The sequence below is a fragment of the Microtus pennsylvanicus genome, chromosome 1 (assembly GCF_037038515.1).
Source record: "Microtus pennsylvanicus isolate mMicPen1 chromosome 1, mMicPen1.hap1, whole genome shotgun sequence".
NCBI lineage: Eukaryota > Metazoa > Chordata > Mammalia > Rodentia > Cricetidae > Microtus > Microtus pennsylvanicus.
Genome location: NC_134579.1, coordinates 185,347,030 through 186,369,132, shown reverse-complemented (window position 1 = coordinate 186,369,132; position 1,022,103 = coordinate 185,347,030). Strand labels below are relative to the sequence as shown.

The 1,022,103-nt window shown below is 38.0% G+C and overlaps 1 protein-coding gene, 1 non-coding gene and 3 pseudogenes across 4 annotated transcripts; 2 read left to right on the top strand and 3 right to left on the bottom strand.

Annotated features, from left to right (window-relative positions):
- Window positions 1–74,410: 74,410 nt before the first annotated feature.
- Window positions 74,411–654,380, bottom strand: Lama2 (laminin subunit alpha 2). Of its 3 annotated transcripts, XM_075946853.1 has the most exons (65): window positions 654,204–654,380; window positions 514,014–514,184; window positions 504,223–504,335; window positions 466,777–467,019; window positions 421,189–421,368; window positions 418,401–418,490; window positions 416,950–417,067; window positions 410,651–410,829; window positions 403,762–403,861; window positions 399,808–399,968; window positions 384,042–384,182; window positions 380,646–380,819; window positions 325,454–325,555; window positions 323,894–324,105; window positions 308,526–308,637; window positions 303,019–303,072; window positions 302,718–302,831; window positions 298,475–298,602; window positions 289,341–289,427; window positions 280,614–280,825; window positions 277,028–277,134; window positions 272,259–272,439; window positions 266,267–266,403; window positions 258,706–258,942; window positions 257,368–257,511; window positions 256,505–256,684; window positions 256,203–256,391; window positions 255,980–256,113; window positions 252,045–252,162; window positions 244,158–244,292; window positions 233,939–234,063; window positions 227,831–227,917; window positions 224,866–225,059; window positions 207,056–207,198; window positions 203,010–203,108; window positions 195,072–195,183; window positions 189,376–189,538; window positions 187,932–188,142; window positions 179,031–179,147; window positions 178,193–178,356; window positions 176,372–176,510; window positions 157,742–157,844; window positions 147,174–147,290; window positions 145,148–145,330; window positions 140,717–140,871; window positions 135,815–135,958; window positions 134,866–134,999; window positions 133,200–133,359; window positions 127,596–127,720; window positions 121,865–122,027; window positions 121,061–121,205; window positions 115,834–115,972; window positions 113,737–113,748; window positions 110,750–110,870; window positions 106,948–107,124; window positions 99,072–99,220; window positions 93,694–93,870; window positions 93,313–93,478; window positions 85,566–85,678; window positions 85,065–85,254; window positions 82,857–83,012; window positions 81,282–81,435; window positions 78,297–78,427; window positions 75,829–76,051; window positions 74,411–74,780 (listed from the first exon to the last, which is right to left on the bottom strand). In XM_075946853.1, exons 1-65 carry the CDS (start codon window positions 654,310–654,312, stop codon window positions 74,623–74,625), a joined length of 9,411 nt encoding a protein of 3,136 aa, XP_075802968.1. In that variant the 5' UTR covers window positions 654,313–654,380; the 3' UTR covers window positions 74,411–74,622. The 3 variants fall into 3 exon arrangements, with proteins under 3 accessions (XP_075802968.1, XP_075802979.1, XP_075802986.1); XM_075946864.1 differs by lacking the exon at window positions 303,019–303,072; XM_075946871.1 differs by lacking the exons at window positions 113,737–113,748; window positions 303,019–303,072 and having other exon boundaries at window positions 74,484–74,780.
- LOC142842879 (U2 spliceosomal RNA) lies at window positions 369,027–369,218 on the bottom strand. The gene has a single exon (XR_012909527.1). It is a non-coding gene; the product is annotated as a U2 spliceosomal RNA (small nuclear RNA).
- Window positions 522,103–522,502, top strand: LOC142842539 (large ribosomal subunit protein uL29 pseudogene; annotated as a pseudogene).
- Window positions 654,381–781,389: 127,009 nt separating the features above from the next.
- Window positions 781,390–781,488, top strand: LOC142842794 (U6 spliceosomal RNA; annotated as a pseudogene).
- A 225,013-nt stretch (window positions 781,489–1,006,501) lies between these two features.
- On the bottom strand, window positions 1,006,502–1,007,369 carry LOC142831839 (small ribosomal subunit protein uS2 pseudogene; annotated as a pseudogene).
- Between the last annotated feature and the right edge of the window lie 14,734 nt (window positions 1,007,370–1,022,103).

Below are 1,022,103 nucleotides of genomic sequence, written 5' to 3'. Positions count from 1 at the left end.
ACAATAAAGCATAAATACAGTTTCTAATGAAAACATCAATCATGTGGTTAGGGATCTACCAATGGAATTAATGAAGAAAAACAATTTTCTATGTGGAGAAATGTAATAAATATTCAAAGGTATATATTTAATGAGTTAATAGAAAAACTGAATAATAGACCTAGCTCTGGAGGTACAGCTCGTCTATCACTTTCCCTTGTGAGTTCCCAAGCCCACTTCACCATCTCCACACTCCCAGGCCTGCCTTTGGAGGAGTAGCTTCCCATGGTATTCCCTGAGAAGTCTATCAACCCCATTCTCACACTTCCAGACTTAGCTCCAGAGGCACAGATTATCAACAGTTATGGCTGGTGAATCTCTCAAGCCTGCCAGTGTAGTAGTATCAAAGAGTTGCACAATAACCTGGAATGGAGTATAACCCAGTTTTATTTATTTGAGGATAAACTCACTGTAAGGGAAGTGATCTGCAGTCCTCTGCATGTGCTGGGAACTGGAACCAAATCCAGCAGCAAAGAAGGCCATACATGTGCTTCATCTACACTTATAGTGCATGAGACCATGTCCCCAAGTGGGCTGCTATCTTAAAGGCTATTGGCTAAAGGAGTTCCTACAACACCTCCCTCTTTTGTCTAAATAAGAGTGTTCTAAGTATAATTAAAAAAATACTATATACAATAAGAACAACTATCAAGTATTATCCAGGGAAAAGAAGAAGCAAAAACAAACATAAAAATTAGAGTTACAACTGGCACAAACAACATCAAACAAGAAATATATGCTAAATGTTTCAATAGTTATTCTATCCTAAGGAGTCTAAGTCTTATATTAAAAATGGCTTGGCTAAGTCATGAGAGAAAAGTTACTAAGACTATCTAGAGTTCAACCCCACAAAAGACCTGAGAAGGGTAATAAAATTACCCCAGTAAAGAGGAAGTGCATTTAGGCAACTTCCTAAAGGTGCAAGAAGTGACAGAGACAACTGGCTACCTGGGCAATTATTCAAAGTCTTATTTGCAATGTTGGGATGACCAATTAAGGCCTAGAGTATTTGACAGACCATTTTGAAAGACAGGAAAGTTAGAAAAACTGTGTTACCTTGTCTTGGCAAGGTCTGGAAGTCATTTTCCTTGTATCCTGCCTTTCAAAAGTTTGGACATCATGCATTTTTTTTTCAATATTCAAGGCAGGGGCAATTCTTTGCCCAAAGACCAGTTTTGCCAAGAAGAAAACAAGCTCCAAGTGGAGTGTCTTCCCAACATTCTGTCAGGAATAGATCAGTGCTGCAGAAACAATTGTGTCTCATGTCAACAGAATCCTAAGTTATTTAAATGCCATATTTTACAGTTCTTTGAAGTGTTTGATGATTACCCATCTAAATACAGAATACAATCTCTATGCATCTAAAGAATCTGACTAGTCTAACTATGAAAATATAGGTGACTATTGGCCTGTAATTCTTAATAGTATATAACATAAAGACTAAGACTTCTTATTAAAAAATTAAACAATCTTTAAACAGATGTTCAGCAACCTCAAAATATAGACAATATATATTATATATTTCTTGATTAGAGGTAGAAATGTATAGTGCAATATGATAAATAAATCTAAAATTACATCAATGTACAAAATATTTTAAACAGAAACATGCATGCATACAATATAACAAAATAATGTTGCATAGGTATTTGATGGGGAAGAGTCTTCTGGCTTGTGTTAATTTCATTGGTTAAATAAAGAGACTGCCTTGGCCCTTTAATAGGACATAAAATTAGGTAGGCGGAGTAAACAGAACAGAATGCTGGGAGAAAGAAGCTGAGTCGAGTAGTCGCCATGATTCTCATTCCCGACACAGATGCAGGTTAAGATCTTCCCTGGTAAGCCACCTCGTGGGCTACACAGATTATTAGAAATGGATTAGGTCAATATGTAAGAGCTAGCCAATAAGAGGCTAGAACTAATGGGCCAGACAGTGTTTAAAAAAATACAGTTTCCGTGTAATTATTTCAGGGCATAAGCTAGCCGGGTGGCGAGATGCAGCCCAGCCCGCCAATCATATTACAACAGGTATTTAAATATTATAAACAGATATTGGATCTTATTCAATATAAGTATAATTTGAATTTGTATCAATATATAAGAATCCATACCAATGTAAATTGTCTATATAAATAATAGCTTACAAGTAATAATCTACCTATTATCCCATTCCATCCACCACCACCCCTTTTTTCCAAAAAGGATTCTTGAACCTACTTCATATCCACTGCAACTCTATAGCACTTATAATCAACCCTTAACAGATATTCCTAACACTGAGGCCAAACTTTGTTGGGAGAGGGGATATCATTTTCTAGAATTACTTCTTGCTATCGTGGGGGTGATGTTATTTCTATGGAATCCTGTAATAACTAAAATTATAGTTAAGTTTCAAGATTACTATCTGGTACAACTGCAGGTAGTCTTTGAGTAGTCTGTAAGGTTTTTCTGAAATTTTAGTTTGAAGTTCTGTCCAGAATGTTGTAAGAAGTTGCACCATCTCAGCTAACCAAGTTGCAATTATCTTGAGTAGTTTGTAACCCCAAACCAATCTTAAAGTGGTGCTATCAGCATAATGGCATCACACCAACCAGGTGGAATTGTTGTGGGCCTCATCTTTTTTCTGGAGACTTCAAAGATTTCTGCAGGAAAATTTATTGTTCATTGTGGAAAACTTAAACATTATTCATATCAGAATGAAAAAATTAAATTTTTATAGACATATTCAATAAAAGATATCATAGAGACAAAAATAAGTGTGGGGAGAAGTAAAATTTTTGAAAGCAGAGTTTTGATAATAGTAGTCTTTAGATTTAATTTCCTTCTGTCCCACACCAGGTGGACCCTGATATGAGACAGAAACTCTGGATTTTTTCTATTAACAACATGCTTGAATTTAGATAAAGATAGTCGCCCTTCAACTCCAAAGCCAGCTCTGAATTTTAATAATTGGCCACTACCATTATATATATACAAATAAGATCTTAACCTGCAGAAGATATTGCTTTAATTAATCAGATTCCTTTTTCCTTGGTGATTCTTTTTGGATAACTATCTTTTCTTCTTTAAGCATACAGCCAATTAATTTTTGACCAATGTACTGAGAACATACATGGCAGTAATGGCAGTATCTTCAAATGGTGCGGAGAAACTGTATATACACATGCAAAAAGCAAATCGTATCAATTAAATTAAAACAGGATCAGAGAACTATATGTAAGACCATAAATGCTTTCCTAGAGAATGGAACAACCAACAAGTATCTAAAAACATTCAGCATCTCCCAGTTATCAGGGAATACAAGTTAAAATGTTGAGGCACTACTGCATGGGGAAAGAATAGAAGAAAACTTTTGCCCCATTGCAGACATGCACAGCCAAAGGGGCTGAGAGAAATTCTGTGCCTGTCTCTGGAACATGTGTGACAGCTAAATGAGCTGAAAGAAAAACCCCACCTCCAGCAGCTGCTACATTCCCAGTCTTGAATCAGGATCAGAGCAGTAGAGAGGAACACTCGGGTACCTGCTGCCACCCCACCTCTATTCTGTGTGACTCAGGGCTTCTCCAAAGCTGGGTGTGAGGGACAGAGCAGGGATCATAGTTCCACCCTCACTTCTTTTCCTTCAGTGTGTGGGCCTGTACTGCTGGTAAGTGGAAAATGTGTGTTTCAGTCCCTTCGTTGCTGCTGCAGATGACAGACCAGAGGCCCTAAGAAGTAATAGGGCTAGCGTCATTAACATCTAAGGAACTCTCCATCATCTCATGGGGCCACTACTCCCAATTAAGTGCAGAGTGGGCACTCCTCATGCAATGTCTGCTCCATACCTGCCTGAACTGCTAGTGTTTTCTCTTTTGCATGGCCCATAGAGACAGAGGTTTCTCAGACTCTGCCGCAGTAGTCAGTGTGCCTAAGGTCATTGATGACAGCCAAACAACTTGTAGGGAGACTCTCTTATTATGCCTAAGAAAAAAATGAAGCCAACATTTCACACCTGTAGGAAAAACTTGCCTAATGCCATCCCATGAAAGGGAAAATGCTAACTGATTTAATAGATGGGCAAATTTGAACCTGACAAGAAAGTGTGAAAACACAGGTAACAGGATGCCTCCAAAGGATACAGCAATGCTCTAGCAACCGATCTTGAAGAAATCAGTGTGAGCCAAATGGCTGGGAAAACGTGTAGAAAGTTCAGCATTGGTGCTGTTGCTGGGCCAGCAGGTAGCTGTGCTTGTCTATGAGTCTGACTGAGTTTAACCCTCAAATCCCTAAAGGTGGCAAGAGAGAGCAAACCTAAAATGTGTGCCATAGCATGTGTGTGCTCTCTCACACACAAATGAATATAAAAGAAACCTCAGTGAGATCCCATAGTATGCAAGCAGACAGTTGAATAAAACTTGAAAGACTATGTATGATAGGAATAAATTATTCAACAAAGACATAGAGATCTAAAAAACAACCCCAGAATACAAATCTTGGAAATGAAAAGTGTTCAGATCAATTCTGTTGAACGCTATGGCAGATGGACCAAGTGAGGAGAAGACTATCTGAGCCTGAGAAGCCTTTTTTTCCCCCTTTGCTTTGCTAAGGAGAACATTTGGTGTAGGAAGTCATTCTGTCTTTGGGCTACTTTCATTCGTTAATAAAGAACCTGCTTTGGGACTGTGGTAGGTCAGAACTTGGGTAGGCAGGGAAGACAGAACTGAACACTGGGAGAAAGAAGGGCAAAGCAGAGAGACTCCATGGATCCGTCGGAGACAGACACTGGGAATTTCACCCGGTAAGCCATGCCACGTGGCAATACACAGATTAATAGAAATGGGTTAAATTAATATTTAAGAAGTTAGAGCTAATGGTCCAAGCTTTTTATTTATAATTTATTTATAAATTTATAATTTATTTAATATATTTATAATTTATTTAATTTATAATTTATTTAATAAATACAGTTTCTGCGTGATTATTTCAGGTGTAAGCTAGTTGGTTGGTCAGGAAGAACAAGCATGCTCTCTCCTTGTAACAAGCATATCTAATTTTTGAAACAATTGAATAAATATTCAGGTTTCTGAAATGCTCAACCAAAAAAAAAAAAAAGAAGTATGGTAGAGTATAGAAAACAGTCAGTGAAATAATAAGAGAATATGAGCCTAATATTGGAAATGACATTAACATCTCTGGCCATTCATGTATAAGACCCTAAATGGTCCTAACTGGGAAAGATTTGCAATCGCATATTATATTTAAGTATCTGAGATGAACTCTACAACAGGAGGGCAACACATTACATGTGAAGACATGCCTTGACCACCCCCAACAGATTTGTCATAAGCAAACTTTCCAGTTAGTAGGGAAAGTAATTATGTGTTCCAATTTCTGAAAAAATAAATTACAACCAGAAATACTATACTCAAAGGCATTATTCAGAAAAGAAGCCAGAATATAGACCTCCAAGACAAACAAAAGTGAGAATTTACGATACAAACCTGCCTTACAAAATATGCTTATTAAGGGAGTCCGACATTCAAGGGTGAGGCAGACAATCAATGAGATGACAGCATGGGGTAATGCCAATCTTACAAGAAGAGCAGATGTACCAAAGAAGAAAAAAATCAAAAACTCCAATACACTACACCATCAAACACAGATAAGACAAAACATATTAAAAACAGCTAAGAAGGAGTAAGTTCTTATGATCAGTAAGAGTCTTGACTACAAAAGGACACTCTCCATTTAAAAAAATAAAAACTTCCAAACTAGGGTTGAGAAAACATCTGCGTTGGTAATATGCTTATTATGCATACATGAGGACCCAGGTTCAGATTCCCAGGACCCACATAAGACAGCACAATGGTGCATCTGTATCCCCAGCAGGGAGTGAGATATGAGTGAGGCAGAGCCAGGAGGATTTTTGGAGTGCGCTGGTTAGCCAGCCCAGCTGAAAAGATGAGCTCCAAGTTCAGCGAAAGAGGAAGACACCTACCGACTTCAAGTTGGGATCTTCACAATGCACATATGTAAGGGTACATATGTATACATATACATAGATACTCACATATGCATATTAAACATGCATACACATAGAGAAAATATAGATTGACTGAATGGATTAAAAACAACACACCCGTGGGGGCATCTTTATGTTGGGCCAGGAGATGGAGGGCAATCCTGAGGAAAGAACAAGGAAAGTGTGGTGGTTTGAATGAAAACTGCCTCCCATAGAATCATAGGGAGTGACCTTGTTAGAGTAGGTATGGCCTTGCTGGAGGAAGTGTATCACTAGGGGTTGGGCTTTGGGGTTTCAAATGCATAAGCCAGGCTCAGTGTCACTCTCTCTTCAACTTTCTTCCGATCAATATTTAGAATCTTTGGCTCCTCTCCAGCACCATGTCTGCCTACATGCCTCCATGGTTCTGACCATGAAAATAGTAGACTAAACCTCTAAACCTGTAAGCCAGCCTCAAGTAAATGCTTTCTGTTATAAGAGTAACCAATGTAATTAATGTGTAAAGTATCAAATTTCTCAAAAACACATGAAAAATGGAAACAAAACTATTAGAGATTTAGGAGACAACAAGTGCAATGGTACCAAAAGGGATGTTTTATATACATAAATAAATAACATAAAAGTAACAATAAAGACACTTAAGGTCATGCTCAACTTCCTTAGTGATCAGGGAAATGCAAATCAAGACAACTTTAAGATACCATCTTACACCTGTCAGAATGGCTAAAATAAAAAACACCAATGATAGCCTTTGCTGGAGACGTTGTGGAGAAAGGGGTACACTCATCCATTGCTGGTGAGAATGCAAACTTGTGCAACCACTTTGGAAAGCAGTGTGGCGGTTTCTCAGGAAATTCGGGATCAACCTACCCTAGACCCAGCAATACCACTCTTGGGAATATACCCAAAAGAGGCCCTATCATACAACAAAAGTATATGCTCAACTATGTTCATAGCAGCATTGTTTGTAATAGCCAGAACCTGGAAACAACCTAGATGCCCTTCAATGGAAGAATGGATGAAGAAAGTATGGAATATATACATATTAGAGTATACATATCAGCAGTAAAAAACAATGACTTCTTGAATTTTGCATGCAAATGGATGGAAATAGAAAACACTATCCTGAGTGAGGTAAGCCAGACCCAAAAATAAGAACATGGGATGTACTCACTCATAATTGGTTTCTAGCCATAAATAAAGGACATTGAGCCTATAATTCGTGATCCTAGAGAAGCTAAATAAGAAGGTGAACCCAAAGAAAAACATATAGTCATCCTCCTGGATATTAACCTTCATCACGCGATGAAAGGAGACAGAGACAGAGTCCCATATTGGAGCACCAGAATGAAATCCCAAGGTCCAAATCAGGAGCAGAAGGAGAGAGAGCACGAGCAAGGAACTCAGGACCGTGAGGGGTGCACCCACACACTGACACAATGGGGATGTTCTATCGGGAACTCACCAAGGCCAGCTGGACTGGGTCTGAAAAAGCATGGGATAAAACCAGACTCACTGAACATAGCAGACAATGAGGACTGCTGAGAAGTCACGAACAATGGCACTGGGTTTTGATCCTACTGCATGAACTGGCTTTGTGGTAGCCTAGCCTGTTTGGATGCTCACCTTACTAGACCTGGATGGATGTGGGTGGTCCTTGGACTTCCTACAGGGTCAGGAACCCTGACTGCTCTTTGGGCTGACAAGGGAGGGGGACTTGATTGGGGGAGGGGGAGGAAAATAGGAGGCGGTGATGGGGAGGAGGCAGAAATCTTTAATAAATAAATAAATAAAAAACAAACAAACAAACAAAACAAAACAAAAAAGTAACAATAAATGCTACATAAAAATATGTTTTCAAATAAACAAGCAATTTATGTCAAGGATTTAGAAGACAAAGCAAACCCAAGTTAGTAGAGGGGAAAAAATAACAAAGATTAGAACAGAAATATATGAAGCAGAATGTAAATATTACAAAGGACATTCAAACAGTGTGTTGATTCTTTTGAGAATTTAAAAAAAAATTGATAGTCTTTTAGCTGGATTCACCAACAAAGAAAGAACAGAGTCAAGTAAATAAGATTAGAGATTTTAATAAAGAGAAAAAGGCAAGAGAAAGAAGCAAAAGGGATAAAAACAAGCAGGAAGAAAGCTAATTATCCCTGGCTGTCCATGACATTGTCCTATAGTTAAAATACCCTAATGACTCCACCAGAAGATTCTAAGAGCTAATTACCAATTTTAGTAAAGAAACATGATTAAAAATAGCATAGAAAACAAACCACAGAGGTTTGTAGGACCAGAAACTCTAAAACTGAAGCAGATAACACGGGAGTACTATTGGAGACATTGGCACTATCTAGGACTCTAAAAGCATAGAAAACAATATAGAAATTGACAAACGAGATGATATTAACTGAAATGGCTCTGGAAAGCATTAAGACTATCAGGGGAAATGACTTACAGAATGTGAGAAAATTTTTATTAAGCATTTATTTGACAAACTTAATCTTTACAATAAAAGAAAAAAACCTTAAAAACCAAAAACAGTAAGCAATATAATTAAATTGGAAAATTATCTGAGTAGACATTTTTAAAGAAAGAATACCAATACTCTATCAACATGAAAAAATGTTCAATGTCATTAGTCATCATGGAAATACAAATAGAAAATTTCATTAGTTATCATTTAATATCAGAATCGCCTTCATCAACCTTCCTCACAATTACGAATGCTGAAGAGAGCAGGTAGAAAAAAAAAAGAAATAATACATATTAGGAAGTAATTGAGTACAACCAACTTGACATATACTGACCATTCTTCAAACACTGCCAGCTGAGCATGGTGGCACATGCTTTTAGTTCCAGTTCTTGGAATCAGAGGCAGGAAAATCTTTCTGAATTTGAGCCCAACTTGGTCTATATAGCTAGTGCCAGGCCAGCCAGAGCTATATAGGTTGACCCTATCTCAAAATAATGAAACAACAACAGAACTACTTGCCTAGTGTGCACTAGGGTTAATCTGAGGGATATCCTTTCTCTCTGTGTATTCTGATTTACTCAAGATGCTCCAGTTCAAGGCCATCTTTAGTTCCAGGACTCCGATCCATACAAGGCTCTGTGGAATCCCCTATTCTGGCTTCAGGTTCATCTCTTTCTCATTCTTCTATTTTCCAAAGTGTTTTGTAGTGCTTCAAATATTCCCCAAGTCTTTAGCCTCCAGAGCTAATGAATGAAGTCAACAAAAAAAAAATGCTGTCAAAAGCCAGGTGTGGCAGTGCATGCCTTTAATCCTGATCCAGGCGGAGGCCAAGGTGGAGACGCTATCAGGGATACATGATGAGACTCTGTCTCAAAAGAGAAAAAAAAACCCAAAACTCAAAAACCCAAGGATATAGGGGATGTATAAAATAAGCCTGCATTTCTAAATAAGACTCAGTACAGTGTCTGTGCAGACTTCAGAGGGTATGCCAATGACAACTTCTCAATGAGTTAATTGCAGACAGAAAACCAATAGCTCTATACCTTTTAGAGCTTGTGTGAAAAACAGAACCTTGCCATGTGTTTCTGCCATTTGGTAAAAGTTCATTGGTTATGTTATATCTTATGCTTAGATATTAATTCTTTAGGGAGACACGTATTTTTCAAGCTCAGATTAAAAGTCTCATATCTGGAAGGATAACTAGGGCAAATATATTTCTGCCTGGACTGAGAAGATAAAAACCTGTAGAAGGTTTTTCATATCAAAGAGAGGGTTGTATTGATCATTAAAAATTCCATCCTTAACTGTGGGCTTCTATCCAAAACACTGGAAAGAGTCTCCTCAAGCCTTTCTTTTATTTATAATCACCACAGAAATCAGTTTGTCACCCTGTGGTTATGGATAGAAGATTATATAATGAATACTGATTATCTATGTGCCAACCAGAGGTTTTTCACTGTCAAAACCAGGTTGCTCTGGCTCCATTACCGTCCAGTGCAATCGAGAAACTCCTGACTGACCTTCACATTGAAAACACATATATTCTGCTTCTTAGCATGATTTCAGGGACTTCCACTAACTTGGCAATTTAGAACTGTGATTGATTAAGACTCCTGGCCAAGTAACTATTATGAAATAGTAAATTGAGATTTTTTTTTTAAAAAAAATAAAGGTCGAAGTGTAGGTGTACCTTAGAGTATTTTGTGTAGAAATCTGAGAGACTCCTATTATTTGTCCCTTACATGAAAAGGTGTGGAATGTGGGGAGGGATGATCTTGGCATGATGGAGATAGGCGCTTTGGTCGAGCAGGTGTCCAGTGGGAGCAAGCTGATGATCATATGTAGTTAGCATGTAATGGTGTTTAGAAGATGAGTGAGGGGGGGCAGACATTATCAGAGGCAAAGCAATGCTTCTACATGTGAAGAACTTATCTCTTCTCTTGTTTGAGTGATTATTATTTATGGTCTAGCATAAGGCAGAAAATAAATCAAGGAGTAAGTAACTCATTGATAGAACAATTTTTGTGCTGCACATGGGAGACCTGACCCCAAAAACCACAAAAGAAAAACTGAGTAAAAAAAGTTAAATATAAATGACCATCAAAGCTTGTTGGCTTTCATCTGTAATCCTGAAATTGGGAGACCGAATCAGGATTGCTTCCATTTATGAGGCCAGCCTGGGCTACAGAATGTGATACCACTTAAAAAAAAAAAACAGTGCTATGAACAGATGTTAAAAATGAGGCCTTGGCTATCTATAATAAGCCCACAGGATGCTGACACATCCTGACATAGTCCTGGAGCAAACATCACCATTGAGCTAGAGATGAAGCCCCTAGGAAAAGGCTGTGCTCACCTTGGAGAGCACTGCTGTGTGCACAGGGATGCCGAGTTTGTTGTGATGCTATTCTGGGGAGATTCAAGGGAAGTCTGTCTTCTGGCATCCCGGGAGAAGGTTGACATCAATTGCTATGCCACAGGACCCCGCATGGCTGTGAGAAGCTGGGGAAGCAGGGCAGGAACCAGAGTCACACAGCTGAGAAGACTCTTGGGGCTGGGCTGCCAGAAAATTATTTAGAGTGATCTTCCTATCGAAACTGAGTGGGGACAGTTAGCTTAAAAGCTGACTACATGGGGACACTTCACCACCATGAAAACTGTAAGGTGGTTCTGGGGAAGCTGCCCCAAAGACAGCCCCTTGCATCTGGCTCCCAGACATTGTTAAAGAGATTATCCATCCATTCACACCAAACAAAGTCAATATTATGGAATATTAAAGTGTGTTATATTTGTTTATGCTGTGGAACATTTATTTAATGATGCAAAGATGTGGTGCACTCTTTTATGTTGCATTTGTTTAACTCTGTGAAGCTGTGATACTTTGACTGTCTAAAACACCTGATGGCCTAATAAAGAGCAGAACAGCCAATAGCAAGGCAGGAGAAATAGGGTAGGAAATAGGAGAAATAGGAAAAAGGATAGGCAGAAGTGGCAGGCAGAGAGAATAAAAAGAAGAAAAAACAAAAGGGGATAAAAGAGATAGAACAAGGAGAGGGAGATTTCAGGGACCAGCCAGGTTACCCAGCCAGTCACAGAGTAAGAATGAAAGATATACAGAAGTAAGAGAAGGAAAAAGTCCAGAGGCTAAAGGTAGTTAGGATAATTTAAGTTAAGAAAAGCTTGCAAGAAACAAGCCAAGCTAAGGCTGGGCATTTGTAAATAATAATAAGCCTCCATGTGTGATTTACTTGGGAGCTGGGTGGGGGTCCCCTCAAAGAACAAAGAGGTAAAGAGTAAAAGATGAACAAAAAGAAGCCAAAGGGGTGATCACCGCAGACAGAGAAACAGAGCATTCTGACTAACTACTCTTAACAAGTAAACAGCAGATCAGCTAGCAATGAAGAAAGCTTTACAGAGCTCACTTACACTCTCTGGAAACAGAGAGCTGGATGTGGACAGCTGCCTCTGTGCTCCTGACGTGGGCTGTCCGCCTGCCCCTCCCTGAATGCTGCTGACCCTCGGCTTCTAACTTCTTGGAGAAATTTGATTTTAATGGCAGCATTTGGTGTCAGGTGCCCTATTCTGTGCTTACAGCCAGTTATGAGATTCATTGTCTCTTAATGAAGAAAGGGACTTAGTGCAGAATGGAACGTGCCCTACACTGAAGACGATTGCAGCTCACAGCCAGATGTCATCACGCTGAGCAAGCCTTCCCAACAATATCTACAGATTGATTTGAGGCTTGGGTCAAGAAAAGCAAGAAAGCAACTCAGAGAAGGAATAATGAAATGGACGGTGGTGGCCAGAATCAGTCACTGGGAATTACCTTCAATCTATTTGCTACTACAGTTTTCTGGAGTGTTCCCTTTGTAAGCAGCTTCTATGGAGCCCCTACTTTCTTTATCAGCCAAGGCAAACAGTTATTTAGGTCAATGGAGTTTTTGTTTGGATTTATTTTCTGCATGTTTTTCTTAACAAACAACATAAGGGGAAAAGGCCTAGGATCTTAACACACAAAAACTGAAAGCATGCTTTTCAGAGAGGATTCAAACCACTAGAAATTACAGCAGAATCTGCATTTTCCTTGGTACTTTATGGGGGAAAGACTTATGTCTTCTGTATATAAGCCAGCGTGTTATTTTCTAAAGAAAAGCTCCCTCTTGCCTGTGTCTTGGTTCAACATACTCACTTTACTGAGAGTGACAGCTCTGATGGGAGAGTCCATGTTTTGATTTTAACTGCACTCACCAGGAGGGGTGGGTATTGGCTGAGCTCACCCCCAGGAAATACCTGAAGAAGTCTCCTCCTGGGCCTAAGATGGGAACGGCTCCTGCACTACAGTCTGGTATCTCCTGCCTCCTTTATTCCCAATGCAGATGGAGATGATAATCCAGGTCAAGATGGAAGCAGCTTTTTCTCTTTAGGTAGAAAGGATTTGGGCTAGTGTCTTCAAATACAAACCTGGGAGGGAGCTTTTCAGACTAATCGGCACATGGTAAACTGTACGCAGGCGTTTCTGGCACCCAGAAGAAGGTAAGGTTTTTCTTGTGTATATTTTACAATATAAAGATCATATTGGTGTTATTTTTTTTGACTTTGTCCCAGAGTTGGCATTTTAAATTCTGTAACGATGTCTTTTTTTTTCATTTTAAATATTTACTTAATAAAACTATAGGTTAAGGACTACCAGAAAACAAAAGTCTTTTCCTTCTATGAATAAGAACATAAAGATGGGATGAAAGGGAGATTTGAAATAAGGGAGGCAGGCTCTGGAGTTGCCACGGCAACATCAACAAGAGGAGAGATGTGAAAAGGTGAACGGTTGCTGAGTTTCTGGGTGTACTTTTCCTTAGGGCAAATACAGAAAGGGAAATACAACAAATTCCAGGCTTTAAATACATACACCAGGGATCTTAAAATTCAGGGAAAAAAATCATTGAATGAATCCCCTCTTTTGTGCCATTAAACTTGTCCCTGGGGAGATAATTCATTTAGCAAAGCCTCCAGTTACAAACAGATTCCCAATAACACCATGTCCCCAAAGCTTCTGGAGGTTGAGTAATCTGAGGTCGCACGTCATGTCACATCATCATCTGCCCAGAGTCACAGCAAGCTGAGCTTTCAAGACTCATTTTCTGTGAGACTTTTGGAGTTATTATTACTACGGCGATTGTTTAACATAGAATGGCAGCATAGCACTGGGGACTCATAATTGAGCCCATTACTTTGAAGATTGCCTGCCTGAACATTCCCAGGCTGGTAGTGACCCAAGCCCATTACTATTGGATAATTGTGCAATCCACCATTGGATTTATTTTTCCCTAGACTCAAGGCAGAGTGAGGAGGGATTTTCTGTCTTAGGAGCTGCCTCTCCCCAATCCTTAACTTTTCTCTTCCATAATTGTTTGCTTTCCCTTGCTACCCCTAATGTCTGTTGTTTACTGAAGTCCTGCTGTGCGATGATTACATGTGCCATGAAACTTGATCGCTTAGAAGAGTCAGTTAGAGCCCAGCCAGCACCAAGAAAGGACACAGATTCAGAAATGTGTTGAATCAGCTTCTGTTGTCATATAAATTGCTCTACCAAGGGGAGTTAAGTTCATTGGGAGATTTTAATAGTGCAGGCCACAGGGGTACTACTTCAAAAATTACTATTCATGATAAGATTTTTCTCTTCCATTGCAAATTTTTAGTTGCTAGTAGTGACTTCTTGCAGTTTCCAAAAGAGTGGGGTCATGGGGAAATGCCATGGAGATAATAGAAGCCAGATGCAGAACTTGAAACAGTTTTGGGAAAGCATTGTTGTTTGTGAAAAGTGACCTACAAATGCTAGAGTATTTGTCCATCCATCCATCCATCCATCCATCCATCCATCCATCCATCCATCCACCCACCAACCCACACACCCACACATCCATCCATTCATCCATCCATCCATTCATCCATCCATCCATCCATCCACCCACCAACCCACACACCCATCCATCCATCCATCCATCCATCCATCCATCCATCCATCCATCCATCATCTTTCTGTTTACCTAGATAGCAAACCGATACTCTAAACAAAAAAATTAAACAATGTGTAAGGTTGAATGTATATAGTATACCTAAAAACCCAAACTTTAGCTGTAAATGGAAATCATTCAATTACAGAGTGCAGGATTCCCCTGCTGAGAATTTGCATGCATATGTGAAATATAACAGGTGATTAAAACATTGATCTGAAAAAATGTTTTGTCTTCATGTAACAGTCAGAAATTAATTTCTGCTGCACGATACATATTTTCCTTGATGATATCTAACTCACATTAGGCAATTTGCCTCAAAATACCAGTTTTCACGATAGAAACGGAAGATAAACATGCATCCCATCTCACCCTGGTGAAGGGGCTGCTAGAGTCTAATTCTGGAAGCTGCTGGTGACTGACCATCTTTTCAGTTGGATAGATTAAAAAAAAAACCCAAAACCCCAAAGCCAAAAATGAAACAAAAATCTCCCACATTATTAAAGACCAAATCTGAAAAACATAGTGGTAGGTGGTATTGTTTGGCATTTGAAGAATCCTTACTAAGAATTCAATACTTTTACAGACAGGTGCTGTATATCTCAAAATTTATGACAATATTCATCAAAGGGTCTTGGTAATAGATGTAATAATAGTGAAAAGAAACAGGGTTAGATGATGAAATAGTCTATTGAAAAAGTGCTTGATTCAGAATAATATAAAGTGTAAATAAGGTCTAGGGACCTTAGAAGAGTTCCATAGCTGTAGTAGTGTTGGAGATATTGAGAGTGACTATACTGCCTGTTTTTATCCAGGTCACTTAGCCTAGAACTATAGAAGGAGGCCGCTCTACCACGAGGCTTTTAATGTACCTGTTTCTTATACTTTCTTGCTAATAAGGTTTGGTTTCTTTTGTTAAAAATTGAAAACTAAATGTGGTTCAGGAGTTTATTTCTTTGTAGCATACCATCTGCTATTGAGGTTAAATATGTGTGGCATACATGCACTTGTGCTAGTGACTGTTACCATAATATTTACTCCTCAATCTGCTGCTTGCTAAATGGCCAAATTACCTTACATCTGTTTGCAACAGGGGTTGGAATTTTAATATTAGTGTTATCAGGACTAAATCCCACAAGTTGCTGAATACTAAATCTACAGTCTGTTCATGAAAGTAAGGAAGAAAGTGCTGCATAGGATACCTACATCAGCTAGGGTGCATCTAAGACTCTCATGATAAACATACACCAAGTTTAAAAATGTACAAGACACTCCTATTCTGAGACTGTTAGCAGATACAACAATCAGAAACATTACCACTAAAAGAATTATAGATAATAGGACAACTTAGAATAAATAAAGATATAAGGGTTTAAAGTGTTCAATGATGTATTATGATCAATGATGATGACTCATAAGAAATTGAGGAAACAAAGAAGATATTTTAAATGAGACCTATATGGAAATATGAAATAGTAAGAAATTCACAAATTCAAGTCATTCAATGAAAATGTCAGAAGATGGAACAACTAGTAGACTGTGTTGAAGAGATCATAGAGAAATGGAAAATAGATGTGAAGAAATCACAAAACAATGGAAACCCATGTGACAGATAGAGACATTTAAAACATGCTTGTTTTTTTAATTTATTTATTTATTAAAGATTTCTGTCTCTTCCCCGCCACCGCCTCCCATTTTCCTCCCCCTTCCCCTCCCCCAATCAAGTCCCCCTCCCTCATCAGCCCGAAGAGCAATCAGGGTTCCCTGCCCTGTGGGAAGTCCAAGGACCATCCACCTCCATCCAGGTCTAGTAAGGTGAGCATCCAAACTGCCTAGGCTCCCACAAAGCCAGTACGTGCAGTAGGATCAAAAACCCATTGCCGTTGTTCTTGAGTTCTCAGCAGTCCTCGTTGTCCACTATGTTCAGTGAGTCCGGTTTTATCCCAGGCTTTTTCAGACCCAGGCCAGCTGGCCTTGGTGAGCTCCCGATAGAACATCCCCATTGTCTCAGTGTGTAGCATCTGCAAGCTTTAGTTGCTCACATTAGGTTCCAAACAAGAATAAAATCCCCTTAGCCATGTGTTCATATTTTATGCTTCTTTCTTTCTTTCTTTCTTTCTTTCTTTCTTTCTTTCTTTCTTTCTTTCTTTCTTTTCTCTTTTTTTTGGGGGGGGGGTAATGTGGTGCTTTTTGGAGACAAGGTTTCTCTGTGTAGCAATCCTAGCTGTCCTGGAACTCATTTTGTAGAACAAGTTGTCCTCAAACTCTTAGAGATCTGCTTGCCTCTGCCTCATATTTTATGCTTCTACAGTGTGCAAAAGTAAAATTTTTAAGTGCAACTGGCTACAACTACTAAATCTTTCTATTTTATTTGGCCTTATTTACACATTCTTCAAGTGAGGAAGGTTTTGAAGGGGCCTTGTACAGTTTATGTAAGCTTGAAATGGGGCTATGCAGCCTGTGTTTGAATTTGTAACTATAGTAACTTCTTATATTTGTTAATTCTTCCTATATTTGTTACTGAAGACATCCCCACCTAGGAACAGGTTGTAGAAGGAGCTGTGGGCAGGCCTGCTTTTTGTCCCACCTGGCTCCTGCATGGCTAGCTTTGCCCCAGAAATAACAACACACAAATTGTATTCATTTAAACACTGCTTGGCCCATTAGTTCTAACCTCTCATTGGCTAGTTCTCACAGCTTGATTAACCCATTTCTAATAATCTGTGTAGCACCACGAGGTGGTGGCTTACCAGAAAAGATTCAGCATGTCTGTCCTGGCGACTGGCTCCATCATGCCTACCCTGGAGAGGAGAGGCATGGCATCTAAGTCACTTCCCTTCTTCCCAGCATTCTGTTCTGTCTACTCCACCCACCTATGTTCTGACCTATCAGGCCAAGCAGTTTCTTTATTAACCAATGAAAGCAACAGATAAATATTAGACACTCCCACATCAATAGGTTCCAGGAATAGTTACTATACCACAATGCCTGAATGACAGGCATTTTGAAAGACATTAAGGTCTAAGATTTACTTATAATAGGAAAATGTCCCTCAGTGCCTGTCACTGAAATGGTAAGGAGAATTAAGAATCAGTGAAGTTTGAGATCAATGCAGTCACAAAGTCATTGTATTTATAGTCTATGATAGCAAAGTGTTAATTGTGAACTAGACACAACCTAGACTTACCTGGGAGGTGAGCCTCTGGGCATACCCGTGAGAGATTCTCTTGATTAGGTTTACTGGTGTAGGTGGGACCATTTTCTGGACAGGGCTTCTGGTCTGTATGAAGTATGCATTTACTCCTTCCACTCTCCTGACTGTAGACGAGGTGCGACCAGCTACTTCAAGTCTGCTTTGACTTCCATGGTGTGATGAATTGCTCCTCTGGACTGACCTAAAATAAACTTCTCACCCTCCAGTTGCCTTTGCCAGGGTGTGTAGTCATAGCATCAGGAAGAGAAACTAAAATTCATATAAAAGAACCACATAGAGGTTTTTCTCCACAATTGACAATAACTAAAAAACAAAACATAGCTCTATCCATTTAATAGAGAATGATAGAAACACACTATAGGAGACACTGGAATATAGATTTGAACTGGAAAAGACCTCATACTATCATCACAGAAGAATGTATACCCAAATGTAAAGGAGTAAAAAAAAATTGTGGAAGTAGTGTGGTAGTTAATATACACATTATGGCATCTATGGGACTTATGTTTGCTATACTGAATTTTTGTTTATTTATTTTTATCAAGACATGATTTCTCTTTAGCTTTGGACCCTGTCCTGGAAGTAGCTCTTGTACACCAGGATAGACTTGAACTTATCGAGATCTGCTTGCCTTTGTCTCCCATGTGCTGAGATTAAAGGTGTGTGCAACCACCTCCCAGCTAGGTATACTGATTTTTTTTTAAAGATTTTATTTTTAAATTATGTGAAGAGGTTTGTGTGTGGGTTTTTGCAAGTGAATATAATGCCCAGAAGAAGGCATCTGGCATACCCCCATACACACTCAGAGTGGAGTTACAGTCAGTTGTGAGCTGCCTCAACATGAGTTCTTAAAATTGACTTGAGTTCAGGTCCTCTGCAAAAGCAGGAGAGCTTTTAACCACTGAGCCATTTCTTCAGACCCTGATATATATTTTTTATTTCAATCTGAGTAATTTTTTCTTCACATTCTAAAGACATATTTTTATATTTAATTTTATATTCACCTTTTTAATATCATCCCTAAAATGAGTTCCAGATTGCATAAATTGCATATTCCAAAAATCCTGGATCTGTCCCTGGAAATATGAAAGACATATTTGGCACAGAGAAGACAGAATGAAAATCTCCAATTTAATTGAGATTCAAATGAAGAGAAAATGGAGTTTGGAAAAGACAATGTGCAAAGAGATGTTCATGGAGACTCTTGAATTACAAGAAAACTCCAGTCTTAAGCTGAAAAATGCACATTAGAAACTTAATAGCACAAAGCAAAACAAACCTTCACATGATGCACTACAGTCAAAGACTAGACTCCCATCGACTGAGAACAGAACCCTGTCATCAAGAAGAGAAGAAAACACATCCCAGAGTGCTATGCAGGGACTGTTAGAGAGCCTTAGTAATGACACCAAAGACGATAGACCCATGCCTTCAAAGTGCTGACTGAAAATGAGGCAGAATTCTCTGCTTCAAACTATTACTTCAGAATGAAATCTAGACAGACACTTTTCCAGAAATTTAAAATCAAGAGGTTTATTCTCTCAAAGGGAATTCTTTCCTTAAGTGTCTTTCAGCCATTTGAGATTTAACTGTTGAGAAAACTGTTGGCTAGTTTATACCCCGAAATAACAACACACAAATTGTATTCTTTTAAACACTGCCTGGCCCATTAGTTTCAGCCTCTTACCCCATTTCTAATAATCTATGTAGCACCATGAGGTGCGCTTACCAGGAAAGATTTAGCATGTCTGACATGGTGGCTGGCTGCATCGCGTTTGCCCTGGAGAGAGCTGCATGGCATCTGAGCTCACTTCCTCTTCCTCTCAGCATTCTGTTCTGTTTACTCTGCCTATCTAGATTTTAACCTATCAGGGCCAAGGCAGTTTCTTTATTTAACCAATGACCTTCCTCCATCATTTCCCCTTTTTCTGTTTAAACAAAAAGGAAGGAAGGCTTTAATTTTAACATAGCAAAATTACATATAACAAAACAGTTATCAAGTAAGAATTACAATATTTATATCTATTTTATCTTTATCATAACTAGGGAAAACTATAACTATCTATTTTTCAACTCCATCAAAGACCTAAGTAAATGAGAAGTAAGCAACACACAAAACTCTAGAAATGACAGAGACATCTCGCTGCCTGGATAGTCACCCAAAGTTCCTCTGTACTGTTGGGGCATCCATCTTCAGCCTACAGGCCCATAGTTTCCAGCAGACATTTCAATGAAACAGGAAATTTCAAAGGCAGTTCAGTCACTATCTGTTGTGTCCTGCAGAATGTCTTGCAGACTCTTTCATGAATCAGGAACCCCGAAAGATCATCTCATCTTTAAGCAAGTTCAGCAGTCCTTTCTCTGTGGGTTCTTTGTGTCCAGTTTATGCAACACTCCAGGCAAGAGCAGTTTCTTGCCCAAATGGCTATCAAACTCCACAAGGATCCTCTTCGATGCTCATCTTCTTCCTGAAGTAGATTGGTGCTGCCAGGAGCAGAGTGTCTAATTGTCATGAAAAATCCTAAGTTATTAAAACATTTAAAATGCCATATCCTATAATCTTTGAAATATATAAAGAATGCCTATCTAAAATGTATCTATGTACATCTAGAAAATCTTAACTAACATGACTACAAACTTGATTATAATGATTATCTATTAACAACCTATATATATTACATTTTTAAGTGAACTACAAATCACAATACCTTAATCAAGATCAGAAATACATATACATATAACAAAATTGACCTTAAATTTAAATCACTAAAGCAAAATCCATATCAATGCAAATTATTCATATCTATATCACATCCCCCTTTAAATGTAAAAGAACATTTATAAACAATATTTGGGAATATGGGCGCAGTTATTTCTCTCCAAACTGCTTCCTGCTGTATGTGGGTGCTAATCAGGTATTTCAGGATATAACCTGTGTGCTAGGTTCATCTCAGTCATCAACTGAGTGAAGTAATTTTTTGAGGGTGTTCACAGTAACCTTTCAGGAGGGCGTGGTCTATCACACCATATTGGGATGGAAGCAATCCACAGGATGTCATCATCTGTAAAAACAAAAGAAGAATCTCTTTTCCAAAGTATCATATCCTTAGATCCAAATTCTGAAGTCAAGGTATTTTCAAAATATCTATTTTGGATTAGTTCAGCAGCATTTATAAACAAATATCTTTTAGCATCTGTTGTTCCTTCCTCAACATTCAAACAATTCAAAGAGAGCATAATAGCATACAGTATCAAGATTCTCTGTGTATTTTCCATTTTCTGCAGCTTTATTTTAACCTCTATTTCGTTTATTTTTACTTTTATTTTATATTCTCTGTATATCTTTGTCCTGGAATAACTCTGTAGACCAGGCTGTCCTTGAACTCTCAGAGATCCTTCTGTCTTTGCCTCCCAGGCATTGGGATTAAAGGTGTGTCCTACTACACCTTGAAGTCACAGAGTTCAACTCCGAGGTCAATCTACCTCTGCCTCCCAAGTGTTGGGATTAAAGGTGTGTACTACCACACCCAACTACTCTCTTTCTTCCCTTTTTTTTTGTTTTTACTTTAAGAACTTTAACTTTTAGCCTGCATATATTTTTAACACACTGTAAATCATTTAAAAGTTTTCTTTTTTCCTTTTTTTTTCTTTTGAATCTCTCTTTACTGTATCTCTCTCTCTCCTTCTGACCACATGAGCGTTTAAATTACTGAGCAATATGGGTAGGATTAAAGCCATGGCTTTGAGGGCTAGATCCAGTCCATTCCTTAACTTTCCAGCCTCATGGCGGAGGTACCGGCTGTAGCCATGTTTATTGCCACAAGTCTATAGCATTTCAAGGTCCCTGCCAGCAAGTAAGCTGCAGCATTCTGTTCATAGACCACACTCAGTCAGACTGGACCGTCTGCCTGAAAGAGTCAGAGTTTGTCCTGGCAGGACGGCCCAGAAAGCCAGAATTTTAAAACAGCACAACTTTTTTCCTGCTACTGCTGAAAACAAACAAGTATTCAGTCGGCTTTTATCAATACCATTTAAGTGTTTTGTGGCTGTACCTCTTAAGAGCTGCAGGGTTTTGCAGCTAAAGCTGAATCAGGAATCCTCTCTAGATGAGAGCACTTGCTTACCTCTAGCAAGCAGAGCAGAACCGAGAAATTGCTGCTACCAAGTAACCAGGCACAATGCTCTCATTTTGTTCTAGAATTACTTCCCAAGCTGTCTCAGGCTTTATGTGGATACAGTTGTCCACACGTTGGGCAGCCATTCTGTTTAGGTCTGTACCCCATTTTTAAATTGGATTATTTGTACTTTTGATGTCAAGCTTCTTAAGTTCTTTGTATATTTTGCAGATGTGGGGTTGGTAAAAATATTTTCCCATTCTGTAGGCTGCTGTTTTGTCTTGTTGACTGTGTCCTTTGCTTTACAGAAGCTTCTCGGCTTCAGGAGGTTCCATTTAGTCATATTTCTCTCAGTGTCTGTGCTACTGAAGTTATATTTAGGAAGTGGTTTCATGTGCCAGTGCATTCAAGTGTACTTTCTGCTTTTCTTCTATGAGGTTCAGAGCGGTTGGTTTTATGTTGAGGTCTTTGATCCACTTGGACTTGAGTTTGTGCATGCCGATAGATATGGCTCTATTTGCATTATTCTACATGGTGATATCCAGTTATGCCAGTACCATTTATTTTTTTATGACTTCTTTTTTAGGCTCTATATTTTTCTCTGTTCCCTTCCCTGCCACTCCTCTCCCCTTCAGCCCTCTCCCATGGTTGCAATGCTTCCAATTTACTCAGGAGATCTTGTCTTTTTCAACTTCCCATTAGATTAGATGCAAATATGTCTCTCTTAGGGTCTTTATTCTGTCTAGGTTATCTGGGACTGTGATTTGTGGGCTGGTTTTATTTGCTTTATGTTTAAAAGCTACTTATGAGGGAGTGCATGTGATAATTGTCTTTCTGGGTTTGCGTTACCTCACTCAAAATGATCTTTTCTACCTCCATCCATTTGCCTGCAAAATTCAAGATGTCATTATTTTTTTCTGCTGTATAATACTACATTGTGTAAATGTACCACATTTTCCTTATCCATTCTTAAGTCAAGGGGCATTTAGGTTGTTTCCAGGTTCTGGCTATGACAGATACTGATATCCAAAGGGGCTGTACCAGTTTGCATTCCCACCAGCAATGCAGGAGTATTTCCTTTACACCAGAACCTCTCCAGCATAAGCTGTCATCAGTGTTTTTGATCTTGATCATTCTTACAGGTGTAAGATGGAATCTCAAAGATGTTTTGATTTGCATTTCTCTGATGAGTAATGATGTTGAGCATTTCCTTAAGTGTCTTTTAGCTATTTTAGATTCCTCTGTTGAAAGTTCTCTGTTTAGGCCTACACTCCATTTTTTATTAGATTATTTGTTCTTTTAATGACCAATTTCTTGAGTTCTTTGCATATTTTTGAGATCAGACCTCTGTCTAATGTGGGATTTGTGAAGATCTTTTCCCATTCTGTAGGCTGTTTTGTCTCATTGATCATGTTCTTTGCTTTACAGAAGCTTTTCAGTTTCAGGAGGTTCTATTTATTAATTGTTTCTGTCAGTGTCTGTGCTACTTAGGTTATATTTAGGAAGTGGTCTCATGTGCCAATACATTCAAGTGTACTTCCCACTTTCTTTTCTATGAGGTTCAATGTGGCTGGCTTTATGTTGAAGTCTTTGATGCATTTGGGCTTGAGTTTTGTGCATGGTGATAGTTATAGATCTATTTTCATTCTTCTACATGTTGATATCTAGTTATGCCAGCACCATTTGTTAAATATGCTTTCTTTTTTTCCATTTGATACTTTTTGCTTCTTTTTCAAAAATCAGGTGTTCAAAGGTGTGTGGGTTAATACCTGGGTCTTCTATTTGGTTCCATTGGTCCTCATGTCTGTTCTTATGCCAATACCAGGCTTTTTTCAGTACTGTAGCTCTGAAGTAGAGTTTGAAGTCTGCTTTAGGAAATCATACAGCCAATAGCCTTTAAGTTAACCACCCAATGAAGCGTAACCTCTTATACTATTTATGCAGATGTAAAGCATGCGACCAGTCTCTTTTCTGGATGCAGGATTTGGTTTCTATTCTTCATCCCAGCAAAGGAATCTGATTTGTGAGTCTACCCATAAATAAATAACTGTCTCTTATTCTCAAGTATGAGCTATTATGGGATTTGTTTTAAGCATCCATCTTCATTTGGTACCCATGTGGATTCGGACTCCATTCCTATCAGGTGGACAGTCTAAAGGCCTAGTTAGTCCATGGTCCAGGGAATCTCCCAACCCTACCAGCTTGGCTTGTTTTACCTAAGAGATTTTTTTGTAGAACCCTCACCACAGTGGAGCTTACTGTGTGCAGCAACTTGAAAGATTCCCAAGCCCATGCACCACTGCTATATTCCCTGGTATGGTTCTCTGGTGTGGTTCTTTGTTGCATGGTGACTTGTGCAGCTTCTGGTTTCTGCTCCCCACCAGTGAGTTCTGGGTTTCTTGTTCCATGTATGGAATTAATTTAATTGCTTTTAATTTGCCAGCAAAGCACATTTCTCAGTATTTATCCAGTACCAAGGTGGAAAATTAAAGCTGCTCAGGATCATTCTTGTTGCCACCATGACCTTGCAGCCATGATATCTGCTGAACAATAAACATTTCAGTTTACCAGATCATATAACAGGTAATTAATAAGTCAATATGTCAGACTACATTAATATTGAACCTTTTAGTAACTTTTATGCTAATACTGTGGATTGTATTATGCCAGGCTTAAATGATTATGGTGATTCTTAAATTTATTGGGTATTGGCACTCAGCTTTTTCTTCATATTCTATCATTAAGAAAGAAAGTGGCACTTTTAGGACTGATGCAGTCTTTACAGATTAATAATGAACAACTAGGTGACAAGATTAATACCACTGAAAATCAAAAGTTACCTGAAAAATTAATACTCTTAAAAAGGATAACATTAATTTGACAGATAAAATTGAATCCATATCTAAGGGTACTAAGAAATTTTCTGAAAGAATTCATACTATTGAATTTGACAATCAAAATTTGCTAAAAAAATTATGATAAGTTAGCAGATAGAGTATCTCTCCAGAATGGCAATCTGCACACTATCCAAACAATGTCCAAGGTTGAGGTGTTATCTTTAAAGGAGAAAGTTCAGACCTTGGAATCACATGTGCAGAATGAGAACCAGAGGTTAGGTGCCTCAATGAAATCACTAGAAATATATACAAGCCAGGAGATTCAGGCTTTAAAAAAGACAATAGTAAAAAGATTTGAAATAATTGAGGAGATTATTAGAGCTGATGAAGAGGGAAAGAAGGCACAAGGACAGGATTCAACATCACCAGTAGCTGTCAGGGATGAATTATCTAGGGTTAATGCTTCCTGCCTCATAAATACTTTGATAAAGGATTAGTTCTAAAGGCTAAGAAGAATCCAAAGAATGTAGATGGATACCTATAGAAATGAATGATCTAAGAAAAATGAAGCAAGCTGTTGTAACTTATGGCTTGCATTCCTCATTTGTTAGGGAGATGATAAAGCCTTGGGCTTCTAGCATAAAAGCAACACTACATGACTGGCTTCAGTTAGTTTCAGCAGTCCTAGATGATGAGTCACAACAATGTTTTGATGTTATTTCAGAGAAGAAGCAAAAATTTTGGAACAACAAGGAAAACCAAAAGGCCTTGAGACTTCCCAAGATCAAATTCTTGGTGAAGGCACTTATGCTACCCATAGGTTCAAGCTCTTTACGATGAACAATTATTGTCCCGATGCCACAAAGCATCCTTAAATGCTTGGAACAGGATTCAAGAATTTGAAAAGCGAATTGAATCATATACCAGCGTTAAACAAGGCCAGAGAGAACCCTTTCATGACTTTTTACAAAGATTAACTAAGGCTGTACAAATAGGTGTAACAGACCCAGATGCTATATGAGAACTTATTGATTCTCTGGCTTTTGAAAATGACAACTTAGAATGCAAAAAGATACTTGGGCCTTTAAAGGTTAGATCAGCACCTATGGATGATTGGATCCTGCATCCCATGAATATTGAACATTTGACTATAATATTAAATCTTGGGTAGGAGAAGCAATTCCAAAGTAATGAGGAAGCATCAAAATGCCAAATGTTTTAATTGTGGAAGAATAGGACATATAAGAAAGGATTGTAGAGAAGGAATTCCTAGGAATAATATCACCTCTGGAAATGGCAAAACTAGGAGCCTTCAGTCATATGTAGTAGTTGTGGCAATGGCCAACATTGGACCAATGAATGCAGATCAACAAAAGACAGACAAAGCAACCTGATACCATCAGGAACCTCCTTGAGAAGCCTCCCACAGTTCATCAAGCCAAAAGTGGCCCAATCATTCTCAGGAACTGTGGAGGACATTTCTCACCAGGAAACTTAAAGAATCCAGAGCCTTCTCTAAGACCATGCTGTTTTAGATGATGGAAAAAACATGAAGGATAAGTCAAAAATTCCAATAAGAAATAGGAAATGTATATTCTGACAGACTTCTATAAATGATCAAAGACAAAAGCTAAGAGTGTGTATAAATGGGATTGTAATTGTTTGTTTGATAGACACAGGTACAGATGTATCATTACTCCAGAATCTTGGTATCCAAATATGCTTCTTCAAGAGACAGATGTTCAAATACTAGGAATTCAACCATATCTCAAGTTAAACAAAGCATGAGATGGGTTGATTGCATTGGGCCAGAAGGTCAAAGAGGGAAACAAAGGCCATATATGGCTAATACTCCAATAAATTTATTGGGTTGTGACCTGCTGCAGCAATGGAATGCCCAGATTAACATTCCTGCAGTCCCAGGAACTCATAATCCTGGGAAGGATATTATAAGGTACTATTCACAAAGGTCACCAGCCATTCAGACTGTACAAGAACATGAAGTAACTAGCAAACCTTTAAAGGTACCAACAGTCCTACCTTTAAAATGGTTAACCGAGAAGCCTATATGGGTTAAGCAGTGCCCTCTAGCTGAAGAAAAGTTACAAGCTTTAAAACAGCTGGTACAAGAGCAACTAGATGCTCACCATATTAAAGAATCAACCAGCCCTTGAAATTCTCCTGTTTTTGCTGTAAAAAAACATCTTGTAAATGGAGAATGGTGACATATCTAAGAGCTGTCAATAAGGTAATTCCACTTCTGGGCCTTCTACAGTCTGGAATTCCTCTGCCTTCTCTATTACCAAAGAATGCCCTCTTACAGTATTGATTTGAAAAATTGTTTCTTCACTATACATTTACAAGAAAAGGAAAGAGAAAAATTTGCCTTCACAGTGTATACTTATAATAATTCTCAGCTTACTAGGAGAAATCAATGGACTATCCTCCCACAAGGAATCCCCCCACAACAATCCTACTCTTTGCCAATACTTTGTAAGTCAGCCATTAGAAATAATACCTAAGCAATTTCCTAAGACTATAATTTACCATTACATGGATGACAATTTGATATCTGACTCAAATATAGATACGTTAGAAAGAATGTTTGAAGAGGTAAATAAAGTTTAGCCAAAATGGGAATTACAAGTTGCTCCTGAAAAAATAAAGAGAGGAGAGTTTGTCAATTACCTAGGTTAAAAAATAGGCTTGCAGAAAATTAGAACACAAAAAGCACAAACTAGGAGAAACCAGTTATGGACTCTTAATGACTTTCAAAGATTGTTGGGAGACATTACCAGTCTATGACCAGCTGTTGGGATAGCACCTGATCTAATAATTCATTTAAACAAAACCTTAGATATTATAAAGACTTGAATAGTCCCAGAGAATTAACAGATGAAGCAAAAAGGAATTGACAATTGTTAAGGAGAAATTATAGGAGGTGCATGTGGATAAGGTGCATCCAAATCTTAATTGTATTCTAGTCATATTGCCTTCCAGAATTTCTCCTACAGGGATTTTAATGCAGCATGCAGCAGGGCAATATTATCTTATAATATATCTTTTTACCACATAAACAAGGTAAAAAATTTAAAACTTATGTGGAAAATTTCTCTGAATTAATTAGAAAAGGTAAATTGAGACTTCATCAATTAGCAGGGATAGACCAAGCAGAGATTATAGTGCCTTTCACAGCAACAAGATTATAGTGCCCCACAACAACCACTCCACCTGGTCAATATGATGTCATGATGCTGATAGTCTACCATAAAAACTGTTTTGCGTATAACTGCTCAAGCTCATTCCAAATTTGTTAGCTGAAATGGTGCACATTTTTACAATGTTCTGGCTAGAACTCCAAATAGGAACCTCAGAAAAGCCTACCTAATACTCAGAGACTATTTTCAAATTATACTAGATAGTAATCTTGGAACTTAATCATTATTTCACTTTCACAGGCTTCCATAGAAAAAACATTGCCCCCATAACAGCTGGAAGTCATTTTAAAAGAAGATGCCCCCTCTCCCAACAAAGTTTGTCCTCAAGGTTAGAGACATCATTTAGGGGTTGATTATAAATGGTATAGTATTAGGGGTTGGTGAGAAATTTTGTAGCCTCAGGGATTTCTTTTTAAAAAAAGGGAAAATTGGATGGGATAATAGATTAGTGTGAGCTTACTCATACTAATAATAATAGTGAATAATAGAGTGAATACTTGTGAGCTATTATTTATAGGCAATTTACATTGGTATAGATTCTTGTATACTGATACAAACTTAAATTATATTCTATATGTTCCTATTTCATCCACCATATTTGTAAACCTAGGCAATTTTTGTCATATTTTATGCATACATGCTTCTATCTCTGCTAAAATATTTCTGTATATTGATACAATTTTAGAATATAATTATCACATTGCAATGTACATTTCTACCTCTTATCAAGATACTTATATATTGTTTACATTTTAAGGTCATTATCCTCATTTATTGCATGGTTGTTTATTAAATAAAATTCTAATATAAAGTCTTAGTGTTTAATTTATATAGGTATTAAGAATTATAGATCAATAGTCATCTATGTTTGTCATAGTTATAGTTAGACTAATCAGGTTCTTTAGATACCTAGAGATTGTATTCTGCATAAATAGGCAATCTTCAATCACTTCAAAGAGCTGTAGAATATGGCATTTAAACAACTTAGGGTTTTGTTGAAGTAAGACACAATTGTTCCTGGTAGCACTGATTTATTTCAGAATGTTGAGCACCAAAAACATTCAAATTGGAGCTTCTTTTCTTCTTGGCAAAACTGGCCTCTGGGCAAGGAACTGCCCATGCCTGTACTACTGACAGGGTACATGGTATCTAGAAATAAATAAGCAGGACTGTCAAATCTTGCCAAGACAGGGTAAGATAGTTTTGAAAAATTTCCTGCCTCTGAAAATGGTCTGTCAGTTCTTTTAGTTCTTAGCCAAAGCTGGTTGCTTCAGTATTGCAAATGAGACTTTGGGTGATTGCCCAGTTAGCCAGTTGTCTGTCATTTGTCACACATTTTGGAAGTTGCTTGATTGCACTTCCTGCTTACTCAAGAAATATTATTTCCCTTCTCGGATCTTTGATGGGGTTGAAGACTAGATAGTCTCATGACTTGGCCAAGTTATTTACTTTACAAGACTTAAACTAGTTAGAATAGGATAATTATTGAATATATTTGTTTCTATTGTATATAATTTTGTATTAGGATTCGAAATCTCTTATTTAAACAAAAGGGGGAGTTGCTTTTTACAGCCAATAGCCTTTAAGTTAATCACCTACTGGGGCATCGCCTCTTATACTATTTTTTTTTTGTAATTTTTCGAGACATGGTTTTCCGTAGCTTTTGGCTCCTGTCCTGGAACTAGCTCTTGTAGACCAGGCTGGCCTTGAACTCACAGAGATCTGCCAGCCTCTGCCTCCCGAGTGCTGGGATTAAAGGCGTGCACCACCAACGCCCGGCCTCTTATACTATTTATGCTGATGTAAAGCATGCATCTGGCCTCTTTTCTGGCTACGGGATTTAGTTTCTGTTCTCTGTTCCAGCAGAGGATTCTTTTTGTGAGTCTACCTCTAAGTAAATAACCATCTATTATTCTCAATTGTGAGCTAGTATGGAATTTCTTTTAAGTGTCCATCTTCAGAAGTCAGGGATTGTGATGCCTCCAGAAGTTCTTTTATTGTACAGGATTGTTTTGGCTATTCTGTGTGGGTTTTTTTTTTTTTTTTTGCTTTTCCATTTTTCCATATAAAGTTGACTACTGTTCTTTTGAGGTCTGTGAAGAATTTTGCTGGGATTTTGATGGGCACTACATTGAGTCTATAGATTGCTTTTGGTAAGATTGCCATTTTTACTATATTCATTCTAACTCCCTAAAACCATGGGAGATCTTTCTACTTTCTGGTGTCTTCTTCAATTTCTTTCTTCAAAGATTTAAAGTTCTTGTTTGGTTAGAGTTACTCTGAGATATTTTATGCTATTTGTGGCTATTGTGAAGGGTGATGTTTCACTGATTTCTTTCTCAGCCCATTTTCATCTGTGTAAAGGAGGGCTACTGAGTTTTTTGAGTTAATCTTGTATCCCACTACATTACTGAAAGTGTTTATGAGTTGTAGAAGTTCCTTGGTATTATTTTTGGAGTTGCTTATGTAAACTATCATATCATCAGCAAATAGTGAGAGTTTGACATCTTTTCTGAATTGTATCATCTTGATCTCCTTTTGGTGTCTTATCGCTCTAGCTAGGACCTCAAGAACTATATTGAATAGATATGTAGAGAGTGGACCACCTTTATTCCTGATTTCAGTGGGATTTCTGGAAGTTTCTCATCATTTAGTTTGATGTTGGCTGTTGGCTTGTTGTATATTGCTTTCATTATGTTTAAGTATGTCCCTTGTATCCCTGCTTTCTCTAAGACCTTTATCATGAAGAGATGTTATATTTAGTCAAAAGATTTCTTGGCATCTAATGAGATGATCATGTGGTTTTTATTTTTCAGTTTGTTTATATGGTGGATTACGTTGACAGATATTCATATGTTGAACCATGCCTGCATCTCTGGAATGAAGCCGACTTGATCATGGTGGATGATGGTTCTGATGTGTTCTTGGATTTTATTTGCCAGTATTTTATTTAATATTTTTACATTAGTGTTCATGAGTAAGATTGGTCTGTAATTCTCTTTCTTAGTAATGTCTTTCTGTGGTTTGGGTATCAGGGTAATTGTAGTCTCATAAGAAGAGTTTGGCAATGTTTCTTATGTTTTTATTGTGTGGATCAATTTGAGAAGTATTAGTTCTTTAAAAATCTTGTAGAGAGAGCGGTGAGTGCCTGCCTACCAGGCAGGCCTCAAGGACCCCCGAAAGGGAGCATGCGCACCTTAAGCTTCTGCAGCAGGGTGTCCTGTGTTCTACTTATACCCGCCCTGCCCCCCAAGTTCTCCCTTTTGTCCGTGTGTCATTGGACTACGAGGTGTCTATGTTTCGGTGCTGAGGAGTTCCATCTGGATGGGACGGTTCCTGCTTCTACACTGAAGAGATACACCCAGAGAGTCAGTCACAGCAAAGCCTGGACCAAGATACCAGGCCTCTCCTGGCTCCATTTGAAGGAAGAGATGGGAAGGCGCCAATGCAAGAATTCCTCCAACAACCTGAAAGGCAACATGACCTCACCAGTATCCAGGGATTCCAAATTAAGAAGAATTGTACACCCTACTCTAGAAGAATTAGAAGAAATCGACTCAAAAGTGAATTATATGAAAATAATAGAAGACCTTAAACAGGAGGTGAATAACTGCCATAAACAATTAGAGATCACAAACAAAAAAGTAGAGGAAATGAATAAATCACTCAAAGATACCCAATAAAACCAAGAGAAACAAGAAAAAGCAATCAAACAGGTAAGGGAAGCGGTTCAAGACTTGAAGAATGAAATGGAAGTAATGAAGAAAACACAAACCGAGGGAAGGATGGAGATGGAAAATCTGGGTAAATGAACAGGAACTACAGGGACAAGTACTACCAACAGATTACAAGAGATAGAAGAAAGAATTTCAGACACTGAAGATACCATAGAGAAAATAAACACACTGATCAAAGAAAACAGATAACCAACAAATTCTCAACACGAAACATTTAGGAAATCTGGGACACAATAAAAAGACCAAACCTAAGAATAATTGGGATAGAAGAAGGAGAAGAAGTACAGCTCAATGGTCCAGAAAATATATTTAATAAAATTATAGAAGAGAACTTTCCCAACCTAAAGAAAGATATTCCTTTGAAGATTCAAGTAGCATACAGAACACCGAATAGACTGGACCAAAAAAAAATATCTCCTTGCCATATAATAATCAAAACACAAACCATACAGAATAAAGAAAGAATATTAAGAGCTACAAAGGAAAAAGGCCAACTTACTTATAAAGGTAAACCGATCAGACTTACAACTGATTTCTCTATGGAAACAATGAAAGCCAGAAGGTCCTGGATAGATGTACTGCAGAAACTAAGAGACCATGGATGCAAGCCCAGACTACTATACCCAGCCAAGCTTTCATTCACTATAAATGGAAAAAACAAAATTTTCCAGGATAAAAACAAATTTAAACAATACGTAGCCACAAATCCAGCCTTACAGAAAGTAATAGAAGGAAAAGCACAAACCAAGGAGTCCAACAATGACCACAATAACTCATACATCTAGCGACCCTTAACCAGCACAACTCAAAGAAGGAAAACACACAAACTCTACTACTAAAAAAGTGACCGGAGTTAACAACCACTGGTCATTAATATCACTTAATGTCAATGGACTCAACTCACCTATAAAAAGGCACAGGCTAAGAGATTGGATACGAAAACAGGATCCAACATTCTGCTGTTTACAAGAAACACACCTTAACCACAAAGACAGGCACCTACTCAGAGTAAAGGGCTGGGAAAAGGCCTATCAAGCAAATGGACCTATGAAACAAGCAGGTGTGGCTATACTAAGTTCTAACAAAGTTGACTTCAAACTTAAATCAATCAGAAGAGATGGAGAGGCACATTTTATATTCATAACAGGAACAATTCATCAGGATGAAGTCCCAATCCTGAATATCTATGCCCCTAATATAAAAGCACCCACGTACGTAAAAGAAACATTACTAAAACTCAAGGCTGCCATCAAACCGCACACACTAATAGTAGAAGACTTCAACACTCCTCTCTCATCAATGGACAGGTCAATCAGACAGAAACCTAACATACAAATAAGAGAATTAATGGAGGTAATGAATCAAATGGACTTAACAGACATCTATAGAAAATTCCACCCAAACAGGAAAGAATATACCTTCTTCTCTGCAGCTCATGGAACCTTTTTGAAAATTGACCACATACTTGGTAACAAAGCAAACTTCCAGAGTTACAAAAAAATATTAGTAACCTCCTGTGTTTTATCAGATCACCATGGATTAAAGTTAGAATTCAACAACAAAGCTACCCGCAGAAAGCCTACAAACTCATGGAAACTGAACAGTCAACTACTGAACCACACCTGGATCAAGGAAGAAATAAAGAACAAAATTAAAGTCTTCCTTGAATTCAATGAAAATAAAGAAACAACCTACTCAAACTTATGGGACACTATGAAAGCAGTCCTAAGAGGAAAGTTCATGGCACTAAGTGCCCACTTAAAGAAAACAGAGAAAGCTCACATTGGAGACTTAACAGCCCACCTGAAAGCTCTAGAAAAAAAAGAAGCAGACTCACCTAGGAGGAGTAGAAGACTGGAAATAATCAAACTGAGGGTGGAAATCAACAAAATAGAAACACAGAAAACAATCCAAAGAATCAATGAAACAAAAAGCTGGTTCCTGGAGAAAATCAACAAGATTGATAAACCCCTATCCAAACTAATCAAACGGCAGAGAGAGAATATGCAAATTAATAGGATCAGAAATGAAAAGGGGGACATAACCACAGACACAGAGGAAATTCAGAGAATCGTTAGATCTTACTACAAAAGCCTGTATGCCACAAAACTGGAAAATGTAAAAGAAATGGACACTTTTTTAGATAAATACCATATACCAAAGTTAAACCAGGACCAGGTGAACAATCTAAATAGACCTGTTAGTCACGAAGAATTAGAAGCTGTTATCAAAAACCTCCCTACCAAAAAAAGCCCAGGACCAGATGGTTTCCATGCGGAATTCTACCAGAACTTCCAAGAAGAGCTAATACCTATACTCCTTAATGTATTTCACAATATAGAAACAGAAGAGGCATTGCCAAATTCCTTTTATGAAGCCACAGTTACTCTGATACCAAAACCACACAAAAACTCAATCAAGAAAGAGAATTACAGGCCAATCTCACTCATGAATATCAACGCAAAAATCCTCAACAAAATACTGGCAAACCGTATCCAAGAACACATTAGAAAAATTATCCATTATGATCAAGTAGGCTTCATCCCAGAGATGCAGGGTTGGTTCAACATACGCAAATCTATCAGTGTAATCCATCATATAAATAAACTGAAAGAAAAAAACCATATGATCATTTCATTAGATGCTGAAAAAGCATTTGACAAAATTCAACATCCCTTTATGATAAAAGTCTTGGAGAGATTGGGGATACAAGGGTCATACCTAAATATAATAAAAGCTATATACAACAAGCCCACAGCTAACATCAAATTAAATGGAGAGAAACTCAAAGCCATCCCACTAAACACAGGAACACAACAAGGCTGTCCACTCTCGCCATACCTCTTCAATATAGTGCTTGAAATTCAAGCAATAGCAAAAGACAACATAATGGGATCAAGGGGATTTGAATCGGAAAGGAAGAAGTTAAACTTCTAGTTATTTGCGAATGATATGATAGTGTACATAAGAGACCCCCAAAACTCCACCAAAGAACTTTTACAGCTGATAAACACCTTTAGTAATGTGGCAGGATACAAGGTCAACTCCAAAAAATCAGTCGCCCTCTTTTACACAAAGGGTATGGAAGCAGAGAGGGAAATCAGAGAAGCTTCACCTTTCACGATAGCCACAAAGAGCATAAAATATCTTGGGGTAACTCTAACCAAGGAAGTGAAAGATCTATTTGACAAGAACTTTAAGGCATTGAAGAAAGAAATTGAAGAGGATACCAGAAAATGGAAGGACCTCCCTTGCTCTTGGATTGGGAGGATCAACATAGTAAAAATGGCAATTCTACCAAAGGCAATTTATAGATTCAATGCAATCCCCATCAAGGTCCCATCAAAATTCTTCACAGATCTTGAGAGGACAATAATCAACTTTATATGGAAAAACAAAAAAATCAGGATAGCCAAAACAATGCTATACAATAAAGGATCTTCTGGAGGCATTACCATCCCTGACTTCAAACTCTATTACAGAGCTACAGTAATGAAAACAGGGTGGTACTGGCATAAAAACAGAGAAGTCGACTAATGGAATCGTATAGAAGACCCGGATTTTAACCCACAAACCTATGACCACCTCATTTTCGATAAAGGAGCTAAAAGTATACAATGGAAAAAATAGAGTTTCTTCAACAAATTGTGCTGGCACAACTGGATGTCAACCTGTAGAAGAATGAAAATAGACCCATATCTATCACCAATGCACAAAACTCAAGTCCAAATGGATTAAAGACCTCAATATCAGTCCGAACACACTGATAGAACCTGATAGAAGAGAAAGTGGGAAGTACCCTACAACAGATGGGCACAGGAGATTGCTTCCTAGGTATAACCCCAGCAGCACAGACATTAAGGGCAACATTGAATAAATGGGACCTACGAAAACTGAGAAGCTTCTGTAAAGCAAAGGACACTGTCACTAAGACAAAAAGGCAACCTGCTGACAGGGAAAATATCTTTACCAACCACGCAACAGACAAAGGTCTGATCTCCAAAATATATAGAGAACTCAAGAAACTAGACTTTAAAATGCTAATTAACCCAATTAAAAAATGGGGCACTGAACTGAACAGAGAATTCTCAACAGAAGAAGTTCAAATGGCCAAAAGACACTTAAGGTCATGTTCAACCTCCTTAGCAATCAGGGAAATGCAAATCAAAAAACTTTGAGATATCATCTTACACCTGTCAGAATGGCTAAAATCAAAAACACCAATGATAGCCTTTGCTGGAGAGGCTGTGGAGGAAGGGGCACACTCATCCATTGCTGGTGGGAATGCAATCTTGTGCAACCAGTTTGGAAATCAGTGTTTTGGTTTCTCAGGAAATTCGGGATCAACCTACCCCTGGACCCAGCAATACCACTCTTGGGAATACACCCAAGAGATGCCCTAGCATATGACAAAAGCATTTGTTCAACTATGTTCATAGCAGTATTATTTGTAATAGCCAGAACGTGGAAACAACCTAGATGTCCTTCAATGGAAGAATGGATGAAGAAAGTGTGGAATATATACACATTAGAGTACTACTCAGTGGTAAAAAACAATGACTTCTTGAATTTTGCATGCAAATGGATGGAAATAGAAAACACTATCCTGAGTGAAGTAATCCAGACCCAAAAAGATGAATATGGGATGTACTCACTCATAATTGGTTTCTAGACATAAATAAGGGTCATGGAGTCTACAATTGATGAACCTAAAGAAGCTAAATAAGAAGGTGAACCCAAGGAAAAACATACAGTTATCCTCTTGGCTATGGGAAGTAGACAAAATTGCCGGGGAGAAAATTGGGATCTTGGTGTGGGGTGGGATGGGGGTAAGGGGAGATGGGGAGAGAAAAGTGAGAAGGGGAGGATGGGGGGAACTTGGGGAAACAGGATGATTGGGATAAAGGAAGGTTGGATAGGGGAGCACGGAAGAACAGTTCTTAGTTAAGGGAGCCACCTTAGGGTTGGCAAGAGACTTGAACCTAGAGGGGCTCCCAGGAGCCCAAGGCGATGTCCCCAGTGAATTCCTTGGGCAGCTGAGGATAGGGAACCTGAAATGACCCTATCCTATAGTAATACTGACGAATATCTTGCATATCACCATAGAACCTTCATTTGGTGATGGATGGAGATAGAGACAGAGACTCACACTGGAGCACTGGACTGAGCTCCCAAGGTCCCAATGAGGAGCAGAAGGAGGGAGAACAGGAGCAAGGAAGTCGGGACTACGAGGGGTGCACCCACTCATGGAGACAGTGCGGCTGATCTCTTGGGAGCTCACCAAGGCCAGCTGGACTGTGACTGAAAAAGCATGGGATAAAACCGGACTCTCTGAACATGGCGAACAATGAGGGCTGATGAGACGCCAAGGACAATGGCACAGGGTTTTGATCTTACTTAATGTGCTGGCTTTGTGGGAGCCTAGCCAGTATGGATGTTCACCTTCCTAGACCTGGATGGAGGGGGGGGGGGACCTTGGACTTTCCACAGGGCAGGGAACCCTGACTGCTCTTTGGACTGGAGAGGGAGGGAGAGGAGTGGGGGGAGGGGGAGAAGGGGAGGAGGAGGGGGAGGGAAATGCTAGGCTAGGAGGAGGGGGAAACTTTTTTTTTTCCTTTTCTCAATAAAAAAAAATCTTGTAGAATTCTGAGATGAAACCGTCTGGTCCTGGACTGTTTTTTTAGTTGGAACACTTTTGATGACTGTTTTTATTTCTTTAGCAGTTATAGGTCTGTTTAATCTGCTTATCTGCTCTTGATTTAATTTTGTTAAGTTATATTTATTCAGAAAGTTGTCCATTTCCTTTAAGTTTTCCACTTTTGTGGAGTACAGGTTTTTCAAACTATGACCTGATGATTCTCTGAATTTCCTCCGTGTCTGCTTTTATGACCCTCTGTTCATTTTTTTTCTTTTTTTTATTTTTATTTATTTATTTATTAAGGATTTCTGCCTCCCCCCCTCATCTGCCTCCCATTTCCCTCCCCCTCCCCCGATCAAGTCACCCTCCCTCATCTGCTCGAAGAGCAATCAGGGTTCCCTGACCTGTGGGAAGCCCAAGGACTGCCCACCTCTATCCAGGTCTCCAAAGGTGAGCATCCAAACTGCCTAGGCTCCACCAAAGCCAGTACGTGCAGTGGTTTCTAGCCATAAATAAAGGACAATGAGCTTATAATGCATGTCCCTCTGTTCATTTCTGATTTTGTTAATTTGGTTATTCTCTCTCTCTCTCTTTTGGTTAGTTTGGATAAAGGTTTGTCTATTTTGTTAATTTTCTCAAAGAACCAACTCTTTTGATTCTTTGTATTGTTTTCTTTGTTTCTATTATTTTGATTTCAGCTCTCGATTTGATTATTTCCTGCCATCTAGTTCTCCTAGGTGAGTTTGCTTCTTTTTGTTCCAAAGTTTTAAACATTCTGTTAATTCACTAATGTGGGTTTTTTCCAGCTTCTTTATGTAGACATTTTGTGCTATGAACTTTCCTCTTAACACTGCTTTCATCGTGTCCCAAAAATTTGGTGTATGTTGTGTGGTTATTTTCACTGACTTTTAGCAAGTCTTTTATTTCTCCCTTGACCCACTGATCATTCAGATGAACACTGTTTAATTTCTATGTGTTTGTGGGCCTTCTTGAATTACTGTTGCTGTTGAATTCTAGTTTTAAGGCATGGTGATCTGATAGGATACATGGGATTGCTCCATTTTTTTTATCTGTTGAGGTTTGTTCTGTTACTGAATATATGGTCAATTTTTGAGAAGATTCTATGAGGTGCTGAGAAGAAGGTATATTCTTTTATGTTTGAATGAAATATTCTATAGATGTCTTTTAAGTCCATTTGAGTCATAACAATTGCTAGTTCCCTTCTCTCTCTGTTAATTTTTTGTTTGCCTGACCTGTCTAGTGGTGAAAGTAGAGTGTTGATGTCTCCCACTATTAATGTGTGGGTTTTAATGTATGATTTAAGCTTTAGAAGTGTTTCCTTTACATATGAGGGTGCTCTTATATTTGGGGCATAGGAATTCAGTATTGAGATTTCCTCTTGTTGGATTTTCCCTGTGACTAATATGAAGTGTCCTTCTTTGTCTCTTTTAATTGATTTTCATTTGATGTCTATTTTGTTAAATATTAGGATAGTAACACCTGCTTTTTTCTTAAGTCCATTTGATTGAAATTTTTTTTCTGACCCTTCACTCTGAGGCAATGTCTCTCTTTAAGGTTGAGGTGTGTTTCTTGCATGCAGAAGAAAAATGGATTCTCTTTTTGTATCCAATCTGTTAGCCTGTGACTTTTTATAGGTGAGTCAATCCCATTTATATTAAGGAATATTAATGACCAATGATTGCTATCTCTTGTTAATTTAGCTTTTGTTGTCGGTTATGTTAATTTGTGTGTTTTTTCCTTCTTTGGGATTTGCTGCTGTGAGATCATCAATTGCCTGTGTTTTTGTTGATGTGCCAACTTCCTTGTGTAGGGTTGAGTTTGTGGCAAGTTATTGGTCAAATCTGGTTTTGTCATGGACTATCTTGCTTAGTCCTTCTATGGTGATTGAACGTTTTGCTGCGTATAGTAGTCTTGGCTGGCATTCATGGTCTCTTAATGTCTTCATAATGCTTGACCAGGACCTTCTGGCTTTCATTGCCCCCATAGCGAAGTCAGGTGTAATTCTGATAGGTCTGTCTTTATGTTACTTGGCCTTTTTCCTTTGCAGCTTTTAATATTCTTTCTTTATTCTGTATGTTTAGTGTTTTGATTATTATGTGGTGAGGTGACTTTTTTTTTTTTTTGATCCAGACAATTTGGTGTCTTTAAGCTTCTTGTATCTTCATAGGCATATCTTTCTTTAGGTTGGGAAAGTTTTTTTCTATGATTTTGTTAAATATATTTTCTGTGCTTTTGAGTTGAACTTCTCCTTCTATACCTATTACTCTTGTGTTTTGTCTTTTCATAGTATCCCATATTTTCTGGACATTTTGTGTTAAGCTTTTATTAGATTTAATGTTTTCTTTGACTGATGAGTCTATTTTCTCTATTGTATCTTCAGTGCTTGAGATTCTCTCTTCCATCTCTTGTATTCTGCTGTTTATATTTGCATTTGTGGTTCCTGATTGTTTTTTATGATTTATGTTTCCATAATCCCCTAGCTTGTGTTTTCTTCATTGTCTCTATTTCAATTTTCAAGTCTTGAATAGTTTTTTTCATATGTTTGATTGCTTTTTCTTGGTTTTCTTTGAGGGATTTGTTGATGTCTTCCAATTTTTTGTCTATCTTTTCTTCCATTTCTTTGAGGAAATTTTTCATTTTCTCTTTAAGAGTCTAAAACATTCTCCTGAAATTATTTTTAGGTCATTTTCTTCTGCTTCATCTATATTTGGTTGTTCAAGTGTTGCTACTTTAAAATCATTAGATTTTATTGGTGTCATGTTGCTTTTTGTGGTGTTGCATGTGTTCTTACCTTGTCTACTCATCTTTTCCTCTAATTGCTGTGTTGGGGCTGTCTGTGCCTCTGGTGATTAATCTTCCTGGTGTCAATGGATCCAAGGTTCAGACGGTTGCTCCTCATGGTACAGTCAGTGCCACAGTTCTGTTTATGCCTGTGGTCATTCCATGTTCCTGGAGGTTGCTCAGCACTCCCAGGGTTTGCTCCACTCCCATGGATTTCACTGTCTCAAACCTGCTCTGGCCTAGTTTGCCAGCTCAGACATGTTTCTGTAACTGTCCCTGGTCTGGATCTGCTCCTGTGGAGGCCCCTGGCTTGGAGTTGGTCCTGTAAAGGACTCTGACTCAGATCTACTCACTTGGAGGTCTTCAGCTCTGCTTTGCCCAGACCTGCAGAGGACTTGGCTCAGGCCTACTCCCTAAGAGGTCTGAGACTCACTCCTGGACATGCAGAGTTCTCTGGTTCCTACCTACTCACTCAGAGATCCCAGACTCACACCTAGACCCACAGAGGTCCTGGTTCAGGCCTAGTTCCTTGGAGGTCTCAGATTCACTCTTGGACCCACAGGATCCTGGCTCAGGTGTAGTCCCTCAGTGGTCCCATATTTATGCTCAGACCCATAGAGGTCTCTGGCTCTGGCCCTCTCACTCAGCGGTTGTTCCACCATACTTGCTCCTGTGGAGTTTGCTTTCTCATGTCTGCTCCAGCCCAGGTTGCTAGCTCAGCCCTGCCTCCGTAAATGTCTCTGGTCTGGATCCACTCCCACTCCCCATAGAGCTTATCATCTCAGGCCCACTCCAGCCTAGGTTGCCTGCTCAGTCCTGCTCCTGTGGGGTTTCTCACCTCCAACATGCTCTAGCCTAGGTTGCTGGCCCAGTCTTGCTTCTGCAAATTTTTCTGGTCTGGATCTGCTCTTGCTCCCATGGAGTTCACCATCCCAGCTCCGCTTTTGCTCAGGTTGCTGGCTCAGTCCTGCTCTTGTGAAATTTGCTGCATTAGGCCTGCTCTGGCCTAGGTTGCTGGTTCAATCCTCCTTCTGTAGAGTTCATTGCCTCTGCCAGTACCATTTAAATGCTCAACATCCTTAAACATCAGAGAAATGCAAATCAAAACATCTCTGAGATTCCATCTCATACCTGTAAGAATGGCCAAGATCAAAAACACTGATGACAGCTTGTGCTAGAGAGGATGTGGGGTAAGGGGAATGTTCCTCTATTGCTAGTGTGAATGCAAACTTGTACAGCCACTTTGAAAATCAATACAGCAATTTCTCAGGAAAAAAAAAAATCTACCTCAAGGCCTCAATAATGCTTTTGGGTATATACTCAAAGGATGTTCAATCATACCACAAAGACATATGCCCAACTATGTTCATAGCAGTATTCTTCATAACAGCCATAAACTGGAAACAACCTAGCTTCTCCTCAACCAAAGAATGAATAAAGAAAATTTGATACATTTACATGATGGAGTACTACACATTGGTAAAAAGTAATGCCATATTGAAATTTGCAGGCAAATAGATGGATCTATAGAAAACCATATTGAGTGAGGTAACCCAGAGCCAGAAAGACAAATATAATATGTACTCCCTCATAAGTGGCTTTTAGACATAAAGCAAAGAAAAACCAGCCTACAATTCACAATCCCAGAAAATCTAGACAATAAAGAGAACCCTAAGAGAGACTTACATGACTTACATGGATCTACATAGGAAGGTGAAAAAAATAAGATCTCCTGAGTAAATTAGGAGCATGTGGGTCATGAGAGAGGTTAAAGGGAAGAGAGGAGGCAGTGAAGGAAATGGAGAAAAATATATAGCTCAATAAAAAACAATACAAACAAAATAAACAAAACAATGTGAATTCTTTAGCAACAGAATAAAAGAATCTGGAAGAAAGAGAAAATCCAGGAAGTGGTAATAAACTAAAAATGTTGTTAAATAACAATAAATATTGTCTAAAAGCAAGCCAAAAATCAATAGCAACCAATTTTGGAGAGTTTAAACCAACCAAAACACTAGAACAGATAGACGGACAGACAAACAAGCAGGCACACTCACACACACACTGACACAGGATGGAAGTTCTTTCGGTTTTTACCCCAAATCAAAATTCCACTTTAAGGATTGCCCTTAAATTAAGAAAATTCAAAGAAACAAAAGTGAAAATCAAACTCTAAAACCAGTAGAGATTTATGTGTTTAAGGAAGGAAGAATTATTTTACTCAACATAAGAAAAGCAAGCACAAAACTGAAGGTTTTTGTAGACTGTGTCCTCAGGGAAAAATAGCTTTCATCTTCATGAGATCAACTGTGTTTAAATGCAGTAATCCATTACTAAGGGGTCTGTGGAGTATTGACATTGCTTCATAGAAGGAGCTTGTAATTCTGCCTTAACTGCATGTCGCCTAGATTCTCTGGGGGACTACAGTAAATAGACTGGTGGTTTCAATAAGAACAAACCCCATAGGCTCCTATACTTGAATACTTGGTCATCAGAGGATAGCACGACTTGAGAATGAATCGGAGGTGTGGCCTTAATGGAGTCATTGTGGCCTTGGTGGAGGAAGTTGTCATTAGAGGTGGGCTTTGAAGTTTCAAAAACCCAAATCAGGCCTAGTGGCTCTTTCTCTTTCTGCTGCCCCAGGATCCAGAAGGAGAACTCTCAGTTACTTCTCCAGCATTATGTCTGCCTGCATGTTACCATGTTTCCAGCCGTAATGATAATGGGCTAAATTTCTGGAACTGTAAGCCAGCACCAATTAAATATTTGCCTTTATAAGAGTTGCTGTGGTTATGGTGTCTCTTCACAGCAATAGAACACGGACCAAGACATAGGTTAAGGATGGTTAATTGAGGCAAGGCTCCATCTATGCAGGCACGGGGAAGCCATCATCCATGCTGAGTGAAATGTTTCTGGTTCAGTTGCATTGAAATTTCCCATACTCTACAAGTAAGCCCTCCCCCACTCTCTGTAAGTAAGCCTGGTGAATTCATTGGTTTGCCAGGGTTATCTTTAATGGAATCTGTTGCGGGAGTTCCTTCCGCTCCTCCAGCCAATAGCCGCTGAGATACCGGCCCATTGGGGCGTGGTCTCTCTCTTTAAAGAAGCGGAGTCTTCCCTTCTCGCTCTCTCTTACTTCCTGCTCTGCTTCTGGCTACTAGACTCCTTCCTGATTGCACAGAGGACTGTTGTCTGGGATGGTGATCTGTAAGTTTTTTCCGCTTTAAATAAATGCCACCTTATTAGTCATAATTCCAAACTGCTGTGGGATTGTTTGTGACTTATGCCTTCAGGACTCATCCTGTTTTGCATTGGCACCTTGTTAGGCTAGGCTAAGTGTTGTTTACAGCTCTTGGTAGAAAGAATTCTCATAACAAATGTTTTAAGTGAGGCAGAGAAAAAGATATTTTTGCCTAAAAATGAGGTTCAAATTTTACTACTTAGCTATCTAGCTATATGCATTTTACCAAAAGTTATCCAGGTGGTAGAAGTAATCTCTAGACTTTAGTCTTAGGAATAGATAGTTTTCTCTTATTACATCACAATACCCCTTTCCCTCATAAGAGGAACTCCATCTCTGTATGTCTTACACATGGTTTTATTTATTGCCCCTGCAAGCGATATTTTCTTCCAAACATTTTTTTTTCTACACAATCATCTAATCATAGCTCTACTGGTTACTCTTTGCCCAGTCTCCTGAATTCTACATATTGATGGGCCCAAATTGATATAACTACTCTCAAAGCCTAGCCTCAGTACAACACTTTGACTTGGAAGTAGAACAGTAAAGATTTAATTATGCCAAGCTGCCCTCAAATTTACTGTGCTATTTCTTGAAGTTAACCCATGGGGATTTTGATGGAATTTTGGTCAATATTTTAAGAATGGACCCTAGTCCTGAAAACAAGTATCTGATGTCCTTTACAGTAGGAACAGAACAGTGTCTACGATGTGCCTCCTGCTATTCAGCCGCCACCAAGAGACCTCTTGAATTGTGTGTATGTGTGTGGTTGCCTGGGTAGAGGGATGAGGGCAGGGGTGCTCGTGTCTAGAAACACTGAGGCTTGCTCTATTTCCTGTCATCTTTTTGATACTGCAGTCTAATAGATTATTTTGTCTTTTGCCTTTTTTCTGTTTTTAGTATACTCTATCAAGTAGATATATTAACAGTTGATGGACTGATTGATTTATTTAAGTAGATTATTTAAAAGATAGGCATTTAGAAAGACGCTGCCTTTCTTCAATTCTAAAATCTCTCTAAAAGGACTTTGGTGAGCAGGCAGATGTGATCTGACTAGTTGATGGCCTCTCAGCTACGGGAGCTGCATCTTGCTGAGAGGCAGAGCCCTTCAGAAAACTGTATTAGCTTCTCCAGTGGGCTAGCATCTTTTATCAGAGTCATGCGGATACACATATGTTTGAATAATTTAATGTTCTCATTTCATTTTATTCCCTGGTGAGAAAGAGAGAGATTTATATGCAAGGCATGGACTGACACAAAATAATCCCTTTATAAAAACAAAACAAAACAAAAAAACCACATTTGCTCATCTACAGTAAGCCCTCTTTAATTCTCATTTCCCATTCAGGGCTCAAGCCTTTACAGAATTGCTCTTGTCAAGGTAACTATGTTGTCTATCCAGTAACAGCCTTCTGCTTTTATCATCAAAAACACATGCCACAGTCCCTGAATCCAATACTCTTACTTATTTTTCTTTTAAAAATTGATTGAAATGGCATACAAATAAACAGGGACCAGTGGAACAGAAAAGAGAAGCCAGAGAGAAACCCACAAAGCTATGCCCACTTAATTTTTGACAAAGGAGACAAAAAACAATGGGAAAAAGATGACTTGTGCAATAAATAGTGCCGACAACCCTGGATATCCACTTGTAGAATAAAATTAGATTCATATCTTTTATACTTTGCTTAAAATCAATTCAGTGTTACTGCCAATGTGATCATTGATTGCATTAGCAATCCAGTGTAGAGAATGAATTTGGGATGTCTTCTGGGATACACGGGAGACATCTTTGTTGAATAACCATTTCAAGCTGAATCTACTGAATTCTTGAAAAACAAACATACTTAGCCAACAAAGGAAATAGAGGTAGAAAATGCACAGTAAAATAAGGCATCCTACCAGAAGGGTGAGATAGGTCAGTCACTGCCGCTCCCACCCAAACAATGATGGGTAAACTTGAGAAGAACCAAGCAGCAAGCCTAGCATGAGAAAAAGGGCTCTATCTTTAGAAGCCAGATAGAACAGCCCCTCTTTAAAAATAACCCTACCTTTCTGTCAAGTCAAATTGAGTTCACATCAGCCTTCCTCTGGTTTGCTAGTTTCTACCCACATTGGTGACTTCCTCTTTGTAGACATCTGTTCTGCCCTGCCTCAGTCTGCAAATTCTCGTTCTTTTGATTGATGTCCTCTTAACAGCTACACCCTCTGCCTTGTCCACACATGAACATATTTTTAACATAATTGGATTTTCTCACATAGTATCATCATAAGGGTCACCATTTCAGACAACCAGGGAAGACTCATCCTAAAATTGGTTCCCTCTGTTTTTGTAGATGTTTCTACAGAGCTGGTCAGAGCCTTTTATTGGCAAAGCAAGAGTTCTACCACTGAAACACATACCTAGCCTTGCAACTCTCTGTTTTGTTTTGTTCCTGGCAATTATTACAGGGTTTTGTTTCATTTCTACCAAAGAGAAAGGGGAGAGTGGGTGAATTTCCATTCAACTTTTGTCTGTAGTACCCAGCTGATTTATTGCTACAGGCAGAATTCACAAGTGTCAGATGAAAGATGAAGGCTGATTTTTTTTGTCTTTTTTTTAAAATTGAAAATAGGTTTATTCTTACAATATATTCTGATTATGGCTTTTCCTTCTTCCACTCCTCCCAGCTCATTCTAGCTTCTCCTCCTACCCAAATCCACACCCTTTCTCTCTCTCATTAGTATACAGACATCTAAAATAAAATAAGATAAAACCAACAAACAAACAAAATAAAAAGTAGAACAGTACCAAAAACACCCAAATAAGCAAACAAAACAAACAAGAACCAAAGAAAAGATGCAAGAAACACATATAAATACTGAAGCACGAAGATTCTCCCACATAGAAAACCCATAAAAAATCTGGAAACTCTAGTACATAAGCAAAAGATTTGTAAGGGAAAAAATGCCCAGACAAAGCATTGTGAGAGGAAAAGAAAAGACAAAAGAAAAACCATCAAACAAAATAAAACAAGCCACCTTTGAGTTCATTTTGTGTTGACCATCTACTGTGGGTTTGTGTACCCAGGTTTCTCTGTTGGGGAAAACTGCTTTTTTCTTTGTGAGCAGTTGTATAATGGAGATAGCTTCTGGATTCAGATTGAGACTAGTTGTTAGTATATCCTTGGTGTCCTCCATTCTCAAAGGCTCCCATTTTCTCATTTTTGATAGTACTAACAACTAATCTCAATTTGACATAAATAAAATTAAGGATTTTTCCCTTTTTTAAAAAATTAGAGTGGCATTGTACAAAAATAAGCAACAGAGGAGCTAACAGTAGGGAGAGAATGGAAGAGGCATTTTTTAATTTTTTTAAGTTCCAAACATTAGCACTGCAGGCTAGCATTAATGGAAAATGTCACTTCTGAGAACTGCATTGTTTGATCTCGAAAGTTATGTAGGTCATGTTAGTTTAGCTTTCCAGGTTTTATTGCACTCAAGTGAGAAACAATCTGTTTAGCAGAAGGGAAAACCATGGATCCAGCAGCCATATTCCACCTGCTTATTTGTGTTCAGAAGGCATTTGATGTGGAGAGAAAGAAGGAGTTTTGATCACTGTTTGCGTGAGGAATTTTATTTTGAATGCCTGTCTTATAACCACAAAGAAAATTTGCTTTATTAGTCTTGCAGAAATACATTAGATTGAATCAATTATAGATCTTCCATTAAGAAAATTGGGCTTTTTTCATGTGTGAAGTACATGAACTACAATAAACATACAAACCAAACACTTTGAGTAGACAACTAGGGCTTTAAATTATGGAGCAATTTAGATTGATTTATCAGACTGGTGGGTTGTTTAGAAAAACCAGGAGGAAGAAGACAGACTTTAAAAACTCATTATCATTTAATCAGTGGATGAATATTCTTGTGGTGTTATGGCTTTCATTGTGAGATAGTACTTAACTGAGAATGTCATTTATCATCTTGTCTTTTTGAAAGGATTTGAAGAGACCTCATCATTCTTACAAACTCTTTTGGGTTATCAAAAACTCTGCTTTCAAAATGTCAATTTGTTGTTTTAAAATATCAATTTCTACTTTTGCATATTTTTCAAAACAAAACAAAAACCCTGATATATTCATTCATCAGCTCTCTGTGTGAACTGAATTCAGGCATCCTCTTTCTGTGAGGTCCACACCTAATTACCAAGTCTCACCAGGACTCAAAGCTTCCTCTGAGTTGCCTGCACTATGAACTCAACTCTTACCTTGTCTGTGCTATAGCCAATCTCCCACCTCTGTAAGATGCCGTCTCACCTTAGGGGCAAGGGCTTGTTCTATGCATTTAGGTTTGTTATTCAGGGACTGCACAGACTGAACCACTGATAGCAACAGTTGATTCATGCCCACCCCAAACCTGCCACGGTTTTAGGGGCTTTAGAATTGAGATCAGGCCCAGATAGAGCTTCTCCAAGGGCCCTGTGAAAAATAACTGACTTAAGTGGGGGGTGGCTTCTTCACAGCCACCAACGCTGAGATAGCGTGTGGGAAGAGAATAGACTGAAGTTGGGCGGAAGCAGAAATGGATGTACAAAGCCGCGGCAGGACTCTGGATCTCCAGCCTGCTCAGGTTGCTCAGGTTACTGTCTGTCTTCAAGTTCCATGAAAACCCCCACCTCTGCTAATGAACACTCTGGCTACTTTCCCATCTTTACTTACAAACTAAGGAAATGTAAGTAAGAGCATTAGTGCGTTATCTCAATAGTGACTGCATGCGGTAGTACTGAAATCGTATGTGGGAAGAACGGTCAGGACCGATACCTTTCAATTCTCTTCCACTTTAATCTTGCAAGTTTCGTCTTTAAAAAGCATTTGAAGTCTAAGGGGGAAAATTAGTTTTACTTTCAGAGAGCATTGACTCTGGGGAGGTGAGAATGTTCTAAAGTTAGGATCCGTGGCTTCTGGACTTCCTGGCTTGGGGACTGTGGGATGAACGCAGAAGCAGTTTCAGTCTCTCTTGTTTCCTATCTAAGATGTAGAGGAGAGGATGGTGCCATCACAAGGGACTGCTGTGAAGAGTGGCTAGGAAATCGTGCACACAGTGCCTTCCGTGTCGTTCGTATCTCTAGCAATCAGAAGTCATTGTTGCAACTGTCAGGAAACCCCACGGCCAGCCTGAAACACAGGAACCATGCTGGTCACGAACCAGAAATGCCAGAGGGGCAGTAGGTTCCAGACTATAGTGTTTCCCTAGTCTACCTTCAGAGCGACATCTCTGTCCCCGTTCATCCCTTGGTTCCTTTGCACACCGGGCCTCCCCACACAGGTGTCAACATCCCAGCTATCACAACCTTACTTCCACATACAATCAATCATTCAGGAGGGGAGGGCACTTCTTCCACTGGAAACACATGGTCTTAACTAGCATCCTTATCTCCCAGGGGCTGTGGGAAGGGGGTGGGATAAGGTTCACTTGCTGAGTTATCACTATTTATGGAAAGTAATTCATGGGCTGGACAAATCTCCAGTGGAAATTGGATGTGGGGGAGAGGTTTTTCTCTCATTCCCTAAGTGCAATGGATGTATCATTCCTTTGCCTCGGACATAGTTTTAAAAGCATCCCACACAAAATGGAGTTTATTGTTTTCTTCACAATGCAATTATACATGAGCTCTGCATAACCTTCATTAGTTTTGTGTTGATGAGAATTTTAGAAACGGGTCCTGAGAAATACATTATTCTTCATTGAAATTTGATAAGCACAAATTGTTCTTTGTCTTTTATTTGTTTTCCCCTTTCCTTTTATGGAGATCTGCTTTTTGAGTTTTCACAGCAAAGAGATAATTTTGCAATGTTTTAATTCAAAGACAGCATTTCAAGCAACATTGTGCTAACTCTGCCTTCATCTCTATAACTTTTTCGGAAGTCTGTTCTCAGGACTCATGATCATTTTACTGGTGAGGTTCTGGACAGGACAGAAGCCTTGATATCTATTGCAATTAAAATAGTTATTACTAAAAAAGCTATTGATTATGTATACTTTTTTGAGTTGTTTTTGTTTTTAGACAATGGGTCTCATTCTATAGTCTAGGCTGGCATGAACTCACATCAAATCTTCAGTCTCATATTCCACTGTCACAATAAATAAACCTGAGCAACCAAACCTGGCTAAGCCATACTTTTAAATGTAATATTTCTAGAATATTAGTTTAATGGTTATGCAATATTTAGGGAAATAAATGTCATTTGGTTTAGTGGATGGATTGAATACATTTTTTAGTATAATAAGATTATTCTGTTGTTGTTATTTCTAGTTTTTTCCCCAAGATACAAAAAAGTCACTTGTATTAGTTACGTTTCTTGATATAATAAAAGAACAAGGTCAAAAGCAACTTCAGGAAGGTGTACTTTGACATATCATTCCAGGGTAGAGTCCATCCTGATGGAGAAGGCATGAGAACTGTCAGAGAAAGCATGACTGTGGGAGTAGGAGGCTGGATGATCACATTTTTATCCACACACAAGAAGCAGAGAGATTGAACAGGAAGTGGGGCAAGGCTATAAACCTTCAAGTCAGCCCCCCTCCCGCCCCCTACCCTCCCTTGCCTCCTACCATACTCCCCCCACCCCTCACCCCTGTGATGTAATTCCTATGGGAACTCTCTACCTCCTAAAGGTTGCAGAACCTTCACAAACAGCACCACCTACTGGAGACCAGGTGCTAAATACATCACGGGGGGGGGGGGAACCTTATTCAAAGAATAGCGCTGACTTACTGATTCCTTTCGTTTTTCCTGCATTTTCCTCTAACCCTGCTTCTTTTAATATTTACTTCAGCCTTTTAAAACTATAATCCACAGAAGTAACTGCATTAACATATTTTTAAATATGCTTTCTATAATAACCCAGCATGTACACTCACAAAGATTTGTACATAAAGCAGTCTCACTCTGTATGATGTGATTTCTTGTCACTATTCTGTGTTTTTCCCTTTCATTCAACTTTCTTCTATAAATCACTCATTTGCAATCCTGTAATTTGATGTTACGACCCACTGATGTGTCTCCGAAGTACAATTTGTATATTCTTGCTAAAGCTTTACTTTCTCCTGAATAATTATATGTGTCAAAAGTAGTTCTTATCTTTGTAATACAGAGGTGATTAATATTTGTGCTTCTCTTTTCAAAAGCATTATATAATTTAAAGTAATATGGAATTGTTCTCCTGACTACTCACAGTTGAGAAACCACTGCAGCAGACCAAGTAAGCATGGCTGCCTTGATATTAATCTTGTCAATCTGGTTGAACCTGGAATAACAAAAGAGAACTGTATCTGGGTGAATCTCTAAGGGAGTTTCTGGAAGAATTAACCGACACCCAAAGACCCTCCTTCAATATGGGAGGTGCCTTGCATATGACCCAGCTCTAAGAAGGCCCATGGAAAGCTTACTGCTTTCTGCCTGTCTGTTTTCACTTCCTGCTAGTGACTGTATCTACCCTGGCTGCCGACAAGGCTGCCAGCATCCTTCTCTGCCAGCAGAGCTCAGTCTTTTTAACCTTCCAGCATGGAGGCCAAACCACGGGCTCTGCAGGAATCCTCGAGGCCTTCAGTGCTAGATTCTAATTTCTGAGTCCTGTCCCAGGACTCAGCGACAGGACTGAGCAGCGACAGGATTCACAGCCCCTCCAGCTTGTTGGCGGCCATTGCTGGACTACTCAGTCCGTATCATGCTAGCCAGTCTGGCAACCCCCCTTCGTAATATAAGCTTATTCTGTCAGTTCTTCTCTTCTAGAGAACCCTGGCTAACACTAACCAACTAATAAAAGTCAGATGAAAACACCTCGACTTGGTCACACAGTGACTAACTCACACACGATGCTAGATGCCTTTCTGTAAATATTATTTTAAAAAGATCCACCTTTGTCTCATAAGAGCTATATTTTATATTCTGAATCCGACACTACGATCACCTGTAATACCAGCGACAAAGAGGCAAAAAAAGAAAGCATCCAGTTTTTACTTTTACTGGAGCTAACCTCTTCATAGCAAGGTATTCTTTCTGAGGTGTGTCTACATGGAGTGGTGCAAAATATCCCCCTCTGTGATAGAGAAACCCCCACCCCAATTTAAATGAAGCGACTGACACTTTAAAGTATAAAAATTTAAGAATTGCAAGAATTGCAATTTAAGAATTGAGATTATAAAGTTTATTTTGATCCATCTTTTATTCCACATAATATCCTTGAATTTTTAAATATTAATATTTATTTAGCATATTAAGTTGAAACCATAGACATCGTTCAAAAAATTCGCTCTTATTTACATTTTTAAATTAAAAGTGGACATCCTAAAACTAATTTTTTTCTTTTCCCCCATTATCCCTTTCTTCTACCTTCCCATTCTCCTTCCTCTCTCATCCCCTCCTTCTCCGTCCCTTCCTTCCTTCTTTCCTACGTCCTTCTCTCCCTGTTTCTTTACCCTCATCTGCTACATCTTCTAAAATCCATATGATTTTAATTTTTTTTATTTAAATGATCCGAAGGGGTTCTAAGCCTGGAATTGGGTTGTTGTAGAGAATCCACCAGTAAAACACAGCTCACAGACACAGCAGTGCCTACACTTTCCATCCCCATTTTGTGGGTGTGATTTACCTCTCGGCTTGGTAGTGTCCCTTTGCCCCTTTCACCGTGGCTTTGTATGTGTGTACTGTCTTTCTCCTTAAGCAGTCAAGAGTCTCTAAAGCTAACACTTCAGCTTTGGAGATATGATTGCCCAGTTCCCTGGGGTTCCCACCAGGGTTTCTTGGATGAATTCTGTGAAGACTACAAGGATTGCAGCATTGTAACTTGGTAAATTCAAAACTGTCTCTCTAAAACTGGCAAGAATGTGTTCAGAGAGTTCTTTTTGTGACTTTTAACAGTCAATGATTCTATTTTAGCTCTATGCATGATTATGAACTTTGCTAGAAAATGTTAAGTAAATCAAGTAAATATGGTCATCTTAAGTAGCGCAATTATCTAATTTTTATATTTAAAAAGTCACTATTCTTCAGGTTGAACTTGCACTCTTAAGGAACAGCCATAACCCTCCGAGTGATTTCATTAATTACTGACTGCCCTGAGTCCTTTGGGAGCTTGGTTTAGAGGGCTCGTTGGGCTCCAAGATAAATTAGTGTAGATATGAGGTGCTTCTGGTGAACTGAAAATGTACATCTGACTCGTGGGGAAGGCCGTGGGCTTCCGCACTGATCGCTGTAGATGATTATGTACGGGCATGACAGTAGGAAGAGTGGGATTTTCTTCCCTGTCGACTTGAATAGTATCCCTGTATATTGCATGAGAGAGGGGTCTCCCTCCTTTCCATCAGAGTAATACACTTGCTTTAATTCTTAAACATAAGTGATGCAAACATATGCTGAATTACCTGTAAAGAATGCATTTAAAGCAATTTTAAATGTATTTTTATTTGTAAGACATTATTTACTAAGAAATTGGTTATACTATGCTTACTCTTCTAATCCAGTGGTCAAGGTATTCTTAAGAATTTGCAAGTACTTTAGATTTCCAAAGTGAATGAGAGAACTGTGTAACCACCTGCTGTTCCTTCGGTGCAACCCAATAAACTCTGAGATGAAGATGCAAAAAAAAAAAAAAAATAAAAAAATAAAAAAATAAAAAAAAAATAAAAAGTCACTATTCTTTGTAATGCAAAGTTACAAAACAGCTTTAGAAAATTCTATGTCTGTTTTTGAGACTGTATGTTAGCCTGGATTCTGAATGCCAACAGGTCTGTCTTTTGTAAAGAAACATCAATGTTGGGATGGAGGAACAGATGAGTTATTCAAGTACTTGCCGAGTATGCACAAAGCCCTGAGTTTGATCCCCAACACTGCATAAACTGAGTGGGGCACAAGCCTTAGATCCTAGTACTCTTTATGTAGATGTTAATGGATCAGAAGTTCAAGGTCATCCTTGGCTATATAACCAGTTTGAATGTAGCCTGGACTGCATAAGACCCTGTCTGGAAAAGAATTATTCTTGATAAGAATAATCTCTTTCTCTTTCTCTCTCTCTTTCCTTCTCTCTCTAAAAGTCTAAAAGTCAATTGAGAGAGAATATAAAGAGTTATAATTCTTTCTCTGTGCTTAAAATATACATTATAGAAGGTGCTACAAATCATATTTTCTTCACAAGAAACACAGGAATGGAAACAAGAGGTCAGAAAGGCTGAGAAAATTCAATCATAAATAAGGAAATTGTGTGAACTGTTGTTTAGTTTTGAATTAACCCGAGCAAATTCAGTGTGCTATTTCTTTTCTCTCCATTCTCTGTTACAGTATGGTTTGCAAAGATGAAAATTTATGACAAGCAGAAAGAATATAATGTAAAAACACCAATGATTTCTAACTCATCAACTAATGAGGGAAATGGCAATTTTTAAAGGTCTCAGAGCTTGGTAAGATGTCATGTACATGCCTTCAATTTCTCAATGAAATATGAGAATGGGGTTATTCAGTAAAATACAGGCTGTTGTGCCTTTAGGGGTTATCTGGTTTGCATATTTGTGTCTTCCAGGCAAAAGCTACAAGTTATTTGTCCCATGGAGTTCTACTATAGCCCAGGTAGAAGTTGAGCCTAGTAGTACACTTAAAGAAGCGTCTAGAAACTTCCTGTACCTGCTTCCTGACTCTACAGTTTTTTGATACCTCTGCTCTGGACACTATTAACATTATTGTTTGCAGAGTCCTCCTATGCTCTCCTTACAGTCTCACTCAGTCCTGTATAAACTATATTAAATCCTGATGACTACTCATAGTTTAAATTGCTTTCTTTTTTATTGTTTTTATTGAGCTACATATTTTTCTCCACTTCCGTCCCTTCCTCCCTCCCCCTTTCTACCCTCCCCCATGATCCCCACGCTCCCAATTTACTCAGGAGATCTTGTCTTTTTCTACTTCCCGTGTATTTAGATCCATGTATGTCTCTCTTTGTTGTATAGGTTCTTTGGAGTTATGAATTGTAGGCTTTTTTTTCTTTGCTTTATGTCTAAAAGCCACTTTTGAGTGAGTACATATGATGTTTGTCTTTCTGGTACAGGGTTACCTCACTCAATATGATGTTTTCTAGATCCATTCATTTGCCTGCAAATTTCAAAATGCCATTATTTTTTCCCACTGTGTAGTACTCCATTGCGCAAATGTACCACATTTTCCTTATCCATTCTTCGGTTGAGGGACATTTAGGTTGTTTTCACGTTTTGGCTATGAAAAACAATGCAGCTATGAACACAGTTGAGCACATGTTTTTGTGGTATGATTGAGCATCCTTTTGGTATATACCTAAAAGTGGTATTGCTGAGTCTTGAGGTAGGTTTTTTCCTAATTTTTTGAGAAATAGTCACTGATTTCCAAAGCAGTTGTACCAGTTTTCACTCCCAGCAGCAATGCACGAGTGCTCCCTTTACCCCACATCCTCTCCAGCATAAACTGTCACCAGTGTTTCAAATATCTTTCTTGACCTCCAGTCTCTCCATCCAGCTGTTCACAGCACCATGCCCTAACAAGTCTGATACACAATTGAAATTCACCAAGTCTGAATCTAATTTCTGAGTTTTCTTTTCATGAAAGACCACTGCTCCTACCTATGGGACCTCTGTCAGGTCATCATAAGTCTAACCCTTATTTTCTTATACTCCGTGGGGATTTTCCCAGGAAATAGCAATCTACCCTCTGAACATAACAGTGATCACTGGTCACCATGACCAGTGTTCTGGTCGCTTACCTTATCAGGTGTGCTGCCACAGAGATTTTGAACTCCAGGAGGATGTGGGAAACACAGCAGCACTTAGAGGCACCAAAGAGTTAGCACTTGGTTCTTCAAACTCAGACGAGCTCTCAGAACAGCCCCCTCTACTGAACAGTTCAAGAAGTTGGTATTATGTGGAACGTTAGTTATCTGATTTGTAATACTATACAGCTATATCTAAGTCTCCACAAACACAAAAAAACACTTGATTTAAATATGCTGTAGGTTAGGAGGCTGAGGCAAGAGGATTGCCATGAGTTGAAGGCAAATCTGGGCTACAAAGTGAATTCTAGGTCAGGCAAAGCTATAGACTCTATAACTTATAGAATCTAAATATATAGCTATAGATTATCTATGTATCTATCCATAGTCTCTCTCTATATATAATATATGTATATATACATATATTATATACATGTATTATAGAGTGGCACTTTATTTCAAATCAAAAACATTTAAAATGTCAATGAATATTCTCTTATTTTATTATATTATTTTAAGTTACTCTACAAAATATTTTCATGCATACTTCATTTTGATTGATTCTCTTTAAAACATCCTTATGTTCGGTCTCTCCTTCCCTCAACTCACAGCCTTTCCATTTTCCACTGTGGCTTTTTACCTCACAGTAATCTCTCTTTAATGTTTCAGTCTCTCATTAGAAAATAAACAGGCATATAAAGAATAATAATAAAATAAAAAATTAAAAGAAAACAAGGCTACCGTGGTAGGGTAGGAGGTCTTTCTCACCTCTCTCTCTTAAAGTCTCATCCCTCTTGTATGGCCCTTTTTAGGCTCCTGGACTTTGCCCAGTTACTCTCATGTAGATACACATATTTGACAGTTTAAAGCTGGATCCACATATGAGAGAATATGTGGGTGGGGAGGTACTTATTTTTTCTCAGCCTAGATTACTTTGCTATAATATAATGTTTTCTGGTGTTCAAGTTTCATGAATTCATTTTTCTTCAGAGCAGAGTAAAATTACATTGTATATGTTTGTCACATTTTCATTTTCCATTCATCTGCTATTGGCAACCTAGATTGATTCCACTTCCCGTGTACAGATTTCTCTGTTGTGTAGTACGGAGTTCTTTGGGTACATGCCCGTGTGCTGGTCTGAATGAAAGTATCCCCCCCACACACACACACATAAGCTTATATATTGGAAAGTTTTGTTCCCATTTAGTGGGCCTGTTTGGGAGGGATTAGGAGGTATGACTTTACTGGAATAGGTATGTATAGCCTTGTTGGAGGAAGTCCATTACTGGGAGTGGGCTTTGAGGTTTCAAAATTTCATGCCAGGCCTAGCCTTTCTCTCTGCCTGTTTGTTGATCCAGATGTAAATTCTCAGTCCTATGCTTTCCTGCCTGCTGCCAAGCTTCCCGCTATGATGATGAAGGCCAATCCTTTGAAAACATTAATGAGTCCCCAATATTGCTTTTACAATAAGAGTTGCATTGGTGATGGTGTCTCTTCCAAGTTGCACAACAGTTAGTAACTAAGACACAGTTGGTATCAGGAAGTGGCGTTTTGCTGTGATAGACCTGACAGTGCTATTGTTTGGAGGAATGTGGAAGACTTTGGGACTCTGGACTATTAAAGTGGTTGAATGGTTAAAGCAGGACCTAATGGAACTCTTAGCAGGGGCATGGAACCTAGTAGTATTGATGGCAATGTGGACATTGGAGCCCTAGCTCAAGAAGTTTCAGAGGGGAAGGATATTAGTAAGTGTCCTGAAAGCATTATTCTGATATTTTGGAAAAGAATGTGTCTTTTTTTTGCTCTTTCCTAAGACTCTGTCTGAGGATAAATTGGAGAGATTTTAGATTGATGTCGTCGGCAGAGAAAATTTCAAGATTGCCTAGTACTGATCGTATCATATGGTTATTAGTGAGCACTCTTGCAGAGGTCTGCAATGAAAAGGAGCAAGTGGGACAAAAAGAAATACAAAATGTGCAGTTTGTTGGGAAAAAGAACACCAGGAGATGTAATGTTGGAGCCGAGTCTTGTGCTAAAGGAGATAAGAAGTTTAAAGAAAGACCTGATGCTTAATAAAATAAATGACTTAGTACCCTTTGGGCAAGACCCCACCAGCTAACTTGTGAAAAGAATTCAAGGAAAGCTCAAGGAACCATCAACCACAGAACCCCGATGCAAAAACAATGCAAGAAGGGGCCAGGTCCCAGTCCTGGAAGGCAGAAGAGCTTGGCAGTTGTGTGATGCTGGATTTAGAGTTAAGAAGAATTTAAAAGAAAACAAAACAAAACAAGGGAGTTGTGGAATCTCTGTCTGAGGTCAAGGAAATTGGTCAAGGCCAGTTGCTTGGCAAGTCCAGAGAGCACATTGTATGAAGCTGCGAGAGTGAAGCCTGGATTGCTTTGGAGAGCCCAGTATGTTGGAGATGACAGAGCTATGGGATACCTATCAAGGAGAGCTGTAGGCTGTGTGTGGAACAAGTCCAGGGTAGAGATGTGTGTTGCAGTCAACTAAGCTGGAAGAAGTAGGAGATATGAAAACTCACTAAGACCTTGGACATTGGATAGAAAGCTGTAGAAGTGGGAGTTTACCCTGTTGTGTTCCATTTTGTTTTTGTTCAATATTGCCTCATTATGTTCTTCTTCCTTTTTTTTTTGAATGGCAATGTATATTCTGTGCCATTGTATGCTGTAAATATGTGATCTGCTTTTTCGCTTTTGATTTCATGGTGAGTTACAGTTAAGAGATTGCCTTGCATCTCTGAAGATACTTTGGACATTTAAATAGTATTGAGGTTGTGAAAGAGTGTGGGGACTTTTGCATTATGATATGGAATCGAGCCTGTAGGGGCCAGGGAGCAGAATGTGATAGTTTGGATGAGAATGGATTCCATAGCCTTTTTTGTTTGAATGCTTTGTCTATTTGGGAAGGATTTGGACGTGGGAACTTGTTGGAGGGGGTATAGCCTCTTGGAGAAGGTGTGTAACTGGGGGTGGAATTTGAGGTTTCAAAAGTCCAAACCAGGTAAGTCTCTTTGTTTCTTTTTGCCTAGATACCTGCCTGCATGTCAGAATATAAACTTTCCATCCTGTCCCCACCATGCCTGCCTGCCTGTTGTCATGCTTCCTATCACGATGCTCATGGGCTAATCCTCTGGAACTGTAAGCAAGCTCTCAAATCATTGTTTTAAAAAGAATTGCTTTGGTCATGGTATCTCTCAACAGAAATAGAACAGTGACTAAGATACCCAGGAATGGAATAGTTGGTTCATATGGTAGTTTTGTTTTTAGATTTTTACAAGTTTGCAAACTCATGTGCATACAGGCCACACAAATTCTCCCCTGAGTATTTGTTGTCATTTTTCTTTTATTAAAAATGGATTTTAAAAATACATCTGATTATGATTTCCCTTTTTCCCTATCCTCTGAGTTTCTCTCCACCTCTCCTCCCATAAAGACCCAAACCTCTTCTGTCTCTCATTAGAAAACAAATAGGCATCTGAAGAATAATAAGAAAATAAAAAGCAAAGCAAAACAAACTGAAATAGGACAAAATAAACAGGAGAAAATGAGCCACAGAAAAGGTACAAGAACACATATAGATTAAGAGATACACATGTTCACACATATAGGTTCCCCATAAAAAAACAAAACAGAAAGTCATAACACCATATGAAAATGATCTGAAAGGGTAAAAAAAAAATTCCCTGACAAAACATGAGAAAAGAACCTCCAGATGCCTTTGAGTTTGTTTTGTGTTTGTCATCTACAGCTGGGCATGGTGTCTGTCCTTAAGAATGGTCTGTACAGCCAGTAAGACTCCATTGGAGAAAACTAATTTTTCATTTGTAAGTGGTTATCAATTGGAGATAGATTCTAGGTTAGGGATGGGGGCTTGTGTCCACTTTTCCATTCAGTGCTGGGACCCCATTTGGTATAGATCTGTGCAGCCCTGAGCACATTGACACAATTTCTGTAGGTTCAAATATGTGTTGATGTGTTGTTATGCTGTGTTTAGAAGGCCTTGCATATTTGATATTCTCTGTCCTCTACGGCTATTAGAATATTTCCGCCTCCTCTTTTCCAGGCTTCTCTGAGGCCCTGAAGAGAGGGATTTGATGAAAACTTTCCATTTAGGGCTACATGCTCCAAGGTATCTCACTCTCTGTAACTTATCTAGCTATGGATCTCTATTTTTTGTTCTCATCTACTGCAGGAAGAAGCTTTTTGAATGATGCCCAAGCAAGGCACTGATCTATGAGTATAGGAGAATGTTATTAGGAGTAATTTTTTCTTTATGGTTTAGCAGAGCATTAGTATTTGGTTTTCTCCTAGGTCTATGGCCTATGTAGTCTGAGGTTTTTGGCCACCCAACAAGGATCATTGCCAGGAATGAGTATTATCTTAGTGTCAGAGGTCCTTCTGTCTCTGTGTTGCTTTTATTGGTTAATGAATAAAGAAACTGCCTTGGCCTATTGATAGGGCAGAAGTTAGGTAGGCAGGGAAGATGGAACTGAATGCTGGGAAGAAGAAGGCAGAGTTAGGGGACACCATGAATCTGCCACTGGAGATAGATGTGCTGAAACTTTGCTGCTAGGCCATGACCTCTTGGTGATGCACAGATTAATGGAGATGGGTTAAATTAAGATGTAAGGGTGAGCCAATAAGAAGCTAGAGCTAATGGGCCAAACAGTGATTTAATTAATACAGTTTCTACATGGTTATTTTTGTTCTGGGTGGCTGGGATGAACAAGCAGCTCTTCCTGCAACACCATCTCATTGAGTGAGCCTTCAATCAGATTATATATTGTTTGGTTACTCCTGCAAGATTTGTGCCAGTATTTCACCATGTATTTCAGCCAGGACACCCTTTTGGTTGAAGAGTTTGTATCTGGGCTGGTTTTGTCTTTCTCCTTTGGTGGCAATGTAGAGTATATTCTAGTACCATGAAACACTAGTATGTAGGGGTGATGGATCTAGATAGGAACCAGCTTGACTTCTCCATGTTCAATGAGTGGTTTAGATGTTGTCTTCAGAAATAGGGTCTTGCTGTCAGTTTGGGGAGAGTAACCAGTAGCTTTGCCAGTAGTCTCAGCTGTTTGAGGGTTCTCATTGACCCCTTTAGCAAACAACTAGATCAGATGTTTCCAGTTTCCGGTAATGGAAGCTTTGTTTGATGATGAGAGATATCCAGTTGGGACTCTGTCTCACCTCTTATTTGGTGATTTAATTTAGATTCCCTTCATATTTGTATATATTTTAGAAAACGTCTACGGCTCTGGTTTTCAACCTTCCCAATGCTGTGGCCTTTTAATACAGTTCCTCATGTTGTAGTGACCCCAACCATAAAATTACTTTGTTGCTACTTCATAACTCTAACTTTGCTTCTATTTGAATCATAATGCAAATATCTGATATGCAGGATGTCTGATATGCAAATCCTGTGAAAGGGTCATTTGACTCATCAATGGGTTGAAACCCACAGGATGAGAGTAGCTGTTACTGTATTAAGTACCCATAAACCCCTGCAATGACCCTTTGTTTTAGCTGTCCATCACTGTACTCCCTCCCTCATTTTCTATTTCTCCCTCCTCATCTTGATCTTCCCATTGCAGTCCTTACCGCCCCCTGACCATCCATAACTATTTATTCTATTTCCTCTTTCCAGGGGGAGTCATACCTCTTTCAAAGTCCCTCACTTTACATATAACCTCTGTTTATATGATGTAATGGTTTGGGCCTTCAAGTAGGAGCATTGAAAACAGTGGTGTTGAGGATGATTTGAACTGTGAAGCCCTGGACAAGATATTTCAGAGGAGAGAGTTTAATATGTTGCTTAGAAATTGTTCTTGTGATATTTTGGATTCATTCCTGTGGCAGAAAAAAATGTCAAAACAGCCTAGTATTGTCATAGAGTTATTAGTAGTCACTCTTATACAGATCTATAATAAAAAATTAAGTCATCCTTATACAGATCTATAATAAAAAATAAGCAGAACAGAAAAAATACAAAATGTACATTTTGAGTGGAAAAAAAGACACAAGGGAGTGGAAAGGAGCTAAATCCCATGACAAGCAGAAAATGGAATAAAGGAAAAATGGAATAATGGGAGTGGTAACCTCATGGCAAGACCCCTCACAGATAAACTTTCAACTTGTGAAAATGAATTAAAGAACATCTTACGTTTGGGTGTAGTGGTAGACATCTTTAATCCCAGTACTCGAGAGGCAGAGGCAGGCAAATCTCTGAATTTGAGGCCATCCTGGTCAATAGATTGAATTTCAGGATAGACAAGCTTAGGTAGTGATGGAAACCGACAGGAAGTTGGGGAAGATACAATTTAACAAGAGAGGCATGTTCCAGCACCAGCAAACAGCAGAACCTGACAGTTTCAGTCACATGGCTGTGGCTTTACAACTAAGAGCAGAAGAAAGGGATTATGAAATCTTCCCCCAAGACTAAGGAGTGCCACTGAGGCCAGCATGTGTCAGGGGTGTCCCTGAATGGAGGCCTAGAGGGGCCATCGTGTGAAACTATGGAGGTGAAACCTAGATTGCTTTGGAGACCTCAAAATTTTGTAGATATCAGAGTCATGAGATACCTGACAAGGAAAACTGCTAACTGGGAATGGAACCAGCCCAAGAGAAAAAACTTTCTTTATATTCAATAAAACTGAAAGGAGTTGAGATCTGAAGAGCACATTGTTATTAGACATGGAGATGCAGAGTTTGGCGTTTGCTTAGATTATTTTTGGTCTTGCTTTGGTTCAGTATTTCCTCACCATTCTTCCTGTCCTCTATTTTGAAACAGTAAATTACATCCTGTGCCATTATATGTGGTATCTGGTCTTTGATGTTGATTTTACAGGGGATTACAGTTAAGAGATTGCATGAATTTTGGAAGCCATTTATCTGCTAATGGAGTTTAGGTTGTTTTTGATTTCTGGGTAATATGAATAGAGCAGAAATGAACATGGTGGAAGAAATGTTTCTTTAGCAGGACGACACTTCCTTTGGGTATATATCCAAGAATGGCATAGCTTGATCTTGATGTAAACTGATTTCCCTCTTCCTGTGGAACTGTCACACTGATTTCCATAATGGTTGTAAAGTTTTCAGTCCTACCAGCAAGAGATTAGGGTTTCTTTTACTACACGTATTCACCACCATGAGCTGTCATTTATTTTATTGTTGGTCATTCTGACTGATATAAGAAAATTTCAAAGTAGTTTTGATTGCATTTCCCTGATATTAAATATTTAAGTGTTTCCAGCCATTTGAGTTTCAACTTTTGAGGATTCTGCTTAGACCTGTAATCCAGTTTTTAATTGGGTTATGTGGTGTGGGACAATGGCCTGTATTCTGTCAATTATATTTTAAATAAATGCTGATTGGTCAGTAGCCAGGCAGGAAGTATAGACGGGACAACCAGACAGGAGGTAGAGGCGGGTCAAGGAGAACAGGTAAGTATGCAGTTCTGATCCAGCCACAGAACAAGCAATATGTGACTGCCTCACCGAAAAACGTACCAAGCCACATGGCTAACATAGACAAGAATAATGTGCTAATATAAGTTATAAGAGTTAATAAGAAGCCTGAGCTAATAGGACTTAACAACTGCAGGTACCAGGCAGGACAGAAAACTCAGTCAACAGTTATTTTTTTTGATGTCTAGGTTTTTTTTTTAATTATTTTATATATTTTGGATATTATTCTTCTATCAGATGTATAGTTGGCAAAATCCTTTTAGATGTGGGATTACCCTATGTTTGCTGTGAATACTTTGGTTAATAAATAAACTGGTTTGGCCTAATAGGGTAGAACAGAGCTAGGTGGGGAAAACTAAACTGAATGCTGGGAGAAGGAAGGAGGAGTCAGGGAAGAAGCCATGGAGCCACCTCCTGAGACAGATATGCTGAAACCTTGCTGGTAGGCTATGAGCCTCATGGTAAAATATAAAATTAGGAAGATAGGTTAATTCTAGATGTAAGAGCTCCCTAGCAATATGCTTAATTGGCCAAGCAGTGATTTAATTAATATAGTTTCTGTGTTGTTATTTCAGGAGTCTGGGCAGCTGTGAAATGAACAAGTGGCCCCCTTTCTACACTTTTCCCCATTCTGTAGTCTGCCACTTTGTCTGAATGATGGTGTCCTTTGCCATACAGAAAATATTCAGTTTCATGAGGTTTCCGTTACTAATTTTTGTTCTTTAGTGCCTGTGCTAATGGTGTTCTTTTAAGAAACTCTATTTGTGCAAATGAGTTCAAGGTTGTTCCCTATACTTTCTGTTCTATCAGATTCATTGCCTCTGAATTTATGCTGATGTCTTTGATCCATTTGGAGTTAAGTTTTGTGCAGGGTGATTAAGTATGGTCAATTTGTATTCTTCTACATGCAGTCATCCAGTTTGAACAACACCACTTGTTGAAGATCTTTTTTTATTTTTCCATCAGCATGTAGTTCTGGCTTCTTTATCAAAAATCATGTGTCCATAAAAGTGTGGATTTATGTCTAGGTTCCAGTGCTGTTCCATTGATCAGTGTATCTGTTTTTGCACTACTATCATAGTATTTATTAGTACTATAGCCCTGTAGTACAATTTTAGTTTTGGGGTAGTGATATCTCTAGCAGTTCTTTTACTATTCAGGAGTGTTTTAATTATCCTGGGCTTTGTGACTGTGTGTGTGTGTGTGTCTTTCCATAAATGCTGAAAATTGTACTTTTAAATTCTGTGAAGACAGATGATAAATGGGCTAAGAAAGAAATCAGAGAAACATCACCCTTCACAATAGCCACAAATAGCATAACATATCTCAGAGTAACTCTAACCAAGCAAGTGGAAGACTTGTATGACAAGAACTTTAAATATTTGAAGAAAGAAATTGAATAAGACACTAGAAAATGGAAAGATCTCCCATGCTCTTGAGTAGTTAGAATTAACATAGTAAAAAGTGGCCATCTTACCAAAAGCAATCTATAGTTTCAATGTAATGCCCATCAAAACCCCAACAAAATTCTTCACAGACCTCAAAAGAATGGTACTCAACTTCATATGGAAAAGCAAAAAACCCAGGATAGCCAAAACAATGCTGTATAATAAAAGAACTTCTGGAGGCATCACAATTCTTAACTTCAAACTCTACTACAGAGCTACAGTACTGAAAACAGACAGGAGGACCAACGGAACCGAATCGAAGACCCAGATATTAACCCACACGCCTTTGAACACCTGATTTTTGACAAAGAAGCAAAAAGTATCAAAAGGAAAAAAGAAAGCATATTTAACAAATGGTGTTGGCATAACTGGATATCAACATGTTGAAGAATGAAAATAGATCCATATCTATCACTATGCACAAAACTATGCACAAGTCCAAATGGATTAAAGACATCAACATAAAGCCAGCCACACTGAACCTCATAGAAGAGAAAGTGGGAAGTACACTTGAATGTATTGGCACAGGAGACCACTTTCTAAATATTACCCCAGTAGCACAAACACTGAGAGAAACAATTACTAAGTGGGACCTCTTGAAACTGAAAAGCGTCTGTAAAGCAAAGGATATAGTCAACAAGACAAAACGACAGCCTACAAAATGGGAAAAGATTGTCACCAACCCCAAGTTCTGTGAAGAATCATGTTGGAATTTTGATGTGAATTGCATTGAATCTGTAGCTTGCTTTTGGTAGGATGGTCATTTTCACTAGATCAGTTCTACTCATGCATGAGCATGGGAGATCCTTCCATCTTTTGATACCTTTTTCAACTTCTTTCTTCAGTGTTTTGAAATTTTTAATCATACAAATCTTTCATTTGCTTTGTTAGAGATACCCTAAATTACTTATTTTTGGGGGTAGGCTATTGTTAAAGTATTGTTTCTCTGATCTTTGTTCAGTTCATTTGTCATTTGTATATAGGAATGGTACTGACTTTCATTTGTTAATTTTGTATCCATCTACTTTCTTGAAAATGTTAATCTTCTGTAGGTGATTTTCAGTAGAATTTTTAGGGTTATCCATGCAAACACAGTCATATCATCTCCAATTCGAGATACTTTGATGTCTTCCCTTTCTATTTGCATCTTCTTGATCTCCTTCTGTTGTCTCTCTAAGACTTCAAGTACTGTATTGAATAGATATGGAGAAAGAGGACTACCTTGTCTTGTTTGAGATTTTGGTGAAATCCTTTGAGTTTCTCTCTGTTCAGTTAATGTTGGCTGTGGGCTTGCTGTGAATTGCCTCTTATTTTTTTTTTAAATACCCCCTTTATATCCTTAGTACCTCCAGGATTTTTCATGAAGGATTGTTGGATTTTGTCAAAGACTTTTTCTTCATCTAATGAGACAATCATATGATTGTTGGCTTTCAGTCTGTTTATATGTTAGATTGCATTTATTGATTTATGTAAGTTAAACCATCCTTGCATCCTTGGAATGAAGGTTCATTGATCATGGTAGATGATCTTTTTTGTTGTGTTCTTGGATTCTACTTGAAAGTAATTTGTTGAGAATTTTTATGTCTATGGTCATAAGGGATATTGATCTAATATTCTTTTGGGTGGATGGTCTTTATATGCTTTAGGCATCAGGGAAACTGTGGCCTCTTAAAAATAATTGGGCAATGTTCTCTGTTTCTATTTTTGAAGAATAATTTCAAGAGTATTGGCATTAACTCTTCTTTGAAAGTGTGGTAGAATTTTGTACTTAAACCATTTGGCCTTGGCCTTTTTTGGTTGGTAGACTTTTAATTACTGCCTATATTTCACTAGGGATTATAGGTCTGTTTAAATTGCTTATTTGATCTTGATTTGATTTTAGTAAGTGGTATATATAGAGAAAATTATCTATTTCTGTTATATTTTCCAATCTGGGGAATACAGGCTTTTAAATTATGTCTTTATGATTCTCTGGATTTTCTTCGTATCTCTTTTATGTCCCCCATTAGTTCTGTAAAATTAAAACCATCTCTCTTTCAGCCCTCTTGTTATTTAGCTAAGGGTTTGTCAGTATTACTGATTTTCTCGAAGAACCAAATCTTTGTTTCATTGATATTTTTATTGTTTTTTAAAATTTGCTTCTTTCTACTTTAATGATTTTAGCTCTGAATTTAATTATTTCTTTCAATCTACTCTTTTTTGTATGTAATTGCTTCTTTTGGTTCTAGAGCTCTCAAGTATGCTAGTTACTAACACTAGATCTCTCCAATTTTTCTTTTTTTAGAATAACATTTTCTTTGACTGATATATCTGTTTCTTCTATTTTGTCTCTAATGCCTGAGATTCTCTCTTCCATCTGTTGTATTCTGTTCGTGAAGCTTGCCTCCGAGTTTGTTTTTTGAGTTTCTATGTTATCATTTCAGTTTTGCCTCACTTTGTGTTTTATTTATTTATTATGCTTCCAATTTCATGTCTTGAATTGTTTTCTTCATTTCATTCTACTGTTTGTGTTATCATTAATGGAGTAATTTATATCCCCTTTAAGGTCCTTGAGCATATTCACGATAACTATTTTAAAGTCCTTGTCTTGTGTTGCAGTTATATGCATTCCTCAGGGTCTATTGTAGTAGTTTTGCTGGGTGCTAGTGCAGACATATTATCTTGACTATTGTGTTCTTATCCTAGAATCTGTGCATCTGGATAGGGTTGGACTGATTTTAATTCTAGGTGATGATATCTGGTCTTGTCTTTGTCTGCTGGGTATTCCAATCCTTGGTTTCTGTTGCCCTTAAGTGGAAGTATTTTGTCTTGGAGCTGCTCATTCCCAGTAACTGGCAGCTCCCAAAGTAACTGACTCAGGGGCTAATATTACTTAAAAATGCTTGGCCAGTAACTCAGGCTTTTCATTAACTAGATCTTACATTTTAAGTTAATTAATATTCCCTATTTAATTCTGCCACATGCAAGTAACTTTTCTCAGTATAGCATGCCCATTTTGTTCTCTCTGGATCTGGCAGGCATCACTTCATTCTGCCCTTCTCTTTTCTGTCATCCTTAGTTTGGTGGCCATGCCTATACTTCCTGCCTGGCTACTGGCCAGTCACTGTTTTATTAAGCCAATTCAAGTAACAAATCTTTACAGTGTACAAGAGGATTATTCCACAGCAGTTGCCCGCTGTGGTTCTTAGAAGAATGTGTTGCCTTGAAGGAAATGCTTCTGAGATCCTGCCAGGTGTGGCCCCAGGAGGCTGCAGGTAGATCATGTTTCTAGATATTGGGAGCTGATACTTAGGAATATGGATGGTTTGGAAGAGGAAAGTTGAGAGGGTCCACAGGAGGACCAGATGGCAGAATATGCTTTCAGGATCTTTGCAGACCCCTGGGAATGGGGGAAAAGAGGAAATAGGGATCATATCAGGTGGCCTGCTACAAAGTTGGGAAAAGACTGGGTAACTGGAGCTAGAGGACTGAAAGGAGAATGTAGATACTCTACCTAATTCCCTGACCAGCAAGGCCATGAGTTTCCAGGTAGTGACTACAGAAATGGTAGCTATCACAAAGGAATGGGGCAATGGAGAAACAGTGTAGGAGACGATATGGGTTGCCTGCTGGAAATAGGTGAAGAGAGGAATTGGAGACCACAGCAACTAGTCTGCTATAGGATTGAAGATGAAATTGGGACATTGGAATTGTAGGAGAAGACCTCATCTGTTTTCTTGATGATAGCCATTCTGCCTGGGGTGAGATAAAATTTCAAAGTGTTTTAATTTACATTTCTCTGATAGCTAAAGATGTTGAATACTTCAGCTATTGTTCAGTTAATTGAACTATTTATTGACTGAATGGTTTTCTTTTCTTTTCTTTTTTTTTTTTTTTTGGATTTTTCAAGACAGGGTTTCTCCGTAGCTTTTGCTTCCTGTCCTGGAACTAGCTCTTGTAGACCAGGCTGGCCTCGAACTCACAGAGATCCGCCTGCCTCTGCCTGCCGAATGCTGGGATTAAAGGTGTGCACCACCACCACCCAGCTTGACTGAATGTTTTATATTTCTCCCAAAATAATCACACAGAAACAATATTATTTGCAATACTCTTTGGTCAGTAGTTTAAGCAATTTCTGGCTAAAACATATCTTAAATTAACCAATCTCCATTAATCTGTGTGTTGGCATGAGGCTATGGCTTACCGGGTAAAGTTCCGATGTCTGTCTCAGGCAGGGCTACATGGATTCTCCTTGACTCTGCCTTCTTTCTCCCAGAATTCAGTTTAGTTTTCTGTGCCTAGCTCTGTTTTACCCTATCACAGGCCCCAAACAGCTTCTTTATTGACCAATGGTATTCACAGCATATAGAAGGGAATCACATCATAGGGTCTATCTCCAAAATTAGTCATGTCTAGAGTTGGGCATTAGGGTTGCACATGGATTTTGTGAAAACACAGCTCCACCCTCTAATATTCCCATCTCACTAATGGGCAGAGATGACATTCCCACTTAGGTAACTGGTGCAAATGTTAAACAGTGTTAAACAGCCAGTCTTACCACTATCCAGATTCTAAAATAACGCCTCAGTTCAGCACCCAGGCTTGGTAGCCTTTTCCTTTGGGTGCCTTTTGGACAAGCAAATGAGGAAACTGGATTTGAATGTGTTCACATTATCTCTACTGACTAAACAGAAAAAAGTAAAAAGAAACAAGATAAGAAAACTTTTCCAGCACCATGACCTTTGCAGGCGGTTGTAAAAATGACTCCACACTTGCGAAACTTTACGATTTGTCTTGTATTTATGTTAATAATATTTATCTGTTTTATCCATAAATAAGTCCAATAAAATCTCCATAAAAATCAGAAGATTTCAATTTGTTAAAATGGTCTTTTCTTTTGTGAAGTAGAAAATCTAGAAGGGCTTTGTAGTTGGGGACAATAGACTAAATGAAAGTGGGAGAAAATAGTTACAATTTTTACAGCTGCTAATTGAAGCTCTGAGAGTTTGTCAGTGTGCTGGTGATTTGGGGTTGAGGTCTGTCTGCTCTTGTTTGTATTTTTCCGTTCTTGGTGCTTTTTACCATGGTAACTTCCATAAAAGATCCTCACAAATGTTTTTATTTTTTCTTTTAAAGTACCAAGCATCTTGAGAAAAGAAAGACTGACAATCTAGTAGGAGTGGATATCTGGAAAATAAATGAAGACTCTTCACCTTTCTTCATGATTGCTGATTATGACAGGGGGTGAGGAAATTGCTGAGAAGGACTGAAAGGAAAAAAAATTTAACTTATTTTGGGATAAATATTAATATGATGTTTGAGGTGAGAAATTAAAGTATGGTAGGGAAGCTTCTGTTTTTCATAAAATTTATTTTTGATTTTAAAATCTAGATAAGCTCTGCTCATGCATAGTCAAGGGTCTACCCTTTGGTATAAGGCTAGAATGAGAGAAATCTACCAAAAGACTGATAGAATGGATTTTTGCCTCAAACAACTTTTCTGGGACCACATTGGAAAATATTTCTAATGTGGGACTCTGAGCAGATTGTCACACTTCAGGATACCCTTCAGTTCCTCCTAATGAAATATGGAGATGGCAAGAGGCTTGAGATTTTCATTCTCCATCATACATTAGACTCAGTTGGAAACTTATGTGTGTGTGTGTGTGTGTGTGTGTGTGTGTGTGTGCAAGGACCCTACTAAGGGTTATTTTTAATTGGTATTGGACAAAATTCATATATAATTCTTTTGTTTGTTTGTGTACCTATGCAATTCTTAATGTCTGCTTGGAATCAGGAGGCACTGCATTCATCTCAAAGGACATTTTGAGCCCTCCCCTTCCATAGCACTTATCTAGAATTGACTTCGGCAGGACTTGCTTCTGATAGGAGTGTCAATCATACACCTTAGCTTTCCAATTTATGTATCATCCTGAGCAGAACTTGAGGAAAAAAATGGGACTTTTTTTAATTTAAGGAAAGCATCTTTATTCATGTTTATCTTGTCCAGTATCCAGAATAAACCTACTGCAGAAGTAATGGTTGCATTTTCAAGACACATTGAATTTCAAATAGTTTAATGGCTTAAAGGCTGATGTAGAAGCAACTAGATTCAATACAGATTTTTTTTTTATGTGTTTGGAATTAGCAAAGGTGATGATAATAGTAGAAATTTTAAATGTCTATAAAATTCAGTTGACGTGCAGGATAGTTGTAGTAGGGAGGCCACTTGTTCATTTCCCAGCTTCCCAGACTCCAGAAATAACCACACAGAAACTATATTAATTAAATCACTGCTTGGGCAATTACTTAAGTATATTGCTAACTAGCTTGTACATCTAGAATTAACTCATGTCCATTATTCTATATTTTATCAAGAGGCTCATGGCCTACTGGCAAGGTTTCAGCATGTCTGTCTCCCGTGGCGGCTTCATGGCTTCCTTTTGACTCTGATTCCTTTCTTCCAGAATTCAGTTTAGTTTTCTCTGACTAGCTCTACTCTATCCTATCACAGGTCTAAGACACTTTCTTTATTACCAATGGTATTCACAACATACAGAGGGGAATTTCACATCAGCTCCCTTTTTCTGTTTAAATAAGAAGGAAGGTTTTAACTTTAACATAGTAAAATTACATATAACAAAACAGGTATCAAGAAAGAATTACAGTTACAAAATTTATATCTACTTTATCTCTCATCATAACTAAGGAAAACTATAACTATATATTCTTCAATTCCATCAAAGACTGCAGAAGGATATAATATTACCTAAGTAAACAGGAAGTGCATTGTAAGCAACTTTCAAAATTCTAGAATTTACAGAGATATCTCATTGCTTGGACCCAAAGTTCTTCTGTACCATTGGGGCATCTATCTTCAGCCTACGGGCCCACAGTATCTAATAGATTTTTCCCCAAAGCAGGAAATTTCAAAGACAGTTCTGCCTATATTAGCAGTTGGTCACTTTTTTTCTGTATCCTCCAGAATGTCTCACAGACTCTTTCATAAAGCAGGAACCCTGAAGGACCGTCTCACCTGTAGGGAAGTTCAGCAGTCATTTCTCTGTGGGTCCTGAATGACCAGTTAACACATCACAGCAACAAGCAGTCCAGGCAAGAGCAGTTTCTTACACAAATGCCTAACAAACTCAATAACGAGCATCTTCGTTGCCCATCTTCCTCTTGGAATAACTTGGTGTTGCCAGGACAGATGTCTCACTGTCATGAAAAGGCCCAAGTTCTTAAAACATTTTAAATGCCATGTTCTGAAGTCTTTGAAAGGTTTGAAGAATGCCTATCCACTTGAAATACATCTCTGTACATTTAGAACACCTAACATGACTACAAGTTTAGCTATTATAGGTGATTCTCTATTAACCTGTATTTCTTAACTACACATTACATTTTTAAATGAGCTGCTCAAACACAATACCTTAAGAGCAGAAATATACATATAACAAAACTGACCTTAATTTGTATTAATAAACCAAGATCCATACCAATGCAAATCCCTATAGCAGATAGTTATTTCTTTTTTCTTTTTTTGACTTTACATATTTTTTAATTGTTTTTATTGAGCTATATTTTTTTCTGCTTCCCCCTTACTTCCTTACACCTCCCCTCCTACCATCTTCCATTGTTCCCATGCTCCCCTTTTACTCAGGAGGTCTTTCTTGTCTTTTTCTACTTCCCATGTACATTAGATCCATGTATGTCTATTTTAGGGTCCTCTTTGTTGTCTAGGTTCTCTGGGATTGTTGAATTGTAGGCCACTTTTTTTGTTTTATGTCTATAAGCGACTTATGAGTGAGTACATATGATATTTATCTTTCTGGGTCTGGGTTACCTCACTCAATATGATATTCTGTAGATCCATCCATTTGCCTGCAAATTTCAAGATGTAATTATTTTTTTCTGCTGTATAATACTCCATTGTGTATCCTTATTCATTCTTTGGTGGAGGGGCATTTAAGTTGTTTCCAGCTTCTGGCCACCGCAAACAATGCTGATGTGGACATAGTTGAACACATATCCTTATGGTATGATTGAGCATCCTTTGTGTTTTTGCCCCAAAATGGTATTGCTAAGTCTTGAGGAATGTTGTTTCCTAAGTTTTTGAGAAATCGCCATACTGAAATCTAAAGTGGTTATACCAGTTTGCACTCCCACCAGCAATGGAGGAGTGTTTCCCTTACCCCACATCTTCTCCAGCATAAGTTGTCATCAGTGTTTTTGATCTTGGCCATTCTTACAGATACAAGATGGAATCTCAGAGTTGTTTTTGATTTGCATTTCTCTGATGGCTAAAGATGTTGAACATTTTTAGACATTTTATATTCCTCTGTTGAGAGTTCTCTGTTTAGGTCTGTACCCCATTTTCTTTTATTGGATTATTTGTTTTTTTGATGACCAATTTCTTGAGTTCTTTGTATATTTTGGAGATTAGCCCCCTGTCTGATGTGAAGCTGGTGAAGAGCTTTTCCCATTCTATAAGCTACCGATTTGTCTTGCTGACTGTGTTCTTTGCTTTACAAAGCTTCTCAGTTTCAGGAGGTCCCATTTATTAATTGTTTCTCTCAGTGTCTGTGCTACGGGGGTTGTATTTAGGAAGCGGGTTCCTGTTTCAGTGCACTGCTTTCAAGTATACTTCCCACTTTCTCTTCTGAGGGTCAGTGTGGTTGGTTTTATATTGAGATCTTTGATCCATTTAGATTTGAGTTTTGTGAATAGTGATAGATATGGACCTATTTTTATTCTTATATATATATTGATATCCAGTTATGCCAGCACCACTTGTTGAACATGCTTTCTTTTTTCCATTTTATATTTTTTTCTTCTTTGTCAAAAATCAGATGTTCATAGGTTTGTGTGGAATGATATCTGGGTCTTCTATTCAGTTCCATTGGTCCTCCTGTCTGTTTTTATGCCAATACCAGGCTGTTTTTAGTACTGTAGCTCTGTAGTAGAGTGTGAAGTCAGGGACTGTGATGCCTCCAGAAGTTCCTTGGATAATTATTTCTTAATAGTGGTGATTTTCTTCAAGGGGAAGATTCCAAAAGCCCTCTGCTCTCGACTGAATGCTGTCTCACAAGAGGGTTTTTTCTTTTTTTCCTCCAAGGAAATAGATTTAAAACCCAAGCTTAAATTGAGAATTGCTTTCAATAGAATAGAAACATATGGACAAATTGTGCAGAACCACTGTCTAATGGTAAAATGCTAAGTGTACATTTGCCATCACAGAGATGGAAACAGCACCTTTGTTTCTCTAGTGGATAACACCATCCTAATCCATTACTCTCCTGATGCTCAAATTTCTTTAGTGGGGTGAGATTCCTGTTCTTTTACATCAGTGGTTCTCAACCCCTGGGTCATGATCTCTTCCACAGGGATTGCATATCGGATATCCCTCATATCTGATACTTACGTTACAATTCATCACAGTAGCAAAATTACAGTTTATAAAGTAGCAAGGAAATAATTTTATGGATGGGGGTAAGCACAGTATGAGGAACTGTATTAAAGGGTTACACCATTAGGAAGGTTGAGAACCACTGCTTTACATGTTCTGAATTATCAAATCACAGCCATTTCTTCTGAAGGTGGCAAATGAAATGTTTCCCTTTAAAACTTGATGAATAAAATCCAGGCTAGTCTTGGTTTCCATACCCCTTTGAAGATGACTGAACAGAAAAAAATACAGAGAAGAAAAAAGAAGCAACCCAGACGCTTGTTGTTTTGTTTTGTTTATAGGAAATGAGTTTGTTGGGTAATACTATGTGTCAGGAAGATTCAAGGGGAAATGTCTTTGAAGCTTCTGGTGCGTTGCCTCCTGATAAATACAAATGCTGTTTCCTCGCTTTCTCTCCATCTGAGTGTAGGTTGTGAACTCCCTCTTATTAACCTAGAGTCCACAATCTCACTACAGTACCAGAGGCTGTGAGCTTCATTGTCATTCTGCCGCTTGGCCCTGGCTTCTTTTCGAAGCCTATAAATCATTATCAAACAAGAAAATCAAGTAATTAAGCTCTCTGCCTTGAATCTGATCTATACTATCAACCTTCAGCATGAAAAGGTATTCACTCACAAGGCCACATAAATGCTCTAATAATGAACTTGGATTAGGGAAATGATTTGCTAATGCTTTTGCAAACACAGAGACTGAAGGGCCTGATTACCTCCCAAACACAAGTACAAAATCCACTTGTTTTCAGTGGCTTGAACACAAAGTCAAAGCCAACAGCCATGGAAGAGGATGAAAAAAAGTATTCATAGATGTTGCCTCTTTTTATAGTTGCCTCCACAAATTGTATTTTTAAAATGATGACTTCAGGGCATGTTGCAAATTTACTTTATGGTCAGTTGCCTTTCATCTTTAAAAAAATCACACAGAACATGCAATTATTTAGAATGAAATAATTGTTTTAATAATTATAAGTTTGAAAGAGAACTTGAGTTAAAGTTCAATCTGTGGTCTGAATTATCACCACCTGAAAACAGAAAGAATTCTATGTATGCGCACACATTAGTTTTATTACTATGCATAGGGAAGGATATTGTTTAACTTGATACACTCGCTTGATGGACCCTTTACGGGCTTGAACTTCTCTTTATTAGGTAGCTGGGCATGATACAGGTTGAACACCCCTCAGTTCCAGGGCCTTGGAGAAATTAACCTCCAGCGGCTTGCCAGTGCCTTTAGTGAGCCTCAGAGATCGGATGCAACCTCGGAACCGAATGTTGGTGGTCAGGCCAAACTGATTGAGGCCATCTGAAAAGACGGAACAAGAGATTTCAGGTTTGCCTTTTCTTCCTTACATGTGCTCGTGATTCAGTCCAGAAACCTTGTGCACACTAGACAGTCATTGTACCACTGGTCCAATCCCTACTCCCAGCCCCCACATGGGGGCCCCAATTGTCTGGAACTCCCCGACCCAGGAGATCTGATGCCATCTTTCTCTGGAACCAGGCATGTCCATGGTCCATAGACACACATGCAGGCCAAACATTAATGCCCATGAAATAAAATTTAAAAGAGAAAAATCGAAAGAAACCCTGGAAGGAGACACTGTCAATCTCCTCTGCTGTCCTTTGCTCTGTCTGCCTGTGCTAAATACTGTACTCTCTTCTTGCCTCCTAGGCAGAAGGGCTTTGTATAAGGGAGAACAAAAATTGTCTTTTCAAAATGATGACAGCTCATTTCAGGTGTCTGTATTGTCTGCACATTGGTCATGAGGAAGTAGTAGCTTCATTGCTCAGTTTGCCACTTTTGTTCATGGACTCTAGGTAACTATGCCATATTTAATGTGTTGAATAAGGTTTTTTTAAGTACAGATTTATTGCTTTGGTTTCTTTGCCATATAAATATAAACTCTATAATAACTTTTGTGGGAAATTAGCTACATTTAACCTGGAGAATTCTACAACTGGAGGAAATAAGTTCAGCAGAATTTTATGATTCCTCTGATACATTAATTTTAAAATCAGAAAAAAAAAAGCCCCACAATTCTGGCCTCAACTGCTATTAAATGCTTTATATATTTTATAAGGCAGATTCATTTCCTTTAGCTTTAGCCTCCCCTTGGATGAAACTTTGGGGGTGATTATGAAAATTTCAGCTCCATGTGGTTTAAATAAATGTCCTCTCATTTTACAGACTGGAAATTTGAGGCCAAATGTTATTTATGGGAGGATATTCTAAAGCTGGGGAGCAAGCACCCTTAAGTACACATTCTTGGACATGGCTCTCCAAACATAAATGTTTAAAACCACAAGCATAAGGAGCAAAGGACATGTTTGCTGGAGCAGCCAGCGCTCACCTGGGAACCCGCCAACAAAAACAGGGTCGTTTGTATCGGCCGATGTCGATGCCGAGTTTGGGCTCTGGGCATCCACCTGGTTTCCATCTACAACAAGCTCGAGGCGGTTTTTGATCTTCTTAGCAGTCACTTTATGCCACTGTCCATTGCACATATGGCCGGGGATCCCAGCATCATAGACGGCGGTGAATCGGCCAGCGCCGTTATCCACATGGAACAGAAGCTGGGAAGTAGGAAAATAAGCAGTCACAGGTGGCTTTAGCAGACGCGAGCTCCACAGCCCACACAGTGGAAATTAGAGTCTGGAGTGAACACAACTGAGGCCTTTTTAATTTTGTTTTTTAATCTGGACAAAAGTTGAGCCCGGAGAAAGAGCTCAGCGAGTAAAGTGCTTGACATGCACTTAAAACCACTTAGTTTATTTAGGTATTCGGTTCTGCTTCTCTGTTCATATGCTTACCCTTGCCTCTGAGTTCTTGGATGTTTTACTCTGTTGTTTATGCAAAGGTTTGAGAAATAAGGGGAAAAGAGGGAGGTAAGGATGATGGTGTATTTGAAATTACTTTTTTTTGGTAGGAAACATCGGCACAAAGGGTGGAAATAAGAGGCACAGTTGAAGTGCAGTTCTTGAGTTTGATCACCGGAATTCACGTGAAAAATCCAGATGTGGCAGACATGGGCTCAGAATCTCAGCATAAGGAAGCAGATTGGGGCTCACTGGCCAGCCAGGCTACACTGCTTGGTGTGCTTCATATTAGCAACAGATAGTATCTCAAAGAGCAAGGTGGGGAGCTCTTCAGGATAGCACTACATAGCATCTTCTGACCATCATTATATGCATGTGTGCCCGTGTACATGTATGCCTGCATATGCACACTTGAGAATATGCATACACACACACACACACACACACACACACACACACACACACACACGAGGAAAATTAGGAAAGTTGAAATGCAAACTTAAGACTTGAGAACCAGTGACAAACCATGTTCTTTGCTCTTAGGTATTTCCAGTGTTACCAGAGAATGTGTGTGTTCTTGGTTCTCATTTCAGAAAAACCACTGAAGAGAGTTCAACAACAACAAAGAACCCAATCCACACAGAAAACTTCTGCCACACATCTTTTTAGAGGGTAAGGGTTCTTGGTGAACCTCACAAAACTCTCTTAGGAGATATTGCTTAAAGTAACTCGTTAATTGACTTGCAAATTTACTTTAAAGGATTGCTTTTAAATTTAAACTTTTGGTGTTTTAATTGTGTTTTTCTTTCTCCTTCATGGTTTTCATTTTATATACGGGATTAAGAGTTACATAAATTACTTTTTTGGGCAAGTTTCAAGTCACGGGTGTCAAAGACCTGAGCCAGAAGGCCAGTTAAATTCCCAACAAGGAAGAACTTGATTAGAAGTTCTTGTTTAAATGAGAAAAATCTGTTTTTAGTAACATGGCAAAGTCCCTGAAATTTGAGACATCAGAATTCTTTTGAAGCTGATGAAGAAAAGGAACATGCTGAAATATTAAAAACATTACTCAGCTTGGCAAAAGACTTGACAAGGTAGACGAAAGAAATATTTTGTTTAAAAAAGATTAATAAGGCTAGGTGAAAACCTTGCAAAACATATACTAAGATAAATATTAGAGTTTAGGACACTTAGTGGAGTTGGTAAAAATGACATTTTGCATCTCTGAAGAGCATGGTGAAAAAGCACACGACCTCGTGCCACATAAACAGTAAAAGGTTACAGCAAGCAAAGAAACTTGAAAGACGATGTCATGAATGTAGGCTTTGAAAATCCGACAAATCTGAAGTTTGACCAATCTATTCATTTGTCCATCCTTTTTGCCTCTACACTCCTGGATATTTTTTCTGTGTTGCTTGTGGGATCATTTGAGGAACACAAAAAGGAGAGAGAGGCAAGGAAGGTGTGTTTTTAGACCACCCTGTCATGTTTCTTCTTGGGCAACACCAGCACCCACGGTGGAAAATGAAAGCATGATATTATTTAAAAATAAAAGTACAATCCTTATGTATGAGTCAATTAGAAAATCTGTGAAATTAGATTATTGGTAGTACACAAACTAGTAATGCTTATTTACATTTGCTTTTTTTTTTTTGGAAAAGTATCTGGGTGCTTGTGAGTAAAAATCGGGAGCTGGTCTGTGGCTGGCCTCAGTGTCACTGGGGAGATGCCCCCCCTTTTGCACCACTAGTTTTGCAGACTAGGTGGACAGAGAGAACGGATGTCCTTGGAGTATGCGCTAAGACCCGAGTAACCCTAAACACTTGGCCCACAATTGGTCAGCACAACTGTGGTGTGAACTGACATTGAAAGTACAGGCTGGCGAACAGGATGCTGGCGATAAAAGTGCAGCTTGGATTGTGATGCCCCGGCAATGAAGAAACTGACAAGACCTGAAAAGAGAGCTGAGAGGATGAGCTGTATCTGGGCTATGGCCACTCACCTTCTCGTCAATCATTTCGATACCCAGTCCATCCATTTTCTGACTGCTGATTCCCAAGAGAACGCCAGTGGGTCTTGTGGTACGGAATTCAAATTCTACAAGAAGGTCCAATCCCACTTTGAACCCACCAACTGAGGGAAAGAAAAGTATTTATCAGAGTTCGATAATTTTACTCTGTAGCCTCACCAGTAGTATGCTTTATCACTATCTATTGCTTGTTTTTCTTGGCTGCTGATGTGACAGGCACAACTTTATCTATACTGCTGCTAGTTTTACTCTTGGAACTGTCCACAAACCTAGCAAACCGTGCAACTTTAACGGTTGAGTTAAGTGAATGAGTGAGCACATAGTGGGACTGCATCACTGAATAACCAAATGACTGAGCACACACTAAGAATGAATTAAGGACGCTGGCAGCCAGGTATGATTATTTCAAAAGTCTGCTGGGTTAAGAACAGCATTTCAACAATTACTCAGTAAAATTTTATTGAGACACTCTAAGTGGCCCTACAGATTGAAGCGAGTTTAAACAGTCTTCAATATTTTATTAAATGAAGAGAAGAGGTGCAAATATAATTTTTTTTATGGAAAGATTCTAACACATAATCTTTTCTATTTAACCCAGCCAGTTCTTTTCTCTGGACTTTTAAACATTTGGTTCATGGATTTATTCAGCCTTTAAATAAGAATTTAAGATATTTCACTTAGGCATAAAATGATTTCCTAAGATCAGTTAAGACTACATGAAGTCCACAGAATATTAGGAAAGCACTCAAGAAAATCCTCGCTGCACCTTTCATTCACTGTGCAAGCAATAAATATCACGTGCGAGCACACACGTCCCCAGTGAAGGGTGGCACTTGTGATGTGCTAGATGTTTTGTTCTCCTGAGAATTTTGATGAGTTTGCAAGGGAAAGAGTGATGGATCTTAAGCAATTTTTTTAAAGTAAAGGGCAGAAGGAGCTGAATTGTTCTGGAAAGTAAAACAGCAAGAGATAAGTAAAAAGAAGAAAGGAATGATGTAAGGCGCTTCAACTGGAGACAGAGGTAGTGAAGCATCCCATAAAATGTACAGCGATGGGCAAGCTTTTAAGAATGGAGGTATTGAATTTATATGGTTTCCACTGAAGTAACCCTCAGCTCCGTTCACCCAAGTCTTCTGTGTATTGTATTCTGCTGTGAGCTGCCATGGCGGGAGAGGTTGTTGGAAATAGGAGGAATGACTCTCTTTCTTTCTTTCTTTCTTTCTTTCTTTCTTTCTTTCTTTCTTTCTTTCTTTCTTTCTTTCTTTCGGTTCGATCCAGTGCCAAGAATAGGTAGGAGGGTGACATGTCAATCCATTAGCTACAGATGTCAGATCCTGGCATCAAACCTGGCTAAGAGAGTGGTCTGGCAACCACTTGTGAATTTGTAGAAATCTTGAGAAAGCTTTTGACTTTCATAGCACTTGACTTCTGGGTTCCATCATATCCTCCAGTGTTTCAGCACCTAACAAATTTTCTCTTTTTTGGAATTCTGTTTCTACTGAGGTAGTGTTTCCTCCCTAGACCATTTTGGAGCATTCTGATATCCACTTGCACAACTTTTGCATGTAAGTATTCAATTCATATAATAAAGCTTTTCTCACATATCTGTGCTGTGGGAGGCCCTTCTGTCTATGTGTTGTTTTTATTGGTTAATGAATAAAGAAGCTACTTTGGCCTATAGCAAGGCAGAATTTTGCTATGCAGGGAAAACTAAACTGAATGCTGGGAGAAAGAAAAGGCTGAGTCGGGGAGAAGCCATATAGCCCTGCCAGTGACAGAGCCAGAACTTTACCCGGTAAGCCACTGCCTCGTGGCGATACATAGATTAATGGAGATGGGTTAATCTAAGATATGAGTTAGCCAGAAATATGCTTAAGCTACTTGCCAAACATTATTGCAAACAATATAGTTTCTGTGTGATTATTTTGGGGTGTAACAGCCAGGAACAAATAAGCAACCTTCTACAACATATCTGTTTCTCCAGAAAACCTTTTCTGACTCCCAAACAAAACTAATCTTTTTTTGTAAATCTGCAGAACACTGTATGTCTTCAGCAAATTATTTTTCTTTTTTTCATTGTGATTTCTCATAAAATTGCATTTTTTTATTATTGATAATATACTTTTAAAGGCAGGAATTACAATCTCTACACATTTCCTAGAATTAACACCCACACATTGTATGTTCCTTATTTTTCTCCTAAATGAACAAATATATGTCACTCAAAAGCCCATAATCCTAAATATTCTCCTACAGTAACTAATATAAAGGGTTCTATGTAAATGCAGATTAGTTCTATTTTCCTTTACAATGCAATGTTCAATTTCAGTAATGCAGACCTATGTTGGAAATTACTACTTAAAGCCAGCCAAAATGACATCTCTTGTCATTGTCAATGATGACTAGGTACCTCTGTGCACATGCATGTGTGTTGTGATGAAATGGAACCTTGAAGGGAATGTTAAAGGAAGAAAAGAAAAGGGTATCTCATGCCCAGAAAGTTAGACAGAGAGCACTGAGACGCAGACCATGACAAGAGAGCTTTCTTGCATAGTTACTTTTACTTTGTTGCCACTGACTTCTAGTGAAGGAAAAGGAACAGACTTTCCAAGTGTCCTTTTACCCCAATTATTTATTTTTTCCTATCGTTCTTATTAGAATCACATATGGGAATTTTTGTTGTCATTGTTGGTTTGCTTTGGCAGGCATAGAGACTGAATCCAGGGCCTCACCCAAGTGAGGCAAGTGCTTTACCACTGAACTACCGTCTCCACCCCCACAAACCATATGTGAAAGTTTTAGAGTGTTTTTTTTTGTTAGTTGTAGAAACTAATTTTTTATTTAAATGAAGAATAATAAATAGTTCAGGACCGAGGGAATTTTTATTTCTTGACATAAGTAAGAAGTCAGTGTTTATGCATCGTGGATACCAACAGAAAGAATGTGGAAGTCCCTCACCTGCTTTGGCAAAACCTGTTCCATCAAAGTAAGTTCCCCTTTGAGCATTCGCAAAGCATGTCCCGACGTGGAAGCTGGAAGTCGGCTGGTCCAGGTTAACAGGGGCCTGCTCCATGCGAAGATTTCTAATGCAGCCATCAAGACTGTAGGTTACCTGAGCAGTCAGGGCAGAGGAAACAGACGCCAAATTTAGCAGTGTTTCCACCCCACAGTCAACTGTTGGCTACACTATGTACAGTCATTAGCTATTAGAGCATGCGTCAGAGTTGCTTGGGCCTAGACGTCTATACCCCAGACTTGACAGCACACTGGACCAAAATCCAAAATATAACTTGTCCACTGGGATGTATCTAATCAGGACCACAATACCGTGATAATCTAAGGACTGGGTTACACTATGTGACCATTGACTTGACAGAGATGTGAGACCAATATGAGAACAGTAACTTTTGATTAGTCTCTTATATTTTTGATTTCAAGTTTCTATAGATAGATTTTTTAACCTTACTATCAATGCATTCGATTGTGTTCTGTTTCAGTTTCTGTGGAAAAAGACACATTTGGATCAGTTCCACTTCCTTTAGAACAAAAGCCCAGAAAAGGCAATGGTCACTTCCCTCAGAAGATAAATACAAAAAAATGCAAAAGTTTGTATAAAATATTTTAGGGATGATGGAATTTAGAACTAACTTAATCCTAACATGCTTTGATCCACTATAGTCTATTGGGTTTTGAAATTCCAGTTGATCATTTTTGCTATCATCACTCCAGACTCTTGTTTTGGATAGATAGGTAGGTAGCATAGTTATGAAAAAAAGTAATGTTTGTTGGTCACGCACATATCCACACACATATCCAGGTGCTGAGCATTGTGACTGTAGTAGTGATGGGCTCTGATGCATAAATAGACACTTGTTGATTGAGTGGAGTCTCAATCTTGTTTGTATTGCAGTCACTAAACTCCCCAATCCCATGTACTTCTCAGAATTGTGCTTTCCAAAGTAAATCATGACACAAGCCAAGTTTGCAAAACTTAACTGGTAAATATTAATTTGTACAATTTTTAAGATTTTAAATTTTAAGGTCAAAATTTGGGAGCTACTCTTTAAAATTTGCATCTCTTAAGAGTTCTAAAAGAGCAACATGAATACCGCTTTCATCTTCCTTGTCCAGTGCTTTCTATACCTCGAGTCTTTTACCAAAGACCTTACATGTATCATCTCCTTTAATCTTTATAGAATCTTTATTTGGTTGGCATTATCATTACCATGTTTTGAAAACAGTTCATTTAAAAAGAAGTGAAAATATTTGCTCAAGCTCATACAGCTAGTGTGAACATCTAGTTAAGTAGATATTCAAACTAAGGACGTTGGACACCAGGGTCCACTTCAGTATTCTGTGGTAGTTTCTCTCATAGTCAAGGCTACCTAGAAGACTTTCTTTATTTCTTTAATAAGATGATTTCCCACACACCAGCAAGTAATCATGAGATATGGGACTTCAGAATTAAGAAAAATATATACATGCACAAGTCATTAACTCTACCAAATAAACAACAAAGAATTAGAAACTTACTGGACCAATTCTGCGTGTGGTATAGTTGATCGGCAACCCACCAACATACAGCATCCCCACAACGTCCAGGATATCAGCTTTCTTGGGACTGACGGTTTGGTTGGAGGCATCATCTACATAAAGAGTTCCTTCTTGTTTCACTCTCAGAATCTTAATCTACAGAAGTGAGGAGGCATCGTTAACATTTGCCTTTAACAAAAACACAAGACGTAAGAACTTTCCTGGTATTTCAAAGGAAAAATGATACCACTCACGTGCTAAGCCCATAATACAGGTGAAAGTAAGTGTGTTTACAGAGCATATCAAATGCTGTCCTTGAGTATAATTTCTTTCTGAGTAAGTACCAGATACAGTTCCAGAAATATAAAGAGAGATAAATGCTTCAGAGATCAGTGTGTCATAAAGAACTTGGCAGTCTAACAGCTTTGTCTTGAGCTAAGAGAGATGCAAAATGCATTTCTTTGTCATTATCACTATTATTGAAACAAGCTCTCATTATTTAGCTTAGGATGGCTCTGAACTCAGGATCCTGTTGCCCCAGTCCCCCAGTGCTGATGGGATAGGCATGTTTATTGCACTCGGTTTCCATGTCTACCTTGAGTAGTGCATTACTTTGGATGAGCAAAGCCTGGGATCCTAATACAAATTCATGTATGCCTACTAAGCCCTTCCTGTGAAAAATTTTAGGAAGAAAGATCAGGGCAGGGGAGGGGTGTTTCTATTCCTGTAGCAGCTGATTGGTCTAAAGTCAGGGAGGAAAATGTAACCCTGAGATCTGCTGATATCATGACAGGAATGAATGAGAGAACAGGAGGACTGTGAGGCCTGGGAAGTCTGCATTTAGCCAAGGGAAGATGTAGGCCTTTAAATGCTGGTGCACAAAAGTGCTCCAACAGCAGCTTAGGCAGGATTAGAACAATGTAATACCACATTTTAAATATCTATTCTGATGTAAGAAGTAATTTTTTTTAACTTTCACAAATGAAATTTGTACTGGCTATTAAGGCTAATTATTCTACATAAATTTATAGTGATATTCTTCAGCATTACACCCGTATATCTGACTCTGGATATTTTTATTATAAGACCAACCTGAATTTGTGCTACGTAAACTGCCTTTCCCAGTCTCAACTTGCTGGTCTATCAATATGTCGTTTTTTTCCTCGAGTGTTTATTTATTCTTCAGTCAGAGAATAGAAGAAATCATATCAAGACCTCCCTCATCAAGAGCCATGCTTGCTACTTTGAAGGTCCCAAGCAAAAAAGATCTCATAGCTTCTTTCTGGGAATAACAAGCTGATTGACCTGCAGTTTGTATTATAATTCTATTTTCTTCCTTTCTTTGGCTTTCTCTCTGACATGACAAGCCAAAGCAGGTTAATACATCAAATCCAACATCTAATAACATGGCACTTTGAAAATTAAACAGTTTATAGGTCTACCTAGGGAAACTTTGCTTAATAGACTATCACAGGTGCAGAGACCAATTTTGAGCTTTTGTTTTAATCAGGCCACATGTTAGCTACTTGCAGCCATGCCAAAGAGGAGTAAGTTGGCAAACGAGCCCTCTGTGCCTACACTAGCACCACTTTCTGCATGTAAGGCCAACGTTTAAAGTTGTTGCAAATGACTGTTGGTGGAAATGGTACCTCGGGGTACCCTTAAACTTGATATTGCAGAGATTTCTGGTCCCTTGATTTTTAGATCAAAATGTGCTAGGGTGAGGGGCAGGTCTTAGGGCCCATCTTAATGCTGCCAACTTTTACTTTGGCCACATATTATTTCTTATTAGAGACGAATGCACAGTCTTGGAGCAAACATTATTTCAGCTTAGAAGCTGAGAACACACAAAGCATCATAATGAACATACTCTTTTGTCCTCGGATTCTCAGTGGAGCCAAAGCAACCATCTTCAACTGCCTGGCCCTGTTTCGTGGACAGATGCTTGGGAACCGCAGTTATGTAACAATGATAGGACTCTGTAGTATTATAACCAGCTCACGTGGTAAAGCAGAAACCTTCTCGGGTCTAAACACATTCTCAAGGCTCTGGCCACTCTACATGCCACTGGCCATTTGGTTCAGTCTCTGACACATTTCTGTTACTCTGGGGTTAGGGTCAGCCTTGGCAAAACAGCCCCAGCAGGGGAAGGTCCTGGCTGTCTCCAGGACCCTTCCTAGAATACCCCCCACAACCTGGGCCTATTACCTTGTGCCACCGGCCGTCATTGATCCTGGTAGGAACCATGGTGCTGGTGTTGCCACTTCCCAAGTCATAGCTGAAGTAGGGGAATCCATTTCTCAGCTGAACAGTAGCAAAGTCAGCATGATTGATCCGAGCCATGTAAAAGAGCAAGCCTGATTCAGCCTCAGTTCGCACTTCCAACTCAATGGCGAGACTATGAAATACAAATGGGGAGAAGAAACAGAAAACCGAGAGCATTGTTAGGCCAAGAGAAAGTGGTATCATATGAGAGACGCACTTTGATGATGGATATAAAATCTGGAACGGGGGAATTTATAGGGCTTTGAATCTCCTGTATATGAGCTCAAAGCAAACAGAATTCTGTTTCCTCCTCTGTGGATTAAAAACAAACAAACCTCTGTCTCTGGGGATTTTACATGTAGTTGATTAGGCTTGATTAAATGTGAATATTCAGTGCTTCGATGATCAGTTAGTTCCTGTGGCATGTTCTAGAATAATACCTACCGGTTTTTCACTTTGGTGTCATCAAAGGCAATGGCGACATGGCTGTTTTTGGAAAGCCCAAACTGCTTGGTCCCTGCCAGGAGAGCTGGTTCTGATTCTGCAACACAGGGGCCCTGAGAAATACCAAGGACAGAAGGTGAGATTACAGCCGTTTGTGAACAGGCAATGCTGCAGACTGCGTGGTTCCATCTATTCCCTTCATGACACTGAACAATGCAGAATTCCTCAAGAATAAAATGCACTTCTTATTCATCTCTGCAATCCGCAGCATATGCAGGAGCTTAGGGAGTGCTCTGTGAATTTGAACTAGTTTTCCTTAGCCGTGTCCTAGAGTTGCTAAAGGAACGTGTTAAAAATGTATCGATACATTCATATTTTCCTCACTCTCTAAGGAAAACATGGTTGAGATTTCTGTGGAAATTGCAATTTCTTTTCCTCATTTACGTCACTGGGGAGGAGTTGTTTTTAGAAGACGGAACAAGGAGGACTATGGGATGCCACATGAATTATGAGAGTAGAAAAATGGGATCCTTTTTGCCCTCCCCATTTCCGTTTCCCATGTATTTTTTTTTTCCATGAAAATTATCAGTCCACTAGAACGGAAATTCAGAATTTCAAGATGGTGTATCTAAACCTGCAAGTCAGCCCATTCAGGGCCTTAGCCAGTTGCTAGGCAACCATCACATTTTTTTTTTAATGCAACCCACCACACACCATTTCCACTGCTGCTGTTCAAAGATCAGCTTCCCAGGGTGCTCGAGAGGGACAGCTAGGTGCATGTATGTGCAGTTACTCGCTTTAATGCTATGCTGTCACCGCCTGGAAATTCATAATAATTTTTGATGAAGGGAGTCTGCATTTCCCTTTTGTACACAGCCTCGCCGATCACAAAACCAATCCCGGTAACTTGGACTCACACACAGCTCAGGAAGCAAGGCTCCTCAAATGACAAAGCCACAAGGCTTCTCCTCGTTAGTTGTCTCGTTTCCCAGGCTGCTTTGACATGCAGGTGGCTGACGAAGTCGTTTAGAGGCCGGGCTCATGGGAGGATCCATGAGAACAACATGCACCCTTGCACGCCCACATCTGCTTTTCAGATCTGAGATTAATAGCTACAAAAGGGCAGCCACCCCAGCCAAGGCTGATGAAGCAGGGCTCCTAAACAACCCAGGGCAGGCTTTCGACGAGGGGGCGTTCTTCTCCAGCGGAGTATTTCAGACGTGACTCATCAGCACCTAGGACATCCTTATGCAAGGAAAAGCCTTATTGTCTTTTCTCTCGAGCTTAGTCAAAGGCGCTGTTATGCCACAGCAGGTAAAAGGGCTTAAAGTGTTTTGAAAGCTATAAAATTGGTCTTTCTGGAGGTGGTTCCTTCCTTGACTCCCGGGAGATGGTTGGTTATGAAGAGAAGACCAGCTGAAATTCATAAGGCTGTGCGAATGCACACTGCGTAGGGCAAGACGATGCTATTCATGACACTGAGCAGTACTTTCCCTATTGCATGTCCAACAAAGGAAACCCACATGGAACACCTTTAATGGCTTCATGGCCTGTCCCACACAGGCTACGAATAGAGTAAGGATCATTTTTCAGGCTTCCGGGGTGTTTCGTGTACAGAAGACCTTCTCAGCAAATGTAGTATGTAGCCTTCCTTGGAATTCTCTGAGAGAGGGGATATGTTGTTCTTAGGAAGGGAATTTTACCAACACATCTCTCAACTTTGAGCTCTAAAAGCAGACATTGAAAAAGCCAGTGGATGCCAAGGAATTAGGAATCAATAATGCATAGCCTGCAGAAATCCATCCACTAGTAGGTAATGCTGCTGTTGCTACTGCTGCGGCCGCTTATCCATTCACCAGAGAATATGTTAGCACCAAATAATACCATAACATATCATTTTCTAACATGGCTTTTTGAGTGATCAGGATGGCAGTTGTAAAGTTTAGGTGTTTTATTAGTGCTATGCTTTGGACAGCTTGTGTCTTTGAATGTCACATGGTAGTTGAACATCATGACTTTGCCTCTTGGCAAAGGAGCAGGTCCTCAGCTGAGCAGTCCATCTTGCTGACCCTGAAAATGTTATCCAATTTCCTAGGCGGTCATTTCAACACACTTTCAGGTGAAAGGGATCCCGTCCAGGTCCTTGGACTCCGGTGTCATTTATAGTACAATCGCTTAGGCAAGAGGAAAACCCTGTGAGAGGCCAGCTTCACGTTTGTGAAAGGGGGGTGGATCTGAGAATCAGGAAGAGCTGTGATTACAGCAGCCTTCTCAGAATGCTCAGAGCCACAGGAGAGGGGGGAACACGCCCCTTCTCTTAACAGGTCACCCCACGTATAATCACGGTGGCAGATTCTCACCACCAATTGCTAAGAGGATGCATACCCTGTATATCACTTCAGTAAGATAATCGATAGCCCTTCATAAAACTGGCCCTTGGCAAAGGATAGAAGTTCAAGTAAGTGGATTATGTACGGATCTACCTTAGTTAGGATACAAATATTAAAACAAAATTCTCTTTCAATACAATATTTCCCTACAAATCTTTACCTATCCCCTTGCTGACGTGATGGCATCCTGCCCAGTCACCATCCCCTGGGGGATCTGAGGTTTGGATGTGTCCGGGTTCCATGCCACAGATTTGCCTGCTATGGGGGGAGGGGGGGTGGGAGCTTCCCTTCCTTCCCTGCTGTTGGACAGAGGGTAGACCTTCACTTACTGCAGTTTCAGTTTCTTTTCTCTTTCCAATCTGCTAAGGGGGGACAGTTGAGGGCTACTAGAAAATGGTACTTCTCAGAGAGTGAAGCCATCTTGTCAGCAAGGACATTTTCAAGCCGGGCCTCCATAGACACCGAAGCTAAGCACGAGAGGATAGAGGAATAGGCAAAGCACAGCTATTTTTTTTTTTTTTTTTGTTTTGTTTTGAGTCTTATACCTCTCAGCTGATGAGGGCCCGAGAAAGGGCTCTTCCTGTGTTTTGGAAACACTCATCTCTGAAACATGTTAAAACAACAACAATAATAGTAATTTAAAAAACAGCCTCACTAGAGGCTCATCAATCTCAGCGTGTTACACTTCTGCCACCTGGTGGCGACGCTTTAGAATGCAGGCAACACACCGGGGAAAGGTAAAGGACAAATTGATTTGTTTCTGCTTTAGGTGACACTTCTTAGGGACACAGGGTTGTGGGGAGCCTAATGGAGTAGTGCACTTGTTGATGAGGGCCTGAAGTGATTCGAGAGGATTCTGAAGGAAGCCATATTTCCTGGAGCCACAGGCACAAGGCAAACGGTCCATTTCCCTGGCAAACCTTTCCACTGGTTAAACTTCAGGTCGGAATAATTCCCGGTGCAGAGTTGACAGTTGGGAATAATCAAACCCAAGGCAGCACACGGTTTCTTGGTCAGCATCCTTTGACTTCAGATAGCTGTGATGCAGAGGTCTCAACCACGTGTATCAAAACGGGCACCACATGATGACTCATACTAAAAATTGTGTAATTTTCTTCCTTCATGAGTCAATGATCCCGCTAATAAGTGTGGGCTAAAATCCCATCTGATGCTTGCTTCTGATGATCTTTGTGGGTGAATACTAACTAGGTACTTTTCCAGCACCAACTTCAATGTCCCGATGGATACAATGCCTGCAGCGGTTGCGACACTGAACCTCTTTAACTCCTTGTGTGTGAGCTCTTAGGTGGGAACTGGGCCTTGCCAGCAACACACCTTAAGACAGATTCCTTGGAGTGTGTAGAATGTGTGTACATTTAAGTACGTGTCAGTGCCCAATTGATTATCCCGTGGCTTTGGCTGTACATAGCTTTTAAAGTTGCAGCACTGATGTTGCTACAGGAATCACTTTCTAGAGCTCTATGTTATTTTGTTACTTTTTTTCCTTTTGAGCTCACCTCTCTTCAATTCTCAAAGAGACCTTATCAGAACTCTTTATTTCTACCAGAGCTTGGAAGTGCTACATTCAACTCTCCAGCGGGATTCAAATATAAGGAATGCAACCAACTTAATATATGCCAATTCTCATGGGCCAGGCTTTTCAGGAGAGCTTGGAGTCAACAGTGTAGAAGCTTGTCTCATTTGAACACATCAATACATTTCAGTATCGATAAGCCGAGATGCTTATCCATCCCATCTCTGTCATTCTAGATGAGAAATATCCACAGATAAGACCAACAGGGGTCTCCCCCTCCCCTAGATATTAATGGGCTAAATAATCAGAGAAAAACTACAAGGGGCTGCCAGGCTCTGGCACTGAGAAATGAGATAACATGAAGGAAATTCTGTCTAATCTAGGATGGCTGACCATGTAATAACCAAAGGATCGACTCATCCATTTTACAGGGCAGGACTTTCCCAGCGTATTTTTCAACTAGCCTGAAGCCTAGTGAATGTTTTCTTTGCACTCTAAGCGGCTGTCAAGGTATAAGGAAGATAACGATGGTCATGAAGGAGGGGAATTCCTGTCAGTCAGGAAATATGAGACTTGTAGACAGTAGTGCCCACTTCCAAGATTGACCTGTGCTGATTTTAAAAATATAAACTCAGAAATGTTGAGAATTAAAAATAGCTAGAAACAAAGATCCATAAAACATTTCACGCCTGAGTTTGAAATTGTTACAAATAGAACAGCCATCAGCACCCAAGGGTTCCCAGTATGCGTGTCCACCTTGGAAGTGTGAAAGGTTAGACCAACTACTTCTCACAGAAGAATTCACAGTATGATGAGGTGTTACCACAGGCTAGACCTTTTTCTAGGTTTATGAACAGTATGTAATTTTGTGCCTAATGATCTTCAAAGCTAGGTGTCCATACTCAGAGAGGGCATCAACTCCAGAGCTCACTGAGCAATGGCACGAGGCCTCTCCTTCCCCTTTCTGTTCCTTCCTCTTAGCTAGGATGATATCAATCTTATATTCATTGGGCTTTTGATGAATGTATTTTATAAAGTAAATTACCAAGTTATTAACTTTTAGTCACTGCAAAAATGGAGACACTGTTTTCCACAAAGGGAAAGAAAGAAATTAAAATGGATGATGCATACTATATGAAACAGGAGCTGAGCCTCTAAAACACAATTCTGCTGGCTGTGGTGATACACACCTTTAATTTCAACACTTGGGAGGCAGAGGCAAGTGAATTTCTGTGAGTTTGAGGCTAGCCTGATCTACAGAGCAAGACCTCATTTTAAAATGAAACAAAAAGCATGAAGTTGAAAAGTCCTAAAAGAATTCTGACCTTACAGTCACAAAGGGATGCGAAGAGTAGGACAGGAAATACCGGATGGGCTTCAGGTCTCTATTGTTTGTATAATCTGAGACCACACTGTGACTTTTCCCACAGGGCCTTTTAAGAGTTAGGATTTCGTTCTGCAGTGAATTAGAAGCTACGAACACTTGTTGCTCTAGCATTCACAGGAAGGTTCACGAGCATCCGCACCTCCAGTCTTTAGGATCTGGTACCCTCCTTTTGCACTTAGTGTGCATTGCATGGAGCACACATATACTCATACACATTACAATAAATGCTTTATAAAAGAGTTGGGATTTCTCAGATCCTTTCTACCCATGATACAGATCGGTTTTGGTCTACAAGTTGGGCTGCTCCTCAAGCCCTTGGCGTCAGTCTTGTCGATAGTGCAGTGTTGTGTTTTCGAAAAAGTTAAAGCATTTTTGCTCAGAGAAAATGAAAACCTGAATTAGAATAAGAGGTTTCAAAAAAAACTCATTGTAAAACTCTTCATGTTTCTGAAAACCGTGCTCTTCAGAAACCAGAGCCACTGGAGTGCTTGAAGAATCCCTTAAAGCAAAGTCTGTAGAATTTACAGGAATATCCTAGAGCTGAACAGGTTGTATAATAAGAGAGAAACACAAGAGGATGCTAGACTCTGGCACTGTGTCAAGTGAGATAACATGAAGGAAACGCTTTCTAACTTTGGATTGCTGATAATATATTAACCGCAGACTGGGCTATCCATTTCACAAGGAAAAATGAAGGGCTCTGTAGAGACTACCAGCAATCTTTTCTACCCAAATAAACCAATACATAAAGCTGAAGACCTACTGATAAGAAGGTCCACGAGGGTTTGCTTGACCAAATATGTTAACTAAATAGGACACATCCTATTGATGCATCTGTTGGAAGCACCCATGGAGCAATGGTAAAACAGGGGAAATCACCCTACGTGACCATGGGCTTCCTGTTGACTGCTGGTGACTCTAGGCATCTCTTTTTGTAAGGGCTGGGACAATAATACTTCTAATAATAAAAATAAAAAAGAAAAATAAAATAATATCTTATAAAAAAGAACCCTAATTTTCAAAGTTACACATACACCATGCCCTTTGATTATTATATCTTCACAAGAATCATGATTGTAATATACTCATTATTGTAATTTCATTATAATAATTGTAGTAGTGTAAGACACATTTTTTTTCAGAAGCTTAAATGTTGGTTATAGCAGATAATCAGTTTTTCTGAACAATGACTATTTGGCCTGCCACATAATAAGACTCTCCAGGGAAAGGAACCAGTTAGAGAATAAACTAAAGGAGAGAATGCTGTGTTTAAGTGTTTTCAAGATATTTACTTAAGACCACGTGTGCTGCACCGTTGTTAGCCCTGGACCACAATTGTGATCGATGCCTATGCTCCTGAGTGCAGTGAGATGGACCATCTCTGAAGTAATGATGAGACTGTAAGCTTTAGTCAGTTCTGGAAAAAGCCATTTTGACCCACACGCAATTCTTAGACGCACCTTTTTTTTTTTTCTTTTTTTGGCTTCATAGTTTCCTACTAGAACTCCAGTACAATAATGAGTGATGTTGGAAGACTTTAATTCTCAGAAGTTCTTGGTTTCTTAGTTACTAATAATGCAAACTGGAACCCCTCTCCTCCCCCAGTAGTCCTCAATGGGACGGCCAAGTAAAGGCAAAGCCCTGTGCTCATTAGGAACCAGAATTTAGGGTCTGATCTAATAGATTAGCATCCCCATCCTGTCGCTGGCCAGTTGTTTGAGTGAATTGTGAGTTACTTTAGATGGCCAATTCTTGTCCATTCTACTGAAAACAGGACATCAATTGGTATTTCACATTGGATGGAATTGGTTTGGCTAGAGGTGAGTACACAGTAAGTCTTGAAAACACCAAATAAAAGCATTAGTATATGCTTAGTATGTTTCAGGCAGTTAGAAATTGTCTTCTAAAATTCTAATGGAATTTGACACCTGGGCGGTTAACAGCCTCATTTTATAATGTGGACTATTTTGTGTGACACCCTCTGTGTGTGTGTGTGTGTATATACAATAGAAAATTATGTCAGACACAAACATACATCTATGTGATATTTGCATAGTTGCAATTATGTACTACCAGTCTGAAAAGTTAAGACTCCAAATTATATGAGATCTATGTGTAAGATTCAAAGGGACAGAACACTGGTCCAGTTATCTCTGTGCACTGGAATTACAAACGGCTTTGAATCTGGATTCTGAAAACTTCAGTCCTCTTCAATCCTTCAAAGAAAAATCAGTTCCAGTTTATGAACATCAGAATTAGCAGAAAAGAAAATGAAGATAAAAGCAATCCAAAGAAGATGTGAAAAGACCAGGTTTTTATACACAGGTCTCTGGTGCTCTAGAGCTAGCAACAGTCTACTAGATATCTTGAACAACTTCCGATCTGGAAATGACTCAGAATAGAAAGATTGAAAGCAGTGTGCACGTGAACACTTACATGCACCAGGGTAGGGGCAGGTGACGGGTAGGCAGGGGTAGGCACTGGTTGAGGCTGGACCACCACTTCAGCTGGAACTGCATCTTCGTCCTCCCGGGGCTTCTGATAGGCACAGCGGCCGATGTCAGCATTTTTGAAGGCGACAGGCCGTGCAAAGTCCATGGGGCTAATCAAATATAACCAAAACGAAAGTTTTTCTTATTTTTCACTGTCTTCTTCCTGAGCAATTAAATCAGACCCCAACTCTGACTTGAAATGGTCAGGATAGAATTCTAGGTCTACACTAAAGGATTGTCTTCTGTGGTGTTAGATGATGCGGTTGCTACAGCGACCCTCATATTAAATTCAAAGCAAACGGCGGCAGATATGAGAGCCACTTACACAGAGTTAATAACAAGATTCCACACGCAGCCTTCGAAGGCAGGGATATTCCTGAGTGGGGAAGGCTGAAATTCAGGAGGAGCACCCCCGACGAAGAGCTTCTTCACTTCGATTGGCTGCTCCACTGTGAGGTTTTGTGTCTGTCTCCTGTCTTCATCGACTTGAACAGTGAAGATGCTGATAAGACATTTAAAGACAACAGACATCCAGTACAGTTAGAAACGTCTTTTCCCATCACCTCTTATTCTCTGCTCCCAGGAATTTAGTTTCTCTTATGCTGTTATTATTACTATTGTTGAAAAGAGATCTAGCTATGTAGCTTAAGCTGGCTTTGAACTTATGATCTTTCTGCCTCAGTCTATTGGCAGCTAGGAGTTTGCAGGCATGTTTCATGGCACTCTGATCTCCCATAGCTTTTAAGGTAGCCCAGAAGAGATGATTAGGACCTAAACACCAAGCAACTAACAAACACCATTGTTCCCTCGGACTTTGCCTCATGCCTCGCTCATTAACGTGTACTGAAAGTTTATTGAAACTAGGCAATCCCGCAGCTGCAACACGCATCTCTGATGCAGGTGGCAACCCAGGTTTGCAGCCCAACACACATTCTGTGAGCGCAGAAGCTGCAGGGCTGTACAGCAGTGTCTAATCAGATAAGGATCTGTGAGTTTGGCACCGCAAGGGGCTGCATTTTGTTTGGCTCTTTATGTCTTGGTTTGTGCTAGCTATTATCTTCTTGCTAGGGGACAAACTGTCCTCCTGAGAGCTTAGATTGCAGGAATCAACAGCAAACACTTACAGTACATTGTATAAAGAACGTAGCTGCTGGCTGTTGAATAGAAGAGGCAGGCCAGAACACCAAGCTAATTGTTCCTTGCAGTGATTTTCCTCAGTGGCTGTTTCATTAATTTCCCTAATTTGCTTATGAGTGATTACTCACACACTGCTAATTGAGAACCGCACACTACTTATTCACAACAATCCTTGGATCCAGGGCCAAAGAACCGAGACACGGAGTTCTAATGATGAAAACGACCCAAGGCATTTTTTTTTCTACTTTTCTTTCTACAAGCAGGTTTTGAACTTGGTCCCAGCAGTAATCACAGTGCTGTTCCTCATCGTGGACAGATTGCAGATGGATTACAGAGAGCTTAGTTCTTATCTGAAGACGGGACCTAAGTGCCCAGGTGGAAACTCAGCCTTAAAATGCCCTATTACCTTTGTTAAAGGGGCAGCGGGAAGAAAGAGCAGGAGGGAGGTAAGAGAGTGGGGGGATGGAAGGAGAGGTGAGCAAGCTGCAAATAACAAACTAAGACAAGTTAGGACTTGAAACTGAGCAGTGGATCCACAATTCCAATATAAGAAAATAGAACAGAATAAACTTTGTCATGGCTCAAAAATATCGCTGTTCTAGGGGTTAGAGGCACAAGCAAGACTTTATTTCAGAAGGAAGCTAGGGAGAACTTGGTTTTAAGTGATAGACTCTGGAGGAATATGTTGACAAACCCCAGGGGGGTTCAACATCACCCCTCAGAGCTCTGGGGATTTCTGAGACCTGACAGCCACCAGGTGTGAGGGACTCACTGAGCGCCTTCCCCCAGCCAGGATTCTCTAGGCTGAAGCACTGGCTTTTCTTCTAAGGCACTGAATTTAAGACTTAACTGAGGATTTAATCGACTACTAAGGAATGTCCATTGAGGTAACTTTCTGATCTTGACTAGGGTGTTAAGAGACCAGGGGGCCTTGTCTTTCTAAGGTAGATTCTCCAATTGTCCTGTTCCATCCAGGGAGCACAACAACAGGCCTTAATCCGCTGTAACTCAGATGGAGAGTGAGCCTTTAAAAGGGCTAGAGTGGAATTCAGTATTAATGTGGAATCTTCCTAGTAGCGTGACCTTGGGCAAGTTATTTAATCATGCTTAGTTTCATTTTATTCATTTATAAATGGAGATTAAAAACACTTACTTCAAACAGTGGAATACATTAATTAAGAGATTGCCCTGAGGCTGAGGTACATAATAAGGGCAATGCTGAAAGGCTACAGTTGATATATATATATTTTTTGCATTTTACATTCAAGAAACATTAAATATAAATAATTGATTCTGTTCCTTTTTTAGATAAGGATGTTAACAACGTTTCCATTCTGGTGAGATAATCTGTTCTCGTTTTATTATTTTTAAAGATTTATTTTATTTTTTAGTTGTGTGTGTGTGTGTAGATATACGCAAGTGTGAGGGCAGGGGCTTATGGAATCCAGAAGATGGGGCTGGCTGCTCCGGGACTAGAGTTATAGGTGGTTGTGAGTCATGTGATATGGGTGCTGGGAGACAAACTTTGGTCCTCTACAAGATCAGTATGGACTGTTAACCACTGAGCACTCTTTCCAGCCCCTCATTTATAACTTCTAACTGATAGGCTACTTTATGTTAAACTCTACAGTAAACACTCATCGGTACTGACCATTTTCTTTTATAATTTCAGTGGTTGATTCTCACAGCCTTATAATTATTTTCTTCTTGTACTTTAGTCTGTACTTATTTGCAAAATGGGTTTTTTTTTTAATTTTCAACTCATCAGCAATTGTGTATGCGGAAGCGGGTATTAACTGGAATATTTGTAATTTACATGAAAAATAAAATGGTATGTTTTTAATTGACATATATTGAATGCTATGGGAGACAAAGCTTAGATTGTCTGTATTGTGATCTCTGGAAGTCCTAACTTCTGAAAACCTCCTAACTTGCTGGTCTTTAGCTATATTCGGTACCTGTGTACGAACTGCTTTCTCAGAGGACACACTCAACTCAGTCCTTTATCCCAGCCACCCAAGGTGCTATTTTAGGCCTTAGGGCTTCAAAGTTTTTGTTCAGTTAGAGCTGCTGTCCATAGGGTAGGCTCCAGGGGAAAGTTCAGAATGAAGGCAGTCACAGAAGGAAGGGTCCCTGCGTGTCCAGAATCGCCATAAGAAGATGATTGATGTGAGTTTATTTTATTTTTAAAAGGAAGAAATAGAAAAGGAGAGCATATGGGGTGGGGGTGATAAAAAGGAGCAAAAGAGGAGAGAAATTTGGTCAAACAATGTATGTTTGTTTGTCAAATAAGCTAAAATTTCAAATAATTTAAGAGTATTACTCCAGTTACCATAATATTCTGAAGTTTAGGGAAAGAAAAGATTGACAGCTGATGTATAAAGGCATTGAGAGAAAGCAAGATTTCCAAACTAGTAATAGCATACCATACTCAATACCTAGCAATAATAAATGTTTGAAGTCTTCACTGGGTAAGAACAAATAGCAGGCCACGCATAAATGAGACATTAAGGCTGGTTTTAATTGGTTTTAAACCTGGCTTTTGTTTCTGCTACGCAATTTGAGGCAAATTATGTCATGTTTTCTCATTTGGGGTGAAGGGATATTAATACACTTCTCACAGTTAGTTTAAAATGATTAAAAGACAATCAGCCTAGAATTCAACACAGGCATTGCTTAGAATTGCTATATGAAGCAGTACGTTTCTGAGTGATGCTGGGAGGCTCTTTCGTGATGTCTGGTTAACCAGCTTCATGTGTTTGCTTATGGAGTAGACAGTGACTGTGCTTTGACCTTCGGGTGTTGAGAAGGACACTGTAGTAAATGGGCTCCTGTGTTGGCATGGAATTAGATAACCACACAGTCGTATGTCTAATACATCATCTCTTAACTAAGAGTAAGTGGCAAACCTGTTTGTTTATAAGGCTGATTAACCGGGTGACCAGTTTTCAGGGATGCATTGTATACAGAACTTAATCAAATCAAATTTGGATTGATGGCCAACAGCTGTGAAGTCGGCATAATAAAATGCCCTGCTTGAGGAAACACCTGTTCTGAGGACATCTTAGTATACATAACATGGTGACACACTATGGGATTTCTAAATGCTTTCTTTTGAAAATAACATACCGTTGTTGAATTTTGGCCATCTATATTTCTCAAACTTGCATTTGTTTGTTGGAATTATTTGAGATTTCAGAACTTGTAAAATGTCCTTCCCATAGTGAGAAAGATTAAAGTTTAGCAAATGGCCTAAAATGCATACAAGAAGGCAAGCAAAACTGATATTCTAAAGTGCTCCCTAAGATTTAAGTGAGAAAATCTGGTCTGCCTTTACCCCCAGATACCCTAACTATGATACTTGGCTATTAAATCAGCAAAAGTGATGTGCTATCTGAATGTTGATCACTCATTTTTCTTAATCATGGTTTCCAAATCTCCTGGTCTAGACACAACACAGATGCTCAGAATTAATTCAGCTCACAAACAAATGCCCTGTATCACAATAACAGAACAAACCAAAGAAGGCTTTATTATTTACTCAGAAAATAAGAAACCTCATTAGTTATCTAAACTGTTATCTATACAAGAGGACAATTAGAAAATATAGACCTCCAAAGTACAATAGCCCTGCTTCTTTGGAGCATCACTCCGCATTCATAGCCTTGCTACCCTCCCACGTGCTCTCTGTGTTTTGAGATTTCATCAGATTGAATTTCTAGTTCTTTTCTTTGCCTTTGGTTTAATAAATGGATTGTTGGTCTGGAGGTTTGAGGCCCCCAAGTCTCTGGGCTTCTGTTGTCTTTTCCTCTCATCCTCCCTCTGAACTAATTACCTCTCTGAATTGTTTCATAAGATTTTGATGAAGAACACAGATGACTTTCCCAGTAAAGTAAGGACAAAGCATTGTGCAGAAATAAAAAAAAATCAGCTAATATGCTTCAAGGATGATTCCCTGGCTCAGGACTGAGGACAAGTATCCTTGGAGATTTATAGAGAAATGGTCACTATACATGATTAGAGATGGCCACCATTCCCCTTTTCTACTTCGACCCTCTTCTTTCAGAAAGTCACTACAGGGCCTTGGATGCTGTTTTAAGGAACAGACAGAGACGAAGCACACTCATAAGAGGCACAGTTGGTCTCATAGCTACTGTCATGCCCACAGTATTGATGGTGGGTTTCTAAGCATCTGCCATAACTGGTTTGGAACCTGAGGGAACTAGCAGCAGCCAGAGGCTACTGGCTCAACCTCAGCTATCCTATGATTACCTTATCAGAAAAGTGGCTACTTGCAAGGTGCAGGGGAGGGATTTTCCTTTATCTCTAGCTGGAGAAGATGCACTCCGTGAATGTGTGAGAAGAACCACAGAGAAAGGAAACCTTAGTAATAGAACTCCCCGGCCCTTGCCTATAAGGCTCCCAAACACAAAATGAGGACCTCGGTGCATTGTCACGGTTTGGAGTGTGTGGTCTGTCCACACAGGGAGACTCAGGCGAAGAGCTATGCTGGCAAAGGGAGTTCACAATGGATAGAGTAACAGCAAGTGGGCTATTCTTAGTTACCCTCTAGTTCTTTCCATGTGAACTGAGTGTTCCCTCCCGTCGTGAAACAGATTTGGCTCCGGTTTGATGACAATTTTCCTCATTGTTCGTGTCCCCGACGAGAGATGCACTTCCAGACGGCCCTTGTTGAGGAATATGGCATAATAGGCCTGCAGGAAAAAATGGGTATTGAGGATTAAGCAGGAGTTGTATATGTGACAGATGGAGCGATTGATGTTCTGTTCCAACCACAGAGAAGCCAAAGGAGGATGTCAGGTCGCACTCTACCATTCTGCCTCCGTCACTTGGAATAGGCTTTCTCATTGAACCCGGAGCTAGGCTGGCATCCATCAAACCCCGGCGAACATCCTGTTGTTCTGCCTCCCCTAGGGCTGTGTTATATCTAGTCACATATAGCCACATCTCACTGCTTCTATAGATTCAAGGGATTTGAGTTCACATCCTCCTGCTAGCACAGCAGATGTTCTTACCCGTTAAGCCATCTCTTTAGCATCTCAATATTTACTTAAACAGAGTTGATAAGGATATAAAAATGTCTTTTTAAAAATCCATTACTATTTTACTTCTTGGGTAAGGGAGCAGGTAGATAAAGTAATATCAGTTGTCTGACAAGTTTCTAATGCTCAACCTAACAGCTCTGCTCACTGCTGTCCTAACTTTCAGGAACTGTCAGGAATCAAAGGGTGTCAACAAAATCATTTTCCTTTTTACTCCCAAGTGGGCCGCTTGTTTCTAGAAATGAGTTCTGACTCAATCTCGTGGCATTTGAGCGCTTAGACTTTAATTTGTCTCCAAGCTGGTGGAATAGATCACTGCCACAAACATGCAACTTGTCTCCCACATTTAGAAAGAAGGAAGACAATTTTCCAACCACAAACATGCCTGTTTTCTTCTTGTCAGTGTTACCAAGGCAACCAGTATGGTGTTGATATCTGATTATGAACTCCAGGGAGATTGGATGCAATCCTTGTATCCAAAGCATCCAAAGCTGATATTAAAGGCACTGCCTCTCCTGTGTAGTATCAGGGCAGTTGCTGCACAGTGACCGTTTTGTGCTCCGTGAGTAACTGATGGTGTTTAACATGTTTTCTTTCTATCAGCATTATCATCCCTTCAATAATTCACTAGGTTATCTATGCAGCTACGTGTCCTGTATACAATATGCTGCAGACTATCCCTCATCATCCCTCAGTGGGATCACCACAAGCTACCTACTCAAAAACTACTCTAACTGATTGTTTGATACCAAAAGCACACGTAGGACAACAAAACCACACATAACCTTCTAGATATTTCAACTGTTAGCTTTCACAAATAAAATGTGTCCATTTAGACAGCACTGATTCAAGCCCATTTGAATAATTTATCACTGTTTCCTTTATAAGATAACAAATATTAAAAGATTTTAAAAGCTAGATATTCTCATTAAATGTTCAGGGCATTAAAATTTCATTTCTGATGTGCTTTGTATTTCAGTACTTAATATCTTTGTATGTTAATTGTCTTAATGGGAACACACTCTATTTTAAAAATTTGCCTGAAATCTGGTGATTTAATCCATTTATTCAGTGCTAAGAAATTTGGAGCTGGCAGGTGTTTAATTATTGGCAGTGGCCAAGGGGATGTGATGAAAATTTCAGAATGTTTGGTTTGGTGCTCAATATAATTTGAGTATCATTTGCAAAAACGAGAAAGGAATTTGATTTTTCGGACTTAGAAGATGAAGATTTGGTGGCACTCTACTCTACACCTCCTCAATGATTATTCCTCTCAGTGAGAAGATAAGTATTACTTTTCTTCCTCAACGTGGCAAGAAAAATATTTCAAAAACTTTAAAAAATTTTTAAATTATGTTTGTAGGTGTGTATCTGTGCCTAAGTTTGTGCATGTGAGTTCAGAAGCATGTCTAAGGAGACGAGGGCAGCCGGCCCTCTGGAGCAGGAGTTACAAGTGGTTTTGAGCCATCCTTTGGGTCTTCTGCAGGAACAGCAGGCATGATTAACCCTTGTGCCATTTCTCCAGCCCCTCGAGAAAGTTTCATTAGAGCTGGTGTGGTCCTCACAATAGAAATGCTGAAATGCATGTTTATGCTCTCTTGTCAAATCAACTGTAATCTACCATGCAATTGAAAAGGCGAGAATTTCATATCCATTGAGCTTCTTACTGATCTGACAAAGATTGCAGTGCTTGGATGACTTGGACTAACCCTTCACTGTACCCCTGAATTCCGATTATACAGATGGTGGTGTCAAGCGTCCTAGAGCTGCTGCTGGACAAAGATCACCATGCTTGGATGACTTGGACTGACCCTTCACTGCCGTTGCTGGACATGGCTGCACAACTCTTGCATGTCTTTGACAGATCTAATGTTTGAACTCCTTGCTGTTGAAGGCAACTCACCGAAGGCTAGACCTGGGACAGTGTAACAATTCTTGTGAAAGCTGATGTTAAGAATAAAACTTAGGATGATTCCCTGGGAGGATGAGCTGTATAAGAAATTGAGTCTTCTATAGAACATATTACATACGTGGTAACAATGAGCATGAGCTATTGGATCTGAAACACATCATTTAAGAAGAAAATTGTAGGGAAATTTTAGAAGCTGACAAACTATGACTGAATCATTAAGTTTTGGGGTTTTGCCTCAAAATACATGGAGCTACTATAAACAAGGAAAACCTTGATTACAAAGTGAATGACAAGCCTTGGTACCCTCTTCGAGGCAAAGGAAACAGTGTTAGGAATCTTGATGTTTTTTTACTTCCTTTTTTGTAAAGGTAAAAAGGGTTCCTTTAAACTTCAGGGAATTGGCTTGATTCCACCTCTCACAGGTAAAGGACCCTAGGCAAATACTATGAATCAGCAGCCTGTTTTCCCCACCTCCATGGCCTATGAAACAATTCTAAACTAGCTACAAACATGCAGTCTTTGCACCAGCTAATTACAGCTTCATTGGAGCCTGCCTTGGTTTCTGGGTTACAAAAAAAGGTTTGACAAACTCTCTCTTCTTTAATCTCAGGACAGAGCTTAAGTTCACAAACAAAAAAGGGGGAGATGACCCAACCATATCTGATGGGGATGGCAGAAGTCATAAAGCCAGCACAGCTATTTGACAAAGATCCGGCAAAGCTGAGCCACATGATGGCCGCCATACCACCACTGGTTTTCATCTCAACCTGTGGCATACTTGGGAGACTTTTAATATTTGTACATTTTGGGAATATTGGATTGATGGAAATTTTATTATAAATCATTTATGCCTTCTCCCAGGAATGTTATTTCTAAACTTCCCCAGGACAGTCCTGAACATACTATTTCCCCCCCTACCCTGTTTTAGGGAGATATCCTTATCTACTTGAAGGTCTTCCTTATGCCTTGGAGGTTGTGACATACATAAAGAGGCAAGAGGTCTCTTTATGAGGCTATGAGACATTTTTGAAACATCTGTCCCTGTACTTACTCAAGAACAAAATAATCAAAACAAAGTAAACTTAAAAAGGTCAAGAAGATTCAGTGGGCTAGAGGAGTTGGCCCCAGTTCAGATCACAAGCCTCTTCCCACTGTACACCCAGGCAATTACATGGCATAGACAGCAATAAAGTTAGACTAGCTGAAGCGACCTCTGTCCTACACAGAGGCTTATACTGATGGGCAAAAAATGATGTAGAAAGATGGTATTTTATATTCTGTAACAATATAAAATATAGACATTGTATTATGACAGAATTTGAACAATAACTGCACCAGCTTTGACCAGAGGATATTTCTTGGGCACTCTGACCATTAAGAGCTAATAATACACTTCTTGGGAAGTGGAAGCAAGCCCGGATGACTTGAAGATTGTTTTGGTCAAATTTCCTAGCCACAGAAGCAACTAGTGTGAGAACAACATTTCATATCCCCCTAGATTCTTAAAAATTGGGTTATGGGGTTAAAGAGTAAAAATAATAACCCTGTTTATCAATGATGTCAAAACTTGAGGGAAAATGATTGGAAAAAAATGATAACTCTGTTCTGTCCTACTTTATTAGTGATGACTGAAAGATAAGCAAAGGGAAATGAAACACATGTCCAAAATCAAAAATGATATGTTTGGGAACATATGATCTATGTTTTGGAACAACATATCCCTACTTACTAAATTCTGTATAAATAAAGAAGCACTCTGGCTGCTAGTGAGTCAGACTGCAAGATTCTCCAGATCATCATGGCTTGGCTTATATCCTTCCTTTACCAGCTCTTTATACCCTCTGCTGAGACCTGTCCAGCATTGGGGATGGCTCCCGGCACTGATCCATCCATCTTCCTGCTTTCCCACCTCAGAGGTACCACTATTACGTGATTTATTATCCCAGGGTTTTAAAAATTATTTTCAAAGACTTACATATTTATTTGTAAATAATATACTCAGTACTTCATACAGAAACCTATGCAAGTGATGTCAGAATGTGTTCTGCATCTTCTTTGCTACTTAGTTCTCATCTATCTATTTTGTCTTGTCAAATTGTAATTTATCCCTTGCTACTCCTGATTTCTAGACCATTAAGCCAAAATACTAGTTTACTGGTCTCTTTTCCAGTTGATAAATATTTGGGACCTTTTTCATTTATGTACTATAAATAAGAACTAATCATTTGGTTTTTTTTTATACTTATCTCATTGTGCACGCTTGCCATTGTTCAGGTCTGTGCATGGGGTGAAAAGGCTGGCTTGTAGAATTCACACATGGTCTACCATATAGAACGGATTCAAAGCAGTCACCAAAGCTCTTTATCAATTTCCTCTGTCCATAGCAGTAAGAACTGCCTTTAACAAAGGCCTTGCCAGCACTTGGTCATATTATACTTCACAATGTTTTACCATTCCAATGGATATAAAGTCTAGTGTGGATTGAAAATGCATTTTTCTAACACCACAAAGCTGAATATTTAATTATTATTACTATTGTTGTTGTTTTTGCATCCACCGTGCTTTCTCTCCAGTGGAATGTCTGGTCAGAGCTGTTCATTACTGAACATGTTTCACTTGCTTCTTGCTTTCTGAAAGTTGCTTCATATTGTGCTTACTAGATTTTCTGAGGTTATGTTAACAATACCTTTTCAGATAGATGCTTGCATTTTGTGCTTTTTGATGAATGGAGAGTTTTAATATTAATGTGGTTGTATTTACAGCCTTGTTTTGTTTACTAAATTTCTTCCAGGAGATTATCTATCTATCTATCTATCATCTATCTATCTATCTATCTATCTATCTATCTATCTATCTATCTATCTATCTATCATCTATCTATCTGCAATTTAGAGCTATCTAATCTATATCTCCCTCTTTATAATATATATGTATGTGTATTTACAGAGAGAAGAGAGGGGGATTTCTTTCTTTGCAGCCCTGGCTGTACTGGAACTCATGATATAGATCAGGCTGACTCCAAACTCATGAAGATCTGCCTGCTTCTGCCTCCTGAGTGCTAGAATTAAAGGTGTTTGCTACCATGCTGGGCTATTTTCTGTTAAAAATTTTTAAACTTATTGGGAACTCACCAAGTCCAGCTGGCCTGGGTCTGAAAAAGCATGGGATAAAACCGGACTCGCTGAACATAGCGGACAATGAGGACTGCTGAGAAGTCAAGAACAATGGCACTGGGTTTTGATCCTACTGCACGTACTGGCTTTGTGGGAGCCTACGCTGTTTGGATGCTCACCTTACTAGACCTGGATGGAGGTGGGAGGTCCTTGGACTTCCCACAGGTCAGGGAACCCTGACTGCTCTTCGGGCTGATGAGGGAGGGGGAGTTGATTGGAGGAGGGGGAGGGAAATGGGAGGCGGTGGCCGGGAGGAGGCAGAAATTTTTAATAAATAAAAAAAAAATAAAATAGCAAGATAAGTCAAAAATTTTTAAACTTTCTTTTCTTTCCATAATTACTGTTTTATTTTCTGGGAACTTATTTTTCACTTTGGTATGAAGTAGAAAATGTTTTATTCCTTCCTGTATATAAACCAACAACCCTGGACTCATTCACTGAATGCCTACTGTTTTCTTAATGATCGGAGAGGCCACCTATTGGTACATGTCCTTGTATTTATGCTTGGACATATCCAGTCTTCTCTCTTCTATTCTACCAGGACAGAATTTTCCAGGAATGAAAACATCACTAGAGTCTAAATCTCTGACGTAGATGGAGCAAGACCCTGCTACAGCGGTTCTACCACCATATTCTTCCATTTCAGGTGTTTTTGTGGGTTTTTATTTTTGCTATAATTAAAAAAAATAAATGCCTCAATTTGCAAGAGAGACAAGATGGTATACCGAAATTAAATCTCTGTACATCGTATTATGGAGAATTGACCTATTTTTAATGAGTTTTTCCCTGCTAACAAGATGAATATGTGCACTCATTAAGGATGACTTCAATGGCTTTCAATAAACTTTACAGTTTCCTCATCTATGTTAACTTGTTGTGTTTATTTTCAAAGCACACAATTCTTCTTTCTGTCTAGCTAATTTTTCTTTTGTTGCTGTAGCAGAGAGATTGATGCCTAGGAAATAGCCATCTTTTTCTAAGTCCTGATTTTTTATTTATTTATTTATTTTTTAATTTATTTATTTATTAAAGATTTCTGCCTCCTCCCTGCCACTGCCTCCCATTTCCCTCCCCGTCCCCCGATCAAGTCCCCCTCCCTCATCAGCCCATCTAAGTCCTGATTTTATAGCGCATCGCATGTCTGTGATGCTCTTCCATCAGGAGCACTAATCATCATTGTTTTACAGATAGAATATTTCTTCCTCTTAGTTTACTAAGTGTTTTTTTAATTATGAAGGCTGTTAAATTTTGCCTAATATTTTCTTAAATCTATTGTGACAGTTTTATGATTCTTTTTTAATTTTTGAAATATTAGATTATACTGGTTTCCTTAAGAATTCTATTTATGTATTTATTCATTTTGTGAACATGTTTGTGGGCATGTGGGGACACATAACTGCCATCGTATGAGGCATGAAGCCAAAATCAGAGGACAACTTGTGGGAACCAGTCTCTTCCACCATGTGGGCCCTAAGAATCAAACTCATGCAGTGCATCAGGCAGAAAAGACCTTAGCCCACTGGACCATCTCACCAGCCTCTCCATGCATTCTTGACATTCTCAAGGCCATATAGTGCTTGCTCCGCTTACCCAATCTTTTGTTGTAGATTTAATTATGTTTTAGAGAAAGAAATTAAGATTCTATTGTCTACTAATGATCACTCAAGATTAAAATTGAACAAATTAAAAAGGCCTGGGAGATGATAGCTCAATTGGCAAAGCACTTGCTTTGCAAACGTGAAGACTTCAGTTCAATCCCTAGAATCCATGCTATAAAAAGAAATCCAGGTGCAGCTGCACATGTCTGTAATTCCAGAACTAGGGAGGTGGATACAGGAAGATGTCTGGGGCTTGCTGGCCAGACATCCTAACCTACTTGGTGAGTTATAGGCCAGTGTGAGGCCGTCTCACACATATGTACATGACATGCCCCTATGCACATTTATGTACCCGTACCTACAAACACATACACACACACAAGCATCTAATAAGAATGACATCATCTCACTTGTAAAGGTGTTTTCATATTCAAAGATATATTTGCACAACAATTTACTTATTCATTTGATCATATCTGACTTGGTATGAATCATCTCACTGAGAATGACCAGTCCTGATTTTACCAAGATTACAGTCAAAATAAGTGATTCAACTCTAAAATATAAAACCAATGTAATGGTGTTAATTAAGACAAGCACTTTATTAACTGACCATCTCAACCAAACATCTCCCCACCTCCTAAAGGTACTCCTAAAGTGAGGGGAAAGCCTCTTATGAATGAGTGGCGAAGGTACCTGTCCAGTTTGCCTCCGTTTCCTCCTGGGTGGTATTGGTGTTCCTCCACTTCCCAAGAGAATGATTCCAGACTCATTCTTCGTACTGAAGGACAGATTGATTTCTGTTCCGACATCAATGGGCACAGGGGCAAGCTCCACAAAACCAGGCTTGGGAAAGCTAACTGTATAAACATTCTGTGGGAAAAAGCAAAGAGAAATCATTAGAGATAAGGGACTAAATTCTCCACGCCACCTCCATTTTCAATACTTTCAACATGATTATAAAAATAGTGTAATTTTAGGGAACATGAAAATCTATAGTCCCTTTGAGAGCTTAAGAGCCATTGAAGAAATAATACTGTTAATTTTTTGAACAGTTCAACTTTAAAGGTAAAAAGTATGACTTCTGTTTAAATATTTAATACTTGACATAAAATGTGGAAGGATATTGATAGACAACGTGTTTTTTGTCTTAAATCTACATTGCTGTCTTTCTTAAATCTCTTGGCTATGAAATATCAGTTAATATTTTGTGCTGTAAAGTTTTGTGTGACCATGGCTTATATTTACATTCTTCCTCAGGATGAGCCCATGGGAGAGTGGTCATTAATATCAAGAGTACAAATAGTTCTAGAATAATTTCTAGAGATATATCCTAATTATTAAAAATAGATAAATCCAATATTGCATGTTTATTTTTTCAAAATATTACCAGTGTTTTGCTGCTAGCCATAGAATTCATAAGCTCGTGCTTCAGAGACTGACTGAGTACAAAGGGAGAAAGTGACTCATCTCTCAAAGTCATGCAGAAAGCAGGGAGTCATCTAGAATTCATCTATTCCTTCGCCCTATCTTTCACAACCTTGTCCTCTCCTTCATTCTTTTCATATTTAGACTGAATCACCTCTTTACGTTCTCTTAGACTTTGCTTTGCTTCTAAATTACGTGTGTGTGTGGGGGGGGCTAGGGTGGGGGAAGTGAGCACATGTCCACAGAGGCCAAGGACTTAGGATCTACCTCAGGAGAGAGTTAGAGGCAGTTATGAGGCATTTTCTGTGGGAGCCATAGGCAATCAGTTCCTCTGCAAGAGCAGTACGGGCCCTTAACCACTGAACTTTCTCTCCAGTCCAGCAGCTTCATTTTTCAAGTATGTAAGGTTTTCTGCCAGTAAATATAGTTCATCATCTTTCTTTCTTTCTTTCTTTCTTTCTTTCTTTCTTTCTTTCTTTCTTTCTTTCTTTCTTTCTTTCTTTCTTTCTTTCTTTTTCCCTCTGGGTAACAGCCCTAGCTGTCCTAGAACTCACTCTGTAGACCAGGTTGGCCTTGAACTCACAGAGATTCACCTACCTCTGACTCCCTAGTGCTGGGATTGAAGGCGTGTGCCACCACTTCCAGGTTTATCACTGCTTTTAATAGCTGGAGGAATTCTACCATCTAAAAGTGCTCACATTTATTCTAGCAAGACCATTCCATTTGACATTTAAGGTACCCAAAATACTCATTTTTAAAAGTCTCTGATATTTTGGAGGAAAGGCAAAAAATCTTTTCATGTGGGCTAGCCCCCATCCCTGCACCCTTGCACCCCTGCACAGGGTTTCAAGTCCAGCAAAATGGCATAGCCATTGAAAGAAAATGAGTAATCTACTTTCTATTCTGATTTTCAAATTTCACAATTTTAGATGTTTCAGATAAAACTAATTTGCGGACTTTTCAGTATTTATCCATTTCAAAATTATTTTAGGCAAATAATTTTCTATTCTGGAATGCCTTTACATAAGAATTTTTACATAGGATGCCTTTATATTGTGCCACAGGCTGTTCATTGCTCTGGACAGCTTTTCACTCCCAAGCATATATCTTTTGAGTGCATATGAGAGTTAGACGTTGAAGGTTATAACTCTATGCAAGGTTTCCTTAAGAAGACAGTGTGGACCCTTAGAGTATTCGTGCTTTCTGTATTTCTCCTTAGACTTGGAGTGGGAGTCTATGACCATTTCACAGAGAGCCTGCAGCTATGAACAATGAAGACCCAGACAGGTCTGTCCCAATCTTGCAGTCTCACAGCCAGAAGGCAAATCCACTCTTTTCTCTATTTCCCTGTCCCTTCTTCATTTCATTGAAGTCCACTGGAGTGATTCAAAATGATTTGAATTGAAGAAAGCAGCAAAAATGAACAGTTACATCAGAATAGGTAATTAAAAATTAGTGTTTGATAGAGTCAACATTTTCTTATTTTAAAATCTCATCACTATAGAATTTTCATAAAATTCTTGCTAGTAATTGATGGTAATTTTTAGCTTGATTTTAGATGTTATAAGAGGGGAAAGTGATGCTCTGAGTCTTTCTCACATTGACTGGCCAGAGCTGAAGAGCCACTACTGAGCACACATTCCCCCGGCTGCACTAACAACAAAGAAGAGATTCTGAGATACAAGAGAATTTCACATTGATATCACATGCATCTTTGCAGAGTTGGACAAAACACAACATCCAACTTCAAGGCTGTAGATAAGATGCTGTGTACTGCTGAGGTGATGGATGGTGTTACTGTTTGTGTAAACTGTGGACAAGATGCTGTGCACTGATGAGGTCGTGGGTGGTGTTACCATCTGTGTAAACTGTGGACAAGACACTGCACATTGGTGAGGTCATGGGTGGTGTTACCATCTGTGTAAACTGTGGACAAGACACTGCACATTGGTGAGGTCATGGGTGGTGGTACCATCTGTGTAAACTGTGGACAAGACGCTGTGCACTGATGAGGTCGTGGGTGGTGTTACTATCTGTGTAAACTGTAGACAAGATGCTGTGCCCTAGTGAGACTGTGGATGGTGGTACCATCTGTATAAACTGTGGACAAGACACTGCACATTGGTGAGGTCATGGGTGGTGGTACCATCTGTGTAGACTGTGGACAAGACGCTGCACACTGGTGAGATGCTGGATGGTGGTACCATCTATGCAAACTGTGGACAAGATGCTGTGCACTGATGAGGTCGTGGGTGGTGTTACTATCTGTGTAAACTGTAGACAAGACGCTGCACACTGGTGAGATGCTGGATGGTGGTACCATCTATGCAAACTGTGGACAAGATGCTGTGCACTGATGAGGTCGTGGGTGGTGTTACTATCTGTGTAAACTGTAGACAAGACGCTGCACACTGGTGAGATGCTGGATGGTGGTACCATCTATGCAAACTGTAGACAAGATGCTGTGCACCGGTGAGGTGGTGGGTGGGGTTGTCATCTGTGTAAACTGTGGACAAGATGCTGTGCACCGGTGAGGTGGTGGGTGGGGTTGTCATCTGTGTAAACTGTGGACAAGATGCTGTGCACCGGTGAGGTGGTGGGTGGGGTTGTCATCTGTGTAAACTGTGGACAAGACGCTGCACACTGGTGAGAATGATGGATGGTGGTACTGTCTGTGTAAACTATTTTAACATATTCTAGATAAAGGTAACCAAGCTGTATAATGTGCAAATGTAAAATGAATTTAGAAAAGATAACAAAAATGAGAAGAAATGTTATTGAAAAGGAAGATAGAACCAACCAGAAGAGCAATTCCTATGAAGATACCTGCTATGTACTCAAGTACTATAGGATGTGGAAAATGGGATACATTTTGGCTCTGCGTAATACCATTTCTATCACAGTGACTTATAGGATGCTTCTGTCTTACTCTGTCCTCTATGCATGACTAGGAAAAGATCAGAACAAATCTGAACCATACTAACAAAGGAACAATTCTGGCAAAAGCACTCACGCTAAATAAATGAAATATGACCCAAATATGTTATAGAACCTTTAGAAATTAACCAACCTCCAGTGAACAGCCTTTGGTAACACCAACATAATCGGGGCTACTGAGTATATTGTACGGAGTCCTTGAAATTTCAATGTCTTTGAGGCAGCCGGAATACTTCTTCACGTTTACTTCTGGCCTATTGAGTGGTCAAATGGAGAATCAAAGCAACACCGTTAGACTAATGGCAGTGTAGTTGTCGAGCACTGGAAGGAAGCCATATGGAACACACACACATGCACACACACACACACACACACAGAAGCAGGGACATGCCCATCAAAGTGCACACGCACACACTTGCACATCATAAACTGTGCTTTCTGTTATGTGGAAGCTGGCTGACTGGATGTTGACATCACTCTGTACACAGAGTTCTGATATCTTTTTCTTCTAAGAGCAGCTTCCCTCACAGCATTTCAACACGAGGCCCAGAAGTCAACTGACTTATTAATGCTTCATGTGCATAATGAAATAAGTGCTTGTTGTTTCCATGACAGAGCGGATAATTGTGTGGGCAGAATAATTCAATTATTTATAAAAAGCTCTCTAAAATCTCGTTCAAAATGTAAGAAAAATATTTGGAAATGTTTATTTGAAACATTCCTGAAGCTAGAAAGAAGTGTGTAGGTGTATGCATGTGTGCACATATGTGAGGATGTGTGTGACAGAATGTGTGTGAGTGTGTACATGTGTGTATGTACATGTACCCGTGCATGGGTATGCATGTGAGTGTGTATATGTGTGTGCCATAACCAAATAAGGCGACATAATGCAAAGCAGTCAGCTCTTCTAATTTGGTTCATGCCTTCTACCCCCAAACCACATTCAAATGCTGGCTTTCTGCTCACTACTTCTAATGACACATCAAGGATGCTAATAGATTACAAAATAAGAAATTAATTCCTTGCCTTCGACTCCCACATGCTGCTCTGATTTATTACGTGATTTTGACTAAGTGATCTGATTTCCCTCGGATTCCATATTTGTATGTGTAAGCAGGCATGGTGACAATGACAGTAGTGCCTATGTATTCGATGACCATCGTCTGGATGTACTGCCGAGTGCAGCACACCTAAATGCACAGTTCACACATACTGATAGGACATGCATGGCGATGACATCTCTTGAGTCTATGACGGCAGATCTTTCTCTGGTGGTGGACGTGCTCTCTTCAGGAGTTTATTAGTTCTCAGGCATCTTGATTATAGGGACCTGCAATATGGTTTGTGCCGAGAAGGAGCTGTGTGTGCAGGCACGTGCGCATGTGTGTAAAATGTTCACAGTGGCTGGTAGCTACTACACTGAACAGTGTCAAAATATAGGAGTAAAAATGGCCAATTTTCATTACGTAGTGTTGATGAACATCTGGAAAGTGTCCGTTCGACACCGATATTGTACTTGATAGGCTAATGATTAATTCTCCTCTCATCATCCCTGGATGCCAAGTTTCTCATTTTCGTCTTTATAAAAGACACACGGCATGAGGAAAAACAGGTGGGAAAGCAAATTAGACCCTGGCAGTCTGTACCAGGTGATTTATTTCTTGTCAAGTGTTTGCTCTCCTCTCCACTTCCACCCCCGTCTCTCTGGAACTTCTTTATTTCCTTTGATCATTTCCTCTGGTTCCCAGGGTCTCTTCTTTCTGTTCCTTTAGTCAGTAATTATGAAGAACCCTGCCAGCTGGGGGGAAGGGGTCTTACTTATCATCATCTCCAAAGTGAAGGGGATGGTGGATTTCACTTTCAGTGCTCACTTGCTTTAGAGGAGGACAGATGTATCACAATTTGGGGGGTTGGGGAAGTTTTGTCAATAAAGTGAGTCACTCCAACAAGCTTATTGTTTCATGGAAATACCAAGATCCTCCTCAAAGTGTAATGATTCAGCAAGTTCAACATTATGAAAGTCTCGGGGATGAGTCACGGTACAGCGATTTGCTTTTTTTAAGGCAGCCACAGGTCTCTTTCCCAAGGACCACCACTCACGCACAAAAATTACACAGTGCTAACGTGGAGCTTCATTTATGTGTATGTGCAATGAATGTTCAGTCTTTGCTTTTTACCCTTCTCTGCAAACAGGGCATGACTAGTAGCAGAATGATGTCATGAAAAAAAAAAAAGAGTTGTTTTTAATCTTCCTACCGTCTATGTTTTCTAGTTTTTGATACTAAAATCTGGTCTTGGCTTTAAACATTTCCTGGGCCACTTCAGTTTTCATTATCTCCTGTTCAGAATTCTGGCAGAATTAGTCTCTGAAATGCCAAAACACCTTTGTTTTTGGCCAGGGTCAGCCATCCATCCACATCTCTAGGATTTGATCAGCCACTTACAAGACTGCTAATTCTTACGAGTATCTGCCTTCAGGGAAGAATGCAAAGGCAGCTAAAAAGCTATATGGAGACGGATGCTAAATCTCTCCACTCTTAAACATTTCTTTGAAATAGAACCTGTAGTATCTGCAGAGGTTTTTTTTCATTTGGCTCCATAGAAAATTTTATAAATGGCAATAAACAAGCGGCTTTGCCGAGAGGTGCTTTGGCCATGGAAATGCATCTTTGCAGAAAGCAAGAAGGCAGCGCTGAGCATTCAGTAGCACGGGTGGTGCACTGAGCAAACAGCACAGTGCTGGGGAGGCCAGAGTCTAAGCTCTGCTTCAGTAGCCATCTTAACATGGCTCCCCAGAATTAGACTATGCTCATAAACTTGACTGGCCAGCGTCCGTGTGTGTATGGCCTGCTGGCCACCAGGAGGTGCTGTGCCAAGTGTCTGCACAAGGAAGCAGTGAGACAACAGATGTTGTCACCTGACTGATGGTGGGCAAGCAGCAGCCTCTTTGTAAGTGCTGGGAAGCATGAGGACTCTTGCAGCACGCATTATTTGCTCATGAAATCTACGGTGGAAGCAATTGCATCGGTGTTGCTTTGCTTCTGCCCTGCTGCTGGCCCCACAAAGCCAAATGTCCCCAGCCATGCACTTGAAGAAGGCATGCAAAAATTTAAATTTTACCTTGCTTTCATACTAAGCCAAAGGGAAGAGAAAAAAAAACAATGTACTTATAACCATTTGCTTATAAAAATTATTTATAATTTTCACTTAATCAAACAACAAACATTAATAATAAATCTTATTTAAAACCCACCCCATAGAAAGGAATATTTAAAAAGGAAAGTACACAGAATAGACCAATGTCCTCGATAGAAGTGAAACCAAACTTCAGAGATGGCCACTCACCTAACATTACCTCCCAGACATTTTTATTTTGGAATACAAATTTAAAGTTCTTATTCTTTTGACATAATATATGAGAAAGTGTATGAACATGTTGCTTATGAACAGCTTATAAATATCAGCTCTCAAGAAGCTCAAATTTAACAGTACACGTGAAAATAATTTGTGTTTACCACATCATCATACAGTGGTACTGACGGCACAAAACAACCCATGAATGCATGAATAATTTGTCAATCACAGGTAGGCATTCAAGATTATATTAAAATAGTAGGCCATGCTGCAGCAGTATTGTATTTTAAATTGCTGAATGGAAAAAGTAACATTTTGGTGATAAAGATTTAGAGCATAAATAGTTTCCAAATAAACACCAAGATACAAATTATTCTCAATGAAGTAAATTCATGATGTGTTTGTGGGTGTTTCAAGAATTCACTTTCAAATAATAAAAATCTTCACTAGACTAAGTGAACTACTTTTAGGTAGTCTTATTTCACTATATTTAATTCATTCTAAATGATTTTTCAAGGTATATCTTGGGCTTAAATAAGTACTGGATCACCAGCGTTTGGTATGATACCTAGCACATAGTATTAGATGCTTATTTAACAAAGAAACTACTAAGTGATGGCTATAACACCTTTCAAATAATTTTGATATGTAGTGATTTTTATGATTTGATATTTCAGAATTATATTACAAACAAATGAATATACTGATTATATGTATGTACATATGTATATATATATACACACACACACACATATATATATATATAGTGTGAACATGTGTGTGATCATGCACTCATGATCTGTACCATGAAGCTTATCAATATACACTATGAAAAGCTGGTAATTAGACAATTGCCCAATCTAGGAGTAGATTTGAGAAAAAACAACTTCAGTTGATATAAAACTGATATATAAAATGAGACCAAGGTTCCTCTGTTCAGGGACCTGTTGATGGGAAATAGGGAGCTAACTGTCCCCATGGTTTCCGATGATGACATTCTAAGGTATCTCCAGATATTCTATTTTTATTGAGTAGAAATACCTTTGAAGGACTTTCATAACCTTTATAAACCACCAAGAAAAAGCCAGAAACCAGAAAGGAAAACCCTCAAAACATGGTGCTCTGAGAGTGTCATAACTACCCACAAATTAACCAGATCAATTCATCCCATTTTAATCAGATTCAGCTAACATCCAGTACCAGATACTCTATGGGATTTGATTCTCATGTTTTATATTAAGCAGCAAATTAATTAAATACCGCATGGGCTACTTTCTGACTTTTTAGTTCCTGCTTTTGAGCTAACTGCCCTATGAGTTACTGATGTCTTTCTACCCTGCTCCCTACAGAGCATATGAGAAGTCTCTAAATTATGTTGGAACAGGCATGTGAATAACAAATGTCGTTTGGTACTGGATACGTGGGGAAGCTCCACTATTGTATTATGATGCTAATGCTCAGCAATAACATAGCTTATACTCACAGCATCCTGAACACTGACTAATTTTCAGATGCCTGCACAATGTCAGAATGCCATTCTCTCTGGCGACTGTGCACAGAGAGCAGCAATTACAGGACTCACATTCAGCTTCGGCTTCCACCTTTAATTACTTTCATAATTCCTCTCAGCAGGTGAATGTAAGAGGAACAGCCATTCCAATTTATCTCCTCAACAAAGATGTCAAATTAATCCCCAGTTCCCAAATCCTTGCGTTGCTCTTACATACAACATGATTTTTTTTTGATTAGTCCTTTCTATAGCTAAAGGTTATATGGCATTGCCATTGTAATTAAACTTCCCAACTCTACGAGACACAATGGCCATTTAATTAAAACTTTCCCTTTAAGTATACACTAGATTACCTCAAGTTTCTCAGAGTTGGCAGGCCACCAAAATATATTTTGTCATCTGCTTTCAAGTCAAGACCAAAGTTGTTTCCAGAAGATGAAGTGCCTACGTTCTCCTCCTGGTTTGTATCGATGTCGACAATCGATATGTTGGCTGTAATAGAGATAGTAATTTTCCATTTAATTAATGCAAGGTCCACCATAGCTATGCTCTTATTGACAACTGGAGATACATTCAGTCTAAAGTTTGAGTAGATATTAGTGTTCTCTCAGCATGCGTATTATATATGTAAACTATTTAATGCACAACAATAGCATAAATACAGTACATTATTGAAACATTCACACTGAAGCATGGAAATAATGGTTTCCACACAAGGAAGGCAATCAGTGGAGACAAAAGAAAACAGCTTAGATGGCTATCAACAAACCACTAGACATGGTTTCTCATGCTAAAGAAAATGAGTATTGTGTTCACAGGACTATCCAGCTAGAATTAGATAATTAGAAATGTTTCAACTCTTAGCCTCTTCCTGTGAATTTCAGTCTCTTCAGAACAACTGAGGTTTCTGTTCATCTGCAAAGTGTTACTTCCTTATATAAAACCATGACACATGCTGATGGAGAGATGTGGATGTTTGGTTCCATGAGTCAGTGAGACCCACATCTAATGTAAAGCACATTTTATTCTGGGAGGCTGTGTCATGAGTGATGTACTGTCCTTACTCCTAATTGCTTTTCTCTTAGATCTCAACGGATTTTCTTATGTGGAGAGGACTAGAACGTAGACCTAGAGAAGGAAGAAGAAAGAACACACATCTCTGCTGAGACTGCATTGTTTAGAAAACAAAATGGGGATTCTTATATCATGGGTTTTCCTCATTCATTTTTTTAAAGGATCAGGGTAGGCTCCTTCTGAGTGATATGATTCCTGGGCATGCTATATGCTTAGCTTAGACTTGCTCTTTAAGTACGTCATATGTTCAGGGTCCTTGATATATATTGAGAGACATCAGCTCATTCATGTGACAGGTTTTGCTTCTGCATCTTTGCCTCGTGGAAGAACTCAAAGAGTGTGGGTTTGGAAATTGGCATTGAAACCAATTAGTTAGAAGGGAATCTCTAAATGTTCACTGCTTACAATGTTAGTTTCTTGCAGGTCCCTGGTTCAAACACACATGATGTACACTGCACCAAACAGTATTAAACATATATCTTAATATTTGGTTGCCCAGATCTTTCAGTAGGCTGATGTACTGTGCAGTGCTCCAACTGAGGGTCACAGGCGAGGTATTACTCATTTTTTTGAACATGCAAGATTATTATGGTCTCTGCATTTGTCATTATAATAGAGATTCTTTGGAAAACAAAGAAAAATAGCAAAGTACAAAATTTCATTGTAGTCTACAGTGCTACTTAAAATCTATCTTAAATAAAATCAGTTACCATCAGCACATGAAAATACCCCGAAACCTATTAACACCTTAACACCTCAAAACCTTGAAATCATCTATCACTTTATCTATCTATCTATCTATCTATCTATCTATCTATCTATCTATCTATCATCCATCCATCTATTGGAGAAACAGGCACTCAGTGTATAGCTCTGACTGACCTGCAACTTGCTATTCAGATCAGACTTGCCTTGTACTCCCAGGGATCCTCCTGCCTCTCCCTCCTGAGGGCTAGGATTAAGTACATGTACCATCACACCAGGCAAAAGTCCACTTTTGTAAAAAGTGAAAAAATAAACTAAACTAGATAAACCACCCTAAAGAAATGACTGTCCCATTAAGATCTATTTAATAATTAATGTTCAAATTTTAATTAATTACATAAATTTCATATATTTAATTAATTACCTTTACACATAATTAGCTCTATATACACATACATCTTAGACCAGTCTGGAAGCTAAAGAGCTTCCACTCTAACAATTAGTTAAAGGATTATTATGGATTCCACATTTCTTTTGATGATGAATTCCTTTGCTCCTATTTCCTGTCAGCATTCTAGGTTAACCCAAATTCTTTTTCCTTTTTCTTTCATACAAGATTTTATGTAATCATGTCTAGAATATACTGTGTAACCAAGGATGACCTCCTTTAACTCTTAATCCTCTTGCCTCTAGTTCCATGTGCACCCATGCCCAGTTCTTCCTCTTTTGAGAAAATTATTTCATTTTCTTCTTTAACATTGGGCTTCTTGCAAAGATTAATTTCAGCTTTCTCTGATTATTTATCTCTGGCTCCCTTTCAAGGTCTTCGTGTAACTCCTCTTTCGATATCTGTGGGCTTCCAGGTGGTGGTGGGTCGTCCCAATCTGATACGCTACTCAGTTTTTCTCACCCTTACTCATATTTGACCATTTTGACTGTGAAATGATTCCAGTTTCTTCGTCTCCTCTCTAGATTTCCATGACTCTCACAACATCTAATTGCCTGCCATCTACACAGCTTTCCTAGGTTACTAAAGGTACCTTAAATACAATAAGTCTCGAATAGAACTATTTTTCAAAGAAAAAATAAAAACACTGATATTGTCTCTCAATTTAGCAACCCTTTCAGTATCACTGACAGAATCTTGTTATCCAAGAAAAAGGGTTTATTCCAGATCTTGTTCCTCTAAGTTTATTGGGTATAAGATACTTGATATTATTCATCTCCATGTTCCCTCTACATTCTCATTATTGGCTTTAATTTTCTTCTTTTACCTGACCCTCTGAAGATCTCAGTAGCAACCAAAATGGTCACAAACATGCTGACCAAGTTGCTCTGGAAGAAATTTCAGTGAAGCCCAGATGTGATCTTGGGGAAGAATTGAATTCCTCTATGGCTAAAGCCATTTTCTTGGCTCACAGGCAGAGACTCACCCTGCTATCTCAGTATAATTTGGTAATTTTCTACCATCACTTACTCATTTTAGTCTACCCATTTACTGACAGCTAATAATGTGTCTGCTCACATGTGTCCGGCAGAAACATTTCTATTGCAGTAGTTGAAGGATTTATGTAAGTAAAGATACTTGAGAAACACCTAATTAAATGTCCATCCTGAACTACACAGGGTTCTTATGACCTGTGAGCACTGCGTCTCTCTTATATGGGGATGAAGAATGCAGCAACCAGCTTCTGAAGTCTAACATTGGCTTTTGTCTACCCTAAGGAGTTTCTCCAAGCACCTCCTGCTCCAAGGAGAGGCCGCTTCAAACTGGCAAATGTAGCTCTCTAGTGGCTCCAGGGTTTGTGCAGCATTCCTTTGAAATTTCTGCAGGTGCTCTCCACCTAGGCCAGCATTTCTCTGAAATTTCTGCAGGTGCTCTCCACCTAGGCCACTCTTCCACCCTTGCTTGTGTCTCAGGAGCCCTTCCTGGAGCTGATTTCTCCATCCAGAGTTCTATTCTGAGACTACATAGACTTATATCAACTTGACATAAGCTAAAGTCACCTGAGAGGAGGATACCCCATTTGAGGAAATAAAAAAAGTCCCCTGCAAGATTTGGCTGTAGGCAAACCAATAGGTTATTTTCTCCATTAGTTATCAATGGGTGACTGCCCAGTTCATTTGTGGGTGATGCTACTCCAGGTTTGGAAGTTCTGGGTGCTATAAGAAAGCATTACTGAACAAGCCCGAGGAGCAAGTCAATAAGCAGCACTCCTCCATGGCCTCGGCATCAGCTCCTGCCGCTAAGTTCTTGCCTTGTTTGAATTCCTGTCCTGATTGTCTTCAATGATGTTATGGAAGAGAAAGGTAAATAAATAAAACCTTTCCTCCCCAAACTGCTTTTGCTCATGGTATTTTTTTCTTTCAGCAATAGAAACCCTTACCGTGACAGAGTGCTACCTTACTATACACAACACTATCAGCAATTAGTGATTCTTGTATCATCTGACTAAGTTTCTTGGAGGCAAATATTTGCTTCAGATTTTTGCTAGTTCTTGTACAGTACTTAGTAGATGACTGGCAAAAATTTATTAAATACAAAATGTGTGGGAAGATAGTATAGAGTTAAATCTAAATTTTCTTAAAATATCACATTGGCATCACCAATATTAATTAGGTCTAGTTCTATTTTCAGAGGTATCAACGTTCGAGTTTCAGATATGGGTAATAACATAGAATTATGAGATTCTAACCAAATAAGTTGCACTATTACACCATACTGAGAACTAAGAGACAGGGCCTTCCATCTTGGTTATTATTATATATCTTGCTTTAATTTTCTTTCCATTGATGTGATAAAACACTCTCACCAAAAACAATTTAGGAGAGCAAAGGGTTTCTATGCGTAGAGGTTACAATTCACCCTGACGAAAAGCTGAGGCAGTCACTCAAGACCGGAGCTTGAAGCAGAAGTCATGGAGGAATGCTACTTGCTGCTCTGCTTCCAGGCTTCGCTTTATCCACTTTTCATAAACAACCCATGCCCATCTGCCTTCAGATGGTACCATCTCCTGAGGGTGGGGCCATTGTATATTAACTAGAAATTAAGAAAATTTCCCACAGATGTGCCTGCAGATAAAACTGATGGAGGCTGTCCTCGATGTGGGGTTGCATCTTTTCGAGTGTTTTGAACTGAAAACCAAGATTAGCCAACATACACACACACACACACACACACACACTCACCACATCCCACTCCACCAAGTACATGTACACTGTACATGTATATGTGCACACATGCCAGCATATATAAGTTTAAGGGTGCATTTCCCATTTTTTAACCACTGATCAAAAATACTCCTTTATAAAGTCAAATAAAATAATTCTCTACTTTAAAAAAGCCCCAGAACCATAGCAAATGTCATGCCATTAGTTTTCAATTAAGTTCTGAAACATATTTACAGTTTTTGACATTTTTGAAGATCAAGAAATTGATAGCTGTGACATACCAACCCTATAGCTTCTAAACTAAAGGAAACATCTTGACAAAATGGAAAAGCACACCACCTTTCCAAATCTGTTATAGGATATAATTTCACAAGTTGTAAGACACTTTTATGCTTTCAAATTAAGCTCTCGGTTTCAAAAAAGAAAATGACAGAGAACCATTTGGCTCTTCAATCAGTCTTGTCTAATCCAAACCACCTATAATGTAAGCCAAAGAAATGACTGTATCAATTTTTCACAGAACTTGTGAGTAGCTGAAATTACAGGCAAGGTCCTTCCCCTGATTAGGTTCCCGGGTGCTTTGGATGGCATGATTAAGGCCCACACTGCGTTCTTACTTGAAAAACTCACCTTGTTTCTGAATCCTTGACAGGGTGAATGATTTCCATTTCCCATCATTATGGTTTTGATTGCTGACAACAGAAGCCATTCCTGAGCCCAGATCATAGCTGACTTTTATGTGCCCATCACTGAGCTCCACACTCATGAAATCTTTCTATTAACAGAGTGAAAATACACTGGTGATTAGATACACGGAGAAATATATGGGGATTCATTTTTTTTATGGGGCGTCTAAAAGGGCCTTATGGCTAGCTCGCTGCATGTGTCACTCTGTGACAGAAGTGCATTTCCGAAAGAGAACTAGTGCTACTATTTGCAATTTTGGTTTGCTTGTGAGTGTGATGTTACAGTGAAGATAGCTACAATCAAACTACTGAGACACATTCTCTCATGATGGCAGTGCAAAATGGGTTCCTTTGAAAAATGTATTACGCAAGCCAAATGTTAAGATACCCAAACAAATTTACTAAAGAAATGTGGACCCGAGAAAAATGATGCCAAGGAGTATTTAGGAATACCTTTCAACCTCTGTCTCTCAAATACAGCTACCCAATTCTATCCCAAGGAAGTTATCACTGGGTGTTTCTCATAAAGAGCTATCCAGGTAGTGATACTTCAGAGAAAAAGTAACTAAACTGTATCGTGATTAAATCATCACTGAGAACATATAAGCATTTTCTGTATCATTTGTGGCAACTACACAACCATTAAAGACTCACTTGTGGTTTAATTGATAGTTTAATCAATAACTAATAGTTGTATTGATATTCTACAAAAAACGTAAGCAAACCCATTTCCCATTCTCCATGTTACCAGATCTCGTGTGGCCAGATACATCAGGAGAGCACTTGATGAAAACGTCCGGAACTTGAACATGACTGTGGAGATATTGGGGTACCAGCGGATGGGGCGGCTCACCAGGGCGTAACCTTCTCCATCAAACTGAATAGTCCCCTCACTGTCTTCCACTTGGGGACTGAAAAGAGACATTTCACATCAGTTGGACCCATTTTGTCTGTCATCCTTCAGTGAGCCAGACTATCCCCAGGATGGGATGACAAGCTCTTGCTAGATACAAACTATCTTAAGGATGGCACATGTCCCCCTTACCTCCACCCACACTGTCCACAAACTTAGATCCCGAACCATAATCTCTTACCTAGACTTTCGTAGGCATTTTAGGCAAGCACTTAGAATAAATTTCCACAATATTTAAGTACTTCCTGGTGATATTTGTGAACACTGTTAGAATTTGGAATAGACTGAATCTTTTATGATACTTACTATCTACACAACAAATTGGAATATAGACTCCCAATCTCTAAATCCTTCTGTCCATCAAGTTCTCCTGGGACAAATTAAATTCAGACAATAAAAGATGCCTGCATTTCATTTTGTGTTTTTAATTAGCATTTGTCATTAGTGTGTGACTTTAAGAGATTATCCTGAAGTTATGGGTCCCTAACTATAGCAGTCATATGCTCAGGATCTATGCTAGCCCTTGCTTAATAGATTGTAATAAACATATGTGGGATGAAGGAGATTTTCATATAGCAAAATGATTCATAGATATGTTCAATACTGCTTTAATAACTAATGATTAAAATAAACTTATAAATATAATAATCAAAAAGTATTGGCTTTTCAAGTGTGAGTTTATTTAATCTATGTATCTGAGCATCTATGTACCTAACATGCACCCAACCACCCAGCTATCTACCTACCCCCACACACAATCATATGTACTGTGGGGAGAGTTTTCAATCTTCCCCACCTGCATGTTAGTGATCATTTAAGCTCTGAAACTGGCGTGTTGTATAGTTGTGAGGACAGAGGGGATAATGAGAAGTGTGATGGTTCTGTCATAAAATAATTGCCTAAAATTTTATTTTCATGAAATCGTGGCTAATGAGATTAAAAAAATATTATAGAGTATAAAATTGAGCGTGTTGCGTAGGAAGAGCTGCTTCACACTTGTACAAGTTGACTTGCTCTTGGCTCCTTGCCAGAGAGAAAAGAACAGTAAATATAAGATGAAGGATGCCTTTTTTCCAGTATTTATAAAACGTCTTAATTTGGAAACTGAGGGACTAAATTAGCTTATTGACAGTGAGTAACTTGACTATTTTTTATCCTTTCATCACGACAGAACAGAAGTTCTGGAACACTGCACTAGACCTAAGAGGTTGTTGCAATAGACGCCATACATGTTCCTTTGGTTCCCATTTACCAGGGCTTTGCATAGCATACCACCATGGTATCAGGACTATCTCAGGAAAGGATTGTGGGAGCCTGCCACATCCACTTTCTATGTGCTTTGTCCCCAGACATTGTTACTTACTGATAACTTTAAAAGTGCCCCCAAATAACAAAAATCTCAGTGCACAATTCTAGACTCAAAAGAGAAATACCAGTTTATTTTCTGATACAAAACTTATGAAATTTAAGCCCTGATGTCCTTGTGTCCCTAACCTATCTTCCTCTCAATGTGAGTTAGATATCAGGTACCCTGGGGAGTGCTGGAGAACCTTACAGAAGCCATTTAACAATTCATGTTGGAATTTCCCAAGTGTGACATGAAAGTTTCAGTCACTTTTAGATTTCTAAATTCTTTCCAATACTGACAACATTATGTCTTTCAAACAAAAGACATTTTATGAGCAAGAGTTTCAGGCGAGAAGTGAACCAGCCTATAGGTGTAGGAAAGCTGCCTTCACTCACTTCACCACTGATATTGGTTAAAAAAAGGGGGGGAGTGTGAATCCAGCTTTGAATGACTAATTTTGCAGTGGGAAAAGTTAGTTCAGTTAGGTATATGCTATAATATTTCAACATGTAACATTATATTAATCTCCTGTCCATTTTGAACATACTTTCAAAGGAAATGTGGCAACCCTATTATACCTCATAAACACAGCGTACCTTAATTTCCCTTTTATTTCTGTGCCAAACCTGTGTGTCTGGTCAAGTAAGTACAGAATAAGTCTGCTGGTTTGGAGCAGCCACACCCTTTGGATGCTCATACAAAAATGAGTGTATATTGTGTCATAGTACTTAAAAGTTTATTGTAATTTTTATGCTCAGCTAAATGCATTTTACTTGTAGCAGTTTTTGTATTTTAATCCTAATGTGGCATTTTATCTTGAATAAAAATAAATTATTTCCCAAATGTTATTTTAAGCATTACAACAACTGCATCCTTTCATATTATTTATCTAAAACCACAGCTTCCTAAGATGACATCCTGATGGCTCTACAGAATGTTCCCAGCCTACCTCCTGTAGACTTAGCCTTTATCCCAGCCTACCTCCTGTAGACTTACCCTTTATCCCAGCCTACCTCCTGTAGACTTAGCCTTTATCCCAGCCTACCTCCTGTAGACTTACCCTTTATCCCAGCCTACCTCCTGTAGACTTACCCTTTATCCCAGCCTACCTCCTGTAGACTTAGCCTTTATCCCAGCCTACCTCCTGTAGACTTAGCCTTTATCCCAGCCTACCTCCTGTAGACTTACCCTTTATCCCAGCCTACCTCCTGTAGACTTACCCTTTATCCCAGCCTACCTCCTGTAGACTTACCCTTTATCCCAGCCTACCTCCTGTAGACTTACCCTTTATCCCAGCCTACCTCCTGTAGACTTAGCCTTTATCCCAGCCTACCTCCTGTAGACTTACCCTTTATCCCAGCCTACCTCCTGTAGACTTACCCTTTATCCCAGCCTACCTCCTGTAGACTTACCCTTTATCCCAGCCTACCTCCTGTAGACTTAGCCTTTATCCCAGCCTACCTCCTGTAGACTTAGCCTTTATCCCAGCCTACCTCCTGTAGACTTACCCTTTATCCCAGCCTACCTCCTGTAGACTTATCCTTTATCTTTATCACAAAACTGATTTTTGTCCTCTAAATTGAATGATTTGTTTTTATGTAAAAACACAACAAAGCTTTCTCAAAGGAAACCTAGAACAATACTTAACAATACCCTGAGTTCTATAAAAATTATTGTTACAAATGTAAGGTCAAAGGGGACAGCAGTGCTTCAGGAGACCACTCAAAACTTATACAGCTACAAAATCAAAGCACATTAAGGCACAATAACAATTCTAATCAAAATAATTTCACAAAGCAAAAAGGTACTTAAATAATTCTATATTTGGGGATTTAAAAAATGTAAACAAAGAACTTAAAAAAAAGACAAGGTTAGTTTGAAAGCTGGATGCAAAAGGAAGGCATCCTAATTAGATTCTGTCCTTGACATAAGCTACAGTCATTTGGAGAGAAGTCACATCAATTGAGAAGGTATCCCCACCAGGCTGGCCTGTGGGCAAGCCTATAGATTTTATTTTCTTGGTTAATGGTTGATGTGGGAGGGCCCAATCTATTGTGGACTTTTCCTTGTGACTTCTGCTTCAGTTCCTCCCTCTAGGTTATTGGCCTGCTTGAGTTCCCTGCCCTGCCTGAGTTCTTCTCTTGATGATAGACTGTAATGTGAATCTGTAAGCTGAGATAAACCCTCTCATCACCAAGTTACTTTTAGTGGTGGTGTTTTTATCATCAGCAACAGAAATACAACTCTGACAGGGGGATCAACACTGCACAAAGGTGGAGCTTAGTCAAAAAGCATTATGGTAGAAAACTGGGTAGTCAGCACTACCTTTTACTATGTGTGAAACATTGTTGAGGCTTACCTCAGGGTGGTGGGCTGCTTCCTTCACAAAGCAAATTCCCAAAGTTATACTTTATTTTTTCCAATTTTTTATTGATTTTTATCGAGCTCTACATTTTTCTCTGCTCCCCTCCCTGCCTCTCCCCTCCCCTTCAAGCCTCTCCCAAGGCTCCCATGCTCCCAATTTACTCAGGAGAGCTTGTCTTTTTCTACTTCCCATGTGGATTAGATCTAATATACTTTATACCCCATTCAAAGGGATTTTTTAAAATTGTACTTCATAATTTAACTATCTTATTAATCTTTTCTCCCTTCTATGTGGTAGATACATCTTTTGATGACTGAGTTTGAACTGAACTCTTCCTACTATCAGAAGGTTGGAAGTATAAGCTCCCTAGATAATACAATACATATTGAAGGTTTTTTACACAGTTGCTAATGTGGTAGTCTTATAACTAGGACTGACAGAATAATGATCTGATGTTTTAGGATAATCAGGTACCTTCGACCTGTGGTCTATGGGCTACATGTATTCCAAGAGAGCTGTGGATGTGACACTGTACATTTGTGGATGACAATATCATACTGCAATGTCAGCTAGTTGAATAGTCCTGCAAGATTTCCTTTTGCTACTGTTGTTAATAATCTAAAAATTCCAGTTAGAAAACTAGCAAGGAAACGTTTGGGGGCAAGTCTGGACCCTGTGTGTCTCAGGCTGGTGTTGAATTAATAATCTTCCAACCTCTGCATTCTTGGTGCTGGGATTACAGGCATGTGCCATCAAACTTTGCATTGCATCCCATGGCTTTGGTTGAACTAAAGAATTTTATTGACAGCTTTGCATATTCTGTATCAATATGTTCTGGATAAAAGCATCTTAAGTATGTCAGACTTTCACCCTGTCTTAATGCCACGTTGACAAGGTTATGGTACCAGAAGGACATTAAAACTTTCAGAGGTATTTTAGAGAGTCTTCCTGAAAAGAAGAGCTATTTAGAAGAAAATGTACCATGTGCTTTGCTGTGTTAATGGGGTTTGAGGTTTGGGAATGCCCATGCACTCTTTAAATTAGAATTAAAAACACAAACTGCTTGCTACCTCTGAATTCTTGTGTATTTTTACATTAATATTTCAGGTATTTAATGTGCTCTTCAGAGTTTTACTATAGTTTAATCATTTTTAGACTCAAATGACTAGGGGGTTCTTTATTTTCATGTTGAGAAATTCCTTCCTTTTAGGTTATTATTTTTATACTCTCTGCTCAGGTTCACATAAAACTATTTATTTCCTACACATGCATTTTATGCTAGATATACTTTAAAATCCTGTTTGCTTTGGACTCTTTCTTACATTTAATGCTCTGTGTTATGGTACTTTTTCCTGGACTGAGCACCAGTTTTATCCCCCACCCCCTACCTTAAGATGCATCTCAAAGTCCTTCAGTTACCCCTTAAAGCACTTGCAGGATCAGATGTCAATTCTGAAGGTCCTACAGGAAAAGCAATGCAAGCTAGGTTTCTACATGTATGCTTAATCAGTTTGGGGAGTACGCTCCTTATAAAATAGTAATTATGACCAGGGGTCATTAATAGATAAGCAAACTCTCCTGGCTATGAAGAGACACTGGCATAATTGACTGGGGTTCAAATTGCTCATCTGTGCAGATTTTATAAAAAACACACGGCCATGTTGATGTGGTGAAGGGTACTTTCAAGGTCCTTGGAAAATGCCCACAAAGGCTGGGCCAGGACTAGACGTTTCCCCCACTTTTGGTAAATCCACCGTAAGCACGATGAGCCCTGCTGTGCACCGTGATAGATGGAGACGCAGTGAAATACAACCTGCGTGTTGCACGGAGCAGACCGTCTTATCTAAACCCACCTGACAGTGCAGCCCTTGCAGTCCCCTTCTTTCTCGCGGAAGTTCCATAGACCTATAGGTTTGTTGTCAAAGTATGTTTCTCCCATGCAGCCGGTGAATGTAATCACACGCACAGCATCGGCCTTCTGCAGGGAGACAGGAGGTATTTGTTAGAGTTAATGATTTTCCCAGTTGCAATAGTTGTGACTTCTTAGCAACAGAAGGCAGAAGAGCTCTTATCCGTTGTGTATGACAATCTTAGCAGTCGTCTTAGGGCATATTATGCCATCACAGCTACTACAAGATAGGTCATAAAGGGGAAAGCCCAGATATTTCATCAGTGGGTCCTGTCATCCTATAATAGAACTGAATTTACATGTATTATCTCCATTAGTAAAAGCAATTGCCCATGTTTTATTGTAAACCCATCCATAATGTAAGTCCTTAGATTCTGAAGTCTCATATATAAAAATGGGGTGGTATTTGTACATAACATACACACATCTTTCCATATACTGCTAATGATCTTTAGATTAAATAATAAACTCAAAGCAACATAATATAAATTCTGTGTGATTAGCTCTCACACTACATTATTTACAAACTGGCAAGAAAACATCTGTATATTTTCAATGTAGGTGCAATTTTATTTTTCAAATATTTTCCATTCTTAATTTATGGAGTCCGAGGATGGAAAACCCATGTATAGTTGTGGCAGAACTAAATGATTTCCAGCTTCTAACCTTAGGCTAACTACTGAGCTTTTCTGCAGGTGCCTGCCATATGGGATCATTGTGAGAATTAGATTATTTCTGCTCCTAAAACCAATGCCCAGTACAGACAAGGGTGTGTTAAGAACTAGTACATGCTGGGTTGAGTCCAGTCAAAGAGAAGGGGGAGGAATTATATGAGCAAAGGGGTCAAGATCATGATGAGAAAACGCACAGAGACAGCTGATCTGAGCTAGTGGGAGTTTTCTGACTCAGGACTGAGAGCTGGGAACCTGAATAGAATTGAACAAGGCCCTCTGAATGTGGGTGACAGTTCTGTGGCTTGGGAAGTCTGTGGGACTACTGGCAGTGGGGTTTATCCCTAGTGCATAAACTGGCTTTTTGGAGCTCATTCCCTGTGGAGGGTTACCTTGCTCAGCTGCGATACAGGGGAGGGGAGCTAGGTCCTTCCTCAATTTGCTATTCCAGACCTCATAGGCACCCTCTGGGAGGCCTTAACCTTTCTGAGGAGTGGATGGGAGGGGAAAGATGGTGGGAAGTGAGGGGAAGGGAGGAACAGGGAATTGTGGTTGCTATGTAAAATGAAAATAGAAACTTTTAAATAAACATTTTTAAAAAAACGTAGTGCATGGATATTGTTTACTTTGGGTAAATTCAGCCCACAACACATAAGATGTTTTTCCCTTGAGGTCATGAGGGAATTCACACAGAGTTCTCAATGATGAAGGAGAGATCATATGCATAAATTAACCTGCAACAGTGTTTTTAACTTTCTTAATGCTGCGACCCTTTAATACAATCCTGCACGTTGTGGTGACCCCCAACCATAAAATTATTTTCATTGCTACTTTTAACTGTAATTTTTCTACTGTTATGAATCATAGTATAAACAGCTATGTTTTCTGATGATCTTAGGCGATCCCTAAGGAGTCAAGACCCACAGGTAGAGACCTGCTGATAGGGTTTTCATTCCTAGCCATGTAGGCCTCCATCTCAAGAGAATGAGGAGAAAGGCAGCAGCTTTGTAAGAGAGGACCATATGCATCCATGCAGGTTCTGATTGCTGCTATCCGCAGCACAGAGTCTGGGGTCTAAGAGGGCATCTTCTCAACGCCAGTTCTAGTGTCATTGTCACAGAGGCAGGTCTTCTGCTTGGTGAACACTGCATTCATAAAGGAGAAAAAACGACCAGCTCCAAGATAGAAAGCCTTGTTTAAATACCTGTTGTCCCAGCCCTGACTTACTACAAATAAGGGGCATTGTCTGTTCTCTACATCAGAAACTGTGCCAAAGCTAACTGTGATGGGTAATCTCATTGCCAACTTCAAAGGATTTGGAACCATCAAAGAAACACACTTGTGAGTATGTTTGAAGGTTTACCTGAACAGAGAAGACCCACCCTAAATATGGGCAGCAACATCCTATAACCTGGTATCCTGAATAGGTTTGCGTCAACTTGACACAAGCTATGTGTCATATTATATATGGGAATAAGAACCCCTGTTAAGAAAATGCCTCTATCAGATTGCTTCTAGGCAAGTCTAATGACTGATGTGAATGGGCTCAGTCACTGGGGTTGTGCTAATGCTGGGCAGGTGGTCCTGGGCTGTATAAGAAAACAGGCTGGGGAACAACCCTGGGGAACAAGCCAGTAAGTAATTCCTCCATGGACTCTGCTTTAGTTTTGGCTTGTAGGTTCCTTTCTTACTTGGGTCCTTGTCTTAACTTTCCTCAGTGATGAAATACGATGATGACATACAAGCTAAACAAACTCATTCTCACCCAAGTTACTTTTGGTTATGGCCTTTATTGTAACATCAGAAAAATAAAAAACTAGGAAACGTATGTTCCTAAACTGAATAAAAAGAAAAAGTAAAAAAGAAAGAAAAGAAAACACATTAAGCACCAGCTTCCTCCTCGCTCTGTGATCTGCCTGTGGTGATTGTGAGAAACCACCTTACACCCCTGCGACCATGCCTTCCTCTCTTTTCCAGGATGGGTCTACCACAGATTATTTGTCAAAATAAACTCTCCCTTTCTTAATTATGCTTGTCATGTATTTGGTCACAGCAACCAGAAGAGTAATGGATATTTAAGTCTACCTGCACCTCAAAGAACAGATTAGGATGATTCAGAAAAAACATGAGAAAATGGTCATGAGAAACTGAGGTGTTCTGGTTACAGCTTTAGTTCTAACATTAACAATACTCATCCCTTCCTAGTGCTGTGACCAAGGCCACAAATGTTAATGAGAGAGGTCCTTGGAATGCTGTCAACCAACACCTGGAGCCTCTTGTGACTAGACATGGACCATCCTGCTGTGGCTTCTACTTGCCTTCTCAGTCTTCCTCCATCCTGAGATGCTGCACTTGAGAAATCTTCCTGTTCATTTGTGTTCTAAGCAGTAAGATCACTGAGTGAGTAATTGTGGTTTTGGTTCATAGTTTGGGTGTTGGGGGACTGGGAACTCTGTCCAAGTGGTTTATTAAGGTTTTCTATAGATGTCATCTGTCTGTATGCTTTTTTTTTTTTTATCCTTAAGCCAAATTTGGCCAGATAGCCAAATTCTATCCTTAGCCCGTCCTTAGTTCTTGCACTAGTGACACCTGGATAATAAAAAAAAAATCAGTTTGGGCCTGGGGATGTGGCTCAGTTGGTAATGTACCTGCCACACATGTATGAGAACCTGAGTTTGGATCTACAGCACTTACACAAAAGTCAGGCAGGATTGCATACTGTAACCTAAGCCCTGGTAGAGATGGAGAAGGCGGAGAGCCATATTGGAAAATACCTAATAGCCACCTTTGGTTTGTATACATATATACATGCATATGTGTACATAAAACATACTCATATACATAAACACATTTTATGAATTTTCATATATTTTAAACACATGGTCTCACTTTTCACTGTGTCAGCGAAGCATGGAGATCAGGGGTGGTGGCCTCTTACTCCATGTTCAAATCTAATCCCTTTCACTAATGACTGTGTAACATGGTCAAAACATTCACGTTCTCTCTTCTTCAGTCTCCTTAATTATGAAATAAGGATGACTTTAGTATCTACCCTGCTGTGATCTGAATGTCTATCTCCTTCCCAAATTCTCATAGTGAACATGTTACCCTCAAGCCAGGCATGGTGGTGCTTGCCTTTAATCCCAGAACATGGGAGGTAGAGGCAGGTGGAACTCTGTGGAGTCCCAGGCTAGTCTGGTCTATGTAGTGAGTTCCAGGATAGCCAGGGCTGTGTAGAGAGTTCCTCTTTCAAAAAACAAACACATGAACAGAAAACCTTACAGGCAAGGTGTGGGAGTTTGGGAAGTGGTTAGACTATGAGGGCAGGGCCTCCATGAATGGGATGAGTGACCTTGCACAAAAGGCCCAAGGAAAATCATTTACCCCTTCTCATATGGAGCACATTACAAGACGGAGCCTTACATGCTGAACGGGCTCACGTTAAATACCTGCCTATTGGTACTTTGATCCTGGACCTCTCAGTTTCTAGAGCAGTGAGAAAGTTGTTCATTGCTTCCAGACTGCTGGATTCTATGATAGTTTGTTACAACAGCCAAAATCTCTTAAGAATTTTATTATTCTCTGAATAGTAAATAAATCACATAAATTGATTAGAATGCAACTTAGCACATAGTGAGGATCATAATATGTTATCAAAGTGTCTTAGTGTATCTATTAACATGCAAGTGAGGCACAAATTCTCATAGCTCTTCTGTAGTAAAGAACCCTGAAGCTCAAAGGGTTAAGTGTCTTACCTGTGGACATATTTTATAGGCAGTATAGAGAAATAAATGCAACACAGCTATAATTTCAAAATTCATGGCCTTGTGCTACTATGTATTGCCCTAATATTCCTTTGAGGGGGCAGAGAAAGTTGTCAATGTGACTACATATTACTACGTACTGTGTATATTCATAAGTAGCTCTATGGAGAGGATGGTTTTGGTGTGCAGCTGTGGAATCAACTCCCATATTTAAGAGTCACATCTTTTGCACAAAGTAGACAAATTAGCTTCACGCTCTCTGAAAGTTGAGCTCTCAAGAATGTAGGGTCACCCTGCCTTTTTACACTCTCTGGCTAATCTCAGCCCAGGGTGATTTTGACAAGCCCAGGTTTATCCATTATATTCGGTTGTGTTCCTGCATCTCCCCCACAGGTCGGATTTTCAACACCTAATTCCATCTAATCAACATAAGCTTCTTTCAGATGCGAGCACTTTGCAATTTGAAATGCACAGGGACCTGCCACGGAGCAATTATGAATATTAAGTGTATTGCTCTGAAGGATGAGGAGAGGAGCAACTCAGAAACTTTTTCAAGACGATCATGATCGGAAAGTGCATGGCCCCTACAATATTTCCTAAAGGTTCATAAATCTTTTAATTAGATGTATGAGCTTTATGGTACTTCACTTTTATAAATCATAAATTGATTGCCAAAATGATGCATATTTAAGAAACACTTTGCTTTTCAAGTGACTGAAAAAAAATGCCAAAAATGGGTGTCACAGTTAAGGAATAAGCCACTATCGAAGGTTTAGAAATATGGCACTTCCAGATTTGAATGTTCACAAGTCAAAGATGGAAGTTCTGTTGGGTGTTATGACACATGCCTGTCATCATAACAGCGGGGGAGCTGAAACAGGAGGATTACAAGTTTCAAGCAGGCCTTGGCTACACTGTAAGACCATGCCTCAAAAGAAACAAAATAAAATAGATCAGATCAAAGAGAAATAAAACATCAAAACATAAAGTTCTTTAAATGGATGGTTTCACAAACACAAGTTTAGAAAACATGGTCTGCTGTTTTCAGCGTTCACCACACCTTCTCTTAGTTATCTGTAAAGAAGAAGGAAAGGATGGGGAGTAGCTCATTACCTTTATTTTCCCCGTCAGACCGCCCACAAACAGCATTGCATTTGCATCCACATCCAGAATTGTGTACCCTGGAGGGGACACTGAGTGGTAGGTGCTGGGCATAATACTGGCTTTGGGCCCATCTAGAGCTCTCACAGAAATGGAACCATTTCTCCCCGTTCTTCAAGCATACATGTGTGTTGAAATAAAAGGGAAGAAAATACAGAAAATGAAATATGAATCATATTCTATCACCTGCAGATTTCAAAGACATAAAATAGAAAAAGTCATCTTAGAAAACTTCAGAACACTGTGTGTTTAGGTCCAAGCGAAGTCAGCACTTCGCAAGCCACTTCCAGAGTTGATCTTTGCTAAGCACTTACCATCACATTCAAATAAGGAAAGAATAACATAACCCAGTTCTGTATATAGCCATTGATAAGAAAGGACAGCAGCAATTAGATGATGAAATTATTATAGATCAAGAAGAGAGCGTTTCCCTGTTGCTTAAAGTAATAATTTGCTGTTTTATAAGATATGAAACTTAAACAAATTTTCTAACTTCATTTAGTATTTTGTTAAATTTAATTCAGCAAGTGGAGTCCTAATGAGCCATCCTTATGCAGAACAGGCTGCATAATTTTGCCTAAAATTCTTTATAATGGATCTTAATTTGTTGAAGTAGTCTTCCCAGAACTGTAGGTCTCATTGTTTGTCACATCATCTTAATGTATAGAGCAAGTAACTAGTCTGCTGAGTTGTGCATACAAATTTGTAGAAGTACACTTTTAAATTTAGTTAAAAAAAACTTTGAAAGCTATTATCATTTTATTCCATTTTCTTTTTTAAGTGATTGATTTCTATGAGTTGTTAAATATGAAAATCTGGTCTCTTCTGAGACAAGCAGTCATAACAAAACTTCCCTAAGTCCCTCTCCCTTTTGTCTAATTTTGGTAAACTCTCTCTTGGAGGAGGCAGAGCTAAGTGGAACATGTGGGAACAAAGAATGGATTTGATCAACGAGAGTTCTTGAAAAGAATGAATCTCTTCTGAAAGACCTCTACTTTATGAGAATAAATGTCCTTAAACCGAGCAAAGTACTCAATCACCCCAACACTCACATGGGGGTGAGCACAGCTTTATCCTTTTTCTTCCCGCCCCCATTTAAAATAGCATGGATGAACCTCACACATTAGATATGGGACCCAGTATGTTGACATAGAATAGGTCTGGGGTTGCAGTTATGACATAGACTAGAAGGGAAACTGAGTACACAGTGATAACAGTGAAGATTTATTCCCTTAGGTAATATATATTAACAGTGAAGATTTATTATGCTCTTTTGTATGTTTAAAAAAAATATGTAGCTGTATTTTTTTTTTCTTCAGGTGAGGTAAGATGTCCGAGATAGCTTTTCTCTTCCCATTCCTGCTCTTAGCCGAAAACAGATTAAGGAGTTAGAATTGAAATAGATTCTCTGGTTTATACCTTGAAAGCAGATGTTTATCTAACAGGATGACAAATGCATTTTCTCACACATTTATACACATAGCATATAACCTTTGCACAAACACAGACACTCACACACAGGTATGCTATTGAAATGGCAGCAGAATTTTTCTCATAAACTAGGAATTTACTTCAAAACTTTGCCATCCAGCTATCTTAGTCTTTATTGAGAAGTTACCTTGAGGCTTCAATACGGTACCAATATGAGTCATCAATGGTCAAATCTGGATACTCTACACGGCCAACTCCAGATCCAACATCCCAGAGGAAGCTGACTTTGCCTTTACGCATTTCTATAGCAAGAAAGTCAATCTAGATCAAAGAAATATGGAAATGACATGCCTTAGAACAAAGCATTCTGAAAGAGGATGTTTGGGTAGTATTTTCCAATGACAAGTAAAATAATTGGAATGAGAATTCTTTCTAGTTAGACACAAGGTATTGTCTTTTGTCAGAGGTAGTTGTAATTTCTAACACAAGGCGAGACAGGCTCCCTCATGTGAATAGCAAATGCTTACTTAGGACACAACCAGTGTGTCTAAACACCTTATCTGCCTTGGAAGATTTGCATACATGAGAAGATAGGTTAACTTTGGTGGGAGAGTGTTTGCAGGAACAACTTGAATAACTTCAGCTTGAGTCATAGATACAACACATTGCAAGAGTTTGCCTTGGAGGGAAGAGGCAGGAAGGGGAGCAGAGAAAAATGTAGAGCTCAATAAAAATCAATTAAAAAAAGGAGTTTGCCTCGGTTAGAATTTATGTACAAGTTGTTATTTGCGCTTCATTAACGCGAAAGGTTATTTATTTCTAAATTTGAGAATAGGAAAAATCTTTTATTCTCATCAGTTTTTTCATTAAACTGATAGATCTGAAAATACAATGCAAAATAAATATTGGTACACTGACACATAAAAAGAAATGTTCCTGGAAGTAGTAAAGAATTATCACCTGTTCATCTTTCTAACTTAAATGACAGTGCAAACATTTGTCAGTAAGATTCTGAGATTTCAGACGTGAAAGGTACATGAGACACTCTAGAGGACCAGTTGCTAAATTCAACTTATTTCCCCCATTTATTAACTCCTTACCACTACACATATACAGTAGCTTAATATTAGACTTACAAATTTGGCACTTCCAAGATAAAAAAGGAGGTTGTCCGCAACAGGAGTCTTGACATTGACAACAATGTTATTGTAACTTCCTTTCTTGATTTCTGGTTTGTATGTTCGAATACAGTCACCTCCTGAAGACACAGATACTTTGATCTTCAAGAAAAACAAGACATAAAATCCTGTGAAACCCTGCGACTAAATTTCTTTGTAAGTTTGAAGTTCACCCCAAACCACCGCAAAACCATCATTACTCTTTTCTTTGAAGTAGTTTTCCAGCCACCAAATAGAATCATCAAATGTCCATATGCAGACATCATTATGTAGATTAGAGAGAGTACAGATAATTGGTTCTTCACTAGTGTTTTTCCAATGATTTGCTCATGATTCTTTCTATTGCTTGTTAGGGTGCCATTATTTTTGAAGCATGAAGCTAACCAGTTCTTACCTTTATGCCATTCTTTAAGACACTTTTCCAAAAGGGGTTTTATGCAGAACAAATGGAAATGATCTTCATTGAAGTTGTTTCAGAAAGATTTTTTAATTAAAATTTCAGTGATTTGGGTATCACTTTAAAAGGAACCCAGATTTTATTGTCTTTAAGAGGGCACTGCCAGCCCACCCATACTCTTACAGTTCAAAGAGGCCAAGAAGAGTTAGTTCTAGATCTTCTAACAATCAGAATATTAATCATTCCTCTCAGAATATATATTTCAGAATAAATTACACTTATTATTAGGTTAGCAGGAAATGAAATGGAAATAATTTCCAAATGTCTATCACTACTAATACATATAACAGCTCCTTTCCCTTCTCAATAGTACTTTAAAATTACTATAAATTGCTAAGAAAGGAATTCTTCTGTGAATAGAATGGCAGTGTTCCTGCCAATTTTTACTTCTATTAAAGGAGACTTCGTTCAGTCACAAATAGTACTATTTGATTATTAGATTTAATTTCTTTTGGGTCAGGTGCAAAATCACCATCAGAAATTGCTGCTGTGCTGGGTTGATAGTGCCTGGCAGGGAGAAGGGAAGATGTGAAACCTACTTTGCCCCTTGTTCTGATGTCTATCAGATTAGAGGTCTAGCCAGGTAACGTCAGGATGCCTACTGTCCTTCCCTAGTCGTCCGTTCCCATTTGTTCATTTGTTCCTGCACCTGTTGCTACTCACATAGTTTTCACATTTGAGAAAAATCAACTACTATTGTTGTTATCCACATAAAAAACTTGTTTAGACCTTGAATAAGGTTGACTAGGCTACTGAACTGCTCTCCATAGTTTGGTAAGGTCAGAGAGATCCCCAAGAGGCTCACGTTGGGTGTTGAGGGTGGGGAGCCTTGTAGAATTTTTCTATGGAAGGGGAAAAGTATCTGGAGGAGATCCTAGATGCAAAATGATTTATGTTGAAAAAAAGAAAATAAAGGAAGACTGTTTGGCTCTGACAAATAGAAGATTCACATTTGTTTCTGAGAATTTCCGGGAAAAGAACAAATCTAGTGGTTCTCCGGCTGACTTAACAGAGGCCTGTATTTGACAAGTGTCTCCTCATCTGGTCTCTAAGCACACTGTGTCTCTGCCTAGAGGAAACTATTCTGCAAAGGAACCGGCTTTGTGTAGTCACCTGAACTTGCACTGATCTAGGAAGCCATCTGGTTGTGCCTTCACCTCCTGCAAAGATGTGATCTAACCTGACAATGGATGGTTCAGAACTAGGGATCACCTTGGATCTCTGGATATTTGCTTTGTGTCCCTATAAGCTGATCTTGGTTGTGTAATTTCCAGTCAGGAAATTGATTCTTTGTTTCTCCTACGATAGAATTTCCCTTCTATATGGAATGCTGAGTGTAGTCAAATAAAATGAATTCTAGAACTCCTGAGGCAGGGAATGTACAGGCCTTACTCTGGAGCCAGTACTATGAGGCAGATGTGCAGCGTGAGTGGGGAAAAGTCACGCAGCAGAATAGCAGCTATGCAAAGAGGTATCCGGGGTCAGAGATTAAAGGGATAAAACATCAGAAGGGAAAGACCCTATAATAGAGGGTGGTTTGAAAAAAATGCAGTCGTCTGATATTTTTTAATGTTGAAAGAAAGATATAATACACAGTGAGTTTTGAGGAATTCACAGTGAATGAACCAAAACCTTCCTGAGAAAAGACGGTGGCACTGAACAAATTTAGAATCTGAGGAAGGTTATACCACCATTGATACCTTAAGAGGATCAAAGAGAAGAAGGAGTAAAAGATCTGACTGGCATACATGAATAGAATTAAATTGTAGATGCAGTCATACCTGGTGAAAAACCATATTCAAAATCATAGAGGCTTTTGATTAGCATTGGAAAGTAACTGTGTGTCGTTTTTTTATCTTTACATCATACATTCATTTATAGGCTTAGCTCTAAAGCCATGCTATCATTGGTTGAATCAGAAATAAATAATTTTTTAAAGAACACATTGAAATAATTCTCCTTTGCAATTGTGTGTGGATACAATGACTATGTGAAATATAGGGTGAGTTTCTGACCTTGTCTACAGAGCTGAGGCAGCACTAGATGATCGTACAGTTGTTGCACTAGAAGGGGTGGGTGGTGGCGTCAAATATGGAGACAACCCCAACTGAACTGACAAATCGCTGATTGAGAACCAAGTCATTGAGTGTACCCATTTCAAAACCAGGAATACTGAATCTTACTAGCATTTGCAACCAATGTACTCTATCGGACACTTTTCATATCCACGAAGTTCAATTCTCTGAAGAAAAGGACAGGGTTATACCCTATGCCCGATAATTTTACAAAGTCACCTGTTGCTCAGTTCTTATGAAAACTCACTAGTCTTTGCTGATTTTTATTTCTGAATATACACGAAATACCTGGAATATTCCAGTAGCCCAACTGTTTACAAGTAGATCATAGCTACAAATTTATTCTTGAAAATACCATAATTCGACTTCCAATGGGTGTATGGCTCAGTGGTAGAGCATTTGACTGCATATAAACAACTTAAACTAGTTCAATCAAAACATAGCATTTACACATAGTTTTAAAAGAAACCCCTTGGACACATCACTTTTGCAAGAGGCATGAAAGTTCGGAAGTGCAAATATTCGGTTGGAATGTTCAGTTCTGCCAATTACTATGTTCTACTGTAGCTCATGAAATTACCACTAAGAAGTCAATGTCTCCAAGGTGTTCCTGGCACGACATTATTCACCAGCTAATCACCATAAACACAATTAAACTTTGTTGGATATCTCACTGCTCGATAGAATGGATTTGCACTGCGTTTTTCATCTGGTAATTAGGCCATTCATTTAAACACAGTATGAGTTACTCAATTATGCAATCAACAGGCTGAAATAAACTACCTTAAAATAATCACACTTAGTTCCTTAATTAGGAAACATCTGACTGGGCTGGCAAGATAGGTCAGTAAGTAAAGGTGCTTGTTGCCAAACCTGACGACCTAATTTTGATTCCCAAGACAAGTCTTGTACCATATCCCCAGAGAGCTGCTGAGGCTAGGCAATGTATGGCAGGGTTAGAGTTTGGCAAGGATGCCCTAAGATGTTACTGCTTGAATCTGTGAAGATAAAACCTACGTTACAATGGAGACCTCAGGGTGTTAGCCATGCCAGAATCATAAGATGTCCACCGACAGAAGCTCCTGGAATGCAGAAGAGCCAAAGAGAAAAGCTGTATGCTGTAGGGTACAGAGAAGGAGGGGATTACCCAAGCCTTTTGTAGGTCAGAATGTTCCATTACAAATGTCAGATGCTGGACATGGAGCCTCAGGGTACACTCTTTGCCCTGCTGTGTTTCTGCCTTGCTTCAGTCCAATTATTCCTGCTCAATCTTCCGTTCTTCTCCTTCAGAATGGAAATGCTTATCCTGCATCAATATTTACTACAATTATGCCTTTTTTTCCCTGTCATTTTATTGCGGCTCACTATTCAGAGTTAGTATTGTGTCACAGAAAATTCTTTGCAATATAGCTGAAACTGCCAGAGAATTTGAGAATTTGAGTTTGGGTTGAAAGCATTTTACCTGAGAAAGCAAAGCATCTAACAGGTATCTAGGTGGGAAAAGTGATGTATTTGATCATCAAGTTCCCAACGAGTAGAGCTGTGATACACAGCCATCTATAATGAAATCTGATGCCCTCCTCTGGCATGTAGGTGTGCATGCATGTACATACAGATGGAGCACCATATATATATATATATATATATATATATATATATATATATATATATATATAATAAATAGATCTTTAAAAATAAGCAAAAAATAAAACCAAACAAATACATCTAAAATTTAAACATCGCTGTCCTTTAGCATTTATTTTTAGAGAGGTCTATCTGTCAGACTAGTCTTCTAATTGGGAAAATATAAGGCAAAATTTCAGGCCAGATATTTCCTATTTTTACTTCATAAATATAAATAGAAATACAACAAGAAAAGTAAGTTGCTGAGGTTTTTTAATAAGCAAAAGCTATATATTGTACCTAATTAAAATAATGGTTCTATTTCTCCTACTGTTGTTTGTGAATTCAGGTTGCAGCCCACTCATTGGACTTCTTATATTTTTCATGAGTAAGACACTCTCATTGTTCCTTTAAGTATACAAGAATAAGCTTGTTTGGTTTGTGTTGTTTGTTTTAGTATATTAAAGCACCAACAAAATATTACAAGCTTCCTAATTTTCAAACGGTAAGTACAGTCTATCATTTTTCTTAAATAGTTTTGAAATTTATTGGAAAAAAAAGTGTTTTTGCTTCTTTCTTCCAAAATAGCCTTAAGTTCAAGAGGCCAGAGATTATTTATTCAGCAAACTCACTGGGGAAGACTTTCCCTCTGGGAATAATAGTAACCCTTACTAGTAGCTCTTAATCCAGAAAATAAGATCTTACAGAATTGGCTTGTTTGCGGGCTTGGTTAATCAGTTCCTTTATTTCAGAGATGTTCTTCTTTAGGTTATCCTCAAGTTCCTTGATGGGCTTGAGTTTGTCTATCAGCCGATCAGCTTCCTGTTCTAGATCTTTCACTGTAGCATCTGCATCTGCAACTGCATAGAACAAAATTATCATCTGCATATTTGGGGTGTGCATGTACTGCCCCCCCCAGCCATAGGTGCCAGGACAGCAGTGCATTTATTAAGTTATTCCATTTTATACGTGGGACCAAAGCAAGACCATGATGGCTGACAGGGTGCATGAGGCCAGCTGTGAATATTTTAGTTGAGATTAAAGCAGGCCAGAGATGTTAGAGGAAGATCTTGGCTGTGCGATTGAGATGAAAATTGGCATTAAAAATAGAAGATCTGATAAGCGTAAGCAGTGCTGACCTTTTAGCCTTCAAGCTGACCTTTACAGGATAGAATTTATTCATAGAAAAATGAAAATGGGGTGTCTTTAAAATATCACCTGCTCTGCCTCCTCACAAACCACATTAAAATCCAGGTTCTTGTGCAGAATTGTTTTATTTTTTCATTTTTTGCTCGTTGTCTTTCTTTGCACGTGGTTCTGAGAAGGAGGCTGTGGAGACACAGCTTGACGAACATTACCTTGTTGAACAACACTTAAGACTGAAGGCCTCTGTTATACCTTAATTAAATCGTTCAAACTTCATTTCAATCCAACTCTATATTGGTTGGATTCATATTACACTATCTTTTTTGTAGGTTATAAAAATAGTTGAATACTTACAGTGTTGAGAGGCTCAACCTGAAAAGGGTTGAAGGTTATGTGACCTGTAGATGTGTAGTATGTGTTCACATGGCAACGGGGTAAGGTGGGGGTGTTGGGTATATAAAATGTGGAAAGCCAATTCTTTAACTTCTGCAATGCTGGCAGTCTTAATCAAACTATGTCATCTGTTATCTAACTGAGTTCGCATTATTCAGGTCTCTGCTATTGTGACCCTGAAGAACTCTTCAAGGTCCAAGGCCATCAGCCCCGCTAGACTATGAAGAATCTGCTGCTTGCCTGGTCTTGGGCCATTGAGAACTAGTTTTTAGGATTGAACTCAATATGCTTACATGGACAGAAATAATCATTCCATTTGCTTTGGTCCATGCTGAAGCCAGAACCCAGGGCCCAATTCTTGATAGACAAGCAGTGACCACAGAACTCAGTCCTCATTCCACACACCAGCATCTTTAAACTGTATTTTGAGGTAGGAGAATGGGACTCATGCCCATTAATACAGGCTGTATTCTTAGTGGAATTTAAAAAGAATTTGCAGCTGTTAACATTTGTAGGGTTACTAGATCAAGACTCCAGTGTTTTGCTTGTTCTTTTTTTTATGTTAGCTTGTTCTGGAAATGCAGGTTGCCTGGGTCAAAGCCCTTGTCATACGGGTAGCATGACATTGCTATGCCTATGTTTTCTGTAATTGTCTGGTGTTCTTTTTTTATAACCCTCTAGTGTTATTTTATATTCTATAAATTATTCTAGAATTGAGGAAAATGGAGTTTTACAGCTAGATTCACAGAAAGAGAAAGAGGAGTTAAGGCTACTAGGGCCAGGATAAATATTAGACCCATTTCTCCTAAATCTCCCAGAAGCCTTTTAAAATGCTTCAAAACGGAACTGGAGGTTTCCCCTCCTTCCTTTGCTTCTACTTTCCATAGCTGTTTAAATCATATGGAAACTCTCTTCCCATATCTGTGAGAACTGACTTGTCTGTGATCTCAAGTCTAAGGCTTCTTAGTTAGTAATGTTTGAATGTGTTCTCATTCTCTTCCTTAATTGTCTGGGTAAGTAGATTTTAAATATCTTCTCCAATTAGATTTTAATAAATGGAGGTTTTCTGGAAGATTATCATCTGTATATTGTAGGCTCTAAAATTTACCAGCATGGCGTTTTCCCAAGTAATCGCTTTTCTATTATATGTTCCCATTTATCTACTTCTATTGCCCTTCAGAATCACCTAGTTGTCATTTATTTCTCAAGGTTAAGCCGGCTAATTATCTGTCTTATTATTTTCCATACTCTAACTTATTAATTGGTTAGCGGTTTTTTCATGTCAGTTTTATTTTTCCAACACACTGAGCAAAGTCTTAAGACTTTTCTTCATTGCTTGCACAGTAATGCACTTCTTCTATAATATTTTCCACAGAGGCCAGCCTTGATCATATTCCTTAGATTTAGATGTTTGATTTTATTATCATTTCCCCTACTTATTTGTAGTGCTGTGACGTTCTGCCCAGACTCTGAAATGTTCACGAGACAATATTTTTATAGTTAAGTGAGTTGCTCACTTGTTTACAGTTTTTTATCAAGAAGAATTGTTTAGAACCCATTTAATTATGAGAATAATTACTTAAATGGAGAGAGGGAAAGTGAGCTTAGTGGGTGGCAACAACGTAGTCGATCTTAGCTACTTTAACCCATGTGCAGGGAGGACTTTTGAGCCCAGTATATGAATTTGTACTTTCAGAGACACTGTAGTTTTTCTCAATCTGTTGCAAAAGCCAATTTTACACTTCTATGTGGATAAGATTCAAATATTTCATTAGGTTTCCATAGCACTAGTAAAACATTTTATGCCAAATATATCTGCATATTAGTCTCACTGGAGGGACATTCTTTTCATGTATCTACTATTAATTGGTGATAGTGGAAAGAACAGCTGTGCAGTGTTTAAAGCAGGCCCCATATATGGTCACATGCAAACTGAAGCTTTTTGCAATAAGCAGAGAAGCATTAAGTTTACTAAAAAGCATACAAAAACATATACATACTTATTTCTGCAGGTAATTTCATATGGAAGTAAAAAAAAAGAAATTAGAAAATTCCCGAGAAAATATTTTCTACAGGTATTATAAAGTAGCAAAAAGTAGCACTTTTAACTAATGTTCTTTATAAATACATTTTAATTCAAGTAGTATTATCAGATAAAAGAACATAAAAACATAATTAAAATAAATTTCATGGAAACAATTTGATTCTTAAAAAAATGGGAAAAATGTCCTTTAGCAAACTGTTCACAAGGAAGGAAATGTTATTAAAATAAGGAAAATATTTAATTAATATTTACCAATAAATGTTTCTTTTAGTGGAAGATATAGTTAAACCAGTAACAGTGTTTTGACAAAGATATCATCAGCTGAACAACCTCAACTAGAACAAAATGGTATCTTAAATCATAGCCTAAGTGAAATAAAATAGCTAATTTACTCTTAAATCTGTTTTTTCCTAATTTGGAGAAATGTTGTGGTGTATCAGAAGAGGTAACTGTTCTGTTCAGCTGTTGCTGAAACACGTGGTACTGTTTCTGTGCCTACATACAAGAGAAGTAAAATTTATGTTTCTCCCCTCTCTTCCTTGAAGAAATGGAAAGGAGTTGGTCTTTCTTCATCCCAGATCTGAAGTATATCATTTTTTGTGCTGATTTCCTCCTTGCCCGGGAAGCTGTCATGAGCATTCTCCTGTGTCACCGGCATAGCCAGGTCTCATTCATCATGGCATCCTTAGCATCCGAGTTGAAGTGGAGACACTCAGATCTGCATCCACTCTAAAGTCACCACCATTCTGATACCACTACTCCTGTCAGCAATCCCAGAAATGTTCCTATGCCTTAGAAAAACTCTGATAGATAGTCTAGTGTTGCTAAAAGCATAATAATAATAATACCAAACCCAACAACAACAACAAAATTCCACAAAAAGCAAAACAAACAAAGAAGAAACACATTTCTTTAGGGAAATCATATACCAAGATGCTATCTTATCCTGAGATAAAAAGGGAGAATACTCTAAGTACTACCAACGTTGGGTGACTAAACGTAACTAAAAATATAAATCATTACACTTAATTCCCTCAGATTTCTCAGTAAATTTGATGCCATATCTGAGCGATGCGAAGATTCCGTCGTGACAAAGTAGCTAAATGCTTTATTTTCTGGAAATATTAGTTGGCTGGACTCCAAATAATATATAGGGAGAAATTTCAGATGTTGGTGCATCTTAAGATGATGATTTTAACGGGGCAGCTTAGTGAATGTGCCCCCTTAAACTCTACTGTTCTATGCACCTCCAGTCCTAAGCACAGTCACCTGTGCATAACTGCACTTTCACTCACACTAACAGATTAAAATGGGGCACCCACATATCAAAAGCATGTAAACCTCGAGAATTTCCAGCCTCCTCCTGATTGGGTGAAATTAAATTTAAAAGGCTCCCACTCAAAGCTCAGAGAGGTGGATCCTGAAATGGCAGGACCTACATTTTTCACAACCATACCAGGAAGGAGAGGGCATGAGCTTTACGGTTTCATCTGGATCGACCACACGGTGAGACAAAATCAATGACATTAGCGCAGCGAGAAAGGAAATCTTACTGTTTTTGGAAGGGTCTTTCACGACGGCATTCGTTTTGGCCACGCTGTCTGCGAGTTTATTGTAGTTTTCCCTCAGGCCGTCGAGGTTCTGGTGCAGATCTTTAACCTGGGCCAGGACAGCTTTCGCTGTGTCGTTGGCTTGTCTGGCTTTCTCTTTGACAGCTTTCAGCTTAGCCGTCGTGTCTGTTGGTACAAACGGGCACGAGAAAGAAAACAAAGAAAAGACATGGGACGCGGCATCCACGCTCAGCAGAGAGAGGCTGTGCCTGGCTGACCTCAGGAACACATTTACACAGGGTAAAGGCTGAACTGTGTTTCAATCAGCTGTAGTAAATGAAGCAAATTCTTTAGCTAAATTAAATTTTCCCAGAGAAATTTGTGATGAATACATGATTAGTCTTTAGGGGTATATTGTGATTTGCTGCTGAGCATATTCAAGGGAGGAATCTATACACATGACTCATGTAGTTTCATCAAAACTAGAATTAAGATTTAATCTGTATATCCACGGGAAGAAAATGAATTTGTTTTCATTTTGGGATAGAATTTTTGGGACTATTAGAGTCTATGAGTGTTCTATTTTTTTTTTTTTTGCATTGACACTTCAATAGATCCTAAGTAGTCAAGAGGTTCCATGAAAAGTTAATAAAAGTAAAGTGTATTTAAATTTTAATATTTCCTACATTGTATACATATGTGTCCTTATTTCTGAATCATAATTTGAGCGTAACATAGTTCTGGTGGTTTGGATATAAAATGATGTTGAAGGTTCCTGTGTTGAAGGACTTGTCACCAGAGTTGAGACTTTGGGAAGCGTTTGAACCATGAGGTCTCTGCCTTCATTTATGGATGAATCCACCAATAGATTAATAATTTGATGGAATATTGGGGTTGGTGGAAATGTGAAAGGCAGGGGCAGACCTGAGGAAGTGAGTCACTGAAGATATGTGTTCGAAAGGTTTATATGATTCCCCGTCTCCTTCCTCTGTCTCTCTTTCTTTGCTTTTGGGCAACCCGTGAGTAAAGTACCCTGTCCTTTGCCACACATCCCCACCACTGTGATACTAGGTCTTACCACACAGCCGTATTTGAGGAGTCAGCTGTCTGTACACGGAAACCATAAGTCAAAGTAAGTTTTTTTCTTTAAGTTGTTTAAATCTGTTTTTTTTTTAATTTCAGAGATATAAAGTGACTAACACAATTGTACAAATAGATCCATGGTTGTGTGTCTGTACTGCTGGGAAAGGCCATAGGCTGCGAAGATAAACTGTAAGGTTCAAATCTCATAAACATCACTTTAGACAATGGCCTTTAGTATTCTGTTTCTCAGCTTCTCACTTGCAAAGTGAAAGTAACAATTCTACCCACCATGGAGAATAAGCATGAGAGATTAGCGTGAGATTACACATGCTTATCAAATCATATTGATTAGTAAGTCCTTATAAATCAGTGTTGCCTAGTAGGAAAATATAAAATTAATATCCCTAAGAGAATTTGCACTGTCTAGAACTAATATCAAACAATAATTCCAAATAATTTTAATAGGCTGCATGATATTACAGAAATGGGTTGACCACTACCTGCTTTTGAAATCTGAAATAGCTAAGGAGGTCACTTTAGCCAAGCAAGGCATCAGAAATGGCCTATGCTCTTGTCTGTTGTGAAGAGACTCTCATAAATTGTGATTTATAGTAGTACACTAATATAGAGGAGAACAATCCATGTATGATTTTACTCTTTCCCACTAACTGCAACAAGCATGGCAATATAATAATATGATGTCAATATCTTCCTTGATACAATATGTTCCTATGCATGCCAGCTAAAGGTAACAAAGGATAGCGCCATCATCTTGTTAAATTGTGAAATGTGGTTCTGATTCTCAAAAGAATAATTCATAATTAAGAAAACCTGCATCTGCTATTTTATGAGAGTAGAAATGTGATGTTAGGAAAGTGGTCAAAGCTACCAGGATTCTTCCGTAGTTCCGATCCCCTGATGCGGAGGGCAGGACTGCGAGGCTTACCATTCGGAATGACTGACAACTTGCCCAGAGTGTCATTCAAAGCTCTCAGGAGATCACCATTTCTAGCATCAGCAGTTTCTAATCTGGTTTTCAGGTCATTTAGATCATTGTGGTTTTCTGTGAACAAAAGACAAAATGACTTATATTATTCTCGAACATGCGAGTTCAGTTAACTTTAACACATAAATAACAAAAAGCAAGAAATATATACTTCATTTGTTGCCATCAATCCATCCACACACCTCTGCATTAAATATAGATATCGTGACCATTTGGTATTTTAGACTATTTAGCCATGCCATTTTCCTTTTGGTGTCTGGCTTTTGTGACTTAATTTTATGGTTTCCTATGAGTTAGAAACCTTCAACACTCAGCCTTTAAGTGCATTTTGATGATATTCTTTTGACCTCCCTCCACTGATTTTTACATATTCAAATTATATTATCAGAAATGGATCATTGGGTTAGCTTTTCAAAATCTTACATATATATATATATATATATATATATATATATATATATATATATATTCATAGATAAGAAATCCTATTTCAGTAAACATCACTGAGTATTATTTTGAACAGAAAAAAAATTAGAGCAAAGGAAAGCAAAACAACCCAGATAAACCCGTCATTTTTCATAGAGAAAGCAATATTTTTACAATTTCCCTCAAAAAGACTTCAGTAAAGCTTTTTTGTCTTGCTACATTAACTTTATATTCAAAAACAGTATTTTCAAGTGATGATTTAATATTAAATGTGTACATATTGGCTTCTGGATCTTGTTATTTATATTAGCACCTTTTTGACTTTAGGTTAGCTTTCATTGTAATAAGAACTATGAGGTTTAGATTTTAGCAATGTCAAAAACTTTGAAATCACTTAGGGGGAAAGATTAATTCATGGATATAAAAAATGTGGGCTTAGGATCTTGCTGAGGACCCATAAAAGTAAGCAAATGTGGTGGTCTGAGTGAGAATTGCACCCGCCCTCCCCAGTCCAATAGGGTCAGGTATTTATTTGAACACTTGGTCCCTTGCTGGTACTGTTAGTGAAGTTAATGGAACCATTTGAGGAGCAGCCAGGCCTTGCTGGAAGAAGTTTGACACTTGAGTAAGGCTTTGGGAGTTTTTAGCCTTGTCTGACTTCCAATTCATTCTATTTCCTGTGTGTGGATGGGAACATCACAGCAACAGAAAGAGTCACTAATGCAACATCTGAAGACTGAAGGAGTTACCAGCCCTCTCTCCTTTTGTCATTTATAAATGATCAATTAAAGTGAAAAAGCAAATTATATAAAGTTGGCTTCACTCAGTAACATTTGCCACATTTGCAAAGAAAATTATGTGTGTGTGTGTATGTGTGTGTGTGTGGTGTGTGTGTATGTGTGTGTGTATGTGTGTGTGTGCATGTGTGTGTGTGTATGTCTGTGTGTGTGCACATGCACAAGTGTGTGTACCTACATACACATGTGCAAACCTCTGCAGAAGCCAGGTGTCAATATTGTATGTCTCAATGAATCTGGACCTTGTCATTTTGGTTAGACTAGCTGTCCAGTAAGCCTGGGAAAACTTATTTCTATTATCCCATACCAGGACTAAGGTACAGTAGTGTTGCTACACCCCCAGGGCTTTACATGGGTACTAGGGACCCAAACTGAGTTCTTTATGTCCATCCTTTATCCACTGAGCCTTCTGTTCATCTCTTTTGATAGTTTATTATATCATAATGTTCATTTCCTTTGGAGATGCACACTTAATTGTTCAAGATAGCTTAATTGAGATAAAAGGCAGACTCTCCAAAAAGGAGGTACAATGAAAAAGGACAAATAAGAGGGGATTTTATAGTCTCCTTGAAAGGACTGGCCAGCATTTTGTAATAATGATAGGGAACTGTCTCTGCGTTTGTGATCTATACCATATGCAATGCCTGTCAGTTCTAGGCAACTACTTCCGTTCTCCCTTGCTTCATGATTTCAGGAGCAGGGACTGACAGAATGAGTGCAGCAGGTAGTCATGGCCTTCTCGCCTCCGCTCACACACCTGCCTTTCCTCATGCCTTTCCGTCTATGTCTCTCCATTTCCCTTTTCCTTTTTTGTTACAGTTACAGAAGTGAGAGGAGATACATGGGAAGAGTCTATGTACAAAATGATAGGCTCAGTCCTCCATGTAATTGAAGATAATGGTAAGAATGCAGGAAAGGTAGGTTGCAATCGATTCAAAAGAAAGAACCAGTTGTAAAATCAAAATACTCAACATTATCATGATAAAAGAACCTTAAGCAAAAGAACCAAATATAGTTTTTATCTATCACCCTAATAACATGCTGTGGAACAAAGCACTTCCAGCACTTTGGATATTAGACAACAGAGATGAAGGTTCAAGGTGAGGATCCACTTTATTTCTACAGGTTATATGAATGAAGGGTATGGTATCATCAGCAGTAGGCTTATAACATAAAGTCCTGGAGGTGATCAAGACTCTTAGCAATAGGTTGTCATGTTTGGGAGCCTATGGAATTTCCATGGCAACAAATCTGAAAGAGGACTACTACACTCTTGAAACTAGGATTTTAATTTGTTAGCCTCTGGATCTAGTAGGGGCATTGTTAATCCATTATTACCTAATGCCATTCAATTTAATATATATCTCAAATACATATTTCATAAACATATATAAAAAAGTAAATGGACTCATCTAATAACTCATATACATATATGTATATATGTACATATGTGTTTAGGTATGTATTTGTGCTATGAAGCCTCTATAATAGCAGGTTTCCATATGACTTTTTCAAAAGGACTTTAGCGTTAGTTATTTCTCCATGTGTTTCTTCCTCTGAGCAACCTTCCCCACCCCACATAACCTTTCTTGTTTTAGTAGTCCTGTTTACCTATTTATCTCACTACATTCTATCTTTCCTTCCTTGAAAACCAAGCCATGACTCCTTACTAACTTTCTGACCTCTATGGGTATTTCAAATAATAGGCACATAACTAAAGTTTCAAAGTAATCATCAATCTTGATCATCTGTGAGCACCATGAACTACAGTTAGCACCTGGCCTGGCAAGACAACCTACCAGTGCAATAGTGGCACAAATGTCAAGGTAGTAACTATCTACTATTTGCTTAGATGTAAGGCCTACTTCATGCTACAAGATGAAGCTCATACCTGGTAATATTGAAACCAAGAAGCTTTGGCTCGACAGATCATAGGCCTTAGGAGCAAACTTACTATTTTTATTTACTAAGTGGATATAGTTTTAACCTGGCTACTAATGACTAAATTGTTATACCAACAGATTATGGTAACTCTTAGCTCTCATCAAAAACCACTCTAGTTTCTTTTTGCAATAGATGGTATAAAAGAGACCCTTAACATGCTGGTCAAGGTACAAAGAATAAGAGACTGAAGAATACAGGGACATTTACATGAAACCCCTCCTTCCAAGGCTCAAGAGTCACTAATAGATAAGAGCTAAAGGTGGTTGAGGGGTGATTATAAGGAAACAGTTTCCTACACACAGCACAGAAGTTGCACACATGAGATCACAGTGGTTGTGATAGCATGGACCAGACCTGCCCAAGCTCAAGCTGGATGAAATGCTAGCATGGAAAGGAGAGGCGAGCACAAAGTCTCATGCTAAGGAGCTATAGACAACTTAGGGAGATGGAAAAACAGTTTTCTTTATGGGTGTGGCTCTTGATAGGGCAACCATGCTCCACCAAATGACCCCATACCCAAGAGTATATGGCCAGCACAAACTGGATTTGATGGGTTTTAAAATTATGAGAACATAAATTTGGGTAAGTGAAGAAATGGGGTATAGATTGAGAGAAGTTTGGAGAGGGGATGAACATGATCAAATTCACTGTATGAAATTTTTACGAAACTAAGAAAAATGAAAAGAAAGTCTGATACTATCAAGTGTTCACAAGAGTGTTGGAAGTGAAAAATGATTAACAATGCTGTTTTTCTAAGAGCATTTGAATAAATTTATCAGAATTTTAAAATGGAAATGGATTTGATTTGGCAATTCTCTTTTCAGCACTTGGCATTGGATTAGGGCCTCATACAAGCTGAGGAAATACTCTACCACTGAGCTTCATTTTCAGCCCTAGGAGCAGCAGTTCTATTGCAAAACTTACCTCATTATTATGTGCTTGGCACAAACCTGGAACCTCAGCACTGCAGAGACTGAGGCTGGAGAATTGTAGATGAGTCAGTATAAGATACACAGAACAAAAATGGAAGTGTGTTAATGTATATCATCTGGGATAAACAGATCTTTGTCATAGAAAACAAGAAGAAAATGTTAAATAATTCAGTTAAGAGTATTTTTTTCTCACATCATTACACCATGCTCATACAATAGTGTGGATGATGCAGCCTTTAAAAGGGAATTGTATGAGTATGTGTGGGTGTATAATGATCCTTAAAGCTGTCGCATGAATAAGTAAGATATATTGTGGTGGTTTGGGTAAAAATGGCCCTCACAGGCTCATATATTGGGAGGCTTGTTTCTTTTCTGGTGGAACTGTTTGAGAAAAATTAGAAGGGGTAATGTTTTTGGAGGATGTGTGTCATTAGGGGTGAGCATTGAGGTTTCAAACTCCCACACCATTCCTAGTGTCTCCCTCTCTCTGCTTATGGCTGTGTCTCATGGTGTGAGCTCTCAGCTTCTGCTACAGCATTGTATTTGCCTGCCCCCTGATATGATTGCTCATTTTGATGGTGATGGACTCTAACCCTCTAGTGGAGGACAATTCTGTATTCTATCAATTATGTTTTAAATAAACACTGATTGGCCAATAGCCAGGCTGGAAGTATAGGCAGGGCAACCAGACAGGAAGTAGAGGCGGGGCAATGAGAACAGGAGTATTCTGGGAAGAAGGAAGCTCTCTCCCAGGTCTGTCTAGACGCCAAAGAAGCAGGATGTGACCTGCCCCACTGTAAAAGGCAGATGATGATGTATATGCAACAATTTGGTAGGACAGGGGTTGAGAACTAGGTAGGAAAGAATATACTAGACAATCTTGGCTACACATAGGATAGGAACTAAGAATTGATGGAGTAGCAATTGGCAGCTTCAAAAACAGGAAACTAAAACTTCTTATTTTGTATCTGGCTGTACTAGTTAAATTTTCTCTCTGTGTATATTGTTGTTTTTGATTTTTTAAATGTATATTTAAGTGCTGAGAAGATGGTCATTTTGGTAGTACTATCCAACACAAAGACTTATTTTTTTCATTCCCTGTACTCAGAGTGATCAGGTCAAGGGAAATTATTCTCCTCAGCAAAGAGCCAGTTGTTTTAACCGAACTGTGCCTGCCCCTCTCATGGCTATGCATAGAGCTGTTGGAGGACCTATGCCAACAGCAAACAGCTGAAGAATCATCACCCTGTCCTCCATTGACCTTCTTCTGGAAAGAATGCAAAGGGAAATAAGACAGAGAATTCTGAGCTTGCAGTGCTCTGGACATGAACGAGTACTGGACACATTAATGATCCACTCCAACGCACATAAAGGCTCTTATAGGTCGCCCAATTAAGCCACAGCCATAATCCACAGCAGCCATGACTATAGTACAAATTATGCTGGTATAATCACATCATCTCATTTAAGGTGCTCCACTTTATGGTCCAAGCCAAATAATGTTACAGAAAACAAAGCATAAACCAGCCCAGCAAAGCACATCTCTAAGACATCACTATGCTCATTTATGCTACTAATACATTACTAGTTTCAGTTTTGGTCTCTCAAATACTCTTTCCAAGTAATTGAATTTTCTTCTCTGCCAATCACAGCTCATATTTTCTTTAACACTTCTGCTGTTTATACTGCCAGTACTAAAATAAAGTTATTGAATGATAACAATCCTTCTTTGTGAAATAGATCTAGTCTGGTGATGAGGGCACCGTTAATGTGGATTTTCTGGAATTAAGGGGATTTTCTGTTACTGAGAACCTATATATCTATCCTCTATCTACCTACGTATCTATTTATCTCTGTCATCTCTTTACAAGTCTATTAACTATCAATCTATTTATCATTTATCTATCTATCTATCTATCTATCTATCTATCTATCTATCTATCTATCTATCTATCTATCTATCATCTATCTATCTCTATCATCCTTTATGTGTCTATTATCTATATGTCTATATCTATTATCTTTTATGCATCTATCTGTCTGTCTGTCTGTCTGTCTCTATCATCCTTTGTGTGTCTATTATCTATCAATCTCAGTTTCTCAGATTTCATACAAGCCTCACGATTCTTTGAGTTATCAGGAAGTTGAAGTTTTTTGTTTATCTACATGATGTCTAAACTGATTAGTAAATTTCCTCCCACCTCCTGGAATCCTAGATTCTGTTTCTGAACATGGGACCAAGCCCAGGTCATTTCCAGGGAGGGCACCTATTTGGTTTGTGCAGGCCCTTGTCTCTGGCTAAGATGTTATTCATGAACTTCATGATGATTTGCTGACAAAATGAGGCAGAGACTTGTCTGCTAAGTCACACTCTTAGGGAAGATTGTTCCCATGGCTAGTGCCTCCATACTGCTACTATCTTGCTGTTTTCCTTTTAACATGACTCCATCTCAGTCCTATTCTCTTGCTTTTCATTGTCCATATCCAAAGCAGCCAGCAAATTCAGTACAAAGGATCAGCAATTTTAATGGGAAAAGATGAGAGAGCATGGTTGACAGGGCACAGAGACTCAATTTCATCTACTTATTGCCAAATCACTGTCAATGGAGTAGGTTTTGTTTGTTTTCACACATGCACCTGCAAAAAAGCTGATGGAGGAGGGTCAATTATGTCTATGCATTACTTTCATTGGTTAATAAAGAAACTGCCTTGGCCCTTTGATAGGACAGAAAATTAGGTAGACAGAGTAATCAGAACAGGATGCTGGGTAGAAGGCAATTAGGCAGACGCCTCAGGCAGTTGCCATGATTCTCCAACCCGAGACAGATGTAGGCTAGAATCCTTCCTGGTAAGCCTCCACCTTGTGGTGCTACACACATTAATAGAAATGGGTTAATCAAGATTTGAGAATTAGCCAAGAAGAGGATAGAACTAACGGGCCAGGCAGTGTTTGAAAGAATACAATTTGTGTGTTGTTATTTCGGGGCATAAGCTAGTCAGGCGGCTGGGAGCTGGGTGGTGGGAACGCAGCCCACAGCTCCACACTACAAAAAGCTGATGCAGGCAAATGCTAGTATGTGAATTCAAAATGGTGATAACTTTAATAATTTATAAATTATTTAATAAAAATCAAATTCCTATGTCATATTTAACAGTACCAAAGAATTTCCATTTATCAACAAGGATATAAAATAGACAATAAAATAAAATAAAATCTTTTAAAATATAAAATAATATCAGAATCTATAAATAAAACATATTCATAGCATACAGAGGGAAATCCCACATCTTTGATGGGAACATAGTTTTGCCCTGTTCCTTATACTGCACAGTAATGTATAACTAGGAATCTCAGATTTATTACTAATATATTCATTGTTCTTGAGCTTAGGATAATTTTTGTGTCATTAAATTTTAGTATATAGAAAAACTATTTGTTTTCATAAGTAATTCAATTCACTTACCTTGGGCAAAGTCAACAATTAGAGGCAAATCAGGAAGTGAATAGAATTGAAAGTGACTCCAATGAGGTGAGGGACATAAAATCTTAGAATTCACATAGTTTTCCATAAACTACCTTGGGCTTTGCCCTATACATATGCTAGGAGAACCTCAACTTATTATTATTTTGACAAAACTTCTTGTTTCTCTATAAAGTGGTGTTCACTTGGTGACATTAATTCATCTTCTGGCCCTTTCAATCATCAGTTAGTCCCCCACCTCAAATCCATCAACAAAATGATTTTTATCTCCACAGACATTCAGCAAGTGCATTGTAGATTGTTGTCAAAGCTCAAACATGTACAAGGGCGAATTTACTTTTAACAGATGTATATTCAAAACTTAAAAAACAAAACAAATTGCTGCTGGCAAGTTCAGATTCCCCCAAGGCAAGGACAGCATAAAAATGGCAGGGAGCAGCAGTAAGTCATTTCTGACCAGAGTACAGGAACAAACGGAGCTGCACTGAGTTGAACAAGCAACAAATTAGAAATATGGAGGGCATGCTGGCCCACCATTTTTATTCCATCTAACTCCAGGCGCCACAGAGAGAGAAATGACTAAATCTCTATTTTAATAGCTGCTGTCAAGAGTTTTGCTCTGCAGGGCCTATTTCAGCAGTTCCTCGTGGTAATATATGGCATTTCCCTGATTAACGGCCATTTTATAACCTGTGTAATTGGCCACAAATCAAGAGAGTGTCATAACGTAGCAAGAAAACATTCCCATTTCCGTCATGGCCTTGGCTTGGTTTTCTGTGGGAATTATTGCTTGAGTAGTTGCTGGGTTTTCATTACTTTAAATAATGTACTACCTGAAGTACAAAAAAAGACATTTAAACTAATGAACATTTTTGTCTCCTAACCCTTTCTATCACCCCAGTCCTCAGATTTTCCAAAAGAAACAAATGAAATTGTGTCCTTTTATGTGTAATATTAGGATTTAGGAAAAGAGAGTCAAGAACAGGACTAGAAACAACATAAAGTATGTAAAGCACTCAATTTAGGAGTGAAATCCGAATGAGCACCCACAAACTCAGTACTCAGAAGTATTTTCATAGAATAGATATATTTTGGAAGCAGGGTCTCATGTAGCCCAGGTTGGCCTCAAACTTACTATGTAACCAATGATGACTTTGAACTTCTGATCCTCCTGCCTCTATGTCTCCCCTGCTGAGATGATAGGTGTGCAATCCTAAGTGTATGAGGATCTAGGGTCTGAATCCAGGGTGTCATAAGCAATACACAAGCGGTAGTTACCACTAGTCACCCCAACTTTTATAACATCAAAATCAAAACAAAGAAAATTCATGAAGAATAATACATCAAATGTTTGAATAAAGACAGAGTCTGGCTCTGTATTTGTACATGAACTTTAATGCCCTGGGTAAAATTCTAGCATCTAGAATATGCATTTGATAGCAAAGAGTGGCTGCAAAATAATTGGGTCCATTCTACTTGTGCAATAAGAAAACAGTCCATGATTCTTTACAGTCATCCTTCTGCTGAAGTAGAGGTATCACTACCGCAAAACTTTGTAAAAAGGAGCCTGTGTAATGCGTAGTCTAAAGCATTTTAGTATCAAAGTGAGTTATAATAGAGATGGCTCTTTAATTCTATATCAGTTGCTAAGGAAGTCCTAGATATTTTGCTTTAAGGCATGCCAAATCTAGACGGTTTCACACTTCATGTTTTCTAACACAGTAAAACTTAATTAAAAATCTGTGGTTATTTACTTATAATTTATTATTTACTTAAAATCAGTAATTATTTCATAATTTAAACTAGGCAGGATGTGATACATTATAAGTTCAATGTTAAAAATTTTTTATGTCTTTCTTGAGGACTATAAAGTCAAGAACAGCAATGGTTTGATAGGTCTATGAGAAATATTGAATGAGCAGGTTAAGTGTGAATTAGATATTATTGTTTCTTAGAGAGAATATTTAGGCAAAGATTGTTTTTATTTATTTCATTCAGAGTCTCACAGTTATTTAATTATTGATTGATTGAGGGAGGGAGGGAGGGAGTGAAGAACTAGGGATGGAACCTAGGATCTTGTGTACAGTAGGTGAGCTCTCTATCAGTACCCGCATCCCCAACTCAAGTACTTATGTAGTCTGGCCTTTGTTGAACTTGCCATCCTCCTGCCCTTTCTACCCAGTATCCATAAGATCGCAGAACTAAAATGTGATGCTCTGTTATAAGGTGTGCAGATGGAAAAATACAGGAGAATGAGCAAATTGATGGAGATAGAATATCACTATGAACACATGACACTTTGGGATAGCAGTATTGTGAGAGTCCATGTGTAGCAACATTTGGGTGGTGGATGCAAGCCAGATGGGACTAAGGCATGAGACTAGAGAAACCGCAAAAAAGTATTGAGAAACATGTGACCCTTGAATGAAATGATAGCTACAATAGCTTACGCTGACAGCAGCCATGTTTACAAACATTAATAATATATCAGAGTAGAAATTGCTTTGTGCACTTTTATGTTTTCAATTAACAAGAAAATACACGATTATTTTGTAAATGTTTCAAGACTTCAGAACCCATTGACTAAACTGAAGGTTTCACTAACACATTGACGCCACATCCTCTTAGCTCACTTTTCTTGAATTTTATTTCTAAAACCATACCAAGTGGAGTTTGGCAGTTTAAAGTTTTATCACACCTAAAATTTCTCTTTAGATAGGAGAAGCAATACTGTAGGAGCTAGGTTAAAATTATAAAATTTTGCTTGGTGAAGCTTGAAGACTAAGTGTCATCAGGCCAGTGAGAAAGGTCACTTGTATTAAATATATAAGTCATGGCTCACAGTTTCATTCTTTAATAGTATGGTGTAGTATTTCCCATTATAATGCTATTAACCTTAACATAATAGAAACAATGACCACACTAACCTTTCACATCATTTTCTAACTTCTTGGCCTCATTAAGGATCCTGAAGCTTTTCTGAAGGGAGCCTTTGGCATCTTCCTTTAATAAGCCCTGAGGACTTGTTGCCTGTGGAGAGAAGAAAGGGTGTTACACATTAAATCATAGAGGGGTAAGGCATAGAAGGCAGCAGCTATACAGAGCTTACTTTAAGCACTATGCATTTAGAGTTGTGGATTTTTAATGCATATTTCATGACTGGAAGCTGTTTACTGTGTGGGTTGAGAAATGTTGGGACAGAAACCTGGCTGTACTGTTAAGATAGGTAGAGAAAGGGGGGCTGATGAGGTGCTTGGCATTCCATAAATGAAAGCTGAAAATGTTGCAGCACCAGCATCTCTTAGTAGTCAGGACTATGAGTGTAGCAAATTAGGAACTAAAACCATCCATTGACTTTACCTCTCATCGTGTTCTGTTTTTACAGGATGACCAGAAAGCTCTTCCTACGTTCTCAGTGTTGAAATGGAAACAAGAACTAATCTCTTTTTAAATACATCTCTAAGTACCACTGCAAAACATGAACTTCTAATTGAAAATTTTAGAACCTGGGGACCTCTAGACAATATGTATTAACTCAGGATTAGATATGAACAGAGTGACATAAAATAATATAACTGGAAAGGGAACGCTTAGCTTCCTGTCTAGATATTCATCTAAACAGTGTTTGCTTCTTAGAAGCCATCGCACAATGCATATATACCAAGAGGTGAATCAAACATGAGCTTATGTGTAATTTTAAATGGGAAAATATTTCAGAGTTTTAAATGGGAAAATATTTCAGAGTTCAAGGGGTTGGAGAGTTTTAACCGCTTACAGTTGAAGTATCTGAATTTGGTTTGTCCTAGACATGACACTCTTCAAAGGCACTGGCAGCATCCTAGAAATACAATTTTTCAGTTGGGTTGTTTTAGCACAAAACTAGGAGAGATGACAGCATGTGGTAATGCTGTGATCAAATTAGTTTTAATGTGTTAATGCAAGTTTTTCTTTAAGTACTTGACTGAACATGAGTCAGATCAATGATACAATGTTAAGATATATGGCAAAGTATATGATAGAAACATGAAAACTGAGTTGTACTTGGTGTAAAGAGAAAGTGACAAATATGTATGGAGGAATTTTATGTAGCTATAAAGAAAAATGAGATTATGAAATTTGTAAGAAAATTAATGGTTTACGAAATCAATATGATAACTGAAATAAGTCAGAGAGGACAAATATAACATGCTTTTTCTCATATGTGGATCATATATATACATGCATACAAAATATATACTATATAATATACACATACAATATAAGTATATACCTACAATGTATACGCACACACACACACACACACACACACACACACACACACACACACACACACATATATATATATATATATATATAGTATTGTGTGAGAGAGAGAAAGAGAGAGGAGAGAAAGAGAGAACTAGAGAGAAGACCGTAAGATAAACAATCTTAAGAAGAGATGAGAGTAAGGAAAACAGAGGGTAAGAAAGAGGAAGTGGGATTATTAAGAGAATAAAGGAACCAGCAAGAGAAGGGGAAAAGGATGGGGCAGGAAAATAGAAATGAACAAGAACAGAGTAGCTGTGAAAATGCCACATTGAAGCCAATTACTTTGCATACTAACTCAAAAATTAGTAAATAACCACGAAAAAGAGAAAATGAATGAGTTATGGTGGCACAAAAGGTAGAAAATGCTGACGTAGAAGAGCAATAAGGCCAGACTGGGCTATATCTTTAAAAAATTAAAATTAAAGTAACAGTAATAAACTGAATTCCATGTACTTGACTAAAATTCCATGTGCTTTACTGAAAGAAAGAAAACCTCAGGTTATCCAACCAGGTTCTAAATTCATTATAATCTACATATCATTATTTGCCTGATTCTAAGTTCTCTTACTCAAACAGATTAAAGATAGGATATTACAAAGGGAAACTGTATGGTAAATATCTAAGGAGACATATAAACAACAGAAAGACCAGCTGACAATCTGCTTGACAATGGGGAACAAGATGAGAAAGCTAAACAGAAGAGAGCATTTTAAAGCTTAGGATTCCAAGGCAATTGGAGAGGGTATAGGACTGTACCACCCTGGACATATCTGATCTTGTCTAATTAACCTCCGAAGCTAAGCAGTGATGGGAGACAGTTTGGAGAGGGGTAAAATGTTTGAGGGTAGAGTAGTTTTGGGAGATGAGAATATTATTATAGCAAGATATCTCAGGCTGATAATCCTGAATCATGTAGATAATATGGGTCATTCACAGTTTAGATAAAACTTGGAAAAAGAAAGAAAACCAGAGAAAAATAAGAACATTTTTTGATACTCAGGAGAGAGAGAGAGAGAGAGAGAGAGAGAGAGAGAGAGAGAGAGAGAGAGAGAGAACGAGAACACGTGTGGAGGCTGATGAAGCACAACCTCTAGTGTCATAGATGTCATCCCTAAGTACTGTCACTATTTGTCTATTTGTCTTTGGGTACAATCTCCCACTGGCTTTGAAGCCCCTGAGTAGGGTTAGGCCGACAGGCCCGACTGCTAGGAGTCAGTCAGGATCTGCTTCCTCAACATGGGAGCACAAGCTACTAAGCTCAGCTAAGGATTTAAATGTGGATTCTAGGGATCGAAAACAGGTCCTTCTGTACAGACTGAGGAAAGAAACATCTTCATCCACATACCACCTTGAAACCATCACAATAAAAATAGCAAATACATTAATTTTATTTCATCCTTTTTCCTATTTCTTGCACCAATATTTTCTTCCCCATCTTATCTCTATTTCTAAGCATTCATCTTATTTCCAACATTGCATTTGCAACTTACACGAACTTTCATAAAGTTAATAATTTAGCACAGCCTTTAAAACTCTAGCTCCTTCTATTTGGATGCATTTGGACATTCCCCCGTGCTGTTATCAATATTTGATTGCAACTGGTGTGTGGCATTGCTACATGGATATGCCTCGAACCATTTATTCATTTATCACCTGATGGTTATTGGTATTTTTTTCTGCCCTGGACATTCTAAATGGAGCTTCTCTGTTTATTCTTGTGTGATGTTTTGTATTAACATGTGTTTTCATTTTCCTAGGAGTAAACATCCTGAATTAGAAAAACTGGATCACATGGAGAAAATGGTTGAACTATTTAAGAAATAACTAAGAAATTACAGATCGAAAAAGTATTGAAACTATTTTAAATCCCTATCAATAGGATGTTCTACTTCTGTACATTCTTTCCAACACATCCTTAAAATTTCAAAAACTTTGACATCCTTATAAATAGGCATTTTGCTTTTAGTTTCAATTTTTCTGTTGCTACACCATCCTAAGCATCTTTTTATGTGTTTATTGGCCATTTTCTTTGGTGAAGAACCTGGTTAAATCTTGTTTGTTTTAGAGACAGAGTCTCATGTAGCCCACTCTGGCCTAGAAATCACTATAAAGCCAAGATGGCTTTAAACTCCTGATCAATATGTCCCGAATATTGGGACTCCGGATATGCATGATGTTTAAATTTGTTCAATTTTTTTATTGAGTTATTTGTTCTTATTCAGTTTTGAAAAATAGTAACATGTTATTGATAAGAGTCATTGGTCAGATATGAAATTTTGTAACAGATTTTAATATTTTTGGATTTGAATTTTTATTTTATTAATATTACTTTATTAAAGACAATATCTCTAAACTTTAATAAAGTCTATCATTTTTCTCATGTTAACTGTTGGGCTATGAGTCCTAAGAATTTTTCCCTAATATCATAGAGGTTTTTTTTATATTTTAAGTTCTTAATAATTTTATAACTTATCCATAGGTCTATAGCATGTGGGGGTTTACTTTTAGATTATGGTATGAGATATTTTTTAACACAAATATACAATTCTTATGTGAGCATTTATTGACATGAATTGATTTAATCCATTGGACTATGAACACTTCTGTTTTAGTGGCCTACTTCTTAATATGGATCAACACCACACCACCTACACATCCCAGTTTTGTGGAAAGCATGGATGTTCAAATAAGTCATTGTGTCATTGTTTTGTCCTTTATCCCCCAGTGACTTCCTGGACAGATGTGTAGGTTTCTAAAGAATAAAAGCTAGGCAGGTTTTATTAGGATTTCTTTCATGGTATATCCCAATGTTTTTTTTTAACATTGTCAGCATACAAATAATGGATATTCTGATCCCCAAACATTGTATATCTTTTGATTATTCAGTTTTTATTTATTCAAGAATATTCAGTTTCTGGGCATTTTGAACTTGTATAAAATTTATTTCTATTATCATTATTAATGCTGTTGTCCATTTTAACTTCAACTTCCAATTCCTTATTGACAGAATCTACAAGAGATTGATTTTTGTATATTTTTGCCATACTCTTTAGCACTGATAATTGGTCAGTTCTAATAACATTTTAATAGACCATAATGGCTGTCACACTCAGGCACCATGAGCGTGGTTATACATTGCCTTCATTGTGGATGACTTTTATTTCCTGTTTATCTGCCTGTTGGGCTGGCTGTGGTCTCCAGTACAGTGTTGAATGACAGTAATGAGAACAGAGATCCTTTCCTTTTTTCCTGAACTAGGAATAAAATTTTGAAATATTTTACTCTGAACGAATCTCGTGGAAAGATTTTCTTTTATGCAATAGACCTTCTTAGCTATAGGGAGAGAAGTTCTTTTAGTTTCAGTGTGCTGAGAATATTTTTGGGAAATGACCTTGAATTCTGTTGCTTTTCATTTCGTTAATATTTTTAAACGCATAGTTTGATTTTGATCTATCTTGTTTCTATAATTCACCTCACTTAAAAAATTGTATAATGTTTTTAATGAATAGTTGGATTTTATATGTTATAATTCCATCGAAAACTTTTACAATGCTTTCATGAAGAACATCAGCCTATACTTTGGTTTCTATTTGATGATGTTGTCTGGTATTTGTATAAGAGTAATATGAGGCTGATAAAATGGTGTGTGTGTGTGTGCATGCATGTGTGTTTGTGTGGTTTTAAACTCCAAATCTGATTCCCTTCTGAATATAAAACAATTCTAATTATTTGTTTGTTTTTAGGTGAAATTTAACAGTTTTCAATTTGTAAAATTTTTCTATTCCAATAAAATTACTGGATTATTCGTACAGCATCGTTTTAATATTCCGAGTTTTTTTTCCTTTCTGCAGAAGGTACAGTGACATCACACCTTTTATTGCCTGCACTGGTGATCATCAATCTGGCTGGATGGTTATCACCTTTCGATCCTCCATCTCACCTTGCACCTTTGTCCTGTGACAAGTCTTCATTCTTCCTGGCTGACTTCCTTTCTGCCAGTGGGTTTTGATTTGTTTCTTCCTTCACTTTTGCCTTTTAAAACACCTTATGCCTTTTTATTCCAATAATCTTATTTTTTCTGAATTTTAAAAATCTAGGGTTTTCTCTAGAGCTATAGTTTTCTACTCCTCAGTGACACATAAGAAGATGAGCGATGTAAGAAGCACTCGGGGGATATAGTAAAAACGGTGTCAGGAAGGGATCTGGATGCATGAATGAGTGAACAAATATTTCTGTGCCATTGGCCTATGGTGTGTGTGAACTTACCATGAAATAAAACTGCTAGGCATGCCCTTTCCATAGCGTTTTGAAGTCAGATTAGGGGTACTGGGAAGTGAGCAATTGCAGCCATTAACCATTTCAGAGTTGGAGGGTAGGGTCGTTACTTTAAGGAAAGACACGGGAGTGAGCCATTAAGTTGGCCATTGTCATAGGCCTGCAGAATTGAGATTTACAAAATGTAGAGAAATAAAGAAAGGTCTTAATGTTTTCAGACAATCTTCAAAATGTTAAGCAGCTGATGGCATGTGACTGTCAGTTATACGCAATCTGCCAACGCCCATGTTTGAAAGAGAAGGTTTCCTATGATAAGGAGATTGGAAACACTAACATCTGATGGATGAACAGAACTGTTTCAACTCATTGGAATTTGGAGAGACCCTTTCGAATTGCTTAGTAAGTTACTGAAGCACAGCAACAGAATCAAGACAGGTGATGAAGCAACATTCTCCAAGCTAATTACACCTCATACATATTCATGAGCATTGCATCCGAGTTTCTGAGCTGTGTCTAGAGCATATGTGAAATACAAGTGAGTCTGAAAGTTGCAAAAGGCTGTTTCTTGCTCTCCAAGATTGTATTTATAAATATGTTCTTTTGTTCTCTTTGAGTGTACGATTATAAATGTGTGTATGTATACTCATAACTACATAAAATTTACCGCCATTTAAAATAGAATTTATTTCATGTGTCTATATGAATTATGCATTCATAGTTACTTAATATGATGTGAAAGAGTTTAAAACAAAGTAGTAAATAGATATAAAAATTGAAATGATAAACTATAAAGATTTAACTTCAGGGGTTCAAAGTATTTACCTCCATTTTGATGTTAATTTTATTCTTTGTTAAAAGTGTGTAGTAACTCACATGGAAACAAAACATTGTGAATATAAAAATGAATTTATTGATTTGTCCAACAAATGATTTTGCTTGCAAGGACAATGGCCAGTCCTGGATATCCAAAATGGGAAGTCATCAGTTTTTCCTGATCAAATTGCAATGGAGTGGAGGAGATAGAAAAATTAAAAATCACTATCAAAGAACAAATGATTTTTTCTACTAGGGGTCAGAAGCATACCACCAAGAGTTTGGTTATTAGGAAAGAAGGAAGAGGGGTGGGAATGTGAAGGGAACCCTAGAGGTAAAATACAATCTACCAGGTAGGTAAACTGCCTATGTGATTTATTTCTTAAAAGCTTAAACATTGTTCATATGGCTTCCTGTATTTTTGTGATGTTCCTCAAATAAATTTATTAGAGAATAATTTTCTGAGTTTGTTAGAAGAGTTGACTATTTGAATTCATGCAAATATTCATTTTTATTTTTTAAAGGAAGTAGTAGCTGACAGTGCTACTCTGTCTATGAAATAACCAATTTTAGAAGACAAATGACCCACTTCCAGAAGGGAAAATGTCCAAGATAATATCCTAACTTACATGATTTTAGAAAACTATTTAAAATGTAAAAGTCATATGTAATATTGGTAATTAGAGGCAATATGTTTACATAAAATATGTAATGACAAAATTACACTCATTGTGATGTTAGATTGCTGTGGAAAATGAAGAGTAATGCTCTGTTTATAATGAGTTTTCATAAAGAAGTAAGCGAATCTACTGTTATATATACTTTAAAAGACATAACTTTGGGAATATTATTAAAATATGTTTTTGAAGTTAGTTGCTACGTAAAGTTACAAATCAGTTTCCCTGAAAAGACACACTTATGAAAAGGTATTACCATAAGGAGTATGGACAGATAGGAACCAGCATTATAAGGTAATCATTTGTGGTTAGTTTAGTGAAAAACAAAGTTTTTCACTGCTCCCTCTTCCTTGTCTTATTTCATATTTTTATAAAGTAGACATGAATTGTCTTTATACTAATATTATGAAGATAATATACATTTTGCAAATAAGGAAATCACAGCATATCAATTTAGGTACAGTTTTTTTAAACTATTTTTTTCTTCTTCAACTTCAACTTAGCATCATTAGTTTATGTATGTATGTTTGATATGAGTGAGTGCAGGTCAATGCATGCCATGACTCACAGATGGGCATCTGGGGACTGCTAGAGTCAATGCTCTTCAACCATGAGACCCATGGATTGAAGTCAGGTTCTCAGGCTTGTATGGCAACCACTGTTAGCTGCTGAACCACCTTGCTGGCACTACCAGGATAGTTTTAAATAACTAATAACTAAAAGGGACAAGTGGATCAAAAATCAGTTAAGAAATAACTCTAAGAGATGGCAATGGTTAAAGCAAGGTAATCCATTTCAGATTCCTGGTGTCACATCATGCAGTATAGGATGTAGAGGTGAAACATGATTAATAAAAACTCAGAGACAGATATTGGGGTTCAACTTGAAAACCAGAAAAGCAGAGCACCCACGACTGGCTCTTATGTCAACCTCAGTCTGAAAATGACCAGGAATTTTCAGAATGAGACTCGGTCTGAGAAATCTTTCCTCCTGTCTTATATTCCTCTCTAGGGTCAGGATTAAAGCATGCACCATTACCACTCAGTTTCTATGGAAACTAGTGTCGCTATTGGGATTAAAGGTGTGCCACCACTGCCTGGTCTATAAGGCTGACCAGTAGGGCTGTTTTATTCTCTGATCTTCAGGCAAGCTTTGTGTATTAAAATACAAATGAAATATCACTACATAGATGAACTGAGTGAGTTCCTGTGGAAGGCTGAAAGAAACGGAGCACACAGAGATTCAGAGGGACACCTCCAGAATTGCTTTTGGGAATCCAAGCTCATGACTGACGAGAGAATACTAAAATACATCTTAAAGGAGAACTTAAGATATAAAAGAATCTGCCAATTATTTTGTCAAATAACTCAAAAAATAACAGAGACATAAAGATAGATGAAAATCTTTTTTTTTTTCTTTTCCACTGTGCTGGCCACAATCACTTTAGGTTGTCTGGGTGGCACAGCTAAGTGTCACTAGGCAGGCATTAGGATGGCTGGACCTTTGCTAACATTTGAGGCTGTTAGTTTTTAAATACACCTACTGCTGGGTCATGAAATAGCGCTGGCTTTTGTGCTTCCAATAGATAATTATGGAGTTATTGACCGAAGTGTGTGTATCACGTATACCTGGTGGTATAATGAAGCCACTTTCACTCACAGACTTAATATGAACTGTGGACCTGAGATCCTCATTGACATTTTGGTATTTGCTATTGTGGGAAATGCTTAGCTCTCAAATATGATGCCAAGTCACTAATGGAGATGAACAAATGCTGCTCACCAGTTTCACCGACACATTCAACTGTCACATCAAGTGTGGACTTACATATTCCCTTCGAATTACATGGGTCTAAATTTTAATTTCTAAAATTCATAGAAATATCAAAATTCATAGAAATATCCAAGTATTATTTTAATGACTATTAAGCTACTATTGAGGGACTAAATAATAGTAAAAAATACCTCCAAGAAAAACCCCAGGCCTGTTTTAATAATGTATGCAACATGGCTTATATAATACAATATTTGGCCTTCATTACTTGCAAAACTATGCTGCAGAAAATACCACAAAATCACCTCATAGTCTTCTTTATGTGTTCTGTTTCATCATGTTATTTGAATAAGATGTACTGAACAGAACATGTGACAACATTTTGGAACAAACACTCATTAGCAAGGCCTTACTATTTGGTCACAGAACTACAGGATTCACACTGATTCACTGCTTAATGGTGAATCAGAAGAATCTTGTCAACATGGATCTCAGAAAGGCGTAAAGCAAAAAATAAATTATTAGGAATAGGGGTAACATAAAAGAAAATAATAAATGAGAGAACAATACAAGTAGGAACAGAATAAAATAAATGAGTAAATTCTATAGGGAATATTCAGCCTTATTTTTTATTAGCAAGACAAATAATGAAAAATTGATGTTTATTCCTGGTTTGAGGACAGACAAGAATTTCATTTGTATTTATTTATCCTATATTTTTAATAGTGCTATTTATTAATTTTAGTAGTTTCACAACAAATATGAATTTAATGTTAATGAGGCAAAGAAAATATAAGAATGTTTAATATCTCAAATAAATAAGTACTTTTTAAAGCACTTAACTATTCATACCATAATTTCCTTGATAGCTGGTATGAAATTATCATCTATAATTGTAGAGTGATCATTAAGTTACATAAAAATTAAGTTATAAAGTCAGAAGGCACTAAGTCAGCCTGTGAAAACGCCCAGTGGAATGCTATGCACCCATACACTAAGGAAATTCCCTTGTGAATGTGTGAATGAATATGCAGGACACTGCCTTGGAGATATTAGTCAGGCGCAGACAGACAAAAGTCTCAAGATCTCACCACTTTGTGGCATCTAGTATTGGTCTTATAGAGGTAAATAGGTCATAATTAGAGGTGTGGTTGAAAACAGATGGAGAAATGTAGGCTAGACAGGAGAGATGGGGTCTCCAACTATGCCCGGGGGAGGGACTGTGGTTGATGATGGCCTATTGTACTCTAGAGACACTGTGAAGGGAATGGGTTTTACCTGCTTTTATGGCAAGGCAGTGACACTTTTATTATTACCTAATTTTAGCTATTCCATGATGGATATGAACTTCCAAACATCATGCTACACATGATAAAATGTAAGTCAATTAAAAAAAACAGCTTTAAAAAAATTAAGTAAACAATTCAAGGTAATTTTTGGTTATTCAGGTTTCTGTTCACTAAGAAATCTGTTGACAGCATTAATTTTAAATCTGGAGATACTGCTGTCTGTGAAAAGAAGAAATAAAAGCTGCCTTTAATAGTCAGAAAAGGAAGAGAGAGGAGCCACTGGAATAGATTTATTAGAGAAGAGAGCTGATAGAATCTCAGAACTGCCTAAATCTATACATAAAAGTTGCAGATGCTGGGGTAGCATACCAAGCTTCCATCTCAGGGCCAAGAGAAATGGTCTGATTACTGCCCAGTTCCATATGTACCCTGACATATTGAGTTAAGCAGGGTGACTTTCCTATTTCAGAACATAAGCAGTGGGCAATTAAAGGTCCACAAATTTTCTTTTTGCAATGAAAAAAGTATAATGTAAATATTATATATATGTATTAAATTTTGAATTTTCACCAAAGGATTGGTTATTTAAAAGATAGTACCTACAGGGCAGGCCACAGGGGAATAGCAGTAAGATGGATATCTATGGAGAAGCCCAAAGAAGCCACAAACTCATCACAGAAATCTTTGCTTCTGCATGATGGACACTGGTGGCTTAAATAAAAATGCCTCCCATAGATCCATAAGGAATGGCACTATTAGGGGACCTTGTTGGAAGAGGCATGGCTTTGTTGGAGGAGGTATGTCACTAGCGTGTGCCTTTAAGAAGCTCAAGCCTGACCAGAGTGGGAATTTCACTTCCTGCTGCCTGTGGATCCAGATGTAGAACTCTCAGCTCCTTCTCCAGTACTATGTCTACTTACATGCTGCCATACTTCTTGCTGTGATGATAATGGGCTAAACCTCTGAAACTGTCAGCTAGCCTCAATTACATGTTTTCCTTCATAAGAATTGCCGTGGCTGTGGAATAATGCTCTTGTACAATGTAAAGATTTGTCACTCATATTGGTTTAATAAAAAACTGATAGACCAGCAGGCAGACAGGAAGTATAAGTGGGACAACCAGACTAGGAGAATTCTGAGAAGAAAAGAGGCAGAAATACAGTCACAAGTCAGACATAGAAGAAGCAAGATGAGAATGTCTTACTGAGAAAAGGTACCAAGCCACATTGCTAAATATAAATAAGAATTATGGGTTAGTGTACGTCGTGAGAGCTGATCAGTAATAAGTCTGATCAATAGGCCAATCAGTTTATAATTAATATAAAACTCTGTGTGTTTATTTGGGACTGAATGGCTGTTGGACCAGACACGTCAGAAACTTCCATCTACAGCCATGGTAATGGTGTCTCTTCACAGCAATAGAAGCTTAAATAAACACCCTTCTCTGCCCATATCAACATGACTCTGTGGGTATTTCTTGTCCCTTTATCATCTACGGATATTTATGACAATCTTCATATAGAAAATAAGGCAGGGCATGAATTCACAGAATCTGGAACACATCAGCACACAGAAACAAGGGGGGGGGTCAAGGGTCAGAGTCAGCCACGAGAACAAAAAGAGATATTTCACTGTTATCTATCAATCCTTCATACAGAGTACTCCATCGCCCATACCGGGGGGAAGGATAACCAGTGTCCATTAGGGAAAGAAAATGGCTTGTGAGAAAATGTTCTTTCATTCTCTTAGAACATCAGTGGCTAGAGATAAAAATATAAGTATTGCTTTCAATGACAATATGAGAGTTAAAGCAATAGGAGTTGAAAGAAGGAGCAAAGAAGTGAGCAAAAGGAAAGGTTGAGAGCACACAGGGCATCATTCCTCCATTATCTTAACAAATGTGGGATCCACCAGCATGAACAGGAAAAGACACTGTTAGGATCTCTGCATAATTTAAAAAGCAAATAACAAACGATCTGATGTGGGGTGAATAAAGATGGAGATCATGTGCTGTAAGTGAGCCAGAACTCACTTATCACAGTGATATTAAAATGATAATGTCTCATGCAAGGAAGAAATCCACACTTGCATGATAGCACCAGGAGATAAAAAAGAAGAAACGTTTAAAACATCTAGAAGTGGTAGCTCCCAAAGGTGTGATCTCAGAAGTGAGAAATGGGAGTTCTAGGGGGATTGTAGCTTGAAATGATCAGCTCCCCTCCTAAGATGTACAGATATGCCAACACATGTGCATCATGAATTTACAGGATGTAATAAACTTTGGCTTCCAGAACCGTTTTAGTCTTACTTTTCTAAATAAAAAAAAGCAATTAAGACTATCTTATAGGCCTGTTTTAAATTTTTTTCTTTATATTTTGAATCAAACCATTTAACTAGAAGATAGTTTAAACATACAGGGGAGAGGAGAAATGTAGACCTGAGTACTCTCATTCTCCATATCAAAAACAGGATAGTTCTGCTCTATTCAACCGGAGCCCTAAGTCCTCTATGTTCCAACACAGGTGATAATGTTTTATTTAAAGTTCCTTATTTCTATTTAAAAATTTGCATATATGTATATTCATAAACATAAAAAAGAAAGGAAGAAAGAGAGAAAGGAAGGACAGAGGGGAGGAAAGAAAGGAGGAAAGGAGATAGGGAGAGAGAAAAGAAAGGAAGGAAGGAAGAGAAGAGAAAGAGAGAGACAGAGACAGAGACAGAGACAGAGACAGAGACAGAGAGAACCTCTTCTTTCCGGAGTTGGAGAAATGGCTGAGTCAAGAGCACATTCTACTCTTGCACAGGACCTGAGTTAGGATCTCAGCAACCATTATAGGTAGCTCCCAAGCTCCTTGTAAATCCAACTATATAACATCCTCTTCCGGCCTCTCCAGGTACTCACACATACATAGCATACAGTCAGAGACACAGACAAATGCAAATAAACAAAAATGAAAACAAATCTTAAAAACAATAACAAAAATTACTGTTTGATATAGAGCTTTGCACTCAAGATTTTTTTTTCACTTTTACAAAATAAGCTGGGGACCCCTGGCTTCTATTGCTGTGCTTTAGGATGTTTTGTTTCTGGGGCTCTTGAATTGATGGCAAATTTTATCATTTGATAGTAGATAAGTTGTGGTCTACTGATACAAATTATTGATGAAATTCTTTGGAAGTCTGTGGTCTTGTTTTTGAAAAAAATTGCTTTAGATTTATTCTCCACTACTTCTGAATATTTAGATTTATCTAAATAAAGCTACTGGGGACTCTAGCGTATACATGTTGAGTTTTTGAACCTGCATGCTATCAATAACTATGAACTATTCATTCCTAATCCTTCTCCTCTGTTTGTTTAATACTCTCTGCCTTCCCTGTTTATGTTCCAATTTGTTTGAAAAATCAGCTTTCTGTTTTGTTAATGCTAATGATTTTTTCTATGTCATTAATTTCTGCTTTTATACTTATTTCTTCTTTCATACTTTTTAAATGAGTTGAACAGAACTTTAGATTTAATTAGTTCTTCTCTATCTTTTCCCAACATCTTCCGGTAATTACCAGTTTATTTGCATTCCGTAATTTGTCAAGTTATTTTTTACTGTGTTAAGTATTCAGTGATTTCAAAGTATTCTGGGTCCTTTGACTGTTGAAATATTTGGAAGTATGTTTTATATTTTGAGCTTAGATTTGTCTTTTGTATCCATACAAATGTTTGCATTTATTCCATGTGTGCATTCCTGGTAAATGTGGAAGTCAAATGCAGCCCTGGGATCCTCTGGAACGGGAGCTATAGAGAGTTGTGAGCCGCCATGTGGGTGCTGAGAACAGAACCTTGCAGGAACAGCCAATATTCTCAACCCCTGAACCATGTCTATAGCCTCATGATGAACTTGTTCAAATAGTTTAATATAATTTTTTGTCAGTTTATAATTTTACTTTCTGTGATAAAAATATGCATGCTGGCTGACATCAGATCACATTGTGTTTCTGGTACATTCTTTGAGCTCTACTTCACAGTCCTGTTAAATTCTATTTGTACTTTGATTACTGAGGCATACAGAATCCATTATCTGGCTGTTGCAAGGTTCGATAAAGCCTTTCACTAATCCTGTCTATGTTACTCTTCAAACTTGTGTGCCCCCATTTCGCTGCCTGACCTGTCAGTGTTTAAGAGACATGCTAAAGGCCCTCATGGCAGAAATAATGAATTTTTCTTTCTGATGTGTCTGTCTTTATTTATTCTTTAGGCTCTTCTGTTAGAACCTTGGGAGTTTGCGCTGCTTGACTTTTCCTGTTAAATCATTCTTTTCATTCTATTCTAGTGAGTTTACTATTGTTTCCTAATAACTCCTTTTGGGAACTTTAAAGCCCATGTGATTAGCGCTATTAGCAGTGTGTTTCTGCATTTTTTTTTATTAGTTTTCCTCCTTTATTATCTTTTTGGTCCTTAATTTGCAATTTTTCCTTATCCTCACAGTTTAGTGGTATTTTGTGTAAGCTATAACAATTTTAATACAATATGAAAATCATTTTAACCTGACTGAAGATTTTAATCTTTTTACATTTAATTATAAAGACAACTTGTGTTGCAAAGTGTTGATTCTCATCAACATGTTTGTTCTTTCTTTATTCTCAGCCTCTCCTTTGGCTAGACTGGAGAGCTACCTTGTCAGTCAGTGTACTCTGGACCACATATGCCCAGGACATGCACCCTGCGGTGGGAGTTGGAATGTTGCTTTTCCTCTCTGTCAGAACAGTCTTGGAGTCTGTGTAATGTCTGTTAGCTGCAATGAGGACAATCACTGTATCTTGCACATTGAACTGTGGTTTAAGACACAGACTCGACTTGTGTCCAGGCTTTGAAATTTCTGACATTGTTTGCAGCAACTAAGGAAGGCTATTCAGACTTCTGTAATTGGATTAATTAAATTCTATCATATTTTTCATCACATGTATACACATGTACACATAGATGTGATGATTTTGCATTTGCCTCTGTCTTGCCTTTTATGGAATAGGTTAAAGATTGTTCTTTTGATCACTTTGCTTTTCCTTCTTCTTACATGACATGTTTAGATTTTTGTGATGGTTATTGTAGTTTAAGTGTGGCTAGGCTAGGGTTCCCAGGTTCGGATTAAAAGCTATACTATCTTTGCTTCTTAAGCCATGGTTTGTGCAATGTGAGGGCCACTAAAAATTTGACAGTAGTAAAAAGTCTCTGCATGTGCACTGACTAAAATTTAAATCAAAGTCAAAGGTGTAAAAATGAATCCCAGGTATGTCTGTGTCCTGCCACACTGCTGTTTTACTATAATTTTGGTCCTGAACATGTGCTAAACACACTCTGCATGTGGATTGTTACACACCACACTATATCAGTGAAACACCACCATTCCTATTTGAGACTATTGGGTTTCACAGATTGCAATATTTTGATTATACAGATGTCATATGCTCTTATATAAACACAATAGTTTATAGAAAAAGAAAGAAAAAGTTTTAATGTTTTTTTATGTTTCATATGTTGGTAACAAATTATTATGCCTTTGATTTATTATGTTAGAGAGTTTGATTTTTAACGGTGCTGCTTGAATTGTTGACTTAAATTGCATAAAACATCATTACATAAAATTTTGTTTGGTACTAGGACAGAATTTCCAACAATTTCTTAAAAGTTACTAAACACACTTTTGCCATTTTGAGTATATGCTCATGTGAAGTAGTTTTCTCAGTATTGTTAATTATAAAATAAAATATTAATTATGTCTGAAAAATGTTGAAGATTTTCTATATTCTGCTATATTAAACATTGAGCCATGATTTATCTAAAAAACCAGGGCATAAATATTATTATGCAAATTTGTTTAATGTTTTATAATTAGTAAAATTATATGTATATAACACTATTATTTTAAAATAAATTTATGATTTACCATTAGTAAATGTTTAATATATGTCACACATTTATTTTAAAATGATATATATCAAATAATATATGTCAAACATTTACTGAAAGTATATCATATATTTATTTTAAAATAAAAGATTTTTCTTAAAAAATATATAATATCTATAAACTGGGATCCTTTAAAACATCCTCAGGTGAAAGGGATCAATAAACGTGTAAGAAGCCCTAGTTCAGATGTTGTTTTGAGTTATTTTAAAACCATGATTATTTATTTATTTATTTTTAAGTTTTTAATTGATTTTTATTGAGCTCTACATTTTTCTCTGTTCCCCTTCATGCCTCTCCCCTCCCTTTCAACCCTTTCCCAAAGTCTCCATGCTCCCAATATGAAGTGGATATGGAGGAGGAAGAAGAAGATGAAGAGGAGGAAGAGGAAAAAGAATACAAAAAAAGAGGAAGGAGCAGGAGAGAGAGAGAGAGAGAGAGAGAGAGAGAGAGAGAGAGAGAGAGAGAGAGAGAGAGAAAGTGGGGGGGAGACTCTAGTTCTGTTTCCATGGAAAGTAAAAGTAATCTTTACAAAGGCAAGCTCCTTAGGGAAGACTAGGACTTCCAGATATTAGAGACTAAGGCAGCACATTCCATTGCCTTAGAGCAAGGATGGAGGACGTGTAGGCAGTGTGGTGACTCTATTATATTTAAGACCATATCTATGGCGTTCATATACATTAACCTTTGTATTCTCTAGTTAAGTACACACAGTACCTGAGACCTCAATAGCAGTAGAGGTCAAGGAAGGTTTCATCCTTAGTGTCAAAGAACTTGAACATTTTTATGTGACCACTTAACAGCATGTGAAATCTATTTATTCACACACTTCCAAGAATCTTATCTTTCTCATGATGGAACAGGTTTTAAGATTCACTATGGTATAAGAATTTAAGATAGCGATATCAATTATTGATTATGGTAGGTTCTTTGACAACACAGTTATCATTAGTATTTTTGGTTGTGTGTATGTGTGTGCCTCTTTGTGAGGGTGGGTAGGGTGACAGTCTGCAGTGGTGACCCAGCCACAGAAGAAGCAAGATATGACCGCCTCGCCAAATAAGGTACCGAGCCACGTGGCTAACAGACAAGAATAATGAGCTAATATAAGTTATAAGAGTTAATAAGAAGTCTGAGCTACAAGGCCAATCAGTTTATAACTAATTTAGACCTCTGTGTAATTTCTTTGGGAATAGCGACTGTGGGAACCGGGCAGGACAGAAACGTCAGACAACAGATATCCCACATAGTCAAGAAATGTTTTTGCTCAATAGCAAAGCCAGGGAAATGTCAATCTGTCTCTTGAAAGTCATAGTTTATGCACATTTATTTCACAAATTTCCAGTAGGCATTTTCCCCCAAAAATTATTGATGTACTTGTAGATTCTCTGTAAAGCAAAATGATTTAAGCAATTGTTCTGGGCCTTGTACTTTACAAGGAATTTCCCTGAGGCATTTCTGCACCCAAAGCAGTCTAAGGGACTTACTGGAAAAATTGCTTGTACAGTGCTGCTCTGCATACCGTCAACAAAGGTTTCCATGACTGAAGATGAAGATTCTGAAGGTATGTGTGCTCTAAAATATTAGCTGCGTACTTTTAACACCCTTTGAACAATGACTAAAAGATAGGGGATATTCAGCTCATAAAATTAGTCTGTATACTTTAGAAACATATGATCTGATATAGTTTATAAAAGTGCACTTGAGTCAAACCCAACACAATGGCGATTGAAATAAAAAGTGCTCTGTGCAGGATACTTCTCAAAACCAATACCATTTGAACTAATGGTGATTAAAGTTCTCTGTTTCAAGTATTATGTTTGCTTATTTTAATTTTGCGAACCGCAGAACAAATCTGATTGGCATTGGGCAGTGACCTCTGAACTCTGAACTGACAATAGTAAGCAGTGGGTGAGTACTGTGGTTATAGATAGTGAGAAAATACTTGAGTTGAATTTTTTTTAATGAGATTTTCAGTAAGGACTCAGGGAAACTACTCCAACTTCCTAGGTTTATAATGTTTCATTTAAGTTTGAAAATAAATTTTAAAAAGATTTGACTAGTGTAGCTATAGACCCAACCTTAGAGATCAACAGAACTGATAAAGAATTTGTAGTGCGTGTACACAATGGGATGTTTTAATCAACAAAGAAAAAAATTAAGTTGTTTAGGGGAAAATGGCTACAACTGGAGATAATAACATTAAGTGAAATAAGCCAGCCTCAGAAAAGCAGATATTGTATGTATTTCCTGGTTCTCAGCATCTAGATTTTATACAGTGCTATAAATCATGTAGACACATACATATAAAGAGAGAGTGGAGGTGACATTGTCTGGGGAAACAAAGCAGACAAATGGGGCAGGAGAGGGGTGAGGACAGGAGGGGATGAGAATGAGACGCATGCTCAGTGTACAATGAAAAGGAACTCAACTTCCATGCTTAGCATGTGATGTGCTCTTTTTTCTTACCAGTTGTGTAGCTTCATGGGCAAGATCTTTTGCTTCTCTGGCAACTCTCTCAGCTTCATCAATATTGTCCTTAATGTTACTGTAAGCTCTGAACGCTGTAGTGGCATTGAAAGAGATGTTCTTAGCCTCATCCAGGATTCTGTCAGGTTAGATGGAGAAAAGAGCTTTAGCACTCAAATAATGAACAATCACGTCATAAAAACCCCAGCTTCTAAAGGATCGTGGCCAATATAATCAGGCTAATTCCAAATCCTACTGATGTGTCTATTCATTGTATCACATTGCATTGTTCTGTTTAAACTTTTTTCCTCAATATTTGCTGTGAAATATAGCCACTATTTCTTTTAAGATACTTTTTTTCTCTCTCCTTCCCTTCCTCTCTCTTTCCCTCCTTCCCTCCCTTTCTCCCTCCTTTCTTCTTTCTCTCCCTCTCTCTCTGCATGTGTGTGAGCATGCACAAATGAAAATATGCCCATGTGCACAGCTTGAGGGAGTCAGTTCTGCTGTGTGGGTTTTGTGGGTTTTAGGGATTGAACGCAGGTCTTCAGACTTGGTGGCAAGCATCTTGACCTACTGAGCATTCTTTCTGCCACTCCTTAAACCTCTGTGATAGCCACTAAAGCCTTTGCAACCATGTGTCTAGGCAGGTGTGTGCAGGGCTACGGTACTTCCCGTTATCTGGGAAGCGCACTCCAGTTTCCAGAGCACTTGTATCCCATTAATCAAATGAATTCTACAATGTCTTCAGAGTAGGCACACTTCCCAGAAAACATAAAGAGATCATAGGAAAAAAAAATCAAATCATGACTAACACATCCCTAATGGGATATTTGGAATCCGGGTGTACTGATTACTGGCCACTGATTCATCCACGACTCTTTGCTCTAAGTTGGGGAAAGTTTGTTCCAAAACTAATCATGCATGGGATGCTTGTGTTTCCAGGCGATCTTTCTGCATCAGTGATTATCAAAGATGAGAACACAGACTTGCATGTGGTGCATATTAAGTAGATTTACCCTGGAAAATTATTCCTAGGATGAATAGTTCCTGTTTTCGTGTGTGTGTGTGTGTGTGTGTGTGCCAATCACAAAAGTACAGAGGAAGTAAATCAGCCATACCTAGAGTGTTGTTTAATAAGCAAACCCTGAGCTCCAGCTCTCTTTCCTATGACCCATGTGATAATCCCAGTTACAGTGAGCTGTTATTTATTTCATTTCTTTTATTGTTTTCAGGGTTTCTTATAGACCAGGCTGGCCTTGAGCACACTGTAGTTGAAGCTGACCTGGAACTTGTGTCCTCCATTTCCCAAGTGCTGGGGTTATAGATGTTCACCCTCCAGCCCTGAGCTGTTCCTTCAGAGTGGTACACGTGCTGTCTTACTAGAGGGAGGAGACTGAATGGCTGTTTATAAAGCTGCACATATAGAGGCACTTGGAAACAGTGAAATGATTAAATTGCATTAGAAACGTAAAACTGAAGTTTGCAGCAGAACGTGTTTGTGTATTATTTAAAATGCTAATAGGACAACTGTGGTGCCTTCTAATAAAGAACAAAACACAATATTGTAAGGGTAGCCTAAGGCTATGTTCGTTTCCTAACCAGGCATAGTTGAATTCACTTTCAACTGTGACTTTTGATACTTTTCCAGGAGATGTATGCCTACGTTCTCTTAATTAGGATCTTCCATTGAAAAGCCATGCGGCTCTTTTGTTCATAATTATGGAAATCAAGACGTGAAAGTGATTTTCTGCCCTTTCTGCTTGTCTAAACTTTTGGATGAGTGTCAAGCTCTGCAGACATTTCCAAGCACACATGGCGTACCCATCAAGCACAGCAGACGACTCATTCAGCTGAGCAGCATGACTCTCAGCCTGGAAGACCTTCTCAGCAAGCTTCCTGTCCTTTATTTCCTGGGAGAGGTCATCTATTTTGTCACTAAGCTCCTCAGACATTGGTGGCAACTTAGTTTGAATGTCTTCGACGTACTTGATACGGAGAGAGAAGAGACAGTATTAAAAGCAGCTTCACTCAGACCTCCTTGAATTTCCTAATTTCTCTAGGAGATACAATCACATATGCTTGTTTTTTTTCTTTAGAAAACATTCAGTCTACTGGCACAGCAAATATAGAATAAAAAGAGTTATTTAATAAAAATCATAGAACTTTATGAAGCCCATTTATAAAAGTATTTTTCTTGTAAGATTACTTCATAGAACAACTGAACATGTGACAATCATCGGGACCTTTTAGATCTTTGTATCCTTATTCCTGCACATGTCCTGATGCAACGTGCGAGACAGTGGGCCAAAGGTTTCCTTGAAGATTTTCATTTCTCTTTTAACTAAAGCTATATGAGATAACAAAACAGATGGTAAGTGCTGGCCTAGGAACAAGGAATGATCTGGTCACCATGATAAGAGAAGTAATAAGAGAAGTAGAAAAGAAAACAACCCAAGCTTGCATAAGTGAGTACTCCAATAAAGTTAGGTTCTAACTGTTAACATTACCTGCAAGTCCCCAACACTGTACTGCAATAATATATTCTTACAAAAACACAAAGAGAGGCTTTTGTTTCTGTGGCTGAGTTTTGCTGCCAGTGTGGGAAGGAATTAAGTCATCATATTCTTTCTCTTTGTTCTGAGATTTATTCAATACTCACATCTATGACCGAGCTGATTTCATCTGCAAGTCGGTTGGCTTCATCAAGTATGTCATTGCCCTCCTTTAAAGTGTTCTCTATTTGTCGTTTGCCACTTTCAATAGCCTCTTTCTTTTTCTGTAGCATACAAAGAAAACAATATTACACCAGCATCTGGGTAAAACCCATCCCTACTGTGGTTTCCTATTTCCCCTGAGCTGCCTGAACAACAGGTTCAATAACAAAGTATATATTGACAGTTTGGCCAGATGACTATGATGTAAGTTACCCACTCAACCCTCTTAAGAATTCTTCAACATCGAGCATACACAGGCCATTTCTCTTCCCCATTTGAGAAAGCCATCCAGGTAAATAAAGTGATGTGATAGTTACTAGAGAGTTAACAGGATTGCTAAGGCAAAGTGGGACCTTCATTTTAACTACAATGCAAGTGCTGACCACGTGCCACCAGCATCAAGTGTGCCAGACTAAACTGGAAAAACCTGATGAGTTCCAGGATGTACACAGAAATAGTTCTTTGTGAGCATAACTGTACTCTAGGGAAATACCAGAAATTCAAAAGCTGGGATTTTTAAGGGAATTTAGAGAGAATACCTTTTAAGAAGAAGAAATTACCCTCTCTCCAAGAATAAACCTAATGGATTATTTCATAAATTGAGAACAGACTAACTTCTCTGTGAAAGTTATGGCTTGTCTCAAAGCTACATGAAGCTCATTCCTGGCCTAGAAGAAGAAAAGCAATGGAAGAGAATTACTGCCATGCCTTTTTGTGGAATTTGCCTTTGCCTATTATTTCCTTTGTACTTTAAACCCATTCGTATTCTGCCTACCCTTCTTCCCCTATGTGTTTAATGAAATCAATTAGAATGTTAGTCTCTGGCCTTTATATGTTTTTCATATAAATAAATACTAATGATAGCTTATACATGTGTAGTTTTCTAAGATGCACAGAGCAGCCTGTAAGCCTTTGATTCTATGGGCCCCATCTCCATCCACTTGAAATAAGCTGGAAACTGAGTCATTGCAGTGCTATGGTCTTAGTGCTTGTGTCTCCATCAGATTTCTATGCTGAAATTCAACACTCCAATGTATTAGTGCTAGGAGGCAGGGCCTTTGGGAGATGATGAGAGAATGTAGCAGAAACCTCATCAATGGGGTCAGTGTCCCTGTAAAAGAGACGCAAGGGAGCTTATTCACCTATGCACCGTGTAGGGATACAGCAAAGAGATGAGATTTTGAGCCAACAAATAGACCTTCATCAAGCACTAATCCTCCTCTACCCCCCTGCCCTTGGATATGACATATATTTATTTTGCTTTTAAATTAGACAGCTCCGGATTTTGTGATGGCAGTCAGAATGACCTAAGTCACTAACTGAGGAATCACAGACAGCATTGCCAAGTGAAAAGGGTGGCATGTGGGGGCGGGGCTAGAAAGATACTTTAGCAGTTAAGAGCACTTGGTTCAGTTTCCAGCACCCACTTAGTGGCTCACAACCATCTATAACTACAGTTCCAGGTGAATAATGCCCTCTATGACTTCCTTGGTCTCCTGCATGCATGAGCTACACAGACATACGTTCACATACACACACATTCACTTAAACAAAAAATTTTAATGTGTAATTCTTATCTACCTAACAGGCCTTGGATTTTGAGCTGTAAAGGAACAATCTCTTACATTACAAAAATGTTTCTGATTTGCACGAGTGATTGCCAGCTTCATACCTCCTTTTTCTAATTTTATCACCCACCACTTCACCACGATTCCAGTACACACGTCTTTTCAGTGCCCTCTACCACATGTTCTTCAGTCCTTTGGCTCGGTTCCTCTGTGTTTTCTGCTCATGGCCAGTTCCCTGACTATCGACCTGAAAAATCACCTGTGTTCCTCCTAATCATTATGTACACGCTAGGTAAAGCACATAGCATTCAGCAACAGCCTGCCTGAGGCGAATCCCAGCTTACAAACCTTACAAGATTTTGAGCAAGCCATGTGGCCTCTAACAAATTGCATAGTTCCTCAGTACTCAAGGTGTGGCTCATTTTCTAGCAGCATGGGTCTCAACAGGAAGCTCGCTAGAAATGTAGCATCTCAATTCTTTCTGGGAAGTACTGACTCAGAACACTGTAACAAGAACTCGGGCTTCTGTGAAAGTAGATTAAAAAAAGACTTGGCTTATAAGTCTTTGGCCAGGCACAAAGAAATGCTGTGCAATTGTTAACCATTATATTGTTGGTTTTGTTCTTAGTTCTCAATTATTGTTTATGTGTATGTGAATGTGAGTGTGTGTATTTATTTTTTGAGTGTGTATATTTATGATTGTGTGTGAATGTATGTGTTTATGTGTGTGAGAGAGACAGAGAGAGAATAGTATGTGTGTGTGTGAACTTGAGTGTTTGCTCCTGTGTATAGTGTATGATCATGTTTAGGTAGTAAACGCATATCTGCAAAGTAGGTACATGTAAAAATACATACATGTGCATATGTTGAAATAGATATCTTTATCTTAGTTTTGACACAGTGTCTGTCACTGAACACAGAGTTCAAAGATCTGGCTATGCGTAATGTCTGAGGAGCTTCAGGGATCTGCCCATCTACAAACCCTGGGGCTACAGACACAGGCTGCAACATAAGGCATGTGAATGAGTCCTGGGGATGCAAACTCAGGACCTTGGGCTTGTGTGGGAGGCACTTTGTCAACCGAGTCACCTTCTAAGGCTCCTTTAAAATTTATTCTGTGGGGGTATTTCACCAATTGTAGGCATACAAATGACTTTCATTTTCTATACATGTTGACAGATCATGGTTAGTTTGAGGGGGTCTAAAACACTAGTTATTTAATGGACATCAGAGAAATAAACACATCACAGTGCATGTACAGGGACCACTGAAAGGACACAACCTACTGAACTGTGCACAGTGATGGACACTGCATAGAATGTTTAATGAGGAATCATAGTGTGGGGCTGCAGAGCATGCATTATATAACCATTATACACTATACATATAACCAACAAACCCTTACCCTGTATATTATCTCACATGTCCAGGCTTCTAAGCATTTCACATACTTGTTAATTGGAACCAAGAATATATCCTTCACTACAGCGTGAGTCCCATAGAAACAGTTTTATGCAGCACCTGTCTCTCTAGTACTTCTATGAACTTCCCCAGTGAGCAGATTTGAGTGAGTGAATGAAAGGGAAGCTTACGACTTGTTCAGCGACACAGCTCACTGAGCCATTGTGTATCTGGAAGGTTCAGGGGAGTATTTGATTTGTGACTGCTGCTTTCTTTGCAAAAAATTGCAGTAAAAGTTCCAGTGTCACTGATTTCCAGTCACATCTTTGCTTTCAAGGGTCTGGAATTCTTTACATAATAGCCACATACTCCCTAGCTCTGTATAAACATTTGGAAATGTACACTGCACACAGAGATTCAAAAGTGCTCTTTTTATTGTGATTTGCTTGTATCAAGGCACCAAAGTCATTTGAAATGCTTTACTGGGGCTAATGAGATGGCTCAGAAGTAGGAGCGCTGGCTGCTCTTCCAGAAGTCTTGAGTTCAACTCCCAGCAACCACATAGCAGCTCAAATTATCTACAATGGGATCTGGTGCCCACTCTGGCATGTAGGCATACATGCAGGCAGAACACTGTATACATAGTTAAAAAGTTACTATGCCAATAGGAGGGAGAGATATTTCCATGTGTGTGTTAAGCAAAGAACTATATCAAGTCACATTAAAATAAGCTATAGAGTATCTGTTAGTTTAGGGAACAAACTGTAATGTAAGGGTCAGGACATGCTCCTTATCACACTAAAGCAAATGATGATCTAGAGAGTAAAGAAGTTTTAATGGTGGACAGTTTTCAGATTAGATGATAGACTCTAGCTTTGAAACAATTAATATGGAGATTTGGAGCTCTAGGGAAATTAGACAAAGCATTGATTATTCTTTGCTTTATGACATTTTTTTGTTGTTCTTCTTGGGTTTTTTTTCTTGTTTAGTTTTTGTTTCTGTTTTCATAGACAGGGCTTCTCTGTAGCTTTGGAGTCTGACCTGAAAATTAGCTCTTGTAGACCAGGCTAACCTCAGATTCACAGAGATCCGCCCGCCTCTGCCTCCCGAGTGCTGGGATTAAAGGCACACACCATTACTGCCTGGATTCTTCTGTTCTTCTTATTGATTAATAACTGTGTTTTTGCATTTGTGTTGAGCACCATTTAAGGCTTTAAGGCTACAATCAGAATTGAAGATATATTTCTTGGCATTCCTCTGGAAGAGTAGTGTAGTATGAATCTTAAATATTCAACAAAGGCCAAATGCATCATTAATAGAAGAAAGTGAAACATTTAACAGGTATGTTTCCCTCTTTCTCCGTCTCTTCCTTCCTTTTCTCCCTTTTTCCTTCCGGGACATCATAAGGTGACCATCCTTCCTCTACAGGGTGCCATAAGGTGATTCTTTCCTTTAAAGTGATCCTCCCACCATGATGTTCTTCTCTGCCATAGACCACAAACAGTGACATGAGTAAGCTATGTTCTGAGACCTCTGATAGATGGATGGAACCTAAATAACTCTTTTTCATCCATTTTTTTTGTATTTGTTCTATCACAGCCATTGAGGGATAATTAACACTGAAGGAGAAAGTGCTTTAGTAAATTAATGTGTCAATTTAGGTAATCATGACTTCAGTGTTATAAAAAATAATAGAAAGGAATGAATAAAGACTGACGTCAGATTTAGACTACATTGACAGGAAGCTCAGAGTGTTTAAGAGACAAACAGGAAGACCCATCTTTAGAAACAGACAATCTTTAAAATTATGCTAGGGATGAGGGATGACTCAGGAAGCCACACCTCTAAGGAGTTATTGACAAGTAATGGCTGCTGTGGGAGGGAGAATCAGTTTTCTTTAGGAATAAAGTCCCCCCCGGGGGGTATCTGAGCTCTAGCTTATGGCCATTTATCTATGCACATACTGGTACCACTAAGTGGACACAATGAGTTAAAAAAAAAGAAACATCAAGTTGGGATGAGAAAGTGGGGGTGCATAAGAAGGAATTTGCACGGGAGAGAGTGGGTGATGGATTTGATCAAACATATTATATGCATTCATGACATTCTTAAAACATATACAAAGTATTCCATAACCATAATTAACTCATTCTATTTAGATATTAAGGTTCAGTATATTCCTACCTTTTCTTTCTAGCTAATTAGATTCTCACCCCTTCAGAGCCTATCAAGAGGAGTACTGCCCTTCTCTTTTGCTGTCGTGTATAAGGTAGCTTTTGTAGGAGTCTACAAACACCAGCTTCCGTATACCTTTATGTCAACTCAGTTTTCTTTCTAACAACCTTTTCTTCAGTCAAGTTCTAAGAGTAGACATTGGGGCAGAGGGATCAGTTTGTATCCTTTGCTTCACTAGGTTGCTCATCTGATCCCCTACCCTGTTTCCTCTCCATTGCTAGCAATGCCCTTGTAGTAGTTTGTGTTCAAAGCCTTCTGTGGTCTCATTCCAAATGGCATTGCCAGAGCTATCTTTCACTCCTGACTTTTATACAACTTGTAAATGAAACAACCTGTTCTACTTGAAATTTTTTCACCTTTTACCTTCATAGTTCCATATTTGAGTGCATAGTGTTCTCTCCTTCTATCAGTTTCTCACAATTTTTGGTGTGGTGTCATTATTTTTGCAAATATTTTTGGCCCTCCTAGCCAATATAAATTACAACATTAAATATAGGGAAAATATAAACTGTCTAGATTTTTCATATTATTTCAGTTAGTAATTATTCATACTCAACCTGAAATGGCTGGGTGACCAACAGCGGTTAGATTTGATCAACATTTAAATGTTAGGTCAGGTTGCTCTCTTTGGCCAGAAACACAGTATTAAAAACACAAAGTTGAGGTTCCAGTTTGCATGAGCTCCTAACAAACCCTTGAATGTGTAACTTTAATATATGATTCTGCATTTTTGTTGCTTCCCGTAGTGTTTAAACTGTGAGCAAAATTCTTTAGTCACATAACCCAATTTTCTTGTAACTCAAGATCTGGAATCTGCTTATTCCCCCTGGATATCTATGCCAATTCTTTCACAGGTACTCGATTCCAATTCTACCAACCATGAATTCTCTGTCTGTTATGTTACCTCCCTTCCTGTATTTCTTTTCACGTGCCTTCCCCTATTTCTGAAACATTCTTCACCCCTGCTTCTACCAAATGGTACCTATCTTCTGGCCCAGAACAAGTGTCAGAAGCTCTACAGAGGGGCAAATCAGCTGCCCCATCTACGTCATTAATTCCATGATAATTACTGAAGTGTTAGTTTTGTTTGCTTCTTTGCCTGTGTGTACCTCCAAGTCAACCCAGGTTATTAAAACCACCAGAGTTGTTGTTTTTTATAAGTGTGTCTAGACTTGAGGTTGTGTCTGAGTTACTAGAGGATTTATTTTGTTTTGTTTGTCTTTTGAGGTGAGGTCTTGTTATGTAGCCAGTATAGTTTGGAATTTATTACCCTTTCGCTTCTGCCTCACTGGCACAGGCATTATAGGTGTGTGCCACCGTTTTCAACTTTGGAGGCTATTTTAAGAACAAGGTTATTAGCTGGTCATTTTAAGATAAATAAATAACTATCCATTTGACTTGTATCTGAATATTACCTTAATAGCAGGTCCAGTACAATGGAAGTTTAAAGCCATTTCAGTATTAAGGCCACTGTTTTCAAATGTGTGTGGCCAGTAAGCTAATCCAAGGATCTTAGGAGTGGACATCAGTAACATCTTAGACTAGTCTATGAAGATTCCACATGGGAGTCCAGGGATCATAGATATTGTTTCATTAATGAGTTCTTTAGTCAACTTGTGTGTGTGTGTGTAAGTAAATGTTCATGTGAAAGTCAGATAAGAACCTGTGGGTGTCAGGTCTCTCCACCAAAAGAGTTCTGAGAATTGAACTCAGCATTTTAGGCTCTGGCACAGGGGCTCTTATCCACTGAGTCATGTCAAATGGCCCTAAGTGACATGTTTTAAAGGTTAGTCTGGCACCTACCAGATTAGTATCCCTACCGATGTAAACAACAAACAAAAAGCACCATACTTTATTTATGACAATTTACTTAATTCACCTATTTTTTTTTTTTTGGTTTTTCTAAACAGGGTTTCTCTGTGGCTTTGGAGCCTGTCCTGGAACTAGCTCTATAGACCAGGCTGGTCTCGAACTCACAGAGATCCGCCTGCCTCTGCCTCCCGGGGGCTGGGATTAAAGGCGTGCGCCACCACCACCCGGCTTTAATTCGCCTATCTTATCCAGGAAGTATTTAAACAAGACTTCAGTTAAGTCTGGCATATGAAATAAAAACACAAAAATGATGACCTGGAACTCCAGAGCTGAGTGCATAGGCACAAGCATCTGCCAGGGATGCTTGGTTTTACACATCACTAATGTGAGGACCAGCCGCAGGTCCCATTCAATGTGCCACTATAACTCTTCTTGAAACACTTCTCAAATACTCAGTATGCTTTCCACATTAGGGATTCTAATGTCTTCAGCTGTTGTCATATAGGAGAGGCAGACCTCTGGGTATAGCTCTGGGATGTTTCAGAGCTGAGTGTGTCATCATGGAGCCCGTGACAGGACAGTCTCATCCTTTTCTGGCTCTCCAGATGCTGTTTTATTTTGATTACTGCTAGTATGTCAGTGGTCCCTGATTTGGTTAAGATCAGATATAGGACTTCTAGCAAATGCCCACCTCCTCCATCGTCTACCACTGTGACAAGGCTAAATCCCAGAAGAGAGAATGTCTCCCCCAGTTTTTCTTTTAATTTATTTTCCTTAGACCCAAAGGAAAACAGATTAAATAGAAGAACAAAAACTAAAATGTGTGGCTGGTTTAACTCTGACGGTGACATTCAACAAACATTTTAGAAATCGTGTGCAGCGCTGGAGTATTGGGCTCTTGCTGATTGTGAAATTCCACATGAGCAGAGCTGTGGGTTTCTTCCGGCATTTGGATCCGCTGGGAAACCAACAGCAAGAGGTGGGCTGTGTGTGGAGGGAAAGGTGTTTAAACACTAAACACAATTCTGTGCCGTTGTGTACACTGCATGCACTCCCAGAGAACCCAAGCAGTAGCCATGTTATCATCAAGGAAGAAAATAAAACAATGAATAAAAAAAGGAAGTAAGGCAGGGATAGAGGAATGGAGGGGGAAAGGGATGCTGGAAAGGACCTATTTTTGTTTAAAGTTTAGCAGCACTCTGGTAAATGGTGACTGGTCTCTGTGAGAGAAAGGAGGGGAACAACCCAGACTCATCTGTCATGGTAGACCCATTAAAAATGTCCTTGTCCATGAACTCATTCCGGAGAGGAAAGACATGAAGGTTCCCTCACTCTGGTCTCTGTTCTCTCATATGCTCAGCTTCTACACAAGCAGAGGGAAGTATAGTGATTGCATCTACATCTCTGAATTCAGGTTGTGAATCCGGTTGGTGAACCGCAAAATTGTGTGACACTGGGGCTTAGCCATTGTCTATGCATGTTCCGTTATAATGCACTCATTGTAGAACTGGGAAATGAGCTCAGACCGTCTGGAGTTCTAGGTGTCGACACACTTGTCATTGACAGGGAGGTTCCCTGTCTCTCAGGGAAGAGCTTCTTCCGTGCCATCCTTACAGACCTTCCATAGTCTGAATGACACAGACAGACAGACAGACAGACAGACACACACACACACACACACACACACACTTTCCCTCTGTTTCGGTTCTTAGATGACCTCCTAGAGTGATAGTCTTGACCTTTGTAAACATATGCCAACTGCACTATTCTAGATGAATTCGACCAACTCCCCATTCCCAAGACTGTGACAAGAGGGCTCCTGGCTCTCACCTCCAAAATGGTCATGTTTTTTTGATTGGCAGTGGACAAGCGATTAGCATCTCGTGTTTTCTCTGTGGCTTCTCTCAGTAGATCCCAAGCATCATCAAGTTTGTCCTTGTAATCTGCCAGTTTCTCACGGAGATCCTTTTCCCTTTCTTCATTTTGGGCTCTCGGCTCTCCAAACAGCCTGTTCACTCTCTTCAGAAGGCTCTCTGCTGCCCTGTAAACACCCCCAGCCCAAGAAGGCATCATAAGGGTTTACTTATATTAAACTATGTTACCAGGAAATGCTAACAAAAAAAGGTTAAAAATACATAAAAACACACCAATGGATTCACTATGCACCAAGTCAAGGTGAACAGGTGTCTGCTTGTGGCAGAATTTTTATTAAATTTGAGAATATACTGTTAAATATAGTAATAACTTTATACTTTTTAATTGTTTAGGTGCATTATGCCATTGTCACAGTGTGACCAATGAAAGAAAAATTTGGTTTTACTATACATACAAAAGCAAAGACACCAAAATGCCAGTTGTCCCATCACAATGTGATACTTTCTTTGACTATGAGGAGAGACTGTTTGCTACGGCAACTGTAGATAGAACTCTCAGGGTTTTGCCATGCTAGAATAATACCATAATTTTGTCATTTTGTCTTTTTTTTTAAGCTGAGGACCAAACCAGAGCTTTGCTTTTGCTAAGGTCTATCTACCACTGAGCTAAATCCCCAAACCTCTTAATTTTAATTGACTCTACTTTTTCTTACAACCCAGTGATCTAGAAAGTCTTTGACTTAAGTTACCAGCATTTCTTAAAATGGTAAAATGTGACTTATTTATTATTTATCAAATTGGTGGTCATTGCTTTCTCTTCCTCCTCCTTTTCCCCTTCTCCCTGTCTTTCTTTTCTGTTCCTTCTCCCCACTTCCTTCTCCTTCTCTTTCTCTCCTCCTTAGAATTTTATGTATACCAGGTTGGTCTTGGGTTAGCTATGTCGCCAAGAATGACTGTCAGCTTCAGATCCTCCTGCTTTCTATCCCACAAGTACTAGAATTACAGGTGTTTCATCATGTCCACTCTAGGTAGTGTTGATCATCAAAGTCAGGTGTTATGCATCAAGAGCAAGCCCCTACGAGCCAAGTCACACCTCCAGCCTAGTAAGCATATTGATAGTTCTAACGTTCCTAATACCAGTCATTAGCAAATCAAGCCTATAAGCCTACTTATAAAAGGCAACATGGAAAGGTTCCTTTACTTATTATTTTATAGATAGGAAAACATGCTTTTAATTATTTTAAGGCAAAATAGGGAACTAAGTGAAGGCATGAAAAATAAATAATAGCAAACATCCCTGGGGGAAAAATGTTCTGTTCACCTATGGGATAGAAACATGGGATACTCTTAATAATGCTGTTCAAAGGATGAAATGAAAAGACCGCAGAACATCTACTCACACCAGCTCATCCTCAGCAACTTCCTTCTGTGTTTGAAGATCTTTCCTTCTGAGTTCCTTCAGCATCCGATCAATGTCGTCCTGTAGCTCTTGCAAGTTTCTCTCCACAGTTTTGTCTTGACTTCCCAACGTTTCATTTAGTTTTACAGCCTTTTCATTTATAGCTGAATGGGGACAGTAAGGCAACTTTTGTAAATTAAGTAACGAAAACGATATGCGCAAAGTTGGCATTCAACATCTGGTCTTCTCCCTATCTCCAGGGTGTCCCTGCTTGGGAACCAGAGGTGGGTACCATGACATTGGGCAGCAATGAAGAAAATGTGACATAGCTCTCTATGTTAAACTTCTGTTGAGAAACCACAGTAATGAAAGTATTGTCTGTCTAGCCTCAAATGGAGGACATATAAATGAGGAACAGATTCAGATTCTCTTTGGGTCAAAGGTAAAGACAGCGGATATATAGGCTAACACCTTGTGCCTGAATACAGAAGATCATTTGCATTGGTGACCAGTCATACCCAGTCCATTTTAGGATACTGAGAATGCAAACGCTATCATCTGTGAGGTCACTGAACATGGACCTGCCTTTGTGTCTTCACAACTCCCTCATCTTAAGTTTTTAAAGGAGGGAAGGAGCAGCAGTTTAGGGAGGAGGGACGTAGACTGGGCCAGAAAGATGCATGTCTTCAGCAGTCACATCCATCCCGGGGACTGTGTTTACTATGCAGTAAGTGGGATTTCAAACTGTGCTCTTCGGGATATTAGCATTCTCCAGGAGCTTCAAGTACTCTACAAATGATGTCTGTTCTGCCAAAAAACTGCTTGATAGGTTGGTGTTCTGGGCATGATTTCATTTGGAAAAAGAACTCTCTGTCAAATGAAACTTTAAAAACTTGGTGAATTGAAACAGTTACGTGGCTCTATCATTCATTTTAGCCTCACAGTTTCTGGATGTTCTATGGGACGTTAATTTGGTGAGTTGAAGGGAGATATTTCCTCAAGCTCTTTGTCTTTTGAATATATACTTCTACATTATTACCACGGAAATCCTCCGAGTGAGGAGTCTGGCCTGCCCTAGAGGTATTTTCTAACTTTTAAAGGTTTATTTGAAGACCTCTTTAAGCTGTAATAAATCTTGAACTTTCCCTACTGGAGAGATTTTTTTTTTCAGGTTTGCAGTGTGCAGAGTTCCCAAGTCAGATGCACACAGCAGTCGGGTGGTCTTTGACTAGGTGATTCGGGAATGTGGTGCCCCATTCAGTGGCAGCAGCAGCTTTTTGGAAATGAAGATTCCTAGGTCCTGCCACAGACTGACTGAGACAAAGAGTCTGCCAACCAAGAACGAGCATTCCGGTGTTTGATCAAGTCCTCCAGAAGTTTTTGTTGGGGTATAAAGAACATTGACAAGTGCAAAAAGCTGTGTATTTCTCAACTGCTCTTTCCAAATCACCCCTTTTCCTCGTAAATGTATTCGTGTAGAAATCTGTTGCAGCAAACACTTGTTCCTGATTATCAGAGCCGTAGACATCATGTTTATTTTCCTTCTGAAATCGTAATGCAAAACTTAACTCCGTGTGACGATAGGTAGAGATGGGGCCTCTGTTATATTAAAGTGTCTTTTATAGTCTGTTCCCAAAGATAACTCTCCTCAGAGAAGAATTTGGTAGGAAAAAAAGTGACCAGAGAATAAGAATAAGGAAACACCGGCCTCAGCTGTATCTTTTAGAATATGTATGCCACATTTTTTCAATTAAAATGTAATGTGAAGACATAAAGAAACCATCAGGGCACACACAAATGGTTGCAACAACATGATGCTAAACTGAGGAAGAAAACAAAATTTGTAACTAAGAGGGGCTGGATCCGAGGTCAGTGGTAGAACATTACCCAGCATGCGTGAGAACCTCAACTCAGTCCCCAGCACTGAGAAGAAAGCTGGTTGGGCAAACAAGGTTTGATCCTCTACTGCTTATGTAGGTAGAATCAGTATTTAAACTAAAGATCAATGTTACTTAATTCTTCGTTCCAAGGTATGCAGTGCCCCTTTCAATACATTTCCTACAGAGTTGAAAATAAGTGCAGAATATACCACTTGAATTGACTCTACTTATTCTGGTCTTCTTTCAGAAAAGGGTTTTATGGTAATTAAAATATTTTAAAGGCAGGGTAAAATCACCATGAGGGGAAACCAGAGGAAAAGAAAAAAAATGAGACTGAAGGAAATGTTTCTAGATGGAAAGGCAAGCCATACTGTTTGTTCTGAAATATCCTAAACCAGCTTCAAATCATGATAGCATTCTATGCGCAACATGGAACAAATGGGGCCTTCTTAAGAAAAGCATCTGTTAAACAAACCCAATCCACTCCTGGGAGGAAGCAAATATGCTCTCTCTGTTAAATCTGAAAAACCCTCTTACCGGTAAGTTTATCCTGGAGGGAATTTGCTTGTCTGTTCTGAGAACCAGACAAGAAAGAAGATGTCTAGTATTAATAAAGTCCCGCTATAAGTCACAACATAAACACTAATGGAGTTGATCTCTGTCCTTCATTAATTCTAACCCATGAGATAAAACGCAGCTCCCTCATGATCTGATCAAGAGTCACGGCATAGTAGATATACAATTACAGTAGACATAAAAGTACATCGTGGTTGAATGGAAGCTGATTGTCTGTGAAGAGGTCATGACTCATAATGGAAGACTTTATGATAGGTGAGCACTTCATCTATCTAAACAAAACTGAAAGAGACGAATGCCAGGCCGAAGCACTCGCTTTTCCACACCAATGTACTGCCACTAATAAAATGCAAGTCTTCCTAATACCCCCATTACTGATGATTAGGTGAAGGAAAAGAAAGTGTGGCTGTGTAGGATAACCTGTATAATCTTTAGGCAATCCTTTCCCTTCCTCCCTGCCTTTTCCCTTTATTGTCTTCCCTCCTCATCTCCTTTCCCTTTCTCTCCTCTTCCCTAAACTGTTAAGCCTTCTGTAGCCAATCTCACAGAACATCTTAGCTGAAATTTAGCATATTTCTGGTATATGCAAATTTGAACTTTGTTTTAATTGTGAGTGTCTGCTGGCAGAAGTGAGCTGTGTTCCTATTTCCTCAGATACAGCTATCCCACATGATACCTTTGATGTGGGAGTCCCCTCTGCGTGCTGTGATTACCATTGATGAATAAAGAAACTGCCTTGGCCTGTTGATAGGGCAGGACTTAGGTAGGTGGTGAGGATTGGACTGAATGCCGGGAGAAAGAAGGGCAGAGTCAGGGGACACCATGGAGCTGCCACCACCAGAGATAGACGTGCTGAAACTTTTCTGGTAGGCCATGACTTCGTGGTGATGCACAGACTAATGGAGATGAATTAAACTAAGATGTAAGAGTTAGCCAATAAGAAGCTAGAGCTAATGGGCCAAGCACTGATTGAATCAATACGTTTCTGTGTGGTTATTTTGGTTCTGATGGCCAGGACAAACAAGTGGTTCCTTCCAACACACCTTACATGAAGAAAATGGTGCTGTCGCTGCACAAATGTATTCAGATCATCTGACCAAAGCATAATATGAGAAATGAAAGTTACCTCTCACAATTGACAATGCTTTTTCATCTGGAGTACAGACCATAGATTTGGTAAAAAAACAATATTTACACTGACCCTTGTGGCGATATTTGTTTATGATCTAACAAAAAGAGCTTGTCTGAGGATCAGAGTGCAGAGACAGCCACACTAGTTAGCCATAGAGGCCAGGCAATGGTGGCATAAAACTTTAATCTCAGCACTAGGGAGACAGAGGCAGACGGATCTCTGTAGGTTCTAAGACACCCTGGGCTACACGAAATAGATCTAGTATAAAAGAGAAACAGAGTCAAGATGTGGTGTCTCACACTTTTAATCCCAGTATTTGGGGGTCACATGTTTCTCATCTCAGCACTAAGAAGGTGGAGACAGAAAGGGCTATGGCTGGGTAGAGAGAGGAATATAAGGCTGGAAAAAACAGGAGCTCACAGCAGTCAGTCAGAGGAAACAGACAATCTGAGGACAGGATCACCCCTTTGGTCTGAATGTTGGTAGAGGTAAGAACCCTAGTTCCTGGCCTCTCTTCTCTGATTCTTTCACCCCTGATAGCTGACTCGGAGTTTTTATTATTAAGTGCAGTTAGAATTCACGATACAGTCCCTAGTGGTGACTTTGTGTGGTGTACAAACTGTAAGATGGTATCCAGAAAAACAACAAAGAAACACCAGAAAAGAAAGCCCATGCTGATCAAACTAGCAACTATACTTGTGTCTCTCTCTGGGGTGGGAGTAGGGGATTCAACCCAAAACAGAAGCAAGCAGTGATGACCCTGGTGTCCACTGAAGCGTATATTAACAGTTATGTTTACAAACAAGTGGTTTTTACAAAATATTTGTTTAATTTTGTTTATTTGTATTCACACCTTGTGTATTTGTATGTATACCACATGCATGCAGATGCCGTTACAGGCCACAAGAGGGAGCTGAATCTCTGGAACTGGAGTTACAGGAGGTATTTGAGCTGCCTAATAGGAGTGCTCAGAATCCAAGCTGAGTCTTCTGCAAGAGCAGCAGCTCCTCTTAAGCACTAACCCCCAAGCCAAAGCTGAAATGATTTTAACATGAGGCACTAAAAGGCTGTTGGATGTTGAATATTTGAGACTTCAGACAGAAGATGGGAAAGGTTACCTTCAGAGATCCGTGTGGAAGAGAGGGGGTCTGTGTCATACATTTGTTGTTTGGGGACATTTTCAAACAGCATCCGTGGAAAATAATGCCAGGGAGAACACAACAGTTTCATGGACCAGACCAGGGAGCACAGCGAGTTAACTGAGATAGTTTGCTAGAGAATGTAACGTGTTCTACTTCAGAACGGACTCATTTGAAAACGCTGTTGCTCCACGCAACAAGGGAGTCGGTCGTTATTGTTGCTGGATCACCAGTCAGAATTTGTCTTTAAGTTTAGCTTACATTCTCTCTGAAAAGTTTGCAGTATTGTAGAGCAACGAAGATGCTTAGCTTCTTAAGGAAAAGAAGCCACTCTTTGAGCCTTCTGAGCATGCATGCACATTGAACATTTATTTATAGAGATTGAAGTGTTAAGGACTTCTTAGTCTGGGCTTGTGCCCAAAGAAGCGGCTTCCACTTTAATTCTCAGTCATATAGGGAGATGCCAAGAACTAATTCCTGGGGAATTGTGGTCTACATGCCAGGGAGCCTCTAGTGAACTCATGCAGCCAAATCCTGAGCAACAGATGTTCTCTCAGAACCGGTACCAAGTACTTGAAGGACCGTTTTGAGACATGAAAGAGCAGTGCTCATGTACCAAATGGATGACAAAAATAAGTTTTAAAGAGAAAGGATTAATAAAATGTAGATGGCTTTGCTTAGAAAAAAGAGCCAAGCATAGGTTTTTCAATTAATTATTTAATTATCCTAGAACTGATTCCTATTCCACACCCATAACCATTAAATAATCAACCACCATTGCTCTTTTAACTTGGTAGACTAGATTTCAGCTAATCACGACCCCAAGTAGCTCAACCAAAATACTCTTTAAACCTAAGACTTGAATTTAGAAAAGACACGTCTTTACAAGGGGAATTGCAGCCCCATAAAATCCTTTCTTTAATTTTTCCGTAGGAGAAAAATAAAAATAAAAAATGTGATCTTCTCATACCTTCAGCATCCTGGACAAGCCCTTTAATGAATTCTTCCAAGGATTTTGCTCTTGTGTTGGTCCTCTCAGCATCTTGTCCTGTTTGCTCACCATCTGCTGTCACTTTGGTCGCCTAATGATCCAAATTTAGGAGAAGTATAATTAATAGAGACGATGAAGTTCGAGCTAGATAAGCTCCCACTGGCTACATTTTCTTTCAGATTTTACTTTGAGCCAAAGGCAATCGATGAATTATTGATCAGATGTGCCGGCAATGACACCCCGCTCTCAAGTATACAATTAAACTTTATTACTTTTTCTATTAAATGGAAATCAGAGAGCTGTGTTTGGTCCTATTAAAACCCCTGCTATATGTGGTGACACAAACGTGTTAATACACAGTTATTTTGAAGTATCTTCCAGGCTCCAATGCCAAAAGTCTTTAATGGAATCCTCAGCCTCCACATGCTACAGTTTTGTCTAGTTTTTATTTTCTGAAACCGTGTGTGTGCAGCAATGATCTCTTGAGGGAGGAACTGGCCGTCTGTCTCAATAAGCTTGAGCCTATGGATTCACTTTAGATCAATATGCTAATTAGGAAACAAAGGGGGCGGGGAGTATTTAGCTACTCAGTACTAAACGCCTGCTTTGCAACACTGCCAAGACGCCAAGAAAACATGACGGCAGAATTAATGCTTGTTTTCCTATATGACATCACTAGAAATATGGCTGTTAATCACAAAATCACACACCATGGTCAACGAAATGAAACAAAAGCCCCCAAACAACTCTACCTTCCAAAGTGCAACCTAAAACATACTCATGTTGGATCATACTGGAAATACCTTCGACACAGTGGGATTGATTTGAAGTGTTCTTTGCAGACATAACAAGGTCAAATACAATAGACTGGATGATGTCAAAGATTTCTTTTACAATAATGCGAGGTTTATAGCACAATGGCATGGGCTTAAACTTTATTTAAATAGCAAATGTTTGTTTGGCTAACATAAAGCATGGCAAGAGATGCCTGAGGAATTGTTCTTCCTTTTATTTTTTACCTGCAGGGGCAACAAGAATTTGAATTAACGGTGGAACCTAAACTCCAACTCTTGTTACCCAATTTTTACATCTGCAAGCCTTAAAGTCACAAGGGTGAAAAGGGAAGCAGCCATCGGAACCCTCTTAAACTCCTGTTTGCAGCAGGGAGCAGTGACCTGGAGACTGCTAATCAATGTACTTAACACTCTGATTTAGTCTTCTGAGATATTAATCATGGGATTGTTTTTCCTTTAGATTTTTTACAGTTCTTTTTAGAAATAAACTGTGCTCATAATTTCTAAGTATGTCAGTTGTTAAGTATACTAGTAATTTCTTTCAAATCAGGGCTCTCTAGCTATTTATACTCAATATACCCAATGCTTAGATGGGTCAAATAAAATAGCTTCACACACACACACACACACACAATTTTTCAATGTTTCCTTTGGTTGCTAACTAAGGTAAACTATTTAAGATTTTGTCAACCTGAAATATACTAGAAGTTTCTTTGATCTAAACTGTACCCCGACTCTACTCTCTGATACCATTGTGATGTTCACATGTCACGGAACACCATAATGGACTTGATCTTCAACATGGTCATCTTCCACTATCTTACAAATGAATGTATCCACAAGCACCAGTATACCCTACTACATAGAAAATATATTTTTGACCTAAAGTTTATTTTTTGCCATAACACTATCTTTTCTATGTTACCAACCAATCACACAGTCACACCAACAGGCACACTAACCTTTAATAATTTAATACAGAAGTCGGGCTGTGGTGGAGGCAGAGGTGGGCAGATCTCTGGGAGTTTGAGGCTAGGCTAGTCTACAAGAGCTAGTTCCAGAATAGGCTCCAAAGCTACAGAGAGACATTGTCTTGAAAAAGAAAAATTAATATAGCTACTCCTTTAAAATTTATGTTAGTATGCTCTCTCATATTTAGATGGCCAAGAACATAATCATTTTATTCTTCTCTTGACTTACTCCATTTATGGAGAATTATGTAAGAGACTTCATTAACAAACACAAATTCAAATTCACATTATGCCAGTATTCCTGTATTACTCAGGTGAGAATCATGATCACAAAGGTGATCCCTAAGGCCAGATGGAATGAGTCTCCCTGACTCCCTTTCAACACATCACATAAACCAAACAGTTCTCTTCTTTGGATCCCTTGGTTTCTTACTGTCTTGACCAGAATGGGCTTCTCTTTAATACTTTCAGAGGTTTTTACCTCCCTTCATTCATCCCTTTTAATTTTTTCTCTTAGCAGGGTTCCTTAACTAGGTCTCCAGATTTACTGTAGAGAAGTATTTCTTCCACAGCACAATGTATTTGGAAATCTCATTTATTTTAATGAATAAATAACTGACTTACCTATATAATGACTTCCCTTCTCCTCTGGAAAGTAAGCACAGTGAGGGACAGTTTTGATCTGCTGTGTTCATCATTTTGTATCCAGCTCTAAGTATGGTGTCTAAGCTCAAAAAGTAAATAGTCCCTGAATGTGTTTAAATAGGTGACCAAACCATTTTTCTCATAAAACTTACCAGTGTTTTTAGACAATTTGTCATCTAATTTTCACCTTTGGGTGCTATGATTCTGTCTCACTTTCTTATTCCCGAGCAAACCAGTCATGGTATGTGGCAAGTAGCAGGGGATCTAAAATGTTGGATGATTGGCTGGTATAAAAATAATGAAACCAACCACCCTTCTGAAGTGCTAAAGCCTGCTGGAGAAATCCCAGTGTCGTTCAGACTGACCATATGCCTGGTGCTTTGCTTGCCAGTGAATGTGGATGGCAGAACAGGTTTCTGGGCATTTCTCACTGTTCATATGGAACTGCTACTTATGATCTGCAGCTGAGTACTTGGGAGGAGAGCCAGGCAAACGTCCCTCCATTTGCAGGAACACCACGTTCTACCTTGTAGCCTCTTGGAATCTCAGAGTTGTGATGACACATGAGACCCCAGGATGGCGAAAGCAAGGTGAAGGCTTAGGACAGTTGGAGTCCTTAGACAGTTCGGGGCTTAATTAGGGTGAGCCCCTTTTTTTAGCATGAAAGATAGTTTCGCCTCTTGGCTACATTCCAGCAGACAAGTAGATATGAAGTCCCTAGCACCACGACACTGCCTGTGTGGGTTGAAACACTAAAGGCCAGGTTACGCAGCCAGCCTTTGCCAGACAGATTCTGTGCAGATGCACAAGGGCTTACCACACACTCCATGTCAGCTACCTTCCCTGCTAGAGAGACACACCAAAACATGGGCCCTATTTGTACAAGGGAAGTGCAAGTATGGGAAATCTAAATGAGCCACTTGAAATCCCACCAACACGTTTCTTTACTTTCGTTTATCTTTTGAAAATATGCTCACTCAACTTGATTGTTTTCCCCTGGCTTTTAGATTTTTGTTGATTTATTTTAGAGTATTTATATGCAGACAGTATGCTTGACCATTAGGCAGACGTTAATTTACTTCTGAATGGTATGGCTTTTACTTCCCTGTGGTAACTCAAACAGGCCTCACCATGCCTCTTAAATTCAGTACCTCATTTTCTTGGTTGGATATTACTAGTGTCTTTCATTACGGGCTTCTCTATGTTAAAACAGGAATCTAATGGAGCAAATCTAACTGCCTAATAGACAACATTGCTTAAATGCCATCCACCTTTGCATCTGCAGCCTTATATGGGTTCTTGCTATAATTAAATTTCAGATATAGTCATTTACATAATATTTTCAAGGGTCATCTTCAGACTTCACTGTCTAGCTACATGGCAGTAACTCACTCCCCAGGCAAGTTGTTGGGCCAACAACACACAAGGAAAGAAACAGGAAGCTGTTACCTAGCCCTGTAGAATGGTGAGAGAGACATTTCTAAGGGTATGTCTTTCTGAATATGTCCTGTGTTACTTTTCAAAAGTGCAAACCAAGCCAGCAGGATTTGCTGCATATACCCTCACCCCCTTAAAAGCACAGGAGGATAAATAAAGTATGATGCTATCAACCTGAACTTTAATTTTTGAAAAATGAAAATAAAGCATCATAAACGCATGCCATTGCAGGCGTTAAATATTGAAAAACTAGTTTCGCTGCTTTATATATGCTTCATCTTCATTAAGCTTGATTTTCAACAGACAGTAAAAGGCAAAGCAAGAAAAGCTTAATTATGATATTCAGGCTGTTGGTAGCCCTGCCTTCTCATAGATACAAAGCACATGGGAGGCAACTATCAAAGAAAGTATCTAACTTCGCATAAGTGCTACCTCATTTTGGCACAGTTTTAGAGAAATTCAAAGTCAGGGCTGATTTTGGACTTGTCTACATGTTTTCTAGCTGCTCTCATGCTAATCTGTTTAGCCAGGAATGTTAGGGAAATAGATCACAGTTTCAAGATAAACACAAAATATGTAAGCACTTCTAGGCGAAAAGGCAGGTGTTACACCAGCTATGTGGAGTGAAACTGCATGTGTCTCAACCGATATAAAGACTAGCCGTCAGAGGAATAGAAGCTTTAGCTGTGAGGCAACTTTGGGACCATAGTGAATCTCAACCTTGGCTGATGTAGGAATCATCTATGAGGTGTTCGTGAAAATCCCAGCATCATGATTCTCATGGGCCTGGGTCCTGACCTGGGTAAATTTCACAATGAAACCCTCGTCCAACACAGTAGGTATTGGAGAACAAGAAGTTGTAGCCATTGAATGGATCATGCTCTGGCCCAATCATATGACTGTTTGCTCACGCGCTGGCTCTGTAGTCTACTGTAGGATACCCAAAACCTCAATCCTTCTGCTTATGATTTTACGTGTTTCTATAAATGTCTGAATTTTAAGGGCATCTTGATCACCTTTAGAGTCTCGTTAGTAGATCAATTTAGGAAGATGTGATTTCTACATGGAAGAACTGAAGATCTTAGAATAAAGCTACTTTTCATTCAAATAGCCCATTAGATGTGCTGTAGTAACTTAAGATGTTAAAAATCAAGGAAACTGGCTACATGAAGAACCTCTGCACTATTTTTGTAACTTCTTAAATATGTAAAAAAATATAAAATATAAGGTTTATTTAAAAAATAACATTGGAATTAAGCGCAAATGGGTCATAGTGTAGAATGACAAACTAAAAAGTTCCCAGAATGTAAGAAAAAAACCAAAAATATAGACACTCTTGGGCGATGGGGATGACTTCTGGGCTATAATATCAGCAGTAGACTAAGGGGGAAACAGTTTTGATAAGCTTGACTACATTAGAACAAAAAATGCTTGCACTTTTAAGAAAATGAAAAATAAGCCACAGGACAGAAAACTATTACTTATCATACAAAGAATCCCTAAAATTCAACAACAACAACAAAAATCAGACTGGGAAGAGACTTGGGTGGGTAAGATGCATGCTGTACAGCCATGAAGATCTGAGTTTGGATCTCCAGCACCCATGTTAAAAACAAAAAAAACAGCTGACATGATATTCTGCTTCTATAATGACTCCACCCCCGGAATATAACAATACCAGAATCCACTAAGGACAAGTACGTCAGCAACAGTCATTCAGTGCTGCTGAGAATGTTTCACGCAGTTTGGAAGAGATGGAAACTTTCTTATAAAGCTAAACACACTCATTTAAGAAACATTCCAGCAATTATGCTGCTTGATATGTACTCAAATGAATCGAAAACTATGCCCACACAAAAATCTGAATGGAGATATTTATAGTCAATTTCTTCAAAGTGCTAAAACCTGGGCACAATCAAGACATCCTTCATTAAGTACATGGATAAATCAACTGTGATGCGTGAAGACAGTAGAGTATTCATTATTCAGAGCCAAAAAGTAATGATCTATTAAGCCATGAAAGGATGGAGAGAAACCTTAGGTGTGTATAACTCAGGGGAAAAAGCCAGTCTGAAAATACCGCATTTATGTCTCCAATTCCACTGTATTCTGGCTAAGCCCACACTATGGAGAGATCTTAGCATAGAGAAACTATTCCGTAGGATACGATCATGTTGGATATTGACTGTTTTACATGTGTATACAATGTGTACCGGCAGGAGTGAAGGTTAAGTGGGTTAGAAACTTTGGACAATAATACTGTAACGCTGTAGGTTCCCTGACATCGACAAATTTCCCATTCTAGCTGGGCAGGTAAACAGTGGGGCAGTCGAATGTGGTAGGGTGGAAAATGTGCAGAAACTTCCTGCACCTTCCATTCAGTTTTGCTTTGCATTTTTAACTGTTCTGTAAAGGTTTCTAAAAGCATACAAATTTAGTCTGCTGAAAAAAAAAACACATGGGTTGAGACAAAAAAGAGATTAGACACCTCTGGGGAAATAGTACTCGTGTCTCTTGACTGAGATCACTAGGCTACAGAGGGTCAGTGAGAACAGGGACAGTGTCAGCTTCGCCTGCACCTGTATATGCGGGTCTGCCATAGTGCCCACAATAGTGAGACCCAGCAGTCAACTGGCGAGGGAGGGAAGTGCTACCTGTTCCATGGACTTTCTTTTCTAATTGTTCCACACCAGGTTAAACTACTTCAGTTTTAGGCATTTCTTTTGTATGTCTTTGCTCATTTATTTCATGCTTTATTGTGTATTTGAAGAAAATTATAACATCCTACGTATACACACACACTCACACACACACACACACACACACACACACACATGACTAACAGCTCCAACAGAATGGATGGAGACTCATTAGTATTTTTTATCTGCCAACTCTTAATCTGAACTTTGGATGAAGAGGGCAAACAAACAGAAATGAGTTGACATGAATTTAACTTAGCAAGACTTGTTTAAACTATCTTATTTGGTAATATTCATGTGACAAGTTAAAAGTTACTGTCATTAAATTAAAAGCATCACTTACTTTAGCCTGAAACTCTGTTCAGCTTATATATAATTCTGCATTGGTGTGCTGTGTCTTCAAAAAGGTATTTCTGATGTGATTTGGACCCTCAGGACTGTGGTTCAACTCTATGCGTTTAGAAGACATTTGTTCATGGGGAACGTAGATGATCCATGAAACACAGCACCCTAACTTTATCAGGTTGTGTGTCCATTGTTAATCTATTTCTCTGCTAAGGCTGGACAATGCCTTTCTTTAAATAGATTAAGTAATATCCAAGAATCTTCAAACTGCAACATCTTTCGTCATTTAAATCTAAATTTATATAATCCCCTGGATCCTGGGATTCAGGCTAGTTTTCATGTTCATGTATTCTTCTGTCCACAAGATGGCAGACTTTATGTTATTTTCCCCAGTCTCCAAGGGTTAAAAAGAACCTCAACCCTTTTGCAGTTTTGAAAATCTAAACCTACCAATTTCTGGGGAAAGTCAGATAGAAGCAGCATGGGTTTTACAGCCTGACTAAATGGTGTCTTAAACACTCCAGATTCTGATAATAAAGATTTCATTTTCGGAGTAGGAGTACTACTTGAGACTGTATTTCTCCAGAACAGTAGAAACCCCACAAAGATTAAAGACACAATAAGTATTTTCATTTGTGTTTCTTTTCTTTTACATAAACAAGGACAGAGTTTTTGAAACTTAGAACTGATTAGAAAAAATTTACAGTGGAGGCTACTAGGTAAAGTCCTCAAAATACACAATTGTTATTAATCTTTTTCCTTGACCCATGCCAAGTATGTCAACCTTGTTTATTTTAGTGGTGTGGGGGTGGGTGGGGGGTGGGTGTGGGTGTGTTTGGAGGGGGGTCACTGGGAAATAAGACTTCCTCTGAAGAAGAATTAGCCAACCACTACTCCTGGATCCCATGAACAAAGTTGAAAATTAGAAAGAAGGTTTCAGAATAGCACTGCTGTTTTCTTTAGTGAGGAGAAAACTGATTCTGTGCGGTCTGTGTGCTTAAGGAGACTTGTGGCTTTTCCACTCACCCTGCTCAGCAACTCATTCATTTCCATCACGAGGGTGTTCAGATTGCCCTCCGCCACCTGAATGAGCCTCTCCGGTGCCCGCTGGGGTGAGAGCAGATGCTGAAAAAGATTTCAGGTCATGTTCATCTTAGTAAATGGTTTGGTAGCCATGCTAGGGTCAGACAAAGCACATTTTTTTCCTGCATGCACTGAATACTTAGCATTGCTGTCCTCAATAGAAGAGAAACTACCATAAGTGGGCACTTACCCATGGACTTCCATGCCAGATAGTCATGTAAATATGAAGACTTGCTGCAGTTTATTGAGAAATTACCATGTTTTAAATTTTTTTGTTTATTCCCCCAACCCATTCACTTATTATAAGAACTCTGTGAGGTAAATGCTACCCCATTTTCTGGATGAGTGAACTGTGGACTGCAGAGAGCTTTTACAAAAGGTCATCAGCTGGTAATTGGTTGTATTTAGAAGGACTGTTGGATTATCAAGATTTCCATTCCAATCAGCATAGCTGTAGTTCACAAGGGAGAATGAGAGCAGACCCTACTGCAAGGACCTTGCTTGCGAGGTTGAACCTGTGATCAAGATTTGTAGTATGTGGCTATATGCACATGCTGTGCCAGAATCCCCTATAATCTGTAATTTACCTTTAGACAGGGCCAACCTGTGATAGTGATGAAGAAAACTGAAAATTGGTCTGCTCTGTAAAGTTGGCAAAGGGTTGACAGCTCCATGTCCTTGTATAGATCATAAAAATACCACAATGCTCATTTCATGCCTAATAGGAGGGGTTATTGCTCCTTATTAATCACAGCTTTAGCCATCCTCCATTCTTCTAGATAAGATTCACTAGACTTTGCATTGAGGGCTTCACTTCCACTTGCTAATGACTGAAGGGACTGCAAACTCCTGCATCTGGGAACTTGCTCCATCTACGGAGGCCAAGCACACGTCTAACTGTTGCATCATGTCATTCTTTATCCTTCTCACCGAGATGTTGCACAATTCCCCCATGTTGTTTAATGTCAATGATGGCAATAAGTAAGTCAACTTAGCTTTGGCCATCACACGCGTAGTTCTGGTGGCCTTTGACGAGAACTTGGGAACCACAACATAATATAGTACTTACATGTTGTAAAATATGAAAATAGGATTTTAAGTTTTCAAATAATAGATGTATTATAGAAAAAGAATTGAAGAATGAAGGAAGAAAGGAATTAAAGAATTATGGAGGTCATTTTCATGAACTCTGGAACATAAGAGAGGTGTCAGAAGTCTTTGGCGTTAATGATGCTCCTGTGTAGAACCTCTTCTAAGGGCCTCCAGGAAACTCACCATCTATTGGTAACTTACTATTTTTTAAAAATATGTTTGTACACATCTGAAACATTTGCTTTTTCTAATTTGTTTTCTAGTCTGCATTCTCTCTCTGTGTTGAAAATAGCTGGCCGGCCTCCTTTGCATGAAGGGTTTTATGTTCTGAATATGAGACTATGAGGTAAATAGATTGTGGCCTAGCTTTCAAGGTTGTCCTTTGTGTCGCCTTGCCCTCTAGAGTTCCAGCCTTATCTCTCTCACACAGGCCTGACTTCTAATGTGGTCAGACAGGCCCAACGCGCCTCTCTGCCATATGCAGGTGGCTCTCTTAAGCAAGACTAGGTGGTAAGAGCATGGCCTGGGGCCAAGGAGGTCTCACTACTGGCTGGCTAGATCTCCCATATGAATTATTTTTGTCTCTTCAAGGTTGTAAAAAATGTTCAGCCTCAAAGGCCCTAGAGTCATACTGCCTCTATTCAGATCTCCTCTCTTCACTTATTAGCTGGGCAATTGGGCTTCAGAGAGAACTTTCCTATGCCTCAGTTTTCCCACTTAAAGACACTTAACATAGTCCTTTTTAAAAATCATTTCAGATTGTTCCAACAAAAATTATCACAGATTAGGTGGCTTGAACAAAACATACAGTTCTGGAAGCTGAATGGTCTGAGGTTGTCAACTAATTTGGTTGCTGGTAGGACCTGCACACAGTTCTCTTTTCCCTGTGTGCTGAGATGGCTGGCAGAGAGACAATTCCTCCTCCTCCTCCTCCTCCTCTTCCTCCTCCTCCTCCTCCTCCTCCTCCTCCTCCTCCTCCTCCTCCTCCTCCTCCTCCTCTTCCCCCTCTCCTCCTCCTCCTCCCCCTCTCCTCCTCCTCCTCCTCCAAGTCTATTGTTGTATCACTAGGGCTTCATCCTCATTCCTCAGTTTAACAATGATCACCTCCCAAAGATTTGATTTCAAAATGCTGTCATGATGGGAACTAGGGCTTCTGTAGCTCACAAATGGATGTGTTGAAATGCTGGTCTATAAGATAAAGATGCTATCAAGTGTGCTTTTGAGAAGTAACCAGGTGATGAAGGGAAGACCCCTTCTTCTTGGGATTACCCTTTGAAATATACCCAGAGAGCTCAGAATTCTTGCCACTATAGGAGGCCAGAGCAAGGAGTCACATATACACAAGAAATGATCCCTTACCAGATACTGAGTCTGCCTTAAATTTGGGCTTTCTAGCCAGAAGAACTGTTAAAATTGCATTTCTATTGTTCACAAGCTAGCCAGTTAGAGCATTTTGTCAAAGCAGCCAAGCAAACTAAGTCAAAGCTTCAATTTAGAAACTTAGAGGTACATAAACTACTTATCAAAGCTCTATTTTCTTTTTTGGGTTTTTGTTGTTGTTATTGCAAGAACCTTGTGCTATCATATATGCACAATTTTAATTGCATAACTTTTCAACAAAAGTTGTTGTTACTGCCACCATTAAGGCAGTGGTGAGGATTAAAGAATATTATATTCCCTAGAAACATATCTGCCACTGGCTAGTGCATGCAGTAAAGAGGTTTCCCCTGTCCTCACCTACATTTCTCTTCCTTTAGAAACCTCCTCTGCCATTCGGGTCCCTACGAAACTAGGCTCTCTTCACTGCTGGTTTCCCTAGTTATTCCGAATCTTACCTGTTTTTCCAATTATTTTTTTTGTGCATCAACTCTTTAGAAGGCACATAATACCTCTACATTAGTTTTGCTAATGGCTTAATTATTGTTTAACTATTTTTTTTTAAACAGCAGAGAATCTATGCAAGCTTGCTGAAGCTATGGGAAAACCAGAGGAGTTAGGAAATGCCTCGGGAACTGAGTGCAGCTGGGGATCCTGCATCTTCTCAACAAGAATTTGATAACTGGGTGACAACATGCAGGAAACTGCTCCGAACTCATTCTGAACCACATTAATCTTTCAAATGTTGCTACTAGCCTTTCACAGATGGAAAGCTTTGGCAATGTTTTTAGAATAGTGTGCCTTGAATTGGTACCTTCAGAATCACTTTTGAAATTGCAACAACATTTTAATCTTGTTTTTTTTTTTCAGTAATATTAAAGAGTAGTGAAAGCTTCCCTGACTTTAACTTTAACTTCCCTGACTGATAAGCAACTGGGAAATGGATGCCAGCAATTGATCTTAGGATCTACATTTGCATGGGTCAAAGGTCAATTTGAATGTGTAAGTCACACCTGCTTGTCACCATCAGGACCCCTTGTAGGGGGCTATTCAGTTCCATTGCAGGAATGCAGACTGAGAAACCACAGGCCACCTATAGAGGAGTGGGGATGTAGTCAACATCATATTCTCCTTGCGAGAAGCAATTCGTTTTCAGTCCAAATCATATTACTTTAGATTAATGCTTTTAATTTTAATTTTATTGGCTTTGAAGACTTCTGTACGGATTCATTTGTTTTGATTTTTATGGAGCTATAAGTATAAGGGGGTACATACCTGATTTTATGTTTGCACATATTTAAGTCACATCATAAAACCAATTTAGGACAAACAGAGGGGAATATAAAAGTGTTTGCTTTTTATAGCACTCTGCATATTACAGTTCTTCAGTTTGAAACACCAGTTTAGTTGTTGCTTTCCTGCATTTGCTTTCCTGGTTTGGGGGCCATAAAAGGAACTTGTACTAATGACAGCCAAGACCACTTGGTCCTGGCCCTGCAGCTGTGAGTGCCCCCACCTACCTTGAGTTCCCGAGTTGTATTTTCAAGACCATAGAGAATCTTATATGGAGCAGGCAGCGGACCAGTGAGGTTGATATTCATGGCCATCTGCTCCAGACGAGCCAGGTCACCAAGAAGAAGGCCTGTGCACTCATCGCCACAAACTGGGAAAGGGAAATAAAGAATGTTTACTCATGCTACACACTCCAGCCAGATGTTCAAAGATATCAATTATGGAACACTTTATGGTCCAAGCACAGTTGGATGAAAGATGGTGAGATGCATCTCAGATAATTAACGCAACCACACCGATGGCAGCTGAAGAAAGATGAGGAGAACCGAAGATCAAGTTGTATCTAATCACACAGTAACTAGAGGGACCAAACAAGAAGAGCGGATCGAATTTGCACTGTGTGGAGGGGGAAGCATGTTGAAGAACTGGTAAAAGAAAGAGAAAGCATATAACATAAATCTGTGAGAACATAGCAGTAACACTAAATTACACTGTTCACTGTGGCGTATGCCTTTAATCACAGCACTCAGGAGGCAGAGACAAGCGGATATCTGTGAGTTCAAAATCAGCCTGTCTAGGACTGTTACACAGAGAAATCCTATCTCAACCCCCCCCCCCAAAAAAAGAATGTTCACTGCATCCAAACGTGTGGTACATCATCTTCCATGGTACTGCAGCCATTTCTCCTGCAAAGGCTTTGTGTATGGCTTTGTGTACTATGAAAAAGGTATATCAGCATTATCTTGTTATACAGTCAGAAGATTTTGAGTGTGTTTGTATGTATTGTATGTACAGGTACAGGCATACATGTGTGTATGCTGAGTGATTGTGGATGTAAGAGGTCAATGTTAGGGGGTCTTTCTTTTTTCTTTTCTTTCTTTTTATTTTTGTTTTTCAAGACAAGATTTCTCTGTAGCTTTGGAGCCTGTCCTGGAGCTAGCGCTTGTAGACCAGGTTGGTCTCGAACTCATAGAGGTCTGCCTGCCTCTGCTTCCTGAGTGCCGGGATTAAAAGCATGCACCACCACCACCCAGCGGTGGTGGGGTCTTTCTTTATTGCTCTTACTGGAACAGGGGTTACTGTTTTGACGAGGCTGGCTGTTCAGCAAGTGCCGGGGACAATCACGTGTACACCTCTCCAAAGTAGGTGGTTACAGGAGCGTGGTGTCACACTTAACATTTTCCATGGGTGCTGCAGCTATGAACTTAGGTCTCATTATTATGAGGCAGTCACATTACTCACAGAGCCCTCTTCTCACCCCCTGACAGAATTTTTTTAAGCCGCCAAGAAAGAATCTTTCTTTCCATGAGGACTTTTCCTTGTCTTGATGTTTACTGTTTGGGCTAACATTTCCTCCTTTCCCCAAGTATTTTAGCTCTTACAATGAGCTGCAACTCCACAAATCTCTACTGTGATGATAAATTTATCCAGTCTTGCAAATACACAGTTCCTAAAGGTAGTGCAAGATCTAATCTGTAAGTAACTGGCTTTTTTAGTATCATTCACATTATCCTGAATGATCAAAAAGGAGAACTATTCAAATGTGGTAGAGAGGGTTGTGGTAGAGTTGGTAGAAGGATACATGGACTTTTGTCAGACCATTACCAAATTAAAGCGGCATCACAGTTCCTAAAGAGAGGATATATCCATTCTTCGGAAAATGTAATATGTATTTACTTAATATTTCATTTTTTTTTGAAACAAGGTCTATGTCACAGCCCAGACTAGTCTCGAATTTGACATGTAGCTGAAGACAACCATAAAATTATGGTCTTCTTTCTTCTACCTTCTGAGTGCTGGGATTACCAGCATGAATATTTTTGCCTGGTTAACGCAGCACTGGAAGCCAGGGCTCTGTGCATGCTAAGTAAGTACTCTCCAACTAAGCTTTTTTTCTGGCTCCGTACTTTGAACTTTTTAGTAAGACTTATATCTTTATACCAAGAAGCACAGACTACCATAATTACAGTATATACATAAATCCATGTAGACAGATTCAAATTCTGTCTTCTAGTCTGCGGAGAGATAAAAACTCTATCCATGTTAGAAGAGAAAAGTATCTATATCTATCTGTCTGTCTGCCATCTATCTATCTATCTATCTATCTATCTATCTATCTATCTATCTATCATCTATCTATCTATCTATCTATCTATCTATCTATCTATCTATCTATCTATCTATCTAATCATGGGAAACACCGAGTTCTGGAGAGTAGGACTCGCTCATGCCCCAGACTGGCAAAAATTCAATTAGTTCTCTAAACAGCACTCCCCTGGGCACTTAATGGAGAGAAAACCATTTGCAGAAGCTTGTAAACAAAGGGCAGTAGTACAGAGGGTGATTTTTTTGGATAGGACTGCAGGTGGAGGTGAGCTGCCATATCCCTTCACAGGGATTTAACAGCCCCAGCAGGGCTTTTAATAAATCAGCTCCATGCAGGTGGCAAGTACAAGCACGGCATGTCATCTGAGCTCTGATGCAAGCTGCTGACATTTCACAAGTGAGTGAACAGGAGGCTCTGGAGGCAGGAGATAAAGTCTAGACCTGGAACCCTGTATCTCACTGTCCCAACTGGTAAGAAAGGGGATTTCTGCACTGTGGAAACACAAAGAAAGGAAGGAAGAACAGTGACCTCTTCCCCTTGGGCAGTGAGTTCAGTAGACCTGTCAGCATTCAATCACTGTAGAAAACACGTCGCAAGACACAATAAAGTGTGGGCTCGTATAAAGATGTGAAGACCCTCAGTGTGGTTCTCAGACACTACTGGGACTTTGAACCACTGGGAAGGCTCTCAGATCTTCAGAGGACTAGGCAAACTTATGGGTTTCTGATCCTGGAGGTGAAGCGAGGCCATGCTTCCTGATTCTCATGCTGAGAATATACTTTCCTAAGAAGCTCTCAAGGACTTTGTTAGTGTTGGTTGGGCATGACACTGTGGGAAACAGGAAGAATATCAGTTTTATTAGTGCCTAGGAGCTTAACAGGCATGCAGGGTCCTGCACATATCCACCCCAGTTCCACCCCAGAGACTACACAGTCTGTATTTCAGAAAGTTTTCATGGAACGCACACACAAATGTCTGAAGACCAAGAATTCTTAACTAGGGATGCACAGAATCATAGAAATTCATAGCATGTTCAAGCCTGGACCTTCCACTTTCTACCTCCTGGAGACTTGGGTTCAATATATCCATGAAAAAAATTCAGCCATCAGTATTTCTGAAAGATTCCAGTTGTTTGTTGTATCCAGGGCTTTAAAAGAATGTGCCTTATGACAGATGGTGGGTATGCACAATACCCAGTACCCAAACGAGGATGTTATCTTGCTTGTGGTCTCCTCTGTTTGGAACATTTCATCTTCATCCACCTGATTCCTAACTGTTCAGGTCAAATGTGTGACTTCCTCAGAAGGCTTGATATCTGAAGCTACTGTTGAGTGAGTTAATAAGTCATATGTCATCCCTGTATTCCTCATGTCTTTCCAATTTAACTCTTGTGATTGTACCGGCTAGTATATTTTCTTGTTTGCATATTTCTAAATTGTTTCTCCTTGATTTTAGGACAGACTTTAAACATCTTTACTATAATGTCTAGGCCATTGTACACAGTAAAAATTTAATAAATGTTGTGCATTATTATCTCTGTGAAAGAAGGATAGGAAAATATTTTAGACAAAGAGTAGCAAGGATGAATATTTGAAGAAGTCTCATGGCATAACCACACACTCATGAACAGAGAGAAAAATAGGGAGGTAAGAATTTGGGATCAAAGAGAGAAAGGTGTTGGTCACATAAGAAATTTCTGAAGTGAGAATGGCGTGTTTGATAGACAATGGAGAGCCATATGGATGTGTAAGGAGTACAAGATAGGATAAGAACAATAGTTGGAGGAAATATAGTACCTTGCTGACTAGAAGGGTAGAGATTGTCTGAAATCAAGACAGATAGTTGTCCTTATTACCATCCTGGGAATATACGTAGAGAATTTTATATCCCAGTACTGATATACTTGCTTATATCTAAGAGATATAATCTAAGAGATCCAATCAGCTCAGATGTCTACCAACTGATGAATGAATAATGAAAAATGTGGTATATATACACCAGAACTGTATTCAGCTACAAAAAAGGAAATTATGAACCTTGAAGGTAAGTGAATAGAAGGAGAAAAAATGTTATGAGTGAGATAACCTAGGAATCAAGACAACTAAGCAAACACTGTGTTCTCTCTCATCTGTGGATCCAAGCTAATTCTTTAATTTTTTTACTGCCCTTATAGCTCAGAAATCTTAAGGGAGGGGAGACAGTATAATATAGATAATATGAAAGCAGTGCCCGGAATGGGGAGATACTGGGAGAAGAAAGGTTTAAACCGGGAGAGGAGGAGAGAATAGTATGACAAGGAGGTGAGGGGAGGGCTAACCAAAATGAAATAAGTATAAAAAAGCCAATGGAAACCTACTACCCTTAGACAAACAAACAAACAAAACAAAAAAGCATATTTCATCTTAAAAACAGAGTTAGAAATGAGACACCTTCACATTGGGAAAATTTTGTCTAGAGGCTATGGATTGTTACACAAAATTCTCAATGCCAGGCGTGAGATATTTCCTTATTGGAATTAGTTCATGGAGACCTCTAGACTCTAGATTAGAAATCTGGAGTCAAGAGTTCTCCAAAGCCGTGTAGGCTCTTGTTATTCTTCTTGGTGACCATCCAGAACTGGATAACGAGAGTCTATTGCTGAAGGCATGATACACAATAACTGCATGAGAAAATCTGAAATTGAGGTGAAAACCCCTCTCTGATGGCTTAGCTTTCATGGTGTTGGAAGGTGCTACTCAAGCAATCTGGGGGAGAAAATGAATTGGCAGCGTTACCAACTGTGAATACCCACAGAAGAGATGCCTTATCTGATACTACAAACTCACTCAAAAGAACATGGCGGGAGAGATCAGAGGGTCTAAGTGGGAATATAAATATGTTGTCTACATACATAGTGAGGAATATATTTGTTTATATCTGTAGACAATCACCATTCTCAGCTGTAATCAGAGAGGCCTCTGTTCCCACTGAACTATGGTGAATGTACAGAACTGGCTGTAACAGATGCTGAGAAGTAGCAGTTGATTGTTCAGATCCACATAAGACATATATTGCATTCTTTCAAATGGTTAGAGAACATGGAGAAGAGCAGCCTAAACAATGCAGGAACCAGAAGACAGAGGGAAGGGCTGCAGAACACCATCTTTGGGGTGTATAAAGATGGCATACATATAACCATTGCAACCACAGAGTCTCAAAACATATCTATGTCTGCACTGGATCTGCATGAGACTGAGCCCATCAACAGTCTGATAGGGGTAGACAAAGGACTCGTTGGCCGTGCCTCACACTGATGAACTATTTCCTACTGATAAATTCAGGGAAGGGGAAATTATTGATTTCAGGTGATTTCACCAGGCTCCAAAGAATATTTCTAATCCAATGGTCATGAAGAAGTTCCTGTTTAAAATAAATGGTTTAAAATCAAAACCAAACCAAATGTCTTGAATCCAGAAAAGGACAGTGAGAGAGGAGGGAGCTTGAAGAGTAGGAGGGGGGTAAGTGAGAGCTTAGGAGAGAGTGACCAGAATGAATTATATAAAAAAATATAAGTGCATGAAATCATCAAAGCAGTTAATTAGCAAAAAAAGAAAATGAACTCTTAAAGATAGTGATCCCAGTGAATACTTGTAAGTACAGCTATTACTGGTAACCCAGAGAAATGTACTGAAATGGAGGGGATGCAGGGGCAAAAAGTCGATAAGAATGTCTAGGAAAGAATACATTGAGGCTATGTGCTAAGATGTTTATTTCTGGGTTGCCTGGACCGAGCTACAACTTCTTAGGTTTTACTAACATTAAGAGGTGAGTGTATCTTACTTTTTCCCAGTTCTGAATGGGTGTGCAAAACACTTTGATTCACAAAATGTGGCAATGCGACAAGACACCTTTTTTCTTTCCCCTTTGGCTTAGGTCTCAGCCTCAAAGATTTAAAGATTTTATGTTCACATTCTTAGAACTCTCTTGCCTAGAGTATTTTCTAAGTGGAGACTGCTCTTTCATTTGCAGCTGCCCAAGGCCAGAATAATCACACAGAAACTATATTAATTACAACACCGTTTGGTCAATGGCTCAAGCATATTTCTAGCTAACTCGTATATCTTATATTAACCAATTTCTATTAATATGTATTGCAAAAAGGCTGTGGCCTACCAGTAAGTTTCTGGTTGGTGGTTGGCGTCTTTCTCCCTCTGCAGCTACATGGCATCTTCCTGACTCTACCTATTCTCTCTCTATATCTTTTCCAATATGGTTATATTCTGCTCTGCTATAGGTTAAAGAGGATTTGTTCATTAATCATTAAAAACAACACATATGCAGAAGACACCCCAAACCAATAATTCCAGGTTAGCCTCATTAAGAGACAGACAGCATGGGAGAGAAAAGGGTTCATCCTCATTGTCACCAGCTGGGACTCCACCATGTAATTAAAAGATAAGCAACATTTGATTCATGTTTGCCATTATGGTTTGGGATTTGCATTATGTGGATTCACATTAGGGACTTTCAAGTCTCAAATCATAAATAAAAAACAAGTATTTGTAACAATTCTTAATAGTATTAAGACTTAATCAATTGAAGCCCCAGATCAGTGGCAAAGCACTTCGTGACTTCCCCAAAAATAGCCCTGGGTTTTATTCTCAGAGCATACATACACACACATGCATGCATGCACCACATACACACACACACACATGCATGCACACACACATACACATACACACACACACACACCTATGTAAAAACATGATGATTCCTTTTCCATTGAGCTAAGTTCCATTACATTCCAGTAAAGTTGAATTTATGAAAGCTATTCTCAGACTATGAGTAGTAGTTTGATGTTTTTTAGGTCTCAGAAGATATTTAATATGTTGTCTCCCTAGGCTTTTTCGAGTTGTGTATTCATTGGGAATCCATTGATAGTCTTTTCTCTAATTTGTTTATTTGGCTATAATTTATCTATTTCCAAGAATGATTTGGACTAGATTGTTTATTATTGCACTGCTAGAGATCCTTTCTAGGGTGGTTTCTGAAATTTACAAGAAAAAAATCCACAGCTTTTTTTTTTTCTGTTCATTTCTACAAGAACAACCTGGGGACTAGAATACAGACGTCGATCTGATATACTGAGATATTCCACAGAAGAAACTGCTGAGCTAAGATGCCAAGAGGCACAATGAAGACTGAGCTTCTCCTGTTTGTTCTCCCTCCACCCATCTGCTTTGCTTTCTCTTTAGTTGTTGAAGTGAAATGTACTTAATTGCCTCTTCAAGACCTCATCCACGCCAGTTTATGTCTTTGGATCCAAGGGTTTACTATTAAGCCCTATGTTATTGTCTCTGCATTTGCTTCCTTAAGGAACAAAGTAAAGCAGATTTCCGTAAGTGAAAGGTAAGCCTTATAGCATGCACCAGTTATTACACCCACATCTGTTTGAGTGGCTCAGAAAGACTTGTGAATACAACGGCCATGGGAGATGTTTCAAAGCTTTTATCAAACTCATTGAGTTTTAAAACACACACGTTGATAGGGGTTGTACCATTTACATAATGGTTTGTCATTTTATTCTGGCATGGAATAATTTACTTATGCCACAAACTAGTTTTCTTTGACCTTAAAAATGTATGGAGTGTATGGTAACAGACACTGGAGATGCCCTGTAAATGAAAAACAAATTTAATTCACCCTGATAGGAAGATCTGAGGAGCATAGAGAGACATGCGGTATTCACATTCTATAAACAATGGCTCTCTGACAAGGCTGCTGTGTAAATTAATACCTATCTCATAATCAGGACATCCTCTATGCCTCTCTAAATCATTCTCCTAATTCAATAATATGGATACGCTTATAGAGTGAGAGCTTGCCGAAAATGCGTGAGAGTAGAAGCAAATATTTCAAGACTATGATTAGATTTTACATGACTAAATGTTTCCGAGTCTTTGCCTATAAAAGTGTCAGGATAAATTTGTGTCTAATATTAACAAATGCAGCACTAAATTCAGATTGTTATAGCTGGGCACATGTGAGGGGCAAATCACGCAGCCGATATTACACATCTTTCAGTTAGCAATTAGTTCAAAATATTGCATTTCTACCAGAATCCCCCATGCATAGTAATTACTGGCTTACTGTCACAAAAAAATTCACATCGTGCATTTAAACCAAAGAAGCTGAAGCTGAAATGAGTACACTGAGCATTTGGGAAAGGCCAAACCCTTTGAGCAGTTTTAGGTAGAAATACATAAACTGATTGCTCCAATCAACTAGGGATAAATGAATGTAAATTCACATTTTTAACAAAAGATACAATTTGTACTAAAATGTGTATATTTTAAGTAGGAAAACTGAAAGAAATTAATAAATCTCTGGATCTGGATTTATTTATTTATTTTGCCTATCTTCCTCTTGATTTCTTGAAAAGGGAACATTTAAGCAGGGCAGGTAGTTTACACTTGCAACCTCTGTGTTCTCGAGGGAAAGGCAGGAAAATGGGGTGTTCAAAGCCAGCCTGGGCTACATGGAGAATGCTAAGCTAACCTGAGATGATACCGTCAGATGCTTGTCTTGAGAAATACAAAAACAACAAAAGGAAACTTACCAGATTTAGGACTTATTAAAACAGATTCAGCAATAATTCATTATTTATAAATCAGTATCTGATATAAGAATTTGATTTCAGTCTTATTTAAAATGTTTATTTATCTTGTTTTAATTTGGATTTCTATTGTTGAGTCTAAACACCATGACCAAAAGTCAAGTTAGGGAGAAAAGGGTTTGTTTGGTTTACACTTCAGCATTGCTGTTGGTTACTAAAGGAAGTCAGGACAGGAACTCAAATAGAGCAGAATTCTAGAGGCAGAAGCTGATGCAGAGGCCATGGAGGGATGCTGCTTACTGGCTTGTTTACCATAGCTTGCTCAGCTTAATTACTGAAAGAATTAACAGCCCAGGGAGGACACCACCCATCATGGCCTGGGCCCTCCCCCATTGATCACCAAATGAGAAAATGCCTTAAAGCTAAGTCTATAGGAGGCATTTCCTCAACTGAGCCTCCACCCTCTGATGACTAACTTGTGTCAAGTTGACACATAAAACCAGCTGGTACACACACCTGCTGTTTCTTTCATCAGAGAAAGAAGTGTTTGGTAAGAGTTAGAATAGCAGGGAGGGGAGCAGAGAAAAATGTAGAGCTCAATAAAAATCAATAAAAAATAGTTAGATTTACATCAGAAAGGCATTAAGAGAAAGCTGTTGCCTCCCAGCCCACCCCTCTAGGAGACAAGCATTGTCTGCGGGCTGAGAGCTAACACAGTTGGTGGGTCAATGACCTAGTTAAGGAACCACTCTTAGGAAAGCATGTTCACCTCCATGTTAAAGAGGAAGAAAATTATCCCTTTAAGGAGATAATGTACTTCGCCTCCCTGAATTCTTGCCACCTTGAACAGTCCTTTTAACCACCATGAGACTCTGCTGGATCAGAGAACCTTTCTGAATCCCGATTAGACTTAGCTCCTTTTCCTTCTCTTCTGCCTTTTTATTTTGGATGCCCATCAGAGCTTTGCTCTGCTTTTTCTGGTACTTTAGGCCTTCTTAGGCTTCCTCTGAAGCCCAACTCCCTGCTGTGAGACTGTCTGTTTACCTTGTGGCTAACATCCATTTTGCCTTAACTCAGACAGCAAGGCTTTTTTCCCCCCTTTCTCTTCTGTATCTCTTCTCCATGGGAAGCTGCTGGAATTTATACTTTGCCTATCATAAAGTCGTCATCTTCTTCTTTTCTTCTCCTCCTGCTTCTTCTCTCTCTTCCTTCTCCTTAGAAAAATTTGTCATCACCAGGTTTTTGTTTAAATTTGTTTTTAAATTCTTTTATTAATGAGATTAAGAATTTTAGGAGGAAAAAAAAAACAAAAAAAACCAAAAAACAAAAAAAGAATTTTAGGAGGAGTCCCTGACTTCTCTGCTATCTTCAGGTAACAACAATAATAATCTCCCAAATTTCCAGTAATGTAAATTTCGGCAGAGATTCAGAAATTTGTACATGTAGAAGTTATGAAATACAACTGTACATACTACTTAAATCAAATTATGTAAGATTGGAAGAGTAATTCTGGGAGAGAGCTCAGACAGGACACTGCTTGCCAAACATGAGGACTTTCGTTTGATGCCCAGATCACACTTAAAAATCCACATATGATGGCACAAACTTGTAATACTATAACCTGGGAGCCAAAGCCAGATGGCACTATCACTGGCACTTAATAGTCAGCCAGCCAAGACTAATCAGTGAGTTCTGGGGACCCTGTCTCAAAAAGCAAGGTAGACAGAACTTGAGGAGGAATGACACTTGAAATTGTCCTCTCTCTCGCTCACATATTTTCACATCGTTGTATGCATACCAGCACACATAAAAAACACACATATAGACATATATGTATGTACATACACATACAGACACACACATGTATGTCCACTCATATGCTTGGTGTACATACACACTCACACACAGTAAAATTAAAATGAAAAAAAAAACCAAGCCTATTGCAATTCAAGGATGATACAGTTTTTCAAAAAACAAAATGGAACTGCAAAGGTATGCAAATACCACAAGGATATAGCTTTCTTTTGGCCTACATAACAGTTACACCATACTGAGCAGGCACTCTGTCCTCGCTCTCTCATTTGATGCCCACAGTGGTTTGGTGAGGATCAAAATAGTCATGGCCAGTGGTTAGGAATGCAAAAAAAAAAAATGGATATAGAAACTTGTATAACAGAAATTGTAAAGAGGGTCTAAGTGTGGTTTTCAATGACTTAAAGTGTCTAGAACTAGATATAATTATGAAAATGTGATTCCTAAGCCAAGGAAATATTTCATCAGAAATGGACATGATGTCCAAAATACCTTACCCTTAAAGATGGCCAGAAAGTAAAAAGAGCAGTCAGCGTCTGCCCTGGCTTGCTTCCTATTGGTTTACTAAACACTATGAGCAAAAGCTACTTGGGGAGGAATGGGCTTATTTTATCCTACAGTTCATAATCTATCATGATAAAAAGCCCAGACAGGAACTCAAGGCAGGAACCTGGAGGCAGAAACTGAAGCAGAACCTGTTGGAGAATGTTGTTTACAGCCTTGCTCCTCTTAGCTTACTCAGTTTCTTTTCATACACACCCCGAGACTACCTGTCTAAGAATGGTACCCAGTGGTGCATGAGGATTATAAAACAGGAGGAGACAGCTCACATACTCAGTCTCATCCCGAGATTCCTGGACACAAGACTACCATTTTCAGAATGAGGAAGAAGTAAAAGTCAGGGGCTGGCTGCTTTGCTTCTCAGATCTTCAGGTTGAACCCCAATCTCTCTCTCTAAGTATTTATTAATCAAGTTTCAGTACACAGAGTTTTAATTTGCTTATGGTGCAGGATAGTCAGTGTGGCATGCGGAGTGCTTAGACTCATCCAGAAACAGCTCCACAAATATTGTTTCACACAAAAGAAGCATGCAATTCTGCTGCATCAGCTGTTGATGAGAAAAATACACATGTTCTACTAATTAACCAGATAACTAGAGGAAGGCACAGAAGCTGCCTAAATAGATTGATCTGCACTTGGATTTGAACATGACAAAATGGCTTAAAGTTCTAGAAAGCGATGGCATGCTTTTTGAGTGGAATAACCCAGACACAGAAAGACAATTATCACATGTACTCACTCATAAGTGGTTTTTAAACATAAAACAAAGAAAATCAGCCTACAAATCACATTCTCAGAGAACTTAGACAATAGTGAGGACCCTAAGAGAGACTTACATAGATTTAGTCTACATGGAAAGTAGAAAAAGACAAGATCTCCTGAGTAAATTGGAGCATGGGGACCTTGGTGGGGGGAAGGGTTGAAAGGGGGAGGGAAGAAGGAGGGAGGGGAGCAGAGAAAAATGTAGAGCTCAATAAAAATCAATTAAAAATACACATAAAAATAAAAAAAGAAAGTAGGACTTTGCAAAGACACCTACTTGAGAGCTAAGTGATGGTAGAGACAGCATGATCTTTAGGGGTGAGGGAAAAAGGGGGATCATATGAAAAGTCACAGATTAGTCACTTCAAGAGATCTTTTCAAATCATCTTTTGAAGAAGGAAGTATTGTTTATTTTTACAGAGATGATAGCATTCCCCTGTTTTGTTCCTGTTCCCATGTATAAGAAAGAGTAAGTGTCATTATTAATCATCTTTGATTATAATGGATCAACAGTATTGTACTGATGACAAGGGTCTGTATATTATGATAGTGAGGTGCTTGCTGGCACCTAGCTAGTAAGAGTAAGAATCTTGGACTACAAAGATGTCCTGGCAATTAAAGATGATTGCCACTAAACTTGATGATCTAATTTTGATTCCTGCAACTTGCATGGTGTCACGTTGTCCTCTGACATCCACACAAATTCCATAGCTTGTGCAGCATCTCACTAATAAAGAAATAAATATGAAACAAGGTATAAAGAGTAGTACCTTCATTGTGTCTCTGCAGAACTGCAGAATCTAGAACACTTCGTGATTGCTGCTGCAATACTGATAAGAGAGGCATCATTTTATATGTCATATTTTAAATAAGCTGTGATATAAATAAGCAAATATATATTACAGATACCTCTTATGCAGTGACTATAACAGTAGGCACGAATTTGATATTTATCATGACATGAGATAGTATCTTGGGTACATTCTACGGAGTAACATTTTGCCAAAGTTACTATTTTTGATTGCACTTCCCCGGGACTGTTCTATATTTTACTCTGTCACTCATGGTCTATTTTAAACATTGTATAAGTTATTCTGCTAACTATGAATTTTAAGAAAATAGAACATGAACAAATCAAGTTTTGGGTTTCACCTACAAAACTTTTTGCATTGAATACATAATGGATTTCTCATTCGTTTTCAAATTTCAGGGAAGGTGGATATTCTCCTTTTGGGGGTTGACATGTCAATTATAAATGAGGGTTTAGAGAGGAAGATGTATTTGTGTATTTCAGCTTACTAAACAGAAATCCTGTTATGAGCGTCACAATAAAATATTCAGAACTTACAAATACACCTAAGGAATAAAATTGTTCAGCTGTCTTAAGTAACTCCTTTTTTCTTTGCTTTAAACTGATAAATTTGGGCTGGGATGTAGCTCAGTAGTGGAATGTCAGAATAGCATGCAAAGAAACATCTGGGTTTGATGCTTAGAGACAAGAAAAAAGAAAAGGCATGGAATTAGTCTAAGTACCAGTCTAATGTATCTTTTCCAGTTCAAAGAAGCAAGACTCTGTGGACAACTTCTGATGAATATGTATGGATCTTAATTAAATATATGAGATCTTAAATCTTAGAGACAGCCCCTAAGAAAGAGAGAGCAAAGAAGAATGACCCATGGAAGGCTCAGCAGGTAAAGGCACTTGCTCACAAACTTACCAGTATGAGTTTGATTATCTAGATTCACAAGGTGGAGAGAGAAAGCAATTCCTGAAAGTTGTTCTCTGACCTCTGTACACATGCTGTGGCCATTATGCGCCCAAACATGTACACACAAGTACACACAGGTACACACAGGCACACACACATACAATAAATAAAATAAATGGAAATTTTCAAATTCAGTGAAATATTTTTGAAAAACCAATAACCTAAAGCCCATCTAACACGCAAGTTAAAATAGTTTTTCTGGTTGTTGTTCAGCCTCATCCTAGTGAGTTTCATGTTCCTCTCCTACACCTTACTTGTCTTCTACACTATGCTCTGTGTGTCTTGTCTGAATTCTTTTGATGTTAATCACCAGCGAGCTGAGGTAAGGCCCAAAGCTGTTTTCAGTAATATGTACAGATATTCTGCAAGAACGAACAGGAGTGTATGGAGAGCTGAACATGGCAAGCTCCAAGGCAAGGTGAGCTTCTACAAATTGCTACTTTGATGAACCTCTTGGTGGTGAGAGGAATGCTTTGGGGGATGCCTGATGTCTGAACTAGGAAGCTGAAGGTACTTGGGGTTCAGTAGGACCTTCTATGGATTTTGTTTGGTAGAGTTAACCATTGTGATGGGGCTAATATCAGCTTACTGAGAGACTCTGGGATCTCCATTTTTCCTAATGAAAAGATTATCGTGTAAATTTAGCATTATTATAATGTAAATATAATATATAAAATGAGTGTATTTTGTAGGAAATTCTCTAATCCCCTAGCACTTAACTTCTGTTTGAGTCAGGGTGCCATGAAACCCAGGTTGTATTCAAACTTACAAAGTAGCCAAAAATGACCTTGAACTGCTGATGTTCTTGTCTGTTGTCCCCAAGCGCTGGGTTCCAAGTATTCACCAGCACACCAGGAATAGAAAAGTCCTTTTTATATACAGGAAAGTGTTATCTTGGCTTTCTGACAAATGACGCCCATAAACAACTAACAGACATTTATAGAATTTTAGGCAGTGACAGGCAAATTATGATTTCTTCATTCGTTATGCTTTGTCCAAATTCTAAAGCATAAATTTATATCTTTTATTAAGCAAATAGTGGGTCTACAGATTCTTTCTACAAATGCACAACTCCCCTAGAATAACATACTGAAGGAGCCTAGTCATAACCTTGTATACAAATGTTCTATGTAATACAGTAGCATGAGCAATGACTATACACGATGAAAAATTTTAGAAATGAATAAAAAATAAAACTAAAAAACATTTAAATATGTGATATGAGTCCATTTTGATTGTATTTCTTAGATAATTAATAAAAGAGAAGAAAATAAATTCTCATATAATCCTTACAAATAAACTGTTGGTGTGTTACCTAGTTTCTACCAAGCAGAGCGGTTATCGTTTTTGCAGTCAACACCACATGCATTGACACCAGCACATTCATTTTCCTGTCTCCTTCTCATGTTCTGTCTCCCTCACTGAGGTTCTTCTCTTAACTCTCACCCCACCCACCCCACTTAATAAAAAGTCCACTGTGATCCCATGTGATAAAGTAGGCAGGCCCTACAGATAAGACACACCAAGTCAATCTATTCTTTGGTCTCTTGATCTAATTTAGCTTGGGGATAGAGAAGTCTCTTGCAAAGAGAATTGAGAATGAGCCAGAGTTTTGTCCTCACTGAGTCTTGTTTTCGTGAGTCATTTTCAAAGTAGGGGTACGAAGCAGGAGCTGGGAGCTGGGGGAAGGGAGCAGCATAAGAAAAGCACAGTGTGTTTGTTCTAAACTGTAGAAACTATAAAAGATTGGAAAGGAAGGAAAGTCTACAGCTGTTCTGTGTGGCAGCTCTTAGGGTAAACCTAAAGAAGGGAGGCAGGCAGGCCCAGAAGCAAGAGGGTCCACTAAGCCTGGAGGAAGGCTATAGAAAAAAAATGTCAACTTACACAACACAACTGCTAATAATGTAGAAGAGGGGTCTAGATAGCCAAACAGTCCCACAATTTAACATTTTTATGGGATAAAGATCACTATAATATTCCAGAAGGAAATGAAAGTCTCCAGGACACAGTAATGGATGTGAACACCACGTTCAATAGGTGCAAAAGAATTGCTTGTAAAAATAATGTTACTAGACACTGAGAGTCATGTGCCTCTGTCAGTGAAGGGTCAGAACTTAATAAATATCAGATGGAACATGTGAAAAATAGAGATACACAGCAGTGATGAGTTAAGTTTTCTTATGATACATGTTTTTAATATGTAAGTTAAGAACTGATCACCAGAAAAAGAGCATGAAGCTAAATTGACTGGAAAAATCACAATTCTTTTTAAAATAGACGTTTAGAAAGTAATCCTTTGCTTTCATCTTTTGCTGACTTTAATGTGCTACTATTTAATTTCTACATACCACATCAAACAGTTTCTAAATTGATGTCTGAATAATTAATAAAATAATTTACTGTCAAATTGTTGAAATGTGTCTATATATGAATTAGCGAGTTATACTCATTGTAAATAAAGTTATTCAAAAGCAGTGCTGTAGAATATTTGGCATGCAATGAAAGCATTTATTTGTTTGTTTGCTTTTATGTATGTGTGCCTGTATGCTGCAGTGCAGGTGGGCAGGTCACAGGACAACTTGTGGAAGTCACTTCTCTCCCTCTGGGTGGGGTTCAGGAATCGAGTGAAATTGTGAGAATTGGTGGCAAGGGCCTTTGCCTGCAAAGCTCTCTTGCTGGTCTGGGGTCTACCCAAAAATTATCTTTAAGATAAACACACTTAGAGTGGATACAAACACACACACATGCATGCGTGTGTCTCTCTCTCTGTATATATGTGTCTGTGTATATAATAACAGCACTATCAAACTAACGTTTCGGTGTACTACATTTACAGTCTTTCCTCACACCAACACTTACACTTGTTTTTGCTTATTTTTCTCCATCGTGTGGCAAAGGCAATATAAGGGCTCAGACCCTGAGTCGTAGCCATACATAGCCCTTCTTATTTACTTCAAGCGCTATGTGTTTTCATCAAAGAGAGCTGAACTACAAAGAAGACCCTGTTTTAGATTTTAAAAATTCTTTGTATATCCGCATAGGCATGTGTGTTTCTGTGTGAGCATGCGTGCATGAGTGCAGGTGCCTGTGGAAGCCAGAAGAGCGCTTTGAATCCCCTTGAGCTGGAGTTACCGACATTTTGAACCTCCTGACATGGGGCTTGGCATAGAACTTGGATCTTCTGCAAGAGCAGCAAGTACTCTTAACCTCTGAGCAATCTCTTCAGTCCCCTGCCCAGTTGTTTTTTTGTTTTTGTTTTGCTTGTTTTGTAATGCATCTTCCCAAACACTCCAGTCTTATGGTGTTGACCTGATTTTAAACCCAGCCTTAGCTTTTGAGGCAGCTTTTTAGGAAACCAGAGCACACACAAGCGAAAGTTCTCGAAATGCAACTCAGAGTCAGGCACACATAAGACATGAAAACAGGAAAGACAGTCATGCATAAACACACTGAAATATGTAAAGACTGCAGTAAAATACGACAAAACAAACATAAGAAAAAGCATAGCATGGATCAACACTCCCCTTTTAGGTTTATAAATAACGTATTCTAGATTTGAATTAGTGTAAGTAAGCTCCAGTACCCAATGTAATTTCAACACTGAATCCAGAATCAGGAAAGATGAGAGACAGAGAGAGAGAGAGGTAGATGAAGGGGAGGGGGAGGGAGGAAGAAAATAAGCCATTTTCCCACTGTTTACTCTGTACGGAAGAAAAACCAAACACTTGGGTGCATTGTAACTGCACCCAGGGTTTACAGTTTGAGATGAAGATTCAAAGCATTATGTAAAAGCTGGTTGAAAGAAGTCAGTTGTAATCCAAGGCTTAAAGTGCCTACCCAGCCAATTACAAATTCAGGAGGATTCTAAAAGATTTAATAGACTTGGATCTTTAATCTGTCACAAAAGGCAATGCCAACTTTAGGCAAAATGGAAATCCTGAGAGGGGCAAAAATAAGACTTGCCTGGAGGAGCTTTGTTGTAGGTCTTCAATGAACTGACTAAAGCATGCTGAGGATTTTCTCTGCTGCTCTTGGCTCAGCGGGACAGAGACAAAAACAGCATGGTAACAGTGGAAGGTGGGTAGATAGCTTCGGAGGAGGTGCGGAGTAGCAATAGCTACTGCAAACAAGGAAATAGCGGCCTTATTGGAACAGAGACCGACGTGGAAGCCAGGCCCACAGAACCAGCAGCTAAGTTAGTATACGTACAGACACACTCCGCGCCCTCGCGTGCATGCCAATGTTCGCAGCCATCACACTTCCTTCCCGTGGCTCCCGGGCGGCACGTGCAGAGGCCTGTGACTGCATCACAAGGAACAGGCAGGGAGCCATAAGGGTCACACTCACATTCTTGGCAGGAGCCTCCAGGGCTGCTTGGACTGCCAGTGTAGCCTGGGGCACACCTAGTTTGGAAAAGGACAAAATAATGGAGATTAATGAAAGCCACATCGCTAAATGTGCTGGTGTGTGTGTGTGTGTGTGTGTGTGTGTGTGTGTGTGTCACACCTAGTTTGGAAAAGGACAAAATAATGGAGATTAATGAAAGCCACATCGCTAAATGTGCTGGTGTGTGTGTGTGTGTGTGTGTGTGTGTGTGTGTGTGTGTGTGTGTGTGTACTACTATGGATTGAGTCTTAGGTCTTGCATATGAAAACCTATACTCTGAATCTCTTTTCCTTTTTCGTTTTCAGAAAAGCTATCACTAAGTTGTACAGGCTGGCCTTGAACTCAGTTTGTAGCCCAGACAAGGCTTTGAACATGCCATCCTCCTGCCTCAGCCTCCTGAGGAGCTCTCATGATGGATGGGTCTGTATTCCCAGGCCTGACTTGTTCATTACCATTCTAATATCAGATAACAAGTGTTCTATGAAAATATTATTTAAATAAAAGCCCTGAAGTTATTTCCTAACATCCACACCTGAAATGAGTGCATTTTTAGCAGGTTCAGTTTTATTAAATCTTCCAAGGGTTCATTACAAGACTAATGAAGATGGAGCATAGGGAAGGGCTTCTGTGTTATAGGGACAACCAGAGGCACAAGCTGTTTTAGAGCCTCACTGCACTGGGCAGGTCAAAGGTGATTTAAATGATCTAAGAAGCTCTCAGAAGTGGAACAAATTTATCTGGAAGGTTACAATAAAAATTTAACCAAGACCTTTGCTTTAATTTAGCTGAATGGAAGCAATTTTTTAAGGGAAATATAATCTAATTGCTTCTATGTTAGAGATGATAAATTCAAAGCTATAACAACATCTGAGAATTGCAAAAACAATTCAAACCATTCACATTTAATAGTATATAATCCTGCTTATCCAAAAACTGCATGAACTACCATCTCCTACTGAGTCTACATTAATGCATATTAAGATGATGGATTTCTGTGATCACTCTGCTTCAGACAGTAATTGTAATCTTGCTATACATTTTTCTAGTCTTTTCTGCAGACCTGCTATGGCAGATAGTGAATGATAATCTCAATTTATAAAGTTAGCTACAGCATAAAAAATAGTTACATAATAAGTTGCTAAAGATGATAAAATTGGTATCCAGGGTTGCTTTCAGTCATGATCCTATTGGTGTTTACAAGAGAATTAAATGAATATTCAGCTAAATATAATCCCAAAGGATGAGGTAGACATACAGAAGATATAGCTTTATCATTATTATCTATGTCTAAATGATGTATGCATCTTTCAAATAAATGAATATCTTTTGGGGTGTTTGTAGTATAAGTGTTTAATCTCTGCTAATTCTCAGTGATATGGGCAGAGTGGGTGCCCCATTCTGTACATTTATGAAGATGATGAATATTATGTGCTGTTATACATACAGATCTTTGAGAATGTATCTTACAAACATATAGATTTTATTGGAATTTACTAAACTTATATCTAGTTACTACACTCATTTCATTGTCATCATCCATATAACCATTGCTGGTTGTATAAAAGGATCTTAAGTACTTTATAGGAAATGACAACAAATAGTTATTTAGTTTTGAAAAATGATTAATGGTTTCAGGATCTCCTAGGAAACTCTAGTGAAGTAGGCAAACAGGCTTTGGATAAACTGTAAGTAAGTGTGATTTCAGGTGAGTTTTCAATCTTGGCTTTATATATAGAAATAAATACAGAAAATTCTAGAATTTGAAGAGAGTATCTGAATTTGATCTGCTTTGAGACAAATGATATAGAGTTTTGAAATCCATTCTTTCCTGTATATCATTGACTGTAAACCATCAAGAGAAAGATGAAGGCAGTCCACAGGCTAACCACACCTCTTTCTATTGAAGGAGCCTAAACAGGACACCGGCAGGGTCCTTACACTTCCCATCATCAGGAAGACAGTGTTAAGTAGGTAGGAAAAAGGCACTCAGTTGGGTTGCTGGAACTAAGCTAAACCCATGAATTGCTACAAAACTACTAAATTGCTACCCACTACTAAGATCACAAAATATGTTTATCTTGATAATGGTTAGTATCAGTTCTCTTGCAGTGTCTGAAATATCAGGGGTGGCTATAACCATCTGAACATCTGTTTTCCTGATCTCATGTAAATCTGTATTTGGAAGATGTGAATTTAGTGCCTAAGAGATAGTCAAGCTAGGATTATGTCCCTTAGCATTTGCATGGAACTAAATTCAGTTCAATGGTGCTTTATCAGATTTTATATTTTCTGACTTGTAAAAAACCTTTGAAGAACATGGATACCTATTAAGAAGAAGCTCAATAACTTAACACTTTGTTTTCTGGGTGGGACTAATTAACTACCCTCATTACCTAATTGCAGAATATACAAAACCCTACTGGTACACAGCCATCGTGCTATGAGCAACGGCACGTGTGAAGTCATTGCTAGACACTTTTGGCCAGTGAACTAACTGAGAACAATGTAATCAGCTTCTCAGTTTCCATAGCTACTAAAAAGCTTTGGGAAAAAAAAACCCTGCAGTTTGTTCTTTTAATATTATATCTGACTTTGTTTATACTAAAACATAAATTAAACAATCATGAATTCTTTGGGATCACGAGGTCTCAACTTGAAGTTAAAGCAAACAGCATTTTAAAGAAGCAATTCTAGAGCTAAGGAAATAGTTTTAAAGTATTAATTACTCAAAGAGAAATGATGAAAATCCAGAAACAATGAATAGAATCATGGCCCTTGCTAATCGTACCGTTCGCAGTACTGTCCTCCGTACCCCCGAGGGCAGGCTGTACAGCGGTAGTCATCCAGACCTTCCAGCACACAGGAGGGGCTGAAACTGAATCAAAAAAAAAAAAAAAAACCACATAAAATGTTAATCATGTGTTTGGTCAAATTCGGTATTTCCACCCATTATTAAGGTCATTGGGACATTTTGAAGGGTGGGGTGATAAATATATTTATAAATGTTGATATATTTCTTATTTATGTCAAAAACAATTAAATACCACTAATGAGAGATTGGTTCATTTTGATGAATTAATAAGGTACCACATTAAAAGTAACAGCATTTGGGGATTTTTAAAATGATTTTAGGTAATCTATGTAAATATTAAATATTCAGCCAAGATCTCACAAAGATAGGAACTTGTGTGCATGTGTCTTATAGTCGGTCAGGGATCATGGAATGCCTTTCAGGTTAAAAACCAAGCAAAAAAAGAGTAGACAGAAAACCGTGTAATTTTTTCCTTGAAATCTCAGTCCACTTGCCACTGGCAGTTCAACATGTGGAGTGTGAATAGCTACTCCATACAGAACACAACAGCACATTTCCCAGTCTATCCAGATTTCAACATTCTAACGAAGTCCACAAAGTAATTTGATTTAATGTGTAACAAGAAGACAGAGCTTTCTATATGAAAATGAACAAAATCTGCTCACTATTCTCCAGGCTTTGAAGTAACTGCTAACTTCCCTATCACACACACACTTACCATAGTCAGAGCACAGCTCGAGAACTGCCTTTTACCTGACTGTGCAGGGGGAGGGAGGACATCATAAGACTCAAAAACTAAACTAAATTATCCTACAGTTTGGGTTTGTAGCAAACTTTTCTCAAACCAGTGCTTCATTCCCACTGGATAACACTTCATGGAGCATTAGGAACTTAGGAAGAGAGAACTTCCTGGCTGTCAAGCGGTGATGCTTCAGATATTCCATCTTATTGTTTGAGGTCTTTCAAATCTGTCCATGCCAAGAAGCAATACAGATCAAAATCCATATGGCAGCACATACTACAATCATAGTCTTGGGTTTGGGCATCATTGGGTGGCAACTTGTTATAGCTAGATGTGTGAAATTCATATAAATCTATGGTTTGTGAATGGATGCTAAATTTTAACTTTTATAAACTGTACGAAATATGCAAATACTTAAATCTACTACTCACAGTTTTGCTATCCCATCAACTTGTGTTCCCAAGAACTTGGAATCCCCAAGCTCATAACAGGTACATCTGTCAAGTTTTTCGTTCTTTTACGTAAAACTTGAGGCTGAAAACATATGTGTGGGCACATGCACACACACATTCCATTGATAGTCATACACTGGTTTAGGAAGCAGATTCTAGACTAGGCAATAGAATGAAATTACAGTCCATATTTGTAAAGTGATAAAGTCTTAAATAAATGAATATATAAGTATCTTTAAAAATGCAGTATTGGAGTGTGGCAATCTTAGATGAGCTGACACAAACTGCTTTTTTTGTAATGGACTTTGATTTTTCCTTTAGGCATTTCAAAGAGCTTTGGAAGGAGCATGTATGAGTCTCATTTCCCTAAAGTCAGTGTCCAGTCTTTCTCCTCACATCTCCTACTCCCCTCTCTAACCCTGACTCTCATCTCTTCTGCAGGATCATTTGGAAACCCTTGTGTGTCTCTCTTAGTCACCAGCCTTTTCTCAGTCCCTGTGGTGACCAGTTTCAAATGTGCCACCACACAGCTTGTAAAATTTACAGGGTTCATTTTGTGCGAGACCCTCTGTGGATTTCAGTGCTGATTAGCCTTCTGGGTACCACTTCCTTCTGGTTTTGATCCCTGCTTGTAGGCTGCTTCTTGACTACATCTATGTTGTGGTGTTCATTTGTTAATGTGTCTTAAAAGATGTGATTTCTAAGCAACTTCCTTCATCCTGAGAGCTTTATATACTGTGTAGACTCTAACATATAAAGCTGATTTTCTTCTCTTCTGAAAAACAATGCACTTTATTTCCCTAAGCGTAGTCAATGGTTAGGCTTCTATCTCCAGTGCTAAATGCACAGTGTCAATGCTGTCCCCTACTTTTGTACTCCATCAAAATGTTGCTTGATGTATAAATGTCACCAGAGCTGCTCTCGGTGGCTTCATCACTCTATCCTATATCGTGCTGCCTCTGACCTCTCTGAAATTGCTAGCATTCACCTTTCTGCTGTCTTCTGCATTCACCCCACTCCCTCCAGTCATGTTTACCTGGTCTCTGCCAGTCAGGGGTCAGGCAGAGGCCTGCTGAAGTCAGGTGGTCTAATCTTGCTGCTCTTCCAGAGGCTCATTCTTCTACTTCATCCACATCACTGCATCAGCCACAAATGTGTGTGGAGGTCACTAACCCTTACTGAAAATGTTGCAAACCCATCCTTTGTGGCTACTTGCTTTTTCCTGGAAGCACTGTCTTAACATATATATTCCATTACATGCCTCTTTGCTCACTGTCTTACTTTTGAAAAATACAAGATCTGAGAGAGCAAGAAATAGGATTATTTTTCTTGCTTATATATTCCCAACATGAGGAAGATAGCATTGAATTAAAGATTGATTGGCCAAAGAAATAGCTAACATACCTTTATCTTCATGGAATGCACAGTTATGTGTAATCCATACAGAAAGTTAGGATAGGACACATGTCCATGTTTTCTCTCTTATTCAGGATTTCAGTATGTGAAAGAGCATCTGGTTGAAGTCAAGACATGATGTACCATGCATTAGTGGCATGAAAAAGTACTAAGGCATGCTGGGCTGGGGAAATGATTGAAACAGAAATGGTCCTTCAACTGGATTCTGAGAACTGCACTGCGTATTATACACTTTATCTCGGGTCTTTGTGAGAACCAAGATTTCTATGATGTTCAGAAATAAGCAAGCAGCTGTAACATGGACATCACGTGGAAAGGTGCTACGGGCCATAGCTTGCAAAGACAGGCTGAACTAGGTTTTTTTTTTGTTTTTTTGCCACCCCCCCAAACTAGGTTTCTGATGCTGCCTTCACGTCTGCTCTTTCCTTGGGTGTGTGTAGTAGAACAACCCACAGTGAGTAAATGGTGCCACTGAGTCAAACTGCTGAAGATTTAAAGTAATTGATTTGATACGAGAGAAAGAAGCAAATGCTGTGGCCGTGAGCTGGCCATCACGGTATCTTCCTTACCTTTTATTTCTTATGGACTACATACTGAAGTTACTAGAATAAGACATTTCACCTCTCCCATCTGTAGCTCAGAATCTATTTTCACACTCTGGGGGAAAAAGTGGCCCTCTTTGCCCTGACTAGCTTTTCTACTTTGCCTCTTAACCTTCTTACTGTCCGTAGATCTTTTTGTTAATTGGGCTAATGTGTTCCAAGCTACAGCTGGTGAGATTAGTGGGTCATGAAATCGATCTAAAATGTATGATGAGAAAATTGAGTAAGTGGTGGGATACACGCATGCATATTTGGGTGTCCATACGTAGGCTGTGATATTTAAAAAGGGTGACTTATGGTTGTGGTGGATAAAGTCTGAATGCCATTCTGCCTGCAAGGATGATGTTTTGAGTCTTTAAAGTTCCTTGATATAAAGTTTCTACTGAAATAGTACAAACCAAATTATGAAATAAAAAATATGAATAAAATGTTTTGTTGATTCTGCTAACCAACCAAGCTGGTATTGTATCTGTGTAATTTCTTAAAACTGGCAGGGTTTCCTAAGACTTCTTTCTATTTAAAGTTCACTTCCACTATTGGCAACTTTCAGTAGTCATGCCCCCACTTAGAAGCTGCTACATTTGCCCAGTCTCCTTTGAGAGGACAGAGAGAACAATGCTGGATGCTTGCTAGGTGTTGCCAGTGACAATACTGCCCAAGGTTCTGGTCTGTCTGGCTTCTCCCCTGCATTTGTATTCCATTTTCAGGGAATGAAGACTTCTATCACTTAAAGAAGCCCCATTTTGCCTTCTTTCTATGTGCTTCCCTTGAGGAGCAACAACCTGGGAAATGCAATCTGACTTTAATTCATTTATTAACATATTTCTCCCTTCATCTGCTCCTGCAATTTTCAGATTTCCATTCCGTGCAGCTATTTGCATATTTCTATTCTGACAGACCTTTCACATCAATTTGAACCCATTTAAACCATAAATTACCTGTCTTCAGCAGCAGTTCTCTCCCGATATTCCTGGGTGAGTTCATGGCTCCAGCATTTGGGGGCCAAGATGGCTAAAACCATCAGTCCTCAACTCTTGCCTGGACTCTCTCTTCTTATCCCTAATTATCTATCAGTCGTGTAGCGCTGTGTGTAAGAAGTTTCTCACACTCCTCCCTGTGATTGTTGCCCTCCTGATTGTTACTTGGCTTCCAGCTCTCATTACCTCTTGCCTGCACTAGCACAACCTCCCTTTGATTGGACTCTGCTTTTCTTCTTCACCTGCTTCATTTTATTGTATTCAGTTCTAACCTAGAAGGCTTTCTAAAAATGTAGCTCTGATCAAATAAGTTTTTTTTTAAATAGAAGAAAACTATGTTTTAAATTAACATAGGAAGTTAAATAGTCATTGTATAGATTGGCCCTCAAAGACTTCTCTGATACAGTCTCCTTTCTCCTGGCCATTTTCAGCAGTAGTTGCAGAGTCCTTTATTCCCCACACTCCAAACTGAGACTTACTAGCTCTGAAACATGCCTTGCATTTTGTTTTCTAAGCATCTGTGCATATAATTTCTTACTACACAAACCTACAAAAAACAATCTATTCTTCCTCTGACATATTCTGGACTCTTTCACAATTGAGAATGGTATTTGTGACTTTGAATTCTGTGACCATTGTTTTTATCCCCATATTTTATAAAAAGCATCTCTAAGAAATGACAAAATTCTATTTTACAATCTCTGTAGCTGCGAGTATTACAGTATAACCAAAAGGGAATTATTATTGATTATTTTTAATTCAAATGGCTCACATTTTAATAAACAACAAAATAAATGGCATCCCTTGTTTAAGTATGAACACCAGAGGGAGGGTTGGGAAAGGGAAATAAAGAAATAATTTTCCATTTCATACACCTATCATTTTGTACTTGAACAATGAGATCATATATTTTATCTTCATCAATATCCACCATACCTAACAATTTATGCTTGACATCCTGGAAAGAATTATACTCACGCAGAGGAAACGGGGGTAATTTGTACATAACTGTTTTCAGGACGCATACAAAGCTAAAGATAAATGTGTGTCAGTGGAAGTTCATTTTGTCTACAAGGCTTCATGGTTCTTTTACACTTAAGGCATCCAGAATTTCAGTTGTAGACAAACTGTGAAACCTTCTTTTAAAAAACAAATTCTTAGAAGGAAATTGCTTTCTCACGTAGAGATTGAAGTACACAAGTCACCTAATAGGAAGTCCAGATAGTCTTATCAAAAAGGTAGATAAAAACATTGTGGGGTTTGCAACAACAGTTGATATAAACCAAGGCAGAAGGCTCCGACAGCATGAGAAAAAGGATACTTCACCACTTTTCCCCTTGTGGTGGTGTTTCCATGGTACCCAGCTCAAACCATATGGACAGAAAGCGGTCTGTGCTCCTAACTGATACTGACATTTTAGAAAAAGCTTATTAGTAAGTTACCCAAATTTCATTGGCCATGTTCAACTGCCTTTTTGGTAATTATTTCCCAATATTGACTCTAACGTATATAATGAAATGAACCAGCCACAAATGTGATTTGGTATTCACTCCAGCAATCCTTCAGAGTGTAAAGTGCAAGCTCATGCTAGAACTGAGCATTCATAAAACTATGTGTTTGAACATGCATCACTTGTCTCAGATGCAAATATAATGTCAATATTGATATTTACATTTTATTAATAAGTATTATTTACTTGCAGGAAGGTTTTAAAAGAAAAATGAGTCGTAGGATGTATACATACTGATTTTGGTAGTGTTTTTATCTTATTTTTAAAAATCTGTGGCTTGTAAATATTTTTTGTCTACTGAAAAGATTGGCAAATCATAAATAGTCTATGTTCTAGGCAGATGGAATTACTAATGGGAAAATATGCTTATATGTATCAATCTTACTTGTTGCTGGGAGAAATCAGAGGACAAGCACATGGTTGACAGTCGCTTGGCAATCCCCTGACAATTCCATAGTAGCCAAGGGCACATCGTTCACAGAAATCACCAGCAGTGTGATGCTGACAGTTCTGTAAAAGAAAATGGAGGAAGGGATGCTGTTCATGTACAAGAAGTTACAATGTACTGTATCATAAAGTTCCACAGCAATATGGACAGAGAAAGGGGGAGAGAAGGAGGGAGAGAGAAAGCTTGCAGTTATCAATTCTTGATTCCAGTAGCTTTAAGAAACTGATGCCAAGTGTGGTAACTAGATTATCAATAAGAGCTTCTGTTTTTACCTAAATCTATTTCTGTGTATATTCAAAATTAGCAAATACAAATTTAAGTATGTCTCAAATTTTAGTTCTATGAGGAGTTGGGGAAAATGCTAAAAGACCAGGGCCCTGGTGCATGTCTGTTGGGGGAAGTCCATAGTTAAGCCAAGGTGGTTTAACTATAGATTAAGTAGATGTATTAAGAGACAATGCACACAAAAATGGTCAGCCTTGTTACTACATATGAATGCTATTTATCTATTCCCTGCATAATGTTGCTCATTCTTTACCAGTATAGAAAGCTCAATCTGATGCTGTAAACTTTGGTCAATATTTCCTTATCATGTTTACATAATGAAGGTATTCCACTAATATATTCAAAGGCATTTTCATAAAGAAATGCAAAGTGGTGTAGAGTAAGATAGTTTTGGTATAAAAATTCCCACCACGTAGAATCATATTTCACAAACAGCAATCAGTACGGCTATAGGCAGATAGATGTAGTCATAAGGCACTCAAATGAGGAAACAAAAGTACAAAATAAAATCCTACCTTGGTGAATTTATATCCACCTTAGGAATTTTAAAAATGCTGACAATTAGGAAGCACAAAAGTGTAAAAAAACAAGACACTTGAGAGTTGAGAGGGAAAAACTAGAGCTGGATTTCTAAGAGCTTAGTTTTGCAAGACAGGATTTGGAGTAGTCAGAGCAATGGCTTATTCCTTAATATCCTAAAAAGTAATGCTGAGAAGCATAACTCCATAGCAGGATATATGTAGATATACACTTTCCTCTCCAGCCTCACCTCCAGTCAGTGCTGACTATGTACACTGAGCTAGCCCTCAGGAGTCCTTACTTATGGATCCTCTCCCCTATCTCTAGGTTTGTAAATCCTTCGCTCAGTTAATATCATTTTATCTTTTTACCTGGATAGTTCATGTCTGCTCATATGTCAAATGTCTTCTTCTCTCCTTAGCATTTTTTGGTGTCCTAAAGATGGCTTAACAGCTTCCTCTAGCTTAACAGAGCAATTGAAACAGCATTAGCATGCCACAACTAATCTATATGACAGGATGAAAGAGCTCATGCTCTGGGCAACGTGGAGAAGATGGGTCAAGATTTTTAATATGGAAAAGGACAGGTGTCACATCTAATAAAAACAGAAAAATGTTCAGCGGGACAAAATGATTTCCTGCATTATGATGCTGATGTAAATGCCACACTCCTTCCTTCTTGGCCATCCAGAATAATCTACATATCTTTGCAGTTAAACAAAGCCTTTCTATGTTTCATGGTAACACTCTGAGAGAGAATGATTCCAAAACAAAACAATTACATGTGTATTTTGGTCTCAGATTATCTAACAAGCCATTGAAGGAATGTGTTTCCTAGGGAAGGTAGGAAGATCACATTTCATAATTACAAAATAAATATGCCCCAAAGACAAATTATTCAATAACAGTCTTGAGCAATTTGGCTTTTGCAACAAAATAATTGTGTTTTTATGTAATCTAGTTATATCAGTAACAACTGAAATTAGTTGCTTGAATATAGTGATTGATACTAAAAATACAGAGGCCCAGATTTTGGTCTTATTTTTCTTCAATCTTAAATCTTACATTATTTGCTTACCAAGAAAACCAGTGTATTTTAACCTTCTCTGGAATTTCCATCCTTCACAGATACACTGACACACTATACTTGGTTAAGTGAATAAGGCAGCCTGACTAGTTTTGTAAACACAGCGTATAAATCATATGGCTATTTTAGAAACTTTGACACATATTTTCTCCTATATAGAAATTTTTGCATAAGGAAATGTATATATTATGAATACCTAATAGGCTTAAATACATTCACAGAGTTTACACATTAGTGTTTCTTCCATAGTACATTAGAATATGTAAATTCTGCATGCTTGCATTACATGCTGGATTGCATGTGACTTCTACCATAGCCAATAAATATAACCCAATCATGCGGCATTTCAGACTTAAGGTGAGAAGTTACTGAACATAATCTTACACTATAAGGATACTTCCTAAGCCTTTTTTCAGGTACCACAAAATGCACAGACCCCATAAGGGAGGTCTCTTCACCTAACACAACTGTCAGCAATAGAATTTTTCTAGTACCATCTGAACATTTGCTTGATTCTTGTCTAGTGGCAGTAATCTAAGTTCTGCCTTCTGAAGCTGGGCTGATTAAGTCTAATTCCCATCTCCCAGGGAAGATGCTCAAATATCTAAGAACACCATTACTTCCTAAATCTTTTGCTATAAGCTAAGCCTTTAGCAATCCTAGCTACTCAGAGTTTCTTTTAAAACATGGGGGATTATAGGTGTTTTGCTGAGATTTGGAAACACCATAAATGTCTTTCTGGCCTTCATTTCTGGAACTTGTACAAGCAGCAATGCCCTGTATGGGTATCTAGTATATCTACAGTCTAATTAGCACATCTAGATCATACGAATTAATATTATATATGCTGCTATTATCCTCATCTTCATAGCCCAGCACCTACCATTAGATAGGCATATTGGAAATACTTAGTAGCAAAAGCCATAAGAACAAATGAACAGGTGAACTGAATTATTTTTTTCCTGCTAATTTCATATTGTCAATTGTGGGTCATAAGGTCACCTGCTAGCATGTTATCTATCATTCAAAACATTAGAAATCTTTTCAGCTTTATGTAGCGTAATATTGGATAGCTCTTATCCATAGCACTGGCAAACACCTTGAGCTTGTGCTTCAGAGGCTACATCATACCAGTAGTGATGTCTCTGGAGTTAAATGTTATACGTCCTCTGCAGCAATATACCATTAATCTATCAGCTGTGAACATGTGGCTTGCATTCTTACCTTTGTTTGTGGGGATATCATGAAACAAGAATTGGATGCATATTTAAACAACCCGACATGCAAATAACAGATGCCATCCTCACTGTTTTTGACTTAAGCAAATTATTAATTCTCTCATGTCAGTTCAAACATTATAAGAGAAACAATGATACTGCCTATCTCATTAATGTATTATAAGAATAAACAGGAAAAACATATATACAGTGGCCTATATTACTAGTACACTACCAATATATTACTGTATACTACCAGTCCTGATACACACACACACACACACACACACACACACACACACACACACACACACATAGTTAGGCACATGCCAGCTAACACTACTTTTTTTAAAAAAAGTATTTGTGATATGATGCATCATCCTGCCCTTGGACTGTGATAATATACTAATGTACAATCTAAGGCCTTGCATATTGTCATTTGTGTTTGTAGTAACCCTAACAATTGACTGGATGCTCACTATGTTGAAGGAACTTTTTTCCCCTTCAGTGAACACTTTATTTTTCTACAGTTGATGAAAACTGGTTTCCGTCTAAGTTGATAGAAATAAGCCATCCTTAGATATCAATATCAATCTCTTTCCAGATTTTTTTTTGTTTTTTGTTTTTAAACAGAACAAAAACAAACAAAAAATGAGAAACCTGGACAGATGTTTAACTTCTTTTGAGCCTGGTAATACATTTTCTATTTTCATAATTCCTGAACTTTTTTCCACATGGATTTCTTAATCACTTCTATGGATTCTGCCCCTTCTCCAGCAGATAAGTCACCCGAGCTTTCAAAACCAAACCCTTAATCAACTAAGTGTGCATTTGCCCCATTTCATTCTAGAAGCTTCAATTTGTAGCAGAAATAAAACACAATTTTCATACTTTGGGGGCAGAGTTTTTAAAGCCTACCATTTTTTTTCTGAGAATTAATAATTAGAGTTATTACAAAATATGAATAATCTATTTTGTCAAAGTTGCTATATATATTAAAGACAGTTCACAATATTCCTTAAATACCATAGCCTTCAATTAATATCTGCTTCATGAAAGTGAGAACTTATAATTGAGTTTGATACTAATGATTTGTCAGACAATAGAGCACATTAGTGAAGAGGATTTGTATTTTTCGTTCCTTCTAAAATTTAATTATAATTATAAAAATAATATTTTTGCAAACTACATGATCTTTAAAATGTAAGTTAGCTAAAATGTGTCAGTATTTCCTTGTGAAAAATAGAAGAGATAATAGTGAAAATAGGTGTAGTGAGCATGAAGTGAGAATATCTATTGTTTATCATTCTGTGTATCTGTCCACTTATCTACATGACTCCTTGTGTATGTGTGTCTACTAACTTACATTAGCACACGACCTCCCCTCTGTGGAGTATAACATCATATAGGTCTTAATCTTTAATTCTTAGAAAAACAAGTTTGAAAATGTCATATGGGATTAGGAAGAGCGTAGTCATACAGTAGTGTTTGTTTTGGAGAATTGTTTAATCTCATGTTTCTATATAATTATATAGAATATGTATACTTTATTGCTTATAAAAGTAAAAATAAAAATAATAAAAAAGGATAAATAAGTGCCCACCTCTAAATACCATCTCCTCGGGGGCTTTAGCTTGGAATTTGTTGAATGTCTGTGTTGTTTCAATCCTTTGCTGAAGTCCTAACTCCTAATGTGATGGTCTTAGGAAGTATTACTTTGGAGATGTGGTTAGATAATTAGGGTAAAACCCTTGTGACTGGGATTTGTGTCCTTACGAAATCTTCTGTATGGAGCCACTATTATACTTCTTTCCAACATGCAAAGACACTAACAGATAATGTTCTTTGTGATCAGGAAACAGGTGCACATCAGAAACGAAATGTGTTGATGCCTTAAGGGCATGCCAGATTTTGAAACTGTAAGATATAATATCTTTTGTGTATAAGCCAATGAGCTTGTGATATGGTGTTTTGTTCCAGTCACCCAAATCAACTAAGATAGGGAGAAAGTCTTGCATAGTGCTATACATAATAACTACATAAAGATTGCTTCGATTGTTTATTAATTACCAGCTTGTTTGTTCAAGACTATAAATGAAGACTAACCTGGTCATTATCATTTATAGTGCTTTCAATCTTATTTAAAATTTTTAAATTTATTTTTATTTTATGTGTGCATTTTGCTTGCATGTATGTGTATGTCCCATGTGCATGTAGCACTCATGGAGTCCAGAAGTTGGCATTGGATCCCCTGGAACTGAAGTTAGAAGTAGTTGTTAGCTGCTGATTGCTGGGGTCTGAACTTGGGACTTTTAAGAACAGCAAGTTTTCTTAACCACCAAGCCAATTTAACCTCTTTTATGCGGTCAACCATCTGCTAAACTATTTTCTAAGCTGTGTATTGAACATTTTATTAAATCTGTATTTTTGAAAAAAACTCTCCAAGAAGGTACTACTGCTATTGTTATTACTACTGTTTGATAAATGTGGAATCTCAAGTACCAGCAAAGCTACAGAAACGGACTGTGCTCTTCCAGTCATGAAGAGGAGAAACTGGGATTTGAGGCAAGATAACAGAGCTGAGGGTTGGCACGCCACCAAAGCCAGGGACATTGCAATATATAACATAACAAGCCTAACATTAAGCTGGAGCCCAGCAGAAGAGAAGTCAGTATGCTTCTGCTTCCTTGGTTGAACCATGAGGTTATTATAGTTGTTTTTTATTTGCCTCATAGGCCTGTTTCTAAGATAAATAAAGTTGTCTAAATTCAAAAGTTGTAAGTGCCCCTAAGGACAATATAAAAATTCAAGTCATAACAATTTATATAACTGTGTGTGTTTGATGGAAGTATTTATTTGTTTCTTTCTTCATCTAGGGAATTCTTAGAAAATAGACTTTCACTGAGGATTCTTAAGGCAGAAAGCTCTCTGCAATACCCAGGTGAACAAAGAAAACAGCATAAAGATAGAAACTTTCATCCTAAGAAAAAGTGAACTTAAATTCTCATTTATGAGCGATTCTGAATCAATTATATGAATCAAATGTATTCCTTTAAAGCTACAGAAAAACTGTACATTTAACTTGTGAGTTAAATCTTTTCCCCAAATTATCTGTTGAAATTTACAGACAAGAGAAAGTAAAACTATGACACCAAAGCAAACACTAATTATTTCAGGAATTCAAGGATAGTTAACACTGGTTATTAATTTACCCATGACACTCATCATTTAGTTGATGAAACTTTTGATGATCACATTTTGAATCTGCCTTTACTCTCATCCAACCCTCCACAATCAATATATGCTGTATTTTTAATATCTTTGCTTTACTTAAAGAGAGTATCTCTGAGAATACAAGAATAGAAAGATATTCCATAATATGACAAGGAATGATTTTCATAAGTGAACCTCCACCACCAAGCTTTATGATAGAAGAATGCAACACTAATATTGAAATCAGTAATTAGATAGGGTGTTGATTATTTGTCTACTTAACTTTCTGTATAATTCTTAATCTCTAAAATTTATAAAGTAGTTATTACAGATATAGTTTATGGAAGAATCAACATAATTAAAAGTATTTGAAAACAATGATTTACAATGATAAAATAAATATAAATAATTGAAAATTTATAGGTTGCAAATAAAAATGGTTGAATTTCACATAGGTTAAGAAACATGTTAAGAGAGTTTTTTCAATAAAGACTAATTAGTAAATGAACTGGTAACACAAAACTACAATGTTTACCAATGAAATTAAATTGTTAAATTAAAATTGATGTATTCAATTTTAATATGCAAAATATATAACCTATATTTCATAACAGCTTACTCTAAGATGTAAAATATTTGAAGAGAGATGAGAGTAACATTTCTGGGTAGCGAAAATGTAACTGAACTGTATAAATATAGCAATTCCTTATAAAGAAGTTTGATGCATTTCAATCAAAATTCTAGCAACATATTTTGGAAAATGGATCAAAATAGTGAATAAAATGTATCTGGAATGAATATGTGGACATCTGGTTAAGAAAATAAGAAGAGGTAAGAATGATAAAATCCTTTTTTACTACATAACACATTCTAAAATGAAGGGAAGCAAAGTGTTACGGTAAAAACAAAAAACAAGTAGAATAAAAGTTTTAAGCAGATTTTAATTTCAAAAATAATTGTATATTTAGAAATCATGAGGAAGAGACAATATTAATCAATAAAATGTGTCTTTGCTATAATATCCTTGAAGAAAAAAGCATTACCTTCCCACCCCATAAAAACTTCTAGAATGATAGAAAAGATTTAAAGTTAAATTGTAAGACACAAGCAAATACGATAGGATCACAGAATATATAAGTACTGAGACTCATGTGCCTGGATAAGATTACATGGCAACAAAGGTAATTAGCATTAGATCCCACTTATACCATGTATTGACATCAGAGTAATGAGAAACATAAAGAGGGCTGAGGAGGAGCCAGAGGATTTGAAAATCCTCAGTCAGTGCCTTGACTAGCAAATAATTCAAACTCAGATTTCCATAAAGAATGGGGAAATCCTTAGAAGCCAGCTCTGATGACAGAACAAGAAGGGTAAATCCTGAGGCTCTACCACAGCCGCAAAAGTAAGAGCTTGATTTTAGTGACAGGAGTCCTAATAGACTGAGGAAAACTATTAACAGGACATAGAAAATTCTTTGATGATGGTTGTTAGAAGGAAGAAGAGTCAAAAAGTGTGTTTTGTCCTGTTTTAAATGATGATGTAGATGTTATAGGGGACTAACAAGGGTGCTCTTGAAAGGGAGGAAGATGTGAGCTCAAGAATGCCCAAAGAAGACATGGTGTTGCTTTCCCCATTGCCTAGAGATTGAATACTAGGCCTCAAGCATGCTGTGAAAGTGCTCTCCCATGAGTGACATCTCTAGCCTTAGAGCTGGTCTTTTCTAGAAAAGACTAAGTCTTCCAATGTAAGGGAAAGAATCAGAGTAAGAGGTAAGAGACAGAATGGGATCAAGGAATCACTGAGTTCATGTAAGCTGTGGTTCTGTCTTTTCTGATTGTTGCTGATTTCTTAAGGAACAACGCCAGTGATTAAAGAGACATCTGAGTCGGAACGATGTTTAGCACTCAAGCATGAAAATCTGAGTTTGATTCCCAGGACATATATAAGAGGCCAGGTACAGTGTTATGTGTTTGTAATCCCAGCTCTGTGAAGGCAGGGCTCTCTGCGAGCATGGCTTCCTTGGTAAATCCCAGGCCAGTGAGAAAGCTTGTCTGGAAAAAATAAAGAGAAAGAGAAAGAAAAAGAAAACCAAGATAGATGAAGGATGAGGAATGACACAAAAGGACATGAAGCAAGCTGCTTTAAAAAATGAGATAAGGTGTAAGGCTCAATGACGTGATAAAAATATTAATATATTAATAACTAAACAGGAGAGAAATAGATGGTGACCAAAGAAGCAGATGTTCAAAATGGAGACTGCAATGGCAGAAGAAATTGAGAGGGAGCAGAATGGAGGATTGATTTATGGATATTAAAATCAAAACTACATTGTAGTTTTGTTAGAGAGTGGAAATGACACAAGGAGAAACTGTGGGGGCTGCTGATCGGCTTAACAAGTAGAGACAGTGTGAAGACAGGCTTGGGAAGAATGCATAGCTGCATGTTGTTACAGAGAGGGGCGAGCCTGGCAGTGAGGGAAAGGGACAGCCACCCTCTCTTCAGGGCTAGGGACACAAAAAAAAATCATAAGAAAACAATGACAGGGGCTGGAGAGATGGCTCAGTAGTTAAGAGCATTGCCTGCTCTTCCAAAGGTCCTGAGTTTAATTCCCAGCAACCACATGGTGGCTCACAGCCATCTGGAATGAGGTCTGGTGCCCTCTTCTGGCCTGCAGACATACACACAGACAGAATATTGTATACATAATAAATAAATATTTTTTTAAAAAAAGAAAACAATGACAACTACTTAGAAAGGCCACAGGTCTGGCAGCCTGTAAAGGGGACAGCCAGTTTTCTATGGGCAAGCTAAAGAGAAAACTAGGGAAATATGGGAGTTCTACATGTGATTTTGTTGATGTCTAATCACAAATTCTATAAGCTCAGTGACCATATTTCAGCAGACTAGAAGAAAAAGAAGGGATAAATAGAGTTCAGAGCTATGAAGTGATTCAACGTTAGGGAATCAGCAATGATAGGGGAACTTGAAATCCCAAGTGCAAATGGCAGAGGACTCCTGATGGCTCAAAAGTAAAGGGTGGTTCTAGGTTCTGGGCATCCTTAGGATGATGCAAGGCTGAGAAAAGCCTCAATTAAGTGAGCAATAGATAAATACCGCATATACCATCAATGTATTTAAAGATGTTTGTGATAGGCACATGTGAAAAGCAGAATATAAAACTCTAATAGTACTGAATATTTTGTTTTTAAACAGACAAAATTAGTGGGAAATATTTACGATATTAACATTCTGTCTTAGGTTGAATTTGGGCAAACTTACTTTTTGTAATGCTTCCTTTCTTTTCGACCCCCCACCTAGCTTCCTTTCTCTCTCTCTCTCCTTCCCTCTCTCCCTCCCTCCCTCCCTCCCTCCCTCCTTCCCTTCTTCCCTCCCTCCCTCTGTTCCTCAGTCCTTCTACTCCTTTCTCTTTTCTTTGAAACACTGCATATCGAAGTCAAGACCTCATATATACCACAAGCTCTCCACTATCCAAATTTTGTAAAAATTTGGTATTGTTTCCAGATTCCATAACAAAACTACTCTTGCTTATAATTATGAAATAATTCGAGACCTAATTTTTTTACACATGCATTCTCTTGTGTCCTAAGCTGCTATTATTCTCATCTTTTGAAAAGAACTGAGCTTTCTCTATCATAATTTTTTTATTACATCTTAAAATGACAAACATGGTAAGCACACATCCCCCTGGCGTGTTCTAGTTCAAGCACACAGTCACACTTCCTGCAGATGAAATGGCCGCTGAGGGGAGGACCTGCGAATTTGGAAAGAGGAGTGAGGGCACAGGTCTTGTCCATGAAGCTGCAGGTGCCTACCTGGCATACTGAGGTCTCAGGATCACAGTGGCTGCTGTGTCCATTACACTGACAGGGAACACAGGTTCCTAGAGTTGGTCCAGGAGTCCGGCTACCTGGCTCAGAACGCAACCGGTAAAATCCTGGTGCACACGTCTAGAAGAAAAGGAAAGCAATTAGGAAAGCCACAGTAGCACTGTTGCTTCATCCATACTGAAGGTCTCCAGTGATTTTAAGGATGACCTTGATCCACAGCCCTCCGTGTCTGTATGTGAATTTGAAGAGCACCACTTACATAATGCTGCTAGGTCCTTCTGTTCTCAGATGCAGGCAAACCCTAAGTAGCCAGATTTTAGCAGAGGAAAAACTTTCATTTGCATCTTATGCCTTTAGCCTGAGAAGGCATGAAAGTGTCTTTTTATGACGAGGTTTATTTTTAACTAACTTTGTCATATGAACTAACAAGACAACTCCAGTGTCCTCAACAGCCAAAAGCATACTTCTCTGTGCTTGATGGATAATTGGCAAATGTCCAATGAAACTCAACAAAGCAAAATAATAAAAATTTCCTAGGCACATTGTTTATATCAATATGGTTTAAAAATTACAAAAGAATAAATTAAAAATAACAAAATATCTATGTATCTTGAGACCATTAGGTCATTCATAAAATTTATCTTCTCCTGATTTGTATTTTCTCATTTTGCAATAAAAACCCAAAAACACACAGAAAAATGCTGGCAAAGTTGACATATGCAAATTCAAGAGTTTCATCTTCATAAAGGTTTTGTTATACAAATATTTCAAAAACATCACCGGATTTCTGCAAAAAGGGCATCAGTGTGAGATGAGAGTGCCTTGTATTCCAGGCTCAATAGTCTCACTCATCAGACAGTGTTTGATTTTTGATTAAGGGGTAGGCAGCAGTTCTCAGATGCCACTGAGGATTGCAAAGAGGCCGTTTTACCACCTTGGTTAAGTAGAATTTTCTTTCTTCCCTTAAAAACCCTGCTCTTGTTGGTGAGAGAATGACAGCTGGCTAAGTAGGGTGAACATGTTTTACCAAGAACTTCCTAATGCTTGTACATGCTTTTGATCTGGCCTAAACAGCCCAGGATAAAATATACAGAAATCCCACAGAATAAGAAAAAAAAATCAATACTCAGTACTCTGTTGGTGTTTGTTTTGATTTGTTGACTGTGTACCTCAATTAAGCACTTAATTAAAAGTCTCTTGGCTTTTATTAGCCTATAACAAATTCTGATAAGATTTAATGTCTTCAAATTTGAGCAAACTAAAGGAAGACTGAATCTAGTAGTCAACACGCAAACAAACAAATAAAAACCAAAACACAAACTTTGCCCATCTTCGATCTCATGGAGTATACAAATATATATATATATATATATATATAAAGCATGTAATCATGTTATTGATAATTGAGGCTAATTTTCATCATTGTTACAGAAAAAGTATAGAAATTTCTGCGGAAGAATTCACCGAAGCATAACTCAAGGAACAATTGTCGGTGTGTTTAAAAGAGGAAGATGATGCACAGGAGCTGTGGAAATGGCACATGGGTGAGACATGGCACACAGGAACTATGGAGGTGTCACATGAGGGGATGGGGAAATGGCACACAGGGGCTGGGAGGTAGTGTACAGGAGACTGAGATGGTGACCCAGGGACTAGATAGGTGTCTTATTGGACAAAGTACTAATCACCTATGTATGAGAACAGGAATGTGGATCAGTTGAACTCATGTGAACATGGAGGGTGTGGCAGCCGCTAATTAACCCAAGCTGTGAGCTTTGAGTTAGTAAGAACCCCCGTTTTAACTGTGCAATCTAAGTGCATCTCCCTCGACGCTCATATGCACTGACACATGTGAGAACATGCACAAAGAAGTCTACACACACTGCAAGCACACACATGCACCTCTCCTTCCTACCTCAAAACGGTGCACAGTATAGACTGCTACAAATTGTTACTATACTGACTTGAATAAGTTTGCATTTTATTGACATGGATCTCACGTTTAAATATCTTTCTAAATATTGTTATTTTGTTGGTTTATTTGCTCAGGGTTTGCCTGTGTGTTTGTATACTGTGCATAGCATGAAAACTATGAAAATTGGGAGGAATTTCTAAGATCTATTTTAGATCCCCACAAACAAACAAACATGACTTCGAAGAACAAAGTAAATAAATTTATACTTCATTGATTGAGGAAATTAAGTTCAGTGTCCCAGGCAGAAATGTATTGATAATCCTGGGATGGTTTGTACTGTAGTCCACCAGATATTGTTTCTTATTGTGACTCTTTTTGAGCTGGCAGCAAGTAGCCAGCAGTGTCACAGCCCAAGTTCACACTGAGTTCTCTGAAAAATGTTCTAGGCCTTTCCTTTTGTTTTCAGATCTCTGGAGAATTTTAAAAGATTCTGATACTTGATTCCACCCCTGGAAATTATAATTGAGTTGGTAAAGAGAAGGATAGATGGATTAAAACTTTTGGGGAAGGTGTAAGTAATGGTCATGGCCAAGGGTCATAAGCACACTCTTCATTCTGTCTTTTCAAAGTGTGTCTGAAAAGGCTATGTGAGTTTTTTGGGACTGGGGCCCAATAAATATGGGAGCTGTGGTTTCAAAGTTAGTCTCTGTGAAGGGTATGGGACAGTTATTGTCTTTGTGATGTGGCTTACTCATTCCACAAATCAGCAGTTGTTTAGTTGAAATCTAAAGTTTCTTCTTAACAGTTTAATATTGTATTCTGATGGGCTGTACTACTTGACAAAGGAAAAAAAAGACTATTTTTCATTGTAAGAATTGGAACATCAAAGAATGTTTAAAAGAACACGTTATATTTATTTTTTTAATTTTAATTTTTATTTATTTATTTATTAAAGATTTCTGTCTCCTCCCTGCCACTGCCTCCCATTTCTCTCCCCCTCCCCCAATCAAGTCCCCCTCCCTCTCTTCCTGAATCCTTTTGTATCCATTCTTTCCTTTAGAAAAACAAATAAGAAACAAAAAAATATGAAGGTGTTTTTAAAATATTAATGTTTCTGCCCTCACTGAAAAAAAAAACAAAATTCAATAGCATTAGAAAGCTTCAATTAGGACAGAAAAAGAACTATTTTAAAATTTTCTTTAAAAGTTCTTTTAGAAACTGAAGGAGTTAAGTAAAGCAACAAACTTCCTCAAACTTCATTTTGTTAGATTTTCTCCCTCTTACAGTTAAAATTCTTCCAAGAATCTCTTCCCATGTCTTTAAATTAGGCAAAACTCAGTTTTCTTCTGTTCTCTTTTTATCTTTCCTTTCATAATATGGCATTTCTCCAAAATATTGGAATCAGATTTGTAGAAAAATGTCAGGCAGTAGAGCTAATAGAGCGAAAGAAGAGCAGCGAGCCAGCATGTCTTCTCGGGGCTGCTCAGTATATTCCTCTCTCCTGGAAGACAAGGGAAGTAGATCCCTGCAGGTGCCAGAGAAGACACTCTACAGCAGATCTCTGAATGGCCTTTGCACACAGGCCAACAAGCTTGAATTTTTATTCTGACCCATATTACATTCTATTGCACACAGTACTTTGAGTACTACTGGTCTCAGTTTCCTGTCCTGAAACGCATTGATCTTTTATATCATAATATTGGAATATAAGTTAATTTACATTTTTGGAAACAAGTTTATTTCGGTTCAAATGACAGCTTGGCTACTGCATAGCTGTTAATGGTTCCTTTCCCTGCCAGGGCCTTAGTTTCCCCACTGGGATCATGGAGATCATAAATAATACTGTGGTGTTGGTATAGGTAGGCTGTTAAATGTGTTTGAGATTGATTATGCAGATAGAGTAAGTATGCGACAAATCCAGTTTTCTTTTTTGTAGAGGGACGTTACAAGGATCATTTAATCCACAATTTAATGCTTTCCATAAAATTAACATAAGTGCCATGTCCTAGATAAATTTATATTTTGTTGCTAAGAATAAACTAAAAATAAAGGCCAGTCATGATTGTTCTAAGTTTCTCAGGGGGAAAAAATAGGCAACACAGACCATCTATCCATAACACATCCCTTAATGTTTGGAGGGATAACCGTGTGCCACAAAACAATGCTTCAATCAACTATATACCACCCACACAATAGTGGCCTCCCAGGTTACTTTGTATAGGAAAAGAACAGTCATTTTGCTGTGTGTACAGTCATGCCATGATGCTTACATAGGGTTGGAATTCCCTAGGGAAACAGTTCTCACATGTGTTTCCACCATTAAGGAGGACAAGCCTGCATGTACACAGTCTTTGGGTCTCTCTCCCACAGGCTATGCTACCAACTTGACAGAGGACCCCTCAAAGGAAGTACACATGTGGAAGGGAACAAGTCTTTTTCTACGTTATGAATTTTGAATTTTATGACTTTCTAATAGTATACATTGGGGATTTAAAATTTCCATTGCCCAAACTGACAGGTCCTGATTTACCAAATCCCAGCATAAGATCATTCATCTGTGATCCAGAAGCCTTACTAAAATAAGGCCTGCCATGAGGGATTAAGAGACTGGAACTATCAACATATCAACTAGACATCATATTTAAACTACTGATCTCTATGATGTCAATGCAGAGTGTCATAAAGCCAATGTTGAAATATCATAGAAAATGGTGCCTGCATGTAACATAAACTGAATTTAAGTTTAGGCCATAATCTTCTCCCTAAGCTACTGTGGAAAGCAGGCTAAGCAGAGTGGTTCTGTAAACAGGTATAATGCAGCAGAGTGTGTTTTCATTTGACTTCTAAAAGAAATCTAGTTCCCACTGTCGATCATAAATCATAATAATTAGGTATTTTAAGGACTGGAAATTGTGATGAACAGAACTATAGTGTCCTGCCACTCCAGGTATAAGGCAAAAGTGTAGTATCTTCGTAACCAGCTGTGCTTTAAAAGCTAATACTTGACTCTGCCATCATGCAATCTCCTTTTGTCTAAAAATAGAAATGAATAGCTTACCAATGTAAATATCTATCAAATTCCACACAGTTGGTGAAGATGTTGTAAAGGAACCATTTTGTGTATTCATAACCCAAAGCATATGTTACTGGAATGGGGTGGATTATTTCAAAACTGTGCTTAGCTCTTGCTTTGACGATTAGATTTTATGCCTGGGTAATTACACTTTAGAATCAAAATGAATTATAAATAAGATGTATAATGGATTAGAGGCAATGGGATGTGGAGAACATGTCAGGTATCTTATTACGAGAGATCAGCTTTTATCTCCATAATCTCCCCACTAAATCCTCACTGTGAACAGTGTCTGTAAATTAGATCCTGAGTGGAGCTCACAGGACACAGACAAAGCTGTGGGCACACACGCTTATGTGGACACATTCTAGGTTTTTCTTAGTTTCTTTCATTTTCCTTGATTTAATTTGTTTTAATTCATGTTTTCAGATAATGGCAAGTCATAAAATCAATGCTAAAGTGTGTTTTACTCCTTTTAAAAGCCTCTAAATCCCAATACAAGCATTGAACACGAAGTATGTAAGGTATGTAGGTTATACTGAAATATTTCCATGATCTTCCATATTTTTTGTGGACAAATATTAAATATATGGAGAGAAACTGAGACATAACATCTGTCTCCTCAAGATACTTGAAGGTCAATTTTAATTCTGAATATTTTCTATAGGAAAATTACCTGAGTGAGTTAGAACATTCAGAATGCCAACCTTATAGCTCAGGTAACTACATAACAGTAACTATATATAATAAAAATGAGCTCTGTGACAGTTAAGGGATTTGGCCAAGGTCACACAGCTTTCCAGCAATGCAGTCACACAATGAAACAAAATTCTATCTCTTTAGAAAAATTGAAAGTTATCTCTGTCCTATATGCTTTCATCTTTCATGCTTACTAAAGATTTGTCCATTTTTAATGTGCACACTGCCTCATTTTCCAGCCATATACTATATATGTTTGGAAGGCCTGTGTAGATAATGTAACAGTCTGCAGTGTGTAAAAATAGATGCACAAATCTACATGGGAAGTAGAAAAAGACAACATCTCCTGGGTAAATTGGGAGCATGGGGACCTTGGGAGAGGGTTGAAGGGGAGGGGAGAGACAGGGAGGTGAACAGAGAAAAATGTAGAGCTTGATAAAAATAAAAAAAAATTAGATGCACAAGGGAAACTAATACTTAAGAAAGACATGGGTTATTTGTCTATTTATGATATAAAATTGACTTATTACAATGCATATCACATATCACCTTTTAAGCAGAGGATGGAGCTACTTCAAGGCATTTCAGTTACCCTATGAAGTTGTTCTTTGAACAGTGTGGAGCTATACAGTGGTGGCTAAGTTGAACAGCACTTTGTTTACAATGGGATTTTCTTCCATGAATTTTTTTTTCTATTAATCCTTGAGGTGATTCTCTCTGCAAAAACCCTAGGATCAGCAATAAACCAGCCAAAGTGTTTGAAGTGGTGGAGTGAGGTAGGAATCACAATATTCAACTTCTATTGTTCTTTGCACATGCCATTTCATCCTTAAGAAACATGTATTCGATACTTTAATTACATTCATTTATTTATTCATTAATTTGTGTCTATGTGCTTTGGTATGTGCATAACACAATGTGTGCATGAGCTTGGAGGGCAACCTAAGGAAGTCTGCTCTTTCCTTTCACCATGTGAGTCCAGGGAATTGAAGAAAGTCAGGTTTTGAAGCTTGGCAGTAAGGGCCTTTGCCTGCAAAGGCATCTCACCAATCCATATTCAATATCTCCAAGATGTATTTTAACTTTGACCTGGAGTCATGCATGCCATTCTCAACAAAACTTCCAGATCATTATTTACAAAATAATCAGACTAAACTATTTGTACTAAAAGTATCATCAGTACATGGACCTATAATTAGTTTATGTGTCATGGCAACAACTCTTAATTAGTAACATTGACTACAAATCAATGATACATGTGTTAGGTTCACAGCTCATCCAATCTTCATAAGATTCTTAAGCTGTAGGAGGAAGAGATATCAATGATATCCAGTTACCATGCAAACTGCACCAATTAATATGACTAATGAGAAAGAATTTGGGGTGCAGCAAGTTCCAGAAAACTCTTTAAGGACAGGCATTAAACTAGGGCTCTACAGAAGGCCAGATGTGGAAGACCAGATGTGATATCATTAGTTACTCAGAGAGTTGAGTGTTTACCATGTCCAACCTAGAGAGGTTTAGAAGCCTATGCAAGCCCTGGACCATGATAAAGTTTAGGTTCAAATTCAGCCCAGTTCCTTATTTCTCCCAACTTTCCTAAATTGTGTTATTTCTTTTTACAGGTTAATATTTGTAGAAATTGATTACACTACCAGATAGTATTCGAAGGAATATCCTAGCAAAAAATGTTTTTAAAATTGTAGTGACTGAATGATAATAGCATTGTTGGAATAAATTTATGTCCCTTTGAGAAGACTATGTTGAATGTAACAGCCTGCTATTTAGTGCAGAAATTTTGTCTGTTCTATATAAAAACACTCTCAAAACAGATATAACCATATCTTATAATCACTGAAGTTTAAATGCCTCTAACTGCTCAGAAATGGTGCCAAGACGATAGATGAGTTATAACAGACCAGCCTTTTGAAACACTCTCATCCCCCAAATGTGACCTAGCTTACAAATCTCTTTATTTTTATTTCATCAGCTTTTTCCCTACTGTTGCGATTCTTTACAAGGTAAAGATTCATTATCATGTTGCCCCCGTGTTACGTGCTGCGTGTGAAGAATCAAGTACACAGATTAAGAGTATGGAAGTCAAGTGCAAAGGGGGTTTGGGAAGAACTCCCATTTGGCTCTGGAAGGGAGCTGAGCTTAAGCAAGTTGGTGATGGCTGGCTTACCTCACAGGACATTCCTGCATAGCTGGGAGGGCAGTCACATCTTTCTATCAAGTGTGCTGGTGGGCTTGCTGTAGTTACGTGTCCTGGTTCAGCTACTTCCATAGAGATTTCAGAAATGCTAGAAGCAGAGAACAGAGTCCATGATCACACAGCCACATACAGCCTCCCAGAATGACTCAAGCCTTAAGGAAGAACCTCCTAGGGTTTCTGCCATATAGGGAATTTCTTTTGCTTTCTTGTTTTCAATGAACCAAAATACATATATTTATCAAGGCAAGATGATATTATACATTGTAGAAAGGGGCCATCAAGCTAATAACTACACTGTTTTGGAGCTGCTTAGATTCCAGGGGCTCAGTTGCCACATCTGATTACTATATTTTTATTCCCTCTAAGTCTGAGATTATGTATTAGGAAAATATCCACATAAATCCTAAGGAGTTTAGTAAATTGGATGTCAGCTGTCCTGTTGAGAAGTTATTATAAAGATTTTTTTTTACACCCCAGTTTTTAAAATAGGAGTAGTTTCATGCAGACATGGCCAATTAATTAGACATTTATATTCATTCAAACAGGCAACCCAAGGTCACTCTCTCTTAGAACGGCTCCTGTAGTCACAAGTGAAATTGCTTTTAATTTACTACTTTCTTCCTCTGGAGACTCTGGGTGTCCTTTCAAGAACTTTGGAAAGCCTACCAGAAAACAATGCAGATATGAGCTAACCCTGATCTTTAAGAGGATAAAGAGCTCTCCAAATTATAATAATACTTTATTAGCTAAATCCTTCAAGTGACTTAATTCACCCATCCTATTGGTGAGAAAGAAAATAATATATCCCCCAATGAATCCACTGGCACCTTTTCATTAATTTGAAATTATGCGTTAAAATATATATGCAGTCCATAAACCCAAACTATTTCATGACTGACTAACTGCAACACGAAAATGTTCTGCAAATAAACTTTTAAGTGAAACACTGAATTGTTTTGCCTCAATAAAAGGCACCTCCAGTAGCTTGAGGAGGTTTAATGATAAACTTTATAACAAGCATAGGTAAGTTTTATTGAATTATGAATGCCCATGCTGGTGTCACGAGCATTTTGATCTACACTTGGGAGACTTTATGAAACCAATCTTGGACTAAAATGCAGATTTTGCTTTCTCCTCGTTAGAGTAGCACAATGGTTATGAGCTATAAACAACCACTTCTCTCTGCAAGTGAAAAACTTGTTGCTTATCTGAGCAGCCTTCTCGCTACTGAACCCCAGTGGGACTCCATAGCTACCTCAGGAAGATACACGCATCATCTGACCTTCCTTCTCTTGTGTTCCTGTGTATAAGATAGCAGTGTTTAAAATTCTAGAGACTCTTGAATGGTGGCAACAATAGTTAGTTCTACCACAAATGTTTCCCAGGTGATTAGAGGAGCTCACATGTGGGTGAAAGGTTAGAGAGGGGAGACAGATGGAAGTGTAATGGCTTTGCTTGTGTCTGGATATGGCTTCCGTTTAAGTGAGTGTTGAGTTTTAGAAGTTACTTCCTTCAAACTACACATATAACTCTTAAACTCTGTTTCAAACACTGCTATGGTTCCTGCAACAATAAAGATGATGAATTATATTTTCCAGGGTTGGGGTCATTCTCAAGTTTTTAAACTTTTGTCAGGATTCCAACGTCTTTATTTTATTACTTTATTTTATTTATTTTATTTTATTTTATTTAGAAGTGCTCTGCATGTCCACCTGCATGCAAGAAGAGGGCAACAGATCCTGTTATAGATGGTTGTGAACCACCACGGGGTTGCTGGGACCTGAATTCAGGATCTCTGGAGGAGCAGCCAGTGCTTTTGAGCACTGAGCCATCTCTTTAGCCCCCACTGTTGATGGAGGAAGGTCATTGGCTAATAAAGAAACTGCCTTGGCCCATTTTATTGGTTAGAACATAGGTGGGTGGAGTAAACAGAACAGAATGCTGGGAGGAAGAGGAAGTGAGCTCAGACTCGATAGCTCTGCTCTCTGAGACACATGCAGTGAAGCTCTGACCCAGGATGGACATAGGCTAGAATCTTCCCGGTAAGTGCACCTCGGTGCTACACACATTATTAGAAATGGGCTAGTCCAGGTGCGAGAGTTAGCTGAGAAGAGGCTAGATATAATGGGCCAAGCAGTGTTTAAAAGAATACAGTTTGTGTGTTGTTATTTCGGGTAAAGCTAGCTGGTGGCGGGAGCTGGGTGGCGGAATGCAGCCCTCAGCTCCTACTACACACTGTCTTAAGTAACCAAGTGAGGTGATTCATCTGCCTTTCTTGCTTTCCTAGCAAGCTGACAACTTGAGTTTTGATGGAGTTTAGAAAAGTTGATGGATGGTGAAAAATGAAGACAAAACTGGTCTTATCAGTTAGACTAACACCATCTTCTATGAACTGCCAAGTTCTTAGTGTGGTGTGCAGGAATTTGCAAAGTAGTCTGCTTGCATATCTAATATGCAAACCTGCCTTGGCTTCTATCACAAGTGTACATTTGCTATTCTAAGGTAATTAACAATATAGGTGGTAGTGGGTTTTTTTTTCAGCACATGTTTTTATTTGTATGATAAACCAAAGGAGTAAAAATGAGAAAGTGAATTTTGGTTCATGATTAACTCTTTCACTGAAAGCCCCTTTGTCAATGATATGAACAACATAAATCTTTCATTAGATAGAAATGAGTTCTCTGGGTGATCATGTGTATGCTGAGCACAGTATAAATATCTAAAATGTGGAAATTTTTAGATTTATTAATTTGACTATGAGAGGCTTCCTGTTTTTTCTTTATTTTCTCTAGCATGGTATATTTGTTTGTCATAAGACGATTTTACAAACATGCATTGACTCCATGTTTCTTCAGAACATGAAAGAAGATAACATGCAAAAGAGACATTGAGTTACTGAGTAAATTCAACACAATGTTCAGCCTCTGCAATAAGAACTTAACTCTATCGGTGTGAGTTCTCGTTTAATCTCATTGGATGATCCTTCTACTAGTGAAGATGTCTCCTGGATCCTCTACTGTTCTCCTTATTCTACATTATTTTATTTTATCCTCTCTCTCTAATTACTACTTTTATCACAGTCTCTAAACATGTTTAGCTATTTTTCAAATGAAACAAACATCCTTGATTTTTGTCACTGAGGTCATTCTATCATTTTTATAATCAGTGTCATAAAAAAACAATAATTCACACTTTTAATATTGGGTTCTTTTGAGTCTCATTTATTTTTTAAAACTTTGAGACTATTTCTGACCAAAGATAACAGTGAAAGTTAATACTGGAAAAAGCACCAGTATGGTCCTAAGTGTCATTCTCAATGATGTTTGTATTAATTGGCCTCTTTGGTTCACATAGAAACACTGAATACGCTCTTGAAGTATTCCCAGTTTGGGTTCCTTGGTTTCACATGTAGTTCTTTAATTAGCCCATGTTTGTTTTTTTAACTATAATTTTTAATCATCTTACATCATGCTATCCAGGGTAAATGGACATATATGTTATACTAGCATGGACAGAGGTGCGTGCTCAAGAATGAAGGAGACTGTGATAACTTGGCCTTGACTACTCACCTTCATGTTTCAAGGTCAGTGTTCTCCATAATCTTACTATGGATTCAAAACATTACAGTTGATAATATGCAACCCTCATATGTGCTGTGTTTAAGTTTTGTCTTGTGCATTAAACTTTCCATGACTAATGTAAGTTAGAATATTGTTCTTATGCTGCTTATTTTAGGGGCAAACTATGGTGTCTTCTACCACGTGACCAGAAGCCTTCCTTGGTTTGTCTTCTTTCACCTTAGTTCCAAAGTAGCCACTAGCTGATTTCTCGTCGGGTGTCTTCCTGACCAACCCGGTACGCACCAAAACCCAAACTTAGCTTGAGTACTTTCTTTTTTACTTTACCGGCTTTGTCTCACGACATTTCCATAAGTAGCCTTGATAAGAATATAATGAATATCATAGAGTATATCCAAGAAGTCTTCACGGGTCACAGTTCTAGTGATTCGAGGATCATCCCCATAATATTTCCATTCTTTCTGTAAATAGCAAGAGAGTCTGTTGCGATAAAACTGAATTTAAAAATAAAAGCATCAGTATCTTTACACCAAACAACTTCCAAGCTTACCTCTGTCATTTCGATTTCATGCCTTGTCAGCTGGCCAATGAGAGGGGCAGCCATATACCTGGTGATAATTCTAGCGTGAGTAGGAGTCCCACCTCGAATGATAACTTGAGGTTTGTAGGTTGAGAAGCCTGTCTCATCCCGAGCCTCAAAATAGATTGCATACTTGAGTTTACCTCCATAGGCCATCAACTGAAAAAAGAAATAGAATAAAATGAGATGACTTAGGTAACCCCCCCCCCAAATTACCTGACTCCTAAATCTTGTTTTATATTCTTCATTTGTGAATTCAGGGTTATTTTTACCTTTTTTCCTTCAAATTGTTCTGGCAGCTTCCAGTAAAAAGGCTCCAGATGGAGATCTTGCCTGACTTCATCCATCTTTGCAACAATCTCTGGGTGCTGGAAAGCAATGCCTTTGGTGGTTGTGTGCTGCAGGGCCTCATCCACCAGAGGCAGAATGGTCTGCTCGTCACTCAGGGTCACCTGCGAAGCACAAATTTCAGCAGGAAGCTGAATATGGCTATGAAGCATCATTTTAACACTAAGTGCGGAGACACGCCTGTCTGAGTTCCTGTCCCTGCTTTGATGAGTTGTCACAGGGAAAAGAAATGAGACATGATGGGTGAAGGCAGCGGGGAATAACTGGAAATGTCTTGCATAATAAAACTCAGAGTCTCTAAAAAACTGCAATATTTTATCATTAATAAAAGTTGAAATTAAATTCTGGAGAGATAAAGGGAGATGAAACTCAAAATAAGCATAATCCCAATGCTAACAATGAACAACTCCTGACGGCCGACTGGAAGGCACGCAGCAGGCTGTGCTCTCCAGGGCTGTGTTAGATGACAACAGTCGCACTCCAGCTTCCTCTGGATGCGGCAGCTGACCAAGCCAGGACACCAGGCGTCCCTGGCACGGTTTCTAGTCTGCTCTTGCCATCTATTTCCTTATCAACAGTAACTGAACAATCTGCTAGGGAGAATTTAAAGGAGGTATTTATACCAACTGCCTAATGGCACATGGAGCCTTTACCATTTCTGAACACACACGGGGGACAAGGTTACTTAAATGTTTTGCCATTTCCTACTACCCCTCAGGGCCTGACTGAAAGATTCCTGCAGGAATGAACATTATACCATTACACGGCTCAGCGGCTCCTTACTCACCCCCATACGGATCAGACCCTTTGCTTCAGAGCACTGACTAGTAACGCCGAAGCAATAGCAGCTGCTGCAGCCAAGTGGATTCTTGGCATCAAGTCCATATTTGCCAGGCCGGCACCTGTCACAGTGGATGCCCTCTACATTCACCTGAAGAAAGAAGAGGCTCCTTCAGCGTTCCTTATAATGTTATAGGAGAAATCAGCTTAATAACGAGAAATAACAACACATTTCTTTTCCATTTAGCAAAGTAGAACAAATGAACAAAGAGTCTAAGACTGATACCTCAAATGGTATTTATAGCTCACATCCCTGTCGGGATTTCTTGGGCCTTTAAAAGGTACTTGGTTCCTAAATGCACCTGTTACTAAGGATGCTGCATGCTGTTGCTGAGATCTAACGGTGCGTTTCCGATGACTCCGCTGTGAGCAATAAGAATTTCAAAAGCAAAGGTAACCAATGATTTCTAGCTATGAAAAAAGTCAGGAAGCTAAAGCACATTTATATATTTACTCTAATATTATACAAATGCTATAGTATGATATATATGCAACATACAGCAAATATAACATAAGGCTGTTATAAAGTGTGCATGATAATCTGCTTAACTAGGGCACTTCATGCAGAGGCTGTTGTTTTCTGAAATTCAAAGCTACTCGCTTCCCAGATTTCAATCTGCCATTTCCTTTGGATGTCTTTGCATAGACTTTGTCTCGAGAAGCTGTACATGACACTGTTTTAACCACATTTTTCCTGGGATTGATTATTTTCCAGAAATATATAAGGCAGAAAAAATCCCTCTTACCCATTTTAATTGGCTGTTTTTCTACATCATTTAGCAGTATTAATGAGGATGGAAATTTGCACATAGTTAGCCACTGTTTGTTCTGTCAGGACTCACAGGTGATGGAATTTTACTGAATCTCCATAGCAGTAAATATGCTAACGTGTGCAGTGACTGTGGATTAACTTCGGGAGAAATGGTTTGCGATAAGCTTGGTTATCAGCAGTGCTTTTCCTCGGACTGTGCCTGAGAGCCCTCCCTGCCCACTCCACAGACATTTATTTATGCAAGAAGAACACAGAAGAAAAATAACTCCACTCACTGTAAAAATGACACCCTGTGTACTGACTGGAAAACGAGATTGTGTTTGGGCTGAAAGGGAGTTCTTGAAAACTGGAACGTATGCCAATGATCGTACATCAAGGAAATCTGTGTCTGGCCATGAATGTTTGTTTGTGTTGCTTAATGAAGCAAGAATAAAACACCGAATGATGATGAAGCTGAGTAACGGACTCCACAGTGAATGAGGGTGTTCCTCACAGCGTGTCAGCCCCACGTACCTTACAGGTGCACTGTCCTGTTTGATCGCTGCAGGAGCATCTTTTTGTCTCCGAATCACAAGAGGTGGCATCTGTTCCTGGAAGGAAGCATTCACAGAGACTGCAGTGAGGATAGTTCCAGTGACCTCGGTTGCACTCCGAGCATCTCATACCAGAGAATTTGGGATGACAGTTGCACTGGCCTGTGTTTACGTTGCATTGTGAATCCAAGGACCCCACTGTGCTGCAGTTACAAGCCTGTGCAAGGGAGAAAAACAGCAACTGTTGACACAACTGCATAGGAAACATCTTAAAATTTTAATCTTAACGTTTCTATTCCACTATGCAAATATGAACCATATAATAAGCTTTGTAACGCTGGAGTGTAGTCCTTTGGGATACATCTGTGAACATAGCATTAAAAAGTTTACTGTATGGAGAAAAATACATGGTAATCTAGAAACTACAATGTTGTGTGATAAGAAAGAAAATGTACTTTTTGGTTTTTTTTTTATTCTAAGCTACCTTAAATGACATTATTAATTTTGTGTGTGCGCCCATGTGTGTCTATGCATGTATGTATGCATGCGTGCTTACCAGTGTGGGTATACACATGCTCCGGTAGGTACATATGGAAGCAGAGGTCACCCTCAAGTGTCACTCCTTAAGTTCTACCCTCCTTGGTTTTTGAGACAGCGTCCTTTACAGGAGCTTGTGGGCTTACAAACTAGGCTATCTCTGCTGTGAGTTCTGCGGATCAAGGTTAGGGCCTTCTGCCTGTGCGGCAAGTGCTGTATTGACTGAGTTACCCTCTCAGCCCGGAAGACAAATAGCCTTCTGCCTCTTCCTTGTTAACCAGGGAAGAGGCTGTAGGAGGAATTGCCCTTAAGAGTTAGTTTACGGCTAGTGCTATGTTGAGTGGGTAGAGAGCAGTGCTAGTGGTCAGGCCTGATGAATCCATCCTATAAGTGCTAGTGGCCAGGCCTAATGAATCGATCCTACAAGGGGCAAGAGGGAACGGACTCCCGAGAATTGACCTATGACTCCCAAGCTCACACTTTGGCACATGTGCCCCTGTGTGCATGCACACTCACTTAAAAAGAATCCTTATAATGGTATCTTAAACTAGTGATATGAACTGTGGCTATTATTATATTACAAACATGGTTTATTTCTTTCTTTTTGAGCTGGATTTTACTTTCCATTTATTTAATTACACTAAGCACAACATTAAAATAAGAACTAAAAGTATATATAACCCTTCCAAAAAAACCAGAAACAAACCCTTTTTATATTGGATTCCTTCCTAATAAATATAGGAGAAATTAAATTTAATTAAAAATTTAAATATAAATAAGCTATTTAGAGTTGATTATGTGCCTGAAAATATATGAAAATTTTACACACATACACACACACATACACACACACACACACACACACACACACACACACACACACGAAAGAGGGAGAGAAGAGGGAGGGAGAATTTCAACAAAAGTGTAGATTCTCAGGTATTTGTCCATGTCTTCTGGGAAAAGGTGTCAGTGTGAATGTCTAATAACAACTCTAGATGCCTGATACACAGTGGATGGAGAGACATCTTTCAGAGCCTGCCATGACTGTTAATAAAATCCAGTTCCAAAAACAGACTTAGGTTTCAGTATTTTCTCTACTTCTAAATCTGGTCTGTCTACTTTAAAAACACACAAACATTGCATTTTATAATCAACACATCATCCATCATAACAATCAAGTAAAAGGCAGGACCTATGTCCCGAGTGGGCTAACACTTGTTTAGTAGAGCAGTTAGGTGTTCCAACTATGCTTCATTTACACCTACCACTTACTAGCCATATAGCCTGAGTCAGGTTAATTCACTTCCGGATGCATCCAATTTTCCTATCCTTAAGACATGATACAGTGACCTCCTCATAGAGATGCTGAGATGAGCAGGCACAGTGGATGGCACACGTTTTCTATGGAAGTAGTTTCGTGTTATTATCTCACAGATAATGAAAAAGAGGCTATAACTTGCATAGTCCCAGTTAAGTGGCAGGACATGGGTTTGAACATGTATGTTCTTTAAGAGGCTACAGGTTAGTAAGAAAGACAAAGAGAAAGCCAGATGCACCTTTTCCTAATTTAGAATTTACAGGAATATTCAAGACTGTCCAATGAGCCAAGTGGTGGTGGTGTGTGCCTTTAATCCCAGCCCTTGGGAGGCAGAGGCAGGGGCATCTCTGAGTTTGAGGCCTGTCAGGTCCACAGAGCTAGTTCCAGGACAGCTAGGGCTATTACGCAAAACCAAACCAAACCAAAAAAAAAAAAAAAAAAACAACCCAAACCCAAACAATAACAAAAACAAAAACAAAAAAACAAAGATGGTTCAATGGTAAAACAAGGGATGGGTTTTCAACTCAATAGGATATTTCCCAGAGGGTAAGATAGAGCAAGAAGGGGACTTCTAACAGACATAGTTTCTAATACACAGGTAATCCATTACCATATCTGTGATGGCTTATCTTGATTCTCAACTAGATACATCTTGAGTCAACTAAAACCCAATATCTAGGCTCAGCTGTGAGGGATTTTCTTAGATTATTTGAAACAAGGAGAGACACCTTGAATTAAGACTATGCCTTGTTGCCAACCACTGAAAAGATAGAAAAAGAGAAAGCTCTGCTCTTTGCCTGATTGCCCTCACTCTTGCTGGCAACATGACCTATCCTGTTGCCGAGTCCTTTCTTTGCTGGTATTAAAATGTGTTGGCATTCCAAAGTAAATTGCCTACAAGCCACTCTCCAGGACACCAATGCCAGATTGGGACTGCTCAGACATCCAGCCTCATGGACTGAGAAACTACAGGATTCCCCATTTTCCTTTGCGAGACAACCATTCTTTGAACAACCGGGACCAAATTTTGTAAGCCAATTTGTTAAATCCCCTTTTAATATGTATGCATATTCATATTCATCCAGCTATTTCTGTTCCTTTAGAGAACGCTGATTAATACAATGGCCCTCACATAACTCACTAAAGAATAGCAGATGTAGAATGAGCTTTCAGAATTGCCAATTTCCCTGAGTATGTGTGGACTCGCTTAAATAAAATAATGATATGGTGTAGAAACAATAACCATGGGATAGATTTCCAAAAGTTCCAAAAAGCAACATCATTTTAGATGACAAAATAATGTAAAATGCCTTCTCACCAGTTTGCTGTATATAATCAAATAACTAGCTCCTGGGGTTTACTGACAGTACAAATAGACTTTGGAATCGTTCCAGATCAGGAAGTTTATTTGAGAAATTACAGTGGGAATAAATGAGACAACTAACTGTGTGTTTAGATAGCACTATACCCAACATCAAACTTAAATGATAATTGGATGTAATGTTTGTTTAGCAACAGAGGATTTATTCGCCTTTCCTCTGCTAGTGAAGGATGGCAGGCTTGGTATTCTACTGCAACAACAGCTCAAATGATGTGTGTGCCCACACCTCAGCTTGGAGGAATTCTCCATGGCAAAAAAAGAAGAGACTCTCTCCCCTCCAAACTACTGTTGCTTTAAATTATATTCACCCAAGTTTTTAAATGGTAGAATGTATGCTTGTAAATAGTTTCTAGTAGCCACATGATTTTTATAAATCATTCAAGTAGCAAAATGTGCAGTTACTCAGAAATTTAGGTTGCTTTAAACAATAGTTCAAAGTAATAAAATTCAATTGAGACTTCAATCAACAAAATGTTTATTCAGTTACCAGTAAAAGAATATGCCCCAAATAACTTTCATCGATGTTAAGTCATAACCCTGCTTTATACTAACCATAAAGAATCAGCTTTAATTTCAAGAATTTCCTTATAATTTGGCCCTGTTTAATGCTTTGTGGCCAGAATGCACTCCTATGAATCTTATTTATTTATTTATTTATTTTAAAGAAGCAATTCCAAGTGACTGAGTGGATACTCAGGTTTGACTTTAAAATGCAAATAATAATAACATTCACTTAGAAACCTAGAGCACTGTTTACCCTCAACAAAAACTTTCAAATACTTAAAGAAATACTGTTTTTCAAAATGTAGCATTATAGAAAGTCAACTCAATACCATGAGAAGTAAGAAAATGACCATCTTGTCTAATGTTTGTGACTTCGAGTCACATATTGGGGCGTGGTCTGAACTTCCTTAAACACTTTCCAATACTTAAATTCTTTCTGAGGTCAGTGTATTCTAGGCCAGTGTTCACCCAATTTTAAATTTGTATGAATTCTCTGAGAATTTTGTAAAATGTCTTTGGAATATGTTCACTATCAACTCCTTCTAATAACTCTTGCAAGATCTACTCCCCAGCTTTCTAAACCTCCTAGTCTGTGTTCTCTTTTCTGATTTTGAAATAAGTCATCAGCTCCAGTTTGTGCTGACAAGGCACTCCTGAAGTGGGGCAGCCATCAGAGCATGGATGCCCTACTAGGAGCCACACCTTAAGTAATAGCGACTCTTCCTCCCCTAGAATTAATCCACTGTCCAGATCTCCTCACTCGGAGTCGGGGAGCTCATGATCTTCTTCCCTTTTATCACATGTAATGATGGTTCACAACCACTCAGTCAAAAATAGAGTCTACCTGTCTACCCAGGACAGTGTCATCATGCTCAGGAGGCCACACTTTGTTGGCACATTTCAGTGTTCCTAAACTCAGGGTCACTGACTGAAAGGACTCTCACCCTCCCTTTAAAATGCCTTTATTTACCTCTTTAAACCCAGTAGGTGCAGTGTGACTCTCATCTTACCCGGACTTGTTACATATACACACTAAAATACCACCTACTTAGTTTTAAAATCTACCTCTGTGTTTAAATAATGAAACTATGAAAGCAAAAAAAAAAAAAACAAAAACAATCAGAAAACAAAACAAGAAGTTTTTAGACATTGGATAATAAAGTATAAAACTATTATTTCTGAGAAAAAAAAGAAAGAAAGAATGTTGTGAGTGGAGGCAGCTTCAAGATTGTAATGCTAGAGAGAAAAGTAAAACAAAGAAAGCTGAGCTGAGAGACAATGGTACTTGCTTTGAAAATATGAAGAAGCTAAAATTTACAGGAGCAAACCCAATGTGCTCAGAATGGGAGCTGTGCTGTGAGAAGTCTAGAGACATGCAGGAAAATGGTTGAGGCTTTGGTTGAATTTAATGTGCACAGGAAAGAAACGAAGCTCTGTGGTAGGAGAAAGGAAAGCATTGAAGACATCTAGGATGAAACCTTTCTAGAGGTCACAGAAACCTTAGGTTGTTTAACAGTTCCGATTATAAGATGGGAGAAATTCAGCAATGAATTGGGTCATAAGAAGGGTCAGCGGGAGACGCACTTGCCATAGATTTAAGGGTATTTTTTGACACCTTCCCTATGAAAACATAAAAGCAAGCCTCACAGGGGTCCAGATGATCAGTGAAGAAACAGTGTACAGGAATGCAACAGAATATACAAAGCATTTTACCCAAAGTCCCCCCAGAATACGTGGAATGAGAACTGAAGCTGGAGGACTTGTAATATGATTCCTTCCTTCCTAGGGAACTACAGCATCCAAAACATCACACTGTTTACACAATTATATAAGAAAATGGAAGAATCCAAGAATCATGAATATGAGGCCAACTACTTTAATAAAGGAACCAAGCTAATTAAACAGGAAGTCTTTTCAATAAATGATGTTGGAAAACTTGGACAGCCATAAAAAAGTGAATTTGATTACCTCGAACTAGAGAAAACTTGATATTAAATGTGGAATGTGAACCCAAATTGAAGAGCTAAAATTATAAAATTTTATAAAGAAATCAGAGGAAAGAAATATTTAGACCTAGGAAAACATATTCTTCCAAGGCAAAATATAAGAAACAGAATCCAGAAAAGAAATGATACAAGAAACTTATTCATTCATATAAAAATTAGATAAAGATACTAAGTAAAAAGCAAGTTATATTCTTAGTTTTAATGTGTGTGTATTACAGAATGTTCATTTAGAATACACAAGAGCCTCTTATAATTATTATTATCAATGGGAAACAACCTCAGAATAAAAGTGAGCAAAATATTTGTAATAGCTTCATAAAAGGATATACATAAATAGCCAATTGCTAATTAAATAAGCAACACAATTCCCACCATTGTTTAACATTAAAGAATGCAAAAGATAGGAATATACAACCAACTAAATCATTAAAACCGAAATAGTCAGAATTGTCTGTTGTGTTGGCAAAGATGTGGAGTATTCTTAAGAGAAATTAAAATTTTTGGTTTGTGAATAAACTGCTGACTCCCACACTAATGCTCACAGCAGAGTAATTAATGAATGTTCTAAACTGCCTATCAAATATAAATACATAAGCAAGTGACAGGAGGGTATACAATGTAATATTATTAAACAACTAAATAGAAGAAATATTTGATATTTGCATTAGGATGGATAAACTTGAAAAGTAAGGGATAGAAGGCAAATCAAATTCACTGAGAGTTTCATATAGGTGAGGAAATCACTAAGCTCAACACAGTAGCAACAGGAGGGGTAAAGGAGAGCTGATTTTTTGTTGTTTTTGTTGTTGTTGTTGTTTTTTTGAGACTGGGTTTCTTTGTAGTTTTAGAGCCTGTCCTAGAACTAGCTCTTGTAGACCATGCTCACCTGGAACTCACAGAGATTTGCCTACCTCTGCCACCCAAGTGCTGGGATTATAGGCGTGTGCCATGAGAGCTGACTTCAAAAAGGCACAAGGGATGGTTAACTTATTGCAATTGTAAGTCAAAGCTCATTGCACATTAGATAAATGAGTTTTAATCTCATTTAATTAGTGATTGGCAAATATCGAGCAACAAAGAACCAAGCCTCCCCTGAATGCCCATTTTCCAGAAGTTCCCATGTTCCCTGTAATTCCTAAAAGGAATACGTATGTCCTATTCCATTTTTTCCAGAATGGAGCCTAGAAGTCCCTAGGGCTTCTCCTGTTTTACTCCAAATCAGTGGATTCAAATAAGCATGAGGTGTCTGCACTCGGCAGCCCACACCACAACCTCACTGAAGCCACTGGGTCCTGGCCTGTGGCATCATTCATGAATACTTTATCGGTGATTCTTCGCTGCTGACGCTCAGAGTGAGTCTTGATCTGCATAGGGGAAAACAGGACTTTTCTGATGAAAGCTAGTTAATTTTACTCTTCAGATTTCTTTTAATCACTTCTTGTAAATTAAAGCCAAGTTAACTTGACACAATTTTAATAGGATATTGGCAAATTAATTATTTTTGTCTCTCTTGTTTCACAGATGTATTTTCTTTTTCTTAGAATGAGATAGTTATTTGAAGTTTCAGTATAGATTTATTTTCCCTTCCCCTTCTATTTTGTAGGCATCATGAATTCAACCAATCAGTGTGTCTGCCACAGTAAAGTGGAAAATAATGACCAGTGTCTTTAAGACAGTCATTGATAATTCTATATTATTTTGTGATGTGATATTGGTTTGAAGTGTTCAGTTACAGACCTGGACTGAATGGAAACTCTTTAAGAAAACAATCAGCTAACAACAGTGATTCACTCACCTTACAGCCGGTGACAATGCTGTGACCCCAGGTGTTGGGAACACACTCAGAACATTTTTCTCCAATGGTATTGGGAGGGCAAATACACTGGCCAGTTTTTGGGTCACAATTGTTGCCCAGATGGGAACAGTCACAAGCTGCACAAGGGAAAGAGAGAAAGCGAAGATCAATCAAAGAAAGGCAAAATTTGATATAACATGGTGAATTCTTAACGCACTAATTTGTTCTTTTCATTTTTGATACTATGTTTAAGGATCCTTGAAGGGGGGATGTACATACTTTGTTATTTATACTATAGTAATATTTCACAAAAGCATTACATCAATAATTGCTGCATTTCACTTAGTAATTTCAAAATTTTAGCACTTTTCACTTTTCTATTTCATGAAGGAAAAGATATCTGTTGCTAATTCTCTCCTATTTATAATCTACCCAGATACTATAAATTCTAATGTTTTTATTCATGTATTTATTTCATTTATTGATAATTAGAATAACGAGGGACAGCCATCTTTCCAGGTCAGTGGGTTCTTGTGTGTCGAGGTTCAGGGTGTTTGGGGTTTAGTAGGGCAGAAAAGGGAACTTTGAGGTAGAAGTCCATCTACAATCCATCTATGGTCTATTTAGCTGCAAATCCAAAGGAAGTTGGTATGTTGTCCCTTTTGTCTGGAGCTCTGTAAGTACCTGCATGTGCTATCAGAGAGTGACACTCTTGTTCAGAGTTTCTTGGCTCACCAGATCTCTTTATTCTAGATCCTAAGAGACTACATAGGGATAGGAAAGCTGTGTTCATCTGGTTATTTCCTGTTGTGTAGGGGTGGAGTCAAGCTTCTAGTGTCTGTCTTAGAACTTAAATGGAATTTAGGCTGTATATATTTCAAGTTTATAAATACATTCCTTTGCTGTAAAAATTAACTCTTTTCTTCCTGATAATATTGATTATATTAATCAATACCCAGCATCTTAAATCTAGTACACCATGTATGTAGTTGCAAATAACAGAATATATTTTAGTTTTATGTATCTTTTAAAATAGTTACATCATGAAACTTTTAAAATAATTTCTGATTTCTTTATGACCCAAATTCAGTACTTTAATTCCAAAGTATTTTTCTTACTAGAAATGAACTATAAGAATATGAATTTCCTACTTATTGTTTGTCCTCAAAGAATGTAAGAATTGGCTTTCAGAAGACCTTCAAAGCCAACCATGAGAAGTGATGCATGTCACTCAGTGTGTAGACTCGATTCAACTGGAAAGAATACAGTTAAGCATAGCACTTGATTTAAAAGAAGTTATTGCAAAAAATAAATACATACCAAATACTTGAATTCAAATTGAAGATCAACGTTGTCAGAAAGCTTTTAGTTGGCGAACTGATGGTTAAATCATTTTAATTGAGTCTAGTTAGATATTTGATTCAGTTGAATTTTAAGGGGTCATAATTATCAAAGTGTTTCATAGCAGCTGTGAATGTTTAACACCATGCTTGACATAGAGTAAGTATAAATAAATGGCAGTGGTTATTGTCTTTGCTATTGTTATTGTTTTTGCTAATTCTAAGATAATAGATTTATTTATATATGACATTCATTAAGAAGAAAAATAGCATATTGTCTAAATTTATCTAATAAGAAACATGATGGGACAGTTTGAATCATTATTTGGAAATAGAAATTCTCCATGTAGAATTTCAGTGTAATCATACTTGAGCAATGAATTAGTTTTCTCTGTCAATGCACAATGTGTATTGCAATTTAAAATGTTAATAAAGATAATGGTAAAAAAACCAATAATACTGATACTCTAAATCTATTATTAACTCAGTGAATTCCTACAAATCCTCATGACATAGATAATGTTGATAACCTAAAATAAAGATGAATTTTGCAGAAAAAAGCATAGTCAAAACAAACATCCAAGGTCATAAAATTAGTTATTGATTGGAACACTAGATACATATAGGCTATTTGGCATGAGGAATACTCTTTTCTTTTGTATTTTATTAATTAACTAATTAATTAATTTCCATTCCAATCACATTTTACTATCTCTCCTTCCCAAAACCTTCCACTCCCCCAACCACTACTCCTCCTTTCGCTTCAGAAAAGGGCAAGCCTCCCATGTATATCACCTAACCATGACAAACCTGTTGACGGAGACTACTTGTTTGCTTCCTGGCTGTCCAGACCTAAAATAATCACTCAGAAACTATATTAATTAAATCTCTGCTAGGCCAATCATTTAAATGTATTGCTAAGTAGCTCTTATAGCTTAAATTAACCTACTTCTATTAATCTGTGTATCACCACAAGGTTGTGGCTTATCGGTTAAAGTTCCGGCATTTGTCTCCTCTGGGGGCTACATGACAACCCTGCCTTCTTTCTCCTAGCATTCAGTTTAGCTTTCTGGCCTAGTTCTATTCAGCCCTATCACAGCCAAAGCAGATTCTTTGTTCATTAACCAATAAAAAGCAACACATATACAGAAGGACTTCCCATATCGCATATTAAGTTGCAATAAGACCAGGTATCTCTTTTCCTATTAAGGCTGGATGGGGCAATTAAGTAGGAGGAAATGATCCTGATAGCAGGTAACAGAGTCAGCGATAGCCCCTGCTCCACTATTAGGAGGTCCACAAGAAGACCAAACTATACAACTGTAACTTATGTCGTGTAGGAGGTTCTTCTGTTTATGTGTTGCCTTCATTGGTTAATGAATAAAGAAACTGCCTTGGCCTATTTGATAGGGCAGAACTTAGGTAGGCAGAGAAGACATAATTTAATTCTGGGAGGAGGAAAGCAGAGTCAGAGAGGAATGCCATGGAGCTGCCAGAGACAGAATTGCTGAGTCTTTCCTGGTAAGCCACTACCACATGGCAATATACAGATTAATAGAAATAGGTTAAATCAAGATTTGAGAGTTAGCCAATAAGAGGCTAGAGCTAATGGGCTAAGCAGTGATTTAATTAATACAATTTCTGTGTGGTTATTTTGGGGCTAAGCAAGCCAGGTGGCCAGGGTGAACAAGCGGCCCTCTCCATTGCAACACTTATGGGCAGAGGGCCCATATACAAAGAGCTACAGAAGCTCTTTGGCTGGCAGTTGCATCTTAGCAAGCCCCCATGTTCCCAAGTTAGTTGATACTGTGGATTTTTTTTGTGTGATGTCCTTGGCCCCTCTGGTTCCCATAATCCTTTCTCTGCCTCTTCTACAGGATTTTCCAAGGTCTGCCTAGCATTTGGCTGTGGGTCTCTGTACCTGTTTCCATCACTTGCTGGGTACTGTCTGATGACAACTGGGATAGGCAATGATCTATGAGTATTGCAAAATATCATTGGGAATCATTTCATTGAATTTTTTCCCCAGTCATGTTTGGTTCTATCCTAAGTCTCTGGGCTGTCCAGACTCTCTGTTCTATCCTTCCAGGCAGTGTCAGGGATGGGGTCCTTCTCATGATATGTATCTCAATCTGGACCAGTTGTTGGTTGGCCACTCCCATAATTTCTGCACCACATTTACCCCAGCATATCTTGTAGGCAAGGCTAATTATAGGGCATAGGTTTTGTGGCTAGGTGACAGTCCCAATCCCTCCGTTGGAAACACTGCCTGGTTATAAAAAGTGGCTGATTCAGGCTGGTAAAAGGTCATCCTGAGTGAGGTAATCCAGACCCAGAAAGATAAATATTGCATGTACTCGCTTATAGGTGGGTATAAAGTAAAAATAACGATGCTACAGTCCATAGACTCAAAGAAGGTAAGTAGCAGGAAAGCCTCCAGTGGGAACAAATGCATCTCACTGTGAACAGGAAATAGAAGAGACACACAGGAGGGCTGGGGAGGGCGCTGAAATGGGGTGGGCATGGGCAAAGGAGAGATTAGGTGGGGAAAGGATGGAGGGAGAGAGTACAAGGAAAGATAACTGAAATTGGGGCATATCTGGAATGACCCAGAAGCTTAAAACAATGGAAGTTCCTATGAATCTATTAGGGTAACCTCTAGGTAAGCCACCTAGCAGGCAGAAACACAGAGCATGAGGAATACTCTTATACTCTTAATTTGTAAAAACTCCTGTTGAATATAAAGAGAAACAGACAGCAAGATGACTGCCATCATTCATTTCTCTTCTTCTGTACTGCAGACAGAATGTGAAGCAGCTTGCCTTATAGTCCTAACACCATGTCCACTTCATGAGGTTAGAATATAAACTCAAACTATGAACCCAAAAAGCACTTAAGTTCCCATTGTCAGCCATTTTGTCAGAGACATGAAAAATACTAACTCAATACGCAGTTATAATCATACCCAGTGTGATTCATTTTTTACTTCTCATTATTCTGTTTCTCTGACTTAAAATACAAATAAATTGGACTTTTGGCATTTTATCAGAACTTTATAATTGTAAATATTCTTATTTTTATTAGTAACTTTTGCTAGTAGAGTTCATTGAATATATAAAAGGCCCTGTTCTAGGAAGTTTTTTATTTTATTTTATTTTTTATCAACTTGACATAAGATAAAACTATTTGGGAAGAAAACCTCAACTGAGAAATTCCCCCAACAGACTGGCCTCTGGGGAACATTTTGGTGGGTGATTGAAGTGGGTGGACCCACTTTCATGTGGATGTTGCCATCCGGAGTCTGGAGGTCCATGATTGTATAAGAAAGCAGGCTGAGCAAGCCATGAGGATCAAACCACTAAGTTATATTCCTCCGTGGCGTCTGTATCATCTCCTGCCTCTTGATTCCTGTCTTGAGTTTCTGTTCTGACTTCTCTTAGTGATGGGGTGTGATCTAAGTATTGTAAGCTGAAATACACCTTTTCTTCTACAAGTTGCTTTTGGTCAGGATGTTTTATCACAGCAATAGAATCCCTAACTTAGAAAGCTTTGCATTAATTCATATCATGTTGAAATATTAATGAGAATTGCACTTAAAGATCAGAATATTTTAAGTGGTTCTTTATAGTTTTTAGTGCTATTGAATATTAGCTTAGAGATCACACAGGTCTTACGTGATTTCTATCACATCACAAATGACCAAAAATGACTTTCTGATGAAAGCTATCAGCTTATAATTCAGGAGGCGCACTGAAAGATACTGGTACCTTAAATACTTTGCAATATTATTTTGATTCTCACATGAATTTACTTCAATAGTCAATGACAATATTTTAAAATCTTGCCATGGTGCTGAGAGTACTGTACAGAGGTAAGAGCTGTCAGTCAAACTTAGTAAACAAAGGTGCAAATCATTTTTGTCATTGTTGGAATACCATCAACCGTAAATTTGTGATATATAAATCAAAGCTAATTGCAATCTTTAATTTCACTCCTAGGGTGCTAATTGATTGATTAGTTGTGGTGTGTGTGTGTGTGTGTATGTTTAGTTCATGATTTGTGTGAAAGCTCTGGCTGGACATAGGACAAACACTCTTTCAAGGAATCATGTTTGAAACTACATCCTGTATTTTTCCATGAAATAAATATCAAGATACAACTCGTTTCTTTCCCAGGATGTAAAGCCTTCTGACGCAACTTTGATACAAGCTTGGTTTTTCTACCAGACACAAAAAAATCAAGACAAAAACAAAACTCCCTTAAGTCTCGTGTCCATTTTGTGTTTGGTAAAATTGAGTTCTCTTAGTTTGAAAGGAATCTAAGAAAACAATCGCACCAAAACCCCTGGAATTTGATGTTTCAAGCTGTGGAAGTCATGAGAATAGAGGACACAGACAAAAGGGCACATCTACATTCGGGATCTGCTGGTTGTTGCTCAATGCTTGCAAGCATAGTTACATGCAGGGGAGCGTTTCCAACTGTGCTGTGTTCTATTTGTTAATTATTACAAATTAGCATATTCATTACTTTAAATATTCTGCATCACATACTTGTTTTCAACCTGCATTCTCTTCAACAGAACAAACTGTTACAAGAACCAGCAGCATAAATTCCAAGAACAAATGCACAGGACAGTAGTCTCGTTTACAGACCTGTACAGCCTCCTTCTTGGAAGTTGAAGTAGCCATGGGCACAACGGTCGCATTTCTTCCCTGCTACTCCAGGCTGGCACCAGCACTGCCCACTCTCGTCACAGTCAAATGACTTTGAGCCAAAAGAATTACAGTTGCAGGGAACACACCCCCTTCCCAATTGCAGGCCGAAGGTTTCAGGCTGGCGTGGAAAAGAAAAGAAAATATAAATCTCAGCAAGTGAACTCATACTAACAAGAAGCACAGAATCTAGAGAGCAGTCAGCAGTGAGGAACCCAGGAGTCACCAGGCTCTCTGGTGGCACTGACAACTGTCTGTTATTCAGTGGATTTTCTATGTTGACAAAGTGAAAAGTATGGTTAATTAGAGATATCTTCAAAATTAATTATCAAAATAGGCACTATGTTGTCATCTTAGTTTCAAAAGCCTTTGTATAATCTTCCTTGGTTCTAATAGCAATGTAAAATAGATTATGCATTACCTTCCTGGTTTTAATTTAACATTTTACTCACTTTACTGCTAATATATTAAATTGATTACTTTCAGATTTTATGAACTACCTGTGCTTGGTTAAGACATTTTCAATAATAGTGATCAGGATTCTAGACATTAAAGCCAGTTTGTGAGAAAAGATCAATGCACTAGATTAGAAAGATAAGGCCAGCCTGTTCATCCAAGTTTGAAACTGCGGGTCCCACATCTATCTGTACCGATTCATCTTCCACCAGGCTTGCATTACCAGCTGTGACGACATCCTTGAAATGCATGTTACCAGGCCCAGGATAACTATGATTAAAAACACTGGTGAATTCAGGACTCATCGCTATGTTAGAAAAATGAGAACGACATATCATACTTAAAGCACACCACTTTTCTTTTATAAATATAAAGTATGTCACATTATTATGGCATTTTAATCTGGAAAATTACTCCTCGTAATTACTTCTTTGTCAAAATAATTTGTATTTTGGAAAAATAGACTTCATAATTACTTCTTGGTAAAAATTAATCTTGCCATTTATTAGGAATCACCCAAAGAGAAATGAATAAGCTTCATTATATTTTTTAATATCATTGTTAGCAGTATTAGAAATAAATTTGAGAAATTAAAATTATAATGAGAATTAGACTTAATATGACTGGCTAAGAATAGTTGCATTGTTTAAAATGTACAATGAGTTGATTGAACGTGATAATCATGTTAATTTTTACTGTTCGCCTTATTTTAAGTTCTATTTGTAATTCAGATTTCATCATATTAAAGTAGAACGTATGTAAGCAGTGACAAAAAATAATTTTAAAATTAAATTCACCTACATATATATAAAGAAAAATGAAAACAGATTTTATTAATAAAAATATTTCAATGTAAAATCTTTAATCTCAGAGGAATTATCAGATATTAGAACAATGACTAAATAACAAGCAAGCTCGTTACAGATTGTTTATCATAGCATGTAATTCTGGTGACACTCAAATCTCCACTGTTAGAGAAAGTACTGAATAAATTAAATTATAGTACATTCATGCTATAAAATGAGAAGCAATTAAGTAAAATCTATTTTGAAGCAGTTTTAATGGTAGGAATACATTTATGGTGCGACGTCACATAAAAATTCTAAAAACAGCATACACATTATCTAGACTGTGATTCCAATTACATTACGTACACATACATCCAGGCACACACAAACACACACACAGCCACATGCACATACACACCCATGACACATGCACAAACACAGACACCAGACACGCACATATTACAGAAACACTTGGATTCCAAAAAAAGTCTAAACGATAATGTGCTTCGGTTTTTTTGGAAGCAAAGCAGAAACCTAAATTTTATGTACTATTTTTCTTAATATTGAGTGTATGATGTGTGTTTGCAGTGAGAGCATGTGTCTCCCGCACCAACGTAGGAGTGGAAGAGCCACTTTCCTGACTGGTCCTCTCCTTCCACGGTGGATTTGAGGCTGGAACTCAAGGTGTCAGGCGCTTTCCCCACTGAGCCCACTATACTTAAATTTTCAACTATCTGAATTATAGTTGTAAAACTTCCCATTAGTCATTGTATTATAACTTTTTTCATATACTAAGCCTGCTTGTAAAGACTGGACTTAACAATTATCTTTATTCCCGGAATCCTCCACATCTAGCAAATACACTTATGTATGTATAGATACGCACATTCCTTTAAGGGACAAATCGATCAAATATAAAATGGATTTCTAAATCACAGCTGTCATTAATTATTGTAAGACTGATTATATAAAGAAATAAATAAAACAAATGGTTGCTAAAATCCTTTTCTAATATTTATATATTGTAGTTCAAATAAAAGTACCAATCTTCCTAATAAAACAATAAATTTTAATAAAATTGGTACTAATATATCTATTCCACAGTTCAAAGAAAAGCTCTCCAATAAATAAAGTTGAGGAACAATCTTGTAGTCTATAACTGAGATTACATAGAGCTCCCTTCCAGAAACCACAGAAAGACTGACGGCTCCCATCAGTACCTCTCACCTGGGGTAGTAACAAAGTCTAGCAGGTGCATGTTGCTTCCTATGTGCCAAGCACTGCTCTCTAGCTATAACAAATATGAACTTCCAGGACGATCCCTCAAATAGCTATAGCCACTTCCCTTTTGTGCATGTGTTGTAACAGAGGCACAGAACACTGAGACCTGAAGCCTCCACCAAGACAAGTGGGCAATCAGGATCCCCTATTACCTGGAACTTTAAGATTTATTTTTAAATTGTATGTAGTGTGAGAGTGTGCATGTGTGTGTCTGTGTGTATATGTGTCTCTGTGTGTATGTGTCTGTGCATGTGTGTGCATGCATGTGTGTGTGTGTCTGTGTCTATGAATGTGTGCACGTGTCTCTCTGTGTATATGTGTCTGTGTATATGCGTGTGCATGCATGTGTGTGTATGTGTATATGTGTCTGTGCATGTGTGTGCATGCATGTGTGTGTATGTGTTTGTGTGTGTGTGTGTGTATGTGTGTGTGTATATGTGTCTGTGTATATGTATGTGCATGCATGTGTGTGTATGTGTGTGTGTATGTGTGTGTGTACATTGACATGAGTGCAAATGCTGGGGATTTAGATACACTGGAACTATGGCAGCAGGCAGATTGCTGCGAGCCTCCCAATGAAGAAAATTTTTGAAAGTGGAAAGTGGAAAGTTTTCCTTCGTGTCTGTTCTTCATTTAAAGAGGGTTATGTGTTTCTTGTGTTTGATGTGTACATGAGCAGAATCACGGTTGGAAATTAGCAAAACCTTAGTGAAAATGATATGTCAGGCTTATGTTTGTACTCCAGAAAGGTCACTTTTGATACCTTGGGTTCCCTCCAACAAAATTTTTATTTGGTTTGTCCACAGATATGCTTTCAAAAATATTTTATTTTATGTGTATGAGTTGTTTGTATGTGTGAGCACCACATTGGTGCCTGGTGCTTACAGAGGCCAGAAGAGGAAGTTGCAGATATTTTTAGCTAGGTATTGGGACTCAAACTTGGGTTCTCTAAAAGAGCAGTCAATGCTATTAACTGATGAGACATCTCTCCAACCCCCACAGCCATGCTTAATCGATACTTATGCACAAATTTTAACAGTCAGGCTTTAGTCAGGCATTGTAGAATTTCTGCATTTGCAATTTGCATACTTAGCGAACAGTTTGCACACTTAGTTACCAAAATTATTTGGCAAAAAGTTTCCAAGCCTCTTCAGCTACAGCCCAGGAAATAGCATGCCCACACAACCATGCAGTGCCTACCGGCACAGGGGTCCAATAGGTTCCCCTGGGGCACCCTCTGGAACCGCTGGAACCCCACATCCGAGGTGACCCTAGCACCCGCTGAGCTCTGTGTGGCTGCTCCTCCGGATGGTGCACCTGCCTTCGGAGGTTGCACTGTTTCCCTACAAAGCCTGATTTACAGATACATCTTCCCGTCATATCACACTGTGGTGACACAGAGCCCAGGGGACTGCAGTCACACAGCTCACAGAATCGCTTCGCTGAGTCCCACCACGTACTGAGCTTTAAAACCCAAGAGAAGGAAAAACAAGGAAACAAGGCAGGGTTGAGCATATGGTATTATTCAAGTGATAGAAGCAGAGGTGTTTTGAAACTTTCTACTAAAGGCCAGTCTGACATCTGAAAATGACTTGCTTGTTGTGAATAACAAAATGCACCCATGTGAAAGGAGCCAAAACTGGCAGGCACTCATGAGGGAACCTCAACACAGGGCAGGGCTATCACTGGAAACGGATACTGAAAACAACATTCTCATTGATGGGATAGTTCATTTTAATCAATCATAATTTCAATCATAGTTCTAAAACTATGATGAAAATTTTCACTATTTCCAGTGTTAATCCACTGAACAAACTTTTAAACAACAGAACTTGAAGTTTGTGTGTGTGTGTGTGTGTGTGTGTGTGTGTGTGTGTGTGTTGGGGAGTTGGTTGGAAGCAAAAGGAGTTGCACATTTTCACTTCCCCCATGGTAAATTATTTTACTCCCCACAGGCTAGAATTAAATCTATGTTATTTGTTGAGTAAATACTTAAATTACAGCAATTATTATAAAATTTTGTATGTAGGAACACAGGTCAAATGCAATGCACAGTAAATTTTGTTATAGTTGAGAAAACGTTTCATTGAGCACAGATATTCCATTTTCAGGAGTAAATAATTCTGACCCCTTTGTTCAATATGTGTATGGAATCCATCATTGAAAGATGAGCATGTTTCTTACCTTACACTCATCACAGCGCCTCCCCTGCACATTGGGTCTGCACTCACACTGCCCAGTTCTGGTGTGACAAACCTCTGAGAAGGAGCCATTGCTGTTACAATGGCAGGCTGCGAAGGCAAGATGCACGGCAAATGAAAATACAGTTTCATGAATCCCAAACACAGATCGAGTAGCTTTAATCTGAAATGCTTGCGACCAGAGACATCTCAGACACGAGCTACACCTTAAGTTTTGGAATATTTGCAAATTTGCATATAAACATCACTAATCTGAAAATCCAGGATCTGAAGTGCTGCAATCTGTACAGGAGTTGTTAAAAAAAACTGTAGCTTATGGGAACATCAACGCCTGCATTCAGTGTTAGGGTGTCTTCTAGTTGCAAGGACTCTTTCAGACAATCTGTTATGTAATCCTTGCAAAAGTTCTGCATATTGTACACATAGTTCATACATGCTTGACATGTCACACTGCTAAAATACTAATAAAGTTGGTACGACAATCTTGAGACTAAGACAAAGAAGTATAAAGAAGCGATAACATATACAATACCACATGCTTAGTGTTATGGCTATCCAGGAATCTGCTTGAGCCATGGAATCCCCTGCTTCCTGGTTCAATGCTCTTTAACTTTTTCATAGACACAGTGGGATAACATCTACTTATTATAATCATATAGATAAAATACATACCCCCAGAAGGTTGAAGAAATTTTCAGTTTCAATAATCCTCTTGACATAGCAAAATATCAGTTTTAGCAAACATTTTTGAATATAATGTTTATTTACTATGTGCCAGTTTTTGTATTAAACTCCAACAATAAGAATGAGTTAAATGAAAATATATCTCTTTTATGCTATGAAAGCACATAAGAGAACAGAAAAAAATGTTTCAAATCTACTAGGAATGTAATACTATAAATACTAAAATTCATTTTTATTTTGTATCCAAAGATAGAAAATATACTTGGTTTAGTTACTCTTTTATCACTTTTGCATTAGAAAAAATTTATAAAGTTATTCTGAAACATATAATAACTAAATAACTCTAAAAGCTGTTTTACTTCTCTGAGAGAGCTAGCAATTAATGGCTTTCTCTGTTTTTGACAACTCTATTTTTAATGGTATACATAATTTCACTGATACCAGAATAAAATTGTGAGGAGGAGATGACATGGGGTTTATTCATCTACGGCTTTGGCAAGTATGGTACAACATCACAGCTTTAAAGACATTAAAAGTAGCTACTCCCTCATCTCCTGATATTATTCTGCTCATTTGGCTCCAGGTTCTACTTCTCTTGACCATTTTTCTAAAATTTGCCCTACCTTCTTCCATCAAAGTTTGGCCTTTAGTGTCTACTAATGCAAGGCCACTAAGAGAGTAGCCAGGCCAATGACTACTCCTGTTTCTCAGTCAACAACACAAGGGGAGTTTACAGATGGAGTCAAAGAACAAGGAGAGAAAACGTATCATCATTAAAAATTCACTTTCGTGTGAATATGAGAATTGCTCTGCAATTGTAGCTTTACATAAATTTATTTAGTACATGAGCTTTGCAAATTTCAAATTATTAAGAATCACTAACTCCCTCTTTTAAAAGTAGGACCTACAAAGTTGAAGTAACTGTAAAGATGGTGGTAAGTGATTATAATCATCTAAAAATAACAAAAGCAATACATTTTATATGTATCTATACAGAAATAGGACAAATATTTAAAGATTTTCCCATACGCTAATATTCATGAAAATTATCTTTACAAAAATAAAGGACTGTTTTATTCAGAAATGTGTGTGTGTGTGTGTGTGAGTGAGTTCTTTAAGATGGTACTATTATGTAGCCCAGGCTGCCCTAGATTGCTGTGATCTTCCTGCCTCTGTCTCATGAATACTGTGATTATTTTGCTTAGCCCCACAGGTTATAAACTTGCTTTGGATGAGGACGTATTCTCCATGCATAGAAGAGATATTAATCCTGGAATCATACAAATATTCACTACAATATTTTATAAACTTTAAATCAAATTATATGCTGAAGAGCCTTACAAATCATAGCCAGATCTATGCTTCATGGCAAATGGTTACATAAACTGATGATGATTCATTTATTTTGGTTGTTGCTCTTCTCATATTTTTCTCTGTGCTCCTAAGACTTCATGCACAGATCATAATAAAATAAGTAGAATGTCCTTAGCTTTCTGGAGGGAGTTATTAGCAGATATAAAAAGAGGTCACGAAATGTATACCTAGATCTAGAATTAGTGAACTCCAATATTCACAGCTACCACAGGGACCACCTCCAAAGACCAACAATGGCAGTCATCTCCATTACCAACAAATTACCACATCCCCTGCCTGTGCTACAGCCAATAATCCCCACGGAAAACTTATGATCCTTTGGATATGAGGAAACCATTCCTAGAGTCCCATATCTGATTCTAAATTTCCCAGGTAGCCCACATGAACATAAGATATTTTTGTGTTTCCTGATATTTCACAGAAAGGCCAAATTCCACAGTGTTTAAAGTCATTCTGGTCTTGTGGGAAATTTTGTTTAGAAAGTCAGTCTGTGATTTTAAGAAATGCCAGTTACTCCAGAGAGTGATTTGTTTTGACTTAACAAATAACCATTCTGAAAGGACAAAAAGCCTACAACCAGCTTCTCAGTTTAGGAGAAAAGCATCCCTTCCTGAAATAGGATCACTGCTGTTTGCAGTAGAGATAACAGGCAGAGTTTCCTGTGGTGTCTGCAATTCCCTAGGTCCTGGGACTCACCTCAGCATGAGTCTCTGCTTACATTAATTCAGTAGAAAAGAACTGTTGTTAGTTTTATAGCTCCCTTCCTGAATACTGTATAGGTGCCAGTAAGATCCAGAACACTGATGTGGATTCATACTTTTGGAATTAATTCTCTTTTGCATATGGTGTTGTTATAAAGTAATATAAGATAGTATTCCATATAAAACTGTGTTGTATGGCTAAGGAGGAAAAGATTAGACGAGAAATATGTTGTACCAAACTGCCTCAAGCCTTTGAGTAGTATTCTACAAATAATTTTGGCATGAGAATTAATCATTCAACTATCAGATACCATTATGTAAAATCATTGTCATGTTCTTAAACTTGTAATGAAATGCAAAAACTTTATTTCTGTAAAGTCTTCATATGAAAGCAAAACCAATTAACACCTGCTGATAGGTAACATGCAATAATATGGACATGTGGATTTATTTCAATCAAACAATTAAGATGATATTAATGAAAAAGGCCAAATAAACCTGTATCATTTCTAAATTATTTTCTGTTACAGATTTAATTTCATTTTAAAAATTTCATTGCATATGTATATATAAATATGTGTATAACTTGAAAATCAACATTTAGCAATATAATACATTTTAAATGGTTTATTCTGTTCATTGCTACAATGAAATATTTTGAAACATGCAGACTTTATGTCTTCACTGGGCATTCATCATCCATGTATCACAGATAATTTCCTAGTCTCCAATGCCCATTCAAGAACTCATCAGCTTCTTTGAGGTATCATACATCAATTCTGTCAGGGACATCAATAGTTCAGGACTTACGTTGACAGTTCTTTGCATCAACTGCGTCTCCAAAATATCCATCAGCACAGAGCTCACAGTACCGTCCTGTTGTACCTGGCTTACATATCAGACAGGAGCCAGACAAGCTGTCACAGCTGCCAGGGATGGAGAAGTCAAGGTTGTCATTGCATTGGCATGGCTGACATGATCCTCCAGGTACGGAAGGTTGTCCAAAATAGCCTTCTGCACACCTAAGGTAATAATTTCCAACAGTGACATTTTAGTATGTGTTTGGGGGGAGGGGAGCTCAAGAAACCCACCCCACTCAATGTTTACATATCTTTCATATTCCTCTGCCAGGATAATGGATTTTCCTCTTAAGCGCTCCTTTTCTCAAATGCAGAGTGATTAAAAAATGCTTTTCTGTAACTGTGCTATAGATACAAGATGAAATCTGCCAACTCCACTCATAATTAGATTTCAGCAAAAAAATAAAATTTTATCACTGACATTGAATATGGGTCCAAAGCATAATGAGAAATCTGTGGCCGGCATTATGAAGGAATCTAAGTTCACACTGCATAGCTTTTATAATATAAAACATCATATGTCTTCAACTCCAATCGCCTGTTTTCTGTCCACATATATAAGGTTCATGTTTTTGTTGCTGTTGTTCTTACAGGAAGAGCTTATTATGAGGAATCAAATGCAAGTTCAACATTTATTGAAAGATATTGTGACTCAGAAAATATTACGGTTACTTGTTTAGGAGCTCTGAGTATTTCTGAATTAATAAATATTAGTGTACATTTATATATTGATTAAGAGGCTATTTTTCAATGAAGAATCTTTATTCAGGAGAAGTCTAAGTAGGGATGCCTTTCTATTACGGTAGTGTGCTGTAGGATGGTGCTGACCTGTGACCCAAATTCACACCAGAGAATTCTAGGTTTTCATAAAAATAATACCAACCCCAAACTGTGTATGTATTTGAAAAAATACTTAAGTTTATCATTTATAAACTGTGGTATAGAAACCAATTATGAGTTATGCTACCCAATTTTTCCCTGATATACATGTTTTAAAATGCTGCTCAGTGGTACAGATGCTCAGATTCTCCTTTGCTGGGATCTATTTCTTTTGGCTTGGTCTCCTTATTTACATTTTCTCATGCTTCGTATCAAAGAAGAAATGAAAGAGCGTTAGAAGGTGGTGACCACTCTACCTCTGTTATCTTTGGCATCTTATTAAATAAAGTACTTTGCAGCAAGGGTCAAGACTGAGAGGAAACATGAACACTGTAGAAGAACATAACTAAGTTCATGTCATGCAGTCCTTTTGCTCTTCTGCACTGACATGGTCTTATAAAGGAATGTTCTGCCATGTGAAACACAAGGGTTTTGAAGCACTAATAACATTATTAGGTTATAGTTGTTATTTGGTACAGATACATTCATCATTCTAGGTTCTAAAGAAGCATTGTGCATTGGAATATAATGTTGCAGGTTTTATCATAATCTTTTAAAAGATTTTAATTATATCCACAACATGGTTTATAAAACTATGAAAGCTTTATATTCAGAGATTAGAAGAATACTGCTACTAATTACTATTGCCAATAATTACTTATTAATTCTGTATTACAGACCATGAAATAGCATTGCAGTATATACATTTTTTTCACAATTCCTTCTGGAGATTTTTTGGTAATAAATAAGATAACTTTAAATTTTAACCTGGCTTTACCCTATTTGATCTTCAAGTATCCAAAGACAAACACATAGGCATCCTCATGAATATTAACCTTCATCAGGCGATGAAAGGAGACAGAGACAGACACCCACATGGGAGCACCGGACAGAAATCTCAAGGTCCAAATCAGGAGCAGAATGAGACGGAGCACGAGCAAGGAACTCAGGACCACGAGGGGTGCACCCACACACTGAGACAATGGGGATGTTCTATTGGGAACTCACCAAGGCCAGCTGGCCTAGGTCTGAAAAAGCATGGGATAAAACCGGACTCGCTGAACATAGCGGACAATGAGGAAGAATGGGAACTCAAGAACAATCGCAGTGGGTTTTTTGATCCTACTGCACGTACTGGCTTTGTGGGAGCCTAGGCAGTTTGGATGCTCACCTTATGAGACCTGGATAGAGGTGGGCAGTCCTTGGGCTTCCCACAGGTCAGGGAACCCTGATTGCTCTTTGAGCAGATGAGGGAGGGGGACTTGATTGGGGGAGGGGGAGAGAAATGGGAAGCGGTTGCGGGGAGGAGCAGAAATCCTTAATAAATAAATAAATTAAAAAAAAATAATATCCACATATTATTACATTCCGTTTCGCTTCTGTTAAGATTGCCTTTGATCAGTTAGACTAATAGTTGTACACCAATAATTATTAAAGCCAACAAAAACCTACTACTTTCATGTTGTTTCTTTCAAAATGTCTTATTAACCTCAGGAGATAAGGAATTATACAATGAATTATTAGACATTTTCTTAGCAAATGTAGCAATTAATAAGTCCCATATTCTCCCAGAATCAAAATATACATGCAGAAAATATAATTAAATAGAATAAATAAACAGGAACCTGCTACTTTTATTTCAGGATATAGATCAGAAAAATGTGTGACTCTACATGACAATTAATATACTGCATGACTGAAGAGAGATTATGCCCTCCTCCAAGTGCACAGTCACAGGTAAGCAACCTATTAAACTTTTAATCATTTGGTGTTTACTACTGATGTATGTGTGAGTGTACTGAAATTTTAAAAGAGCTAAAGAGGTTCCATTAGGAATTAAGAAGTATCCTGTTGGTGGAGAACATCATGCTATAATTCTAGTATTAAAACAATAATTCCTATTACTCTTTTTAATAGTCACCTAATTAAATTTAGTATATAGCCCGGTAGGTTTTCCCAGCCTCCCAGATTTTCTCTTTAACAAAACTAACTATATTGTAAAATCTCTCCCACTTTCCCAGAGAAGGCAGAATGAAGATAGTAAAAAACAGTTTCTAGGGTTCTTTGTTAAATATGGGGACATGTTGACTCTTCCTCTTCATATTTGTAATTTCTTAAGTCAATTTATAACTGTTTGACAAAAGAACCTTTAAATGTAAATATAACATTAGGGTATAGGATAGTTCTGTAGCTGATAGTTTGGGAAGAATATCATTTATTATGAGAGGGGAAATATGAATGAAGATGAATGGCTGAAGTAGAGACCAAACATAATAGGAAAAAATAAACATGACTGATCTAACCTTTGTCTTCTCTTTGACCCAGTTTACCATCCTCAACCTTCTTAAATAATTAAATAGAAAAAGAGAGAAATCAACAGAGCAATTTTATATTACACTAATATAAATGAGGCATAATATTATCCTACTATCTAGGCCCAAGTAATAAGCATGTAAAAATATTTTTTATGTGTATATGTTTTTTTCATGTTTTATTATTTATTTATTCAATTTTTTGTTGAAAAAATTTCCGCCTCCTCCCCGCCTCCCATTTCGCTCCCCTTCCTCCCACCTCTTTTCCCCTCCCTTCACTCCTCTCCCCCTCTCCCCACTCCATTCCCCTTCCCTCTCAAATCTGAAGAGCAGTCCGATAAAACCGGACTCTCTGAACATGGAGGACTATGAGGGCTGATGAGAAGCCAAGGACAATGGCACTAGATTTCAATCCTACTGCATGATCTGGCTTTGTGGGAGACTAGCCTATTTGGATGCTCCTGGACTTGGATGGAGTGGGGGAGGACCTTGGACTTCCCACAGGGCAGGGAATCCGGACTGCTCTGAAGCATGTAAAAATCTTACCACAGAACAACTAGAGATACATTGAGGGTTAGAATCAAAGTATAGAATCATTAAAGACCTTCTCAGGATGTGGAGATGAATGTCAGTTACAGAACAGGTGATAGTGCCCGGTTCAAAAGTGAAAGGATTGTAGTCATCTTGCAGAGAGAACTACATCCTCAGGGGAGGAGCTTATAGCCTAATGGATTTGTCTGGGCTGTGGTGCTATATTCTCACTATTTGCCATTCAGCTAAATGCTGGGCTGGCTGGCGCTGGTGCCTTTGCCAAGCCTCAAGCAGTGCGGAGTCAGCAGCTCCAACTGGACACCTGAGCACAGCACTGAGGCTGCCCTGGCAAGGAGCAGTTTGGGGCACAAAATCTGGTGGTAGAAACAGGAGCCAATCACTCCCTCCTCCAAATGCATGATCACATGTGAGGAACCTCTAAAAACCGCATCTGTCACAATTTTGATTGTGACAGAATTATTAGGGAGGAATAAGGGTCTTTCTGCAGCCAAGACCTAAGGACTAAACACTGAAACTTGGGCACAAAATGCCTGCAGCCTTGTAATTGAGAGTGAGGGTACTTGAGCCCAATTAAGACCTCTCTGAAGTCCAGATGATCTAAATGGGTTTTGGAGGTGAAATAAAAGAAAAAGGGACTCCATTTATAGCTAATGTGACTCTTCTAGTTAAAATTTGGTGACTTATAAATTTAAAATTTTATTTATTTATTTATTTATTAAAGATTTCTGTCTCTTTCCCGCCACCGCCTCCCATTTCCCTCCCCCTTCCCCAATCAAGTCCCCCTCCCTCATCAGCCCAAAGAGCAATCAGGGTTCCCTGACCTGTGGGAAGTCCAAGGACCACCCACCTCCATCCAGGTCTAGTAAGGTGAGCATCCAAACTGCCTAGGCTCCCACAAAGCCAGTACGTGCAGTAGGATCAAAAACCCATTGCCATTGTTCTTGAGTTCTCAGTAGTCCTCATTGTCCTCTATGTTCAGCAAGTCCGGTTTTATCCCATGCTTTTTCAGACCCAGGCCAGCTGGCCTTAGTGGTTCCCGATAGAACATCCCCATTGTCTCAGTGTGTGGGTGTACCCCTCGCGGTCCTGAGTTCCTTGCTCGTGCTATCTCTCCTTCTGCTCCTGATTTGGACCATGAGATTTCTGTCCGGTGTTCCAATGTGGGTCTCTGTCTCCTTTCATTTAAATTGATGCTAAACTTCAATTTAATTTAAAATTTAAATTAAAATGTGGTGAGTTTTCAAAATGTTAAGCCCTTGCAGTCAATTACCTTCCATGTTTTCAGTGGTTACCTGTAAGTAGCCTTTGGGCTGTTCTTGTTCCAGCTAGTGAGCTCTTTGCATTTGCCAGCTGGGGAGTAGAGGGGGTTAAGGAATCCACACTTGTGCTGTTTCACCTGTTCCCACAGAATTCTCCTAGGTAAAGTGTCATGGTATGTTTCCGTGTCTCTATGTTGTGTGATATGTGGTTGAAGCCAGAAAGGCCGAAAGTCACTTGGTACCTGATTAAATGCCACTGGCAGTTTTAATTAGCTTTGTGTTCTTTATTTTAATTCTTCTTTATAGTCCAGCGTTCACTCAACCCCTTCAAGCCTGTCTCAAGGCTATTTCTCTGCTTTTCTGAACAGAAAGCCTGAAATCTTAACGAAGTATCATCATAAAAGTCTTCTCTTCTCAATAACATAACTCTATTTCCTCTGTGAAACTCTTCCTCAACAAAGAAGCTTCATGAGTCTTTGCAAGCTACAACTAGCCCTTGGCATCTCAAAGAATATCATTCATATTTTGAAAATTCGTTGTATTTACAATGGGCATTCCCTTCTCCAGCTTTGTTGGCCGCTTTGCTTGTGTTTTGCATTCCCTCAATTAAAGGAACACATCCATCCTTTACTATATAATCCCCAGTAGACTAATTTGGCAAGTAAGAAAACAGGAATATAGGGAATTCCTAGACTTGGATTGTGGTTTCTATTAGCTTTTCACTTCTTGTTAGTCTTGTGTAAAAACCAAAAATCTAGTGATTCCTTGGGAAAGAGGAGGAGAGGTGGGAATAGGTTCCAGACCTGCCCTAGCTAAGGGACTATTGACATTTGATTGCTACTGGAAGAGGAAGGCTGGTTTTCTACAAAGGAGAGACACCTTGTGTATTAACCACACTCAAGAGGTAGTCATCCAAAGCAACTGTACTCTGTGCTTGGGTTTCTTCTGCTTGCTTATTCTTGTGTGTCCATCTTTTTCTTTAAAGGTGGGAGGGATGAAGTTGGGTGAATACAGACATTGGAAATGTTCTGGAAAGGACTGAGGGAGAAGCATGGATACGATTAAATTATATTTGGTAAAATTTCAGAGAATAAACAATGTGCATTATTTAAAAGAAGTCAGAAAGTAACAAATGACGATACAGACTCTGTCAGTTCCTAGAGTTAGGCTGAAAGAAGTTGAATGGTTCCTGAACAGTTATTCCTCTAAGAGTGGGAAGGAAAGGGGAGACAGTAGAAATACCTAAAGGGAAAGCTAGCTGTGAGGACCACGGAAAGGATGAGGTCATCTGGAACAGATGTGGATGAATTGTTCAGGACTGGCCAGCCACACTATGTGTTCATTTTTGTGAAACACTCATAACCACAGACACTCACCTACCACAGACACATTCACACAAACACCTCGAACTCCATAACTGGTTAGAACTTTAATTCCAGATGGCTTCCGCAGGGGATGGGAGAAAAAGTCTAATAGAGTAGCCCATGCATCTAAGTCATCACCACTACCAAAGAAGACTGGAGTCTCAGGAAGAAAATGTATTGAGATAGAGAATACAAGTTCTAATCCATGTCTTCCCGACACATTCATATCATAAAATAAAAGCAGAGGATTAAGTCTGCATATACATAGTCAATGCTGAGCCAACCAAGGTGACCGAGTTTCCTCACTGTCTACTACAGGAAAAGTTAGAACACTTGCCATGTGCATGGATATCTCCTGAACTTAAGTGACTATGAAAGTTCTTACTACAGGAACAGTAACTGCAGAAGATGCCATGTCAGTTGGGTTTTGTCATGTTGTGCATACAGGGTTTTCACAGAATGGGTTTGATTACAAGATATACAATGTAACCAGTAGCTTTCTAAGCCTGACCTTTGTTATCTTTCCCTTCAATGTCCACAGATATATTTCAAAAACATTTCTATTAGTATTTCTGATCCATCTGATGGGGTTTTTTGGCTCATAAAAATACTCTGAAATGACATATCTCAAGTGTTCAAGGAAAATCTTAACCCAAATCCTGGCTAAGAAAATATAATATCTCATTACCTCTTGAATAATACTAGTAGATTATTTTTGAATGACAAATTTAGATTGGAAATAAGATGTACCATTTGCTACAGAGTGTATGTATCTCACCCTCTTTTGCATCTGATTAATACAAATTTTAGACAAGGCATCATGCTTTCTGTCAGCTATTTCTTTTCTTGCTAATTTTCATCATCAGAATTCCACCTAGAACACATGTGACTATTCTTACGCAAGAAGATTGTGAGCTACTTGAGGACAAAGATGGAAAGGCATATCTGTTTGTATTCAATGTTTTACCTCGTACCTAATGTGGTTCTTAAAAACTAAATATTTGTTGAATAAAATGTAACTTGTTAAATTGCAGGTGTCTCAGAAACTATCTAATGTGTAGAAAGGACAATGCACGAAGCAAAGCAATATAAATACATCAGAGAGCATGCTCACCCAGATAAGCAGATTCAATAGCCTTGACAAAGCAGCTGTCATTTTCCAGTTGCTAAAAAAAGACTGCCTGTAGTGAGCTGGGGGATACTATACATTGATGTAAATCTGTCTTAGTGATGACATGTTGTTCTATTAGAATGTCATATATACACATGCTTTTCTTCTTTTTAATGAAAAACACAATTAAAGACGTTCGGTTTCTCAACAGCAAATAAACCCCTCTTATTTCAGGTCTATTCTCCACTTCCTCATTTACAGATGTTGCCACAATCACAAACAGGACTCACTGCTGCTGGCATGCTGTGTGTAGACTACTCGCTGCTGGCCAAATTCTCCCTGGGTGAAGGTTTGAACAGGTGATGGCTGACAAATGGCAGGAAAAGATGGGCAGAAATAGCTCTCCTGATGGATAGCCTTGTTGAGGAGGAGAGAAGGCAGGCCATGTTCATGGTCTGGCTTTTCTTTCTCTGCCTCACCCGTATCCACAGCAATGGTCACCGGGGAGATCACTTTTCAGAATTAAAAACAGGGAGAGTGGTGTTCTGTTTGCCCACATCTTTAAGGAACTAACTTGCATCACTTTTAAATTGGGAGTGATTCACACAAGAAATAATTCTTAAAATATATTTAAGGAAGAATTGATTATGGAAATTGTCTAAAATAATATCTATGCTCCTGCTGCCCAGACACTCCACAGGAATTAAGATACCAGTTTAAGAATGAATAGAAGAAGATATAAGTCATGATAATAAATTATACTTTGTCTTCTTTCAAATATATTTACAGTAAATTATAGGACACTTGCTGAACTATGAACTTGAATTTAAGCCACATTTTAAGGACAAAAAAAGCTAATTATGAAAAATAAATGGTGCCAAGAGTAGACAGTAAGATAAATCTTAAAATGATGGCTTTCCACTCGAGCAACACGTTTTTAGAAAAAGTGTAGGTTAATGCTTAACCTTTAAGATTAAAACATTAATCAGATATCCCTGGAGTGAATGGAGATTTATAGACCAATTTCCAGAGAATAAATAAACTATCAAAATAGAATGCATTTGTGGGCAAGTGTGATAAGAAAGTTTATTTTACCCCATTGAGCACGGCAGCTTTTCTGGAGCAGGGGAAGATCATGCCTGTGAGTTTATAACTCCCAAGGTAGAAATCATTTCGCAGGGCAAAGTGGTACGTGCTTACCTCTCACAGCGTGGTCCGGTGTACCCAACAGGACATTCATCACAGATCAATCCCAGACTCCGGTCTAAATGGCACGTTGGACTAAAGCTGTGATGATGTTTGGGAGACAGGAAGAAGAATACATGAGATCATTAGCAATGGATCCTCATATCTCTCTACCACTGCTGTGACCAAAGGGTACAAGCTGGCCATTCTCATCTCCCAGGCAGAAATTAGAATCTGGCCAGTGGAGGATGAAATGGCATTGCTATTTTGACAGATACAACTATAGCCCAGTGGAGAGCAGTGTCCCTGTGACATATTATTAACTGACTTTTGACTGCTCTGGCTCTGAGATCACCAATAAAAAAGTGTGGACGCATAGCAGCTGATGAAACTGACTTTCACATCCTTTCTCTCCAAGCACACCCTTCAGAATTTGAAGCAGCGTGGAGAAATCTGAGAGACATTTAGACAGCAGTGGAGTCAGCAAGGCAGTATACATTTTACTACCTGGGCCAGCAGCCATGGGGCATGCATCCACACAGGTTGCTGTGAATGTGCACCCACAGGCATGAGGTCACATGGGTGGAATCCTTAGAGAATCTTTTAGCAAATACCTACTGCGTACATTCTGCTTGACTTAAATTCTACAAGTTAAACCGAGCCAGCTTTGTTATTTCACATCTCTCAGCCATGTTCCAAACTTTACCTGTCTTTAGACACAGTTCCAGTTTGGGGCTGAAGAGACAATTATTCTTACTCTAATTATGTTTTCCCTATAATATTTTCTATTCTACAATACAAAACAATTTAGTAAAGGCTTGCTTAAAAGCCAAATAATTAAAGAGATCACAATAAATTAAACATGCTGGGACCCGGTCTCTTTCTGTTTCTCATACTTAGCGTGACTCGGGAATATTTTTTCAACTTTGATGCCAATCAGAGTGTGATTATCATTGAAAAGTAACTTCCCCCTGGTATAACTCTGAAAGGTCCTTCAATGCTTCAATAATTCTCATTTCTCTATAGTACCAAGTTATTATGATCCATTAGACCCTCCAGACTAGCTATTTCAACTCACTGTAAAGCCTAATGAATCTGTGAGATCAGAGAAAGTAGAGTCAAGAAAACCTTGAATTTATGAACGTTGCTCAAGTGGAGAGGTTCTGATGGATGCTGTGGTAACCTAGCTTGTGGTCTAAGAGAGGAATCTCTTGTTAGAGGAGCGCTCACAACAGGAGGGTTCAAATGTGTGAGGTCTTGGCACATATTAAAACAAACAAATGCAAATCCGATTGACTCCACTACTTGTCTTTGTTATTGTTTGCAAAACTGAAAGAAGGAATTGGATTCTGACAACTCACTATTGTGCAAATGTGTGTTCTTCCAAAATTGTCATTCTGCAACTGCCTCATCTTTGTGGAGAAAGGGACCCCAAGGGGAAGACTGAGTTTGCCAACCTTGTTGGATTATAGTGACTGAATGAAAACCAAGTGAATTATTTTTTAAAATTCTAAATCAGTTTACCATAAAGACATGCCAACGATGGCTGACAAGCTCCTGACACCTTAAAACTATTTCTAAAATAAACCTTAAAATTCTTTAAAAAAATACTCCCTTGTCAGTTAAAACTAACAGCAATAAAGTCAGCTGAGCTCACTGACAGAGAACAAAACTTTCTCAGAAAAATATTAAGCAATAACAATTTATTCAATGTGACGAGCTCTTACATTTCAGAGTACTTTTATCATAATTGTGCTGCATTTTAGCAGATTCCTATAGGCTGGCTGAGACAAACTTAATTTTTCTTCCTCAAGGTCATACACTAATTTCCAGGAGAATTTACATGAGATTCATGGCTGCAGGGTCTTCATTTGATCCTCTTCTCTCCCTATAACCACCTGTCATTCAAAACTGCTGGTGAGAATGCATGAGTTTAAGCTCCCAGTAATAAAAATGCTTGATACAGTGTATTCAAATAAAATCTCTTCTTAAAATATCCCTCCATTTATGCTTTCATATTTGTAAATAATGCTGTTTCCTTTCTAGGGTAGTTGCAGTAGCAGTTAGAGAAGAAGGTGACAACCAACAACATAAATACAATTACAATGAGACACTAATGCGCATAGCAATGATGCCTTGAGAGTCTACTGGCAGAGGAGGCATCTCCAAACTGATTCTGGCCCGAATGTGAAGCTAATTGCTCTGGGACACAAAGAGGGAAAGATCAATGATTTCCAGTGATTCCAACCTTATGCCATTCATCTCTTTACCAATAGAGAAAAAAAGTCCTGCTTCCTAGATTTTCCAGTCCAGGACACCAAATATTGGGTGAGCCAGGAGCAAACATGAGGGGAAGAGCAAGCTGCTGCTGGGATGAACTGTACAGCCATTCTTGATAGCTAAGGTTGTGTAGCTAAAATTTATTTATAAGTCAGTGTGCATGCATCAACTCATATGTACAATTATAGCACTATATGAATCTATATGTGAATCTACTTATGTGCAACTATGAATTCACATGTGCAGTTGTAATTAGCTTTGTTCTAATCAGTGATAAATTGTCATGGAATATAGTGGAAAAGCTTGTCCAAAAATATGTTTCCCAATTATTACTACCAATTTTGACAATTCAATGTTACTGTGTGTGTGTGTTCATGTGTAGTGTCTATGTGTATATTGCTTTAGTATTTATGTATGCACATGTGTATGAAGCTGCACATGTATGTGTGTGCCCATTCTTGATGGCCTGAAACTGAGGCTGGTTATCTTGCTAGATTAATATCTACTTTATTTATTGAGTGAAGGTCTGTCTCTCTCTAGATCTGGAGTTCAACAATTTTAACTAGTTTTGCTAGGTAATTTGCTCTTCAGATAACCTATCTCTGCTTCCTTATTTCTGAGATTATAGATATTTGCCATGCCTAGCCAACTTTTACATAGGCACAGGAGGTTTAACCTCTTGGCATTGTATTTATATTGCAAGTGTTTCACCCATTGAGCCATCTCCCCAGCCCAATATAACCTTATGCGTTGTAGTGGCGTAAACGAATGCAGACAGATTGTAAATATATATATAGTTTTAATGTAGAAATAGACTTACAGAACCACCGTTCCCGGGGAGACCAGGAAAGCAGAAGCGACAGCTCGGAGCACGCTTGCCAAATTTATAGGCAGACATTAGCCCGAGGCGAACACGCCCCCTAAGGGGCGGGGCTTATCCCTACAATGCGTGATCCCTAAAATCAGCTCTAGGAAAGTTTCACTGTTTTACTAACATAGCTCTTAGTATTCCTGATGCCTACCAAGTACTGTTAAGACTAGTACGTAGGACTTGTCAAGGCCCAACATCCCGTTCACTCTGACAATACCTCCAAACACATTACACAGCTGAGGGAAATTTCAAAAGTCTTCAATGATAGAGTCTATTTCTTTCTACAACCTAAGTGTCCAAGCAAAAATAATAGTGGATTTTTGCCTTTAAATTATTAGGTGTGTAACCAAAAGTTAATGAATATAAGCTGAAATGTTTATACTTTGTTTCTCTGGAAGAAAATTTCATTACTTTAGTTAGTATCTATAGCTAAAATATATACATCACTAAGATGAAAAGGATAGTGCACATTCTAAATAGCTGATGAAGGTGATCTATATTTATAATTTAAATATTATATGCTCATCTGTATCCATATATTTTAATAATCATACCAATCTGTTTTTATCTCCTTCACATTTGATTTATTTAGCAATATTATCTAAGAAATTTGGTGCCAAAATGCCTGTGATTTCTAAGATTTATGACCAGGGATTAAGAGATAAATCACTAAGATAAAACTATCACTAAGGCTGCACTTCAGAAGGAGGTTGCAGCAACCTTTAGCTCTTTTTGATTATTTCTGAATAACCTGTGAAAATTCAAATCTCATCTTATAAATTAAATGTGAATATTCAATTACACCTCAGAGCACCTGCTCAGATCACAACAGTAAAGTTTTCCTTAAGGATTTTTAATTCCTCATACATAAAGAAACTTTCCTTCTTTATGTTCTTTGCCTAAACTGACAGAATTGTTTTGATGAAAATATTTATGTCATTAGAGAAAGATAATCTTTTCCCAACATGGTTGTGTAGCTAAACTGTAATCATTTTGTAAATTGTTTTAAATTTAAAAGAATATATAAATTAAAAACCTTCTATAATTTATAAACTATGTGGAGTATTATTAATTCTAATTTTTCTCTTTACAAAAATACCACAATTAAATCAGTAATTTAAAATAGGCAGCCTCTCGCTCCACAAATTTGCTATTAAAAATAAATTTTTTTTACAAATAAATATTTAGTTTAATAAATTATCTTAAAATTTATTCAATTCTGCCATTTGTTATTGATGTTATTATATTAGACTTATTTTATTATATATTACACATTTATTGTACTTAATATATTTATTATTTTATTTTTTAGAAAACTTGATCAACCTAATTAAACCAAACTGGAATGTATTTGTTTTAGGAAACACAGTTATTAGACACTGAGATTCCAATCCCTTTGGCAGCGTGAATGGGTTTTTAATGTCTGCTGAGTGAGTTTTACCCGGAAGAAATAATTAGAAGCCATTATAAAAAGGGACACACAGTGAACATAGAGGGATCATGGGTCATGAATCCCAGTAAATACCAAGCAACTTCTCTTCTGAATGACTCTTATGCACAAAATTGGTCAGACTTGAGAGGAAATCCATAATGTTTATCCATTCAAATATATCTAAACTTGTAAAGTATACTGGGTTGAAATTCACAAGACAAAATGTATGGCCAGTGTTGCTGAACTGAGAGCTGTGCAAATCTTGATAATCTTTTGGCTTAGAGATGTAGGACTGGGCGGGGCCAGCAGGCAGTACCTGTTTTTGACCTAGGAATGTCACAGATTAGATTCTTAAGCGCCTAGTGATTTAAAGGCGCAAATCAAAAGTGCTCCTGGATAGTAAAAAAATGCAGATTCATAAATAGGACAGATTCAGACCACTAAATGAGTCACACTGTTGGATGAATGTACATAGGCTTGTGAGAGAGAAGAAAAAGAATATAGAGAATAAAGTTAATGGTTTAAAAAAAAAGTAAAGTCTTTAAAGAGACAGAGTACAGATAGTTATAGATTAAGAGAAATAAAGAAAAATAAGCCACGTAAAAATGGAAAATTCACAGTGTCTGGATTCTTTGTGTCATTGTGTTTTCTTTAAAATTTTTGACTGTGAAGGAGCTAAGTACAGAGAGACATTTCATTACATGGGCTGCCAAGCTAAACCAGAATGGATATAAGAGTATTATGATTTCAAAATTTGGGTCTAAGGATATGATGCTTTGGAGAGGGTTTTCTTTTGTTTTCACAGAGGACCAGACCCTGTGGATTGCATCTATCCCGATATGGTATGATAGACCACAACCTCCCGAAAAGTTCCTGTGAACACCCTCTTCACTCAACTGCCAACTGAGATAAACCTGGCACACAGGTTACACCCTAAATGATCTGATTAACTGCGCCCCCATTCAGCAGGAAGCAGTTTGGAGAGAAAAAACTGCGCCCATGTTCCCAAAATATTGTTTATAAGGTTCTTTTACGTTTAATGGGGGAAGTGATATAGGTATGAATAATCTGCATTGGTGTGGATTTTAAGGTCAATTTTGCTATATGTATATGTATTTCTGCTCTTGATTAAGGTATTGTGATTGTGTAGTTCATTTTAAAAGTATAATGTATAATTAGAAAATATAGGTTGTTAATGGATAATCATCAATAATAGTAAAGCTTGTAGTCATGTTAGTTAGATTTTTTAGATATATAGAGATGTATTTCAGTTAGATAGACATTCTTCATATCTTTCAAAGACTGCAGAATATGGCATTTAAAATATTTTAATAACTTAGGACTTTTCATGACAATGAGACATGTCTGCTCCTGGCGGCACCAACCTACTTCAAGAGGAAGATTTGCATCGAAGAGGATCCTTATGGAGTTTGATAGCCATTTGGGCAAGAAACTGCTCTTGCCTGGACTGTTGCATAAAATGGACACAGAGAACCCCCAGAGAGAGGACTGCTGAACTTGCCTAAAGGTGAGACGGTCTTTTTGGGTTCATGACTCATGAAAGAGTCTGTGAGACATTCTGCAAGACATAGCAGATAGTGACTGAACTGTCTTTGAAATTGCCTGCTTCATGGAAATGTCTGCTGGATACTATGGGCCTGAAGACTGAAGATGGATGCCCCAACGGTACAGAGGAACTTTGGGCGACTGTACAGGCAGCGAGATGTCTCTGTCATTTCTAGAGCTTTGGATTTCTTGTTTACTTAGGTAATATTATATCCTTCTGGAGTCTTTGATGGAGTTGAAGAATGGATAGGTAGTTATAGTTTTCCATTGTTATGATAAAAGATAAAATAGATATAAATATTGTAACTGTGATTTTTGCTTAAAAGCTGTTTTGCTATATGTAATTTTACTATGTTAAAGTTAAAGCCTTTCTTTTTTGTTTAAACAGAAAAAGGGGAAATGATGGAGGAGGGTCATCTTTCTATCTGTTGATTTCATTGGTTAAGCAATAAAGAAACTGCTTGGCCCTCATAGGTTAAAACATAGGTGGGTGGAGTAAACAGAACAGAATGCTGGCAGAAAGAAGCTGAATCAGGAGTCGCCATGATTCTCTCACTCTAGGCATACGCAGGTTAAGATCATTCCTGGTAAGCCAGCTCGTGGGCTACACAGATTATAAGAAATGGGCTAGTCCAGGTGTGAGAATTAGCCGAGAAAAGGCTAGATATAATGGGTCAAGCGGTGTTTAAAAGAATACAGTTTCCGTGTAATTATTTTGGGGCATAAGCTAGCCATGCGGGCAGCCGGGTGCTGGGGACGCAGCCCGCTACTCCTATTACAACAGACTGGAAATAATACAGACATTAAGTAACTTCAAATTCCAATGGGATAATTGAGATTATGACTCTGAATAGTTTACTTTAAATCAGTTCTCTGTTCCCTATCATCTACTATGTTAAGTGCTCGACATGATTTAATTGTGTGATTCACACACAGCTACCCAAGAAGGTCAAGTTGGTGAGCTGAGTGGCATTTTGGTAACCTGCTCAAAGTTTTGCATCTTGAAGTGTTGTGTTAGCAGGAAGCCAAGGAATTCTAGCTCTAGATGTGACATAAAAATGCCATCTTTCCATAAACTTCATTTATTCATCTATAAAATGGAAGCAATACTTCCCACCTCACAGGGTTATACTTGAAGATGGAACACCAAAATTCAGAGACTGGATCTATGTCTTGCTCTGACAGTCTGCCTCCACTACACAGTAGCTTGCCCTCTCTTGTCAACAGCGAATTCTGAAGAGAAGTGTGCTTGGAGAGGAGGGGGAAGATTCCACCAATGTGACTAGCAGGAACCTCAGTGCCCCAGAGGACTTAAAGAATGGCAGAATTCTCACAAAGCCAGTACGTGCAGTAGGATCAAGAACTCATTGCATTGTTCTTGAGTTCTCAGTAGTCCTCATTGTCTGCTCTGTTCAGCCAGTCCGGTTTTATCCCAGGCTTTTCCAGACCCAGGCCAGCTGGCCTTGGTGAGTTCCCAATAGAACATCTCCATTGTCTCCGTGTGTGGGTGCACTGCTCATGGTCCTGAGTTCCTTTCTCGTGCTCTCTCTCCTTCTGCTCCTGATTTGGACCTTGAGATTTCAGTCCGGTGCTCCAATGTGGGTCTCTGTCTCCTTTCATCGCCTGATGAAGGTTAATATTCAGGAGGATGCCTGTATGTTTTTCTTTGGGTTCTCCTTCTTATTTAGCTTCTCTAGGAGCCTAGGCAGTTTGGATGCTCACCTTACTAGACCTGGATGGAGATGGGTGGTCCTTGGACTTCCCACAGGGCAGGGAACCCTGATTGCTCTTTAGGCTGATGGGGAGGGGGACTTGACTGGGGGAGGGGCAGGGAAATGGGAGGCAGTGGCAGGGAGGAGGCAGAAATCTTTAATAAATAAATTTAAAAAAAAAAGAATGGCAGAATTCTTTCCAGAGTTTTCACTTAGAATATTATTCAGTAAATCTAACAGATGACCACACAGAACAGGGTCTTCTTGGTTAAGGCTTTGGAGTTTGCCCTCTTGATCAAATTCTCATGTTAAAAGGCTGCAGTTGACAGCTCTGCCTGAAGAGCATTTACAATTTCTGGTCCGTGATGTTATGACAGTTACGGGAAAGAGATGAAGGAATATACTACAGCAAGAGTTTTATTAAGCATCAAATTTGCCTTTAGGAGGAATTTCAAAAATTGAAAAAGGAATTTATTTTATTTGAATTTAATTACAAATAGGATTGTAGCTCAATGGTCCGGCATGTGGTCCATCAGCATGCTCAAGATCCTAGGTTTAATTTGCAGCATCAGAAATGACAACCACAAAGAAATGACACTTCTTTATAAATATTCATTATAAGTATTATTAATTTATTTTCAGTGTGGTGCACACCATAGCAGTATTTTTTGTCATTGTGGCTGTTTCAGGACCTGCTCATTTAGACCTGCCTGTGCTTTGGGAATGTGCCCTTCCAGCAAGTGAAATATAGTAGTCGCATAAAGTAAAGAGACTCAGCAAAGCTGTATTTTTTTCTCTTTCTTTCTAAAATGTCTGCTCTAATAGATCATTTATGTAGGTGAATAAATGAGAAAAACTGATAGAAATTAAATGAAGTTTATAATATACATTTTCAAAATCTATATTGCTTATGCAGGATAATATAGCAATCATCTATAGTTCAATATTCATTTATGACACAATGATGCCATGGATTAAGTGTAATAAGCTATCTATAACATAAAGATATATTTCAGTAAATGATTATGTATGAGGAGTATATATCTGTACAAAGTAGGTCTGTTGTTTGGAATTAATTTCAAAATTTCACGTGAGTTTTATCTAAGTTCTAAATCAAATCTGGAGCCCAAATAGCAAAATCGTTTGAGATGGGCACAATTTAAAATACTTCCCATTTCAGCGCTTACGTCACCACCTTGAGAAAGTCACAAACGTATCTTTCTGATATCAAAAGTGCACCTGTAGAAGTGGAAGTGAAGCTCTGAAGTGAGGTCAACCTGGTACTTACTTATTTGATGGGATGTTGAGTGGACAGGCACAGGGTTGACAGTCTTCAGAGGTTCCTCGAGTGGGATCACCATAGAAACCAGGAAAACATTCATTGCAATAGGGGCCACCTGTGTGATCCTTACAGTTCTGAAAAAGAAGTGCACACCAGATCATTACTTTGGTTTGAAGCACAACCACATTACCGAAAATAGTTCTCCAAATATTAGTGTGTTCCCATCTGGGAGAATAATTTCACACGTTAAATGTTCAACTTTACAGAACAAAAAAAGCACAGGAAGTTAATTTAACACCTATTTAATATTCAGCTTCTAACCACACTAGTTTTGGTGTAACATACTTAAAATAAAACAATGGTCAAAATTTGTTAAGAAAATTTTCAATATGAAAATTTTATTTCTTATTTTATATTTTTTTTAGGTTGTGTGTGTGTGTATTTAGACATAAAGCCCTAATAACATTAAAAATCTTAATAGGAACTGTAAGTTTATTATGTAAATACTTTGGGATTTACTCTCTCAGCTCAGACAATAATTTGGACTTAATGGACTCTAATGGATTGGACAATGCATTCCCATATTATGTCTATGAGGACACTACTTGGCCTGTAATTAAATGTTAAAAAAAACAAGAAACTTTAAACATACAACAGCATACAATGAAACTATAAAGCATGCAACTATTGCCTTAATAAATTTAAAAATAAATCAAAAATACATGCACTTGCCATTTGTTCTGAGAAACATGTCTTTCCCAAAAGTACAAAGTAATTTGCTTCATGATTCTTTTTTTTTTTTTATATTAACTCAATTGTCTTCCTTGGGTTGGCTGCATTTGTAAAAGTCACCAAGTCTGAGATTCAGGTGAACAATTTAGTTGCCAGTACCGAATTGTCTCTGAGGCTTCCAAGAGTTTATCATGATTAGTCTCACGTGATACAATATCAAAATGTACTCATTACTAATCAAATATATTTCAGTTTAATAAGGATATACAAGTAATAATTTTCCTACATACTGAAATGGAGCTCATAGAACTCAAGGGTATGAAGCCTTTATTTTATGATTAGTAGAGAAATTCTGTGAGAGAAGGAGCTAAAATACAAATGAACTGTAAACTGGGAGTATAAAGTTATTAACCTACATGACCACTAGAATAGAACAAGTTAATGAAACTATGAATATTATTTATTTTGATGTTTTAAAATAAGAGTGATTTCAATTATATTTAGTAAATGAACTCAACAGAAGCATAGGTATTAATAAGAAAAGATACAATTCTGAGAACAACCTATTAAAATTCCTTGGAGAGGTCAGGCTTGTTTGTTGAAAGATATCCAAATTATAATCTATTAATTTAACTTTGAACTTCCCATTCAATTCTGTGCCATAAAGGAGCTGAAGTTCACTGACTGTGAATAAGAGGTATTTTAAAACAATAACTGTTATATTTAAAAATGGGCTTGTCTTTATTTAAATTTCTTTCTCAATTTTTTAGCAAACATTTTTAAAGAAATCACAAATGCTATTCTTGCTGTTAAAAATTATCACAAGATACCAAGGAAAATGGGTTCATTTATAGGAAATGGTTTTTCCTTTTATTGGGTCTTCCTGTCACTTCCTTTTACTATTCAAATTTACTGTAAGTCACTTTTTTCTTAAACCTAAGAAATTGCTTATTATTTTTATATTTCAAGTTGACATGATAAAAATTAGATCTATAAAATCTTTTGAATTTTTAGAGCCAGATTCAATTTATTACACAGCAACCAGGCCAAAATTAGAATTTCTGAAATTCAACTAAAATCTTAGATAATTTGCATGTTTTCAACTACAGATCTGAAAGAGAAATAAATGCAGTGTGTTTAATATACTTTCTATTTTTACTTCTCATTAAATAGAAACAAATTTTCTTAAAATTTAAGTATGTTTGTAATCAAAACTGAGACAGCACCAGGCAACCAAAACAATGGAAATCAAAACTAGAAAAGATAGATATTTTTACTCTATCTTTGTACAATGAACTGGTTGTTTTCGTAGGTAGCTGGATATCAAATGCTTGCAATTCGTATCATGAAAATACTGAGAACCACACTGCCTTCCGAGGTGGCTTGAAATACTCTCTGGATTTCTCTAATGCACATACGTTAAGATAACATTGTCATGCAGATACACTGCACAGCAGAAACCCAGAATTTGTTCTGAACCCAAAAGTGCTCATTTGTAATCAGGTTTCATAGGGTAGCTACACCAGAACACCTTTTTTAAAAAATAAATTCCAGGTTCTGGCTATTACAAGAAATGAACATAGTTGAACAAATGCCTTTGTAGTATGACTGAGAATCTTTTGGGTATATGCCCTGGACTGGTATTACTGGATCCTGATGTAGGTTGAGTCCCAATTTTCTGACAAACTGCCATACTGATTTCCAAAGTAGTTGTACAAGTTTGCATTCCCACCGCAATGGATGAGTGTTTCCTTTACTCCACATCCTCTCCAGTATAAGCTATCATTGGTGTTTTTGACTGGTCAATAAGAATCCCTCTCACCCACAATACCTGCCCACTTCCTACATCCTAATATTATTGACTGTGTAGATGATGTCACAACTAATCCATTCAGATGGGATTGCAGCACAGAGGTTATCAGCACCAATACAGAGAAGTGGTCCCTGACCGTCTTCAGAAGAGTCCACAGGAATATCTGCTCCCTCAGGAAACACACAAAGAAGAGACTGTGTCTCAGCTACTAAGAATCATGGTTTCCCCAAGATCCTTCCATCAGAAGAAGGTTGACTTCTCTCTTTTTGGCCATCAAACTGTCAATAACCTGGTCAAACCTGCCTACCAATTAATTCTCCATTCCTGTTCTTACCACTCTACTGAAAGGAACTATTTTGTTCTGAAACAAATGGTTCCTATTCTACAATGCATCATATCATCAAATACACTAATTTCAGGATTTGATTTAATCCTAATGAACTCAACTTCATAGAATACCTTAGGGGACATTATGAGGTTGGTATTGTAGCATATTTATTTTTGTCCTTTCAGGGTAAGTAAAACAAATTAATGTTAGTTTGGAATTGGATATATTCTACTGCATACTAATAAAGTGTTTAAAGGTAGTTCAATATTTCCCCCTGAGTCACTTTAAAAGGCTGTAGTATAATTAAAATGGAAATCACTTTGTCTTTTTATTTGTAAAATCGCCATTTGAAAAATCTACTGATCCACAAATTAGGGCTATCATGTTTTATGCTGCTCTGCAATTGAACAAAAATCTTATGCAGAGAAAACAGAAAATGCACCATAAACTGAAATGTTAAATTATATTGAAACAAAAGCCCTGATTTTTCATTTTGGATTTTTCCTAGTAGCATTTAAGTACAGGAGAAAGCAAAGAAATCAGCAAGAGGAACACAACATACGAATTAGAGACAACAGAGTCTGCCTTAAATTCTGCAGAGAGATAGAATATGATATCCTATCAAATTTGCACCACCTCAAATTGTGTTTTGTGAGACTAATGGTACAGGAGTTCTTTCAAGCTTCATGCCAGGGTAGACAATATAAAACTAACATGCCCTTGAGTTCCTCTGAGTGTCTGTTCAGAACTCTCCAGGCCTCCAACTACTTAGCAGCAGAACAAACAGTGCTCTGCACTTGGGTAAAAGCACAGAGCCAATCGTAGAAGGAACAATTCCACTGAAGATGCATTATGCATGTTTAGTATGTTAAAATAAATACCAACATTTTAATTGATCTCAAAGCTCAAATATATATATATATACATGTATATATATATACATATATATAATGTTCTTATTTTCTGAGTGAAAGAAATGTCTAAAGTATACGAAAGTGAATTATTTTTATTATGATGGTTATGTTTTATGTTTTTCCATATTTTTAAAATAGTCCGCTTTTGATATATTTATAAAAGAGAGAGAAACCATATATATTCATAGTAGATGTGTATCCTAGTCCTTAGTTACACTTTATAATGATATATTTGATCCTAATTCAGTTTTTCGACAAAGATGAAAAGCACTTTCTCATAGTAGCTAGACAGATCACATACGAAAGATCATTCTTAGCTTCCAATTCAGTTCTGGATAAAGCTGTTTGGACACATCACCTCTTGACACACATGTTCAAGGTTGTAAAGGTAGCAATAGAATCCCAGAGTTTGTTGAACAGATTTTAGCCTTGTCAGTCAGCATCCTCAAGAGAAGCACTTACCAGGCACTCCCCTGTGATGTCGTCACAGGATTCTGCATGACCAAAACACTGACATGGTTCACAGATGCCTCCGAAAATAGTGCCGTTAACTCTTCGGTGCCTAGGCCAACAGGACTGAAAGAAAAGATGTGGCTTTAGAGACTTTTCAGCATTTTAAAAAGAGAAAAGTAGTTCCCTTTTTCTTGATAATAGAAAATAACCCAGGTAGCAAACTCAGCAAATGTGCTTGTCAAAAAAGCAGAGCCATTATTGGAACATTACTACTCTGCTATTACTCCTGACACTGGGGTTTTGTACTGACCTTACTGTTATTGGCAGGTATGAGATTAGAGGAAGCATTAGCTTGGTGTCTCTTCTGAAATGGTAAAATAAAGCAGAGATATAAAGAATTGAAGTGTGACAGTCTCAAAGCAAAAAGTACAGAGAAGAAAACAGAAGGAAATGCACCGAGAAAGGCAGCATCACGAAAGGAGCTTGCAGGATCTTAGGCTAAAAGAGCACACGATATCATCACAGATTGATTCTCTGCATGGACTACCTCTCTCCAAATTCCAACTGCCCTTAACACCTTCCCTTCCAGAGAATCTTCAGAGTCATGTGGAAGACATGCCCAAGGTTTCCTATCTTTCATTTCAAAAACACACCTTGTGACTGGTACACATCCATAATTCATATATCTTATCTTCAATTTCTTCTGTCCTTTATGCTTTCTCATATTTGTATAAAATAGGTTATTGTTTATTTGGTATATATTGCCTTGCTAGTATATTTATGTTCTTTGACCATAAGCATGCTTGTATTTCACCACTGACAAATTTTAAATGTGGAGCAAAATTATTTGAAAAATAGAAAGCAATGACAGTGGGGTATTTGCATGGCACGTTACCTGCAGGTCAGGTAACCTCACATTTATTGTCACCATTCATTACCTTTCCTTTGTGTGGACTTTCACAGACAAGATGAGATGTAAAAAAGAAATGTGGAAATATTTATGCCCTCTGGAAGTTTATGACACCCTCAGGTTGCAGTTGCATCTTGCGAGTTATTTACTATGTTTCTGGATGGTTAAATATACCATCATATGTCAGAAAAGGTCTTTTTTCTAGCTGGGAATGGAAATGACAGAGAACCACTGAAGTAATAAACTGCACAGAACCATGCTGTGTAGTGTGGGAAATGATTCTTTTGCCTCAGGATGTGAGACTTCCATTTGAGCAACAATAACAAACACATGAAAAAGATATACTAATATTTCCTATCCGAGAAGAAAATAAAGTGCACTTTCCTCTTAATTTTGAGCAGTACCATGACAATGGTTCTAATATCGTGTCTCCTTCCAGTATGTTTTTCTCCATTCCAGTATAGGTGATTCCTTCTCTAACATATACTTTTCAAAACCAGTTAGAATTTACAGTTCAGATGAGGAAAGATGTAAGGGTGTTGACAATACAAAGAGAAGTGATTTATTGTTGTCAAGGTGGATCCTCATGGTATTTTCTTTAATACATACTTTAAAAAAATAATTTAAAATGAGCTTGTATCAGTCTTTCTTTAAGCATTCCAGTTTCTTATATTTGCAGTGGTTTGAATGAAAATGACTTCCATAGCTAATAAGTTTGAATACTTGTCTCCATTTTGTAGAACTACGTAGGAAGGATTAGGAGGAGTGGTTACACTCAGGGAAGTATGTTTCTGGGGACAGTGGGCTATGATGCTTTAAAAGACCACATGTCATTAACAGTGTGTCCTATGTCTCCTGCCTGCAGATCAAGACGTGAGTTCTGAGATGTTCCTGCCACCATGCCTTTGCTCTTCCATCATGGCCTCTAACCCTCCAGGGCAGTTAGCACAACTAAATGCTTTCTTCTATAAGTCATCTTGGTCATAGTGTTTTTTTTTCCCCACAGCAATAGAAAATTAATTTATAAACCTTTTCCTTTGACATGGAATTTATATTAATACCCATGGGAAAATTAAAATCATTATATGTATCTTTCCATTTATAAAGCAATAATCACCAAGATTTATATTTACACCTCTGTACCCATTTCCCATCCAAAATAATAGAAATGGAGGGAACAGTATTCTAAAAGGAATATTATTTAACTAGTATTCTAGAATCCATTTATGTTTTTACAACATTCTGCCTCTCATTTTTTTATTGAATAATTACCATCCTTGTGAAAATATGGTCTATTGTCTTCAGCAAAATTTACCACAAAAGGGAGAAGAGCAAAGTCACCCTCACAATGCTGTCTAAATGGAAAGTTTGAAAACTTGATGATGGCATAGAGTTTAGAAGAAGGAAGCATTTGAGGGAAAGAGGAATCATCTGGGTCACATGACAGTGATGATGAGTAAGATAAAACGTAGTCATGTGATTTCGTTAGGCTACCTTGAATTTGATGGCAAGAGCAAAGCAGCTTTGCTTGAGTAGACATAAAGATGAAATGAAGCGTGAAAGCTCACCGAGGAAGAAGTGGCATTTAGCTTTACTGAAAACAAAACAGCAATTTTTGTATGTCCCCTCTCATAGTCCATTCTCAACACCTCTGCTTATTTCAGTTACTTAACAATTATGTTTATTTATTTCCCTTATGTGTATGGCTCTTTGCTCTGCTTGGGTTTCTGTGTATAAAATTGAGCCTGGTTCCTGAAGAGGTGAAAAGACAGCACTGCATCCCCTGGAACTGGAGTTACAGATTGTTGTGAGCCACCATGTGGGTACTGAGAGCACAGCCAGAGTCCTCTGAAAGAGCAGCCAGTTCTCTTAACTCCTGATCTGTCTCTTAATCTTCAATGTTGTTTCTAGAGACCAATCACATCTGTAATTCTTAGAACATTGCCTTCTACATCTAAGGCTTTAATTGTCTCAAGTACATATGATCATCAAAAACTGTCAACTAAGGGAAAGTATAAATACATCTAGGAAGTAGTTAATATTAATTCACTTTTATAGAAACAAAATCTTTCAGGCTAACACTTAGTAGCCCACTTTACTTTCACACTATTATCTATCAGGAAGGCAAATTATAAAATATCAGGCACAAAAGAAAAAATTTTAAAGACTAGTCATAGAAATTCATAAGATCTAAAACAAAATGATGAGCAAAAAATAAAATAGAAAAAAACATTCTTTGAGTGGTGTTCAACATAGAGTAAAAATGGGTGTGACTAGTCATTAAAGGTAAGAGGAGTATTTTATTACTAGATACAGAGAACAAACAATCTACACAATCTATATTATTATAAGACTGCTATAATCCTATCAAACTCTCTATAGGCTAAAGTATTGTTGTAATACTGACATGTGACCTTGTTTCTTTAAAAGATCATTACTCTTTATGCATAATAGCCACTTGTATTTTGTTACTAGCAGTTGGAAATAAAATTTGATAACTACAAAAATAATGTCCAAACAAGAAACATTCCAAATCAACATTGTGACCCCCAAATAAGATAAAAGAAAATAACTTAGTAAGAGTCATTGATGGGCTGTTGCTTGGCATGTCATCACCAGGCTGGAACTGAGACATATTGTCCCTGTAGTTGCCTCAGCTTTCAACCTATTCCAGAACATTAGTGATAACAATGCTAGAGTGTCTGGCCCTAAAAGTCAAGTTCAATGCAAAAAACCAATCAAAACAAGTCAGGTCAGGATGGAGAACATTACATCTAAGGGGAGAAAGCTTTGTTAAGACTTCAGTGATTAACAGAGGTTAAATAAAATAAAAAGCCAGAGTCCAGAGTTGAAAAATTCATTGCCCCGACTTGACTAAGTTCTTTTTGTCCATTTCAATGTATTGTACTAAGATTCCTGAAAGGTTTTATTTTCACTTCTTTATGTCTTTATTCTTTCCATGTGTACACAGTTCTTTCTTCCTCTCCATCATCATGTGTTAACTTCTCCATGATATCGTCCCAAACATCTTCCTCCACTGAACAACAGCTCAGCCCTTTGAAGGACTATCTCCATTACCTTATTTACCACTTACTGCTCTCTTCATTATAGAGTGCTGTGATTCAGTTTTCCAGCGGTGTTTGTTCTGTCTATCTAAACAGATTATTGAGTCTTTAAGGACAGAGGCTGTGTTGTATACTTCTTGTTAATTTATACAGATGAATTTATAAAATTTGTTAAATATATAACTTATCAAAAATAGTTCTAAAGGGTAAAAGAAAAAGTCAAATAATTGAACAGGTCTAATATTCAGATGATTTTACATTCAATGGGCATTTAGTATGAAAGTTGATGGGGAGAACTGAGAATAAAGTGGAGCTATATTAAAAGCGAGAATAGAAAAAGGGCATTTAATATTCCAACTGAAATAGGAATTTAAAGCTTCAAAGGGAACTGACTGGTTTGAAATCAAAACTGGAAGACTTGTAATAAAGGAATATTTTACCAAGTACAGCATATGTTTTATATGTAAAATCAAATTTGAGTTGACATAACTAATTCATATCCATGATTATTTTTCTCTTATCTCTATAAATTTTGGAAAAGTAAGTATTTCAATGAATTACATTTAGTTTCATTTCCAGACAGGCAAAATTCTACCCAGTTTAAAGAAAAAGCATTAGTCATGAACATGACTTTAAACTGTGTAGCCTCTGGAAGCATGTATTACATTAAAGAGCACAGGAACCAACAAAGTGATGCCTGGGGTGTTTCTACAAATGGCATAAATAGTATTGTGGAGTGGAACATCTCAGAACACTCAAATAACTCCTTCAAGGTACCATCTTAAACATAAGTTCTTATTTATCTATAAGCCATTCTTTCCATCAGGAAATGATGTGCATATGTGTGTGTGTGTGTGGTGTGTGTGCGCACACACACACAACACACACACGAGAGATTTCAAGTAAATCAAGTTCCAAACTATCTAAAAGAAAACACATTAATATTCAATATTAATTAATATTTCAAAAATCATTTAAAAATGATATTCTGAGTTATTAAGAAACATTGATTTTTTTCAATACAAATATAGAACAATGAGACAACAGTAAAGTGGCCAAGCCTCAGGTGTTCAAGAGTAGGAAAGAGTTTTCATGCAACTTATTTCTCCCACACACTCTGCCCTTGAAGTTTCAAGGATTGTTTGCTGCGCCCAGGGTGCTTTCTTCAGAAAGAGCTAGAAGGAGAGGTTGACAGGGCTTAAAAATGGAAAAAGAAACAGAAATGAAACAAGCATCCATTCCCTAATAGAAATAAAAAAGAAATATTGTAAAATGTTATTTTGCCACAATCACCTTAGAGCTGGCTAAAAAGGCAGTTGTAGTAGGGAAGCTATTGAAAGGACACTATAGTTTTGAAAATACATTGTTAACTCTAAAGAAAAGCCATGAATTCTAATTACTCTTTTAATTTAGCATGGATGATGGAGAGGGTCCAAAGCCCTACACCTAACCGAGGAGTTACTGGCAGCTGACAACGGCTAGAGGAGAAAGAACCATTCTTTTTGGGGTTCGGGCCACTGGTAAGTTGTCCATGCTGCTGCAGATGACCACGCCCACACACATTTGGGAGGTGCTCATTGGACATAGTATATCAGTAAAATCAAGGAGAAGACACAAAGTAGAAAAGAGCGCATATTGAGGACCCAGTAATCAGGAGAAGGGAAGTAGGGGTAGGAATAATATTTCACTGAAAACATCTATAAAATTTTCAAAGAATAAAAAAAATGAAGCCAATTTTATATAAATATGTTTATGCCATTATGGATTGAAATTTTCAAAATACCCATTTTGGAAAAGTTTATCGGCCACATTATCTGAGGGGATTGGTTCTTACAAACTTACCTCACAAGAGTTGCCACTGTACCCGGGTGGACACTGGCAAACTTCCACAGCAGTTGCAATGCTTTTATCAGTAGGATAGGAGACAGCAGATTCAAGATTAACAGAGCTCAACCTGGGAAGAGAAAAATTAAATAGTAAGTAAAGACATTTCTCTGAAATATTTTGAAACTAGATGAATAGTGATATGTGAATATCCATAACAAGGTAAACATGAATAAACAGTCCATGCTGAAAAAGAATGCTTCTGTAACTTGAAGCTTCTGTCATTCACTATAGATTCATTATTGGCTACCAATGGCCCCTGCATCCATGGAGTCAACCAATTTGTATACTGAAAATATTTAGACAAAACACTTATATCTGTATTGAGCACCTGTAATCTTTCTTAAATAGCTATTGTGATTATTTTCTCATAATAATGCATTGCATCTATTTGTGTGACACTAGCCTTAAATTAGGTATTATGCATAATCTAGCAATTTAATGCTATGATTTTAATTTAAAGTATCTAATATCAGTTTACATGGAGACATGAACACTTGATCCTCTGTCAGTGGCAGTGTCTTTGAGTTCCTGTGGGGTGTCCTAGACATAGGCCTAAGGTGACAGATGCAGAGACACAGTTTGTCCTGGATGGTTATCATTGGTCCCTAGTTCTGCATCAAGGTCTATCAGCTTCCCAACCAACTGAGATGTGACAAACTATATGGGATGTAAGATGTCTTCAAAACCTCATGTGTTGAAATGCTTGGACTCCATTTGATGGTACTATTTTAAAAGGCCATGGAACCTCTGGATATTGGGCAAACTGGCAGAGGGCCATCCAGGTCAGCTTTGGTGGTTCATCTATGTTTCTGGTAAGGGACTTTCTGCTTCTCATTCTATGTCGATATCATAAGCCGTGTCCTAATTTTCTACCAGAAAGGAAGTAGAAATGATGTAATGAGAACAGGAGAATTCTGGGAAGGAGGAAGTTGATTCCTCCCACTCCTGCCCAGACCATAGAAGCAGCAGGATGTGAGCTGCCCCACTGAAAAAAGATACTGAGCCACATGGCTAACATAGATCAGAAAAACTGGGTTAATCAAGATGTGAGAGTTAGCCAGTGAGAGGCTACAGCTAATGGGCCAATCAGCTTTATAACTTATAGAGATCTCTGTGTGATTTTTCTCTGCTACTAAACAGCTGGGGGTACCGGGTGGGACAGAAACCCCAAAAACAAACCAGCCAGGCCTGTCCATGTTACAGGCAGGAAGTGCAATCAAGCAGCTTCTAAAGTAAGCAGTATATGACAAAGACAATTGGCTTCCTGAGCAATCACCCAAAGTCTCATTTGCAATGTTGAAGCAACCAACTTTGGCTAAGGCCTAGCATAACTGACAGACCATTTTTAGAGGCTTGAAAATTTTTAGAACTGTCTTATCCTGTCTTGGCAAGGTTTGGCATTATTTTGTGTGTGTCTCAGTGTTTATGTGTTCTGCTTATTTAGTCTGGACACCATATAATTTGTCAGTGGTCAAGGCATGGGCAGTTCCTTGCCTGAAGGCCTATTGTGGCAAAAAGAAAACAAACTCTGAGTGGAGTGTCCTTGGTGCTCAATGTTTTCTTGGGAATATATTGGTGCTGTCAGGAACCAATTGTGTCTCATGTCACCAAAACTGTAAGTTCTACAGATCCTTGAAGTGGTTGAAGATTACCTATATGGCCAAAATACAATCTCTATATAACTAAAGAGCCCAATTAATCTTACTATATGTATAACTTGAATAATTATTGACCTATAATACTAATACCTATATAACTTAGAGACTTTCTATTAGAATATTAAATAATATGTAAATAACTGTGCAGTAAATGAGGAAAATGACCTCAAAATGTAAACAATATATAAGTATCTTAATCAGAGGTAGGAATATATAATGTAATACAAAAATATATCCTAAAAATTGTTTCAATATACAAAACATTTTAAATAGAGGTAGAAACATGCATGTATACAATCTGACAAAATAACTTGGTATAGGTGTACAAATATAAACAGAAATAACAAATATAATTTGAACTTCTATCTATATACAAAAAACTATACCAAATATAAATTGTTCATAAATAATAGCTCACAAGTATTCACTCTATTATCTACTATTAGTAGTAGTAGTATGAAGAAGTTCACACTAAATTATTTATTATCTCAGTGGCAAACTCACAAAACAAACAGAAGTTCAAGCTCAGCTATATAACACATGTTAGTTGAGAATCCCATACACATGTATAATGCATTTTGATCAAATCCACTCCCATTCCCTTCTCTTCAATTCCTCTTTTATTTTCCCTACTACTTTCTTCTTCTTAAAAACCAAAACCAAAATCAAGACTATCAAAACTATCCTAAGTTCACTTAGTGCTGCCTTTACATGCACGAGTATAGATCCATCCACCAGAGTACGTATAGTTTCTAAGGGGCTCCATCTCTGAAGAAAACTGACTCTCTCGATCTCTATCTCTCTGTTTCTATCTCTATCATCTGTCTGTCTGTATGTATGTCTGAGCTACTCTCACATTTTAGAGGGAGCAGTTTTGTCATTTAGGTTATTCACAATACCACGCAACAGCCACCTTTATCTAGATCAGTAGTTCTCAACCTTTCTAACGCTGTGACCTTTCCTCATGTTGGGATGACCTGCAATCATAAGATTATTTTTGTTGCCACTTCATAACCATAATTTTTCTACTGTTATAAACAGTAATGTAAATATCTGATAAGCAGATGGTCCTGGGTGACCCCTGTGAAAGGGTAGTCCCACCCCCAAAAGGGTCACCACCCAAAGGTTGAAAACAGCTGCTGTAGATCCAAGACACTTTATCAGCCCTGAACTACACCTGTCCCGGTTGCCCAGTCAAGGTTCCCCTCTTGCTTCATTCTGTTCTCTCATACTTATTTATTTTAAAGAGTTCTTAATGGTAGACTCAGTAATGCGTGATTTTAGTGTCTGCTTTCTTTCATTTAGTATGTTTCTAAGGTCTAGCCTCACTGCTATACCTAGCAATGCATTTTTATATTGTTATGTAATGTTCACTGTATACCAAACTTTGTTTTCTACTCATTTGTTGACGAATATTCGAGTTTTTCTGCCGTTTGAATGCTATGAATATTTATAAACATGTATTTTCGTACCTGTTTTCCCTTTTCCATGGTTATAAACTTTGGAGAATGTCTAAGTCAGCCAAGTTTTCTTAACACAAAGGGCACACAACTAAAGATAGTGTTTACTTAGGCTGATACAAACATAAGTTATTCCTCGATAACATAAACCATACCATGTGCTATACATAGGTAGCAGGACTGTCTCAGTTTTTGTGCCACACACTTTTGATGAGTAAATGGATGGGTGAAGTAGATGGATAAATAGAGAGACATATTCAGGGTTAATTAAAATACACATAAGTTATTAAATTAATGAAAAACAGTTACAGTAGACATGAAATTATCACATCTTGTCACAACAAGCCCAATAAAATCTATCATCCACATATCAGAGAAATGAAACACAGTAAGTAAATATTAAATTGTGTGTTCTCTCTGACATAGAAAACAAATGGGAAAAGTGATAGGACTTAAAACCATAAGCCAGGAATGTCCTACATATATCATGGCATCCAACTGCCTAGAATTAATGTACTATCAAATAATAAGCCTATAATTCTGATCATTAAGAATCAAATGGTTTCACTGTTGATAAATTAGTTGATTACCATATAAAAGAGTCACAGCTTACTAACTAGCAGCTTGATTGATAAAGACAGATAAGTTTCAGGACTTTCATTATAAAAATTTCATTATCAAATGTAAAACCACAAAAAGGGACATTGTGGAAGAGTGATCGTCTGAGTACTTCAGGAAACAATTTAAAAATCGAGATACAAAACAGGAAATACTTTCAGTGAACTGCCAAGTCTCCTTTGTCTTTTGAACAGCAGATGTTCTTCTTAATCTGTGTAACCATTTTGAGCTGTGAGAAATTTCAGCACTAAAGCATCTTTCCCTGTAATATTCCACATTAGTATTCACTGAGCAATCCCAATGTTCATTAAGTTCTGCTGTTTGTTAAATGGGATTTTAATGCGTTTAACAGTTTTAAGTGTTACCCATGAAGAAGGCACTATTTTTTTCCCCCTTCAATACGGTCATTTGCTTTCCTTGATACCATGCTGCATTCATTTAAATACAAAGTATTGGCAGCAACAAAGTACTGAATGCAGAAATGCATAAACTCTCAAAGGTTTGTTGAAAGGTCAAATGCTTTAACTGAGTCTCCTTCCTGTGACTTGAAAATACAGATAAGGTGATGGATGGAGAGAAGAGACATAACTACCAGAGTTACTATGGAAAATACTAGAGTCACGTCAGGCACTGTCCCGTTCATTTATTTCTGTTTGGTTTCATTTTTCAAAAAAGCTGGCTACGTCATGATACACTAAAACCACCAAAGCAAAATGACGCATTTTGAAACAACAAAACCCCTGTGCTCTTAAAATTCAGTTAAATAACCCACCTTTTTCTTTACACATTTTTCTTAATCAAAGACTTTCGTTTTATTCAAACTTAAAAAAATGTAATGTGGGGTTAATCACCACAGAAAGATTTGTATTGCTTGTAAAATATTTTATTCTGTTTTACATTTGTTAAAACCTATGGGATTGATTTAGCATCCTTTCTTAACTGGGTCTGGCAGTGTAGTTTTTGGATCCCAGCACTTGGAAGGCTGAGAGGCAGGAATAAAGCAAGTTCAAGGCCTGTTGCAGCTGCAGAAGGAATGCAAAAGCAGCCAGGACAACGCAACAAGACTATGATTCAGAATAAAGAATTAGAAGAGAGCAGGAGCTACAGCTCAGTGGTGCAAGGCCAGACTCACAGGGGAGGCCAGGTTCAGTTCCCAGCACAAGTCCCTAGCCCCTGCCATGTGGATTACTAAGACAGTCTCCTTAGTGATAACCCATCATTTCTACCTCAGTGCTAATGAGGTGAGAGAATGACTTAGTGATCTGGGTGATATCTGAAGAGTTCCTGGGGAAGAAAAATTCCTTTATTTCAAGCATGTATGTGTGTGTTTAGGGCATGTGTTTGTATGTGGTATGTATGTGGTGTGTGTGTATGTTAGTGTGTGTGGTATGAGTGCATGGTGTGTATGGTGTATATATATATGTGTGTGTGTGTGTGTGTGTGTGTGTATGTATGTATGTGTAGGGGATATGTGTGTGTTATATGAAGATGTGCCTGTTTGTGGGGTATGTGTGTGTATTTGGTATGTGGTACTTGTGTATATGTATGTAGAGTGTGTGTGATGTATCTGTATGTAGTGTGTGTGTGTGATGTATGTGCATGCAGTATGTGTGTGGTGTATATGTGTATATATGTGTGGGGAGTATGTGTGTGTTATATGTGAGTGTGTATGTTTGTGGGCTATGTGTATGTATGGGGTATGTAAAATGTGTGTGTGTGTGTGCGAGCGATGTATGCGTATGTCGTCTGTGTGTGCTATATGCACACATGTGAGCATGTGTGAGGCTTGGGGTTAATGCTAGGTATCGTTCAATTCCATTTATCCCCACCTCATTTCACTTCAATTTCAATTCAATTTTTCCCCACCTCATTTTTTAAAGCATGATTTCTCAATCACTAAATCTGTAGTTCATCAATTTTGCTAGGCTTGTTGTCCAGTATGCTAAGGTTCTCGCCTGTCTCTGCTTCCTGGGAGCTGAGGTTATCCAAACTAATTAAACGACAGAGAGAGAACACAAAAATAAATAAGATCAGAAATGAAAAGGGGGACATAACCACAGACACAGAGGAAATTCAGAGAATCATTAGATCTTACTACAAAAGCCTGTATAACACAAAATTGGAAAATATAAAAGAAATGGACACTTTTTTAGATAAATACCATATACCAAAGTTAAACCAGGACCAGATGAACAATCTAAACAGACCTGTTAGTCGTGAAGAATTAGAAGAGGTTATCAAAAACCTCCCTACCAATAAAAGCCCAGGACCAGATGGTTTCAATGCGGAATTCTACCAGAACTTCCAAGAAGAGCTAATACCTATTCTCCTTAATGTATTCCACAATATTGAAACAGAAGGGTCATTACCAAACTCCTTTTATGAAGCTACAGTTACTCTGATACCAAAACCACACAAAGACTCAACCAGGAAAGAGAATTACAGGCCAATCTCACTCATGAACATTGACGCAAAAATCCTCAACAAAATACTGGCAAACCGAATCCAAGAACACATTAGAAAAATTATCCATTATGATCAAATAGACTTCATCCCAGAGATGCAGGGCTGGTTCAACATACGAAAATCTATCAATGTAATCCACCATATAAATAAACTGAAAGAAAAAATCATATGATCATTTCATTAGATGCTGAAAAAGCATTCGACAAAATTCAACACCCCTTTATGATAAAGGTCTTGGAGAGAATAGGGATACAAGGATCCTACCTAAATATAATAAAAGCTATTTACAGCAAGCCAACAGCTAACATTAAATTGAACGGAGAAAAACTCAAAGCCATCCCACTAAAATCAGGAACACGACAAGGATGTCCACTCTTTCCATACCTCTTCAATATAGTGCTTGAAGTTCTAGCAATAGCAATAAGACAACATAAGGAGATCAAGGGGATTTGTATTGGAAAGGAAGAAGTTAAGCTTTCGTTATTTGCAGATGATATGATAGTATACATAAGTGACCCCAAAAATTCCACCAAAGAACTCCTACAGCTGATAAACACCTTTAGCAATGTGGCAGGATACAAGATCAACTCCAAAAAATCAGTTGCCTTCCTTTACACTAAGGATAAGGAAGCAGAGAGGGAAATCAGAGAAGCATCACCTTTCACGATAGCCACAAATAGCATAAAATATCTTGGGGTAACCCTGACCAAGGAAGTGAAAGACCTTTTCAACAAGAACTATAAGTCTTTGAAGAAAGAAATTGAAGAAGACACCAGAAAATGGAAGGACCTCCCTTGCTCTTGGATTGGGAGGATCAACATAGTAAAAATGGCAATTCTACCAAAAGCAATCTATAGATTCAATGCAATCCCCATCAAAATACCATCAAAATTCTTCACAGATCTGGAGAAGACAATAATCAACTTTATATGGAAGAACAAAAAACCCAGGATAGCCAGAACAATCTTATACAATAAAGGATTGTCTGGAGGCATTACCATCCCTGACTTCAAACTCTATTACAGAGCTACAGTATTGAAAACAGCCTGGTATTGGCATAAAAACAGAGAAGTCGACCAATGGAATCGAATAGAAGACCCTGACTTTAACCCACAAACCTATGAGCACCTGATTTTCGATAAAGGAGCTAAAAGTATACAATGGAAAAAAGACAGCATTTTCAACAAATTGTGCTGGCAAAACTGGATGTCAATCTGTAAAAGAATGAAAATAGATCCATATCTATCACCATGCACAAAACTCAAGTCCAAATGGATTAAAGACCTCAATATCAGTCCGAACACACTGAACCTGATAGAAGAGGAAGTGGGAAGTACTCTACAGCACATGGGCACAGGAGACCACTTCCTACGTATAACCCCAGCAGCACAGACACTAAGGGCATCATTGAATAAATGGGACCTCCTGAGGCTGAGAAGCTTCTGTAAAGCAAAGGACACTGTCACTAAGACAAAAAGGCAACCCACTTACTGGGAGAATATTTTCACCAACCCCGCAACTGACAAAGGTCTGATCTCCAAAATATATAAAGAAATCAAGAAACTAGACCGTAAAAGGCTAATCAATCCAATTATAAAATGGGGCACTGAGCTGAACAGAGAATTCTCAACAGAAGAACTTCAAATGGCCAAAAGACACTTAAGGTCATGCTCAACTTCCCTAGCGATCAGGGAAATGCAAATCAAGACAACTTTAAGATACCATCTTACACCTGTCAGAATGGCTAAAATAAAAAACACCAATGATAGCCTTTGCTGGAGAGGTTGTGGAGAAAGGGGTACACTCACCCATTGCTGGTGGGAATGCAAACTTGTGCAACCACTCTGGAAAGCAGTGTTTCGGTTTCTCAGGAAATTCGGAATCAACCTACCCCTGGATCCAGCAATACCACTCTTGGGAATATACCCAAGAGAGGCCCTATCATACAACAAAAGTATATGCTCAACTATGTTCATGGCAGCATTGTTTGTAATAGCCAGAACCTGGAAACAACCTAGATGCCCTTCAACGGAAGAATGGATGAAGAAAGTATGGAATATATACACATTAGAGTATTACTCAGCAGTAAAAAACAAGGACTTCTTGAATTTTGCATACAAATGGATGGAAATAGAAAACACTATCCTGAGTGAGGTAAGCCAGACCCAAAAAGAGGAACATGGGATGTACTCACTCATATTTGGTTTCTAGCCATAAATAAAGGACATTGAGCTTATAATGCATGTTCCTAGAGAAGCTAAATAAGAAGGTGAACCCAAATACAAACACATAGGCATCCTCATGAATATTAACCTTTATCAGGCGATGAAAGGAGACAGAGACAGAGGAGCACGGGACAGAAATCTCAAGGTCCAAATCAGGAGCAGAAGGAGACAGAGCACGAGCAAGGAACTCAGGACCGCAAGGGGTGCACCCACACACTGAGACAATGGGGATGTTCTATCGGGAACTCACCAAGGCCAGCTGGCCTGGGTCTGAAAAAGCATGGGATAAATCCGGACTAGCTGAACATAGAGGACAATGAGGAATACTGAGAACTCAAGAACAATCGCAGTGGGTTTTTGATCCTACTGCACGTACTGGCTTTGGGGGAGCCTAGGCAGTTTGGATGCTCCCCTTATGAGACCTGGATAGAGGTGGGCAGTCCTTGGGCTTCCCACAGGTCAGGGAACCCTGATTGTTCTTCGAGCAGATGAGGGAGGGTGACTTGATCGGGGGAGGGGGAGGGAAATGGGAGGCGGTTGTGGGGAGGAGACAGAAATCCTTAATAAATAAATAAATTTAAAAAAAAATAAAAAAAGTGAGAGTTGACAGAGACCCACATTGGAGCACCGGACAGAAATCTCAAGGTCCAAATCAGGAGCAGAAGGAGAGAGAGCACGAGCAAGGAACTCAGGACTGCAAGGGGTGCACCCACACACTGAGAAAATGGGGATGTTCTATTGGGAACTCACCAAGGCCAGCTGGCCTGGGTCTGAAAAAGCCTGGGATAAAACCGGACTCGCTTAACATAGCGGACAATGAGGATTACTGAGAACTCAAGAACAATGGCAATGGGTTTCTGATCCTACTGCACGTACTGGCTTTGTGGGAGCCTAGGCAGTTTGGATGCTCACCTTACTAGACCTGGATGGAGGTGGGTGGTCCTTGGACTTCCCACAGGGCAGGTAACCCTGATTGCTCTTTGGGCTGACGAGGGAGGGGGAGTTGATTGGAGGAGGGGGAGGGAAATGGGAGGCGGTGGCGGGGAAGAGACAGAAATCTTTAATAAATAAATAAATTTATTAAAAAAAGTGAGAGTTGCCCTTTCTGGCAGTTTGCATGGGAGCTGGATACCTAAACTCTAGTACTCATGTGTTTTTGTAAAGCAGTGCGCTTACTAAGTAAGCCACCTCCTCGGTCCTTCTCCAAACATTTTGATCCATGTCAAGTAGGGAAAATAAATGTGAGGATATGATGTCACTACAGGCATTTCTAAAACATAAAATGCTAGTACAATATTAAACCTCTATTTCCTTGGTCATCCATGTGCATGAAGTATTTACTCTTACTAGATTATCCTTTATATGATTATAAATACATGCAACTTACTTTCATTCTGGATTATGCTTTCTTTGAGTTCATTGTCGCACATTGCATTCCAACATATACTGGTAAATCACATGTTCTATAGTCATTTTTCCCTAACCTAGTCTTCAGTCTTGAAATTCAGATATTGTTTTGCCAGATTACATGGCAGAGAACTGAGATTTAGACAATATACATGCAAGACACTCAGTATGTGTTTGCAGACTAATGAGTCCAATGTAGATGAACCTGAAGGAATTCTTAAAGACTATAGGAAGAAATGCCTGTGGGCTTAAACCCTGACTCTATCTCTCACCAACAGAAAGTGAAAAGTAAATTATTTAAGTCCTTTTAAGTACTAGATCTTTGTTAGCATATTTTTTAAAAATATGATCACCTGAGTGGCTTGTTTGAAATATAGATAGAAAGTCTGTATTCCTCAACTCCATGTATTTTATTAGCAATGATGGTTTTGTTTGTGTGATTTTTTTCTAGATAATTAATAGTATAAATTCTGTCAAACACTATTAAATATAAAACTCCTAAACTCATGAGAAAATTCACATAAAAATAGCTTAACCCCTTTTTATTGATTTTTATTGAGCTCTACATTTTTCTCTGCTCCCCTCCTTACCTCTCCCCTCCCCTTCAACCCTCCCTCAAGGCCCCCAAGATCAGGAGATCTTGTCTTTTTTATACTTCCCATGTAGATTAGATCTATGTATGTCTCTCTTAGTGTCCTCATTGCTGTCTAAATTCTCTGGGATTTTGATTTGTAGGTTGGTTTTCATTGCTTTATGTTTAAAAACCACTTATGAGTGAGTACATGTGATAATTGTCTTTCTGGGTCTGCGTTACCTCACTCAAGATGATGTTTTCTAGCTCCATCCATTTTCCTGCAAAATTCAAGATATTGTTATTTTTTACTGCTGTGTAGTACTCCCTTGTGTAAATGTACCACATTTTCCTTATCTATTCTTTGGTCGAGGGGCATTTAGGTTGTTTCCAGGTTCTGGCTATGACAAACAATCCTTCTATCAACATAGTTGAGCACATGTCCTTGTGGCACGATTGAGCATCCTTTGGATATATACCCAAAAGTGGTATTTCTGGGTCTTGAGGAAGGTTGTTTCCTAATTTTCTGAGAAATCACCCCACTGACATCCAAAGGGGCTGTACCAGCTTGTATTCCTACCAGCAATGCAGGCATGTTCCCTTTACCCCACAACTTCTCCAGTATAAGTTGTCATAAGTGTTTTTTGATCTTGGCCAGGTATAAGATGGAATCTCAGAGTTGTTTTGATTTGCATTTCTCTGACGACTAAGGATGTTGAACATTTTCTTAAGTGTCTTTCAGCCAAAATCTCAGAGTAACTCTAACCAAACAAGTGGAAGACAAAAACTTTAAATCTTTGAAGAAGGAATTTGAAGAAGACACCAGAAAGTGGAAAGATCTCCCATGCTCTTGGGTAAGTAGAATTAACATAGTAAAAATGGCAATATTACCAAAAGCAATCTACAGATTCAATCAATGCCCATCAAAATCCCAGCAAAATTCTTCACAGACCTTGAAGCAACGGTACTCAACTCCATATGGAAAAGCAAAAAAACCCAGGATAGCTTAAACAGTCCTGTACAATAAAAGGACTTCTGGAGGCGTCATAATCCCTGACTTCAAACTCTACTACAGAGCTGCAGGACTGAAAACAGCTTGGTATGACATAAGAACAGACAGGAAGACCAATGGAACTGAATCAAAGACCCGGATATTAATCCACACACCTTTGAACACCTGATTTTTGACAAAGAAGAAAAAAATATCAAATGGAAAAAAAAGAAAGCATGTTTAACAAATGGTGCTGGCATAACTGGATATCAACATGTAGAAGAATGAAAATAGACACATATCTATCACTATGCACAAAACTCAAGTCCAAGTGGATCAAAGACTCAACATATAGCAAGCCACACTGAACCTTATAGAAGAGAAAGTGGGAAGTACACTTGAACTCATTGGCACAGGGAACCACTTCCTAAATATAACCCCAGCCAACACAGACACTGAGAGAAACAATTAATAAATGGGATCTCCTGAAATTGAAAAGCTTCTGTAAAGCAAAGGACATGGTCAGCAAAACAAAATAACAACCTACAAAATGGTAAAAGATCTTTACTAACCCCACATCAGACAGAGGTCTGATCCTCAAAATATACAAAGAACTCAAGAAACTGGTCATCAAAAGAACAAATAATCCAATAAAAAATATGGAGTACAGACCTAAACAGAGAAATCTCAACAGAAAAATCTAAACAATATTATAATGAAATTAATAGGCATTTAAAAATGTTTTTAAAAGTTCTATATTTGTTTGCATATAATGAATGCATATGAAGTCTATCTTGAGAAAGTCACAATAGCCTTGATTCTGTCCTGGCAAGAACTCTACATTCTGGTAGCTGACCCAGGCCTGTAAGAGGATTTCCAAATGTCTACCCTTTTTCAGTAACTAGAAGATCAAAACAGACAGGGTGCTGACCCCATGTGATGTCAGAATTCCAGGTTGTTTATCTTCTGGTTGCTGAATAAACTCTAGGAAGTCTCACACTGGCAGTTTAATGTTCCTTTTCCAGAAAGATGGTCATTACTTTGGTTCACATTACGTTGATAAACCACTTCATCTGCTCTCAGGAGTCAAGAAAATTTGATACACCCAAAGAAGTAGAATTTGGCGAACTCTAACAACATCTATCATAGGACCAAAAAGAAGACAATTTGTGAAGAGTTCTGTGTCCTATAGGTACTTAGGAAATATTTTGCTTAAGTTAATGGTCAAGGATATTACTAAAGCCAAGATTCAAAGAATTTATTATATACATATATAATATGGAAGTAGCTTGATTTGTCTTACATTTTTCTTTATTTATGGGTGTATGGATGTACATATAAATATATGTGTGAATGAGTATACATGTATGATCAAAAGCTGATATTAGATGTCTTCCTGGGCATATAGACACTTCATATACTGAGCCAAGGTCTCTCAATTAAACCTCCATGTCATCAATTTTGCTAGTCTCGCTTGTTTTAAGGACCATTCCAGCTCTACCTCTTAAGGAAACTCATCCAGTCCACCTGGCACTTATGTGGATGTTAGGTATCCAAACTGTGGTCCTGATAGCTTTTGTTCCACACCCTTTACCTACTGTTCCGTGCCCTTATGTTAGCTTCTTTAAAAAAGTGATGCATAGTTATGTTTTTCTCCTCATTATACTAAATACAATCATAAATAGGATATCAATTGGCTATACTAAGTGAGTCTTTTGAAATTCTGGATAAGCATGGCAGAAAGCACTCTCACCATTGTGGAAATAGCAGAGTATAACATACTCTAGACGTCTCCAAGCCTAAATGATGTTTAGAGACAGTATAACCACATGGAATGAGAAGACAAGTCAGATGTAAATACTTCATATTTGTGAGGTGATTTTCTGTTAGAAAAAAATGTTTCAGCAATTCTCTAATTCCATTCCCAAAGTGACCTTTTGAAGTTGGCGAGGCAATTGTCTTCCTTATTTCAGAAATGAAGTGACTGAGGTACGAAGAGGTCAAAGCCATATTCATGTTTACAACTATTAAATAGCTGTGTTGGAAACGGAAGTCAAAATCCTTGACCTACAGCTCAGTTTTCTATCCAATTCCACCTAACCGTGCAACTGGGAAAATCTAAGCCCATTTTGCTGAGATAACTACCCTTCAGTGAGTCTAAATATGAAGTGCTATTGTGATGCTCCAATTTCCTTGTGCTTGCACACAGGCAGTCTACCACCTCAGGAGCCTACTGTGCAAGACAAGTCAAAATCAATTCAAGCAATGTTTTACAAATAAGACTCAATTTACTAGTTGATCAGAGATAAACAAAATATCGCAAGCTAGCTGATTCAGGATTCATGGTGACTTTCGGCTCTCCTACAATAGGTTTGAGCTTATATCTGACATTGGCCCCACTTCTTGGTCCACAATGTTTCATTAATAGGGTTGGCAAAGAGCAGTCACCCTCTTGGAGAGCTTCTAAGTCAGCTCACATAGTCACACTTCATGACCACGTTCATAAGTTCAGAGAAAATGCCAGTCGGATTTAAATGAAACCAATGACTTTAAGATGGGTAGACTTTGAAACTGGCTGGCATAAATCAGGAGGGTGTCTTCGAATTAAGTAGCCCGAGAAGCAATGCGACAAAAATAAATAAGCCCTCCAGCTACTCTTTGTCAATTTGGTTGTCATTCACTTTCAAAGCTGGAGGACTCATTTCATTATACTGTTTAAACATCATGACAATCTCTATTTACTAAACGGGAGACAAAAAAACATAATTAATTCCTAAGTGCTGCATCTCGCCTTTATAGCACTTTAACCCAGCTTCTAGCAGAATTGCCTATGCAAAAGAGGCATATTGTTTGGCAACGGTTTTGTTTATGAACCTGCAGCTCCCTCCTTTGGGAAATGGTAATGATGATTGTACTTTGCTGAAATATTACAAGCCAAAGACAAACTCGGCAGCACAAGCAAATAACAGGGTTACAGTCTACAACTGAAGAATCTGGGGCAGGATATTGCTCTGAATAAAGTCATACCAGTTGTCACTGTGGCATCAAACCTGATCTTCTAGCTTAGTCTCCTTGAGAATCAATATGCAATAATATCTTGTGCTAATATCTGGATTTTTAAAAAAGGAGGAAAAGCATATTCCAATATATCTGAAATAATAATTTTATCAGACAAAATGTCACTGTTTCTAAAATAATACACTTAGGAGCTTCTCATTAGACTTCTATGATCAAATTTGGCTCAAGTCAGGGTTTTCTCTTTATCCATAATATATGGAGAAAAAGAAGGAACTAGCCTTTGAATATATCCACATTAAAGCAGTTTATCATTTTAACTACATTTGGTTAAAATGGGATGCAAAATATGCTATTATGGGCATATTATACTTAAACATCAAGATGCCACAAATACCAATCACTTGCCAAGATCAACAGAGCTTATTTGACCTCCAAAATCTCCCACTCTTTCCTTTAAACCATGTGTTTATAATAGTGCCACAGTGTTGTATAAAGGGGTGTCTAATTATGTAAATGAATAAGCCTGTATTTCTTATTACAATCTAGATGCCAGTTAATTGATGAACAGAAGAAAATATTTTATAAACCAGTTTTTAAATATGAGTAGCTTGTAATCTTCTATCTTCAGTATTTCACCATCTGAACTGCCATAAACGAAACTGTCTTTTTGTTTCTCAATAGAAAGTCATTATCACATGCTCTATCAAAACTGCAGAGGATTCAGCAGTGTTAAAAGTCCAATATTTAAATTTTAAAGGTTTCATGTGATTACCTTCCAGAAACCAAAACCTATGCTTATCTTTAACTTAAAGGCACAAAACTAGACCGTTTCAAATGTACTTTTCTGGCACACTTTTGTTTGCCCCAGATACACATGTGAACACTGCGAGATGGAATTCTAGATCTTACCTGAAGATGGCATCCATCCCTAAATTGTATGTGATTTGCATGAGGATGCTCTCCAAGTTTGCAAGCACAGTCATAAAATCTTTTCTACTGACTGGTAAGTTTGTTCCATGTATGGTAAAGGAGTCTTCTTTGAGTGGTAACTCCTCGGTGTGTTCTTCAGTTGGATCTAAATACACCTCCTTAAAGGCTGTGCTGATTCTCAAGTTATTTCCCTAAAGCAGGGTGCGGGGAGGGGGTAAAGAAAGGATGTATAGGTAAAATTGCATGAAAGATACGAAATTTCTAAAGGTTATCTGAATTTGGATTCTCTACTCCAGTTCTTCCTCAGGAGGGTTTTAACTTAAGGTTGCCCTCCCCATGATTTAGCATTTTTCTGGTGTACATGAATCAAAGACAAAGAAAGGTAAAGACCAACCTTCATCTCATATACTACAAAGTCTACCACTGTGAGTTTTGCATGAACTTGCCTTCTCCATTAACTAAAATAATAGGTATCACATATATATGCTGTTGCGAACAATTTGATTTCATCCAAGCATGAAAATATCATGTGTTTATGGCAGAGATAAGAACTGCAGTGTATCAGGCAAGGACATTTCATTAATATATAAGCTAAAATATTTCTGACTTCCATATAAGGAAAGATCTGCACACTGATGTTCAAAATAGGAAAAGACCGTCATAAGAATCATTGCAGTTTACTTAGGACATTCAAGTCATCCTTCTTATTTAACGTTCTAATGGTACATCATCTTTCAACCTTCATGCTTAAGAGAGCTCCTTTTATCTTCAAGGAATCCCAAGATACACATGCAGTTTTATGTTTATGTGAAGTCTAAACCACTTCATTTGATTCTGGAGGAAATTCATTCTGCATGAGTAATCTTGTCATTCTGCCACTGACCCCTAAGCAAGGAAGACTTGGGGCAGTAACAGAGCCTACAGCACAGTCAGCATCTTCTGTTTGGAACCACTAACACATATACAGGTGTGCACCTAGGGGTATGTATGGAAATACTGGAGGAGTATCCCTCATGGCAGTACGAGAAAGTAAGACAGGGCTCTAAGAATATTACTGCACCCATCATTTGGAATTATACATAGCCTTCCAGTTCCCAGAGGCAGTTTCTCTTGCATATTTTCTTCCTAAAGTAAGATCTTCAAGTCAAGAGTTACCAACAGCTCAACAAATTACTTTGCCCCCTTCCCTTTGAATATGTAAACAAAACAGAAAACCAAAAATCTATAATATAATGAATTACATAAATTAGTATTGACCTAAACACATGCATTTTGAAACCTTATAAGTGCAGAAATATGGTCATATTTTAAATTTAAGTTTCAAAATGTGTCTAAGTGGTTTACTTTGTCATCAGAACCCATTCTGGATTTTCTTGGCATGTATCAGATTGAAATGTGGGCATGGCAGAAAACTGCTGAGGTGTATTGTCTTTCATAGTATGTAAATCAGCATCTGTCAATCAATTAAAAGCAGTGTGAGTGGCCTCAGGTGACAGGGCGATATCATGTGGTTGCACAGTGACATGTTTATTATCTCACCTCTAAGATAGTCATCAGCTGAACAACTTTTTCTGCATCCTCTTCTGCTTCTTCGAGGTCATATGAGATGGTAAATGTCAATTGTCCTCCTACAGCTGGGAGCTGGAAGAGAAGAGACACATAATCATTTCAGCATAGAAGGTGGTTTATCGAATCGTCTTTTATGTACTATTTTAAAACCCTTTTATTGTTCTAGAGGGCAATATTTGGAAGAAGCAGCAATCGCCAGAGTGCAGACTAGAGACAACAGACATTTCTGTAGGAGTAACCTTTATATGAACCTTGGCCCATCAAGAGCTAACTCGAGATAAATATAAATTCATGGGTTATTTTCCCAGGAATGTAGGCTTGATAGAATAGGATTGGTTCTATGAAATCAAACACAGATTTCCCTGTCATCTTCTCAGTCCATAGCTGATCCCAAACAGAAGGATCAGTGCCAAACTAGACAGTTTCTATCCATCTCTGCAGTTACTGTCGTTCTGTAGCTCTGAATACAACCAGCAAAGACATCCTTCCGTTTGAAAGGCACTTTGCATAGACCATGAGCTAAGCTGAGAAACATTATTAGTCAAAACAAAAATAAAGGTTAGCTGCAAAATTTACATGTAAATTCAATCAGGACTACCTGAGAAGGTCTACTTTTGCCCATGTAATCAAGTAAGCTTGTATGGATAAATGTTATTACCCCTTCCTCATTAAGCAAACTTCATTTCTTCTAACATATGCTTGATGCTTGAATTTTTCTGACATTGACGTTAACCTTGTAGAATATATTTTTCTTGTAGAACACAAGATCGTTTTATAGGACAGGAATCAAAACTAGATCTGTGAGTGACATATTCAATGTAAATGTGGCAGGCCCTTAAACATTCTATCCTGGCACTGTAAACAAAGGCATCACTAGAACAAGGCTGATGATTTGTATTCTGCTGTTCACTTTGTACTGACAAGCGAAGCCCCAGCATCCCTGACCTGGGCTCTCTGTGTGTCCTTTCCTGGCAGACCTTGACCAGAAGGTACTTCCCAGGAAGGCAAAGGATGGAGGAGGAAGAGCCTGGATCCCTTCGAGTTGTCCCACAGGGGCCACGCAGAGCTTGCTATGGCTCATTAAACAGGATTTTACATTGCAGCTCAGCATTGGCTTAGAAGAGCTCATTACATGATGCTCTGGAGGGACTGAAATTTAGAAAACATTTATGCCCCTGCTCCTCTGAGTAATGTGCTACTCTAATGTCTTTTCATATATAAAATAATACTTATCTGCCTGGACAATAGCATTTGGCATTATTATAAGTAATGGGGGATGAATCTATATACCACGGTTTTGGCTCCCAACATTTCACGTAGCCTGCTTGTTCAAATCAGCAAGACATCAGTAAGAGGCTAAAAAGGCTGCAACTGATATTTATTCATATCTCAAAGAAAATGGAATTATTTAGTGTTTTCTAAATTAATAAAGATATACAGGAGGTAGCCATTTGAGATCCCAGTTTGGAACATAGGTATAGTGTGAGCTAATGGGAATTAGGACTTTAGCACTGGAATGTAGGGATGATACACTGAACCCAGAGTTGCATACTAAATATTCAATATACCCAAATTTTATGTCCTTGCCTGAATCTTTCTAGGAGTGAAGCTTGATCATTTTTTTCAAGTTCCATAACTGAATCAAGGAAAATGCTGCATTTTAATACAGTAACCTAGTACAATATTGTTTTTACATTATTACACATTTTTTATATTAGAATGGTCATGCTAGTAATTTCCTGATAGAATCTTTGTAGTTTTCTGTTAGCGCAAATACTTGCCTGGTTAACATTTCAACAGCCAAAAGACCAAGGAAAACCATTTTTAATCATTTTTAAGTGTAGTAAAAAAATCTTTTAAAAAAATCATGAGTACTAGAACTGAAGGATTCTAGAAAGGTGACAGTTGTCCCTTTCTGGAATCCCCAAACCCAACCATTAGCATTCACTGAATAGCTCAAGAAGACATAATATTTGTGGAAAAATGTGTGCTATATGTAATTAATTTTCCATAATTTTGAGCTTTCTAAAACCCATTTATAAATTTCATCTTTGGGACTTTAAGTTAATTTAGGGGAAAACATTCATTTTCATCATTTTATTAAGCCTTGCATAAGTCAATAGAACATCTAATTTACTCCTATGATTTATTAACTCCCTTGAAATCATTATATTGGCTAGAGAAAATGGGGCTTTCCACAGGGAGGAGTAAGACACCTTCAGTTCACTTGGATATGAATATTGTAATTACTTGGTGCATTATACTGTCCCTATAAGATGTGAATGTTGTATGCCTTTTCAATTCTAGGGAAAAAAGTAAATTTCTTGAGAATAGGTCATTCTGTGAGATTTCCTATTGACTTAGCTTTTTACTATTTTTTCTTGGTTATTTATTCAGAAAATTTTTCCATGGGGAGATTCAGCGACCAAGTGGAGAAAGAATTTCCTATTGGAGGGCAAAACACCGTTCTATTTCAGGATGTAGTTCAGGATTAAATCCTATGTGCTCCAGGCCTCATTTTCACACCACTAAGAAAATAATAGCTCTTTCCCATGAGCATTTGCTTTAATTCTACCTTGGTTGGAAAGAAACAGCTTGTTTGTAAGTAACATTGTTGCTTCATGCAATATGGGACTCTTGTCTAGCATAATAACATGGTTAAATGGGGCAGGAAAACTTTCCACTCATGAGAGGAAAATCGCTGGATGTAATTGGCTTTACCAACAAAGTATTGGGTACAGCGTTGTGCTTATGTGTGTTCTACTAAGTTTAAAGGAATGTGAACTGAGGAAGTGTGGGGTGCGGCACCCTACGAGGACATTGCACACCCGGAGAGCAAATTCTTCTCTGGGAACAAGCAGGGGATATTTGGCTTTCTGATGTCAGATGATCATCACTGTTATCCCAGTAAATGGAGTGTAAAACCTAATATTTGCTTCTGCTTACCAGAGCAAATATTTCAAGAAGAATATACTAAAAATGAAATGAGCAAAAGGTTTTGTAATAATGAGCCAGATAAATTAAACATAGCTGTAAGTTTCCATTTAGTACCACAGACAGTATAAGGGTTTCATCTTTCTACATTCTCAAGACTTAGAGACTAAAATTCTGAAAAGTTATTCCTTCCTCCTAGACAAGTATTTACAATGTATGTATTCAGTATGTTCATGGAGTTGCAAGGTCCCAATGTGGTCTTTCACACATTTATGATTCTGAAGTAGACACACTGCTTTTTCAGAGATTGTAATGTATTAGAACAAAATCAGGCAGTATTATGTTATAGAAGACGTAGAAAATAACAGAAAAAACTTAATAACATGTGCCCTTTTAGCATATAGGAAATTGACTAGGAACTGAGGTTGCCAAAAAGAGATAATACAGTCGAGAAATATTGGTTTAGGAGGCAAGAGACCTCATAGTATAGAGTTTCTGTAAGAAGCAGGCTGGATGCTTTGTAGCATTCATGCCATGGCTGTGCCAAGGGCATTTCCAGGCATTGTTATGCATCGTGGAGCTTTAAGCTAGGTAAGAGTGATGATTAGCTTCCCCTTCTGGTTGCCTACATAGCATCTTTCTAAAACTATGAATGCTAGCCAGAGGGCATGGTCCAAGTCAGTACCAACTTGATTTCTTCATGGTTTATGATTCAAGCTATTGTATCTTTAGCAAAAGAGTCTTACCATCGAGTTCAGGGTGATAACTAAGAGAAATGGCAATATCCTGTAGCGATTAGGGGTATTTAGGACCCCACTGGCCATCAACTCAAAAAGATGTCCCCATCCTGGAGGTTTTATTTCCAACCTACAATGTCTGGTAGGAAAAATGTTCCCCTGTCATATGGTAACTCCATTTAAATTCTTTTATGTATGTGCACTTATATTTTTTAGGACATGTGTATAGTTCTAAAAGGCCTCACAAAGCTAGAAATAGATCTACCACATGGTCCATCTATACTACTTTTGGGCATCTACCCAAAGCACTTATGTCCTACTATAGAGATGCTGGCTCCTACATGCTCATTGCTGCTCTGCACAATATCTCCCAAATAGCTATCTAACACTCTGTAAACATTATTCTGCTCTTATGAAAAATAAAATCTTAAAACTGGTAGGTGGATGCATGAAACCGGAAATGATCACTCTGAGTGAAGTAACCCAGGCATAAGAAAACAAATATCATCTCTTTTCTCCCTTATGTGGCTGTTAGCTTCGAGCCTTCAGATGAGTGTTATTGATTTGGAATACCCATAACGGTTATAAAAATAGGAAGAGACTGTGGGGAGTAAAGTGGGCTTTCAAGGGAGGGGAGATAGAATGGAGTGATATAAAGGGGGGATTAATGCAACAGGAAGAGCTAATGAGATGTGGTAGAGGAGGAGGAGCAGGTAGGGATAATTGACATTAAGGACCTTTTAAAGTGTAAAAAATTTCATAAAACATACACATACATAAAAAGAAGTGCTGAGCTGGGTGTGATGGTGCACACCTTTAATCCCAACACTTGAGAGACAGAGGCAGGTTCATCTCTGTCAGTTCAAGGCCAGCCTAGTTTACAAAGTGAGTTCCAGGACAGGCTCCAAAGCTACAGAGAAACCCTGTCTTGAAAAACAAAACAAAACAAGAAAAAAAAAATGCTGAATATCCTTAAGCTTTTTCCGGCTATTTTCATTTTGTCTTTTGAGAGCTTTGTATTTAGTTCTTTGCTCCCATTTTTAATTGAGATGCCCTTTTTCATTATCTTGGTGTTTTTAGTTCTCTGTATATTATAAATACTAACCATCTATCAGGTGCCTGACTAATCGCTTTCTGATTGTATTTAAGACCATTTAATAAGGTGGGTCCATACCTGGATCCATTATCTGGGCTAAGAACATGAGACTGGATAGGTCATGGGCCATATGGTAGAATCCACTAAAATTACAGACATAGGGTTAAAGCAAGTCCTATTGACCTATCTCTATACTGATAGGTTAGTGCAACTCCCAAACCTCATCAGAGAAGGCTCTCCCCATTCCCAGTAGATGGTAGCTAACACTGAGACCCACAGCTCATCAAAACATAGAGAAAGAAACTATAGAATATTCAACCCCAAATGGGGCATCTATATCATATTCCATTTTAGTGTACAGCAAACAGGTTAGTTTTTCTTTTCCTTATATATAGACCCAATTGAGGTCTCTTGAAAATAACAATGACCTACAAACATATTACTTGTACACTGCATAGTAGATGAACAATAGATTGAAAGACAAAAAGCATCCTGTATAGTAAAGTTAATACTTGCTCTTCTAGTCAAGTTCCCTGATTTAGAGAACTATTGCTATTTTGTGACACACACTGATACTGAACAAGTAGAATCTCAACAAATGCAAGCATAGCAGCCAAATTCACAAAGCTGTTCTGTGGCTCAGACTCAAAACAAGGTCTTTGCAACAGCTGTTCACTTTCCATCTACTTAAGTTTGGATGAAACATTCCACTGACAATCTTGCTATGAGCTAGATTAATTATATGCAAAAATCCTGTACAAAATACGTGTAGCACATAATTAAACATCTATCTAATCAAATAAACCACAAAATATAGTTTTATATATACATATTTAGGTTTTTTTCTGTCTAGGGCTTAAATTGTTTTCAAGAACTTTGCCAAGAATATTATAACTGTGTGCTCATGACACACACAACATTGACTCTGGTTCAAACAACAAGGCTCATTTTAATACAAGTTCCATTAAGTTAAAATAAATAGGCTTACTGTAACATGAATTGCAAATGAGTAATAACAAGATACACAATCCTTTAAAAATGTTATGGAAAGGAGAGAGAGAGAGAGAGAGAGAGAGAGAGAGAGAGAGAGAGAGAGAGAGAGAGAGAGAGAGAGAGAAGCATTGCTATTCTCTTTTAATAGAGAATTTTAATCTCTCACTGTCTAGGGAATTTCGTCTCTTAAGGATATTTATTACCTTTGATAAGTTGTGGCTACCATCAAGCTATCCCTTACTTTATTACCAGAGACAAACAAGAGTGAAGAAAAAGTTTTTCTCTCTCCTGTTGTTTGCACCTTTGGTGACCTTGAGCAAAGTCTATCATGTTTGTTCAGTTAATTTTGGTTTACAATATTCAGGTGAAGGATGTTTAGAAAGATCAGTTAGTACATCTATCTATCATCTATCTATCTATCTATCTATCTATCTATCTATCTATCTATCTATCTATCTATCATCTATCTATCTAAATATTTTTGCAAAAGCAGAAGTGAGACTACTAGACACAGTATTTTGCTTGGATTCTAAATGTTACTGATCTGCTACTATCTTATTTCCTCTTCTCTCTCATTTATGAATGCTGCTGGTGATTCTTTATTGGGGCAGTAGAAGTTGGTTGTGAATTTCAGAAGATAAAAATCTTAGAGGTTCAGAGGGTACTAAGTCATACTCAAGAGAAGAATCAACAGGCCAATAAAAGACATCTAAGTATCTTCTTCCAGAATAAATGGAAGAACTTGTGTCAGTGTTCTAATATGTCTATTAATATGAGCATCTTATATAAATCACAGAAATATGAAGCTCATTCCTGAATCTTTAACATCCTAGTTTGGGAATCAGACTCTGCCTTTATGTGATGTGTAATTCTTGGGGAAGTTTTTTATGCTTCCAGAGGTTGTTAAATGACCTGAATTGTTCATTTTTTAAAAGCTCATTTTAATAGTAAAATGAGAGCATACACACGTAGTCCTTCACTTGGCACAGTGTACATTGTAAATGAAAGTTTTTAGCCATATCATTGGACTAAGTATCATCTTCCAAATTAAAATTCTACAAAGAGCCCTCAATTAAGCCCTAATGGCAGAAATATTTATTTCATGATTCTAAATACTTTCTTAAAAAGAAAAAAAAGTTCTCAGGATTTCTGGGAGATCATAGTGATGGAGGACTCAGCTCTTACACATGTCTTAATGTTTCCCTGTGGTGCTGTGCTAAAGCATTTCACAGACAGTAGACCCTGCATAAATATCTGCTGAATTTTAATAGCATTCATAACCATCTATCATTTCAAAGTATTATATATGGAGAGAACATAAAGAACAAAATAAAGTGGGGCTATCCTAGAGATAGTTTTCAGTTGTTTTTTTAAAACATGTCTCTATTGGTTTCTCTATTCTTTTAAGTCCTAAAAGCAAATCTAAGCAAATATATCCACGTTAGCATTTCAGTGACGTAAGCTTACTTATGCCCACTGTACTGCTGACTGGCAAACCATGAATGCATTAGTCTTAAAAGAAGGAACCTTTACCATTTAGGAAGTTTGATTGGCAGTTAAAGGAGGGGGAATCAATATTTAAGTCATTTAGACATTCACACATATAAACCAACTTTATGGTCTTCTGTTTTGGCATTTTCTATGTGGTAGGATAATAATGTAAATCTCAGCACCCAATACATACTTTATAAGTTATAAATATATCTGCAGTATGTTATGATCTGTGGATAAGCCATATAATCCTTGAATTAAAAGGACAGCAAATACACAGGCTTAAGGAAGCAAAGGTGCACCTGCCCTCATAGCTAGTCAGACCACATCCGGCACCCTGTGATCAGTTCCTGACACCACCATTTAAGAGGGTAGTTGACAAATTAGAGTTCATCCAAAGAGGTGTGACCGGGATGCTGATGGCTCCAAGAGCTGAACAGGGGTTTAGAAAGGTAACACAAGGACTTAACCTTAAAAAGAGAAGACTTTAAAGGCTGTTTTTTTTTTTGGAACATTTGAAGGTTTATCATCTGTGATGGAAAGGGAAATTGTGATTTATTTTGTGAATATAGAACCTGTATCAGAAAATGTCAGGGGAGGGGTATGTTTTAAAAACCTGCATAAACATTGAACATCTAGAATTGTCTGAAATGTAGTAGTGTGTGAATGCACTGTATCTCTGAAGGTGCAGGAACAGAGGTCTATCTGTCTGGGTTGGAGAAAGACTCCCACACCATCTGAATGGTAGGTCTAGAACTGATATCTTGGTATGATATGCAATTCCATCCTTATAGCTCTGCAGCTAAGGTATTAATATTAGATTGCTTAAATATTAGAGGGTGATCATTTGCAAATTCTAATGTAAAGCACCAGAATATTAATTACGTTTAGACACAACTGTTCTATAATTTTAGAGTTAAGCAATATGCAGGGAAGAGGGACATATACATAGACATAAGTAAAATAGATAAAAATGTAATGATATGTTCCCTCTCTAAATGTATTCCATATATTTACTCTGTGACTTTGGGAAAGTTGATGTAACTCAAAGTAAAAAGAAGAAATGTTTGTACCTAAAGGATGAGAACACTGACCTTCAAGTTTAGGTTTCTTTCTGAAGCAAGGAATATATGACAGGAACATGTGTAAAATATTTTCTTTATGTTACGTATGAGATAAAGAATTTATTTAAACATTGTCTCCTTTGCTTTTTTTTTGTAGTTGGAATTCAATTTAAGAGTACGTGAATTTAAAGTACATAAAACAAAAATGTTTTTTTTTTAGCATTAAAACATACGGTTTCTATTGGCAAGAGATTGCTAAGGCATCATTTTTCATCTATTCAATTGATAAAGGCTAAAATTTTAATAATATGCACTATTAGTGAGTTTGGAGGAGACAAATACATTGGGTAAAGAATGTATAGAAACAAGATCAGCTGAGAGTAAATGTTATGGGGGAAAAGGTTTAAAAATACCCTGATGTCCATCAGTATGGATTTCTCATAAATACAAAAATGATGCTGATGAACACGATGAATGATGTGTGCTTGACAAAGTGACACTATTGAACTTGCTATTTGGCAAAACGTTACTCAGTTTATCCTCAAAACAGTATATACATGGCCTTGTGAGACAGAAATATTATTGCTGACATATTTTCATTTCAACCACTGAGAATTGTTTGGAATGACACCACTACCCATTCAAGCATACAACCAGGATTTGAACACTCACAGACTAGCATAAGAATCACTGGCAAATATTTATGCCAACTATCAAGTGAATATGAATTTATTTATCCTACTGAAGTAAATCAATCCTCCCAAGAATATCATTGATATTTTTCAAATTATATTAAGTAAAAATAAACTATAACATTATAATAAAATGTATATGGCATTTGATAAATTATTGGGATGGAGTTTTATATATATAATGTTTTAAAATATATGAAATTAAAAAGAGAAATATAAATATTAAACTAACCCCCAAATAGATTATTGTTATTATTATAATATTATTTATTCTTTACTTAATTTTATCAGATGAAATAACTCTCCCTAACAAATTTAAGAAAAAGAAATTGGCATTTTTATCTAGAATATGTAAATAAAGCCAAATATTCGTGAATCTTCAGTAAAAGGATGTCATTATTTTCTAATCAAACTGTAGCTGCCTTGTAGAAAGAGTATTTTCAAAATACATTCAGAAATTCAGAATGAGTATGCATGTATGTATGTATGGCTGGCATAGATAAGATGAGAGAAGGCTTCCCTGAAAATTGTAGAGTTTACATAGCTAGTATTTAAAATAGAAATGATTTGTTTCTGAACACATACACACACACACACACACACACACACACACACACACACACCCAAAATATAGACTATGAACTCAAGCTTGGTGGTAGTAGCATAAACCTTTAGCCCAGCACTTCAGAGGCTGAGGTAGGGAGATCTCTATGAGTTTGGGGCCAGCCTGGTCTACAGAATGAGTTCCAGAATAGCTATGGCTCTACAGAGAAAGCCTGTCTCAAAAAAAAAAACAAGAAAAAAATAAAATATTAAAGTAAAAAGAGCAGCTATCATGCCTTAGTTTGAGTTTTTCTCAGAGCAATATGTGTGTATATATATATATATATACATATACATATATATGTATATTTATTTATTTATTACTGCCATGTGCTTTAGAATCATCTTTCATGTATAAATTTTAACAGTTTTCCTATTTGCTTTGAGATTTGTTTAGTATATTTGAGAAGTACATATATGCATATTTAAAAAAAACTACCTTTCTTAATATTTGAAAATTTTACCCAAGCATGAAAATGAAAATTTGGTGCATATCCAGGCATATTTCCACTCATATCCACCCACTCATGACTTTTTCCTCTCATTCTTTTCTTGTGCTTTTTTTTTAACCTACTGCCTCTACTTAGTACCACCAATAAATGTGTGGGTGTAGGGCCATGGGTAGACAACCAGGTACCCCTGAGGAAAACTGACTTTTTTATCCCATAGCTCCTTTAGAACTCCCAATAGCTCACTGATTCCCAATAGCTCCTCTCAAAGGGGTAGGACTTCATAACTCTTCCCCTTCCATGCTGGGATTTTGACTGGCTTGACCTCTTGTACAGGAACGATTTTACTGTTTCACATCTTTAATTATATTTAACTTAGCTGACATAGAATCTCAGTTTTTATTAAAGGGAAAAAAACTCATGTTCTTTGGATCATACAACTTCAGTGTAGTTCTCAAGACCTCTTGTTTAACTGGAAAATTCTTCATCATGTAGAATTCAACCACCTTCAATTCAGTGTATTTTATATACTCTAGACTTGCCTTCATTTCATTAACTTTTATTTTAAGTAGCATACTAGAATAAAAGGCTTTTCATGAACAGTGTTTGTGAGGAAGAGGCAGGAAGATCTCTGCAAATTCAAGACCAGGTATGACAACATATTGAGTCTCTATCTCAAAAACAAAGCAAAATGTCTTGTCAATATCTGCATATTTAATCACATGTACATTACTAAGTAGTTCAGACTATGTCATCCCTAACTACAAGGAAGATAATCAGGAGAAGAAGGAGAAAAACAAGGAGGAAGGAAGGAGGAAAGATTGGTGTGGGAAGTCCTTATGTATATGTGTTGCTTTCATTGGTTAATAAATAAACTGTCTTGGGCCTGCACAGGTCAGAACAGAGGTAGGCAGGTGGGGGGACTAAACTGAGTGTTGGGAGGAAAGTAGGTGGAGTCAGTGAGAAGCCATGTAGCCCTGCTGGAGACAGATGCTGAACTTTACCTGGGAAGCCACAGCCTCATGGCAATACACAGATTAATGGAGATGGTTTAAATGGGGTTTGTGAGCAGCACACTGCAAGTTACTTGTTGACAGCATGGGCCAATTGATTGAGGTGGTGAAGAAGACTCCCACTTGGCAGTCTCAGAGGCAATGAATGGACCTCTGCCATGTCAGACCGGGCAGAGCCAAAAGGCAAAGCACCCTTAATTCTAGTAATGTTGCTTAGCATTTTAAGAAGCAGTCCGGGACAGAAAAGGATTACAGATACACAATAAAGACAGATTCAGATTAAAAAACAAAAACAAACAAAAAAACCTCTAAATGGGTCATAGTGTTGGATAAATGTATGTAGGCTTGGGAGAGAGAAGAAAAAGAGTATAGAGAGTTATAAAAGGAAGTAAATTGTTCTAAAAAATAAAACAAAGTCTTTAGCAAAACAGAGTACAGACAGTCATAGATAAAAGGAATAAAGAAAATAAGCCTTGTAAAGATGGAATATACACAGAGAGTCTGAATTATGTATATTATTGTGGGTCCGTTTTTAACTTTTTGACTGCGAAGGAGCTAAGTATCCAGCATATATACTTTAAAGGTATCTTGTCTTCAAAATTTGGGTCTAAAGTTTTTTTTTTTCTTTTTTTTTTTTGGTAAAGGGGTCCTTCATTTGTTTCCACAGAGGATCAGAACCTGTGGAATCCTTCCAGGCTAATGTGGTTTGATGGATTAAGACCCTCTGAAAAGTCATAGTTACACACACCCCCCCCAATTACTTTGCCCAAACAAAAGTAGGCAGCAATTTGGAGAGAACTACACTCAAATTCCTAAATATTATTTATAATTGTTTGTTTACATTTAAAGGGGGATATGCTATAGAGATGGATACTTTGCATTGATATAGATCTTGCTTTGTTAACATGAACTTAAGATCAATTTTGTTATGTGTATATTTCTGCTCTTGATTAAGGTATTGTGTTTTTATAGCTCATTTACAAATATAATGCATAGTTATTTCTTAAATATAGTTAATAGATAGTCATCTATAATAATCAAGCTTGTAGTCATGTTAGTTAGGTTTTCTAGATGTCCAGAGATATATTTCAGGTAGATAGAAATTCTGTAAATCTTTCAAAGACCTTCAGAATATGGCATTTAGAATGTATAAGAACTTAGGACTTTTCATGACAGTGAGACATATCTGCTCCTGGCAATACCAAACTACTTCAAGAGGATGATGGGCACCAAAGAGGCTCCTTATGGCACTGATTAGTCATTTGGGAAGAAACTGCTCTTGCCTTTACTACCTGATGCTATGCTATATAAACTGGACAATCAGGACACACAGAGAAATGATTGCTGAATTTGCCTAAAGGTGATATGGTCCTTTGGGGTTCCTATTACAAGAAATAGTCTTCCAAACATTCTGCAGTACACAGAAAAAAGCAACCCGTGGACTTTGCAATTACAAGGCAAAATAAATCTTCAAATTTCCTGATTCGTGGAAAATTCTGCTGGATACTCTGGGCCTGTGGGCTGAATATTGGATGTCCCAACAATACAGAAGAACTTTGGGTGACTGTCCAGGTAGCAAGATGTCTCTGTCAATTTTGGAGTTTTGGAAATTGCTTATGATGCATTTCCTGTTAACTTAGATAATATTATATCCTTCTGGAGTTTTTGATGGGGTTGAAGAATACATAGCTATACTTATAATTTTCCTTAGTTGTAATAAAATATAAAATAGATATAAATAATGTAACTGTAGTTCCTGTTTTATTATACGTAATTTTACTATGTTAAAGTTAAAGCCTTCCTTTTTATCTAAACAGAAAGGAGAAATGATGTGGGAAGTCTTTCTGTATATGTGTTGCTTTAATTGGTCAATGAATAAAGAGCAGAATGAATAAAGAATTGGTCCTGAGCAGATCGGAAGGTAGGTGGAGGGAGGGGGGAACTAAACTAAATGCTGGGAGAAAGAAGGTGGAATTAGTGAGAAGCCATGTAGCCCTACTGGAGACGGACAACAGAACTTTATCTGGTAAACCACAGCCTTGTAGCAATACATAGATTAATGGAGTTGGGTTAAATTAAGATATGTGTTAGCCAGAAACACACTTAAGCTATTGGTAAAACAGTATTTCAAATAATATGGCTTCAGTGTGATTATTTTGGCGCTGAGCAGATGGGAACAAACAAACGGCCTCCCACAACAGAAAATAATGCAGAAGGAAGAGAACAGGACAAAGAAGAGCAAGAAGGAAATCAATGGTCAGTTTCTGAGCAAAGCTGAGTATTTTGTGAGATGTTTGAATAAGTTTTGGATCTTCTTCTAAGTTGCTTAATTCCCATAAACTATGGGTACCCTCTGAGAACAAAGGGAGAAAAGTGTTTTTCTTTCTTTCTTTCTTTCTTTCTTTCTTTCTTTCTTTCTTTCTTTCTTTCTTTCTTTCTTTCTTTTTTCTTTTCTTTTTCAATAAAATAGAGTTTCTGACACACAAAAGCCGACAGTCCCGACAGCACTCCACAGTTTCTGCTAAGAGTTCAAAGTTGGCCAGGAAAGCCCCCCCATCAATCACAACGTGAAACACACTTTCTCACACTCTCATGGGGGTGCAAATGTTTGTGCAGCTTGAGAAGCTTTTGTTCTCCATGCTCTTTCACATGAGCACAGCAACTGTGTACTTGGTAGGGGTCCACCTTCATGTGCCCTGTGAACTTTCACCTGCTGCCTTAGCCATTGCAGCTTGTACTTGATTTTCTATATAGTTTCTGGTGAATTTTTTTTAAATTTCTCATTTCTAAATGAAAATCCTCTCCACGCAGACCAGATGTTTCTCCATTTGGAAGAAGGCAATCATTTCACATCATAAATACCGAATCACATCTCAAGGTCATAGTCAAAAGCTTTTATGTCTCGTTAAATGTCAGGCTTTCTCATCAATTTCCCTCATTGAGCTCCATTTAGATCTTGGGATGTGAAAATGCATGGGCCTGGGGTTATTAGTTAGGAGGTTTCCAGGGCCACTGGCGACTAATATAAAACATTTCCAATTATATGTGCAGCACTTCATGTACTTGTTTCAACAAAGTACATGACAGTAGCAAACACTTTCCTGACTCAAAGTTCCAGGAGCTTTCTGGTCCATGTAACAGCATGGAGCGTTGCCTGGTGGAGGGAGAAGGAACAAGATGCCTCTATAACTTAATCCATAACCTAACAACTGAGATACAAAATATTGACACTTACCTTTCTCCCAAATCAAAAACCAATTTAGGCCACTCACGTAATTTTGAGAATTGGATGGTACAATTCTGATGTAGAACAAAACAAAACAATAACAACAAAAGCCAAAAACAAAAAACAAAACAAAACAAAAAACTCTTAAATTCAATAAAGTCAGAAAAAGCAAAGTTATATTCATTCACCTAGGTCTGATCATCAATTTTCATGCATTCAGAGATAAATGAGTGGTATTTTGATAACATGAACAACCTTCCGGTGTTTCATATGCTACAACCTAATTTCTAAATGTAATCATACATCATCAGGTAAACAAAATCAAGTGATTATATTCATATCCTCATTTGTCAAAGCACCTTAGATTATTTTTTAACATGAAGTATTTATTTTAACAGAAAGAAAGCTTGGTATGGGAAGATACATGGTAAGCTAGAGTCAAATTGCAAATATTGACAGAGAATCTGGGTCTTTCGCTTTCCTCTCACATCTTCCTTTGTGATCACAATATAATTGTTTGACTTACTGAAGAGTTTTTTGTTTTGTTATATTTGTTTTAAATACGGGTTGCATTTCTTTGCCAGCCATCCTGATGAGTGCATTGAAGTCTTTGCTCCCTGGCCCAAGTCTATAGGGGGTGTTCATTGCTTTAATCAATGAGGACTTTAGACCTGGTGTTCTGAGACTCCTGAAGAGAAGTTTCAAAGATTACAGTGCCTGTGCCTTGCCTTTAGGGTACATTTCCATTTGAAGCTCAGCAAAAATCACAAAAGTCATCATGTATTAAGGAAGCCTGAGCCAATCTACAAGTCATGTGAGGGAGACCTAATGGTTTCCTCAACCAAGCATACACTATGCTCTTGTAGTCCAAGCACAGATGGGTAAGTGAAAAGATGTCCAACATTCAGCTGACCTATGGCTGTTCAAGTTGAGTACAGTGGTATATTTGACAAGTTTAACTATTAACAGATAAAACGCTAATGATCAAATGGCCTTCAATTTATCAGTATTTATTCAGAGCCTATATAATTCTTCTGATATTCACTGTTTTCTAAAGAACAGAGTAGTGTAGTTTTATAACATTATTATTTAAGGACTCAAGTCATTTTAAATCACGATACTCATTTATTTAAAATAAAAGTGTCTACAGTATATCTTTCTAGTACCTCTGGCTTTTAGAGTCTCCACTGAGAAGTCAGATGCCAGAAAATACTACTATACCCAGCAAAATTAACAATTACTATAGATGAAGAGAATAAGCTATTCCACTATAAAGTTTAACTTAAACAATATTTATCCACAAATCCAGCCATACAGAAGGTGCTAGAAGGAAAGCCCAACTTAAGCACACCCATGAAAACAGAGCAAATAAATAATTTTACATCAGCAAAATAAAAAGATGGGAAACAACATACATACACACACACACACCACCACCACCACCACCACCACCACTGTCACCACTAACACAAATAACAATAAAATAAGAGAACTCAACAATCTTTGGTTGTTGATAACTCTTAATATCAATGGTCTCAATTCCCCAATAGAAAGGCACAGACCAATAGAATATGTAGAAAAACAGGATCCAGTCTATTGGTGCGTCCAAAGAAACACACCTCAACATCACTTATAGATATTACCTCAGTGCGAAGGATTGGAAAAAGATATTCCAAGCACTTGGATGTAAGAAGCAAGCTGGTATATCTCCTTTCATGTGTAACAAAATAAACTTCAAACCAAAACTAAGCAAAATGAGATAGGTACTGTTATGCCATTTCAGGACTTAACATCTATATACCAACCTGAAGGATCACCATGTTTTTAAAAGAAGCACTACTATAATTTAAATCTCACACAAACTTTCACACACTGATAGTGGGAGACTTTATTCCTGATCTCACCAATAGACAGGTAATTCAGACAAAAATTAAACAGACAGAAGTTGGGGTTCAATCTTAAGGTCAAAAAAGCAAAGCAGTCAGCCACTGGCTCTTACTTCTACCTCAGTACAAAATGGCAACCCTGCCTTTAGGAATCTCGGAATGAGACTGAGACAGAGAACCATTTCTTCCCATTTTATAAACCTTTCTGGTTCTGGGAGTAAGTGTGTGCACCACTACCACCTGGTTTCTATGGTAAATTATTATGATTACTGGGATTAAAAGTGTGTGTCATTGTGGCTCCTGGGATTAGAGGTGCGTGTCATTGCTGCCTGGTCTGTAAGGCTGACCAGTGTGGCTGTTTTACTTTTCTGATCTTCAGGTAAACTTTATTTATTAAAATACAAATGAAATGCCATTACAGGTCTCCATCCTTTTGGTGCTCAGGGAACCCCAAGAAAGTGGAAGCAGAAATATTATAAGAGCCAGAGGGGGTGGAATACACCAGTTCTGACTCCTGTGCTTGCTCTTAGGACTCTTTTCTTCCTACTGGGTTCCCATGTTCAACCTCAGTATGATAATTTCTGTTTCATCATATTATATTTTATTTTATCATGTTTACTTATCTTTTATCAGTCTGTTCTTGTCTTATGAAAGACAGAAAGGGAATGAGTCTGGAAGAAAGGGGAGAACTGAAAAGAGAAAAATATAGTTTATTGTTCAATAAAAGGAAAAAAATAAAATGAAATAAAATAAAAATAAAACAACTTAGTCTAAAATAACTTAAGATGATTAAATTTAGCAATATACTTTAAAGTTATTTTTAAGAGTTTAAAATCAAGAAATGAAAAAATCATTCAAGGAAAATATTTTCGATGTAGGGTAGGTTCTATAACAAACTTTTGGTAAATTAATGCCAGAATAGACATTTTCAGAGCTGCATTATATTTAACTAATGAGAGCTGCAGAAATGTCAATGTGCATCCTGCTCATTAAGCAGAACATTCATCATATTATTACCTTCTCTAATGGCTTATTTTATACATGTGGCATTCAACAAACTGCATCCATGTGTCTGGGTCAAATGAAATCCCATTTTAATTTTAGTTATTATCAGATAATCCAATAAGCATGGTGTTGTATTTGGACCAATAATGTCTCACCCCTGGTCTAATCAGACACAACTTATGGAGGCATGGAAGAGAGCTGATTGCTTATATTTTGCCACAATTCATAAAAAAGTGTAAACCCCATAATATTATTCTAAAAGTATAGCAAATCCTTATGGCTGTGTCAGTGGATGGGAAGGGTAGATATAGAAAGTCTGCTCTTTGGGAGAGCTACTGGCCGTGTGCTGAAAATGAACGATAGAGCCAGAACACTGAATTTTTACAACATCCTAAAATGTCATCATCATTTGCCCCTCACCAATGGCTAATCAAAGGAAAATCAAATGCAAAATTCTGCACTCACTAGCAGCACCATCACTGGTAAGAATGTATTTTCTGTTCTGTGTACTAAACTTTGCAAAAACTATTTTGAGTTCAATGCATTATATGTTTTTCAGCCTCTTGGATTTTCTTACTTGTAATTCACACAAACATCTAATAGAGAATATGAATCTAAAATGATGGGTTAACTGGGGTTTGGTAAAAGGTTTGTTCCTTTGACGTTTCTGAAACATATTCAAGGTCTTAATTTTTCTAAGCCACACATTTACTAAAATAATTAATCCAGTTTATTATATTTTGTCATTTAAATTTATAGTCTTAATTTCTAGTACAGAGGTGAATTCAGATGAGCATTATTTACCATTATGTTTTGTGAGATATCCCCAACAGGTTCATGTGCTGGAACACTCAGTCACCAGCTGGTGGCGCTGTTTTGGGAGATTGTAGAACCTTCAGCCCTGTGTGGTACAGCTAGCAAAAGTAGGTCAGTGGAGACAGGCCAGTGGGTGTTAGCCGCTTCTGATTCCATCCAAACTGCCCTTCTCCTGATTCATCAAGAGAAACTGTTGCTGCAAACTCTGCCTGCCACACACTAATCGCCCCCAGTCAAAATGTTTTTTCCACTTCTGAAATCATAAACTAGAGAAAATTCTTTCTCTTTAACATGCTTCTGACGTGTATTTATTTTATCAATGTGACCAGAAAAATAACCAATGTATTTAACTTTGCAGATACATTGGGTTAATGACCAGTTTTATGTCTCTGATTATATGTCTCAGGTGATTAACCTATTCAGTATTTAATCACATTCCATACGATTGAGTAAATAGCACAAAATATATATACAATTAACAGCAAATTAACTTAAATTGACAGAACTTAATTTTAAAAGTACAGTCTAGAGTTTGAAACTATTCATAAAATGTCCTCATCAGAATAAACACTTTGCTTCCTTAATAAAAGCTTTGATAAAAATAAAGTGACCAAATCTAGACTGAAAATGTAACACCAATATAACATACACGGGAGGAAAAAAAATGACAGTTTGAGAATCTATTTCTTTTATATTATCTCCCTTCTTTTGTTATATATTAAGCATCTGGACTCTGCAATAAATACTAAAGAACTCAGAAAAGTTAGTACAAGGTCCCCCAAGATGGGATTCCACATATTGTTCTGGTAAATGATTCACTTAGAAGCTTCTGTCTCTGCATGTATGACATCATGTTGACAACAGTGAAATGGCTGAGTATTTTGAATTAAGCAGTTGTGGATCATCTCAGTATAAAATAATGTTTTTACACACTGTACCCGTATCTTATCCTCTCATCACTATGTGCACACATCAAATTCCCTTTTTATTTCAAAGCCAGTCTGCTCCTATTCCTCATCAAAATACTTCTTCACTAAGCCAGTGGCATGGACCTTAAATGAGGCAAGCAGATCACAAGTTCAAAGGTAGCCTAGGTTACATAGTAAGCTCCTGAACAGCTTGAGCTAAAACTAAAAACTTATCTCAAAAAAGTATTAGTAGTCAATGTTCATAGTGAACCTAGAGTTTCAAAGAAAGCTGCTCATTTTTTTATATTTATTTTTGTATCCTTTGCTTTTGTGTTTTGCCCATGTGTATATCTGTATGATAGTATCAGATCCCTTGAAAATTACTGGAGTTTCACGCAATTGTGAGCTGCCTTGTGGGTGCTGGGAATTGAACCTTGGTTCTCTGAAAGAGCAGTCAGTGCTCTTAACCACTGAATCATCTCTCTAGTCCTGTTCAATTTTTAAAATTTTGTTTATTTACTTATTTATTTGTTTATTTAATTATTTATTTATTCATCCTGGCCACAGTTTCCCTCCCCGCTCTGCTCCAAGCCCCCTGCCCCAAGTCTGTTCCCAACTCCTTGTCCTCTCCCACTCTGTTTCTGTTTAGAAAAGGGCAGGTCTCATATGTGTGTCAACAAAACATTCAAGCTGCAGTAAGGCTAAGCACCTTCCCTTGTATCAAGGCTGGACAAGGTGACCCAGTATGAGGAGTAGCGCCCCAAAGTCGGTAAAGGAGACAGAGCCAGCCCCTGCTCCCACTTTTACGAGTCCCACAAGAGGACCCAGCTGCACAACTGTCACATGTATGTAGAAAGAGAAGGCTGCTCTTAACCTGCAGAGTATGAAAACACCTTCATAGCCAGAAGTGGGAAACAGGCCATCCTGGAGCTTGTCACATGGTATTTGTCACAATGTTTCTCTTGCATTCTTTAATGCTATAGTTTTCTGAAGCCTGGCGTGAATGGGAGAGGGGGGAAAGGGAGACATATTTCTTCTCCATTTCTTTCATCCCACTGCTTGACTATTTCCTCCTTACCATGTGCACAAAATGTTTCCTAACTCCTCCTACCCAAAGAAGGCATCTTCACATCATACAGTGTTAGTCCCCTTATGCCATCGTGAGGGCTTCCTTCTGGTTTCAGTGTCCTATTGCTGTCTAAGGAACTTAGCAGTTGTCTACAGGACTTAGCAACAGAAACATATTTCATCACAGTTCTATAGGTGAGAATTCCAAACAGGTCTCCCAAGAGAACATGATTAAAATTGTTTCTGTGGAATACAGCTTCTCTGTAGCCTCCCAGGGTAAAGCTGCGTCCTTGCCTATGTAGAAGGCTAGAAGAATCCAGCTGCTGTAGCTGTGTTACTGAGATTCCCATGGACATGCTGGCTGGCTGCCAATGTCCATTCCCAGTTCCTGAAAATGGTCCACATTCCTTGGCTCATGTGTTTTTTTCTCTCTTCAAGGCCAACACGTCTTTTCCATCATTCAACTTTCACCTTCTTTTCTCTGCAATGTCACTATATTCTGAAACTCTTTTATCTTCCTCTTGTGCCTTTAATGCCTCATGTTGTGTCCACCAACTTCATCCAAGATAATTTTTCGCCTCAAGGTCATCCAGGGGTTAAATATATAATTTGGCCAATGAAGTCCCTGCTTCTCAGGCCATGCACTAAGCCCTGTGTCAAACCTCAACACTGATGAAATCCAGGAGGATGTGTCTGTTACACACATCTGCCATGCTAGCATGAGAGATGTAAAGACAAAGGACTCGAAATTCAAGGTCATTTGAGTTCTCACAGTGAATCTGAGGTCAGAGGAAGCCTTATAAGATCTTATCTCAGCCAACAAAGGAAAATCAAGAGGCTTCTAATTAGTCACACTTACTTACAAAGCACAGTATTTCTGATTTTGTTTTTGTTTTTCTAGACTGTGTTTATCTGTGTATCCCTGGCTGTTCCAAAACTCTCTCTGTAGACCAGGTTGGTCTCAGTCTGTAATCCACCTGCCTCTGTTTCCTGAGTGCTGGGATTAAAGACATGTGCCACCACACCCAGCTACAAGGTACATTTGATCATGTTTGGTAGCATACTTACAGGGTTGAGATATTAGGATCCTGGGATTTTTTTTAAGTGGGACTATCATCATCTATCAATAACAGTATAAACAAAAATCATTCTAAATCCATACAAATCATTGGTTCTCAAACTGTGGGTCATGAGCCCCTGGGACACATATCAGATATTTGCATTATGACTAATAATAGGAGCAGCATGACAGTTATGAAGTAGAAATGAAATAATTTCATGGTTGGGGGGTCACAGCATAGGGAGGTCGAGAACTACGGTCACAAATAAATGCCCGTGAGGCAATCATTGGCTAGGAGTTCTGCAAGCCCACCCAGAATTCCAGTTTGGAGTCAGGTGTGTGATGATAGTTTTGAAATAAGGTATTATAACTTTTGGAAGAGGTTTTTGTGTAAGATATTAGATGGCTGCAGAGCTCTCAGGGAGTAATAGAATTTAGCAGATTAAATCATAATATGCAGAAAAGGAAGGCTCACTGAAAATTCTGACAGACGTCTAGTAACAGGGCTGGGGCCCAGGCAGACACTGCTGTAATAGCAATGTCTACCTGACCAGCTAATGTCATTCTGCTGAGTTCCAAGCAGGGAGAAGCCAAGATTGGCCCAGAATATAAATCATGTCAAAAGTAAGAGTTTAGCACCAAAACGAATTCAGCAAAATCTAAGGTGACTTTGCTAAGCCCAACATGTATTGACAAAAATTAGGAGCATATTGCATGCCTTGGTCTGTAATAATATTATCCTGCCAAAGGAAAAGTATGTTTTTCACTAGACAGATAGCTTTGCTTTTAGGTTATTGAGCTGGAGAAGAAAGAAAAAAAAAATAAAGTTTTCATCTAGGTGCAATAGGTGACCACTCTTACAGTTTCACTGGTTTTGGGAATGCTTGTGGAATTAGATGTGTCCTGACGGTATGCCAAAAATAATTATAAACAGGCAAAGTATAACTATGCACTTATAAACAAAAGTCCCTAATATCTGATTACATGCTGTTTTAGAAGTCAACATTTTTCTTCAAGCTGTTAAATCATTTGATTTTTAATATGCTCTGAGAAAAATATTGGGGAACATACTCACCTCTGACTTGCATTTTCTTCAAAACAAACAAACAAAACCCTAAATTCTTAATTTTAGTCATTAATACAAGAAGAGAAGAAGATGAAAGTGTGCGAATAGTTCGAGGGACTAAAGGACAAAAAATAAAATGTGTTCATGCCCAGAGAAAAAAAAAGGTATTTCTCAGTGTTCCTATTCTAAATCGAGAAATAAACAAAGAAGGATCCAGTGTGGATGAAGAATGAGAAACTATACTGTTTCTCTGTGACGCTTGCTCCTTGACGAATAAGCACACTTCATACTGTGTGCAGTATAATGGGCGAAATGGTAATATACCAGAAAAATGTACAAAGACAAAACCACACAATGCAGGTAAAACAGCACCACGCCACTTTCACATAAAATATTTAACACATTCACACACATGTACATGTTCAATACATTTAGATTATTATTATTATATGAGAAATAAAATGACTATGTAAATATCCAACTAGAATCTTCCAACTCAAGTAAGGTATATTTCCACAGTGTTATTTTGGCCATTCCTTGTTAGCATATTTTATTTGTGATAGAACAAGCCCATGATTGGGGTGATTTGGGGGTTTGCAAAGCAGTGTGATGTTAGATTAAGTCATTCTTGCTTTAGTGACGTGCATAAAACCTGCATTTCAATGATGGAGAAGCTACAATGTGTTTAAAATTATGTCAAAGATCACATATCCTCACTGAAGCTGCAATGAAGAAAGACATGGGTGCTGGATACCCTAAACTGCTTTGGATGGTCTGGAAAACCGGGGCCTACCTCACATTCCATGACTGACAATAGCATGTTGGTTTTTTGTTTGTCTGTTCTCTGTTCTTGCTTTTGTTTGTTGAGACAGTGTTTCACTATGGAGCTCTGACTGAAATACAACTCTCTTTGTCAATGAGGCTGGCTTTGAACTTCCAAAGATCTACCTATCTTTTCTCGAGAATGCTTGAATTAAAGGCATGGGCAACCATGACCATGAGTATTTTACCTGCATGTATGTCTATGCACTCTTATAAGCCTGGTGCCAGCAGAGGCCAGAAGAGAAAACGTGGAACTGGAGATACAGATCCTTGTGATACACTTTGTGGGTACTAGGAATTGAACCTGGTTCCTCTGGAATAGTAGCTAGTGCTATTAAAGGCTGAGCCATCTCTCCAACTGCAAGCGTAGTAAGCTTTAAGAAGAGGGAAAGAATATATCTTCTGATATAAATGCATCTGTCTTGGTAGCTCAAGTATTCTTTCAATCTCCAATTCAGATTCTCACCGAGAACATCAGACCTGTCTGCTATCATTTTTAGCATTTTCACTTGGATGTCTCATAGGCTTCTCCAACTTCATATAACTAGTTTTGTAGTAATAAGGGGCGGCGGCGGGGCTGCGTCCCCAAACACCCCAGCCGCCTGCCCTGCCCGGCTAGCTTATGCCCCAAATAATTACACGGACACTGTATTCTTTTAAACACTGCTCTGGCCCATTTCTAATCATCTGTGTAGCGCCCCTAGGTGCGCTTACCGGGAAGATTCTAGCCTAAGTCCATCCTGGGTCGGAGCTTCATAGCGTGCGTCTTCCCTGGAGCAGGTAGCATGGCGTCTCTCCTGCATCTGCTCCGGAGAGCAGAGCTGCGGAGTCTGACCTCACTTCCTCTTCCTCCCAGCGTTCTGTTCTGTTTACTCCACCCACCTAAGGGTGGGCCTATCAAATGGGCCTAGCAGTTTCTTTACTGCTTAGCCAAAGAAATCAACAGATTGATATGACACTCCCACATCACTTCCCCTTTTTTTGTTTAAACAAAAAAAGGAAGGCTTTAACCTTAACATAGCAAAATTAAATATAACAAAACAGTTATCAAGTAAAAATTACATCAGAAACATTCATACATATAACAAAATTGACCGTAAATCTCTATCAATAAAGCAAAATCTATACTAATGCAAATTATCCATGTCTATATCATATCCCCCTTTAAATGTAAAAGAACATTTATAAACAATTTTTGGGAATATGGGCGCAGTTATTTCTCTCCAAACTGCTTCCTGCTGAATGGGGGCGTCGTTAATTAGGTCTTTCATGGTATAACCTGTGTGCTAGTTTCATCTCAGTTGGCAGTTGAGCAAAGCAATTTTCTGAAGATGTTCACAGCAACCCTTCAGGAGGACGTGGTCCATCATACCAAATCGGAATAGAAGAAATCCATAGAGTCTCATCCTCTGTGAAAACAAAAGAAGACTCTCTCCAAAGCATCATATCCTTAGACCCAAATTCTGAAATCATAATACCCTTATATCCATTCTGGTTTAGCTTGGCAGCCCATGTAATGAAATGTCTCTCTGTACTTAGCTCCTTCACAGTCAAAAATTTTAAAGAAAACACAATGTACATAATCCAGACTCTCTGTGAATTTTTCATTTTTACGCTTATATTTCTTTATTTCTTTTAATCTCTTAACTATCTGTACTCTGTCTCTTTAAAGACTTTACTTTTACTTTTTTCTTTTTAAACCATTAACTTTATTCTCTATATTCTTTTTCTTCTCTCTCCCAAGCCTACGTACATTCATCCAACAGTGTGACTCATTCTGTGGTCTGAATCTGTCCTATTGTGAATCTACAATTTTTTACTATCCAGGAGCACTTTTGATTTGCACCTTTAAATCACTAGGCGCTTAAGAATCTAAGCTGTGACATGCCTAGGTTGACTTTTTGCTTTTTGAGCGCCTATCTTTGACCTGGAATAACCCTGTAGACCAGGCTGTCTTTGAACTCACAGAGATCCGCCTGTCTCTGCCTCCCAGGCATTGGGATTAAAGGTGTTTGCCACTACACCTTGAACTCACAGAGATCTGTTCGTCTCTGCCTTCTAGGCACTGGGATTAAAGGCGTGTGCGACCACACCTTGAAGTCACAGAGGTTTACTTTAAGAATTTTAACTTTTAGCCTGCATATATTTTTAACACACAGTAAACCATTCAGAAATTTTCTCTGTCTTTGAATCTCTCTTTACTGTATATCTCTCTTTTTCTGACCACATGAGCCTTTAAATTACTGAGCAATATCAGTAGGACTAAAGGCGTGGCTTTGACGGCTGGATCCAGCCCATTCCTTAGCTTTTCAGCCTCATGGCTGAGGTACTGGCTGCAAGGTCCCTGCCAGCCAGCAAGCTACAACAGACAACACTCAAGTCCTCTCTCAGTAGCCGGCCCTCCTGCCTCAAACAGTCAGAGTTTGCCCTGGCAGGATGGCCCAGAAAGCCGGCATTTTTAAACGGTGCAGCTTTTTTCCTGCTATGGCTGAAAACCGAAAAGCATGCGTTCAGCTTTTCATCAACACTGTTTAAGTGTTTTGTGGCAGGACCTCTTAATGAGCTGCAGGGATTTGCAGCTGAAGCTGAGTCAGGAAGCCTCTCTTAGATGAGGCAGCTTGCTTGCCTCTAGCAAGCAGAGCAGACCCAAGAAATTGCCATAAGAAACATGCTTTACTCTATTCTTTTCCAAGCTTTCTCACGCTTTCTGTGGACTCAGTTAGCCACACGTCTGGGCGTCATTTGTAGTAATAAGGGGCGGCGGCGGGGCTGCGTCCCCAAACACCCCAGCCGCCTGCCCTGCCCGGCTAGCTTATGCCCCAAATAATTACACGGACACTGTATTCTTTTAAACACTGCTCTGGCCCATTTCTAATCATCTGTGTAGCGCCCCTAGGTGCGCTTACCGGGAAGATTCTAGCCTAAGTCCATCCTGGGTCGGAGCTTCATAGCGTGCATCTTCCCTGGAGCAGGTAGCATGGCGTCTCTCCTGCGTCTGCTCCGGAGAGCAGAGCTGCGGAGTCTGACCTCACTTCCTCTTCCTCCCAGCGTTCTGTTCTGTTTACTCCACCCACCTAAGGGTGGGCCTATCAAATGGGCCTAGCAGTTTCTTTATTGCTTAGCCAAAGAAATCAACAGATTGATATGACACTCCCACATCATAGTTTTACTACTCAAGTTTCTAAAATATATTCTCCTGCAGTTTGTTGACTCAGCCCCTTTAATCTTTCAATAGTTTAGGCTCTTAACCTTGAAGTTATCTTTGAGTCATTTCTCTTATATCTCTCAGCCTAAATCTCAGACCATGTTTGTGATGGATAATTTTCACTACCAACTTGATGGGATTTAGAATCTTTGTGTGGAAATACACTTCCGGTTTTGTCCAGCAGATGTTTCAAGGAAGGTTTATCAAAGCAAGGATACTTTGCCCTTAATGTGAGTGACACCATCCCACAGTCTGGGTTCCCTCTACGGCATAAAATGGAGAAGAGAAAGCAAGTTGAGTGTGAGCATTTGTTGCTTGCGTCCTGGCTGCAGACATCATCACATGATTAGTAGGAGGAACTCCAGCTGCCCTGCCTTTTCCAACCTGATGATACCTGCAATACCTTAGCCGAAATAATCCTTTTCTTGATTAGCTCCTTCCTGTCTGTTACTTTGTCACTGCGACCCGAAAAATCATCGGTGTGCTTAGCTTTGTCTTCAAACCATACCCAGTATTGTCGCCTCTGCTACTCTCCACTCTGAGCCAACTCTTAACCAATGATTAATTACAAAATTTCTTAAGAAAAACTGCAAACCCTCCTATCTGCTTCTCCCAACCATAAGTATTTGACTGTTAAAATAAGCCAAAAGATTATAATAAGTATGCAAGGAATTCTGGCTCCCCGTTTCTTGAAAAAAAAATTAAAGACAAATTATGATGGCAAGGGTTCACAATTTCCTTCTGCATTCCTATCTAACGACAAGGGTTCACAGTTTTCCTCTTCATCCCTGTCTAATGACAAGGGTCTGTGCTTACTTTTTCCATTCTTGCCTTCCTCCTCCTCACATATCCCCTGAACATGCAAACACACTCATGTATTGGGGTCTTTGTATTTGTTTTGTTCTTGCCTTGGGGTCAGTTTTAGCAGCATAAGGAAGACACCCCGTGAATGTGGGCAGTAGCAGCATCACATGGGTTGTGAGGAGACAACTGAATAAGAAGGGGGGGTGTTGGGAAGGAGCTGTCAGCTAGGCACTAGCATGAATCTTTCTCTGCTTCCTGACTCAGGGGGTCCAACTAACATATATGATATGATGTTATTCTACCGCAATGGACTGTGTTTCTCTGAAATGTTAGCCAAAATAAATTTTTCTGTTTTAAGTTGCTTTCTGTTAGATATTTCATCTTGAAATAAGAGGAGCATTCAATATAGATTTGTGTATGTATGTGTTCTACATGTATACCTACTTTTCTACTAAATATATACGCTATGATATATATTTTAAAATATGTACATATTTTTAAAAAGTGAAATAAACACTACTTTCAGCTAGTAATTTGTCAATTTATGTTTCTTTAGTCAGAAGAACGACACTATCTTTTTAGGAGGAACAATGTAGCAAAATATGTTTTACATTTTAAAAAGTCTTGATATAGTCTTTAAAGGTATTTTTAAATAGAGCCATTTAAAACTCTGTTTTAGATTATTTTTAATACTCAGGATTAATAATTTTGCAAATCGAATTTTATAAGTGATAAAAAGTATAACCCTAGTATAAGAATTTGAACAATGATGAGCATAGTAATTATGATCCCCACCTTTCTATGCTTTTTACCAATTATTTGGGATCTAATGCCTTACTGTTAATTGATAGCAGTTATTTTGACAGTGTGTAACTTTAACATATTTTAAAAAAGGATAAGAGTTTACTAATATTTTGTGGTCAGTATCATTAAAAGTAAGTTGTATCATCCTACTATTTATTCTAATTTGAAAAAAAGTACATTTGTGGATGATTGACCATTATCAATTTGAGGCCTAAATTCCCATGATATTATTTCTAAAAAAAATTATGTATATAGGTGTTTTACAGGTAAGTATGTCTATGTAACAATTGTCTTCCTGGTACTCACAGAGGCTAGAACAGGGTATAGGGTTCTCTGTGACTGAAGTTATAGATAAATGGTCATTAGCTGCTCTGTGGGTTCTTGGAATCAAGCACAGGTTTTCTGGAACAACAGCCAGTGCTCTAAATCACGGAGCTGTCTCCCAAGCCCAGTACTAGAAGTTCCTGAAATGGCCTCTCTATACTCAATGTTTTTGATGTTGTTAGTAGCTCGTCTGTTGCGTGACTTCTTCTCAAGCTTCATGCTGACTTTGCTAGTGTTTATCTTTGTGACCGGGGGTAAATTCTAAGTCTAGCAAAAACACTGTTCTCACAAGTGAGAACATTAAACACACTCTAATTTGCTACTACCAATGTTTTTCTCAGAATAGCTTGAACAGGGAACCTACCAAATGAAGAGGCTAGTGTTGATCATATATTAGACCCTTGAAAAACGTTTGTGGAAGGTAGATGTGGTGGCAGCAGCCTTAATCTCCTGCTCTCAGAGGCAGCAACTGTGGATTTCTAGTTTATAACTAGCCTGAAGTACATCATAAGACCTATGGAAAATTCTCAGGAAATTCGGGATCAACCTACCCCTGGACCCAGCAATACCACTCCTGGGAATATACCCAAGAGATGCCCTATCATATGACAAGAGCATTTGTTCAACCATGTTCATAGCAGTATTATTTGTAATAGCCAGAACCTGGAAACAACCTAGATGCCCTTCAATGGAAGAATGGATAAAGAAAGTGTGGAATATCTACACATTAGAGTACTACGCTGCGGTAAAAAAACAATGACTTCTCGAATTTTGCATGCAAATGGATGGAAATAGAAAACACTATTCTGAGTGAGGTAACCCAGACCCAAAAAGATGAATATGGGATGTACTCACTCATAATTGGTTTCTAGCCATAAATAAGGGTCACGGAATCTACAATTGGTGTTCCTAAAGAAGCTAAGTAAGAAGGTGAACCAAAGGAAAACCATATAGTTATCCTCTTGGCTATGGGAAGTAGACAAAATTGCCAGGGAGAAAATTGGGATCTTGGGGGTGGGGTGGGATGGGGGTAAGGGGAGATGGGGAGAGAAAAGGGAGAAGGGGGGATGGGGGGAACTTGGGGAAAAAGGAGGATTGGGATAAAGGAAGGTTGGATAGGGGAGCACGGAAGAACAATTCTTAGTTAAGGGAGCCACTTTAGGGTTGGCAAGAGACTTGAACCTAGAGTGGCTCCCAAGAGCCCAAGCCGAGGTCCCCAGTTAGTTCCTTGGGCAGCTGAGGATAGGGAACATGAAATGACCCTATCCTAGAGCAATACTGACGAATATCTTGCATATCACCATAGAACCTTCATCTGGTGATGGATGGAGATAGAGACAGAGACCCACACTGGAGCACTGGACTGAGCTCCCAAGGTCCCAATGAGGAGCAGAAGGAGGGAGAACATGAGCAAAGAAGTCGGGACCACGAGGGGTGCACCCACCCACTGAGACAGTGGAGCTGATCTACTGGGAGCTCACCAAGGCCAGCTGGACTGTGACTGAAAAAGCATGGGTTAAAACTGGACTCTCTGAACATGGCGAACAATGAGGGCTGATGAGAAGCCAAGGACAATGGCAAGGGGTTTTGATCCTATACAGTGTGCTGGCTTTGTGGGAGCCTAGCCAGTTTGGTTGTTCACCTTCCTAGATATGGACGGAGGGGGGAGGACCTAGGACTTACCACAGGGCAGGGAACCCTGACTGCTCTTTGGACTGGAGAGGGAGGGGGAGAGGAGTGGGGGGAGGGGAAGAAGGGTGGGAGGAGGAGGAGGGAAATGGGAGGCTGGGAGGAGGTGGAAACTTGTTTTTTTTTTCCTTTTTTCAATAAAAAAAAGACCTATGCAAAAAAAAGTGAAACTTAAGCTACATCCAGTTACTACTACCATTTTATTACCCTACCTGTGTAAGTTAGTATAGACTTTTACATACACATCTTTAATAATATCAATTTATTATTCAGTAATACATTTAATAAAGAGTAGCTTCTATTGGAAACAATTGAACATACATTGAAAAATGAAAATATTAATGAAAATATCATCTATGTATAATTTCATGGAATATAAAATATGGAAAATGAACAACACTCTCTGTCTTAAAAATATAATTTCATATTCTCTCCAATTCAAATGCTTTCTGTACTTAGATCACCATAATTCTCTAATTTATTTTACCTCTGACTATTAGACAATGTTATAATAACCACAGTCTCTTCATTATAATAAATTTTCAGAAGGTACTGGATAATACTAGGCATTTAATGAATGTTATTGAAAAATGTGAAACATCGTTATTTTAACTTAGGGGCTTACTGCAGAGATAAGTTGCATCTAATTTATAAGTTTCCTCAAGGTTTTAACAACCAGATATAACTTTCCTACTTTTCATAAAAGGTTTTATAATTTTTGTGCATATACTGAATGGAAACAAAGGTTTTTAAACTAGGATTTAGTCAGTTTTATTGGAAACAAGAAGCCCAATGAGCAGCCATTGTCTGTAAGCACATGAGTATATTGAAGGTCCTCATAAGGTCAGTAAGATGCTGTTCCTTCCAGGAAGCTGTTTTGAAATCATAGGAGAAGAAATACTAAACTTTTCTACAATAGAGTGAGACAGTTCAGTTCCAATATCATTAGATTACTGCAAATAGGAATTCACTCCTGTTTTGATATATTAGGAGTTAATTGGGACGCCATCTGTAGTAAGAGCGAAGCTGTTCTTAATGTCATCTGAAATAATGAATTTGGGCACATTATCTGTATTAATCTAGTTCATATTTCAGGTCTTTAAGCTTTGATTCATTACTCTCATTTTCTTTTCTTGCATTAAAATGACTGAAATGATGAGGAAAAGTTAATGTTTCTGTATTTGAAAAAGAAATCAATAAATTTTGGCAAATTCAAGTGTTGTGATGCAAAAGCTTTTGATTTTTGAACAGGTCTAATGGTATCACACCTGGTTACAAGTACCCTCTCTGTTACCTCTAAGGGACAAAGGGAGACTCTACCTTGTTCTTAGGAATCTGCTGGATACAAACTGTATGTCACTGCCCCAAATGCATTGTTTTCATAGGTTTAATAATAAACATATGGGGAAATTTATGAGGTCCATCTGTACCAGGTTCAGACTCATCTCAAGTCACCGTGGCTAATTAGACCCCAGCCTATGAATAAGAAACAGTGTTCATCTATGAATAACTCTAGAACACGTTACACACTGGGGCTTCCAAGAAACTTTACTTTGATTCCTTCTTCAATGAAAAATATTCAAAAAGCATTAACCAGACCCTCTAGTTATCATTCCGAGGGGGAAAGCACTTCTTGTTGTCATGTGAACAAAATAAAATTTGCTTGTCACCTGTCAACAGAGGATATTATATAAAGCACTGTGAGGGTACTCACAGGGGAAAATCCTTTGGATAGAGCAATGCACTGTTTTCTGGGAGCTTATTGACAATGGTCTATTGACTCATGTTCCTTTGACTTGAAGAGAAAGCCAACTATGACACCAAGAAACTAGCTACTTACTAAAAGTAATTGGAAGACTGCCCAAACCATTTCTGTGCTGGTGTATTTATACTGTTAGAATAATTACAAACCTTTGGATACAGACAGACTGTAGCCAACTGATGTTTGGACTTTTATAAAAAAAAAAAAACTTATTGTAGAAGCTAGTGATTCTAAAATTGTTTTATTTTGTGTTTTAAATGCACTCCTGAACTACCTAGTATTTTAAGAATATAATTATATAGTTTACTTTCTAGCTCCAAATATAATTTTTAAGATGAAGACCTTAATACAAACTTTTAAAATAATATGAGTTCCTGATAATTATACCTCTTTCTAAGTATTCTAAATAGTTTTAAACTATTTTCTAAATCTGCACAAGGAAATCTGCATCATAAATACTGCAAATGTTATTTTACTGGTTTTATTTTATTATCTATTAATATTTATTATGTTAGTAAAAAGAAAGGACAGTTTTCTTTAAGACTCAAAATAGATACTATACAGCTTCTTACACTTCAACAGTAGCTTGCCTCTTCATGATAAATACCTTTAGTCATAAAGTAGATTATCCCATCCCTCCAAGAAAATGTCCTTTGTATTTTAACCATTAATTAAAATTACTGCTAACACAGCATGATCCATTACATATTCTAGAACAGTAAAAATCTACTTATTGTAAAATTTAGCTCAAGGCTATTCAAATAACCATGTGTCTCCATTTTTATTCCAAAAACATCATTTTAATTACAGAGATTACTTATTATTTATATAACATACCAGAATCTGCTCTAGGCGGTCCTAACATATGAAAGGCATGTTTTGCCCTGAAGAATGTTCTTCTACCATCAAACTGACAAGAAAACAAAAGAAGCGCATTTTCATGAAATATAAATGATGAAGTTGTTATCTCCACAGTGGAGAGAGTTGCTCTGTAGAAAGTTGCTGCAGGTTACCAGGATGGTACAATCAGAGTTTATGTTTCCCATTTGCTCTGTGAGTTTTCGACTTCTTCAAAAATAAAATTTTCTTTCTCATTGGAGATTTTATCACAATGTAAACTGAGTTTTGGCATACCCAGTCATTATTGTTCCTAGTCACCCTGAATCTTTAATTTATTCATAAGCTTGAGTTATATAGTTTGCAGTTTTTATTTTACCAAAAATAAAAATTATATACTCAGTAAAAAAGGTGTTAAAACAGTGATGAGACAAGCTATAGATGGGAAGGAAGTATTTACAAACGTTATACCTGATAAAAATCTTTTCCAAAATTATCGATGACTTCTTCAGTATTAATAGTAGGAAAGTGAATATGGTGATTCAAAAATGTGCAAACACATGAAGATACCTTGTGAAATATTACACACACTTGCAAAGTAAGCATGTGAAGAAGTACTCAAGGCTGCACATCATTACATAAGTCAAAACAACAAAATATTTGTACACCTAATAGAATAGTTTAAGTACAAAATAATGGCAAAAGAATGTTAGTAAACATATAAAAACAAGAAAACTCACATACTAATGAGAACATAAAATAGTATAGCAGAGTAGAATGTTGACAGTTTCTGACAAAACTCTTCGTCACAGAGTGTAGTAACCACACTTCTCGGTATTTACACACAACTGAAAAGTTACGAAAAAAGAAGTTTAAACAGCAGCGCTGGTGTTTATTCTGTGAAATAATCTTTTTTTTTTACATTGTGAATATGTGTCACTCAGATTGGTTTATTAAAAATCTGAACAACCAATAGCCAGGAAGAATTGTGGGGGAAGAGAAGACTCTGAGAAGCAGAAGGGTAGAGACAGGGACGGTCAGATTCATAGGGAGCGGCATGGGCATTACAAAGAAAAGATAGTCAAGCCACGTAAAAGAACATAGATAAAAGAAATGGGTTAGTTTAAGTCATAAGAGCTAGTTAAAAACAAAAATAAGCTATTGGCTGAGATTTTACAATTAATAAGAACTTTCCATGTGGTTATTTAGAAGCTGGCAGGCGGGACAGAAAATTCCATCTACAAATGGAGTCCTACATTGGCCACCAGATGATGCACTTGTCTAATTATTTTTTATCAATAAAACCTTGGGACTCAGATATTGGGGTAAGAACCTGAATGATCAGAGAAGGAGCAGAAATGCAACCAGTTTTATTCCTCCCTCCAATAGGGCTGAGACCTTCTCTAAACCCTGCCCCATTACTTCCTGTCCTCAATCCTCCAAAACCTCTATGGTTAGTTTTCATCAGCTAGTAGTTAGCCCCACTCTTTGATTCAATGCAAACTTTATTGTCAGAATGAGATCAAATTATCATATAACATTTATGGCCCAGCTTTATGGATAGAATTTTGATGTAACTAAGATGCCCTTCAGTAGTTGAGAGGATAACAAAACTGAGTTCCATCTGGGAAAGGAATATTACTCACAACTAAAATCAAATGAGGTCTGGGCCATGAAAGCACATCGAAGGAAATTAGATGCATATTTCAAAATAAAGTAAGTATTAATCTGCAAGGCTGCTCAGTAATGTCCCCTAAGTACAGGGCATTACAAGAAGGCAAAGCTGGGGGGGAAATGATGATGACCATGGTCTGTGTCATTTTGTCACTTAATCCTTTAAATCTGAAAGTAACATGTGTCTTAGAAAACATATTTTGACATGGCTGGAGAGATGACTCTGTAGGTAAGGTTCCTGCTGAGCAGACACAGAGATCTGTATTCTTAGCACCTACATAAAAGGCCACTACAGTAGCGCCAATCATAATTCCAGCACTCAGAAAGGCAGAGATGACCCCTCCTTAGGGCTCAGGGGCCACCCAGCAAAGCTGAATGGATGAGTTACATTTGAAGGAGAGACTCTAAAAACACCACGGAGAGAGACTGATAAAGACATGCAATATAGAACTCTAGTCTCCACATGCGTATGTACACACAGGGACCTGTACCCACATGCACACACACACACACACACACACACACACACACACACACACACACACACACACAGAAGAAAATTAGGGTTGATTCTAATCAGTGTGGGTTCAGAGTGATGGAAATGTGATTAGAAAGGAACAAGCCACAAGGAACACTTGAAATACCTTAAAATATATAAACTTCTACTGCAGAGCATATTTTAGAATGAGACAGACTAAACAGTATTAAATCAAGCATTTAAATTGCAAGCCACAGCTGACCAAATATTATTGTATCTGTTTATTTTACTATCTTGAAAGACAGCTGCTTTTTAAATGTAAACAGATTAAACTCAATTTAACCAAATTCTTACATTTGATGGCGTAAACTTGAAGTTTGAAAATAAATAGCTTGATTTTAGCCCATCTTGCTGATAAACTGGCCTACTCTTTTTGTTTTATTTTCTTTTTACAGTTTTACTCTTGTATTGAAGCAAAAAAGAGAGGTCTAAGTGGATGTCAAGAAGTCGTGATTCTGTGTGTGCTTGGACTCAGGAGAAGCTGTGCATCTTTGTTCAGAAGACGTAAAGGTTTGGCTTCTCATCATCCACATTCCATTCCAGGTGTTGTCAAAATGCAGAGGAGGTAATATATGAAAAGAGGCTGACTTAAGAGGAAAAGAGAATCCTGTCAGTCCACACTCCCTTCTGACCTGGAATGGATGGACCACAGAGAACACAGAGAAGCATCATCATGACAGACCAGGGTATGGAAACCACTTAATAGAATACAACTCACAGTCTTCTCAGCCCTGAAATTTGCTTCCATGTAAATGTTCACACCTTGAATTCCTACAGAACACTTGGGAAAAGACTTTTACCCACCTAGTGCTCTATAGGCTCAGAAAATCTGAGGGTTGAGAAAGAATTGAGAGGACTATTGAGGCCTTCCTTATGGCTCTGAACAGATATGGACTTAAATGACTCAAGACATTTTATGCATATATGTATGTTTAGAAGTTCTACTCAGACACATCTTAGGAAATTCCAACTAAGAAGTTTTACCAAGGTTACAAACTTTACCATTTAAAAGAATTCAACCTGTGTTTTTGCTTCCTCATTTTCCAAGGAAATAGAAAGAATAACTGTTAACACAGAAACTCATATTTATTCACTCGAAAGAAATTGTGGGGCTTCCTGAAGCAATCTGTGTGCTTCTAGGAGCACAGAATCCAGTTGTAAATGTTGTGTAACTAATAAATTTGTAGAAAGTCAAAGGGAAATGTCTCTAAGTGTAGGGAGGTCCCAGGGGAAGTCCTAACTCAGAAAGAGCTGTCAGAGACAAACCATATAGAACTCAACATCTTATCTTCATTGTTCAGGATGAAGGGAAGTTAATTAATCAGGGAAACTGTAGATGAAATGCCTTACAAAAGGAATGCTGAGTCATGGAACATGAGATAGCATTAGATAGTTATAGGCATTTAATGATGGATGAGTGTCTTCTTAAGTTTCAAGGGGGTTGTGAGTGTAGAAAACACTCTGGTGTTCCCTTTTATCCTTCTGATGTTAAGCTTTTTAAGGAAGGAATTTGAGGTTTCTAAAGCATCTCTCTATCAGGTATGGGAAGAGCATTTTAGAGCTGGGAGGTAAAGGTAGATAGAAAGTTCAATGGCTTTTTCTGCAATCTACGTAGAAAGTGATGTGTCCCAAACACTGGTGACTCTGGGTCTTGAATCATCTTAGTTGCTGCACTTGACACTTCTCACATTGTCGACGGCTGGGCTTATGCTTCATCAGTGCATCTGGATACGGAGAATAGCCCAGCTGGGTAAAATTTTTCTCTTTTCAACTGTTGTTAGGTGGTGCCTTTCCCATACTTTGTAGAGTTGTTATCTCCTACCTCATTGTCAACTGGGTAAATGATTCTATATGGCATTAGAATCAAAGGCTTTTAAATCTGCACAAGACTTCTAATTCGTATGATCTATTTTTTTCCTCATGTTTCTCTAAAATTAGGTTTTCCTAAGAGGAAATCGGATGAGTACAGAAGTTATACATGCAGGTAGAGTGCCTAACTTGGTCACCTGCATATCTACCACCAACATCACTGGCTCTCTCTCACCCAGGAACGCAGTCTCCCACCATGACTAATACCCACCAGGTCAGATGATGTAACCAGGTCCTAACCAATAGCCCTGTAACCAGCAGTCAGAGGCAACTGTACAGAGGCCTGATGACGTGAATTTGAAACCCGGCTTCCACAAGGTGGTCAGAGAGATCCTACTGCAGAGGGGTATCCTCTGATCATTCATGCCATGGCTGCATTTATACATATTCATGCACACAGACATGCACACACGTGCACACACACACACACACACACACTAAAATTTAAAAAAAAGATTCTGTTTGTAAACTGAGTCTTTTGCTGATGTGGGATTTCCCTCTGTATGCTGTGATTACCATTAGTGAATAGAGAACTGCTTTGAGCCTATAGTAAGGCAGGGCAGGGCGGAGCAGAGCTAGGTGGGGAGGGCTGGACTGAACACTGAGAGAAAGAAGGGTGGAGTCAGAGAGAAGCCATGTAGCCCTGCCAGACACAGACAGACGCTGGAATTTTAGCAGGTAAGCCACAGCCATGTGGCGAAACACAGATTAGTAGAAACGGGTTAAATTAATATGTAAGAGTTAGCCAATAAGAAATTAGAGCTAATGGGCCAAGCAGTGACTTAATTAATATAGATTCTGTGTGGTTATTTTGGTTCTGAGTGGCTGGGATGAGCAAGAAACCTCCTTCCAACATTTTGCAGATTATAAGGAATGAAGCTGTGTGAGAGAGTTAAAGGACTGACCTCTGTTGGTCCTTATCATGTAGTAGTGTTCTCCAGATGGCTGTACTCTTAAACTTCAGGAAAGTTAGAAGTCCTTGTAGGATATGAAACTGTTTCCAACTCCCTCAAAACATTCTGTTCCCAGCAAGTCTCACTTCTTCCTCAATCCAAATATTAATGACTGCATTTCAGACTTCCTACTCTAAAAGAAAACAGCTGCTTGCTGAGTTAATTTTTTTCCGGTGTGAATGTGTGTGCCTAGATTATTCTACTTATAAGTCTACTTATAAAGAATCTGATAATAAAATTAAATTTGCATAATGTTTAGTAGTAGCCAAAAGATAATTATTTAGGGGATTTCTTGTACATGCTAAACTATAAGATCATGAGGCTGGCCTCTGAATTCAAATAAAGCATGTTACAGTATATTAAGCATTGGAAAGAATAAGTTTGTAGAACCATCTACAGATGATATGTATCTATAGTTCTAGATGCCATCCTAAAAAAGTAGCTCATATTTATGGATGAAGAGTAGGGTGGGAAGTTTCCTAAAACTATAGATTCTGGGGTTGGAGAGTTGGCTCCATGAAAAAAATGCTTGCAGCCATGTGGTGACCTGACTTCAAATTCTTATAGACCACATCAAAGCAGGACACAGTACCTCAATGTTCCTAATACAAGAGGGGAGGCAGAGTCAGGAGGCTCCATAGAAGCTGGCAAGCCAGCTAAGCTCTCACACACAACTCAGAACAATAAAGGACACCATTGCAAATGAGGTAGACAGCTAGGACCAACGGGTGAGGGTACTTTCTGACCATGCATACAAAATTGCCCACAAACATCTCTCTCTCTCTCTCTCTCTCTCTCTCTCTCTCTCTCACACACACACACACACACACACACATGTATACATGCATACATGTGTACACATTAGAAAGGAGAGGAAGAAGGTGAGAGGAAGAGGGGGGAGGGAGAAACAAGGGATGGAGGGAGAATTTCAACAAAAGTGTAGATTCCCAGGTATTTTCCTAAGTCTTCTGAGATAAGGCTTCGGTGCAAATGTTTAATGACGACTCTAGATGGCTGGTACTGACACACAGTGGATGGAGAGACATCCTCCAATGACTGCCATGACTGTTAATAGAACTCAGTTTCAAAAACAGACTTTGATTTCTGTATTTCTCAACCCCTTGATCTGCTCTGTCTTTTTTTAGTGAAAATACTCCACTGTGTGAGTAAGGAAGATGGAGTTAAACCCTGACTGGGCTGTGCCTAAGGATTCAAGCTGTTGTGGGCTTCATTCCCAGCATAGTTAATGTTCTCCCAAGCCTAAATATCTTTACTGACACAAAGATCAAGAGCTTGGCACAACAGAAAGGATTTACTTTCAAACCAGTATGCTATCCATCATCTTCCAAGTATCTGCCAGCCAGTGAGATATATTGAATCACTCTACTTTAAAGTTAGAAAAGAGTCCTGATCAAGAACATAGTTAAGATTGTGTTGCCATATTGAAATTGTATCTCTGGACTATTACAAGGGGAAAAACAGTCAAAGTGCTTTAATCTTTAAACAATACTATCGAATCCAAATTTATAAATTATTTGCTATTAAAATAGCAACTGCAGCAACACACTGTTCTTTTTTCCTTCTGTGTTGTGAGTAGAGACAAGCTTAAGCAGTAAACTGCCTGGAGGACCTGCAGTGGCCAATAAACTTTTTGCCTGTGAGTTGTCTTCACTCTGTTTTCCTCCAGAAGACATTTTCTAGGACAGTGAATCTGATAATCCCTTTAAATCCAGCCCCAGATGAAAATTAGAGAAAAAGTCACTCACTCTCCTACCACAGGATCACTTTGCAAACATCAGGATAAGATTCCTGATAGTCACTTGGAAATCAAAATACCCTAAAATTAAACATACACCAACAGGTCCTTCCAAGCCATTTTATTTCATGCTCTGTTTTCTTCACTCTTCCTGCATTTCCCTTTCCTTTTCCTCCCTCTCTTCTTCCTTCTTCCCTCTCCTTTACCCCTCTTTCTATCTGACATTTTCCTGTGGCGTCCCCCTTCTCCTTTTTCCCATTTTCATTTTTCTAGTCTTAGTAAAAAGTTGTAAAGCCTCAATGGAATAAAAACATAATTAGAGTTAGCAATAATAGCTTCTGGCCAGTGTTTATTATTTTCCAAATCCTATCTTGACTGATGGATGCTTATTAATTCATCTAATCCTCACAATAGCTCTATGAGGTAGGTATTGATATTAATCCACTTTTCACTGGAGGGAAAGTAAGTACATTGTAACAAAGTCACTACACAGATTTCACTAAAGCTGCTGTCTGTAAGAACTAAGGCCAACAGAATTCTTTGTTCCCATGTTAAGCAATATTGGTAGTGCACATAATTTCTTTTACTTATTTGTAAATAAATAAAGGTAATGCTTGAGCAGATGCCAAGATGATTTTCTTCCTCAATTTAGATATATCTAAACGAATGTACTTACTGATTTATATCAGCTTCTTTAATATGTGATTCAAAATCTTGACCTCGGCTCATTGACAAATATCAAGATTTTATATTATGTGTTCTATACAGTCCCAGAGAGTTATCAGTCATGCAGGAGCTACTTCAAAAATGCCCTTTTCCCATAAAGCCAACTAGCCCCAAACCCTCTCTTTCTGAGCTGCTAGTTCAAGTTAGTCAAGATGTTGTCTCTCCTCAAAGCTTTACTAAAATAGTTATTTTTCAGAATTTTGGGAATTTATAAGCCAAAATTTGTCTAATACTTTGTAAAAAATCAGAAGACTATATTATATATAATATATATACACATATAATTAACTTTATGTCTCAAGTTCTTAGACCAAAAAGATGGCTGTAGAAGCATATTAAAACGATGCTACAGCTACAGTTACAGTGCTTCCTACAGAAATTTTGACACTCCTTCACAGCCCCAAGTCAAAGCATGTACATTTGAGAGATAAAATTTTTCTATAAAGGAAAAGGAGTTCCAGGATAGTTTTCCCAACCCATGTGAAGGATGAAATGTGAAATTTAATGGGTGAAGTTTCTTCTTTCAAAAACGTATTCATTTATTTATTCATGTGTGTTCAGTGAAAGAAAATATTTTTCTTTGGAACTTTTACGCAACTAAGAGACCGACAAGAATGAAATATTCAAACACTGTAAACCACCAAATACTTAACAAACGAAAATCCCAGTCCCTTCGTCTCAGAGCATTGCCCCCAGGGTGGGGTGTTTCCTAATGAAGGAAATCAGCATAATAACTCTTTCAGATATCCACCCATGACGCACAAGGAAGGTCCATTTCTTTGGAAATCTCTGTAAATAAATTCACAGGGTGAAACAATCGTCTGTGTCTAGTCATGGATGCCCTCTGCCTCTGGGGCTGTCACTGCCGTCTATCTGAGGCTGAGAGGTAATGGCCTCATGATTCAAGGAAACTGCTGAAGTGTGTACTCAGGCTTCAGTTTGAGAGATGGGTTCATTTATCATCATAATAAGCCATTACCACGGATAGGTCACAACTCATTGAAGAGACAGTCAGTCTAATTGGCTCAATTCTACGAGCTTTCGATGTGCCCCGAGGAGATAAGCACTCTTTTGCAGGTAATTTTCAATCACCCACAAACTTCCTGTTTAATAATTCATCACATTTCAGATCGGGGTCCTCACGCCCTCTTCGATGTGGCAAATGCGAGATGCAGGCTGCTCAGCATCCTAGACTCAAGTGATAGAGCGGCAGCGTCAGAGTGAGTCGGGTAAGACAGCACCTGGCCTAACACAGATGCCACCACTGAGAGTGACAGGACAGCACAAAAAATAAAAATGTCAACTCTGTCCTTCCCCAAAGACCCTGCTGCAAAAAGAAGGATTTACTGAAGACGCTGGAATGATGCAAGTACTGCTATTCGACTCCCTGAGATTAATTAAGCCTGACAACCACTGTTTAGCAGATAGGACTGGGCCCTTAATACGTATTAAGGGATTACATTTAAGGAATAATTTTTACAGCAAAGTGTAGAAGGAGAAATAACAGTCTGTAGCAGACTAAATGGTGAGCATAAACTTAGGCTGTTTTAGTTAACATGTCTTGTTTTACAAATTGGACAATGTTTTCTTCTTGAGAAGTGCAATAGAATAGTCTTTGACAGAAGTTCACCTCAATTTGAATACTGGATGTGACTCTAAATAACCAAGTCACTGTATAAGTACAAACACATTTTTTTCTGTACTTGAAGATGAATGCTTGTCATATACATTTATACTTACATATGTATCTAACCATTTAAATCTATATGTATCACTCTACAATATTTTGCAACTACTATGCATAGGAATTCTAGTTCATTTATTGTTTGATTATATGGCTATAGCAGCATTCATAGTATCACTCATTGATGAATGGACATTTCTGTGGCAAAGATCCATTCGTGACATTTTACACAGGTATATGGCTATCAAGGCTGAGCCCCTGGAAGGGAAGTTTGTAGGAATATGTGCATTGTAACCTCAGTGGAGGTTTCTAAATTTGGTTTTCTTTCATTGCATCAATGTATATTCCAACTGGTCTATCAACTGATGAAGGTCTGTTTCTTTAAACTTTCATTAAAAAGCATACTATCTCTTTTCTTACTTTTATCATATGGTGCATGACAAATGACTGATCAGTATAATTACCAAATTATGGAACAAGTGAATGTATTTTCTTACATCTTAGGGCCATTTTCTTTCATCTCCTAGAAACTGTTCATTTATATCTGCTGACTATTTTTTCTATTTGACTCTAGGTCTTGCTCTTATCTATTTCTATGATTTCTTTGAAGAATTGAAAGAATGCCAGTTGTTTGTCAACTGTTACACTAGGAAAGAAAACCATTGGGCTTTACAAAGTATCAATATTTCATTACCTGGTTTGCTAAGTCAAATGTCTTGGACTGGACAGTTTAAATAATAGAAATCTGCATCCTACATTTTCAGAAGCTAGACATTGGACACCAAGAGGTTGACATACCTGAGAAAGAAGAGTGTGTTCTAGACATCTTCCCTTGCCTTGAAGACAGCTGTCTTTATGTTCATGTGGTGCTGTTCCTGTTTGTGTGCCTGTCTGTCCCAGACTTTCTCTCATACAAAGACTCTGGTTATATTGAGTTGGGATTTTTCTTCATTGTTTTCATTTCATTTGTATTAGTATTGCTATGAGCTATTGACTGCAATTTTGAAATTTATTTATTTGATATGGGGCTGAGGAGTATAAGATGATACAAATCCTTTTTCTTTCTTCATTGAAGAAAAAACAGTGGGACATTTATGTCACTTGTTTTGAAAGAGATGACATGCTAAGTGTTAGCTCTACTCTAAGACTTTCAAGATAAAGTGCAAAATGTTTTGCAGGTATTTCCAAGACTGGCTATTTCTGCAATGCTGACATTTAAGTCCTATGATCTCTTTACTTGTTAAAAATCAACTTTCAGACTCTCCATCCTCATTTGTAATGCTATCACTACGCATCAGGCACTGTGTCAGCAACAAATAGGTATGCAAAGAAGTATGCCTTAACAAAAATCTTTTCCTGATAGGAAGATTACATGCAATGTAAATTATCATAAAGAACAACTACAGAAAAATGGCAAAGCAAATTATATTTCCTGAAAACATTTTATGTGCCTAGGGCATATTTTTAGAACTTCATGTACTTCTGAAGTAGTGTTCTAGCTCTTAGCTTGTAAATCATGGAAGCCAAGATGAGTGGATCACAGCACTAATAAACATTCACTGTCTAACTTATATCTATGTAAGCTGTACAGACTAAGACATTAATCAATTTTACGTCAAATATTACCAAACCAGGTCATTTTTACATATGTGAGAGTTCTCTTTCGGTTCTGATGAACATGAAGAGTGAAAAATTGGTCTGGAAGCAAATTGTTGGTGAGGATGTTCCCTTCTGAGGGTTGTGAGGAAGGATCTGATCCAGGCCTCTCTCTTTGGCTTGTTAACAGCCATCTCCATGGGACTTCACAACATGTCACTCTGCAAGACCACAACATCTACAGTGTCCACTGCCCACGATGCAACAACAAGTAAAATAGAATGTCCAGAAAACTCTTACCATGACAAGTTCATAATTAGCATAACAAATAACACTTAAACTTAACTTTTTGCTAGTGGCAGAGTGGCATGTGGAGAGTTTGTCCTCTATAGAACTGACTAGTTTGTCAGAGCCATCAGTCCATTGGTTCCCACAGTCTACTACTAGGCTGCACATGGAATATACGTGTAAAGTCTTGTTGAATGGAATACAAAAGAAAGACATCTTTTTTACATTAAGTGATAGATGTTAAACTGATAAGAACAGATATTACACTTGATCTTAGTAAAAAGGTCAAGAAGCAATAGGAAGGATTTTATAAGTAAACAGGGTTGAGGACAAACACAAACATGGCCCACAGAATCACCTAAGGGGGCTGATAAAGGCTCACAGACACTGAAGCGACATTCACGGAGCCTGTATTGGTCTGAGGTAGGCCCTCTGCTTATGTTATGGTTGTACAGCTTTGGAGTCTTGTGGGATTCCCCACAGCAGGAAAGGAGTGTATCTTTGACTCTTTTTTTTAAATTCTTTTTTATTGATTTTTATTGCGCTCTACATTTTTCTCTGCTCCCTCCCTACCTCTCCCCTCCCCTTCAACCCTCTCCCAATTTACTCAGGAGATCTTGTCTTTTTCTACTTCCCATGTAGATTAGATCTATGACTCTTTGCCTGCTCTTAGGTCCCTTTTACCCCTCCTGGATTGCTTCACCCAGCCTTGATGTAAGGATGTATGCCTAGACTTATTATAACTTGTGTTTTATTTGATTGATATCCCTGGCAGAGGGGCTGCTGCTTTCTGAAGAGAAACAGAAAAGGAGTAGATATGGGAGAGTGGGGGAGGTAACAGTGGGGAGTCACTGGGAAAACTGAATGAGTGGTAAACTGTGGTTGGGATACAATGTATAAGAGAAGAATAAATGATGACAAAACTTATAGATAATTGGTTTCTGAAATAATGTGTGTGTGTTCGCTTTAGTTTTGAGATAAGGAGTGTCAGAGGGCATTGGAAGCTTTTCTAAACACACTGACCATGTTGCCATCTTCCCTTTTCCCAGTTCAGAAACTTTTACACACAATACTTGAAATTTTAGCCTAAGTTGCTATCTTTGGTCATTTATTCAATAAATGTTGTGCTCGACCTGAGGGCTAATACAAAATAGCAGGCCAGAGGTCTTCGAGCTAGCAGTAGTAGGGAAGAAAAAAACCTTTTTGTTTATTTTTCCAATACATTTAGTCTGTCTTATAGGACCAGATTTCCATCTGGTATGCCTTGTGCCTGAAGAATTTTCTCCATCTCCTGTAATGCAGCTCTCTTTGTGATTTATTTCTCTGAGAAAATCTTTGTCTTCATTTTTCAAAGATATTTTTGTCTGGTAAAAATTCTGTACTGACAGTACAGGCTTTCTTATTTTGTTGCCTTTCATTTCTCAACATCAACAACACCAAAAATATCCCTTAAAATATCTTTGTATTACACTTTAGATTGCGAAACCTCAGTCTATTCAACTCTACCAGAACAAAACACCACACACTGGGCCACTTAGAAACAACAGAAATGTGTTGTTCACAGTTTGGAGAACATGGGGTCTAACATCAACCATCAGTAGCCTCATCATCTGATGAGAGCTTCTTCTCTGCTATACATTATGGCTTATTTCTGGTTTTTTGTTTTTATGGAATTCCTGAGTATTCAAATTAGTGGGTCCTCATGTCTATATCTATTTCCTCTGCCTTTTCTTTGGCCCCTTTTTTGTACTCTTCTGGCATGTTTGCTTTTGTTTTGTCCTGTATTTCATATTATTATTATCTCTTGAAAGTCTATTATTTTCTAACAAGAGACAATAAAGGAGATGGATCCAGATGCGTGAGAAGGTATGGAGAAACTGGGAGAAGTAGAGGAAGAGAAAACCATAATTAGAATATATTAAATATATTGTATATAAAATCGATTTTCAATAAAAAACACTTTTAAAAAGAAAAGCACAACACTGCACCCTTAAGTTGCAGTTCAGTTCCCTTTACCATTTTTATAAGAACACTGAACTCATTAACAAAGGAATAAGCAAATCACTTCCCAAAAGGTCCACCTCTGAGTTCTATCACATGAGGTTGGGGGGGCACCAACACCTAGATCATCTTACAAACTATCAGTTACTTAGTTTCTTTTCCTCTTTGTGTGATAAAGGACTCTGACCAAATCAGCTTAAGGGGAAGGGGGTCTATTTGTCTCACAGGTCAAAGCTGCTTTCCATCTTGTTAGATAAGTCATGGGTGCAATATTTTGAAGCACGCATCATAACAAATCCAAGAGCGATGAATCCATGCATGCATGGTGCTATTCAATTCCATTCCATTTCTCTATTTATATCATCAGGGATCCTAGCCAGGGAATACTGCTGCTCAGAAATAGGAATAGTCTCTTCACCTCTATAATTAACATAAACTAGCTAATCGCAGAGTCATGGCCAGATACCCACCTCCCAGCTGATTCTTCATTCCATCAAGTTGACAGTTGATCGTCACAGACTGAGTGTGCTCTGTTTCATGTCTTTATTCTTCTCTGAATGCTTTATCACTTGCTACACCCTTGACTGCTTCCTTTTTACCTTCTCTCTTCCTAATCAGATTCTATCATTGCTTGTCATGGTTATTCTGTCATATTTGAGTCTCCTCCCTGGACCCGATTTTGCTTCCGGTGATGGTTCATATGTTCTACTTCTTCTCATGTGTCCTGTGCCTTGTATTATCTGATATGATACCAGACATGGTGGATTTGGGGCTGCTAAGTCCCAGATTTCATTGTACTTTAATTGGATTTGACTTGGTCTTGGTATGCAGTTTTATTTTTTTTTGTTTTTTTTGGGGTCTTTTGGGGGGAAAGATAGTTCTTTCATTAAATTCTTTCCAGACTTGCCTTCAGAATTTGTTAGCATGGATCTCTCTTCTAAGAAAGTATCCTATACTTTACCTGGTGTCCTCACTGCTATGAAGGCACTTCAGGTCAGAATATGGGGGAAACAAACCAACTCCAGGCAACAAGTTTTGCTTCAGTCATTTTCCCAACCACTTCTTTTTTAAAATTCTTTTTTTTTAAAAAAACAATCTTTTCTCATTTCACATACCAAACCCAGTTCCCACTCCCTCCCCTTTTCCTGATAACCACTTCTTTTTGGTGACTTGTACAACAGCTTTGGCAGGTTTTCTTCATTTGCCACTCAACAGTTGGGTCCCTCCTTGCAGAAATGCAGATCTCTTCTTGCAGAAATGCAGATCTCATGCTATTCTGCAGCTTGTTCTTCCTTTGCATTTTACTGAGCAGATTCTTTCTCAGTTGGCCTCCATGCATGCCAAACTTTCTGCTTGGCTTTTCCATGCTCTATTGAGATTTTCCTTCAACGTACTTCCCTTCAGAAACTATGGTTTGGGAGCTAACCTGAGGCATCTATAAACCTAAATTCTTTGGTTCACCTTTCTCAGTGATTGTGTTACCTTTGTATCTGATGCTCAATATTAGAAGCTGTCCAGTCACATACTTTTGTTCAAGTGTTCCTGTGACTTAAATGAGGGAAATAAATCCAGACCCCATTTGTCAGCCAAGCAGACAACTCAATGTGTTATCTTCAGAGAGCTCAGTTAGCATGATTATGAAATTTTAATCTTTGTTTCCAAGTAGAATTCATTTTTATTCATGATAAGGTAAGAGTGCATAACTTATCCTTTTCCCTGCAAATAATTCTTGACTCCAGAGCCATAGTCCATCCTACTGGAACAGATTTGACATTTGGCTAAAAATTAAGTGTCCACTTATGAATGGGGCAATCATGGACTTGTCTTTTAGCTATACTGACATTTTGAATCTTTGTATAAATAGTGATTGCTAAAAGGCGTTTGCTTTTATTTTCATCTGTAACTTTAGATGATGAGTTATATTTTCTTACCTCCCTGGTCAAGGTTTTGTTTAAACCAAAGATTTCAAGTCATACAAAGTTGCAAGAGAAGAAGCTCCCACTGCTTGTAAGACTAAAGGGAGTGAGGGGCTTTTCTACCCGAGTCAAATCACTGTGTTGCATTTTGTCATTTTTCAAGTTGCTGATACTTAGTATATGAATTCTTGTGTTTTGCCCTTATTCACATTTTGATATCTCCTCTGTAATTTTTAAGTCATTTTAATTATTATTTTTTGTGTGTATGTTCGTGCATATGTTTGCATATATACAATGTGTTCTTCCTAAATTGGCCACCACCTTTATTTTGTGAGACCGGGTTTCTTAGTGAAGCTGAAACTTGCCAATTTGGTTGGCAAGCTACAAAACCAATTTTTTTTTTTCCTGCTGAAACACTAGGATTAGAGCTGAAGGCTGCTCTTTGTGGTTTTCACTTGGAGACTAGAGATTTGAACTCAGATTTGAAGCTCAAACTTGTACAGCAGACACTTTGCTGATACTGTGATCACCACAGAAGCCTTATTTACATTTCTTTACATGTCATTATCCTCTTTTGCTTAACTTTTTTTCATTTTCTTCCTTCTGATTTAGGTTTGTGTCTGTGTCTTCTCTGCTGTTCTTTGCTTTCTTTCCCGTTCAAATAATTCGTATCTTTATTTTTTTTTATTTTATTTTTGCCTTTGCTTGAGATAGGGCCGCACTCGATAGTCCGGGGTGGATTGAGCTCAAACCTTCTGCCTGGGTCTCCCGCCCTGATCTTATTGTTTCTGCTCATACGTGTTCTGTTGGGTATGTTGCTTCAGTACTTTTATTCCAAAGCTAAATGACTCAAAGAAGTAAAAAATCAACGTCTGAACAATTCCAAATGCAAAGGGTAGCACACATCTAGATACCCATTGTGCTTTCCTTGTTATCCTCGTGAGGTCGCTTGGTTTACTCGCTAATGATTTTGACTGCGTATATTAACACACATGAAAACAGAATTTCACAGCTGAGTGAATATATTAGATGGAATATTTTGTGTAGAATCATAGTGATCAGGAATTCCTCTGGCCTGACCCCCCCAAAAAAATTCCAATGATAAAGTACTAGATTTTATTAGTTTTGTTGTCTATCAAATCACAACCTATTCACACTGAAATACTACTAAGGAACCTACTTTATCTCCCTTATAACTTGTTGTTAAACTGATGTGGGAGGTGATGTATGCTGTGAATATGTTTTACTGCCATTGGTTAATTAAGAAGCTTCTGTTGGCCAATGACTTAACAGAATATAGTCAGGCTGAAAGAGATCTACTAAGGAAACTACTTTATCTCCCTTATAACTTGTTGTTAAACTGATGTGGGAGGTGATGTATGCTATGAATATGTTTTACTGCCATTGGTTAATAAAGAAGCTTCTGTTGGCCAATGACTTAACAGAATATAGTCAGGCTGAAAGAGATCTATATACAGAATTTGTGAGAAGCCATGCAGCCACTGTAGGAGAGAAAACGCCTCCACTGGTGCTTGTTGGAACCTTGCTGGTAAGTCACAGCCACGTGGTAATACAAAGATTAATAAAAATGGGTTAATTTAAGATATAAAAGTTCGCCAGAAATATGCTTAAGCTATTGGCCAAACGGTATTGCAAATAATGTAGTTTCTGTGTGTATACTGCAGGACTGGGGAATAGAAACCTCTGCCAATATTAAACTGAATGTTTCCCTACCTAACTTAACTCTTACAGGTAATTATAAAAAGTGTTCTTTGTGCCTATTACATTTCATCATAAAACAAGGAAAACAAAATGCGTATGAACATTAGAATGATCTTTTATATACTATTTTTCTGAGAGAAATAAAGTACATCTCAAACTAATATTAGAGCAAGAATATATCTTTGCTCTAAGGCTATTCTTGGTGATCTTGAATCATTGGGAGGGGTAGGTACTTTTGCATAGCAGATTTCATAGTGATTATAGTCAATGAGTGATTCCTTGGTCTATTCATGTTTCAACATGTATTTACTCATTTATCCTTAACAATTTATCTGAATTTTTACAGGGAGAAAATATTTTCTGGGTCCCAGTCTATTTCTAAATCTTTCTTGATAGGTTTTGATTTTTGAAATTAAAGAAACTACCAGCTGACTTACCCTTTTAACTTTTATGGCCAGGACTTTCTTTACATTTAGAGTGATTTTAATTAATCCATTTGACTTAATTCAAAATTCAAGTTAGAGGGAATTGTTGGTGGAGAAAAGAAAGGAAAATTCCACTTGTTGGTGACTTATGTATGTATGTATGTATGTATGTGTGTATGTATGTATGTATGTATGTATGTATGTATGTATTTATTTATTTATTTATTTATTTATTTATTTATTTATTATACAGGCTCTCACTCTGTCTATCCTAGAAGCACTATGTGCCCACGACATTACTAACCTCAAACGCAAAGTGACCCTCCCTCCTCACTTGAGTTCTGGATTTCAGGCAAGAGTACCCTACTCTGCTTGAACTTCAGTTTTGAACAACGTAGAGAAGCGTGGAAGATGACTGCTAGTGTTTTAACTTTTTTAAACAAATGAGTTTGAAATCTGCTTCCAATTTCCACACAAACTCCCCCTCAGGGGTCATATGTCAACACACTAATCAAAATCATTTTTTTGACCCTTGTTTGTTTGTTTCAGAATGTACCATCAATCAATGTATTTTCTCAGATCTTTTTATGTAATAAGATCCACACTGCCTGAGCGATTCCAGCATTCATTTTCTTCCTGTACACAGATGTAAAGTGGGCTCTCCAGAGAACGTCTAGGGAGTACAACAAAAGAATTTGCCAGAGATGCTTCATGGAAAGGCTCCATCAGGCAGAGCTTAAACCCAAACTAATTATAGTCATTACTAGCAGCATAAACTAATGGATGTTTCTCTGAACTAGTCAGAGATATCCAATATGATGGTATCGAAAATAAGAGTGATTTTGTCAAAAAAAAGTCTCCTATGGTTAATTCAGTAAAGTTCAAAGACAGAATTTTAAACTTAACAGGAATGTAAAAACTGAAACAAGTGCACCAAAGCAGCTTCTCAGAGAATTTTACAGACACAGAGAACTGCTCTTGGATACTGCACCAACCATTTCAGTCCACTAGGGGACCCTTAAGCAAATGACTTTATCAGTATTCCAGCAGCATTTAGTTTACTAATGCAGTAAATTAGCCTAACTCTGAAATTCCCAAACTGTTTCTGAACAGCAGCTGCTTTCAGGAAGCCAGCAGGGTTCTCTGTCCTCTATCTAGCTCTGTGTTCCTCTTCTGCCTGTTCCTCCACACAACAACCACTTGCACAATGCCCTAAAGACAAGCAGTAACATATGCCCAGGACTGTGAAAATAAAATGTTACCCACTGCACCCAGTGGGCAGCTGAGTTAACCCTTTTGGAGAATTGAGAATGATATGGGAAAATCACATAGAAACAAACTCTCAATGGTGCCTGACATCTGCTCACATAGGAGAAAACATCGGCATGATTACTAATGAGGAATTAATTCACAGTTGAGATGACAAAATAGTTTTGGTGGCCTGTATATAAATCGGCTACAATCTTCTGAACTTCATCCATGATTCACACACACTTACCATTTGTAAGGAGGCTGCTTGTTCATTTCCTGGTTGCCCAGATGCCCAAAATAATCATACAAAAACTATTATTTGCAATACTGTTTGATCAATAACTTAAGCATATTTCTGGCTAACTCTTAAATCTTAAAAAAAAAAATTTCTATTATTTTACATTTTACAACAAGGCCTGTGGCCTATGGGCAAGGTTCCAGCTGGCAGCTTGCATCTTTCCCCTCTGGCAGCTCCGTGGCATCTCCTGAGTCTGCCTTCTTTCTCCCAGCATTCAGTTTAGTTTCCCCCTCAGAGCTCTGTCCTAACCTATCACAGGCCAGAACAGTTTCTTTATTCATTAACCAATAAAAGCAACCAATAAAAGACAGAAGGACTTACCACACCATTTCCCATTTTCTATTTAAATAAAAAGGAAGGTTTTAACTTTTACATAGTAAAATTACATATAGCAATACAGGAATTAAGCAAGAATTACAGTTATAATATTTATATCTACTTTATCTTTTATCGTATCTAAGGAAAACTATAACTATAACTATTTATTCTTCAACTCCATCAAAGACTCCAGAAAGATGTAATATTATCTAAGTAAGCAGGAGGCGCATCATAAGCAACTTCCAGAATTCTAGAAATAACTGAGACATCTTGCTGTCTGGAAAGTCACTCAAAGTTTTTCTGTATTCTCGGAGCAACCATCTTCAGCCTACAGGCTCAAAGTATCCAGCAGACTTTTAAATATTAAAGACAGTTCTGTCTATATTGGCAATTTATCAGTAGCTTTTTTTCTGTATTCTACAGAATGTCTTGAAGACTTTTTCATGATACTTCATGAACTCCAAAGGACTGTCTCACCTTCTTTAGGTAACTTCAGAAGTCATTTTTCTGTGGGTCCTGTACGTCCAGTTCATACAGCATAATATCAAGCAGTCCAGACAAGAGCAGTTTCTTGCCCAAATGTCTAACAAAATCCATAAGAAGCCTCTTCGATGCCCATCTTCCTCTTGAAGTAATTGGTACTGCCAGGAGCAGATGTGTCTCATTGTCATAAAAAGTCTTAAGCTCTTAAAACATTTTAAATGCCACATTCTGTAGTCTTTGAAAGGTTTGAATATTATCTATCCATCTGAAATATGTCTCTGTACATCTAGAAAATTTAACTAACATGACTACAAGCTTGACTATTATAGATGATTATCTATTAATCTATATTTCTTAATTGGACATTACATTTTTAAATGAACTGCACCAACACAATATCTTAATCAATACCAGAATATATATATATATATATATATATATATATATATATATATATATATATATATATAACATTTGTATCAATAAACCAAGATTGCAAGGTTCTAGCTGGCAGCTCATCATGTCTTTCCACTCTGGTGGCTACATGGATTCTGCTTACTCTGCCTTTTTTCTCACTGCATTCAGTTTAATTTTCCCCACCTAGCTCTGTTCTACCCTATCACAGGCCAAAACAACTTCTTTATTCATTAACTAATAAAAGCAACACATAGAAGGATTTCCCACACTACTCCTAAAGACCCTTACTTTCCACAAAGTAGTGTTGTTTCATAGGATTAAAGGTATTCTGTATTGAAGTGGTTTGCATTCTTGAGTTTGGTGACAATCAGGATGACTTGTATGATGTCAAAGGAGCTCTTTTATCAGGTGTGGTTAGGGTGCTAAGAGATGCAGGAAGAACTGCAGTGGCTTTATTACAGGAGCACACACACACATCATCTTTCCCCTCTATTACAAGCAGCTGTATAACTAAAGAAATAGAAACATGTTTCTCAATTTATCCCATTTACTTTTAAGGAAAAGTGATTACATTTCATGAATAATTTTTTACCTTAGGAATTAACCCTAAAAAAGTAGAGACGACATCATGTTCTCATAGTCTACAGGCCATGGCTATCAATAAAACTCGGCGATTAAGCAGATGTAAAAGAAAATCATGATGTACTATTCCTATCAGATTCTGGCAGTGGCTCTTATTCAAATGGCAATTACTGGCAAAAAAAAAAAAGAATTAGCCTCAACTGTTTAGAGAAGGGAGCTTATTGAATTTACAAACAAGGACCTACAATTTTCCATTTCCTTAGCAAGATATTAAATCAAGCAAGCTAAGTGTGTCATCATGACTATAATTTACGTGATGTGACATGACAGTTAAGATGTACTGTGGTAATTTCTGAGAGCTGGCAGTATTATTGTGGTATCAAAAATTTATATGGTTCAGTTATTAAGGCAAATTGTTTCATTCATACTGAGGATGCTGACAGTAAACCACTGAGGGCTTCCACGGTACTCTAAAAAATGCCTTCCGTCGTCAAAGAATTTGCACACTCTGTTACCATCATTTTGCTCATGGAATGGAAATGGGGACACTGGCAGGCAGCGCTCTGTGAAGTGAAAATGATCTGCTGCAGAATATGAAGTGTTTCATTGTGGGTGGTTAGAAGAAACAGCTCAGCCAGACGAAGGAAGTTATCTTTGGGATCAAACTACTATGAACAGGATGTCCAAATGCTTTGCTCTAATGTTATTTCATATCCCACTTGCTTGCTTTCCTTCTGTTAGTTTGATTTTCAGCCAACAGAAAGAAAAGGCATATGACCAAAAAAGAAAGGATGGAAAATATGGTAATGGTAATTTCTATTAGTAACTATCTTTAATTAGCTAAGTTTTAACATAGTATCATCAAAAAAAGAAAGAAAAGAAAACAAGAAAGAAAGAAAGCAAAAAAGAAAAGAAATGTTTGAAGCTCATCTGATTTTGACCCAAATTTCTTCATGAAGCTCTTTCAGCAACAACAACAACAAAAAAGAAGTTCATTTTTATTTTTCTACTTTTTGGCAATGTTAAGCAGAAGAAATTCAAGGCAGGCATATAAGAGATTTCTAAATAGAATAGGATAAAACGACTTCATGTCATAATGGGCCTAGCAAATAAAAGTTTAATTATATTTTTATTACAGCTATTGAATTTTATGCAACATATGCTGTCTACTTTAAAATACGTGTTCATTGAAAACCTACTTTATTCATTTACACATTTTTCATAGTAGCATTTAGAAGCCTGTTAAAAATAAGAACCTGGCTATGACTTAAAATGTTTCAATCAGCTATAATTACCAGTTCCTATTCATTGAGCAGTCTATAACTACTATCATTTTTGTTTCAAAGCTCACATGTTATGTAGTACAGATAATAATTGTAAGTATACTTTTGTTTACTTAACCAATGAAGAGATTTTATTTTTTAATATAACCAGTATTAACAATATATTCTCAGAGGTGAAAGGTGATGTCATTACCCCATCACTAGGTTTTGCCATTGCCAGCGTCTGGTGTAATGAGGTAACTTAATCCCTGACTAGATACTAATTTTCATACACTAGGAAAATTATTCACATAATAATTAAATTTAGGTTCTAACAAATTATTTGACAAAAGAAAACAGAATCCTAAACACCAAAAAATACATCTAGAGAGATTTTATGTACATTAGCAAAAACTTCACACACACAAATACATACATACACTGTGAGTTTTCAAGGTTGCTCTTGTTGTTCATCTCTGTGTGTATTTTACATATGTGCTTTCAATATGGCTAGTTCAGGGTACTTCTCTGTCCAAATTTCTAAAAAGTATGTAGTCTATACATATCTCATAACAAGCATTGAGTTAGATACATAATAACTCTATTTTTCCAATTAGTGTGCATATTGAATAGAAGGAAAAGGCAACTGCCTTGCTTATCAATTTTGAAATAAAACTGAAAGAGATGAGGGGAACTTTGTAAAATATGCCACCCTAGACTACTGTAAAAGACCGTTATATTTAAATAAATATATCATGGTTTACTCCAACGTCTGAAATATGTTTTCCAAAAGACTCTAGCGATTACATTAATAGTCACTGTTTCAAAAAGCTTACCTAGAACCAATATAAAAATCTAAAGCTGTCAAAGACTTTTGCTATCTCCAACTTTTTATCAGTCATGTCATGTGAAGATTGTCCAACTTATCTCATTATGTTGCTCCTGGAAATCTAATACAGTAGATGTTTGATTTCAATTGAAAAGTATTAACTAAAACTCACTTTCTACATAGGCCAGTTAAAATATAGTTTCCATCAGAATGGACTTACTTTGTTTCCTAGATATGGAGCTGGTGCCCTCCAGTAGTATCCATTCAGGAGGGACCTCCGTGCCTCCGAGTTGCTGATGCTTATCTGCTGAGGTGAGTCTGGATCATCAAGCTGGGGAGCCACCTGAATGCGGCCTGAGATGTCTGTGAGATACCAGCCACGCATATCTTGAATCTTAAAGAAAATATAACAGTTCCTGGTTACAAAAACAAAAACAAAACATACAACACACACACACACAAGCAAAAGATAGGAGTAGTTCATTTATTCCAGCATTGAGCTTGCTGGTTTTGAAATTAGGAGTGGGGAAAAGCTACAGACACTTAAAAGTCGTAGGGACTGTATCCGGTGTATGTATCACCATGCTTACCCTGTGTATTCCCATAGAATCCATTGTTTATTTTTTAATTGATGCTTTTGAGAACCCTGGTTGACCCATGTAATATTTAAAAAGTGACTCCAAGAGCCAGCTATGCATGCTTGCACACATGCATGAGCATGCCCTTGTGGCAGATGTGTCTGTGCATACGAGCGTGCAGATACAGTGTGTGTGCATGTGGTGAGGTTAGAGATTAGCACCTACTGTCTTCCTCAATTCCTTCACCATTCAGGTTTTGAGACATATTCTCTAACTTTCCTGGCCCTGATTTAGTTAGATTGGCCTTCAAGCTCAGGACCCTCCCATCAGTGTCTCCCCAGTTCTGGGGTTATTGGCTTGCCCAATGGCACAGGGCCATTTATGTGAGTCCTAGGGATTTTAATTCAGGTCCTCATGTTTGCATAGCAAGCGAGTTGGTAGCTTCACCAAAAATAGAAACTGATTCTAACTCATACATTTGTTATAATGTCATATAATTTATCAAATAATTTGACTTGGAATTTTACACTCTTCACTTCAGTAATATTTATAACTGTTTTATGAAACCTAATATCTCACAAGTGTTGCATTTGTATTCGTGGAACAGAGTACAAAAGGAAATCATACATGCCAGACCTAAAGGGTAGTTTTTCATTCAATATTTCAATGCTTCCTACTTTATAAATGTTTTGTTTTGAGGCTCCAGGTCATTTGAATCCACAAGAATGTTGCTATGACAACATATACCAAAACGGAATATATACTTTCCCACATGATTTAAGTACTCTGGCCCAGAAAAGGAAATCACTTTAAAGTAAGAATAAAGAAGAGTAATGATTTTGTAATGATTTGCTTTACACTGTTATACCCCAGTCAAGGTCAGGCCTATCTTCTACTTCCAATTGAAGCCACCCTGTCTAGTTAAGACAAGGTAGTGTTTGCTGAGATACAAGCCTACCGGCAAAGACACCAGGGTTGTTTTAGTTTCATTGCCACTGTGACAGAATATCTAATATCAATACCTTAAGGTGGGAAGGATTTATTTTGCTTCTAGGTTCCAGAAGATTTGCCCATCACAGTGGTCAGATTCTGGTGGAGAAGAGCCATTTAACTCATGATGGCGGGGTATAGAGTGGAAGAATCCATGGTCTGATTCATCTTCCCAAAACCTTTCCTTTGAACTTCTTTCCTCTTGCCAGGCCCCACTTACTACATTAATATCCTCTCCTAATTGTCTATTCAACATTTTAATCAATCAGTAGGATAAACCATCTATGTAATGAGAATCCATGTAATCCAGACTTTTTTGCCTATATGCAGAGGAGTTCTCTACTTAAGTCTTTCTCAACCCTCAGTCTAGGCAAGCTGATAACCAAGGCAAATCACCACCAGTTTCAGAATACTACTGCCCAAGGTATAGTTGGTGTTTCAAATGATTAATAGCAACCAGGGTGTTAAGGTTAACAATGTATAGACTAATTATAACGTTTAATTTTCTTTTTTGTGTAGAGATTATTTGATTTGTATTTGTTCATCTTTAAAGCTTTGGGATATCTAAGACAGCTTTGCTCAAAAGAAAAGACTAAACCGGGTCAAAGGATATTGGCTAAGTAAACAATAGTAAATTCTCACATCTGCTTCTCTATCTAACTTTAGTTGTCCTTCAGGTGTTCTGAGACATCTGAATAAGATTGTGGATCTTCATTCTGAAGACCAAGACTTGAGTGAGACCTCTGTCCCTTCGCAAACCATAAAACTTAAATTTAGCAGTGGATTTGTCAGGAACTGTTAAACATGACTCTGCAAACAGAATGAAGAAGTTAGACTTTGAGTCCATTTGTTATTGTTTCCTTGAAGTTTTCTTTGAAATCAATACATTGGATAAGTATCTAGAGATCCTCACTCAGACACAAGAGTACAGTCAAAAGCTACTTGACTTAAAAGCGATATAGACAGTACAACATTTCATGATTGTGCTCTGGAGTAGTTTGCAGATCGAAGCTGGAAGAAGTGCTTAGGAGGGAGCTTATCAAAAATATCAGTCTGTAAAATGTAACTCTGGCATGCCTCTCTGCTGTTCACAATTGATTAATAACTCTCCAGGAACAACCCCACAGTGTTTCTGGGGTCTCTCTCCAGAGATCTATGTCTTCATTCACCCTAAATGCCTATTCTCCCAGCCTGCTTCCTATATGGTCTGCACTCAAAGTTCAGACAAGGTGACTACGGCAATTCCCCCAAATCCCGTTTTCCACTTACATTTTTTTCTACAGGGGAACAAATGGTTCTCTGAAGACAATGAGGAGCATGATGGGCAATGTGGGTAGACATGTAACATGTGTTTTCTTTAGAAAGACAGTCTCATTTATTCCTGAAGAGCTGACAAGACCGGTTTTTATTATGTTACACCGAGATTATATTTGTGAATGGAAATGCAATATTTACCATTGTGATTGTATATTTTCTCTCATACATCCTGTGCTTGGGATGAAAGCAAAATGATTTTCATTATGTTTCACACAGGGGACCTGAAAGAATTGTATCTATCTCAAAGATGATTCAGTCCAAACACTTACAAAAATACTGTAATAAAATTATTTTAGTTGTTTTGGGGTGTGGTGTGTGTTTGTATAAGGTATGTGAATGAGGGCGGATACCTATCGAGGTCAAAGGAAGACATCAGATGCCCGGGAGCTAGAGTTACGGTCAATTGTGAGCCACCGGCTACGAGTATTAGGAACCAAACTCCAGTCCTCTCCAAAGACAGAAAGCACTGAGTTATCTCTCTAGACCACACATACAATCTGAAATGTTTTGAGCCAAAATACAAAAACAGTATTTGAAGGAAATTCCTTATGCATTCCTTCTGGACAAGTTTAAGTTTTATCTAAGGCTGCTTTCGTTTGTTTGCTTTTGTTTTGGTTTTTGATTGTTGTTGTTGGTTTTTTTTATTCAGTTTCCTACAAAAGAACAAAAGTAGCAGAGATGGGAAGAAGCAGGAGCCTGGGGCAGCGTGTGAGGGCAATGAGCATCCTTACATTTCCATAGGTCCAGTAGGAACTCTGACATCTGTTGGATACCCCTGAACAGAAGCACTCATCACAGCCTTTTGGATTATCCTCTTGCAAGTTGAAGAAGCCAGATTTGCAACGGCTGCAGTCTTCACCTTCAACGTTCTCCTGAAAATGTAGGGAGCTGTATTAGCAACAGAGGCTCTTCCAAGGAAGGGCTAGATCTCTGCTTGCAGAAGGAAAACATGATTGTAGTCCTCATTTTACTTTCGCACCCACTTTGAAAGCACAGCAACGTAATGGAAAGCAATTGTTCTAAAGTTTCCTGTTTATATCTGTTGCTCTAACATCACATTCTCTCTCTCTCTCTCTCTCTCTCTCTCTATATATATATATATATATATATATATATATATATATATATAGTGGGGTTTATTGAGTACTAAGCACTGCACACAGACTTATTATTTTGATATTTATTAAGAATGTAGATTAAATGTGCTGAATCAAAAAATTGTGTTAGTCTGATGAACGTGGAGACAAAAGTAAGCTCACCATTCTGTGAACAACTTCACCTTCAAATATATAATGAAATCAAAACATTTCTAATAATAAAAAATTGCCAAATACCTTCATATTACAGGTTAAAAATAGATGCATTTGAGGTAAGCAGAGAAGTTTGAGATGTGGAGAATTTGGGGAGAATATATATAGATAAATAGAAAAGGGAGAAATTTTTCCCTTCTTGGCTTAATAGGTTATTTATATAGTAATATTATGGACAAAACTCATTCTTATTTAGTGACTGTTCTCCAGATTAAGATCATTAATCCTCCTCCCAGTACACAGAAATGTGTTTGCTTCTAGGTGAGGCAATATTGTGTTCTCAGACCAAAGGAAGCTGACTACACAGCGAAAGCCTGGAGAGTGTCAACTCTTTAGTTAAGAAGTGCTTAATTCTGATTTTGACCTCCAAATGAAGGCTTCCTCTGCAGGAAATAGATTTCCAGCATCCCTAAGCATGCATGACTCTCTATCCCCCTCCTTCCTGCATTCTCCTTCTGCCTCATTGTATATTTTCCCTTTCCTTAGACAGATAACGTGTTTCCTTACTGTTTCTGTAGCTTCAAATGCACTGTTTTATTATCATCACAAAACCATATCAGAGATTATTCTCTCCAAATCTATGTAATACTTAGTCAGAGGTGGAAGCCTGTTGTTTTATATCCAGTACAGTGGCTGCACCTGAATCTAGTACTGACTCCGCCAATAATTTAGGCTTCAAAGGAGCAGCCCCTAAGGGACTTTTATACCTCTCTGGATCTGCCTCCTGTCCTTGTTGTCGAATGCAGCTTTAACTAAACATCTATTGTTCTATTATCAATAAGACTTGAGAAACAGAGGCTGGGGTGAAAACCTGCCAGCTCACAGAGGTTGAGGAGTAGCTAGCAGACCTTCTTTCTTTGCCAGTGTCTCTGAAAGATAGTGTCCTTCTGCTCTGCCAGATCAAAAGAGACCACCACACCCAAAGTCCCTCCTTGCTACTTTTGTGGTTGTCTCTACTATCTTCCATACAGTCTCTTACTCTTTATAATAATTTCTGTCAACTAGTTGCTAGCCCTACCTCTTGACACAAGGTAGACTTTATTTAATTAATGAAAACACAAAGTCAGGTGCACAGGGTTATCATATAGGACACAACAGAAACCCTTCCATGTATATATGCCCAGAAAATAGCAAGTTTCCTTGACAATGTTGAGAAATGGCTTCATACTTCATACAGGTTTATTAATATTAAACAAATTGCTTGGTGGTAGTATTTTTATGCATATCAAAGTGTTATGCACACAGTAGATGCTTATTAAAGATATTTTTGAGAGGCTAGGGGGACGGTCTAGTTGGCAAAGTGCTTGCTGCATAAGTCCAAAGACCTGAGTTCTAGCACAAACATTCAAGTTAACAAACAAAAGAAAACAAACAAACCAAAAAATAAGCATAACAGTAGATGCTGGGTGTACAGTGTGAGCCTCTAATCCCAGTACTGGAAAATCAAAGTCAGGAAGGATATCAGGCTTCCTGGATAGCCAATCTGAGGAAAATCAACAAACTCTAAATTCAGTGAAAAGCCCCTGTCTCAAAATATAAATGTGGAGTTTAATAGAGAAATACACCCAACATGGCCTTCTCTGGCTTCCATATGAATGTTCACATAGACAAACCAACACATACATTCACACACACACAAAATTATGTAGTAAGCCAATTTTGAGAATATAGGGTGGTAAAAAATGTAAAAACAGAAGACAGAAAATGGTCCCCAAATAAGGAGAAATTTGAAAGAACAAACAAAGAGGTTCTTCTTAGATCCGAGAGATTTATTTAAACTTTGATTTTTGGCTCTTAATATTCATGACCTATTCGTAACTCCAAATATTTTCACATTTGCTGGATTCTTAACAGCACGGTGGCATGCCTACAGTGCCATCCCATGTCTTCATATTTAGTTTGGCTATGTATAGAAAATAAAATGTGGTTACTAACACTCTCACCAGTTTTAAATGTTCCAGGCTGATTCCAAATATTATGTGACAATAGATGTCAGCAAAATACATCTACTTTCAGACCTCTAGGGACAAAAAATCCCCAAAGCTGAAAGGAGAATCTTCAAAAGATTGGACAGGCAGGAAAGATGAAATATTTCTAGAATTATAAAATTTAGCTTTTTCTGTTGAAGACACAGTACAGCTGGTCTGAACACTGTGTTCTTCTGGGCTCTGTCTAGTCTACTTTTCATTTACTCTAAATTGGAAGCAAATAATGCCACTTTTCTGAGATTCAGACTGAGCTAAACAATTAGAAAATTTTAGACATCAGCTACAAATCCTTTAGCTGCACTTTAGCTTTGTAATGTGACCTTGAGAAAAATTATAAATAAATCACTGCATATTCAGTTTAATCTAATAACCTGAAGCAGCACATTAAAGTGGGAATTCTAGGTTCTGTAAGTGATGAGAGTAGAGTCAAGGTCTCTGTTCTTAAAAGCCAGTGTCTATCTAGATAAAAGGATACACCTGAAATTAACTTTGCTGGGAGATAGAATATGGTATAATGCAACCCTGAAGCAAATTAACTTATGAGAACATACTTAAGGAAGCACAAATTCTTCCTGTGAAGGCTTTATGATGAGAAGGGAATTGCAAATAAACCTTGAAGCATGATTTAAAAGTTCTACTTGTCAGTAGGTATAGGGAGACATCTATGCTAAGAAAGACAGTGAAAATAATGTTTAATATGAAGGAGGTTTCATTTGTCACTTATTATTCCAAAATAAACTCCCTGAAACTTTCCTATATGGTAAAAATTTCATTTGTTATTTAAAATTAAAGGCTGACTGTCAAATAATTGACATTTAAGGGTATCCTAAGAGACAGAACCTCTTCTCTTAGGATATGAGAGGAAATTAATATGAGCTAAGCAGTAGACAAATTCAAAGAATTATAACTGAGGCAGTTGACAGTCTTAAGTAAAATGCTTATGAGATGTGAGACAGTGGGACACAGACACATTCCCTTACTATACAGTACAGGAATGGGTTAACTCAGCAGTTTTGTATGTTCAAACACATCATCTAACAATGAATGTTATATTAGGGCAGTGGTTCTGAGCCTTCTTAAGGCTGCAGGCCTTTAATACAATGCCTTATGCTGTGGTGACCCCCTCGACCATAAAATTATTTTCATTTCTACTTCATAACTTAATTTTGCTACTTTTATGAATCACAATGTAAATATTTTTGGAGAAAGATGCTTGTCAGTGGGGTTGTGACCCCAAGGTTGACAACTGCTATGATATGGGGGACTGAGGCACGATTAATAAAAATCAGGGACAGATAAGCAAGACATCCAGGCACTGGCTCTTACCTCGACATCAGTCAGAAATGGCGATCCTGCCTCCAGGAATCTCAGAATAAGACTAAGAGCAGAGTCATTTTTTTCCCATTTTATAATCCTCTCTAGGAGTGGGATTAAAGTTGTGCACCACTGGGATTAAAGACATGCACTGCCTGGTTTCTATGGCAATTACTGTGGCTACTGGGATTAAAGGGGTGTGTTACCACTACCTGGGCTGTAAGGCTGACCAGCAGGGCTGCTTTACTCTCTGAACTTCAGGCAAGCTTTATTTATTAAAATACAAATAAAATTCCACTGCAGGGAACTAACCAAAAAAATATTTGAGTCAGCCTTCTAAAATGGTTTTGTATCTGTGTGAACTAGGTTCTCATTGGCTACTTTCTATTAGTACTCACTAATTGTCTTATCTTACTCATCTGGAGGCTCCAGAGTCATGCTATATCAGTGAGACTCCGTGGCTAATACAGATGAAGTAAACATTTGCCACTTGAGCATTCCCTAGTGATGTGACTATCTCTTTAACAAGGCCCTGGCTGCAAGAGTTGAGTAAGCTTCCTTAGTTATCAGTACTCCATCCTTGTCATACATGGTAGGAGATTACCCATTCTGCATGCTTCCACTGGGAGAGAATGACTAACTTCTTTTGCTTTGTTTCTCCTGGGCTCATCAATGTGTATCTTCTGTCTACAGTTATTCTCATCTGAAGCTGTTCGTGTGGTAAAATGTAACATGAATATAACACATTTTTACAAATTCTGAAAGTCCTTCTAAGAAGTTACTGAAACTTCTGTGGTCTCTAGAAACCCCCAAACACCAATAAAGCATTCATAGACGAGTTAGAACATGGTGTCCAACCGCTGTTTTTGTCCCTTTTAGTTTAACTATTATTTGAACTAAGGTATTTTAGGTCCGGTCACAGTTCTCAAATTAATTTTTCAGTTTTTTCATAATAAGCTGCAATGTATCAAAATGTCAACAAGGCAAAAAACTTATTTAGAGCATAATGTTGTAACCAATGAGTATTACCCTGTCTCAAGCAGCATCTGAACTGGAGTTAATCAGAGTCTGCTAACTAGTTAGACCTTGTTCAAATAAGGGGAAATATCTAGACATAACCAATCCAGTTATTCCTGTACTTTATCTTCAGTTTGTCTACAGATGCTTACTGGTCACTTTGGAATGCAGAGCTCTCTGAGTCTCCTCTGGTTCTGAGAGTTATGTGATTCACATGACATCTTTACAAGAAGCCTTCATGTTAATGTTTGATGAGATTAAAGTGCACTCATTAAACCCAAAATTGCAAGACTGTAACTGTTGCCAGGCTCTACCAGAGACAAATGTTAACACACAACTAAATATAAATGGTGGTGACTTTAAGACCTACTTATGTCAGGACCTTTACTACTTCTGCTGCAGTCTGAATGTGAAAGGCCCCTGTAGACTCAAGCACTTAACTCTTGCTTTCCAGAGGACAGGACTCTTCTAAAAGCTTGTTGAATCTTCAGGAGTTGGAGCCTTGTTAGAAAAAATGCATCACTGCCCTTAGACCCTGGTGTTTTCATCATCTAGCCCACTTCCTGTTCATTCTCTTTTCCCTGTTGCAGCTACCTTATCTCTAGTTACATCTATACCATGAAAGACTGTATCTCCTCCAACTGCTGAAACAGTTAAGTCATAGTAAACACTCTCTCCATCACGTTGCTTCTTATTGGCTATTTGGTCATGGTAACAGGAAAACTAACTAATCCTGCTCCTGACAGGATCTTTTGAATTTGGCAAAACAAAAAGGTCACAATCTGAGCCACTCTGCTTAGTTCACTAGGATTCTACCTTAGAGACTTCAGTGGGGAAAGCTGCACTTATTAGGTTCTCCTTCCTTTACCAGATCTCAGGAAAAAGCACCTGTGACAACACATCTAACAGTTGATGTATAGTGTTGTGTTAGAAAATGTTTCTTTAGAATTGCTAGTTTTCAAAGTGATTACTGAAGAACACAATGGTGTGATGAATGCACTTCGTCTCATAGATAGTCGTATCATTTAGATGCAGAAGTAATTCTGGGACTTTTACGTGTGCATGAACAATGCCAAATGACCCTCAACTTAGACAGTGCATGCTACAAAATCATCTATATAATTAGTACTTTCATTCTAACATGATCTTGGAAGCCTGAGTTTTACTCTTTCTGGAGGTTTGGGACATTATGTTTTGGGGTTTTATTCCATCCACAAGTCAGCCTCTTACTGTATCCCCATTTCATCCAGGAAGATCTATTTGATTGCTGAGATTTGGAACTTGCGTGTTTTGACTTTGCATAAGAGTGAACCTTCTGATCTACAGGAGAGCTCTCTGCACAGCTTAATTCCCTTTGTTACCCACATCAAATTGTTCATAAATACTTTGCACATTATTTCCGTCTATGACTCATTCATCCGGTCAGAGGTCTGTGTCTCTAGTCCAGGTATGATAGAAAATAGAAAACTTTTCTCCAGAGGATTGTGGCAAAAACAACTGGAAAATGCACAGATATCCTAGTCCACATTGGAAAAAAAATTCCTGCTCTGAAATTGTACAAAGAGCGTATGCCATGGCTGACATCAGATTACCACCACAGCCCCCAAGTCCCTGAAGGAAAACTAAGCAGAAAAGTGACAGAATTGATGCAAAAGATGCATTCTGTTTTAAGCTATTGTAACATTGTCCTCTGCAGCTGGGAGCCTTTTAAGTGTGGTTACCTACTGAAGGCTATTTACTGAAATAAGTAGATAAAAACCATGGTTTTTGTTCTTTTCCTACCTATTACATTCTAAGATTGGCAGACCATCCCACTGATCCCCAAACTGCAGGTGGGAGAATAACACATCTTGAATTTCTAACATTGAGAGCTATTTTCATTATGATATTTCCCCTTCTTTTTGTTCTGTTACTTCTTTGTACTGATTGCCTTTTAAAGAGTCACCAGTATAATTTGATGTTTCAAAAATATTAAATGTCTCTTAATTTTATCTAAGCAATCAGAGTTTACTCCATTAAATCTCTCATCACTTCTGGAGGGCACCTTTTGTCAATTTATTTTGATATTTTAAGTGTTTAGAGTCCATTAGTGATTTGCAAATTTACATATTTAATGATAGTTTCTGCACTGAAGTCAATGAAATGGTACAATTTCCATGTTTCTCGCTTTTATTCTGGAAATAATTATTCCTAGTAAACATTCACTGGTCATTTCTTGATTGTTCTAACTGCATATACTAACTTTTAAATATGAACCAATCATAGCCTAGGGATTTCTCATTGTAAATACTCCATGTAATAGATAGCACGTTCTTCCATGATGTAATATTAAAAGTGTCACTTTCCTTGAGACCAGCGTTTTCAAAGTATTCAAACTATTTTTTATTACCATGGCACTCAAGGGGCATGCCTGGTCATATTATCATCGTAATCTTAATTAAGAACCCTTAAAGCTGCAGATGAACTGCATGCATAGATTTACTGTAGGAACACACTTATCTCACATATAAAATTAATGTTTTATTTTCCCTCCTGAAATAACACCCATCTCCTCAGGAAGGCATGCTCGCTTTACTCTCATAGTTCCATTGACTACACACAGCAAAAATGACTAATTAAAAGATATTGTAGTCTATCCTACAAAAGACTCTAAGTGTCTGGCCTTTCTTTCTTTACAACTATTTTTTGCCACAAAAAAAGCTAAATTTGAAAAGCCTTTCTATGTAGCTATTTTTTTTTCCCTTCAAGACAGATGCTGTTGAGTTGACATCAATTTTCTTTTCACGATGGCTTCCTCAGTACAGCCTCTCTCTGGAGAAATAGAGTCACAATAGCTTTTCCATTTCGGGTATCATGAAGCTGCAACCTTATAAATTAGGTACAACTTCCACAGCGTGTTTTTAACTTATTGTTAGTCAACTGGGAATTCCATTGACACAGTTCCTGAGAACATTTATAGTGATATTTAAGTTATTTTTTATTTTAATGATAATTGCTTCAGAATTTTGTAGTCACGTTAAGTTTTTGAGGCCTGTGTAGTCAATTATATGTTTTTTCCATAATTATTTTTAATGCGTCTTAGTATTGAAATAAGTTAATGCATAGAAGGATAAATACTTTATTAGCAGTGTTTGTTGAGTGCATATTCTTTAGATAATAATTGGTTTAGGGAAAAGTGAAAAGAAATGAGAGAGTTTCACTTGTCACAAACTAAGTTTTATTCAATGTTGTTTAAAAGGAATACCCATTTACTAGTTTACATGGTCAAAAACAGTTTTTTACCCAGTAACTATTCAAATAAGATCTCAGTGCAAAACAGGACTTCGTTCTAAATGCACCAAGGATAAGTGGGGCTTTATAAACAGAACACAAGAGGGTGAAGCCAGAGAAAGCTACCAACAGGGAATATTAAAAATGGGAATAATTCTTGTTAAAACTCCCCAGCAACTTGCTTGCAGAAGGCAAGGCAGTTTGCTCTAATGGGAAAGACGAGGGACTCACGAGAGGCTGATTTTTGAGGGTTCTTATTAGACACTTAGACTTAAGGATGAAGCCCAAAGGAAAGGTTTAGACAGAAAGAAAGGTAAGAGGAGTCTATATAATGTTGGGTAAGTAAAGAATCTTCCTCACTAGTGTGTATGTCTGCGTATGTTTGTGTGCGTGTGTGTGTGTGAGAGAGAGATTTACGCTACTGTTATGTTTTCTCTATGAAATTTTGATTAAAGATCAAATTATTTGTAACAAGATTCTTCGTAGAAATGTTATGACTTTAGTCTTATAAACTAATGGGATAACTATTCCTGAACACAAATAATGAAGAGGGAAATTCAGAACGTACAAAATATGAAAATATCTCAAAAGAACCAGACAATGAGTGGACTCTTCTCAGGAGTTGTGAAAAATAAAAGCAACAATCAACCAAAAATAACCGCACTTGGATCTACAATTCTGTACAGAGGATCTGTTTTCTAGACACACCTAATATGATTTAGATAAGAAATACTCAGTATCATTGCTGTATATATAATTATTCAGTATTAAATGGGACAAATAATGGACTGCCAAAGTTCATAATGTTTCAATTCTTTTCCTCTCTTCTTTGTTATAACATTGTGTTACCTTCTTTTTGACTGATGATGAAGGCATTTCATAGGTTTCATCTCATCACTAGAGGTAAGACAGACACAAATAGGATTCAAATGCAGAAAATATTTAAAGGGAAATTACAAAATGATTGTCACAGGAGAATGCTTCCTAATAGGAGATTCAAAAAAGCTTTGAAAGAAAAGTGGAGATTAAGCAGAGACTAAAATAATCAGACAAAATAAACAAGAGGAGAGATGAAGTTTCCTAAGCAGCTTGAAAGAACTTAGAAAACTACAATCACTGAAAGCCCGAAGACTGAGGATTTAATCATATCTAGAAATGGTAGCAGATGTTCACAATCAATCCAGACAGGAACATTGAGTCCCGATGGTCTTGTAGACTACTAAGGTCTTAACAGAAAATGCAATAAATAGAAAGCAAAATAAAATGAAGCATGGACTCTAATTTATCATCTTATACTAAGATTTTGGTAAAAACAAAGCCATGTGTTCCTTCTGGGATCAAGGTCAGGCTAGAGTATCTGTCACATTCTACATTCCAACTCATTTGGAATAAAGAGCACAACACCAAACTACAAAGGGGCAACTTCTAGTATGTGGTACCAGGATATGTGCAATGACCAAGAGGGAGGTAGCTGTTACATTTAGAAGACTTGTCACCATGATTTGCAAAAGGTAAGACTTTTCAACTGCTTGGAAAATGCATAGCAATTTGGAAACACTTTGTCTAATTTTCATATTCAGAAACATGAGGCCCATATTTATTAATATTATTTTCCATAGAAGTCTAGAAGAGAAAACATGTGTGAAAAAAAGCAGCAGTGTAGTTGATATTTTACAAGTGTTACGAACTTTTTAAACCCTGTTAAACATGAAAATTCCTTTTTACCACCAGTTATCTATATTTTAAATTAGAAATTATTTTAGAGAATCAGAAAGGGGCATGCTGTATAATATCAGTTACCTACCACCTCGTAATCAGACAGGACTAATATTGTACATGTTTACTTTACCTATATGTTTATTACTAGACACAGCGGTCTGTCATTTAATTTCAGCTCTAACTTTGTATTTTTCTCTCTAGTCAACTATCATTCCAAATTTAATAGGTATCATAGAGTATATTTAAAAATTTTTTACATGTGTGTTCATCCACAAAAATTTACAATTATTAAATGTTTTCAAATTGACATGAATGCAAATTTTATGGCAACCCTTTTTTAACTGAAGTTTCTGGAACTTATCAGTCCTTATGCAAGTAGATTTACTGTGCTCACTTTAGTTGTTTCTTTTTATTAGATTGAGTGAAGATTTAGTTACTTTTCGTGTCTCTGAGGAATAGGTTACAGAAGAGCTAGTGGGTCCCCAAATCACTGATACTCAGCTTTTTAGATAAAATCTTGCTTCAACTTTCTGACCCTTGTGTATCCTTCTGCTCAGCTAAACCATCCCCAGATTGATTCCAAACCCGACTACAATGTACATGACATGTCAATCATTGTTACCTGAACTTATGGGGTTAAACAGACAAGTGTACATGTGTTCCATACATACAATTGCTTTTCAAACTTTTTTTTGTGTTCCCTGTTTTCTGATGGTATTTGGGATCAAATCTAGGGGTTTTGTGCATCTTAAGCAAGTATTATAGCAGTACTTTTTGTTCATCCCATGATGAGGTGAACATACAGAGGTTACATACACAGACAAGGAAAGGGAGGTTACCGTAATTCATTTTGGGAATTTTTTTCTGATAGTTATTTTTCTTAGTTTCATTATACCACCTATTTATGTATAAAACATCTTTTATGCACATTTAAAAAATGTATTGTTCAACTTGTTTATGATAAATGTTTAGTCCTGACATTTCTAGAGCACAGGGGACAGTCATCTCGAGGATGTCAGTGGTACTAATCCATCCTAATAACAATGACAAACATTCATTTCCATTTCCCCAGATTGTCTGTGCTGTTTGGTAGTGTCAGCTAGATCCACATTTTAAACTTCGTTTTACATTCCTGACTATTTTTGTCACTTTATTTGTTTTTTGAGAGCTCTCTCCGTATTTTGATCACATTCATTTCCCCCTTCACCTCCACTCTTCCCTTTCCCTGCCCACCAACTTTTGTGTCATGTTGTTTAAACTCGTTTCCAGGTTGTGTTGTCTGTATGCTCTTGGATGTCTGCCTTCCACTTGACTGTACTACCTAACAGGGGCCACATGCTTAAAGAAAACGGATTCTCTCTGAAATAAAGACTTGTTTAAAGTCAATTATTTTTTCACTACATGAATATACATGCTTACATACATACTTTATACTGAAATAAAACTTATCATTTTAGCCGGGCAGTGGTGGCGCATGCCTTTAATCCCAGTACTCGGGAGGCAGAGGCAGGTGGATCTCTGTGAGATTGAGGCCAGCCTGGTCTACAAGAACTAGTTCCAGGACAGGAACCAAAAAGCTACGGAGAAACCCTGTCTCGAAAAATCAAAACAAAAAAAAACTTATCATTTTATTGTAAGTATCCAATAACATTTTTCTTCTCATAAAGATTTTGATCTGTATTGTGTTATAGGAACTCCTTCAGCCTATAGCCTTTAAGATACCTGTCTATTTTGTATATGGTCTCATGTACTATAAGTCCAGATGAAAAAACATGTATGGCTCTCTTTGCTGCTGGATTTGGTTCCAGTTCTGAGCTCACACAGAGGACTGTAGATTGCTACCCTTATCATAAGTTTATTCCCAAATAAATAAACCTTTGTTATATTTCATTCTGGACTATTGTGATCTCTTTGGTATGCCAAAAAATTGTTGCCTAATGTGAGACATGAACCGCAACCCTGAGATTAAGAGTCTCATGCTCTACTAACTGAGTTCTCGTTTTAAAAATGTAATGTATAATTAAGAAATACAGATTAATAGATAGTCATCTATAATAGCCAAACTGTAGTCTTGTTAGTTAGGTTTTCTAGATGTACAGATATATTTCAGATGGACCTTTCTTTAAACCTTTCAAAGACCTATAGAGTATGGCACTTAAAATATTTTAAGAACTTAGATTTTTCTCAACAGAGAGACATATCTACTTCTGGCAGCACCAATTATTTCAGAGAGGGTGATGGACATTGAAGAAACTCATTTGTTTTCAATGTGACAACATAATTTGGGCAAGAAATTGCTGTTGCCTGGACTGCTTGATGGTATGCCACATGAACCGAACAGACAGGACTTAGAGAAAAATTACTGCTGAACTTGCCAAAAGATGGTGAAATAGTCCTTTGGGGTGCTTGCTTCATAAAAAAAGATTGTCAGACATTCTGCAGGACACAGAAGAAAGTGACTGACCAACTGCCACTAGAGGCAAAAGAGTCCTTCAAATTTCCTGCTTCATGGAAAAGTCTGCCAGATACTATGGGCCTGTAGGCTGAAGATTGATGCCTCAACATTTAGAAGAACTTCAGGTGACTGTCTAGAAAGCAAGATGTCTCTGTCAATTCTAGAGTTTTGAAAGCTGCTTACTATATACTTTCTGTTTACTTAGGCAATATTATATTCTGGGATCTTCAAAGAGTTGAAGACAGATAGTTATAGTTTTCCTTCATTATGATAAAAGATAAATTAGATATGAAACTTTATAATCACAAAGATAGATGATAGAGTATTTCCCTTAATTTGCCACGTGTAAATAGACTAAATATTGTAACTATAACTCTTGCTTGATGACTGCTTTGTTATATGAAATTTTACTATGTTAAAGTTAAAACCTTCCCTTTTAATTATACATAAAATGAAAGATGGTGTGGAATGTCCTTCTGTATATATGTTGCTTTATTGGTAAAGTCAGGCACGAAATCAGAACAGAGATAAATATAGAGAGAGAAAGGAGGCAGAGTCAAAGAGATGCCATACAACTGCCAAAGGAGAAGGGTGCCACTGGAAACTTTCCAGTAAGCCACAGCCTTGTGAAGACACACAGATTAATAGAAATGGGTTAATTTAAGATGTAATAGCTAACTAGAAATATGCCTAAGTCATCAGCCAGTGCTGTAATTAATGTAGTTTCTGTGTGATTGTTCGGGTGTGGGTGGCTGGGAAATGAAAAAGCAGCCTCTGTTTACTATTTTTCAAACAGTTGGCACAACTATTTCAAATCATACGTTTTTAAAAAAGGAGACACCTCATTCCTTTCTGCACTAGTGGGTGTTCCCTTCAGTATTTAATTGTATGCATGCTGTTTTAAATACTTAGCTATTTATCATTCTTACAAATGAGAGGCGATGGGCAATTCATCACAATGCATTGTCTGTACATTGTTACATAGTTCATTATAAAATACCATGATATAATTATGTTGTGTCATAATTTTTGGAGTAAATAACTCATTCATTTTGTGTGTATACTTTTTATATTTTTTACAGTTGTGCTTGCATCTTATGAAATTTCCTTTCTGCAAATTTTTTATCATAAGATTTCTTAAATGCTAATGCTTTCTATTTAAAATATCTCACTTGTGAATGACTTAAATTTTAATGATGCTATTTGTTTAATTTTTAAATCTTATTTATGATTTCTTGATGGAGGAAAGTCATTGGTTAATAAAGAAACTGCTTGGCCTGATAGGTTAGAACATAGGTGGGTGGAGTAAACAGAACAGAATGCTGGGAGGAAGAGGAAGTGAGGCAATCGCCATGCCTCTCCTTTCCAGGGCAGAGGCGATGAAGCTCTGACCCAGGATGGATGTAGGCTAGAATCTTCCCAGTAAGCACACCTCGTGGTGCTAGACAGATTACTAAATATGAGTTAAGCAAGATATGAAAGTTAGCCAAGAAGAGGCTAGATATAATGGGCCAAGCAATGTTTAAATTAATACAATTTGTGAGTTGTTACTTCGGGGACTAGGCTAGCCATGTAGGAGCCGGGCAGGACGAAAAGCAGGCCCGCCGCTTTTTATATAATTTCTTAATTACTGCTTATTGTAGCATTTCAGTGTTGTCTTTAGAGCATCAAGTGTCTTTGTGGTGGCGTTTTTCTCATAAGAATTACAGTCTCTCTTCTTATGAATTGGTATTTAGCCAGCTTCAGGAACTTTCCCTGTGAGCACAGCTAATCACCAGAGCTCTCCTGTCTCCACCTTCTTGGTCTATCTCCCAAAGAAGCCAATGAAGTGAACCTTGCCCCTCTCCTTTGTCAATCCTTCCTTAAACATAGCAGATGTCCAACCTTTCTTCAAAAGTATGTATCTAAAAGTGCATCCTTTCTCTTGCTTGAATTCCTGTATTCTACAGACTCATGAAGTTCCTCTGCCACCTTAAGCTTAATTCTACCTGTCCTGCACTGGAGTAAATGACAAACATGAGAGATGCCTGCAGCACTTTGGAAAAAAACAAGAGCTTTCGCAGTGCATATACGAGAAGAAGAACTGAGGCTGTAGGATTGCCCCAGCAGCATTCAGCAGGGGATGGAGTGGGGGTGGGGGCAGAGGCAGGTGGTTCCTGAAGCAAGCCACCACTCAATCACTGCTGTCCAGTGCTGGTCTTAGAGAGAGTTTTCATTATAGATAATACCAGAATGAAATGCACTAAATCTAGAAAATTTATTATATTCAAGGCAAGAAAGCTTTCACAATAGCTTTCTGTTCACTGTGTGCAGTAAGTGGTTCAACCTCAAGATAAATAGTCTTAAATAGTCTCTAAATGCTTCAATAGTCTCTAAAATAATACTTGCCTATTATGTAAACAAATGTATGTAGTTTTATTATTGTTATTATATATAGTAAGCATAGATAAATTATACAAATAATATATTATATAACATATTTTATAAATGCTTTTTCTAATACGTATTGATATTAAAATATTTTATTATAACATAATATTTATGCATATATACGAAATACACACCAACTATAACATATTCCTAGATAAGCATAATAAATTAGTAAAGGAAAGAAAAGGCTATTAAAATCTTAATTTAACTGTCTTGCTTTGTAATTCTCCGTAAAAGATATCAAAATTACTTTCATGTTGGTAATAATATGGCATGCCATCATTTTAAAAGATTGCTCATGCACTCAGTTAAAACAATTATGCACTAATCAGAGTAGCATGGAACAGACTTCTGTAGCTGAAGTAAATCAGTCTCATCTTTTCAGACTTGTACATGCCTCTGTTTCCTATGTGTGTGAATGCTACCAGTGCAATATGTCCTTTAGTGTTAACATGACAAGCTATTGGCTGACTATGTACAAAAATAAAATGGCCTTTCTTAAAGTAACCATGGGAGAACACATTGAATCTTTAATCAACTCAACTATGCCTTCTTACACTTTGGTAATTAGATGGAAGAATTCAAATATGGTGAGAACTGTAAGACCTATCTCCACTCAGACTTCAGGGGATTATTTTTTTTTTTTAAATCTTTGACAGAATTCTTTTCAGAAGTAGCTGCAAAAGTATATACATACAAATTTGAAACAACTACCTTTTCAAGTTGTACACACATTTTTGTGCAATGGGAGAAAAATCATTTGTTATAAAATGACATAGACCACTAAGGGGGCCTATGTATTTGTAGAATTTACATAAATGCAGGGGTGGCAGTGATCCTGGTTAGCATTTAATGTCACTACAGGAGTGTTATGCACTTAAAAGATATGCACAGGAGAAGCTTTACATGCCTAATGGCAGCAGGCTTAACAGAGAAGCCAAGTGATGCTGTCCTCTGTCTCAACAGTGAGACACAACTAGATTAAACTACAAACCTTACAGCTACAGGGTCCAACACAAGGGTCCGCGTTTGTGCTTCCTAAGCCACTGCAGTTGCAAGGTTGGCAGTCTGGATAGCCAGTGTATCCCCTCACACATCGATCACAGCTCACGCCTCCAAAACCAGGCTTGCAGTGACAAGATCCAGGTCCTAAACCTGCAGAAGAAGCATTGCATATCAGCACTTGTGAAGGAAACACACAATTTAATTTTTGAGGTTTGAATTATAGTAACTCTTAAGTTGAATTCTGATCACAAAATTAGTTTTTTAATTTTTATTATTTAAAAATTTAAAGCAATTTTAAATTTAAATGTATTTGGTCCTTATTCTTTCCTTCCCCTAAGTTCCTCCAAATTCTCTTCCCTTCCCTACCCATTCAATTTGAAGTACTTTCTCAAAAAACAAACAAAAACCTAATACAACAGTAAAACCTAAGAAACAAAATACAGCAACACGCAAAAAAAGAGAACATACACACACACACCAAACTGTAACCAAATAAAAGTACACACAAAAACTATGTAGTCCATTATGTTTGTCAGCTACTCCTGTGCATGAGGCCTATACTGCTGTGGTTAATGTCCCCAGTGTCACTCTCTTGGAGAAAACTGACTTTCCCTCTCCTAGCAAGTATACGTGACAGTTTGGTTGCTAGCTTTTACCCTAGTGGCTAGGTTTTCATTCATTCATTAATTGATTTTTATATATAATCAAATGAAATAAAATACATAAGTCAAAAACTATCACATCAAAGTTGGACAAGACAAATGAACAGAAGGAAAAGAACTCCAGGAGAAGGCACAAGAATCAGAAGAACATCTTTTCTCACAGCCAGGAATTTCATAAGAACACTATAAACTAAAAGCCATTATACACACTAAGGATCTGGTGCTGACCCGTATAGGTCCTGAACATTCTCCTCCAGGTCTGTGAATTCATATTGAGCTCCGCTCATGTTAGTTATATGGCCTTCTTTCTCTGTTCATCAGTAAATCTATAACTAAAGGATCTGGAGTCTAAGTAATAATCTCAGAGGAACTGGGGAGATGGTTCAGCCATTAAGAACACTGTTGCTCTTACAGAGGAACCAGGTTTGGTTCCAAGCACAATATGGTGACTAAAAATCATCTGTATCTCCAGCTCTGGGGATCCAACAAGCTCTTCTGGCTTCTGCCAGTACCAAGCACTCATATAGTGCACATACTTGCATCCAAGCAAACACATAAAATAAATAGATTTAAAAGTATTAAAAAATAAGGCATAAAAGTTGGAGATATGGTTTGGTAAATGGAGCGTGCAAGCACAAGGATATGGGTTCGGTTCCTAGAACCCACATGGAAGTTGAGTGGGTCAGTGTACATCTGCAAAGCCAGCCTGGAAAGTAGGATTAAGCCTTGCAGAAATAGGCAGATCACTGGAGATGGATGGCCAGTCTGTGTAATCAATGGATAATCTCTGGGTTTGGAGAGAGACCTAGTCTTGAAAGACAAAGTAGACAGCTGTGAAGGAAGACAACCTGTGTTAACTTTTAACTTCACACATAAATGCCTGAAAACCATACCCATGTACCTACTTACACACACATACACACACACACACACACACACACACACACACACACACACACACACACATCAAGGGGTGCTTTCCATAAAGTTTAAAGCTTGTGACACAACACTGGAAAGAATAAGCTTTGTCTTGAGTCTATCTGGTGGCATACAATCAAGCCTGCCCAGAACACCGTAACAGATGGAGACGTCCTTTGGAATAAAGATGGACCACTTACGAGTTAACAATGGTACTTGTCCTTATGCCCACTGTGATGCTAAAGAAAAGGCTGAATGGGGGTGGAATTGGAGTAGTGGGGTGAGTGTGATAAACATACAGTGTATAAAATTCTCAGCAAATTAATATTTCTTTTTAACTTTCAAAAAGAAGGCATCCATAGGAACAGATTTCAGACATGGAGGAGGGAGATGAAAGTTGTTATAATTTCCCTGTTCTTTTGACAGAGAAACATTACAGATAATACAGCCAAAAGAACACCTTTGGTCTGTAAGGTGAAGACTGCTGTCTGTTGTTCATGCCTTTGGTGATGAAGATAGGAAACATGTTTGAATGAATGAATGCGAGAAACAAGCTTTCAAAATAAGAGCCAATCAATGAAATATGATCTTCATCAGACCATAACAAAGGGTAGTGAAATGCAAGAATACATCATAATAAGATGTCATGTCACTGAACAAAATGAATATTAAACACAAATAAGTCAAGCATACACTCTATTACTATCAAGAGTATGTTTGCATAATGTGCACAGGAGTTGTAAAGTATGACTGGAAATAGCAAACACAAAGAACATATGTATATGTCGGGAAAGGAGGGAGAAAAGTAAAATTGCTGGATACATACTAATTAGGGCCATGAAATATGGAAGATGTAACACCATAAGCATTCAGTTTACATTGATAAAGAATTAATAAAGTAATTTTGTTAGACTTTTGCTTCAAAACAATACTGATTATAGAAGTTGGAGAGATGGATTGGTGGTTAGGAGCATGTGCTGCTCTTCCCGAGGAGCCTGGTTCCATAGCCATCAATCATATGGAGACTCAAATGTCAACACCTTCAGTTTTCTTTGAGTATCCAGTAAAGGTAAAATATAAAATAAAAAAAGGAGGGGCAATATTAACGTTTTTCTTTATAAAATTTCGGGTTTTTTCTAAGCTACCACTATATGATACATTTATTTTTTCTAATTTTTCTATTTCTTTTCTTTTTTTTCTTTGAAGCTGGGTTTTTTCTGTAGCTTAGGAGCCTGTCCTGGAACTAATTCTTGTAGACCAAGCTGGTTTTGAACTTACAGAGATCTGCCTGCCTCTTTCTGCCTCCTGATTACTAGGATTAAAGGTATGTGCCATGACTGCCTGGCTAATTTTTCTATTTCTAATAGCATTTTGAATAATGCACTAATTTTGATTGGTGACTTAATACTATTGATAATTGTAGTTAACCTGTCATTAAAAAAGGAAAGAATTTATGATGGCAGGATTTAATTTCAAAGGTGTTAGGGCAGAAATACACAGTCTTCATTACTTGCTACTTTAAAGATGCTTCTCAAATTACCCAGAGCAAATATACTGAAATTAGCTCCCAAATATGAATTTTACCATTTTGCCAATTGATTGCTTGATGTTGAGAGTTTATTGTGAAATGTATTCCTCAGAGCGTTGGGTTTCAACTCATAGTACTACTGTCTAGACCTTCATGCACAGCACACTTGGTGTCACCTACTTTTCTTAATGTGATCTCTCTATTTGCTTCTCAAGGCCGCACACAAATCTCTCAGTGAAACTGCCAAACACCTACACTGGACCCAGTGGAAGTTGCAGAACAGTCTAAGGAATAGGACTTAAAAAAAACATATGTATGATATGTATGCTTTATACATAAACACCTTCTCTCTTTATGCTCTCCCTACATCCTTCAGACATAAACATATACACACACACATGACTAACTCATATAACATCATTTTCCTCATGATGTCATGTAAATGATAGTGGACCCATAAGATTATACTGCCTGATGATATCATTAGTTTGTATAATGCAGACTAAGACATTTCTACAACTAAACATTTTAAGACAAATTTCTCAGAATTTATCTCTATCATAAAATGCCATGCTACTATATACATATATCAGAGCAGATGATCTATTTTCTTTCTTTCTTTTCTTTTATATTTCTTTTTTTTTTGGTTTTCAAACATTATAGTTTAGCACAAAATAAATTATTATGGCGAATAAAAATGGGGTCCTCAAAAGCACACTGTTAGATCTCAGAATCCTGACGCTGTGGACGGAATTCCTGCAAAAGTCTCTGAAAAGGACGGTGTTTGACATGCCGCCGTCCTTTCCTCAGGGCGGCAGCTCTCTACTGTCCTCACCTCGCCGGGCATATTTCTCATCCTTGACACAGACTTCACTTAAGGAGCCGACCGGATCACAATGACATGGCTGGCATGGACTCGGATAATTTGGTGATACCTGAAAAATAAATGAAATGATTTGAATCAAGTGTAATAAAAATACCAGTGTTTTCATCTCAGAAAACAATTCATGACAGTTTTTTTTAAAAAAAAATACATAATCAATTGTTTTGATAAGATTATCAGTATTTATCTTACACACAGATTGGAAGGCTTCTAAAATCCATTTTTTCTAAGTAGATACACAAAGTAAAGCATCTGATGCCATCAATATGTAGATATTTGTTACTTAGAGTCAATAATCAATAAAATTTTTCCATGATTTATAATAACTGCATTATTACCATAACAAAACGATGATATTTGTTAGGTACTCATATATATCACATAACTCAACCTGACTGCTTATTCTATGTCTTAATATGACATGGTTTAAAATCAGCAATGTCAATTTTACTCCCTTTTTACTTTTCAAGAACTTTCACGCTAATCATGTCATAATTATTCAAGTAGAAATTTACATTTACTGCTCAAAGGGGGCACAATTAAAAATTTAAATTAGAAACCTGGCTTTCTAGGAAGCTGTATAACCTGGAAAGAAATTTTCAGATTCTGGTAGTAGAAGAAGTTGAGCTCATATCCCATGGGGGCCTGCCTGTTCAGGCCTCACCCTTCACTTTGACACCAGGACAATAACAATTACTGCAGAGATGTTCTGTAGGGGAAATGAAGAGGGATGGATGGAAGGTATCTCACAAGATCCCTGGCATACAGTAAGTGCTTAGGATCACTAGTAGCTTTAACTGTTGACTAATTTAATTAAACAAATCTAAACTGCTCACACTTCTGCACTCCCTTTTGTTTTCCAGATGGCCAGGTTAAAAGCGAAAACCCTAAACTAGCTTCCCAGGAACTGAACATGCATGAATATACTTTTCTCCTGTAGACTGCAGCTTTCATAAGTATCAATAATTAGTTTAAATTTTAAGGGGGAACTTTTTTGCTGATATAAATCATGATGTAAAAATTAGACTTGATTATATATCTAATTAAATACGACTAAAGTTCACTACCATTTAACAACCATCATTTGTTTAAGACATTTTTAATCATGTCCCCATGGAGCTAGCACTGTACCTAATGCAGACCTGAGCCGTGTTCTCTACCTTAAACAAGTTTAGGGGAATAAAAGGTTTGTGAGACACTGATTAAAGAAATGTAATAAAACAGACACACGCGAGAAGCCTCTAGGATCAAATGCCACAACTTATCATGTTCCATTCAAATAGAAATTTTGTGGAAACAGTGGCTATTAAACTGGAGCTTAAAAAGAAGGGGTTATTTGTGAATAGACGTTAGAGCAGGGCTTTCTACAGGGAAGAGCCACCAGACTTTAGAAAAGAAAATCCTCTGTGAAATATTACAAGACATTATAGATACTTTGAGTTGACTTTTTACTGTTACAACCTAATTTGTGTTTGCGATGACAAGAAGGAGGAAAACAAAGCCTTCTAGAAAATTATTATGTCTGATACGGATAAGAAAAAGTTGTCTGAGTCAGATCCTTGGTAAGGAAATTCTCTAACCTATGACACTGACAAACAGATGTGTTCAATAATGAATTCATTTAGTGCTCTCAAAATAATTTAGATTATTACTAATTACCTCTTAGTAAATTCTGTTATTTTATGTGTGAAATATACACGTGTAAATCAAATCAAATATATGAATTTATTAGATAAATCTAGGATCAAATTAAATTCAGTACGACCAAAGGCCTCATGCCTGCTATGTAAATGCTTCTATTCTAGGCTACCTCTGCAAACATCAGGACATTTTAAGAATACAGTGAAAACAATTAACAATTTTTCAGACACAAAGTTCTTAATTTTGTAACTTTGTAAATGTCTACCCAGATAGTGTTTGTAAAATTTTCACATTTTAAAAATTCTTTTTTAAATATAAACATTTTTTGCAATAATTGCAAAAGTTGTTTATTCCTTTACCTGTGTCACTTGTAAAAGAAATTAAACCCAGTTATCAGTTATGATTGTGATAATGTACCTTGGTCTGACATACCATCAGGTGAAAATGTGAATTTAGGGGAAGTGTGAGAATTAATTACTTGATCACTTTGAGCATAATAAAAAGCAGTCATGAACTATAAAAATTTGATGTTTGAGCTGGGCTGTGGTGGCACACACCTTTAATCCCAGCACTTGCAAAGCCGAGACAGGCGGATCTCCGTGAGTTCAAAACAAAACCGGTCTACTAAATGAGTTCCAGGACAGCCAAGGCTACACAGAGAAACCCTATCTTGAAAATAAAACAACAATAATAATAATATAATTTTCAAAACAAAAGCTGATGTTTGGAGAACAGAATGAAAAAATCTACTGGAGAGATGCTGTGGAGGGGTAGATATCTATACCTGTGCATTAACATCTGCTCACAGTTTAACTGATTGATTCTGCATAAAACAATTATTCACAGGATGCCAAGAAGTTCAGTGGAAAGAACTAAATAGAAAAGAAAGAAACTTGAGTAGAGTTTTCAGTGCTTTGCACCAACTAGACAGGTTTTAAAAGAACTTAGAAGTGTAAGTAAAGCACCATGAGCTTTCCATCAGCCGTCTCTCAAGCATCAAATGCTCTCGTCCTCCACTCTATGCTCCAGCAAGTTTACTCTACTTAGGATGCATTCAAAATATTCAGAGGAAGAAAATGGGATCCAGGAGGTTTGTACTTTATCACCACAAATGCACTGTAAGAATGTGTGTTTGTAGGCATGAGAAAAACAGAAAAATGTAATCATCATTTATGAAAGAGAAGTCAATAAAAATAGACCCCATGGAGACCCAGGATTGAAATTAACACACAAGGAGGAAATGCAGGAACTGCGGATATGTCTCATAATTAATAGAATGGTGTTTATGAGGGATGCATGAAGAATTTCAACTGAAATACTTTACAAATATGAGAAAGGCAGAAAAAGAAAAACTCCAGACAGCTGAAAAAACAAAACCTCAAGTTTTCAAATTCATCGGATGTATTTAATTTAGATTATGAATAGTGGTGTGGTCAACCCAATGGCATGATGTCAGATAAAGAAAAACTATATTTAATCTGAGAAATGGAAAAGAAATAAAAGGTAATAAAGACCTCAGCAACCTGAAGAGAACCATTAAGCCCTTCATCACACAGGTAGTTAGTCTCAGAAAGAAAAAAGAAAACACAGACCAAATAATACAGTTAATAAATAATAGCCCATCAGGTCTGGAGATCTCAGCATTTGGGAGTCGGAGGCAGGAGTATCGTAAGCATCCTCAACTGTAAGTTTAGCCACCATTTGGGTTATATGAAACCCTGTCTCAACAAAACAAAATATTCTCAATGTGGATCAAAATAAAAGTCGGTTGCTATGAGAAGCTCAGTGAACCATGCAAGATAAGCAAGGAGGAATCTTGACAACACACCGCTGTGTGCTGACGATGGGGACTATTTTGTGTGAACTGACCAGTGGTAAAGTGCAGGGCTGCACAATGTTGTTTCTGTCTCTCTCAACCTCCTCCTACCCTGTATCTTTTCTCTTCCTTCATCTCCTATCACAAAGGAGCATACACAGACCATGCACTTAATCTGATAGGTAGGGCAGTTTTCCAAAATGTAGAACAATTGTTGAGAGAAGCAAACCTAAAAGAGGTATCTAGAAGGGAGTGGCATTGGGACAAGCTCCAGATACCAGAGCTCTGGAGACTGAAACCCGAGAGAGATGAGTTTGACTGGACTGCAAAGTCAGTTTCAGTCTATCCTAAACTATTTGGTGAAACCCTGGCTCAAATTCACACAGTCACATCTTTATACCAGGAAATGAATTAAGAAGGATTATACACAATGGGAACAAGAAACAAATGTCAGGTGTGGTTTCATAAGGACTAATGAAATCCAGCAGATGATGGTATCACACCCAGAAAATGCTCTAGGCTTTAAAAGGAATAGGGGATAGTCAACACACAAACACAATCTTTATAGTAAAAGTTTGACTGCTTGGAAGAAAATAAAAACTACTCTGAAAAATAAAATGCATCAGCATGATCAACGAGGGTTCTCCGTAATTTCAATATTTGCATGTCTGGCTAGGTAATTTCAATGTCATAATAGCTCCATTATGAGACTCTGTCATACACAAAGTAACATAGAAATATAAAACCTATTAGGTTTAGCCATATATCTAATTTAAAAAATTAATTAATATCAAATTTTATTCCAAGAAATCATGAAAACTAAAAGAATTGAAAGCTTGGTTATCTCGCTGGGAAATTCTAAATTGTATTAAATGTTTGGAAGAGATCTAATTTCCATTGTGCATAATCATTTTTTTAATCTGAGGAAAAGAAAGCATTTCCTAACTCTTTTGTTTGAGAGTAGTAACCTATATTGCAAATGACTGACAAAGATATTGTAAAAATGTTAAAGTCCCAAATTCCTTATACAGCAAAACAAAACTCTTTAACTAAATAAAATCATCCCATGCATGAAATTATAATATTTTTAAATAAATAAACCATACTTAAAACACAACACCAAAATTGTCTTCATATTCTGCAAATAAATACAGGCTAACCACTTTAACACACAAAGTGAAAATACATATATTTATTTTAATAGATACAGAAAAGCATTTGACAAAATGCTTCAGCATTTTTTTTTTTATTATAAAAATTCTCAGGTACCTGGGATGAGCAGAAAAGTTGCTGAATCTGATAAAAGGCACCCATAAAAATCCCATAACTCACACCGTGCTCAATAGTGAATTATTATGTTTATATTTAAAGTGAGAACAAAATAAAACTGTCAGCTCTCACCCATCCTATTTAACATCAGCATAAATATTTCAAAGTAAAGAGTGATCCTGACTTTATTTGGAGACAAGAGCCCAAGTGTGCAATTCTAAAGCATACTATAAGAATCCTGGAACCAACAAATGAATTTTTCATAGGTACAGATGACAAACTCAGTATTAATTTTTCTTAATAATAAAATGAAAGAATTGGAAAAAGTTTTACTTAACCATTTAATTACTATTAGGACACAAAAATAAAAACAAAAGGCTCATTTAAACTTAACCAAGCATATATATGTACTATCTTTATTTCAAAATTACTGTTAAGTTTTGAGAAGTACAAAGAGATATGATATGTTCATAAAATGACTCAACATTAATATGATATTCATTCTCTCACTCTTATGCACAGATTCTAAGTAAGTAGCAAACAATATTATCTTTATTTGAGAAATTGATTGTAAAATTTTGTGGTAACAAACGAGTGTTTTCTTGACCAGCCTGAAAACATACATATAGCAACATTATATAGACCACACATACACACATACACCACCACCACCAAAATTAGTAAAAAAAGAGGCCATGAATTTTAAAAACCAAAAGGGTGAGTGGGGGAACATGGGAGAGTTTAGAGGAAAGAACAGAAAGTGGGAAATGGTATAATTATAATCTCAAAAAGTAAAAAAAAAAAAAAAAAAATATTTTTTGTGGAAATGCAAAAAAGCTACTGAAGAGAGAGCCTTGTTCCAAATGCAGTATAAAGTGGGTGAACCCGCATTGCTTGACTCCAGGTGTACTGATATTAATGCACCTAGAATGTGGGCTGAACAAACTGAGGTGCATTGTGTGGCAATGTAATATGACTACCTTTGTTTATTTTTTGTTTTCTGTTTTTTGAGACAAGGTTTCTCTGTAGCTTTGGAGCCTGTCCTGGAACTAGCTCTTGTAGACCAGGCTGGCCTCGAACTCATAGAGATCTGCCTGCCTCTGTTTCTTGAGTGCTGGGATTAACGATGTGCGCCACCACTGCCCCGAAATATGATTTCTAAAGAACTAGATGTAAGTCTAAATCATTATTTCATGCCCAAAACAAAAATTTCTCAAAACATTATTTAAAAATTAAAAATAGAAATTTTCTAAATTGAAAAAGAATAATATCTTTATTTGAGCAAATGTTTCATGATAGAAGATACACAAGTGGCCAATAGGCACTTGAGTTAAAAAATGATATAATGCTATAGTTTCAAGTCATCTGAATGACAAAAAAAAAATCCAAAAACATTGTCAACTATAAATATCAGTGGATACATGGAACTCATAAAGATCAAACATTTTTGGTGAGCATGTAAAATGTCTTGATTATTTCATAACAATATAGAGATTTCTCATAAATTTTAATAGAGACTTGTCTTATGAGACAAATATTTCATTCTGAAGTATATATCCAGAAGATAAGTTAAAGAAAGACTACAATATGACATATGTAGACTTGTTTGTAGGAAATAATCAGAATCTGAATGTCACCTCAATATCCATTGATGGGTGAATGGCTAGAATTACTCTGTGCTCGTGCAAAGGAATATCATTAGTTCTTTTAAATGAGCAGTTATTGGTACACATACCATGAATAAATAAATCTTCAAATTTATGATGGTAAAATGAAGATAAAAATGAACGAGCACTGTCTGGTTCTAGTTTTTTTTTGCTGTTGTTGTTGAACATTTACTGAAAGGTAAATGTATGAATTTTCTAAGATCAAAACACACTTTGGCTGCAATGTATTCCAATTTGAGGAAGTCAAAGGAGACTCTTCTGGAGCCGCTCTGACACAGCATACGACATCCTTAAACAGGTACAACACACTTTCAGGTAAGAAAAGTCCTCAGTCACCTTTTAAAAGGCAAAGTGCAATGTTTTAGAGATGCTGTTATGTCAGTTTGAGATACATAACTCTTATGAAAAAATCAAAAATAAAGCTTAATAAAAGAAAAATATACTTTACCCCTTTTGGTCTGAAGAATCCATCAATGCATGTCTCACAATTTATCCCAGCCGTGTTTTGTGTGCAGTTGATGCACACCCCCCCTCCGATGTACTTTCCGTGTATGTTTAAACTCAGATTTCTTTTGGCAACATTTTCATCATAATAGCACTCTTCAGCTTTTCCGTGACAATTGCATGCTACAGTCAAAATAAAAAGCAGTAAGTACTAGCTTCATGGTTTAAACATATTTAAAAAATATTTCATTATCCATATAGTATGGACACACAAGTCCTTATTAAAAGCATTTGTACTTATTACATATATGCCAATAAATTCATTCTTGTCAGGGAATTTTGAATAATTAAAATCTATAAATTCAACTGAAGGGGAAAATGCCAATACAATTTCATATAGTTCAGTCTATACTCCATTATAACAGATAAATTATTGAACAGAACACTGAATGATTAACAATCATGTAATCTATGATTAATAATGCCCCTGGGTGACACTCTGCACTATATCCAATGGGTAAAATGGGCAGGGAGGAGTTAATTAGTCCCGTTTTTCATCATTAATAACAAATAAAACTTTTCAATAGGCAAGATTCTCTGCTAGTTATTTTATATTTGCTACTACTGATTTCGATTATGATAAAATCCTCTTCAAAAATCACTAAGCCAAGTCAGAGACAGGGGAAATTACATACAAGGTATCTTCCTTAGTATTGGATTCTGTTCTGGAGTGAGATTCAGCAATCTGTATTCCAAATTGCTGGTACAGTCCTCCACATCCAATGAGAGATTTACATGTTAGGTGTCAAGACAGAATGAGAGCCCCAGGTAGTTTGGATTGGATGTCCTTGCCCTTGGTTAGCAGTCATGTGATATAAGTAATGTCCTCTTTTCACTGAGACTCAGTTTCCACATTATGCATGAGACAGGCAATAGTCATTAGCAGATAGGAAGGTTTTAAAAGCATCAAAGGGGATGATGCATGCAACATGATTCCATGATGCCTTTTAAATAAGTTCAATTGATTTGTCTTGCTCTGCACCCTCTTTATATTTTTCATGTTACATTATAGGAATTTAAGACAGTGGAGGAAAAATCACTTTTCCCAGAAAAGACTTGTTTAAGGTTTTGAAATATATATATATATAAAATTTTTATGAGGTTAGGAATCAGGTGATGTGGGATTCCCTTCTGTATTCTGTGAATACCCTTGGTTAACAAAGAAGCTGTTTGGGGCCTGTGATAGGGTAGAGCAGAGCTAGGAGGGGGAAGACTAAACTGAATGCTGGGAGAAAGAAAGCAGAGTCAGAAAGAAGCCATTTAGCCCCACTGGAGACAGATGCTGGAATTTTACCCAGTTAGCCACAGCCTCATGGTGATACACAGATTAATGGAGATGGGTTAATTTAAGATATGAGTTAGCCAGAAATAAGCTTAAGCTATTGGCCAAACAGTATTGCAAATACTATAGTTTATATGTGATTATTTCAGGGCTGAGCAGCAAGAAACAAACAAGCTGCCTTCCTACAACAATTGGGGGAGCAATATTTGTTGTCTCCTTCCTCTATAGATTTGGTTATCTTTTCTTTCATTGATTTGTGTTTGTGTATCAGAGGACACACACTATGTAGATACATATGCATGTATTTACACAGCTGTTTTGTGTATGTACATAGTCTTCTGAACTGTCTGACCTTATTAACCATACTGTTCTGTCCATATCAGCATGACTACACAGAGTACCGCTAGAGAGGAGGTATGAGTCAATACCTTGTTAATGACAAGTTATCAGGAAGTTTCTCCTTAAGCAACAGCGCACATATACTGGGGTCCTTGAATAAGGTTGAGAGCTAGGATCTTGTCTATGATGCTAAACTCCTTCCTGTGTTAAGCTGAGACACTTTCAGGAATATTTTGCTGCCATTTTATAACTTACTTCTTTCATTTGTTTTGTAAATGCAAAATATTTAAGAGAATTCTAGAGAGGCATGCTATAAGAACTATGTTAGTAATAATGACTAAAATAATGCAAAAATTAATTATTATAATATGGCCTGTCTACAGATACCACCTCTGAGCTAAATTATTGGAAGTGTAATTTCTATTTTAGACTAAAGGTGTGTCAACTTGAATTTTAATATATTAAAAAATGGCCATCTTATGATGTTATGTTAGATGATTCTCTACCCAATAGACATGATCAAAGTCATCCCCCATAACCTTACTAATATTGTATCTTATTAATACAATTATTAGCTCTACCAGGCATTCAAGTATTTGTTAGAAGGATGGATGCATACACTGACAAATCAAACAAGATTTTTATCATCTTAGTTGCTGTGTCTTCATCTTAAGAATCATCCTTTTTTTGTCTGAATTGTGAATGTCAGTTTTGGTTGTTTGCATAACAGCATTATTATTTTTCTTACTGATATATAAGATCTCCTAATATAGTAAGAATATCTCTTTGTTATGGTGTTGAAAAAGCCTTCTCTAATCTGCTGACTTTGGATTTAGAATATAATAATTTCAATATATTTGTAGAGTTTTGAGCTTTACTTCAGGGAATACATAGAAATTAACTCTCCGTGCATTGTACATAACTTTATGTGTTTAAGAAAAGGCACACCAGTATTTAAACATCCTCCTTTAAATATATATTGTAAGGAACAGTGAAAATTCCACCTGTCAACATAGAGGGAAATATGCAATGCAGTACAGAATTATCTACCAGTATTTAGAATGGATGTAAAATGTGGGCTAATGTTTGGTTCTTGAGTGGCAGTCCTCATATTTTCTGCAACCAGAACCCTCTATCTGCCTATCCACAACAATGGTACTGTGCCTCACTCTAGGTGGATGGCTTCAGAGGACAGGGATGGTGTCTGCTCCCAGCGAGCCATTTTCTACTCTGTCAGCAGCAACTTTCCACTCCACAGGAAATCCTTGACATATGCTTTAAATAAAGCCTTTGCAAGAGAATAAGAATTTGTCACTATTCAGAGATAAGTTTGCTTTAAAGAAACTAGATCGATAAAAATCCAAATTAAACTGAAATTAATAAAAAACTGATCATGTCTTATATAGAGAGTTTTCCTATCATAAGATAATTTCCTAAATATTAAACTTAGAAAGGAGACATTTTCTGTTTAGCTTTAGAAGTGGATACATTGTCAAGCTGTGTTGCTTAACTAACTTATGATTAAGATACCCATTTTTAATTTATGGACTTGGAAATATCTTTATTTTCAGAGTATGGAAGTGCACCTTCCCCTCTGCCTTATAAGATGGAAAAAGACTTAAAATCCCCCCCCAAAAAAAGACTTTAAAATTACATAAGAACAAATGGATCCTACAAGATCAGGGGTGACTAAGAAGAGCTGAAAACAAAGAGTGGACCTACAGTGGTGTCTGAGCATTCAGTGACAGTTAAGTCTCTGTCTATTTCCACTAATAATAGACACATATCAAAGATATTCAAGATATGGATAATATGTGTAGCAATGAAAATCTCAAAAGGAGTGTGTTTTATGATTGGAGAATATTTTACTCAATTTTCTTAAAGTCTTACCACATCCAACAAATGAGCCACAATAAACATAAGCTGAATTTGTCTGTATTCAACATATAGGGTTATATTTCTTATTTGATCACAAGCTTGCTCTAGAAACCTTATCTACATTTTGAACTTAAAATATCTGGTTTAGGCTGGCTCACTGAAATATTAATATTGAATTCGGCTGAATTTGTCTTACTGCCGGCTTGAGTCTACAGTTCTGCAAAAGTATGAGATCTTTTCTTGCCCTAAGAAAACCAACAGAAACAGAATTCTCTAGAATTTAGGTGACAGGAGGTGGAGGGATGACTCAGATGTTACAAATACTGATGGCTCTTCCAGAGGACCCATGTTCAATTCCCAGCACCCACATGGCAACTCACAACTGTCTGTAACTACAGGATCCAACACCCGCACACAGACATACATGCAGGCAAAACACCAATGCATATAAGTAAAAATAAATAGATTATATCTAGCATTCAGGTCACTTGGGTGGACTACTTGATTAAATTAAGTGTCTAAACTCAGGAAGTGACTTTTTAGTCATTTCCCTAAAGAGAAACAGGCATTCATTTTAACTCTAAGATAATAATTCAGAGTAAGCACTCTTGTTGACATACTATTCACTATTTTTCATTTTTTTCTTGGTGCTCATTGTTCATCAAAGGCTATAGCATAGTGTGTGCTAATAATCACCACAGATGCCGCTTTATTATAAGTAGTTCTATAGTAGTGTTGCTATGAAGAATCTACATTTAAAGTATTTGACAATTGATAATCAGTATGCCATAACTATAATTCCCCTCCCATATTTACTGAAGCATTCTTTAGGGTAGTCAATACGTGGAATCTATCTAATGACAATTTACTGCTCTCTTTGGCATCATGAAACTGAGAGAGTAGGACCTAAAAATGAGACTTAAGTCTCATGCAGTAGCCGACATTATTCAGAGCATCTGACAATTTGTACTCTGAGGGTTAAGAAGAATCATGTAAGAAATGTTTCCATAGAGACAAACTGCATATGACTAAAACATGTTTTTCCATAACAAAAACAAACAAAAAAACCAGCTGAAGTAAATTTACTTCTATTCACTACATCGAAGAGAAGCACGAAAACATAATCCAAGAACAGTTCTGTGTTTTGAAGACCCTGAAGTCACAAGACTCTCCTCTTGTTTTTTCAAAAGCAATGAGAATCCTTGCATGACTCCAGTCTTGGACTGCTTTTTCACAATGTCTGTCTACTGAAGAATAGAAATGTGGAGTGTGCGCACAACGGAATACTATTAAGACGAAGGATGAAATATTCCACTTGCCATCAAATGAATGGAACTGTTATGTTAAATGTAATAAACCAGGCACCAAGATGCAAATACAGCATGGCCTCACTTAACATGTTAAATGTAGTCTGTGTGAGTTCACTAAATTTAGACGTAAAATGTTGATTAATAGTAATGGGCAAAAGGGGGTGGGAGGGAGAGATGGGCAAAGGTCGGTCACTGCTTACTAACTTACAGTTAAATAGAAGAAACAGCGTCTGTTGTCCCACTCACAGAATCATAATGCTTTCTACAAAATGATAGGCTGCCCTGTTCACAGCAGAAGGGGGCTTGATGATTTTACCACTAAGAATTGATAACAATTTAAGATTGAACACTATGCAAAGTGTATATGTAACTAACACATGAAATCCCATGAATTCACGCAATTTTAAATGTCAATTTTAAGAGTGAGATTTGTGCCCACAAAGTTTTAGGTCTTGGCCTCCGTATCACCTTCCACCACTGTGCATCAGCATTGCACATCCTAAGTGTGACTCATAAATCCTTTTATTCTCTATGAATAGCCTGGTTGTAGCGTGAAGTTAATTTCTCACCTTTGACTGGGCTCTCATATGAGGCGATGAGTGTTTAAAGGCTATTTTGTGGGTGTAAGAGATTATCTGGACTGAGAGTGCTAATTCAGACTCTGCAAATATCTCTGTTTAGAAGTTATCTCCATAGGCTCTAGGCTTCACTTTCTGCTCATTTACATTTCTGTTTATGTGTGTGGGTTTCCAGTTGTTTATGTTTTCATGTTGTCTGTTTCTGTTTGCATATGTTTATATGTTTGTGTGTCTGCTTCTTTTTGTGTTCCTGTCTATGTGTGTTTGAGTGCTTTTGTTTGTGTCTTTGTGTGTGATTTTATATGTATTTGTTAGTGGTTGTGTATGTTTTTGTATCTTTGAGCTTATATGTTTCTTTGTATTCCTATGTCTGTGTTCTGTGTGCATGTGTTTGTTTATTGTATATTTATATGTGTGTTTATAATGGCTTTGTGCATTTTCGTGTTTGTGTGTTTTATATATGCATATTTGTTTTTAATGTGTATTTCTGTTTCTTCTATGTTTTGGATGTGGTTATGTGTGTTTATGTGTCTCCACGTTTTTTATGTTGGTGTTTCATACTAAAGTACCGAGTTCTTCTTCATGGCAAACAGTGTACAGAATTTTTTTCTGTGTTTCCATAATCCTTATATTTATGAAAAGTTGGTAGCATTTGATAAATATTTAGAAATTTAAGATGAAAACCCAAGAAAGCTGAGGTAGTAAGACAATTGGTTGACAAATTTACTAGCTATGGTTTTGGCTAAAATATATAGCTGGAATATGAGTTTGCCTAGCCAACATTAGCTCTCAATGATGTCCTCTGTGTCCCCAGCTAAGAGAACGCCACAGGTGTCCTGTCAGGTCAGAAGCATACCTTCACACTCAGTCCTGGTAAGGAAAGTCCCAGCTCTCCAAGGCTTCTGATGGAATCCCGGGCAGCAGCGGTCGCAGCTCTCCCCGCAGGTATTGTGCTCACACTCACAGCGCGATTTCTAGCCGCAAAGGGAGAGGGACATATTTCTGAGTGTTGCATAGAACCACAGAAGAGGGGCTGTCTCTGAAAGGTGGGTGTAGGAAACACTAAAGTATAAAATCGGGGTCATCGTGTGCAGGAGACAGTGGCAGTGCCGGGGAGACTACAAATCTGCACCAGCGTGGTTGGTCCCTGCTGTAGTTAGAATCACTGGGTTTAGGTTCTGAAGAGACCAGAGAGTCCCAGTTGAAGACTGAGTTCTGCTTCTTCAATATCCTGGTATTTTCTTCTCGTGGCACATGCCTAATATTAAGTCTTACTTCAAAGCCCTGTTCAAAGTCTCAGAAGTGACAAAACAGGAAGCTAGGCTTCACTTTGCATCTAGGTCCCGAGGAAAGGCAAGAGTTTAGAATCTCTGTTACTATGGCTTTTATCTCTGTGCCCTGTGTTCTAGTCTCTATTCATAGCCTTTCCAAGGGTGCTTTTGGGGTTCTCACTACTTGGGAAACAGACCCCAATAGATAACGCCGCACAAGATACACTCAAACTAGTCCTGAAAAATTAGCCATCTGCCTGTGATGTGATGTACAAGTCATTAACCAGAAAACAAACTTCGGGTATAACGTTACTTGTAGTGAAGTTTTAGTAGATGCAAAAAGCCAACCAAACAAAAACAAAACAAAAAACGCTGCATGGCCTTATAAACATCCCCTTATTTTCCAATTCAATTTATCTCTTCCCTGTGCTGCACAGTTGATGATTCTGAATTTGCCAGTTTGTTTATGACAAGAGAGAAACACATGCTCATTCATCTTGAGGCTGTGTTCACCTAACACGTTTATTGTCGTTGATGAAAAGTTCTACACCAAAGCTTTCGAGCCTGTCCGAATACTCCCTTCTACCTAATTTCTTATCGCCCTCCCCCACATCAGCTTCCTGTCACAGGGACACTATTACGCTTACCTCTGTGCACAATTTTCATTTCTTTGCCTGATTTTTTTTTTTTTTGATTAAAAAATTTTAAAGGACTGGACAGGTAGATTGATGGCAGGCATTCTCACAAAGCTAAATCGTGCGTCAGACTGTCATTGCTAGAGAGACGTCAAAACAGACGGCACTTTGGAACCTTTATGGGAGAAGAGAGGTAATCTGTTTTCTGATGCAATGACGGTTGGACTCAAAGTCTATCATCTTAACTGCCAGCTCCATTTCACCCTGGCAAGGCTTCCCGTGAAAGCGTTTAAGTGGGGACCTGACACCCATTCACAGCAATTCCTTTCAGTAAAGCCTCTCTTGAAGCATTTTACAGTGCGGCATTTCATTTTGCCTAAGCGGCCTATAAATATACATACATTTGTTGCCGGATCAAGCGGACAAGCCCGGGCATGACCGTAACAGATGCACATCCCACCAACTGAAATATCCTTGACGGAGTAGTAATACTGAAAAAGAAAATTAGAAAGAAATGTCAGCATCGCTGAAAGGGGAGAACAGGAAGAGCAGAAAGCAGAATTAGGGCAGTTAGGTAAAACTTCACTTTTGCCTTTCTGGCTTCCTTAGAAGCATTCTTGTGTTTTCCGAGGTGAAGTAAGTCTTGGCTTGGCACTCATTGCCCCTGAAAGGAAGGCCTTCAGGTTATGTCTCATGCCCACTGTGGGGATTTCTTTCCTTGGGCGTTGCAATGTTCAGGCCACAGCAGTTCTGACCTTGGGGCTGAGGACAGTAACTCTTCATAAAGTTGTTTCACACAATTTCTCTAAAACAGCCTCTTTAGTTGTGATCATGAGAAGCAGAGTGTGAATCAGATTATCCTGTTTTACTTGATAAATCTGAAATGGAACAATACCTTTAAGGGAAACTATGCTGGTAACAATGTAATTCTTATCTGATCCACAGGGAATTTCAAAGGGAAAAAAAGGGCAAAGTGATAGGCTGATGTCCAGAAAGCTTGCTTTTTTGTTATGTTAAAATGTTCTTACAACTGCTTTTCTATCTGAAATTAGCATAAAGCTGCAGTATAGTCATTTAAAAAGTATCTATAATTACAGAGCTGGACTGAATTGAAATTTTAATTAATGTGTATAACTTTTTATAATCACTAGAGTTTTTTTTTCTTTAAGTTAGTATTTGGTATCCAAATAACCCACTCAGTGAAAGAAAGACCTCTTATTACAACTTCAGTGAGTATAAAATATCTCACATATATAACCTGTCTGAGTGTCCTAAAAATCATTTATTATTCTATAGAGTTTTTTTTCGATTCTTCTTCATTTGTTTTTGCTATATGCACATATTATCTTGTAAAATATCTTTCCAATCTTACGTTATTTGTTTTATCTAGACTTTGAATTAATGGAACATGTTGAGAAATTTAGGTAACTTAATTTTTTTTTCTCTTTGCTTAACTTCATGGCTTAATGATAAAGATACAAGTGGAGATAATTGCACTAGAAGCTGGTGCGGTGTTATTGTAGATGCTTTCAAAATGAAGAATTGTATTTTAAGTGTAAATACATATGACTTTGATTTTGAGTATGAAGAGCTGAAATGTAATATTCTGTTTTCACATCTTTAAATCTGCAGATAGTGTTCATTGAACCTGAGCACTTTCAGAAAGCATATGCATATGTTGACCAATGGCTCAGGTATGGGGCCATTGCAAATAATATATGTATAATACAATCCCCCACTCAGCCCTGCAAAAGATGATAAAAAAGAACAGTAATTTTTTCAGCGATGTTCCCTGTTGTACTTGTCAAAGAAGAATAAATTTCACAACAGTATTGTTCAGGCTTTCTTCATTCTAAAAATAAAATTAAAGGTGATTTTTATTTTCAGTCTGCGAAGAATCCAAACAGTGTTAAAAAATAATGATGACTTATGCATAAGGCGATGGACAATTGACAATCTGGTGAAATGTAATACAGCGTAAAAAATGCTTCAAGTTTGGAAAATAAGAGGCACTAGGACAACTCCCATATGTTGTATGGAGATAATTAAAATTTGGTCGTTGTTCTGTGATGATGGAGAGGGTAACATGAGGAGAGGAAACAGGTAAAGAATGATGAGGAACTGGGACACAAGCCATTGCATTATCATTAGGCCCGGTGGTAGCTGTGGTCTAATCTTCATGCTCTAGATTTAAGTGTTTTGCCCTTAGGTTTGATTTCACCCTATACACATACTTTTCATACATATACCTCCAGGTGTACTGTACAGCAATTCTTTGTGAGTAGGGTGTACCCTAGGATTTAAAGCCGAATGTGTGTGGACAGACACTACACAAATTCATGGCCAGAGTACATAGGGAGTACATAGGGAGGAGTTGGGAGGAATCAAAACTAATAACAGCAACTGCTCTGATCATTCTTCTCATAATAGCCTTACAAATTTCTATTTGTTCGGTGCTGAAAGAAAACATACCACACACCATTAGCTCCGGTGGTCAAAGATCTGTTGAAAAGACTCTTCAGACTTTGGCTTGTTTCTGTTAATTTTATTCAAGAAAAAAAAAGGCAGATTGTGGAATCATTTTCCCCATGGCATGGCTTTTTACTTTAAAAAATTGTGGTCCATGATTTATTAACGGAGACCAGAATAATTGATGAGATATCCTGGTCTTTCCACCAGCAATATTGACAGCTCTGGAACTTTTTAAAATAATACATACTTAGCCCTGTTCTATACCTACTAAATTAGAATGTGGTTTCCACAAGAACATAAGCTATATGTATGCTAAGTATATAAAATGTATTTCTTCATGTGAGTTATGGCCAAAAGTGTTTCAAAGTCCCTGTACTCAGACAAGTAGTATATCTCAGAGCCAGTTATAAAAATAGAGATCACCTAAAGTGACAGAAACTAATGCAATGTTTTAAGAAAATTATGAACAAGATATTATGCTCTCATTTTACAAAAGAGAAAATTAAAGTTGAAAAACAATGGAGGACTTGATAAATTCCATGTAATTAATAAATCATAGAGCTTGAATTTGAACAAAGGAGAGTGTTCTGGTTTTTAAAGTCTCTAATGATAAATGTTCCTACAAATCACAGAACAATTTCTCTCTCGATCCTTGACCGACTATTAAAAAGATGGGCCTGGTGGTATTCAGGCTCCAGGGTTATTCCCAACACTTACTCTTCTTGTGACAATGGGGTCGATTTCTCTGGGGTCTTTGTGAGCAAACATCATCAAGTCGGCATTCAAGGTACGGATCCGCTGGAACCTCAGGCGAATATAGCGAGCAGAGGTGAATTCCAGGAGCTCAGGGGATGGATCATCAGCACTTGGTCTCCCATTAATCAAAGAAATGTGGATCTACGTGAAGAAGAAAATGATTTACAGGGTTAGTTTGCCGTCTGCTTTCCCCACATGACAGATGCAGGCATGTGTTGACACATCCTAGTGTGGCAAAGTAATGCAGGTATTTATGGTCAAGTCAATAAATGATCAGGTGATAGTGTTGCTTACCTGTCACCTGTTCCCTATACTGTAGGCTGTGCTTATTTGTAATTGTTTTTTCTAAGCTGTTGCAACCTCTTGTTGCCCATAGCATCCTCAAAATTAACTATTAAGTCAACTATAGTTTTCTACAAATTAATGTGCTCTCAACTGCTATATAGTAAAAAACAAACACATGGTGGAAAATTGTTAGCCATGTCTGACAAAACTAGGACCCCGTCATGGATTCAAAATAATTCTGAACTTGAAATCTCGATGAGATGACAAATGGGGATATATATTTCAGAGATGATATACAGAGCAAAAATGATAAATTTTGATGGAAGCAAGACAAATCTTGGCTTCCAGACAATTCAATAGATTTGTTTTTGTTCTGATTTATTTATTTTTTAGTAATTGATAGACCAAGAAGACAAAAATTTACACGGGCCATTACATACTATAAGAAAAATGAATTGTCTGAAATTGTATTAAACCTGGATGTAATGGTGACATTTTTAACAAAAAATAATTTATCACGATTGACATCAGAAGAAATATGATTTGATCAAACTGTTCTCCATGTGCAAGTGAAACTTCCTTAAATACATGGAAAGTTGATGTGCTTTCACTGCAGTACTTCAAGAACAGATAATTCTTTTCTTCTTTTTCCTTATTTTTATTAGTTTTCCAAGAATATCATATAATACCTTTTGATCACATTTACCCCTCTTCTCAATCTTTTCAGATGTATCCACATTTCCTTTCCCACCCAATATTATATAATTATATAGATTTTTTTTAAGACTGTCAAGTACAGTGTGCAATGCCCATAACTCTTGCATGTCTGGTTTTCACTGGAGCATGGTCTACCCATCAGAGACCATTCCCTAAAAAGAAAATGTCTCTTCCTCCCTCAGTGAGGGTCACCTACCCATAAAAGAGCAGAGAATAAACTGTTGGTTTGAATAAAAAAGAACTACTGCAAATAAAGGAAGTGGGCCCTTAGTACTTTTAAGAATGCTTTTAAATCATAAGGAAAAGAATTCACAATAAATATGAGCAAAAATGATATAAGCGCCTTATTGAAGAAAAATACAAATATAACTAGATTATCAACTACTGATAAAATTCTATCATTTATAATAAAGTAACTGATAATAAAAAGTGCATTGATAAACTATTTTTCCAGTTTTTAGTTTTACAATGTTGACCAGCTATGGAAACACCTTTCAAAAACAAAACTGTATGGTCACATGTCTAACTTTTGAGTATAAAGTACAAATACCTCAAACATGAATTGGACAATACATTTCAAAATGAGATATGGGCAGGATTACTGATTTGCAGTTTCTCTTTGTACACCAATACAGATACTGTAACATATATGAACTGAATGCATTCAATAGATGAAGAATTCCTACTGTTCTTGCCCCAAATCCATTTTGGGGTATTGATATAGGCAGTGGTGAGTCCTTTAGGAGGTAATTAGATCATAAGGGTGACATCATCCTGAATGGGAGTAGATGCCAGAAATCTAGCTTTGTCTGCTCCAAGCAAGAACACAAGTTCAAAGTATGCAATCCGGGAAGAGAGTTCTCACAATAGATGAATGCCATGCTGACCTCTGACCTTAGTCTGCCAGCTTCTGGCGATGTGAGAAATCTAGTTCTCCTCTTTAAAAGCCACGCAGAGTAGAGTCTACGAGCTTGAACTCAAACGGAAATAGCCTTTTAGCACTTTTTGGAAGAATTAAAAGACTGAAAGCAGTTTCATAAGCTGCATACTGAATTTTGGGGAGCAGTTAAAAAAAACTCTAATAGTTCCTTTAGTAACCTGTAGGAATGTAATGTCACCCACACAATAATTCAATCAGATCTTAATCATAAAGATATTGAAATTGACTGGTGCATTTTGAAAATACCATTTACAAACCTAGACATGCACACACGCACACATACAAATGGGACTAAAATATCCAAAGAACTAAACGATTTGAGCCACAGTGGAAGAGAGTTCAGTGCATTTTGTGTGTACACTGCCATCTTGAGTGAGGTCAGCCTCGGAATCTTCATCTGCTTAGAAGATAGTATATCATCGGTGTTAATTACATTTTCTGGCAGGCAAGTCGATGAAATGTATTTCCGTCCTAGAATTCTACTTTTAGATAACTCCAGAGAGCATTTTACAAACTGACTGCCAATAAACTACTTCAGTCACTGGAGAAATATAGCAAAACGCTGAGATGAGAGACTGATTGGATGCTACACATGCAGTCACACCACATACACCAGACTAGACCAAAATGCTTCATAATTAAAAATATGAAGCATCCCAGCTAATCCAATCCAACGCTGATATTTAGTGATGAATCAATTCACTGAATCGACACCCAGCAGGGATGTAGAATACATGCTCTCCAAAGCTGCTGAGGCCCATTCTCTACTGCTGGAGATCTGAAAAGTCATTTACGTACATTTTCTAATATTCCATAGGGTTGGCATCTAGCAGGTGAGCAAAAAAAAAAAAAAAAGAAATGTGTTTTAGTTAGGTTGTTCTTTCTGCTTAAGGAGAAATCAATTAAATGTTCAAAGAAAGAGTAAATGATCCATGAAGCTGTTAAAACTTGTTTCTTTTGAAGGTTAACATTGCCGCCCTCAGAAGGTTACAAGTGTTCTTTAATTTGTGCCGGAATTTCTTTCCTCTCTTCTCCTGACTGCCCAATCCCCAAATGATTTGAAGTGAAAGAGGAACTTATTGAATATTTTGCACTCTGGTTTCTGAGTGTCCTTAATGTTTCCTTGACACTGAAGCTATGGGGAAGCACGATTTACTCTGTTGGAATCAGTGAATTTCGCACATTTTTTGAAGGCATGCATGTGCTCATTTAGGTTAGTCAACGATAGGATAGCACCGTGATATATGCAGCAAAAGAAGGCTTTTCCTCACAGCTTTGCTGTGCTCATCAAGTTGGTCTGCCAAGAGATCTTGTGACCATAGCTAGTCCCAAGCTGTTTCTGGGAAAGAAAAAAAAAAGCAAAAAACAAAAACAACCAGCTGTTGCTGTTTCCTTAGACTCCTCTCTCTCTCTCTCTCTCTGTCTCTCTCTCTCTCTCTCTCTCTCTCTCTCTCTCTCTCTCTCTCTCTCTCGCTCTCTCTCTCTCTCTCTCTCGCTCTCTCTCTCTCTCTCGCTCTCTCGCTCTCTCGCTCTCTCCTCTTTTCATCCCTCCCTCCCTCCTCTTTTCCTCCTTCCTTTTCTTCTTTCCTCTATATTAAATCCTAATGTTGAATCCGATATTTTCTCCAGCACAATAGTAAGTAACTTCACATTTACAGGATTGTTTAGCATACTTCTGATTTCCTACAGAGTGACAAGCAGAGGATGTTTGTCTTCAAAGACGATGAAATGTAAGGGCTTCATGACACCTCTGCCTTGCTTTGAGACCCCAGGTAGCTCTGAAGTCCAGTGTCTTCCGCACTGGTTTCTATTACAGACGCACTGGTGGTTAGAGAGCCATGCTGTCTCAGGAATTTGTTCCAGCTGAACATATCTAACCGTGACTATCAGTTGACCTTTTAGATTTTGAAATCACTTTTCTCAGAAATGAGATTTCATACACTAATAAATGGGAAAGCTCATCAGAATGTTTCTCTTTCATAACCAAATAACTTTATCAGCAGTACATTCTGAGCAGCAAATGACTTTTTCCCTTTAGGTAATCATGCTATATGCCATGTTCTCCCTGCAAAGGGCAAGACCTCTCTATGTCTAGCTTTCTTTACTTTGGATACAGTTTTAAAATATTTTATTCAACAAATAATCAGATTTCAGCTGCCGGCAGTCATGGCACATGCCTTTAATCCCAGCAGTAGGGATGCAGAGGCAGGTGGATCTTCGTGAGTTTGAGGTTAGCCAGGTCTAGAGAATGAGTTTCAGGAGAGCCAAAGCTGTTACACAGTGTTGCCCTGCTTTGAAAACAAACAAAACAAAACAACCAAGCAAAATTAGATTTCTACCTGGAAAATTGCCTTTTCTTATGTGTCTATGTCTGTTTTAGATTGCTGGCAATGCTGTAGTTCTAATAACTGTCTCAGTGACACAAGGTTGCCATGGGAATAGTTGGACAAGGGAAAAAGGAGGCTTAGAGATCCGTGATTCACATCAGAAACTTTGCAGTGAGTAGTGGAAGGGGTGAAGTTCGGAAAATAGCATGTTCCCTTGGAATATTGTCAAATCCTCTTCATATCGGCAACCTCTAAGAGTGTGCCAATGAAATAGACACAGCACGATCAAAGTCGGCTGTCCCCAGGTATTCAAACAACAAGTCTGTATTCCAGAATGAGATTATCTACTCACATTCATGGCAAAGGTTTCATTCATAAAAGAATGGAAGCCATCTTGCAACCTTGGAAATCGAACCACGCCTGGGAGACGTAGACTGTGAAGATGACCTTGAAAAACTAGCCCAACTGTTTGGTCTTAGAGTGTGAACACAGAGTGTTTTCAGAACGGAGACAAGTCATAGGAAATTTAGGAAAAGAGCACAGCACCTCCTTTGCGTCATTGCCACCAGCACAAGGTAAAGCTAGGTTTTCACCCTCAATGGCTTGTTTTTGGGCCACACCTCCCTAGTGCTCTTCTTTCTCCAAAGCTTCTCCATCCCATGGTGCATGCTCTCACGGAAGTTCCCAATGATCTTCATGTTATTAGCTAAAATGACTAGTTCTATGTCTTCATCATATCGGAGCTACTATCAGTAAGTGAAACAATTAATTATGCTGTTGGCCCAGATGACAACACGCTGCCCTCATTTTGCTCCTGCCTTGTCTGACTTTCTCTTCTCCAACTCCCTCACTATTTGAGCTTGAGATACCTTATCTGAAAGCTCTAGACAGAAGTGTGTCACTCCAAACTGCTGCACATCTTGAATATTTTCATATAAATAATATATGAGACCCATCTTAAAGGATGAAAATAATTTGTTCTATTTTGGAGTATTTCACTTTGAATTTCTGGATGAGGTCACTTGTCTAACACCTTAGTTCCTTTTTCCTTCCTTTTAACATTACAGTGACATGGTACTCCATTCTTGGCCTTTTCTGCCACTTTTAATATATAAAACCTTGAAAATACATAAAACCATCACACACCAAAATTAGTCAGATCAAAAGTCTATATAGCTAAGTGAAATATTCATACTGTTAGGATAGCTAGGTAGAATGGATCGCGAGGAACATCATGGTAACCTTTACACTTTAAGTATCAAATACATTTTATGAACGTTTTCACCACCAAAACAATAACAACAACAAAACACGTTTTATTTCTGTTCACTTGTTTTTCTGCTCTAATCTCAGCTACTCATACAGTCATTCCAACAAAGTCCATGGCTTTCAGTACCGTCAATGTGTTTTCTATATCTAAATCCTCAGCGCTGACTTTCATGAAAGGCAGAGTACAGAAACTATCTACTAACTCGGTTTACATAGCTGCCCAATATGTATCCCAAAATGAGATCCTGCTTTTGATCCCCAGCCTGCTCAATTTCACTAAACAGCTATCTTTTCAGCTTCCCCCCCACCAAAAGTTTAGCATCCTAAGAGACTCCCTCTGTTTTCCTACATCCTATGCCAAATTTCTCTGGAAATCTCATTGGTTTAATTTTCAAATACATATATCAGCCAATCGCTATGCATCACTTCTACTGAAACTGTCCTGGACCACATTCTCATAATCTTAAACCCAAGACATGACTGCTGTGCTTTCTCTGTATTCCCCAGAACATGAATTGTAAGATAGTAGAAAGCTATGGAGTTTCATTTTAAACTAATCTAATCCTAAGCATAGCGACCAGTCTCTGTCAAAAACTAAGGCCCAATTTAAAATTTTGGAATGAAGTTAAAAAAGTCCTAAATATTTAGTACTTTCTGATACTTTTCTTTCTAAACAAAAGAATTTCTTAGGATTCTTAATGGAATCTTCTATTAATATGAGTATGCTATTTTCAAAAAAATCAAATTAAGGGTAATTAACTTTCCTATTTCTTTAATTCAGAGCATTTTAGCTTAAGCTGATTTAAATAAACTTTAAATATTAACTCTGGTCTATTATTTCCTTTTATCATAATTTACTAAGCATGTTAATATGACTTCAATACAAGGCAATTTTAATATACCAAGTTTTCCTTATGGTGTACCATTTTTATCTGAGAAGAATACATAAAAGTGGACTGGGAAAGCTATGATATTGCATTTGAACTTAGGAACCATTAACCTCGATTTAATCAACCAGAAAAGACCCTATCAACAGTTAATCCCATATTTTTAATATATTAATGAGAAAGCATTAAGTGTATCATCCTGAAGGAGCAATTTCTGTAAAAAAAAATTATTAATGGGATCTGCTTGTAAAATGCAGATGCCCTTTCAGGAGCCTCAACACTCCTTCTAACTAGAACTGGAGATATTTTCTTTGTAGTACACAGCATAGTAATTTAATCTAGAGAGCCTTTGATAACTGGCCACTTCACTAGCTAGTTACAAACCCTATGGAAGAACTATTCCTCCATAGTTGATGATTTTAGAGTTGGCTGGAAAGTGATGCTTCAAAGATGAGACGTCAAAGACTACACGTGGCCCCGACTTCTTAAAAATCCTATTGCAAAACAACAGACAGAAGTCAGCATAGTGAACTGTGTATGCAATATGACTGCACCACTGACTACTCTGTGCTTGGACTTCCTCTTCACACTTCTTTAACTATCCCACCCCAGGTATTTTGTTCTAGACACAATCTTTGTTTCCATTGCCCTAAAACTGATATTGGTTTTTCGTTCTGTTCTTTTGAGTTATAATTCTTGCATTCGTCTTTCCTGGATGAAAGCCTTGCCTGCCATGAAATATTTAAACAAATTCTTCACTGTCAAATTGATTGTCATTAATAAATTGAAACATAATAAGAAAATCAGCTATCTTGACAGAATATTTGTCATCTCTTCTTTTTATTACCCTGTTCTAGTGAAAACCAAAATCCTGGGCCCAAAGGTTCGCATGATTTATCAGCCAGTTAAAAAAAAAAAAAAAGAATCCTTTGCTTCTTATTTTGCAATGGAATAGGAGGATAAGACCTTTTTGTCGCTCAATATCAAAACAGATTTCATGGTGCAGTGATTTCGGTGTTCCATAGAACTGTGGAAGACACAGAAGGTCGAAATTTTAAGCAAGCACATGAACAGCGTCAATGTTTCAGCTTCTTTAAGGGAACCACTTTTCTGAAAGTCTCCGGGTTGGGATGGATTGTTTTAGAATGTATGTACGTTTAGAATGCATGCTGGTCTTCCTGCTTTCCACAGCTCAAAACCATCCAGGAAAGCATCTACTTCTAAGTCCCTTGTTAAACGTGAGCTTTGATCATGTTCATTTGAAACATGCCCTGATGGGCAATCCATAATCCATCGTAATTTAATGACAACATATGACTCCCACTGGTCATGATGGATAAGAAGAACCCTGACCACTAAATGCCTGGAAATTTCAAAAGGAGAACAGTCATTACTAAATGTGCTCCCCCCCTTTTTACGTCTGATTCTGAAAGGTCTTTGAAATATGAGAGTTCCTTTTACATCATGCTTTCTCAATGCCTTTAGTGTAATAAAACAGTGATCTAAGGTGAAAATGTTTTATTTACCATTGTGTTTTTTTCTTTCTGCAGTTCTGTAATATTTTCATGGATAAAAGAAGACTTGTCAAAATAGGTTTTCTCAGTCTCTTTGGGGAGCTTCTCATTTACATTTTATCAGATGCAAATGTCATTGCTAAATCTTTGTGCTGTCAAGCCAAGACTATAGAGGGATACAGTCATCTCCACTGCCAGAAAGGAATCCAAGCGAAGCAGTTCCAGAACAAGCCATGAGGGAAAACACCAGAAGGAAACTCTCTCACTTTCCTCAGACATTTGCATTGCTCCAGATTTTGCTCTGGGCGTGTCTCAACTAGAGATAGCCTAAGAAAATAGACTCATTATTCATCTATTCCACTCCCTTGAGTATTCAGTGGGACCTTATTAGTACGAACAGCATCAGTTATTATTATAAAGTTTCTAGATATCCAAAAACATTACTCATAATCAGGAATGCACTAACTGAAGCAACATTAACCCAGCTAATGCTTCCTGGGGAGGAGTGTTCTTACTCTTTTTGAAGGAAAAGAAACATTGAATTTTAAGCAATTATGCCAAAGCATAGCTGAGATGTGTTCTAATTCTATTCTGATATCACTCATTATGAACTTCAGCCCATCTTTTCACTGTCCCACAAATCAGCAGTTCAATAAGTGTCCATTTGATGTGGGAGTCCCCTCTGTGTGCTGTGATTACCATTAATGAATAAAGAAACTACTTTGGACCTATAGCAAGGCAGAACTTAGGTAGGCAGGGAAATCTAGGCTGAATGCTGAAAGGAAGAAGGGGAGAGTCAGGGAGAAGCCATGGATCTGCTAGTGACAGACATGCTGAAACTTTGCTGGTAGGTTATGCTTGTGGTGATGAACAGATTAATGGAGATGAGTTAAATTAAAATGTAAGAGTTAGCCAATAAGAAGCTAGAGCTAATGGACCAAGCTGTGATTTAACTAATACAGTTTCTGTTTGATTATTTTGGGTCTAAGAGAGCCGGACATGAAACAAGAGGCCCCCCTCCTACAAATCTGTGCCCAATTTGGGGCTCAAACCCATGACCCCGACATTAAGAGTTTTATGCTCTCCTGACTGAGCTAGCTAGAGTTGCCGGGAATGAAATAAGAGGCTCTCCTCCTACATTCATTCAATGAAAACACTTGGTCATGTAAATACAACCAGAAGACTTACATTGACAGGAAACTTTTGCTGATGAGTCTGCTCCATAAATCTGCTCCCTATTTTACCATTAGATATGCTTCCATAAAGTTCTGGAGACGACAGCCTCAAAGCATTATTTTCATTTCCTCTTTATGCCTCGCCCATGAGTCTTCAGATTTTCTTTTATGGTTCTGGTTTTCCTTAATCTGTGTAGGATTTGCCCTTCCAGTTCTACCTATTTTGGACTGTATAGTGTAGAATTATTATTATGCTTGAGTCCTACTCAGATATCACTGGACTAGATTGAGAACAGAATTCTTGAGAGGCAACAGGCTTGAGGCAGAAGAGGACATAGAAGATCACTAAGTTAGGAGATAGTTTTGTACTCAGCGATTCATCTAACCACAAATCATATTAAAAGTCTCTCTGGTTTATAAAAACAAACTTTTGAGAAAATCAGAACTATAACTGCCTATATCTTGGAGTTGATGAATAAAACATTAATATTCAGAAATAAACCAAATTATAAATTTTTATTCATTTCAAAATAAGTTGAATTTGCGGTAAATGTGTTGTTACATAAGTATTTTATCAAGTGAGAAAAAACATTAATACACAAGACAGTTTATACTTTGTGAATATTCTGCAAGATAGAAAGTACTGAAAATTTAAGCTACAGGGAGATTAAAAAAATATTTATGCTCAAAATAAGCAGCTGTGTAATTGATATGGTATTCTTTAATACAGCGGTACAAATTAGAGCAAGTTCCAAGTACAATGAAGAGTGTTCCATGACCTACATTGGGTAGCACAGAACAATTGGTCCCTTAGAAGTCATGGAACAACACAAAGGAAGACGAAAGCAACATTTTCCAGTTTTGTTTTCAGTCCCTGTGTGGGAACACTTGTTTAAAATTAAAATAAAGTCTTGGAACTGACAGTGTAATTAATGTGCCAGATCCAGTGTCATTCCACTGGAAGAAAGCCTGCTTGTGTGTGAAGGAGAAGTCCAGTCTTCTTTCTGTCTCATTCCCTGATTCAAATCTTTCTCAGAGACAAGGTATGTTCAGACCTCACAAAGGTGCAAATGAAAATCTGTACAAATGTATGGATTTGGTGTCACATTTTGTGATGACCACTGATAATCTCAATAGATTTAAGTTCCCAAAAGATCCTTCTAAAAAGCTAAAGATGTAAGAGACTTTAAAATAAAAAGACAATACTGATATTTGGAGAGTTTAGATAAAGCTCCCCAGTGCAGAGCATGTTCCTTAGGCTCACCATATTCCTGATACCGCTGACATTGTATTGGCAAGCTACTGTCACCACCCCACCCGCACACTTGCCTGTCCCTTGCTTGAACACTTTCCTTCTCCTCTTATTTTTATTCTCACATTATTAACTTAGGGTAGTTCCTTTAATATCTAATTATTTTTTGTATTGTTTTTAGTGAGGTATATATTTTTCTCTGCTCCTCTCCCTTCCTCCCCCTCCCTTTCTATCCTCTCCCATGATCATCATGCTCCCAATTCACTCAGGAGATCCTGTCTTTTTCTATTTCCCATGTAGATTAGATCCATGTATGTCTCTCTTAGGGTTCTCATTGTTGTCTAGTCTCTGGAATTGTGAATTGTAGTCTTGTTTTTCTTTGATTTATGTCTCAAAGACACACATGAGTGAGTACAATTGTCTTACTGGGTCCGAATTACCTCACTCAATATGATGTTTTCTAGATGCACCCATTTGCCTGGAAATTTCAAGATACCATTTTCCCCACTGGGTAGTACTCCATTGTGTAAATGTACCACATTTTCTTTATCCATTCTTCAGTCAAGGGGCATTAAGGTTGTTTCCAGGTTCTTGCTATGACAAATATTGATACTATGAACACAGTTAAGCACATGTCCTTGTGGTACGATTGAGAATCCTTTGGATATACAGCCAAAAGTGATATTGCTGGGTCTAGAGGTAGGTTGCTTCCCCACATCCTCCCCAACATAAATTGCCATCATTGTTTTTGATTTTGACCATTCTTACATGTGTAAGATGGAATCTCAGAGTTGTTTTGGTTTGCATTTCTCTGATGCATTTCCTTAAGTGTCCTTCAGCCATTTTAGAATCATCTGTTAGAAGTTCTCTGTTTAGGGTTATAGCCCATTTTTTAAAATTGGATTACTTGTTCTTTTGATGACTAATTTCTTCAGTTCTTTGTATATTTTGGAGACCAGACCTCTGTCCAATGTGGGGTTGGTGAAGATCTTTTTTCCATTCTGTAGGCTGCTGTTTTGTCTTGTTAACCATATCCTTTGCTTTACAGAAGCTTCTCAGTTTCAGGAGGTCATATTTATTAACTGTTTCTCTCAGTATCTGTGCTAATGGGATTATATTTAGGAAGTAGTCTCCTGTGCCAATGTGTTCAAGACTATTTCCCACTCTCTCTTCTATAAGGTTCAATATGGTTAGTTTTATGTTGAGGTCTTTGATCCATTTGAACTTGAGTTTTTGTGCATTACCATAGCTATGGGTCTATTTTTATATTCTACATGTTGATATTCAGTTATGCCAGCACAATTTGTTGAATATGCTTTTTTCCATTTTGTATTTTTTGCTTTTTGTCAAAAATGAAATGTTCATATGTGTGTGAATTGAGATCCAGGTCCTTGATTCAATTTCATTGGTCCTCCTATCTGTTCTTATGCCAATACCAGGCTGTTTTCAGTACTATAGCTCTGCAGTAGAGTTTGAAGTCAGGGACTGTGATGCCTCTAGAAGTTCCTTTATTGTACAGGATTATTTTATCTATCTTGGCTGTTTTGCTATTCCGTATTAAGTTGAGCATTGTTCTTTCAAAGTCTGTGAAGAACTTTTCTGGGATTTTGGTGGACACTACATTGAATCTGTAGACTGCTTTTGGTAAGATTTCCACTTTTACCATGTTAATTGTACCTACACAAGAGCATGGGAGATCTTTCCATTTTCTGATGTCTTCCTCAATTTCTTTTTTCAAAGATCTAAAGTTATTTCTTGTCCTACAGGTCTTCCACTTGTTTGGTTAGAGTTACTCCAAGAAATTTTATGTTACCTGTAGCTATTGTGAAGGGTGATAATTCTCTGATTTCTTTCTCAACCCATTTATTATCTATATAAATAAAGGCTACTAAATTTTGAGTTAATCATGTATCCTGCTACATTACCAAAAGTGTTTATGAGTTGTAGGAGTTCTCTGGTAGAATTTTTGGGGTCGCTAATGTAAACTATCATACCATCAGCAAATAGTGAGAGATTGACTTCTTCTTTTCCAATTTGTATCCCCTTGATCTCCCTTTGTTGTCTCATTGCTCTAGCTAGGACCTCAAGTACTATATTGAAGAGATATGGAGAGAGTAGACAACCTTGTTGTGTTCTTGAATTCAGTAGGATTGCTTTGAGTTTCTCTTCATTTAATTTGATGTTGGCTTGTGTATATTGCCTTTATTATTTTTAGGTATGTTCCTTATATCACTGCTCTCTCCAAGATCTCTATCATAAAGAGATGTTGTGTTTTGTCGAATGCTTTTTCAGAATCTATGGAGATGATCATGTGTGTGTATGTGTTTTTTTTAGTTTGTTTCTATGGGATTATATTGACAGATTTTTATATATTTAACCATCCATATATCTCTGAAATGAGCCCTACTTGTTCATGGTGGAAGATTTTCTGATGTGTTCTTGGATTAGGTTTGCCAGTATTTTATTATTTTTGTATCGAAGTTTATAAGTGAGATTGGTCTGTAATTCTATTTTTTAGTAATGTTTTTGTGTGATTTGGGTATCAGGCTAATTGTAGCCTCATAAAAAGAGTTTGACTATGTTCCTTCTGTTTCTATTATGTAGAACAATTTGAGGAGTATTAGTATTAGTCCTTCTTTGAAAATCTTCTAGAATTCTGTGCTGAAACATCAGGTAATGTTTTTTTTTTCTTTTGGTTGGGAGACTTTTGATGACTGTTTCAATTTCTCCATATCTTATTTTGTACATATATATTTCTTTATTATTATTTATTTACTCTACATTTTGTCTAGCAATTTCTTCTGAGATAAACTCTTCATCTTGAAAAAAGGCCTGTTAAGACATAGGATGTTAAAAGGGAGGCAAAACAATGGGATGCCATAAATGGAAGTAAAACAACATCATCCTGAAGGGAAACTCATTAAATTCAGGAAGCAAACAATTCAGTAACTTCAGGAAGTCCCTGAAACTAACCAGATCCTTCTATCCCAGAGCATATATAGCTGTAAGAACTGCAGAAAGATCCTCTCCAACAATCTGAGCTACAAAGAGGCTCAGAGCAGCTGAGCAGCATCTAAGAAGTAGAGACAAGTGAAGCTGCCGATAAGAATCAGAGAGCAACTTTAGGACCTGGAAGAGGTTCAGACCAGCTAAGCTCCTTGGAAAGGATACCCTTCAACCTGTATGGCACCTTCAGGCCACACAGTGTGCTCCAGATTCCCAGCTTTCATGAGCTGTCACCTATCCCAGGGTAGACTTTTTGCAATACAGCTGCCTTTGAGTCATTTCTTCACATTTAAGTAACCCTTTTATCTATATTCCACTAAGCAACCCCAATATATCTCATTGACTTACCAAGTTTCCACCTACCATGGAGAAGAAACTGTAAGGCATCTATGTGCTTGGATGTCAATGGAAGAACATGCATAAAGCTCTCCAAACACATCCTTGTGTCTCTGTTTTTTTTTTCCTTATCCATATCCAGTTTTTATACAACCAGTTAAGCAAGAAAGGGTCAGAAGAGTTCCAAGCTCAAGCCCTCCAGGTCTATGCTGAAATTATTGCCATGGTGATGGTCTGTGTTCTCATCCCTTAACAAGACATTTTCAGGACCTGAGATCAAAGGAGGTGACCAAGAACCAACACCAAAGCTTCAGGAAGAAGAGGCTGCAGAATTACTAACATCTGGGCAGGAACTTGTAAGAGGAGAGAGATGAAAAGGGAAAGAATATGATGTAACAAGGGTCTTTCTATAAATCTAACATCAGACTTGAAAGGTGGGTGGGACTGCTGTATTTGTGGCTTAGCACTGTGATGGGTGCAGATGGCTAGATATTCTTAATGAATGTGGTTTTAAGAAAGTGTTTCCCAAAGAAGCTTGATCTTCATTTTGTTCACTTTATAGAATGAATGCCAACAGTTCATCATCGGTGTCCCAAATGGAGTTAGGGTCTTCCCATTACTCTGTGCAGCATGGATCCTAATCATTTGTTTACAAAGTTTGCAGGCCGTTGGCATGCTGCACTCCTGACATCTGTGAGGCTCCAGCAGATCTTGAGTCCTTTCAAAGAAACAGAGTGCACATAGGGACTTTGCCTCCCACACAAGCAGAAGATGAAGTTTTCTGCCGATTTACCAAGTACACAGTGTTCTTGTTCTTTTTCTGGCCTCTAGCTAATAATTGACCACAGGAAGCTGCTGGGCCATGCCCTCAAAGAAGCTCAGAAACAGTACACGTTGTTGGCTAGCTCGTGGGGGGCAGGACAGGCTGAAACTTAGGGCCTCATTTTCTACAAGGACCGGTGCAGAATCACAAATAGTTTCAAACATTAAAAATTGAGGGAAAAAATGAATAAGCCGTTGATTGTAGGTCATTGATCATTTTTTTGTAAGTAATTCATCTAAAGGAGACATTGTTACACAACATTTCTTTTCTCTTTCCTTTTGATAAACACAGTGTGAATGAAAGGTAAAGGGAATAACGGATTTAATCAATCATCCAGGGGCCAGGGCAGAATTGCTTTCTCGTATACATTTGCTGCCAAGTTCACAGTCTCAGGTTTGTTTCCAATTATTTGTAATATGTTTTCCCAGAAGAATTCATAATAGGTTGTTTAGGCACGGTTCCCTTTTCTATTAATGACCAAAACACAACTGTTCCTCCTCAGTCCAAAGCAAGGCTGGTAAATTAGGAAATTGTTATGGATGTTGCTGTTGGTCTTGGGAAGTGTTGTGTTTGTTTTTATTCCAAACTGGCTCCAGCGAGAGCAGGGACAGAACTATCTCCTTGCTTTTCTTTTCCCTTTGTTCCTTTTACTTCACTTCCGAGTTAAGAAGCTCATTATCCCAACAATGCCTAGGAAACCCCAAAAGGTCCTATGTCCAGGTTACAGGATGTGACCCTTGCCCTTCTAACACCTTTAAACTTGCTCCAAAAAAGGATAAACTGTATGCTAGTGAATATTTACTGCCTACATGCTATGCTTATAACACCTAAATATTACCTTCCTCTGCCATCTCCTGTTCCCCAGTAGTTTCTGCCATAGGTTTTCATGTCCCTCACTATCAGCATGAAAACCATCCTCAGGCTGACTCAGTTGGAAGAGTGCAAAGGAATACACAGACTCACAAACAGGAGGAGTCATTCCCCATTGGTTAGCTAATCATGGTAACTCTGAAATCTTGTTCACAGCAGACAGTGACTTGTACACCTGTGGGGACATGATGTCTTGCCTCCCCCTGTTCCAAACATTTCACCATGTCCTGTGGGTCTGGAAATTGCAAAGATCATGCTATGCTTCCTGTCTTTAGCTACAGTGAAACTGGAGTCACCCCTTGGGAGTGGCTTTAAAAATAATCCCAGGCCTCTATAGTGCCAGTGTAGATAGACTGTGCTTTCTATATAAGATTTCTGAAATCTGATCGACACTTAGTTCCTTTGTTCCATTCTTGAAAATTCATTTCCATTTCTGTTTCTAGCCATAATTAAACCCTTTGATTACAATATCAAACAATCCTTCCAACCATCCTCTGTTTATATACTTCATAGAAGCAACCCTTTGACCTAAATACTGTCCTATACATGTTTAAAGTCCCCTAATTTCATATCTAAGTACACAACATTAAAAATGAAATTTAACTTCTTTTTTATTTCTGAAGAAATGCAGCATTCTCTTTTCACTTGGGTATCTTCCCCCAGTTACACATCCCGTTCCTTGAAGAACGTGAAATGACAAGATGACACCAATGATAAAGGAGAAATGATTCTCTTACACTGCAGACATCATCAATGGCATATACAGTTTATAGAGAAGTACACACAAACTACTCCAAATCCCATTGCTTCTTCAGGTAACAAAAGCAAACTTATATGTAGGTCAACAAATTCAAAATCAATTTTAAAATAAGTACTCTAGGGTTTGTCAAATGGGTGTTGCTCATTTCAAATAATTATTTGAATTGATTATAAAAATACCAACCTGTCTCAAGTTATTTTAATCCTACCATATTTGTCTTTAGTCATGAAGTGACAAGAGGAAGACCATTTCAAGAACATAAGGTATTTGAGGAAAGAGAATAAGGCATAAATATAAAAGGTCCTGTCAAAACTCAAGCTGAAATTGGAGTATTGTTCATGGAGTAGGGATGTAGTTATTCCCCCATTACCCACAATTCCTGGGGACAGTTGAGCTTCAGAATTCTTGAAGATAAACAGGAGCTGGGAAGCACTAAATGTTTAAGGAAAGAATTGATAAACAAGGACCATTTACTCAAAATACTGTTTCACTTTTAGCAGCCAAATTCCATTTAGCTTTAGCTTACTTTCAATTACTCATGGTCAACCACGGTTCAAGTATGTTATATTTGTATTAATTCTTTCAAGACAGACAGACCTTTTCAAGACAGATATATACATACTGTTAACTAGATTGCTTTTATATTATTGCTGTAAATTAATTATTATCATTAATTTCTTATCATGCCTAATTTACCAATAGACATGATATCAGATCTGGATGCACTGGAGTGTGCAGAGGATTTTGAGAGTTGGGTTCTGTCCTTGGCTTTGGGTAGCTTCTAGGGGTTTTAGAATATCTCTGTAGAAAAAGATGCTGCAGGGTAAATATCAAACCCTTGCCTTCGTCTTAAGACTGAAAATAATTTATCACAAAAAGGAATTTAATGTATCCATGTCACGTGTTTGGAAAACTGATTTAGAATTTTAAAACACTGGTTGAAATAGGCAATGTCCTTTATCTTAATTTTAAAACTTTATTACAAATTATAGTTCTTTTTAAAAAAAGATTTATTTTTTAGGTCTGTGTCGAGGGTCAGTACGGGTTACTTCAGAGGTCAGAAAAATGTGTTCAATCCTCTGGAGCTGGACTTATAGGTGGTTATGAACTGGGAGGGTGCTAGGAATAGAATTCAGGTCCACTATAGGAGAAGTATATGCTCTTCATTAGATAGCCTTCTCTGGAGCCCCACATATTACTTTCAAATTACATTTTAGGCTATAAATTCTTTTTAAATTTATAATTTTGTCCACTTCTGTTTTCAATTATTTTTCTAAAAGAGATATTCTAAGATCCCAAGGAACTACTTTCATACCATGAAAAGCAAAGAGATTAACCCAAATGTTGACATACAATCCTTTAATGTAAATTTCATTTCTATAAAGTAAGAAGTCCTATTTCACATGTGGCTGGCTAGGCTATGTTGACAAACTTTGTTTCCTTTGACTCTGAGAACTGAAGAATAGTCTCACATAGGTGGGTCACCTGCCCTGTCCTCCTGGATGGTAGAAAAAGATGTGTTTGCTTTCAAGAGAACATGTATTTGACAAATTGAAATTTTAATTATGCTTTATTTCTTTTCCACAACACTAAATATACAGAAAGTAATGAACACTAACAACTATCTACATCAGTCAGTTTGACCTCTGTGTTTGGCATCATAAGTGACATCACGTCAACACTAAAATAAATGTTTAGTCTGGCTCATCATGAGTGAAAAAAAAGTTAATGTAATAAATGCTTCATTTTCTCAATACATACAATATTACTTGAATGGCTTTTAAAATACCATAAATCTGAAAATATCTGTCTTTAAAAGTTTACATATACAAACAAAAGCTAAAATTAAAAGCTAGTTATGAACATCCAGTGTTTAAAAAGACTGTCAGATAGTCAATCTATTTCTAGTAACCAAAACTTTACACATTTGAACTCAGAGTTTATTCTTCAAATATTCCATGCTACTGGGATATATTCTTAAATATACAGAATGCAAACTCTGATAGATAACTTAGAATATGAATCCTGAAGAATAAACAGTATACCCTACTTGTTTTTGCTTAATGTATATCATGGCTAGTCACATCTTTCTTTTTTATGGATCGGGAGCCCTCTTCTCGTTCCAAGGATTTTGAGTAACACTTTCATTTTCTTGTATATCTAATGGAATTATCAAATTGTTCACCACTTGTGCACACATCACACCAAACTCAAGCACATTTTTCTCAGATAAGTATTCATACCCTCAAACCAAGAGGCTTCTTGAGTACCTGCAATGTTCTTGTGAGGAAATTTACTCTAAAAGTTGGGCTTTGAATTTTAAGGTTGTCATTTCTCTATGACCTATGAAGGATGAGGCCCTTCTGAGGGCTGGAACACTGCCTTCATAGACATCTTTGGCCATACCAGGGACCTGGTTTTCAATCCCCCGAATCTTACTGCTAATCTACACTTCTCATGTAGATTCCAGATCACTGTACAGTGTCCATTCACCCTCAACATGATGCCGAATACATCCTTTATGTATAACAAATCCCACACTGAATGCCTGTGCCTCTATCAGAACTCTCTGCACTCCCAGACTTCCTGAGTTGCTTTGACATGAATTCAGAATTTACAGTTGCTCAAGACAAAGCCAGGGACTCCTCTTTGGGGCCTCTTGTCTCTTCCACCTCATGGGAAAGCCATCAACACTTCCTCTTGGCATGTTCAGTTAGTCAGGAAATCCTACTGGCTCTACTTTCAAGGTGTCTGTTGTCCTCAGTCATTTCTTACACCTTCACTACTGGCCCTGCACGCTAAGCTGCTACCATCTATCCTCTGAACTGCTGCCAAAGTCTCCCAACTGTTCTCCTGCTTCCACCTCTTCTTCCTGGCTGCAACATTGACCCAGAACAGCTGGAACAAGACTTGAGAGGGAGAGCATGTGGGGAATGGCTGTTTATCTGCGGAAAGTTGTTTTTATGAGTGCTGAATATGATCTGACTTTGGATGGTGGTGCTGGCTGCAAAACCTTTCCTATTCTCCAAATGATTAGCCTGTCCATGTCAAACTGGTGAATGAAAAAAATTGACATCTTCAAAAAGCTTTTGAAAAATATTTAAAAGACCATCAGGAGTCTGAGATTTCACCCTATTTGCAGAAACATAGCGGATACAGTTTTGTGGAGTCTGGGAGAGCATATGCAGACTCTAAATCAGGGAAGGGGATCATTACTACTCAAGCCCGGAAAGCAGGGGAGCATATGTTGTGCCAATTCCCCAAACTGCGCATTCCAGAGCAAGGCAGAGACAGGGCCAGCTGTGTCTGACCTCACTATAGGCAACAGAGATGAGTTCTGACTCCACGAGCTGACTCTTCATCTTCCATGTGCTGTCTGATGCTTAAGCACTCCCTCTGACTGGAGACTCTGAGGCCTTCTTCCCAAGTTTATCTGCCCTTTGTCTCTGAATGACACTTGTCTACGCCTTCCAAAACTGCTGCTCCATAAACATCTACAAACAGTTGTCTGGACCAAAGATGATTCACTCTGGTTTCAAAACTTATAACTAGCTTGCCAAGGTTTCTAAGTTCAAGCGTAAGCTTTCAGAGCTCCACTATTAGCTGAAACACTTGGCTTCTCAGAAACACTGCATGAGCGGCATGACTTCCTGCGGTAGCAACATTTTTTAAAGCAGGCATTTGCACTTGCCCTTTAAAACATAAAACACTTTATGGTGTGTTAATTAACAAAAAATGTAGTATATGCAGCACCACAAAGCACACTGCTGCTTATGCACTGAAGCTGTGCCAGGATCATCTGCTACATAAACATGTCCATGGGTGCCCAAACTTTCTTCTTGCCTTCCTTATTTATATTTTATGATATAAAATGCGACCTAAGGTCTACTATGTTAGCTAGCTTTTCAGTATACATGGTAGTCGTTAACTCCAAGCACACTATGCTAAGTAGATCTCCTCATTCCTTTTATGAACCTTTGTGACCTTTTTACAATCCTCCTTCTTACCCTTCTTCCCTAAACCCCAGAAGCCACCAATCTACTCTCTGCCTGCATGAATTTGGACTTTTCAACTCCACATATAAAGGGGAAGCTGTACTACTTGTTCGGCTGCATCTGGCTTGTTTCATTTAGAGGTCTTCTAGTTTCCAACGCTTTATCCCCTCAGATTTATTTCTTTTTAAAAATGGAACAATATTCTGTTGGAGGTGGTATACATCACATTTCCCTGCTCATCCACAGATAAGTGTTTGAATTGCTTCTGCATTTTGGCTACTATGACTAATTCTACATAGAATGCTGGAGTCTAGCTATCCCACTGAAATTTCATTTCCTTAGAAGTAGAAATTAGAACTTTAGAAAAAAAATCTTTCTTTTTTATTATTAGATGCTCCACCTATATGCTGCCTAGATTTTAAATTCTTCTTCTTTAATTCTCAGGGTTATGAAGGTGTACTATGTTCTCTATTTCTGAAGGTGAGAAAAGGTTAGAAAATGTGAAAGAATTTAGCCAAGAACAAGAGGCCATGTGCAACGGTTGAGCAATCCCTGTCCAGCAACCTGGGCATCACTGTTCTCACTAATGCACAGGTCACAAGCATCATGCCTAAGGGGCAAAGCCTCCAGTATTATCTTGGCTTGTGTTGTTCTGCCTGGCAACAGAGGACATAGACTTGCAGTGCTGTGAAACACAGACAAGCACTAAGCTTCCCTCCCTCCCGTTGCCCTCATGCTTTCTGGATCACAGCATGATAACCACTGCACGTGTAGAATTTGTCTATGCCAGGTCCATAGCTGGGATAGAAACCTGTGCAGGCACTCACCCATAGGGAAACGAAGGCTGGTAAGGAAAGGTCTTTTCACTTACTAAGATTTTGAAAATTGTGGCACAAGCGTACTTAGAAATACATTTTCTTTGTTCTTTTATACATTTCATGCTCACATTTGGGAAGATTTCCAATGAGTTTAGCTTAAATCTTTCATAGGACATTTACTTACATACAAGTTGACTACACTGGGGAGTGTTTAAGTCTGCTCATGTATTTTTGTTTTTGTTTTGTTTTTTTGGTTTTTCAAGACAGGGTTTCTCTGTGGCTGTGGAGCCAGTCCTGGAACTAGCTCTGTAGACCAGGCTGGTCTCGAACTCACAGATATCCGCCTGCCTCTGCCTCCTGAGTTCTGGGATTAAAGGTGTGCGCCACCATCGCCTGGCCTGTTCATGTATTTTTAAGGAAGAAGAAAAGAAATCTTTATTAATCTCCTCCTACATAATTCTGCAATAGGCACACTGATAATAAATAACAATCACCAACTTCAGCTTTTGATGTGGTTTAAGTAGCAAATAGGATTCTTTTCATATCCTTCAACTGAACTGATCCCTCTAGAAAGAATTTGAGTGTTTAGGCCATTTTTAAACCCTAATATGTCAATGCCTCATACACTGACAACCGTTAATTTTAATTTCAGAAGAAGCTGTTTCCAGTTTGCCACTGCATTATATTTCAGTTGTATTGCAACCTTCTCCAGAATTGTGCAGCCTTCTCTGGATTTGTTAAGAGTCCATTAGCATGATGATTAATTTCTTAAAAATCATATATGTATATATGACAAGAAACAGAAATGGAATTGTCCAGAAGAACAAGGGACTGATGAGAGGGATAGGAAAGTAGGAACAGGAGCAGGGTGACAATGCTCAATACAGGTTCTACACTTGTGTGAAAACTTTAAAAATAAACAAAATTACAAAAACTATACAACCAAATCTCTCTAACTCTCTCTCTGTCTCTCTGTCTCTGTCTATCTCTCTCTTTCTCTCTCTCTCTCTCTCTCTCTCTCTCTCTCTCTCTCTCTCTCACACACACACACACACACACACACACACACACACCTCACTTGAAATGGACTGAGAAAGTGCAATCTAGAACTTTGTTAACAAAATGATTTTTTTTTTCCAAATCGCACAGTGTCCAATTCTGCTAATTTCTCCTGCTGCTTTCTACTTTATTCTTGATGTCAGAAGTCACGGTGAGGTTGCATGTGTGAAATTTTGAGATCTTTGTGGTAAAAGGCACCCGACTAAAAGTATGGAGATACAATGACTAGTTATGTTAGTACTGGAAATTAAACAAGCTGATATCTAGTTTCTTGAGTTTTTCTTTTTTATGTATTTTGGAACTCAGTCCTCTGTTGGATGTGGGATTGAAGATCTTTTCCCACTCTGTAGGCTGCCATTTTGTCCTATTGATAGTGCCCTTTACCCTTACAGAACCTTGTCAAATTTATAAGGTCCCTTTTATTAATTGTCATTCTTAGTTTCTATGTTATTAGTGTTCAATTTACAAATTGTATTTTGTATCAATTCACTAGAGATTATTTACCACTTTCCCTTGTATCAAGTTCTATGTATCTGAATTGGTGTTGAGGTCTTTGATCCACTGAGGGCATGTGGGAATGGGAACATAAACAATAGGTTGGGTGGGGGAGGGGAGCATACCGAAAGAGACTACTGGAAGGGGGGCTTTTGGGGCTCAGGTAAAAACCTGGCTGAATGGATGCTACAAGGGTGACCTCAGCTATGACTCCTAGCAATACTGGATATGGAACCTGAACTGGTCATCTCCTATGATTAGATTTGTGCCTAGCCCGATTGTCATCAGAGAGGGTTCACCAATTGGGTGAAGTCCTTACTCTTACTGCAACTTGTTATGCCATGTTTTGTTGATACTCATGGAAGACCTGCCCTCTCCTAAACAGAAACCCAGGAGGAGTGGCTCCTCCTGGACGGGATAGAAGGAGGGACCAGGAGGAGCGGATGGAGGGGAAACTGCACCTGGATGTAAACTACATATGTGTGTATATGTATGTATGTATATGTATGCATATATATGTCTGTGTGTATATATACATAAGTAAACATATATACATGTATATAATGAAAATTATACGTAGAGTAAGAATAACCCATGCTAAATTAAAGTATCCAGGTCAAACCAAAATATACTGGTAGCGGCAAACAATACCAGAGGGCATAAAAACTGAAAGTATAATTACCAAAGACGTTGGTGTCCTCAAAAAAATTCTTTGAAAATGTGTTTTTTGTTGAACTTTAAAATCTTCCAATTTTAGAAAGCTGAGCAGACAGACATCTCAAAAGAGAGCAAGTACAATGATGAGGGTGATTCATTTGTTGTTTCAAGTGCTCTGTAAATAATTATTTCTAGAAATACATCCCAAGCCCACCATCAGTGAGGGACAATTGGGAGGGAGGTCTCTGTCTTCTCAGCAGGGCCTTTAGGCTAATACACACTCCCACCCACTATGGCCACACCACAGGGCTCTGGAAAATTTAACTTCAGATACTGTTAATCATTACAGCATCTACAAAGCAGCCTTGCAAAACTAGCTAAGGGCACACTGGCACACTGTTTTAAGTGGGTTAAAAATATCTTTTCCATTCAATTAAAGGCAACAAAGGAGTTTCAAGAAGACACATTGGATGCTTTTAGACTTTCCACAGCAATCGTCCAACATTTCCCAGTTTCTTTTGCCTCAAAGACAATAACAGAATATAGTCCAGATCTGAGGTGACTAATGTCCTGGAAGATTTTACAACCCTCTGTAAACAGACATACTGAAGAGTCATAGCGTGATTGCATGAGAGAGGATGAATGAGACTTTCAACCAAGCAGGACAAGAAACAACACTACATCATGAAAGAGAAAGGGCTGGCTTCTCAGGCCAGGAGATCACACCCAGATTCCAGATGTTTAGGCTGAGCTAATTATTGTCCTTTAGGAGAGATCTTAGAGCGGTTCCACCTTCCTTTACTTGTGTAAACCTATCTCTGACCCACTCTTTTTTTCTAATTCATAAGATAACTATACATTTCTGCTCTCTTATCCTCAGAAGAACTCTACAAATTCAAAATTTTGTTTGATGGCAAATGTGTCAGCTTTATGACTAACCACAGCTTTTAGGAGCAACCCCATGCCAGTGGAACAAAGTTCTTTTGTTTGATCTCATTCTATCTTGGCTTGCATATTTTTAGAGATAATATACATTAAAAATGACACATATGTTTACATTACGGATTATCACTGTTTCCAAAAGCCCAAAAATTATAACCTCCATTTTCCAACTTAACTTATTACTGGTGATTTTAATACAAAGGGAATTTAAATATTTGAACCACTTTTATTTTTGACTTTTTTGGGAGGTTAGGGACTGAATGTCTCAGGTTGAATATCTTGAATTGTGATTTAGAAACTTCAAAAAGTTTTTGATGTATTTCCTTTATAGTGTTGACAATTTCTGGTCATAAATAAAACTTCACTTTCTGACACTTTGGTGGATGGATACTGGAAAATATACTGTAAGGTTTTTTGAATTGATAGTACAAATGTAGTTAGAACATGTATGAAGGACAATTTCTACAAATTAAATAATAAAAACTTCTATATTCCTAAGCACATTTAATTACTGCTTCTCACTTTATTATGTGTCAGTGTTCACCCAGAATAAAATTCTTTGATCAGACATATTTACTGAAATATTCATGGGAAAACAAAGATGTATGTATGTAAGATGTCCATTCCAGCATCGGTTATAATCACGAAAAGCTAGAAATGACATGAAGTACCATCATAGGAATATGGGGAAATATATCATATGATGCCAGTATTGCAAAAGGATGTAACATTTATGTTTGAAAATACAGCAGGGTGTGGTGGCACACACCTGTAATCCCAGAAATCAAGAGGGTAGAGACAGGACAATCGTGAGTTCAAAGTAAGCCTTGCTGCACAGCAAGTTTGAGGCCATCCTAGACTAGAGGAGGTTTTGTTTCAACATGAAGGAAGGATACAGCTCAATAGTAATGTGATGACAATGTGAAGAGCCCTGGGTTCACTATCAAGCACTGAAAATAAGGAAAGCAAAAACTAAATCTCCAAGTAACAAAATAGGGGAAATGTACATAAGATCATAAATGAGATAACCCTATCATAATACAATGTAGAGAATAACTGCATTTATATAAAAAGAATAAGGAACATGATTTCATATATGAAGGGTTATTGTTTTTATGAACTCGTCATTCATAGACAATGGGAGAAGAAAACACACCAAAATGTTCACTGCTGCGAACAGTGGAATAAACTTGCAGAAGGGGAGGACTCAAGCACTGCTCAAACTGGCCCCTCCAAATGCAGCTGTCTTATAGCAACATTATTGATTTTGTAATTATATTTTTAAAGTCTTGCTTCCATGTTGAACTATGCGCTATACCATTTCTTCTTGTTCCCTTGGGGGATCTTCACTCTAGTCCCCATTCTGCTATGAGGAGCGATGACAGCCCAACAATTCCTCTCGAGAGCTAGCTTCACTCTCTAGCACACTATAGGGAACCAGCTAAAAATGATCACACACACTTCTTGCTTTCAGAGGGTATTTTTTCACATCTTCAAATTTTTTTTGGTGAGATAAGGACTCTACATATCCTTTGTGTATATTACAGTCCAGTCCAGGCAAGGGGTTATGACAGTTGAAATTACAACTTTAGATGGCATGAAATTGACCCATTAGACACTGTCCTTTTCTCTGATGTAAAATTATTTGGGAGCATTTCCACAATAACGGGTGGTTATGTCATCTACCTAGGGCACTTTTATGAACAGTTTGCTCTTTGAGATTGCCTCAGAATACACTGATAATCCTCTGATATGACTGTGAGTGTGTATGTGTAAGTACATTTGCAATCACGGCAAGGTAACAGCTCCAGAGACAGGGAATCTTAAGTCAAATTATAGATAAAATATAGCATTCATAAATCTTCCCAAGGCTCCCGAAAACCTAATAATTAGAATTGCAGATCCTAAGAACTAAAGTTGGGAATTAAAATAGGAGATGACTCAGTAAGTAAAGGTGCTTGCCACCAATCCTGAAGACCTGGGTTCCATACCCAGGACCCACATGCTAGAAGATGGACACCAATCCTATAAGTTGTCCTCTAATTTCCACATGTACACTCTGCTATGGGCATGCTCCCCATTCCCCCTCTTCCAAAAGATAAATAGAAATCAAATTTTGAATCATGTTCTTGTTGGTCCACAATCACCTTCAAAAGATGAGCATTCATTTTACCCTGATGCTAAGAATCATACTACTTGCTCACTCTGCCATTTTATACTGTTTTAAATTCTCTTAATCATATTCTAGAAACTATGATGGTATTCCATTAATTTCAAGACACTTGGCAGAGAGTCACATTAATGTTCTTTCCTGGCTTCATCAGCTACATATAATTAGCATTCAGTTGATTATTGTTTGTGTTATGTCCCCTGCTCATGCCTTCTTACCCAAATGAGTCTATAGTGTCTACCTTCTGGTATCTATGGGCTTATGCAAATTCATAGACAATTTGAGGGCATTCTCAGGATTGTGACTAAGGACAACATTTATTACATCAGCCTGGGTTCATACCTCAGCTTATCATAAGTAAGGCACATAATCTTTGGCAAGTTGATTGTTCTAATCTATTTCCATACTCATAAATGGGAAATAATAATAGTGTCCACTATATGGGATATGGTTCCTCAACCTTTAAAATAGACCATAGAATGTGACAAGCAAAAGATATTAGCTATTATTGTTCAAGGGAACACTGGCAAGAGATCAACGTCTGCTTGCATCACAAGGTTCTAATGATAAGGAGTCTTAGATTATGTTTGTGTGTGGTAGTCAGCCTGCTGTCCGTTTGAGTAAGTGCATCCTCTATGCACTCACACTGAAGACTACCCTAGAGAAGAGGGTTAGTGTTCAGCTCATGTCAGGTAGTGCTACCATTACAATTTGCCTATACAATTGTAACAAAAAAAATGCACATTCTCCCCCACCATCTTCAGGGCTCTTTAAGGTAAAAGTATTATAGTATGTCAGAGAATGAAACTCACTCATTATCAAGTTCTTTAGAGACATATGGACTACTAATGGATGACAACTGTGTTTATATCTTCTTCTTATTTGTGGTAGAAATGAAGGCTTAGGTTTTTTTTTCTTCTTTCTCACTGTGTTGACAACCTTGTACTTTTAGCTTCTTGAAGTCTTCACAAAAGTACTTCATTGAAATTTGAAATTTGTTTGGAGAATGCGTTGCCAGGAAAATACTTAAAAGTGTTTTGTCTTAAAAGTTTGGATTTTTTCTATCTCTCTCTCCCTTCCTCCCCCCCCCCACACACACACATACACACATATACTCTCACACTGTTTTATCACATAAGGAAATAATATAACTTAACATTTTTCCTTTTTTCGCTAAAATTCTATATTCATGGTTCCACTGAAATAGCCAATTCACCCTAGATGAACAGGCAATCTGCATTTTGAATATTTTAGTTATGTTTTTACTCTTTGGTTGCATCAATGTTGCATTTTGCTTTATGTCACTCCATGTTTTTACTAAGTCGAGGTATATGGAGGTCTATGTTTTTACTCTAACAAACTTATTGATTTTGCCCTTCTTTATTAGCTTGCCCACCTGACTTGAGAACAGATTCTTGTAAGCATCAGGAGAATGGAACCCAAAGCATGCTCAGATGCTGAGTTGTGTTAAAGGGGAGTAGCTTAGGTTTTAATTGCTGCGAAGAGACAGCATGGCCATGACATTTAATTGGGGTGGCTTCCTTAGAGTTTAGAGGTTTCATGACAGGGAGCATGACGGTGTTCAGGCAGACACAGCACTGGAGCTGAGAGTGCTGTGTCTTCACCAGAAGTCAGCAGGAAGTCAACTGACTGTCAGATTAAGTTAAGCTTGAGAAGAAAGCTTTCAAAGCCAACCTCCAAAGTGACACACTTCCTCTAACAAGGCCACACCTCCTAGTAATGTCACCCCCTTTGGAGTCCATTTTCTTTCCAACTAGTACAGAAAGTATGAGAATAAACAAATTCATTGAAGAAAATCATTCTATTTTGAATACATGTAGGAAATTTTTGAAATTAAGGTCATTTTCCTTAGAGCTGTTATAGAGAGAAACCCTGTCACAAAAACAAAATAAAGATGATTTTCCTAAACTATGCTAACTCATGATCTGGGAGTGGGAGGGGAAATCACCTTGCAGTCTGAAAATCAACAATGAGGCTTCTTGTTTTTTAGTTGAGAGATTTTTACAAATTAGTTATGTCGGAATTTTGTACAATCTATATAATTGCTCATGTTCACTCCCCTTTTCCCAATTCCCTGACACGCTCTGTTTACTACCCACATAACTTCATGCCCTGTTTTTACTTTTAAGCCCAATTGCAAAGGCATATATTCTTGAATGTGTGTGTGGCCCTTCCATCAGAGTTTGACTGTAGGGTTAAACTCTTGAGGAAAATTGCCTTCTTTTTCCCACCAGCTATCTACAGCACCTCCCTTGACTGAGGGTGGGACATAATGCCCAGACACACTCTCCACTGTGAAGACACCTCCTATTCTAAACTGAAGAAGCTTGGGAATCATCCAAGTTCCTTATAACAAACAAAAACAGTTGAATTCCTTCCTTTTCTCCCACATAAAGAGCAATATTTCAGCAGAGAAGATTCAATTGAAAATCACAAAAAAGTACTCTTAAAAACCTTATGCAAATACCAAACTACAAATGACATGCATAAAATCCACTGGAGATCAGGAAAAGAAGAAATCTTAAGTTGTGTTCTGTAGCACACTCTGATAAATACAACAGATGCTATTTGTTGAATCTGTACTTTGAGCCAGATATATTGTTTAAATCATCTCATTTAATACAACTAGCCTGGTAGACTTTTAGTCATACTTCAAATCTTGAAGGAAGGACACTGACCTTTAGAAAATTGCTCAAGGTTACAGAATTACTATCTGCCAGACCCAGCAACCAAACCTGCCTGATTTCAAAGTCTGCTAGCTCATGGACACCACTTGTGACTGTTCCTACTCGTTCCTGTTGTTCATATCTTAACCATTTATTCCAGGGCAAAAGACAACGGGAAGGAAAAGAGACTCATGGGGCTTCCGATAAAACATAGTTTGTGCATCCTATATTCTATAGGCTGTACAGTCGCTTAGCCATGCATGCCTTGACAACAGCTGGGAAAATACACTTCTTCAAGAAGTAGTCTGCATGCGACAGACAGTTCAAAAAATTCCATTCCAGATGTTCATGTGAAACTATCCAGATGTTACAAAATGATCATCCAGAAGGCCAGTGACAAAAGAAAACCAAACAGAGAAACAATTTCAAAAGACAAACAAAAGGGGAGATAGCAGTTTGGATAGGGGAGCAAGCATTCAGTTGCAGAAAAATGATTGTTATATCTAGTGCATGCATGTGGACAGATCTCTTCTAAAGGCCATGATAATATTGCCACATTAAGTATTTCCTAGGTGGAAAAAATAATGTCATTCCCAGGATAATATTCTGGGATCCACTGTAGCACATTTACTGCAGTGTGTTTGTTTTTTTTCCTGAATTAATTGGGGAATCTCTGAGGTACATGAGGGATATAAAAAATTGTCATGCAAATTATGTGTGCCTGACTCTTATGTGATGCCTAGATTTGTATTCAGAAGGAAAGTTCAGCACTTTGTCACTGGGTTTGTGGTAGAGCTTTAGCAGGTACGTGGAGCACATACACAGATATTTCAGCAGTCTAATGTTCTCTTTCCGTCATCAATTTAATGGAAACTTGAAGGCTAGCTGGTTTACTGGTCATGAATGTCTAATTCATAAATCAGATACCACCTTCTACTCCCATGCAAAGATGGTGGTCTTCACAGGAGACCTTACACATGACTTTCTGTAACATGTAACCTGAAGAAAGAAACAGTGAATGCAGGAGTGCACCATGGTTCCCTTGGTCATGGAACTCAACAGCTGCCAGCAGTGACTCCTAAACAGAGACGACTACCAAACACCTGTCGGCCCCCTGAAAGACAACGGCTGCATGGAGACTATAGGGATAGGCTTATAAAGCAAATGCATAAAGTTAATGTGGTATCTGATTTAAAGCCAAATGAACAAACAAGCAAAAATGACTCGTATTCCTATCCCCCACAAATGCTCTTTCATAGTTCAGCCTTGGGGAATTGTATGAGTTATAAAGATACCAATGGGATCCAAGAAGTTCATTTAGTTGTGAGTCTTCCGCTGTCCTTGACCATGCAGCCTTCCCATAGGACTTGTTTACTTCCCCTTTCGCAGCTGTGAGCTTTGGACAGAGTTATACAGGCCTTGATTTTTAAAATAACTCACAATATTTCTTCCAGACCAGAATATCTGTGTGTTGTTTGGTTTGGCATATGTCATACTTATTATTCCTCATGCTCTTAATTTATATCCATTCAACCCTAGTTTACATCTACCTTATTACATACAAGTCCTTTGATTTAGGAAATACAAATATCCTATTAATCATGATTTGATACACTTGCAGTTTTTGGGTTTTAAAGGACCTGGAGATGTTGTTTCCTCTGTGTCAAAACAAACGTTGGTAAATGGGGAGTTCTGACTTCCTGCTTCTCATTCAGTTTTTGTTTCTTTTGCTGATAGAAATATCAACTGGCTGAAAATTGTTCATGCTATTTTTAAAAAGGACAGGAACCATCAGTGTTAGGATAGGAATAAAATGTCTGGAACCATCTTTCTCCTATGTCTGCATGTGTTCTTTAGCTGGAGGACATCCAAGGGTAGCTGACATTCCTAGCTCCTCCTAGGTGGTCTCTCAAAGATACCAGAGGGCCTTGTCAAACTTAGCAGGGATTCTGTCAGGAATAAGCACAGGAAAATTTCATGTTGTTGCAGGTAATGTTTTCTGTTTGGTTTTGTATTAATTTAAATTTCTCTGTCCACAGTAGATCCTCTTTCTATTAGCACAGAAGAATTCTTATTATTGTTGTTTGACTTTGCAATCATTTTTACTTAACATGGAGACATGCATAAAGAACTGCATTTGTAGATGATGTCACAACTGTATGACCATTATAGCCCTGACTGCCACAAATCTGCATGGGCTATCTGATGATGGAAATCACAAAACAATCCATACCAGTTCACAAATATGAATAATAAAGGGTTATTTATTTAAGGGGAAAACTCATGGATCTCTGTCTTAGATAACAGTCCCCTGTGCAAACAGGAACAAAGTCTAGCAGCCAGAAGTGTAGCTGGAAGCAAGAGAGGGCTCACATTTTACAACTCCCTTTAGAGTATCAGAGACCACACCCAAGTGGGCTGGTATCACGTATAATTAGAAATACAACCAGCATAAACATTACTAATCAAGGAACATACGCTAAATGTTTTAATAAACATTCTATCCAATGGAGTTTAGGTCTTGTATAAGAAATGGCTTGGCTAGATCATAAGAATACAGTAACTACTACTATCTAATCTTCAACCCCATCAAAGGTCTAAGAAGGGCGATAATATTACTTGAGCAGGCAGGAAGTACAATCAAGGAGCTTCCAAAGTGAGCAATATATGACGGAGACAATTAGCTACCTGAGCAATCACTCAATATATGACGGAGACAATTAGCTACCTGAGCAATCACTCAATGTCTCATTTTGCAACGTTGCAGCAACTAACTTTGGCTAAGGCCTAGCATAGGAACTATTGACCTATAGCATTTAATATCTATATAACTTAAAAACTAAAACTTCATGTCAGGATATTAAATAATCTGTAAACAAATTGCAACAAAGGAGGACAATGACCTCAAAATGTAAACAATCTATAAGTATCTTGATCAGAGGTAAGAGTAATAGATAATGCAAAATGAAAGTATATCCTAAAAGTTATATAAATATACAAAATGTCCTAAACAGAGGTAAAAACATGCATATATACAATCTGACAGAATAACTTCTCATAGGTATACAAATAACGTAAACAAAAAAAATATATAATTTGAACTTGTATCAACTATACTAATATAATATAAATTACCCATAGTAATAACTCACAAGTATTTACTCTATTACCCACTATTAGATAGCCACTCTATATTTATGCTGTGTACTGTTTGTATACGTAGAGATGGTATCTTTGTATATGAGGTTGTCTGTGGGTGGAGTGTGTGTGTGAGGAATGAAACAACATATTTGTTCAGATTCAATGATACAATCAAACAGAAAATAGTGGGGGAAACAGAAAGCACAAATACATGATATTTTTGATCAATTAACTCTATAATTTAATAACTAGAAAGAGTAGACCTTAAGGTAATGCTGATCAGCTTGACAAACGCGCAAACAGAAGTGGTCACCTATTATTAACACTGAGTACATTGTGTTTTATCATAGAATGCATTTTGTATTTGTGCAATTGGCAGCATAGTAGGTCTACTCACAGCAGCAATACCACAGGCATGACTAAAGTGTTATGTGAGGATGTTATGTCATCCACAATGTCACGAGGTATTAAGAATTTTTTCAGATCTCCTATGTTCTTATTAATCAATCATGGCTTATGCTGTGATTGACTGCAACATCACCATCCATGCTGTTATTGGATTTAAGTGGCCCACATAAAAAGCTGGGCCCCAGTAGTTTAGCTTGGTGAATGGAATTAGTACCTAGAGAACCTCACAGCTCCAGGTACTACAGTATACATGTGAACACAAATCTAGGTGCTCTGTTGATGACCTTTCTCTCCATATCTGGGTTCGTTGCTTCTCTAACCCTTTTATGTACCCACCATTAAGAGAAATACATATGACTTTCTTAGCATGGAACTCTGGGAAGGAGACTATGCCCCTTTTCAAACAACTGTATGAGCTTATCTCTGACAGTAACTTATGAGTCAAATAAGCTTGTTCGAGAAATTATTAAAAGGCTATCAATTAATGGTAAGGATTATCAAATCACCAAGGGAAAGAGAGGGTTCTAAAGCATTGGCCTTCTAGTGATGAAGTTCTTCACCATGAAGAGCACATCCCACATTTTGTGGGCACCCCATGAAAATAAAGGCAAAGCAAGAGACAATGCTTTATCCCTTGCACTCATAACCATTCCCACTTCTATTTCAGCAATAACTTAACTGGGACCATTGCATGAGGAAGAATTTCTCCCCAAATCTGTATATGTTTCAGCAAAGTGGGTGGCTTTTTTTCTTCTATTATTTTTCTCTAAGAGTAAGTTGAAAACCGGAGTTTTCTCACTCTTGGGTTGTTTTATAGATCAGTACAGAGAGCAACTTTAATCATTTATCCAGTGATTCAGAAGCTGAAATAATCATGGTGAGTCAAAGCAATTCTTAAGGACACAGACCACCCCCATCACTCAACCACTCAGTTTCCCAAACAGGTCCCTGCCATTCCCATTCATTCATTCATTCATTCATTCATTCATACCTCTCTCTCCCTGTCTCGGGCCCTCCCTCCCTTCCTCCCTGTATTTCTCTCTTACGTCTTTCAGTACCTGAAATATCTTTGCCACCATCTCCCAAACTCTGAGATGTTTTCTCTGCTGCATCTCATGTCTTATATTAAGATTCTAAATATAACACACTTTAATCTCTGTACCCAAGACAGTGTTTGTCCTACGGATGCTTCTCAGTATTTGCTAAATGGAAAAATAAAAGTACCAACTCCTACTCACGCTATATAAACTCGTGATTAATTTTACAATGGCGAGACGCTTTTGGATGAACTAAAGCTGTATTCAAGCCACATTTTTGGTGTCCTATCTTTTGAGTAAAACATTTGCTTCGAAGTGATAAAAATGTAAGCTGCTCTCCCACAGCTAATTCAACATGAAACTTTATCTTGCTATGAGATAACTGAGTACAACATAACAAATTGTAGGAATGAAAAGCAAGAGGCTTTTCATCCACAGAAATAATATGGTGATAAGAAAGACAGCAAAATTAAACCACTGCTATGATTTTTCTTTTCCAAAAAGCAAAGACACTTTTCTTGACAGTATCTGAGAGTTTTCACCAATAATCTTACAATAAGGTAATATGTCTTGAGAATAGTGGATTGTCGCTGTAAGGGCTATCAGGTTTTAAAAGTAGATGAAATGCTGATTCAAAGATGGCAGCTGTCATTCCTAGTATTTGAATGTCTATGCGTGTGATCGTGTTACATATAAGGGAACTGCAACATTCTGGAAGTGTGGATGTGCAGATTCACACGTTCCAGTACATAAGTCTAAACAAGAGCCTAAACTCATTGCCTGTAGCCGGTATTGAGCCAACATCCATCAGCTATCCACAACATCTGAAAGAAGCGGATTAAGCCTATGGAAATGCCATTGTCTGTCCTCCTCTGCCCTCCCCATAAAATAAAAAAACACATCTGATATAACTTTCTTGAGCTTATTATTACCATATCACTAATTTAGCCATAAAAAGACTGTCATAAAGTATCTGTAGTAGGTTATTACAAATTATTGTTTCAGCAGAGAATTTGATATCCTTTCGATAATGTCAGTGAAAACACTGCCTACAATTAGGCTATATTTAGGATAGTTTAAATTTCTACACATATGCCTATTCAGGCCTTTGCATACAGTAGTTTAAATCATATGAAACTGCATTTTGTTGGCTAAAAATAGTCGAATATTGGCAATTTCATGTGACTGAACCTAACAATGGGGCTGGGTTTAGAAGCACTTATCAGTAGAATAGGAAAATAATTAATTCCTGCCAAACGAAGCTTAAGAGCAGATTTGCAGGAGGAAAATGTGATTCCCTAAGTCGCTATCTTACCAGGTTTGTCATTCTTTTTCAAAAAACAACTCTCGGGACTTTTGCTTCCCATCAGGGGAATGTAAACTCTGTGTCTTGTATACTCCCCAGGTAGCAGAATTCAGCAAAGCTATTAGTTCATATATTTTCAGTAAAAATATTTGGTTGCAGTTAGTCTGGTAGGGTGCAAAAATGATACAGGTCCTCAGGCCAGAATGCTCTGCAGCAGGATTTTCTTTCTGCACCAGTTCAGCTCTCAGTAGGGGGCCTGCTGTAGTAGCTCCTGGTATCTTTCTATGCTAGCTTATAAAGTGTAATCATAACCATTCTGATCCTGGGTTATTTGTCTCAAGGACTTTTGATAACAGCCTCAGTGTCGAAACAGTTTCCCTATGGAGCAGAGCTTATTTTAATAGCTTCAAGTTCCTTTGTGTATTTTCAACAATGCTTTGGCAAGAAAGATAATACTGCATTATCTTTCCTGTGTGAGACTGATTAATGGACATGGACACACCCTCTGATTTCCCCAACAGACGCAGTTGGCTGGCACTTAACTATCCATACAGTGTTACACAAGCCCTTGGAACCAATAGACAAACACATTTAGAAAATGGCTGATTGGACCTGGGGGTTTTGTTTATGGAATTCACTATCAGAAGATCTGAACAGGATATTAATGTTGAACTTAAGTCACTGCATGACCTCAAACACCTTCCTTAGCCTCTAGCTTTAAAGTGAAAATACTAAAATATGAGCTTCAAATGTTTCCAATGCTTTGATGAGGCTCCACAGGAAAATATATGACTAAGTACTTTAAAACCCACAAAGCAAATCCACCGAAAGGGTTACTGCTAATAGTCCTGATGATAAAGATGCTAATTCATCTACTAACTTTCTTTGTTTGTTTTTTTGGGGTTCACATTTTAACTGGAAGCCTATCAGACTTTTTTGGTAATGTTAAATAGAACTGATGAGGCCCACCAAACCATATAAGACCTGATGTGGGATTCCCCTCCATATTCTGTGAATACCATTGGTAAATAAAGAAACTATCTTAGACCTGTTGATAGGGCAGAATATAGATAGGCGGGGAAAACTAAACTGAATGCTAAGAGGAAGAGGGCAAAGTCAAGAAGAAGCCATGTAGCCCCGCCAGAGATAGACCCCAGAACTTTAGCTGGTAAGTCACAGCCATGTAGCAATACACAGATTACTATAAATGGGTTGAATTAATTTGTAAGAGTTAGCCAGTAAAAAGCTAGAGCTAATGGGTTAAGCAGTGTTTTAAATAATATAGTTTCTGTTTGATTATTTCAGGGCTGAGTAGCTGGGAATGAAACAAGTGGCCTCCTCCAACAAAAACCTGTCATTCCATCAATGGCTTGTTTGCTCAGCAATTTAAAGCGATTTTAAATACTACATGATGAATGAGAACTCAGAATCAAAAATGCACTGCAGTGAAAGTCAGACCTAAACATGGTCACATACAAAAAAAGGGGCTGTCAGAGGGTTGGGACTCCCAGCACGTATTTCAGAAAACTCAACACACAGGAAAATTCATATAATCAAATCAGATCCAAAATATATGTGGTTGCTATGAACCCTGGAAAAGTTAGTCACCTTCTCAATGTCACTTTCTTCTCAGTTGTAAAGAAAGTAGATTCATTTATCCATATTTTGCTTTTCATGGGTAATTGAAACAATAGTCCAGAAACTTTACATCAAAAATCTTAGAAGCAATTCATAAATTTCAAATTGTGTGTTGATGTTAGTCACCATTGGCATGATAAGACTTCATACAACCCTGTTCCATCCTGGTATCACACTGTGTGTGTTCTTGCCCCATAGTCACTAAGGAAACATCTCTTTGAAAGTCAGTGTGGTTGTGTCCACTGAGCTTATATTCAATGTGTCCTTACTGTAAATCAATAATGACCCAAGACACAAAAATCATGATGTTAGTGATTGTAATACAGCATGCTGTTATAATTGCTCTATTTTATTGTTGAGGGTTGTTGCTCTTACCCTGCCTATTCATACATTACACTTTATTATAAAGATGTGCTTATAATAAAAAAATCACATACATAGGGGATCCGTTCTACTCGTGGTTTCCCACATCCACTGGTAGTATAAAGATGATACTGGTTCCCTCACATATAAGCACAATTCATGAGCCTGCTATACGTGAATATCTATTTATACACTCATCGGATAACATCTCTCATAAAAGTCAACTGCTATAAGTACTAGAGCTATTATTATCTCTCTGGCTTTGTGCTAACCTCACAAGAGCACTTATGACCCTCTTCTCTTCTCCTCTCTTCTCTTCTTTTCTCTTCTCTTCTCTTCTCTTCTCTTCTCTTCTCTTCTCTTCTCTTCTCTTCTCCTCTCCTCTCCTCTCCTCTCCTCTCCTCTCCTCTCCTCTCCTCTCCTCTCCTCTCCTCTCTTCTCTTCATTATAGTTTATTCTTTTTTTCTTTATTTTATTTTTTGAAACAATCATTTTTATTTTATATACCAATCCCATTTCCCTCTGCCCCAGCTAAGAATCTAAGCAATAGTGGAGAGGGAGCCTTAACTGTCCTTTCCCTGTAATCAGATTGACTACCTTAATTGTCACCATAGTAGCTTATGGAAGCAGATGCAGAGATCCATGGTTCATTCTCTATTTAGACAACATTGCTTGCTTCACTTATGTCTTCAGTATGGTTTTACAGCCCCACACAGTCTCTCCACAAAGCAGTACTACCTGGTCCTTCTTCTGGATGCTCCCTGCTCTCCATCCAGCACAGTCTTTCTAAGATGGGGATAGGCTACAGTAACCATGGATCATCTGTCATGTTATAGGGTTATATGTAATCATTGCTATAAACTATTAGGACCTTCACTCTGGCCATAAGAATATGCTAGACACATATTGGCTGTCAACTTGTCCCTACAAGTCCCATTGTTACTTGCTGACAGAGCTATGTCAGTCACATGAAGTGAGAGCATTCAACATCAGTGTGCCTCCTCCCACAGTTCCTTACTTTCTCACAGGTTGCAACAGGTTTGTACTTTTCAGCAGGTGCTGATACATTCAACTCCATAACTACTCTCTTGTATATTAGTGTTATCTTCCCAAGAATCAACCCTTGTCAATGGGTTCCTCTGATTACCTTTATTTGTGAAGATACTATATGAATTTAAAAAGCACTTGCTGCTTACTATGTACACTATTATTAATGTGTGTACATAAAGGAAAGGTGTAAGGACTAAAATGAAAAAGGAAGAATGCAATCTCCCTAATTTTGTCTTTATTAGAAAGGGTATTCTGAAGCACAATGAATAAAAATATCTTACATAAATTATTTATATTATTTATGTGTGTAATGCTTTATAAACAAATTATTTCAAGGGCTCTCTGTATTACAGTTTCAGAGGAAACGTTTCCTAGATGGTTTCATAATCTTCAGGGCCAGGTGGCCATTCCATGCTATAGGCTGTTGACTAACCAAAGTTGGTCATTGTGACAATTATGTACAGGGAGAGATATATGAAAATTTTAAATAATTATTTTCTTTAATCTTAGTTTTCAACAGGAAGGAATTGATAATGTCTCCCTGCTTCTTCCCAAGGGAACAATTCCAAGAATCACTTAAAAGGGATAATTCCTCATTTCCATAGAAGCTCACACATGAAATCATACTACATCCATGACAATATTACATCAAAGGAGAATTTCTGAAACATTTTTACTTTGATGGATTTGTGTCTTCTTTCTCTAGTAATTTTCAATTCTAAGGATCAGCATAATATTGGGTGATGAAAAGAAAATGAAAAATATTCTGTCTTACTATATAAAATTCTGTCACATAAGAAATCAAAATAATATCAAAACTATAAATATGGTTTTCCAAAAGAATGTCTTCAAGAATTAATGATGGTGCCTCCAGGGATTTTTATGTGAGACTGCCACATTTCAAAAGCAAACTCAAAAGGAATCTAAGTCCCATTAAGTTGTACTCCTGTGTGGTGGGAAGGCTTGTAGTAATAAGGAAAGAAAATCATTTGTCAATACTTAAAGATTTGGGTATGAGAAAGTTGAGGCAAAATCACCATGGAAACCATGAATATTCAGTTACTATGTAAATAAATTAAGAGTAATAATCCAGCCGCAGGACAGGAAACATTGCTTATACGTAAAAAACACTGATTACAATTTTGACTTCTGGATCTCTAAAGATTTTCCATCTATACAGAGCATTCTCCTCAACACTGTTAATACAATTCTTCTCTCCTCCCCCTATTCAATGATCAATAACCCAGTATAGTTATTTACCTAGCTCTAAACCACCCAAAGACTCTGGTCACTACCTCTTATTAGATTTCCTGAGAACTATCTGCTGTTGTCTTCCTTCAGTTACAAATTACCAATGTTCTTTCCTTAAGTAACCCTTTATGGTGTTCTTATTCAGGGACTGCGGAAGCTGGAGTTGTCTGAACAGCAAGGTAGTAGAGACTTCAGAATCAGAGGCACTAGGAGCACATGTTTAAAACATGCTTCCCAAGTCCTTCTCATATGCACTTAATGTACAAGACTCTAACCCCTCAAAAATAATCGTTAGGAAGTGGTTTATAAGATTTACAAGTGAATCCAACTTCTCAGTGGTGTCTCCAAGTGGCCGTCCATGTAGACAGTTCTCAGTGGTTTCTCGAGCAACTGCTTTCCCACAGTTACAGTCCTCTCTGTAGAACGGTAGAGGGAGTCTTTGCATCTCAGTGGGGAGGCATGTCTGCATATGGGTGCCCATTAGAGCTCTCTCCTGTGGCTGGACTCACAAACTAATGGAGACTCCCTGTGGTCTGCTGTTTCATACCCTGCAATGCCTATTACTAAATTCCAGATCATTCTTTCTGACCAGAGGAAAGCAAATTCCTGCTGAGTCCTCTCAGCACTGATGATACAAAATGACTTTTCTAAAATTAAACTCTAAAGACATTTTTTTCAATGCCTCCCGTGGTTTTCAGCCTGAGTAACAACACACAGGTTATCCCCCTGTGGTCCTCCATCTCCCTCCTATGCCAGGCCCTAATACTTGGTGCACCAGCATTATCACAGCTCACAGTGAGCTTCGCTGCTCCCTTGGGATTCAAGCCCAGCATGCAGAGTTAATCTCTTTCTTGCTAGTAGTTGAACCTTGTTATCTTGGGAACTTAGTGCAACCCTGAGGTTCTCTCACAGGAAAGCCACATGGTAAACATTTCTTGATCTCTTGAAAACCATGTAGAGTGTGCTGAGAAAAACCAGCGAAAGTAATAAGTCAGGTGCCAGAGCAAAAAAAGTCCAAATAAACAGGCAGGCATGATGCAGCCAAGACGATAAAGGTCACAGAAAAGCTAGAAGTCAGGATTGATGGCTTGAACAAAGGCAGTACCAAATCCTGGGCACGGAGGTCAGACCCTAGGTCTGGCCTTTATTAGATTCCTGGTGAATTAACCTAGATATCTTTTAACCTGACAATTGTGTATTATCTTCCTGAAATGATGTTTTAGAATGTCTTGAGGGTTTGGCATGTCTCCAAATGTCTCCAAACAAGTAATAATATAACCTACATCATTGGCTTGGACATTGGTTATGAGAAAACGATATCTTATTCATACTCTATCTTAAACCTAAGGAAAGTATTGTATAGGTGTATTATAATTAAGATATGTTTATTTCATCATGTCTTTTTTCATTGATAAACTTTAATATTATCTTTTTTCTTAATTATGACTTCATTTTATACTTAAAGGATATTATGAAGTTCTGAATAAAAGTGATCATTCTATGCTTAGTCAAAAACACATATTTGAGATTGTGGTGAACATATAGACACTATTGTTCCAAATGAAAAGTTATCTAAAAACATAACCTTATGAATGAATAAAGAGAAGATGTACATGAAATTAAATATAAGGTACAAGTGACAGCTGCTTCTTCCATGGAATTCTTTCCTCAAACCTAGCAGGTCAATTTAATTATAAGACATCAGGCAGTTCCTAACGGAATAACAGTCTATGAAATACCCTTTCAACGGTTCTGAAAATATCTCTTAGAAGTATTACAGATCAGATGTTATGAAGGAGAATTCAAATCTGGATGCAATGTTATGCCCTGATTTGAATCCCAAAAGAGAAAAACAGACAGTAATGGAGAAATTAGCAAATATCTGGATAAAGTCAGGACTTTGGTTCATAATGCTGTACTACTGAAGTTTGACTGTTTTGCTTTGACAAATGCATTATGTAAGACATTACTTATAGCAGCATCATGGAAAACTATGTCATGATTCTTTGTATCTTATAATTATGTAAATTTAACACAATTCCAAAATTAAAAAATTTGTATATGATTTTGATTCTCTTTCTGGTGGGTTAAATAACCAAGACAAACATTTCCAATGGCACCAACCAACCAAATGACATAAAATACACAAGGACGTCTGTTTAAAACCATTTGAGCACTACCGAGAGGATGAAAAATAATGTCTAGAGATGTGCCGGTACATTGTGATGAGTTCAGTCCTGTGGGCATGTTCCTGTCCTAAAGACACAGCTGAGAAGTCTGAGAAATGCTTTGGTGGCCCTGCTTAAGAGAGTAAAAGTTGGATCCTGAAGTTTGAAGGGCTCGAGACTTAGTAGATTCCATGTCTGTTGGCTTGAACACCAAAGACAGGATGCCCAGGAGTGAGGGCAACTAAAATTAGGGCAGCTGTCACCAGGTTCTGCCAAGGCTTTATTCATCTCAGTGTCCCAGGAATTTAAATCTGTAAACTGTTAAAAGAGCATCCAGATTGCTATGTGGGGTGGGTAGAGGCATCAGAAAACACTCACAGGAAGATGATAGCCCAGGCCTTCAATTATTTCCATAAACACTTTTCAAATACAATTTTGTTCTGCAAAGTAATGAGGTATGCGTGGATATAGACAACATTAAATGAACCAGACAGTAATTGGGCAACAAAATACATCCCCAAAGGCCAGGCATCGTGTTGTTAGACAAAATTTTCAAATAAGTATAACGTTGTACTCTAGGAAATAAAGACACGATATTGATAAGTTCAACACAAATTATGCTATTAAATTAATATTCTATTTATTTTTAAATATGTGTGTGTTTATGTACATGTCAGTGTGGGTTTCAATAGAAGCCAGAGGGCATCAGATCGCCTGAAGTTGGACTTACACACAGCTGTGAGTCTGACCCAGGTGCTGAGAGTTGAACTCAGCTCCTCTTCAAGAACACTGTGTTCTCTTAACCACTGACCCATCTCTCTAGCTCCCTAAATTAAATGTTTAATAAACATAAAATTCCAGGAGAAACATAGAAACTCTAAACTTCTATTTGGAAATGAACCAGAGAAATTCTAGAAATTGAAAATTACTGTAAACAAAGTCTGTTAACACTTTCAATAATTTATACCCAGCTCTGAGCACAATTTAATACATTAAAAGTATATCATACTATTTATAGAAATACACAAAAGAGGAAATGGACAAAGGTTAAAGACTTCTCAAGTGAGAGACAGAAATGTAAGGCACAAAGTGACAAATATGTGTTCTTTTGTTTTTTATTGGAATTGGAGAGGAAAGCCCGAAAGGAGCAATACATGCGGAAGCAGTCACAGAATTATGTCTGCTTCTCTTAATCTTTTTGAAAGTCGCATGCTACACAAGGTGAACTCCATAAAATGAAGAAAAAGTCTAGGAGAAGCTGGTATTTAATTTATTTAACCCTTTCCAAGACAGGGTTTCTCTGTGTTGCTTTGGAGCCTGTCCTGGAACTTGTTCTGTAAACCAGGAGGGCCTTGAACTCACAGAGATCCACCTGCCTCTGCCTCCTGAGTGCTGGGATTAAAGGGCATGTACCACCATCTGGCTTGTCTTATTCTTAAATCCTATCATTCTGTTGGGAGTATTTGAAAGTCTCTGTTGCTTACTTCAGCTTTGTTCCTGTAAGAGTCAAAGAGATTTGAGGAAGAGCATAACAGGAAAATCTGGATTACCTTTGCTTAGTCTTATTCAGTGAGTAGTGGTGTGGAGGAATGGCCTTTCAGCCAAACAGCTGTCATCTTCATTAGACCAGTTGTGTCTATTTACAAGCCACTATCATCCTAGATTTCTTGACTACTGCCATTGTCCTTGAAGGAGGTACTATGGGGGGGGGCAGTAAACCTTCACTTGAGATCCTGGCTACTCCTCTTGGCTCTTTGTATGTAATTCTATATTAACTGTATGTGGCCTTGGTGTCCAAAGGATGTGCTACGATAGAATATATGGAATGGGGATGTTAATTGAAAGGGGGCTTGGTCTATGCAGCTATAGGAAAACCATCCTGCATGTTGAGTGAGACTTTCCAGCATGGCTGCTACAGAGTCTTTTCCCATGCTTCTGCAAGAAAGTTCTCATCCATGGTCTTCAAGTCCTATAAACTCATTGGTTCCCCCAGGGTAAGCTTTGATGGAACTGTTCTTTGGTTTGTCCTTAGGACCTCAGGAGAAGGACAAAGATTTTGTCCCTTCCATTGTCCTTGTAGGGAAAGGGTCCTCTATGCTTTTAGTGGATGTTTTCTCATCTATAAAGATGGCAACCAGTTAAAGAAACAAAGGAGTATGATCTGTAGATCCTAGATTTCAGAGATAAATCGCATTATACCTAATATATATATAGCTGTCTAGTTGGAGGAAACTGATGAGAAAATGTGAGGTTAATAGCCAGTGGTAGTGAGATTGTGAGAGATATATTCAAAGTATGTCATATATTTAAATGGAAATGTGTCTATAACCACCCCCAAATAACTAGAAAAGAAAGAAAACAAAGGAGTGGAAGGTTGAAGTCATCTAAATGTTAGAAAACTATCTATAACCTGTAAGGAGGAGCTACTCACATAACTATACATTACATAGCTATCTAGGTATACTTTATATTGCTCAACCAACATTTGAATTAGAGCATATCTTAAAAGGTAAAGAATTAGGCAATTGTTACTCCTAGGTAAAAACTGGAAGAGAAAAGGGGAATAATAAAATTCATCTCACATGCATATATTTTTCTGCATGCCACACTTCCCTCTCTCTAAAATGAACTGTCCTTGAATTAGCTATATCTGGGCACAAAGGTTGAACAGCTGTTTGACTTAGTGCATTTGACTTCTATTGAGATATTTGATGGGAACACCATTTGGAATGGGTTTTTCCATCACAGATGTTGTTTTGGGGCATGAAGTTTGAGATAGAATATGTAGGATTAAGTTGCCGAAAAGGAGTCTGGCAGACATTTGAAAACCCGAACTTCATCCCCAAAAGCATTTAGAGGCGATCCAGATTGACTATGGTGGGGATAATGGAATAGGAATGTGGCTTTTCTAGATGTATTTGCAGAAGATGACATGGTCCTCAGATACTGGACTGGGGAGAGGGTAGCGGATAGGGTACAGACTGCATTCCACATAACATTGTTTTCTTTAGGACTTTGTGATGCTGAAATATGCGTTCAACAGAAATACAATTTCAATTTGGATCTTCTCCAGGCTAGCAATTTGAAGGACAATTCCTTTCTGTGAAGTCCAATAGCCTTAGCTACAGCTCTGCACCAGATCCTTATCACACCAAGAAATAGTAAGTACTCAATGAGTACTCTGCAGCATGCTTGCTTGTTGGGCATTGTGCTCTCCCATTCCACGTCTACAAATCACTCATCTCTGTCTCCCACTGTCGCATATCCACACTGACTTTACTTTCAATAGGGTGCCATCAAATTGCATGAGCTTCTCAACTCTCAGTTGTCAAATGGACTTTGTTCAAGCCGGGCTAATGAAAGTATTCTAAGCATATGTAAGGTATGATTAAAAAAAGCTATGGTTACAACAACTCACTTGATTGTGCTCACCAGCTAACGTTTAACTATTTCTAGTGTCCCTAATTTATAGGAGGTGGAACTGAGGCACAGGGAACTTAAGCAATTGGACCAAGAACACACAAGTAGCATAACGCAAGTCATAACTTAAATATATGGCTTAAATCTAATGAATAAAATCCAAAATATTATCTTCAAAACTGAAAAGAAAAAGGGAAACACACTACAGGGCAACTGAACACTCCTGAATTATGAATGCTTGCATATAATTGAGAGCCGAAGCACCTGCACAGAAACTTTCAGGAAGGCTTCACTATAGCAATAACATCATACTGCAGCTCTCCATGGTGACAGCAGAAATTCATATAAAACATGACATAATTTCTTTTTATATGGATTATGTTTTGTTTTGGTTTGTTTGATTTCTTTTTACAATTCCCCTCTTTTGTCTCTAACCTCAGACTGTGTGTATATACTGTGGAATTTCTTTGGGTCTTCAGTCTTTCCCTAGTCACTAACAATTGCCATTCTGTGGAATATCTCCTCAGATGTAAAATTAATCTCTGGCTTCCTAACTAAAACCCATTTCCTCATCTCTGATCTTTATTGGAGAGAAGAGACACAGGAAGGTGATTAGCATTCTAATCACCTTGGGTTTTCTTCTTGATTTAATAACACGTTTAAATCTACTTTTGCTAAATCCCATTTAAAACCTTTCCGACATTAACGGCTGTTATGCACATGTCTCTGATGAGGGCTATTGTACCATATTCAATGTGCTTCAGCGCAGCTTCTCCATCTTACCTCTCCATTTTCTAGAGGATGGATCTTGGAATAAAACGAAGTGCAGATGACCTCATCATCTTTTGCATAGGATGGTGGCCCAGTGCGGGGATAGATATTGTAGAGGGTCAGGCACTCGGTGTCCGTCACTGCATGATACTGCCAGGGTTTGTACTCCACGTCATCCAGGGAACGTTCCAAAATCCAGTTTCCAGGCCGAGGGGAGTTGGCTGCTTTCACGATCACATAGGCAATCTGGAACACCTGAGGATGAGTGACAACGGCACAGCTGAGTTCCAAAATGCTCTCTCTTAGTTGTGCCAAATAGAAAGAGGGCCACTATCCAAGAGTTCATCTCAGATTTTGTTTTATAACTCAATTGTGCTCTGCAGAAGTGATTTTAGTATTGCATGCTCATATTTAATACCTTCTTGCTGAGACAAGCTATTTCATTTTAACATTCATGACTTTGAAGGCAATGAGTTAAGACTAGACTTAAATTCTCTAACAACCCATTAATACTGTTTCACCTAGTTTTTAAAGTTCTCTTACAGCATTAACACTAGAAACTTACTCCATTCCAATTTCCTCACTTCATATTAGAGGCAAGAAAATATATACTAAAAATAAAAACAAGTTTATTTAAATCCACCTAATCCTCAAAAAACTGTAGACTGTTTGACATCAAACACAGCATTGCACTTCAGGGACATATTCCTGTGCTCAAATTGTCGGCCCAGCATTTGTGCAAACCTAGGAAGATTATTTCTTCCTGCCTGTAGTTTCCTTTTCTATGAATTAACATCAAGAATTAAGCACATTCCCCAAACACCACTGGATTAAATGGGATAATGTACATAAAGTCTCAGAAAAAGTACTTGAAAGTAGATAACCAATAAATGTGGATTTCTCTGCATCCCCACATAGAAAATATGGAGCAGAAATCCCAGTGACATGTGAACAAGTGATTAAAACTATAACATAATAAATGGAGGGTGGTTCTGTGCTTTTTCTTTATGAGAAGTAAATATCTAAAAATCAGGGAAGGAAGAGGCACCACTGCTAATATTTGGCAGAGTAAACCCAGGGGCAGAAGTCAGGGGAAGCAGTAACCTTTTCAAATCTGTATACAATTTAATGACGGGGGGGGGGGTGTAGAGAAAGAGCTAAATGTTTGTGATAATGTGTGTTTGCAGGGCAGCAAGAATGTCTCAAAGAATAATGTTCAGATATTATAAAGTGACAGTTTTGTGTACTATCATAGACAGAAATATAGATACAACCTAGATAAAATGCCACCTCTCTAGAATGGAAATGATAGTCCAAGAAAAGAAACAATAAAACAATATAATAATTTCTAGACTGTTAAGTCCTATACCATATAGGGATTTTGACAGCTTTAAGGTCACTGGATGATGAGGTCACTAGTGGGGATGACAGGTCTTTCCAGCAATGTGATTAAAGATCCTTCTGTGTCATAGAGGGAATCCTAAAAGAAATGTTCTAGAGAACTGTATTGGCTTTTGAGTTCCATGAATTCATTATAGTACCTGTGGTATACTCTTAGATAAGAAATCTTAAAATATAAAAACTTGATATAGAAGGAGTAATATAGGTCACAGCTGTATCTGTAAGATGTTTCCTAAAAAGTAGGCAAACCATGGGTAGTGAGAAAAACACACAATCCCTCAAATGATTTGTTAGAGCTGGTATTTGCTGGCTAGACAAAGTGTGGGAAATGGCAGGTTAGAATGTGAATTCCTTCTGTTAGTCACTATTGTCCAATATTTTAAATGCTCTCTTTTCCTTGAGGTCAACAGACTAAACTGAATGAGATAAGAAGCAGCCAAGATGTCTAACCTGTTCAGAAAGATCTTGTGCCATTCTTCTCTCATGAATGCCATATTGGAGAGATTATTTATGAGTTTTATTTTTTTCTCACGTGTATGTGTGCATATTCGTGTGTGTGTGTGTGTGTGTGTGTGTGTGTGTGTGCGCGCGCGCACAGGCCCAACACTGATGCTGGGGATTTTCCTTGACCATTCTCTACCATATTCATTGAGGCAGAATCTCTCACTGAACCCAGAGCTTGCCAATATGGCTAATCTGGTGGACCATTTTGCCCTAACATTTCCTTGTATCTGCCTTCAGAGGGCTGGAATTATAACTAGATTACCATGCTCATGCAGGTTTTAGGTGGGTACTTGGGATTTAAACCTTATTCCTCACAATTGCACACAAGAGTGTTGACCACCTAACAATCTCTATAGCCCCCAAGTTTATCTTTCTGTAATTTTAGATACGTACATATCTATGAATGTACATATAAATATTTGGACATGCTTAGACATTTGAGACAAAACTATTCATACCATGTTAAAGCCATTTACTTTAAGGATGAGGAATCAAGGAGAAGTGGGTCATGAGGGCTCTTTCTTAATCATCCTATCCTTCATGTTACTTGTATTAACACAGATGTCCTACTTTCCAACCAAATGATTATTGTTATTAATTTTGTGGTTGTCAACTTAGACCCACAGCCTATCACACACTTGGAGAACACATTAGCATAGAACAGAATCTGCAGTCCTAGTTTCTTCTATTCTGAGTGGCCTTGGATAGCCCAGAATTTGTCATTCTTCTACTTCAACCCGAATATAGAGGCTATAGTTACTGCTGGCTTCCTATGAGCTGGGTGGATCGGATTCCATCATCCACAGTATTTACTTTTTTCTGAAATTTTAGGTGTTGGCCTTAAGGAATTATCTCCACTTAAGTATATGCTAGTCAACAATACGTCAATGAAGTCCTTCATCAACAGATCCTGGTACAGAATGTAAAGGAGGGTAGGTCTCTACTGCACAGCTATTGTCCTTTCTTAGTTAGCTATAATCCTGAAGCATCTTTGGCAGACCTTAAAATGGTAAAAAAGGAAACAGCTAATTTCTGAGGATTAAAGGAACTAGGATTTTGGTTTTTACATCCTTATAAATGCTGTGATTTTTATGATAATATTTTGAGACAGTGAGCATTCAGCATTTATGGCATGTAGGTGAATCATGGAAATCACTGAAACATCCAGATTTTTGCTTTTTGTTCAGCTCTGGCCATCTCTGTTTGCAAGAGCCTGAATCCCAGTCAACACCAGGGCATACTTGGAGGCATGACTTGAAGGAAGCAAGACATACATTTCTCTGCTGCTTATCTTAATCACCTTTGATGGTCTAAGGAAGGTAAGTAAACTCTTTAATATTCCACTTTCTAATGTTTTTCCAAAGACATCACACGAGGAAGACATAGTGAGGTAATGAACACAACATGCTGGGGACTTTTTGGGAAAGACTATCTGCTGCACATATATTCAAGTTGGTATCTTTCCTTTCAGGGGAAAAAATGGGCAAAGATTTTTTTTAAAGATATACAGAAACAAAAGATAATGGAACATATTAGAGATCACAGTTAGTCCATAAGAAAAATAAGGATACACTGAGGTTATAGATAAGGAACTTTGTTTAGCAAGCAGTTCAGCAAGCAGATAGAGGAACAGGCCAACTTCTCTTGGGGCTGTGATATAGATTTATGTTTCCAGAGTGTCTATGCTGGTTCTGAAACAATAGATGAAAACTTTTTTAAACAAAGTATCTCGGAGCCTCATTCTGTAATTCAATATAACAGCCAGTATTAGGCGCCATGAAAAGCAGTCACTGCCTTTTAAAATATCAAAAGAGCGCCATTTCAAAACAATACTGCTCTTTCATCTGCTTTCTATGGATTCTTCTACATCCCATGTAACATTAATTAAATTTGTTGGCATGTACTATTATGAATAAACTTCTTAAAGTGTTGTAAATAGCATTATTGAAAAACACAATGAATAGAAGCATTCTTTGAGGGCTTGAGAGAGTGAATGTGGAAATTTCTAAGAGTTTTCTAAGCACTACACATTTTCAATGCCTCAAACAGAATAGCTCTTTAATGTTTCCTATGTTGTTTTTATTAACTGTCTCTTGGGTTTTTTATATAAAGACTCTTAGAAATCAGTAATGTTAATACCTTATTCTAGATGAATAAAGGTCCCATCTGTTACAGTATGCAGCAAGGGAAGCAAACATCCCACTATAACAACTACTGAGACCTCTAGGTTTCAATGACCATAATATATCAATGTGATATGCAAATGGTTTTTGTTTATTTGTTGGTTGATTGGTTGACTGGTTGTATTGGGTGGGGGGTTGGTTTTTGGTAGAAGGGTATTTTAAAAAATTTAGTGCCTGAAAAAAATTCAAAATAACTTTTTAAATGGCACAAAATATCTGGAATGTTACTGTAACCAACTTTCTGTGTCCTATTACTCTTGCTTCTCATCCACATATGTAACAGGCAATCATGTAATTACTTCATTTGATGCAGTGTTGAACTAGATGTTCCTTCTCCAATAATTGGAGTGTTTAGCAGTTTCATTTAGCATGTAATTGAAGAAAAGGGTCCTTTAGAAGGATCTATCAGTGCAAGGATAATTATAAAACACAACAATCTTTACAGAAAGATATGGTATTATGGTATTAGCAAGAAACCTAGATCTAGAAAAATGCCCAGGAATCCACAAGGATGACCCCAGATAAGACCCTAAGCAAGAGGGTGTCAGAACTGGCCTTACCCTGTAATCAGACTGATGATTATCTTAAATATCATCATAGAACCTTCGTCCAACAACAGATGGAAACAGAGGCAAAGACCCATATCAGAGCACTGGACTGATCTTCTAAGATCCAGTTGAAGAGTGGAAGAAGTGAGAGTACGAGCAAGGAATTCAGACCATGAGGGGTTCATCCACTGAGACAGTTTGCCTGAGCTAAAGGTAGCTCACCACTTCCAACTGGACTGGGAGTAAACAAGCATGAGTACAAACTAGTCCCCCTGAATGTGGTTGACATTGGGGCAGACTGTGGGAAAACTAATAGTGACACTGGGGTTTGTCTCTACTGCATGTATTGGTTTCTTGGGATCCTGTTCTCTTTAGATGTATACCTTGTTCAACCTAAATGTAGTAGGAAGAGCCTTGAACTTTCAACAGGGTGGGGTGCATTGCCCTCTCTTAGGATTGGAGGAGGATAGGGTGGGAGGGTTGTTGAGGGAGTAGGAAGGGAGTGGGAAGAGGGAAGGAAGTAGGAATTTGGATTGGTATTTTTAAAGTAATAATAATAATAATAATAATAATAATAATAATAATGTGCCTGTTGTGCAATCAGGACCAGAAATTTCCTCCTAGTACTCATCTAACAACTAAGGCATCATGCAAATGCTGTAAGAAGAGTTTTGACACTCTCTTCTGGCTTCCACATACACATAGGTGTGTGTACCTACATTCTCCATAAATACACACACACACACACGCACACACACACGTACACACATTCATATGGACACCAACCCCCCCCACACACACACAAATGAATAAAATAAGTGTGTTTTTTAATAAAAATAAAAACAGGATAAATATGACTCCTTAAGAGGGGAAGAAGGTCCTTTCTTCACTTCATAAAAGACTAATAAACCAATGAAGACCAGTGGCTATAAGCAGCAATGCGGTTTCTTCAGGGAGGACTTGACCCAACTCACTCTCTTCTGAACCTTCTTCCCTTATTGCCTATGGGACTAGCAGGTGCCCATGTAATTTCTGTCTTATTTTGTGCACTGCTTCTTTCTCTGCACTGTCGTTAGTTTGGAAACTATAGTCAGACATTGCCAGCAGGAATCTCAGCAATATTCTAATATCTGTTTTTGTTCATGCTTTGAATTTTAACGTTACTAGCAGCTGTGACCCAACCTCCACATTACATGAACTGTATTTTGAAAGCTCATTTGTATTCTTTGCTTTAAAATGGTACATGAGCCAAATTGTGCTTTTTGTCCATTGTGTTTTAAATTGATGAGAGTGACCTAATGTCAAAACAAGAAGAGATTTTTGGAAGCATGAATTTTCAAGCTTAGGGAACAATTCAAGAGGTTCGTAGAGGTATCTGTGTTTCTTTGCTTGAGTTGATGGACACAGTTCCTGTAATTATCAGTTGTTTCATCTATATTCACTAAAGAAAAGCTAAGAAACAAAACATAATACAATAACAGTAAAGAGAAATGAATGAAGAGAACTTAGTGTTTTTGGAAGATCTATGAAAATTGTTGATGGAAAACAGAGGTTATGGCCAAAGAACTTAGAATGTCTGTAGCTATCATGAAAGTTCAGAAATTTATAGACAAACTACTCACGAAAGCAGGAGCCTAGCATGGGCTGACTAGATGAAACTCAATGCAAGGCTGTGTACAAGGAAGATGGACACAATACTTTCTTCTCTCCCACAGCATATAGAACCAGGTTCTTACCCTACACAAATGTCTGAGTTACTTTACAAAAAATATGCCACATTTATTTAAAGATCATATAATAAAGATCACTATGTGTCTACTGGTAATGGAGTTGTTAAACTCAAATTTAAGCCTGATACCAAGTTTAAGAGGTTTAAAATGAGGCTGTAAAAGTTAAAAAAAAAATTAAGCTTAAAAACATTCACAGTTATTATATTTGTAGTGAGTTGTTTGTCTATTTATCTCTTTATTTCATTCAGGAAACCCAGAATGATACAACAGGGGCTTCAGAAGAGTTCATTGGCCCATACTTTTAGTCTCCAGGCAAATTCATTTCAAATAATTCCACATACTAAAATGGTGTGTAATTGTCACTCAATAATACTGTGTAGGCCACTTATCTCTCCCTCCTGCAAATGTGTAGCATAGCTGTGCATGAACTGATTGAAGTTTCAGGTAAGCAGATGTACCACTCTGCCTCAGGGTAAGTGGCTCTGTCAGGCCACAAGAGGAACAGGAACACTCTGCTCCCAATTAATACAGATTGTTAAAATGCTCACATACACTCATGAAATTAATACATTTGAAAATGAATGCTTCACCACCTAAGATTTTTCTAAGAAACAATAATCTGCCTGGATGACTAATGATAATCCGGTGGAGAGTGAATTTGCAATTATTTGTTGAAATTGGATTTTTTTATAAAGGGTTTAAATCAATGGCTAACTTTTCAACAGACAGTCTTGAAGGACTTTTTTGCTTCTTTCTACAAGAAGGAAAATCTTTACCTTTAGTCCAAATAAATGAGCTACTTTTCAGTTTTCTCTATTAATATACAGTTAACATACAATCACATAAAATAATGTGCAATTCTATTCATTTCATTAGAAATATTAGACAGAATTTTTTCCTAAAGCTGAACAAGCTTATAAAGTTAACATCTAAACCATTAAAACTAGAATAATCAAGAACACACTAAAATTAAAGTGCCCTGAGTAGAAGAATACACCTTTAGATGACAAGAGATATATTGATGGGATATATTGATGTTGTGCTTCTTCCCTGTGTTGTGAGGAGGATCTACTTTAATCAATGGCCCCATGGACCATCGATGGCCATTGATATTACCAAAATGGAGACAGTGAAACATTTCTATAGTATGTTAGAAGCATGGCCTGCCACCTATAAAATAGTCAAGCCAAAAGAGTGAAGTTCTATTAAAGGAAGTCAAGATGGGTCATGGACAGGTACTGTGGTAGTGTGCAAACAGTACTACAGTTATCATAGTGAGGTGATGTGGGATGTCCTTTTGTATATGTGTTACTTTTATTGATTGATGAGTGAAGCTCTTTCACTCAACGGCTTAGTAGAGTACAGCCAAATGGGAACTCGAGAGAGAGGGGTGGGGGAGAGAAAGAGAGAGAGAGAGAGAGAGAGAGAGAGAGAGAGAGAGAGGAGTCAAAGAGATACCAAGTAGCTGTTGAGGGAGACAGATGCCAGAATATTAACAGTAAGCCACAGCATTGTGGTGATACACAGATTAATAGAAATGGGTTAATTTAAGATATAAGAGCTAGGTAGGGATATGCCTAAGCCATCGGCCAAGCATTGTTGTAACTAGTATAGTTTCTAAGTGATTTTTCGGGTTTGGGTGGCTGGGAAACAAAGCAATGCTGGTGTAGAAGGTCCTAAGCTAGCAGGGTGGCTGGGACGAACAAGCAGCCCCCCTTTCAACCCACAACCTTTGTTTACAGGGAGGAATGTAAGCCCTTCACTGGGCAAGTCATAGGAATACTCAAATAATACATATATAAATTTAATGGAAGCTAAGAAAAATAATTTCAAGGTCAAGAGGAATTTGAAAGATTTAGCTGAACAAATATAATGTGTATCCTCATATGCACTGCGATGAAACTAGTTAGTCATTAAAAATAAGACAGTAGGAGGTACAATGAGTCTGGGTGAGACTTGATACTTTTGCTATTCTGTCCCTGGGAATCTTTAAACAAGATTATGATTTTATTTACCAAAAAATTTTTATCTTTAGGTGATAGAAAGGTAACAATAGCCTAGAGAGATGGGTACAAGAGTTTGCTTCCAAACAATCTTGAGGATCAGTGTAGGATGCAGTTTTGTTTAGAACCAACATATATGGGAGTGCTGATGAGATGGCTGACTGGATCAGTGTGCTTGCAATGCAAACATGTGGACCTGAGTTCAAATCCAGAGCACCCACATAAAAGTCAGATGTGGCTGTGAGTGGTAGTGCCTCCCTGGCACGTTAGTTTATCTAAAACAGCGAGCTTCAGGTTCAGTGAGAAAGAAATGAAGGGACCAAGGATAGACATCCAGGATCTTTTGGTTCTAGGGTCACACTAGGGCACACACTCTTGCACACTCTCGTGTGTGCAACATCCACACAAATAAAAATAAAGTAGTGACTTGTGGGAAGCCATGAGCTCATTCTTCTGAATGGGTGGGCATTGAAGACACTCTATGACTTTGTGTATATTTGATTTTTTCACAATTAGAATAAAAGGCTTACTAATATATCTCCTTTTAATAAACAAATATTTCTCTTTCACACAACAGTATTACCACTGGCAGTAATTTAGTGCCTGTTCCTAAAGTGCAAACGTTTAATACATTTTCTTAATTACCTTGATAAATAACTCGGCAGTTTTTGTGACTACACTGCATTCAGAGACCAAGAAACATGTATGAGTAATTATCAACTCCAGTGGCATTGTTGGCCATAAGGTCTCAAAATTTAGCTCAGCCTTCCTAAAACTACTCACAAGAGGAAGTGGAATCCAAATTGGAATGAACACAGTCCTCCCTCTGCTTATTAACACATCTAGTCGTCCATGCTTCATTAAGTTACTATCATTTTAACAATGTTAGCTGCAGGGGAAATCCAGGCAAGCATTTTTCTTGTCTTTAGTACTGCCCTTGACATCTCTTCTCTCCTCACAGGCTTCTTTCTCATTTGAAACAATCTATGATTTAAAGGATTGACCTGCCTCCTGTGAGAAAGTCATTGGCTCAGCATGGCATTTATGCCAGCTACTGGAAAAAGAGCAGGAGGACTGAGTTCTACGCAGAGCAACGCCAATCCTTCCACTGCCGCCATCGGAGTGCAATATAGGTGTGAATCACAGACAGCCAGGACTGTGACAGTTTACAGCCTGACTTCTGAAAATTACTCACACTGAGAAATGCTCTGTGTTGCTTTGGTTCTCTCTCTCTCTCTCTCTCTCTCTCTCTCTCTCTCTCTCTCTCTCTCTCTCTGTGTGTGTGTGTGTGTGTGTGTGTGTGCACATGCACGCGCATGCACACGCTTCTACAGTTACCAGGGTAAAGATAACCACATGTTCTCCAATAGCGACATCACAGACACGAAGAGATCATTGTAGATCAAAGCATTTGGAGAACAATAGGAAACGTCTGTAGTGATGAGACGAGTTAGAAATGGAGAGTTCACAATGCAGAATCAAAAAAATCAAAGGCACGTGGAAACTTTCTGGTTTTGGTTCATGAATGCCGCTCATGGCTCTGAGTCACCCAACACTGACCCAAATTAACTATTACTAATAAAACAGCACCAGCTATTTTCATGCTTACCTGGTTCTCCACTGTGGTGCCTTTCTTTACAGACTTAGTAAAATACATATTGTCTCTATTTAAGTAACCTACAGCTTCAGAATCACACACTCCACTTCAATACAACTAACTCCAGAAAGATATCGGTGACTTGGTTGGAAAATCATATTATTTTCCTCCACCTTCATCTTCTTTGAAGTATCTGCAGATTTTCATTATTCTTCTCTGTTCCCCAACATTCTGAATCTTTCCCTTCAGAAAATTAAAATTATTTTCTAGGGCATGGTGGCTCATAATTTCCATCTCAGCACTTGTGGAAACTGAGGTAGGACTGCCATGAATGAGAAGTTATCCTGGGCTACTGTGGTATATTTGTTTGTTTCCAAGAAAACCTGGTACATATTGAGACACTGTCTCAAAATAAAAGAATATTTAAAATTTGTTTAATTTTCAAACTATGTCATACCTTCCTAACTCAGCTCACTGCCTTCAAGGGAAAGTGAACAACAGAAGAGGAAGCACCTAAAGATTAAACCTATCCCGACATTGCACTGATAAGTACAGTCCCCAAACCCGTTAGTGGTTTCCAGAAGGTAACACCAACCAGAGTTCTTGCTAAGCCCTGGAAAAACAACTGTGATGTCTCCTAAATTTGAGTTTCCCAAGGGGGAAAATGTGCTTTGTGTCCTAAAGTGGTCATTGAATCTCTTTTTCTCAAAAAAAAAAATCTCCCATTCTTTTAGAAAAATGAGATTCAATGTCTACTTTCTGGAAGACTTTTAGCATGCATGATGTTGAGAACACTTTGAGATAAGAATTAGAAGAGAAAATAAGTTTTTTCTTCTGTAGTATCATAACCAAGTAGCTCTAGTTCAGTAAAACAAGCACTCAGTTTCAAGAGGGAAATAAATAACATGACAATAATTTCTAAATGAAATCTTTCCAAAGAGGTTAGGAGTATTCTAAATCATGGCTATAAAGTTGCCCTCCAAAAAATAGTTTTGGAGATGTTTTGTGGTTCCAAATTCCCTCTTGAGAGCCTTCAACCATTCTTTAGTGTGGTTAATTTATAGAAAAATTCTATACTCAATTCCTTCTAAAGTAGTATAAAACATTGCCCCTCAATTCTGATTTTGAAATCATTACTCACAAAAAAAATAATTAAAAAGTTTAGGAGCAAATCTTTTAAAAGAATAGCACATCTCCAGGACATTGTAGCTTTTTCCCTTGCCATGGAATCAAACTCTGTTTCATATGCAAAACTTGGGGCAAGAATCATAATCCAGGGGCTTCCTGAGAGGTCTGGCTCATACTAGACCTAAGTTTGTGAGACCACCACTCAACAAAGACAAGATGACAGCAACGCTCCTAAATATAGATGTAGAAAGAGTCAAACACAGAAAGTCTGCACAGAAAGTGCTGCTTGTGTCTCATGATATGAAGCCAGGACTCTGTTAAATGAGAACACACAGCAGATAGCCAAGAAATGACTGCAACCATCAGCAAAGCCAGGTAAGAAGGATGAAAGATGAAGTCCAAGCTTCCATGAGTCCCACCTTCATGCTGGCAGTTTCTGTAGGATGGAACTTGATTTGTGACCATAAACAGTATCCTATAAACATCAGCAGTTGCCGAAACTGTGTGTGTATATTTGTGTGTATATTATATGTAGCAGGTGCTTCAGTTCTTCCAATATTCAACGTTTGACATTACAAACACCACAGCGAAAGAAGTGAAGCTTCATAGCTATCAAAATTCTTCCTTCAATCTTTTTAACATGTGGATAGGAAACTCTAAAGTTTGAATATAAAGGAAAAGAACGTCATAATTTCAATTGCAGATGTGATTGAGATGGGCATTTTCGCAATGCATTATGTACCTTAAGGACAAAACATACTGTGATAACTTCAGATTCAGCTTTGCAAGCTGAACATAAATGGAATTACTTAAATATGAACAGGGGACATTTGAATGCCCTTATTCTTGGTAAACAAGAGAACATTCAAATAAAGATGAGGGTGACTCCGATAGTAAGAAGGGTAGAAAGGACAACTGTACCTGAAATTAAATCCACTTAAAGACGACTAGGCTCATTTTTGTTTTCCGAGTTACCAATTATAGAATCTGCAGTTATGTGTGTATATGAAAGCCCCACAGAATGGTGTTTTAATTAGTTTCCTAATCCGTTTGTTTCACAATTATTGAGTAGCACATCATTTACTGTGACATCCTATAACCTAGCTGCTGAAATACAGGAATGAGGTCAAAATTGTTCTTTCACTGGGGTTATGTTCTAGAAAAACAAGCACTGCACTACAGCTGTGGTAGAGCCAATTCATGGAGATTTCAGAAGCGAGTTTGAGCATCTCCTTTCTTCCATGTCTGTGCCCAATGAGATTACAGGAGGTAATATACAATCAGTCACTCTAGGATTATTTTCTTCTTGGAGAGTGGCTCACATTTTAACTTGGGGCTTGGCTATGCCCTGTAGAGCAAGTTGCTAAACACTTGCCAATGTCAAACAAGGTAAATAAGCAAGTAGTGGGGTTTGAGGTCAAGTTTCGTAAAGCAGATTCACAAAAGATATTTCTAAGATGAAGGCATTTAAGAAAATGCCTTAATGACATGATGGACGAAGCTATGTTATGTCTTAATGAATAGCACTTAAGGCAGAGGTCACAGCAAAAGTGGAAAGCTTGCTATAAGAGCAAATTTATTTTATCCAAAAAATCTGGTGTGATCAGAATAAAATAGAAGACAAACAAATACAGTCAGTGATGATGCTGAAGACAAAAAGGACCAGGTCCCAGAGACACATAGAAAGTAAATAAATGAGGGAATTTGGGTCTACACAGATTGGTTGATATGCAGAGACATTGAACAGAGGGGGAAAAGATCTAATTATATTTTAAATGGTTATTCTGTCTAATGAAGGTCAAATAGGTTGCAAACAGGGAAATGACAACAAGTTGGAATTGAGGCTCTTCTATTTGCCATGGTGAGAGGCCGATGGTGGCTTAGGTTAGGATGTGGGTGATGCAGAAAATGTCATATGCATTTGATATGTGCTGTGTGGGTAGTTTCTGAAGAAACTGTATAAGAAGTGTGAGGAGGAAGTGATAATCAGGGTTATTTCCAGGGCCAGGTTGGAAATGCACTGAGTGTGTTTTTAAAGCTTTTGACTGAGAAAGAGAAACTAGAATTGCTTACAAGTATTTATTAATTGGGTATAAGGTCTACATAGGTCTGTACTCCCTTGTACTTCCATCTTATTTACTCACCAATAGTCATTAGAGTTACAACTAGTTTATGCTGGACTTTTCAAAATTATTGTAATAATAGTGAAGGAAGAAAACATATTTTAAATGCAGTGGTAGAATATATTTCAAATGGTTTAGTTATTAACAGGATCACTTATTTAGAAAGGTCCTGTTGATGATCCCAATGATAGCAGCAGACAACGTAACTTAATGGAGTTCTCTGAAGTTGAACTAATTCCATTTCACTTATATTGTCCTTGCATTCCAGATTAATCACAATTCTAATTTGTTTATAACAATTGTTAAACAACCATGTGATGTCAGTTCCCAGGATCTAATTAGACACTGAAAAAATAAATGAGACATGGGAAAGAATCATCAAATATACCTATACATTTCCATATTTAAAGATATTGTATAATTTTTACTATTTCTTATTCCAATCATCTAGTGGTTATTTATTATTATTATTAACAAAATAATATAAAATATTGTTTTGTTAAAACCCACATTATATTTTTAGGAATACTTAAATACTGATATATGCCTTAAACCCCACCTGTTTGCTACATAATTTCAATACATTAATGATAATTTTTTCCCTAGGACATTGCATTAACTGTATAACCTTTATTCCTTGTATCTGGTAAAATGAATAAATCATGTAACAAGAATTAAACTCATCCGCTATGTTTTCAGATCTTCCCTTGTAAAATACTAAGAGCATAATTCTATAGACTGTATTGAAACAATAAAGATGTTAAATGCCATGCTGCTATGGAAACATTCCAATCTACAGTGTGATTATTGCAGAGAAGTTAAATATTCTTCCTCAGCAAAATCAACAAATCACCTGAAAGTGAAGAAAAGCCCTTTAACTTTCTGAAAATCATCTTGACTCAGTCAAATCAATAGCAGTAATTCAGTTCTCTCCGTCTGATGTTTAGTCTGCTGTAATTATTTTCCCAGAGTGTTTTTTTATTCATATTTCCAAGACTACGTGGCTTCTAATGGGTACTTCACTGACCAATGAACAAACTAATGTACTAACACCTTTCAAATTATTCTTAGAGAGGCAACAACACACAGACCATTTTATCAGGCAACACAGGATGTGAAATTCTATCTACAAATATATGTTGTAGGGTAATAATAATGTTTTTGATCAATTCAAAGTTTCACCTAGAAGTAGAATTCTAAGATTATTTTATATCAATTTAATTTTTAAGTCAAGCTACAATAAATGGTAAGTTCAATTCTGTGAACAACAGAGACAACCTTGATGCTCTTACACTGAGGTTGCATGGGAAATGAAAAAAATGTGTTTGGAGTCTGGAGGGAAAGTTGTGAAATCAGTGGTGGCTAAGCTGGGCTCTGGTTTCATTGCTTTCCAGCTGTTAAATGTTCAGCAAGATGCTTAATCTCTGTGATGCAAATGTTCTTATGTGTAATATTATCTTCCTTGAAAAGTTAGAAAATGCCAGATGATGATTCACAAATCCATGTGAAACATTTTGTCCACTGTACAGGACAAAACAGGTGTTCAAGTAGTGCCCACAGCAACTTCCTAATGACAAATTGCCTCTTGTAATTCCAGGCATGAGTACCCCCATGTTATATTTGTATGATAAAACTATAATTTATGCAAATAATAAAATAGCTCATTTACTTCCTGTCTCTTTTTGACTTATCATGAGCCTTTAACTGATGACATATTTCAGCAAGCTGAGCAAAATTGAGCAGGGTTTAATTTCCTTTGGCACAAGGTTGTATCTATCATGTTTCAGGACTTTCAAATTTTACAGGGCACTTCTCATTGCTATTCTTTCCAATAGCAGGTAGTTTAGAAATTATTATGTATCTCTCAGGATGTGTCAAAAAACGACCTCAGGAAATATTAGAGAACTAGTGTTCAAAATACGAACCATTATCTCCTTAAACCAATTTGGAAAACTGAGATGAGAGTACAGAAAATAAGAAGTGAGGGCAAAGAGGTGAGGAGGTTGGAACTCCAGTGTCCTAGGAGTGGAAAAGTCAAACGGTATAGCCACTGTGAAAATAGTGTGCAGCTTACACAAAAGAGCTTTCTTTTAAAAGTCAAAGTATCTTTTGTACTCACAAGTCCACCTTCAGGTGTATAACCAAAAAAATATAAAAAAAGCAAATGAATAAATAAATATAAAGGAAGAGAAGAAAACTGGGGACTTCAGCAGATATCCATAATTTATACTAAATTACAGCAGCAAAAACAGGATCATAGCCCAAAGATCCATCAGCCAAGTGGGGGAGTGGGATATACACTTACAGTAAGTATCATTCACTGTATAATTCTACCCACATGTGGTACCTAGTGTAACCACATTCATACCATGGAAGGGAAATGTTGTTTGACAGAGCCAGAGGTGAAATGGGGAGTTTTCATTTAACAAGTTCTGTGTGTCAAGTTTGGCAAGATAAAAACGCAGATGGTGTTATGGCTCCAACAGCAACATGAGTCTCCTAGATGTCATTGAACTTGCGCATACGGTGATCATGACGACCAAGTTTGTAGTACAAATTGTTTATCATATTTTCGTCATGGTTGCAGTGGTTTACAAAGAGAAGCATTAGAGCAAACACAGAGAAGCTGATGGTGAGTGAAAATATCACTCAAAATGTTAAATACTTTTTGGATTGAAAATGCTAATCGCAAACAAAAAAAAAGGTTAGTGAGATACATGGAACATTTTTCTGTCCTATAAAGATCTGACTGACAAAATAAATAAAGGCATTGTTAGGTTCACAGAAAAACTAAAGAGATAGTAAGAATATTTTTTAAAATATGTCTGGTTTTATAAGTAAAGGTTCTTACACAAAAAGAACTTCTCTTGAAAGTAATACATATCATAACCATCCTACACTACATATCCTTCACTACATATCATAACCATCCTAAACCCATATTCTATCAGGGTTCATTCTATGCAATCACATATTTCTCACTATAGCAACAAGAGAGTTTTCACTACCTAGAAACCTTGTACTCTGTCTATCCTCCTGTACTTCAAACCCAGATTTCTTTTTAAAATAAAATTTAAGTATGATTTTTCATTTTTTTTCTGTGCAGTTATCTTGATGGTATGAGAATACTCTTCAGAAAAAAAATTAATATGGCATGCCATATGAACTGGTAATGAAAGAAATAGGAGCTGTGTCATTAGTGTGTTCAGAAGTCTCCCTTCTAAGAAAGTTTACTTGATGCTATATGGTTAGCTTTAGTTTCAGATGTCAACACAGTCTAGAACCATCTAGAAAGAGAGTGACAGTGGTGAGAGTGAGGGGCCGTCTACATTGGCTCTTCCTGTGGACATAGCTGTGGAGGAGCGGTCTTGATTACAAATGTTAGCTGGTATGAGAGCAGCCAGCCCATGGTGAGTGACTCCATTTCCCCACTATAAAAGAGAGAAAACAAGCATGTTTGTAGGCATTCGTTATAGCTGTAACCTAGGATGTAAACCGCATAAGCCCTTTCTCTCCTAAATTGCTTCTGGCCAGAGTATTTTTTTCACAGGACCATCAAGGAAATTAGAAGAAGTGGTACGAGCCATGCACTATCTGCTACCATGAAGACAAGCAGAGGACAACGGCTTCGTGGTTCATTTCCTGTCTCAACACATAACTCATATTTGTGTAGATACACATGTCACATGGCAGCAAGACATTCTGAAATCTACTATGCTGACAGGTGTACATTAATAATAATGCCAAGATGTAACCTATTTATTTAAAAAAAGGAAAAATCTAATTATATGAATAATATGTCGCTATCTTAATTTTCTTAAAAATATTCAAAAATTACTAGGCAAATAACATTCATTTTCTTTTTCTATATCTTAATTTCTGTATTTTACTTTATAGCCCTTCTGTATTTCCAGATTTACTAAATAAGTACACTAGTTCTATGAATTTCTTGAAAATGGTATCAATTGAAACTTAAATTTGACTTTATCATTATTACTCAGAAAAATCATGTATTCCAACCCATACTGAAAGGTTTTATACTATAATAAGTAAATATTATAAACATAGACAGCTTAATAAATAACATATACTATATTCTGAGGAATGTTCCTATTATCCTCTGCTTTGATCCTGACATTCTCTCTCTCTCTCTCTCTCTCTCTCTCTCTCTCTCTCTCTGTCTCTCTCTCTTTCTGTGAGTCTCTCTGTCTCTGTCTGTTTGTGTGTGTGTGTGTACCATATTCATGTGTGCATATTTCTGTGCATGTGAGGATATATTCGAATTGATATTCATGCATGTGGAGACTAGAGTTCCACATCAGGTGTCTTTTAAATATCTCTTTTACTTATTTTAACATGGGGCTTGTTAGTGAGCTGAGGTTTAGAATCTTCATGTTTCTACATACTTTATGCACACATTACAAACACATGCCTCTAGGGCTAGGTCAGGATAGAACTCATAACTCAAATGAAGCACTTCACCTAAAAAAGCCATCTTCAGTCCCTGAACACAACTTCTTATGTAAGAATAATAATGATGACTCCCTGCCTAAAAGCATTTGCTCTTTGGAGTTTGCACTGATTTCCTGACTTCTACCAAATTTCCTTGTTTGTGTTCATTGTATCCATTAATTTGAGATTAATCTGAAATCAGCTTCCCCACAGCCAAGTTGGCAGTAGTGCTGCGTTAAAATATTTGTAAAATAAACAAAAGTGAGATATTTTGACAAAGTCATATATTACTTTGAATATTTAGACACAATCTGGCTAATAAGTAAAAATGTTATCATTTCTGTTTTATCCTGCATGATTTCATTGGCTATTACCTTAACTGAAAAATTGCACTGTAAACATTTGTGTGTTCAAATAATTAAACTGGTCTCTGGTAGATGTTGTTACAACTGTTATGTTGTAACAGTTTCCAAATTACATCTCACTGTTAGTAGTCATTTTGTGAAGAAGAAGAAGAAGAAGAAGAGGAGGAGGAGGAGGAGGAGGATGAGGAGGAGGAGGAAGAGGAGGAGAAGGAGGAGGAGGAAGAGGAGGAAGAGGAGGAGGAGGAGGAGGAGGCAGAGGAGGAGGAGGAGGAGGAGGAGGAGGAGGAGGAAGAAGAAGAAGAAGAAGAAGAAGAAGAAGAAGAAGAAGAAGAAGAAGAAGAAGAAGAAGACATGCACAACAAAAAGAACTCAGATATTGTTGCTCATTGAACTATGGGGGGGTTGCTACCTGCTCTTTTTTTTTTTTTTTGGCACCGTGGTGTTTCTGATACCCGGGGCATAGGCATATCTCTCTCAACACGTCAGTTTCCTCTTGATATAGTTTACCTCTCACCTCCAATGCTTAAATGGCTAGCATTCAGCCTTTCTCTCCTTTTACCTCTAAGCTTCCATTTTGAATCCTTAGCCCTATGATCTCAATGTTTGCCTCATTGCACTCTCTCCCTGATGTGCAACTGTCTCTTGACTATTTCTACGTAGATAATAAATGAACATTTCAAACAAAAAGTTAACCAAAATCTGAATTTCCACCCAATATAATACTAATACTACCTGCTTCTTGGTCTATAACATTATCATGGTAAGATGCACTTCTCAGGCCAGCAGCTTACGGGGTCAATATTCCCTCCTTCCTTCTGGATTCTACCACCATTAAATCTAATCACATCACCTCCTTCATAAACTCCAGTGCAGCTCTTTTCTGCTCTGCCACTGCCATTTTTCTCTCACCTCATTGCCAGGAAACACCAGTGATCTAACAGCTATTCAGTTAACCATTCCTCCTCCCCCAATAATGTTAATAAAATAAAGGAATTTAGGTTACTTCTTGCTCAAATCTCAATGGTCAGTATCTCATAATTCTCCAGACAAATCTAATGTCCTTCTGCTGACTGATTGCTCCCAGCAGTGGCTCAACAGACAGTGCCATTTGTCCAAGATCATCTCACACCACCTTCTCCTTTGACCTCTGTGCTCCAAAAACATCAGTCATCTTTCCTTTCTTTCTGTTAGAGACAAATGTACCCAGACTTATCTGTAATTAGTAATTTCTGAACTAAATTCTCAGCTCCAATGGCACCTGTTCAAGATTGCAAAGATAGAATGTTGAGGGAGCTGCAGGCTGCATTCCTGCTGCCCTGCTCCCAGCTGCCTGGCTAGCTTATGCTCCAAAATAACAACACATAAACTGTATTCATTTAAACACTGCTTGGCCCATTATATCTAGCGTCTTCTTGGCTAACTCTCACACCTGGACTAGCCCATTTCTAATAATGTGTGTAGCACCCCAAGGTGCACTTACCGGGAAGATTCTAGCCTACGTCCATCCTGGGTCGGAGCTTCATCTTGTCTGCCTGAGAGAGGGGAGCATGGCATCTGAGCTCACTTCCTCTTCCTCCCAGCATTCTGTTCTGTTTATTCCACCCACCTATGTTCATAGCTATCAGGGCCAAGCAGTTTCTTTATTAATTAACCAATGACCTTCCTCCATCAATAGAATGCGCAAAGGAAGCGTCTCATCAGTATTTATAAGTGTCTTGATGCTTTAGCTAGCTCTCTTCTTAAGGTTCTTGCTGTTGTAAATGTTTACTTAACTTTCCACCCTTGGACAGAGAATTCAAAAATAATTTTACATTCTCTGTATACTTTATGTCCAGACCTTATGTCTGGACTGCTAATACCAACCATTTCTACTACCAACCATTATCTTTTCAATAAAGATTTTTTAGGCATGTTGTTGTTAATAGTTTTTGTTAGGTAGGATCTTAGTCTGTAATCTATATGGCCTTCACACTCTTTATATATCCCAATCTTAAACTTACAACTGATCTTCCTCAACCTTCTAGGTTCTGGGATTAGAGACATGGAATCAGCTTAGTTATTTTCTTTAAGTATTATTCAGGGAAAATACCAAAGGAAGCAAAGGGCATTATCATTCCTCTGGAATACAGCATCTATTTAAAGTACTTTAGAAAACAATCTCACTTTTTCCACAATATCTGTAAAGTCATAATTTTAAATATTCTTTCTTATTTTCTCAAAATATTCCAGTAATTAACATGCTTCATTATCATGAATGATTTTTAATTATTCCATACCATGTTTTAGCATTCATTTTTAAAACTTTGCTATTCATATGCTTTATTGTTTTTTTAACTTCCCCAAAGACAACGAATATAAAAAGTGAATAAGTTCAAAGACCAGCTGGTTGATGGTGTTGAGAAATTACTGAAATTGCCAAACTTGAGCAAAGGGCAGAAGACCCACAAGAACTAGTATTTTACTCTCCGTATCTTCAGGATTGTTGAAAGGTAAAAGGGGGTCAAGGGAAAAAAAAACTCCTGCCTGGATTGTGCCACAGATGCACAGACAAGAAACTCCACACTGGACTTCAGAGATACAACCTCAGCTAAGACTTGACAGATGATAATCCATGGAGAAATGGGGTAAAGGCTTCATTTCAACATTGGCTTTGAGAGATTTGGCAAATGTTAAGAGGTGAAGGACCGGGAGACAAAGAGCATGCAAAATGTGACCCATGAGTAGTGAAGAGCTAAGATGACCATTAGACATTTTCAGAAACCTGGGGGAATCTGAAATTTGATTTACAGGTCAGTCAAGCAGGAATGGCTCTCACCAGTAAACCGAGCTCTCAGTTATGCCTCCAGAACAAACGTCAACTAGAGAAAGCCACTACAGGTCCCGCCTGCAGAGATTACAGATGATGTAAACTGTTCCTTGAATAAAGGTCATGTGATCCTCTCTAGCTCTTGTGATGATGCAAATAAATCCTTTCAAGAGAAAACAACATTAGCCCAACTTCATAAGAATTCTCAGACAAGGAGTATTGAATTTAAACTCATCATACAAGTCACCAGTGAATTAATTAAACATAGGGGAAAGATGATTCACAGTCTTCAGGTACTTCAAGGGTTATAGTTATAATATATAATAAGTAGATAACTAATTAATATTCTGTAGATTGTCACATGGGAAAATACCTCAAATTTATTTTAATACTCTTAAGTGGATGCTTATGAACAGATAAACATAATGAATGAAATGAATCTAGTATGCTCAACAGAGGACTGAACCCACCATGATGATAAAGACATAATCGGAAAAACACATCACCTGAAAATGTGTATAAAGAAAATGCCCCCAAACAAAAGGATAAAAATAATGTAAAGTACAACATACATCATTAGCAACCTAAAGTGTAAGTAAAAATAGAAAGAAATGATATTTGCCAAAATAATCATTGGGAATTCCTCCAAACTAATGAAAACTATTAACTCAAATAATTCAGAAGTTTTTGAATTCCAGGACATTTTTCTAATACAAAATTATAAAATAAAAAGTATCTTGGGCAATTGAGAATGTTGACATAAGACTAGAGGCATTTATACGGCAATCCTGGCAACCTGAGTCCAGTCCTTGGAACCTGCCTAAAGGGAGACAGAAAGAAGTGACTCCACAAAGTCACCCTCTGACCTCTGCGCATTTGCCATGGCATGCTTTCCTGGACACACATTGTGCATGCACATATACCAGAATAGCAAATAAATAAATAAATTTTACAAATCACTCCCAGGTATATCAAAAGAGACTTCTGAATACTGCAGATAAAATGATAATAATAAAAGAACAGGATAAAAAAGAGTATTTCAAAGGCAGCAACAGTAAGAACTGTTTCTGAAGTTTGAGCAGAAATCATGAAAACCAGTAGGCTAAAAAAAAAAAAATTACTTCCCATCAAAAATTCTATATTCAACAAAAAAAGCATCAAAAATAAACACATCACAGGCAAAGAAAATTGTAGAATGTTCTTGCCAATATGTTTTCTTTAGTTTAAAAAAAAAATGAGAAGCAGGAGATATTGCCCGGCAAATAAAATATTTGTGGTGTAAGAATGAGGACCTGAGCTTCAATCCCCAACACTCTTGTGAATAAGCTGAGCATTCTAATACAAAGCTTTATCCCAGTTTCAGGGAGACATGTGGATACTAGGGAAACAAAGGATACGTTGTTGGATTAGACAAAGAAAAACAATTAATTTTCCCAAAGAAGGAAAGTCCAGAGTAAAATATTACAAGATAACACAAACAAAATACAGGTGAAACTTTTGTCATTTAAATCTGATTATCAGTTGTAATATTCAATATAAGTGAAATAAATGTCCAATGTGAGGGAAGAATTTTTAGAATCATTTAATTCTGAATCAAATTAAATTCATGGTGCTTAAAGCATATACATCTGTAATACAAAAAGACATCAAAAAGACTAAGAGTATCTATTTACACAAGCGTTTATGTAAAAGAAGCAAGGGACTACTGCCAAAGAAAACACAAAGACTACCACAATGTGCTTGTAAAGGTCCAATCTCAGTCAGGATGTTTCAATTGGTATCTTCATACAGAAACAAAAACATACATAACTTACTGGTGTATGTGTAATACTGAGGCCAACAGCTACCAAACCATCATTCTTGATGCAAAAATGACAATGACATTAGTTGAAAGAAACTAATTTCAAAAGAGCTGTGCCTCTAACAAAAACATAATATCACAGTGGAACTAAGTGAGGAAAAACATTAATAAGATAGAAAATATTCTATAATTTAGATATAAAGCATTTAAAAATATCATTGGCATAGAAAATTACAATAGAAAAATTTAAATGGTTTAAAATAAATGATAATGAAAATTCAGTATCAAAATTAAAAGATAACCAAATCTGTGTAGAGGCAAATATTTTACTCTGAAATAAGTTGCAAATATGCTAAGAAAAACTGAAATATTAGTAGTGTATTTATCAATTACAAGCAGGTAAGGGAAAATGATACAAATAAAATACAAATTAAATAAAATAAAGTAAAAATCAGGCCACATAAAAGCAGTATTCAATTGATGTGGGATTCCCCTCTATATGCTGTGAATACCATTGGTTAATAAAGGACTGCTTTGAGAATATAGCAGAGCAGGGCAGAAAAAGCAGGGGAAAAGTAAAATGAATGCTGGCAGAAAGAAGAGTGGAATAGAGAGAAGCCATGTAGCTCCCACAGAAGACAGGTGCCAGAACATTAGCCAGTAAGCAACAGCCATGTGGTGATATACAGATAAACAGAAATGGGTTAATTAATATGTGGGAGTCGCCAGTGAGAGGGTAGAGCTAATGAGACAAGCAGTGATTTGATTGATACAGTGTCTATGCGATTATGTTGGGGCTAAGTGGCCAGAAAGAACAAGCAGTCCTCCTTTCAATTAATGGGTGCTCAATGTGGGGCTAAATCCATGTAAAACCTGAGAAAGCTTAAAAAGAAATCCTAGACACAAAAGAACAGAGTTAAGCATGGTATGGTGGTGGCATGGCATTTTCTTGGGTAGGCTCTGTTCACTAGAAGCAAGCAGAGGCATGGCTCCTTTAAGAGAGGTTGTCCTGACTCAGAAGTAGTAGAAAAAAGCTGCACCATTTTGAAATGCTGGCTTTCTGGGCTGTGCTGCCAGCTTGACCTCTGTCTCTTTCAGGAAACCAAATATTTAAATGGGGTCTGTAAGCAGCATGTTATGAACTGCTTACTGGCTCTACATAGACTGACTGTCTACTTGCAACTGGGCAAAGCTTGGAACAGCTTGCAGAGGCAGTGAATAGACTTCCATTATGTTGGACTGTGCAGGGCAAACAGAAAGTACCATATATACCCTAGTAATGCTGTAGCTTAGGTTTTAAGAAGCACTTAACATTTTAAAAATTGTTCCTGGACAGTAAAGAATTACAGATATACAATAAGACAAATTCAGATCTAACAGACCTCTAAATGAGACACAGTGTGTTTAAAAATTGTTGTGTTCGGAGTAGCAGGCTACTTTCCCGCCACCCGGCCTCCCACATGGCTAGCTTTACCCAAAATAATTACACGGAAAATGTATTCTTTTTTTTTTTTTAGATCATTAACAGTTATATTTTTTTACCTTCTTTTTTTAAATTTTTTTTAATTTATTTATTTATTAAGGATTTCTGCCTCCTCCCCGCAACCGCTTCCCATTTCCCTCCCTCTCCCCCAATCCAGTCCCCCTCCCTCATCTGCTCGAAGAGCAATCAGGGTTCCCTGACCTGTGGGAAGCCCAAGGACTGCCCACCTCTATCCAGGTCTCGTAAGGTGAGCATCCAAACTGCCTAGGCTCCCACAAAGCCAGTACGTGCAGTAGGATCAAAAAACCCACTGTGATTGTTCTTGAGATCTCAGTATTCTTCATTGTCTGCTATGTTCAGCTAGTCCGGGTTTATCCCATGCTTTTTCAGACCTAGGCCAGCTGGCCTTGGTGAGTTCCCGATAGAACATCCCCATTGTCTCAGTGTGTGGGTGCACCTCTCGTGGTCCTGAGTTCTTTGCTCGTGCTCCGTCTCATTCTGCTCCTGATTTGGACCTTGAGATTTCTGTCTGGTGCTCCCATGTGGGTCTCTGTCTCTGTCTCCTTTCATCACCTGATGAAGGTTAATATTCATGAGGATGCCTATGTGTTTGTCTTTGGATTCACCTTCTTATTTAGCTTCTCTAGGAACATGAATTATAAGCTCAATGTCCTTTATTTATGGCTAGAAACCAAATATGAGTGAGTACATCCCATGTTCCTCTTTTTGGGTCTGGCTTACCTCACTGCCTGGCCCATTAGTTCAAGCCTCTTATTGGCTATCTCTTACATATTGACCTAACCCATTTCTAATAATCTGTGTAGTTCACGAGGTGGCTTACCAGGGAAGATCTTAACCTGTGGCTGTGTGTCGGGAGTGAGAATCATGGCAACTCCTTGACTCAGCTTCTTTCTCCAAGCATTCTGTTCTCTTTACTCCGCCTACCTAATTTTATGTCCTATTAAAGGGCCAAGGCAGTCTCTTTATTTAACCAATGAAATTAACACAAGCCAGAAGACTCTCCCCCATCAAAAAATTGTATGTTGGCTTGGTAGAAAGAGGAAAGAGAATATAGACAGTTATAAAAAGAAGTATTAAAATAAAAAAGGTAAAGTCATTAAAGACACAGTACAGACAGTCATAGATTAAAGGAGTACAAAGAAAATAAGCCACATAAAGATGGGCTATACACATGGAGTCTGGATAATGTATATTATTGTGTTTTCTTTGAATTTTTTGACTGTAAATGAGCTGAGTACAGGGAGACATTTCATTGCATAGGCTGCTAAGCAAAACCAGCATAGATATTTTTAAGGTTTCTTGATTTCAAAATTTGAGTCTAAGGATAAGTTGTTTTTGAAAAGAGGTTCTCCTTTTGTTTCCACGGAAGATGAGATCCTGTGGTTTGATTGACTAAGACCCCCTGAAAGGTTGCCTTAAATACCCCTCAAAAAATTACTTCTCCCAATAAACAGCAGGAAAAAGTGTGGATGAACTACAACCATATTTCCAAATATTTCTTTACATTTAAAAGTGAATATGCAATAGTGATTTACATTGTCATGGATCTTAGTTTATTGATACAAATTTAAGGTCAAATTTCTTATTATATATATATATATATATATATATATATATATATATATATATACTCTTTATTAAGGTATTGTGTTTGTCCAGTTCATTAAAAATGTAATGTATAATTAAGAAATATAGGTTGATAGATAGTCATCTAAAATAGTCAAGCTTATAGTCATGTTAGTTAGATTTTCTAGATGTACAGAGATGTATTTTTGATAATATGTATTCTTCAAACCTTTCAAAGACTACAGAATATGGCATTTAAAATGTTTTAAGAATTTAAGACTTATCATGAAAATGAGTTGCATTTGCTCCTCACAGTTCCAATCAACTTCAAGAGAAAGATGGGCATTGAAGAGGCTACCTAGGGATTTTGTGAGCCATTTGGGAAAGAAAGTGCTCTTGTCTGAATGGCTTCATAAACTGGACATGCAGGACCCACAGAGAAATGACTGCTGAACTTCCCTAAAGATAAGACTGTCCTTCAGGGTTCCTGCTTCATGAAAGAGTCTGACAAACATTCTGCAGGACACCTATGGTCCTGTAGGCTGAAGATGAACAACAGTACAGAACAACTTTGGGTGACTTCCATGCAGCAAGATGTCTCTGTCATTTCTAGAGTTTTAGAAGTTGCTTATAATGCACTTCTGTTTACTTAGGTAATAGTATATCTTTCTGGAGTCTTTGATAGAGTTGAAGAATAGATAGCAATGATATAGTTTTCCTTAGTTATGATAAAAGATAAAGTATATACAAATATTGTAACAGTATTTCTTGCTTGTTTTGTTATATGTGATTTTACTATGTTAAAGTTAGAACCTCCCTTTTCATTTAAACAGAAAAGGGGAGGTGAGGTTGTATTCTCCTCTGTATCCTGTGAATACCATTGGTTAATAAAGGACTTCTTTGAGCCTATAGCAGAGCAGGGCAGTAAGAGCAAGGCAGGCAAAAGTAAAGTGAATGCTGGGAGAAAGAAGGATGGAGTAGAGGAAAGCCATGTAGCCACTGGGGGAGATAGATGCCAGAACTTTAGCCAGTAAGCCACAGCCATGTGGTGATTCACAGATTAATGGAAATGGGAGTTAGCCAGTGAGAAGCTAGAGTGAATGAGCCAAGCAGTCATTTGATTGGTACAGTTTCTGTGTGATTATTTCGGGACTACGTGGCTGGGACAAACAAGCAGTCCTCCTTTCAACATTCAATATAACATATTGATCTTATAAGAGATTAAAATCAACCAAGCTAACATTTATTTGAAAATACTGACAAAATAATAAATACTAGAAAGTTCTCAAGAGTCATGCTGTTACACATATGATAATGTACAAGAGAAATACTATAATTTTTTTTAAAATTAAAAGATAGAAATAGCCTATAATTATCAATTATAAGCCAATATATTTGTAGATAGAATGAATAAATGTTTTAAAAAGCCTAAGTACTAAACTTACATAGAAATGAAAATTCTGAAGAAGCATTAGTTACAGATTTCTATTCTGTGAATTAAAAATCTACCACAGAAGCCGGGCGGTGGTGGTGCACGCCTTTAATCCCAGCACTCGGGAGGTAGAGACAGGCGGATCTCTGTGAGTTCGAGGCCAGCCTGGTTCACAAGAGCTAGTTCCGGGACAGGCACCAAAGCTACAGAGAAACCCTGTCTCGAAAAAAACAAAACAAAAAAAAAAAAATCTACCACAGAGAAAATCGCATAGTCAAATCAGTCAAATGGCCTCACTGTTGCAGTGACCTGAGCAGTTTGGTGGTTATTTAGGAAGAAAGGGGGTTTGTTTCTTTAAATTATACATCCTTAAAATTCTAGGACCATGTATGTTTCTTTCTTTCTTTCTCCTTTTTTTTTTTGAACAGAGGGTGAGTAGAAGTCTTTGAGCCTTGACCTAGAAAAGCCATTGAATGCTATAATTTCAAATGAAATTTACAAGGCCATTCTGGTAGTACTTGGAAGACAATAATGCTGAGAATTATGTAGGTTGTGGAAGCCAAGTTCAAAAAGTTTCAGAATGAACAATGTTACCAACTAGAATGGAGATCATTTGTTCTTTGGATATTTTGACTAGAATGTACTTTCTGTCCTTATCTTGAAAACTTGCCTAAGTCTAAATTTTAAAGTAAGGGATTAATTTTTTTGGTAGAGAAGATTTCAAGAAAGCCTAATATTGACTCTACCACAAGATTGCTAGTTATTACTTTTATGCAGGTCTACAATAAAAGAAATATAAAATATACGGTGTGGAAAAGAAAAGGAAACTGGCACTCATGATTCAAGGCCCCTCTTGGAAGAGAGTCTATAATACTTAAAGAGATCAGTAACATTAGAAAAGGTTAAATCTGCATTGAGATTATGGGAACAGTGACTTTATGTCAATACCCCCTCCAGTAAAGCTTCTAACTTGTGAAAGAAAAACCCTTAGGAATTTTCTGCTCCCTAGAAAGACACCATTCACAAAAGCGTCTACAAATGCCATTCAGTGGCCAAGAGTCTATCCAAGGCTGGTAGCTGAGCTTGGCAGTGCTGGAAGATGCTAGATGGTAGATATGTTTGGGGAAGGCTTAGAAGATGTAACCTTGCAGGAGGAAGTGTATCACTTGGGGTGGGCTCTGCAGTCCCGAAAGCCATGTGCACTCTCCATGGCCTCTCTTGAATTCTAGATGCAAGTTGGCAAATGTTACTCCAGCCATTTGCCACTTTGGATCCACCATCACGGACCCTAACCATCCAGAACCGTAAGGTCATAATTAACTCTCTTCTGTAAGTTGTTCTGGCTGTGGTGTCTATCACAGCAATAGAAAAGTAACTAATAAAGGAGGTAGAGTGTAAGCTAGAACAAGAGAGATCATTTAATCTTCATATTATCTCATTCTACATGATATCTATTTGGATAGGTACATATAGCAAATATTCAGTTTTTACTAAATTTTCAGCATTTTTGCATTTATTATGGCAAAAATATTGTATATTTTATTCGTATATATATGTTTATAAAAGAAATATAAGAAACATGTTCTATTTTAAAAGCATATGTTCCACACAAAATAAAACCTCAAAACTCAATTATATATGGTTATGAGTCAAAAAAGAAATTGACAAAATGTTTGAATTAATAAAGGACTAGAAGCCAGCTGTGATGGTGCACATCTTTAATCCCAGTACATGGAAGGTAGAGGCAGGCAGATCTCAGTGAGTTTGAAGACAGCAAGGTCTACAGAGTAAGTTCAAGGACAGTCATAACTATTAAACAGAGAAACTCTGTCTCAAAAAACCAAAAACAACAATAAAACAAAAAAGGAATAGAAAAATATTTATGTGAATGGTAACAAAGTAAGGCAAAGTAAAACCATTCATATAAAGTTCATATAACGAATATGTCAGTGATTAACAAGGTTACTTCTTAATTAAAACCAAACAATCTGGAATATATAACAACAAAAAATGAAAAAATATAAAAGTGCTTCAATGACAAAGTGATACTTTTCAAGTCCTATCTATGTAAATTTTAGTTAAATATATTTAATAAAATGTTTTGCATACAACATAAAATGTATGCATAATTTAAATAGTCTCAGTAATTAAACTGTTTCAGAACTTACTCTAAATTTTGTTTAATGTCTCTATATTATAGCCTAGTTGTTCTCTGTTCAACACATTTCCAGGACAGAAGACCAGGAAGTAATATTTACTGCATATCAACTATACATGCAGCAGTATGTGAGGCCATTGCCTCCGTATCATCAGTTATTCCTTATACCAATCCTCTTAATAAGGCAGTGGCACTGTCACATTTAATATGTGACCCAACTGAGGAGCACAAAAGGAGAAAATCTAGTGAAGGTCAAAGAACTAACCAAGAAGTGACAGGTGTGTAGGAGGATAGGCTTCCTAATGTCTCCCTAGCCTTATTATGTTCGTTCTTGGAATTTTTTTTACATTTTACAGCCAGGGTAACATAAAATCATGTCCCATTTATGAATTAAAACACATATATTCCATCTTATAACTGAAACACGTAGCTATATTTATGAAAGTAAATCATATCTACCTATAAATAGGCATTGTAATTATACTCAATATATGTATAATGGCCCAAATTTGCAAGTCTAAGACATGTGTGACTAAGTACAGTAAGATATAATAAGTACAAGCATAAATTCTAAGAATAAAATGAAGTAACACAAGACTCCAGTAAAATGATGAAATAAAGATGTTTCATGTGTGGAAGCCATCAGACAGCTGGGAAAATCACCCTCATTTGGTCTATTTTCAGAAGTCTTATTCAGTCTTCCCATCACAAAGTTCTTATGATTTAAATGTTAACAGATCTTTTCTGACAGCCTTTTTAAGAGTGACTTGTTTCCCTACGTTCTATTATTCCTACATTTTATAAACTAATCCAATTATCCAGTGACTTAAAGGAACACTTCCCCAACCGTCAGTTAGCGTTGTTATAAAGGGACATATATCTACAAGTAGTGTTTCATGATGGCACTAGACTCATGTCTATCTCTGTTGCTAATTAAATAAACAAGTAAATATGTTGACCCTTGTTTAAATATCATTGCAGCAGCTTTATATCGGTCTTTCCTGTCCCCAACCTTACACCCCACTTTTTTCAGCATTTGGAAAAACAAAATGCCAACCCATAACAGAACAAAAACAAATAAACAATTAAATATAGCCTGTGGTTTCCAACTGGATTACAAAAGAGTTACAACAATTGGAGCCTTTCTCAAACAATGTTATAAATAAGCTAGAGTTACACAGACAGAGAAAAAGTAACAGACTTTTGGACTAGGTTTGGAAAAAGAATTGGTGAGAACATTTAATGTATGCCTTCTGTGAAATGAATATTTGTGTCCTAACTCCAAGGCAAAACTTTCAGGAAGTGCTGGGGCCATGAGGACAGAGCTCTTCCATGACCTTTGCAGGAAAAACCGCGAGGAATTTATTTGTTCCTTGTGCCACATGAAACTACAACAGATGGACGGTGTTTATTTCCATCTTCTTCAATTTCTTTTATCTATAGATATAGATTATAGGGTAGAAACACTACACTTTCTTCCTCATGTGTATGTATCCCTATTTCATTTTACATTGCTTATACAATTATGCAATATTCTCTCAATTTCCTTTGGATAGTTTATTGACATTGCATAGTAACATGATTTCAAGGATTTTTTTTCTTTTTTTCTTTTTTTTGCTAGTATTATCTATGTGGTAGATTCCCTGTATATAAGAATACATAATTTGTAAACTGAGAAAATTCACATTTTTTATTTGCATTTTTTTTTCTTCTTCTTCCCTAATTACCCTAGCTAAGATGTCTAGTACCATAATGAGGGAAGTGGTACCAGTGGGCACCTTTGGTTTGCTACTGGTCTACCATGAAATTCCTTCATCTCTCACTATGGAATGCAATGTTGTTAGCTATGGGTATGCTGTACATGGAATTTACTGTGTAAATACTCATGCCTTTGATAGTCAGTTACAATGTTGTTAGACTGGGTGTTTCTAACATGAAATTTACTGTGTAGATATTTATGCCTTTGATAGTCAGTTTTTTAAAAAAAGATTTTAGCATAAAAGAAGTTTGGGTTTTGTTAAATTTATTTTCTATACAATATACTAAAAATCATGGTTTTTATCCTTATCCTGTTTTTACGCTATATTACATGGGAAGACTTTCATGTATTGATTTGTCCCTATCCAAAAAAAGCAAATTCTACATGGTTGTGTTGAATGATCATTTTAAAGTGATAATGTATTAAACTTGCTAACTTTTTATTTTAGGTTCAACAATGATACTGACTTGTAATTTTTTTGTGTCTTTGTCTAGCTTTAATATCAACATATTACTGTTCTCATACAAATGCATTCCAGAGTGTTAAAAAAAAGGATTTTATTTTTAGAAAAAGGTTTAAGAAATACTGGCATCATTTCTTTAAATGTTAAGTAGAGTTCAGCAATCCATCAGGTCCTGGGAGACTTTAAAAAACATTTTCTTTTTTATTTAATTTTGTGTATGTTTGTGTTCACGTGTACATTTGTACATGTGTTTGCTCATGTGAGTGCACATACATGTTTGTATGAAAACTTGTGTGCGGAGATTAGAGAACAACTTATGGGAGTCAGGTTCCTTCTTTCCCCATGCGCGCCTTAGAGACTGAACTCAGGCCCTCTGGCTTCATGGAAAGCATTTTTATCCAGTAAGTCATCTTGCTGTTCTTTCTGGGAGACATTTATTAGCAGGTCTTTTTGGGGCAAGTGAGACAGTGTTTCCCTGTATAGCCTTGGCTGTCCTGTAACTTGATCTGTGGACTCTGTCCCCTAAGTGCTTGGATTAAAGGTATATCCTACCACTAATCCTCTTATTCTTTTGGACCACTGGGTTTTTTTTTTCTATTTCTTCGTGACTTAGCTTTGGGAGTATATCTTGTCTAAGAATATATCCAGGTCTTTTAGACTTTTCCAATTTATTGGTATATAGATAGTTGTTTTTTACAATAATCTTAAATATGCTCAATTTACATGTTATCTATTGTAATCTATTCTTTTATTTTTTATCTCATTTGAATCTTTTCTTTCCACCCCCTCCCATAATCTAGCTCAGTTCTGCTAACATTGTTAATATATTTTCTGAAGTTTAATTTTGTTGATCATTTCAATTTCATTATTTCTGCTCTGATTTTTATTATTTCCTGGCTTCTATTAACTCAGGGATTAATTTGTTTATTCCTTGATAGAACAGCAGTTGGCTGAAAAAGTTTTTGTTCCTTTTCATGCTATTTGTCACTATTCAGATCACTTTTAGAATTCCTTTTGGCTTTTTGTGGTGTCTTTCTATGTTTACCTCACAATTTGTTTTTAATTTTCTTAAATATTGTTTTCAACATATTATTTCTTCAGGAAAGTTTTGCTTAATTTTTGATTATTGGTAAATTTCCCGAACTTCTTTGAGCCATGGGAATGTAAAAAGGTATTGACAAATAAATTTTTTTATTAATTTTTATTGAGCTCTATATTTTTCCCTGCTCCCCTCCCTGTCTCTCCCCTCCCCTTCAACCCTCTCCCAAGGTCCCCATGCTCCCAATTTACTCAGTAGATCTTGTCTTTTTCTACTTCCCATGTAGATTGGATCTATGTATATCTCTCTTAGGGTCCTCATTGTTGTCTAGGTTCTATGGGATTAGGATTTGTGGGCTGGTTTTCTTTGCTTTATGTTTAAATAATTTAACATAAAAAGTAATTAACTTTTAAAAACACTGACTTTAATCTTTCTTCCTGTGAGTGTGTGTGGGAAGGGAGTAGGTACATGTGTACAAGTACCCACTGAGGGCAGATTCCCTCACACTAAAGTTATAAGCACTACTGTTGAAGAATGACTCAATCCTATTAAATAACCTAAGCTTTAGAAACAATGTCTTCTATTCCAGTTACACAGATTCTCAAAATATAGTGATACATACTTTGAAATACTAATTCCATACTTTTCCAAAATTAACTTTCTTTTTTAAAAAATGCTAGCCTGTCTCATGTAATAGAGCTCTACAATGTCAATGAATAAAATATTTAGATGAATAGTATGTAGCATAAGGTCCTCACAGTTGTTAAGACAATCTCATTTAATCAATGCATTTCAGTGAGTGGCTGATTAAGACGAAATGATACCTGCATGTGAGTGTAACTAATTCCAGAGAATTCCTGGATTGCCTAGGAGGAGGACTTTTCATACATGCTAACAAAGTCTACTAAAAAACATCATTTCAGCATCTGCTAGGAGAGATGAACCAGCAGTTAAGAGCACTGGCTACTCTTCCAGAGAAACTGGTTTGAGTCCTTCATCTACATGATGGCTCACAACCTTTTATTTTTCTATTTCCAGGTTTTCTGCTGCCCTCTTCCAGCCTCTGTGGAAATCAGCCACACATTCATATAAAAGAAAGTTCAAAATTAAAAAAAAAATGACTGCAGTGTTATATTACGTATCAGTCAGCTTTTCCCTTAAGCAAATCCAAGGACAGCAAAAAAAAATAAGCTCTCAGATTACAAATAACAAAATAATATCGGAAATCATGGCATAGTCACAAGGCATTTGAAAAATGACACAAAAGAAATATTTGAACATCCTGTGAATTTTTGAGCATTCATTATGATTGTCTAACTTGCCATACAATTTTGTTCATCATCCTGATGTTGGGCTTTTTTTTTTTGTATATTTCAGTGGAACAGCTCAGTTTCTACATGAGTTTATGCTGATTCTACATCCTAATAATAGCCATGCTTGCCAGATGGAATTTGTTATACTGCTATAATCATTATTCTATATTCTTGCAACAATGTAATATTTATTCTGCTAATCTCAGTGGCAAAGCACAGTGTGATTAAATCATTTGCTCAAGATAGGCTGTGAGTAAACAGAACTGGGAAATGTTAACATCCCTTAGTAATAAATGTCTGAAAACAATCTGTTTATAAAATAAGGAGCTACTTTTTATGAATAAATTGTCTTATTGTTTTAGTGCTTATCTTGAATGCTAAAACATTAAAGAATCTTCTAAGTGTAATTGGTGATGATTTGATCAAGCCACTTCAATGACTGCTCCTGATATTTAAAATAGTAATTTATTAAAAGCTTTTTCAGAAGAGTCAAGAATACATAAACAAAGTAACTAGTACTTGCCAAGATTTGTATGTATACCTCAGGATTATAGGAAATAAATCTTTCACTGAGTCAGGGAAAGCCAATGATATTAGCCTATTCTTTATAATAGCATTGCTTTTGAGTCTGAGGCAACAATAGCTAGTATGATGCTTAGTAGCAAGGTATTCCTTTGGGATGTGTGTAAAAAGCCAGACGTTATGTCATGCTAGAAACATGATGATGAGAAATCTAACTATCTGTCTTTAGTAGCACAGACATTAGCAAAACTCTCTCAATAGAAGCCAGGAAGACAGTAGGTGGTCACTCCTTGAACCTGAGCTATTTATAGAAATATATTTAAAAAAAAAAACAACGATTCTCATGAGCTCTAAAGGTTCAGGTCTTCAGAGTCCTGTTCCGACATTCTAGAATACTTCTAATTTTGCATTTGAATACTTCAGGTGTGATCCACACCATGGCCTGGTAGCAGCTTTGTAAAGAAGGACAGTTCACTTTTCTAAGTCTATATGCTCTTCAACTATAAAATAGGGGCTTTCAACTTTGCGATCCATAACTAAAGTTCTCCACACAAAAGCAAAGTCACTTGGTAGTACTGTTTTTCTAAGGAGATATAAGATTAATTATTTGGGAGAATAAATGTCTCAGAGTTAAACCTTCTAAAAGCTATTAAATAGGTGTAATAACAACAACTGCCTCAATGGATGCTGTGAGGAGCAAGTGAGATAGTAAAGAACATCCACATTTCCTTGGTTGTCCCTGCATTAAAAGATGCTCTTCTACATCTCTATCCTGTAGCTGAGTAGGTACCAGAACACCTTCTAAATTTTGTTAATCCACAGAGAGAGGTCACATGAAAGTGACCCTCCTGGTCATTATACCCCTTCTGGTATAATGAATTCTATTAAAAAACTTGGCTATAAAACATGATTAATTGACTAAACTTAAATCTTGGGTCAAGTAGAAATGAGTACTTACCTCATGAAATAGGCTATATGAGTCTGCCTTCTCTTAAATGCAGATAGTAGGCTAATTTTTAGGAAATAGGGAAAAGTAAACATAAATATGAAAATGGGTGAGTACCACACTATCAGACCATTTGAGCCTATAGTTGATGAACCAGTTCAACTTGATGAACTCAGAGTTCGGAATTGGGTCAACCTTTATTATAAATATCCATGCTCACTTGTTTTGAAGACATAAATATAGAAGATATTTTAGAATGTCAAGTCAGCTTAAGGTTATTATACTACGTAGCAGGAAACATAAACACAGAAAACAACACCTGTTTCTGAGGATATCATGTGCTCATGTGGAAATCAGTACATGAAACACAGGAATACATGCCTGCCTTCAATGAAAGCACATAACTTTCAGGTAAACTCTGACTTGCTACATTAATGACCAATTAGTTGCTATACAGCATGAAGTTTAAACCTGTGATTGCATCATATGGCTGTAAATTAGAAGGAAAACTGATGCACCATTGGATAGCAAATAAATGATATTGTGGTCCAGCTCAATAGGAAGTTTAAGTAATCTGTGCACACAATACTAATAATTGACTTTCCTGATCCATGTGCAATCTAAAATAAAAATAAACGGAGTATAAATGAGAACAGTAAACCTTCACTATCTATTGATTCCCTATCACTGGCAAAGACCTGAGTCAATGGACTGCTGTCTCTCTTTTCATTGGAAAGGTTGAATTTTAATGATCACATGGCTGCTGGGATCAATAAAAGTCCAAGCTGTCTATACTCAGAAAAAAAAGGAAGTCCATTTTGAGGTTAAGATCCTCTAGAAATTCATCCACAGATCAACTGACCTAACGAATGTCATGATGGCATTTGCACCCCATGGCCAGAGAGTACTCTGAGACTTCTTATGAAGTAAGAACTAATTAAAGGCTAATACTCTTCTAATGGGTAGAATTAAACTCGGGTTCACTGATTATTCAGCAGTAGCATTGGGACCCTACTCTTATTCAGTTGCTTGGGTGCCATGGAGTCTTTGGAGGGAGGGATACAGGAACATGTACCATGAGGTCAGCTAGGTTGCTCATTCCCCGAGCAGCCATGCATACCTCAGGAATATGTGCACCTCACCAAGAAGGGCCAAGATCCTAGAGAAGAGATGGTTAGTTCTTGGGTCCGGTGTCAATCTATTCTGCTAGTGGTTCCTTCCTCACACCATGGCATCCCATGACAACCATGATCTCACTGTGTCTGTGTCATTAAATATCTTCACCACATTCTCATATCGCACAGGAGGTGCTGGTGGAAGATTTTTCTATGATGATGCAAGGAAATGAAAGAAAAACAGGCTAAATAATAATCTTTCTAAGTAAGTTCAACATTTCTTAACCTCTGATCAATGACACTATCTTATTATGTGTTGGGGAAAAATTATGGGAATGTCTTTTCAAATTCCATCATAAATCCATATGTGAGCCTAAATAATTTGGGAATAGGGATGAATATTGGTTATTAAACTCAGTCTGAATGTAGTATCATGAAGAAAAATAAGAGAGTTAACTGTGTGGACTTATGCAACACAAACTGTGACCTCCAACATAAATTTTATACAACTACAAAGCCTAGTATCTCATTTAGTCATCCAAGTTTAATTTGAGAATCAGCTGTTACAGCTTGCACAACTCTAAGTAATGAGAAGCAATTTACTCAAGAGCCTGCTATTCAAGAGCCTTATAAGTACACATACTATCAGCAGCATGATAGCAAGAGGTTTATTTTATAAGTTTTAATCTGCACTGTTGTATTTTCTTCACTTAAAATTTTGTCAATCCATATTTTTCTCATTACTCCCAACTATTTAGGAGACAGTTGGCTTCTAATTCATTTCTAAACAATCCACATGGATCCATATGAGTTGTGTTTTAGAAGTAAGTGCCAAACATCAGTAAATGGCTATACAGGAAATGGGTAGGATCTTTTGTCACAATATTGAGAAAATAATAGTGATAAGAAAGCATATCTCTTCATCTAAAAATTGCTAACTAAACAAATAGCAGATGCAGGGTATAATTTCAAAAGCGGAAAATGACAAGAGGTACTCTACCTGCTGTAAATCCAGAGTAATTGTCACATAATGGTATTCGACTCCATTCTTGATACTGGGACTCTGCCACCATGTGTTCTTGCCATCGATAGCATTTGTGATCGGATGTCTCTCTGTGGTGTCGGCAGCAGAGGGGGGAGAGAAAAGACCAGATAATGAGTTTATAGCTGTCTCTTAAAAAAATGTAAAACCAAGGTGTGGAGGTAGACCAAGCCTTCAGATAACAATCATTTAAAAAAGCAATTTTAATCTCTGACACATCTCTGTGGTTTCATAGTTTTAGACAATATGGCAGGAAATGGTGACATGTCTAGGCTACAGAAGGTACTGAATACTGACCACCAACTAAAACAGAAAGCCTTAAAGATACTTCCAAAAACAAAGTGCAAAGATATCGTACAGAAATCCAACTAGTGTGCTGATTATTTGATAAAGTAAACTCTCCTGTTGGAAACATGCTTGAACATTGCTTGTTCACACACATTCTTTACTCCTGAGATGCAAACAATCCAGTATGTATGTTGTATGTGGCTTTAATATAAAATAATACCTTTTCCTGCCAATGAGATTTTCTTTTGTAACAAGTCTTTAACTTGCCACCTTCCTACCATAATTTAGAACTACTCTGAGAGATTCCCCTAACCCTCTTGCCAACATTCACTTGGCCATTCCAGAAAGGAATCGAATGAACATTTGCAAGCCAGGAGACTGGCCCATGAAACTCCAATAAACCAACCAAGCACAGGCTTTCCCTCCTGAGCCCAATCCAGACAGAACTGTTTGTAGGGTTCAAAGAGAGACTGGAGACGAGGAAGGACGTGTGAGCCATTCCTCCAACCACGACTGTCTTTCACTACAGCTCTTTTTCCTTCTGAGCCAGGAGCTCTAAGATTCTCGTGCCCTCGAATTCATCACACAGATCTCAGAACAGAAATATCCCCACATATCACAGCCTTGTTACATTTTTGGCTGCGTTGGAAACTTTTCCCATATTTCACAAGTTCTAGATCTTTTCTCTAAATATGCCTGGAGCACATCTGGCTGAGGATGGCACGAGTGGAAGCTGTGTCCCTGTTTCTGTTCTTAATGCTGTCTAAGTCCCTCAGACTTCATGCAGGAGCTACCACATCTGCCCTCTGCAATGTTCACGAAGTGTTGGTGAGATTCTCTGCTGTTGTGGTAAGGCTGTTAATTTGTTTTCAGGCCACCCAGCAGCTCAGACCCTAAAATAATCACACAGAAAGCACATTATTTGCAATATTGTTTGGCCAATAGCTTAAGCGTATTTCTGGCTAACTCATATCCTAACCTAACCTAACTCTATTAATTTGTATATCTGTGGTTGTGGCTTACCCAGTAAAGTTCCATCCAGCATCTGTCTCCAGCAGGGGCTACATGTCTTCTCTCTGACTCTGCCTCCTTTCTCCCAGCATTTAGTTTAGTTTTCCCCACCTACCTAAGTTCTTCCCTATCAACAGGCCAAGGCAGTTACTTTATTCGCCAATGGTATTCACAGCCTAGAGAAGGGAATCCCACATCACTCTGCTACCCTGTTATCTTGCTGTTCATTCTGGCATAAGTGTGCACTGCAGTACTAGTCTTGGGGACTTGAACAAAATGAATTGTCTCAGAATATATTCGGAGTTAAATTGTGGTAGTTAATTGGGTTCTCAGCCTAACTGGATTTGGAATCAATTAACAGACAAATGCTGGCACACCTGTTCAAAATCATGGATGCACCTTCCAGTTTCAGCCTAGACAAAAGGAGTTCCAAGAGAAAAACTTTGTGTTTTGCCTTCATAACTCACTAGAAAGTTTATCAACTCTGTTGCTGCCTTTGCTGCTTTTCTTTGCTCATCTCAGAATCCAGACTTTTCAGGTTTCCAACATGCATTGAAGATCAGTGGCTCTGCAGGAAGCCCCCAGGACCTCAACACCATGGTAGGATTGTTGAACCACACAGTCTTTAGAACTGAGCTACTTTGTTCTTAGCTTCTTCCATGTGAAAATAGCCATCGTTGGCCTCTCTGGCCCTTTCTATATATTCATTTGTTCAGTGCTGTTCTACAGAACCCTAACACAATCCTTATTTTAAGTTGAAGTAATACCCCTAACGAGTGAACAAATTTTACCAATATGAGGATCAACCCTATCCTCTTAATTTGTCAGCAGAATCCAAGAGCTCAGACATGTATTCTGTCTGATATGGGAGGAAAGACCACAAGACTTGGGGTATATTTGATTCCAGCTATTTCTTGACTCCACTATTTAGTACTTAACTGACTATGAACAGATCACTTAAATTCCATTTTATGCCAAAAAGATGGATAGTAGAAACTTACCCACAACAGCATATTTTTAGATACTCAACTTCCAAGAGAAATGTAAAATCAGAAAAAAAATGTGTGTAATATATTTGGGAAATTAATATAGGAATTCTCCCCTCAGTTTTATAAATAATAGTAATCTTGAGTCCATACCATCATTCAGGGTACCATGAATTCAAAATTTATTCATAAATTAATGGACATTTAGAAACCTACAATTATCTTTAAATAAAACAAGAATATCAAATTAAGGAAAATTTGTTAAATTTATCCTTTTTACTTTTATAAAGACTGTGGAGCACTGTATTCATTGTTCTTATTATAACTGATCAGTGATATCATTTGAGTGCGATCCCTTTCTTCAGGGATCTGCCCACATGTGCTACAACTATGAGGAACATATTTGTATAGTACTGAAATAAATGATAAGCCCATTAAAAATATGCATTGTTATGAATCTTGCAGACAAATTAAACCTAATAAAAGTTGAAGATAAAAATATCAGCAATACAATATTTTGTGGTCATGATTATCCCCAGGCAGCAGAGTATGGGATATGTGTGCTCTTAGGACAGTGAAAGAATTATCCTAATATCTCAGAGTCCTGCTACATTTTGGATTATGTTGGATCTTCTTCCAGGAGAATACTTGGAGCTCACTGCCCAGCCAATATAGCTTATTTGACAAGCTCCGAGCAAATGATAGGCCCTGCTTCAAAATCAGAGATGGAGAGTGCCTAAGGACCAACACTCACGGTTATCCTCTGTCCTTTTCACATGCAACAGGACACATAAACACATGAATATTCAATGCACACATACATGAAAGGATGCTTACTAAATTTGTCATTTTCAGTTAGTAAAAATTTTGATGTTAATTTTATCTATTTGGTCTTCTATATTATTTTCAACTAAAACATGAATAAATTCTGATGTTTATATATTCATTTAGACATATAATAAAGGACAGAATGGTAATAAAGCATTGCCACTGGAAATTCAGTGCAGCTCTGGTGCTCCTTGGACTTTACTTTGAACCAAGTCTTATCACATCAATAGCTCATTGGGATGAGGCATCCGGTTTCAATACCGAAAGTAAAATTGACGAATATATTTAATAATTCATGCCAGTTGAATTCTGTTGGAGTCAGGTATAATGTCACTTTATAAAAACAGCAATCCACTAAAGCACAACTAAATATCAACAAATGTCTCTGGTAGTTGAGCAAATGCAAAAATCAGCACATTAGGAATTAGAGCAGTACATGAAGTCTTATTGCCATTGCCTTTACAGAAAAACAGATATAGAAAACATTCCCACATCTTTCTAATTCTTTTTTGCTGTTGTTGTTCTCATGTGTGGAAGCAAAGCATACAGGCAGACATGATTCTAACAGAATTCATAGGTTTTTGGTAATTGCCAAGAAAATCTGTTTTTCTGAAAATTTTGCTATCTGCTACTTCAAGTCAAATTGAAATGAGACTCAGCCAGGAAAAAAGATGAGAATATGTATCAACAACTAGCAATAATTCCCACTTTAATAATCATAATTAATTGCAAATACTGATTAGTGTTGGCAGAGTTCCTTTATTTAAAAAAATATAGAAACATTATTTCCTCAAAAAGGATAAACTATACAAATCAAAGAAAGAGCCAACTACATTTGAAAACTGGCTGGAGAATCATTATATAATCTTCTCAAACTGTTTGTGTTTTAATTAAGAAAAACAAATTACTAACAGCCAGAAAGTTCATTTCATTTTCTTTGCATGGTGATTAAATGCAGACCTTACAGGTTTATTCTGGAAGGCCCCTGAATTTGTGGAAATTTATCATTTGTTACTACAACTCTTACTCAAGTATTTATTGCCAAATTTTTATTCCCGTCATAGTTTATTCTTTCTGTGTTTCCAGTATCAAAATTGATTTTGAAATGTAATGAAGCAGCTCACACTTAAAAATAACACAAAGTAAATGCAGGCTGTGACAAGTTTAAGAGACTCCAAGTGAGCAAACAGAAATCGGAGCTCTCCTCCAATGCACCACGCTTCATTGAAGGAACTAGTTTTGGCTTTGATATGAAAAACTTTGTATGTCTACATCAAAACATGAGTTTCTTTCACTGAGATGCAAGAGACCCCAAACACAGAACCCAGAAGCAGACAGGTGAAAGGAGGGATCAGTGACTCTGCCTGACAAGAATGAGTCATCCATTTTTCCAACCAGAGTCTCCACTTAATTCTTTTCCACCCCAAACTTGCATCGTTATCACTGTTTCTAGGATAGTACTCTCTTCCATCTTTCTCTGTTGTGTATAACACATTTACATATTTAAATATACTTGTCTATTTAATATACTTAGACTGCAATATACATCAATGCTAATTTTATACTTAATGAATTTCATGTAAGCATAATCATAGTGATGTCCACACATTCATCTATCTAATTCTCCCTCTTTTCTATCCTAGTCTAAGCACCCAGCTACACAGTCCCACCACATTATGTCCATCATTCACCTACTACCATGTATGGGATTCTAGGCTTCCATGTCCTAGCAAAAACTGAGAAACCATTCCCTGAATAGATGGTGATTTCTGCCCAACAGAACTCGTTTTCAGTCCCCGTGAATGTACAAGTTATTATCCATAAATTCATTTACTTTCTGGCTTTTGCCTCAGTTTCCCTACTACTCTGTATTTCTTCTCTGCTGTTTTTGCCTTCTCCTTGAGGGTCCGTCCAGACATTTAATGCTTCTCTTTTTACCCCACTCGGTATCTGCACCACGAATAACACCCTCTTTTCTCTTCACTTGGTATCACATTCTCCTGATTACCTGGCTTGAAATAGTTTTCTTCATCACCTTGATTATCCAAAGTAATTTTCTTACCTAGTGAAGCTTCTTCAGGGCTCTGGCATTGGTTCTCGGCTGTTAGCATACCAATCCAGAGGGAGCCAAACCCAAGCTGTGTTTAACACTGCCCAATTCCATGCATACACCAGAGTCACAAAAAGATATGAAAGTTTTTTTGTGGATTCCCTCTATGAAATACCTTAACTTTTCAAAGACCCTGGATTTACAATATCAGTAATATTGTTCATATAAGTGTCCATACATTCATATGTATGGATATATTATATCCAATTTTTAAAAATCTTTAAATTTGATATAAAGCCATTTGGCTACTCTTCTCTCTCTCTCTTTCTCTCTCTTTCTCTCTCTTCTTTCCCTCCCTTCCATTAAGAATAGCTCAATTAATCTATTCTCCTTAGTATTTTCCTTAGTATTAAAATATGGCAAAATAATGTTATATATTTGTCCAAACCTATAGACTGTACACTGCTAAAAGTGAGACCCAATGTACACTGTGACAGTTGGATGATGATGTGTTGATATAGGTTCAACAGTGTAAATTAGCACTTTAGACAGTGGGGATAATGAAGATTGCAAGGCTATGGAGGAGGCCACACATATGCTGAGGAGGTGGATATTTGCGAAACCTTGATACTTTGTTCTTTATTTAACTGGAAACCTAAAACTGTATTTAAAGACAATGTGTGAATAAAATTGAAAAAATGAGAAAATTGTCTAATTATATTTTCAACATTATCTCAATTACCATTATTTACTCTACTAATCTCTTTTCTAGGCAACCATTATAGATACAGACATATTATTTTCTAAAACGTATCTGTAAGTCAGTCTTCATCTCTAAATTATTTTTAAATAATTTCATTTTATCATACAAATTCTTTACAGGCTAAAGCAAATTATATATAATTCCCTCCCCCCAATATGCTATGTTGTGTCACATCCTCTATATGTGTGCATGACTTACTTTGATAATTCACTTATTCTTCCTCTCACAGCTTCTGTTGTGCATGAGTCTCTCTTTGTACATAGGTTCTCTAGGCAAGTTCTTAGTGCCTGATCCACTTTTCCTTATTTCCTTATACTTTCTCTAGATTGAAGAATATAATTTTATTTTGTGCTTCTGTTTTGACTATAATACCTGTTCTTATTCTGTGACATAGAGACATGGTTCACAGAGGCCAACAAGAAAGCTTGACATTCACCTCTTATTGGCCACTCCAATATTGGGTTGGTAGGATCCTTCATTTAAGCTATTAGCAGCTTCCACACTCCACACGTATTGAGACTCTGCTGTCTGAAAATTTCAGTTCTTCCTAACTATTTGTACATCTTTTTACAAGGAAGTTTTTCTGTCTTATTCTGAATTATTTTCCTTTCTCAACTTTCTTTACCATCCTCTCATTACTCTTCAGTTCATATTTGACCTAGGCTGCCAGCTTCATCATGGTTTCATCAGGCAAGCCTTCTCTTATACTGAGACTAAATTTATGACCTCTTCTCTCACTGCAGGACATGTGTTCATTAACCCTTGGCTCACTAGTTGAAGACAGGACCATACATTATTCCCCTTGGATCTCAAGATCAGTACTTAGAAAATAAGTAACCAATGAACAGTCAAATTCCATGTGAATTACCATATCCCCAGCGTCAGTCATATTTTTTATCTTAGCTACTGACACAGACTTCAACTAGTGAATTCCCCTTTATTATTGAACTTGGTGTATGGATGGGATACTTATGCTAAAAATGTTTATAGAAGGACTAAGAGGGACCACTGCTGTAGGAAATCCTTCAGCCAGTAGCCATTAAGTTACCTACCCACTTGGGTGTGGCCTCTTATACTATAAATGCTGGTGTCAAACATGTTCTCTCTCTCTCTCTCTCTCTCTCTCTCTCTCTCTCTCTCTCTCTCTCTCTCTCTCCTGGCTGCTGGATTCAGTTGCTGTACCCTGTTATATCAGAGGACTGTGATCTGTGAGTCTACCCCTAAATAAATAACCCTTTATTATACTCAATTATAAACTAGTGTGGGATTTCTTTTATGGGACCTGGCATGACAGAAATCTTCTACAACAAATTGAGGCCCAATGTGTGCCAGTTAAATCCACATAAAACCTGAGAAAGCTTAAAAGGTAACTTTAGACACAAAAGAACAGAGTTAAGCACATCTACTTGAAGGCCAGCATTTTGCTGATGGCATGCTCCTTTAAGAAAGGTCTTCCTGATTCAGTGGTAACATAAAAAAAATCCACACAGTTTTGAAACAGTGGCTTCCTGGACCTTGCTGCCAACTCAAACTCTGGCTCTTTCAGGAGGCTGAGCATTTAAATGGGGTTTATTGGCAGCATGCTGCAAGTTACTTGGTGGCAACATGAACCAACTGGTTACCAGAGTTGAGGTGATGAGTGTGGCTCCCACGCAGCAGTCTAGAAGCAGAAAATGGACTTCCACCTTGTTGAACTGGGCAAAGCAAGCAGGCAGGGCTGTATTTGCCCTAGCAATGCTGCCACTTAGGTTTTTAAGAAGTGCTTAGCATTTTAAGAAGACTTCCTGGTCAGGAAAGAATTACAGATGCACAATAAAGATAAAATCAGATGGAAAAAAACCTCTAAATGGGTCACAGTGTTATGTAAATGTACATAGCCTCAGGAGAGAGAAGAAAAAGAATATAGACAGATGAGACAGAGTACAGACAGCAATAGGTGAAAAAAGTAAAGAAAAACAAGCCACATAAAGACAGAATATACACAAAATGTCAGATTATTATATTATGATGTTTTCTTTGAATTTTTTGACTGCAGAGAGACATTTGCTTGTGGGAACTGCTACGCTAAACAAACATATGTTTTAAAGGTTTCTTGACTTCAAAATATGAGTCTAAGGATATTTTGCTTTGGAAAAGAGGATCTTCTTTTGTTTCTGCAGAGGATAAGAACATATGAAATCCTTTCAGACTAATGTGGTTTGATGAACCAAGACCCCCCCAAAAGGTTGCTCTGAGCACCCTCAAAAATACTTCACCCAACAAAAAGCAGGAAGCAGTTTGGGGAGAACTTTGTCCATATTCCAAAATACTGTCATAAATGTTTGTTTACATTTAAAGGGTGATACGCTATAGAGATTTGCATTGGTATGGATCTTTGTTTATCGATACAGATTAAGGTCAATTTTGTTATACTGTATATAAGTATTTCTGCTTGATTAAGTATTGTGTTTGTCCAGATCATTTAAAAATGTAATATATAATTAAGAAATATAGGTTAATAGAGAATTATCTATAATAGTCAAACTTGTAGTCAGTTAGGTTTTCTAGATATCCAGAGATGTATTTTGGATGAATAGACATCCTTCGAATCTTCCAAAGACTAAAGAATATGGCGTTTAAAATGTTTTAAAAACTTGGGACTCTTCAAGACAACAAAACACATTTGCTCCTGGCAGCACCAATTATTTCAAGAGGATGATGGGCATCAAAGAGGCTCCTTGTGGAGTTTGCTAGTCATTTGGGCAAGAAACTGCTCTCACCTCTCCTGCTTGATGTTATGCTGTATGAACTGGACGTGCAAGACTCACGGAAACATGACTGTTCAAGTTGTCTAAGGATGAGACAGTCCTTCGGGATTCCTGCTTCATGAAAGAGTCTGACAGACATTCTGAAGGACACAGAAGAAAGTGATTGACAAACTGCTAATATAGGTGGAACTATCTTTGAAATTTCCTGCTTCGTGGAAAAGTCTGTCAGATACTATGGGCCTATGGGTTGAAGATTGGGTGTCCTAATGTTACAGAAGAACTTTGGGTGACTGTCCAGGCAGCAAAATGTCTCTGTCAATTTTAGAGTTTTGAAAGTTGTTTACAATGCACTTTCTGTTTACTTAGGTAATACTATATTCTTCTGGAGTCTTTGATGATATTGAAGAATATATAGTTATAGTTTTCCTTGGTTATGATAAAGATAAAGTAGATATAATTATTGTAACTCTAATTCTTGTTTGATACCTATTTTGTTATATGTAATTTTACTATGTTAAGTTAAAACCTTCCTTTTTATATAAACAGAAATGGGAAAATGATGTGGAAGGTCCTACTGTTTGTGTGTTCCTTTTATTGGCTAATGAATAAATAAACTCTTTGAGCCTATGGTAGTGTAGAACAAAACTAGGTGGGGAAAACTAAATTGAGTGCTGGGAGAAAGAAGGCAGAGTCGGGGAGAAGCCATGTAGCCCTGCCCGAGTCAGACCCCGGAACTTTACCTGGTAAGCCACAGCCTCATGATGATACACAGATTAATGGAGATGGGATGATTTAACATATGAGTTAGCCAGAAATACGCTTAAGCTCTTGGCCAAACAGTATTGCAAATAATATAGTTTCTGTGTGACTATGTCGGAGCTGAGCAGCCAAGAACAAACAAGTGGCATCATACAACAGACCACAAAGAAAGCACAACAAAAAGGAAAATTCTGGAAACCTTAGGCTTGCAAATCCTTTGACCTTAATATAGCTTGGCCTCCCTGTCTTTTTATCATCTATTCCATCCATTGCCATACAAATGTATAATACATGTAACATAAACATATAATACATACGGTGCGGGTGGCTACTGTTTTGATTGCAGATTCGACACTGAGGATTCCTTACAGGCTGCCCAGGGACATGCTCCACCAACTTACAGTACATTTCGGGTCCTTTCTCCCCACATGTCGCATTGGTTGTGATGAGTGCATTAGAAGCAAGATTCAGGACAGCAGGAAATAAACCTAAAAGGAGCAACAAATGAAGGCATGTCACAATTCTTTGCTTTGCTTAAAGTGCAACTAAGTTATTTTTTCAAGAAATTAAATCAATCAAAAATAATTAGCGACTTATACACCTGACTTAAGTCAATGCACTACATCAAAATACATTATTAAAAGAATATTTCTTTTATTTACTTTAAAATTTAATTAAATAGTCATGTCTCAAGTACACATTTAAAAATAGCCTTCATGTATTTGATATGATGGTATATTTCAATTTGAATCTATTGTATTCTATCTCAGCTATTTAATACCTAGTATTAATAAGCTCTAATCATATATAGTTTCTGTACAGCTACATACCTATGTTTTTCTTGGTCCTTTTAAAAAAGATTTTTAAAATTTTTAAAAAAAACAATCCTTTCTATTTTTACATACCAATCCCAGTTCCCTCTGCCTCCTCTCCTTCTCCTCCCCCCACCTTTCACCCACACCATGTTTTATCCTGTATTCAGGGAGGCTAAGTCTTCCTAAGAGGAGTCAACAAAGTCCTTTTATACTCCAATTATCATTTAGTGGAAATTGCTGCTACAACATGTGCATATACAGACTAGAGAAAAAAAGAGCGCTAAGAGATCTTAGAAAACTATTTGTTGCTTTTTTCTGTGCTACCAAAATTTTATCATAAACCTAGTAGTCAATGATCATAGGCCAGAAATTCCTTCTTTAAGGATTTGACTTAAACAGGTCCATCTAAGTGCAAAGTTGAAGAGGCCTCTTGTTCCAGCTCAGAACCCAGTGGGGGTTTTTACTTCCTCTTAGGTGATGACAGATCTGCTACACATATATTTACAATTTGCATTCCATGAACCTCCTTTCAATGGCAGCACCATAAATTTAATTATCTAAAGCCCTTCTTCAACTGAAACCTCATCATGGAGAAGACATATTTGAGATGACAAATAAGTAGAATTGCTTTGTGCATGGAACGTTCTAGCCACTCAGGTTGTCTCAGCTCTGTATCATAACCCGGTATGTCTCTATCATTTCAACTTCAGACAGAAAATTCTTCCTAGCTATATTCAATGCATGGTGTTTTACTGAGACCCTTGGACTCATAAGTTTATAGACTCTTTCTGCTTTAACTTCAAGTATTAACACGTGGTGAAAACAGAGTTGGAACTCAACTTATCTGCAAGATGGAAAGATGACATACATGTTAGCTCATAAATATCAGTCTGCACCAGATGCCTATGGTAATAGCAACCGTCTCTGTTCACGCATATTGACAACATGCCAGACACTATTCTGTCAATGTCTGCCATCGCTCTAGTGCTTTTCATCTTCATGGACTCATTTGTGCCACACAACAGCCATGTGATCTGCATGCTGCTTTACCTCTGCTTTATCAAGCTGCTAAACAACTTGCCGGGGAGACAGATGGCAAGCAGCAGGGTTGTGCTTTACAACCAAGGCATCTGACCCCAGAGTCTAGCCTCTTAACACTGCCACAGTCTGATGTGAAACATATGGTTTGGATTCACTCATAGCCTTAGTTGACCTTGGAATTGCACTGAAAGAATTTTTTTAAAAAGGAAAACAAGAAGGAGTATTTTGAAACAATTGATTGGACTCAGATCTGTTTGTGTTTGATTATTGAATTTTCTTTTTGACCAGAAGAATAGTAAAAACACAAAAATATTTTAAATATTATAATTAGTCCCAAAACTTTAGAAGTAAATAAATCAACCCAAGTGATATCTCAGCTCTCATACGTCACTACCAAATTGCTATATATTAGAAATATCCTTATTCCTTCTGTTTTCACTCTCTCTAATCTCTAAATGATCCTGGCTCCCCTCCTACAGCAAAACTCCCTCCTTAATATTCTCGTCTGAGTTTGTTTTCAGGTGGCAGATATTTGAAGTTTACTACTTTCCTTCATTTTCTAGTACTTTCTAACATTTACTTCTATTACTTCATCCCATTTCCTAGCTCAACTGTTCTTTCTATTGACATTGCTCACACCTCTGCATCCTCTGACCCTCACACAATGAAGCAATCTATGTTTGTGATGTGGTCAACTCATATGATCACTGTTCAGAGAAATACTAGCCAGTCACAAACGTATTATATTTATTTCACAAAGAAAGGAGTGGCTTGTAAAATGTAAAGAACTACCACAACAGGCATGCATTATATTTTTGATTTAGTCTTTTCTGCATATGAAATCAATGTTATTGAAAATAATCTTATCACTTTCTGAAGTTATGAAATTGGAAATTTTAAATAATTAGTCTCCAGAGAACGACTTCTGTTTTTTAGACATTTTATTCCCTAGTTTAGTAAATTATATATGATGAAATAAATGAGGTTCATCTAGATGTCTTTCTCCTCTGTTGTTCTGTACCATTTTATGCTACTGTACAATTATTTCTTCATCAAAGGTATTTTAAGCATGTACTAAGCCATACATCCAAAAAGTTGAGAAATACTAAGATGAGTTTGATGAGGCAGGGAACCTTAAATGAGCTCTTAGGAGAAACTGAAGCTTATTTTGTGAGAAAAGTACAAGAAAGGAATGAGCAAGAGTACCAGTCAGAGGAAATGGTATCTGAGCTGGACTCTGTTGACAATCAATATGGTCACTCTGAAACTGTCAAAATATCTGAGCCTACCTTTGTCATAGTGCATAAGAAAAAACAATTGGATAAGTATGTGATATGGATATGGATACCTGTGCTAAACATAAATTCGCATAGTGGTTCATCAGGCAGAGCCTTCTGTTTGTCATTCCTGCCCATTTATTTTCCTTATGTCCCCTTCTTCAAATATTTAATTTAAAGTATGAAAACATAGTATAAGAAGAAAAACATAAGCTTAGTTTTCTGTTTGAGCGAGAGTTATATTCTTCTTTCTTTCTGAGGCTAGGTAGATAAGCTGTCTAATGTCTTCCAGGAAGACTAGTTTATGTATACAAAAGCTACCTTTGGCATGCTGTAGACAAGTCTAAAACTTACCAGGATACTGTGGATTTTGTTCTGTCATTTTTCTTTCCTCTTTAACTGATAACTAGTCTTAAACGGCCTATGACTATGGGTTTTGTCTTGCTCATATTGGCAAATGCTTTGTACTCTGAAGTAATGCAGTCCTGTATGACTTAATTTGAGAAAAATCAAAGCAATCATAAAAGAAGGATCAGAAAGGGAAATGCAGGATCACACTATTTAGTGTGTATTCTATGTTTATAATATAAAGAATTGGAATCCATGCCATTTTTCTACTGGAGTAAATGGATAGAATGAGTGAGAAAGATACAGCCATAGAAGGATTATAGATTCCCAAGTGACTTTCATCAAGAAATCATGCTATGTTCTTTATGGTGCTTAATTCCCAACCACCCTACTGGGTAATTTCAGTTTTAAAAACAGTACAGTTCAAAGAAGATAAGTAACACACAATTAAAACTGAAAATGTAATGTGAACGTAGCTCTGGAAAGCTAAGGAAGCTCGATAAAGAGTTAGATGCTGATCCTCTGAAAATCTTATCAATTTATCTGCATCACAAAATAAAGAGCTTAGTCCTCACTCCACTATTGCTTCATAGGGTTTTACACAACATACTAAGGTATTAATGCAATTTATATTTAGCATCTTTCATTTTGTTCTATTGATTTGTTTCTACTATATGTATTGATTGGATCCTCAAAACTTCTTCACAGTATAATTGTCTTGCTTCAAGGTCAAGGAGCAGTGACTTTACCAAATTTTATTACTATTTTGCTGTTTTGTTTTGTTTTTTTAAATCAGTGAAGTGTATTGGTCTTGGAAGGTCCTCAATTAGTTGTTAATGAACAATACAAAGACTCAGTCGATATTTGAACTTTTATTGAATCTTTGGCATGACATATTTTGGATTACAATGCATTTTCATTGCATGCTCAACTTATTAGGTCATTCCCATTCATTCCCTCTCAAAAGCATAGGGGTGATATCTATTGTCATACTTGATATGGGTCACCTGCTAAGATTAAGTAACCATTAGGAGTGTAAATGAACTACAAAAAGCTGATGAACATTTTAAGAATATTGACTTGCAGGTTCTCAATTCAATTTGAGATTCTTTAATTTTAATGACATAAAACCCAGTGCTTATTACCATATAACCATGATTGATGTTTTTCTGAATAGACTCTAAACTAAATACATTTAGTTGGTTTTACAGTTATAAAAATAAAGTCCTCAGCAAGCCAAATGAACATTGTTCTTTATCTATTATGTGTGTGAGAAATTATAATATGAATACTACTTAAAATAATATATTTAGTTTTCTAATATATATATATATATATATTTGGTAAAGGAACAACTTGGAAAAAGTCTAGTTCTAAATAAGGGAACAAATAAAAAAATTGCTTCTTTATAGCAAATATTTAGAAAACTCACTGCAACTTGACTGATTTTTTGGGTGTGCTTAAATTGTTTGCTTGTTCATGATGTGGCAACTCCATACATATTGGTATGGTTTTCATGTTCTGCACAATCAGGGCTGTCTTTCAATGGTGCGTACATTTTAAAGCCTACTTAAGCTTCTTTCAAAGTTAAGAGTTCGTTGTGATTGGACTAAAGCTTCCATAGATAGAAGCTGTGAATTCTCTTGATACCAGATGGTCTGTTGACATGGGAGCTGCTGTCGAATCAGAGGAACTGATTCGATAAAGATAGGAGGAGTGTGTGCACCCAAGAAGGAAATGGCAGAGGATCATTTCCCAATATCCGCAGTTCATCCCCTGGAAAAATGAAAGAGCAAAACTCAGGAGCCACACAGCTCTCAAGAGATGAGGGACATGCTAGGACAGGGTCACATAAAAAGTGACTCCAAATCTGCCCAGAGGCTATATGACAAGAGCTCTAATCTAGCAGGCCTAGGAAGGTTATAAATTTGAGTTTGAAGTGTGAATATGTTTAGTTAGCAACTACCAACAGAGACAATGGGAGAGCATTCTTCACAAGAACATAGCAGAATCCAGATTTTCGACAATGAATGTTTCACAAAATCCAATGTGCATTGACAACTAACACTAATCAAAGAAATAATAAAATTTAACTCAAATAGAGGTCACTACTGAGATCAAACAAACATGGAAATAAGAAAACAAGTTTCAAAGCAGTATTTTAAACTATCAACTAATACATTCGCATGGAAAAGGCTTTCAGTTACAAGAAATTCATGAATCTTTTTTATCAAAGTTGAATGATAAATAATTCAATTATCTGAAAAGTTTAATCCAATTGCCAATAATTAATAAAAATTTGGGTATAAGAGCAAGAAATAGAAACAGAGATTAAGCAAAAATAAAAAATTAGAAGGTCATTTATATAAACGGTCAAACTGAAACTATGTGGGGGGAAAAAAGTCAATGAAAAATTAAGTGCTGCTTTTAGTTGCATGGGTTGACTGGGAAGAGGCTTAAAGGAAACTCTGAAAATAACAATACTCCTGACAACGGTTTCAATTATACAGGCATACACATCTGTTAAAACTTACTGTTACCTGCTGTGAGTAAAGGTTATAGTCAGAATTGACTTATATATTTCATTGTGGGCAATTTTAATCCAAAAAAGAAAATAATCAACACTTACATCCTGTTAATAATGGTTATGAAACATTTTTCAGTTATGAGAAGGCTGCTTCAAACTCCAAACTTGAATAAAACATATCAAAAGCTGTGATGAATTCAAAGTAGATCTGTCCATGTAAATATATACGAAAAAATGCAAAGACAGCAAAATGTTAATTTTAGAATCCCAATTGTAAATAATATTGTGTTTAGCACATAAGATTTTAAAACTTTTCTGAAGAAGGGAAATTTTTTATCACAAAATTTTGATAATGAGGCTTTATAGAAATGAGTCTGTTAAGAGCATTTGCTGCTCTTCCAGTGGACTTGAATTTGGTTCCTAGCATTCACGACAGGCAGCTCACAACCACCTATAGCTACAGCGTGAAAGGAGAATCTGACACTTTCTTCTGGTCTCTGCACACATATCACACACAACACACACACACACATTTACATAAGGGATTTTTAAGTCTTTAGGTACAACCTATATCTAAGATTCACCTTATGCTTTGGTTTCAGTCAACATTCAAAATCAGCACAAACATTTAACATTTCTTAAATGTGAGAAAAGATGGTTGGATGCTACAAAGGAAATTGTCCTTTCATATTTCCTCAGAACTAGATGAACTGAACAACAAAAAAGCACTGATAGAAAATCATTTCATCCTGATACCCACAGTTCCTCAACCAGCAGGACCTCTATGTTCCCTGGGCAACTTTCCAGTTCCAGTTTCCCTTTTAAGGAAGTAAAGGATTTTGACTTTGGATCACATTAAGTATACAAAGGTTGTCTTGTGAAGAATGGCATGAATTGGGGTGAAATGCATTCAGCACAGTGGCTGAGCTCTGTGTATGTGTGTGTGTGTGTGTGTGTGTGAGAGAGTTACTGTGAGTAGTGTGGTACTGTGTGTGTGTGGTACTGTGAGCGTGTGTATGGTACTGTGATTGTGTGTGTGTGGTACTGTGACTGTGTGTGGGTGTGGTACTGTGATTGTGTGTGTGAGAGTTACTGTGAGTAGTGTGATACTGTGTGTGTAGTACTGTAAGCATGTGCGTGGTATTGTGATTGTATGTGTGTGAGTGTGTGTGTGTGTGTGGTACTATATGTATGTATGTTTTATTGTGAGTGGTGTGGCACTGTGGGAACTGGTTCCTGGGGTTTAGAGAATGCTTTTCTAAATGATAAAAGCCTCTTGTCTCTTAGCAAAAAGGAATCAGATCAATGAAGCCTAGATCAAAATTAAATTCTACTACATGATAACTTCAAACAGTATTATAATGAAAAATATGGTGTGTGTGTGTGTGTGTGTCTGTGTGTATAGTGTTTTGCATACTGGTGCCTTTGTTCATGTATGTGTGCACATGTTTGTGTGCATGTAGGGGCCAGATGTCAATATCAAGCATCTTCCTATGCAGCTTGTGAGAGACAGGATCTCTCACTGAACATGATGCTCACTGACTTTGTCAAACAGACTGGCCAGAGGACTCCAGGGACATTTTGGTCTTTCCCTCCTCCCAGAACTTGGATTCCAGGCACATCCTCTATGCCTAGCTAGATGTCGATGCTGGGGATCTAAATTCAGGTGCAGCTACTTGAACAACTAGCTTTTTACTGACTGAGCAATCTCTTAAGCTTGCAAATTAATTTTCTTTCCAAAGCCCAGCCCTGTCTCATCACTGCTCATGCTAAAGGAGCATCGCCCTCACCTGCTCCTTCAGTACTGAGCCATGTAGAAACTGCTCTGCTCTTCTTCCTGTCTGCATACAGTCGTGGTCCCACATCTCTGATAGCTTCACGGGCGGGTCTTATTGTTCATTTACAAACAGCTTCATTCTAAGAAAGTGCTCCTGACTATGATCTGAATCCTTGCCTTCCTAGGACAGCTATATTTCTTCTGATTTCCCAGTAGGCCCACAGTACGTCCACAGAATTCACAAAGAGACTTTAAGCCAGTTCATCCCATATCTCCCAGCCATTCCTTTTTCAAGATTCAAACATTCCTACTCTTCCCAATACTCTTCTCCAATGTGGAGTGACTTCATAAAGAGGACCCCAAAAGTGTGCCCGATTCAGTCATTTTTATCTCAAATGTCTACCATTCTCTTCTTATGGGTAATTATCAGTCAGTGTGAATTGTGATCTGCTGCAATCAGAGATTTTAAAAAGTATGTTGCAAACGTTTGTGTCCAAGCTTCATCATTGTAAGATGTTTACTTCCAGTTCATAAATTTTGTCTCTAGATTAACTCAGTAGATATTTTAATTTAACTTTAATTTAAAGTTGCCTAACTAGCTCTCGGACCAGGCAACCTCAGCGGTAAGCAACCTAGCCATGGCCAAGATTAAGGCTCGGGACCTGCTCGGCAAGAAGAAGGAGGAGCTGCTAAAACAACTGGACGATTTGAAGGTGGAGCTATCCCAGCTTCTCGGTGCCAAGGTGACAGGCGGCCTCACCCAAGCTCTCCAAGATACGAGTTGTCCGCAAATCCATCACCCGTGTGTTCTCACCGTCATTAACCAGACTCAAAAGGAAAACCTCAGGAAATTCTACAAGGGCAAGAAGTACAAGCCTCTGGACCTGCGACCCAAGAAAACTAGAGCCATGAGCTGCCCGCTCACCAAGCACGAGGAGAAGCTGAAGACAAAGAAGCAGCAGCGGAAGGAGAGTCTGTACTCGCTATGCAAGTATGGCGTCAAGGCCTAACGGAAGGGCAATAAAGTATAAGACATGAGAAAAAAACAAAAAGTTGCCTAACTAGTCTTTCTGTCTAATTTTGATCCCCTTGATTTTCGACAGTGTCATTGAAGTAATTTCTCTAAAACAATCCTGTTACGTTCTCGTTTTAAGGCATTTGTGAGTTGCCTGTTGTAGCCAAATTTCATGGTCAGCTACATATCAATACAAGAGTGCATGCTTTCCTATATTCAAGTTGGCTGATGACATCATTTTACAAATAAAGCAAGAATATTAAAATTCCCTTTGTGTGAATTTTGTCCTGTCTACATAATCCGTGCAATATACTCAACTCTCATGACCTAGCTCAAATGTTCCTTAGTCACTAAACATGTTTTTTTTTTTTTTTTTGGCTTTGCTACACTGAATTTGCTCCCTTCCTGGTGTGGTATAATACATTTTATTGTAGTCCTCAAAATGTTTTAAATCCTGTGCAGTGGATATCTAGCCTATCACCAGCTAACACATAATACCACTGAGAGTGGAATGTATTGAATAAGAATAAAGTTTTGCATCGGTGAAGGACTCTTACCCACAAAGCCAATAAGCTTATTGGCACCTTGGGATGTTAAATATATGGAATTATTCTGTTATTTTGGCCAAATGAAAGAAAATTGAAGGAAAAAAATCACAGCAGTTGAAAAATAAGTAAACTTTTATCATGTGTTGGTGTCCTCAGTCCCTGCTCCGTTTCTACTCTTTCTATTCTATCACAAATGTCCACATGAACAACTCTCTATGCACAGTTGCTTCACTATGTACTTATACGGAAATAAAACCTCTAGGAATTGCCTTTCACCTAAAGCATAACAGCCGGAATTCTTGGTATCCCGAGCATTTGTAAGCAGACTACAACGTGACAATCTGAATGACCTCTAATCACAACCATTTCAAAAAAGACACAACAAAAACACTGTGATCATGATCATACATAGCCACAAGGTCACTTAATGACTGGATTTTAAATATTTGGTTACCCTTTAGCCATTGAACTTGAACTTCTATTTGTATTACCTTTGTATGAATTTTCTACTTGTATTACCTGTTGTGCTTTCTGTCGCTTTAAGGGACAAGCCACGCCCACTCCTTTTTCACCTCTGACCTCCGCCGCCATCTCTCTCTCTCTCTCTCTCTCTCTCTCTCTCTCTCTCTCTCTCTCTCTCTCTCTCTCTCTCTCTCTCTTGTTCTCTCCCTGTGTACACACGGCTTTGCCTCCTCTTTCTCCTCCTCCTCCTCCTCCTCTTTCTCCTCCTCCTCCTCCTCCTCCTCCTCCTCCTCCTCCTCCTCCTCCTCCTCCTCCTCTCTCTCTCTCTCTCTCTCTCTCTCTCTCTCTCTCTCTCTCTCTCTCTCTCTCTCTCCCTCTCCCCTTCTCCTGTAATAAATATTTTACCTTTATGCCTATCTTTTGTGTTTATGTGTCTGTTACTGCCACTGCCCAAGCGGCGCATGCCCTCCGGACTGACAACCGTCTCTTTGGGGCTAGCAGCTGTGCCGCAAATATCTTAGAAATATTTTAAGAATAAGATTACCTTTGTGTAATTTTGATAGACTATTATTTTAAAATACTATTTTAGAGGATTCAATATATTTAGTGCATATGTTAAAGGAAATATAATGTTATGTGGAGTTAATATTTCCAGACATGCCTTTCCTTTGTTATCAGCTAAATATCAGCTAAATACTAAGCTAGCTAAATATTGTGGAGTAGTTTTCTTGGTTACTTATGCTAACACAATATTGTAGTTAACAGTCCAAGGTACCTATATGGATGTATATAGATGCAAATATATATATATGTATATTTAGGTGTGTGTTTATATGCAGATATATGTACTTAATTTCTCAAAAAAATACTTCTTGTCAATTTTCCTATCCTACGTGAAATACCCACATTAATAGATAAAACTGAAAAACTGATATGCAATGATATTTGTTGGCTTGATGAAGAAAAAAATTCTTGAGTCACTGCAACACCTGTTTTCAGTCTACTCATTTTAATGATGGATTTCAGTCGTGTATTATTTATAATACGTGGCAGATCTCTGCCTTCCTCCTTGTCATTTCCTCTTTTCTTATCATCTTAGTCGGAGTACATGCTATTTCTCCTGAGTTCTTGCCATGCACCTATCACCTCTCAAGAGAAAAAAAAAATGTGTGTTGAGTGGAGCTGTTTGAATGTTTCTAATTTTCCATTTAAGTTTCTAGGTCTGTAGAGCATTTTAAAACATTTTCATGCGTGTAAACAGGGCTGTTTGCAAGTGATTCGCTATTTAAAAGACAAAAGAGTCCATGCCAATTGCAAATGTTCTAAAATGTGTCAAGGAAGTAAAGGAGACACTTGTCTGCTGAAATCCTAGCTATGTGGGTGTGTAGGAATACACTAGTATAAAGCAAAATTGGAACAAAACAAAATGTTGAAGAGAATGACTTCCAGCTGTGCACCGCAGGAAGTAACTTAATGCTCTCCATCCACAATGCAGATGAAGAGTTTTATAGAACTGAAAAATCAACCCAATTTGAACTAATCGCAGTCCAGACATACAGCGCTTGCGAGCTGGGAGAAAAAATAACATCCAACCCACTTGGCCAGAAGCAAACAAAGCCAAGGAGACAATGCACTCCAGTTCTGTTTCCACGACTTGCAAATTTGTCTCATAATTCATCACTTCGTTCTGTCCTTCCAAATTTTTCAGCATCCAAAATAAAAGAACATTCTCAACGACCTGTGACTTTGTCTTCTTTCTTATTTTTTCCCCAGAAACAAACAAACAAACAAACAAAAAGTAGTTTATGTTCCTCTGGGGAATTATTTTTAAAGATCACTTACTCTTGTTTTAATAGAGAAAGATGAAAATTCAAGTAGTTTTATTTTTATCATCAAAAGAAAAATAAACCAGACGTGATCATAGGAATGGCCCTTGGTTGTATGCAAGATCAGCTCAGAGACATTGACTCTGCATAACAGATACCCACTAAAGCAAGGATTAGGAACACAATTGGCTTCTCAGCCACTTGGTCCAGCCTAGAAGACCATCACGATATTCTTAAATCCTATTTAAAGCAAGGTTAAATACTAATTACTATATCATTTGCTAGGGCCTAAAAATAAGACATACCTGAGAAAATAACTGTCATTATAGCCCAAATACCTGGGAGAAATAATGATATACAAAGAAAATCGTAATAGTTTATAACAGTGCATTCAGATGGTGATATTTGTACTTCAATCTCTCCAAATTTCTGAACATGCTTTATGAAATCAATTCTAACCATGCTGTTCTTGGCAAAGTATTTACTATAACATACTTCTTGAAGCTAAAAAAAAATCGAACTTAGCAAGATATCTAGTGATTAGATTGAACATATTTTAATCTCAAACTTAACTGCCCTAGAAACAGGTCCCCACCAGGCTCTGCTCCTGTCCTTTACCAAGAACTTGCAAAACTGTTCAGCTTATATTTCCAGTTGTATCTGCCACCCTGGCAAAACTAGAATCTATCCACTGTTTTATTTGTGTTGGAGTATGTTCTTCCTGTAGGAGAATCCTGAATAAGAATCCATATGGTTTTCAAAATCAGTATGTTATAAAAAAAAATCATCATCTTTGTTGAGCCTTTTATTTAGAATGTTCTAGCATGAAGGTACCCAAATATATATTGAGAGGGTAGCAGTTGGGGTGAATCAACCCCCTCAAGACTCCATCCAACGTCACTTCATGAGTACCAGCAGAACATATGCTCAGTGCCTGTTCTTGTCTGCCTACTTCAAAATCAACTCTATAAACCGGATATCTCCTTGGCTGGTCTTTAAACCACTAAAGTTGAAGTCAAGAGCTTAAGTTGACAACAGCACAGGAAAGGTGCTTGCAATGCAGCAAACCAATAGAAAACTTTATGCTATGTCTGCTGTTGATAATCCTACAATAAAAACTAAAGCATGAAAATTCTCAATACCTCTTGCTGTACCAGGAGTGCATGCTTGCATTTAAAGCCTGCAAAATAAGAGATTCATGCCGGGCAGTGGTGGCGCATGCCTTTAATCCCAGCACTTGGGAGGCAGAGGCAGGCGATCTCTGTGAGTTCGAGGCCAGCCTGGTCTACAAAGGGAGTTCCAGGACAGGCTCCAAAGCTACAGAGAAACCCTGTCTCAAAAAACAAAAAAAACAAAACAAAACAAAAAAAAAAAAGGATTTATGCATGTTTTTATGTACACAGCAGCCTCGGGGGAAGTATTGTTCCTGTGTATTTTAAAGTCTGTTTCTCTATTCTTATTTCTACTGATGAAAGAACATACAAAAATTCCGCTATGCCTTCAGTTTACCCTGGCTTAAAACACCTAGGTGAGTAAAAATAAGAGACATATTCATTTCCTTCACATTTTTTGTTTGTTTTTATGAGTAACTGTTAGTTTCTCAGGAACTCTTTCTTATTTCATTCTTTCTTCCCTCTCAATAATGTCATCTTCTCAGTCATTTCTGGACTCAATAACTCTTCACTATAGCTCTGGGTCAGAAATCTCTTGGAAGCTTTAGACCTGTTTCTCCCATAGTGCCTGACAACTCCTCTCATACATCTCAAAAACAAAGGAGAGCTTGGGTTTGCCCATGTTCCAGACTTTACCCAGAATATGCCCTGGATTCATTATTTCTGCGTTTTTCTTTAGTCCAAAGTACGCTGCTTGATCCTCCAGGAGCATCATGATGAGAAAACTGGATATCAATAAATATTCAAGTCATTTCATCACTAAATACTATTCTAATTTTGGACCAGTTTCAAATCCAGCTGTTTTTCCAGCGCTGCTGCCAACACGTGGAGGCAAATCACAAGCATTTCTAGCATCAGGAATTATGCTGTGAGCTGTCTAATAGGCAGACTCCTGATTGCATTTTGCCTTTCTTGAACCATATATAAAATGAACCCTCCTTAAGATGAAAATCTAATTAGTTCCTTCTTTTTTTAAAAAAAAACTTTCAACAGACTGTTTTGGACCTAGATAAAAACTCAATAATATTGCCATGGCTCACAAGATCTTCCCATCATATCCCCAATTCCCTTATTAATCAGTTTTTATAAAAAGGCAATGTTTTATTCTTACTCATGACTGTCTAGAAGTCTTGGCTAAACAATACCTACCCTCTCTTCATGTTTACTTATAGCTCAAAAGTGTTTCTTCTTTTATTTTGTCTTCTCCCTTTTCTCAAGGGATGTTTGTGTATGTGTGTATGTGTGTGTGTATATGAAAGAAAGGGAGCAAGAGAGAAGGAGGGAGGAAAGAGAGAGGGAGGGAGATTGAATCCATGGCTTTGTACATACTAGCTCACATGCTACCATTGAGTTATATACCAATCTTTATTTTAATTTTTTCTTTGTTTGTTTGGTTTTTTTTCTCAGATAGAGTTTCTGCATGTATTACTGACAGTCTTGGAACTTGCTTTGCAGACCAGAATGGCCTTGAATTCACAGAGTTCTGTCTGTCTCTGCCCTCTAAGTGCTGGGAATAAAGGCATGCACCACCACATGGGGCTTTACTTTTTCATTTCAAAACAGGGTTATTTACTTATCCAGGATGGTCTTGTTGTCATCCTCCTCACTCAGCTTCCCAAGTAACTAGGACTACTATGGTACCTCATCCAGCTAGAATCTTCTGTTGTAATGCCTGAAAACATACTAAATACAATGCATAATTTTGAAAATTGTAATATAAACTTTGAGATAGGACAAATCATATATTTTACTTTCTGTTGGTGCTGATTAACAAACTCTCAGAGCCCAGTGAGCCAGATACATGAGGTGCAGCAAAATATTCTCCCTTATAAAAGTTTCTCAGCAGTCAGTTTAAAATTGTGAGGGTTCTGAAGAACCGGCAACTTCCCCACCCCCATTATCAGAAATAAAAAATAACAAAGTAGAGAGACAACAAAATGAAAGCAAGATGCAATAAGACATTATTTTCATTGTTCTAGTGACAGTTAGCATAGAAAGTATTTAAAGTCATTTATAATATTTTCTATTTTTGTTGTTAATTGTCTTCTGAAAAATCACACTCTTTCCTTCTGCGTAGATTTAACAATTTCTGTGTTTGAACATAATGGAAACTTTTCCTATCTTGTGTGCTTTTAATGAATTATTTTGCAGTTTTTCTTTTACCTCAGTCTGATTCCACATCCTTAAACATAGATTAGAAGACACAAGTGGGCTATTCAAATGAAAACAATATTCAATACCGCTTACTACCACATAGCTTCTAGAACTTTCTCATTGCTATTCAAACTGTACCAAGCCTCAACCTAACCCTTAGGTTGAAGAATTAACATGAGAAATCAGTGGGGCCTGGAGTGGGGAGGGAGCCTGAAGGCTGACATATGCATCTAATTCAGTTTTCTGCTATCAAGGCAAATTCTATTCAGTTTTAGTACATTTATGGAAATACTTGTTTTATAGCAAATCCCCTTTGAAGCAAAAGCTGACAGTATTTATAGAAAAACACTTTGTTCTCTAGCAGATGTTTGAACACACACATAAAAAATCCAGGAAAACACAAATATTCTGTTTCTCCTTGTAACTACTTGAATTAAAAAAAAAATCAGCATTTTACAGTCATTGGGCACAGTTTTGCTAATAATGCTTTTCATTTACCAAGGACATATAAATTCTCACACATAATGAGTTTCTGTCAGAGTTACATTTTGCCTTTTACCATCCTTCCATGGCAAGTTGACTCTAAATTCCTGAGGGCTTGAGGCTGTGATTTCTTAATCTTTTCGTTCTCAGATACCAAAATAATAATAATAATAATAATTAAATATCCCTTAAAAGTAATGAATCACCCGAGACTCTGACATTTAAAAAATTCTATATGGAGTACATTTATAATACTGTATTCCATCTCAAAATAAAAGCAAAACCCAAACTGCACATCTGTCCTTGTTAGGTAACATGAACCGTGAAACTTTGTTTGAGTCATTGCTGATAATACATAGCACATATGGAGGACTCAAATTTTCAAAGTATTTCCACTTTTCTCTGGATTTGTATCCTTTCCCTCTCTTTCTCTTTTTCTCTCTCTCCATCCTCTCCCCTATCTTTCTTATACATGAAAGCTATTGCATATACTGGGTAGGCATGGTTAACTCAATGTTATAAATAAAATAAAGGGAGGTGAACAATGAAAGATGGCTTTTTAAGTACGAGGTATGTTTTACTGTCAAGGAAAGCTCTTCTGAAACTAACTGATACATGTTCACTAAGTTTCTCCGGCTGTTGTTCAACTGAGATATAATGGCTCAAAATGACCGACATGAGCCAAGTCCTTTGTCTCCACAGAGCCTCTCGGAGCAAGGCAACATAATTATGTGACATAGCTCTTGACTAAATTTCATGAAGCGTAATTCCATTTTAAAAAACAAAAGGCAAAAGATCTGAAGTGGAGTTGACAGCAAAAAGAGAGTCTCAAAGATACAGAAAGGGAGTCTGGCTTTAAGTTAATCCAAAAGATGAGCAACAGTAAAAGTAGACACGGGCCAAGGGAAGTAAGACCTAGCCAGCATTTACATTCCCAGACAGAAATCAGAACACAGGTTTGGGGTAGAAGTGAACACACAAATCTTAAGCCAGATATCTAATGCTGTGGAATAGTCCTTCTGTACACTGTGAATATGTATTATTCTCATTGCTTAATTAAGAAGTTTATTGGCCTACAGCATGGCAAGATAAAGTTCAGCAGAACAATCAAACTGAGAATACTGAGATGAAGAAGGGCAGAGTGAGAGAGTTGCCTGCAAAGGCAGAGAGAAAGAAATGGGCAAGCCGTAGTGAGAAGAAGTAAAAGCCGCGAGCCTTGGGGCAACACATAGATTAATCCAAATGGGTTAAATTGTAAGAGCTAGTTAATAATAGGCGTGAGCTATCAGATGAGCATTTAAAATTAATATTTAGCCTCTTTGTGGTTATTTTGGAACTGGCCGTTGGGACAAGAAAACTCCACCTACAATCTAATTCTTGGCCAACCGTTTCCCTAGGAAGCAGCATTATACTCTGGCTGAGAGTCAAAGGAATCTTTAGGATGCAAGCAGATCTAAATCTATAGTCAGGGATAAGAAGCTTATAACTGGATCCGTTCCTGCAGAGGTCCCTGCTTGGAGTTGGTCCTGCAGTCTCTGGCTCCAAGATACTCCCTCAGAGTTCCCAGGCTTCGGTACACCCAGACCCTCAGAGAACCTGATTTAAGTTTATTTTCTCAGAGGTCCCAGACTCGGGTTTCTGGTTCCTGCCTATACCCTTTGATATCCCAGACCAACGCCAATGGGACACATCCTTGGCGTTAGTAGGTTTACTCTTCCTACTAATAATATACTCAGTGTGAGAGATTCTCATCTAAAATCTGCTGCAGAAGACATCCTTGCAACTGTCCTCTAATCAAATATTCCTAATCAGTTTGCACGGCTCCCACCAAGAACATCACTGCATGAAATCCTGGGTACTTCTGGGGCTTATGTTCTGTCACACAGGGCATACGTTATTAATATACTCTCTGGGTTTTCACTGTGTGATCATTAGAACTGATGCATAATGAGCTCTCAGATCACTCTGGTATCACTAGCTGTTTCACACACATGCGTGCACGCGCACGCACGCACGCACACACACACTTGCACATAAAGTAATTTCTTCATCATCCTGTTTTAGTGTTAGAAGATTTTTGATTCCCCAGTAAATTGCTTATTTTTTCCTGTGTGAAACATCTGATTCATGTCTATGCAATTCATGAGTTTATTGCAATCTCCTTGAAATCTTAACTAACATTCTCTCTCTTCTTATACTGCTTCCTAATTTAAGACTATACTCTGTCATCCAAACTCATGAAAAGGTATTATGCCCTGAAATTATTTTGGAAGGGTATTTATATTGTTTTAATTAGGAATTTGGTTGTGGCATTACAAGCAATAAGCTGTTCGTTTTCCTTATTATTATGGAATCTCATCATTGTCACTAAAAGGAACTTAGAAAGTTAGAATTCACAGTTTAGTGTAAAGTAATTCAAAATAATAATCGTTATGAATTGAAAAAAATATGTTAAATACTTCAACAAAAATACACCTATAAGATGAAGCCTGAGAATGACATTCAGGCTCTAAAGGCATTTAGAACTCAAGGTCAACTTATTGAACAGTATGCTTCCAGCATATGAATTGATTCACTCACAAAACTGTAAATATTAACTTGTTCCAAGCATGTTGAAACAAAAGATATAAGAACTACTCTCAAAATACTATACATTTGCTTAACAACAGACATGTCCATGAAAGTATTATTTTTTAGAAACATAAATGGTGCTCACTCTGACAGATTTGGAAATCATGTTTATGAAACTAATAGGTGGATTTGGAGCCTCAATGCTGCATAATAAAAATGATATTTATTGATCATGGCTCTCTGATCTAGATTGAAAAACTGACTAATAATTTCTCTGTTCAGGTAATGCTAGACTTCAGAAAATGTTCAAATACTCGATAAATTAATTAATCAGAAACTGAATACCACATAAAATTGCAACTTTATTCATAGACATGAACATTGCATAGAGCAATGCAAATGGTTTATAACTTAAAGTATGATTGTAGGGACGTGCTCACATGATTTGGGAGTTGTCTGAAAGAAATCTTCATTCCTTGTAATCAGCAAGTCATTTTTATTAGTGTTTTGCATTCCAATTAATCTCCAGGATATTCTGGCAGTCTTCATTTTTATTTTAAACAGAGATTAGCATAATTTATTAGATTCCTTTGCATTGGTGTAGATTAAGGTCCACAGAAGTCCACTTTTCTCATTACCATGCCTTAAATAATTCTCAGTAGACTCTTAGATTAAATATGAAGATTTCCTTTATGTATTCTAAATATTTTATATTATCACTATAATATGCATTATATATTGAAATGTATTCTAATTTTTACCTATGTAATTCTCAAAGTTAATTCTCAAAATGTCATTCTCTAGTCAAATAGATTGTCTTTTCTCTGACTGCACCATCTAACTTCTACCTTCTTTAGGTAGTGCTCATTCCCAACATGAAATTGTCCTTATAAATTATAGAAGTTTTTCCTTCAAAATTTGTTCAAAGTCATCTTTTTGGTCTAACTATAAATCTCCATTCTTTTTTGTCCATCACCATATGACTCTACAGCATATGCCTTTTAAAAAAAATGCTCCTCTCTTTTTTTAAATGCAGATACAGTCATGACCTAAGAAGCAATGTTTCTATTTGTTTGAATTTCCACAATGACTAGCATATCTATAGCTGCATCGAATAACATGCCAAAGTTTCTATTGAGCACAGCCTCATCCACTCACCACAGATAAACATAAATTTTTCTTATACAAGTTTATTGCATGAGCTCATCTCTACATAGTAAACCTGCCAATCAATTTGCTAAAAGTAAGCACATGTAGGCAAATTGTTTTATGTGTCTCGTTCATGCTTTCAACCAACACTTCAAGTGCTTGCTCTGTACAAGACTATTGCTGGACCATCTACTGCATAGTTATTAATTTTTCTAACTTCTTCATAATCCAGATGAAAAAGCTTGTACATGGTAAAAATAAAATGCATTGAAAACAAAATAGGCTTTCTATTCACTGAGAGGTTACCTTTTCTTGTACTGCTAATTCTAAGATTCTCCTTCAATCAAGAACATTCCTTTGGGGTTTTAATACCAAAGAGTCGACACATTTTTTTATTCTCTTAAAATCAAAACTAGCTGAAATTTTCCAGTTTTAAAAATGTTCAGTTTTAGTTACGGATGAGTGGTGAAAGTGAGGTCTGAGCAGATGGCTGTCAAAACACCAGTGACTGCACACCATGGCTGAGAACTCACACACAAAAATACGCAACTTGCTGCACAGTATAGACGTCTTCCATGTAAATGCCAATGGCCATCTGGCATGGAAACGGCAAAATCAATTTGAAGCAATTCTATATTTGCCCTGTCTTCCATGGATGTTAAATTATATCAGCATCTGGTAGAACCCCTGACAGGAAAGATCGTGTCCCCAGAACCATTTCAAACCACGTTGTTTCACTTTTCAACATTAGGAAACAGCTGGAACCTAAACATGACTCACACGACAAGGCACATTGCTTAGATGAATGGAGTTGGTTGGAAACTAGACAGGGTTAAAGAATTCCCTTTACAATAAATTCTCTTTCCCCCGTTAAAGCAAATATATACTAATTGCTCATAAACAGCTTTAGTCTTAGACTTTCTTCCTAAGAGTGTAGCTACTATATTCCTTTCTGCAGTTAGATTCAATTTAGTGCACATTTATGCAAAATATTTTTTACTACTGTGTTGCTGGAGATTTGACAGTGTATTCACTTTAATTAAAACATTACATAATTTAATAGAGAAATACATAATCTACAAATTGAGTTGCTATATAATGAATGTCACTACCATAGGCATTTTTTTCTATCAGGTCAAGATACATATTTTATTCTACACGACAGAAAGATAATTGCCATTTGGATTTTTATATCATAGAATCTTTCATTTTATGCCAGATCATATTAAACATAAAATCACTAACAGATCTTACAGGAAGTATCCTCATGAGAAAAAGTCATTTCATTGATGAAGTCCATTAGAATCCAGAGTAAAACACAAATTGCCATCGATGCCTGATCGTGATAAAATAAAGAAATATATCATATAACCTTGCATGTGTGAGTTTGTTCAGATGCGTTCTGTATTTTAAGTGTAGGCGGGCTGTGAAATGATTCTGTGATTTCAGAAGCAAATATTTTGTTCCACCAGAGAATAAATCACTGTAAATTTTCTTGGGGCTCCAAAATGCAAATGACATTTGCTTAAAGGAACAGTAGCATTGACAGGTAGATTGTGACCACAAAGCTCCCAGCTCTTCAGTGGCTGGGCAATTTCCCATTTAAAATGTATGACTTTGCATACACTATTGAAAAAAGCAAAAATCGTTTCCTTGATTTAAATGTTTTCAATTTAATTCAAATTCTGCCATGGTGGACTCTTTCCTCTGAGGACGCTACAGTTTGTGTAGGATTCCTTCTTACCACAGTTGCAAAGCTACTGACGAGTAAGCTAACTGCAGAGACACTGAAACAGAAGGCACTATCTCCATCCTTACCAGTACTCTCAGGCCTTGGTCTAAAAAAGGTCCTTGAGAAAAATTCACAATCTGAGCTCTGAGTTTGTTAAACAATAGCATGTCCCCAAACACCATTCCTTGTATTAAACTGAGCATCAGTCCTTTCTTAGAAATTTACTCACTACAGACAGCAAGCCAGCTAGCAGCGGAGGAGGGGAGACTCGGCGGAAGAGTTGCTTTTTTTGTAATTGAAAGTGAAAAGTCTACTTTGTGTAAAAATAGCATAGGCCCATATTTCATATAATTTTTTACATCTCAATGATCTCTTCCCTCAATGATTGGAACTAAATTAGACTCTTGGCTAAGTCTCTCAGTACACAAGCTTATAATATTTAACAGCGAATATTCTCAATTGCAAAATTCATTACTAAACATATGTGCACCAAAACTATTTAGCAATAGATTAATTTTAAATGTTATGAGTAAAAAAAGAAAGTAGTTTTTAAGGCCTTTGAGCTTTTATTCTGAATTTACCACAGTTTTGCTTAATCAAAAAAAAAATGGAAAGATAACTTCATATATAAACCTTGTGAATTTTTCAGAGATGTCTTTGGTTACATGCTAAATGGGCTAAATATGTTTACTGGTTGTATATTCTCTTAGTGATTATCATTTAATTTTAGAGTAATCTGTCTGTATTTTTCACCTTTATGTTCACTTCTATGCACTTTTTTCAGACACGCATAACAAAGACCATGTTGGCAATGGATGAAAGAATAAAAATATTGATAATAGAAGCAGGCCATGATACCTCACAAGCAAACAGAGTATGATTCATAAGTGAATAAATAAAATCAAGTGTGATGCATGTTTATATATGGTATCTACATGTTGAGAGAGATCAGAGAAATTGTCTAAGTTGGGCTGGCCACACCAACAACACAAAGTCAAAAGGTGCAGTACATTATTGTCTTGGGCATGATGTAATCATGGCTGGATGGTACTGGGTGAAGAAAAGGCAAATCAAATCAAGAGCCATTAACAAGGCACCAACAGTGACATTGGCGGTTCATTAATGTGAGAATAAGAGATAAGATGATGAGAGGACTAGCCATGTTTCTGTGCTGACCCCTCCTCAAATGACAGGCCACATGGGAATTCTAGACACAGGAGTATCTAATGATAACTAAACATAAGCACTGTATACATGTTTATAAACATTCAAAAAATGTAGGAAAAATATAGAATCCAGAATGCTTCTTTTTAAGGTCTGCACAGAGGAATTTAGGGTTCTATCTGTAGATGGAACCTGCAGATAATCGCTGGTTGGATAAATGGTCATGTGGCAACAGGGAAGAAGATGGGTGTGGTAAGGTTTGTTTAATATATTCTGGTTTGTTTCCCACTTACAGTGAAAAGGAACTAAGAAAATGAAATACAAATTATTAAGGAAGGGGAATTTTCTAGAACCTAGACATTCATTAAGCTGCTTATCATGCTTTGATTTGTACATAACCACAGAGTAACATGCAAAAGATAACCAAGAAAAAATACAACAAATTATATAATATCATAATGAGGTAGAGAAAGACAATCTACAGTAGCATGTAGATGCAGACATCATCCTTAACTATCTAAACTAAAAACGATAACAGTTTTTGAATTCACATTACTATTGTGCATAATACTATATTCAAGTTAGACATTCTGTTCAGTTTGTTGAATCTACCTTCTACAAAGAAAGCTTCTTTGAGAAAAAAGTTGAAAAGTTAATTTTCGGTTGTACTAAGTATTTTAATGCTGAAAAGAAAATCTACATCTGTAAAGTACATTGGGAAACACATTTGAAGTATGATGATTTTATTTGGGTCCGTCTCATTCATCTATCTATTGATTTTTGTTCACATTTTCCAAAATCTAGCAAAAGGCTGACACTGCATGTCAAAGTACTATGTTTTTCTAAACTTTGTGGCTAGATGTGATTAAAGTACAATTTCTTAAGGACCAAGAAAATTTTGCAACTGAGAAGGAATTTATAACATGCATATCATTGAACGCTAAATTCTAGAGTAAATGAGGGTTTGGCATTGTAGCGAATACACAATGAGAACTTGTCAATGGACAACGTTTCTTCTGAGCTTCATGAATAAACAACAACACAGAATAAGCCAAAAAATGTGCAGCACTGTTACATTCCTTTTAAGTAAAACAGAATAGAAACTTGGCCTTAGAAACCTCAAAAATGTATGATGTTATCTGAAAACCCTCCAAACGGCTATGTTATTTTACTGGTAGAAAGAATTTTATTTGAATACTAAAAATCAAGAAGCAAAGAAATAAGCAAACATTCAGAAACAACCAACAAATCGAATCAACAGCAGCAACAATATGAATGGACAATATATTATGTTCTATCACCCAGTCATTTCTTGCAGGAGAGAAAAAAAAATCCCCTCTCTTTTATTTCTAATGCTGTTTAAACTGCTGGGTAAACTCTCAAATGGATGAAACTTCCCCAAACCTAATTCTTACAGTCTCCTGGCAAGTCTTATGGGCTATTTTTGGTCCATGGCCTACTTAAAACCACGTTTTAGAGACTTTCTTTTGGAATCTGAGGTAAGTAGCATTTCCAAATTAGTCCTCATCTCTTTGTGAAACCTGCAGACCCTAAAGAAATGACATAGATTTAAGCAGAAGAACACAGCATGCTTTCCTGGCTCTTTTCCCCTTGGCTATTTACTGGTCTCTTGTTACTTTCCCTACAAGTTCTTATCAGGGGAGGACACACTTCCAATTACACAGAAGTCACTTACAGGTTCCTCCTGAGATAATAACCCCTGTTCTTGCCTGAGCCATTCAAAGGGATGCTTGGGGCATTTTCCCCCTACCCTTTCTCTCCAAAGTGGCCGCTAATTCTTGTTGGAAAAGCAGCTACACTATAAGATGCTTGCAGCAAATGGAAGACAAATAACAGGAGAGAGCTTCTTAGCTCTTGACATTTTCATTTCCAAAATTATGGGCACTCTCTATGTAATTTCAAGAAATGAGCTATATTATACACAACATAGATTTAATTCCCCCTACAGTCTACTTGAAATCAATGAAAACCTAATTTCCAGCCTCAGAATAATCTTCATCTTCAAAATTATCTTAACTTGGAGGAGTAGTGGTCTACAAGTGGAACATTTTAGACTAGGTAAGTGCCATAAGATTCTAAGCAATTCACCAGTGTGATGGTCAATGTATTTGTATTGTAAATTATTCTCAGGAATCATGAACAAAATTGAGTGCACTGTGATTTGAAGCTACAGTTTTCCTAAACACTAATATTTAAGATTAATAAGCATTTGAATGAAAATTTAAAATAAAAGAACTTCAGAGGAGTTACTAAGAATTTGAAGCCATGAGGTCTTGTTTGTTCATTTATTTTCATTATGTGAAATAAGATATACAAGACTTGTTTATCCTACAAGACATAATATATTAAGATAAATGTAGGATGTTTTGTTCTCCCCATAATCCCTATATTATATAGCAATACACAAAATCATAAGTATATATATGACAAGAAATTACTTGGAATTGTCCAGAGGAAACGGGTGTGGTAACAAGAGCGGGAGAATTGAAAGGGGAGGAGAGAGTCTTATGGGAGGATTTGCTCAGTGTATAATGTACACTTGTGCGAAGATGTCCTTAAGTAATAGAACTGTGTAGAATAGCAATATACACTGAAAACTAAAAACAGAAACACAGTATGAGCAAAACAATGGAACATTTTCTATAGTAAAACATTTATTTCCACTTGTATCTAACAGGAGCTGCCCCTACAGCACTTGTAACTGCCAATTTCCTAAGAGCTAGTGTGGAAGTCAGCTCTGCGAGGAGACGCAACCCAGAGGGGCCAGAGGGGCCAGAGGGGAAAAAGCCTACAGCTTCCTGCTGATGTTGCCCAACAAACTGCTGCTCTCTACTGGATCGACTGCTGCCCTGCCCTATTGTAAAGTGCTGTCAATCAACACCATAGGCCCCTTGGGTTTTGCTAAGGACTTCGTAATTAATTGCAGGCGGGCAAAGAAGAGCATGAAATGTTCTGAGCAGAGTCCCTTGTGGATGAGAGGAATCAAGACGGTCCACGATGTCTTCAAACGAGACACTGCTAAGATTCTGCAGTGACTAAGGAAGAGAAAGGGAATGAAGGTGATAGGAAATGGAAATGAGATACCTAAGGATGTGTCTGAGGACAACGAGCTATAAACCAAAAGAATGGAAGATACGGAGTCCCAGACGAAGTGAATGCAGTGACACGAAGTGGCGACTGGGCTCAGGCAGTAGTAAAGGGATTTGGTCAAAGAGCTCTAAAGATCAGCGGAAGTTTAGGAAGAAATAGTATGTTCAGATGTCTGTGATCATGGGAAGCATATGGGAGCAAGAACAAGGACGACAGGAAAAAGAGATAGCCAGGCCACCGAAACTTGGATGTGTAGTCATGGTCTCATTGTAGCAGAGGACAATATTTACACGGTTGAAACTATGAGGTGACTAAAAAATTTTTAACGTAATTAGAAGGATTAATACAGAAAAATCAGAAGGGGGTTATAAGAAATCTTTTTTAAAAGCCAAGAAATGTTAATTGCAGAACTGAAAAGAACGCGGTTAGGAATAAGGGAAGAGTGCATCTGTTTGTTTCAATCTTCAGATTGAAACACACAAAATGTTTTCTCTCGCTAAATTTTCCCTTTGACTTGCGTATCATTTATCATTCCCAGATAAATCACTTCTTTTTCCTTAAGATCTTCATGAGTGTCATTTCTGTTGTCTTGCTTGTTCGTTTTGCTTTTGTGAGGTGGTAAGGAACTGAATGAGAGTGCTGTATCTTTGGTGCCAGAGAGGGTATCATCTCCCACTGGAGCTGGAGTAATATACAGACAGTAATATACAAGGATGCTGGGAACCAAACCCAGGTCCTCTGCGAGAACACTGTGCATTCCTACTTGATCAGCTGTCTCTCTAGCCCCTGTCAATGTTATTTCTTTGAGTCTTCTCATTTTTAAGAGAATTGACTGATTTAGACTCATTGTCTGATCCTCGCTTATAATACTGCATCTGCTTCTAAAAGTAACCAATGAGTTTAGCAGTATGGGGGAATGTGGGAAGGAAGAACACAGGAAGCTGAGGGATGAGAATGGGGGTGTGGAGTGAGGGACGAAATGGAACAAAGAGTATAAGAAGTGGACTTTTTAATAAATACAAATGTAAATTATAAAGAAATTTCAGTGGTACTTTCCAACACACCTCTTTGATTCTTATTTCAAGGGAACTAAAATCAACCAAGAAATACTTGTGATTTGTCCCACACACTTTTTTTATGGAAAGCAGATAGGAAATTTTATCTAAATCAGAGCAAATAAAGGGAAGAGACATTGGCAGAGACAAAGCTGTTAGAATTGGGGTGTCAGTGTTCTTGGGAAATCACAGCTGTGCAGGGTCTAACCCAAAACAACCCCATTTACTTCCATCTCCTGCAGTGGAACAATCGCTTTTGTACACTGTGGGGATATGTCTCTGTTTAACCTCATCTGCCAAGGCACCTTCTGATTGATTTAATAAAGAGAAGAATGACCAATAGCTCAGCAGGACTTGGCTATATCTGCCTAGCTTTTAAGTGGATGGTGGAGATCAAGAACCTAACTCATTGTGCCATGTCCCCAGCTCCTCGATGCTAATATTTGAAAGAAGATTTTAATGTTCAATAGTGATAGCCACTAGCCATTAATGTTCTTCTAAAGTTGTCAGTTTTAACTTTAATAGGATGAATGAAGTCATGGTTTCAGGAAAAATATTCCACTGATTTTGAAGTGCTCTCTCTCTCTCTCTGTCTCTCTGTCTCTCTGTCTCTGTCTCTCTCTCTCTCTCTCTCTCTCTCTCTCTCTGTCTCTCTCTCTTTCCAGAAACCTACAAATCAAATATGTCATCAACCATGGTACTGTTTTTGCCAAGTGGTATGTGTCTGGTAAAAGATGGCTATTATTGTTACTTTTGGCATTATTTTGGAACATACCTCCCAAGAGATTATGCAAAATAGGTTTCCAGAAGTAACATATCGATGTGGGATTCCCTCTGTATGCTGTAAATATCATTGGTTAATAAAGAATTGCTTTGAGCCTATAGCAGAGCAGGAAAGAACAGAGCTAGGAGGAAAAAACTAAACTGAATGCTGGGGAAAGGGAGGTGGAGTGAGAGAGAAGCCATGTAACCCCACCAGAGATAAACGCTGGAACTTTTCCCAGTAAGCCACAGCAATGTGGCAAAACACAGATTAATAGAAATGGATTAAATTAATATGTAAGAGTTATCCTATAAGGAGCTAGAGCTAATGGGTCGAACAGTGATTTAATTAATATAGTTTCTGTGTGATTATTTCAGGGCTAAGTGCCAGAAATGAACTAGTGACCTCCTAACAGCAACATATTATTTTAACTGTAACATTTTCCTAAACTTCCTGTTTCAGAATTCAGTTGCCAAATACAAAAGAAGTTTGGTAAAGTTTTTAGTTTACTGGATGCACTTTTTAAGCTACAGGAACATAACTAATAGGTGTGAGCGTGTGTGTGTGTATGTGTATGTTTGTGTTCGCTATTGAAACCAACAGTACCTTTATCAGTAAAATTTCCTGAGAATCTGTGTAAGGAAGGTTGGATAGGGGAGCAGGAAAGCACAAATCTTAGTTAAGGGAGCCACCTTAGGGTTGGCAAGAGACTTGAACCTAGAGAGGCTCCCAGGAGCCCAAGGCAATGTCCCCAGTTAGTTCCTTGGGCAGCTTAGGATAGGGAACCTGAAATGACCCTATCCTATAGCAATACTGATGAATATCTTGCATATCACCATAGAACCTCCATCTGGTGATGGATGAAGATAGAGACAGAGACCCACACTGGAGCACCGGACTGAGCTCCCAAGGTCCCAATGAGGAGCAGAAGAAGGGAGAACATGAGCAAGGAAGTCAGGACCACAAGGGGTGCACCCACCCACGGAGACAGTGTGGCTAATCTATTGGGAGCTCACCAAGGCCAGCTGGACTGTGACTGCAAAAGCATGGGATAAAACCGGACTCTCTGAACATGGCAAACAATGAGGGCTGATGAGAAGCCAAGGACAATGGCATGGGGTTTTGATCCTACTTCATGTTCTGGCTTTGTGGGAGCCTAGCCAGTTTGGATGTTCACCTTCCTAGACATGGACGGAGGGGGGAGGACCTTGGACTTTCCACAGGGCAGGGAACCCTGACTGTTCTTTGGACTGGAGAGGGAAGGGGAGAGGAGTGGGGGGAGGGGGAGAAGGGTTGGAGGAGGGGGAGGGATTTGGGAGGTTGGGAGGAGGAGGATTTTTTTTTTCTTTTTCTCAAGAAAAAGATTTAAAAAAACTATATAATCTCTTGCAAGGAACAGAAGCAAAATAAAGTTTTTTAAGACAAGTTGAAATGAATTGTTGAATTAGATAATGTAGATTGTTAGCTACAGCCAACAGACTGAGCCTTAAAACAATTGATTCCTACTAAATTTGCTTATAGTTAACACACTTGAAATTTATTCAGGGAAAGGTCTCATCTGAATTCTTTAACTGGCTAAATCACATGCATTTAAATCAGTTCTTATGCAGATGCAGACACAGAATGACTTACTTGGCAGGTTCCAACACAGACAGGGTACTCATAGGACACTGGAGTTACTGAGTGATACATCTATGAGAGGAATGAAGAGCTTCCTATTTACTTAAATTTTTCCTCTTTCTATTCCTAATTATCCACTGTTGGTGGATAATAAATAAATACATACATGCAGACATACATAATACAAACATACATATATTGTGTTGTTTCCTCCCTTGAGCTTAACTCTATTCTCCCAAGATAAGTTCTATCTTCTATCTACAATGAAAACTAACTGTATCTTTATTTGAAAGTTATACATATGAAATTAGACTGTATCTATTCTTCTACATCTTAATCCTTCTTAATATCATTTGGGAGGACACATTCTTTCTGTTGGTTATGACTTTTGATGTTTTATAGTATTTCTCTTATCAATACATCATCGACTATTTATCCATGCTAATATGCTGTCATTATGCCCAGCTATGCAGCACTAACAACATTGCTGTGCACATTCGTCAGTACGTGCTTTGGTGTGTAAGTACTCTCATTTCTCTTGGGTCAATGATTATTAGAATTGCAGCGTCACATATCATATATATCTTAAGTATAACAGATAATGTCAAACAGAGTTGCAAGGTGGCTGATAGCACATGCTTGTTTTTAAAATATTTTATGTGTAATCTGAATCATAGAGAATTATTTGGCTGTTTGATCCACAGATAATAGTCCTTGCCCTATTACACATAATGATGTAAAATGCTACTTAGTTTTATTTTAAACATTGCTGTACTTAACACCTTTAACTGTTCTTCAACTAGACAGAAGTTTCTAGTAGCACTCACACTTATGGCACAAAAGTTAGAAAAAAATTCTCTGTAAAATATAGCATGCTATGCAGATGACAGGGCTAGTTCTTCTAAACCAACTAGAAGAAAACCTCCTGCTGACTGGAGTGCAGATGAGAGGGGTGCTTTTTCTCAGCTGGATATAAGTTTACTGTACTTCACAGCTGCCTCTGTCTTCAGCTAACCTTCCCACTGCAGTCAAAAGCCAGAAGATTTCCAAATACCAATGATGATTGCAAATGCACACACTTGCAAACACAAGCAAGCCAAAACTGCATAAGCAGTGAGAAGGTGCAGAGGCCATGTTTTATGTGCTGCACAGCCAGACTGCGCCACAAGAAATACTTGGTGAGGAGTGATAAGAAAAGCTCTAATTCTTAAAATAATACCTTCCTTTTAACTCTACAGTGTTTAGGCATTAAGTTTCCTGATAGAGAGTTCATTTTTTAAAAATGTTGTAGATTTCGTGTTTTATGATTAAAAGGCCTAATGGTCTTAATGGTAAATACTTATGATTATTATTATACTCATATTTTAAAGACCCCTATAATTCAAAATACAAAGTTGCAAAGACTGGTTGAGGCTCTACATCCTTTGTGTCTCTGAGTGGTGACACTTATTCTGGTCCAGTTACCACTCTCTTATTCACGAGTGTGTCTCCTATTTGACATATAACTTTGATGCTCAGATCAAAGGCGGTGATGATCCTAGTTATTTCAGGTTAGTTCCATATATGATCTAGGTGGGGAACCCTTGAGACTAGATATGATTATGAGCATTTTGTCATATGTAGTCTCAGTTTAGACCTCCAAAAGATTACTTCACTTCTGAGCCCAGAAGTTCATATTCTTTAACTAAGATGCCTATAAGTTTACTGATAAATCTATATTAAGTTCAATTTCAGACAAAGCCTTCCCAATTAATATGGAAATGCCTTAGTTGGTTACTTAGAATAAACTGTATTTAGTATCTCATTTGAATAGATTTCCAAGTCATAGTTCAAAGATTTAAGGCTAGCTAATTCTCCTGCCAGAATATAATACCTACTACATTTATGCTTCATTAGGTACTAATAATGATACTGAACCATTACTATTTCAAGTCTGCATAACCTTGCTTTGATATAGTCATGTTATCAGCACTATTAGAGTTTCAGTTTCTTGTTTTAAAATCATATGTTACACAATTCAATTGTGGCTTAACGTTTAGCTAGTGGAGCTAAATTATTAAAGATCAAATTGTTAAAGAACAAAAACAACCAGAAAAGGGGAGAGTACAGATGAAACATCCATGCCTTCTTCTTAGGCTCCAAAATGTGAGGTGCTCTTTCTCTAGCATTAAGATCACAATGATCTCATGCTCTGTCGTCCCTCCTGTCTCTCCAATGCATTGGGATTCTTCCCGTCTAGGTCTAAGCTTGCCCATGTGGTAAGTGTGTGCCAAGGGTTTTGCTCCTGTTATCTATTTCCTTTCAACTCAAAACCATCAGTCTTTCCAATCATTCAAATCAGTATATAAAACACAATATTTAAACATCAAACGAGGCAAACATATAATGAATCCCTCTGTTCCTCTCTTCCTTCCATTCCCCATTGCCTTTTTTCCCTTAACTCTCAGGGAAAACTTCATTGAAGAAGCTATCTTATTTCCTCTCTGATCACCTTGGCAATCCCATCCATGCCACACAACATCATAGAAAATATTCTTCCTAGATGGTGGTCTCCAACTATTAGGTATTTGCTAGTTGCTAGTTGACTTGAACCTCTTATAATTTTTGATAGTACAGACTGTGTCCCTACAAAATTTTTCTTTTTCTTTATTACCTCTTCATTTTGGAAATTGTATTTTAATTACAATATTTCTCCCTTTTCGTTCCTCTCTCCAAATCCTCTCACCATACTGTCTTTCAAACTCAGGGCTGCTTTTTCATCAATTGTTAGGCAAAGCATATAGTATTTGTATCCACAATCTGTTGAGTCCATACAATATTACTTGTATGCATGCTTGGTTTTTTGTAACCATTAGACACTGGGCAATAAATTAATGTGCTCTTCTTTGTGAAAGATTACCTTTCCCATTCCCAGATCTACTTAGTCACTTGTAGATTTTGTGTAAGGCTGAGGTCTCATGGGCTTTTCCCCATCAGGTTCGGTATGTGTGTTGGTGTTCTCCTTGTTCACCTCACATTTAGGTGGTCATTTTGGTGAGACTTTATGGTGTAGTTTATGATATTATGAGGAGATACAATTTCATTGTAAACTCTGTGGTCCTTTCGTTCAATCCATTCCTATCCATCTTCAACAATGGTCCCTGAGCCTTAGGGACAGGTATGTTTTGCAAATAAACTTTTAACTTCTCAGAGCTAGTGAAATCACGGTTTTTAGAGGAGAGTCTATAACCACTTATTTACTAAGCCAGTATAATCCCTGACAACAATCTATAAACATTTGACTTTTTATCCAGTAAGTGTAGACTTCACTCCTCATCAAGGGAACTTGTCTTTGCAACAGCTGGAGACCATTACAGAAAATACCAAGCTATCAGAATGCAGAGTTTGTGGAGCTTAGTTGCAATGAATATTTTTTTTTCTTCACCTTATTGAGCTATAACCATCAACGGCTCCTCTGGCTAAGCAGTTATACCCTTGTTTTGCAATCAATTGTGAGCAATCAAATATGGAAAAGCCCAAAGATCATGAAGGGTAATGTTTCCTTATTCTACCTGTTCCATCTTATTCTGTAACATTTATCTTAGGCCAATGGCTTTACACACTGTAAGTCAAAAAATTCTGATTCCACATCTGTTGGTTAATTGTTTTCTTAGAAAACCACATCCATCTTATTCAAATGTTAAGACAGCAAGTCTACTGAGATGTCTAATAGGTATCTCAAATTCAATATGGCACCATCAGAATGCTTTATTCCTGGGCCTCCCTACCTGAAAAACTTTGTGTCTTACCTTGATGGAGGAAGGTCATTTGTTAAAAAATAAAGAAACTGCTTGGCCCTCATAGGTTAGAACATAGGTGGGTGGAGTAAACAGAACAGAATGCTGGGAGAAAGAGAAAGTGAGGTAAGACACCTCAGACAGATGCCATGCTTCCCTCTCCCGGGCAGACAATGAAGCTCCAACCCAGGATGGATGTAGTCTAGAATCTTCCCTGTAAGCGCACCTTGGGATGCTACACACATTATTAGAAATGGGCTAGTCCAGGTGCGAGAGAGGCAGAATCAGGTGGATCTCTGAGAGTTCAAAGACAGCCTGGTCCAAAGAGTTATTCCTGCTATAGCTGAAAACCGAAAAGCATGTGTTTAGCTTTTCATCAACACCGTTTAAGTGTTTCGTAGCAGGACCTCTTAAGAGCTGCAGGGTTTTGCAGCTGAAGCTGAGTCAAAAAACCTCTCTTAGATGAGAGCGCTTGCTTGCCTCTAGCAAGCAGAGCAGACCCGAGAAATTGCTGCTTCCAAGAAAACATGCCTTACTCTTTCTCAAGCTTTCTCAGGCTTTCAGTGGATTCAGTTGTCTACACATCTGGGCGCCATTCTGTTGTAGGAGCTGTGAGCCTTTTCCCACAGCCTGGCTCCTGGCCGCTTGGCTAGCTTATGCCCCGAAATAACAACACACAAACTGTATTCTTTTAAACACTGCTTGGCCCATTATATCTAGCCTCTTCTCAGATAACTCTCGCATCCAGCTTTGACATTTATTCTGTATAATGGAGATACTTTGCTTCTCTGGTACACACCTTCTGTACTTCTGCCACACCAGTAACCATTCTGAATTAAAAAAAAATTACGGTTACAACATGAGTTGGTGGTTATTTGCAGTAGAAAACTTGGTGCTAAATGAGTTAACAAAACACAGTGTCATAACTGTGTTCAAATGAGAATCAAAGCTATAAAAACAGTGAATCAAGTCACAAAAACTCTATTACCTATATTCTATTTTAAGATCATATGTGAATAGAATTTTTTTAAATTTCTGCCCCAAAATTTTTTTTTCTTTTTTTTTTTTTTTTTTTTTTAATTTATTTATTTATTAAAGATTTCTATCTCTTCCCCGCCACCGCCTCCCATTTCCCTCCCCCTCCCCCAATTAAGTCTCCCCCCCAGCCCGAAAAGCAATCAGGGTTCCCTGTCCTGTGGGAAGTCCAAGGAACCCCCACCTCCATCCAGGTCTAGTAAGTTGAGCATCCAAACTGCCTAGGCTCCCACAAAGCCAGTGCGTGCAGTTTATTTCCTATGGTTTATAGATAAATGAGTTTGAGCAGCCAATTTACTTTTGTTTGCAGAAAGATAGAACATACTGTGGAATTGTATGAAATAATAACACTAATAAAAAGCAATCCTGATCCTTCAATTGAGCCCAGAGTAGAAGGGCTTGAAGGGTTGAGTATAAGATGAGGAAAAAATTCCAGAACCATATTTGTCATCCTATTTTAATAAATGTTCTATATTCAACAACATTAAACATATTTTTAGTTTTATGATTTTTATGTGTTTCCAAATGAAATTTGCTTGAAATAATAATAATAAAAAGCCTAATGACGTTTAGATTTCAAGTTCTGATCTCCATCTCTTCAATGCTTAAAAGTGAATTACCAGGCACATATAACAAAACTAGAATAAGATTAGTTTTGAAAAAGAAGCCCAACTCATTGCAAAGCTTTTCTACTGACCCTGAAAGCCCTGAAGTAAACAGCGCTAAGAGAAACAGGTGCACTCAGAGTGGGAGATTTTCCAAGCCATCTCCTGGAAGGCCTTTTTTATGCTCAACCTTGATGCTGAGTGCATTAATGCTGCCTTCTATACTTGAAAAGTCTGATATGGACCGCCACCTGTGCACAGGAGAAGAACAATTCCCTTCCATTAGGTAGAGCCTAACCTAATTACATGAATGCTTGAAAAGACACAAAGGACAAATCACAGCAATTTCATAAATGTGCCAAGGGCACAGGCATGGGTCCATGGTTTCCAAATAGGAGAAGAGTCAGTAGATCTCTTCCCCCCACACACCAGGAGCCTGTGCAGTATTGGTATTTTTTCACCCACTGATACCCAGAGAGCAAAGGCCTGGCACTATAAATGAATGGTGGCTGTAATGTTTTTCACCAAAACGTGGCTAAAATACCTTTGTAGCTGAAGCCTCCTTTAGATGAGGGCTTTCATTAGTAGCAGAATAAAAATATGGAGAACAAGAAAGAGGATCGAAGAAGAGAGACCAGACTTTACATTGATAAAGTAAAATGCAGAAGGGGCATATACAGAGACATACAGGATCAAGACTAAATCTGCCTGTTTTATGCATCGCTTTAGAATATGGCAAAGGAACCCTGGAATATGTCTGAATGTGGACATCCATGAATGAATACATAAAGGTACAGATGTGGACCACATCTGTATAAAATTCAAGTCTTATGTCATTTGCTTCAGTTTGGATCATTCCCTCTGCATTTCTGTAGGAAGCATTTTTAGTCCCCAAATTTCCCTATTTGTTTAGACAAAGGGGGGGATGTTGTGTGCATTTTGATTGCATTCTGACAGTAATGTTTTGTTTGAATCAGAGGGTGCAGGTAGCTACTAGCTGATCAAACTTAACTGTAGAGGTTTGGGAGGATTGAGGATAGATAGACAGGAAATAGTATGGCAGCACATAGATGATGGAGGTGGGTCTTGTATCTTATCTGTTGCTTTCATTGGTTAACTAATAAAGAAACTGCTTGGCCCTCTGATAGGGTAGAATTTAGATAGGCAGAGTAAACAGAACAGAATGCTGGGAGAAAGAAGCCGAGTCAAGAGTCTCCATGAGTCTCCCACCCAACACAGACACAGGTTAAGATCTTCCCTGGTAAGCCACCTCGTGGGCTACACAGATTATTAGAAATGGGTTAGATCAATATGTAAGAGCTAGCCAATAAAAGGTTAAGACTAATGGGCCAAGCAGTGTTTATAAGAATACAGTTTCCGTGTAATTATTTCGGGTAAAGCTAGCAGGGTGGTGGGACACAGCCCGCCGCTCCCTATTACAACACATAGAGAGGGTCTCTGTCTTTTTGGATGGAGGAATGAAAGAGATAAGAGATCACTGGTCACTTCTTTGCCACTTCTCTGGTCATTCAGATTCTTATCACAAAATCTGGCTACAGAGTTTTTATTGATAAAGAATAATTAGAGAAATGTATCACCCAGCCATGCAGCCATCCATGGAGTTAGAAGGAAGAAAAGACAAAAGGGAAAATGTAGTTGAAGAGAAAGAGGTTAACTTAACTTAAGAAAAGCTAGCTAGAAATAAGTCAAACTAAGGCTGGGTATTCGTGGTTAAAAGTAAATCTCCATGTATTCACCACCCAGCTCTCAAAGAGAGAAAAAAAGTCAACTACAACTTTCTTGAAAGTTTCCTTCATAGATAACAAACACTTAAGCAAGAGTAACAGAATGCATAAAGCATTATTACTGATATGAATAATAAAGGGACTGCTTTTCCATCTTCCCCATTCACCTGAGCTGCTTTCCCTATGGTGTATTCAATATGCAAGGGCACAGACTAGGAAGATAAAGTCTGTTACACGTTTTGACCTTAAGAGCTCCTTTTACCTCATTCAAAGTAGTAGAATGATGCGTTGAATTGAAATAGATCATGAAAGGTTTTTAAATTCTTTTTTCTTAGAGAGAAAATTTTCTAGAACACCAAAAAATGGTTTCACCACATCACAATATATATGAGCATCTTACACACAAATTTTTAAATTTGTTTGATTTTTTTGAGCTATACATTTTTCTCTGCCCCCTCCCTTCTACTCTCTCCCATGGTCCCCATGCTCCCAAGTTACTAAGGAGATCTTGTCTTTTTCTACTTCCCATGCAGATTAGATCCATGTATGTCTCTCTTAGAGTCCTCATTGTTGTCTAGGTCCTCTGGGATTGTGAATTGTAGGCTGGTTTTCCTTGCTTTATGTCTAAAAGTCACTAATGAGTGAGTACTTATCTGGGTCTGGGTAACCTCACTCAATAGGATGTTTTCTAGATACATCCATTTGCCTGTAAATTTCAAGATGTCATTATTTTTTTTTCAGCTATGCAGTACTCCATTGTATAAATGTACCACATTTTCCTTTTCCATTCTTCAGCTGAGGGACATTTAGGTTGTTTCTAGGTTTTAGGTTTCTATGAACATAGTTGAGCATATGTCCTTGTGGTACGGTTGATCATCCTTTGGGTATATACTCAAAAGGGGTGTAACTGGGTCTTGAGGAAGGTTGTTTCCTAATTTTCTGAGAAATCATCATACTGATATGATCATCAAAAAGGCTATGCCAGCTTGCATTTCCACCAGCAATGCAGGAGTGTTCCTTTTACCCCACATCCTTTCTAGCCGTAAGTTGTCATCAATGTTCTTGTTCTTGGCCATTCTTACAGGTGTAAGATGGAATCTCAGAGCTTTTTTTATTTGCATTTCTCTGATACTAAGGATGTTGAGCATTTCCTTAAGTGTCTTTCAGTCATTTTAGATTCCTCTGTTGAGTGTTCTCTGTGTAGGTCTGTACCCCCATTTTTGTTGGATTATTTGTTCTTTTGATGACCAATTTCTTGAGTCTTTATATATTCTGGAGATCAGCCCTCTGTTTGATGTTGGGTTGGCTGCCATTTTTGTCTTGTTGACTGTGTCTTTTGCTTTACAGAAACTTTTCAGTTTCAGGAAGTCCCATTTATTAATTGTTTCAGTGTTTTTGCTACTGGGGTTATATTTATAAAGTGGTTTCCTGTGCCAATGCATTCAAATGTACTCCCCATTTTCTCTTCTATGAGGTTCAGTATGGCTGTCTTTATGTTGAGGTCTTTGATGCAATTGAACTTGACTTTTGTGCATAGCAAGGGGGCAGGCTCCATACAAAATTCTAATCCATAGTATCTTCCAATGCTTTTATTTTTATTTTTTTATTTATTTATTTTGGTTTTTCGAGACAGGGTTTCTCTGTGGCTTTGGAGCCTATCCTGGAACTAGCTCTGTAGACCAGGCTGGTGGAGAAAAGGGAAAACTATAAAATATTGTCCTGTTGCCCTTTGCTCTCCAAGCCTGTTTGATAGAGAATCTTCCAGTGTGGGATCTCGCTGGGAGAAGGACGTCCTGGTTTCAGTACATGAATGATCTGATCCTAGGCATAGAAACTATTCCAGTCCCAACATAAATGTAGATCCATGCCAGTTTCCTCTTAAATATCAACATCTTTGTTATAAGGATACTTTCAAATCTTTTAAACAAATCCTTCAGCATCAAGTTAAAGTCTGATTTATTATTGTTGCCACATTACGCCTGACAAATAAACCTGCAATAATCCTCACCAGCTGCCAGCCGACAGGTGCTGCCAAGAATCTGCCGTGAGCCAGAACCAGTTAGGGCTCCTTTCCTGTTATAGCCAGAGCATTTTTAATCTTTCCTTTAATATTGTTCAGAAATAGAGGTGGGAAACAAGACCCCACCGTATCATCAAGAAAATACACTCCCCATCGCCATGATTGTTCTCTTGAGCCTCTCATTTTATGACTTCGATATAAAACTTATAGGGAAGGTCATCTTCTGAAATTGGAACACAGCCACTAGGCAGGAAGGATCACTTTATGTGTATATATACTCTGTGCCTGAGATGTTGTATTCAAGGTTTCAGATTGTTAAAGGTGTTCATTTGCAATCTCTGAATTTATACCAAGGCATTTAAAAATGTTTTTTCCCCTCTGACTCAGAATCTACTTTCACAGTCTTTCCTTCTAATGGCTTCTCTCCTTGAAAATGGACATTTGAAAACCACAAAAAGTCAAATATTTAATTGATGACTACAAACATTTTAAAAAAAATTTCTACACTTTTCTGAAGATTATATTTTAATTTCCATTTCTCAATTTGCATTTTGGATTAATCATATTGTGACTTTTAATATGATTTTCCTAATTAGAAGAAAATGTGGAACATTCATCAATGTTTTAACTTGAAAATAAAACAAATCACAATATTCCATTTTTAAAGAATATGATCCACAATTCCCAAGTGTTTAGAAGGAAAAAAAAGAATTTATTTGTACTCAAATGACAGATTTTTCTCAGACTTGGAATGAAGTTAACTTATTTCTATAATATGACTCAATTATACTATGTACTTCTTCATACTCCAAATGAGCCTTAATTTAACTAAAAAGTTAAATATATTGTATACTAATCTCCAAAGACTCCCAAATATGAAGGCAACTCTCCCAATGACTGCCAGGGAAGGCTACATTGGGGACCTGCTCAATTAATTTTATTTATTAGAGCTTCTCATATAATTAATATTATGAAGACATTTTTAAAAACTGCTTCTTTGCAGTTAGAACTGCAAAAAGCCACTGATCTCTACATAAGCCTTTGAGATACACATATAGATGGAAAACTTAAGACCACACTGTAACAAGCTGGTCGGACCCTGGGAACAATATGTTTGTTATCCCCATTTTTTTCCAAGATATTTGGTTAATTCTATGTGAATCATCTGGAAATTTTCTGCAAGTTATCTTAGCCAAAAAAATAATCTTCCTTCTTGCCAAATTTCCTGACAGCATGTAGGTTCCGAGTCTGTTAGTCAGCTCAGGAAAGGTTTAGAAGGATTTTGGATGTTTGTAGTTGTTGTTGTTTTGTTTGTTTTTGGGCTTTTTTGGGGGGGGGTGCTTTTTAAAATAGAATTCTTAAACATAAATTTTCATCAAAATTCCATTACTTCTAGAATTTTTTTTATATCTAGATTTAAGCAAGAGCATAAGATGGTTCAGAAGTTAAAGGTACAAATTGCTCTTACAGAGGACCCAAGTTTTGTTCCTAGCACCCATATTTTTACATGAGGTTACAACTTTGTGTGACCCCAGTTCCAGGGGATCCAACACTGACTTCTTGCCTCCACAGGCACTTCATTCAGGTACACAATTCCTATCTCATACCACCACACACATACAACATACATGCACACATACAGACAGACAATTAAAAATGAAAAATTAAAAGCAAAAGTTTAACAAAAGTACTGGTTTGATATGCTTCAATAGTTAATCAAGAATGTATAATCTGGTTATACAACTCTGAGATCAAAAGTGAACAAACCAATTATTCTTTCTGGTAAAAAAGGTAACATTTCCAAACTGGGTTTATGGCTAATTTAGATGCTATATGTAAATTACTTCACAGTGGTAAGACTTCTTTTGTAATATCATATGCTTTATTTTCTCACCTTTCAATAAGGAAAGTGATTATTTTACTTATACTAATTTTGAAACTTTTTAAAGAAATTTATTCAGCAACCTCTTATTCTCTTCTACCTCAAAGGAGTAACCCTAAGACTTAGAAGATCCCTTCCATCAGTGAATGCACCATGTTTCCTGAAACCTTTGGCATGAAGATCAACCATGATTTGAGGAGGCACCATCAATCATCTGTGCAGTCAATGACAAGCAAGGATAAAAGTTGAATAAGTCTTGTGTCCCGCCTTCCATGATTGCAACCCTGAGCTGTTCCTGTATATTTTAAATGGATCTCCTTTGTATTTATTTTTTCAAATTGCATTATTATCAAAGAGAAAGTTTGTCATGGATGTATTTTATCAGGTCAAAAGTGCCCAGAAATTATGGCAATTAGTAAACACACTATTTGTTTAGATTCACTAGAGTAGGTAACAAGGTAGCAGGAAGCAGCAGTGGAACCCCAAAGATGAACACAACAACGAATACCACTGTACTGACAACACACCCTGTTTCCATATTTCAAAGAGGCAATTTGAGTATAGCGGATGTGTAACAGCTCTTAGTGGGGGAAAATGGCAACCTGAAATAGAGCAAGTAGCCTTTTGGTATTCAAGAAAGTGTTTGCCAAGGAGGTTCCTTTTCATAGTCACCATCGGTGAGTGCAGTTAGACTGCATATTCATGCAACATTTACATACAAATGGTAATAGTTTGAGTTAACATCTTTAGATCCCACACATCTTTATCAAATCACACTGCATTTTCAAAAAAAAAGAGTCCATTAAATAAGTGCATTTTACATTGCTCTTTGAAAGTAACTTATTAGGACTTCAATAAGAACACCTAGAGTTCTTTATCAAGAACGTTTATTAAGGGCCTATTAAGCCCATTTGCTTAATCTACTTGTTGAATACTCTGTGGTAGTCAGACAGGCGTAGTTTCTGTATTCCAGGTGCTCACTGTAGGAAACTCATGGTAGACGAGATAAAAGATGCTTAGGGTGCCTCCTATTTCCCTTCCCCCATGACCGTCATATGTCTTCCTACATCCATCTCCATTCAATATAATCTGTGTCAAACAGTTTTCTGACAATGTAACAAAAGGAGAACCTTTTCTGAATCCTTTTTACCAGGTCGTTTCCATTAACTTCCTCTCTGGTAACTCCTCAGACTGGGACCATCAGTGATATTATTTTGGGAATATATGTATGACTTTTGAAGCCACAAAGTATGTTGTTTGTGTATTGGGATGTCAAGAAATAGTTAAGTGTGATGGAGTGTTACTTTTACAATAAAACGTGTGAGGAAGAAAAGCATAATGGTAGGCTTGGAATTTTCTGGAAAGGTAAAATGCAGCCTGGCAGGTTCACTGTGAAGGTAAAAGAGTTGTCAAAGACTAGTTTGACATGGTGAGCAAGGACCAAATTATATGCAGGATATATACCCCACTTTAAACTATATATAAATTTATCTTGCAGACTAGGTTGGCTATTTTTATGTCAGATTGACACACGTTAGAGCTATTTGGGAAGAGAAAATCTTAACTGAGAAAGCAGCTCCACCATATGGGCCTTGGGCAAGCCTGTAGGCATTTTATTGATTGGTGATTGATGAGTGATGTGGGTGTGTCCAGCTCACTGTGTGTGGTGTCATTCCTGAGCTGGTGGTCCTGGGTACTATTAGAAAGCAGTTTGAACAAGCCAGGAGAATCAAGCCAGTAAACCATTCTCCTCCATGGACTCTGTAGCAACTTTTGCCTCCAGATTCCTGCCCTGGCGTGCGTTGACAGTGTAGCATGGCCTGAGAGCTGTAAGCTGAAATTAGCCCTTTTCTCCCCAAGTGGTTTACGGTCATGGTGTTTCTCACAATACTGGAAACCCAAACTAAAACAGAGATTGTGGGGCTCCTAAGAGAGCATTAAGCAGAGATGGTATGAAAACTGAAGATAGGAGTTCTAGAGGATTGCCTATTAGTAACTGAAGAGGCACTTGAGAACAGAAGGAAGAATATTGTGAAGGCAGGCAAGCCACGGCTGCAGAGGCAAAATGCAGCAGGTGGCTTTCAGATGGACCTCAAGAGGCAGCATCTAGAGAACTGGGTAGCTGAGTAAATGACAGTGAGTGTAAAATAGGGCTTTGCAGTGTAATTTGTAGAGTGGATGGATGGGCAAATGGACTAAAATCTGCAAAGTGGGAGAAGAGACCTAGGTCACTCTGTCTATACACCAACCGCTAAGATTGAGGCAAAAGCATGTAATGAGCAAAAATGAGGTTAAGAATATAACTCATTCTTTTTTTATATAATTTATGCTTTGAGATGAGGTCTCACAAAGGATAGGTTGCTCCCGAATTCACTGTAGCCAAATGTGACTTTGAACCTCTGCCTCTACCTTCTGACTGTTGGGACTACAGGTGTGCTCCAGGAAGCCCAGTTTCCTGCAGTGATGGTGACAGAACCCAGGGCTTTGTGCATGCTGAGTAAACACTCTACCAACTGAGCGACCATCCTCAGCCCCTGCATAGCATCCATTTCTTACTGAACTCCTTATTTTAGCACAATTAAAAGATATTAAACTCAATCGCCAAAACATAAAATACTCAACAATTGTTGGGAGAGAGTAGACTACCAATTACCTCTAGATGTTCCGAGACACTAACTAAAATGGTGCTTGTTCCCAATTATGAAGGTTTGTGCTATCAAGTTGTTCCTTGTTTATTCAACTACAGAGTTATTGAATACTAAACTGAACATTCACAGTAAACTACTGGTGACAATGACTACCACTGTTTAGTTTTAGGGGCTTATTATTATTGTTTACCTGATTATGGTGGTTTGAATATCAATGGCCCCCTAGACTAATAGATTTGAATGAGTAAACACCAGCGAGTAGCACTATTTGAAAATATTAGAAGATGTGTCCTTATTGGAGGAAGTATGTCAGTGTGGGTAGGCTTTGAGGTTTCAAAAGTTTATGCCAAGCCCAAAGTCTGTCTTAGCTATTGGATCAGGATACAGCTCTCAGCTACTTCTCTATCTCCAGTTCTGCATGTGTCCTACCATGCCTCCTGCCATGATCATGGACTGACCCTCTGAAACTGTAAGCAAGGCCTCAATTAAATGCTTTCTTCTTAAAAAAGAGAGAGAGAGAGATGCCTAGTCATGATATCTCTTTACAGCACTAAAACTGACCAAGACACTGTTGCAAAGTTGATTTTATCAGACTGACATATCTTTTCTTTAGAGGTGAAGCAAGAAGGTGAAGAACTAAAACCCTCCAGTCAATTTCTTTCTACAGAGTCATCTGTTTGAATGGCTATTCTTTTGTGAAACTCTTTGCCAAAGCTAATGCCTGGTGAGAAATCCCGGGATGTGATTTTAGCATAACAAGAGCAGATACATTGAAGAAGGAAGGCAGAGAAAGGGGAGCTAGAGAGATGCATCTTCCACTGCTCTCCTAACTACCTGCAAGACAGTTACCTTCCACTTGGGAGAGGAAATGAACATTAAGTTCAGGCTTTAGACTTGGGGCCTTGTCCCAACTACCACAGTGCAACAGGATTAGGCAGAGACTCATAGACACTATTTCTAGGCTGGTGCTAATGGCCAGAGCTTTTGAAACTCTGTTGATATAGTGACCAGCACACTGCTTTCATCACCCCTCCAACAATCTCACAAAACATAGAGAAAGATTCCTCCCAATGGTGAGGAGGAGAGAAAACAAAACATAGAAGTTAGTCTTCTAATTTACTTCCAGGCTGAACACTGAACAGACTGCAGCATCTTTTGTCTCCAGGCCAGTGCCTGTAGACAAATCCACCCAAACCTACCAGAGTCCTAGATGGATACCCAGAGTTTTGGGACATGATTCTGTTCTCATACTCATAAGCCAAACACCTCACTGGCTGACCTACCTCCTTAGTACCTGCAAAAGATTGTTATCTACCTTCTTTAATTCAAACCATTAATTTGAGATCCTTCAACCTTCACTATCTATTGCTTAGCTGCAGTAAGTTCCCTTGTTATTAATATCCAGTTATCTGAATTGTGGTATTGATATGACATTTGACTCTTAAAATTATATTCACAAATTACCCCAGGATCAAATATTGAGCTCTAACTTGAAATTAACATGCTACCAGGTTCTTAAGTCTCATAGTATATTGTCGAAGTTGATTAGCCTTTATAGCCATATTTTTGACATTTAATATTCCCTTGTACTTAAGATCCCTGTTAACTTTGCTTCTGTATTCATTAATTATAGTAATTTTATGAGAACAACCAGTTAGACATGAGAAACTACTCCTTTCTTTCATAGACAACTTATTTCAGAAATTCTCTCTCTCGGCACATATTCTATACCTTATTAAAAATAACTACTCTTTCTGCATCAATAAAGGCTATGAGGCTATGTATTTCCCTTCATGTTGCTGCAACAATGAGAAACAGCAATGCACTCCTTAGCAGGACTGTGCTGATTTTAGAAGCCTGAAGATAGTATAAGGTTTCAGGCAATGTTTTTCATATTAAGGTAATGAAAAGCTCACACACACAAAAAATGAGAATAGACATGTACAACTAGCCTGTAATGATGTGTGTAATACATTCTCAATAAAATATGTATAAAATCTAACATATAAAAGTAAATTTGAGTTGAATTTCTAGCTCCTCTTAGGTTGCCTAGCAACAGAGGCACCATGAGCCACTGTCAAGACAATGTTGCTGAAATTTGTGAGAAATAACTCTTCACCCATTGTTCAATCAGGATCTATGTACATTATATGCAAATTCTCAGTGGATTTTTCTTTCAGCTTCTGTGGTCAACAGTATCTTTGTGTGGAAACGGCACTGTACTATTTTCCTTTGAGTTTTGCAGGCAGGATGGTTTGGGTGTGATCTATATATATATGAATGGAAATACTTGGCCTCAGCTGCTGAATTGTTGTGGTAAAGTGATTTCATCCACAGGAAGGTTTTACAATGTATCTCAGCAATGGTTCTCTCTGGAAGGCAGAGAAATTAAATAGTACCGGTGACTTATTTGGCATATGCTAGCCCTAACATTTTTACATAAAAGATTCAACTATCTTAAATGACATCATAGTCTTCTTTTGCATAATCCTGGAACTTATCTTTTCTCTGAGCAATTACAGTTTGTCCTTCTTCCTAGACCAGTGGTCTCAACCTGTGGGTCGCGACCTCCTTCGGGGTCACATAATAGATATTTATGTTATGGTTTATAACAGTAGCAAAACTAAAGTGATGAAGTAGCAACACAATAATTTTATGGTTCAGGGAGTCACTACAACTTGGGGAACTGTATTAAAGGGTCACAGCATTAGGAAGGTTGAGAACCAGTATCTTAGCAAGAGCATGTGAAGACTCTACAACCAAGCCTTAAACACACAGTGATGATAGAATAGAAAAAGCCATGTGGGAAAACAGAAACATCACAGCACAAAATACATATATGGCCTGCAGCTTCCCATTTCAAGCTAGCTAATCAATGTTCAATGTCTCTTGTGGTCTTGCGACTCCTTTAGGATTATTATGTGTGAGTATCTGTATCCCTCAATGTCAAGGTTCTGCCAAACTTTGTGGCAATTGTTACACTGATTACGTAATTTCAGTAGTTGAGATTGAGTTTCCCACTAAATAAGCATTGTGGTATATTAGTGATGGTTTCCATATGGCACAATATTCAGGTAACTGGCATTTGTGTTTTTTCATTGTAACTCAGGATAACTTAGCACTGAATCCAAAAATTAACTTTGAAGAGAATTCTTTCACACATATACCTCCCTAGATAAGTCTAGTTAATGTGAATTTCATCTGTTACACTTCCAGCTGTGAAACAAAGCTGTCACTTCATATAAGTAAATATACAAGACTCCAGTTTACAGGCAACCACCATTATGGTGTTAGTACTGGCATTTAGCTGGGATTGCTCATTGGCCACTAGTGGCTGAAATTAGAGCACAGACATCTATCCCTACAAATATGAAACCAAATTAATGCTTTAAGTTTCTTACAATTATCTGAAACTATAAGAGGTATAATTGTGAATGTGAAGGCTTTACATGCCAAGGACTACTCACTGGATTAAAATAATGCGAGAGTGGACCATATCAATTGCCCTATATGTTTCATAATATAAAGTGATTAAAAAATTCACATCTAAATAAATTCTATCTAGAAATAAATGGTAGGAAATTTGTTGTACTTTCAAATAACATGAACCTAAGGGCAACTATTAGGCTATGACTATATTTCGCTCTCCATTCATTCTCAGATGAGACTTCTTTCAGGATATTTTACTTCAATTAAACATATAAAAATATCAACAGTACACAGGAAGACTGTTGAGTGCTCAGCTCTAAACAAGGCATCTGCATCACTTTCCAATGCTTCAGAATATCACTGAAAATGTATAGATGTATAGGAAGATGGTAAGAGTATGAGAGGGCAAGATGGTTCAGCAAGAAAAATGCACATGCCTGACAAACGGATGTCCCAAGTTCAATATCTGGGGGTGATATGGAATTTCCCTCTGTATGTTGTGATTACCATAAATGAATAAAAAAAACAACTGCTTTGGACATATAACAGGGCAGAACTTAGGTAAGCAGGAAAGACAGAACTAAATGCTGGAGAAAGTGTAGAGTCAGAGAGATGCCATGGAGCCACTGCCATACTTTGTTGGTAGGCCACAACCTTGTGATGATATACATATTAATAAAAATTGGTTAAATTTATATGTAAGAGTTAGCCAATAAGAAGCTAGAGCTAATGGGGCAAGCAGTGATTTAATTAATATAGTTGCTGTGTGATTATTTTGGGGTTAAGAGGCTGGGAACCAACAGGTGCCCTCCTCCAACATAGGACCCGTAGTGGAGGGAGAATTGACACCCAAGAGTTGACCACTAACCTCCCCCACAAATACACACACACACACACACACATGCACATATGCACACACAAACTCAAACATCTCATTCACACACACAATAATAAATGAACATTTTAAAGGGATCCATGAGCAAATGGCAGGAAGGTAGTGCCATCTTGGGGACACGACATGATCCTTGTACTCATGAGTTCACAGAGCCACACCCGCTCCATTTTCCTGCACAGCCCCCTACATGAGACTGAACCTTCACATTCAGTCACGGGACTGAGGACAGGGGAGTGGTTCATGTATCATGTACTGTCCCTTTTTTGGGGAGCTAAGGTCATATGATGGTTTTTGGGCAAACAGGAGTCATTATCATTAGTGCTATAGCTGCCGACAAGTCCTATGATTCTGTACAGACCTCTATATCCACGCACACTCAGGCAGCCCTGCTTAAACTCAGTGGGTCAAAGTGGAAAACAAGAGCAAAAGAAAAAGATGTGAAACTAAAGGAGGGACTTGCTAGGAGTAGGGAGGGGTTGACAAGTTGGAGGGAGATTGCAGGGGATGAGGGATGACTGTAATTAGAAATCACTATAGTATTATGCATGTGTATGAAATCATGAAAGAATGAATCTTTTTAAAGAATCATAAAACTAAAAAAGTACATAGGAAGCATGTATAAAAAATAAAATTTGAATGTCTACGTATTATCAATTTAATTAGTCACATGATTTTAGTCTCTTTATTTTGTCCTAGAATAGATGTCATGGTTGCTTCAGTTTCCTCTACACAAGTTTGAGCAGTTAGCGGGAACTTCTTTTCCCCGAACAAAGCAAACAATTCTTTAAAACCAAGCATTTTACTCCACTGCTTAATATGAGTAGCAGATTGCTTTCTCTTCTTCAATGTACTGTGAAGAATTCTAAAATGAGTTTGGATGTAATGCCACAGACTGGCTATCTTTCACTCGTAGGAATCTGAGAAGTAGAAATGAAGGGGTCTCTACTTCTGTAATATACTGGAGCACACCCATCCATTTTCATTGGGAGAGGCCTGGGTGATTGGAAAAAAAAAGGAGAATTTCATCTTGCAGGACCAAAGAACGGTGTTGAGATCATCACTGAAGTCAACCAAGAAAAGAACTCTGTCCATTGGTAGAAATTTCTATTCGTAAGGAAGTCACCACGCACTCGGGGGGAATGGGAGCAAATCTCAAAGAAGAAAATGTTTTGCAGCACGGGGGTAGACTAGCAGTAGGATAAACAAAAAATCACGAAAAAAGCCTTTGCCACCTGTAAGGATCAAATTAAAGCACCCCAAAGTCCCAAAAATTTACGCTCTAACTCAAAACCCCGTTTAGACAATATTTCGCTTACAGTTATAAGTTCTTCGGTCACAACCTTCCATCTACACTAAGAAAGAACAATAGAACATCCAAACTGCCTAGGCTCCCACAAAGCCAGTGCGTGCAGTAGGATCAGATACCCATTGCCATTGTTCTTGAGTTCTCAGTAGTCCTCATTGTCCGCTATGTTCAGAGAGTCCGGTTTTATCCCAGGCTTTTCCAGACCCAGGCCAGCTGGCCTTGGTGAGTTCCCAATAGAACATCCCCATTGTCTCAATGTGTGGGTGCACCCCTCGCGGTCCTGAGTTCCATGCTCGTGCTCTCTCTCTTTCTGCTCCTGATTTGGGCAGTTTGGATGCTCAACTTACTAGACCTGGATGGAGGTGGGGGTTCCTTGGACTTCCCACAGGACAGGGAACCCTGATTGCTTTTCGGGCTGGGGGGAAGACTTAATTGGGGGAGGGGGAGGGAAATGGGAGGCGGTGGCGGGGAAGAGACAGAAATCTTTAATAAATAAATAAATTAAAAAAAAAGTTTAAATAAATACAAAGATAACTAAAAAAAAAAAAAAAAGAAAGAAAGAACAATAGAATTGTCCCCTTTCCAATTAAAAGCAAGCTTAAATGCTTTCATTCCTGCCAGGAGTCCTTCCACAGTGGGATCCGTCTAACTTAAATACAAGGACACAAGCATGTCAAGGTATCTTCTTTGTGCATCTAAAGAGATAAATAATAATATGTGATTAATGTTCTGTCAAGTCGTGTGCTTACAGTTCAATTAAAAACATCGTTCACTCGTTTTAGGTGGCACACATACACACAATAAAGAAATTTCATATTAACTTTTTTTTTCATAATCAATGAACTCTCTGAATAAGGCAAGATAAATAAGAGTGAAAGTAAGCTTTTTGAAAACAAAATAGAAGTAGGAGCTAGTCTTTAACCATGTAGTTGACTTCAGGCAAGCTGATAAATTATTTCCTTTTAGTTACAAGACTCTGCAGGGTTCCTTTGCCTCTAGCTGAAGACCCACCCACAAGACCCACTATAATAGCAAGTGGAAACCCAGTGCATGCAACGTGTTGTGTCAGGAGCTTGGCAGCCTGCCAGGCTCTAAATGCACATTCGCATCTGAAGATGCATATTTTCCCAGATAGATGTGCATTCATGAGCTGCTTCACATGCACTGCGTGTGTGGCTGTTATATTCCTGTGGGCCAGAATAAGATGGTTTCCCATTAAACCATAAATAATCAATAATTAAAATGATTGCTTCTTTCAGGGAGCCAGTAGGAAATACAGAGGAGAATAATATTTTATTCTTAAGTAGAAGAGAATGAAGACCGCACCAAGAAAAGCCCAGAAAACCTAGATAGCATATTATATGTAAACAAAGTTAATAAATATCCCCTACAAACAAACCTATGTAAGGTATTCTGACTGATATTATAGTCCTATGCTTGGTTTTGTTTGCACAATGAAGATAGTAAAGAATCAGAAAGCCCTTTCAAATGGTGTGTGTGTGTGTGTGTGTGTGTGTGTGTGTGTGTGTGTGTGTATTCCGCACTGTGCTATGGATTTTTGTGCCGAATCCCCACAAAAACTAACATGCTGAAATCTCCTCTAAGTAAAGATGTTTATTTGCTGGTGGAGCTTTTGAAAGGGACTAAGATCTGGATGGTAGCTCTCTTATGAAGAGGATTAGTGCCCTTACTAACTGGGAGAAGTCTCTTGCTCCCTTCCACCTCTTGAGGCTACAGTAAGAGGGGGAAACATGTTACTAAGATCCTTGCCAGACCCTTAGCAGGTCCTTATCTTATCATGATCCTTTTTAATCCTTCCAACTTTGAGACCCTTAGGAAACAAATCTGTTGTTGCTAATAAGCCATTTCGTTCATGATGCAGTCACCTGAATGAGCTATAACAATTCCATTCATCAAGTTCTGTACTAAAATGGTGTAAAAATATCAACCAACATTGACTGGAAGTAAAAATAATGACAAAATTTATGTGTGCCTACTTCATACCAGGCCCTTTGGGCTTTCTTTTTCTCTAATGCTTACAAGAGTCGTGTAAGGCCGGGCAGTGATGGCACACGCCTTTAATCCCAGCACTCGGGAGGCAGAGGCAGGCGGATCTCTGTGAGTTCGAGACCAGCCTGGTCTACAGAGCTAGTTCCAGGACAGGCTCCAAAACCACAGAGAAGCCCTGTCTCAAAAAACCAAAAAAAAAAAAAAAAAAAAAAAAAGAGTCGTGTAAGGCAGATTTTATGATCTGTTCTGGACAGTTGTGATGCTTCTGCCCTGAGGAAAAGGGCTTGGTTTCTGTGAGCTCCAGTCTCTTGCTATTTAAAAAACGAGATTTTAAAGATTGTTCACCTGTGAGGAGCATGACTGACTTCCATTCCTCAGAGGCAGCAACGGTTCTCCTGGTTCAGACTCACTCAGTTTTCAGTCACCGACTCTCCTTGGCCCTTCATGTTCTAGAGTCGAGTTTTAGCTTTTGAGAACAAATATTTTTCCATGTATATTTGCTACTACAGAGGCTATTGTGAGAACTTAAAGGAGCTCATTTTAAGCCATCTTAAAAATCTAATTAAAAAATTACTGAATGAATCCATTTGGACACTGTGGAAATAAAGAATCTAGCTTCCAATACAACTACAGCATCTTCTAGGATTTATTCTAAGCGTCTTGTAGCCATAGATCATCACCATTACCAATCTTTACACTTTCTGTAAGACAGTTCTTTACCTTCTATGTATTGTGTGTGTGTGTGTATACGTGTGTACATGCATACACATACATACTTATGAAATCATGCTTTTTTTTCTTTCATTTAATTGTCCCCCAAAGGATAATTCCAGTTTTATTCAGTATCCTATTAATTCCAACAGAATCTAATAGACTTGTTTAAATTAACAATTTCAGCCTGAAGAAATTTCTTAGTTTTCTAAATTAAATGCTTCAGTTTTAATTTATTTGGCTCAACTCTGATGAATTTAATCTCTATTCTGCATGGAGAGTAAAAGGGAACTAAATTTCCCCCAGTCATATGATTTCAAAGACTTAAATTTAAAAAAAAATAACTTAGTCTAAATTCTAAGAAGTTGGATGAATCCAATACTTGGCCATCTTATTGCCCAAGCAATGCTTACACAGTATCAATCTCTTCTTGAGCATCTTCCCTGCCCCCACTGACAATGTTATTCATGTTTTCTTCCTGGAGTCTTCGGCTAGAAGATTTTGTATGACAGACAATACTTAAAATGACTCTAGAAAACAATTTTACTAAACTTATTAACATTTTTATCTCATTGATTCTGATTTTTACTTATATAAAGAGAGAATTTAATACATTTGTCCAAGTTCACATATTCTGGGCCTATAGTAGGTTTTGCATTCTCAGGGCTCTTTCACTAATACCTGGTAGGTACTTTTATTTCTATTAGATTTTTCCTGATCACAGCTACATCTAAAAGTATTTTACTTCAGCTTCTACAATGACTCTCTAAATCAGTGGTTCTCAACCTTCCTAATGCTACAATCCTTTAATAAAATTCCTCATGTTGTGGTGATCCCCAACCATAAATTACTTCATAACTAGAATTTTGCTACTGTTATGAGTTACAAAGCAAATATATGATATTCAGAATTTCATTAGTTATGCAGGGTATCTGATATGTGATTTCCAGAGGCCTTGCGACCCATAAATTGCTCTAAAGAGAATGACATCTGTGGTGCTAAATACAAGACTGAATGCTTACAGGGCTGCCACCAATAAGAAGATAAATAAAATAAAACTAATCAGGAACTTCATTCAGAAGACCATTTTACCTGACCTTGAATTTTCTGTTAAACACCAGACACAGAAAATGAGTTTCAAAAGGTTTACTTGTTTTCTAGTTGGTTATATTTTCTTAAGAAACAAAATGGCGACATAAAATAAAAGTGAACATTTAGACTGAAGCCTCAGTTTTCAGCTTTCTCTTGTTAACTAGCCTTCTCCACTCCCGTCATAGTGGCAACAGACCAACTAAGGATCATTTATTTACTTGAAACATTACCCAAGTGACAGTTTTTGGCAGGCTCTAATGCAAGTTCTGGGAATATATAGACTTAAAACACAGAAGGCAGCAGGGAGACCAGCCTGTTTTTTATCTTCTCTAGAAGTCCAGGCAGAACTCACCATGACTACAAAGCTACTGAGACATGTTTCTGCTAGGATGGTGTATTTTTCTCAATTGTTTTTCTTTAATTTAGAAAGAAGGCTTTCCCATAAAGCATGTTAAGAAACTATGACATTAAAGAACCCAAGAGGTTTCCTGAAGACTGTTAGGAATCAAAAGTAAGGGACTTCAAAGAACGGGAATTGGTGCCAGCAGTGATTGAATCAGGACATAAAGTGTACACCAGCACTATTCTGTGCAAATGAGACTGTATAGTCATTTAACGGAACTCCTCTTGGCCATTTAGGCTATACTTTGGCTTCACAGAAACCCACACACCCAAATATACCCACCTACTCACTCCTACCCCCAAACCCACACAAGACACTAAAATTATGATTGTGTATGACTATGTCAGTATATCAAAATACTGAGAGCTGTTGCTATATAACTTTGACCCTTGAATAATTATTAATTCTTTCTTAACCTCATTTACTCATTTGTCAAACGGGTAGTAGTTCCTTTATTTTCAAGTTTTGTGAAAACAATTAGATAATTATCAAAGAATCTAGAGCACTTAGCATGTCATTGTGGATGCACTAAAGATTATCATTATGACTAATTTTACAAGTAGGCTTTGACCTACTGCAATGCAATAGAGTGCATCATGGTATTAGTAGTGGTAGCTGTCTTAAAATCACCAGACAGATATATCCTGTTGCCTACTCTTATCCAAGGACAATGAAAAATTCCCAAATTCTTTCCCAGTTTTTATCTTTTTAAAACTATATGTTTAGTAATTACTATAGACAGGTATCTGTCATATCATTCATTGATGTCATTTCATTCCATCATCATCATACAGTTATGAAGCAGCTGAAAGAAGACAACTAGTCAAATTCCAAATGAGTGAAAAAGTAATCGAAGGCATCTCAAGAATTAAACACAGGTCTTTAAATTTTAAGTTTAAGAGTCTTGCTTCCAAGCTTAGTTTTCCTTTTTTTCCTTCACAACCAACTGCCATTCAAGATTCCTATCACCAAGGTTTGCTATGAACACAAATCTTGTGGCTGAGGCAATCCAAGACTTTTTAATTTTTAATCAGGTAATGCCTTTCTGACCAATAAGATGTTCTAGAAGTACAAAACAAGAGAATAGAGGGCTCCACAGTTAAGAGAGCTTGCTTCTCTTGCAAAGGACCCACATTCAGTTCCCAGTACACAGGTTGAATGGTTCATAATCACCTATAAGTACAGCTCCAGAGACCCAGCACCCTCTTCGGGCCTCTGAAGATACTTACATTCAGGTGCACATACCCAAACACAGACACAGGTACATATACAAAATTAAAAACAAACAAATCATTAAAAGGAAAAGAAACAGAAAATAGCCATTAGGAGATGATGGAGGAAGGTCATTGGTTAAATAAAAAGAAACTGCTTGGCTCTCATTGGTTAGGAGATAGGTGGGAGGAGTAAACAGAACAAAACACTGGGAGGAAGAGGAAGTGAGGTCAGACTCTACAGCTCTCCGCTGGGGAGCAGATGCTTCAGAGAGAGATGCCATGCCCCGCTCCAGGGCAGACACACGCGATGAAGCTCCGACCCAGGATGGACTTAGGCTAGAATCTTCCCGGTAAGACCAGTGCTATACAGATGATAAGAAATGGGCTAGTCCAGGTGCGAGAGTTAGCCTAGAAGAGGCTAGATAGAAATGAGCCAAGCAGTGATTAAATGAATACAGTGTCTGTGTAATTATTTCAGGGCATAAGCTAGCCGGGCAGGCGGCTGGGGTGTTGGGGACGCAGCCCCGCCGCCGCTTCCTATTACTACAAGGAGCATTATCTCACTAGCTGTTGTATATGCGACTTTTGGCATTATTCTTCTGAAATTACATATATAGACACTTAGGTTGGTAGAGTGAATAAATTATCAGGAATAAAAATTTTCAATAGATGAGAAAAAGCATCATAAATATAAAATGCAAAAATCATCAAAACTAAAAAACTCAAATGAGTATTTTGAAATGAACATGATATATTTTCATCCTATTGGCCCACTGGCAAAATATAGACCCTAACAATACAGTAGGAGTGGTAACCCTGCTGGGATAGATGTAGCCTTTTCTACAATGGCATCCTTTTATACCCCTTAGTGAAATGACTCTACGACCAAAGGAAGAAATCTACAGGATCATCTAACATAATTTTAGCATATACTAAAAAGCATAGAAATAGTGATGGGAGAGTTGGCTGGAATGGACTAAGAACATATGCTGGAGACCTTCCTTAGCTAAAGATAGAACCATTTGGACACTGAAAGGAGTATTAACTACAACAGACTGAACACATCAAATACGCTGAAAATCTATGATTTCACAATAAGCCTTACAAGTCAATCCATTCTTTTTCTCACAAACCTGGAAAACAAGTGTTTCACTGTGAGAAACTCTACCTGGTGGCAAATAAAGAGTTAATGATCAAATATTTTCCTTTCTATAACTACTCCAGCAAAAAAAAATTGTATAAAATTGTAAAAAATATTGATATAAAATAATTGATGCTGAGTTTTAGTGAGGCAGTGTATGGGATATATTTTTTTCCTATAATGCTTGATTTTTAGAGATGCAAAACAAAAAATGTACGGGTAACAGTTTATACGATGTGGTACCACAGGTTTCAAAGAACCCAGCCAGATAAGAAGGAAGAGGTGTAAATGAAAAGCCTGGGTGATGGGTGCTGACCAAGATTGTCAAAGAGCAGACTAAGGTCTCTTCACATGCTATCTTCCGGTCTTCACTTGTGAAAATTTCCCTAACATCATGTTTGAGACACTGGGGTCCTGTAAGTAGGCTTTTGGCTGATGCTCTGCTCACAATGGAAGTGCCTTTTTTTTACCTCTTTGATATTTCTACAACTTGAAAGGGCAAAGAATTTTCTTATTAAAGCAAAGTCAGCCTATCCGCGGCCTCCCAATCGTCCAACATTTTAATCTTTAGTTTTCCTTCCCTTTCCAACAAAATGTCGGCTCCTGTCCCAACATCAAAAGCCCAGAATTTTGCCATGAGCACTGAATAGTTTTAAATTTCATGGTATCTTGAAGTAGCTGGCCTGGTAATAGTACTGTTAACCTTGACAAATCTGTATTTTAAAACAGCACCCTTCAAAAGAGCCCAGGAAGCTAGTGATTTTTCCCCCCAATCTGCACAGACAACCATATGACCCACTTTTCTTCACAGAACCCATTCCACTTTCAAGACCACATTTACCATGGCCATAAACCCAAGAGGAATAGAGTCAGGCTAAGAAAGGAGATTATAAGTGTGATACTTAGAGGATTCTGTGTTGTAACTTGTATCAAAAGATTGGAAACTAATACAGAATGTGGGGGGGGGCGGAATATGTATCTTGGGTCTAATAACTAGTTATTTTCTACTTCTACTCATAATACCAAGACAATGATCATTTTGTAACCTGCAAAGCATTCATAAGTCTTTATTTTCTATACTTACTAGGTATAGAAAATAAACTTCAAGTGACTGCTGGGATATACACATGCAATTTATATTGCTTTCTAACACAAATTTGGAAGAAGGCACTCCCCAGGAAAGATTAGAGTAAAATTTAACTAAGCTGTATTTGAAACTGTCCAAGGGACTACCAGCATTAACTACACAGGATGAGAAAGAATTCCTTAATGGTGGCAACAACAAACAAAACAAAGTTACTCAAATTCTCACCTGTATAAAGAAAAATTTTGCCTCTCCTAGAAAAGTGTCCTTCTGAGAAATATATTGTTCAGTATTAGAAGAATTTCAAAGGCACAGGTATTTAGTTTCTTCAGAGAAGGGTGGAAGAACAAAGTGTTCTAAAGAGACACATTCCTATGTCTAGAGAAGAGGGGAATTTGGGTATCTGAGCCATTCACTCCTGGGTGCTTGTCACTACTGATCTTCCTGTTGGAGTGGTATGAATGAGTGATTGAGAAGAAGGGTCAGTCCTCAAACAGTGGCTATAAATGGGTAGACCTTATTCAAATGAGGTTTACATAGGGATGCACACAGTGAGAACAAGAGCAGGTCATAAACAAGAAAAGATCACATCAGATTAGAGAAGGCATTTGCTAGACCTTCCAGATTGAGTCAGTATCACAGCAAGAGATAAAATAAAAGAATGCGGTGGTTGAATTCTGTGTAGGACATGGGAAAATGTGAGTGACTGAAGGCAGGAATAAAAGGAGTAGAATTTATTGCAAGAAACTTCCACACTATAAACGCAGGTGCTGTTGTAAAGGTTGCTGCTGTGTTTATTCATTGTATGTTTTTTTATTTACTATGCTGACAATATAATGGAGAATACAGGGAAATATTTAAAGGAGTCTGACTGCTTAAATTTTGAGTTCAGTAAAGAAAATAATAATATTAGTGGTATATGTTAAGCAAATAACATTAACATTTATATTGTGCTCACAATCCAATTCAAATCACTGAAATTCAATTTATCAACTAAATTGTAATTACAGTCACTCTTCCTTTGTTGCCATTCCCTCTGCTTACTTCAGACCATTAGCATTTCTTGTCTGGTCCACAACAGTAGTTTTCTAAATTGATTTCCTACTCTGCATCTTCCCCTTCCTAATTTCTTAACCTCTAAAGCATCTTGCACAAAGTCTCCTTTAGAATGATTCTTTATCAGAGTCCATTAGTAAAATTCCATCTACAAAGATGAAGTCAAAGATTTCTCGTGCGGACTTTTCCATCTTCCTCTCTCTCTTCTACCGTTCTCATTCTGTAAAGTGAATACTGACCAAATAGCCACCTACATCAACATGCATCTAGACTATTCCCTTTTCCTCAAGCCTCTGGGAATTAATGCTTATTCTTTAGAAAAACAGGAAGTCACTGAACATTCAGGTGTAATATTGAAGGTCAAGAGGAAAGACTTAATCTTATTAATAAAAGCACTGATGATATACTATTTTACTCAAAAAGTTGATAAAGATTAATTTACATGACAGTCAAACTTTTGGTATATTTAATTAAAATTAAATTTTGATGGTTAAACACAGTAGCAGATAAAGATTAATTTATATGTATATACACCAGAGGGCTTTTAATGGAGAGAAAAATAACAATCCTATGATAACAGTTGTTCCAAGAAAAGCAAGGGGAGAATGGGAGTTATGACAGATTGTGACTTGTAGCATTTATTATTTATTAAGAAAACATGATAATATGACAAAGCTTAAGTTTTCTACAGAACGGGAATGTGAAGATATAGTTTATCACTTTTCTCACAAATCTGGTTTTTCAGAAGCACAGTAAAGAAGGAAGACATGGTTGGGATTGTGAAAGAACAATGCAATAATGCAACCACACAACTAAAACTAATTGCTTTGACTGCGTGACTAATTTGATATTAGAAGGACAGACTGGGCTAAGAGTGTATGAAAGTTGAAGGCCTGTAGCATTTTCTTCTGTGACATTATAACCAAATACTTGAGGAAATAAAGGGGGAAAAGATTTTTTTGTCTCATGGTTTCATAGGTCTCAGTCAATTGTGATGGTAAGCAAGGAGGAGAACAGTTGACACCATGGTTAATTATTCAGGGGGACTATCTCTTATCAAGTCAAAAAATAAGAGAGGAGACAACTTGTGTTCTCAATTCACTTGGCTTTAAACTGGTAACAATTATTATTTATGGTGGTTTGAATAAAAATAACCCTGAGACTCATAGGGAGTGGTATTATTACAGGTATGGCCTTGTTGAAGAAAGGAAGGATGTCACAGCATGGATGGACTTCGAGGTTTCAGAAGCTCAGGCTAGGCCCAGTGGCTAACTTGCTCATCCTGCTGCCTGCGGATCAAAATGTAGAACTCTTAGCTACCTCTCCTACACCATATCTGCCTGCACGCCCCTATGACAATATCATTATCATGACGATAATGGACTAAACCTCTGAACCATAAAGCACTGCCAATTAAATGTTTCCTTTCATAAGAATTGTCATGGTCATGACGTCTCTTCATAGCATTAAAAACCTAGTAAGGCACTATTAAAACCTGGAAAATAAATACTGAAACTGTCTAAATACTAAGGCACATTATGTTATGTTTGTCTTTGGGTTAATATTCTAGGTCTTTGTTCATGACATTGATTGAAAGAGATCACGATATATACACATGAATAAAAAATCTGCTTTTGTTGTTGAAGGTTGTTCTTAAGAAGTAAAAAATAAAACTGTATAATATCCACTGCGATTTGTCAAAGCAGATACACAGTTAATAAGTAGATGTGGAAGGGACATTAGACTAACAGTCACGACATGTCAGCTGGTAGAAATATTTTTGTATAAAAGTCTTATCATCTCTCTGACACCATAGAAAAATAAGCTTGTTTATTTATAGATGTGAATTTCCTTCAGCAGATACGTGGACAGCTCAACAAACATCAGTTTCCTCACCCTAACCTAATATGACCTAATATTCCATGAGAACCCATCCACAAACAAATAAAAGAATGAGATTGCAATTTCACAGAAAAAAAACTAAACACCTAGGAGAAACCCTTGATTGCCCGCTTTCTTTTTGTGAGTGTTAATGTTTATAAAATACAAAAATGTATTCTACCTGGTCTGCTAGGAGCAATCAATGAGGAAGCCCTGAAACAGGTGTCCATCTATATGCAAACTGTCCATACTCATCATACACTGTCATTTCAAAAGCTCTAGGGTATGCAGAGGGGAGAGATTTACAAGGCAAAAAAGCAAATTATTTTAAAACACACATCCATTGTGAATGTTTGTGACATCAGTGTAGAAGGATAATATTATTTTTTTGCACTGCCACATTTAATATTAGAGGACACTATTGACGTCAATTTATGGTATTTCCACTAATGGTAGCTTAGTAGAGCCTCCCTTTTTCTTTGTCATGGCAGCAATGATTTGAATTTGGTAGACAGGATTTATCGGCCCAAGCATTACTCTAAACTCCGACCTCCCTCTTCCTTTACTGTTTTTACTATGTAATTAACAAACAGTTCCTCTGCCACTTTTAGCAAACCATGACTGGATAACCGTTCCTTATCATCTTAGTCTGCTTTTCCTAGCTAAAGAATTTTATATCCAAAGTAAAATCCCAACAGTTGCAAAAGGGTTCTTTGGTATATCTATTAACAAATGGCTAAGCTTTTAAATGATTTGGTCAGATATGGGTGTGGGCAAAAGATATTCACCAATAGTTATTAAACTTTCAGGGTGATCTCTTATGATGTTCAGATCTCTGCATAAGTGATAACACAACTTGTCCTATGCAATGATCTACAGTTAATGTATTAATATTAAATTTGTTCTACACAGTAAGCTATAGGTAATAGTGGTGCCTTTATCATTTTCCAGGCCAAGTCATAAAGAGTAGATGAGGTGATCAACAGTTTCCCAGAGAGGACAGCACTCATTAGTTTCTGTCATCGGGGACCAATGGAACTGTTCTCCTTTCTCCACTTCCCTGATAACTGAGTTATAAAATGAAGAGAAATAAGTCAAATTCTCTTGTTTGAAAACAGTCAATATTTTTGGGATTGTTTATTTTTTCAGAACTATCTAAGTTAATGTAAGGGGTAATCTAATGTAATGTAGAGGGTAAAGCCTGAGGCGACATTTACATTTTTACGGTCTCTGGTGTCATATTTCTACTGTCTCTGGTGCTACTCTGGAAAATGTGCCTGCCACTAAACAAATCATCTACAACCCCATCTAACTTTTAATATATTTCAAGAATAACACATAGAAATCACAATCCTGAAGATCTCAGAAACAAGACATGCCCGTTTATCTCATGCGATCTTACATCAGAGACAACATCACATCCTTCACAAGTGTATTGTGGTCCTCAGTTTGTGAGGCACTGTGTTTTACATGACTAAAGAATGCATAGAACAAAAATATTAATAGCCTGTTCTTTTACCATGTTGAAAAAATATATTAATAAATCAATAAAATATCTACTCACACAATTATTATAAAGTTTGTGTTGTACCCCTTAATGCTCTATCACAGTCTGAGTATTCTTCGTACACCTTTTAGGTACCCGGATGTTATCTCATCCAGTTCGGAATATCCTTGGCCAGTGTGAATGAGTGGTAACTAGTTCAGGCTTTCAAATGATAAAAAAAATAAAAAGCCACTCCAAAGACAAGCATGTAACTGTTTACATTGTGTCTTTTCCTTTGATCATGCTTGTCAGTAATAGTGAGAAGATGACTGCTCCATCCAGACAGTGATCTCAGGGACTTGCTAGTAACAGACACCTGCTGACAAGCGTGCATGTCTACTGGGAATGACAAAAATGTTTGCATAGCCCATCCTGAGTAATATTTTCTTCCTTCATGTCCAGTGTCATAATCTCAACACCCTTTTAAAATACCAACTGATTTTTAACAACAACAAAAAATTACAAAGTGGTCAAATCAAGATAAGAAAATACTATAAAATAAAAAATTCTATGAAATTACATATATAAATGAGATACATGGGCGAACAAAAAGGTGCTCACTGTTAAACCTGATGACCTGGATTCAACCCTTAGGACCCATGTGGTGAAAGCAAATAAACAACACTTGCAACATGTTGTCTGACTTCCACACCTGTGGCTCCCCCACATCATCCACACAGAAACATACACAATAAATATATAAACATATTTTAAATTAAAGCCAAAAAAAGAGCGCTGTGATGAAAGTCTTTTTGGCTTTCTCAGACTTCATCTTCACGCTTTGATGATAGCTCACCATTCTTTCCAGCGTGAGCCCTAACCCCATGCTGCTCATGCGCAGATCTCTTTGACTTCAGAGACCATGAGTGCCATGTATCAGAGAAGCTGGAGCGGAGTCTCAGAAGATCGTTTGTTCTCGCACGAGGTGACTTAATGTGTCCTTTGAACAGGTTCACGTCCCAAGCGAGCCTTGCTTTTCAAGAACCCTTTAAACATTTTCTTAGCTTCCATTCCCTCTAGGATCCAGTTTCTGGCATTTCGTTGGTCTTTCATGTTATTCCTCTTGGTAGATGATCCAGGCTGCTGCTTCTTTTTGTGACAAACCATCAAAGAGAAATCAAAGGATTTCAATTTTTTTCCTAACCTAATTTTTGATGTATTAATTTCATTGATGCTTGCCAAGTATGTACAATGACAGCTCTCTAAATAGCCTTATATTCATTTAAATGGAGGCATTTAGAAATAAGACAGTGAATTTAAATTTTACTTAACCAGGGAATATGTAAAGTACTACCCATGTCTTATATTACCAATAAAGTTTTATTGAAACAGTCACATTCATTTCCATAAGTGTTGTACGAGGCTTCCTCCTCCTTGCAACAGTAAGGTTGAATCATAATGAAGAACTTAAATCATCTGCAATATTTACTATGTACCTTTTATATGTACAATTTTGACCTCTGATAACAACCATTAATAAGAACCATTTAATCTTAAAAGATTAAAAAGAAACTGCATTCATAAGCAAATTCAAAGAAAAGGTGAAGACAAATATTGTTTTGACATCTATTTAGTAGCTCTATGATGAAGGGACCTGCACTTTGAAGGAGAGAGAAGTCTTAAACCAGATCTTATCCGAAGCCTCTATACTTGGGAGCTTTTATTTTTTTGTATTTGGAAAGTTTCTTGTATACGGAACATGAACCTTTGCCTCATACAATTTGGATTTGTTTGAACTGAAATGAGAGAGATTTGAAGATCCCAAGAGACAGTCCTCATGGATGTCAACACCATTCGTACAGTGCACTCTTTATTAATCAGATACTGTAACACAATTAATAAAAACCCACAGACAGATATTGGGGTTCAACCTAAAAATCATAAAAGCAAAAGGTGTCAAACCAATAGAGAGCTCTTACCTCAATGAAATCTTCAGACTGAAAAAGAGCAAGTTCCCATCTCATCCTGCCTTGTATTCCTCTCTAGTGCTGTGAGTAAAATGACCACAACCACTGCCCAACCTCTATGACTTCCTACTGTGACTGCTGGGATTAAACGTGTGTGCCACCACTGCCTGACCTATATAGCTGACTTGTATGGTTGTTTTGTGTTCTGTTCTTCAGGAATGTTTTATTTATTAAAATATCTATGAGATAACATTACAAGATACTCTACTAAATATGGTCTGAAAGACAAAAAATTCTTTTTTGATTCTATTTTTATGCTTTTCTTAAAGATAAAAATGTAAATACTGAGTACACTCTGGGGCAAAGTTCACTTCCTCTCCCTGACCTTTGCTTTTCTGGTGCTCTCAGTGTATGCTTTATATTTTGCAAGTCTGTACTTATAATAGCTATGAATCCCTGGATACCAGTGGCCTTTATACACTGAAGTAGTACAGTCATTCCATGAGGGAAAACTCCATTAAGTTCTGACTCTCAACTTTCATCTGGGACTGGAGACATATAAAGTACCAGGAATTAGAAACTAAATCAAACCAGGAATTCTCCTTTCATCTCAAAATCTGTTTTTCATTCAACCACGTCACTGGTCTGCATGTCTTATCTAGCCCCGTCTTCTACCTTACACTCTGTATGTAACTAATTACCAGTTCCTGTACTATTCAAAACACCACAGCAAGCTGTCAGTCTACCCCCTCAGAAACAATCCTTAGTTCAGGCCTTGAAAATTTCTTCAAATATACTTTAATTACTTCAATTTCTTTCATGGTAACAGATGTCATGCAAGCTTCTAAAGGAGAGAGGCAATCAACAAACAGTTCTATCTAACTGTGATGCCTTTGAACCAACCAACACCAGCCTGTCATGATAACCCATACAGGTACAGTAGTAACACACACATTTTGGTGGTGACCAATAGCTATCTAACTGGACTTACAACCATATTCAACAGAAGTAAATCATGCTTGGCACTGGAAACCTAGCCAGCTACCAGAGCTGCTGAAGCCATGGACCTTAGATGAGAACCCATGCTGCTCCATTACTAAACCACCATTATCCTTAGCTACATTCCAAATATTTTTCTTTTTACTCACCCCTCATCAAGGAAATATCTCTCTGCAACAGACAGAAATATTATGGAAAACCAACCACAACAAGGCAAATTGCAGAGTTTAAGCTTAGTCTCAATTGATACATCTACAACATCTACAACATAACTCCTGCACCTAAGGCTCAGGGGTCATTATAGGAAAAATGGTGGAAAGATGGTAAGAGCCAAACAGGGGGTTTGCAGTGAGATCTAGAAATGTCAGAAGGTACAACAGTAAAGTCTCACCAACATGACTGACTGAACAAAAGCTGAACAAGGACAATAATAGATATGCCAAAAAGGAGAAAGATGGCAAGGGCTCAACCCTTCACACACACACACTCCTCTACAGTCAACGAATGAGTGCTGAGAGTGGGAGGAAGTCTTCCTCCTAAAGAGGGGCATTACAATTGGTCAACCTGAAATACCAAATAGTCAACCCTGAAAACATGCACATATGAAAAACATTATATATCTTAAGAGGGTTGTATTTAGGCATTTTGAAATACAATTAATGAAAAAAGAGGTCATGAATTGAAAGAGAAGAAGGTGTATGTAGAAAGGTTTAGAGGGAGGAAAGGAAAGGGGGAAATGATGTCATTATATTATAAACCCCCCAAAATGAAAGAAATAATTTTGAAAGTGTATGTCTATGCGTAAATATCTGCACAAGTGTCCAGGTATCCACAGAGACCTGATCCACAAACACTGGCTCCAAGAGTTGGAGTTACTGGTGGTTATGAACTTTCCAAGGTAGATGTTGAGAATCGAACTCAGATCCTCTGCAACAGCAGTCCTTGTCTTTAACCACGGAGCCATCTCTCTACTCCCTCTACTTCAACAGATTGTTAATACACTTTCAGTCTATCGCCCCTCCAGCTCATTACCACCCTGCACTCAGAGATCTCCCAGACACTCCGATAAGACTCACAATGAAGTTCATGATCTGCCTCCAGCCCAGCAGTTGACTACCTCCTCCAGCTCTTACCCTTGACCTTGTTTCCCCTCTTCCATTATTCTCTACACACTCTATATATCAAGCATTATTACCCTCTTTTCAGTGACTAGGGATAAGAAGATCACTATGCCTGCTCACTTGGGTTCTTCTCATAATCCTTGCTAAATTATTTCTCAGGGATTTTGCAATCCTCTTCACCTTTCCCCCAATTATAGACTCTGTTCCTCTTAGCTTCACTTGCTTATCCTTATACATTTTTAGATTAATTCTTCTTCTCTTAGGAAGACTACACTAATTCATCAAAGACTCGACCAACATTCTGACCTCTAGAACACCTTTCAGTAAGTATTGTTGTACTTATTGCATTGTATGTCATTCATCTTGATTTAAAAATGTTTTTCTCCTTTAATTGTTCCCTAAAGAAGACACAAGACCCATTTGATGGATTTTTATCTTCAAAGTAATAAAACAAAATGATGCTTCATCATAGTTACTAAAAAGTATTGTGAATACTTCTCTAAAAACCATTGCTAGATAGGACACACTGTTAAACTTTTCTAAAACATTACTACTAGCATCTTTTTGTGAGTTGTTACTCTGGAAAATATACTGGTGAGTGAGGGAGTGTCTAAAACTGTATGTGAGTTTTCCAGTCTATCATCTGATAGGATTAGATAGATATATTTAACATAAACAAGGTTTTTATCCTATACCCCATTAACATGTTTTGTTTATTATTATTACTTTTTTATTTATCTGTATTGCCTGCATGATCATATGCACTTGTGTACATAGGTGCCCAGAGTAGCTGGAAGAAGGTATCAGATCCTGTGTAGCTAGAACTACAGGGAGTCAGGAGCCACCTAATGTAAGGAACCAAACTTGGATCTGAGGCAAGAGCAGCCAATGCTATTACAGGCCAAGCTATCCCTCAAGCCCCCAGTTTTAATGTTTCATGCACAAGATGGTACCATACAATACTGTAGGTTTTGCTAATCCTTGGCATGCTACTTCCTAATATGCATTAGTGTTTGCGCTTGGTGGTCAGGTTCACCTACCTGACTTCATTCACAATCACAGAGCCATTTCTCTTGGTGCAAAGTGAGCACTAGAAAGATACTAGCAAACAGTCTGCAATTTCAAGCAATTCTTTTGGTAGAATGCAGGGGTATATTTTGTCCTCATCTTTAAAGCCGTGTTTGATAAAGCAGGTAGAGTCACCCAAGACGACACAAAAGGCCAACTAACATCGCAGAGAGCATGCTGGTGCCCAACCGCTTACCTTGATTAGACTAGTGACTGAGTGATATATTAGGACTTTACATAGTGTTAATGTAAAGATCTTAAAAAGTGTTTTGAAGATGATACATCAATTTGAAACACTGGTAAGCATTGGTGCCTAGAGGTAATTCCCAGGATTCCCTTCACATGGGGATTTTGCCACTGAGAAGCAGGCATGGTATCCATTCCCAAGGTGGAGAGATGTTATTGTGAATAACCTTAGTTATCTAATCATTGACACAAGACAGCAGTGGGGTTAGCCTGTGCTTAAATGTGTCCTTGTCTCTGTGACATTAACTTTCAGCTCTTCTAGCAGTTTATTACCTGGCTACGAAACTAAAAACTTAAGGTCTCCATCTTCCTTTTTCTGCCTCCATTTTTCCCATTCTTCATTTTGAAATTCCCATTTAAAAAACAAGAAAACTCATAATTAATAATGCAGGAGAACAAGTAAAGACGATCCTAAATCATATAGGTAGGTAATTATATGGCTACATATAATTTTTCAGAACACATAATAAATAAGTTATACATCTAATTTTTAAGCACCAATGGAGGTTTTTCTTTTAATTTACTTTAATTTTGTGTGTGTGTGTGTGTGTGTGTGTGTGTGTGTGTGTGGTGTGTGTGTGCGTGCATGTGTGTGGTGTGTTTGCATGTGTATGTGATGCCTGCTGGATCTCCAGAACCTGGAGTTACAGGCAGTTGTGAGTCACTCAGCCATGGGTACTGATAACTCAACTTAGATCCTTTGCAAGAGCAGCATGTATTCTCAACTTCAGAGCCATCTCCATGTCCCACCAGTGAAGTTTCTAACCACTGTTTTAAACAAAATGACGCCTAAAGCAAAAGGAATAATGCAGTTTTAATAATGCTTCTGTTTTGTTGCTGTTGTTCTTTAAGAAACTTCCCCATTCCTTTAAGGTGGGTGTTATAAAGTGATCCTGGCAGAAGAGAAATCTTAAGGTGTCAGACTCTGTTATTACCAGTATTCTCCTTTGCACATGGCTGTGCATTTGAGCCAAACCCAGAGGCAGGACTACCACACAGGAAGAGATCAGCCCTGCTCTGAAGTGAGATCTCCTGTGTTCAGCTCATTAGCACTGGGGCCAACCAAACTAGCCAAAAGTCTGGAGCATGTTAGATGGCTTTGATTTAGTGCCATTTTCTGTAGCAGTGGCTTCAGCTACCAGGGCAACACTATTGAATCACCAATTTGGAAAGCTTTTACTCTTCCCCATCCCAACATAATAACTTGCTAGTAAATTGTTTTAAATATGAGCTATGATGAAAACTTATAAGTTTTCTATTTATTTTCAGCAAACTCATTGGGCATTCGGTCAAAACTTTCTATTCAATACTGAAGGGATATTTAAGCTGAATAAAAACAAACGTAGCTGAGAAGATGTTGAAACTTTTTCAAAGAATATTGGGAAAAGCATTATATGAGACATAGAAACCACTTGGGATTATCCCTAAGGCACTACCAAAATCACTTCAATAAAAATGGCTCTTCCTTGTCATGTACTCTCTGGGCCTCTAAGATACCTGTAATTCATCCTTTCCAGTTGTTCACTATTGCTAATTGAGCAGAGTTTCTTTTCCATAAAAGAAACAAGCATAAAGCAGCATAAAGCTGCAAAAAGACCAACTGTTCACACGAAGACCATACACACTCAAATGCCAATGAGGCTCCCTCCAAAACCCTAACTCCAAAGTTAGGATCCCCAGAATTAAACAATGCCTCTATATATCTCCTGGAGATCATAGCAGCCTTGCCCATTGGGAGTAAAGTAATACATGCCATCCAATGAAGAGTTCCTCTTTACCATGCACAGTGTGAAATGTTTCAGCTTATGAATTAGTGTATCTAACACTCACAGACTGGTGGAGTCAAGCATTATAGGCTCTCTAGGACACATGAGAACTGGAGGATCAGCATGGTTCACTAACAAGTATGAAACTGCTTGTGTGCAAAAGACACAGTCCTGGTTTAAAGAAAGGCCTTTCTGACTCATAATTCAGTGCTGTTGAGGGGTAAAGTTTCTTATCAGTTAGTGAAATAATTTCAATCAGAAGTCATTGTTGTAGGGAGTGCAGGGCCTCTTTTTTCCTTCTGCCCGGCTAGCTTATCCCTGAAATAATCACATGGAAATTGTATTAATTAAATTACTGCCTGGCCATTATCTCTAATTTTTTATTGGCCAACTCTCACATCTTGATTCAACCCATTTCTAATAATCTGTATGCTGCCACAAAGTTGTGGCTTACCGGGAAAGATTCAGCATGTCTGACCTGGCGGCTGGCTCCAGGCAGCAATCTCTGACCCTGCTTTCTTCCTCCCAGAATTCAGTTCTGTCTACCCTGCCTACCTATGTTCTGACCTATCAGGCCAAGCAGTTTTCTTTATTAATTAACCAATGAAAGCAACACATAGATAGAAGAACCTCCTACACCAAGTCATTACCAATCTGTAATTAAATATTTCCATTTAACTGGTCTGCTGTCCCACAGGGCCTTCTAGGGACCTAAACCATGTTTCCACTGTGGGAATTCTGTCAGTGCTTTACCCAGAAACCTTCTTCAGGCTTAAGTTTCCATTTCTGAACTTCGGCAAGTGTTGGCTGTCAAAAGTTTCTAGCCGTGTCATTCCAGACACTGGCCTTTGTGACAGCCTCCTTATCTTGAGTCACCTACTGACTTGTATGGCTTGTCCTTTATCTCACCCTTTGGTTACAGCAAGGGACCAACAAATGTGATACAGAACTCAGGTGTCCCGTTCCTGTGAGGCAACACTCTCCAGACCCACATCCTATATGTGGCAGATGGGCTTTGGCTACCATTGAGTCACACCAAGTCCCACTTCTTCCATATTCTCTGCTCTTTCCTCTCACTGTCACTGAGAGCTCTAACTCTACCAATCACTTATACTAAATGTCTACTGCAGACTCTGATTTGAGAGCCTCTTCCTGTAACATCAATCTGTTTGTCTATCTTCTCACTGATCTCTATCCCGTTCAATTCCAATGAGTCCAGTAGAAACACAGCCCACATTGTAATGTCTTTCTTTGATCATTCACCTGTCAATCATTCTAACTCTCCTCTACATTCACATATGGCTTATGCGCCTATGTCTTCCACAACATCATTTTACATATTTTCCCATAAAAATATTCATCTTTTATCTCTAGCCATATTAGATTATCTACTTTCTCAAAAGCATTTTTCCTACTTAATTCTACCTATGACAACATAAAAAACATTAAAGCTGCTAATTGTTGTTTGCTTATAACATGAGTTCATTTTAAAAGATCAAAATAGCTGTTGTGTTAATTTAAAAATATGATAATAATATGCTTTAAAATGAGTTCACTCTGTAAAAGATAAGTCTAAGTCTTTTGTTTGTTTGCCTGCTTGTTTTTATTTCAGTCTTCACTGTCCCTGTGGTGCCATGCACAGGAGAGAATAGAGAAACTGGCTCTTCTTGGTTGTCAAAGCTATGGGGACAAATCCTTAAATCCTTTTGACTCAAATGACAGACTGTCACAGAGGAGGAAAAATGGGTATCACATGCCAGCTACAAAAAAGAATGGCTTTGGCTTGTTTTCCTTCCCACATGGCCACCAATAAAACTAGCCATACATTAAATAAATGTAGCTTCCAGAAATAAGCAAAAGAAGCCCACTACCTCTTACCAGTAACATCTTGCTTTTAATTCTCATAGTTGTATGTTATTCCCAATCTATGTTTCAACTTAACCCATTTTCGTCAAAGGCAGCTAACGTAGAGACTCCAGTGGGCAATGACTGATTGAGTAAGGGTCATGCAAAGCGAAATCATAAAACACTTTAGAAAGATTCTTGAGAATATAAAGGAAACAGATGATCACAATAGGACTGAACATTAATTCCAACTGTCTTCATTTTATAGTGCAAAGTTATTTCTGGTTTTTCAGAAATAAGTTTTAATGAAAACTGATTTAAAAGTATATATTAAATGGAGATCTGTTTAAATCTATTGAACTTTTGAACTGACTCACTTTTAGTTAAAAGATCCATAAAGCTGTCTTTTGTAACTGTGCTCAGGGTTGCTGGGAAAATTAAACACATCAAAAAAATTTGCAGACTCTTACCTTTGGTAGGCAATATTCTACAGAGAAAGGGATTGAGTATGATGGAATGTCTGGAGGCTGTTTATATTTTAGTTTATGTGTTTTTGTTTTGAATTTTCACTTGTATTTTTTACTCAAACAAACAAACAAAAATCTTCTAACAATAGGGATCTAGTGCCCAACTAGCTCAGTCAGCAGAGCATGAGATCCTTGACCATAGACTCACATAAAGTCACAAGTATCAGCGGAGTCAAAATACTCATGATTATGGTACTACTTAAAGGGTAAGAATACTATCTTAATTTTTATGAAAATTAAACTTGATCATTTATAAAAATACGAGTGTTAGAAATTTATATTGATTTCTTAAATGTAAGGTTAAATTTTCTTCCTGAGAGCAAGTTTCCTAATTTAAAGTAAGATATTTAATGCTGATTTTCTTTCCTCCTGGTTTTCAGTCATATTCTTTTTTAACTTTATTTCTTTTTATATGTATAAGTGTTTCGTCTGCATATGTGTGTGCGCACCGTGTGAGGGCTCTCAGAGATCAGAAGAGGGCATCAGACATCCTAGAACTGGAGTTACAGATAGTTGTGAGTTGTCTTGTGCTTTTCATTTCCCCTGGCAAAGGAGGCCCTTCAACATGAACAAATCCTAAGTACAGAAATCTGTTCCTTCCTGTTTTTTCCACTGCGAGGGCAGGGAATGGCACATAAAAGGAACCTGAAACCATTCACTCAACAAGTGAAGAAGCACATGAGTGATGTTTTCCTTGAACAGTAATAGATCTATAATAACAGAGATTGAACTTCCTGGATCCTTAGAGACCAAGTAATTTGGGAATGACCCAAGAAATTAAATGATGGCTCATGTTTTCTTCAACCCCTGAACAATAGGGCCTGTGCTTCCCTAGGGAGAAAAAGGATTCTCTCTCTCTCTGATAGTTATTCAAATAATAACTAACTGAATGAATGAATGAATGAATGAATAAATGAATAAATAAATAAGCAAAAACAAAATCAAAAATAATCAAAACTGTTCTCACTCATTTCCTTCCTGCTGATGCCTTAGCTCCTTGATTGACAGGGCCTTCTTTATGCTTTCAGGGAGGAGAGTTTTTCTGTAGTAATTTTCTACTAACTGAAACTGTTCCCACTGAAGGAAAGCGTCCTTAAGACTCAAGAAGTAAACAACAAAATTCACAAACCTCAGGAAATCCATGAAACACAGCAGATTTCTAAGACTCCTGCTCAGCATTCCACAGGCTGAGGAGAGGAGACCCTGCAAGGAGCCCAGTGTGAGAAACAGTTTTTGTTAGTTATCACCCAAGCTAGAATGAGTTCTCAGTGATAAGTCATCTGTGCTCCTGTAAAAGCCCACGTAAACTCATCATTTCACCAAGCTAGATTTGGGTTGAACTGTTTTCTGACCTATAACTGGTGGCCCCATCTGGGATGAAAATATGTTCATGTTTCCTCAGGAAAATCACACAAGAATAGTTTTTAAGTGTTTGACAAAGATACTTATGATGTATCATTCAGTACAGATCTAGCCAAACCCTGGGCACTATAGATAGGTAGGCATCACATCTATTATTAAGGTGTCAAGAAGTATATTTTGTTCTGGGAACACTCTACTTAGTGCTAGTAAGAAAAATCTAACAGTGCCAGACTGACAAATGTTTATTTGATATATATTTAGTGAAATAAATGAGATTTTCTTTCTTTGCTGCCATTTTTTTTTTAAATAATGTCTTTGTGCTCTTTCCTTTTAAAAATACACTGGTTCGTTTCTCTTTTTAATGAGTGTCTAATTTCTCATGTCTTTGTACAGAGTGGGAAGCTTGAATTTATCAGTACCCTGAGCATGGGGTTCACACGGTGTCTCTGCATGGCTGTTGTGTGCTATGGGTGCCCATCCTTGTGCCAAAGCCCAGGCCCGAGGCTTCACAGCAGCAAGAATGCAGTGAGCCAATTCTTTCTTGGGCACACTCATGGCCTCTATTCACAAGAATCTTCAGAAAGAGCCTCTAGAATGCTACACCCAGCTTGGGAGCACTTTTCCATCCAGCGTGAGTCACTCTGTGAAATCTGGGTCTTCACTGGTTGTATAATGAGGAAGAATTGTGTCCTTGAAGTGTTTTTATGCAATGTATGCACAATGAAGTTTAATTAATCAATTCTAGATTAAAAACAAAAAGACCATTTTCCTGTGTGTAGGATTTTCATTATTACAAGTACCTTATTTGCCAGACTGATCTTTGCTCTTTTTAAGAATACAAAATTAACCATTTGATAAAGAAAAAGCTCATTTCTCATGACACTGACCTACTTTTTCCTTAACCTACAACACTTTAAAAAGGATTATGTGAATGAATAGATACTTTTATGAATATTTAGCCTTGAGAAAACAATAGAATCATTTATCAAAATAATAAGGATTTTTCAAACTGTTCGGCTAAATGCACAATGCCTTTCCAAAGAAGAGCTTGCATGATGAAGCTTGGCCCAGGGTAATCTCGGGAGCTGAAATTATATTTCTTTTGTTTCTATTCTCTTTCCATACATATTGTTTCATTTTATTTTTAGTTAAAGGTCCTGTGTACTAACCAATAACAGCAGAACAGACTTCAAGAAATTATTCAAAGAAAGTATAAATTACAGAAAAAAGTTCATGTATTTCCAGAAGTTATTTCACTCAAAAATTCAAGACACAAGCAAGGATGTATTTTCTTTTTTATTGTTTGCCATAAACCAAGGACATTAAGCCTATAGTTCGTAAGCCTAGAGAGCTAAATAACAAGGTGAACTCAAAGAAAAACATATATAGATCCTCCTGGAAATTGGAAGGAAACAAGATTGCCCGACAAAAGTTGGGAGCATGGGGGTGGGAGTTGGGGGGTTTGGGTGAGGAGAGGGAAGAGGGGGAGAGAGAAGGGAGAAAGGAAAGACTGGAGAGAGCTTGGGGGAGTGGGAGAGTGGAGTTGGAGAAAGGGCGGATATAGGAGCAGGGAAGAAGATATCTACATTAAGGGAGCCATTTTAGGGTTGACAAGAGACTTGGCTCATGAGGGGATGCCAAGTATCCATGGGGATGTCCCCAGCATCTTGGACAGCAGAGGAGAGGGTACCTGAACTGTCCTTGCCCCACTATCATACTGATGATTATCTTGAATATCACCATAGAATCTTGGTCCGGCTACGGACGGAGATAGAGACAGAGACTCTCATCAGAGTAATGGACTGAGCTCCCAAGGTCCAGTTGAAGAGCAAAAGGAGGGAGAAGATGAGCAAGGGAAATCTGGACCGCGAGGGCTTGGTCCACCCACTGAGACAGTGTGCCTGTTCTAATGGGAACTCACCAAATCCAGCTGGACAGGGACTGAATGAGCATGCGATCAAACCGAACTCTCTGAATGTGGTTGACAACTGGGGCTGACTGAGAAGCCATTGATAAAGGCACTGGGACTTGTTTCTACTGCGTATACTGTTTTTTTGGGACGTTAGTCTATTTGGATGAAAAGCTTCCTAGGCCTGGATGTAGGGGAAGGGACTTGGACTTCCCACTGGGCTGGGTTCCCTGCCCGAGGGAGGGGGAGGGAGAAGGTTGTGTGGGGGAGTGGGAGGGGAATGGGAGCAGGGGAGGAAGTGTAAATTTCTAAATGGAAAAATAAAATAAAAAAGAACAAACTATCTTTTTTCATTTTACATACCAATCCCAGTTCCTATTCTCTCCCCTCCTGCCATTCTCTACCTCTTCCTCCATCTCGACTATCCTGTTCCTCCAAATTTGGTGTCTCTCCTCCACCACTGAATATTAAAAAAAAAGGAGATGATTCAAATGAACAAGGACCAATAAGAATAACTTTTCAAGTGGAAAATGTCAACTATTTTGTACTAAGTTACCATTTTATAATAATTAAGTAGGATTGTTTAGTTTTTTGAGCATGTTGGAAAACTGGCTTCCTATGCTGTGGACAATTTTGTACACACACACTCACACACACACACACACATATGAGTGTGTTTCTGTTTGTAGAATGTATTTGGAGTCAGATGGTCTCATTCTATTCAAACAAACAAAAGCCAAAATGACACTGTTGGCCTTGGTGGCCCTAGACGCGAAAAAGCACCATATTCTACTCAGAATTAAGCATCATTTGTTGAAGGAGCATGGGGCTGCATTCCTGCCACCCAGCTCCCGGCCGCCTGGCTAGCTTATGCCCCGAAATAACAACAAACAAACTGTATTCATTTAAATACTGCTTGGCCCATTTCTATTAATGTGTGTAGCACCACAAGGTGGTAACTTACCAGGAAGATTCTAGCCTATGTTCATCTTAGGTTGGAGCGTCATCGCATCTGCCATGGAGAGGAACAGCATGGAGTCTGCCTAACTTCTTCTCTTCCCAGCATTCTGTTCTGTTTACTCCACCTACCTATGTTCTTACTTATCAGGCCAAGCAGTTTATTTATTAATTAACCAATGAAATCAACAGATTGATATATGACACTCTCACATCAATCATTTGAGTCCTATGATACATTGATGAGCTCGGCACGCCTCAAAAATATAAATCCCTCCTTCTGATTCTGTTTGCCAAATATATATATATACTTCAATGTAAAGACTTTTTATTAACAGGTTTTTTACATATATATATTTGGCAAATAGAATATAGATGGAATAATATATTCATATATAAACATATATATATGAAATAAGATTAATAAGTCCTTGGAAGTATCATTTCTCATGATTTAAAGTCCCTCAACAGCATGCTATTCCCTGCAGTTGCTTGGGCCATCACTGCTTCTTTTTATGAGCCTCTACTATAAATTGTTCATAAAGGGGGCTTGTCTTACAGACTCCTGAAACAAGAACACAGCCTGTACATTTATGTTACAGGTTTATGATGATAGATTATTCTTGCCACAGAACTGGAAGCTACCCAAGCCAGTTTATAAAAAAAAATATTAATAAAAACAGTCTTCACACTGAAAAAAACTCATTTACTGAGCAACCAAACCTACCTAACATGTTTTCAATTTTCTAGATAAAATCAGATATGCTCTTCTTTGTGATGAAGTATGTATGTAATAAGGAGAAGTATTTTAGAATTTTAACCTGCTTCTTTTTTAATTATTATTATTTTATTTTTATTAAAAATTTCTGCCTCCTCCTTGCCTTCTTTTTCCTTCCTCCTCCCCCCACTCCCCACGCCCCACTCCCCTCCCCCTCCCTCTCCAGTCCAAAGAGCAGTCAGGGTTCCCTGCCCTGTGGGCAGTCCAAGGTCCTCCCCCTCCATCCAGGTCTAAGAAGGTGAGCATCCAAACAGGCTAGGCTCCCACAAAGTCAGTACATGCAGTACATGCCCAGTGCCATTGTCCTTGGCTTCTCAGCAGCCCTCATTGTCCAACATATTCAGAGAGTCCGGTTTTATCCCATGCTGTTTCAGTCCCAGTTTGGTGATGAATGGAGATAGAGACAGAGACCCACACTGGAGCACTGGACTGAGCTCCCAAGGTTCAAATGAGGAGCAGAAGGAGGGAGAACATGAGCAAGGAAGCCAAGGCTGCGAGGGGGCACCCACCCACTGAGACGATGGGTGGGGCTGATCTAACCTGCTCCTTTTTATATATTAGAATTAACTGTAGATGACTGTGATTTGATTAATGAAGTAGTTTTTGTTTAATTTCGAGGGATACATTTATCAAAACATGCAAGGTTGCAACATCGCAATATAATTGAAGGAGGCTATGATTAGCCTACAGCATGCTATATAAGTCCAAAGCCTGTCTATTTTCTGTATATTATGTGTATAGATACACTTGAAAGCCAGAGGTCAGAATTGGGTGTTACTGATTGAATGTAGTCCCCTTGATTTTTGAGACAGAGTCTCTTTGCTGATTAATCCAGGCTAGTAAGCCTCGGGGATCTGCCTGTCTTTGTCACCCAAATTCTGAGATTATAGAAACACATATATACATAATATAATAGTATATATACTGCATTTTTATTAATCATTTAAAATTTATTTTAATACCAACAATATTTACATACCAACAATTTCCCCTCCCTCCTCTCTTTCTATTCACTTCTCCCACCTCCTCTCTTACCACTCCACTGACTCTTGCTCCATCTCCATTCAGATGGAGTAAGGCCTCCCATGGGACTCAACAAAGCATGTCATATCAAGTTGAGGCAGGACTAAACTCTCTCCTGCACCAAGGCTGAACAAACATCCAAAAGGAATAGGTTTCAAGGAGCCAACTCATGTATCAGTGACAGGTCTTGGTCACACTGCTAGGGGGTCTCACAAAAGACCAAGATATACACCTGTCACCCAGATGTGGGTGGACCTAGGTCAGTCCCATGCCAACTCTCTAGCTGTCCATCAAGAGTTTGGGAGTTTGCACAAGCTTATGTCAGCTATCACTGAGGGTTTCTGTCATGATCTTAATCTCTGCCCCTTGCTCATTCATTTCCTCCACCTTCTCTTCAACTGAACTGCCAGAGCTTGGCCCAGTGCTTGCCTGTGAATCTCTGAATCAACTTTTATCAGGTACTAGATGAAGGTTCCATGATGACAATTGGGGTAGTCATCAATCTAGTTACAGAGGAAGGCCAGTTCAGGCATACTCCCCACTATTGCTATGAGTCATGTGGGTCCTATGGATTAAACTCAGTCCTTATGATTTCAATGCTACCACTGGTACAACCCCCAAAGTTTATCTGCTTACATTCAAACCCATTCTCCATTATTTGCTTGCCTATACCAACATTTGGAAATAGAAAATCAAAACATTGGGGATATTTTATCTGTGATGAGTGAAATCGGAGCCAAATATTTTGACAGCTGAGCACTCTGGAGCTCCCTGTCCTATGAAATTAGACCAGCATTCACTATGGGAGAGGTGAATTGTGTTTGACAACGTATTCCCAAGCACTGTGTAATGAACCTTCAAACTTCAATTAGAACCTATCAGAAAGAAAAACAAACACAATTTCACTAAAATGCTGCTTTCAGGAGAAAAGCAAGTCAGATGGAAAATACAAGTTCAACATCATTGGTTACTCATCAAGCGTCACTTTCCCATGGCAGGTATCATATAAAAGGCAGATTTTTAAAAGGCAATAATAGAGATTGCTCTTACTTTTAAAATACAGGGCATTCAGCACACTTGATATTCTTTCAATTGCAACAATTCCACACTCCAGACTTTAATGATTTCTCTTCCCCTCCACTTACGTCCAAAGAAAATGATATTTACCCCAAGTGCATTGAATGCCACTGGTAATGAAAAGTAGTCAGACATTCAAAGCTCCAAGGAAAAACACAGCCTTCTGGGGAGAGCACAGAAGCACAGAAAGAGCCTGCATGTTGGAGTAAATTAGTCTAAGAGGGATGTTGAAGGTTCATCCCCCAAACATGCGGCATGCTTCCTCTACTATAATTTAGACTATTTGGGTGTTGAATTTCTGAGAGCTTCACACAGACAGCATTTCAAAAAAGGTTTTGTCAGCTAAAATGCAAAGACTTGCCTGCTTGTAACCTTTCTCCTTGATAGTATTGGGAGCCTGAAGACATTTTAACTAAGAAAAGCAGACATGAAATCAGCAAAAAGTTAAGTCCACTTAGTTTAGATGCTGGGAACAGTGTTGCCTTTGCCTAAGATGTAAATGGAGGAAGCAGGGTATTTGGCTTCTTGATGGTTTTACTCTAACTCTTTTGATGCACTGTCTCCATTGATGTACTTGTTGATTTAAGTTTCCTGATAAGCACACAGTGGGTGCTTACATCATACGTAAGATGAATCCTGCAGTTAGACAGATGGAGTCACTTTATATATGACTACTTCAACAGCATTTTTCTGATCAGAAGTACTGTCTACTAAGAAACAAATAAGATTATTAACAAAACATTCTATAATACCCTAGGATTTTCTCCTGACTTCCACATGTGGGTAGTGGAAGATGCATACCCCGCAAACACATACACACAATAAAATAAATATAATTTAAATTTTAAAAGTTTAGCATTTAAACTTTATCATAATTTCACTTTCTTGGAGAGTATGGAATATTGTGAGTGGTACAGAGATATACAATATAGTTTTCCTGATTCAGAAGTGGGCTACGCAGTGTATTTATAGATAATAAATGAAGAGGAACTAGAACAAAGTTCAGAAAACCAGGATTGATCAGGCAGAGTCAATTTGCAAAGCTACACAAACAGAGAAAAGGAGACATACTAGGAATGGCTCATTTTATTAGTATTCGACAAAGTGAAGGGTGTAAGCCATCAAGACATCTTGAGAAGAATTGCAGGCAATGGTCCACAACAACAGGCTAAAATCACATATAAATTATTTTTCCTTATGAAGTACAAGTGAAAGATATGACGGCAAGGCTTCAACTGTACATAAAATTGTATTCATAATAACATGTTAAACCTATGAATTCTGAAGAGACTTTTTTATGACTTCAAAATAAAATAGAAAAATAAATGCATTAAACATACAAATTACCCTAAAATTTTTAGACGTTAATGGCATCATAGAGAAATGTTCCACACAATAAAATGGCAGCTGAAAAAATAATTTTGAAGGATAATATTTTAAAATTAAATTAAAATTAGATAACAAAAGAACAGGAGAGATTGAAAACCACTAATAAAGAAATAGCATTTGTAAAATGCTAATGTTTTATAAGTTCTGTAAAATTATCTATTTCCTAATCAAAATCGTATGGCATATGCTAAATGTTAGCAAACATTATTTTTGACTGATGAAAATATTTCTACTTGCATAAATTTACAAGATTTTAATCTCAAATTGCAGTATTCTACAATGAAAAAACAGAACACGTGAAAACATATTCGAAACAGAAAACAGAGTCAGGGTATGAACACTTCTGAGATACAGTCTTTCCTCTAAGGGTTAAGAGGATTTTCTAGGGAAACCTCAAATTGGTAAATGACACATTTCTGCGATTGTGTAATTCACAGAAAAAACAGCGTGTAAGTGACAGCTCTCAAGCAAGAGAAGAAAATGGGCCTGAAGTATTACTCATGGCTGGGGAGGGAGGCGGCACTCCAAGTAGCACTTGTCAATGAGATCTCAAGGACCTATTGTCACTCAGAGTAAAGTGCTCCTCAAAGACAACAGATCCCGGGCAGTGACACAGCCAGCAGGATCAATGAAATTCTTCTTCACTGGACTCCAAAGTAGTGCAAACTTCCCTTCCACACTCACCTATGGTAAGCACATGTGTGAGCTCTGATGAAGGACAGAGAAGCATGAAGCTGTTATCACACAGATGTTAAAAGACATACTCAGTCACTCTTCAGTGCCTACGGGATTCCTTTTGCTCACCCCACCACATCCATACCCATGGTAGATACCAAAAATCTGCCACTGCTGAACTCCCTTATATTAAATAGGGTGGCATTTGCATATAAGATATGCACATCTTCCCATCTACTCCCTTCATTACTTGTAATACCCAGTATAAAGTAAATGCTGCACAAATATTTGTTACGTTGTGCCATGTAGATTGTAAAAGCAAGAAATCTGTGCATGTTCAGTACATACTACACATGCAAGTTATTCTCAGTTATTTTTCCACTTGTAGTTGCTTGTGTCAGTAGGTGCTGGGCTTGTGTATAGTAGAGCCAATTGTATCTCAGCCTGGGAAAATGAAAAAGAAGAAATACCCAGGGAGCAATGCCTTTGAAATCTACAGAAAAGAATGCGTATTTAAAAGTGGAAATCCATCAAACTCTAGCAGAGCCCTGGCAATAACCCTGTTTTTGTAGTTTGGATGTGGCACATTTCCAACGGGTTCAGGTTTGAACCTAGGGTACAGAGTTACGGGGCTGTTTTAGAAAGGTTTGCAAACAATAGGAGGCTTTGCTGGAGGGTGTGGATTGCAGGGACCAGCCTGAGGCACTTAAAATCCTCACTTCTTGCTTTCTCTCTTCTCCTTGAGTCTGGACACAATGTGACCTGCTGGTCTTTTTTCTTCCAGGATTCTGTGTTTTGCCACCATGATGGGAGGATCTACTAGAACCTAAAGCCAGAATAAGCTCTTCTCCTCCTGAATTGCTTTTTGCTGGAAGTTTGTTCAAAGCAAAAGCAAGAAGATTCACTGGAGCACCCATAAAGGAAAGGAGTAAAGAAATAGAGGGTGCAAAGGGAGTCAAATATCAATCCTATGGTGGTTAACGGCTTACAACAAGATTGATGCATGAGTTCACAGCGAGGCAGTATGCAGAGAGATGCACCAGACAGGGTCCTGGAGATCAGAGGAGAAGTGAACATATACCCCATCCCTAACCCAGGAGCTATCTTCAGTTGATAACCACTTGAAAATGAAAATCTAGTTTTCACCAAGGGAGTTTCACTTGGGGAAAGGGTGAGCTGCATGCCCAGCAGTAACAACAGAGAACAAACTCAATAGCATCATTGGAGGTTCCTTATCTCACAATGGTGTATCAGGGAGTTTCTTTTTTATAAACTTATTATTTTCTATTTTAATCTAATTTTATTTATATATTTTTCTTGTCTCTTTCTAGCCTAAAGGGCCTTTGTGTGCATATTGTGGCTTCCAGTTCAGTGTTTTTATAAAATTCTTGAGTGTACAAACGAGCGGGTCCCTGTTATTTATGTCTTTTCTGTTTATTTGCTTTTTTCCTATTATGATGTGCTAGTTTTCATTTTATCTGATTATATCTTGTTTTTTATTATCCCCCAGAAGCATATTTTCTTCCAATGAGACACAAAAAGGGGGTGGATCTAGATGGGGGAGAGGATGGGATAGAACTGGGAAGAGTAGAGGGAGGGAAGGCATAATCAGACTATATGATGCAAGAAAAAAGTCTTTTCAATAAAAGAAAATTAAATAAAATGAAAGGCTATACTAACTTGCTTTTAGTTGGTGTTAGTACCTCACATCTTCTCTACTCCTTTATGATTAAGTCTGTAGGTAAAGTGAATTTTTTGTATACAACATGGAACTGCATCATACTGGTTAATATACTCAACAGTGTGCATTTTTAAATAAATAAATAGACATAAAATAAAAGTTACGCTTACCCCAATGAATAGTATTGTATTATAAATTTCCTAATATTCATCCAGAATTAGTTTCACATTGCATACAATGAACACTCAACAAAAAGCAGTTTAAAAAAATCAGAGTAACTTGTTAAAATATCCCTAGTCTGATCATATTGACATCATGAAGCCACATCACTACCCTACTCCCGTGGTTTGGTGTCAAGTGAAAATCAGATGTGCAACCTGAGGAGTTGTTGTTTTTATAATTCCATTATGTTCTGCGTAGACCAAAATCCTAACAATCAGAATAAGCTTTAATGTGTGGAAGAATTGCCTTGCTTGGGGATTGTCATGCACTGTGCCTTAGAGCATTGTATTTTGAATTTCTCATCACACAAGTCAGTTGAACATAAAATCCATTCATGCCATCATTCACTTACAGTGCTACATTCCTTTTTTCTTTTTCTTCTTTGTGACCTGCTGGAACCGTATTACTTGAGAAGAAAACATGAATTTGCGTGACATGGCAAATAAAATGGAGATGATTATGATCACAATAGGCAGCAGTCTGTTGTTACCAAGAACATCCTTAACAACTCACAAAGAGTAGCGATTGTCAAGGTAGAAAATTACTAGATACATACTGCTCAGTATTACCATTCTGAAAAATGGACCTAACCCTATTTTCTATTATTTGTGTATTAATATTCCTTATTCTTTTTTATGAGCAAGACTATTATTGATCTATCTATTCTTTTGGATTAACAGACCAATACAAGCAATGCACAGTGAGGCTTTTAAATACATTTAACACTGTTCCATCTTCATTGTTGAAGTCACAGTGTGTCAAAACTTACTACCAATCCTCAGACAGAAAAAGTATGGAAAGCTACATTATCTCAGAAAGTCTCAAACTTTTTTTAATTTCCCTAAGGCAGGGAAGAATAAATAGATATACCCTGAGGTCTAATGGCACAGCTCCAACTTCCAGCTTAACAGCCATGACTGTGAAATTTCTTTGAAGAGTTAGGCAGGATATTTTAAAAACGCAAATATGTTATTTTACTGCATGGTTTTTTATTTTTAATATTAAAATGTTACTTAGATTTTCCTTTGATTAAAATTGATGGACTAAAACAAATACCATGTTCAAACAACACCGTTGTATATCATTCTATATCTGTGATGATAGTTGTTCCCCAAACTGAGAATTGTCATGGGGGTGTATTTTTTTCTATAAAAATGGTGGTGAAATCTATAGCTGTGTAAGAATTATCAAATCATAATAATTCATGTGTTTTGATCAAATGGGTCTATTTTAGCCTTTGCTCAAAAAGAACTTTGTTGAACACTGTAGTGCACTGTAGTGCATTTTAATTCATTGTTCAGTCATACTATCACTGAGCAATAAATTAAAATATATATATCCTCCCTTTGTAACTCTCATCTGAAAGATAGTCATGAAAATACTTTTGCAGTGATGAGTTAATGAATTCATTCAATGTTAATATATTTTAAATATCTATTTTCTATAATAGCTACCTCTATTTTGTCCTTTCTTCTTAAATTAAGCAAAACTGATAAAGAGATAAATACAACAATGAGGTATGTATCCTTAAAAGAAACAAACTTTAGAAATTCAAACTGTTTTGAAACACCCATCATAAAAGTGATAAGAATGAGAATTCTTATGTGGTTTTTCCACTCATTTTATCCTTTTAAAACATATTAGCAGAGCTGAGGAACTAAGTCTCTCACTAAAATACTTGCCTTATAAGATCCAAGACAGAGTTTGATGCCCCAAATTTAAGAGGTGTTTTGTTTTGTTTTGAAGTGAGGTATGGTGACTGCCACATGCTTGTAATCCCAGAATCGGAGACAGAACAGAGACAGGCTGATCTTTGGTGCTTAGGTGAGTTTAGGTCAACTACAGACTTTGTCTTGAGTTTTAGGTAAATAGCAAGGGTAGATGGCAGCATTGGACAAAATACACAGAAGATCATTCTCCAATCTCTGTGTCCATGCAAGTCTGAACTACGCACACACACACACACACACACACACACACATGCACACACACACAAACACACATGCACACACACGCACACATGCACACGCACACACACACACATGCGCACACACACACACACATGCACACACACGCACACATGCACACGCACACACACATATGCACAGGCATACATGTATATGCAGATGGAAACACTCCAAAATATTTACAATTTGGGGTGCTTATACATGATTTGGCCTTTCATTTTCAAATTTAGATAATATAGTCCCAATTTATCCTACCTATAGAACTCACTATAGCCATACTGACTAGTGATAAAAGCATAGATTCTTGGGCCCTTTCATACGTGCCCAGATCTTAGCTATGCAGCCTTGGAGAAGTTACTTTACTCTGTGTTAAAGAAGTTACCTAAGCTCTGTGTCTGTATAATGGGTGCAACTGCAGCTTCTATCTCAACGGATTTTTGGGAGAGTTAACGAACTATGTGTCAAGCATCTAAACATTTGTGGGAGGCGAATGATTACCCTACAAAGTGTCTGTCACTTTGCTTCTCTTAAGAATCCTAAGCAGCGTGCAGATCCCTGAGGTGTGTCGCTACATTTCATAGACAACTGCATCCTCTACTCTGCTGAGCATCTTCTGAAGCTGACAGCTCTTTTAACTGGCAAACTCCATGACAGTAATATACCGTGCAGCTTTTCATTTTGAAGTGCAATTCTTATTCTTACTATGCACCTAGCTCTTGCGTGTATCGTTTAGGCTGACAACACCACTAAATCAGACTTCTGATCCTGACAAACTGAGGAACATTCATTAATTCTGAGGAAGTTTAGGTTTATATGGAGAGGTTTTAAAATGATACAGTTAATTCGAGGGTGGGAAATATAGCTTAGTAGTAAACTGATGCCCCAGGTAAGGCCATAACTTCAATTTTGATAGTATAGTAATAATGACATTGATATTTATAACAATAATAATAGCAATAATAATAAATAACAGCTTAAGTTGAGACACACAGGCTCATCTTACTAATGCTAGAGATTGATTACAGGATACTTTTCTATCTGACCCAAGAGGATTGTTTTGAGAATCGATAAACAGATCTCTTTCTGTGACTTATAATGTCTTCACTCAAATGTGTAGCATTTTCCTGTGTACTTAAGCAAAACGGAGTGTTCCTGTTGAATAGATTTATCCCCTATGACAGGTCAGCACCAGGAGTAAAAATTAAATCAAGGAGATGATAACGTAAAAATGCCAACACACCACATATGCTTAAAAACAACTCTGTGTTTAAGAAATGTTAAATAAAATCAAATATGATGACTGCTAGCAGCCTTCTGCTGATGCAGATACTTCTTTAAAGGGCCATAAAAAAACAGACTTTTCTTTCAATGAGACGCAAAGGATTTCCAGAACTTGCAGTTTCTTCCTGACATAATAAAGTATGAAAAACAAAATCTAATTTAAATATTCATGACTTCACTTTATTTAATGCCATGCCACGGTGACTATAGATATTGTACTTTAATGCTCTGTGAGGCGTCTTCCTGCTTTAGAACAGCCAAAATGATAGCCATGTTCAAAGGTAATATCAGTATGCATTGTGAAGAAGTATAGCTTTCTTTCATTGAAAGATATGTCCTGCTGCCAATACCCTCTGAAAGAAACACATGCTTTATTTCTGAAAAGACCAAAACCCCACTGTGAAAGAGACAAACTTTAGTACTCAGTTTCCCTTCCATGTTGACACAACAGCCTTGAAGATCTGCAGAAAAGATGTGATTAAGTCTAACACAGCAACAAAAATCTGAAAAATGTAATTTTCTCCCTGAACTTTACTACAGCCAAGCAAAATCAGCCGGGGTTCAACATTCAAGGAATACTGTCAATAAAATACCCATAAAATACTTAATACCAATGTACTTTGTTGGGTTGGCATTTTGACTAGAAACAGTTGATAAATGAGATTATTTAAAAACTAATCTTATTAGAATGGGAAAAAGTCTGCCCCTGTGTAGAATGCACACAAAAGTATCTTTTGATTAATTCATAAGAGAGTAAAGGCCTTTTAATATCAACTATCATAGAACACTGACAATCTAACACCAGACTCTTCTCCTTACGTCTCACTCAAATACTGCACATGGGCAGACATATGTAGACACCTATGCATGCACACACCAGGTGGACATGTGCATACAAACCAAATGCATGTTTACAAACTTTGGGTATACCCAGATGGTGTAGTGAATCACACAGTTTGTCACCTGTTAGAATCCATGTTACATTAGTCAGGGAAGTCCCAGAGTTTACAAATCCTTCTTTCCTTCCTTAAAGACTATTTTATCAAGGAAATCTCTAATATTAAAAAATATGTTTCTTCACAAGAAGAAAATATGAAAAGAACTTTTATTGGTTTTGCTTGCAATTGACAATAAGTTTTCACATGAAATTAATGCAATTGGACAGAAATCAGTCTAGGTTAAAAAGTGCTTCCAGTAGAGATTTGGTGATAATTTGAAGGAGCTAAGTGTTGTGGTGCCTGCTAGTAACCCTTGGGAGGCAGAAGCAGGAGGATAAAGTCTGAGAGCAGCCTTGGTGACTTAGTAACACACAAAAGGAATGATAAGGAAGAAGGAAAGGAGACAATACAGTGCAAAAAGTAAGAGTGGCAAGATGTAATTTGGTATCATGTAATGAATTGATTATCTAATAAGACCTCTGGCTCTGCCCTGGACAGATAAATTTGAATTTTGATCATCTACCATTGAAGACTAACATATGCCAAACTATCTTACACCCATCTAAGAATAAAATATCCAGGATAGTACATAAAAGATACTCAACAATGCTAGTCAGTATTGTGTTGATAAACGCACAGTTCAAGTTCCTATGCAGAAGGTGTGTCCAAGTTTACACTGTAATATTTCCTACATACAAACATAGACTCAAATTCTTCAGAACAGGCATAGCTTTAATTTTGTTAAACTCAACAATGATGATTATCACATCCATTTTTCTGAATACCTAAATAGTTAAATTTGTATCTTTCCATGTCCAGATCCCAGAACTTTAAGGCAATGCCTTGCTTAACAAAGATGTTTAAAAATCATGTGTGATTGATATCTCACGACCTGATTCCTACTTCTGTTGGGAAATAAGTGTCCAACTTATCAAAAAGCACTAGACTACTTAACCAAATTCTCAGTAACTTCAAAAATAGATTGTATAATAGGAAAGGCAGTGGCTTTTCCATCTATCTGTCTGTCTGTCTGTCTGTCTGTCTGTCTGTCTGTCTATCTATCTATCTCTATCATCTATCTATCTATCTATCTATCTATCTATCTATCATCTATCTATCTATCTACCCATCCATCCATCCATCTATCTATCTATCTATCTATCTATCTATCTATCTATCTATCTATCTATCATTTATCTACCTATCTCTCTGTGTGTGTGTGTGTGTAAAGATAAATCTTTTCTTCAAAGAAAATGGAACTATGGGAACACAAAGTGTGTTTGAATTTTAAGAATTGGTATGAATTATTAACAACAAAAAATTTTAAATAAATAAGAAGTTGGAGGTATTTTCTAATGTGAAAGCCTGTTTAACCAAATTCATTGACAACAGCTTTGGTGGCCATATTAGAACCTTCTACTGTTGTAAAAGAGAGCTGGCCTGGAGAACATGGACTGAGGCGAGAGATGGGATTCACAGTCATTATTCTACTAGACTTCAGGATGTCTGTATCTCAATGAATTGCTTAGTATATTCATAACATAATCTATGGTGATTCCTTTATTTGTCATTACTGTAAAAAATAAACACTACCTACTCACGCAATATAAGGCCCGGATTTTTATCAAGAAGAACATTCTCTTCTAATAGCTCCCTTTACTTATAACAACCATATCATGAAGATTTCCTTGGGTAAAATCCTTACCAGTTTCTGCTACCTGTTGTTCATATTTAATCCTCTTGACCAAACTTACAAAGTATTAGCTTTATTTTATTTTTATTAAAACATCACCTTACAGGTTTTATTTAGATGAATTTGAGGGCATTTGTACAAAGTCAAAGAGCTAGAAGAGAAGAGTACAATTCAAATTCCTATCTGTCTAATTCCCAAACATACCACCTATCAAAAAGTGCATATAAGCTTACTGGTTGACAAGCTCCTCGTCCACTTTCTCTATTATCATTTTGTCTTCTCTTTTCCTGGTTCCTCAACTCCTTTCAGGTGAGCTCCTTCAGAAATGTTGATCCCCCTCCCCAAGGGTTCTTGCATTTCTCAAAGTCTCATAGGCTTCCTAGACAGGCAAAACAGAAGACTGTGCCTCCAGCCACGTTCTGGAGAACCCTCTCTATGCAGCCCATAATCACCAATAGAGTGGACTCAGTGTTACACCTGCCTGGCTTCTTTCTGCCATCAGCATAATGATGATGCCCTGGGGTCATCAATATTACTGCATATTACTATTGAGAAGCAGATACAAAACACTGCAGTCTAGGCATGGAGACAATATTTTACTTCAAATTTCAGCTCCCTAAATTATCTGCAAAGCTTGTGTGTGTGTGTGTGTGTGTGTGTGTGTGTGTGTGTGTGTGTGTGTGTGTTCACGCACATGCATGCATATGTGTGTGTGTATCTTTCTTTAGGTTCAAAATATTTTAGAAATAATAAAATATAAACAATATTTTGTATTTTAATAGTCCAAATTCTTTAAATAATCAAAGGAAATTATTAATATTCTAGTTAAATCCAAATCTAGTTTATGTTTCACATGGGGGGGGGGTAAATGTCAGCTTGTCGCATTAAAATATAAACGCCACCATTGAAAACATGACAGCTTTAGTGAAATTTGAACGTTTAAAACATGTACTGTGCAAAAAAAAAACTAAAAATAATTAACCCATTTTCACTGCTGGGTTATTCACTGGATTATTTTCTTGGCTTTATCATTGGTTTGAATTATTGTACCTAAATTACAAAGAAACACACTTCACTAGTCATATAAAGTATCTTCCTTTCCTCCTTTTATTGTCCTTTTTTTCAAGTATTTCCTCTTCTTTTCTCTTTCTTTCATGTTTTTCTTAGAAATTAAAAATCTCATAACTTGGGCTGGAGAGATGGCTCAGAGGTTAAGAGCACTGCTTGCTCTTCCAAAGGTCCTGAGTTCAATTCCCAGCAACCACATGGTGGCTCACAACCATCTGTAATGGGGTCTGGTGCCCTCTTCTGCCCTTCAGGCATACACACAGACAGAATATTGAATACATAATAAATAAATAAATTTTAAAAAATCTCGTAACTTTAACCTTTGTGTTAGACACTTCCCAGTAAGGTTTCTGTGTATTGTGTTGACACCATCACCACCACCACCACTAACAACAACAACAACAACAATACCAGCATCACCACCACAACCACCAACAGCATCATCACCACCACCACTACCGCCACCAACAGCACCAACAACAACACCAGCACCACCACAGGCAGCACCAGCACCACCAGCACCAACACCACCAGCATCACCACCACTCTTGGCACCAACACCATCACTGCAAGCAGCAGTAACATCACTACCACCATCACCACATGCACAACTTTCACACTAATTTTTAAAAAAAAAAATGTGCGATTTGAAATGACTCAAAGATAGTAAAGATTATGTGTGTGATAAAGAGAAGTTTCGAGACAGTAATGGTCTATATTGGAAAAAGAGCAGGGAGGCTCAGATCAGGAGAAATCTGTGTTTGCGGAAGTCATCCTAGATGTATATAAAATGGAAACTTACTGAAGCCCAATATAATAGAATGGAAATGGAAAACTTGACTCTTGTAATGCCCCACTCCAACGTCAGGGTACCACAGTCTCAGGATGGCAGTCAAACCCACCTGCTAACCCCACCATCACTCTGGAAGGTACTAGCATCTCTCTATTTGCTTTATTTTATATGTTTGCAATCTTGACTTTCCCAGAACCACAACACCCAGTCTTCTTAATCTCAGCTAATGACCTGTCTTAATTCAAACCATGGTTTTTGGCTGCTCGCATGCCTCCTTTTTTCTCTGCATTTTGCACAGCCTTCTCAACTCTTACTTCTTTTCCTTAAGTCTTAGTTTCCTAATCTCAATCTCCAGGCCAGCGTTGTCACTTACATTTCAAACCTACATGCTCTCTGCTTTTCTGCAAATCTCGCTGAGCTCTTTTCTCCTTTGCCCACACTGTGATGATCTTTAAGCACCACTCTCCATAAGGTCTTAATTCTTTCCCTCTGCAGTGATAAAACACAGACCAAAACTAATGCATAAGAAAAAAAATAGTTTTCTGGCTTATGCTTCCACAACACTGATCATCACTGACCAAATTCAGGCAGGAACTCAAGCAGGAACCGAAAGGCAGAAAGTGAGACAGAGACCATAGAAGATGACGGCTTACTGTATTTTTTTTCCCACAGCTTGCCTGCCTTGTCTTCTTACACAACTGAGGATCACCTTCCCAGAGCTGTCACAACTCATATTAGGCTGGGCTTTCTCACATCAATCCATCAATCATTAACCAAGAAAACACCCCACAGATATGCCCACAGTTTACATAAGGCAATTCTACAATTGAGAGTCCCTCTTCCCACTTCACCTACTTTGTAGCAAAGGGACAAAAAACAATTAGTGCATCATAATACTTTAACTTTCTTCAAATCTGCAACTCCCCTCATTGTCCATAATTTTCACCTGTTTCCCTTGATACCTCATAGGATCCACTAAAACTAACTAATAAACATAAACTCAAAACAATAACAACAAATAGAAACAATCATTGTTTCATTTAGGAAACTTAGAGCATTCTCATGGGGGCAGGCAGCCATGGGTATGTGTTTTCTATAGTCATAGAAGTAATACATGCTTAGATAGATGTAATTTAAGAAAAATATAATCTCAAAAATAATACTTGTTACCTTACAGTTAAGTTACTCCCAGCCTCTTTTAGATTTAGAATATTCAGTTACATCATCTAAAAGTAGAATTATCAATTTGGGGTTATTCATGTTCTCAGAACTCACATACTGTGAGAGACAGAGGAGGGATCTAATCAAAGACTGGTAAACCGATAAATAAAGATAATAATGGGCTCTCAATTGGAAAAGCTATTTTATGACAATGTTGTTATCAGTTTATGTCAAACTATCTAACGTGCCAGGGATGAACAAGTATCAGATGAACATTCAATGTCTTCCACCAAGTGAGAGGGAAATAACTTCATGTTGCATATGCTTTTGCTTGGTTACTTAATGTGTTTCAACCAATGAAATTCACTTTATAAATGCAAACAGAGAATTATCAATAAGAAAATGTAGGCCAGGTATGGTGACTCATGCACGCAAACCCAATACTTGAGATATTGAACAGGGGTTTGCTGTGAGTTCAGGGGCAACCTGGGATATATAGTAAGTTGAACATAAAATATAGTGTGGGAAGGCAGTATATCTTTTGAAAACAATGGAAGAGAGAGAGAAAACATTCTCAAATTTAAAACTAGGTAACATTCAAATAGGATGTTGATTTGTTAATGAAATAAAATATAAGAAAAGGAAGAAAAATTATAACAACTTTGAAACATTTCAGTTTAATGATCATGCATTCCCAAATTAACAGGTTTAGACTGTTTAAATGGAAATTACATGTATTAGAAAGAAAAAGTTTGTTGTTTGAGTAATGGGTAGCTGTTTGATGGTAGCCTTTAACTGGTGTGTTTTTTACAAGAAATGTCCTTAAACTCAGTGGCTTGCTTCAATATATGCTTACTACCACAATTTCTCTGAGGGCATGAATGGTTACATAGTGGATGGCTTCCCTGCTCAAGATACACCAAGTAGCAGTCAGCAGTGATCTTTGGTTGGCCTGCCCTTATATCTCGGCTGTCACTCAAGTGTCCTAACATTCCTAAAATTCCTCTCTAGATTTGTCCATCAATCAAGACTGCAGGAGATAGGAACTTAGTTCTAAGTGTTCCGCTAAGAGCTCACATGATCAGTTGGGCCAACTCAAGGTGATCTCTCAGTTGAATATCTCAAAGAAAGCTAATTAGTGGGCATAATTTTACAATAAAGTACAGCAGCTGTTTTTTGATCTGTATGATATCAGTGTAACATTGTAAACTGGTTGGTCAGCTTGATGGCAACTATGATGGTTCTAAAAATTTAGATATCAGAGCTTGGTTGAACAAATATGATATCTATACATCATTTTTCATAGGTAGACGTTTCAAGAATTTTAACAGATTGTCACTGAATAAAAAGGCACATTTTAACTTATCAAAGGACATTTACAATCAAAGCTCCTCAACAAATAAGGCATATTGATGGAATACTTCTTAGTTATAGTCTCTCAGATATTTAAAGACAAAGAATACATGTTTCCTGATCCTGCTTTTATATATAATAAAATATGTTCCATCAAAAGAAACTGCTATTATAAACCTTTACTATCCCATCTCTCCTTTCCCTACTAAAGAAGACTGAGGCCTTCTGCAGTATAGCAACTGAGATCTGTTTTGCTAGATTTTACTTAACAAAAAGAAAACAGGTCAAAAAATAAATAGAAGAAAAAAAGAGAGGAAATAAAATAGGTCAAGTGCCTGCATGATAATCTGGTGCAATAGTAGCACAAAGTTGTGGGCCTAACCAACCACTATTTGATTGGGTTTAAAGGCCACTCTATACGATGAAGCTTGTGTCTCGTACTGCTCTAGTGGCCCTGAATCTAAAGCTACATAGGCCATTAACCTGTGGAAAACCAAATACTACTGTTCTAGAAAATAAATGTACCCATATAATTACCCCTAATTCCATTTTTTTTCTATAGTCATAGATCACTGTCTTCCTCAACAATCTTTAGAGAATCTTCTTCCTGCAGTAGATAAGAAAAATTACCAAGGTCCACAAATGGACAATATACAGAGAGTGAGTCCTAAATGGGATGTCTCCATCAAATTTAACCCCTTGGGATTCAGGGATCTTTACAGAAGCAGCAGCAGAAACACTGTAAGAGTCAGTGGGGATGGAAGACGCCAAAAAACAAAGCTTTCTAGACACAACAGGATTAGTGCACATACACACTCACCGAGACTGTGCAGCATGCACAGGGACTACACAAGTCTAAACCAGATGGCTTACAGCACCAGGAGAGAAAGTGGACACAATCCCACATTCCTAACCCATAAGCTATCTCCAACTGACAACAACTTGCAAAGAAGAAATTAGTTTTCTCCAATGGAGTCCCACTGGGTGTACAAACCAAACTTAAAGACAGCACCATACCCCACAGCAGATGGCCGACACACACACACACACACACACAAAAACTCAATGGTATTTTGGAGGGTTTTTGTCTCCTAGTGATCTATCTGGTAATTTTGTTTTTTTACCTTTGTAGATATTTTGCTTATGGATTATGATTTCCAATGTTGTGTTTTTATGGCATTTCTGTAAGTGGAAGGATTGGGTCTTTGCATTTGCCCTTTTCTTGTGTTTTTGCTTTGGCTTTTCTGCCTTGTTTATTTGTTTGTTTTGTACTGTTGTAATTTTTTTCATTTGTTTCTTTCCTTTTTCCTTTTTTGTTACCTGTTGATTTTCTAGTGAGAAAGAAAGAATATCTGTGAGTTTGGGGAGCTGAGGAGATGAGGAGGATCCGGGAAGAGTTGGGAGAGGGGAACCATGACCATAACAAGTATATGAAAAACTATATATTTTCAATTAAAATAAAGAGAGAAAATAAGTCAAGGATTTCATCTTAAATATTTGACGTAAGTTTGTAAACTCTAGGATTTTGCAAGATGTTTGGGGAAAGTACAAGTTTCTAGAAGCAAACCCAAGGATTATGATTAATTCATTTAGGGATGGTTCATACATTGTAACTTCCAACATTTTGGGTTACTTTAACTCAGGTAAACCTTGAAGAACTCATATCTGGTAAAAATTAAGACCTCCCCCCCCCCCACATTCCAAACAAGATTGCTGTCACAACTATGTTTGTAAATGCTCTTTCTAACTCTTTAATGCCAGTTAATCTTTCTTTGTAAGATAGTTCCCTCTCTGAAACTATACATCTGACCTACATACTTAATACAAGAAAGACAGATCTGCTCTTTGCTCTCTTTTATGCCATATAATTATTCCATACTTTCTCCTCTATTTCCCAGGATGGTAACTGGCAATATTTTTGTAACATTATTTCCACTAATTGTTGTGGGAGCTGTGGGTCTCTTCCCACAGCCAGGCTCCTGGCCGCTTGGCTAGCTTATACCCCGAAATAACAACACACAAATTGTATTTTTTAAAACACTGCTTTGCCCATTATATCTAGCCTCTTCTCGGCTAACTCTCGCACCTGGACTAGCCCATTGCTAATAATATGTGTAGCACCCCAACATGTGCTTACCAGGAAGATTCTAGCCTAGGTCCATCCTGGGTCGGAGGTTCATCGTGTCTGCCCGGGAGCGGGGAGCATGGTGTCTGTCTGAGGCATCTTACCTCACTTCCTCTTCCTCCCAGCATTCTGTTCTGTTTACTCCACTCACCTATGTTCTAACCTATGAGGGCCAAGCAGTTTCTTTATTTTTTAACCAATGACCTTCCTCCATCAACTAATTCTCTTTAGTAAGACAGTAAGTAGAAAAGTACCTTAGGAAAGCTTCATTGTTTTCTGGTTACTTAATTCCAAAGAGCAGAAGTTGCTAGTTCAGATCTTTTATCCCATAGGAACAAGTCTGTATGCCTCAAAATTTAATTTATGTTGAAAAGAGAAAAAAAAATGAGGCTAAGGATGTAGTAACTACATTGGTAGAGTGTGTACTTAGCATGCAGGAAGCCCTCCGTGGTTTCATCCTCAGTACTGCCTAATCCAGGCCTGGTAGGGTATACCTGTAATCCAGCACTCAGAAGGTAAAGGTAGGAGGAGCAGAAATTCAAGATCATTTTTTACTACATAGCAAGGCTATATTAGACCTTACTGTAAAATAAACAAATATGAACTAATAATAATGACAGAGAAAGTTTAAGAAATGATATGAGAGAATACTGAGGGAATGATAGTGTTAACTCTATGTAATACATGGAACAGAATCTTCTGAAACATATAAATAAAATCTTGCAGGGGAGCACTATTTAAGAAATTATTCCCCACAGTCTCATTAATAGACCTTCAACTCACACACCTATGGCATCCTTACTAGTCAGTTCTCTTGGTAAAGACTTGGGCTTAGCTGTGACCAAGGGAGTCTCCAGGTGAATTAACAATTGTCAGTACGCCATGAATATAGAACTAGGTTTCATTTTTTAAAAACAGAACAATCAGCTGAAGAAAACAGCCATTCTCAGCATGAAAAACTAAAAAGAAAGGTATTTTATTCTCCATGACAACAGCATTCAGGCATGCACACAAAATATCTTTTCAAACTCATTTAAATGCGTGGATTCAGTTTTAAAAATTGAATTAATAGTATTAATTTATTAAGAATATCCGGTTGTTCTTTTTTTTCAAGCTGAACTGAAAAGTAAAAAAGTTCTCTTTAGTTCTCAATGAGATTTCAATAAACAGTAACTAACTTATGGGACAAAAGATCAGATGCTTTTTCAAAAGGGACTCTATCTCCATCCATCGCCAGATGAAGGTTTTATCGGTGATATACAAGATATTCATCAGTATGGCTATAAAATAGGGTCATTTCAGGTTCCCTCTCCTCGGCTGCCCAAGGAACTAACTGGGGACATCTCCCTGGGCACCTGGGAGCCCCTCTAGGTTCAAATCTCTTGCCAACCCTAAGATGGCTCCCTTAATTAAGAGACCCACACTGGAGCACCAGACTGAGCTCCCAAGGTACCAATGAGGAGCAGAAGGAGGGAGAACATGAGCAAAGAAGTCAGGACCGTGAGGGGTGCACCCACCCACTGAGATAGTGGGGCTGATCTATTGGGAGCTTACCAAGTCAAGCTAAACTGTGACTGAAAAAGCATGGGATAAAACTGGACTCTCTGAACATGGTGGACAATGAGGGCTGATGAAAAGCCAAGAACAATGGCACTGGGTTTTGATCCTACTTCATGTTCTGGCTTTATGGGAGCCTAGCCAGTTTGGATGCTCACCTTCCTAGACCTGGATGGAGGGGGGAGGACCTTGGACTGCCCACAGGGCAGGGAACCCTGACTGCTCTTTGGACTGGAGAGGGAGGGGGAGAGGAGTGGGAGGAGGGGGAGGGAAATGGGAGTCTGGGAGGAGGTGGAAATTTTTTTTCAATAACAAATAATAAATAAATAAAAAGGGACTCTAGATTTGCTATTGTATTAAACGAGGTTGGGTGGAAACTTTTTGAGTGATGCAGCTTTGTTTCAAGGTTTTTCTTAAAGAATTTGTCCTAGTTGGATTTCCATTCGTTTGACAAAACACTAACCAAATTAAAGGAAGAGTTTCTGTTGTGTACAGGTCTCAGTTCATCACGGAGAAAAATAAGGACAGGAACTCAAGACAGAATTATGGGGGCAGAAATTTATTCAGAGGCCATGGAGAAATATTGTTCATGAACTTAGTTTCTATGACTTTCTAAGCTTGCCTTCTTGCTCATCCAGGATCACTTCCTCAAGCAGGATATCCTCTCACACCAATCAATGAATTGAAAAAATAAACTACAGACCTACCCACAAGTCAATCTGATGGAGGCAAGTCCTTTTCTCTGGTGACTCAAGTTGAAAAAGACAAAAAAAAAAAAAAATCCTGACCTGCCCAGAATTCAATTTAAAAAAAATAAAAGAAGAAGAAGAAAAAAAATAATAGATTGGAAAGGTAAGTCATTTCCAAAGTTATTGTTAAGAACAAAAGTTAATGTCCCAAAGAAGACTTTAATAGAGAGATGGAAGTAAAAGTCTTGAGAAGGTCATACGATGTCTGTTTGGCTGTAGGTGTTTGGTTTATTTTTTAATCATGTATCTGGAATTGTTTTCTGAGATTGTCTTAATGAGATTGTTTTCTGCTGCTCTTAAGTGGTGCAGCACTTTGGGCATAACTAATTCAGCCAGTGTTCTCTAGAGATGTTCTTTCCGAGCCAAGATTAACGAAGGTCAACATCATTCCCCTTTATCATCTACAGCTGAACTTAGTGGCAGAAGTTTGTGCGGCTTGTTGATAGCCCATAACTTCGCAGAACTTTTGAAAAAATCACTGTCAGGAAAAGATAACAGCAAACTGGTCACAGAGAATAAAACTACCATCTACCACATGGGAATCTGGTCTTGCTTAATGGTGTGTGTTGTTAATGAAACTCATTACCATCTTCTCACTTGTACATTTACCATTTATCAAAAGGTTTAGGTCTAAGCTCACCATTTTTTTTTCAACAGCACATCATTATTTTGTTTCCAAAACTGAAAACTTTTACTTCCGATGCATGGACACAGTATTAAAATGGCTCCTAATGACTTATTGTTATACTTGTTGATCAGTACATCAGCCAACGCTCCTCAAAGAAACTTTTTGCAATAGATGGCAATTAACAGAGAGACCCATAGCTGGACAATAGGCAAGAATAAGAGATAGTAGATTGCTTAGCCTTAAATTGGTATCTATGTTACATCTGTCCACACAAGTTTCAGGGATCTTTTTGGAGGAGAAAATTAAAATAGTGTAAGAGCTGGAGGCAGTAGATGACTTCAAGTAAAGAGTATTTTCCAAGAACAACAGGAAAGTTGCACATGTGAACTCATGGTAGTTATCACAGCATGTACAGGACTGTTGGAAAGCTCAAGCCAGCCAAAGTCCCCACACATAGTTGGGAGACAGGCATGATCACACCTATCTAAGAGCTATTGGCATTTAATAATGGCTGGAAGACTTAAAGATGGGTAGCCATTTTTCATTAATAGCATGACCACCAGTGGTGATGTCAGGACAGGCCCCACATCCAAAAGTACTTTAGCAACACAAATTGAACTTCATAGGTTGAATAAAAAGAGAAAAAACAAATTTTGGTCGATAAGGAAAATGGGTAGATCTGAGAGTAACTGAGAGATTACTACAATTAAAATGTTTACAAAATTGTCAGAGAGTTAATAAAAATAATACTTTTAAAATATTGTTTTCTTTAGAAGAATGTGAGAGAACCAATAGTTTTGTTGACAAAGCTCAGATTTCACAGCCAAGGAGACTAATCTGACTGAGAATATTGACAATTTTCATTGAAAGTATGATTTCATTTATTGCTGACCGAGGTTTCTGTCCTGCCCAGTTCACGCAATCTTTAAGTCCCAAAGGAATCAAACAGAAGTCTACATCAATTATAAACTGATTGGCCCATTATTAACTCTTTTAAGTTGTATTAGTCCATTTTTTTTGTCTGTGTTAGCCACGTAACTTGGTCACTTTTTTGGCGAGGCAGTCACATCTTGCTATCTTTCTTCCTCTATGGCTGGGTCACGACTACAGACTCTGCTTCCCTCTTCCCAGCATTTTTGTTGCCCCACCTCTACTTCCTCCCTGTTTTCCTGGCTTATACTTCCTGCCTGGCTAATGGCCAATCAGCATTTTAATAAATATAATACAAGTAACAGGATAAAAGACCACAGAAATTTGTTTGATTAATTTACTTTTCATTAAACTATTCATTCAAAAAAAATGCATCAATCTTTTAAAGAACTTTCTGATTATGCTTCTTAATATGAACTCTGTATATTTTACTTTTTGTAAGCTCAATTGACAATCAAGACAACACAAAACATGGTAAAACCTCTAGAATTATCTTGGCAAAAATTTTTTGGATATGAAAGCATAAACACGGGCAACCAAAAGGTAAACAAGGAGGTACATTAAGGTCAAAACCAGAAAGGTTCTCGGAGCAAAGGAAATGACATCAAAAAGGAAAAGGAAACTCGGAAATGAAATAAAACGTTTGCAAACCCTGTAACGGATGAGGGCTAATAAAAGAATATGTGAAGTCAGTTATATCAAAAACAAAATATTGTTATTAAAAATAGGCAAACAACTCAAAACAGTGTAAAAATGAATGTTTTTCCTAAGAAGTATAAATGGCCCACAGGCATCCGAATAAACAAACATTAGCAATCATCAGGGAAATGCAAGTCATCAGTATCACTTCATTGTTGTTAGGATGGCTCTTAACAAAAAGACAAGAAATGACAAATGTTAGGGAAGGCATGGAGAAAGGGACTCCTTCCTGTATGCTGATGGTGATAATACCAATTAGTACTGCTACTGCAGAAAATGGACAAATGTGTTCTGAAAAAAATAAATCAGTAACACCATGTGACCCTATGATCTATTTCTGGGTATATATTAAAAAAATAACAAATAAGATTTTAGTGAGATATCCAAAATATAGAATAAGTTCTTGTGTCTATCAGTGAACAAATGGATAAAGGAAAAATAATTGTGTGGTGGTAAAGTATTTAGCTATGAAGGAGGAAGGGCTGAATAACACTTCATTTAGTAAAATGCTTGTTTTGCAAACATCAGATCTGTACTCTATAAAGAACCTAGTCACAATAATATCTACTTGTAATCTCAGTGCTGGAGCAGCAGAGAAAGGCAGATTCTACAAGGTTTGCTGACCAGAAAAGCTAGCCTACTTGATGAGCTCCAGGACAGAAAGTCAACTTGTCCCTTTAAACAATGTACACATCATCTGAGTAATAATATCCCAGGCTATTCTCTGGTTTCCAGATGCACATATACACATGTATACCATACAACATATTAATACACACACACACACACTAAATAAAGAAGAAAATTTTCTATTTACAATCACATGAATAAACTCAGGTTATATTATATTAGGCAAAATAAATCAGGTGCACACACACAAGTACTTCAACATATTTTAAAATATGTTCTCTCTCAGATGAGGAATCTTGATGGTTGAATCTACAGAAGCAGGAAGCAGAATGAGAGTCTTCTACAGAGCAGAAGAGCTGGTCTGTGGGAGGAAAGAGGGGATGATGTTCTGGTTTCCTTTCCTTGAGATACTGTGAGATACACTGTGACAATGTGAAATTGTGGAGGCTGTATTTCATGTTCCAGGTCACATTCTGCCATCGAGGGAGGCCGGGACAGGAACTCAAGGCAAGAACCTGAAGGTAGTTGTTATTCCACACAGCGTTACCTCCAACCAAGGAACTCATTTACAACCAAAGGTCCATAGCAAGAAACGAAGAATGTTGCTTGCTGGCCAGCCTAGGCTTAGCTAGCTATCTTTTACAGTTCAGGACCAGGTACCTAGGAAATGATACCACCAGTGCCCCTACATCGACGAGCAATCAAGACCATCATCACAGACATGTTCACAAACAAACTTAACAAAGCAAGTTCTCAAGGATGCCTCTCACCCCAGGAAAGTCTAGACTGTGGCAAGCTGATAGTTAAATCTACCAACTGTGATAGTGATCTATCTGGTATAAATAGACATTTGTTAATTTCTCGCCAGGAAACGTTAAAATACACACACACACACACACTATTAATACTGTGATGTGATAAACTTAACTATAGTAATTTCACAGTGTCAATATACATATTAAATCTTTACTTTGCACATGTGGAAAGAGTATAACCTCTATTTGTCAATTATATTTTTAATGTGTATAAATAAAAATCACACCCACTCTAGACCTGGGTTCATTTTGCCTAATTCCCCAAATATCACACAAAGTTCACTGTCTGATCCTTAGTGCTGCCTGTGTGTCGTTCTCCTTCATTGCTCTTGTGGAGGAGATGCCTCTCATTCTCAATTCTCCATACTCAGATACTGTGATATACAGTTCAGAATTGAGTCATCCCCTTCTATACATTTCTCTGTAACATATGTAAGTCTTATCTTAAGCCTAAGCTCTTGAGGAGGGATTACGTGCCATATTTAGTATTCTCTTTGGTATGGAGCTGAAGGCATGAGTTTAGTAAGTTCTTGGTAAACACTTGCTGAGTGTTGGAGCCAAAGGCTCCAAGGCATTGCTACTGAAAGAAACACCAACTGGATAAATTTGCTTAAGGCAGAGTCGTTCCCATTGAGGATTCCTCATTAGCAAAAGTGAAACCAATGACACAGAACTTCACTTGTGAGAATATGGCCATATCCACTCTTGCTCTTATTGCTATTGCTGGGACAGCTGCCTTCATAGTTCAAAGAAGGCATCTTTACGTACAGTTATTTCTCAAGGTACACCATTAAAATGTTCAAGTTTTAGGATTTTATGCATCACCTAAGAATAAATTTAAAAGTAGAGCCCACTAAGTAGGACTTTACCCCAAAAAAGTTGTTAATTTTTCCTTTCTTTTTAATAATCATAGTTAGGAAAATGTAAAATAGTCTTTTACCAGAGTCACTATATCACCTATTAAAGAATATTCGGTGTATTTAATGCAGTTAGTAAAAATGTAATGAACAATTATTTTTAAAGAAATTAATTTAAAATGAAAAGAAAATGAATAGACTTGTACAATAGCCTTCTAAGTGGACCATTCTTTGAAACAGTTATCTAACAAAATTTTAATTTGTTTAAAATATAAACTGAAGTCACAAAGAAATGCTTGAAAATCAAATAAGTTGGAATCACACATAAAATTTAAAATACAGGAAGGAATCTGTTAGGCCAGGACACGATGCTGTGTAACTCTGAAGTCTCAGTAGGTTAAACCAAGAAACAGAAAGAGAACTTATCTCCTGCTTCTCCTCATGTCCATTTTGTGTCGGTGGGTTGGTGAAGTCAATACCCATGGACTCAGATATACATCTGAAAGGTTGTTTGTAGGATGATGAGCTGTGCTCTAGTCATTAAATAGGCCATGTTCCTTGTGCTCTTATGACCTTGACCTAAGTCTAATTTCATATGATCCCCATGTGCTCAGAAGGAGAACTAGAGATATCCATAAACAATACCAGCACATATTTTAAACCTGGGGAAAGCTGCAGGAACAAAGAACTTTTCCAAATATAAGAAGAATTCTTGAAATGGAATTGAGACCTTCTTGACCAATATAACATGAGAGAAGAGACAAGGCTCTAACGTGGGGGTTACGGTTGTGAGACTGCTGGTACCTCTAGTAGAGGTCCAGAATATCGATGAAAATTAGAAGTCGAAGTCCCAGGATAGGAAATAAAGATTCTGGGATCACTAACATAGAAATCATGCTTAAACCTGTGCAAATTTAGCATCAGTCAAGGGATTTTATCTCATTCTTGAGCCAAGAGAAAGTTCATCTTATTTCTTTGGTTTCATACTTCTGGGGAGAAAACTGACAGTGATAAAAATAATATAAGGATGAGTCTGGGGCCTTTTTCGGGAGCATAGCTATTTTAAGGATTGAAATCAGTGGTAGAATTTGAGTCCTTCAGGAATTCTTTGTTAATATAGTCTTACAGCTTTTGCATGTCACTCCTAGAAGGTCACAGTGTAAATACAAGGAAAATGGCTGATAATTAAAAAGTTCATATTTAACCATGATCCTCAGAAGGGTGTTGTAACAGTTCTGTGATTTTTTTTTTTAAAGAGTGTTTTTTTCCTTTGGTCTTAGCGTGTACAGACATGAACTTTTAATAAAAACCTAATGAGGGAAATCTTTATGAGATTTTTCAAGTAACTTTCCTGGGCAGGGATGTTAGCTCAGAGAAACTTGTTCAGTTTCTAGGCAGGTAAATTTGAAAGGATTTACTCCTCAGCAAGTTCATTTAGTTTCATAATAAAGTCAAGCATGAAAGGAAACAGTCTGAGGATGGCTTTTACAAACTGTCATTATCATTTGCTTCTGGATTGTGGAATCAGTGTAGTGATTAACAAAAAATATAGAACAGGAGCTGAACTAGAAGACAATGGTCAGTAGTAGTAGTATTTCCACAAGTTATGACATTATTTGTTTATTTTGTGTGTGTGTGCATTAGAGAGAAAAATATAAGTCAGAATTTATAGACTTTCTTCCTAAGAAAATGATTTGAAGGCTACTCTTCGAGAAAAGTGAAGCAAGAGAACACATATTGGGTACTGAGCAATGAATACTTTAGGGATTTCGTTAGAAGAAGTACCACAGATGGATCCCATTCTACCCTCCACCTCAGCAGGGACACATCATTCTCAGCCTGTTAAACCCACCAGATCTTTGTTCCCATCATGCTTTGAATAGAGTTAATCCTTGTAAGCTAATATAGAATTTTAGCACCCCCTTTTTAAATTAATGACATTTTAAATGGACATTTATCTATGGTTTTCTGAAAGGTGTGAAATGTGAAGTGAATAGGTGTAGGACATTAGGGTAGAACTAACATCCCCATGTTTGAATCCTGGGACAGAGACAGACAGACATATGTACAGACAGACGACAGACAGATGTGAGTGGGGAGATCTTCCAGAAAGATCACACAGTGATACACATGAGCCAGGGCCTGTACCACATTTCCAGTCTCCTAAACACTACATCGATAGCATGTGCCAGGTACTGCTGAAGTAATTCAGCACAGACTTATATACGCTCTACTGCTCTCAGCTTCTCCATTCTGCACCTAGTGGATGATTTATCCCCAAAACTACACCCTAGTGGATGAATGTGTTCAAACTGGATGTCAACCTTGATCATGTTCATCATATACCTACTTAATTCTCCATTTTGTCTTGGTTAATGGAGCTTGGGAGGCTGGGATTTGTCACAGTCTTAGCAAGAATACTGCAATGCTGTCACTGATGAATACTAAAGTACCTTTCAGCTTGGAGTTTAGCACCACACTAAATATTTCTAAAGGGGGAAAAGGGCTCAGGAGAAGGGCTGGATTTCCAGAATTTACCACTGCAGAGGGATCACCAAAGTCAAAAGTAGGCATAAATTTTCAAAATATAACTCCTAATATCATTTAGCAACAAGACACTGTACTGATTTTAGATGATGATGAGATACTGAGCTCCTCTGTATTGGAAAAAGAAAGAAATTTTGAGGTAGTTTGTCACCCTGTTAGAGCATTGGAGCCTTGAAAAGCTTCTTGACTATTCTTCATCTCAGATTCACCCTAAATATTGAGGATGAAAAAGATCAGTAAAGAATAATAAGCATATGAGTAAGCGCTGTGGAATATAAATTTTGGATATGTGTTTCCATCCTTGAAACTGTGTATGTTTTATGTTTAAAATAAACAATTGTAAATAAGAGATAAAATTTGTCTTTCCAAACCATGTTACCACCAGGACTAAAAAGACTCAAAACTAAGGAAACTTGAATTGTGCATACATGCAAATTCACCTTTGGAGAACAACACTCTGCATCCCCCATGCACTACACACACACACACACATCTTCAAGTAGAACCAGTATAGTACAGGTTAAAACTTGATGAATATGGGAGAAGGGGTATAAATGATAGACATATAAATCTTAGAAAAGTTCTGTCAGAATGGCTTATTTGTAGCAAACCAATGGCAAACGTCAGTCCCACGGTGAAAATACCATGGAGAACATTCTAGTAAAAGAAAATAAAAATTCACCAACTCAGTTTGGGCCGTGTTGCTTTCATGCTTTGTCTCTCATAGCGGATATCACTGGACATGGAAAACAAATTGTGTGCAGGCAATACATTTGTGTAAATAAAAACGCTAATCAGCAAATCAGCCACACAGGGGTCACAAGAATTCGAAGAATGAAGCCACAAGTTTGCTCTGGAAAAGCACTTGTGGGGAAGTAACTTTTGAAGCTTTCTTAAATCGTAGGAAAATATGTACAACATAAATATGTTATACTAACCGTCTTGACAACCCACTTTGGCACCATTAATGACCTTGACAATGCTCTGCCCCCATCACCACTCTCCGTCTCCAGAACACTTTGCATACTGTGAAACCTAAACTCTGTCCTTTTGAATCACTTACTCCCATCCCTCTCTCTCCTGAACTCCCTGTAATCAACATTTTATTTTCTGTCTACATGAATCTGATGACTCCAGGTGTCTCAAATAAGTGGAGTCACAGAGTATAACATTGATATAAATATAGAGAACAAATAAGCTATGATACAAATACATAAAATATTGCAGAATATTCGCAAAATTTCATGCTTTTAATGAACTTTGAAGTTCATATTTTTCACCATTACGCATAAGCAAAACTATTTGTAGTAGTTCTAACCAAGTATACTTTATGTCCCATACACAGTTCATCGCCTAGCAGTTAAGAAGGTAAGTATTTTTATACAGTAAACTTCATATGCTTTCCTACCTGAATTATTGAAGACCTAGAGTGTCAATTCTATGTTAATCTCATATTTGGCTTATTAATCAGGGATATTATCTATCTACTTAGTGACATCATAATTCCAATTGGAACTCTGACTTATTTCATGGACCTTTTTACACAGTGCATTTATTTATTAATCAAAGATATAAACCTTGATAATGGTTAGACTTTTGAGCTGTGATTGAACACTGACTACAGTAGACTAGCATTCAAGTGACTCTGTTAATAAAAAATTAGCAGTGATATTAAAAGAAAAAACATAGTGGGGGCACACCATGTATGGGAATAGATCATATCATTAGAAAGAAGGTCATGGGGTAGGTCAAATGGCTCAGCTTTAAATGGATGTACCGCTCTTGCATAGGACACAAGTTTGGTTCTCAGAGTCTTTACCAGGCAGCTCACAACACCCTTTAATTCCATATTTAGAGAACTATTGCTCCGGCTTCTGTGGACATCTGCACTCACACATGTGCACATGCATGTGCATGCATGGACACATGCACAGTTTTAAGAACTGAAAAAATAAAAGATCATGAAAGGAGAGGAAAAGCCTTTGTGAGATGGGAAGTAGTGAAAAGGAGAAATGGATTACATGTGGCGGGAAAGCACAAGGACTGACTATTTGAGAGGAACAAGGAGACCAGAAAGGGTGCCCAGGGGTATGGGAGAAGACAATGGAGGAGGACAAGTGAAACAAAATCGACATCATAATATCCAACTAACTCCTAAATGCATATTCTATCATCTCTTTTCATCTTTCCACTCAAATACATTGATGTATTTGCTCCCTTTAAAAGAACTATATTTGCTACCTATGGATGCCATTACAAATTACATTACACTGGGTGCCTTGAAAAACTTAGTGTTATCCATTTATGAATACTACAAGACCTTGATTAAAGTGTCTGCAGACTTTATTCCTGTAGACACCATGGGAAAAATGAGGTTCCAGTTTTTTTTCTCATTTCTAGTGAGGCTCAGTAATCGCTGTGATTTCATGGTGTTTGGAAGCATCTTTTCCAGACCCCTACATTTCCTGTATCTTCTTCCATCATGTCACAGAAGCTCATCCTGTCCCCATATGACCTCCTCTTAACCAAATTACATTTCAAAGTTCCTGTTTGTGAGAAAGGTTACAGTCATAAATACTGAGAGACCAAAGTTCAAAGTGGCTTTTCGAGAGACGCAATTTGACCCATAAAAACAACTCACAAACAGTGTTCCACTTCAGCATCTCTCTTTCATCTTCTGGAAGTAAAGTAAGTGCCATAAGTTGGGTTTAAACAACTTTTACTTTAGTCACCATTTCAAAAAAAAATTTTTTTTTGGTTTAACCTGTTACCAACTTTAAAAGGAGAGTTCCTCTTGATCCAATACTTGCTCGGATTCAAACATAATCATTCTGCACTGACTGAAATTACGTTGCTGTGAAAGATGCTCCAATGATACTGAACACTGCAGCATCCTTAGTCATCAGGGAAATGTAAGTCAAGACAACTCAGATTCCACCTTACACCTGCCAGAATGGGCTAAGATCAAAAACACAAGTGACAGCTCATGCTAGAGAGGATGTGGAGCAAAAGGAGCTCTTTTCCACTGCTGATAGGAGTGCCAGCTTGTACAGCCACTTTGGAAATCAATATGGCAGTTTATCAGAAAACTAGGATATCGATCTGTCTCAAGACCCAACTATACCACTCATGGGCATATACCCAAAGTATGCTCAATCATACAATGAGGACACTTGCACTGTTATATTCATTGCAATTTCGTTTGTAAAAGCCAGAACATAGAAGCAACCTAGATGTTCTTCAACTGAAGAATAGGTAAAAAAAAATGTAGTACATTTACAAAATGTATATTACTCAGTTGTTAAAAACAATGACATCATGAGATTCAAAGACAAATGGATGGAACTAGAAAAAAAGTTGTCGTCAGTGGGTTAACCCAGACCCAGAAAGACAAATGTGATATGGACTCATTTATAAGTGGTTATTAGCTATAAAGAATACCATGCTATAATCCACAGCCCCAGAGAGGCTAGGTCAAAAGGAGGTCTCAAGGGGAAAACTCGAAACTATCTGGGAAGGAGAGATAGAAGAGATCTTGTGGGAGGGAACATGAGGGATCAGGTATTATAGGGAGAGTAATGAAAAGGATGACTGGAAAGGGGGTCATTCCAGGGTCAGGAAGAAACCTTTTGCAAAGAAAATTCTCAAGAACACACTAGGATGATCCCAGCTAAGACTCCTAGCAATAGAGAATATGTAACCTGAACTGACCATCTCCAATAATCAAGGAAGACTTCTAGTGGAGGGATTTGGATATCAACCCAGTCACATTACCTTCAACCTACAGTCCATTCTGACTATGTAATGTGCTGGGGTATGGGTGAAATAGTGATTGTGGGAGTGACCATGACTGGTCCAGTCTGAGACCTGTGCCATGAGAGTGAGTCCACCCCAACACAGTTTGGGGAACCAGAACTCAGAGAGAGGATGGCCCAAAGACCTAGTATAGAACCAAATACTACTGGAGAAAAAAAAGTCAATGTAATGATTTCTAATGATATTCTTCTATGCTCATAGATTGGTGCCTAGCGCAATTGTTATCAGAAAGGTGTCATCCAGCAACTGATGAAAACAGATGCAGACCTACGACCAAATATTTGGCTGAGCTCAGGAATCCTGCAAAAGAAAGGGAGGAATGCTGTGGGACAATGGTCTGTACCCTGTCACTAGTATTTTAAATAAATGCTGATTGGCCAGTAGCCAGGCAGGAAGTATAGGTGGGGCAACCAGGCAGGAAGTAGAAGTGGAGCAATGATAATTCGGGAGAGAGGGAAGTTTCAGTCTGCAGTCATCACCCAGTCAGAGAGGAAGTCAGACACAGAGCAAGCAAGATGTGACTGCTTTGCCAAAAAAAGTACCAAGTCGCGTGACTAAGACAGACAAGAATTATGGGCTAATATAAGTTATAAGAGTTAATAAGAAGCCTGAGATACTACACCAATCAATTTATAATTAATGTAGACCTCTGTGTGTTTCTTTGGGACTTAATGACTGAATACTGTAGGAAAAATAGAATGGGCTTATGTTTTGTTTTTCACTTCCTCTTGCTATTCGGCTCTTTTCCCCTCGCATCTTTGTTGCTAAGTGTAAGCAACAGTGTGAAGGCAGGATCAGATGACGAGAAGTGGAAAGCAGCTGTCCATCCAAACGGTCATTTCCGTCTCAGGCATTTCTCCCTATGTTTTCTTTTCTTGATATTTAAGACACAACCCTGGTCTTTCTCTCTTGCCTATGCCATGCACACACAAACTATGTCATGTACACACAAACATACACATATACACACATTAATAGCACCTACGTAACCAACGTTTGTAAAGTCTTGTGACAACATGAGAAAATGCTACCTTACCACATTTTCACTCCAAAAAGAAGCACAGAAGTCAGTACATAAACGCAAGGAGGTAGATAAAGATCTGATTAGGAAGTACAGGGAAACTGAAAACTAGGGAAGTCCAAACCCATGATCTCAGCACTCTGGAGGTAGAGGTAAGAGGAACAGAACTTCAAGAGAAATCCAGCTACACAACAAGTTCAAGGCAAGCTCGGCCTCTATGATGAAGACAGAGCTAGGTGGGGGAGGGAGGGAACGAGAGATGCAGAGACAGAGAACTCAAAGTCCTCTAAAGGCTAGACCCTGTTTCTTGAAAGAGTGAAATAAATGCAAACCTGGCAGCTATCATGCAGCATTCTCATTAGCAGAGGGATATTTTAGTCCTCGAGTACAAACAGGCTTTAGTTGAGAACCGACAGCATGTGACGTATCTCATATATCCGAAGCAATCGAAATGGCTGCAGCTCAGATCATGACTGAGAAAGGGGGTGATAGATGAGGTTGGAGAAAGGCAAAAGGGCAAATCACAGAGTAATTTATAAATAAGGTGGTCATATAATTCATCATCCAGACCAGGCTACGTTTGAGAATAAATGGGGCCACTGCTATTAATTAAGCCGGGTCAGAAGGTATGCACCATTGCTGTCAGAGGAACTAGCAACTCGTATCACATTAGCAGAGTTCGGACTTTGGGCCAAGGTCAATCAGATATACCATGGTGTTTTATAGAGAGGAGTTAGGTTTGTTTTGTTTTGCTTTCATGAAATTACCTCTAGCTGAAGTATAAGAAACAAATAGGAGAAGGCTAAATTACAAGCAAGACAATCCATTAAAAGTCCGCTGTGATGGCTTCTGGCTATTGAGATAATGGTAGCCTGAATCGTTGTGGTACTTGTGTGAGGACTATAAGGAAATTGATGAATCCCTATTAGGTTGGCTTACATGAAATTGCTGAAATTCGCTTTTATGGGGAAAGTGGCATACAGCATGGAAGCTTCTTACAACTCCCTTAAAGGATTTTTTTTTTTTAAAAAATAGACTTAGCTGGTCACAAGTGTTAAACACAACTGTTACACAATGAAACAATGATAATGAAAATGATAAAAAAAATTAGTGAGAGTATTGTCATTATCAGACAGACTGATAAAGACTGTACATTAAAATTCAAAACATTGAGGATTGCTGTACCTGGACATTAGGAGAGTGTTTGATTATATACAGCTCATGCATGTAAACAGAGAGCAAAATCCAGGAAAACATTTCCCATGGGTACTCCAAGACTTTCAAAAAGGGAGGTGAAGAGAAGCGCGTATTTCATTAGACTAAGTCCAGAAACAGGAATTGAGTCAGAGACAGGGGGCGAGCATATGGCCAGGACTGTGAATCAGACGACATGTGTGACTGAGTTGTGAGGTGACCATGGGTGAACTTTATCTGCACCAGGAGAAAGTTCTGGCATCTACTAAGTGTTGCCAACATGCTGGCCTTGTTGATTATAAGTTATAATCAAAAGCCAGATGCATGCCTCCCTGTCTTGACATCATGCTACCACGTAAGCTATCTATGAAACCAAATTCCACATCATAAGAGTAATCAGAAAGTTGAAATCTGACCTGATTCTGTTTTAAACGGAAGAGCAATCTAAAAATTACAAGAATGCACTTTAGATATCCTCAAACTAATGCTTTTCTCCACACTACCACATAAGTCCCAGACTTCAGTATACACTGTAACTTATTCAAATCATCCCTATTAAGAGGAAGAGAGCCAGACTGGAACAAGTTAAGCAAGGTTCCACTTTTGCTTGACTATTCAAACCCAAGAGAGGCTGAGTGGGAGGCTCTGGCTCACCTCTCTTCCTCTGGTGATGGACTGACCTCAGAGCCACTGCTGTCGTGACACCAGGTGTTTCTCCATGCTATGGACATGCACAGCTTTGCAGGGTTGACACTCTTCTGGAAGCCCTGTCCTAAATGCAAGGACTTCAGAGTTTGAAGGAGCCTGAAGCTATCATTGAAAGCAACGCCTAGACCACAGTAGCACACTATCAGAGCGGGGAGATTTGAACCCCAGTCAGGTCACAAAAAGAAGTTTCAAGTGACAGGAGCGCTGCTAACAAGATGAAAGACAGGTGTCCAGACACAGGCAGCCCAGCATCCCATGCAAGCTGGGTGAGCTTCCTAACTTGATATTTTGTGATGAGTGTTTCTCTTTTGAGTACCCTCAAACCCAATGAGTAGGAACAGAGAAATTGGCCGGTGATCAAAATGCTTTGTCTCCATTCTCATTCTGTGTTGCCCAAATTGGCTTTTCAGTCACAAGGATGGTATACTGCCCAGGGAAGGCCACGAAACCTGGACTGATATTTGAAATGAACAGTGAGACAATCATCAAGAGAGGCAAGTGGAGAAGTTTCCGAATCCATGAAGAATGGCAGCACAGTGATGGAGTGGACACCATCATTTGGCATAACTGATCAGCTACCAGGCACAGGCAAACTTACGTGTTTCAATTTCATTTAGATATTTTATACTAATGTTTTAGTTATATGATTCATCTTATTTTGAAGTTGCTAAGCAAACATATTATCTTTCATCAAACATACATAATAAACTGGGGCCAAATTGTAGAATTTATCCTCAGTCTCATTCCTTAATTTATTGTTCTCCCACAAGAAACAATTATAGTTTTTACTACAATCATCCAAATAAAAACTTGCTGGATTTTTTGTTTCCTTCTGTGGCCTCAGAGGTCCATTTTAAACTATAAAATAACTGTTAGACTATCTACTTTCATAAACATCATTTCAAATTGTGATACAATTCATGTCAGACAATGCATTTCACGCTGGTTAAGTAATACTCCCATTGAGTGGAGTTATATAAGACACTGCCAAGTTTACCTGCAGGGAAACACACTTCAATAGTTCTCACACAGCATGAAGGCATTTATCATTATTCAAATATAGAAGAAATGAAAAGGTCCCAGCATTTCCGACATTATAACTGGCTTGTGGTAAACTGCCGTTAAGTACATTCAGTGGGCTGTACTTACCCTACACAATTGGAAGACAGCTTTCAAGCTGTTCTGAAGAATACGAAGAGAATCAGAAGTGCTCTGGGGAAAATTCCTTCCTCAGATCTTGCCCTATACTCCCTGAAGTCCTCAAAGAAAACCGCAGCCCAATACACAGAGCACAGTAGCAATTAAAGGAGGAAAAAAGATGCACATGCATTTGAAGGATGGTAATGAGGTTTGGTTTTTTTTATTATTATTAGCCTTTCTGTCTTGTTCAATGTCTGAGAAGAATGTTTACAAAGTGGTTTTTTTTGTTCCCTTTTCTTTCTTTCCTTTTAAAATGATAGACAAAATTGTATGTGTTTATTGTGCAAAACATGATGTTTGAAACATTCACTGTCGTAAGTGTTTTTTCCAGAGAGGCAAAAGGGCATTAGTTTCCAAAATTTGACCAAATACAGAATAACAGCAGTAGTATTTAGGCCAAGGTCCACATGGAACCAGTATCTGAAATTAAAGCAAATGACTCTAGAAACAAAAGCAATAAAGTCTGAGGCCAGAGCTGTTCATGGGGTTTGTTAGTTGAGGTTGTTGTTAGTGATGATGATGCTGGTGGTAGTGGTGTGTGTGTGCATGTATGTGCATCCATCTCCTCAGGAGTGCTGGCATTATAGACGTTTGCTACCACATCTGGCTTTTGCTTGGGCTCTGGGGATCTGAACCTGAGATGTAAAGCTTGCCCAGCAGACACTTTTACCTGTGAATAATCTCTGCGGCCTGTTACTCATTGTGTTCAAAGTTCTGACTTCTACTTAAAATTGTCAATGGGTAATAGTGACTTAGGATTTCTATTGCTGTGATAAAACACTATGGCCAAAAGCAACTTGGAGAGGAAAGTGTTCATTTCATCTTGCAGCTTGTAGTCCATTGTCCAGGCAAGCCAGGAAGGAGCTCAAGGACAGAACCTGAATGTATGAACTGATGCAGAGGCTATAGAGGAACACTGTTCACTGGCTTGCTCCTCATGGCATAGCCATGCTGATTTCTCATATAACTCAGGACCACTTAACTGCCCAAGGTTAGCATCATCCCCTGTCCCGCGCCTTAGAGCTGGACCCACCACAACGATCAATAATTTAAAAAGTGTACTACATATTTGCCTACAGGTAATCTGACAGAGGCATTTGCTCAATTGAGGTTCCCCTTCGCAAATAATTCTAGATTATGCCAAGCTGATTAAAAAAAAAAGACCAGCTCAAATTAATACAAGAAAGAGGAGAAGGTTATATCTTTCTTGTTTTCTATAAAATAAGGTTTGCAAAAATAATGTGAAAATATAAACGGAAATGCCATAATGAATTAAGAGCAGGATTTAGGTAATATAAATTAAAGCATATGTAGATCTAGTTTTAGTGACCTCAAAAATGACTAACCCTGGTTTAATTGTGCCCCTGTTTTAGCACATTTACAGCCTTCATCTTAAGACTCAAGTAAAAAAAGTTATCTGTGTGACACACATTTGGACCATTTAATTCATATAGGTCAAACACAGGTATCCACGAAAGCTTGTTGCATCATTTTCCTCCTAAGAGCTGACTTAAAACTGCAGCCCATGCACAAAAACATGACTGTGGCAAAGTCTCCTTTTGAGCACAGCTATCTTAAAATTAGATATGCTTGAAATGACACTGTGAAGCACTGAGCCCAGGAGCTATGTTGAACTTGAAGGAAGTATTACATACATACATTACAGAGGATTACTTATGTAAATTGCATAGGTCAGCACTTAAGGTAAGTAGTGTTTCTTTGTTGCTCTTTATACATTTACAACTGGTTTGCTGGTTTCAGCTTCCACTTTGCAAGTAAACCAGTGTGCTTTTCCAAAGTGAAAAATCAAATGCACCTAAATATTATTTGAATAGCATCTACCCAGTGTTTGAAGATCAAGTTAAAAGAACACCTCCAACCAACCCCTTGTTATCTTTCTTGTTTTTGTTTTTTTGTGTTTTTTTGGCGGGGCGTTAAAAATAAAAGTAAAGGCTTCCTTATTCCATAACTGTTTGGGAAATTATTTTATCTACCAACCCAGAGAAAGAAAAAAAATGGATAAAGGAATTAGTTTTTCGCATCTACATTTCTACAATCTTTTTGTTGTTATTTTCTATTTTTGTCTAGATTTATTCTTGTGCTCACAGTCTAAGACAATAGCTGCATTTAATGGCACCCACTCATATTCTCAAAGGATATTAATAATTTTGGTTTTGATACCACACACATTTATCTGATACATATATATGTGGTCTGATGGAGGAAGGTCATTGGTTAAGTAATAAAGAAACTGCTTGGCCTCATAGGTTAAAACATAGGTGGAAGGAGTAAACAGAACAGAATGCTGGGAGGAAGAGGAAGTGAGGTAAGATGCCTTAGACAGATGCCATAGCTCAGCTCTTGGGGGCACACACCATGAAGCAGGCTGACAGGTCAAACATGCTGAATATTACCCGGTAAGACTGATGCTACACAGATTATAAGAGATGGGTTGATCAGGATATGAGAATTAGCCTGTAAGGGCTAGAGTTAATGGGCCAAGCAGTGTTTAAAAGAATACAGTGTCCATGTAATTATTTCGGGGCATAAGCTAGCAGGCGGCAGGGGTGCTGGGGACGCAGCCCCGCCGCTCCTATTACTACTGTGGTCTATGTAACAGATTAACCTTTTTTCCCCTTGTAAACAGCCCTCAATTATAACCTCATTTGATTTAGATTACCTGTGGGCTGATGCAATTCCATAGCATAAAAGTATGCTTATGCCTAGCATATTTTAACTAAATTTTATTGCTAATAAGCACTATCTAATTTGCTCTGAGAGCTTGGCACTGATAGCTTGGCTACTATAGTGGTGTGTATAAGGTAGAGGATGCCACAAATCACTCCCAGAAGTAGAAATACAGGAGCTTTGACAATTGTATTGCAAAAAGCAACAAGTACAGAGTTTTTTTTTTTAAGAATCTTGAGTTAATTGTGACTACATCCAAATTATAAAAGTCATCTAACCACAAAGAAAATACAGCTTACAATCACATGGACATTTCTCTCAGATGAAAAGCTAAATAAGAAACAAAGGAAGCTAGTACAATTACTATTTTCACAGAAATATGTCATAAAGAGAAAGTGTATTGAACAAATAAGTCATTAGGATAATAAATAGTTGGATGATTTTGGCTAAATTTATCAACTAAGGACTAGAATTAACTTCTCAACAGTAACACTGGATGACTGACAACCACCTGTAAACTAACTCTGGGGATGAAATGAAATCTTCTAAATGGATACCTGTGTCACACATAGACACAAACATATGCACAGTTAAAAATAAAATAAATCTTTAAAATATAAAGGTAATATAAAATATGAGCCAACATTTAAAAATTGCTATCTATTAGAATTGCCAGTGTAGTAATTATTTTGTGCGTAGCTTCTAGGCATTGTTAAAACTAGGAACTATGTCTGCATGCCACGCCAAAAACATATAGCTAGATCCCACCGTTCACAACCTGCCTGCTCAAATTTTCCAGACTCGAAAGGAATACTATGCATTTCCTTTTGTATGTGGAGGAAAAACAATGCTGAGCTTCAGGTGGAAGAGGGAATACCAAAAGTAGAAGGTTACCATAGTGTGGCATAGATAAAATGAGGCAGAATTTGATCCTATTGTATTGTATGCATATGCTGAAAAATCATGCATTAGCAAATGCAATTAATATACACTAATCAAATATTTATAAGTGATATTGAGAACTGGAGAGATAGTGCAGAAAAGAGAAAGTATTCCCTACATCCAAGTTAAGCAGTTCACAACTACCTGCAACTTCAGATTCAGGGGACCTGACCCACTTTCCTAGCTTTCTTGGGTATGTGCACTTATGTGCCCAACACACACACACACACACACACACACACACACTCCCGTAATTAAAACTAACATTTGAAATTATTTTGAATTTTTCTTCTTTCACGATAGATTCCATTACAAACTGGAATAGTAATAATGTTAAAAATCAAGTTTGGATTTTATTGTGAGAGTTCTGTCTCTCTGGTTGTCAGACTCAGCTTAATTTGTCTGTCTGTCTCAGGATTCACACCCCACAACTCACTATTCCTTCTCTTCCTTCTCCCTGTGTTGCTTTGTTCCTGGTCTGCCCATCTTAATTCCTCTCATCTATTGGACTCTGCACAAATTGCATCTCTTTTGTAATACTGTCCCTATTCCTATGAAATGAAAATTCGTCTCCCTTAGAATCTAATGACACTTTAATAACCTTATTAAAACGCTCTCCATATACATTGTTGCTGTGTTTACCTCATTATATAGATACATTTACTTTTCCTCTACTAATACAATTCTAGAGGTAGAAAATTATACCTTTTTCATATTTGTATCTGCATTGCAAATTTCTTTTCTTACTTGTGGCGCTGGTTCCAAGCATTCCTATTTAATAGGGGAATCTATTTTCTGTCTTTTATACCATTCCATTGCCTAACCTGGGAGAATAATACATGTAAAGTAGACAAAAAGAAATTAAACAAAATACATTTATACATTTATTTAGAGCAGTGAGACGGTTCAGCAGGTAAAGGTTGTCAGGACTGATGGTTTGCTTTTCATCATTAGAACCAACATAATGGGAACAGAGAACCAAGTCTTCAATATTGTTCTATGACCTCCAGTTGAGCACTGTGGCATTCACACACACACACACACACACACACACACACACACACACACACATATTTTTAAAATTACTGTATATTTATTTTGTGACATATAACTTAGCAGTATTTTTAAATAAATGTTAGCTTTGTAAGTCTTTTATAAAGATAAAATCTTTTCATATAAAACAACTTTTTACTGTTCCACTTCAAAATTATATAAAAAGGGTCAGAATGTAGAAGAAATATTAGTTATGGTTTCATTCATTACCCAAAATGTTAGCTTATCAACCATATATATTGCTATCTATAGGTATAGAACACTTGACTATTATCATGGGTTGGTTTCCAAAGGGATAGTGAATGCAAAAAGTTTAACAAAGCCTAATCTAGAAGGTCTATGTTGTACCTATGTTTACATGCAAAACAGTATTTATTCCCAGATTGACAAAAATCAAAATATCGATCAACTCAGACAAACATCGACAATGTGTTGTATCAAATATTCAGCCTAGATAATGTACTATTTATGTTCAAAATAAATATGTGTCATTAAGAAAAACAAAAGAAGTTTCTCTTTAGATGAAATCCATGAGTTTTACTCCTAAATATGAGAAATTATGACTATCAACTTTATTTGGAGTAGTTAAAAAGTAGAGACAGTATGTGTATGGCACCAATAAGCAAATTCAAAATTGAGGTATATTTGTACATAGAAAACTCTTGTAGGTTAGAAGGAACAAACATTAATGGACATGAATCATAACCTTTTAAAGAATTTATCAAATTAGTCAAAAAGGAAGACCCTAAGAAATACAGAATTAAATGGCTCTGGTTTTGGAAATTCCAGAATAAAACATAATCTGTCTAAAATGTGGAGAATATAAGAGGACACTGCAAAGGGTCAAGGGGGAGTCCCTGAGACGAGGCAATGTTCTCCTTCTTAAGTAGGGTGGTGGTTAAATGGGTGAATGTGCTATCAAAACCATATGCCTTTACATTTTTACCCAAATTTTCTTAGATATAAACTAACTCTCAAAGGGTTAATTTAAGTCAGAAACCATTCTTTTGTGACATTTGTAAGTATCCCACAATCCAGAGCAGCTGCCTGCCCTGTTGTGGAGACATAATTGCAGCAGTCTGAGTTCTCAGTGAATCTCAAGAATAGCAGGGACAACATGAATAGACTGTCTGGCACATTCTGGGTACTACCCCTTAGAGAGAAGAAAAGGTAGTAAGAAGTAATCAAAGCCAAGTGGCGACAAGAGATTTAGACTCAATACACAAACTTTATTTTGCAGAGAAGCTCTTTATACACATCTGCCTATATGTGTATCATCTAAACAATTGTCAAATCACATATTAGAAATAACAGTGGTTCAACTGTAAGTCATTAGCTAGACCGGGGCTCTAAGTAATAGTTACCAAAATAGGTTTATTTGAAAAGGAGAATAATTTTCTATGTTCTTCACAGGAACTATAACCCAGAATACAACATTCAGTAAAGAAATATTTAAGGATTGTCTTGTTTCTAAGGCTTCATACAACCATGCATCTAAGTGAACAGCAATAGCCCAGTTTCCTTCCAAACAGCTCATTATTTCATTCAGCTTCTTAATTCCTTCAATTAAATTTCACATATAAGCAAAATGAAAACCATGCATAATTTGGAAAAGAGACACTATTCTGTTAACTCCCACACACACACAAGAAGAGTAATTGTAAGCAGCTGTCTTTCTTTTAACTAAATTAACAATGCTTATTATGTTCTGGCTTCTAGATGCAGAATAGCACACTTCCTGTTAATATGCTTGGGTTTTGACCTGACAATAATGCTGAAAAACTCAGCAGGAAACTCAACTCCCACATATTGCTAGCTAGGGAGAAAGAGGTGAAGGGAAATCATGTTGCTGGAAATTAAGAAGGCTTATTACAACCTGCATCAAGGGCATTTCTGCACCCGATCTGCTGCTGTAAGTTAGGAAGAAGATTCTCTCAGAATAAGCTTAGGAACGGAGGCTGTGGGTGGCATACTGATGACAGAGAAAACTCTCCTTCAAGGGAGTTACTAACTTGGTGACCCTTTTCTCTCCAGATCAGGACAGAACGGAGAGCTGTGATACATACCGTTCTGACACAGGGTGCTAGGGGGGTGTTATTGATGTGCAAGAGTTTACAGAGTTCTTATCGCTATGGACTGAGTAGATGTGTCTTGGCTTTGGTCTCTGATCTCAGACCCTTGAAGAAATGGTTCTAGAACTGACAGTGTTAACCTAATTACAAGGCAAATGCCCCTGCTGGTACTGCACTGTAAGGTTCTTTCAAGCCAAATAAATAAATGAAAAAGATTATTGGCAAGGGTGTGTCTTCTGGGGATGTAGGAGATCCTAGCATCAACCTTTCAAAATCAAGATCATTTTATCTTTTCTTTTGTTGCCTCCTTCAATGCAGATTTCCCCCCTTGGTCTACAAAGCAACATCTTGAACAACACATTTCCAAAATATGTAATCTGGGGAAAGATTCTACTCCCAGTAAGTTCTGTCCCTTAAGCGTGGGGGAAAAAACAGATAGATGGATAGATGATAGATAGATAGATAGATAGATATTACAAGCAAAATATGAAAAACTTCTTCATGTTTTATGAGGCAGGGCATAATACAACCTGGCTAGTATTGGACTATTAGAATGGAATAAGAGGCATAGACCACAATGCACAATTTATGTGTTGTTGGGGGTTAAACCCAGGACTTTTTGCATGCTAATCAGTTATTTTGCCAAGTGAGCTACATCGCCAGACCATAATACTTAATTGCCTAAAAAAGTTTTGATTTTTTGAAAGTATGAAATAAAAGAATATTGTGAAAAACTACAATTGCATTCTAAGATCCACAGAGGCTTTAAGAAAATTTATAATCCATAATTTATTTTATTTTTATACAAAATTGCAAATACATTACAAAATATTTTTGAATGATTTCAGAAATAAAAAAATCAATTTGCTGTGAAATCACACAATGAAGTTTAAACAGAACTCTCTCGTGTGACAACTATGTAAATCAATGGTCACTTATTTAAAACAGAAAGTACACATAATACACATTAATGCACAATACACAAAGAACTAAGATCTGAAACTCTGCTAAATGTCAATGGTTCTGGAACCAACTTATGGTGGAGTCACATATAATAAAATTCCATTTATAGTGAATCAGAATGGAAGTCTACATTATGTCAAAGGAATGTCAAGCATAAAACCCTATTCCAGTAATAGTGAATGACTTATGAAAAGATTTTGATGAAATAATTTCTCTGTGAGACTCTGGTATCATTCAAATATACATGCTAGATTTTTAAGAGCAATATTTTAAAAGTGAATTATAATAAATTCAATATCCTAATGTACAAAACCACACACAAGCCTAACATGAAAAATACAGAATATATTAAGACAGTATAGATTCTAACTTGTTTCTTATGTTTGCATATTTATGAATAGAATATAAAACTGAATTGTATAAGTGAATGAGTGATTATTATTTTAAGCATATAGTAAAATGAATATATGCTGCTTTACTCTGAATAGTCTAAGATATCTAAATTTCTTACTACATTTTCTAAAACCTGAATCTTAGGTTAATTATAGGTATGATTCTAAACAAGTCCTACTCCTATCATGTCTAAATATTGTTATTATGATATAATTTTCAGATTAAATTCCCCAGTTTTCAACTGTCCCTTTCACTTCTAAAAGAAAAGTTGACAATTCATGGACAACTAGAGCCCATGATTAAGATATAAAATACATGGCGCTCTGTTTTCTTCTCATTATCAGTCTTTCATTCACTTTTACCTTTGGTTCCCTTTACTCCCTATATGGGTTCTATTGGAGTATCCATCTTAGATGTAAGATGAAAGGCTAATCTTCCACGATGCCAGATCACACACAGATTTAAGAATATGATGGTGACATAGTAGAAACGGAAGCTGTAATGAATATAATCATTCGGTCATGGTTTTGTGTTATTCATCCACAAAAATGACAGGTTACATAGTTACTTAAGAGGAAACATTTAAAGTCTAGGATTTGTGTTAGTCATCAAGGTAAAATTTAACTTTGTAGGTCTGGATATTCATGTACAAGGTAGGGCAGTCTCATTGGTTTGGGTTGCTGATAAGGATGACAAACTAGGGTAGAAACTTTTCTTGAAGTATATGCATATGAAATCAAGCTAAGAGATCCCACTATCCTCTTTGGTGGCATGCCACCCATGACATAAGAATGCTCTACCAGCCTCTGAATGGGCCATAATACTCTTCAATCCTGCCACCTGAGACCTGGGTTTACAAATTGACTTTTGAGAGGTCCGTGCAAACCACAAGAGACTCCACTTAATATTATATTAACTGTTTACTGAACAGAGAACGTTCAAATTGGATCAAATCAAATCTTCGTCTTAGGGGGATGTTTCACGTGAAAGAAATTTACCATCAAGCTAATAATTCTCTAGCTGGCTACAGAATTTGTCAGTATTTGATTCAAATGGCTTTTTCAATCCTTTTCACCTTTCTTTATTTGTGAAGAACCCATGACAGGAAGGTGACATTGAGAGCAGGATGACAGGGCTCATCAGGGGCAGAAGTAGTTATCAGGCAAGTCTGAAATTGATCCTTGGTCGCAAGTGGAAAAAAAAAACATTGACTCCAAACATTTGTACTTGGGTCTGCACACATGTACAGTGGTGCATGCACTTGAGAACTCCCATGTTGTGCGCAGCATGTACTCATGCGTGTGCACACACACACAGTAGTGAGTAAATAAATGATTTAATGGGTGTGACGTCTCTGTTATATTTAAAATTGCTACTTAAAAATGTTTCCTAAACTTGGTAAGGTTAGAATTAATTTAATGACTAACTAATTCAATTAGTTAAGAAAAAAATCACACTCGGCGCCAGGAGAGCCAGCGTTGGGAACCTTCATCTGGTGATGGATGGAGATAGAGACAGAGACCCACACTGGAGCACTGGACTGAGCTCCCAAGGTCCCAATGAGGAGCAGAAGGAGGGAGAACATGAGCAAAGAAGTCGGGACCACGAGGGGTGCACTCACCCACTGAGACAGTGGAGCTGATCTATTGGGAGCTCACCAAGGCCAGCTGGACTGTGACTGAAAAAGCATGGGATAAAACTGGACTCTCTGAATATGGCGAACAATGAGGGCTGATGAGAAGCCAAGGACAATGGCACGGGGTTTTGATCCTACTTCATGTTCTGGCTTTGTGGGAGCCTAGCCAGTTTGGATGTTCACCTTCCTAGATATGGACGGAGCGGGGAGGACCTTGGACTTTCCACAGGGCAGGGAACCCTGACTGCTCTTTGGACTGGAGAGGGAGGGGGAGAGGAGTAGGGGGAGGGGGAGAAGGGTGGGAGGAGAGGGAGGGAAATGCGAGGCTGGGAGGAGGTGGAAACTTGTTTTTTTTTTTCTTTTCTCAATTAAAAAAAATAAAATAAAAAAATAAAACAAAAAAAAAGGATAGGAATGTGCCTACAAAAAAAAAAAAAGAAAACTTAAAGAAAAAAAATCACATAATTTTGAGACTCATCGTACCTATTCAACACTCTCAGCATACAAGCACATTAATCAGAAAAAAACTAAATATTTAAATTCATAAAAAAATGGATGAATTAAATAGCTCACTTAAGAGTGAGTTTAGCTGCAGAACTGAATACCTAAAATGAGCAAAAATTTTATGACATACGTTTTGATCATTGATGCTAACAAGACAGATGAAGCCAGATAAAGGTGATGTCATGAATAGATGTTGAGAAAATGCTGTTTATGCCTTATTTCAAAAGTGGAAGAGGAGGCAGCGTGTTCCAGTGAGTGATGTGCTAAAGAATAATGGTGGTATTTTTGATAGCTTGAATATTTTAGCTAAAGCATAAGGTGGCAATCACTTTGGCATGTAATAACAAACAATTGAGAAATAAGGACATCATGTCTAAGTGGTAACCTTTGAAGGTGGGTGGGATTGAGGAAGAACCCTGGCCTGGAATCAACATCATTGCCTACATTTAAATATTTAACTAAGGCATCATGATGCAGAAGCCCATTATCTTCCTGTGGTAGGAGCTGCTTAGTCGTGTTTTCTATAATGAGTAGATACTGTAACTGCTTTCTTTTGATAGCACCATGAATTTCAACTCTCCCTCTATTTAGTTCAGCGACCACAGGTATAGAGAACACATTCCTTCCTAAAGACAGCTGCACCATTTCTCCTACTTCATCAGTCTTCCTTGTGATGTTGTAAATATCAGTGATGTTGCACTGAGGATACAGCAAAAACTGGGAATGATCCCTCCTCTCAAAGCTCTTGCACTGTTCCTCTTTCTGTTAATTTTTTTTATAAGGAAAACTCCTACCATTTTGCTGGGCCAGCTCTGACTTGACTTTGGCCCTGATAAGTATTCTGTTCTTTTTAAAAAAAAATAAAGTGTACCATATTTATTGAAGTATATTTTTAATGTTTATCTATTGCTTCTTAGAAAGGTTCTCATAAATCCAAGGCTGGCATCCAATTTTCAAGGCTGGTCTTGAACTCCTGATCCACTTCCCTCTTTCTCCTGGAGTACTTGGATTACATGCATGCAACCCAACATTTAGTTTTATGTGGGGATGTGCACTGAATCCATGGCCTCCTGAAAACTAAGCAAGCACTCTGACAACTGAGTTGAATTCGCAGCCCCAAATCCTTTATTAATTCCACATATGTCACCCATTTTGATTGTTATGAACTACAAGGAAGAGCCAAATTTAATGTTATGGTACAGGCACTGCCATATTCTGTAGGTCTCTGGGGACTTTAAGGAATTGTTTTCTGGATTCTGGGGAGAAAAAAAAACACTGTGGTGTTTAAGAAGAAACAATGTAAAATGGAAACAGATGCCAATCAACTCATTCCATGTGAATTATTTATATTCTGTCTCGACAATTTACATCTTAAATGGGTATTTTGATCAGATGCATTGTAATTCTCATCCAAAAAGGCTTCAAATACCTAACAGTTCTGATTAAGCCAAGAAATATTCATTTCTCATCCAAAGCTTAAACGCTGTTTAATTCTCACTGGAATATCTAAAGAAAAAAATTGTAACTCAAGAAGCAAGATATAAGGTAGCCTCAGCTCTAAAGTATTTTATTTATCATGGGTAATACCAATAATGATATCTTGTAGATGCCAATGTGTATTTCAGTGTTTATGGAAATTTATACATTAGACAAACTCATCAAGACTATCAAACCAATATGCAAAATAAAGGAAATGCTTTTTTTTTTTGGTAAAGCTAAAGAGACTGACTTATTCATTTAGTTACTACATATTTTTCTTCTGAGTGCCAAACACAGGTCACACTAAGCTAAATATAAACTTTAAAAAAAGTAGACTAAGTAAAGAAAAAGTTTATAATTATAAATGTGTGGGATTATTTTTTATTTGCTAAAATAATGAGCTTGCATTCCAATAGTGGATGAAGACAGGCAGAAAAGTAAGAAATAAAGTTATTCTAAATAAACATTAAGTTCACTGCAGAACTTATAACAGGAATGTAAGTCCACAATAGGAGCTAGCTTAAACTAATACCCAGGAAAGGACATGCCAGAAATGAAACATGCATGTTAAAAAGAAGCCACACTAAGGGAACTATGTATAGAAGAGAAGAGGAGGGAAGGGAGAGGGAGAGAAGGAAAAGGAAGGGAAGGGAAGGGAAGGGAAGGGAAGGGAAGGGAAGGGAAGGGAAGGGAAGGGAAGAGAAGAGAAGAGAAGAGAAGAGAAGAGAAGAGAAGAGAAGAGAAGAGAAGAGAAGAGAAGAGAAGAGAAGAGAAGAGGAGTATAAGGAGTGTAAACAACCTTCACATGTTTGAAGAATAGAAGGAAGCCCTCATTACTGCTGAAATGTAACAGAAGAGTTTGAGATCAGAAAAGACATAGGGACTCACAAATAATTTTGTAAACGATGAAGCGTTTATTTCCTTAAACTGGAATTCTGTGAATCCCTTCGGAGGAGGCGTATCTAATACGATTTTCTCTTTTCAGAGCTCACACTAGCTGTTGCCTGGAAAAAATGGATTATAAACAGGGCAAAAAGACTGAAAGAGCAGCTGTCGTAGCCTCCTAGGCAAGACAAGAGTGCTTCAGTGCAGGCAGCGGCAAGGATAAAAATGTGTGAAAGCACATGCAGTAATGGTTGGTGGGATAGGGACAGATGCCTTGGTGATTTAGATGTGGAGGTGAGGGGAAGAAAAAAAGTTCATGGTATCCTTTATGTGTCTGATTTTATTCAATAGGTGGGTACTAGTGTTACTGTCTAAGTTGGGGAAAGGTAGAGGAAAAGGAAGTAAGGGAACACAGAATACTTATGCTTAGTATTAGAAAAGGTCCTTCTGCGAGGCCCAGTAAATATCTGAGTGTTGACATGACGTATACATGTGTTGACATGACGTATACAGAACTACCATCTAGAACAGGGTAGTGCAACTTAGACCAGCATGTGACTACCTCTAATCAAACAAAAGCTATGGCCAATTGGGCTAGATCCTACATGTCTTAAGCTCTATTTAGTCATGCTGAAAACTCCACACTGAGTAAAGACGTTGGATAATGACTTTGTTGCTCTCTTCTGATATGAATTCCTTGTAATCTTGAGACTACTCTCCTAAAAAACCTATTATTATTACTGGGACAATTTTAAAGTTGGAGATACTAATTGAAATGGGCTAAAAAATTCACTGAACCAACAAGAACTCAACCTCCAGAAAATTTCATTTTAAGATGTGCATGCTTAATGCTTAATGCTCAAAAGAACTGGATTGCTGATGCAAAATTATAGTTCTAGAACTAATGGTTCTGGCAACCAGGAACTTCATTGATAGAATTTATATTCGATCAGCATCATAAAGGGGCCAATTGGATGTAATTCTGTACCCTGATATATTATAAAGCATATCATGAGGTCCTTGTCAAAGTTAGGCAAAGTTCTAAAAGCCGTCCTTATCCTTCAGAAAGCATTTAGAAACAAACACTCCACCACAAGTAAATCTAAAGAAAATAATCACAACTGTACTAACACTACAAGAAATGTTTAAAGGGCATTTAGAAGTAAAAGATGACAAACAACAACCTGGAAGCACAGGAAAGCATTCACTGTGAAGCAGATAAGCCAGAGAAAAATAAAAGAATCAATTCCAGTAACCACAATGAAATAAACAAAGGAGAGAACAAGTCAAAAAGATATAAAATGAGAAATGAGACAAAAAAAAGATTAAAACAGAAAATAGTTAACATTTAATGAAATGATCGGATTAAATTCTCACTAATAATATAAAAGATAAAATTCATCAGTCAACAGGATGGAAAGGATTAAAATAAAACAAAGGGATAAACCCATCAAACAATAATCTGCCTGAAAGGAACTTGTTCAGTAAAGACATAAAGTAAAATTTAAAGATTAGAAAAAGATATTCTAAGCAAACCAAACAAAAATAAGAAGTAGCTAGATTTATGGCAGGTTAAAATTTTAAGTACCAACTTTAAAAAAATAAAGACAAAAAGAGGCAACTATTAAGGACAACCACTATATAATGATAAAAAAGAACTAAATAGGAGAAAATAGCAATGATAAACATATGTACACCCAACAATACAGCACACAATTAAGTAAGAAAACATTATTAGATTCACGGGAGAGATGGAGTCAACATAATAATCGGTAAATACTTCAAGATCATATTTTCATTAATGGACAGATCATTTAAACAAAACATTAATAAACAATGACAGCATTAACCTATACTACAAAGAGTCAGCGGCACTAGCAGATATTCTTGCATCATTTCAGCTAACTTTAGTGCAGAATTCCTCATCCATACATGGAGTCTTCTCCAGGAGAGATCAAACATTAGACTACAAAGTGAATGTCAATATACATTTAAAGAATCAAGTCTGCTCTCCCAGCAGCTGTGACTACGTGGACAAGACCTATGTAAGTTCAAGCCAGCCAACATCCTATTTATCCAATAGGTAATGGATGAATTCATGAAGTTCCACCATTGCTGAAAATATTTTGGCAATTATGGCTTTGTGGGGAAAGAAAGTCAGTTTTCTTCAGGAACGCTAGCCCTAAGAGGCTGTCCATGCTCTGTGTCCTGCATACTTGGACCCTAAGTGGATCCAGTGAGATTATTTTCAAAATCAGATGAAGTTGGAAGGAAGACGGGCTGAGGATATGGGGGGAATTTGGAGGGGGAGAAGAGTGGGTTTTATTGTATGCATGTATGATATATATAATTTTTATCTGAAATTGGGGGAAATTTTTAAATAAAAAAGGTAACTGCTTGCTTTTAAATTGTGTGTGTGTGTGGGGGGGGGGGGGGTGTGTGTGTAAAACCTGGTTAGTGTTTTCTGGTTTTAAGTGGATTTCTTTTTATTAATCCAGTGAAAATTTCATACAATGTATTTGAACCATATATATCCCCACTCCTCATCTTAACTCCTCCTAGATTCCCCCCACTTCCCAACCACCTTGCAACTTCGTGTTCTCTTATTTTGTTAATAACCTACTGAGGGAACCTAAATTTTATTTCTCTAAATATTTTTATCAAGCAGATATGAAAACAGGATACAGCCTGAAATCTTCAGGAAAGGCCAACAGAAATTAATTCACAATTAAGTGAACAATGACATCACAAAAGACACTTTAGAAAAGAGAAAAGAAAAAGATTGTCTCCAAGAAAATTAATACAAGAATGTAAATTTTGCAAACTTGAAAAATTGAGAAGCTTTAAAATAGTGCTTCCTCCTCAGTACTTCTCAGAGTACACCATAAAAGGAACACAATGTGTAAAATCAATCGCAAAGTAGAAAATATTCTACAAATGGTTGAGAAAGAAAGTAAAGGAAATGAAAAAGAATGTTTGATAAATGGATGAAGAAAATATGGTACATTTACACATGGAATATTATTCAGCTGTTAAAACATGAAATCATGAAATTTGTATATAATTGGAGAGAACTATAAGAAAATCTTCCCGAGTGAGGTAATCCAGACACAAAATGACAAATGTGGTATGTATTCACTTAAATGTAGATATTGGCTGTTAAGTTTTCAATAAGCATTGCCACGATTCACATAACCACAGAGGTTAGGTATAGACTATGGGGGGAAAAAGGATCTCCCTAGAAAGGGAGAAGGGACTAGATAGTTGTGGATGAAGGAAGGATGCTGGAACTGGAGGATCAGACCAGAAAGTAGAGGGAAAAGAGGGATGAGGAAGAGAATTTGGAGAGGAACAGCTAAAACTATAGGCCATTTGACAGATCATATAGAAAACTAATATAGTAGAAGTTTCTTTATACATATATGAAAGAAATCTAAATAGAATCACCAAATAACAGAGGAGACAAAACCCAAACTAGACCTCTCTCACCACCAAATAAAATTTTCAGTGCCAGAAATGTCTTATATCTAATCAAGTTGCTGGCCAAATGAAAACCATGAATCAACAGAGGTTAAAGCCAAGGCTATTAGTTGTTCTCTACAAATTAATGATAAGTCATTATTACTAAAGACAGCACCTACATATCTCACTGAACAGAAACGTCACATGGTGTCTATCTAAAGCCTTCATCCACTGACAAATATTCATGGTACTGGAAGGTACTCTGTATCCTCCAAGAGGAGAAAGGTAAACACCAGCCCAGTTACAAATAGTTTCACACACAATGTTGACTTGCCTGTAAGATATGCTGGTACAATAGTGGAACAAACATTGTGGCAGTAACCAATCACTCCATGAGATGAAAACCATGCCTGACATGCTCAGATGATCATGAACTTGGCACTAAATAGGCTATGGACCAAGGGGAAACACAACTAAGGTTCTGTTAAAGGAATGACTCCTAAGAACATTCTGCTATTCTCATAGATCAGTGTCTTGCTCGACCATCACTAGAGAAGCTCTCTCCTGCAGTAAATGGAAACAAATGAAGAGGTGTACAAGTGGACAAAGTGCAGAGAGTGGGAAGCCTAGAAATATTCATTCATAAATGGCTTGTCTCCAACAAATTCCTCTCCTTAGGGCCCAGAGAACTCTAGAAAAGAAGGAAGAAAGATTGTACGAACCAGTGGATATGGAAGATATCAAAGAAACAAGGTCTTCTCAATACAACAGGACTAGTATACATAGAAACTCACAGAGAATGTGGCAGCATGCACAGGGCCTGCAGAGGTCTAAGCCAGATGAGGCTCCAGTACTGTGGGGGGAAGTGAACCCAAACCCCCATCCCTAACCTAAAAGCTATCTCCAGTTGATAAATTCTCACAAAGGAAAAATTAGGGGTTTTTTTTTCCAATAGAGTCTCACTGGGTATATAAATTACACTTAAGGGCAGTCCCCATGATCATGCCAACACAAGAAGAACTCATTAGTATTTTTGAAGTATTTTCTTTGTTTTATTTCATAGTACTTTGTGTAGTCTCCCTTTCTCTCTCTCTCTCTCTCTCTCTCTCTCTCTCTCTCTCTCTCTCTCTCTCTCTCTCTCTCTCTCTCTTTCTCTCTTGTTATTCCTTTCATTCTTTTTAACATTATAGGCCTTTTGCTTATACATTACTGTTTCCAATTTTGCTTCTATGGGTATTTGATGTGTGTGAATGTGGTGTCTCTGTATTCTTATGTTTTTTCTTGTGCTTTATCTTTGGTTTATCTTTGGCTATCTTTGATTTATACCATTATGATTTCTTTATTTTTATTTTATTTTATCTTGTTATCATTTTTAAGATGCTTGTTTTCTAATGAGAAAGAATAAGAAAGAGTGTTGATTTGTGTGAGTGAGAAGGTGAAGATGATCTGGGGGGGGGTTGAAGAAGGAGAATCCATTATTAGCGTCTATTTTCAAATTAAAGAAAAATTCTGAAGAAAAATAGAATAGGAAGAATATATCTCAACATAAAAAGGCTATATGACCAAAAAGGGAAAAGAATGTTAGCTTGATTATGAAACATGTCAGCTCTTGTTTCTAGCATGATTTACAAAACCAATAAAGATGAGATAGAAGCTTTAAAAGTTTCCCTCTCATTTGGCGCTTGGTGGTGCATGCCTTTAATCCCAGCATTTGGGAGGCAGAGACTGGTGGATCTCTTTGAGTTCAAGGCCAGCCTGGTCTACAAAGAGAGTGCCAGGATAGGCTTGAAAGCTAAAAAGAGAAACTTTGTCTCAAAAGACAAAATAATAATAATAATAACAACAACAATAAAAGTTTCCCTCTGTTTTAGGAGGAAACAGAAAGAAATTCTTTAAGGAAAAGAAGATCCAAATGGACGAGAAAGGAGAAGATGGTTTTGAATAATAATCGATGTACAGTATACACATTTATTAAAAGATCATAATGAAACCCATTATTTTGAGCCACTTGGTGGTGGTGCATGTCTTTAATCCTGAAGAAGGACACTAAAAAGAAATCCCACACTAGCTCAGAAGTGAGTATAATAAAAGATTATTTATTTAGGGGTAGATTCACAGATCCCAATCCTCGCTCCAAAGGGAAACAGCAACCAAATCCCACAGCCAGAAAAGAGGCCAGATGCCCACTTTACATCGGCATATATAATATAAGAGGCCATGCCCAAGTGGGCAGATAACTTAAAGGCTACTGGCTGTAGGAATTCCTACAGCATAATTTCAGCACTCAGGAGGCAGAGGTAGACAGATCTCTGTGAGTTCAAGGCTAGCCTATTCTGTATAGCTAGTTCCGGGAAAACCAGGGCTATTACACAGAGAAACCCTGTTGCAAAAAAAAAAAAAAAACCAAAAAGCCAAAACAAACAAAAACAAAAACATTCTTTTGTATAATTAATATAAGATGTTTTTAATATCTCTTTCCAGTGTAGTATTAAAACTGTGTTTTAATACAATTATTTGTCCTTAGGGAAAATCAATATAAAAACAACTATCTTGAGATATTGTGTAGACCTCACCAAAGCAGATGTCAATCAAAGATATAAACTTTATAGACTAGGAATAATAACTAACTTTTAAAAACTCTGTGGTGTATTTTTCTCAATTCACTCAATTTGTTACAGGGATCGATAAAAAGTACTTTATCAATACTTGCTGAACAAGTATCTAAAACTGAGAGACAATGAAAACCAGCTATCAACTTTTAACTGGAAAAAGTGCAGAGTCAAAATGTACTTCTACTCCTGGCATAGTTTTGTCTGTTTCAAATTACTTCTCACACTGAGCTACTTACACAAAGATAAGTTAATTATAGAAGCTTGTGTTTCCTGCTAGCTCCCATGCTGACCTGAGTAACCCTGACAGAATTTTTCAACACCTTGACAGTGAAATAGTTTTGCCATATGGAGTCTCTTAGGGTTAATTAAAAGAATATTTTAGGGTGCTTTGTTTTGGTGAGCAAAATTATTTTGATGTGTACTGAAAATATCAATATTGAGCCTACTATTCAAAGGAAAAATCAAAAAGAAGTAACAAACATTCATTCACTGCCAATCATTTTCACATGTTTTTTCTAACTCAATTATGTTACTAATAAGATAAGCTCTACCTTTCAACATTTTTATATTAGTTAAATAGTAATTTTATCAATTTAATTTTTACGATCTTCCATGTCCATGCTTCTCCTATTCAGAGCTATTTCTAAAACAGGTGAATGTATGTGGGGATTGAACGCATCAGGAGATATGTCATACTAAGTAATTATTACAGGCTAAGCCACAAAGTTCAGAATACTACAGTAGAAATTATAATTATATTTCAATTCATACATTTCTGCCTCAAGTGCAGAATCAAATTCTTTCACAAATCATCTTGGCTGAAATTAGCAGGCCATGGTGTCGAGGAAACACATTTTGTCGAGCTAGAGAATTTTGGCAATATGTCAGCCTTTAGACTAATTCACATTACCGAGGGCCTACTGGAAGCTGATTTATGTTGAGTGTTTCACATACGCCTCCTGAGAGATAGTTGAGAGACAGTCTCCTTATCACAGCAATTGCACTAGTTCGTGGTCTTCTTCTTATATTAAGCCTTACTTAATCATGGCAAAAAGTACATCAGGCAATGGGCCTGGAAGTTGTGACTACTATTAGGACTTTGGGGAAAGACACAATAAATATGATATATAATATATATACACTCAACGAAGATTATGCTTTTTAAAATATCTAAAATCAGTGGCTTAAGAGACCATAAATCCAAAGGCAATGTATTCAGTATACTAAATGCACTAATGAAGGACCTTTGATCAGTTCATAGATATTGACACTCAGGATATTTACACATGCACAAGACAATGAAATACAAGCAACTTGAAAAAACTCTTCACTAAGTTCACCTGCAAGGGGAAGTCTGAGCATTTTTATGAGGTCTGTAGTGTTTTTCTTCTGTTTAGTAGAAATTTTAACCTAACCGTTATCTAATTCTCAAGAACTCTTATTCTTTCATTCACTGACATTTACAAGCTGAGTGACTTTTTTATTGTTAGATATATTTCATAATAAACATTATTGCTTCTAGCCTGCAGAAGTATCTCCAGAAAAGCCTATAAATAGCCAATTAATACTTTCATACTACAGTAATCCAAGTCCTAGAGCAGTGGTTTTCCATCTTCCTAATACTGGAATCCCTTAATACAGTTCCTCATGTTTGGTGACCCCCAAAGATAAAATTATTGTTGTTGATATTTCATAACTGTCATTTTGCTATTGTTATGAATCATAATGTAAATAACTGATACACAGATGGTCTTAGGTAACCCCTGTGAAAGCGTTGTTAGACTCTCAGAGAGTCACAGTGTTCTAGCAATTTAAAGATTAAAATTTAATAAATCCTTAGATTGGTATATAGTTTTAGTATGTTTATACATTCACAAGGTTTTATGTAGAATATTAGTTTAAGTGAAGATGGCCTCTGAAGAGTACAAGTTCATGGCTCTCTGTTTTCAAATTAAGATAACATAATTCACAGAGGGAGATATAAATTTTAAGGCATTTTCTAAAACATGAACATCTGAAACTCCAAAAGAGATAATGTCTTAGGACTCATAAAATCAGAAGAACAACAATGAACTTCAAAGACCAAAACTACACTGGGGTTGTTCTTTGTCCTTCATAGACTGCAGTATATCTATCCCCATCCTTCTATAAGGTGAGCATAATTATATTAACTTATTAAATACCCCAGTCATGTAAGTAAATAGACTAGTGCATGCACTCTACTAAATACACCAACTTGAACCATCTGGCACCCAAAAGCAGTTGAAGAAAGAGACTTGGGGAGACATGCAGCTCAGAGTCAGCTGAGAGGACCATACAGAGAGAACGACTGTGGCATTGCACAAGGCGACTTGTCTAAGTGCCAGGCACCAGAAAGCTCTCACACAGTTCATGATTCAGAATTTGCATAGATTAGCCTGTTATTTGAATGGGATTAAGTTCCTCATGGTGTTATGAGGAATAAATCCCCAATAGAATTGACTTCATGATCTTTTACTAAACGGAACATCTCCAAATAAAAATTGAAAAATTGAAAAAAAAATTCCAAATTAAATTTAGTAGTAGAGCCCTTGCTAACATGTGTAATGGTGTGCTTGTCAGAGTCTTGGATGAAGATAATTCAAAAAGATTTTTGGGAACACACACCTGTGATCCCAGCACCTTGGACGTGAAAGTAGGAGCGTCAGGAGTTCAAAGCCAGTTTTGGTTACACAGCAAAGTTTCAAGACAAGTTGGAATACATGAAGCCTTACTTCAAAAAATAAAAATAATAAGAAAGATGACTTAAGGGAAAAATTAATTTATCTTCTGTATCTTTGACAAGTCTTTAGATTTCATTCACCATGTAAATTTTAGATTGTCTCAAAAGCATCTGAGATAGTAATTACCGGTGCCTTTTAAGATGAAAGATGTAAGTGCAATTTTCTGCATATGTCTTCTTTAAAATGTAATGCTAAAATAATCTCTTTCCACTACTCTATTTTATTCTCTAGCAAGATACTAAAAGAGAATGAAAGAGAGACGGCCTAAGGGAAAAGCTAAGCAATTTTCTTCATGCAACTTTTGTCTTAAATGACAGAATTAAATCATGACCAAATCGCATTACTTTGGTCTAAAGGTCACTGTAAGATTTACAGTGATCCTTAAAGTATTTATAAAAATCGAAACAGAACAGAGAATAAACTTCTGTTCGTATAATAGGCAATGTTTCAAAGTTCATTTCATAAAAGAGGTCATAAGACCAATACATCTTTCTGTCATTTTAACAATGATGTTTAAAGTTTAGCTTTGATATTGAAATGGATATTAACAAAGGCAACTCCAAAGAACAGATGAATCTAGGCGGGACTGAAAACACCTTACTTTGTTTTAAAGTGCATGCAAGTGAAATTTACCCTTAGCAGTCCACAGTGTAATTCTGAGTGCACTGGCAGAATCTACAGAGAGCTGTAGATGGCCCTCCCAAAAGCATTCACTTTGAATTGTGGGACAGTATTGATGATGACAAAAGGAAGACATTTCAGATCAGATATCTGAGTTTTACAGAGAGAAGCAATTTGAGGCAGAATCTTCTGCAACATGGACTCATTTAACATCCTCCATGCACAGGATATCTGGGAGAAGAGAAGAACAGAAAATAATCAAATTCTTGGACATTGGGTCTAGTCCCAGTGAGCTGTGAGAAAAGGTTTAGGTATGCTTTGGTTGTATGCCTAGCCTTTAACATGAGCCATCTCTCCAGCACAATTGGTTTGTTTTTGTTTTGTTTTGTTTTTTGTTTGATTGTTATTTTTTTGAGATGCAGTTTCACTGTAGCTTTGGAGCCTGCCCTGAAACTCACTCTTGTAGACCAGCCTGGACTCTGCCCCCCGCCCCCACCCGACACACACACTTCTCGAGTGCTGTGATTAAAAGCATGCACCACCTCCACCGGGCAAAACAATTCTGTACAATAAAGGAACTCCTGGAGCTGAGTGGTGGTGGCTCATGCCTTTAATCCCAGCACTCGGAGGCAGAGGCATGTGGATCTCTGTGAGTTCGAGGCCAACCTAGTCTACAAGATCTAGTTCCAGGACAGGCTCCAAAGCTACAGAGAAACCCTGTCTCAAAAAACATAAACAAACAAACAAAAACAATAAAGGAACTTCTAGAGGCATCACAATCCCTGACTTCAGACTCTACTACAGAGCTACAGTACTGAAAACAGCCTGGTATTAGCATAAACAAACAGGAGGACCAATAGAACTGAATAGAAGACCCAGATATCAAACCACACACCTACAAACACTTGATTTTTGACAAAAAAGCAAAAAATAGAAAATGTAAAAAAGAAAGCATATTCAATAAATGGTGCTGCCATAACTAAATATCAACACATGGAAGAATGAAAATAGTTCCTTATCTATCACCAAGCACAAAACTCAAGTCCAAAAGGATCAAAGACCTCAACATAAAACCAAACACACTGAACTTCATAGAAGAGTAAGTGGAAAGTATACTTGAACGCATTGGCACAGGAGACCACTTCCTAAATATAACCCCAGCAGCACAGACACTGAGAGAAACAGTTAATAAACGAAAACTCCTGAAACTGAGAAGCTTCTGTAAAGCAAAGGACACAGCAAACAAGACAAAGCAGCAGCCTACAGAATGGGAAAAGACCTTTACCAACCCAACTTTGAACAGAGCGATGATCTCCAAAATATACAAAGAACTCAAGAAATTCGTCATCAGAAGAACAAATAACCCAATAAAAAATGAAGTACAGACCTAAACAGAGAACTCACAACAGAGAAATCTAAAATGGCTGAAAGACACTTAAGAAAATGCTCAACATCCTTAGCCATCAGAGAAATACAAATCAAAACAACTCTGAGATTCCATCTTATACCTATAAGAATGACCAAGATCAAAAATACTGATGACAACTTATGCTAGAGAGGATGTGGGGAACACTCCTCCATTGCTGGTAAGAGTGCAAACTGGTATAGTTGCTTTGGATATCAGTATAGTGATTTCTCAGAAAATTAGGAAACAATCTACTTCAAGACCCAGCAATAACACTTCTGGGTATATACCAAAAGGATGCTCAATCCTACCACAAGGACATATGTTCAGCTATGTTCATAGCAGCATTATTTGTAATAACCAGATCCTGGATACAACCTAATGCCCCTTGATCAAAGAATGAATAAGAAAACTGTGGTATATTTGTACAATGGAGTACTAGACAGTGGGAAAAAAACAATGACATCTTGAAATTTGCAGGCAAATGGATGGAGCTAGAAAACAACATAATGAGTGATGTAACCCAGATCTAGAAGCACAAATGTAACATGTACTCACTCATATGTGGCTTTTAGACATAAATCAAAGGAAAACCAGCCTACAATTCACAGTCCAAGAGAACTTAAAGAACAAAGAGAACCCTAAGAGAGACATACATGGATCTAATGTACATGGGAAGTAGAAAATGATGGAGTAAATTGGGAGCATGGGAATCGTGGTAGAGGGTAAAAGGGGGGAGAGGAAGGGATGTGAGCAGAGAAAAATATATAGTTCAATAAAAACAATTAAAAATATTTAGATATGATGTCTGTCATTTGTTAACTCTGGACAAAATATGAACCCCTTCCATATCACTTAGACTACAAAGCAAAATATTTACAATTGTCAAAGCTGTGTGATCTAAGTCATGTTTTTTTCTCTGAGCCCTCTACTTGGTCCCAGTCAATTCTGCTTTTTGACTGGGGATTCCTCTTTCACCTGTTACCTGCAATGACATTCTGCTCTACATGTAAGCATTTGTTCAAATTGACCTTCCTCATGGAGGTCAACATTTCCCAATCCATTTACAATAGTGGTCAATTTTCCTGCTCTCCTAGGGCCCCATCTCTCTTCTGTAAGCTTGTCCAGGTGTTTATATGGACCATATTCTGTTTTATGTGTGACTGTGTTACTTCATTATATATTGATCATATTCCTGATACCCCATGGTTATCCAATTAAATGTATCCATTAGGATAGGGATTAGGGATTTGTGTCAATCTTATATCTGTCTGTTTGATTTACATACACAAACCTTGACATGAATCTTGTACTAATCAGTTTTTTTTCTAACTTCCATCTTTTATTTTTTTTATTCATCAAACTTGGACTTCTATAAAAAATAAAAGATGGAATACTCAGTTTCATCTTTTATATTAAAAGTGGAATAACTTATGGGAGGAATAGCAAGCCTTCGGCCTCTAAACTGCTAAATTAAGACCTGCAACCTTGACAGGTAATAATAATAATCAACAACTATTATTATTTATTACTATTATTATTGATTATTAGTATTGTAATCACTCTCTACTTGGGAATATTTCTAACTCTGTTCACCATCAAAGTTAAATCCTACTGGAGAACCATGCTGACATAAATTAAGCACAACCTAAATCCTCTGTATTCTATAATTTAAACAGTCAGCCACCCCACTGATTTCGCAGTCTATGGTCCAGGTTAATGTTGTTACCATCCTCTGGTCTTACTAAATATTCTACTTCAATTGTGGACAGATGTGTGGCCCTCTAATCCTAACACTTGCCATGAAGAAAGGTATGAAATACATTATGAAGTTTACCTATTAATAACTCAATTATCTCTATTTGGACCAAAAGAAGTAGTGCTTCAATCTTAGAGGTTCAGCACATTCATATTGTCAAACATTCAGCATTTTCTAGATGTGTGAAGTGATGAGTAGCAGCAATGCTTTGCTTTAAGTGAATAAAGGTGAGGTCCATGAGCTGGGAAAGGTACCATCAAGCACATGTTTTTATTCACAGTCATAGTAGTATAGTAGAAATTATCTGGGAAATTTTGGAGTGTAAGTGTGGATTTGTATTTCATCTACATGTATGTGTAGTTCTGTGTGTGCACGCGCTAATGTGGGAGCCACAGATCAACGTCAGTGTCTTCCTTCATTTTTCTCCATCTCACTTCTGAGGGAAGATTCCCCCAGTAAACCTGGAGTTCTTCAATCCAGTTACACTGGCTCAGCAGAGAATTCCCAGGATCCTCATTTCTTTATCTTCATGCCATACCACAAACCCTTCACTCAGACACTCAGAGTCATCCCCCAGTCTTCCATTTGGAAATCTCCCTCTACCTAATCCCTCCCATAAAATATAAGATTATTTTTTTCCGGCAGCCATCATTATTTTTGGCTAGAGCCTTCGGGTTACATGATTGGACTTTACAATGACCATAGTTAAAGGTGTCAAAGAGCAAGCTGAAGGAGAATGGGGGAAAGAATGCCCAATATTTGCTTCTTAATGATCAACATCCTTTATACAGATGCAATTCAGTAATTTGCATGATACCCTGGATGAAAATAATTTTAAGGCTCCATACTGAAAACTTCATACACTGATATGTGAAATTGGAAGTGTTTATATCAACTTTATTAACTCTGTTATATAAATCATAGTCAATTTTAAACATATTCTTATTCTCAGTTTTATCTGTTTTGAAGAATTTTTACAAAACTGTAAATAACCTACCAAGTCATAAAAGTGGCAAAACATGGGTTAACAATAAATTTAGGTTTATGACCCAAATAAACCCCATAGCAATATCTTGATGGTCATTTATAAACGATTCTCACATTTTATAACACTCAGTGTTTTAAAATCATGTGATTGTCAGTGACGAAGAATTGCCTTACGAAATGTTTAAATATTTTTGCCAAAAATGAGCAAGGTTTGTCCCAAACATGTTTTTATTTTAAATTCCAGAAGGCATTTAAATACACACTTAAACACGTGTAACATTTTGATGACATTTTTAAAAATCCAGAGATTGAGAGACACATATTTGCTCCAAAACAAGAATTATAATTCCAGAATCTTGAAACTGAAAACATCACATGGTGTAACTTCCCCTCTGCATAGCATCTTCTCCTCAGGGACACCTGGCCAGTTGTGCATTTTATCATCAGGTGGACATTTTAGAGACACGGACCTCCTCGTCATTCTCCAACTCTTTGGAATGAGCGGTAGGGATGGCAGGGCAAACGGAGCAGGATTCCGCTTTGTGTTGGAGTAGACCCTTCCTATTCCTCACATTCATCTATGGACCAAATTCAGAAAGACCGTCATCATCCTTTTCATGTGCTAACCCCTTGAGGTCTGAACATGTCTTATATTCCCTTTCTTTTCCCTTATTCTTCAATAAGATGTCTTCCCATGGACTGAGTCTCCCGTGAACATCTTTCCAAATCCTTAACCGCTGCCCCACTGCCTGTGAGTTTATCAGTCAGGTACACAACTGTGTTCATTTTGTGTTTCTATGTGGATGTAGATGAAAGCCGTCCTTTCTGCCACAGTCCAAACTATATATTCACTCTAAAACTGCTGCAATTCACAAGGGGTTTGTCATCCTCACTCCTGCACATTTATAAGAGCACAGTACGTTTGCAGAAGAGAATGAATCATTTAACATCTGGATATGAATAATACACTAATTTCCTGCAGGCTCCATGATCCAGGTGTGGAGATCTCTGAAACGTCTGGACCTGTTATTTACCACGAACCAAATTTAGACCAATAGATTATCTTCAGACTGACTGAAGTTCTGACATCTTAAATTGTATGTTTTTCATCTATACAGGCAGCACAAGAGAACTGTCATACCACGAGATTGATTTCACTCACTGTCCAATATTCTTGGGAAACTATTTATCCCTGAGTTGAAGAACACATACTGTTATGCTTCTGCTTCTATATATTAATCACCTAAATATCAGAGACCATTTTATTTATTGCTGTGCTGAAAGGTATATTCACTTTGCCTCAATCACTCTACTTTTTTATATTAACAGGATAGTGAATTTTTTTCTTTATAAAATCAAACTTATTAAATCACTGATATCCACACCTTAATTAAATATTCTATAGAAAGTGTGCAATGTTTTCAAGAAAAAGGAGAGGCAAATAAATCAAACCTGCTTAGGGTTCTAATTCTGCTATGGTAGTGGTTTCCAACCTTCCTAATGCCGTGACACTTTAATATAGTTCCTCAAGGGTGTGGTGACCCCAAGCTAGAAAATTACTCATATTTCTATTTCATAACTGCAATTTTGCTACAGTTATGAATCATAATGTAATATTTAATATGCAAGTTATCTGATAAACGACCCCTGTGGAAGGGTCTTTTCACTTCCCAAAGATGTCGAGACTCACAGGTAGAGAACCACTGTGTTACAAAGTCTAAACACACTGCAAGTCAAGTCAACATCCTTAATAACCTAGTACTGGTCTATAACGGAAAACAGAAATCCTTCACAGTTAGTGCCAGGACATGAAGGTCATTGCTAGAACATATAATCAAAACCAGAAAAGTTGATGGTAGCCAAGAACGCACTTTTTGTCCAACCAAATTCAGTGACCTTACTGATAGGCAATATCAAAAGGAAACCAGCCTTCTAAAAGGAAAGGAAAGAGACCCTGACACCCTGGAAAGGAAATGTGAGCATAAACAATACTGGCTACACGTTTAGTTTCCGAAAATGGCAATATTCTCATCAGTTATGAGAACTCTTGATGCTACTACTCCAAGCCTTGTATTTTAAATTAGTCCTGTGGGGATAAGGATAACTGAATAAGAAAACAGATCTTATAATTGTTATATGATTTCTTCATACGTAAATTAAATTATAAGGCACCTGCACTAATTTAAGACATCATAAAATATATTTTAAATATACTTTTATTATTAGCAAATTTAAATCACTTATCCTGGAGCCAATCTCAAAATATATTGCAGTAACTATAACAAATGACTATAGCGAAGACATTAACAAAGCCAGAAGGGATGGATCCTTGGGTAAGGGCGCTTGCCTAAGCCTGATGTTATAAATTTTATGCCCAGAATCTGGACGGTGGAAGTTCTGACCTCTCCAAAGTAACCTCTGACCACTACCACACATATGCCACGGTCGTGTGTGCACCCCACCACAAGAAAATAAATAAAAAGATGTAAGAAGAAAGCATGGGGGAGAGAGAGAGAGAGAGAGAGAGAGAGAGAGAGAGAGAGAGAGAGAGAGAGAGAGAGAGAGAGAGAGCGCAGAGAAAATTCCCAGGAACTCGGCTGCTGACCACAAGGTTGAAGCTCTGCCTTATTCTCAGTGGAGGAGAGTGCACAGACCCAGCCTATCTCTCCCAAAGCCCAATAGTGTTGAAGTACCCCACCTGTTGCTAATCCCAGTTGAAGAAAGGAAAAAAAGTTAAATGTAGCATTTTCAAACCAGCAGCCAACCATGTTTCCCCCAAAGCACAGTCTCAAGTAATTCTATTATTTATACCACACTGACCTCATTTCACCTCTGCCAAAATAGAAGGAAGTTATCTAGAGAAACTGGAAGTCATTTTTATTCTCGGAACTATAATCAGAGGCTACGGTGATGAGCTTAGGGTATCTGTTCATACCTTCTTAAACAGGAGTGTGGGAACTGCCGAGAATAAGAACAAACAGGAGAACTACCAGGCATGGCTTGACCACCGCTAATTAATAGACAGAAAGTTGTATTCGAAAACTCTAACAGATTCAACCTCCTCCCGCTTTCCAAAGCTTTTTTCCTGTAGACTTTGCACTTTCCAGGGTAAGTACTTTGAAATAAAGTTCACTTGTTTCTGAAAGGCTTTTTATCTTGATTCGTGGTTTTCTTTTAGCTCTGGGAAATGTGTCCTGGATCAATGTGTTGTTACAAACTATGTTTTTTGATGCTGTGTGTATGCATCTTGTAAAAATTCTGATAACTCTTCAGACTCCCAAGCTTTACAGAAAGATGTGCACGGAAACATTAAGATGTGATGATAAGAGTGACTTAGTTGCACTGAATATAGTTGTTTCGCAAAGCCTCTGAACGTGCCTCTGAGCCCCTGGTCTTCAAACACGCAGAGGTCTAGTCCATATTTTAAGCGAGAGGAGGTTTTCCTACTGTGAGAATGAATGTGTTACCCATATACTAAACTACTTTATATAAATAATTGGAAACACGATCCTAAAGTTAAAAAAAAAAAGTACTTTACTCAAAGGTCTAAGATAAACTACAGGTCAGGGAAGCCTTTCTCTGCAGGAATAGAATCCAACTTGATGAAACGTTTTCTCTCAATTGGAAGAAGCCTGCCCTGGGACTTTAGAAAAGTTTTCCATATACCAGTTTCCAGGACTTAGAGCGCGAAAAATAGCAGAAAGAGCTTGGTGTCCCTACTGCTGGAGGTAATTCCCCTGCACCTCCCACTCAGGGATCTGACCGTGAATTTGCAGAAGTTCCGGTTACTTGTGCTAGAAAGCAAAGCATACGCCCTAAAGTAAAGCAAAAAAGTGGTCCCCAGCCAGCCGCTGATCGCCAGCTGAAGTCAGTTAGAAGCAGCAGTCCCAGGAAAGGGCGCCCTGGACGGTACCTCTCTGCTGATGCACTGCGGACTGTCGCCTCTGCTGTGATCGCTGTGCCTGGGAGCCTTCTAGTGTCCCCCAGAGCAGGAGCAGGAGGAACCCCGCCGCCGCTGGCATCGTGGCCGGAGCAGATCCACTCCTCAGGAGCTCACGAAGTTGCTGCCTCTGGTCCGCCCAGGCTGGAGTGAGCAGCTGAGGGGGGCGGGGGGGGGGAGGGGGAGGAGACAGCCCTCCCCAGCTCTGCCTCGCCACCGCCCAAGGGTGGGGGGGGGGGGGGAGAAAGGACAGTCCCCACCCCTTTCCAGGCCTGGGCCTTTAAAGGGTCCTTGGTTGAAAGGACATTTCTTCTGAGTGTTTCCTTGGTAGGGGGAAATCACGCCTTATCGCGACGTATCCAAACTTCTTTAGCATTAAGAAAGTAATTGACACCAAGCCTCTTTAGGGTCTGTGAAATCCCTCCAGATGGAAAACATTATCTCCCAGAAAGCCGTACAGTTAGAAACTTTTGCTACTCACAAAGTCCTGGCAAAACGGTGTGCAGCTGCCCTAGGTCGAGGTGACCCTGGACTGTCCCAAGGCCAGGGTGCTAAGGAGTTAGGAAATTGAGGTTGCCAGTGGGGACGCCCCTCTTGGGAGGTGACTGTCTAGGCAACAGCAGGGGGTGGCCGACTAAAGCTGTCTCAGTTCTACTGAAACGTTTCTCATCACTCCACTAGTTGGAAGCTGTTGCTGTACTCAGGGGACGTTATTAAAAAGGGATGAAGTGTCTGCAAGGATTTCTGTTTTTCCGTTATGGCTGCTTCTTCCCTTTAACTCAAGAGAACAGTATTTTGTTCTTATGTCATTGGGTTCAGATGGCCACTCCATACGAGGTTGTTAATGATAAGGTGGCTCTCAGCAAGACCGCAGATAGCAAGTTAATAGGTTTTAGGAGGATATTCTTTGCGTCAGTGTACCAGGGGATCAGGATGCCCTCCTCTTGGTCTCCTAAATGGGCCTCTCCTTTCTCTCTCTCTCTCTCTCTCTCTCTCTCTCTCTCTCTCTCTCTCTCTCTCTCTCTCTCTCTCTCTCTCTCTCTGTGTGTGTGTGTGTATTTGAAACAGGATCCCACTATGATCTGGAATTAAGAGATATGCTTGCATCTGCCTGTCAAGTGTTGGGATTAAAGCATTGTTTTATATTAGAAATATGATTGCAGCTTGTCTGAAAGTAAAAAATTTGTATTTACTAATGTTATAGGATTCAACAATTCACCCAACTGAGACAATGTTTTGTGGATTTCCACTTCACTAATATCCGTGCAACATTTCCAAGACTCGTGGAAATGACTGATTGCAACTCTATATGATGTGGGAGTCCTTGTGTTAGTATGTCCTGCTTTGCATACTAAAGAAGTTTATGCATACATTTCCATATTGCAGTAATACAGTTATGCATGTGGATTATTTTCCTTTTTAGTTTATAGTTAAGATGTATGCATTTTTAAAATGCTGCTTAGAAGTTACAGTATTTTCAATCAATTTCCTTTCAGTAGAATAGGGAGTAACTCTCATAAAGGATTGATGAGAATCCACACCAAGATTCTTTCCTCATCAGGAAAGCTTCTAGAGGCATGTCTAAGCTTCTACTTTTAGATCTGTGGTTTCTTTCAACTATATTGCGGTGCTGTTTGTGGACAAGGAAAAGGTTTAGGTAAGGGTTCTCTCTCTCTTTCTCTCTCTCTCATATCAAATGAGGCAACATTTAATATGAATGGCATTATCTCCTCAGCTGATAACTGGTCTCTCCCCCGCCCAAAATAAGCTCACTGTGTAGACTATATGCATACATATTTATCTCTGTCATAGCTTGCAACTACAGCTTTAGAACAATCTTCATAGTTAGGCAATATAAATCCTATACTAGTTTCACAAAGCAAAACATTTAGCTATTCTAGGTCTTTGGCAGTTATGTGTAACTGCATGCATAAAAAATTTTTTATTGATAAAGCTGGACTTTTTACTTTATTGTTTTAGAACTGTTTTATATTCATATAGAAATTAATCAAAAGTTAAAAGGAGTGTGTGTGCATGTGTGTGTGTGTGTGTGTGCATGTGTGTGTCCTCTATTTCCAACTTCCTCATCAAGGTGACCTTGTTGCAACTGAAAGACCCAGGCTCTCCCAGTCATCACTCGGACTGCACAGCACATACATACTAGGTTGCTACTACACACGATTATGGATTTGGACATAATCCATGCTATGTTGGGTCATTTCATTACTCTAAAATTACTCCCTACTTTGCCAACTCATCTTCCTTCTCATCTTTCAACCCCACTCTCTGGCAGTCACTGATTCTTTTAAGCCTCCTTCTTACTTCCAAGCTCGGACGAGTCTTAACATCTGTTATGAACATCTATGCACAGGTATTTGCATGCACATAACTCTTCCGATCTTTGGGACCCAGGATCACAATTACCAGGTTGGATCATGAGAGTATGTTTGATTCTATAAAGTGCACAGCACTAACTCAGCGATTTCTACTGCTGTAAAAGAGATAATAGGGACTTTGACTACAACTAGGTTGAGTCTACAAATTAATATGGGGGAAACTGACATCTGAGCAATACTGCAACTTCCATTCCAGAAGCAAACCGCGACTCGGAAATTTATGTTTTTAACATTCTAAGTCATATTTTGAAGTTTTCAAGTACATGTGTCTTGAATATACTTTAAAAACTTTAATTCTAAATGTTTCGTAGGTTATTGAAAGTCTAATGTTTAAAGCGGTTTAGTCTTCAAATGTCTATACTAATAACAATGCTACTGCTTTGGGCAAATGAATCAAATCATTGTTTACAGAATTATACTTTATACAAATAGGCAATATTACTATCGTTTGTTTGATCTATATCTCTGTCATGTATTTCCTGGCCATGTGGTGCTGGCAATGGTCCCAGGTGGAATGCAAATGTTGAGAGCTGATGTTGCTGCCTGGTTTCTGATCAGAATGGAAAGTTATCATATCAGCGTATGATAATAGCTAGAGATTTTCAACAGGCACTCACTGGAACAGGAAGTGTTCTTCTTTGAATGAGACTTTTGTGAGAAAAGAGTATTAAATATTCACCAAAAAATCAATAAAATAAACTCGTTTGCACATATATTAACACAATTTGTTTTATTTGTCTTTGGTTTACATTATGAATTTTGTAGAGTTAGTTTTAATATTAAATCAAATAAACCATGTATAAACTCCAAGTACCCGCAATGTGTTGGCCCTTTATATGTTTCTGATTTAGATCTACTAATTTGTGCTATTTTTGTGTTTGATAATGAAGAATACTGTATTGTGTACTGAATTTTTTAAATGTAGAATTCATGTCTGGTCTTAGCTTACACACACACATGCATGCACACACACACAACATGAACACACTTGTGCACACACACAGTGAAAGCTATATATAAAAAAATTTAAGTGAGCAATGGTTTCAATGTCTCCAAACTCCTAACATAGTATATGTTTAATTTGTGCACTCGTTTGCATACCAGAATTACCAAAGTTTGCATACCAATGCAATAATAATTAACCTGTTACTTTAAAGGAATTTGTCTGTGTACCCATGGGACATAGCACCCTATAGTAAATGTTTGCAAACTTTTTCTGATGAGGAATTGGTAATATTGGCCTTATTTAGTTACCTAGAATGTGGTCCTTCCTGAAGCAGTTCATAAAGGATTATTACAATTTCCCCCAAAATGACTGATAGAGCCCACCACTGAAGTCATAAGCCCATAATTTTCTTGATTACAATATCTAAATTCATCATTTTAAGTACATATTATGTAATTCAATTTTTCTACAAGTTTTGGTGGATTTGTAACTATTAAGAACTTTATCTATGTTGTTTATGCTCTCAAATTCAATGGGCAAGAAGTTACCATAATAGCTAATTATCTTTTAACAATAATTTTCTTATTTATTCATAGAGGATTTCTTGCAATATATTTTGCTCATGTTCTTTTCTCCCCCTCCCCCAACTTCTTCCAGATCCATGAGTATAGTAGAATAGCATTAGGAATCAATTCATTGCTTTTGTTTGTTTGTTTGGTTGGTTGGTTGGTTGGCTGGTTGGTTGGTTGGGATTTTTTCCAGTAGTGCTTGGTAATAATATAGTCTTTAGTGCCTGGCTATCAAGGCAATGTAGCACATGGGCTCCCTGTCATGGAGTAGACCTCAAGTTAAACTAGACATTGGTTGGCCACTCCCATAAGTTCTCTGCCACCAATGCCCCAACATATCTGGCAAGCAGGACAGATTGTAGGTAGAGGGTTTTGTGTCTTAGTTAGCATCCAGGTTTATCTTTCCATAGCCTAAAAAAAATATTTTTTTTAGCACCAAAGAGACCAGAAAGTAGGTGTGAAGGCTCCAAACCTGTACCAGCTTGACCTTTCTACATTCAATGAGTAGTGTGGATGTTGTCCTTGGCAATGAGGCCCTCTGTCAGTCTTCAGAGAGTAACCTTCTGTCAAAACCACCATTATCTTTTTAAATAGTTCCTTAAGGTTGTGATTTCTTCGTGTAAGATTTTTGGAAATGATGAAGTTCATCAACAATGTCTATATTTGTGCATTCATATGGCCTCTTCTGAAACAATGGCATTCTTTCACAAAGAAACCTGACAATATCTCTGCAACTTTATGTTGCATTTTCAAAGAGACTGTTAGTTTCTGCCTTCTTATTGGGGTACTCACATTAGAACTTTGCAAAACAGTAGCCACAGTCAAGACTGGTTATTTAAACTGAAATAAAATAAAACAAAATTTAATCATTCAGGTATTCAGTTTTTTAGCCACTGTCCAAGAGTCCAAATTCTACAAGTAGGTGATACAGATGCTGGGTAAACAGGGACATTGCTCTTGTCATTGAAAATTTATCATGATCTTCTAATTTATGATCTGTAGAAGAGAAAATGGCATGAATAAAATGAGCCCCACAGGCTAATCACAAAATACAGTTCTTTTCCATAAAATTTCAATCAGTTTACCCAAAGGATAATATTTTACTAGAAAACATAAAATAAACAAAAAGATTAATAGGAACAAAACATAAAAGCAAAAGATGTCTTTAAAGATAGAAATAATAGAATTTAATATATTTAACAAAATTAAGTTGAGAACATGCTCGAAGAGATAATAAGTATACTCTAGAATAGAGCTTCTCTACCTTCCTGATGCTGTGATTCTAGAGCAGTGGTTCTTGACCTTCCTGATGCTGTGACTCTAGAGTAGAGGTTCTCAACCTTCCTGATGCTGTGGTGACCCCAACCATAAAATTTCCTTTGCCAATTAATAACTGTAATTTCACTACTGCTATGAATTATATTGTAAATGTCTGATATGCATGGTGTCTTACATGGGACTCTATGAAAGGGTCATTCAACCCACAAAGGTGTCACAACCCACAGATTGAGAAACACTGCTTGAGATGAATTTATGAATTTTTTCTTTGACTTCAGTGGAGGTTTTTGCTGTTGTTGCATTCATGATGAATTTAAGATATGATATGAATTTTAAGACTGTTTGTCAAAATATTTGTGGTAAATTACATTTGATGTATGGTACGTGTATGATATGTACATTACATTTTGAGTAGTCAAAACCTAAAGTGGATTCAAAGTACTTTTGCCACTTTTTGTGTGATAATGAAAATGATATCTTCTCTGCATTCAAGAGGGAATGGTCTGTAATCTGGAAAGTACCAGGATTAGATATCTGTTCTTGATAAACACTCTATCTGAGCCACTGGAGTTTGTTTAAAAAAAAAAAAAGCAAGGGAAATGAAAGCAAATGAACCAAATAGTGACGGGAGCATGTAATGCTTTTATTCAGCCATTCATTCCTTCATATCACTAGGTGCCTGCTATGAGTTGACACTAATGCGTTACCAAATGAGTTACACTAATGAGTTGAAACTAATGAGTTACCAAACCCACTGGATATAACCCAGCTATTGCAGAACTTACATGCAAGTGGAAAAGCAGACGATAAGTTAGTAAGCAGCGGGTCACAACAAACTACAGAAGTTCCAAAGGAAAAGAGCTGGGTTAGCAGTGACTGTAAACCGACGCTTCCTAAACAGTGCCTGGAAAAGCTCTCAGAGGAGATGACATTTAAGCTGAGATGTGACAGAGGACAGGATTCCAGTGAATGCAGAGTCAGTAGAGAGGAGAGAATAGTTTGGAGATCTTTGGGAGAGGGAATTCACAAGTCCGGTGAATCAACCGGACATGAGGATTTTAGGATCCTTCTAAAGTTTCTGCCTGGAGCAACTGGCTGTCTGGCAGCATGAATGCCTGCGATAGGAAATACCAGCGGACCGCCAGGTGTGAGTGAGCTCAGTATGCTGAGGTAATTGACACTGGAGGTGTCCGGTTGGTTATTTTTAGTTCTGATAAAAGTATCTCCTAGTCATTTCATGAATGGAGCACATAGTCAAGGGAACAGATTTTTCTAGGAAGTAGAAGGATAGGTGCAGAGTAAATAATTAGAAAAGATAGTTTAACGGATGTTCATTTGCACCATAAATTAATATAAAAGAGGAATACCAACAGTAAGACTATAGGCAACTGACTGGGTAACTGTAGAAATCGAAAGTTGGATTTTCACATATAAAATTCCAAATAATCCTATGATCTAATGTAAAGATAAATTATTTAGAACAGTTATAGATGAATTAAGGAAAAGGCATAAAAATTTACTGTAGGAACTGTAAACTAGGGCTTGGGAGTAAGTAGCTAGACTAAGATGTTTTTTAAAAATGTAACATTTGAAGAAAACCTCGTCTTAGTTATGGTGCCGTAGAAAAGTATCCCTAGAGAAAACACACATAGGATATAAAGTCACAGATGAACTGCATTGCTGGAAAGGTGACATAAGACATAGCAGGAGATGGAAGAAAAAGAGGAAGGCATTCCTGAAATGGATGGAGATTAATGGAAAGTTGATTGCTTGACCATTCAAGGCGTTTTCAGAAAAATGACACAAACTATTCTGCCTCTGCATGGAATGCGAAGAAAAACCAAATCAACTGGCTCCTACTTCCCTGTTGTCAAAAAACATGCTTTAGAAAATCGGTCCCACTCTCAATTTGCACCCGTCTCGGTGCTCAGCAAAACGCATAGTTAAACCTATGTACTGCAATAATGCAGGACTCCCACTACAAAGTGTGAGATAGCAATCACACTCGTGCCTTAAAGAGGAACTAGGGACAGACACAGAGTGGACCCATCACTCAAAAGTCGCCAAGCAAGGCTGAGGAAACAGCATAACAATATGGTGCTTGTCTGGTATGCATGACACCCTGGGTTCACTCCCCAGCACCACACATACACAAAGAATGTGAAAGCAACGTACAGCCATAACTTCAACCTTCCTCTAGCCTTATTGGAGCAACCTGACATTAGGGTATAAAGGTATAGGTATAAAAAGTATAGGCATAAGCATAAAAGGTATAGGTATAAAACAAGGCCTGTGCATGGATTTGGGATGACGGGAATTTGAAGACTAAAAGATGGATAAGATTGGGGGATATAGTCATAAGGGAGAGAAGGTAAAGGGACAGATAACATTAGTCATTGCAAGGACAGGCACCATTTGAGCTCTAAGTGAAAGTGTCACAGTGATTTCTCTCCTACATTTTTAAAAAGTATTTCTGTGTGTCCAACTGCTGTGCTGAAATAGCCTGCAGCAAACAGGCATGGCCTAGCAGACCACTGAAGAAACAACTTGACCAGTTCTAGAAATAGTCTGTGGAATCTTTGGGATCTCACATGTATAATACTGCATCCCAGGCAAATGTGGATTACTAGGTTTCTTTTCATAATTGTACCCATTTAATTTCTTTCTCTTTTATATTTCTCTAGTTAGGGTGTGTGGAAAGTGGCCAGCCCTGTCTCATTCCTGGTTTTAATAAGATTGCTATATATCTAAATAGAGAGTTTTCAAAAGAAGAAATAAATGATTAAAAAACACCCTTTAAACAATATTTAATGCCCTTAGCTATCAGGAAAGAGAAGTTAAGTCCACTTTGAGATTTCATCCTACCTCAAACATAATGGCTAAAATTAAGAAAACAACTAACAACAAATGCTGGCAAGGGTATGGGGAAATGGGAACATTCATAAACTATTTGTGTGATTGCAAACTGGTTTGGCCACCATGGAAATCAATGTAAAAATTTCTCAAAAAGCTGTTGTCCCAGATTTCCCATGTGTTGGCATGTACCCAAAAGATTTGATAGCCTACTTCAGAAATACTTGCTCAGTCATTTTCATTGCTGTTCTCTTCACAATCACTGGGAAATGGAAGCAGTGCAGAGAGTGGTCAACTAGTGAATGAATAATGGAAAAGTGGCACACATACCCAAGGGACTTCCAAGATGAAAATATGTAATCTGCAAGTAAATGGATAGAACTATAAATATTATGCCGAGTGAGGTAACCTAGATCCAGAAAGACAGCGACTGTGTGTCCTTTCTCATTTGTGGATTGCAAATCCAAATCTGGAGGTTGATGTATAACCTGGAAGCCAGAAATGTAGAAAGGGACCACTGAGAGAGAGGAGAAGAAGGAGCCCTAGGGATAGGAGGACATGGGAGCTATGACTAGGAAAGAGAAAAAGAACTTAACTTGGAAGAAGGGATAAAGGATAATCCAGCAGGAAAGAGGAGGAAGAAGAATAAATAACACTAAATATGTTTTCAAAAGTCCTAGAGAGACCTATTTCTTATTATGTTACTTAAAATACATGTGATACATATACATACACACATATATATCCATATGTATATGGATATATATGTGTAATTTTTATTAAGTTTATCATACATGTTCAATAATGCTCATGCCAGGAACAACAGACTACCTAGTAAAAACATTCAATTGCCAGGCAGAGAATACTTTCCTTTGAGTTCTTGTTCGAGGGGAATTCAAGAAATCCCCAAACACTCTTGGTTTCCTGCCAGAACATGAGGTGAAACCCTATTGCTCAAGACACTGTACACTTTTGGTCACAGTACTTAAAGAAACTATATTGTCACTGACCCTAAGCTTCCTCCTAGAGAGCTGTCTCTCATCGCGTCAGAAGGCTCCATTCACACTACCAAGGGAGAAAAGTAACTGCAACAATGATGGGCCTGACAAGCTGTCCCCAACAGTACAATCAACTGCGGCAATGATGGGCCTGACAAGCTGTCCCCAACAGTACAATCATAGACTTTGTATCTTGCAGGCAACCAATAGTTGTCAAACTGAACATAAAGCCAGCTCAGTGGGTGAGAACTCATGCCTGATATTGTAAGCCTAGTCAAGAACTCATAGCTAGAGAGGCCATAGGCCATAGAGAAAACCTACTACGGCAATATTAGTAAGGTAATAGTTGCTAATTGCCATCTGAATATTTATAATTATACCCAGAGATAAATACAACTCTCACATATCATTAAAGTAGCTTCTCTTTATGGCAGATAGAAATTTGTAGAAATACAGAGAACCCATCAAAATACAGAGAAATAGTCTCTGTGTGTTGTTCAAGCACAAAAGGAAAATCTAAACTACAACCTTTACACCTAAGACTCAGAAAACACTGCAGAAGAAAAAGTAGAAATATTGTTAAGAGCCTAAATACCAGGATAAATACTTTATAATAGCATTCCTCTGGATTGAGCATGGTGTTGCTTTCCTGAATTCTCAATAAGAACATAACCTGAAAAAAGCTAATCAACTGACATGCAATATGGAGGAAGGAAAATTTCATAAGACTGCACCTGTAGATAAAGAACTACAATCAATCAATGACTGTTGGAAGAGGGGAAAATCAGTTTGTTTAGTTTTTTTTTAAATAGAACCCTAATTTAAAAGGGTCAGGCATAAATAAGCACATACAAATTAGAGCAATAGTAGTTAGACACAGCAGACTCTGTCTGTGTGTGTGTGGGTGTGTTCATGTATGCATGTGAGTATGTGTAAAAATGAAATATATCAGTGTGACATGCTAAGTTAGTTCTCAAACTTAAGTGAAAACTCTATCCCTTACTAGTTAAACTAGATGAGTGTCTAATTATCAGAAATTATTTCTAATACTGTAATAAGCACTAAAAGAAAGTCACTTGCCTTATGTATTGAGATTTGGATATGAAGTGCGCCCTATAGCTCATGTGTAGAGCTATTGGTCCCCAGGTGCTACAGCACTTTGTGAAGGAGGCCAAACATTGAGGAAGGTTGACACTTGCTGAAGGAAATGTGTCATTGCTGACAAGCCTAAAAATTGTTTAAACTTTTTAAAGATGGATTTATTTTATGTCTATGAGTGTTATGTCTGTATGCAAGTATTGGAATATGCATGCCTGCTGCCAGTGGAGGTCAGAATAGGGCATCAGATATCCTGGAACTGGAGTTAGGAATGTATGTGAACCACTGTGAGGGTCCTGAGACCCAAACCCAGGTCCTTTACAAGAGCAGCAAGAGCTCTTAACCACTGAGTTAGCTCTCTGCCTCCTCTTGAGATTTCATAACCTGGCTGTAATCAGCCAGCTCAAAGTCCTCTCATCACGCCTTCCCCATCAAGACAGACAATCCCTCAAACCGGAAGCCAAAATAGACTCTTGGTTCCTTGAGTGGCTTCTTGTGAGGGTCCAGTTAGAACAAACGCAGTAGCTAACATGGTGAGAAAGTAAAAGCCACACAAATCTAAAGCATGTACAATCTCCATGGATGTGATCTTGGGAAATACAGAAAGCAAGGGTCACACTTAAACCAGTCAGCAGTTGAAAAAAAGAGAGAGAGAGAGAGAAATGTGGTAACAAATGCAAACACTTAAAATCAGGATAGCCTTAAGACTCACTTAAGATTATGCAAGAAAGCATGTGCACTTTAGCAGAAATGCCCAGTTTAAGAACTGTACTTCAAAAACTAAGTGTAAAATAAACAATTTCATGTCTACTTTCTATACAGCTTTTGTTAGCAATATTTACAGAAAACAAGTTCAGTTCATTCCTTTCATATGACAAAAATAATCCCAGTTAGAGAAATATCTCTTTTAGTATTTATTTTATTATTTTTTATAATTTTTACCACAATGCCCAAGATAACAACACACATAATTTAAAAATTAATATGATATTTCTTTCAGGACACAAAAATGAAAGAAAGTGCCCAACACTTTCCATTTGGAAGTGTTTTTTAAAGAACTATACAAATTCATCCCCAATAATTCAAAGTTGTTTTTTTTTTTGTTTTCAGTGTAAGTATTGATTTGGTGAATTTCAGGCTTTCATAAAAGGTGGCAAATGTTAGCAAAAAATAATTAGGTTTATTGTTTAAATTTCCCAAACTAAGTATAAAGGGAATCAAATAGTTAAATTTAAATGATGTGATTTATGTTTTCCTTACACCTATGCTTCTGATTCTATTCAAGTTTCAAGTTAATAATTTAATATCTCTTCTATGCACATAACCCAACGATACAAATACAAATTTCCTAACAGGCATGGAAAACAGAAGTCATGGTTAGCAAGGCTCGCTTGTAGTTCCAGTACACAGAGTTAGAAGCAGGAGGATCAGGGATTGAGAGCCAGCCTCAACTACATATTAATTTTAAGTCCAACAGAGGTTACTAGTCTACTGAGACCTTGTTCTAGAAAGAAAGAAAAGAAGAAAACAGGGGAAGGAGGGAGGGAGAGAGGGGAAACCCAAGCATGCTTTAGAAATAGAGATATAAACTATGTCTCTAGTAAAAAGAACCAAACATTAAATATACCAAATTTACTCAGATTAATCAATATTTATTAAATGTGTAGGTTTTTGGAATCTGAAATATTTTGTCTTAAAGAAAGCTTATTCTGACACCTGTTTAAATGCTGAGGAAGTCTGCTCAGGGTGGGCTCTCTTATTGAGACTATTGTGGTAGGGAAGAGACTCGGCTTCCAAAGCAAGAACATGCAAAGGTGCACAGACAAGTAGTTTGGGGTAAAGTAGGGGCAGCGGACAGACACATCAAGGGAAAAGGAAGTCGTGATAAATGATGTGACAATATTTTGACTAAGTCAAACTAGAGGGATCAGATGTTAAGAGTAAGAATATTTGCAAACTGGAAGTGTGGGATTCTTGCTAAAACTGGATTCCACCAGGCCAGACAGAAAAGCCCAGAGCCATCATTTGGTGAAGAAGATTCACAAGAATATGACCAAAGGGTAGTCAGCGAGTAACATGACATGTAAGTTCATCAAAAAGAGATAAAACTAAAGGCTGGGAAGATGGTTTGCCTATTATAAGCATGAACTTCTCTTACAGAGAGGCTAAATTTGAATCTTATGATCTATGTGGAACACATATTAATTCTGTGTAACTTCAGTTTCAGAGAATCTGATACCCTCATCTGATCTCCATAGGCAAAAATAAAATTAAAAACACTATTCAACAACAAAATCACGTAATCTATGGGTGTGTGGATAGAACTAGGAAAAAAGAAGAAACCATCCTGAGTCGGTTAACCCAGACCCAAAAAAAAGGCAAATATGATATGTATTCACTTAAATGTGGATGTTATCTGTTAAGTCTTCAGTAAGTAGATTACACTCTGTCTGTATAAAGGCTAGGTATACAGTAAAGAAGTGGGAGGTGGGATCTCCCAAGGAAGGGAATGTAGAATACATAGTTATAGAGAGACAGGGGGCAAACTGGAATAATATTAAATGGGGATGGTGAGAAAAGAGAGGAATAAGGCAAGGAATATGGGGACAACAAATGTTAATGGCCAATTGGTGAGTCATATGGAAATCTTCTATTGTAGAAGCTTCTATATATATATATATATATGTGTGTGTGTGTGTGTGTGTATGTATATATTATATGTATATTATGTATATATTATATGTATATGTATATTATATGTATATGTGTATATATATATATATATATATACACAAAGGAAATCTAAATGGGACCACCAAATAATAGAGGATAAGAAGCCTCAGTTAGACAGCTTTTGCTACCAAGTGAAACTGTCAGAGTCAGATATGGCCAACCTAACCAAGCTGTTGGCCAAAGGATCATCATGGAAACCCAAACAACTCAGACTATTGCTGAAACTATTGATTTATCTCCACAAAATCATGGCAGAGTCCTATATTGCTGAAGGCAATACCATCATAACTCACTGAACATGGAGAAGTCAAACTGGTGCCTAGCTAGAGCCTTCACTTACTGCCAGTGTTTCTAATACTGGAGGGTACTCAGTATGTTACCATAGTGAAAAGGTAAACACCAATCCAGTGACGAAAGTTGAAATCTACAATGATGACCTGCCAACAAGATATGCAGGTGCAGTAATGGCAACATCGTTGTGGGAATAACCAACCATTATCTGGTTGGAATTAAGGATCATCCCATGAGATGGAACCCAGGTCTGATACTGCTTAGGTATTCAAGAAGTAAGTAGGTTCTGGGCCTAGGGGAAAACCAAGTAAATGGTTCTGCTGAAGGAATGGTGCAATTGATAACTGATAATGACCTTCTGCTATGTCTATAGATCAAAATAGATCAATTTCTATCCTAGGCAACATCAGAAATGTTTCCTCTTGCAGAAGATGAGAACTAATACAGAGACTTACAGTTGAACAATATGCAGAGAATAAGAGACTTAGGAGCACTCAGCCCTAAATGGCATGTCTCCCCACCCCACCCCACTCCCCCAAGACAGAGGGAGCTATGGAGATGAGGAAGCAGAAAGACTGCAAGAGATAGAGAACCAGATGGATAACACAAAGGAAACAGTGTCTCCCAGATACAACAGGACTGATGAACATTTAAATGCACAGAGATTGTGGCAGCATGCACAGGGCCTGTACAGGTTCAAGGTAGATACCGTTTCAGCACCAAGAGGAAAAAGTGGTCATGATCTCCCATCCCTAACCAAGAAAATACCCCCAGTTGACAACTACTTGCAAAGGAAAAACTAGTTTTGTCTAATGGAGTTTCACTGGATATATAAAGTATCCTTAAGGGTAGACCCCTGCCCAGCAGTGAAAGGCCAACACAAAACAAACTCACTGGTGCTTTAGAACTTTTTGTTTCATATTGCTTTGTTTAGGCATCTTTATCTCACTGGTCTTCTGCCTGTATATTTTGTTTTTCTATTTTTGCTTTTATGGTTATCTTATGTGTATGTGTTTCTTGTGTCACTTTACTGCTTATCTATTTACTATTTCTTTATTAATATTCTACTTCATTTGCTTTTGTATTTGCCTGATTGTTTTCTAAGGGAAAAGAAAGAAGGTGTAGAGTTGGATGGGTAGGAAGGTGGAAAGGATCTGGGAAGAGATGGGGGAAAAGAAAGCAAGATAAGAATATATTGCAAGAATTTACAATTAAAAATTAAATCTAAAAAATATTATACTAATTAATGAAACTTAAAAAGATAAAACTGTTTGTAAATAACTAAAACAAATTGTTGTTTATGTTTATAGAATAGGAAAAGTCATTGACACTCCCGAAATTTAGTGAAAGGTAAACTAAACTGTAAAGGATGTCAATGTTAGTTTTGATTATTTATTGAGCAAAAAGAATCACTAGGGTTAATTAGATTATCATTATATAACTTACATAAGAATAGACTAGTTCTAATATCTGTACACTAAAAATTGAAAAGCATATTAAAATATAGGTGATTAGGAAAGAGAGAAATGCTGTAGTTAAGATATAACCTCAAAAATAGACAAAACAATAAAGTGAAAATGCTAATAATTGAGCAGCATACAAAGTAAAAAGCTCATAACAGTTAGAGAAAAAAACAAGGGAAATTTGCCACAAAAACATATGAAATTTGTTTTGGAAATAAATAACATAAAGTTAAATTACAGAACAAAAGTTATTAGGGATGTTTTTGAATAATCAATGGTCATATCATTTACATACAGCTATTTTTAAGTGTCTATAACATACTAAGACAGAAAATAATTCAATAGAAAAGTTATCAAAAATTAGCATGTGATTCATAAGATCAAATATATATATATATATTTCTTCTGCTAACATAAATATTAATGAAGATAGTAATGAAGTGTCTATTTTCACTATAATGAGTAAAAAATGATCAAACATTTAAAAGTTAACCACCCACAGTGCTAAAGGAAAAAAAATGTAGAATGACATTCTCAAAACCTGTGGCTAAAATTATCAACATATTTGGGAGAACATTTGTGAAGAATCTACAATGTGTAAATTTCATCCATTTTTGCAATATTTAAAACATGTGGGGGCTTTAACCTATTATTCTATTTGTAGAATCATTTTTCATCAACAGTCTGTGTTATACTAGCTCATATTTATCCAATGTAAATTGTTCGCATTTGATTTATAAATAGGTGATGATGTAAAACATCACGAAGAACTTGGGTTGGTTCATATTGTTCCCTCCACCCCAAGAAAACAGCAAGGAAAACACGAATAGATAGATATATAACCTTCGGTGAGAGGAAAAGGCTCATAGCCTAGCTGGCACCGAAGTAGAATTCCATTAAGAGTTCATGCATATTCAATGCATAGACGCATCAAAACTTCACATCATATCTCATAAATATGTGCAAATATTATGTGTCAATCAAAAGGAAGAGAATCAAAGGCTGCACCCCAGCTTCTCCTGTGCTGCTGGCTCGCCCTCAGCCTTATTAGCTCTCATCTTACAGCGGTTCTTCCTGCTTCCTGAACACCGTGGCACCCGCCCAGCTCACAGCTCTGCTTCAGCAGCCCATTTTTCATCACCACCAGTTTTGCTCTTATCAGCATTTCCCCCTTGGTGCTTTCATTCATTTTTAACATCTGTTGGGATGGCCTCCAGCACAGAGTTCTCTTGCCTGAGTAACACGTATTATCTGGAGTATCAGTTTTCTGATTCTGTGGTTCTGGTTTCAAAGGTTCTCAAGTTTAGTATTCCTCTGCTGCCATATTTAATTTTCTTGCACCTTAATTGAGCTATTTCAAAGAACATGACTTGCCTCTTTAAGAACTCAAAGAAGAAAGCCTATATTTGCAGAAATGCCCTTTGGGTATAAAATGATGATTTCAGGAGTGTACACAATAGTAATAGCCAGGCATATAGGATGTGTCAGTTGGAGATGGTTCAATAAATTATGATCTGTCTTTCCCATAAAATACTAAGTCAGCATTAAAAGAAGATTTATAAACACAGGAATTTTATAACAATATACTATTTTGTTTAAAATTTACTAAACAGTTGATATTTTACATGAAAAATGATAACTAGATAATTATATTTGGATATACCTAATTGTTCCTGGTGTTTACACATAAGAATGGAAATATTAGTGAGATTTCATCAATGAATATATTTCTGTGAAATTTAGGACCTCGAAAGCAATATGCATGTATTAATGTCAGAAATTTTACAATAACCACTAAACTGAAAATCTAAAATTTACTAGAAAAGATTCTGTACTTGAAAAAAGAAAACTAAAAATAAAGATAGTCTTCATTAGTAAGCTTCAAAACTTATAAATAAAATAAAAAGAATACATTTTTGAAACTATACAAAAAAAACAATTCCAGACATGAGAAGCTTCATTTTGATTTGTAGTAGATTGACCAAGAAACTCCCATAATATATTAGGCTATTGCTATTGCCCTCAGTTCCCCACAAGAGATAGAAGGTAAATCCCTATTGCTGAAGACTCTATGCATTTTATACACATAAGACCCAGACCTCTGAGCCAGCAATTACCTGAATCCCCTCCCCCCACAATAACTAGCTTTCCTGGTAACAGAAGATACCTTGCAGGCTTTCAAAGGAGAGATGCAAACAACAGCCCAACCAAGATGCTCACAAAGCTAATAACCAGCCTGGCATGATAACCCTGAGTACAGTAGTGGCACACATAGTTTGGCAGAAACCAACAGCTCTCTAATTGGACTTAAGTCCCATTCAACAAGAAGTAAATCATGTCTGGTACTGGGAACCTAGCCTACTATCCAGGGTTAATGAAGACATGGATGGGAGAGAACCTACAACCAACTGCCATCTTATTAAACTAGCACAGTTCCTAACTACATCCTAAACATTTGCCCTTATATCCACAGATGGATGTGGTATTTACCCTCATCAAGAAACTTTTTCTTTGCAATAGAGAGAAACCAGTACACAAAGCCACAACCAATAAATGTAGAAATTCCAGTTGACACATCTACAACATAACTTCTGCACCTAGGTCTCAGCGATCACTGCAAAAGAGGCCATGGGAAGATTATAAGGAACAGAGAGTTTTTGCTGTGAGCTTCTGTCTCCTAGAATTATCTGAAACTGCACCCATAAATACTTGCCACCATGACTTCCTTAACACCAGCTGAATAAGCAGTAGATCACACTAATGTGGATGGGGGGAAAGCTCATGAACCCTAAATCCTATGGAAAGAACTCCAGCAACTAAGGAATGCCGAGAATGGTAACTATCGTCTTCCCTGGGAAAAAGCACACCAGCATGCTTTGTCCAATAGCAAATGGTCAACCCTGAAAACATATTCAAGTAACATTATACAGACTACACAGGTAGTATTTATGTATTAAGGAATATGTGTGGGTGTGTGTGTGTGTGTGTTTATATGACAACAATTAATGAAAAAGAGACCATTAATTTTTTAAAAAAGTAAGGAGAGGTATAAGGGTGGATTTAGAGTAAGGATAAGAAAGGAAATGAAGTAATTATGTTATTATAATTGGGAACAAAACACATCTGGGTCTGTGTAGAAGCAAGAGTTATAGAAAAGAATTACAAAGTCCTTGTAGTCTCATTGTAACTCCTGTAGTGCTGCAAATACATCCAACAGCAAGTACAATTACATCACATGATTTATTAACAAAGAACCTAATTTGACAGCCTCTCCTAATTTTAAGTTAATGAACAAATTACTCAGACAAAGTTCAAGTACCCTAGCTAGGACACAGAATCCCAAAATACTTTTAATGACAGAGATTTAGAAATGACCAGAAGATAAAAGGTCAGATTTAACTTTTATATTCTTGTTCTTTTGTTGTTGTATATGTTTTGTGGCTTTTGTTTATTTTGGTTTTGCTGTCTGTTTTTGACACAGGGTCTTCTTTTATAGCACAAGCTGGCCTCTAACTCCCAATCGTCCTGCCCCAGCCTGCCAAGGGCTAAGATTAAAGGAGTACACCAGCAAGCCAGGCCTAACTTTTTCTTTGATCTTCTTTTCCTTTTCCCTAGAGGAAGAAGGAGCAACCTTGCATCACTAAGATCAGTGCTACAGAGCTTTGGCCAAGACTACTATTCAGTTATTTGTGATGAGACCTGCAAGGTACTCCCAGAGTCCCACTAACAGGAAGACTGTGGTTACCCACTATGTCCAGCTCATCTTGCTACGTGTCTGGTCTTGGCAACTGGAGAAATGTGATGTCTGTCACTTTTTTATGCTTCTCCACGTGTCAATCCCTCTCTGTGGAGAGACTGCAGAAGTCTAAAGAAGGCAGTACATCTGGCCCAAATCCTATGCCACTCTAAGCAATGTGCCCTGTAACTAAGCTATAAGCATTAGCTATTACAAGACCTTCATTTAGAGCTTCTTAGGGAGTCTCAGGAGAGCTTTCCTAACAAGAACCACCCAGGGAGAAGGAGAGAAAACATTTTCAGCCCAATTCCTTTAAATAATAAAGGATTAAAAATAAGCCTAAAGTATTATTTTCCCTCTTATTCCTAAGTGCCTGTATTAGTTGGTTTACCAAAACAATAAAGTGACCATCTACTCTAGTAATCTATTGGGTTAATAACTGACAACATTTATTTCTGGAAAAAAAGAACCTATACACTGCTTAATGAATCAGAAGTTACAATTCAGTTTTGTCTTTAAAAAGAGAGCCCACATCCTTTGCTTTCTGGTCTGGATCTGCATGTGCAGCCATTGATTAAAAGAAATCAAAATAATGCTGACTTTCCTTCCATTAAAAGGAAAATGCATTAGCCTTTAATTCTTAAATCAAATAGGGTTCTATTTATTTTTCCGTGAACAAGTATGCTTAAATTAATAAGAGAATGACTAATAGTGGTGCTTTCAGAAAACCATGCAATTTTCAAATGAAAAACACTATTCCTAAAATATTCTTAGGCAAAGAAGGTTATGACCTCCTCAGATGAGCTCCACGCTTTCAACTAAAATAACACTTTAGAAAAGTCTCCACACCTTGATTTGAATAATACTTCTCTCACAAGAGAAAGCTGCCAAAAGTGTCCAGAATTGATTAACAAGGAGAATAATCGCCTCCCACTAATTTTAATCTTTTGTGCAGTCTTGCTTCTCATGGGTTAAGCATGAAGACCATGTGGCATGATTGTGAAATCAAAATCTAGCCACTCCTTGCCAGTGGCCAATGAACTGCAAACACAAATTAAACTGGATTGAGGATTCTATTACTTGGCTGTTTTGAAATTTATTTTACTGCAAAGCATGCAGGCAGAGAGAAGCAGATGGGCAATACCGAGAAAATTTTCTTTCTGGGTATTTCCCATCTGTTTTCCATTTTTGTTTTTCTACTCCAAGCTATTCTAGATGTCTCATTTCTTTTTATACAATGGCATAAATTAGTTATTCAAATGCACAGTGGTCATGCATGTAATATTGATTTAATCTTTTCAAAATAAGCAATAATATAATTTTAATTTATACTGAGTGCTCACTGGGTCCTTGTCATGTTCCTAAAGGTTTAAAATGTTTTAGAATTTTTTCATTACACTGAATTGATCCTATTATCATCTTCATTTTACAGATGAGGAATTTGAAGGATAAAGAGCTTAAGACAATTTTCCAGTTCATGTTGCTTGGAAATGTTAGACTAGGGAGCCATTGTTGCTTGAAAATGCCATGTCTTAGGCACAAGGGTAAAGGGGTTTTGCGAATGCGCCGTAATATTTTATGCATTTATTTATTGTCAACTTTGAAATTTTAAATAATCAAACATAAAAGTGCACTTTATGTGATGTCCCAAATTCATTAGAGAATTTTAATACAAATAAGGTGTCTAATATTTTTCAAAAGTTAGTTCCGTTAGTAGAAGTGATGAGTAAGCCACTGATTTCAGACTTGGAATGGACATTAGACATGCTCTTACCCAAGATTCCTCAACAATTTAAGCAGCAGGACTTTTCCCTCAAATAAAATTTGATGGAAATTTGATACACATGGTTAATCATTGCTGAGGTTGGGGTAAGGAAAAGAGGAGGTGTGGGAGAGCAGAGTTGGGCCCCTCCCACTCAGTACTCCACTTTAGCACCTCCCCTTCCCTTAATGGTCCTCCATACTTACTCTTAAAATCCTTATTCATCCCTGACTAGAACTATGGCTATTCTCTAATTACAACATCTGCTTAAAAAATATTGATGCTATTTTACTAGGACCCCAATTCAGCAAGAATTAATTTGTATAATTGATGTGGGTATGCCCTCTGTGTGCTGTGATTACCACTAATGAATAAAGAAATTGCTTTGGACTTACAGCAAAGCAGCACTTAGGTAGGCAGGGAAAGCTAGACTGAATGCTGGGAGGAAGAAGAGCAGAGTCAGACAGAGGCCGTGAAGCTACCACCGGAGATAGACATGCTGAAACTTTGCTGGTAGGCCATGACCTCGTGGTGATATACAGATAAATAAAAAAAAAATGGTTAAATTAATGTGTAAGAATTAGCCAAAAAAAAGCGCTAGAGCTAATGAACCAAAGAGTGATTTCATTAATACAGTTTTTGTGTGATTATTTCGGTTCTGGGCAGTCAGGACAAACATGCCGTCTCTCACTACATATAATCTCACAATGTAATGTGCTTTACCATCCTCAACTTGCCTGTGTCACAAAAGGAACCTCAAGAAGACCCTTAAAACCTTTAATTCTTCTAGATACTTTGAATAGAGGGATGATAAAGTGTTAGGGAGCAGAGGAGCTTCAATGATTCCAGCTTGGGAACAGTCCTAAGAACAACACTCCCAGTATTGCCAATCAACCTTAATTTAAAGCATTTTCAAATTTACATGCAAGGGCAATATAAAATAGAATAATCCAGGTAGATTTAGACTGTTGATCCTTTGGATCTTGAAATCAAGTTGGGTCAGTGCTATAATTCAGTAACACAATGTCAAGCTAATCATCAGAAGGAGATGTGCAGCTAGGTTGTTTCCAGGTTCTGGCTATTACAAACAATGCTGCTATGAACATAGTTGTATGATAAAACAACCTAGATGCCCTTCAATGGAAGAATGGATGAAGAAAGTATGGAATATATACATACTAGAGTAATACTCAGCAGTAAAAAACAATGACTTCTCGAATTTTGCATGCAAATGGATGGAAATAGAAAACACTATCTTGAGTGAGGTAAGCCAGACCCAAAAAGAGGAACATGGGATGTACTCACTCATAATTGGTTTCTAGCCATAAATAAAGGACATTGAGTCTATAATTCGTGATCCTTGAGAAGCTAAATAAGAAGGTGAACCCAAAGAAAAACATATAGGCATCCTCCTGGATATTAACCTTCATCAGGCAATGAAAGGAGACAGAGACAGACATTGGAGCACCGGACAGAAATCTCAAGGTCCAAATCAGAAGCAGAAGGAGACGGAGCACGAGCAAGGAACTCAGGACCGCGAGAGGTGCACGCACACACTGAGACAATGGGGATATTCTATCGGGAACTCACCAAGGCCAGCTGGACTGGGTCTGAAAAAGCATGGTATAAAACCGAACTTGCTGAACATAGCGGACAATGAGGACTGCTGAGAAGTCAAGAACAATGGCACTGGGTTTTGATCCTACTGCATGAACTGGCTTTGTGGGAGCCTAGGCAGTTTGGATGCTCACCTTACTAGACCTGGAAGGAGGTGGGAGGTCCTTGGACTTCCCACAGGGCAGGGAACCCTGACTGCTCTTTGGGCTGATGAGGGAGGGGGAGTTGATTGGAGGAGGGGGAGGGAAATGGGAGACGGTGGCGGGGAGGAGACAGAAATCTTTAATAAATAAATAAATAATAAAAAAAAGAAGTAGATGTGCAGGAGAAATCACTAAGTAGGATGGAAGATGTTTTTTCCCTCTTCTATTCTTGTCCATTGTTTATTCCATTGCTTTTTCATTTCCTCTACAGCCAAGGCAAAAGCTTCTTTTGTCTCCCACTGTCTTACACATCATCCTTTGCAAAGAACTTAAATTCTACTTTAACACACTCATACTCTGTTTAAAGTCTAATTGGATTAAGTTGACCACTGTTACTGGCCTAGTAAACAATTAATAATACATTATGTTTTATTTAATGTATAATAAAACAAACTCCAAGTATCTAACTACAAAAATTTTAAGCAAAAAATCCATTCTGTATTAGAATTATCTTTCTGAATGTGCACTTACGTGCATGTACAGATGACTAGTTTACCAGACTCTAAATCCTAAAGAACAGGTGCTTGGCATATGCACTTCAAAGCTTGTCTCTGAAGTCCCTGGGCATGACACAGAACAATATACTGTTTCTTTAAGCATTAGTGACACCACCCTAAAAGAAGATAGCTAAGCATTGGAAAGCAATTATATTAGAAGTCCTGGAAAGACAAATGAACTATAAAAGTAAGAAGATATAAGAAATGCAGGGGTCTGTCTACCTTATCAGTGAAATCTGGAGGTATTGTATCAACAGGTTGAATGGTGCCCGTAGAATTCTTCTGTTGTAGGAGAAGGTCCCTTTGTTTTGTCCCAGCACCCAGCTAGCTTACACCCGAAATAATCACACAGAAATTGTATTAATTAAATTACTGCCTGGCCCATTATCTCTAGAATCTTATTGGCTAATGGTGTAGGAGGTCCTTCTATATTTGTGTTGATTTCATTGGTTGAATAAAGAATCTGCCTTGGCCTTTTGATAGGGCAGCCCTTAGGTGGACAGAGTAGACAGAACCGAATACTGAGAGGAAGAAGGCAGGCAGGGAGTAGCCAGAGTCAGACATGCTAAATCTTTCCCGGTAAGCCACAGCCTCGTGGTTCTACACAGATTAATAGAAATGGGTTGAATCAAGATGTAAGAATTAACCAAGAAGAGGCTAGATATAATGGGCCAGGCAGTAATCTAATTAATACTTATATCTGTGGGATTATTTTGGGCATAAGCTAGCTGGGTGGCAGGACACAGCCCTCACCACTCATCCTAGTAATTCTCACATCTTGATTTAACCCATTTCTAATAATCTGTATTTCACCACAAGGTCATGGCTTACCGAGAAAGATTCAGCATGTCTGACATGGCAGCTGGCTCCATGGCAGCTCTCTGTCTCTCTTTCTTTCTCCCAGAATTCAGTTCTGCATCCCTGCCTACACAAGCTTGGCCCTATCACCAGGCCCAAAGCAGTTTCCTTATTAACCAATGAAAGCAACACAAATACAGAAGGACCTCCTACAGAATTCTTTTAAAGGATGGGACAAGCCATTATCCTGCATCTTAATGGGGAAAGGAAGTGAAATGCATAGTAGGATCCCTGGATCCTTTCTTTCAAGTCTTTGTTGACGATGACCTTTTCTAGGCATCATATATTAGCTTTGTAGGAAAGGAAAACTCCATGAATCCTATCTATCTGTCTGTCCTTACTATAGAATTCTGTCTCCTAGCTCAGGCAAGTAAATGAAAGGTTCTGCTAGTTATTAAACATATGAACTTCAGCCACACACTCCAGAAATGCCCAAGTAACTAAGCACAATGAAACAGATCTCATTAGTTGACAGCAATATTAATTTCCCTATGTCATGTTTGCTAGTCATGACCAATAAGCTGACTGTATCATGACACACCTTCCTGTTTTCACTTATACTTTCTATTATGTGGTAAAAATACACAGCTCAATCCTACCATGGGTACCTTAGCAGAAATGTGTAAAATTGTATTTTCAGGAAGAATTTATTTTCTGGAAGCAGATTTAACATTTTCCCATACCTTAACCCCAAATTGAGCCTGAATGTAGAGGGATGAATTACAGTGGCCAGTCTTTGATGTGAAGCAACGGCAAAAAGAAATCCCTCAGAGCTTTCAGTTGTCACACATATATTGTTTGCCACATTCGATGAATTTGTATTACCACCAAGGAAATAAAATCCTCCTGAGCACACATGAGTTCACCTGGATGATTAAACAGCTATACTTAAGCCATTAGTGTCTCCTCGGACTGCACTGAGAGGCAGAAACAATTTATCTTCATATCTGGGTAACATTTTTCATTTACAATTCATGCACTAATAAAAACACAAACTAGTAATTTTTAAGTAATGATTAAAAGGAAAAGTAAGAACTGCAAAAATAAGTCAGTGAAAGGCTTGCTATAGAAGCATAAAGAAAAGTTTACTCACCAGAACTCTGTTAAGAAAGTCAGTTTTAGTGGTGTAAACATGTAACCACAGCATGGAGAAAGCAGAATCAAGAGCAGCTACGAGGCCATAGGCCAGCCAGCCAAGCCTATACCGAGTTAAGGTGAGAGAGAGAGAGAGAGAGAGATGGATAGTGCCTGTAGAACAATATTCAAAGTTAATCTTTAGCCCCCACATTCCAATATACACATTCTCATTACCTGCTCTCTCTCTCTCTCTCTCTCTCTCTCTCTCTCTCTCTCTCTCTCTTTCTCTCTCTCCCTCCCCCACACACAAATAAATAAATAACAAAGTAAAGTCAGTAAGGCAATGAATTCGCCCAACGCAGTTCAGGAGCACAAACTTCCTGTGTTAATTTTGCTTTCAGTATCCCATCTCTGTGCAGCAAAAGATGATAGGATTCTCCCCCTTTTGATTGGGTCATAAAAATTCGTTATTTACAGTCACTGACTTAAGCCAAGAATTTCAGAATTGAGCACACTGTCCTCCTTTTCGAATATATCCATAAATTTAAAATGAAAATCTGTACTACCCGTTGTATGCCTTTCAGGCTACTATGCAACAGCCAACGGCCTCTCATGGCCTTGAATTGAATGGTTTTTTCACTGTAGATGACCACGGGGAATAATTTAATTAGTGGCTCAAGTACCATGTGCCACTGACTACCAAAGGTCTTTAGTATTCACTGAAATATTTTTGCCTCCAGGGTCTTCAGCCCTCATGTGCCCTCACCATCCATTTCCCCTTAGGCTTATTGCTTGCAAACATGTTCTGATTCCAAATCTATATTAATCAGAGTTCTGCATTGAAAGCAATAAATACTGACTGTCACTGGATGGTACGAGATTTACATTTGAAAAAAAAAAGTTTGAAGAAAATTCCAATGAGGTTGGGGAATAAGTTTCAGAAGCCTTATAGGCGTGAGAACGGCCAAAAATAACATGGTATGTATAAACCTGACACTCTCAGTGGCCACTTTTATCACTGATGAAGTTGGTTCAGGCTACAGGAAGGATGAATTACAACTCAGAACACCACTGCTGGGCTTCTACCATGATGCCCCTACTTTTCTCTAGGCGCATTTACTTGTGTAAGTTTCTTTGCAGAAAGATCTCATGCATCCAAAAGTCAGGTTTCTTAGCTTAAGTTGAGGACATCTAGGAAGACAGGTGTCCTGAGTACATGTAGTCAAGCTTTTACATAGGAAGACTTACTCCCTCTTTGCTGGTTGGTTCTTTTTTTTTTTTTTTTTTTACCAACTTGACACATAGCCAGACATATCTGTGAAAAGGAAGAATCTTCATTTAGAAAATGCCTCCATAATATTGGTCAGTAGGTAAGTCTGTGGAATATTATCTTCGTTAATTATCAATCCCAGGGTGGGGTGCCACCCTTGGCCAGGTGGTCATGAGTTTTGTGACAAAGCTGGCTGAGCAAGCTTTGAGAAGCAAACCAGTAAACAGTGTTAATCCACATCCTCTTTAGTTATTACCTCTAGTTTTTGCATTGAGTTCCTGCACTGACTCTGATGTCTGGTGGACTATAAACTGAATGATGAAATGAACCCTATCTTACCCAAGTTGCTTTTAGCCACGTTGTTTTACCACAGCAACAGAAACCCTAAGTAGACCCTCCCATTAAGATTTCAGGTAAAGATTTTTGGGCACATAGGAGAATGGTGCAAAGTGTGATCAAAGATACACAAGGGCAATATTCAACAGAAATTATTAACATTAATCAAGTTCTAGTCTCTACCAGGCACTGCCTTATGAACTTTCAATTAATTAACTCATTAGGATCTTCCATTACTCCATCTTCTCAATTTCTGGTGCAGAAGCTAACGTGTAATGAGGTTGAATAGCTTCTCTGAGGTCACAGCTAATAAAAGACAGGGGAATAATTTCACTGAAGCCTTGTCACCTGCCAAGCCCCCACCTCATTATGAGCTTTGTTTATCATTGCATAATTAACTGTTCACCAGGTCCAATGTACAATGTAATTTTGACAGAAAATATCGTTTTTATCCTTGGGGAAGTTGGAAGTGCTCAAAATATATCCTGTGAAAGAAGAAGAATGTGAGATTGTTATTGAATTTAAACCTAAATCATTAGATTATGACTTTGCCACAGGCCTAAAAGTTTTTTAAATTGTGAAATTGGGTCAAAAGACTCTAGCTATAAAATTATACTTTCCTTTAGAATATTATTGTAAACCTCTGAGCAGACCTCTGCAGGTATATGTCTTCTCTTTCTGCTCTGAGACAATGACTCAATATCCTGCCTTCCAGATAGCACCTGCAAAGATAATAAAGAAAGTGATATTGCCAGAGGTGCTTTTCTCTTTAATGGACAATAAAACAGCAAAACACTAGTTTGTGATATTGGCAGAAGTTATATGTTATAGAAGAATATTTACTTTCAAAGCTCAAATAATTTAAAAAATGTTTCCTCTTTCTCAATGAATGTGTCTAAATTTTTGGTTAATAGATAAATTTACAAGTGTCTTTAAGATAATGTACTGATTAATTTTATGTCAACTTGACACAGTGTCAAGTCATCAGAGAGGAAGGAGCCTCAACTGAGAAAATGCCTCCATATGATCCAGCTGTAAGGCATTTTCTTAATTAGTGATGGATAGGGAAGGGCCCAGCCTCCAGTTCATTGTTGGTGGGGCCATCCCTGGATTAGTGGTCTGGGACCAGGCTGCTGCCTGGGCCAAGGACATGTTCATGTCTTGATACAGCTGGGGTCTGTGTTAATGTCTGTGACTCCAGATACCACTGAAGGCCAAGAGGAAAGGACTGTACAAAGTTGGCCCCAGCCCCTCTCTGGCTGCAACACTAGGGAGAACTGGTTCTGCCCCTATCCGGCTGAAACACTCGGGAGAGATGGTCCTACACTTCACAGGCAGGCGTAGCACAACAGAAGAGCTGACATTGTTCACAGGGGTAAGGGTGAGTTGGCTCTGAGTGAATGAAAATGGCAGAGCAGGTTGTACCTGCCTGTGGTGAGGGAAAGATGCCTCTCCAAGCCCCTCACACCCTGCCACAGGGAGGGGACCTGACTTAACCACTCAGCAGCTGCAGCACTTGGGAGAACCAGCCTGTGCCTCACCTGGACACCACAATAGAGTTAACCCTGTAAACAGGGACATGGGTGAGCCATTCCTGAGGGCATGAGAGGGGCATAGCTGGTACCACCTCCCTCGTCTTAGGTGCGGTCATAGGAGCAAGGGAAGGATATCTTTTCCCCTCACCCCCGCCACCTACAGTTATCCAGAAAGCTAACCCTCCCATTTACCAGCTGTAATACTCAGGAATGCAGGCCCTGCACCTCACCTGGGCAGCACACCAGAGATGAACCTGTTTGTTGGTGGCGGTGAGCCAGCCTGGGTATATGACAGTGGGTGATTTGGAACCATCCCTCATCTGCCATATGGCTTCATGGGCAAGGAAAAGATGTTGCCCCCTCTGTTCTTCACCTCAGGTGGGTGGGAGAGTTGTCCTGGCCCCTCACCAGCTGCTGCACTCTGGAGAGTGGACTCTGCACTTCCCCTGGGCAATAAAATAGAGCTGGTCCTGTTGGTGTAGGTATAGGAGAGCTGAACCTGAAGGCCTGAAATCAGGAAAACTAGCCCCTCCCTTTGCAAGCTGCTGCAAGGGGTGAAATAGCTGGACATTGCTAGAGAGCTCACCATGGTGGTTAGGACAAGGGAGAGTTGGCAGGCTGACCAATCCTGCAACTCTCCAGGCCCCGAACCAGGGTTATGAGTTGGCCCAGCCCCAACATCCATCCCATCTATGATCTGCTAGAGCATGTGAAAAAGCTAGTCCTGCAGACCCAAAGCTGCAGGATCTCTACAATGCAGGGAAACAACAGGATATCCAAGCGGAGTCCCACTGAGGACCCAGCATTAATAGTATATCAGAAACCAGAGACCTCAAACCAGACCAATGACTCTCTGCAATGAACACCTGGTAGTAAAAATACATGGTTTACTGCAAGACTCACTCCCTGTGTCACACCACAGCTTCCATGAAGAGATTGATTTTTCATTTTTTTTGCCTTAATTTTATTTTATTTTGGGGGAGGAGTTTGCGAAGGCAAGGGAGTGTTGGCTGAGGTTTCTGTCTTGCCTGGACCCGCAGTCGCTAAGTCCCAAAGAAATCACACAGAGGTCTTCATTAATTATAAACTGATTGGCCTAGTATCTCAGGCATCTTATTAACTCTTATAACTTACATTAGCCCATAATTCTTGTCTGTGTTAGCTACGTGACTTGGTACCTTTTTCAGCAAAGCAGTGACATCTTGCGTCCTCTGTGTCTGGGTCACAACTCCAGACTGAAACTTCCCTCTTCCCAGAATTGGCATTACCCCACCTCTTCTTCCTTCCTGTTTGCCCTGCCTATACTTTCTGCCTGGCTACTGGCCAATCAGCATTGATTTAAAATACAGGTAACAGGGTACAGACCATTGTCCCACAGGAGAGGGGATATAAAAGGATGGAGGAATGAATAGGATTGATATGCATAATGTGAAAGACACAAAGAATAAATAAAAAGAAAAAAAGAAAGCAGGTTGAGCAAAACATGGGGAGTAAACAGTACCCCTCCATCGCCTCTGCACCAACTACATAGCCTCTGCACCAATCTCATGACCCAAATAAAACAGCCACCCTGGTCAATCTTAAGACCAGGCAGTGGTGACACACATCTTTACTCCCAGTAGCCACAATAGTTTGCCATAGAAACCAAGCAGTAGCGGTGTCTGCCTTTAATACCAGCACTAGAGAGGAATATAAGACTGGAGGAGATAGCCCTCAAATAGTCTCATTCTGAGGATTCCTGGAGGCAGTATCGCCATTTCAGACTGAGGTAGAGGTAAGAGCCATGGGCAGGCTGTTTTGCTTTTCTGACTTCATTTTGAACCCCAATATTTATCTCTGGGTTTTTATTAATCATACCACACTTCATTGATGGGCTACCATGTGGAAGGGAAGCCAAATAAACCCTTTTCTCTTTTTTTTTATTTTAAAGATCTATTTTATTTTTAATTATATGCACACATGAATATCTGTATGTGGATATGTGCACACAAATGCAGTCACCTGAAGAGGTGAAGAAAAGTAGTCCCTGGGGCTTTCTAGTCACCAGACTTTGGTGACAGGATAGCCAAAACCCTTTCCTCTTCAACTTACTTTTGGTTATGGTGTTTCATTACAGCAATAGAAATTCTAACTAAGACAGAAATCTTAACCAAAATACTAAATTACAGTATTAACAGCATACAACAAATTTGGTCTATTAATCAGATATAATGATCCTGATGGTCCTTATTCTGAGACATGGTACCTCAGAATTGTTTCTTAATTGCTTGCTGATTGAAGAAATACCAATACTTCTGCCCTCCATTGTTGCTTATGTTTGACATTCTTCTCCATTTCTCCCAGTCTTTTTCAAGCTTCTCTGGCCCCTTTGAATTATCTTGTCCCTTTGAATCCATCTCGAGTCCCAGTTTGTCCCAGTATGATCAGACTATTGCACACTAATGCAACAAGGAGGTAGGCTGGAAGGGTGGCCAACCAAGGCTGGGGACAATGGGCAATCCTGAGTGGCCTTAAGTACCAGAAAGAACACTTGGAAGACTGTCAGATTACAGCTCATTTATTAGAAGGGATCAGGGAACAGTTATATCCCAGGAAGAATGGTTGGTTGGATCCATGCGGTGGTATGTTATCGGTTCAGACAAGAACATAAAGGGTGCTTCATCTACATACATGAGCAGCAGGGGCCAGGGGAAGGAATCTCAGAAGGTCATATAGAAAATAAGGGAAGTCTAGGGCAAGATGTGTCAGTGTTTAGATAAACAGCAAATAGTCCTTGTGGCCTGGGAGACAGTTTATCAGCTGCTACGTGCACCAGGATACATCCATGGTAGGGAAACCTATCTGCTGCTTTCTGTTGGTGCCTGATCAAGGCAGGGGAGCAGTGAGACTCCTGCTGCTCTCGGGATGAGAAAACCCAGTGCTTTAGGCATGCTTCAAGCCCTTCTTAGCTTCAGACCAGCTCCACACATTTTGTAGCAGATTTCTTCTCCTATGTTACTGACACATGGTAGGATCAAATTTGAACTCTCCCCAGTCTCTTCCATTGCGATTTTCTCTTCATTTTCCCCTTTCTTCCAATTGTTCTCTTTTATTCCTTCCCTAATTTATTTCCTCCTTCTTTTAGTTTTTCAGGACAAGAAAATCAGAAACAAAAAATCATCAATGAGAAGGTAAAAGCCATCGGCACTGATATCAAAGGGGGAGATTCGAGTTCCTTAGAGAGAGGTGCAAGTTCAAGCTCAATGACACTACAACCTCAGAAGAGACAAAAGACTGAAATAGCCAGGAAAGAGAGTGAGATGACACATCAGATAATCCTGGCCCCTTTTAGCTGCCTGTTTATTGTGCTTATCTTGAACTGCCAAGCTTGTGGCAATGCAAAGATAAGACGGGGCCATATACAAGAACATCTCACAACATAGAGGAAAGAAGGCAAGTAAAGTCCACACGATTCTCTAATCAGCTCTGCAGAAATCAGCATACTGTATACTATGGAAAGGCAATAAAGATATAATTCTTTGAACTCTAAGATTTGATTTTGTGCCAATATTCTTAGTAATTAAGGGTTACCGCAGGATGATAATGTGAAAAAAAAACGGCTGGAAGGCTGTCACTAAACAAAAAGTGCCATTGTAGATTAAACTGTCACATGTGGAAACAATAGACAGAATCAGGAGGTTGAGAGGAAACCAACACTCTATACTACCTGAAGCAATTCCTAACACAGACACAGTCAGAAAAGTATACCGTAAGGGTTTGACTGTGATTTTGAATAGTCTTTCCCCTGAAACAATAAGCAACATAAGACCACTCTAGGGCAAGAAAGTGAGGGGGATATATAGTGTGAACACAAAGTATTGCATCTAGAATTTATATACTTTGAAATAGAAAAGATTCTTTAGTGGACAGACAAAGATGAGACTAGAGAAACGGCCAATAGGTTGCTGGGGAAAGACTTGTGTGGTACTGTATATATCCTGATCAGCACCATGCTGTATGGTATTCACCAATCATAGAGTACCTTCTGCTAAGTGCCTCATGCATGTTTTCTTTTCTGTGCTTCAAAAAAAATTCCACAAAATAGGCACTGTTACTTCTATCTTATCAAATGAGTAACTGAAGGGCAAAGTAGTTTGGCAGATTCCCCAAGGCCAAAAGTGCTTTTGGAGCTACGATAGGACATCTGAGTACAGACTTGTTCATTCTGCTCAGGTAAACTCTGATTCTTCTGAGTATGGCTTGAATGATGAAAAATAAGTGAAAATCTGGTAACTGAACATCAGAAAGGCGATGCCCTAGTTTGCTTCTCAGTCGCTGTAGTCAAACACTGACCAAAAGCAACTTGGGAAGGAAAGGGTTTATCGTGTTACACTTTACAGTCTGTCTTTGAGAGGGGTTAGGGTGGTAACTGAAGCAGTGATCATGGAAGGAATGTTGCTTGCCAGCTTGCTCTCTGTGGCTTCTTCAAATTGCTTTCTTATGCTGGGCCCTGCCATATCAAGCACTAATAGAGAAAATGCCCCCACACACTTGCCTAAAACCCAATATGTTGGAAAAATTTTCTCAATTAAGGTACCCTCTTCCCAGAAGACTCTAGTTTGTGTCAAGTTGACAAAAACCTAACCAATACTGGGGCAATAGCAGATGACCAGATACATGACTCTTTAACCTGTAGAAGAGGAGTTAAGATACAAGTTAAGTGAGGCCAGTCTTGACGTGGGGGAGGGGGGGATAACTTGATACATATCTGTAGTGTGGAAGCAATCAAGTCATTATTACATGTCCTAACTTGGACACTCACTGTTATGGAGGAAGGAAAATGGAAAGAAAGAAAATGTTTATACCTACTATGATTTGAATAGAGATTGTCCTCTTCAAAGGGTAAACTGAGGCTAGATCCTGGATGTGGTGTTAGAAAGTAGAGTGTAAATGAAGCTTTAGATGTGTGGGGATGGGTCAGGGTAGGCAAATGTCCTAACAGTGATGTGGGAGTTTCCTCTGTATGCTGTGATTACCATTAATGAATAAAGAACTGCTTTGAGCCTATAGCAGAGAAGGGCAGGGCAGAGCAGAGCTAGGTGGGGAGGACTGGACTGAATGCTGGGAGAAGGAAGGTGCAGTCAGAGAGAAGCCATGTAGCCCTGCCAGAGACAGACATTTGGTAAGCCACAGCCATTAGGTGATACACGGATTAATAGAAATGGGTTAAATTAATATGTAAGAGTTAGCCAATAAGAAGCTAGAGCTAATGGGCCAAGCAGTGATTTAATTAATACAGTCTCTGTGTGATTCTGGGTTCTGGGTGGCCGGGATGAACAAGTGGCCTCCTTCCTAAATAACAGTAACCTTACCCCAGTCCCTATTCACATGCTAAATAGAATAAAGCTGGCATTAAATGTGTCTTCCAGCAGCTCTGTAGAAAATATGAGCCAAAGCCCGGCAATGGTGGCACATGCCTTTAATCCTAGCACTCGGGAGGCAGCAGCAGTCAAATCTCTGTGAGTTCAAGGCCAACCTGGTCTACAAGAGCTACTTCCAGGACAGGTTCCAAAACCACAGAGAAACCCTGTCTTGAAAAAAGAAAATATGAGCCATTTACTAATCAGAGTTCTTGGTTTAATAAGTGCAACTGGCATTCATAATACAAGCAGAACTTCAAATATATTAAAAGAATATACCTACAGTTAATTAAAAAGCAAGTCCTTCATAAGATCCTTGAAAAAGACTGGTGTTGTGAGCAACTTAGAAAAGGTATCAGAGCCAACTAATCAAGCACAGTAAGCACTTCTGAAATGTTATGATTAAGGAACTGCTATTACTTGCTAAACTAGTGTTTCTCAGCTTGTGGGTCAAGATCCCTTTGGGGGTAAAACAACCCTTTTGTAGGGGTCACATAGCAGATATTCTGCATATAAGATATTTACATTACTATTCATAGTAGTTGCAAAATTACAGTTATGAAGTACGAGTGAAATAATTTTATGGTTGGGAAGGTCGCCACAACATGCATTAAAAGGGTTGCAGCATTAGGAAGGTAGAGAACCTCTGCTCTAGAGGTTTGCATGTGTAATTTTAGCTTTTCACAGTAAGAAAGGGGACTCTTGAATCTGACTTTAAAGATTCCTTTAATTCTGCATGATTCCTGTGAGCAAGCTTACCCTTAAACAGAATGTAAGTCATCCACTGAGATTAGAAGTTACTGACACAGAAACATAAAGCCAAGAAATAATTGCAGTTTGTTGTGGCTCTTTCGTTCTCTCTCTCATCTGTCCTTGAAACATTTTCTACCTTTGGTTACATCAGTTGTATCTTCTGTTTCTTTACTTAAGTATCAAGGTCATATAGCCAAGAACTGACTGTTACCTACCCACCTTAGCAATATGAGACAATCTTATTAACAGCAGTAACTCAAGTAAGTGTCATCTGTGAACATCACTCAGAACCCACTCCCAGGCTGCCATCACTGTCTTTATATCTCATAGTAGTGTATAAGCAGTGCACTGTTCTGTGTCCAGCCTCCCCCAGAAACTTCCAATCTACCAAGACCCTCAGAAGACAGGCCCCCATGCGGCTGCTGATTTTGAGCCCGCCATGAAAACATTTTAGTTTTTCTGTTTTTATCTAGATAAGGGCAGCTTCTCTTGTTGCTTTCATAGCAGTAAACTCACTAGGGAGCAAAATAACAGTGGAATTTCCTGCAGTCTTCACTGTGTCTGTGCCATGCTGTGTGGCTTAGAGAAAAATAACAATAAACAAGTACAATGTTCCTCTCTTCATTCTGTCTTTGTTACATTTCAGACCAGAAATCTGAAACAACATTTCAGGAGCCTCCTTTATTTAGTGAAGTTGTTTCCTTAAAGATTTACTTTTTTAAAAATATTATGTTTGAAAGTGTTTCCCTGCATGAAAGTATGTATATCACAGGTATACCCAGTGTCCATGGAAGCCAGAAGAAAGTATAAGATTCCCCTAGAATTGGAGTTACAGATGGTTGTGAACCACCATTCTGTTGCTAGTGACGGAGCCTGGGCCTTCTGTAAGAGGAGCGAGTGCTCTTGACCACAGAGCCATCTTTCCATATAGAATTATTATGAATATTTCCTCCTAAAGCCTTCAGGCCATCTGCACACAAGCTCAGACCTGACCCTAAGGTCCTTCTCCCTTCTCATCTTCCAACCCCATCCAAGCATAAACTTCATCCAAACACTCAGTCCTTCATACAAATCAGCTACTACATGCCCTGACTTAAAAGTAATCCATTTTACATACCAGATATTAGACTGTGGCTATTGAATTATTTGAACCTACTTTGATGGATGATTACAGTAAGAAATACTGGCACGACAATCTTTCTGAAGTTTTTATCTGACATACATATCTTTAAGACATCCATTCTCTGTTGTAGGCTGAATCCTACATCCACCATTCCAAGCCTTGCAGAGCTTTGTTTCAGACAATGCTAATTTGTTCTGTGAAGATCACTTACATGGATTTTAAAATATGTAAATAGGACAGAAGAGATGGCTTAGTATGTAAAGGTACTTGTGGCCAGATCTGAGTACCTAAGTTGGATTTTGGAACCCACATGCTGGAAGAAGAGACTGAACTCCTACAAGTTGTCCCCCAACCTTCAGAAGCATGCTTTTCACACTTCTACCCATACTCTCTCCTGCTCCACACCATGCCCTGCCCCGGAAAAATAAATAAATAAACATAACTAAAAATTTCAAAAAAAAAGTATAAATGACTGGAAAAACGGCTCTATAACCTTAAAAGGTTTCCTCTTTCATTTGAGAGCTAGCTTGGTTTCTCAACTTTATTTGGTCCAGAGAATATAGATGGTCAACTATTTTGTATTAGGGTGCTTCTGTGAGAGATGAGAATTGAATAGGCATGATGATAAATCACATTTTATATGCATAATCTAGGCAGGTTATGTTTTATCAGAAAAAAATGGAGAAAGCTTCTAAGGAGAGAGAATTCTTCTTGCCTTTAAGCTAAGGCAGGTTTATTCATTTATTTTTATTATTTTATTTTTTCATATATGTATATGTTTCCCCTGAATTTATGTGTATGCACTACTTGTGTAGAGTACCCACAGAGGCTACAAGAAGACATTGGATTCCTTGGGACTGGAATTATGCTGCTGTGAGCAGCCCTGTGTGTGGTGGAATTCAAAACCAGGTTCCCTGAAAATGCAGCCAGTGCTCTTAATCTCTGGGGCACTATGGGTTTTTTTTTCTGTTTTCTGATTTAAAGAAAAAAATGACTTTTTTGTGGTCCCTGGTTATGCAAGCTGCCTACCAGCCATCATACCAGAACTACAGAATTCATTCACCATGTATTCAGGCCTCCAGACTAGATGAGCTAAAACACTGTTTTTTTTTTTTATAGTACTTTAGGTGCAGAACTGGAGACTTATTAGCCTGTCTGATAATGTAAAGCAATTCCTTATCATTTGTAACTACCTATCTATCATCTATCTATTATGCATCCTTCTGTGTCATCAATATATTATTTATATTATCTACCTATTATATTTCCATCATCCATCTGATTAAAATCTATTATCTATTTGTCACCTATCTGTTAAGTGTCTATCATTTTTTCTATCTATCATATGTATATACATACATGTATTATGTATCAGTATATATATTCTATCTTCAAGGAACCCTATTAATTACATAACATATTAGCTTTATCTTCAAACTCATTTTAACTGGAGCTGCCTCAACTCATCCACAGGTATTGTGCTAAAGCCAATAAGACAGAAGAGGAATGTTAACTCTTCTTCCATTCTTTATACGCAGCTGTTGCTCCCCTGGAGATCTATTTGAACTAGGAAGTATGGTTGGTAATGGCATCAAAGAAAAAGATATGAAGGCCATCTACAATTTGGCCTATATTCTTCTCCAGCATCTGCAAAGCATCCAGTGCTGCAGGTTTAGAAATCCATTGTCACCATATTCTAGGTGAAATAGTGTCTCATGTGACAAGCATCCTCAGATGACATTAGAAGCTGTATTTTTTAAATGGCTTACCTGTATATTTATTTATTCAGAACCACGTAACAAATGATCCCTTGAAGTGTGCTTATCCATTACAAATTTTTCCACATTTTTTTTTAAATTTCTATATTGCCAGATCCAAACTCTTAAACTAGATTAATATTAAAATTACAGGTAATTTCTTGAAATGTAGGTTTTCTATCAAAAAAGTAAGTTATTAATTTATCATCTGTTGTTTACAGGTATTTTATTTCTTACTATAAATTGAAAATGTAGAGTTAAATTTACATAGTACCTAAGATTACTTTCCACATTTTTTTTGGTTATATTTTTCTGACTTTGGTTATTAGCTGCTTAATCAACATCAGCTGGCTTTTCCAAAAAGTGTTATTAACTTGATCTTGCTATGCTGCCCAGGGTTCTAAGGGAAGTTCTATTCAAAAGTGAGCACAATTGTTTTCCTTGCATGATGAAGAATTCATCTATAGAGAAGTGAACTTTAGGACTTTCACTTCCAACATTAGAAAACAGCAGTCCTTCCTCCAGATGAAATGTGATTACAAAGTATGGAGGTGGGGTTGTTGTTTCATAAAAACGAGGAAATCTGTAAGATAAGAATGAAGTTGGGCCAGCTGGACGGGGACTGAAAAAGCATGGAATAAAACCGGACTCTCTGAACATAGCGGACAATGAGGGCTGATGAGAAGCCAAGGACAATGGCACTGGGTTTTGGTCCTACTTCATGTTCTGGCTTTATGGGAGCCTAGCCAGTTTGGATGTTCACCTTCCTAGATATGGACGGAGGGGGAGGACCTAGGACTTACCACAGGACAGGGAACCCTGACTGCTCTTTGGACTGGAGAGGGAGGGGGAAAGGAGTGGGGGGAGGGGGAGAGGGGTGGGGGGATGGGAGGCTGGGAGGAGGCGGAATTTTTTTTTCAATAAAAAAAATGAAAGAAAGAAAGAAAGAAAGAAAGAAAGAAAGAAAGAAAGAAAGAAGTTGATAACAAAAAGCAAAATTTAAAAGCAAATCCTGAGTCCTTAAAGATTCCCTTGAGTTACTGAGTAAAAATCTACCTAGAAAGTCAACTTAGCTTTGGATCCACATATTCACATAAATCTCCTATGAGAATTAAGCAACTTTCACTTGCATTAATGTATGTAAGATAAAGAATATAGGATATGGGGCAGAAAAGCCTGTGTGTGTGAACAGTGGATAAGAGATTCTGCTCTCTAAAACTCCTCAGAGGCTCCTCTTTTGAAATATGTCACAAAGCAAAAGTGGTTCTCCCATTTTTTCAGGGAGTAAAAATTAAATATCTGATATATATTTTACGTTTTGAAAGTATTTCTATAAATGTAAATAGTAGTCAGCTCTCCTTCATTTATATTAGTTGTTTTGAAAGCTGGAGTGATCTGGTACAAATGGGCTGTTTCCACCTGCTCCACCAGCTCCACCACTCATAGAAAGACCAGATGGTGATGTCAAGGCAGCTCAGAATTCCTCAGAATTTGAATAGGAATCAACTCAACATTTGAGGGCTATATTTTTACCCAAAATTTCATCCAAATTATTATTATTACTATTATTTAGTATTGTTACAGAAATGACTAATTTATTTTAAAGCCTTATTTCTCGAAATTCATCAATAAATTATATTTAAAAACCAATGATTATAATAATAATATAAGATAATAATAATAAGATAATGTGACATCTTAAGAAAAATAAATGTATTGGTATTCTCCAGGATAACTTGTTAAAACATCTCATATTCTAAAGCATGAAAATGTACACATGATTTCATTTATATGACATGAAATCTAATCTAATTCTTATAAACACCATTATTGTTTATTTATTTTTTTATGTGTATGATGCTCTAGTAACAATAGTGACCATTTGTATTTTTAAATGTATGTATGGCCAATTAAACTTCCTGAGAATAGTTATTACAAGTCTATTATTCTTCATTTTAGAAATAGAAAAATTAAAGCTTACAGAAATTTATTATCTTGAACAAGGAAAACTGCAAAAAGAGCATCAAGACTCCCAACAATATGATTCAAGTTCAAGCTCACATGATTCATTGTTTCATGATTCTTCATGGAATATCTGTCTTTTTTCAATGTGAAATTTAATAAAATATGTCAAGGGCTGTGAAAGTATACAGCAGGTGATAACTAGTGTTAGATGTCAACCCACCAGAGGATGATCCTCTGATGGAGAATTCCTTCCAAGCAAGGTCTGCAAGACCACTGACTTTGGAAAATGTTGCTCCTATAATTTCACATTTGAAAAAGCAGCTATGATATTTCCCCAATACCTGTACTGAAGTGTATAATTTCATATGATATGTATGTAATCTCATGATTGCATCACAGTCTTTAGGCACATTTATCCATGGGTGGTCAGGAAGATGACTTCTCATTAATCTGTATAATGTTGATATATAGAAAATATACTAGGATAGTCTTCATAACTACATCTATTGTCCTATGAGTATTGAAAGACACTTAAAAGCCTGCTTCATTCCTTTTACCCAAACTATACACAGCTCATTTTCACCTTGGAACAAGTTCAAACTATACTAAATATTTCTGTAAATGGATCCTAAATTAAAAACTTTACAGATATGCACAAGGTCAGACTTGCAGATGTTTAATCAAGGTTATTAACACAAAGAATCCTAAAATTCTATACCAATTTCTCAACACAGGCCAGAGGCTAATCCCTACTAAATTTCTTAGCAATTAACACTCTACACAAACTTATAATCTCAGTTTATGACATAAAACTCAAGGCTCAGCTAACTATTTATTATTTAGATTTAACTGGTTAGGTATCAAGTAATAATTAATCAAGCCCAAAGAAAATTAGTACTATTTCCAGCTACTACAGGTTACGTTTCACAATTAGCCAGGGCTGCAAATGATGGTCTGGCCTTGCAGTCAATGTTACAAAGTCCCTATTTTTATATTCTGGAGTTACAAAAAGAATTAGAGGATATATTTTTAGGGTTGAGATGTTTTCAATGCCATTGCTCAGGAAGGTGCCAAGCACATTTCCCTGCTTTTGTGTTGTCACGGTAAATGGCTAGACTCCTTATCATTTACCCAAGGAATGTGTTATGGCCAATGAGATGTAATTTTTGCAAGAATTTTTTCTATTGCTTAAGACTCTTGTTAAAAAAAAAATGTGAAAGCCAGGTGAACAAGGAAGCAAGCAAGAGTTGGAACAGAGAATTGACAAAAGAGCAGAAGAAGAAGCTGTAGAAGCAGACTTAGAGCTACAGAATAAAGAGCATGGCCCGCGGATCACATATGTGATCTTTACCCTTCAGATAGAAATAGATAAGTTCAGTTTTGCTTCCTTATGCATAGCTGGAGGTCAGTTGTTCATTCCTGGCTGCCCACACCATGAAATAATCACACAGAAACTATATTACTTAAATCGCTGCTTGGCCAATCACTTAAGCATATTTCTCGCTAACTCTTATATCTTAAACTATTCCATCTCCATTAATCTGTGTATTGCTGTGGCTTACCAGGTAAAGTTCTATCCAGTGTTTGGTATGGTTTCTTTGGTGGGGCTGCATGGCTTCTCACTGATTCTGCGTAATATGTGTGTGTGTGTGTGTGTGTGTGTGTGTGTGTGTACACTTTTCAACCTGGCTTTACTCTGTTAAACCTGGCTTTACTCTGTTAAACCTGGCTTTACTCTGTTAAGCCATTGACTAAAAGCAGCTTCTTTATTAATCAATAAAAGCAACAAAGACAGAAGGACTTCCCAAACAACTTGTAAACTTCTTCCTCAAATACTGGCTGTAGCCTTGAGAGCAGGCCCTTCAAGGCTACTAATAAAAATAAGAAAAATGTGCATACAAATATTTGAAGAGAGAAGACAAACAAATAAGTGGAATTAAATATTGAATTATGCAATCTAATTAGTTACAACATTAATGTGTATCTTAAAGAAAATGATATGTAGGAGATAATTAATTACGTGACTTTGATACAATGCAGACTTAAAATACTGGATAGAGAATGGATTTTCTTGCCAGTCTTGATATGTGGCATTTTTGAGAGTAGAAAACCTTGGTAGAGTTGGGAATAAATCAAAGGGTGAATTTTTTTGTGTTACTTTAATTTTTCCAACTATTTTGATAAATGAGGTATAAATGATGTCTAAAACTACTTTTAATTTTTTATGTTCATTGTACATAGTATTTGGTAATTTCTCACCATCCTACAAGGACTCATTTAATTTGCCACAAAATATAGTTCATGACCTCACAATGGCCTGCAACTCAATCCAGTTATATTGACTGGGTACCACCAGTCTGCCTTAGCACTGGTGGGAACAGCATAGCTATTTCTAATGATAGAAGGACATTGACACCCTGGGAATAGTGTCAAGCCTTTACTTCTGAAAGATCCCATGAAGGCATATTTTCATAAAAACTGCAAAAGCATCATTCATCAGTCATGGCCTTAGAATGTCATAGAGACAATGTCCAAAAAAATTAATTATAATATCAGTGTTTTATTAGACTGACCAATGTTTAGAACATTACAAATTTAAATTTGTAATCTCTCAATGTCTTTATTTTAATTACTTGGATCTGGGTTGTTTACTGTTTGTTTTTATTGTCTTTTAATGTATTATTTCTTCATTGCTACTCTCAGAAGAAAACATTTGGTATTGATTTCTGGTCTGCAAATGTACCTGCTTGGGCAAGTAACCTGCAGAAAATGGTGGGAGGGGCAGAGAAGAGAGACAGACAGAGAGATAGTGACAGATAAAAACAAATAAAGCTATTCATAATAGTGTTTGACCTACAAGTGTGTGTGGCTGACTGGGTATCTGGTGCTCTTTTTGCTATGCTCTTATCCCCACAACCCTTTCTTTCCTAGACTTTTGACCCTCTGTCTATTTTGGGCCCTTCTCTACTCATCCCTGTCCTATGTCACTCAACTGTTGTCTGGTTTCTGGACTGAATTATTTCCTAACCAAGCCCTTTGGCCACCAAAGTCATGACTAAGTTCAAATGAGACTTGTTAAGTGTGTATTAATAAATGACTGGTGATTTTTCACAGGGCACCAGGAAGAAGCCAGCCCAGAGAAAAGGTCTTTTGAGGACAGAGCAGACACAGTCATCTGCAAGTCAAGGGTACTCACTTTATCAAGAATCAGTCCTGCCGACAACTTAGTCTCAGAATTCCCAGAGTGTGCAAAATAAATATCTGCTGTTTAATACACCCAGAGTGTAGAATTCTGTTATGTAAGCCCTGGCAAGTTCCTACAGTACTACAATCTCAGTTACTAAAAATAAGGTCCTCAGAGTCACCTTACTTTCCAGATAGAATGAAGTGTTGCTAAACTGGATCAGTCACATTTTGTGTCTGTTGTCTTAAGTTAACAAATCAATACTGGCCCATATGCTTTTTTAAAAAATTAAATGGTGAGAATTACATGAGATGACGAGACTGTATTTACAAGGTGAGCACTGTCCAATATTCCAGGAGATAAACTAAATTCATACAACCACCCAGGAGCATCATCTCAGAGTAGGAAAATGAAGCTTCCTTTTTTTTTTATTCTTAAGTTCTAACTTTGTAATAAGTGCTCATTCTGAATTTTTACAGAATGAGTGAACTGATGACTAAACAATTCCTCTTATATTTTTAGTCATGTAGATAACAATTCATGAATATCATATTATGTAAGTCTTCACAATGTTTTGATAAATAACTACTTGAAATCTAATTTTAAATTAGCGTTTAAGGTTGCACTTAAGAACAGTTAAGGCAATCTTTCAAACAGTGTGCAACACAGTAAATCATGCATATACAGTGTGCCACTCATTCCGTTATCCCAACAGTATCAATGCTGATTACATTTAAACCATTCATTTCCTAAATATGGAAGTTCAAAATCATAATTTCATCACTTGAAAGTCTGAGGCTAGATGACCTCCTGAGCCCAAAATTTACAATATAAATACTACAGCAAGGATTTATCTTAAATAATACTTTACTGGTTAGTAATAGGAAAAAAGCTTGAGAAAAATATGTGAAATTTATGATTTCAAAATTTATAATTCAAACACTTTACGTTAAAGTGTTTGCTGGCCAAGCAGGAGGACCTGAATTCCCATCCCTAGTATCCACTGAAACCCAAATGTGGAAGTGTACATTTCTATTCCTAGAGCAAACTGGCAGACACAAGCAGATCAAGGGAACATTGGAAATTCTACAAGACACATAATTCAGAATTCAGTTACTTCAACAAACAAATGGCATGTAAAAGTATGTATGCACGTGTGTGTTTTAAAACAGGAAAAATGAGCACAGACATGGTAACAGGTTAAATTTATTTTGCTAAAAATGATGACAGCATTGAGATTAGGCTTAAAATTTCTTGAAAGAGATACAAATTAAGGTCCTCTTTAAATTTATTTATCATTTGTTATTTTTTTTTAGAGAGGGCATTCTCATGCACAGTGAGTGTGTCTGGGACACACATGGCAGCACACATGTGGAGGTCAGAGGACAACTCTCAGGAGCCATCCCTTGTAGGAAACACAGCCTTGAGTAAGCACTGGACAGACCAGATTTGTTCAGCATGCAGACCTGCTTTCTTCAACGGAAAGAAGAAGATGCCTGGCCACCTTGAATGCTGGAGAGAATGAAAATGATCAAACAACCTGGTTTGCTATTCTATTGGGACCTAGCTTCCACCTAAATGTCCCTTAAGTCCTGAGAATCCTGGGCTTTGTCTCTCAGTGAGTAAAACTTATCTTTATGAAAGAGGCCCCATGTATTTGGCATCCCCTGTTAATAGAATCCATCCTTATGCTTATTACCAATTCTTCCTCTCTAGGTCCTCTAGCCCTGAGCACTGTTTCTCAGTCAATAGAAGTCATTCTTAGGACAAAGGTCTTGTGTACTTTGCTTCAGCTGGTATTTTATTTCTGTGTACCCATCCATGAAGCTTTATCATGAGAGCTGTCACATAGAGATATCCCCCCCCCAAAAGTGTTACTGTGTTGAAATGCGTAGGAGAATTAAACCACGGAATCATACTTTAGAGGTTCTGTTCCAGTCTGACTGACCAAGTCCGGCTGTACCTAGATTTCATTCTTACCTCTTCATGATTTGGTTCCCTGTAGACCGTGATACCTGCAGGATACCTACTCCAATTAATTCCTTCCTTCTACCTTGGCATCTATGGATCAAATGCTGGTCTTTAGCCTTGTATGCCAAGTACTTTTACTCATCTTGCTGGTCCAAACCTAGGTTCTTACCAGTAAAAATTAATATTTCACTAGATTTTTCTTGAAAATACCAAGGAAACAAAATGAAGAAGCACTTGAGAAAAACGAGAATGTTGATGGCTGTTAAAACTGAACCTAGCAGGTTGAATTATACATTTTTATGAATTTAGTTTTTCCAAAATTAACTTAATTATTAAATACTTAAGATAGTGAGAATATCTGCCTTTTAGCCATACCTCATAATCTCTTGACCCACAATTTTATCTCAGCTGTTAATGTAAAATCCTGTTGTGCCAAGGTATAAAAGTGTCCTCTGGTTTCAGTGTGTTTGGCTCTCTTTCTCTCTCTCTCTCTCTCCTCTCTCTCCTCTCCTCTTCTCTTCTCTTCTCTTCTCTTCTCTCTCTCTCTCTCTCTCTCTCTCTCTCTCTCTCAAAAGGTATTCTCTGCTGTTTCATTGTTGAGTTGTCAGCAGCAATCCATTCAGCCACTGAAATACAGGAACAAACCACAAAACAAGAAAATTCACACCACATGGGCAACACTTAGGCACTAAAAGATGGGGATGGGGGAGTGGAACTAACTTTCTCAGTCTGTAAGGGAACTTGACCTAGGATTTAGGTGATTGGATCAGTAACTACCCTTGGGTTATTTTTCATTCTGTCCAGTTCCCTATTCCTGTCCCTTGGAATGACAGAGCAAAATCAGCTGTCTAGACACCAGCCCCAGGCTCTGACTCTGCTTCTTGCATGAACTTGATAGAATAAACGGGAGATTAAATTACAAACTACAGTGATTTTTTTTTTTACGTGTTAGACAAATCAGTTAAAATACTCTGACAGTTGGGTTCTCTGGGAAGCAGACTGTGAAAAATAGAAGTCAGGTGCTTTATTGGGTGGAAATGTCTGCCGGAGATAAAAACTGAAGTAAGTGGGGGTATGGCAGAAGGCACAAGGTCATCATGGAACTCTCACACTTATAAAAAGGGATTAAGTAGAAAGATCTCCCAAAAGTGACAAAGATCTGCCAACACTGCAGTGAGCCCCACTGGGAACCCTGCAGCAAAAAAACTGTCCCTCACCAGAGTCTGTTCTTGGCCAGATGTCAGAGACCAGTATCCATGCATGATTGTGTACAGATGTATAACTCTGTGGAGGGAAGGGGGGCTGATCTGCCTTACTTTATCTTATTTAATTAACTTCAAATAACATTTAGAGTTCATACCAGTTCTTAAATTGAGCTCACCAAGAATTTCTAGTGTTTTCCACTAGGAATTTCTAGTCGCATACAATTTCAAAACAAGAATCAGGTGAACGGTGTTGAGGGCAGAGCCTTAGACCTTGGGAAAGCCCAAGGGGACAGCTTCAGTTTTCCTGCAGCTCTCCACAGCTTTTGAGAGATTGGTTTTTTGGGGGGTTTGTTTGCTTTTCTCTTTTAATTTTTGTCTTTGGACAACCTTATAACTAGAGAGGTCTTTTCGGCAACTTCTCTTGGGAATAACCACCACAGACATTCTTCTAGAAAAATCACTGTCTTCCCCTGCATGTCACAACCCAGGGAGAAACTTTTGTCATGGCCAGTGCAAATGAAAAACAGTAGAAAAACGACAGAAGATAGACAATGTGCCGGTCTCTCTTCTCTTACATTTTACTACCTATGAGAAAATATAGTGATAGTAAGTCTGCAACTAGTCAGATATGTGATTCTCTTCCTTACCCAGAATAACAAAAGATCCTGCATTCATACAGGCATGTTAACACAGCCCCTAATCCCAGTACTCAGAAGGTTGAAGCAGGACAATTTCTAGGAGCTCCAGACCATCTTGAGCTACATAAGACATTCTAGGCTAGCCTGGGCTACATAGCAGGACCATGTCACAAAAAAATGTGTATTCAAAGAGCTCTAAAATTATTCTATGAAACTCTTCAGAAAAATAGGTCTATTTCAATAGTGCAACTTTCTATACAGACTTTTATGCAACATATATTTTGTTCATTAAATTGCTTATTAGTTTTACCTTTATTAGGCATTAAACCTCAACCAAGCACTATTGCATTTTGTTATTTTTATAATGCAAACTGACTACCAGCTATCTACTAAACCAGACATTGTCAACTAAGCCAGAAGCTGGAGGTAAGTTTATACTTAGTTGGTACATTTATATATAACACAGCAGAAATCTAAGCAGTTATTCGGGGTCACTGCTTCACCAATTCTGAGAATAAATTTGTGAAGTCATGAGTGTATGGTGTGACTGTTCCATTTTGGCTGTGCTCAATAATAGATCTAGAACATTCCAGTGACTGGGGGTTTGCCATGTCACATTTGCTGGTGGTGAGTAACATTTCTTTTTCAGTGCTATGCAGCAGATTCTTGCCATAGCTCCCTTGTGTCATTTGATGATCGTGAAGAACCTGTAGACACAGGCTGAGAAAATGACTAAGGTGAAGACGCCTTGCAGGGAAGAGTACTGAAGGAGGCACTCCCAAAACGGATAAAGGAATGAGTGGAGGGGGGGGTAGGGAGGGAGGGAGGGAGAGAGAGAAAGAGTGAGTTGTGTGTATAATTCATGTGTACATGTATGTGTTTGTATGTAGGTGCATGGGTGTGTGGGTGCATAGGTGTATGAGTACATATTGGGGCACATATTTTTCAAGACACTGAACCTGGAACTCACTAATTCAGCAAATTTGCATGGCCGGGAGCTCCAGGGATCCTTCTGTCTTCACCTTCTCTGACCTTAGATTTTAGGTGTGCACTGCAACTCTCAGCTTTGTATATACATGCTGGGGATGCAACTCAGTTCCTCACCCTTGTGATTGAGTCGTCTCCATAGCCCCTGGTGTGAGCATTTAGTTCTATCTCAGAGACTTAAGAATCTTTCTTCAACCTGCTTGTAGGCTGTATTTAAGTCATCAGGCATTTAATGAGGATCTGTCACATGCTGACCCTTGGATTTAGTGCTGTCAAGGAAACAAATATCCCTCGGACAGGCCTAATAGCCAAGGCGTTTACAATCTATCTATGACATCACTTTAACACATAAAATCATTAAGACCTAATTAGTGGTACTAATCTAAAGGCCATAGTCATTTAAATCTGTACTCAGCAGGGCTGCAAGTCCATCCTCCAACTAGGTGAGCGCTATAATGAACTCTAAGAGTGGGAAGCAATTTTTAAGATTAAATGAAAAGTGACTTTAAGACTAGAGAATTCACGTACAGTATTCTCTTGGTATTAGGTATCTCAACAGCGATAACCTTCAGGTTGCAATGGTGCTGACTGACATGTTTCATTGGAGAGAATCAGAGTTAGTATTTTAAGAACAGGAAAAAGAGGAATTTTGTTGTCTACAAAGAAACAGACAAGACACTAAATCGGACGCCTTCCGATTCAGACTAGAGAAACTAATTAATACTTGTGAAGATAGAAGTAGTCTAACACAAGGCAAAAGAGAGAAATATTTGCATGTGTTTCACATGCCCATGCATTGTAATGTGTCTCATTCAAACTACAACTGTACAGTTTCAATGATTTATATCCCTGAAACTATCTCCCAAAATGATCTTAATATCCCGAAGTCAACCAAAAGTAACCCATATCGTGGGATGCCTCCATTAAGGCGCTATCCGCATGATGTAATGCTGTCAGAGAAGTTTTTAACAGTAAGTTTTGCTATCATATAATAGCCCCAGTCCATCACTAGTGATTGATTCCCTTGCCTATATCCCCATAATCAGAGCAATCTAGGTTCCACCACCAGAAATACTCCTGATATTTGTAAATGTTCAGACTTTATTGGTCCTAACTGAGATATTCAATCCAGCTTGTGAAAATCAAGTAGGCAGTTTAAACTCAATTCTTCCAGTTAGGAATTTCAGGAAAGCAGATTCCTTCCATCTGGCCAAGTTTCACAGCAAATTTCCAACATCCCCCACAGTGGTAATCCATCTGACCAGATGGCCCTGCCCTCCTAAGCAGGTACTTTAGTCTCTGGGGACTTCGCCTCTCCCAACAGGTGCTCCTCAGTTCCTTTTTCCTAGCAAAAGACTTCTAAGTTCCTTATATTTCCTGCAGAATCGGTGCATGTTTGCCCTAGTTTACTTCTCTGTTGCTCTGATAAATACATTGAAATCCACTTCAGGGAGGAGAGGGTTCCTTTGGCTTAAAGGTTACAGTGCATCTTCAAGGAAAGGTGAGGCAGGAACCAAGAGGCAAGAACTAATAAACAAGGAATAAATGCCTCTTGTTGTATTTCCTTTGACTTTCTCAGACACTTTTATGTACAGCCCAGGCCCGCCTGTTCAGTGATGGAATAATCCACAGAAGGCTCAGGCCTCTCACAGCCATCAAGAAAATATCTCCCAGATGTGCACACAGATCAGTCAGATAGAGGCATTTCTTCATTCATTCAGGTTCTTCTCAAGTGAATCAATCATGTTAAACTGACAAAAACAAACAAAAAACAAAAACAACCAACCAGGACAGTGCCCCACCTCTGCTATGAAATATAGCCTAACACAACCAAATGGATTTGCTACGTTTTCATTTTTTAAAATGTATTCCTCTATGTTAGTCAGTATTTTACAACCAGGAAATGGGCCAGGCTGTGCCAGTGCATGCTTTTAATCCCAGCACTCTGGAGGCAGAGACAGGTGGATCTCTCTGAGTTCAAGGTCTACAGGGTAAGTTCCAGGACAGCCAGGACTGTTACATACAGAAACCCTGTCTTGAAAAAAGAAAAGAAAAGAAAAAAGAAAGAGGAACTGCAGTGAATGAAGCAAGTGCAGGATCACTTTGTTAAGCAAATGACGTCATTCCAGTCTCTGTGTATTAGTCACTTTTTTATTGCTGTGATGAATCAAAATAACTGAGGCAATCATTATAATAAATAGCTTATTTGGGCTTATGCTTTCCGAGAGTTACAGTCCATGATGGCAGAATAAAGAAAAGCAGAAGGAGCAGGAAGCTGGAGGCTCACATCTTGATCCACAAACTTAAACATTTCACACTGGGAATGGAACAAGGTTTTGGATTTGTTGTTGTTGTTGTTGTTGTTGTTGTTGTATTTATTTATTTATTTATTTATTTATTTATTTATTTATTAAAGATTTCTGCCTCCTCCCCACCACCGCCTCCCATTTCCCTCCCCCTCCCCCAATCAAGTCCCCCTCCCTCGTCAGCCCAAAGAGCAGTCAGGGTTCCCTGCCCTGTGGGAAGTCCAAGGCCCACCCACCTCCATCCAGGACGAGTAAGGTGAGCATCCAAACAGCCTAGGCTCCCACAAAGCCAGTTCATGCAGTAGGATCAAAAGCCCATTGCCATTGTTCTTAAGTTCTCAGTAGTCCTCATTGTCCACTATGTTCAGCGAGTCCGGTTTTATCCCATGCTTTTTCAGACCCAGGGCAGCTGGCCTTGGTGAGTTCCCGATAGAACATCCCCATTCTCTCAGTGTGTGGGTGCACCCCTCGCGGTCCTGAGTTCCTTGCTCATGCTCTCTCTTCTTCTGCTCCTGATTTGGACTTTGGAATTTCAGTCCGGTACTCCAATGTGGGTCTCTGTCTCTGTCTCTTTTCATCGCCTGATGAAGGTTAATATCCAGGAGGATGCCTATATGTTTTACTTTGGGTTCACCTTCTTATTTAGCTTCTCTAGGATCACGAATTATAGGCTCAATGTCCTTTATTTATGGCTAGAAACCAATTATGAGTGAGTACATCCCATGTTCCTCTTTTTGGGTCTGGCTTACCTCACTCAGGATAGTGTTTTCTATGTCCATCCATTTGCATGCAAAATTCAAGAAGTCGTTGTTTTGAAACCTCAGATCCCACCCCTACTGACATACTTCCTCCATCTCCTAAACCCACCCAATCACCTCCATTAACTGGCTATTAAAACATCTGAGTCCATGGGGGATGCTCTCAATAAAACCACCACGCCCTATAAATCAAGTGTTCTGAGAGTCTGATCTAGAAGATTTCTTTCAAGGACATTTCGTGTGTGTAGTGGGAAAACCTCTCCAAAAAGACTGTCTGGGATTTTTGTGTTCTTACAAGTTGATTATCCCTTATGTTAAATGCTTACTTCCAGATGCAGAACACTGACTCTTTAATATTTTGTAATATTTGTGTGTATATAAGACAATATCTTTGGTAAAAGATCTAAGCCTAAATTTGAAATTCGTTCATGTTCCAAATACATCTTAGAGACATAGTCTCATACATGTAATATGATGATAATTTGCATAATACTTTAGTGCATGTATCTTCACTGCAACTCATCCCAGGACAAGTCCAAGTCTTCCTGTATCCCTGTGCTGATGTCCGAAAGTTTAGATCCTGAAACATCTTAGCTTTTTTGTAATCCAATTAGTAGGGACAGTAGGTTGCATCTACTATGAGCAACTTAATAGCAGGTATGTTAATTCCTACTATCAGGTTCCATACCCAGCTGACAGCTGCAATCATGCCTGTCACTCAACACTCAAGGCAAAAACAGTATCATTATATTCATACTGAAAGAATTTTCTTATTAATTTATATATGCATAATTACAGTACCTCTTCAAAGGACATCTCTTGCTATTTACCAGATTTGAATAAAAACCCATCCGTTAAGTAAGTTCAGTGCATATTATATTTGTGTGTTCATATAGTATAAGTATGCATATGTGTATGTTTGTGTGGTGTTTACATAGTACATATGTGCAGTGTGTGTATGCACATGCGCAGGTGTGTGTAGTGTATACATACATGCACACATATGTGTGCATGCTCATTCGCATGTGCCTTCTCATGTGGAGGCTGGAGATAAATGTTGCTTTTCTTTCTCCACTGCTTTCCATCTTTTCAGTTCTGTTTTCCTAAATGTCTCATTAAAGCTGAAGCTCACCAGTTTCGCCAGACTGGCTTGTCAGAGAGCCCACAGGGTCTGTTTGTCTCAGCCTTTTTGTGCTGGGGTGATAAACACACAACATCAGGAAATCACAGAAGGATTAGCAGTTGACAAAAATCGAAAATTTATGTCCATATCATTGTTGAAAATGTATGTTGTCATTGTTGAAGATATCCTTGTTTCTTTTATTATTTACCGATTATTTTTACATCAAATACTATTCGTTATTCAAGTAAGCTCCAGATAATCATGGATTTTTTTTTATCCAATAACACAGTTGGCCAATTTGGAGGCAAATCCGGGCCCAATAATTATGGACACAACACAGTGACTTATGGGGTCTGCCTTTCAGAAAGGCAGCAATCTGGGTTCCAGGTGTAATTGATAGACTGCTTCCTTAGCATGCAGAAAGCCTTGATATGGGCTAGGTGACTTAGTCCACAGGAGTTGGGTTTGATCCCCAGCACCATGTCAACCAGGTGAGGTGATACATGCATATATTCCTGGAATTTGATAAGTAGATACCAAAGGATGAGGAGTTCGAAGTCATCCACAGCTGCTTCGTGCACCTGAGACCACCATGGGCTTCATGAGAAACTGATTAAAGTTTTTATTTTTTGTTTAGTTTGATTTTTGTTTTTCAAGACAGGGTTGCTCTGTAGCTTTGGAGCATGTCCTGGAACTCTCTCTTGTATACCAGACTGGCCTTGAACTTACAGAGATCTGCCCGCCTCTGCCTTCTGAGTGCTGGGATTAAAGGTCTGTGCCACCACTGCCCAGGTAGAACCTGATTCTCCTTAAGTGTGAAGAAAAAAGAAAAAAATTAGACACTGTGTAATTTCCCCAGTCCATACATCTTAAATTTTTTAATTAAGTATTTTTTAATTCACATACACTGGCTTCAAGGCTGGATTTTTCAGATACTTTTTCATAAATACACTCTTACATCACTTAACATTTGAGTGGGTTCTAAGCAATGAATCAATCAAATTCTTGTTATATCACCCCAGAGTAATACCTGCATCAACCTAGTTCAGCCACTACTACCCGTCTAAGCAATATGGCGTGTGGACATAATAAAAGGATAGACATAGAGATGTGATGGAACCCATTTACATCTGATGAACAGACTGCAAGACTGAATGAAGCCCTAGAACACTGATGAACAGACTGCAAGACTGAATGAAGCCCTAGAACACTGATGAACAAACTACAAGACTGAATGAAGCCCACAAGAAAAGCCTGCAGTCAGGAGACAGTAAACACCAGTTGTATGAGTCTGCAGTCAGCATCACAGAGCATAAAAGGAATTTTTTAAATAACAAATATGAAAATTCTGAAAATTCTGTTTCTCTCAGCTATCAGCTTTAGCTCATGCTTGCTTAGAAACTCCGAGGGGCTCTGTCTGGAGTCTTCTGCTTTCATGTTTTTGGCCATAATTTGGATGGGAGGGCAATGTCAATATAATCTAATAGGTATTTTAGAAACAGAAACCCAGTTAATATGTAGACCAAGAGCATACCAATTTATTTTCCATATCAAATATTTTGTATACTGCACCGTATTTTCTGTGCGCCCCTCCCCATGGAGCTGCTTACCCCAGTGTCACAGGAAACACACAGAGACACACATGAACACGCTGCTATGATGTGCATGCTACAGTGTCATGAGGTGGTTGGGGATTTTCATGACCACTGTGATCTTGTGAGACCACTTTTGTAAACGTGATCCATCGCTGATGCGCACCATGTCGGCAGCAGGGGTCCAAATCCACATTTAGGGGCTGTTTTCCTGTGTGCTTGCGCTTCTTGTATTTGTGGCTGCCGTTTTGTGACACATCTCCCCTTTGTTCTGAAACTAGAAGATGAGCCTCAGCAAGCACTGAGCATCAGCCATCTCCTCCCAAGCTCGTTCTTCCTGCTTCTTTCTCTCTGTGTCATCTGTCCCTCCGCACTGCCGCTACAAAGCCTGAGTTGTGCTTTGCAAACTTCTGTCTCCCAGTTTCTGAACTCTGCCTTCTGGAGAAAAACAAAGTGACTTTTACTTCCCTGATTGCACCTCTACCAATTTTCTGTAACTTAAGCTGTCGCTTTCAGCTGCTGAATCAAAAAACATACCACCGCGATGATAGCAGCTTTCGCTCGTCACCTTTTCCATGCACAGGCGGGGGCCAAATGCACAAAGCTAAAAAACAGGAATTTTAAAACATGGTTTTCTGGGACAGCATGAATAATGTCAGTTTGTTTCGGTGAACTACAAATCTGTATATTGCTATATCTTGGTTGTGAAATAACTTTTTTTACCTTGAAGGCAGTTGTGCCTTCCAGTTAGTGGTGGTTAGTATCCATTGCTAGCGTGATAGAGCACAGAATCCCCTGGGGGAATGGCCTCTGTACATGCCTAAGGGAGATTACCAAGACTGCACTAACTGAGGAGACAGGATCTGCCTGCTGTGTGTGGATGAGCCCACACCCCAAATATCATCCACCCAATTGTTTAGATTTTTCTGTGTTGCATCCCAAGGTTGTTTTTGGTACATTTAATTCAAACGGTGAAACATGTAGCATTGAAGACATCGCACTTCTCCTTAAAGATGTGACTGACATAGCCATAGCTCACATTGTGTTACACTACACCAGGCGACTGCCATTTTGAATCAAAAATTTGCAATCAGGATTCTATCTGTGGGGGCTGGAGAGATGGCTCAGAGGTTAAGAGCATTGCCTGCTCTTCCAAAGGTACTGAGTTCAATTCCCAGCAACCACATGGTGGCTCACAACCATCTGTAATGGGGTCTGGTGCCCTCTTCTTGCCTGCAGGCGTACACACAGACAGAATATGGTATACATAATAAATAAATATTAAAAAAAAATTCTATCTGTGGGACTGGAGGATAGCTAAGTGGAAGAGGATTCACTTCTCTTCCAGTGGAATAGAGTTTGGTCGCAAACCCCAATGTCAGGCAGCTCACAACCACTCGCCAGTCCAGATATAGAAATTCTAATGCCTTCTTTTTAGGACTGCACAGGTACTTGCACACATGCTGCACACACACACACACACACACACACACCACAAACACATGTGAGAGTCCCCTCTTTGTGCTGTGATTACCATTAATGAATAAAGAAACTTCTTTGGACCTATAGCAAGACAGAACTTAGGTAGGCAGGGAAAGTTAGGCTGAATGCTGAGAGAAAGAAGGGCATGGTCAGAGAGACTCCTTGAGGCTGTTGCCAGAGATAGACGTGCTGAATTTTTGCTGGTAGACTATGACCTCATGATGACATACAGATTCATAAAAATGAGTTAAATTAAGATGTAAGAGTTAGTCAATAAGAAGCTAGAGCTAATGGGCCAACCAGTGATTTAATTAATACAGTTTCTGTGTGATTATTTTGGGTCTAAGCTAGCAGGGCGGCTGGAAACCAACAAGCAGCCTTCTTCTACACACACACACACACACACACACACACACACACACACACACATACACACACATTCTCCCTTCAGCTTTCACTTTCACCAATAGAACACTGGCAGAACTCTTTCAGTTAGTAATATTGAATGGTACCCTAATAACACGGTAACTGCTTCTTTAAAAATGTAGATTCAGGAATTTTTGAGGCAAGATCTTACAATGTAACTCAGGCTGGCATAGAACTTGTGATCTCCCAGTCTCCCCCTCTTGAATGCTGGCATTTCAGGAACAGTCTCCACACCTAGCCAACTTTCAAATTTCCTTTTCTCTTTAAGTACTTCATTTATTTACCCTGATGATCAAAACAATATTTTTTTGCTTAATATTTTTAAATTAGCAAAGCAATTTTGTTCTGGCATTGTCATATGTACTCTGTTGATCCTTTGTCTCTCCCATGTCGTGTCTCCCTTACCTCACCCCCTCCTAATGGTGTTGATCCTCCTCCAAGCAGCCCACATCCCTTTTTACGTCGCATCTATTCTTTCGCCCTCTTCCTTCCACCACCTCCACCCCACCACTTAGGATGAAGCCCTGTGGTCCCCTTTCTGCTTCCATGACCTACATTCACAGCTGTGCAGCCCATACCATCTTTCTCTCCATGACAAATGTGCAGGTCTTTCCCTCATCTCTGGCAAGTGCTCTCATCTGCCCGATCCCTTTAGCTGCCATCCAGGAAAGGCTGTGCTCTCTTTCCCCACATACCCTGAAGGCAGCTCTGAGTTCCTCTTGATCTTGTTTTTTACTTCAATATGTTGCAGAGTTGCCAGTCTTCCTAAACATATGATGGAATTATATGGAAATCAGTTGCCTTACAACTCTAGAAAGGTGTAGATTGGATACAAATAAAATGTGCCCTTTTTCTACAAAGTCAATGAGTAGCTAAGCTGGGAAAGAAAAACAGGGGGTCCAGCTCCTGTATCATCCTATCAGCCTGAAAGATGGCTTTTATTTGTATTTTAATAGAACTGAAAGTACCTAGCTCTAGTTTTGTGTTAGGCAGAATTCTATCTGTGTATAACTGAGGAAATTTGACTTCAAAAGTATATAGAATTATTCTATGAGTGGAAAGTATTCTGATTTAAAAACTGTTTTAAGTGCATGTATTTATGGGCACCACACACCTGTTGTGGGATATTTGTACACTGTTTGGAGATATATTGCTGGGTTGTATAGGAAGGAATTCTGGGCAGAGAGAAGACATAGGAGGAGTTAATTAAGAGCAGAGGAGACACAATGAGACATGGAAGGAATCGGACATACAGAATGAAAGCGAGGCAAAAAGCCACATGGTAAAACATAGATTAATTAAAACAAGATAATTTAAGTTATAAGATCTAGTGGGACAAGCCTAAGCTAAGGCCAAGCCTTCATAATAAATAAGTCTCTGTATTGTTATTTAGGACCTGTTCAAAGGAAAATCTAACTACATATGGCATCTAACATGGAGACTCATAGATACACATAGGGCATGAGAAATCAGCCTCCTGGGTTGGCTTGGAGTACAGAGGCCTGGCTCTTTTAAAGAGGCCCTGCTGTGCACCAGAGCACTTGAGTAGCTGACATGCTATGTAAAAATGCCTGCCCCATTTTGGACACAGCAGCTCCCCAGAACTGGGACGGTAAACACATTGGCATGAGACTAGGCTTTTAGTGAACTGAGAGGGGCGGATCTAACCACCAGAGTCACACAGTAGAAGTCTAGCAATTTGAGATTTGGCTCACACTGTCGGAGAAGACTGTAAATGGATAGAAAATTAGATCCAGACTGAGAAATATCTCTGAACAAATATGATATTCTCAAGATGTGCTTAGATGCTAAAGAACAAAAAAAATGGGTATAAACAGTCTTGAAATTAGTTTAAAAATAAAAAACAAAGTTTTAAAGAAAGAGTAAAGTAATATGAAAAATAATCCACATAAAGATGGAAAATACACAGGGCATCTAGATCCTGTATGGTGTTTTGTTGATTTTGAATTTTTTGAATGCTAATAATGTGTAAAAAGCAATAGCTACTGAGAGACATTGATTGTTGACTAAAGAATCTTCATGACTTATTATTATAGAATTTCATACATATGAAGATTTATAATACAGTTTGTTTATACCATCCAAACAGACGTATAAAGTTAACAAATTCTTTACCTGCTCAAATATAAAAAATCATCTTTAGCTGACCTGTGCACATCATACATTATATACTTGTGTTAAGGCAGGTATGTGCATTACCTTTATTTTTTTTTATTTTTTTTTATTTTTTTTAATTTATTTATTTATTAAAGATTTCTGTCTCTTCCCTGCCACCGCCTCCCATTTCCCTCCCCCTCCCCCAATTAAGTCTCCCCCCAGCCCGAAAAGCAATCAGGGTTCCCTGTCCTGTGGTAAGTCCAAGGAACCCCCACCTCCATCCAGGTCTAGTAAGTTGAGCATCTGTCGTGGCCCGTGAGGGTCCAACATAAATTCCCTAATTCCTCAAACCGGCTGGAACGGAGTCGCGAGGAAAAGAACCGACACAGCTTACACCGTCATCATGGAAAATGGCCAGCTTTTTCGTTTATTGTCCAAACCTTTTATATACCCACACCAAATTGAGCGGGGAAGGGGGAAAACACATTACGCCATTCCTTAGGCAGCCAAGTGCCTGGGCCCAAATCACATCCGCATCTAGCAGTCAGGTAGGCCCTGAATTAGCATCTCTATAAGACATCCTTCCAAATTACAAAGGAAAGAAGCACCAAATATCTGAGCTCTTAAGTCATCAGCTTCAGTCAAACATCTCTTCTCAGGTAATCCACATCTTAACAAAAGAAGCTAGGAGCAGGCATCCTGGCCTTTGTTAAGGGCAGAGACAGCTTGTCTGCAGAGCTACGTGGTCAGGTCGGACCAGGCTAATGGCTTTTGTGTCATATCGAAATATGGGCCCACAAGCATCCAAACTGCCTAGGCTCCCACAAAGCCAGTGCGTGCAGTAGGATCAGAAACCCATTGCCATTGTTCTTGAGTTCTCAGTAGTCCTCATTGTCCGCTATGTTCTGTGCATTACCTTTAAAAGTTTATGTGTTTTCAGAAGAAAAAGGACCAGACACCAATAATGATAAGTAACTCAACAATGATAATTCCAATCTCAAAATGCCTCTGTTGCAATTTCCTCACAATTCTTCATCCAGAACTTCAAAACTGCTAGCTGAGATGGATTAGCCTCAAAGACTATCTAGGCAGAACTTCAGATAAGCCTTGTACTTCCCTGTTACACCAAGATTGTACAACAGCTAACTCTCCAAGGATGTAACCATAATCCCAGTTTTCTCAGGGTCCCCTAAAGATGCTGTCACCTTCAAACAACAGGAAGCAGTCAAGCCAAAATGACACCCATATTCCCAAGAGGTGGGGTGGGTGGTTATTGGTCATTCCATGGGTTAAGGATATTTGTCATCATTTGGGGAGGTTGGTTTCAAGGTGTTATTGGTAAATGGTTAGGGGGAAAGATGAACAAAAGAGATCTCAGATTCAGATTTTTCTTTCTAAAGAAAAAAGAGATGGGGGAAATAGTATAGAAATGATGGGATAAAAGAGTGGGTTTTTGAGTCTACTTTTAAACAACTTAAATACCTTAGATTGTATTTTTATATTGATTCAAATTTAAGATATTTTATACTGTATATATGTTTCTAATCTTGTTTTAGGTGTTGTACCTATAAACCTCATTTAAAAGTATAATGTAAAGTATTAGTCCCTGGAAGCTACTTAAGATAATAAAGAAATACAGGTTAGTAGTTACTCTTCTATAATAATCAAACAGAGTCATGTTAGGTATGTTTTCAAGGTCAAACAGAGATATAATTTAGAGAGATAGATAGATAGACAGATAGATGGATAGATAGATAGATAGAGAGAGAGATAGATGATAGCTAGATAGTCTTCAAACACTTCAAAGACATACAGAATAGGGCATTTGAAACATTTTAATGACATAATGCTTTGTGCGAGAGTGAGACATGTCTGCTCCTGGCAGCACCAATTTACCTCAAAAAAGAATGGTAGTCACTGAAGAATCTTCATATGGAGTTTTCTTTTATTGTGACAAAGTTCATCATCTGTTCAAGAAACTGCCCTTGCCACAACTACTGACAGAATGCTCTTCCAATTGCACAAATGGGACACAAAACAAGGCAATTGCTGAGTTTATTAAGACAAGGTAGGACCATCCTTCAAAATTCCTGCTTCACAGAAAAGTCTGTTAGATATTTTAGGCCTGTAGGCCAAAAACAGATGTCTCTATGTTGCAGACAAACCTTGAATGACTGTACTTGAATGTATGACTTGAATGAATGTAGTCAGCTATCTCTGCTGTTTCTATAGCTTTGAAAATTGTTTACACTTCCTGTTTCCTCAGGTAATAATATATCTGTCTGGGGTTTCTGATGGAGTTAAAGATGAAACGGTTGTATTTTCAGTTTTCCTTGCTACAAAATTCAATAAAAAAATAAAGGGTATGGAAAGTGTATAAGCTTGAAGAGACATAAGAGCTGAAATTATTTATCTAAAAAGAAGTTTTCAGGTATAAAATGATATTTTTAAGATGACAATATAAGTTATAATAGAAACTGGTTTAGGTTTAAAACTTTAAATTTATCAAAATAAGATAGATGGTGTACTTTCTCCAAATATGCAAATTCTAATGTACTGGACATAATGAATGTAATTCTTAACTGATAATTGTTCATATTCTATATAGTTTTACTATGTTAGAGTTAAAAACTTTTCCTTTTCATTTATATAAAAAAGGAAAATGTGGTGGGATATTTGTACATTGTTTGATGATATAGTGCTGTTTGATAAAGAGCTGAATGGTCAAAACTTAGGCAGGATGTGTGGCACAATTAATAAAATCCCAGAGACAGATATTACGGTTCAAGCTAAAGGTCAGAAAAGCAAAACAGCCAGTCACTGGCTCTTACCTTTACCTCAGTCTGAAATGACTATCCTGCCTCTGTAATCCTCAGAATGAGACTTTGTCTATGTGCTGACTTCTCCCATCTTAAATTTCTCTCTATGGCTGGGATTAAAGGCATGTACCACTACCTCCCAGTTTCTATGTGACTACTGGGATTAAAGGGGTGTGTGTGTGTGTGTGTGTGTGTGTGTGTGTGTGTGTGTGTGTAACCACTGCCTTATTCATAAGGCTGACAAGTGGGGCTGTTTTCCTCTCTGATCTCTGGCAAGCCTTATTTATTAAATTACAAATGAAATGAAATGTCACTACAAGGAGGTACAGGTGGGATTTCTGTGCAGAGAGAAAAGGTAGGAGGAGATAATCAAGGTCAGAAGAAACTCCAACGTGACATGGAGGGAGTCAGACATAAAAACTGAAACAAAGGTTAAAAAATTGTGTGGTAAAAGGTGGATTAATAAAAGCAAATTAGCTTAAGTTATAAGACCTCGTGGGACAAACTTAAGCTAAGAGTGGTTGAGCTTTCACAATTAATAATAAGTTTCTGTGTCATTATTTGGGATGTGATTCTGCCATGATAGTATGTCAAACACTCTTCTGCCCTAAAACCATCTCCTCTGTGGCCTTTTTCACTTATTAAGATTACTCTGTGGCCATGTCACCCTAAATACTCACATTTCTGATCTCATCTCGTCTGATAATAAGCATTAAAATTTCCTTCACATCTTCACGAGGGAAGGGTAGCTCATATGTTTTCTCTATAACAATAACATCCTACTACTTAGACTTAGGCCAGTCTATTTATCCACTTAACTACTGAAGCGGATCTTAGTTGCTCCCAAGTTTGTGCAATTATAAATACAGCTGTTCTAAACATCTGTATGCAGGTTGTGTGGCTTAAATTTTCAACTCCTTTAAATTTTCAATATTCAAATGCCAAACAGTATGAATGATGGATCGTGAGACATAAGTTGCATTTTGCAAGAAACTACCAAATTGTCTTCTACAGTAGATAAGCTATTTGACATTCCAAGAAGCGGTGAACAAGAATTTCTGTTGCTCCATGTCTCTACCAAAATTTCTGGAGTTTGGCCATCTAATAACTAGCTATATAATTCATGTCATGGTGGCTTCATTTTGTATTTTTTCCTGATATAAACTACTGTGTAGAGCATCTTTTCATATGCCGATATCCTAGATATATATCTTCTCTGGTGAGATGTCCCGTAAAAATCTTTGGACTCTTTTACAATTGAATTTGATTACTTATTGTTTGGATTTTAGAGTTCTTTGTATATTGTAGGATAAAGCTTTTTATGAGTTATGTCTTTTGTAAATTATTTTCCTAGACCCTAATTTTACTTCTCATTGCCTTAATAAATTTCCCTGCTATTTATTTTTCTTTTTGGTATTGAATAGTAGTGAAGACAGCAATTGATTTCTTACTACCCCTTGAGAGAGGATACTTTCAGTGGTTGTGCAATCCCTCAGTCGTCCTCAATCAGGTAAGAATGCTTTCTTACGTGTACTTTTAGTTTTCTGGGAGATTTTGTTTGTAAAATTCATACATTAGTCCTAAATTTTTTCAATGCTTTGTTGAGGTGGCTCTGTTTTTGTCCTCTTTTGGATTCGTGTGTCAAAATTACATTGACTGAGTTGAAATGTTGAATCACTTTTGTTTTGCATTCATAGGATAAACTGCACTTGGTCTTGATTTATTAGCAGTGTCCCAAGTGGCGGCCTGTGAGTTCTTCACTGCCTTAGTTTCTGTTAAAGCTATCTTTAAAAGTAAAAAAAAAAAAAAAAAAAAAAAAAAAACTAGGTGGAGCAAACCACAGAAACTGATTGTCTCACACTTCTGGAACCTATGACTTAGTATCTTTTAAATGAAAAATTATAGCTGGGCATGGTGACTCATAGCTAAAATTCTGGCTCTGTGGAGACTAGGAAGCTGAAGGATTTCTAGGTATTTAAGGCCAGACTGGGTAACAGAGAGATACAAACCAGTCTGATCTAAAAATGAAACCCTCGATAGGGAAATGGCTCAGTAAATAAAGCACTTGTCACATATGTGTGAGGACCAGAGTTCAAATTCCCAGAAACAACATGTAAGGTGAATACGGTAGCAAGCATTTATAATCCCAGCACTCCTGTGGAAGTGGAAACTGAAGAATCAGAATCTCACAGGTCAGCTATCCTGGTATATGCAGCAGAGAAGAACAAGAGACTCTGCTTCAATTAAACTGGAAGGCAAGGACCTTCACAGATGTACCATGAGAATCATATACATCAACACATACGTACAAACACCATGGGAATTACATACACTAACACGTACACACATAACACTATGGGAATCATATACACTAACACATGAATACATAACACTGTTGGAACCATATACACTAATAATACACACATGACACCATGGGAATCACATACATTATCACATACACACATAACACCATTAGAATCATATACACTAACACATACACATATAACACCATAGGAATCATATGCACTAACACAAACACACATAACACCATAGGAATTACATACACTAATGCATACACACACAACACCATAGGGGTCATATGCACCAACACACACACATAACACCATGGGAATCACATACACAAATATCTTATAAAGAAAGGAAAGGAGGGTAGATGAATTGGGGAAAGAGGGAGAAATGTCTAGAGGGAGAAAGATAAAAGAAAAATTTTTCTCTTAATGAACAAGAAGTAAATATAAATATCAGAGTCTTTGATGGCTCAGTTTGTGCTTTCCTCTGACCTCCCTGGAGTCTGGCCTGTCTCTAAGCCTGTATAAATCCTCATTGAAATTATAGGCATGCAATATTTGGGGATGGGCATTCCTTCCCTGTGCTTTCTTCTTGCTGAGATATTCTATTCCATACATATCTGCTCTTTGTGTTTTTCATCTCTGTCTTTCCCATCCAATAAAACTGCACATTTTTCTTTGTTCTCTGTTTCTCCTTTGTTTCAGGAGAAAGGAAAGGACTCTCATGGAAAAGACAAATAAATGGAAGCATCATTGCTCACTTGTGTTTTTTAAATGATTATGTACTGTGTAGCTTCCAGTGTTTTGCCTTACTTTTGAATATCATCCCACTGTTTAGCCAGGCTGTAATTGGTATGAAAGGGAGGGGCTATTTGATAAATGTTACTCACTAGTACTAGAATCTGAACCCAAGAAGCTGGGTCTGTATCTTAGCCTGCAGAATACATGAAGCTCTAGGCTCATAAATCAGTAGTGGTAAGGTGTGGCTGCGAGCCTGGTGCCAAGTGTTCAAATGGTAGAAGTTGGAAAATCAGAAGTTCAAGATTATCCTCAGCTACATAGAGTTTGAGACTGGGCAGATTTATATAGACCTTCTCAATACAACAAAAGGGAAAAATGTGTAATTAATGTCTTCAAAAAAGAGTTACACAATGCAATGTGTTCCTGATTCCTATCTATTAATTTACAGCTTAAATAACTGTTATACAGTGATTATTTCTAAATGTTAATGTTCAGTATTACAAAGTTTTTAATTTTATAATTGATGAGTTATAAGAATTTTAAAGCAGCATTAAATTACTATTAATTAAGTTGAAAAATTATTTATTTTTATTACTTGGTTTTTAAAGATAATTTTATCATTTTAACATCATATAATTCTTAAATGATATAAATTTAACATGATTTCATTGCTTACTTTTTATATTGCATAGAACATAATTTTAAACAAAATTCAAGAGGCTCATTATCCTGCCCATATTTTCTTTTTTTTTATTTTTTATTGAAAAACAATTTCCGCATCCTCCCAGCCTCCCATTTCTCTCCCCCTCCTCCTCCCCCTCTGCCCCCCACTCCTCTCCCCTCACTCCTCTCCCCCTCCCTCTCCAGTCCGAAGAGCAGTCAGGGTTCCCTGCCCTGTGGAAAGTCCAAGGTCCTCCCCACTCCATCCAGATCTATCTAGGAAGGTGAACATCCAAACTGGCTAGGCTCCCACAAAGCCAGAACATGAAGTAGAATCAAAACCCCATGCCATTGTCCTTGGCTTCTCATCAGCCCTCATTGTTTGCCATGTTCAGAGAGTCCGGTTTTATCCCATGCTTTTTCAGTCACAGTCCAGCTGGCCTTGGTGAGCTCCCAATAGATCAGCCCCACTGTCTCAGTGGGTGGGTGCACCCCTCGTGGTCCTGACTTCCTTGCTCATCTTCTCCAGCCTTCTGCTCCTCATTGGGACCTTGGGAGTTCAGACCAGTGCTCCAGTGTGGGTCTCTGTCTCTATCTCCATCCATCGCCAGATGAAAGTTCTATGGTGATATGCAAGATATTCATCAGTATCGCTATAAAATAGGGTCGTTTCAGGTTCCCTATCCTCAGCTGCCCAAGGAACTAACTGGGGACATCGCCCAGGGCACCTGGGAGCCACTCTAAGTTCAAGGCTCTTGTCAACACTAAGATGGCTCCCTTAACTAAGATTTGTGCTTCCCTGCTCCCTTATCTAACCTCCTTTATCCCAATCATCCCGTTTCCCCAAGTTCCCCCCATCCTCCCCTTCTCACTTTTCTCTCCCCGTCTCCCCTTAACCCCATCCCGCCCCACCCCCAAGATCCCAGTTTTTTTGCCCAGCAATCTTGTCTACTTCCCATAGCCAGGAGGATAACTATCTGTTTTTCTTTGGGTTCACCTTCTTATTTAGCTTCTTTAGGATCACAGATTATAGACTCAATGACCATTATTTGTGGCTAGAAACCAATTATGAGTGAGTACATCCCATGTTCCACTTTTTGGTCTGGCTTACCTCACTCAGGATAGTGTTTTTATTTCCATCCATTTGCATGCAAAATTGGAGACGTCATTGTTTTTTACCGCAGAGTAGTACTCTAATGTGTATATATTCCACACTTTCTTCATCCATTCTTCCATTGAAGGGCATCTAGGTTGTTTCCAGGTTCTGGCTATTACAAATAATGCTGCTATGAACATAGTTGAACAAATGCCCTTGTCATATGATAGGGCATCTCTTGGGTATATTCCCAAGAGTGGTATTGCTGGGTCCAGGGGTAGGTTGATCCCGAATTTCCTGAGAAACTGCCACACTGACTTCCACAGTGGTTGCACAAGATTGCATTCCCACCAGCAATGGATGAGGGTACCCCTTCCTCCACAACCTCTCCAGCAAAGGCTATCATTGGTGTTTTTGATTTTAGCCATTCTGACAAGTGTAAGATGATATCTCAAGGTTGTTTTGATTTGCATTTCCCTGAACGCTAAGGAGGTTGAGCATGACCCTAAGTGTCTTTTGGCCATTTGAACTTCTTCTGTTGAGAATTCTCTGTTCAGTTCAGTGCCCCATTTTTTAATTGGGTTATTTAGCATTTTAAATTCTAGTTTCTTGAGTTCTTTATATATTTTGGAGATCAAACCTTTGTCTGTTGCGGGGTTGGTGAAGATCTTCTCCCAGTCAGTAGGTTGCCTTTGTGTCTTAGTGACAGTGTCCTTTGCTTTACAGAAGCTTCTCAGTTTCAGTAGGTCCCATTTATTCAATGTTGCCCTTAATGACTGTGCTGCTGGGGTTATACATAGGAAGTGATCTCCTGTGCCCATATGTTGTAGAGTACTTTCCACTTTCTCTTCTATCAGATTCAGTGTGTTCAGATTGATATTGAGGTCTTTGATCCATTTGGACTTGAGTTTTGTGCATGGTGATAGATATGGGTCTAATTTTATTTTTCTACAGGTTGACACCCATTTGTGCCAGCACCATTTGTTGAAGATGCTTTCTTTCTTTCATTGTATACTTTTAGCTCCTTTATCGAAAATCAGGTGTTCATAGGTTTGTGGGTTAAAAACTGGGTCTTCTATACGATTCCATTGGTTGACTTCTCTGTTTTTATGCCAATACCACGCTGTTTTCATTACTGTACCTCTTTAATAGAGTTTGAAGTCAGGGATGGTAATGCCTCCAGAAGTTCCTTTATTGTATAGGAGTGTTTTGGCTATCCTGGGTTTTTTGTTTTTCCATATAAAGTTGATTATTGTCCTCTTAAGATCTGTGAAGAATTTTGATGGGACCTTGATGGGGATTGCATTGAATCTATAAATTGCCTTTGGTAGAATTGCCATTTTTACTATGTTGATCCTCCCAATCCAAGAGCAAGGGAGATTCTTCCATTTTCTGGTATCCTCTTCAATTTCTTTCTTCAATGCCTTAAAGTTCTTGTCAAATAGGTCTTTCACGTCCTTGGTTAGAGTTACCCCAAGATATTTTATGCTGTTTATGGCTAGCGTGAAAGGTGATGCTTCTCTGATTTCCCTCTCTGCTTCCATATCCTTTGTGTATAAGAGGGCGACTGATTTTTTGGAGTTGATCTTGTATCCTGCCACATTACTAAAGTTGTTTATCAGCTGTAAAAGTTCTTTGGTGGAGTTTTTGGGGTCACTTATGTACACTATCATATCATCTGCAAATAACGAAAGTTTAACTTCTTCATTTCCAATTCGAATCCCCTTGATCCCCTTATGTTGTCTTATTGCTATTGCTAAAACTTCAAGCACTATATTGAAGAGGTATGGAGAGAGTGGACAGCCTTGTCGTGTTCCTGATTTTAGTGGGATGGCTTTGAGTTTCTCTCCGTTTAATTTGATATTAGCTATCGCTTGCTGTAAATAGCTCTTATTATATTTAGGTATGACCCTTGTATCCCTAATCTCTCCAAGACTTCTATCATAAAGGGATGTTGAATTTTGTCAAATGCTTTTTCAGCATCTAATGCAATGATCATATGGTTTTTTCTTTCAGTTTGTTCATATGATGGATTACATTGATAGATTTTCATATGTTGAACCAGCCCTGCATCTCTGGGATGAAGCCTACTTGATCATAATGGATATTTTTCCTAATGTGTTCTTGGATTCAGTTTGCCAGTATTTTGTTGAGGATTTTTGCGTCGATGTTCATGAGTGAGATTGGCCTGTGATTCTCCTTCTTGGTTGAGTCTTTGTGTGGTTTTGGTATCAGAGTAACTGTAGCTTCATAAAAGGAATTTTCCTGCCCATATTTTCATTTTAATTAGTATTGCTTGTTTCTCAGCCCTGTTTTGTAATAACAACACAGAAACAGCCTCACACTATTCATAACTTGATAGAATTAAGTGAGAGATGCAAAATTTGACTTAAATATGAAATATAGTCGGTCAGAATCCAATTCTTGGGAAGATAGTGGCAAACTGTTATGATAGAGTTATTATTGAGCTATTCTATATTATCCCTCATGAAGAAGATTTTACAAAGCTGAGGAGAGTTACTCACTGCTGTGACCCCAGCGTATGGGAGGCTGAAGTAAGAGGATGTCCAAGAGTTAAAGTCCAGCCTTCTTTACATAGTGAATGAATAGCAGGTTAGCTAGGGTGCACAGTGATCCTAGAATTAATGCTTGTAAGCATGCAGAAGAATTTTGGGGATAGCATAAGATTTAAATCTGTGCCATAAGTAAGTAAGACCTGTATTTACCCAATGTGACCAGGCACCTTCCCACTGTTGAGGGCTCATACTCAACAAAAACCTAAGTAAAGAGAAAGGGAGATAGAAAGAATGCTACATGTTAGTAAATAGTGTGGGGGTTGTTGTTTGTTTGTTTATTTGTTGTTGTTTCTTTGAGACCATCATGTAGGAGGAAGGCAGAGTGGAGGAAGTATTTCACTGGGTCATGTCCTTAGGTGTTGGACTGCAGCATCTTTTTATATCCACCTTTTTTTTCCTGCTTCCTGGCTGCAGCAATGTCTGCTGCTTTGCTGCTCTTCTTCAACCACGGTAGACTAAGGTGAACCTCTGAAAGTGTGAGCCAAGGTAAAATTGTCCTCCCTTGGTCCTGTCGGTGTTCTATCACACCGGCAAGAAAATTAACAGATACAGATAACAAACTAATGTATATAGGGTTAAGCCCAGCCTTAGGGGGCATGTTTGCCTCGGGCTAACGTTTACCTATAAATCTGCCGGATGTGCGCCCAGCTGCCACTTCTGCTTCTTGTTCTCCTTCTCCGTGGGAACTGTGGTACTGTAAGTCTATTTCCCCATTAAAGCTGTATATATTTTTTACAATCTGTCTGCATTCATTTATGCCGTTACAAATATATATGGTTTTCTTCATCTCTTTTAAGAGTCTTATAAAAAACAGAATACTCAAAGTGACACAATACGTTACCATAGATAAAGTTCTACATTAATTTGAGGTTAATGTATACCTAGTAATTTGAGGTAGATAATGTTGAAAATTAAGGAAAGTTATACAAGCATATAGGCACAAAGAACCTGAAGGAGGCAAACATGGTGATGCCCACCTCTCTTCACTTGGGAGGCAGAGGCAGGAGGATCTCAAGTTTGAGAACAACTTGGGCTTCTTGGCACTCTATTTCAGACACATAGCAATAATAATAGCCAAGTAAGTAATACATCTTCTAACCTTAAGTTCCACTTTATGGAAATGTTCATGTTATCCACACATTGTATGCTAAGGAGATAAGCCACCAGCTCACTTTCATAGTTGAAGAAAAACTACTTTCCAAACACAACACAATATCTTATAAAAACAAGTGAACAAAATTATTGAAACTTCCTTTAGAATGAAGTAGTTCCTCCTTGAATGAGAAAAAAAAAAGCCTACCTTTTTCTAATGAAAAAAATTAGGGCATCCTTGCTGTAGTCAATTATTTTCCAAGAACAATTTCCAGGTGTGTCCATATATGTTTTTCTTTGGGTTCACCTTATTACTTAGCTTCTCTAGGATCATGAACTATAGGCTCAATGTCTGTTGTTTATAGCTAGTATCCACTTATGAGTGAGTACATACCATATTCCTTTTTTGCGGTCTGGTTTACCTCACTCAAGTTATAGACCCACCTGAAATTGGAAACAGACAAGACTGCCCGACAAAATTGGGAAAATGGGGGTGGGGATAAAAGGAAAGGGAGAAGAGGAAGAGAAAGGGAGAAGGGGGGATAAGGAGAACTTGAGGGAATGGATGGAGAAAGGACAGATTTGAGAAAAGGAAAGAGATATCTTGATTGAGGGAGCCATTGTGGTGTTAGCAAGTGTAGGGGAAGCCCCAGCCAATCACCTTGCTTGTAGGGAGGGGTCCCCTGAGGATATCTTTTACTAATAAATATTGCGAGTGTGCTCCCCTCCCTTCCCTTCTGCTTTCCTGTTCTCCGCAGGAACCTCAGTTCTGTAAGTCTTTTCCTAATTAAAACTGAATATTTTATTATAATTTCTGTCTGCCGTTCATTTACGCCACTACATTTTGGGGCCCAACATGGGGCTCTTTGCCTCCACCCCTGCGCGGCCCGGGGAGCAAGCTTGAATTTTACTTTGAGAGATCGGCACCCCCCTATCTCGCAGCTCTCTGCCTGGGTCCTAACTACACAGCATGCTGCCGGGCCGCAGCTGTGTACTAAAAAACAGCGGGGCGCCTGGCAACTGGGCTTCCCCTACAAGCAAGTAACTTGGCTCTAGAAAAATTCTCAGGAATCCACAAGGATGACCCCAGCTAAGATCCTATGCAATAGAGGAGAGGGTGCCCAAACTGACTTTGCCCTGTATTCATATTGATTAATATCTTAAATATCATCATAGAACCTTCGTCCAACAACAGATGGAAAAAGAGGCAGAGTCCCACATCGGAGCACTGGACTGAGCTCCCAAGGTCCAGTTGGAGAGTAGAAGGAATGAGAATATAAGCAAAGAGGTCAAGACCATGAAGGGTTCATCCACTGAAACAGTTTACTTGAGCTAATGGGAGCTCACCAGCTCCAGCTGGACAGGGAAGGAACAAGCATAGGACCAAACTAGTCCCTCTGAATGTGGTTGACAGTTGTATGGCTGGGGCAGACTGAAGGGCTACTGGCAGTAGCACTGGGATTTATCTCAACTGCATGTACTGCCCAGCATGATTCAACCTTTTTATTGGAGGTATTTGTTAATAACAAAAGGAAGTGCATAAAGACATAATTTGGGGAAGTATTGTTGTTATGTTTAAAAGTGAAATAATCATACTTATGTGGAAAATTCAAATAGTATGTAAATTACTGCAATAAATGTAAATAATTTAATGGGGTAACAGGTTAAAATCAACATAAATAGTCTTTTCATGTACAAACAAAAAATTACTAAAACCCTATTTATGAGAACAGATGTGTGTATATTTGTAGGTTGACAGATTACGTACACAGCTATGCTAATATACATCTGTGTCGTATCCAGAGCCTCTGGGTGCTGGAAACCTGACTACAGTTGGCACAAGAAGGAAGACAGACACACAGAGTGGAGGCGGGGAGGGCTGTGCTTGCTCTGATGGAGCACACCAACTATGGCAACACCTAGGAACCTAACAGATTCATTCCACACAGTACAGTAGGAGGTCTCTGTCGGAGAGCATTATCAGGCTGTAGACATCTGGAGAAGGAAGCTGCAACAGCTAGTCTTTGCACACACTGTCAGCGTTCACACTGGGTCAGAGAAAGGCTTTGCCAATACTGAGCTGAACCCATACGGGGAAGACTTTGCTGTTCCCGTGGGTCTGAGGCATCGGTCCTTGACATAGCTGTTCCTGTGTCAGACAATATGCATTCACTCTGTACTGCGTCCATTTTTCACACATTCACTCAAGGCTTCTGCAGCACATGTGCACATATCTAGAAATAAACTTAACAAGAAGCATACAAAAAGTACTGTGAAAAACCACGATGCATCATTAAGTTTGGAAAGGAAGGTCTGAGGTTAGGTTAGACTTGAAGAGTGCAGTCTGATGCAAGGAAGACATCAACATTCCTTTAACTATTTTTTTTTGTTTTTTTTTTCGAGACAGGGTTTCTCTATGGCTTTGGAGCCTGTCCTGGAACTAGCTCTGTAGACCAGGCTGGTCTCGAACTCACAGAGATCTGCCTGCCTCTGCCTCCCGAGTGCTGGGATTAAAGGCATGCGTCACCATCGCCCGGCTACCTTTAACTAATTTATGCATTTAAGGTAAATGCTCTAGAAATGTCATTATGAATTTTTTTCCTTGAGCTATAAAGGATTATTACAAAGTTAATTTCAGAGTGAGTAAAAAGTAACATAAAGATCTGAACAAGAAAGACTAATGTCTGAGAGAACTTGCACCCCCATATATTAAAATGTATTTTAAAAGCCTCAGCAATTAAAATGATAATGCTCAAATAATCAGATAGGTAAGAGACATGAAATTGAAATGCATGTGTACACCCAACTGTTACAGAAACAAGCATGACAAAGTAAGTAGCATCCCATATGAGTAGGGAGACAGCAAGAGGTTGTGAAAGTGGAGTAGGCATAGCCTCCTAGCAGGAGTGGGCCCATTCTTCATAGTATGTGTCAGGTAAGTATTCAGTGGTTCAAAGCAAATGGTCCACCTGCTTGATGTCTGAAGGAAAGAGACGTCTCAAGGGGTAAAGTGCTTGCTGCACAGGCATGAGAACCTAAGTTCTGATCCCCAAACCCACGTTAAGAAAAGCCAGAAATCCAGACAGGACTGTACCTGAAACCCCAGCACTGGAGAGTGGAGACAGGCTGATTCTGGGACTCAGTCACCAGTCAGTCTAGATGAAACAGAATTGCAGGCTACTGAGAGGTTGTGTCAAAAAAAAAAAAAAATAGGTAGAGATCTAAGGGAGGAAGCCACCCCAGCATGCACACTCACACATGCACACACACACGAATCTTGTTCAATTTACTAAGTGACAAAATCAGGCATAGGCAACAGCAATGCATTACAAAGTGTGAATGGTCTATCCATGATTAAACCTACTCTATAATGAAACACATTTAGAAGCCACATGAACAGACCTTCTGGAATCCCAGCCCAAATCATGCTTGCACCCATTCCACAGCCTCTTCTCCCTGAAGGAAAGAGTTCAAACACATGCCACTTAGGGAGTAGGAAGAAGTGAAGGGGCTGCTTTACCAAGGGTTTTTTTTTTAATCGTTTTGAGTGCATTTTCACAGGGGGTGAGAGTAGATGGAATCTAGTGATAGAGTCAATATGCAAAAAGTTGTTAAAACTACATGAAAAATACATGGATGGTTATTACAATATTGTTTTAATCACCAGCTATGGATAATAACTTTGAAAAGGTATTTAAATGCAAAATTGAGGTGAAGAGAGAGATGGTGGACCATAAGGAAGTTCTCAGTGATACCCCACACTACTAGGCTTCGGTAGTAGATGTCATTGCTTGGACCATAATTGCCTGTTTTTTCCATTTCCAAGTTAACTGACCTACCAAGAAATTCCCTGAGATGAATAGCAGTGGCATGGAATGTCATGGTATTCAGAGATTTTGTGTGCAAGAGGTCATTTTAGGCCTATCATAATGGCAAGATGCCACTGCTGAATTAAACTGTGAAAATGAATGATGTCTTTATGCTCAAAACTAAAAGCTCACAATATATTTATTGTCCTATTGCTAAAAAATGCTCAGTTTGTAACCCATTCCTTTTTCGCTCTAATGGAGTACTCTCTCAACTGTACAGAAATGCAAGTGGAATCAACCACATGAAACACAAAGACAACTCAAAGGTCTTCTACTTTACAAATTGGAAAACTAGATCTTCTTGGGTTCTTGGGGATTGAGCGGAGAAACAAACACAAGAGATGCCCCCCCATCTACTGTTTCTTCTACGACCTGACGTTAAAGCACCCTAGTATTTCCCACAAACCCATCCATCCAGTCAGCAAATGAAAATTCTCCAAAGAACATTGAAGCAAACTTTGCCCCTCAGGTGACTTTCTAGTTAGCTTCATCTCCCCTGTCACCCTGAGAAGACTTAAAAAGAGCCTTTTGTGTCTTTATTTTGCCAGGTCTGTCATGGAGCCTGACAAACAGCATTCAAAATATGCTCAGTGGAAAATAAAAAGATGTCACAGATGCACCAAAATTTCTAGAGCTCTTTCTGAAAGCAAAATGACTGCCATGTTTCATCAAAAAGATAAAAGAGGAAATGTGTTTCTAGCATACGAAAGTAATTAAATTTGAGCATTGGGTTTTGTTTGTCTTGTGAAAGCAATTTACTCACTTCAAGTAGTTCAGGTTGTTTTCCATAGTGTCTGAGGCTTCTTTTCATGTATCTATGGCTCATTAAAAACCCAACACGTAACTGTACTTAGTAACCCTAGTAATGAAGAAAATCCATCTTAATGCTACCATGTAAAGTTTTACAGTTCAAAACTGGAATACCTGCACCAATTATATCATTATTTCTCCCAAAGGGAAATTATGTTTGTCAACGATGTTTTTTAACTTCCTATCCAAATTTATTTTCATGCCTAAAATCAATTATATAATTTCTTAAAGACTTAATTAAAGGCGATTATCAGATGTATTTTATTTGAGAGGAAATATATTTTCATTCTTATGTGTGTTGTCTCAAGTATCTAGGAAAATTCTGTGAATGTGAACGCTGTCAAGTGAATCCAATAAAACATTTACTGCTCCAGGTAAATGAGTTACAGCAAATTAAGTAACTCATTTTTGTGTTTACGAGGGCTTTTTAGTGCACCCTTGTGGCAAAGTAATAAATTACAAATGCAACGTTCAGAAAAAGTCCTGAGCATAAGGCCAGAGAAGCAAGGAGTATACTGCGTTCAGGAAGCTTCAACCACTGCCTGGTCACAGAAAGAAAAACAAAAGCAAGTTAGTACTGCTTTATAGGACACATGTCGCAGATAAATAACATGGCTTAAGGCAAAAGGACAAGCTTAAGTTTTTAAGAGACCAGTGGAAAATAGGCATATTGGTTCATCCCTCTAAACCCAGCATGGTGGATCCTGGAGCATGTGGATTTCTGTGAATTCCAGGCCATCCTGGGCTACCTAGCAAGTTTTGGGGCAGTCTGGCATATAGAGTGAGAGCTTATGTCACAAACAACCAAGCAGATAAACAAAAAAACCCATTAATTCATTTCCAAATTGCCTGTTCAAACGCCCATCCATCATATGAGAAAATGGCATTTAGACAACACTTTCTTTCAAATTGTCAACTCTCTTCACAACTCTAATCTTGTTGTTTATTTGTTCATTTATTTGTTTTAACTGAACGTGAGAAATGCTTGTCCTGTGTGAAAGTGGATGTTTTTTTCTCATGTTAACACATATACCCAGTACAAACATCCTGCCAAGTGTCATTAGGAACATCTTGCTCATCTTGAGAAACAACAAGAAATCTTCATAAGTGGAAAATTAAATCAGTATATGAGATGTTCTCACAAAGATTGAGACAATATACTTTTCAAGGATAAATAGTAAAGTCACATTTTCTTCTCCGTGTGTTTTATGTATTGCATGTGTACATGGCACATGCACATGAATAATGACCTCTGTGCCTTAAAATCAGAAGAGGTTGAACATCTTCCTCTCTTGCTCTCCACATCATAGTCTGGAGGTATGGTCCACCGTGAACCTACAATTCCCCTTTTCAGCTGGGCTGTATGATCAGAGAATTCTTGGGATCCACCCATTTCTACCTCCAAACACTGGGGTGACACAGCTACATTTGCCTTCTCTCCTGTTTTATTTTCATGTGCTTGTGTGCTGTGCACCTCTGTATGCGTGTGTGGTGACACGTGCATGCATGAGAACACATGTGTGAGGGTACACATGTAGATGGAAGGCTAAGGTCAATGTTGAATAATCTTCCATCAGTAACTCTTCCACCTTATTGAAAAGGGAAGAATCTCTCAATCAAACACAAACATGGCTGGTCTCAATAACCTGCAAGCTCTGTGTTTGACCTGTCTCAGTCCTCCAAGGTTGGACTTAGCTGGGCTGCAATGGCTACCCAGAATGAATGTGGGAGCTTAGGATTTGAAATCACATCCTCACTATTGCCTAGCAAACAATCTCCTCAGCACCATATATGACTTGTTACATCCTTCCTGGGCCTCATGATTACCCAGAAAGCATTCTTACCCACTGAGTCATCTCCCTGAGCCCCAAAAGTTATATTTTGAAAAGCAAGAAGATACCTACACATAATTCAGAAAATCAGTGACAGAGAGATGGAGAAAGAGTGGAAAAGAAAACCATGAAGAACCAGGCCATTGGGTTTCTAATTTCAAAACGGATGTCGGGTTAATTTGTATTTATTACATTATCACTTACACATAAAAACATGAATAAATAAAGTACACTGGAGTCTCCAAAGACAGTGCCTGACAAAACAAAGATAAAAATGCTGTGCCACTGGCTACAAACAACAGAACAATAAAACAGAAGACAAACATAATTAATGTCACTTTCTGCACATTATAAAACATAACAGGAGGTATGGTGTGGTTAGGCAGTGCAGAATCTCAACTTGCTGTAAATTATTAATTGATCATTTTGTGGTCTGTCCCATACAGGTGCCTGCAGCAGACATCACATGCCCATTGTTAAACTCTGTGCCAATCCAAAATCAAGTGCACAGCTTAGTAAATACATTATGACTAATGGTATATTATTCAAATATTAAGGTTAATCTAACGTTAAGAATTTTTTATAATTTAAGGCAGAGAATATATTATTTTCAAAAATATTTATTCTAGACATATGACACACAATGCCTTTATGAAAAACAGCATTATCATACTCACAGGCATGTAGCTAATGATAAAACATATGCTTTGCATCTGTGTAGATAAACTCTCAGCATAGTTTCTTTTAAAAAGCACTGATGTACAGATTTAATTTATATATTTAAAATATATCTGAGAGCATAGTTTGATGTTAACAACTAAAATGTCATTGTTTCATATTAAAATATCTGCTACATAGGACTATTTTTTCCATTTATTTTTAGCATTTAATTTTTAAAGGTAGGCTAGAGCCAGCTTGTCTTATCACTTCAATAGTCTCTGTTTGGTGACTTGTAATAGGACTAGGAATCCCACCCACCCCGAGTCAAGACAAATAGTCTTTGTCTCATCAAGAGAATCTGGTGTCACGAGAAAAAGCCAAGGAATCTGGAACCTAAGATGGCCCATGAGTGCTGAAAGGGTTATGAACAATGTCAGCTGGCTAGTGGAAACAGGAGAAGGCCTTTCATAGAATAGAGTGGAGTGACCATGCCGGTCTTAAATTGGGTGATATCTGGCTCTAAATGGAAAGTCCTGGATATTTAGTGGGAATGATAAACGCAGAGAATGGGTGGATTAAACTCTACAGAACCTGAAGGTTCTTAAAACAAGTACACAAATAATGACCCAGTATGAAATAAAGAACTTGAGAAGGTAAGCATTGCATAATTTTCTTAGGAACTCATTAAACTCCTTTTAATGCTATAAATGCTCAAGATTTCTAGTATTAATTCCATCTTCCGTTCTCCAATCCCAAATTATGAGAAGTAAAAGATATTTTTCATTTATCCATTGAGTGACAGACACAGTGTTAAACATGGAGTAATTATAGTGTAGAAGTCCTCTATTCAAGGGCAAATAGAAGATAGTTAAAGATGAATTGTAAGTAGAGAGAAGAGTTTGGATATGTAAATGTCTAAAGATGCAAGACCACCTTGCTGCCTTCAAAGAGCTCCATGCTCAGTGAAGTCAGCACATAGACAATGAACGTGAGTGTGGTGAGGTCATAGCACTAGATTTATAAAGAACCTTCTACTAGACATCTCCAGTATGTAGCTCTTGAGGCCATATGTGTTCCAGAATATCTATGAACATTGTTCAACACATCTGTAGTAGACAATATCACATCACGATGTCAAAGAGGTAGACACTCCTGTACCACCTTAAGCTTATATTAGACTCCACCCTTAGTGCTAAAATGCCATGAAAAATCATGGAATTGTATCTTGAAGAACCCCCCTGCCACACACACACACACACACACAATTTACTACAATGGAATAAAAAGAGAATCATGAAGTATTAACATATCTAATAGGATTAGAATGATAAGGACTTTACATCTGGCTATGGAGTTTTAAGGACAGGGTGTCTTTATTTGAAACAACCACAACAGCAGACAAAATGTTCTATGTACCCAATCCTTTGCTATCACAGGAAAAGGTCACACAGAGAGGTTCATTCTGCTACTGCTATAGCCTAGTGCCTGGTCTCTCAAGTCTCCATTATAGAGAAAGGGTTCAGAGTAGGAGGCTGGCAAATTTCCTGGGTGGAGAAAAAAAGGACAGAAAATTCAAGCTAGGGAGAGACATAGAGATTATCATCGAGAAGAAATCTTCACAGTGAGGGAATTCTAGGGAGAGGATGAGTTTGAAGGAGTATGAGTATGAATCTGAGGAGACCACCAAAGGCTAAGAAAAAACATTTAAATAAAAAAATTAAAACAGCTTTAAACTTTAAAAAGCATTGGAAACAATATAGTCAGGTACAGTGGTAGCACCAGCAGTTGGGAAGGGAGACGCAGGTGAATAAAAGTTCAAGGTCCTTCCTTGTCTACCTACAGGGTTCAGTGCAGCCTGGAATACTGGAGGCCCTGTCCAAAGGGAAAGGAATGGGAAAGGAAGGAAGGAAGGAAGAAAATGGGAAAGATGGAGGGGGCATTAGAGGAGTCCATCCATATGTGGAACAAAGGACCAAAAATAAGGTGTCTTCTCACCAAGCAGCCTAGTGAAGCACAGAATATAATACAACACTTAGAAGGGTTTGCTTCTGTAGTCACTTAACATAAATCCTAGGCTTTATGGTTAATCAATTGTTTTAACTAGAGTAAGACCATAATGAATCAGCAGCTTATGAGAAATCCTATTTTTGAAACAGCCAACAAAATTTTAGCATTAACTATTCCAATAGACTTATGCCGTCTCACTGTGGCTTTGAATTTGTGTATTTCTATGACAGCTATGATAAAGACCATCCGTGTTTGCCAATTTGATAAATCCATTGAAGAAGTATGTATCAACATTTTTATATATTTTCTAATCCAATATTTCAATTCTTATTTGAGTTATGAGTACCAGGATATCTGCTATGAGATAGTATCTCCTACATATGACAAGAAAGCTACATGCATGAAATCTCAGCAATGTGATCATCTATGCAAGACCAATACGATAACGATGGTAGTTCACACGCCAACATGGGGGGGGGGAGACATCTCACAAGGCCCCACTCTTAGATGAAGAACTCTAAATAGTTAATGGCTAGGCTACTGATAGAGTGAGATTCAATGGTGCAGTGATGAGGCCCCAGAAAGTTATCCAATTCTATGTGGCCAGCTCTAAATACATATACACATAGCAATAAAAGCTAAAGACGAAGAGATACATCAAAGAAACTTCCCCTTTGCAGCAAACAGAGACCATCACAGAAAGATACAACTGGTCAAATTGCAGAGAACAATCAATTGTAGGGTGCACAGCCCCAATGGATACATCTAAAACACAACTCCTGCACCTAAGACTCAGGAAATACTGCAGAAGAGGCCGTGGAAAGATTGTAAGAAGCAGTAAAAGACACACATCTGCTGAAGATTTTTTTTCTCCTAGAATTTCAAGAAAGCTATGCTCACAATACTGCAACAATAAGGTTGACTAAACACGTCCCAAACAAGGACAACACTTATAGGCCTGCTAACATGGAAGGAAGTGATATTTTTGGACCCCATCCATAAATGGGGAACTGCAGACTGACTGCTGAAAAGGAGAATTAATCTTCTCCGGGGATAAGCTCCTTAAACTCCCCAAATTGACTGTATGATAACAAATGGTCAACCCTGAAATCATATATGTACAAGTAACACAAAGGAGACTCAACAGAATGTATTTACGTGTGTATGTGTGTGCGCGCGCGCGCGTGTGTCGGTGTGTGAAGCAATAGTAATTAAAGAATGAAGGTTATGAATTTAAGATGAAGTTGGAACACAAGACAAGTTGGAAGTGGAAGGTATACTAATGATGTGAATACATTACTCATTACTCATGTACAAAATTCTCAAAAAGTAAATAATTAATAAATAATATATCTTATTTGTTATGCATATGATTTATTAATAGACTCTCCCAGCTAACTACTTTTGTTCATCTTACAGGAATAAAAGATTTTTTGCACAGTAAACCTTTTAATTTTTTGTGAAACAGAACTTACTGTGTTTTTCTTGAAGAATGCTTTTTGTATTTTATCTAGGAAGTTTCTACCTAATCATAGCTCATAAAGAACTTCCATTACATTATCTTGCCTTATGTTTTAAATCAATGCTCCACTTTGAGCAATTTGGAAAAAGTTCTTTACTTTGTTGTTACTAGTCCACTGATGTTACATGATCACAGACTGTTAGTTAAAAACATTTCCTCAACCTCTACATTATTTCCCAGTGCTGACAAAAGTCACTTGTGCACTTTAGTACACATCTATTCCTCTGTTATCGCATTCATCAATGTAGCTGTCTTGCTGCAATGACTCTGTATTGTAAATTGAGAGGTGTGAGTCCACTTTACATGCTTGTCTATGCCTAAACAAACATTCTGTTGCTAACTTCAATACACAACAAAAAAAATATGTTTAATCTACACATTGGATTGAAAAAAAATCTATGAAATTATCAGAAACTTCCTCAAGAGATGATGGACACAAAAAGAAATCCCACACTAGCTCAGAATTGAGTATAATAAAGGGTTATTTATTTAGAGGTAGACTCACAGATCATAGTCTTCTTCACGGGGAAAAGGAACAGAATTCAGCAGCTGGAAGAGAATGTGACCACATGCTTTACATCAGCATCTATAGTATTAGAGGCCACACCCAAGTATCTTAAAGGCTACTGGTTGAAAGAGTTCCTACAGTACTCAAGTGTAAGCAATTACCTGAATGGAAAAGGGCAATAACTCAAGAATTAGGTGCAAGAATATTTAAGAATGTTTTATGATAAAAATGGTGTTTAATGTAAATGTGTAAAGATTTTAACTAGCTTTTTTTTTACAATTGCATTCACTATTTCAAATAAAGGAAGCTAAACCCTCATCTCATATCATTACTGTTGGAGGAAGGGCTGCTTGTTGGTTCCCAGCTGCTTATCCCCAAAATAATCGCACAGAAACTGTATTAATTAAATCACTGCTTGGCCCATTAGCTCTAGCTTCTTATTGGCTAACTCTTACATATTAATTTAATCTATTTCTATTAATCCAATCTGTGTATCACCATGTAACAGTGGCTTACCAGCAAAGTTTCCACATGTCTGATTCTGGCATTGGCTCCATGGCATCTCCCTAACTCTGCCCTTCTTTCTCCCAGAATTCAGCCTAGCTTTCCATGCTTACCTAAGTTCTGCCTTGCTATAGGTCCAAAGCAGTTTCTTTATTCATTAATGGCAATCACAGCACACAGAGGGGACTCCCACATCATCCTTGCTTTTCCATTTAAATAAAAAGGAAGGTTTTAACTTTAATGTGGTAAAATTACATATTACAAAACAGGTATCAAGCAAGAATTACAGTTACAATATTTCTATTTATCTTTTATCATAACTAAGGAAACCTATAACTATAACTACTTCTCAACTTCATCAAAGACTCCAGAAGGATATAATATTACCTAAGTAAACAGGAAGTACTTTGTAACCAACTTCCAAAACTCTAGAATTGACAGAGACATCTCATTGCCTGGTCAGTCACCCAAAGTTTTTCTGTAACATTGGGACATCCATCTTCAGTCTACTAGCCCATAGTATACAGCAGACTTTTCAATGAAGCAAGAAATTTCAAGGACAGATCCACCTATATTGGCAGTTTGTCAGTCACTTTCTTCTGTGTCCTGCAGAATGTCTGGCAGACTCTTCATGTAGTAGGAACTCCAAAGGATCATCCCACCTTTAGGCAAGTTCAGCAGTCATTTTTCTGTCCTGCATGTCCAGTCCAGTTTATCAAGCAGTCCAGGAAAGAGCAGTTTCTTGCCCAAATAGCTAACAAATTCCATAAGGTGCCTCTTTGATGCCCATCTTCCTCTTGAAGCAATTGGTGCTGCCAGAAGCAGATGTGTCTTACTGTCATAAAAAGTCCTAAGTTCTTAAAACATTTTAAATGCCATATTTTGAAGGTTTCTAAAAGATTTTAAGAAATATGAAATGTATCTCTGTATATCTAGAAAATCTAATTAACATGACTATAAGCTTGACTATTATGAATGACTATTTACCTATATTTCTTAATTATATATTACATTTTTAAATGAACTATACAATCACAACACATTAATCAAGAGCAGAAATATATATATATATAACATGACTGACCTTAAATTTGTATCAATATACCAAGATCTATACCAATGAAAATTATTCATATCTATATCATATCCTCTTTAAGTATAAAGAAACATTTACAGACAATATTTGGGAATATGAGCATAGTTTTATCCAAACCACTTCCTGCTGTTTGGGGCCACTGTTAATCAGGTCTTTCATGGTGCATCCTGTGTGCTGGTTCGTCTAATTCAGCAGATGGGCAAAATAATTTTAGGGGGTTATTCATGGCAACATTTTAGGGGGTCATGTTTTATCAAACCATATTAGTCTGGGAGAATTCCACAGGTTATCATCCTTTGTGGAAACAAAAGAGAAACCTCTTTTGCAAAGCAATATATCCTTAGACTCAAATTTTGAAAACAAGTTACCTTTATAACATACATGCTAGTTTAGCTTAGCAGCCCATACAATGAAATGTCTCTCTGTACACAGGTCTTTCACAATCAAAACATTCAAAGAAGACACAATAATGTACATAATCCAGACTCTGTATATATCCCAACTTATATGGCTTTTTTTTACTCCATTACTCTGTTTCTTTTAAAGGCTTTGTTTTATTTTTTTAAACCATTTGCTTCTTTTCCAATTCTCTATATTCTTTTGCTCCTCTCTCCCAAGCCTACATACAAATCCAATACTATGACCCATTTAGAAGTCTTTATGTCTGAATCTGTCCTACTGTGTATCTGTAATTCTTTACTGTCTGGAAGCACTTCTTAAAAAGCTAAGTGCTTCTTAAAGCCTTAAGCTGCATCATTGCTCTGGGTAATATGGAAGTTCCTGTTTGACCTATCCAGTTCAGCATGGCAGAGCTGCTAGCGCCTTTGAGCCATGCACACTGCCCTACTTCTAGGCACATAGCTGGTACATGCCACCACTAAGCAAGCTGCAGCAGTCTGCTCACAAACCCCCTCAAATGCTCTGTAGCCAGACCTCCTGGATGAAAGAGTCAGAGTTTGCACTGGCAGAATGGCCCAGAAAGCTGTCTTTTTCAAAACTGTGGCTTATTTTCTGCTATGACTGAATCAGGAAAAACTTCTTTAAAATGAGCCATGCTGCTGCCTGCTTCTAGAAAGCAGAGAGCCCAGCCAAGAAAATGTCACTACCAAACCATGCTCAACTCTGTTCTTTTGTGACCAGGATTCCGCTCCAAGCCCTCCCAGGTTTTACATGGATTTAACTAGCCACTTTGGCACCAATTTGTTGCAGGAAGGGCCCTTGTTGGTTCCCAGCTGCTTAGCCCTGAAATAATCACACAAAACCTGTATTAATTAAATCACTGCTTGGCCCATTAGCTCTAGCTTCTTATTGGCTAACTCTTACATATTAATTTAATCCATGTCTATTAATCAGTGTAGTGCCATGTGGCAGTGGCTTACCAGCAAAGTTTCCGCATGTCTGGCTCTGGTGGCAGCTCCATGGTATCCCTAACTCTACTCATCTTTTTCCCAGCATTAAGCCTAGCTTTCCATGCCTACCTAAGTCCTGCCTTGCTATAGATCCAAAACAGTTTCTTTATTTGTTTATGGTAATCACAGCACACAGCAGCGACTCCCACATCAAATCACCTGGAATGATTTGGAGGATAAAAATTCTCCAAGATGGAGCTGCAATATTCAACTGACCTTTTCACAATAAATAGTCAAACATAAGACAAAATAACACAAAACAACTGAGAGACACAAATAGGCAGACAGGCATACAGATAGAACAAGCTGGTGAGTCATACTTTGCCCCTTAATATCTATATGGACCTAGTACAGAAGATCCTAAGTAGAACATAATAATTTAGATGAGTGAAAGTAGTAAAAACTGATCTTAGTTGTGGTGCAAGCGGCTGCAGAGCAGAGTGTGGGACTGAAGGATGCACATAGAAATATGCACCATGAGTCTAGGGACTCTATATGATTGCAAAGGCAAGTAAAGTGCCCTGAAGCTTAGGGTTGTGCTGCTACCAGAAAGAGTTTGGGCCCTCTATGAGGAAGATATCATAGCAGAATTACAGGTGCTAAAGATTCTCTAAGAGATATACCATTAGGGAAAGTAAATAATGCTTCTGATGATACAGGTCATCCTTCATACAGATGATTGATCTTGACCTCAGAAAAGAAAAAAATGCTAGTATAAAATCTCTGCACATAGCTCCACAAATGTTCCAGTCTTGGTTGTGGGAAATCTCTGTGCCACAGTCAACTACTGGAGCAATTTCATGTCTTACTTAATGGGCCTTCATGTGTTCCCCTGTTGTTCTCATTCCTTGGACCTTTTGGTGAACCTGTTGTTTTATTCATAGGGACATCTGGAACAGCACTTCTTGATATGTGAATCTCAGTGGCACATGTTGTGACCTTTGACAATCTACTGCTTCATGTACACCATCTGCTTTGCTATAGTTTGAAATCTCTGTAGATTCTGTGCACATATCTTCTCAAGGAGAAATTTGGAAACTGGAGTGAGGTGCAATGGAGAAAGCCTCACAAGTATCTGGGGATGCATGAGCTTTTCAAAACAGGCTCAGTGGTCCATGCTCCATTGTCCTTTTCACATTCTCCCACAAGCTGAGCTATCTTTTGGCTGGTCTTGGAGATGTAGCTGATGTTGTGACAAAAAATTTTATCACTGACAAAGACATATCAACAAAAGAAACAATGCAGACAGAAAAAGTGGACTCAAACATATAAAGGCTTATTGTATGGTATAAATGTGACAACTTGAATGAAGAAAACATATACCTTCTATAAAAACAACTGAAGTTTGCTTGAGGAAAAAAAAGTTTGCTTGAGAAAAAAAATAAGAACATTGAAAAGGCTGAATTTCCTGGAACATTTTAACTTATTCTCAACTCATTTTGCCACAAAGAAAGTTCCAGAACAAAAGCATTTAATGATATCTATTAAATACATCAAGAAAATTAAAATTTAATAATGAAAATGAATCATAGAAAATATATTCCTCAAGTGATTTTATAGGGTCATATTAACATGATATGGAAAACTGTCAAAACTCAAAGAAGAAGGGAAAGAAGTGGAGGTAAAAATATCATATCCTTTTATAAATAGGTGAAAAACTCAAATATTAGTGACTCTGGTCAAAAGTTAACTCCATCAATTCACACAATGATAATGGGAAGGTAAAAAAGCAGTGTTTTTTCCAGGAAGTCAATGTTGGTTTAACATTTAAAAGTCAATCATTGCAATTCACTAAGATAACAAAAATAAAAGAGGTAAATCATAAGAAGAATAACTCAGTAGATTCAGGGAGACAGCCACTCACAGAAAAAAAGAAGGAAGGAAGGAAGGAAGGAAGGAAGGAAGGAAGGAAGGAAGGAAGGAAGGAAGGAAGAAAGAAAAAGACCTGAGAAAAGTGAAAATTAGGAAAAACATTCCTGACTCGAGCATTTAGCATCTATGAAAATCTATGGCAGATATAACACACAGTTCCAAACAAGACTGAGTGTTCTCCCCAAACACCAGAAACAGCTCTTCCCTTTCATTCTGTACTAGAATTTTCAGTTCATGTGAAAAAGCAAGAAAAATGCATATAATAAATAAATGAAGAATCACATATGACACAAGAACCTCTCATAGAAAGTAGCAAAGAACATACAAGAGAACCATAAATTGAACCCGTTCACAGGATAACCAATAACAGAAGTCAATTATACTTCTGTACAAAAGCAAACAACTGAAGTAGGCATCTTGTTGAAGCAATTTATAAAAGCATGAGATACTTAAAAATACATTTATTAAAGTGTATTAAGTAATGAGGATCTTAAAACACTGAGCAAACTTTAATTAATGACCCAAAGAAAGGGAGACATATGCCACCATCATGAATTCATAGAATATATATTGCTGATTAATTATCTAATTACTACAGCTTTTCAGTACAATCCAAGTAAAGTATACGCAGACTTTTTAAAGTTTAGGATGACTCTAAAATTATAAGAAAGCACAAAGATCTAGAATAACCATGTACTTTATAAAGAACAAAATTGAAGAATATATGGCTTCATTTTAGAGATTATTAGAAGCAACAAAAAATAGAATTTATTGTGCAATGATATATAAAAGGGATAGATACCATGGACTGAATCAGTCTCTACATTTACAATGATTTTGCTTGTACAAAGGTGTTAAGATAATTAGAGGTAAGTTTTATCATTTCAATAAATGTCACTAGAACATCATTTTATCAGTATAGTCAATCATAAACTTTCCCTTCACTTCACTAAGAAAACCATTTGCTTCAAGTCTATTATGAGCATAAGTCTCAAACTTCAAAATATATCATATTTATCAAGAAACCCTAAGACACCAGCATTGTGATACTGGAGGAGATGACAGAAAAGGTGAAATAACCCGCCAAGCAGGACTTTATCGCTATACCACTAGGTTTGATAGATGGTATAAAAAGTAATCTGACAATAGGTGAATTAATAGAAAAGGGATTTTATAAATCATTAGTTTTAACAGACACTTGGGTGTTACCCAAAGAAAATGGATACTAAAATAGACAGACAGAGTAAAAGCTATGTACTGTCTGTCCCAATAGATTAAGAGGAGGGAGCCATTTAGCACTGAATAAGATGAACAGAATCTCTAAAGAACAGATGAGAGGCATCATCCTTGGAATAAAAGTTGTAGAGTTGATTTGCCTTCTTTTCTGTGAGAAAAACCACTGTTTCTCGGTTTTAAAAATTCCTGGGGAAAGGATCATTGATGCTTGAGTTCCCTTGGAAAAGGAAATCTGACTTTAATAGCTAAAACGGGAGAGGGCAAACCTCTCTCTCAGTTTGCTGTTTCACAAGTACAATTAGCTCAAGATAGTCAATACACCAAAGCAGCATATTGAAGGCTGGAGTGTACTGACCCTCTTTCATGCACAATGTCCATACCTCAAAGATACTTCTAAAGAGGAAAGGGGCCAGCCTACAGGCATAGACCTGTAATCACAGCTTCTCAGGAAGCTAAGGCAGGAGGATCACAGTTGCTGGCCTGATGTAGAAGTCCCTCTGTGTGCTGAGATTACCATAAGTGAATAAAGAAACTGCCATGGCCTTTTGATAGGGCAGAACTTAGGTAGGAAGGAAAAACAGAACTGACTGCTGGGAGGAAGAAGGGCAGAGTCAGAGAAGCCATGGATCCTCTACCTGAGACTGAGGCCAATTAGAATCTTGCCAGTAAGCCACTCCACGTGGCAATACACAGACAAATAGAGATGGGTTAAACTAAGATGTAAGAGTTAGCCAATAAGAAGTTAGAGCTAATGGCCAAACAGTATTTGAATTAATACAGTTTCTGTGTGGTGATTTCAGGACTAAGCTAGCCGGGTGGCCAGTAACGAACAAGCGGCTCCTCTTCCCCTACAACACTGGCCCCAACCTCTTCCTCGGGGGAGGAGGCAAAAAGGTAAAACATTAACTAACACAGATGCTGGGAATCAGGTAGAAAGCTTACAGCAGACTCTTTAACAACAGGGGAAAAAACTTACATATCTTCCCAACACCCAGGCTTTCTGATCCATGGACAGTTGACATCTCATACTCATCCCTCATTGGCTTGGCAGGATCAGGACCTCTGACAGCACCTGTTGCTAGGTACTCAGGAAACACCCCTTGGTCGCTCCTTATTGGCTACGAACAGACAGGACCTTTGACAGCTTCAGGCAGACTCCATCTTGACTCCTTTTTGCCTGGTAGACCTTAACTTCCTACAGATCACTAGTTCAGACCTTATCCAGGTTACAGAGTAAGATGAAGGACAGCATCGAAAGCTTAGTGAGAACCTATCTCAAAGTGTAGAATAAAACGGCTGCGAGGGTACAGACCAGAGATAAAGTTCTTGCCTTCTTGTGGAAGGACCAAGGTTCAATTGCCAATAAAATGCACATATGCACACTCATATATGCACAGGCACATAGGCAATCAATATAAAGGCAAGAAAGAAAAAACTTTTTTTCAATACATTCAACACATGTATTTAGGAAATTACTTGAACATCTAAAAGAACATGTAACGTTTACAACTATAGTTATCTCACAGAAGAAAAGTCACAAAACAGATGTTCCCAACAATAGCGGGGGGCTAAAATGTGGGGCTACATTATGCTACTGTTATATGGCTACATATATACATATATGCTATGTTATATGTCAAAATGGCTAAGGTAAAAAGATTGGCAGTATCAAGGGTTGCAGTGAGGACAGAGTTCCTTATAGCCTCACTCCCCACAGGAATGAATGTAAACTGATTTTGAACTAGTTTCTTGTACACACATCCAAGCTGCACATTGGTTGTACTCTATGCCACAATAAAAATGAAGGCATGTGCTCACATAGGATATGTTCATATATGTATATGTATGTATACACACACACACACATATATATACATGCATAAAACCCCTGGAATCAGAATTTTTAGCAACTTCATTAAAAATAACCAATGAAAACTTGAAAAGGCCTGAAAGGGTAAGTGGGAAAGGGTTTTTTTTAATTGTCTAGTAGAACACAAGAACACAACACACATGTTATTTGCCATTAGAAACTGCAGCACATTTGGCCCCACGACATCATTGACATATAAAGACAGTACCACAGTGCCATCCAGGAGGCTACAGCTCAGGGTCTTAGCTATGAGAGGATTCTCTAGGCCTTTGTGGCAGACACAATACATTGGAGTGGCTAGTTTGTACATGATAAGTCTCCCACTATCAAGTTTCCTGTGCTTTTGAATCTCTTCTTTCACTTTATGCTAGGGAAGTTTAGCATACAGATTTCTCTCAAAGTTTCAGTCACAGATCCTATTAAAACTTTCAAGCTGTATATGTGCACACACAAATCTAAAGTGTCATCATCTCTACAAGTTGACCTAATAAGTTCTATTCTCTTCTGACTGACAGCCTTATGATGCCTTTTTTTTCCTCTGCCTTTTATTGATTCATTGTGGATTTCAAATCACGCGTTTCGATCCCACTTTTCTCTCTGACTTCATGAATCTGCCCTCTGTCCTCACAATCTCCAAATTTAAAAAAAAACAAACAAAACAAAGAAAAAAAAGCAAAAACAAAAGCAGAATCTTGTTTTGGAAACTGTTGTGTGGCCCTTTGAGTCACACAGTTTACCCTTTAGTCCAATCATCTTTACTTGTAAGTGCTCATTGCCACCATTAGTCATTAATCCACCTCAAGGCTTCTGGTTTCTGCTACATTACTGATATGGGCTCTCACTAGGGCTTCTCTTGAATATCCCATTGTCCTGTGTCATGGAGAACCTGCTGTTTTGACTCTCTAGGTCCCTCCATCCCTTTCATATGCTCCAACAGTTCATAGATTCTCTGGATGTTAGGGTGGACTAACTCATAACCCTGGTTCTGGGCCTGGGTAATAGTAGCTGGGTTGGTCAGCTCGTTAGCTTTCCCTCATCATAACTACCCAGGAGAGCTCTCCAGCACTGCCTTGCTAGCTCATCCTCTGCAACCTACAGCAAGGGGCAGGGCCAATCTTCTGTTCTCAGGTCTTCAGATCAAGGACCCCTCATTCATATCACCAGGAATTTTTTAAGGTTTAATTTGATTTAATTTTGCGTGCATTAGTGTTATATCTGCCTTGATATCTGTGTAAGGGTGTTAGATTCCTGGAACTAGAGTTACAGACAGTTGTGAGCTACCTTGTGGGTATTGAGAATCAAGCCTAGACCCTCTGGAAAAGCAGCCAGTGCTCTTAACCACTGATCCCATGTCTCCAGTCCTTATGATGCTTTTCTGTGTCTACTCTTCACTTTTGTGCAACAGATGTGAGAAAGATACAGCAGTGTCTTTGGTGAATCAACTACTTCCTCCTGTTTAGATTATATTGACCAATCTGGAACATATCATTATACGAACAAAAGACTGTAGGTAGGGATCGGGTGGAAAGTGCTGGTTTTAATATAAAATGAAATACCTACCCAGGGTCCATGTGTAATCCTGGGAGATGGTGGCGATTCAAAGAAGTGGGCTCAATAGGACACTGTTGGGTCAATAAAGCACAATCACAAAGAAGATTGTAGGACTGTGTAGGACTCTGTGTCTGTCTTTCTTTTATGACCAGATACCCTGATGTATGGAGGCATCCTTTGTCACATGCTCTACCATAAGGTGTTTGATGTCATGCACAAAGTTCATTCCTGGAAATGTTTGCATTCTAGGACACTACGAAAGTGTTAAATTACTGCCTGATCATGCTCTTGTAAAAAATAATTTTTCCTTAGAAAAGAAATTTCCTAGATAATATAAAATCTGTGCGGATAAAGTGCAATGTGTCTAGAAGAAAATAATCCGTATATACATTTTAACAATTTTTTTACATGTTGAGCTGGCTAGTTTATGTCAACTGACACAAGCTACAGTCATCTGAGAGGAGGGAGTATCAGTTGAGAAACTACTTCCATAAGATTTGGCTTTGGACAAGCCTGTATGGCATTTTCTTAATTAGTGGTTGTTGAAGGAGGTCCCAGCCCACTGTGAGTGGACTCACCTCTTGGCTGGTTATCCTTGATTCTATAACAAAGAAAGCTGAGCACACGTGGAGAGCAAGCCACTAAGCAACACTCCAAGGTCTCAGCATCAACTCCTGCCTCAAGGTTCCTGCCCTGCCTAAGTTCCTGCCCTCACTGCTTTTGGTGATGAAATGTTATATAGAACTGTGAGTGAAATAAACCCTTTCCTCCCCAACCTGCATCTTGGTCCCCTAATTTAGACACGTGGCATTTTAAAATTTCTGTATGTATTTTTTCCCAATATGCAGTTTGTTTGATAATTATTTTTCTGTCATTACAAAAAGTATCAATATACTAAGTGATTTTAGATTTGCCATTCTACTTCTAGGCACTAAATAAAATGACCTATTATTACTAATTGAAAAAGGAAAGGGTTGATTTAAGTTTTAACACGTGATCACTTAATACTGATTTTCAAAGTCAACGGAAGGAGAAAGTCTCCCAGGACCTTGTTAGTAGCAGACAGCTCTTGAAATCAGAGTTCTGTCATAAGACTAGCATTCCTTTAAGCTGGCCCTTGTGACCACTACCGAGCTCTAAAGCCACTTAAGAAGTCATTGTTTCTGCCTGTCAAGTATGATGGCTTAGCTTCTGTGGGTGTTCCTTTCCCTAATAGTTCAACCAATCATTTTTATCTGCTGCCAACCCGAGCATTTATTAACAAGTGTGGAAACTGTTCAAGAAGTAGCATGGGATACTGGATGAACTCAATCCTCTGAAAAAGTTTTTACTAATGTCCAAGGAGAGCTGTCAAATGACTGCAGAAAATTAGGGATATCGGTAAATAACTAATATTCTCTCTCTCTCTCTCTCTCTCTCTCTCTCTCTCTCTCTCTCTCTCTCTCTCTCTCTCTCTCTCTCTCTCTCTCTCTCTCCATACCTCCATTTCAGCCTACCAAGTTATTTCACATAAACATCAATTGTTTTATTATTGAGGTCCTGGATTTTAGTTGTTATTGCTTTGGTTGCTTTGTCTCTCTGTGTATCTCTGTCGTTTCCTGTCAGTCTATCTGTCTGTCTGTCTGTCTGTCTCTCTCTCCCTCCCTCCCTCTTTCTCTCTCTTTCTCGGAAACTTCTCTCTTGTTCTGGTTTTTGAGGCAGTGCCTCACTATAAACACAGGATGCCTTTCAATCTGTGATTTCCCCAGCCTCACCCTCCAGTGGGATGGGATTCCAGGTCTTTGCTATCATGCATGCTTACCTATCTTCAAAATAGCACATTTAATTCTTCTAGCTTCCAGAACCAAACTGCTGATCTACCCCCCCCCAAAATTAATAATAATCAGACCCTTCTAATGACTGCACACAAGAGCAGATGTAGCCATCTTTTTTTTTAACCTATGTTATTCCCTCCCCACAGCTTCGAAAGTGTGTCTATAGTATGTCGGTTCTACTACAGTCTGATTTTTATTTTATACATGTGTTACTTTTGAAACCTTACCCACATTATTCCCATCTGTGGGGCATGCCCATCCAATGCATGCACACTGGTGTGGTGTAGCATAAATGCCTACCCTTAGTAGGTCTACCAGATTGACTTGGTTCCTAGCAAGTTCTGTTCCATTACTACAGCCACTTCTCTTCTCTGTCCTTTTGCAAACACAAAGGCTTTCCCTGAAAGGCTCTGGACAGTGTCTCAATGGCTTAACCTTCCACTTTTCTTGCAGGTCTCATGACATGTCACTGCACCAAAGAGGTGTTTCTAGTTGAAGAAGCTCACTGTAAAATCTTGCCTTTGACTCAATTTTTAATAAGAACTCACCAGCAAATATGCGCATGAATTTATAGAGATTTTTTTAAATGTGGACATGTACGTATAAAAAGTAATTCATGGTAGTGCATATGAAAATTTTATCAATTAGGCTGTAAAACTGTGATTTCTTTTTCACTTAGACTATGAATTCCAAGAAAGTCAAACCTTCTTTGTGTCACAACCTAGGATACACCTGTCACATAACATACGCTCAATAGATAAGTATTTTAATCCACGGATGAGTCCCGGCGGCACTGACAGATCCTACACAAATTGAAATGTCTCCTCCTGCTCTTGACTGGAGGAGTGGAAGGGCTGTGCACTTCACTCTGGCTGTCCAGTGAATTACCCCCCTAGCTAGAGCACACCTGAATGCAGGACATTAGCAAACCCACAGTATAAAATGTAACCAGACTGCTTGGATGAATTCATCAGCATTAGTCACTGGAGTCTGAGCTCGGATGTGTCTCATCCTTTCTTAACACCCTTCCAGTGTGTCCCAAATACTAAAGTAATGAAGAAGGCAAGATTTGTTAAAGACTGGTACAATTTTATCATTTCCTCTGAGTTTGCCAGGAAGCATCAACCTGGAAATAATTCAATCAACTCATGTCAGAGTGTTTCTCTCCAAAAAGTGCACTATTTTATAATAAAGGAAAAACCTTCAAAGAAAAATAAAAGGTTAACAAGCCCTGTACATTAAAGAAATAAGAGATATGTCATTGGTGACAGGAAGATCACTTGAGAGGTGGAGTAGAGGAGTATGTATTGGAAAGAGATGCATTTGAAAATAGAACCAGTCTCCAGTTTCCTCTCTTCATCGAAGTCACTTAAAAACTTGTTTAGAGGCTGACAAGCTGGTTAATTGCTATGGTATAAGCATGAAGACCCAAGTCAGATTCCTAGAAGCTGTGTTTAATAACTGAACATGGTGTTATGTGAGTAAATCTAGTGCTGGAGGGAGGCGAGCAAAGACAGGCAGATTCCTGAGGCTTGTTGCTTATTCTACTTGAACTCCAGATCAATGGTAGGGTTTATCTCAAAAATCGAGACCGGCACTCAAGATTGATGTCTGGCTTCTACACACACATATGCTCAAGCATCTGCATATACACATGCACTTCATGTCCCATACACATGTGTGCATACAATTGAATACCCAGAGGACATTAGAATGATTTGTAGGAATTTATCTTACTAACTTACTCGCTCTATTTCTGCTCATTTGTCATACGGAAATAAAATACAGAAAGGTCTTTGGGGCATGCAGAATCATAAAGAAGTTGTCCATCTCGAAAATGATGTATCAGTGGTGTCAAAAACTGTCCCCAGTTTTCAGCTATCCTCTTGCGGTGCACAGTCAAAGTATTACTTTACCTTCCTTGTAATCACTGTTTCTGCTTTAATTTAAAAATCACTATTATAAGCCGGGAGGTGGTGGCGCACGCCTTTAATCCCAGCACTCGGGAGGCAGAGGCAGGTGGATCTCTGTGAGTTCGAGGCCAGCCTGGTCTACAAGAGCTAGTTCCAGGACAGGAACCAAAAGCTACAGAGAAACCCTGTCTCGAAAATCAAAAAAAAAAATCACTATTATAACATGAAATATAAGCTTAAAATTCTCCTAGAATTCTTCTTAGCTTCACTGAAAGTTTTTCCTAGTTTGTCAAACCCATCAACTTTTTGAACAACAATGCTTTTTTGTATAGTCACCTTAAATGAAAAAATTTTTTTAAATTTATTTATTTATTTATTAAGGATTTCTGCCGCCTCCCCTCAACCACCTCCCATTTCCCTCCCCCTCCCCCGATCAAGTCACCCTCCCTCATCTGCTGGAAGAGCAATCAGGGTTCCCTGACCTGTGGGAAGCCCAAGGACCGCCCACCTCTATCCAGGTCTCCAAAGGTGAGCATCCAAACTGCCTAGGCTCCCCCAAAGCCAGTACGTGAAAATTTTTACAAGTGGGTTCTAATTAAAAACAACAGTGGCATGTCAGGCGATGGTGGTGCACGCTTTTAATCCCACCTCTCGGAAGGCACAGACAGGTAGGTTTTTGTGAATTTGAGGCCAGTCTGGCCTACAAGAGCTATTTCTAGGAGAGCCATGGCAGTTACACAGAGAAACCCTGTCCTGAAAAACCAAAAATAAATAAGTAAATAAACAAACAAACAATAACAAACCAGTGACTGAATGAGATCTTTCATGGGCAGTTATCGTGTGCATCTCTCATTGTTTCCAAGCTGCTTCCCTGATCCCTTTATGATGGGGAAGTAGTATCATGCTGTGGGCTATCTTTGACGAGAAATGTTGGAGGTATCCACAATGTTGTGTTTATAAGGCTATTTATGACTGTTCTCGTGATTTTGATTATTACATTTCATTGAACCTTTAGAGCCCCAGACTACAAATGTCATTTAAATGTTGTTAAATATTCCTAGGAGATTCTTAAAAGTTTTCAAATTAAATTTAAAATCATATATTGGCCTCAGGGGTGGAGTTCATCAGTACAGCACTTGCTTAGTAGTTTCAAGGCTCTGAGTTTAATCTCCAGCATCCAAAAAATAAATGTTTTCTCAGTCATATCCAAAGCCCTACCTCTTGGTATGTTGAGACAAGAGATTCACTAATTTGAAGACAGTCTGGTCTTCTTCACATGGTGAGATTCAATTTAACACACACATGCACATACAAATATACATAACACAGAGAGTGAGGGGGGCCAGAAGAGATAGAAAATCTACAGAATGAATTTCCCACTAAGCACAAAAGTGCTTGTTGTCATCATTAGCATTACCTGATTAGGTTGTTTTCTTTGTAGTGAAATTTTTGTCCCTGCTTTGAACTTTATATTAAAAGAACCAAATCATTGGATGATGTCACTGATTCCAAAAGAGCATTATTTCTTTGAACTTGTACTTGAGAGGTGCAAATTCCAAAAGATAACTGCTCTGGCACACATATGACATGGCCTGATGTGGTAAGTGTCATCTTGAAAAATGCCAAGAGCAATAAGCAGCACGTTTTCCTATGACAGGTGAAAGGTTTAGATATAGACGTCTTTAGAGGTTTAGCTGTTTGGGATAGAAGACAGACTTGAAAGAATATGATCTTGGGAAGTTCAGCAGTAGGAATATAGTTACAAGGCAAAGAGAACTTCCAGTTAAAATACAGGACACTCAGTTACATTTGGATATCAGGGAAAAAATATTTGCAGTTTTAAACATAGAGCATAAAGAATGACTTTCTTTTTCTGAAATTAAAATTTAACTGAGCACTGATTGTGAATGTTTGCTAACTGTAGCATGAAAAATGTAGAATGAAAATGACAGAACACTGGAATAGCTAGCTGGTTTGAGAGAAGTCCTGTAGGCTGCTTTTCTGTAAAGTCATTTTTGTCCATCGTTGTAATTCATAATTCCACAGAAATGTTTTTTACCTTTACCGTGCAAAAATTCATCAACACTATTACACTCTTCATATATCACTTCCTCTATGAGGTACATAGTATGAGAAATGAGCTAACTGTACAAGACACAAGTAATTTAATATGAAGAATATAAGAAAATCAATGACACACCAAGCAAAAGAGAATTATAAGCCCACAACCTTAATCAACATATTGTAATGTGTTCAGAAAAGTAATGAGAGCCCAAATTGAACAGTACCTTAAAAGACTTAAATGGGATCCATGCCAGAATACAGTAACTTCTTGGTATATGTAAATTAGTAAATATCAGCAAAACACAGCAGCAAAATGAAAAAGAAAAACACAGCAGCCATCACAATTCAGAAAAAAACTTTGCTAAGATTCAGCATCTCTGCATGCAAAAACTCTGCATAAAGAAGGCATATATAAAACATATTTCAGCGTAATAAAGGCCACTTATGATCAGCCAGCACTGTGTTGAGTGAGGAATAGACGAGTGCTTTCTATCTAAGATCCAGGGCAAAACAAGGGTGCCAAGTTTCACCATCTCCATCTTCAAGAAGTACTAAATCTTTGTAAGTTACGGCAACATAAATGGAACTAGAATTTATTACATTAAATGAAATAAGGCAAGTACAAAAATGTTTATGTGCTCACTCATATGTGGAAATGAAAATATTTAATCTCATAGAAATTAAACTACTAGAGAGAGTAGGGATTGGGAGAAGAAGGAATGGTAACCAGTGGAACTATGCTATTGCCACTTTTAGGTCATAGTAAAAAGTAAATTTAGAAACTGAGCTTCATGATGCACACTACAATCACACACTTGGGAGGCTGACACTTGGGAAAATCTTGAGTTCAAGACCAGCCTAGGCGCCATAGCAAAATATAAAATAAAAAATAATCTAAAAATAAAAGTGATTAATTAATTACTTAGCTTATTAAAAGAATATAACAAAATAAAACCAGTTTCTTATAGAACATAAATTCCCCTTCCTCCCCTCCTAATGGACCTTGGACTTCCCACAGGGCAGGGAACCCTGACTGCTCTTTGGACTGGAGAGAAAGGGGGAGGGGAGGAGGGAGGGGAGGGACATGGGAGGAGGAGAGGAAGAGGAAATTTTTAATTAAAAAAAATAGTTCATCTACCATGATCACATAGGCATCATCCTAGAGTTTCAGGGAATTCATAAACCAATAAATATAATCCACATAAAACTTAAAGACAAAAACTACACAATCATCTCATTAGATGCAAAAACAACAATACAAACAAGGGCATTTGACAATATCCAACACACATTCATGATTAAAGTCTTGAATAGAGTAAATATAAAAGGAACATACCACAGCATAATAGTAGGAGTTTTTAGCATGCCCATAGCCAACATCAACTTAAATGAGGAGAAACTCAAAGCAATTCCACTAAAATCAGGAACAAGACAAGATTTCCATTCTTCCCATATCTTTTAAATATAGTACTTAAAATCAATACAACAACTGAAGGAGACCAAGAGAATACAATTCATCAAGAAAGTGTTCAAAGTATCTGTAAGTGCAGATGATGTGATTGTAGACCTAAGTGACACTAAAAGTTCCACCAGGAAACTCCTAGAGCTGATAAACACTTGCAGCAAAGTAGCTTGGATACAAAATTAACTCACAAAAATAACAACCCCACTTATATACAAATGACAGATTAACTAAGAAAGAAATCATGGAAATGACATATTTTATACTAGCCCCAAGTAACAAAAAAAAATCTTAGGATAACTCTCGCCAATTTAATGAAAAAACATGATAAAAACTTTAAGACATGGAAGAAAGACATTGAAAAAGATATAAGAAGACATGAAGATCTCCTGTGCTCCTGAATCAATAGGATTAATGTAGTAGATTTGGACACCCTACCAAAAATGATCTGCAGATTCAACACAATCCCCCTCAAAATTCTAGCACAATTCTTCACAGAACTTGAAAGAACAGTTTTTAACTTTATATAGAAACATAAAAATCCCAGGAAAGCTAAAATAATCTGAATAATAAAAGAACAGCTGGAAATACTATTCCTTGTCTTAAATTGTTGTACCACAGAGCTATAGAAATAAAAACAGCATATTATTGGCACAAAAACAGACATGTTGATGAATAGAACCAAACTTAAGACCCAGATATAAATTCATACACTTCTGGATTCCTGTTGTTTATTTTGTTTTATTTGTTGTTGTTGTTGTTGTTTACAAAAAATCATAAATATACACTAGAAAATAGACTGCATTTTCAACAAATGGTGCTGGTCAAACTAGATGTCTCTATATAGAAGGATTTAAGTAGTTCCATATTTATGACCTTGCAAAAAACACTTGACTTCAAATGGATCAAAGATCTCAACATAAAACCGGGTACACTGAACCTAATAGAAGAGAAAATGATGAATAGCCTTGAACTCACTGGCACATAAAAAATTTTCTAAATAGGATATCATTAACACAGACACCAAAAATTAACAATTAATAAATGGGACCTCACGAAGCTGAAAAGGTTTTGCTCAGCAGATGATACTGTCATTTGCTCAAAATGCCAACCTACATAATGAGAAGTGATTTTTTTACCAATTATGTATCTGATATGGGGCCTTTATTCAAAATATATAAAAAATTGAAAATCCAGATATCAAGAAAACACATAATCCAATTGAAAAATGGGGTACAGATCTAAACAGAATTCTCAAAATTCAAATCTCAAATTTCAAAAAAACATGAAGAAATATTTGACATCCTTAGTCATCAAGGAAATACAAATCATAACTACTGTGGGATTTCATCTTACACCTGTCAGAATGGCTGGGATCAATAACACTGGTAACAGTTCATGCTGGCAAGTATATGGCAAGTAAGGGGAACATTCATCCATTACTGGTGGGACTGCAAACTTGTATAGCCACTATGGAAATCATTGTGACAGTTCCTCAGAAAGGTGAGAATCAATCTAACTAAAGATGTAATCCCACTCTTGGGCATATATCCAAAGAGCACATCAACTTACCACAAGGACACTTGTTCAACCATGTTCCTTCCTACTCTTTTCATAATAGCAGAAATTGTAAACAACCTAGATGTCCCTCAACAGAAGACTGGATAAAGAAAAGTAGTACACATACACAATAGAGTATTATTCAGTTGTTTAAAAAAAATGACACCATGAAATTTGCAGATAAATGGATGGTATTTGAAAAACTGATTCTGTGTGAAGTATCCCAGTACCAGAAAAACAAATATGGTGTATTTATGTTTATATGCAGATATTAGATAGCCAAGCTTCAAGTCATAGAACCACAGAGGTTAGGTATAGAGTTAAATAATTAAAGGATGCATATAGATCTCTTTAGGAAAAGGAAATAGAATAGACAGTTATGGATGCTATGGAAATGGATTATATGGATAATAGATATGGAAAATAGATGGATATGGATAATAGATGATATGGATATAAATAATAGTTATGGATACTATGGATATAGATATGAGTAATAGATAGTTATAGATATGAATAATTATGGATGTTATGATACAGGTGTTATGGATAGTCATGGTATAGGGTTAAATGAGATGATCAAGCAGAAAAGGGACAGGAACAATAGAAGGACTATAGAGAGACATTAAATTTAATGACCATTTGAGGGGTAGTATGGAAACCTAATACAATAGTTGTTCTGTAAAATATATACATGTGAGAGGCAATCTAAATGGAATCACCAAATAGTGGATGCAAAAGAGCTTAAACTGGACATTTCTTGTCACTAAATGAACCAGTACCAAGACTTAGTTACAACTAATTGAGTTAATGACCCAAATGGTCCCATAAAAATTATCAAACAGCCAATGCTGTTGCCAAGACAATAGACTGCTCTCTACAAACTGACAGTAAGGCCCCACTGAAGAAGACAACACCTACAGAACTTATTGAACATGGTGAAGTCAAGCTGCTTCCTATATAGAGCCTTCTACTATATGTTCCAATGTCTCAAGTACTGGAAGGCACTATGCACCGTGCCAAAGGAAAAGTGTAAGTATAAAGCCGGATGCAAACCCTTTGTTCTAAAATGCTGTCCTGCTTGCAAGCTATGCTAGTGCAAAGGTGGAATAAAACGTGTTGGAGTAACCAACAATAGCTTATCTCACTTAAGGCCCACTCTACGTGATCCATGCCTGACACTGCTTGGGTGAACAAGAACCTGAATCAAGATGCTCTAGGGTAAAACCACATACTACTGCTCTAGAAAAAAAAATGACTTCTAGTGACATTATGCTCTTCTCATAGCTTGCTTAACCATCATCTGCCATCATCAGAAAAACCTCCTGCTGCATCAAATGGGAACAAATACAGAAACCCACAGCCTGATTACAGCAGAAAGTGATCAACCATAAAACACCCAACCCTAACTGAGATGTCTCCATCAAATCCCTACCATTGGGACTCATGGAACACTGGAAAAGAAGGCAGAAAGAGTATAGGAGCCAGACAAAATGAAGGACACCAAGAAAACAAGGTGCTCTAAATCAACAGGATTGAGAGAGAAATGAACTCACAGATACTGAGTTGGTGTGCACAGGGCCTCAACAAGTCTGCGCCAGAGGGGCAATAGAGCTGAAAGGAAAAGTGGACATATGTCCCCATCTCTAAGGCAGATGCAAACTCAAATTGATAACTTCGCACATGAAAATTTAGTTTTCTCCAAGTAGGTCTCACTAGGGAAGCAAACTATTTCTAAGTGTAGACTTCATGCTCAGTGGTAGGTGAACAGCAGAAACAAAATCAAGTAACTTTGGTGGAACTTTTTCTCATAATGTAATGTCAAGACTTTTCCTATCATTTTCCCTTCTTTATCTTATTATTTTATTTTTATGTTTATTTTATTTATGTATTTTTTTTCTCATCAGTTTTCACCCTATAGGTCTTTTCTGGATATGTTATTGCTTTCATTTTATTGCTTTTATCGGATCTCTGAGTATAGAACAAATGGGTCTTAGTTTCTTCTGCCTTCTTTTTGATCCTTTTCCTTCTATTTGTTTGTTTTGTACAATTACAATGTGTTAGCTTTTATTATTTCTTTGATATGATATGATATATTATACTATATTCCTTTAGACCCCTTTTTGTTTTCTAATGAGAGACAGAAAGAGGGTGGATCCAGCTGGCTGAAGAGATGGGAAGGAACTTGGAGGAATATAGGGAGGGGAAATTATAATCAGGATATAACAGTGAGAAAAAAGTTTAGTTTTTAGCAAAAGGATGGGGGTAAAGAATAAATGATAATCTAAAAAGCAAAATAAATATCTCAAATAGAAGTATTTATAAACTACATTACATGGATTTAAAAGTACATTAGTCTTAGAAGAAAAATGCTGTGAAAATGAAGAAATGTAAACAGAAGTTCTTCAGTAACAAGGAAAGAAACTGAAATTAAAGTGGAAGTTGGAGAGACAACAACCATCAATGCAGCACTGAATGGTGTGCTTGTAGCTGTACATGGGCTTCTAGAAAAGAAGAAAGCACAAAAGTTTATTGAGCTAGTAACAGAACCTATATCAGTTTTGATTAAACATGCCAAACAAAAGTGAAACACAAAATTCCACAAACAGTATATAATAATAATATATTAAAACATCTGAAAAATTAAAGCAATGAGAAAAATGGCCTCTGCTGGTTTCAGGTGAGGGGAAGATCCACTCTCTTGTGAAAGAAAACACCAATTCTTCTGCTGCAGCAGCCAGTGAGGGGCAGGATTAGATCTCCCAGAGTCATGGAAGGGCTGTGCAAGCACATCCCTTGGAGTTCAACATGCACAGTTTGCATGGATTCCAATGATAAGAGCCACCCAACATCAACACAGGCCCCAGCTGAAGCAGGACTCAGGAACATTGGGTGACTCACGAGGCAGCAAGATGTCTCTGTCAATTCTAGACTTTTTGAAGTTGCTTACAATGCACTTTCTGTTAACTAGATGATATTATATTCTTCTAGGTTCTTAGATGGAGTTGAAGAATAGTTATAATTATAGTTCTACTTAGTTATGAAAAAAATAAAGTAGATACAAATGTTGTAACTATAATTCTTGCTTGATAATATTTTTAAAATATAATTTTACTATGTTAAAGTTAAAACTTTCCTTTTTATTTAAACAGAAAAGGAGAAACAGTCCTTCTGTAAATGTGTTGTTTTTATTGGTTAATGAATAAAGAAGCTTCTTTGGCCTGTGATAGGGCAGAGTAGAGCTAGGTGGGAAAACTAAACTGAATGCTGGGAGAACAAAGGGAAGTCAATGACCTGCCATGGAGCCATTGCAGGAGACAGATGTAGTAGACAGACACTGGACAGAACCTTTCTGGTAGGCCACAATCACGTGATGATACACAAATAAATAGAAATGGGTTAATTTAAAATATAAGAGCTAGGTAGAAATATGCATAAGCTAACAAGCTGAGCAGTGTTTTAAATAATATAGTTTCTGTTTGGTTATTTTGATGGTGGGTAGCCAGGAACAAACAGTCTCCATCAACAAAGGCGGAAGCAACAGACTCCATTAACATGATATAAGGAATGAACAGCATTCTCAGTCAAGCACTCTATTGATACAGCATGTAATGACTATATTCTTAAACCAAGTATCCTGCAGGCAGTCACTCCCTGGAATGTCTTGCCAATCTTCTTTGAAGGATCAAGAATAGACTTGAATTCTCTCACCTTTCATCAACGTGGAATGGATCGAACTCTACACTCAAAATACAAATTAATCACAATCTAGGTCAGGATATCTTGTTTGTAGCCACACCTATTGTCAACAACTTTGAAAGACCAAAAGTAAGCTAAACTCTCTGCCCTTAAATTTAATCTGTGGCCTCTGGCACAGGCCATCTAATTATCTGCTTTTTTAAAATGCATATAGATGGTTGGTTAGATGGATAGATAGTAGATGATAGATAGATTAGATGATTGATAGATAGATAGATAGATAGATAGATAGATAGATAGATAGATAGATAGATTGATAGATAGATAGAGTCCGTATTTTGGTAATAAATGCTTAGATATAATAATACCCTGTAAATAATAGTTACAATAAAGATATAAAAAATCAAATATGTTGGTTCATGTCTGTTGTGTTGGTTCATGCATGTTAGGTTTTGAATTGCAGTTAAGGTTAGAGACAGGAGTATAGCTGTGGATTCAAGGCTGGTGTGGACTATTTAATTGAAGGAGGGAGGGCTGCTTGTTTGTCCCAGCTAACTTAGAATGAGAATAACCACACAGAAACTATATTAATTAAATCACTGCTTGGACCATTAGCTCTAACTTCTTATTGGCTAACTCTTACATCTTAGTTTATCCCATTTCTAGTATTCTATATATCAACATGAGGTCATGGCCTACCAGCAAAGTTTCAGCACGTCTATCTCCAGCTGTAGATCCATAACATCTCTCGGAGACTCCTTTCTCCCAGCATTTAGCCTAGCTTTTCCTGCATACCTAAGTTCTACCTTGCTATAGGTCCAAAGCAGTTTCTTTATTCATTAGTGGTAATCACAGCACACAGAAGGGACTCCCACATTACCTCCCCTTTTCTGTTTAAATAGAAAGGAAGGCTTTAACTTTAACATAGTAAAATTACATGTTCTCTTTTTGGGTCTGGCTTACCTCACTCAGGATAGTGTTTTCTATTTCCATCCATTTGTATGCAAAATTCAAGAAGTCCTTGTTTTTTACTGCTGAGTAATACTCTAATATCTATATATTCCATACTTTCTTCATCCATTCTTCCGTTGAAGGGCATCTAGGTTGTTTCCAGGTTCTGGCTATTCAGGACCGCGAGGGGTGCACCCACACACTGAGACAATGGGGATGTTCTATCAGGAACTCACCAAGGCCAGCTGGCCTGGGTCTGAAAAAGCATGGGATAAATCCAGACTAGCTGAACATAGCGGACAATGAGGAATACTGAGAACTCAAGAACAATCGCAGTGGGTTTTTGATCCTACTGCACGTACTGCCTTTGGGGGAGCCTAGGCAGTTTGGATGCTCACCTTGAGACCTGGATAGAGGTGGGCGGTCCTTGGGCTTCCCACAGGTCAGGGAACCCTGATTGCTCTTCAAGCAGATGAGGGAGGGGGACTTGATCGGGGGAGGGGGAGGGGAATGGGAGGCGGTTGCGGGGAGGAGGCAGAAATCCTTAATAAATAAATAAATTTAAAAAAACATAGTAAAATTACATATAACAAAACAGGTATCAAGGAAGAATTATAGTTACAATATTTATATCTTCTTTATCTTTTATTATAACCGAGGAAAAATATGACTATAAATTCTTCAACTCCATCAAGGACTCCAGAAGGATATAATATTACCTAAGTAAGCAGGAAGTACTTTGTAACTAACTTCCAAAAGTTTAGAATTGACAGAGACATTTCATTGCCTGGACAGTCACCCAAAGTTTTTCTGTAACATTAGAGCATTCATCTTCAGCCTACTGGCTCATAGTATCCAGCAGACTTTTCCATGAAGCAGGAAATTTCAAAGATATTTCCACCTATATTGGCAGTTTGTCAGTCATTTTCTTCTGTGTCCTCCAGAACATCTGGCAGACTCTTTCATGAAGTAGGAACCCCGGAGAATTATCTTACCTTTTGCAAGTTTGGCAGTCATTTCTCTGCTGGTCCTGCATGTACAGTTAAGCAGTCCATGAAAGAGCAGTTTCTTACCCAAAATGGCTAACCAACTCCATGGAAAGCTTCCTCAATGCCTATCTTCCACTTGAAGTTGCTTGGTGCTACCAAAAGAGCCAGAGTTTGTGCTAACAGCATGGTCCATGTCCAGGAAGCTGCCATTTTGAAACCCTGCAGCTACTACTGCTGAATCAGTAAGAACTCTCTTAAAGGAGCTGCGAATGCCACCAGCAAATTAATGACTTTCAGAGCAGCCTTGGCTCCAGACTAGTAACACCTACCCTGTCAAAAGGAAAAGTAACCATATGCAGGGATCCTAATATGAGCTACTATATAGTTCAAGACAAGAGAGTAAATGCACTACCAAAACAAAGAAGAACTTTTGCAATTGTTTTAATTTGTTTTTTAAATCTTTGGGGTCGACCACCCAGTTCCCAAATAAATACACGGAGACTTATTCTTATTTGTGAATATTTAGCCTTAGCTTGGCTTGTTTCTAGCCACCTTTTCTAACTTAAGTTATCCCATTTCTCTTTAACTACATTTTGCCTCTGGGCTTTTTACCTTTATTTCATTATCTTTCTTTTTTTAATTAATTTATTTATTTATTAAAGATTTCTGCCTCCTCCCCACCACTGCCTCCCATTTCCTTCCCCCTCCCCCAATCAAGTCCCCCTCCCTTATCAGCTCGAAGAGCAATCAGGGTTCCCAGACTTGTGGGAAGTCCAAGGAGCACCCACCTCTATCCAGGTCTAGTAAGGTGAGCATCCAAACTGCCTAGGCTGCCACAAAGCCAGTACGTGCAGTAGGATCAAAAACCCATTGCCATTGTTCTTGAGTTCTCAGTATTCCTCATTGTCAGCTATGTTCAGCAAGTCTGGTTTTATCCCATGCTTTTTCAGACCCAGGCCAGCTGGCCTTAGTGGGTTCCCGATAGAACATCCCCATTGTCTCAGTGTGTGGGGGCACCCCTCGCAGTCCTGAGTTCCTTGCTCGTGCTCTCTCTCCTTCTGCTCCTGATTTGGACCTTGAGATTTCTGTCTGGTGCTCCAATGTGGGTCTCTGTCTCTGTCTCCTTTCATCACCTGATGAAGGTTAATATCCAGAAGGATGCCTATATGTTTTTCTTTGGGTTCACCTTCTTATTTAGCTTCTGTAGGATCTCAAATTATAGGCTCAATGTCCTTTATTTATGACTAGAAACCAAATATGAGTAAGTACATCCCATGTTCCTCTTTTTGGGTCTGGCTTACCTCGCTCAGGATAGTGTTTTCTATTTCCATCCATCTTACACCTGTCAGAATGGCTAAAATAAAAAATACCAATGATAGCCTTTGCTGGAGAGGTTGCGGAGAAAGGGGTACGCTCATCCATTGCTGGTGGGAATGCAAACTTGTGCAACCACTCTGGAAAGCAGTGTGGCGGGTTCTCAGGAAATTCGGGATCAACTTACCCCTGGATCCAGCAATACCACTCTTGGGAATATACCCAGGAGAGGCCCTATCATACAACAAAAGTATATGCTCAACTATGTTCATAGCAGCATTGTTTGTAATAGCCAGAACCTGGAAACAACCTAGATGCCCTTCAATGGAAGAATGGATGAAGAAAGTATGGAATATATACATATTAGAGTACTACTCAGTAGTAAAAATCAAGGACTTCATTATCTTTCTTTACTTCTTATTTTGTGGCTGGCTGTATGGCTAGGTAGCTGGCATCCTCCTTTCTTCTTCTCACTCCTCTCTCCTCTTGAGCCTAGATTTGTCCTCCTATTTATTCTCTCTGTTTGGTAGGCCCCCCTTCCCTCTCCTGCCTAGCTATTGGCCATTCAGCTCTTTATTAGACCAATGAGGTATTTTAGGCAGGAAAAGTAACACTCCTTTCAAAGTTAAACAAATGCAACATAAAACAATGCATCAGATCTTTGCATCATCAAACAAATGTTCTACTGCATAAATGAAAGTAACACATCATAAACTAATATTCCACAATAGACTTCATAACAATAAATCAGTTGATTCACATCTAATAATAGAACAAAAAGTATTTGAAGCAATAACTTACAGGAATTTAAACAAGAAACAAAGAACTTGAATGATGGCTTAATATATAAAGTGTTTGCCTTGCAAGAATGAGGACTTGAGTTCAATTCCCAGATAACAGTAATAGAAAAGGATAAATATGGTGGCCTATACTTCTAACCCCAGGGAGTCAGAGACAGGCCGATTTCTGGAGCTTATTGGCAAACCACTCTAGTTTATTTGGCAAGCTCCAGATTGATGAGATTCTTCTCAAAAAACGAAATGAATGGGCACTGAAGAATGTTACCTGAAGGTAGCTTTTGATCTCCAAATGCACACACACACATGCATACCTGCAACTAACCCACAGCTTGCATGTATCCACATGTCTGTATATAGACGTATATAAACACACACAAAAATAGACTACTCAATAAACATAATTACAGATTTTAACATTGCCTAGTTAGCAATAATTAGACAAATTTTCCTCAAAGCCAAATGAGACTTGAGCAACAATAGCACCCTGGATAATATGCACCTTTATGGACACCCCACCTTATAAATGATCATGTATATTCTTGCAAGCAGACTTGCAAGATTGATTGTGATATATCATGAGCAATACCATGAAACAAGTCTTAGTAAATTACAGGGATTATAACAGCATTTTCCCTTTGACCCTCTGTTGAATTATATCATAATCAACAACAAAAACATTTATAGATAATTTGTAGTAAAGAAAGTTGCAGAGTAATAAAAACACTGTTTCAAATCAAATAATAACTGAAATGCAATATGTCAAAATTAACATGATGCAGCAAAGTATTAATTAACTGGGAATATAATTTTAAATGCAGACAGTAAAAAAGAACAAACCTTTAAAAGAATCAGTGCAGACACTTTCATAAGCTGCCAAAACAGAAACAATTTAAGTATGTGTTTACTAAAATAAGGAACAGTATTGATGATATTGGGAAAGTGTTACTTTTAAAGTGAAATAGGGAAAAATAAATCTAAATTCAGAAAAAAAATCTTTTTTTAATTTTTTCTGTTTATTTCCTCATGTGTGCTAGTTAGATGTATGCATGTGTGTACATATATGTAAGCAAGTACATATGCCCATGTGGAAGCCAGAGTAGAACATCTGGCACCTTCTTCTATTATTTTCTACTTTATTCCTTTGAAACATAGTCTCTTGCTGGACCTGGAGCTCACTAGGCTATTGGCCAGAGATTAAAAAACAATATTCTTAACATCCAGTGAGAATATGTTCTTAATATCCAGTGAGAATAACCAATTAAAAGAAGAAATTAGTAATTACCAAATATGAGAAATTAAAAATAAATGGCATTTTATAAATCCTATAGGCCTTAAGAAATGATGAATCATTTTATGCCATTGAGTTTAATACCTTAAAAGAAAACAAAACTATTTTTAATACTATTTTTACCAAAATAGCATAAGAAAAGTTTTAATTATTTCCCTTTTGTTTAAGATACTGAATTTTTATTGATATTCTCCATAGAAGGAAAACTTCGTGTTCAGATCACTTTAATTTTGAAATCATCTAACATTTAAAATAAAAACAAACCAGGCAAGGTGGTATACCTTATTACCACATTTGGATAGTGGAAGTAGAAACATCACGAAATCAATGTTATTATTGGCTAAACTGTACATTTGAGGTCAGCCTGCATTACATGAAACCCTGGTGGAAAAGTAAAATAAAAACATTAATGATTATTAACTGTTCTAGTCCGTTAGTGCTACCATGGCATCACAGAGATGCTGCTTTGCAAACAATCCAAATTTATTTTCCATAATTGTAGAAAGTGAGAAGGTCAAGATCACATGGGGAAAAATATCAATAATATTTAATATCATTCCTTAGGACTAATTTGCAGCGGTTAGAAACTGAAAATCAAAACACCAAAAGAAAAAAAGAAACTGAAAATCTTCAATCCAATGAAGAACATCTCTGATGAACTATAACTGCTGAAGAATAATATAAAATACATAAAACAGAGACAGACAACAGGGAGAAAGTTGCCCCCCTCAAAACTACACACAGAATTTTATTGGAAACTATAGGAGGTGTTGCAAGAAAAAGATAGTTTTTAAAAAAAAATATGAAAACAAGGTTTAAACTGTATTTATTTATAGATTACATAATTTCATAAACACATTTAGTTTATGATAAAAACCAAATATATTCATATATCTAAAATAAAGTAGAACACAGAAAGACAGAGAGGTCATTACTCATATTCAATTATACACATATCTATCCATACAGAAAAAGTTAAACATATCACATTAACGGCTAGACTGAATAAGTGACTTTGACAAGGCAATAGTACACCGAGGCAATATAAAAGCTCTAGTATTAGTCTATGTTAGGAAGAATTATGAAAAGAAAGTCTTTAAAATCTCATTCATGTTAGGGTCAAAGAACACAAAATAATTGTGAAGTCAAAGGTAAAATGTGTCAGGCCAAAAAACTGAAAGTAGAAACATTTTGAGATGCCAAGGAAGCCAAAAAACTCTCTGTTCATAAGAGAGGAATCCCAAGAGTGCATGTAGCAAGCAGTCACCTCACTCCCCATGAGGTGTGGATTCTTCCTCCTCCTCCTCCTTCTGGCACTTTTGAAGGCTTTAAAAGGTTCAGTTGAGGGCTAGAAGTGGGGAGCAGCGGCAGAATGCCTTCCATGTGTGTACAAAGCCCTAGATTAGATCTCAGGACCAACAAAAATATGATTGCTTAAGTGATGTATAGAGTTTTTGTAAACCACAGTGTAATTGTTTTCCTCTAGGAATTTACAGTCCTTACAAAGACCAAACTTTCCTTGATTCTGGGTAGAGTTTGCAGCATCACCCTTCTCCATGCCACACAGCTTCTTGCTCCTGTTGCCATGACTACCACTTGCAGCCATGCCTCTGAAACCATAGACCAAAATAAATTCCTTCCTCCATAAGTTCCTTTTGTTCATGGTATCTTATCACAGTAACTAATGCATAGGTCTTCATTTGTTTTATGTGTTTTAAAATCTCCACTATCAAAATATCTATGTAATAAGTAAAAACATGAGTGTTCATTTTTAAAATAAAGTATCTGGGTCATCTTGGGTCCGGCTGCAGATGAAAGAAAACACTGGAAGAAGCATAAGTGGCAGAAAGAAAAATATACCTGGAAGACATACAAGATTTTACCCAGATTGTTCAGTCAAGAGAAGATGGAAGAAAAGGCATGTATTAGAGCAGTGGTTCTCAACCTCTGTGTTGCGACCCTGTTGGGTTGAATATCAGATATCCTTCATATCAAATATTTATATTAAAATTCATGACAGTACCAAAATTGCAGTTATGAAGTAGCATCAAAAACAATTTTATTGTTAGGGGGTCAGCACAACGTGGAGGAGCTGCATTAAAGGGTCACAACCTTAAGAGGGTTGAGGACCACTGTATTAGAGTGATAAAAAACTGTTCTCTGTGACCAACCAGCATGCTTCTGCAGACTGCCAGATTCCCAAGGTCATACCCTGGTTCTCTAAGGCTCTTACTATAAAGGTTCTACATTTCTCACGTGCTATCAAGGAGCAGAGGGAAGAAATCAACAGGTTATTAGCAGTTTTAGTAGTAATTACAAAGTTGAAAATAATTCATTTGCTACAAATTTAAGAAAGTAACTACTGTATTCAATAATAAATCAAGAACAAAATGAACTGCAATAAAAGTTTAATGTATATTTGACCATACCCAATTAGCATTTAATATCTTTAAAACTTCTAATGATATCCTTATTGTGTCATACTGGGAGGTTCCTCTTAATCAAGCAATTCAAGCCAAGAGAAGGAGCTCTATGTTTTAAGAGAGAAATTTTCTATACTAATTTAATGAATATATTAGAAATTATGTAGCTAGTACAAGGTTTTGATTAAGTCTGAATGGGTTCAGAAAACACTAGAAAGTTCAACACAGTGTACCAAGAAGTTTCCAAACATCATTTCATTAGATTCTGGGCAACATATGTGTGCACACGCATGAGTGCGTCCATGCATTTACTGTAAGTACCATTTGTTTCTTTCACTGACAAAGTAAAAAGATAAGTGGTTGTGGGGAAATAAGGATTTCAGTGTTCTCCAGTGTTCACACCAAAAACAATTCATATAATTCCCTATTTAAGAAAACAGAGGTTTGAAAATCTGGTGTAAATATTGGAAGTTTGTTTGACTGCAGTACTTCATTGCTCTTGGAAGCAAAACTGAAAGGCTTCTAGACAATTCAACAACAAGAAAGTAAAAGTAACTGGTCCACAAGAGGGTGAGAATGGCATGCAGAGCAGATTGCAAACAGTTGTCTTCAGTCTTCATTCATGAAGCCTACTCAAGTAAAATGACTACTTTAGAGTGTGCTTAAGTAATGAAGTGAAAGTCATTGGGGATGGGCTAAAACGCAAAGTATCTCATTCAAGGAAAGTGCCCATTTTTTTCAACTTATATACCATGTCATTGGGCGAATACATGACTGTTTTTCAAGTTATGTTTGTTTTGTAGTACTTATACTCTCAGTAAATAAATTAGCTAAAAGTTTTCACATAAGGTTTACAGATACATAACATTTTCATTCCTGTCCTCTAGAGAATGCAGCAAATCTATTTAATAGTCATAATATTTTGAGGTAAGTATGATGAGATGTATATTTTATTACAAATTTTAAATGTAGGATTATATTTTCATTCAAGAGTCTCATGTGTCAGAATAGTTAACTGTTTAACACAATGTCATGGTTTCTCTATATAATTTTACCAGCTCCTGTAGAGACCCAATTGTTCATCAAGGTCTACAATTACATGTTCTCCTTGCTTAATAAAAGATGGTGAAATAATGTGGGCTGAAGAAATGCAAAGCACCCCATCTGAAACACCAGCTCTGCCTTAGTTACACTCTTCCCTTATCTGCCTTGATGCAGATGAGAGGTTAAGGAGGTCTAGATCTTCTTCAACTAAATAATGAATTGGAGGTCAGAGAAACTCTATCTCACAAAAAAAAAAGAAAGAAAGAAAAGAAACAGCTATATCTTGCCTATGTGGTGCTGGATATAGCCAGGCAGTACCAATGAGGTAATTTAAAGCAGAAATGGAAAAGGTGGATAACCGTGTTATGTGATGTTTAAGTATTTGATCAAATGTCATTATCAAGTACTGGTAGTAAAATCCAAACAATGAAAGTTGGAAGCAAACACTGCTAACATCTTCACACTGAAGTTAAAGCCACACACTCAAGGAAAGACAGTAGAAAATGTCAACACGTACACAGCTTAAATTAAGCATTATATCCTTCCACATTCATGCTTCCATGAATTTTATGCCTTACATAATCTCGGTACTGCTATTAATCACTGTAATTATTGCTGTTTTAATGAACAGTCTCTGTTTGGATTTACCAGCATGGCTGTCCTTACCATCTCAATTTCCATGTCTCTGTTACAGGTTACTTTATCTCTGTCAGAAGCATTCCCTAAGTATTTCTATAAGGTTTGCTTGCAGTAACTTCTCCCCTTTTGTTTGAGAATGTCATTGGTTATTTTATTTGTGTTTTCCTATGGCTATAGAATTGATTACAGAATCTAGGTAAGTACTTTCTTTTTCTGACATGTTAAAGATGTCTTTCCACTGGTGTCTTATTTCCATCATTTCTACTGAGTAATTAGCTGTTATCCTTTGAAAAGGAAGTGTCTTTTAGCTTTGCCTCTTTTAAGGTTTCTTATCTGTTTTTTATGTTCATTTTCTATATGCTATTCCTGGGTGTGATTACTCTATATTTGTTCTAGTAGAGTCTTTGTCTAAATTGTGCTTCTGAATCTTTTACCCATTTGTTAAGTTTTTCCTTAGCATCTATTCAAATACTGCCTCTGGTTGACTGTGGTGGTATACACGAGTAGGGATATGCTGAAGAGTTAGACGCAGTAGGACCAAATGTTGTCTCTGGTACATTTTCTCCTTCGTTCTGGAACGTCAGATCATAATTATATATTCCACATATCAATTGTATTCTTTCTCTTTTGATGATCCAGAATGGATATTTTCTGTTGACTTTTTGTCTCCTGCTCCTTCTAACCATTTATATGATCCTCGGTTTCAGTCATAAATGCAATTGGTTTGCACCTCTATCCCTACGAGAACATTCTTTAACACTGATTTTTTTCGTTATCTCCATTTCTTCAAATTATATGCTTGATTCAATTAACTATGATAATGTTTCCATCAGTTAATAATTTAATTATAAGTCTGCTTCAATTGTACTTTTTTCCCTCTTTATTTCTGGCCATAGGACTCTATTTCTTGACATGCCTATTAATTTTTAATACAAAGAGTAAATTTTATATAAAAATGTATTAACTCCATTTAATATTGACTTCCTCCAGATGGACCTTTTGTTGTTACTGCTTTCCTCTATATGGCTAACATACAGAGTTGAGAAGGGTAGCGGTCATAATCTACTGGGGAATAAAGTAAACACAGCATAGATTAGAGTGACTGGCCTCAATGTTTCCAAACGACATCAAGGATGACTTTACCAGAACGTGTGCTAGTGCTGGATATTGAAGTATGTTCCTGTATAGATTAAACAGTAGGCTAGGTTATGTATGTACTTATGGACCAGTTTGAGAATTATGTTGCTGTTCTTTTTTTTTTATTTAAAATGGACCATAATAGTGGAGTTTGGGCACATAAATGACATGAGAATAAATGGTATTTTGAGTAGTTTGCTTGAATGTTTAAATGTGAATACAGTAATAAGAAGTAACACAGGACCACAAATGGGACAGTAATATCATTCCTTCAAAAAAATTCACTAGAGAATATTAGAGAAAATTTGATAGAAAGAATTCAAAAGCTGGGGTAGGTGAAATGGTGTGAAATCCTGACTTTAGGGTGTGGGATAGTTGTTGCAGTCAAGCTCACAGCAGTTGTGATTACCTGCCCAAGATCAGCACAATAACGGCAGTCAACAACCATTCATAGAAGGCGAAAGGACTCTTGAGGTCCTGCCCTTCCCTGAGAGCTTGTGCACAGTCATTCATTAATGGGGAAGAGAGAAACATTTTCTTCAGTGGTGTAGCCACTGGGAAGATGTCCGTGTCTCTGTAAACAAATTTTCAGCTATACTCTTGTAAAGAACCCTAGTGAAACTCATGAGCTCAGAGAAAGAAAGAAAAGAAAGGAAGAAGAGAGGCATGAGTTATGAGAGTGGAAATGAAGCAAGTTGACAATAAAAAGTGGTTTGGAGAAAGAGAAAGAAGAGAGGGTAACAGCATGGGTGAATATGATAAAAATCCATTATGTCCATATATGAAAAAATCATAATGAAATCCATTGTGCTAATATTGAAAGTATTTTTCAAAAAAGAATGAAGCAGGAGGTGGTAGAAGCATGAGATACCTCAAGCCACGCTCCAGTCTGTAACAGGTGGTCCAGACAGAAGGAGTTAGATGGCATATACACTCTTAATTACAGCAAACAGTATTTCCTATTGCCTAGTTGTGTGATAAAAGAGCAAAAAAGAGGCCAAGACTCAAACTCAAGTTGTAGCCCTGAGTATAAAGAATGGTCATTATTAATTAATCTTGAAATGACCTTTACCTTGGAGCTCTTTAGCCTGGAATTTCAGTTTGAGATTAACAAATATGAATATAGAAAGATACAGAAGTTTGATGTTCAGATGAACAATCCTGATACAAAATGAAATTTCTGTGTGAGATTAACTAAAATCAATTGACATAAAGCATGAAGAATGCCTTAAGTACTGGAACCAAACAAAGCTGGCGATGTTCGCTAAGAGATCTTTTTCCTCTCAACTTCTAACATCACTTGTCATCTTGACCATCAAGCGTCATTCACCTGAATTTTATAAAGAGAATATGGGTCTTGTCAGAAGAAATAAGTTGATTGGTAAAATAAAGAATGATAAACCTTTCAATATATGTTTTCTATCTGTCAGTAGGAAATGTCTTCCCACACACTGATGTCCATCTGGGCAGATACTTGGGTCTTACCAAGATGGTGCAGCCAGGCTCACTTTTGTCACCACCACACCTGCCTCTTCTTACTATGACATCATTTCTTCTAGGCTTTTTTAAAAAATCATCACTCCGTGTCATCAGCGAGACAAAAACTGATGGTTTAACTTTTCATTTGTCAACAGAAAATAAGCCACTCAAATGGAAACTAAGGTGAAAGACTGAAGAATAAAGTAATAGATAACCTGTCACCTCTGAGAGCGGGAGCTAAAGAACACTTCCATGCGGAGCTGAGCGATTTTGACAACAGTGTTAAATGGGTTGTGGGACTTGATATGTTTTCCAATTGTTTAAAAGAATTTTCACTTAAAGAAATGGGGGAATGGTGTAAAATACTTCAGAAACTATTTCAGAATTTATCAGTCCCCTGTTTCAGAGGACCGGCTAATGAAAGAGGAAGCATCAATCTCTTACCGTTTTGGTGATTGCTTGTTTAGAAGTGATGTGCGTGTGAACTTACCTCTTATAAATCACATGGTTTTTGCATCATAAGTATAGATTTTACTCTGAAAACAAAAATAAAACCCAGTAAATGCTATAGCATTTATAGGATTAATAGACATATTTATGAGCCATATAACACAAGAAAGCCAATTTCACCCTAAAGCTAACACACACATTATCTGTACAATCAAGTTCTGCCATCACACTATGAAACTATTTTTATATAAGTATGAGTATAGGCCTGAAAAATAATTTAAAACAAAGTTAATGTTGAGGAAGAGTCACAAATAATATTCAGAGCTGTTACAAAGAAATTGGAGAATCCATCTCAAAAGACATGATTCAAAAATAATTTTTGTCTTATACCAAGAAGCAGAAAATTATTTTGTCCAAAATTTAATTATATAGATTTTAAGTAGCCTTCTTTCAAAAATCTCTCCAAAATCCTGTTATGTAAGACCCAAAGTCCATTCTACTTGTTTTGGACACAGATTTTTTTCTCCTGTGCATAGCAGCATAGATGAGGATCTTGACAGTCTGGGATCACACCTCTCTTCTGCTTCCACGCTTCCTTCCAGTTCATCTGCTCTCACTTGGCCCCTTTGCTATCTTACATCTATGACTCTAGGCCTAAGTTATCCTGACAGTGGAGGCCAGCAACAGGGTGTGCCACAGCAAAGTCTGTCACTTCTGAGAGGTGACTAGTTTAAGGTAAAGGCATCTGGGAAGAGATGGAGAAAGGTCCTGCACCTTTTCCATTTAATACAAATTTACAGGGGTCTCCTCGCCTCTTTGCCAGGGAGCAAGACTAACCATCCAAGGCAATTGTGAATACCTTTGCTATGGTCTGAATGTATACATGCCCTAAAATTTGTAGGTTGAAATTTGAGTCTCAATATGATGGCATTCATGGGTGGAGCTTTTGGAAGATGGCTGAGTCATGGGTGTGAGCCCCCACAGATGGGACTGATGGACATAACAGTAAACAAAGTGTTCAGTGCTCTTCTTCCAGCGGGTGATGATCACATCATTATAGACCAAGAAGACGGCTTCACCAAGCACTGGGGCTAACAGAGCCTTACTATTGAATTCTAGAGCCTCAAGAAATGTAACCCAATTTTATTGTTTGTAGCCACCTTATTTGTTGCGCAGCCCACACAAACAATGACACTTGAGGACCCTGCTAGCTCAGAGACTTCATGAGAGGCATCTCTGTAAATTTCAGGAGCTCAATTTTGTCTACTTTTTCTTATACATTTGTCTTTCTATATTTTCTGCTGAGAAAAAGTTAAGGACTTTTCTTTTCTCCTTGTCTTAACTCTTCTCTTAAAAAGTATGACTTTTACTGAAGATGCCATATAAGAGTAAAGTTCAAGTCACCTTTGTAACAGCCATTCATAATACATACTGATAAATTAGCCTTACCATGAAAAAAGTAACAAATCAGTTTTCTGAAAAACAACATAATAAAAATTGCAAGATTTTTTTAGGTTATATATCTTAAGTTTGAAATTTGTTTCATATCTCCATCTATAAAGGGTCCAAGAAATATGGAAGGCTTTAACAGGAAAGGGAAATGGGATTTATGTTGATTAAACCCCGAGTTGGGTTGAAGGTTCTCTCCCAAGCGCTTTTTCCTTTTATTCGAAAAGTCAAAGGGGATCTCATCCTCCAGGATCCGGTGTTATTCCCTTGTTTTGAAATGAATGCATGACATGTCTGTATTCAGCTCATATGAGCAATCAAAGAGAAGCATTATCCAGAATATCACATGAAAGGGGGTTATTTTAGAAGACTGGGGCTGAGAGAAGAGGAAGGAAGAAATAAAAGATCAGAAGCTAGACTAGCAGAAGGAGAAAGTAAACAAAAGATTAGAAAGAAAACCAAGACAAGAAACAGAAAGTACAGCCCTCGGCTCATCAGCTCTCATGTCGCTGTTTTCTTATATGGAAGTAAACAAAGTAATGAGTGTATTGATTTGGACAATTTCCTTTAGTTTACCAAACACAGCATCGAAGTTTTCCACCTGGGCTCTTATGTTCCTTTTTTCCCTTTCTGAGAGATGGGGTGGGGGTTAGGGGGCAATGCCTCTTTTCTGGTCATCTGTCTTTCTTTGTGGGAGATTTGGGGGCTCACAGTGAAAGTTCTTGACTTGAGGAACAGAGCGCAGCTCCAGAGGAATTTGAGGATGAGGCAAGAAACCCTCCTCTGGCATGAAGTTTTCAGTGGACTCTGGCCTGTCTCCCCTAATTGACTAAAACTGGAAGCCGGCTTCTTCTCAGACATAAGGATTATGGAGAAGGTCAAAAGCTAAAAGCACAGAGAGGGAAAAATGGATGGCTTCAACTGAACTTCTATTTTTAATAGACATCACAAAGGATGTTGTATCTTTCTATTAGAGTCCAAGCTCATTCCGTCACTTATTTAACACATACACAGATGTTTCCACTTCACCTAAAATTCTTCAATTTGAGATCACAATAGTTACAAAGACCACAACCAAAGCAAAAGTTTTCATTGTTTTGTTTTGTATTTTGCGAAGAAATAGGAAAATGCAAAATTGGAAAATAAAATGGTATTTTATTTTCTGGCATAATGGGATGTTGTAATGAATGTTTTACTGCATTGGACACATTTACATTTGGGTTTATTTGAATAGAGCCACAGTCTACTTTATAAAGTAAAATAAGCCAAATAAAGGAGCTTTCTCTAAATTTCTTTATGACTTATTTTTGTAGTGCCATGACATAATATTCTTTAAAAACATTAGCTAGATTTATTAACCTGGTCATTGAAAGAAAATTTAAGTTTTTGAAGGTTGGTTTTTAGTACCGAGAAGAAATGGGATGAATATATACCTTATTACTAAATTATTACTTTTTTGACAAAAATAATAAATTACTAATATATCAACTTACAGTAAGCACAGCGGCATTTATGTTTTGTGGAGAAGAAACATTGCAGTGTAAAAACTAGAAGAAAAACACTGATTAAGTTTGCTGACTTTTAAAGCTTTCTCCCTAAATCACACCACCATGCATAAATAAGAAATAACTAGTCAAATAACCAATACTGAGGCAGGAGTGAGAGTTCCATGGGAATAAAGGAAGAAAGGCCCATAATAAAGCTGCAGTTATGCCCATATAGATGTGAAAATAAAGAAAGCAGAGTGTAATTGGTAGTTAACAAGACACAAGCCACAGTCAGCATCCCAGCAACACCTACAAGGTCAACAACTGGCAAGAGCAACTTGATTGAGCTTGTTAACTGTTAAGAGCAGTTAACAAAGCAGAAAAAAGAGATGGACAATGGTGGGGCGGGGCTTCAACACCTGACCACCTTCCTAACTGCAAGCAGTGCAAGAGCAAAATGTGATGGTCTCTCTGACTCAACCAGGAGGGTCCATGTAGAATGTATAATGCTCTTTGACTCTCATTGGCTCAAGATATAATCCTACTCTGCTCTCATGGGTTCAGGGTGGGATCCTCTTCTATTCTTATTGGCTCAGGGTATGATCTTCCTCTGCTCTCATTGGCTCAGGGTATGATCCTCCTCTGCTCTCATTGGTTAGGATATAATCTGTTGCAATGAGGGCCGCTTGTTGGTTCCCGTCCACCCACCTAGCTTAGACCCAGAATAATCACACACAAACTATATTAATTAAAACACTGCTTGGCCCATTAGCTCTAACTTCTTATTGGCTAACTCTTACATCTTAATTTAACCCATTTCTAGTAATCTGTGCATAACGACGAGGTCATGGCCTACCCAGCAAAGTGTCAGCACATCTATCTCTGGTGGAGCCTCCATGGTGTCTCCTGACTTAGCCTTTCTTCCTCCCAGCATTCAGGTCCATCTTCTCTGCCCACCTAAGTTCTGCCCTGCTATAGATCCAAAGCAGTTTTTTTATTAATTAACCAATAAAAGCAATGCATAGACAGAAGATCCTCCCACACCAACAATCCTCTTCTGTCTTCATTGGCTCTGGATAGAATCCTACTCTGCTCTCATTAGTTCAGGGTATGATCCCCTTCTGCTCTCATTGGTTCAGGGTATGATCCCCTTCTGCTCTCATTGGTTGAGGGTATGATCCTCCTTTGCTCTCATTGGTTTAGCCCACAATATGCAGAGAAAATCCACAAATCTCAAGAGAAATGACCCTAGTGTTTGTCCAGTTTCTGCTATGAAATGTCCCTAAAAAAGAAACTAGGTAGCTGGTTTTTCCCCTCTTTTGGGAGCACCCCACTCTCTGAAATTTCTCTCATTCTCCCTGAATTCCTCCATCTTTCTGAGTTTCTTACTTTTCCTAATATTTCACGTTCCCTTAATTTTCCTTTGTTTAATCTGCTTTTGCTTTGCTTATTCTTACGTACATCCATGTTTTTAACTATCATCTTGGGACAATGCACTAAAGAAGTACTATCTCAGATTGGATTTTGGTGACTTTTCGATCTCATACTTGTATTCTGAGTCAAGCACATCTCGACTGAGAAAGGCCCTATAACTCTCTAAGATCTACAACACTACAGATTAAGTTACCTTTGTTGCTCCTACTATAAAAAAAATACTAGCTAGTATCCACTACATCCTAAATACTATCCACAATTCTTCTGCTCAGGGAGCCATTTTGGAGAAGACCTTCAGCTAGAATGAATTCCTGATTAATGTCTGCATAGTCAGAGTCGATAGAAAAAGTGAAGGAACACACTCATCTAATGCCTGTAATTTCCATTGCAAAAGGCCTGGTCACATCTTCACCCATATAACACACATTTTCAACCATGGACTCATAAAATTAAAAAATTAAATAAATCCATAAACTATAAGGGACAGATAGCCTAATAGTTTAGAGCATTATCTGTTCTTGCTGAGGACCTAGGTTCAGCTCCCAGCAATCACATGGTTGCTCACAACTATCTGTAACTTCAAAATGCTGGTACCAAGCATGCATGCAGTACATGATGAAGGCAAAACACAGGTGCACGTAAAAATAAATAAATACATACATATATAAATAAGACTTGAAAAAAACACTGTGCAGACATTTAATTCAGAAGGGGAGTTGTTCAAGTTTAAATACTGTAAGTGTACTGAAACTATTCAAAAAATAGAAAGTAAAAAGCCTTGTCTTGTAAGAGGACATATAACTAGGTAATCTTGATCCGAGTCTGAAACCCTACAAAACAGCTATTCAAGGTCAAAAGTGCAACTTGAAGCTCACCAGTAGGGAATGAGTGAAGTCTTTGCTCCCTGGGTCCTCCCTGTCAAGGACCAAAGCTTCAGAGCCATGTGTGGTAAGCCTTCCCCTCAAGTGAGACTCAAAGGGATGGCGAAGTCTTCCTCTAGTCTGAGTGGAAATGTTGCCGATGTATGCAGCATCTATCCACAATAACTTTCACACCTAGATTATTTACTGCCAGAAGATTCCTCCTCTATAGACTGCTTCTGATGAGATTAGCTAAATAGTTCCCCTCTTCCAACTGTAGATAATAACTCTGCCTCCTTGTTTACGTGTATGTAATAAATCTACCTCCTTGTTCAGGTGCACGCATTAACCTGGCCTTTCTCTTCAACTGTATATAATAAGCAACTGAGTGTCTCCATCAAAGACCCCAGTTCACCCCAGCTTCCTCTGTTCCCATGTGTCTGTTCCCTCTGCATTAATATGATGTCCCGCTTTGGTCAATCACTAGAACTATGCATGATGCAGCATTCACCCCCAAACAAAATGCCCAAAGGAATTTCAGTTTCCACCAATCAAAGGAATGAACTTTCAAAAAGAACTCTGCCTTGCACCAAAGGAGTGAAATCCCACGAGACTAGATTGTTTCCTCTTTCAAAATAGGAGGTCTGAATGGAAGATATGAATAGAGTGATTATAGGTAACATTTTTTTTATTTCTCTTAAGTTTTATCTTAAGAATTTTTACTTCATTCTGGCTACACCTCCTTGGACCCCACTGCTGGTGGTCTACCAAGGAGTGATCTTTTCTTTTTCTGTCTAGTATCTGTAAAGACTTAAAAATAACATTTTTAAAAAGCCATTTTATGGCAATGAAACCCTTGAATCAGAGACCGCTTGGTCTCAGACATGTTTTAAATGATAAGTGTAAGTACTCAGTAGATTGCTCTGGTTCTTTTTTAAATAGATATACTCCTAGAAGTAGAAACGTGTGCCTACTAAAATTGAGCTGAATTTCCTGAACTGTTTATGCTAGTTGTACTTCTGACTACAATTATGTAATTAAATTAAGTGGTATGCAAATTGATGAAATGTGATTGACGGTGGATTTGCTGTGTAAACTAAGTTAAATGCTTTGAAGACTTCCACAAATGTTAATGCCTAACATATACTCACTGTTGTTTGACAAGCAAGGAAACTTAAATATTGACAAGGGTTTTGGAAATAAAATCTAGAAGGAAGTTCCACTCGGTCTTTTTTTTCCCCCAAGTACATGGACTCCAATACTAAATTTAAAGAAAATAAAACTGGAAATCATAAAGTACATCACGGATGTGTTTATATAAGGAAGAAAATGTGATGCTTTTCTCAGCAGACATCAAAGTAATAGTCTTGGATCACCATCAAAGATCGTGCAAATGAGTGCGAAATCATTGGTTTTAACTTAACGTGTAATGTTGATGTGTGCATTGACAAAGATTTTCTCCTTTAGCCAGAACTCTGGACTGGTGCCACTGAGTCCTTCATCTGAGGAAACCCAGGCTTGTGATTCCCTTCTTCTCCTTGTAGAGTTTGATTTGAACAAGAACACCACAAATTGACTTGAGCAAAAGTCCCCTGTCACTGGCATCTGATTCCCTTTGTGCATTTGCCTCCCCCCCCATCCCCGCCCTTAGAGATCGTCCACCAAGTTACTTATTACTTGCCATTTGTTTCCTCTCTGGGATTTTCCACTCAAACGACAAGAATGGGAGGTAGGAACCGGTCAGGCAGATTTGGGTAAGGAACTGTGGTCATAAATAGATTTTCTGTGCCTGGAAGCTGGAAATATCTCTAGCCTTCTGGGTAGCTCTGTCCTTACTGAAGGTGAGAGATGCTGAAGGAAATGCTTTGGCAAAATGTCCTATTTTCTGACAGAACACAGGGATACCAGAAATGGGAGAGAGCTGATTTCTCCTTGTCTCTCCGGCCTACCTGGGCAGCGGATCCTGAAATCTATCGAGGAAGGCAAGACTTAGGCGAGAGGAGGCATCTGGATACACCCTGCTTCAGCCTACTGGACAGAGCCATTTATCTCCCTTGCCCGCACCACACCTCAGTTTCTACCTCCAGACCTTTAAAGAGCCCTAGACTAGCAGTTTGGTACAACTTCCTGGGACGCCATCCTCCAACAAAACTCTGCCTTTTTTCTGGTAAGCTCCCATCTAATTCTAGAATAAACCTCCTTCCTGAAATCCCTGTCGCGTTGTCCCTGGTTTCATTCTTTGAACCCCTAAGATAAGAACGCAGAGGTTTCTAACTCAGCAGAGTTCTGTGTGACTCTGAACTTCTGGTAAAGCCCCCTGAGCCTACAGAGAAGCTGCCATGGAATCCAAAGCTTTCCGTATCAATGCTTCTTGACTATAAGCCCTTACTGGTCTTCACTTAAGGTCAGACCTGGCTCTGGGCTTTTGCCTGATACAGAAACCGGCTGTAGTTCTAACCTCTGTGGGCAACATCGGCCCTGTCGTCTTTGGCAAACGTTTTGTTTATTTCTTCCTTCCCTAAAGCTCAGTTTTATTTTTAAAATTGACTTATGTAATTTGGTTCTGACAAGGTTTTATGTATCTCAGGCCGGCCTCAAACCTTTCAGTAGCTGAGGATTGTCTTGAAGTACTGATTCTCCTGCCTCCACTTCCCAAGTACTTGGATTACAAGTGTCTACACCACATCCTGTTTAGGGGGTGCTGGGGATCGAACCTGGAGGCTGCATGCTAGGCAAACTCTACCAGCTAAACCATGTACCAACACTGATGGCTTACCTCAAGTTGTCACTTTAATTAACTGCTAGTTGTGAATTAGTAGAAAGTATTTGTCTTGTTTTGTTTTGTTTTGTTTTCTTTGAGACATGAGTCTTACTGGGTAGCCCTAGCTGACTGCAACTCACCGAGATCCACCTGTCTCTGTCTTCCTATTGCTTGGATGGACCTATGCCTGGTCCAAGTACAAGGAGTATTATTTCATAATGTATAGAGCATGCAACCTAGTATTATTATAAAAGGTTTTTTAATGATTTCATATTCTTGATGAAGGTCTCTAAATCTGCCAGTTCCCGTAGATGTTGGGGTAGAGTGTTTTAGTGCTAACTCGGTGTTTATTCAAGACAAACTATTAATATCCCCCTTTTGTGGAAGCATTAGCTTTGATGAAAACATTGTTTATGTAAATATCTGTCTCAGACAACCAAAGTTTCCAAGGAAACATGCTTTGAATGCAACAGAATATGCAAATGAAAGCCTCTTTTTTTTTCTGTATAAATTGCCTCTAACTAAGAGACAAAGCTTGAAACAAAAGCCAATTCAGAGAGATAAAAGGAACCAACAACTGGCAAAGCGACTCCAGTGGCTTTTTTTCAATAGCCATGAAAATCATTCTCTTTTGCCTTGTGCATTGTAGCACCCAGTATCAATATTTGCCTATTGTCAACGGGGGAGAGATTAGAAATGAGTTCACTTAAATGCTCTCGAATGTGCACCATGGTGTCTCTGCCTCTGAATGATATCTATTTAGCTAGTTGATTATTGAGATTAAATTGCTCTGTAGAACAGCTCAAGTCTTTAGTCTTCTCTTTATAACTAGAATCAGTGTGACTTCCTCTGCTAAATAAAAACAATAACAAACAACACAAACAGGAAACCAGCGAGACAATGCCTGGGTAAAGCGACGGTCTCGCAAGCTTTCCAAAGAGAGTTTCCAGAACTCATGGAATGGTGGAAGGGGAGAGAACCACGCCATATAGTTGCCTGCTAACGTCCCCACAAGTCCTGTGGCACACACAATACTAATAAGTTGTCTTTTCAGATGGAAGCAGACAGTAAATAAGAGAGTCTTGCAAATTGCAGGATTATATGTTAGATTTGTATCCAGAAGATTTAAGATGAGTTGATATTTTACACACTAAAGAATTATTTTAGCACTTTGCAAGACAGACAAAGAAGAGAAAAATACTGCATAGAACACATGACATTTGATCTCTATAAACTTCTCTTCCAACCATCTTATCTGCCATTCTGCTTTTTAAATTCTGAAGGTTCTACCTTCACATCCTCCAGATGTAACGCACCCTTTGCTGTTGTAAACGTCAACCCCAATTTTACAGTGTAAAATGACCACCGGGCAATATCCTTTTGGAAGAAAAAGTTAATGTTGTGTCTTTGGTGGGTAACACTGGAAATGAAGCCATTTTATTTTAGCAGCTTATATTGTTTTAAAAGAAATGCAAGAAAGACCCAAAAAAACTCCTTGGGAGTCAACTTGAGAAAACTTATATGCCCTTGCTGGATCTATGTCATCTTTCATAAAATAATAGCTCTTGTTTGTTTTTGCTTTTTGAGAAGCTTTCTGTAGCTCAGGCTAGCCTCATACTTGCCCGGTACCTGAAATTGACCCTGAACTCTAACCCAAGTGCTTTCCCCTCCCAAATTTTAGAACTAAGAGTAAGCACCCCAGGTCTTTCCCAAGAGCTAGTCTCTCAGTGTACACAAAATGCAAAGAAAACTGTGTGATAAATTTCATAAAGTTTACTTGAAGAAAAAAATTCTAAAGCTAGGCATCATTCAGGCTAAAAATAATTCAGTTCTAAATGCCTTATTCTACCACATGTGTTGATTATGTGTATAACCAAAGGAAGGCACATTAAAAAAATAAAATAAAAACATATAATTGGATACAGTTAACATAGTTAACATTTGTTCTACATGAGTGTGTCGTGATCTCCTGGGAGTCTATGATTGGATGATACTTCAGTGTGTGACTGGCTGAGCCCTATTTATCACATACATACACATGTGCCCACACAGCTGTATCAGCACATACATGACCACTCACACAAAAAAAATGTAATAATGAGAAGTAGTAGAGGAAGGCTGAAGTCATAAAAAGGAGAGAAAAAAGAGGTGAAAATTATAAATGCATAAAGAAATAGAATACTACCAGGATAGTAGTGATGCACACCTTTAATTCCAGCACTTGGGATACAGAGGCAAGTAGATCTCTGTGAGTTCGAGGCCAGCCTGATCTTCAGAGTAAGTTCCAGGACAGCAAGGGCTACACAACAAAACCTGTCTTAAAAAACGAGGGAAAAAAGGAAAAAGAAAAAAGAAAGAAAGAAAATGAAAATGAAGAAAAGAAAATCAATACTTACAATTTGAGACCATTGTAATTAATTTGAGCTTGCTTTAAAAAGTCAGAGCTAAAGTTTGTTGTTGTTGTTTGTTTGGGTTTTTTTCTTTTCTTTTTCTTTTTCTTCTTCTTCTTCTTCTTCTTCTTCTTCTTCTTCTTCTTCTTCTTCTTCTCCTTATTTTTGGTTTTTCAAAACAAACTTTCTTTGTAGCTTTCGAGCCTGTCCTGGAACTAGACTGGAGGCAAAGTCACAGAGATCCACCTGTCTCTACCCCGAGTGCTGGAATTAAAGGCATGTGCCACCACCACCCAGCCAGAGCTAGAGTTTTGAAGTCAGATGTGTTAAGAACTGTCAAGACAAAATGAAACATAACTCCGTTTAATAAACAAAGAATAAAAAAGACTGTTTACGTATCCTCTAAATGGAGGCAGAGCTTTTCTTTTGTCCCAACTGCACAATTTCAAATAAACACACAAAAGCTAATATTAATTATAGAATGTTTGGTCTATAGTTCAGGGTTATTATTAACTACCCCTAACATTTAAATTAATATATTTCTATTAATCTATACATCACTTCATGGCCTGTAGCTTACTGGTTCTCTGACATCTTGTTCCTTAGGCAGCCGCATATGTCACCAGATTCAGCCCTCCTCCTTGTGTATCGCCATTTGACTTTCTTGCCCAGGCTTATTCTGCCTGCCTATAGGGCAAACCAGCTTTTATTATTAACCAACGAGAAAAACATATGTTCACAGCATACAGAAGGGTCCTTCCACAGCAGTATCCACAAACTGAAAAAGAATGGCATTTAAATAAAATGTAGAATATATAAGAGATAAAAAATGGAAACAATTACAAGATGACTAAAAGGATGGATAGAAAAGGGATTCACTGAGAATACAGTTCAAACACTTAACAAAAATCAGCAAAGAAGTTCCAGTAGGGTAGCTTGGAGGGTTAGGACAACTGGAGAGGTAAAAAGCTAACGGAGCTACAGAAGTCAAGAGGATGCAGGGATTCCTTAATAAGTTCCACACATGGGTTCAGAATGCTGATCTCAGCACTTCCGAGATAAAATGACACTCATGGAATCTGTCAGAACCCCCAAGATAAACTACTTAGAATTCACAATCAAGCAGGAGGTAGGCTTCTCATTTACAGCAGTGTATTTCAATAATTATTCCTAAGCACAGATGGAAGGGACAAGAAAACTGTCAACAAAGAAACCATACTTAATTAAACTGCTATTCAGCAGTAAGTGCAGGAAAAAAATGGTATTTTCAGACTTATATCTGAGATCATTTATCTTTAAGCCATTTTCTTAAAATGTTCTATACTACATTTTAATTTAGTGTGTGTGCATGTGTGCATGTGTGTGTACACATTCACCAGCAAACTGTGACATTTTTTGGTTCTCCCCATCATGTGGGAGCCGGTGATTGAACTAACTCAGGTTGTCAGGAATGGTAGCAAGTGTCTTTGTCACAGTTGAGGTGCTTGAGGAGGAGATGGGTGAGTTCCCAGAGAGTCCTGAGGAGATTGTTGTGCAGGCTCCAGAGAGGAAAAATTATGCCTCACTCTGCATTCTGTTTCTACCAGAGTGGGCCACGCACAAACTGAATGATGCCCCCACCCACACTGGTGATGGCACATCTTCCTTATTTACCCCACTGATGCCAGAGCTGATCTGGGAAGAGACATCTTCTCAAACATACCCTGAAAAGGCATTGTATCAGCTATCTGCTGTTGTCCAGTCTAGCTAACCTACAAAACTGATCAGCAGATAGGAAACTGGGGGGGAAACAAAATAATTGAATATGCTAAAATACCCTCGTGAAGTAAATTAAATATACTTTTCAAATAACTTTGTGTCATAAAGGTGGAGTTATCAACTTACTGGCTAAAATAACTAAATGAGAAACATCACAAATTACTCATTGGGAAATTATGCTAAAATATCTACTATTGCTTAGTAGGAAATATAAATATTAAGAAGTACAGATTTGAATGAAAATTGAATTTACTATTTATGCTAATTGAAAAGCAAACTGAAGAGAATATTCACCTACCAAATCCTTGGTGTGGAGTAAATGAATTTGGCAGTTACATTCAAGTAGTATAAGTATTGTAACTTGAACAAAAACATGCAGAAAGTTTAAAGACAAAGGTGTTTAAAAGATATGTCATAGTAATGGAAGAGGCTGAAACAATGTTGGCATGCTTGTTAGGAAAAACAAAATCCCATTTTAAAACAAAATTGAATAACTAGTTGCCATGTAATTTCCTAAGATGTGGTCTTGCAAGTAATTTCTTAAAAAATGAATGTGTATCAACTTAACAAATACAAAATACAAAATGCAAGATTTGCTTGAATTTTTAAGAAGTTTGAAATCTATTTATATGACAGAGTGTATTGTCAGGACCACTGAACAGTTCTGTCCTACCAGCCAGCTCCCAAATAACCACACAGAGACTTAATATTAATTACAAATTCTCGGTAGATAGCTTAGGCTTATTACTAACTAACTCTCGCAACTTAAATTAAGCCATATTTCTTATCTAAGCTCTGCCACTTGGCAGTATCTTTTTTCAGCACGGCATGTTCATCTTGTTTCTCTCCACATCTCCTCATGGCTGCCTGTACCTCCACCCTTCTTCCCAGTGTTCTCTCAGTTTAACTTTCCTGCCTCACCCCCAGCTGCTTAGCTATTGGCCAGTCAGCCTTTTAAACCAATCAGAAGGCACCTTGTCAAAGACACATCTTCACAGTGCACAAAAAAGCTACTCCATAACAATATAGTAAAATATTTTAGCAAATTTCTGTCTGAGATAAATAAGTAAAAAAGAAACTAAGACAAAGGAATTTTGATAACTAGAACTGGATGAAATTATGATAGCCTGAAAATGGTATCTTATAAAAGTTCATAGTGATAAAGAATGACACTGAATTTGATGACAACAAGCCAGCATGCTCTTTTGAGCACAGTTTCAACCATCTCCAAAAAGCAAAACAACCAATGATTCTATAAATAAGCACGGAAAAGATAAACTAGCCATATTTTCAGAAAATCTACAATTGCATTGTTTAATAATAAGAATAGACCTTGAAATAAATAATAGTTTTGTATAACTGGAATCTCAGCATTCAAGAGGCAGAATTATGTGTTTCTGGTCAGCCTGGTAATTTGGTGAAAACAGTTTCTCAAAAAAAATTTTTATCTGTGTGTATATGTATGCAATATTACTATATATCTTTAATCTTCCATTATGAAACCAAATAGAAAATAATATCCAGTTACAAAAAATGTTATGTATAACTTTCATGTAATTCCAGACAAAATCATTACAATACCCTACAAAACGAAATTCTCTTTTGTAATAATCCATGTAGGAAAACAATTATTTAATCAATAGATAGGAAATGTTTTAAGAGCAGCAGCACCTATACTAAAATTGGAATGATACAGAGAAGATAAGAATAGCTCCTGAGTGATGTAAATTTGAAAAGAGTTCCTTATTTCTGAACTAAAATCAATCAAAAGAGACAAAGAAGGACATTTCATATTGTCACAGGAAAAATCCATCAAGAGAAAATCTCAATACTGAACATCTATGCCACAAATACAAGGGCACCCTCATATGTAAAAGAAACACTCCTAAAACTTAAGTCACACATTAAACCCCACACACTAATAGTGGAAGACTTCACATCCCACTCTTACCAATGGGCAGGTCTGTAAAACAGAATATTAACATAGAAATAGGGGAATTGACAGATGTTATGACTCAAATGGACTTAAAAGACACCTATAGAACATTCCATCCAAACATAAAAGAATATATCTTCTTCTCAGCACCTCATGAAACCTTCTCAAAAATTGACCACATACTAGGTAATAAAACAAACCTCAACAGTTACAAAAAAATATGGAATAACCCATGTATCTTATCAGATACATGGCTTAAAATTAGAATTCAACAGCAGTACTAATTCCAGAAAGCCCACAAACACATGGAAATTAAACAATACTCACATGAATCATCAATGGGGCATGGAAAAAATAAAAGAATAAATTAAACACTTCTTAAAATTCAATGAAAATGACCACAAAGCATACCCAAATTTATGGAACACAATGAAAGCAGTGATAAGAGGAAAGTTCATAGCACTAAATATCTAAATAAAGACGATGGAAAAATCCCACAACACTGAGTTAACAGAACATTTGAAAACTCTAGAACAAAAAGAAGCAAATTCACCCAAGAAAACTAGACAGCAGGAAATAATCAAATTGAAATCTGAAATCAACAAAATAGAAATAAAGAAAACAATACAAAGAATCAATGAGACAAAGAGTTGGTTCCTAGAGAAAATCAATAAAATAGACAATCCTTTATCCAAACTAACTGAAAACAGAGAGGGAATATCCAAATTAACAAAATCAGAAATGAAAAGGGGGTCATAACAACAGACACTGAGGAAATCCAGAGAATCACTAGGTCATATTTCGAAAACCTATACTCCTACAAAATTGGAAAACTTAAAGGTAATAGACAACTTTCTCGATAAATATCACTTACCAAAATTAAATAAAGACCAGATAGGAACTTAAATAGACCTATAACTGCTTAAAACAAACAAAAAAAAAAACCACAGAAACAGTCATCAAAAGTCTCCCAACCAAAAAAGCCCAGGATCAGATGGATTCAGCTCAGAATTAAACAAGAGTTTCAAAGAACTAATACCAATACTCCTCAAATTGTCCCATACAATTGAAATAGAAGAAACATTGCCAAATTCTTTATATGAGGCTACAATTACCCTGATACCCAAACCACAGAAAGACTTTACTAAGAAAAAGAATTTCAGACCAATCTCACTCATGAATATTGATGTAAAATACTCAATAAAATACTGGCAAATTGAATCGAAGAACACGTCAGAAAAATCATCCACCATGATCAAATGGGCTTCATCTCAGAGATAGGAGGATGGCTCAACATAGAAAAATCTGTCAAAGTAATCTACCATATCAACAAACTTAAAAATAAAAACCACATGATCAACTCATTAGATGCTGAAAAAGTCTTTGACAAAATACAGCATCCCATCATGATAAAGATCTTGGGGAGAATAAGGATACAAGGAACATACCTAAATATAATAAAGGCAATATACAGAAAGCCAATAGCCAACATCAAACTAAATGGAGAGAAACTCACAGCAATCCAAATGAAATCAGGAACAAGACAAGGTTGTCTACTCTCTCCATATCTATTCAATATAGTTCCTGAGGTTCTAGCTAGAGCAATAAGACAGCAAAAGGGGATCAAGGAGATACAAATCAGAAAAAAGTCAAACTCTCATTATTTGCTGATGATAAGACAATTTACATATGTGACCCCAAAATTTCTACCAATGAACTTGAACAACTCATAAACACTTTCAGTAATATAGCAGGATACAAGATTAACTAAAAAAAATCATTAGCCCTCATTTACACAGTTGATAAATGGGCTGAGAAAGAAATCAGAGAAATATCACCCCTCACAATAGGTACAAATAGCATAAAATATCTCGGAGTAACTCTAACCAGACAAGTGAAAGACACATACAACAAGAACTTTAAATCTTTGAAGAAAGAAATTGAAGAGGACCCGCCAAAATGCAAAGATCTCTCTTGCTCTTAGGTAGGTAGAATTAACATAGTAAAAATGGCAATCTTACCAAAAGCAATCTACAGATTCATTGCAATGCCTATCAAAATGCCAGCAAAATTCTTCACAGACCTCAAAAGAACAGTAATCAACTTCATATGGAAAAGCAAAAAACCCAGGATAGCCAAAACAATCCTGTACAGTAAAAAAACTTCTGGAGACATCACAATTCCTGACTTCCAATTCTACTACAAAGCTACAGTACTGAAAACAGCTTGGTGTTGGCATAAAAACAAACAGGAGGACCAATGGAAATGAATCTAAGACCCAGAAACCAATCCACACAGCTACAAACACCTGATTTTTAACAAAGAATCAAAAAATAAAATGGAAAAAAGAAAGCATATTCAACAAATGGTCCTGGCATAACTATCAACATGTAAAAGAATGAAAATAGACCCATATCTATCACCATGCACAAAACTCAATTCCAAGTGGATCACAGACCTCAACATAAAGACAACCACACTGAACCTCACAGAAGAGAAAGTGGGAACTACACTTGAATGCATTGGCACAGGAGACCACTTCCTAAATATAACCACAGTAGCACAGACACTGAGAGAAACAATTCATAAATGGGACCTCTTAAAACTGAGAAGCTTCTGTAAAGCAAAAGGCACAGTCAATAAGACAAAATGGCAGCCTACAGAATGGGAAAATATCTTCACCAACCCCACACCAGACAAAGAGCTGGTCTCCAAAATTTATAAAGAACTCAAGAAATTGGCCATCAAAAGAACAAATAATCCAGTAAAAAAAATGGGGTACAGAGCTGAACAGAGAGAACTCTCAACAGAGGAATCTAAAATGGCTGAAAGATACTTAAGGAAATGTTCAACATTCTTAGCCATCAGAGAAATGCAAATCAAAACAACTCTGAGAGTCTATCTTACACATGTAAGAAAGGCCAAGATCAAAAGCACTGATGACAAGTTATGCTGGAAAGGATGTGGGGTAAAGGGAACACTTCTGCATTGCTGGTGGGAGTGCAAACTAGTACAGCCGTTTTGGATATCAGTATGGTGATTTATCCGAAAATTAGGAAACAACCTTCCTCATGACTCAGCAACACCACTTTTGGGTGTATACCCAAAGGATGCTCAATCATAAACAAGAAAATGTGCTCAGCTATGTTCATAATAGCATTGTTTGCCATTCCAGAACCTGGAAACAACCTAAATGCCCTTTGGCTGAAGAATGGACAAGATAAAATGTGGTACATTTACACAATAATGGCATCTTGAGATTTGCAAGCAAATGGATGGTTCTAGAAAACATCATACTGAGAGAGGTAACTCAGAACCAGAAAGACAAATATTATATGTACTCACTCATAGCGACTTTTAGATATAAAACAAAGAAAACCAGCCTACAATTCACAATACCAGAGAACCTAGAAAATAATGAGGATCCTAAGAGAGACATACATAGAAAACTAAAAAATGCAAGATCTCCTGAGTAAATTGGGAGCCTGAGGACCATGGGGAAGGATAGAAGCAGAGGAGAGAGGAAGAGAGGGGAGCAGAGAAATATAAAAAATAAAAGCATTAATTAATTAAAAATAATTAATTAAAAATAAACAAAAACCAACAGCAAGTATGCAAATATTATTTTTAATGTAGATATAAATGTAAATTATGCAGCCAGGACATCCATACCAGAAAACTTTGGTTACAAAGTTGACATGGCTCAGCAGCAAATGATAAGCTTGAATCTGCTTATGTTGGGTCCTTAAGGATCCTTTCAAAGCTCCTTACCTCTGTTTCTGATGAAACATGTCTACATTAGGCATCTTGACTATTAATTTTATTCCCTTGGACCATCAATTCCTAAACAGATGCATTTTTGAAATTTACACTGATTTGTTCAACTCATTATTTTCATCATATTTTTAGCAAATTTACTAAAGTAGGAATGGTCCCCATAGACTCGTGTGTTCAAATGATTGACCCAAACATGGTGCTAGAGAAGGAACTGAGAATTCTACATCTTGATCCTCAGGCTGCAGAAAAAGACTGCCACACTAGGCAAAGCTTGAGCATATATGAGGCTTCAAGGCCTGCCTTCACAGCGACACACTTCCTCAAACAAGGCCACACCTACTCCAAAAAGGCCACACTTCCTAGTAGTGCCATTGGCTATGGGTCAATCAACACCATGATGATAAAGGACTTAACCTCTGAAACTATAAGTCAGCCCCAATTCACTGTTTCCTTGATAAGAGTTGCCACAGCCTTGGGGTCTCTTCACAGCAATAAAACCCTAACTAAAACAGTTTTCTTTTTACTTTACATTGTCAGTTAATAATGAGCTGTCTTTGATTTGGCATTTTTATGGCATATGGTTTATATGTTCTTCTACTTTAATGTCCTTATAACGTAAGAAAGTGCAAAACCAAAGCAGAAGGTGTTTTCATTTTACTCGAAAGTGGTAACTTTTGTGAAAACTACTTGTTTACTTCAAACATTTATGGTGATTACAGCTGTGTTTGCAGTTTTTCTTATGCCGTTTTTTAATATTTCTTTAATTTTTTCTCCTTTTTGTTTTCTAATTTCTTAATTAGATTTTTTAAGTCTATCGTCTCTCCTTATAAATTCTCCTGTTAGCTTTGAACTTGTAGAGTTGAGAATTAAACTCATTTATGCAGATTACAATTGCCAGTGTACTTGAATCTATTTAACAACTTAGTATTTACTTGTTTGGGCCTTGGTTTTTAATTTATTGTTTCTTTTTGCTTTTACTAATACCTTTTATTCTGTAAAGTTAGAGAGTGATTTTCTTCATTACACTTTTCTTCCACTTGTTTGAACATTTCATTCTGTCAAGTGTGCAATCTGTTGAGTTAGATAAACTCACTAACTTAAGATACATACCTCATAAAGTCAAAGATATTGAGCCTAGGCTGGGATGGTGGCACTTGCCTGTAAGTTCAGCACTTTGAAGGAAAGAATAGTCTATTTTGCATATCACTGTAAAACCATCTATTAAAGTTCTTATTTCTTTGAGGGAGAAAGGAATATCTTAGGAACCTGATATGTGATACTTCTTGAGAACATGTTTGAAGTTATAGTTTTCCAGGCAGAAACTGATATCAAAATTACCTAGTGTCACCATCAACCCTGAAGATCACAGTTTGGAAATAGTAACAAAGCTACATAAAACAGTTGACATCATTTTTAATAGTCATTTTAAATTCCCAGTAAAAATTTGCTTTTAATTTTATGAATTAAAATCTGCAATAAAATAAACCAACTGACATCTTTAATGGTAACTTTCTATTAACAGGACAATTTCTGGCCAATCAGAAAGCAAGCTGGATGTGCTGATTCTGAAGAGCAACTAGTCCTGTTTGAAAGTCCAGTGACCTCAAGGCCCACACACTAAGAGTAAATTGATCTGCCTTTCTTGATTTTCAGGAGTTTTAAACTGAAAGTCGTGAAATATAAAGTTCTCAATTCTTAGTTGAATTAAGTTTAAATTGAGTTTCCTATTTTGCTGACAGAAGTTTCTGGCATCACAGTCACTCAAACATGTTCTCAAGAAGTATCACATATCAGGTTCCTAAGATATTTCCCAAGGAAAAACACAGAGGTCTACATTAACTATAAACTGGTTGGTCTAGTAGCTCAGGCTTCTTATTAACTAACTCTTACATCTTAAATTACGCCATAATTCTTGTCTGTGTCAGCCACGTGGCTTGGTACCTTTCATCAATAAGGTATTCTCATCTTGCTTCCTCTGGGTCTGTGTGACGACCGCTGACTGAGCCTTTCTTCTTCCCAGAGTTCTCCTAATCTGGTCACCCCACCTATACTCTCTGCCTGGCTAGTGGTCAATCAGCAATTTATTAAACCAAGACAAGTGACAAATCGTTACAGGGTACAGGACTCTTGTCCTACAGCACATTTCTTTTAAATAATGAACATGTGATCACATATGTCTATATTGTCAATGAATAAATAATACACTATAAAAGTCTGTCACTCTAGATCCCACGGCAAAGGTTTCAGAATTAGAAATTTGTTCCATTGAAATTATAGTATTTCTAATAATATTGTAATAGGTTAATAATTATTTAAGAAGGGAGTTTTGCACTTAATAATCTTACAATAATAATGTATCTGCCTTGCCCAAACAATCTTTGATGTGGAAAATTTTTTTAAAGTGATCTTAAAAAAATCAATTTTCAAGTTAATTTACACATCAGGGAAAAGAAACAAATAGAGCTATCTCAGATTGCTTTTATCTTGTATTCACTTATTTATTTGATGATGTCATAGAGGAAGCAGTGGGTTTTGCCATGATGCTGGTTTAGAAATACTGCATTGTAGAAATATTGTAAAATACTGGGAAATGGTTAACAGGTAAACCCCACCCTTCCTCTTAGCTGTTTGAGCACGGGGGCTGGGTACAAGAAGCTACTGCAAATAGAAAGCATTTATTTGTGCTTTTGTACTTGTTCATCTTAATGTACCAGTTTACTAATATCGCCCTCAGTGTGACTCTGAGTAGAATGCTAGTAATTCTGGATTGCTTTCAATTTTATGTACTTAGTAGATGTGTTTGAATAAAGCTTATTATGTCAAAACCAAGCTTATTAAATAACAAAAATCAACAGATCATGGACTAGCCTGCCAAATGTTGGCACTTTGCTTCAAGTATTGACTAACATGAAGACAAATGAAGATACCAGAATAATTTAGCTGTGTTGTATCCAGATGGATATTTGGCAACATAATTGATATATCTGTTCATTACAGATATGATATTTTTCTGAGTAAAATGATAAATAAAATTTCTTGAATGGTGGCCATGTTTCTCATCATTATCTACCTGATTGGAAGAAGTACACTGAAAAACAGTTCTCTGTTCATGGCCAGAGCTAAAGCTTAGGGACAGAGGAGGAAATGACGATATAACAGGATTGCTGCAGCTGCTGTTTGGTGGAGATTAGAATAGCTAAGACGTATATGTTATAGGAGGCTGCTAGTTTGTTCCCGGCTGCTCAGCCCCAAAATAATCACACAGAAAACATATTATTATCAATACTGTTTGACCAATAGTTTAAGCATATTTCTGGCTAACTCATATTTTAAATTGACTCATTTCCATTAATCTGTATATTGTCATGAGACTGTCGTTTACTAGGTAAAGTTCCAGCAGCTGTCTCCATTGGGGCTATATGGCTTCTCTCTGACTCTGCTTTCTTTCTCCCAGCATTCAGTTTAGTTTTTCCCACCTAGCTAAATTCTGCCTTGCTATAGGCCAAAGCAGTTTTCTTTATTCATTAACAAATAAAAGCAACAATAGACAGAAGAACCTCCCACACCACATATAGACCTAGGTATTTTATGTGGTTCTTTGCATGAATCAGTTTCATTTAGGTCTCAAAAAGAGGCTATGGGACAGATAATGATGTTGGTTCTGTTTTATACAGGAGGGAACATCTCACATATTATTCTTAACTTTTATTAAAAATAAAATATATTTCACAAAAAGCTTTGTGATACCTTTAGGTTCTCTGTGGTTAAATTAAAACAGGACACTTTTTTCCACCTTATTTTGTGGATTAGGGGAGTTTTATATGAATTTAAAATCTTAAAGACACATAGTTGCATATCTTTAGATATCTAAAACTAATAAATCTTTGGTTTTGTTGCTGTTTCTTTCTAGCATTGTCCTTGTGTATTACAGCTCATTCTAGAACTTGCTATATGGCTAAAGATGGCATTGAATTTCTTATTACTCTACATCCTTCCCCAAGGACTATAAATTTCAAGTGTGTATCACCATGCCAGGTACTGAAGATCAAACCCAGGCATCCATGCATGCTAGGCAAGCACTCTAGCAAATGAACTCTTTTGCCAGACATACAATTAGTGACTGTCAAGTAATAAACAACCATAAGAACAGTTACAAAATAAAAAACTTAAATATAGCAAAATCCAAATAAAGATAGCTTGCTCAATTAAATATTTGCCGATATTGAGCATATTTTATTTATTAAGGAAAATTTCAAAAATGAACAGATGGAAGCAACAGTCACTCATTTAAAATTCCTACATGGACCCACAGGCAAGGAGAGCCATTCTTAGCATGTGGTGAATACATATATCCAGGCAAGTTAATATATGAGTGTCTTTTACAATTCCTTTTAAATATGTCTGTATGTTATGATTTGAAGCCTCATTTTATTTTATTTTATTTCTCTTAAAATGTTTTAACATTTTCCTTTAGCAGAAAATATTTTTCAAGGGCATTCTTAAGACACCCTAGTATCTAGCCACATGGTAATATCACAAATCTATTACAGCATCTTTTGTTATTAGAGTTCATATTTTGTCTGCTATTTGTAATAGCAATTCATTTGAATAAATCTACGATCAGTCTGTGTTTTGCAGAATTGTGTGGTGAACAGATATGCTTTCAGGCCCTAATACGATGTCTTTAGCCGCCTTGCTGAGGAATGAAAATGAGGATGCAACTTGATCACAAGGATTTGTAGGAAGTTACTAATTTCCAGTCTCCTTTTCTCAACGATTCATCCTGTGAGTGCTGGGCTGTATGATAGAAGGAGCAAGCAACTCTGTGGTCCCTTGGTGAATTGCTTGCTGGTCCTGCAGAGTTCCTATCCTTCCACAGCTATCTAGCTTTCTTCACAGAACCTGCCTCTGTCCTCTCTTACAACCCTAAGAGCTGGCAGATCTCTTTTTCCCTACCACTCTACAAGAAAGGCCTTCCCTTCTCAAAAACTTGATCCGTCACCAGCTTGATCCTATGGCAACACAGTTTGTTCCATCCATAACCCCAGCCTCAGTAGAATAACAAAGACAGGGCTTGGAATAGAGCTATTTCCAGGCAATGCTGAGAATATACTCCTAAGACTAACCTGCTAGCTGTATTTATATTGCCACCTCCGTGAAATTTTGAAGACTTCTGTCACAGAGAATGAAGACCTTTACGGAACTCCATTGCCCAAAGCTTCCAGTTGCCTGACAGTCGATGTTGATCCTGTCAAAGCATGACATCTAAAGAGCGTGATGTCAGAAGAAAGCTCCTGTGTCAGCTCCTGTGTCCCCAAACTCTTGTCCACACTGTGTCATCATTCTTCTTTCCTTTGTAGGTTTTCACAGCAATTTTAAAAACAGCAATGATATTTCAATTGAGACTTCTTTGATTGCTAATATAGTATGTACATTTTATACTTCTCAAACACTTTTATATTAAACAGATAGCACATGCCATTTGAGCACAGCTTAAAACCATTTAAAACTGAACAGAGAAATGAAGATCTGTCATAAAATCATCATTAGAGGAAATAATTTTGTGGTACATGAGGTCCACATATGATGTCTTATGCATAAATATAAATGTGAATATTGCACCTCATTGTTTTCGACAACTGCAACAATGTCTTCACAACACATGTAACTTTTTCAACCAGTCATAGAGTGATGAACTTCTTTCTAGTTTCAAATTTTTCCCATGATTAACTGCAATATGACAAATACCATTTTAGGCAAACCTTGATGCACTTTAATAAGCCTTCATGAAAGACAAATTTCTAGTAGTACATTATTGCACGAAGAGATTGGTATATTCAGTTTTTATAGAATGGAGTATTATAGGTCAGAGACTACTGTCTACCATGAGTATTACATTCATCCATTACCTGGGACACTGCTTGGCATATAATAGGCCCTCAATGTGTGTTCTTAAGTAAATATATGGAAATATCTCACCCCAATTCCCCAAAATTATGTATCAGTTTTCTTTCAACAATATATTGGAAAATTGTGTGTTGTTTCACACTTGTCATGCAAGAGTATCACATCTTCAGATGATGACCATTGGAGATTCGTACCTCATTTTCCTCTGTATCCTCTTATGATTGGTACCTCATTTTCCTTTGTATCCTCTTACGGAGATTAGCCTTAACCTACCCTTATTTTCATTTTTATAATTGCTTAAAGATTTTATTTTTAATTTAATTTTATTCTTTTTCTTACTGGTATGTCCTAATTTTTCATGTTGATAGGATCCGAAACATGCATACATGGACTAAATCCTGCCTCTCTTTACACACACTTAACATCTCCAATCTCTGGTAATTACTACTCTACATTCAGACTGACTTTTGTAATTTCAGCATATGATTGCAAACATGCTGAACCTGTCATTCAGTGCCCAGCATATGTGACACAGTGTCGTCCAGTTCCATATCATGGTACAAATGATAGGAGTTCATTTTACATAAGATGTGGCAAGCCGTTAAGAGCACATGAGTTGCTCTTAAGTTTTTCCCCAAGGATAGATAATATCATTTACACACACATATGTACACACACACACACGCACGCGCGCGCGCGCACACACACACACACACACACACACACTTTTTATTCTTCTGTTCATAGACACAAGGGCTGATTCTCTATCGTGGGTATTCTAAATAGTGCCTGGAATAGACATGGCATTTGGATTATGTCTTTGGTAACATGATTTGGATACATACCCAGAAGTAGGATACTTTGACCATCTAGTATATGTACTTTATAAAACTCCTTGGAGGTTTTTTTATTTTAGATTTATTAATTTTATGCGTATGCAGTTTTGCCTGCATGTATGTCTGAGCATCATATGCATGCAGTGCCAATGGGGGCCAGAAGGGGGTGTCAGATTCCCTGGTTATAGACAATTGAGAGCAATTATAAAAGAGCTGGGACTCAAATTCTTCTGTAAGCAACTAATGTACTCTTAACTGCTTACCACCTCTCTAGTCCTTATTCTTGTGTGGCTTTGTTGTTAAAACATATTACTAATATGCAAATGCACTAATAGTCGTCTCACCTTATTTCCTATCACTTTGTATCATTTTGTTTAAATTTGCTTACTATCACTTTTGAATTTTCCCTTTTTACTCCTAGGATTTTGTTTTTGTAAAAAGAAGGTCTTTTCTATTTAAAAGTTTAAAAATATGCAGATTTTATTTTTACCATTTTCCATATGTGTGTGTGTGTGTGTGTGTGTGAGAGAGAGAGAGAGAGAGAGAGAGAGAGAGAGAGAGAGAGCGCATGCGCGAGAGAGATTAATATGCGTTACTGTCTTGGTATTGATGACAAGCATGAACTAAAGACTTTTTCTTGCCTGTATTGATTTTGGCTTCTTTGATTTCCTCCATTTTAAAATTTTGCTCATTTTATTTAGTTGTTTATATTTTTCTTATTTTTAAAAGAAGTTTTTAAATAATAGGAGTATTCTATTACTTGAGTAGCACTCACTATTTTTGAGACAGTGCCTTGCTCATGGCCCAGGGTCACTGTGAACTTCTGATTCTTTTGCCCTTGCTTCTCACAGGAAGAAGAAAAAATGCAAGTTTCATAAAAGAGAAAACTTCTAAGGAAGCTGAAGAGATTTATTTTGATAATCCCTAAATTCTAGTTTCCAAATACTTAAGATTGATGAGTATCTCAGATCCTCTCAAAATTCTCTGTCTCTCCCACTTTTTCTGTTTCTCACTCGGGGATTGGATCTACCACCCTGTGTGAACCCTATGAAACAGCTACCAGAGTGTTACACTCCTATAATATAGAGAGTTTCTGCCATGATGAGCTGCAAGAACAAATGATCAAGTAGCTCTCTCAACCTTTTTTTTTTATTTGTTTGTTTGCTTGCTTGCTTTTGCTGAGGCATGCAACGGACAACTTGTATATGGCAGTTCTGTTGAACCTGTCTATATTGGGTTTCATGGTCTAAGTTGATGAGGATACCCGCTGTTGTAAATCACCAATCTTAGAATAGAGGAGAGCAGTGCCCCACCTTGGCTCCTCACACTCAGCTCACAGCCTAAGGGCACAGAGACTTCCATGTTGTCTTCTCTTGGGCAATATGACACAACAGCTCCTTGGTGTTCAAAAGAGGTAAAAAATGTAACTGGTCTGGTCTGGGTCACATGTAACTGGTCACACGGCCTTGTGGTGGGGATAACTGTTCAAAGTTCATGAGGTTAGCCTTAAAAAAGAGAGACATACAGGACTGAAGACATATCTCATGTCTTGGCAGTCAGGAGAGCTTGTTATTTGTTTAGTCATGAAGACTAGAGTTTGGATTCCACCTACCATGTAACAAGCTGGGAATCACCTGTAACACCAGCTCTGAGGAAACTGGTACTCTTTTATTACATACATACATACATACATACATACATACACACATACACACACACAAATATGTATACATAAGTAAGACATACATTTATAAAAAAAATAACATAAAATGTCAGAAACAAGGATTTACCTGTTCTTTCATCTTTTCATGGGAAACTCTCAGTTTGCCACTGGAACTTTACCTTTTCATATTATCATGTGAAATGATAATTCAGTTTTACAGAAAACATGACCTACTCAATTTGCCTTTATGGTTAACTTCTTCCACATTATAAATATTTTGTGAGTGAAGTAATGTATAGTATCTCAGAGCAAGGCAGGTCTGTAGAACACCATTCCTGGATTAGTTGGTTATGAGAGAGGGTTAGGCCAAACTTTCAGGAAGGATGCGGCTGAGCAATTGCAGTTAGCCACTTGATATCACCTCTGTTTACTCTTAACAAACAGAGCAGGTTATATTTATTAGTTTTCAGTGGCTAGTGAATTGGAAGCAAAATAAGAAAACCCAGAGGACAGTAAAATCTGGGCATGTGGAACAATAGGACTTGAGGCAAGCAGAGTTAAAATGTTTTTATTGCTTTTATTGGTGTGTGTGCCTCTGTGTGTGTGTGTATGTGGTGTGTGTGTGCAAGAGTACATGCACACATCTGTGTGTACACTGTGTGTGTGCATCTAAGTGAGTTTATGTGAAATATGTACTTGCAGATACATGGGTATCATATCTACTGGAACTATAGTTGCAAGTGGGTGTCCACCACCTGAGGTAGGTGCTGGGAACTGAACAAAGATCCCCTGCAGCAACAGTATGCATTCTTACCTGCTGAGCCATCTCTTGAGCCCACTGTTACAGTTTTTAGTAGAAAGTATAGCTAAATACATAAGCAATGCTCAAATTCAAGAGAATGAAAAAGTAAAAAAGTAGAGAGAATTTCAAGGCTTGATGTATGTCTCATTGCAAAAGAAGAAAACATCCGTGGGGTCACATCAATGCACAGAGACCAGACAAAGACATAGAGTATAACAGTGTCACTACAATCCCAAGACTCTGGAGGCAGAAACAGGAGAATGACTGCAAGTTCAAAGCTGGACTGGATTGCAAAGTAAAACCATAGAGGACAGAGACAGAGAGAGAAGTTTAATGTTATATGATTTTCTGCCATTTTAAAAGAAAACTAATTACTGAATATGGCATCAGGAAACAGGAAAGTATCCTGGGCCACAAGACGACCAAGTCAGTAAAGGGGCTTGCCACCAAGCCTGATGACCTGAGTTTCATCCCTGGGACCAGCATGATAGAAAGTGAGAACTGATTCTTACAAGTTGTCTTCTGGTTCCCTCATACTCTCCATGGTATGTGTATGCATGCGTGTGTGCGCACACACACAAAAAAATCAATAAAAGTAATTAGAAAATAATTTTTTTAAATAAAGTTTTTTTAACTACATGAAGTTTGGTCATCAGGACACTGGTACAAGTGTTAACTTCATTATCTTTTAGCCAAAATGCAAGAATAATTTCATATATTTAGACTGAAAGACCTTTCTGTAATGTGTTTACTTTTTTGTTGAAAATAGCATTTTTCTTTCACATGATAAATCCTGATTATGGTTTCTACTCCCTCTGCTCCTCCAGCTCCTCTCCACCTCCTCTACCGCCAGGATTCACACCCTTATAAAACAAACATTGGAGAAATAATGATAAAAATGTTATAAGGTTCGAAAAAAAAGTAAGAGTCCAAAGAAAAAAAGACAAGAGACATATGTAGATACAGAGACCAACTCATTGGTACACTCAAAAATCCCCAAAATCACAAAACTAAAAGCAGTAATATATACACAAAGGACCTGTAGGCTAAACGGATATATATATATATATATATATATATATATATATATATATATATATATATATATATTTATTTACTAAAGTAAGGAGCAAGGTACTTTGAAAGTTTTAAAAAGAAGAGACCCTGATGCAACATTGTGAGACAAGAGACCTCCAAAGATACCATTGAGTTCATTTTCTGTGGGTCATCTACTTCTGAGAATGAAGCCTCCTCTTAAGAGTAGTTTGTTTCCCTAGTGAGACTCCATTAGAGGAAACTAAATTTTCATTTGTGAGTGGTTATCAATGGAGATAGCTTCTGGATAAAAGATGGAAGCCTGTGTCCACTTCTCTTTTCAGTTCGAGAACCCTATCTGGTAGAGACCCATCAAACTCATGTGACTGTTGCCTCAGTCTTTGGAAGTTCATAGGTGCATAGGTCCTAGTGTGATTAGTAGACCTTTTTATCCCCTTGGTGACCTCCACCCCTCTGGCTTTTATGAAATTTTGACAGTCTTTTTCATGAAGCAGAAACCCAATAGGACTGTCTCACCTTCTTTAGGCAAGTTCATCAGTCATTTTTCTGTGGGTCCTGCATATCCAGATAATACAGCATACCATCAAAGCAGTAGAGGTAAAAGCAGTTTCTTGCCCAGATGGCTGGCAAACTCCATAAAAAGACTCTTCAGTGCCCATCATCTTCTTGAAGTAATTGGTTCTGCCAGAAGCAGATATGTCTCACTGTTTTGAAAAGTCTAAATTCTTAAAATAGTTTAAGGGCCATATTCCATAGGTCTTTGAAATGCTGGAGATTATCTATCTAAATAAAATATATCTTTGTATACTTAGATATACAAGAAATCTAACATGACTATAAGTTTGACTATGATAGATGACTACTGATTATTCTGTAATTTTTAATTATACATTACATTTTTAAATGAGTTGTACAAACATAACACCTTAAACAATAGTAGAAATATACATAGTTTAACAAAATAAACCTTAGCCAGGCAGTGGTGGCGCACGCCTTTAATCCCAGCACTCGAGGCAGAGGCAGGAGGATCTCTGTGAGTTCGAGACCAGCCTGGTCTACAAGAGCTAGTTCCAGGACAGGCTCCAAAACCACAGAGAAACCCTGTCTCGAAAAATCCAAAATAAATAAATAAATAGATAGATAGATAAATAGATAAATAAACCTTAAATTTGTATTAATAGATCAAGATCCATACCAATGGAAAGTATTCATTTCTATATCATATCCCCCTTTAAATGAAAACAAACATTTATAAACAAAAATCACTTTGGGAATTTGAATGTTGTTTTATCCAAACTGCTTACCACTGTTTGTTGGGTGATGTATTTTTATGGTTCATGGAGAGCTTTTGGCGAAGTGTTTTGGTTCTACTAAACCACATGAGCCTGGAAGGAATCCACAGTTTCTCATCTTCTGTGGAAATAAAAGCAGAACCTCTTTTCCAAAGTAACATATCCTTAGACCCAAATTTTTAAGTCAAAATACCTTTATGTTGGTTTAACTTAGCAACCCCCAAAATCAAATGTCTCTCTGCAGTCAAAAAATTAAAAAAAAAAACACAATAGTATACGTAATCTGACTCTCTGTGTATTTTCCATCTTTACATGACTTATTTTTCTTGACTCCTTTTTTCTATTACTGTCTTTGTTCTTTTATATTATTTTTACTGACTCTTTAAAGACTTTATTTCTTTTTATAACTGTCTATATTCTTTTTCCTCCTCTCCCAATCCTATGTATATTTTTAGACACACTGTACCTTCTTTAGATGTTTTTTATGTCTGATTCTGTCCTATTGTGTATCTCAAACCCTTTTCTGACAAGGAACATTTAAAATGATAAGCGGTGTGGTTGCAGCAGCCCTGAATGCTGACTCCACATCTCTTGACCTGTCGGTATGGTAGAGGTACATTTACTGCCAGCTCTGGAACTGCTGGGTGGGAGCTGTGCTCACACCTCAACTCTGGGAAGCACCATGCAGCATGTTGTGTGGCCTAGAAATGTCTTTGTGTAGCATGACGAGAATATGCCATGCTTTCCTTCCTGTGCATGCCTTGAAAACCCAATCTAGCTGCTTGCCCCGGCGGGAGTGCTGAGTGGAAGGTATGCTCTCAGCTACTTTCCTCCTAACCCCAAGCGGGCATACAAGCAGCTGGACCCAAAATATGTAGCTGACCATGAGGGTTTGCCCAAAACATAAGGGTGCCATTTTGTAGGCAGAGACTGCTCATTCATTCTCAGCCACCCAGACTCAAATAATCAAACAGAAACTTTATTAATTACAACACTACTTGGCCTATTAGCTCAGGTTCCTTATTAGCTAACATTCCCATCTTAAATTAGCCCATTTTTATTAATCTATGTATCAGCATGAGACTGTGGCTTAGTAGTAAAGATCTGGCATCTGTCTCCTTTGGCAGCTACATGGTGTCTCTCTGATTCAACCTACTCTCTTTATATATGTCTTCCAACCTGGCTATATTCTGCCCTGATATAGGTCTAAGCATCTTCTTTACTAACCAATGTTAGTAAAACTTATTCATGGCATACAGAGGGGACTCCCATATCAGTTTTACTGCTTCTCTGGCCAGACTAGTATGTGGTTCCCAGGTAATGCCTGCTTTAGTTGGAGACTGGGATTAAGTGATGAGCGAAAGGAAGTAAGTTTCAGGAATACTTTCAATCAGGTACAAGATACTCAAGATGGAAGATATGCAGAGAATGATGAGAGATGGTACGAGTATCCTGAGCACTCACCCACCCTGAATATGAAGGATAAAGGAACTTAGGGCAGAGTTTTTAAGTAAGTTGCATTTCTTCCATTCCAAGGGAAAGAGGGTGAAAACTGTTTTTATTTTCTTCTCAATACCAAGCAAAATTTTGTTTAAAAATCATTTAGAAGGTAGTATATTCCTTGATATCAAAGTGGGGTAAAGACTTTCCCTCTCAAGACAAAGCAAGTTAAAATTTCAGTGAGGTGGAGTGATGGGCATGAAGGATGCTTCAAAAGTACCCATGAGCAAAAGGAAGCTTCAGACATCCAATCCAAGTGTAAGGCCAATATATTCACACATTAGTCCAGAAAAGACTTTTTATTCCATTCTCTCACCAGATAGATACACAGGCTTTGATAGGAGAGAGGGGATGGGCTAAAGGAGGAAGGTAAAGTCTATGCGAAGGCAAGCTCGTGACTCTCTTTAGGGCCTCTTAACTTACAGAGTTCCAAAACTATGTGTAAAGACAGGGTTGACCAACATGGGAATCTGGCAGATATTTCATAGCTGAACTGATACAACATTAACAAAAGCAGCAACTGTGAATGTCAGTAGTCAGATGCCTCAATAGGTATCTGGATTACAGAAGGCTGATTCCTCAACCCTCAGACAGAATTTCTGTCAACTCTGAAAATGGAATCTCTATAACACATTCATCTTGGAAAAGTATTATTTCAAATTCTCCAGATCAATGGCTAGGTTGTGATTTGGAAATTGCCAAAAAAAAAAAAACCAGAAAACAAAACAAAACAAAAAAAACAACAACCACCTTTGTCAGAAAGGTAAGTTTCATTCCTTTCCACCCCAACTCTTCCCTTCCCTTCTCTTCCATTCCCCTTTCTTCTTTTTCTTTCTCTTTTTTCCTTCACTCTGCATAATTCACCTCGGGTTATCTCTGTCTCTCAATCACCTGTAACTGATCACCCTTGCCTAACATATCTTCTCCATGAACTCAGCCCCAGTTCCTACCTTAAAAATATTGAGCAATATCTCAATGGCAGATGGCAAAACATGGCAGAGTTCTTAAAATTTCAGAACACAGTTATGAATAATCTGCTTTTTATGTTTCTCACATGTCTGCCATGATTACAGTTGTTGGGGATGCCACAAAAAACGACACATACTCTCAGTCTCAGTGAGCTTATATATTCTGCGTATGAAACTAGAGATACAAGCAAGAGAGAACTAGAACGTTATAGATTGCAAAGTAAGCAGATTGCTGTAAGTTCAAAGCTATCCTGGTTTACCTAGTAAATTACAAGATAGCCAGGACTACATGGTGAGATGCTGTCTCAAATCTCTACACCTATGGATATACAATTAACTCTGTAATACATTTGTAATTACCCGATGCGAGCAAGAGCAGATTACGAAACACACAATGAAACCCACTTTAGGAGTTTACGAAGGAGAAAGCCAAGTGCAAGCAGGCCTGAGGAAGTTGGTGCAGGGAGAGAGCATGAAGCAGCTATGTCCTGCTTTTAAAGGTTGTCCAGCATGTGCACACATGGGGGCTTACTTAGCTGCGTCATACGTAGGTGACGTAGCTCACACATGCACACAAGGGCTTCCATAGCTGCATCATGCGTATGTGACATGACCACGCTGCACGTAAGTAAGTCACGTACAGCCTGAGGACCGTAGGTGGCTATGTAATTTGCCTGAGTGTTTGTCAGCACATGCGTGACCCTGGAACCGTGAAGTGCCAAACACAGTGCTGTATTAAAACCATAACAATTTCACTCATGTTTTGAGAATTTGTTTGTTTAATTGGCACACTTATTGAATCCAGTGTTTGGATATCATTTGGATTCAGTATCTTGAATATTCTTGATATTAACCATCTGTCAAATGTGTAACTAGAAAAGATTTTCCCCCCCATTGCACAGTTGTCTTTCCACATGACTGTTTCTTTGGCTGTGCAGAAGATTTTATTTTTACTTCATGCAATCCCATTTTTCAGCACATGACTTTATTTTCTGGGTGACTAGAGTCTTTTCAGAGTCCTGGCCTATGCCTATATCTTGAATCGCTTTTCCTGGTTTTTTCCTCTAACAGTTTTAACACTAAGGCATTTTGTCCATTTTGAGTTGATTCCTATACAAGAGGAGTGGGGATTTAGTTTCATTCATCTACATTTGGATATCCAACTTCCCCAGTGTCATTTTTCGATGGAGATGTCTTTTCTCGAACGCGAGTTTTTGGCATCTTTGTCAAAAATCGTGTGCTGCAGCAGCGTGGGTTTATTTCTGGGTCATCTACTCCATTCTGATGACGTATGTTCCTGTTTGCATTACTGAACCATGCTATATTCTTGCTACCATGGCTCTACACTATAACTTGAGGTCAGGGATAGTTATACAACCAACATTGTTCTTTTCTCAAGATTGCTCTGACTATCCAGGTTTTTTCCTATATATTAATTTTTGGATTTTTTTCTCCTGTGAAGAATATCTTTGGATCTTTGAAAGGGTTTGCATTGAACTTGTAGGTAACCATTTTATGATCTTAATTCTGCCAGTCAGTGGTCATAAGCGATCGCCCCATCTCTAGTGCCATTGCTAACCTCTTTCTTCAGTGTTTTTATTGTGTTCATTTTACAGGTTTTTCACGTCCTTGGCTAGGTTTATTTCTATGTGTTTTTAAGAAATGGTGAGTGTAACTGTTTTTGTGATTTATTTCTCAGTGTGTTCATTACAAATAAAATAACTTCTTGTTTTTGAATGCCAATTTTATATCCTGAAACTTTGCTAAAAGTGTTTCCTACTTCTAGGAGGCTTCTGGTGGAGTTTTTAAGATTCCTTATGCACAGTATCATATAGTTTGGATTTTATTTGTTTCCTTGTTTCCTTGTTTGTTTGTTGGCATAAGGTTTCATGTAGTCTAGCTGGCCTTCAATTCTATAAGTTGACCTCAATCTTCTGATCCTCCTGTTTTTACCTCTTTGTTGCTGGGGTACAGGTACATCATCACATTTAGTTTAGTGTGGTGCTGGGGATCTAGATGTGGGATTCCTGCACACTAAACGACTCTTCTACCAACTGAACTACACCCTCAGCTTTAGGATCTTAGTTTTAAAAGAAATCTCAAAAAGTCATTAGTAATTAAAACCAGAATTTTTGTATTTATTGCCATATTATGTTTAAAATATTCTAGCTGAGATGAACTAGAAATGTAGATTTGCAAGCTTTATAACAAAACTATTAAGACATCTTGAAAAATCAACTGTGAAGGAAAATCTGATGTTCTACAGATTCTTTGTACTACTATAGATGGAAATACTCTTTCAAATCAAACACATACACCACCACCACCAAAACATAAATAAACATTATATGGATCAGTACAATGTTCTTTTGAAGTAAGTCTTGCTGTAATCTGGCTCTCCAGGTATTCACTACCTAGACCAGGATGCCACTGAACACAAAGAGATTTCCCTCCGGAACCCTGGGATTAAAGGCATTCATCAACATACCCAAAAAGGTATTTTTATCTTTAATTTCATTCTTAGAAAACATGTTTAAACCCATAGTTCTATTACGCATAACCATTACTTACCTATTTAATTTGTAAAGAATTTGTACTGTTCTAGTTACATATTTATTCATTTGTAAAAACAAAAAAGTAAAAATCCTTTTTAAATTTAATTATTTGAAATATATATAAAACTATAATGTTTACTGTCTTAAGAGCTCTGATTCAGAGTTAATTTGTATTCTCAAAACAATTTTGGCCAGAAAGCTCAATAGCATTGTCATAGTCATAAAATTCAGTTACAAATTTGATCCTCACAGTAAGACAGGGACAAAAATGCAAAGTTCACTTTCTTAGAGCCAAAGTCCTTTGCTTTCCTTCACAAAAGTGCTTACTTTCTTCTGCGATGGATGGAATGTCAATTGGACAGGGACAATGACTAAAACCTTAGAGTAAGGAAGGGCGACCCCTAGTGTTAGTCTTCAGAAATCAAATTTATGCACAGCTCCCAGAATATCATCCAAATACCAGGGGCAGATGTTCTAAAACTCGTTAGAATTTCAGTTTTATTGACAGCAGTTGTCTTCAGATGCAAACGTTACTATTAATTGAGAAAGAATTAGAGTGTTTTAGGAGAGTTTTCCAAATGGAAACACTTCTTCCATGAAATGCCTTTTCAGTGGCACCAAGCACACAAATCAAAAAAAGAATAATGCGAGAGGAAAATGCACAGGCTTTGCCTGAATGGGCAAGTGGAAAGCTAGCTAAGGGAAAAGTAAAGCTTGACTATTAACTCCACCTTGAACTGAAGATAAATTACACTGAAGTCACGGCAGGAGCCTTACATGTGCACAGGAAAATCCCGAGGGAGTCGGTTACTGCTGTACAGGTTTTGCATTGCCATCTTCACCTCTCAGAGCTCAAGGTTACCATCCCCACAGAAAAAAGAAAGCCCTTCAGCTTCAATACCAGTCACTTGTGACAACATAAGATGAAAGGAGAGGTCAAGGAGACTTACTGTACCATTTGAACCCATTATCACTCAACAAGAGAAGACACTGCCAAAGGAAAAAAAGAAAAGACCTATGGGGACAGGAAAAATCTCATACTTAAAGGGATATTCTCTGACGGTAATAATATATAATATTGAAAAAATGTGGTATTCTTGTCTGTTACATTTTATTGTCATTGTTTACTTAGATTCTTCTTGACTGAAACTGCCTCATTACCAGCACAGACCCAAACAAAAATTAGACATTCAATATTCTCCTTTTGACTTGTAGGTGTCAAAGTACATATGAGTTGTTTAGGCCAAGTTTGTGCTGGGAACAGTTCTGCCACTGCCTTTTACCCAAGCAAACATGGCACTAACGTACAGAGTGATGGACCATTGAGAATGAGAAGGAATCTAGACATGGTGACCAAGTTACCTGCTACCAAGGCAGGTAGAACTCTGCAGTCATCTGAGCTGCTGTCATCAATGCCGACTTGTGCAGCAGGCTCACAGCACATTCTGATTTTAAGGTCCAGAGTAACTCGCTTTCCTCTGATGTTTCCATAACATGAAACTGCATCTGGGGGAGACGTTCGCATCCTCTGCTTTTTTAACGGAGGGTGTACCAGCAAACAAATTCTAATAGCCACTGAAAGCCTTCCTCCATGTTTACCAGTTCCCTTGTATTTGACTCAGAGTAGATTTTCTTTTGGGTTTTGCCCCTCGATCCCGAAGATGCAGCCAATCCCTCACCAAGCCAAGTAGACCCTTTCATGTTTCATAAACAGTGCCTAGTTCACATCTGTGCACAAACTAGCAACTGTAAATTATTTAGATCACACATGCTAAATTATTTATAATAGTACATGGAAAGAATTATATACATTAACAAGAAACAAGACTTTCCTCTGTAAGATAATTTAGCACTGAGAGTTTTATTTAAATCTTTTATATCCCTGGCTTCCAGCACTTAGGAGAAAGCAAAATATCCTTTCAAGTCTGCATTTTCAGTCTATTTATAAGAAGAATTTGCTCTAACAGGTTGCCGTGAGTTCCTGCTGTCATTTACACCCCATGCAATCAAGAACTTTCAATTACTCGCAATATGTCCATCACAAAAATTTTTCGTTTATTTAGCAAGAAGGTAATGTTTAATAGGAGCATACATAATTTCATTTTGTATGACTGATTTACCTGCCTACTGATGCTTATTCTAGCAAAGCATTAGCACCCTCCTGGAACTTCTGTTTCTTTTAAAAGCTGCATCAATTCGTTCCAGTGACTAATTTCATAAGACACTGAGATGGCCTCTTTGGAATTCAAACTTCCAAAGTGCGTGGCAAGCCTGAGGAGTGGCTTTTGCATACATTATTGTGCTTCCCTCCCATATAACTTCTGCTAGTTAGCATAGCAGGCCTCCAAGAAACACTGGGTGGGCGATCTCTACTCAGCAAACACCACAAAATAACAGCCCATGCAAGCTCGTGCTCACACCATCTCAGATACAAAGACAAGAGCATTAACTGGGAAATGCTATGCTTTGGCGAGACAGTGTGTAAGAAAACCTGCAAGGTGACAGTTGATGAAGAACCCATCTGGGAAAATCAATCTTCTTAAATATTAGGTTAAATAAAATGCTTCGGTTTATTTTCTACTTGAAAGTCCTTTTTCTTTCTTTCTTCTTTTGTTTGTGAGTTAGGGTCTTGTTCTATTATCCAAACTTGCTCACAACTCTCCATGTAACCCCATGAGATTCAAAGACACTTAGTAGGTAGAATATTAAAGATAAACATTTAGAATTCTATATGCTTTAAGCTAATTTCTAAAATCTTTTTGGGTTTATAGATACTTGGTTCTTCTATTTAGGATCGATTAAACTCTTCATGTTTAGAGTCTCTTAGAAGAAATCACACATAAAGGTGTCATTAGTATATGTGTAGGGCAGAGGTGGGAGCTCACATGGAAAAGCGCATGTTTTACGAACATGAAGACCTGAGTTTGAGCCCCAGAATTCTCACTGGAAGTGGGAGGATTAGTAATATACACCTGTAATCCCAGCACTTGGGGGCGGGGCGGGGGAAGAGGAGAGTAAGGAATCCTTGAGGCTTGCTGACCAGTCAGTGCTACAGGTAATTTACATAAGAACAACCTTACTCACAGTTCTTTTTGGAAGGCTAGTGTCCAATTATAGAAACTAATTTTCTGGAAATTCAGGGTTTCTAATCTAGCAAAAGACCATTTCTCAACAGAACAAGGTAGGCAGTACCTAAGGAACAACACCAGAGATGACCTCTGACCTCCACAAATGTGTTTATGAAACATAATAACACACATACCAGTGAACATTTCTCATCATATCTATGGGATATGATAAATATGGGATATGATAAAGGTTCCAAAAAATCCAGATGAGAGACAGGTATAATAGGTAGAAAGATAGATTGATAAGTACTAGGTAGATTATTGGGAGACTCAGGAAAGAAAGATATTGAGAAGGTGTCATGGTGGAGAGAACCACAGTCTGGGTAGGGAAATGATGGGTAGCCATGAAGAAAAACTGTGTAAAATATGAGGGTACGGTGTTTCAGACAGGTTCAGAGCAGGAGGCAAGACCACACTGCAAGGCAGAGCGTTAAGAGAGACAGGAAACCGCAAGAATAAAAGTCCACCATCAAAAGTTTTGAAATTCTGGTTCTTATCATCTACATCTTTGAAACAAGAAAACATTTCATACAACTCAAATCTGTATCTTCTTTTTACTTTGTTCTATACAATGCAAATGTAATATATATCAGAAGATGTCATAAATTTTAGGAGAAACTGAAGTGTCTCAGTGACCAACGTCCCTAAGCCATCTACAGTGAGTCAAGTGAAAAAGAATGAGAGTCAAGCAAGGTTATATATGTACAAGGTCATATATATGTTCAACATCATGTATTGTAAGGCATGTAGGTGCAAGGTCATGTATGTGCAAAGTCTTGTGTATGCAGGGTCATATCTGTGCAATGTCATATATGTGCAAATGTCAGGTATATGCAAGGTCATGTGTGTGCAGAGTCATATATGTATCAGGTCATACATGTCTAAGGTCACTCACTACAGAGCAGACAGTGTGATTTAGCTGAAGTGAGATCAAATCCAGCCTGAGAGGATGAAGAATGAAACACTGAGAATGAAGAACAGAACACATTACAAGGAAATCCTTTCTAAGCAGGACTTTTCCTCCTTCATCTCCCCTCTAATTCTAGGTTAACAGACACATTTGTTTCCAGTAGCAACTGCCAATTTCATTTTCCCAAGACTTGACTTGCATTTTGTAGGAATTTGCGTGCTTGTTAGTAAATTAGCATCACAAACTAACACTTGTAATGTATTGTTCGAAACTGAGAGGTATTTAGAGATTATTTTTGTTTTGCCACAAGGAGTCACCATATAGACAAATCTGACCTCTAACTCATAGTGTGTTTCACCATACACTGCTCTAAGTGTGTGTGCACTTCTGGACACCTTTTTCTTTTTACACATATTTCATGTCATTATGAATAATATTGCATATATTTTACATATATTATATATCGAGAGAGAGATAGTAACTATCTAAGAGTCTTTAGCAAAATAAAATTAATTAATCAACTGGCAACTCTCTTCCTTTGTTGATACTCCCATTAACAAATGGTTCTTTGTGACACAAGAACTTACAGAGGCTGCAGCACCATGCGCTGGCCCAGACCAGGTACACTCCCAGCCAAGAGATTGGGAACTAGACACCAGCTCCCATTCCAACCAAGAAGCTATTTCCATGACAACTGCTTACAAAGGAAATAGTAGTTTCTCCAAGAGAGTCTTACTGGGTGTTCAAAGAGCACTTGAAGGCAGGCTCCATTTCCAGCAGTAGATGGCCAACATAAAATAAACTCGAATGTATTTTTGGATATTTTTGTTTGTTTGTTTCAAAATGCTTTGTTTGAGTTTTTGCTGTTGTTTTTTAAACTTACTGGTCTTCTGCTTGTACACTATAATTTTTGACTTGGTGTTCTTATGAGTTCGTTGTGTGTGTGTGTGCATGTACATGTTTGTGTGTGTGTGTTGTGTGTGCCTGTATATGTGTTTCTTTTGTTTGCTAGTTTTTTTTTTCATTTTGTTCTATACTTATTTGGTTTTGCCTATTGGTTTTTTTAAGAGAAAGAAAGTGTGATGTTGGATGAGTATCTGGAAGATCTGGGAGGAGATGAGGGAAGGAGCTTGATTGCATGGAAAAAAATATTTTCAATAAAAATAGTTCATTGTGAGATCAAAGGGTATGTCATTCATTAATCTAGATCAGGGGTTCTAAACCTGTGGGTCACAATCCCTTGGGAGTGGCAAATCAGATATCTTGTTTATCAAATATTTACATTACAGTTCATAACAGTAGCAAAAATACAGTTATGAAGTAGCAACAAAATAATTTTATGGTTGAGGGTCACCATGACATGAGGAACTGTATTAAAGAATTGCAGCATTAGGAATGCTAATTGAGAATCACTGCTCTAGATATACAAAGAGTTACCATGATAGCCTCTCAAAATAGTATATCAATCAGCTCCCCCATCAAGCATGGTACAGCCTAGCTATATTTGCATATATTAACTAATTCATTTCTGATAAAATTGAAAGTCAGTAGTCTGTTACCATTTATTTTGAATTTTTTAGATTTATTTGTTTTATTATATAAATGTTTTGCCAGTGTTTTGGTTTAAGTAAAATGCTGCAAGTCCCCGAGAGACAGCAGTGGGAAGCAGGCCATGAGACCACACCGCAGGTCCTTGAGCAGTGACAGGCAGCAGGTAGCAAGTCCCTGAGACCACAGCAAGTCACAAAAGCAGCTGGATCCCAGGCAGGGAGCCCCCCAGTGGCCTGTAGGCCTCCGAGGGGCAGCAAGTCCCTGGCAGGGAGCCACATGGTGAGTAAGAGACAGAGATATGGATAGACATGCTATGTAGAGTGAAGTTGGATATTTATTTAGTGGGTTATGAAAGGGAGGGAAGAAGGGGGAGAGCAGAGAGAGAAAGAAAGAGAAATAGAGAAGAGGAAGGGGAGAGATGAAAAGAAGGGAGAGACAGAAGCTGCCTCTGAGAGAGAGGGGGGAAGGAAGGGACTCAGACTGGAAGCAGAAGAAAGATCTACCTGCCTCCGAGGTTGATGGGGGAAGGAGGGGGAGGGATTTGTCTCAGACAAGGACGGCTTGACAGATCATTACAGCCGGTATATACACATGTGGACCACATGTATGCATGGTGCCTGTAGAGGTCAAAGGAAGGCATCAGATTCCCCTAAAATTGAAGTTAAAGATGGTTATAAGCCACCATATGTGTATTGGGAATAGAACCTAGGTCTTCTGCAAGAGTAATGAGTCTTCTTAAATGCTGAGTCATTTCTCCAGTCCCATCATTTTTAATTGAGTAATAATCATTAGATTCATTTTAGGACCATTATTAGCACTACATACTAACTTTTTCTACCTAAGAACCCCCATGAATCCCTTTCTTTTGCTATCAAATCTCTGTATGTCCGTAATATGGTAGAGTTTTGATTTTTAATATTTCACATCTCACTGCAGCAATATTTTCCCTAGTATTTAAAAAACAAGTGCTTGAACTCCTAAGGTGAATTTTGCATTTTGAATCATATTTAGGCTAAGGCACTAGATCATTGCTGTAGACCATTCCTAGCATGCAAAATAATCTAGGTTTGATCTCCACTTAAGGACAGATGAAAGAAAGAAAGAAAGAAAGAAAGAAAGAAAGAAAGAAAGAAAGAAAGAAAGAAAGAAAGAAAGAAAGAAATGGAGGGAATGAGGAAGGAGAGAGGCAAGGGAGGGGTAGATGGGAAGAGAGGGGAAAAAGGGAAAAGTAAGTCTTCCCCATTTCCCCATTTCCAGAAGCAGATCTTTAGTCATAAAAAGGTTCAGAAGGACTTGTGTCAAGAACAGGAAATAGAGTCTGGCTAGGTAGTTCTAAGTGCAGGGACTGAGTTCAAATTCTTGTCTTTGGCCCACAGCTGGAAGTGTCCTTGGTCAGTCCTGGCCAGAGGCTAGATGCCAGAAGGGAGTTCCCATTCCTAGCCTACTTTCTCCTTATCTTTCCTACTCTAAATGAACATTTCTGCCTGGAAGCTATGTGTAAGGATGCGAGTAAACCCGAGAGGAGATCCTAGACTAGACTGACTGCCTTCCCATGGCTCACTCGTGTTTCTCCCTTGAGTCCTATGATATAAGGACACAGCACAGCATCTTGAGGCACCCCACTTCCAGGAACCTTTTCTTGCTGTTCATGAGCTCTTTCATACTTCCCTTAAGCTCCCAGTTACACATCTGTACTAATCCTCATTTCTAAACTCACCTTCTGGCCGTCTGTGAATTACATTCTTCAAATTTGCAAGACAGGAACCTGGAGACCACTGTCTGAGTGAAAGTTCTGTGTGTCCAGAAATGACTGACACTGTAACTCCCAAGCTAAATCCCTCCTAAGGGGATGATAAAATGCTCCATCAAACTCAGTAAGCCTCAACTTTAATGCATCACTCAGACTCAAAGTCAACTAATATTGGAATCTGTCAGGCACTAGATTCTTCTATAATTGTGGCTTTTTTCAAGTTTTCTTCTTTATGAATTCTTCATGAATTATTAGGTTCTCAGTATTTTACCTAGTCTTCAAATGTTTAATAGTATTCCATTATACTTTAGTACAATAGTTTGGGCATTTCTGTCACAGACTACATTAATGTAGCTCTTCCAACAAATTTTTCAAGTATATACCCCATTTTTCCTATTGTTCAGATGAAGAAATTGAGATAGAAAATGAATACAGCCATTATCTAGTTCTATACTGAGAATAAACAGCCTCATTGGCCAATCAGCCTGTGTTCCTGGCCTATCTATTACACACATCTGGTCATCTTTCTGCTTTTCTCAGTTGCAAACTGAACTCCCTTTAGGAGAAGGAGTCCCTTCTGAAGGTCCTCTAAGGCCTCTGCCAGTACAACTCTGTCTGCTCTCTAGAACTGATATCTTAAAAGTTTTGTTTTAAAAATATCTCCCTAAGATTCATGAAAACTGAAATTTCCATTATAAATTTAAATCATTGCAAAAAAGTTTACTTTTCTGTTTATTATAAATACTTTGAAAATAAAACTGTCAAGTCACTTTAAAATATATTTTCTTCAGTATGAACACCATGGAGATTTGGAACTATATTTTACTTAAAATAAAATTTCCTTCAGGAATAAAATTTTTTTCTTATTCATCATTCCCTTGCCCCCATGAAACCTTACACAAAATTTTAAAATATTTTAGAATACATGTTGCTGTCATTTTTATCTCTTAATATACTTCTATAAAAAATCTATACAAATAAATTTAATATTTAAGTCCTTTTGACTCCATTTCTACTGCTGAATTATTTTTCGCAGAATTAAATCATTACTGGAATTGTTTAGTTGTACTCTGTTGATTTAATGAATAAATTAACTAATTTGGGCTGGAGAAGTAGTTGAGTGGCAACATGCTTGTCTAGTATGTGCACTGCCATGGGTTCAAGCTCCAGGATTATACACACAAATAAAATACAACATGGGCAATTTTCAGTCTTGAAAACATAAAATTTAATTGACAGTGCATTTCTTAATGAAATAGAAAGGTAATAAAGCTTTTCTGATCTCTCAATAAGTCTTTATTATTAATTCATATATGCATTGATGGGTATTATTATTCTTGAGACAGTTTTCACAAGCCGTCTCATCCTTATTTTCATTTTCATAGATATAAGTGCTGAGAACGCTTGTTCATATAAATTAATAACTGGCTCCCTGAGGAAGCTTAGACATAGTAATGTTGTTCAATTCCTTGAACTCATTATTAGGTATATTACAAAAATTACTTAGCAGTATTCCTTCAAATATTATTTTTAATGATTAATCAGTGGAAATTCTATTAGATTCTCTAAGTTTTATTTAATTCAATGAACAGTAAATCCCCCAACCTGCAAGAGGATTTGTTATCTAGTCACTAGGCATTTGCTTCCTCCGTACCAGCATCAATATTTCCAACCGTCCTTTGTGTGGTACCCTGATGGTTACACAGTGGTACAACATCCCATAGTAATATTCTAGAAGAGTTGAGGAGAGTCATGTCTTCATTTCTTTCATTTATTTTATTTTTGATTATGAAGGCAGACTGTGTGCGTGTGCATATGTGTCCACTGAGGCCATAAGTGTTAGGTCACTGCAGCTGGTGTTACAGGCCACCAGATGTGGGTGCTGGGAAATGTACTCAGGTCCTTTGCAAGAGTAATTACTGCTTGAACACTGATACATACCTTTTTCCCAGCCCATATATCTTCATTTGTAATGGAGACAAAGGTTATATGAAAATACAGGTAAAGGAAGCATAATTTTTTACTATTTTCCTTTTAAGCAGGCCATTTTAGGAGAGAGTAGTATAGGAATCGATTCCCTTATGTACTCTATTAGCCCCAATAACAACAATTGTGATAGTCTATCTTGGCTGACAGCTTGACAATGTAGACTCAAAAGAGAGCAGCCTCGGAGCAGGCCTATGATGGATTTTCTAGTTTAGGTAGCTAGGGAGGAAAGACCTATTTCTGTGCCAGGGTCCTCGACTAAATTAAGAGAAGAAACTGAGCTACAAGCAAGTAGCTCTTTGGCTGTTCTTTGCTCCCTGACTGTAGACATGGTATGGTCAGTTGTTTTCCACTCCTACCACCATGCCTTTCCATCATAACAAGTTGCAACCTCAAATTGTAAAGCAAAGAAAATTCTTCCTTGCTTTACTTCTGTGGGAGCTACTTCCACTCTTTCTGTCAATAGCCTTTAAAATACCAGGCCACTTGAGTGTGGTCTCTTATACTATAAATGCATCTGTAAAGCTTGTGATCACTCTCTTGCTTCTGGTTCTCACTTCTAGATGCTAGACTCTATTCCTGTTCCCCGTTTGTGCAAAGGACTGTGATCTAGGAGAGTGACCTGTAAGTCTCCCCTAAATAAATAACCCTTTATTAAATGTAATTCTGAACTAGTGTGAGGTTATTTTGTAAAATCCACCATCAGACTTCCTTTCATTGGGCATTTTGTCACAGCAACAAGACATTTAATTAACGACTGATTCTCCATGATGTGATTTCAGTTGAAAGTCATGACTCTACATTTTTTCTAATCATTGTCTGTCCTGACATCTTTAATTCCCAAATTTCATAAGGAAAAAAAACCATAATGAATCTAGCTTGGGTGAGCTTCCTAGACTGCGGTCAAAGAATCATGGTCAGTAGAACAGGGCCATGTGTTATACACAGAGCCCCAAGTATTAGTCTGTACATTTGGAAGTTAGTCCTCCCAAACCATAGGATTATGAGCTGAGTCATCCTACAAAATTTTCCTGTGAAATATATTAATGTGGTTTTTCTTCTTCAAACTTGCCTATTTTAATTGCTTATTTATATTTTATTTGTTTACAGTTGACTTGGTTTTCACCTAATGAGTTGGCCTTGCTTTGTCAAAACTTCTACTTCAATTGGCATTCAATTTTATCTCAACACCTTAAATAGAATCATTCAATGCTGTGTATTGTCTCAGTACCACTCTGTTTATATCCTCTAGGTTTGGGTACATAGTAATCTTTTCCATTTCTTTGAGATAAGGTCTTATTAGATATCACAGGCTGACCTGGAACTCACTATGTAGCCAAGGCTAGCCTCAATCTCTCCATCATCTTGTCTCTCTCTTTAGTGTGTGTATAGTAACCTTAATATCACCAATTCTTTGTAATCTATGATGGGTTGTCAAAGTCATTGTAGGAAAGTGTTTCTACAATTTACAGTGGAAAGATTTAGCCTTTGTCAAACCTCTTGTCTCAACAGATCACACATATGATCATGTTCAAACACAGGTCCCACTGTGCTCTAAGACAGACAGTACATTTTCAAGTTAGGAAAACTTCCAAAGCCCTTATTGTGTCTTAAACCTCTTGATTGGGTTCTGAGACCTACTCTTTCTCCTTTGCTGTGAGCCCCTCACACCCAACCCACAGACACATACTTACACAGTTCCTCTTACACAGCCTGCCTTATTTCTCTGAAACAGAAAGGACTTCAGGACATGTGCAAAGGAGATTGTAGTTACCATTTACTTTGCCTGGAATGTTTTCCCCAGATCCTTACCTGGCCTTTTCAATCATTCCACTCAGGTCCCTGCTCTAGTATGACCTCCTTAGGGACAGCTCCATCTCTCCCTCTCTTCCATTAATTTGAGTTTAGAAGGAAAAAGAGCAAAAGGATAGAAAGGGATACATACCATTTCTTCTTGTAGAGAATATCTCTGAAAGGCTCTTCTGCTCAGAGTCTGAGTTTTTTTTGAAAATATTTTTTTCATAAAGTATATTCCAACCACAGTTTTCCTTCCCTCCTCTCCTCTCAGATATTCCCTACACCCCTGTTGCTTCAATTGCAAAATTTCTCTCTTCTTTAAAAAACAGAAAAATCAAAAACAAAACATGAGAAACAGATATACACTCACCATAAAAACACAAAATCAGAAACTATAATATATAAGCAAAAGATCAGTAATGTTAAAATAAAGAACAAAAATCCTGTAAGTTCATTTTGTATTGGCCACCTACACCTGTACATGTAGTCTGCCCTTAAGTGTGGTTTGTATATCCAGTGAGATTCTATTGGAGCAAACTAATTTTTGTTTGAGAGTGGCTGTATATTGGAAATAGTTTCTTGTTTAGGATAGGAGTTCCTGTCCGGTTCCCCTCTTCTTGCTGGGAGCCCATCCAGCTTGGACCCACGCAGGCCTTGTGTATTCTACCACAGTCTCTGTGAGTTCACACACGTATCAGTCCCATTGTATTTGAAAGACATAATTTCCTTGGTGTCCTCCATCCCCTTTGGTTCTGACACTAATTTGTCTCCTCTTCTATAGGGTTCTCTGAGCCCTGAGGAAAGGGGTTTGATGGAGACATCCCATTTAGGACTGAGTATTCCAGAGACATAATCTCTCTACACACTGTCCGGATGTGGATCACTGTGGTAACTTCCATCTATTGCATGAGGAAGCTTTTCTGGGGATGGCTGAGTGAATCACTGATCTACAACTATAGAAAAATGTCATCGGGAGTCATTTTATTTCTGCAACCCTTTAGCAAAAGAATAGGATTTGAGTTTCCCCTAGGTCCGTGGACTATCCACTCTTAAGTTCTTGGCCACCTAACCAGTGTCAAACATGGGGTAAGCCTTAAATCTGATCTGATAGTATATGATTACTCTCATGACTGTGGTCAGCATATCATGCAAGCAGGTCACCATTGTAGAGCAAAGAATTTGTAGCTAGGTTAGTATTTACTTTTCTCCTCTGGTAGTACGCAGACTACCTTCCAGTATCATGAACACTAGTCAATAGGGGTGAAGCCTCTAGTTAGGCACAACTCAAGTTCTCTGTATTCAATAAGATACGTAGGTATTGTCTTCAATAGCAGGACCCTATCATCAGTCTGTGGAAAGCAACCAATAACCTATACTGGTGTTTCCATGGGGCATCTTTGGGCAACAATTCAATAAGATGTAACCCATTCTTGGCACTGGAGGTATCATTTAGTAGTAAGAGATGTGTAGTTAAGGTTTTGAGCCCTCTGTTATCTCATGGGGAGCCAGAGCCTATACTTTTTCCCCAGTACTTGCTGAAGCTTATTCTGTGTGGTTTAATCATCTATTTTTTAATTTATTTTTTAAAACAATCTTTTCTCATTTTGCATCACCATCATGGTCTTCACCCCTTTGCTCCTACTATCACAACTCCCTCTCTTAGACTGGACTCTGGGAGCTCTGCCCCATGCTACCTGAATCCAGCAACTGATCCATCATAGAAAAATTATCTATTTTAAGACTATGGGATGATGTTAAGAAATGCGAACATGTAATTGGTTATGGGCTTTAGGTAAATTTATGTGGAGTAATGGGAAGTTGGTTTGTATAAAGCGAGTTAGGAGTAGGAAAAAGGAACATGTTCGTGAATAGCTTTTATAATTTTTCATCTTTGAGGTATTGTTTACTACAAGAAAAAAGTATACCTGTCTCAGCAGAGCAGGAGAAGCTTGCTAAGGAAGAATGGAAAATATTAACACATGGGAAGAGCAGAAGCATGTGTGCAATTTTAACTTTCAAGGGAGACATTTTGCTTTGTTGTGCTATGTGTACTCAAGTCCCCAGAATGAAGCTGCAGGCTGACTCACTGGTTGGAATATCAATGATTTGGGGAAGTTAGAGTGCTAGAGATCCAAAACAAATTATCTTCAGTTTTCTCTAATGCACTTAAATGGCCTGTTGACTGAGGTTTCTGTCCCATCTGGTCCTGTAGTCATTCAGTCCCAAAGAAACACACAGCGGTTACATTAATTATAAAACTGATTGGCCCAATAGCTCAGGCTTCTTATTAACTCTTATAACTTATATCCGCCCATTATTCTTGTTTATGTTAGCCACGTGGCTCAGTACTTTATTCAGCGAGGCAGTTACATCTTGCTTGCTTTGTGTCTGGATCATGACTGCAGACTGAAACTTCCCTCTTCCCAGAATTCTCTTTGCCCTGTCTCTACTTCCTACCTGGTCACCCTGCCTGTACTTCCTGCCTGGCTACTGGCCAATCAATGTTTATTTAAAATACAATTGACAGGGTACAGACCATTGTCCCATAGCAATGGCCTTTTATTGTTCATCTCTGTGTGAGACCAAACATCTAGTGACTAATAGATGAATCTTGTGGAATGTATAAACAGACCTCTGGATGCCACCAACTGAACAACTAAGAATGTCATCAGATAGCATATGATATCTATTATAGAAGTTTCTGTTTACAACAATCTTCCTACATTATGTATCAACAATGTATTTGAGAGTACAAATTTATGACTTTCATTGTCCTATTACTATAAAGCATCAAGGAGCTATTGTTATATTTGAGAAGATAGTATTTGATACAGCTAGTATCTATGTTTCTGTGCCATGATCACTCATATTTGGCTCCAATATATTTTTTCCTTTGAAGTGAGGACTGTAGTTTTTAATGAACAAAGTGATAAGCAAATCAATGAAAGTTTTTAAGTGAATGGAGAGTTACAGACACATGAGTGTTTAAGGAAGATTATAAGGGCTCAGGAGTTAAGAGCACCCACATGACAGCTCACAGCTGTCTATAACTCTAGTTCCAGAGGATCAGATACCATCTTCTGGTCTCTTCTGGCACCAAGTACACATGTAGTACATAGCCACACATGAAGATAAGACAATCATACATATAAATAACAATAATAATCATAATTAGTCTATATCAATTCAATGAAAAGATTGATAGAGTTAAAGCCTAGAGACCAAGGACCAAGTAGAAAGTATTAAATGATGGTTTACAAAGTTCTGTTATGAATAAACAGGCTTTGGCTTTGACTTTGTATTGCAGGACATGGTAATGAATATGAGTGGTTTTCTGAGGGGTGAGTTATAATTTAGAAATTTCCTGTGTATGAGAAATGTAAGATTCATATTGACTGTGACTTGAGGGTTGTATGTGCTTCATTGGTCTATATGGTAAATGCCTGGTTCTCAGGGTGACATAATTAAGAGGATTGGCAAGTTTGGGTCGTGCAACCATAAAGAAGGTCCATAGAACATTTGGGTCTGTGAGGGAATTATGGGACCTTGAACCCCTTATTCATTTGTCTCCTGGCTTATGAGGGAAGAGTCTCCCAGACATTCTTCAAGATACAGAAGAAAGTGATTGACAAACTTCCAATATAAGTAGAACTGTCTTTGAAATGTCCTGCTTCACAGGAAAGTCTGCCAGATACTATAGGCCTGTAGGCTGAAAATTGGATGCTCCAACGTTACAGAAGAATTTTGAGTGACTGTCCAGGTAGCAAGATGTCTCTGTCATTTCTAGAGTTTTGGAAGTTGACTACAATGCACTACAATTAAGTAATATTATATCCTTCTGGAGTCTTTGATGGAGTTGAAGAACAGATAGTTACAGTTAAAGTTTTTGTTAGATATGATAGAAGATAAAGTAGATATAAATATTGTAAATGTAATTCTTACTTGATAACTGTTTTATGCAATTTTACTATGTTAAAGTTAAAACCTTCCTTTTTATTTAAACAAAAAAGGGGAGGTGATGTGATATTCCCCCTCTGTATGCTGTGAATACCATTGTTAATAAAGGACTGTCTTGGGCCTTTGCAGGGCAGAGTGGAGCTAGGTGGGGAAAACTAAATTGAATACTGGGAAAAAGAAGACAGAGCCGAAGAAAGACACCATGTAACTGCCAGAGGAGAAAGACATGAGCTGCCAACTAGAATCTTGCCAATAGGCCATGAGCCTCGTGGTAAAATATAAAATAATAGAAATGGGATCATTGTAGATGTAAGAGCTAGCAAGCAATACACTTAAGCTATTGACCAAACAATTTTGCAAATAACATAGTTTCTGTGTGATTATTTTGGGAGTCTGAGAAGCCAGGAAATGAACAAGCAGCCTTGTACAATACATAGTGGCTTTTTAAGTTTTCACCCCCACCAGCAACGTCTGAGTGTTCCTCTTATTCCACATCTTCACTGGCATTAGCTGTCATTTGCTTAATTGATCTTGGTCATTCCAATGGGTGTAAGATTAAATCTCAAAGTAGTTCTGATTTACATTTCCCTGACGACTAAGGGTGATGAACATTTCTTTAAATGCTTCTCATCCATTGAGCTTTCTCTTTCAAGAATTCTCTTGTTAAATCTGTACCTTGTATCTTTATTGTTTTTTTTATGAATAGGTGTTCAATTCTTTTTATATTTTGAATATTTGTCTTCTATCAGATGTGGAGTCAGTTTGTCCATTATATAGGCTTCTGCTATGTTCAAATGATGGTGCCCTGTGTCATACAGAAGGCTTCTAGTTTCATGAAGTGCTATTTACTAACTGTTGGTCTTAATACCTGTGCTGACAAGATCTTCCATCTTGAAGCTGTATGCTCTGCTTGAGTTACAGTATTCTGCTTTTATAGATGTGGAAGTCTCTGAGCTTTTGCTATTGTCTGCTATATGCATTTTTACCTCTTTGAGAATCTTTTAAAATCCCACAAGTAAAATATTGTGTAAGCAGCATTTGCCAGTAACAAGCTTCAGAAATGGAACTTTGCAACAAGCCATCCAACCTGTAGGTGGCAGCAAAAGTATCAGACTACTGGTCCATCAGACCAAAGAGCCTGTCACTTATTGGGAGGCCAAAAATCTACCACCAAAACAAATGCAAAGATGTTTCCAAAAATGATGAAACCAGGGATTCAGAGAAGTTCTGAAACAAGGCAAGAAAAGCCATTTTATATTATGTAATGTACCACATTTTCCTTATCCATTCCAGTCAAGGGGCATTTAGGTTGTTTTCAAGTTTGGGCTATGAAAAACAATGCTGCTATGAACATAGTTGAGCACATGTCCTTTTGGTTGGATTGAGTGTGCTTTGGGTATATACCCAAAAGTGGTATTTCTGGATCTTGAAGCAGATTGTTTCCCACTTAAGAAAAGCCATTTTCAAGAGGAATGTGTCCTATTAGCTGATGACAGATGATTTTTCTAAAATTTTACAGATTCCACCAAAAACCTACTGAAACTAGTAAATTAATAGAGTAAATTTAAGGCTACAGAATTAACTCGTAAAAATAAAGCCACATTTTTATGTAACAATACTTTATGCAAAAAATAAAGCAAGTGAACAATTTAACATATAATAGCTACAGAAAGGAAAGTGATTATTACTGAATTTAATCAAAGATATGAAAAATCCTGTACTGAATGAAACACAAATAAATGAAAAGATATCCCATGTTCATTGATTGAAAGCATTAATGTTTAAATATCTACACTGCTTATTTGAATGTTCGTTTTAAGAAATGGTCTTGCTTTCTTGACTAGGCTATTCTTCAACTCTTTGTCCTCTTGCCTCAAACCCTTTAGTCCAGGAATTACAGACACGTGGAATCACATTTAGCTGTGTAATTTATTTTTTAATGAATGAATTGACAGGGAATATTGAGGCCCACAAAGAGATGATGAGACACATAAATACCTTAGGATACTTCTACATTATAGAAATAAACTTGACTTTAAATTTTGGAATGAACATAGGTAACTGGTAACAAAATTATTAATTCCAATAAAAAATGAGATAGGAAAATGGATGGGAGAAAGCAATGTTCATAAATATAATCGTTGATCTGTGACTACATGATATTGAATTCCTGAGTATTCAAATAGCCAGCTTACTTGAGAAAACAGCTAGATCCTTAGAAACTGAAACTATGTCCTGGAGATTCCAAAAATAATTCTGTGCCTTATGGATTCATACTGATGAATAAATATAGATGTTCAGGCAAAGAAGTTTGGAAACAGTTATTTTTGTGATTCTTTTTTTCACAAGGAAATGTGAGTTACAATTCTGAACAGCATAAGAGCTCTTGGGCCAGTGTTTAGCAAAGAAAATAACAGCATAGTGGGAAAGGATATTTGAAAAACTTGAGTATATAAGTGAAAAAATATTAGTATTAAGCAACAATATTATATTCTGTTGATCCAGAGGCCAAATGAAAAGCAATTTTAGGGAGAAAGAAAACTAAGTAGATTGAGTGAATAAATATCTATTAGAACTGAAAGGATATTGTTCCCAAGAAGGTAATCTTGATAGGGAAGCAATTAAATGTCTTTAAAAGTAGATAAACAGAAAAGAGAAATGACATTGGCAATACTTATCAGTAAAGAAAATGAAGGAAGAGAAGATCTATGAAGAGGGACAAGAACAAAGATACATGAAAGTCTGGGAAAGAGTATTTATTAAAAAAAAAAATGTTACCTTAGGGATAAGAATCAGGAAAATCCAGGTCAGGTTCAAATAGATGGGCTGGCTTTCCAGTAGGGTTTTAACTCTCTAAACTTGAAAAAGAGAAACTTCAGCTTCACAATGGAAGAAACAGGAAAAGCATCTTTTTTTTTTCAAACACACCTAATAATCATTTGATAAGAAATAAGGATGAAGCTTGAAAAGGAAGGGACCACAGAGTCAGGCAGATAAGAAGAAAGAATTCAGACATTGGAGGTTTCTCCTCCTGAGATTTGTTACAGAGACAAAACAAACATGGCGCTGTGTCCAGCCAGGTCTCAGCAATTACTTGCTCTCCTCATAGGAGTTGTACAGACACAGATGAGACTGACCACATAGCAGGGCAAACCTGGGTTACTTGGATTCTTCTCTCCCATGCCTGGTAACAACACATTGAAATTAGCTTCTTGATTTTTATATTTCAACTATATTATGAGATTGACAAGGCAGTTAGAGGGTGGTGGACTCATTCTTGGGCCGAGTTTCATTCTATTATTTTTTTGCAATGGGAAAACATTTCTGAAATCTCATAGTTCTCATATCAATCAAATTTTAAACCCCATTCTTTTTTTTTCGGGTTTTTTTTAAACCCCATTCTTAAGTTGACTATGCCTGTCCCTAGTGAAGCTGATTGTCAAGTAATTTCTCAGTAAAAGAAATTTGTCTTGATATTTTGCACATTTAGTTCTTTCACTAAAAACTTGAGAAAATTATGTATGGAGGATACACTTGTGACTATATTTCATTTAACTTAAAGTCAATGTAGGCATTAAATTTTATGGTAAGAATGTGGTTGCAGAGATTCTTTGTTACTAACCCCAATTTATTTACTGAGCTATGACAAGTTATATAACATACTAGAAAAAAGAAAAAGGCAATAGATTTAGATTTATAGCTATGGTGTTTTTAGAACGAAAACTTCCTTTGGAGTTCATATAAATATAAACATTACATGCACACCAGAGTGTCTTGATGTGCAGTACTGAATAGACAGGTCTTGGAATTCTAAAAGTCTCCTTAGAGTGGACCATGTCTTATCTCTGCATAAAAATAGCTTTGGAAGAAAAAAATCTTTTTTAAAGAAGCAAAGAGACAAGAAAGAGAAAGGAGAAGTAAAAGGAAAACTGTGTATTAAAAGTTAATCTTGTTCTTTGTCATGGTGCCTCCTAGGCAGTTGACTATGTCAAGATGAAGCTGAATATCTCCTATCAGTCACTGCCTGTCGAAAACACATTGAGCAGATGATGAACGCATGCTTTATACTTTCTATGAGAAGCTCATGGCCAGGATAATAGCTTTGATGTCCTGTGTGGAGAATAGACAAGTTATGGGGTCCCAATCAGTGGTAGGAACTAAAATACCCAGTTTTTTCATGAAGCAAGACATCCTGACCTGCATCGGGATGTACCTACTGTTAAATAAGGGCATCTTTGTTATAGACCAAGGGAAACAGAAGAAGCACAAGTCTGTTGGCAGAAACATTGGGGATGTCAACTTGAGTGTGTGTGTGTATGTATGTGTGTGTGTGTGTGTGTGTGTGTAAGAGAGAGAGAGAGACAGAGAGAGAGAGAGAGAGAGAGAGAGAGAGAGAGAGAGAGAGAGAGAGAGAGAGAGAGAGAGGAGAGAGCTATCTCAGGATTGACAGACATCGGAATCTGAAAAGATTTCAATCTCTCTAAAGATGATGTCTGGAGAAACACTGTACTAAGCAAAACAAGGAGGAGGCTGCTGAATATGCTAAACCTTTGGCCAAGCAAATGAAGAAAACCAAAGAAAAATGCTGTGAACAGATTGCCAAGAGACTAGTCTGCCCTCACGGAGAGCTTTTACTTCTAAGTCTGGGTACAGTAAAAATCAAAAATAATAATAAGTCTTTTCACAAATAAAGGATCAGACCCTGAATTTCCAACAATAGTAAATAATCAAGGACTGGTGAGATGGTGAGGGAGATAAAGACACTTACTGCCACACAGAACAACCCGTTGTGGAAGTCAACCCAAACACTGGAAAGAAAACTCAACTCCCAGAGTTTGTCCTCTGACCTTCGTATGTATGTAGACTCATGCATTTACAGACAACACTAAACAACATATAAATTAATAGATTTACACCATGTACAAAGATTCCTGCTCTTGACCTTTTCTCATGTTTATTTTTTAAAATATTTGTATATTCCTGCATAGTTCACTAGAAATCTCACATTTGCTTCCACCTACAAATCTTTCCACTAGTGCCAAAGGGGAAACCTTGCTTTTGTTGGAATTAATTATCCTTCAAAGGCAGATGCCCCACAGTAGAAAATAGTAAAATTTTACAGCAAAAAAAAAAAATTAACCCCAAAAATGTTTAAAGCAAGCACAGTTCTGAAGCTTGAAGCAATGTAAAACTATAAGCTTAAAGCATTAGCCTAGTTCAATTTTTGTATTTATTTATTTCATGTACAGCAGAGCAACATTTCCTAAAGCAAGAAATAGGCTTTTCCATTTGGCTTTTTTAAAACTGCAGAATGTAATAGAACCTCTCTACACAAAATATTAACTATGAGTCCAATATTTCTTTTTAATCTCGGCAAATTCAAATATTCTAATTTAATAGCTTGCAGATAACTACCTTATTAGCAAATGATGTAAAAGTCAAGGCTTTGGACTCCCCCAAGCCCTCTTAAATGCTACGATACTTTTACACGGCTATTAACCCCGTGCCACATGCTGTTTTCCACCAAAATAAATGAATCACTGCCTACCATTTTTTATTTTAAAAAATAATAATGAATTAAGTCTGTGCCGTACATGAGAAAAGCTTATTTTTATATTAGCAAGCCCTCTCCATGATTCAGAAGTTTGCCCTGGAGCTTTGATGTATGTTTTTAATCATAGCAGCATTAAAGTTTAAGTAGGAAGCCTTCCTCAGTGTTTCATGGTGTTTTACATTTCCCCATGCACATGAGTTTTCAAGACTAACTGTTGGTGACTTCACGTAACAGCTCTAAACAATGGCAAAGACACCATGCTTAGCTCATCACAAGATGAAATCACCCACTGACAGAAGCTATCCAAAGCCAAGCAGTCCCCAAGCCTGTGCTCCCCATATTCAAGAGCCTGGTGCAGGCGGTTCATGAGTTCAAGGCCAGCATGGATCTCATAGACCTTGTCATCTGGCAAAAAATAAATAAAACAACAAGCACTGAGGCTAAATGGAAGCATATTTGTAAAGAAAAAAATCTTATCTTATACTTTGAATTTTGATTTCTGTATATTTTGCTCTTTCATTTTCTTTTCCTTTTATTTCTGTGTACACAGTGTTCTTCCTTCATATCTAACATATACTTTTTTTTACATTCATGTTAATGCACTTTTAACTCTTACTATCCTGCCATGGGGCTTGGCTAATTGGCAAAATTCCAATTTGTTCTTTGAGCTAAAACAAAAATGAGATGAGAAGCAGGGGTGCTGATGCTGACGGCTGATAAACAGCTGTCACTCAAACAAGACTCCAAAGTTTGTGCGCCCATGTTTTGAATCATGGCATACACTCAACAGTGTTTCTAGGAATGGACGGATAGTTCAGATTTCATTTGTGTTGAATTTTATCTCCCTAAAAATGTTTATATTACCAGATTATTTGTCTTTGTTTGAATGTAGTGGTTTGAAAGAAAATGACCCCCAAAAGTATATAGGGAGTGGTACTATTAGGAGGTATAATCTTGTTGGAAGAAGTGGGGTGGGTTTTTGTGGTTCAGAAGTTCAAGCCAGGCCCAGTTTCACTCTCTTCCTGCAGCCTGCCAATCCAGATGTAGAACTCTCAGCTTCTACCATGACAATAATAGACTAGACCTCTGAACTATAAGTCAGCTCCAACTAAATGTTTTCCTGTATAAGAGTTGCTGCCGTCATTGTGTCTCTTCATAGCAGAGAAATCCAAACTAAGGTATTTTCCAAAAGTTCTTTTTTAAAAATATATTTCATTTTGTGTATCTCAATATTTACAGAGTCCAGAAGAGGGTGATGCCCTGAAATTAGATTTACAGTTGTGAGCTGCCCTGTGGGTGTTGAAAATCAAACCAAGGACCTTTGCAAGAATAACAAGTGATCTTAGCCACTGAGCTCTCACTCCAGCCCACTTCTAGGAGATTTTAAAATGTGAACAAAGCTTTAATTTTTAAAGATCTATTCAATATATTTTATGTGTGAGAGTTTTGCCGACATGCATGCACCACATGTAGCTTGGACCTATGGAACTGGAGTTATAGATCATTGTGAACAGTAGTATAGGTGTTGGAATTCAAACCTGGGTCCTCTGAAACAGCAACTGTAGTAGTAGGGGCGGCGGGCTAAGTCCCCACACCCGGCCGCCTGAACGGCTACCTGTGCTACGCTGGAACTTTGGTTCAGTAAGTTTAACAATAAACTGGTAAATATTCTTTGATATCTGCATTGCCTTTATTTTGTGCCGGTACAAGCAACATGTGCTTTCTTTGTCTGAGTCATCTCTCCAGGGCCATGGAAAATACTTCATATGTTGATTTTCTATTTGTAGCTAAACTTACAACTTATCTAAATTTTTGATGAAGCCAAGTGTATTCAAGATTTTAGTTCATTTCATTTTTATTTTCATGGTAATATACTCTTTGAAAAAAATACATGAGGAAGAGCTAGAGAGAGAGAGATCAATAAGTAAAGTGTTATTTCATAATCATAAAACACAAAAATTTGAGTTCAGAACCCAAACACCTACATATAAATCAAGGCACAGTGGCAGAAAGCTGTAGTCCCAGCATAAGAGAATGGATTCAGGAGGATTCCTGGGGCTTATTGGTCAATGAATTGGTCAGATTCATGAGCTCAAGATTCAGCGAGAGACCTTGTCTAAAAGACAGTGTGGAGAATGATTGCAGAAGACACCTTCCGCACAAATGTGCACCCACACATATAAACATATCTACACACATCATGTGTGTACCTGCACATACACATGCACACACACACCTACACACATATCCACAGTAGTGGTAAATTTTACATTTACATATTTACTCATATGCTCTTGGTAAGCACATGAGGATAAATGTTACAAGAAACTATACAGTGGTTCTTTAAAAAAAATTAAATGAAGTTTATCCTATGATCCAGTCATCCCAGTTTTGATATATCCAAAAGAAATGAAATCAGCATATGAAAGAGACACCCATGTTTCGCACTCCTCAATAGCTATACTGTATGTCCACAGATTTGTTACTGGATAAGAAAAAATGTAGTTTGTGTACATAAGAAAATAGTATTTACTGTGGTGCAAGTTCTAACTGATCTTAATTATAAAAACCCAGAGTCAGATATCAGGGTAAATGCTGAAAGATCAGAGAGACAAAGGAACAAGCCACAGCCACCTCTTAACTCACCAACTTGTCAGTCAAAAAGGGGCAAAGTTCTTTCTTCGCCCTGCCTTATTACTTCCTCTCTCCACCCAGTCATGCCTTTTCCTGTTTCCTCCTCCCGGTGCTGGGATTAAATGTGTGTGCCACCACTGCCTGGTCTCTATGGTTAACTAGAGGCTAGCTCCACACTCTGATTTCCAGACAAGCTTTACTTGTTAGAGAACAAGCAAAATATCACCACAATTAAGCAATAAAGAATAAGGATATCTGGCAAGTTGAAGCAAAATGGGTGAAACTGGAAAAAAAATTAGCTGAGAGAAATAAGCTAGGAATACAAATAGCACGTGATATTATCACAAGTTGATTTTTTTTAAAGTTGATCTGGTTTTAGACTAGCAATTGCATGTGGTTGGAAAAGAAAGAATGGAAAAATGGAGGTTTGTTTGTTCAGTGCGTCTTGTATGAAAGTGTTAATATAGTACACTGATCCCGTTTGATATATTCTAATAAAATTAAAAAATTAAATATATGTTCATGAAGTTAATGTGCTCATTCATATCATCTTTCCAGAAGAAGAGCTCCGCTAATGGCACAAGTAGGAAATCTACTTACCTCCCAGCAATGTCCAGTAAATTACCCCATTATTTTGTTAATTGTATACTAGGTAACATTAAAATGTATATCTCTAGGAAGTGTGAAAACATTTATCAACCCAGAAACATGTAAATGAGTGTTTTCGGTAGTGTTATTAATATTCAAAATGATAAGAAATAATTCAAACTCTCTTAGCTAAGAAGCATCTCAATGAAATCTTATATCCATACAATGTTTTTTCTTTGAGAGACAGAGTCTGTGAATTCCAGCGTGCCTGAACTTTCCTATATACCTGAGGTTGGCCTTGAATTTCTGATCTTCCTGCCTCTACCTCTCAGACAACTGGGTATCAGTATGATAGTACTGATTTTTTTTTTTTTGCCAATAAAAAATTATACTATCCAGGTCCATGATGCCACTCACTTGAGCCATGAAAAGGTTACGGTCACTGAAAGAAGTAAGATGCAGGAAATCCACTCTGTCTGATTCCAAGGAAATTACCCAGAAAAGGCCCGTAGGTTGGTGGCTATGGTTGAAGGACAGTGGAGTGGTTTAGGAACATGTGAGGAGTGACTGCTAATGAGCACAGAATTTATTCTGAGGAGTGAAAATATTCTAAAATTGATTGTGGCAATAGTTACATAACTGGATTTATTAAAATGACAAACTGTATACTTTGAATGGATGAATCAGATGGTTTGCAAATTATATCTCAGTAAGGTTGGTAGTAAAGAATAAAAGTAGAATAGTTTTAAGTTAGAGTACATTTTGATTTAATGCTGACAGAAGGGAAAAAAACATGCTAAGTCACCTCAACTAGGAACACAGTCATTGTAACACTTTGACTATCAATGAATTCTGAATCATGAATTCTGTCTCCACCAGTAAACCTGAGCATTACTTTGAGAATAACTAAAACTCTATCTTGAAGTTCTCTTGTCCTGTTCAATAAATACATATATAGAAAGGAAAATGTTACCTCAACTTCAACTTTGTTTTTTCCAAGACAATCCAATACCTAACAGCAAAGATTGTATTGTAACTTAGTAATAGATATCTGGTAATGGCAGTGGCATGCTGACCTCCATTTATAAGCTTGTCTTCAAACCAGCCTAAAACTGCTCCTTGGGGGTTGGCTGAGGTTTCTATCCCACATATTCCCACAGCCATGAAGTACGAAAGCAACACACAGAGGTCTACATTAATCATAAATTAGTTGGCCTATTAGCTCAGGATTCTTGTTAACTCTTACATTCTATGCTAACCCATAATTCTTCTCTGTGTCAGACATGTGGCTTGGTACCTTTTATCAGCAAGGCATTCTCATCTTTCTTCCTCTGCATCTCAGCGAAACTGACAACTGAGCCTTTCCTCTTCCCAGAATTCTCCTGTCCTTGTTGCCCCACCTATACTTCCTGCCTGACTACTGACCAGTTAACATTTTATTAAAGCAATACAGCTGAGAAATCTTTTTTTTCTTTGGTTTTTCGAGACAGGGTTTCTCTGTAGCTTTGGTGCCTGTCCCGGAACTAGCTCTTGTAGAACAGGCTGGCCTCGAACTCCCAGAGATCTGCCTGCCTCTGCCTCCCGAGTGCTGGGATTAAAGGCGTGTGCCACCACTGCCTGGCCAACTGAGAAATCTTTACAAGGTACAAAATCATTGTCCCACAGCACTTGGGCATAAAACAAGACCACATAGACACATTTAAAACCTTATCAAATACTGAAGTGAGTTTCTATGAAATTTCTCTAGGCCTGCTACCTGAGATTCACATAAGTACAACTAAACCACCTGACTACTTCAAATAGTTCTTTATTTTGAATTCAAATTATGGTGCACTTTTTTTTTTTACTAAATCTAGTAAGATTGACTCTCTATATCCATCATCTATCTACCACAAATCATAGGATAATTTATGATGAGCTTATTAAAAGTTATAAGCTAAAATTAACAGTTTTTAACCTGAAGAGAGCCCACTTAGAAGGCTCAATGTCACAATTTCTTCACCACTGTATGTATCAAGATAGGAATTTATAAAGGAATTCTATAAATGTATAACAATGCCCCATGTGAATCTATAGGTTTCTTTACATTATTAAAGCAATTTGAGAGAAAATGGTTAACCTGTCACCATGACTAGTGTCAGCCGGTGTTGAATTAAATTAAATTTGCTCAACTCCAACTTCTCCAAACTTTTTTTCTTATTTGCAAGCAATTTATCTACTTGTACATTTTAATACAAACTAATCTTTGAAACCTAGCCTGAGAACTATCTGGAGATTTAAAAAAAAAATCTAGAACTTAATCTTAGTAGTATAAGTCACTGTAACTGGTTTAAGTCATATTTCTGAGATAAGAAATACCAGAGACCCATAGTTAAGTGCAGTGTGACAATTGAAAGAATATGAGAATTAACTTTGAATGAAAACACAAGTATCTATAGAAATTTTAGTGCACATAAGCAAGAAACTGTAGTTTCTGATGTCTGTGAGATTGTTTAAATAACAGCCTTATTCCTTAAGAAATAATGTAGCCTTTTTATTTTTCTGCATTATGTACAATAAAAGAAGCGCTGTGCAGTGATGTGGCTGAAGGGTTATCATTACTCGAATGACAGAAACAAAAGTATATTGTCACTGGGATGATGTCAACGAAAGGGTATCATTACTCCTTCTGGGGAGAACAGTCTGCTATGGAAACACACAAGTGCAGTATTTATTACATTTTATTCTGCATGTGTCTCCAAGAAAATCTGGTGTGTGGGGGGAGCGGGGGGTTGGGGATGCCATTTGCGATGCTGAGGGAAAAAAAATCATTGGTTTTACTTGCTCAACGAAATTATCTGTAGCAATTATATTTTCTTCCAATTTCCATTCGTGGCAGAACATTCTATATTGCCATCTACTCAGTGTTTTTCACATGTATCTCAAATGGTATCCTGCTACAGAGAGTGAAAATCAAAATCTAAGTTCTAAAACAACATGTTTAACTTTCAATGTTATATCAGTCTCCTCTTCTGCATAACAAACTGAGAGATGTATAGAGCATCCTTGTAATACTCCAGAATCAAGCTTGTGATTCTAAGAAATATCTAATGAAAAAATACACTGTTGTATAAAAGTAAAGACATCTTCCTGGAACTTTAGTTTACTGAAAACTAAAGCCTAAATAAACTGCTTATTTGCATCTTTGAAATCAGTGCTCATTGTTCTTTTCATTAAACTAAATGGTACGTCAGGCTTGGAAACTCTGAAACATTTGTAATGAAACTTATTGAGACCAAAAGATCAAACAAACAAATATAACTGAAAGCCAACATCCTTGTATCCTTGACAGGCAGGAGACTGATCTTAGTATATGTTGAAGGTATTGCTTACCTCTTGGAACTCCTTCTCTAAATATTTGGCAAGTATCAAATGGGGGGGAGCATAAACTACATGCTCCAAAACAATTTATATCTACCTTTTTTGTCAGCCTAGCCCCTGGGATAAAGTACTTCATCTCTACGTAGATGAATCTTTCTCTAGAAAAGTCTGAGAAGATAGCACTCAGTAGGCTCAAGAAAATGTATCCAGTTGTTTCCTGTGATTGTCATTAAATAGAGAAATATCTGTTGTGTGAATAATGGTCATGCACAATATATGATCCAATTTAGAACCTCAGAGAGGATGTCTGATTGGCCCATTGACAAGCGCATCAATCATTGTAACCTCTGCTGCATTTCTTTAGTTTATGTTTTTTATATTTTCTCTTTCCTTTTTTTGAGATATTCTTTTTACACAACTATCATTTTTCTAGTTGTTTCTCCCCCTCAGAATTTTGTCATTGATACTTAATTTTAAAAAATCATTTATGGATTGTAGTTCTCACATCTGGTTCAGCTCTCCTGGATACAGACCCTGGTCCTCACAGCTCTTATTTCAGGAAAAGGGTCTCCTCAACTTTCTTTACATCTTCCACAATTGGAGTGTCATTAATGGAAATGCTGGCACAAATCAATTTTCAGCATTCCCACCTAAGTCTTAGCTTACTTTTCTAACAGGTAAGTCTGTAAGACCTACATTTTTTAGGTTTATATGGAAGATATGGCATCCACCATAAAAGTTATAACCCTTTCAATCTATGAAGTACACTGTTGTGTGATTTTCCCTAGTGTGTTAAATGTTCTCACCTGACAACTCAACTATATCTGTAAGTAACTAAAACCCAAGTAGCTGGGTACACCTGGGAGAGATTTTCTGAATCATTTGAAGTGGGAAGACCAAACCAAAACTTTAGAGATGGTAAGATCCCCCTTAAATCTGGGCCACATCTCTTGGAAGCCTATGCAAAAGACATCAAAGAAGGAAACTTGTTCTCTTTGCCTGCTGGCCCTTGCTCTTGCTAGCAAGTTCATTCCTTCACTGGCATCAGAGCTTACTTCTTTAGGGTCTCAACCTATACTGAAGACCAGCTGAGACATACAACTTGGTGGTCTGAACAGCTACTGGATTCTTGGACTTTTTATTGATGGACAGCCATTGTTGGACAACTGGATCACAGCCTGTAAGCAAGTCTAATAAATCCTTTCTTATCTATGTGTGTATATAATATATATTGCATATATGTCTGTATGTGTGTATATATCATCCATCTATCTATCTTCATTCTATCAATTCTGTTCATAAGAGAACCCTCATTAATATACAAGGGCAATGGATAGAAATACCTTTGTACCCCGATACAGCATCAGTAGAGCAAAGAACAGATTCCATCCTAAGTTAGCCCAGCAAGCCAACAAGTTCACAGAAAAGAACAGGCAAATCAAAGCAGCTGCATGGAAGCACCATCCCACCCCCAGTATGGGTGGCTCAGGGAAACCTGACCCACTGAAGAGTACAACTCCTAATAAATTATCCATCTCCTACACACTCCTGCCCTCCAACACCTGGATATGTGGGACAGGAGGGAGTGTTGTGGAATCTCAAGTGAGGAACTCCTGAACCTCTTAGTTCCTTTGACTAGGGACTGCTAACAGTCTCTGTGCCTTAGCTATTGGACGTAAGATTCTGCTATCTCGTTGCCAAGCTGCCTTGGGTAGCTCCTGTGCTTGACAGCAGTGAAAGACATACCAAGCTCACAGGAAACAGTGTCACTGTATAGTTACTCTCATTTTACACTCGAACAAGCAAAGCTTCACAGAGACTGGGTGATTTTTTTCACATGTTCTCACAGCTAATTTACAAGAGTTAGAATTTAGAACCAACATCTATAATCACTGCATCACCAGCCTTCAGCACTCTTTCCCTTAACCCTTCATGAAGCTAAAAAAGAAAAATCACACCTAGGGAAAATGGTCTTTAAAATGAATGGTTGGCATCTTTTATTATTTGGGCTTATAAAGCATGAAAAGAAAGGAATACTAGTCTTTTGAAAGTGATTTAAATTAGCCTTGGACCAAAGGGCCTAAAACCAAAAATTCTGCAGTCGAATTAAAATGCAAATAAACAGAAGTGTTCTGGGTCCCCTTTGGCTACAACTGTGCATGCTAAAAAATATATAAAGTTTCTGCATCACTGAATGTGGGGGGAGATAAGGAGGCATTAAATTAAACCTTCTCTCTCTCTCTCATTAAGTTGGAACCAGAAGCAGGTATCAAAAATATCAGAATATTAGCATTGTTGCTAACAGCACTAAATTAGAGGACATACCTGACCCATGGAATTCTGGAACACTGTCAAATCTAGACTTTACGACACCTTCACTGCAGGAAAGCTTGAGAGGTTGGTGACAGGCCACCTCACACAACCAGCTGGAAGCAGCTCTGGTCTCACTTGGTGTACTGAAAACATAGAACTTACAAGTAACTTACAACATTCAAGAAGGCAGAGAGGGTGTGGTTGTTCCATGCTCACCACTCAGCCTCAGTCCAACCAACGGAAAGATAAGAGTCAAGAATGAAGAGAAAGATTTCCTGCAGAGTGTGTCAAAATTGTTGCAAAGCCTATCAGTCACAAACTTGCAAGAAAGTTTAACAGAATCAAGAAAAAATAGCCTCTTACAATAATACAATAATGTATGTGTTCCATAATAATCTACGATATAAATATCTGAACCACCTATATAACAGCAATACAAAGATATGCACATATCTACATGTATATATATATGTACATATACCTTTAAAAACACTATACATATACATAAATCTATGTCATTCTTAAAGACTATTCTAGATACTAATTCAATATCTATGATAAAGTATTGCCATTTAAGCAGTGGGTGTAATGGCCAGTCCCAACCTCAGCCAGTCCAGATCTTTAAAAGGATGATGATACATAAAATATGTGCCATAGGAGCAAATAATTATCAAAATTAGAAGAGTATATTCAATTTTAGCAATGATTTCCCTTGCATGGATACATTTTTATTTAGTTAATTTTGTGGGTGAAAAGGAGAAAAATTTCCTGACATTGCTGGACATAAGAAATGCATGTGGTGCACATTCCATGTGTCATTGCCATACATATTCATACTGAGTAACTCTTGAGTAAGCTACACAAATACTGGGGCACAAAAAGCACTGCAGCTAAATACTTGTTTATAGTTGTTCTTAATAAGCAAAAATTAGGACCAGTCCTAATGTCTATCAGCTGAAATCCGAATGGACAAAATATACTATATCCAAATATAGACCACTAAATCAAGATGGTACATGCCTATAATCCAAGCACTGCTTGTTCAAAATTTACATGGGCTACATAGAAAACTCTGGTCTCAAAACAGGAGGAAGGAGAGAGAGAGAAAGAGAGACAGAGAGACAGAGAGAGAGACAGACAGAAAAAGAGGGCTAAATAAATCTAACTTACTCTATTAATAAAATGTGTTAATACATGCAGAACTTGATAGCTCAAACACATTATTCATGTAAATAATTTGGACACAAGGGACCTTGGAGCACAAAGAGATCAAATGTCAAATTTAAGTGGTACTCTAAACCAGCGATGAGTTTCCCGCCCCTCTACAGGTCGGTTTTTGGTTGCTGACCTGCCTCTGTTTGTATTATACACAGAGATTGAAAACCAATGCGGTTCTTGCTTTACTCTGTTTAAAGTCTGATTTCAGCAAGCACTTCCTCAGATGACCTTTTCTCTAGTTAGTTGATACTAGGAGTTGATACCTTCCCTCTTAACTGAGCCTCAGTTTACCTAAAGAGTTTCTGTCATACCACTCCGTGCTAGTGTACACCCTGTATACATTTTAACTTTGCAGTTCAGAGGAAGATGCATTGGACACTATAAAGGTATGGGAGGGGCAGACAGTTTACCAGGTTTTGAATATTCTCTCCACCTTCTGCCTTACCTCATGTTACTCAGCTTGACTCGACAGTGTACTGACCGGTGCAGTCTCCACCACTGTCAATTACACTGGTGTAATTCCCCTTCCATTTTTGCTTCTCTTGCCAATACAAATTCTTTCTTCGAGTTATTCTCTTGACTTTAAAGCACTATCTTGGTTTCTTTCTGACTGGAAATTATGAGGCATGGTGTATTAATTATTCAGTATTGAATTTTGATCTCACTGCCTCCTCCCTTCTTTGTAATCCATCTGCCAGAACAAAATGCAGCTTGTTTTCAAGCACTTCATTTTCCCAATGTTCTTAAATTTGCTCCGAAATCAAATATAGCCCAAGTTGAAATCTATACAATTATCAGAACATCCCTGTAGAAAAGTGGGACATCTAAAATGGGTGGTTGTTTGAATGAGAAATGTCCCCCACACTGCTGATGGTGCTTCTGCTATTTGGAAAGGTTTAGTAAACAGGGCACTAGAGACAAGCTTTGAGACTTTAGAGTTCAGCCCTGCTTCCTCTTGAGTCTCTGTTCCCTGAATGCAGATTTAGGGTGGCCAGACAACTTCACTCCCCTCTTCCCTACCATGATGATACATATCCCCTCAACCTGTAAGCCAAAACAAACCCTTCATTCCTTCAAAAGCATCTTGTTGGGTATTTTGTAATTCATTGAGAAAAAAATAGATAATAAAACCATATTTAAAATCAAATACCCCTATATGTAAGCTGAAAGGTATTCAATACATGCTCACGTGTCCTGAAAAGATATAGAAAGTTTGCCATGGAAACTGATTTTCAAAACTGCTACTGCACAAATGTTTCACATGCCTCATGCTCATACAAGGATCTTAGGAGTTAAAGCACTATCAGCACTCACTCTGAAGGGGTCAACAGTTATAAGGACCAGAAAAAGATGGGCATATGGCATGCACATGTAGTCCTTACTCGGGAGACTGAGGTAGGAGAATTGCTTGAGCCCAGAAGTTCAAGGCCAACCTGGTTGGCATGGTTAATATAAACAGTCAACTTGATGCATTCTAGAAGGATCTGGGAGATGGGGTCCCAGAGCATGCTTGTGGAAAATTATCTGGATTCAGTTAAACAATGTGGGAAGACCCAGCCACTGTGAGAGGGGACCATTTGCTGGGATAGAATCCTGGACTGTGTAAAAAGAAGAAAGTAAAATGAGCACAGGAAGTCATTGCTCTATGTGGTAGTTTGAAAGAAAATGCCCCCCAAAGGGAGTGGCTCTATTAGGAGGTGTGGCTTTCTTAGAGGAAGTGTGTCACTGTGGGGGCAGACTTTTCTCTTTTCCTCGTTTCCCTCAGTGTGACTTTCATCGACTTCCTGTTGTTTGCAAGATTTAAAACTCTCAGCTCCTCCTGTACCACATCTTCTTGCACACCATCCTGCTCCCTGCCATGATGATAATCAGCTGAATGTCTGAAACTGTAAGTGAGCCACCTCAATTAAATGTTTTCCTTCTAAGAGTTGTCATGGTCATGGTGTCTCTTCACAGCAGTAAAAACCCTAAGACACTCTTGCTTCCTGACTATGGATGTGATGTGGCCAGTGATGTGATGTGGGCAGATATAATGTGGGCCGCTGTCTCCTTCTGCTGCCTAGACTAGTGCTCTTCATCGTAGACTGTGTCCTTGAGCTGTCAACCAATATCACATTTTTTCCATTTAGTTGCTTTTGTCCTGGCATTTTATCACAATAGGAAATATAACTAAGGACAACAGAGAACATCACAAGACTACAAGTGTGTGAAAGAACAAATGAATAAATGAATGAATTGATGGATGGATGAATGAATGAATGAACATCTAGAAAGAGTGACTCTGTGAGAAAGGCCAACTGAAAAGAGTTATGGCTCTTGACTGAGAGACGCAGCAAAGTGGTGGCCTGATTACTTGAAAGGCAACATTGATAAGTAAATATCTCAAAGCTCTTTCTCTTCATTCTTCCAACCCCTTCAAATGTCCCATGGAGGGAAGCATAACCAGAAACCAAAAATAGAGGCATTGGGTATGAAATTTTTGAAGTCGTCATTCCAGAGCATTAGAACGTTCAAGAGTGGTTCAGAAAGTCCAATGGTGGAATTATCCAACATACCCTGAGTTACAAATAATAGTTAATAAAAGAAAAGAAAAATGTTCCCAAATGCATTCTGGTTAAAATAAAACCTGGGGAGGGGGTGATTATTATCTGTGTGTATATACACAAATACTTATCAGAGTTATTTTAATCCCAAAGAATGAGGAAAATACAATATGTACTATTTTCAAAACTATCTTTGTTTAATAAAATGTTGGATATTTGAAGAATCAATGAAATCAATATTTTATGAAGATTAATCAGCGGTGCACCAGGGACACAATAACTGATATATTTGATTCACCAACATTATCATTACTAGACAATAGACTCATCTTTCATCTCTGTGTCCCCATTAACTGATATGTAAATGTTCATGGAATAGATATAAGTATATGAATAATCGAATTGATGAAAAGAATGAATAAATTCTAGGGTATGTATAATTTTCAAAGCTTTTCAATGGTTGCTCATATGTGTGTATGTTTAGTGTTAACTACTGGTATTGAATAACATACCTTGGGACTCCTCTGGAGAAGACTGATGTTTTTGTCTCCGTTTTCTGTCTTTCTGACTGCCCATGCTTTAGCCATTAATTGCCTATATATAGTACATCATATAGAGATAAGACTCCTTTAGATTTCCCCATTCATGTTGGTATGCCAACTGACATAATTGTGAGGATCTTGTTGATTTCATGGGTGCAGTTTCCTTATCATATATGGATGCTATCTCACAGCAGACTTCACAGTCCATACCCTTACAATCTTTCTGTCCCTTCTTCCACAATGTTCCCTGAGCCTTGAATGTAGGAGTTACATTGTGGATGAATTACTAGAGGTTAGGAACATTATGGTCAGTTGTCTTCTACATGTTAACCAGTTAGATTGTATGTGCACATATACATATATGTATGTATGTATGTATGTATATACATAACACTAATAAGGCAAGGTGGAAAGTTGACAGGTGCTATATAGGACATGAGCCATCGGCATCACAAAATTGTGCAAATCTGAGAGCTGCACAAATTTGTGATGGTAGCATCCTGGTATTTCATTATATTTAGTGGACAAAAAGAGAAGAACAATTGTTGGGAAACCTCCTTCAGCCAATGGTCTTTGAGAGGCTAGATCAGGTTGGGCATGGCCTTAGGTACCAAAAAGTTGCACTTGCACACCCGTTCTCTCTCTCTCCTTTCTCCCCTGGATGCTGGATTCAGTTCCTGTTCCCCGCTCATGCAGACGACTGTAATCTGTGAGTCCCCCCTTGAATAAAGAACCTCTTATAATACCCAATTCAGAGTTAGTGTGGGATTACTTTATTCTCCTTCTCCTACATCTGGCCACCCAACGTGAGTACCAGCCCATACCTACTGCGACTGCACCTATTGCTTCTCACCACTGCCTCCCACCTGCAGCATGCTGCTGCAACCTCTCCATCCAGGCAGGGTTTTTTTTTTTTTTACCACCGTGATCCATGCAATAATGAGTAATTGAGTTAAAACTTGTGAGCTATTATTTATAGAAAATTGATATTGGTATAAATTATTGTGTATTGATACAAATTCAAATTATAGTTGTTATATTAAATATACTTCTATTTTTGTTTACAATATTTGTATATCTATGCAAAGTATTTTGTCATATTGTGTGCATGCATACCTCTACTTAAAACATTTTGTATATTGTTATAATTTTAGAATATATTTATCATACTGCACTAAACACTCCTAACTCTGATCACAATTATACCCTGTTTATATTTTGACATCATTGTCCTCATTTGCTGCACAGTTGTTTAAATGTTGTTTAATATTCTAATATAAAGTCTTAGTCTTTAAGCTATATAGGTATTAAAAATTATAGGCCAATAGTCATCCATATTTGTCACACTTATAGTTAGACTAATCAGGTTCTTTAGATACATAGAGATTATATTCCACATAGATAGGTAATCTTCAACCACTTCAAAGAACTGTAAAATATCATATTTAAATAATTTAGGGTTCTGTTGACATAAGACACGATTGCTCCTGGCAGCCCTGATCTATTCCTGAGAAAATGTTGAGCACCAAAGACGCTCCACTTGGAGCTTGCTTTCTTCTTGACAAAACTGGCCTTTGGGCAAGGAATAGCCCATGTCTTGACCCCTGACAAAATGCATGATGTCCAGACTAGGTACAAGAAAAAAAACTGCCAGACCTTGCCAAGACAGGGTAACATGGTTTTGAAAATTTTCCTTGCTCTGAAAATGGTCTGTCAGATACTCTAGGCCTTAGCCAAAGCTGGTTGCTTCAACGTTACAAATGAGACTTTGGGTGATTGCCCATGTAGCCAGTTGTCTCTCTCATTTACTGAACATTTTAGAAGCTGCTTGATTGTACTTCCTGCGTACTCAAGTAATATTATCTCCCTTCTCAGGTCTTTGATGGGGTTAAAGGCTAGATAGTTGTAGTTACTTTCCTCTTATGATTTAACCAAGCCTTTTCTAATACAGGACTGAGGCTCCTTAGGATAAAATAATTATTGAAACATTTAGCATATGTTTCTTGCTTAATAATGTGGGTTTTTTAATTAATTTATGTTTTAATTAATTTATACTGGTTATAATTCTAATTTTATACTTGATATCTGTTCTTATTGTACATAGTTTTGTATTGGGTTTGGAATTCTCTTATTTAAACAAAAGGGGATGTACTGGGGAACCTCCTTCAGTCAATGGCCTTTGAGAGGCTGGGCCAGGTTGGGTGTAGCCTAGGGTACCAAAAAAGTGCACACTTGTACACTCTTCCCCGCTCTCTCTCTTCTCTCTCCTGGATGCTGGATTCGGTTCTTGTTCCCTGTTCCTGCAGAGGACTGTGATCTGTGAGTCTCGCCTTGAATAAAGAATCCCTTAATATACCCAGTTTGCAGTTAGTGTGGGATTACTTTATTCGCGTTCTTCTACAAGCAATATGCTAGACCAGTAGTCCTCAACCAGGCAATTGTCCAGACCCTGTGACATTTAACACTGTCTGGAAACCTCTTTAGTTGTCACATTAGGTCTCAATTCATGACCTCCTTAGTTACTAATGTAAGTTCTATAAGCATGAGGGTGTCACTATGCTCGTAGACGTAGTTAGTGCTCCTTGATGTAGTTAATGACACTTTTCTCATATGCTATGGCATTTGCTCAGTATTTGTTAGAATGGATGGAGAAGGAATGTGTATCTTCATATTCAGAACTGCCACTGTCTAGTGACACTTTCTCTGCAGCAGGTAAAAGGCTTCAAATACAGGTCCTCTAACATGAATGACTTCTTCTTATGTCCCTAATGCAAAAGCAATACTTGTTGGTTCTGAGCGATGCTTCAAAACTGACAGTATCAGGTTTTATGGCAAAATTTCACATTCTTTGCATAAGTGTCAGTTTTTAAGTTTCGAGTTAACATCCAAATGAAGCACGTGAAAATAACATGAAGAGCCCAGATACAGGGCTTTTGTTAGTTAATATTTACCATAAAAATTACCTTCAGTAATGAAGCCTATTAAATTGTTTCATCTTTAAAATGCTCTCAAGTATTAATTAATTATTGCAAGACTCCTGTGCAATAAATAATTAAGTATTATCATCACTCATTTATTGATGGGAAAATGAACATAATAGATGAAGATTATTTAGGTCAGCCGCAGTGTAAAGATCTGACAACTTTTCAGCATCCCTTTTTTTTTCATTGTATAACCTGGTTTAAGAGCCATTTTTATGAAATATGTTTTTTGCAAAGTTTGTGACAGAAACCTCAAATAATTTCTAATATCAGAGCAATAAATAATAAACTCCTATTTCCACCAAATATTAAATCAAACTTCAATCTTCAGTCTTCTGGTTCCTGAACTATAAAACTTTAAGAAGCGGTGAGCACTTTTCAGAATTACATTTCCATCCCTTCAGCATCGTTATTAGTAAGTGCATGCACGTTTGGGACACGAAAAAAAAAATATTGTAATCTTTTAAAATTCTGGTTCTAAAAAAATTGAAGCTCAAAATGTAGTTGATGATATCCTAAGATTTACAAACCCAGCACTTCCCTTGGGAACTAAATAACAAGAAGTTGACCATGTTCTGTCAAATTCTGTAATGTATTCAGAAGTGAAGTCAAGGAAGTTTTACATTTTCTGTCAATTTTGTGTTTGTTGTTTTTCTGTTTCTCGTGAATAGTAGGCTGTAGTCAGATATTTGAGAAAGCAGGTCTCTTGTCCTCTTGCTTCCACAGAGGTGCATTTGTCTGAATGTGCATATTATTCTTATATGCATACTGGAAATGAAACTGGCGGCCGCACAGCTTGAACCTGGGTCTTCTTGGAAATACAAACTAGTCTAAACCTCTTTTCCCTGATGGTCACTTAAGGGACAGCTTGTCACTCCACACCCAGCAATGCAAATGTAGTTAGAGCTCGCCTTCTGTTAACTAGTATATGATTCTTTCACAGACAGTAGGCCACTTGACAACAGTGTGGTTCAGGGAAAAAAACAAGTCATCTTCTGTAGAGCCTCACAAAGCAGGAAGCTGTAATGTGGGCTCTTAAAGGAAGAAGCTCAGAGTTAGGCTGTCAGTGTGAAAGTGGAAAGGAAGTGATGTGATAGGCAGCTCGGGGTTGCTATGGTAACAGAGAACATTTTCCATGCTGTGGTGTCTTCCCTAGTGAGATTCCTTTGGATCGCCTCCACTGAGGTCATGGCATCTGGTGGAAAAGAAGTACCGTGAGCATTCCCGGCAGCCACTTCCAAATGCCACCCGGAAAAGCCCTGTTTGTAAAATTCGTATTCCTATGCTTTCAAACATCTATGCGTTTGTTGTCACCAGCACATTAGTCAGAATGGGTGGTAAGTGGAATTGGCAGCAGGACAAGAAAACATTCCTGCGGTGTTACAGAAAGCAACCAAACACTAGCATTCTCCCCGCGCTGACACCGAAAATGGCAACAAAAGAACACTCAGGTTCACACACATTTATTGCTCCCTTTGTTTTCATTCGGAGATGATCTGAGACTCCAATGTTAGGAAATCTGTCAAGAGATTGATTTAAAAGGTATAGTAAAGTAAGAACTATGTCGGTGTATTACAGTTTTTAGCAAATTGCAAGCATAATATTCTGGTATGATGAAGAGGAAATGTAACAAATCAAAGGAAAGATGTACACAGGAAAAGAAGTACAGGGCTATAACTGCCTGAATCCCAGGGGTAGAGTGTTTGCCTAGTGTGCATGGGAACTTGGTTTTGTCTACAGCAGTATACAAACACCAAAAAAAAATAAAAACAAAAGCCCAACATGGTAGCTGTCTGCTCTTTAGAAGCTAAGGTAGGAGGATCAGCATGAGTTTTTAGCCAATCTGAACCATATAACAAAAATCCTGAGCTAGAATAATATCTTCCTTTTAAAAATAAATAAAAGAGAAAAGATAAAAAAAACTTTTTATTTACTTTCCACTTACTGTGTGTGGTTTTTTTTAAAGACTTTTCATGTGTGGTTTATCATTCACCAATTTTATGAAGACAAAATGTTTATTTATATACAAATTATTATAAATTCAAGAATAAAAATGCATGGCATTAAGCTGCCCTTAGTTGATTAACACAAACAATAGTATGTAGTTCTGTGAACCAAATGTTTTTCTACTTTCTATCTAGTGTCCCATTTATATTACAAAGCATTTTAAACGTTTTTTATCTTAAAAAAAACTACTAGAGTGAAAAAAAATGGGCATGAAAAAGAGTTCATTCTGAAAAATGGAAAAGAAAAAGGAGGCAGAAGATAAGAATGGGGAATTGTTGGTGTATAGAAAGTTATGTGCCATCTGGAAGATCTTAAGAATAGAGAAAACAGGACTGGAAAGATCAGTTTGGAAGAGGGCTTTCTGTGCAAATGTGAGATCTAAGTTTGATTATCTATGAAAAAAAAACCAGGCATGGCAGGTTGTATCTGGAATCTCAGGGCTGGGAGGACCTGGTTAACCAGTCTAACCAATCAGTAAGTTCTAGGCTCAGTAAGAGACTATATCTCAAAAATTTAGTTGGTCAGCAATGGAGGCAGTGGCCTGACATTAAATCCAGGCTTCCATGTGTATGAAAGCACATTTTTGGACACCCACAGAAATATATACAAATGCACACACATATACACAAATGGCTCACACATGCACAGACCAGAATTGATGTGGAATTTCCCTCTGTATGCTGTGATTACCATTGGTTAATTAAAAAAAAAAACTTCTTTGGAACTATAGCAAGGCAGAACTTAGCTAGGCATAAAAACTAAACTGAATGCTGAGAGGAAGAAGGCAGAGTCACAGAAAAGCCATAAAGCCCCCCTGGAGCCAGACGGAACTTTACCACAGCCACTTGGTGATACACAGGTTATTAGAAATAGGTAAAATTAAAATGTAAGAGCTAGCTGATAAGAAGTTAAAGCTAATAAGCCAAGCCATGATTTAATTAATACAGTTTCTGTGTGATTATTTCAGGTCTGAGCGGCTGAAATAAACAAGTGGCCTTCCTACTACACAGAATAAAGAAAACAATATAGTTCATAAGTCAAGGGAAAAAAAGTGTAGTTACTCTAGTTAGGACATGAAGCTTCATGCAAGGTAAAGGTAGGAGTTTAAAATAACATAGTCTATTTATAATCAATTATTCAGTTATTTATACTCAAAATGCTCAGCCAGCAAAAGTCAAAACTCTAGTGTTGATAGACACTATTTATTTACTAAATAGTTATTAGTGCACATTGCTTTATCTTTTCATAAAACTAATAAAATATACTGAGAAAATGAAGAGGGAGAGAGAAAGGAAAGGTGGAAAATAAAAGGGGGTGAAGAAGGAGAAACAGAGAAAGGGAGAAAAGACACACTGTCTCCCTCTGGGCAACCCTGACAACAGTCAGGCATTGCAGTTAATCTTGTTCTGTAATTATCACCATCAGACAGCTCGAAATTCCATCATTGTTACCCATTTTTCAGCCAAAGTGACAGTGCCAATTCAAATTAATTTTTCACATGTTTCCTCAAGTACATTTAATGGCTTATTAAATTCTAAGAACTACATATTGCATGTACAGTCCTTTATCACTTCTCAAAGTTGTATTTTATATGAAGCTAGCATTTTCAATAAAATTTATTGTTTAGAAGATGGTGTTTCTTATTATTCATATGAATTCTATAGCCCTCCTAAAAATCAATTAAAGTTTTATGATAGTATACTCTTTTAATTTCACCTTCCAAAGAAGCCGTACTGTACACGGCATATAAGGACCAAAAAAATACATGAGTTTTCTGTGTCATGTGAATGGTGATTTTCAGAGAGTATCATTGAAGTCAGAAATTTTTTTTCTTCTTAGTTTTACCTTGTCTCTGTTGTCTTTATTTGTTATGACAAGCTCTCACTTAGCCTAGGCTGGCCTAGAACTGCCTACATAGTCAAGGGTGACCTTGAACTCCTGATTCTCCTCCATCCAACTCCCCAGTGCTAAAATTAGAGACAGGACCACCAAGTCACTTTGCATTGTGTGGTGCTGGAGCTTAAACTCAGGGCTTCATGAGTGCTGGGCAAGTGCTATATCTATGTATAGAGAGTTATACCCCTAACCCCAAAGTGAGAGAATTTCTTATAGAAACAAAGATAAAAAGGAACTCCAGGCCATCTTATTTCTGTTTTTCTTTTTCCTTTCTAACAGAGGATAATTTTGAGTGATGTGGAAATGTCAACAACTCAGAGTCTAGAGCTTTTGTTGATTATAGATGTCATTGTTATCATGAAGTTCTGATGTTGATCAGGTACAAATCACAGCCGCGAAGCATCAGAGGTATGTCTGGCAATTTTGGGCTCTTGTTTGCACAAAGTGCTGCCACTTAAGTACACCACGTAAGAACAGGATCAGATGTGTGACAAAGGCAGAGATGAAAAATAACATCCTAAACAGAAAGTAGTCTCATTTGCTCTCCCAGGCAAGGCTTGCGGAGGAAGGCAGTGAAACTTTTTACCTTTCGGCTTCCCTAAGTCACAATCCCAGGGCGCTTTTCCCATAGCCCAGGTCAGCTCAGAAAGGGGAAAAGAAAGCATGTGCTCTTAAAGATTTGGCATTTACATTCATACGTAATCTGAAAGGAACAGGTCATATACCCACTATCAGCAATGAATCAAAACTGTCCTTTGGTCAAGCATTGATCAAGATCTTTTTCAGAAGGAAGAAGGGGATGTTCTATCGGGAATTCACCAAGGCCAGCTGGCCTGGGTCTGAAAAAGCATGGGATAAAACCGGACTTGCTGAACATAGCGGACAATGAGGACTACTGAGAACTCAAGAACAATGGCAATGGGTTTTTGATCCTACTGTACGTACTGGCTTTGGGGGAGCCTAGGCAGTTTGGATGCTCACCTTACTAAACCTGGATGGAGGTGGGCGGTCCTTGGACTTCCCACAGGTCTTCGAGCTGATGAGGGAGAGGGACTTGATCGGGGGAGGGGGAGGGAAATGGGAGGCAGTGGCGGGGAGGAGGCAGAAATCCTTAATAAATAAATAAATTTAAAAAAAAGAAGGAAGAAGGGCAAATGGACATACTCGGTAGAGTTACAGTTTTATTCTTTATTTTTAATACTTTTTTATAGTTTTTAGTTATGTGTATGTATGCATGGTGGGTGGGTGGACATGTGCAGCCTCCACTGCTGTAGTTTCAAGAGGTTGTTCACTACCCAATATGGGACTTAGGACTAAGCATAATCTAACTAACTGACCTCTGCAAGAGCGGTACAAGAGCAGTTCTGAATCACTGAGTCATCACTCCGGCCCTGTCATTCATTTTAAATACTATCCTTTAAATGCACGTTTAAATCACTTGCTGTGCTCTTTCTTTGGAAGATGGCCTTTATTACCCAGTACCTACTCTGTCAGTGTCAGTGTCTTGCAAGGCATATTTATCATCCATTTCCTACTCCTCCTTTTCATATACCTATTTTCATCTCTGCTTGGACATTATACAGGGCAATAGAGACAAAGTTTTGAACCAACTAGACCCATTTCCTTGATTGTTCTGACTTTGGGATATAGAACATGTGAAGACTTTATTCCCCACCCACCTTTGCTACTGACAAAAAAAATCATAAAATTAATCTCAGGCCACCAGATTATTGACACAGGGGTGTATTCTCTGAAGTCCCATTTGATAATTCACACTTTTCTTCTAAATATAAGATAGACTCCAAGATAGTAGACATGTAATTGGAAGAGCCTAAGTGGGTAAACCTTTGCATAGATGTGAAACAATCAGGAAAATCCCCACCAAAACATGTGTTGGATATTATAATAACCCATGGCAATGTCATAGTCTTTCCTAGTAGTACCTTTTACTCTTGATACAAACACACAGACTTTACAAATTTACCACATTCTCTAACAAGTCAGCTATCTTTCTTAGCAGACTACTTTTTAGAAGATTAATCATGTTTTGAATTGTGTTTTCTTTACATGAACCAAATAAAATAAATCTGATATTTAAAGCATGAACAGTAGAGAATTGCATATATGTGTATATTTACATACATATATGTAAATATATATGGTTCTTCACATATATTTACCACAAAACCACAAAAGAAGTAATTATAGGAACTCCTCAAGTAAGCTCCAAACATAGCTCAACGTAAACAACCATCAAACAGTCTGTCTTCTAGTGCATGTTGTCTGCACTTGTGTACTTCGTTGGAAATGCTTGACATGTAGATCAGAGTTTAAATTTTTCCTGGTTTTGGCCTATTGGCATATTCATTATGAAATATCATAGAAATGAGACTAAAGTGAAAACACAAAATATATATTCAAGATGCATATATACCTTACTACAGCTTGCATACGAAATGTTCTCCAAGATCTGTGTGCTGGAGGCTTATCACCAAGCATGGCCTTATTGGAAGGTTGTAAAACCTTTAACAGTTGAGGAAATATCTTTGGGTTGCAGAGGCATGCTGTTGAAGAAAAAGGTGGAATACCCAGTGAGATGGCTCAGGGTTACAGGCACTTGCCACCAAGCAAGATTGAGCTCCATCCTCAGAATCCACATGATGGAAGGAGAGAACTGACTCCCGTAAGTTGTCCTCTGACCTTCACATGCACACATGACATAGACACAATTAACTAATTAATTAATAAAAAATTAATAATTGAACCACAATGTCTTCCTCTTTTTTTCCTCTTTTTCGTTTCTGGTCATGAGGTGAGTGATTTTACAAAGCCACTTGCCTGTGCGATGACATGTCACCATAGAACCAAAGCGGGGGGTGGGAGGGTGGGAGCACAAAACTAAAATTCCTGAAGCTGTAAGCCACAGTAAACCTTTTATCTTTTATGTTGGTTATGAATGGTATTTGGTATTGTGACAGAAAGCTGCTAGCACACAGTTCATTCGTATAGCACGGCAACAATTTTGTAGAATGCTTTTATTAATTTTGTGTGTAAAATGGGGTTTTGTGGTGTAAGGTTTTCCACTCGTATCATCAGGTTGGTGCTCAACAGCCTTCAGGAGCTGGACCATTTCAGACTGAGCATAATTTAACAATGGATTTTCAACAGTAGCTGCAGTTCCCTTGCAGTAGGAGTCACTACCTCGTCTCTGTTTAGACTGCAGACACATGTCATGCTGCTTCGTGAAAAATGAGTTTTCAATATTAACACTGATGATGTATATGAAGGCAATGATTGGGATATTAACAGAGTGGAGTTGAATGTAGTCAACATTGTTTTAACATTCATGATCTTCATACCTTTCATTAAAGCTCTTCCCTTGAAAGTTATCTTGAATTTGTTCAAAAGTACAGCTTGATAAAAGACACAGATGAGCAATTAAGAAGAAAGGGAACCATCAGGGGACAAACTGATTCAGTCAAATCTTCCTTAATGATTAATGGATTAATAGATGTCAATACCAAATCTCTTTTATATCCAGTGAATTTGTTAAAAGTTGCTGTTCAGCATCCTCCCTGAAGACTGGTTCTCATAGTACCAGAAAGCACCATGCAAACTTCCAAGAAGATGATGTCTATGAAGCACATCAATAACTAGCATTGCATGATAACCCTAAGGGTGTATCACAGCTACATATGCCTTGGCAATAGCCAACAGCCCTCTAATTGGACTCCAGACCTGCTAAATAAACAGGAATCATGCCTGATACTGGAAACAGAAAACTACCTAGGGTTAGTGAAGTTATAAGTCTTGGAAGAGAATCTACAGCTGCCACTTTTTAAAAACAAACATAACTCCTAAATACATTCTAAATATTTGTCATCCTGCCCACATGTAAGTGTAGTCTTCTTCCCTTATCAAGGAAACTTCTTTCGCAACACATAGAGATCATTATAGAAAACCACAGCCAATCAAAATGCAGAGTTGTGGAGCCTATTCTCAAGGTACAACTCCCACACTTAAGACTAAGGAATCTCTGAGGAAGAGAGGGTGGAGAGATTGTAAAAGCCAGAGGATAAGGGAGTTTTCTATGAGATAGAGTCTCCTAGTGTTAACAGAAGCTACACCCACAAAGTCTCACCAACATGACGACCTAAATAAGGTTGCAACAATAGTAGACATGCTAAAGTGGATGAAGACAATGCCAGGAGACCTCAACCCTACCCAAAGAACTACAGACAAATAAGAGACGCTGAGATGAGAAGAAACCGTCATCTACATGGAAGAGCATGACATTTGGTCATCCAGTATCAAATGGTCAGCACTGAAAACATGCTTATAAGTAATATTATGCAGACTGAACAGGTTGTATTTATGTATTTAGGGATATTTATGTGTGTTTGTATCCATGTACATATGACAATCAATGAAAAGGAGGATATGATTTTTAAAAAGATCACAGAAAGATAAACAGGAAGATTTGAAAAGAAGAAATGGAAGGAGTAAATGATTTAATTATATTATAATCCCAAAAATTAAAAATATATTTTGGAAATTTGCTTACTAGGACATGTGCTTTTAACATAAGTATATCATAAAATAAAGTAGTACTTATAATACAATGATTTTTTTGCCTGCCTGAAAAGATATGAAGGCATGAAATAAATATCATAGTGTGAAATTCTACTGAAAGTACTTAACAATTATATAATGTATGTTCCTAATGTTCCTGTATGTCATAGAGGATGCCTATCTGACATTAAAGAAGATAGGGAGCTCAAGTTTTATCCCAGTTCCTAAAACAGTGTATAGCTTTGAATGACTTGAGAGTGACAGCTCTAAGTTATCGCTTCTATTGATAATTGCTATAGGTACCTCTGACGACTATAGAGAAAGTGTTAAATATATGTCACATCAAGTCTGGCTTTAGCATGCTATGCTAGTAGGCTGAAGGAAGCATCAGACCTATAGAATGTTGTCTTTGAAATGTTGCCTAGGAGCAAGTGGGATGTCATGGTGGCTAAGAGCACACATGGTTCTTGCAGAGCACACAAATTGGTTCCCAGTACCCAGCAGTAGTTTACAACCACCTGTGACTCCAGCCTCAGGAGATCCAGGGTCCTCTTTCTGATCCATGCAGTACCTGAATAAAAGTATATGTACACAGACCCACACACAAACACATAATTAAAACTAACAATAATGTGTAGAAGAAGCAGCGGGCTGCGTTCCCGTCCAGCTCCTGCATGGCTAGCTTTATACCTGGAATAACAACACATAAATTGTCTTTTAAACACTACTTGGCCCATTGGCTCTAGCCTCTTACTGGCTAACTCTCACATCTTGATTAACCCATTTCTATTAATAGTGTAGCACCACGAGGTGTGGCTTACTGGGAAGGATCTTAACCTGCATCCACCTTGGAGAGGAGAGCTATATCATCTGCCTGACTCAGCTTTCTTTCTCCCAGAATTCTGTTCTGTCTTCCCCACCTACCTAATTTTCTGTCCTATCAAAGGCCAAGGCAGTTTCTTTATTAACCAATGAAAGTAACACATAGATTACCCACTTACATCAATAATGTGGGAACAATATAAATTGAAAAAATATTTATGAAAAAGTGAAAGAGATAGGCAAAAATACAGCATGCCCTATCTAAAGAGGAAGAAGAAGCTATCTGTTCAAGTATGAGCTAATATTTCAAGGTCTCCAGGCAGAAGTAAGCATCCAGGCAGAGGTCAGCATGAGATCGTTCTCTCATGCAACTTACATAATATCAAATAACAAACCACCAATCCCCACTAGGAAAAAAAAAAGAAACATTTCAGGCTAAACGGCAGGTGAAATGGAGAGAGAGACTGAGGCAGAAGGATTGTCTCTTGATGAAATACATCAGAGCATAAAAGGAGCCCCTGGCACCAACATACACCTCTACTAATGGAACTAAACCACCATTCCTACCTGTAGCCCCGAGTGTCCCAGCCTCCCCTCCAATTTTCTCTAAATAACTGAAACATATTTTAATCATCTAGCATTCTTTTGACTATTCTCAAAAATCAACAGCAACCTCTGCAAAATGCTTTTGTGAAATACTTACAAAAGCAAATTACATTTTCTGGATTTACCATAATTAATTCGGATAACAAATAGCCTGCTCTACAAAGGTATTCCGTGCTTCAGTACTTTTGACTGTTATCCTGTTACACTGTTCAACTTCCATTTGTATAACACTTTTCATTTTCAGGCTTCCTCATTTATATTCATTTTCTCTATAGATAAGATAAATATACCTCTTTTTTTTTGCTTAGAAGATGAAGAAAATGAATCACAAGAAGATCACACGGCTAAACCAAAGTTTATACAGAATGTATCACATGGTTCCTCATTCATTAAGGAAATAGGCAACTGAAAGCTTCTGTTCTGACCTGACAATGCTATTGACTTCAGTCACGATATTTAATGTGGCTTATAATTAAACATTAGTGAGGGTTTTAAATTAATGTTAGCATCCAAGAATAAGTTCAAAAAATCTATTTGTGCACCATCATAACTCTGGTACAAAGCACAGTCTCTGATGCCTTGGAGACACTCAATGGGTATCTATTGCAGGAATAGTGGAGTCTTATTCTGTCAAATGGTGTCTAATTTTGTTCCTTATAATTGAACAGTAATGATGCCTCAATGTCCAGTCTGTGGCTAATTGTGCCTCTTATTTCATGGGCAGTTCATTACATTATTGAGTTACCTCTAGATTCTTAACAATACATGACCATCAAGAACCTAATACAAAAGCTTGGAAACAGGTCAGCAGCAACACACTTGCCTAGAAGGCAGAAGGCTCAGGCATACCCAACTGCAACAAATGCAAAAATGCAAAAACATCAAAATTAGTACATGCCCACACCCTAAGGCAATACTTAATAAATATTAAAAGAGAAATATCTCTTTTTCTATAAAGCTAGAGAAAAGAATGGGTCAAGATAATCCATAAATAAACCCTTCATTAATTTCAGAATACCTGATCCTTTCTCTAAACCAATTCTCATGTAATCATGACCCATAACCTGTACAAAATCATCATCTCACCTTCCAGTTCACGTAAGGTCTCCACTACCCTTAAAAAGAGAATCTTCTTAAGCCAGGGCCAACAAGAAAGGAAAGAGTGAACACTCATGCTGGCTGTTTCAACTCTGCTATTGTCAACAGGTTAATTTTACTGGTATCCCTGTCCTCACAAGTAGTCCATTCTCTACCTTCCTGACTCTCTCTCTCTCTCTCTCTCTCTCTCTCTCTCTCTCTCTCTCTCTCTCTCTCTCTCTCTCTCTCTCTCTCTCCCTCTCTCTCTCCTTCATCTCCTTCCCTCTCTTCTCTTCCCCCTCTCTTCTTTCTTTTCTTCATTTCTTTCCATTCTCTAGTACTCCTCTCTCCTGACCACTGATCTAAGCACACTTGCATAATCACAATGTGCCCCAGGAGTTCTTGGTTTACCCCAGAATTGTGAGTTTCTGTGAGAAACAGCAGATGTGCCACTCAGACATCTTTCTTGATAACTGGTTGCCTTTAACTTCACTGTCATCTTAAAAACGACCTCTGCAGTAAATTCCTGCCCAATGGAACCATGCAGTTTCCGCGAACATCCCTGTAAATCGCTAACCATGATCAAGCATACAAGAAAAGAGAATTCTTGAATATACAGTGGTCCCTTCCAGAAAAGATCATATACATTCCATCCACTTATTAATTCATCTGACCACCTCTCCCCTAAGAAAATATGGTTCTTACACTTGTAAGTAGGGAATGGGTAATGATTTGAGAGAGTAACACCAAGTGCCTGCCCTTCACTGACCACTAAAGACCTTTGTGCTGTAGTGACCTCTGCTACGGTTTTAAGCTCAGCTTGGAAGAAACAAGATTTGACTTGGTGACAAGTGGCATTAGCTGTATATTAGTTCCTTTCCTCATTGGGCCAACAAAGTAACAAAAGCAACTTAAGTCAGAAACAGTTTGTTCTCTAGCTCACAGTTCAAGAGTATCATCCATAATGACGAGTAAATCATGGCAGCAGTGACTGAGGCTACTCCCGGTCACATCCACAGTCAGGAATCAGACAGCAATGAAGGCTGGTCTTCAAAATATTTCCTCCTTGTTAATCAGCCTGAGAGCCCTGCCCATGGAATGGTACTGCCTAGATTTAGGGTGGATCTTTCCACCTCAACCCTGTAGAAATGCCCAAAGGTCTGGTGATTCTAAAGCCCACCAAGTTGACTGTCGGTTTCAACCCTCACAGCCTTGTAGCTGCGCTCACTGGGATCTGGGGTCACTAAAACAGGTGGACAATGTGAGATGGTCCCCTGTGTTTATGTCATCAAAGCCTACACTTGAAAATAAGAAATGTCAGTAGTGAAAGTTCTGACCTAACGTTCTACAGAAGTTATCCCTCATGCAGCTCGGAAGACTGAGCCTTTCCAAGTGATTCCCCGCACCTCAAAGGAAGATGTGACATTTTCACTGTCTGCTTCTCAATCAGGAATGAAGTCCTCCCAATAAAAGAATCAAAAACAACCATCGCTCAGAGATGCTGCAAAGGTCAGCTTCATGTGACATAAAATTCAAGTCCCTAAAGGAATTGCTCCTGGGAAAGAGGCTGCTGTCCTCTTCTTCGCCTTCAAACGCACTAATTAAAGCCATAGCTTTGAAGAGAAAAGGTGCTAAGTCAGATACACCACAAAGTAACAACCTAGTTTCACTGAAATTCAATTTCATATGGCCAAAATGTTCTTAAATGTCACTCAAACCCCTACGCAAATGAACGATATCAATAGTGATGTAGAAAGAGATGTTCCATTGGTCATAAGATTCCCATTCTTACTCCCAGTCTTCAGTTATGAAGGGCTAACCTGCGTCTCCCTCATCTGTCTATGTTAAAGAAAAGTTGGGTGTCAGCCATCCCACTAAATTGCAGACAGAACAGTGTTTATTTTTATAACTATCTGAAAAAAAATAGCTGTCTGCCAATCCACTGCGAGTTTCTGATCACTTGCTTTAGAGCTTTGTGCTTTTACTCTCAGAAGTCACAAAAATAAGAAAATTGCCATAATTGGAACAATCGCATCTTGGTTCAAAACCTGATGGTGTCAAACTCACTTCATAGGCAAGGATGACCTTGAACTTGTGATCCTCCAGCCCTCACCACTTGAATGCTAGGATTACTGGAGTGTACCACCACACTGTTGTAGGTGGTGCCAGGTTATCAGCTCAAGGCTTCATAGGCAAGCTTTCTACTACCTGAATTGTAGTAGGTGGTGCCAGGTTATCAGCTCAAGGCTTCATAGGCAAGCTTTCTACTACCTGAATTGTAGTAGGTGGTGCCAGGTTATCAGCTCAAGGCTTCATAGGCAAGCTTTCTACTACCTGAATTGTAGTAGGTGGTGCCAGGTTATCAGCTCAAGGCTTCATAGGCAAGCTTTCTACTACCTGAATTGTTGTAGGTGGTGCCAGGTTATCAGCTCAAGACTTCATAGGCAAGCTTTCTACTACCTGAATTGCATCCTCAGCCACAACATTTGCTTTCTTTTTTAATTTCTCAGCTCATTTACTTGAAGCACGTTTAATAAAAACTCAGAGACAGAAATTGGGGTTCAGCCTGAAGACCGGAAAATCAAAGCAGCCAGCCACTGGCCCTTACTTTTACCTCAGTCTGAAAATGGCCATCTTGCCTCCAGAATCTCAGAATGAGACTGAGCCTGAGACCTGTCTCCTCCTGCTTTATAATCCTCTCTAGTTCTGGGAATAAAGGTGTGCACCACTACCGCCTGGTCTCTATGGCAAGCTAGTGTGGCTACTGAGATTAAAGGTGTGGGTTATTGCTGCCTGGTCTGGAAGGCTGGCCAGTGTAGCTGTTTTACTTTTCTGATCCTCAGACAAGTTTTGTTTATTAAAATACAAATGAAATGCTACTGCATTTACTATCTTGATCTGATGATATTATTATTATTATTATTATTATTATTATTATTATTATTACTGGTCCTAAGGATCAACCCTCCTCCCTCACACATGATAAACATGCATCTGACTGTCAGTTCTCAAATCCAAGGTGCCTACCTCACATATCAAAGCTGGACCTGGCCCTAGGATTTCCCAGCCTCCCCTAGATATGTCTGTTACAGGGGATCGCTGGCATATCCTACCCTCTACCTTGAACTCTCCAGTCCAGGGGCTGGACTGCCCTTCCTGCAGAGACTTTTCCCTATATAATCCAGATATTTTTGTTGCCCTTCTATTTTGAACCTTTGGCCTCCTGGCTACTACACCTGATTCCGTTATTTTCCTGCTCCCTTCCCTTCTCCCCCTCCCCACATGGCCTAGCTCAGCCTGATTGTGACTCCTAGATGTCCCTCCTTCTGGCTATTCTCTCTCATGTATCTGTGATAAACTTTCCCCTCCACCATACCTAGGAGCAGCCATGCCCTTCCTTTTTCTTTCTTTTATTTTCTCTTGCCTACCACTGAACTACACATCCAACCTTCACCTTCAGCTTTGTTTCAATGATGCTTAAGATTTGCTTTTACCTTAGACATGAAAGTTGTGATCTGTTAATATGTCTAGTCTGAAAACTAACACCCCACTCCAATTTGCTGTGGTTCCTAGAGAACATAAAATGGTTCCAGAGTCCAGAGTGAAAGGTTCAAGCCTGGGCTCTGAGATCAAAATGATGAGGTGATGCTATATGCGGCATGACACTGAGGGAGATCGAAATATGCCACTCCGAAATAGTCTGCTTTGACGTAAGGGTTATTTTGAGCTGAAGTGAATTGGAAGCAGCAGGAAGAATTCTCTGGCCCTCCCGTTAGCACCTTAATTCAAGGACATATGCTTCCCTTTCTGAAGGAACATGAATCTCCCTTGCCAAGGTGTCTCTACCTTCTGTACCAAGAGGAGGACCCAGTTCTTATTTGTGTAACAAATCGACTACATGATCCTTGTCTACCGTATATTTCGTACATTCCTATAAGTTACTACTCCTAGAAGCTGAACAGCCCCCTTTTCATTGTCTAATTGCCTCTTTACGCATTATTGTCCCTTTGTCAAAATGGTATGCCCATGAGTCTAAGTACCTCTGGGTTTTATCATTTTTTATGTGACACCCAATATACGTGTATATATTAATATCTATAAACCAACATATGGTTTATATATCAAAAGTGGGGTGGGATGGAGGGTTTTAACCCTCATTCCTGCAAACCTTTTCTTCCCAGGAAAACTTGTGGCTTAGGGGACTCTCTTTCAGTACTTTCTTAAGTGAGCTTGGGAGAACAATGAGGACGATACACTCTACCTGTCCGGCCTGCTCTGCCATGTCCTTGTGCCTCTCTCCTGATCTGGCGACTCTCATAAAAGCATCTTTTTTTTTGTGGAAGACTGCCTGCAAAGTCAGGGTTTCTGCACAGGCAGGATTATAAGTCATGATTAAGCATAGAATTTAAGACAAGGATAACAAAATAAGGATCTGGAAAAAGGACTCAACAGTTAAGAGTTAAGCGTTCAGGTCCTAGCACAGACTGTGTTCAGGAGCCTGAAAGTGGCTCACACCTGCCGATCACTACAACTCCAGGATCAGACACCTTCTCTTAGCCTCCACGAATGCACATGTGCATGCCAAACACAGACATAGACACACAAAGAAAACTAAACAAAAATTAATAAACATAATTATAAACAAAGCTGGTTAAAGAATAAGAGTGAAAATGAAGTAAATGATGGTACCTATAAACTAAAGTTAGGAAAATAAATCTAATTCCTGTATAAAATTGAAGTTTTCAGTAGCTAAAATAGTCTATTAGAACCATATGAGATTTTATGGATGCCTCATAATTACCCCAGAGGAAAAATTTATATTACATACTTGTCTTAGTTAGAGTTCCTTGGGGAGGAAGGGGTTTGTTTCAGCTTACGGTTCCACACCACTTCTCACAATATGAAAAGGAGTCATGACAGGAGCTCAATCAGTCAGGGCAGGAACCTAGAAGCAGGAGTAGATCAGAAGCTATGGAGGCATGCTGCTTACTGGTTTGCTCAGCCTACTTTTTTATAGCTCAAAACTACCGAGGATGGCATCACCCATCCTCGGTAACCTGTGCGCTTTCATATCAATTATCTATTTTTTAAAAATGTGCTATAACCTTGCCCACAGGCTGATATATTGGAGGCATTGCCTCAGTTGTGGGTCCCTCTTTCAAAATGGCTCTAGTTTGTGTTGAATCCACATAAGCTAGCTAGTACAATATATTAAAAATTTCAAATCTATCATTACCAACATACAAATAAAGATAATAAGTTGGAGAGATAAGAACAAAACAAAGACCCGTGAAACATACAGAAAACAACTAAAATAAAAACTTTAAGTCTATAGTCATAACAATGTTACTATAAACATGAAATTAAAAGTCTCATAGAGGCTAAATGGATTTTAAAAATTAACAGAATGGAGCCATTTAAACACCACCAGAAGTGAATTTTGAAGAGCACTAATACATGAAGGTAAAGGGATAGGAAGAAATAGACCATGTAAACCAAGGAAAGAGCATGACTTATTCTACTTCTATCGAACTAAACAAATTTTAACTCAAAAACGACCATACGATTCAATAAAGGTCATTAATATTTGTAAACTAGTTCATTTCAAAGGAATATATAAGTACGCTTACATATGCCATCAACATTAGAGCATCCAAATACATAAATCAAATATTGACATTTCAAAACAGAGAAATAATTAGCAATATGACAATTGTGATTTCAATGATCCAGGTTTATAGCAAAAAACAGTGTTACAAGGGTTTTAGGCAAAGACCCCCCCAAATTCCCAAAGCCCCAACATACCAGTTAATTTAGTGAGTAAAGAACTGAGACACGAGATTTAACCAATGTAGCCATGCAGGGAAAAGGGGATGAAGGAGTCCATTGAGCCCAAGTTCTCCTACAGAGGACAGACTTGAACTTCAGATTTACCTAGTGAAGGAACTGGGGTGGGGGCAAGAAATAAGCATAATTAAGTCATCTTGGTGAAGCTGGGGTCTGGTGAAGCACTAGCTCTGATTCTACACAGTAGTTCAAAGGCATCCCTAATGTTTATGGGGACACCAATTTCGTGAGATGAATGTTCCTGCTTGGGAGTAATCACATCTTTGGGTGATTTGTCTGTGAGGCTCTCCTCTTTCTAGAATTAAACAAGGCTACAGATTTTGAACAGTAGCTGTAGATTCTGGAGTGCTCTTTTGTAGAATAGGACGCTTTAAAGCCAACAGTAAGGTGTCTTGATTACTTTTATCTGCCTGCCTTGGTCCTTGAAGGGAGGTGAGAGATTAGGTGTCACCAGTATTATATGGACACTCCCTGTATGACTAACATGCTTACATGCAGTTTAAGAAGGAAAGTGACCTGAAATTTTAAGATGAAGATAACAGATCCAAGTTAGATGGAGGGATGCCAGGCTTCTTTCCTGATTAAAATTACCTTGTGGGTACCAGTGGGGAGGAGTCGGTATGTCTTACTTTGTAGCTGTGATAAAAATCCTCTAACCAAGCAATTTAAGAGGTTTATTCTGGATCACAGTGCAGAATACAGTTCATCGTGGTGGAGAAATCATAGCTCGAGGGAGGGACCTGGCCACATCTCATCGGCACTGAAGAAGCAAGAGAAAGCAAATGCATACATACCAGTCATCAGCTTTCTTTTCTTAAGACAATTTAGGACCTCTGCCTAGGGAATGGCCACATGATATGAGACAGGATTCCTATAGCCATGATAAAGCAGGATAACCAAAGGCAACTAAGGAAGGAAAGGGTTTATTTCATTTTGTACTTCCAAAGCATAGCCCATCATTAAAGGAAATTAGGGTAGAAAGAAACTCAAGGCAAGAGCCTGGAACCAGGAATTAAAGCAGAAACCATGATGGATGCTGCTTAGTGGCTTGTCCTCCCCGGTCCCCTATGGCTTGCTCAGCTTGCTTTCTTATACAATCCAGGACCATAAGGTCGGGGTGAAACACCACCCACAGTGACTATAGAGTCTACTACCCATCCCACAGTGTTTTTCAGAAATCCAGCCTCTGAATACATATTCCAAGAGTGGTGACCTCATTGGTGATGTGCTAACTTATAGACTGAGCAAGTTATGAACTTAAACTTTGTTCATCTTTTTGAATATCAACCAACAATGTAGTATTCAAAAGAAAAGAGTGTTTAAAAAAATGAAGCATAAGCCTTCCATGTATTAATCTGTCTTCTGTCAGTTTGATGTGCAGGATGCTTGGTCCTGAATCTAAAAGGCCAAAGGAAGAAGTCTCCTCTCCTATAGAGCTTTGGGGCTCAAGAACTGGAAAAGCCATCAAAACAACCCTGGCTTCTGTAAAGACATTTTACAAAATGTTATACAAAATTTGGAGCTATAGCCAGGAGAAAACGGTTAGCTGGTCGACTCGCCAGTCTGTTAAACCTTGTGTAACATATTCTTCTATCCCTTCCGTTTATCATTATTAGACTGGAGATAGGAGACCTCAAGCTTGTCCTTCATACCGGCAAGATGGCTGAAGCAGTTTCGTATGTTCCACCATTACACAACCAGATCCCAAGCCAGGAGGAAAAGAGGGCAAATTCATTTCCTTGTATCTCTAAATAACAGTAGCTAAAACTGTCCCAGAAGTAAGCCAAATGATGCCTGTCATATCTCACTTGCTAGATTCTGTCACATGCCCATGCCATAATGAATCACTTGGCAGGACTATGGCATTGCCATAATTGGCTGGGACAAGTCAGGCCTCTCCCCTGGAATTGGGGAAGAAGCCAAGTTCTTCTGACGCTCATACACCCTGGGCAAAGCATAAAGAGATGCATGCTCACAGGCCACCGAGAGCACAGCCTGTGCCCACCACTAAGGCAATCCCTTTGTTCTGTTCATCCACCCCCTTCCTTTTTTCATACAATCTACTAAAAGTCCTCACTTTCTGTTTATTTTTATAACCCCAACTTTGTATCAGCAGCTTAAAGAGCTCCCTCTAGACCTTGTTCTGACATGTCTTACAAATAGACAAGCATTCAGTTCACAAAAGGAGCACTTACAAGCCCATTAAGAAATGCAATTGTCCATTAACTTTCCCACTTTTTGAGATCAGCAGTATAATTCACTCCAAGTACCTGGGGAGTGGGAAGTAGCCACCAGACACCCAAGATTCTATTGCTTTAGTTCTTCAGACTCAAAGATTGCTGTATCTGTGGTGCTTTATAGACTCCTCAAGAGTGAGAATCATACCTTATACAGTGATATCTTGTGGGTGGTTAATAAATATTTATTAGACAAAGCAAACAACGTGTGTTATTCCTTCTGGAACTCTCCTCTATGCTTTCGACTAGGTGAAGACTGGCTTTTAGAAGCTCATTAAACCTTCCATGTTTGTTTATTCCCTTACCTCGGAGAATCTAGCCTCATCCTCTGAAGATGACCAACATTTCAAGTGAGACTGTGGCATCCTGTTCCACAGTAGCTCAAAGATTCGCATTACTCCTGACGTTCTATGTTTGGTGAATATAGTGACAGCCTTCTTCTAACATTTCTGAGCTCCAAGGACTCCGCGACAGCATGCTCAACTACAGGCTAATATCCAATGCCCCTCAAGAGCTGCTTTTGCTGCAGTACTGGCTCATGTCCTTTGACATCTCCACTGGCACCTTCCCATTCTATCTCCAGTTTGCTTAGCATTCAAGTGGTGGTGGTGCTGTGCACTGGCTTGTATCAGTGTTGCTGGAAATGTCCTGGCCTCTAGGTTCTACCTCCTAGGTTTCTCCTGACAGCCTTTCCCTTGTCGTCTTGCCAGATATCCCAAGCAAATTTAGACACCTCCTAGCTAAATTCTTTTATCAATGTTAAAATCATAGCTTTTGATGGGTTTTTTAAATATTTATTATTGTTACTATTCCATTTATTATTATTATCATTATTATTACTATCAGCATCATTGTTAGGGTGCCCATGTGTTTGTTGGGAGTGGGGTCTGCAAATATATGGAAATCATAGGACAGCTCTGTAAAGTTGCCTTTTTCTTTAAACTTTTACCTGACTTTCAGGACTTGAACAAAAGTCAGCAGACTTACATAGAAAGTGCACAAACCAACTGTGTCATCGTGCCTAGCCCTAGCTTAAAAAGGAAAAAAAAAATCCCTTATTTAAATCACAAAATTCTTAAAGGAAGACTTTGTGTCTGGTTTTTAAAAACTATCCCATTGCTTGTTTGCAGTCATTTGAATATAGAAAGGCTTTGATATATATGTGATAATTACATTGTTAAGTGGAATATAAATATACAGCAAGCAAGGAAAATTACTCAAATTATTAGAAGACTACTGTCGTGGGTGAATTTCAGTCCTTTCTGTGTCTTGTCAGCTTCCTTGACATAAACACTCTAGAGGAAAATGCATTCTTTGGTTAAATCTCACATTAAAAGCACAGTTGACAGTTTCTTCAGGCTATGTACTCACATGGAGGAAAGACTTTAACTTGGGAGAAGGAAGGGTAAAAAAAGGAAAAGGGAGAGAGAAAAGGGATAAATAACACTAAAGTTGTTTGAAAAAATAGGAAGACTTTTTTATGTTTTTCTTAAAAGTACAAATATGGCATATTTAATTTTATATTTTTTCAAATAAAGATATTCCACTTGAGTTGATAATGGTTCCCCCAAGAGTAAGAGACATCTATTAACTCCTTTGAGTTGTTGCTAGGGAAGGCTAAGAGACTCCCAAACCAATATGACCACCGCATTGACCTTAATCACCTTCCAAAACTTGAAGGTCAGACCCTATTACTGAAGACATCACAAACTTTGAACATGGGAGTTTGGGGAATCAAACTGATACCAATCTTGAAGCCTCCATAAGGACTAGCTCTCATAATATCCAAAGCTGCTATGCAAGATGCCATGGAAGGAAAGCAATCAATAGTCTTGACCAGCTCTAATGATTATGGACCACAAAAGTGAACCATTCTGCAAAGATATCTCCAATGGTGCAATCGCTACACCTATGTCTTAGGAGTAACAACTTTCTAATTGGATGTAAGGCCTGATCAATAGGAAAGAATTCAAGCCTGGTGCTATAAACCTAAGAAACTGCCTATGGCTGATGAGAGCATGCATCCTAGAGGAGAACTTGCTTCTGCCAGCTCCTTTGATCAGAGTCATTTCTTTTTTGAGGGGCAAGAAGATTTTATTAAGAAGCATAAATGAGGTTTTATCAAATACATGTTAAATCTTTAAAAACAAAAACCAAAAAAAAAAAAGAAAAGAAAGCCTGATACTATCAACAATGGTGACCATATTGTGGACTGGGAGCTGTTTGTAATGTAAGAATATAGTAAGAAGTTCAGGCACTGAAGTACAAGCCTGCAATTCCAGTACTAGGAAATCTGAGGTAGGATTCAGAGCTCTGGTTACATACTGAGTTTGAAGATTTCTGGGCTATATAGCAGAACCGGTCTCAAGTACTCCTATGACAAAATTTAAGAAACCAGTATTTAAAACCTATAAGAAACTCCTACAATTTTGTATTTAAAATTTCAGAGAGGTAGAAAAAATGGGGGGGGGGGGCAAAACGAGTAAGAAATTTCCAAAATGCTAAATCTTACTAGGCACCATGATGGGCAAATCCCTATTGCCAACTTGATAGGATTTAGCATGACCCCTAGGTATGTCTTTGAGGATTGAAGAAGGGTTTAACTAGGGAGGGAAGACATAATCCTGGGGGTGGGTACCAGCCCACAGGGGAGGGTTCTGTATAGAATAGAAATTATAAAGTAAGCTGATTGCCAGCATTCAATTTGCTCTGACTCCGGAGTCATTTCTAACTGCATTCTAAATCCTCATCCTTCTACCCACAGGTAAGCATAGCTCTCACCCCTTTTTGGAAATGCCTCTTTCTACATAAAATGAAGACATCCACACCTGGTCAAAATGACGAGAACAAAGATTGTGGGGTCCTACAATACAACCCAACACTTGAGACTTAAGGCACATCCAAGAAAAGGGGATGTAGTGGTGATAAGAGCTAAAGAATCAGGACATCTGCTGTAAAATAATGTCTCTATCTATGGCAGGGAAGCTGCGCCTATAACATCAAAAATGTGGTCACCTAAGCAAGATCTGTATAATGACACCACCAGCTGACATTCAACCTTTAATGGGGGAAATTTCACAAGGCCCCACTTCTAATTGAGAAGTTACAGGTAAGTGATGATGGCTGAGAAAGAACAATCAGTCTTCTCCAGGGACAAAGCTACTGATAGGTTAACCAATCCCAAATGGTCAGCCCTAAACACATACACATATGAGCAATGCTGAATAGTATGTAAATCTTTGTATACATATGTGTGTGCATATAAACATATGCATATGTTATAAAATAACAACTAAAGAAGAAAAGTCAATAATTTGAGAGGTGTCACAAGAGAAGTTGAAGGTGGTGAGGGAAGGGTGAAAACGATGTAAATCCAACCCCTTGTATAAAATTCTCAAAGATGAAATAAAGTTTTATATGAACTGAGTGAATATGTTATTTTTAAATGAAAAGACAATTTCAAATTAAAATTTCAAAATAAAACAAGCAAAAACTATTGAAAAAACCAGACCTTTGCTTTACAAATTTACTATGAAGTCAGTTGAATGCTGCTCTCTAAAATATTTCTGGCCTTTTTTTCCCCCTTTCTTTATTGCACTCTTTCCATTTTGTTTCTTTTTTGCTTCTATCAGGCTATTGTAGATCATTGTAATTAATTAAGAATGAAATTATTCTGAAATCATTGTCAATATTGTCAAACTCACCATGGGGTCCATATCATCCTTTTTGCTTCCACGCTCACTGTGAGGTCTGGACCATCCTTTAGGATGCAAACCTCAGGAGCTTTAACTTTGCTTTCTCATTCATGTCTTTCAGGCCTCGAGAAGGTTGCCTAGCTCCATGGACAGGCACTCGATCACTTTTTTCTTGGAGTGGATAGGGAAGTTATGGCCTCTGACACTTGGCAATTAGAAAATACTTCATTTTTTCCCCACCATCATTTCTGATTTTATTCCTCCTGTTAAATCCTGCACATATTTTGCATGTGCTATATAAAATAAAATAAGGGAGCAGAGAAATGGTTCAGCAGTGAATAGCACATACTGACCTTCCTGAAGACTCACACTCACTTTCCAGTACCCACATTCAGTGCATCACAACCTCCTTTAATAACTCCAGGTCCAAGTTCTCTGACATCTCTGTCCTGCATTGGCGCATGCACTCACACGCTCATACTCACACACAAGGTTAGTTATGCTGAATCTGATAGAACATTAAGTGAGGAGGAATCTTGAACTCATAGGGTCAGGAAAAGTTTTCTAACAGAACACTGATAGAACAACAGTAAGATCAAAATTTAATAAATAGAATGTCACAAAACTGCAAAGCTTCTCTAAGACAAAGACACCATCATTTGGACAAAGCAGCAACCTACAGAAAGGGAAAAGATTTTACCAACTACGCATCTGATAAAGAGCTGGTATCCAAAATAGATAAAGAACTGAAAATAAAATTGGACATTGAAAAAACAAATAGCCCAACTAAAAATGGGGTACAGATTTAAACAGATTAAACAGAGTTCTCAAAACAAAACACTCAAGTGGTTGAGAAACACTTGAAGAAATGTCCAATATCCTTAGTCATCAGGAAAATGCAATTCAAAACTGCTTTGAGATTTCATCTTACAACCAATGAAATGTCCAAGATCTATAAAACAAAAGACAGTGCATGTTGGCAAAGATGTAGAATAAAAGGAACACACATCCTTTACTGATGGGAGAGCAAACTTGAAGCCACTATGGAAATCGGTGTGACAGTTCCTCATAAAGGTGAGAAACAATTTACCTCAAGATCCAGCTGTACCACTCTTGACCATCTACCCCAAGGATGCTTCATCCTACCAGAGACACTTCCCCAACCATGTCCATTGCTGTTCTGTTCATAATAGACAGAAATTGAAAACAACATAAATGCCCTGTCAGCAGGTGAATGAATAAATAAAATGTTGTACATTGACACATAAGATATTATCCAGCCATTAAAAAGAAATAACCTCATATGATTTGCAGATAAATAGAGGTAACCAGAAGAAATCCTAAATGAGGCAAACCAAACCCAAAAAAACTAATGTGGTTTGCATTTGCTTTATGTGTGGATGTAAGCAGTTAAGTCATTGTTAAATAAACCACAATCAATATAACCACAGAGATTAGGCAAAGAAAAGTGTGCTAGAAGGGCAAAGGGGATATCTCTAGGAAGCGTAATGAAATAAGGTTGGATGTGGGGGAACTAGAATGGGAGGATCATACAGGGAGGGTAAACTAGGCAGTGGTGGTGCACACCTTTAATCCCAGCACTCGGAGGCAAAGGCAGGTGAATATCTGTGAGCTCGAGACCAGCCTGGATTGTACGAGCTAGTTCCAAGACAGGTACCAAAGCTACAGAGAAGCCCTGTCTCAAAAAACAAAAAACAAAAGCAAACAAACAAAAACAGGGAGGGCAAAATAAGAAGGTTCAAGGCAGAGAATATAAGGAAGGACAAGTAAAATAATAAAGGGCCGATTGGAAATCTAACATAGTATAAACTTCCTATAATATAAGCATATATGAAGATCTAAATAATATTGCCAATAACAGGGGAGACAGAACTCCAACTGATCTTCCAGTTCTGGGAACGGCTTACACCTAACAAAGTTCTTGGCCAAAGGGATCCCATAGAAACCCCAAACAACCCCGGCTGTTGTCAAGGCTATTGATGGCTCTCTACAAACTGAGGTTAAATTCCTGTTGCTGGAAACAACAACTCATTGAACACGGGAAGGTCAAACTGGTTCCTACATCACCCTTTGCACAGATTGCTGTGAATAGGGTGGTTATAGCGCCTAGGCATAGTATAGCTGTCAAGATAGTACTGTTATTGGAGATGAAAGGGTGGAATCGGATTAATAAAAATATCCCTGCAACAACTATAGTGCTTGAGTGAAGCAGTGCTGAGACAGGGGTTGGTCCTTCTATGGCTGATGGCAGCCATGGATGAAGGCCGAATTGAGCTGATTTTCCTGTGGCTGCTAGGAGGAGCCCTATGAGGGGGATAGTACTAGGGTCATCTATAATGAAGATTTGTTGAAGTTCTCATGAGTTAATTTTTGTGTAGAATCAGGCTATTGCTAGTATAAGGTCAATGTCACCGATACGATTATATAGGATGGCCTGTAGGGCGGCTGTATTTGCGTCGGCTCGTCCATACCATCATCCAATTAGTAGGAATGATATGATTCCTACGCCTTCTCAGCCAATGAAAAGTTGGAACAAGTTGTTAGCAGTAGTCAAGATAATTATAGTGATTAAGAATGTTAAAAGGTATTTGATAAATCTTCCCAAGTTTGGGTCTGAGTGCATATATCATGTAGAAAATTCTATAATTGATCATGTGACGTATAAGGCTACAGGTAAGAAAACGATTGAGAAAAAGTCAAATTTTAGGCTTAGTGATAGTTTGATAGACCCAATAGTAACTCACTGTCAGTTTGTGATTATGAGTTCTGCGCCAGAGTTGAAGAAGGAAGATAGGGGAATAAGGCTGATGAAAAATGCGCATTTGATACATGAAGTTACGTAATTGGGAAAATCGATGTGTTTTGTTATGTTAGTGAATGAGATGGCCATAGGGAATACTAGGAGTGTGAGGATAAGAAAAATAGAGGATGTGATAATGTTCATTACTTTTATTTGGAGCTGCACCAAGTTTTTGGCTCCCAACACCAACGGATTGCTTGGTACTCTACATGCTACTGAAAAAGAAAGGTAAACACCAATCCAGCTACAAACCCTAGGTACAAGAAGAACCTACCTCTACAATACACTGGGTCAACAGCGGCATAAAGCTTGTAGTGGTGTTTGGTTTGAGGTAAGGCCCACTTGATGAGATAAAACCAATACCTAGGGCTGCTTGGGTGGCCAAGAATCTGAAACTCGGTAGACCAGGAACTTAAAGGAAAACCAAATACTACTGCTCTGCCAAAGGCGCATAGCAACTAAATGATTCCTAATGACATCCCGTTAGACTCATAGATCAGTGTCTTGCTCAGTCATTATTTGAGAAGCTTCCTCCTGAAGCAGCTGGAAACAAATACAGAGACCCACACACACAGCCAGACAGTATGCAGTGTGAGAGACCTGGGGACACCCAGCCCTAAATAGGTTGTGGCAATGAAATCCCTCCCCTCAGGGCTCAGGGAACTGTGGGGAAGAGGAGGGTGAAAGTGAGGAAGAGCCTGAGACAATGAAAGACACCCAGTAAGCAAGGCCTTCTAAGCACACACTGCTGATTCACGTATGAACTCACAGACTGTGGCAGCATGCATAGGTCTACGTGGGTCTGCACCAGATGGCGTCCTAGAGCTGAGAGAAAGGGACACACGTCCTCATCCCAAACTCAGAAGCTATCTCCCATTGATAGTTTTCAATTTGGGAGTCTCACTATGGTAACAAACCACTCAATTAGGCCCCATACCCAGCAATAGATGGCTAACAGAAAACAAACTCAATGGCAGTCTTTAGAGGTTCTTTGTCTTGTAATGCTAAGTTGGGGCACTGTGTGTGTGTGTGTGTATGTGTGTGTTATGGCTTCCTGTTTGGGAGTTTTATGGGATACCTGTATACACAAACTTGTGTCTCCACATTTATATGTGTTTCATGTGCTTTTTCTTTGGCCCTTTTTCTTGTTAAGTTGTTTTGTCATATTCCAATTTTCTTGGTCTTTTATTTATCTTATTTTATTGCAGTTTATTATTCTTTAGATGCCTGTTTGTTTTCTAATGAGAGATTGAAAGGATTTAGAACCAGAAGCAAAGGAAGGTGGGAAAGAACGCAGAGCAGGGGGCAAGAAAACCATAGCCAGAATATATTGCATTAAAAAAATCTATTTTTAATAAAAGAAGAAATTGGTAAGGACCTTAAAAAACATAATTATTGTGTTAAAAAAGGTACAACGTTGAAGAAAGAAGACAACAGATACTAAAAGTAGGGAGGGAGAATTTCCTCGAAGGGGTGAAGTAACTCCATATTTTCATGGAAAGAAAGATCTCTTTAAATTCCTAAATGGATTTATTTTATTTTACAAAATATGCCTCTCCAGAAGAAAGCAAAATCCCATCTCTATTTCAACTTGTTTCTACAATTTCGTCTCTACTATTATAAATAAGAAATATTGCAGCTTTTTAATACCCAGCATTCAATTTGTAGAGAATTCTTAGACTTGAAGATAAAGCCAATTTCAGAGAAATAGGTAACCATGTTAGGGGTCTTGTGCAAGAATGTACTTGCTTCATTCCGAGTCTCCAGCAGAAATAAACACAGAATATACAAAGTCAACATTTTGTTAAAAGTATTAAATAATCCACTGGGAAGAAATATAGGGAGAAAACCCCGAGAGCAGTGTGTAAATCCGGAACACAGAATCAGTTTGGGCAAATCATTAGAAAACATACTGAACAAAACAATCTGTGTTGTCCCCATAGACTGAACACCGCGGCTTTGGAAGAAATTTGCATTTTTGTCATCAATAGAACTCTCCACTTAGGAGAAGGAAGCAACTTTTCAGAAGGACGGTAACCATTTCTTAACCTGCAGCATTCTCAAATGTCTACAGAGTTCTTCTATAATTTTAGACTCTCCAAATGGATGCATGTATCATAGATGTAAAAATCAAATGAAACTTTCCAGTTCTAGATCCTTACTTGTTACCCCCTGAAATTACAAATCCTTACTGAGTCCCACCCAGATCGCTGGCTCTGGGGCAGGTGCCAATCTCCATTTCAGTTGCTCTATTGTTCCTGTTTGTTCAGAGTTCGTGTGTCTGTGTGGACTTATTTTTGGAAGTCCCAAGATTTCTAGCCCTGAATATGTGTTCTCAAGACTCCTGGAGAGATATTTTTGGTCTGATTTTACTGCTTAGGATCTTAATATCTTTGTCTGTTTAGATAGAAATTCAATACTCTTAAATTCTTTTAATCACTTATACAACCAAGATCCTATAAAATTCAGGCTAATTTGGAGAGCTCAGGCATTACTTGGTCTTGTATAACCAGATTTAAAAAAAAAGCATAGACCCATGCCTTCAACTACAAATCACTCCATGGATCTCATTCAAACACTATCCACCAGGCATTTACCCTTTTATTTCTACAGTAGTAATATTTATTACTTATATCATGAACTATTTATTTATATAACCTGCTTTTTAAAATATATGTAATAACATTACTATTGACTAAGCATAATCCTATGAGGTATGCCCAAGGATTTCCTCCAAGTTGAACGCTATAGCATTAAGGCAAAAAAATAATTTTCCCAAGACCCATAACTCGTGAGAAGTGAAACTAAGATTTGAATTCAGGCAATCAGACATTACAATTGATTGTTCCTGATGACTGTGTCCTCTGAATTTATAGTCCATTTTGATTCCATGGTAACCCTATTCTCCCTCCCGAAGGGAAAAGAAAGAATAACAACAGCAACAACCAAACAAAACTAGGCCACCCACCCTGTCTGCTCAAGACGTTGTGGTCCAACCAATGTTAACTATTGATGCCACATAAAGTGACTTAGTTTCTCTTCTAGTGAATTGATCCTTTCTGATGGCTAAAGCCTCCCTGCTCCTCATGCCCCATGCCTTGCTCTGTACCAGGCTCTCTTTCCTATGAGGGCTAGAGGTCATGCAAAACAGCAATGTGTTCAGTATTTCCTTCTCGAGTCCCTGTCTAAAGGCCATTCCCCTCTTCTGGTGACAAGGCTATGGTGTTCTTGCTAGCTAACTCAGCTCTTGGGATTGGTCCCTATGGACCAATTTTGCTCTGACGTCACTGCTGACTCATAATGTCTTCCCTCCAAGTCCAGCTTTGTCCATCTTCAAATTTTGCTCAAGGCAAATCTCCACAATAATTTAGTCTATGAAATTTTTGCATTGTTTTTATGACCACACAGTTACCACAAAGGTTGTTCCAATTTGCACTCAATCTCTCAATGAGAGGAGAAAGAAGCAAGAAAGAAGTTAATGAAGGGTGGAGGAATCAGGACAAGGAGACAAAACATAAATAAGTTATTAGTTCAATTTATTGATTCAAAGGGTAAAACTTAAAGCAAATTACTACATATTTAATACAGCAACTGGTAATTGTGATGTAATCAAAATTTTGATGTTGTATAGACAATGTGACAATTAACCCTTCAATTATCTCTGTGGTTTAACATAAAATAATATATTCGCTAAGCTAATGTAAGTTTTCCATCCATAAAAACTTTTATATAGCAACCTTGAGCTCCACTTTTAAAGCCCAATCTTTTAAGCAGTGATTTATTTTTTTATCATTTCTAGAAATGTTACTCCAGGGGCAAAATGAGACCCAAAAAGATAAATGTTAGCAATTAAACCAGAATCTTCTATCTTATGGTAGATGGTGCATTTATAAAGCCACATAGAAAATATGAATCATCTTTATGACAATTGTTACAAGAATCATTAGTACTAGTCCTCCATTAAGTAAGGAAATAAATTGCTTTGCTTAAAATTTAATCCAACTTTCTTCTTGCATATTCACGAAAGTGAATAGCATTATACATGCTAGAAGGGCAACTAAGAACCCTAAGCTCCTTGCAACAAACAACTAATACGCTTTATCATCAGAGAACATCTAAGCTTTGACAGTGTAATTAGACTGGATGGAGTATAAAGGCTTGTTTGATTGTTTTGATTGACCCAGCCTGTCAAATCAAGTCAAATCTGTCAAATATCTTGACATGGACAAATAATCCCTCAAATAAGAATATCATATTTTATAATGCATTATTGTATGGATTGCGCACTGTATTCCCATCAATGGTACAAAATAAAGGTCCTAGATACAGCAGTAATAATAATCTTCATACAAAGACACCTACTTTCCAATAAATATTGTATGTTTCCTCTTCTATGTATATTCCAAATAATCTGTATTGCTGTACCTTTAGGTTAAATGAAAGACTTCATCAGGTATGTACTGAGCAAAAGTAAAAGCACAAATAGCAAGTAGCAGATAGGCCAACAGAGCACCTCCAGAGAAAAACAGTGTCCAACCAGGCACGTGCAACATTCAAAAGAGATGACTGGAGCCACATAATTGAGAGAGCACAAGCAACATCCTCAAATGGAGGCTTATAACTTACAGCAGAAACCAACCGGGGAGGCCTTGAAATTGGTGGGCCACAACTTGTGATTGAAGAACCCAGCCAGAGAACAGTCAGGCCATGGATGAGCTTCCAGCTTCCCATTCCCACCACAGGCATTTTCATAGCTGGGGTTAAGCTATAGTAACTTCTAAGGGAAGTAGTCCATTTATCCCTTTTCTTAAGTACAAATGCTTTTAATGCCCTTTCCCCATCACAAAGTTAGGTGACCTGCCAATCATCAAACAAGGAACATCAGAGGATATTTTGAGACAAACATACTTGGGTTTGAAATAGTAGCTGGATCCTATTCACTTCCCAGAATCAGCTTCTCAGGAAGCTTGAGTAGCACATGACAATTTACCAATAGAGTACACATTGCAGTGTGTGTGTTGTAATACAATTTCTTTGTAATCCATTTCTTTGAATGCTTTTATCAAAAAGAAAAAGGAAGTTTCTAATTTTGAACATCTATGACATTTCATCTCCCTAATATCAAGTTTTTAAAGTAGTAAGTTCTCTTTCGGTGTGCACACGTATGCACCTTTTGTTTGTTTGTTTTTTGGATAATGTTCTGGTAGCTTCCATCTTGTTTTCTTTTGAGGAAGAATAAGATGAAGGAAGCAAGTCTTTTTTTTCTTTTAGATATAATGTTGTTTGAGGAGATATTAAATTATTACTTCACTTGTTTTTTATTTTTAATAGATTTCTTTTAAAGAATTCCACACTCAGGAACTGCAACTACTTCACTCCTTTCCCACTTTTCAAGTACAAGGCCTCTTTATGTATTCCAGGATGGCCTTAAAGTTCATATATAACCCAGGCTAGATCAAACTCTCAGAGCTCCTCCCTCTTCTTCCTCCATCCCCTCCCCCTCAAGGGGGCTGGATCACAGAAATGTGCCACCAGTCTCACTCCTTTCCACTTATTTTTTAAACAGTTTGGTGCATATAATGGAGGTAGCTCATCAAACTCATCAGATTATTCCAACCGCATGAGCAAATAGTGAGACAGATGAAAAGCACCACAAACTTTGAAAAATGTAAAGGTGTTTTAAAACCAACAGAAAGGATATTTTCTTAAAAACCGAATATTTGAAAACCTAGATACATATAGTATTTTAAGCTTTACCTTATTAATTATAATCCAGAAGCAACACTGGTATTGTAGGTGAAATATGCAAAAGAGAGCTTCGAAAACTTTCCTTTAAAGTTGCTAGTTTTATCTTCTACTGAAGAGAAAGCACTTTTACCTGTACTATTTCTGTATAGTTGGCTTCTGCATTAGCCTGTGTGCATTTGGAACTCTACAGTACTGCTTTATAATCCTTTCAAATTGAAAGTGCATCAGTTCATGTGAGTCTCTGTTTCCAATGCCAGCTTAACCTCTATGCCCCCATCACAGTTTATCATGGCCACAACGCACTTGTCAAGCTAAGTTTCAGAGAGTTCTAAGGCCCTGACCATTTCTCTGCCACATGGATTTGAATGTTGGAGACCATTCTTGATTCACTGAGCTCTTGCATTTTGGTCTTTGCTTTGGGGTAGTCCTTACTTCCAATCTCTGCAGGATACATCTGGGAAAGCATTTGAAAGACAAGATAGGGTGGAGAGGGACTAGAGAGAGAGGGGGAAAGGGAGAGAGATAGAGAAAGAAGGGGGGAGAGAGATGAGATGCAATGATCTACTACAAGATCTGTCAGCCTGGAGAAGCATGAGGCATTAGGCCCCAGTCACTGATTCAGTGTGACCTAGTTCAGGTGACTTCTGTGGACTCCCAGAGCCGCAAAGATAATGAGTAACCTCATCACACGCCCTCCCTTGTTTTTAACTGAAATGAATATCACCAGTCCACATCCGAGGCTGTTCTTATCAACAGAGCAGTTATTAGAACAACTGAGTGGCTGCAACCTCGTTCTTGTTCTTTTTGACCCGTCAAGTGACTTTTAGAGCCTATGTTGTAGGTGGATAGAAGTTTGTCTCCCTGGGTCGCCATCTGAGGTTGGTTTGAATCAATTCTTTAGTCTCATGCATATTGTATCAGTTACTTTCTGTCAGCGTGATAACAACTGAGCAAATCAGCTGAAAGAAGGAAACATTCATTTTGGTAACCAATCTCCATTCATGGCTTGCTTGCTCTGTCACACAGCTAATTGTCCTGTGGTCAATTAGCAAGAGCATCACAGAGGAGGATACTTACCTCCTAGCATCCAGGAAGCAATGAGACTGAGTAAAGGAGCTGGGAATAATTTTTCCCCTTCAAAACTATAGCCAGAGTGACCTACTTGGTCTAGCAAGCTCACCTCTTATTAGCCACTTAGTTGTGAACTCACTAATGGAGTAATGCATCAATGAGAACAAGAATGTCCTCACCCATCCCCTCTCAACTGTGCCACAAGCCTTCAGCCTGTGATGTGAGATCACTTCGTGTACCCCAGTCTGCTTTCTTTCTTTTTCCATTGATATGTCCCTCACAGCCCATGTGGCAGTTAATCTTGTTTCTCAACTTGACTTGTTGGCGGGAAAGCTAGAAAACTGGTCAAGTGCATCTCTGTGTGGAACTTGGAGGCTGTTTTTAGTGAAGGCTGGCTTGTGAGTTGGGGAACTGAGTGAGAAAGATTCCCCTTCAGTGCAGGGCTGTTCAGAATATTGAAACCCTCTACAAACACGAGGCTATGTGCACAGGCTCCAGGTTGAAATCCAGAGGAAACCAGGGTCTTTGCGTGCAGGTTCTTTCTCTTGAGTAGGTGCCTTTTAAACATTGCTGCTTATGGCCCCATTGGGTAGCAGACTTCAGAGTCTTCAGTGTTCCAATATATTACCCTTCAGGTAGCTCCTCTTACTCTAAGACATCTAGCTTCTTGGACTGAGATACCAGTCTAGAGACAACCATTAGGTAATTATCCAGCTTCTGATCCCATATGCCAAACTAATAAATACCATCCAAGCTCTATATGCGTAAGTATGTATTAAGATGTATATTAAGTTCTGTGTAATATATGTATATATACACATATACATATATACATACACATATATTCTATTAGTTTGGGCCTTCCAATAAACCTTGACTAATATAGCCCAATGGAAAAACGACTTCTTTTGTAAAGTCATAAGAAATTTAAATGACAACTGTGTTACTTTATTTTCCAAGCACACATTAAATTGTAATTATTATACCTTGCAACAAGTTGCATCTCAAACATTGCTTCCAGGTTCTGGGGTATTGCATTAGTTACCCTCTTGTTGATATGTTAAAACACCATGACCAAAAATGATTTCCAGAAGTAAGACTTTATTGTGGCTTACAGTTCTAGTAGAGTCTTTAGTGGTAGGCATGGCAGCAAGGGACCAGAGCATGAAACTGAGAGATCACATCTTCAACAGTAAACATGGAGTGGAGAGAGTTAGTAGAGAGAGGTTGTAAATCCTCAAAACCTGCTTGCCCAGCAATACACTTTCTGCACTAAAACCACATTACCAAAGCCTCCATAACCTTCCCAAACAAATCTGCTAACTGCGGACCAAGTATTCAAGTCCATAAGCCTACAGAGGACATTTCTCACTCAAACTATAACAAGTATATCTGTGATAACTTGCCATTTACATTCAGCCCATTACCTCATAATGTTTTAATGTTAGATCTTGTTTAGATGGGAATCCAATTCATCATATGGGTTTTGTTGAACGAATGTGTTAAAGAATTCCATATCTCGAGATGATAGTCTAAGGATACATTTTAAATATATAAATTATTTTTATTTTATTACAATTTACTTATCGTATTGTGAATGTGAGCATGTGCCTGTATCATCACATTTGCTGAAATAAGAAGACTGTGTGAGATATTTGATCCTCTTTTTCTACCACGTGAGTCCCAGGTTGTTAGAATTGGCAGCAGGTCACTAAAACATCTCGCTGTCCCTAAATATTTTAATTTTAAATGAAATAAACAATGACCAGGATCAGTTCTAGTTGAAATATTATTTGTTTACATGTTGAGAGAAAATCTATATGGGTTATGTATTATGTATATTTTCAATATAGCTGCAGGGATTAGGAATACAATATGTCATCCTTAATGGTTTTAAAATTAATTATTTTGCAAGTGGAAAGAAGGAATATCAAGTTGGCAATGCTAATAATTTTAATGTATTTTTCTTCATTTTTAGATTTTCAATCTTGTAGCTAGTCCTTTTAACCCTATAAGTTTGAATACAAGTCAAGGCTAAGCTAGAAAATTACTAAATTATCCTTCTTGTTCTCCTGATAGTGTAATTTTAAAGAGAAATTCCATAGGTGGCCTTTTAAACAAACCATAAAAGAATTATAAAAGGGGGATAAAATAAGAGAGATTTAAAAACAAAAACCTACATTCCCTACCAAGAGCAATGAATAAATCAATGAATCAAAATAAGCCTGAGAAAAGATCCAAAATAAGCCATGTAGGGAACTAAGTATATTGAGGGGTTAGAGGCAGAAATTACTACTAATGCAGATATTAAGGATATTCACTTCCATGGATCCAGATTGTAATACAATCTTTGTGCAAATACTTTGCAAATGTCTTCCCTAAGCAGCTTGGGAAATTATTACTCGGATGGAGGAGTATCTAGCTCACATATGCAGCATAAATATGGTGTTTTACCGTAAATGGTCTTTGAATTAAGGTCGCATCATTAGCACAGTATCACTCAAAATCAATGTCTGAAATCAAATTTCATCTTTTTGCAATAATTACACACTCCCTGGAAAGCTACAGGGACAGGATCCTAATCTCTGCGAGCTCTGGATAGAGCCGCTGAATACATTTTCTCCAAATACTGGTCTAGACCAGTGGAGCCCAAACATATTTCCACCCTTGGTTGCATACAGACCCTATTTGGTAGGTATATTTTCTGAATTATTCATGATAAAATGTCCTTGCAAACAATATTAGAAAGAGGGGAAATGTATGTACACTCTGTGCGCGTGTCCTCTGTAGAGAGAGCATTTCAGATTTACGACATGCAAACCATTTTGAAGAACCCTGTGCTGTGATTCCAGATGGCTGCTTAATTTTATCATTAAATTTATTTCAAAAAATCTTCAAACATTTACCACTGATAAACTATATTGGCAAAGATATATGTAATTGATTAAAATTGATGTTTATAGCAGGTGGCCAAATTACACAAATCTGCTTTGCCGTGAAGCTGTATTAACAACACCACACATAAAACTAATCTGCCATTTTAAGAACGCAGTTGAAGCCAGCCCAATAGCTGTTGCTTTTTAAAAAATTTGACCATTTAGCAGGCCGAGCCCTACCAATGTGCTAATATCCATCTGGGAAAGAAGCCACTAAATAATCTCAAGATGCCAAATGGAATGATTACCAAACATTTTTATTTGCTTCCTAAAGATAGTTAGATTGAAACCATTCTATTTTTTTAAAGTGTGTGTGTGTGTGTGTGTGTGTGTGTGTGTGTGTGTGTGTGTATGCTTGTGTGTTTGCATGTGTGAATATGGGTTGATTTGCCATAGCATGTGTGGAGAGGTCAGAGGACAGTCTTGGGTAATGAGTCTTTGCCTTCAACCTTGCTCGAGACAAAGTCTCTTATTGGTTGTCACTGCTTATGCTATTCTAGCTTTCAAAGGCTGCCTCAGTTTCCCATCTTAGCATAAAATCACTAGGATTACAGATGGCTGATACCATGCCCTGATTTACATGACTGCTACAAGTCCACACTCTGGTCCCCCCGTGTTTGTACAGCAAATTCTTTATCCACGCAGCCATCTCCTCGGGCCCTGGAAACACCTTCAAGATGTATATTCCTCACCTCTCTTGTGCTTTAATTGCATACCTTGTAAGAAAATTGGAAAAAAAAAGTCATATTGACATCCAAGCCCACTTCGTGCTATCCTTGGATCTGTGTTATACGCTCGGCAAAGACAGGTGACTCCCTCCCCATATACCAACTACCCATTGGAGTCTCCAAAATCCAGCACTGTTTACAAAGACTGATTCTAGGAGATAACCAAATCTTGCAGACAGAAAATAACTGGCTTTCCTGGACAATAATGCCCAAGACTGACAGCATAGTGGCAGGACCAGAGATCAAAATCTATTGGCTGCATCTGGCTGTAATATTCTCACATCAGCAATGTATATGAGGACGACCAAGTTGTGAATCTTGTTAGCGTGAATTACTAAAGGTAAAATGATTAAAACCAAAAAAAAATGAAATAGGTTATATTTTAAGAGATCTTGCATCAAGAAAAAGTTTATAAAATCTGAATTTATATCTGAAATGTAATTAACTAGTAATTTGTAACATTTTCAAAATCATGTGAGCCAGAATCCTTAAGACTAAGTTATAGTTGCATGAATAGGCTGTACATATGTAGAAACACATACATGTGAAGTATGTTCATGTATATCAATATTGTCTTGGGGTTTCTGTTGCTATGAAAAGACACCATGACCATGGAAACTGTTTTAAAAGAAAACATTTAGTTTGAGTGGCATACAATTTCAGAGGTTTAGTCCTTTATCACGATAGTGGGACATGGCAGCATACAGGCAGACATGGTGCTGAGGGACATGGTGCTGGAGAAGGAACTAAGAGTTCTAAATCTCTCCACGGGCCACAGAAAATGAACTGTGACTCTGGGTGTCATTTTAGCATAGAAGTCTCACAGTGACACACTTTCTCCAACAAGACACACCTAATAATTCTACTTCCTATAGGAGTCATTTTCTTTCAACCACACATTTCTCAGATATATTTATATTAGTATCCTATATACATATGTATATATATATATATACACACACACACGTATAGTATGTACATGTGTGTATATATGCACACGCAAGTATATATAAAGATAGCATTTGGAGGGGCTCTTGTTTAAGGATTTTTGTTCTTTTCTTTTGGAGACAATATAGTTCTGTCTACCCTGGAAATCACTATGCAGATGAAGTTGACTTTGAACTTCTGATCATCCAAGTGCTGGAACAATAGGTGTGTGTGTGTGTGTGTGTGTGTGTGTGTGTGTGTGTGTGTGTGTGTATGCTTGTGCATGTCTGTGTGTGCCCGTGCTCAGTTTTATTCACTACTGAGGTTCATGCCCTGTGTTTTATGTATGTTTGTAGAGCATTCTAGCAACTTAGCCACATCCCAAATCCCTTGCATTTGGGTTTTAATAGTCTAGCATTTGATATTGACTTGAATTCACTGGTTTAACATAAAGCCTTTAAACATCAGAGAAAGGATGCTATTAGGCTTTAGGAAAGATAGATTGGAAATAGTTCACAGTATACTGAACCACCAAATTTATTTACATGTGCAAAGATCTTGCCATTTCTCTTTCATTTGTTTGAGTAACTCATGCCACTGTTTCTAGGGAATTTCACACAAATTTAAACATATGAAGTTTGGGGGATATTTTTTCTTTAGAGCTGTACAATTATTTCTGGTTTCCATATACCTAAAAACTTGAAACTTAGCTCTATCTACCAAAGGAATTTCTGGTCACATCTATAAAAAACAGCATACCTTCTTGTTATCAACAAGATTAAGACCATGGTCATTTCTTTTGTACTTACAGTACTTTATTCCTTTCCTCTATTTTTCCACTGTTAATGATTGTATCTGTTTCTGTCATCATGGATGATTATCCATACTGTGCCTACTGTTAATATGAATATTTTATTGCACATTCATTGTGCAAACGCTTGCCTTCATGGACACACACAGCCCTGTTGGACTAACCTGTTCTGGGTTGCACTGAGTCAACACACAAACTCGAAATTTTTATTTATTGGAAGTCAGAAAGCTTGTTTAAGTAGAGATCTTACCTGATAATCTTAAAATCACCTCAACAGTTTTCAAAAATTATGTGCTTCAAGAAGATAAAATGTGGGCCATGAAGGGTTATAAGATGCTACTGTAGCATGCTACATGTGTTCTTTAAGTGACTCTGCAAATCAGCATGCTGCTACAATGTACAAATATTTTAAGTTTTATGCAGGATACTTTCTTTTATGATTTTAAAGCTTTCTCGTAGTTTATGTGTATGAGTGTTTCACTGCACATATGTTTGTGCGCATCTTACGAATGCCTGGTACCCCCTGAGTTCAGAAGAGGACATCAGAGCTTCTCAAACTGGAGCTAAAGATGGCTGTGAGCTATCATGTGGCTGCTTCAACTGAACCCAGGTCCTCTGTAAGAGCAACATGGGATTTTAACCATGGAGCCATCTCTCTGGTCCCTAAATTCTCTTTAAATCCAATTTAAGTGGAAGCTCTGGAAATTGCTAAATGCATAGATTTTCCCTATCAGCATTACTGCGATTGTAGTTTAATATAAAGAACAAAATATCTTTTAAGGCACATTATCATTCTGACTTTCTTAACACTATTAAGTACTTTTACAGTACTGGATCTCAAGGTTTAGATTTTCTGGCAGTCAAATTTCTCATAATATCCCAGGATAATGAGCAAAACTCATGTGGGTTGAGTACCTCTATGTTTTTACTAGGTTCTATTAATCAATTATTCAGTATTCTCTGCAGTAAATGAAGATAAGATTATTTAACTGGATGCAGAATGTCATACATGGAAACCCAGAATAGCCAGCAATATACAGGAATGACCACTATTCTTCCAAAGCAAGTCCCTTTTCCAACCTATTCCACCACAGTGTTCCACCCAGGGCACACACTGACCAGTGCTCCTGACCCATCCTTCCATCTGTCTGCTTGTGTGAAATTCTGCTTCTTCAGAAAGAAAATGGAACACACCAGAAGAGACCTATGTTCCTTAAAGTAAGAACACAAAAGATTAAGTAAGGTTAAAATAGGAAAAAAAAGGAGCAGGGGCTTAAAATGAAATCATCAAAATGCATTTCTTATCACTCTTTACTTTTCTCATAAAGAGTACACCAGTGGCTGTTATGGAAAAGACAAGGATGAGGGGAAAATACAACAGGGACCTTTTTCTTTTAGTCCCTATCCCTTTGACTGTCACAACTGCCCACATTATCAATGAGGATGCCCTCTTCCCGAGGAATCCATCCTCCATGATGGAACAAGCTCTTTACAGCAAAGCCATCTATAGCACCAACCATAGGTCTTAGAATTTAATATAAAAAGTGCAATGGCCCAAAATGTGGGATAGGCATGAGTATATGTTTGTATAAACCATAGGAAAGCCAATGTTGTTAATAGGCATCATATAGTTTAACATTAAAAGTAATGTTTAGAATCATGCAGTTTCACATTTATAGAAATGAATGGAAGGCCCCTCCTGCCTCAGTAGGGCATTCTGCTTTGCAAAAATCCCCCAATGATTAATTTAGAGTAGGAAGTCAGCCTTTTGGTTGTCCTTAGTGTGGAGGTGGGTAGACAATCAAGTGGAAAATGTGGGGAAATCTAGTCACATGGTATTTCTTAATATGAGTATTCATTACACACTGCTGTATTCTCTTGCTAAGACTTTATCAAGCTTTTATTTGTTGTGAGTAGCCTTCTACTTTAAATTACAAATACTTTACAAAACTTTCTATAAATAATGCTTTTTTGTGCAAATAATAAAACAAAATCTACTGCCAATATGAAGTCCACATTTCTCCAAGCACCAGATGACTTAGATGTTCTCTGACTTGGCATTTCATCCACTAGTATGAGAATTTCTTTCCTGCTAAAAACTGAAAAGAAATGATGTAACAGCTTAAAAATTAATAAAATAAGACTTTTGTTCCTCTCCTGGTGCTACAAATTACAGTATTATCTGAGACATTTAATGTCTGGTTTTGAAAATTTGTTTCTCATGAAGCCACTAGGAAAGTATCACAATAATCCAGGGTCTTATAATATACCTTCCCCCAGGGAAAGAATTCAGCTTCATGCATTGTACATTATACATTTTCTCTGGGGACTGTTACCTTCTTTTATCTACCTCTTCAAAGGGTAGGAATAAAAGTGACAGTATCTATGAACTTCTGTAACACTTGTCTTGCTAGATAGGAATAGAAGGTACAAAAGCACCATTTCTGCATCAAGATCCCATTCATGCTGTTTCAGAAGAGAAGTGCCCTTCCTTGTTCTTTTCTCTTACTAGCCTCTACCAAAGGGTATTGGTAGTGAACTCTCTTTAAAACATATTAACTTTTTTTCCAGTACTGTCCACCACAGATAAGTTACATTTTTAAATTAACCCAACTTGTTTTCTAACTGTCAGCATAAAAGAGACAATCCATGGCCTATGGCCTATGTAGTTTACAGGCTGGATGAGGTCTCCCATCTACTTTAAGTGTTACCAGATAGTAAACTAAGTCAAAAAAGGGAATCCTGCATGGAATCCTTTGCATTTGAAATGTATATGGTCTCAAATTCTAATATATATATATATGTGTGTGTGTGTGTGTGTGTGTGTGTGTGTGTGTGTATTAGCAGCAAACCAAAAATTTAGCTACTTAGCACTATTTTTATTAGAATAGAAAAGTGCAAGAAATTAAGGTTTTTGGGGAAGAGGATACTGGATAATCTACAAGCTTAAAATTCAAGATAATAGATTGTGTGTAATTCCAATTATATTCATAAGAACTTGGTCTGTTTCCTTGTCTTGGGTCTGCTTCTGACCTTCTGACTTTCATTCTTCCTTGTCTTTGTTAGGGTTTCTATTGCTGTGAAGAGGCATCATGACTACAGCATCTCTTATAAAGGAAAGCATTTAACTGGGCAGTATCTTGAGCATAAAAATCCTCAAAGTCTGTCCCACACAGCCACACACTTCCTCCAACAAGGCCATACCTACTCCAATACAGCCACATTTCCTAACATAGTCACTGCCTGTGAGCTTATGACAGTCAATTCCACTCAAACTACCACATTTCTCTTTTCCAGAGAGCGGCACAGAGCTCTAGGATAAGACATCAACCTTCAACAAGCACCGTGGAGAGAAGCCTTTCTTTCTCAAAATCCAACTGTAGGACTGCCTTTGCAAAGTGGGATGTATTTGCTTTTTTCCCTCTCTAAATAATGTTTTGTGGGCATAGGAATTGAATACTATTGCTGATCGAGATTGGTTTGTTGGTTATCATTTCAAACTTCAAGTCATGAAGTAGTGATCAGCTCAGTTGCTTAAAGAGACACAAGGTAAAGAATGATGTTCACAATTGTGAAAAAAAATCATTGCTGATGGGGAGTCAGAAATAGTAGATAAGCAGATGTAAGCATATTCAAATAAGGATTTTAAAATATAACCTAACTTCCTAAGCAGAATAGAAAGAACACAAATGTAAATAGTTGTGAGTTGGGTAGTGTCAGGTACACAATAAGTCCTCAGCCAGGACTCCCCCCAAACCCCTTTGCCAGGTAGCCCAAATCCCAAGTTCAACTTTAAATCTATGACCTCTTTATCATTCCCTCACTGATTCTTCCAAACTTTATAGAAAGTCAAAGTCAGTTCAATGTGGACTGGAAAAGAAAATATAGGGATGAGATATGAGTGTATACTAGACAAATTCAACAAAAAAAAAAGAAAATCTATATATCCTTTCAAAAGAATAAACTCATTCTTCCCCTCCCAGGGGTCTATAGAGTCCTGTACTGACACGGTAATAACAGGGGCTGTTGGCACTGCATGGAAGTACTTTGCTAAGAGACTTGGGGAAAGCATAGTCATTGCTAATTCATCTAAAAATAGCCTAGCAATTAGATGCTTTCCATGGCGCCCTGAAAAGGAAGATGGTGGCCTCTCCTTCACAAAAGACTTTAAAGAGCGGAAGAATGACTCTTTTAGCCACTAGTCTGAATGCTGTTGGGCCGAAGACAGGGAAGGCGACTCTTTCTGAGAGTTCCTGGCCTGTGATTCAGACAGTCAAACTGCTCAGTGATGGGATAATCTACAGCCCAATTGTTATAGGAGACAGCCGGGGACAAGCTAAGTGAAAAAATAAAAGACAAATTACAGGGTAAACTCTTAGACTGCTAGAAGATGGAGTCTTTTATCCAATTTTACCTGTTGTTTTGCTATTTTACTAGTTGTTATATGGTAGATTCTCTTTGGGGGGAAAATAACTTACAGTATGAATGATTGTGAAAATAAAATGCCCTATAAAATTCGTGTGATGGTGTCTTTATTTCTTTGGGGATCCAAACATCCTAAGCTTTTAGGCTTGCCCATGATTTCCTAACATTACCCATTCTCCTCTCAGGGCTTTCTTTCATCAAGACCTAGATTTTCTCTTTTTTCTCCTGAGGGTTAGGAATTTTATGTTTATTCCTTCTGCCAAACCAGAGCCGATTGTCACCTTTCTTTTTTGAAGGTATAAATGAAGTTTGGCTTTACTCTCAACTGATGTTCTGTCCTGGGACTTAGCTTGCTACTGGACGTGGGATTTCCTTGTAAGTCATTAAAGAACTACACTGGTAACTTATTATTTTTCTTTTTAACTGGAAAAGATGATGAAACTGTCACTGGTCATCTTGTTATTAGGTAATACTTTAGTTCCAACTTCATCTGTGTGAGTAGTTTTATAGATTTTACTAAAATTACACTGTTATTAATTTTGCAATGTAAAATCCAATATGCTTCTGTATCATTATTATAGTATGAGGAAGTTATGTCTTACCAGCTGCCTTGAACTCCAACTTGATTTCCCAACTGTCCTGTAAGTACTTGAAAGTAAACATGAGGTATAATTTATTCTATGTGATATAAACTTGCAGCATGGTGTCCACTACATAGTAGCATGTGTTAAATACTCAATATCTTAAAATAGTTGAGAAATGAGTGAAGGAACAAAGGAATCAAGTGCTTGGAACACAATAATATCTTGTTTATAAAACGAAGATAAAATTACATAGTCTGTATACAGAGTTTATATTCAGTTATTAGTGTGTGATATAAATGCTGAGTATGACATATGGGAATGGTGGCAAGGTGCTGCATCTAGAATTTTAAATATAAGTTTTTTTTTAAAAAAGCCCCAACCTGAGAAAAACCAAAAGCTTATGAAAAGCTGGCTTTAATAAAACAATGAAAGGTACCTAAAGGAGAATAATTACAAATTGTCAAATTTTGATAGTCTTCTGAACTGATGGGCTCAATGAGTGAAAACTTTGGCCTGACAGAGATGAGGAAGGTTATGAGTGAAATAGGAATGATTTTAGAGAAATAATCAAGTGTTCATCTCTGTCTCATTTAAGAAAATGAGACTTACTCAATTCTAGTAGTCGATACATTTGTATTATGCAGACGTATTGTGCATAGTAGTCTTCTCAGATCCCGTTAAAACATCCTGGTCCCCAGTTTGTGCTGGAGAGATAGCCTAGCTCCTAACATGCTTTCCGTGCAATCATGAGAACCAGAGTTCAGTCCCCAGAAGTTATTTTAAAAAGCCAGATGTGATATTCTGACATGTTCAAGTAATTCCCATACTGGGGAAGTAGAGACAGGAAGATCCTTGGAACTTCTTGGCCAACCAGTCAATCCCAAGTCATAATTCCCAGTCCCAGTAAAAGACGGTCTTTCATTAAACTAAGTGACAGCAATTGTGATGAACATCACACAAGGATGGCTTCTAACCTCCACATGCACACTCACACAATGAAAATGCACCTATGCCTACACACACAGACACACACACACATGAAAATCATATTTCATCACTAATTCTCTTGTCCAGTCAACTAAATGCCAGTGTCTCTAGCTCCATTCTAAATTGCAGCCAATGGACTGCAGCACTTAAGACTGTAGAAGAATTGAGTTGGAATATTGAAAATAAGTGTCATTTGAAAGATCATATCCAAGGGAAAATAGAAAGGACTGTCCAATGGGTGACTATTAGTAGCACAAAACAAACAAACAGGGAGAATGAAAAGCAGTATAGAATAAAACTGGTAAACCTAAATGAAAAAGAAAGAGAATTTCAGGGAGGAATTTGGTAGACATTCAAGTGATGCCTGTGGTCTCAGATCAGAAGGAAATACTGGTTTAGATATGGCCATTCTATGTTTTCCGGAGTTTTAAATAATCAAAGTAATCTCATCTCATGCAATCTTGAGAAATCTAATCCTTCACCTCTTGGGTCAGAGTTGAATGACGGGCAATACCCTGACTTTCCTGTGATTCAGGACAGGAACTGATGGATTCAAGAGAGTTTGTACCACGAATAGAAGCACTCAGTGACATGCTGACTCCCAAATCAGTGTCTTGCCAGACTTCCGCTGTACTGTGAGTGTGAGATGTTCGCATCTCGACTCATGTGTTTGCACGTGCAGGCCTCAGATGGTGGCAGTGTTTCAGGAGGTGCTATAGCTCTTAGGAAGTGGAGCCTAGATGAAGAAAATGGGTTGGCAAGAGAGGGCCTTGATAAAGGCATGCACGCCTTACCATAGAAGCACTTTTCATAAAGCCTTTCACATGATGAACTTCCCCCTTCCAATTGTGAGCCAGGATAAGCCCTTCTCTTCTTCAGTGTTCTTTCAATATTCTGCCATAGTGAAGGGAAAAGCAATGAATAAGATGCTGCTTTCTCCAAATGAGAGTTTCTGTGTTATCTTGGATGGGTCAGACTTCTTCCCTAAAAATATGGACTCTGTAATTTTTGAGGATGTTTTTTCTTTATGGTGAAACACACAAACATGTAGAGTTCTTCTAATTCTTTCATTACATTTACTTAGTGTGTGTGTGTGTGTGTGTGTGTGTGTGTGTGTGTGTGTGTGTGTGACACACCATGGCGTATGTGGAGGTCCGAGCACAACTTGAGGGAGTTTACATTTTCTTTCCATCATGTGAGTCCTGAGGATTGAACTCAGGTCATCAGGCTTGGCAGCAAGCAGCCACACCAACTGAGCCATTTGCAGTTCCTGACATCTTGATTAAATGAAGATTTCCGGACTCAGAAAACTTCGTTGCATTTTCTTCCCATTGCCGCTAAGTACATTATCCAGAAACAATCAGCCATTGCTAGTAAGCGTATTATCAATAAGGTGCTAACTAACGGCCCAGCTTCACGTGGTCCAGCATCTCACTGCTGCTTGTTGACTTCACTCTGCCTGGCCTGTAGCACTGCTGGGGAACAGCATTCCAGCTTTTACACTGTGGGAGGCTTAGAAATCTTACTCAGAGTGGCCAAGTGAAGACCGATAGAAAAGGTTCAATTTTTCAGAACTTAACTGTATTGTCAAAGTTTCACTTGTAGCCAGGGGTGGTGGCACCTACCTGAAATCCCAGCACTTGGGAGGAAGAGACAGGATGCTTTTCCTATACGGTTAGACCCAGAATCAAAACAATAACAGCAACAAAATACTTGCCATGAGTGGGAATAGAAACTTTGCTGCCAGTGATTTTATTTCAGTTAGTCTGCTAATTAATAACGAGAGGGGATGTCTTCCTGCAAAGGTGAGAATGGGAAAATGAACTCGCTAAATAAGGATACGTTTCCTATTCAAAGAATTCGTATATGAAATCCTTCATTTTATTGTAGCTTACGGTTGGGCTGGAGAAAGGTTGAAGATTTTCAAATCAGTCAACAGCCCCAAAAAGACTTTAGTTAGAAAAAAACATTTTTCAATCGCAATTCAGGATACTGTCAGTCCAACTCAGCCCAATTCAACCAAAGGAAAAAAAAAATCAAAGTCTGACTTCTTGCATTTGAAAGAACTTTTTGATAGAAATACATGAAATAAAATCAATATAAAGAATTTAAGACAGGTGTGGTGGAGTGAGCCTTTAATCATAGCACTTCGAAAAAAGAGGTGGGGGGCCTCTCTGTGAGTTCCAGGCCAGCCTCATCTACAGAGTGAGTTATCGCAAAGAAGGGCTGCAAAGTGAAACCCTACTTTTAAAAAGGGGTGGGGGATACGTAATAACTAAATATTGCTTAGGATTCTGAAACTCTTTAAACAAGATATGGTAAATACCATCAAAAAAGTATTTCAAACAAACATTAAATCCATGACATTCTTGGGTGCATAAGGAAAAGAGGCCTGAATCTAAGAATCGTCATCCCAGAGCACACCTTTGTTCTCCTGAGAAAGCATCCCTTGCCTCATTGAGAAGGATGCTTCAAAGGCAGCATCATGAAAATGAACATTGTCTAAAGCTGCTTTGCACATTATGGTGCTTTTTACAAGACTTTCAGCATTGTGACAAGGCTTTCTTACATCTCTGACTTTGTTCTGCTTCCAAAAATACTGCATGAATGTAGAGCACAATATTGAGTTCCAAAAAAATTACATGCTATTAGATTTGATGCAAAAACAAAACAGAGTCCTAGCTTCAGCTTTAGCTCCGTGCAATTATGCAGTCAGAAACTGTCCAAAACGAGACTGCAACACAAAGAAATCTTACTACCACAAACTGTCCAGAAATGAGACTATAACATAAAAACATCTTACTATATTTTTTTCTTTTTGTTCCAGGCTTTGAAAGTTTTAAATGTGAAACAGTCATTCTACCATTGAGCTCTGTCTCCACAACCCTATAGTCTCTTAGTCAACCCTGTTATCATGAGTCACCTTTTAAATAATTCTATTTCTGCTAACTGTCACCTCTCCTAATGTCTTTGCATCCTTTTCTTTTGCTATGAAAAAAAAATACTCTAGCGAAAGGATCTCAAGTGAGAAAAAGTTCATTTTAGCTCAAAGACACATCATATTGGGAAAGTCAGGATAGAATAACCTAACGCAGCTGGTCACATCACCTGAATGAATGCCTGTATGTTAATCCTCAATTGGCTTTCTCTACCCCTGTACAGTCCATGTTCCCTGCGTAGGGATTAGTGCCACCAACAGTATCTTGGATCATCCCACCTCGATTAACATAACCAAAGCAACCCCCAATAGACAGGTCCAGAGACCATTCTTACGGGTGATTTAACTGAGTCTAGTGAATATTGAATATTTTTGCCTAGAGTATTTCCAAGTCTTTCTGATTTCAACAAGCGTCTGGTGTGTTTAACAGTCTAAAACAAAACAAAAAAAAATCTGAATGTCTTTAAATGTGAGAGGCAGTGCTAATCAAAGTAAGTTAAAGTAACATGTAAATTTTCACTTGTTTCAAACGTGATGCCCCCTTTGAGTGTTGTATCAGCTTGCTGTGAATTCCTTCGTCACCTTTCCACTTGGCTTTTCCCGTCTTTTGATACCTTTGTTTTCAAGATTTACATTTTGTTTTACCTTCTATAGAGTCATATTTTCACAACCTCATCTCTATCCACTCCAACCTGTCCTTCGTATTTGAACATCCTTCATCCCAAGGTGTCAAACACCTTCCTGCTCTAATTTACGTAGATCATCACTCAGACTTGACCCTACTTGTCACAACTCCCTTTGAATACATCTTCTGAAAGAGGGCACAACTAATATTCACACTGCAGTAGTTTGTCAAGAAGATAAAACAGCTATCGTCCAGAACTTCAAGCCTGGTGCTCCTGGTTTATGTTCCTACAGTACTGTGTACACATGAATGAAAATCAATGGGAAGTTAATGGAGAACAAATACCACAGGGAGACTCGGGCACTACTCATAACATAACATTCGTACAGAGCAAAAGAGAAAACATTTTGAGCAAATGGCTGAAAACAAGTTAGAAAAGCTGAAAAAAAAAGGGTCAGATGTGTTTATGATGCTTACCTTTAAGTAATCTATAGCTTGACTTTGGGTTTAATATGCCTCCACTTCACATTTAAACAAAACACTCCTGTTGTGAAAACCCTGGGAGAGGTACCCGGATTGGGACAATTGACCCAGGCATACTAGAAGATTCCTATGTCTTTTCATTCTCCAGGTTATAAGAAATGAGGTCTGAAAGGTCGGAGTAGTTCTCAAATCATGAGTGTAATGAACATCTAAATCACAAATAGCTCCACTTGCTCCAAGTTTGTCTGGAGCTGACACATACACACACACACACACACACACACACACACACACACACACACACACATATATACCCGGAAGACAGAATAGTCTTCCCTCTTCTGTACTCCCATTGAACAAAATGTTGTTCTGTAGAAATCTATAAAATGAGTTCCGATAGAAGATACAGCCTTGCCTGGTTATATGGGTTACAATCCCAGATACTAAAGAGAAATAAACAGGAGAATTACTAACAGAAAGCCTGCAAGGGCCACTTAGTGAGATACTGTCTTAAAATAAAAACTAAGCAAAAGGCAGAATCAGGGCTCAGTGGTAGAGGAACATCTGCCTAGTACATATGAGGTTCACTCGCCAGAACTATAAAAAGAAATCAATTGTTAATAACGATTGTCTATGAACATTTGCTGAGTATTTCATATGTGTGCTAGCTTGTTGTTATCTATGTTAATTATTCACTCAGTGATTGCTGAAAGATGGTATAGACAGTGGCTAGTACCGTGGATTCTAGAGTCAGACTTTAAGACAGACAGACAGATTTCTGTGTCTGCTCCATCTGGGCTACCATAAGTATACAGAGTATTTAGTACTTTGTAGTACTTAGCCCACAGTGTTTATGCAACTAATGTTCCTCTAGATATGTGTATAGAAAATATCCCTAGTAATAATGCTGCCATCATAAATTAGCGTCCATGCAGTGGCTTGAAAGAAGACAAAATTATTATCATAATTCCAAAAATCTTAAGTTCAGAGTAGGCCCCACTGGGCTAGAAGTTAGGCAACCAGAGGACTGAATTCCTGCACTGAGGGTACGGGAAGACTCTGTCTTCTTGCCTTGTTCAGGTTATCCATACATAATCACTGGTGCGAAGAGTAATCTTTGTCAATATGATTGATTTAATAAAAAGCTGAGTGGCCAATATCTACGCAGGATTTCCAGGCACAGAGGATGCTGGAAGGAAGAAGGTGGAGATGCCAAGAGATGCAGAGCAAACAGGATGGGCACTATAGACATGAGGAAATAAAGCCACGAGGCAGAGAGTAAACTGACAGAAATGGGTTAATTTAAGTTTTAAGAACTAGTCAGAAACAAGCCTAAGCTATCAGAGCTATCACCTGAGCTTTCCTAATTAAGAATAAGTCTCTATGTTGTGATTTGGAAGCTGGACTATGGAACAGAGGAAGATTCTCAACAGGTCATTAACATCTGCATGACCAGGAAGTCTCACCGAGTCATTGACTGTGGTCCTCATGCCATAGTCTTCCACATCAATTACATTACACCCATGCCGGATGCAGGAGCTTTTCCTTGCTCAAAAGTCAATGGATTGGCAGCCTTAATGCCACCTGCCCTCCCCATGAAATTCTACCAATACAGTTTGTCCAAATAGCTAGGGAAGAACACTAGCTTTGGGGGGGGGGGGCTGTTCCTTAGCCTATTACCAATTGAGGAGCTACACAGTATTATTTAATCTGCTGTTGCTAACATCTCAAGTGATATGTAATGAGAAAATAAGTGACTAGCACCATAAGAAGCAATCATAAAATGAACTCTATACGTTGTTCACTGAATGAAACATAATATCATCATAATTTTTATGGATAAATATTCCCATGACAAGCAATCAAATCCAATTTCACAATATGGAAATGTAGAAATATATGATGGTGTGTGATTTTTAACAAGATTTTCAGGTTTTAATGATAAAGTTTATTTTAATTATTAGTAAGAGTGATACTAAAACCACAAAAATGTCTGATCTGTCAGATGAAATGTTTATTTTTTCTTCAAAGTGGTAAAGACCAGTGTGGACCAGTTCCCATCTAAGCACATTAGCTTTTCAGTCTACTTTCAAAATGGGATCCGTATGGGCTACAGTTTTCCTTCAGGGCAGGGATTTTGATCAGAGCTACCTAACAATTTTGTCTTACTGTCATTTTTTAAAAACCAGTAAACGCTATGAACTCTTTTCCTCCCTTAGCCTCATTTGTCAAAGACACCCAGTCACAATTATACTCACAATTTTGAGTTTTCCGTTATTCCCTGAAGCTTATAAAAGGGCTCCAAATTCCCATGTTCCTGACTTCCACAGCCTCCCCTGCTCCGCCCTGCCCCACCCAAGGCTAGGGGAGCATCCTGGAAGAGAGACGGCATGGAAAGATGTAAGAGCTGGGTAAGTGTGGTACTCACTCAAGTCAATAAAATCAGTCAGCCTTCCTACAGGCAGCACTAACTCGTCTCGGTGGTTTGTTTTTTAAAAAGGTGAGGGAGAGAATACAAAGGGGCAGATCTGTGCTGGGTACCTTGGAGAGCAGGAAAGAGACATTAGGTTGCATACAATCAAGAAGCATTGTTTACATGTATGTAGCTGTCAAATAGAAAAAAGAAATGTATTCTACTGAAAATAGCTAGGTATGGCAGCACACACCTTCAATCTCAGCACTCAGGAAGCAGAGTCAGTTGAGGTCAGCCTGGTCTACAGAGGAAGTTCCAGGACAGCCGGGCTACACAGAGAAGCTCTGTCTCATAAAACCAACCAATCAATCAATCATCAATTAATAAGTAAACAATAAAACACTCTCTTCTTTTCTGAAATATACAGAAATAAATAGACAAGGAGAAAATAGAGTACTAAAGATAAAATAGCAGCCAAAAATGACCATGTCCCTCATGTTGAACCAGTACATAACTCATGCTCAAAACTGGTTATCCCCCTATCTCTGTTTTTCTCCTCTATGCCTGAGGCCTTGAAGCTATGAGTCAGGCAGTAGAAAGAAGAACTGGGTCACTGAGATGGTGTGAGGAAATGAATGCAACCACCGCCATTTGTCTGACGAGTAAAGCCTTCTTTCTCCCTTAGAACAGGAGAATTCTTAGTATCCTTTGTGATCACTGCACCCATCTCCAGCGCCAGGCAGTGCATATATTTAAGTCACAAGACTAACACATATCTCAAAAAGAAAATTAGTGTTGAAGGCATAGAAGAGAATTCAAAAACTTAAATCCACACACTTTTTATATTTCTGCTTCTTTTGTTACAAGTAATTATAAAGTGGTTTTTTTAAAAAACAAAAATCTGCATACCTCCTGGAACAAGCCTGATGCCTTAAATATACATGCAAATGCTTCCTTCTCTTCCTCAAAGGTCATTCCTTCTGCCTGAGACCTTGTCAATCACTGCATCTTAACCCTCACTAGCTCTCCTTCCCTCTCATGACAGAAGCTATGAAATAAATATGCGTGCAGTTAATGCCACAGGGAATGCTGCGGATGAACTCACTCATGGGGGAGCAGTCAGAAAGGAAAGGACTACTTGTTTAGCTTATTATTTTACACTAAACTATTCCTTCAAACCTTCTCCCTTCCTCTTTTATAAATTTTTATTAATTTATTTTAGCGTATTTTTCCATGCTAAGGGGGCAGTGTATAACATTCTGATGCATGCTTACAGTAAATAGTATATAAATTACGTTGAACATATCCCCCTGACTCTTCTGACTCTCTATTAGTTCTTCCTGCAGAAAACATTCAAAATCCTATCTAGCGCTTTTGGTAGTTTTTGTTGTTGTTGCTTTGGTTTTGTATTTTTGTTGCTGCTGCTGCATGGTTTTTCAAGCAAGATTTCTATGTATAACAGCTCTGGTTGTCCTAGAACTCAGTCTGTAGACCAGGCTGGCCTTGAGCTCACAGAGATTCTCCCGTCTTTGCCTCCCTAGGGCTGAGATTAAAGATATGCATCAGCCACAGCTTCCTGGCTCCTTTCTAGGTTTTTACTAAAAGTTTCAACATTTGTTTATTGTGTGTGTGCACATACACACTTATACACATGCGTGCATCTGCACACAGCACATATGTAGAGATCAGAGAGCGAACATCTGGGAGTCATTACCCTCCTTCTGCCATGTGGATCCTGGGAATAAAGTAGGTCTTCAGGCTTGGTGGTAGGCATCCTCGCCTTTGAGTCTTCTCATCAGCCCCAAATAGCAGGAGCTACTTCTTTTTTTTATGAATGAATCCCCTGTTATCTTTACCTCTGTAGCCATGGATACACACTGAAGGTGTGTCAAGACCTTGATACATCTTTAGAGAAACCCTAAACAGGCTGTTCATTTTCTCTAAGCCTACCCTTGATTCCACCATTTCTGCAAAGCTCCAGACCGGCTGGAAATCAGCTGCTGTTGTTGCTATTTTGGCATTAGAGGGCAATCCAAGCCTAAGTTTATATCCTGCCATAGCATTTGTCAGAGGAAAACCCCTAGGAAAAGTCCTGTGTACTAAGGAACACCTTGATTGGGAAGAGACACTCTGTTTGTCCCTACCTACAGGCCTGTAGTTAGGTTCTGCAGGATTCGGCACAGCCAAGGACAAAGTTGCCCCAAACAGACAACCAGTTCTTACGTCATCTCTATGGCCGTAATGCCCCCACACTTCATCACACCCTGTACCTACAAGCATATCGCTGCAATCAGACCAAGACTTCCATTGCTGTGGGTTGCCTTTTTCTTGAAGCTCAAGACCACTGTAGCCAGTCATAGGCATTCCTAGGGTAAAACCCCAATTGATGTGACTTTGTATCATTCTCCAGCACTGTCCCAGAGGTTCCTCCTATGGGCAAAGCTAGAGCTGCGGGCCATAAAGATCTTCCAAGTGTTAGACCTTACCAGACTACTGCTAAGATCCTTAACAGTCCCTTGCTTATGCTTCTATCTTATATCTAGCACATGGATTCTCACAGGACACTATGATGCCTAAAGTGGGGGTAGGGGGGTACTAGTAAAGTCAGTCCCTTGACCACCTAAGTACATATTAGGGAAGACTGTGTTTAAGTCTCTTGGATCAAAGATCCTGGACAACCCACAGTCCCAGTAATGGACAGCGGTAAGCAAGGCTCATTCCAAGACTAGAAATTAATCTGGCTCACACTTGAGTCAGTCTGGAAGGCAGACATGTCTCTGCTTAATGCTGAATCTGATCTAGAGATTGCTTGTCTGCAGGACCCCTTCAGTTTCTATCAAATGTTGATGTTACTATGAAATCCTTGGGACTGGACTTGAGGACAAAGTCTCTTGCTGGTTCTTATCAGTGGGTGGAGTCCAGTATTCAGCTCTGCAGCACAGGCTGGGAGAGACTGGGGTTGTAATGAGCATCTTCCTGGGGCAGTTCTACCAACTCAATCCTGCCTGGCAGTTGAATCAGTGGGGCTTTGCAAGAACTTAGTTTCATTGGTTGGGCCTGAGACTAGCTTTCAAAATATAAAACCCGATTTTAATTTACCATCTCTCCCACAGGAAGAGGCATCTCTCAGTGTGCTGGGATGCTTAGAGATGGAGAGACGTGACATGTCTTCCCTTTCTGCTTCTATAATAGTGTTTCCATTTCGCTACATTAAAAAAAGCAAGAGCTCTTGTATCTCACCTGGCTTTCTTAGCTCTTATAAAAACAGTCAGTGTAACTGTTCAATTTAGTGAGTTACACGTTATCAGTTTTACTTAGCCACCATCTCACTTACTCTGCCTCTCCCTGCTGAGTTCAGGTATAAACTTCATAATAAGGGGGAAATATAAGAGGTGGGACAACACTCCAATATGTCTGTAAATATAAAATATTTTACAAATCCAGTAAAAATATATAACTTAATATATTTTTCAGTATAAGATTAATTCATGCATATGAACTGAAGTGGAGAAAGAACAATGAATGTAAAGATAGTTTTCACCATTTAAGAATGTGAATTTTAAGCCAGGTGGTGGTGGCGCATGCCTTGAATCCCAGCACTCGGGAGGCAGAGACAGGCAGATCTCTGTGAGTTCGAGGTTAGCCTGGTCTACAAGAGCTAGTTCCAGAACAGGAACCAAAAGCTACGGAGAAACCCTGTCTTGAAAAAAAAAAGAATGTGAGTTTTATAATCAAATATAATGAAAATAAAAGAGTCAAGATCAAGAAAGAAAATACTAGAAGATAAATAATATTAAAAATTGAAATTATAGAAGAACTCATACAAATAAGACAGAAAATACTAGCAAGATATCCAGGAGTTCTTAAATCACAATAACTGAAGTTATAGCTTTTACAAGGAAATTCATCTCTGAAAGTTAAAATACTTTTGAAAAATCGAGATATACTTACTCAACCATTCAGTTATAAGAACTATTCAATTATAAATTCATTTGGCAACAAGTATTTGTGGAAAAAGAGCTTTGGAAATTTCCATTCCCACGACTAGTTAGCAGAGACTGTACTGTAACTTGAATAAGAATGCTGTGCAGTTATAGCTAAAGGAGGGGTCTATAAAGGAAACAGTGTGCAGTGAGGGTCAAGAGAGAAGATCTAGAGGGAGGGAGAAGAGTTAAGTCAACTGACCAGAACTTCCTTGCTGGCAAGAGAGATTTGTGCCCTGAGGCTGACAAGTATCATCTTCTGTAGGTCATTTTCCTGGTGATGTCACCCTGTCAGATACAGCATATTGCCTGGTAAACTGCTGAACTGTCTTTGAGGGACAGAATTATTTTCTCTGCCAGGATAAGAAGAGAGAGTTGTACACAGAAATATGTTCAGAAATCTTCATGAATTCCTTCTTCTTCCAGCCTTTAGCTAAGTCCTGATGAGTGAATCTCTGTGAGGAAATTCTAGGGATGAAAATGAACAATGTTTCATGGCAGTCTCTATCCAATGGTCACACAGATGGCCTTGGTTAAATTAAATGGTCCACGCAACTAAACAAAAAGTCATGAATCTAGGAGAGGCACAGATAGGGAAGACAGGAGACTGATGGAGAGGGAAGGGATATTAACAAGAATGTGTTGGAAGTAACCAGAAATGTAGTGGACCCATAAGTGAAATTGTCGAAGAGCCAACCCAGAAGCACTGGAGGAAGGAAGGAAGTGTCATAGAGATCTCTCAGGACCAGATACAGCTCATCTCAACAGTCAGAATAGAAAGTAAGACTTTGGACAGAATATGCATGTACACACATAGTGTGAAAAAATTAGCTGTCAGGATCCTACATAACAAAGATTAAATGCAAGACCCAGAGCAACCAATCTGTTTTGAGGTGAACTTCACTATGTCCCAGAATGAATCTCAAAAACATTTATAGTAATATGAAAACATCCAATCTAAAAAGATGAATTTCACAAAATCTGCTGTAGGGACAGGAAAATAAGACTCCTAATGAGCAGAAACATACATCAAAACTGGCTTCTAAATCACAAAGATGATAGAACGTGTAAACAAAGACAAATAAACCAGTTAATACAAAGCTGGACAATTACAATGAAAGATTTGAAACAGAGAGATCCATGATATAAAATGACCTCAAGTAAACTAGAGATAGACAAGAGTGCAAAAACCTCAAAACGTTCCTCAAGTCCAACACAGCAGCTATCATGAAGGAAAAATCAAAGCCTTGGGGATGGAGAGATGGTTCCATTAATACTAAGGGCTGCTTTCCCAGAGGTCACAGGTTCAGTTCCTAGTTCCCATATGGTTTCTCAAAACTATCTATAACTTCAATTTCAGGGGAATCCAGTGCCCTCTTGTGACCCTCACAGTCATGGTGTGCAGCCACATACAAGAAGGCAAACAATCAAACACATTAAATAAAGAAATATTTTTAAAATCTTTTAAAAATTGCAACCTAAGTTTAAAAGTTAAAGATATGGAATTTTTAAAGAAATCATAAGAGAAAGTACAGCTTTGATATACTCTTTGTTTTGCTTACTGTTTTTATATAGTACATTATATATTATTATGAACCAAAAAAAAAAAGATCATCATCTTTCATCAAGATTGCAATGACTGAAAGAACTGTGCTTTACAGAACAACAACCAAAAACTCCCTGTGTGAACAGGGAGTTAACATTCATCTTAGACATACTTGACAAAGATAAATCTAAACTTCTGCAACACCAAAATACAAAGATAAGCATTTCATATTCAGTAAGCATACAAAACACTGGAACACTAGAGCAACCAATATGAAACTAAAGTTAATGATGTCCCTAAATACCTAGTAACAATTAGTAACACTTTATATGTCTGACAAAGCAAAAAAGTGTCAGTACTGTGAGGTGACAGGGTCTTGTACACTGTTGATGGGACTCGGAAGGTCGACCATCATTTGAAAACCGTTGTAGACTTCCTTGTAAAATGAAATACACACTTAGTGTTTGAAACCGTCTAGTTTCTGGTTCTAAAATTTCCTAAGGGGAAGATGTATCTAAAGAATGCCCACTATTATGTCAGGACAATGAGCTGGAGCGTGTCCACACATTGGACTGTTCTATAAAATGTCTCTAGGGAAGGTCATGCATAAAGTATATATTTGTCAAAACTTACTAAATTATGTGACAATAGATAGTTCTGGATATGAATTTAATATCAATAACATTTCATACATGTGTAGATGGTCTCCACAAACAAACCAAATTGGTATGTTGATCTATTTTCATTGCTCTGACAAAACAACTGAGAAAACCAGCTGAATCAGGAAACATTCACTTGAGATTCCTGGTTGTTAGGATTTCAGTTCCCAGGCTCCATTTTAGAGGGGACTCTGATGAAGCTGAACATCACAGATAGCAGATTCAGGGACTAGAACTTCTCATCGTAGTGGCCTTAAAAAGCAGAGACTGCACAAGACGAAAGGTCCAGAGGTGTGCATTCCACAGCACATCTTAGATGATCCAGTTCCTCTGACAAGGGCCCACATCCTAAGAGGTTTCAGCAGCACTGGTTTCATCAATACATTAGTCCACTAACAAGCTTAAAATCCTTATGACCCAGTCACCTCTCAATACTGCCTCCAAATGTGGACCCAGCCTTCAACACACAAACTTCTGAGAAGATAGTTTACATCCCAACCACAGATAAAGCTGAATTAATGCTGGTAATGTGTTTTAAGAAGGAGAATTTAGAAATCTCATAGAAGCTTGACATTAGTTGCCCTTATTAGTGACCAAAGTAGAACATGAGACTTAGAGCACAGTTTGAACTAACACAAAAATCAGACTTCACACACCAGAAGTTCGTACTGACAATTAAGTGACACACCACACCTTAGGCATTCATGAAGAAGTGACTCTAGCAACACAAGTCAATCCTGGTTTACAGTTATGTCCAACAATCTTGCACTAACCCATGCCACTTCCATTCCCAAATACAATGACCCTTAACACAAACAGAGAAAGAAAACTTTCTTGACGCCCAAACTGTTACTTCTATTTTTTTTTCAGGGGGAAAAAACTTCACAATAAACAATGGGTAATAGCTACAGCTTGTCTTGCAGTTTTCAAGGAACCAATTGGTAAGGAAGGGTAATGAGCAACTTTGCATGGATAAGAGCTGGAAATTGTGTTTCAAATTACTGCTCACAAGCAGGCTTCACTTACAGGGCACTCTCCCAATACTGAAGCCGAGATAACGCTTGTGTAGATGCTAAGCACCCGCTGTCTCCAGCCTCTCTAGCTAGACCAATAGGCTCATGAACAAAACAGTCAAGGCATCATGTACAGATACTGCACATGTTGCTAAAGCACATAGCTTTATTTTCAGTGAGTCTATTCTTGTTACCATGATTCCACTTATTGGTCCCATCCCCCAAGGGATCTGGGAACCCAGTTAAGCGTTTACATTATAGAAGCAGGAAAGCATGTTTCACCAGAATAAACATGGGTATAAATACTCTTCCCTGGATACTCTGCTTTTGTATTAACCATTAACTGTGGGCTAAAGGAATGTTTTGGTTTTCTCTAATAATAGCCACTCAACTTCATTTGCAGCCAAAGAATATGTGTACCATTCAGGAATGAGAGAAAGGCTCACGCCCATGTAATTTATTGGTCTTATCATGTACCACATCAGCTCAAGTTGGCTTGCCTATGACAGCTATGCAGTACCATATGAAAGCCCACATTCCAGTGTCAGCTAACATAATAGAGTAACATCTCATTTGGAGTGGGCTGTCCTGTAAGATCTTATATGTCTTCTGAATCAGCAACCAGTATCAAACAATCTTCTCCCACTGCCAGAGTGCTTCAAAAGATGCATGAATCAAAAGATGGAAAGGGGAATAGAGGTGGTTCCTGCCTCCATTACCCAAACAGAGCCAATCACAAGAATTTGGATTCTTCTCTCCAATGTTCTAGCTCTGTACGTTTGGATATTTTGTTGCTAAAAACTAAACGGAACTTGTTGCTTAAACTACACCATGTAACTTTGAGAGATCTTTATACTATCAAAGCACCAGGAAAAGAAGGATTTTCTGTACTAACTGCAGGGATAACAGTGATTATTGAAAGAACAACAGTAACAGAAAAACTCTCTGCTCCAAATCTAGAAAACGTAGGATTCAAGGAATGTTGTTAATTGCCTCAGTATTTGTGTGTTCACTGTCAGAGGCTAATAAAGGAATAGTCAATCCAATAAAGGCAAGGCTTTTATTCCTCAGGCCATTAAAAATTAAGTTTTACATTACCTCACCAGTAAAAAATCAAGACCAGACAAGGTGATTACTGAAGAGGAGAGGAATGGATAGTAAGAGGAAGAAACTAAAGATACTAATTATGACATTTTCTTCATTGGCAGAAATAGGGCTAATGGATGCTAAGTTCATTTCTTTTCCTTATTTATAAAATAGGTATATGAATATATTAGCCATATTTTGCTATTCTTATCTTTTATCTATTATCAAACATGTTAGTCGAGATGAGCCCAATACTTATGGTTTGGTCTGTAAGCTGCAGGTATCAAAGAAGAATTACAACTCAGTTGGAAAACAGAGTAGACGCCACCCAGAAACAGAGTGAGTCAGATCTTCACATTCACCCCTGCACAGGACTGATAAACTGAGTGTGGTCGGACAGACACACTTCTACCACATCACACAGCTTTGAAATGTGAGGGGAGGAATGTATGCGGAGCTGGAATTGGCTAAGTTTGGATAATGCCAGGTTGACTCAGATTGCCGTTAGTACTGTTCATCTTTTATCATTTTGTCTGCTTCAAAAGAAGGATATCTGAAATTCCATCATCCAGAATTCCTTACGTAGATGGTTATAGATTAGACTGAATATGACAAACTAGCATGAAAACAAGGACGGTATCAAAGGAAAATGGGTATTTTTTTTTTCGTGGAAGCAACTAAATCAATGCACAGGCAAGCATGAGAAGCTCCAAATCAGTGGCCATGGTGGTTCCCATGGGATGACTGATAACTACATCTTAGAGATTCTTGTGAATTATAAAAGCTTCCAGATGACCTTTTAAGACTCCCTTCTAGAGACTGGAGAGATAGCTCAGTGGTTATATGCATGTACTTTTTTATTATTATTTCAAACAAATTACTTTATTTTAGATCAATGAAAAATAAGAACATTTTTAAGTTATTCTTTCCCCTAGTTCTATCTTTACACAGAATAAGTTTCTGACCTACATTGGCCATGTTTTTCTTTCTGAGTTAATCCTTCTAATGCTTTTGACAGGCACAATTGATTTCAGCAAATTTCTCAATGGTTTTCTGGAAGGAATGTATCACTTTTTATTGCTTTTGTGGGATTATTCCATAATAGTGTTAATTCTAGATTTTTTTAATTTGATGCTTGTTTTTTATTACCAAATGTTTCATGCTTCGCTCTCATCTCTAATGGATGGTTTCTGAGAAATTAAAAATAATTCTTACTCTAGGTCCTCCTGAAAGATGATTTTTACCTCTTACCTATTTCAGATTTTTTTCTTTAAGTTTTGTCTCTTGAAAGTGACATGCCCATATGTTGTTTTGGTTTTCTTATCCTACTTGATCATCTCCAAGGTTCTTGGTTCTTGGCAGTCCCTGAATAGTAATAAATACAAGCTGAAAGTAGGCAAAAGAGAAGTAGTCAATAGCAGTGTCTCTGTTATATAAAACTACTAAACACTATCTAGGTCCACCTTCCTGATAGGTCCTCCTATGCTGGAGGCATTTGGAATTGAAATCTATCAGAAATGAAGTAGAGTGGACATGGCAGTGACCAAGAGATGGAGAGAAGGAAGAGGCAGAATCAGCGTGAGATGAAAGTGTACTGCCCATATGGTCATTCAACGTGGATAAAGAACAAATATGAAAATACAAGGTGTTTACGAATGTAACTTGATTCAACCATATGTATAATTTGATAAAAATTAGGTAAGAAATGGTGATTATGATATATTGCTATAATACCATCTCCTTTATCATAAGAAATTGTCAAAGGAAATTAAACAAATTATCCAAAGAAAATACTCGGGACTGTGAAACAACTGCTAATGAGCCAAATATACAAAATAGGGAAATTATGGAAAAGAATAATTAAAAATGTTTCAGAGGGGATATCCAAATCAGTAATTATTGTGGATGTTATCAAATTAAGCATGTACTATTGCTCTTGGTTTTCAGCACCTACATCCAGTGGTTCAAACTGCCTAGAACTCCAGCTCCAGAGGATCTAGCACCCCCCCCGGACTTTCCAAGCATTTGCATGTTCATGCACATATGCATACACATCATACATATACACATACAGATCACATGCACACGCACCAAATATACAGTACTCATACACATCGTGTAAGTTTACATAGACATAATTTAAAAATCTAAAAGACCCCTTTCCAGGTCACCTAGTCACTAGCGAGTGCAGGTAGGGATTTCTGACGGTCAGTCCTAGCCCAACTATAATTATACTAATTTCAGTAGCAAAACCTTGCCTATTGGAATAAGCAGAGTGGCTGCTGATTTCTTGACTGAATTCTACCAATATGAGAAAACTCCCTACTTTGGAAAATGTCAGAAAGTGATTGAAAACAAACAAAAAGAAAAGCTATAGACATCATTCTGGTGAAGTCTTAGGTTGGGACTCATACTGTGTGTTCTATATCTGTGGACAACAAAAGAAATCTTGTCTTACCTTAAGAAATTAATTTACAACGCTATTTTTCTCTAGTTGCACATTTTCTTGATGGAAAAGTATTCCATCACTTGAACATGAACCCACAGCTTTAGTGAAATGAATGGCCTTCTCCATGACCTTTGCTATCTTGTCAAAAGTAACCCTCCACAATCACCTTGTCTTGGAATTCACAAAAATCTGTGAAAACTCACTATTCATGATCTCAGATTACTACATTTAATCTACCAGATTCTATTTCTTTCTAGCAGATTTGGAATATTTTATAAATTACCTATCATCTTAGAATACTGAAAAAATGGCATTTACTCTCAGATATTAGGTGATGACTGGGTTAGTGGGAAAAGAAAACAAATTCTGATTTCTCTAGTTAAGAAACACTTCATGCAAGTAACTATAATTTAGCTTTTTGTCTCAAAGCCAATCATAAAATTAATTCTCATTTATAGGCAAATCTTATTCATGCAACTATTAAGGAAAATATTTCTATGGGCAACCTGAAGAAAAGCTCATTTCTAAGTATTGAAAGTTTAAAATGAAACCTCTCTGTGTTTATGATTTCATATGTGGCTTTAAAAGAAGACTCCCACTTAATGGGAAATTCTCATGAGTGCCAAAAAGAAACACTGTGGTCGATTAATGCTCCTAAGCAGAGCATTTAAATATTTCATTGTTCCAGGGAAACCATCATTCAAATCACTGATTATTTATTCCCTTTGCTTGTGTTAAAAACAAGGCTAAATTAAAGCAGCTTTTCATTAAAGATCTATTTAGCCTATAAGAAGTAAATGAAGCTTTTCAAACTAAAAATAACCCTGGCCTCTTGCTACATTTTTAGCATGCTAGCAAGTGACATTCTAATACACGAAGAGCTGGGCAGCTATAGTGAACTCAGTGTGTCTTTTGGCAAAGAGTCAATGTTCTGTTCTATCAAGCAACGCTACTGTCTGCTGTATAACATGACACCTAAATCTATCAGCTACATCATATTCAGCTTCCAGATAAGTTTCACTGTTGACATGTCCTTCTAAGGATCAAGTGACAAGAGAAAGTGTCCAGTAAAGTGTTTGGAACTACAAGCACTCCAGAGGCATGGCATTCTAATCTATGCTCAACTGTGAATACTGGTCAACTTATAAAAATGTAAACTAGTGACAAAAAACTGTGAGGAAAGTTTGTTCTAAGGTGGATTCCCAAAGGACAGAATGCCTCAAATGGTTCCAGAACAGGTCACAATCTGCATGAAACAACACATCAACAAGCAGAGATAGGTCAGGGCAGAACCACTCTAGCTGTGAAAGATGGAGTCAAGGAGAAATAATTTGTTTGAGAAAAAACTGGAGGAGTTGAGTTTAAAAGTAGAAAATTGTATTAAGGAAGTGTTTTATGAAGGACAGAAGTCAGAAACATGCACACAAAAAAAATGGGACATATTTTATGCAACATTTGGTTCTTTGAAAAGACAATGATTATATGAGAAACTACTAAGCATAAGGACTTAGCTTATGGTGGAACGCTTGGCTAGCTAGCATACACAAAGTCCTAAGTGTGATTTACTGCACAACATAAGCCGCACACGCTTGTAATCCTAGCACTTGGTAGGCAGGGGTGGGAGGATCAAAAGTTCAAGGTCAATCTCTGATACATCTTAGGTTACAAGTCGGCCAATAATACATGAGAGCCATTTATTGAAACCTATGATATACCAGGCATTCTATCATCTTAGGTATCCATTTAATCATCTTATTTAACTCTTAAGACAAGGTTTTAAGGAAGTCATTTTTATTATCATTTCATAAATGAGGAGCTAAGGTTTAAAGGTAAGGGAATGGTCCAAGACCATATAGCTAGCAAGAGGGGACATTTGATTCTAAATCTAAATCCAACCAACCTTCTTATTAAAACATGTGTGAACTTTGTATGGTTCAGTGCATAAATGCATTCACAAACACATGTGTGCACAGACCATTCATCCACACACTCTCAGGTATGGTGAAGACTGCCTTCAGCACTGTGGGGTAAAAAAAAAAAATCTATGGGGAAAATTGCTATACTCAGCTTATACACCACTTCACTTGAAAAAGTTAAGAAGTCATAAATTCAAAGGGGGACCTGAAGACATGGTTAAGAAAAAAAACAGTACTAGGATAGGTTTAGACAATGCAAAATGTATGAGCAACTTTTCTAGGATGTTCATAGTACTAAAATAGTCTTCCTAGAGAAGGTACGTGCTAAATACCGTTATTATAAACTATAAAAAAAGTATTTCTAAATATCCTTTAAAAGAGATAGGCACCAACATTCAAGGAATATATGGATATCTCATAGTAAGTTAATAGTATCTTGGTATCATTTACTATAAAATAGCCCTGCATGGGTGGGTGTGCTGAAAAGATAGGGCAAACACATATAGCAATTGGCCAAAGATCCCATAACCTGTAGTTTGATATTCCAGATAAAGAGCTGAAAATATACTCCTGTGTTCAACAAAGAAATCACTGGATATTGTTAGATATCACTATTGAGTTTTTACCTCAAGTTCAGAAGTAAGAATGAGGGGTTCGTCCATCTGAGACTGAGCATTCAATCATAAAGTACCTCCTTTGCTTGTGTTAGGCCATTCTCTGTTGAAAGATTGTTTCCATTCTCTGTTTGGGTGAACATAGGAGGGGGTTCAGACTATCTGATGAATTTCCTGGTAGCTGAAGACAAAAAAACTGGGTTAATAGAGACATCTGTGTCTATAGGTAGTCTCCGAGCACAACAAGACCTTTGTCTAACTTGCTGTGCAGACCAGCGGCTCGGGTAGCCTTGCTTGATTCTCATCATCTTCTGCTATTAAATAAGGGAACTGACGTAAAGAGCATCTCCAAACTCATCACCTCTTCTGTGACTTTTGTACATAAGGCTGTTAACTGTGGCTGATTCCATGAAGTGGACATTCACGGAAATGACACCTTCTGCATTTTATTGATTTTATTATTTAATATGAACCTGTGTTAGTTTTGTGAGTAAAAATTTAAATATCAGTTTAGCTCATTACCTCATGATAATTGACATGACAGGCTTTTATTACCTTTGGTGTCTACTGTGGAAACTATCTACCAAGCATTTTGTAGAAATAATCCCTGGTGTATACATTAAAATACCTGGCAGAGCAGCCTCCTTTTCTTTTCTTTCAGGGAGGATCGTTTTCATTGGTCCTTTTAGTAAATAAATACCCCATTCTTCTCTATCTTTTCTTTCCTTTCTCAACTTTATTTTATAGACTCTAAGAAATGATTTGGTGCGGCCCCACACACTATCTGACCAAACTCAGCTGAAAAGAAAACTTTTGCATTTCCCTTTTGATCATGCGAAGGGTATGTCAATCTCTTTCTTGTTCTAGCAAGAATAAGGTCGGCCACTGCTGCCAAGTCACTATCAAGTTTCTCTTGCTTTTGTGATAAGCGTGTGGGATTTCAACCAACTGTGGGAGGACTCTCTGAGACTGTCGCTGCAGCTGGATTCCCTGGATGATCTTCATCTGCCCCACATCTCAGGGCATCAATGGAGCTGTGGCTTGACAGCCAGACTATAATGTTGCCTTTGTGTCATGGGAAAAAGTTTCCCACTTGTCTGTCAGATGTAAATTCACTGTTGCTGGCACCACAGGGAATTCTGAAAAAAGACTGCTTGGAAGATGGTCTCTTTTGGACTTTGAAACAACATGATATATATACACACGCACACATATATATATATTCATAAATATATATATGAAATACATTTTTTCAAACTAGTAACATATGCCGCATTTTTTAAGGAATTGCTCTTCAAGTTTTGGTATGAAAATTAAGGCAAGACAATTAAGGCAAGCAACTTTATAATTATTTACATGCTCATCAACTATAAAATGAATCATATTTACGCAATCCTATGATTTTAAAAGATAATTCCAAATTTAGGTGAATACCATGGAGATCCAAATGCAGTTTCCACGAAATATTGTAACCAAAAATCTTTATCTTGAGGCTAGAAAATGACTCATCATGTAAAGGCACATTACACTTCTCCAGACAACTTGAACTCTGGTCTTTACACCTACTCCTGGTTATTCACAACTTTAAGTCCATCTATGAGTGATCTTATACCCTCTTCTGACCTGGGGGCACCCACACACATGTGGTATACATACACTTGCATGCTCATAAACAAAAATACGTATTCTTCTAAGCTTTATCTCATCTGGGTGGTCTGGTATACATTGACAAGAGACTAGAACTTTTAGAAAGGAAGCCCGACTATATTCATGTTATAATAACCCAATATTATCACATCAAAACAGTTGAGGTTACCCTAATTTCCCAATACCAACTACAACAGCCCACCTTTTTTTCAAACCTTAGTTTACCTAAACAGTATGCTTCGGAGAATGACAGTTGTGTTGTCCTTGACAATGGTTCAGCTGTCAGTTTGCATAGAGAAATCTTTTGTCTTAATGTATGTAGAGGCTGTTTGTTTGTTTCCTGGCCACCTAGACCAGAATAATAACACAGAAACTGTATTAATTACAACACTGTTTGGCCAATAGCTTATGCATATTTCCAGATAACTCTTACATCTTAACACATTTCTATTAATCTGTGCATTGCCACTAGGCTTACCAGTGCTGACATGTTACTCTTTTGGCAGTTACATGGCATCTCTTTGTTTCTGTCCACTCTCTCTCTCTCCCTACATCTCTGTTTGGATTTTCCATTTGGTTTTACTCTGTTAAGCTATTGACTGAAAGGAGCGTCTTTATTAACTAATGGCAATAAAGCATATTCAGAGCATACAAAAGGGAATCCTACATCATTTTAGCAGCAGCCTGGGTTATCAGGTAATTTCTATGGAACCCCTTTGGCCAACAACTCAGGTTGAAATCAAACCAGTTCTGCCACTGGAAGCTTCTCCTGGTGACAATGGAGTCCAGTTGAAACTCCACATCCCCCATTGCTACTAGTTCTCATTGGATTATCTTCATTTATTCCAGGAAGTTTATACTGCCCTAGGTAAGAAAACATTCTTATAGTTCGTATTGACCATAAAGTCCTTCATGTAGACAGCAAATGTGAAATGAGCTGTAGTCAAGCCTCCATTAGCTAATATTTGCTAGATCTCTTAACCTGCATTTAAGTACTTCTTGGAACACTCAATGTATCACAGGTGATGTAGGTGGGTCCTCTATCAATGTGTTAATTTTATTGGTTAATAAAGAAACTGCCTTGGCCTTTGATAGGCCAGCCCTTAGGTGGGTGGAGCAGACAGAATGGAATGCTGGGAAGAAAGGAAGTGAGTTAGACACCATAGCTCTCCTCTCCGAGATGGTTAAGAATCTTCCTGGTAAGCCACCACCTCGTGGTGCTACACACATTAATAAGAATTGGTTAATCAAGATGTGAGAATTCGCTGTTAAGGGGATAGAGCTAATGGGCCAAGCAGTGTTTAAAAGAATACAGTTTCCGTGTAATTATTTCGGGTGTAAAGCTAGCTGGTGGCTGAGAGCCGGGGCCGCAGCCCACCACTCCTATTACTACACACAGGAAGTCATCAGAGAGCATATTCAGTAACTCCTGAAGCCAGTAAGTCATCACAGGAAGTCATCATAGGAAGTCATCACAGGAAGTCATCAGAGAGCACCTTCAGTAACTCAAGAAGTCAGCAGAGTATCAGTGAGCAACTCCTGATCCAATAGAGTAACTTAGCCTCAAGCTAAGCATCTCTTCACACTCAGAAACTGACTGGGGGGAGGGGGTACTGTACTCCTAAGAAGGGGATAAATAAGGATTTTAAGTATAGAAAGAAATCTCTCTAGCTATGGAGAGCTTCTAAGAGAAAGTTTCTAGTGAGCTCTTGGCAGAGGTTTTGTCCTGCCCAGTCCTGTAGCCATTCTTCCCAAAGAAATACACAGAAGTCTACCACATTAATTATAAACTGGTTGGCTCAGGCTTCTTATTAACTAATTCTTACATCTTACATTAACCCATTAATCTTGTCTATGTTAGCCAAGTGGCTTGGTACCTTTCATCAGCGAGGCATTCTTATCTTGCTTGCTCTATATCTGACTTCCTCTGTGTTGACTGCAAATTGAATCTTTTCTCTTCCAAGAATTCTCCTGTCCTCATTACCCCACCTCTACTTCCTGCCTAATAGTCCTGCCTATACTTCCTGCCTGGCTATTAGCCAATCAGCATTTTATTAAAAGTAATACAAGTGACAGAAAAAAAGACCATTGTCCCATAGCAGAGGGCGGAACTCCCTACTGACAAGCTTTATTCTTGTTATTGTTGCTTCTATCATTATTCTTTTAAAAAATATCTATTTCTGTTATCTACTGATTGAATATGTTTTGCTTATGTGTATATCCCTAGTGCCCCAGAGGCCAGAAAACGTGTGGAATTCTTTGTAACTGGAGATTCAGACCTCAGTGAGCCACCATATGTAGTGTCTAGTTGTTTGGACATTCATTTCAAAATTTGTATTGCAGAAATGAAAGAGCAAATATGTTATTGCACAATTCTTTATAGAGGTGATTAAATGTTACCATAAGTTCATAAATATAGGGACATGTCAGGAAAATCAGCACTTCTAAGATTCCCAGTACATAGTAAACAGTTATTATTGAATTATGTTTAAGTAACAGTTTAGTTCGAGACATATCGAAAATACTCAGGTGATGTTAATAGTCTTAGCTATTTCCTAATTTAAAGAATTATGCCAGTTGAAATTCTTATTGCCACATTCCTTTAAATGCCAACTCATCCAAATCATTTATTTGGATAATTTCTGATTATCTTTGGAGATAAGTCTCAAATTCTGACCATTCCCCATTGCCAACAATCTGCTTCCCAGTTCTATGCGAGCTTCAGGTAAAGTGGTAGCTGGATATCAATTTCTCTGGACTGAGTGTTCCATGAGGAACAATTCATCTCTAAACCTGACCAATTAGGAACTTATGACATTTTCTCAAATGTGGAAGAGAGAAAGACTGATGCCCAGAAATAAACACGTGGCCCACACATCAAAACGAAATTAATCTGATGGTTTGGTATTCTCTGAGGAGGAACTCCCCACTTTATCCAAGCCTTGCCAAGTGAAAAAGTTTTGAAGGTTAATTTCTCTTTTCTAAAGCACTCAGCACCTCGTGCCTCTGGGCACTTGCTTTTCCCTCCCACATTTTGAAAGACACTTGATTTAGTACATTAATTTGTGTGGTAGTTACCTCATATAAGGATGATTTATAACGCTCTTTTACAGATGTGTGCCATGCAATCAAAAAAGGCTGATTTTTGGTCAAAATTAAAATTGGGAAGAAATTGCTCAGAAAAAGGCAATATTATATCCCATATTCTATCATAGAGCTCAACTTGAAATAAAACATATTTTAAGCCCAAGTCTGTCTTCTTTCCAAGTCTGGGTTTAATATCATATTTTATACTATTACAATGGTAGTTGAGTGTGTTTTGTGTAATTCTGAGAGATTCCACACTAACGTTGTTTGTAATAATGAAGACTTCTTTATCCTGCAGAGAAATTGATACTTGAATTAGAAGTTTCTTCACAAATTTATCTTATTTTATCCCTAGGTCTACATGTGGCCGATATCCAAGTGTCAGCACCACCATTACAAGCCAGCTCTGTGTATCATTAGCAGCACAGATTACATTGATTAGAACATTCATTTTGGTTTGAAGGTCATGGGTGGGGATCTGGACCCAAAGCACATAATTTACTATAGTATGAGCTATTCGATTTATGGCTGAGACTGTGAATACAGAAAAGACCACAGATGAGTATTTGAGGTGTATTTATTAAGTAATGACAAATATTAACCTATGGTCTTAAGGTACACGGTCTAGGTGCTTCAAGGAGAGCTTTTGACAGAGGCTGTTTTAATAAGAGGATAGAAGTGGAAAAAGAAAGGTAAGGAAATAGGGGAGTAAAAAAAGGAAAATGAATATGGACAGAAGAGAAAAATAGAGAACGTGGAGGAAGAGAAGGAGGAAAGGGGAGGTAAGAAGGGAAGGAAGGAGGGAGGGAGTGATGAAGGAAGAAAGGGAAGGAAAGGAAAGGGAGGAAGGGGGTAGAAAGTGAAGGAGGGAAGGGAAGGGAAGAAGGGAGGAAGGACAGTTGTCGGAGTCATGATCTGTAGACCCAGTTGCTTTCCATGGCCTGCTGTTTAGAAGGGTTTCTGCTTTATTCTTCCATATTCTTCTTTGGGTTCCATTGATTTTGTCTGGGATTTTCTGAACCAGACCTTGATTAAATTTGTCATTTAAGCAGAAAGAAGCAAATTCCCTTGCTGCTGAATATTAACCTCCTAGTAATTGTGCCCGCACAGCTTTCCAAAAGAATCTATACTCAGACTTCCCCAGAGCTCAACAGCTCGCCCCTCTGCAGGTTGTTAGAAATACCTTTATCACTTTTTGATAGCAGCCAGTAGAACTCGGGAAACATCCTGATGTTCCCTTTGGGAGGCACTTTCACACATGTATGAGCAATGATTAGATCAATGGTAAACAATCATGAAATATAAACTGCACATAAAGAAAAACCAAGAGTAAATGCAGGGTTTCTGGTTTCTGTCCCTTTTCTTCTTTCACCAACACATCAACAAGAATATCTGAAGTTTTCTTAAACTTAAAAAGTATAAAATGATAAAAAGATTATGACTTCATACAGCAAAGCTATGTCCTTCTATATCAACTGTGTGACATTATTATATCTAACTTTAGAAATAATAGATGTATTTTAAATAACTCTTAGATACATTCATTGTCAAGCTATTAAGAGTAAATAAAATATCAAAGTCACTAACATTTACTACCCTGAAACAAATACAAAAACAACTTTAACAAATTTCTGTTGTCAACATGATTTTTTTATTATATGTGTTTTATGCCTTTACCTTGATATATATTTTTTTCACTTTTTTATTCCTCCCAGTTTCTTCTCAGATCCCCTCCCTGCTCCTGTTTTGTCTCTCATTAGAAAAAAAACCAGATTTATGTAGGCAGAGGCCACTTTTTCATTCCCCGCCACCCAGACCCATAAACTATATTATTTGCAATACTGCTTGGCCAATAGCTTAAGTGTATTTCTGTCTAACTCTTACATCCTAAACTAACCCATCTCCATTAATCTGTATATTGCCATGTGGCTGTGGCTTACTGGGTAAAGTTCCAACAGGAGTCTATCCCCAAAGGGGCTACATGGCTTCTCATGACTCTGCCTTCTTTATCCCAATAGTCAGGTTAGTTTTCCCACCTAGCTCTACTCTGCCCTATCATAGGCCAAAGCAATTTTTTTATTCATTAACCAATAAAAGCAACACATATACAGAAGGACTTCCCATATCAGACTTCTAAGAGATAACAACCAAACATAGCAGAATAAATTATATTAAGATAAAACAGGAAACCACCACATCAAATTTGGACAAGGCAGAAAAACAGAAGAAAAAGAGCCCCAAGAGAAGGCACAAGAATCAGAAACTCAAAAAAAAAAAAAAAAAGAATCAGAAACTCATTCAGTCACACAGTCAGTAGTGACATAAAATACTAAATTAAAAGCTATAATATTTATATAAAGGATCAGTTTCAGACCTGTGTAGAACCTGTGTTTGCTGTGAGTTCATAATATTTTTGTTCTGTTGATTTAGAGGGCCTTGTTCTCCTGGTGTCCTCCATTTCCTCTGGCTCTTATACTTTTTCTGATTCCTCTTCCATGGAATTCCCTGAGCTCCAAGAAGAGGGATTTAATGGAGAGATCCTATTTAGACAAAGTGTGTTCTAATCTTTCTCTCTACAAAATGTCTGGCTATGGGTCTCTGACTTTTTTTTTAATTTACCCATAATAAATAGGTGTTTATGCCATCAAATAATAACCTAATAACATACTCACTAATGTTTCATTGATTTATTTTGCTTTGTAACATATGAATATACAATTGGTTTAATCAATTAGCTTTAAAACAGTTGGGTTATTGGAAGCTTAATTGCTAATTTCTTGGTGTTTCATGTATTCAGCTACATGAAAATGAAAAACAGAAAAAAAGCACACTCAAAAGATTATTGTGAAGCTAAAGGATCCAACACAATGTTTGTCATCTCGTAAGCAGTAACTATGAAGTAGACTGACTCTCTATGACTCTCTTCCTCTCTCCTTACCTCCCATAGTCTTATAAAGATAATTTATCAGAACTTGAAATTTTTATTTAAAATAAACAGATATTCCATGGACAACCAACAAGTACTTAGGTATTGATAATCTGGGTAAATAAACACAGAGGTAGAAGATGTTTTTCTCTGCTGTTACCAGGAACTATTAACTATGGTGAATTAAATCAATCTAATCCAAAAATTGTGGAATTATTTTATAATACTCTTAGAGGAAAACGAAATTTTGGAATACATCAGAGAATTCTAGAAGTTAGTGAAATAAGTATACATAAAAACAAAACTTTCAAAATTCTTTCAAATTCAAAATAAATTAGTACAATAAATGTATCATTGTATGTTGGGGAGTATTATTTTTTGCTTGCTATTTGTTAGAAGGGTCTTCTTGTTCTAGCTTGACCTTGAGGTCACTATCCTCCTGCCTCAGGTTCTCAAATGCTAGGATTATGGGCCAATATCACCACCCCCTGATAAACATATAAATTTTGTAGTATACAAATTTCTCAGTTAGCGTGGGAGGTCCTTCTGTCTATGTGTTGCTTTTACTGGTTAATGATTTGAGCCTATAGCAGAACAGGGCATAACAGCACTGGGTGGGAAAAATGAAACTGAGTGCTGGGAGAAAGAAGGCAGAGTTAGAGAGAAGCCATGGAACCCCACCAGAGACAGATGCTGGAACTTTACCTGGCAAGCCATAGCCTCGTGGCAATACACAGATTAATGGAGATGGGTTAAATTAATATGTAAGAGTTAGCCAATAAGAAGCCAAAGCTAATGGGCTAAGCAGTGATTTAATTTATACAGTTTCTGTGTGGTTATTTTGGGGCTGAGCAGCCAGGAACTAACAAGAGGCCTCATACAACACTTAGTAATGTATTTTGAAATTGTTTGAGTCTTGATAGTTTTAGGACTGTGCTATGGACCTCATATAATACCCTTAGTTTCCCCAGCTCTTCAAGCACTGTTAGGGTCAAAAAATTAAGGTTACTACAATAATTTCTGAAATTGTATCCCCTTTGACCTTAAAATTCTTCTGAAATAAATTTACATGTCTTACAATTGTGGTCCATTAAATAATAACTTGAATCTGAAGTTTCACTTGTGGATATTAAAAGTTAGAGTGAGTTAGTAGCAATAAAAAGATTAGGTTTTTTTTTTTCTTACATTCTTGACTTCACTTAATCAATGGAGACTTGGATGTGGAAGCTGACGATTCTCTATCAAGACTAAAAACCACTTTGCTGAGAAGCAAGAGTCAGAAAGATGAGAATGAGAATTGAAGTCACAGGAATCTCAGAGAGACTGACGAGCAGCCAACTACATCTTCGGTGCCACTGCTTGGTTCAACCTCCCTTTAATCCAATAAAAGCACCTAAAAGGCATCTCATAAAAAACTGCTGGGGTTGTAATCACCAGGAATGAGCCAGTAACCATCTGAACATTCAAATCTACAGAGCTAAACATTCTAAGATGGAGTCTGAAGAGCAAAGCAAAACTAGTCAGTGATGCAAAATGAACAAAAGCCAAATGCCAAAATGAACTACTTGATTGTAAGTACAACGACAAATGGCTTTGGAGCTGTATGCATTTCACTTCTGTAAGTACACTTCTAAACACTTTCTGCTCTGGGCATGGTCATTGTGCATCCCAGTAATAAGAAACATGTGACTCAAAAGAAACTATCGTCAGTGAGGTTGATCAGCAAGGAAAGATGCTTGCTGCCAAGCCTTAAGAGCTGAGTGCAAAGGAATATGTTGAGGGGTAAGGGTGGCCCAGAGATTAAGGAAGTGACCAACCAATGACTGGTCTAGCCTAGTCTCCAATGCCAGAAGAGTAAGACCACCCCTGTCACTGGCTAGAGCACCAAGACCCACAGACTGGATGACCCAGAGGCCTAGGATAGAAGCAAACATGACTGAAGAAAAAAAGTCAATGTAATGATGCCTGATGATATTCTTCTATACTCACAGATTGATGCTTAGTCCAGTTGTTGTCAGAGAGACTTCACCCAGCAACTGATGAAACAGATGCAGAAACAGACAGGCAAACATTAGGTCGAGTTCAGGAATCTGCAGAAGAGAAGAAAGGATTGTAGGAGCCAGGGGCATCAAGAACACCACAAGAAAACTAACAGAATCAACTAACCTGGGCTCACAGAGACAGAATCAACAACCAGGGAGCCTGCATGGGACTGACCTAGGCATTGCACACTTGTCACAGTTGTGTAGCTTGGTCTTCTTGTGGGACTCTTAACAGTGGAAGCAGGAACTGTCTCTGACTCTTTCGCTGGATTTTGGGATCCTATTATCATACTGGGTAGCCTTACCCAGCCATAATACATGGGGAAGTGCTTAGTCACACTGCAACTTGATAAGCCATGTTTGGTTGATATTCATGGGAGGCATACCCTTTCTTTAACATAACCAGAAAAGGAATGAATTAGGATGCAGGGACAGAGGGAGGTAAGAGGAGGGTCTGGGAAGAGAGGAGGGAGGGGAAACTGAAGCTGTGACATAAAAGAAATAATTAATTTTTCAAAAAGGAGCTGAGTTCAAGGAAAATAGTAATTGTACAGGTTGTACTTTGCCCTATACACCTGCACATGACAAGTGCATGCTTACCACACAATAATCAAACAAAAAAAGTAATTTCTAAAAAAGAAAAGAGCAGGACTGGAGAAATGGCTCAGTATCTAAGAGCATAAACTAAGCTCACCAGAGAGCCATGCTCAGTTCCCAGTACCCACACCAATCCGAAGGTTCACAGCTTCCTGTAACTCCAGCTCCAAGGGATTTCCCCCTTTTAACTCCCCAAGTACCTACACATTCACACAAACACACATACATAACAACAAATATTTGCGAAAGAAAATGTGTCAAATAGATCAATGTGCCAAAAATGAAATGTGTGTGAAGAAATGGCCTCACCTGCAGTGACATAATACTTTAATTTTATGTCCCTAATTTCATGTCCATTAATAAGTTTCTGATGAAGTCTTTTGGCAAAGTGATCTCTCTCGCTCTCTCGTTCTCACTATCTCTCTCTCTCTTTCTGTGTGTGTGTGAGTGTGTGTATGTGTATGTGTATTTATGCTTTTTCTCTCCATGATTTGAAGAATTACATAAGAATCAATTATCTCATCACTTATCTATTTGTCGTCAATTTGATATGATCTAAGATAATGGAAAATATTAGACCTGAAGAAGAAACTGTGCCTTAAAACAAAAAATAAGATGTGTGGCCAATGAACAGACAAAACAAATCTTAAATCTCACAAAGTGAAAAGTGAGACACTTTTGTGGGCCAGCAGAGGGAAAGATTGCATTCAGTATATAGACCAGAAAGAGGTTCCATCAATGATGCGACATTTCAGAAAACCTTAAAACTAGGCAATATTTTAGTCTGACAAAGCTGTTGGTGTGTTATAGATAAGAACAGTTAGTAGATACTTTGAACAGTAATGGGTATTAGAGCTGGATGTCAGAACGATGTGACCCTCATGACCAAGGTTTGACATTCCAGACCAAGGAACTTCCTCCCATCCCTAGCAGCAGGGTTTGATTTCAAAGAGCCATTTTGAAACACTTTCTCGCACTGTTTGATTTGTTCGCAGGGACCGGCAGTCACACAGCTTTTCCTGTGGAGATCTGTTTACCTCAGGTAGGGTACTGGCAACAGACCAAAGGAACAAGTGTACCCAAGCCTAGCCTAATGAAACAGCCGACTTATTCACCTTAGTGATGGGAGTATGGACCAGGGATTAGTTATAGCCATGGTTGACACAGTGACTCAGGAAAGGCCCATTGCCTTATGGGAGATGATTCATCCCTGGAGTGCTCTTCATGACCTACCAACAGCTCTACTGATGTAGCCCCTCTCCTTAACAATCATTATTGTGGATATACTGGGGGGAAGGGTCTGGGGAGTCTTGTGAATTTCGGGGCTTCCTGATTCTTACTTCCTTAGCCTTCTAAGCTTCTATCATCCCCTCTGTCTTAATGACCTTTCTTTCTTCCTCTAGGAAGTAATATCTCACTTGTGAAGAAACAGTTATACAAGACTACAGTACAGTTAAAACTGGACATAAGTTGTATAGACGATTTGGGCGTTCCTAGGATATGTCTCAAAGTAAAAGAAAAAAATAGAACAATTACTATTTCCTAAGTCTATCATGTGTTGTTCATCTTTGAAGGAAGTCTGACTCCTTCTCCAAGCACCTAGTATTGTGGAATATTAATTTAAGATGTGTTACATTTACTGATGCTGTGGAACATTTTTTTAATGATGCAAATGTTGCATTTGTTTAACTCTGTGAAGCTGAGATTCTGTGTCTAAAATACCTGATTGAGATAATATAGAGCTAATCAGCCATTAGCAAGGCAGGAGAAGAATAGACAGGACTGGCAGGCAGAGAGAATAAATACGAGGAGAAATTTTGGAAGAAAGATAGAGGAGCAGATTAAGGAAGAGGACGCAAGGGTCAGGCACCCAATTACACAGCAAAGCACGAAGTAAGAAGAAAAGACATACAGAAATAGGGAAAGGTAAAAGGCCAAAGGCAAAAGATAGGATAATTTAAGCTAAGAAAGCTGGCAAGAAATAAGCCAAGCTAAGGCTGGGCATTCATAAGAAATAATAAATGTTCATGTGTATTATTTATTTGGGAGCTGCATGGTGATTCCCCAATAAAAGCAACCAACAACATCTAGTGAATTTTGTTTTAACATTAACACTCATAAACAAGAGAGATGTTTCAGTAGATAAAGTCACTTGCCATGCAAGTCCAGTGTGCCTAATTCTATTTCTGTACCCCACACAAAGGTAGAAAGAAGGAGCCAACTCCACAGACTTGTCCTCTGACTTCCACAGGCCAACAGTAGCATATGCACACATACACATGCAAAATAAAATAGAAATCTAAAATGCGATCAAGTATGACACCAATAAATGTGCTAATGTGGATGAGGAGAATCTCATAAAGCCTCAACTCTACACAAAGAACTATGGGCAACTAACAACGGCTGAGAGCAGGAAAAATAGTCTTCCCCACGGAAGAGCACAGCAGTTGGTTATCCAACACCAAACAGCCCTGAAAACATACATGCAGTAACATTATATAGCCTGAACAGGTTGTTTTAATATATTTGGGGATGTGTGTGTGTGTGTGTGTGTGTGTGTGTGTGTGTGTGTGTGTGTGTGTGTGTGTGTAAAACAATAAAAAGAAAACAGGCCATAAATTTGAAAGAGAGCAAGGGGTGGTAGTGTTGGGAGAACTTAAAGGGAGGAAAGGGAAGAAGGAAATGATGTCATAATAATCTCAGGAAATTAAAAAATATTAAAAATAATACATGCAAATATTTTGAACAAAAAGGTTACCACATATACACAACTAGGGAGACTTTAAACCATCCCATGGCAGGCTTGAAGCTCCTGTTTCCTTGAGTCATATCCTGAAGTAATTCCCTCAGTTCTACATGATTATGTGTGCATATGGACAGAGGCAACAATTTCAAAAGTGAACTAAGTCAGGGTCACAATGTTTGATTATTAAAATATTTAAGCAAAACTCTAAGAGGTTTTACAACTAAGAAAAATGTAAGTCAATTGGGAGTAAGTTATGGTTGCCACACACAGTTCCAAGGGCCGTCTGGCAAGTTTTGTGCATCGAAACTATCTCTCTAATTCTAAGGAGGCTGGAGCTGTCCTGTCTTACTCAAAGGAGATTAGCATAGGTCACTGCTCTGCTCAAGTTTTGGGGGCTATAATAATTCCAATCAGCTCTCCTCAATTTGTTAAAGAAACAGGAGCTTCATGTCTCTCAGCCTCGTCTATATCCTTTGGTTGAAAACAGATAAAAGAAATAAGAACACATCTACTTACTCAACAATAGACTGATTTAGAAAGTCCTCCTAAAACTTCATTTATTAACGAAAGAGGTGATTTTTTTTTAACGGAGAAATTTTGTATTGCACAAGAGTAAAATGAGAAATTTCACCTCTGTAAAACTAGTCATTCCTTTCTTCAGATGTTGTTTATCTAGGGGATATAACTGCTGCCTGTGACAGGAAGTTGGAAGTCCTGAGAACCATCTCATCTTTTCCTAAGCCCAAAATATAACTTCCGTGGCCACTTTTTACCCCGACCTCTCTCTTAGCCTTGGCATCCTGGCTGTGAGCTCTGTCAATATTGCCTGTGGCTATTTTCAGCATCCCGTGGTTACTTTACTTTGAAGTTGATGACTTATTGTTTAGGACTGTATTGTTAGGTATTAAAGGGAAGTCATATTCCTCTCCTCTTTCCTGTCTCTGTTGTCAGCAGATTCAAACTGCACTTCCATTGTTTACATAAACTTTTTTTTTACTTTATATCCTATATTTAAAAGCTAAAACCTGAGTTTGATTCCTGGGCTGTTCATGATAGAAATAAAAGAAGTATCTCTCATAGGGTGTCCTCTGTCTTTCACTGAATCGCTTTCTCTATCTATCTATATCTGTCTGTCTGCCTATCTGTCTCTCCCTCTCTCTCTCTTGTATGTGTGTGTATGTGCGTGCATGCACATATGCAAAATATTTAATTTTTCAGAAGTTAAAATGTTTCCTAATTTTCTGAGAAATTGCCACACTGACATCCAAAGGGGTTGTACCAGCTTGCATTCCCACCAGCAATGCAGAAGTGTTCCCTTTTCCCCACAACCTCTCCAGCATAAGTTGTCATCAGTGTTTTTGATCTTGGCCATTCTTACAGGTGTAAGATGGAATCTCAGAGATGTTTTGATTTGCATTTCTCTGATGATTAAGGACGATGAACATTTCCTTAAGTGTCTTTCAGCCATTTTAGATTCCTCTGTTGAGAGTTCTCTGTTTAGGTCTATACTCCATTTTTTTTATTGGATTATGTGATCGTTTGGTATCCAATTTCTTGAGTTCTTTGTATATTTTGGAGATCAGACATCTGTCTGATGTGGGGTTAGTAAAGATCTTTTCCCATTCTGTAGGCTGTCGTTTTGTCTTATTAACCATGTCCTTTGCTTTACAGAAGCTTTTCAGTTTCAGGAGGTCCCATTTATTAATTGTTTCTCTCAGTGTCTGTGCTGCTGGGGTCTTATTTAGGAAGTGGTTCCCTGTGCCAATGCGATCAAGTGTACTTCCCACTTTCTCTTCTGTAAGGTTCAATGTGACTGGCTTTATGTTGAGGTCTTTGATCCATTTGGACTTGAGTTTTGTGCATGGTGATAGATATGGGACTATTTTCATTTTTCTACATGTTGATTTCCAGGTATGCCAGCACCACTTGTTAACTATGCTTTCTTTTTTCCATTTGATATTTTTTGCTTCTTTATCAAATATTAGGTGTTCGAAAATGTGTGGATTGATATCCAGGTCTTCTATTCGGTTCCATTGGTCCTCCTGTCTGTTCTTATACCAGTATCAGGCTGTTTTCCGTACTGTTTGGGTGTCAGTGTGATGATTTCTCAGAAAATTAGAAAGCAATCTTTCTCAAGACCCAATAATACCACTTTTAGGTATATATCCAAAAGATGCTCAATCGTGCCACAAGGACATGTGCTCAACAATGTTTATAACAGCTTTGTTTGTCATAGCCAGAACATGTACACAACCTAAATGCCCATCGATCGAAGAATAGATTTTAAAAAAATGTAGTACATTTACACAATGGAGTACTACACAGCAGAAAAAATAACGACAGCTTGAATTTTGGAGGAAAATGGATGGAACTATAAAACATTATTTTGAGTGAAGTAACCCAGACACAGAAAGACAATTATCACATGTACTCACTCATAGGTGGTTTTAAACATAAAGCAAAGAAAGCCAGCCTACAAACCACAATCCCAGAGAACTTAGACAACAATACGGACACTAAGAGACTTACATAGATATAATCTACATGAGAAGTAGAAAGCATAAAAAAAAAACAAGATCTTCTGAGTAAATTGGGAGCATGGGGATCTTGGGGTAGGGTTGAAGGGGGAGGAGAGAGGCAAGGAGGGGAGCAGAGAAAAATGTAGAGCTCAATAAATATCAATAAAAAAATTTTAAAAAGGAAGTTAAAATGGAAAATTAATTGGGAAGAAAATCTTTCCTGTGGGAATCTGCTGATATGTGTGTGCATGCATGCATGCAAGTGTGTGTGTATGTCTGTGTGTGTGTTCTGTGTTTGTGTGTGCGCGCATGCATGTGGGGGGGGGGAGACAGAGAGAGAAAGAATCCAGAGCCCTTCTTCACAAGGGGTGCTGTAAGGTTGGGAAAAGTCGATATTATGGTTTTAAAATTAAGTTATCTTCTACATTCATCCAAAGTTAGTGTTAAAGTGCACCTATAATCCATACATTATAGACTGAGAGCTATTAATGCCAATCTAGAAAATAACATTCTAAGTCTGTGTGGCATAAAATTTAAGAAGTGGAATACAAGTAACATCTGAAAAGATCGAAGTAGATTTGGGGCCAATTATGTCATTGCGAATATATGAGTTTACTAAAACAGCAGCTGATTGAAATGACAGGAAATGGAATAGGAGGAGTAGGGTACTATCTTTCTTTCCTCCTCTCTTTTATGTCACTTTCAGTGCCCAAAGCTCTGGCAACACTAAGAAAAATAAGTGAAGAAAAACTTTTTTTTATAAGACTTGGTTTAGTATGGGCTTTGTGTCTCAGAAAGAAACCATGTAGACTTATCATTAGGACTTGGATCTATAGCTCTGCGTATTGTCTGGATGTGGTTTTCTGTCATCAGAAACTCTACCAGGAAAGTCTCACCAACACAACCTCAAGTGTTAGCTGAATAAAGACACCAATGGACATGTCAAACTTGGTGGGGAGAAGCCCATGGGACCTTAGCCCTACAGAAACAACTATAAGCAACTGAGGAAATCTAGAAGTGGAAGATGAGGTCTTCCTGAGGGAAGGGCACACCAATTTGTTGTCAAGTGTCAAGCAGTTGGCCCTGAAAACATACATACAAGAAGCACTATATGGATTCAGCAAGTTATATTTAGGATTATTTGTATATACATATATACATGTATACATGTATGTGTCTATATGTATACATATGTGCATACGTACTTATGAATACATATGCACATGCAATAACAATTGGAAAAGAGTTGATGAATTTGAAGGAGAATGAAGAGGGCTAAATAGGCGATTTGGGAGGCAGAAAATGGAAGCTATTAGAATTAAAATACAAACAAAATCTTTTTGACTGAACAGCAAAACCATAAAATGCTATCTGAATACAGCCACCTATGACGTTGTCGTAACCAAATTAAATGATACTTGTAAGTCTTCATCACACGTGACCTCTGGTCACTTTGGACTCTGTCTTGTACCTCAATGTGATTCTCTGGGTTTTCCTCCAAGATTCTATAGTGCCTTCGCTCCTGTTTCCATAGCTTCTGGTTCCAGGGTCTTTTACAACTCCTCTTCCTCCTCCACTTGTAAATAGAAGGTTTTCCCAAGGCTTCCTCATTTGAACTCATCTAATTCCACTTAATAGAGAGTAACTGCCCCGTCTTTCCCATGCCCCATTCAATCAATCACCAAGTTCTATTGATCCAAACTCTTCAGTATTTCTTACAGCAATGCCATTGCTTCAGTCCCTGCCACTACCTCTTCAGTTCAGGCATTAATCATTCCTACCTGTGGTTTGCACTAAACTCCTAACAGATCTCCCAAGCCCATTCTCAAATTTCTCTCTTTAAAAGTCTTCCATGACCTTACATTTCAGCTGAGTGACTGCAGAGGAATCATATAATAATCTCTCCTTTAAGTGTTGGAGCAGAGTAGGATGCATCAAGGAAGACTTAATTAATTAAGCAAACCTTAAGTGAATGGTCACTGTCGTATAATCAGGGCAATCGTACTCAAGGCTTTAATCGCTTTACTTTAATTGTTTTAAACTCCAAAGAATTTTTGTAAATCTAGATTATTTTTATGTGTATTGAGAGAGAATAAGTGCTGAAAGAAAGAAGGAAGGAAAGAAAGAAAGAAGGAGAGTAAATGGAGAGGGAGAAGATTAGGAAGCAATTCGATGCAAAGTTTTTCTAAGGTTCCACATCATTTTTGGAATAAAAGACCACTTGTTATATGTGCTTTCAAAGTTTTGCATGATATGGCATCTATTTGTCTTCTCCAAGATGTCAATGATGATTGCCAAACATAAATGTTCTACAAAACTAAACAGTTTTGATTGCTTTACATGCTTGGACATACACAAGCTGCCCCCAACTATAGCCTCCCCCCATTGATGTCTACTGCACATGCACACAGCTACACACATTTGCTTCTGATGACGTCTTTTTCTTCAAAACACTTCTTGAGTATAATTGCCTTAGACACTTGTTTTGACAACAAAGTAAATTTTGAGGCTGACTAGTATGCCTCTTCATTATTTGCATTTTTTTTAAAAAAAATTAGCTATATCCAAGCACACATATAGAAATCTTAGGAAACAAGTTTCTATATAGATTTTTCAAGTATACTTGGTGGTTTTTAATCCCTCTCCTCATCTCCTCTTCTGCTTTACCTTCCCATCCTGCACCGTCTAAACCACCCTGCCTATCACAGAAGCTGTAAGTTGCAAAATAAAAATCTCTATACCAGATGTGTGACACCTCCCCTTGAGTAGTTGGTCAGGGATGTCTCAAAAGACCTACAAAATAATATAGGCTATTCCCATTGCCCTTGGTTGTCCAACCAAATTTGATGGCAAGACCTTACTGCTGAAGGCGCTAACTAACTAAAATACTTTGACACAGAAAATGGAGAAACCAAGCCAATACTAACATGAAAACTTCCTCACTACTAGACAGATTTCACAGCACAGGAAGGAGTTAGACAGTCTATTGGTGGAGGCTTGGGAGAGTGATCAACAGTCATTCCCAGCTATGAACCCTGCAAGCTACCAGGCTGGTAAGATAAACCATGGGTGCAGTGATGGCATAAATGTTGTTGGTGTAACCATCACTGGTCGGTTTGGATATAAAGCCCACTCACAATAATAAATGCATATTTGGTACTATAAATCTAGCCAATAACCCGTGACTGGGGAGCTCATAAGCACTAGAAATGAACAGACTTCCATTAGCTTGCAAAGAGTATACATAGCATCATACTTCCCTCTAAAGATTTCTATCTTTCACTTTAGATTAACACAGCTGTCAGTCCTCATCATAGAAGCTTATTTTACATTGGATAGCAATTAACTCAGAAGCTCACAATGACCAATGTGAAGAGACTATGTGTCTGTAGAACTGTCATCCATAAATGAGCTTTTCATATCACATAGCCTCCCCTGAAGCCTCAGAAAACATCACTGAAGAAGGCCAAGAAATCTGGAAGGGCCAGATGTCAAGGAGAACCAGGCCATAACATTTTATAGACACAACAGGAGCAGGGTACTCCTGAACTCACAGTATCTGTGGTTATCTGCCTAGGGGACCTATAAAAATCAAGCCAATCTGCCTTCCAGTATGAAGCATGGAAAGGCTTATGAGTCCCTCTTACTGACTGAGGAGTTATTGATAGTTGGTACTAGGGTAGTGAGAGTCAGTTTTCTTTAAGTATGTTTTTTCTTGTACATCTACCATGCTTCATTGGTTTTCCCTATGGTGATGCATATATGGACAGCACAAATTGAACTCAGTGAACAACAACAACAACAAAGAGGACAGAATGCTTGGAGTGAAGTATGGAAGTGAAGTTTGGATTGGGTATGGAAGTTAGGGGTGGACCTGAAAGAAGTAGTTACAGAGATGAGTTAATGTGATTAAATTCATTGCACAATGAACAAAATTTTCAAAGAATTAATGCAAATTCTTTGATACTTTTAATTTTTATTTAATATGTTTTTATTTACTCTGTGTGTGCATATGTTTGAGCACAAGCAAGCAAAGGGGTGTATTTGGAAGTGTGAAGAAAATTTGTAGAAGTCAGTTCTCTTGGCAATCATGTATGTAGGTCACACCCCGGGTCCACAAGCCTGGCAGCAGACACTCGTACCCACTAGCCTTCTTGATGGCTCTTCATATGAGTTGGGAATGCCTGCATTTCTCATTACACACTCATGAAGTCCTGGTTGTCTGTATCTACCTTCTCAATCTATAAACATACTGAGAATAAAAACAATCACATTTTCCATCTCTACCTACCCGGTATCTAGCCTACTATTTTCATAAATATTTTCCAAATCGTTTTGAACACTTTTCATTGTTTCTTTAAATTAGGAGTAAAAACAAATTTCTCAGGAAATGTCTGTTTTGATATTTTTACATCTTGTTTTCTCAGAGGACCTTACAGCCCATCAGGTAACACTTCCATCATATTCAGAAGATAGCTATGGACTCCTAAGCCCACACTAAATCTTATTCAACTGACTGCGTAGGTCTAAGGTATAACAACAAACTGCGTTAAAGAAGACATAAAATTCCATGTATTTTTAGTCTGTAAAAGCAGGTAGTTCATTAATTCAGCTGAGTTCACTTGATAATTTTTTTCTTTAATTGGTCTTAAAATTCAAACTTATATACCAATAAGGAAAGAAGACTAATTGCTTCTTGAAGACAGTATATAAAAAAATTAGTCAACATAAACAAGTGTGAATAAATTAAATTACAAATGTTCTAGAAAAACTATTAAGAAAGTTGAACATGCTATCTCCAGATAAGGTGGTCTTTTACTGTCTTTTTTAAGTGTGTTAGTTATTATACAACTGACTAGCTACACAAAGTGTGTTTGGGCTTATTCGTATTGAGACTATACTTCAAAATCCCACAGACATTGAGAAATTATGATAATGTTACATTTACAACCACTGTGAAAATATGTTTAGAATGTTAGATGGTCTGTCAACATCTCTTCCATTAAAGAATTACACTGGGACTTTGAGAAATGAAAACGGCCTTTGTTGCACTCTCTCCTGGCCCGTTTCACAGTTGCTGTACATACAGCCTGTAATCCAAACTCAGAGAGAGATAGCTCCCTGTCCCCAAGACAATCAAAGCAAAGAGTCACCTTCTAGTCTTGCAGCGCTTCCTATCACTGGGTAACATCTGGAATGCCAGGACCACTGGTATCCAACAGGCTGTCTCTCAGGACAGAGAGCAGAGAATCCTCAGTCTGTGTTTCCATGCCAAACCTTCTCAATCTCTATGGAATCCTGGGACTTACTTGCCTTGACATCTATTAGATTCATTACTTATTCATTTGATTTTTCTTTCATTTATTTGTACAAAATTCCTTACTTTGTTCTTTCAAAGAACAAATGTGCTGAATTCCATGCACATTTTTTGCAAGCATGGTGTCTCCTACACAGGACACAGAGGATTCAAGAAGAGAACAGCAAGCAATGCCTTTGCCTTTACAAATTGTATAGGTTTTGTTTAAAGCGGAGAAAGATTATTGAACGACTCAAGCATATGTAATTCTACATTTTCCATAAGGGAAAAATGTATAGGGCGGTGCAGACGTGATAGAGAACTGAGAAAAAGACATCCTTCCTCTTCTCATTGCATCTTCTCCCCTAGTTCCTTTTATTTCTACTTCTATGCAGTTATCCCCAAGACAAGGATTTGTTTCCCAAGCACTTCAAGGCTCTCTATATGATGGGTCTGACCATTAAAGCACATTGAGAACTTGTCATGAGAATATTATTCACATATTCATGTCTTTTTCACAGGCGCTGCTCAGATGTATCTGAATGTTTTAAATATTTATATACATTTTAACTATGAATATATTTTTTATTTATTCTTCTCTCATTTATTACATCCCACCTGTGGTTTCTCTTTTCTCCTGTTCTTCCATCCAGTCCCATCCACCTCCCATCTCACTCAGACCTACTCCTCCTCTAATTTCCTTCAGAAAAGGGCAGGCATCCCAGAGGTATCAACCAAACATGGCATATCAAGTTACAGTACATACCCTCATATTAAGGCTGGATAAGGCAACCCAGTAGGAGAAAAAGTGTCCCAAAAGCAGGCAAAACAGCCAAAGACATCCATCCACTGTTAGGAATCTCACAAGAACACCAAGCTGCACAACCATAACATACATGCAGAGAACCTAGGTCAGACCCAGAGAGGCTACCTAGTTGTCAATTCAATCTCTGTGAGTTTCTTTGACTCCTAGTCAGCTGAATGACTATACTTTCAATGTGACCAATGATCATAGAGTGATAAGACCAGAAGCTTGTTATCAATATCATAAATATGTAAAAAGAGATATTTGGGTCATTGAATGACCTTAAAGGGGGTTGTTGGATCTAATCCAAATGGCAAAGCTACAGTGGAATAAAGATGAGGAGAAATAAACATTGAGTTAAGATTCCTTTGATGAGAGCTTGTGACCAGAGCTAGATAGGAAAGACATGAAGGAATTGTTTTTAAAATCTCTTGGTTTTCCGAAGAGATAGTAATAAAGTTGTCTGGAGGGAGATAATTACCGTGCTCTAAAAGTGGCCCAGCCCTCACGCACGCTACCACATTTCTATGCCACGGTAGGATCCAGCCACATCAGCACGATATTTAAAGCATTTAAACCAGTGTCCACTGCTGAAAACGTGAGGCTGACTGGTTTTGCATATGAAGCAAATTCTGTATAAATATTAACTTGACAACTGTCAGCTCCACGTATTCAGGGTTAGTGTTACATAAACTGTCAACCCACAAGCAGCTTGGAGAGGGGGTGGATATACTCAGGGGAAGCCACCTCACCCCTCTGCCCCACGACGTTTTTTTAAGAAAGAGCTGACAGAGCCAAGGGCAAAGTAAGGAGAGCTGCAGAATTTATGGATCTTCTGAGCTCAGGATTGTACTGCTCAAAGAGCAAAGGCATCCTCAGACTGAAGCATCCACTTTGCTAGCACAAATCCAGGCACCGGGAGCGACTGTGCCAGTTAGGACAAAATCAAGTAATAGGTTTTAATTCTGAACACAGATTTTTTTTCCCCTAGGTAACTATGAGTAAGATATTATCTCCAAGTGCCAGGGTTTTCCCAAACTTTTTGAAGCTTTTAAAGCAACAAATACCACCCCAGGGGTGCGGGGAGCAAGAAGGTAAAGAACAGAAGCAGCGCGGAGCCAGAAAGAACAGAGGCCGGGTACCTGCTCACAAAGCCACACATTCAGGGAACCCAGCTATGCCTGCCTCTGCCGTGCTTGGCACTGTGCCAGCTGAAGTCTTCCAGATAAAATACCTGCCTTGTGTCTTTCTGGGTCCTTGATCTAGGCACACTGCAGTTTCTCAGCCCCTGGCAAGAGGCTAGGTCAGCTCTTACCTGAACCCTGGTGCCTCTATCTAGTCCCTTCTCCCTCAATGACACACGCTGGGTCCCACCAGTCAAAGGCTATCTGAGCCACAGACACGAGCAGCTGGCTCTAGTTTTATAAAGTGCATACATGCACACACAGCGCACGCTTTCTGCACAACGCTAGCCTGAACGTGCAAATTGACTTCATGCTTGCTTAGGTAAAGCTGAAAACTTTTGCAGCAGGAAGGCTCCAAATCCATGTCTTCTATCAAGTCTTTCTGCCAAGGTCAACAGTAGCCGCTAGACCACATCGTTAGTTTGTCCCCACCAAGTCCTGGTGATAAAGTTTTCTACCTCAATATCATAAAACCCCCGACGAGATACCCTAAAATAGTTAAACATCTCTGTACATCCTACCTAGCAAAGTTTTATTGCAATACTGTCTTTTATTTGCCAAAGAATGGTGAGGCTGTGTTAATGTTAGTTGTGGTGGGATAGTGATAAAAAGCGCCGCCCACTTAGCTGACACAGCTTGCTAGGCCACATACAGGCTTAGCAAGTTCTACACTGTCCACTCCACAGTTGCTTTCCTGTATGAGTGGCTATTTGCAAAACTGATTTACAGCGTAGCAAATAAGAAAATGGGAAGATATACAGCCACAGAGATGCGGCGAGAATCGCCACGCAGGCACTGTTCTCAAGGGCTGAGCCCCATAAATTCTCACAAGATAAAGTGTAGGGTGTGGAAGGCAGTGGGTTGTTTTCTTTATTTCTCTTCCCTTCTGCCAGAATTCTAAAATCGGAGTAGGAGAGGGTGTAAGGGATGCAGCAAGGACAGGTCTGTGGTCAGCTATATCAGAGCATATATGACCTTGGGCAAAACCCATCATGGTACCAGCTGTTTTCCAGTGTTTATTGTGTTTTTGAAAGACAACAAATGATGCATAATAGTCTGCAATTGTCAAATATCAAGAAGAAGAGTAAATACACTTGTGTGGTAAACTTGCATCATTTGGGATGTGATAAATCACATATAAAGTAATATCATAGAGTACAGTGGTTGTATATTTTTGTTACTAAAAACTATACATTTATTATTATTATATTTATATTATTACATATACACAGGGTGGGTTTGATACTAGTTTCTGACACTACGTGTTCTCCAATTACATAACAATTCCAGTATTAACATAAGTAAAATTATTCAAAATCTTTCTCTTTTACAAAAAAAATCAACAAACAAACTTGTTTTCTTTGCCCTTTCTTGTTTTGAGACAACATTCTCCTGTAACCAAGGCTAGCCTCAAGGTCTTGATCTTCCTGCCCCAACTTCCTGAAGGTTGGACTTACCAATTCACCTCCACAGTGGGTTTCAGAAGGAAAATTAGTTTGAGGTAGTAGCTTATGTACTTGGTACGGAAAGGGTTTTCAGTACTAGTCATTTGACAAGCACTGTGAGACACACTGAGAATCCAAGCAATCCATAGCAGGGTTGCTAGGCCAAGACCTTCCTGGGCTACACAGCTAAATCAGGGGCAGCCTGGGCTACAGAATGAGACTGTCTCAAAACACAAAAGAAGAAACCAATCATTTGAAAGTAGACCTGAAACCAGTAGTGTAAAAGAACATTTTGAAATCCTTGAGTCAACTAACTCTCAGGGGATGACCCTGAAATGTAGTGTGTGTGTGTGTGTGTGTGTGTGTGTGTGTGTGTGTGTGTGTGTATGTGTTTAAGATGTAGTGAAATGTTTCAGTGGGTAAAAAGCTTCCACACAAACTTGGGGGCCCTGAAGCTTGCATTCAGATCTTTATTCAGATTCCAAGAACCCACATAAAAATTCAGATGCCATAGACTCCATCCTCAACCCCAGCATTCCTACTGGAATGGGAGGCAGAAATAGGAAATCTGCCTGAAGGCTCACAGGCTAGCTAGCCTGGAACACACAGGGACATTGCAGAAACAAGCGAGTTCTTGTCTCACCAAGGTGGGAAGCAAGAATCAACTCAAGCTTCTGAAGGTTGTTCTCTGACCTCCATACGTGCACCACGGAGCATGCATTCCCCCACTTTCTCCCTCTCTCTCTCTATTCACACACACACACACACACACACAAACATATCATACATATACGCACATCATGCACACTCACTTTTACATACATATTTACACTCATAACATGCACAAACATATCACACACATATACACATCATATACATACATACATACATACATACATACATACATACACATAGCACACACATACCTATGATCACATAGATGCTACTAGTACCAAAGATGACAGAACAATAAAGTAGGAAGTACAGCCAGTTGCAGTTATAAATTACATTAGCATTTCATTTCAAAGTCAGTGAAGCTTGACACATATAAAGTCTATCTGCAAAAAATCATATGGAAGAGTCCCACACTGTAGTCAACAAATACTAAATGTGTGAGGTAACCACAGGAAATGCTACATAGGGGACAGATGTTAGTTGAAAAGACAGACCTACTTTCTAACCTTCCCAAACTTATGTCAGCAGGGAATATGCAAATTTGGAAGATAATTAAGAGCTTTAAATAAATGATTACAGTATACAAAGTTCTGCTGAGTGTGACAGTGATGTAGGATCACTATAAAGAAAATAAAGTTTAGACTAGTAACAGTGGTTCACACCTTCAATCCCAGTGCTTGGATGCAGAGGCAGGTGAATCTCTGAGAATTCAAGGTCAGCATGGTCTACAAAGCAAGTTCCAGGACAACCAGTGCTAGTACCCAAAGAAATCCTGTCTCAAAGAGGGAGGGGGGAGAGGGAGAGAGGGAGAGAAAGAAAGAAAGGAAGGAAGGAAGGAAGGAAGGAAGGAAGGAAGGAAGGAAGGAAGGAAGGAAGGAAAGAAGGAAGGAAGGAAGGAAGGAAGGAGGGAGGGAAGGAAGGAAGGAAGGTAAGTTTTAAAGAGGCAATACTAGGGACTACAATCACTTGAGACTTTCAGCAGGTAGAATTCTATTGTCCAGAGAAAGTATGAAACAGATGTCATCAGGAAACTGGGAAGTAGGCATAGGGTGTTTCAATTTAGGCAGCGCTGAGGGTGTATTTCAGCAATACTCTACCAGAGATTCAAAAACACAGCAAACAAGGCCCATTGCCGTGAGTAACCCCATATTTACGGTGGTTTGAATTCCCCTTTAAAGAAGCAATACAGCAGGGAGAAGAAAGGGCAGAAGTGGTGTACATGCAATGTGCATGTATGAAATTCTTAAAAACAATGAGGTAAAATTAAAAGAAGAAGAGAAAGAGAAAGGGGAAGCAGGAGGAGGAAGAGGAAGAAGAAGATGATGATGATGAAGAGGAAAAAGAAGCAGCAGCAGCAATGTGTGGATTTTGGTGGCTTTATTGTGGGACTAGACATGGGTTTGGTGGTCGCAAAAGGGTATCAAATGTTTTCTGCATGTGCAGAGTAATCCTGAACTTTAGGGTTATGTGTAGATTCTCTACTCATGACATGTCCAGATGAACTAAAAACCCAAGACACAACACTGAACTTACAGAAAGCGAGGTGAATTAACTCATGCATGAGCTCCCTTGCCATTGAGATAAGCCTCCATGCAAAGGAAAAAACCACCCCTAAGCCAGAAGAGAAGGATGCACAGAAGAAAAAGATATTTCAGAATAAACTGAAGACAAGAGAAATGTATGACATATGACTAGACAAAGCATAAAATAAATGCAAATAAGCGTTTAAAAAAGGAAGAAACTGAGTTCCTAGAATGTGTCTCCTAACACTTGCATAAGCATAGTTTCTAAGGATAATATAATTTCTTCACATCAGGGTTAAGCTGTAATCAAAAGGTTTTAAGCAAGTACTTTGTGGAAGTTCAGCCACTAATTGTCTCTTTGTGCTAAAGTTGCTTAATCTTTTCCAGTCTCAGTATCTTCATTTATAAAACAAAGTTAAAGCCTCCTTCGTAGAGTCCAACTGTGAAATGCTAATACTCCCCTAATCTGTTTCCTGGTGCTCTAAGTGAACATCACTGACTGATGGTTTTTAAAGAACTGGCATTTATTGAGCTGAATTCAGAAGGATGGAGAACCAAAAGAGCATGGGAGCAAATTCTGGTTTTTTGCTATGGGAACATGGCAGAAGGCATCAGGAGGCAAAGGAGACCAAGGATCCTAGGTCAAATCTCTTTCCCTCAAGATCTCACCTAATCCTATTTCTCAATGTCCCACCTCTACACATGAAAAGAAAAATGTGCCTTTGGGGATTAAGTTTCCAACAGCTGACTGGGATAAACACTCAGACTGAGGCATTGCCAAATGGGGTAGAATGCCTTCTTGATCTGTATCCTAAAGCCAACCAAGAAAGAAATGGGGGGGGGGGGGGGGGGAGTGAGAAGGGATAGCATAGATAATTCTCTCTCTCTCTCTCTCTCTCTCTCTCTCTCTCTCTCTCTCTCTCTCTCTCTCTCTCCTCCTATTACTACTACTTCTCTGCCTCCTCCTCTTCCTCTGTCTCTTTCTTTCTCCAATCCAGAGTCAATAAAAGAAGCTGTCTTTTTTTGTAATAAAAAGCACTGGATGAAAACTAATGTGCATTTTAGGCAAATGAGGAGGGTTTTTAAATCTGGATAGAGAATTTCTGCCTCTTGTTTAATAAAAATTGAATTAAGATGAAAACAATAACTAAGCTGAATATCTGAAAAGAATGTATGAATGAACCAAAAATGAACAAATACTGCCTTTTTCATAGGTTCTTCATACCTGTACATAAGTTATTTTAGGTGCTATTTCCTTCTATGTCTGAGGTTTTCCACTCTGGTTATTTAATAGTAACATTTAAAATCCCTATATATGGGAAAGAGCATTGTATTTTCTTGAAATTTCTTGGTCTAGTTTGTGCTGCTATTACATAATGTTACAGCTGAGTAGTTTATAAAGAGGATAACTGTAGTGGGCCCTTCATCACGAAGGCTAAGAATCCTCGGATTAAGGACCACATCTTGAAGCACCCTTCTTACTGCCTCACCCCAGAGATGAAGGCTGATAGGCAAAAAAGCATATAAGAGAACATAAGAACAGTAACCCTGAGTTATAAAAATATACACTTAGGATAAGGAACCTGCTTCTGTGACAACCAGCCCTCTCCCTCCAAGAACAGAATTATTTCATAAATGAGGAGAGAGCCCTTATGAACTAAACATGCCTTCAGATTCTACCACTGAGCTCTGTGGCACTAAGAATTGAATTTTTAAGGTAAGAATTTTAAGGGACACATGCATAACATAGGACCAAATGATCCCAATATACAGTCACAGTTGACCAGGGTTAAAGGTTCAATCATCCTATGTTAGTCTGTTTAGACCTCATATACACCTATTTGAGAACAAACATCTCATGGTACCTTTAAGGAATGATTTATTACTCTTTTTCTGTGCTAGTTAGTTAGCTCATGGGTGAAAATTAAAGAATATAGTCCTCTATAACTCTTGCCAAGAGAGCTATACAACTTCAATTATATAAGAAAAAATTTAGACAGATTTGGAATGCCTATCTAATTCTTACAGAGCAATAGACTGCCTAGTCTCACTGTCAATATTTCTGTCTCTGAAACAAGATTATTTCTTCTGTACCGTGGACTCAGAATCTCCCATGTTCATTCCTAGGCACCAGAGTCCTTTCATAAGTGTAGAAAAACATCGGCAGGGCACAAATTATTCACTTTCTGTATGTACGTAGGTGGCTACAGGCTATGATCATTCAGACAATTCATTCCAATAGTGAATAGAGAAGGCAAACTAGTGACATCCTCACTTGAATGGAATCCAGCTGGTTCCCTTTGAAATGTACAAGCCACAGAAACCATCATTACTGTTCCCAGACAGGATTAGGTCTCCATCTTGCCTTTTCTGACTTGAAGAAGAATGTGGTTTAGACACAACTGTAGCTCCAATGTACCTTATAACTGAACCTGTTTTGTAACCTGGTGTTTTTATTGAATAAAGCTATATGTTACAGGAGTTGTATTGCATTCTAATTAATTTATTTTTAATTGATTCATACCAATCTTCTCCTTTCAAAATGCACAAGTAACAAACTACTAAGTCCCATAAAAATATATAATTATGATTATGTATTTACCTTTACTGCTATTTTCTTTTCTGGTCTGTGTCGCACAAGGAAGGTGTCCCTTTGTTTGTCCCGGCCGCCCGGCTAGCTTACACCCAGAATAACCATACAGAAATTGTATTAATTAAAACACTGCCTGGCCCATTAGCTCTAGCCTCTTATTGGCTAATTCTAACATCTTGATTTAACCAATCTCTATTAATCTGTATATTGTCACATGACAGTGGCTTACCCGGAAAGATTCAGCATGTCTGACTCTGGCAGCTCCATGACCATTCTCTGACTCTGTTTTCTTTTTCCCAGAATTCAGTTCTGTCTTCACCGCCTACCGAAGTTCCGCCCTATCAACTAGGCCAAGGCAGTTTCTTTATTCATTAACCAATGAAAGCAACACACAAACAGAAGGAACTCCTACACTGCTATCTTTTTTTTTATTAATATGGTCTATATTTCTTTTGTTTTTGGTTAGCATGTTTATTTTCTTGCTAGCTTGTTTGTTTTTGAGGCAGGGTCTCATTTTATAGTTCAGTTGACCTGGAACTCATAGTCCTTCAGACCCAACCTCCTGTGTTTGGATTAGAGGCTTAGCCATCTGGTTCAACAACCATTTTTTCCATCCTTTTACCACACTCCCCACTCCACAGTATTCCACCAGTTCCTGTCCTACTGGCTTCGTAATACATTACATAGCATATTTACTCATAAGTAGTAATTTATTATTATATAATAGTTTTCTTTATACTGATTACATAATTATCTTTAAAATTCAGCTTCTCTGATATTGCCATGTTGGCTTTCTTGTGTGTTCACTTCCATTAACACTTATTATAAAGAACAATATAATTTCTTACTTCTCTTGTTATCTTTATCATATATGGCACTTGTTTTAAAACATGAATTTATTTTATCATAAATTATCCGCTTGAAAAAATGAACATAAAACAAATTTTATCTGTTAGCGAATGATCAAATTTCAAGAAGAACTGGTCAAAAGTTTAGAAGAACACAGACTGAATGCAGCTATGACAGATTAATAGAAGAACCTGCCGTGCCCTGCTTCCAGGGGTGATCCATCAAGATATTCGATGTCAGGAGCCTTAAATACCACCAACACCCTTTCCTATGCAGGTATATACATGTATGTGTGATATGTATATATATAGTGTGTGATGTGTATATAAATGTATATATATAAATATATAAAGTGTGATATATAAATGTGTGATATGTATATATATAAATACATATATGTATATATATATATATATAAAGTTTTATTTATAGATTAGGTACAGTGAGATGTTAGCAATAATAATTAATAAAGTAGAGTGATTATAATATATTGTAATAGATTGCTTACTGCATAGGTATGTTCTAGAAAATGTATCATTAGACAATTTTTATTACACAAACACAATAGAGTAAACCTAGACAAACCAAGGAGGTAGATGGTATATTCTTTTACATACTTAGAGTTTATAGTGTAGAGGGCGTACCCTGTGTTCTGAGGCCATTAAGACAACATTAGCAGAGGTAAATGATGCATTCTAGGACACAGTAAACACAAAGTATGTGAGACTGCTCACAGAAAAGCAGGGCATACTGTCTATAGTGACCTCTTTTATATGTTAGAAGGAGGAGTCTCTAAAATCATGATAAAAGCACCACATAACAAATGTATACTCAATTACTGTCATTATCAAATGAAGGGAAGTTGATATGTTTGTTTATCCCAGCATCATCAAAAATATATGGATAATCCCCTGTGCTGTGATGTCACAATGAATATAGTATCAGCAGTGGAAAACGTTTCACTTCATCATAATTTCATGAAAGCATCTTCATATGTGTGGTCCATTGTTGACTAGAACAGTCTTCTGTGGCATGTGACTCTGCTGGACTAAAATTACCTACCACTGCCACTGAACTTTGAGGCTATTATTAAGTAACATAATGACTACTTACATACAGGTCAAGTATCACCCTGTGGTGCTACTTCATAACTGTCATTGTCACTAAGTGGCTGCATCAAGTAGCATATAAACTGTTGTGTGCTAGACTAAGAGATGATTTAGGTCCTAAAAATAACAGAGTCAGGGAGAGAGTTCATTCTGAGAATAATATGCATTTTAAAACTCATCAATTGTTTATTTCTGGGATTTCTCATGTGTGTTGGTTAGTGTTATGCTGGAGTCGTCTGAGAGGAGAAAGTCTCCACTGAGAAAATACCTTCATAAGATTCTGCTGTGGACAAGCCTGTAGGGCATTTTCTTAATTAGCGATTGATGGAAAGAGAACTCAGCCCATTGTACCTTCCCTGGGCTGGTAATCCTGAGTTCTTCAAGAAAGCAGGCTGAGCAATACATCAGGAATAAGCCGGTAATCAGCATCCTGTCCCATCTCCAGAATGGCCTCTGCATCAGCTCCTGCTTCCAGGTTCCTGCCTTGCTTAAGTTCATGCCCTCTATATTTTTGAGCTGTTATATGTAACTGTAAGCAAGATAAACCCTTTCCTTTCCATTTTGCTTTTAGCCATCATGTTTCTTGAGAGCAATAGTAAACCTAACTGAGACACCATGTAATATTTTTGGATCTACAAACAAGGGAAACCACAAAAACTGAAACCAGGGATGATGTAACGGTTTGACCAGATCTAGAAAAAATGTCTGAAAGCATTATACTAGCACTGAAATGATAGTAATTACCATAGTGAATATATGTGGCAGAAAATTCACTGAACAAAACAAAATAGAAAGAAAATAAAAGCAAAATTTATCACTTCAGAAAGTAGTGATAAAGACAGCATCAAACATAAATGAGAAAAGAAGAAAGAATAAAGGGTGTATACAACAAGCAGGGAAAAAATTAACAAAAGGGCAGACATGGGCTGTGGTGGTTTGAGTGAAAATGGACCCCATAGCTTCATAGATAATGGCACTATTAGAAGATGTGACCTTGGAGAAGATGTAACCTTATAGGTGGAAGTATGCCACTGGGGTTGAACTTGGAGGTTTCAAATGTTCAAGCCAGGCCAAGCATCACTCTCTCTTCCTGCTGCCTAGAATCCAGATGTAGAACTCTCAGCTACCTCTACAACATCATGTCTGCCTGCATGCCTCATACCTCCCACCATGATGATAATGGACTAAACTTCTAAACTGTAAGTCAGCCCCAATTAAATGTTTTCCTTTATAAAAGTTAAGTGGTCATGGTGTCTCTTCACAGCAAAAGAAACCCATACTAACACATGGATCTTTATTTATCAATGATGATAACACTGGCTATAAATTTCCCAAATGTATTGATGGAGTGGACAGAAAAAAATAACATTTAGCAATACATTTATTTATAAGAACATCACTTAATAAAGATTTAATAAAAGTGAAAGTATTAAGAAAGTTTTACCACACAAATAAAAAGCAAAAGTGAACAAAAATAACTACCTTCATATCAGTTAACTGAAATACGCTTTAAGTTAGAAAACTAAAATAGCAAAGAACATCACTGTGTAATGATAAATGTCTCATTTCAACGAGAAAAAAGTAATACTTGTAAGTATATGCACCCAGTACACTGCAATGATTTGTTTAAACCTGGAGATGATAGATCTGAAAGGAGAGGTGGGTGGCATGCAAGGATCAGTAGGGACTTTGACCCTACATTCATTAACAGATTAAGTCATCTGGAATCTACCCTGAAGTCCACAAATAAACATACTTAAGCAATGACAGGGACTAACTGAACATAATAGATATTTCCAGAACATTTCCTCCAATAACCATGAAACACATATTTTCTCTCATTACCATGTGTTTCAGGGAGCTGCATGTTAGTTAGTCCCGGCTGCTTTAAACTGAAATAATCACACAGAAACTGTATTAATTAAATCACTGCTTGGCCCATTAGCTCTAGCTCCTTACTAGCTAACTCTTATATATTAATTTAACCCATTTCTATTAATCTGTGTATTGCCATGTGTCTATGGCTCACAGGAGAATGTTTCCATGACTTCTCTCTGACTCTGCCCTTCTTTCTCCCAGAATTCAGCTTAGTTTTCCCTGCCTAGCTCTGTTCTGCTATAGCTCTGCTATAGGCCCAAAGCAGTTTCTCTATTTATCAATGGTAATCACAGCATACAGAGGGAAATCCCACATCAACCATGTGAAGCATTGTCCAGGATAGACCATCTGACAGACCACAAAGATTCAGCAAATTAAAAATAAGTGCAAATCAAGGTATGTGTGTTCTCCAGCCACACTGATATAAAACTGGGAAACAACTTTAGAACCGACTGATCAATAAGAAATTTATGTGTGTATTAAAATATGCAATGCCCTATAAATATATATATATGTAATTGCTATCAATTAACAATGAAAACATATTTTAAAATATTCCAGAGTTTTTCTTCTATGTGTGTGTATGTGTGTGTGCAGCCACAGTGCACATAAGAAATCAGACAACACAACCTTTGCTGTTGTTCTTTGCTTTTCACCTTCTGTTTCTTGTTTCTAGCTCTGTAGCCCAGGCTAGCTGTTCTGTGAACTGAAAAATCTGTCTCACTGCCTCCCATCTCACCATCAGATCACTGTGATTACAGAGATATGCTATCGGACCAGGTTTTTATGTAGCGTCTGAAGGTTTGAACTCAGGTCCACATCTTAGCACAGCAAGTACTTCACCCCATGAGCCACATCCCAGCAAACTCTGCGGGCCGTGTGTGGTCTCTTTGTAACAGCTTACCAGCTGAAGTTTTTTCAATGCATTTTGTAAAGGAACTGAAGACTTTGGGAAGTTAAGGTGTTCTGTTTCTCATGCTGTGTGTTTGTGCGCACATGTGTGCATGTGCATGTGTGTGTGTTTGAAACATTTAACATTCATTAACCTGTTCTGCCATTTTTATAAGGTACCAATCCTTTAAAAATGTCACAGTCATGACTTTCAATGTCATATGTACAATGCTGTTTTTATTTTAAAGTACCCTTGTGTAGTACATCCTTTTGCAGAGGACAGTTGCCTTACAAACATGTATGCAGAGCTGTACTAGTGACTAGATTTTTACCTTATCTTTTCTTTTTACTTTATTTCTGGTTATGTCATTATGATTTTATTATTTTAGTCATATTAATTAGCTTATTTCATATCTTCCCTATTTTAATGGACATACTAATGGAAGTCTTTACTGGACACTTTGTCATCACTCTGGTATTTAAAACTCATTTGGGAAATGGAGACGTAGCTCAGAATGCTTACTTAGCATGCAAGAATCTCTGGGTTCAGTCCCCAGCACCCCATAAACTCTGTGACTGTACAGGCCTGTAATCCCTGGAAATAAAGGCAGGAGAATCAGAAGTTCAAGATCATCCCTGATTACTTAGCAAATTTGAGGCCAGCTTGGCTTATAAAAGACTATGAGTAAAAACGAAAATTAAATAAAAATCTTACGATAATCTTAGCTAAGACAGTGTTCTTGCTTTCCCATCCCCAATCTCAACTGCACACACGCATAGGGACATATGAATGACAACAGTTACTTGTGTTTAGTTTCCATTCTTTCCTCTGCCCCAAACAAAACCATCTGAATACGTTCACTTCCCTCCAACCCACCCCAACCTCTTGTGTTTTCCTACACAATATTTAGTAGTTTTATTTGTAGGCTTAAATTCATTCCCAATACAGCCCTTCAACTTCAGGACTCGTACTTAGCACTAATATATGAGTGGAGGAGATAGTCAGATGGGGTTATGCGATTATGTGCCCTTGTCTTCTATCTTAATGCTATTTTTATTTTGCTTTGACTTGATAATGTCTAGATGATAATGCCTTCCAAAGTAGCATTGTGATAGTTAATCTTGGTTGCCAACCTCATTAGTTTCAGAACTCACTCAGAGACATGCTTCAGAGAGATCTATAAGGCTATTTCCTAAAATGACTAAGGGGCTGAGACCATGAGCCAGAGTAGACAACACCTTCTTGCAGCAACACTGATATAAAAAGATCTGGGGAAAGGATGCCTATCTGCCTGCCTTTGCTCTCTGCTTGTAAGTACATCTGCTCTGTTATTGCTACCTCTGTTGCCCCTTTCCCCCCACCCCTACCCATCACTGACATTAGAACTCCATTTCTTCATCCTTCCAGTATGACTCTCCAGGAATCCTCCAGGCCTTCAGCACTGGATTGGGGTTGATAAGTCATCCAATGTTATGGAGTAAGCAGCTACTAGACTGACCACTTCTCCAGTGTCCAGCAGGCTATTTTTGAAGTACCGAGCCCACATCATGTAAGCCAATCTATTAAATGCCCTTTGCAACATGAATTCATGCTATCATTTCTGTTCCCCTAGAGACTCCTGATTAGCACACATATAATATTCCTTTTACGTGATAATGGGTGTGTTTTTTCTCTTCAAATACACACATCTTGCAGAATATTTAAGAATGGCAGAGGAGGGCTGGAGAGGTGGCTCAGCGGTTAAGAGCACTGGTTGTTCTTCCAGAGGTCCTGAGTTCAATTCCCAGCAACCACGTGGTGGCTCACAACCATCTGTAACGAGATCTAGTGCCCTCTTCTGGCCTACAGGCAGAACACTGTATATATAATGAGTAAATAAATCATATATATATATATATATATATATATATAGAGAGAGAGAGAGAGAGAGAGAGAGAATGGCAATGGCAGAGGATTCCATGTCTTTCTTATTTGCTTTTTATGGTTGAGAACTCCATTGACAGACTCTTGTTCCTTTGTAACTTTCATTCTTTTTTAAAGATAGTGCTTATAAGATGGTCTTTTAAACATTCCAGCAAGAAACTTTTAGGTACATGAATTTTTATGTCACTTATTCTTCACTATCATCAAATATTTGTCAGTTTCCATTCAAGGCAAAGAAGCTTTTCCTTTATCTATAAATCGTATAAATATCTTTGCTAAAACACCTACAATTCTCATATATGCCTGGATATATGCAGTAAGCCTAAAGATGTGCTATTTGTCCCTGATTTTAAAATGATGATTTCCCCACACACACAACTTGGGAAGACAATGAAAGGAAGTCTATAAACCTGCTAGTTTTCCTGTCTAAGGGCCAAATTGATTAATGATTATGGTGGTTAGCTGTTATTATCAGTGTGACAAAACCTAGAATGACTTGGGCTCTAGACCTCTGAGCCTGTCTTGATTACATTAACTGAGAAAGACATGCCCACTCCAGGTGGTACCATTCCCTAGGCAGCAGCATTGATAGAATGAGCTGAGCACCAGTAGTATACCTGCATTAATTGCTCTCTATTCTTAACTACACATGCAATATGCCCAGTTCCTTCAAGTTCCTACTGTTGTGACTGTCTCTCATATTACGAACTATTATAACTGAAAGTCAAAAGAAAAAAAAAACCAATGACAACAACAAAAAGCCTTTTCTCTCCTAAGTTGCTTTTGTCAAGGTATTTTATCACAGCACTGGAAAGAGAAACTAACCAATGACCTAGCCTGAGGCTCTACGGCTCAAAGGCCCTTAGCTCACAAAGTAACAGAAACAAATACCTCCTTTCTACTCAGCCAGAAGCTGTTTGCCTTGGGAAAGGCAGACAGTTGGGATGGAGTTAGTTGTGAAATGCTGAGCACTCTATGTAGGTCACCGTCTGCCCAGAATCTCTGATACTGAACCCCTTCACCTTAACAAGAAAGTTCCCAACAGAAAAGTTCAAGCGAAGCTGCAAATCCTCTGTGGATGTCTCTCAAATATAGATAGAGAACAGAAAGTTTGAGATTGTTTAGAAGAAATATAGCCGCATCTACTCTAAGTATCTACTGCAAATACTGTCAGGTCCGAAAGAAACTCAGGACAAAGGGCTAACTGTGGTGCCTCTTCCCTACCAAAGAGTATGCTGACCTCCAGGTTTCCTCAGTATCCCAATGACGGGTGCCTCTTCTCAGCTCTTCTCACTCCATCCCCTACCCTAACATCTCCAGATCATGGGCTTCTTTCCCCAAGGTCTTTATTCTGTTATAACCTTACTATTTCATCTATACACTCTATCCTCTGTCTTCCCTTCTCTCTCTCTCTTTCTCTTTCTCTCTCTCTCTCTCTCTCTCTCTCTCTCTCTCTTTCTCTCTCTCGATGTCCTTTGCCTTCCTCTCTAGCTCTCACCACCTCCCTCTCCTCTCGTGGCCTGGTTCAGTCTGCTGGCCCTGCTTCAATCTCCTTTCTCTTCCTGCCCTGGACTCTTCCAGATGCTTCTGGCGACACTTTCCCTCACATCGACAAGAAAAACCTTCCACTCAACCAACACTGGAGCAGTCATGTCCTCGGTTTATCCAAATATGAACTCAGATTTTGATTGTCTGTTAGTGGGCTTACTGTTATTATAATCTTACCACAAATGCCTGAGACAGGAAAGTTCATCGCAGCAAAGGTCTGTTGTGCCTCAAGGTTTTTGAAGTTTTTGTGCTTACTTAGCCACATGCCTTTTAAGACTGTGATCAAGCAGCACACTGGGGAGAGTGGCAGAGCAGAGTCACGCTCATAGGCAGACGCACAAAAAGAGAAAAGAGACTGGAGTCCCCTAATACCTTATAAGACATACCCACAAGGAGCTGAAGGCCTGATTCAAGAATCCTGCCAATAAAGGCTCCACCTCCTACAAACAGACCTACACGGAGGAGGAAGTATTAAGCATGTGACTTTTTGAAGGGCATTGCAGCCCCATCTTGTGGCATTGATGATTCAGATGTCGCTTGTGAATTAGTACCCCTGGACAGAAGCAGTGCCGGCAGAGACTGACTGAGTGACCGGAGCTGCCATACTCTGGAGAGATTGGACTGTTTTGCAGGCCCAGAGGCTAAGTACCTTTTCAAGGGTTAGTTCTAGCCTTCCAGAACAACCATTCCTTGCCCACCTACCTCTGGGTCCAAACTAATATTGTGTGACTGATACATTGAAAACTTCATTAAATCTGACAACTTTTGCGGACTATTATCTTCCACCAACCTAAAAGCTGAGAGTTATATCAGATAGCATCCTGGGCCTATAGAAAAGCTTCCCCCGTTTTGCTTACTGAGCTCTCTGATGTACCTGCCAGTGTATTTTAAACTTGCCTTGATTCATGCCTTGTCTTGTTTTGTGAAAGTACAAAATTTTACAAAACCACTTCCACATTAGAACATACAATTTGGAGTAACCAAGAATCTATGCTCCCAGGCCACAGTCAATCAAAATGGCTTCGGAATAAACCACCTCTTGTTCCCTTTAAGATGGGAGCTGTGGTTTTTGCATCGGCATATTCAGCTGGTAAGTACCTGTGACTCTGTAGTTAGTTAATTCTACAACCAGGACCTGTGCCTTGTTTTCTACTCCTCTAAACACCGTAAATGGATTTTTAAAGGTTTCCTAACAGAACATTTTACCACTAATTTTCAAAACAAATAGATGAAATGTCAGACTGCACTGTTTGTTTACAAAGTCTAAATAATTGCAAATTCAAATTAATGAGATTTTTAGTCGAAAGGTAAAATATCTTTTAAAAGCTTCTCGATAACAATAATATTCTTATACCCTTGTATTGGACTTTAGTAGCCAGTACTTCCAAGATATACTACTTCTAATTACTTACTAGAATAATCCCCAACAACAAGGTCATTTTCTGCTCTCTAGGATTTCAAGAATTACTTATTATAATTAAATTAGCTTGAAAAGTCCCTTGTTTGCCCTGGAACAAAAGAAATGCTTAGAAAAAAAAACTAAAAGAACTCTAAGTCTTGACTTGAACGGCAATTATCCTTTCCCTCCCCTCACACTCTGTTCTACCTTCCAAACCAGGGTTTGATCACTTAGGGGGAAAGAGAGAAAGAATTAACGAATAGATTTCTAAGAAACTATCTCTTTCTACCTGCGATTCAAAGCTTCACATTTAAAGGCCAAATGACAACTGTATTTATTATTGAATAAACTTGTAATTTTTAACAATGAGCCCAAATTTTGTAACAGTCAGTCCACTTGACTTTCCCAGGAAGCCTGCCATAGTAGAATTACCTTTCCGATTACAGATGGTTATTATTCAATCTTACTAAAATACGGCTGCTGTGGGTGTTCATTTGTGCAAACCACCATAGCACTTGGCACTGATGAAAGTACAAATAATAAATTATAAACTTCAGGATCACAGCTACATTTGAAACCTGGCCCAATGCTAATCACTCTTTGCTCTGAGAAGAGGGAATTCTTAGGCTTCTGGTTACCAGGTAGATATATGACTTCTTGCCCCTCATATGTTTCCTAAAAATGAGAACACCTTGTGCCAAAATACAATCCAGTAACTTGTAATTATGAAGAATATGCTTTTTTTTCTGAACTCTCGCTCTTTGAAAAATAGCAAAGGGAAGATTCTTAGGGGAGGGCAGTGTTAGAAGAACAAGGGGCTACCTTCTCAACAACAGCAGCAGCCCCGGGTAATCTGTCTGGGGCAGGAAAAGATAGGTGACTAAGTACATACAAGTGATCACTCTCAGATTCCTTCTCAGGAATTCTGGAGGCAGATAGCAGTGAGCTGACATCTTTTAAATGTTTAAAAAGTATACACTCAGTAAACAAATGGTAGTGTCTAAGCACTTGGGGAGCAAGCCATGGGGAAGTGTTGCTTAGCATGTCTCATGTATCCATTAGTGGGCTCCATATATCCATTAGTGTGTATGATATATCCATTAGTGTGTATTATGTATCCATTTTACAAGGTGAGAAGACTTGTGTAGGTAAGCACTCATAATGTTGGCATAGCATCATGACTTTATTTAATGGTTCGATGCTATTGTACTGGATGCTTAAAAATGATTGTCAGGGAGTAGCAGTCCAGTCAATAAAGTGCTCACCACAGGAACATGTGGCAATGTGGAATCTTCAGCACCATGTCAAGGTGGGCAGAGCATCACTCTCTGTAATCTCAGCAGTGAAGCACTGCCAGAGACAATAGGATCTTCGGAATGGCTACTCTTTCCACGTCAGGAAATTTCGGTTTCAGTGAGAGATCCTGTCTCACCGAAGGAAGATTTTCAAAGTCATCTTTGAGCCTACACTCACCTGCACCAAGTGCATCCATACACGTCCAGAAAGATATGCTGGCCTAGAGGCCAAAACCTGCTTGGGCAGGAAAGGGCTTTTTCACCCTAGAGCTTATAGTCAGGGAAGACAACACAGTAACCTACAACCTGTAGGCAGGACCTAAAGCAGAGGCCTGGAGAAACACACAGCTCAGCTTGCTTTCTTAGATAACCCGGGACCACCTACCCCATGGTGGTACTACTGACAGTGGGCTGGGCACCCCCATATCAATCAATATCAAAAAGTGCCCACACACAAATATGGTGGTGGTATCATCTCCATTGAGATTAACTCTTTCATGGTTGACTCCAAAAAACTAACCAGTACATGGGTACAAATGCATATGTAGCCACACAAATACAAAAAGGTTACCATGGAAACTTTTGTGTTGTGTGTATCAAACCACATTAAAAAAAATTTGTAGTTCTGAGGCAAAATTAACTTGAGAAAAGAGCAGTATATGTGAAAAGCCGTAGGGGCCTGGAGAGGTGGCTCAGCAGTTAAGAGCACTGGTAGTTCTTACAAAGGACCCGGATTCTATCCCCAGCATTCATTGGTGGTTTAGGAACATCATAACTCCAGTTCCTGAAAGTAGAATGCCCTTTTCTGACCTCCTCAGGCATGTATATGGTGAACCTATGTGCAGGCAAATGCACATAAAAATAAATAATTACATAAGTAGATAGATATATAGATAGATCAATGATTGATAGATAGATACATGATAGATAGATAGATGATAGATAGATAGATAGATAGATAGATAGATAGATAGATAGATAGATAGATAGATAGATAGACAGACGAATAAGTAAATAAATAAGGGCTTATAAAACAACATCTTTGGAAACTAGTACTAGGAATGTTAGGATAAATTGCTTCCACAGCTTTGTGGAGGGATAGAATACCCATGACCATTATAGTCCAATAATGTAACTTAAAATGAAGTTGCACACAAGCTGCAATGAGAGCCACACAATAAGATTACAGCAACTTTTATAATGATGCAATGTAAAATATTAGCAGTTTAACATTGCTTATTCCTCACCTTTGCAGTGGTCCAGTCCATGAATGGCATTTAGACATAACTCTCCCAAGCAATAGATAGGAGATAGTGGGGTACATTTTGCAATGGCTCTCCCATCTTCAACAAGAAGCTCCTGAGAGTTCCCGTGGAGGGTTCTATAAACTGACCATTTGTAACACTAGGACCACAACTAGAAGAAACTGACTATGGCCATGCCAAACAACTTGGGGGAAGAAATCTTTTTGGTTGTGTGTCAGAAGAAAGAGGGAATTTCATTCTCTGCAGCACACACTGCACAATGGAAAGGCCTTATAGGAAATTCCACAGTAGTGTTAATCCCCCGCTTCCCCAGGCCGACTATAAGGGCTCTGCTTTCCAGATGGAATGTCCATGGCAAAGAGCATTCGGTGAAGCAATAGCACATCTAAATACAGGAAACACATGAAAGACTGGAAAGTAGTCTGTAGTGCTGTAGCTACAACATGACACAATAGTCCTTAGATATGAGCTGAATAACTGATGGTTAATAATACTCATTTTGATACATCTTTAGGACTTGAAATGATATTTTAAGCTGTTCCCCATTTGGTAGAGATCTGTAGGGAAAAAAATATATCCCCTTGATTAAGAAAAACAATTCCAAAGGATTTGCAAGGGGAAAGGAAATAATGAGGAGGAAGGTTTAAGCAAGAGATCAGATGGAAGGGTAGAACAGAAATGAAGGGAGGAGGGATAACCAAGTCTAAGAACGTTTGTGTTTGAAAACCCCACATCATGGAAACCTATTATCTTATCAGTTTCTCACATATGTATATACATATAAAAGAGTTTGATCAGAGCTTCCTCCAAGGGATTATGCTCATCCCATCATCCACAGGTTGCCAACAAAAAAAAAAGCCCACAGCCAGATGTGGAGGTGTGGGATGCTTCCCCTGAAGTCATTAGTAAGAGGTATCCAGGAGCCTTACACAAAGCAATACAGGCAGATGTTGTTCTTAGTTACCCAACAGGATTTGATGATAAGGCTCCATTGCTACACATACTGTACACTCTGGTTACAGAACATGGAAGAATTAAACTGGTATGGCCATGGAAGCTTCCGCACTGCTGACTCACTTTCATTGTGTTGGAAGTGCTATTCAGGCTGCTGGTGGGTCAACATCAACAGTCTTACCCAGGTGTGAACCCTGGAAGCTACACAGGAAGGGCAGACCTGGCAAGCTACAACCATGGGCACAATAGTGAGACAAATGTTATGGAGTTACTGATCTGTTTCTAACTGGACTTAAGGCCCATTTCAAAAGAAACACATGCCTGGTACTGTTTGGGAGGTAAACCACCGACTATTATCTTGTTAAGTAGAATTATCCAATTGTTTGCTAAATTTATATCTCTCTTCCCACAGTTCGGTGCAGAGTTCAGACCTTGTCAGAGAGGTTTCTTTGTGCTGTAGGTGGTAGTTAACACAGAAACTCATAACTGACCAAAGTGGAGAAAATAAATGGCTCAGGGGTATACAGCCATAAATGGAACATCTATGTCATTCCTACTTCAAAAAGCACTGGACCATCTTGGAAGAAGAGACAGAAAAATTGTCAGAGCCAGATGTCAGGGAGGTTTGCAGTAAAACAGTGTCTTCTGGACAGGAGAGGACCTATGAACTCAGAGCGGCTGTGGTTACTTGCACAAGAGCAAGCAAGTCAACAGAGCAGGAAGGGTTGGGTGATCCCAAATCCTGACTGAAGAGCAATGGAAAGATAACAACTTCTGAGGGAAGGAGAGTCAGTTTTCTTTAAGGGTGTGGCTCTCGGTAAATAGACCATGCTCCAGTGGATAGCTCCACACAGAATAGCTTATGAATATCAGAAACTGGAATTGATGGGTTAAAGCTAGAAAAAAAAAACATTGATGCAAACATGAAATTGAGATGGGGAAGGAGATACAGTCAATCTTGGAAGAATCAGGGGCACGGGTTGTGGGTGAACATGGGCAAAATGCATTGCAGAATATTCTCAAAGAATTAATTAAAAAATATCTTAAAACGTAGAATCTTCAAAGATTTAAAAATATATTCAAGGGGAAGACTCAATGGGACTTTGTGTCTGGGCAAATAAGAGGAATCAACTGGTGATAAAGAAAAGTAGAAAATAATTTCCAGAGTTCCCCCAACACTGAATGATTTGAAGAACAATATACAACTAGAAATCTATTTTTTAAAAAAGGAAGGATCAATTACTAAGCTTGATTTAAAATTTTCTAAGCTCCAATGATCTATATAATATTCAACTCTAAACTAGCAAGTCTTAAAATTCTCGTGCATAGATGTAAAATTTTGCTGGGTCAGTGTCACTATTAATAAAGCCCATGAGTTATTCACTGTTTTGCAGGGATTCCCAGTAAGACCTCCTCCCATGGAGTCAATAGAGCTGGCTTTTATTCTGCAATTTGAGAAAAAATAAAGAAGCAAAGACCCTTCCCATCAGTCCCCATTCAGTTACCACATTGGGCAGTTTAACGTCTCTGCAACAGAGTAGAGACTTCCCCATCCCTGCCCATCACAAGGATATTGTCACTGGTGACCTTCTCATTGGAGAAAGAGTAGACTGTGTTCATTCAACGTAGTACATTTCTTTAGGAAGGTGACAGTTTGAGCGTTTCCCTCCAATTAACCCCATCTTCTGTGCTGACCTCGGTAAGAATGTCTTCTGCTCTTCTTATTGACTCTTTCCTCGTGGTTTCCTTCAGGATTCCTTTCTCACTGTTCCTTTCATCACTGGACCTTCCCCTGTGCTTTCACATAGAACTCCCTCTGTTTCTTCTGTCTTGGCTGTGAACGTCATCAGGGCCTCCACTACCCTTGATTGGAGTAAGGGCTTCAAAGCTTACATACTGGAGAAAAGGAAGCCCAAAGGAATGAAGAACCAGCTCAGGTCTGAGGAGTCAGTGAGTTCTCAATTCTTTTGACATTTGCCATGTGAACATGTAACACGCAGCTCTGGATCACTTCATTAATTAAAGAAAGCAATTTCTTTTTTTAAAAAAAAACTGTTTAGGGATAGCAAAGTTGTCCATTTGAGGGTAAAATCTGCAGAGGAAGAAAGTGTACACAAACTGTTCTCCAGTGTGAGCATTTTGAAATCTCTGACATTTTCAAATGACTTTTGCAGGATTTTCTCCAATCCTGAGTATGTCCTTATATACAGAATAGAATTTCAAACCAGACATCTCCATTCTGTCATCATTCAGGCACCTCGAGTTCAACACAGTCAACACTGAGACATATGGACGCTGAAAAATCCGGTTCTTCCTCTCGCTGCAATCTGCTTTGGACGTACTTGAAATCTTTCTTGCCATTACGCTCATTTGCATGTCTATGATAAGGTTCAAAGATAATAGAAGAGCTAAATTCAGATCTCTGAATAACTTACATGCAATTGGGTCATTTCGATGTGGATTGCCATCCATAGTAGTTGTTGTAGGACAATAATAGGTGGTGTCTATTTCTATTACTATTACTATTCTATTTCTATTACTGCAATTAAGCAGTGTGATAAGACGTTTACATACATTAACATAAAGAATCCACACAATCTGAAAAGTACCATCATTATTTCCAACTTGTAGAGGAAGAAACAGCACCAGACAGACTATGAAGTAATCTAAGCAATAAATTGATGCAGATAGGATCCAATTAAGATATGACTAACTGCGGAGCCTTGTAAACTGTGCTCAGCATCCATCTAACCTCTGCTGGTTTGTGGGTGTTGAAATGTCTTGAGTAACTTTAATAAGAGCTCTACCATCAATAATTCATGCCCTTTCAGAATTGTTCTGTGGAAAACATGATGTTTAGACCCAGGTGGGTAGGTTACTCTGTGTTTATGGGGATTCATGCAGTTGTGCGCCTAACATCTCTGACCCTTTCCCTTTGGAGGGCTGTTGTCAGAGTTAGTGGTTAGGTAAGCAAAGACAGGACTTTGCCTATCTCACTACAGGATAGAAATGTGACCACAACCCCAGGGCAGGGATGGACACTAATTTGTTAAGTTGTACAGAATAAAATGGTACTTAGAGTTTTGGCTGTGTACAGTGAGAATAAGAACATATTCGTCAAACTTTCAGCTAAAAAAAAAATAAAAATTTTTAAGATCTACTGAGCAACAAGCACTCCTACTTAATAATGCAATATATAATATTTCAAGCTTACTAAGAGAAAATTTAAAAGATTTTATCATAAAAAAATGAGTGTCTAGTATAATGAATTATCTTGCTTAATTATTATATTAGGTATACATAAATATCACATTGTATATCAGAATATGCACAATTTTTATTTGAGAATTTTTTTCTTTATTTTTTGTTTATTTTTTTTAGTTGTTGAAAAAAAATTCTGCCTCCTCCCTGTTTCCCATTTCCATCCCCCTCCTCCCACACATCGCCCCCTCCCCCCACTCCCCTCTCCCTCTCTCCCCCTCCCCCCCACTCCATTCCCCCTCCTCTCCAGAATGAAGAGCAGTCCAGATTCCCTGCCCTGCGGGAAGTCCAAGGTCCTTCCACTTCTATCCAGGTCCAGGAAGGTGAGCATCCAAACAGGCTAGGCTCCCACAAAGCCAGTTCATGTATTAGTATCGAAACCTAGTGTCATTGTCCTTGGCTTCTCATCAGCCTTCATTGTCCGCCATGTTCAGAAAGTTCGATTTCATCCCATGCTTATTCAGTCCCAGTCTCGCTGACCTTGGTGAGCTCCCAATAGATCAGTTCCACTGTCACAGTGGGTGGGTGCACCCCTCGTGGTTCTGACTTCCTTGCTCATGTTCTCCCTCCTTCTGCTCCTCATTTGGATCTTAAGAGCTCAGTCCGGTGCTCCAATTTGGGTCTCTGTCTCTATCTCGATCCATGGCCAGATGAAGGTTCTAAGGTGATATGCAAGATATTCATCAGTATGGCTATAGGATAGGGTCATTTCAGGTTCTAGCCATAAATAAAGGACATTGAGCATATAATTTGTGATCCTAGAAAAGCTAAATAAGAAGGTGAACCCAAAGAAAAACATATAGTCATCTGCCTGGATATGGGAAGTAGACAAGATTGACGGGCAAAAACTGGGAACTTGGGGGTGAGGTGGCATGGGGCTAAGGGGAAATGGGGTGAGAAACTTAAGAAGGGGAGGATGGGGGGGAGCTTGGGGGAATGGGATGGTTGGGATAAAGGAAGGGTGGATACGGGAGCAGAGAAATATATATCCTAATTAAGAGAGCCATCTTAGGGTTGACAAGAGACTTGACTATAGAGGGGATCACAGATGTCCAGGGAGATGTCCCCAGCTAGTACCTTGGGCAACTGAGGAGAGAATTGTTTTTAATCGGTTGTGGGCAAAGAAGGTCAGGTCCTATTTCTTGAAGTTCAGAGTTTTAAGAATAATGTAATTTGAAGTCTACCTACATAAATGCAAACTTTCTCTCTATAGCCATGCTGAGAAAAATACCCTTTGAGGATTAAAATGAACACAGAACAAAACAAGCATGACAAGTGAAAAGGGAAAGAGATTTCAGATGATACTATTTGATCCCAGCTCCTTGGCCAAACTGCATGCAAGAAAACCATGCAATTTTCACTTGAGGCGGTACATGTTTGCTTTCTCAACTAACTCGAACCAGAAATCTGTCCCAGCTAAGAGGTGCCTCGTAGAAAACCAGCTGCCTGGCAGTGTGTTTCTTGTAGCCTCACATTTTTTATTACTGTACAATGAGTCTGTACAGCACAATCATAGGTCACCAATTATTGCCAATGGTCCATGTCTACTAAATCATTATAGCACATATTGCTTGAAATGAGTTTCACATCAGGTGACCACCCACTAGCCCCCAAATTGTTTGCTATGTGAAACTATGTGGGTGGGAAAGGAAAAGTGTAGAACACAGATAGTAGAAAATCCTTGCTTCTTCATGATGAGAAAACAATTTAAATTGCTCAACTTTTCCACTATCATATCCAGCTTAATATGCAAGACAAAAGCAACACCAATGAACAATTCACAAAAGACAAGTGCTTGACCTCTCTTATAAGAGAAAAATTTATATATAAAAAAGTAAGGCACACAGAACTAGTCACAAAAATCCTTCCTCCCTCTATTCCTCTCTCCATCTCTCTCTCCTCTCTCCTGATATATGTTACACTCCTTCCTCGACTTAAGATTCAGTGAAGCCACATGATTTGTTATTGTTGTAGAGAGGCTGCTTTTGCGTTTCCCAGCTTCCCAGACTCCCGAAATAAACACACAGAAACTGAATTAATTAAATCACTACTTGGCCCATTCGCTGTAGCTTCTTATTGGATAACTCTTACATATTATTTGAACCCATCTCTATTAATCTGTGTATTTCCATGAGGCTATGGCTTACCCGGTAAAGTTTCAGCATCTGTCTCCTGTGGGGCTACATGGCTTTTCTCTGACTCCGCCCTCTTTCTTCCAGCATTCAGCCTAGCTTTCCCACCTAAGTTCTACCTTGCTATAGGCCAAGCCAGTTTCTTTATTCATTAACCAATAAAAGCAACACATAGACATAAGGACCTCCTACACCATGTTATGACTAAGGGGACTGTGAATATAAGTGGTATTTTTACTCAGGGATGAAAATATGAAAGAGTGAATGTTGATCTCAAATGCTCTAGAATGCTCCTGGGTAGGAATCCGAGGAGGACAATTACAGAGCACAGTACCTATCTACCTGCAAAAGGTAAGGGGCTCTGAACAAGACATAAACCCAAGTTGCTTTTCATTACTAAAGTTTGGGGGATACTTGCTATTACGGATGCCATAGTCTGTCCCTGACTGAAATAAAGTGTGGAACCTCTCAGCAGCCTACTCCAGTGATAGGAGTTCAGATTCCACGCTTCCATACTTTTAGCTGCAGGATAAATTAGGTAAAGCTTTTTGAAGAATAGTTTGGCAGGATTTCCTAGCACATTATTCTCCTGGCAATACACTCCTTACAAAAACAATAAATAGAAGAGAGAAATGTCGGCATTGACAGAGTTCTATTTTCTAAGAAATGTAGCAAGTTTTTTAAATAAAATTGCAATGTTCTGTTGCTTATGAGAACTCCATTCCAAGTTCATGTCCTTAATGATGATTTCAATCTTCATTTCTATCTTTTTTTTTTTCCAGTACGGCTTTGTTTTGGTTTTTGAGACAGGATTTCTCTGTGTTGCCTTGGTTGTCCTAGAACTCATTTTGTAGACCAAGCTGGCCTCCAACTCACAGAGATCCACCTACCTCTACCTCTTGTCTATTGGGATTAAAGGCATGCTCAACCCGCACCCATCCCAGTCTTCATTTCTTATTGATTACCATTGGTTATCCTTACCAAACTTCAGTTTTCTCATTAAAAAATGGAGTGCATGGGCTTGAAATCTAGCTCGAATGGTAGAGTATTTGCTTTAGTACACAAAAAGCTACCAAATAAACCAAGTATGGTAGCACATACTTGACATCCCAGCCCTGAAGAGATGAAGGCAGAAAGAACAGTCTGAAGTCATCCTGGGCTCAATAATGTGTTCAAGGCCATCCTGGGAATGTAAAATTTATTTCAATTTTTTAAATTAAATTTAAGGGGCTAGAGATATGGCTCAGTGTCTTAGGGTGTTTGTTGTACTTCCAAAGTCTCCAAATTCAGTTCCTAGCACTCATATTGAATAACTCAGACCTTCCTATGACTCAAGTTCCAGAGGGCCCAATATCCTCTTCTGACCTCTGTGGACAACTTCACTAAGAGCATACCCCATAGACAAACGTGCATACATGTAATTTTAAAAAATAAATACAGATCTTTAGATTACTTAGTTAATCAATTCAATTGAAAATAGAGAAAAATTTTAAATGGGCCATAATATTTCCAAAGTTGATTAAATGGAGTAGCAATAATACTGGTCATCACTAAGACCTTAGGGATCCAAAGGCATTCTGTTGTCTACCTTTCCCAATTGACATGATGAAGTGTGTATCATTACTGATGTTTTACTTATTAATATATTATTGTAAAATTCTTTTAATTGTGTTTTGCATCAAAGAATTAAGCAGAATTTTCTGTAGGTATTTTCAAATAAAATAAGACCTCCTTCATGTTCAAACTTGGGAGTAGGCAACATATTCAGATCACCTTTGTTATTATGACTTGGTTACTGTGTACAGTGAACCTACTGAGGCATAGCCCTCACACTGGAAAATGTTCCACCTTCACTGGATGTTGTGATAACCAGGAAGCTGCTGGCCTTTTGCTGTGCTGTGCCAGGGTCTTTCTTAACTGGCAAAGAGCAGACATTAATATACCCCCTTTCCTGAAAGATTACAGAAAACGAGAGGGAAGGATTTCAATGATTATAGTCAATGTCTTACATACTCACATTGAGGTTAACATTTCCTTCTCCCATGAGAAGGTAAGCACCAGGACTAGGGAGAGACATGAAGTGGGACTGTCATGTAAGTTCCCTGTAGTAATATGGGTGGCGGGGCTGCGTTCCCAACACCCCAGCCGCCTGCTCGGCTAGCTTATGCCCCGAAATAACAACACACAAATTGTATTCATTTAAACACTGCTTGGCCCTTTAGCTCTAGCCCTTACTGGCTAATTCTCGCACCTGGACTAGCCCATTTCTAATATTCTATGTAGCACAGCTAGGTGTGCTTACCGGGAAGATTCTAACCTAAGTCCATCCTGGGTCGGAGCTTCATCTTCCCAGGAGAGGGGAGCATGGCGTCTCTCTGAGGCATCTGCTCCGGAGAGGAGAGCTGTGGAGTCTGAGCTCACTTCCTCTTCCTCCCAGCGTTCTGTTCTGTTTACTCCTCCCACCTATCTTCTAACCAATGAGGACCAAGCAGTTTCTTTTTATTTAACCAATGACCTTCCTCCATCAGTTCCCCCACAGTGACATCTCAAGGGTTAGAGTTTCTCCCAAAACTGTAGCCTGGGTTTGGTTTGACTTAATACTGGAATATGTGTGGTTTCTCATTCACAAAGATAAGCCTAGAACCTTAAAAGATGTTTATGGTAATTAAAGCATGAATCTTTAATAACAACTTCTGAAATAGTTTAGTTTTCTTCCTAACCCTGTATTGGGCTCTCACCATTTCAAAGCTTGCCATGACTAATTTATTTCCATTTTCTTCTCCTTCAATTTCTCAGTGTCATTCCATGCCCTTTCTCTAGACCAAATCATTTAGGAAAAAAATGAACAAACAAACACGTTCCTTAAATTTCTGGGATAATAACCACACAAAGCCAATTAGGACTCTATGCTGAAAATAACCCCCAGTTGTTAACCTAGTCAATCCCACCAGAATGAATCCAACATTCCAACCTGAATTGCGCCAGCTCACAATTTACATGCACACTTCCACTGATCTGTAGCTTCCCTGAAAGCTCCAATTGTCTTTGTTTCTGTGCATGGTGTCTTGGGAAACAATTTGCTAAGTCAGCTCTGCACTGATAATAGCATTGCTACTCCTAAACACATTCGGCAATTTATTTGGAGAGGTTTAAGTTGCCTTCCCCTCTGACGTATGTTTAGATTGTCTGTAACTACTGGTGCAGTTGCCTCCTCAGCTTCAAGGTGTGGTTCACCAGCCACTCGACCATCTATGCATTGTTGGAAGGGACAAGTGTTCTCAGATCTTCCATGGGGACTGGGGATGATGAGAGAGAATACTAGAACAGTCCCTAAGCTGCCTACCTTTCCAGTGGCCCCTCTTCTTCATCAAAGTCCTAATCCAAATGAGAGTAGGATCCTTGGAAGGAAGAGGCCTGTTTTTAAATGCATTGGTTTACGCCTTGAAGCAGGAGCATTTCATAAGGTTTGTACATGTAGACAACATGATGTGAAGTACTCTAGATAAATGCATTAACTTATCTGATGTACATTCCAGAAATGTGACAGAATTAGCCATGATACGAGCTTTGGTGTTTTGTGGTTTTGATTTGATTTTCCTGGAGACATTCATCATTTGCTTGTAAAGCCCAGAGCATTTAGAATATTCAAGAATAAAAAAAGAAACTCTGTTGGTTTTTTAGACCAATTCACATTGATTTTTTTTTCTTGATTCATTAAAGTCTGGTGGCAATTTTATTATGTTAATATCTATTTTTGAATATCAGAAATGTTTTGTAATAAATACAATGATCAATTTTTCAAAATTCTAGTCTTGGACTCAATCAAGCAACAAAATGATGGTGTCATTTGAGAAGTCAGAGATCCCATTGGGGTTATTAATCTCATTAGCAAAAGAATTTAGAAACAGAATTTTAAGGAAGCTTGAAGACAATTTTATTAGGATTATAATACCAGGGCAAGAAAGCTACAAGTTTTTACATCTATTCAAAGGAGGGAGATGCAGGATGGATAATGGAAAATTGTGCCTTTTTGGGTATCCAGTCTAGGAAATACTGCTACCTTGGTTTCTTATAATAAAGTTAGACAATAAATCTGTAATAAGGTTAGACAATAAATCTGGAATTCACAAGCATAATTTTTCTACATAGATCAACTGATTACTTTTAATTAAAGAATCCAAAAAAAAATCTAATATAGATTTTATGATTGTCTTTTTCTTCTCTCTTTTTTTTTTTTTTTTTGGTATTTTCAAGACAAGATGTTTCTGTGTAGCCTTAGCTGCCTGGAACTCACTCTGTAGACCAGGCTGGACTCAAACTCACAGAGATTTACCTACCTCTGCCTCCTAAATACTGGAATTAAAGACATGTACCACCACTGCCCGTAACAGAGGCTGCTCAGTTATCCCTCTTTTCGTGGATTCAGGTTGATGGACTACCCCAACCCCTCCAAAGGAGGGTCTTAAATGTGAATGTGCAAGTGTTTTGCTTTTACGTGGACATTTTCCATATTTCCATAGGCACCACCACACATACCAGAGAGAGAAAGAGGTAATGTTTGCTGGGCACCCTTATAACAGTTCTTGGCAGCTAATTGCATAGCATCACCCACTTAAACACATTGCAAACAGTATCATTACTCTGTGTCTGAAGAATGTTTCCTTGGCATAGATTTGAGTTTTTGTTTATTTATTTGGTCGTATAAGAGATGCCAGCCAAGTTTGTAGTTTCATCCTGTGCAACTGGGAGACAGGATGTGGTTCATCAGTTCTAGGGTTTACGGTGAATCAGTGATAAAGACAGATGTTTCTATGGTAATCTTTTCCGTTCATTCAGTGGCAAGACTCCCTCTATGCCCACAAGGATTAATGATGAGACATTAATGCTGATAATCATAATGAAGAGAATGTCAGAGAATAGGACAACCAACCCTGATATTCGGGATAAAACAGGGAGGAATCCAGTCAAATTTTTGAAGAAGAAAATACTGAAGATCAGGGAGATGAAATTCATTGCTTCTATCTACTGTTGTCAGACAATTTTGGAGTCTAATCTGGAACCGCTCTCACTTAGGACTGGGTGGACTTGAAGAAAAGTGACCCAAAAAAAGAGCATAAGCAAAGAAAAACCAGGATGCCAGAGAGTGGACAGTACCGAGGCCTAAACTCTACTCCATTGGTTTGCTTTTTGTTAGTAAGTAAGTTTAGTTGGTTAGTTGTTTAAATACTCTCAAAATACCCTTTATAGGGACTTATGCACCTTGCCCTTGTTTATATCTCTGTGGAACCACTTTGGTCCTTTCTGGGGGAAATGCATTCTTTTCAAAATGTACTGACAGCAATATTTTATTTTAGTGTGCAGAGATGGGGAGCATTGTACAAGCCGATAGAATGACCTGAAGAGGCTAAGATCTGACTCAGATGCTAGCCTTGGGAAAATTATGGAGGCAAAGCAAGACGACTACACCTTCCTGGAACAGGGTGCAGATAAGCTCGCGAGAGACTGGGCCTTGTTATTTAGCTAGCTGTTAGCATGGCGATCTTCGATATTGAATTTCAAGATTTCGTGGAACAAAAACTTCATCTTATTCATCGGGGTCACTGCCAGTTCTCCACTAACACACATCCATGTAGAAATATCCCAATAAACATACGCACAAACCAAACTATACATGCAAAGGCTGATCTGGTGCTCTGGTTTACATGCCATAGACCACGTTATTACCTATCTACTGACTGAGTATACATATTCCGAGAAATAAAGCCTTACAAGAGGCAATTAAACATTATATGTAACGCTTAGAAACCTACAGTCAAATTGTAATGGCAACACTGTTTTGCTCTTTTAAATGTTCAGACAAGTGAATTTGACACAAATACAATAAAACTTGACAGGCAGCCTATGGGAAGGTGTTTTAAAAAAAAATCAAGAGACTTTCAAAACAGCTGGACTGTTCACAGTGATTAACTGATGCCTAGTGAATACTGATGGCCCAAAGAACTACGGCATCTCTCAGCCCACCAACTATATACCGCACAGCTACCTTCATAGCTCTGTGCTGCACACAGAGTACCATCCTTGCTGCTTGGACAGGTTAACTTATTTAATCTCCTCAAAGAAGCAAACACTGTTATTAAAGCACCTGCTTTTCAGACAAATAAACCAAAGTAGCAGTAATTGAATCGCTCGGACACAGATGGTGAGGCGTGGAATTGTAAAGTGAACACACGGTCTGAGTCCAGATGACAAGCTCCTGAGCACTGTGACAGTCCCTAGTTGGGAACTGGGGAGATGACAATTCCCAAGGAGCACATCCATCTTCTGTTCCCCTAAGAGCGGGAGTATGCAGGGGAGACCATGCTGAAAACCACCTCCCATCACCCGTGGTGAGTTCTGGTAGAGCTAGGAAAGAACCCTGGTGACAGATGGACACAAACCTCAAGCCAAGTCAAAATGTGGCAGAGACAGGACAACAGAGATGCAGCCACTTCCTGCCCACTGACACCGTCTTTCCTAATAGCCGTTGGTAACGAGGTAGGTAGGGCTAATCAAGGCACACTGAGTCATTTTCAGGTGGGAACTTTTCTAATTCCTAACATTCCTAACAACTTAGAGAGACATACCTCTGGTAGGTGTGTCCTGGAGCACGAAGTAGGCTTTGACTACTCAGGAAATGCCAACTAAATAGAACTTGCCAACTAGATAGACTTTTGGAGGGATGGGGTTTCCAGTAAGCTTAATGTGTAGCCATGGGCATTTTAGAGACCAGAGTAGTCAATCGTGGGGGTGGGGAGCAAAGTGAATACTGGTAAGGTCTGCTATGATAAAAGTGAGCCCCCAAAATGTGGCAAACTGAAGAAAGCTTAGGCTATGCTAAGAACATCCCTTTGAACATCAATCTAAACTTTAGCAATTGATTAATGACTTTTATAAACAATCAATCACAGTGTTTAATAGAGAGAGAGGACTTTCTATGCACTGAGTTCTATAATGAGGTTGGAGGTGGGGGTGGTATTACTATTATTGTATAAGGAAACTCAAATGCGTCTACTGGAAGTTTAATAAATCTATAACAAATTTATTTGATCAATTTCATGGGTAGGCTTGATGAAGCATGTACATCTGTATGGAAATCCAACTCAATAAAAATGATACGATCTTATAGTAATGTCTAAAGTGAATACCCGGTAAGGCCTGGCTGTTCAGCTTCTTCGTGGCTCTTTTCTACAAACCTCTTTCCTTCCAGGTATGGGCAGGGCTCGTTCTGGAATGGATAGTCTTGTGACTTTAATAAGATGGCTTCTCTGCTGCTGTGCTAAGTACCACCATCAAAAGCGACTTGGGGAGGAAAGGATTTATTTCACCATATACCTCCAGGCCATAGAGACCATTAAATGAGGGAAGTCAGGGAAGAACTCCGGTGAGACCTGAAGCAGAAACCACAGAGAAGGCCTGCCTACCGGCTGCTTCCCTGCCTTACTTCTCAGGTACCCTTCTTCTATAGTCCAGGCCCACCTGTCTGGGGATGATGTCATCCACAGTGTGTTTGGCCTTCCCACATCAGCTGTCAATCAAGAAAGTCTCTTCCAGACATGGCCACTGCACAGTGTGATCTAGGGAACTCTTTTCCTGAAGATCCCTCTTTTCGGGTGACTCTGGGTTGTATGAAGTTGGCAATAAAAAAAAAAAGTAGCCAGTACAATGAGGCAGGTCTGAAAACTTCTTCTGGTCAATTCTTAGCCAAAAAGGCAGAGGACATCAGAGTTGTTGTTATTTTCAGAGTTTGCAACTGGCTGTAGGCAAAAGTGGTAGTGGTACATTATTGGGAAGAAAAATTCTGATTTCTTTGGCTTACCTCCTAAGACAAAAAGGAGTGAGAAACAGGAGGACGAGAGAAGGTGGGTCAAAGGCTTAGCTACGGTCCTTCACTTTGGAGCATAGTCCTTAAGCCCCAGTGTTGCTAGCTTGACTATAGCTATGACACAGCTTAGCTGGGCCTGGAACTCAGCCAAGTCTTCCCAAAGCCAGTACTTCTCCAGTGAAGGCGGTTTATCTTCAAAAGGCTTGCAGGTGTTTGCATAGGAGGCAAAGTTAATACCAGTTCACAGAAGGAACTAATGAGTCATTGAGTCTGAAGGCAGAGTTTGGCCTTGGATCTTTGCAGAGTCCCCAAAAGAAGAAAAAAGGGTCACTGAATGCCAGTGTTGTGTCTGTGTAAAGGGTGAGACTCAAACCTTCAGGGAAACACTCGCAGGGGTCTGAGGAAGCCAGATAGCTTTCTCAGCCAGATTTTTTTTTCTCACTTCAAATTCTTTTATAAATTTCAAGTATGAACTATTCGTCTTCTTTCATTCAACTTTTAATTATGGCAGGACGTACAGAGGAAGGTCAAAGGGGAGTCTGGGATCAAGCTAAGTCTTGGAACAAACTACTTTTACTTTTCTCTCAGGGAAGGTGGTAAACAGATGAACCAACATGATGGTGGAGCGTCAGCCTGGCATGCTCAAGGCAGTGGATCAGTCCGCAGAGCAGCACAAACAAGCACAGGGTAATAGCCTTTTAATGGGACAAACTAGCAATCTGCCTGACCATCTTAAAACAACTCGGAGATGACTTGGTCAGAGCACTCGGCTGGCAGGCACAAGATCCTGGGAGAGAGCAGGGAAGTGGGCAGGGAGTTTTAAAGGCCTGGCAGTTTCTGTAAGGAAGAAGAGGAAAGCAGAAAAGATTGCCAACAATGCAAGTCCTCAGAAACTGTCCAGACGGACAAGGAAATGCAGAGAAAGGACAAGGCAAGACATGTCTGAGCCACAGCAGGACTGCACCTGCCCAGCCTCCTGCACCCCCTCCTATGTAATGAAGGGCCTGAGCTTGCGACCCACAGCTAGCAACCAGGTGTCGGTCTACAGTGGGCACCTATGTGAACCAGGAAGTGACTCCTGGGTTGCATATATCACTGACTGTTGTGATAGGAGCAGCAGGCTACGTTCCTGGCACCCGGCTTCCCGCACAGCTAGCTTTACCCGAAATAATTACATGGAAACTGTATTCTTTTAAACACTGCCTGACCCATTAGTTTCAGTTTCTTATTGGCTAGCTCTTACATATTGATCTAACCCATTTCTATTAATCTGTGTAGCCCACAAGCTGGCTTACCAGGAATGATCTTAACCTGCATCTGCCTGGAGTGGGAGAATCATGGCGACTCTCTGACTCAGCTTCTTTCTCCCAGCATTCTGTTCTGTTTACTCCTCCCACCTATGTTTTAACCTATGAGGGCCAAGCAGTTTCTTTATTGCTTAACCAATGAAATCAACAGATTGATATATGACACTCCCACATCAACTGACGGTTGTCCATCGGAGTAGAACTCAAGTGGCTAAAATATTGGAGATAACATTCATTTTCAAGAAGAAAAATGACTTTGTTTTAGAACAAAAAAAAGACTCATGTGTGAACCACGAACTTTGAAGCTTTCTAGAATTTTCCTTCTATACTTTCCAAGCCACTGTGTGTTTTGCTTTTCACACCCTCTCTTGACCACCACTGATTAAAGGTGGCATATCTTGGCATCACAGACAAGATGTATTGTTCCCAAAGTCACTGTGGAAAGGCACGTAAGACACGGCCTCAGATGCACCTTTTATTTGACTACAATTACAATGTGGCTTATTCATTAGTTTATCTTTCACATCATAGGATTACTAAATATTGGGAAAAGAGCAGTTAATACTCTTTATAAAGCTTGGCCATGCTTAAGTAAACATCTTTGCAATTCCAGGCATGAATCTGTTCAGCTATACTATCTCTTCTTTTTAGACAGTAGGTTTAACCTAAGGTTCATTCACATAACGGCCTTACCCCTTTGAAATTCTATATCTAAATGTGTTTCAAGGCACACTCTCAGACGCTTATACACAACTATGTGGGCAAAGGTAGATAAATACATGTTTTCTATTTTAATAAAAGGAAAGATTTATAATGTGTATAGTAAGTAACCTAAGAGGTATTTGGGGAAGTTTTAGGGAAAGTATTGCCTTCTCTATATGCAAATTTCTAAGGACTAGTTAGCACCCTTGGCCTTGGCACTTTTGACTGAATTACTGGGACTGTCCTTCATCTCTCAGCTTCTGTTACTATCTTCAGTTTTCTGGGACGGGTTTGTGTCTCTATGTCTGTTTGTGTGTATGTCTGTATATATGTCTGTTCGTCTGTCTGTCTGTATACTTAACGTATGCATGCCTGTGTATATGTCTCTATATGTATCTTTGTGTGTATATATCTATGTGTGCCTGTGTATGTTTCTGTGTGTGTTTGTCTGTGTGTGTGTCTAAGTGTGTGTGTCTCTGTAGATGTGTCTCTATGTGTGTATTCATGTGAGTGCCTGTGTGTATGTCTGTGTGTCCATGTGTGTGCCTGTTCTGTCTCTGAGAGTCTGTGTGTGTGTCTGTCTGTCTGTATGTGTATCTGTCTATGTATGTGTGTCTAAGTGTTTCTGTGTGTCTTGTGTGTTTGTGCACGTGCGCGCTCATGTTTCATGGTATCTGCTTGATTTGGGCTCCTTCCCTAGTGCCTTTCTTCCTTCTTTCTACAAAATGTCGTCTTGGTTTTTCAGCTTTTCTAAAGATTTCCCCAGTGACTTGAATTTGAAGAAAGCTACAGGGCCGAGCTCAATGGAAAGCTTAGAATGACAGGGAGAGTCGCTGAAGAGGGACTGCTCCTTCTGAATAGGGAAACCTAAAAATAAAGCTGTAGGCAGCTGGGGCCGAGTGCACAGAGAACCATCACAGTCGTGCAAAGGAAATCATACACACAAATAAAAACAAGCGTCTTAGAAGGGACTCCCGGGTTAAATAGGCACCAAGGTAGAAACCTGGACAAGGCCAGCCTCAGGGCAGGTAGTTTAGCACTGACATTGTCAAAGTTTGATTCATCTAGGAATTGAGTCCCCATGAATGCAAGAGTGAAGAAGGAGCTATGAAAGTCAACTAAGCCTGCTCCTTTGTCTTTTCTTCATTTTTGATGCGTATTGGCCTTTTTCCCAGCAATACAAATTTTGGTCAGTCCCAAATCTGAATTGCATCGCCTTTCTTATGCCACACGCTACATCCTTACACTCTGTTCTCACGAGCTCTCACGCCCAGTTGTTTGCCCGGTCCCTCTTACCCCGGTCAAACTTGCCTGCTCTTACTTCCTTTTCTCCTGTCATTACTTGTGGGCATTCACTGTACAGATTCTCAGTCTTAGACTGAGTGTCTTTTTGCTGCTGAGTGGATCTAAGGAAATACAAAGGGTCCTGATGCTACTGAAACTGCCTGCTTCCCGCCCCAGCAGGACAGCCAGAAAGGAGAAGGAGGTCCAAATTAGCATATAAAAGACACCAGACTGGAAACCCCTCCCCACCAAAGCAAGAGGCAGAAAAGCTGTATGCTATGCAAAGGACCTATAAAAATTCCAGTCTAGACACTCCCTCTTTGGAAGTGCTCTTTTTACAAACTGTTCACTTCCTCCACTGTCCGCACACCTCTGCCCAGTTCTTTGTTCCAGAACACATGAGCCGGGCGGTGGTGGCGCACGCCTTTAATCCCAGCACTTGGGAGGCAGAGGCAGGCGGATCTCTGTGAGTTCGAGACCAGCCTGGTCTACAAGAGCTAGTTCCAGGACAGGCTCCAAAACCACAGAGAAACCCTGTCTCGAAAAACCAAAAAAAAAAAAAAAAAAAAAAAAAAAAAAAGAGCCTGGAAACCCCTGCAAGTGCCTGGCAGATTCTAGTACTGGATGTAGCATCTCCTGACAAGGCGGCTCCGCCCTGCTCTGCTTAGGGGGGTTCCCTCCATTTGAAAGTGCAGCTTTGCTCAGTCTCTTCATCAAGCTAAACAATTCTTGTCATCTTATGTTCTGTTATTTTTCATAGTATGTGTCTTTGGATGATGAAAAGCAAAGCGTTCTCTCTCTCTCTCTCTCTCTCTCTCTCTCTCTCTCTCTCTCTCTCTCTCTCTCTCTCTCTCTCTCTTTCTCTGTCTCCTAAGACTAAAAATGACCCATCTAGTAACATTTTCCCCTTTCTTCCAAGCCAATCTTTTAAAATTTTTAAATAAATTTTAAAAAAATCTTTTAAAATACTTAACATGTTTATCTGCTTATTTATTTACTCATATTTCATAAGTTTCAAATGCAATTTCTAAAGTCATAACTATTGTATGTAGTTCTCTGGAGAGACATAAACCTCAGAATAGGAAGGTCTAGACATAACAGTGCCCACCCCAATTGTGTTGACTTTGAAGTCTTTCTTTGAACATTCAGACCAACTGAACATCATCATGACCCTAATTCTCTTTAGGGGATGTATAGAGGAATATTTTTCCCCCAAGTTTTATAATTGTTTTGTTTTGCTTTGCTTTGCTTTTGAGACAAGATTTCAAGCAGCCCAGAGTAGCCTGGAGATTGCCATGGAGCAGAAAATTGCTTTAACTTCTTTTTTTTAAAACTGTCATTTTTAACAAATAAAATGAAACAAAAAAACCCCATCACATTGGAGTCGGATAAAGAAAACCAACAGGGTGCTGGAGAGATGGCTCAGAGGTTAAGAGCACTGACTGCTCTTCCAGAGGTCCTGAGTTCAATTCCCAGCAACCACATGGTGGCTCACAACCATCTGTAATGAGGTCTTGTGCCCTCTTCTGGCTTGCAGGCATACACACAGACAGAATATTGTATACATAATAAACACATATTTAAAAAAAAAGAAAACCAACAGAAGAAGATCCCAAGAGAAGGCACAAGCATCAGAGACCCACTCATTCATACACTCAAGACACTCCCATAAAAACACTAAACTGAGAACTCTAATATATGTGCAGAGGATCTGCTGCAGACCAGTGTAGATCGTGAGCTTGCTGCTTCAGTCTCTCTGAGTTCATATGATCCTTGCTTAGTTGATTCGGAGGGTTTTGTTCTCATAGTGTCCTCCGTCTCCTCTATCTCTTATACTCTTTCCACTTCCTCTTCCGCAGGGTTCCCTGAGCTCCGAGGAGAGGGATTTGATGGAGATATCCCATTCTGAGTTGAGTATTCCAAGCTCTGTCTCTGTCTCTGTCTCTGTCTCTCTCTCTCTCTCTGTGTGTGTGTGTGTGTGTGTGTGTGTGTGTGTGTGTGTGTGTGTACAATGTCAAGCTGTAGGTTGCTGTATTTGTTCTCATTCTCTCAAGAGGAAGCCTCTCTGGTGGTAGTTGAGTAATTTCTATGAGATTAGCAGAATGCCATTAGGAGTCATTTTTTTTCACTACCTTTTTTTTTAGACCAGTTAAATTTGGTTTCACCCTAGGTTTCTGGGCTATCTAGTCTCTGGTTCTTGGTCACCCAAGCAGTGTCAGGTAAGGGTTCCCTCAGACATTAGTTAGTTACTCTCACAAGCTTTGTGCCATGCTGCCCTAGCATATTTTGCAGGCAGCAGAGCATTATAGATTGAAAGTTCTGAGGCTGGGTGTCCTAGTTAGGGTCCTATTGCTGTGAAGAGACACCATGACCATTGCAACTCTTATAAAGGAAAACATTGAATTGAGGGTGGCAACTCAGAAAGTTGGTCCATTATCATCATGGTGGGGAGCATGACAGCTGGGATTATGGCAGGCAGACATGGCACTGGAGAATGCTACATCTTGATCCAAAAGCAACGTGAAGTGTTCTGTCTCCCTGGGCATGGCTTAAATATATGAGACCTCAAAGCCCATCCCCACAGTGGCATACTTCCTCCAACAAGCCTGCACGTACTGCCTAATAGTGCCACTCCCTTTGGGGGCCATTTTCTTTCCACCACAATTGGTATATACATTTAAGTAGACCCCAGAATACCATCCTGTAGCAGGCACTAGGACAAAGGGATGAAGGTTCTCTGTAGGCACCAGCTCAATCTCTCCATGCTCAGTGAGCTGCATGGGGTTGTCTTTAGTGATGGGGTCTTGCTATCAGTTTGTAGAGAGCAACCAATTGCTTTGGCAATAGCCCAAGCTGTTTGGAGATTTCCAAGAGACCCCTTTGACCAACAGCTTAATTGGATGTAACCCAGTGTCAGTACTGGAAACTTCATTTGGTGACAAGAAATGAGCAGTTAGGACTCTGTTTCCACCATTATTTGGTGACTTCATTATGGTCACCTTCATATATTTTAGGAAGTTTCCACTGCACTAGGTTTCCATACCACTTAACAAATGCTCCTCATTTCTAATTGTCTCTCCCTGCATTTTCTTCCCCTCCCCACCTGATCCTCCTGTTCTAGTTTCCCCCTATCCCCAGGCCTTCCTTAAAATGTATTTCCCTCCAGGAAGATCCATGTGTCCCTTAGTTTCTTTCTCTGTAACTAATCTCTCTGGGTCATAGCAGTTTATCATTTACTTATCAGCTAATATCAACATATAAGTGAATGCATACCATATTTATCTATTTATCCTTCTAGGTCTGGATTACCCCACTTAAAATATTTTTATTCTAGGTTCCATCCATGTACCTGCAAATCAACTCAGCTACCAACTAGACATACATCCAGGGCTTTCAATTTGCCCTGCCCAATATCTACCCCATCTTTGACCTTCTGGAGTTCATGAAAGGCTATAGCCACAGGATCTCCATGACTCAGAGCAGCAGCAGGCTATCATAGAGGAGAGTCAGTGAGTGGTGATGTGGGATTCCCCTCTGTATACCACTGGTTAATAATAAAGCTGTTTCAGCCAGTGGCTTAGTAGGTTAGGGAAAGGCAGAAATTCCAAGCAGATAGAGGAGGGGATAGTGGGTGGAGTCAAGGAGAAGCCATGCATCTGCCTGCAGGAGATAGACACACCAGAATCTTGCCGGTAAACTACAGCCACGTGGCAATACACAGATTAATAGAAATGGTTAATTTAAGATATAAGAGCTAGCTAGAAATACTCTTAAGCTATTGGCCAAACAGTATTGCAAATAATACAGCTTCTGTGTGATTATTGTGGGACCTGGCAGGACAGAAACCTGTGACAACAAACTGGTGCCCAATGAGGGGCATGAACCCATGACACTGAGATTAAGAGTCTCATGCTCTATCAGTTAGCCAGAAATGGGCTTAAGTTATTGGCCAAACAGTAATGTAATTAATACAGATTTCTGCCTGGTTATTTCGAGTCAGGGCAGTCGGGGAACGATTAAGCAACCTCCAACAACAGTGTACCCAGAGGCCAGAGTCCTTGAACCTGACGAACAACATATTATACAATGAATATTTGCAAGAAAGCTGTCTGGGAAAAAGTGTATACTGCATGATACACAGCAGCCCCCAATGACGTAAAGACGAATGAAAAATGATAGAGAGGTAGGAAAAATGGAGTAGCCAAGAGAGTTTTTTTTTGTTTGCTTTTGTGTGTTTGTTTTTTAGTTAATATTCTTATTTGTAGTTTTGCATTTTTAATCTTATTTTTATCATTTCTTTTTTAGTTTTCTTTTGGGAGGACAACACTACAAAGGTGAAGGGCAGATACAGAGGGACTGGGAAATGAATGGGATTGGGGTGCATGATGTTAAAAGTAAAAAAAAATCAATAAAGGATTATGTTAAAAAAAGAATTTTAATGTCACTCAGATTTGTTCACTGTTGTTAAATTTATAAAAACAACTTGAAAATTTTTATTTGCATATTATGGTGTGTGTGTAAATTTATGATGTGTGTGTGTGCATGTGTGTGTGTGTGTGAGAGTGTTGGCACATTCATACAATGGCACTGAAGTCAAAGGAAAGCTTTGAGGAGTCAGTTCTTGCCTCCCACTTCTTTTTCCACCTCCTGCCCTGCTTTGGAAGTGCTGCCTGGCTAGCAACTGTCTTTTGTTTGTTTTTGTTTCTTTTGTGTGGGTTCCAAGGACGACCCACAGTCATCAAGCCTGTGTAGTGAGTGTTTTTACCTATTGAACAACCTTGCCAGCCCTACAAAACCAAACTATAAACATCTAGAAAATGTCCAAGATCGCAGAACTTCTTCCTAAGGCATTTGAAAGGCTCTCAAACTGAAGCCTGGACACCCACACTCGAGAGTTTCCCTGCTAGATAGAAGGAATTGTTCCTGTCTGCTCTGCACAATAGGATGCAGTCATCGAGATCAGGAAGCCAGCACTGGCACGGGTGCTGGCACCGGACGCGTTTGCATAAGACTGCGTAGAATCCTACTAAGAGTTGTCCAACTGTCCCGACAATAATTCTATTTAAAGGGTTCTGGCCAGAACCACTATGACAGGTGGTCTTCAGTCTGGAAGCATTCTTCATCTCCTTCTTGACTTTAACAACCTTGACTGTTCTGTCTGTAGATGTTGGTCATTTTTTTTTAGCTTTCCTTCTGATGGCTCTGCTTGGACTAGACTTCATTAATGTCAGGATATGCACTTCTTGGTGAGAGGGTCAGGAAAGACACAGAATAAGTTCCTCAGTGTATTGCGATGGTTTCCAATGTGTGGTGATTCTTCGTCTATTCTTTTAAATTTTTCATGATCATTGCACTAAAAAAGCATCTTGTGTGAAAACATGGGATTGGACACACTGTATTTTATACAGCATGATAATGATTGCTATTTGATTGGACTCTTTAGATCATCGAAGCTAATGCAATTATGGATACGGTGGCATCTAAGCCAATACCGTAGCTTGTGTTTTCCATTTAATATGTTTCTTCTTTGTTCCTTTCTTTTTCTGAATTTTTGTTTTCTGTCAAGGTTTATTTCATTCCTCTCTCTCTCTCTCTCTCTCTCTCTCTCTCTCTCTCTCTCTCTCTCTCTCTCTCTGTGTGTGTGTGTGTGTGTGTGTGTGTGTGTGTGTGTGTGTGTGTGTGCTCATGAGTGCAGGTCCCACAAAGTCAGAGGCATCAGATCTCCCTGGAGATGGAGTTACAGGTAACTAATTGTGAGCCACTTATGTGGGCTCTGGGAAACAAATGCAGTCCTCTTCAAAAATAGTACCCATCCTTAACTGCTGAGCCATCTCTCCAGCTCATTTTTTTTTCTGAATTGGATAACTACTATCTTAGTTAGGGTTTTTATTGCTACGACAAAACACTATGACAAAAAAGCAAGTTGGAGAGGAAAGGGTTTATTAGGTTTACACTTTGGCATTAATGTTCATCACTGAAGAAAGTCAGGATAGGAACTCAAACAGGGCAGGATCCTGGAGACAGGAGCAGATGCAGAATCTATGGAGAAGTGTTGCTTACTGGCTTGCTTCCCTTAACTTGCTCAGTCCACTTTACTCTAGAACCCAGGACCACCAGTCCAGGAATGGCATCACCCACCAAGGGCTATGCCCTCCCCCATTGGTCACTAATTGAGAAAATGCTTTGTAACTGAGTCTCATGGAGGTATTTACGCAGCTGAGGCATCCTCCTCTCTGATGACTCTAGCTTGTGTCAAATTGACACAAAAACACCCAGTACAATCAGACCTGGGCCTTCAAATATCACTGAAGCTGCACGTTCACCAATGACCTTTACTGGCCTCTCATAGCACCAAGACTTAGCTGCGTTCCATGACCCCTTCATGCCTTTCTGGTGACTGGGTGACGGAGGTGACCTGGGTGACTCTTACATGTTACCAAGTCCAGCTACCAGCATGAGGTTCAACCCTGGTCACCTCTGGAGAACACCTTCTCTATGCTCTCAGAACACACCTTCTGAACGATTTCACGTCCGTGATGCTCGTCCCTTCTTCATCACCACTAAGTTCTCAGCTCCAGCCAACCAGCATGAAACATCTCAGCAAAGCAAAACTTTGCTTTATTACTTCTGATATCTTCTTAATCACAGCTGATTCTTCAGCCCCAGTTAACCACAACCACGGGATCTTAATTCAGAATAAAAAATGACCCTGTTAGCATCTCTAAACTTCCCTCTGAAATCTCACAAGCCAGAGCTCCATCTCCTGCATTGCTCTTAAGATTCTTACCTTCCAAGTTCCCACGGAGCTCTTAACACTCAATGACTCTTCTAGCCCAAAATTCCAAAGTCCTTCCATAATCCTCCCAAAAACAAGGTCAGGTCTGTCACAGCAAGATCCTACTTCTGGTATCAAAATCTGTATATACATAAATTTTTTTGGCACAACTTACAGGCTGAAGTTCAACAATGGCTAGTCGTGAATGTTAAGTCCAAAGATCTAGTAGCTGCTCAGTTCCACGAGGGTGGGTTTCTCAGCTGATCTGTTGGGATCCAGAAGAAGGAATGGATGTGCTTTCTAGGCAAAGGCAAGCACGAAAACAAACCCTTCCTTCTTTCATTATCTTTATATAGGCTTCCACCAGAAAATGTGGTCCAGAGTAAAGGTATGCTTTCCAGCCTCAAGGTCTAGAGTAAACAAATGTGTCATCCAGTCTCAAGATTTGGATCTAAGTCATGTTGTCTTCTTGTCTCAAGATCAGGAGCACAAGTGTACCCTCCATTTCTGGATTATAATTCTTTCCAGAAATAGATAAGTAGTTGATAACCAAGAACAGCCATCACAGCTAAATTTTAGTGCCCCATCTCAATTCCACTGTTGGATTCTTAACTATATATATATTTTTAAATATTTTAATCTATAGTTCATAATATGCATCTTTATCTAGTTACCATATGCTTCTATTAAATTGCTTAAATAATGTATTCCATAAACAATGTAGTATTATTCAATGTCATCATACCTGTATGAATATAAGAATATTACTACTATAAATGTACATCTCTCTCTACCTTGTGCTCTTATTGCTGTATATATATATATATATATATTTACCATATATATACATAAATATATATTGCAAATAGACTGCTACATTGTAACTAATTTTTCTTTAGGTAATATAATATTTTCATGAAGCAAAAAATAAGCAAAGATGAAATAAAAGAAGCGTTTGGGGAAAGGTGAAAAACTTCTAGAAATAGATGGTAGTGAAAAATGGTTAGACACTGGAAGTGTATCTAACTACCTCAAATATACACTAAAATGGTGAAGCGGCAAATTTTTATGTAATTAATATAATTTACCACTGTAAGATTTTTTTTCTGTTTCCTTCCAGATCACTACCTAACGTCATTTTTCTTCAACTTGAGGAACAATGTTTGATATTTCTTAGAGTTAAATCTCCTGGCAGGGACTGGGCAGATGACTCATGGATTAAGAGCACATCCTGTTTTTGCTGAGTACCAGAGTTTGGCTCCCAGCACTCATGACAGGCAGATCACAATTTCCTGTCACTGAAGCGCAGGAAATTTGATGACTTCTGGCCTCTGCAGGCATCTTCACACTCACACTGTCATAACACATACACATGAATAAAAATAAATGAGTTTTAATATGCAATTTTCTCCACTTATTCTTTTTCTAGGAAGTCTTTCCTTGCCTACGGTCCTAATTAGCTTTAATAAAAGCATAGAGTCATCTAAGAGGAAAGCTCAACTGAAGAATTGCCTAGCTTAGATTAATCTTTGGGGCATTATCTTGATTGTAAATTGAAATAGGAGGGTCCAGCCCACTATGGGCAGCACCATTCTCTTGGAAGGTGGTCCTGTTCTGTCTAAAAAGAACCCAGCTCTGTGCCCGAGAAAGCCAGCAAATAGTGGTATCCATGGTTTCTGCTTCAAGTTCCTGACCTGGCTTCTGTCAAAGATGTACTCTAACTTGTAAACTGGAATAGACCCTTTCCACTTCTGAGTTGTTTTTTTGTTGTAGGGAGAGGGCCCACTTGTTCATCCCAGCTTAGCCCCAAAACAACCACACAGAAATTGTATTCATTAAAACACTGCTTGGCCCATTAGCTCTAACATCTTACTGGCTAACTCTTTCGTATTAGTTTAACCCATTTCTATCAATCTGTGTATTGTCATATAGCAGTGGCTTACTGGGTAAAATTCTAACTGGCGTCTGTCTCAGGCAGAAGATCCATGGCTTCTTTCCAACTTTGCCTTCTTCCTCCCAGCATTCAGTTCTGTTTTCCCTGCCTACTTAAGTTCTGCCCTATCAAAAGGCCAAGGCAGTTTCTTTATTCATTAACCAATGAAAGCAACACATAACAGAAGGACCTCTTACACCAGTTTTTATGTCAGAGTGCTTTATCTCAGCAATAAAAAAAAAAGACTAGGAAACCTGCTATTTAAAAAATATCTGATATAAAATTAGCAGTCATTTTTTAGCATTTTCATAACTTTTTGACTTTTATTGAGTTTTTTTGTTTCTTTCATGTTTTTCAGAATCTATGATAATTATTTTACACCTTTTATCCTCTCTAGTTAGTCAAGAAGATTGTTCAAGTATCATTCAATGAAAACTATAAATTTAATAGTTTATAACTAAAATATTCCTAATGAGCTAACCTTTGACAGACGTATTATGTAGAGCCAATTTTTAGTTGCTAAATAGTTCAGACTGTTCTATACATTATGCTTATTTTTAACTTATGCATATTTTGGTCAGGGTATATACTCAGCAACTCCACAATTTGCTGAAACTTGTTTAGACATGCTTTAGTGCACACTTCATCTCTAATATCCTATGTGCACTTAAAAACTGCATGTTCTGCAGTTGCTAAGAGCAGTCTATCTGTCTCATTGAATCTAACATCAATGAAAGAAACTGATTCAAAATAAAACTAAGACACCGAACATTTACCTCTGGTCTCCATATTTATATACACACCCACAGAGAGATGTCGACCTGGACACACACACACACACACACACACACAGCTTTTTTGTCTAGGCAGGATATAAGTGGGCCTTTTAATTTAATTCAGGCTAAAATATGTCCTTTGATAAGATAAAGTCAGTTTGGTGGATAATTATATTTTGGTATAAATAGATTACTTCCACGTATTAAAAAAAAGTGATTCTTGATCTGATTATAGTATTTGCTATTTGTATTTTGCACTAGAATCATCCACATTTTTCTCCTTCTTCCTTTTTTGCTTGCATTTCCACTTTACTATTTCAAGGTTTGAACTCCTCAGTTGTTTTTGTAAGTATGTATCTTTTTACACTGTTTCAGTGCCTGTTGAAAGAAGGACAATATGTATCATGAATTGCCATAATTTCATCAAAAATATCTTTATAGCTCACCAAATAAATAAAAGTTCTTTGGAAAGTAAACCTTCTAACCCACTGTCCTTTTAATATTCTTGTTCTATTTGTTAGTTTTAAGGTTAATTTTATTTATTTGATATGTATGAATGTTTTTCTCTGAATGTACATATGTGTACCATGTGTATGCAGTGCTTGAGGAGGCCAGAGGATAGCACTGAACCCCTTGGAACTGGAGTTGTAAGCCACTGTGTGGGTCCTGGGAGCAAAACGGATCCTCTACAAAAGCAGCAGGTGTTCGTAATCACTGAGCCATCTCTCCAGCCCATATTTATTACTTATATATTTGTTCAATCACATACTTTATTTTTTTTGCTTTTGTTATACAACTTTTAAGGAAATTAGCTGAATATAATTTAAATTTCTTCAATGCTAGCTATACGTTGGTGAAAAGAATGGAGTTTAGGATCTTTGTTTAGATTCTCATGTTTCAAAATTCTACAGCTTACGCATCTTGTCAGTTCAGAAGCAATTGCACTTCTCTGTCTGCGTTTTTGTTTCTAGTCCATTTCGGTGCAAATTTTGTTCTTGTGAAGCCAAATCTAGATTTAGAAATATTTTATTTCTATTTCTTCAAATATCTAGTATGTTTTGTCTAAAAGAAAAAAAACTGTGTTTTATGCTCTTTTTTCCTGCTTAATATTGCTAATTCTTGTCCAGAATTCACAGTTATTATTGTCTTAATGTCATACACCCATTGGTTCCTGCCTCAGTCTTGAGCTTTCTCATCCACTTTAGCCAGGTTGAATGATTGCTTTCTCTCAATTGTTGATGAAGGCTGCTCATTGGTTTTCCAGCCACCGATATGAAAAACAATTACACAGAAACTATTCTAATTACAATACTGTTTGGCAGCCTATTAGCTTAGGCTTCTTATTAACTCACTTTTACATCTTAAATTAACTCCTTCCTATTATTTAATATCTTACCACAAGACTTGTAGTTTACCAGTAAGGTTCCAAAGCATATGCCTCCTTTGGCAGTTACATGGCGTCTTCTCCTCTCTCTCTACTTGGTATTCCTGACTTGCTCTACTATGTGCTGCCATAGGCTCAAAGCAAATTCTTTATTAATCAATGGTAACAAAGCATATTCACAGCATAGAGAGAGTAATCCCACATCACTCCTCTTTTCTGTCTAAATAAAAAGGAAGGTTTTAACTTCAGCATAGCAAGATTACATACAACAAAACAGTATCAAGCAAGAATTATAGTTACAATATTTGGTTCATTTACATCTGTCAAATTAAGGAAAATACTCTATCATTTATCCTATCTTTGTGTGTCTAAAGTTTTTTATCTAATTTATTTTTCATAATTATAACTATCTTTTTAAAACTCCATTAAAGACTCCAGAGTAAACTTTAAGTTTCTTTAAAGTTTACGTTAAGTTTTCTTTAAGTAAACAGAAAACCTATTGTAAGCAACTTCCAAAACTCTAGAATTGACCGAGACTTCTTGCTGCCTGGACAGTCATCCAAAGTTCTTTTGTAACATTGGGGCATCCATCTTCAGCCTACAGGCCCATAGTATCCAGCATAATATCCCATGAAGCAGGAAATTTTAAAGCAGTTCTGCCTATATTTGCAATTTGTCAGCCACTTTCTTCTGTGTCCTACAGAATGTCTGGCAGACTCTTTCATGAAGCAGGAAAGGATTGCCTCAATTTCTTTAGGCAAGTTCAGCAGTAATTTTTTTGTGGATTCTGCATGCCCAGTTTATGTACCATATCAACAAGCAATCCAGACAAGAGCAGTTTCTTGCTCAAATGGCTAGCCCTGTCACATTAAAGGCAAATTCCATAATGAGTTTCTTCAATGCCCATCATCATCTCTAAAGTAAGTGGTGCAGGCCGGGCGGTGGTGGCGCATGCCTTTAATCCCAGCACTCGGGAGGCAGAGGCAGGCGGATCTCTGTGAGTTCGAGACCAGCCTGGTCTACAGAGCTAGTTCCAGGACAGGCTCCAAAGCTACAGAGAAACCCTGTCTCGAAAAAATAAATAAATAAAGTAATTGGTGCCGCCAGAAGCAGACATGTCTCACTGTTAAGAAAAGCCTAAGTTCTTAAAACATTTTAAATACCATATTCCATATGTTTTTGAAAGATTTGAAGAATACTTATCCAGCTGAAATGTATCTCTGCACATTGAGAAAACCTAACTAACAAGACTGCATTATAGATGACTATTAATCTGTATTTCTTAATGATGCATTACATTTTTAAATGAGCTTCACAAACACAATACCTAAAAAGCAGAAATATATATATATGTATATATATATATATATATATATATATATATAACAAAATTGACCTTACATTTATATCAATAAACCAAAATCCATATCAATGCAATGTATTCATCTCTATATCATATCACCCTTTAAATGAAAACAAACATTTATAAACATTCATTTAGGGAATCTGGGCATTGTTCTCTAGACTACATTTTACTGATTAGTGGTGCTGTTAATCAGATCTTTTATGGGATATTCTGTATGGTAGTAGTAGGTCCACCTCAGTCAACAGTCCTGAAGCTGTCATGGATGTTGGGTCATGTGGGCCATTGCTTCAGCAGCTCTTGTTTGATCAAACCATATTAACCAGCAAGGAATCCACAGCTTTCTATCTTCTGTGGAAGCAAAAACAGAACCTCTTTTCCAAAGCAACATATTCTTAGACCCAAATTTTGAAGTCAAGATACCATATATATATATATAGCTTAGCAGGTTGGACAATGAAATGTCTCTCTGTATTTAGCTCATTCACAGTCAAAAATTCAAAGAAAACACAATAATATACATAATCCAGACTCTCTATATATTGATCTTTATGTGGCTATTTTTACTCTATTACTTCTTTTTACAAATTTAACATTTATTTTATTATCTTTGCTGCTTTAATCCATGACTGTACTCTTTTATATTATAACTGTCTACACTCTTTTTTAATCCCACATCACTTAGTGTCTTAGTGTATTTTCCTGTCTTATGCCTTGGTCTTCTAGGGAAGGCACCATTGTCTACTGACCATCTGGTAAAGCACACCTTTGAACACTCAGCTCAAGCTATGCATACAATTTTACTTGACTTCTGCTTCATCACTTGCCTTTCAGATGGCAAAATCTCTCTGTTTCTATAAGATTCTACCTTGCCCTATCTATTATATGGTCTTTGTTCTATTAACTGTTAAAAGTATGAGTTCATCTGCTTTTCATAAGTGTTTTCAGATCTTAAAATAAACATCTTTACCTTTCTTAATCCATATGTCTACAACTGTATCTGCACAGGAAGTTACTGAATTAAACATGGCAATTGAATGCATGATTGAAGGAAAGAACATAAAACTTTATATTAAGCAATAAATAGTGGGTGATTTTAAGATAGCAGCTATTATATTTTAATAGGAAAGGATATCTTAAACTGTGAACATTAACTTGACATGAAAATGTTAAGACTACATTGAAGAGATAAAGTAAAATTGACAAAAGTTTCTACTTGAGGCCGGGCGGTGGTGGCGCATGCCTTTAATCCCAGCACTCGGGAGGCAGAGGCAGGTGGATCTCTGGGAGTTCGAGGCCAGCCTGGTCTACAAGAGCTAGTTCCAGGACAGGCACCAAAGCTACAGAGAAACCCTGTCTCGAAAAACCAAAAAAAAAAAAAAAAGTTTCTACTTGAGTTTTCTGACAATAAATTGGATATTTTGTACACTCTTTTCTATTAACTGTCTTAGAAAATATGGACAAGTGAGCAATGTGTCGGTGTGAGATTCTTGTATCTTTGACTATGTAGAAGGAACGAGAGTGAGAAAGTTCAAAGGAAAGATCATCATCTAAGAACAGATGTAAAGCAACAAATGGACTCAATCATGTCAAGAACTAGTCAAGGGTAAGAATTTTCATTTCTAAAAAATTTAAGACCAAAACAGAGATGGAGGGAAAATGTCTTTTTAAAAAAAAACCATCAGGGCCTTAATGAGGAACAATTTTTACCAATTAAAGTATAGACTAATTGCTATGGTGAGTTTTGGAGAAGAATGAAGCTAATGAGTTTCTGAATGCCAGCTACAATTTTTGAGTGCTCTTAATTTGCAATCTTTTTATTTAGTGAAGAAAGCCTTGGAGACTCATTTTAAATGTATTCAAACTACATTTTAGTTTTTCCAGCTGTATTTTGTAAAGGAATTCTACTTTACTATAATATCCCACCAGATTTTTGGAAGTAAAATCTTCGAAAATCTCCTCTCGGAGTGTCAAATCGTATGTTCAGTCTGAGTCTAAAAATAACTGCCCAATGATATACAGGATAAGCATCTGGCCTTATATACTAATCCTACAATCTAGAGGGAAATAGTTGACAGATTACTTGACCTGGGGAACCATTCAGATAACTCCGCTAGGTGCAATGGTCCTGCAATTTTTTTTATCCAATTTTTATTCTTATCAATTTTCACTGAAGGAAACTTTGAGGGAGATGCCTAAGGATTTTGAATTCACTCTAGTCCAACTGTCTGTTTCAGTTAGATAGAAAGTAATCCTTCTCTATTCCACATTCTCATGAGCACGTGGTGGGAAAGAAGAATGGCAATTTATCTTTTTCTGCTGGCTCTCCTAGATATTAATTGCAATAGATATAAATATAGAACAGTGATCTATACATTAAATCTGCTTCAGCTTCAGTCTTTACCTGAAGATCAATAGATTGAAAGCAAACTATATACTCATATAAATAATTGGTGCTCATCCTTATGGTAGAAGGCTGTGCTTTTCCTTTGCCAGTAGCCATGTTTACAGAAGAAGCAGCGAAATGACTACAGAGTTAAATGCACCAGTCACATAAGCCCGATCACATGCAGGAGAGAAGTAATGAGCTAATTTTTCTCATTTCCTCTTTGTATTCCTAACCAGTATTTGTTTTTCTTCTTTTTCTTTTTTAACACTAAGATAATATCTAATAATGGGGGGGGGGGGAGGAATGCACCAAAATAAAAACATGAAACAAAACAAAACAAAAAGGCATCAAACTCAGAATGACTTCTTGTGTCTGCCTTGCAGATCCACACTGCCAATTATTTCCAGCCTGGAAAAAAAGAAGACTGCCAACTCTGACGTGTACAGTCATTTCCCCTCCATTGTCAGGGCGGCAGACAACATGAAAACAAACAAGAAGACTATGTATTTGCAATGTTTTTGTGTTCAGTTAATGGCCTGCTAGTCTAACATTTGCTAAATGAACTGCTGAAAGAAAGTCTCTGCCTTGTGACATCAATCTCCCTGTCTTGAATAGACCAGATCTAACAGGAGTCACCACCGGTTTCTTGCATGATGTGCCCTGGATGAATTTAAGAGCTTTGACCTTTGCAGTCTAACTCAGGGGCATTGATCTTTGAAATATTTTTTACTCCAGATAAACATGCATACGCTAATGAGTTCGATATAATTAGCTGAGCTCCAGAGGTCATTACATTTAACACATTTGTGTAGATAATGATGCATATCACCTTTTATTATAAACTCTGTATAGTGGGTGCCCACTACAGATACTGACATACTTTTTCTCCATCAGGATTTGAGGAGACTTTGCAAACTTTGAGAGAAATTGTACCCCTCCTCAGTAGTCATTGGTTATCAGAGAGCTAGGACACTAATGCCTCTGAGATTCTTCAGCATAGCAGCCCAGCAGACAATGTACAATCAAGACTTTATTATATAAGCATTTGTAGAATGTTTAAAGTCATACCATTTATCTGGATAATAATTTTATCGTATTTACAAACAAGGACTTTAAAGTTTTTTTTTTTTTAAGACAAACCTCTTCCTTTGACATGAGAAAAAGCAGGCTTTGAGAGATGAAATGACCTGCCCAAGGTCAAACCTTGAGTTTGCAAAGTACCAGACTAGAAAGACTTCCATAATGAGATGTGCTCATGGGCACTGAGTCCCACTGCGGGGTCAGGATAGTCTCCTTGTCTTTAGCATTCTTGGTTTTCCCTGCTGTTTGTGTTTATAGAAATGGCCTTTGATGGAATATTTTCTCATGCGCTCTCTGAAATATAACCTTTTATTTTCAAACGTCAAGGTTTCTTTTTTTGACTTCCTGTTGCAGACTTAAAGGTTTTGTGCATTATAAAAAAAAAAAAAAACTTAAATTTGGGGCATGTACTTGAAAAATTTTTAAAGCTTTTCAGTGTATAGATTATTTGAAAGTTTATTTGCAATTCCAGATGTTCATTCATTAGACATTTAGTCACTACTCACAATGTCAGAAGTTTACATATATTAATACACTTATTTCTGTTTTTTTTAAATGCTCTGGATCATAGTGGTTCAAACCTTTAATCCCAGCATTCGGGAGGCATAGGCAGGTGGATCTCTGTGAATTCAAGGCCAGCCTGGTCTACAGAGCTAGTTCCAGGACAGCAAAGGCTGTTTCAAAGAGAAACCCTGTCTTGAAAAGTAAAAATAAAATAAAATAAAAAAGCTTTGGTATTAACTGGAAAATACAAGACTGAGAACATAGTATGCAGGATGGAATTTTTAATTCTATTCATATTTCTTTAAATGTTTTTGTAAACAGTTTAAGAAAAAAGATCCAAAATGCATTATTTCTGAAAAGTAAATCAAGACCATCAGCTTCGTCAAGATACACACACACACACACACAGTTTTGTTGACTATGGAAGACTATTATCTCCTGTGTCTCAGACACTAAGCAAATGTTTGAGAAAGTTAGTTGAGAGTGTTGCTTAGGACTTCTTCATTGCTACAAAGAATAAAATCTGTTATCGTCTACAATTTACTAAGAGTTCCCGAATGAGTCTACGAAAAGTCTCTACAACAAAAAGCTGCTCAGCTAACAAATAATTGAACTGACATCACCATATAATCCAATTCACTTGGCATTGGGTGAAGAGTAAGGTGGGGGTTATACCCACATACCCGCATGTGCGCAACTAGACTAGAGTTCAGATCCCAAGAGCCATGCATAGGGGCTTGCTTCAAAGCAAACAACCATGACTCCTTCCCTTTCCCAGCTATGGCTCAGTGACAGTAGCTTCTTTGCACGGGGCGTAGCTTTGTGTGTAGATCTCCAGCCTCGCAGTTCTAATGATGCTTTTTATCACGGTCACAAAGCATTTAATTGCACAGAGCAATTTAGAAAACAGTTCAGGTCAAGACAGATCATAATCTAAGACAGATACCACTGACGCGGAAGCAGAGAGGCTGCACCACCAACAAAATAATAAGCAATGAATAATTACCGAGATAAAACTTCAGACTCTCGCCATGTTTTTGTTCAGGATAAATGGGTTCTAGACAAGTCCCCTTTAATTGCTAAATGCTTTACAGGGCCACGAGGCACTGCGATTTTCCCACTGCGCTTTCATTACCAGAGAATCATGACTTCCCACCGCTGCGTGGTGAAATAATGGGTTTGGGGAGGCTATTGCGAAATAAATGAGTTAATGCATAACATTTGAACAAATAAGGTTGCTTTTTTCTTTTAATTTCATTTTATTTTATTCTTTTTTTTTTTGAGACAAGTCTCACTTTACAGTGAACTTTGAACTCATTGTGCAGTCCAGGCTAGCATGGAATTTATGGTCTCCTGCCTCTCCCTCTCAAGTACTAGGACCACTCCACTGTCCGCTGCTCTAATTACTGTCTTTAACCACGAAAAATATTTACCTATGCTCTTTTTATACACCCTGCTGTTGGAAAAGTCACCCTGCATAGAGATCTGAACTAGCGGTACTGATACACACTCAGCTGGAAAGTTCTCGGAGTCCTCCGCTTATAAGATCTTACTTCATGATCTTGTACTGATTTCTAAAACTCAGAAACATACCTCGAAAAACGTGAAGGGAGGTATAAAACATAATTTCTTAGGATGTTTTCGATGGATGAAAAAGAAAATGCCACTGAACATCGCGTTCACTGTAGGTCAACAGGAAATGATACTGATACAGATGTGTCTTTTTAAAGCTGAAAGAAATTCTAGTTCAAAATTGAATCTGCTTCTTATGTTTCTGCCTGACACTTCTTTCACTGTACTCCTCGCCCTTTCCCACATTTCATATTAGAAAATCGGTACAGCCTCTAAAACATCATTAACAAGAACAAATCCAGTACCCATTGATTTCTTCTCAGAAGCTGCTCTAGCCCGTCAGACAACTTAGTTTCATTCCTGAAGATAATCTAGCCACAAAAAAAACTCAATAGGACACAGACAAATAACTAGAAAAGACGATCTGTTGGGTTTTGGAATGTCTGAGGCACAGAATGGGTCCAGAATGATGAAGTCTAAACATCCCCCCTGTAAACAGGGAGCCAAATCCACAGATTGTGGGGTTAATACATTGACGATCAACCACAAAGTGAATCATTCCTCTCCGGGTAAAGACCCTGCCTCCAGAGGAGCATCATCATGGCCACCGGCACATGCTCACCTTCGTCAGCTTGCTGGGACTCTCGAGCAGAAAAAAAAAAAAAAGACTTGGTTAAGTCTTTCTGTTGGCAGTGGCAGGGACACAGCTGTCCCTCAAGCCCTATGCACCACCTAGGAAAACTGCTCCCTCTCTTTGTCAGTTACGTCAAGGATACATATGGTAGATAATCACCAAGTAACTTTTCCTCCTCTTTATAATAAGGATGGCTACCACTGACAGACTTGGACAGTTGATGAGAAATAGTAGAATAAGAAAGTTGAATAATAAAGGACTGTATTGTAGGGAGCTAACTAAGTCTTGAATAAATGTGTGCTGTTAACATGGGCACGGGCATGTTAAGGACCAACACCTCAGCACCACGGGAAGAGCAAAACCTCCCTTGGGTAAGTTCGGAGTGTTAACAAAGCCTTCCTGGGTCTAAGGACAAATGTTGACTGTGTATGCAGAGGATGTCCACTGTAGCTTTCTCCTCCAGGAGGTTTATGCCCGTATAGACTGATCCCCCTACCAACATTAGCTAAATCTGCCTTTTTGATAATCTGTGTGTAATAACCCCGCCTCTCCTTCAGCTCTGTGTAATAATAACCCTGCCTCCCTGTTCAAACGCATCTAAAAAAACACACTGCTTCTCTGGGATTGCAGCAGCTTCCCCATCAGAGAGCCCAGCCCCCATGACTCCAACTATTCTGTGCATGTGTTTATGTCTGTTCTCTTTTCCATTCCTGTGCCAGCCCAGTCCCATGAATCCCTAGAGCTGTGTAGAATGACACACTATATTATGAAGGGAAAAAAAAAACACAGTACTGATGACAGAAAGGGAGAGGCTTAGGTTTGACATTTTCTCCTGCGACGTCAGGTCTCTTGTGTTTTTGAGAAGTTCTTTTGGCACATTCCTAACAAACTTCATTCCAGGTCCATGCAAAGAACTGTTTGAGCCATTTTCACATATTTGTCTATCACTATGAGATCTGGCCAACGAAGAGAGGTGCTACTAACACCTGAAAAGACAAAGGAAATGCAATTGTTTGCTTCCAGTGCTTTTGAACTGAGACTCATATAGCTTATTATATATAATGTGAGGAATATACATTTGAATAAAATGTGTCAATATAAAAACTGATATAAACACACACACACAGAGAGAGAGAGAGACTAAGAAAGACAGAGGCAGACAGAGGCAGAATCTCAAACAGCCCAGGCTGATCTAGAATTACTGTAGCTAAGTGTTCTAATGACATTTGTTTCTCTGACAAAATACACTGACAAAAGGCACCTTAGGAAGAAATAGTTTATTTTCTCAATTCCAGGCTGTAATCCATCCTAGCAGGGAGGTCCAGGCAGCATCCTGAAACAGTTGGATCACATCACACTCACAGGCCAGATCAGAGCAAAACAAATCCATGCATGCTGCTTGCATGTGCTCAGCTCTGTTTGTCTACTCTTTTCACAGTCCAGGACACCCTGGCTGGTGGATTGGGTTTTAGACAAGAAAATCATTTATCTCGTGTTCAGTTGTCTGACGAAACATAATCTCAATATTAATTGATTAAATGAAAATATAGTTTCAGTGGACATGTTCATAAACCACTGGTAATCAAACTTTAGAATGATAAAAGCTGACTGAAGGCTTTGTTAAAACTCAGATTGGTCCCAATTCTGCCCCCATTTGTAAATACTTGTTTAGAAAAGGTATTGATTGCTGATGTTGCTGATATAGGCTCAGAGTCCACTAACTGCCAGGATTTGAATCTGAAATGTGCACTGTAGGGTCATAATTTGGGGTACATTGTCTTCAGCTGGTGACCATGTTTGACCTGGAAGTTGTGGAATCTTTAGGCGGTGGAGGCTTACTGGAGGAAGTGTGTACTAGGGTATAGACCTCAAGGTTTTATATCATGACCTTACTTCCTGTCTTCTACCTGGTTCCTGGTTATAGATACAATGTGACTGACTACCTCAACATTCCTGTCAACACACCTACCCCACGATGATGGACTCTATCCCTCCTTAAACTACGATTGTCAGGTTTATGATGCAGCAACAAGTAAAATAATTAGTAGACTAGAAGGAGATAGTGAACACACATTTAATCCCAGCTTGACAGAGGCAGAGGCCGATGGATCTCTGAGTTTGAGGCCTGCCTGATCTGCAGAATAAGTTCCAGGACCATCAGGGTTACAAAGGGAAATTCTGTTTCAAAGAAACAAAAGCACCATCAAAAACTAAAATTCAGTAACAGAAACAGTTACCATTATATCCCCTTTCATAACTCAAATCCATAACTGCAATCCTGGTGTAGGAGGTCCTTATATCTATGTGTTGCTTTTATTGGTTAATGAATAAACTACTGCTTGGCCCATTAGCTCTAGCTTCTTATTGGCTAACTCTTACATATTAATTCAATCCATTTCTTTTAATCTGTATATCACCACATGGCGGTGGCTTACTGGCTAAAGTTCTGGCATCTGTCTCTGGCAGGGCTACATGGCTTCTCCCTGACCACCTACCTAAGTTCTGCCCTATTAGGCCAAGCCAGTTTCTTTATTCATTAACCAGTAAAAGCAACACATAGACAGAAGGACCTCCCATGCCATTTCTTCTTTTCTGCTTAAACAAAAAGAAAGGCTTTAACTTTAACATAGTAAAATTATATATAACAAAAAAAGTATCAAGCAAGAGTAACAGTTACAACATTTATATCTAGTTTATCTTTTATCATAACTAAGGAAAACTATAACTATAAATTCTTCAACTCCATCAATGACTCCAGAAGGACATAATATTACCTAAGTAAACAATAAGTTCATTGTAAGCAACTTCCAAAACTCTAGAATTGACAGAGACTTCTTGCTGCCTGGACAGTCACCCAAAGTTCTTCTGTACTACTGGAGCATCCATCTTCATCCTACAGGTCCATAGTATCCAGCAGACTTTTCCATGAAGCAGGAAATTTCAAAGATGGTTCCACCTATTTTGGCAGTTTGTCAGTCACTTTCTCCGAATGTCTTGCAGACTCTTTTATGAAGCAGGAACCCTGAAGGATCATCTTACCTTAAGCAAGTTTAGCAGTCATTTCTCTGTGGCTCCTGCATGTCCAGTTCATCATGCAGCCCAGGCAAGAGCAGTTCCTTGCCCAAATGGCTAATAAACTTCAAAAGGAGCCTCCTCAATGCCCATCTTCCTCTTGAAGTAGCTCGTGCTGCCAGGATCAGATGTGTCTTATTGTCATGAAAAGTTATATTTTTAAAAACATTTTAAATGCCATATTCTGTAGTCTTTGAAAGGTTTGAAGAATGCCTATCTAACTAAAATATGTTTCTGTATATATAAAAAACCTAACTAGCATGATTAGAAGCTTGACTATTATAGATGATTATCTATTAACTTATATTTCTTAATTATACATTACATTTTTAAATGAGCTGCACAATCACAATACCTTAATCAAGAGCAGAAATATATATGCACAGTATAACAAAATTGACCTTAATTTTGTATCAATAAAGCAAGATCCATACCAATGTAAGGTATCCATCTCTATAGCATATCCCCCTTTAAATGTAACAAACATTTATAAACAAATATTTGGGAATTAGGAGTAGTTCTTCTCCAAGTTGATTCCTGCTGTTTATTGGGCAAAGTATTTTGAGGAGAGGGATGTTTACAGCGACCTTTCAATTGGTTTTTGTCCATCAAACCATATTAGTCTGGAATGATTTCACAGGTTCTCATCTTCTGTGGAAACAAAAGAAGAACCTCTTTCCAAAGCAACATATCCTTAGACTCAAAATCTGAGGTCAAGATACCTTTAAAGTATATATGTTGGTTTCTTAGCTCCTTCGTGGTCAAAATATTCAAAGAAAACACAAAAATATACATAATCCAGACTCTCTTTTTTTGTGTGTTTTCTTTGTGGTTTATTTTTCATTATTCCTTTTAATCTGTGACTGTCTGTACTCTGTCTCTTTAAAGCTTTTACCTTTTTTAAAAACCATTTACAGGACATGAACCCTCAGAGCTGAGTATGTGAGTTGTGAATAAGTCATCAGACAACGAGGCCAAAGGACAGCCACATGGTGGGTTGAGACTCATTCACCAACACTCTCTCTTGGAATATTTCTGCAAAGCTGTTGAAATTGCAGACCAATTTCCTCCTGCTTGCCAGACAGTAATAATCTCAAACCATTGAGTCTAAAAAGGAAAAGGCCCCTTCCTAGTCTTTGCATATATTGTTCCTGCTGTCTTTCACACAGTAAAACCTTCAGTGCATGAATTGCCATCCATCAAAAATAACATACATTCCTAGCTCTATACTTACGAGGTGTATGCTAATAAATAGGTGGCCAGCACTTTGTTTTGTTTTGTTTTTCTGGTTGTTTTAACCTTATTTTACCACCCGCAATGTTCTTTTCTAAAAGCCTAGCCTGGGTTCACTTAAGAAAATTGTAGAATATTCTGAAAAGCCAAATGTGTTGCGTAACTGTTTTGTGATTTTTGTGAATTTGTTTCTACCACCGTTGCCTCGGTGTTCAAATTGCACATACTGGGGGATTATTCAGAACATATGTTGTAAGAAAATTGCCCTCATGGGAAATTCATTTATATGTATTTATTTATAGTAAATTCTTAAAATTCCATTTGCCCATAAAGAGAGAGGTATTAAAATGTTATACTTAACATATAGAGGTGCTACATTAAAATTTTTATGTTTTTTATTAATTTGTTTTGCAACTGTGGGTATGCATTCACACAGCCGTGGACAGGCCACTGTGCACAAAAGGATGTCAGAGGGCAGTTTGAGGCAAGTCATTCTTTCGTCTTACCATCCGAGTCTTAGGGATTAAACTCGGGTCATCTGGCTTACCTCTGAGCCGTCATCTCTCCTGCCCTGGAGTCGGTTGCTTTCATGGCTGTTGGATGGCTTCTGTTCCACCATTAGCATCCATATGATCTTGATCAGTAATTCCATACCCTAAGCAAGAAAGTAAAGAAGGATCCTCAAGTACTGCACTGACTTTTGCCTGTTTGTTTGTGTTTTTAGAGAAAAGGTTTTTGTGTGTAGCTATGGCTGTCCTCGAACTGGCTCTGTAGACCAGGGTGACCTCAAACTCGAAAACCCACCTTCCTCTGCTTCCCAAGTGCTGGGATTAATGGTCAGCACCAGCTTATTTGGGTTTTCTTGAAATAGTACCTCACTATGTAGCCCAAGCTGGACTTAAAGTCAAAATAATGATACGTCTTGCCTAACAAGTATTAGGATTCCAAGTGTGCACCATTACACAAAGTCTATTAAAATATGATATAAGTTTTAAAGTTTTGAGGGTGTTTCAGAATCTGTAGATATTCAAGATTCAAGTATCACCTCTGTGTCTTACGCTGATGTGACTTTTACAATTTATTCTTAGCCCAAATCACGATTCTCCCCCCTCCGCATGTGTGTGCACGCGTGCATGCATGTGTGTGTGTGTGTGTGTGTGTGTGTGTGTGTGTGTGTAGCACCCACTAGAAAGAGAGAGAGAGAGCCTGAGTGTAAAGGTCAAACTCTTAGAAGTCAGTTCTCTTCTTCTACCATGTGGGTCCTGTGAATTACAACCACTTCATCTGGCTTAGTAGTCAGAACCTTTATCTGGTGGGCCATCTCTATGGCTCTATCCTCATATATTCTAACACTGCTCACATATATTCTAGCACTGCTCACATATATTCTAGCACAGCCCACAGGGTTGGTCAGAGTCTACTCTCCCAGTACAAGACACAGCTAGGAGAAGCTCTTTGTACAAGGGCAGCTAATCCAGAACACTGTGGTGGATACCTCAAGATGCACATCCGCTCTCTAGTTAGCTTTTTGCCTGAACTACCTGACTATTTAGCTAAAGGCTTTCTTTGCCTTGTATGCAGAATGGGAAACAAACAGAAGCATTCACATATCCTCATTACCTCCATAATAGACAACTAAACACGTCATGGGAAGGTTCCACCACAGTACATGCCTGCTGCTTCTAGACAGAACTTAGACTAGCAGTGATTTACAGAAAAACAAAAGCATAAAACCAAGTCTCAAGGCTGTCCTCTGCCAAAGCAGGTTTTACTGGTACAGCCACAATCTTCCTTCTAAAGAGGAGTACTGACTTCCTCCACAGGCATTGCCCCTGGGGGAACTGGGATGGTTTCCCACCACCATCGTCTCCCGAGAGGACATGTGTCTTTGGTATATATTAGGAGGTTTGGAAAGATATTAATTTACCAAAACAAACTTTTAAAATGAACATGTATGATAACACCTTCAATATAGGCCAGTGGTGACGTGTTAGCTTTGCTGTGTGTTATTTTCCTATTACTATTCCAGAGGGGGAAGAACTATCAGGGTCTAACTGCAGAGTAGAGTAGGAAAAAGACATAGAAAATAGAACAGCCCGAGTGGAAAGAGAGAGAGAGAGAGAGAGAGAGAGAGAGAGAGAGAGAGAGAGAGAGAGAGAGAGAGAGAACAGAAAAGCAGTTACAATGGAGGACTCCCATGCCCTCTTGGCTTTAGGACAGGAAAGAGTTACGTCATCCTGTATATCTAGTTCACACAGGAGCTTCTCCTGCAGTCCTGGGAGAAACAGTGAACTCCTCCAAGCAAATTAAAATGCACCGAGGATCTGCTTTGAGCATGTGCATGGCACAGACCTTTAAGTCCAACACTCAGGAAGCAGAGACAGGTAGATCTCTGTGAGTTAGAGACATAGCTGGCCAGAGTTAGCCAGTAAGACACTCTCTCCAAGCAACTAAAACCCGACGGGCTTAGATACTGCCGAAAACATTGCACAAATGCTTTGTCCCTGTGACCTCTATAGTCTGGCCTACACTGCGTAGGACACATTCCCAGTGGTTTGCATGCATGCCTGCAATATGTCCACTATCCTACCAAGCTCTCCTGTCACACTCTGGCTAGAAATTTAGCTTCTGTGGTCTCAGCTTGGGTTATCCATGAGCTTTCCCCTTAGGATAGCCACCCTTCTTCTTTGAGCTTCTTGGCTGTTCTTCACCAACATTCAGAAATGTAGCTACGTAATCTAACCCTGCTTTTTGTCTCAAAGGAATCCCCAGGGGGCCGAGCCTTGTCTTATTGATTGAAGCATTTCAATGTCTAACTCACTACTTCACATACATGAGGTACTGAATTATTTTATGAAAGAGTAGGTGAATACTGCAAGATAGCTCTAGCCAGACCATTGTTCTTTTGCCTCTCAATTATTTGGGAGGTTTGTCTCCCTCTGTAAAGAACTTCGTAGTCAATTTCCTGTATTTATACAATTATAATAACTCTAGGAACATAGCAATGGTATGGGCATTAAGTAAACGGTGCTTCTGCTTTATCTACATCAGAAATGGGTGGGGGGTAGATGGGTGATCAAGCCTCTCAGGTATTAACAGAAACTCCCCCATGAGAATTTTTGAGTGGCAGTTTCTCGTAATCAGAGACACCAATTTAATGAGAAAGTGCACATAGACCTCTAAGGTATCATTTGGATTCCTCTTTTGTGAACCGTTTAGGAGCTAAAACTTCCACGGGTTATCTTTATTCAAGCCTTTTTGAATGCTGTGGTGCCTCCTTTCTGTCCACAGGAACCGCTGTGATTGTTGTAAGAGGAAGGATTCCACTACAGTGGCCAGCATTTCCCTAATGCCAGTACCTCCTACACCACCACCACTGCCACCGCCACCGCCACCGCCACCGCCACCGCCACCACCACCACCACCACCGCGTCTCTAAAGAAGAAAAGAGAAGAAACTAGCTGGGAGAGAAACAGAAAGCCAAATATTGAGTTTCTTTAAGACAGAAGTTAAAAAGAAATCTGACAGGTATTTGTGTTGTCTTGTTGTTCCACTTTTAAAAAAATACAGAGAATAAAAACATCCCTGAAAGTTTCCAGTTGAAGGCATATTTATACCACTCAGGAAAAAAAGGCAGGTGGATCTCTGTAAGTTCAAAGCCAGCCTGGTCTCCAGAGTGAGTTCTAAGACAGCCAAGGCTACATATTTTAACCATGTGTCAAAAAAACAAAAAAAGGGGGGGAAAAGGTTGTATTTATACATAAACAGTCACCATAAACTTAAGGAAGCTTTTGGTGAGCATTCCACTAGTAATCATATAAACAGAAAATCATTTATTTCTAAATGTGTCCAAATTATCATTAAGTAGGCAAGACAAAATTGAGACAGATTTTTAAAACTTTTATGCACAAAATTTTGACAGTTTATTTTGCATTTGAAGTATTTGCTTTGTTTTTATTTCTCTGTGGAACTGACTATATTTTTATTTGATAAGCTTCATTCCTTTCTCTGCTCACAGACCTGCAACAGAGTGTCTTAATACAAAAACCAAAATTATGAAACGACATACAAGGTCATTATTTCCTTTGGCAGTCCCTCTATAGCTTGGAGGCGCCTGTCATTACTTCCCAGGTAGTTGCAGATGGGAATAGGTGGGAATGGGTGGAGAGTTAAGCAGGTATTTTTGGACAGAATACTTCAGTTAGCCTTGAAGAAGTTTCTTCAGACAGGGCAAGCAGTCAGCTTCCCCCTACTGACAGGGCAGCCTTCAATATTAGCAAACCTAACCTCCTGTTGCTTAGCAACTGCTTTCAAATACAAAAGTCAAACTCATACCAATTTGTAGCCAGACTTTTCTGTCCCGCCAACCAGTTCCCAAATAACAACACAGAAACTTAATATTAATTATAAACACTCAATTAATAGTTTAGGCCTGTATTTAGCTAACCCTTATGGTTTAAATTAACCAATCTCTGCTAATCTATGAGCTGCCCCGAGGCTTGTTTACCTCATGTACACTTCCTGTCCTGCTTGCTCTGGGTCTCAAGGTGTCTCCTCTGACTCCACCCTTCTTCTTCCCAGCATTCTCTCTACACTGAAAACTCTGCCTCGCCATCAGTGACAGCAACATGTCTTCCCAGTGTACAGAGATTATTTCACAGCACCAATGCAATTTCAGGAAAGAGGAAAAAGAAACAAAAGGAGGTAGAGTGGAAGAAGGGAAGGAGGAGAGAAAAGGGTAGGGAGGGCAACAGAGTGTTCCGACTGTGAAGTTATATGGTTATAATAGGATATGAACTTGCATCTTATTTCAACAGGTGAAAGTGAGTGCCTAACCACACTAGAAGATACAAGGAATTGCCAAGTGCTTAAACTACATGAAATTAATGAAATCTGATTAACGACAGGGAGTAGTATTGTGTACTCATTTTTATATAGCCATGGGGAGATAAAAGGGTTGAGGTATGTGTTACCAATCACAAAAGCTGATGTTAGAAAAATTTAGTGAGTGGAAAAATGCCTCCACCCTCCCCAGAAAGTGATAAATGTCTACATTCTTGTCCCCAGGATCTGTGAATACATTATGGCACAGAGTAAAGAAAAACTGGGGCTGCACAGATCGAATTGAGACAGCTAACCTTAAAATAGGGTTGTTATCCTGAATTGTCTGGGTGGGCTTCATGTAATCATGGGGTAATTAAAAGTAAAAGAGGGATCCGAGGAGAAACAGATGTGGAGGCAGAAGCCATATCAGTGACATAAGAATGTGAGGCAGACAGATGAAGTAGGAGGCCATAAAATAAGAAATTCTGGAAACCTCTAGAAACTGAGAAGGACAAAGAGGCCTCCACATCCTCTGTGTTTCCAGGAGGGAAGGCTCTTGTTGATGTCATAGTTTTAGCCAGAGACACCCACACCAGAAACTTAACCTAAAGGGCCATAAGAGAATGACTGTTTGTTGTATCAAGCAAGAAGGTTGTGATAATTTGCCACCTGGCTAGAGAAAATTAATATAGCTAGCAAGCAGGCAGCCTTACTCATAAGATGAAGAGTCAGGAAGGATGACAAGTGACAGTTTCCATGGTGAGGAAAGGATGTAGCATGGGACCCTAACAAACTAGGCTGAACCTCCAACAGATAGTCAAAATCAAAAGAATTCCTTCTATTTTGGCCCAGACACTGTGACACATGGTCTTTCTGGAAACCTGAAAATCTGCCCAGGGATATGTTAGGTTTTTCACATTAGAACTTAAAATCTGGGATGGAGAGATGGCTCAGTGGGTAAAAGTGCTTCCTGTGTTAGCATAAAAACCTAAGTTCAGACCCTTAGCAGTTAGATAGAAAGCCCATAACCCTAGCATTCAGAGGTACGTGGAAGAGGGATTGAGAGGAATATTGCTGGAACTTGCTGACTCGCAGCCTGATAAACTAATGTCCTCCTCTGGTCTACACACACACACACACACACACACACACACACACACACACACACACACACAAATTGTAGTCAATAATTGTAGTATGTGATGCTATGCCTGATGCAGTATGGTACAGTTTGCAAGTCAGGCAAGGGACTGGAGCTTGAAACACATAGAGACACGGGTAATGCCCAGAATGCCCGCCCCCTTATTGTGTTCCAGGGCAGCTTATATAGGGTCTACTAATGGCCACGCCCTAACTCTCAGCTGCAAGCCCACCAGAAACCACTCCTCTACCATCAGGAACTCCTGAGGGTCTCTTGCTCAGAGCTGCAAGCATAGGAAAACAGATTGTTTACAACAGCAGGCCAAGGGTCACAGGAAATTCAGGGCCTGGGAGTCCACAGTCCCAACAATAGTATGAGACTGCTCATTTGTTTCCTGGCTGCCCAGACCTGACATAATCACACAGAAACTACATTAATTACAACACAGCTTGGCCAATAGCTTAGGCTTCTTATGAACTAACTCTTACATCTTAAATTAACCCATTTCTATTACTCTGCCATTTCTATTACTCTGTGTATCTCCACGAGGCTGTGGCCTGCCAATAAGGTTCTGGTGCCTCGCAGCTCACATCTTTGTCCTTCAGCATGATCTCCTCTGCTCCACCTACTCTCTCGCTACATCTCTGTTCAGATTTTCCACCTGGCTTTACTCTGTTAAGCCATTGGCCGAAAGCAGTATTTTATTAACCAATGGCAATAAAACATATTCACAGCATACTCAGGGGAATGCCACATCAAATAATTAATTTTTGATCACTGCATCTGATGAATGACTGTTTTATAAACCATTACCATTATGTAACTATGCTCCAATGGTCCTTTCCCTGTCCTCTGCTGGGTCCAAAAACACCTTCCTGCACTGTGCCATGCTTTGACTTTCAACACTTGACTGTTACCTTCTGGCTGTGCCTTTGCTCCTCTCACAACCTGTCTCCTGATTGCACTGTGCCAACCCTCATGGTACCCTTACACCCATATCTTTCCATTTTTCCTCTCCCATCGTTTGCAGTTATAGATTTCGTTTTTATATATGTCAGATCCCTCCCCAAACACACTGCATAACTTTGAAACTGCCAATCCTGTTCTAGAAGTATTTACACCATAAGAAAGAGTCTAACTTATTTTTTTATGAAACAAGGTTGACTGGCCCTGAATTTTCTATGTAGCAGAAGCTGGCCTTGAACTCCTGATGCTCCTGCAGTCACCTTCACTGAGGACCTCTACGACCATGCCCAAAACTTCTTACATATGTATCCACATTGCTTTCATTTCTGGTCTCTTCTTTCTTCCATGGTGTCTTTTAACAGCTTTATTTTGGCTGTTTTGACAAATAATTTTCTGGCCCTAGAATTCTGAGTTTCACCTATTTGCCCCTCCTGTAACTCACAGTTCTAAATGTCAGAACCATTGCCTGCTACAAAAGGGTCTCTCACCAGTGCTGAGAGAGGAACTAATTACAAACAATTAGGCGGCAGTCTGTTTACGCTTCCAATAGGAAATCACACAATATTTTTATTGTTTGTATTGCATAGCTCAGAATTGTTTGGGGGCTCTTTTGACTTTTATCTTTTGAAACAAAGTCTCATCAGGCCCACTGTAGAGCAGGTGTGATCTTTGAATTCCTGAGCCTCTGGCCCCAGTGCTGGGATTACAGGTGTATACCACTCCCAACTTTTTATCTTTTTCTTCCTTCTATTTAACCTGTGAATTTATAATTTTTGAAACAGCTTTGTGAAGGAGACTCCAGCACAGCAGGGGCTCCCTCCCAGATCCAGGATTAGGCAAAAACCACACCCACACACCTGTGTTCACAGAGAGATCCTTTACTAAGCAGAGAAGAAAAGTAAAGTGGTTGCTTTCTGACGGGCAGAAAAACAGCAGCAAACGACCTTGCAGGTGTCTGTTAAGAAGAGAAAAAGGGGAGATCTGTGTTAGAATGGACTAGGGTGCAGCGGTAAAGGAGATAGAGGATGAGGGAGAAGGGGAAGAAGAAAAGGGAAGGGGGGCAGGGATATTTGTCCCAGAGAAACAAAGGACTGTCTTTGGATAGACAGGAGGCAGATGTGGTTCATAGGCTAATGGCAGTTTATAAAGGTAGAGGGGGAAACCCGTGTTAGGGTGACGTATTTAATCCTAATTGGGCATGTTAATTAGGTGAGCCAAGGGGGTTTCTGATAGCTGGACTTCAGTAGTCAGCCTCAGGAGGAAGAAGAGGCCAAATAAGGAATAAACTTGGGTGGCTAGCTTTAGTAGTGTAATTCAACAGTTTTTAGCAAGGCAGAGGGATTGGGGAACAAGGGCAGGGCCTGCCAGAGCCACAGTGCCTCTTCACTTTGGTCATTATTTCTTCAAATATTGTTTTTCTGCTTTGTGTCCTATGGAAACGTCAATGGCATGTATACTTTCACATTTTCCTGAAAATAGCTGGCATATTTTTAATTTTCTGTCCTCTGTGCATGTGCTCATGCACGTGGTACCTGTACAATCACATAGAAGCCATAGGCGAACCTTCAGTGTCTTTCTCAATTACTTCCCACCATGGTTGCTTTGTTTGGGTTTTTGCTTGTTTCTTTGTTTTTGAGACAGGGTTTCTCTGTGTAGCCCTGGATGTCCTGTAATTCACTCTGTAGAACCAGGCTGGCCTCAAACACACAGAGACCTTCCTGCCTCTGCCTCCTGAGTGCTGGGATTAAAGGCACGGGCCATCACTGCCTGACTTCTTTTATGTCTTATAAAATATGCTTTCATTATCTTCTTGCACCTAGTAGTTGCTCTTGTAGAAGCTATTGTCAGTTTGGCTTTAGATTTCTTATTGTTGTTATGGTCTGTTAACATGCATACAGTATAAATTTGACTACCTTCCTCCTTTTCTTTGTCGTGTGTGTGTGCGTGTGTGTGTGCGTGCGTGCATGTGTGTGTGTGTGTGTGTGTGTGTGTGTGTGTGTGTGTGTATATATATGCTTTCAAATATCAGCCTTTCATTCAGGTCCTGTTTGCCAGGTTATTTTTTGGGGGGATTGATGATCTGTGGGAACAGTTGGTGAGGCTGTGCTCCTCAGCTGTGACATTGTACTGTTCTGAGAGATCTTCCGCCCTACGGTCGGATCCCTCACTCTGCTGCCTCACAGTAGAACGGTCTGTGCAAGTTCTTAAAATCATAAAGCAAGTCCACCCATGTACTGATTAAATGGGCATGTGCTCAAGTGAGAGTGAGGTACTGAAAAGGTTTTATGCCCCAATAAGCGCAATAATCCAAACCAGACCAAATCAAACCAAATTAGAAAAGTCCCAGGTTTAATGGATATTAACACTCCTGGGTGGCCTTCCAGCCCCCCAGGGATGGAGACAAAGAAGACTAGAGAAACCACACATTTTTTTCTCGGGCGGGGGGGCAGTTTAAATACCCTGTGGGAGTGGTCCCGAGCATCTCTGGGGAGGGGTCATCATTTGGCGGACTTTCTCAGAGGTGGAGTCTGGCTGAGGCAACTCCAGTGGGAGGGACTTGGGATGGAACTTTCCACCCAAACACTGGAGATGGAGTCTGAACTGAGGCAACTCCCAGGGGAGGGGCATGGGTTAGAACTTTCCACCCAAACATCCCAGACCCTTTGGATATAAGGATGCCAGGGGCTGGGGTGAAGCCTTAACCCAAACTTTCCAGACTCTTTGGGTATAAGGATGTTTGGGGCCAAAGTAACACTGTTAACCAACAGGAACCAGTGGGGTTTCTTGCTTCTTTTGTTCATAGTTTTTTGATCTTTCAAAGTAGCCAGGTGATTCCAGGGTGTTTGCACTGGGATCTAATTCTCCAGGTATAGTGGGTTTCCTGTTCGGTAATGAGCAAATGCCACTGTGTCAAAGAAATCTACACACCGGGCTTGGGGGGGCACCTCTTACTCCCCCACCCACTCACGCACACACACTCCCGAACTTCTTCAAGATAATGTGCATTTTCTACCTTTAATAACCCTGGACATAATAACCATCATAAGAAAAAGCTCCTTAGTCTAGGTTGCTGAGAAAATCAGTTCAAAATCTTCAAGCTATACTCTAAACTATGCTAGTGGGGAGGGAGGGCAGTATTTTCATATCTTGCAATATGTAGATATTTCCACTGTGCAACATGATTGAGTACCACGGTCCCAGTCATTTGGATAATGAGGGGTGATGACTCAACTCCCTGTGGTCACATTGACCCCACCTCTTTCTCTTATATCCCCAGAAGGAAAGAATAGATTTACTGCCTGGCACTGACTCCTGAGAATGCTGTCCTGAAGGTTCTGAGTGGGGCTTGGGAGTTGTGGGGATCTGGTAGTGGCACTGTTTATGCCAAGATAACGGAGGCCAGTGGGAAAGGAACATGTTAGAGATGTGTCCTGTGTACTTCACCTTCTGAACACTCCGTGTTATATTTTATCCCAGCTGGAACTACCTTCATACAGACAGACAACAAGCATGCACACACACACACACACACACACACAATTCTTGCACATAATAGTTTAACATATTGTGAGAAAATAACTCATTGGGAATGCCCTAGGGTTTTGTCATGTCTTCATTTCACTGTTTTCCTTCCTAGGAAGCTAAAACTGAAAAGTTCCAACAACCCTGGTTTTGCAGTTTCTTGGTTTAAACTACCATTAAAATTGGTGCATACTAAAATCATTCTAAAGTTAAGTGAAATTTTGCATATTATAAAAAAGCAGTGGTTTTAGGTTCAAATGAAATTTTCTTCTTGGGGCATTTATGGGGCATTTAAAAGTCATTCAAGATTTTGGACAGTGTGTTATATACAAGTGCACTGCATAATGAGACATCACTCATTCCTGGCTCCTGTTCCATCCCTTGTGATATAAGACATTGTGCCAAAATGTGAGTTGTCTTGCAATCCCTGAAAAGTTTGATGCTAATCCTAAAAGTCAGTGAAAAATGCCAAAGGCTTATAAAAACTGGAAACATAAGATTCAATCAAACAGTATCAAATACAGCTGGATGTTACAGTTTGGTTTCTGTTACTGTGATAAAACACCATGACGAAAAGTAACTTGGGAAAGAAGGGTTTACTTAATCTTACAAGTTACAGTCCAGCCTCAAAGGAAGTCAGGGCAGGAACTCCAGCGCAGGACAGGACTTTGAAGCAGAAATCATGGAGGAATGCTGTTTACTTCTTGCTGCTTGCTTCTGCTCTGGTAGCCTTCTTATGCAACCTAGAGCCAGCTGCCCAGAGGAGGCACTGCCCCATGGTGATAGAGTCACCTCCTCTCAATTAGCAATCCAGAAAATTTTCCCACAGACATAATCATAGGCCAACCCGATGGAGACAGTTCCCCAACTGAAGTTCCTACTCAGGTGTGTCAAGCTGACAGCCAAGATTAGCCATTTCACTGGGGACCAGCTCCCTAAAAGAGGTATCTTAGCAAAAGCATAGTATTACCAACGTTTAGTCAAGAACATGGTAAAGAGTAGACAGGAAAGAACATGCTTGCTGGTTAATGATATGGAATAATCTTTTTGCACACTGTAAAGATATGTCTTTGCCAAGGTGCCTTCTGATTAAATGGCCATTAGCTAGGCAGGTAGAGGTTAGGTGGGAAAAAAGATAGGAAAAAAAATTGAAAAACTACATCCCTTCCCTCCTGTTGAATGGACCTTAGCCCTGCTAGGTATCACCAAAACGTCTTGTTATGTTTGTCATTGTGATGTTTCATGGGTATTGTGGCTGTGTAGGATTATTTAATTGTTTCCCTCCCTTGACAGCTTGCATAGTATTTTCTGGTACCACAGACACCAGTGTAGTGATATTTCATTTGTATTTTAATAAATAAAGTTTGCCTGAAGATCAGAGAGTAAAACAGCCACACTGGTCAACCCTTACAGACAAGGCAGTGGTGGCACACACCTTTAATCCCCGTAGCTGCACATACCAGTCTTGAATCATAAGTGCCTTTTTTAGTCCAGACCATTTGGTTCTCTTTGAAATCTATGGCCTCTTTTTTCATTGTTGTTGCATATATACATGTATATGTATACACATGAATATTCCTAAATACATAAACACAACCTTCTTTGTCTATATCATACCACTTAGCTTAGGTTTGTTACTAACAAACTTTCTCAACTTAAATTAATCCATACTTCTTATCTACACTCTACCACGTGCAGGTACCTTTTTCCAGCACAGCATGATTTTCTTTCTGCTTTCTCTGTGTCTGGTTGGTGACTCTACCCTCCTTCTTCCCCACAATATAGGGGAATTTGAGGAGATTTTAATTCATCCATCATGTATTTGTTATAAATAGAGACTTGCCATGAACTCCATGGAATTACCAATAGCAGGATAAATGTTGACAAAATGGATAGTTCTCCAAGGACAAGAGAAGAGGGAAGAAATGACTAAAATATTAAAATTTAATGATTTCAAGGACTAAGGTAATAGACAAAATATAGAAAATGGAAGATAATTTGAAGAAAGGAGAATACAGCTTAGAGAATAGAAAAGCAAACAAGAACACGATGTCATCTTCCAATAATAATGGCAGTGATGTTTTTAATAACCTGCTGACAACAGAGTTTGAGAAATTTTTAAATGCCCCTCTACTCCATTCTCCTCTCAGACACTTTGTGCTTTGTGTCTCTTCACACCAGCAGCTGAGCTTATTCCCATCAGGAGTAAGTAATTGAATGGAAACATTTCAGCAGATAAGGTTTTCTGGGGGGGGGGGGAATGGTATTGTATTGGTTATTTGTGGATATTATCACAAGCATACACATGTATACACACATGCACACACACCGAAAATTCTGATTGTCTTCTGCAGTGTTTCATATGACATGTTGTAAAATGATTATTTTATAAACACAAATTAATTAAACATCACACGACTACCATTACTAAAAGACATACTACACAGCAAGCCTACAATCCTGAGATTAAAAAACAAGTTTGATGCTAATTTAATAGTAGTATGTGACCTCTAAATATCTATTCTCATTTATACCTCGGGCAAAACCACTCTCAACCTTTCAATTTCATGTTTGATTAGAAATAAACTGCAAAAAAAAAACCATAATTATCTAACTGTTTTCATTAAGTTATTAGACAAAGATTTAGTAAGGAATCTATTCCTCTATTATTTTAAAATACTACTTTCAAATACTATTCAGATTGGAGGGGTCTAATACTGTGTCAACTTGTATTTTTCCAGGCCACTTTCTGCGTTCTTCTGAATCCTGCTTCCTGGGCACTGTTTATTTTCTCTTCTTGATGCAATGTGCCGTCCCCTAATTATTTCTGTGCCCAGCCTGTCAGCTTTGTTCGGTTTTCTTTCTCCGTTCCCTCAGACTAGTACAAGTCTAGATCACAGAAGCTATGCTCTCTCGGTATGAAAGGATTCCAGTGTCTCTAAGCAATACTGCAAGCTGACACTGGCTTGTAATGAGCCAAGGCCAAAGTGAAAAAAAAAAAAAGGCCAAGCAAAAAGGCCAAACTGTAATAAGTTAACTTATTGAGTAGAAATTTGAAATTTCTACTTTGTGGTCTGTCTTATAGTTAGTTGATGATTCTCCACTTTGGTCTTGCTCACAAATTTGTTTTATTTAATGTTATGTGTGTGTTTCGCCTGCACCACGTGCATGCATAAAGCCCTCTGTTAGGTCTCAAGAACCTACACAAATAGCTGAGGTGCCTATTTAGCATATCAAAGCTGACTCTGGCTTCTGGGTTCTCCTTGTATCCCTCAATCTCTACCTGTGACAGCTGGCATAGGAGGTTCCTACCCTAAACTTCTCCAGGCCAGGGGCTAAACTACTCTTTCCCAACTGCACTTCCAGATATAATCCAGCCATTGTGGCTGCCTGGTCTTTTTGGTCTACTGTTTTGGCCAGTCTCTTGGCCCCTCTTGGTCAGCAGTTTCTCGCCCTTTTCCTTTCCCCCTCCCCCCTCTCCTCACAAATCCCAGGTTCGTGTTCACTCTGGACTCTCCCAAATGTCCCTGCCTCTGACTATGTCCCCCTTTTACCTACAATAAACTTTCTCCTCCACCATGTCCTTTCCTTTTTACCCTTGAAGGTCTGAAGAGGACATTGGATCCCCTAGAATCAGAGTTTTGGGCACTTATGAGCTATCAAGCAGGTGCTGGGTGCTGGAGAGACGGCTCAGTGGTTGGGATCACTGATTGCTCTTCCAGAAGTCCTTAGTTCAATTCCCAGCAACCATAATGGCTTACAACCACCTGTAATGAGATCTGGTGCCATTTTCTGGCCTGCAAGGACACATGCAAGCAGAACACTGGCTACATAATAAATAAATACATAAATCTTAAAAAGAAAAAGAAAAAAAAATAAGGTGCTGGAACTGAGGCCAGATCCTCATCAAGAGCCTCCAATCCCGGGGGAGGGAGAGTGTGTGGGAGAAATTTAAAGTTAAGCCATTGAGCGTCCAAACTGCCTAGGCTCCCGAAAGCCAGTACGAGCACCTGAATGGAGGTGGGCGGTCCTTGGACTTCCCACAGGTCAGGGAACCCTGATTGCTCTTTGAGCTGATGAGGGAGGGGGACTTGATCGGGGGAGAGGGAGGGAAATGGGAGGCGGTGGCCAGGAGGAGGCAGAAATCCTTAATAAATAAATAAGTTTAAAAAAATAAAAAAAATAAAGCTAAGCCATTGAGAAGGTGATAACACATTTATTTTCCTTGTTCAGTTTCATTTTGTATTATTATATAACAATAAATACTGTAGTATTATTTGCTGGCTTCAGTGACTGGATGTTGGAGAAGTATCCTCTATGATCCACTAAAGGCCATGGACATGTCTTCCATTCCTACCTCAAGATCCCCACAACCAGCCCAAGCCTTTTCCCCTACAACACTTTAGGAATGTAACCTTTAGCAAACTCTTCTTGACTCAGAGGAATGCCACATAGCCAGAGACACTGTGCCAGTTTCCTAAGGCCTCGGCTGTAAATACACCCAACAGCACCGCCAGGCTCCCGACAACAGAGGAGTTTGTCACAGTTGCAGAGGGCTACAAAGCAACATCACACTTTGGGAGGACCACACTTTCTCTGTAGGCTGTACGCAAAGGGTTTTCTTGGCATCTTCTATATTCTAGTGATAAGTACCAATCCTTAGGATTCCACAGCTTATGGCAAAGGGACCACCTCCCACCCCTGCCTTCCTCCTAACGTAGCTTCTTCCTTTCTATCTACATATCTGTGTGTCTGAGTAGTGTCTTCTGGGGTCCAGAACTGGTAGACTGTAAGAAGTATGAAATCAGTCTATTATCTCAAATACTATAAAATTTGTGTTTGGGACAAGGAATTCAAATCTTTTGATCTCCTCCACTTTACAAGACTTTTATGCAAATATTTTAACATTTTCCCCACCCAGTCAAACCTTTGTTTACACAAAGGCCCCAGCTGTATTTCAGGAATTTGACGGCCTGGAGCACTAGCCTCTTCCGGTGGAGCAGTGACCCCTTTCTCCTTCCTCCTTGGTTTCTGGCGCACTAATTCCTTTCAGACCAGCCAACTGAGTCAGACTATGAGATCTGCTTCCAGCCTATGGGGAAAGACATTGTGACCCCCTGATTTAAAATAAAAACCAAGCGCAATTTCTGTGTGAGTGCTCGCTCTTCCCAGCACACCCTCTTGATCAAGAGTAAACTTCGTTTACTCCAGAAGCTTCACTGTGAGTGATGCTCTCTTTCTTTGTGACTCCCAACCCCATTTCTAACATCTCTGTGAATTTATTACAATCTCTTATGCTATACAGCCAAATTAGTAACAATAGCTGTCTCGCGCCTACGGGTTGAAAACCACTAAGTTGAGATCCTCAGCAGTCCCAATCTTGCATTGCGGACGTGGAGGGTTCCCGGAGAGCTACCGATTCTCAGGTCACTCTGAGAGATGGAAGTCGCAGGTTCTGATGTCAGTGAGGGGATCAGCAGCGGCGGCAGCAGGGTAAGTTAATGCTGTGGCAAGCGCGAAGGCCAAGTGAGTAACCCGCGAACGATCTCCCTTTTGCAGCCCCCTGCATTATCTGAACTGCTACCAGAAGGTGATGCTGCCCCCTCATCAGGGGTCGGGCTTCCTACGTCAACTAACGCATCAACTCCAATGCCTCAGTCAAGGTGTAACGTTGTGGCAAGTTGACCTTAAAACCAAAGGTCACACCAACATTAAATCACAGATTGCTCTACTGTGAACCCTCCTGGGTTTGTTGTTGTTGTTTGTTTTTTTTGAGACAAGGTTTCTCTGTAGTTTTGGAGCCTATTCTGGAAATAGTTCTTGTAGACCAGGCTGAGCTCGGACTCACAAAGATCCACTTGCCTCTGCCTCCTGAGTGCTGGAATTAAAGGCCTATGCCACCACCACCTGGTCCATCCTGCCTTTTTTTTTTATGAGATCAAACAACCCACAATAGGTTGTCTTTAATTTTTTTTATCCATTTGAAATCACAGCTTGAATTGCCTAACATGATGTTACCGTGTAGATGTTCAGCTCCAAATATTTGATTTATTTGTATCCTGTAGAACGTTCTTATTGGTAGTAATTTGATTAGCATGGTCATTAGTAAGAGAACTATAACAAAGGGTTCTCTGCTTTCATTTGTAAAGTACATATCAAAATATACAAACTCTAGTAATGAAGAAACTTAGAATGTTACTCATACAGTAATTGTGTTTTTCCTTTTAATGTATTTTTAGAAACACAAAAACTCATATGTGAGTGTCACTGAAAAAGGAACGTTCAACCTACCAAATATCCAGAAGAAAGCTGAGTTAGTGTCCTGATATGGATTTAAACCAGGACTGCTTTGAAACAAAATTCAGCAACTCAGTTTCCACTTGAATAGAGAACAGATGTAAGATTTGAATATGCAATAACCAGTAAGCAGAAAGAAGGTTTTATTTTTCTTTTTGGTTTGTTTTGTTTCAGCTAATTATGCTAATTAAAATTAGAACTTCCACCATTAAAATTACCTGCAGCTGTATGGCTCTCACTGCTGAGGTTGTGTACAAAGAAAACACTTCAACAGAGGGTATTAGGAATTGTGGGTGATTGACGCACCCACACAATGCTGTCACTTCAGGAAGCCTGCAGACGGCATAACTAATAAAGTTATTGTGTGCTCTTGAAAGAATAATACCATGTTTGAAGACAGTGTATTAACCCTGTTGTAAAGTATTGATTATACTCCGTCCTAAAGGAAATGAGGGAACAAAGGCAGCGTGTTTTTAATTCTTACTCTATTCGCTCTTGCTTGTTTCATTCCATTTCAATTTACACCTATCTTGGAGAACACTGAAAGTGTGTCATCCCGCCTCAAAGGCAGTTTAATTTTCCAACACACTTTGGTAACATTCTGATGCTTTAAAGAACAGATGTGTAATCTAACTCGGAGAGTGATGGGCAAAATATCCAACCTCAACCAGCCGTGAACTAAATTTGCTGTTTGCTCTCTCTCTCTCTCTCTCTCTCTCTCTCTCTCTATATATATATATATATATATATATATATATATATATATATGAAAGGGAGATAAGATTGGTTAGAGGAAGGGGAACAGGAAGAGGAGGGAGAGAAAGAGAGAGAGAGAGGATGGAGAGGCAGAGAGAATCGTACCTTTTGGTTGCTCACTTTGAAGATTTCTGGGAGCTGGGCAATGACTGTGCCCAAATACTTCTAGAATTCCAAGCAGTAAGTGAGGAGGTCACATGATTCAGTGATGCTCACAAGCATTGCCAGGGTCAGGGCTGGAGAGATGGCTCAGCAGCGAAGAGCACTTGCTTGCTCTTGCAAAGAACATGGGGTGAGTTCCCAGCACCCACGGCAGCTCATAACCCCATGTCACTCCAATTCCTAACCCCTCCTCTGACCTCCACGGGCTCCTGTTGCTTAGTTGCACATACAAACACTCAGCAACACACACAAAATAAAGATTATTTTAAAGGTTACCGAGACCCATAATACACTTGCGAACATTAACTCCTAGTCAAAACCAGTGTGCCTTACGTATAAAAGCAAGTTCTCTGAAAGGTACATAGCGTGAGATGAAGGAGAAACAGGAATTATTTGAAATCTTTTGATTGGAAACAAAAAAAATTTGTGAAACTTCCTATTGGGTTTGCAGAGTCTGAAGTTACAATGCACTAGCTGATCTTTTACCACATTATTATAGCAGAATCAGGACGTGTGTGAAAATAAGTAATATTTATATATCAAATGTCGCTATAGCCATTGCTACATAACAGGTCTGAGGAGTATAGCTCACAATACTGTAAAAAGCAAATTAGATTTCACATAAATAAAGAAGAATGTATGAAGTTTGAAACCTCTAGGATTTTTAAATGAATAATATCATGGCAGGACGAAGCACTCCAGTTGTGCGTTGCAGTTGATGGACATTTCATACATCATTTATTAAGCATAAACCAATATTTAAAAATTAGATAAAACCCTTTTCTTTCTCATGGACATCATTTAAAATCATTCTTGTGTGGTGATCTTGTGTGTGCAAACTCACTCACCTTTGCTGAGCCATTTCTTTTAAGAACAGAGCACCTATAATTGAATTCCCATCATCCACTCCTTCTCCTCATTTTATTTTTTTATTTCTGCAGATGTATCTGTAAAGACATTTGGCATCTCATCAGCAAAAGCAGCAGCTGGAGAAAGGCCATCCCACATGCTCTGTCAAGGGAATTGCAAGTTTAGGTGGGGTTTTTAATAGACATCAAGGATTCGCTGACATAACATAGATTGCAGGCTTCCATTCTGTTATTTGTGCCTTTCCTCTCTTAATGGAAATGAAAGTGTTGTAAAAGAGAAGAGATACAGGCTTTGTTGAAAGTACAGTGTTAAAGTATCAACTGAGAAATTCGTATATGGTCAGTACTTATATATCCGATGACACCAATTCAACTTAGAAATCCCCCAATTGCTGGGAATCTCTGTGAAAGCTGACCAAGAATAATAAATCAGTAACATCCTACAGAGGTCCACAGAGTGCTTTGCTTGTTTGGTTTGATTGTATGTGTGTGTGTGTGTGCGTGTGTGTGTGTTTGGTGTGTGTTATACAAGGATGTGTGCACATACGATTGCACATGTGTGGATACAAACATGTGGTGGGTGGGCGTGCGCATGCAGAGGTGCAAAGCAGATAGGTGTGCCTGCTACTACATACCGCAATTGCTCTTTACTTTATGGTGGCAGTGTCTCTCACTGAATACAGTACTTGCCAAATCCACTTCATCTAGCTAGCCCACTCTCTCCGGGGATTCCCAGTCTCTGCCTCCAAAGAACTGGGATTACAAGCTGTCTTGCTTGCCCACCTTTTTTTTTTTTTTTAACTTAAATTCTGGAGATCCCAATTCTGGTCCTCACACTTGGGCAGCAATTGCTTTATCAACAGAGCCGTCTCCTCAGCTCCAGTATAGATTACTCTTTCCTAGGGCTGTCACTGGTTATGTGCCTTTTTCCATTTTTCTAACATTAGTAAATTGTTTCTTTCCTAAACTCTCCTATTAGGTGGACTTAAAAAAAAAAAAAAACTAGACACACGTTCCCAGAATGTGGGCCTGCAGATTCCCCCCACCTCCTGTTGACAGCTCTTCAGCGTGCCATCCTGCATGCAGCAGGCTCAGAGTCAAACCTCCGTGTAAAGCCAGAGAAGGAACTGTAATAACAGCATCCCTGGTAGGCTTGGTTGAACATACGACAAATGGACATTATAAAGCTGTCAACGTTTGCTGTGTTTGATTCATGCTTAATTAAAAACCACAGCAATAAAGAAATGAAGCAGGCCTCACCTGTCAAATCCAGCATTCATTTTAAAGGAACTTTTTAAATTTTAAAATGACATCATATTTCTTGCAGTAATTTGGGGAAATGGGTTTCATTTTCAGCAGGGCAGATTGAACTCTGCTGTTGATTTCCACTCCCCCTAGAAAGGAAAGTGATGAAAATCTTGCTAATAAAAGAATAAACCTGCAAGGACAAAGAGAATTAGAGAGAAGACAGCAGCAGGTGAGAGATGCGAACAAAATTTTGGAAGACGAAAAGCAGATGGAGGCGTGGTAATCTAATTGGTAGAGCGAGATGAAATTGAGGACCGGCAAAAGGAGACTATTAAGAGGTAGCTAGCTGAGTCACCCTTCAGGAGCTTGGGCGGGCTTCCAGTGCAGAAATGCGTCTTGGAACCCACGACCCTACAGATTGTTTCTCCCTCTCTAGCAGAAGACAGAGAGCCAGAATGGGATGCCAAAACACTGGTTTAAAGCAAGAACTTGCTTAAATGAAAGACTGTGTTGAGCAGTCAAAATCCCCACCCCGCTAAACACCTACTCTTCTACTGACAGTGTCCACAATGACTCCAACAAAAAACAAGGCAGGACTCCAACAGCCATAACTGTCAGTTTACCCCGGGCAGACTGAACAGTAATGCCTGTTGTCTCGATCCCTCTTTAGCTTTTGTTGTTTGGAGATGGCAAACAAGCTATCATGGGCCTTGGGAAATGGCTCCTTGGATTAAATGCTGGTTGTGGAAGTCTAAAGAACTAAGTATGGATCACCAGGAACCATGTAAAAAAAAATCTAAGTGTGACGGTATGTGAGTGCTTTTCCAGAGCTTCAAGGTCATGTCAGGAGGACCATGGGGTCTCACTGACCAACAATCTAACCAATCAGTTAGCTCCAGGTTCAGTGAGAGAACCTGTCCCACAACATAAGAGAAAGATGCTTAACTTTGATCTTTGATCTCCACATGTGCGTGTATAGATAATCACACCCGTGCAGGTCCACACATCTACGCCTCCAAACTTTTCAAGACGCAAAAAGATTCTTCACTCACCATTGTTCATTGCTCCTTGATTAATAATGGCATGAGAAACTTTTCTGTGCTTTTATCATTTCAATACACTCTTCGATGTACTTTGGCCCTTAAGTGGATTTGCCATCATTGCAAAGGACTTCCCGAAACTTCAGTTTTTGTTTTGTTTTGTTTTAATTTTTGAGTGCTAACAAAACAAATACAAAAAGCAGTGTGTGCTCACAATGGATTCTAATCAAACAGAGTATAGAAAGAAAAACAAAGCTAGACTGATTATATGGCCTAATTTCCAGACCATGTAAGGGCACAGAAATCAACCAGTGTGATCATGTCATAAAGACAGAAAAGCATCTTGGGAAATATGCCGAGTCAAGGGTGTGTTGGCAAAGATCTAAGGAAATTCCTAATGAAAGACATTCTCACCATCAGATTAGGCTACAGTAACTGGAAGTCCACATGCCAACACCACTGAACCTCAAGTCAAATCTCATTACCACCCCACAACGTGTCAACCTTAAGCCTACAGGATTCTGGAAGAGATGTGGTGGAAATTTCTGATGACACTGAGCAGAGATTTTTTAGAATTAGCAGTCAATTAGATTGAATTAGCTCCCAGACTGAAAATAAAAGATTTCTACTTGAGCGTTCAGGAAATCAAAAATTCCAAAAGACATTATTGAGAAAATGAAAATACAAGCCACATGATGCCAGAAAATGTGTGGCAACCCTATTTTTGAGAAAAGGATAGATCAAAAATATGTATAGAGTGTAATTCGGTGAAAAGTCAACTTATCTAACATGTACAGGGTTCTGGGTTTGATTCCCAAAATTGTAAAAAGAACGTGTGTGTATGTGTGTGTTTAATTTTTTATGTATAAAAACAAATTCTTATTAAAATGGACAAAATGATAAATCCCTGACTTTCTTTGCCAGAAAACCTAATCAAGCAAAATGTAACCCTCTGGGAGGTGGTTTGTCAAAGCTATATATGAATCAGCTAAAAGAGCTTCCAATAGTTGAAAAAGTAATGACTTAGGCAATGACAGCAATGAATTATTGGATTACTTACAGAAATATTTATTCATGAAAATACAGTTTCATGAACCCACCTCTATTAATATCAAACAAATGATAAATAAGCTACAAGGCATAAGAACTAAAACCGTTCTGTGTAGAATTACAGATTATATATACAAATATTCACTCTCAAAAAAATTACCTTGGGGGCCATGAGGTGGCTGGACAGATCAAAGGGCTTACCACCAGTGACTGAGTTCCATCCCCAGGATCCACGTGCAGGGAGAGAAGTGAGGGTTGTAAGTTGTCCTCTGCCCCGTGCTCCCACACAATTCCATCCTCTCTGCACACACATACATTAAATAATAAATATGCAATTGAAAAATTAGCCGGACAGTGCTGGTGTACACCTTTAATGGCAGCATTTGGGAGGCAGAGGCAGGTGAATCTCACTGAGTGAGAGGCCAGCCTGGTTTCCCAAGCAAATTCCAGGACAGCCAGGACTGTTACATAGAGAAACCCTGTCTCAAAACAAACAAACAAACAAAAAGCAACAACAACAACAAAAATAAAGAGAAGGAGACTTCTTTGGACTATACTGAAGAAAGATACAAAGACCAGTGACATGTCTCAGCAAGTAAAAGTGATTGCTGTGCATACTAATGACCCCCCCCCTCTCTCTCTCACACACACACACACACTCACTCACTCACACACACACACAAGCAATAATAATCAACACAAACAGCATATAGAAGGAAATCCCATATCAAATTTCTTTTCTTTTAGGAGCTTTATTTTTCTTCTACCTGTTTTTCCTCTTTGCAAAGGTGTCTGCAGATGAGTTCAGGACCACTCAGTGGTGGCTCCAACCCACTCAGTGGCCTGAGCTGCAGGAGCTGCAGACCAGTACTCTGTGACTGGCTGGGCACTCAAGTCTTCAGCAGGGAACTTCTGGATGGATATAGAGTGCACCTGCACACCCTCAGACCAGTCTGTCACTTCTGGGTGAACAAGAGTGACCTCAGGAGATGGTACAGTTCGTTCGCCCTGAAATTCCACCTTGGTCACAACCTTCTCCACAGAAGCCTGCTCTTCTCAACCTCCTCTAAGTCTTTATAAAAAGATCAGGCATAACCTCCCATGGACTATTATGGGAGATAGAGCCACATAGGCCGAGTACTTCCTGGGCCAGCATCCACCGAATCAGATGCACTGAGTGAGCTCCCTTGTTGTTCAGGATGGTAGTGTCTATGCTTCAGAGAGGAGAGAGAGAGTCTATGTTACACAGAGCAATGGTGGGCAGGTTGGCCCCAGATGCTTCTAAGAGGGGTTGGTGGTCAGCTCTGGGATCAGTGACCACTAGAAGCCGTGGCTCCCTGAAGGCAGCTTGAATCTGGTTAGTTAAGGTCCCTAGCATGAAGCAGCCAGCGATTGAAATGGCTCCAGCGGCAGCAGCAAGCTTCAGCACAGCTCACAGGCCAGTGTTCCTCCTGGAGGCAACAACGTTGACATCAGCAAGGTTCTCCATGGTAGCAATAGCTGAGCTGCAAGCAACAGCTTCTCCAAGGTCCTCTTCAGATTTACCATCCCTTTTCCAGTTCTAGATATACTGCTCCATCTGAAAGCCAAGGTTAGTGCCACCTAGCTGGGTTGCAGGGGCAAAAAATTTGTCGTCATCCTTCTTTATCTTCAAGACATCAAAATCAGACATTGCATAAGTTTCTCTTTAAATTATGACAGGAATCAAGAACAATGCATGCCCTAAATACAATTTCTTTAGGGGAAAAAAAGTCAGAAGAGGAACTTTTCTGTGAGGCTCTGTGTCAAACGTGAGCTTGAACCAGTGGTTAAAGCCTCAGTCCCAGTGGTAAAGGAAGTTGATAATAAGCGTGACTGCTATGGTATAATGGAGATAGAACCTTTGCCATCGTGTCTTCCAGCCCTGTGGCCTTTTATTCGTTTCTCTGTCAATATAAAATGGTCCTTAAAAAAAATAGTCTACTTATGAGAAACTGAATAACTACCAAAAGAGAACATATAAAAATTATTAGTCCATAAAGACTCTCAAGATCATTACTAATTAAATTACTACAATTAAACCTTGATTAGAAGCCTCTGCACCTTGGATTTTTCGAAATCAAAGACTGACCTCATCATGTGTTGATGTAGACATGGAGTAACTGGGCTGTTGATGTAGACATGGAGTAACTGGACTGTTGATGTAGACATGGAGTAACTAGACTGTTGATGTAGACATGGAGTAACTGGACTGTTGATGTAGACATGGAGTAACTGGACTGTTGATGTAGACATGGAGTAACTGGACTGTTGATGTAGACATGGAGTAACTGGACTGTTGATGTAGACATGGAGTAACTGGACTGTTGATGTAGACATGGAGTAACTGGACTGTTGATGTAGACATGGAGTAACTGGACTGTTGATGTAGACATGGAGTAACTGGACTGTTGATGTAGACATGGAGTAACTGGACTGTTGATGTAGACATGGAGTAACTGGACTGTTGATGTAGACATGGAGTAACTGGACTGTTGCATTTCCAACAGAATTCCAGTAACTACTCTGAAAATCAAAGTGTCAAGCCCTTGAAAAGTCAACGTGTGTCCATGATATGGTTCGTTTAGCAAGACTCCTAGGCTCTGGCTTGAGAAAAATGAAAGCATATCCTTATAAAAAATTCCCAGTAGCTTTATCCATAATCCAGAGAACGGGAATATAGTTAGGCTGATTCATGATCAAGTTCATGGGTGAAGAATATTTTTGGGCCGGAGACACGGCTCACCCCAGTGCAGCCAATCACCCACACTGGCTGGCTCACAACTGCCAAGAACTCCAGCTCCAGGCATCTGGTGTTCTCAGGCACTCCCATGTGTATGGTACACACAAGCTCGTGTAGGCAAACACGAGCATAAGTGTACATAAATCTTTTTCAGAAACTGTCTTAGCCACAAAATGTAGTCTTCTCATTAAAAATCAGAATTGGCTAGTAGCATAAATGGACCACAAAATAACTATACTGAATGAATGCAGCCATTTAAAAACAAAGAAAACTCCTGTTGGGTGTATAATATGTACCTTATATATTCATACCTCTACATATTTTAATTTATCAAATTCTGCTCTTTAAAGTTGTACAGTCTAGTAAAAGATATTTTCACCCTTCTGACTTGACTTGGAGATTTTTTTTTACCAAGTTAGAGCCATTTGCTTGCAAATATCTTATTAAATTCATAATAAGCGTCATTAATATGCTTATTTTCCTAATACGACCATATCACTGAACCTGGTGTTTTCATAGTAAAGCATGCTCACAGGGAAGACAAAGCCCATATAACTGTGTCAGTTAAAGAGGTAGGTATGGAAACCTAGCTGACACAGGGAGTAAATTGGCAGGGTACTTTATACTTGATCTTAGCCAAAAGGCCTGGAACTGATACATTTTAAGAGAAGGGCTCCCATCTAGAAAAGTTCATTAAGTCTAACATTGCTTGAGAAAGAAAGGGAGATGATAAGGAATTGAGGGAAGGATTGAAATGAATGAAAAAAAAAAGGAAGAAGAAAGACAAAAGGAAGGGAGCAAGAAGACAGGAAGGAAAGGAGAGGGAGAGGAAGGGAGTGAGGAAGAGAAGAGAGGTTGGGGGTGAGGGAGAAGAATGGAGAAAGAGGAAGCCACCTACCAGAAGCCGAAGTTTTGACTCTCCAGTGTCAATAACTTGAACTTTTGAAATCTCTTTCAGAGAATACGAAATATTTTGTTTTATGATGGAAGAAAAGAAATACAAATACTCAGGATATGTATAAGATATGGTCCCAAATGGGAGTTAAATGGACCAGGACAGTAAACAATTACATGACTCACGGAGCAGGGTGGCAGAGCAGTAAGTACCATCCATCAAAAACTTTGAGAACAGTTGATTACCACACAGAATCTAGGACTCGGAGAAGTTAGTGCACAGCATCGGCGTCTGCTGTCGGAGGTGCGCTGGTAAGACGAAACCCCACATTGAAGGAAATTCATCTCCAATTTGGCATTCTCTTTCCTGCTATGACAAAGATTGGCTTTCTGTTTGTTTCCCGGTGTATTTCCTTGCCTCTCTAACTGAAATAAACTCTGTTTTGCTTTTTAAAAGGGTTTCTATTGCTGTGATAAACACCATGACTCAAAAAAGAGGAAAGAGTTTATTTCCACTTACAGTTCCGCATCACAATCCTGCTCTGAGGAAAGTCAGAGCAGGAGGAACTCAAACAGAACCTGGGGACAGGAGCTAGAAAAGAGGCCATGGAGGTATGCAACTTACTAACTTGTTCCCCGTGTCTTGTTCAACCTGGTTTCTTATACCATCCTGGACCACCATCTGCCAGGATTGTCACTGCTCACAGAGCTGGGCCCTCTCGTGCCAATCATTAATCAAAAAAAAAAAAAATACACTACAGACATTCCCACAGGTAGATCCTAGAAACGCGATTTCTAGATTGAGAGTACCTCTTCCCATAGATTGTAGACACCTCCATGGTGAGCCTCTACAGGTTTGCCACTGGTAAATTTTAGGAAACCTCTTGACATTCAAGTCATATTGCATTTCAGATTACTGATGAGGCTTTAGTGATCTGTAATTTCAGTTCATTCAAAAACAAAAACAAAAAACCAGACAGTGTGGCTTGATGGCTCTTCTAGAGAATATTCACTGTGAAAATATTACATACACACACTTTAACACATTCCTTTGACTTTCAGAGACTTAATAATATGAAGTATGGTGGTAGAAAATGCAATTATTGTGTCTTAATTTTGTTGTTTCCGAATGGCCATGTAGTTTCTGAATTATACAGCACAGCTGTGGAGTAGTTATAAAGCCAATGTTTATGTTTTGCTTATTTCAGATTAAAAATTATAATTAAAGAATAACCAGTAAAATTAATGATTTGACCATACATGCTAATAGAAGTCTATAATCCCAGGAACTGGGAAATAGGATAGGAGGACCAGTAATTCAAGGCTATCCTCAGAAGCAGCAAGTTTGAGGGCAGACTGAGCTGGGGGACCTTCTACCCTGCAAACAAATAAATATTACCAAAATTAGTCAGTTAATTAAGTGACTTGAAGGGAAACTCAGAACAAAAGAGAATAAATATACAATAGTGTATATTAGTACCTCTAGCTTTGGAGAAAACAACTCATGAATTATGAATAATAATGTGGTCTGCTTCTTCATGCATATGGTGAAATCATTAGATCTGTTTCTCTCTCCATATCTATTCAACATAGTTCTTGAAGTTCTGGCTAGAGCAGTAAGACAGCAAAAGGAGATCAAGGGGATTCAAATTGGAAAGGAAGAAGTCAAACTTTTGCTGTTTGCAAATGATATGATAGTATATGTAAGTGACCCCCAAAACCTCTACTAGGGAACTCCTCTAGCTGATAAATACCTCCAGTAATGTGGCAGTATACAAGACCAACTCAAAAAAATTAATAGAATTCCTATATACCAATAATAAAGAAGCTGAGAAAGTAATCAGAGAAACATCACCCTTCACAATAGCCACAAAACCCGAAATATCTTGGGGTAACGCTAACCAAAGAAGTAAAAGACGTGTTCTACAAGAATTTTAAGCCTTTGAAGATAGAGATTGAAGAAGATAGCAGAAAATGTCTTTACATGTCTCCCATGCTCTTGGATAGGTATGATCAACATAATAAAAAATGGCAATCCTACCAAAAGCAATCTATAAATTCAACACGATCCTCATCACAGACCTTGAGAGAACAATAATCAACTTCATATAGAAAAACGAAAAACCTAGGATAGCCAAAACAATTCTGTATAATAAAGGAACTCTCAGAGGCATCACCATCCCTGACATCAAGCTCTATTATAGAGCTACAAGAATGAAAACAGCTTGGTATTGGCATAAAAACAGACTGATTGACCAATGGAATTGAATCAAAGACCGGGATATTAATCCACACACTTATGAACTCCCGATTTTTGACAAAGAAGCTAAAATTATACAACGGGAAAAATAAAGCATCTTCAACAAATGGTGCTGCCATAACAAGATGTCAACATATAGAAGAATGCAAATAGATCCATACCTATCCCTATGCACAAAACTCAACTCCAAATGGACTGAAGACTTCAACATATATCTGACCATACTGAACCTGACAGAAGAGAAAGTGGGAAGTAGCCTTCAATGCATGGGCACAGGAGACTGCTTCCTAAATATAACACCAGTAGCACAGACACTGAGAGCAACACTAAATAAATGGGACTTCCTGAAACTGAGAAGCTTCTGTAAAGCAAATGACATAGTCAATAAGACAAACAGGCAGCCCACTAAATGGGAACAGATCTTCACCAACCCTACATCAGACAGAGGACTGATCTCCAAAATATATAAAGAGCTTGCTTCACTGGCCGTGGTGTTCCCACTTCTACCTTACTAACTGTTCAACTCATTTGCCATCTGCAATTGGGCGTTCTTCATACCCATCCTTTTGGTATCTCGTGATAAGTCTGGGGCATTCCGAGACAGAACAAAATGAGAAATGCTTAAGAAGCTGCATCTCTGCAATGTTACATGTTCACAACCTCTCTTCCCTTCTCTTTGGCCAGAATGTCCCTGCAACTCCAAGTTGTGCCCAGATGTTTAGAGACATTCGATTCGCAGGAGTCGTCCCTATAATATGTCCGTGGTTTATTTTGAGATGTGTGCTGTGGCTCGGGCTGCTGCTATAAAGCTGTGGGTTGCTATTTCCTTTTTGCCAGAGGAGTTCTTTATAATTTCAGTAAGATCCTCTCTGCGGGAAATAATGTCCTCTAATGCAGATTTCCCGCCGATGTCCACAAATATTTCTCGGTGGGGTTTTCTGTTTCGGCCATTTCAATGTACTCATATCACTTTAAAATTCATTTTTACTTACATTCTTCTGATTTTCACCAACTAGTAATTTTAGCCTTAGATTTTTTTTGTCATGTTCTCTCTAAATCTTAATGCCCTAGACGTCTGAAGTATAAAGCAAAAGTGTTGCTTTTCCTTGAACCTCATTTCAATATGGAACAACATTAAGTATGAATATTAAGTAAAATTGAAATTCTTCCTCGTGGCTAATGTGGTTAGCTTGGCTTTCAAAATAAAACAGAATACTTCCTGGTAATTTACATGACACCCTGGCTGCAAGTAAAACAATATTCTTGTTTGGGTATCACTTTCAAATACATATTTTTTCTCAACCTCTTGACTAGTTCTTTGGTTTAAGCTTTTCAATTCCAACCTCAATTTCAATAAACTTTATTGGCATGGCAAGGAATGGAAGCATGGCTAGAATCCATAAATTATGTTTGTGACTTTAGGGCACCAAGTGTCACAGAGGTAATGGATTTTTTTCCCCTTACATCTTCATTTTCCATTAAGTGAGGGAAAGAATAGAGGACACTGTAGCTCGAGAAAGACAGGAAAGTGGGGGAAATAGAGACTTCTCCATCCTGCTGCTTTCAGAAAGGAGCCAAGAGCAGGAAGCAAATATTTTCTTTCAGAAAATAAAAGAAATAACAATTCAAAATTTTATTGCCAAGTAAAATTTGAATTGTAGATGTTATTGAACTTTTGTGAAGCTCAAAATTCATACAACATTGCCATCCTTTTATAAAAAAATAATTGTATGCATTCAAAAATCAATACTTAAAATAGTAAAAGGCAGCCAGACTGTGGTGGTGCACGCCTTTAATCCCAGCACTCAGGGAGGCAGAGGCAGGCAGATCTCTGTGAGCTTGAGGTCAGCCTGGTCTACAGAGCTAGTTCCAGGACAGCCAGAGATTCACAGAGAAACTCTGCCTCGAAAAACAAACAAACAAAAATAGTAAAAGGCATCCTCCATATATATTAAATTCATATCACAGTTTTGTACAGATAGATGACAAATTCTGGTTACACTTTTCCCTGCCCCCTATTTTTTAGTCCCTCTTAATGAGTCCTCCCTCCTTGCACCAAGTTTATTCCTCTTCTGAACTGAATGTTTTAAAGATGAAAAAGATTATAGCCTTGGCATGATGACATGCCTTTAATTCTAGAACTTAGAAGGCTGAAGCAGAGAGATCTCTGTGAGTATGTGATAGTGAGTTTCTGGCCAACCAAGACTACATAATGAGGTCCTGCCTCAAAATAAAATATAAAAAATAAAAATATATGTATATGAAAATATCCATGCAGGCGCTGGCAGAGGACAGAAGTGGGTATAAGATCCCCAGGAGCAGGAGTCACAGACAGTCATGAGGCACCCAATGTGGGTGTTGGGAATCGAATTTGGGTACTCTCAACTACTGAGCCAGCTCTCCTGCTGCTGTTGTATATTTTTCAAGGTTGACAAGCATCATAAATTTCAAGTAAAAATTTAATGAATAACTCAAGCATCTAGCATAGTCTGTACTGCTTTCCCAGGCTTTTTTGTTGCACAATGGACCATTTATTTATACAAAAACTTCTTTAATATTTTCCATAGTTGGTCTATACTTTTAGCCTAATAGGTAAAAATGCATTTTAAATTAATTAGAGCTTAGAAACTCTAAACACAGTTATTGGTGACTTTCTTATATGTTGGAAGCCATAAAACACAAGGTTTTTGTTGTTCTTTGTTTTTTGAGATAGGACTCTCTATATAGCCCAGGTTAGTTTGGAACTCACTGTGTAGACCAGATTGTCCTGGAACTCACTATGGAGACCAGGCTGGCCGTAAACTCACAGAGATCCACTTGCCTCTGTCTCTGCCTTCTGAGTACTGGATTAAAGCAACACAGATGCCAAGCAAAACACAGGACTCTTGTAGAACCACTATATTTGGACCCCAAAGTAACACAGTTTCTGTCAATTCCAGTTCTCGTAATTTTGATCAACAAAAGAAAAAAGTCATGATGCATTTGCAATTGTACAAAATAATACTACATTCCTGACAGAAAATTAATTTTTGTTTTTAAGAAGTTGTCTTTTCCTTAATTCCCCTAATTGTACGGGTTGAGTGTTTGGGAACAATATTTGAGACCAGCTTCTGCCTTATTTCAAACCTTTTCCCTTTACTATCTGCCTGTGTCTGATGCCAATCACCACAAGGCAAGTTCCTGGGGTGATGTAATCTCTAGTCTGTATATCTACAACAGGACACTGAGCGAGTCAACACAGGTTATACCAGGAAGCCTGATCTACACTCAGCAATGCCCTCTACTAACTGTGGGTTCTTTTGCCTTTATACTACAGATGTTTGGGGCTAGGTAAATCCGTAGTGAGGTTAGAGACACTTTGTCAGTTCTGAGATGTTTGGCAGCATCCCATTTTTTGGCTCAGGGAACCAGAAGGATTCCCAATCTTAATCCCCAACATGTTTCCTAGAAGGCAGATTCTCCAGTTGAGAGCCACTATACTAAACATATTTGACAATTTATCTTGTTAAACATGTGGGCAATGTAGTGATTGTTTGTAATCTAATAAAGTTTTCCTGAAGATCAAAGTGCAGAGTTAAGCCACTAGCTAGTCAAAGAAGCTAGATAGTGGTGACACATACCTTTAATCCCAGCACTTGGGAGTCAGAGGCAGATGGATCTCTGTGAGTTCAAGGACACCCTGGGCTACTCTAGATGAATCCAGTCTCTAAGAGAAACAGAGCCAGGTGGTTTTTGGTTCACACCTTTAATCCCAGTACATGAGAGTCACATGCCTTTAATCTCAGCACTAAGGAGGTGGAAACAAGAGAGATATGGCTGGGCAGAGAGAGGAATATAGGGTAGTAGGAGACAAGAGCTGAAATGTGTCTGGAGATGGTTTGAGGATTTGTAGACAGAATTGCCCATTCAGTCTGAGTATTGGTAGAAGTATGAATTCTCTAGTGGCTGGATGCTCTGCTTTTCTGATCTTCAGAATTAACCCCTGTATCTGACTCTGGGTTTTTATAATTAATGCCAATTAAAATTCATGCTACAGGCAGCATGCACACATGATGTACACAGACACATGTGCAGGCAAAGCACTGTTACATACAAAATAATAAGAAAATAAGTTTTAAAAATGTGTAGGCACATAGAATCCCACACTAGCCCCTGCTATGTAATATCCTCATAGTAATTTTCTTGAAACCAATATGCTAAATATTGATATGAGGAGTATCTCTTAAAGAAAAGCAAGCCAAAGGCACACTCATTACATTGCACAGTAGGGCAGTTTGAACCTTCAAACCTTCCAGGTCCTTTATTCATTATAAATATTAACTGTGAATTAAGATTATTAAGAGGTGGAAATTTGCCGAGTGGTGGTGGCACATGCCTTTAATCTTAGCACTTGGGATGTAGAGCAATCTCTCTGAGTTTGAGTTTAGCCTGGTCTACAGAGTGAGTGCCAGGGTAGGGTCCAAAGCTACACAGAGAAACTCTGTCTAGAAAAAACAAAGAGAAAAAAAAAAGAAATGGAAATGAAAATTGATTTAGTTAAAAATATTACACAGTAAAATTGCCTTACAAATTTACTTCTGCCTCTGAAACCCATTAGGAAACTTAATGTTAGACATAGGCAGTAACCTTATTTTGATTCCCAAATAATGTGAATTCCCCTTAGTCCACCATAGTCAAGGCATAGGAAAATATCTGAATAAAACAGAGGATTTGACATGTCTGAATTTTCCATTACCTCTGAATTCTTGTCAATAGAAAGAGGAATTTCCGAATCTTTCCCTAATCAACTTCATTCTTTAAGAAGAAAATGTCACCCAGATAAGTCAATACACATTTCTCAAACAACACTAGCTTTAAAAAAGATTTCTTTTTATTTTATGTATATGAATGTTTGCCTCCATGTATCTATGTGCACAATGTGTGTACAATGTCCATGGAGGCCTGAAGAGTGTGTTTATCCTCTGAAACTGGAGTGACAGAGGGTTGAGAGGATCCACATAGATACTAAGAACCAAGTCTAGGTCTTCTGCAAGAGTAATAAGTGCTCTTAACTTCTGAGATGTCTCTCCAGCCCCTGTCACAGGACTACCTTTTAAAAGTTCTTTTTTTTTTTAATACATTAGATTGAGAAACTAAGTATTTAATTGACTTAAACATGTTTCTTTGCTGCAATGTAGTACTTCCCTAATGTGCTCTAAAATGAAACCATAGAACTTTTTCTCTTGGATGCTAATATTTCTAGAAAACAACTTGCTGAATTCTGGTACAATGGTAAGAGTATTTGGGGGCTCAGATCTTTACTACAAAAATTGTTGTAATAAACTCCACTGGTATCTTCAAGCCTCTGAAATCTTATATGACTAGGATACAAATAAGTTCATCTGGTACGTTATTATTTGATCACCGTTAACAGAAACAAAGTATCTTGTTGTAGTTTCTGAGCCGCCTGGTCCCACAGTAGTTCAGTCCCAACAAAACACACAGAAGCTTATACTAGTTATAAACTGATTGGCCTATTAACTCTGGCTTATTATTAACTAGCTCTTAACAACTAAAATTAACCCATAATTCCTATCATAACTCATGTGCCTTACTCAGTGAGATATTCTCATCTTCCTTCCACTTCATCTGGTTGGTGACGGCAGGTTGAACCATTTCTCTTCCCAGAATTCTCCTAGTCTGCTTGCCCCACCTATATTTTCTTCCTGGCTACTGGCCAAACCGCATTTTGTTAAACCAATGCAAGTGACAAATCCTTACAGGGTAGGTGTGAAGCTGTTTCTCAAGAGGTTCCCCATCAGTTGATGGAGAAGTCTCTGAATGTGGGCACCAAAGTAGTGGACTGTGGTTCTGGCCTGAATAAAAAGGAAGAAGCCAGCCTCATGAGTCGCAACATTCAACCCTCTTTCATCCCCAATTATGGATACAATGTGACCAGCGGACCTTCAACCATGAGTTGAAAGAAACCTTTCCTCGCCTCAATTGCTTTTCCTCAGGCATTTTGTCACAGCAGTGAGAAAAGAATAGGTACTATAAGTGTTTTTATGTATGTTTGAGTATACTCCTTGAAGTAGCCTAGAGGAAGCACTGCCCTGAAGTCACAGAGAAGATAATTTATATTGTCTTTTAATTTTATTAGCTCTTTCCTAATGTGAGAGGGAGAATGGAATCTGCCTCAGTTCATGAAAATTCTTAATAATTATTTGTAAAAATCTCTTGGCTGTAGAAGAAACAAACAAGTATGCCTTTTATATTTCTATTTTAAAATAATCTTATTCAAAACTGTATTCTTCTTGGTAAGGTTATATACTAAATAAAAGCCATGGTAGTGTCTAAGTATTGTTTTACATTTTTTTCCTTTTAATTTTACTGTAGAAAACATAGACTATCTTTGTAATGAGTAAAACAGTTATCTTTCATAATAAAAAAATAACAGTTTTATTAAAGTAATAAAACAGTCAGGTTTTTTTTGAGACAGGGTTTCTCTGTGTAGCTTTGGCAGTCCTACAATTTGCTCCGTCGACCAGGGTGACCTTGAACCCACAGAAATATGTCTGCCTCTCCCTACCAAGTGCTAGGGTTAAAGGCATGTGTCACAATTGCCTGACAACATTCAATTTTTAAATCTCAATGTCTGATGATGCTTTTGTGCTCCTAATAGTAGGAGACCATGTCTACTTAGGTAGTGCTAGACAAGGCACAGTTTTTTTTAATATAAAATAATTATAGGCTTTAGAACTCAAAGGAATCTTAAGGATAATCTTCCGTAGATTTTTCCATGAAAAATGAAAATTTGGATCCTAAGGTGTATGTGTAGGGAGCAGGAAGTCAACAATATGTGTCAACATTTTGTTCTGTCTGACAAAGAATTGATAAAAGGAGTTCTGATGGCTAGAGAGATGGCTCAGAGCCATCCTCAGCCACGAGTAGAGAGTGGTTAAGAGAACTTGCCTTCCTGGCAGAGGACCTGGTTCAATTCCCAGCACGAATATGGTGAATTACAACCACCTGTAACTCCAGTCCCAGGGGATCTGATGCCCTCTTCTGACCTCTGCAGGCACCAGACACACAGATGGTGAACAGTCATACACTCATGCAAAACACGCATAAGTATAAAATAAAAATGAACAAATCTTAAACATAAAGAAGAGAAATGCTGAGGTTCCTTACAATGTTAACTCCATTATTCATTTTTCCAGTTACTTCCATGTTCTGTAATTGGTACCAAAGTTCTTTCTCTTGTCTCTTCTGATGTGCTTTTCAGCAGGGCGGGGGAGGGGGTCGTTGCTCAAGTGTGGGCACTTATCCGGTGTGTATGAGGGCCTAGGCTCAATCCCCAGTACTCAAAACACAGTCAATGGCAAAAATTCAGGTAGTTTTCAGAAAGTCTTAGGGTGCTTACATGACCCTTTCTCTCTTCTGACACATTCTCCCCAATAATGGTCCACTTGGCCTCTCTCCCAGAAATGTCTGCTGCCTTCCTGGGATTCTTGAGGTCTTTTCCTCAGTCTTCCCCATGTTTTCTTTGTATTCATTTTCTATTTTTCCCTCCTTCTCTCACCCAGGTCAACTCCAACTTAGGCTTAAAGGTTTATTCCAAGTTTCTGGTCGTCTCTGAAGGTTTCACCCAATGCCCCAAGCCGTGTGAAGGTTTTTCTACAAAACTGTCACTCACTAGAACTACAATCAGATTTCTTGCAGTTGGATGCCCCACTGGCATATGAGTCAGCATCCTCTTATTCTTATTTTTGAAGCAACTTAACATATAATAGTTCTCTGAGTAGATGGAGGTTGAATGCATAAATTCCCTTACCCACCACTGCATATGCTTAGAAAATAATGATATAAAGAAACAATTTTAACTGAGAAGTAAATGACTTAGAGACCATCTCTTGTCACAGAGATATGAGGTCCATAGAAACATGGCATTTTAGAAGAGTGTTATTAAATTCATAACGGATAGGTAATAGGCTAGCTTGATACATAGACCAGCCTGTATTAGCTGGGACAGCCCAGTCCAGGCACTGCTGGGGATGTAGAAGCAGAATACTGAGGAATTCTGGGAAGAGGCTGGAAAGCAGGAGAGTGGGAAATACAAGGCAGCAGCCCACTGGGGTTGGGAGCCCCGCATCCACAAGTGGTGGCTGCCACCTAGGACAGTTCTTCTCAACTGAAAATCAGTCGCTAAATGGCTCCTTCATTATTTTAAGTTAAATACAGTATCTACCGTGTTGACATCAGAATGAATTTCACTCCCACATTTCGGTAGCAAAGCCTGACAACCAAGATCCCAAATTGTCCCCATTAGAAGTGAGAGAAACAGATGGAAGAATAGCAGAGTGAAGATATTTGTCACCTACCCTCGCTAGCAAATGACAGAAATTAATTGCTTCTGCATCTGTGTTTTCACAGCAGGGTGTGTGTGTCACACTCATGCCTGCAGATTTTTGGCATTTAATCCTTGTCACATGCCATTCTCCTTGTCCCCTTCTCTCACCTTTACAGGGTAGCATGTTCTTGCAGAGAGGAAATCACTCTCTCACAGTCCCTCAGTGCCTCCACACAGAGCATTAGATACAGGACGGAAGGAGAGAAGACGCAGGGAAGAATTGTACCATACTGAGCAGGCACTGGAAAGCATGACACAGAAGAAAGGATGTAACTGGATGATGAGTGGAGAAATGGGGCTTTAGAGTTAAGAGACAGGAAAGGGCCATGAGGATGCTAAGCAACTTGCACGACCCGACTCAGATTCATTTGCATTTTCTGTGGTTGTTGCAGAGTCCCGGAAAGAGCAGTGCTACAGTTCATATTGGAGTAGTTAGGGACACCTTTGACTTTACCCCATTGCCAAGTCATTAATCTGTTCCTGTGGGCTCTCTGGTAAGCTGATCAGCTACTGAGCTGCTACTGGACAAAGAGCTCTGTGCTGAGTCTTTTCATTTAACTCAGGTGTCATTTTTCTTTGAGAAATCACATCTTTGAATCAGAGCCACATAATTGCTTCTTAATAAAGAGGTAGGTTGCAATCATTTAGGAGCATTTCAAATGCCCTCCCTTGTCCTCATAAACATATGTGTTCATTATGATGTGCAGATTCTGTACCCAGATTTCTTCTTCTCCACAATTTTGGTGAGTATTTAGAGGACCCTGTCAATCACCTTAATTTCTTTCCCTTAGAAAAATTTCGTGATAACTCTCAGGATATCGGTGGTGTAGATAAAAACTTAAAAGAGAGAATGATTCTGTGACTGAATGATGAATAACTTCAGATTGCATTGTAATTAAAGAATAGAGAAATCCTTCACCTGCATTTTACCACAGCAAGTGGAGAGCCAGCCAAATCTAAGAGTCAGCTAGAGACCTCTGCTTGTGAGATCCATTGCGAAACCTTGAAGTCTCACAATGCTACTTTAAAATTCAGTTAGCCCAGGCTGCTCTTGAATTACTCTGTAGATAAGGATATCCTTGAAGTTCTGGCCCTCCTGCCCCCACCTCCTCAGGGCTGGGATTACAGGCTTGTGTTACCACAACCCAGTTTATATAGTGCTGTAACTTGAACCCAGGGCTTCATAAAAGCACCTTGTCACCTGAGCTACATCCGCAGCTTAACTTTCCATCTTTCTCCCTAAAGGTTTAAGAAGTAAGAAGATAGAATCATGTGGTTTGTTCTGTGAATGTACAAAAATCATGTATCTGTCCTACTGGGATAGCTGTGCTAACTGACCAAGGAGGCAGCTCTTGAAATAAGTATATCAAAATCCAAATAAAGCAAGAGGAATTTCAAGATAAAATTGTAAATAAGATCAGTGGAAATGCAATCTAAAACAATACTTATAAGTTGAACCAATTATTGTGACTGCAAAATTAGACTTGAGTTTCCTAGCAGCCAAAGTAAAAAAGGAAACCCAGATGGTTATACAATTATTCACAAAATATAAATATCCACAGTTAAAAAGAAAAGGCATAATCTATTCCCCATACATTCTTTTCTTATACGGAACCCAATTTTACTTTGAGCAAACATGAAGCTACTCTTGGTTTGGGGAAGTGAAGTCCAATAAAGGGCATCGTCCTGTCTGACAATTTTCATATATTACAATATTATAGTGACAGTTATTCCTCCTGGACCATCTATATTATCTACTTCTTTTTTTTTATTGTCCATCTCCCTCAACTAAAATGTGAAAACTAAGCAATAATTTTTGTCTGCTGTCTCTCTGTTGTATAAGCAGTGTCTGAAATAGTAGCTGGATCCTGTGAGACTCACAAAGACTGTATCTAAGAAATCAAACTGCACAAGACAAGTTGGGACAAGCTGGCAGCAGAGAGGTTTTAGTCAGATGCCCTCAAGTACAGTCTGGGTCCTAGAGTTTCCTGCCCAATTATGATTTGTTTACTAAAGTATTTTCCCATTAAAGGCAAGGCGTGTCGATGTAGCTTTGGCTTCTGACAGCTAAGGAGGAAGGGGAAAGCCCCAAAGCTGAGATG

Excerpts from the sequence above, each read along its gene's own strand:
- Lama2 (XM_075946853.1), bottom strand. The coding sequence starts at position 654,312 with ATGCCAGCGGCGGCGGGGTTCCTCCTGCTCCTGCTCTGGGGGACACTA. Across the intron at positions 256,685-257,367 it reads AGGGTCTGATCCGTATGGGG|GTGACCCTGAGTGACGAGCA; the intron begins GTGAGTAAGGAG and ends TGTGCTTCGCAG. Across the intron at positions 176,511-178,192 it reads TCGTCTGCTGTGCTTGATGG|AATCCTGGATGAGGCTAAGA; the intron begins GTACGCCATGTG and ends CTAACCTGACAG.